General features: G+C 43.8%; 19 protein-coding genes, 7 long non-coding RNA genes and 1 pseudogene across 67 annotated transcripts in view; 10 read left to right on the top strand and 17 right to left on the bottom strand.

Annotated features, from left to right (window-relative positions):
* The window catches only part of LAMB1 (laminin subunit beta 1), a 94146-nt gene extending 88986 nt beyond the window's left edge, over nucleotides 1-5160 (top strand). For both annotated transcript variants that reach the window (XM_073000649.2, XM_073000650.2), the window contains exons 30-34: nucleotides 1-182; nucleotides 813-954; nucleotides 2950-3126; nucleotides 4339-4498; nucleotides 4786-5160. The exon at nucleotides 1-182 is cut by the window's left edge and continues 26 nt beyond it. In XM_073000649.2, the coding sequence (XP_072856750.2) occupies nucleotides 1-182; nucleotides 813-954; nucleotides 2950-3126; nucleotides 4339-4498; nucleotides 4786-4919 (795 nt within the window). In that variant the 3' untranslated portion in view covers nucleotides 4920-5160. The remainder of the gene's footprint in view (nucleotides 183-812; nucleotides 955-2949; nucleotides 3127-4338; nucleotides 4499-4785) is intronic.
* Nucleotides 5161-6233: 1073 nt separating this feature from the next.
* On the bottom strand, nucleotides 6234-22792 carry DLD (dihydrolipoamide dehydrogenase). The gene is made up of 14 exons (XM_020778024.3): nucleotides 22618-22792; nucleotides 20977-21052; nucleotides 20351-20430; nucleotides 19251-19319; nucleotides 18733-18802; nucleotides 16169-16269; nucleotides 15390-15533; nucleotides 14879-14980; nucleotides 13878-14068; nucleotides 11698-11868; nucleotides 11233-11422; nucleotides 9021-9158; nucleotides 7606-7695; nucleotides 6234-7465 (listed from the first exon to the last, which is right to left on the bottom strand). The coding sequence occupies exons 1-14, from the start codon at nucleotides 22654-22656 to the stop codon at nucleotides 7400-7402; spliced, it is 1527 nt and encodes a 508-aa protein (XP_020633683.3). The 5' UTR covers nucleotides 22657-22792; the 3' UTR covers nucleotides 6234-7399.
* Nucleotides 22793-70418: 47626 nt separating this feature from the next.
* LOC110070649 (active breakpoint cluster region-related protein) lies at nucleotides 70419-150258 on the bottom strand. Of its 13 annotated transcripts, none has more exons than XM_078394356.1 (10): nucleotides 123655-123987; nucleotides 118914-119125; nucleotides 111550-111654; nucleotides 109613-109798; nucleotides 107666-107773; nucleotides 105387-105477; nucleotides 101010-101113; nucleotides 99643-99824; nucleotides 97894-98015; nucleotides 70419-70870 (listed from the first exon to the last, which is right to left on the bottom strand). In XM_078394356.1, the coding sequence occupies exons 1-7, from the start codon at nucleotides 123704-123706 to the stop codon at nucleotides 101055-101057; spliced, it is 813 nt and encodes a 270-aa protein (XP_078250482.1). In that variant the 5' UTR covers nucleotides 123707-123987; the 3' UTR covers nucleotides 70419-70870; nucleotides 97894-98015; nucleotides 99643-99824; nucleotides 101010-101054. The 13 variants fall into 13 exon arrangements, with proteins under 13 accessions (XP_078250482.1, XP_078250483.1, XP_078250486.1 ...); XM_078394357.1 differs by lacking the exon at nucleotides 97894-98015 and adding an exon at nucleotides 74470-74558; XM_078394360.1 differs by having other exon boundaries at nucleotides 101010-101136; nucleotides 123655-123986.
* On the top strand, nucleotides 76753-105867 carry SLC26A3 (solute carrier family 26 member 3). The gene is made up of 20 exons (XM_073000652.2): nucleotides 76753-76888; nucleotides 78717-78856; nucleotides 78976-79086; nucleotides 80396-80553; nucleotides 81880-82044; nucleotides 82907-83059; nucleotides 83767-83849; nucleotides 86484-86631; nucleotides 86755-86868; nucleotides 86959-87036; nucleotides 88432-88527; nucleotides 95449-95555; nucleotides 97743-97812; nucleotides 97898-97990; nucleotides 100585-100680; nucleotides 101089-101322; nucleotides 103584-103638; nucleotides 104300-104448; nucleotides 104860-104925; nucleotides 105458-105867. The coding sequence occupies exons 1-20, from the start codon at nucleotides 76758-76760 to the stop codon at nucleotides 105479-105481; spliced, it is 2271 nt and encodes a 756-aa protein (XP_072856753.2). The 5' UTR covers nucleotides 76753-76757; the 3' UTR covers nucleotides 105482-105867.
* Nucleotides 150259-179576: 29318 nt separating the features above from the next.
* LOC140707408 (active breakpoint cluster region-related protein-like) lies at nucleotides 179577-302225 on the bottom strand. 5 transcript variants are annotated; one of them, XM_078394370.1, is made up of 7 exons: nucleotides 301128-302225; nucleotides 298130-298315; nucleotides 268318-268529; nucleotides 238520-238731; nucleotides 235519-235704; nucleotides 207814-208025; nucleotides 179577-179671 (listed from the first exon to the last, which is right to left on the bottom strand). In XM_078394370.1, exons 4-7 carry the CDS (start codon nucleotides 238652-238654, stop codon nucleotides 179644-179646), a joined length of 561 nt encoding a protein of 186 aa, XP_078250496.1. In that variant the 5' UTR covers nucleotides 238655-238731; nucleotides 268318-268529; nucleotides 298130-298315; nucleotides 301128-302225; the 3' UTR covers nucleotides 179577-179643. The 5 variants fall into 5 exon arrangements, 4 of the variants coding, with proteins under 4 accessions (XP_078250496.1, XP_078250497.1, XP_078250498.1 ...); XM_078394371.1 differs by lacking the exons at nucleotides 298130-298315; nucleotides 301128-302225 and adding an exon at nucleotides 275396-275770; XR_013545681.1 differs by lacking the exons at nucleotides 235519-235704; nucleotides 298130-298315 and having other exon boundaries at nucleotides 301128-301515.
* Nucleotides 188741-191298, bottom strand: LOC144589523 (uncharacterized). Its single transcript, XR_013545683.1, has 2 exons — nucleotides 190946-191298; nucleotides 188741-190564 (listed from the first exon to the last, which is right to left on the bottom strand). It is a non-coding gene; the product is annotated as an uncharacterized LOC144589523 (long non-coding RNA).
* Nucleotides 221264-223712, bottom strand: LOC144589524 (uncharacterized). The gene is made up of 2 exons (XR_013545684.1): nucleotides 221546-223712; nucleotides 221264-221427 (listed from the first exon to the last, which is right to left on the bottom strand). It is a non-coding gene; the product is annotated as an uncharacterized LOC144589524 (long non-coding RNA).
* On the top strand, nucleotides 261621-562026 carry LOC144589525 (uncharacterized). Its single transcript, XR_013545685.1, has 2 exons — nucleotides 261621-262119; nucleotides 558846-562026. It is a non-coding gene; the product is annotated as an uncharacterized LOC144589525 (long non-coding RNA).
* Nucleotides 307184-313306, top strand: LOC144589519 (uncharacterized). Its single transcript, XM_078394351.1, has 2 exons — nucleotides 307184-312316; nucleotides 312499-313306. Exons 1-2 carry the CDS (start codon nucleotides 308161-308163, stop codon nucleotides 312504-312506), a joined length of 4164 nt encoding a protein of 1387 aa, XP_078250477.1. The 5' UTR covers nucleotides 307184-308160; the 3' UTR covers nucleotides 312507-313306.
* LOC144589521 (active breakpoint cluster region-related protein-like) lies at nucleotides 333961-401633 on the bottom strand. 4 transcript variants are annotated; one of them, XM_078394374.1, is made up of 5 exons: nucleotides 401249-401633; nucleotides 396637-396848; nucleotides 393638-393823; nucleotides 338468-338679; nucleotides 333961-335663 (listed from the first exon to the last, which is right to left on the bottom strand). In XM_078394374.1, the coding sequence occupies exons 1-5, from the start codon at nucleotides 401298-401300 to the stop codon at nucleotides 335657-335659; spliced, it is 669 nt and encodes a 222-aa protein (XP_078250500.1). In that variant the 5' UTR covers nucleotides 401301-401633; the 3' UTR covers nucleotides 333961-335656. The 4 variants fall into 4 exon arrangements, with proteins under 4 accessions (XP_078250500.1, XP_078250502.1, XP_078250503.1 ...); XM_078394376.1 differs by lacking the exon at nucleotides 401249-401633 and adding an exon at nucleotides 400158-400295; XM_078394377.1 differs by lacking the exon at nucleotides 401249-401633 and adding an exon at nucleotides 399957-400126.
* On the bottom strand, nucleotides 414022-453164 carry LOC144589520 (active breakpoint cluster region-related protein-like). The gene is made up of 5 exons (XM_078394373.1): nucleotides 452824-453164; nucleotides 448212-448423; nucleotides 445223-445408; nucleotides 417023-417234; nucleotides 414022-414207 (listed from the first exon to the last, which is right to left on the bottom strand). The coding sequence occupies exons 1-5, from the start codon at nucleotides 452873-452875 to the stop codon at nucleotides 414201-414203; spliced, it is 669 nt and encodes a 222-aa protein (XP_078250499.1). The 5' UTR covers nucleotides 452876-453164; the 3' UTR covers nucleotides 414022-414200.
* LOC140707410 (active breakpoint cluster region-related protein-like) lies at nucleotides 475931-541539 on the bottom strand. The gene is made up of 5 exons (XM_078394378.1): nucleotides 541524-541539; nucleotides 512560-512771; nucleotides 506327-506512; nucleotides 478936-479147; nucleotides 475931-475978 (listed from the first exon to the last, which is right to left on the bottom strand). Exons 2-5 carry the CDS (start codon nucleotides 512692-512694, stop codon nucleotides 475972-475974), a joined length of 540 nt encoding a protein of 179 aa, XP_078250504.1. The 5' UTR covers nucleotides 512695-512771; nucleotides 541524-541539; the 3' UTR covers nucleotides 475931-475971.
* On the bottom strand, nucleotides 552213-570150 carry CBLL1 (Cbl proto-oncogene like 1). The gene is made up of 6 exons (XM_020813070.3): nucleotides 569414-570150; nucleotides 561845-562009; nucleotides 559712-559812; nucleotides 559456-559539; nucleotides 556042-556115; nucleotides 552213-553695 (listed from the first exon to the last, which is right to left on the bottom strand). Exons 1-6 carry the CDS (start codon nucleotides 569424-569426, stop codon nucleotides 552654-552656), a joined length of 1479 nt encoding a protein of 492 aa, XP_020668729.2. The 5' UTR covers nucleotides 569427-570150; the 3' UTR covers nucleotides 552213-552653.
* DUS4L (dihydrouridine synthase 4 like) lies at nucleotides 568702-580324 on the top strand. Of its 4 annotated transcripts, none has more exons than XM_020813071.3 (8): nucleotides 568702-568824; nucleotides 570723-570972; nucleotides 572110-572234; nucleotides 572814-572935; nucleotides 574286-574403; nucleotides 576685-576807; nucleotides 577415-577641; nucleotides 579893-580324. In XM_020813071.3, the coding sequence occupies exons 2-8, from the start codon at nucleotides 570946-570948 to the stop codon at nucleotides 580141-580143; spliced, it is 993 nt and encodes a 330-aa protein (XP_020668730.3). In that variant the 5' UTR covers nucleotides 568702-568824; nucleotides 570723-570945; the 3' UTR covers nucleotides 580144-580324. The 4 variants fall into 4 exon arrangements, with proteins under 4 accessions (XP_020668730.3, XP_078250479.1, XP_020668733.1 ...); XM_078394353.1 differs by having other exon boundaries at nucleotides 568703-568824; nucleotides 570723-570902; XM_020813074.3 differs by lacking the exon at nucleotides 568702-568824 and having other exon boundaries at nucleotides 570515-570902.
* On the bottom strand, nucleotides 577644-585502 carry LOC140707412 (uncharacterized). Its single transcript, XR_012087456.2, has 2 exons — nucleotides 585370-585502; nucleotides 577644-578389 (listed from the first exon to the last, which is right to left on the bottom strand). It is a non-coding gene; the product is annotated as an uncharacterized LOC140707412 (long non-coding RNA).
* Nucleotides 581409-610534, top strand: BCAP29 (B cell receptor associated protein 29). Of its 6 annotated transcripts, none has more exons than XM_078394368.1 (8): nucleotides 581409-585211; nucleotides 586281-586388; nucleotides 590158-590258; nucleotides 592042-592192; nucleotides 593946-594081; nucleotides 595767-595878; nucleotides 606623-606723; nucleotides 608968-610534. In XM_078394368.1, exons 1-8 carry the CDS (start codon nucleotides 585207-585209, stop codon nucleotides 609004-609006), a joined length of 753 nt encoding a protein of 250 aa, XP_078250494.1. In that variant the 5' UTR covers nucleotides 581409-585206; the 3' UTR covers nucleotides 609007-610534. The 6 variants fall into 6 exon arrangements, with proteins under 6 accessions (XP_078250494.1, XP_072856762.2, XP_020668744.3 ...); XM_073000661.2 differs by lacking the exon at nucleotides 581409-585211 and adding an exon at nucleotides 585232-585254; XM_020813085.3 differs by lacking the exon at nucleotides 581409-585211 and adding an exon at nucleotides 585487-585699.
* Nucleotides 610535-623577: 13043 nt separating this feature from the next.
* Nucleotides 623578-652026, top strand: SLC26A4 (solute carrier family 26 member 4). The gene is made up of 20 exons (XM_073000662.2): nucleotides 623578-624401; nucleotides 624557-624696; nucleotides 625164-625274; nucleotides 627287-627471; nucleotides 632910-633074; nucleotides 634931-635083; nucleotides 635184-635266; nucleotides 637001-637148; nucleotides 637465-637578; nucleotides 640801-640878; nucleotides 641099-641194; nucleotides 642951-643057; nucleotides 643615-643684; nucleotides 644206-644298; nucleotides 644635-644730; nucleotides 645918-646148; nucleotides 646554-646608; nucleotides 649989-650134; nucleotides 650612-650692; nucleotides 651495-652026. Exons 1-20 carry the CDS (start codon nucleotides 624247-624249, stop codon nucleotides 651516-651518), a joined length of 2331 nt encoding a protein of 776 aa, XP_072856763.2. The 5' UTR covers nucleotides 623578-624246; the 3' UTR covers nucleotides 651519-652026.
* On the bottom strand, nucleotides 645574-656917 carry LOC110089797 (uncharacterized). 6 transcript variants are annotated; one of them, XR_013545678.1, is made up of 5 exons: nucleotides 655508-656917; nucleotides 654856-654996; nucleotides 651445-653332; nucleotides 650171-650312; nucleotides 645574-646221 (listed from the first exon to the last, which is right to left on the bottom strand). It is a non-coding gene; the product is annotated as an uncharacterized LOC110089797 (long non-coding RNA). The 6 variants fall into 6 exon arrangements; XR_013545680.1 differs by having other exon boundaries at nucleotides 654856-655598; nucleotides 655686-656917; XR_013545679.1 differs by having other exon boundaries at nucleotides 654856-655796; nucleotides 656439-656917.
* A 376-nt stretch (nucleotides 656918-657293) lies between these two features.
* COG5 (component of oligomeric golgi complex 5) lies at nucleotides 657294-881352 on the top strand. 2 transcript variants are annotated; one of them, XM_020813076.3, is made up of 22 exons: nucleotides 657294-657455; nucleotides 658343-658482; nucleotides 661155-661212; nucleotides 690029-690083; nucleotides 690172-690241; nucleotides 694488-694608; nucleotides 760026-760156; nucleotides 798113-798278; nucleotides 799993-800105; nucleotides 800199-800276; nucleotides 815809-815890; nucleotides 819133-819337; nucleotides 820648-820809; nucleotides 822244-822343; nucleotides 844988-845098; nucleotides 846717-846779; nucleotides 850683-850786; nucleotides 862027-862264; nucleotides 869210-869286; nucleotides 870635-870761; nucleotides 872739-872818; nucleotides 880826-881352. In XM_020813076.3, the coding sequence occupies exons 1-22, from the start codon at nucleotides 657371-657373 to the stop codon at nucleotides 880938-880940; spliced, it is 2481 nt and encodes an 826-aa protein (XP_020668735.3). In that variant the 5' UTR covers nucleotides 657294-657370; the 3' UTR covers nucleotides 880941-881352. The 2 variants fall into 2 exon arrangements, with proteins under 2 accessions (XP_020668735.3, XP_078250475.1); XM_078394349.1 differs by having other exon boundaries at nucleotides 657296-657518.
* On the bottom strand, nucleotides 718008-738271 carry GPR22 (G protein-coupled receptor 22). 2 transcript variants are annotated; one of them, XM_020813080.3, is made up of 3 exons: nucleotides 724265-738271; nucleotides 722374-723358; nucleotides 718008-720679 (listed from the first exon to the last, which is right to left on the bottom strand). In XM_020813080.3, the coding sequence occupies exon 3, from the start codon at nucleotides 720652-720654 to the stop codon at nucleotides 719353-719355; it is 1302 nt and encodes a 433-aa protein (XP_020668739.1). In that variant the 5' UTR covers nucleotides 720655-720679; nucleotides 722374-723358; nucleotides 724265-738271; the 3' UTR covers nucleotides 718008-719352. The 2 variants fall into 2 exon arrangements, with proteins under 2 accessions (XP_020668739.1, XP_020668740.1); XM_020813081.3 differs by having other exon boundaries at nucleotides 718008-720632.
* HBP1 (HMG-box transcription factor 1) lies at nucleotides 881273-922005 on the bottom strand. Of its 2 annotated transcripts, XM_078394350.1 has the most exons (12): nucleotides 920831-922005; nucleotides 914915-914957; nucleotides 910224-910416; nucleotides 900600-900828; nucleotides 897364-897496; nucleotides 896565-896676; nucleotides 896362-896474; nucleotides 894795-894951; nucleotides 891121-891265; nucleotides 888521-888847; nucleotides 884926-885067; nucleotides 881273-882546 (listed from the first exon to the last, which is right to left on the bottom strand). In XM_078394350.1, the coding sequence occupies exons 2-12, from the start codon at nucleotides 914954-914956 to the stop codon at nucleotides 882535-882537; spliced, it is 1605 nt and encodes a 534-aa protein (XP_078250476.1). In that variant the 5' UTR covers nucleotide 914957; nucleotides 920831-922005; the 3' UTR covers nucleotides 881273-882534. The 2 variants fall into 2 exon arrangements, with proteins under 2 accessions (XP_078250476.1, XP_072856765.2); XM_073000664.2 differs by lacking the exon at nucleotides 914915-914957.
* A 7415-nt stretch (nucleotides 922006-929420) lies between these two features.
* PRKAR2B (protein kinase cAMP-dependent type II regulatory subunit beta) lies at nucleotides 929421-999578 on the bottom strand. 3 transcript variants are annotated; one of them, XM_020813083.3, is made up of 12 exons: nucleotides 999049-999559; nucleotides 976878-976913; nucleotides 957793-957845; nucleotides 956009-956092; nucleotides 952651-952757; nucleotides 950216-950369; nucleotides 948536-948637; nucleotides 945485-945559; nucleotides 941959-942024; nucleotides 941643-941781; nucleotides 940210-940349; nucleotides 929421-929510 (listed from the first exon to the last, which is right to left on the bottom strand). In XM_020813083.3, the coding sequence occupies exons 1-11, from the start codon at nucleotides 999449-999451 to the stop codon at nucleotides 940216-940218; spliced, it is 1353 nt and encodes a 450-aa protein (XP_020668742.3). In that variant the 5' UTR covers nucleotides 999452-999559; the 3' UTR covers nucleotides 929421-929510; nucleotides 940210-940215. The 3 variants fall into 3 exon arrangements, with proteins under 3 accessions (XP_020668742.3, XP_020668741.3, XP_078250474.1); XM_020813082.3 differs by lacking the exon at nucleotides 929421-929510 and having other exon boundaries at nucleotides 937288-940349; nucleotides 999049-999578; XM_078394348.1 differs by lacking the exons at nucleotides 929421-929510; nucleotides 999049-999559 and adding an exon at nucleotides 994009-994945 and having other exon boundaries at nucleotides 937288-940349.
* Nucleotides 951730-952187, bottom strand: LOC144589518 (uncharacterized). Its single transcript, XR_013545677.1, has 2 exons — nucleotides 951957-952187; nucleotides 951730-951901 (listed from the first exon to the last, which is right to left on the bottom strand). It is a non-coding gene; the product is annotated as an uncharacterized LOC144589518 (long non-coding RNA).
* Nucleotides 999579-1011454: 11876 nt separating the features above from the next.
* Nucleotides 1011455-1072248, bottom strand: PIK3CG (phosphatidylinositol-4,5-bisphosphate 3-kinase catalytic subunit gamma). 4 transcript variants are annotated; one of them, XM_073000665.2, is made up of 12 exons: nucleotides 1064016-1064420; nucleotides 1046589-1046732; nucleotides 1041237-1043225; nucleotides 1030200-1030265; nucleotides 1029849-1030074; nucleotides 1027066-1027169; nucleotides 1023347-1023493; nucleotides 1022545-1022635; nucleotides 1021602-1021732; nucleotides 1020512-1020623; nucleotides 1016351-1016508; nucleotides 1011455-1013966 (listed from the first exon to the last, which is right to left on the bottom strand). In XM_073000665.2, the coding sequence occupies exons 3-12, from the start codon at nucleotides 1043211-1043213 to the stop codon at nucleotides 1013685-1013687; spliced, it is 3294 nt and encodes a 1097-aa protein (XP_072856766.2). In that variant the 5' UTR covers nucleotides 1043214-1043225; nucleotides 1046589-1046732; nucleotides 1064016-1064420; the 3' UTR covers nucleotides 1011455-1013684. The 4 variants fall into 4 exon arrangements, with proteins under 4 accessions (XP_072856766.2, XP_072856768.2, XP_072856767.2 ...); XM_073000667.2 differs by lacking the exons at nucleotides 1046589-1046732; nucleotides 1064016-1064420 and adding an exon at nucleotides 1064595-1072248; XM_073000666.2 differs by lacking the exon at nucleotides 1046589-1046732.
* On the bottom strand, nucleotides 1049179-1049333 carry LOC140707895 (U1 spliceosomal RNA; annotated as a pseudogene).
* LOC144589517 (uncharacterized) lies at nucleotides 1056597-1059291 on the top strand. Its single transcript, XR_013545676.1, has 2 exons — nucleotides 1056597-1057253; nucleotides 1057349-1059291. It is a non-coding gene; the product is annotated as an uncharacterized LOC144589517 (long non-coding RNA).
* A 34906-nt stretch (nucleotides 1072249-1107154) lies between the features above and the next one.
* Nucleotides 1107155-1110732, top strand: CCDC71L (coiled-coil domain containing 71 like). Its single transcript, XM_073000668.2, has one exon. It carries the CDS (start codon nucleotides 1108844-1108846, stop codon nucleotides 1109777-1109779), a length of 936 nt encoding a protein of 311 aa, XP_072856769.2. The 5' UTR covers nucleotides 1107155-1108843; the 3' UTR covers nucleotides 1109780-1110732.
* The last annotated feature ends 41417 nt before the right edge of the window (nucleotides 1110733-1152149 follow it).

The following is a 1152149-nucleotide window of genomic DNA, read 5'->3' as shown; positions in this document are numbered from 1 at the left end:
GAGGCCGTTGCTAATGAAGTGCTCAGCATGGAGATGCCCAGCACCCCTGAGCAGTTGCAAACCTTGACGGACAGCATTCGTGAGCGGGTAGAGAGCCTGTCTGACGTGGAGGCTGTCCTCGAGCAGAGTGCTGGAGATATAGCAAGGGCAAAGTCGCTGCTGGATGAAGCGAAAAAGGCCAGGTACCAAATTACGATATTTCCTGCTGCAGAGTATCTTCTATGTTGGTAGAATGCTAAGAGAGGCTGTTCTCCTGAGGCTCCTGGAGGATGGCCCTCCATTTCTGAGAAGGCACATTCTCATGGAGCAGATGGGCAGGGTGGAGATCTACTGCTTTTCCCGGGTAGGGGCTGCCCTATTCTTCCAGAGCAGCTCCACTTTGTGAATGGAGAATTCATATTGGGCTCCAGGGCTAGCTTGTTGCCCATCTCCCAGCAATTGTGTTTTGTACAAAGAAAATGTGATGTTCTAGTTGAGACACAAGGATCGCCCTTGTATCTCAGCTCTTCCATTCCAATCTGGGAGCCAAGGGCAGCCCTTTCCCTGGTGAAGAAGTGATGAATGATCCTACCTGTCTACTCTGAGGGGGAGGCAGCACCCTAAAAGCCGAATCTCAAGAGAACAAGAATTTGTGGGAAGATCTGTTTTCTCAGGGTCTTACATGAGCATGAAAAATACTGCATGGTGTTAGGAATGTAGACACAAAGGACAAATTTAGTTCACAATGTGCTTTTCAGGAAAGGGAAAAAAAAATCTTTGTTTTAGTAATTCCTCTTTAACATTGCTTACTATTGTTAATTTTCATTGACCAGTAAAAGTGCAACAGATGTTAAGGTCACTGCAGACATGGTGAAAGAGGCGCTGGAAGAAGCTGAAAAAGTCCAAAATGCAGCTGAAAAGGCCATTAAACTAGCAGATGAAGATATCCAAGGAACACAAAACTTGCTTACTTCTGTAAGTTTTGATTACTTAGACGTTTGGGGAATATCACTAAGTTGTGGAGTAAAGGTGGTTCCAATGTATTTACCCCCTACTGCAGGACACAGAGTACAGTAGGACTCCCTTATCCACGGGATCAATATCTGCTGATTCACTTATCCATGGACTGAAAATATTAAAAAGTAAAATCCTAGAAATACTGTATATGTTTCTAAAGATGAAGTGACCAGAACTGGCCACTAAAGGGAGCTAGAGACCATGCTGTGTATAGCATTCACTATTGAAATTTAGTGTTCGCTATGTGTTTTTTAGCATCCGTGGGGGAAGGTATGAGACTGGATATGGGAGTCCTATGATATACAAAAAGGACATAGAGTTCATGTGTGTTTTTCATGGGCTCCTACATTCTGACCTTGCCTTAAAGTTGGCATACATGTTACATGAGCTGCAGTGACTCTCATCACAACAAGAATGTCACAGTGGATTGTCAGTAGTGGAAAGTAGCTCCATCTCTCTCTTACTCACTCTCTCTTTCTCCTAATGCTTCACTCAGCTTTATAATTGGCCAATATAACTGTGTGCGTCTTGAAGCAGAGTTTTGATTACATTTGGGCTTGTCTGGAAAATTACGAAAACTGTGAAGGAAGAAAACAGCAGATGGTTGATGACTCTGTCTTTGGGTGGGATGATTTAGGAGCCAAAACCCATTCACCACCTGGAACAGCTTTGCACAAGTGCAGCAGGGGTGGAGAGGAAGCAAACTTGTGTTATGTGTCCTCGGATGGGCTTTTGGGCTGTATTCCATCCTCAGCCAGATATGGCACAAATATGAATTCCTTGCAATCTTCATTGCTGTCTCAACAGTCCCTGCTTTCCTGCAGACCAGAGGAAGTGTTAAGACAGTGACAGAGGGCACCCACCGCGGTGTCAGAGGTCTGGGTTTAGCTAGAGAAGACAATAAATGAGGCAGTTGTTGACACCAATAGAAAGTGGCTTAGCCATTGGGGAAAATCAGATCCTCACCAAGGTGTGTGTGTGTGTGGGGGGGGAAACCTTTATGACTGGCTCATCATCTTTCTGAATGAGAATCTAGCCTTCATACCATATGAGAAGGATCTGACCACAGTAAGCAGTAATTGCTTGACTCCTTGCTCGACTCCTCTGGCAGAGAGAAGCGGGTTCATGCTGTATATCTGCTGCTGAATGTGTTGGGAGATTAACTGTAACAGGATAGCTCTAACCTAATGTCAAGAGTTTGCAGAACAAAACCAGGATTTATATGATGATTACTAGTGCACATACGTGGATGTGTCATGTTGGAAATTACAGTTGTCAGTTTAGGCAAAGGGTTTTTTGGAAGGATGGTAGTCCCTTACTCACAGAACCGAATACACTGCTGCATTTTAGCAGTAAGGCAGACTACGGGCAAATGTACAGTTATGCTCACCAACCACTTGGTATTTGGAGACATCTCATTTGTTATGCTAGACCTAGATAATATACACTAGCTAGTATATCATGGGACTCGGTTCGTGGAGCATTCTTAAGTAATTTGGCTTTAATCATTATTAGGCAAAGTCATTTTGGCACGTGGGTTTTAGGTCACACAGCCTATCCATTGTTTCCATACTTTTCCCTTCTGGCAACCATTCCCCTCTTTGCCTACTACCACTTTCTTTCTTTTTCACCTGTTTTTCTCATACTGTGTAGGATTTGAAATCCATAGTTTTAAGTATGTGACTGATGAGCCCTTTGTTTATAATCACTATTTCTGTCATGGTACAGCAAGCATGCAGTCACCTCCACATATACAGTACAATGCATTGTGGAACAGAGTGGATGACAATATCTCAGGTCATCCAGGCTGAGAACCAGGCGGTCTTCCAGATGCTGGGCTGCCTCAACCCTTGAGATTTAAATTTTGCAAAGCACACAGAGCATCAGCTGAACATCTTCTAATTCACTGCAGTTTTAAAAGTGTGTTTTCTTTTTCTCTTTATCATTTGTCAGATTGAATCTGAAACGACAGCATCAGAAGAAACTTTGAACAATGCCACCCTTCGCATTGCTGAATTAGAAAGGAATGTGGAAGTGCTTAGACAGAAGGCTGCTACAAACACAGGGGACATTAGAGAAACTGAAGAAACCATTGCTGCAGTCAATCAAACCACTGCTGACATTAAAAAGGTAAGGATTTCTATTTGAAATCACTCTGTCTGTTCTTGAGTCTTGGGAAATTAAGTATTCCCTTACCAAAACCTCAAAAACTCTAATGCATCTAAAGAAAGGCCCATTTCAACAGAGACAGCGCAGATTTCTTTAAGTGGGAGATCCAAGGTGCTGCTAATAAGAAAGCCTAATATTTTGTGGGTGGTGACACATGGAAGGGGACCTCTGCTAAAAGATCCCAATTTTTCAACCAGGCATAAATGGAAGATTTTTAAAAAAACATATCCTGGCTTCCAACCCTTTAGGGTTTTGTAGGTCAAAATCAGCAACTTAAATTCAGCTCAGAAACAAACTGGAAGTCAGTGGTGCTCGCTTAGGACTGGTGACTTATCATCTCTACAGTACACAGCAGACGGTAGGCTGGTTACTGTATTTTGCTTTCTAAGAGAAGCGCCATCGAGAGTGTCGTCCTAGTCTAACCAATATAACTGAGGCATGAATTACTGCAGCAAAGTCTGCTTTTCCTAAGAAGGAATGCTGGGGGTGCACAAGGCAAGAACCCTCCTGGCCACAGCAGTGACCCCGACCTTCCAGAAGCAAGGCTGGAGGTCACCCCAGTCTGTGTTGTTCAGAGGGCATGTAATTCCATCCTGAACCGACTGACTGCTCAAATGCCTGTTAAGCACAAGAAGAGAGAAACAGAAGTTCTTCTCTGAATGTTAAAAGTATATCATGGTCTCTTAAACATTAAAATATATCCAAAACAACTGTCCATGTTAAACAGCTGTATTTTTTAGTTTAATCATTTTAGTATTGCAGTCAATAACAATCTTTTCTGTGATGAATTGGCCAGTTTATAAAGCCAAGCACATTCGCTTACTGTGGCTTGTGCTGTGCTCCATTTTTTTAGATGAAGGTCAACATCAACACTTCTTTCACTTCCAAAAATAGTTTTAACATCCCGTATAGCCCAGCTCTGACTCATTTGAATGGATGGTAACAGCACACACGATAATTTTTCTTTCTCATGGATAAGAGAATGATGTTTTAAAAAAACAGCTAATTGAATCCTTATTGGACTTTGCTTATGATGGGGTATAGTATAGTCTCTTGTACATAGACACCCACCCACATCCTCCACACATTGGTCTTAATTAAAAGAAGAATGAAGAACACATTTCATTTATTTAGAGAAATACTACCACCTTCTGTCTATCTTGGAAACTGCAGGTGCTGAATGATGATGTGAATGACAAGTATAAAACGGTAGAAAGCTTAATTGCTCAAAAAACAGGAGAGTCTGCAAATGCTAGGAAGAAAGCAGAAGCACTACAGAGTGAAGCTAGAAAACTGTTGGAGCAAGCGAACAGCAAACTTCAGCTTCTCAGAGGTAAAATCTACTATTAAGGAAGTTTCCCACATGTGTAAAAAAAAGGGGGAGCGGAAGGGAAAAAGATGCATTTTATTATGAGTTATGAATGCTTCTCCATCTTCCAATCCCATGACACATATATGTCTCCTCAAATACAGCTATCTCTCTCCTTTGTTCAAAGCCTCTACCTCTGATACAAGGAGACCTGACCCATTTCCGAATCAGGCTTGACACTGCAGCTTGACTATCCCACAAGCAGTTTATTACTAGAATAAACCAAACGTTTGTGTTCCCTTTCCTTGCAGAATTGGAAAACACCTATGAGAGGAACCAAAGAATCCTAGAAGACAAAGCAAAGCAAGTGGCGCAGTTGGAGGAAACTGTTCGTGGCCTTCTGCAGGCCATCAGCCAAAAGGTGGCCGTTTACAGCACTTGCTAGTTGGAAATAAGAACAATTTTTAAAAAATGTTAAAACAGTTCTTAAACTGATGAGGAATGACAACCTCAGTAGACTAAAGAATGGCTTCACTAGCTGAAAACCAAAGACCTTTTCTCTTCTTGCCTTAAAAATAAAAGAGTACTTTTGTAACAAAGCATACGATTCATTTAACCAATGTTACTTTCATTATCCCAAGTGGTACTTAACCATTTTACTCTCTCAATAAAATTTTAGCACCAAACATGGGATCTTTAAACAAGTAATTTCAATTTAGAGGGTTCTCTTTTCTGGTCTTTTAGAAAAAAAACATGGCACCACGTGATGGTGTGATTTTCTTTAAGAGCTTCTTTGTGTTGCTACTATGACCACTTCAGTGGAATTGTCATTAGAGATGGGTATTTGGTGGTTTGGCGCCACCCATCTGGCAGGCACCCACTCAGAAGCAGCACTTGGAGGGAGTGGGGCAGGGACGCTGTTTTCAAGTGGGCACCCACCAGACACTGTTGTGGCGGTAAACAAACCAGGCTGAAACAGCAGTTCATGCCCATCTCTAATTGTTGTGGTTAATAGTGTACAGCCAGGCAGCTTTAGAGCTCTTCTGACTGTCCTAAGTAGTTTACCCTTTAGTATCAGGCAAAACTCTACATTGTGAGCTGAGATGTTTCATGTTGGAAGCTGCAACATTACCCACAATACTGGTGCGACAGTACAGCATGACAATACAGTTTCTTTCTCTGCCAAGTTCATAGGGCAGCACTTTCTTAGCTTGCCATTTACTTCCCAACTACTTTAATTGGGGATTTCCGAATACTAGACAGAGAACATGATTCTTTGTGTTTAATGTTGATCATTACTGTGTCAGGTGACCATTCAGATCCCATGCTATGGCCTTCAAACTCACTTGGAACACTTAGGTTTGATCTTATTTATGTTATTTGAAAAACAAATAGTGCAGGCCCAAGTACATTTTAAAAATGTAATGGGTAAAAATCTATAGTTACTGTTGCGTATTTGAACATGTAATGTTAAAAATAAGAAGGGAAGTAATGTGGTTGACAAACTCCCAAACTACCCCAACGGCAATCTCAAATTGTTTTCTTTGAACATCCACCTTAGCATTGCAAGAACTACCATTTGGCTATTTCAGGATAATCCTTCATAACAGAGGTGCTCCCAAGACGCATCACATGGGACACAGATACTGGTCTGCTTATGTAGAAATTTTTAAAGTTGCTTACGGAAGAGTGCTGGAAGCCACTTCCTCTCCATTCAAAGCTTTTCTTTTTCCCCAATCCAGAGCAATCGCAATATACATTAACTTAAATGTCATCTCTTTATTTCCAGGAAGCATCTTACTCTTAGTATACCATCTGTTGATATGCATTATCTCCAAGAAACAAACCCATTTTGTCATGGTAGTGCAGGCCGAAGGTAATCATTAGGAAGGTAATCATTTTAGGAAGGTAATAATTGAATGTAGGTATGCTGAAAACATCTGCCTTCCATCAAGTTTTGCCTTTTTCTTTTTCATACTGGAAACTTCCCATTTCTGTTTCAAACATCTTCCCACAATCCCAAACCAATTCTGATGATTACTGTTCTAGATGTACACTAAGGCATGTCCAGCATGCAGGAAAATAATGACTGGAGAAGTACAAACTGCCGCAAAACAGTACAGTTTATAATCATTACAACTCCTACCTTTGCTCAGTGGACGTTTTGAACCAAAGTGATGCTATTTGCGCATCTGAAGTTTTTAATATTCTACTGTATGTATATTTTTAAGTTTAAAAAATCAAGAGGCTTCACAAATAAATCTGAGCAACACAAGGCTTTTACCCATTGTCTCCAACACAGTTTTGGATCCCCCAAAATGAATTAATTTCCTTCAACAAAAGTTTTACTAAAACACAGGTGTTTTCAGTATTTTAAAATGCCTGGATGAAAATGGATGTTCATATAACTCAATCAGTTCAATGTAGTTTTAGTTATCTGCATGGTAATAAAAAAAGAATGCCTTAGGATAAAGCTAGTTTTATAATTCAGAATAACTAAAAAAAAAAGTTACACTGTGATAAAATCTACTGGGATCCCTTTCGCTAAAATTACAATAGCATTGTGCGAAGGTGACAGCAGCATATATTGCCATGACAGTACAGTATTAGTTCCACAGCAATGACAGAACACCACCACTCTATAATATCAGCTATTATATTTTGCCCAACTACATGATGGAACCTTTAATCCCTCTACAACCTCAAATTGCCGTCTTCTGCAAAACTTAGAATGTACAAACAAGCAGTAATGAAAATACATCTAATATACAGCTGTTGAGAAATTTCTCCTTCTCCAAACTCTTACGGGTTTAAATATTTCATGTTTTCCACAAAAGTTTGTTTAGGGAGTCCTGGAAACATTCAGAAGACTAAGTCAGTTTTCACAGAAAAATGTGCTCTGTACATTTTGGATATCTTTTCATTTTAAAAATTGATAGCTTTCCCAAATGATGCTGCTAGGTTGGCTTCCCTGAAGGCTTCAGATACCGTCTGTTGGGAATGAAAACAAAAGAAATTAATTAGGAAATTAATGAAGGAGAGAACTGTCTGAAATGCGAAAAATGCCATTATCTGCACATTTAATTAATACAGATAAAGATAAAATGACTAAACAGCTCAAACTAACTTACTGGATGTGCATGGCAGACTCTGGCTACATCTTCACATGATGCTCCATATTCCATTGCAAGAGCAGCTTCATTAATCATTTCTCCAGCACCCTAGAAAAACAAAATAATGCAAGGAATAAATGTAAGCAGACCAGCCCTACTGAGAATTGTAAATAGGGCTATACACACATGATGTTTGTATCGCAAAGGCTGAGTTATGTGATCTCTATAACTTTAGCAAATATACCCATGGCATAATTGTAATGATCAATTACATATTAAAGGAGTTTTGGTAAATTATATCTACATATTAATAAAGCCAAGTCTAATGAAAAACGGTCTTTACAGATGGTCTTCAAATACACTTATCACATCAGCCACCTACCTCCTAGGTAACACAAAGGGAGGAATGCTCTTCTAAAATGGGATCCATCTCTCATGTTTCTATGGACATGTATTAAAAATACTAACAAAACAATCACATTGCTCAATCACCTGTAGACATCTTTATCAATGGATAAATCAGTGCATCTATAAGAAACCATCCTGTAGCTTTATATCACTTCATTTCCTTCTGATATTGAATTAAGTAGGGCAACAGAGCCCTGCTCTTGACCGTTAGAAATCCAACAGCGCTACTACCTGACTTTAAGTCACTTTCCTTAAGTAGCTGGAAGCGCAAGAACTTGAAGCTTGTTTTTAAACCACAACATTGAAGCTGTTATTGCTAGAATGCCAAATGTTGTGCCAAAAGCTAGATTATGTGCTTTGCCAATGCAAACAAACACACAGATTTTAAAAAGAATTACATTTCACTAGCCAGTGCCATGGCACTGTTAGAATCATAGAGCAGGAGAAATCAAATCTCGTAAGTGTGTTGATACTACACTCTTTATGGATCTGAAGACATGGGCTAAAGTGCACAGAAGGTCATGCCAAAGAAAACTTACTGGTCTTCAAGGTACTACAAGTCTTCTTATTATAATTATGATTAAGTTTTCTGTTCTACACATCTCACCAGTTTCAGAACATGGATCATGGCACATCACCACAAACACATGAGAGTTTCTGTGACAAAAACCATAGGTCTACACACATACACACAAATTCTAAAAGTGATAAAGGTATGGGGGGGTTAAAATGACAGTTTTTATTTCAATTGCTTATGAATGCAATATTTATTGTCACAATCTGATACCAATACTCTTTCCAGAAAAGGGTACAGTAAACACCAAAAGATACTTCAGAAAATAGGATATGGGGCAAAATAAAGGATCTGTATAAAAGTAGAGGGTCATATATTTGGAATTCCTAAAAGTCATCACCAAATGTTTAGATACCAATCTTATCTTACAGATTCCTATAATCAGAAACCAAAGCACTGAGGATTCTGCAGAATTAGTACACAAAAGAATAATTATAGGTACTGTACTCACTGCGCCTAGAATGTGAGCTCCCAGCATCCTATCTGTTGATTTGTGACTCAGCATCTTCACCAAGCCATCTGTGTCAGCATTGGTCTTAGCCCTGCTATTGGCAGCAAAAGGAAATTTGCCAACCTTGTATTCTACCCCCTAAAAAGCAAACAGCGACTTCAGTTACTGCAAATTTCTTTTTACAGCTGGAAAAAACCCACCACCGTCTGGAAAGCCAGATGTTGCATCATGCTATGCATGATCTATAAAGGCCATGTTCTCTTGGAGGTGATAAACAAGTGGCGACTTGCATGACTGAATGATCTTGCATGGGGAAAAATTAGGGAAATTAAAAAAGAATCCCAGATAAAGGAACAATACCAGGAAAAAGATTTTAGCAGAGTCCGAGTTCCCTATCAACTGAGAAATGTGTTTCTGGAGAAACATTCAGTCAGGTGCATCCCCTTAGTGAAGGAAAAACTAGACTCTGCAGCTGCTTAGGCAGGAACTCCTGCGACATTACAAAAAAGCAGAGACAGGGGCCTAAATGATGCAGGGAAGACACGTGTCAAAGAAGTCCAGAACTGTCTTAAGCTTTCACAGCCCCTTTCCCCAGGTAACTCTCTTTCAAAAAGAGAGCTAAGGATTTTAACTACCAAAAAATTAATAATCTGGAAAGAGAAAACACCAGGAATTAGGTTGCAGAAAGGAAAGATTTAGGTCTACATGAATCAGATCTGCATTATTTCCTAGATAACTGTGGGAGAGCTATGCACTCAAAAGGCAATTCCGCCTGCCTCACATCTAACTGCATTTTAAAAACTAGTCCAAAAAAGTGTTTCCTTCAGTAGTTTATAGGAACCACTTCTTGAGAGCTGGGTGTACTCTAAAATTATTTTCTGCACTCAGCTTTTATTAGAAAATAACTATTATCATAATACTTCTCAAGGCATATTCCTATGGATGCCTTGCCACAGATAATTTCTACTTCATTTTAGTTATGCTGGCTGGATAGCTCAGTGGTTTAGGTATCTGGCTATGGAGCTGGAGATTTGTACGGCTTGGGGAAGCTGCATAATCCCAGAAGAAGACAATGGTATACAACCTCTCTGTATTATCTCCCGAGGGAAAAAATGGAAAGGGTCAGAATTGACTTGACAACACACAATTATGATTATTTTAGTTGTAGGAACACATGTGAACTCAAAAGAACAATTCTCTTAATTCTCAGTTGTAAGAGCATCAATTGATCTAATGTCATGGTAGAATCATAGTACAGTGGTGCCTCGCTTAGCGATTGCTCCGTTTAGCGACGAAATTGCTTAGTGACACATTTTTTGCGATCGCAAAAGCGATTGCTTTGCGGTGTTCCCTATGGGGTATTTTTGCTTTGCAATGATCCGTTCCCTGCGGTCATCGCAAAGCAACCCTTTGCGCACAGCTGATCGGCAGTTTCAAAATGGCCGCTGGGGAAAAAACATGGCCGCCTGCTGTTTTCTGGGACGGATTCCTCGCTTTAGAGGCAGCAAAAATGGCGGCGCTATGGAGGATCTTCGCTGAATGGTGAGTTTTAAGCCCACAGGAACGCATTAATTACGTTTTAATGCATTTCTATGGGCTTTTTATTTTCACATTGCGACGTTTTCGTTTAGCAGCGATTTTTGTGGAACAAATTAACATTGCAATGCGAGGCACCACTGCACTGAACTTTTATTTAGCTCACTTAATTTAGTTGTTATGCTGAAACTACTGTGCTCATATTTTAGATCACTGACTCCAGACCAAATCAGTCTCAAACAAACACATCACACATTTCTCCTGTGTCAGAGTTAATACAATATGAGAGCCAGGCTTCAGTGAAAAGGAGCAGGCAACACGGTGTCAACAAGATGCATCTGTCCCTTCACAGTGTACCTATGGCTGGTACACCAAACAATATCAGCTCTAACTTCCACTAGATTTCAACAGGATTTGACTTCTGAAGAAGTAATCATATTTTAATGAAATCTACCAGGACTCTTCCGCACCTTTCCCAATGTTTTAAAGAAATAACGCCCCTTCTATAGCCTATTAAAATGGCTAAGGAAATTCCCTCTATTTCAAAGATTGGCTTTGAACTGCTACTGTGAGTTCCATTAATTATGCGCCTTTGGGGGCAAACTAAATTTGCTCTAAATCGTGAAATAAAGTTATACAGCTCTGCTGAGAGCAAAAGGAAAGGAACAAGAGATACCTCCTCTTTCAACTGTTCTTCAGATTTGCCAATCCATGCGACTTCAGGGTGTGTATAAATTACTGAGGGCACACAGTTGTAATCAATATGAACGGCACCTCCAGCTATTCCCTCAACACACAGAATGCCTTCGTCTTCAGCCTTGTGAGCAAGCATTGGCCCAGCAACAACATCACCAATAGCATAGATACTGTCAGAGAAATGAAAGCATATTTACTATTTCATACGGTTACGAATATACATAGCAAGCCAGGAAAAAAAGGAATGATACCCCAAGAATTAGTTGGTATTTATAACCTTTCTTAAAACTTAAGTAAATTTGAATTAAACGATTTAGAGCTGTAATCCTTTTTTCAATGCAGGGTCAATTGAATACAATTTTTAAAAAAAAAAAAACATCATGTCAGCTGACCAAATTGTAATACTTTTAATGACCCAGCAAGGCTATATGGTTATTTCACTTACTTTGGAACTTTGGTTTGGAATCTGTTGTTGATTGGGATTCTGCCTTTTTTATCCAATTCAATGCCAACTTCTTCAAGACCAATATTCTTAGTGAAAGGCCTCCGGCCAATACAAACAAGAAGTACATCACAAGTAATCACCTCTGTCTTGCCACCAGCAGCAGCTTCAATCCTGAAGGAAAACACAAAGGAAATCATATTGTATACCCAAGTGACTGGACTGCTTCACCTACCTATACCAATGCTTAAATGGTCTACTTAAAAGGCATATTACAATAATGTGCATGCAAGGCATAATAATATGTCTAGAAGGCATATTCTATTCAGCTAATGATGGCTTCAGCACAAAACTAATATATGAATAATGGATGTTTGGGTTGTCCATCCAGATGGCCCTTTAAATAGCTGCAACCAAATCATCATCTTCTTTTCAGCACCATCACACAGATCAAGCACAGTCTACATCCATGTGTCGGTTTCCCATTCACATGTATCTCAAAGGATAGAGGCAAAGAGGGAATGGGGAATACTGGGCCTGCAGGCTCTGCTTACCCAAATCACACCCAAACTTTAAGTGCTGGTGGGGTGGGTGGGGGCTCTTTGTGCTCCATGTAACAGAGAAGTGTATTGCATGTGGTTTAATCACCACCTTTATTCCAATAACAAACGGCTATGCAGTGGATGCGTAACCTAATTAACATTTACAGTACTTCAAATTGTTCAGAAGTGCCAGTCAATGCCTTTTACATTAAATTTGCATAAATATAAGCAGCAGCTGGTGGGCAGTAGGTATGGCTTCCAAAATTAAAAAATTCTCCACATGTATGAGAATGTCTCTGATGACAAAAGCAAGATGAGGAGGACTCTTCAGGGCTTTATTTTAAAAAAAATCAAATGAATATATTTAATTCAACAATACATAAATTATACTGAGGCATTATGGCTGGAAGTGGGTAGGGCTTAAAGTATGTTGGTTAAGCTCTGTTGTAGTCCATGAAAGCTTATGCCAAATTAAACTAGTTAGTCCTTAAGGTGCCACCAACCTCTTTTTTCTTTCTGTACACATTGATTTGTAGTCTCTTGCAAAATCCAAATTAGTCATTTATTCATTTTAGGACCGGGGGCGGGAGGAATGTAATATATTTGAGAGAAATGTTCACGATATTTGCACTATACTTTTATCTCCAGGTAGAGAAGTTTAACACCTTGTTGTTTTCAGTGTGGAAACTACAGCTGTATTCAGGCACATGAAACTGGGCAGGGCTTGAAGCACAGCAGGGACAGGGTGTGTGTGTGTAAGTGATATTCCCCCATCCACATGCCAACTGGACATCAGTAAGGGCTTTTCAGAAGTCTGAAGCAGCACTTGTAAAGCACATTCTGATGAGCACACTTACAGGACTGCCATGCTGATCAGCTCTGATGAGGGCAAGGCACCCAGTGACAGAAATCCAGCAGAACATGCTTAGAGGTACTACTGCAAACGCCTGCAAAAGCCCCCCTGGCTGCTGGGTGGGGTGGAGACAGGGGGTGAGACTCATGCACATCTTTTCCCATCCCACCACACACTTTTCAAGTCTCACCCAGCTTGCTGCTATAATGCCAGAATATGACTACTGTTTCTGTGCTGAAAGCGGAAAGCTTTTAGACATCCCCTCTTGGGAGATGGAAATATATTGCAAATATTCTGAGCATCACTGTCAAACATATTACGTTCTTCCCCAGTCCTAAATCTGAATAGTGACTATTCAGATTTTATTTTAAAAAGCCAAACTATTCATTTAAGAAGAACAAAGAGGCTTGTTTTCTTTGGCATAACCTTTCATGGACTGCAATTCACTTCTTCAGATGCAACAAGAAGTTTTATTTGGCATGAGATTTCACAGACCTGAGATGCACCTAAAGAAGTGAGCTGAGGTCCACAAGACCTTAAGGCAAGCCAGAGACTGCTGCCACTGTTTGATTTACACTTATCCAAGGAGGACACCTCCTTGTGCAAGCTCCAGGGAAGCCTCACCGCTTGTGCAATGAAGTGAGGCATGCACAGAATGAAGGAACTGGAAAGTGGCAACAGTTTTTTTCCGATGTCACATGACTCTTTCTTGCGTTCACTGCCACAGGCTAACGTGGCTACCTTGCTGGCTATTACTTTTTCATGTATTTTGTGCACTCAATACTTACGAAACATCGATCTTTCCATCTGGGTTTCTTGTAGCACCAGTAACTTTGGTATTCAGTTTAAATTTAAGACCTTGCTTCTGAAGAATACGTTGGAAATTCTTGGAAATCTCCATATCAATGCCCAATCCACCAACGTGGCCCAAGAACTCCACAGCTGTCACATCTGCACCTAGACGCTGCCACACAGAACCCTGCAACCAACACAGAAGCCAAGATTTTAGATACAGCTTTTCAGGAAGAAAAGGGGTGGGATAGAGCTAACCTTATAGTTCCTTTGTATTGGTTTGGTTACATAATTGACAGATTAACAGCAATGCCTGGCTACAGAACAATACATTCTACCAGGTATCTTTAAACTGAGTTCATATATCACCAGTTTTGCATTGCATGATCATGTCAATTTTATTCATCAGTTGAGTTTTCAAGCTAAAAGCCTGAGAAACAGTGAACACAGACCACAATCATCTCAAGTTCTTAAACATGGGTGTGAACCAAGAGGGAAAGACAGCCTCCTTACTTGCTAGCATATATTTTCTGTTTTATGAGCAAGGTATTAATGCCTCCCCAAGAATAATCCCTGGAATATTAAGCATGATAAATCAACTGTTCACAAAGAAATTACCTTTAAACTGCTGACAGGCAAGGTATCTACACTGAAAATGGATTCTCAAAAGCCTCGATCCCAAAGACCTCCAGAAAGAGGAATTGTAATAGCTTCCATCTTCCAAATACAGTAAACCTACTATTCTCTATTACTGTACTGTCACTGCTGAATCTGCCAGCAAAGATCTACACCACAAACAGCTTCTACCACAGTGCAAGAGGAACTAAATGTTATTTAGCACTGCATATTTCAAATAAATTTTAAAAAAAACCAACAATGGCATGTGGACCCATCTTCTTTTCCATTCAATTCCTTATCTCTGCTACCTCCTCTCTCACATAGTTCTCCTGGGTCTGCTACTGCTCTGTGTCCTGTTTGCCATTCAGAGAATACTTACCAATTCCACACCAATGACTCCAGCACCAATTACCACCATTTTTTCAGGGACTTGTTTCAAAGACAATGCCCCAGTAGATGATACAATTGTATCCTCGTCAATCTAAACAAATTTTTAAAAAGAGAGCAACAGAATTTTCCATTTGATTTTATTTATTTATTTTATTTATATCCCGCCTATCTAATCAGTTGCATACATACATATAGTGCATATAAAACACCACCAGTTTCCTCAGCTAACATCTAACAGCGACCACACAGTAACATAATTTTTGTACTCAATGCACTTTATGATATCTGATTTGTGCCCTATATGTATAGATATTGTATTATTTTGTTATGGTGCTGCTTGTTTATTTGTTGTAATCCACCCAGAGTGGCCCTGGGTGCCAGATGGCATAATATATAAATACATAAATAATAATTTTTTTAGTATTACTTGATAAAATACTACTTTATGAACATATATGTGGTGAGGGGTGCAGCTAGAAAATTTCAGAGTCCAGTCATACCGTAATTCCTGGAAAAGGTGTTACTTCGGAACCAGTAGCTATGATCATGTTCTTTGTATTAATAACCTGACTGCTGCCATCTTCTTTCGTTGCTGTGACCTGGTTTTTACCAGTTATTTTTCCAAAGCCAGAGACATGTGTCACCTTCAAAAATAAATACATATATACATAAATAGTAATACTCTTCTTAATACAAATGAATCAAGACACATTTTGGTGTGTCTTCAATCATTAACAACAATACTGTCCTTTACACTTTTTAAAAGGAATGTTTGATACACAACAGACAAAGGCAGATGGAGCAGAGACTGCCATAGAAACACGAGTTCGGGGATAGTAAACATCTGACCGTCTCTGTCTTAAAGGTTAGAGAATATTTAGGCGTCAGAGAATCATAACTCAGAGGTCCTCTGAGGTTTATACAGTCCCTAACCATCAAGACAGGGCATAATTACAATCAATTAATGCAGGAGATGATAATATCTTTTCTTACAATTAAATCAATTAAGTTAAAGAAAAGCATATTCAAACATAAACAACAACAGAAGAGAACATTAACTCAGTAAGTTAAATTAAGCGAAAGCATTAAAAAGCTGGAAAAGCAGCCTTTCTGCCCTTTCCCCTAGCAGCCCAAGAGAAGAATGTAGGCCTTACACAGCAAGGCACAGTCCAAAGGGACCCTCAGCCCTCCCAGGATCACCCACCCTTAAATCAAAGGGATACAAGCTGTCAACAACGGGCAAGGAAGAGAGCTGCTTTGTCAATGGGCCAAAACGTACCTTGTTCTGTTTAAACAAGTGAGCAATCCCACCTGTTAAGGCCTTTACTGCGCCACTCTTTTGTTCCATCATCTTCTCTAAATTTAGCCGGAGTCCTGTAACTATTTAACACAAGTTTTTACTTTTGTTTCTGTTTTGAGTGCTTTGGACTCTTTAGCACTCCACTAGATGCTACAGAAAATTGACTGAAACCTTTTCTTAATTCAAAGCATCTAACAAATTAAAACACTGAAGAGACCTAATGCATCTTTACTGCCCTGCATAGCTGTAACACACAATATTATGGCTACCAAATATATACTTGTCCATTCTTGGGAAACCACTTAATCTTTTCAGAGATGGGGTAGAGATGGGACAGAACCCAGTTGCTATAGCTCCCTCCCTACAGTTCTTTGCAAGGCACCAACATTTCAAAGACTAAGGGGCTGTTAAGCTCTTCCTGTTCATCAGGGCTTTTGGTATGCTATGTATTTTTATGCTCTTGGTCTTGTTTTAATCATCATTTTTATTTTCTGTTTTGTAATTTTGTACACTTAGTGGTTTCAATTTATTGTTCTACTCTTATTTTTAATCCTTTGTCCATTTTGAAGCTATATAAGACACAGTACAGATATCTTAAATAAACAATATAATTAGGGCTATATAGCCATCAATCAATTCACCACTCATATCAATCTATTATAAAGGCCCTGTAAATTAATGGGGCAGCAGATTTTATAGTATTGGTTTTTTTCATATGTAATGCTAAATGATGGTTTAGTGCTACATGAGCAAGCCTAAGCAAAACACGGCCAGGAAGATGACTCTGACATTTCAAAAAGCTTCTGGCTAAATGTTATCTTTAAACCAGGGATCCTGATTAAAGGAGATCTGCTTGAACATAACACTAAACCTAGATTGTTCAGAAGTGAAACTAGACTCTGCCCAGCACCCTCCTTTGGCCACCTAAGCGAGCTAGATGAGCACATAAGCTCACTTCTTCACTCAGGCTCACCCAGATTCATGTGTACAGCCCTATATACACTTTTTCAATACAATTATTTATGTTAAAAACAGCAAGTGGCAAGCAACATCTTGAACATGACTTCCTCTCCTTCACAGAAAAAGGAATGTTTATTCTATGATGATGCCTTCTGTAAAACCTCACCCAAAAATTACGTTCCATACATTAAAACTTTACAGAAACTCATATTTATACAAATACAATAAACAGGTTAATTGATCACTTTATAAAATCTCATATGATTTATCAAACAAGCTTCATTCAATCTGGTTGAAGTCCTTAAAAATAATAAACTACAACAAAATTAAGGAACAGTCACTGTAAAAGAGAAAAACAGGTCACTTTGTTTTAAATGACTTAATGAAATACCACAGTCTTCCCAGTTATTTATGTCTGTTCAGAAGCTAACTGATGCAAAGGGACCACCTAGCCCTCACAACAACATTCCAGACTGCATTCCTCTATTTTTATCTTCAATCCTAAATTCATGTACTGTACAGTGGTGCTTCGCTTGACGACGTTAATCCGTTCCAGCGAAATCGCTGCAGAGCGAAATCGTCATCAAGCAGGGGAAAACCCATTGAAACGCATTGAAAACCGCTCAATGAGTTCCAATGGGCTAAATACCTAATCATCCAGCGAAGATCCTCCACAGGGTGGCCATTTTCTGGTGCCTGTTAAGCAAAAAATCCATCCTAATCACAGCGGGGAGCCATTTTGCACAGCAGGCAGCCATTTTGAAACCCGACGATCAGCTGTTTTTAGATCGTCGTAATGCGAAGAATCCGTTCCAGAAGCAGGGAACCGATCATCGTCAAGGAAAATCACCCACTGAAACATTGTTTTGCGATTGCAAAAGCGATTGAAAAAACCTCATTGTCAAGCAGATTCGTCATTTAGCGAGGTAGTCGTTAAGCAAGGTACCACTGTACAAGCAAAATCCCAAGAGAATTCTAATGATGCATGTGGGGCAAGAGGGAACTGTTGGCTCCCCTTACCTATATTATGCACTGTACTGGCATATCCCACAGACTTCAACAGCAAGTGGGTGAAAGGTGCAATCCATAAGGAAAGAAGAAATGGTAGAAAAGTCCAGTTTTGTGCATGGAACACCATGCATAGTTCTTTGTATCCAGGCTCAAGCCTTTTTTATTTACGAAGAATCAAGAAAAGCACACAGAAAGTGTCATATCCTATTGTCCAGAATGAAGAATAATCTCACAGTATTCCAGTCAATCCTTGCAAAGAGCCTGTGCTGCTTGATTAGTGGGTATATAGCGTTCTTAACATTATTAATTTACAGTAATAGTGCAATCTCAATTATGCTTGCACTGACAACCCACAAGTTCCACAGCACTTACTGCCTGATCAGCACACTTACAACTGCAGTCTATATCACTTTAAATGTATAAAGAGTAGATAACATGTATTTAGGGATTCATGCTGTCTTACAAAGCAAGAACTATACAGCCCAGGATCTCAATCCCATAAACTCCAGGCTTTGGGCCTTCTTAACAGAACCTACATATATGAAGTGCCAACAGATATCCTGCAAACTCACCTTCAATTCCTCTGCTAGCAAAGTCTTTTCCATGGGCCAAATGATATAGGTGGGAATTGTTTAGCAAGGCCTATCGCATAAAAACAGCATTAAAATAAACATACAATCTACACAGAGAATATTATATGAAACGTAAGTCCAGTGCTAAGTCTCAGCTAGAGCACATCTGCTGAAATTAATGGAACTTTTATTACTTGAAACTAACAAGTTCCAGTTATTTTAGTGATTCTAATCTAGTTGGAGCCACAACCCTGCAATGTAGGTTAGGCCGATAGCTTGCACTCTTGCTCAAGGTGACCTGGTGAGTTTCTTCACTGTGCAATAATTTAGATTTCAATTCATCAAACTGCTGACACATAAAGGACTCCTGAGCTACTGTGTCTGATTTCTCTCATGCTAACTTCAACAGCTGTTGTTCCAACATCAACAGATAATCCTGTGTAAAAACTAAGATGCATGCACGTTTCATAATTGGTACAGATGCAGAACACACTTTGCAAACTAAACTTCAAACTTACTTTAGAAGGTATGCATCCAACATTCAAACAGGTTCCACCAAGTGTTTCATTTTTCTCCACACAGACAGTCTAAGAATTAAAAGAAAAGAAATTATCCCAAGTAATTTTAGTCAAGGTCTCTCCATCCAAAGGTCAAATGTGCCACAGAATGGTTCAACAGTTATGGTGCCCAACATTCAGTCCAGAGTTTTGAGAATACACCTCAGGAGCATTTGCTAACTGCCAAAGTTCCATTTCCAGCTTAGCCATTGCCAAGTATTTAGTGCCACGAGGAGCACCTTATGTGTGATGCCAAGAACAAATGTTAGGGAAGTGGTTTATCGTATGAAAGAAGCCACAGCTATCAGTTTATGATCTGGCACTCATGTATTGTATGGTTCCTCTGGACCAGGCCAATTTTAAAGCAATGAATAATTTGTCAGAACTATTCTACAGAAACACAGTTCTCCCTCAACATCTGGTCAAAATACTGTCGTTGTGTACCTACGTAATAGAAGCCGCACCATTAAGAGAGCAATACAGGATTTGGTTCCAGGAGCGTGGGCCTTGGACTATCTGGGTAAAATACTCAGAGCGCTCAGTTGAGGTTCCAAGCTCAAATGAGGAGATTTAATCCCTCAGGAACCACTCCTGCCCCTTCCCATCTACCACAGACATCTCTGTAGAAGCTCTCTCTGCACAAGCTCAAAACCAGGCAATATGTTGGAGGTATGGCAGCAAGTGGAAAGAGTATGCAGATCCGCTAGGCAACTTTAAAGGTCCAAGTCTACCCCAGGCTAAAATAGACCCCAGAAAGGAGGGGCAAAGGGGGAAATGAAAACTAGAGGTGGCTGGAAGTCTACTTCCAGTTTCATTGTTGATGCTTAGAGCAGCGGAACAAGTAGCACAGGGCTTTAATGCAAAACCACCACTGCTTGTTCTGTGGCACTAACTTACCTCCCCTATAACCTTTTTGTGGCAAAAGGCATCTGGGACAGGTCCAGGGACCATATATGTGTAGCCACAATCTGCCCCTGGGGTACAATTTATCAATTTAACTCTTTGCATGATTATAAGGATTCCTGCAACATTCTTGGATTTATCTCACCATATCTGCTCACCTTAAAGCCAAGCTGAGCAGCTTTGATAGCAGCAACATAGCCCCCGGGGCCAGAGCCAATGACAGTAATGTCAGCATCAACTGAGAGAAAGAGACAAATGCAATTTTTATAAAACAGTAGGAAAAAGTGTTGGGAAATATTTTACCTTTTAACACTTGCTGTATTTAATTACTTTATTTCACAAATCAATTCAAAAAAGCCCATCCAATTTTTTTTATAAATAAGCAATTACTCCTTCAGTGTTGCATATCATTGGGCAAAATTCTCTTGTGTAAATTTATGTTGGCGGAAGCCAGATGGTATCATCTAGCACTGATAAAATTTCATTTAAATTAATGGAAAGCTTCCTATTCCCCTTTCTGGTTCCAAGACTCCCTTCCCTGGAGAAGCCTTTCAGAGCTTCAGGATGAGGGAAAGCCTCAAAAATTGCCACCAGATCAGGATCTGTGTGCTGAGCATACATATGCAACTCTAACAATGTTTTAGTATATAGCATTTTAGTAACACTGTATGTCTACTGTAACAATGTATCATACTGCTAGAAATGGTAATACTATAACTAAAAATATTTAAATATGCAATCCAACTTCAGAGTTTTAAATTACTTCAGATTATGAGTTATTTACCTTGGTCAGCATATGTTCTTAAGGGCACTGCAGAAATGCTCTGTAAACCATGTTGGATCCGACCAAAATGGCTTCTCTAGTTTAAAAATAAGAGAAATGAGCAAATTTAAATCCACTTGTAAGGATCCAACATTCTAGTCAAAACAAAATATTGACTCAAGTCAAAGAAAGTGTTCCTTTTTTTCCTCATTAAAATAACTTCACACTTTTCCATTTTAAGGTATATTTTTCCCAATGTAAGAAAAATTCTTCCACTCAGTAGGTCTGTATCTTCCTCAAATCTCCAATGTCTATCTTTTTAATGATACTCTGAACCAACAAGAGTGGATTAGTGCATATTTTGTAAACATTCTACCTTATATGTAGGATTTCAGTATACTTCAATTAATACACAGTATTAAATGTTAATTGAGTCAGAAAAATAGAAGTTGCATAACTTCAATTGGAGTCCTTCTGATGAGTTGCATTTTTGAAATTTGTTTTCTAGCTAAAATAGAAAATGGCAAAACCTATGCACAGGTAAACGCAGAAACCAAAACTTCCTCACTTTCATTAATGAAATCCTAGGCCTCTATAATGTCTGGAACACAGCACAGCGCACTTCTGAGCAACAAATAACAGATGTGCTTTACTCCAGAATATACAATTCACAAATCTTTTGAACTTTCAGGAAATCAGAAAGCCAGGCTCAGAGACAGATGACCTGGAAAGAAATAAGTCATGTATGCAAGACTTGGCTATGTTAGTCAGAATGTATTTCTGTCTGCAGGTCCTATACTGTACAGCTGTCTGTTCTGTAGCTTGAAGACTGAGGTGAAATCATTCCAGCATCAGGGAAGGGTCTGGAGCAGGCATCTGGGTGGCACAGGCACCCACTGCTTAGCTGTCTCACAGCTGCACTACCCATGGCTGGGCTCTCTGTTTCCCGATTTGGCACGGCTTCCTGCCTATGACAGGCTTTGGGACAACATGTCACCATGGTGGGCAGCTTCACCTGTTGAACAGCTGCCCCCGCCTAGCCGTCAGAAATGAAAGCTACAGGACAAGAAAGAACAACAAGGCGTCCTTGAAAGACTTAACAGCTTGATTACTGCGGGCGCCTTCATGGACTAAGACACTGGTTTTTAACCTTGAGTTACTCAGGAGTTTTGGACTGCAACTCCCAGAAGCCTTCACCACCAACTGTGATGGCTGGGGTTTCTGGGAGTTGCAGTTCAAAAACATCCGAGTAACAAAGGTTAAGAACCACTGGACTAAGAGACCATTGAACGGCGCAGGCCAAAGCCCGGGAAGGCTTTGGCGGGAAGGCACCCATTAGCCTTCCGGGTGCCATCGGACTCTTCGGCAGACCAGCACAAGTCAACCCTTCGGATACGGAGCAGGAGGAAGCCTGTGGAGCACCAATCCTCTCGTCCGTTCCCACCGGAACGGAGAGGCGGAGTCCCGTCCCCCCCCAAGCAGGGGCAACCTGCGACGGCCCAAGGTCGGCGCACGGGCCTCCCTGCCTCGCTGGCTCCGCTCCGGCCAGCCAAGATGGGTGCGCCCCGTCCCGCTGTCCCCGGACAGGAGCCAGAGGCCCGCAGCTGGGCCCGGGGGTTCTCGTCCCCTCTTCCCTCCGCCACGGGTTGAGTGTCCTGTTACCTGGGCGAGAGCGCAATAGACTCGGCTGCAGCTCTGCATGTCGGCGGCTATCGGGGTCTCGCCGTGGCCGCTCCGACCTCGCCGCTCCGGACCCTTTCGCCCGGTTCACGCGTCCGGCGAGCCTCCAAGGCAGGAGCACCACCCGCCAAGGACGCCGAGGACCCGCGCAGGCGCAGGAGAGGGGAGGCGAGGCGAAGCGGCTCTCGAGCGGAACCGAGCGCCAGGCTCGTTCTCGCTGGCGGAGGCGCCGCACCTCCGGGACGTTCTGCCGAGCCGGGGGGGAGGGGACTCCTCCTGCGCCTGGGATAGCGGGTGCCAAGCACCCTTTGAGATCCGGAGAGGTTTTTTTGGGTGTGTGTGTGTGGTTGCACTAATCCCTTTGCCCTTTCGGGCTAGAGGGGCTCTCTTGCGACGCTCAATTTAAGGAGTTGGGAAGGAAACAGAAGTGGAACCCGAATCAAAAATGGATCCACTTGATTTAAGGAAGGATGCCAGCCCTACAACTGTGACTGATCAGACGCGTGGATCCATGGCACAAAATCTAGTGATTTTTTTTTTTTTGCACGGGTTCCACCTGAAACCACTATGAAGTCGTAGGTCAGACTGAGCAAATGTATCTAGAAACCTGTATGTCACTCTGTTGTTGTGGCATAGAAAAATAGATCCGAGACACAGGTTGTCAAGGAAGGGTGTCATTTTTCCCCAGGTACCCACCCTTAACCGTCGTCATATTATAAATAAAACTAGTAGCCACAGTTTGAACTACAGTGGGGTCTCTCCTTAAGAACGTCTCTACTTAAGAACAATCCAACTTAAGAACAGCTCCATTTGCTAAATTTTGCTTCTACTTGAGAACAGAAATCCAAGATAAGAACAGGAAAAAAAAACCTTTCCTGCTCTTTTTTTAACCTTAGGTCATCTTAGGTTAAAAAAAAATTCTCCCCCTAGTGGTAGAGTCGTATTAACCAGCTTTGCATTAGTTCCTATGGGAACTAATGCTTCAATGTACGAACGCACCTCTACATAACAAAAAAACAGCCAGAACGGATTAATTGGTTTTCAGTCCATTCCTATGGGAAATTTTGCTTCAACTTAAGAACGTTTCAACTTAAGAACACCATTCCAAAATGGATTAAGTTCTTAAGTAGAGGTTCCACTGTAGTTTCTATGGACGGAAAAGAGCAGATACGGATTAAATGGTTTTCAATGCATTCCTGTGGGAAATGCAGATTCAACATAAGAACTTTTCAACTTGAGAACCACCTTCCAATACGGATTAAGTTCTTAAGTAGAGACCCCACTGTATAATACTAATGCTCTAAGACCCAAAAATATGGATCTGAAGGATGGATCCTGTACTTCACGTGGCATGACCAAAGGGGGGGAGGGAAGGGCCCATATGATTTTCTAGATTGGAAGCACACAAACCACCATGCAAATATCACATCCAATCCCATTGTTTGAAGCCATACAGTCATGGCCAAAATATTGGCACCCTTGCAATTCTGTCAGAAAATGCAACCCTTCTCTCAGAAAATTGTTGCAGTTCCAAATGTTTTGGTACTCACATGTTCATTCCTTTGGTTTGCGTTGGTACAACAAAAAACAAGAAAAGTCAAATCTGATACATTCCACACAGAAACCCAAAAATGCACTGACCAAAATTATTGGCACCCTTAACTTAATATTTGATAGCACCTCGTTTGGAAAAAATAGCTGAAATCAATTGCTCCCTGTAATTATGAACTGAGTTTCTTACACCTCTCTACTGGAATTTTGGACCACTCTTCTTTTGCAAACTGCTCCAGGGCCTTCAGATTTGAAGGATGCCTTCTCCCAACTGCGGTTTTGAGATCTCTCCACAGGTGTTCTATGGGATTCAGATCTGGATTCATTGCTGGCCATTTCAGAACTCTCCAGCACTTTGTTTGTAATCATTTCTGAGTGCTTTTCGAAGTGTTTTTCGGGTCATTGTCCTGCTGAAAGACTCATGATCTCTGGTGGAGACGCAGCTTTCTGGCACTGGCCACTATGTTGTGCCCCAGAATTCTTGGATAATCATCAGATTTCATGATGCTGTTCACACAGTCAAGGCACCCAGTGTCAGAAGCAGCAAAGCAACCACAAAACATCTTTGAACCTCGACCATGTTTGACTGTAGGCAGTGTTCTTCTCTTTGAATGCTTCTTTTTCTGTAAACAGTGCCATGATGTCCATTACAAAAAAAACTCTACTTTTGTCTCATCTATCCACAGTACATTTTCCCAGAAGAATTGTGGTTTTGTCACATAAGTTTTGGCATACTCCAGTCTTGCTTTTTTATGCCTTTGTGTCAGCAGTAGTGTCCTCCTGGATCTCCTACCATAGCATCCCTTTTCATTCAGATGGTGACGGATAGTGCAAGCTGACACTTGTACCCTGTGTCTGCAGATCAGCTTGAATTAATCTGGGTTCTGTATACACCATTCAAACAACCATTCGTTGTAATTTTTCAGGAGTTTTGCTCTTCCGTCCATGTCCAGGGAGGTTAGCTACAGTGCCATGGGCTGTAAACATCTTGATGATATTGAGCACAGTGGACACAGGAACATTAAGATCTCTGGAGAGGGAATTGTAGCCTTGAGATTGTCAATGTTTTTTCACAATTTTTTCTCTCAAATCCAGACAACTCTTTACACTTCATTCTTTTCTCCATGCTCAGTCACACACAACACAAAGGTGAGTCAACTTTTCTCCATCTTAACTCGTTGCAAGTGTGATGATTACAATATTGCCCACACTTCTTACTTGCGACAGGTTGTCTAAATACAAATTAAAGGAGTATCACATGCTTGAAAAGCAATTATTTCTTACAATTTAGACAGGGTGGCAATAATTTTGGCAAGTACATTTTGGGTTTCTGTGTGGAATTGTATCAGATTTACTTTTCTTCTCTGTTTTTTTGTATTGTTCCAACGCAAACCAAAGAAATGAACATGTGAATACCAAAACATTTGCAACTGCAACAACATTCTGAGAGAAGGGTTGCATTTTCTGACAGAATTGCAGAGGGTGGTTTACTGTCAAGCGTAAAGCAGCGGTCCCCAACCTTTTTCGGTCTGCAGACCATTTGGGGTGTGTGTGCTCCATGCACGGACCATTCTGCTGCCCTTCTTGTTTATCTGAACTATATAACAGAGTTTTCCAGGAGGTGGCAGTGTCTTTCCAATACTCTTACCCTTTCTGTTGTGGCTCATAAGCAGAAACAAATGCTAAAGCTGCCCAGCTGCTAATGTGAAACCACCTTTCCCATACAGTGGTTAGTCTCAAGGTGTTTTGAAAAGCCCTGAGGGTCTCACCATTGCTGTCAGACAGATACAGTAAGAAAAAGCTGTGAAAATAGCTGTTTTGAAACCTCTTCCAATGAATCTCTGACGTATACCTTCCCTGAGCTGTGTGACTGGAAAGAAAGGAAGATCCCTACTTAATTACATCTTTCAGTCACAAAAGAAGAGTACTCTTTTCCCTCCCTCCTGCTCCACCATTTTTCAGAGATATTTGTGGTGGTTCAGCAGTGTCAGAAGAATGAATATGTAAAAACAGACTTCTAAATTTCCAAGACAGTTCAGAGACCACTGTGGCTTCTCTCTTTGTCTCAGATCATTTCAGAATTTGGATTCAGAAATGGCCCAAATACTTCTAAGATGAATAGGTCTGTTCAGATTCCTATCTTATCCATGGGTTTGTGGGGGAAGTTGCACATCTCTAACCACTAGTATACAACCTCTTTTCCCCAGAGAGGCAAATCAAATTATAGGGACTGCACAACATTCTTGTGTCACACACTCTTCATGTTCACAAGGGGGAGATTTGGTGATGGGAATCTTGGGCATCTTGCACCCACCAAAAAGGAACACTGCAGAAACAGAGAAGCCTCACAGCTACACACAAAGGAACCTGTCATGGTTCTTCTTGGAATCCTAACAAGTGCCTAACTTTGAGGAGTGGGCAAAGTATGGCCCTCAGAAAGCCCCCTCCCCATTTTTCCAGCAAAAAAGAAAAAGTAAATTGCATTTCCTGGAAGCCTCCAGAAATTGTGACTCGCTTTTTAAATAGGCAAGGGAGCCCTCATGCAACATTTGACACCCTCAAATAAACATTTTTAAAGTGGGGGGGGGACTTCTAGTCACTTTTGGTTCCTTCCCCACCTTTTGTGCAGTTTCTGAAGGGGCCTGGGGTACAAAATAGTAAAAAAAAAAAGTGCTCTAGACCCAGCCACCCAATCCAAAATTCCACTTTTAACAACTTGGGTTGATAAAATTGATTGCATACAGGTAAGCAAGGGAAGAAGGAACATTCTGGAAGGTTTAACTACTAGATTTTTCTCCCATGGAGTGTCATCATCATCACCACCTTAGCTCCTGACTAGTGAAGCTGTGGTGCCGTATGCCAGGATGCCGAAAAGTGTAGTCATTTTCCTGTCATTTTTGTGCTCTTGTACTGTATATTCTTGTCCTGTCCTGAGTTAAGCATGCACTGGATACAGCAGCTGTTCTGCCTGTAATCTATCTCTGCCTCCTCAAAAATATACTTGCAGGATGGCTCTATGAGTATTTTAAAGTTCAACTGGCCAGAACTGTAACAGAAAGCAAACATTTCCGGTCAGTGGATGCTTAGATATTTTACATTAGCTGCTATCGCATAAGCCCTATTCAGGTATCCATCTTATGGAATACCTACCATGTAGTCAGGGGAAGTGCTTTAGCTCAGGGGTCTCCAAACTATGTCCCGTGGGCCACATCTGGTCTGCCTTGCCTTTTTATCCAGTCCAGTCTGGAGTCTGGGACCTTTCCCACCCAGCCCCTGCCTCCCCACCTTCCCTAACAGCACCTGGCAACAGGACTGGTCTTCTGCTCATCCCCTGACCTAACGCACACACGTGCACTCTCTCAGCCTATGTGCTGTGGGGAAACAATGAAGCCCCCACCCTTCCACAGGCTTCTCTGAAAAGTCTGGAGGATCCCTTCCAGCTTGCATGTCTAAGGTTAATATTATAATTATTAAGAAATGATCCTCATTGGAATCAAGGTGGGCACAGAGGGAAGCTAAGCCTAAAAAAGGAGGGCTTTCCTCCTTTCCTTGGGTGTGGGTGTGTATGAATGGGGGGGGGGGATTCAGCTTGATAGAAAAGACAAGGGCGGCAAAGCCAAGGACGCAAAAGTTCATATAAAAGGTACTCGTGTAGTCCCTGGGCTGCCTGACATGGACGATGGTGGGCACGGGCACTGGGTAGGGGTAGAAAGCAACTGGTGCCTCCACGTGCCCTCAACAGAAAGAAACGGCCACCGGATGGAAATGGGCAGGAGCAGGGCTCTCGTGGAAGATGACAGGTGGATGGCAAGCCTTGGGAAGGGAAAGGGAGCCAGCTTGCCTGAGCGGGTCTGGCTTTAATCCTCTCATGGAAGCCTTTGGGACTTTTGATGGCCCGATTTTAAGACCTTATTAAAACTGAGAACAATAGAATACAGTAGCCGTTTAATTGCAACGAGTTGGGGGGGCTTAACTTTGGCTATCATGGGTCCAGGTTTACTTAAGCAGTGAAATATATTTTGGGGTAACTAAGCTGTGAAGTTCTCAAAAGCTTGGAGAAGTAGACTAGAAGTGTGAGGAGGAAAATGTCCAGAAAATGGTTATGAAGGATTCCATGTCATTTTTTTTCTCATTGCAATGTCTGTATCCTGTTTTTACAACCAAAAAGAAAAGCCCAAAGGGCAGGCAGTGATAGATAGGAACTAGCAGGACCAGGGTATCTGTGGGGAATAGGTTTCAAACCTCCCCATTCCAGAAAGCGCAGATATAGAAACACTCACTGGTTCCCTAGTTTCTGGTTCCTTAGTGGCTAGTTCTGGTAATACATTCTGGAAACACGTGTTTTTTGGGGTGGGTGGGTAATATTTTCAGGCAGTGGATAAGGGAAACTGTGGTTACTGATCCAGTGGCCTTCCTGTATAGCAATTGACAGCCAGCATGCAGGGAATATGGGGAAACAGATCTAACATGAACAATGGCACAATAGTTCCTCCCTGGCATTTCAGTTCAAAAACAGTGCCGTGTACATCAGTTATTCTAAGGCTGTTTACAAGCAACTCTGCAATACAACAGAACTTGAAAAGTTTGAGAAAACTACAATATCTCAAAACCTGCAGCCAGCTTGGTCACAACTCATGCCCTTTGGGAGATTCTGGTGCTGTAGTCCGAAAAAAATAACTTTTCCAACCTCTGCCGGGACAGAGAAAGAGGTTGTAGGTGCTTGACTTGGACTCTGTATTCTTCTGGGGTAGACCCAAGGGCAGCAGTTCACTGGATTAAAGTTGCTTGTTTTACTATAATAATTTTGCTCTTGCAAATCTTGTAAGATTTGTTATGTGCCATTAAGTTATTTCCAACACAGTGATCCTATGAATTGGTAACCTGCAAAATGACCTATCATCAACAGCCTTTCTGTCCTGTACTCCTGTTACCTGTTCCCCCCCCCTTCGGCCCTCAAAAATGTGTAAAATATATGATGCGGCCCTCATAAGTTTGGAGACCTCTGCTTTAGCTCAACCCTCCTACTTCTTTGATTCCATCTCCCTGAATAAATGGATGACAACAAAGTGGATAAAAGAAAGCATATGCTCTCTATAGGGGTTCCCCATGTGAACAGGAGTCCTGATTTTCCTGTTTCCTAATTCACATGGAGATCCCCTCACAAGTAATGAAGGTTCCCTGTTCAGACTGGTACCTCTCCACATGTTCACAGTGATGGAAGAGACGATAGAGGTGGGAAGGGCCTAAAGAACCATCACTGAGTGTGTGGTGAGTAGAGATGGGCATGAATTAAAAAACAAATCACCAAATTTGTTCAAAAATCCCTAATTTGTCCATTTGCATTCATACAAATCAATGACTCCAACAAATAAGAATCAATGAATGTTTGATAATTTTTTATTTGTCAATTCATTTGGCTATAAAATGGCCCCCAGGGCATCTAGAGGCACCAGCATTACCTCTAGAAGCTTCCTCTCATCCTCCTCCAAGGCTGATGAATATTGGATTTCATATCCCCCCTCAGGAAAGTCCCCCCAGGTACCTAGAGTCACTAAAATCACAGAGAAGCTTCCCATGACTCTCTTCTACAATCCCTCCAAGTTTAGTGAAGATTGGGTTTCCCTAAGTCAGCTGCCAAGGGGCACTTTCTGGTGGTGACCCACTTTGTGGGTGTATAACCTGGATATCTGAAACCCAAACTTTACCAAACCTGGGGGGATTGTAGGAGAGAGCCAGTAGAAGCATCTGTGTGATTTTGGTGACTCTAGGTGTCTGGGAGGAACTTTCCCAGGTGGGCCCTCCTTGTGAGTGTATAACTCAGGAGTCTGAAACCCAAACTTCACCAAACATGCAGGGCTTGGAGAGCCAGGGGAAGATTCTCTGTGAATTTGGTGTCTCTGGGTGCTTATGAGGCTGTTTTATTAGGTTTTAAATCAAAAAGGAATTGACAAATTGATTCATCACTTCATCAGAAAAAAAATGTAAATTCATAATTTGTGATTTGTCGACCTTGATAAATTGTGAATCAAAATGAATCACTATTTTTCTGATTCGTGCCCATCTCTAGTGGTAAGCATTCCCTAATGAGAGCATTTCAACAACAGATTTCAAATACTGTATGCTTTTGAATCTCATCCCTGCTGCTACAGACCACGAGCATAAGACAAATAGATTTAAATGTCTGTCAGATTTCTGATGCTACTGGACAGCCACTCAAAAAAGCTAGTTTCCAGTTGCTCTCCAAACTTCCTGCATTATTAATATTATCTGTGAACAGATGCATTCTGTGTGAATTTCATTTCTGTCCATTTTAAAAAATAGAAATGTATGCATTTGAAAATGGCTCCCAGTCTTCAACCCAACCTACATTTTAATCTCATCTCCCTGTGCAGACATATGTGAAGAAGTCCTACCAACTTCTCGGATGCCTGTTTCCTTCCCAGCCTCTCCCTTACTCTCTTGTGAAATTGACAAGGTCCTAACAAAGCATCACTCAACTGCTTCTATTCAGCACTACCATCACTGCTATGATTCCTATTAAATGTTATATCATTACTTAAAGAAGAAAGAAAAAGGCCTTGGACAGGAGGCTTATGCAGAGAGATGGGCTGCCTCTGCCTAAATACTGAGTGGAAATTTCCAACAACATGGTATCAGAACGAAGCATTGAACCACACCTCCAAAGCCTGCCTGTAAACAACTGTAAAATCACTTTAAGAGGATGATACCTAGCAACCTTTGCTAGGGGCAATATTTTGGGGACATTAACTTATAGTTTTTCTACATTACCCATAAGTTACTGGTGTATACCTGAAGAAGAGATTATTAATCCATGAAAGCTTGCATTAGTTGTTTGATTTTTTTAATGGTCTAATAAAGGTGTTGCATTCTTCTACATTTGAATTGTGTAATTATCACATCTCTTCCTTTTAGTTTTTTTTTTAAGGACAAGGTTATTGCAAAGTCTTCCAATCATCAAGAAAATGGCAATAGGGAAGGCTAGGATATAGCTTAGGAATGTTACGCTTTTTGGACTACAGTTCCCAGAATCCCCCAGCCAGTTGCAGTCCAGAAAAAGCAACATTCCCAACCTCTGAGGTAGGAAGATATGTACATGTGAGAATATACTTGCATCTGACCACAAAGTAAATAAAGATTAGTCCCCAATTCAGTGCGGCAATGATTTTTCCCACACCCGTTCAAACAGAACATGGTGACATCTGGAGAGAAAAGTATAATCTATGAACAGAAGTAATCAAGATTTTACAGGGAAAGGGGAAAGATTTCCAATTGACCATTAAAAAGTTTAAAAGTGCATGTGTGATTTTGGCCTACGCCTCCTGGTGCCATTGGGCAGAGTTCGAATCATCTTAAGAACGTTTCCTAGAAGGTTTATGATGCTGACTCACAACTCCTGAGTTATGAAACCTGCCAGAAAAGAGCAACCAAAATGATCATGGGGCTGGAGCAAATCCCCTAGGTAGAAAGGTTAACAATGTTCGGGCAGTTTAGGCTAGAAAAAAAGGTAAGGAAGGGGAAGATAACATGTATTTAATTACGTCTGATGTGGAGAATATAAGTACGGAGAAGTTTTTCTCCTTTTCATTATACTGGAATCCCAGGAATATCCACTGAAGGTGAATGGTGTGAGGCCCAAGACAGATAAAAATAGAGATGGGACTTCTGTATTTAATGGACTTTAAACCCCTGTTTTGGTGGGAATGTCCCAGACCAAAGAATGGAAGTGTGAGGCAGAACAACCTCTCTACCTGCATTCTATTCCCTTGCTGTTTCTCTGGTAAATGGTGAGAAAAGCACCCTCCTGCTGGGGGGTGGGGCAGTGATTGTGAGATTCTCTGGGGCTTGCAAAATCCTATAGGCCTCTATGCAGCTTCTTCATATAGTGAATTTCACAGATTTATTATACACTGCATGAAGAAAGTGCTTCTTCATACAGTGTGTAATTGATCTGTGGAATTCGCTGCCACAAGCTATAGTGATGAGTTCTGCCTTGGACAGCTTTATAGTAGAATTAAACAAATCCATGCATGTGCTTTTTGTTAGTCTTAATGATGAGAGAAAGCCACTGGTGTCTTACAAGATCTGTTGTCTAGAAGATGGTTGACAAAGATGCAGCATGATACAATATATCAAAAACAAACCAGCACACTGGGATGCCCTCCTGAGTCCAACTGGGTGTGATCGTTGGATCAGCATGGAAAACTAGCCCACCCTCCCACCTTGCAGGACCCTCCCTCCCAGATCTGGACGACCAAAGAGCCTTTATATCCTAGCCTCCCTGTGTTGAAACTGGTGGGGAAGGATGGAAGACAGTGGCCACCCACCCTCTCCGGGGCTAGAACTGTTTCATGAACTCCTCCTCTGACCAGGTCAGCTTGTTGTCACCTTGATAAGATAAACTCTTCTTAAAATAATACGTTTGAAAGTTCAGGTGTGTTTTCTTTCTACGCTCCTAGCTCCCAATAAGATTGTGACATGACGTTTATGAGGAAGTGCATGCATGTGTTCTAAACAGCAACATCCTCTTCAATACAATACATCTTTTAGGATATTCAGTATTACCATATATCAGCTCCAGTATTAGACATAACATGTCTCTGTTTATCAGTTGCTAGAGCACACTATCAAGACATGGTGGCCTTGCCATAGACAACTGCTTTGCCATTGGGAAAAGGGAATGCTGAAGCACATTGGCCTTTGGTCTGGTCTTGCGCATTTCTTGTGTTCTCATATTCCTTATAAGTTGCCAGGATTAAAAAGCAACAACCATACTCATTGTGAACAGAGGGTTTTTCCTTTCTACTCCTCTTTAGTCAGAGCTAACTTTTGCCCAGTCTTTTATTTCAGAGGTTTTCCTGACCTCATGGTGACTCTCTTGGTATATTGCCACTCTCATTGTGCTTCCATGCTTATTGCACATCCTCTGTTTTATGACCTGCATTGCCACTGGTACACACCCTTGTGCGGTGCAATATCTAGGACAAATTTGTATGGACGAATTGAGGTGTAAGGATATAGGTTGAGCTGACCCACATAAACATTTGGCATGGGCTGGCAATATTGTAGTTTAGTTGCCTCAGCCAGTCCACTGATATCTGCCCCACTAGTGGCCAATCCACCTTTTGGCACCTTGAGTTAATACTGTATACCAAACGTGCACTGAGGCTGTACCTTGTGTGGAAATGTAGCCCCTGAGAATAATTGCAGTGGGAGTTATTATGTAGAAAGACCAAACCACAAGATGGACAGACTCCCGAAAGGAAACCACAAGCTCATGGTGCCTCTGAAGGAGTGACCTCCAAAATGTCCTGTCTTTAACTGGCCTACTCAGTTCTTGTAAACTCAAGCCTGTGGCTAAGAAAGACAGAAAGTCATGGAGAGAAGGCCTCCTCAGAGACCTTGAGAAAGCCACATGTTTGACCTTGAGAAAGACAGGGTTGGGGAAAGCTCCCCCGGATAGCATTAGTTTACTCATCTCTCACTCCCATGGCACTCTAGGGCTACACAACTTGCTCACAGCTGTACAGGTGGCAGAACATATCAGCTTATCAGTCACACATGCTCTGAGGGACCTTGGCTGGCCCCTCTCTTGAGAGGCACAGTGAGGGTTCGAACTTCTAGTGCCTCCACAAATCTATACCAGATATACACAAATGTGCCCATGAGTGCAGTGTATCACAGCTGGGTTTGGTCTCCAGAGGAGGTATAACTGACCTCTTGTAATGAGCAGCCAGCCTTGCCTTTTCGTTTTGCTTCTCCGCAGCTTTCAGGCTGATCTTGACCCCGAGCATTCCTTTCCTCCCTGAAACAATATGCAGAAAAGTACTCAAACATAATAGCTGCTGTTAACCACCGGCAAGTTGCCGACAGGAACGAGCTGGCAGGTTTACTAGATAACTGATGTTAATTATTTATCTCTTCCCCCAGCATGATCAGTAAACATAAAAGCCTTAGGGACTGTACTTCATTTCTCCTCCTCTCTCAACAAGTCTTTTACAGGCCACAGGAGCATCATTACGTAACACATTAATGACAATGTGGGCTGCGAGGGGAATAGAAAATGTCGGACCAGCCTTGCTTAATCTTGGTGGGTGGGACCAAGCTTTTGTGCAAGAGTGACCACCAGGCTGGAAACGAAAGACAAAACAACCACTCTCCCACCCAAACACACCCATTCTTTCCACAAACACATACTGTAACATGGCATGCAATTATAATGGGAATTCTCCAAGCCCACCCAAGCATTTTAACACTTCCCATGGCATTCTCTGAGGAGGTCTTCAATCTAATGGCTACGAGACTGAAGAACTGTCCCCCGGCACCGCCTGCTGGAAGCATTCAGCCAAATAGGACTGAGGCTGCAACAAAATGATGCTCCAGTCTCAAATCAGCCAAGAAAGATATTCTGACGGAGGCTATTGAATGCTACTGAGAGATCCACTCTCCCTGTCCAGTTCCTGATACAGGTCATCCAACAAGGTGATCACAGTGTATGAAGCATTAGTGCTGAGTTAGGGTTGTCACCGCTATCTTCTGAGATGGTCCTCATCTTTAGTGAATCACTGTGCCTATTGCACTTGATGAATGCGGATGAGGAATGAACTTGGTTCAGTTCATTTGTAAATGATGTTGTTGTTGTTTAATCATTAAGTCGTGTCCGACTCTTCGTGATCCCATGGACCAGGGCACGCCTGGCCCTCCTGTCTTCCACTGCCTCCCGGGGTTGGGTCAAATTCATGTTGGTACCTTCGATGACACTGTCCAACCATCTCGTCCTCTGTCGTCCCCTTCCCCTCTTGCCTTCACACTTTCCCAACATCAGGGTCTTTTCCAGGGAGTCTTTTCTTCTCCTGAGATGGCCAAATTATTGGAGCCTCAGCTTCAGGATCTGTCCTTCCAGTGAGCACTCAGGGTTGATTTCCTTCAAAACAGATAGGTTTGTTCTCCTTGCAGTCCAGGGGACTCTCAATAGTCTCCTCCAGCACCACAATTCAAAGGCATCAATTCTTCGGTGGTCAGCTTTCTTTATGGTCCAGCTTGCACTTCTGTACATCACTACAGGAAAAACAATAGTTTTGACTATGCAGACCTTTGTCAGAAAGTTGATGTCTCTGCTTTTTAAGATGCTGCCTAGGTTTCTCATCGCTTTGCTCCCAAGAAGCAGGTGTCTTTTAATTTCATGGGTGCTTTCTCCATCTGCAATGATCCTGGAGCCCAAGAAAGTAAAATCTGTCACTGCCTCCATATCTTCCCCTTCTATTTTCCAGGAGGCGATGGGACCAGTGGTCATGATCTTTTCTTTTTCTTTTCTTTTCTTTTTCTTTTCTTTTCTTTTCTTTTTTTGATATTGAGATTCAGACCATTTTTGGCAATCTCCTCATTCATCCTCATTAAGAGGTTCCTTAATTCCTCCTCAATTTCTGCCATCAGAGTGGTATCATCTGCATATCGGAGGTTGTTGATATTTCTTCCGGCAATCTTAATTCTGGCTTGGGATTCACCCAGTCCAGCCTTTTGCATGATGTATTCTGCATATAAGTTACCTAAGCAGAGGAACAATATACAGCCTTGTCATGCTCCTTTTCCAATTTTGAATGAATCAGTTGTTTCATATCCAGTTCTAACTGTTGCTTCCTTGTCTACACATATAGATTTCTCAGGAGATAGATAAGGTGGTCAGGGACTCCAATTACTTTAAGGACCTGCCATAGTTTGTTGTGGTCCACACAGTTAAAGGCTTTTGCGTAGTCAATGATGCAGAAGTAGGTGTTTCTCTGGAACTCTCTGGCTTTCTCCATAATCCAGTTGGAGCATTCTTTGGCACAGCCCTTCTTTGGGATTGGGATGTAGACTGATCTTTTCCAATCCAAACTTGCTGGCATATTGAGTCTAGCACCTTAATAGCATCATCTTTTAAGATTCCAAATCGTTCAACTAGAATGTCATCACCTCCACAAGCCTTGTTGTTAGCCATGCTTTCTAAGGCCCACTTGACTTCGCTCTCCAGGATGTCTGGCTCAGGGTCAGCAACCACACTATCTGAGTTGTCCTGGACATCCAAATTTTTCTGGTATAATTCCTGTGTGTATTCTTGCCACCTCTTCTTGATGTCTTCTGCTTCTGTGAGGTCCCTCCCATTTTTGTCCTTTACCATGTCCATCTTTGCACAAAATGTTCCTTTATTATCTCCAGTTTTCTTGAACAGATCTCTGGTTTTTCCCTTTCTATTATTTCCTCCTATATCTTTGCACTGTACATTTAAGAAGGCCCTCTTGTCTCTCCTTGCTATTCTTTGGAAGTCTGCATTCAATTTTCTGTAGCTTTCTCTATCTTCCTTGCATTTTGTTTCCCTTCTCTTCTCTGCTATTTGTAAGGCCTCATTGGACAGCCACTTTGCTTTCTTGCATTTCCTTTTCTTTGTGATGGTTTTTGTTGCTGCCTCCTGTACAATGTTATGAGCCTCCATTCATAGTTCTTCAAGCACTCTGTCCACCAGATCTAGTTCCTTAAATCTGTTCTGCACTTCCATTGTGTATTCATAAAGGATTTGGTTTAGATTACACATGACTAGCCCAGTGGTTTTTCCTACTCTCTTCAGTTTAAGCTTCAGCTTTGCTATAAGAAGCTGTTGATCAGAGTCACAATCAGCTCCAGGTGTTGTTTTTGCTGACTGTATAGAGCCTCTTCATATTTGGCTGTGGAGAACATGATCAATCTGATTTTCGTATTGCCCATCTGGTGATGTCCATGTATAGTCGCCTCTTGTGTGGTTGAAAAAGAGTGTTTGTGATGACCAGCTTGCTCTCCTGACAAAACTCTATTAGCTTTTGCTTTACTTCATTTTTGAACTCCAAGGCCAAACTTTCCTGTTGTTCCTTTTATCTCTTTATTCCCTACTTTAGCATTCCAGTCCCTTACAATGAGAAGAACATCTTTTTTTGGTGTCAGTTCTAGAAGGTGTTGTAAGTATTCATAGAATTGGTCAGTTTCAGGCTCTTCAGCATTGGTGGTTGGTGCATAAACTTGGATTACTGTGATGTTGAAAGGTCTGCCTTGGATTCATATTGAAATCATTCTATCCTTTTTGAGATTGTATCCCAGGACAACTTTTCCCACTCTTTTGTTGTGTATGAGGGCTACTCCATTCCTTCTATGGGATTCTTGCCCACATATAGTAAGATATGATAATTGTCTGAATTGAATTCGCCCATTCCCGTCCATTTTAGTTCACTGACACCCAGGATGTCAATGTTTATTATTGCCATCTCCTGTTTGACTACATCCAGTTTACCAAGGTTCATAGATCTTACATTCCAGGTTCCTATGCAGTATTATTCTTTGCAGCATCAGACTGTCCTTTCACTTCCAGGCACGTCCGCACCTGAGCGTCATTTCGGCTTTGGCCCAACCACTTCATTAGGTCTGGAGCTACTTGTACTTGTCCTCCACTCTTCCTCAGTAGCATCTTGGATGCCTTCCAACCTGAGGGGCTCATCTTCCAGCATCATATCTGTTTCTGTCCATGGAGTTTTCTTGGCAAAGATACTGGAGTGGCTTGCCATTTCCTGCTCCGGGTGAATCGTGTTTAGTCAGAACTCTCCACTATGATCTGTCCGTCTTGGGTGTCCCTGCATGGCATAGCTCATAGCTTCTCTGAATTACTCAAGCCCCTTTGCCACGACAAGGCAGCAATCTGTGAAGGGGTCATTTGTGAATAACTTTCCAAAACTCACAATTCTTCCTTTCAAATTTTGGAAAAAAAGAAACTGAAGTGCCAGAAAAACCAACGCTGATCAATTTTCCTAACCCTACCTCTGGAACCTCAGAAGCAGGACAGGAAGGTACCCTGTTGGACCCTAATTTTTCAAAAAATAAAATACAGTAAAGAAGATTATTCATTGCATTTAATGCCCATAAAGATAACTTCTGTGGATAAATACTATTTGTACACCTTTTTAGAGAATGACAGTCAATCAAGGATTGCATTATCCTTCCTACAGGAGTGGTTAGACTAGGAAAGAACATTGCTTTATTGGTTAATGTTCACTTTCTTGTCATAAAGAGCACACATTACCATGTACAATACGAAAATACCTTTATGCATGTTACACTCTAGGCATTGCAAACCTGACACCATCACCTCTAGTAATCACTATTTTGCAGAAGGCTGGTTTCAGAGTGTTGTACTTTTATCACTATTATTAGGATTCTATTTATGTTGCAGTGATCCTGTACATGTATTATACTGGGGGAAGAGTTGGTGTTGCTGTGATAACAGAATAACTAACCTACCCTGTTTTGCTCAACTCAATAAGGGAGGTAGAAAATACACACATAACACAGAAACAGGAACAACACAGGAACACTCGCGTCTCTGAAAATGCAGCCGGTGTCCACTGATCAGCGACTGTGCCAATGAAGATGCCTATATACAGACCAGATGGATACAAAGGGAGCCAATGCTCAGAAGCTGCACTAGGAATCTGTATCTCAGGTCACTTCCTCCCCGATACATCAGTGGAGATGTGGAGAATTAGGGAGCAGCCAAAGACAGAAAGGGGGGTGCTGTGTAACTCTCTGTTAAACAGGCACAAATGGACTCAGGAAAGCTCAAGTTTGGATTCTCTGAAAGGCAAGACAACTTATCACCTTCCACCTTGCTCTCAGTGGAAGGTGCTTTAAAGGCAAGCAGTGGCACAAGGAATTCTGTGCCACAAAGAAGAAGCACACATGCTCAGGATCAAATCATACACAGCAGGAAGTGTGTACTTCATGCTATTATAATGATTTCTCTTCAGGTACACAGACAGTACAGTCAGATTACCTTATGAAGCCCATGTTTACCTCCCCAAGACCAATCACAAAACAAAGGCAAGGTAACATTTGTAAAATCTTCATCATCTTTGAGCTGCAAAGTTGGAAGCGACCCTATGGATCATCGAGTCCAGCCCCTCTCAAGGAAGCACAGTGGGGAACTGAACTCCCAACCTCTGGTTCTGTGGCCTAATGTAGAGTGAAACCAAATTCAGATAATCAGCATCTTCTGTTACTTCAAGGAACTGTACTTCTAATGTTATATTGCTCACTATGGGGCTGACAACCTGGGCATTTAGCTCAGTTTTGTCCACTGCAGGAATGGGCTGGTTTGCTCCTACAGATGGCGATCAGATGACATCTTTGCTGGAGTGAACCAGCCTGCCTCCAAAGTGGTCCTATCCTATTCTAAGTTAGGGGCTCCCAGATTTTTTGGTGCAGGTAAAATCATTCTGTTTTGGTCCATTTCCAACATGTGTGATTGCTGGAAATGGATTGAAACCCAGCCTTCCTCTAATGTGCCAGTATTGTTAAGTAGCTTAATAAGAGCACTATTTCAGGACATTGGCAAATTAATAACTTCCTCAGGTCTCTGGAGGGGTCAAGGAAGTTTGGGGGGGGGAGTTCTTTTAGTGTGTATTAGGGAAGCAAATATTTGCTGACCATTTTTTTTAAAAAAATGACAAATGGAAAGCTTCCTCCTGGAATCTTTTGATCGCTTTTCTTTTAAAGGTCTGATTAAGAGCCTGCCCAATTTGGAATTTTGCAGCTTCACCCTCGGAGAACCTTTGGTTGAGGCCCACAGAACAAACACTGGAAACGCCACAAAGCTTCAAATGACGGCCTTTCTGCCTCCCACAATTTGATGCTCCAGCAGAGGCCACAGATCAACTGGCAGCAGTCCTGGACCAGTGGCACACCAGTGAAGTCCACAAGGCAAGAGGTATGATACCAGGCACAGGGCATGAAAGCAGTAACAGGACTGAAAAATGACTGAGGGCTCTAGAGATGGGCACGGACCACCAAATCGGTGGTTCATGCTGGTTCATCCTTCAGCCGAGCAGGTGTTTGGCAGTCCCCAGTCCTGCCTCTTCTGGTGGGTGCAGACTCAGAGGCAAGGCCCCACAGCTTCCCTGCCCTGCCTCCTCCAGACGCTGCCTCTGAGTAGGCACCTGCCAGGGCAGGTGGGGCTGGGAACCACTGAACATCTGTTTGGCCAAATCGGCACAAACACAACACAAACCAGCACAAACTGTTGGTTTGGTGAGTCGTGTCCATCTCTACTGATGGCTGTTCTACCTTTTTTAACTTTAGCTATCATGACATCTGCAACCATGCAGCTTGCAAAGCTTAGACATGTTAGCTTTTAAGGGGCTACATCTGCCAGTGGATCCACAGCGGCAACTGTCCTGGCTATTGACAATCTGCCTTCTGTTCTAGATGACTGTTGTTATTGTCTACCATCAAGGCGCATTCCATTTACAGCAACCCTAACAGGTATATGAAGATTAAACAAGAGGCTCTGCCAGGGCTTCTCCCTATTAGGTGTCCATGGCTGAGCAGGGATTTGAACCCGGATCTCCTGAATCCTATACTACACCAAACGGGTTCTCTCTACTTTATTGCCCAACGGAAACTCAGTGGGGGAGTGAAAGTGGTAAAACCACTCCTTAAATATTCAACTTACCTTGAACGCCCTATTAGGGTTGGTATATGTCAGTTCCAACATGATGGTATGGTCACAACAACAACAACAACAACTGCCAGAACCCTGCAGGCCTACACAGTGAAGAAGAAGGGAGAGACAGGTGGCAGGGCTCTACTCAGAGACAGCTGTTTTATGAATGCTTGGCTCTAAGGGCTTCTTCAGAGTCAAGATGTGATGAGAAGGGTGAGACTGAAAACCTCTGTGGATACCACTAATTGTCCAGGTTTCCCTGGAAATCTGTAATGGAGGTACTGGGTGTCTCCCTCTTTGAGGTGAGGTAGCAGCACAGCAGAGGGCAGCACAAGGTACAAGATGGATGTCTGTGCGCATTTCCTTTTGGCTGGAGTAGGAGGAAAGCTTGGGCTACTCTGTCAGGGGACCATCACTGTTCACTGCTGTTGAACAAGAGCCCTTTCTTCCTGAATGAGGAGCATGTGCTTTGTGCTACCGTCCTGCCAAAAGCCACAACGCGAGTGCGGCGTTGTGTGTGGACCTTTCCCCTGTGTGTGCATTGTGCTCCTCTAATGGTGGCTGCAGGGAGCATTAGAGGATTCTTAGGCCTGCTAGTAGAGACCCTTGGGGACTGCAATAGGTTGTTGCCAGCTGTTGTGTCCCTGGGGCTGATGTAGCAGGAACACTGGCGATGTCTTACGTAAAGTGTGTCTTGATGCAGAAATATAAATTGGGATTATCTCCGTCATGAGCATGGAGCAATCATAGCTATGCTGATGGAAGGAGAAGGAAAAGTTAATAAAAATAACTTTTCCAAGTTCTGCTCATGGGTTTAATGGCTTCCTTTACATATGGCATCAGATGGACATTGTTGCCTGCACAGTTCCTGGCTGGTGAGTAATAGTGGCATTTCCAGGGATCTCTGTAATTTTCATACCACTTGTGGGCTTTCCACTCCCTCCTGGACTGAGCATGCATTCTACACAGCAAACATTCCCCTGCCGTATTCCCTGTCTCATCATAATGTCTGTGTTCAGACATTGCAGGCAGTCGGCACTTTGATAACTGCTCTGCCAGAGGAAGGATAATTATTGTTATCTATCAACTCTAAGTGAAGTCAATTGCTTTGCGATCATTCCATTAGAGGTGTGCAAGGAAAGGTAGCTGATATTACTAAATCTCTAGCAGAAAGGTATTTATGGTTAATTTTTAACGGTATTATATTGGCATATAGAAAACATTGAGATTTGCCTAGGTAAACAGTGACTGTCTAATGAGGCTTGCTTTTTAAATACCTGATACTATTATGCCCATTCTTGTGAATGGTCATCGGTACAGAAATTAGGAAATACTGCATTGGAGCTTCTGGAAATTAATCTTAACATTCTTGGGCATAATTTGTAGTTTATGATGGGATGGAGCCAGGTACTCTTCCAGTGCAAATCTGGTATTAATTTCTTCACAGCCTGTTTGTTGTAATCCTTTTTACTCCTTTCTAAGCCTCTAGAGTGGTAAGACCACTTCTTAAATATCTCACTTTCCTTAAAAACCTGTTAGGGTCACTATAAATTGGTTCCGACTTGACCGCACGTAACAACAACAAGAACAGAAATGGCACATATGTGGCCCTGCAGATGCTGGTCTAGTAACCGTGTAAACTATAAGATTAAAATAAAAAAAAGAAAAACAAGGTGTTGTAGCACCTTAAAGACTAACTGCTATACTTTAATGCAACTTTTCATGAACAAGTCCACTTCCTTAGGCATTAGACTGGGACTACATGGCAAATATACATTTACACATGGCCCCAAAACAAAGAAACAAGTGGCACTTCACGCCTGGCAGGGACGTTCAAGACCCCTGTTGATATTCAGTTCCCCCATTGCCTGACTAATTGCCCTCCTCTTTGCCAGCGCAATTGCCCCCATCACCAAAGCTGCATCACCCCCAAATCACCAGCCCAATTGCCCCCCACCAGCCACCTCACCCATGACTTCCTTTTTCTTTCTTTTTTTTTTTTTGTGCTTTTTATTTTTTATAAGGGATAACAGAAAGGAAAAAGGAATTGGGATTGATAAGGAAGAGGGGAGACAATAACATACTTTCATCCATTCTATACCTATTGCCATATCAAGATTTTAAATTATTCTATTTACTCTTTTCTGCCTTCTAGATTCAGTTCTCCTTTCAATATATACTGTTCACAAGCTGCCTGTTGATTCAGTCCACTTGTTAAATAGATCCCATCTTTCTGTTGCCTTTTGCAAGGGATAGTCCTTCATGACTTCTGATAAAATGTCCATTTCGGCTATTTCCCGTATCTTTTCAATAAGATCTTCTTGTTTCGGTACCGTTGATCTTTTCCAATTTTTAGCATATAAAATTCTAGCTGCCGTAACTATGTACCCATGACTTCCTTTTTCTGACAGGCAGAAGTGGGTGCGGGGGTGGCATGTTCAAACATACACACAAACACAAAACTTTTGTATTGAGGCTGAAGTCCACATGGCTTTAGCCTGAATCCGAAAGCTGCTAGATTATTCTGGCAGTGTAGATTCCCCCTTACTTCATCTGTTGTTATTTTTTAAATCTCTTTACATCTTTTAAAAAAATCTCTGTCCTTTTATCAAGCTCATGAGAACGATAATTTTAACAGGTGACACTTTTACTCAATGTGATGATGAAGTGACATGGGGAAATTTTATATACAGTGAACTTCTGCCTGTTTATGTAGATATGTGGTACCGCTGTCAGCATAAAGATAGCTGCCAGAGATATGCTTTCTCCTTGCCAAAGAACATGTTGTTGTGTTGTAATTATTCAATGTGTGTTTTCTAAATAACCATTTTAACACTCACAACAGACTCAGAAGCCAGCTTTATCTTAGAGCTTGACAAAACCATGGTTGCAAGCATTTGGATTGTATAGGAACACTTATATCATGAGGCCACACATACCTTGTGACTATAACAGTATTTAAAACAGTTGCAGTTACATTTCAAAACAAGTGACATTACCGCTCATTATGCTACAATCATAATGGCTTCAATCAGTCCCAAACAACATAGACCAACTGATTCAATAGAATTTAATGTTGACTTATGAAGTCAACTTGGTTGCTTTAAGGTATCTGAGACTAACAAGTGGATTTAGGCAACTATAATTATGGATTAGTTGTTGCAAAAAGGAATGAATTATGAAAACAACTCATTGCCCCAAATCCTACTAGTTGCACCCACAAGTGTAATACAAATAGCATAATTTGGGGAGGTGAATTTGCCTTGTGTTAAGAAACCACCATAGGTGTTACCTGTTGTTCACCAAGTCACAACTGAGAAAGCAATGGACAAAGTCTACTATTGGTTGTTGTGGGTTTTTCAGGCTCTTTGGCTGTGTTCTAAAGGTTGTTCTTCCTAACGTTTCGCCAGTCTCTGTGGCCGGCATCTTCAGAGGACAGCACTTCAGAGGACAGAGTGCTGTCCTCTGAAGATGCCGGCCACAGAGACTGGCGAAATGTTTGGAAGAACAACCTTCAGAACACGGCCAATGAGCCCGAAAAACCCACAACAACCATTAGATCCTGGCCATGAAGGCCTTCGCGAAAACAAAGTCTACTATGTTTCCTTAGCTTGAGGTAATTCAAATTGAAAAATTGTACCATTATGTTATGCTAGTACAAAATCCAGTAATATTTTAGCAAGTATTTGCAACTAGTTATTTTTCAACCTCCCAACAACCACAAATAAAATTACTGTATCATTACTATGCTGAAAACAGTCTCTAAAGACCCTTGTTTTATAGGTTGTGGCAATTACAGAGAGACACTTAACTTCTTTATCTTGGAAAACATTACTCAGTGTATCAAAGTTTAGTTATTATTTGAAGTTTATTAGCTTTCGCTTAGCTAATAAAAATCTCCTATCGTTTAGAATTGGTCTTCATCCAAAGCACCACATAACTAAGCTCTTTGGATTTGTGTACAGCTGGTCCTACCATTAGGCAGAATAAAGAGGGTTCACGCATGTGCACAAGCCTGGGAGTGCCCAGCCTTCCCCAGCCAGTCCGTGGGGTGAAAAAGGTTAGGAACCCCTGTTTTAGAATTTCATTGCTTTTAGCATTTTTAATTTAGCTTTTTAAAACTTGCTTTGTTGGCCAAAACCTTGTTCTTTAGTGTAGTAAATTGCGGTAGAGTAGGCCCACTGTATTAATGGGGATTTGGTGAGTCAACACCTCCTTAAGTTCCATTGATTAAAATGGGCCTATTCTAATTTAAATTAACTTTACCATAGTAAGTTGCATTTAGAATCAATGAAATGTAAAGAGGAGTTCACTTACTAAATCCCCATTGACTCAATCAGCCTACTCTATTTGCAATTTAGTACAGTGGTGCCCCACATAGCGAGGTTAATCCGTTCCGGATTAACCTTCGCTATGACGAAACATCGCTAAACGGGACAGAAAAAGCCATTGGAACGCATTAAACTTAGCTTAATACGTTCCAATGGCTTCTTTACTCACCGTTATGCAATGTTTCCTCATTGTGATGCCATTTTGGCGCCCTCGGTAAGCGAGGGCAGGGCGCGAAAATGGTTGTGGCGGCCATTTTGGGTCACGCAGCAGCCATTTTGGAGCCACTGAACACCTGATTATCGGGCGTCGCAATGCGAAGATCGGTAAGCGAAACGCTTACCGGTCTTCGCAATGCGATTTTCACCCATTGGGGCCATCGGTAAGCGATCGCATTAGCGATCGTTGTTATACGGTGCACTCGTTAAGTGAGGCACCACTGTATATTAAGCTGACTGTCAAAGAATTGATGCTTTTGAATTGTGGTGCTGGAGGAGACTCTTGAGAGTCCCCTGGACTGCAAGGAAAACAAACCTATCCATTTTGAAGGAAATCAACCCTGAGCGCTCACTGGAAGGACAGATCCTGAAGCTGAGGCTCCAATACTTTGGCCATCTCATGAGAAGAGAAGGCTCCTTGGAAAAGACCCTGATGCTGGGAAAGTGTAAGGGCAAGAGGAGAAGAGGACGACAGAGGATGAGATGGTTGGACAGTGTCATCGAAGCTACCAACGTGAATTTGACCCAACTCCAGGAGAAAGTGGAAGACAGGAGGGCCTCGCGTGCTCTGGTCCATGGGATCACGAAGAGTAGGACACGACTTAACAACTAAACAACAAATATTAAGCAACAGGATTTTGGCCACTGTGTTTAAAATGTTGTCTTGGGAATTTCATTGAGCAGTGGATCTATATCCAATAAATAAACAAACAAACAAACAAACAAATAAATATTGTGCTATTGCATGGATGCCTTTTTTCAAAGAGAGGGAGAAAAGTATTTTTAAAAACCCTGGATACCACTGAAGTAGTTTTCTGGATACAAACCAATGGGTTGGAGCCAGAGGTAACCATTTTCAGAGTAATTAAGCTGAAATCAAGGGCTAGTATCTTGTTGCCTAAAGGCAAAGTGGAAATGGTGTCAGCATTCATCCCACTCTGGCAGGCCACACACACACCTTTGCATTAGCTGTGAGACTGGTTATACACCTGGTCACACAATAGGCAGCTTGCTAGAGCCAAGGGATAATTCCATGATCTCTCTTCTGTTCTACATTTCAGCAACAGGATTGCGGACAATGCATTGGACTACAAGAAAGTCTGACTCCAGGCAGTTTTTTCTACAGCTAGAAGGAAGGTCAAATCACAAGTGAGTATTTTCTATTTAAGAGGTTATTGTTGTTTTAATGCAAATCACACCAGCTGGGGTAAACTGGTCTTATCCTCACCTTTTCTGGTGTGCTCTGATGAAAATCCCTCTTCAGAAACCAGTATTACTTTGAGGAGAAATCTATGTTCAACAGCAATAAGAATTTTCCTGTAAACACAGAGACTGTGATTAGGTTCATTATTTACTGTGTGCGACCCCTGTCTTGGCGTGGGAATTAGAGGCGGAGGCTGCTCCTTATTTTTAACACAACTGGATTTATTAGTAAACAAACTCAACTCCATGGGCTCAAATGGGTCCATTCAACTAAGTTCTGGCAATGGATGATAATGCCGCACCTTTACTTCAGGTGTCTGAATGTATGTCCTTATTGAGGGGCCAGACCAAACCGTTCCTTGTCGGTCATGGGCCTCAGGGGGGTGCTCCTCACTGCACACACCGTCCCACAGCAGGGATGTCGTGCCCAGTCTCCCTCTCGCTGAGGTTGGAGTAAAGAGGGACTAGGACGGATCACCCTCCTCCCTCCACGTTGGTTGTGCGGATACACCACTACCATCCATTCCAGTGGCTCAAACTCTTCTCCACTCACACGCAGATCCTAAGGGTTAGGTAGTAGTGCACTGCCAACTTGTAGGTTCGGAAACTCTTTGAGGAGCGTGGAGAAGCCCTCCTGTCCAGCACTCCGTCTGCACTGCCCGGTCCTTTTTGTCAGGATGTGTGCCCGTTAGAATGTTGAAACTTTGTGCGCCTTCTGTCTCTTTTATATCTCCCTCCCATACAATTAGATCTAGCTCGTCCCCTCTTTCCTCAGCCAGACATACTTCCAAACTCTCCCTCCCCTCTATTCGCTCCTGCTCTATGTCTACCACTATCCCTTCCACGCATCCTTGTCCCTCTTCTGTACTCTGCTGCGTGGAGGACGGCACACACTCTCCCCTTCACAGAGACTTTCATTACTTTCAACTGCAAAAACATGTTTATTGTGTTTTGTGATTACAAGCAACTGTCGCACAGGCATAACTGGTGTTTATGAAATGGCGTGACGATTTTTTACATGTACATTTAAGAGTTTTATCTTGTAAAATAAGACAGGTTATCAGATGTTCACACGTATTACACTCACTTGCCAACCTGGCCTTTGTTTCATTATGTGGTTTTATTACACATTCGCAGTGTACAAAGTAAATGGTAGATGTGGTGCATTTAACTGAAACAATACAATCCTGTATTACTATATTTTTTAAAAAAGCATTCCTCATGAAACAACATTTTCCATTCCTCGGGCCAAAGGAGCATACCATCAGTGTTTGCTAAGACCAAGACTAACATGCAGAGGAAACATTGATTTGTGAGACTCCATCTTATGCACATCGTTGTCAATCTTGGAGTCAATGGCTGAAATTTGTGAAAGTTATACTGTACAAGGCCAATAACATTAGCAATGGTGGTGATTTTTTGGACATTTCCAGTTTTGTCCCTGAAGGTTCTAGAGCTCCCGTAGAATCCCTTTCATCCTCAGGAGGCCGTTGGAGAGCAGGGGACAAGAGGGAGAATTACCAAAAGTTGCTACCAGTTATAAAATGATTGTAGCAATCATTTTCGGTAATCAAAGACTTCCTTCTTCCATCTCATGGTCCCCATGGATTCCTGATGATAAAAGGGATCCCACAGGAGCCTCGGGAGCTTTGATGGAGAATGGAGAATGTTTAGTTTCCAACACATCATGATAGATAATGACATCATCAGCCTTACATGGCATAACGTACACCAATGAGATTCCAGACATCATTGCTTTCGTTTCAATCCAGGAAATTTTAGCAATTTATTGTTAAAGATTAGGTAATGAAGGAAGTATGTCAATATTGGTATTATGCTATGACATTTATAAAATTCTACAGGTAGACCACTGGGCTTTGTTTAATTTGTTTAATTGCACTTAGGCTACAATTACACTGGCAAAAACCATGGGATTTGCTGCAGAAATACCGTAGAACAGATGAATTTTAAAAAATTAAAACTGTTCACATGACAGAAAGGCCAGTGAGACTAAGTCCAGCCTTCAGATGTAGAGATTATATTATATTATATTATGTTATATTATATTATATTATATTATATTATATTATATTATATTATATTATATTATATTATATTATATTATATTATATTATATTATATTATATTATATTTGGTCTGCTGGTGATGGTTTCTACTTCTTTAAAGCTGGAGCAATTTGAAGAGTGTTTTCCCCATGTGATCAGTTATTCTGTTCTCCAAAAGAATGAATGTGGGTGGTATTCTGGTGATAAACTAAGCTGGGGCGTGAGGTTTTGAATGTAGGAACCAACCCCTAAATCTTTCTCCCTAATCATCTAATTATATTTCGTTTAAAAAAATTAAACAAACCAGGTTTAGTCCAGATCATCTTCTAATGGCACTAGATCAGTGGTTCTTAACCTTTGTTACTCAGATGCTTTTGAACTGCAACTCCCAGAAACCCCAGTCAGTACAGTTGGTGGTGAAGGTTTCTGGGAGTTGCAGTCCAAAACTCCTGAGTAACCCAAGGTTAAGAACCAGTGCAATAGATCACCTTTTCACAGACCACAAAGAAAGAAAGATAAACATTGATATGAAATAGAACTTGGATGAGCTACAACAGACTACTGTATTATGTTTCCACATTGGTAAAGGTAAAGGTAAAGGTTCCCCTTGACAATTTTTGTCCAGTCGTGTTCGACTCTAGGGGGCAGTGCTCATCCCCGTTTCCAAGCCATAGAGCCAGCGTTTTGTCCGAAGACAATCTTCCGTGGGCACATGGCCAGTGCGACTTAGACATGGAACACTGTTACCTTCCCACCGAGGTGGTCCCTATTTATCTACTTGCATTTGCATGCTTTCGAACTGCTAGGTTGGCGGGAGCTAGGACAAGCGACAGGAGCTCACTCCGTCACGTGGATTCGATCTTACGACTGCTGGTCTTCTGACCCTGTAGCACAGGCTTCTGCGGTTTAGCCCGCAGCGCCACCACGTCACTGTGACAAAATGCCAAATTCTCCAATAGAAAAACTGGTGTTTTGTCCAATTTTTGCCATTCTTGACCCCTGAAGATGTTTATCCTGTTCTGCCATCAGATATTTTGCCATTGATTATTCTGGTTCCTTCACAAATTCTTGTTTCATTGCTCAGTGTGTCTGACTAAGCCGACTACACTCTATAAAACCTTACACTGAAATAAAATGATTAGTCTTAAAGGTGCCACAATATTTGTGTTTTTGCTGAAACAGATTAACATGGTTGATTAATTTAACATGTAGCTAAATTACATCACAAGTGTAATTTAACAAATGGGCACAACCAGAGATAGGAAGTAACTAGTTACAAGCAACATACTTCTGGGTAACAAGTAGACATGGGGACAAATATAAAAATGAATCAGGGTATTCAACAAATATCCCTGATTCGTCAGATATTTGTTGCTTCGTATTCTTGGGGTCCAGAGACCCCAAGGAATACGAAGCAATGAATATAACCCTTTTATATTCGTCCCTTCATTCCCTATCTGCTTATGGCCCCATGGATCAGCTGTTCCTCAGGGGCATAAGCAGAGAGAGATTTTCCCTTCTGGTGGCTTGCTAAAGCCTGCCCGAAGGGAATTCAACCGCCGGGACTGGGGATGAATTGTTTCCCCTTTCCTCCTCTTCCTATGCCTGTGTGGCATAGGAAGAGGAGGGAAGGGATCAAAGTGGGATCAAAGCAATCCCTGAGCCCCGCTGCCTTTGCAAAGACAGTGGGGCTGCAGGATGGCTTGGGTCCTTTTCCTCCTCTTCCTATGCCATGCGGCATAAGAAGACTGTGGGGGCTGGGCTTTGTTTTTTTTTTAGATAGCCCCAGGGGCTGTCTAAAAAAACGACCCGACAAAATTGATTCGTGGTTCTTTGGGCCAATGGGGGGCAATTTGTGGACTGCAAATGAAGATGAAGTGCCATTTTGGCACTTCATCCCCATTTCTAGTAACAAGCAACATAATCATTGGTACCAGTAGTAATAAAACATGTAACTAGGAGTTAATGTGACGATCGCCCCAAGTCACCCATGCCATCATAGGCATGAGCTAATTTGCATGAGCCTAGGAGAGGACTGGAGAGGCAGAGGCAGCAGATATATGAAGGCTTGGCAGGAGAAGGAGGAGATACAGATAGATATTAGGATGAGATCCAAATAGAGTTAGGGCTGGTTAGTCAGAGAGAGAGGGAACAGATACTGAGTGATAAGGCTGGTAAAGAAAATAGGTAGAGAAGGTGGCAGTAATATTGCAAGAGAAAAGTATGTACTGAGAGAAATGTTAATGATTTGCTTCTGTACAAGGTTTATCTGAAGAACTTCTGTGATTATTAAAACTGCTTCACTTCAATAAATAAGTTCTGTTTGCATGCACAAGACAAGTGTTCTGGCAAACATTTATATTGTGGATTGAAGTAATCCACTGGTGGCAGCGAGAGAAAGACGCGACGTGAGCCTTTGTGAGGGCAAAACACGCAGGTGCCACAAAGGGTGAACACCACCGTTACTTTTAGATGTAATGATGAAACCTGTGTTACCCAGGTGTCATGGATAACCTACTTACTTTTGAAAGTAACTTTTAAAAGGGCATTTTAAAGCATTTTCAGAGCATCTTGACATGGGTTTTTATACCATTTCCTTATCAATCCTAAGTGGCAAGAGGGATGTTATTTTGCTTTCCCTTTTACATTTTTATAAATATTTCCAGGGTGCAATAACAGAATGATAGAACTGAGATTATGTTTCTCTGTCAGCAACATCATGCAGTGTTAATGTGCAAGCAAACAACTTACTTGCACAATCAGAACAATCGTAATGGCAACTGGCTGCCAAGAATGGACCAGTAATGCAAGGGGGTCCTTTCAAAATACAGGTACAGTTATCCATGCTCTGGGAACAGCATTCTTTTTTGTGTGTAACATGAAGCATTTCTAGTCATTTTTCTAATTACGCTTTAGGCCATTTAAAGAGATTTTTTTCTCTCTAGTTTTTTGCTATTACAAACTCTTCCGCCCGGCCCCCAAAGAATGGAAAGGTAACAAAAAGTAATGATTGGTGGAGAATTATTGTCCGAGCACTGTGATGAGTAACAACATGAAATTGTCCCCATAAGAGTGGCAGTGAGTCACAGGATTAATTACTTTTTGAAAGTAATTTTCCAAGCTCTGGAGGCTTATAGGATTTCACTGTGCAGAAAGAAAACCACCCAACTGTCTGGGACATTCCTGGACAATTGACACGTCTAATCCCAGATGTAACGGTCAACCAAATGCTCACCTGTTGTGTCATTCACAGAGATGAACTACTTTTGGCTTTGATAACAGTACTGAGAATGTGTGAGACCAAAGTGAGCCATACACCAGTGGTGCTTGATCTAAGTCACAAGATGTCACACTTTGCACACAAAGGCTCCTAAATTCAGGCTCACATATTTCCATTATTTAATTTTCTGGATTTCTTCTTAAGATAATAGTTCTATGTCTGTGAAGATCAGTGTAGCTTCCTGGTCATTAAGAAAATGTTGTTGTTATGTGCCATGAAGTCAGAACCAACTTATAGCAATTCTAAAAGGGCTTTCATGATAAGTGAGGTATTTAAGTGGTTTTACCAGTTCCACCCCCTCCCCATTGAGCTTCCATGGCTGAGCAGAGATTCAAACCCAGGTTTCTTGTGTCTTAGTTCATCGAGCTTTCCACTACACCACACCAAGTATACCCATTAAGAAAATTGTTGGGCAATGAGGTAGAGAGAGAGACAACGTGGCATAGTGGAGTGATGGGCTCAGGAGATTCAGGTTCAAATCCCTGCTCAGCCATGGAAACCCGATGGGGAGTAGCACTGGTAAAACCACTCCTTTAATTTTCACATACCTATGAGAATTGCCATAAATAGGATGTGACTTGATGGTGTATAACAACAACTGTCAGCCAGAACAGAAGACAGATTGCCAATAGCCAGAGCAGTTGTCACCCAGTAACAATCTTATTTGGTCCCCAGTGGCTCTATCAAAAATGCCTGCAGATTGTAAGAAATACCAGTTCTAAAAACTGGTATAGTCCCATATTCTCTTTCCTTGTTAAGTTAAAGCAACAGCAACTAGGAAGTGAAAAACAGGCAGACAAAATGAACCAAATAAAAAAGAGAGCAGTGGATGGTGACAAGTTATTTATCCAGATGCCAAAATGGCTAGTTTTGGTTCTACCTCACTCCCACCCCTGAGTCCCTTTGGGGAATCACTTCCATGAACCTCATCAACAATCATTAATCAACGACATATTGAGCTACAACCGGCCTCGTATTGTTGCTGTATGAGTTAGCACAAGGCTAATGATTTTATTATTTGGGAGATAATGGTATAGTATCTCAACCACAAAACCTGGATGCTTCCATGACCCTTTGTTCTTTGCAACATTTCCGTTCTGTTTCTAAATTTAACATGTGGACTTTCCCCTTATGTTCCCCTATTCACGTTAATTCCGAGATAAAGCAACATGCCTTTGAGCTGTCATCTGTTCTGGCCAGTGGTAACTTGTGAAACTGTCCAGTTGCAGATTAGCAGCTGTTGCAATAGCATTCAGCAGTGTTCCCACAATTGATTCACCACTCTCAGCTAACTCTCTCCATAATTTTCAATGTTTAATAAGCAACAGCAGATGCATTGTATACAAGCCAAAACGCTGGCCAAAAGCATTTGGCCACCAGAGGTAGAGTAGCCAATAGCATCCCCACCCCATCCACTGCAGCCCAGCTGCAGAATAACTGAGACAATTATTTTCATGTATGAGGCCAGAAAAATGGTCACAAGCATCTCTCCCTGCCATGGCAGTAAAAATAACTAACAGTCTATGCTTTCCTGACACTCAGAATGTGTTGCCTGGGGCAGTTGGCTCACTGTGCCTAATGGCAGGGCCAGCACCAATAATCGTTACGCTGTGCAATTCTGTACGTGTCTGCTCGGAAGTACATCCCATATTTTTTAATGTGCTTGTTAAAAGAAAAGAAATATAAAACAAAATATATCATAGTACAAAGAATATGTAGCTAAATATAACTGTGTGTGTATACATACACACAGTATATAAAACTGTGTATATATATATATATACAACACACACACACACACAACCAAAAACATTTAAAAAAGAAGAAAAAGAAGTAGGTCCCATAGATTCAAGTGGAGCTTGCTCACCAATAAAGAAGTACAGGAAATGTATACTCACTGAACATAAATTTAATACACAATACTGTATAATATATATCTCCACACCTCAGACTGTGACATAACTCTTGGTGGTGAGCTAGTGTTTAATATTTGGACTACAAATAGATTGCAAGTGTTTAATCAGGAAAGACCACTTGATAAACATGGTGATAATCTGAAAGATTTTCCACCTCTCCGTTTTAAAACTTTTAGTTATAACACTCTTTGATTTAAGCATCATGCTGCAGGTTTTTTAATACCCAGAAAATACTTTGGAATTTTAAGCCACTTCATGTTTAGTAAGCCACTTCACAACAATGGAAGTTGAAACTGGAAGGAGCCTTGGAGCTTTGACTGCTGCAAGGCACAATTTTAGTCTGTTCCCAGCATCTGCACGTGCTGGGACCAGACTAAACTAGAATGGACCAACCTGCACCAAAAAAAAAAAAAAGTAGAAGCCCCTGGCAGGGGCTCAAAAATGTTTGGGTTGTGGGAGAGAATGTTGGGGCAAACTGGTCCACCCTAGCGATTATGTTGTGCAGTCACTGGAAAAAACAGAGTGAACCAATCCATTCCTGCAGTGCACCAAACAGCAGGATGAAGGCCTGTCTGAACAAGCTCTATTGGTTTTTAAAACAGAATAGTTCTAGAAGTCTCTTTTACCTCAGGAAAACCAGACTTTCTGTGGTTAAAAAAAGAGGGTAGGGGAGAAAAAGCACTGGAAATTAGGTAGAGATAGATTATGTCAGTTCTGGTTTCCATAACTTTCTTGTTTTCTAGTCTTATGTTCAGTGTGCCTGAATTTTGATAATTTTTCAAAAGTCTGTGTGAAAATGAGTACTATACGCATTTTAAGTGCATTTCTCCTACTCTCTGCATTTTTGCAGAACACATGTATTAGTTCAGTTTTGCCTCTACTGTAGTACATGCATTAGCCATACATTTGTGAGGAACTTTCTAACATCTTTTCTAAACATTTTCACTAACATATGTACATTTGTGGGCACTTTCCTCTGTGCTTTTGTTTTATTGGGATGCTACTGAAAAATTCAGAGAAGTGTACATTCCAATGGATAATCAAATTTTGATTCAAGGATTTGATTTAAAAGTGAACATTTAAGTGAGTTAGTATGAAAATGTGGCTGAAATCCTATTGTAGTGCTATGCAAAAGGCACATCTTTTGGAGAACTGCCGTATGTTAAGAAAACTCCACTGACTTTATGTGTTCCATATCGAGTCATGAGACTCAGCATGTGACAGATAATTTCTATGAAGATTTCTTTGCTTGAAGCAATTCACTTCCAAACATTAGGCCTACTGTATTCGTGAAGGCTTTCATGGCCAGGATCTAATGGTTGTTGTGGGTTTTTTGGGCTCTTTGACCATGTTCTGAAGGTTGTTCTTCCTAACATTTCACCAGTCTCTGTGGCCGGCATCTTCAGAGGACAGCATTTGGTGTAGTTTGCTTGGGAGTTGAGTATTTATGGTTGTGAGATCAGTTTTTGTCCTTTTTCAGGAGATGGGTGATTAGTGTGTCTTGTTGTGGATGTATTATTGTGATAAGGAGGAGAGATTAGCTGCCACTGTGATTGATGGGTGTCATTAGCTGGTCTTTTGTATGTAGTGATCCCCGAAAAACCCACAACAATCATTAGGCCTACTGCTTAGAAGCGTGACAGGATTTCAGCCTGAATGTTTAATCATATAGCTCCTTATTTGTGGATTCTTAATTTTTAATTTAATTATTTTAATCTAATCCTTTTAATTTAGCCAACTCTTGTTCATAACTTAAATATTTTGTATAGCTCAATGTTGTTAACCCTCATTCTGGGAAATTTAAAAAAAAGAACTTGCACAATATATAACAAATGTTTATTGGTCTTTCATACCCTTTAAATTGTCCACTATTTTGGGCTTGGTATCAGTTACAATAGTTAGAAATTTAACAACAGTGAGGGGGGAAAGCATTGGTCTTATTTAAATATACTTCTGAAACATTTGCATCAGATCTGCAAAGAAAAAAGTTCCAAAAGTCTCCAAACTTGCAGTAAGTGAATGCCGAGGATTTTCTAACTCCCTGGGAATACAAGTGTTATCAGAAAGGGTTCGGGTTAGGGTAAGATTAGGGCTAGGGTGTTGTAAAATGCCTACTTTGCAGGTCTAGTTCTGTATGAATATTGCAAAATGTAACTCTGGAATACTAACCAGCCCTGTCTGTCTGGACAATGGTTAATGGCATGAACAATGTTCAGAGACTTAGAAACTTACTTTTTGGGACAACAGATCCCAGAATTCCTCATCAATCTGGCCAGTTTTCCTTCTGGTCATAAGGACTCACTCAAAAATATTGCACATATCATCACTTTAGGAGATGAGATAGCTAGGAAACCCAAAATAATCCCAGTTTTCAAAAGGCATGCCACACTGTTAAGACATAATTGTGCCAATTTAAGAATCTATTTAAGAAACTCAAAAAAAAATTGTTTTTCATTTGTAATTTACAAAACCATGTTTGTGTCCTAGAGTGGTCTTGTGACTGTCATTGTCTCCAATTCTCATGGTGTGCGCTCAAGTTATGTCAGGGTGGGTTACGTATTATTTCCTACATACCAGCAAACTCACTGGCCTTCAGAAAGTTTAAGACTTGGCCTTGATGAACCACTGAAGTAATTAAGGCCTATGTATTGTTATGCAAAGTGAATTGTGCTCACCCGTGTGTCAACTTCCGTTCTTTCAGATGTATTCCAGATCCTTCAGACCCACAATGATGTTGTGAACCACTTGGATCCTAACCAGTCTCCTCTACTTGAGCCATAATTTCATGGAAAATATTGTCAGACACACAGTTGACTGAGGAGGGGAAAGATCAATATCCATGTTTCTCCTTCTGCAGAGCAAGCAGAAACTGATAGGGGAAAGAAGGAGCTGATAAGGAGACTGGCAACAGGTTATTGGGAAATATGTTCACAAATCATAAAAGGCCTTCCAGGGAAGGCCTTGGCATGATTTATTTTGCCAGACAGTTCACATCATTTCTGCCATGCTAATACACTTGAACTCAGTGTTAGATGTGCTTAAATCCGTAGAAATTAATTGGTTTAAGTGTGCCTAACTCGGCACTACCCAATGGCACAGAGGAATGGTACCCATGAGGATCTTTCCATTTTGTTTTAATTCAGTTATTTTTAAAAGCTTCAGTTTCTGAATGTGGAATATTGCATTGCTATATTTAAGATTCAACGTGCTGGGAAATGGCTTGCTATTGCTGCACAATATTGTGATTGTGCTGCCAGCAGGAAAAAGGATGGCAAGCTTTAGATAGCAAAGGGCAGCCTGAATGTTGACAACACCAAATGGCAGCAGTCAAGATGGTCTACTCCCTTATGCTCACTACCATTCATAAAGTGACACCACACAAGGAAAACATCCCAGAAGCTTATTCCTTTTATTCATCAATTAACCACTCCTCACCCAGACACAAAGCCATTGTTAGGGCTGTTTTGCAACAAGTGTGACTGCTACATCTGTGCCAAATGTGGTGCTGATCTGAAGTCCGGTTTCAAAGTTATAATTTTTTGGTTGTACTGGGTTTTTCGAGCTCTTTGGCCGTGTTCTGAAGGTTGTTCTTCCTGACGTTTCGCCAGTCTCTGTGGCTGGCATCTTCAGAGCACAGGTTGCTGTCCTCTGAAGATGCCGGCCACAGAGACTGGCAAAACGTCAGGAAGAACAACCTTCAGAACACGGCCAAAGAGCCCAAAAAAACCAGTACAACCATTAGATCCCGGCCGTGAAAGCCTTCGCGATTATAATTTTTTGTTTGGACTCCTCTCATGTTTAGGATTGCCTTGTAGAATGTTGGTTCAGCCAGCACAATAACATCGCTGCATTCTTGCACAGTGATGATAAATTTGGCTGAATTGTTAAGTGAGCTAGGTATCTGGCTGCAGATCCAGAAATTGGGAGCTTGATTCCCCACTGTGCATCCAGGGAGAAGAGCCAGCCTGTGTGGTCTGTTGCAAGCGGTACCATCTCAGGATGTCCCCAGAGGAAGGGAAATGATAAACCACTTCTGAGAACCCTCTACCTAAAATGTACTGAAAAGGGTCGCCATAGGTCAGGATCGACTTGATGTCACACACAATTATTATTACTAAGGACACATTAATATTTCAATTAGAAAAAAACTTTTGAGAACAGTATTAAATATATTGTCACCTGTGATGGAATTAGCTGTTATTGTAAAAACTCCTCACACTGGCCCTGATCCTCCCAAACAATTCTTCATGCGCTAGTGACACACGGCCCCCACTTGCCTTTCAAAACACACAACACATGGACTCTCAAGACCAGCAGAGCAGAACTGCAACCACTAGGTAATATTCTTTTTACTTTAACCTGACTCCAATTGGCTATACTTAGTGGGTTTACTGAATTTTACCCCAAGTCCCAGATTGGAGGACATCGGCTTTCTGCATCACCCCTGCTTCCCTGACCAAGCAGAAACATGTCTGTTTCAAAGAAGAGCCAAATGGAGAGGAAGTGTTTGTGTACATGCATAGCCTGTGCCCCTCCATTTGAAGAACTGTAGTGTGAAATCCAATCCACAGCTGCCTCCGTGATAACTTTAAAACAACTTTGTGCCTCATCTAAGATGAAGGTGCCTGGTGAAATTCATCTTGCCAAGAATTTTACATCTAAGAATAACCTCTTGGCAAATTCCATCTTGCCACAAACATTTGGATTTTTGGTACTTGCTTAGAAGAAATGGGATTTGTCCACGAAAGCTCATATAGTGTATGGTTTTTTGTTTTTTATTAGTGGCCTATGAAGGTATCACATATTTTTGCATTTATAGCTACCTGTGTGAGATTTTTTTTAGATGGATTGTTATGCATTACTGCTTTGACTGGATTTTTAGTACTCCTTGCGTTTTCCATTTTTGGGTTTTCCATTTCTCAGAGTGACATATGTTCTTGTTTTTCTCTTTTTAATATTTGTATACTTAATGTTCTTAGCTTTAATACTGCCTTTTAATGATGTAAGATGCCCTTTTTATTATACTTATTGTTCTTAGCTGTAAACATTGTGTTTTAATGATGTTAACCACCGTTGTATACTCATTGTTTTCAACTTTAAATATTGCCTTTCGCTGTTATAAGCTGCCTTGGGTCCTTTACATGGAGAGAGGAAGGGTAAAAATATTTTAAATAAATAAATAAAATCTTAAAGCAAAAACTAACAAGTTTTGACTTCGCATAAGCTTTTGTGGTATAAGCTTCTAACTCTGCCTTCGGCAGATGCCAAGTAAACTCAGTGCTCCTCCAAGCAGAATATTTGTCCCCTTCTAAGAAGCAACTGCTACTGTGATGTTATCAGTAATTTCCCCACTATCCATAAGACATTCCCATCATGTCGGCAGTGGCCCCTCGCCTCTGGAATAACTTGCCCCTAGAGCTCCGCCTGGCTCCCTCTCTGGGTGTCTTTAGAAGTAAACTAAAGACATGGCTATTTAGGCAGGCTTTCCCTCCTGCTGTATTTTAATATCTATATTTTTACATCTTGGATTTTTGTATGTTATTGGTTTATTGTTTTTAAACTTTGTTATGCCGCCCAGAGTAGACTATCTGTCTAGATGGGTGGGGTATAAATCTAATAAAATATATATATAAATAAATAAAATCTCCCCATATCCTGTACTTTTTTCTGTGACCATCTGCTTCTTTTTCATTCTTCCTGAAATCATGGCTTATTTTTAGCGTTACTTGGTTTGGGATAGGGGTGTGGGTGTTTAGTGCTTCCTGTGTAAAGGTGGTGTCCACGGAGAGACTGGCTCCAGTTGGCCACCTTCTAGTGGAAGTGTTACAAACTCCTTAAAGAGAAGCAGCCTTCTTAAAGAGAAGAAAAATGGGTTTTGAAGGGAAAACTGGAGACAAAACTTGGTAAACACCCTGCTCCTTGAACACCAAGGCATAAGAGGGTTGGGGACAAATCCTCTACCTGGAAAAGCCCATAGTTAATGTACAGACAATCAATGTATGTACTTTTTATGTTTCCATTCCACCTTCCCCACAGGTGACATCCCACCCACCCACCCACTCAAGCACATGTGTAAGAGCACTTTCCACATAGCTGATGAAGTGGGCTGTGGTGCATAGAAGCTTGTTATGGTGCATAGAAGTCATAAGACTTGTTAATCTTTAAAATATTGCCAAAACTCTTGTTTCATTTTGCTGCAAGAAGCAAACATGGTAACTCTTCTGGAATTTTTTTCTTTCAGTTATTGACTTTTCTATAACTTTCACTTTCCTGCTCCATGACAAATAAATCACTCATCCTTGTTTAATCTTAAATCCCTTATAAAAAGTCAGAACATCCTAGATACAATAAATCTTCATGTCTACAGGCGGTTGCACATGAAACGACTAAGGCAGCCTGTAAATGGCGTCCCTTGTTTGGGTGCAAGATAAGATATCCTTGTCAAAGCCTAGGGAAACGATGATCCCAATGCTATCAAAATGTAATATACATGTGAGTGGAACATTGTTCTCGAGGGTTATTTACGTATTATTTTGAGAAAAGGTGGAAGCATTTGAAATGTGGATTTATCTCATAATGCAAAGAATGTTGTGGGTCAAGATGGGATTGGTAACCAATGAAAATGTAATAAAGCAAGTCAATAAAGACGAAGAAACCATAACACAGGTAAAATGCAGAGGGCTAGAATACTTTGGTCATTTAATGAGAAGTGAAAAGCACAGATTATTACATTTTGTTATTCAAGATAAAGTCAGTGGAAAAAGAAGCACAAGATGGGGAAGAATCTATTGGCTGAAGAACCTTGTAGACTGGTTTTGATGCAAAACAGCATCATTCTTTAGAGCCGCTATACCCTCAGTTGAAAAAAGTCCTTATTACCTCCAAGATCCAGTAGGATAACAAAAAAAGTCTTTTAATTTCAAATGGAAAGCTTAAAAAATAAGAGAATTAGTTACAAAGATGATTGAAAAGATCTGCCTTTAGGCAGTGATAAGGCAAGTAAGAAGGAGAAAAGGGACTTTCAGTAATGCATTGCTCGAGGTATAAATATTGATAATAAACATTTATTTTAACTACATTGGAAACAAGAAATGAGTCAGAGCAGCAAGGTGAAGGCCTACATAATCAACTTTATCATCATTTATTGTTTATAAAAGTGCCTAAGATATACTTCCAAGCCCAGCTGATGCAAATGCACCTGAACGATGGAAACATTTAAGAATGGTGTGTATAACACCACCTCATCCACATTTGGCAAGAAGACCAAAAAGACGGCCAACTGGTTCGAAGCCCTTTCAGGGGAGCTGATGCCAGCCATCAAGGAAAACAGGAGAGCTCTAGCAGCATACAAAGCCTGTCCTAGTGAGTACAACTTGCAGGCTCTTCAAGTTGCTCGTAGCAAAGTCCAACGGGCTGCCAGGAAATGTGGGGAAGTGGAGTTGTCCACAAAAGCTCACAGTAAAATCTTTTAGTCTTCAAGGTGCTGCAGTGTTTCAGTAATCTTTATTTTTTGTTTTGTTTTGTTTTTGACCTGATATGCAAGCACAGACTAACATGGCTACTTCTTCCAAAAGCAGAACCCTGGACATTTTATTTGACTGTGTTAGAAAGACATAGATATGAAAAATAATGACTTGGAGGAAATATAGGGAAATTGCAATAAAGTTAACAACTTCTTCTTCTTCTTCTTCTTCTTCTTCTTCTTCTTCTTCTTCTTCTTCTTCTTCTTCTTCTTCTTCTTTGGTCATCATCACCTTAGAACTACAGAACTGGAAGGGACCCTATGGACCATCGAGTCCAGCCCCTGTTTAGGGGGCCCAGTGTTGGATCAAACTCCCAACCTCTGGCTCTGAAAGATGTGGTTTGTTATAGAGGGTGCACTATTTGCACCATGGTCCATGGTAAAACTAACACTAAAAAAGACTCTGTGGTGCCCTCTTCCCTTGTTGATGCCCTAAGCATATGCTCATTTTGCTTAATGATAAATGTAAGCTGGGCAACAATAGGAGCACCCGTTGGGCTGGCTCAGTTACTCTTTGGTGTATCCACCGATAATATAGCGTTGCTTTCTCTGCCTTATCTGGCCTCTAGCTGGGGATTCTTGGGCAAGTGTTGTTGCCTTTTGTCAATGTTCTCTCACATGCAAAACATAGTGGAACAAAGACTCCTCCTCCCTCTTTTTCCTTACTATATCCACATCCTGCAGTGCCTCCTAAAGAGCAAACATCAGGGTCCTAATAATGCCACTGATGGAGCCAGGAGACCTGCTAACCTGGAGAGCATTCCTTTAAGGGTCCAATTTAAGCCAATCTCAGCACTTCCAGGTACAGGACCTGGGGGTCACAAACTGTGTTTCCCTGGATGATTCCACCCCCACCCCCATGATACCACCCTATACCAGAGTCCTCCACATGCTGTAAAGTACAGTTTGGGCCTACCCCTGGCCTCTCATGGGTTCATCATTGGTAAGGCCTTGGCCAGAGTGGGATCCTCTGCCACATGATGTCAAGAACCTCTGCTCCAAGTTGGGCCAGTACCATCTCACCACCATGACCTCTTTTTTTTTAAGGGTCGGGGCAAACCCACACACATTCCTGAGATGAACTCCTCTAAGTCCTTGGGAGCTGGCTGAGAAGTGGTTCCATTCACCATCCCTGGGCTGTGCCCATTCTACCCCAGGGCATATCTTTCCTGCCTAGTCTGCACAGTTTCTCTGGAGTGTCTCAAACATCCAGCCTTGGTCCACCTGGTGGCCAAGTCACCATGCCTACCATTTGTGATGCCACTGCCTCTCCTGGGTCAGGATAGAGATATCATCCATCTATTCCAGATCCATGAGAATATAGGCTGGCACCATCAGTGGTGACCAATAGCATGGAAAGTTAGCAAAAGCACAATCTGTTCTTCATGGATTCAGGGCTTGCTCATCCTCTCCTAGCCCCTCCTGGTCACTCCCCACCTCATTCTTCTACTCATCCTACTCTAGTGGGTCATCTCTTTTTATAGCTCACCTCACTACCTGTCTCCTCCCTCTTATGTAAGACTTCCATGTTCTGGCCAAGCATCCCCCCAATTCTGTTGAGTGCTATTCACACATAGTGGGCAGCTCCTCTCCCCTGAGCTCAATAGTTTCTGGTCATTGGCCCAAACTATCCCTCTCTGGAGGGACAATTTTTTCCACTTGGAAAGGATGGCCTCACCAGGCCTTTTCCCCCTGACAGGCCACAGAGCATGCCAATACTGGGGCACAGTCTTCATGGGGGCAGGAGGGGGAGACACAGTGGGTTTTGCCACACACCCAATTTTGCCTTTCTGAAATCTCAAGACAGAATTATGTTTGAGTGGGATCCATCTTAAAATCTAGAAGTTCGGAATGAAGTTCTTCCCACCTCAGGAAGGATCGCTATTAGAGATGGGCATAGACTGGCAAACTAATGAACGATCTCCTGAAGCCGGCCACTCCTTCTGTGCCTGTATTTGCCATCCAGCTGATAGGTGGGTGCAGAGGCAGCAGGCCCAGCTTCCCTGCCAGGAGCTGCCCACAACCTTTTAAGATGGCACCAGCAGCCCACAACAGCTGTGGAGGTGGTGCAGGAAGCAGGACCAGGGCAGTGGAGGTGATGGGGACAGCAGCAGGAGGGCAGCAGGAGAGCCATCCCATTTTGCTGAAGCAAAACCAAGCAAAATGGCACTTTGTTTGCTTTGGCAAACCAGGTTCCCCAAACCAGGTGATAAACCTAACGATGAACCAGGTTGATTTCTGTTATGATAGAAATCAGAAACATTGTCAAATGAGGCAGTAGAAAATATAATGATTCACCAATAGAACAACATAAAATATCGTTCTTATAATGCAAACATGTTCTGAACTCTAAGCACCAGTTCCAAAATTACAGCTTGTGAATGTTTATTACTCATGTTATAAACTAAATTAGAATTCCTCTCCACAACGTGAGGGATCTGCCTTGTTTTGTCCATTCACTGGAAATTTCCACTGTATACTCAAGATAGAAGACACTGACTTTTCAAGCTTTAGTAAACTCAATGAGAAAGCCTTGGCTATAGCTTTGTCCCACCCACCAGCATACCTCATCCTTTTAAGGAACTTGACCAAATCTTCAGATCACTCTAAGGACAGGCTCTGATTAGCTTTTGGTCTACTGAAAAGAATATTGCACTAGGCGGATGACAGTGAAGAGGGTGCTTTCATCCCAGCCTACTTTCCAGGGCTTGGATGAGGATAAACCCATATATGCCTTTTTTGAAGAGAGAGATTGGGATACAAATGTACTAAAGGAGTAACTGCATGGCTGGGCTTCCCTCAATGATATTATCAAGGGTAGGAATGGTTTCACAACAACAAACTTCCCATAGAAAATAAATGACATGTATCCTGCAAATTTGCACAGTTTTGGGCATTATGAACTAAAGAAACTGTGTTTGTTTAGTTCAGCTTGTATCACTTTGAGACGTGGCATCTACATCTGGGATAACAATAATGGCACCTGTGTATGTGTAATATAATGTTAAAGGTATAACAAATATGTTTTGGCAATCTGGAAGCAAGCCTCTACATGTTAGGTGTACCATTTTGTTATTTGAATAGTTAATTTAAGTCCCCTTTGTAGCCTGTGTCTTCTGGTTTTGTCCGTTATTCCACATAACAACCCTGGGAGGTAGATCAGAGAGAGACTGAAAAAGAGGTTTTAAAAGATTATCCAGTTGGCTGGATAGTTCAGTGACTTAGGTATCTGGTTGTGGAGGCAGAGATTGGGATCTCAATTCCCTATTGTCCCTCCTGAAGTAGAGCCAGCCTGTGGGGCCTTAGGCAAGCTGCACAGTCCCAGGGCACCCCCAAAAGAAGGGAGAGGTGCAATGCTTCTGAGTACCCTCTACTTAGAAAACCCTGAAAAAGGGTCACCATAAGTCAGAATTGACTTGACCACACATGATGATGATGATAGATTATCCAATGAACCATATAAATTACCAACAGTTTGCCCATATTTCCCAGATAGAAATCTAACCCTTCCATCTGTTATATTACAATGACACTTGCAAAAGATGATAAACTAGGTGAGTGCTTTTCACCTGATTCATGGGAGTTGTGGTGGAACAGTGTTTCTTCTTCCGTGCATAATTACACAGTATTAACATCTCCGGTTGCAATTTGATTGCATAATCATGTATTTGTTGGTGGAAATTTACAAAGTTCAAAAAGTAAAGGATAATCTGACTCATGTAGTTTAGGAAGTAATCTGCCGAAACACACCTTACAAAGAAGTCTGTCTGTGTAGTTTTATTTTAAAAAGGGTTGTTTCTTGTACTGATTAGCCCAATGATAGTTTACTTCTCCTGCAACCATTCATATTGTCCTTTGTATAATGTGCTGAGAGAATAACATTAGTCAGTTTTTAGGGAGATCTGAGATATGCGGGAGAGATTGATGTGTGAGCTAGTGATCTGCTTTGCAGGCATCACAGATCTCCAGCTGGATGTTTTGCTTGTTTTCTATCTACATTATTTCATGTTAGGGGGAAAAGGTATAAAAGAGAAGGTTATGCCCTCTTAGTGGGATCCAGAACATTTTGTCAAAGTTCCCTACCTTTTAGAAAAATGAATGCAAATAGGCATGATTCGATCAGCCTTTCCTTGTGTGTACCATCACACCAACAGTTTCCACTCCATGGGTGGGTGTGCCATCTTGTCAAGGAGGCACAATGGGGAATCAGACTCCCAAACTCTGTCTCTACAGCCAGATATCTAAACCACTGAGCTGTCGAGCAGAGACTTCTTTTCTCAAAGCTAAACATGACTTCCCCCTTCATGGATTGCTGCATTGTCATGGCGAAGGGGCTTGAGTAATTCAGAGAAACTATGGGCTATGCCGTGCAGGGACACCCAAGACGGACAGGTCATAGTGGAGAGTTCTGACTAAACGCAATCCACCTGGAGCAGGAACTGGCAAGCCACTCCATTATCTTTGCCAAGAAAACCCCATGATCAGAAACGAAAGGCTAAAAGATATGATGCTGGAAGATGAGCCCCTCAGGTCGGAAGGCTCTCCAACATGCTACTGAGGAAGAGCGGAGGACAAGTACAATTAGATCCAGAGCTAATGAAGTGGTTGGGCCAAAGCTGAAAGGACGCTTAGCTGTGGACATGCCTGGAAGTGAAAGGAAAGTCCGATGCTGCAAAGAAAAATACTGCATAGGAACCTGGAATGTAAGATCTATGAACCTTAGTAAGCTGGATGTGATCAAACAGGAGATGGCAAGAATAAACATCGACATCCTGGGCTTCAGTGAACTAAAATGGACAGGTATGGGTGATTTCAATTCAGATGATTATCATATCTACTATTGTAGGCAAGAATCCCATAGAAGAAATGGAGTAGTCCTCATAGTCAACAAAAGAGTGGGAAAAGCTGTAATGGGATATAATCTCAAAAAATGATAGAATGATGTCAATACAAATCCAAGGCAGACCTTTCAACATCACAGTAACCCAGGTTTATGCACCAACCACCAATCCTGAGGAGACTGAAACTGACCAATTCTATGAAGACTTACAACACCTTCTAGAACTGACACCAAAGAAAGATGTTCTTCTCATTCTAGGGGATTGGAATGCTAAAGTAGGGAGTCGAGAGATAAAAGGAACAACAGGGAAGTTTGGCCTTGGAGTTCAAAACGAAGCAGGGCAAAGGCTAATAGAGTTTTGTCAAGAGAACAAGCTGGTCATCACAAACACTCTTTTCCAACAACACAAGAGGCGACTCTACACATGGACTTCACCGGATGGGCAGTACCGAAATCAGATTGATTATATACTCTGCAGCCAAATATGAAGAGGCTCTATACAGTCAGCAAAAACAAGACATGGAGCTGATTGTGGCTCTGATCATCAGCTTCTCATAGCAAAATTCAAGCTTAAACTGAAGAGAGTAGGAAAAACCACTGGGCTAGTCAGATACAATCTAAACCAAATCCCTTATGAATACATAGTAGAAGTGAAGAACAGATTTAAGGAACTCGATTTGGTGGACAGAGCACCTGAAGAACTTTGGATAGAGGCTTGTAACATTGTACAGGAGGCAGCAACAAAAACCATCCCAAAGAAAAGGAAATGCAAGAAAGCAAAGTGGCTGTCCAACGAGGCCTTACAAATAGCAGAGAAGAGAAGGGAAACAAAATGCGACGGAGACAGGGAAAGTTACAGAATATTAAATGCAGACTTCCAAAGAATAGCAAGGAGAGACAAGAGGGCCTTCTTAAACAAACAATGCAAAGAAATAGAGGAAAAGAATAGAAAAGGAAAAACCAGAGATCTGTTCAAGAAAATTGGAGATATTAGAGGAACATTTTGTGCAAAGATGAACATGATAAAGGACAAAAATGGGAGAGACTTCACAGAAGCAGAAGACATCAAGAAGAGGTGGCAAGAATACACAGAGGAACTATACCAGAAAGATTTGGATATCCCGGACAGCCCAGATAGTGTGGCTGCTGACCTTGAGCCAGACATCCTGGAGAGTGAAGTCAAGTGGGCCTTAGAAAGCCTGGCTAACAACAAGGCCAGTGGGGGTGATGGCATTCCAGTGGAACTATTTAAAATCTTAAAAGATGACGCTGTTAAGGTGCTACATTCAATATGCCAGCAAGTTTGGAAAAATCAACAGTGGCCAGAGGACTGGAAAAGATCAGTCTACATCCCATTCCCAAAGAAGGGCAGTGCCAAAGAATGCTCCAACTACCGTACAATTGCACTCATTTCACACGCTAGCAAGGTTATGCTCAAAATCCTCCAAGCTAGGCTTCAATGGCATGTGGACCGAGAACTCCCAGAAATGCAAGCTGGATTCCGAAAGGGCAGAGGAACTAGAGACCAAATTGCTAACATGCGCTGGATTATGGAGAAAGCCAGAGAGGTCCAGAAAAACATCTACTTCTGCTTCATTGACTATGCAAAAGCCTTTGACTGTGTGGACCACAGCAAACTATGGCAAGTCCTTAAAGAAATGGGAGTGCCTCACCACCTTATCTATCTCCTGAGAAATCTATACATGGGACAGGAAGCAACAGTTAGAACTGGATATGGAACAACTGATTGGTTCAAAATTGAGAAAGGAGTACGACAAGGCTGTATATTGTCCCCCGGCTTATTTAACTTATATGCAGAATACATCATGCGAAAGGCTGGACTGGAGGAATCCCAAACTGGAATTGAGATTGCTGGAAGAAATATCAACAACCTCCGATATGCAAATGATACCACTGTGATGGCAGAAAGTGAGGAGGAATTAAAGAACCATGTAATGAGGGTGAAAGAGGAGAGTGCAAAAAAACGGTCTGAAACACAACATCAAAAAATCTAAGATCATGGCCACTGGTCCCATCACCTCCTGGCAAATAGAAGGAGAAGATATGGAGGTAGTGACAGATTTTACTTTCTTGGGCTCCATGATCACTGCAGATGGTGACAGCAGCCCTGAAATTAAAAGACAACTTCTTCTTGGAGGGAAAGCAATGACAAATCTCGACAGCATCTTAAAAAGCAGAGACATCACCTTTCTAACAAAGGTCCGCATAGTCAAAGCTATGGTTTTTCCAGCAGTGATGCACAGAAGTGAGAGCTGGACCATAAAGAAGGCTGACCACCGAAGAACTGATGCTTCTGAATTATGGTGCTGGAGGAGACTCTTGAGAGTCCCCTGGACTGCAAAGAGAACAAACCTATCCATTTTGAAGGAAACGAACCTTGAGTGCTCACTGGAAAGACAGATCCTGAAGCTGAAGCTCCAATACTTTGGCCATCTCATGAGAAGAGAGGACATCCTAGAAAAGACCCTGATGTTAGGAAAGTGTGAGGGCAAGAGGAGAAGGGGACGACAGAGGATGAGATGGTTGGACAGTGTCATCAAAGCGACCAACATGAATTTGGCCCAGCTCCGGGAGGCAGTGGAAGACAGGACGGCCTGGCGTGCTTTGGTCCATGGGGTCACGCAGAGTCGGACACGACTAAACGACTAAACAACAACAAAACATGACTTCTGTCTTTCCTAACAGGACGAGACTTGGTTTCCAGTCCCTCATCATCCTTGTTACTCTCCTCTGAATTTGTCCCAGTTTGTCTGGGTCTTTTTAAAAGTGTAGTGTCCAGAACCAGACAAAACACTCAAGATGAGGTACTGGAGGGGAAGTAGTACTTCACAAGATTTGGAGACTGTACTTCTGTTAATCCAGCCTAAGATAGCATTTGTCTTTTTTTCAGTCTCATTGCGCAGTTGGGCTCTTATTTAGCTTGTGATCTACAACAATTTCAAGATCCTTCTCACTCATAGCATTACAGAGCCAAGTGTCTCCCATCTTGTAACTGTACACTTGATTTCTTTTTCCTAGATGTAGAACTTTGCACTTATTCTTGCTAAATTTCATTCTGCTGTTTTCATCCCAGTGAGCTTGCCAAAATCTTTTTGAAATTTCTTTCTGTCTTTCAGAACATTAGCTATTTCAACCAATTTTGTGCTGTCTGCAAATCTGATCAGCATTACTGTATTTGCACTCATACCCCATCCAAATTATTTAAAATGTGGAAGATCCCCAAGCCCAGGACTAAGCCTTGTGCTACCCCACTTATTACCTCTTCCCAGTTTGACAACAAGCCATTAACCATCATCCTCTGAGTATGATTCTGTAACCAACTCTGTATCCACCTGATAGTCCATCCCACATCTAGTTAGCTTGCTAATTAGAATATCATTGGACACTTTGTTTTTCAGAAGTCAAGATATATCTACAGCATCCCCAATGTCTACAAGGAAGGTTACCAGATCAAAAAATGAGATCAGATTAGTCTGGCAGGTGTTGTTCTTAACAAATCCATGTCGGCTTCGAGTTATTATTGCCTGATTTTCAAGGTGCTTGCAGAGTGGCTGCTTTATAATCTGTTCCCCAATTTTCCCTCAGATTCATGTCAGGCTGACTGGTTTGTAGTTTCTAGGTTCCTCCTTCTTACCCTTTTTGAAAATAGGGACAAGATTAGCCTTCTTCTGATCATCTGGTACCTCACCCCTCCTCTATGAGTTCAAGAAAATAATATACAGTGGTTCTGAGAGTTCTGCATCCAGTTCCTTAAATACTTTAGTACCATACAGCTATTCTCTTTCAACTAGTAAATTTCAATTGCATTATTTCTGTGTAAGTTCAGGGCTCGTTGGACTAATAAAGCTGAACAAGCAGAAAGGCTAAAATTCCCTCAAGCAGAATGAAGGGTGACAAATATTATAAAGTTATGGAATAATTGTTAAGTAATGAATAATATAACATCAGCATACTGCAAAATATGTATATAAATAAAATTTAAAACCTCCCAGCAAAGGATTGGATTTCATTTACTAAATAAACTTAGTAAATAACTGAATTATTGATTTCATTGGGAACACATTTATTTCTTGTGAGTGACATTCTAATCCATATCACCCAAGGTGAAATTTGAAACATATTTGAGCTGTTTCTGCATCCCCCATTTCAGAACTTGAAACTCAGGAATTGGCCGGCACATATGACCCAAATTTTTGGAACATTTATGTTCGTTCTTCACCAGCCCCACCTCAATAAAGTGGGGAAAACTGAGGAAAACTCCTGCAGGAATCAAACAGGCAGTTTCTGCTTGTGAAATTTTAGTGATCTAATAAAGCTATCACGCTTTTCTTTGGATTGTGTACAAGGACCACATGGCATATTCATTTTTATTTGAAAAGAGATATGCATTATACATCACACACTGTAAAAGACTATATATACATAAAGACATTCAATCTGAAAAAGTTTACACTCTCTGAAAGCAAAATTCGTGCTAAGAATTTAGGATCAATTTTAGCTGCTGCTCCAACACTGACTTACAGAAAAGGTGATCAGACTGCCAATTTAGCCTATTGTTCACTTCGTTCCGGGCTGTTCTTCCATGCTTAATTGCACAAATTGGCAGGATAATCTTGTTCTCCATTGCAAGGAGATTCTGTCAAGCAATATCATTGATGGTCTTCCCAGAGGCAGAGGAAGGAATATTTCTATGCCAGCTGTATTCTGATAAAGCTAGAGGGTCATGTTCTTCAACTGGATGAGTAGCCCAGCTTAAATTCCCACAATATATGGAAACTGAAAAATAAATAAAGATGACATTCTTTATCAGCTGAGAACAACTCTGAAACTCTTAAGTGTTTCTCCTCAAGATTGGATGTGTGTTCGTGAAATTGCTGTAAGGTCATGTTTGTGTGTTTTGGGCTGTCAAGTTGGAACTGACTTATAGCAAGCCAAGGCATGGTTGTACCAGTTCCAATTCCTACCTCAGGTTTCCATGGTTGAGCAGAAATTCAAAGCCCAGACTTCCTGTCTGGGCTTTGAATTCCCCCCACACAAATACACACAGAGTTAATTTGATAAAGATCTCATAAGGCTGACCCACCCAGTATTAGGCAGACTGAGGTGGTTGCAGGATAAGAAGTGGCAGTGAGGTGTTGTAGGAAATAGCTGAGTGAGCATGTGGCCAAACAGCCTGAAAAACCTACAACAATCATTGAAGTAGAATTGTTTAAAATATTTTAACACATATGGCTCATTAATGCTGTAAGTTATTTAACTGTGTTTTAGCATTATGGGTGGCTGAATAGCTCAGTGTTTTGTTATACAGAGGTTGGGACTTTGATTCTCCACTGTGTCTCCTGTGAACAGAGCCAGCCTGTGAGGCCTTGGGCAAGCTGCACAATCCCAGGGTGCCCCCAGAAGAAGGGAATGGTAAACCATTTCTAAGTATTCTCTACCTGGAAAACCCTGAAATAGGTCACCATAACTCAGAATTGACTTGATGGCACATGTGATGATGATGATTAGCATGATAGCTTTTTTTTGTCTGTTTCCATCTCTATCTCTTTTTACCTGTTTTGATATGTAAACCTTTAACTTCTTTGTGAGCTGTAACTCTGCTCCTAGGAGGAACATAGTATATAAGTCAAATATCATCATCTTCTTAAGACTGCACAACTGGAAGGGACCCTATGGATTGTCAAATCCATAGGGTCCCATCTCTATCAAGGAGGCACAGCAGGGAATTGAACCCCACAGCCAGGCAACTAAACCACTGAACTATTCAGTAGTTCATAAATAGTTATAATGAGTAGTAAATGTTATTAAAAAGTTTATAACATGAGGGGGACAATGGATGATGCTTTAATTCATTGCAAAGAGGGATACAAGTTTAATAACTAAATATTTGTGACAGAGGGTGATGCTATAATTTTATATCCCACGGTGCCTCAGCATGAACTGGATTTGGCAGAACCAAGGTGAACATCAGAAAATGGAGCTTTTGCATTGACAAAGTCCTTCACAAGTGTGGAGAGGAACAGGCAACTTTACACACGTCTCAGAGAACTCTATGTCCCTCAACAGGTACTATGGGAGATGTGATATTAGCTACCTCAAATTGATGTTACCCGTTTCTGGGTGAAAATTTTCTGAGATATTTATTAACTGTACTGAGGTGCTTCTAATATGAACAAATAAAGAAAATATGAAATGAAGACATCATAAAGAAGCTGGCAGGTTTAGTAACACAGCTGTAGCTGGTTCTTTCGCTACATATATAGTCTTTACCTTGCAGGTTTTCAGCCTCCTTGTTATTCTAGCCTCACGGATGCTGAAATACGCCTGTTTGGTTGACTACTGTTCTTAACTGCACGCCTGCTATTAACCTATGCAAACCCGCAGTTTTCTTAACTATGTTAGGCAATCTCCAAGAAAACTTCAGGAAATGATCCTTATCGCCCTTATTGATCACAGGCTCAATGGTCAAGGCCACAATGAAATCTTCATAACCCTGTAAAAGTTAATGGAAGTTAACTATTAAAGCTGATGCCTTCCAAAGCTATATAAAACAGGGGAGGTATTTAAATGGACACATTCACTCTTTACACTGCACCTGACTGTATGTTTCTACCGAGTGACACTGAAGATCCCTCAGGTAAGACACAAATGGGCTCTATATTCTATACAAATGTGTAATTACAGAGTAGATTAAAACAAGGTGTGCCTCATATTTTAAAAAATGATACCCATGTAACAGCTACATTTGAAGCAGCTTCATTTATCCTAGTGGCATTGCAGTATGTCTAAAATGTCCAGATAATCAGGATGAATGGATGTACTGATTCTTTAGGTCCGTTCTACCTCATGTAGCCAATGGTGAGCAATAAAGGGTCTTGTGGTGGTCACAGACGGCTCACTCCATAGGCTAGAATTTCAGTACCACGGCCTACAGCTCAGAATACAAAATGATTTGCTCTGTGCCATTTTCGGAATCTGTTCTTCGAGGAGCAATTGTTATCCTTTCTCCTGTGGTTGTGCTTCCGAAAGCAGAGCTGGCCCAGCTGTGGAAGGAAGCTGGACATAACACAGGTGACGGCATCATTGCAGTGGCACCGAAATTGAATTTTGACTCTATAGACAGTACACTGTCAGCCTAATTTTTCAGGCAGCTCAGTGGAAGAGAGTCATCATTAGCTTCTAATGAGGCGCTACTTGCAGTGTCTAATTCGGTCCTGAGGCCATGGTTTGGAGAACGCATGGTCAGTTTGCATTGCTGTTTTGGCAGCTTATCAGGGCAGCCTAGGTGATACTTCTACAATTAAGTGAGTGAAATCCATTGCTTTCTAGTCCCCCTTAGCTGGTAAAGGTTCCCCTTGACTTTTAGTCCAGTTGTGTCCAACTCTAGGGCGCAGTGCTCATCCACATTTCTAAGCCATAGAGCCAGCATTTGTCTGAAGTCACGTGGCCAGCGTGACTAGACACGGAAAACTGTTACCTTCCTACTGAGGTGGTACCTATTTATCTACTTATATTTTTACATGCTTTTGAACTGCTAGGTTGGCAGGAGTTGGGACAAGCATCGGGAGCTCACTCCGTCACGTGGATTTTATCTTATGATTGCTGGCCTTCTGACCTTGCAGCACAGAGGCTTCTAGGGTTTAACCTGCAGTGCCACCACGTCCCTTCTCTCAGCTGCCAACAGTGTAAATGCACTATAACAGAGAGGATGTAATCCAGTGGCAAATATTAATAACAGTTACTGTTAACTAAATGATCACTATCAGCCTTTGAACTTTTAGGATGACATCCTATATCCACCACTGAATTCACTGGGGCTGAAACAATCAGCCCAGTGAGGTCAGTGGAATTGCCTCTGAGTATAGGATCATATTATGGGCAATCATTATTCTGCCCAACATATGATAACAGAGAAGGGAAAACAAATTTTTAAATGACTTGGGACAGCAAAACAAACCCAGATCCTTGGGTCTGCCCTTCCTTCTGTAACAAAACCCTTTTCATGGGAGAAATTGCTTTTCTAACTAAAAGACATTCAGGTCTTCTGATCAAAGGGAAAAGGCCAATAACGCCATAATTAGGGAAGGGGGCAGTGAAATGGGGGAGAGCAAATGCACACGAAGATAAGTGCCTTGCTATAATATCTATACAACGCCACTGGTTTTGAAAGAAGGGCACTTTGTACATATATTTTGCAGCTGAGTCATTAAGTGGAAATTAAAATGCCTGCAGTCATCAGCTTTCTCGCTTGAAAGTTAACACCATCAAACTCACAAGGTTCTCACTGCAAGGAAAATATACTAGGATGAGAGCATTCATTTGAACATAGCATTTTTTTTCTCTCTCTGAAATTTAACGTAGGGAACAAAACCTACCACCTGCTTTTCAGAAACATACTTGGCTTGTCCTCAGATGTTAAAAATGTAGAAAAGGGGAAGAGAAGTTGGGATATGAAATCTGAGTTCTGTGAAACAAGAAACAAAGACACACAACTGCATTTGTTTGTTTGTTTGTTTGTTTGTTTCCTACTCTGTCATAGGATCTCAAGGCAGGTTACAGAGCTGTATAAAACAATTTTAAAACATAAGATATATAAGATAATTTAAAATCAAATCGTTGAAAGCACAACATTAAAACATGAACACCAATGGATTAAATCCTGTGCAGGCCATGATACGCAACACCCGAAAGGTGGGATGTGCTTTGTCTTGGCACCAAAATGATGCCAATGTTGATACCGATCAAGCCTCCAAGGGACAGAAAATGCTACTTACTTGATGGGTCATACCTTAGAGTTAGTAGATATTTCCCACAATTTCTTTTGAAACAGCAACTAGGGAAAAATCCTTTATGCCAGAACTTGATATAGGTCTTGGATGAAAATAGTAAGGTGTTATATCTGCTTTAATGTGCCTTTCTCCTTCCAGATGGAAAGGAACATCAACAAATCATGGTTGTTCAAAGTGACTGACCATTGTCAGGGCACAGGTGCTGTGATCTTTGTTGCATGCAGTTGTGCATTTAGCTTATTTCTTAATCAAGAGGTTCTCATATTACAAAAGGCAGAGAGAGAAAAATCTAAATGAGTCCTCAAAATATATTGGCCATTTTTTGCCACTGAGTGGAAATACATGAATGGATTGCCATACTTAGTATAGGAACAAAGCTGACCCACACAATTTCATTGCTGAAGGCAAAGGATAAGATGGTGTCTTCTCCTATTTGTGCCCCAAAGCTGGCCAGAATGGTGGTTAAATCTCACTTCTTCACTGCCATTAGGACAGCAACTGTCCAGTGCACCAGAGGGCAGGAGGCTAGCTTAAGGGCAACAGCGCAAGCTGAGCAGCACAGATAGCTTTGCCCATTCCCTGCCTCTCAGCCTTTGCTGCTTGAGGCAAATTTATTTTGCCTAATGGTTGGGCCAGCTCTGCAGTGGAACAGAAGAACAAAACTACTATCAAATCCATCCTCTCTTTTTAAGTTAAAGGACATCAGAATCCAGTACTGGCTAAATGTCAGAAAGCAACCAAAATACCTTAGGGCAATAAAGAGAGTAAATAAAAAATGAAGTGAGGAAACAGTGTTAAAAATAATTAACAAAATATAAAGAGGTCTGGTTTATTTTTTTCCTTTTCAAGCATAAACTAGAGCTAAGCAAATAGAGCAAATGAACAGAAGTGTTGAGTAAGGATATACCACTAAATAGTTTTTTGTTACAACATTTTCAAAGAGAAAACCAAGAATTCAAGTAGAAGTAACCTGCATTCGAAAGGAAGGTTAAAGAACCTTGTTCTGCAGATGAAAATGTAAGGAATATATTTCCAAAGTTAATTTAAAGTGGGATTTGATCCAAAATATGTTTTCAGTATTTTTGGCTCAATGTTGTCTCTCACATTTGAAACAAAGCTGCAGTACCAAGTATTGTACAGAAGACCTTGATTCAAATTTATGGAAATCATGGAAATATATAGTATTTAAATTAAGAGCAGTGATTAATGATGAAGGAATAGATGGAGCCAGTAAGTTTATACTTAGTATGACAAATTATTTCTTCCTCATGTTTGGATTCTTAATTTCCATAAACCAAGCAAAGGAAGTAATCCTGTGGTCCTCATTCCTGTAATTCTCTAGAAACAGAAAATTTGGACTCAGATTACTGACATCTCAGAAGTATAAAGAGAATTAAACATCAATGTTTGGCCTTGGTCCATCATTAACCATGAAGTAGTAAGTTTTAATTAACTAAGCAGTCAGCATTTCCCAGAAGTAAATACTGCTTCTTTTTTTGTCACCATTGTAATAGGAATTTATAGGGGGGAAATGGGATAATGTTTATCTTCAAGTTATTGACTCAGAGATAAGTAGCCAGCCTTCAGCATTTTTAGATCTCTTGCTGATGTAAAATTAGTGTTTCCCCCCAACAAAGATGTACCATTTTAGCATGTGAGGAGGAAGGAGGAGGAAGATCATCATCAAAACTAGGTTCTAATGCCACGATTCTGGTTTGTTTGATCTTCAAAGGTGGTAATGCTCAATTTAGAGCTCACTCATCTGTGGATTTCATGATACTGCCTTATTTTAAAAGCACAGTCTGTTATTTATCCTCAGGGCTACAAGTGAACAGGTCTCAGAAGGCTCTCATAAGGACATCTTTTCCAGAGAAATGGTTGAACCCGTAGGCAATCAGTATGTTGTGGCCAGGCCAGTATATTCAGAACTCTCTTTTGATGAAGAACATGAGAAAGTGCATAGATATCATAAAACTTTTCTGGATCACCTCAGATTATGCATTAGGTAAGATACGTTCTTTTGTAATCATTGATATTATAAAGAAGCAAATAATTTTGTGCAATGTGTTCCTCATTATTTTTTTGTCACGTAGGATGCTTCTCTGGTAATTTCTTACAAAGATTATCAGTTCCATTGTTTCCTAGTAGAAACAAAGAAAGGAAGGAAGGAAGGAAGGAAGGAAGGAAGGAAGGAAGGAAGGAAGGAAGGAAGGAAAGAAAGAAAGAAAGAAAGAAAGAAAGAAAGAAAAAAGAAAGAAAGAAAGAAAGAAAGAAAGAAAGAAAGAAAGAAAGAAAGAAAGAAAGAAAGAAAGAAAGAAAGAAAGAAAGAAAGAAAGAAAGAAAGAAAGAAAGAAAGAAAGAGGTCTACTGCCAGTTACTCAAATTTATCCTGGTCTCATAATGCTCCCTGTGAACTATCTGCATCCACAGGGCATAGCCAACCCACCTGAAGAGACCAACTTCCAAGTTTATTTTGTGATGTGGGTTTGTCTTATAAAAAGGTGTGAGGCAACCTGTTTTGGAGTTTCCACTCTCTTGTGCTTCATAGCAATCTCTAAAACAATTTAATGACCATCTTTGGGTCATGCTCAAACAGGGAATTATGGAACTACACCTGACATCTGCCCAGCTGCTGAAAAGCTCATTTTCTGTGACAAATTGTTAAAACCCCAATCTAAAAATTTTTCTGGAAACATTATAAAATTGGGGTGTTTTTCAAATAGAGTTAAGCAAGCATGGTAAAATGGGTGTGTATTTTCTTTAAATTGTTGGCTCTATTCCATTTTCAAATTACATTTAAATGTTATTAATATCTATTTTAATATATTAAGTTCAAGAAATAAACACAGAACTCAGCAAAACATATCAGAGGTGTCACCCCATTTGTAGAATATTCTCACTCATCTCCTATTCTTTGATATATTCAACTGCAAACTTCATTCATAACTGCTTCTCCTCCTGTTCCCACAGAACAGAATGTGACAGTAATCAGACTTTGAACAAAATTGTGCTTTTTAAAAATGATATGCATGTTACCAAGGCACAGAAAATGGTAATGAGGTTATAAGCATGCCTACTCAGTCTGCCGTGTCTAGGTGCCAAAATGGGGCAGAAATGCTTTTAGTAAATTAATAAAGTAATAATAATAATGTGCCATCAAGTCAGTTGGACTTATAGTGACCCTTTCCAGAACAGTTGGGCAAATTCAAGCCTCTTGTTCTATTTCCTTATCATAAACAGTTCATATGCTCCAGATGGGTTTCTTTAATTATTCTAAGCCACCTTGCAAGTTTTTGATGTGAAGAAAGTTTTAAATAATAATAAACCAGCGGGACCTGCTGCCTGCAATAAAATAGCCTCTCCTCAGCTTTTTCTGTGCTCTGAAATAGACACTCCGTATGCTTAGTCCACACAGAGCTCTTTCATACTTTTCCTATAAAGTCTCTTTCAAAAAATTTCTGCAAACTTTGAGGTTCTCCCAATCATGCTGATACCCCCATTTCTTTCCAGTTTTTGCTACAATTTTGTTGACATTCCACATGATGCCCATCTGCTATGAAAGGAAGTAATAAGCCAATAAATGAAACAATTATCTATTAGACTTTGCCTGTACAAATCAAAATTTGCACGTTACCTCAACTGACATTCCTGATGAAAAATCAATAAAGGTAGTCTTTAGCAGTAATATACATCTAAATGAAATATCTTTTTTTTATCATGTAGGTATTTATTATTCCTTCATTAGATACCACCAGAAGTAACAATACTTCAATTGTTGCCTGATTCATTGTAAATATTAAAAAGGTCTCATAATTAAATTGTTGTCTTTTCAGCTGCACGCCACAAAAAGCCAAGAAAATTGCTTTTAATTTTTTCCCCATTATTTCTTGGCTGCCTGCATATCACTTTAAGGACTGGATTCTCAGTGACATTGTCTCAGGGATTAGCACAGGACTGGTAGCTGTTTTGCAAGGTAGGCATTTTACATTTTAAAAATCTGGCAAATTACATAGCATGTAAGAGGTTCTCATATGCTGGTATATAATGTATTATCTAATGTGACACATACATTGTCTTCCCCCTTAATTTCAGGCTTAGCCTTTGCTTTGCTGGTAAATATCTCTCCAGGCTATGGACTGTATTCAGCCTTTTTTCCAGTGGTTATATATTTCTTTTTCGGTACTTCCAGACATATATCAGTTGGTAAGTTGAATAGCATGCCAACATTCTCCTTATCTCTGGTATCTCCTTCAGGATTTTGATTAACCTTACACTGGCATCTGCCAAATGATTGCAAATCAAGAGCTTCGAACTGGGGTGCTACAACTGTGGGGATTTTCATCCTCATCATCTTAAAACAACAATCCCGATATAATCAGTGATAAATCAGATTCTTTGTGGAGGACAAATGCTCTGCCTAGCACAATCCTAAATCATGTGGATTTAAGTTTGTGGGTTTACCAGAGTTTAGACACGTTATTTCCACTTTTTCTTCTTCTTTTTCTTTTTGTACAGCCATTTCTAAAGCCCCAAGCCAGCATGGCCACTGGGGTGGGGTGAGAGTTCAAGGAATAGTAGTTCCAAAAAAATGAGTTCTAGTACACATCTGTATATATCATTCAGTCAAGGCTGATTTGGCTAAGGGCCCGTTCATGTATGCCTCTGACATGCAGTATATATGTGGGGCATGCAGAAATGAATCTCAAGCTGATGCACGTCCTGACCCTGCACCTAAAACCTGCAGAGTTTACATGCACACACATCTATGCCAGTTGGTCCTTTTCGTGTGATTGTAACAACAGCAAAAATGTGCAACCAGATTACTTGAGCAAGCCTTGCTTACTCAGTGTTCTGTATGGGAGAAGGAAAGGCAGGCAAACCTGAAGCGCCTTCCCACACATTCACCATAGGGCTGTTGTGAACAGATCTTAATTCAACTGACCTTTGTAAAAATACTCTGAAAGTTTCTTTTCTTTGCCAAGCCTGTGTTTTTAGCTCACAGATAAAAGAGAACGGAGAAACAGGGCCTGTAGCAAAATGGTTTGGTGAAGAGTTTTCCCATGCTTGGTTGGCTAGTTGAAACCCTGCTCTGTTTCAGGATACTCCAGTCCATTATCCTGTTTCATAGCCTTCACCTCTTCCCACAGTTAACCAGTATTTAAAGGCCACTGGTCATGCTCAGCTTGGTGGGGCACCCAATGGCTGTACTTCTGAAGACCCCTGGAAAGTGCCAATACTGCCCTCGGGTGTAGGGCTGACGCCATTTTGGCTGGGCTAGAACTGGCAGTTGAAGAACTGAGGTCACTGCACAGGTTGCACACCTCAGAATAAAGAACCTTACAGGATTTGAATGCTTGAAGAACACCTTAATGAGAGGGCCAGCAAGGGAGGGGGACAATCTTTATCTTCTCTCACTGTCCCAGTTAAAGATGAATGATTCAAGTTTCTTCTGTTGACAAAACCTCCTCAGCTGAGCAGTAATGATTCCTTATTCAACGCTAATGTCACACAGGTCCCTTTCCTGTCCTGAGCTTAATGGTGGGAGAAGCAGTTTTAAGGATAGTCCCAGATCAACCTGTGAACAACAGCACGCTGACAAACAGCTCCTTGATAGATCAACAAAGAGTGGTGGTGGCGGCATCTGTGACTGTGCTTGCTGGCATCATTCAGGTAGGTGTTGATTTCCAAAGTGTCTATAATCAGGGCTGGGGAATGAGTGGTTTTCCAGATATCACTGGATTGCCACTCCCGTCTGTCCTAGCCAGCATGGGAAATGTTTTGGACTTCAACTAGCCCGGAGGTTCTGATTAGTATGGTCAAAGATCAGAGATTGTCAGAGTTGTAACCCCAAACTTCTGAAAAGCCAGAATTTCCTATTCATACTGTGAAGATTAGTGAATGGGCAAGTTAAATGTTCTCCTAGCCAACTATCTGTTTTCATGTCAAGGCAGTTGTTTAAATTCTTCTACTATGCTCCCATAGTACCTAAATGCTGCTAATGCATATCACTGCCGCTGTACATCCAATGTCAGAGACAACGACATTTATCAACATATTAGATAATGAGGATTGAAATATTACTGCTTTCATGTGCAATGCAATGCAGGAAAATGGTTTTGCCCTCCTAGTTGTGGGTAACATGAAATAGACTGTGAAGGTTTCTGTGATTATTAACTGGCCGAAATCCAGTTCGTTTTTACTCCGTGCACACTGATCCTTTCCACCCACAATTCCCCTTTTCCACCATTTTTTCATTATTCACCACCCCATCATACAAGCAGCAAGCTCTATTGATTTGAACTGGGGCAGTCTCCACCTTGTACAGCTGCAGGCTGGAGACAGCATGTTCTGTGGGGAGGCTTTACATTAGAGCAAAGGTTTCTAACCTTGGGTCCCCAGATGTTCTTGGACTACAATCCCCAGAAGTTTTCGCCGCTAGCTGTGCTGGTCAGGATTTCTGGGAGTTGTAGTCCAAGAACATCAGGAGACCCAAGGTCGGGAAGCACTGCACTAGAGGAATCCCAGCAGGAATCAGCCCAATATAGGAGACCAGCACAGTTGCCTTTTCTTTGCTCTTCTGTTCCCCTGTCAAGATTCTCATTCACTAAAGATTGGCAGTAAGTAAGGCCATCTGCTTGTTGTGTCAATAGCTAAGGAGAGTTATTGGGGGGGGGGGCTTCATCTTATCATCTCCCCCAACCTGCATGGATACAGCAGGCAGCAACCACAGGGAAATACTTTTTGTTCCCACCCTCACATTCAAAATACCATCCCTCCTGAAAAATGGCAGGCACTAATCTTAAAGCTGCTGCCTGTGAAAAATTTTCCTATTTAGCCAAGCATTTCCTGGTTTTCATACCCAGCCAAATGAGGATCCAGGGTATTTACTGGGGGAAATTGTGCATAATTTCAGTTGCCGCTGTCATGAATTCTGCATAATGACTTGGAATACATACATACATATATATGTATATAATTTGTTTATTTGCATTTCAGCTGCTGTTGGGTATTTTACGGATTGGTTTTGTAGTTATTTATTTATCTCAGTCGTTAATAAGTGGATTCACCACAGCTGCAGCTATCCATGTAGTAATGTCCCAGCTGAAATTCATTTTTCAACTTCCAATTCCTGGATATAATACACCACTGGGAATTATATGGGTAAGTTTTTGAAGCCTGAAAAAACGTGATGACTCCTTAAGGCATCTCCATCTCTCTCTGGTTATTGTGTGGTGCTAACAGAGATGAGCTGGGCTGGATTGCTCAGTGGTTTAGACATTTGGCTCTGGAGCCAGAAGTTGGGAGTTCAATTCCCCAGTGGGCCTCCTATGAGTACAGCCAGCCTGTACGGTCTTGGACAAGCTGTAGAGTAGCAGATCTTCCCCCAGAAGAAGGGAATGGAAAACCACTTATGTGTATTCTCTACCTGGAAAATCCTGAGAAAAGGGTTGTCATAAGTCAGAACTGACTTGATTGCACATAATTATTATTATTAACAGAGATGAGGAAAATAACTTTTTTGAGATTATGACTCCTGGTATAAAATATCTTTTCCCATCTTTGGATATTTGAAAAATCACCCCAAGTGCTCTTTGCAATTTATGCTTATTGTTTCTCTGCATCTCACAGTAGGTTCCAATTTTTTTTTACCTTCCTTACCCAGTCTTTTTCATATATTTATTCATTATACCCGCCACCTTTATTCCAAGGACAAGTATACTTTCTCCAAGCCTTGCAGGTCCAGAAAGCTTAAATGAAGGAAGAGAACAGAACTAGTAGAGGATCGCCTAATGAGCTTCCCAGATGATTCAGGATTTGAATGTAGGGTTTCTACCATAGCGCTAAGCAGGCACCTTTACCGCTGCTTCTTACCAGCTCTTGTCCTTATGTGGATAAAAAGCCACTACCGTTATTCCTTGAATACTACTCAAAATTAGATGTGGAGATGCTATGTATATGGTGATAGCAACAATCTTTGCAACATCTTGTAAGAGTCCTCATTCATTCTTTTGTTGTGTAACAGATCCTTAGAGATTTATTTGGGCAGATCAGGGACACAAATATTGCAGACCTCGTCACCTCGCTCATCATCTTAATAATTGTATTTGCGGTCAAGGAACTTAATGAGCGTTACAAAGCAAAGCTTCCAGCACCTATCCCCATTGAACTCATTGTGGTAAGTATTTTTCCATTCCTTTATTAAAATCACACTCACACACAATTTGGTCTAGCCACGGGCACAATGTGGTGTTTTCCACTTTGAGCAAAAACAAGTCTGTAATACATAAAAATAACAATGTGTAATCATAACTTTTGGTGCTTCTTCATGGGAAACTGTATCAAATTATCTTATCAGGAAGTCCAGCTCATCTAGAACGAGATTATACTGGAGCTAACAAGGAAGGCTCTAAAACATTTGTGTGTCTATTATTGACAAGATCCCTTCCAAAAATAGTCTTCAGCTGTTCTTACTGGGCTAGACTACTTTCCCAGAGCATGGAAAATTAGCTTTTTAAAAAAACCCTACAGCTCCCGGAATCTCCATACACATGCTGGTTGCAGGTTTGGAGAGTTGTAGTCCAAAACGAAAATTTCCAATTCTTGATCTTTTCTCATTTCAATACCAAGCTATCTGGGAGAAAATTACATTGGGTGGATTTGCCAGTTTATGGGCATTTGCTGGTGGCTTAAATATTAATAGCTAATATTTCATGTTACAAAGATAAATCTGATGAAATTTATAAAAGAAATATTTATTTATAAAATAAATAGGATAAATAAATGATTGAATATATATGATATGTCAACTACTGACAAGTGAGTGAAGGCTAATGGAGAAACAATCCACTGAAATTTTACAAACATTACTGTGTTTCCTTCCAGACAGTCATAGCAGCTGGCTTATCCTATGGCCTCAATTTCAAAGAAAAATTCAATGTAGCCATCATTGGAAACCTGGAGAAAGGGTAAATAAATATATCCTACTTATAAAAGTCAGTGGCATAATTTATGATATAATTCCTCTGTATATTCTTGCCACCTCTTCTTGATGTCTTCTGCTTCTGTGAGGTCCCTTCAATTTTTGTCCTTTCTCATGTCCACCTTTGCACAAAAGGTTCCTTTAATATCTGCAATTTTCTTGAACAGATCTCTGGTTTTTCCCTTTCTATTATTTTCCTCTATATCTTTACACTGTTCATTTAAGAAGGCCCTCTTGTCTCTCCTTGCTATTCTTTGGAAGTCAGCATTCAAGTTTCTGTAACTTTCCCTATCTCCCTTGCATTTTGTTTCCCTTCTTTTCTCTGCTATTTATAAGGCCTCGTTGGACAGTCACTTTGCTTTTTTGCATTTTGTTCTCTTTGGGATGGTTTTTGTTGCTGCCTCCTGTACAAGGTTACGATCCTCCATCCATAGTTCTTCAAGCACTCTGTCCACCAAATCTAGTTCCTTAAATCTGTTCTGCACTTCCACTGTGTATTCATAAGGGATTTGGTTCAGATTATACCTGACTAGCCCCATGGTTTTTCCTACTTTCTTCAGTTTAAGCTTGAGCTTTGCTATAAGAAGCTGTTGATCAGAGCCACAATCAGCTCCAGGTCTTGTTTTTGCTGACTGTATAGAGCCTCTCCATCTTTGGCTGCGGAGAACATAATCAATCTGATTTTGGTATTGCCCATCTGGTGATGTCCATGTATAGAGTCGCCTCTTGTGTCGTTGAAAAAGAGTGCTTGTGATGACCAGCTTGTTCTCCTGACAAAACTCTATTAGCTTTTGCTTTGCTTCATTTTTGAACTCCAAGGCCAAACTTCCCTGTTGTTCCTTTTATCTCTTGACTCCCTACTTTAGCATTCCAATCCCCTAGAATGAGAAGAACATCTTTCTTTGGTGTCAGTTCTAGAAGGTGTTGTAAGTCTTCATAGAATTGGTCACTTTCAGTCTCCTCAGCATTGGTGGTTGGTGCATAAACTTGGATTACTGTGATGTTGAAAGGTCTGCCTTGGATTCGTATTGAAATCATTCTATCATTTTTGAGATTGTATCCCAGTACAGCTTTTCTCACTCTTTTGTTGACTATGAGGGCTATTCCATTTCTTCTATGGGATTCTTGCCCACAATAGTAGATATGGTAATCATCTGAATTGAATTCGCCCATTCCCGTCCACTATTTTTCTTTGCAGCATCAAACTTTCCTTTCACTTTCAGGCATGTCCACAGCTGAGCATCCTTTCAGCCTTGGCCCAACCACTTTGTTAGCTCTGGAGCTATTTGTACTTGTCCTCCGCTCTTCCTCAGTAGCTTGTTGGACCCCTACAAACATGTAGCTAATATGAGCAAATGTACATAAGAGTCCAGTTGCTGGACTCATATGTACATTGGTACTGCCACAACAGCCCTTGAATGTTCATGAAGTGGAGAAGAGTGAAAGCTGAGCCTGGGAGAGGTGTGCTGCCAAGCATGACTGCTGTAATAGTATGTTCGCAACATATTGTTTACGGAGGGACTCTCCATCATTCACCAAAATAACAAAGTGGCAGAAGAGGGTTTTTCTTGAGGTTAAATAACAAAGAAAACCCACTCCGCCATTATCATAATGTTCAATTAATTTCACAACTTTTGACTTGTATTCTGTCTTACACTGCTGACACATGTGCCTTTTCCTGCCATAATTAATTTTTTTTCATAACCCCTAAATGTTCTGGTTCATGCCTCTGAGGGTATGTGGACCCCAAGTCGGAAATCATTGTTACAGACAATGACAGGATATATTAATCTTACTGGACACCACCACAAACAACCACACTAGGAATGTATGTGCTCCCTCATGATAAACGTATGTGCTACTATCCTCCACCACCACTTTTACATGAGGAGGCAAACAATTGTATACCCCACTGGCTGCTGAAAGCAAGGCCACCTCCTCCAAAACAGCTCAGCCACCATTAAATGCAGGTGTAAAGCCACTGTCTAGATCAGTGGTTCTTAACCTTTGTTACTCAGATGCTTTTGAACTGCAACTCCCAGAAACCCGTCAGGACAGCTGGTGGTGAAGGCTTCTGGGAGTTGCAGTCCAAAACTCCTGAGTAACCCAAGGTTAAGAACCAGTGGTCTAGATGAGTCTTCAATGATATGTAAAATTTATCTCTACCCTCTAGAATTACACATTCCAGTCAGGTACACCACTGTTTAAATCCAAGATGCCAGTGAAAAAAGTGTATTCATGAACTTCTGCTGGATTAACCAGTTGTGCAAGAGGCAGCATATGCATGTGCTAGTGTACTGCCCTGCATTACTGTCCACAGTGCATTTCCTGCACTGTCCCTACATTCAAGAGAATTCATGAGTGCGTACATGTATTCATTAGTTAGAAAAAAAATGTTGCCTTGGGACCTCCCCCTTGGACATAGACTAGGATGAGGTTTTGCTAGAGTCATGATCCTTGCACCAGTGGAATGACTCTCTTAGATATAGCCACTGTACCTTCTACTTACCTCATATGTAAAAAAAAATACAAAAGTAGAAAGTTACTGTTTTCCTAGCATGCAGAGAAAATTGCATAATCACCCCCTGCTTTAAAAAACTATTTTCACTTTCTTTTTCAGATTTCAGGCTCCTGCTGCACCTGATGTGAACGTTCTCCAAAGCTGTTTGGGTGACGGTTTCTCCATCGCAATTGTTGGCTTTGCAGTAGCCTTTTCTGTGGCTAAAGTGTACTCCATCAAGCATGATTACCCCATAGATGCCAACCAGGTGAGCAATCAATACATACACTGATGCCACTGCTAAGCAAATTTCCAGTGGAAATATGTAAACTTATTGTTCTGGTGGGTCACTAAAAGAGAAAAAGAACCCAAATCTTCTTGATTTTTAAAGGAATTAACTGCCTTTGGAGTGGGCAACATCTTTGGTGGTATATTCAAAGGATTTGCTGCCAGCACATCTCTGTCAAGGTCTGGGGTTCAGGAGAGCACAGGAGGCAAAACACAGGTATTTCACAGCTTGCTGATCTGGTTATCAATTAAATTTGCAATGAATGCATCCTAGGACACATACTGTCAACTGATGTTTTTCATGCAGGTTGCTGGATTACTCTCAGCCATCGTTGTGATGATTGTCATCTTGGCCATTGGTTTTCTCTTGGAGCCGCTTCAGAAGGTACCCTTTTACAATCAATCTTGTTCAACAAGAAATGGAACCTGACATTGATGGGAAGGAGCATTATTTTCAGCAGAAAGCAATGCTAACATTGCCAAGTATTTTCCAGACAAAGCCAGTCTCATAATGTATGGCTGTGATATTCTATATGGAATGGCTGTCCCTTTAGCAAGGAGTGAGGAATGTATGGCTTTCCAGATGGCACCTACGTATAATTCTCCTCAGCCTGGTGCAGCAGAGACAGTGGGGAAGAAGTACAGTAGAAGTCCAACAAATTCCAGCCGGTCATCCAACAGCGTTTAGAGCACCACAAGATGCCCTCCCCTGCTTTAGAAAGTGATGTCAAGTATGACAACATTGCAGGCTCTTGAGAGTTGTGGATCAAGAGACTGGATTCATCCTTTCCATCTGGAATCTCTGAATAGTTCCATTGTCCTGCAGTCTAAAACTAAAGTGACAATCTGGCAAAGGATGACCATTAACATAAATATCAGGATTAACCTGAAGCTACATCTTTGTAAAAACCAGCAGGAAGAACACATTAATGGATGTGAACAGACATAATTGCTGAAGTCCTGCATAACTCCAAAATTGTAACTTTCAGCAGTTAATTGCTAAAATGCTAAAATTTAAGAAGCTAGTGTTTGTTTTTCTTGTCACGTGGCAGTTGCATGATTTGCCGCAATACAGTAGTGGCAAAAAAACCTGCCAGTTACTTAACTGGGGGCAATTTGTTCTGAAATTTATGCAAGTGGAGTTACATGAGTGTCAGCATGTCATAGGATTCCTGTCATTTATTCAGAACTGACATTATGCTTGCTGTGTTCTGTGGAATGAAATAACTCACAGCAAGAGAATAATCATCAATCATAATCTTAGAACAACAGAGCTAGTAGGGTCCCCATGGACCATCGAGTCCAGCCCCTGTCAAGGAGGCATGGCAGGGAATCAAACTCCTAACCACAAGGTTTGATATTCAGAAATGGTTCAGGACATTTGATGCCTATGGCAGAAAATCAAAACAAAATCATGTCCATGTCTGAAAATAATAATAATTATACAGATAAGTAAACGTGGGTTTCAACAAAATGGTTAATGAATATACAACACAGATACACACACCATATGTTACATAAACCTATTACAATGGAAAAATAAGATTAGTGATGTTGGCTAGGGAATTTTCCATGTTATAGTACAAAAGAAAAAAACATTTCCAATTTGTTTATGAATAGCAAGATTGGACTGTGTTATGGTCTATATTAAGAAAGTACAAGAAGAGCAGAAGCAGCCTTTTCTTGATGTCTCTGTTTCTGTTATTTAAGTATTATTTATTTCTGCCTGAGTTTCAAGATTTAATATGTTTTTTAATTATTATTTTTGCCTTACTTACAGTCAGTCCTTGCAGCTTTGGCTCTTGGTAATTTAAAGGGGATGCTGATGCAGTTCAAAGAGATAGGAATTTTATGGAAAAAGGACAGATATGACTGTGTAAGTAAATAACAAAGAAAAAAAACTCCCTATAATGCCACTTCATTTGCAGTTGGTCTAAAAGAAATACAAACACTGTACCTTTATTGTTTCTGGCCATAGGCCTTTACAAAAGCAGACTTACATAAAAACAATTAAAATAAAAGGATGCCCCAGGGGTCAATAAACCCATTCTGGGGATGATGGCATAGCATATAATCAAAGTCAGTGTATTCAACTGACAACCTTAACAAATTGAAACCTCAACTTAGCTGCCAGAGCAAATTGTGCAACAGAGTACGTCATATACAGCTGTGTATCAGCGAGTAGTCTTACTATTATTTCCATTGAAGTACCGTTGGGATACAGCTGAATAATGGGAGACAAAAATCTTTCTCTGGGATTTTCATAGAGAGGACAGAGTAATAAGTAGTGAGTTAGGTCCTCAATCTGATTGCAGCCACAGAGACATTTCTGCTACTCTGCTTGGCTTCCTTTATACTCCCCTTCAAGATATGCTGTGGTCATCTGCCCAAGTCTAAGTTGGGTGAATGCTCTGCAGATCTGAGGAAAAGTCAGTGGCTCTAAGTAACTTGGTTTTGTGTGATTCAACTGAAGTTGGGGTTGTTGTTGTTTAGTCATGTCTGACTCTTTGTGACCCTATGGACCAGAGCACGCCAGGCCCTCTTGTCTTCCACTGCCTCCCAGAGTTCAGTCAGATCCATGTTGGTCACTTCGGTGACACTGTCCAACCATCTCATCCTTTGTCATCCCCTTCTCCTCTTGCTTTCACACTTTCCCAACATCAGGGTCTTTTCCAGGGAGTCTTCTCTTCTCATGAGATGGCCAAAGTATTGGAGCCTCAGCTTCAGGATCTGTCTTTCCAGTGAGCACTCAGGATTGATTTCCTTTACAATGGATAGGTTTGTTCTCCTTGCAGTCCAGGGGACTCTCAAGAGTCTCCTCCAGCACCACAATTCAAAAGCATCAATTCTTTGGCGGTCAGCTTTCTTTATGGTCCAGCTCTCACTTCCACACATCACTACAGAAAAAACCATAGCTTTGACTATTCGGACTTTTGTCGGCAAGGTGATGTCTCTGCTTTTTAAGATGCTGTCGAGATTTGTCATTGCTTTCCCTCCAAGAAGAAGTCATCTTTTAATTTCAGGGCTGCTGTTACCATCTGCAGTGATCATGGAGCCCAGGAAAGTAACATCTGTCACTGCCTCCATATACAGTGGTGCCTCGCACAACGAGCGCACCGTAGAGCGATGAATTCGCTCTATGGTGACACTCTTGCGATCGCTAAAGCGATCGCACAACGATGGCCCCTATGGGCAAAAATCGCAGAGAGAAGGTCGGTAAGCTGCTCGCAACCATTTCGGGGCTTCCGGCAGCGTTTTCGCGCGCTCCCCTTGCTTACCAAGGGCGCGAAAACGCTGCGCCCCGGCCCCTTTCGGCTGTTCCGGCGGCCATTTTTTACCCGCCGAACAGCTGATGGCAGCCATTTTGGCACCCTCGTTCTGCGAGGGGAGGGTGCGAAAATGGCTGCCGCCTATGGAGGAACTTCGCTGAATGGTGAGTTTGAAAGCCATAGGAACGCATTGAACAAAGTTCAATGCGTTTCTATGGCTTTTTCCCTCCCGCACAGCGATGTTTCCCACAGCGAAGGTTAATCCGGAACGGATTAACCTCGCTGTGCGGGGCACCACTGTATTCCTCTTCTATTTGCCAGGAGGTGATGGGACCAGTGGCCATGATCTAAGGTTTTTTGATGTTGAGCTTCAGACCATTTTTGGTGCTCTCCTCTTTCACCTTCATTAAGAGGTTCTTTAATTCCTATTCACTTTCTGCATTCAGAGTGGCATCATCTGCATATCTGGTGTTGTTGATATTTCTTCCAGCAACCTTGATTCCGGCTTGGGATTCGTCCAGTTCAGCCTTTTGCATGATGTATTCTGCATATTAGTTAAATAAGCAGGGGGACAATATACAGCCTTGTCGTACACCTTTCAGAATTTTGAACCAATCAGTGTTTCCATATCCAGTTCTAACTGTTGCTTCCTGTCCCACATACAGTATAGGTTTCTCAGGAGATAGATAAGGTGGTCAGGCACTCCCATTTCTTTAAGAACTTGCAATAGTTTGCTGTGGTCCACACAGTCAAAGGCGTAGTCAATGAAGCAGAAGTAGATTTTTTTTGGAACTCTCTGGCTTTCTCCATAATCGAGCACATGTTGGCAATTTGGTCTGTAGTTCCTCTGTCCCTTCGAAATCCAGCTTGTACTTCTGGGAGTTCTTGGTCCACATATTACCTACCTTGTAGGAATTTGAGCATAACCTTGCTAGCGTGTGAAATGAGTGCAATTGTATGGTAGTTGGAGTATTATTTGGCATTGCCCTTCTTTGGGATTGGGATGTAGACTATCTTTTCTAATCCTCTGGCCACTGCTGCGTTTTCCAGACTTGTTGGCAAGTTGAGTGTAGCACCTTAACAGCCTCATATTTTAAGATTTTAAATAGTTCAACTAGAATGCCATCACCTCCACTGGCCTTGTTGTTAGACAAGCTTTCTAAGGCCCACTTGACTTCACTCCCCAAGATGTCTGGCTCAAGCAACCACACTATCTGGGTTGTCCGGGACATCCATATCTTTCTAGTATAATTCCTCTGTGTATTCTTGCCACCTCTTCTTGATGTCTTCTGCTTCTGTGAGGTCCCTCCCATTTTTGTCCTTTATCATGTCCACCTTTGCACAAAAGGTTCCTTTAATATCTGCAATTTTCTTGAACAGATCTCTGGTTTTACCCTCTCTATTATTTTCCTCTATTTCGTTGCACTGTTCATTTAAGAAGGCCCTCTTGTCTCTCCTTGCTATTCTTTGGAAGTCTGCATTCAGTTTTCTGTAACTTCCCCTATCTCCCTTGCATTTTGTTTCTCTTCTCTTCTTTGCTATTTGTAAGGCCTCTTTGGAGAGCCACTTTGCTTTCTTGCATTTCCTTCTCTTTGGGGTGGTTTTTGTTGCTGCCTCCTGTACAATGTTACGAGCCTCCATCCATAGTTCTTCAGGCACTCTGTCCACCAAATTTAGTTTCTTAAATCTGTTCTTCACTTCCACTGTGTATTCATAAGGGATGTGGTTTAGATTATACCTGACTAGCCCAGTGGTTTTTCCTACTTTCTTCAATTTAAACTTGAATTTTGCTATAAGAAGCTATTGATCAGAGCCACAATCAGCTCCATGTCTTGTTTTTGCTGACTGTATAGAGCTTCTCCATCTTTGGCTGCAGAGAATAGAATCAATCTGATTTCAGTATTGCCCGTCTGGTGATGTCCACTCTTGTGTTGTTGGAAAAGAGTGTTTGTGATGAGCAGCTTGTTCTCTTGACAAAACTCTATTAGCCTTTGCCTTGCTTCGTTTTGAACTCCAAGGCCAAACTTACCTGTTGTTTCTTTTATCTCTTGACTCCCCACTTTAGCATTCCAGTCCCCTATAATGAGAAGAACATCCTTCTTTAGTGTCAGTTCTAGAAGGTGTTGTAAGTCTTCATAGAATTGGTCACTTTCTGCCTCTTCATCATTGGTGGTTGGTGCATAAACTTGGATTACTGTAATGTTGAACGGTCTGCCTTGGATTCACATTGAAAACATTCTATCATTTTTGAGATTGTATCCCAGTACAGCTTTTCTCACTCTTTTGTTGACTATGAGGGCTACTCCATTTCTTGTATCGGCTTCTTGCCCACAATAGTAGATATGATAATTGTCTGAACTGAATTCATCCATTCCCGTCCACTTTTATTCGCTGACGCCCAGGATGTCAATGTTTATTCTTGCAATCTCCTGTTTGACTACATCCAGCTTCCCAAGGTTCATAGATCTTACATTCCAGGTTCCTATGTAGTATTTTTCTTTGCAGCATCAGACTTTCCTTTCACTTCCAGGCGCGTCCACAGCTGAGCGTCCTTTTGGCTTTGTCCCAACCACATCATTAGCTCTGGAGCTACTTGTACTTGTCCTCCGCTCTTCCTCAGTAGCATGTTGGACGCCTTCCGACCTGAGGGGCCCATATTCCGACATCATATCTTTTAGCCTTTTGTTTCTGTTCATGGGGTTTTCTTGGCAAAGATAGTGGAGTGGCTTGCCAGTTCCTGCTCCAGGTGGATTGTGTTTAGTCAGAACTCTCCACTATGACCTGTCCATCTTGGGTATCCCTGCACAGCGTAGCCCATATCTTCTCTGAATTATTCAAGCCCCTTCGCCATGAGAAGGCAGCAATCCGTGAGGGGGGAAGTTGGGCGTACCAGATGGAAAAACAGGACCTGACAATAACAGCCCTGTCCTGACTGGCATCAAAGTCAAGAATCCAGTTTCTAAGGTCCCAGGGGCCTAGACTGAAGAATTTTTCCAGTGGGAGGTCTTAGGCTTTATGTTTTTGGTAGCACTGTTGTGCCCATCCACCAAACTGTAGTTCTAGCCAGGAGCACTTTGTCAAGGAAAGGTCCTCTTGATCACTGGTTCTTAACCTTGGGTTACTCAGGAGTTTTGGACTGCAACTCCCAGAAGCCTTCACCACCAACTATGCTGGCTGAGGTTTCTGGGAGCTGCAATTCAAAAACATCCGAGTAACAAAGGTTAAGAACCACTGCTCTAGATTGTTCAATCTGTGCCAGTATCTAAAATAGGCCAGGTCAGTTTTAGCAGCAATTGAGGAAAGGCCTGACTCAGCTCTAAAAGAAATGGAAAATATGTTTGTTTTTAAAACGATTCCTTCCCATTGGAACCACTGCCTGTTCTAAGTCTGCCTGGCACACATACAAGACAATGGGAGGATTTGCAGTCTTTGACTGCTTTGTCAGTGTTTGCTCTTTTTCATTTGTTTGTTCAGATAATTGTTGTGCACATCTTCAGCGCAAGCTTACACAGCTGCACTTTTTCAGAGCACTCACAGTTGTGCGATTCTCTAAAACTCCCACAGTAGACATTTAAGGAGATATTTAAGGCATATCCATCTGCCCCCATTTCCCAGAGACACCTCAACAAATCACATCCCCAGAGCCTGAGGGTTTGAACACAAAGGATAAGTAGGTAACTGAGAGTTAAGAAAAGTTACCTGCGGGGTATGCTGGCTCTACTGGCCATAGAATCATAGAATAGTTGAGTTGGAAGGGGCCTATATGCATGCTGGCTGAGGGATTCTTAGTCCAAAAAAACAACTTTTCCAGTAGTAAAGATGCAGAGTAACTTATTTAAAGAGGAGGGAGTGCATCCTAAAAGGGGGCAACCAGTGATGAGCACAATACCATATCATGTTGCCTAACAATCCTTTGCATCTCTCATTGTTGTTATTGTTGTTGTTAATTTGATTTATATACTGCCCATCTAGCAGCCAGGGCCACTCTGGGCAGTTCACAACAGATAAACAACAGAATAACAAAATGATACATATACAGAATAATAATAATAATAATACAATTCAAGCATAAATCAATTATCATAAAGTGCAGTAGAAATGAATGCAATACAATAAATTACAATTAAAAGCATAAAATATAAAAGACAAGAAGCATAAAATATAAAAGACAAGCATGGCGGTGTGATGGATGATATTTTAGCAAACACTGTTGCATCATTAAAATAAAACTCTTTAAAATAACCATGTACCCCACCCACTCCTGACTGGGTTAGGGTGGAGGTGGCAGAATCTGTAACAGTGACTTCCATAAGCTCAGGAATTAAAGTGCAAAGCAGACTTTATTGTGAGGGCAGCAAGACAGGGTTTACCTCATCCTCCCCTCGTCCATTCTGGGGCTCAGTTCCCTTCACTAGCTCAGGGGTCTGTCTTTCCCTCTGACAGACCTTGGTTCATACTGACAACTGTCCACAGTCTCACAGTTCAATATCAATGGCTGATTCCCTCCAAGGACAGCTTATACTGGTGGACTGCTGTGGTGTTACAGGCCCACCCAAGCCTTCCTGAAAATGCCACTGCCTCTGTTTTTGATGTGTGCTCTGCTTTTGTATCATGGTTGGGTCATCAGTGGAGCACAGCCCACCAATGATCCAATGATGCCAGTTACCTGGTCAAGACTGGCTTGGAAACCAGGCCTCATCCCTCTCCATACAAGAGCCTCAAGTCCATCAATTCCTCATTGAAAACCTCAGGGTTTTCAATGAGGGCATAGTGGACCTGTTCATCAAGCAGAGCTTCCTCTTGTTCTCTACAGCACACACACACCCCCCCAGTGATTTCTTCCTACCTCCTCCTTGGTCTCCTCTGAGTTCCTGGAATCCTCCCACCTCCATAGTTTCCCTTCCAGCTTTATCCCCAACACCTGGCTGCAGAGATCTGTCCGTGCCCCTGCATCCAGATAGTCCTCATCAGCCGGTTTCCCCTCCTGGCCCTGAGCTGGCCAACTGGCCTCGGAACTTGCCTGAGGCCCAAAAAGAGGCAGCTCAGGGGGTATGGTTTGAGAACAGATGGCCTACCAAGAACACCAAAGATGACCCCCCCACACACACACACATGTGCTCTCTCTCTCTCGCTCTCTCTCTCATATGGAGGAATACTGCCGGACACAATGAACACAAAAATATTGAATTAGACCAACTGGCCATCTGTCCTGCAAAAGGAATGTCCTATGCTTTTTTTCAGCTCTAACTCAAATAACTCCTAAGTCCCAGGCTAAAATTATATATTGCTCTAAGTTTTTATCTCTGTAACAAATCATGTTTTCCAAGTAAATATATTGTATGTATCATTCCAACTAATTTAATCATGGTCTTGGCACCTCAACACAATCTTCTGCACCTTTTTCCATGATGTGCTGCTGATGCAGAAAGGCAAGATTGTCTTGGCCCAGTCCTAATTCCTACTTTACATCATTGTTGAATATATTCATATCTGAATGTTTGAATTCCCCCTCCCCCTCTCCTTTTCAGCTTATCTGGGTTGTGACCTTCCTGGCTGCTCTTTTACTGGGGCTGGATATTGGGCTAGCAGTTGGACTGGGATTTGAACTCTTGACTGTCATATTTCGTGCACAATTGTAAGTAAATATTTACACCGTTGAAACTTAAAGAATGATGATTGCACATCCTATAAGAAATATTCAGTAGCATCATTTTGAGATTTGTTTTTCCTCAAGACTAGATAGAGAAACTATGGGCTAAAGGCCTCAACAAATTAGCCTAATTCACAGAGGTTGTTAACTCTCAAGAAAATGCTTGCAAACATTCATGGAATTCATAATACTCTTAAATAAACAATAATGGGACTGCATTTTAGATTAGATGTTGCCTTGAAAGAGCATCTTTGCCATTAAAGAAGGCCCACAAATATTTTAAAGAAATAAATTACAGGATATATGTATCAGTTCATCTCAGTGGCATTATAATGATAAAAGCAAAACTTGATTCTGTCCTTCAGACCATAACTTTTTATCACTCAGTGACAGATAGCTGAACATGTCACTTGTGTCTGTTAGAAAATATTGCGTGAGAGAATGTGAGGCAATCACTGGTGGTCCAAGGCATTCTGCTGCCTGAAGCAAATTACAGGAATGACCACACAAAATATACAGTTTCATATAAATGAAATGAATTCAGCAGTAAGAACAACAGTCTGAGAAGAGAACACCTGAGAATGCCCATGGACAGCTACTTGCAGCATCCACCATTTTAATACATCTCCCTGCTTTCCTCTCTAGCATCTACTCTCGGAGACAGCTGCCTCACTTTGTCTAACAGTAGGGCCAGCCTTACAGACAATATGAAAACTGTGTCTCTTCACTAGTTAGCTGTTATGTCCATTTCATCCATGCTATTCCTCCCGCAGTAGGGCATCATATTATAATCATATGGATGTGCAATGATACTATGAGGTACTCTCAAGATGCTATACATGTAAGATTCCACTGTAAAATAAAATCATGTTGCTTGGCATAAAAATTTGCACTGGAGCAGGCCTTTTGAATCAATGGGGATTTAGTGAACCAACTTCTCTGTAAGTTCCATTGATTCAAATGGGCCTACTCTAACTGACTTACTATTCTAAAGTGGGGACATGTCTACACTGGCCCTTTGGGAACAAGCTGGTGTGGTCTAAATGGTTCCTTGAAGTCAGGGGGAGTAGTAGTATGCCATTGGGCACAATCCTAAAATCCAAATGCTTATCAACCTCAAGGGAGCCTCTAGCTCCTTCTGCTGTCCATTAAACATTTTCCCTGCTCCTCTCTAGGGGAGAGGGTGGTTAAATATTTACAGCTCTTCACTTACCAGAATTGCCTGCAGCAATCAAACTGAATAGTACAGTTTTAAAATGTTTATTTAAAAGTGCTACTCAAGTAGTGTGTCATCGAAGCTACCAACATGAATTTGACCAAACTCCGGGAGGCAGTGAGTCATGAGTTCAGCCAAAAAAGATCTGGCATCTGAGGGGTTAATTTCAGCAGAGGAAAATAGCACAGACAGCTGAATCACCACCAGATTCTCCTCCCCCAGTAGCCAGAGTGAGGAACAAGCTTCAGCAAAGACGCATGACATGAAGATCTGAAGCTCGGATGAATGCTTTCAGGTCAACCAGTCTTGAGTTTTCACAGGATGGAAGGCTTCTAGGAGTTTGATGGTTGCTGCTCCTATATAATTTGTACCTAGAATGCTTGGAAATCTGTGGAAGCAACAAGTTCATTTTCGGGTCTGTGTCCACACTCCTGCTATCTTGAACTTTGTTTACTTGACTCTTGGACCCTGACTTCTGACTACGGTTCATGTTGTGGCTTTGACAATTTGGCATCTGTTTTGTATTTCCTGGACTTCTGACTTTGGACTGACTTATTGGACCTTTGCCTACTGTATTCCCTGGAAACATGACAAAGTGGAAGATGACTTAATGACTAAACAACAACAAACTCAAGTAGTCAGTGACTTCTATTTATTCTAGCACGTTTTTCCCCACCTCAATATCTTGCATCCCAATATACTTTGTTTTCTGATTGGTCATGACTAGAATGTAAGCATGGACTTAATTTGCAAGTCTGGTTCCTGAGGCACACATCTGTAAGAAAATTCCATTGTCAGACAAAGTAATAGCTGGCAAATGCAATACTCTTGATACCTAGTTTGAACCTAAGTTGATAATGTAGAAATTGTCTTAGAGGCATATCCTTGTCAAATGGCAGTAGATTCCACTTATTTGTGTTATTTAACCCATTTGATTTTTCCCATTTATTCTGCAGTCCAAAATGCACACTTTTGGCTAATATTGGAAGAAAAGACATCTACAGAAACAGAAAAGATTACACAGATGTAAGAATCTTAATTAAACTAACTAATCATTTCAAGGTGATTATGACAGAATGTGTTGAACTAAGAAGCGTGTTTTATTACCTAGATCTATGAACCAGAAGGAGTCAAAATTTTCAGATGCCCATCACCAATCTTCTTTGCTAATATTGACTTCTTCAAGGAGAAACTGACTGCAGCTGTAAGTATTTTACTGAGGATAATTCCTTAACAAAAAACATATAATTTTAAATTGTATGCTATGAGACAGTAAGATTCTTGTCTGAATCTTCTGAATGTTTCAGGCTTTCCATACGAGCCCACCTCACTTCCAGTGATTTTTAAAAAAATCATTTTTGTGTTTATAGCTAAATAACAGAACCAGTGAACTAGTACAGACTGGCCTGCCTGCTGTTGATCAAGCAATCTACAAAAACATAAGCCTATCATGGCATGGGATTATTTTTACTATGAAACTATGCCTCAACATTCTTTTGGTCAAGCACCTTTTGTCAAGGATAGATGGTAATCTCTCTCATCTGAGAGTGAAATGTGCTCATATAACTTTCTGTACAAGATTTCTTTACAACTCTTACAATTCAGGACACAGTGGTTGGTAGATATGAAATTCTATGGAGCATTGGAAGAAACTGGATTGAATTCAGATAAAATTAGTCTCATCAATGGAACAAACTATGACTGACTCAAAAGATCAGACCTAGACAGTGTTACAACACATTCATATCAGTATGAAATGTTAATCTGTGGTTACTGTTCTCTTACAACTGGCCAAGATCCAACAGTACTTCTACATCCAGCACTATTAGAATTGAGAATATATATATTTCCCTCCCTTCTCCCATGGCACCAAACCTACATCAAAGCCGTCCTCTGGAACAGGAGCTGCTTTCTAGAGTATACAGAGGGCTGCTTCAGGGTGCGAGATTAACTAATTTTGGAGTGAACAGTAGAATTCACGGTTGATGTATTCTGGCCACTACGTCCCAGAAATAGTGAATTTTTAAATACTGTATTGGTATTTTCTACTTTAGTATGAGATGCAGAACATGGGGCTGGCATGACAAAGTATATGTCATATTGACCAGAACATTTTGATATTCAAGAATGTAATTCGAAGTAGGCCATCCAATTCCTTTACTTAAAAAAGAAACAGAGTCATCTTCATCTTCGAACTGCAGAGCTGGAAGGCTCCTTATGGTTCATCGAGTCCAGCCCCTGTCAAGGAGACATAGTGGGGAATTGAACTCCCAACCTCTGGTTCTGCAGCCGGATATGTAAACTGCTGAGCTATCCAGCAGTTGAGTAGTGTGGTTCATCAGCAAAATCTAAAGTCAGGGTCACTACTACTTTATTGAACCATTAAAATAAAGGTGACTCCTATAACATGAAAGTTCCCTTTTGTAAATGGCATTTTACTGATCTGGTAAAAGTAACACCCAACCTTGATTCTGGATTCCCTTCACTTCTGCATACAGTGATTCCTTGCAAGACGAATGCCTTGCACAACAAAAAACTCGCAAGGCGAAATCGATTTTTTTGTGATTCACAAGACAAATTTTTCTATGGCCGTGCTTCGCAAGACGAATAGGAATGTATTAATTAAATTTCAATACATTCCTATGGGAAACCGCACTTCGCAAGATGAAATTTTCGCAATATGAAACGACTCGTGGAATGAATTATTTTCATCTTGCGAGGCATCACTGTATTATGCTAAAATAAAAGGCACTTGTGACTGCTTCCAGTGATCCAAGGAACCTTATGAAATCAAAGCAGTGTTTATTATCCTGGGCAATTTCACCTAATCCATTTGCTTTGCAAAATGTACAGTACCTGATTGGTCCCTGGGGGGTTGGATATTTTCTCTGCCACCCAAACAATGTGAGTCCTGGGTTGAATTGTCACCATTTCAATCTTCTCCCTTCTCAGAGCAGAATGTTGAGCTTACAAGGCATTGGTACCTCCCATTAGCAAATAGGATCCAAGTGGCCATGCAGCTCTGGAATCACAGCACACTGAAAGTGAAAAAGAATAAACCTTAGAGACAGCAAGCTAATATTCACTGAAAAAGAAAGTGTTATAATCTTAGTTGGGTTTATTTGTGTGGCAGTGAGAAAACTATATGCCCATTTAAGATTGTTGTACATATTGTAGAGATTGTATCGGGAAAATTTCGTTCGCTTATTTATTTATTTTATTTATTTATTCAATTTTTACCCCGCCCCTCTAGACAACGTCTACTCGGGGTGGCTTACATAAGTTAAAACACATTAAAACAGCATACAGTATAACATATATAATACAAGATGGCAAAAATCAAGAAACAAGAGGGGGAAAAAAAGAGAAAGAAAAAATTACTTAGTTGACTGGGGGAAGGCCTGTTTGAATAACCAGGTTTTTAGTTGAGTTTTGAAAATACCCAGCGAGGGTGCCAGCCGAATTTCAGTGGGGAGTGTGTTCCACAGATGAGGGGTGACCGCCGAGAAGGCCCGGTTTCTTGTTATCTCCTTCTGGGCCTCCCTCGGCGTCAGTCCCCTCAGCCGCCCCTGCTGGCTATGTCGGGTGACTCGGGTAGACCTTAGAAAAACTGCTAAAAAACCTGGGTGTTTATTTAGGAGGAGGAGGGGTATACAATGAAATCTATAATTAGAATTTTTTTTTATTAAAAAAATCAGGATCTGCATTACCTACTTGAAAATATATTTAGAGTGTACCAACATGATGATAAACTAGCTTCTGTTTAACTAGTTTTTTAAAAAAACTCCAATGTTTTAGGTTGGTTTTAAGCCACTGAGAGTGCTACGCAAGCGCAACAAGGCTTTGAGGAAAATCAGAAGGATGCTGAAAAAAGGAGAGCTTCAGGTGACACCTGTAAGTGCCCTCAGATAATTGAGCAACGGGGTGGAAACCTGTCATGTAATTTTGAAGTTCCCTGTTCCTGTCAGTGGGCTTTTACTGGGAATGAATTTGAGAGGTCCAAATGGGTGTTTATCAATATCATTGTTTAGCAAAGTGGAAGACTGAAAAAGAGGGGTTACCATTTTCTCTCACAAAGGTAACAGTTACAGCCTAAGTGGAATCGCAACAACACCCACAATGTATTTTGGTTCCAGGCTGTCTCTGGAAGGCAGATGCCCCAAAATCCTCACTCACCCCAGATAATATTACAGACACTTTACCACAAAAAGTAAAAAGCTTACCTTGAAAAGTAAAATGGATATTCTGAGGCATCTTTTCCAGAATAATCAGCATTCTGAGTGTTTTCTTTCTTTCATACAGAAAGGTTTTCTTTGCACTGTTAATGCTGCAAACGAGTCAGATGAAGAGCTAGACAACAACCACATTGAAGAACTGGATCAGCCAATGGATACCAAAGGCTTGCCAATTCAGATAGACTGGAACTCTGACCTGCCTCTTAATATCACTGTCCCAAGGGTTGACATACATAGTCTTATTCTCGATTTCGCTGCAGTTTCGTTTCTTGATGTGTCTGCACTGAGAGTCCTTAGAGAGGTAATTGCCTTCCATACAATGGCCAACCAATGGTTGGAGAAGCAGTACAATGTTTGTCTGTCCTATTATATTTCTGACTTAATCTCTTTCCATGTAGGCTACATGGTCCCATCTTAGTATTAGGACCTAGCATTTCCTCATGTTTATTGAGGAAATGCTGACATAAGGGGAAATGTGTTGCTACTATTATTATATTAATGTTATGTTGATAGTAGTTTCACAAGTTAGGTTAATGGGAAGACTGGTACTCAAAAGCAGTGGTTCTTAACCTTTGTTACTCAGGTGTTTTTGAACTGCAACTCCCAGAAACCCCAGCCAGCAGAGCTGATGGTGAAGGCTTCTGGGAGTTGCAGTCCAAAAACATCTGAGTAACAAAGGTTAAGAACAAGTGCTCAAAAGCACTGCCGCTAATATTAAGCATATGGGAGCCAAGGGGACTACAACAGCATCAGCACTATTCTAAGGGTCTCTTCCAATGAGAAATGCTATTAATCCTGCTTTCAGTTGACCATGTACATGGAATGGTATCATGTCTATTTTGCCATTGTATTCTGCAACAGGAAACCACAGCTGGCAAAAGACCTCTAGCCAAATATACCATCATATAGCCCACAACATGAATTCCCTGTGATCCTTATATGGTTGCCTAATGTACACAGTCTCCATTTTGTGTATGTGAAGCAGCCTGCACTGTTTCCTTGTTCTTCTCCAGTGGTGATCTCAACACATGTTCCAACAAAAACACCTTCACGCAAGCCATGACCGAGTCATTTGCAAGATCCAGTTCTCACGGTTATCATCCTATAAGACAATACCATTGGTTTTTGGGCTCTACTCTCCTGTATAAATTGGTAGTTACAGGGGACAACACAGTGAATATGGTTACAATAAGCAACAATATTTATTGTAGGGGAACACTTCTCCCCAAAGTTGCTAAGCTGTTGGCTGATTCTTCAGTGTAGAGAAAACTCTACTGGATGATGTCATAGCTGCTTCTGAGAGGAGGAGGTACCACCGTTCCTCTTTATCATAGGTGATAGAGAGCTTGCATAGAGCCTTTTCTTACGCCATTTATAATGGCATGATGTAACCATTGTCCTATCTGAACTCTGTAATCTATCTGCATACTGTCCACTATCTGTGAGCTTGTAAGGTTAATAAAAGCACAGTCCTCCTGGAGGGCAGGGCAGAATTCATTGGGAACCCATTCGGTGTTATTCTGCCTCTTCTAATAGCCGCTCACCAGGAGCACTGCTGGCAGACATTCCTGTGTGTGTGTGGCTGACTTCTTTAACCTCTATTTCTAAGAGACTCTTTGCTATCCTAATTATTTGGTGATCACCACAAAGCCCATCAGCCTGCTAAGTTTGTGACTCCAACAATTTATTATACTGATTACAATTCAATTCTGTTAACATATTCATTTTTGACTCCTCACCATCCTCTGGCACATAAATGATTAGGGTAATGTCGATTGTATAGACTTAGGTACTAAAAATACCTTTCCCTTTAACTTCTACAATCTATTGCTCAGCTATTACCCTGAAATTCCAGTCCCTGTTGTGGTTATAGCTACAATACACAGGTACAGCAATTTGATTCCATATTATCTCCTCTGGCTCCATCCCAAGGAACCCTAGAATCCATAATCTGGTGAGATAAAATACAAATGTAAGAATAGCTGATACCTTTATAGACCACTAAAAATCATGGTTTATAACGGTGTCACCTATTCTTGCATTTGTATTTTGTTTTGTATTGACCGCACAGCTCCCCTTTATTTCAATGGTTTGGTTGAGGTACTTAGAATTCTGTGCTGTACTTCAAGGGTAGGGACTAGACCTCTCTGGCAGTGAATTCTAGGTACCTCACCAAACTACAAGTCCCAGGATTCCATAGGACAGAGTAATGACAATTAAAGTGCAATCAAACTGCTATAACTATGTATTGTAGACACACTCACACCGTTCCACACAGAACCTCCCTTCCACATTTTCTCAGATTATCTCCAACCATATCCACAGGCACACATTTTCCCAGACAATTCTATACCTGCCATTCACTACACAGTTTGCACACACACTACTTAATATGCTAATACACTGTGTAAAAATGCAAATTCAGATTCTACCATATTACTGTTTGTGTTACATTGCACAATGCTACACCCATAGGTACAGTTTAGCAAGGCACTTTCTAATGCTTTTTATGTATACTTTCGTCAATTTCTTGATAAACATGAGTAATTTCTACTTTCATAGATTTTGAAGGAATTTGTCCGGATTGATGTGGATGTATATATTACAGGAGCGCATGGTAAGCTGATCAAGTTTTGTTTACAAATATCTAAACAACAACATGTTGAAAAATGATTAGACTGCTGTTCATACACTCAAGTTTTTTATTTGGAAGAATGCCCCACTAATTTCAGTGACCTTTACTGAATGACTGCATGCTACGAATGTGTTTATGAAAATCAATAGCCGAGAATTACAAGATATCCTCAGAACACACCTATATCTCATGTTCAGACTTACATGGACTGCTCTTGTTGATTTGCTATAAATAATGTCAGTGCTAGATTTGGCTTCTGTGGTGTTTTGCCTTGGTAACGGAAGGCAATCAACAGGAATAAAGAAGAACAAAGTCTGCTAGTTGCCCAGTGCGTAGCCATGAACCAAAAGCCAAAAGGATCAGGAATATCACCTGACCTGTTTTGGCCTCTTGAATCAAAGAGATTTCCATACTGAGGAGGCTCATCACCCTCCTTCAGTCAGTTTTCTCTGTCTGACACATTTCTAGTAACCCGTTCAAAAACTCCACTAGTACCATGCAGCTTCCTGATCACTGTCTGTCACTGCTGTTCTTTATTTATTCAGAAACTCACAACCAAGTTGCTGAACCTCTGGAACATAAAATGGGTTTTCAAAACTGTTTTCAAGGCTGTTGAACAGGTTTTGTTTTCTTTCCCTCACAGAGGGCGTTTTGGATAAACTGGAAAAATGTGGATTTTTTGATGATGAACTTAAGCCATCCATATTTTTCCTTACCATTCATGATGCAGTTTTATATATACTGATGAAAAAGGATCTTGCAGACAGCATGCCAAAGTTCAAATCCATTCCGGTAAGTGGATGCACCATGTTATGCTTTAGCTTGAGCAACCATCTTTATTAAAGGTGATGATTTTTGTCCACATTGTCATGAAAGTTGCTTCTATACTTTTCCTAAAAGTCCTGGTGAAGTTAGCACTGCTATGGTCATTGGACTTAATAGAATAGCTTGCTTTTGTTTGGTTATTGGTCAGTGGGAGATATAGAGGAGTGTGCAGGCATGGCAGCTTTGAAATACTATCCCTTCAGAAGGAAAAGGTTTTTCACCTTCTAAATCCAAAGCTTACTTCTCACACTTACACAAGAGTGATTATTGTCAGTTTAGCAAAATTACAGACCAACTGAGATGCTAAATGGAAGATGGAATGCCTTGGGGAATAGCTATACTAGTGCTTTCTAACTCCTAATATTTGCTCCATTACAGGAAAAAGAAAATAAAGATCATTATATAATCAATACAAATGGAACACTACGCAACCGGGAAATTGTGGTAAGGGACACTCAAGTGCCTGATATGTTTTTCAGTCAGTCAGTTTAAGGGCATTTTGGGAGACAAGTAGCTCCCTCAAAAGGCCCAAGTAGAAAGAGCCTTTTTTCTCACTGTCATGAATCAGGATTAAAACTGAGGTACAAATTGTGACATATTTTCTGACCCCAGTTTAAATTCTAATTCATATGTTCTAGTTCTTAGCAGTTCTTTCTGCTAAGAAGTCCTTTGTCCCTGCCCACTACCTTTTCCTTTATGTTAGCACTAAGGAAAGGAGTACTAACATACTCTGCCATTACATTTGTGCTGATGCTTGGCCTTGACACACATTTCCTAACTGCTTATTCATCACCTGAGAAGGAAAATAGCATGAACTAAATGTCAGCTCTGAGGTAGTCATATGCCTGTGATTCCCCATACAGTATTTGAATACTGTCTGTAGAAGATGCTTCTAGATTGCTTACCTATGATGCCATAAACCAAACACTTTTCAGACAGAAGAGTAACATATTCTTTTCTTCTTTCCTTCCCACAGGCACCACCAGAAACAAAGTTCTAAATTGCATAAAAATTGAAAATCAGAAGATAAAACGACAGTGTAGGAGAAAATTGGAAGATGACAAAAATGTCATCACAATATGAAGCCATTTCAGTCTTCAAAAGCACTTTCTAACAAGAATGTGTGTTTGTGTGTGTGTATACATATGAATTGTGTAAAAGTTCAGATTTCATACAATGCCAAATTCCCAGTAAGCAACAAGAAAAAATTAAATTAGAATTTAATTTGTATTCATGTATATTTGTAAATAATTCAGTTTATAGGGAAACTGTACAGCCACAAAAGTGTATGTTGTTTATATAATATTTCAGCACATTCGTCCTTTTATACAATGCTTTATTTTTTTTTCTTGTATATATTACTTTCATAAATTATTTTTGAAAGGCTTATGGTCTATACCCATTTGCTTCTTCCAATAAGTTTAATGTTATTTATAATTTTACAGTACTGTAAAGGGAAAGCTGTGTAACTTGAATATTACTGCTACTGTTGTAGAAGTACTGTTAGACGTGCTTGTAATATTCACATTGTTGCAGAATTTTGAATTTTTGTTAAATTCCTCTAGCTGCACAGCAAAAGTGCAGGGATTCGCAGAGCAGAATAGATTCGAGTTCCCAAGATTACTCCACCCCTTTTCTCATTAGCTGGCAGTTACAGTCTCAATTACTCACTCCAAGACATTAGTAGGAGAAAGAATAAAAACCGTTTCATCATTTACAGCTTAACTGATCAAACAGCAAACTGTCAAACATGGCTGCTTTCAGTAAAAGACACTCAAAGTCAGCCGCCTCCTCTTCCTCCGGCTCCCCCATGGCTGGAGAGAGCAAGGGCTGCGGGGGGGGGGTAGGAAGCCGAGCGCCCGGGACCCCCCCGCCGCCGCACAGCCCCTCCACCTGGGCGCAAAAACGCCCCAAGCGCCCCGCCAACCTTTCCAGCCTCGGCGCGGCTTCCGCTCTTGGATCGCCCGCCCTCTCGGCCTGGCCGGGCCGGAGGGAGCTGCCTTCCTCCAGGTGGGGTGGAGGCGAGGAGGGCCGCCCCCGGGCCAGGCAGGCTGACCCTCCTGCGATGGATGGAGGACCTCTGGGTCAGAAAGGAAGCCAACAGGGCAAAAGAAGAAAAGGAGGAGGAGAAGGGGGGGGCTGGCCCTGCGAGGAGGCGAAGAAAGGGAGGCAGCTGGATAGAATCAAGGCTGAAAGAGGCAAAAATAAGGGAAGGGAGGCGTTGGGCACACTACAAAGAGAGAGCTACAAAGCCAGTCGGTGGAGGGGAAGGAGGAGGGTGGCGGAGGGGTGGGGAGCGCGAGGGGCTGCCAGATGCTGGTGGCATGCTAAGGAGGCGCAACCTACTCCTCTTCCCGGGCTCCCTCTCGCCCCCTACCAAACACCGAGGGTTCCCCCTTCCTCTTTCCTGGACCCAGCAGCCCCGGAGGAGGGCAGAGGGGGATTCCAGGGGCAGACCGAGGAGGATTGGGCCCAAGGGTGATACGCCCTGGCTGGTCACCCTCCTCCCTCTGCACCACACAGACACACACACACACACACACACACACACACACACACACACACACACACACACAGAGCCGGCAGGGCATCCTGACCTCTTGGGATTTATCTGGTGGCCCATCCGCCTCTGCCTTTTCTTATTTAGAAAGAATCAGGCAACTCTGTACAAAGCGGAGCCCTCCATCATCTTCCATCTTCCGGTGTTAGGGAGGGGAGGGAGAGAAAAGAGGCTACGCCTGAGAAATTAACCCAGCACCCCATCTTGCAACCTTTGATATGTGCAGCCGTATTTCAGCAAAGTTGTCTGGAAAAGCTGGCTAAAAGTACCTCGAGAAATAACTTTTACGCCGGAAAATCCATCCTCTCCCAAGAATATTGTCTCCTCAAAACTGCACTCTCTATTCAAACAGGGTCCATCAGGATGTGGCCCTCCGGATCCGACGCAGGCATGAGCCGACCTATCTTTTATTATTGGGGATAGACTCCTCTTAACGTGGAGGCTCTGCTTCCTAATCTACGACAGCGGGTCTGTTTCCCAAAGCCTGTTAATTTTGCTTCCCTTTCTACCTTTTCTGTCCAGCCTTTCCTTATCCCTGGCTGTACTGAGGATGGCCCCATCCTATTTCATTTCCTGACACCCCTCGCAGGGGATTGGCGTAAATCTGGGGCCCCCGACTCTAACCTCTGAGATTTTCGGGAACTGGTTGTTACTCTGACTGCATTTCTCTGCCGTCTCCAGCGCGACTTTGTAGTTGTCCACAAACGCCTTATAGACCCCCAGCTGGGTCACCTGCGGAGGAAAGAGGAAGGAGGGGAAGAAACAACCCAGAAATTTGATTTTTGTAAACCTCCATAAAACCAGAGGAAAAGCAAAACTCCTCTGCGCGTGCCTTTATGACCAGCCAATTCATTTGAGCTCAATTTTCCCTGGATTATGATCCACCCTGCCCGATAACGACGGCCTTCTCCCATCCCTCACCTCCAGGTGCAATGGGTGACAACTCCCATCATCCACCAGCCAAAACGGCCAAATAGTCACAAAAACCCAACTTTATGGTGAAATAACCCCTGGCCAACGTTGCTGGCGGCACAAAATGAGGCACTTTGGATCCTCTGTCTCATTTTAATTTCATTCCAAAGCATGTTTTTGCAGGATATAAATGTTACGGAGAAATCCCAAGGTTTTGATGGCCCTCGTCGCCTCCATCCAAGTGGACTCTAAATTGAGGGGAGGCACTTCCGTCTCCTATCCATGCCACCTGGGCTTCTGGATAAATGAAACCAAGAGGAGGGTAGAGAGGTCTCGGGGGGGGGGTATTCCAAAGCGGCTACCCTCACGGTGCACCCCAGGTTCCAGTTGTGACACTCAGAAAGGCCCTTCAGTCGGGCCCCGCCGTCGGCCTCCGCAGGTCAACCCCCGTTTCCTCCAGAAACTTGGCAAGCGGTGAAGCGTCTGCTCAGGGACAGGCCTGGCTCCAGGCTGAGTGTGTAATGTCTTCTTCCTCGGCCGGGATAATGGCTTGACCTTCTTTTGTGCAATCAATGAACATCCCATCTGCAAAGTGGGTTGCCCCGCCGGCCGTTGGTGTCTGGCAAAGGGCGAAGGTTCACCGTCGAAACTCCAGACAGGAAGAAGGAAGTGCAAGTGGGTCAGAAAGGCCCCCCCCGGGTGTTCCCACGGCCAAGCAGATATTTCAGGAGCGATCAAACGAGGGGCGGAAGGCAGCCGCTGGCTTTCACTCTTTCTGCCCAACAACAATCACTCAAAGGTAGATTGCCCTGAGCTGGGGGGGGGGGGGCGTCTGGTTTAGGTTCTTCCCTTCTGTTCATTTGTCTTATCCCTTTTCAGAGAGCATTTAAACCAAGCAATGTAAGGGTGAGTGTCACGGAATCAGGAAACTGTTGTCCCCCATGAATGTTGACACTCCGTTTGACCCCGGATCCATCAGGGCTTTTTCAGCCTGGCCTACCTGGCAGGTCTCTAGGAGGATAAAGCAGAGAAGAGGAGAACAGTGCCTGCCATTCTGAGCTCACTGCCTTGAGTTGGCATTTACGGCAATGGTTCCATCAACAAATAACAAACCCATCTGGATACCTAAATGATGGACATTAAGGTTGGGATTGAAATACCTTTCTTTTTGCCCTTTTCGTAGAGGGGGGCCAGGAAAACCGATGATTATTTATATTTTTAGACACTCGGGGGGAGGGGTTGTCTGGGAAGGCAGCTTCAGTCCAGGTTTCACTTTACGTTTGAGATTCTTACCCACGGTTAAGACAGCAAACCCTGGCTGTTTTGCTAATACCGATGAATGTTTAAACCAGCACCAAGCTGATCAAGGGCAGTTTGTACTAACCATGGTTAAGCACAGCGGCTGTATGAGAGTGGCTGAAGGTAGCTTAGGCTAACCACAGTTCAGCATCCTATCTCAACCAGGGCCACCAAAGATCAGTGGCCCCTCCACCCACAGCAGGGCCAACGGGGTCAGCCACAGAGCCTCCTCCGGGGCCACAGAGGACACCAAACACGAAACACGGTGGAACGTCTGACCTGCACTGGGGCCACCAAGGATGGAAGAGCGGAGAGGGCGATCTAGGGACCCAGGGGCTGGGCAGAGCCCACCGGACTCACCAGCTTCTGAAACAGGTGCCCGACCACCGCGCCGCTGTCCCAGTTCTGGATCTGGGGCCACAAGCTGTCATAAAACTCCTTGTGGATTTCGTAGATGTCCTGGATCTTGTAGAAAATGGTCTCGATCTGCTGGATGGTGAGGACCGGCTGGGAGGTGGTGGCTGTCGCCTTCAGGGGCTTCATCGGCTGCAGAGGACAGGAGGAGACAGATGGAGCCCTCTGGCCCTGGGACTTTTAAGAAACACAACTTTTTATTTTTTGGACTCGCAGACAGAGGACTGGAAAATACAGCCACCCGTCAGCTGTGCCGACAAATGTTGGAAACTGTTTTCTACTGAATTTAGGGTGTCTTGCCTTCATCATCATCATCATTATCTTCTGCTGCTGCCTGGACCGGATTACCGCCACCCCCTTTCTTTTAAAAACCAGAAATCATGAGAAAGATCATAAGGTCACTTCTCCCTTTCTCTCTTTTTAAATGTTGTTTCAGGCCTCAAACAGGTACAGGAATAAAATAACCTTCCCTTGGAGGATCCCACCTGCTGGAAGCTTCTAGGTGCTTCTCCTTTGTGAGTTGAATTCCCACCCCCAATCATCATTACCAGTGGGCTGCCGATGGCCCAGAGACGGTTCAGTTTCTACCTCCCATCTAGCGATCCGTGTCTCATATAACTGATGATGGAAGAGCCCCCCTGGCCCACCTGTGGCCTTACTCTTTCAACACACAGCACCAGGGTAGGAACGTCACAACATCTGAACGCAATATATAAAAAGCCTGAGGTGGGTGGATAGGACTTGTTGGGGCCCAGAACTCCCATAATTCTGCAACCATGCATTTTCCCAGCAACAAATAACAATGTATTACTGTGATCAAGTCCGGATCTAATGCAAATTTGGGGTGGGGGGTCGGTTTTGTCGTCCATGGCCAATTCAGACCCGTGAGCCTTGCAAAAGATCTGCTCCTGGACGGAGTTGAAAAAGGGCCAGAAAGGGTTGGTCAAGAGGGTATGAGATCCTTGGCTGACAACCTTTGTTTAGGACGAAGGCCTGCATTCTGAAATCTGCCCCTACGTCTCTGCAGAGCTGCTTTCAAACATTCACGGCCCTTTGGAAGATTCCCCAATGTTCCAAAATACGGAAGGACAGACACGCACGCAGTCTCGCCCTCCCACGCGGGTGTTACGCAAAGCCAACCAGGTCTGACTCGAACAGCGGGCTTGAAAGAGGAAGCAGAAGCACCAAATACAACTCCAAAGAGATGACTTTTGCAGAAGATGTTACGGCTGCAGGACATCAAAAAAAAAGCGAAACGTAGGGAACTCCCTGCCACAAGAGGGGCTTTGCGTCAGAAGAATATCAGTTCTCTTTTTATTTTGGGAAAGGCAGCATTCCCCAGTGACATGGAGCAAAACCTTGGCAGTCCAGATGGGCTGGTGACACGGGAAGTCCTTGGATCAAAAAAGCTGCTAGCCAGGAAAGCTTTTGAAATGGAACTTCTGTCTCCTGACGCAGTGTACCCCAGGGGCCAGGCTTAGTGCGTGGGGGGGGGGGAAACACAGCAGGTGGCTCTACTCTCCCTTCTGCCTGGTTTGCTCACAAACTTCATAGACCCACCAGTTTGGGGAGACTCTCTTTTTTTAGAAAAGAAGACTCTTAAGAAGAGCGTGGCTCAGTCAGCCCAAAGGCTTCCGCAGAGCTCAGCCAGGTATCCCAACAAAGTGATTTTCAGCTCCAGCCAGGAGCAGATCTTTTGTAAGGCTTACAGGTCTGAATGGCCCATTCAAGACAAAGGTGGCCACGCTCTCTAGCTCACAGGTTTTACCAGTGGTCCCTTGTCCTGGTCTCTCCCCCCTCCCCCAAAAAACAGTCCCACCTCCGAGGTGATTCTCCTTTTCCGTTCCTGCTCTGCCCACCCCAATGCTGGTCACGGACCTTACCAACAAGAGCGCCTCCAGCTGGTTGATGTACATTTCCTCGCTGGCCAAGAAATCCTTCAGCACCAACTTGCGCATGTCCACCCCTTTCCTCGCTTCCCATTCACCCTGTGAAGGAGAAAGTATTGTGTTAGAAAGAGGAGACGTACTGAGGCAATGGGCCACCCCACCAATTTATGGGAAATCAACGTGAACGCCGTTAACAGTCTCACAAACTTTTCTTATGTCGTTCGACTGCTCGTCTCTCCCTTAAAGAACGGTAGGTGGGTGTGATATTTTTCCTGGACCACCCAGGAAAGTTTCTGAGGGTCCCAGAGCCCTTCTTTCGGTTGGACACAGTTACAGTTTAAAGGGTGTGAGGAAGAGGAGCAGAAAAGTCCAACAACCGGACCACTGGCTGTGCTATAACTATACCAAAGAAGGAATTCATGACAAGTTACTCATTATTCCTGGCAAGTAACTCTCAAGTTCCGTTCTCACACATTTTCTCTCTCACACAAACGCCCTCGCAAATGTACATGTACACAAACACACACACACAAGAGATGCTAATCATTTGCAGCACTGGCCAACGGAACACCGCTGGTGATGTGGATTCTGGGAGTTGTAGTCCACAAATCCAACCTTTCCCCATGTTTCCCTGCTTAGTTGGAAAGTCCCTCTAAAGCAGCCAAGACTTCCTCCTTCTCTGGGGCTATTTGGTCGCTATCCTTCCACCTCCCTCGCCCACAGCAGCCTTTTGAGTTTACCTATTTTCTCAGGGCCTTTTTTTAATGGATATTTTTAGGTGGAGGTTTCCAGATTTCGCATTACAACTTGGCCTGGGAGGGAGGCTCTGCCAAAGACGGGTCCCGGCAGAGACACGAGTCCAAAAAAATAAAGAGGCATGGGCGGGGGGGGCAGGTTGGAAAAATCAAGCAACGACAAGCGCGCGCCTGTTCATTAACAGTAGGATGGCGAAACGTCTAACCAGGCACAGAGAGCAGAAACTTGAAAGCGAAAACTGAGCAGGCGATGCCGGGTGGGGGGGAGAGGGAAAAGAGGGGTCACAGATTCTCAGCCACCTCGCCTTCTCCTCTGCCCGGGTCTTCTCGCCTCCTTCCAGACCTTGGTGGCCAATCCCCCCCCCCCTTCTTCTTAACCCACGTTCTGGGTGGCTTTCCTGCTCTGTTCCGTGGCTGGCCTGGACACCCGATCCCATCATCCTCCCCTCCTCGTTCCCTGAGCTGCCGTCCCGTCTGTTTCTCAATGAAGGACGATTATTCAGGTGGAGACCCTGCCTTTCCTCCAAGAAGCACCAGGGAGAATTCGGGACTCCTTCCCTCCCTTCCTTCCACAACAACCCTGCCCGGTAGGCCGCCTGGCCACCTTCAGCAGCGGCTGGTCCGACCTGCGGGCGTCTACCTTTCATTTTAATGACAGGCGCCCCATTTCTCATGACTGGAATAAGGGCTGTTCTGACAGATGGTAGAGAACGGCGGAACGGACAGGGAGCCTCTCAGTTCTTCTTGAGACTTCAATTATTGGTCACTTAAGAGGGAGCTGGTCAGCAGGTCCCTTTTCAGCCTAGCCTTTCCTACCTTCCATGCCTCCTGGCCTTGACACCGCTCTCCTCCTTTTTCACTTTACTTTGTGTGCCTCGTGTGTGTGTGTGTGTGCGCGCGCATGCATTTTATAACGCCCACCTACCCCACTGCTGCTGCTCTACCCACTACAGCAGACTCCCTCCTCAGAGCAAGCTTAAATCAGAGACCCGGGTCCAAATGCTCCCCTCCACCTTGACGTTCACTATGAAGCTAGGGGCCGATCCCTCGCTCGCTTATGGCCTGCTAGCCGGCCTGCCCTACCTTGCAGGTCCGTGGTGAAGCGTGAATGAAGCCAAACCATGCCTCTCCTCACCTGAACGAAGCCTGAGTAGCGCGTGCACCAGTGCTTGAGGGCCCTCCCCAAAAATCATGGAGCCCCGGGAGGTGCCACAGCAGGTTTCCACGCTTCCCCCTCCCTTCTTCCTGCCTGCCAAATTTGCAACCTAAATTTAGAGGGTCAGCATCGTCAGCCAAGGCGCTGGCGAGTTTTGTTTTGCTTTCTTTATCGAACACTGTTCCTCACCAAAATTCCCATCTGACCATCTTCCTTTCTTCCTTTCTTTCTGGACTACAACCCCCATCATCCTGTCCTCCTTCCTTTCCCTTTCCCAATCTCTCTCCTCCAGCTTCCCTCTCAATACAGGGGGACCCGCTCGCCAACTGTGCCAGCTCAGGAACACGTCCGTGCCAAGGGCTGCCAGCTCGAGGGCCCGGCCAGGCCAAGGAGGGAGGACGGGTGCCCCCCCCCGCTGTGCCCAAAAGGGCCAAGCCTAAGTTCTGCTTTCCTGATGAAGGACAGAAATCAACCCGTTTCCCCGGGTTGGAGACGTGCACGGGTGTGGAGAAAGCGCAGGGCGGCTGCCTCGACAGATCCCAACCTCTGGCACTAAAAACAGATCTTTCCCTTCTGGAGAGAAAGGGTGCGCCCTGAGCTGAATGAGGCTGGCGACTCCTGGCCACAGGTCAGCCCTCCCTGCCCCACATTGAAGGCCTGTGGGGTATATAGTGGGGAGGGGGGAATTAGGAAGGTTGGGTCCCTTTCCGGGGACCACATCCACAGGGCAAACGGACGTGGCAACGGGAACCGCCTCCTTCCCTAACTGAACAAACTGTTTTATCTGACCCCTAACCACGAACCCACGGAGGGAGACAGGAAGGCAGAACTGGGGTAAAAGAAACAAAGCAGACACACACACACACCGGCGCACTACACACACAAACTAAATCCTGGCTATGTTGCGTCTGGGACTACAAGTCCCAAAATCCCCCAAGTAGCACAGCCCTGGAAAGCTCTGAGTCCTGACAGGCCAGGTGGCCTCTGCCCATGCGCAGAGCATTTTTTTCCTTCCCTTTCACCAGAAAGGCAATTCTACACCAGGGACTGGTTCTGGGAGGCAGCCTTCGAGAGGAAAGAGGCTGGGCTCCGGGGCAAAAAGGGGTCATCCGTACCACCCCTCCCAGCATGCACAGACACGGAACCACAAAACTAAGCAGGATGTCAGGGGACACGGCCGCCTGCACCAACTCAGGCGCCCTAGCCAGAGGATTGGGTCCATGGCGAGAACAAGCAGGAAACCCTATAAAACAACATCAACAACCAAACCACCTCCCTCGGGGAAAAAGGAGGCTGCAAATCCAGCCACACGGCTCTGCAAACAGGCCTTAGACAACCCCCCCTCCCCAATTCACAACACCAGCTGCCCCCCGACTCTCTGGTTTCAACTGTTCCCCTGAACGCCCACCTTTCCCGAGGTTGGGGTGCCCGGTTTCTTGTCCACCTCCTCCTCTTCCTCCTCCTCCTCTTCCAGGATTTGTCCAGGTACCCTATGGCTTCTTCTTCTTCCTGCATGCCTGCAAACCCGCCCCCGCCCCCTCCCTCTCTGCCAACCTGCGCGCTGGGGAGTGAGTGTTCCTTACAGCCTGGCGCAGGCCGGGACTGGCACTCCTTTCTCCCGAAGATGGCAGGGCCTTTCCCCTCCGAGGACAGGAGCCATTTCTGGGCAGCTCTCGCTCGGGAAACCGGGAAAAAGGCTCTTCAGAGAAAAGGTAGGATATAAAGATAATGAATGAATAGACAGACAGGAAATGGAAGTAAATAAGGAGGAAGTCAAGGTCTTTTTTTTTTCATGGCCTGCCTTGCTGGGATAGTGAAGATGTTAAACGATACTCAGAAAAGACTGTGGAGCACTGCAGGAAAAGCGTGTTTTATAATTAAGTGCATGGGCAATGCTAGTTTCAATTTTAGAAAACGGGACAGTATGGTAGAGTGGTTAGCGCAGAAGCTGGAGCAGAAAGCGCAAGCCACAGATTTTTCTCTCCACTCGCAGGGTGACGTCAGGGGTGAGCTGTTCTTCTTATTTAGCCAGGGCTATTGTGAGATCTGGGGGAGGATGATGAATGGCCCTTGACGTTCAGATATATACTGTAAAGACAAGCGAGAACAACCTTAAACTGATTTTTCTCACTGCTACAACTTAGGTCGCCAGATGCACAGGAGAGAGAGAGAGAGAGAAAAGCATCAGGCATCTGTTTGCAGATGATCTTCTGAAATTGGAGAGAGCTTTCAAAAGGCTTCACGGGGTGGGGAGGCAGGTGTCCAGAACACGTCAGTCAGGCCACAATATGAATGGAAATAGGCTTCCAACTCTGGCTTAGAAGAAGTAATCTTTGGAGAAATGCAGAACCCCTTTTGGTTGGGGGGGCAGAACCCCACCAAAAGAAAGCAAGTGAAGAACAAAGGGCCTCCAAAAACAGACAAGCGGGTTCCCTTTTGTTTCCAAAATCAAAACACAGGTACGGGTTTTGATCGCGCTTTTGCAACCCGCAATGTCAGGACGAGAGGGGGCGAGGACCACCATGAGCCTCCCCCGCAAGAAGGGCATCTCGGCATGACAAGTGAATGGCGCACGAGCTACAGAGCACAGAGAAAATTAAGCCACCAAGACCACAAAGGTTTTGCATACGGGGCTCTCCCTTTTCCTCTCCAGCAATGAAATTATACTGCCCAAATAATCGGAATTCACCAGTGCAGACTTAGATGCACTCACAGGTCTGCGCAGCAAATAAACAGGGAATGAAATTGCACCCCAGCAAACCCTGTTCAACCAGTTTCACAGCCAAGGTGATGCAAATATCACACCCAGTAAACAGAAAGTGTGTGTGTGGGGGGGTTTCAGATCACCAGTCTGCTGTGACCGAGCTCACTGGGCGGCCGACGGCACCATTGGACATGAGCTCGGCCTACCTCAAAAGGCTGTTGCGAGAAAGTTGGGTGTTGTTGGAAAGAGTTCACTTGCTATTAACTTGTTCTGCAGTCCTGGCAAACACAGGTTTTAAAAATTAATGGGTTTTATTTGCCCGATTGATGAGGAAGGGGTGAAACCGCTGGAGGAATGAGGCAGGATGAGGGGAGGAGGGAGAAAAGGAAGGAAGGATGGAAGGAAACATAACCAGTGGAATATTTTTAAGATAATAAGGACTAGAGCCTTGAAACCAAGGCAAAACAACAGAAGGAGCCAGCACAGAGATTTGGCTTGATCAGACGAAATGAGAAGAGGTTTCTGAAGTTGTCTAAGACCCTTGTGTGATCCAGAGGGCATCTCAGCAAACCACACTTCCCACACTGGAAGGAAAGAGTTAAAACCTACAGGGCAGGAAGTCCAAAGAGCAGCAGAGAAGGATTTAAGCAAATCCCCTTAGCTATGGGGCCTACGAATCCGCCGAGGTGGGGGATTTTTGTGTCCATGGTACTGGGGCGGGGGGAATAACTCTTTTAGGTTCTCTCCCTCCAGCCTTCAACAAGAAACCTCTGTCTCTCTGCGCTCTCTCTCTCCCCCTCCAGCTTTGCCACCTGGCCTTCAAACGCCTTTCCTAGGAATGGGGTTATTCAGAAATCGAATTCACGCAGAAATGATGGGAGACTGGTTTCCCAGGCTGCCCCCTCCCCTTCCCAAAAAGCAAGGTGATACCAGATTTTGACCGCCAGGTGGAGCAACCCACCCCATAATATGCAATACCAGATGCCCACAAGAATGGACAAGTGAGTTATTCAACCAAGAAAGAAAGGAGGGGAGAAAAGTAACTTCTCTAGAAGACAACTCTTAGGATCTCCTGGCAAGTGTGGGCATTCTGGGAAGTGTCGTCCAAAAACCTGGTTTCTCCCAGGGTATCCAAGGATAACCAGACTCTTTTTAATTCTCGCTTAAGTCATTTGCTCAAGAAACCTGGACGCACTGAAATGCAGGATGCCCAGGAAACAGGCTCTAAGCCAGAGGCCAGAATCCTGCAGGGGATTTGCGCCGTCATAAGCGTCACTAGTGTAAATCTCAGGCGCAAACAATCACAAATTGAAGAGCCGATGCTCCCATTCCGGGTCACAATAGGATTCTGGGCATAAGTGGCGCATTTATGTACAGCCGTAATTATCAACGTTTGGGGGCAGAACTCAGGAGAGGCGAGTTCAAGTCCCCATAGATGAAATAATATCCATTGGCTGACTTCGAGCCCGTCATTCTCTCCCACCTCTAAACAAACAAACAAACAAACAAATAAATGATTCCAGGGAGTTTGGACACATAGAAAAACAGCAACCAGCCTAATCCCAGTGATCCCAAGTGTTTTTTTAAAAAAATCCAATTTTGTTGGCACTTAATTCCCAAGCAGCTTAAAGTATATGCACAGCCTCGTTTATAGCAATATCCGTTGGCCACGTCACGTGTCTTAAGCTCTCATCTTATACAAGAGCCAAAGATCCCCGTCAAATAGACCAATTTGACCAACAAATGTAATTTCCCCGTAAATCGCCGGGATAACAAAATCCTAGAACAGCCTGTGTTCAAGAAGTCTGATTTCCTCTTGTGTGGCTTTAACACCATTATTGCGGTTTAGACATACAGTTTATACTTACAAATGAACTGCAGTGCAAATGACAATGGTTTTAATGGATGTCCCTGATGCAAACACAGACCTTTTTATACAGGATAATTACAGCAATGGGTTTATTCTCAGAGGTGATGAGGGGGAGGGGGAGAAATTACAGGTTTTACTTTTCTGAAAAGATTACAGGCAGCAAGCTGGAAAACACCTCTCTGCATGACATTTTTGAGCCAACGTGGGCAATTCCCTTTCAAGGGCTGAATTCGAGTCACAGACATTCCCGGAGGTCATGTGCCCGGGGATGGGTGGGTGGGGGTGGGGGTCAGGGTTTTACTTTTAAGCTCCTAAGGCTGGTAACCAAACCCCTGAGGAAGCAGCTCAGCCTTTTAGAAAAGAGAAAATCCCTCAGAAAAGGTTGGAAGGGTTGGATTTGGCTTGAAGGCCTGATTTGACCCAGGGCGTCCGGTTACCCACCCCTGCTGCACAGAAACCGTGCCTGCTGGGGAGGAGGGAACAATGAACATATCTTTATGCTTTAAGTGTCTCCCCTCTTCCCGGTGACAGGCACGGCCACTGTTCATGCGCACGTCTCGTAAGTTAACGGCAACTTTCCCGCTCACATGCCTCTCCAGCAAGCATGTGGGAAAATACTTCCCAGGCACTGGTCAACAGCACCCTACTCAGAGATCAGCCATATATAACTCAGCAAGCAGCTTTCCTTTGTCCCGTTATGTGCCCTTCCCACACAGCCTGGTATGTTGCGATTTTCTGCACACCTGCACTTTATAGGTCCGCTTTTTCGGAAATCAAACATTATTTCTAGTTGAACTTGGTTTGTAAATAAAATAACAAAAAGTAAAAAAAGAAGAAGGAGACAGTACCCCGGCTCAAATTCCAGCCACTTACCGCAGCACCCGGTCCATCTGCAGGGGTGGGGGAAACGCTCTCCGATCCGTCCCTGTTGTCGCCGGCGCTGCCCCCCTCTGGATTGCGGGCACCGAGGTGGGGGGACATGGTGGGTGATTCGTCAATGTAAGGCATGGTCTCTGAGCCGCCGGGGGGAACTTTGGGCTCCTCGTTGCCCTCGGCATCATATTCCTCGGTGCCGTAGTTGAAATCTGTCCAAAGAAAAATGGGGAAGCCTGGTCAGTGTGGGCTGCAAGCCCAAGTGAAGGCAGCAAATCCCCAGTGGGTTTTAGTCCGAACGCTGAAAGAGCAATCCGAGATGTCAGACTTGTTTTTTGCAGATAGGGTGCAGCAACGTGGACGGTTCTTGTTTTTTGTTTTAAATTCAGACCAAACCCTGGAGCAGAGCCATCGCCTCCTGCAAAATCAACGTCGCCTGCTCGGAAGTCAATACAGATTCCTTCAACTTTGCCACCCTGAGCCCAAAGGCGAGAGCCAAACAGAAGCCCATTTTGGGTGACGGTCAGGCTGAAGAAGGGGCGAGTGAAGAACTTTGCATGCTTTACTTTCTGAAAGCCCTTCCCCAGGACTTCTGCCTGAGTGAGGAAGACCAGCTGCATCTCATCCTTTTCCCTGACCTGCTGGCTTTCTACAAGCAAGGAATGCCTTGTGCGTAATTTATAGCCACAAAACCACAGGTATACTGTAATTGCCAACGTTGCTGGATCGAGGACCCAGGACACTCAGATTAAAGTTATCACCGGGTCATCTTGGGCCAGATTGGAAGCAGAAGAGAACCACCCCTCCCACACCTTGAACTTGTGGGGAGGAAAAGTGGCATGGAAATCTAATAAATCAAGGACTCAGGAAGAGGCCTGCACACCCACACCCCGGAGGTGCACCGGCAGAGAGAGGCAAGCCCTGCGCATGGTTCGAGGCAGGGAGGTAACACGTGGGCACGTACCAACCGCCCGCCTTTCCTTCTCCCCCTCCGGGGGCACCATTCCACCCACTCCTCTCCCTGCTGCAAACCCATCTCCCGCCACCCACTCTGCACCGACTCAAACGCACGCACGTGTGCCTGCCGGCGCCTAACCCCTCCCCCGCCTCCCCCACCCTCATGGCTTGACACACTTCCCCACATTTCCCCCAATTAAGCACGCCTCCTTGAGTGCCGCTTCAAATCCCTCAATTACGTGCGGCAGCTGGCTGGCTGGGTGCCGCCGATGCGCGTGGCAGAGCACCCTGGTGAACAACGGGGAGGAGGAGGAGGAGGAAGAGGCGAGGGAGAGAGAGAAAGGGAGATCGCAGGACGGGGTCACGACTCTCTCTGAAAGACCCAGGTCTGCGGCTGGGGCCGCAGAGCTAAACAAGCCCCTTCATCATCCTCAGTTTGACTTACCTACCTCGCAGGGCTGTTGTGAAGATTAAGTAGCAAGGACCAGACCTGTGGACTCCACGTGGAGCTCAGGTCACCTGGCTTTAAAAGGCTTTTCCCGGCCCGATTAGCCACCCTCTGGCCCCTGGACTATTGATGGGGCGGAGGGAAGGTGCTGGACTATATGAGAGGGTCTGGCCTTGCCTGAACCGAGGCAGGGCTCCGAAACGCCAGAAGCAACTTTTTTTCCAAGTCTGGTGCTGTCTGTGCTGGGTCCCTTAGGGGCACGAGAGCAGCCGCCAGACTCTTCAGAGTGGGTCCTCTGGGCTCCTAATTTAAGCTGAAACTTAGAATCCTAGGATGGGAGGGTTCAAAGATGCACCTAAAGGTCATCTAGTCCAGCATCCCCCCCCCAACTGAGAGTTCCTTGGAGGAAAATACGGATTCGCTCAGCATCGGTGTCTCTCCTGCTCCTCCGTGTATCCCACAAACACCCCTGCGAGATAGACTAGGCTGAGAGAGATCACAGGTTTCAAGGCAGGAACCAGGATCTCACACCTCCTCGCCCTCTACTGTACTCTACCCACTAGGCTACTCTGTTCACAAAGGCCTTCCCAACCAGATCACAAGATGCTCAAAAGACTTGTGCCGGGGAGGGGGGGTTTGAGGCGTGGACACGAACCAGCCAGCTGCTCCTCGTTTCCAGAAATTATTATTTTTTCATTGAGCGGCCACCTGTTTCTAACTCACTAGCCACCGGTTTCTTATTCCAAAGAGGAGCTCCTTGTTTAGTAGCCCACCCGCTGCGGTACTTCATTCGGCAGCTGCTCCCGCCTTATTTTGAGGAACACATCCTTATTTAGTAGCCACCGGCTCCTAATTTAGTAGCCACGCGCCCTGTCCCTTATTGAGTGGCCACCTGCCCAACCGTTTCAAACAAGGACCAGGGAGGGAGGTGGGCTACGATTATCTCTCCCAGCTGGCCCCCTGGCCAAAAGGACTTCCATCAGCAGGAGTGCCCCTGTTCTGGGGACTTCCACGGGGCTCAGTTGCAACATCTGGTGGGTGGAAAGGGGCCCGGCTTGTTCAAGCCAGCCAGCCCAAGGCAGTGGTGGTGAGTGGGGGTTGTCAGCTGGAAAGACCCACGTTTGAAGCTCTCCTCTCTATCCCAAAGATTCTACCTCCCCTCTTGGGATTCTTCCCTTGGTGGTGGGTTGGTCTAGATCACTGGTTCTTAACCTTGGGTTACTCAGGAGTTTTGGACTGCAGCTCCCAGAAGCCTTCATCACCAGCTGTCCTGACGTGGGTTTCTGGGAGTTGCAGTTCAAAAGCATCCGAGTAACAAAGGTTAAGAACCACTGGTCTAGATGACCCTTGAGGTTCCTCCCACCTCGACAATCCATCCGTTTTTCAAAACCCCAGAGCATCTTCAAAACCACAATGTTTCCTCTTGTTTTCGTGACTCCTGCGCAACCAGACAAAGTCAAAAGCATAGCTCTACTCCTTTCTAACCAAACCGTCCAGTTTTCTGGAGTTCCACATTCCGTCCAGAACCGAACTTGCAAGCCACTTGCTATATAGAAAACACTTCACTTGTAATTGCTTACTATTTTGGCAACAACGAAAGCATAACTATGTGACGATGGTGAGGGAAGAGGGCCTTGGTCCCCAGGGCAGGCCTGGATGAAGTCCAGGGGGTGGCCAGGGCCTGGCCTGCCCCAAACAGAGCCCCTCTTTTCAAGCAGATCTGAAGGGGGGAGACAGGGGGTGTTTATCGCAAAAGGAGACCATGAATGAAAAAGAAGAGAAGGAGGACGAGCGGAGACCCCGTTCCCTGCCTCATCTCATTCTCTATGTGCAACCATCCTGTGAGGGAGGCCATATGGGCAGGCAGCTCTTAGTCCAGCAACACCAACGGTGCTGATCAGCCCAAACGGGGATATGAACACAGGCCTGCCTGTTCGACACTCATATGCAAACGCAGCTTTCTCCAACATGGAAACGGCTGGACAACAATTCCCATCACACACACCCCAGGCGGTACGGCCAGTTGACCTACAACAGCCGCTCACATGGCAGGAAGGCCCCAACGTGAGAAATGCTGTTCTGACGTATAGAAAGTTCCTGGTGGATAGTTCTGCCTTCAGACTGCGTATCACTTTTTATTAATGCATCTTCGGGTCACGTGGAAGCTGCCGGAGAAAGATTTTACATCCCATAAAGGCAGGAAAAAACTATAGTCAGAAATGTGGATGTAAAAAAAATCAGCCTACCCCGCAGGGTCGTTGCACAAGGATTCCTGAGAAGACGCCTCTCACACCTTCTGAATGTGGAGAAGCGACTCCGTCCGTGTTCAGCAATAACGGGTTATCGGCCAGAATCCGCTTTGGCAATTTAGGTGCAAGAGAAACTCAGTTAAGTTATGGTGGCAAATCAGCACTAATTAACAAGGCACCGGTCGCATTCCTGGTCACGTGACGAAAGAATGAGTCCCCCCTCCTCAGTCCAGCCCAACCTCTTCTTGGCAGGCTGTTGCCGTCCATCATGGTGTCTCCGCAAAATTTCCTCATGGCAATCAAACTGAAAGCCTTGCTTGCATTTTGGGGGGATGAAAGGGGGGGTCCCAGATTGAACGGACAGGACTGGGGGTGGAGAGATGAAAAAAGGAAGCACCAGGTAGACAGGGCTGGAGGTCGGTGAGCGAAGGGTCTGTGTGGGGGGGGGAGGGAAGAAACGCAGCCTGGTTGTGTAAGTGACTCACACCTGTCGACACGATGCTAGAGGTACTTAGCAGAGCTAGATTTAACGAGGGGCACACACAGCAATGCTTCAAGGACTTTAACTAGGTTTTTGGAGGGGTTTTTTTTGGAGGTTTTGGGGGATGATCTCCCCGCAATACCTTCTCCTTTGCTCCCCGTTTCCCCACCAGCCTCTCTGCTTCATCATCAGCTTTCCTGCCTTTATATAATCCGTCACAGACACCCAGAGCCCAAATTGGGGGGGGGAAGGCTTCCACAATTCATTCCCCTCCCTCCTCCCCTTCCCTAGACGTTTTTTGGGGAAAGCAAGGAACAAGCATTAAATGACGGTGGGGGAAGGGGAAGGAGATGGTGGGGTGCTGTGACTTTGCAATCCCCCCAACCCAGGATGCCAAGTCCACCTAACCCCACATCGCCAAGAAGAAAAGAGAAGAGAAAAAACAGCCAGCGGTGCCAACCAGGAAGGCGAGCATCTCGAGCATTCTCCCCCCCAAAAGATCGAGCAGAGAATCAAACCCTAATCCCATCTCCACACACACACCCCACATACACAAACAAATAAATAGATAAATAAAAAGGGAAGGTCCCGGCAGGGAAGACCTACTGCTGTAGATCCAGGAGAGGCGAGGCAGACCCGGCTGGCTCAGGGGCTCCATCGGGAGAAGGGAAGAAGGAGGGAAAAGCCTTCAGACCTCCCAGCCGCCCAGCATTTCAAAACGAAGAGAGGATGGGGAAGGAAGGGGCTTTTGGAGAGGGGGGCGAGAGGGAGGGGGGGTCAGAAATCAGGAGGCCAATTTGGAGTCTGGATCCTCCAATGTCAGCCTGGACGGGGCGAGGGGGGAGAGAAAGAGAGTAGGGCAAGGATGGGAGAAGCCCCCCACCCACCCACCCAAAAGGAGCCGGGCTGTGATGACAGGCGGGCGGCACCGGGAGAGAGGAGTACATGTCAGCCCTGCCCGGAGGGATGTCTGGGGCTGGCAGAGTCGGCGGGGGGGGGGGGGAGCTTACTTCCAAAGCGTGCTTGTCTGGGGGGGGATGAGAAGGCGAGGAGGAGCTGCCCACCAATGGCGAAGAAGACACCTTCTGTCCCGCCTCCTCTTCCGCCACCTCCTCCTCTTTTGCCTGACAGAAAGGGGGGGATAATGATTATGCCACAGTGAAGAGGGGACCCCCCTATTCCCCCCCATGGATGGCATGGGGGGAAGAGAGAAGATGAGTCTCCCGTGCCCTGCAACGGATCTCTGAGGACGAGCGGGGGTTGGGGGGCAAGGAAAGCCGCGATCACGCCCCGTGCAGGAGGGCGGCCACGCTCCCCTCCTGCACCCCGAGCAGTCCCCATGCTCTCCTGGGCCTCAAAAAGTGCCCCCCCCCGAGCTCTCTGACTTTTGCTAGGCTCCCTCCTGAGGGCTAGAAGCATGGCTTGCCTGGAGCCCAGTGGGGAAGCCCCCCCTCTTTGCACGCGGAAGGGAGGACCCCACACACGGTGAACACGAGGTCATCTGTCACCTTCCTTGCTACAGAAGCCCCCACCCAGCCAACTTCATGGACCAGCCGCCTCCGGACAAGCCAAGGGCAAGGGATAATGGGAATTGTAGTCCCAAAGCCTGTCCAGAGCAAAAAAGGCTCTCCTTCCTCCTCCCTCCCCCCCAATGAACTTCTGGGGATTACAACAGCCGACGTGGCCTCTGTCACTGACGGATTCTGTGGGTTTTAGTTACCTAAAAATGTAACTTTTAAAAAACTCGCCATTTGCTCCCAAACTGTCAGTTACCAGCTGGTCCAGACAGGCTGTTCGCCCACTGAAGCCGAGATGATTTCCAACTGAGTTTGGAAAATTACTTTTTAAAAGTCATTAACTGCCTTTATAAAACACACACAAGGCCCCACAAATGCAGACGGTTATAATTACTTTGACAGCTGACAAAGTAACTCTGTCTCTTCTTGCTGATTCAAAACGTATTCTGTTATATTTAGTTAATTCTTCCCCTACGCCCATAAATGCAACAAGCCACTAGTGTGTAGTACAACATGGGATTTGAGAAACAAGGCTACACACTTCTTGTAACGGTGATGATGAGTTAATTAAGAGTTACACCCGAAAACGGTGTCCTATCTTCAGCTGCAATCATCATGTAACTTGGTTACATCTGCTGCAAAAAGGAAGTAATTACAAGGGAGGTTTTTATTTCTGACATGTTATTTCCAAACCCTGCTCTGGAGTAAGGCCTGTGGAACTCAGCAAGACTTGACCACTGCATGGAAAAGTACACGGCTGGATAAATCCATATGGGACAAGCGAGGGGTGTCACCACAATTTTGTGGTCTTTTAAGAAGCTCCAAATCTCAGGATCTGACAAAATGCAAGGAGGCCCTTTCAGAACCCAGGAATAAATAGCTTATTACGCTATAACACTTTATTTCTGATTTCAGCTCAGCGCCTATCATAAAGCCATTGACTGGTGATGGGCGGTAAGCTTTTTGCTTTGTTTGAATAGCTCCCGGCCCACATTTTGGGTGCAGAATGGCCTGAGTTCAAATTCTGAATAACAGAGGGCGCGAGAAGTAAGTGGGGGGGGGGAAATAAGCGAAACATCCATCCAGAACAGACAAGATAAAGAAAGAAATACAAATGATGGAAGTTCTTGGGAGGCGATTTCTGGTTTTCCATACAATAGCTCTCGGAGGAGAGACAGTCACATGTGGAACCACACCTTTAAAATCAAAGATTTGTTCCAAAACATGAGGACTAGAATCTTTCTCTGCAAAATTCTAGAATACTGGTGTTGGACAAAGCCCTAGGTTTTACCTCCGATTAGAAAGGGACTGGGGAAGAGGGGATGGGGGAAGACCCTTCCCCACCTAAAACCCTGCAGTGACAGAGTTATCTTTGGGTTCATGAGGACTAGAACCTTATTTTGCCAAAAGCGATATAGCAGTGCTGCTGCTTGGTAGACCAAAAAGTTCCAGGTTCAAACTCTGGCCCCTCCAGATTCAAAAAAGGGCTTGATGGTCGGTCACAGACGGGCGGGGGGGGGGGGGACTCATTCTTTCGTCAAAATGTCGGAAGATGCTGCCGATCCGAGCCGTGAATAGAGGCAAAAGGTCTCTGTGCCGCAATACGAAGGGGTTCTTCCATCTCCTCATTGTTCTTCTCTTTCTTCTCTAGGCAGGCAGAAGCCAAGGCCACGAGGAAGGAGAACGTGGGGGGCACCCTCCCTCCCTCCCTCTTCCTTCTGCTCCCCCCCACCGCCCTCTCCTCGCTTTGTTTTAACGTTTAGCCAAAGGAAACGCGGAGGACATCAACCCCAATATGTCAGCGAGCCAGCCAAGCGGAGAAGCGGCCCTCGCTGAGTGCTGCCGACTGGTCCGTCCCTGGGGTCATCGTGGCGGCACGGGAGGCGGCCACCCTTCCTCCCCCCCGCCTAATCCTTTCGACTTCCCACCCACTCCTTTGCCCCCCTCGGCTGACATCGCAGGCAACACCACCCATCAACCAAACACCGCGAGGACGGAACGGTGCGGCGGGAGGAGAGCATGGCGCATACTCCAGGCTGCCAGCCGGATGAACAAGGGGGATCCGAGATCAAATCAAGCCTGAACTCTATTCTCGACGCTGAACCTGTCCTGCTTTGGGCACATCTTCAGAAGGCAGGAGGCTCTGGAAAAGAAGACCATCACGCTGGGAAAGGTGGAAGGAAGCAGGGAAAGAGGGAGACCCAATACGAGATGGATGGACTCTCTAAAGGAAGCCACAGGCTTACGTTTGCAAGAACCGGACACGACATTCTGGAGATGGCTCATCCAAGGGGTCTCTATAAATCGGAAGCAATGAGACAGCACATAATAACAAACCAAACACATATTTCTGCCCCCCCCCCCTTCAAGCCATCAGCAGTTCGAGTTCTACGCGCGCAAGATGCCTGGGAGAAGACATACTTCATCAGCTACAACTCCCATAACCCCCCCCCCCCCGGCACAGCTGGCTGGGCATTCTTGGATTTCTATTTTTTTTTTTAAAAAAAGACTTTCCACACTTTTGCTCCTTTCCCCCCAAATGAACCCTAAAGGATTGTTCACACAACTCAGGCTACCCTGATGCTAATCAACTCAATTTAATTATATAAAAAACCCAAACTGAACCCACAGTTGTATTATTATTATGGTTATCATCGTGATCACGATCTTACACCCTACCCCTTCTCGTGAAGCAAGGCCTGGGAGTATCTAGGATTTAAATGGGTGGGTTTTTTCCCCTCAAAAACATCTTCCCGTCGGCTTGCAACACAATTGTCCTCACTGGGTTTTCTACTCGTATTTCAAATCCGATTTGCAACTCTTTTAATCCGACAAATAAATTAAATCCTAACAGGAGGGGACGTGAGAAACAACTAGGCAAACAGATAAACAGATAGATAGATTAATGAGTAAGCAAGCAAGCAAACCACCAAATCACCAAACTTCCCAGGTCATCTCAATACAAACCTATTGTGAAGAATCAGACTACAGATTACAGTAAATGCAATACCAACCACGGTGTGTCTTGTGCGTGGCACCCTGCACCGTTACTATAAAAACCACCAAGAGGTTTGTAGCTTCTTCATTCGGCACATGCTATCCTGGACGGGAGCCCAGTTTTTTTCGGATCCACGGCTCCCTGCCTAAAATCCCAAATTCCAAGTATCTTGGATCTCAAACGGCAGAAACCAAAAACCCTGCACGATGAGAATTTAGGGAACCAGCAAGCGGGCAAAAAGACACGCAGACCTGTCATGCCAGATATTGTCAGAAAAGGGTGGAAGACCGGGGGGGGGGAATACACTAACCCCCAGCTGACTAATTTCATCCCCCCAGGGCCAAAAACTCAACCCCCCCACTTAGCTCTCTCTCCCCCACCCCAGTGCGCAGCCCCCTCCCCGTTCACTCCCTTGTTCTCCGGCCCCCGTGACTCACGAGGGAAGGGGGCGGTGAGTCACGAACAGAAGGTGGGAAACTGAGGATGAGCGGAGGAGAGAACACACCAAAATTAGCCCCGGGATTACGTGCCAGTGAAAAGAACAAGTGGCCTCGCTTGGATCAGCAAACGAAGCCTCGCTGATCCTTGCTTAGCGCAAACCAGGGACGGCCGCCCAAACCGCCCAGCGGCGAGGACGGTGCAAGGTGCCCACGTGGGTGATGGGTCTGGCAACCCCACTGGTGCGTCGTGGCACGGAAGGGGGGGGAACCTGGGCAGGGAAAGCCACACACATCACCTTGAAAGAACACCAGGCCACAGTGAAGGGAGTGCTTTGCCTGTATACAGGAGGTCCTGGGTTCGAATTTGTAACACCTCTCTCTCTGGACAGAACTGGAGAAAGACACACACCTTCCACACATTGAGATGGGGGGATTTTTTTTAATGGCCCACCGTGCTTTAGAAAGCTTCAGGTCCACAGCCAGCCCTTCTGAGGCACCTTGACTTGTGTTATATGCAGTGAGAGCTTTTTATTTTGAAACCCAGAAATAGATTTTAGGACAAGCCACTGTCCTGCTCGTTTCAAGTGTGTGACACCCAGGCCAGCCATGATCTCAGGGATGCTGGGGACGGTGCAGCAAAAATCCCTCTGTGCATGCTCAGAGGCTGGCCGGCCTGCTTTCACAACCCCGTCCCTTCCTGCATTGGTTGTAAGAAAAGCAAAGGAAGATTTTTTTTCAAGCGGGGAAGAACATCCCGGGCTGAAGACACACAGCTGATGGAGAAGAAAAACAAGCGCCATCATCAAGGAAGGCTCCTTTCCTCTCCCCCGTTTTGTGCCAGGCCTTCTCAAAACCCTCAGCATTTGTGGAGAGAATGAAAGGGACACACAGAGAGAGAAAAACCTTGCAAATTTTAGGATCCCTCTGAGTGCCCCATCCCAGCACCCGTTTTTTGGAGAGCCCTCCAGCGCCACCTTGCGATCAAAAGGGATCCACGCCATCCTTTGGGCAGGCAGGAGGTGGAGATGACCGAGACTACTCTACCCTTTGAATTTCTGCCTGCTCCCCAAAGGCGGAGCGGCTTCCTTTGTGCAAATCTGCCCTTCAGAAGTACGGTCCAGAAAAGTCCAGCTTGGGTTCCTGAGAGTGCTAAAGTGGTCTCTTTTTGTGTGGTCCGGCCCTCCTGCCCGTAAGGGGCCAACAGTTGCCTCCAAAACTTGGGCCCGGGGGATACCCCGCCAGCCTGACTCCTTGACGGTCCCCTCCAGGAGAATCCAAACGCCTCTCTCCGGTGCAAGGGAAAGGGCTTGCTTCTTCCAGAGAAGTGACTTCCAGAGATCCTTGGGGTGGGTCTGAAATACCCGGGGGGGGGGAAACATCTCCTATCAGCCTGTGCCCAGTGGAGAGTCAAACTCCCAACGTCTGACTAACTTGCTATGAATGAAAGAATAGCTCCTTGGGGTTTTGGGATGGGCACAGAGGGTGTGCAATGAGATGAAGCTGAATGGACCTCGAAACAGAAGTAGGGACTTCTTTTCAGTGGCAGTCTCCCGGTGCGGTCAATGTTTTCCCCGCGTTCTCCATATAGCTTTGCAACAGGATACGTGCCAAGATGTTCTGGCTATATACATTCTGACCGAGCCAGCGTCGAGTATAATTGTTTGAATATTACATTTGGAAGAGGAGGATACGGGTTGAGATCCCTGCACGGTCAAAAAGCTTGGTAAGTATCCCATAATATGGATGCTGGTTTTCGGTATCCATTTTTATTGATAGCAAAAGAACTTCCGACAAAACTATGTGAACTCCAGTGGGACCACATGCACACAAACACACACACACAAGCATACAGTCATTTACTTTTGAAAGCCACCAACAGCCCTTTTCAAAAGGAAGGCCAACTAGCAATATTTAAAATAACTTTAAAAAAAAATAAAGATATGTCTCTACTATGATTTTGGTTACAAACATTTCCTGGACTCCCCTTTCAGAGACCACCCAACCGGGGTCTCTCACAACCTGGCCTGACCCAGGAATCCATTGCAAGAGTCCAAAGAATTTTGAGAAACGAGGGTTCTAAAGCAGAGACAAGGACTTTTCTGTCAACTTGTGTCCTTGTTTCCAACTTGGGACCAGTCAGGAAAACAAGGCAGGCCCTGCCATTTTTGGGTGCACGAGCAACATCTTTGTGATGCAATTCATCACCTTAATAAACTTCTGGTCTTTCTTTCTTTCTTTCTTTCTTTCTTTCTTTCTTTCTTTCTTTCTTTCTTTCTTTCTTTCTTTCTTTCTTTCTTTCTTTCTTTCTTTCTTTCTTTCTTTCTTTCTTTCTTTCTTAGTGCAGGGGCAACAGGCCCTGCCATTTTTGGGTGTAGGGCAACATCTTTGTGATGCAATTCATCACCTTTATATACTTCTGGTCTTTATTTATTTATTTATTTATGCCATTTTTGGAGTGCAGGGGCAACAGGCCCTGCCATTTTTGGGGTGTAGGGGCAACAGGACCCTGACCCCTCTTTGTGAGGTCATGTTGTGATGCAGCTCATCACCCTAATAAAACCTCTGGTCCAGGACAGCAGCCACCCATCTAGTGAGTGAAAGGCGCTCAGTCAGCTGTCTTGATCCAGTGATGGCGAAGACCCGGCGCAAGGTCCCGGTTCCTCCCGGGAACATCTTGGCAGCCGCAGTCAGCTATCTCATCGTTTTTCTTCTTATCACTTTGATGACATTATGTGTGCAGTTTGTTCTCGTTTGGGAACTCCTGCAGAGTTTTACTTTCTTTTGGAACACCTTGGAATCCATGATGATCTTGGTTACAACCATCTATTTGGTGGGTCACCTGCTCTCTGGCATCGGTGGTGATCCAAGGATGGAGCAGACCCAGCGCAGGCTTCTGGTTACTCTCCTTGCAACCTTCATCAGATACCTCATCTTAACTCTCCTCGTCTTGTTCATAACATTCTGTTACCAGATTGTTTTCCTCTTGAAGATCCTCCAGAGCTTCACTTTTATTCCAAACCTCTGCGACTCAATCAAGAGATGCTCCAGGCACCTCTTTGCGGTCCGTCAAACGCCACCCCAGCTTTCCAGCGCCCAGGTGAAGGTAGGCTGTGGCTTTACTGTTATGGGTTTGCTTTCCATAAGTAAGCAAAATGCATAGAGATAGGAAGCGGATCTGGTGTCCGTTCTTGAGAAAAAGAGAATGGGAAAAAGGCAGGTTGCTTACCTGTAACCATGGTTCTTCGAGGGGACCTCTCTGAATGCACACGTAAGGGTTTACGCTGCGCCTGCGCTGACGTTCCCGGAGTATTCTAGAGCTAAAAGTAACAATTTTATAGGATGATCCCCCCATGAGGCACCCATGCTCCTCCCACCCAAGATTCCCCTGGTGAGCGTCTTACATCAATATGGTGGAGATGATGGTAATCTGAAGAATGATGGTACGATGAAGCCTAGATAAACATGAAAACTAGTCGAATAGGTTAGGAACGAGACATTAAAGTAGGAAGTTACTTTATCAGGAAAATTGAGTAACAGGTGGATCGGATCACAATCCGGCTATTTCGCGTGTTATGACAGCCCCTAGGAAGGCTGTTTGAAGTAATTTTGCATTTGAAGAGAAAATGGGCTCGAATGGCGGGCACTTGAGTGAATTTAGACTTATCCATCGACCATAGAAGAACAAAACGTTGACATGGAGGACGGGTGGCACTGAGTCCTCTGAGAAGATGTGGGACCATAGAGTGAGACAAAAGTTATACTGGACCAGAATCATCTGGTTAATGGGCAACAGTAGCAGATATATAACATTTTAAAGTATCAATAGAAAGGCATTTTTTATTATTTATTTATTTATTTATTTATTTATTTATTTATTTATTCATTCATTCATTCATTCATTCATTCATTCATTCATTCCATTTTTGAGGTACAGGGGCAACAGGCCCTGCCATTACTAGGTGTACCGGCAACATCTTTGTGATGCACTTCATCATCTTAATAAACTTCTAGTCTTTATTTATTTATTTATGCCATTTTTGGGGTGCAGGAGCAACAGGCCCTGCCATTTTTGGGTGTAGGGGTAACATCTTTGTGATGCAATTCATCACCTTAATAAACTTCTGGCCTTTATTTATTTATTTATGCCATTTTTGGGGTGCAGGGGCAACAGGCCCTGCCATTTTTGGGTGTAGGGGTAACATCTTTGTGATGCAATTCATCACTTTAATAAACCTCTGGCCTTTATTTATTGATTTATGCCTTCTTTGGGGTGCAGGGGCAACAGGCCCTGCCATTACTGGGTGTAGGAGTAACATCTTTGTGAGGTAATACATCACCTTAATAAACTTCTGGTCTTGATTGATTGATTGATTGATTGATTGATTAATTGATGCCTTTTTTGGGGTGCAGGGGCAACAGGCCCTGCCATTTTGGGTGTAGGGGTAACATCTTTGTTATGCAGTTCATCACCTTAATAAACTTCTGGCCTTTAATTATTGATTGATTTATGCCTTTTTTTTTTGGGTGCAGGGGCAACAGGCCCTGCAATTTTTTTGTGTAGGGGTAACATCTTTGTGATGCAATTCATCGCCTTAATAAACTTCTGACCTTTATTTATTGATTGATTTATGCCTTTTGTCGGGTGCAGGGGCAACAGGCCCTGCAATTTTTGGGTGTAGGGGTAACATCTTTGTGATGCAATTCATCACCTTAATAAACTTCTGGCCTTTATTTATTGATTGATTTATGCCTTTTTTCGGGTGCAGGGGCAAAAGCCCTGCAATTTGTGGGTGTAGGGGTAACATCTTTGTGATGCAATTCATCACCTTAATAAACCTCTGGCCTTAATTTATTGAAGAAGACCTAGATGAAGTATTGAGAATCATAGAAGATTATGGACAAGTGGCAGGTCTCAAAAATGATTACCAAAAAACAAAAGTTATGATTAAAAACATAAAGAAAGAAGAAGGAAATCTGGTGAAGGGAAATAATTTTGAAGAAGTACAGTGGGGTCTTGACTTGAGAACTTAATCCGTATTGGAAGGCGGTTCTCAAGTCAAAAAGTTCTCAAGTCAAATCTGCATTTCCCATAGGAATGCATTGAAAACCATTTGATCCGTATCTGCTCTTTTCTGTCCATAGAAACTAATGGGAAGCTGCTATTCCGCCTTCGACCACTAGAGGGGGATATTTTGTTTCTTTTTTTCTTAGGTCAAGAAAGGTTCAGGGAAGGCAGGGAAAATACAGTCCAGGCAGTACCAGGCAGTCTGAAGACTGTCTCCCAATCCACTCTCTAAACGCTGGGAGGAGTGAGGAAGCAGACAGGCACCCTTTTCACTAGCCAACAGTTAACTGAAAGTTCACATTTTGCACTTTCCCTGCCTCCCACGTGTTTTTTTTTTCAGTTCTTAACTCAAATCTAAATATGTAAGTCAAGTCAATATTTTCCTATGAGATCGGTTCTTAAGTCAAAATGTTCTTAACTCAAGCCGTTCTTAAGTCAAGACCCCACTGTACAAAAAATCATTTAGGATGATTTAGGAGTCATCATCACCAAAAAAACCCAGCAACTTAATGAAAGAGAACTATCTTAGAATACAGAAGGAAACTCAGAAAAAACTGGAAGAAAGAAAGAAGCTACAACTGTCATTGATGGGAAGAATTGCAACGATAAAAATGATTATTTTGCCTAAACTTTTATTCCTCTTTCAAAATCTACCAATATTACTAAATTTCAAATATTTCAAAGAATTGGAACACCTGACAACAAAATTTGTATGGAAGACTAAGAAACCAAGAATAAAACTTAAGCTATTACAGGATCCGAAAGAAAGGGGAGGGGTGCACGACTACCGAACTTGCTGCACCTATCTGGGTAAGATGTAGCTTACTCAGGAAGAAAATCATTAAGGTGCCCGAGAGTCAAAAAGAGGAGGCCGAAAAAGGCGGGAAAGGAGAAAGAAGTAAATGGTTCACGTGTGTGTGTGTGTGTGTGTGTGGTGGGGGCAAGCCAAACGGCTGGCAAAGGAAAACGAAAACAACTCACGGGGGATCGTAGATTAGATAATTGAGAAGGGAAAGTATCCGATTTAGAGGGAGGTGATCAATAAGTTAAGGGAAAACTGTGTAGAAATAGCTCTAGTTCTCTGTAGAACTTTAGAGCATGGCGGAAAAAAGGAACTGAGGGGAATCTTGGGTGGGAAGAGCATGGGCGCCTCATGGGGGAATCATCTCATAAAATTATTACTTTTAGCTCTAGAATGCTCCAAGAACGTCAGCGCAGGCGCAGACTAAACCCTTATGTGTGCATTCACAGAGGCCACGAAGCAGAACTAGTTATTCTTTACTCTCATTCATGCTGGACCTTTCTCTTCATTTTCTCTTTCTGGCAGGTGTATGAGCAAAGACCAGCAAAGGGGCAAGGGCCTGAGAGAACAAGGACTGGGGAAAAACAACAGAGGGCATGTCTCTCCATTCCCATCCAGGTCTGGCGTCTCCCATTCCTGAACCTCCCCAGAAAAGAAGAACTTGAAGCTCACGTGAGGAGAAGAACAGCCCAGCACAGGCGGGGGCTTCCGAGACGGGTTTCTCAACCCTTGGGGGGCCTTCTGCCTCTTGGAGCAACTTGCAAAGAAGATCTGGAACACAGAATAAGGCTTCAGAGGTCCCCGCAGGTCCTGACTGCTCAGGATGAAAAAGAGAAGTGGGAAAATGAAGAGGAGGCAGAGGCCTCTCCCATGGAGATCAACGGCGGGACCTCCCCCATGGACACCAATGGCAAGGCCTCCCCCATGGAGATCAATGGCGAGGCCTCCCCCATGGAGATCGATGGCGAGGCCTCCCCCATGGATATCGACAACAGGTACTCCCCCATGGAGATTGACGGCGAGGCCTCCCCCATGGAGATCAACGGCGGGACCTCCCCCATGGACACCAATGGCAAGGCCTCCCCCATGGAGATCAATGGCAAGGCCTCCCCCATGGAGATCGATGGCGAGGCCTCCCCCATGGATATTGACAACAGGTACTCCCCCATGGAGATTGACGGCGAGGCCTCCCACATGGAGATCGACGGCGAGGCCTCCCCCATGGAAATCGATGGCGAGGCCTCCCCCATGGAAATCGACAGCGGGTACTCCCCCATGGAGACCGACAGCATGTACTCCCCCATGGAGATCGATGAGGAGAACTCCCCCATGGAGATCGACAGTGGGGACTCCCCCATGGAGATCGATCAGGAGTACTCCCCCATGGAGATCGACGAGGAGTACTCCCCCATGGAGATTGATGGTGAGGCCTCCCCCATGGAGATCGATGGCGAGGCCTCCCCCATGGAAATCGACAGCGGGTACTCCCCCATGGAGACCGACAGCATGTACTCCCCCATGGAGATCGATGAGGAGAACTCCCCCATGGAGATCGACAGTGGGGACTCCCCCATGGAGATCGATCAGGAGTACTCCCCCATGGAGATCGACGAGGAGTACTCCCCCATGGAGATTGATGGTGAGGCCTCCCCCATGGAGATCGATGGCGAGGCCTCCCCCATGGAAATCGACAGCGGGTACTCCCCCATGGAGACCGACAGCATGTACTCCCCCATGGAGATCGATGAGAACTCCCCCATGGAGATCGACAGTGGGGACTCCCCCATGGAGATCGATCAGGAGTACTCCCCCATGGAGATCGATGAGGAGTACTCCCCCATGGAGATTGATGGTGAGGCCTCCCCCATGGAGATCGATGGCGAGGCCTCCCCCATGGAGATCGAAGGTGAGGCCTCCCCCATGGAAATCGACAGCGGGTACTCCCCCATGGAGACCGACAGCATGTACTCCCCCATGGTGATCGACGAGGAGAACTCCCCCATGGAGATCGACAGTGGGTACTCCCCCATGGAGATCGATCAGGAGTACTCCCCCATGGAGATCGACGAGGAGTACTCCACCATGGAGCTTGATGGTGAGGCCTCCCCCATGGAGATCGATGGTGAGGCCTCCCCCATGGAGATCGACAGCGGGTACTCCCCCATGGAGATTGATGGCGAGGCCTCCCCCATGGAGATCGATGGCGAAGCCTCCCCCATGGAGACCGACAGCGGGTACTGCCCCATGGACATTGACGAGGAGTACTCCCCCATGGAGATTGCTGGCGAGGCCTCACCCATGGAGATCGATAGCGAGGCCTCCCCCATGGAGATTGATGGCGAGGCCTCCCCCATGGAGATCAACGGCGGGACCTCCCCCATGGAGATTGACGGCGAGGCCTCCCCCATGGAGATCGATGGCGAGGCCTCCCCCATGGAGATCAACGGCGGGGCCTCCCCCAAATGTACCTGCAGCATCTGTATGTGTGCCCGAAATTCATCACGGCGGCATACCAAGAGGCGCTCTTGTAGCGCATTCAGTTCATGTTGGAGAGGATCCCTGTGTGCACACCGGGTGAGGTTCCCTTCCCAGGGTGAAAATATTAGCCAGAAGATTGGGCCAAATCCATATCGTCTTATTATCAGGAGTATTATCATGATCAATAGTATTATCAGACAAGAGGGCCTTCTTCAATGACCAATGCAAAGATATCGAGGAAAATAATAGAAAGGGAAATACCAGAGATCTGTTCAAGAAAACTGCAGATATTAAAGGAACATTTTCTTCAAAGATGGATATTATAAACGACAAAAATGGGAGGGACCTTACAGAAGCAGAAGACATCAAGAAGAGGCGGCAAGAATACGCAGAGGAATTCTATCAGAAAGATCTGGATGTCTCGGACAACCCAGATAGTGTGGTTGCTGACCTTGAGCCGGACATCCGGGAGAGTGAAGTCAAGTGGGCCTTAGAAAGGGTGGCTAACAACAAGGCCAGTGGAGGTGATGGCATTCCAGTGGAACTGTTTAAAATTTTAAAAGATGACGCTGTTAAGGTGTTACGTTCAATATGCCAGCAAGTATGGAAAACTCAGCAGTGACCAGAGGATTGGAAAAGATCAGTCTACATCCCAATCCCGAAGAAGGGCAGTGCCAAAGAATGCTCCAACTATCGCATAATTGCACTCTTTTCACACGCTAGCAAGGTTGTGCACAAAATCCTCCAAAGCAGGCGTCAGCAGTATGTGGACTGAGAACCCCCAGAAGTACAAACTGGGTTTCGAAGGGGCAGAGGAACTAGAGACCAAATTTCTAACATGCGCAGCATTATGGAGAAAGCCAGAAAAAAGTTCCAGAAAAACATCTACTTCTGCTTCATTGATTAGCAAAAGCCTTTGACTTTGTGGAACCAAAGCAAACTATGGCAAGTTCTCAAAGAAATGGGAGTGCCTGACCACTTTATCCATCTCTTGAGAAATCTATCCATGGGACAGGAAGCAACTGGATACGGAACAACTGATTGGTTCAAAATTGGGAAAGGAGTACGACAAGGCTGTATGTTGTCACCCTGCTCCTTTAACTTATATGCAGAATACATCATGCGAAAGGCCGGACTGGACGATATCCCAAGCCAGAATTAAGACTGCCGGAAGAAATATCAACAACCTCCGATAAGCAGATGATACCAGTCTGATGGCAGAAAGTGAGGAGGAATTAAATGAGGTGAAAGAGGAGAGTGCAAAAAACGGTCTGAAGCTCAACATAAAAAAAAAACTAAGATCATGGCCACTGGTCCCATCACCTCCTGGCAAATAGAAGGGGAAGATATGGAGGAAGTGACAGATTTTACTTTCTTGGGCTCCATGATCACTGCAGATGGAGACAGCAGCCACGTAATTAAAAGACGCCTGCTAGGGGCGTCTTTTAATTTTGTTAAAAGACGACAAACCTCGACAGCATCTTAAAAAGCAGATACATCACGTTGCCGACAAAGGTCCACATAGTCAAAGCTATCGTTTTCCCAGTAGTGATGTATGGAAGTGAGAGCTGGAGCATAAAGAAGGCTGACCATCAAAGAATTGATGCTTTTGAATTGTGGTGCTGGAGGAGACTCTTGAGAGCCCCCTGGACTGGAAGGAGAACAAACGTATCAATTCTGAAGGAAATCAACCCTGAGTGCTCACTGGAAGGACAGATCCTGAAGCTGAGGCTCCAATATTTTCTCAACATCAGGGTCTTTTCCAGGGTGTCTTCTCTTCTCATGAGATGGCCAAAGTACTGGAGCCTTAGCTTCAGCATCTGTCTTTCCAGTGAGCACTCAGGGTTGATTTCCTTCCAGGGGACTCTCAAGAGTCTCCTCCAGCATCATATGTCAAAAGCATCAATTCTTCAGTGGTCAGCTTTCTTTATGGGCCAGCTCTCAATTCCATGCATCACTACAGGAAAAACCATAGCTTTGACTATGCGGACTTTTGTCGGCAAGGTGATGTCTCTGCTTTTTAAGATGCTGTCAAGGTTTGTCATTGCTTTCCTCCCAAGAAGCAGGCGTCTTTTAATTTTGTCACCATCTGCAGTGATCATGGAGCCCAAAAAAGTACAGTGGTAGTTCAACCTACGAACGTCCCTACTTACGGATATATTGACCTACAGACAGCTCCGGGTGCAAGTAGATGTACATTTTTCCAGCTGGAGCAGTCCGTAGGTCAAAATGTCTGTAAGTAGGGACATTCATAGGTCGAGGGCAGGAAATTCAAACCATTGGTGGCGAAGAGGCTGCTTCTTAGTAGCTCTTTTGCCCCAACGGTTAGGAAAAGGGAGGCTCAGCCTCCCTGGCTTCCACCGCTGCTGCCGCCATCGCCGGGAGGCCAGCCGCTGGACCATCCCGTCTGAGCTCAGCTTCCTGGGGGTCCCCCACTGCCGCGATCGCCGCAGCAGGAGACCCCCAGGAGGCTTCGGACCAGCACGTTGCTGCTTTTTTTTCTTTTAAAAAAGTTGTTCTGGGTGAATTTTGGCGGGTAGGTTTGGGCTGGGGTGTATGTTTCTGTGTTGTTTTGTTTTTTGATGATTTTTTTTTTGCAGTACTAGCGTGGGATGTTTATTTTTGGATTTGTTTTGGCTTTTTGCAGGCCATGGGGCCTGCAGTGTTTTATTTTTATTTTGGGGAGGGGGTATTTTTTTTCTTTGGCCAGAATGGATTAATCGGTTTTCAATGCATTCCTAAGGGAAATGGTGCTTCGACTTGTGAAAATTTTGACTTACGGCCACCATTCCAATATGGGTTAATTTCGTAAGTCAAGGTACTACTGTAAAATCTCTCACTGCCTCCATATCTTCCCCTTCTATTTGTCAGGAGGTGATGGGGCCAGTGGCCATGATCTTGGTTTTTTTTTTATGTTGAGCTTCAGACTGTTTTTTGCACTCTCCTCTTTCACCCTCATTTAATTCCTCCACACTTTCTGCCATCAGACTGGTATCATCTGCATATTGGAGGTTGTTGATATTTCTTCCGGCAGTCTTAATTCCGGCTTGGGATTTCTCCAGTTCGGCCTTTCGCATGATGTATTCTGCGTATAAGTTAAAGGAGCAGGGTGACAACATACAGCCTTGTCGTACTCCTTTCCCAGTTTTGAACCAATCAGTTGTTCCGTATCCAGTTCTAACTGTTGCTTCCTGTCCCATGTATAGATTTCTCAAGAGATGGATAAAGTGGTCAGGCACTCCCATTTCTTTAAGAACTTGCCATAGTTTGCTGTGGTCCACACAATCAAAGGCTTTTGCTTAGTCAATGAAGCAGAAGTAGATGTTTTTCTGGAACTTTTTTCTGGCTTTCTCCATAATCCAGCGCATGTTAGCAATTTGGTCTCTAGCTCCTCTGTCCCTTAAAAATCCAGCTTGCACTTCTGGGAGTTCTCGGTCCACTTACTGTTGAAGCCTACCTTGTCGGATTTTGAGTATAACCTTGCTAGCGTGTGAAATGAGTGCAACGTACAGTAGTTGGAGCACTTGACCACTTGACTTCACTCTCCAGGATGTCTGGCTCAAGGTCAGCAACTACACTGTCTGGGTTGTCCGAGACATCCAGATCTTTCTGATAGAATTCCTCTGCGTATTCTTGCCGCCTCTTCTTGATGTCTTCTGCTTCTGTAAGGTCCCTCCCACTTTTGTCGTTTATTATAGGGAGAAGACGATGTGCAGGTTTTCATCTTCTGCCTTCTGCTAGCATCCTCCATTGGCACCAGGAACACAAAGAGCCCAAGCTCACGGAGCAGCCTCGAGTCTCTGCACTGCTTTCCCATCATCGCTATTTGCCAAATTTCAGTTATTATTATTATTATCATCATCATTAGCATCATTATTATCATTATTATCATTATCACCACTATTATTATTACTTGATTACTTTCCCACAGTAATCATACGTTAACTACTGATGTATTTCAATAAAAATCTTTCTTGTGATCTATGTTTATGAAGATGCAGATCTGTGTGGCTTTGGGGGGGGTCTCTTTTCAGGAGCATGTAGAGCGTGCAAACATCAGAGTCCTCTGGAGTCCAGAGGTTCAGAACCTGCAGGTCTCGAGTCAAGGCTCATTGGCTGTGGCCATCCTTGCAACACCCCTGTTTTCCATCGAGGTGGGTCAGGCTGAAGGAGACCCCGGGTCTTGCTCGGACTCTTCAGACGCACCCCGGGGGGTGAGAGAAAGGCCGGGAGTCTCCACATCGGACTGATTTCCACTGATTCCAGAAATGGACTTGATGTTTTAAATTAAGCACCAAATAAGGCATCAACACAATAAAAATAAAACCATATTTTAAAAAGGAATAAAAAACAAAGGGAACTCACAGGGAAATAATCATCTTCATGAAAGGAACGAGAAGAGAAAATGTTTCTTCATCATAGGAAATCTGTGTCCTAGTTAAAAATATATATATTTCTTCGATTTCCATCTGTCCTGACCCCCAGAACTGGCATGGAAACCAAAGGAGTTTTTTTGGGGGGGGGCTCAGGAGGAACCTGCTGGAGGTAACTCCGCCCATTCCATTGTCCTTCCCCCCTCCCGGGAGCTGTCCAGACCAGAGGGGGGGGAGACGGGGCGTGCCCTGGGTCAGCCCAGGGATCAGGGCTGGAGGGGGTCGCCCTCGCCTTGGAAACCTCAGGGCGCAGCCTGGATCCATCCCTGAGCAGGAGAGAGGTTTCCAGCAAGCCCTCCCCCATGGCGGCGCCTCCTCCCACCCCCATGGGGAGTCTGTCCATCTCATGCCCACCTTTCTGTTTTCCTGAGCTTTAGTACAACCCCACTGACTGGGGGTTGTACTAAATCTCCACTAAATATTCCATTTTTCCTTTGAAAAAACAACAACTGCTCCTTTTCTTTCAGGAAATAAGAGGGAACGTTTTAATTTATCTAGGAAGATAAATCTGTGGCCCTTCAGATCTTGTGGGACTAAAACCTCCATCAGCCAAATTAAAGGGAGGATGATGGATGAGAGGAACAACACCTCAAAAGCTATACTTCTCCTCCCTCTTCAGGAAAAAAAAAATCACTTTTTTTAAAAAAAAGAGAGAGCGAGTGGGAAGAGAAAGGAGTATAAGCCCCTCCTCCAAAATAAAAACAAGTCATTGAAAACAGGCTTTTAAAAGCATGCAAGTCTCTCCAGATACTTTAATGATCATCTTGTATAGAATGAATATGCCGTAAAATCAGGAGGCGAGGCTGCTAGGGGATTATGGGATCTGTATTTCTCTCCCACCCACCCCCAATCAGCTTAAGATGCTTAGAGACCTGCTGCTTTGATTCGATTTTTATGAAGTCAAGTTTCCCCAACTTTTTCCTTTGGCAGTGGGGGGGGGGAGGAAGGTGTGATTTAAGAATGTACCCCAAATACAACCCACCTCTATCTTCCTGCATCAACGGCTGTGAACAACCCCGTTTCCTGCTTCAGAGAGAGGACAGCCAGAAGCTGCTCAGAAGCCAGAGACAGAGGCTATGGCAAAGAAGTGGTTCTCTCTCTCTCTCTCTCTCTCTGTCTCTCTCTCTGTCTCTCTCTCTCTCTCTCTCTCAATCTCTCCCCCCCCACCAATGGTTTACTCCCCAGGATCCTGGCCCTGCTCCACCTTTCTCAAGTCCGGGTTCTGCTTTAATTTTCCCCTACACTCAAACGGCAAGCTAACTGAAACACAGGCTGGATTGGAAGGGAGCAAGCAAGCTCAGGAAATGGTCAGGGCGGCTTTTCTCCACAAGATAAAATCTACAACGCGCGACCAGGCACATCACTTCCTTTCCTGAACGGAGAGACAAAATTGCTACCCACGCTCTGCTGCCACCTCTCCGGTCGTCTTGGAACTGACCGCAAGGAAGCCTCTTCCGACCAAAATCCACACCGTTTTTGCTAAGACACAGGCTTGCGGGTCACCACTTACCCATAGGCATCCTACACATTTCTACTCGCAGAGGAGTCCCACAGAGTTCGGTGGCGTTGAGGCAGGGACTGACAAAGACCTCCACCCGAAACCCTGCAGCTGAATCACCTAATTGAGAAGACGGGGGTGCTTCTCAAATCCCACCCACCTCCCGAGGAGGTGCCCAGAAAAAGATCCCTGTTCTTCTATCTGATCAATAACTGGAGATAAAAGCAAAATCCCCTCCCCCGGGTCAAAACTGGGTTTGGCCCAACTGGGCACATTCCAGAGGATTTTGGACTACAGCTCCTATCATCCACAGCCAGCACGGCCTTCATCAGCTGCAGAAAATCTTTTGCCAGTTCGGTTCTTTGATGGGACAGGAAGGGCCGTTAGAACGCTTAGCAAGGCAAGGCTGGAGAACCTTGGCAACTTTGCTTCGCTCAATTTGAATGCTGGCCCTTGCTGGCAAACAGAGCCTTTCTGATACGATAAAAAAGAGATAAATTACCAACATGTCCACGTTTGTAACTCTCAAGAATTCTACCCTTCTAAGATTCCACTCCTCAGCAAAGACATATTTTCCCCCCAGAGCACAGATAACCAGAAATGTGATTTATTTCATATATACAAAACTGAGGCCGGCCCTTCCCTCTCAAGCTGACCTAGCCTGCAGGGCTTCTGTTATGAGGGAAAAGAGCAGCATCGACTGTCAGGGAGAGAGAGAGGCAAACTTTTAAAACAAATGCTCAAATCACTAAATAAATAAAGCCATGATTTCTCAGAGGAGAGGAAATCCTGTCACCGTTTGCACGGGGCACAATCAGAGACGCTATTAATTATCTCCTTCTGTTGGACAAAGAATCTGAATTACCACCATCACGCCTCCAGAGAGAGGAGGCAGCTGAGACCACACAGCGCGAGGGTGGCTGATGGGTTTCCTTGGCTTGCACCCGGGTGGCCCTGAGCCAGCTGCATGGGGGACCCAGGGCGCCCCCAGGAGGGGGGGCGAGAAACCACTTCTGAGTCGACTGAGAAAACCCTAGGAGGGCCACCATTAGGTCGTAAATCATCATCATCATCACTAAATCTGATACTAGAAACAGATTAAAGGCAAACTGGAATGGTAACCACCAGACTTTAAAATAGCATTCCCCCCCCCAGCTTGACAGCAAATGTTAGCACCATCTGTTTCCAAAACCACAGACATCTGGTTTGTGGCGCAGTGGTTAAAACGCTGTACTGCAAGCTAAAACTGTGCTCACGACTTGGGGTTCAAATCCCAGGTAGCCGGCTCAAGGTTGACTCAGCCTTCCATCCTTCCGAGGTCGGTAAAATGAGTACCCAGCTTGCTGGGGGGGCAATGTGTAGCCTGTATAATTAAAAATTGTAAACCGCCCGGAGAGTGCTTCTAGCGCTATGGGGCGGTATATAAATCCAATAAATAAATAAATAAATAAATTAAAGAAGGTGTGGGAGGGATGCAGGGGGAAAAACCTCCTATATTCCCATTAATGTTGAGGAGGTGCAGGATTTCGGTGGGCATTGGTTAAGACAAGTGGGCGACTCAAGGCAAAAATCTCATGTTTTTTCTTTTCTTTCGAAGAAGGCACAGAACAGGCTGTATTTCCTGAGAATGCTCGGCAAGTTAAATTTATCTCAGCATTTACTTCTGTCATACTATCGTAGCACCATTGAGAGTGTCCTAACCTATGGCATTCTGGCATGGTTTGGGAGTAACTCTGTAGCGGACAAAAAACCTCTACAGAGAACCATTAAAATTGCCCAGAATATCATCGGGCTCCAGCTACCAACCTTGGATGACATCTTCACATCCCGCTGTCTAAGGAAGTCACACAACATCCTGAGAGACTCTTCCCATCCTGCTTATAACTTTTTTGAACTGTTACCATCTGGCAGGAGATATAGAACAATTAAGACTCGGACCACACGTTTTCTCAATAGTTTTTATCCCAGAGCTATAATTGCAATTAATAATGAGCTTAAAGACCACCAGTAGTGAATAATTAGTTGGACTGTGTTACTTGGCCTGCGGTGTAGATGTTTGTATTTTTAGTGGGGGATTTTTTAGTGGGTGAGGAGTGTTTAGGGAATTTTATCTGTGTGCATGTGTCTGGTCTCTGGGTGTCTGTGAATTTTGTTGTATGTGTATACTGTGTATATACTTACAATGACAATAAATTATTATTATTATTATTATTATTATTATTATTATTATTATTATTATTATTATTATTATTATTATTATTATTATTATTATTATTATTTTCCTGGAGGTTTGGAAGACGGGACCCTCTGATTATTCTGTCCCTCGCCCCAAAAGAGTCACTCCAAATTCACAAATTGCAACACACACACACACACACACACACACACACACACACACACACACACACACACACACACACAAAAGGCCATGCTCTGATGTCTTCTGATCTCCCTCTTGCAGCCCTCCTGAAGCTTCCCTCAAGGCCCCTTAAATGGCCCCTTCTAGGAACTGGGAAGTCACTTGATTCAGAGGACGCACAAAGCTAGGTTTTGATGGCCCACAGAAGCAGGGTGTGGTTTTCTTTTCGGAGGGGGCGGGAGAACTGATCTTGTCCCCCACATATCCCCTCAGGGGGATCAAGCTTGTGTTGCCTCCAGAACTACCTGGAGAAGAACGTCCTGGTTCAGTTGGAAATGGGATCCGAGCCTTTTCCCTGTTCCAGTGATTTATTTCAGTTTCGACCTGACTCATTCTGTGCAAGGAGCCCGGATACAGTAATAGGCGTTGCTCAACCTCTCCACCTGCCTTCAGAGCCAAACACTTTTTAAAAAAAAATCATTTCCAAAGGAACAGTTCTATCCACCCCTCCTAGGAAAGCAAACTTTCCTGTCCCGACTTTGGCACCGAACAGAGAAAAGAAATAAAAATGCAATAAATACGGCCATTGGCTTGCTCTGCGAACCGGGTGAAAGAGAGATAACACGCTCAGGAAACAACGTATTCCTGACCAGTAAATAAAGGTTTAACCCTCATTCGCTTTTTGAAAAGCAGTCTCTTGTAATTACAGTAGAAAACCCTGAAAACTTAATAATAAATTGTTTAAAAAGTAACTCTTCCTTATCCGGTTTCACAACAGTAATCTAAACAAATTACTTTGTGTCCACCCTGCCCGAAAATGACGGCCTTCCCCCATCCCTCCCCTCCAGGTGCAATGGGTGACAACTCCCATCATCCACCAGCCAAAACGGCCAAATAGTCACAAGAACCCAACTTTCTGGTGAAATAATCCCGGGCCATCTTTGCTGGCTGCACAAAATGAGCCACTTTGGATCCTCTATCTCATTTTAATTTCATTCCAAAGCATGTTTTTGCAGGATATAAATGTTACGGAGAAATCCCAAAGTTCTGATGGCCCTCGTCGCCTCCATCCGAGTGGACTCTAAATGTGAGGGGAGGCACTTCCGTCTCCTATCCATGCCACCTGGGCTTCTGGATAAATGAAACCAAGAAGAGGGTAGAGAGGTCTCGGGGGGGGGTATTCCAAAGCGGCTACCCTCATGGTGCACCCCAAGTTCCAGTTGTGACACTCAGAAAGGCCCTTCAGTTGGGCCCCACCGCCGACCTCCGCAGGTCAACCCCCGTTTCCTCCAGAAACTTGGCAAGCGGTGATGCGTCTGCTCAGGGACAGGCCTGGCTCCAGGCTGAGTGTGTAATGTCTTCTTCCTCGGCCGGGATAATGGCTTGACCTTCTTTTGTGCAATCAATGAACATCCCATCTGCAAAGTGGGTTGCCCGGCCGGCCGTTGGTGTCTGGCAAAGGGCGAAGGTTCACCGTCGAAACTCCAGACAGGAAGAAGGAAGTGCAAGTGGGTCAGAAAGGCCCCCCTCACGGCCAAGCAGATATTTCAGGAGCGATCAAACGAGGGGCGGAAGGCAGCCGCTGGCTTTCACTCTTTCTGCCCAACAACAATCACTCAAAGGTAGATTGCCCTGAGCTGGGGGGGGGGGGCGTCTGGTTTAGGTTCTTCCCTTCTGTTCATTTGTCTTATCCCTTTTCAGAGAGCATTTAAACCAAGCAATGTAAGGGTGAGTGTCACGGAATTGGGAAACTGTTGTCCCCCATGAATGTTGACACTCCGTTTGACCCCGGATCCATCAGGGCTTTTTCAGCCTGGCCTACCTGGCAGGTCTCTAGGAGGATAAAGCAGAGAAGAGGAGAACAGTGCCTGCCATTCTGAGCTCACTGCCTTGAGTTGGCATTTACGGCAATGGTTCCATCAACAAATAACAAACCCATCTGGATACCTAAATGATGGACATTAAGGTTGCGATTTGAAATACCTTTCTTTTTCCCCTTTTCGTAGAGGGGGGCCAGGAAAACAGATGATTATTTAGATTTTTAGACACTCGGGGGGAGGGGTTGTCTGGGAAGGCAGCTTCAGTCCAGGTTTCACTTTATGTTTGAGATTCTTACCCACGGTTAAGACAGCAAACCCCGGCTGTTTTGCTAATACCGATGAATGTTTAAACCAGCACCAAGCTGACCAAGGGCAGTTTGTGCTAACCATGGTTAAGCACAGCGCCTGTATGAGAGTGGCTGAAGGTAGTTTAGGCTAACCACAGTTAAGCATCCTATCTCAACCAGAGCCACCAAAGATCAGTGGCCCCTCCACCCACAGCAGGGCCAACGGGGTCAGCCACAGAGCCTCCTCCGGGGCCACAGAGGACACCAAACACGAACCACGGTGGAACGTCTGACCTGCACTGGGGCCACTAAGGATGGAAGAGCGGAGAGGGCGATCTAGGGACCCAGGGGCTGGGCAGAGCCCACCGGACTCACCAGCTTCTGAAACAGGTGCCCGACCACCACGCCGCTGTCCCAGTTCTGGATCTGGGGCCACAAGCTGTCATAAAACTCCTTGTGGATTTCGTAGATGTCCTGGATCTTGTAGAAAATGGTCTCGATCTGCTGGATGGTGAGGACCGGCTGGGAGGTGGTGGCTGTCGCCTTCAGGGGCTTCATCGGCTGCAGAGGACAGGAGGAGACAGATGGAGCCCTCTGGCCCTGGGACTTTTAAGAAACACAACTTTATATTTTTTGGACTCGCAGACAGAGGACTGGAAAATACAGCCACCCGTCGGCCGACAAATGTTGGAAACTGTTTTCTACTGAATTTAGGGTGTCTTGCCTTCATCATCATCATCATTATCTTCTGCTGCTGCCTGGACCGGATTACCGCCACCCCCTTTCTTTTAAAAACCAGAAATCATGAGAAAGATCATAAGGTCACTTCTCCCTTTCTCTCTTTTTAAATGTTGTTTCAGGCCTCAAACAGGTACAGGAATAAAATAACCTTCCCTTGGAGGATCCCACCTGCTGGAAGCTTCTAGGTGCTTCTCCTTTGTGAGTTGAATTCCCACCCCCAATCATCATTACCAGTGGGCTGCCGATGGCCCAGAGACGGTTCAGTTTCTACCTCCCATCTAGCGATCCGTGTCTCTTATAACTGATGATGGAAGAGCCCCCCTGGCCCACCTGTGGCCTTACTCTTTCAACACACAGCACCAGGGTAGGAACGTCACAACATCTGAATGCAATATATAAAAAGCCTGAGGTGGGTGGATAGGACTTGTTGAGGCCCAGAACTCCCATAATTCTGCAACCATGCATTTTACCAGCAACAAATAACAATGTATGCTTGTGATCAAGTCCGGTCTAATGCAAATTTGGGGTGGGGGGTCGGTTTTGTCGTCCATGGCCAACTCAGACCCGTCAGCCTTGCAAAAGATCTGCTCCCGGACGGAGCTGAAAAAGGGCCAGAAAGGGTTGGTCAAGAGGGTATGAGATCCTTGGCTGACAACCTCTGTCTCTCTGCGCTCTCTCTCCCAGCCTCCAGCTTTGCCACCTGGCCTTCAAATGCCTTTCCTAGGAATGGGGTTATTCAGAAATCGAATTCACGCAGAAATGATGGGAGACCGGTTTCCCAGGCTGCCCCCTCCCCTTCCCAAAAAGCAAGGTGATACCAGATTTTGACCGCCAGGTGGAGCAACCCACCCCATAATATGCAATACCAGATGCCCACAAGAATGGACAAGTGAGTTATTCAACCAAGAAAGAAAGGAGGGGAGAAAAGTAACTTCTCTAGAAGACAACTCTTAGGATCTCCTGGCAAGTGTGGGCATTCTGGGAAGTGTCGTCCAAAAACCTGGTTTCTCCCAGGGTATCCAAGGATAACCAGACTCTTTTTAATTCTTGCTTAAGTCATTTGCTCAAGAAACCTGGACGCTCTGAAATGCAGGATGCCCAGGAAACGGGCTCTAAGCCAGAGGCCAGAATCCTGCAGGGGATTTGCGCCGTCATAAGCGTCACTAGTGTAAATCTCAGGCGCAAACAATCACAAATTGAAGAGCCGATGCTCCCATTCCGGGTCACAATAGGATGCTGGACATAAGTGGCGCATTTATGTACAGCCGTAATTACCAACGTTTGGGGGCAGAACTCAGGAGAGGCGAGTTCAAGTCCCCATAGATGAAATAATATCCATTGGCTGACTTCGAGCCCGTCATTCTCTCCCACCTCTAAACAAACAAACAAACAAACAAACAAACAAACAAATAAATGATTCCAGGGAGTTTGGACACATAGAAAAACAGCAACCAGCCTAATCCCAGTGATCCCAAGTGTTTTTTTAAAAAAATCCAATTTTGTTGGCACTTAATTCCCAAGCAGCTTAAAGTATATGCACAGCCTCGTTTATAGCAATATCCATTGGCCACGTCACGTGTCTTAAGCTCTCATCTTATACAAGAGCCAAAGATCCCCGTCAAATAGACCAATTTGACCAACAAATGTAATTTCCCCGTAAATCGCCGGGATAACAAAATCCTAGAACAGCCTGTGTTCAAGAAGTCTGATTTCCTCTTGTGTGGCTTTAACACCATTATTGCGGTTTAGACATACAGTTTATACTTACAAATGAACTGCAGTGCAAATGACAATGGTTTTAATGGATGTCCCTGATGCAAACACAGACCTTTTTATACAGGATAATTACAGCAATGGGTTTATTCTCAGAGGTGATGCGGGGGAGGGGGAGAAATTACAGGTTTTACTTTTCTGAAAAGATTACAGACAGCAAGCTGGAAAACACCTCTCTGCATGACATTTTTGAGCCAACTTGGGCAATTCCCTTTCGAGGGCTGAATTCGAGTCACAGACATTCCCGGAGGTCATGTGCCCGGGGATGGGTGGGTGGGGGTGGGGGTCAGGGTTTTACTTTTAAGCTCCTACAGCTGGTAACCAAAGCCCTGAGGAAGCAGCTCAGCCTTTTAGAAAAGAGAAAATCCCTCAGAAAAGGTTGGAAGGGTTAGATTTGGCTTGAAGGCCTGATTTGACCCAGGGCGTCCGGTTACCCACCCCTGCTGCACAGAAACCGCGCCTGCTGGGGAGGAGGGAACAATGAACATATCTTTATGCTTTAAGTGTCTCCCCTCTTCCCGGTGACAGGCACGGCCACTGTTCATGCGCACGTCTCGTAAGTTAACGGCAACTTTCCCGCTCACATGCCTCTCCAGCAAGCATGTGGGAAAATACTTCCCAGGCACTGGTCAACAGCACCCTACTCAGAGATCAGCCATATATAACTCAGCAAGCAGCTTTCCTTTGTCCCGTTATGTGCCCTTCCCACACAGCCTGGTATGTTGCGATTTTCTGCACACCTGCACTTTATAGGTCCGCTTTTTCGGAAATCAAACATTATTTCTAGTTGAACTTGGTTTGTAAATAAAATAACAAAAAGTAAAAAAAGAAGAAGGAGACAGCACCCCGGCTCAAATTCCAGCCACTTACCGCAGCACCCGGTCCATCTGCAGGGGTGGGGGAAACGCTCTCCGATCCGTCCCTGTTGTCGCCGGCGCTGCCCCCCTCTGGATTGCGGGCACCGAGGTGGGGGGACATAGTGGCTGATTCGTCAATGTAAGGCATGGTCTCTGAGCCGCCGGGGGGAACTTTGGGCTCCTCGTTGCCCTCGGCATCATATTCCTCGGTGCCGTAGTTGAAATCTGTCCAAAGAAAAATAGGGAAGCCTGGTCAGTGTGGGCGGCAAGCCCAAGTGAAGGCAGCAAATCCCCAGTGGGTTTTAGTCCGAATGCTGAAAGAGCAATCCGAGATGTCAGACTTGTTTTTTGCAGATAGGGTGCAGCAACGTGGACGGTTCTTGTTTTTTGTTTTAAATTCAGACCAAACCCTGGAGCAGAGCCAACGTCTCCTGCAAAATCAACGTCGCCTGCTCGGAAGTCAATACAGATTCTTTCAACTTTGCCACCCTGAGCCCAAAGGCGAGAGCCAAACAGAAGCCCATTTTGGGTGACGGTCAGGCTGAAGAAGCGGCGAGTGAAGAACTTTGCATGCTTTACTTTCTGAAAGCCCTTCCCCAGGACTTCTGCCTGAGTGAGGAAGACCAGCTGCATCTCATCCTTTTCCCTGACCTGCTGGCTTTCTACAAGCAAGGAATGCCTTGTCCGTAATTTATAGCCACAAAACCACAGGTATACTGTAATTGCCAACGTTGCTGGATCGAGGACCCAGGACACTCAGATTAAAGTTATCACCGGGTCATCTTGGGCCAGATTGGAAGCAGAAGAGAACCACCCCTCCCACACCTTGAACTTGTGGGGAGGAAAGGTGGCATGGAAATCTAATAAATCAAGGACTCAGGAAGAGGCCTGCACACCCACACCCCGGAGATGCACCGGCAGAGAGAGGCAAGCCCTGCGCATGGTTCGAGGCAGGGAGGTAACATGTGGGCACGTACCAACCGCCCGCCTTTCCTTCTCCCCCTCCGGGGGCACCATTCCACCCACTCCTCTCCCTGCTGCAAACCCATCTCCCGCCACCCACTCTGCACAGACTCAAACGCACGCACGTGTGCCTGCCGGCGCCTAACCCCTCCCCCGCCTCCCCCACCCTCATGGCTTGACACACTTCCCCACATTTCCCCCAATTAAGCACGCCTCCTTGAGTGCCGCTTCAAATCCCTCAATTACGTGCGGCAGCTGGCTGGCTGGGTGCCCCCGATGCGCGTGGCAGAGCACCCTGGTGAACAACGGGGAGGAGGAGGAGGAGGAGGAAGAGGCGAAGGAGAGAGAGAAAGGGAGATCGCAGGACGCGGTCACGACTCTCTCTGAAAGACCCAGGTCCAAAACCCTCTGCTGGGGCTGCAGAGCAAAACAAGCCCCTTCATCATCCTCAGTTTGACTTACCTACCTCGCAGGGCTGTTGTGAAGATTAAGGAGCAAGGACCAGACCTGTGGACTCCACGTGGAGCTCAGGTCACCTGGCTTTAAAAGGCTTTTCCCGGCCCGATTAGCCACCCTCTGGCCCCTGGACTATTGATGGGGCGGAGGGAAGGTGCTGGACTATATGAGAGGGTCTGGCCTTGCCTGAACCGAGGCAGGGCTCCGAAACGCCAGAAGCAACTTTTTTCCCAAGTCTGGTGCTGTCTGTGCTGGGTCCCTTAGGGGCACGAGAGCAGCCGCCAGACTCTTCAGAGTGGGTCCTCTGGGCTCCTAATTTAAGCTGAAACTTAGAATCCTAGGATGGGAGGGTTCAAAGATGCACCTAAAGGTCATCTAGTCCAACCTCCCGCCCCCCAACGGAGAGTTCCTTGGAGGAAAATACGGATTCGCTCAGCATCGGTGTCTCTCCTGCTCCTCCGTGTATCCCACAAACACCCCTGCGAGATAGACTAGGCTGAGAGAGATCACAGGTTTCAAGGCAGGAACCAGGATCTCACACCTCCTCGCCCTCTACTGTACTCTACCCACTAGGCTACTCTGTTCACAAAGGCCTTCCCAACCAGATCACAAGATGCTCAAAAGACTTGTGCCGGGGAGGGGGGGTTTGAGGCGTGGACACGAACCAGCCAGCTGCTCCTCGTTTCCAGAAATTATTCTTTTTTCATTGAGCGGCCACCTGTTTCTAACTCACTAGCCACCGGTTTCTTATTTCAAAGAGGAGCTCCTTGTTTAGTAGCCCACCCGCTGCGGTACTTCATTCGGCAGCTGCTCCCGCCTTATTTTGAGGAACACATCCTTATTTAGTAGCCACCGGCTCCTAATTTAGTAGCCACGCGCCCTGTCCCTTATTGAGTGGCCACCTGCCCAACCGTTTCAAACAAGGACCAGGGAGGGAGGTGGGCTACGATTATCTCTCCCAGCTGGCCCCCTGGCCAAAAGGACTTCCATCAGCAGGAGTGCCCCTGTTCTGGGGACTTCCACGGGGCTCAGTTTGCAATCCCCCCCAACCCAGGATGCCAAGTCTACCTAACCCCACATCGCCAAGAAGAAAAGAGAAGAGAAAAAACAGCCAGCGGTGCCAACCAGGAAGGCGAGCATCTCGAGCATTCTCCCCCCCAAAAGATCGAGCAGAGAATCAAACCCTAATCCCATCTCCACACACACACCCCACATACACAAACAAATAAATAGATAAATAAAAAGGGAAGGTCCCGGCAGGGAAGACCTACTGCTGTAGATCCAGGAGAGGTGAGGCAGACCCGGCTGGCTCAGGGGCTCCATCGGGAGAAGGGAAGAAGGAGGGAAAAGCCTTCAGACCTCCCAGCCGCCCAGCATTTCAAAACGAAGAGAGGATGGGGAAGGAAGGGGCTTTTGGGGAGGGGGGCGAGAGGGAGGGGGGGTCAGAAATCAGGAGGCCAATTTGGAGTCTGGATCCTCCAATGTCAGCCTGGACGGGGCGAGGGGGGAGAGAAAGAGAGTAGGGCAAGGATGGGAGAAGCCCCCCACCCACCCACCCAAAAGGAGCCGGGCTGTGATGACAGGCGGGCGGCACCGGGAGAGAGGAGTACCCGCCAGCCCTGCCGGGAGGGATGTCTGGGGCTGGCAGAGTCGGCGGGGGGGGGGAGCTTACTTCCAAAGCGTGCTTGTCTGGGGGGGGATGAGAAGGCGAGGAGGAGCTGCCCACCAATGGCGAAGAAGGCGAAGAAGACACCTTCTGTCCCGCCTCCTCTTCCGCCACCTCCTCCTCTTTTGCCTGACAGAAAGGGGGGGATAATGATTATGCCACAGTGAAGAGGGGACCCCCCTCTTCCCCCCCCATGGATGGCATGGGGGGAAGAGAGAAGATGAGTCTCCCGTGCCCTGCAACGGATCTCTGAGGACGAGCGGGGGTTGGGGGGCAAGGAAAGCCGCGATCATGCCCCGTGCAGGACGGCGGCCACGCTCCCCTCCTGCACCCCGAGAAGTCCCCATGCTCTCCTGGGCCTCAAAAAGTGCCACCCCCCGAGCTCTCTTACTTTTGCTAGGCTCCATCCTGAGGGCTAGAAGCATGGCTTGCCTGGAGCCCAGTGGGGAAGCCCCCCCTCTTTGCACGCGGAAGGGAGGACCCCACACACGGTGAACACGAGGTCATCTGTCACCTTCCTTGCTACAGAAGCCCCCACCCAGCCAACTTCATGGACCAGCCGCCTCCGGACAAGCCAAGGGCAAGGGATAATGGGAAATGTAGTCCCAAAGCCTGTCCGGAGCAAAAAAGGCTCTCCCTCCTCCTCCCTCCCCCCCAATGAACTTCTGAGGATTACAACAGCCGACGTGGCCTCTGTCACTGACAGATTCTGTGGGTTTTAGTTACCTAAAAATGCAACTTTTAAAAAACTCGCCATTTGCTCCCAAAATGTCAGTTACCAGCTGGTCCAGACAGGCTGTTCGCCCACTGAAGCCGAGATGATTTCCAACTGAGTTTGGAAAATTACTTTTTAAAAGTCATTAACTGCCTTTATAAAACACACACAAGGCCCCACAAATGCAGACGGTTATAATTACTTTGACAGCTGACAAAGTAACTCTGTCTCTTCTTGCTGATTCAAAACGTACTCTGTTATATTTAGTTAATTCTTCCCCTACGCCCATAAATGCAACAAGCCACTAGTGTGTAGTACAACATGGGATTTGAGAAACAAGGCTACACACTTCTTGTAACGGTGATGATGAGTTAATTTAGAGTTACACCCGAAAACGGTGTCCTATCTTCAGCTGCAATCATCATGTAACTTGGTTACATCTGCTGCAAAAAGGAAGTAATTACAAGGGAGGTTTTTATTTCTGACATGTTATTTCAAACCCTGCTCTGGAGTAAGGCCTGTGGAACTCAGCAAGACTTGACCACTGCATGGAAAAGTACACGGCTGGATAAATCCATATGGGACAAGCGAGGGGTGACACCACAATTTTGTGGTTTTTTAAGAAGCTCCAAATCTCAGGATCTGACAAAATGCAAAGAGGCCCTTTCAGAACCCAGGAATAAATAGCTTATTCTGCTATAACAATTTCTGATTTCAGCTCAGCGCCTATCATAAAGCCATTGACTGGTGATGGGCGGTAAGCTTTTTGCTTTGTTTGAATAGCTCCCGGCCCACATTTTGGGTGCAGAATGGCCTGAGTTCAAATTCTGAATAACAGAGGGCGTGAGGAGTAAGGGGGGGGGGGGAAATAAGCGAAACATCCATCCAGAACAGACAAGATAAAGAAATACAAATGCTGGAAGTTCTTGGGAGGTGATTTCTGGTTTTCCATACAATAGCTCTCGGAGGAGAGACAGTCACATGTGGAACCACACCTTTAAAATCAAAGATTTGTTCCAAAACATGAGGACTAGAATCTTTCTCTGCAAAATTCTAGAATACTGGTGTTGGACAAAGCCCTAGGTTTTACCTCCGATTAGAAAGGGACTGGGGAAGAGGGGATGGGGGAAGACCCTTCCCCACCTAAAACCCTGCAGTGACAGAGTTATCTTTGGGTTCATGAGGACTAGAACCTTATTTTGCCAAAAGCGATATAGCAGTGCTGCTGCTTGGTAGACCAAAAAGTTCCAGGTTCAAACTCTGGCCCCTCCAGATTCAAAAAAGGGCTTGATGGGGGGGGGGGGGGACTCATTCTTTCGTCAAAATGTCGGAAGATGCTGCCGATCCAAGCCGTGAATAGAGGCAAAAGATCTCTGTGCCGTAATACGAAGGGGTTCTTCCATCTCCTCATTGTTCTTCTCTTTCTTCTCTAGGCAGGCAGAAGCCAAGGCCACGAGGAAGGAGAACGTGGGGGGCACCCTCCCTCCATCTTCCTTCTGCTCGACCCCCCACTGCCCTCTCCTCGCTTTGTTTTAACATTTAGCCAAAGGAAACGCGGAGGACATCAACCCCAATATGTCAGCGAGCCAGCCAAGCGGAGAAGCGGCCCTCGCTGAGTACTGTCGACTGGTCCGTCCCTGGGGGTCATCGTGGCGGCACAGCAGGCGGCCACCCTTCCTCCCTCCCGCCTAATCCTCTCGACTTCCCACCCACTCCTTTGCCCCCCTCAGCTAACATCGCAGGCAACACCACCCATCGACCAAACAGCGCGAGGACGGAACGGTGCGGCAGGAGGAGAGCATGGCGCATACTCCGGGCTGCCAGCCGGATGAACAAGGGGGATCCGAGATCAAATCAAGCCTGAACTCTATTCTCGACGCTGAACCTGTCCTGCTTTGGGCACATCTTCAGAAGGCAGGAGGCTCTGGAAAAGAAGACCATCACGCTGGGAAAGGTGGAAGGAAGCAGGGAAAGAGGGAGACCCAATACGAGATGGATGGACTCTCTAAAGGAAGCCACAGGCTTACGTTTGCAAGAACCGGACACGACATTCTGGAGATGGCTTATCCAAGGGGTCTCTATAAATTGGAAGCAATGAGACAGCACATAATAACAAACCAAACACATATTTCTGCCCCCCCCCCTTCAAGCCATCAGCAGTTCGAGTTCTAAGCGCGCAAGATGCCTGGGAGAAGACATACTTCATCAGCTACAACTCCCATAACCCCCCCCCAAGCACAGCTGGCTGGGCATTCTTGGATTTCTACTTAAAAAAAAAAAGACTTTCCACACTTTTGCTCCTTTCCCCCCAAATGAACCCTAAAGGATTGTTCACACAACTCAGGCTACCCTGATGCTAATCAACTCAATTTAATTATATAAAAAACCCAAACTGAACCCACAGTTGTATTATTATTATGGTTATCATCGTGATCACGATCTTACACCCTACCCCTTCTCGTGAAGCAAGGCCTGGGAGTATCTAGGATTTAAATGGGTGGGTTTTTCCCCTCGAAAACCTCTTCCCGTCGGCTTGCAACACAATTGTCCTCACTGGGTTTTCTACTCGTATTTCAAATCCGATTTGCAACTGTTTTAATCCGACAAATAAATTAAATCCTAACAGGAGGGGACGTGAGAAACAACTAGGCAAACAGATAAACAGATAGATAGATTAATGAGTAACCAAGCAAGCAAACCACCAAATCACCAAACTTCCCAGGTCATCTCAATACAAACCTATTGTGAAGAATCTCAAGACTACAGATTACAGTAAATGCAATACCAACCACGGTGTGTCTTGTGCGTGGCACCCTGCACCATTACTATAAAAACCACCAAGAGGTTTGTAGCTTCTTCATTCGGCACATGATCTCCTGGACGGGAGCCCAGTTTTTTTCGGATCCACGGCTCCCTGCCTAAAATCCCAAATTCCAAGTATCTTGGATCTCAAACGGCAGAAACCAAAAACCCTGCACGATGAGAATTTAGGGAACCAGCAAGCAGGCAAAAAGACACGCAGACCTGTCCTGCCAGATGTTGTCAGAAAAGGGTGGAAGACCGGGGGGGTGGAATACACTAACCCCCAGCTGACTAATTTCATCCCCCCAGGGCCAAAAACTCAACCCCCCCACTTAGCTCTCTCTCCCCCACCCCAGTGCGCAGCCCCCTCCCCGTTCACTCCCTTGTTCTCCGGCCCCCGTGACTCACGAGGGAAGGGGGCGGTGAGTCACGAACAGAAGGTGGGAAACTGAGGATGAGCGGAGGAGAGAACACACCAAAATTAGCCCCGGGATTACGTGCCAGTGAAAAGAACAAGTGGCCTCGATTGGATCAGCAAACGAAGCCTCGCTGATCCTTGCTTAGCGCAAACCAGGGACGGCCGCTCAAACCGCCCAGCGGCTAGGACGGTGCAAGGTGCCCACGCGGGTGATGGATCTGGCAACCCCACTGGTGCGTCGTGGCACGGAAGGGGGGGAACCTGGGCAGGGAAAGCCACACACATCACCTTGAAAGAACACCAGGCCGCAGTGAAGGGAGTGTTTTGCCTGTATACAGGAGGTCCTGGGTTCGAATTTGTAACACCTCTCTCTCTGGACAGAACTGGAGAAAGACACACACCTTCCACACTGCCCCCCCCCCCAAGGTGTGGAAAGCAGCCACTGCCAGGCAGTGCAGACAAAACAGAGTCACATTGAGATGGGGGGATTTTTTTAAATGGCCCACCGTGCTTTAGAAAGCTTCAGGTCCACAGCCAGCCATTCTGAGGCACCTTGACTTGTGTTATATGCAGTGAGAGCTTTTTATTTTGAAACCCAGAAATAGATTTTAGGACAAGCCACTGCCCTACTCGTTTCAAGTGTGTGACACCCAGGCCAGCCATGATCTCAGGGATGCTGGGGACGGTGCAGCAAAAATCCCTCTGTGCATGCTCAGAGGCTGGCCGGCCTGCTTTCACAACCCCGTCCCTTCCTGCATTGGTTGTAAGAAGAGCAAAGGAAGATTTTTTTTCAAGCGGGGAAGAACATCCCGGGCTGAAGACACACAGCTGATGGAGAAGAAAAACAAGCGCCATCATCAAGAAAAGCTCCTTTCCTCTCCCCCGTTTTGTGCCAGGCCTTCTCAAAACCCTCAGCATTTGTGGAGAGAATGAAAGGGACACACACAGAGAGAGAAACACCTTGCAAATTTTAGGATCCCTCTGAGTGCCCCATCCCAGCACCCGTTTTTTGGAGAGCCCTCCAGCGCCACCTTGCGATCAAAAGGGATCCACGCCATCCTTTGGGCAGGCAGGAGGTGGAGATGACCGAGACTACTCTACCCTTTGAATTTCTGCCTGCTCCCCAAAGGCGGAGCGGCTTCCTTTGTGCAAATCTGCCCTTCAGAAGTACGGTCCAGAAAAGTCCAGCTTGGGTTCCTGAGAGTGCTAAAGTGGTCTCTTTTTGTGTGGTCCGGCCCTCCTGCCCGTAAGGGGCCAACAGTTGCCTCCAACACTTGGGCCCAGGGGATACCCCGCCAGCCTGACTCCTTGACGGTCCCCTCCAGGAGAATCCAAACGCCTCTCTCCGGTGCAAGGGAAAGGGCTCGCTTCTTCCAGAGAAGTGACTTCCAGAGATCCTTGGGGTGGGTCTGAAAACCCCGGGGGGGGGGGAAACATCTCCTATCAGCCCCTGCCCAGTGGAGAGTCAAACTCCCAACGTCTGACTAACTTGCTATGAATGAAAGAATAGCTCCTTGGGGTTTTGGGATGGGCACAGAGGGTGTGCAATGAGATGAAGCTGAATGGACCTCGAAACAGAATTAGGGACTTCTTTTCAGCGGCAGTCTCCCGGTGCGGTCAATGTTTTCCCCGCGTTCTCCATATAGCTTTGCAACAAGATACGTGCCAAGATGTTCTGGCTATATACATTCTGACCGAGCCAGCGTCGAGTATAATTGTTTGAATATTACATTTGGAAGAGGAGGATACGGGTTGAGATCCCTGCACGGTCAAAAAGCTTGGTAAGTATCCCATAATATGGATGCTGGTTTTCGGTATCCATTTTTATTGATAGCAAAAGAACTTCCGACAAAACTATGTGAACTCCAGTGGGACCACATGCACACAAACACACACACACAAGCATACAGTCATTTACTTTTGAAAGCCACCAACGGCCCTTTTCAAAAGGAAGGCCAACTAGCAATATTTAAAATAACTTTAAAAAAAAAATAAAGATATGTCTCTACTATGATTTTGGTTACAAACATTTCCTGGACTCCCCTTTCAGAGACCACCCAACCGGGGTCTCTCACAACCTGGCCTGACCCAGGAATCCATTGCAAGAGTCCAAAGAATTTTGAGAAACGAGGGTTCTAAAGCAGAGACAAGGACTTTTCTGTCAACTTGTGTCCTTGTTTCCAACTTGGGACCAGTCAGGAAAACAAGGCAGGACCTGCCATTTTTGGGTGCATGAGCAACATCTTTGTGATGCAATTCATCACCTTAATAAACTTCTGGTCTTTCTTTCTTTCTTTCTTTCTTTCTTTCTTTCTTTCTTTCTTTCTTTATTAGTGCAGGGGCAACAGGCCCTGCCATTTTTGGGTGTAGGGCAACATCTTTGTGATGCAATTCATCACCTTTATATACTTCTGGTCTTTATTTATTTATTTATTTATGCCATTTTTGGAGTGCAGGGGCAACAGGCCCTGCCATTTTTGGGGTGTAGGGGCAACAGGACCCTGACCCCTCTTTGTGAGGTCATGTTGTGATGCAGCTCATCACCCTAATAAAACCTCTGGTCCAGGACAGCAGCCACCCATCTGGTGAGTGACAGGCGCTCAGTCAGCTGTCTTGATCCAGTGATGGCGAAGACCCGGCGCAAGGTCCCGGTTCCTCCCGGGAACATCTTGGCAGCCGCAGTCAGCTATCTCATCGTTTTTCTTCTTATCACTTTGATGACATTATGTGTGCAGTTTGTTCTCGTTTGGGAACTCCTGCAGAGTTTTACTTTCTTTTGGAACACCTTGGAATCCATGATGATCTTGGTTACAACCATCTATTTGGTGGGTCACCTGCTCTCTGGCATCGGTGGTGATCCAAGGATGGAGCAGACCCAGCGCAGGCTTCTGGTTACTCTCCTTGCAACCTTCATCAGATACCTCATCTTAACTCTCCTCGTCTTGTTCGTAACATTCTGTTACCAGATTGTTTTCCTCTTGAAGATCCTCCAGAGCTTCACTTTTATTCCAAACCTCTGCGACTCAATCAAGAGATGCTCCAGGCGCCTCTTTGCGGTCCGTCAAACGCCACCCCAGCTTTCCAGCGCCCAGGTGAAGGTAGGCTGTGGCTTTACTGTTATGGGTTTGCTTTCCATAAGTAAGCAAAATGCATAGAGATAGGAAGCGGATCTGGTGTCCGTTCTTGAGAAAAAGAGAATGGGAAAAAGGCAGGTTGCTTACCTGTAACCATGGTTCTTCGAGGGGACCTCTCTGAATGCACACGTAAGGGTTTACGCTGCGCCTGCGCTGACGTTCCCGGAGTATTCTAGAGCTAAAAGTAACAATTTTATAGGATGATCCCCCCATGAGGCACCCATGCTCCTCCCACCCAAGATTCCCCTGGTGAGTGTCTTACATCAATATGGTGGAGATGATGGTAATCTGAAGAATGATGGTACGATGAAGCCTAGATAAACATGAAAACTAGTCGAATAGGTTAGGAACGAGACATTAAAGTAGGAAGTTACTTTATCAGGAAAATTGAGTAACAGGTGGATCGGATCACAATCCGGCTATTTCGCGTGTTATGACAGCCCCTAGGAAGGCTGTTTGAAGTAAGTAATTTTGCATTTGAAGAGAAAATGGGCTCGAATGGCGGGCACTTGAGTGAATTTAGACTTATCCATCGACCATAGAGGAACAAAGCGTTGACATGGAGGACGGGTGGCACTGAGTCCTCTGAGAAGATGTGGGACCATAGAGTGAGACAAAAGTTATACTGGACCAGAATCATCTGGTTAATGGGCAACAGTAGCAGATATATAACATTTTAAAGTATCAATAGAAAGGCATTTTTTTATTATTTATTTATTTATTTATTTATTTATTTATTTATTTATTTATTTATTCATTCATTCATTCATTCATTCATTCATTCATTCCGTTTTTGAGGTACAGGGGCAACAGGCCCTGCCATTACTAGGTGTACGGGCAACATATTTGTGATGCACTTCATCATCTTAATAAACTTCTAGTCTTTATTTATTTATTTATGCCATTTTTGGGGTGCAGGAGCAACAGGCCCTGCCATTTTTGGGTGTAGGGGTAACATCTTTGTGATGCAATTCATCACCTTAATAAACTTCTGGCCTTTATTTATTTATTTATGCCATTTTTGGGGTGCAGGGGCAACAGGCCCTGCCATTTTTGGGTGTAGGGGTAACATCTTTGTGATGCAATTCATCACTTTAATAAACTTCTGGCCTTTATTTATTGATTTATGCCTTCTTTGGGGTGCAGGGGCAACAGGCCCTGCCATTACTGGGTGTAGGAGTAACATCTTTGTGAGGTAATACATCACCTTAATAAACTTCTGGTCTTGATTGATTGATTGATTGATTGATTGATTGACTGATTGATTGATTGATGCCTTTTTTGGGGTGCAGGGGCAACAGGCCCTGCCATTTTGGGTGTAGGGGTAACATCTTTGTTATGCAGTTCATCACCTTAATAAACTTCTGGCCTTTATTTATTGATTGATTTATGCCTTTTTTTTTTTTGGGTGCAGGGGCAACAGGCCCTGCAATTTTTTTGTGTAGGGGTAACATCTTTGTGATGCAATTCATCGCCTTAATAAACTTCTGACCTTTATTTATTGATTGATTTATGCCTTTTGTCGGGTGCAGGGGCAACAGGCCCTGCAATTTTTGGGTGTAGGGGTAACATCTTTGTGATGCAATTCATCACCTTAATAAACTTCTGGCCTTTATTTATTGATTGATTTATGCCTTTTTTTTTTGGGTGCAGGGGCAACAGGCCCTGCAATTTTTTGGAGTAGGGGTAACAGCTTTGTGATGCAATTCATCACCTTAATAAACTTTTGGCCTTTATTTATTGATTGATTTATGCCTTTTGTCGGGTGCAGGGGCAACAGGCCCTGCAATTTGTGGGTGTAGGGGTAACATCTTTGTGATGCAATTCATCACCTTAATAAACTTCTGGCCTTAATTTATTGAAGAAGACCTAGATGAAGTATTGAGAATCATAGAAGATTATGGACAAGTGGCAGGTCTCAAAAATGATTACCAAAAAACAAAAGTTATGATTAAAAACATAAAGAAAGAAGAAGGAAATCTGGTGAAGGAAAATAATTTTGAAGAAGTACAGTGGGGTCTTGACTTGAGAACTTAATCCGTATTGGAAGGCGGTTCTCAAGTCAAAAAGTTCTCAAGTCAAATCTGCATTTCCCATAGGAATGCATTGAAAACCATTTGATCCGTATCTGCTCTTTTCTGTCCATAGAAACTAATGGGAAGCTGCTATTCCGCCTTCGACCACTAGAGGGGGATATTTTGTTTCTTTTTTTCTTAGGTCAAGAAAGGTTCAGGGAAGGCAGGGAAAATACAGTCCAGGCAGTACCAGGCAGTCTGAAGACTGTCTCCCAATCCACTCTCTAAACGCTGGGAGGAGTGAGGAAGCAGACAGGCACCCTTTTCACTAGCCAACAGTTAACTGAAAGTTCACATTTTGCACTTTCCCTGCCTCCCACGTGTTTTTTTTTTCAGTTCTTAACTCAAATCTAAATATGTAAGTCAAGTCAATATTTTCCTATGAGAGCGGTTCTTAAGTCAAAATGTTCTTAACTCAAGCCGTTCTTAAGTCAAGACCCCACTGTACAAAAAATCATTTAGGATGATTTAGGAGTCATCATCACCAAAAAAACCCAGCAACTTAATGAAAGAGAACTATCTTAGAATACAGAAGGAAACTCAGAAAAACCTGGAAGAAAGAAAGAAGCTACAACTGTCATTGATGGGAAGAATTGCAACGATAAAAATGATTATTTTGCCTAAACTTTTATTCCTCTTTCAAAATCTACCAATATTACTAAATTTCAAATATTTCAAAGAATTGGAACACCTGACAACAAAATTTGTATGGAAGACTAAGAAACCAAGAATAAAACTTAAGCTATTACAGGATCCGAAAGAAAGGGGAAGGGTGCACGACTACCGAACTTGCTGCACCTATCTGGGTAAGATGTAGCTTACTCAGGAAGAAAATCATTAAGGTGCCCGAGAGTCAAAAAGAGGAGGCCGAAAAAGGCGGGAAAGGAGAAAGAAGTAAATGGTTCACGTGTGTGTGTGTGTGTGGTGGGGGCAAGCCAAACGGCTGGCAAAGGAAAACGAAAACAACTCACGGGGGATCGTAGATTAGATAATTGAGAAGGGAAAGTATCCGATTTAGAGGGAGGTGATCAATAAGTTAAGGGAAAAACTGTGTAGAAATAGCTCTAGTTCTCTGTAGAACTTTAGAGCATGGCGGAAAAAAGGAACTGAGGGGAATCTTGGGTGGGAAGAGCACGGGCGCCTCATGGGGGAATCATCTCATAAAATTATTACTTTTAGCTCTAGAATGCTCCAAGAACGTCAGCGCAGGCGCAGACTAAACCCTTATGTGTGCATTCACAGAGGCCACGAAGCAGAACTAGTTATTCTTTACTCTCATTCATGCTGGACCTTTCTCTTCATTTTCTCTTTCTGGCAGGTGTATGAGCAAAGACCAGCAAAGGGGCAAGGGCCTGAGAGAACAAGGACTGGGGAAAAACAACAGAGGGCATGTCTCTCCATTCCCATCCAGGTCTGGCGTCTCCCATTCCTGAACCTCCCCAGAAAAGAAGAACTTGAAGCTCACGTGAGGAGAAGAACAGCCCAGCACAGGCGGGGGCTTCCGAGACGGGTTTCTCAACCCTTGGGGGGCCTTCTGCCTCTTGGAGCAACTTGCAAAGAAGATCTGGAACACAGAATAAGGCTTCAGAGGTCCCCGCAGGTCCTGACTGCTCAGGATGAAAAAGAGAAGTGGGAAAATGAAGAGGAGGCAGAGGCCTCCCCCATGGAGATCAACGGCGGGACCTCCCCCATGGACACCAATGGCAAGGCCTCCCCCATGGAGATCAATGGCGAGGCCTCCCCCATGGAGATCGATGGCGAGGCCTCCCCCATGGATATCGACAACAGGTACTCCCCCATGGAGATTGACGGCGAGGCCTCCCACATGGAGATCGACGGCGAGGCCTCCCCCATGGAAATCGATGGCGAGGCCTCCCCCATGGAAATCGACAGCGGGTACTCCCCCATGGAGACCGACAGCATGTACTCCCCCATGGAGATCGATGAGGAGAACTCCCCCATGGAGATCGACAGTGGGGACTCCCCCATGGAGATCGATCAGGAGTACTCCCCCATGGAGATCGACGAGGAGTACTCCCCCATGGAGATTGATGGTGAGGCCTCCCCCATGGAGATCGATGGCGAGGCCTCCCCCATGGAAATCGACAGCGGGTACTCCCCCATGGAGACCGACAGCATGTACTCCCCCATGGAGATCGATGAGGAGAACTCCCCCATGGAGATCGACAGTGGGGACTCCCCCATGGAGATCGATCAGGAGTACTCCCCCATGGAGTTCGACGAGGAGTACTCCCCCATGGAGATTGATGGTGAGGCCTCCCCCATGGAGATCGATGGCGAGGCCTCCCCCATGGATATCGACAACAGGTACTCCCCCATGGAGATTGACGGCGAGGCCTCCCACATGGAGATCGACGGCGAGGCCTCCCCCATGGAAATCGATGGCGAGGCCTCCCCCATGGAAATCGACAGCGGGTACTCCCCCATGGAGACCGACAGCATGTACTCCCCCATGGAGATCGACGAGGAGAACTCCCCCATGGAGATCGACAGTGGGGACTCCCCCATGGAGATCGATCAGGAGTACTCCCCCATGGAGATCGACGAGGAGTACTCCCCCATGGAGATTGATGGTGAGGCCTCCCCCATGGAGATCGATGGCGAGGCCTCCCCCATGGAGATCGATGGTGAGGCCTCCCCCATGGAGATCGACAGCGGGTACTCCCCCATGGAGATTGACGGCGAGGCCTCCCCCATGGAGATCGATGGCGAAGCCTCCCCCATGGAGACCGACAGCGGGTACTGCCCCATGGACATTGACGAGGAGTACTCCCCCATGGAGATTGATGGTGAGGCCTCCCCCATGGAGATCGATGGTGAGGCCTCCCCCATGGAGATCGACAGCGGGTACTCCCCCATGGAGATTGACGGCGAGGCCTCCCCCATGGAGATCGATGGCGAAGCCTCCCCCATGGAGACCGACAGCGGGTACTGCCCCATGGACATTGACGAGGAGTACTCCCCCATGGAGACTGCTGGCGAGGCCTCACCCATGGAGATCGATAGCGAGGCCTCCCCCATGGAGATTGATGGCGAGGCCTCCCCCATGGAGATCAACGGCGGGACCTCCCCCATGGAGATTGATGGCGAGGCCTCCCCCATGGAGATCAACGGCGGGACCTCCCCCATGGAGATTGACGGCGAGGCCTCCCCCATGGAGATCGACGGCGAGGCCTCCCCCATGGAGATCGATGGCGAGGCCTCCCCCATGGAGATCGATGGCGAGGCCTCCCCCATGGAGATCAACGGCGGGACCTCCCCCATGGAGATTGACGGCGGGGCCTCCCCCAAATGTACCTGCAGCATCTGTATGTGTGCCCGAAAATCATCACGGCGGCATACCAAGAGGCGCTCTTGTAGCGCATTCAGTTCATGTTGGAGAGGATCCCTGTGTGCACACCGGGTGAGGTTCCCTTCCCAGGGTGAAAATATTAGCCAGAAGATTGGGCCAAATCCATATCGTCTTATTATCAGGAGTATTATCATGATCAATAGTATTATCAGACAAGAGGGCCTTCTTCAATGACCAATGCAAAGATATCGAGGAAAATAATAGAAAGGGAAATACCAGAGATCTGTTCAAGAAAACTGCAGATATTAAAGGAACATTTTCTTCAAAGATGGATATTATAAACGACAAAAATGGGAGGGACCTTACAGAAGCAGAAGACATCAAGAAGAGGCGGCAAGAATACGCAGAGGAATTCTATCAGAAAGATCTGGATGTCTCGGACAACCCAGATAGTCTGGTTGCTGACCTTGAGCCGGACATCCGGGAGAGTGAAGTCAAGTGGGCCTTAGAAAGGGTGGCTAACAACAAGGCCAGTGGAGGTGATGGCATTCCAGTGGAACTGTTTAAAATTTTAAAAGATGACGCTGTTAAGGTGTTACGTTCAATATGCCAGCAAGTATGGAAAACTCAGCAGTGACCAGAGGATTGGAAAAGATCAGTCTACATCCCAATCCCGAAGAAGGGCAGTGCCAAAGAATGCTCCAACTATCGCATAATTGCACTCTTTTCACACGCTAGCAAGGTTGTGCACAAAATCCTCCAAAGCAGGCTTCAGCAGTATGTGGACTGAGAACCCCCAGAAGTACAAACTGGATTTCGAAGGGGCAGAGGAACTAGAGACCAAATTTCTAACATGCGCAGCATTATGGAGAAAGCCAGAAAAAAGTTCCAGAAAAACATCTACTTCTGCTTCATTGATTAGCAAAAGCCTTTGACTTTGTGGAACCAAAGCAAACTATGGCAAGTTCTCAAAGAAATGGGAGTGCCTGACCACTTTATCCATCTCTTGAGAAATCTATACATGGGACAGGAAGCAACTGGATACGGAACAACTGATTGGTTCAAAATTGGGAAAGGAGTACGACAAGGCTGTATGTTGTCACCCTGCTCCTTTAACTTATATGCAGAATACATCATGCGAAAGGCCGGACTGGACGATATCCCAAGCCAGAATTAAGACTGCCGGAAGAAATATCAACAACCTCCGATAAGCAGATGATACCAGTCTGATGGCAGAAAGTGAGGAGGAATTAAATGAGGTGAAAGAGGAGAGTGCAAAAAACGGTCTGAAGCTCAACATAAAAAAAAAACTAAGATCATGGCCACTGGTCCCATCACCTCCTGGCAAATAGAAGGGGAAGATATGGAGGAAGTGACAGATTTTACTTTCTTGGGCTCCATGATCACTGCAGATGGAGACAGCAGCCACGTAATTAAAAGACGCCTGCTAGGGGCGTCTTTTAATTTTGTTAAAAGACGACAAACCTCGACAGCATCTTAAAAAGCAGATACATCACGTTGCCGACAAAGGTCCACATACTCAAAGCTATCGTTTTCCCAGTAGTGATGTATGGAAGTGAGAGCTGGACCATAAAGAAGGCTGACCATCAAAGAATTGATGCTTTTGAATTGTGGTGCTGGAGGAGACTCTTGAGAGCCCCCTGGACTGGAAGGAGAACAAACGTATCAATTCTGAAGGAAATCAACCCTGAGTGCTCACTGGAAGGACAGATCCTGAAGCTGAGGCTCCAATATTTTCTCAACATCAGGGTCTTTTCCAGGGTGTCTTCTCTTCTCATGAGATGGCCAAAGTACTGGAGCCTTAGCTTCAGCATCTGTCTTTCCAGTGAGCACTCAGGGTTGATTTCCTTCCAGGGGACTCTCAAGAGTCTCCTCCAGCATCATATGTCAAAAGCATCAATTCTTCAGTGGTCAGCTTTCTTTATGGGCCAGCTCTCAATTCCATGCATCACTACAGGAAAAACCATAGCTTTGACTATGCGGACTTTTGTCGGCAAGGTGATGTCTCTGCTTTTTAAGATGCTGTCAAGGTTTGTCATTGCTTTCCTCCCAAGAAGCAGGCGTCTTTTAATTTTGTCACCATCTGCAGTGATCATGGAGCCCAAAAAAGTACAGTGGTAGTTCAACCTACGAACGTCCCTACTTACGGATATATTGACCTACAGACAGCTCCGGGTGCAAGTAGATGTACATTTTTCCAGCTGGAGCAGTCCGTAGGTCAAAATGTCTGTAAGTAGGGACATTCGTAGGTCGAGGGCAGGAAATTCAAACCATTGGTGGCGAAGAGGCTGCTTCTTAGTAGCTCTTTTGCCCCAACGGTTAGGAAAAGGGAGGCTCAGCCTCCCTGGCTTCCACCGCTGCTGCCGCCATCGCCGGGAGGCGAGCCACTGGACCATCCCGTCTGAGCTCAGCTTCCTGGGGGTCCCCCACTGCCGCGATCGCCGCAGCAGGAGACCCCCAGGAGGCTTCGGACCAGCACGTTGCTGCTTTTTTTTCTTTTAAAAAAGTTGTTCTGGGTGAATTTTGGCGGGTAGGTTTGGGCTGGGGTGTATGTTTCTGTGTTGTTTTGTTTTTTGATGTTTTTTTTTTTGCAGTACTAGCGTGGGATGTTTATTTTTGGATTTGTTTTGGCTTTTTGCAGGCCATGGGGCCTGCAGTGTTTTATTTTTATTTTGGGGAGGGGGTATTTTTTTTCTTTGGCCAGAATGGATTAATCGGTTTTCAATGCATTCCTAAGGGAAATGGTGCTTCGACTTGTGAAAATTTTGACTTACGGCCACCATTCCAATATGGGTTAATTTCGTAAGTCAAGGTACTACTGTAAAATCTCTCACTGCCTCCATATCTTCCCCTTCTATTTGTCAGGAGGTGATGGGGCCAGTGGCCATGATCTTGGTTTTTTTTTTTATGTTGAGCTTCAGACTGTTTTTTGCACTCTCCTCTTTCACCCTCATTTAATTCCTCCACACTTTCTGCCATCAGACTGGTATCATCTGCATATTGGAGGTTGTTGATATTTCTTCCGGCAGTCTTAATTCCGGCTTGGGATTTCTCCAGTTCGGCCTTTCGCATGATGTATTCTGCGTATAAGTTAAAGGAGCAGGGTGACAACATACAGCCTTGTCGTACTCCTTTCCCAGTTTTGAACCAATCAGTTGTTCCGTATCCAGTTCTAACTGTTGCTTCCTGTCCCATGTATAGATTTCTCAAGAGATGGATAAAGTGGTCAGGCACTCCCATTTCTTTGAGAACTTGCCATAGTTTGCTGTGGTCCACACAATCAAAGGCTTTTGCTTAGTCAATGAAGCAGAAGTAGATGTTTTTCTGGAACTTTTTTCTGGCTTTCTCCATAATCCAGCGCATGTTAGCAATTTGGTCTCTAGCTCCTCTGTCCCTTAAAAATCCAGCTTGCACTTCTGGGAGTTCTCGGTCCACTTACTGTTGAAGCCTACCTTGTCGGATTTTGAGTATAACCTTGCTAGCGTGTGAAATGAGTGCAACGTACAGTAGTTGGAGCACTTGACCACTTGACTTCACTCTCCAGGATGTCTGGCTCAAGGTCAGCAACTACACTGTCTGGGTTGTCCGAGACATCCAGATCTTTCTGATAGAATTCCTCTGCGTATTCTTGCCGCCTCTTCTTGATGTCTTCTGCTTCTGTAAGGTCTCTCCCACTTTTGTCGTTTATTATAGGGAGAAGACGATGTGCAGGTTTTCATCTTCTGCCTTCTGCTAGCATCCTCCATTGGCACCAGGAACACAAAGAGCCCAAGCTCACGGAGCAGCCTCGAGTCTCTGCACTGCTTTCCCATCATCGCTATTTGCCAAATTTCAGTTATTATTATTATTATCATCATCATTAGCATCATTATTATCATTATTATCATTATCACCACTATTATTATTACTTGATTACTTTCCCACAGTAATCATACGTTAACTACTGATGTATTTCAATAAAAATCTTTCTTGTGATCTATGTTTATGAAGATGCAGATCTGTGTGGCTTTGGGGGGGGGTCTCTTTTCAGGAGCATGTAGAGCGTGCAAACATCAGAGTCCTCTGGAGTCCAGAGGTTCAGAACCTGCAGGTCTCGAGTCAAGGCTCCTTGGCTGTGGCCATCCTTGCAACACCCCTGTTTTCCATCGAGGTGGGTCAGGCTGAAGGAGACCCCGGGTCTTGCTCGGACTCTTCAGACGCACCCCGGGGGGTGAGAGAAAGGCCGGGAGTCTCCACATCGGACTGATTTCCACTGATTCCAGAAATGGACTTGATGTTTTAAATTAAGCACCAAATAAGGCATCAACACAATAAAAATAAAACCATATTTTAAAAAGGAATAAAAAACAAAGGGAACTCACAGGGAAATAATCATCTTCATGAAAGGAATGAGAAGAGAAAATGTTTCTTCATCATAGGAAATCTGTGTCCTAGTTAAAAATATATATATTTCTTCGATTTCCATCTGTCCTGACCCCCAGAACTGGCATGGAAACCAAAGGAGTTTTTTGGGGGGGGGGCTCAGGAGGAACCTGCTGGAGGTAACTCCGCCCATTCCATTGTCCTTCCCCCCCCCCCCGGAGCTGTCCAGACCAGAGGGGGGGGAGACGGGGCGTGCCCTGGGTCAGCCCAGGGATCAGGGCTGGAGGGGGTCGACCTCGCCTTGGAAACCTCAGGGCGCAGCCTGGATCCATCCCTGAGCAGGAGAGAGGTTTCCAGCAAGCCCCCCCCCATGGCGGCGCCTCCTCCCACCCCCATGGGGAGTCTGTCCATCTCATGCCCACCTTTCTGTTTTCCTTAGCTTTAGTAAAACCCTACTGACTGGGGGTTGTACTAAATCTCCACTAAATATTCCGTTTTTCCTTTGAAAAAACAACAACTGCTCCTTTTCTTTCAGGAAATAAGAGGGAACGTTTTAATTTATCTAGGAAGATAAATCTGTGGCCCTTCAGATCTTGTGGGACTAAAACCTCCATCAGCCAAATTAAAGGGAGGATGATGGATGAGGGGAACAACACCTCAAAAGCTATACTTCTCCTCCCTCTTCAGGAAAAAAAAATCACTTTTTAAAAAAAAAAGAGAGAGCGAGTGGGAAGAGAAAGGAGTATAAGCCCCTCCTCCAAAATAAAAACAAGTCATTGAAAACAGGCTTTTAAAAGCATGCAAGTCTCTCCAGATACTTTAATGATCATCTTGTATAGAATGAATATGCCGTAAAATCAGGAGGCGAGGCTGCTAGGGGATTATGGGATCTGTATTTCTCTCCCACCCACCCCCAATCAGCTTAAGATGCTTAGAGACCTGCTGCTTTGATTCGATTTTTATGAAGTCAAGTTTCCCCAACTTTTTCCTTTGGCAGTGGGGGGGGGAGGAAGGTGTGATTTAAGAATGTACCCCAAAACAACCCACCTCTATCTTCCTGCATCAACGGCTGTGAACAACCCCGTTTCCTGCTTCAGAGAGAGGACAGCCAGAAGCTGCTCAGAAGCCAGAGACAGAGGCTATGGCAAAGAAGTGGTTCTCTCTCTCTCTCTCTCTCTCTCTCTCTCTCTCGCTCGCTCGCTCTCTCGCTCTCTCAATCTCTCCCCCCCCACCAATGGTTTACTCCCCAGGATCCTGGCCCTGCTCCACCTTTCTCAAGTCCGGGTTCTGCTTTAATTTTCCCCTACACTCAAACGGCAAGCTAACTGAAACACAGGCTGGATTGGAAGGGAGCAAGCAAGCTCAGGAAATGGTCAGGGTGGCTTTTCTCCACAAGATAAAATATACAACGCGCGACCAGGCACATCACTTCCTTTCCTGAACGGAGAGACAAAATTGCTACCCACGCTCTGCTGCCACCTCTCCGGTCGTCTTGGAACTGACCGCAAGGAAGCCTCTTCCGACCAAAATCCACACCGTTTTTACTAAGACACAGGCTTGCGGGTCGCCACTTACCCATAGGCATCCTACACATTTCTACTCGCAGAGGAGTCCCACAGAGTTCGGTGGCGTTGAGGCAGGGACTGACAAAGACCTCCACCCGAAACCCTGCAGCTGAATCACCTAATTGAGAAGACGGGGGTGCTTCTCAAATCCCACCCACCTCCCGAGGAGGTGCCCAGAAAAAGATCCCTGTTCTTCTATCTGATCAATAACTGGAGATAAAAGCAAAGTCCCCTCCCCCGGGTCAAAACTGGGTTTGGCCCAACTGGGCACATTCCAGAGGATTTTGGACTACAGCTCCTATCATCCACAGCCAGCACGGCCTTCATCAGCTGCAGAAAATCTTTTGCCAGTTCGGTTCTTTGATGGGACAGGAAGGGCCGTTAGAACGCTTAGCAAGGCAAGGCTGGAGAACCTTGGCAACTTTGCTTCGCTCAATTTGAATGCTGGCCCTTGCTGGCAAACAGAGCCTTTCTGATACGATAAAAAAGAGATAAATTACCAACATGTCCACGTTTGTAACTCTCAAGAATTCTACCCTTCTAAGATTCCACTCCTCAGCAAAGACATATTTTCCCCCCAGAGCACAGATAACCAGAAATGTGATTTATTTCATATATACAAAACTGAGGCCGGCCCTTCCCTCTCAAGCTGACCTAGCCTGCAGGGCTTCTGTTATGAGGGAAAAGAGCAGCATCGACTCTCAGGGAGAGAGAGAGGCAGACTTTTAAAACAAATGCTCAAATCACTAAATAAATAAAGCCATGATTTCTCAGAGGAGAGGAAATCCTGTCACCGTTTGCACGGGGCACAATCAGAGACGCTATTAATTATCTCCTTCTGTTGGACAAAGAATCTGAATTACCACCATCACGCCTCCAGAGAGAGGAGGCAGCTGAGACCACACAGCGCGAGGGTGGCTGATGGGTTTCCTTGGCTTGCACCCAGGTGGCCCTGAGCCAGCTGCATGGGGGACCCAGGGCGCCCCCAGGAGGGGGGGCGAGAAACCACTTCTGAGTCGACTGAGAAAACCCTAGGAGGGCCACCATTAGGTCGTAAATCATCATCATCATCACTAAATCTGATACTAGAAACAGATTAAAGGCAAACTGGAATGGTAACCACCAGACTTTAAAATAGCATTCCCCCCCCAGCTTGACAGCAAATGTTAGCACCATCTGTTTCCAAAACCACAGACATCTGGTTTGTGGCGCAGTGGTTAAAACGCTGTACTGCAAGCTAAAACTGTGCTCACGACTTGGGGTTCAAATCCCAGGTAGCCGGCTCAAGGTTGACTCAGCCTTCCATCCTTCCGAGGTCGGTAAAATGAGTACCCAGCTTGCTGGGGGGGCAATGTGTAGCCTGTATAATTAAAAATTGTAAACCGCCCGGAGAGTGCTTCTAGCGCTATGGGGCGGTATATAAATCCAATAAATAAATAAATAAATAAATTAAAGAAGGTGTGGGAGGGATGCAGGGGGAAAAACCTCCTATATTCCCATTAATGTTGAGGAGGTGCAGGATTTCGGTGGGCATTGGTTAAGACAAGTGGGCGACTCAAGGCAAAAATCTCATGTTTTTTCTTTTCTTTCGAAGAAGGCACAGAACAGGCTGTATTTCCTGAGAATGCTCGGCAAGTTAAATTTATCTCAGCATTTACTTCTGTCATACTATCGTAGCACCATTGAGAGTGTCCTAACCTATGGCATTCTGGCATGGTTTGGGAGTAACTCTGTAGCGGACAAAAAACCTCTACAGAGAACCATTAAAATTGCCCAGAATATCATCGGGCTCCAGCTACCAACCTTGGATGACATCTTCACATCCCGCTGTCTAAGGAAGTCACACAACATCCTGAGAGACTCTTCCCATCCTGCTTATAACTTTTTTGAACTGTTACCATCTGGCAGGAGATATAGAACAATTAAGACTCGGACCACACGTTTTCTCAATAGTTTTTATCCCAGAGCTATAATTGCAATTAATAATGAGCTTAAAGACCACCAGTAGTGAATAATTAGTTGGACTGTGTTACTTGGCCTGCGGTGTAGATGTTTGTATTTTTAGTGGGGGATTTTTTAGTGGGTGAGGAGTGTTTAGGGAATTTTATCTGTGTGCATGTGTCTGGTCTCTGGGTGTCTGTGAATTTCGTTGTATGTGTATACTGTGTATATACTTACAATGACAATAAATTATTATTATTATTATTATTATTATTATTATTATTATTATTATTATTATTATTATTATTATTATTATTATTATTATTATTTTCCTGGAGGTTTGGAAGGCGGGACCCTCTGATTATTCTGTCCCTCGCCCCAAAAGAGTCACTCCAAATTCACAAATTGCAACACACACACACACACACACACACACACACACACACACACACACACACACACACACACACACACACACACACACACACACACACACAAAAGGCCATGCTCTGATGTCTTCTGATCTCCCTCTTGCAGTCCTCCTGAAGCTTCCCTCAAGGCCCCAAATGGCCCCTTCTAGGAACTGGGAAGTCACTTGATTCAGAGGACGCACAAAGCTAGGTTTTGATGGCCCACAGAAGCAGGGTGTGGTTTTCTTTTCGGAGGGGGCGGGAGAACTGATCTTGTCCCCCACACATCCCCTCAGGGGGATCAAGCTTGTGTTGCCTCCAGAACTACCTGGAGAAGAACTTCCTGGTTCAGTTGGAAATGGGATCCGAGCCTTTTCCCTGTTCCAGTGATTTATTTCAGTTTCGACCAGACTCATTCTGTGCAAGGAGCCCGGATACAGTAATAGGCGTTGCTCAACCTCTCCACCTGCCTTCAGAGCCAAACACTTTTTTAAAAAAATTCATTTCCAAAGGAACAGTTCTATCCACCCCTCCTAGGAAAGCAAACTTTCCTGTCCCGACTTTGGCACCGAACAGAGAAAAGAAATAAAAATGCAATAAATACGGCCATTGGCTTGCTCTGCGAACCGGGCGAAAGAGAGATAACACGCTCAGGAAACAACGTATTCCTGACCAGTAAATAAAGGTTTAACCCTCATTCGCTTTTTGAAAAGCAGTCTCTTGTAATTACAGTAGAAAACCCTGAAAACTTAATAATAAATTGTTTAAAAAGTAACTCTTCCTTATCCGGTTTCACAACAGTAATCTAAACAAATTACTTTGTGTCCACCCTGCCCGAAAATGACGGCCTTCCCCCATCCCTCCCCTCCAGGTGCAATGGGTGACAACTCCCATCATCCACCAGCCAAAACGGCCAAATAGTCACAAAAACCCAACTTTCTGGTGAAATAATCCCGGGCCATCTTTGCTGGCTGCACAAAATGAGCCACTTTGGATCTTCTATCTCATTTTAATTTCGTTCCAAAGCATGTTTTTGCAGGATATAAATGTTACAGAGAAATCCCAAAGTTCTGATGGCCCTCGTCGCCTCCATCCGAGTGGACTCTAAATGTGAGGGGAGGCACTTCCGTCTCCTATCCATGCCACCTGGGCTTCTGGATAAATGAAACCAAGAGGAGGGTAGAGAGGTCTCGGGGGGGGTATTCCAAAGCGGCTACCCTCATGGTGCACCCCAAGTTCCAGTTGTGACACTCAGAAAGGCCCTTCAGTTGGGCCCCACCGCCGACCTCCGCAGGTCAACCCCCGTTTCCTCCAGAAACTTGGCAAGCGGTGATGCGTCTGCTCAGGGACAGGCCTGGCTCCAGGCTGAGTGTGTAATGTCTTCTTCCTCGGCCGGGATAATGGCTTGACCTTCTTTTGTGCAATCAATGAACATCCCATCTGCAAAGTGGGTTGCCCCGCCGGCCGTTGGTGTCTGGCAAAGGGCGAAGGTTCACCGTCGAAACTCCAGACAGGAAGAAGGAAGTGCAAGTGGGTCAGAAAGGCCCCCCTCACGGCCAAGCAGATATTTCAGGAGCGATCAAACGAGGGGCGGAAGGCAGCCGCTGGCTTTCACTCTTTCTGCCCAACAACAATCACTCAAAGGTAGATTGCCCTGAGCTGGGGGGGGGGCGTCTGGTTTAGGTTCTTCCCTTCTGTTCATTTGTCTTATCCCTTTTCAGAGAGCATTTAAACCAAGCAATGTAAGGGTGAGTGTCACGGAATCGGGAAACTGTTGTCCCCCATGAATGTTGACACTCCGTTTGACCCCGGATCCATCAGGGCTTTTTCAGCCTGGCCTACCTGGCAGGTCTCTAGGAGGATAAAGCAGAGAAGAGGAGAACAGTGCCTGCCATTCTGAGCTCACTGCCTTGAGTTGGCATTTACGGCAATGGTTCCATCAACAAATAACAAACCCATCTGGATACCTAAATGATGGACATTAAGGTTGCGATTTGAAATACCTTTCTTTTTCCCCTTTTCGTAGAGGGGGGCCAGGAAAACAGATGATTATTTAGATTTTTAGACACTCGGGGGGAGGGGTTGTCTGGGAAGACAGCTTCAGTCCAGGTTTCACTTTATGTTTGAGATTCTTACCCACGGTTAAGACAGCAAACCCCGGCTGTTTTGCTAATACCGATGAATGTTTAAACCAGCACCAAGCTGACCAAGGGCAGTTTGTGCTAACCATGGTTAAGCACAGCGCCTGTATGAGAGTGGCTGAAGGTAGCTTAGGCTAACCACAGTTAAGCATCCTATCTCAACCAGAGCCACCAAAGATCAGTGGCCCCTCCACCCACAGCAGGGCCAACGGGGTCAGCCACAGAGCCTCCTCCGGGGCCACAGAGGACACCAAACACGAACCACGGTGGAACGTCTGACCTGCACTGGGGCCACCAAGGATGGAAGAGCGGAGAGGGCGATCTAGGGACCCAGGGGCTGGGCAGAGCCCACCGGACTCACCAGCTTCTGAAACAGGTGCCCGACCACCACGCCGCTGTCCCAGTTCTGGATCTGGGGCCACAAGCTGTCATAAAACTCCTTGTGGATTTCGTAGATGTCCTGGATCTTGTAGAAAATGGTCTCGATCTGCTGGATGGTGAGGACCGGCTGGGAGGTGGTGGCTGTCGCCTTCAGGGGCTTCATCGGCTGCAGAGGACAGGAGGAGACAGATGGAGCCCTCTGGCCCTGGGACTTTTAAGAAACACAACTTTATATTTTTTGGACTCGCAGACAGAGGACTGGAAAATACAGCCACCCGTCGGCCGACAAATGTTGGAAACTGTTTTCTACTGAATTTAGGGTGTCTTGCCTTCATCATCATCATCATTATCTTCTGCTGCTGTCTGGACCGGATTACCGCCACCCCCTTTCTTTTAAAAACCAGAAATCATGAGAAAGATCTTAAGGTCACTTCTCCCTTTCTCTCTTTTTAAATGTTGTTTCAGGCCTCAAACAGGTACAGGAATAAAATAACCTTCCCTTGGAGGATCCCACCTGCTGGAAGCTTCTAGGTGCTTCTCCTTTGTGAGTTGAATTCCCACCCCCAATCATCATTACCAGTGGGCTGCCGATGGCCCAGAGACGGTTCAGTTTCTACCTCCCATCTAGCGATCCGTGTCTCTTATAACTGATGATGGAAGAGCCCCCCTGGCCCACCTGTGGCCTTACTCTTGAACACACAGCACCAGGGTAGGAACGTCACAACATCTGAATGCAATATATAAAAAGCCTGAGGTGGGTGGATAGGACTTGTTGGGGCCCAGAACTCCCATAATTCTGCAACCATGCATTTTACCAGCAACAAATAACAATGTATGCTTGCGATCAAGTCCGGTCTAATGCAAATTTGGGGTGGGGGGTCGGTTTTGTCGTCCATGGCCAACTCAGACCCGTCAGCCTTGCAAAAGATCTGCTCCCGGACGGAGCTGAAAAAGGGCCAGAAAGGGTTGGTCAAGAGGGTATGAGATCCTTGGCTGACAACCTCTGTCTCTCTGCGCTCTCTCTCCCCCCCTCCAGCTTTGCCACCTGGCCTTCAAATGCCTTTCCTAGGAATGGGGTTATTCAGAAATCGAATTCACGCAGAAATGATGGGAGACCGGTTTCCCAGGCTGCCCCCTCCCCTTCCCAAAAAGCAAGGTGATACCAGATTTTGACCGCCAGGTGGAGCAACCCACCCCATAATATGCAATACCAGATGCCCACAAGAATGGACAAGTGAGTTATTCAACCAAGAAAGAAAGGAGGGGAGAAAAGTAACTTCTCTAGAAGACAACTCTTAGGATCTCCTGGCAAGTGTGGGCATTCTGGGAAGTGTCGTCCAAAAACCTGGTTTCTCCCAGGGTATCCAAGGATAACCAGACTCTTTTTAATTCTTGCTTAAGTCATTTGCTCAAGAAACCTGGACGCTCTGAAATGCAGGATGCCCAGGAAACGGGCTCTAAGCCAGAGGCCAGAATCCTGCAGGGGATTTGCGCCGTCATAAGCGTCACTAGTGTAAATCTCAGGCGCAAACAATCACAAATTGAAGAGCCGATGCTCCCATTCCGGGTCACAATAGGATGCTGGACATAAGTGGCGCATTTATGTACAGCCGTAATTACCAACGTTTGGGGGCAGAACTCAGGAGAGGCGAGTTCAAGTCCCCATAGATGAAATAATATCCATTGGCTGACTTCGAGCCCGTCATTCTCTCCCACCTCTAAACAAACAAACAAACAAACAAACAAATAAATGATTCCAGGGAGTTTGGACGCATAGAAAAACAGCAACCAGCCTAATCCCAGTGATCCCAAGTGTTTTTTTAAAAAAATCCAATTTTGTTGGCACTTAATTCCCAAGCAGCTTAAAGTATATGCACAGCCTTGTTTATAGCAATATCCATTGGCCACGTCACGTGTCTTAAGCTCTCATCTTATACAAGAGCCAAAGATCCCCGTCAAATAGACCAATTTGACCAACAAATGTAATTTCCCCGTAAATCGCCGGGATAACAAAATCCTAGAACAGCCTGTGTTCAAGAAGTCTGATTTCCTCTTGTGTGGCTTTAACACCATTATTGCGGTTTAGACATACAGTTTATGCTTACAAATGAACTGCAGTGCAAATGACAATGGTTTTAATGGATGTCCCTGATGCAAACACAGACCTTTTTATACAGGATAATTACAGCAATGGGTTTATTCTCAGAGGTGATGCGGGGGAGGGGGAGAAATTACAGGTTTTACTTTTCTGAAAAGATTACAGACAGCAAGCTGGAAAACACCTCTCTGCATGACATTTTTGAGCCAACGTGGGCAATTCCCTTTCGAGGGCTGAATTCGAGTCACAGACATTCCCGGAGGTCATGTGCCCGGGGATGGGTGGGTGGGGGTGGTGGTCAGGGTTTTACTTTTAAGCTCCTACAGCTGGTAACCAAAGCCCTGAGGAAGCAGCTCAGCCTTTTAGAAAAGAGAAAATCCCTCAGAAAAGGTTGGAAGGGTTGGATTTGGCTTGAAGGCCTGATTTGACCCAGGGCATCCGGTTACCCACCCCTGCTGCACAGAAACCGCGCCTGCTGGGGAGGAGGGAACAATGAACATATCTTTATGCTTTAAGTGTCTCCCCTCTTCCCGGTGACAGGCACGGCCACTGTTCATGCGCACGTCTCGTAAGTTAACGGCAACTTTCCCGCTCACATGCCTCTCCAGCAAGCATGTGGGAAAATACTTCCCAGGCACTGGTCAACAGCACCCTACTCAGAGATCAGCCATATATAACTCAGCAAGCAGCTTTCCTTTGTCCCGTTATGTGCCCTTCCCACACAGCCTGGTATGTTGCGATTTTCTGCACACCTGCACTTTATAGGTCCGCTTTTTCGGAAATCAAACATTATTTCTAGTTGAACTTGGTTTGTAAATAAAATAACAAAAAGTAAAAAAAGAAGACGGAGACAGCACCCCGGCTCAAATTCCAGCCACTTACCGCAGCACCCGGTCCATCTGCAGGGGTGGGGGAAACGCTCTCCGATCCATCCCTGTTGTCGCTGGCGCTGCCCCCCTCTGGATTGCGGGCACCGAGGTGGGGGGAAATAGTGGCTGATTCGTCAATGTAAGGCATGGTCTCTGAGCCGCCGGGGGGAACTTTGGGCTCCTCGTTGCCCTCGGCATCATATTCCTCGGTGCCGTAGTTGAAATCTGTCCAAAGAAAAATGGGGAAGCCTGGTCAGTGTGGGCTGCAAGCCCAAGTGAAGGCAGCAAATCCCCAGTGGGTTTTAGTCCGAACGCTGAAAGAGCAATCCGAGATGTCAGACTTGTTTTTTGCAGATAGGGTGCAGCAACGTGGACGGTTCTTGTTTTTTGTTTTAAATTTAGACCAAACCCTGGAGCAGAGCCATCGCCTCCTGCAAAATCAACGTCGCCTGCTCGGAAGTCAATACAGATTCTTTCAACTTTGCCACCCTGAGCCCAAAGGCGAGAGCCAAACAGAAGCCCATTTTGGGTGACGGTCAGGCTGAAGAAGGGGCGAGTGAAGAACTTTGCATGCTTTACTTTCTGAAAGCCCTTCCCCAGGACTTCTGCCTGAGTGAGGAAGACCAGCTGCATCTCATCCTTTTCCCTGACCTGCTGGCTTTCTACAAGCAAGGAATGCCTTGTCCGTAATTTATAGCCACAAAACCACAGGTATACTGTAATTGCCAACGTTGCTGGATCGAGGACCCAGGACACTCAGATTAAAGATATCACCGGGTCATCTTGGGCCAGATTGGAAGCAGAAGAGAACCACCCCTCCCACACCTTGAACTTGTGGGGAGGAAAGGTGGCATGGAAATCTAATAAATCAAGGACTCAGGAAGAGGCCTGCACACCCACACCCCGGAGGTGCACCGGCAGAGAGAGGCAAGCCCTGTGCATGGTTCGAGGCAGGGAGGTAACATGTGGGCACGTACCAACCGCCCGCCTTTCCTTCTCCCCCTCCGGGGGCACCATTCCACCCACTCCTCTCCCTGCTGCAAACCCATCTCCCGCCACCCACTCTGCACAGACTCAAACGCACGCACGTGTGCCTGCCGGTGCCTAACCCCTCCCCCGCCTCCCCCACCCTCATGGCTTGACACACTTCCCCACATTTCCCCCAATTAAGCACGCCTCCTTGAGTGCCGCTTCAAATCCCTCAATTACGTGCGGCAGCTGGCTGGCTGGGTGCCCCCGATGCGCGTGGCAGAGCACCCTGGTGAATAACGGGGAGGAGGAGGAGGAGGAAGAGGCGAGGGAGAGAGAGAAAGGGAGATCGCAGGACGGGGTCACGACTCTCTCTGAAAGACCCAGGTCCAAAACCCTCTGCTGGGGCCGCAGAGCTAAACAAGCCCCTTCATCATCCTCAGTTTGACTTACCTACCTCGCAGGGCTGTTGTGAAGATTAAGGAGCAAGGACCAGACCTGTGGACTCCACGTGGAGCTCAGGTCACCTGGCTTTAAAAGGCTTTTCCCGGCCCGATTAGCCACCCTCTGGCCCCTGGACTATTGATGGGGCGGAGGGAAGGTGCTGGACTATATGAGAGGGTCTGGCCTTGCCTGAACCGAGGCAGGGCTCCGAAACGCCAGAAGCAACTTTTTTTCCAAGTCTGGTGCTGTCTGTGCTGGGTCCCTTAGGGGCACGAGAGCAGCCGCCAGACTCTTCAGAGTGGGTCCTCTGGGCTCCTAATTTAAGCTGAAACTTAGAATCCTAGGATGGGAGGGTTCAAAGATGCACCTAAAGGTCATCTAGTCCAGCATCCCCCCCCAAACGGAGAGTTCCTTGGAGGAAAATACAGATTCCCTCAGCATCGGTGTCTCTCCTGCTCCTCCGTGTATCCCACAAACACCCCTGCGAGATAGACTAGGCTGAGAGAGATCACAGGTTTCAAGGCAGGAACCTGGATCTCACACCTCCTCGCCCTCTACTGTACTCTACCCACTAGGCTACTCTGTTCACAAAGGCCTTCCCAACCAGATCACAAGATGCTCAAAAGACTTGTGCCGGGGAGGGGGGGTTTGAGGCGTGGACACGAACCAGCCAGCTGCTCCTCGTTTCCAGAAATTATTATTTTTTCATTGAGCGGCCACCTGTTTCTAACTCACTAGCCACCGGTTTCTTATTTCAAAGAGGAGCTCCTTGTTTAGTAGCCCACCCGCTGCGGTACTTCATTCGGCAGCTGCTCCAGGCTTATTTTGAGGAACACATCCTTATTTAGTAGCCACCGGCTCCTAATTTAGTAGCCACGCGCATTGTCCCTTATTGAGTGGCCACCTGCCCAACCGTTTCAAACAAGGACCAGGGAGGGAGGTGCGCTACGATTATCTCTCCCAGCTGGCCCACTGGCCAAAAGGACTTCCATCAGCAGGAGTGCCCCTGTTCTGGGGACTTCCACGGGGCTCAGTTTGCAATCCCCCCCAACCCAGGATGCCAAGTCCACCTAACCCCACATCGCCAAGAAGAAAAGAGAAGAGAAAAAACAGCCAGCGGTGCCAACCAGGAAGGCGAGCATCTCGAGCATTCTCCCCCCCAAAAGATCGAGCAGAGAATCAAACCCTAATCCCATCTCCACACACACCCCCCACATACACAAACAAATAAATAGATAAATAAAAAGGGAAGGTCCCGGCAGGGAAGACCTACTGCTGTAGATCCAGGAGAGGCGAGGCAGACCCGGCTGGCTCAGGGGCTCCATCGGGAGAAGGGAAGAAGGAGGGAAAAGCCTTCAGACCTCCCAGCCGCCCAGCATTTCAAAACGAAGAGAGGATGGGGAAGGAAGGGGCTTTTGGGGAGGGGGGCGAGAGGGAGGGGGGGTCAGAAATCAGGAGGCCAATTTGGAGTCTGGATCCTCCAATGTCAGCCTGGACGGGGCGAGGGGGGAGAGAAAGAGAGTAGGGCAAGGATGGGAGAAGCCCCCCACCCACCCAGCCAAAAAGAAGCCGGGCTGTGATGACAGGCGGGTGGCACCGGGAGAGAGGAGTACACGCCAGCCCTGCCGGGAGGGATGTCTGGGGCTGGCAGAGTCGGCGGGGGGGGGGAGCTTACTTCCAAAGCGTGCTTGTCTGGGGGGGGATGAGAAGGCGAGGAGGAGCTGCCCACCAATGGCGAAGAAGGCGAAGAAGACACCTTCTGTCCCGCCTCCTCTTCCGCCACCTCCTCCTCTTTTGCCTGACAGAAAGGGGGGGATAATGATTATGCCACAGTGAAGAGGGGACCCCCCTCTGCCCCCCCCATGGATGGCATGGGGGGAAGAGAGAAGATGAGTCTCCCGTGCCCTGCAACGGATCTCTGAGGACGAGCGGGGGTTGGGGGGCAAGGAAAGCCGCGATCACGCCCCGTGCAGGACGGCGGCCACGCTCCCCTCCTGCACCCCGAGAAGTCCCCATGCTCTCCTGGGCCTCAAAAAGTGCCACCCCCGAGCTCTCTTACTTTTGCTAGGCTCCCTCCTGAGGGCTAGAAGCATGGCTTGCCTGGAGCCCAGTGGGGAAGCCCCCCCTCTTTGCACGCGGAAGGGAGGACCCCACACACGGTGAACATGAGGTCATCTGTCACCTTCCTTGCTACAGAAGCCCCCACCCAGCCAACTTCATGGACCAGCCGCCTCCGGACAAGCCAAGGGCAAGGGATAATGGGAAATGTAGTCCCAAAGCCTGTCCGGAGCAAAAAAGGCTCTCCCTCCTCCTCCCTCCCCCCCAATGAACTTCTGAGGATTACAACAGCCGACGTGGCCTCTGTCACTGACAGATTCTGTGGGTTTTAGTTACCTAAAAATGCAACTTTTAAAAAACTCGCCATTTGCTCCCAAAATGTCAGTTACCAGCTGGTCCAGACAGGCTGTTCGCCCACTGAAGCCGAGATGATTTCCAACTGAGTTTGGAAAATTACTTTTTAAAAGTCATTAACTGCCTTTATAAAACACACACAAGGCCCCACAAATGCAGACGGTTATAATTACTTTGACAGCTGACAAAGTAACTCTGTCTCTTCTTGCTGATTCAAAACGTACTCTGTTATATTTAGTTAATTCTTCCCCTACGCCCATAAATGCAACAAGCCACTAGTGTGTAGTACAACATGGGATTTGAGAAACAAGGCTACACACTTCTTGTAACGGTGATGATGAGTTAATTTAGAGTTACACCCGAAAACGGTGTCCTATCTTCAGCTGCAATCATCATGTAACTTGGTTACATCTGCTGCAAAAAGGAAGTAATTACAAGGGAGGTTTTTATTTCTGACATGTTATTTCAAACCCTGCTCTGGAGTAAGGCCTGTGGAACTCAGCAAGACTTGACCACTGCATGGAAAAGTATACGGCTGGATAAATCCATATGGGACAAGCGAGGGGTGACACCACAATTTTGTGGTCTTTTAAGAAGCTCCAAATCTCAGGATCTGACAAAATGCAAGGAGGCCCTTTCAGAACCCAGGAATAAATAGCTTATTCTGCTATAACACTTAATTTCTGATTTCAGCTCAGCGCCTATCATAAAGCCATTGACTGGTGATGGGCGGTAAGCTTTTTGCTTTGTTTGAATAGCTCCCGGCCCACATTTTGGGTGCAGAATGGCCTGAGTTCAAATTCTGAATAACAGAGGGCGTGAGGAGTAAGGGGGGGGGGAATAAGCGAAACATCCATCCAGAACAGACAAGATAAAGAAATACAAATGCTGGAAGTTCTTGGGAGGCGATTTCTGGTTTTCCATACAATAGCTCTCAGAGGAGAGACAGTCACATGTGGAACCACACCTTTAAAATCAAAGATTTGTTCCAAACATGAGGACTAGAATCTTTCTCTGCAAAATTCTAGAATACTGGTGTTGGACAAAGCCCTAGGTTTTACCTCTGATTAGAAAGGGACTGGGGAAGAGGGGATGGGGGAAGACCCTTCCCCACCTAAAACCCTGCAGTGACAGAGTTATCTTTGGGTTCATGAGGACTAGAACCTTATTTTGCCAAAAGCGATATAGCAGTGCTGCTGCTTGGTAGACCAAAAAGTTCCAGGTTCAAACTCTGGCCCCTCCAGATTCAAAAAAGGGCTTGATGGGGGGGGGGGGGGACTCATTCTTTTGTCAAAATGTCGGAAGATGCTGCCGATCCAAGCCGTGAATAGAGGCAAAAGATCTCTGTGCCGTAATACGAAGGGGTTCTTCCATCTCCTCATTGTTCTTCTCTTTCTTCTCTAGGCAGGCAGAAGCCAAGGCCACGAGGAAGGAGAACGTGGGGGGCACCCTCCCTCCATCTTCCTTCTGCTCGACCCCCCACTGCCCTCTCCTCGCTTTGTTTTAACATTTAGCCAAAGGAAACGCGGAGGACATCAACCCCAATATGTCAGCGAGCCAGCCAAGCGGAGAAGCGGCCCTCGCTGAGTACTGCCGACTGGTCCGTCCCTGGGGGTCATCGTGGCGGCACAGCAGGCGGCCACCCTTCCTCCCTCCCGCCTAATCCTCTCGACTTCCCACCCACTCCTTTGCCCCCCTCAGCTAACATCGCAGGCAACACCACCCATCGACCAAACAGCGCGAGGACGGAACGGTGCGGCGGGAGGAGAGCATGGCGCATACTCCGGGCTGCCAGCCGGATGAACAAGGGGGATCCGAGATCAAATCAAGCCTGAACTCTATTCTCGACGCTGAACCTGTCCTGCTTTGGGCACATCTTCAGAAGGCAGGAGGCTCTGGAAAAGAAGACCATCACGCTGGGAAAGGTGGAAGGAAGCAGGGAAAGAGGGAGACCCAATACGAGATGGATGGACTCTCTAAAGGAAGCCACAGGCTTACGTTTGCAAGAACCGGACACGACATTCTGGAGATGGCTTATCCAAGGGGTCTCTATAAATTGGAAGCAATGAGACAGCACATAATAACAAACCAAACACATATTTCTGCCCCCCCCCTTCAAGCCATCAGCAGTTCGAGTTCTAAGCGCGCAAGATGCCTGGGAGAAGACATACTTCATCAGCTACAACTCCCATAACCCCCCTCCCCAAGCACAGCTGGCTGGGCATTCTTGGATTTCTACTTTAAAAAAAAAAAGACTTTCCACACTTTTGCTCCTTTCCCCCCAAATGAACCCTAAAGGATTGTTCACACAACTCAGGCTACCCTGATGCTAATCAACTCAATTTAATTATATAAAAAACCCAAACTGAACCCAAAGTTGTATTATTATTATGGTTATCATCGTGATCACGATCTTACACCCTACCCCTTCTCGTGAAGCAAGGCCTGGGAGTATCTAGGATTTAAATGGGTGGGTTTTTCCCCTCGAAAACCTCTTCCCGTCGGCTTGCAACACAATTGTCCTCACTGGGTTTTCTACTCAGATTTCAAATCCGATTTGCAACTGTTTTAATCCGACAAATAAATTAAATCCTAACAGGAGGGGACGTGAGAAACAACTAGACAAACAGATAAACAGATAGAGAGATTAATGAGTAAGCAAGCAAGCAAACCACCAAATCACCAAACTTCCCAGGTCATCTCGATACAAACCTATTGTGAAGAATCTCAAGACTACAGATTACAGTAAATGCAATACCAACTACGGTGTGTCTTCTGCGTGGCACCCTGCACCGTCACTATAAAAACCACCAAGTGGTTTGTAGCTTCTTCATTCGGCACATGATCTCCTGGACGGGAGCCCAGTTTTTTTCGGATCCACGGCTCCCTGCCTAAAATCCCAAATTCCAAGTATCTTGGATCTCAAACGGCAGAAACCAAAAACCCTGCACGATGAGAATTTAGGGAACCAGCAAGCGGACAAAAAGACACGCAGACCTGTCCTGCCAGATGTTGTCAGAAAAGGGTGGAAGACCGGGGGGGGGGGAATACACTAACCCCCAGCTGACTAATTTCATCCCCCCAGGGCCAAAAACCCAACCCCCCCCACTTAGCTCTCTCTCCCCCACCCCAGTGCGCAGCCCCCTCCCCGTTCACTCCCTTGTTCTCCGGCCCCCGTGACTCACAAGGGAAGGGGGCGGTGAGTCACGAACAGAAGGTGGGAAACTGAGGATGAGCGGAGGAGAGAACACACCAAAATTAGCCCCGGGATTACGTGCCAGTGAAAAGAACAAGTGGCCTCGCTTGGATCAGCAAACGAAGCCTCGCTGATCCTTGCTTAGCGCAAACCAGGGACGGCCGCCCAAACCGCCCAGCGGCGAGGACGGTGCAAGGTGCCCACGTGGGTGATGGGTCTGGCAACCCCACTGGTGCGTCGTGGCACGGAAGGGGGGGAACCTGGGCAGGGAAAGCCACACACATCACCTTGAAAGAACACCAGGCCGCAGTGAAGGGAGTGCTTTGCCTGTATACAGGAGGTCCTGGGTTCGAATTTGTGACACCGCTCTCTCTGGACAGAACTAGAGAAAGACACACACCTTCCACACTGCCCCCCCCCCAAGGTGTGGAAAGCAGCCGCTGCCAGGCAGTGCAGACAAAATAGAGTCACATTGAGATGGGGGGATTTTTTTTAATGGCCCACCGTGCTTTAGAAAGCTTCAGGTCCACAGCCAGCCATTCTGAGGCACCTTGACTTGTGTTATATGCAGTGAGAGCTTTTTATTTTGAAACCCAGAAATAGATTTTAGGACAAGCCACTGCCCTGCTCGTTTCAAGTGTGTGACACCCAGGCCAGCCATGATCTCAGGGATGCTGGGGACGGTGCAGCAAAAATCCCTCTGTGCATGCTCAGAGGCTGGCCGGCCTGCTTTCACAACCCCGTCCCTTCCTGCATTGGTTGTAAGAAGAGCAAAGGAAGATTTTTTTTCAAGCGGGGAAGAACATCCCGGGCTGAAGACACACAGCTGATGGAGAAGAAAAACAAGCGCCATCATCAAGAAAAGCTCCTTTCCTCTCCCCCGTTTTGTGCCAGGCCTTCTCAAAACCCTCAGCATTTGCAGAGAGAATGAAAGGCACACACAGAGAGAGAAACACCTTGCAAATTTTAGGATCCCTCTGAGTGCCCCATCCCAGCACCCGTTTTTTGGAGAGCCCTCCAGCGCCACCTTGGGATCAAAAGGGATCCACGCCATCCTTTGGGCAGGCAGGAGGTGGAGATGACCGAGACTACTCTACCCTTTGAATTTCTGCCTGCTCCCCAAAGGCGGAGCGGCGTCCTTTGTGCAAATCTGCCCTTCAGAAGTACGGTCCAGAAAAGTCCAGCTTGGGTTCCTGAGAGTGCTAAAGTGGTCTCTTTTTGTGTGGTCCGGCCCTCCTGCCCGTAAGGGGCCAACAGTTGCCTCCAACACTTGGGCCCGGGGGATACCCCGCCAGCCTGACTCCTTGACGGTCCCCTCCAGGAGAATCCAAACGCCTCTCTCCGGTGCAAGGGAAAGGGCTCGCTTCTTCCAGAGAAGTGACTTCCAGAGATCCTTGGGGTGGGTCTGAAAACCCCGGGGGGGGGGAACATCTCCTATCAGCCCCTGCCCAGTGGAGAGTCAAACTCCCAACGTCTGACTAACTTGCTATGAATGAAAGAATAGCTCCTTGGGGTTTTGGGATGGGCACAGAGGGTGTGCAATGAGATGAAGCTGAATGGACCTCGAAACAGAATTAGGGACTTCTTTTCAGTGGCAGTCTCCCGGTGCGGTCAATGTTTTCCCCGCGTTCTCCATATAGCTTTGCAACAGGATACGTGCCAAGATGTTCTGGCTATATACATTCTGACCGAGCCAGCGTCGAGTATAATTGTTTGAATATTACATTTGGAAGAGGAGGATACGGGTTGAGATCCCTGCACGGTCAAAAAGCTTGGTAAGTATCCCATAATATGGATGCTGGTTTTCGGTATCCATTTTTATTGATGGCAAAAGAACTTCCGACAAAACTATGTGAACTCCAGTGGGACCACATGCACACAAACACACACACACAAGCATACAGTCATTTACTTTTGAAAGCCACCAACGGCCCTTTTCAAAAGGAAGGCCAACTAGCAATATTTAAAATAACTTTAAAAAAAAATAAAGATATGTCTCTACTATGATTTTGGTTACAAACATTTCCTGGACTCCCCTTTCAGAGACCACCCAACCGGGGTCTCTCACAACCTGGCCTGACCCAGGAATCCATTGCAAGAGTCCAAAGAATTTTGAGAAACGAGGGTTCTAAAGCAGAGACAAGGACTTTTCTGTCAACTTGTGTCCTTGTTTCCAACTTGGGACCAGTCAGGAAAACAAGGCAGGCCCTGCCATTTTTGGGTGCACGAGCAACATCTTTGTGATGCAATTCATCACCTTAATAAACTTCTGGTCTTTCTTTCTTTCTTTCTTTCTTTATTAGTGCAGGGGCAACAGGCCCTGCCATTTTTGGGTGTAGGGCAACATCTTTGTGATGCAATTCATCACCTTTATATACTTCTGGTCTTTATTTATTTATTTATTTATTTATGCCATTTTTGGAGTGCAGGGGCAACAGGCCCTGCCATTTTTGGGGTGTAGGGGCAACAGGACCCTGACCCCTCTTTGTGAGGTCATGTTGTGATGCAGCTCATCACCCTAATAAAACCTCTGGTCCAGGACAGCAGCCACCCATCTGGTGAGTGACAGGCGCTCAGTCAGCTGTCTTGATCCAGTGATGGCGAAGACCCGGCGCAAGGTCCCGGTTCCTCCCGGGAACATCTTGGTAGCCGCAGTCAGCTATCTCATCGTTTTTCTTCTTATCACTTTGATGACATTATGTGTGCAGTTTGTTCTCGTTTGGGAACTCCTGCAGAGTTTTACTTTCTTTTGGAACACCTTGGAATCCATGATGATCTTGGTTACAACCATCTATTTGGTGGGTCACCTGCTCTCTGGCATCGGTGGTGATCCAAGGATGGAGCAGACCCAGCGCAGGCTTCTGGTTACTCTCCTTGCAACCTTCATCAGATACCTCATCTTAACTCTCCTCGTCTTGTTCGTAACATTCTGTTACCAGATTGTTTTCCTCTTGAAGATCCTCCAGAGCTTCACTTTTATTCCAAACCTCTGCGACTCAATCAAGAGATGCTCCAGGCGCCTCTTTGCGGTCCGTCAAACGCCACCCCAGCTTTCCAGCGCCCAGGTGAAGGTAGGCTGTGGCTTTACTGTTATGGGTTTGCTTTCCATAAGTAAGCAAAATGCATAGAGATAGGAAGCGGATCTGGTGTCCGTTCTTGAGAAAAAGAGAATGGGAAAAAGGCAGGTTGCTTACCTGTAACCATGGTTCTTCGAGGGGACCTCTCTGAATGCACACGTAAGGGTTTACGCTGCGCCTGCGCTGACGTTCCCGGAGTATTCTAGAGCTAAAAGTAACAATTTTATAGGATGATCCCCCCATGAGGCACCCATGCTCCTCCCACCCAAGATTCCCCTGGTGAGCGTCTTACATCAATATGGTGGAGATGATGGTAATCTGAAGAATGATGGTACGATGAAGCCTAGATAAACATGAAAACTAGTCGAATAGGTTAGGAACGAGACATTAAAGTAGGAAGTTACTTTATCAGGAAAATTGAGTAACAGGTGGATCGGATCACAATCCGGCTATTTCGCGTGTTATGACAGCCCCTAGGAAGGCTGTTTGAAGTAAGTAATTTTGCATTTGAAGAGAAAATGGGCTCGAATGGCGGGCACTTGAGTGAATTTAGACTTATCCATCGACCATAGAGGAACAAAGCGTTGACATGGAGGACGGGTGGCACTGAGTCCTCTGAGAAGATGTGGGACCATAGAGTGAGACAAAAGTTATACTGGACCAGAATCATCTGGTTAATGGGCAACAGTAGCAGATATATAACATTTTAAAGTATCAATAGAAAGGCATTTTTTATTATTTATTTATTTATTTATTTATTTATTTATTTATTTATTTATTTATTTATTTATTCATTCATTCATTCATTCATTCATTCATTCATTCATTCCATTTTTGAGGTACAGGGGCAACAGGCCCTGCCATTACTAGGTGTACGGGCAACATATTTGTGATGCACTTCATCATCTTAATAAACTTCTAGTCTTTATTTATTTATTTATGCCATTTTTGGGGTGCAGGAGCAACAGGCCCTGCCATTTTTGGGTGTAGGGGTAACATCTTTGTGATGCAATTCATCGCCTTAATAAACTTCTGGCCTTTATTTATTTATTTGTGCCATTTTTGGGGTGCAGGGGCAACAGGCCCTGCCATTTTTGGGTGTAGGGGTAACATCTTTGTGATGCAATTCATCACTTTAATAAACCTCTGGCCTTTATTTATTGATTTATGCCTTTTTTGGGGTGCAGGGGCAACAGGCCCTGCCATTACTGGGTGTAGGAGTAACATCTTTGTGAGGTAATACATCACCTTAATAAACTTCTGGTCTTGATTGATTGATTGATTGATTGATTGATTGATTGATTGATTGATTGATTGATTGATGCCTTTTTTGGGGTGCAGGGGCAACAGGCCCTGCCATTTTGGGTGTAGGGGTAACATCTTTGTTATGCAGTTCATCACCTTAATAAACTTCTGGCCTTTATTTATTGATTGATTTATGCCTTTTTTTTTTGGGTGCAGGGGCAACAGGCCCTGCAATTTTTTTGTGTAGGGGTAACATCTTTGTGATGCAATTCATCGCCTTAATAAACTTCTGACCTTTATTTATTGATTGATTTATGCCTTTTGTCGGGTGCAGGGGCAACAGGCCCTGCAATTTTTGGGTGTAGGGGTAACATCTTTGTGATGCAATTCATCACCTTAATAAACTTCTGGCCTTTATTTATTGATTGATTTATGCCTTTTTTGGGGTGCAGGGGCAACAGGCCCTGCAATTTTTTGGAGTAGGGGTAACAGCTTTGTGATGCAATTCATCAAGTCAAATCTGCATTTCCCATAGGAATGCATTGAAAACCATTTGATCCGTATCTGCTCTTTTCTGTCCTTAGAAACTAATGGGAAGCTGCTATTCCGCCTTCGACCACTAGAGGGGGATATTTTGTTTCTTTTTTTCTTAGGTCAAGAAAGGTTCAGGGAAGGCAGGGAAAATACAGTCCAGGCAGTACCAGGCAGTCTGAAGACTGTCTCCCAATCCACTCTCTAAACGCTGGGAGGAGTGAGGAAGCAGACAGGCACCCTTTTCACTAGCCAACAGTTAACTGAAAGTTCACATTTTGCACTTTCCCTGCCTCCCACGTGTTTTTTTTTTCAGTTCTTAACTCAAATCTAAATATGTAAGTCAAGTCAATATTTTCCTATGAGAGCGGTTCTTAAGTCAAAATGTTTTTAACTCAAGCCGTTCTTAAGTCAAGACCCCACTGTACAAAAAATCATTTAGGATGATTTAGGAGTCATCATCACCAAAAAACCCACCAACTTAATGAAAGAGAACTATCTTAGAATACAGAAGGAAACTCAGAAAAAACTGGAAGAAAGAAAGAAGCTACAACTGTCATTGATGGGAAGAATTGCAACGATAAAAATGATTATTTTGCCTAAACTTTTATTCCTCTTTCAAAATCTACCAATATTACTAAATTTCAAATATTTCAAAGAATTGGAACACCTGACAACAAAATTTGTATGGAAGACTAAGAAACCAAGAATAAAACTTAAGCTATTACAGGATCCGAAAGAAAGGGGAGGGGTGCACGACTACCGAACTTGCTGCACCTATCTGGGTAAGATGTAGCTTACTCAGGAAGAAAATCATTAAGGTGCCCGAGAGTCAAAAAGAGGAGGCCGAAAAAGGCGGGAAAGGAGAAAGAAGTAAATGGTTCACGTGTGTGTGTGTGTGTGTGTGTGTGTGTGGTGGGGGCAAGCCAAACGGCTGGCAAAGGAAAACGAAAACAACTCACGGGGGATCGTAGATTAGATAATTGAGAAGGGAAAGTATCCGATTTAGAGGGAGGTGATCAATAAGTTAAGGGAAAACTGTGTAGAAATAGCTCTAGTTCTCTGTAGAACTTTAGAGCATGGCGGAAAAAAGGAACTGAGGGGAATCTTGGGTGGGAAGAGCATGGGCGCCTCATGGGGGAATCATCTCATAAAATTATTACTTTTAGCTCTAGAATGCTCCAAGAACGTCAGCGCAGGCGCAGACTAAACCCTTATGTGTGCATTCACAGAGGCCACGAAGCAGAACTAGTTATTCTTTACTCTCATTCATGCTGGACCTTTCTCTTCATTTTCTCTTTCTGGCAGGTGTATGAGCAAAGACCAGCAAAGGGGCAAGGGCCTGAGAGAACAAGGACTGGGGAAAAAGAACAGAGGGCATGTCTCTCCATTCCCATCCAGGTCTGGCGTCTCCCATTCCTGAACCTCCCCAGAAAAGAAGAACTTGAAGCTCACGTGAGGAGAAGAACAGCCCAGCACAGGCGGGGGCTTCCGAGACGGGTTTCTCAACCCTTGGGGGGCCTTCTGCCTCTTGGAGCAACTTGCAAAGAAGATCTGGAACACAGAATAAGGCTTCAGAGGTCCCCGCAGGTCCTGACTGCTCAGGATGAAAAAGAGAAGTGGGAAAATGAAGAGGAGGCAGAGGCCTCCCCCATGGAGATCAACGGCGGGACCTCCCCCATGGACACCAATGGCAAGGCCTCCCCCATGGAGATCAATGGCAAGGCCTCCCCCATGGAGATCGATGGCGAGGCCTCCCCCATGGATATCGACAACAGGTACTCCCCCATGGAGATTGACGGCGAGGCCTCCCACATGGAGATCGACGGCGAGGCCTCCCCCATGGAAATCGATGGCGAGGCCTCCCCCATGGAAATCGACAGCGGGTACTCCCCCATGGAGACCGACAGCATGTACTCCCCCATGGAGATCGATGAAGAGAACTCCCCCATGGAGATCGACAGTGGGGACTCCCCCATGGAGATCGATCAGGAGTACTCCCCCATGGAGATCGACGAGGAGTACTCCCCCATGGAGATTGATGGTGAGGCCTCCCCCATGGAGATCGATGGCGAGGCCTCCCCCATGGAGATCGTTGGTGAGGCCTCCCCCATGGAAATCGACAGCGGGTACTCCCCCATGGAGATTGACGGCGAGGCCTCCCCATGGAGATCGATGGCGAAGCCTCCCCCATGGAGACCGACAGCGGGTACTGCCCCATGGACATTGACGAGGAGTACTCCCCCATGGAGATTGATGGTGAGGCCTCCCCCATGGAGATCGATGGTGAGGCCTCCCCCATGGAGATCGACAGCGGGTACTCCCCCATGGAGATTGACGGCGAGGCCTCCCCCATGGAGATCGATGGCGAAGCCTCCCCCATGGAGACCGACAGCGGGTACTGCCCCATGGACATTGACGAGGAGTACTCCCCCATGGAGATTGCTGGCGAGGCCTCACCCATGGAGATCGATAGCGAGGCCTCCCCCATGGAGATTGATGGCGAGGCCTCCCCCATGGAGATCAACGGCGGGACCTCCCCCATGGAGATTGATGGCGAGGCCTCCCCCATGGAGATCAACGGCGGGACCTCCCCCATGGAGATTGACGGCGAGGCCTCCCCCATGGAGATCGACGGCGAGGCCTCCCACATGGAGATCGATGGCGAGGCCTCCCCCATGGAGATCGATGGCGAGGCCTCCCCCATGGAGATCAACGGCGGGACCTCCCCCATGGAGACCGACAGCGGGGCCTCCCCCAAATGTACCTGCAGCATCTGTATGTGTGCCCGAAAATCATCACGGCGGCATACCAAGAGGCGCTCTTGTAGCGCATTCAGTTCATGTTGGAGAGGATCCCTGTGTGCACACCGGGTGAGGTTCCCTTCCCAGGGTGAAAATATTAGCCAGAAGATTGGGCCAAATCCATATCGTCTTATTATCAGGAGTATTATCATGATCAATAGTATTATCAGACAAGAGGGCCTTCTTCAATGACCAATGCAAAGATATCGAGGAAAATAATAGAAAGGGAAATACCAGAGATCTGTTCAAGAAAACTGCAGATATTAAAGGAACATTTTCTTCAAAGATGGATATTATAAACGACAAAAATGGGAGGGACCTTACAGAAGCAGAAGACATCAAGAAGAGGCGGCAAGAATACGCAGAGGAATTCTATCAGAAAGATCTGGATGTCTCGGACAACCCAGATAGTCTGGTTGCTGACCTTGAGCCGGACATTTGGGAGAGTGAAGTCAAGTGGGCCTTAGGAAGGGTGGCTAACAACAAGGCCAGTGGAGGTGATGGCATTCCAGTGGAACTGTTTAAAATTTTAAAAGATGACGCTGTTAAGGTGTTACGTTCAATATGCCAGCAAGTATGGAAAACTCAGCAGTGACCAGAGGATTGGAAAAGATCAGTCTACATCCCAATCCCGAAGAAGGGCAGTGCCAAAGAATGCTCCAACTATCGCATAATTGCACTCTTTTCACACGCTAGCAAGGTTGTGCACAAAATCCTCCAAAGCAGGCTTCAGCAGTATGTGGACTGAGAACCCCCAGAAGTACAAACTGGATTTCGAAGGGGCAGAGGAACTAGAGACCAAATTTCTAACATGCGCAGCATTATGGAGAAAGCCAGAAAAAAGTTCCAGAAAAACATCTACTTCTGCTTCATTGATTAGCAAAAGCCTTTGACTTTGTGGAACCAAAGCAAACTATGGCAAGTTCTCAAAGAAATGGGAGTGCCTGACCACTTTATCCATCTCTTGAGAAATCTATCCATGGGACAGGAAGCAACTGGATACGGAACAACTGATTGGTTCAAAATTGGGAAAGGAGTACGACAAGGCTGTATGTTGTCACCCTGCTCCTTTAACTTATATGCAGAATACATCATGCGAAAGGCCGGACTGGACGATATCCCAAGCCAGAATTAAGACTGCCGGAAGAAATATCAACAACCTCCGATAAGCAGATGATACCAGTCTGATGGCAGAAAGTGAGGAGGAATTAAATGAGGTGAAAGAGGAGAGTGCAAAAAACGGTCTGAAGCTCAACATAAAAAAAAAACTAAGATCATGGCCACTGGTCCCATCACCTCCTGGCAAATAGAAGGGGAAGATATGGAGGAAGTGACAGATTTTACTTTCTTGGGCTCCATGATCACTGCAGATGGAGACAGCAGCCACGTAATTAAAAGACGCCTGCTAGGGGCGTCTTTTAATTTTGTTAAAAGACGACAAACCTCGACAGCATCTTAAAAAGCACATACATCACGTTGCCGACAAAGGTCCACATACTCAAAGCTATCGTTTTCCCAGTAGTGATGTATGGAAGTGAGAGCTGGACCATAAAGAAGGCTGACCATCAAAGAATTGATGCTTTTGAATTGTGGTGCTGGAGGAGACTCTTGAGAGCCCCCTGGACTGGAAGGAGAACAAACGTATCAATTCTGAAGGAAATCAACCCTGAGTGCTCACTGGAAGGACAGATCCTGAAGCTGAGGCTCCAATATTTTCTCAACATCAGGGTCTTTTCCAGGGTGTCTTCTCTTCTCATGAGATGGCCAAAGTACTGGAGCCTTAGCTTCAGCATCTGTCTTTCCAGTGAGCACTCAGGGTTGATTTCCTTCCAGGGGACTCTCAAGAGTCTCCTCCAGCATCATATGTCAAAAGCATCAATTCTTCAGTGGTCAGCTTTCTTTATGGGCCAGCTCTCAATTCCATGCATCACTACAGGAAAAACCATAGCTTTGACTATGCGGACTTTTGTCGGCAAGGTGATGTCTCTGCTTTTTAAGATGCTGTCAAGGTTTGTCATTGCTTTCCTCCCAAGAAGCAGGCGTCTTTTAATTTTGTCACCATCTGCAGTGATCATGGAGCCCAAAAAAGTACAGTGGTAGTTCAACCTACGAACGTCCCTACTTACGGATATATTGACCTACAGACAGCTCCGGATGCAAGTAGATGTAAATTTTTCCAGCTGGAGCAGTCCGTAGGTCAAAATGTCTGTAAGTAGGGACATTCGTAGGTCGAGGGCAGGAAATTCAAACCATTGGTGGCGAAGAGGCTGCTTCTTAGTAGCTCTTTTGCCCCAACGGTTAGGAAAAGAGAGGCTCAGCCTCCCTGGCTTCCACCGTTGCTGCCACCATCGCCGGGAGGCGAGCCGCTGGACCATCCCGTCTGAGCTCAGCTTCCTGGGGGTCCCCCACTGCCGCGATCGCCGCAGCAGGAGACCCCCAGGAGGCTTCGGACCAGCACGTTGCTGCTTTTTTTTCTTTTAAAAAAGTTGTTCTGGGTGAATTTTGGCGGGTAGGTTTGGGCTGGGGTGTATGTTTCTGTGTTGTTTTGTTTTTTGATGATTTTTTTTTTTGCAGTACTAGCGTGGGATGTTTATTTTTGGATTTGTTTTGGCTTTTTGCAGGCCATGGGGCCTGCAGTGTTTTATTTTTATTTTGGGGAGGGGGTATTTTTTTTCTTTGGCCAGAATGGATTAATCGGTTTTCAATGCATTCCTAAGGGAAATGGTGCTTCGACTTGTGAAAATTTTGACTTACGGCCACCATTCCAATATGGGTTAATTTCGTAAGTCAAGGTACTACTGTAAAATCTCTCACTGCCTCCATATCTTCCCCTTCTATTTGTCAGGAGGTGATGGGGCCAGTGGCCATGATCTTGGTTTTTTTTTTATGTTGAGCTTCAGACTGTTTTTTGCACTCTCCTCTTTCACCCTCATTTAATTCCTCCACACTTTCTGCCATCAGACTGGTATCATCTGCATATTGGAGGTTGATATTTCTTCCGGCAGTCTTAATTCCGGCTTGGGATTTCTCCAGTTCGGCCTTTCGCATGATGTATTCTGCGTATAAGTTAAAGGAGCAGGGTGACAACATACAGCCTTGTCGTACTCCTTTCCCAGTTTTGAACCAATCAGTTGTTCCGTATCCAGTTCTAACTGTTGCTTCCTGTCCCATGTATAGATTTCTCAAGAGATGGATAAAGTGGTCAGGCACTCCCATTTCTTTAAGAACTTGCCATAGTTTGCTGTGGTCCACACAATCAAAGGCTTTTGCTTAGTCAATGAAGCAGAAGTAGATGTTTTTCTGGAACTTTTTTCTGGCTTTCTCCATAATCCAGCGCCTGTTAGCAATTTGGTCTCTAGCTCCTCTGTCCCTTAAAAATCCAGCTTGCACTTCTGGGAGTTCTCGGTCCACTTACTGTTGAAGCCTACCTTGTCGGATTTTGAGTATAACCTTGCTAGCGTGTGAAATGAGTGCAACGTACAGTAGTTGGAGCACTTGACCACTTGACTTCACTCTCCAGGATGTCTGGCTCAAGGTCAGCAACTACACTGTCTGGGTTGTCCGAGACATCCAGATCTTTCTGATAGAATTCCTCTGCGTATTCTTGCCGCCTCTTCTTGATGTCTTCTGCTTCTGTAAGGTCCCTCCCACTTTTGTCGTTTATTATAGGGAGAAGACGATGTGCAGGTTTTCATCTTCTGCCTTCTGCTAGCATCCTCCATTGGCACCAGGAACACAAAGAGCCCAAGCTCACGGAGCAGCCTCGAGTCTCTGCACTGCTTTCCCATCATCGCTATTTGACAAATTTCAGTTATTATTATTATTATTATCATCATCATTAGCATCATTATTATCATTATTATCATTATCACCACTATTATTATTACTTGATTACTTTCCCACAGTAATCATACGTTAACTACTGATGTATTTCAATAAAAATCTTTCTTGTGATCTATGTTTATGAAGATGCAGATCTGTGTGGCTTTGGGGGGGGGTCTCTTTTCAGGAGCATGTAGAGCGTGCAAACATCAGAGTCCTCTGGAGTCCAGAGGTTCAGAACCTGCAGGTCTCGAGTCAAGGCTCCTTGGCTGTGGCCATCCTTGCAACACCCCTGTTTTCCATCGAGGTGGGTCAGGCTGAAGGAGACCCCGGGTCTTGCTCGGACTCTTCAGACGCACCCCGGGGGGTGAGAGAAAGGCCGGGAGTCTCCACATCGGACTGATTTCCACTGATTCCAGAAATGGACTTGATGTTTTAAATTAAGCACCAAATAAGGCATCAACACAATAAAAATAAAACCATATTTTAAAAAGGAATAAAAAACAAAGGGAACTCACAGGGAAATAATCATCTTCATGAAAGGAACGAGAAGACAAAATGTTTCTTCATCATAGGAAATCTGTGGCCTAGTTAAAAATATATATATTTCTTCGATTTCCATCTGTCCTGACCCCCAGAACTGGCATGGAAACCAAAGGAGTTTTTTTGGGGGGGGGCTCAGGAGGAACCTGCTGGAGGTAACTCCGCCCATTCCATTGTCCTTCCCCCCCCCCCCGGAGCTGTCCAGACCAGAGGGGGGGCGTGCCCTGGGTCAGCCCAGGGATCAGGGCTGGAGGGGGTGGCCCTCGCCTTGGAAACCTCAGGGCGCAGCCTGGATCCATCCCTGAGCAGGAGAGAGGTTTCCAGCAAGCCCCCCCCCATGGCGGCGCCTCCTCCCACCCCCATGGGGAGTCTGTCCATCTCATGCCCACCTTTCTGTTTTCCTGAGCTTTAGTACAACCCCACTGACTGGGGGTTGTACTAAATCTCCACTAAATATTCCATTTTTCCTTTGAAAAAACAACAACTGCTCCTTTTCTTTCAGGAAATAAGAGGGAACGTTTTAATTTATCTAGGAAGATAAATCTGTGGCCCTTCAGATCTTGTGGGACTAAAACCTCCATCAGCCAAATTAAAGGGAGGATGATGGATGAGAGGAACAACACCTCAAAAGCTATACTTCTCCTCCCTCTTCAGGAAAAAAAAATCACTTTTTTTTAAAAAAAAAGAGCGAGTGGGAAGAGAAAGGAGTATAAGCCCCTCCTCCAAAATAAAAACAAGTCATTGAAAACAGGCTTTTAAAAGCATGCAAGTCTCTCCAGATACTTTAATGATCATCTTGTATAGAATGAATATGCCGTAAAATCAGGAGGCGAGGCTGCTAGGGGATTATGGGATCTGTATTTCTCTCCCACCCACCCCCAATCAGCTTAAGATGCTTAGAGACCTGCTGCTTTGATTCGATTTTTATGAAGTCAAGTTTCCCCAACTTTTTCCTTTGGCAGTGGGGGGGGGGAGGAAGGTGTGATTTAAGAATGTACCCCAAATACAACCCACCTCTATCTTCCTGCATCAACGGCTGTGAACAACCCCGTTTCCTGCTTCAGAGAGAGGACAGCCAGAAGCTGCTCAGAAGCCAGAGACAGAGGCTATGGCAAAGAAGTGGTTCTCTCTCTCTCTCTCTCTCTCTCTCTCTCTCTCTCTCGCTCTCTCTCTCTCTCAATCTCTCCCCCCCCCCCCAATGGTTTACTCCCCAGGATCCTGGCCCTGCTCCACCTTTCTCAAGTCCGGGTTCTGCTTTAATTTTCCCCTACACTCAAACGGCAAGCTAACTGAAACACAGGCTGGATTGGAAGGGAGCAAGCAAGCTCAGGAAATGGTCAGGGTGGCTTTTCTCCACAAGATAAAATCTACAACGCGCGACCAGGCACATCACTTCCTTTCCTGAACGGAGAGACAAAATTGCTACCCACGCTCTGCTGCCACCTCTCCGGTCGTCTTGGAACTGACCGCAAGGAAGCCTCTTCCGACTAAAATCCACACCGTTTTTGCTAAGACACAGGCTTGCGGGTCACCACTTACCCATAGGCATCCCACACATTTCTACTCGCAGAGGAGTCCCACAGAGTTCGGTGGTGTTGAGGCAGGGACTGACAAAGACCTCCACCCGAAACCCTGCAGCTGAATCACCTAATTGAGAAGACGGGGGTGCTTCTCAAATCCCACCCACCTCCCGAGGAGGTGCCCAGAAAAAGATCCCTGCTCTTCTATCTGATCAATAACTGGAGATAAAAGCAAAATCCCCTCCCCCGGGTCAAAACTGGGTTTGGCCCAACTGGGCACATTCCAGAGGATTTTGGACTACAGCTCCTATCATCCACAGCCAGCACGGCCTTCATCAGCTGCAGAAAATCTTTTGCCAGTTCGGTTCTTTGATGGGACAGGAAGGGCCGTTAGAACGCTTAGCAAGGCAAGGCTGGAGAACCTTGGCAACTTTGCTTCGCTCAATTTGAATGCTGGCCCTTGCTGGCAAACAGAGCCTTTCTGATACGATAAAAAAGAGATAAATTACCAACATGTCCACGTTTGTAACTCTCAAGAATTCTACCCTTCTAAGATTCCACTCCTCAGCAAAGACATATTTTCCCCCCAGAGCACAGATAACCAGAAATGTGATTTATTTCATATATACAAAACTGAGGCCGGCCCTTCCCTCTCAAGCTGACCTAGCCTGCAGGGCTTCTGTTATGAGGGAAAAGAGCAGCATCGACTGTCAGGGAGAGAGAGAGGCAGACTTTTAAAACAAATGCTCAAATCACTAAATAAATAAAGCCATGATTTCTCAGAGGAGAGGAAATCCTGTCACCGTTTGCACGGGGCACAATCAGAGACGCTATTAATTATCTCCTTCTGTTGGACAAAGAATCTGAATTACCACCATCACGCCTCCAGAGAGAGGAGGCAGCTGAGACCACACAGCGCGAGGGTGGCTGATGGGTTTCCTTGGCTTGCACCCAGGTGGCCCTGAGCCAGCTGCATGGGGGACCCAGGGCGCCCCCAGGAGGGGGGGCGAGAAACCACTTCTGAGTCGACTGAGAAAACCCTAGGAGGGCCACCATTAGGTCGTAAATCATCATCATCATCACTAAATCTGATACTAGAAACAGATTAAAGGCAAACTGGAATGGTAACCACCAGACTTTAAAATAGCATTCCCCCCCACCAGTTTGACAGCAAATGTTAGCACCATCTGTTTCCAAAACCACAGACATCTGGTTTGTGGCGCAGTGGTTAAAACGCTGTACTGCAAGCTAAAACTGTGCTCACGACTTGGGGTTCAAATCCCAGGTAGCCGGCTCAAGGTTGACTCAGCCTTCCATCCTTCCGAGGTCGGTAAAATGAGTACCCAGCTTGCTGGGGGGGCAATGTGTAGCCTGTATAATTAAAAATTGTAAACCGCCCGGAGAGTGCTTCTAGCGCTGTGGGGCGGTATATAAATCCAATAAATAAATAAATAAATAAATTAAAGAAGGTGTGGGAGGGATGTAGGGGGAAAAACCTCCTATATTCCCATTAATGTTGAGGAGGTGCAGGATTTCGGTGGGCATTGGTTAAGACAAGTGGGCGACTCAAGGCAAAAATCTCATGTTTTTTCTTTTCTTTCGAAGAAGGCACAGAACAGGCTGTATTTCCTGAGAATGCTCGGCAAGTTAAATTTATCTCAGCATTTACTTCTGTCATACTATCGTAGCACCATTGAGAGTGTCCTAACCTATGGCATTCTGGCATGGTTTGGGAGTAACTCTGTAGCGGACAAAAAACCTCTACAGAGAACCATTAAAATTGCCCAGAATATCATCGGGCTCCAGCTACCAACCTTGGATGACATCTTCACATCCCGCTGTCTAAGGAAGTCACACAACATCCTGAGAGACTCTTCCCATCCTGCTTATAACTTTTTTGAACTGTTACCATCTGGCAGGAGATATAGAACAATTAAGACTCGGACCACACGTTTTCTCAATAGTTTTTATCCCAGAGCTATAATTGCAATTAATAATGAGCTTAAAGACCACCAGTAGTGAATAATTAGTTGGACTGTGTTACTTGGCCTGCGGTGTAGATGTTTGTATTTTTAGTGGGGGATTTTTTAGTGGGTGAGGTGTGTTTAGGGAATTTTATCTGTGTGCATGTGTCTGGTCTCTGGGTGTCTGTGAATTTCGTTGTATGTGTATACTGTGTATATACTTACAATGACAATAAATTATTATTATTATTATTATTATTATTATTATTATTATTATTATTATTATTATTATTATTATTATTATTATTATTATTTTCCTGGAGGTTTGGAAGGCGGGACCCTCTGATTATTCTGTCCCTCGCCCCAAAAGAGTCACTCCAAATTCACAAATTGCAACACACACACACACACACACACACACACACACACACACACACAAAAGGCCATGCTCTGATGTCTTCTGATCTCCCTCTTGCAGTCCTCCTGAAGCTTCCCTCAAGGCCCCAAATGGCCCCTTCTAGGAACTGGGAAGTCACTTGATTCAGAGGACGCACAAAGCTAGGTTTTGATGGCCCACAGAAGCAGGATGTGGTTTTCTTTTCGGAGGGGGCGGGAGAACTGATCTTGTCCCCCACACATCCCCTCAGGGGGATCAAGCTTGTGTTGCCTCCAGAACTACCTGGAGAAGAACTTCCTGGTTCAGTTGGAAATGGGATCCGAGCCTTTTCCCTGTTCCAGTGATTTATTTCAGTTTCGACCTGACTCATTCTGTGCAAGGAGCCTGGATACAGTAATAGGCGTTGCTCAACCTCTCCACCTGCCTTCAGAGCCAAACACTTTTTTAAAAAAATTCATTTCCAAAGGAACAGTTCTATCCACCCCTCCTAGGAAAGCAAACTTTCTTGTCCCGACTTTGGCACCGAACAGAGAAAAGAAATAAAAATGCAATAAATACGGCCATTGGCTTGCTCTGCGAACCGGGCGAAAGAGAGATAACACGCTCAGGAAACAACGTATTCCTGACCAGTAAATAAAGGTTTAACCCTCATTCGCTTTTTGAAAAGCAGTCTCTTGTAATTACAGTAGAAGACCCTGAAAACTTAATAATAAATTGTTTAAAAAGTAACTCTTCCTTATCCGGTTTCACAACAGTAATCTAAACAAATTACTTTGTGTCCACCCTGCCCGAAAATGACGGCCTTCCCCCATCCCTCCCCTCCAGGTGCAATGGGTGACAACTCCCATCATCCACCAGCCAAAACGGCCAAATAGTCACAAAAACCCAACTTTCTGGTGAAATAATCCCGGGCCATCTTTGCTGGCTGCACAAAATGAGCCACTTTGGATCCTCTATCTCATTTTAATTTCATTCCAAAGCATGTTTTTGCAGGATATAAATGTTACGGAGAAATCCCAAAGTTCTGATGGCCCTCGTCGCCTCCATCCGAGTGGACTCTAAATGTCAGGGGAGGCACTTCCGTCTCCTATCCATGCCACCTGGGCTTCTGGATAAATGAAACCAAGAGGAGGGTAGAGAGGTCTCGGGGGGGGGGTATTCCAAAGCGGCTACCCTCATGGTGCACCCCAAGTTCCAGTTGTGACACTCAGAAAGGCCCTTCAGTTGGGCCCCACCGCCGACCTCCGCAGGTCAACCCCCGTTTCCTCCAGAAACTTGGCAAGCGGTGATGCGTCTGCTCAGGGACAGGCCTGGCTCCAGGCTGAGTGTGTAATGTCTTCTTCCTCGGCCGGGATAATGGCTTGACCTTCTTTTGTGCAATCAATGAACATCCCATCTGCAAAGTGGGTTGCCCCGCCGGCCGTTGGTGTCTGGCAAAGGGCGAAGGTTCACCGTCGAAACTCCAGACAGGAAGAAGGAAGTGCAAGTGGGTCAGAAAGGCCCCCCTCACGGCCAAGCAGATATTTCAGGAGCGATCAAACGAGGGGCGGAAGGCAGCCGCTGGCTTTCACTCTTTCTGCCCAACAACAATCACTCAAAGGTAGATTGCCCTGAGCTGGGGGGGGGGGGGCGTCTGGTTTAGGTTCTTCCCTTCTGTTCATTTGTCTTATCCCTTTTCAGAGAACATTTAAACCAAGCAACGTAAGGGTGAGTGTCACGGAATCTGGAAACTGTTGTCCCCCATGAATGTTGACACTCCGTTTGACCCGGGATCCATCAGGGCTTTTTCAGCCTGGCCTACCTGGCAGGTCTCTAGGAGGATAAAGCAGAGAAGAGGAGAACAGTGCCTGCCATTCTGAGCTCACTGCCTTGAGCTGGCATTTACGACAATGGTTCCATCAACAAATAACAAACCCATCTGGATACCGAAATGATGGACATTAAGGTTGCGATTTGAAATACCTTTCTTTTTGCCCTTTTCGTAGAGGAAAACAGATGATTATTTATATTTTTAGACACTCGGGGGGAGGGGTTGTCTGGGAAGGCAGCTTCAGTCCAGGTTTCACTTTATGTTTGAGATTCATAAGACAGCAAACCCCGGCTGTTTTGCTAATACCGATGAATGTTTAAACCAGCACCAAGCTGATCAAGGGCAGTTTGTGCTAACCATGGTTAAGCACAGCGCCTGTATGAGAGTGGCTGAAGGTAGCTTAGGCTAACCACAGTTAAGCATCCTATCTCAACCAGAGCCACCAAAGATCAGTGGCCCCTCCACCCACAGCAGGGCCAACGGGGTCAGCCACAGAGCCTCCTCCGGGGCCACAGAGGACACCAAACACGAACCACGGTGGAACGTCTGACCTGCACTGGGGCCACCAAGGATGGAAGAGCGGAGAGGGCGATCTAGGGACCCAGGGGCTGGGCAGAGCCCACCGGACTCACCAGCTTCTGAAACAGGTGCCCGACCACCACGCCGCTGTCCCAGTTCTGGATCTGGGGCCACAAGCTGTCATAAAACTCCTTGTGGATTTCGTAGATGTCCTGGATCTTGTAGAAAATGGTCTCGATCTGCTGGATGGTGAGGACCGGCTGGGAGGTGGTGGCTGTCGCCTTCAGGGGCTTCATTGGCTGCAGAGGACAGGAGGAGACAGATGGAGCCCTCTGGCCCTGGGACTTTTAAGAAACAAAACTTTATATTTTTTGGACTCGCAGACAGAGGACTGGAAAATACAGCCACCCGTCGGTTGTGCCGACAAATGTTGGAAACTGTTTTCTACTGAATTTAGGGTGTCTTGCCTTCATCATCATCATCATTATCTTCTGCTGCTGCCTGGACCGGATTACCGCCACCCCCTTTCTTTTAAAAACCAGAAATCATGAGAAAGATCATAAGGTCACTTCTCCCTTTCTCTCTTTTTAAATGTTGTTTCAGGCCTCAAACAGGTACAGGAATAAAATAACCTTCCGTTGGAGGATCCCACCTGCTGGAAGCTTCTAGGTGCTTCTCCTTTGTGAGTTGAATTCCCACCCCCAATCATCATTACGAGTGGGCTGCCGATGGCCCAGAGACGGTTCAGTTTCTACCTCCCATCTAGCGACCCATGTCTCTTATAACTGATGATGGAAGAGCCCCCCTGGCCCACCTGTGGCCTTACTCTTGAACACACAGCACCAGGGTAGGAACGTCACAACATCTGAACGCAATATATAAAAAGCCTGAGGTGGGTGGATAGGACTTGTTGGGGCCCAGAACTCCCATAATTCTGCAACCATGCATTTTCCCAGCAACAAATAACAATGTATGATTGCGATCAAGTCCGGTCTAATGCAAATTTGGGGTGGGGGGTCGGTTTTGTCGTCCATGGCCAACTCAGACCCGTCAGCCTTGCAAAAGATCTGCTCCCGGACGGAGCTGAAAAAGGGCCAGAAAGGGTTGGTCAAGAGGGTATGAGATCCTTGGCTGACAACCTCTGTCTCTCTGCGCTCTCTCTCTCCCCCTCCAGCTTTGCCACCTGGCCTTCAAACGCTTTTCCTAGGAATGGGGTTATTCAGAAATCGAATTCACGCAGGAATGATGGGAGACCGGTTTCCCAGGCTGCCCCCTCCCCTTCCCAAAAAGCAAGGTGATACCAGATTTTGACCGCCAGGTGGAGCAACCCACCCCATAATATGCAATACCAGATGCCCACAAGAATGGACAAGTGAGTTATTCAACCAAGAAAGAAAGGAGGGGAGAAAAGTAACTTCTCTAGAAGACAACTCTTAGGATCTCCTGGCAAGTGTGGGCATTCTGGGAAGTGTCGTCCAAAAACCTGGTTTCTCCCAGGGTATCCAAGGATAACCAGACTCTTTTTAATTCTTGCTTAAGTCATTTGCTCAAGAAACCTGGACGCTCTGAAATGCAGGATGCCCAGGAAACGGGCTCTAAGCCAGAGGCCAGAATCCTGCAGGGGATTTGCGCCGTCATAAGCGTCACTAGTGTAAATCTCAGGCGCAAACAATCACAAATTGAAGAGCCGATGCTCCCATTCCGGGTCACAATAGGATTCTGGGCATAAGTTGCGCATTTATGTACAGCCGTAATTACCAACGTTTGGGGGCAGAACTCAGGAGAGGCGAGTTCAAGTCCCCATAGATGAAATAATATCCATTGGCTGACTTCGAGCCCGTCATTCTCTCCCACCTCTAAACAAACAAACAAACAAACAAATAAATGATTCCAGGGAGTTTGGACACATAGAAAAACAGCAACCAGCCTAATCCCAGTGATCCCAAGTGTTTTTTTAAAAAAATCCAATTTTGTTGGCACTTAATTCCCAAGCAGCTTAAAGTATATGCACAGCCTCGTTTATAGCAATATCCGTTGGCCACGTCACGTGTCTTAAGCTCTCATCTTATACAAGAGCCAAAGATCCCCGTCAAATAGACCAATTTGACCAACAAATGTAATTTCCCCGTAAATCGCCGGGATAACAAAATCCTAGAACAGCCTGTGTTCAAGAAGTCTGATTTCCTCTTGTGTGGCTTTAACACCATTATTGCGGTTTAGACATACAGTTTATACTTACAAATGAACTGCAGTGCAAATGACAATGGTTTTAATGGATGTCCCTGATGCAAACACAGACCTTTTTATACAGGATAATTACAGCAATGGGTTTATTCTCAGAGGTGATGCGGGGGAGGGGGAGAAATTACAGGTTTTACTTTTCTGAAAAGATTACAGACAGCAAGCTGGAAAACACCTCTCTGCATGACATTTTTGAGCCAACGTGGGCAATTCCCTTTCGAGGGCTGAATTCGAGTCACAGACATTCCCGGAGGTCATGTGCCCGGGGATGGGTGGGTGGGGGTGGGGGTCAGGGTTTTACTTTTAAGCTCCTAAGGCTGGTAACCAAACCCCTGAGGAAGCAGCTCAGCCTTTTAGAAAAGAGAAAATCCCTCAGAAAAGGTTGGAAGGGTTGGATTTGGCTTGAAGGCCTGATTTGACCCAGGGCGTCCGGTTACCCACCCCTGCTGCACAGAAACCGTGCCTGCTGGGGAGGAGGGAACAATGAACATATCTTTATGCTTTAAGTGTCTCCCCTCTTCCCGGTGACAGGCACGGCCACTGTTCATGCGCACGTCTCGTAAGTTAACGGCAACTTTCCCGCTCACATGCCTCTCCAGCAAGCATGTGGGAAAATACTTCCCAGGCACTGGTCAACAGCACCCTACTCAGAGATCAGCCATATATAACTCAGCAAGCAGCTTTCCTTTGTCCCGTTATGTGCCCTTCCCACACAGCCTGGTATGTTGCGATTTTCTGCACACCTGCACTTTATAGGTCCGCTTTTTCGGAAATCAAACATTATTTCTAGTTGAACTTGGTTTGTAAATAAAATAACAAAAAGTAAAAAAAGAAGAAGGAGACAGCACCCCGGCTCAAATTCCAGCCACTTACCGCAGCACCCGGTCCATCTGCAGGGGTGGGGGAAACGCTCTCCGATCCGTCCCTGTTGTCGCCGGCGCTGCCCCCCTCTGGATTGCGGGCACCGAGGTGGGGGGACATGGTGGGTGATTCGTCAATGTAAGGCATGGTCTCTGAGCCGCCGGGGGGAACTTTGGGCTCCTCGTTGCCCTCGGCATCATATTCCTCGGTGCCGTAGTTGAAATCTGTCCAAAGAAAAATGGGGAAGCCTGGTCAGTGTAGGCTGCAAGCCCAAGTGAAGGCAGCAAATCCCCAGTGGGTTTTAGTCCGAATGCTGAAAGAGCAATCCGAGATGTCAGACTTGTTTTTTGCAGATAGGGTGCAGCAACGTGGACGGTTCTTGTTTTTTGTTTTAAATTCAGACCAAACCCTGGAGCAGAGCCATCGCCTCCTGCAAAATCAACGTCGCCTGCTCGAAAGTCAATACAGATTCCTTCAACTTTGCCACCCTGAGCCCAAAGGCGAGAGCCAAACAGAAGCCCATTTTGGGTGACGGTCAGGCTGAAGAAGGGGCGAGTGAAGAACTTTGCATGCTTTACTTTCTGAAAGCCCTTCCCCAGGACTTCTGCCTGAGTGAGGAAGACCAGCTGCATCTCATCCTTTTCCCTGACCTGCTGGCTTTCTACAAGCAAGGAATGCCTTGTGCGTAATTTATAGCCACAAAACCACAGGTATACTGTAATTGCCAACGTTGCTGGATCGAGGACCCAGGACACTCAGATTAAAGTTATCACCGGGTCATCTTGGGCCAGATTGGAAGCAGAAGAGAACCACCCCTCCCACACCTTGAACTTGTGGGGAGGAAAGGTAGCATGGAAATCTAATAAATCAAGGACTCAGGAAGAGGCCTGCACACCCACACCCCGGAGGTGCACCGGCAGAGAGAGGCAAGCCCTGCGCATGGTTCGAGGCAGGGAGGTAACACGTGGGCACGTACCAACCGCCCGCCTTTCCTTCTCCCCCTCCGGGGGCACCATTCCACCCACTCCTCTCCCTGCTGCAAACCCATCTCCCGCCACCCACTCTGCACCGACTCAAACGCACGCACGTGTGCCTGCCGGTGCCTAACCCCTCCCCCGCCTCCCCCACCCTCATGGCTTGACACACTTCCCCACATTTCCCCCAATTAAGCACGCCTCCTTGAGTGCCGCTTCAAATCCCTCAATTACGTGCGGCAGCTGGCTGGCTGGGTGCCCCCGATGCGCGTGGCAGAGCACCCTGGTGAACAACGGGGAGGAGGAGGAGGAGGAGGAAGAGGCGAGGGAGAGAGAGAAAGGGAGATCGCAGGACGCGGTCACGACTCTCTCTGAAAGACCCAGGTCCAAAACCCTCTGCTGGGGCCGCAGAGCAAAACAAGCCCCTTCATCATCCTCAGTTTGACTTACCTACCTCGCAGGGCTGTTGTGAAGATTAAGGAGCAAGGACCAGACCTGTGGACTCCACGTGGAGCTCAGGTCACCTGGCTTTAAAATGCTTTTCCCGGCCCGATTAGCCACCCTCTGGCCCCTGGACTATTGATGGGGCGGAGGGAAGGTGCTGGACTATATGAGAGGGTCTGGCCTTGCCTGAACCGAGGCAGGGCTCCGAAACGCCAGAAGCAACTTTTTTTCCAAGTCTGGTGCTGTCTGTGCTGGGTCCCTTAGGGGCACGAGAGCAGCCGCCAGACTCTTCAGAGTGGGTCCTCTGGGCTCCTAATTTAAGCTGAAACTTAGAATCCTAGGATGGGAGGGTTCAAAGATGCACCTAAAGGTCATCTAGTCCAGCATTCCCCCCCCCAACGGAGAGTTCCTTGGAGGAAAATACGGATTCCCTCAGCATCGGTGTCTCTCCTGCTCCTCCGTGTATCCCACAAACACCCCTGCGAGATAGACTAGGCTGAGAGAGATCACAGGTTTCAAGGCAAGAACCAGGATCTCACACCTCCTCGCCCTCTACTGTACTCTACCCACTAGGCTACTCTGTTCACAAAGGCCTTCCCAACCAGATCACAAGATGCTCAAAAGACTTGTGCCGGGGAGGGGGGGTTTGAGGCGTGGACACGAACCAGCCAGCTGCTCCTCGTTTCCAGAAATTATTCTTTTTTCATTGAGCGGCCACCTGTTTCTAACTCACTAGCCACCGGTTTCTTATTTCAAAGAGGAGCTCCTTGTTTAGTAGCCCACCCGCTGCGGTACTTCATTCGGCAGCTGCTCCCGCCTTATTTTGAGGAACACATCCTTATTTAGTAGCCACCGGCTCCTAATTTAGTAGCCACGCGCCCTGTCCCTTATTGAGTGGCCACCTGCCCAACCGTTTCAAACAAGGACCAGGGAGGGAGGTGGGCTACGATTATCTCTCCCAGCTGGCCCCCTGGCCAAAAGGACTTCCATCAGCAGGAGTGCCCCTGTTCTGGGGACTTCCACGGGGCTCAGTTGCAACATCTGGTGGGTGGAAAGGGGCCCGGCTTGTTCAAGCCAGCCAGCCCAAGGCAGTGGTGGTGAGTGAGGGTTTTCAGCTGGAAAGACCCACGTTTGAAGCTCTCCTCTCTATCCCAAAGATTCTACCTCCCCTCTTGGGATTCTTCCCTTGGTGGTGGGTTGGTCTAGATCACTGGTTCTTAACCTTGGGTTACTCAGGAGTTTTGGACTGCAGCTCCCAGAAGCCTTCATCACCAGCTGTCCTGACGTGGGTTTCTGGGAGTTGCAGTTCAAAAGCATCCGAGTAACAAAGGTTAAGAACCACTGGTCTAGATGACCCTTGAGGTTCCTCCCACCTCGACAATCCATCCGTTTTTCAAAACCCCAGAGCATCTTCAAAACCACAATGTTTCCTCTTGTTTTCGTGACTCCTGCGCAACCAGACAAAGTCAAAAGCATAGCTCTACTCCTTTGTAACCAAACCGTCCAGTTTTCTGGAGTTCCACATTCCGTCCAGAACCGAACTTGCAAGCCACTTGCTATATAGACAACACTTCACTTGTAATTGCTTACTATTTTGGCAACAACGAAAGCATAACTATGTGACGATGGTGAGGGAAGAGGGCCTTGGTCCCCAGGGCAGGCCTGGATGAAGTCCAGGGGGTGGCCAGGGCCTGGCCTGCCCCAAACAGAGCCCCTCTTTTCAAGCAGATCTGAAGGGGGCAGACAGGGGGTGTTTATCGCAAAAGGAGACCATGAATGAAAAAGGAGAGAAGGAGGACGAGCGGAGACCCCGTTCCCTGCCTCATCTCATTCTCTATGTGCAACCATCCTGTGAGGGAGGCCATAGGGGCAGGCAGCTCTTAGTCCAGCAACACCAAGGGTGCTGATCAGCCCAAACGGGGATATGAATACAGGCCTGCCTGTTCGACACTCATATGCAAACGCAGCTTTCTCCAACATGGAAACGGCTGGACAACAATTCCCATCACACACACCCCAGGCGGTACGGCCAGTTGACCTACAACAGCCGCTCACACGGCAGGAAGGCCCCAACGTGAGAAATGCTGTTCTGACGTATAGAAAGTTCCTGGTGGATAGTTCTGCCTTCAGACTGCGTATCACTTTTTATTAATGCATCTTCGGGTCACGTGGAAGCTGCCGGAGAAAGATTTTACATCCCATAAAGGCAGGAAAAAACTATAGTCAGAAATGTGGATGTAAAAAAAATCAGCCTACCCCGCAGGGTCATTGCACAAGGATTCCTGAGAAGACGCCTCTCACACCTTCTGAATGTGGAGAAGCGACTCCGTCCGTGTTCAGCAATAACGGGTTATCGGCCAGAATCCGCTTTGGCAATTTAGGTGCAAGAGAAACTCAGTTAAGTTATGGTGGCAAATTAGCACTAATTAACAAGGCACCGGTCGCATTCCTGGTCACGTGACGAAAGAATGAGTCCCCCCTCCTCAGTCCAGCCCAACCTCTTCTTGGCAGGCTGTTGCCGTCCATCATGGTGTCTCTGCAAAATTTCCTCATGGCAATCAAACTGAAAGCCTTGCTTGCATTTTGGGGGGATGAAAGGGGGGGGTCCCAGATTGAACGGATAGGACTGGGGGTGGAGAGATGAAAAAAGGAAGCACCAGGTAGACAGGGCTGGAGGTCGGTGAGCGAAGGGTCTGTGTGGGGGGGGGGAGGGAAGAAACTCAGCCTGGTTGTGTAAGTGACTCACACCTGTCTACACAATGCTAGAGGTACTTAACAGCAGAGCTAGATTTAAGGGGGGGCACAAACAGCAATGCTTCAAGGACTTTAACTAGGTTTTTGAAGGGGTTTTTTTTGGAGGTTTTGGGGGATGATCTCCCCGCAATACCTTCTCCTTTGCTCCCCGTTTCCCCACCAGCCTCTCTGCTTCATCATCAGCTTTCCTGCCTTTATATAATCCGTCACAGACACCCAGAGCCCAAATGGGGGGGAGGCTTCCACAATTCATTCCCCTCCCTCCTCCCCTTCCCTAGACGTTTTTTGGGGAAAGCAAAGAACAAGCATTAAATGACGGTGGGGGAAGGGGAAGGAGATGGTGGGGTGCTGTGACTTTGCAATCCCCCCAACCCAGGATGCCAAGTCCACCTAACCCCACATCGCCAAGAAGAAAACAGAAGAGAAAAAACAGCCAGCGGTGCCAACCAGGAAGGCGAGCATCTTGAGCATTCTCCCCCCCAAAAGATCGAGCAGAGAATCAAACCCTAATCCCATCTCCACACACACACCCCACATACACAAACAAATAAATAGATAAATAAAAAAGGAAGGTCCCGGCAGGGAAGACCTACTGCTGTAGATCCAGGAGAGGCGAGGCAGACCCAGCTGGCTCAGGGGCTCCATCGGGAGAAGGGAAGAAGGAGGGAAAAGCCTTCAGATCTCCCAGCCGCCCAGCATTTCAAAACGAAGAGAGGATGGGGAAGGAAGGGGCTTTTGGAGAGGGGGCTGAGAGGGAGGGGGGGCCAGAAATCAGGAGGCCAATTTGGAGTCTGGATCCTCCAACGTCAGCCTGGCCGGGGCGGGGAGGGAGAGAAAGAGAGTAGGGCAAGGATGGGAGAAGCCCCCCACCCACCCACCCAAAAGGAGCCGGGCTGTGATGACAGGCGGGTGGCACCGGGAGAGAGGAGTACATGCCAGCCCTGCCCGGAGGGATGTCTGGGGCTGGCAGAGTCGGCGGGGGGGGGGAGCTTACTTCCAAAGCATGCTTGTCTGGGGGGGGGGATGAGAAGGCGAGGAGGAGCTGCCCACCAATGGCGAAGAAGACACCTTCTGTCCCGCCTCCTCTTCCGCCACCTCCTCCTCTTTTGCCTGACAGAAAGGGGATGATGATGATTATGCCACAGTGAAGAGGGGACCCCCCTCTTCCCCCCCATGGATGGCATGGGGGGAAGAGAGAAGATGAGTCTCCCGTGCCCTGCAACGGATCTCTGAGGACGAGCGGGGGTTGGGGGGCAAGGAAAGCCGCGATCACGCCCCGTGCAGGACGGCGGTAACGCTCCCCTCCTGCACCCCGAGAAGTCCCCATGCTCTCCTGGGCCTCAAAAAGTCCCCCCCCGAGCTCTCTGACTTTTGCTAGGCTCCCTCCTGAGGGCTAGAAGCATGGCTTGCCTGGAGCCCAGTGGGGAAGCCCCCCCTCTTTGCACGCGGAAGGGAGGACCCCACACACGGTGAACACGAGGTCATCTGTCACCTTCCTTGCTACAGAAGCCCCCACCCAGCCAACTTCATGGACCAGCCGCCTCCGGACAAGCCAAGGGCAAGGGATAATGGGAATTGGAGTCCCAAAGCCTGTCCGGAGCAAAAAAGGTTCTCCCTCCTCCTCCCTCCCCCCCAATGAACTTCTGGGGATTACAACAGCCGACGTGGCCTCTGTCACTGACGGATTCTGTGGGTTTTAGTTACCTAAAAATGTAACTTTTAAAAAACTCGCCATTTGCTCCCAAACTGTCAGTTACCAGCTGGTCCAGACAGGCTGTTCGCCCACTGAAGCCGAGATGATTTCCAACAGAGCTTGGAAAATTACTTTTTAAAAGTCATTAACTGCCTTTATAAAACACACACAAGGCCCCACAAATGCAGACGGTTATAATTACTTTGACAGCTGACAAAGTAACTCTGTCTCTTCTTGCTGATTCAAAACGTATTCTGTTATATTTAGTTAATTCTTCCCCTACGCCCATAAATGCAACAAGCCACTAGTGTGTAGTACAACATGGGATTTGAGAAACAAGGCTACACACTTCTTGTAACGGTGATGATGAATTAATTAAGAGTTACACCCGAAAACGGTGTCCTATCTTCAGCTGCAATCATCATGTAACTTGGTTACATCTGCTGCAAAAAGGAAGTAATTACAAGGGAGGTTTTTATTTCTGACATGTTATTTCCAAACCCTGCTCTGGAGTAAGGCCTGTGGAACTCAGCAAGACTTGACCACTGCATGGAAAAGTACACGGCTGGATAAATCCATATGGGACAAGCAAGGGGTGTCACCACAATTTTGTGGTCTTTTAAGAAGCTCCAAATCTCAGGATCTGACAAAATGCAAGGAGGCCCTTTCAGAACCCAGGAATAAATAGCTTATTCCGCTATAACACTTTATTTCTGATTTCAGCTCAGCGCCTATCATAAAGCCATTCACTGGTGATGGGCGGTAAGCTTTTTGCTTTGTTTGAATAGCTCCCGGCCCACAGTTTGGGTGCAGAATGGCCTGAGTTCAAATTCTGAATAACAGAGGGCGAGAGAAGTAAGGGGGGGGGGGAAATAAGCGAAACATCCATCCAGAACAGACAAGATAAAGAAGGAAATACAAATGATGGAAGTTCTTGGGAGGCGATTTCTGGTTTTCCATACAATAGCTCTCGGAGGAGAGACAGTCACATGTGGAACCACACCTTTAAAATCAAAGATTTGTTCCAAACATGAGGACTAGAATCTTTCTCTGCAAAATTCTAGAATACTGGTGTTGGACAAAGCCCTAGGTTTTACCTCTGATTAGAAAGGGACTGGGGAAGAGGGGATGGGGGAAGACCCTTCCCCACCTAAAACCCTGCAGTGACAGAGTTATCTTTGGGTTCATGAGGACTAGAACCTTATTTTGCCAAAAGCGATATAGCAGTGCTGCTGCTTGGTAGACCAAAAAGTTCCAGGTTCAAACTCTGGCCCCTCCAGATTCAAAAAAGGGCTTGATGGTCGGTCACAGACGGGCGGGGGGGGGGGACTCATTCTTTCGTCAAAATGTCGGAAGATGCTGCCGATCCGAGCCGTGAATAGAGGCAAAAGGTCTCTGTGCCGCAATACGAAGGGGTTCTTCCATCTCCTCATTGTTCTTCTCTTTCTTCTCTAGGCAGGCAGAAGCCAAGGCCACGAGGAAGGAGAACGTGGGGGGCACCCTCCCTCCCTCCCTCTTCCTTCTGCTCCCCCCCACCGCCCTTTCCTCGCTTTGTTTTAACGTTTAGCCAAAGGAAACACGGAGGACATCAACCCCAATATGTCAGCGAGCCAGCCAAGCGGAGAAGCGGCCCTCGCTGAGTGCTGCCGACTGGTCCGTCCCTGGGGTCATCGTGGCGGCACGGGAGGCGGCCACCCTTCCTCCCCCCCACCTAATCCTTTCGACTTCCCACCCACTCCTTTGCCCCCCTCGGCTGACATCGCAGGCAACACCACCCATCGACCAAACACCGCGAGGACGGAACGGTGCGGCGGGAGGAGAGCATGGCGCATACTCCAGGCTGCCAGCCGGATGAACAAGGGGGATCCGAGATCAAATCAAGCCTGAACTCTATTCTCGACGCTGAACCTGTCCTGCTTTGGGCACATCTTCAGAAGGCAGGAGGCTCTGGAAAAGAAGACCATCACGCTGGGAAAGGTGGAAGGAAGCAGGGAAAGAGGGAGACCCAATACGAGATGGATGGACTCTCTAAAGGAAGCCACAGGCTTACGTTTGCAAGAACCGGACACGACATTCTGGAGATGGCTCATCCAAGGGGTCTCTATAAATCGGAAGCAATGAGACAGCACATAATAGCAAACCAAACACATATTTCTGCCCCCCCCCCTTCAAGCCATCAGCAGTTCGAGTTCTAAGCGCGCAAGATGCCTGGGAGAAGACATACTTCATCAGCTACAACTCCCATAACCCCCCCCCCCGGCACAGCTGGCTGGGCATTCTTGGATTTCTATTTTTTTTAAAAAAAATAGACTTTCCACACTTTTGCTCCTTTCCCCCCAAATGAACCCTAAAGGATTGTTCACACAACTCAGGCTACCCTGATGCTAATCAACTCAATTTAATTATATAAAAAACCCAAACTGAACCCAAAGTTGTATTATTATTATGGTTATCATCGTGATCACGATCTTACACCCTACCCCTTCTCGTGAAGCAAGGCCTGGGAGTATCTAGGATTTAAATGGGTGGGTTTTTTCCCCTCGAAAACGTCTTCCCGTCGGCTTGCAACACAATTGTCCTCACTGGGTTTTCTACTCGTATTTCAAATCCGATTTGCAACTCTTTTAATCCGACAAATAAATTAAATCCTAACAGGAGGGGACGTGAGAAACAACTAGGCAAACAGATAAACAGATAGAGAGATTAATGAGTAAGCAAGCAAGCAAACCACCAAATCACCAAACTTCCCAGGTCATCTCGATACAAACCTATTGTGAAGAATCTCAAGACTACAGATTACAGTAAATGCAATACCAACCACGGTGTGTCTTGTGCGTGGCACCCTGCACCGTTACTATAAAAACCACCAAGAGGTTTGTAGCTTCTTCATTCGGCACATGCTATCCTGGACGGGAGCCCAGTTTTTTTCGGATCCACGGCTCCCTGCCTAAAATCCCAAATTCCAAGTATCTTGGATCTCAAACGGCAGAAACCAAAAACCCTGCACGATGAGAATTTAGGGAACCAGCAAGCGGACAAAAAGACACGCAGACCTGTCATGCCAGATGTTGTCAGAAAAGGGTGGAAGACTGGGGTGGGGGAATACACTAACCCCCAGCTGACTAATTTCATCCCCCCAGGGCCAAAAACTCAACCCCCCCACTTAGCTCTCTCTCCCCCACCCCAGTGTGCAGCCCCCTCCCCGTTCACTCCCTTGTTCTCCGGCCCCCGTGACTCACGAGGGAAGGGGGCGGTGAGTCACGAACAGAAGGTGGGAAACTGAGGATGAGCGGAGGAGAGAACACACCAAAATTAGCCCCGGGATTACGTGCCAGTGAAAAGAACAAGTGGCCTCGCTTGGATCAGCAAACGAAGCCTCGCTGATCCTTGCTTAGCGCAAACCAGGGACAGCCGCCCAAACCGCCCAGCGGCGAGGACGGAGCAAGGTGCCCACGCGGGTGATGGGTCTGGCAACCCCACTGGTGCGTCGTGGCACGGAAGGGGGGGGGAACCTGGGCAGGGAAAGCCACACACATCACCTTGAAAGAACACCAGGCTGCAGTGAAGGGAGTGCTTTGCCTGTATACAGGAGGTCCTGGGTTCGAATTTGTAACACCTCTCTCTCTGGACAGAACTGGAGGAAGACACACACCTTCCACACATTGAGATGGGGGGATTTTTTTTAATGGCCCACCGTGCTTTAGAAAGCTTCAGGTCCACAGCCAGCCATTCTGAGGCACCTTGACTTGTTTTATATGCAGTGAGAGCTTTTTATTTTGAAACCCAGAAATAGATTTTAGGACAAGCCACTGTCCTGCTCGTTTCAAGTGTGTGACACCCAGGCCAGCCATGATCTCAGGGATGCTGGGGACGGTGCAGCAAAAATCCCTCTGTGCATGCTCAGAGGCTGGCCGGCCTGCTTTCACAACCCCGTCCCTTCCTGCATTGGTTGTAAGAAAAGCAAAGGAAGATTTTTTTTCAAGCGGGGAAGAACATCCCGGGCTGAAGACACACAGCTGATGGAGAAGAAAAACAAGAGCCATCATCAAGAAAAGCTCCTTTCCTCTCCCCCGTTTTGTGCCAGGCCTTCTCAAAACCCTCAGCATTTGTGGAGAGAATGAAAGGGACACACACAGAGAGAGAAACACCTTGCAAATTTTAGGATCCCTCTGAGTGCCCCATCCCAGCACCCGTTTTTTGGAGAGCCCTCCAGCACCACCTTGCGATCAAAAGGGATCCACGCCATCCTTTGGGCAGGCAGGAGGTGGAGATGACCGAGACTACTCTACCCTTTGAATTTCTGCCTGCTCCCCAAAGGCGGAGCGGCTTCCTTTGTGCAAATCTGCCCTTCAGAAGTACGGTCCAGAAAAGTCCAGCTTGGGTTCCTGAGAGTGCTAAAGTGGTCTCTTTTTGTGTGGTCCGGCCCTCCTGCCCGTAAGGGGCCAACAGTTGCCTCCAACACTTGGGCCCAGGGGATACCCCGCCAGCCTGACTCCTTGACGGTCCCCTCCAGGAGAATCCAAACGCCTCTCTCCGGTGCAAGGGAAAGGGCTCGCTTCTTCCAGAGAAGTGACTTCCAGAGATCCTTGGGGTGGGTCTGAAATACCCGGGGGGGGGGAAACATCTCCTATCAGCCCCTGCCCAGTGGAGAGTCAAACTCCCAACGTCTGACTAACTTGCTATGAATGAAAGAATAGCTCCTTGGGGTTTTGGGATGGGCACAGAGGGTGTGCAATGAGATGAAGCTGAATGGACCTCGAAACAGAAGTAGGGACTTCTTTTCAGCGGCAGTCTCCCGGTGCGGTCAATGTTTTCCCCGCGTTCTCCATATAGCTTTGCAACAGGATACGTGCCAAGATGTTCTGGCTATATACATTCTGACCGAGCCAGCGTCGAGTATAATTGTTTGAATATTACATTTGGAAGAGGAGGATACGGGTTGAGATCCCTGCACGGTCAAAAAGCTTGGTAAGTATCCCATAATATGGATGCTGGTTTTCGGTATCCATTTTTATTGATAGCAAAAGAACTTCCGACAAAACTATGTGAACTCCAGTGGGACCACATGCACACAAACACACACACACAAGCATACAGTCATTTACTTTTGAAAGCCACCAACGGCCCTTTTCAAAAGGAAGGCCAACTAGCAATATTTAAAATAACTTAAAAAAAAAATAAAGATATGTCTCTACTATGATTTTGGTTACAAACATTTCCTGGACTCCCCTTTCAGAGACCACCCAACCGGGGTCTCTCACAACCTGGCCTGACCCAGGAATCCATTGCAAGAGTCCAAAGAATTTTGAGAAACGAGGGTTCTAAAGCAGAGACAAGGACTTTTCTGTCAACTTGTGTCCTTGTTTCCAACTTGGGACCAGTCAGGAAAACAAGGCAGGCCCTGCCATTTTTGGGTGCACGAGCAACATCTTTGTGGTGCAATTCATCACCTTAATAAACTTCTGGTCTTTCTTTCTTTCTTTCTTTCTTTATTAGTGCAGGGGCAACAGGCCCTGCCATTTTTGGGTGTAGGGCAACATCTTTGTGATGCAATTCATCACCTTTATATACTTCTGGTCTTTATTTATTTATTTATTTATGCCATTTTTGGAGTGCAGGGGCAACAGGCCCTGCCATTTTTGGGGTGTAGGGGCAACAGGACCCTGACCCCTCTTTGTGAGGTCATGTTGTGATGCAGCTCATCACCCTAATAAAACCTCTGGTCCAGGACAGCAGCCACCCATCTGGTGAGTGACAGGCGCTCAGTCAGCTGTCTTGATCCAGTGATGGCGAAGACCCGGCGCAAGGTCCCGGTTCCTCCCGGGAACATCTTGGTAGCCGCAGTCAGCTATCTCATCGTTTTTCTTCTTATCACTTTGATGACATTATGTGTGCAGTTTGTTCTCGTTTGGGAACTCCTGCAGAGTTTTACTTTCTTTTGGAACACCTTGGAATCCATGATGATCTTGGTTACAACCATCTATTTGGTGGGTCACCTGCTCTCTGGCATCGGTGGTGATCCAAGGATGGAGCAGACCCAGCGCAGGCTTCTGGTTACTCTCCTTGCAACCTTCATCAGATACCTCATCTTAACTCTCCTCGTCTTGTTCATAACATTCTGTTACCAGATTGTTTTCCTCTTGAAGATCCTCCAGAGCTTCACTTTTATTCCAAACCTCTGCGACTCAATCAAGAGATGCTCCAGGCGCCTCTTTGCGGTCCGTCAAACGCCACCCCAGCTTTCCAGCGCCCAGGTGAAGGTAGGCTGTGGCTTTACTGTTATGGGTTTGCTTTCCATAAGTAAGCAAAATGCATAGAGATAGGAAGCGGATCTGGTGTCCGTTCTTGAGAAAAAGAGAATGGGAAAAAGGCAGGTTGCTTACCTGTAACCATGGTTCTTCGAGGGGACCTCTCTGAATGCACACGTAAGGGTTTACGCTGCGCCTGCGCTGACGTTCCCGGAGTATTCTAGAGCTAAAAGTAACAATTTTATAGGATGATCCCCCCATGAGGCACCCATGCTCCTCCCACCCAAGATTCCCCTGGTGAGTGTCTTACATCAATATGGTGGAGATGATGGTAATCTGAAGAATGATGGTACGATGAAGCCTAGATAAACATGAAAACTAGTCGAATAGGTTAGGAACGAGACATTAAAGTAGGAAGTTACTTTATCAGGAAAATTGAGTAACAGGTGGATCGGATCACAATCCGGCTATTTCGCGTGTTATGACAGCCCCTAGGAAGGCTGTTTGAAGTAAGTAATTTTGCATTTGAAGAGAAAATGGGCTCGAATGGCGGGCACTTGAGTGAATTTAGACTTATCCATCGACCATAGAGGAACAAAGCGTTGACATGGAGGACGGGTGGCACTGAGTCCTCTGAGAAGATGTGGGACCATAGAGTGAGACAAAAGTTATACTGGACCAGAATCATCTGGTTAATGGGCAACAGTAGCAGATATATAACATTTTAAAGTATAAATAGAAAGGCATTTTTTATTATTTATTTATTTATTTATTTATTTATTCATTCATTCATTCATTCATTCCATTTTTGAGGTACAGGGGCAACAGGCCCTGCCATTACTAGGTGTACGGGCAACATATTTGTGATGCACTTCATCATCTTAATAAACTTCTAGTCTTTATTTATTTATTTATGCCATTTTTGGGGTGCAGGAGCAACAGGCCCTGCCATTTTTGGGTGTAGGGGTAACATCTTTGTGATGCAATTCATCACCTTAATAAACTTCTGGCCTTTATTTATTTATTTATGCCATTTTTGGGGTGCAGGGGCAACAGGCCCTGCCATTTTTGGGTGTAGGGGTAACATCTTTGTGATGCAATTCATCACTTTAATAAACCTCTGGCCTTTATTTATTGATTTATGCCTTCTTTGGGGTGCAGGGGCAACAGGCCCTGCCATTACTGGGTGTAGGAGTAACATCTTTGTGAGGTAATACATCACCTTAATAAACTTCTGGTCTTGATTGATTGATTGATTGATTGATTGATTGATTGATTGATTGATTGATTGATTGATTGATTGATTGATTGATTGATTGATGCCTGTTGCAGGGGCAACAGGCCCTGCCATTTTGGGTGTAGGGGTAACATCTTTGTTATGCAGTTCATCACCTTAATAAACTTCTGGCCTTTATTTATTGATTGATTTATGCCTTTTTTTTTTGGGTGCAGGGGCAACAGGCCCTGCAATTTTTTTGTGTAGGGGTAACATCTTTGTGATGCAATTCATCGCCTTAATAAACTTCTGACCTTTATTTATTGATTGATTTATGCCTTTTGTTGGGTGCAGGGGCAACAGGCCCTGCAATTTTTGGGTGTAGGGTTAACATCTTTGTGATGCAATTCATCACCTTAATAAACTTCTGGCCTTTATTTATTGATTGATTTATGCCTTTTTTCGGGTGCAGGGGCAAAAGCCCTGCAATTTGTGGGTGTAGGGGTAACATCTTTGTGATGCAATTCATCACCTTAATAAACTTCTGGCCTTAATTTATTGAAGAAGACCTAGATGAAGTATTGAGAATCATAGAAGATTATGGACAAGTGGCAGGTCTCAAAAATGATTACCAAAAAACAAAAGTTATGATTAAAAACATAAAGAAAGAAGAAGGAAATCTGGTGAAGGAAAATAATTTTGAAGAAGTACAGTGGGGTCTTGACTTGAGAACTTAATCCGTATTGGAAGGCGGTTCTCAAGTCAAAAAGTTCTCAAGTCAAATCTGCATTTCCCATAGGAATGCATTGAAAACCATTTGATCCGTATCTGCTCTTTTCTGTCCATAGAAACTAATGGGAAGCTGCTATTCCGCCTTCGACCACTAGAGGGGGATATTTTGTTTCTTTTTTTCTTAGGTCAAGAAAGGTTCAGGGAAGGCAGGGAAAATACAGTCCAGGCAGTACCAGGCAGTCTGAAGACTGTCTCCCAATCCACTCTCTAAACGCTGGGAGGAGTGAGGAAGCAGACAGGCACCCTTTTCACTAGCCAACAGTTAACTGAAAGTTCACATTTTGCACTTTCCCTGCCTCCCACGTGTTTTTTTTTCAGTTCTTAACTCAAATCTAAATATGTAAGTCAAGTCAATATTTTCCTATGAGAGCGGTTCTTAAGTCAAAATGTTCTTAACTCAAGCCGTTCTTAAGTCAAGACCCCACTGTACAAAAAATCATTTAGGATGATTTAGGAGTCATCATCACCAAAAAAACCCAGCAACTTAATGAAAGAGAACTATCTTAGAATACAGAAGGAAACTCAGAAAAAACTGGAAGAAAGAAAGAAGCTACAACTGTCATTGATGGGAAGAATTGCAACGATAAAAATGATTATTTTGCCTAAACTTTTATTCCTCTTTCAAAATCTACCAATATTACTAAATTTCAAATATTTCAAAGAATTGGAACACCTGACAACAAAATTTGTATGGAAGACTAAGAAACCAAGAATAAAACTTAAGCTATTACAGGATCCGAAAGAAAGGGGAGGGGTGCACGACTACCGAACTTGCTGCACCTATCTGGGTAAGATGTAGCTTACTCAGGAAGAAAATCATTAAGGTGCCCGAGAGTCAAAAAGAGGAGGCCGAAAAAGGCGGGAAAGGAGAAAGAAGTAAATGGTTCACGTGTGTGTGTGTGTGTGTGTGTGTGTGTGTGGTGGGGGCAAGCCAAACGGCTGGCAAAGGAAAACGAAAACAACTCACGGGGGATCGTAGATTAGATAATTGAGAAGGGAAAGTATCCGATTTAGAGGGAGGTGATCAATAAGTTAAGGGAAAACTGTGTAGAAATAGCTCTAGTTCTCTGTAGAACTTTAGAGCATGGCGGAAAAAAGGAACTGAGGGGAATCTTGGGTGGGAAGAGCATGGGCGCCTCATGGGGGAATCATCTCATAAAATTATTACTTTTAGCTCTAGAATGCTCCAAGAACGTCAGCGCAGGCGCAGACTAAACCCTTATGTGTGCATTCACAGAGGCCACGAAGCAGAACTAGTTATTCTTTACTCTCATTCATGCTGGACCTTTCTCTTCATTTTCTCTTTCTGGCAGGTGTATGAGCAAAGACCAGCAAAGGGGCAAGGGCCTGAGAGAACAAGGACTGGGGAAAAAGAACAGAGGGCATGTCTCTCCATTCCCATCCAGGTCTGGCGTCTCCCATTCCTGAACCTCCCCAGAAAAGAAGAACTTGAAGCTCACGTGAGGAGAAGAACAGCCCAGCACAGGCGGGGGCTTCCGAGACGGGTTTCTCAACCCTTGGGGGGCCTTCTGCCTCTTGGAGCAACTTGCAAAGAAGATCTGGAACACAGAATAAGGCTTCAGGGGTCCCCGCAGGTCCTGACTGCTCAGGATGAAAAAGAGAAGTGGGAAAATGAAGAGGAGGCAGAGGCCTCCCCCATGGAGATCAACGGCGGGACCTCCCCCATGGACACCAATGGCAAGGCCTCCCCCATGGAGATCAATGGCAAGGCCTCCCCCATGGAGATCGATGGCGAGGCCTCCCCCATGGATATCGACAACAGGTACTCCCCCATGGAGATTGACGGCGAGGCCTCCCACATGGAGATCGACGGCGAGGCCTCCCCCATGGAAATCGATGGCGAGGCCTCCCCCATGGAAATCGACAGCGGGTACTCCCCCATGGAGACCGACAGCATGTACTCCCCCATGGAGATCGATGAGAACTCCCCCATGGAGATCGACAGTGGGGACTCCCCCATGGAGATCGATCAGGAGTACTCCCCCATGGAGATCGACGAGGAGTACTCCCCCATGGAGATTGATGGTGAGGCCTCCCCCATGGAGATCGATGGCGAGGCCTCCCCCATGGAGATCGAAGGTGAGGCCTCCCCCATGGAAATCGACAGCGGGTACTCCCCCATGGAGACCGACAGCATGTACTCCCCCATGGTGATCGACGAGGAGAACTCCCCCATGGAGATCGACAGTGGGTACTCCCCCATGGAGATCGATCAGGAGTACTCCCCCATGGAGATCGACGAAGAGTACTCCACCATGGAGATTGATGGTGAGGCCTCCCCCATGGAGATCGATGGTGAGGCCTCCCCCATGGAGATCGACAGCGGGTACTCCCCCATGGAGATTGATGGCGAGGCCTCCCCCATGGAGACCGACAGCGGGTACTGCCCCATGGACACTGACGAGGAGTACTCCCCCATGGAGATTGCTGGCGAGGCCTCACCCATGGAGATCGATAGCGAGGCCTCCCCCATGGAGATTGATGGCGAGGCCTCCCCCATGGAGATCAACGGGGGGACCTCCCCCATGGAGATTGACGGCGAGGCCTCCCCCATGGAGATCGACGGCGAGGCCTCCCCCATGGAGATCGATGGCGAGGCCTCCCCCATGGAGATCAACGGCGGGACCTCCCCCATGGAGATTGACGGCGAGGCCTCCCCCATGGGGACCGATGGCGGGGCCTCCCGCATGGAGATCAACGGCGGGACCTCCCCCATGGAGACCGACAGCGGGGCCTCCCCCAAATGTACCTGCAGCATCTGTATGTGTGCCCGAAAATCATCACGGCGGCATACCAAGAGGCGCTCTTGTAGCGCATTCAGTTCATGTTGGAGAGGATCCCTGTGTGCACACCGGGTGAGGTTCCCTTCCCAGGGTGAAAATATTAGCCAGAAGATTGGGCCAAATCCATATCGTCTTATTATCAGGAGTATTATCATGATCAATAGTATTATCAGACAAGAGGGCCTTCTTCAATGACCAATGCAAAGATATCGAGGAAAATAATAGAAAGGGAAATACCAGAGATCTGTTCAAGAAAACTGCAGATATTAAAGGAACATTTTCTTCAAAGATGGATATTATAAACGACAAAAATGGGAGGGACCTTACAGTAGCAGAAGACATCAAGAAGAGGCGGCAAGAATACGCAGAGGAATTCTATCAGAAAGATCTGGATGTCTCGGACAACCCAGATAGTGTGGTTGCTGACCTTGAGCCGGACATCCGGGAGAGTGAAGTCAAGTGGGCCTTAGAAAGGGTGGCTAACAACAAGTCCAGTGGAGGTGATGGCATTCCAGTGGAACTGTTTAAAATTTTAAAAGATGACGCTGTTAAGGTGTTACGTTCAATATGCCAGCAAGTATGGAAAACTCAGCAGTGACCAGAGGATTGGAAAAGATCAGTCTACATCCCAATCCCGAAGAAGGGCAGTGCCAAAGAATGCTCCAACTATCGCATAATTGCACTCTTTTCACACGCTAGCAAGGTTGTGCACAAAATCCTCCAAAGCAGGCTTCAGCAGTATGTGGACTGAGAACCCCCAGAAGTACAAACTGGATTTCGAAGGGGCAGAGGAACTAGAGACCAAATTTCTAACATGCGCAGCATTATGGAGAAAGCCAGAAAAAAGTTCCAGAAAAACATCTACTTCTGCTTCATTGATTAGCAAAAGCCTTTGACTTTGTGGAACCAAAGCAAACTATGGCAAGTTCTCAAAGAAATGGGAGTGCCTGACCACTTTATCCATCTCTTGAGAAATCTATCCATGGGACAGGAAGCAACTGGATACGGAACAACTGATTGGTTCAAAATTGGGAAAGGAGTACGACAAGGCTGTATGTTGTCACCCTGCTCCTTTAACTTATATTCAGAATACATCATGCGAAAGGCCGGACTGGACGATATCCCAAGCCAGAATTAAGACTGCCGGAAGAAATATCAACAACCTCCGATAAGCAGATGATACCAGTCTGATGGCAGAAAGCGAGGAGGAATTAAATGAGGTGAAAGAGGAGAGTGCAAAAAACGGTCTGAAGCTCAACATAAAAAAAAAACTAAGATCATGGCCACTGGTCCCATCACCTCCTGGCAAATAGAAGGGGAAGATATGGAGGAAGTGACAGATTTTACTTTCTTGGGCTCCATGATCACTGCAGATGGAGACAGCAGCCACGTAATTAAAAGACGCCTGCTAGGGGCGTCTTTTAATTTTGTTAAAAGACGACAAACCTCGACAGCATCTTAAAAAGCAGATACATCACGTTGCCGACAAAGGTCCACATACTCAAAGCTATCGTTTTCCCAGTAGTGATGTATGGAAGTGAGAGCTGGACCATAAAGAAGGCTGACCATCAAAGAATTGATGCTTTTGAATTGTGGTGCTGGAGGAGACTCTTGAGAGCCCCCTGGACTGGAAGGAGAACAAACGTATCAATTCTGAAGGAAATCAACCCTGAGTGCTCACTGGAAGGACAGATCCTGAAGCTGAGGCTCCAATATTTTCTCAACATCAGGGTCTTTTCCAGGGTGTCTTCTCTTCTCATGAGATGGCCAAAGTACTGGAGCCTTAGCTTCAGCATCTGTCTTTCCAGTGAGCACTCAGGGTTGATTTCCTTCCAGGGGACTCTCAAGAGTCTCCTCCAGCATCATATGTCAAAAGCATCAATTCTTCAGTGGTCAGCTTTCTTTATGGGCCAGCTCTCAATTCCATGCATCACTACAGGAAAAACCATAGCTTTGACTATGCGGACTTTTGTCGGCAAGGTGATGTCTCTGCTTTTTAAGATGCTGTCAAGGTTTGTCATTGCTTTCCTCCCAAGAAGCAGGCGTCTTTTAATTTTGTCACCATCTGCAGTGATCATGGAGCCCAAAAAAGTACAGTGGTAGTTCAACCTACGAACGTCCCTACTTACGGATATATTGACCTACAGACAGCTCCGGGTGCAAGTAGATGTACATTTTTCCAGCTGGAGCAGTCCGTAGGTCAAAATGTCTGTAAGTAGGGACATTCGTAGGTCGAGGGCAGGAAATTCAAACCATTGGTGGCGAAGAGGCTGCTTCTTAGTAGCTCTTTTGCCCCAACGGTTAGGAAAAGGGAGGCTCAGCCTCCCTGGCTTCCACCGCTGCTGCCGCCATCGCCGGGAGGCGAGCCACTGGACCATCCCGTCTGAGCTCAGCTTCCTGGGGGTCCCCCACTGCCGCAATCGCCGCAGCAAGAGACCCCCAGGAGGCTTCGGACCAGCACGTTGCTGCTTTTTTTTCTTTTAAAAAAGTTGTTCTGGGTGAATTTTGGCGGGTAGGTTTGGGCTGGGGTGTATGTTTCTGTGTTGTTTTGTTTTTTGATGATTTTTTTTTTTGCAGTACTAGCGTGGGATGTTTATTTTTGGATTTGTTTTGGCTTTTTGCAGGCCATGGGGCCTGCAGTGTTTTATTTTTATTTTGGGGAGGGGGTATTTTTTTTCTTTGGCCAGAATGGATTAATCGGTTTTCAATGCATTCCTAAGGGAAATGGTGCTTCGACTTGTGAAAATTTTGACTTACGGCCACCATTCCAATATGGGTTAATTTCGTAAGTCAAGGTACTACTGTAAAATCTCTCACTGCCTCCATATCTTCCCCTTCTATTTGTCAGGAGGTGATGGGGCCAGTGGCCATGATCTTGGTTTTTTTTTTTATGTTGAGCTTCAGACTGTTTTTTGCACTCTCCTCTTTCACCCTCATTTAATTCCTCCACACTTTCTGCCATCAGACTGGTATCATCTGCATATTGGAGGTTGTTGATATTTCTTCCGGCAGTCTTAATTCCGGCTTGGGATTTCTCCAGTTCGGCCTTTCGCATGATGTATTCTGCGTATAAGTTAAAGGAGCAGGGTGACAACATACAGCCTTGTCGTACTCCTTTCCCAGTTTTGAACCAATCAGTTGTTCCGTATCCAGTTCTAACTGTTGCTTCCTGTCCCATGTATAGATTTCTCAAGAGATGGATAAAGTGGTCAGGCACTCCCATTTCTTTAAGAACTTGCCATAGTTTGCTGTGGTCCACACAATCAAAGGCTTTTGCTTAGTCAATGAAGCAGAAGTAGATGTTTTTCTGGAACTTTTTTCTGGCTTTCTCCATAATCCAGCGCATGTTAGCAATTTGGTCTCTAACTCCTCTGTCCCTTAAAAATCCAGCTTGCACTTCTGGGAGTTCTCGGTCCACTTACTGTTGAAGCCTACCTTGTCGGATTTTGAGTATAACCTTGCTAGCGTGTGAAATGAGTGCAACGTACAGTAGTTGGAGCACTTGACCACTTGACTTCACTCTCCAGGATGTCTGGCTCAAGGTCAGCAACTACACTGTCTGGGTTGTCCGAGACATCCAGATCTTTCTGATAGAATTCCTCTGCGTATTCTTGCCGCCTCTTCTTGATGTCTTCTGCTTCTGTAAGGTCCCTCCCACTTTTGTCGTTTATTATAGGGAGAAGACGATGTGCAGGTTTTCATCTTCTGCCTTCTGCTAGCATCCTCCATTGGCACCAGGAACACAAAGAGCCCAAGCTCACGGAGCAGCCTCGAGTCTCTGCACTGCTTTCCCATCATCGCTATTTGCCAAATTTCAGTTATTATTATTATTATCATCATCATTAGCATCATTATTATCATTATTATCATTATCACCACTATTATTATTACTTGATTACTTTCCCACAGTAATCATACGTTAACTACTGATGTATTTCAATAAAAATCTTTCTTGTGATCTATGTTTATGAAGATGCAGATCTGTGTGGCTTTGGGGGGGGGTCTCTTTTCAGGAGCATGTAGAGCGTGCAAACATCAGAGTCCTCTGGAGTCCAGAGGTTCAGAACCTGCAGGTCTCAAGTCAAGGCTCCTTGGCTGTGGCCATCCTTGCAACACCCCTGTTTTCCATCGAGGTGGGTCAGGCTGAAGGAGACCCCGGGTCTTGCTCGGACTCTTCAGACGCACCCCGGGGGGTGAGAGAAAGGCCGGGAGTCTCCACATCGGACTGATTTCCACTGATTCCAGAAATGGACTTGATGTTTTAAATTAAGCACCAAATAAGGCATCAACACAATAAAAATAAAACCATATTTTAAAAAGGAATAAAAAACAAAGGGAACTCACAGGGAAATAATCATCTTCATGAAAGGAACGAGAAGACAAAATGTTTCTTCATCATAGGAAATCTGTGGCCTAGTTAAAAATATATATATTTCTTCGATTTCCATCTGTCCTGACCCCCAGAACTGGCATGGAAACCAAAGGAGTTTTTTTGGGGGGGGGCTCAGGAGGAACCTGCTGGAGGTAACTCCGCCCATTCCATTGTCCTTCCCCCCCCCCCCCCGGAGCTGTCCAGACCAGAGGGGGGGGGAGACGGGGCGTGCCCTGGGTCAGCCCAGGGATCAGGGCTGGAGGGGGTCGCCCTCGCCTTGGAAACCTCAGGGCGCAGCCTGGATCCATCCCTGAGCAGGAGAGAGGTTTCCAGCAAGCCCCCCCCATGGCGGCGCCTCCTCCCACCCCCATGGGGAGTCTGTCCATCTCATGCCCACCTTTCTGTTTTCCTGAGCTTTAGTACAACCCCACTGACTGGGGGTTGTACTAAATCTCCACTAAATATTCCATTTTTCCTTTGAAAAAACAACAACTGCTCCTTTTCTTTCAGGAAATAAGAGGGAACGTTTTAATTTATCTAGGAAGATAAATCTGTGGCCCTTCAGATCTTGTGGGACTAAAACCTCCATCAGCCAAATTAAAGGGAGGATGATGGATGAGAGGAACAACACCTCAAAAGCTATACTTCTCCTCCCTCTTCAGGAAAAAAAAATCACTTTTTTAAAAAAAAAGAGAGAGCGAGTGGGAAGAGAAAGGAGTATAAGCCCCTCCTCCAAAATAAAAACAAGTCATTGAAAACAGGCTTTTAAAAGCATGCAAGTCTCTCCAGATACTTTAATGATCATCTTGTATAGAATGAATATGCCGTAAAATCAGGAGGCGAGGCTGCTAGGGGATTATGGGATCTGTATTTCTCTCCCACCCACCCCCAATCAGCTTAAGATGCTTAGAGACCTGCTGCTTTGATTCGATTTTTATGAAGTCAAGTTTCCCCAACTTTTTCCTTTGGCAGTGGGGGGGGGAGGAAGGTGTGATTTAAGAATGTACCCCAAAACAACCCACCTCTATCTTCCTGCATCAACGGCTGTGAACAACCCCGTTTCCTGCTTCAGAGAGAGGACAGCCAGAAGCTGCTCAGAAGCCAGAGACAGAGGCTATGGCAAAGAAGTGGTTCTCTCTCTCTCTCTCTCTCTCTCTCTCTCTCTCTCTCTCTCTCTCTCGCTCGCTCTCTCTCTCTCTCAATCTCTCCCCCCCCACCAATGGTTTACTCCCCAGGATCCTGGCCCTGCTCCACCTTTCTCAAGTCCGGGTTCTGCTTTAATTTTCCCCTACACTCAAACGGCAAGCTAACTGAAACACAGGCTGGCTTGGAAGGGAGCAAGCAAGCTCAGGAAATGGTCAGGGTGGCTTTTCTCCACAAGATAAAATCTACAACGCGCGACCAGGCACATCACTTCCTTTCCTGAACGGAGAGACAAAATTGCTACCCACGCTCTGCTGCCACCTCTCCGGTCGTCTTGGAACTGACCGCAAGGAAGCCTCTTCCGACCAAAATCCACACCGTTTTTGCTAAGACACAGGCTTGCGGGTCACCACTTACCCATAGGCATCCCACACATTTCTACTCGCAGAGGAGTCCCACAGAGTTCGGTGGTGTTGAGGCAGGGACTGACAAAGACCTCCACCCGAAACCCTGCAGCTGAATCACCTAATTGAGAAGACGGGGGTGCTTCTCAAATCCCACCCACCTCCCGAGGAGGTGCCCAGAAAAAGATCCCTGTTCTTCTATCTGATCAATAACTGGAGATAAAAGCAAAGTCCCCTCCCCCGGGTCAAAACTGGGTTTGGCCCAACTGGGCACATTCCAGAGGATTTTGGACTACAGCTCCTATCATCCACAGCCAGCACGGCCTTCATCAGCTGCAGAAAATCTTTTGCCAGTTCGGTTCTTTGATGGGACAGGAAGGGCCGTTAGAACGCTTAGCAAGGCTAGGCTGGAGAACCTTGGCAACTTTGCTTCGCTCAATTTGAATGCTGGCCCTTGCTGGCAAACAGAGCCTTTCTGATACGATAAAAAAGAGATAAATTACCAACATGTCCACGTTTGTAACTCTCAAGAATTCTACCCTTCTAAGATTCCACTCCTCAGCAAAGACATATTTTCCCCCCAGAGCACAGATAACCAGAAATGTGATTTATTTCATATATACAAAACTGAGGCCGGCCCTTCCCTCTCAAGCTGACCTAGCCTGCAGGGCTTCTGTTATGAGGGAAAAGAGCAGCATCGACTGTCAGGGAGAGAGAGAGGCAGACTTTTAAAACAAATGCTCAAATCACTAAATAAATAAAGCCATGATTTCTCAGAGGAGAGGAAATCCTGTCACCGTTTGCACGGGGCACAATCAGAGACGCTATTAATTATCTCCTTCTGTTGGACAAAGAATCTGAATTACCACCATCACGCCTCCAGAGAGAGGAGGCAGCTGAGACCACACAGCGCGAGGGTGGCTGATGGGTTTCCTTGGCTTGCACCCAGGTGGCCCTGAGCCAGCTGCATGGGGGACCCAGGGCGCCCCCAGGAGGGGGGGCGAGAAACCACTTCTGAGTCGACTGAGAAAACCCTAGGAGGGCCACCATTAGGTCGTAAATCATCATCATCATCACTAAATCTGATACTAGAAACAGATTAAAGGCAAACTGGAATGGTAACCACCAGACTTTAAAATAGCATTCCCCCCCACCAGTTTGACAGCAAATGTTAGCACCATCTGTTTCCAAAACCACAGACATCTGGTTTGTGGCGCAGTGGTTAAAACGCTGTACTGCAAGCTAAAACTGTGCTCACGACTTGGGGTTCAAATCCCAGGTAGCCGGCTCAAGGTTGACTCAGCCTTCCATCCTTCCGAGGTCGGTAAAATGAGTACCCAGCTTGCTGGGGGGGCAATGTGTAGCCTGTATAATTAAAAATTGTAAACCGCCCGGAGAGTGCTTCTAGCGCTATGGGGCGGTATATAAATCCAATAAATAAATAAATAAATAAATTAAAGAAGGTGTGGGAGGGATGCAGGGGGAAAAACCTCCTATATTCCCATTAATGTTGAGGAGGTGCAGGATTTCGGTGGGCATTGGTTAAGACAAGTGGGCGACTCAAGGCAAAAATCTCATGTTTTTTCTTTTCTTTCGAAGAAGGCACAGAACAGGCTGTATTTCCTGAGAATGCTCGGCAAGTTAAATTTATCTCAGCATTTACTTCTGTCATACTATCGTAGCACCATTGAGAGTGTCCTAACCTATGGCATTCTGGCATGGTTTGGGAGTAACTCTGTAGCGGACAAAAAACCTCTACAGAGAACCATTAAAATTGCCCAGAATATCATCGGGCTCCAGCTACCAAACTTGGATGACATCTTCACATCCCGCTGTCTAAGGAAGTCACACAACATCCTGAGAGACTCTTCCCATCCTGCTTATAACTTTTTTGAACTGTTACCATCTGGCAGGAGATATAGAACAATTAAGACTCGGACCACACGTTTTCTCAATAGTTTTTATCCCAGAGCTATAATTGCAATTAATAATGAGCTTAAAGACCACCAGTAGTGAATAATTAGTTGGACTGTGTTACTTGGCCTGCGGTGTAGATGTTTGTATTTTTAGTGGGGGATTTTTTAGTGGGTGAGGAGTGTTTAGGGAATTTTATCTGTGTGCATGTGTCTGGTCTCTGGGTGTCTGTGAATTTCGTTGTATGTGTATACTGTGTATATACTTACAATGACAATAAATTATTATTATTATTATTATTATTATTATTATTATTATTATTATTATTATTATTATTATTATTATTATTATTATTATTATTATTATTATTATTATTTTTCCTGGAGGTTTGGAAGGCGGGACCCTCTGATTATTCTGTCCCTCGCCCCAAAAGAGTCACTCCAAATTCACAAATTGCAACACACACACACACACACACACACACACACACACACATACACACACACACACACACACACACACACACACACACACACACACAAAAGGCCATGCTCTGATGTCTTCTGATCTCCCTCTTGCAGTCCTCCTGAAGCTTCCCTCAAGGCCCCTTAAATGGCCCCTTCTAGGAACTGGGAAGTCACTTGATTCAGAGGACGCACAAAGCGAGGTTTTGATGGCCCACAGAAGCAGGGTGTGGTTTTCTTTTCGGAGGGGGCGGGAGAACTGATCTTGTCCCCCACACACACCCTCAGGGGGATCAAGCTTGTGTTGCCTCCAGAACTACCTGGAGAAGAACTTCCTGGTTCAGTTGGAAATGGGATCCGAGCCTTTTCCCTGTTCCAGTGATTTATTTCAGTTTCGACCTGACTCATTCTGTGCAAGGAGCCCGGATACAGTAATAGGCGTTGCTCAACCTCTCCACCTGCCTTCAGAGCCAAACACTTTTTTTAAAAAATTCATTTCCAAAGGAACAGTTCTATACACCCCTCCTAGGAAAGCAAACTTTCCTGTCCCGACTTTGGCACCGAACAGAGAAAAGAAATAAAAATGCAATAAATACGGCCATTGGCTTGCTCTGCGAACCGGGCGAAAGAGAGATAACACGCTCAGGAAACAACGTATTCCTGACCAGTAAATAAAGGTTTAACCCTCATTCGCTTTTTGAAAAGCAGTCTCTTGTAATTACAGTAGAAAACCCTGAAAACTTAATAATAAATTGTTTAAAAAGTAACTCTTCCTTATCCGGTTTCACAACAGTAATCTAAACAAATTACTTTGTGTCCACCCTGCCCGAAAATGACGGCCTTCCCCCATCCCTCCCCTCCAGGTGCAATGGGTGACAACTCCCATCATCCACCAGCCAAAATGGCCAAATAGTCACAAAAACCCAACTTTCTGGTGAAATAATCCCGGGCCATCTTTGCTGGCTGCACAAAATGAGCCACTTTGGATCTTCTATCTCATTTTAATTTCGTTCCAAAGCATGTTTTTGCAGGATATAAATGTTACAGAGAAATCCCAAAGTTCTGATGGCCCTCGTCGCCTCCATCCGAGTGGACTCTAAATGTGAGGGGAGGCACTTCCGTCTCCTATCCATGCCACCTGGGCTTCTGGATAAATGAAACCAAGAGGAGGGTAGAGAGGTCTCGGGGGGGGTATTCCAAAGCGGCTACCCTCATGGTGCACCCCAAGTTCCAGTTGTGACACTCAGAAAGGCCCTTCAGTTGGGCCCCACCGCCGACCTCCGCAGGTCAACCCCCGTTTCCTCCAGAAACTTGGCAAGCGGTGATGCGTCTGCTCAGGGACAGGCCTGGCTCCAGGCTGAGTGTGTAATGTCTTCTTCCTCGGCCGGGATAATGGCTTGACCTTCTTTTGTGCAATCAATGAACATCCCATCTGCAAAGTGGGTTGCCCCGCCGGCCGTTGGTGTCTGGCAAAGGGCGAAGGTTCACCGTCGAAACTCCAGACAGGAAGAAGGAAGTGCAAGTGGGTCAGAAAGGCCCCCCTCACGGCCAAGCAGATATTTCAGGAGCGATCAAACGAGGGGCGGAAGGCAGCCGCTGGCTTTCACTCTTTCTGCCCAACAACAATCACTCAAAGGTAGATTGCCCTGAGCTGGGGGGGGGGGCGTCTGGTTTAGGTTCTTCCCTTCTGTTCATTTGTCTTATCCCTTTTCAGAGAGCATTTAAACCAAGCAATGTAAGGGTGAGTGTCACGGAATCGGGAAACTGTTGTCCCCCATGAATGTTGACACTCCGTTTGACCCCGGATCCATCAGGGCTTTTTCAGCCTGGCCTACCTGGCAGGTCTCTAGGAGGATAAAGCCGAGAAGAGGAGAACAGTGCCTGCCATTCTGAGCTCACTGCCTTGAGTTGGCATTTACGGCAATGGTTCCATCAACAAATAACAAACCCATCTGGATACCTAAATGATGGACATTAAGGTTGCGATTTGAAATACCTTTCTTTTTCCCCTTTTCGTAGAGGGGGGCCAGGAAAACAGATGATTATTTAGATTTTTAGACACTCGGGGGGAGGGGTTGTCTGGGAAGGCAGCTTCAATCCAGGTTTCACTTTATGTTTGAGATTCTTACCCACGGTTAAGACAGCAAACCCCGGCTGTTTTGCTAATACCGATGAATGTTTAAACCAGCACCAAGCTGACCAAGGGCAGTTTGTGCTAACCATGGTTAAGCACAGCGCCTGTATGAGAGTGGCTGAAGGTAGCTTAGGCTAACCACAGTTAAGCATCCTATCTCAACCAGAGCCACCAAAGATCAGTGGCCCCTCCACCCACAGCAGGGCCAACGGGGTCAGCCACAGAGCCTGCTCCGGGGCCACAGAGGACACCAAACATGAACCACGGTGGAACGTCTGACCTGCACTGGGGCCACCAAGGATGGAAGAGCGGAGAGGGCGATCTAGGGACCCAGGGGCTGCGCAGAGCCCACCGGACTCACCAGCTTCTGAAACAGGTGCCTGACCACCACGCCGCTGTCCCAGTTCTGGATCTGGGGCCACAAGCTGTCATAAAACTCCTTGTGGATTTCGTAGATGTCCTGGATCTTGTAGAAAATGGTCTCGATCTGCTGGATGGTGAGGACCGGCTGGGAGGTGGTGGCTGTCGCCTTCAGGGGCTTCATCGGCTGCAGAGGACAGGAGGAGACAGATGGAGCCCTCTGGCCCTGGGACTTTTAAGAAACACAACTTTATATTTTTTGGACTCGCAGACAGAGGACTGGAAAATACAGCCACCCGTCGGCCGACAAATGTTGGAAACTGTTTTCTACTGAATTTAGGGTGTCTTGCCTTCATCATCATCATCATTATCTTCTGCTGCTGTCTGGACCGGATTACCGCCACCCCCTTTCTTTTAAAAACCAGAAATCATGAGAAAGATCATAAGGTCACTTCTCCCTTTCTCTCTTTTTAAATGTTGTTTCAGGCCTCAAACAGGTACAGGAATAAAATAACCTTCCCTTGGAGGATCCCACCTGCTGGAAGCTTCTAGGTGCTTCTCCTTTGTGAGTTGAATTCCCACCCCCAATCATCATTACCAGTGGGCTGCCGATGGCCCAGAGACGGTTCAGTTTCTACCTCCCATCTAGCGATCCGTGTCTCTTATAACTGATGATGGAAGAGCCCCCCTGGCCCACCTGTGGCCTTACTCTTTCAACACACAGCACCAGGGTAGGAACGTCACAACATCTGAATGCAATATATAAAAAGCCTGAGGTGGGTGGATAGGACTTGTTGGGGCCCAGAACTCCCATAATTCTGCAACCATGCATTTTACCAGCAACAAATAACAATGTATGCTTGTGATCAAGTCCGGTCTAATGCAAATTTGGGGTGGGGGGTCGGTTTTGTCGTCCATGGCCAACTCAGACCCGTCAGCCTTGCAAAAGATCTGCTCCCGGACGGAGCTGAAAAAGGGCCAGAAAGGGTTGGTCAAGAGGGTATGAGATCCTTGGCTGACAACCTCTGTCTCTCTGCGCTCTCTCTCCCCCCCTCCAGCTTTGCCACCTGGCCTTCAAATGCCTTTCCTAGGAATGGGGTTATTCAGAAATCGAATTCACGCAGAAATGATGGGAGACCGGTTTCCCAGGCTGCCCCCTCCCCTTCCCAAAAAGCAAGGTGATACCAGATTTTGACCGCCAGGTGGAGCAACCCACCCCATAATATGCAATACCAGATGCCCACAAGAATGGACAAGTGAGTTATTCAACCAAGAAAGAAAGGAGGGGAGAAAAGTAACTTCTCTAGAAGACAACTCTTAGGATCTCCTGGCAAGTGTGGGCATTCTGGGAAGTGTCGTCCAAAAACCTGGTTTCTCCCAGGGTATCCAAGGATAACCAGACTCTTTTTAATTCTTGCTTAAGTCATTTGCTCAAGAAACCTGGACGCTCTGAAATGCAGGATGCCCAGGAAACGGGCTCTAAGCCAGAGGCCAGAATCCTGCAGGGGATTTGCGCCGTCATAAGCGTCACTAGTGTAAATCTCAGGCGCAAACAATCACAAATTGAAGAGCCGATGCTCCCATTCCGGGTCACAATAGGATGCTGGACATAAGTGGCGCATTTATGTACAGCCGTAATTACCAACGTTTGGGGGCAGAACTCAGGAGAGGCGAGTTCAAGTCCCCATAGATGAAATAATATCCATTGGCTGACTTCGAGCCCGTCATTCTCTCCCACCTCTAAACAAACAAACAAACAAACAAACAAATAAATGATTCCAGGGAGTTTGGACACATAGAAAAACAGCAACCAGTCTAATCCCAGTGATCCCAAGTGTTTTTTTAAAAAAATCCAATTTTGTTGGCACTTAATTCCCAAGCAGCTTAAAGTATATGCACAGCCTCGTTTATAGCAATATCCATTGGCCACGTCACGTGTCTTAAGCTCTCATCTTATACAAGAGCCAAAGATCCCCGTCAAATAGACCAATTTGACCAACAAATGTAATTTCCCCGTAAATCGCCGGGATAACAAAATCCTAGAACAGCCTGTGTTCAAGAAGTCTGATTTCCTCTTGTGTGGCTTTAACACCATTATTGCGGTTTAGACATACAGTTTATACTTACAAATGAACTGCAGTGCAAATGACAATGGTTGTAATGGATGTCCCTGATGCAAACACAGACCTTTTTATACAGGATAATTACAGCAATGGGTTTATTCTCAGAGGTGATGCGGGGGAGGGGGAGAAATTACAGGTTTTACTTTTCTGAAAAGATTACAGACAGCAAGCTGGAAAACACCTCTCTGCATGACATTTTTGAGCCAACGTGGGCAATTCCCTTTCGAGGGCTGAATTCGAGTCACAGACATTCCCGGAGGTCATGTGCCCGGGGATGGGTGGGTGGGGGTGGTGGTCAGGGTTTTACTTTTAAGCTCCTACAGCTGGTAACCAAAGCCCTGAGGAAGCAGCTCAGCCTTTTAGAAAAGAGAAAATCCCTCAGAAAAGGTTGGAAGGGTTGGATTTGGCTTGAAGGCCTGATTTGACCCAGGGCGTCCGGTTACCCAACCCTGCTGCACAGAAACCGTGCCTGCTGGGGAGGAGGGAACAATGAACATATCTTTATGCTTTAAGTGTCTCCCCTCTTCCCGGTGACAGGCACGGCCACTGTTCATGCGCACGTCTCGTAAGTTAACGGCAACTTTCCCGCTCACATGCCTCTCCAGCAAGCATGTGGGAAAATACTTCCCAGGCACTGGTCAACAGCACCCTACTCAGAGATCAGCCATATATAACTCAGCAAGCAGCTTTCCTTTGTCCCGTTATGTGCCCTTCCCACACAGCCTGGTATGTTGCGATTTTCTGCACACCTGCACTTTATAGGTCCGCTTTTTCGGAAATCAAACATTATTTCTAGTTGAACTTGGTTTGTAAATAAAATAACAAAAAGTAAAAAAAGAAGAAGGAGACAGCACCCCGGCTCAAATTCCAGCCACTTACCGCAGCACCCGGTCCATCTGCAGGGGTGGGGGAAACGCTCTCCGATCCGTCCCTGTTGTCGCCGGCGCTGCCCCCCTCTGGATTGCGGGCACCGAGGTGGGGGGACATAGTGGCTGATTCGTCAATGTAAGGCATGGTCTCTGAGCCGCCGGGGGGAACTTTGGGCTCCTCGTTGCCCTCGGCATCATATTCCTCGGTGCCGTAGTTGAAATCTGTCCAAAGAAAAATGGGGAAGCCTGGTCAGTGTGGGCTGCAAGCCCAAGTGAAGGCAGCAAATCCCCAGTGGGTTTTAGTCCGAACGCTGAAAGAGCAATCCGAGATGTCAGACTTGTTTTTTGCAGATAGGGTGCAGCAACGTGGACGGTTCTTGTTTTTTGTTTTAAATTTAGACCAAACCCTGGAGCAGAGCCATCGCCTCCTGCAAAATCAACGTCGCCTGCTCGGAAGTCAATACAGATTCTTTCAAATTTGCCACCCTGAGCCCAAAGGCGAGAGCCAAACAGAAGCCCATTTTGGGTGACGGTCAGGCTGAAGAAGGGGCGAGTGAAGAACTTTGCATGCTTTACTTTCTGAAAGCCCTTCCCCAGGACTTCTGCCTGAGTGAGGAAGACCAGCTGCATCTCATCCTTTTCCCTGAGCTGCTGGCTTTCTACAAGCAAGGAATGCCTTGTCCGTAATTTATAGCCACAAAACCACAGGTATACTGTAATTGCCAACGTTGCTGGATCGAGGACCCAGGACACTCAGATTAAAGATATCACCGGGTCATCTTGGGCCAGATTGGAAGCAGAAGAGAACCACCCCTCCCACACCTTGAACTTGTGGGGAGGAAAGGTGGCATGGAAATCTAATAAATCAAGGACTCAGGAAGAGGCCTGCACACCCACACCCCGGAGGTGCACCGGCAGAGAGAGGCAAGCCCTGCGCATGGTTCGAGGCAGGGAGGTAACACGTGGGCACGTACCAACCGCCTGCCTTTCCTTCTCCCCCTCCGGGGGCACCATTCAACCCACTCCTCTCCCTGCTGCAAACCCATCTCCCGCCACCCACTCTGCACAGACTCAAACGCACGCACGTGTGCCTGCCGGTGCCTAACCCCTCCCCCGCCTCCCCCACCCTCATGGCTTGACACACTTCCCCACATTTCCCCCAATTAAGCACGCCTCCTTGAGTGCCGCTTCAAATCCCTCAATTACATGCGGCAGCTGGCTGGCTGGGTGCCCCCGATGCGCGTGGCAGAGCACCCTGGTGAATAACGGGGAGGAGGAGGAGGAGGAAGAGGCGAAGGAGAGAGAGAAAGGGAGATCGCAGGACGGGGTCACGACTCTCTCTGAAAGACCCAGGTCCAAAACCCTCTGCTGGGGCTGCAGAGCTAAACAAGCCCCTTCATCATCCTCAGTTTGACTTACCTACCTCGCAGGGCTGTTGTGAAGATTAAGGAGCAAGGACCAGACCTGTGGACTCCACGTGGAGCTCAGGTCACCTGGCTTTAAAAGGCTTTTCCCGGCCCGATTAGCCACCCTCTGGCCCCTGGACTATTGATGGGGCGGAGGGAAGGTGCTGGACTATATGAGAGGGTCTGGCCTTGCCTGAACCGAGGCAGGGCTCCGAAACGCCAGAGGCAACTTTTTTTCCAAGTCTGGTGCTGTCTGTGCTGGGTCCCTTAGGGGCACGAGAGCAGCCGCCAGACTCTTCAGAGTGGGTCCTCTGGGCTCCTAATTTAAGCTGAAACTTAGAATCCTAGGATGGGAGGGTTCAAAGATGCACCTAAAGGTCATCTAGTCCAGCCTCCCCCCCCAACGGAGAGTTCCTTGGAGGAAAATACGGATTCCCTCAGCATCGGTGTCTCTCCTGCTCCTCCGTGTATCCCACAAACACCCCTGCGAGATAGACTAGGCTGAGAGAGATCACAGGTTTCAAGGCAGGAACCAGGATCTCACACCTCCTCGCCCTCTACTGTACTCTACCCACTAGGCTACTCTGTTCACAAAGGCCTTCCCAACCAGATCACAAGATGCTCAAAAGACTTGTGCCGGGGAGGGGGGGTTTGAGGCGTGGACACGAACCAGCCAGCTGCTCCTCATTTCCAGAAATTATTATTTTTTCATTGAGCGGCCACCTGTTTCTAACTCACTAGCCACCGGTTTCTTATTTCAAAGAGGAGCTCCTTGATTAGTAGCCCACCCGCTGCGGTACTTCATTCGGCAGCTGCTCCCGCCTTATTTTGAGGAACACATCCTTATTTAGTAGCCACCGGCTCCTAATTTAGTAGCCACGCGCCCTGTCCCTTATTGAGTGGCCACCTGCCCAACCGTTTCAAACAAGGACCAGGGAGGGAGGTGGGCTACGATTATCTCTCCCAGCTGGCCCCCTGGCCAAAAGGACTTCCATCAGCAGGAGTGCCCCTGTTCTGGGGACTTCCACGGGGCTCAGTTTGCAATCCCCCCCAACCCAGGATGCCAAGTCCACCTAACCCCACATCGCCAAGAAGAAAAGAGAAGAGAAAAAACAGCCAGCGGTGCCAACCAGGAAGGCGAGCATCTCGAGCATTCTCCCCCCCAAAAGATCGAGCAGAGAATCAAACCCTAATCCCATCTCCACACACACACCCCACATACACAAACAAATAAATAGATAAATAAAAAGGGAAGGTCCCGGCAGGGAAGACCTACTGCTGTAGATCCAGGAGAGGCGAGGCAGACCCGGCTGGCTCAGGGGCTCCATCGGGAGAAGGGAAGAAGGAGGGAAAAGCCTTCAGACCTCCCAGCCGCCCAGCATTTCAAAACGAAGAGAGGATGGGGAAGGAAGGGGCTTTTGGGGAGGGGGGCGAGAGGGAGGGGGGGTCAGAAATCAGGAGGCCAATTTGGAGTCTGGATCCTCCAATGTCAGCCTGGACGGGGCGAGGGGGGAGAGAAAGAGAGTAGGGCAAGGATGGGAGAAGCCCCCCACCCACCCACCCAAAAGGAGCCGGGCTGTGATGACAGGCGGGCGGCACCGGGAGAGAGGAGTACACGCCAGCCCTGCCGGGAGGGATGTCTGGGGCTGGCAGAGTCGGCGGGGGGGGGGAGCTTACTTCCAAAGCGTGCTTGTCTGGGGGGGGGATGAGAAGGCGAGGAGGAGCTGCCCACCAATGGCGAAGAAGGCGAAGAAGACACCTTCTGTCCCGCCTCCTCTTCCGCCACCTCCTCCTCTTTTGCCTGACAGAAAGGGGGGGGGATAATGATTATGCCACAGTGAAGAGGGGACCCCCCTCTTCCCCCCCCCATGGATGGCATGGGGGGAAGAGAGAAGATGAGTCTCCCGTGCCCTGCAACGGATCTCTGAGGACGAGCGGGGGTTGGGGGGCAAGGAAAGCCGCGATCACGCCCCGTGCAGGACGGCGGCCACGCTCCCCTCCTGCACCCCGAGAAGTCCCCATGCTCTCCTGGGCCTCAAAAAGTGCCACCCCCCGAGCTCTCTTACTTTTGCTAGGCTCCCTCCTGAGGGCTAGAAGCATGGCTTGCCTGGAGCCCAGTGGGGAAGCCCCCCCTCTTTGCACGCGGAAGGGAGGACCCCACACACGGTGAACACGAGGTCATCTGTCACCTTCCTTGCTACAGAAGCCCCCACCCAGCCAACTTCATGGACCAGCCGCCTCCGGACAAGCCAAGGGCAAGGGATAATGGGAAATGTAGTCCCAAAGCCTGTCCAGAGCAAAAAAGGCTCTCCCTCCTCCTCCCTCCCCCCCAATGAACTTCTGAGGATTACAACAGCCGACGTGGCCTCTGTCACTGACAGATTCTGTGGGTTTTAGTTACCTAAAAATGCAACTTTTAAAAAACTTGCCATTTGCTCCCAAAATCTCAGTTACCAGCTGGTCCAGACAGGCTGTTCGCCCACTGAAGCCGAGATGATTTCCAACTGAGTTTGGAAAATTACTTTTTAAAAGTCATTAACTGCCTTTATAAAACACACACAAGGCCCCACAAATGCAGACGGTTATAATTACTTTGACAGCTGACAAAGTAACTCTGTCTCTTCTTGCTGATTCAAAACGTACTCTGTTATATTTAGTTAATTCTTCCCCTACGCCCATAAATGCAACAAGCCACTAGTGTGTAGTACAACATGGGATTTGAGAAACAAGGCTACACACTTCTTGTAACGGTGATGATGAGTTAATTAAGAGTTACACCCGAAAACGGTGTCCTATCTTCAGCTGCAATCATCATGTAACTTGGTTACATCTGCTGCAAAAAGGAAGTAATTACAAGGGAGGTTTTTATTTCTGACATGTTATTTCAAACTCTGCTCTGGAGTAAGGCCTGTGGAACTCAGCAAGACTTGACCACTGCATGGAAAAGTACACGGCTGGATAAATCCATATGGGACAAGCGAGGGGTGACACCACAATTTTGTGGTCTTTTAAGAAGCTCCAAATCTCAGGATCTGACAAAATGCAAGGAGGCCCTTTCAGAACCCAGGAATAAATAGCTTATTCTGCTATAACACTTAATTTCTGATTTCAGCTCAGCGCCTATCATAAAGCCATTGACTGGTGATGGGCGGTAAGCTTTTTGCTTTGTTTGAATAGCTCCCGGCCCACATTTTGGGTGCAGAATGGCCTGAGTTCAAATTCTGAATAACAGAGGGCGTGAGGAGTAAGGGGGGGGGGGGAAATAAGCCAAACATCCATCCAGAACAGACAAGATAAAGAAATACAAATGCTGGAAGTTCTTGGGAGGCAATTTCTGGTTTTCCATACAATAGCTCTCGGAGGAGAGACAGTCACATGTGGAACCACACCTTTAAAATCAAAGATTTGTTCCAAAACATGAGGACTAGAATCTTTCTCTGCAAAATTCTAGAATACTGGTGTTGGACAAAGCCCTAGGTTTTACCTCCGATTAGAAAGGGACTGGGGAAGAGGGGATGGGGGAAGACCCTTCCCCACCTAAAACCCTGCAGTGACAGAGTTATCTTTGGGTTCATGAGGACTAGAACCTTATTTTGCCAAAAGCGATATAGCAGTGCTGCTGCTTGGTAGACCAAAAAGTTCCAGGTTCAAACTCTGGCCCCTCCAGATTCAAAAAAGGGCTTGATGGGGGGGGGACTCATTCTTTCGTCAAAATGTCGGAAGATGCTGCCGATCCAAGCCGTGAATAGAGGCAAAAGATCTCTGTGCCGTAATACGAAGGGGTTCTTCCATCTCCTCATTGTTCTTCTCTTTCTTCTCTAGGCAGGCAGAAGCCAAGGCCACGAGGAAGGAGAACGTGGGGGGCACCCTCCCTCCATCTTCCTTCTGCTCGACCCCCCACCGCCCTCTCCTCGCTTTGTTTTAACATTTAGCCAAAGGAAACGCGGAGGACATCAACCCCAATATGTCAGCGAGCCAGCCAAGCGGAGAAGCGGCCCTCGCTGAGTACTGCCAACTGGTCCGTCCCTGGGGGTCATCGTGGCGGCACAGCAGGCGGCCACCCTTCCTCCCTCCCGCCTAATCCTCTCGACTTCCCACCCACTCCTTTGCCCCCTCAGCTAACATCGCAGGCAACACCACCCATCGACCAAACAGCGCGAGGACGGAACGGTGCGGCAGGAGGAGAGCATGGCGCATACTCCGGGCTGCCAGCCGGATGAACAAGGGGGATCCGAGAGCAAATCAAGCCTGAACTCTATTCTCGACGCTGAACCTGTCCTGCTTTGGGCACATCTTCAGAAGGCAGGAGGCTCTGGAAAAGAAGACCATCACGCTGGGAAAGGTGGAAGGAAGCAGGGAAAGAGGGAGACCCAATACGAGATGGATGGACTCTCTAAAGGAAGCCACAGGCTTACGTTTGCAAGAACCGGACACGACATTCTGGAGATGGCTTATCCAAGGGGTCTCTATAAATCGGAAGCAATGAGACAGCACATAATAACAAACCAAACACATATTTCTGCCCCCCCCCTTCAAGCCATCAGCAGTTCGAGTTCTAAGCGCGCAAGATGCCTGGGAGAAGACATACTTCATCAGCTACAACTCCCATAACCCCCCCCCCCCCAAGCACAGCTGGCTGGCCATTCTTGGATTTCTACTTTAAAAAAAAAAAGACTTTCCACACTTTTGCTCCTTTCCCCCCAAATGAACCCTAAAGGATTGTTCACACAACTCAGGCTACCCTGATGCTAATCAACTCAATTTAATTATATAAAAAACCCAAACTGAACCCACAGTTGTATTATTATTATGGTTATCATCGTGATCACGATCTTACACCCTACCCCTTCTCGTGAAGCAAGGCCTGGGAGTATCTAGGATTTAAATGGGTGGGTTTTTCCCCTCGAAAACCTCTTCCCGTCGGCTTGCAACACAATTGTCCTCACTGGGTTTTCTACTCAGATTTCAAATCCGATTTGCAACTGTTTTAATCCGACAAATAAATTAAATCCTAACAGGAGGGGACGTGAGAAACAACTAGACAAACAGATAAACAGATAGAGAGATTAATGAGTAAGCAAGCAAGCAAACCACCAAATCACCAAACTTCCCAGGTCATCTCGATACAAACCTATTGTGAAGAATCTCAAGACTACAGATTACAGTAAATGCAATACCAACCACGGTGTGTCTTGTGCGTGGCACCCTGCACCGTTACTATAAAAACCACCAAGAGGTTTGTAGCTTCTTCATTCGGCACATGATCTCCTGGACGGGAGCCCAGTCTTTTTCGGATCCACGGCTCCCTGCCTAAAATCCCAAATTCCAAGTATCTTGGATCTCAAACGGCAGAAACCAAAACCCTGCATGATGAGAATTTAGGGAACCAGCAAGCGGACAAAAAGACACACAGACCTGTCATGCCAGATGTTGTCAGAAAAGGGTGGAAGACTGGGGGGGGGAATACACTAACCCCCAGCTGACTAATTTCATCCCCCCAGGGCCAAAAACTCAACCCCCCCACTTAGCTCTCTCTCCCCCACCCCAGTGCGCAGCCCCCTCCCCGTTCACTCCCTTGTTCTCCGGCCCCCGTGACTCACGAGGGAAGGGGGCGGTGAGTCACGAACAGAAGGTGGGAAACTGAGGATGAGCGGAGGAGAGAACACACCAAAATTAGCCCCGGGATTACGTGCCAGTGAAAAGAACAAGTGGCCTCGCTTGGATCAGCAAACGAAGCCTCGCTGATCCTTGCTTAGCGCAAACCAGGGACGGCCGCCCAAACCGCCCAGCGGCTAGGACGGTGCAAGGTGCCCACGTGGGTGATGGATCTGGCAACCCCACTGGTGCGTCGTGGCACGGAAGGGGGGGAACCTGGGCAGGGAAAGCCACACACATCACCTTGAAAGAACACCAGGCCGCAGTGAAGGGAGTGCTTTGCCTGTATACAGGAGGTCCTGGGTTCGAATTTGTAACACCTCTCTCTCTGGACAGAACTGGAGAAAGACACACACCTTCCACACTGCCCCCCCCAAGGTGTGGAAAGCAGCCACTGCCAGGCAGTGCAGACAAAACAGAGTCACATTGAGATGGGGGGATTTTTTTTAATGGCCCACCGTGCTTTAGAAAGCTTCAGGTCCACAGCCAGCCATTCTGAGGCACCTTGACTTGTTTTATATGCAGTGAGAGCTTTTTATTTTGAAACCCAGAAATAGATTTTAGGACAAGCCACTGCCCTGCTCGTTTCAAGTGTGTGACACCCAGGCCAGCCATGATCTCAGGGATGCTGGGGACGGTGCAGCAAAAATCCCTCTGTGCATGCTCAGAGGCTGGCCGGCCTGCTTTCACAACCCCGTCCCTTCCTGCATTGGTTGTAAGAAGAGCAAAGGAAGATTTTTTTTCAAGCGGGGAAGAACATCCCGGGCTGAAGACACACAGCTGATGGAGAAGAAAAACAAGCGCCATCATCAAGAAAAGCTCCTTTCCTCTCCCCCGTTTTGTGCCAGGCCTTCTCAAAACCCTCAGCATTTGTGGAGAGAATGAAAGGGACACACACAGAGAGAGAAACACCTTGCAAATTTTAGGATCCCTCTGAGTGCCCCATCCCAGCACCCGTTTTTTGGAGAGCCCTCCAGCGCCACCTTGCGATCAAAAGGGATCCACGCCATCCTTTGGGCAGGCAGGAGGTGGAGATGACCGAGACTACTCTACCCTTTGAATTTCTGCCTGCTCCCCAAAGGCGGAGCGGCTTCCTTTGTGCAAATCTGCCCTTCAGAAGTACGGTCCAGAAAAGTCCAGCTTGGGTTCCTGAGAGTGCTAAAGTGGTCTCTTTTTGTGTGGTCCGGCCCTCCTGCCCGTAAGGGGCCAACAGTTGCCTCCAACACTTGGGCCCGGGGGATACCCCGCCAGCCTGACTCCTTGACGGTCCCCTCCAGGAGAATCCAAACGCCTCTCTCCGGTGCAAGGGAAAGGGCTCGCTTCTTCCAGAGAAGTGACTTCCAGAGATCCTTGGGGTGGGTCTGAAATACCCGGGGGGGGGGGAAACATCTCCTATCAGCCCCTGCCCAGTGGAGAGTCAAACTCCCAACGTCTGACTAACTTGCTATGAGTGAAAGAATAGCTCCTTGGGGTTTTGGGATGGGCACAGAGGGTGTGCAATGAGATGAAGCTGAATGGACCTCGAAACAGAAGTAGGGACTTCTTTTCAGTGGCAGTCTCCCGGTGCGGTCAATGTTTTCCCCGCGTTCTCCATATAGCTTTGCAACAGGATACGTGCCAAGATGTTCTGGCTATATACATTCTGACCGAGCCAGCGTCGAGTATAATTGTTTGAATATTACATTTGGAAGAGGAGGATACGGGTTGAGATCCCTGCACGGTCAAAAAGCTTGGTAAGTATCCCATAATATGGATGCTGGTTTTCGGTATCCATTTTTATTGATAGCAAAAGAACTTCCGACAAAACTATGTGAACTCCAGTGGGACCACATGCACACAAACACACACACACAAGCATACAGTCATGTACTTTTGAAAGCCACCAACGGCCCTTTTCAAAAGGAAGGCCAACTAGCAATATTTAAAATAACTTTAAAAAAAAAATAAAGATATGTCTCTACTATGATTTTGGTTACAAACATTTCCTGGACTCCCCTTTCAGAGACCACCCAACCGGGGTCTCTCACAACCTGGCCTGACCCAGGAATCCATTGCAAGAGTCCAAAGAATTTTGAGAAACGAGGGTTCTAAAGCAGAGACAAGGACTTTTCTGTCAACTTGTGTCCTTGTTTCCAACTTGGGACCAGTCAGGAAAACAAGGCAGGCCCTGCCATTTTTGGGTGCACGAGCAACATCTTTGTGATGCAATTCATCACCTTAATAAACTTCTGGTCTTTCTTTCTTTCTTTCTTTCTTTCTTTCTTTCTTTCTTTCTTTCTTTCTTAGTGCAGGGGCAACAGGCCCTGCCATTTTTGGGTGTAGGGCAACATCTTTGTGATGCAATTCATCACCTTTATATACTTCTGGTCTTTATTTATTTATTTATTTATTTATTTATGCCATTTTTGGAGTGCAGGGGCAACAGGCCCTGCCATTTTTGGGGTGTAGGGGCAACAGGACCCTGACCCCTCTTTGTGAGGTCATGTTGTGATGCAGCTCATCACCCTAATAAAACCTCTGGTCCAGGACAGCAGCCACCCATCTGGTGAGTGACAGGCGCTCAGTCAGCTGTCTTGATCCAGTGATGGCGAAGACCCGGCGCAAGGTCCCGGTTCCTCCCGGGAACATCTTGGTAGCCGCAGTCAGCTATCTCATCGTTTTTCTTCTTATCACTTTGATGACATTATGTGTGCAGTTTGTTCTCGTTTGGGAACTCCTGCAGAGTTTTACTTTCTTTTGGAACACCTTGGAATCCATGATGATCTTGGTTACAACCATCTATTTGGTGGGTCACCTGCTCTCTGGCATCGGTGGTGATCCAAGGATGGAGCAGACCCAGCGCAGGCTTCTGGTTACTCTCCTTGCAACCTTCATCAGATACCTCATCTTAACTCTCCTCGTCTTGTTCGTAACATTCTGTTACCAGATTGTTTTCCTCTTGAAGATCCTCCAGAGCTTCACTTTTATTCCAAACCTCTGCGACTCAATCAAGAGATGCTCCAGGCGCCTCTTTGAGGTCCGTCAAACGCCACCCCAGCTTTCCAGCGCCCAGGTGAAGGTAGGCTGTGGCTTTACTGTTATGGGTTTGCTTTCCATAAGTAAGCAAAATGCATAGAGATAGGAAGCGGATCTGGTGTCCGTTCTTGAGAAAAAGAGAATGGGAAAAAGGCAGGTTGCTTACCTGTAACCATGGTTCTTCGAGGGGACCTCTCTGAATGCACACGTAAGGGTTTACGCTGCGCCTGCGCTGACGTTCCCGGAGTATTCTAGAGCTAAAAGTAACAATTTTATAGGATGATCCCCCCATGAGGCACCCATGCTCCTCCCACCCAAGATTCCCCTGGTGAGCGTCTTACATCAATATGGTGGAGATCATGGTAATCTGAAGAATGATGGTACGATGAAGCCTAGATAAACATGAAAACTAGTCGAATAGGTTAGGAACGAGACATTAAAGTAGGAAGTTACTTTATCAGGAAAATTGAGTAACAGGTGGATCGGATCACAATCCGGCTATTTCGCGTGTTATGACAGCCCCTAGGAAGGCTGTTTGAAGTAAGTAATTTTGCATTTGAAGAGAAAATGGGCTCGAATGGCGGGCACTTGAGTGAATTTAGACTTATCCATCGACCATAGAGGAACAAAGCGTTGACATGGAGGACGGGTGGCACTGAGTCCTCTGAGAAGATGTGGGACCATAGAGTGAGACAAAAGTTATACTGGACCAGAATCATCTGGTTAATGGGCAACAGTAGCAGATATATAACATTTTAAAGTATCAATAGAAAGGCATTTTTTTATTATTTATTTATTTATTTATTTATTTATTTATTTATTTATTTATTTATTCATTCATTCATTCATTCATTCATTCATTCATTCATTCCATTTTTGAGGTACAGGGGCAACAGGCCCTGCCATTACTAGGTGTACGGGCAACATATTTGTGATGCACTTCATCATCTTAATAAACTTCTAGTCTTTATTTATTTATTTATGCCATTTTTGGGGTGCAGGAGCAACAGGCCCTGCCATTTTTGGGTGTAGGGGTAACATCTTTGTGATGCAATTCATCACCTTAATAAACTTCTGGCCTTTATTTATTTATTTATGCCATTTTTGGGGTGCAGGGGCAACAGGCCCTGCCATTTTTGGGTGTAGGGGTAACATCTTTGTGATGCAATTCATCACTTTAATAAACTTCTGGCCTTTATTTATTGATTGATGCCTTTTTTGGGGTGCAGGGGCAACAGGCCCTGCCATTTTGGGTGTAGGGGTAACATCTTTGTTATGCAGTTCATCACCTTAATAAACTTCTGGTCTTGATTGATTGATTGATTGATTGATTGATTGATTGATTGATTGATTGATTGATTGATGCCTTTTTTGGGGTGCAGGGGCAACAGGCCCTGCCATTTTGGGTGTAGGGGTAACATCTTTGTTATGCAGTTCATCACCTTAATAAACTTCTGGCCTTTATTTATTGATTGATTTATGCCTTTTTTTTTTGGGTGCAGGGGCAACAGGCCCTGCAATTTTTTTGTGTAGGGGTAACATCTTTGTGATGCAATTCATCGCCTTAATAAACTTCTGACCTTTATTTATTGATTGATTTATGCCTTTTGTCGGGTGCAGGGGCAACAGGCCCTGCAATTTTTGGGTGTAGGGGTAACATCTTTGTGATGCAATTCATCACCTTAATAAACTTCTGGCCTTTATTTATTGATTGATTTATGCCTTTTTTGGGGTGCAGGGGCAACAGGCCCTGCAATTTTTTGGAGTAGGGGTAACAGCTTTGTGATGCAATTCATCACCTTAATAAACTTTTGGCCTTTATTTATTGATTGATTTATGCCTTTTTTCGGGTGCAGGGGCAAAAGCCCTGCAATTTGTGGGTGTAGGGGTAACATCTTTGTGATGCAATTCATCACCTTAATAAACTTCTGGCCTTAATTTATTGAAGAAGACCTAGATGAAGTATTGAGAATCATAGAAGATTATGGACAAGTGGCAGGTCTCAAAAATGATTACCAAAAAACAAAAGTTATGATTAAAAACATAAAGAAAGAAGAAGGAAATCTGGTGAAGGAAAATAATTTTGAAGAAGTACAGTGGGGTCTTGACTTGAGAACTTAATCCGTATTGGAAGGCGGTTCTCAAGTCAAAAAGTTCTCAAGTCAAATCTGCATTTCCCATAGGAATGCATTGAAAACCATTTGATCCGTATCTGCTCTTTTCTGTCCATAGAAACTAATGGGAAGCTGCTATTCCGCCTTCGACCACTAGAGGGGGATATTTTGTTTCTTTTTTTCTTAGGTCAAGAAAGGTTCAGGGAAGGCAGGGAAAATACAGTCCAGGCAGTACCAGGCAGTCTGAAGACTGTCTCCCAATCCACTCTCTAAACGCTGGGAGGAGTGAGGAAGCAGACAGGCACCCTTTTCACTAGCCAACAGTTAACTGAAAGTTCACATTTTGCACTTTCCCTGCCTCCCACGTGTTTTTTTTTTCAGTTCTTAACTCAAATCTAAATATGTAAGTCAAGTCAATATTTTCCTATGAGAGCGGTTCTTAAGTCAAAATGTTCTTAACTCAAGCCGTTCTTAAGTCAAGACCCCACTGTACAAAAAATCATTTAGGATGATTTAGGAGTCATCATCACCAAAAAAACCCAGCAACTTAATGAAAGAGAACTATCTTAGAATACAGAAGGAAACTCAGAAAAAACTGGAGGAAAGAAAGAAGCTACAACTGTCATTGATGGGAAGAATTGCAACGATAAAAATGATTATTTTGCCTAAACTTTTATTCCTCTTTCAAAATCTACCAATATTACTAAATTTCAAATATTTCAAAGAATTGGAACACCTGACAACAAAATTTGTATGGAAGACTAAGAAACCAAGAATAAAACTTAAGCTATTACAGGATCCGAAAGAAAGGGGAGGGGTGCACGACTACCGAACTTGCTGCACCTATCTGGGTAAGATGTAGCTTACTCAGGAAGAAAATCATTAAGGTGCCCGAGAGTCAAAAAGAGGAGGCCGAAAAAGGCGGGAAAGGAGAAAGAAGTAAATGGTTCACGTGTGTGTGTGTGTGTGTGGTGGGGGCAAGCCAAACGGCTGGCAAAGGAAAACGAAAACAACTCACGGGGGATCGTAGATTAGATAATTGAGAAGGGAAAGTATCCGATTTAGAGGGAGGTGATCAATAAGTTAAGGGAAAACTGTGTAGAAATAGCTCTAGTTCTCTGTAGAACTTTAGAGCATGGCGGAAAAAAGGAACTGAGGGGAATCTTGGGTGGGAAGAGCATGGGCGCCTCATGGGGGAATCATCTCATAAAATTATTACTTTTAGCTCTAGAATGCTCCAAGAACGTCAGCGCAGGCGCAGACTAAACCCTTATGTGTGCATTCACAGAGGCCACGAAGCAGAACTAGTTATTCTTTACTCTCATTCATGCTGGACCTTTCTCTTCATTTTCTCTTTCTGGCAGGTGTATGAGCAAAGACCAGCAAAGGGGCAAGGGCCTGAGAGAACAAGGACTGGGGAAAAAGAACAGAGGGCATGTCTCTCCATTCCCATCCAGGTCTGGCGTCTCCCATTCCTGAACCTCCCCAGAAAAGAAGAACTTGAAGCTCACGTGAGGAGAAGAACAGCCCAGCACAGGCGGGGGCTTCCGAGACGGGTTTCTCAACCCTTGGGGGGCCTTCTGCCTCTTGGAGCAACTTGCAAAGAAGATCTGGAACACAGAATAAGGCTTCAGGGGTCCCCGCAGGTCCTGACTGCTCAGGATGAAAAAGAGAAGTGGGAAAATGAAGAGGAGGCAGAGGCCTCCCCCATGGAGATCAACGGCGGGACCTCCCCCATGGACACCAATGGCAAGGCCTCCCCCATGGAGATCAATGGCAAGGCCTCCCCCATGGAGATCGATGGCGAGGCCTCCCCCATGGATATCGACAACAGGTACTCCCCCATGGAGATTGACAGCGAGGCCTCCCCCATGGAGATTGACGGCGAGGCCTCCCCCATGGAAATCGATGGCGAGGCCTCCCCCATGGAGATCGATGGTGAGGCCTCCCCCATGGAAATCGACAGCGGGTACTCCCCCATGGAGACCGACAGCATGTACTCCCCCATGGAGATCGATGAGGAGAACTCCCCCATGGAGATCGACAGTGGGGACTCCCCCATGGAGATCGATCAGGAGTACTCCCCCATGGAGATCGACGAGGAGTACTCCCCCATGGAGATTGATGGTGAGGCCTCCCCCATGGAGATCGATGGCGAGGCCTCCCCCATGGAGATCGATGGTGAGGCCTCCCCCATGGAAATCGACAGCGGGTACTCCCCCATGGAGACCGACAGCATGTACTCCCCCATGGTGATCGACGAGGAGAACTGCCCCATGGAGATCGACAGTGGGTACTCCCCCATGGAGATCGATCAGGAGTACTCCCCCATGGAGATCGACGAGGAGTACTCCACCATGGAGATTGATGGTGAGGCCTCCCCCATGGAGATCGATGGTGAGGCCTCCCCCATGGAGATCGACAGCGGGTACTCCCCCATGGAGATTGACGGCGAGGCCTCCCCCATGGAGATCGATGGCGAAGCCTCCCCCATGGAGACCGACAGCGGGTACTGCCCCATGGACATTGACGAGGAGTACTCCCCCATGGAGATTGCTGGCGAGGCCTCACCCATGGAGATCGATAGCGAGGCCTCCCCCATGGAGATTGACGGCGAGGCCTCCCCCATGGAGATCAACGGCGGGACCTCCCCCATGGAGATTGACGGCGAGGCCTCCCCCATGGAGATCGACGGCGAGGCCTCCCACATGGAGATCGATGGCGAGGCCTCCCCCATGGAGATCGACGGCGGGACCTCCCCCATGGAGATCGATGGCGAGGCCTCCCCCATGGAGATCGATGGCGAGGCCTCCCCCATGGAGATCAACGGCGGGGCCTCCCCCAAATGTACCTGCAGCATCTGTATGTGTGCCCGAAAATCATCACGGTGGCATACCAAGAGGCGCTCTTGTAGCGCATTCAGTTCATGTTGGAGAGGATCCCTGTGTGCACACCGGGTGAGGTTCCCTTCCCAGGGTGAAAATATTAGCCAGAAGATTGGGCCAAATCCATATCGTCTTATTATCAGGAGTATTATCATGATCAATAGTATTATCAGACAAGAGGGCCTTCTTCAATGACCAATGCAAAGATATCGAGGAAAATAATAGAAAGGGAAATACCAGAGATCTGTTCAAGAAAATTGCAGATATTAAAGGAACATTTTCTTCAAAGATGGATATTATAAACGACAAAAATGGGAGGGACCTTACAGAAGCAGAAGACATCAAGAAGAGGCGGCAAGAATACGCAGAGGAATTCTATCAGAAAGATCTGGATGTCTCGGACAACCCAGATAGTGTGGTTGCTGACCTTGAGCCGGACATCCTGGAGAGTGAAGTCAAGTGGGCCTTAGAAAGGGTGGCTAACAACAAGTCCAGTGGAGGTGATGGCATTCCAGTGGAACTGTTTAAAATTTTAAAAGATGACGCTGTTAAGGTGTTACGTTCAATATGCCAGCAAGTATGGAAAACTCAGCAGTGACCAGAGGATTGGAAAAGATCAGTCTACATCCCAATCCCGAAGAAGGGCAGTGCCAAAGAATGCTCCAACTATCGCATAATTGCACTCTTTTCACACGCTAGCAAGGTTGTGCACAAAATCCTCCAAAGCAGGCTTCAGCAGTATGTGGACTGAGAACCCCCAGAAGTACAAACTGGATTTCGAAGGGGCAGAGGAACTAGAGACCAAATTTCTAACATGCGCAGCATTATGGAGAAAGCCAGAAAAAAGTTCCAGAAAAACATCTACTTCTGCTTCATTGATTAGCAAAAGCCTTTGACTTTGTGGAACCAAAGCAAACTATGGCAAGTTCTCAAAGAAATGGGAGTGCCTGACCACTTTATCCATCTCTTGAGAAATCTATCCATGGGACAGGAAGCAACTGGATACGGAACAACTGATTGGTTCAAAATTGGGAAAGGAGTACGACAAGGCTGTATGTTGTCACCCTGCTCCTTTAACTTATATGCAGAATACATCATGCGAAAGGCCGGACTGGACGATATCCCAAGCCAGAATTAAGACTGCCGGAAGAAATATCAACAACCTCCGATAAGCAGATGATACCAGTCTGATGGCAGAAAGCGAGGAGGAATTAAATGAGGTGAAAGAGGAGAGTGCAAAAAACGGTCTGAAGCTCAACATAAAAAAAAAACTAAGATCATGGCCACTGGTCCCATCACCTCCTGGCAAATAGAAGGGGAAGATATGGAGGAAGTGACAGATTTTACTTTCTTGGGCTCCATGATCACTGCAGATGGAGACAGCAGCCACGTAATTAAAAGACGCCTGCTAGGGGCGTCTTTTAATTTTGTTAAAAGACGACAAACCTCGACAGCATCTTAAAAAGCAGATACATCACGTTGCCGACAAAGGTCCACATACTCAAAGCTATCGTTTTCCCAGTAGTGATGTATGGAAGTGAGAGCTGGACCATAAAGAAGGCTGACCATCAAAGAATTGATGCTTTTGAATTGTGGTGCTGGAGGAGACTCTTGAGAGCCCCCTGGACTGGAAGGAGAACAAACGTATCAATTCTGAAGGAAATCAACCCTGAGTGCTCACTGGAAGGACAGATCCTGAAGCTGAGGCTCCAATATTTTCTCAACATCAGGGTCTTTTCCAGGGTGTCTTCTCTTCTCATGAGATGGCCAAAGTACTGGAGCCTTAGCTTCAGCATCTGTCTTTCCAGTGAGCACTCAGGGTTGATTTCCTTCCAGGGGACTCTCAAGAGTCTCCTCCAGCATCATATGTCAAAAGCATCAATTCTTCAGTGGTCAGCTTTCTTTATGGGCCAGCTCTCAATTCCATGCATCACTACAGGAAAAACCATAGCTTTGACTATGCGGACTTTTGTCGGCAAGGTGATGTCTCTGCTTTTTAAGATGCTGTCAAGGTTTGTCATTGCTTTCCTCCCAAGAAGCAGGCGTCTTTTAATTTTGTCACCATCTGCAGTGATCATGGAGCCCAAAAAAGTACAGTGGTAGTTCAACCTACGAACGTCCCTACTTACGGATATATTGACCTACAGACAGCTCCGGGTGCAAGTAGATGTAAATTTTTCCAGCTGGAGCAGTCCGTAGGTCAAAATGTCTGTAAGTAGGGACATTCGTAGGTCGAGGGCAGGAAATTCAAACCATTGGTGGCGAAGAGGCTGCTTCTTAGTAGCTCTTTTGCCCCAACGGTTAGGAAAAGGGAGGCTCAGCCTCCCTGGCTTCCACCGCTGCTGCCGCCATCGCCGGGAGGCGAGCCACTGGACCATCCCGTCTGAGCTCAGCTTCCTGGGGGTCCCCCACTGCCGCGATCGCCGCAGCAGGAGACCCCCAGGAGGCTTCGGACCAGCACGTTGCTGCTTTTTTTTCTTTTTAAAAAGTTGTTCTGGGTGAATTTTGGCGGGTAGGTTTGGGCTGGGGTGTATGTTTCTGTGTTGTTTTGTTTTTTGATGATTTTTTTTTTTGCAGTACTAGCGTGGGATGTTTATTTTTGGATTTGTTTTGGCTTTTTGCAGGCCATGGGGCCTGCAGTGTTTTATTTTTATTTTGGGGAGGGGGTATTTTTTTTCTTTGGCCAGAATGGATTAATCGGTTTTCAATGCATTCCTAAGGGAAATGGTGCTTCGACTTGTGAAAATTTTGACTTACGGCCACCATTCCAATATGGGTTAATTTCGTAAGTCAAGGTACTACTGTAAAATCTCTCACTGCCTCCATATCTTCCCCTTCTATTTGTCAGGAGGTGATGGGGCCAGTGGCCATGATCTTGGTTTTTTTTTTATGTTGAGCTTCAGACTGTTTTTTGCACTCTCCTCTTTCACCCTCATTTAATTCCTCCACACTTTCTGCCATCAGACTGGTATCATCTGCATATTGGAGGTTGTTGATATTTCTTCCGGCAGTCTTAATTCCGGCTTGGGATTTCTCCAGTTCGGCCTTTCGCATGATGTATTCTGCGTATAAGTTAAAGGAGCAGGGTGACAACATACAGCCTTGTCGTACTCCTTTCCCAGTTTTGAACCAATCAGTTGTTCCGTATCCAGTTCTAACTGTTGCTTCCTGTCCCATGTATAGATTTCTCAAGAGATGGATAAAGTGGTCAGGCACTCCCATTTCTTTAAGAACTTGCCATAGTTTGCTGTGGTCCACACAATCAAAGGCTTTTGCTTAGTCAATGAAGCAGAAGTAGATGTTTTTCTGGAACTTTTTTCTGGCTTTCTCCATAATCCAGCGCCTGTTAGCAATTTGGTCTCTAGCTCCTCTGTCCCTTAAAAATCCAGCTTGCACTTCTGGGAGTTCTCGGTCCACTTACTGTTGAAGCCTACCTTGTCGGATTTTGAGTATAACCTTGCTAGCGTGTGAAATGAGTGCAACGTACAGTAGTTGGAGCACTTGACCACTTGACTTCACTCTCCAGGATGTCTGGCTCAAGGTCAGCAACTACACTGTCTGGGTTGTCCGAGACATCCAGATCTTTCTGATAGAATTCCTCTGCGTATTCTTGCCGCCTCTTCTTGATGTCTTCTGCTTCTGTAAGGTCCCTCCCACTTTTGTCGTTTATTATAGGGAGAAGATGATGTGCAGGTTTTCATCTTCTGCCTTCTGCTAGCATCCTCCATTGGCACCAGGAACACAAAGAGCCCAAGCTCACGGAGCAGCCTCGAGTCTCTGCACTGCTTTCCCATCATCGCTATTTGCCAAATTTCAGTTATTATTATTATTATCATCATCATTAGCATCATTATTATCATTATTATCATTATCACCACTATTATTATTACTTGATTACTTTCCCACAGTAATCATACGTTAACTACTGATGTATTTCAATAAAAATCTTTCTTGTGATCTATGTTTATGAAGATGCAGATCTGTGTGGCTTTGGGGGGGGGTCTCTTTTCAGGAGCATGTAGAGCGTGCAAACATCAGAGTCCTCTGGAGTCCAGAGGTTCAGAACCTGCAGGTCTCGAGTCAAGGCTCCTTGGCTGTGGCCATCCTTGCAACACCCCTGTTTTCCATCGAGGTGGGTCAGGCTGAAGGAGACCCCGGGTCTTGCTCGGACTCTTCAGACGCACCCCGGGGGGTGAGAGAAAGGCCGGGAGTCTCCACATCGGACTGATTTCCACTGATTCCAGAAATGGACTTGATGTTTTAAATCAAGCACCAAATAAGGCATCAACACAATAAAAATAAAACCATATTTTAAAAAGGAATAAAAAACAAAGGGAACTCACAGGGAAATAATCATCTTCATGAAAGGAACGAGAAGACAAAATGTTTCTTCATCATAGGAAATCTGTGGCCTAGTTAAAAATATATATATTTCTTCGATTTCCATCTGTCCTGACCCCCAGAACTGGCATGGAAACCAAAGGAGTTTTTTTTGGAGGGGGCTCAGGAGGAAATTGCTGGAGGTAACTCCGCCCATTCCATTGTCCTTCCCCCCCCCCCGGAGCTGTCCAGACCAGAGGGGGGGGAGACGGGGCGTGCCCTGGGTCAGCCCAGAGATCAGGGCTGGAGGGGGTCGCCCTCGCCTTGGAAACCTCAGGGCGCAGCCTGGATCCATCCCTGAGCAGGAGAGAGGTTTCCAGCAAGCCCCCCCCCATGGCGGCGCCTCCTCCCACCCCCATGGGGAGTCTGTCCATCTCATGCCCACCTTTCTGTTTTCCTTAGCTTTAGTAAAACCCTACTGACTGGGGGTTGTACTAAATCTCCACTAAATATTCCGTTTTTCCTTTGAAAAAACAACAACTGCTCCTTTTCTTTCAGGAAATAAGAGGGAACGTTTTAATTTATCTAGGAAGATAAATCTGTGGCCCTTCAGATCTTGTGGGACTAAAACCTCCATCAGCCAAATTAAAGGGAGGATGATGGATGAGGGGAACAACACCTCAAAAGCTATACTTCTCCTCCCTCTTCAGGAAAAAAAAATCACTTTTTTAAAAAAAAAGAGAGAGCGAGTGGGAAGAGAAAGGAGTATAAGCCCCTCCTCCAAAATAAAAACAAGTCATTGAAAACAGGCTTTTAAAAGCATGCAAGTCTCTCCAGATACTTTAATGATCATCTTGTATAGAATGAATATGCCGTAAAATCAGGAGGCGAGGCTGCTAGGGGATTATGGGATCTGTATTTCTCTCCCACCCACCCCCAATCAGCTTAAGATGCTTAGAGACCTGCTGCTTTGATTCGATTTTTATGAAGTCAAGTTTCCCCAACTTTTTCCTTTGGCAGTGGGGGGGGGAGGAAGGTGTGATTTAAGAATGTACCCCAAAACAACCCACCTCTATCTTCCTGCATCAACGGCTGTGAACAACCCCGTTTCCCGCTTCAGAGAGAGGACAGCCAGAAGCTGCTCAGAAGCCAGAGACAGAGGCTATGGCAAAGAAGTGGTTCTCTCTCTCTCTCTCTCTCTCTCTCTCTCTCTCTCTCTCTCGCTCGCTCGCTCTCTCGCTCTCTCAATCTCTCCCCCCCCCCCACCAATGGTTTACTCCCCAGGATCCTGGCCCTGCTCCACCTTTCTCAAGTCCGGGTTCTGCTTTAATTTTCCCCTACACTCAAACGGCAAGCTAACTGAAACACAGGCTGGATTGGAAGGGAGCAAGCAAGCTCAGGAAATGGTCAGGGTGGCTTTTCTCCACAAGATAAAATATACAACGCGCGACCAGGCACATCACTTCCTTTCCTGAACGGAGAGACAAAATTGCTACCCACGCTCTGCTGCCACCTCTCCGGTCGTCTTGGAACTGACCGCAAGGAAGCCTCTTCCGACCAAAATCCACACCGTTTTTACTAAGACACAGGCTTGCGGGTCGCCACTTACCCATAGGCATCCTACACATTTCTACTCGCAGAGGAGTCCCACAGAGTTCGGTGGCGTTGAGGCAGGGACTGACAAAGACCTCCACCCGAAACCCTGCAGCTGAATCACCTAATTGAGAAGACGGGGGTGCTTCTCAAATCCCACCCACCTCCCGAGGAGGTGCCCAGAAAAAGATCCCTGTTCTTCTATCTGATCAATAACTGGAGATAAAAGCAAAGTCCCCTCCCCCGGGTCAAAACTGGGTTTGGCCCAACTGGGCACATTCCAGAGGATTTTGGACTACAGCTCCTATCATCCACAGCCAGCACGGCCTTCATCAGCTGCAGAAAATCTTTTGCCAGTTCGGTTCTTTGATGGGACAGGAAGGGCCGTTAGAACGCTTAGCAAGGCAAGGCTGGAGAACCTTGGCAACTTTGCTTCGCTCAATTTGAATGCTGGCCCTTGCTGGCAAACAGAGCCTTTCTGATACGATAAAAAAGAGATAAATTACCAACATGTCCACGTTTGTAACTCTCAAGAATTCTACCCTTCTAAGATTCCACTCCTCAGCAAAGACATATTTTCCCCCCAGAGCACAGATAACCAGAAATGTGATTTATTTCATATATACAAAACTGAGGCCGGCCCTTCCCTCTCAAGCTGACCTAGCCTGCAGGGCTTCTGTTATGAGGGAAAAGAGCAGCATCGACTGTCAGGGAGAGAGAGAGGCAGACTTTTAAAACAAATGCTCAAATCACTAAATAAATAAAGCCATGATTTCTCAGAGGAGAGGAAATCCTGTCACTGTTTGCACGGGGCACAATCAGAGACGCTATTAATTATCTCCTTCTGTTGGACAAAGAATCTGAATTACCACCATCACGCCTCCAGAGAGAGGAGGCAGCTGAGACCACACAGCGCGAGGGTGGCTGATGGGTTTCCTTGGCTTGCACCCAGGTGGCCCTGAGCCAGCTGCATGGGGGACCCAGGGCACCCCCAGGAGGGGGGGGCGAGAAACCACTTCTGAGTCGACTGAGAAAACCCTAGGAGGGCCACCATTAGGTCGTAAATCATCATCATCATCACTAAATCTGATACTAGAAACAGATTAAAGGCAAACTGGAATGGTAACCACCAGACTTTAAAATAGCATTCCCCCCCCAGCTTGACAGCAAATGTTAGCACCATCTGTTTCCAAAACCACAGACATCTGGTTTGTGGCGCAGTGGTTAAAACGCTGTACTGCAAGCTAAAACTGTGCTCACGACTTGGGGTTCAAATCCCAGGTAGCCGGCTCAAGGTTGACTCAGCCTTCCATCCTTCCGAGGTCGGTAAAATGAGTACCCAGCTTGCTGGGGGGGCAATGTGTAGCCTGTATAATTAAAAATTGTAAACCGCCCGGAGAGTGCTTCTAGCGCTATGGGGCGGTATATAAATCCAATAAATAAATAAATAAATAAATTAAAGAAGGTGTGGGAGGGATGCAGGGGGAAAAACCTCCTATATTCCCATTAATGTTGAGGAGGTGCAGGATTTCGGTGGGCATTGGTTAAGACAAGTGGGCGACTCAAGGCAAAAATCTCATGTTTTTTCTTTTCTTTCGAAGAAGGCACAGAACAGGCTGTATTTCCTGAGAATGCTCGGCAAGTTAAATTTATCTCAGCATTTACTTCTGTCATACAGTGGGGTCTTGACTTAAGAACGGCTTGAGTTAAGAACATTTTGACTTAAGAACCACTCTCATAGGAAAATATTGACTTGACTTACATACTTAGATTTGAGTTAAGAACTGAAAAAAAAACCACGTGGGAGGCAGGGAAAGTGCAAAATTTGAACTGACTGGTACTGCCTGGACTGTATTTTCCCTGCCTTCCCTGAACCTTTCATGACCTAAGAAAAAAAGAAAGAAAATATTCCCCCTCTAGTGGTCAAAGGCGGAATAGCAGCTTCCCATTAGTTTCTATGGACGGAAAAGAGCAGATACAGATCAAATGGTTTTCAATGCATTCCTATGGGAAATGCAGATTTGACCTGAGAACTTTTTGACTTGAGAACCGCCTTCCAATACGGATTAAGTTCTCAAGTCAAGACCCCACTGTACTATCGTAGCACCATTGAGAGTCTCCTAACCCAGTGGTTCTTAACGTGGGCGATAATGCCCCCCAGGGGGTGATTTCATTTTTCAGGGGGGCGGTAGAACGAAAAGGGGCGGCGTGGGGGCGCTGGAGCAGAAGGGGGCGGTAGTGGGGCGCTGGAGCAAGCCAAACCTGTGAAGATGGCTGCAGCCTTTTTACAGTGTGCATGAATATATATTTTCCTCCAATTTTAATTTAGTTTCAGACTTTTTGTCTTTAAATTTTTAGTTCCTGCATTTGTTTTTATGCCCTTTTTATATTTCTTTTTGCATCTTAAAATTCACTTGCAACTAAATCATTAAATGTTACTGTTTTGGGGGCATTTCATTTTCTTGGAGTTTAATTTTGTTTTCAGGGGTCATTGGATTGAAGTGTAATAAATAAATAAATAAATAAATAAATAAATAAATATCATCACCGTGGGGAGGGGGGCGATGATAACTTCCTCAATGGCTCAAGGGGGCGTTTCTTTCAAAAAGGTTAAGAACCACTGTCCTAACCTATGGCATTCTGGCATGGTTTGGGAGTAACTCTGTAGCAGACAAAAAAGCTCTACAGAGAACCATTAAAAGTGCCCAGAATATCATCGGGCTCCAGCTACCAACCCTGGATGACATCTTCACATCCCTCTGTCTAAGGAAGTCACACAACATCCTGAGAGACTCTTCCCATCCTGCTTATAACTTTTTTGAACTGTTACCATCTGGCAGAAGATATAGAACAATTAAGACTCGGACCACACGTTTTCTCAATAGTTTTTATCTCAGAGCTATAATTGCAATTAATAATGAGCTTAAAGACCACCAGTAGTGAATAATTAGTTGGACTGTGTTACTTGGCCTGCGGTGTAGATGTTTGTATTTTTAGTGGGGGATTTTTTAGTGGGTGAGGAGTGTTTGGGGAATGTTATGTGTGTCCATGTGTCTGGTCTCTGGGTGTCTGTGAATTTCGTTGTATGGGTATACTGTGTATATACTTAGAATGACAATAAATTATTATTATTATTATTATTATTATTATTATTATTATTATTATTATTATTATTATTATTATTATTATTATTATTATTATTTTCCTGGAGGTTTGGAAGGCGGGACCCTCTGATTATTCTGTCCCTCGCCCCAAAAGAGTCACTCCAAATTCACAAATTGCAACACACACACACACACACACACACACACACACACACACACACACACACACACACACACACACACACACACACACACACACACACACACACACACACACACACACACAAAAGGCCATGCTCTGATGTCTTCTGATCTCCCTCTTGCAGTCCTCCTGAAGCTTCCCTCAAGGCCCCAAATGGCCCCTTCTAGGAACTGGGAAGTCGCTTGATTCAGAGGACGCACAAAGCTAGGTTTTGATGGCCCACAGAAGCAGGGTGTGGTTTTCTTTTCGGAGGGGGCGGGAGAACTGATCTTGTCCCCCACACATCCCCTCAGGGGGATCAAGCTTGTGTTGCCTCCAGAACTACCTGGAGAAGAACTTCCTGGTTCAGGTGGAAATCGGATCCGAGCCTTTTCCCTGTTCCAGCGATATATTTCAGTTTCGACCTGACTCATTCTGTGCAAGGAGCCCGGATACAGTAATAGGCGTTGCTCAACCTCTCCACCTGCCTTCAGAGCCAAACACTTTTTTAAAAAAATTCATTTCCAAAGGAACAATTCTATCCACCCCTCCTAGGAAAGCAAACTTTCCTGTCCCGACTTTGGCACCGAACAGAGAAAAGAAATAAAAATGCAATAAATACGGCCATTGGCTTGCTCTGCGAACCGGGCGAAAGAGAGATAACACGCTCAGGAAACAACGTATTCCTGACCAGTAAATAAAGGTTTAACCCTCATTCGCTTTTTGAAAAGCAATCTCTTGTAATTACAGTAGAAAACCCTGAAAACTTAATAATAAATTGTTTAAAAAGTAACTCTTCCTTATCCGGTTTCACAACAGTAATCTAAACAAATTACTTTGTGTCCACCCTGCCCGAAAATGACAGCCTTCCCCCATCCCTCCCCTCCAGGTGCAATGGGTGACAACTCCCATCATCCACCAGCCAAAACGGCCAAATAGTCACAAGAACCCAACTTTCTGGTGAAATAATCCCTGGCCATCTTTGCTGGCTGCACAAAATGAGCCACTTTGGATCCTCTGTCTCATTTTAATTTCATTCCAAAGCATGTTTTTGCAGGATATAAATGTTACAGAGAAATCCCAAAGTTCTGATGGCCCTCGTCGCCTCCATCCGAGTGGACTCTAAATGTGAGGGGAGGCACGTCCGTCTCCTATCCATGCCACCTGGTCTTCTGGATAAATGAAACCAAGCGGAGGGTAGAGAGGTCTCGGGGGGGGTATTCCAAAGCGGCTACCCTCACGGTGCACCCCAGGTTCCAGTTGTGACACTCAGAAAGGCCCTTCAGTCGGGCCCCACCGTCGGCCTCCGCAAGTCAACCCCCGTTTCCTCCAGAAACTTGGCAAGCGGTGATGCGTCTGCTCAGGGACAGGCCTGGCTCCAGGCTGAGTGTGTAATGTCTTCTTCCTCGGCCGGGATAATGGCTTGACCTTCTTTTGTGCAATTAATGAACGTCCCATCTGCAAAGTGGGTTGCCCGGCCGGCCATTGGTGTCTGGCAAAGGGCGAAGGTTCACCGTTGAAACTCCAGACAGGAAGAAGGAAGTGAAAGTGGGTCAGAAAGGCCCCCCTCACGGCCAAGCAGATATTTCAGGAGCGATCAAACGAGGGGCGGAAGGCAGCCGCTGGCTTTCACTCTTTCTGCCCAACAACAATCACTCAAAGGTAGATTGCCCTGAGCTGGGGGGGGGGCGTCTGGTTTAGGTTCTTCCCTTCTGTTCATTTGTCTAATCCCTTTTCAGAGAGCATTTAAACCAAGCAATGTAAGGGTGAGTGTCACGGAATCGGGAAACTGTTGTCCCCCATGAATGTTGACACTCCGTTTGACCCCGGATCCATCAGGGCTTTCTCAGCCTGGCCTACCTGGCAGGTCTCTAGGAGGATAAAGCCGAGAAGAGGAGAACAGTGCCTGCCATTCTGAGCTCACTGCCTTGAGTTGGCATTTACGGCAATGGTTCCATCAACAAATAACAAACCCATCTGGATACCTAAATGATGGACATTAAGGTTGCTATTTGAAATACCTTTCTTTTTGCCCTTTTCGTGGAGGGGGGCCAGGAAAACAGATGATTATTTATATGTTTAGACACTCGGGGGGAGGGGTTGTCTGGGAAGGCAGCTTCAGTCCAGGTTTCACTTTACGTTTGAGATTCTTACCCACGGTTAAGACAGCAAACCCCAGCTGTTTTGCTAATACCGATGAATGTTTAAACCAGCACCAAGCTGACCAAGGGCAGTTTGTGCTAACCATGGTTAAGCACAGCGCCTGTATGAGAGTGGCTGAAGGTAGCTTAGGATAACCACAGTTCAGCATCCTATCTCAACCAGGGCCACCAAAGATCAGTGGCCCCTCCACCCACAGCAGGGCCAACAGGGTCAGCCACAGAGCCTCCTCCGGGGCCACAGAGGACACCAAACACGAACCACGATGGAACGTCTGACCTGCACTGGGGCCACCAAGGATGGAAGAGCGGAGAGGGCGATCTAGGGACCCAGGGGCTGCGCAGAGCCGACCGGACTCACCAGCTTCTGAAACAGGTGCCCGACAACCACGCCGCTGTCCCAGTTCTGGATCTGGGGCCACAAGCTGTCATAAAACTCCTTGTGGATTTCGTAGATGTTCTGGATCTTGTAGAAAATTGTCTCGATCTGCTGGATGGTGAGGACCGGCTGGGAGGTGGTGGCTGTCGCCTTCAGGGGCTTCATCGGCTGCAGAGGACAGGAGGAGACAGATGGAGCCCTCTGGCCCTGGGACTTTTAAGAAACACAACTTTTTATTTTTTCGACTCGCAGACAGAGGACTGGAAAATACAGCCACCCGTTGGCTGTGCCGGCAAATATTGGAAACTGTTTTCTATTGAATTTAGGGTGTCTTGCCTTCATCATCATCATCATTATCTTCTGCTGCTGCCTGGACCGGATTACCGCCACCCCCTTTCTTTTAAAAATCAGAAATCATGAGAAAGATCATAAGGTCACTTCTCCCTTTCTCTCTTTTTAAATGTTGTTTCAGGCCTCAAACAGGTACAGGAATAAAATAACCTTCCCTTGGAGGATCCCACCTGCTGGAAGCTTCTAGGTGCTTCTCCTTTGTGAGTTGAATTCCCACCCCCAATCATCATTACGTGTGGGCTGCCGATGGCCCAGAGACGGTTCAGTTTCTACCTCCCATCTAGCGATCCGTGTCTCTTATAACTGATGATGGAAGAGCCCCCCTGGCCCACCTGTGGCCTTACTCTTTCAACACACAGCACCAGGGTAGGAACGTCACAACATCTGAACGCAATATATAAAAAGCCTGAGGTGGGTGGATAGGACTTGTTGGGGCCCAGAACTCCCATAATTCTGCAACCATGCACTTTCCCAGCAACAAATAACAATGTATGATTGCGATCAAGTCCGGTCGAATGCAAATTTGGGTGGGGGGTCGGTTTTGTCGTCCATGGCCAACTCAGACCCGTCAGCCTTGCAAAAGATCTGCTCCCGGACGGAGCTGAAAAAGGGCCAGAAAGGGTTGGTCAAGAGGGTATGAGATCCTTGGCTGACAACCTCTGTCTCTCTGCGCTCTCTCTCTCCCCCTCCAGCTTTGCCACCTGGCCTTCAAACGCCTTTCCTAGGAATGGGGTTATTCAGAAATCGAATTCACGCAGAAATGATGGGAGACCGGTTTCCAGGCTGCCCCCTCCCCTTCCCAAAAAGCAAGGTGATACCAGATTTTGACCGCCAGGTGGAGCAACCCACCCCATAATATGCAATACCAGATGCCCACAAGAATGGACAAGTGAGTTATTCAACCAAGAAAGAAAGGAGGGGAGAAAAGTAACTTCTCTAGAAGACAACTCTTAGGATCTCCTGGCAAGTGTGGGCATTCTGGGAAGTGTCGTCCAAAAACCTGGTTTCTCCCAGGGTATCCAAGGATAACCAGACTCTTTTTAATTCTTGCTTAAGTCATTTGCTCAAGAAACCTGGACGCTCTGAAATGCAGGATGCCCAGGAAACGGGCTCTAAGCCAGAGGCCAGAATCCTGCAGGGGATTTGCGCCGTCATAAGCGTCACTAGTGTAAATCTCAGGCGCAAACAATCACAAATTGAAGAGCCGATGCTCCCATTCCGGGTCACAATAGGATGCTGGACATAAGTGGCACATTTATGTACAGCCGTAATTACCAACGTTTGGGGGCAGAACTCAGGAGAGGCGAGTTCAAGTCCCCATAGATGAAATAATATCCATTGGCTGACTTCGAGCCCGTCATTCTCTCCCACCTCTAAACAAACAAACAAACAAACAAACAAACAAACAAATAAATGATTCCAGGGAGTTTGGACACATAGAAAAACAGCAACCAGCCTAATCCCACTGATCCCAAGTGTTTTTTTTAAAAAAATCCAATTTTGTTGGCACTTAATTCCCAAGCAGCTTAAAGTATATGCACAGCCTCGTTTATAGCAATATCCGTTGGCCACGTCACGTGTCTTAAGCTCTCATCTTATACAAGAGCCAAAGATCCCCGTCAAATAGACCAATTTGACCAACAAATGTAATTTTCCCGTAAATTTCCGGGATAACAAAATCCTAGAACAGCCTGTGTTCAAAAAGTCTGATTTCCTCTCGTATGCCTTTAACACCATTATTGCGGTTTAGACATACAGTTTATACTTACAAATGAACTGCAGTGCAAATGACAATGGTTTTAATGGATGTCCCTGATGCAAACACAGAGCTTTTTATACAGGATAATTACAGCAATGGGTTTATTCTCAGAGGTGATGAGGGGGAGGGGGAGAAATTACAGGTTTCACTTTTCTGAAAAGATTACAGGCAGCAAGCTGGAAAACACCTCTCTGCATGACATTTTTGAGCCAACATGGGCAATTCCCTTTCGAGGGCTGAATTCGAGTCCCAGACATTCCCGGAGGTCATGTGCCCGGGGAGTGGGTGGGTGGGTGGTCAGGGTTTTACTTTTAAGCTCCTACGGCTGGTAACCAAACCCCTGAGGAAGCAGCTCAGCCTTTTAGAAAAGAGAAAATCCCTCAGAAAAGGTTGGAAGGGTTGGATTTGGCTTGAAGGCCTGATTTGACCCAGGGCATCCGGTTACCCACCCCTGCTGCACAGAAACCGTGCCTGCTGGGGAGGAGGGAACAATGAACATATCTTTATGCTTTAAGTGTCTCCCCTCTTCCCGCTGACAGGCACGGCCACTGTTCATGCGCACGTCTCGTAAGTTAACGGCAACTTTCCCGCTCACATGCCTCTCCAGCAAGCATGTGGGAAAATACTTTCCAGGCACTGGTCAACAGCACCCTACTCAGAGATCAGCCATATATAACACAGCAAGCAGCTTTCCTTTGTCCTGTTATGTGCCCTTCCCACACAGCCTGGTATGTTGCGATTTTCTGCACACCTGCACCTCATAGGTCCGCTTTTTCGGAAATCAAACATTATTTCTAGTTGAACTTGGTTTGTTTTTGTAAATAAAATAACAAAAAGTAAAAAAAGAAGAAGGAGACAGCACCCCGGCTCAAATTCCAGCCACTTACCGCAGCACCCAGTCCATCTGCAGGGGTGGGGGAAACGCTCTCCGATCCGTCCCTGTTGTCGCCGGCGCTGCCCCCCTCTGGATTGCGGGCACCGAGGTGGGGGGACATGGTGGGTGATTCGTCAATGTAAGGCATGGTCTCTGAGCCGCCGGGGGGAACTTTGGGCTCCTCGTTGCCCTCGGCATCATATTCCTCGGTGCCGTAGTTGAAATCTGTCCAAAGAAAAATGGGGAGGCCCGGTCAGTGTGGGCTGCAAGCCCAAGTGAAGGCAGCAAATCCCCAGTGGGTTTTAGTCCGAATGCTGAAAGAGCAATCCGAGATGTCAGACTTGTTTTTTGCAGATAGGGTGCAGCAATGTGGACGGTTCTTGTTTTTTGTTTTAAATTCAGACCAAACCCTGGAGCAGAGCCATCGCCTCCTGCAAAATCAACGTCGCCTGCTTGGAAGTCAATACAGATTCCTTCAACTCTGCCACCCTGAGCCCAAAGGCGAGAGCTAAACAGAAGCCCATTTTGGGTGACAGTCAGGCTGAAGAAGGGGCGAGTGAAGAACTTTGCATGCTTTACTTTCTGAAAGCCCTTCCCCAGGACTTCTGCCTGAGTGAGGAAGACCAGCTGCATCTCATCCTTTTCCCTGAGCTGCTGGCTTTCTACAAGCAAGGAATGCCTTGTGCGTAATTTATAGGCACAAAACCATAGGTATACTGTAATTGCCAACGTTGCTGGATCGAGGACCCAGGACACTCAGATTAAAGTTATCACCGGGTCATCTTGGGCCAGATTGGAAGCAGAAGAGAACCACCCCTCCCACACCTTGAACTTGTGGGGAGGAAAGGTGGCATGGAAATCTAATAAATCAAGCACTCAGGAAGAGGCCTGCACACCCACACCCCGGAGGTGCACCGGCAGAGAGAGGCAAGCCCTGCGCATGGTTCGAGGCAGGGAGGTAACACGTGGGCACGTACCAACCGCCCGCCTTTCCTTCTCCCCCTCCGGGGGCACCATTCCACCCACTCCTCTCCCTGCTGCAAACCCATCTCCCGCCACCCACTCTGCACCACTCAAACGCACGCACGTGTGCCTGCCGGCGCCTAACCCCTCCCCCGCCTCCCCCACCCTCATGGCTTGACACACTTCCCCACATTTCCCCCAATTAAGCACGCCTCCTTGAGTGCCGCTTCAAATCCCTCAATTACGTGCGGCAGCTGGCTGGCTGGGTGCCCCCGATGCGCGTGGCAGAGCACCCTGGTGAACAACGGGTACATTAGAGGAGGAGGAGGAAAGAGAGAGAGAGAGAGGAAGGGAGATCGCAGGACGGGGTCACGACTCTTTCTGAAAGACCCAGGTCCAAAACCCTCTGCTGGAGCCGCAGAGCTAAACAAGCCCCTTCATCATCCTCAGTTTGACTTACCTACCTCGCAGGGCTGTTGTGAAGATTAAGTAGCAAGGACCAGACCTGTGGACTCCATGTGGAGCTCAGGTCACCTGGCTTTAAAATGCTTTTCCCGGCCCGATTAGCCACCCTCCGGCCCCTGGACTATTGATGGGGCGGAGGGAAGGTGCTGGACTATATGAGAGGGTCTGGCCTTGCCTGAACCGAGGCAGGGCTCCGAAATGCCAGAAGCAACTTTTTTTCCAAGTCTGGTGCTGTCTGTGCTGGGTCCCTTAGGGGCACGAGAGCAGCTGCCAGACTCTTCAGAGTGGGTCCTCTGGGCTCCTAATTTAAGCTGAAACTTAGAATCCTAGGATGGGAGGGTTCAAAGATGCACCTAAAGGTCATCTAGTCCAACCTCCCGCCCCCAGCGGAGAGTTCCTCGGAGGAAAATACGGATTCCCTCAGCATTTAGGCCGGGGGTATAGCCCGAGTTTTAGAGACTGCTTTCCCTGCCTCCCACCCACCCCACCCCCCGGTTCAGTTGGCTAGACTACAGGACCTCTGGGGTCCCTCTTCCAACCATCTATCTCTGAATTCCAAATTACAGTACTACCATCAAAAGGCCTGGATGCATCCTACAGGTTGCATCTCAGCCGTTCCTCGCCCCTCATTTATTGGATTATACTGTACAAGTTTCGGGCGCGAGGCTGGAATCTGTCTCAAAGGTGTTTTTGTATGTTTCTGAACGTCAGAAAGCTCGCCTTGTTCTGGGCTGAGGGCTTATGGCGGGCGACAGTGACGCCCATGCAAATATCGGACATAGGAAAGATGCAAAACCGTTGTTGGATGCTGCTTTCTTTATCTCTGTTCTGGAGAAGTAAGTGTCGGCCGTTTGCATTACAAATTCAGCTTCTCCCCACAAACACAATAACAGATCCACTTTGGAACCAGAGATAGGACATCTATGGGGTGACGGCGGCAGAAGACCAAATCTGCATGTCAAAAATGGCTCCCTGTTAAAATTTCCAAAGGAGGAACTGAGTTAGGCGCAGACCCATTGAGATCTGGGGTTGAGGGATTTTGGGCCTCCAGAAGCTTCTAGATTACAACTCCCATTAGGCGTTCCCCCTGGCCATACCGGGTGGGCCTGATGGGCATCCATATTACGGGTCCCTCTAGATCCAGTTGTGTTTCCATTTTACCAGGATTTTTTTTCCCTCTCAGACTTAGCCCACCTAACAGGGTAGTCGTGATAAGCACCACGAGGACAGGAGGAGAGCAATGCACCTTGGTCCGCTTGCTAGAGGAAGAGACCAGGAAATCGCTATATAAAATACAGAAGAATCTGCTCACTGGAAATACTTTTTCACTTCATAGTTGAAGGATGGGGAAGACAGAGACCATTTCCACTTTTTTCTGTTTTTGGCCCTACTCCACTTTTCCTTTTAAGTATTCTTTGTAGCCACCTCCAAAATATTATTCTTCTCAAGAAGAAGGGGAAGATTTTTTAAAAAATAGGATGAACAAACACATAAATAGCTGTTGTTCTGACACAGCTCGGCCTGCACGGAAGTGCTCGCACCTGAGCCCAGCTAAATTTTTCAAAGATGGCTTCCCTTTAAGGTTTCCAAGCCCCTGAGGCTGAGGGGTGTGTGTGTGTGTGGGGGGGAGGTCTGAAGACAAAATGCACAGCCCAGCTCCCTCCTGACACCCTAAAAACCACCCACCACCCATCTCTCTCCCCCCCCTTTCCTTGCTAGCCTTCCCCATGCGATCCCACGCACAGAGGCTCTCCGGCTGCCACTGGCTTGAGGCCTATACCGTCGCCATGGCAACTGCCTCCGACTGCATCCCACTCCATGCAGCTTCTTGCAGCTGGAAGATGCGCCGGGGGGGGGGGAACAAGCACCGATGGGTGGGAGAACATCCCCCCCCACGCCTGCCTCCTCCCTTTCCACCCCAGCTGGGCTTGGATGACACACCCGCAGGCTTGCGCTTCGACAGGGCTCTTTGTCTGCTCCCTGCCTCCGAGGAGGGCAGCTGGCCAGCTGGTCGCCCTAAAAACCCACCCTGGAGTGAACTCCAGGAGCACTTTAAGCGGCCCCGTTTGGCCGGCCGTTTATGGGTCAGCAGGGCGGGAAGAGTCTCCCCCTTCCGATCCTGTAAGGATAGCAATAGCGACATATACTTGACCGTGTTTAACTTCGGGTGCGTGAGTCACTTGGCACATCTCGAAAGGGCAGCTCGCCCTAGGGGAGCGGGTGACCGCAACTCAGCTGCCAACCTCACAGAAACGAGAACGGCAAGTGGCCCGTCTCCCCCTCCGGGACTGGAAAGTTACCTCCCTTGCCTTGATGCAATGAGCCATACACGAGAAATAAACCCCCACCACCACCACACTCATTAGATTTTTAAAAAGCAATTTGACGATGTGCGAATTAATCCAATTAACACTGCCAGCGACAGAAAAAAAGCTCTCCTGGAAGGGGAAGAAGGCACAGAGGAGCTTTTGAAAGGGCTCCAGAAAGCCAAGGAAAGGGATGGTGGCGGCCGTGGGGGGGGGAAGAGGGACATGTGGGGCTCGGCCAGCATGGCTACAGCCGTGGGTCGCCACGGCGTGGAAAAGGGCTACCTCTGAGATGAAACGAGAAGAAATAGGGAAACAGGAACTAAAATGTCACAAACTTTGCAATACTTTTTCGTAATTGTTATTTGGATTTTTTTAAGTTTAACAAGGTAGGTCGGCGGAAGGGAGGCCAACGGAGAAAGCTCCATGCAGGCGAGCTATTGTGCCAGGGTGGAAGCCGAGGGTGGAGGAAAACTCCAAAGGGGACCCTCGGGGGTCATCTAGCCAACCCCAACCTTGGGGCCATTATGACATGCAAGCACCCCATCCTTGGCTGACAGCCGTCTGGCCTCTGTTTAAACATTGAGTGGGCATTGATTGCGCTAAAGCTATCAGCCGTCCAATGCCATCTAAAGTGTTGTGCTATTTCTTACCCTCTAGTCTATATTTTAGTCTGCCATTCATCACATTTTCATCCCTTTGTTCCAGCAAACAGAAGCCCTATCTGCTAAGATTTCAAAAATGAATCATGGACCAATTGTAGCTACATTTCGAAGCATACTGTACTTATAATTCCTAAAATATAAACCCTAATGATGTGCATAAATATAGCCACACGCCCTGTCCCTTATTGAGTGGCCACCTGCTCAACCGTTTCAAATAAGGACCAGGGAGGGAGGTGGGCTACGATTATCTCTCCCGGCTGGCCCCCTGGCCAAAAGGACTTCCATCAGCAGGAGTGCCCCTGTTCTGGGGACTTCCACGGGGCTCAGTTGCAACATCTGGTGGGTGGAAAGGGGCCCGGCTTGTTCAAGCCAGCCAGCCCAAGTCAGTGGGGGTGAGTGGGGGTTGTCAGCTGGAAAGACCCGAGTTTGAAGCTCAACTCTCTATCCCAAAGATTCTACCTCCCCTCTTGGGATTCTTCCCTTGGTGGTGGGTTGGTCTAGATGACCCTTGAGGTTCCTCCCAGCTCGACAATCCATCCATTTTTCAAAACCCCAGAGCATCTTCAAAACCACAATGTTTCCTCTTGTTTTCGTGACTCCTGCCCAACCAGACAAAGTCAAAAGCATAGCTCTACTCCTTTCTAACCAAATCGTCCAGTTTTCTGGAGTTTCACACTCCGTCCAGAACCGAACTTGCAAGCCACTTGCTATATAGACAACACTTCACTTGTAATTACTTACTATTTTGGCAACAACGAAAGCATAACTATGTGACGATGGTGAGGGAAGAGGGCCTTGGTCCCCAAGGCAGGCCTGGATGAAGTCCAGGGGGTGGCCAGGGTCTGGCCTGCCCCAAACAGAGCCCCTCTTTTCAAGCAGATCTGAAGGGGGAAGACAGGGGGTGTTTATCGCAAAAGGAGACCATGAATGAAAAAGAAGAGAAGGAGGACGAGCAGAGACCCCGTTCCCTGCCTCATCTCATTCTCTATGTGCAACCATCCTGTGAGGGAGGCCATATGGGCAGGCAGCTCTTAGTCCAGCAACACCAATGGTGCTGATCAGCCCAAATGGGGATGTGAACACAGGCCTGCCTGTTTGACACTAACATGCAAACGCAGCTTTCTCCAACATGGAAACGGCTGGACTACAATTCCCATCACACACACCCCAGGCGGTACGGCCAGTTGACCTACAACAGCCGCTCACACGGCAGGAAGGCCCCAACATGAAAAATGCTGTTCTGACGTATAGAAAGTTCCTGGTGGATAGTTCTGCCTTCAGACTGCGTATCATCTTTTATTAATGCATCTTCAGGTCACGTGGAAGCTGCCGGAGAAAGATTTTACATCCCATAAAGGCAGGAAAAAACTATAGTCAGAAATGTGGGTGTAAAAAAAATCAGCCTACGCCGCAGGGTCGTTGCACAAGGATTCCTGAGAAGACGCCTCTCACACCTTCTGAATGTGGAGAAGCGACTCCGTCCGTGTTCAGCAATAACGGGTTATCGGCCAGAATCCGCTATGGCAATTTAGGTGCAAGAGAAACTCAGTTAAGTTATGGTGGCAAATTAGCACTAATTAACAAGGCACCGGTCGCATTCCTGGTCACATGATGGAAACCTAACCAGCACCTGAGTAATTAGCGTCAATTTGCCACAGCCACATAGGGGACGTCAAAGTGCCTATAAAGCACCAATGGGATTCTGATCGCCATCGTCACAATTATTGTTATGAGGACTTTTAGTTCAAAGGTCGAGAATAAGTAGAGGGCCAGTGAGGTGGGGGGTGGGTTAGGGTTAGGGTCCTCCCCCCAAGTTGTTCCCCTCCTCAGTCCAGCCCAACCTCTTCTTGGCAGGCTGTTGCCGTCCATCATGGTGTCTCTGCAAAATTTCCTCATGGCAATCAAACTGAAAGCCTTGCTTGCATTTTGGGGGGGATGAAAGGGGGGGTCCCAGATTGAACGGACAGGACTGGGGGTGGAGAGATGAAAAAAGGAAGCACCAGGTAGACAGGGCTGGAGGTCGGTGAGCGAAGGGTCTGTGTGGGGGGGGAGGGAAGAAACTCAGCCTGGTTGTGTAAGTGACTCACACCTGTCTACACGATGCTAGAGGTACTTAACAGCAGAGCTAGATTTAAGGGGGGTACACACAGCAATGCTTCAAGGACTTTAACTAGGTTTTTGGAGGGGGTTTTTTGGAGGTTTTGGGGGATGATCTCCCCACAATACCTTCTCCTTTGCTCCCCGTTTCCCCACCAGCCTCTCTGCTTCATCATCAGCTTTCCTGCCTTTATATAATCCGTCACAGACACCCAGAGCCCAAATTGGGGGGGGGGAGGCTTCCACAATTCATTCCCCTCCCTCCTCCCCTTCCCTAGACGTTTTTTGGGGGAAAGCAAAGAACAAGCATTAAATGACGGTGGGGGAAGGGGAAGGAGATGGTGGGGTGCTGTGACTTTGCAATCCCCCCCAACCCAGGATGCCAAGTCCACCTAACCCCACATCGCCAAGAAGAAAACAGAAGAGAAAAAACAGCCAGCGGTGCCAACCAGGAAGGCGAGCATCTCGAGCATTCTCCCCCCCAAAAGATCGAGCAGAGAATCAAACCCTAATCCCATCTCCACACACACACCCCACATACACAAACAAATAAATAGATAAATAAAAAGGGAAGGTCCCGGCAGGGAAGACCTACTGCTGTAGATCCAGGAGAGGCGAGGCAGACCCAGCTGGCTCAGGGGCTCCATCGGGAGAAGGGAAGAAGGAGGGAAAAGCCTTCAGACCTCCCAGCCGCCCAGCATTTCAAAACGAAGAGAGGATGGGGAAGGAAGGGGCTTTTGGGGAGGGGGGCGAGAGGGAGGGGGGGTCAGAAATCAGGAGGCCAATTTGGAGTCTGGATCCTCCAATGTCAGCCTGGACGGGGCGAGGGGGGAGAGAAAGAGAGTAGGGCAAGGATGGGAGAAGCCCCCCACCCACCCACCCAAAAGGAGCCGGGCTGTGATGACAGGCGGGCGGCACCGGGAGAGAGGAGTACACGCCAGCCCTGCCGGGAGGGATGTCTGGGGCTGGCAGAGTCGGCGGGGGGGGAGCTTACTTCCAAAGGGTGCTTGTCTGGGGGGGGGGATGAGAAGGCGAGGAGGAGCTGCCCACCAATGGCAAAGAAGACACCTTCTGTCCCGCCTCCTCTTCCGCCACCTCCTCCTCTTTTGCCTGACAGAAAGGGGGGGATGATGATTATGCCACAGTGAAGAGGGAACCCCCCTCTTCCCCCCCCCATGGATGGCATGGGGGGAAGAGAGAAGATGAGTCTCCCGTGCCCTGCAACGGATCTCTGAGGACGAGCGGGGGTTGGGGGGCAAGGAAAGCCGCGATCACGCCCCGTGCAGGACGGCGGCCACGCTCCCCTCCTGCACCCCGAGAAGTCCCCATGCTCTCCTGGGCCTCAAAAAGTCCCCCCCCCCCGAGCTCTCTGACTTTTGCTAGGCTCCCTCCTGAGGGCTAGAAGCATGGCTTGCCTGGAACCCAGTGGGGAAGCCCCCCCTCTTTGCACGCGGAAGGGAGGACCCCACACACGGTGAACACGAGGTCATCTGTCACCTTCCTTGCTACAGAAGCCCCCACCCAGCCAACTTCATGGACCAGCCGCCTCCGGACAAGCCAAGGGCAAGGGATAATGGGAAATGTAGTCCCAAAGCCTGTCCGGAGCAAAAAAGGCTCTCCCTCCTCCTCCCTCCCCCCCAATGAACTTCTGGGGATTACAACAGCCGACCTGGCCTCTGTCACTGACGGATTCTGTGGGTTTTAGTTACCTAAAAATGTAACTTTTAAAAAAACTCGCCATTTGCTCCCAAACTGTCAGTTACCAGCTGGTCCAGACAGGCTGTTCGCCCACTAAAGCCGAGATGATTTCCAAAAGAGCTTGGAAAATTACTTTTTAAAAGTCATTAACTGCCTTTATAAAACACACACAAGGCCCCACAAATGCTGACGTTTATAATTACTTTGACAGCTGACAAAGTAACTCTGTCTCTTCTTGCTGATTCAAAACATATTCTGTTATAATTAGTTAATTCTTCCCCTACGCCCATAAATGCAACAAGCCACTAGTGTGTAGTACAACATGGGATTTGAGAAACAAGGCTACACACTTCTTGTAACGGTGATGATGAGTTAATTAAGAGTTACACCCGAAAACGGTGTCCCATCTTCCGCTGCAATCATCATGTAACTTGGTTACATCTGCTGCAAAAAGAAAGTAATTACAAGGGAGGTTTTTATTTCTGACACGTTATTTCCAAACCCTGCTCTGGAGTAAGGCCTGTGGAACTCAGCAAGACTTGACCACTGCATGGAAAAGTATACGGCTGGATAAATCTATATGGGACAAGCGAGGGGTGTCACCACAATTTTGTGGTCTTTTAAGAAGCTCCAAATCTCAGGATCTGACAAAATGCAAGGAGGCCCTTTCAGAACCCAGGAATAAATAGCTTATTCTGCTATAACACTTAATTTCTGATTTCAGCTCAGCGCCTATCATAAAGCCATTGACTGGTGATGGGCGGTAAGCTTTTTGCTTTGTTTGAATAGCTCCCGGCCCACATTTTGGGTGCAGAATGGCCTGAGTTCAAATTCTGAATAACAGAGGGCGCGAGGAGTAAGGGGGGGGTGAATAAGCGAAACATCCATCCAGAACAGACAAGATAAAGAAAGAAATACAAATGCTGGAAGTTCTTGGGAGGCGATTTCTGGTTTTCCATACAATAGCTCTCGGAGGAGAGACAGTCACATGTGGAACCACACCTTTAAAATCAAAGATTTGTTCCAAAACATGAGGACTAGAATCTTTCTCTGCAAAATTCTAGAATGCTGGTGTTGGACAAAGCCCTAGGTTTTACCTTCGATTAGAAAGGGACTGGGGAAGAGGGGATGGGGGAAGAGTTATCTTTGGGTTCATGAGGACTAGAACCTTATTTTGCCAAAAGCGATATAGCAGTGCCGCTGCTTGGTAGACCAAAAAGCTCCAGGTTCAAACTCTGGCCCCTCCAGATTCAAAAAAGGGCTTGATGGTCGGTCACAGACGGGGGGGGGGGGACTCATTCTTTTGTCAAAATGTCGGAAGATGCTGCCAATCCGAGCCGTGAATAGAGGCAAAAGGTCTCTGTGCCGCAATACGAAGGGGTTCTTCCATCTCCTCATTGTTCTTCTCTTTCTTCTCTAGGCAGGCAGAAGCCAAGGCCACGAGGAAGGAGAACGTGGGGGGCACCCTCCCTCCCTCCCTCTTCCTTCTGCTCCCCCCCCACCGCCCTCTCCTCGCTTTGTTTTAACATTTAGCCAAAGGAAACGCGGAGGACATCAACCCCAATATGTCAGCGAGCCAGCCAAGCGGAGAAGCGGCCCTCGCTGAGTGCTGCCGACTGGTCCGTCCCTGGGGGTCATTGTGGCGGCACGGCAGGCGGCCACCCTTCCTCCCCCCTGCCTAATCCTCTCGACTTCCCACCCACTCCTTTGCCCCCCTCGGCTGACATCGCAGGCAACACCACCCATCGACCAAACACCGCGAGGACGGAACGGTGCGGCGGGAGGAGAGCATGGCGCATACTCCGGGCTGCCACCCGGATGAACAAGGGGGATCCGAGATCAAATCAAGCCTGAACTCTATTCTCGACGCTGAACCTGTCCTGCTTTGGGCACATCTTCAGAAGGCAGGAGGCTCTGGAAAAGAAGACCATCACGCTGGGAAAGGTGGAAGGAAGCAGGGAAAGAGGGAGACCCAATACGAGATGGATGGACTCTCTAAAGGATGCCACAGGCTTACGTTTGCAAGAACCGGACACGACATTCTGGAGATGGCTTATCCAAGGGGTCTCTATAAATTGGAAGCAATGAGACAGCACATAATAACAAACCAAACACATATTTCTGCCCCCCCCCCCTTCAAGTCATCAGCAGTTCGAGTTCTAAGCGCGCAAAATGCCTGGGAGAAGACATACTTCATCAGCTACAACTCCTATAACCCCCCCCCCCGGCACAGCTGGCTGGGCATTCTTGGATTTCTACTTTAAAAAAAAAAAGACTTTCCACACTTTTGCTCCTTTCCCCCCAAATGAACCCTAAAGGATTGTTCACACAACTCAGGCTACCCTGATGCTAATCAACTCAATTTAATTACATAAAAAACCCAAACTGAACCCACAGTTGTATTATTATTATGGTTATCATCGTGATCACGATCTTACACCCTACCCCTTCTCGTGAAGCAAGGCCTGGGAGTATCTAGGATTTAAATGGGTGGTTTTTTTCCCCTCAAAAACCTTTTCCCCTCGGCTTGCAACACAATTGTCCTCACTGGGTTTTCTACTCAGATTTCAAATCCGATTTGCAACTGTTTTAATCCGACAAATAAATTAAATCCTAACAGGAGGGGACGTGAGAAACAACTAGGCAAACAGATAAACAGATAGATAGATTAATGAGTAACCAAGCAAGCAAACCACCAAATCACCAAACTTCCCAGGTCATCTCGATACAAACCTATTGTGAAGAATCTCAAGACTACAGATTACAGTAAATGCAATACCAACTACGGTGTGTCTTCTGCGTGGCACCCTGCACCGTTACTATAAAAACCACCAAGAGGTTTGTAGCTTCTTCATTCGGCACATGATCTCCTGGACGGGAGCCCATTTTTTTTCGGATCCACGGCTCCCTGCCTAAAATCCCAAATTCCAAGTATCTTGGATCTCAAACGGCAGAAACCAAAAACCCTGCACGATGAGAATTTAGGGAACCAGCAAGCGGACAAAAAGACACGCAGACCTGTCATGCCAGATATTGTCAGAAAAGGGTGGAAGACCGGGGGGGGATACACTAACCCCCAGCTGACTAATTTCATCCCCCCAGGGCCAAAAACTCAACCCCCCCACTTAGCTCTCTCTCCCCCACCCCAGTGCGCAGCCCCCTCCCCGTTCACTCCCTTGTTCTCCGGCCCCCGTGACTCACGAGGGAAGGGGGCGGTGAGTCACGAACAGAAGGTGGGAAACTGAGGATGAGCGGAGGAGAGAACACACCAAAATTAGCCCCGGGATTACGTGCCAGTGAAAAGAACAAGTGGCCTCGCTTGGATCAGCAAACGAAGCCTCGCTGATCCTTGCTTAGCGCAAACCAGGGACGGCCGCTCAAACCGCCCAGCGGCTAGGACGGTGCAAGGTGCCCACGTGGGTGATGGATCTGGCAACCCCACTGGTGCGTCGTGGCACGGAAGGGGGGGAACCTGGGCAGGGAAAGCCACACACATCACCTTGAAAGAACACCAGGCCGCAGTGAAGGGAGTGCTTTGCCTGTATACAGGAGGTCCTGGGTTCGAATTTGTGACACCTCTCTCTCTGGACAGAACTGGAGAAAGACACACACCTTCCACACTGCCCCCCCCAAGGTGTGGAAAGCAGCCACTGCCAGGCAGTGCAGACAAAACAGAGTCACATTGAGATGGGGGGGATTTTTTTTCATGGCCCACCGTGCTTTAGAAAGCTTCAGGTCCACAGCCAGCCATTCTGAGGCACCTTGACTTGTTTTATATGCAGTGAGAGCTTTTTATTTTGAAACCCAGAAATAGATTTTAGGACAAGCCACTGCCCTGCTCGTTTCAAGTGTGTGACACCCAGGCCAGCCATGATCTCAGGGATGCTGGGGACGGTGCAGCAAAAATCCCTCTGTGCATGCTCAGAGGCTGGCCGGCCTGCTTTCACAACCCCGTCCCTTCCTGCATTGGTTGTAAGAAGAGCAAAGGAAGATTTTTTTTCAAGCTGGGAAGAACATCCCGGGCTGAAGAGAATGAAAGGGACACACACAGAGAGAGAAACACCTTGCAAATTTTAGGATCCCTCTGAGTGCCCCATCCCAGCACCCGTTTTTTGGAGAGCCCTCCAGCGCCACCTTGCGATCAAAAGGGATCCACGCCATCCTTTGGGCAGGCAGGAGGTGGAGATGACCGAGACTACTCTACCCTTTGAATTTCTGCCTGCTCCCCAAAGGCGGAGCGGCTTCCTTTGTGCAAATCTGCCCTTCAGAAGTACGGTCCAGAAAAGTCCAGCTTGGGTTCCTGAGAGTGCTAAAGTGGTCTCTTTTTGTGTGGTCCGGCCCTCCTGCCCGTAAGGGGCCAACAGTTGCCTCCAACACTTGGGCCCGGGGGATACCCCGCCAGCCTGACTCCTTGACGGTCCCCTCCAGGAGAATCCAAACGCCTCTCTCCGGTGCAAGGGAAAGGGCTCGCTTCTTCCAGAGAAGTGACTTCCAGAGATCCTTGGGGTGGGTCTGAAAACCCCGGGGGGGGGGGAACGTCTCCTATCAGCCTGTGCCCAGTGGAGAGTCAAACTCCCAACGTCTGACTAACTTGCTATGAATGAAAGAATAGCTCCTTGGGGTTTTGGGATGGGCACAGAGGGTGTGCAATGAGATGAAGCTGAATGGACCTCGAAACAGAAGTAGGGACTTCTTTTCAGCGGCAGTCTCCCGGTGCGGTCAATGTTTTCCCCGCGTTCTCCATATAGCTTTGCAACAGGATACGTGCCAAGATGTTCTGGCTATATACATTCTGACCGAGCCAGCGTCGAGTATAATTGTTTGAATATTACATTTGGAAGAGGAGGATACGGGTTGAGATCCCTGCAAGGTCAAAAAGCTTGGTAAGTATCCCATAATATGGATGCTGGTTTTCGGTATCCATTTTTATTGATAGCAAAAGAACTTCCGACAAAACTATGTGAACTCCAGTGGGACCACATGCACACAAACACACACACACAAGCATACAGTCATTTACTTTTGAAAGCCACCAACGGCCCTTTTCAAAAGGAAGGCCAACTAGCAATATTTAAAATAACTTAAAAAAAAAATAAAGATATGTCTCTACTATGATTTTGGTTACAAACATTTCCTGGACTCCCCTTTCAGAGACCACCCAACCGGGGTCTCTCACAACCTGGCCTGACCCAGGAATCCATTGCAAGAGTCCAAAGAATTTTGAGAAACGAGGGTTCTAAAGCAGAGACAAGGACTTTTCTGTCAACTTGTGTCCTTGTTTCCAACTTGGGACCAGTCAGGAAAACAAGGCAGGCCCTGCCATTTTTGGGTGCACGAGCAACATCTTTGTGATGCAATTCATCACCTTAATAAACTTCTGGTCTTTCTTTCTTTCTTTCTTTCTTTATTAGTGCAGGGGCAACAGGCCCTGCCATTTTTGGGTGTAGGGCAACATCTTTGTGATGCAATTCATCACCTTTATATACTTCTGGTCTTTATTTATTTATTTATTTATGCCATTTTTGGAGTGCAGGGGCAACAGGCCCTGCCATTTTTGGGGTGTAGGGGCAACAGGACCCTGACCCCTCTTTGTGAGGTCATGTTGTGATGCAGCTCATCACCCTAATAAAACCTCTGGTCCAGGACAGCAGCCACCCATCTGGTGAGTGACAGGTGCTCAGTCAGCTGTCTTGATCCAGTGATGGCGAAGACCCGGCGCAAGGTCCCGGTTCCTCCCGGGAACATCTTGGCAGCCGCAGTCAGCTATCTCATCGTTTTTCTTCTTATCACTTTGATGACATTATGTGTGCAGTTTGTTCTCGTTTGGGAACTCCTGCAGAGTTTTACTTTCTTTTGGAACACCTTGGAATCCATGATGATCTTGGTTACAACCATCTATTTGGTGGGTCACCTGCTCTCTGGCATCGGTGGTGATCCAAGGATGGAGCAGACCCAGCGCAGGCTTCTGGTTACTCTCCTTGCAACCTTCATCAGATACCTCATCTTAACTCTCCTCGTCTTGTTCATAACATTCTGTTACCAGATTGTTTTCCTCTTGAAGATCCTCCAGAGCTTCACTTTTATTCCAAACCTCTGCGACTCAATCAAGAGATGCTCCAGGCGCCTCTTTGCGGTCCGTCAAACGCCACCCCAGCTTTCCAGCGCCCAGGTGAAGGTAGGCTGTGGCTTTACTGTTATGGGTTTGCTTTCCATAAGTAAGCAAAATGCATAGAGATAGGAAGCGGATCTGGTGTCCGTTCTTGAGAAAAAGAGAATGGGAAAAAGGCAGGTTGCTTACCTGTAACCATGGTTCTTCGAGGGGACCTCTCTGAATGCACACGTAAGGGTTTACGCTGCGCCTGCGCTGACGTTCCCGGAGTATTCTAGAGCTAAAAGTAACAATTTTATAGGATGATCCCCCCATGAGGCACCCATGCTCCTCCCACCCAAGATTCCCCTGGTGAGCGTCTTACATCAATATGGTGGAGATGATGGTAATCTGAAGAATGATGGTACGATGAAGCCTAGATAAACATGAAAACTAGTCGAATAGGTTAGGAACGAGACATTAAAGTAGGAAGTTACTTTATCAGGAAAATTGAGTAACAGGTGGATCGGATCACAATCCGGCTATTTCGCGTGTTATGACAGCCCCTAGGAAGGCTGTTTGAAGTAAGTAATTTTGCATTTGAAGAGAAAATGGGCTCGAATGGCGGGCACTTGAGTGAATTTAGACTTATCCATCGACCATAGAGGAACAAAGCGTTGACATGGAGGACGGGTGGCACTGAGTCCTCTGAGAAGATGTGGGACCATAGAGTGAGACAAAAGTTATACTGGACCAGAATCATCTGGTTAATGGGCAACATTAGCAGATATATAACATTTTAAAGTATCAATAGAAAGGCATTTTTTATTATTTATTTATTTATTTATTTATTCATTCATTCATTCATTCATTCATTCATTCATTCATTCATTCATTCATTCCATTTTTGAGGTACAGGGGCAACAGGCCCTGCCATTACTAGGTGTACGGGCAACATATTTGTGATGCACTTCATCATCTTAATAAACTTCTAGTCTTTATTTATTTATTTATGCCATTTTTGGGGTGCAGGAGCAACAGGCCCTGCCATTTTTGGGTGTAGGGGTAACATCTTTGTGATGCAATTCATCACCTTAATAAACTTCTGGCCTTTATTTATTTATTTATGCCATTTTTGGGGTGCAGGGGCAACAGGCCCTGCCATTTTTGGGTGTAGGGGTAACATCTTTGTGATGCAATTCATCACTTTAATAAACTTCTGGCCTTTATTTATTGATTTATGCCTTCTTTGGGGTGCAGGGGCAACAGGCCCTGCCATTACTGGGTGTAGGAGTAACATCTTTGTGAGGTAATACATCACCTTAATAAACTTCTGGTCTTGATTGATTGATTGATTGATTGATTGATTGATTGATTGATTGATTGATTGATTGATGCCTTTTTTGGGGTGCAGGGGCAACAGGCCCTGCCATTTTGGGCGTAGGGGTAACATCTTTGTTATGCAGTTCATCACCTTAATAAACTTCTGGCCTTTATTTATTGATTGATTTATGCCTTTTTTTTTGGGGTGCAGGGGCAACAGGCCCTGCAATTTTTTTGTGTAGGGGTAACATCTTTGTGATGCAATTCATCGCCTTAATAAACTTCTGACCTTTATTTATTGATTGATTTATGCCTTTTTTCGGGTGCAGGGGCAAAAGCCCTGCAATTTGTGGGTGTAGGGGTAACATCTTTGTGATGCAATTCATCACCTTAATAAACTTCTGGCCTTAATTTATTGAAGAAGACCTAGATGAAGTATTGAGAATCATAGAAGATTATGGACAAGTGGCAGGTCTCAAAAATGATTACCAAAAAACAAAAGTTATGATTAAAAACATAAAGAAAGAAGAAGGAAATCTGGTGAAGGAAAATAATTTTGAAGAAGTACAGTGGGGTCTTGACTTGAGAACTTAATCCGTATTGGAAGGCGGTTCTCAAGTCAAAAAGTTCTCAAGTCAAATCTGCATTTCCCATAGGAATGCATTGAAAACCATTTGATCCGTATCTGCTCTTTTCTGTCCATAGAAACTAATGGGAAGCTGCTATTCCGCCTTCGACCACTCTAGGGGGATATTTTGTTTCTTTTTTTCTTAGGTCAAGAAAGGTTCAGGGAAGGCAGGGAAAATACAGTCCAGGCAGTACCAGGCAGTCTGAAGACTGTCTCCCAATCCACTCTCTAAACGCTGGGAGGAGTGAGGAAGCAGACAGGCACCCTTTTCACTAGCCAACAGTTAACTGAAAGTTCACTTTTTGCACTTTCCCTGCCTCCCACGTGTTTTTTTTCTTCAGTTCTTAACTCAAATCTAAATATCTAAGTCAAGTCAATATTTTCCTATGAGAGCGGTTCTTAAGTCAAAATGTTCTTAACTCAAGCCGTTCTTAAGTCAAGAGCCCACTGTACAAAAAATCATTTAGGATGATTTAGGAGTCATCATCACCAAAAAAACCCAGCAACTTAATGAAAGAGAACTATCTTAGAATACAGAAGGAAACTCAGAAAAAACTGGAAGAAAGAAAGAAGCTACAACTGTCATTGATGGGAAGAATTGCAACGATAAAAATGATTATTTTGCCTAAACTTTTATTCCTCTTTCAAAATCTACCAATATTACTAAATTTCAAATATTTCAAAGAATTGGAACACCTGACAACAAAATTTGTATGGAAGACTAAGAAACCAAGAATAAAACTTAAGCTATTACAGGATCCGAAAGAAAGGGGAGGGGTGCACGACTACCGAACTTGCTGCACCTATCTGGGTAAGATGTAGCTTACTCAGGAAGAAAATCATTAAGGTGCCCGAGAGTCAAAAAGAGGAGGCCGAAAAAGGCGGGAAAGGAGAAAGAAGTAAATGGTTCACGTGTGTGTGTGTGTGTGTGGTGGGGCCAAGCCAAACGGCTGGCAAAGGAAAACGAAAACAACTCACGGGGGATCGTAGATTAGATAATTGAGAAGGGAAAGTATCCGATTTAGAGGGAGGTGATCAATAAGTTAAGGGAAAAACTGTGTAGAAATAGCTCTAGTTCTCTGTGGAACTTTAGAGCATGGCGGAAAAAAGGAACTGAGGGGAATCTTGGGTGGGAAGAGCATTGGCGCCTCATGGGGGAATCATCCCATAAAATTATTACTTTTAGCTCTAGAATGCTCCAAGAACGTCAGCGCAGGCGCAGACTAAACCCTTATGTGTGCATTCACAGAGGCCACGAAGCAGAACTAGTTATTCTTTACTCTCATTCATGCTGGACCTTTCTCTTCATTTTCTCTTTCTGGCAGGTGTATGAGCAAAGACCAGCAAAGGGGCAAGGGCCTGAGAGAACAAGGACTGGGGAAAAACAACAGAGGGCATGTCTCTCCATTCCCATCCAGGTCTGGCGTCTCCCATTCCTGAACCTCCCCAGAAACGAAGAACTTGAAGCTCACGTGAGGAGAAGAACAGCCCAGCACAAGCGGGGGCTTCCGAGACGGGTTTCTCAACCCTTGGGGGGCCTTCTGCCTCTTCGAGCAACTTGCAAAGAAGATCTGGAACACAGAATAAGGCTTCAGAGGTCCCCGCAGGTCCTGACTGCTCAGGATGAAAAAGAGAAGTGGGAAAATGAAGAGGAGGCAGAGGCCTCCCCCATGGAGATCAACGGCGGGACCTCCCCCATGGACACCTATGGCAAGGCCTCCCCCATGGAGATCAATGGCAAGGCCTCCCCCATGGAGATCGATGGCGAGGCCTCCCCCATGGATATCGACAACAGGTACTCCCCCATGGAGATTGACGGCGAGGCCTCCCACATGGAGATCGACGGCGAGGCCTCCCCCATGGAAATCGATGGCGAGGCCTCCCCCATGGAAATCGACAGCGGGTACTCCCCCATGGAGACCGACAGCATGTACTCCCCCATGGAGATCGATGAGGAGAACTCCCCCATGGAGATCGACGAGGAGTACTCCCCCATGGAGATTGATGGTGAGGCCTCCCCCATGGAGATCGATGGCGAGGCCTCCCCCATGGAGATCGATGGCGAGGCCTCCCCCATGGAAATCGATGGCGAGGCCTCCCCCATGGAAATCGACAGCGGGTACTCCCCCATGGAGACCGACAGCATGTACTCCCCCATGGTGATCGACGAGGAGAACTCCCCCATGGAGATCGACAGTGGGTACTCCCCCATGGAGATCGATCAGGAGTACTCCCCCATGGAGATCGACGAGGAGTACTCCCCCATGGAGATTGATGGTGAGGCCTCCCCCATGGAGATCGATGGCGAGGCCTCCCCTATGGAGATCGATGGTGAGGCCTCCCCCATGGAAATCGACAGCGGGTACTCCCCCATGGAGACCGACAGCATGTACTCCCCCATGGTGATCGACGAGGAGAACTGCCCCATGGAGATCGACAGTGGGTACTCCCCCATGGAGATCGATCAGGAGTACTCCCCCATGGAGATCGACGAGGAGTACTCCACCATGGAGATTGATGGTGAGGCCTCCCCCATGGAGATCGATGGTGAGGCCTCCCCCATGGAGATCGACAGCGGGTACTCCCCCATGGAGATTGACGGCGAGGCCTCCCCCATGGAGATCGATGGCGAAGCCTCCCCCATGGAGACCGACAGCGGGTACTGCCCCATGGACATTGACGAGGAGTACTCCCCCATGGAGATTGCTGGCGAGGCCTCACCCATGGGGATCGATAGCGAGGCCTCCCCATGGAGATTGATGGCGAGGCCTCCCCCATGGAGATCAACGGCGGGACCTCCCCCATGGAGATTGACGGCGAGGCCTCCCCCATGGAGATCGACGGCGAGGCCTCCCACATGGAGATCGATGGCGAGGCCTCCCCCATGGAGATCATCGGTGGGACCTCCCCCATGGAGATCGATGGCGAGGCCTCCCACATGGAGATCGATGGCGAGGCCTCCCCCATGGAGATCGATGGCGAGGCCTCCCCCATGGAGACCGATGGCGGGGCCTCCCCCAAATGTACCTGCAGCATCTGTATGTGTGCCCGAAAATCATCACGGCGGCATACCAAGAGGCGCTCTTGTAGCGCATTCAGTTCATGTTGGAGAGGATCCCTGTGTGCACACCGGGTGAGGTTCCCTTCCCAGGGTGAAAATATTAGCCAGAAGATTGGGCCAAATCCATATTGTCTTATTATCAGGAGTATTATCATTATCAATAGTATTATCAGACAAGAGGGCCTTCTTCAATGACCAATGCAAAGATATCGAGGAAAATAATAGAAAGGGAAATACCAGAGATCTGTTCAAGAAAACTGCAGATATTAAAGGAACATTTTCTTCAAAGATGGATATTATAAACGACAAAAATGGGAGGGACCTTACAGAAGCAGAAGACATCAAGAAGAGGCGGCAAGAATACGCAGAGGAATTCTATCAGAAAGATCTGGATGTCTCGGACAACCCAGATAGTGTGGTTGCTGACCTTGAGCCGGACATCCGGGAGAGTGAAGTCAAGTGGGCCTTAGAAAGGGTGGCTAACAACAAGGCCAGTGGAGGTGATGGCATTCCAGTGGAACTGTTTAAAATTTTAAAAGATGACGCTGTTAAGGTGTTACGTTCAATATGCCAGCAAGTATGGAAAACTCAGCAGTGACCAGAGGATTGGAAAAGATCAGTCTACATCCCAATCCCGAAGAAGGGCAGTGCCAAAGAATGCTCCAACTATCGCATAATTGCACTCTTTTCACACGCTAGCAAGGTTGTGCACAAAATCCTCCAAAGCAGGCTTCAGCAGTATGTGGACTGAGAACCCCCAGAAGTACAAACTGGATTTCGAAGGGGCAGAGGAACTAGAGACCAAATTTCTAACATGCGCAGCATTATGGAGAAAGCCAGAAAAAAGTTCCAGAAAAACATCTACTTCTGCTTCATTGATTAGCAAAAGCCTTTGACTTTGTGGAACCAAAGCAAACTATGGCAAGTTCTCAAAGAAATGGGAGTGCCTGACCACTTTATCCATCTCTTGAGAAATCTATCCATGGGACAGGAAGCAACTGGATACGGAACAACTGATTGGTTCAAAATTGGGAAAGGAGTACGACAAGGCTGTATGTTGTCACCCTGCTCCTTTAACTTATATTCAGAATACATCATGCGAAAGGCCGGACTGGACGATATCCCAAGCCAGAATTAAGACTGCCGGAAGAAATATCAACAACCTCCGATAAGCAGATGATACCAGTCTGATGGCAGAAAGCGAGGAGGAATTAAATGAGGTGAAAGAGGAGAGTGCAAAAAACGGTCTGAAGCTCAACATAAAAAAAAAAACTAAGATCATGGCCACTGGTCCCATCACCTCCTGGCAAATAGAAGGGGAAGATATGGAGGAAGTGACAGATTTTACTTTCTTGGGCTCCATGATCACTGCAGATGGAGACAGCAGCCACGTAATTAAAAGACGCCTGCTAGGGGCGTCTTTTAATTTTGTTAAAAGACGACAAACCTCGACAGCATCTTAAAAAGCAGATACATCACGTTGCCGACAAAGGTCCACATACTCAAAGCTATCGTTTTCCCAGTAGTGATGTATGGAAGTGAGAGCTGGACCATAAAGAAGGCTGACCATCAAAGAATTGATGCTTTTGAATTGTGGTGCTGGAGGAGACTCTTGAGAGCCCCCTGGACTGGAAGGAGAACAAACGTATCAATTCTGAAGGAAATCAACCCTGAGTGCTCACTGGAAGGACAGATCCTGAAGCTGAGGCTCCAATATTTTCTCAACATCAGGGTCTTTTCCAGGGTGTCTTCTCTTCTCATGAGATGGCCAAAGTACTGGAGCCTTAGCTTCAGCATCTGTCTTTCCAGTGAGCACTCAGGGTTGATTTCCTTCCAGGGGACTCTCAAGAGTCTCCTCCAGCATCATATGTCAAAAGCATCAATTCTTCAGTGGTCAGCTTTCTTTATGGGCCAGCTCTCAATTCCATGCATCACTACAGGAAAAACCATAGCTTTGACTATGCGGACTTTTGTCGGCAAGGTGATGTCTCTGCTTTTTAAGATGCTGTCAAGGTTTGTCATTGCTTTCCTCCCAAGAAGCAGGCGTCTTTTAATTTTGTCACCATCTGCAGTGATCATGGAGCCCAAAAAAGTACAGTGGTAGTTCAACCTACGAACGTCCCTACTTACGGATATATTGACCTATAGACAGCTCCGGGTGCAAGTAGATGTACATTTTTCCAGCTGGAGCAGTCCGTAGGTCAAAATGTCTGTAAGTAGGGACATTCGTAGGTCGAGGGCAGGAAATTCAAACCATTGGTGGCGAAGAGGCTGCTTCTTAGTAGCTCTTTTGCCCCAACGGTTAGGAAAAGAGAGGCTCAGCCTCCCTGGCTTCCACCGTTGCTGCCGCCATCGCCGGGAGGCGAGCCGCTGGGCCATCCCGTCTGAGCTCAGCTTCCTGGGGGTCCCCCACTGCCGCGATCGCCGCAGCAGGAGACCCCCAGGAGGCTTCGGACCGGCACGTTGCTGCTTTTTTTTCTTTTAAAAAAGTTGTTCTGGGTGAATTTTGGCGGGTAGGTTTGGGCTGGGGTGTATGTTTCTGAGTTGTTTTGTTTTTTGATGATTTTTTTTTTTGCAGTACTAGCGTGGGATGTTTATTTTTGGATTTGTTTTGGCTTTTTGCAGGCCATGGGGCCTGCAGTGTTTTATTTTTATTTTGGGGAGGGGGTATTTTTTTTCTTTGGCCAGAATGGATTAATCGGTTTTCAATGCATTCCTAAGGGAAATGGTGCTTCGACTTGTGAAAATTTTGACTTACGGCCACCATTCCAATATGGGTTAATTTCGTAAGTCAAGGTACTACTGTAAAATCTCTCACTGCCTCCATATCTTCCCCTTCTATTTGTCAGGAGGTGATGGGGCCAGTGGCCATGATCTTGGTTTTTTTTTTTATGTTGAGCTTCAGACTGTTTTTTGCACTCTCCTCTTTCACCCTCATTTAATTCCTCCTCACTTTCTGCCATCAGACTGGTATCATCTGCATATTGGAGGTTGTTGATATTTCTTCCGGCAGTCTTAATTCCGGCTTGGGATTTCTCCAGTTCGGCCTTTCGCATGATGTATTCTGCGTATAAGTTAAAGGAGCAGGGTGACAACATACAGCCTTGTCGTACTCCTTTCCCAGTTTTGAACCAATCAGTTGTTCCGTATCCAGTTCTAACTGTTGCTTCCTGTCCCATGTATAGATTTCTCAAGAGATGGATAAAGTGGTCAGGCACTCCCATTTCTTTAAGAACTTGCCATAGTTTGCTGTGGTCCACACAATCAAAGGCTTTTGCTTAGTCAATGAAGCAGAAGTAGATGTTTTTCTGGAACTTTTTTCTGGCTTTCTCCATAATCCAGCGCCTGTTAGCAATTTGGTCTCTAGCTCCTCTGTCCCTTAAAAATCCAGCTTGCACTTCTGGGAGTTCTCGGTCCACTTACTGTTGAAGCCTACCTTGTCGGATTTTGAGTATAACCTTGCTAGCGTGTGAAATGAGTGCAACGTACAGTAGTTGGAGCACTTGACCACTTGACTTCATTCTCCAGGATGTCTGGCTCAAGGTCAGCAACTACACTGTCTGGGTTGTCCGAGACATCCAGATCTTTCTGATAGAATTCCTCTGCGTATTCTTGCCGCCTCTTCTTGATGTCTTCTGCTTCTGTAAGGTCCCTCCCACTTTTGTCGTTTATTATAGGGAGAAGACGATGTGCAGGTTTTCATCTTCTGCCTTCTGCTAGCATCCTCCATTGGCACCAGGAACACAAAGAGCCCAAGCTCACGGAGCAGCCTCGAGTCTCTGCACTGCTTTCCCATCATCGCTATTTGCCAAATTTCAGTTATTATTATTATTATCATCATCATTAGCATCATTATTATCATTATTATCATTATCACCACTATTATTATTACTTGATTACTTTCCCACAGTAATCATACGTTAACTACTGATGTATTTCAATAAAAATCTTTCTTGTGATCTATGTTTATGAAGATGCAGATCTGTGTGGCTTTGGGGGGGGGTCTCTTTTCAGGAGCATGTAGAGCGTGCAAACATCAGAGTCCTCTGGAGTCCAGAGGTTCAGAACCTGCAGGTCTCGAGTCAAGGCTCCTTGGCTGTGGCCATCCTTGCAACACCCCTGTTTTCCATCGAGGTGGGTCAGGCTGAAGGAGACCCCGGGTCTTGCTCGGACTCTTCAGACGCACCCCGGGGGGTGAGAAAAAGGCCGGGAGTCTCCACATCGGACTGATTTCCACTGATTCCAGAAATGGACTTGATGTTTTAAATTAAGTACCAAATAAGGCATCAACACAATAAAAATAAAACCATATTTTAAAAAGGAATAAAAAACAAAGGGAACTCACAGGGAAATAATCATCTTCATGAAAGGAACGAGAAGACAAAATGTTTCTTCATCATAGGAAATCTGTGGCCTAGTTAAAAATATATATATTTCTTCGATTTCCATCTGTCCTGACCCCCAGAACTGGCATGGAAACCAAAGGAGTTTTTTTGGGGGGGGGGCTCAGGAGGAACCTGCTGGAGGTAACTCCGCCCATTCCATTGTCCCTCCCTCCCCCCCGAGGAGCTGTCCAGACCAGAGGGGGGGGAGACGGGGCGTGCCCTGGGTCAGCCCAGGGATCAGGGCTGGAGGGGGTTGCCCTCGCCTTGGAAACCTCAGGGCGCAGCCTGGATCCGTCCCTGAGCAGGAGAGAGGTTTCCAGCAAGCCCCTCCCCATGGCGGTGCCTCCTCCCCCCCCAGGGGAGTCTGTCCATCTCATGCCCACCTTTCTGTTTTCCTGAGCTTTAGTACAACCCCACTGACTGGGGGTTGTACTAAATCTCCACTAAATATTCCATTTTTCCTTTGAAAAAACAACTACTGCTCCTTTTCTTTCAGGAAATAAGAGGGAACGTTTTAATTTATCTAGGAAGATAAATCTGTGGCCCTTCAGATCTTGTGGGACTAAAACCTCCATCAGCCAAATTAAAGGGAGGATGATGGATGAGGGGAACAACACCTCAAAAGCTATACGTCTCCTCCCTCTTCAGGAAAAAAATCACTTTTTTTAAAAAAAGAGAGAGCGAGTGGGAAGAAAAGGAGTATATGGAGGAATCTCGGGACGTAACCATGATCGGACATCATCATCATCACCATAAGCCCCTCCTCCAAAATAAAAACAAGTCATTGAAAACAGGCTTTTAAAAGCATGCAAGTCTCTCCAGATACTTTAATGATCATCTTGTATAGAATGAATATGCCGTAAAATCAGGAGGCGAGGCTGCTAGGGGATTATGGGATCTGTATTTCTCTCCCACGCCCAGCCCCAATCAGCTTAAGATGCTTAGAGACCTGCTGCTTTGATTCGATTTTTATGAAGTCAAGTTTCCCCAACTTTTTCCTTTGGCAGTGGGGGGGGGAGGAAGGTGTGATTTAAGAATGTACCCCAAAACAACCCACCTCTATCTTCCTGCATCAACGGCTGTGAACAACCCCGTTTCCTGCTTCAGAGAGAGGACAGCCAGAAGCTGCTCAGAAGCCAGAGAGAGAGGCTATGGCAAGGAAGTGGTTCTCTCTCTCTCTCTCTCTCTCTCGCTCGCTCGCTCGCTCGCTCGCTCTCTCAATCTCTCCCCCCCCCAATGGTTTACTCCCCAGGATCCTGGCCCTGCTCCACCTTTCTCAAGTCCGGGTTCTGCTTTAATTTTCCCCTACACTCAAACGGCAAGCTAACTGAAACACAGGCTGGATTGGAAGGGAGCAAGCAAGCTCAGGAAATGGTCAGGGCGGCTTTTCTCGACAAGATAAAATCTACAACGCGCGACCAGGCACATCACTTCCTTTTCTGAACAGGGAGACAAAATTGCTACCCACGCTCTGCTGCCACCTCTCCGGTCGTCTTGGAACAGACCGCAAGGAAGCCTCTTCCGACCAAAATCCACACCGTTTTTGCTAAGACACAGGCTTGCGGGTCGCCACTTACCCATAGGCATCCTACACATTTCTACTCGCAGAGGAGTCCCACAGAGTTCGGTGGCGTTGAGGCAGGGACTGACAAAGACCTCCACCCAAACCCTGCAGCTGAATCACCTAATTGAGAAGACAGGGGTGCTTCTCAAATCCCACCCACCTCCCGAGGAGGTGCCCAGAAAAAGATCCCTGTTCTTCTATCTGATCAATAACTGGAGATAAAAGCAAAGTCCCCTCCCCCGGATCAAAACTGGGTTTGGACCAGCCTGTCCCAACTGGGCACATTCCAGAAGATTTTTGACTACAGCTCCTATCATCCACAGCCAGCACGGCCTTCATCAGCTGCAGAAAATCTTTTGCCAGTTCGGTTCTTTGATGGGACAGGAAGGGCCGTTAGAACGCTTAGCAAGGCAAGGCTGGAGAACCTTGGCAACTTTGCTTCGCTCAATTTGAATGCTGGCCCTTGCTGGCAAACAGAGCCTTTCTGATACGATAAAAAAGAGATAAATTACCAACATGTCCACGTTTGTAACTCTCAAGAATTCTACCCTTCTAAGATTCCACTCCTCAGCAAAGACATATTTTCCCCCCAGAGCACAGATAACCAGAAATGTGATTTATTTCATATATACAAAACTGAGGCCGGCCCTTCCCTCTCAAGCTGACCTAGCCTGCAGGGCTTCTGTTATGAGGGAAAAGAGCAGCATCGACTGTCAGGGAGAGAGAGAGGCAGACTTTTAAAACAAATGCTCAAATCACTAAATAAATAAAGCCATGATTTCTCAGAGGAGAGGAAATCCTGTCACCGTTTGCACGGGGCACAATCAGAGACGCTATTAATTATCTCCTTCTGTTGGACAAAGAATCTGAATTACCACCATCACGCCTCCAGAGAGAGGAGGCAGCTGAGACCACACAGCGCGAGGGTGGCTGATGGGTTTCCTTGGCTTGCACCCGGGTGGCCCTGAGCCAGCTGCATGGGGGACCCAGGGCGCCCCCAGGAGGGGAGGCGAGAAACCACTTCTGACTCGACTGAGAAAACCCTAGGAGGGCCACCATTAGGTCGTAAATCATCATCATCATCACTAAATCTGATACTAGAAACAGATTAAAGGCAAACTGGAATGGTAACCACCAAACTCTAAAATAGCATTCCCCCCCCAGCTTGACAGCAAATGTTAGCACCATCTGTTTCCAAAACCACAGACATCTGGTTCGTGGCGCAGTGGTTAAAACGCTGTACTGCAAGCTAAAACTGTGCTCACGACTTGGGGTTCAAATCCCAGGTAGCCGGCTCAAGGTTGACTCAGCCTTCCATCCTTCCGAGGTCGGTAAAATGAGTACCCAGCTTGCTGGGGGGGGCAATGTGTAGCCTGTATAATTAAAAATTGTAAACCGTCCGGAGAGTGCTTCTAGCGCTATGGGGCGGTATATAAATCCAATAAATAAATAAATAAATAAATAAATTAAAGAAGGTGTGGGAGGGATGCAGGGGGAAAAACCTCCTATATTCCCATTAATGTTGAGGAGGTGCAGGATTTCGGTGGGCATTGGTTAAGACAAGTGGGCGACTCAAGGCAAAAATCTCATGTTTTTTCTTTTCTTTCGAAGAAGGCACAGAACAGGCTGTATTTCCTGAGAATGCTCGGGAAGATAAATTTATCTCAGCATTTACTTCTGTCATACTATCGTAGCACCATTGAGAGTGTCCTAACCTATGGCATTCTGGCATGGTTTGGGAGTAACTCTGTAGCGGACAAAAAACCTCTACAGAGAACCATTAAAATTGCCCAGAATATCATCGGGCTCCAGCTACCAACCTTGGATGACATCTTCACATCCCGCTGTCTAAGGAAGTCACACAACATCCTGAGAGACTCTTCCTATCCTGCTTATAACTTTTTTGAACTGTTACCATCTGGCAGGAGATATAGAACAATTAAGACTCGGACCACACGTTTTCTCAATAGTTTTTATCCCAGAGCTATAATTGCAATTAATAATGAGCTTAAAGACCACCAGTAGTGAATAATTAGTTGGACTGTGTTACTTGGCCTGGGGTGTAGATGTTTGTATTTTTAGTGGGGGATTTTTTAGTGGGTGAGGAGTGTTTGGGGAATTTTATCTGTGTGCATGTGTCTGGTCTCTGGGTGTCTGTGAATTTCGTTGTATGTGTATACTGTGTATATACTTACAATGACAATAAATTATTATTACTATTACTATTACTATTACTATTACTATTACTATTACTACTAAGTCGCTTGATTCAGAGGACGCACAAAGCTAGGTTTTGATGGCCCACAGAAGCAGGGTGTGGCTTTCTTTTCGCAGGGGGCGGGAGAACTGATCTTGTCCCCCACACACACCCTCAGGGGGATCAAGCTTGTGTTGCCTCCAGAACTACCTGGAGAAGAACTTCCTGGTTCAGTTGGAAATGGGATCCGAGCCTTTTCCCTGTTCCAGTGATTTATTTCAGTTTCGACCTGACTCATTCTGTGCAAGGAGCCCGGATACAGTAATAGGCGTTGCTCAACCTCTCCACCTGCCTTCAGAGCCAAACACTTTTTTAAAAAAATTCATTTCCAAAGGAACAGTTCTATCCACCCCTCCTAGGAAAGCAAACTTTCCTGTCCCGACTTTGGCACCGAACAGAGAAAAGAAATAAAAATGCAATAAATACGGCCATTGGCTTGCTCTGCGAACCGGGCGAAAGAGAGATAACACGCTCAAGAAACAACGTATTCCTGACCAGTAAATAAAGGTTTAACCCTCATTCGCTTTTTGAAAAGCAGTCTCTTGTAATTACAGTAGAAAACCCTGAAAACTTAATAATAAATTGTTTAAAAAGTAACTCTTCCTTATCCGGTTTCACAACAGTAATCTAAACAAATTACTTTGTGTCCACCCTGCCCGAAAATGACGGCCTTCCCCCATCCCTCCCCTCCAGGTGCAATGGGTGACAACTCCCATCATCCACCAGCCAAAACGGCCAAATAGTCACAAAAACCCAACTTTCTGGTGAAATAATCCCTGGCCATCTTTGCTGGCTGCACAAAATGAGCCACTTTGGATCCTCTATCTCATTTTAATTTCATTCCAAAGCATGTTTTTGCAGGATATAAATGTTACGGAGAAATCCCAAAGTTCTGATGGCCCTCGTCGCCTCCATCCGAGTGGACTCTAAATGTGAGGGGAGGCACTTCCGTCTCCTATCCATGCCACCTGGGCTTCTGGATAAATGAAACCAAGAGGAGGGTAGAGAGGTCTCGGGGGGGGTATTCCAAAGCGGCTACCCTCATGGTGCACCCCAAGTTCCAGCTGTGACACTCAGAAAGGCCCTTCAGTTGGGCCCCACTGCCGACCTCCGCAAGTCAACCCCCGTTTCCTCCAGAAAGTTGGCAAGCGGTGATGCGTCTGCTCAGGGACAGGCCTGGCTCCAGGCTGAGTGTGTAATGTCTTCTTCCTCGGCCGGGATAATGGCTTGACCTTCTTTTGTGCAATCAATGAACATCCCATCTGCAAAGTGGGTTGCCCGGCCGGCCGTTGGTGTCTGGCAAAGGGCGAAGGTTCACCGTCGAAACTCCAGACAGGAAGAAGGAAGTGCAAGTGGGTCAGAAAGGCCCCCCTCACGGCCAAGCAGATATTTCAGGAGCGATCAAACGAGGGGCGGAAGGCAGCCGCTGGCTTTCACTCTTTCTGCCCAACAACAATCACTCAAAGGTAGATTGCCCTGAGCTGGGGGGGGGGGCGTCTGGTTTAGGTTCTTCCCTTCTGTTCATTTGTCTTATCCCTTTTCAGAGAGCATTTAAACCAAGCAATGTAAGGGTGAGTGTCACGGAATCGGGAAACTGTTGTCCCCCATGAATGTTGACACTCCGTTTGACCCCGGATCCATCAGGGCTTTTTCAGCCTGGCCTACCTGGCAGGTCTCTAGGAGGATAAAGCAGAGAAGAGGAGAACAGTGCCTGCCATTCTGAGCTCACTGCCTTGAGTTGGCATTTACGGCAATGGTTCCATCAACAAATAACAAACCCATCTGGATACCTAAATGATGGACATTAAGGTTGCGATTTGAAATACCTTTCTTTTTCCCCTTTTCGTAGAGGGGGGCCAGGAAAACAGATGATTATTTAGATTTTTAGACACTCGGGGGGAGGGGTTGTCTGGGAAGGCAGCTTCAGTCCAGGTTTCACTTTATGTTTGAGATTCTTACCCACGGTTAAGACAGCAAACCCCAGCTGTTTTGCTAATACCGATGAATGTTTAAACCAGCACCAAGCTGACCAAGGGCAGTTTGTGCTAACCATGGTTAAGCACAGCGCCTGTATGAGAGTGGCTGAAGGTAGCTTAGGCTAACCACAGTTAAGCATCCTATCTCAACCAGAGCCACCAAAGATCAGTGGCCCCTCCACCCACAGCAGGGCCAACGGGGTCAGCCACAGAGCCTCCTCCGGGGCCACAGAGGACACCAAACACGAACCACGGTGGAACGTCTGACCTGCACTGGGGCCACCAAGGATGGAAGAGCGGAGAGGGCGATCTAGGGACCCAGCGGCTGGGCAGAGCCCACCGGACTCACCAGCTTCTGAAACAGGTGCCCGACCACCACGCCGCTGTCCCAGTTCTGGATCTGGGGCCACAAGCTGTCATAAAACTCCTTGTGGATTTCGTAGATGTCCTGGATCTTGTAGAAAATGGTCTCGATCTGCTGGATGGTGAGGACCGGCTGGGAGGTGGTGGCTGTCGCCTTCAGGGGCTTCATCGGCTGCAGAGGACAGGAGGAGACAGATGGAGCCCTCTGGCCCTGGGACTTTTAAGAAACACAACTTTATATTTTTTGGACTCGCAGACAGAGGACTGGAAAATACAGCCACCCGTCGGCCGACAAATGTTGGAAACTGTTTTCTACTGAATTTAGGGTGTCTTGCCTTCATCATCATCATCATTATCTTCTGCTGCTGTCTGGACCGGATTACCGCCACCCCCTTTCTTTTAAAAACCAGAAATCATGAGTAAGATCATAAGGTCACTTCTCCCTTTCTCTCTTTTTAAATGTTGTTTCAGGCCTCAAACAGGTACAGGAATAAAATAACCTTCCCTTGGAGGATCCCACCTGCTGGAAGCTTCTAGGTGCTTCTCCTTTGTGAGTTGAATTCCCACCCCCAATCATCATTACCAGTGGGCTGCCGATGGCCCAGAGACGGTTCAGTTTCTACCTCCCATCTAGCGAACCGTGTCTCTTATAACAGATGATGGAAGAGCCCCCCTGGCCCACCTGTGGCCTTACTCTTTCAACACACAGCACCAGGGTAGGAACGTCACAACATCTGAATGCAATATATAAAAAGCCTGAGGTGGGTGGATAGGACTTGTTGGGGCCCAGAACTCCCATAATTCTGCAACCATGCATTTTACCAGCAACAAATAACAATGTATGCTTGCGATCAAGTCCGGTCTAATGCAAATTTGGGGTGGGGGGTCGGTTTTGTCGTCCATGGCCAACTCAGACCCGTCAGCCTTGCAAAAGATCTGCTCCCGGACGGAGCTGAAAAAGGGCCAGAAAGGGTTGGTCAAGAGGGTATGAGATCCTTGGCTGACAACCTCTGTCTCTCTGCGCTCTCTCTCCCCCCCTCCAGCTTTGCCACCTGGCCTTCAAATGCCTTTCCTAGGAATGGGGTTATTCAGAAATCGAATTCACGCAGAAATGATGGGAGACCGGTTTCCCAGGCTGCCCCCTCCCCTTCCCAAAAAGCAAGGTGATACCAGATTTTGACCGCCAGGTGGAGCAACCCACCCCATAATATGCAATACCAGATGCCCACAAGAATGGACAAGTGAGTTATTCAACCAAGAAAGAAAGGAGGGGAGAAAAGTAACTTCTCTAGAAGACAACTCTTAGGATCTCCTGGCAAGTGTGGGCATTCTGGGAAGTGTCGTCCAAAAACCTGGTTTCTCCCAGGGTATCCAAGGATAACCAGACTCTTTTTAATTCTTCCTTAAGTCATTTGCTCAAGAAACCTGGACGCTCTGAAATGCAGGATGCCCAGGAAACGGGCTCTAAGCCAGAGGCCAGAATCCTGCAGGGGATTTGCGCCGTCATAAGCGTCACTAGTGTAAATCTCAGGCGCAAACAATCACAAATTGAAGAGCCGATGCTCCCATTCCGGGTCACAATAGGATGCTGGGCATAAGTGGCGCATTTATGTACAGCCGTAATTACCAACGTTTGGGGGCAGAACTCAGGAGAGGCGAGTTCAAGTCCCCATAGATGAAATAATATCCATTGGCTGACTTCGAGCCCGTCATTCTCTCCCACCTCTAAACAAACAAACAAACAAACAAACAAATAAATGATTCCAGGGAGTTTGGACACATAGAAAAACAGCAACCAGCCTAATCCCAGTGATCCCAAGTGTTTTTTTAAAAAAATCCAATTTTGTTGGCACTTAATTCCCAAGCAGCTTAAAGTATATGCACAGCCTCGTTTATAGCAATATCCATTGGCCACGTCACGTGTCTTAAGCTCTCATCTTATACAAGAGCCAAAGATCCCCGTCAAATAGACCAATTTGACCAACAAATGTAATTTCCCCGTAAATCGCCGGGATAACAAAATCCTAGAACAGCCTGTGTTCAAGAAGTCTGATTTCCTCTTGTGTGGCTTTAACACCATTATTGCGGTTTAGACATACAGTTTATACTTACAAATGAACTGCAGTGCAAATGACAATGGTTTTAATGGATGTCCCTGATGCAAACACAGACCTTTTTATACAGGATAATTACAGCAATGGGTTTATTCTCAGAGGTGATGCGGGGGAGGGGGAGAAATTACAGGTTTTACTTTTCTGAAAAGATTACAGACAGCAAGCTGGAAAACACCTCTCTGCATGACATTTTTGAGCCAACGTGGGCAATTCCCTTTCGAGGGCTGAATTCGAGTCACAGACATTCCCGGAGGTCATGTGCCCGGGGATGGGTGGGTGGGGGTGGTGGTCAGGGTTTTACTTTTAAGCTCCTACAGCTGGTAACCAAAGCCCTGAGGAAGCAGCTCAGCCTTTTAGAAAAGAGAAAATCCCTCAGAAAAGGTTGGAAGGGTTGGATTTGGCTTGAAGGCCTGATTTGACCCAGGGCGTCCGGTTACCCACCCCTGCTGCACAGAAACCGCGCCTGCTGGGGAGGAGGGAACAATGAACATATCTTTATGCTTTAAGTGTCTCCCCTCTTCCCGGTGACAGGCACGGCCACTGTTCATGCGCACGTCTCGTAAGTTAACGGCAACTTTCCCGCTCACATGCCTCTCCAGCAAGCATGTGGGAAAATACTTCCCAGGCACTGGTCAACAGCACCCTACTCAGAGATCAGCCATATATAACTCAGCAAGCAGCTTTCCTTTGTCCCGTTATGTGCCCTTCCCACACAGCCTGGTATGTTGCGATTTTCTGCACACCTGCACTTTATAGGTCCGCTTTTTCGGAAATCAAACATTATTTCTAGTTGAACTTGGTTTGTAAATAAAATAACAAAAAGTAAAAAAAGAAGGAGACAGCACCCCGGCTCAAATTCCAGCCACTTACCGCAGCACCCGGTCCATCTGCAGGGGTGGGGGAAATGCTCTCCGATCCGTCCCTGTTGTCGCCGGCGCTGCCCCCCTCTGGATTGCGGGACCGAGGTGGGGGGACATAGTGGCTGATTCGTCAATGTAAGGCATGGTCTCTGAGCCGCCGGGGGGAACTTTGGGCTCCTCGTTGCCCTCGGCATCATATTCCTCGGTGTCGTAGTTGAAATCTGTCCAAAGAAAAATGGGGAAGCCTGGTCAGTGTGGGCTGCAAGCCCAAGTGAAGGCAGCAAATCCCCAGTGGGTTTTAGTCCGAACGCTGAAAGAGCAATCCGAGATGTCAGACTTGTTTTTTGCAGATAGGGTGCAGCAACATGGACGGTTCTTGTTTTTTGTTTTAAATTCAGACCAAACCCTGGAGCAGAGCCATCGCCTCCTGCAAAATCAACGTCGCCTGCTCGGAAGTCAATACAGATTCTTTCAACTTTGCCACCCTGAGCCCAAAGGCGAGAGCCAAACAGAAGCCCATTTTGGGTGACGGTCAGGCTGAAGAAGGGGCGAGTGAAGAACTTTGCATGCTTTACTTTCTGAAAGCCCTTCCCCAGGACTTCTGCCTGAGTGAGGAAGACCAGCTGCATCTCATCCTTTTCCCTGACCTGCTGGCTTTCTACAAGCAAGGAATGCCTTGTCCGTAATTTATAGCCACAAAACCACAGGTATACTGTAATTGCCAACGTTGCTGGATCGAGGACCCAGGACACTCAGATTAAAGTTATCACCGGGTCATCTTGGGCCAGATTGGAAGCAGAAGAGAACCACCCCTCCCACACCTTGAACTTGTGGGGAGGAAAGGTGGCATGGAAATCTAATAAATCAAGGACTCAGGAAGAGGCCTGCACACCCACACCCCGGAGGTGCACCGGCAGAGAGAGGCAAGCCCTGCGCATGGTTCGAGGCAGGGAGGTAACACGTGGGCACGTACCAACCGCCCGCCTTTCCTTCTCCCCCTCCGGGGGCACCATTCCACCCACTCCTCTCCCTGCTGCAAACCCATCTCCCGCCACCCACTCTGCACAGACTCAAACGCACGCACGTGTGCCTGCCGGCGCCTAACCCCTCCCCCGCCTCCCCCACCCTCATGGCTTGACACACTTCCCCACATTTCCCCCAATTAAGCAAGCCTCCTTGAGTGCCGCTTCAAATCCCTCAATTACGTGCGGCAGCTGGCTGGCTGGGTGCCCCCGATGCGCGTGGCAGAGCACCCTGGTGAATAACGGGGAGGAGGAGGAGGAGGAGGAAGAGGCGAGGGAGAGAGAGAAAGGGAGATCGCAGGACGCGGTCACGACTCTCTCTGAAAGACCCAGGTCCAAAACCCTCTGCTGGGGCTGCAGAGCTAAACAAGCCCCTTCATCATCCTCAGTTTGACTTACCTACCTCGCAGGGCTGTTGTGAAGATTAAGGAGCAAGGACCAGACCTGTGGACTCCACGTGGAGCTCAGGTCACCTGGCTTTAAAAGGCTTTTCCCGGCCCGATTAGCCACCCTCTGGCCCCTGGACTATTGATGGGGCGGAGGGAAGGTGCTGGACTATATGAGAGGGTCTGGCCTTGCCTGAACCGAGGCAGGGCTCCGAAACGCCAGAGGCAACTTTTTTTCCAAGTCTGGTGCTGTCTGTGCTGGGTCCCTTAGGGGCACGAGAGCAGCCGCCAGACTCTTCAGAGTGGGTCCTCTGGGCTCCTAATTTAAGCTGAAACTTAGAATCCTAGGATGGGAGGGTTCAAAGATGCACCTAAAGGTCATCTAGTCCAGCCTCCCCCCCCAACGGAGAGTTCCTTGGAGGAAAATACGGATTCCCTCAGCATCGGTGTCTCTCCTGCTCCTCCGTGTATCCCACAAACACCCCTGCGAGATAGACTAGGCTGAGAGAGATCACAGGTTTCAAGGCAGGAACCAGGATCTCACACCTCCTCGCCCTCTACTGTACTCTACCCACTAGGCTACTCTGTTCACAAAGGCCTTCCCAACCAGATCACAAGATGCTCAAAAGACTTGTGCCGGGGAAGGGGGGTTTGAGGCGTGGACACGAACCAGCCAGCTGCTCCTCGTTTCCAGAAATTATTATTTTTTCATTGAGCGGCCACCTGTTTCTAACTCACTAGCCACCGGTTTCTTATTTCAAAGAGGAGCTCCTTGTTTAGTAGCCCACCCGCTGCGGTACTTCATTCGGCAGCTGCTCCCGCCTTATTTTGAGGAACACATCCTTATTTAGTAGCCACCGGCTCCTAATTTAGTAGCCACGCGCCCTGTCCCTTATTGAGTGGCCACCTGCCCAACCGTTTCAAACAAGGACCAGGGAGGGAGGTGGGCTACGATTATCTCTCCCAGCTGGCCCCCTGGCCAAAAGGACTTCCATCAGCAGGAGTGCCCCTGTTCTGGGGACTTCCACGGGGCTCAGTTGCAACATCTGGTGGGTGGAAAGGGGCCCGGCTTGTTCAAGCCAGCCAGCCCAAGGCAGTGGGGGTGAGTGGGGGTTGTCAGCTGGAAAGACCCACGTTTGAAGCTCACCTCTCTATCCCAAAGATTCTACCTCCCCTCTTGGGATTCTTCCCTTGGTGGTGGGTTGGTCTAGATGACCCTTGAGGTTCCTCCCAACTCGACAATCCATCCGTTTTTCAAAACCCCAGAGCATCTTCAAAACCACAATGTTTCCTCTTATTTCCGTGACTCCTGCCCAACCAGACAAAGTCAAAAGCATAGCTCTACTCCTTTCTAACCAAATCGTCCAGTTTTCTGGAGTTCCACACTCCATCCAGAACCGAACTTGCAAGCCACTTGCTATATAGACAACACTTCACTTGTAATTACTTACTATTTTGGCAACAACGAAAGCATAACTATGTGACGATGGTGAGGGAAGAGGGCCTTGGTCCCCAGGGCAGGCCTGGATGAAGTCCAGGGGGTGGCCAGGGCCTGCCCTGCCCCAAACAGAGCCCCTCTTTTCAAGCAGATCTGAAGGGGGGAGACAGGGGGTGTTTATCGCAAAAGGAGACCATGAATGAAAAAGGAGAGAAGGAGGACGAGCGGAGACCCCGTTCCCTGCCTCATCTCATTCTCTCTGTGCAACCATCCTGTGAGGGAGGCCATAGGGGCAGGCAGCTCTTAGTCCAGCAACACCAACGGTGCTGATCAGCCCAAACGGGGATATGAACACAGGCCTGCCTGTTCGACACTAACATGCAAACGCAGCTTTCTCCAACATGGAAACGGCTGGACAACAATTCCCATCACACACACCCCAGGCGGTACGGCCAGTTGACCTACAACAGCCGCTCACACGGCAGGAAGGCCCCAACGTGAGAAATGCTGTTCTGACGTATAGAAAGTTCCTGGTGGATAGTTCTGCCTTCAGACTGCGTATCACCTTTTATTAATGCATCTTCAGGTCACGTGGAAGCTGCTGGAGAAAGATTTTATATCCCATAAAGGCAGGAAAAAACTATAGTCAGAAATGTGGATGTAAAAACAATCAGCCTACCCCGCAGGGTCGTTGCACAAGGATTCCTGAGAAGACACCTCTCACACCTTCTGAATGTGGAGAAGCGACTCCGTCCGTGTTCAGCAATAACGGGTTATCGGCCAGAATCCGCTTTGGCAATTTAGGTGCAACAGAAACTCAGTTAAGTTATGGTGGCAAATTAGCACTAATTAACAAGGCACCGGTCGCATTCCTGGTCACGTGACGAAAGAATGAGTCCCCCCTCCTCAGTCCAGCCCAACCTCTTCTTGGCAGGCTGTTGCCGTCCATCATGGTGTCTCCGCAAAATTTCCTCATGGCAATCAAACTGAAAGCCTTGCTTGCATTTTGGGGGGATGAAAGGGGGGGTCCCAGATTGAACGGACAGGACTGGGGGTGGAGAGATGAAAAAAGGAAGCACCAGGTAGACAGGGCTGGAGGTCGGTGAGCGAAGGGTCTGTGGGGGGGGGGGAGGGAAGTAACTCAGCCTGGTTGTGTAAGTGACTCACACCTGTCTACACGATGCTAGAGGTACTTAACAGCAGAGCTAGATTTAAGGGGGGGCACACACAGCAATGTTTCAAGGACTTTAACTAGGTTTTTGGAGGGGTTTTTTTGGAGGTTTTGGGGGATGATCTCCCCGCAATACCTTCTCCTTTGCTCCCCGTTTCCCCACCAGCCTCTCTGCTTCATCATCAGCTTTCCTGCCTTTATATAATCCGTCACAGACACCCAGAGCCCAAATGGGGGGGAGGCTTCCACAATTCATTCCCCTCCCTCCTCCCCTTCCCTAGATGTTTTTTGGGGAAAGCAAAGAACAAGCATTAAATGACGGTGGGGGAAGGGGAAGGAGATGGTGGGGTGCTGTGACTTTGCAATCCCCCCCAACCCAGGATGCCAAGTCCACCTAACCCCACATCGCCAAGAAGAAAAGAGAAGAGAAAAAACAGCCAGCGGTGCCAACCAGGAAGGCGAGCATCTCGAGCATTCTCCCCCCCAAAAGATCGAGCAGAGAATCAAACCCTAATCCCATCTCCACACACACACCCCACATACACAAACAAATAAATAGATAAATAAAAAGGGAAGGTCCCGGCAGGGAAGACCTACTGCTGTAGATCCAGGAGAGGCGAGGCAGACCCAGCTGGCTCAGGGGCTCCATCGGGAGAAGGGAAGAAGGAGGGAAAAGCCTTCAGACCTCCCAGCCGCCCAGCATTTCAAAACGAAGAGAGGATGGGGAAGGAAGGGGCTTTTGGGGAGGGGGGCGAGAGGGAGGGGGGGTCAGAAATCAGGAGGCCAATTTGGAGTCTGGATCCTCCAATGTCAGCCTGGACGGGGCGAGGGGGGAGAGAAAGAGAGTAGGGCAAGGATGGGAGAAGCCCCCCACCCACCCACCCAAAAGGAGCCGGGCTGTGATGACAGGCGGGCGGCACCGGGAGAGAGGAGTACACGCCAGCCCTGCCCAGAGGGATGTCTGGGGCTGGCAGAGTCGGCGGGGGGGGAGCTTACTTCCAAAGCGTGCTTGTCTGGGGGGGGATGAGAAGGCGAGGAGGAGCTGCCCACCAATGGCGAAGAAGGCGAAGAAGACACCTTCTGTCCCGCCTCCTCTTCCGCCACCTCCTCCTCTTTTGCCTGACAGAAAGGGGGGGGATAATGATTATGCCACAGTGAAGAGGGGACCCCCCTCTTCCCCCCCCATGGATGGCATGGGGGGAAGAGAGAAGATGAGTCTCCCGTGCCCTGCAACGGATCTCTGAGGACGAGCGGGGGTTGGGGGGCAAGGAAAGCCGCGATCACGCCCCGTGCAGGACGGCGGCCACGCTCCCCTCCTGCACCCCGAGAAGTCCCCATGCTCTCCTGGGCCTCAAAAAGTGCCACCCCCGAGCTCTCTTACTTTTGCTAGGCTCCCTCCTGAGGGCTAGAAGCATGGCTTGCCTGGAGCCCAGTGGGGAAGCCCCCCCTCTTTGCACGCGGAAGGGAGGACCCCACACACGGTGAACACGAGGTCATCTGTCACCTTCCTTGCTACAGAAGCCCCCACCCAGCCAACTTCATGGACCAGCCGCCTCCGGACAAGCCAAGGGCAAGGGATAATGGGAAATGTAGTCCCAAAGCCTGTCCAGAGCAAAAAAGGCTCTCCCTCCTCCTCCCTCCCCCCCAATGAACTTCTGAGGATTACAACAGCCGACTTGGCCTCTGTCACTGACAGATTCTGTGGGTTTTAGTTACCTAAAAATGCAACTTTTAAAAAACTCGCCATTTGCTCCCAAAATGTCAGTTACCAGCTGGTCCAGACAGGCTGTTCGCCCACTGAAGCCGAGATGATTTCCAACTGAGTTTGGAAAATTACTTTTTAAAAGTCATTAACTGCCTTTATAAAACACACACAAGGCCCCACAAATGCAGACGGTTATAATTACTTTGACAGCTGACAAAGTAACTCTGTCTCTTCTTGCTGATTCAAAACGTACTCTGTTATATTTAGTTAATTCTTCCCCTACGCCCATAAATGCAACAAGCCACTAGTGTGTAGTACAACATGGGATTTGAGAAACAAGGCTGTTACATAACAGCACTGATGTTACCTGTCTGTCATGGGTTTGGAGGGAAAGTTCCATCCTATGGGGAGTGGAAGGCGGGACATCAGGAGGAGGGGCTGTACTGTATAAATATGTGATGCCTGTGTGGTGAAGAGGAGATGCTGAGACAGACTGTGAGACACTGGGTTGGGACGAAGCAGCAGCTGGGGAAGAAGAAGCTGTTGTGGGAGTCTGGGTGTCTGACAGGGTACTACTGTGTGTCAGAGTACCAGCCTGAAAGGTTCAGGGGTCTGTTGGTTAGCCAGAACTGATGGGTTCAGGGTCTGTGCTTTAAGTTAAAGGTTCTAGGTGAACCAAACTGTATGCTTGTGTGTGTGAAAATAAGCCACGTTACTTTATTTTATTCACCTGATTGCTTATTTTTCCCTGTGTGTATTTAAAATAAACTTTATTCTTTTTGTTGTTTAAAAATCCATCCCTGGTCTGTGTGACTTATTATAGGGAATGGTTGGTGGCAGCTTAGTAACTGTGTGATAGATCCCAGTAGGTCTGGGTTTGTCACATTGATTGGTGTCCAGCGTGTGGGATACGACTGGTCCAGTTGTCCAGCGGTCCAGCAAAGCCTTGGCAAGTGTGCCCAGAGCAAGGGGGGTCTAGTCAGGGACAGTCTGAGGCGCGTAGGTAATCTTCTAGGTGTACCTCACGGGGAGGTGCGCTAGTAGAAGAACGTGCCAACTGGGGAGACTTAGATTAAGGTGCTCTGAGGCAGCCTGATTTTGGCGGGAAAACGCTGAGGCAAAACTGCGTAGCAACAGCGAGCTAGCTTGCCAGCTGAGAGGCCCAGCAGAGGGGGGTAGGCTCTGACTCGATACTGTTGCAAGTAGTGCTGAAGAACAGCAGCAATCTCTAGGGAGAGCTGGTTCTGAGGCAAGAAGGAAAAAAGTGGTCGTTTTATTTTGAGGCTTGACTTTTTAAAGCCGCCTGTTCTGAGGGGGGATTATGCCCTTGACTCGAAGCAAGATAGCAGACATGAGTGAAGTGAAAGACCCCCAGATTGACCAAGGTTCTGAGGATGAATTTGGCTCAGTGCAAGGTGACAGCACAGGAGAGCAAGACCCAGAACTCAGAAAAATACTCATAGCCCAACAGCATGAACTGAGGGTGAGGGAAATGGAGGAAAGGGAAAGAGAGAAACAGCGGCAATTTGAATTAGAGAGAGAGAGAATGGCGTTTGAATTAAAGAGATTGGAACTGATGAACCAGAACAATAATAATAATAGGGATTCTGAGGGGGGCCAACTGTCTAAGGCTGACCTGAAGAAATTCCCTGTGTACCACAAGGGAGATTGTCCCGAGGTGTTCTTTTCCTTAGTGGAAAGAGCGTTTGTGGACTTCTCAGTGAGGGAAACTGAGAAGATGACCATCATGCGGTCTTTAATCAGTGGTAGCCTGGCTGAGGTTTATGCCGAGATGCCTGAGGAACGGATGAAAGATTTCGCAGAGTTTAAAAAACTGGTGTTTGCAAGACATGGGATAAATGCAGAGCAGCTGAGACAAAGGTTCAGGTCCCTCACCAAGAAGCCAGAACAGACTTTTACCCAAGTGGGGGCCCAATTGGTGAGGCTGCTTGAGAAATGGCTGTCGCAGGAGGGAACAGAGACCTATGAACAGCTTAAAGACTTGATAGCCCTGGAACAGTTCTATTCAGTTCTGCATGGGGAATTGAAATTCCAGGTGAGGGAAAGGAAACCGAAATCTGTGGCAGCAGCCGCAGAAATCGCGGATTTTATCTCCCAAATAAGAAAGCCCTTGGGTGAGGGGAAATCTGTAGGTAAACCCAAAGAAACCTACAGCAAGTACTCTCAGGGACCAGGGAAAAGCCAGCAAGGGGGAGGGGCCCATGGTGAAGGGAAGCCCTCAGGCATGAAACCAAGCCCTCAGAATTTGGAGGGAAAACCCAAACAAGAGGAGAGAGAATCAAAATACACCAGAAAATGCTATTTCTGTCAGGGAAAGGGTCATCTGATCTCAGAGTGTGAGAAATTGAAGCAGCTAAAAGGAATGGTGCCTCAGAATTCTAGTGGGACCAAGCCAAAAGCTGTGTTCTGTGTCCAGAAAGAGCAAGGCTCAGTGTCACAGAGGGAGCCTGTTGCCATGGCTACTCAGTCTGGAACAGCTACCTATGCTGATCAGGCTGAGGAAAATGGTCCTCTTATAGAGGTGAAGCGCTGCTTGCTGGTAAAAACAGATTCTCAGTTGTTTGAGACAGCAGGGGTGGACGTAGGAATACTTGACCGGCAGTATAGGGGGCTGCGGGACACTTGTTCCCAGGTAACCCTGTGCCATCCAGATATTATTCCTCGGGAGTTTATAATCCCAAATGAGAGCATAAAGGTGGCAGGGATTGAGGGGCAGGTAATCTCTCTGCCAGTAGCAGAGGTACCTGTCAACTTTCAAGGCTGGAGGGGAGATTGGCGGCTAGCGATTTCATCGACTCTGCCCGCAGCCGTGCTCGTGGGAAATGACCTGGCTGAACATGTGAAAAGGGTGCTAGTGATTACACGCTCACAAGCCACCACGGGGACAGTTCAGGGGGGTAATGATGAGCCAGAGGCGGAAGCAGAGGGGAGTTCAGAAGCTGTGGTGGAAACCTTAACCACAGACAGCAGATTTGGACAGGAGCAAAAGGCAGACGCCACTCTCCAAAAGTGTTTTGAACAGGTGACTGACGCCCAGCTAACACCTGAAACCCCAGTGAGATTCCTGGAGAAAAAGGGGATTTTATATAGAGAAACCCTGAGGAATATCTCAAAAGGGGGAGATGGGATCAGAAGTCAGCTGGTGGTACCTGAAAAGTATCGCCCCATGATCTTACAAAGGGGTCACTCTGACATGTTTGCTGCACACTTAGGAGTGAACAAAACACAGCAGAGAATCACACAGAATTTCTACTGGCCTGACATAGGGAAGCAGATCAGGGAGTTCTGTAAACAATGTGATGTGTGTCAAAGGCAGGGGAATAACCGCGACAGGACCAAAGCAAAGTTGTGCCCTTTGCCTGTGATTGACACTCCGTTCAAATGCATAGGGGTGGATATTGTGGGACCTTTGCCCAAGGCCACAAAGAGGGGGAATAGGTTCATTCTAACCATTGTGGACCATGCCACAAGGTATCCTGAAGCCATACCCTTGACTAACATTGAAACTAACACAGTGGCCGATGCTTTGGTGGGGTATATGTCCAGGATGGGATTTGCCTCAGAGATAATCACAGATTTGGGCGCATCGTTCACATCAAAGCTCATGAAACGCTTATGGCAAATCTGTGGAATTAAGCACAAGGAAACCACTGCCTATCATCCGGAAAGTAATGGGTTAACTGAGAAGTTCAATGGGACTCTAATGCGCATGATTAGGGCTTACTTGGCAGAGAATCCAAACAATTGGGACCAGAAGCTGCAATCCCTTTTGTTTGCTTATCGGTCAGTGCCACAAGCCAGTACCGGGTTCAGTCCATTTGAACTTTTATTTGGAAGAAGGGTGAAAGGGCCCCTTGATTTGATCAAGCAAAATTGGGAGCAGATCACCCAGGATGACCCACAAGACGTTGTGACATACATAGACACCTTGATGAATGACCTAAAGAGAAATCTAGAGCTGGCAGCAGAAAACCTGCAAGCTCAGAAGGTCAGACAGAAAACATGGTATGACCACAAAGCTAGAGAGAGGCACTTTGACCCAGGGGAGGAAGTGCTTTGGCTTAGGCCCTGCAGAGAGAATAAACTGCAGCTCAAATGGGCAGGACCATATAGGGTCATTTCCAAGATGTCAGACCTGAACTACCTAATAGAGCAGGAGGAGAACCAAGCAAGGAGGGTGGTTCATGTGAATGCCCTAAAACCCTACTACAGAGGGGAACAGAGGGTTTTATTCGCGATAAAAGCAGCTGAGAGTGAGGAAGCTGAATTACCCTTCTGGGAGGGTAGAGGGGAAGTAAAATACAACCCAGAGGAGGTAAAGATCAGTCCTGCACTCACCCAAGACCAGCAGCAAGAACTAAAAATGCTGCTTAGTAAATATCAACAGGTGTTTTCCAACAAGCCGGGGATAGTGAAGGGAGTGATGCATCGGATCCACACAGGGGATGCACCCCCGCAGGCAGTATCCCCATACCGAGTAACGGGACCCTATAGGGACAAGGTGCGGAAGGAGCTGGACGAGATGCTGAGGGAGAACATAATCGTCCCCTCTTCTAGTCCTTGGTCCTCTCCGATAGTCCTGGTGGACAAGCCTGATGGGAGCATTAGATTTTGTGTTGATTACAGGAAATTAAACCGTGTAACCACTCCTGATGCCTACCCAATGCCCAGGCTAGACAACCTGATTGAAACCATAGGGGGTTGTCGGTTCATTTCATCATTGGACCTGGTAAAGGGATATTGGCAATTAAGAATTGATCCCAGGGATCAAGAAAAGACTGCCTTTTGCAGCCCTTTTGGTCTCTATGAGTTTCGAGTCCTGAGCTTTGGTCTCAGAAATGCACCAGCCACATTCCAAAGGCTGATGGACCAGACCTTGGCAGGGCTCAGTGACTTTACAGTGGCCTACATTGACGACATAGGGATCTTCAGTAATACCTGGGAAGATCACCTGATACACCTGGAGTTAGTGCTGCAGAGGTTAAGTGCAGCAGGGCTAACAGTAAAGGCCAGCAAGTGTCAGCTGGGTAGCCCAGAAATAAAATACTTAGGTCACATGGTAGGGGGAGGAATGATAAAACCCCTGGAGGCCAAAATAGAAGCTGTTCGAGATTGGCCTAGACCCACCACCAAGAGAAAAGTCAAATCATTTCTTGGGTTGGTGGGCTACTACAGAAAGTTCATCCCGAGGTTTAGCGAGATTGCGGCTCCGCTGACCGATCTGACGAGGAAGAAGACTGATGACCGCATCCCGTGGACCAGCGACTGTGAGGCGGCGTTCCAGAGGTTGAAGGAGGCGTTAATCAACTATCCTGTCCTGCGTGCTCCAGACTTCGACCGGGAGTTCATCATCTACACCGATGCGTCTAACAGCGGGGTAGGAGCAGTTCTGTGCCAGGAGGATGAGAATGGTGGCCAGCATCCAGTGTCCTACCTGAGTAGGAAACTTCAAAAAGGTGAGAGACATTTGGCAACCGTGGAGAAGGAGTGTTTGGCCATAGTCTACGCGATCCAGAAGGCCAAGCCTTACATCTGGGGAAGACATTTTGTTCTGTGTACTGACCATTCACCATTGCAATGGTTAAAGACAATGAAAACCCACAATAGCAAACTTATGAGGTGGGCTTTGAACTTACAGGACTATGACTTTGAAGTGAAGGTGGTCAGAGGGTCAGTGAACTGTGTTGCTGACGCCTTATCAAGAAGACCTGAAGACTGAAGACGGCGAAAGAACATGGACTATATGTATATAATGAAGACAAAAAGTTAAAATGTACCTGGTTTTAAATTGGTTTGTATTAATAAAGGTAAAATTGATGTAATGCATATGGTAAATGTTTGAAATGCCTATTTGCTATGTTTAACTTGGAGTGTAAGTATATGTAAGTATTATAGGGTATGTATAACTGTTGTTGTATGTTTTATACAGGTTGTTTTTTTGGTGAAAAGCACCTTAGCTTTCCCCCTACAAAACAACTTATAAAGAGGGGAGGTGTTACATAACAGCACTGATGTTACCTGTCTGTCATGGGTTTGGAGGGAAAGTTCCATCCTATGGGGAGTGGAAGGCGGGACATCAGGAGGAGGGGCTGTACTGTATAAATATGTGATGCCTGTGTGGTGAAGAGGAGATGCTGAGACAGACTGTGAGACACTGGGTTGGGACGAAGCAGCAGCTGGGGAAGAAGAAGCTGTTGTGGGAGTCTGGGTGTCTGACAGGGTACTACTGTGTGTCAGAGTACCAGCCTGAAAGGTTCAGGGGTCTGTTGGTTAGCCAGAACTGATGGGTTCAGGGTCTGTGCTTTAAGTTAAAGGTTCTAGGTGAACCAAACTGTATGCTTGTGTGTGTGAAAATAAGCCACGTTACTTTATTTTATTCACCTGATTGCTTATTTTTCCCTGTGTGTATTTAAAATAAACTTTATTCTTTTTGTTGTTTAAAAATCCATCCCTGGTCTGTGTGACTTATTATAGGGAATGGTTGGTGGCAGCTTAGTAACTGTGTGATAGATCCCAGTAGGTCTGGGTTTGTCACAAAGGCTACACACTTCTTGTAACGGTGATGATGAGTTAATTTAGAGTTACACCCGAAAACGGTGTCCTATCTTCAGCTGCAATCATCATGTAACTTGGTTACATCTGCTGCAAAAAGGAAGTAATTACAAGGGAGGTTTTTATTTCTGACATGTTATTTCAAACCCTGCTCTGGAGTAAGGCCTGTGGAACTCAGCAAGACTTGACCACTGCATGGAAAAGTATACGGCTGGATAAATCCATATGGGACAAGCGAGGGGTGACACCACAATTTTGTGGTCTTTTAAGAAGCTCCAAATCTCAGGATCTGACAAAATGCAAGGAGGCCCTTTCAGAACCCAGGAATAAATAGCTTATTCTGCTATAACACTTAATTTCTGATTTCAGCTCAGCGCCTATCATAAAGCCATTGACTGGTGATGGGCGGTAAGCTTTTTGCTTTGTTTGAATAGCTCCCGGCCCACATTTTGGGTGCAGAATGGCCTGAGTTCAAATTCTGAATAACAGAGGGCGTGAGGAGTAAGGGGGGGGGGAATAAGCGAAACATCCATCCAGAACAGACAAGATAAAGAAATACAAATGCTGGAAGTTCTTGGGAGGCGATTTCTGGTTTTCCATACAATAGCTCTCGGAGGAGAGACAGTCACATGTGGAACCACACCTTTAAAATCAAAGATTTGTTCCAAACATGAGGACTAGAATCTTTCTCTGCAAAATTCTAGAATACTGGTGTTGGACAAAGCCCTAGGTTTTACCTCTGATTAGAAAGGGACTGGGGAAGAGGGGATGGGGGAAGACCCTTCCCCACCTAAAACCCTGCAGTGACAGAGTTATCTTTGGGTTCATGAGGACTAGAACCTTATTTTGCCAAAAGCGATATAGCAGTGCTGCTGCTTGGTAGACCAAAAAGTTCCAGGTTCAAACTCTGGCACCTCCAGATTCAAAAAAGGGCTTGATGGGGGGGGGGACTCATTCTTTCGTCAAAATGTCGGAAGATGCTGCCGATCCAAGCCGTGAATAGAGGCAAAAGATCTCTGTGCCGTAATACGAAGGGGTTCTTCCATCTCCTCATTGTTCTTCTCTTTCTTCTCTAGGCAGGCAGAAGCCAAGGCCACGAGGAAGGAGAACGTGGGGGGCACCCTCCCTCCCTCTTCCTTCTGCTCAACCACCCACCGCCCTCTCCTCGCTTTGTTTTAACATTTAGCCAAAGGAAACGCGGAGGACATCAACCCCAATATGTCAGCGAGCCAGCCAAGCGGAGAAGCGGCCCTCGCTGAGTGCTGCCGACTGGTCCGTCCCTGGGGGTCATCGTGGCGGCACGGCAGGCGGCCACCCTCCCTCCCTCCCGCCTAATCCTCTCGACTTCCCACCCACTCCTTTGCCCCCCTCAGCTAACATCGCAGGCAACACCACCCATCGACCAAACACCGAGAGGACGGAACGCCTCGTGGCGCAGTGGTTAAAATGCTGTACTGCAGCTAAAACTGTGCTCACGACCTGGGGTTCAAATCCCAGGTAGCCGGCTCAAGGTTGACTCAGCCTTCCATCCTTCCGAGGTCGGTAAAATGAGTACCCAGCTTGCTGGGGGGGCAATGTGTAGCCTGTATAATTAAAATTGTAAACCGCCCGGAGAGTGCTTGTAGCGCTATGGGGCGGTATATAAATCCAATAAATAAATAAATAAATATAAATAAACGGTGCGGCGGGAGGAGAGCATGGCGCATACTCCGGGCTGCCAGCCAGATGAACAAGGGGGATCCGAGATCAAATCAAGCCTGAACTCTATTCTCGACGCTGAACCTGTCCTGCTTTGGGCACATCTTCAGAAGGCAGGAGGCTCTGGAAAAGAAGACCATCACGCTGGGAAAGGTGGAAGGAAGCAGGGAAAGAGGGAGACCCAATACGAGATGGATGGACTCTCTAAAGGAAGCCACAGGCTTACGTTTGCAAGAACCGGACACGACATTCTGGAGATGGCTTATCCAAGGGGTCTCTATAAATTGGAAGCAATGAGACAGCACATAATAACAAACCAAACACATATTTCTGCCCCCCCCCTTCAAGCCGTCAGCAGTTCGAGTTCTAAGCGCGCAAGATGCCTGGGAGAAGACATACTTCATCAGCTACAACTCCCATAACCCCCCCCAAGCACAGCTGGCTGGGCATTCTTGGATTTCTACTTTAAAAAAAAAAAGACTTTCCACACTTTTGCTCCTTTCCCCCCAAATGAACCCTAAAGGATTGTTCACACAACTCAGGCTACCCTGATGCTAATCAACTCAATTTAATTATATAAAAAACCCAAACTGAACCCACAGTTGTATTATTATTATGGTTATCATCGTGATCACGATCTTACACCCTACCCCTTCTCGTGAAGCAAGGCCTGGGAGTATCTAGGATTTAAATGGGTGGTTTTTTTCCCCTCAAAAACCTTTTCCCCTCGGCTTGCAACACAATTGTCCTCACTGGGTTTTCTACTCAGATTTCAAATCCGATTTGCAACTGTTTTAATCCGACAAATAAATTAAATCCTAACAGGAGGGGACGTGAGAAACAACTAGGCAAACAGATAAACAGATAGATAGATTAATGAGTAACCAAGCAAGCAAACCACCAAATCACCAAACTTCCCAGGTCATCTCAATACAAACCTATTGTGAAGAATCTCAAGACTACAGATTACAGTAAATGCAATACCAACCACGGTGTGTCTTGTGCGTGGCACCCTGCACCGTTACTATAAAAACCACCAAGAGGTTTGTAGCTTCTTCATTCGGCACATGATCTCCTGGACGGGAGCCCAGTTTTTTTCGGATCCATGGCTCCCTGCCTAAAATCCCAAATTCCAAGTATCTTGGATCTCAAACGGCAGAAACCAAAAACCCTGCACGATGAGAATTTAGGGAACCAGCAAGCGGGCAAAAAGACACGCAGACCTTTCATGCCAGATGTTGTCAGAAAAGGGTGGAAGACCGGGGGGGGGAATACACTAACCCCCAGCTGACTAATTTCATCCCCCCAGGGCCAAAAACCCAAACCCCCCCACTTAGCTCTCTCTCCCCCACCCCAGTGCGCAGCCCCCTCCCCGTTCACTCCCTTGTTCTCCGGCCCCCGTGACTCACGAGGGAAGGGGGCGGTGAGTCACGAACAGAAGGTGGGAAACTGAGGATGAGCGGAGGAGAGAACACACCAAAATTAGCCCCGGGATTACGTGCCAGTGAAAAGAACAAGTGGCCTCGCTTGGATCAGCAAACGAAGCCTCGCTGATCCTTGCTTAGCGCAAACCAGGGACGGCCGCCCAAACCGCCCAGCGGCGAGGACGGTGCAAGGTGCCCACGTGGGTGATGGGTCTGGCAACCCCACTGGTGCGTCGTGGCACGGAAGGGGGGGAACCTGGGCAGGGAAAGCCACACACATCACCTTGAAAGAACACCAGGCCGCAGTGAAGGGAGTGTTTTGCCTGTATACAGGAGGTCCTGGGTTCGAATTTGTAACACCTCTCTCTCTGGACAGAACTGGAGAAAGACACACACCTTCCACACTGCCCCCCCCCCCAAGGTGTGGAAAGCAGCCCCTGCCAGGCAGTGCAGACAAAACAGAGTCACATTGAGATGGGGGGGATTTTTTTTCATGGCCCACCGTGCTTTAGAAAGCTTCAGGTCCACAGCCAGCCATTCTGAGGCACCTTGACTTGTGTTATATGCAGTGAGAGCTTTTTATTTTGAAACCCAGAAATAGATTTTAGGACAAGCCACTGCCCTGCTCGTTTCAAGTGTGTGACACCCAGGCCAGCCATGATCTCAGGGATGCTGGGGACGGTGCAGCAAAAATCCCTCTGTGCATGCTCAGAGGCTGGCCGGCCTGCTTTCACAACCCCGTCCCTTCCTGCATTGGTTGTAAGAAGAGCAAAGGAAGATTTTTTTTCAAGTGGGGAAGAACATCCCGGGCTGAAGACACACAGCTGATGGAGAAGAAAAACAAGCGCCATCATCAAGAAAAGCTCCTTTCCTCTCCCCCGTTTTGTGCCAGGCCTTCTCAAAACCCTCAGCATTTGTGGAGAGAATGAAAGGGACACACAGAGAGAGAAACACCTTGCAAATTTTAGGATCCCTCTGAGTGCCCCATCCCAGCACCCGTTTTTTGGAGAGCCCTCCAGCGCCACCTTGCGATCAAAAGGGATCCACGCCATCCTTTGGGCAGGCAGGAGGTGGAGATGACCGAGACTACTCTACCCTTTGAATTTCTGCCTGCTCCCCAAAGGCGGAGCGGCGTCCTTTGTGCAAATCTGCCCTTCAGAAGTACGGTCCAGAAAAGTCCAGCTTGGGTTCCTGAGAGTGCTAAAGTGGTCTCTTTTTGTGTGGTCCGGCCCTCCTGCCCGTAAGGGGCCAACAGTTGCCTCCAACACTTGGGCCCGGGGGATACCCCGCCAGCCTGACTCCTTGACGGTCCCCTCCAGGAGAATCCAAACGCCTCTCTCCGGTGCAAGGGAAAGGGCTCGCTTCTTCCAGAGAAGTGACTTCCAGAGATCCTTGGGGTGGGTCTGAAAACCCCGGGGGGGGGGGAACGTCTCCTATCAGCCTGTGCCCAGTGGAGAGTCAAACTCCCAACGTCTGACTAACTTGCTATGAATGAAAGAATAGCTCCTTGGGGTTTTGGGATGGGCACAGAGGGTGTGCAATGAGATGAAGCTGAATGGACCTCGAAACAGAAGTAGGGACTTCTTTTCAGCGGCAGTCTCCCGGTGCGGTCAATGTTTTCCCCGCGTTCTCCATATAGCTTTGCAACAGGATACGTGCCAAGATGTTCTGGCTATATACATTCTGACCGAGCCAGCGTCGAGTATAATTGTTTGAATATTACATTTGGAAGAGGAGGATACGGGTTGAGATCCCTGCAAGGTCAAAAAGCTTGGTAAGTATCCCATAATATGGATGCTGGTTTTCGGTATCCATTTTTATTGATAGCAAAAGAACTTCCGACAAAACTATGTGAACTCCAGTGGGACCACATGCACACAAACACACACACACAAGCATACAGTCATTTACTTTTGAAAGCCACCAACGGCCCTTTTCAAAAGGAAGGCCAACTAGCAATATTTAAAATAACTTAAAAAAAAAATAAAGATATGTCTCTACTATGATTTTGGTTACAAACATTTCCTGGACTCCCCTTTCAGAGACCACCCAACCGGGGTCTCTCACAACCTGGCCTGACCCAGGAATCCATTGCAAGAGTCCAAAGAATTTTGAGAAACGAGGGTTCTAAAGCAGAGACAAGGACTTTTCTGTCAACTTGTGTCCTTGTTTCCAACTTGGGACCAGTCAGGAAAACAAGGCAGGCCCTGCCATTTTTGGGTGCACGAGCAACATCTTTGTGATGCAATTCATCACCTTAATAAACTTCTGGTCTTTCTTTCTTTCTTTCTTTCTTTATTAGTGCAGGGGCAACAGGCCCTGCCATTTTTGGGTGTAGGGCAACATCTTTGTGATGCAATTCATCACCTTTATATACTTCTGGTCTTTATTTATTTATTTATTTATTTATGCCATTTTTGGAGTGCAGGGGCAACAGGCCCTGCCATTTTTGGGGTGTAGGGGCAACAGGACCCTGACCCCTCTTTGTGAGGTCATGTTGTGATGCAGCTCATCACCCTAATAAAACCTCTGGTCCAGGACAGCAGCCACCCATCTGGTGAGTGACAGGCGCTCAGTCAGCTGTCTTGATCCAGTGATGGCGAAGACCCGGCGCAAGGTCCCGGTTCCTCCCGGGAACATCTTGGCAGCCGCAGTCAGCTATCTCATCGTTTTTCTTCTTATCACTTTGATGACATTATGTGTGCAGTTTGTTCTCGTTTGGGAACTCCTGCAGAGTTTTACTTTCTTTTGGAACACCTTGGAATCCATGATGATCTTGGTTACAACCATCTATTTGGTGGGTCACCTGCTCTCTGGCATCGGTGGTGATCCAAGGATGGAGCAGACCCAGCGCAGGCTTCTGGTTACTCTCCTTGCAACCTTCATCAGATACCTCATCTTAACTCTCCTCGTCTTGTTCATAACATTCTGTTACCAGATTGTTTTCCTCTTGAAGATCCTCCAGAGCTTCACTTTTATTCCAAACCTCTGCGACTCAATCAAGAGATGCTCCAGGCGCCTCTTTGCGGTCCGTCAAACGCCACCCCAGCTTTCCAGCGCCCAGGTGAAGGTAGGCTGTGGCTTTACTGTTATGGGTTTGCTTTCCATAAGTAAGCAAAATGCATAGAGATAGGAAGCGGATCTGGTGTCCGTTCTTGAGAAAAAGAGAATGGGAAAAAGGCAGGTTGCTTACCTGTAACCATGGTTCTTCGAGGGGACCTCTCTGAATGCACACGTAAGGGTTTACGCTGCGCCTGCGCTGACGTTCACGGAGTATTCTAGAGCTAAAAGTAACAATTTTATAGGATGATCCCCCCATGAGGCACCCATGCTCCTCCCACCCAAGATTCCCCTGGTGAGCGTCTTACATCAATATGGTGAAGATGATGGTAATCTGAAGAATGATGGTACGATGAAGCCTAGATAAACATGAAAACTAGTCGAATAGGTTAGGAACGAGACATTAAAGTAGGAAGTTACTTTATCAGGAAAATTGAGTAACAGGTGGATCGGATCACAATCCGGCTATTTCGCGTGTTATGACAGCCCCTAGGAAGGCTGTTTGAAGTAAGTAATTTTGCATTTGAAGAGAAAATGGGCTCGAATGGCGGGCACTTGAGTGAATTTAGACTTATCCATCGACCATAGAGGAACAAAGCGTTGACATGGAGGACGGGTGGCACTGAGTCCTCTGAGAAGATGTGGGACCATAGAGTGAGACAAAAGTTATACTGGACCAGAATCATCTGGTTAATGGGCAACAGTAGCAGATATATAACATTTTAAAGTATCAATAGAAAGGCATTTTTAATTATTTATTTATTTATTTATTTATTTATTTATTTATTTATTTATTTATTTATTTATTTATTTATTCATTCATTCATTCATTCATTCATTCATTCATTCCATTTTTGAGGTACAGGGGCAACAGGCCCTGCCATTACTAGGTGTACGGGCAACATATTTGTGATGCACTTCATCATCTTAATAAACTTCTAGTCTTTATTTATTTATTTATGCCATTTTTGGGGTGCAGGAGCAACAGGCCCTGCCATTTTTGGGTGTAGGGGTAACATCTTTGTGATGCAATTCATCACCTTAATAAACTTCTGGCCTTTATTTATTTATTTATGCCATTTTTGAGGTGCAGGGGCAACAGGCCCTGCCAATTTTGGGTGTAGGGGTAACATCTTTGTGATGCAATTCATCACTTTAATAAACCTCTGGCCTTTATTTATTGATTTATGCCTTCTTTGGGGTGCAGGGGCAACAGGCCCTGCCATTACTGGGTGTAGGAGTAACATCTTTGTGAGGTAATACATCACCTTAATAAACTTCTGGTCTTGATTGATTGATTGATTGATTGATTGATTGATTGATTGATTGATTGATTGATTGATTGATTGATTGATGCCTTTTTTGGGGTGCAGGGGCAACAGGCCCTGCCATTTTGGGTGTAGGGGTAACATCTTTGTTATGCAGTTCATCACCTTAATAAACTTCTGGCCTTTATTTATTGATTGATTTATGCCTTTTTTTTTTGGGTGCAGGGGCAACAGGCCCTGCAATTTTTGGGTGTAGGGGTAACATCTTTGTGATGCAATTCATCACCTTAATAAACTTCTGGCCTTTATTTATTGATTGATTTATGCCTTTTTTGGGGTGCAGGGGCAACAGGCCCTGCAATTTTTTGGAGTAGGGGTAACAGCTTTGTGATGCAATTCATCACCTTAATAAACTTTTGGCCTTTATTTATTGATTGATTTATGTCTTTTTTCGGGTGCAGGGGCAAAAGCCCTGCAATTTGTGGGTGTAGGGGTAACATCTTTGTGATGCAATTCATCACCTTAATAAACTTCTGACCTTTATTTATTGATTGATTTATGCCTTTTGTCGGGTGCAGGGGCAACAGGCCCTGCAATTTTTGGGTGTAGGGGTAACATCTTTGTGATGCAATTCATCACCTTAATAAACTTCTGGCCTTTATTTATTGATTGATTTATGCCTTTTTTGGGGTGCAGGGGCAATAGGCCCTGCAATTTTTTGGAGTAGGGGTAACAGCTTTGTGATGCAATTCATCACCTTAATAAACTTTTGGCCTTTATTTATTGATTGATTTATGCCTTTTTTCGGGTGCAGGGGCAAAAGCCCTGCAATTTGTGGGTGTAGGGGTAACATCTTTGTGATGCAATTCATCACCTTAATAAACCTCTGGCCTTAATTTATTGAAGAAGACCTAGATGAAGTATTGAGAATCATAGAAGATTATGGACAAGTGGCAGGTCTCAAAAATGATTACCAAAAAACAAAAGTTATGATTAAAAACATAAAGAAAGAAGAAGGAAATCTGGTGAAGGAAAATAATTTTGAAGAAGTACAGTGGGGTCTTGACTTGAGAACTTAATCCGTATTGGAAGGCGGTTTTCAAGTCAAAAAGTTCTCAAGTCAAATCTGCATTTCCCATAGGAATGCATTGAAAACCATTTGATCCGTATCTGCTCTTTTCTGTCCATAGAAACTAATGGGAAGCTGCTATTCCGCCTTCGACCACTCTAGGGGGATATTTTGTTTCTTTTTTTCTTAGGTCAAGAAAGGTTCAGGGAAGGCAGGGAAAATACAGTCCAGGCAGTACCAGGCAGTCTGAAGACTGTCTCCCAATCCACTCTCTAAACGCTGGGAGGAGTGAGGAAGCAGACAGGCACCCTTTTCACTAGCCAACAGTTAACTGAAAGTTCACATTTTGCACTTTCCCTGCCTCCCACGTGTTTTTTTTTCAGTTCTTAACTCAAATCTAAATATGTAAGTCAAGTCAATATTTTCCTATGAGAGCGGTTCTTAAGTCAAAATGTTCTTAACTCAAGCCGTTCTTAAGTCAAGAGCCCACTGTACAAAAAATCATTTAGGATGATTTAGGAGTCATCATCACCAAAAAAACCCAGCAACTTAATGAAAGAGAACTATCTTAGAATACAGAAGGAAACTCAGAAAAAACTGGAAGAAAGAAAGAAGCTACAACTGTCATTGATGGGAAGAATTGCAACGATAAAAATGATTATTTTGCCTAAACTTTTATTCCTCTTTCAAAATCTACCAATATTACTAAATTTCAAATATTTCAAAGAATTGGAACACCTGACAACAAAATTTGTATGGAAGACTAAGAAACCAAGAATAAAACTTAAGCTATTACAGGATCCGAAAGAAAGGGGAGGGGTGCACGACTACCGAACTTGCTGCACCTATCTGGGTAAGATGTAGCTTACTCAGGAAGAAAATCATTAAGGTGCCCGAGAGTCAAAAAGAGGAGGCCGAAAAAGGCGGGAAAGGAGAAAGAAGTAAATGGTTGACGTGTGTGTGTGTGTGTGTGGTGGGGGCAAGCCAAACGGCTGGCAAAGGAAAACGAAAACAACTCACGGGGGATCGTAGATTAGATAATTGAGAAGGGAAAGTATCCGATTTAGAGGGAGGTGATCAATAAGTTAAGGGAAAACTGTGTAGAAATAGCTCTAGTTCTCTGTAGAACTTTAGAGCATGGCGGAAAAAAGGAACTGAGGGGAATCTTGGGTGGGAAGAGCATGGGCGCCTCATGGGGGAATCATCTCATAAAATTATTACTTTTAGCTCTAGAATGCTCCAAGAACGTCAGCGCAGGCGCAGACTAAACCCTTATGTGTGCATTCACAGAGGCCACGAAGCAGAACTAGTTATTCTTTACTCTCATTCATGCTGGACCTTTCTCTTCATTTTCTCTTTCTGGCAGGTGTATGAGCAAAGACCAGCAAAGGGGCAAGGGCCTGAGAGAACAAGGACTGGGGAAAAAGAACAGAGGGCATGTCTCTCCATTCCCATCCAGGTCTGGCGTCTCCCATTCCTGAACCTCCCCAGAAAAGAAGAACTTGAAGCTCACGTGAGGAGAAGAACAGCCCAGCACAGGCGGGGGCTTCCGAGACGGGTTTCTCAACCCTTGGGGGGCCTTCTGCCTCTTGGAGCAACTTGCAAAGAAGATCTGGAACACAGAATAAGGCTTCAGAGGTCCCCGCAGGTCCTGACTGCTCAGGATGAAAAAGAGAAGTGGGAAAATGAAGAGGAGGCAGAGGCCTCCCCCATGGAGATCAACGGCGGGACCTCCCCCATGGACACCAATGGCAAGGCCTCCCCCATGGAGATCAATGGCGAGGCCTCCCCCATGGAGATCGATGGCGAGGCCTCCCCCATGGATATCGACAACAGGTACTCCCCCATGGAGATTGACGGCGAGGCCTCCCACATGGAGATCGACGGCGAGGCCTTCCCCATGGAAATCGATGGCGAGGCCTCCCCCATGGAAATCGACAGCGGGTACTCCCCCATGGAGACCGACAGCATGTACTCCCCCATGGAGATCGATGAGAACTCCCCCATGGAGATCGACAGTGGGGACTCCCCCATGGAGATCGATCAGGAGTACTCCCCCATGGAGATCGACAGCGGGTACTCCCCCATGGAGATTGACGGCGAGGCCTCCCCCATGGAGATCGATGGCGAAGCCTCCCCCATGGAGACCGACAGCGGGTACTGCCCCATGGACATTGACGAGGAGTACTCCCCCATGGAGATTGATGGTGAGGCCTCCCCCATGGAAATCGATGGTGAGGCCTCCCCCATGGAGATCGACAGCGGGTACTCCCCCATGGAGATTGACGGCGAGGCCTCCCCCATGGAGATCGATGGCGAAGCCTCCCCCATGGAGACCGACAGCGGGTACTGCCCCATGGACATTGACGAGGAGTACTCCCCCATGGAGATTGCTGGCGAGGCCTCACCCATGGAGATCGATAGCGAGGCCTCCCCCATGGAGATTGATGGCGAGGCCTCCCCCATGGAGATCAACGGCGGGACCTCCCCCATGGAGATTGATGGCGAGGCCTCCCCCATGGAGATCAACGGCGGGACCTCCCCCATGGAGATTGACGGCGAGGCCTCCCCCATGGAGATCGACGGCGAGGCCTCCGACATGGAGATCGATGGCGAGGCCTCCCCCATGGAGATCGATGGCGAGGCCTCCCCCATGGAGATCAACGGCGGGACCTCCCCCATGGAGACCGACAGCGGGGCCTCCCCCAAATGTACCTGCAGCATCTGTATGTGTGCCCGAAAATCATCACGGCGGCATAGCAAGAGGCGCTCTTGTAGCGCATTCAGTTCATGTTGGAGAGGATCCCTGTGTGCACACCGGGTGAGGTTCCCTTCCCAGGGTGAAAATATTAGCCAGAAGATTGGGCCAAATCCATATCGTCTTATTATCAGGAGTATTATCATGATCAATAGTATTATCAGACAAGAGGGCCTTCTTCAATGACCAATGCAAAGATATCGAGGAAAATAATAGAAAGGGAAATACCAGAGATCTGTTCAAGAAAACTGCAGATATTAAAGGAACATTTTCTTCAAAGATGGATATTATAAACGACAAAAATGGGAGGGACCTTACAGAAGCAGAAGACATCAAGAAGAGGCGGCAAGAATACGCAGAGGAATTCTATCAGAAAGATCTGGATGTCTCGGACAACCCAGATAGTGTGGTTGCTGACCTTGAGCCGGACATCCGGGAGAGTGAAGTCAAGTGGGCCTTAGAAAGGGTGGCTAACAACAAGGCCAGTGGAGGTGATGGCATTCCAGTGGAACTGTTTAAAATTTTAAAAGATGACGCTGTTAAGGTGTTACGTTCAATATGCCAGCAAGTATGGAAAACTCAGCAGTGACCAGAGGATTGGAAAAGATCAGTCTACATCCCAATCCCGAAGAAGGGCAGTGCCAAAGAATGCTCCAACTATCGCATAATTGCACTCTTTTCACACGCTAGCAAGGTTGTGCACAAAATCCTCCAAAGCAGGCTTCAGCAGTATGTGGACTGAGAACCCCCAGAAGTACAAACTGGATTTCGAAGGGGCAGAGGAACTAGAGACCAAATTTCTAACATGCGCAGCATTATGGAGAAAGCCAGAAAAAAGTTCCAGAAAAACATCTACTTCTGCTTCATTGATTAGCAAAAGCCTTTGACTTTGTGGAACCAAAGCAAACTATGGCAAGTTCTCAAAGAAATGGGAGTGCCTGACCACTTTATCCATCTCTTGAGAAATCTATCCATGGGACAGGAAGCAACTGGATACGGAACAACTGATTGGTTCAAAATTGGGAAAGGAGTACGACAAGGCTGTATGTTGTCACCCTGCTCCTTTAACTTATATGCAGAATACATCATGCGAAAGGCCGGACTGGACGATATCCCAAGCCAGAATTAAGACTGCCGGAAGAAATATCAACAACCTCCGATAAGCAGATGATACCAGTCTGATGGCAGAAAGCGAGGAGGAATTAAATGAGGTGAAAGAGGAGAGTGCAAAAAACGGTCTGAAGCTCAACATAAAAAAAAAACTAAGATCATGGCCACTGGTCCCATCACCTCCTGGCAAATAGAAGGGGAAGATATGGAGGAAGTGACAGATTTTACTTTCTTGGGCTCCATGATCACTGCAGATGGAGACAGCAGCCACGTAATTAAAAGACGCCTGCTAGGGGCGTCTTTTAATTTTGTTAAAAGACGACAAACCTCGACAGCATCTTAAAAAGCAGATACATCACGTTGCCGACAAAGGTCCACATACTCAAAGCTATCGTTTTCCCAGTAGTGATGTATGGAAGTGAGAGCTGGACCATAAAGAAGGCTGACCATCAAAGAATTGATGCTTTTGAATTGTGGTGCTGGAGGAGACTCTTGAGAGCCCCCTGGACTGGAAGGAGAACAAACGTATCAATTCTGAAGGAAATCAACCCTGAGTGCTCACTGGAAGGACAGATCCTGAAGCTGAGGCTCCAATATTTTCTCAACATCAGGGTCTTTTCCAGGGTGTCTTCTCTTCTCATGAGATGGCCAAAGTACTGGAGCCTTAGCTTCAGCATCTGTCTTTCCAGTGAGCACTCAGGGTTGATTTCCTTCCAGGGGACTCTCAAGAGTCTCCTCCAGCATCATATGTCAAAAGCATCAATTCTTCAGTGGTCAGCTTTCTTTATGGGCCAGCTCTCAATTCCATGCATCACTACAGGAAAAACCATAGCTTTGACTATGCGGACTTTTGTCGGCAAGGTGATGTCTCTGCTTTTTAAGATGCTGTCAAGGTTTGTCATTGCTTTCCTCCCAAGAAGCAGGCGTCTTTTAATTTTGTCACCATCTGCAGTGATCATGGAGCCCAAAAAAGTACAGTGGTAGTTCAACCTACGAACGTCCCTACTTACGGATATATTGACCTACAGACAGCTCCGGGTGCAAGTAGATGTAAATTTTTCCAGCTGGAGCAGTCCGTAGGTCAAAATGTCTGTAAGTAGGGACATTCGTAGGTCGAGGGCAGGAAATTCAAACCATTGGTGGCGAAGAGGCTGCTTCTTAGTAGCTCTTTTGCCCCAACGGTTAGGAAAAGGGAGGCTCAGCCTCCCTGGCTTCCACCGCTGCTGCCGCCATCGCCGGGAGGCGAGCCACTGGACCATCCCGTCTGAGCTCAGCTTCCTGGGGGTCCCCCACTGCCGCGATCGCCGCAGCAGGAGACCCCCAGGAGGCTTCGGACCAGCACGTTGCTGCTTTTTTTCTTTTAAAAAAGTTGTTCTGGGTGAATTTTGGCGGGTAGGTTTGGGCTGGGGTGTATGTTTCTGTGTTGTTTTGTTTTTTGATGATTTTTTTTTTGCAGTACTAGCGTGGGATGTTTATTTTTGGATTTGTTTTGGCTTTTTGCAGGCCATGGGGCCTGCAGTGTTTTATTTTTATTTTGGGGAGGGGGTATTTTTTTTCTTTGGCCAGAATGGATTAATCGGTTTTCAATGCATTCCTAAGGGAAATGGTGCTTCGACTTGTGAAAATTTTGACTTACGGCCACCATTCCAATATGGGTTAATTTCGTAAGTCAAGGTACTACTGTAAAATCTCTCACTGCCTCCATATCTTCCCCTTCTATTTGTCAGGAGGTGATGGGGCCAGTGGCCATGATCTTGTTTTTTTTTTATGTTGAGCTTCAGACTGTTTTTTGCACTCTCCTCTTTCACCCTCATTTAATTCCTCCTCACTTTCTGCCATCAGACTGGTATCATCTGCATATTGGAGGTTGTTGATATTTCTTCCGGCAGTCTTAATTCCGGCTTGGGATTTCTCCAGTTCGGCCTTTCGCATGATGTATTCTGCGTATAAGTTAAAGGAGCAGGGTGACAACATACAGCCTTGTCGTACTCCTTTCCCAGTTTTGAACCAATCAGTTGTTCCGTATCCAGTTCTAACTGTTGCTTCCTGTCCCATGTATAGATTTCTCAAGAGATGGATAAAGTGGTCAGGCACTCCCATTTCTTTAAGAACTTGCCATAGTTTGCTGTGGTCCACACAATCAAAGGCTTTTGCTTAGTCAATGAAGCAGAAGTAGATGTTTTTCTGGAACTTTTTTCTGGCTTTCTCCATAATCCAGCGCATGTTAGCAATTTGGTCTCTAGCTCCTCTGTCCCTTAAAAATCCAGCTTGCACTTCTGGGAGTTCTCGGTCCACTTACTGTTGAAGCCTACCTTGTCGGATTTTGAGTATAACCTTGCTAGCGTGTGAAATGAGTGCAACGTACAGTAGTTGGAGCACTTGACCACTTGACTTCATTCTCCAGGATGTCTGGCTCAAGGTCAGCAACTACACTGTCTGGGTTGTCCGAGACATCCAGATCTTTCTGATAGAATTCCTCTGCGTATTCTTGCCGCCTCTTCTTGATGTCTTCTGCTTCTGTAAGGTCCCTCCCACTTTTGTCGTTTATTATAGGGAGAAGACGATGTGCAGGTTTTCATCTTCTGCCTTCTGCTAGCATCCTCCATTGGCACCAGGAACACAAAGAGCCCAAGCTCACGGAGCAGCCTCGAGTCTCTGCACTGCTTTCCCATCATCGCTATTTGCCAAATTTCAGTTATTATTATTATTATCATCATCATTAGCATCGTTATTATCATTATTATCATTATCACCACTATTATTATTACTTGATTACTTTCCCACAGTAATCATACGTTAACTACTGATGTATTTCAATAAAAATCTTTCTTGTGATCTATGTTTATGAAGATGCAGATCTGTGTGGCTTTGGGGGGGGTCTCTTTTCAGGAGCATGTAGAGCGTGCAAACCTCAGAGTCCTCTGGAGTCCAGAGGTTCAGAACCTGCAGGTCTCGAGTCAAGGCTCCTTGGCTGTGGCCATCCTTGCAACACCCCTGTTTTCCATCGAGGTGGGTCAGGCTGAAGGAGACCCCGGGTCTTGCTCGGACTCTTCAGACGCACCCCGGGGGGGGAGAGAAAGGCCGGGAGTCTCCACATCGGACTGATTTCCACTGATTCCAGAAATGGACTTGATGTTTTAAATCAAGCACCAAATAAGGCATCAACACAATAAAAATAAAACCATATTTTAAAAAGGAATAAAAAACAAAGGGAACTCACAGGGAAATAATCATCTTCATGAAAGGAACGAGAAGACAAAATGTTTCTTCATCATAGGAAATCTGTGGCCTAGTTAAAAATATATATATTTCTTCGATTTCCATCTGTCCTGACCCCCAGAACTGGCATGGAAACCAAAGGAGTTTTTTGGGGGGGGGGCTCAGGAGGAACCTGCTGGAGGTAACTCCGCCCATTCCATTGTCCTTCCCCCCCCCCCCGGAGCTGTCCAGACCAGAGGGGGGGGAGACGGGGCGTGCCCTGGGTCAGCCCAGGGATCAGGGCTGGAGGGGGTCGCCCTCGCCTTGGAAACCTCAGGGCGCAGCCTGGATCCATCCCTGAGCAGGAGAGAGGTTTCCGCAAGACCCCCCCATGGCGGCGCCTCTCCCCCCAGGGGAGTCTGTCCATCTCATGCCCACCTTTCTGTTTTCCTGAGCTTTAGTACAACCCCACTGACTGGGGGTTATACTAAATCTCCACTAAATATTCCATTTTTCCTTTGAAAAAACAATAACTGCTCCTTTTCTTTCAGGAAATAAGAGGGAACGTTTTAATTTATCTAGGAAGATAAATCTGTGGCCCTTCAGATCTTGTGGGACTAAAACCTCCATCAGCCAAATTAAAGGGAGGATGATGGATGAGGGGAACAACACCTCAAAAGCTATACTTCTCCTCCCTCTTCAGGAAAAAAAATCACTTTTTTTTAAAAAAGAGAGAGCGAGTGGGAAGAGAAAGGAGTATATGGAGGAATCTCCGAACGTAACCATGATCGGACATCATCATCATCATCATAAGCCCCTCCTCCAAAATAAAAACAAGTCATTGAAAACAGGCTTTTAAAAGCATGCAAGTCTCTCCAGATACTTTAATGATCATCTTGTATAGAATGAATATGCCGTAAAATCAGGAGGCGAGGCTGCTAGGGGATTATGGGATCTGTATTTCTCTCCCACCCACCCCCAATCAGCTTAAGATGCTTAGAGACCTACTGCTCTGATTCGATTTTTATGAAGTCAAGTTTCCCCAACTTTTTCCTTTGGCAGTGGGGGGGGAGGAAGGTGTGATTTAAGAATGTACCCCAAAACAACCCACCTCTATCTTCCTGCATCAACAGCTGTGAACAACCCCGTTTCCTGCTTCAGAGAGAGGACAGCCAGAAGCTGCTCAGAAGCCAGAGACAGAGGCTATGACAAAGAAGTGGTTCTCTCTCTCTCTCACACACACTCTCTCTCTCTCTCTCGCTCTCTCTCTCTCTCAATCTCTCCCCCCCCCACCAATGGTTTACTCCCCAGGATCCTGGCCCTGCTCCACCTTTCTCAAGTCCGGGTTCTGCTTTAATTTTCCCCTACACTCAAACGGCAAGTTAACTGAAACACAGGCTGGATTGGAAGGGAGCAAGCAAGCTCAGGAAATGGTCAGGGTGGCTTTTCTCCACAAGATAAAATCTACAACGCGCGACCAGGCACATCACTTCCTTTCCTGAACGGAGAGACAAAATTGCTACCCACGCTCTGCTGCCACCTCTCCGGTCGTCTTGGAACTGACCGCAAGGAAGCCTCTTCCGACCAAAATCCACACCGTTTTTGCTAAGACACAGGCTTGCGGGTCACCACTTACCCATAGGCATCCTACACATTTCTACTCGCAGAGGAGGCCCACAGAGTTCGGTGGCGTTGAGGCAGGGACTGACAAAGACCTCCACCCGAAACCCTGCAGCTGAATCACCTAATTGACAAGACGGGGGTGCTTCTCAAATCCCACCCACCTCCTGAGGAGGTGCCCAGAAAAAGATCCCTGTTCTTCTATCTGATCAATAACTGGAGATAAAAGCAAAGTCCCCTCCCCCGGGTCAAAACTGGGTTTGGCCCAACTGGGCACATTCCAGAGGATTTTGGACTACAGCTCCTATCATCCATAGCCAGCACGGCCTTCATCAGCTGCAGAAAATCTTTTGCCAGTTCGGTTCTTTGATGGGACAGGAAGGGCCGTTAGAACGCTTAGCAAGGCAAGGCTGGAGAACCTTGGCAACTTTGCTTCGCTCAATTTGAATGCTGGCCCTTGCTGGCAAACAGAGCCTTTCTGATACGATAAAAAAGAGATAAATTACCAACATGTCCACGTTTGTAACTCTCAAGAATTCTACCCTTCTAAGATTCCACTCCTCAGCAAAGACATATTTTCCCCCCAGAGCACAGATAACCAGAAATGTGATTTATTTCATATATACAAAACTGAGGCCGGCCCTTCCCTCTCAAGCTGACCTAGCCTGCAGGGCTTCTGTTATGAGGGAAAAGAGCAGCATCGACTGTCAGGGAGAGAGAGAGGCAGACTTTTAAAACAAATGCTCAAATCACTAAATAAATAAAGCCATGATTTCTCAGAGGAGAGGAAATCCTGTCACCGTTTGCACGGGGCACAATCAGAGACGCTATTAATTATCTCCTTCTGTTGGACAAAGAATCTGAATTACCACCATCACGCCTCCAGAGAGAGGAGGCAGCTGAGACCACACAGCGTGAGGGTGGCTGATGGGTTTCCTTGGCTTGCACCCGGGTGGCCCTGAGCCAGCTGCATGGGGGACCCAGGGTGCCCCCAGGAGGGGGGGCGAGAAACCACTTCTGAGTCGACTGAGAAAACCCTAGGAGGGCCACCATTAGGTCGTAAATCATCATCATCATCATCACTAAATCTGATACTAGAAACAGATTAAAGGCAAACTGGAATGGTAACCACCAGACTTTAAAATAGCATTCCCCCCCCAGCTTGACAGCAAATGTTAGCACCATCTGTTTCCAAAACCACAGACATCTGGTTTGTGGCGCAGTGGTTAAAACGCTGTACTGCAAGCTAAAACTGTGCTCACGACTTGGGGTTCAAATCCCAGGTAGCCGGCTCAAGGTTGACTCAGCCTTCCATCCTTCCGAGGTCGGTAAAATGAGTACCCAGCTTGCTGGGGGGGCAATGTGTAGCCTGTATAATTAAAAATTGTAAACCGCCCGGAGAGTGCTTCTAGCGCTATGGGGCGGTATATAAATCCAATAAATAAATAAATAAATAAATTAAAGAAGGTGTGGGAGGGATGCAGGGGGAAAAACCTCCTATATTCCCATTAATGTTGAGGAGGTGCAGGATTTCGGTGGGCATTGGTTAAGACAAGTGGGCGACTCAAGGCAAAAATCTCATGTTTTTTCTTTTCTTTCGAAGAAGGCACAGAACAGGCTGTATTTCCTGAGAATGCTCGGCAAGTTAAATTTATCTCAGCATTTACTTCTGTCATACTATCGTAGCACCATTGAGAGTGTCCTAACCTATGGCATTCTGGCATGGTTTGGGAGTAACTCTGTAGCGGACAAAAAACCTCTACAGAGAACCATTAAAATTGCCCAGAATATCATCGGGCTCCAGCTACCAACCTTGGATGACATCTTCACATCCCGCTGTCTAAGGAAGTCACACAACATCCTGAGAGACTCTTCCCATCCTGCTTATAACTTTTTTGAACTGTTACCATCTGGCAGGAGATATAGAACAATTAAGACTCGGACCACACGTTTTCTCAATAGTTTTTATCCCAGAGCTATAATTGCAATTAATAATGAGCTTAAAGACCACCAGTAGTGAATAATTAGTTGGACTATGTTACTTGGCCTGGGGTGTAGATGTTTGTGGGTGAGGAGTGTTTAGGGAATTTTATCTGTGTGCATGTGTCTGGTCTCTGGGTGTCTGTGAATTTCGTTGTATGTGTATACTGTGTATATACTTACAATGACAATAAATTATTATTATTATTATTATTATTATTATTATTATTATTATTATTATTATTATTATTATTATTATTATTATTATTATTATTATTATTATTATTATTATTTTCCTGGAGGTTTGGAAGGCGGGACCCTCTGATTATTCTGTCCCTCGCCCCAAAAGAGTCACTCCAAATTCACAAATTGCAACACACACACACACACACACACAAACACACACACACAAACACACACACACACACACACACACACACACACACACACACACACACAAAAGGCCATGCTCTGATGTCTTCTGATCTCCCTCTTGCAGTCCTCCTGAAGCTTCCCTCAAGGCCCCTTAAATGGCCCCTTCTAGGAACTGGGAAGTCGCTTGATTCAGAGGACGCACAAAGCTAGGTTTTGATGGCCCACAGAAGCAGGGTGTGGTTTTCTTTTCGGAGGGGGCGGGAGAACTGATCTTGTCCCCCACACACACCCTCAGGGGGATCAAGCATGTGTTGCCTCCAGAACTACCTGGAGAAGAACTTCCTGGTTCAGTTGGAAATGGGATCCGAGCCTTTTCCCTGTTCCAGCGATATATTTCAGTTTCGACCTGACTCATTCTGTGCAAGGAGCCCGGATACAGTAATAGGCGTTGCTCAACCTCTCCACCTGCCTTCAGAGCCAAACACTTTTTTTAAAAAATTCATTTCCAAAGGAACAGTTCTATCCACCCCTCCTAGGAAAGCAAACTTTCCTGTCCCGACTTTGGCACCGAACAGAGAAAAGAAATAAAAATGCAATAAATACGGCCATTGGCTTGCTCTGCGAACCGGGCGAAAGAGAGATAACACGCTCAGGAAACAACGTATTCCTGACCAGTAAATAAAGGTTTAACCCTCATTCGCTTTTTGAAAAGCAGTCTCTTGTAATTACAGTAGAAAACCCTGAAAACTTAATAATAAATTGTTTAAAAAGTAACTCTTCCTTATCCGGTTTCACAACAGTAATCTAAACAAATTACTTTGTGTCCACCCTGCCCGAAAATGACGGCCTTCCCCCATCCCTCCCCTCCAGGTGCAATGGGTGACAACTCCCATCATCCACCAGCCAAAACGGCCAAATAGTCACAAAAACCCAACTTTCTGGTGAAATAATCCCGGGCCATCTTTGCTGGCTGCACAAAATGAGCCACTTTGGATCTTCTATCTCATTTTAATTTCGTTCCAAAGCATGTTTTTGCAGGATATAAATGTTACAGAGAAATCCCAAAGTTCTGATGGCCCTCGTCGCCTCCATCCGAGTGGACTCTAAATGTGAGGGGAGGCACTTCCGTCTCCTATCCATGCCACCTGGGCTTCTGGATAAATGAAACCAAGAGGAGGGTAGAGAGGTCTCGGGGGGGGGGGGTATTCCAAAGCGGCTACCCTCATGGTGCACCCCAAGTTCCAGTTGTGACACTCAGAAAGGCCCTTCAGTTGGGCCCCACCGCCGACCTCCGCAGGTCAACCCCCGTTTCCTCCAGAAACTTGGCAAGCGGTGATGCGTCTGCTCAGGGACAGGCCTGGCTCCAGGCTGAGTGTGTAATGTCTTCTTCCTCGGCCGGGATAATGGCTTGACCTTCTTTTGTGCAATCAATGAACATCCCATCTGCAAAGTGGGTTGCCCCGCCGGCCGTTGGTGTCTGGCAAAGGGCGAAGGTTCACCGTCGAAACTCCAGACAGGAAGAAGGAAGTGCAAGTGGGTCAGAAAGGCCCCCCTCACGGCCAAGCAGATATTTCAGGAGCGATCAAACGAGGGGCGGAAGGCAGCCGCTGGCTTTCACTCTTTCTGCCCAACAACAATCACTCAAAGGTAGATTGCCCTGAGCTGGGGGGGGGGCGTCTGGTTTAGGTTCTTCCCTTCTGTTCATTTGTCTTATCCCTTTTCAGAGAGCATTTAAACCAAGCAATGTAAGGGTGAGTGTCACGGAATCGGGAAACTGTTGTCCCCCATGAATGTTGACACTCCGTTTGACCCCGGATCCATCAGGGCTTTTTCAGCCTGGCCTACCTGGCAGGTCTCTAGGAGGATAAAGCAGAGAAGAGGAGAACAGTGCCTGCCATTCTGAGCTCACTGCCTTGAGTTGGCATTTACGGCAATGGTTCCATCAACAAATAACAAACCCATCTGGATACCTAAATGATGGACATTAAGGTTGCGATTTGAAATACCTTTCTTTTTCCCCTTTTCGTAGAGGGGGGCCAGGAAAACAGATGATTATTTAGATTTTTAGACACTCGGGGGGAGGGGTTGTCTGGGAAGGCAGCTTCAGTCCAGGTTTCACTTTATGTTTGAGATTCTTACCCACGGTTAAGACAGCAAACCCCGGCTGTTTTGCTAATACCGATGAATGTTTAAACCAGCACCAAGCTGACCAAGGGCAGTTTGTGCTAACCATGGTTAAGCACAGCGCCTGTATGAGAGTGGCTGAAGGTAGCTTAGGCTAACCACAGTTAAGCATCCTATCTCAACCAGAGCCACCAAAGATCAGTGGCCCCTCCACCCACAGCAGGGCCAACGGGGTCAGCCACAGAGCCTCCTCCGGGGCCACAGAGGACACCAAACACGAACCACGGTGGAACGTCTGACCTGCACTGGGGCCACCAAGGATGGAAGAGCGGAGAGGGCGATCTAGGGACCCAGGGGCTGGGCAGAGCCCACCGGACTCACCAGCTTCTGAAACAGGTGCCCGACCACCACGCCGCTGTCCCAGTTCTGGATCTGGGGCCACAAGCTGTCATAAAACTCCTTGTGGATTTCGTAGATGTCCTGGATCTTGTAGAAAATGGTCTCGATCTGCTGGATGGTGAGGACCGGCTGGGAGGTGGTGGCTGTCGCCTTCAGGGGCTTCATCGGCTGCAGAGGACAGGAGGAGACAGATGGAGCCCTCTGGCCCTGGGACTTTTAAGAAACACAACTTTATATTTTTTGGACTCGCAGACAGAGGACTGGAAAATACAGCCACCCGTCGGCCGACAAATGTTGGAAACTGTTTTCTACTGAATTTAGGGTGTCTTGCCTTCATCATCATCATCATTATCTTCTGCTGCTGTCTGGACCGGATTACCGCCACCCCCTTTCTTTTAAAAACCAGAAATCATGAGAAAGATCTTAAGGTCACTTCTCCCTTTCTCTCTTTTTAAATGTTGTTTCAGGCCTCAAACAGGTACAGGAATAAAATAACCTTCCCTTGGAGGATCCCACCTGCTGGAAGCTTCTAGGTGCTTCTCCTTTGTGAGTTGAATTCCCACCCCCAATCATCATTACCAGTGGGCTGCCGATGGCCCAGAGACGGTTCAGTTTCTACCTCCCATCTAGCGATCCGTGTCTCTTATAACTGATGATGGAAGAGCCCCCCTGGCCCACCTGTGGCCTTACTCTTTCAACACACAGCACCAGGGTAGGAACGTCACAACATCTGAATGCAATATATAAAAAGCCTGAGGTGGGTGGATAGGACTTGTTGGGGCCCAGAACTCCCATAATTCTGCAACCATGCATTTTACCAGCAACAAATAACAATGTATGCTTGCGATCAAGTCCGGTCTAATGCAAATTTGGGGTGGGGGGTCGGTTTTGTCGTCCATGGCCAACTCAGACCCGTCAGCCTTGCAAAAGATCTGCTCCCGGACGGAGCTGAAAAAGGGCCAGAAAGGGTTGGTCAAGAGGGTATGAGATCCTTGGCTGACAACCTCTGTCTCTCTGCGCTCTCTCTCCCCCCCTCCAGCTTTGCCACCTGGCCTTCAAATGCCTTTCCTAGGAATGGGGTTATTCAGAAATCGAATTCACGCAGAAATGATGGGAGACCGGTTTCCCAGGCTGCCCCCTCCCCTTCCCAAAAAGCAAGGTGATACCAGATTTTGACCGCCAGGTGGAGCAACCCACCCCATAATATGCAATACCAGATGCCCACAAGAATGGACAAGTGAGTTATTCAACCAAGAAAGAAAGGAGGGGAGAAAAGTAACTTCTCTAGAAGACAACTCTTAGGATCTCCTGGCAAGTGTGGGCATTCTGGGAAGTGTCGTCCAAAAACCTGGTTTCTCCCAGGGTATCCAAGGATAACCAGACTCTTTTTAATTCTTCCATAAGTCATTTGCTCAAGAAACCTGGACGCTCTGAAATGCAGGATGCCCAGGAAACGGGCTCTAAGCCAGAGGCCAGAATCCTGCAGGGGATTTGCGCCGTCATAAGCGTCACTAGTGTAAATCTCAGGCGCAAACAATCACAAATTGAAGAGCCGATGCTCCCATTCCGGGTCACAATAGGATGCTGGGCATAAGTGGCGCATTTATGTACAGCCGTAATTACCAACGTTTGGGGGCAGAACTCAGGAGAGGCGAGTTCAAGTCCCCATAGATGAAATAATATCCATTGGCTGACTTCGAGCCCGTCATTCTCTCCCACCTCTAAACAAACAAACAAACAAACAAATGATTCCAGGGAGTTTGGACACATAGAAAAACAGCAACCAGCCTAATCCCAGTGATCCCAAGTGTTTTTTTTTTAAAAATCCAATTTTGTTGGCACTTAATTCCCAAGCAGCTTAAAGTATATGCACAGCCTCGTTTATAGCAATATCCGTTGGCCACGTCACGTGTCTTAAGCTCTCATCTTATACAAGAGCCAAAGATCCCCATCAAATAGACCAATTTGACCAACAAATGTAATTTCCCCGTAAATCGCCGGGATAACAAAATCCTAGAACAGCCTGTGTTCAAGAAGTCTGATTTCCTCTTGTGTGGCTTTAACACCATTATTGCGGTTTAGACATACAGTTTATACTTACAAATGAACTGCAGTGCAAATGACAATGGTTGTAATGGATGTCCCTGATGCAAACACAGACCTTTTTATACAGGATAATTACAGCAATGGGTTTATTCTCAGAGGTGATGCGGGGGAGGGGGAGAAATTACAGGTTTTACTTTTCTGAAAAGATTACAGACAGCAAGCTGGAAAACACCTCTCTGCATGACATTTTTGAGCCAACGTGGGCAATTCCCTTTCGAGGGCTGAATTCGAGTCACAGACATTCCCGGAGGTCATGTGCCCGGGGATGGGTGGGGGGGGTGGTGGTCAGGGTTTTACTTTTAAGCTCCTACAGCTGGTAACCAAAGCCCTGAGGAAGCAGCTCAGCCTTTTAGAAAAGAGAAAATCCCTCAGAAAAGGTTGGAAGGGTTGGATTTGGCTTGAAGGCCTGATTTGACCCAGGGCGTCCGGTTACCCACCCCTGCTGCACAGAAACCGCGCCTGCTGGGGAGGAGGGAACAATGAACATATCTTTATGCTTTAAGTGTCTCCCCTCTTCCCGGTGACAGGCACGGCCACTGTTCATGCGCACGTCTCGTAAGTTAACGGCAACTTTCCCGCTCACATGCCTCTCCAGCAAGCATGTGGGAAAATACTTCCCAGGCACTGGTCAACAGCACCCTACTCAGAGATCAGCCATATATAACTCAGCAAGCAGCTTTCCTTTGTCCCGTTATGTGCCCTTCCCACACAGCCTGGTATGTTGCGATTTTCTGCACACCTGCACTTTATAGGTCCGCTTTTTCGGAAATCAAACATTATTTCTAGTTGAACTTGGTTTGTAAATAAAATAACAAAAAGTAAAAAAAGAAGGAGACAGCACCCCGGCTCAAATTCCAGCCACTTACCGCAGCACCCGGTCCATCTGCAGGGGTGGGGGAAATGCTCTCCGATCCGTCCCTGTTGTCGCCGGCGCTGCCCCCCTCTGGATTGCGGGCACCGAGGTGGGGGGACATAGTGGCTGATTCGTCAATGTAAGGCATGGTCTCTGAGCCGCCGGGGGGAACTTTGGGCTCCTCGTTGCCCTCGGCATCATATTCCTCGGTGCCGTAGTTGAAATCTGTCCAAAGAAAAATAGGGAAGCCTGGTCAGTGTGGGCTGCAAGCCCAAGTGAAGGCAGAAAATCCCCAGTGGGTTTTAGTCCGAACGCTGAAAGAGCAATCCGAGATGTCAGACTTGTTTTTTGCAGATAGGGTGCAGCAACGCGGACGGTTCTTGTTTTTTGTTTTAAATTCAGACCAAACCCTGGAGCAGAGCCATCGCCTCCTGCAAAATCAACGTCGCCTGCTCGGAAGTCAATACAGATTCTTTCAACTTTGCCACCCTGAGCCCAAAGGCGAGAGCCAAACAGAAGCCCATTTTGGGTGACGGTCAGGCTGAAGAAGGGGCGAGTGAAGAACTTTGCATGCTTTACTTTCTGAAAGCCCTTCCCCAGGACTTCTGCCTGAGTGAGGAAGACCAGCTGCATCTCATCCTTTTCCCTGACCTGCTGGCTTTCTACAAGCAAGGAATGCCTTGTCCGTAATTTATAGCCACAAAACCACAGGTATACTGTAATTGCCAACGTTGCTGGATCGAGGACCCAGGACACTCAGATTAAAGATATCACCGGGTCATCTTGGGCCAGATTGGAAGCAGAAGAGAACCACCCCTCCCACACCTTGAACTTGTGGGGAGGAAAGGTGGCATGGAAATCTAATAAATCAAGGACTCAGGAAGAGGCCTGCACACCCACACCCCGGAGGTGCACCGGCAGAGAGAGGCAAGCCCTGCGCATGGTTCGAGGCAGGGAGGTAACACGTGGGCACGTACCAACCGCCCGCCTTTCCTTCTCCCCCTCCGGGGGCACCATTCCACCCACTCCTCTCCCTGCTGCAAACCCATCTCCCGCCACCCACTCTGCACAGACTCAAACGCACGCACGTGTGCCTGCCGGCGCCTAACCCCTCCCCCGCCTCCCCCACCCTCATGGCTTGACACACTTCCCCACATTTCCCCCAATTAAGCAAGCCTCCTTGAGTGCCGCTTCAAATCCCTCAATTACGTGCGGCAGCTGGCTGGCTGGGTGCCCCCGATGCGCGTGGCAGAGCACCCTGGTGAATAACGGGGAGGAGGAGGAGGAGGAGGAAGAGGCGAGGGAGAGAGAGAAAGGGAGATCGCAGGACGCGGTCACGACTCTCTCTGAAAGACCCAGGTCCAAAACCCTCTGCTGGGGCTGCAGAGCTAAACAAGCCCCTTCATCATCCTCAGTTTGACTTACCTACCTCGCAGGGCTGTTGTGAAGATTAAGGAGCAAGGACCAGACCTGTGGACTCCACGTGGAGCTCAGGTCACCTGGCTTTAAAAGGCTTTTCCCGGCCCGATTAGCCACCCTCTGGCCCCTGGACTATTGATGGGGCGGAGGGAAGGTGCTGGACTATATGAGAGGGTCTGGCCTTGCCTGAACCGAGGCAGGGCTCCGAAACGCCAGAAGCAACTTTTTTTCCAAGTCTGGTGCTGTCTGTGCTGGGTCCCTTAGGGGCACGAGAGCAGCCGCCAGACTCTTCAGAGTGGGTCCTCTGGGCTCCTAATTTAAGCTGAAACTTAGAATCCTAGGATGGGAGGGTTCAAAGATGCACCTAAAGGTCATCTAGTCCAGCATCCCCCCCCCCCAACGGAGAGTTCCTTGGAGGAAAATACGGATTCCCTCAGCATCGGTGTCTCTCCTGCTCCTCCGTGTATCCCACAAACACCCCTGCGAGATAGACTAGGCTGAGAGAGATCACAGGTTTCAAGGCAGGAACCAGGATCTCACACCTCCTCGCCCTCTACTGTACTCTACCCACTAGGCTACTCTGTTCACAAAGGCCTTCCCAACCAGATCACAAGATGCTCAAAAGACTTGTGCCGGGGAAGGGGGGTTTGAGGCGTGGACACGAACCAGCCAGCTGCTCCTCGTTTCCAGAAATTATTATTTTTTCATTGAGCGGCCACCTGTTTCTAACTCACTAGCCACCGGTTTCTTATTTCAAAGAGGAGCTCCTTGTTTAGTAGCCCACCCGCTGCGGTACTTCATTCGGCAGCTGCTCCCGCCTTATTTTGAGGAACACATCCTTATTTAGTAGCCACCGGCTCCTAATTTAGTAGCCACGCGCCCTGTCCCTTATTGAGTGGCCACCTGCCCAACCGTTTCAAACAAGGACCAGGGAGGGAGGTGGGCTACGATTATCTCTCCCAGCTGGCCCCCTGGCCAAAAGGACTTCCATCAGCAGGAGTGCCCCTGTTCTGGGGACTTCCACGGGGCTCAGTTGCAACATCTGGTGGGTGGAAAGGGGCCCGGATTGTTCAAGCCAGCCAGCCCAAGGCAGTGGGGGTGAGTGGGGGTTGTCAGCTGGAAAGACCCACGTTTGAAGCTCACCTCTCTATCCCAAAGATTCTACCTCCCCTCTTGGGATTCTTCCCTTGGTGGTGGGTTGGTCTAGATGACCCTTGAGGTTCCTCCCAACTCGACAATCCATCCGTTTTTCAAAACCCCAGAGCATCTTCAAAACCACAATGTTTCCTCTTATTTCCGTGACTCCTGCCCAACCAGACAAAGTCAAAAGCATAGCTCTACTCCTTTCTAACCAAATCGTCCAGTTTTCTGGAGTTCCACATTCCGTCCAGAACCGAACTTGCAAGCCACTTGCTATATAGACAACACTTCACTTGTAATTACTTACTATTTTGGCAACAACGAAAGCATAACTATGTGACGATGGTGAGGGAAGAGGGCCTTGGTCCCCAGGGCAGGCCTGGATGAAGTCCAGGGGGTGGCCAGGGCCTGCCCTGCCCCAAACAGAGCCCCTCTTTTCAAGCAGATCTGAAGGGGGGAGACAGGGGGTGTTTATCGCAAAAGGAGACCATGAATGAAAAAGGAGAGAAGGAGGACGAGCGGAGACCCCGTTCCCTGCCTCATCTCATTCTCTCTGTGCAACCATCCTGTGAGGGAGGCCATAGGGGCAGGCAGCTCTTAGTCCAGCAACACCAACGGTGCTGATCAGCCCAAACGGGGATATGAACACAGGCCTGCCTGTTCGACACTAACATGCAAACGCAGCTTTCTCCAACATGGAAACGGCTGGACAACAATTCCCATCACACACACCCCAGGCGGTACGGCCAGTTGACCTACAACAGCCGCTCACACGGCAGGAAGGCCCCAACGTGAGAAATGCTGTTCTGACGTATAGAAAGTTCCTGGTGGATAGTTCTGCCTTCAGACTGCGTATCACCTTTTATTAATGCATCTTCAGGTCACGTGGAAGCTGCCGGAGAAAGATTTTATATCCCATAAAGGCAGGAAAAAACTATAGTCAGAAATGTGGATGTAAAAACAATCAGCCTACCCCGCAGGGTCGTTGCACAAGGATTCCTGAGAAGACGCCTCTCACACCTTCTGAATGTGGAGAAGCGACTCCGTCCGTGTTCAGCAATAACGGGTTATCGGCCAGAATCCGCTTTGGCAATTTAGGTGCAACAGAAACTCAGTTAAGTTATGGTGGCAAATTAGCACTAATTAACAAGGCACCGGTCGCATTCCTGGTCACGTGACGAAAGAATGAGTCCCCCCTCCTCAGTCCAGCCCAACCTCTTCTTGGCAGGCTGTTGCCGTCCATCATGGTGTCTCCGCAAAATTTCCTCATGGCAATCAAACTGAAAGCCTTGCTTGCATTTTGGGGGGATGAAAGGGGGGGGTCCCAGATTGAACGGACAGGACTGGGGGTGGAGAGATGAAAAAAGGAAGCACCAGGTAGACAGGGCTGGAGGTCGGTGAGCGAAGGGTCTGTGGGGGGGGGGGAGGGAAGTAACTCAGCCTGGTTGTGTAAGTGACTCACACCTGTCTACACGATGCTAGAGGTACTTAACAGCAGAGCTAGATTTAAGGGGGGGCACACACAGCAATGTTTCAAGGACTTTAACTAGGTTTTTGGAGGGGTTTTTTTGGAGGTTTTGGGGGATGATCTCCCCGCAATACCTTCTCCTTTGCTCCCCGTTTCCCCACCAGCCTCTCTGCTTCATCATCAGCTTTCCTGCCTTTATATAATCCGTCACAGACACCCAGAGCCCAAATTGGGGGGGGGGAGGCTTCCACAATTCATTCCCCTCCCTCCTCCCCTTCCCTAGACGTTTTTTGGGGAAAGCAAAGAACAAGCATTAAATGACGGTGGGGGAAGGGGAAGGAGATGGTGGGGTGCTGTGACTTTGCAATCCCCCCCAACCCAGGATGCCAAGTCCACCTAACCCCACATCGCCAAGAAGAAAACAGAAGAGAAAAAACAGCCAGCGGTGCCAACCAGGAAGGCGAGCATCTTGAGCATTCTCCCCCCCAAAAGATCGAGCAGAGAATCAAACCCTAATCCCATCTCCACACACACACCCCACATACACAAACAAATAAATAGATAAATAAAAAGGGAAGGTCCCGGCAGGGAAGACCTACTGCTGTAGATCCAGGAGAGGCGAGGCAGACCCGGCTGGCTCAGGGGCTCCATCGGGAGAAGGGAAGAAGGAGGGAAAAGCCTTCAGACCTCCCAGCCGCCCAGCATTTCAAAACGAAGAGAGGATGGGGAAGGAAGGGGCTTTTGGGGAGGGGGGCGAGAGGGAGGGGGGGTCAGAAATCAGGAGGCCAATTTGGAGTCTGGATCCTCCAATGTCAGCCTGGACGGGGCGAGGGGGGAGAGAAAGAGAGTAGGGCAAGGATGGAAGAAGCCCCCCACCCACCCACCCAAAAGGAGCCGGGCTGTGATGACAGGCGGGCGGCACCGGGAGAGAGGAGTACATGCCAGCCCTGGGATGTCTGGGGCTGGCAGAGTCGGCGGGGGGGGGAGCTTACTTCCAAAGCGTGCTTGTCTGGGGGGGGGGGATGAGAAGGCGAGGAGGAGCTGCCCACCAATGGCGAAGAAGGCGAAGAAGACACCTTCTGTCCCGCCTCCTCTTCCGCCACCTCCTCCTCCTTTGCCTGACAGAAAGGGGGGGGGATAATGATTATGCCACAGTGAAGAGGGGACCCCCCTCTTCCCCCCCCATGGATGGCATGGGGGGAAGAGAGAAGATGAGTCTCCCGTGCCCTGCAACGGATCTCTGAGGATGAGCGGGGGTTGGGGGGCAAGGAAAGCCGCGATCACGCCCCGTGCAGGACGGCGGCCACGCTCCCCTCCTGCACCCCGAGAAGTCCCCATGCTCTCCTGGGCCTCAAAAAGTGCCACCCCCGAGCTCTCTTACTTTTGCTAGGCTCCCTCCTGAGGGCTAGAAGCATGGCTTGCCTGGAGCCCAGTGGGGAAGCCCCCCCTCTTTGCACGCGGAAGGGAGGACCCCACACACGGTGAACACGAGGTCATCTGTCACCTTCCTTGCTACAGAAGCCCCCACCCAGCCAACTTCATGGACCAGCCGCCTCCGGACAAGCCAAGGGCAAGGGATAATGGGAAATGTAGTCCCAAAGCCTGTCCGGAGCAAAAAAGGCTCTCCCTCCTCCTCCCTCCCCCCCAATGAACTTCTGAGGATTACAACAGCCGACTTGGCCTCTGTCACTGACAGATTCTGTGGGTTTTAGTTACCTAAAAATGCAACTTTTAAAAAACTCGCCATTTGCTCCCAAAATGTCAGTTACCAGCTGGTCCAGACAGGCTGTTCGCCCACTGAAGCCGAGATGATTTCCAACTGAGTTTGGAAAATTACTTTTTAAAAGTCATTAACTGCCTTTATAAAACACACACAAGGCCCCACAAATGCAGACGGTTATAATTACTTTGACAGCTGACAAAGTAACTCTGTCTCTTCTTGCTGATTCAAAACGTACTCTGTTATATTTAGTTAATTCTTCCCCTACGCCCATAAATGCAACAAGCCACTAGTGTGTAGTACAACATGGGATTTGAGAAACAAGGCTACACACTTCTTGTAACGGTGATGATGAGTTAATTTAGAGTTACACCCGAAAACGGTGTCCTATCTTCAGCTGCAATCATCATGTAACTTGGTTACATCTGCTGCAAAAAGGAAGTAATTACAAGGGAGGTTTTTATTTCTGACATGTTATTTCAAACCCTGCTCTGGAGTAAGGCCTGTGGAACTCAGCAAGACTTGACCACTGCATGGAAAAGTACACGGCTGGATAAATCCATATGGGACAAGCGAGGGGTGACACCACAATTTTGTGGTCTTTTAAGAAGCTCCAAATCTCAGGATCTGACAAAATGCAAGGAGGCCCTTTCAGAACCCAGGAATAAATAGCTTATTCTGCTATAACAATTTCTGATTTCAGCTCAGCGCCTATCATAAAGCCATTGACTGGTGATGGGCGGTAAGCTTTTTGCTTTGTTTGAATAGCTCCTGGCCCACATTTTGGGTGCAGAATGGCCTGAGTTCAAATTCTGAATAACAGAGGGCGTGAGGAGTAAGTGGGGGGGGGGGGGAAATAAGCGAAACATCCATCCAGAACAGACAAGATAAAGAAATACAAATGCTGGAAGTTCTTGGGAGGCGATTTCTGGTTTTCCATACAATAGCTCTCGGAGGAGAGACAGTCACATGTGGAACCACACCTTTAAAATCAAAGATTTGTTCCAAAACATGAGGACTAGAATCTTTCTCTGCAAAATTCTAGAATACTGGTGTTGGACAAAGCCCTAGGTTTTACCTCCGATTAGAAAGGGACTGGGGAAGAGGAGATGGGGGAAGACCCTTCCCCACCTAAAACCCTGCAGTGACAGAGTTATCTTTGGGTTCATGAGGACTAGAACCTTATTTTGCCCAAAGCGATATAGCAGTGCTGCTGCTTGGTAGACCAAAAAGTTCCAGGTTCAAACTCTGGCCCCTCCAGATTCAAAAAAGGGCTTGATGGGGGGGGGGGGGACTCATTCTTTCGTCAAAATGTCGGAAGATGCTGCCGATCCAAGCCGTGAATAGAGGCAAAAGATCTCTGTGCCGTAATACGAAGGGGTTCTTCCATCTCCTCATTGTTCTTCTCTTTCTTCTCTAGGCAGGCAGAAGCCAAGGCCACGAGGAAGGAGAACGTGGGGGGCACCCTCCCTCCATCTTCCTTCTGCTCGACCCCCCACCGCCCTCTCCTCGCTTTGTTTTAACATTTAGCCAAAGGAAACGCGGAGGACATCAACCCCAATATGTCAGCGAGCCAGCCAAGCGGAGAAGCGGCCCTCGCTGAGTACTGCCGACTGGTCCGTCCCTGGGGGTCATCGTGGCGGCACAGCAGGCGGCCACCCTTCCTCCCTCCCGCCTAATCCTCTCGACTTCCCACCCACTCCTTTGCCCCCCTCAGCTAACATCGCAGGCAACACCACCCATCGACCAAACAGCGCGAGGACGGAACGGTGCGGCAGGAGGAGAGCATGGCGCATACTCCGGGCTGCCAGCCGGATGAACAAGGGGGATCCGAGATCAAATCAAGCCTGAACTCTATTCTCGACGCTGAACCTGTCCTGCTTTGGGCACATCTTCAGAAGGCAGGAGGCTCTGGAAAAGAAGACCATCACGCTGGGAAAGGTGGAAGGAAGCAGGGAAAGAGGGAGACCCAATACGAGATGGATGGACTCTCTAAAGGAAGCCACAGGCTTACGTTTGCAAGAACCGGACACGACATTCTGGAGATGGCTTATCCAAGGGGTCTCTATAAATTGGAAGCAATGAGACAGCACATAATAACAAACCAAACACATATTTCTGCCCCCCCCCTTCAAGCCATCAGCAGTTCGAGTTCTAAGCGCGCAAGATGCCTGGGAGAAGACATACTTCATCAGCTACAACTCCCATAACCCCCCCCCCGGCACAGCTGGCTGGGCATTCTTGGATTTCTACTTTAAAAAAAAAAAAAGACTTTCCACACTTTTGCTCCTTTCCCCCCAAATGAACCCTAAAGGATTGTTCACACAACTCAGGCTACCCTGATGCTAATCAACTCAATGTAATTATATAAAAAACCCAAACTGAACCCAAAGTTGTATTATTATTATGGTTATCATCGTGATCACGATCTTACACCCTACCCCTTCTCGTGAAGCAAGGCCTGGGAGTATCTAGGATTTAAATGGGTGGGTTTTTCCCCTCGAAAACCTCTTCCCGTCGGCTTGCAACACAATTGTCCTCACTGGGTTTTCTACTCAGATTTCAAATCCGATTTGCAACTGTTTTAATCCGACAAATAAATTAAATCCTAACAGGAGGGGACGTGAGAAACAACTAGGCAAACAGATAAACAGATAGATAGATTAATGAGTAACCAAGCAAGCAAACCACCAAATCACCAAACTTCCCAGGTCATCTCAATACAAACCTATTGTGAAGAATCTCAAGACTACAGATTACAGTAAATGCAATACCAACCACGGTGTGTCTTCTGCGTGGCACCCTGCACCGTTACTATAAAAACCACCAAGAGGTTTGTAGCTTCTTCATTCGGCACATGATCTCCTGGACGGGAGCCCAGTTTTTTTCGGATCCACGGCTCCCTGCCTAAAATCCCAAATTCCAAGTATCTTGGATCTCAAACGGCAGAAACCAAAAACCCTGCACGATGAGAATTTAGGGAACCAGCAAGCGGACAAAAAGACACGCAGACCTGTCATGCCAGATATTGTCAGAAAAGGGTGGAAGACCGGGGGGGGTATACACTAACCCCCAGCTGACTAATTTCATCCCCCCAGGGCCAAAAACTCAAACCCCCCACTTAGCTCTCTCTCCCCCACCCCAGTGCGCAGCCCCCTCCCCGTTCACTCCCTTGTTCTCCGGCCCCCCGTGACTCACGAGGGAAGGGGGCGGTGAGTCACGAACAGAAGGTGGGAAACTGAGGATGAGCGGAGGAGAGAACACACCAAAATTAGCCCCGGGATTACGTGCCAGTGAAAAGAACAAGTGGCCTCGCTTGGATCAGCAAACGAAGCCTCGCTGATCCTTGCTTAGCGCAAACCAGGGACGGCCGCCCAAACCGCCCAGCGGCGAGGACGGTGCAAGGTGCCCACGTGGGTGATGGGTCTGGCAACCCCACTGGTGCGTCGTGGCACGGAAGGGGGGGAACCTGGGCAGGGAAAGCCACACACATCACCTTGAAAGAACACCAGGCCGCAGTGAAGGGAGTGCTTTGCCTGTATACAGGAGGTCCTGGGTTCGAATTTGTAACACCTCTCTCTCTGGACAGAACTGGAGAAAGACACACACCTTCCACACTGCCCCCCCCCAAGGTGTGGAAAGCAGCCACTGCCAGGCAGTGCAGACAAAACAGAGTCACATTGAGATGGGGGGATTTTTTTTAATGGCCCACCGTGCTTTAGAAAGCTTCAGGTCCACAGCCAGCCATTCTGAGGCACCTTGACTTGTTTTATATGCAGTGAGAGCTTTTTATTTTGAAACCCAGAAATAGATTTTAGGACAAGCCACTGCCCTACTCGTTTCAAGTGTGTGACACCCAGGCCAGCCATGATCTCAGGGATGCTGGGGACGGTGCAGCAAAAATCCCTCTGTGCATGCTCAGAGGCTGGCCGGCCTGCTTTCACAACCCCGTCCCTTCCTGCATTGGTTGTAAGAAGAGCAAAGGAAGATTTTTTTTCAAGCGGGGAAGAACATCCCGGGCTGAAGACACACAGCTGATGGAGAAGAAAAACAAGCGCCATCATCAAGAAAAGCTCCTTTCCTCTCCCCCGTTTTGTGCCAGGCCTTCTCAAAACCCTCAGCATTTGCGGAGAGAATGAAAGGGACACACACAGAGAGAAACACCTTGCAAATTTTAGGATCCCTCTGAGTGCCCCATCCCAGCACCCGTTTTTTGGAGAGCCCTCCAGCGCCACCTTGCGATCAAAAGGGATCCACACCATCCTTTGGGCAGGCAGGAGGTGGAGATGACCGAGACTACTCTACCCTTTGAATTTCTGCCTGCTCCCCAAAGGCGGAGCGGCGTCCTTTGTGCAAATCTGCCCTTCAGAAGTACGGTCCAGAAAAGTCCAGCTTGGGTTCCTGAGAGTGCTAAAGTGGTCTCTTTTTGTGTGGTCCGGCCCTCCTGCCCGTAAGGGGCCAACAGTTGCCTCCAACACTTGGGCCCGGGGGATACCCCGCCAGCCTGACTCCTTGACGGTCCCCTCCAGGAGAATCCAAACGCCTCTCTCCGGTGCAAGGGAAAGGGCTCGCTTCTTCCAGAGAAGTGACTTCCAGAGATCCTTGGGGTGGGTCTGAAATACCCGGGGGGGGGGGAACGTCTCCTATCAGCCCCTGCCCAGTGGAGAGTCAAACTCCCAACGTCTGACTAACTTGCTATGAGTGAAAAAATAGCTCCTTGGGGTTTTGGGATGGGCACAGAGGGTGTGCAATGAGATGAAGCTGAATGGACCTCGAAACAGAAGTAGGGACTTCTTTTCAGCGGCAGTCTCCCGGTGCGGTCAATGTTTTCCCCGCGTTCTCCATATAGCTTTGCAACAGGATACGTGCCAAGATGTTCTGGCTATATACATTCTGACCGAGCCAGCGTCGAGTATAATTGTTTGAATATTACATTTGGAAGAGGAGGATACGGGTTGAGATCCCTGCACGGTCAAAAAGCTTGGTAAGTATCCCATAATATGGATGCTGGTTTTCGGTATCCATTTTTATTGATAGCAAAAGAACTTCCGACAAAACTATGTGAACTCCAGTGGGACCACATGCACACAAACACACACACACAAGCATACAGTCATTCACTTTTGAAAGCCACCAACGGCCCTTTTCAAAAGGAAGGCCAACTAGCAATATTTAAAATAACTTTAAAAAAAAAATAAAGATATGTCTCTACTATGATTTTGGTTACAAACATTTCCTGGACTCCCCTTTCAGAGACCACCCAACCGGGGTCTCTCACAACCTGGCCTGACCCAGGAATCCATTGCAAGAGTCCAAAGAATTTTGAGAAACGAGGGTTCTAAAGCAGAGACAAGGACTTTTCTGTCAACTTGTGTCCTTGTTTCCAACTTGGGACCAGTCAGGAAAACAAGGCAGGCCCTGCCATTTTTGGGTGCACGAGCAACATCTTTGTGATGCAATTCATCACCTTAATAAACTTCTGGTCTTTCTTTCTTTCTTTCTTTCTTTCTTTCTTTCTTTCTTTCTTTCTTTCTTTCTTTCTTTCTTTATTAGTGCAGGGGCAACAGGCCCTGCCATTTTTGGGTGTAGGGCAACATCTTTGTGATGCAATTCATCACCTTTATATACTTCTGGTCTTTATTTATTTATTTATTTATGCCATTTTTGGAGTGCAGGGGCAACAGGCCCTGCCATTTTTGGGGTGTAGGGGCAACAGGACCCTGACCCCTCTTTGTGAGGTCATGTTGTGATGCAGCTCATCACCCTAATAAAACCTCTGGTCCAGGACAGCAGCCACCCATCTGGTGAGTGACAGGCGCTCAGTCAGCTGTCTTGATCCAGTGATGGCGAAGACCCGGCGCAAGGTCCCGGTTCCTCCCGGGAACATCTTGGCAGCCGCAGTCAGCTATCTCATCGTTTTTCTTCTTATCACTTTGATGACATTATGTGTGCAGTTTGTTCTCGTTTGGGAACTCCTGCAGAGTTTTACTTTCTTTTGGAACACCTTGGAATCCATGATGATCTTGGTTACAACCATCTATTTGGTGGGTCACCTGCTCTCTGGCATCGGTGGTGATCCAAGGATGGAGCAGACCCAGCGCAGGCTTCTGGTTACTCTCCTTGCAACCTTCATCAGATACCTCATCTTAACTCTCCTCGTCTTGTTCGTAACATTCTGTTACCAGATTGTTTTCCTCTTGAAGATCCTCCAGAGCTTCACTTTTATTCCAAACCTCTGCGACTCAATCAAGAGATGCTCCAGGCGCCTCTTTGCGGTCCGTCAAACGCCACCCCAGCTTTCCAGCGCCCAGGTGAAGGTAGGCTGTGGCTTTACTGTTATGGGTTTGCTTTCCATAAGTAAGCAAAATGCATAGAGATAGGAAGCGGATCTGGTGTCCGTTCTTGAGAAAAAGAGAATGGGAAAAAGGCAGGTTGCTTACCTGTAACCATGGTTCTTCGAGGGGACCTCTCTGAATGCACACGTAAGGGTTTACGCTGCGCCTGCGCTGACGTTCCCGGAGTATTCTAGAGCTAAAAGTAACAATTTTATAGGATGATCCCCCCATGAGGCACCCATGCTCCTCCCACCCAAGATTCCCCTGGTGAGCGTCTTACATCAATATGGTGGAGATGATGGTAATCTGAAGAATGATGGTACGATGAAGCCTAGATAAACATGAAAACTAGTCGAATAGGTTAGGAACGAGACATTAAAGTAGGAAGTTACTTTATCAGGAAAATTGAGTAACAGGTGGATCGGATCACAATCCGGCTATTTCGCGTGTTATGACAGCCCCTAGGAAGGCTGTTTGAAGTAAGTAATTTTGCATTTGAAGAGAAAATGGGCTCGAATGGCGGGCACTTGAGTGAATTTAGACTTATCCATCGACCATAGAGGAACAAAGCGTTGACATGGAGGACGGGTGGCACTGAGTCCTCTGAGAAGATGTGGGACCATAGAGTGAGACAAAAGTTATACTGGACCAGAATCATCTGGTTAATGGGCAACAGTAGCAGATATATAACATTTTAAAGTATAAATAGAAAGGCATTTTTAATTAATTATTTATTTATTTGTTTATTCATTCATTCATTCATTCATTCATTCATTCCATTTTTGAGGTACAGGGGCAACAGGCCCTGCCATTACTAGGTGTACGGGCAACATATTTGTGATGCACTTCATCATCTTAATAAACTTCTAGTCTTTATTTATTTATTTATGCCATTTTTGGGGTGCAGGAGCAACAGGCCCTGCCATTTTTGGGTGTAGGGGTAACATCTTTGTGATGCAATTCATCACCTTAATAAACTTCTGGCCTTTATTTATTTATTTATGCCATTTTTGGGGTGCAGGGGCAACAGGCCCTGCCATTTTTGGGTGTAGGGGTAACATCTTTGTGATGCAATTCATAACTTTAATAAACTTCTGGCCTTTATTTATTGATTTATGCCTTCTTTGGGGTGCAGGGGCAACAGGCCCTGCCGTTACTGGGTGTAGGAGTAACATCTTTGTGAGGTAATACATCACCTTAATAAACTTCTGGTCTTGATTGATTGATTGATTGATTGATTGATTGATTGATTGATTGATTGATTGATTGATTGATTGATTGATTGATGCCTTTTTTGGGGTGCAGGGGCAACAGGCCCTGCCATTTTGGGTGTAGGGGTAACATCTTTGTTATGCAGTTCATCACCTTAATAAACTTCTGGCCTTTATTTATTGATTGATTTATGCCTTTTTTTTTTGGGTGCAGGGGCCACAGGCCCTGCAATTTTTTTGTGTAGGGGTAACATCTTTGTGATGCAATTCATCGCCTTAATAAACTTCTGACCTTTATTTATTGATTGATTTATGCCTTTTGTCGGGTGCAGGGGCAACAGGCCCTGCAATTTTTGGGTGTAGGGGTAACATCTTTGTGATGCAATTCATCACCTTAATAAACTTCTGGCCTTTATTTATTGATTGATTTATGCCTTTTTTGGGGTGCAGGGGCAACAGGCCCTGCAATTTTTTGGAGTAGGGGTAACAGCTTTGTGATGCAATTCATCACCTTAATAAACTTTTGGCCTTTATTTATTGATTGATTTATGCCTTTTTTCGGGTGCAGGGGCAAAAGCCCTGCAATTTGTGGGTGTAGGGGTAACATCTTTGTGATGCAATTCATCACCTTAATAAACTTCTGGCCTTAATTTATTGAAGAAGACCTAGATGAAGTATTGAGAATCATAGAAGATTATGGACAAGTGGCAGGTCTCAAAAATGATTACCAAAAAACAAAAGTTATGATTAAAAACATAAAGAAAGAAGAAGGAAATCTGGTGAAGGAAAATAATTTTGAAGAAGTACAGTGGGGTCTTGACTTGAGAACTTAATCCGTATTGGAAGGCGGTTATCAAGTCAAAAAGTTCTCAAGTCAAATCTGCATTTCCCATAGGAATGCATTGAAAACCATTTGATCCGTATCTGCTCTTTTCTGTTCATAGAAACTAATGGGAAGCTGCTATTCCGCCTTCGACCACTAGAGGGGGATATTTTGTTTCTTTTTTTCTTAGGTCAAGAAAGGTTCAGGGAAGGCAGGGAAAATACAGTCCAGGCAGTACCAGGCAATCTGAAGACTGTCTCCCAATCCACTCTCTAAACGCTGGGAGGAGTGAGGAAGCAGACAGGCACCCTTTTCACTAGCCAACAGTTAACTGAAAGTTCACATTTTGCACTTTCCCTGCCTCCCACGTGTTTTTTTTTTCAGTTCTTAACTCAAATCTAAATATGTAAGTCAAGTCAATATTTTCCTATGAGAGCGGTTCTTAAGTCAAAATGTTCTTAACTCAAGCCGTTCTTAAGTCAAGACCCCACTGTACAAAAAATCATTTAGGATGATTTAGGAGTCATCATCACCAAAAAAACCCAGCAACTTAATGAAAGAGAACTATCTTAGAATACAGAAGGAAACTCAGAAAAACCTGGAAGAAAGAAAGAAGCTACAACTGTCATTGATGGGAAGAATTGCAACGATAAAAATGATTATTTTGCCTAAACTTTTATTCCTCTTTCAAAATCTACCAATATTACTAAATTTCAAATATTTCAAAGAATTGGAACACCTGACAACAAAATTTGTATGGAAGACTAAGAAACCAAGAATAAAACTTAAGCTATTACAGGATCCGAAAGAAAGGGGAGGGGTGCACGACTACCGAACTTGCTGCACCTATCTGGGTAAGATGTAGCTTACTCAGGAAGAAAATCATTAAGGTGCCCGAGAGTCAAAAAGAGGAGGCCGAAAAAGGCGGGAAAGGAGAAAGAAGTAAATGGTTCACGTGTGTGTGTGTGTGTGTGTGGTGGGGGCAAGCCAAACGGCTGGCAAAGGAAAACGAAAACAACTCACGGGGGATCGTAGATTAGATAATTGAGAAGGGAAAGTATCCGATTTAGAGGGAGGTGATCAATAAGTTAAGGGAAAAACTGTGTAGAAATAGCTCTAGTTCTCTGTGGAACTTTAGAGCATGGCGGAAAAAAGGAACTGAGGGGAATCTTGGGTGGGAAGAGCACGGGCGCCTCATGGGGGAATCATCCCATAAAATTATTACTTTTAGCTCTAGAATGCTCCAAGAACGTCAGCGCAGGCGCAGACTAAACCCTTATGTGTGCATTCACAGAGGCCACGAAGCAGAACTAGTTATTCTTTACTCTCATTCATGCTGGACCTTTCTCTTCATTTTCTCTTTCTGGCAGGTGTATGAGCAAAGACCAGCAAAGGGGCAAGTGCCTGAGAGAACAAGGACTGGGGAAAAACAACAGAGGGCATGTCTCTCCATTCCCATCCAGGTCTGGCGTCTCCCATTCCTGAACCTCCCCAGAAAAGAAGAACTTGAAGCTCACGTGAGGAGAAGAACAGCCCAGCACAGGCGGGGGCTTCCGAGACGGGTTTCTCAACCCTTGGGGGGCCTTCTGCCTCTTGGAGCAACTTGCAAAGAAGATCTGGAACACAGAATAAGGCTTCAGAGGTCCCCGCAGGTCCTGACTGCTCAGGATGAAAAAGAGAAGTGGGAAAATGAAGAGGAGGCAGAGGCCTCCCCCATGGAGATCAACGGCGGGACCTCCCCCATGGACACCAATGGCAAGGCCTCCCCCATGGAGATCAATGGCAAGGCCTCCCCCATGGAGATCGATGGCGAGGCCTCCCCCATGGATATCGACAACAGGTACTCCCCCATGGAGATTGACGGCGAGGCCTCCCACATGGAGATCGACGGCGAGGCCTCCCCCATGGAAATCGATGGCGAGGCCTCCCCCATGGAAATCGACAGCGGGTACTCCCCCATGGAGACCGACAGCATGTACTCCCCCATGGAGATCGATGAGGAGAACTCCCCCATGGAGATCGACAGTGGGGACTCCCCCATGGAGATCGATCAGGAGTACTCCCCCATGGAGATCGACGAGGAGTACTCCCCCATGGAGATTGATGGTGAGGCCTCCCCCATGGAGATCGATGGCGAGGCCTCCCCCATGGAGATCGATGGTGAGGCCTCCCCCATGGAAATCGACAGCGGGTACTCCCCCATGGAGACCGACAGCATGTACTCCCCCATGGTGATCGACGAGGAGAACTCCCCCATGGAGATCGACAGTGGGTACTCCCCCATGGAGATCGATCAGGAGTACTCCCCCATGGAGATCGACGAGGAGTACTCCACCATGGAGATTGATGGTGAGGCCTCCCCCATGGAGATCGATGGTGAGGCCTCCCCCATGGAGATCGACAGCGGGTACTCCCCCATGGAGATTGACGGCGAGGCCTCCCCCATGGAGATCGATGGCGAAGCCTCCCCCATGGAGACCGACAGCGGGTACTGCCCCATGGACATTGACGAGGAGTACTCCCCCATGGAGATCAACGGCGGGACCTCCCCCATGGAGATTGACGGCGAGGCCTCCCCCATGGAGATCGACGGCGAGCCCTCCCCCATGGAGATCAACGGCGGGACCTCCCCCATGGAGATCGATGGCGAGGCCTCCCCCATGGAGATCGATGGCGAGGCCTCCCCCATGGAGATTGCTGGCGAGGCCTCACCCATGGAGATCGATAGCGAGGCCTCCCCCATGGAGATTGATGGCGAGGCCTCCCCCATGGAGATCAACGGCGGGACCTCCCCCATGGAGATCGATGGCGAGGCCTCCCCCATGGAGATCGATGGCGAGGCCTCCCCCATGGAGATCAACGGCGGGACCTCCCCCATGGAGATCGATGGCGAGGCCTCCCCCATGGAGATCGATGGCGAGGCCTCCCCCATGGAGATCAACGGCGGGACCTCCCCCATGGAGATCAACGGCGGGACCTCCCCCATGGAGATTGACGGCGGGACCTCCCCCAAATGTACCTGCAGCATCTGTATGTGTGCCCGAAAATCATCACGGCGGCATACCAAGAGGCGCTCTTGTAGCGCATTCAGTTCATGTTGGAGAGGATCCCTGTGTGCACACCGGGTGAGGTTCCCTTCCCAGGGTGAAAATATTAGCCAGAAGATTGGGCCAAATCCATATCGTCTTATTATCAGGAGTATTATCATGATCAATAGTATTATCAGACAAGAGGGCCTTCTTCAATGACCAATGCAAAGATATCGAGGAAAATAATAGAAAGGGAAATACCAGAGATCTGTTCAAGAAAACTGCAGATATTAAAGGAACATTTTCTTCAAAGATGGATATTATAAACGACAAAAATGGGAGGGACCTTACAGAAGCAGAAGACATCAAGAAGAGGCGGCAAGAATACGCAGAGGAATTCTGTCAGAAAGATCTGGATGTCTCGGACAACCCAGATAGTGTGGTTGCTGACCTTGAGCCGGACATCCGGGAGAGTGAAGTCAAGTGGGCCTTAGAAAGGGTGGCTAACAACAAGGCCAGTGGAGGTGATGGCATTCCAGTGGAACTGTTTAAAATTTTAAAAGATGACGCTGTTAAGGTGTTACGTTCAATATGCCAGCAAGTATGGAAAACTCAGCAGTGACCAGAGGATTGGAAAAGATCAGTCTACATCCCAATCCCGAAGAAGGGCAGTGCCAAAGAATGCTCCAACTATCGCATAATTGCACTCTTTTCACACGCTAGCAAGGTTGTGCTCAAAATCCTCCAAAGCAGGCTTCAGCAGTATGTGGACTGAGAACCCCCAGAAGTACAAACTGGATTTCGAAGGGGCAGAGGAACTAGAGACCAAATTTCTAACATGCGCAGCATTATGGAGAAAGCCAGAAAAAAGTTCCAGAAAAACATCTACTTCTGCTTCATTGATTAGCAAAAGCCTTTGACTTTGTGGAACCAAAGCAAACTATGGCAAGTTCTCAAAGAAATGGGAGTGCCTGACCACTTTATCCATCTCTTGAGAAATCTATACATGGGACAGGAAGCAACTGGATACGGAACAACTGATTGGTTCAAAATTGGGAAAGGAGTACGACAAGGCTGTATGTTGTCACCCTGCTCCTTTAACTTATATGCAGAATACATCATGCGAAAGGCCGGACTGGACGATATCCCAAGCCAGAATTAAGACTGCCGGAAGAAATATCAACAACCTCCGATAAGCAGATGATACCAGTCTGATGGCAGAAAGCGAGGAGGAATTAAATGAGGTGAAAGAGGAGAGTGCAAAAAACGGTCTGAAGCTCAACATAAAAAAAAAACTAAGATCATGGCCACTGGTCCCATCACCTCCTGGCAAATAGAAGGGGAAGATATGGAGGAAGTGACAGATTTTACTTTCTTGGGCTCCATGATCACTGCAGATGGAGACAGCAGCCACGTAATTAAAAGACGCCTGCTAGGGGCGTCTTTTAATTTTGTTAAAAGACGACAAACCTCGACAGCATCTTAAAAAGCAGATACATCACGTTGCCGACAAAGGTCCACATAGTCAAAGCTATCGTTTTCCCAGTAGTGATGTATGGAAGTGAGAGCTGGAGCATAAAGAAGGCTGACCATCAAAGAATTGATGCTTTTGAATTGTGGTGCTGGAGGAGACTCTTGAGAGCCCCCTGGACTGGAAGGAGAACAAACGTATCAATTCTGAAGGAAATCAACCCTGAGTGCTCACTGGAAGGACAGATCCTGAAGCTGAGGCTCCAATATTTTCTCAACATCAGGGTCTTTTCCAGGGTGTCTTCTCTTCTCATGAGATGGCCAAAGTACTGGAGCCTTAGCTTCAGCATCTGTCTTTCCAGTGAGCACTCAGGGTTGATTTCCTTCCAGGGGACTCTCAAGAGTCTCCTCCAGCATCATATGTCAAAAGCATCAATTCTTCAGTGGTCAGCTTTCTTTATGGGCCAGCTCTCAATTCCATGCATCACTACAGGAAAAACCATAGCTTTGACTATGCGGACTTTTGTCGGCAAGGTGATGTCTCTGCTTTTTAAGATGCTGTCAAGGTTTGTCATTGCTTTCCTCCCAAGAAGCAGGCGTCTTTTAATTTTGTCACCATCTGCAGTGATCATGGAGCCCAAAAAAGTACAGTGGTAGTTCAACCTACGAACGTCCCTACTTACGGATATATTGACCTACAGACAGCTCCGGGTGCAAGTAGATGTAAATTTTTCCAGCTGGAGCAGTCCGTAGGTCAAAATGTCTGTAAGTAGGGACATTCGTAGGTCGAGGGCAGGAAATTCAAACCATTGGTGGCGAAGAGGCTGCTTCTTAGTAGCTCTTTTGCCCCAACGGTTAGGAAAAGAGAGGCTCAGCCTCCCTGGCTTCCACCGTTGCTGCCGCCATCGCCGGGAGGCGAGCCGCTGGACCATCCCGTCTGAGCTCAGCTTCCTGGGGGTCCCCCACTGCCGCGATCGCCGCAGCAGGAGACCCCCAGGAGGCTTCGGACCGGCACGTTGCTGCTTTTTTTTCTTTTAAAAAAGTTGTTCTGGGTGAATTTTGGCGGGTAGGTTTGGGCTGGGGTGTATGTTTCTGTGTTGTTTTGTTTTTTGATGATTTTTTTTTTGCAGTACTAGCGTGGGATGTTTATTTTTGGATTTGTTTTGGCTTTTTGCAGGCCATGGGGCCTGCAGTGTTTTATTTTTATTTTGGGGAGGGGGTATTTTTTTTCTTTGGCCAGAATGGATTAATCGGTTTTCAATGCATTCCTAAGGGAAATGGTGCTTCGACTTGTGAAAATTTTGACTTACGGCCACCATTCCAATATGGGTTAATTTCGTAAGTCAAGGTACTACTGTAAAATCTCTCACTGCCTCCATATCCTCCCCTTCTATTTGTCAGGAGGTGATGGGGCCAGTGGCCATGATCTTGGTTTTTTTTTTAATGTTGAGCTTCAGACTGTTTTTTGCACTCTCCTCTTTCACCCTCATTTAATTCCTCCTCACTTTCTGCCATCAGACTGGTATCATCTGCATATTGGAGGTTGTTGATATTTCTTCCGGCAGTCTTAATTCCGGCTTGGGATTTCTCCAGTTCGGCCTTTCGCATGACGTATTCTGCGTATAAGTTAAAGGAGCAGGGTGACAACATACAGCCTTGTCGTACTCCTTTCCCAGTTTTGAACCAATCAGTTGTTCCGTATCCAGTTCTAACTGTTGCTTCCTGTCCCATGTATAGATTTCTCAAGAGATGGATAAAGTGGTCAGGCACTCCCATTTCTTTAAGAACTTGCCATAGTTTGCTGTGGTCCACACAATCAAAGGCTTTTGCTTAGTCAATGAACCAGAAGTAGATGTTTTTCTGGAACTTTTTTCTGGCTTTCTCCATAATCCAGCGCCTGTTAGCAATTTGGTCTCTAGCTCCTCTGTCCCTTAAAAATCCAGCTTGCACTTCTGGGAGTTCTCGGTCCACTTACTGTTGAAGCCTACCTTGTCGGATTTTGAGTATAACCTTGCTAGCGTGTGAAATGAGTGCAACGTACAGTAGTTGGAGCACTTGACCACTTGACTTCACTCTCCAGGATGTCTGGCTCAAGGTCAGCAACTACACTGTCTGGGTTGTCCGAGACATCCAGATCTTTCTGATAGAATTCCTCTGCGTATTCTTGCCGCCTCTTCTTGATGTCTTCTGCTTCTGTAAGGTTCCCTCCCACTTTTGTCGTTTATTATAGGGAGAAGACGATGTGCAGGTTTTCATCTTCTGCCTTCTGCTAGCATCCTCCATTGGCACCAGGAACACAAAGAGCCCAAGCTCACGGAGCAGCCTCGAGTCTCTGCACTGCTTTCCCATCATCGCTATTTGCCAAATTTCAGTTATTATTATTATTATCATCATCATTAGCATCATTATTATCATTATTATCATTATCACCACTATTATTATTACTTGATTACTTTCCCACAGTAATCATACGTTAACTACTGATGTATTTCAATAAAAATCTTTCTTGTGATCTATGTTTATGAAGATGCAGATCTGTGTGGCTTTGGGGGGGGGTCTCTTTTCAGGAGCATGTAGAGCGTGCAAACCTCAGAGTCCTCTGGAGTCCAGAGGTTCAGAACCTGCAGGTCTCGAGTCAAGGCTCCTTGGCTGTGGCCATCCTTGCAACACCCCTGTTTTCCATCGAGGTGGGTCAGGCTGAAGGAGACCCCGGGTCTTGCTCGGACTCTTCAGACGCACCCCGGGGGTTGAGAGAAAGGCCGGGAGTCTCCACATCGGACTGATTTCCACTGATTCCAGAAATGGACTTGATGTTTTAAATTAAGTACCAAATAAGGCATCAACACAATAAAAATAAAACCATATTTTAAAAAGGAATAAAAAACAAAGGGAACTCACAGGGAAATAATCATCTTCATGAAAGGAACGAGAAGACAAAATGTTTCTTCATCATAGGAAATCTGTGGCCTAGTTAAAAATATATATATTTCTTCGATTTCCATCTGTCCTGACCCCCAGAACTGGCATGGAAACCAAAGGAGTTTTTTTTGGGGGGGGCTCAGGAGGAACCTGCTGGAGGTAACTCCGCCCATTCCATTGTCCTTCCCCCCCCCCCGAGCTGTCCAGACCAGAGGGGGGGGAGACGGGGCGTGCCCTGGGTCAGCCCAGGGATCAGGGCTGGAAGGGGTCGCCCTCACCTTGGAAACCTCAGGGCGCAGCCTGGATCCATCCCTGAGCAGGAGAGAGGTTTCCAGCAAGCCCCCCCCATGGCGGCGCCTCCTCCCACCCCCATGGGGAGTCTGTCCATCTCATGCCCACCTTTCTGTTTTCCTGAGCTTTAGTACAACCCCACTGACTGGGGGTTGTACTAAATCTCCACTAAATATTCCATTTTTCCTTTGAAAAAACAATAACTGCTCCTTTTCTTTCAGGAAATAAGAGGGAACGTTTTAATTTATCTAGGAAGATAAATTTGTGGCCCTTCAGATCTTGTGGGACTAAAACCTCCATCAGCCAAATTAAAGGGAGGATGATGGATGAGGGGAACAACACCTCAAAAGCTATACTTCTCCTCCTTCTTCAGGAAAAAAAAATCACTTTTTTTAAAAAAAAGAGAGAGCGAGTGGGAAGAGAAAGGAGTATAAGCCCCTCCTCCAAAATAAAAACAAGTCATTGAAAACAGGCTTTTAAAAGCATGCAAGTCTCTCCAGATACTTTAATGATCATCTTGTATAGAATGAATATGCCGTAAAATCAGGAGGCGAGGCTGCTAGGGGATTATGGGATCTGTATTTCTCTCCCACCCACCCCCAATCAGCTTAAGATGCTTAGAGACCTACTGCTCTGATTCGATTTTTATGAAGTCAAGTTTCCCCAACTTTTTCCTTTGGCAGTGGGGGGGGAGGAAGGTGTGATTTAAGAATGTACCCCAAAACAACCCACCTCTATCTTCCTGCATCAACAGCTGTGAACAACCCCGTTTCCTGCTTCAGAGAGAGGACAGCCAGAAGCTGCTCAGAAGCCAGAGACAGAGGCTATGACAAAGAAGTGGTTCTCTCTCTCTCTCACACACACTCTCTCTCTCTCTCTCACTCTCTCTCTCTCTCAATCTCTCCCCCCCCCACCAATGGTTTACTCCCCAGGATCCTGGCCCTGCTCCACCTTTCTCAAGTCCGGGTTCTGCTTTAATTTTCCCCTACACTCAAACGGCAAGCTAACTGAAACACAGGCTGGATTGGAAGGGAGCAAGCAAGCTCAGGAAATGGTCAGGGTGGCTTTTCTCCACAAGATAAAATCTACAACGCGCGACCAGGCACATCACTTCCTTTCCTGAACGGAGAGACAAAATTGCTACCCACGCTCTGCTGCCACCTCTCCGGTCGTCTTGGAACTGACCGCAAGGAAGCCTCTTCCGACCAAAATCCACACCGTTTTTGCTAAGACACAGGCTTGCGGGTCACCACTTACCCATAGGCATCCTACACATTTCTACTCGCAGAGGAGTCCCACAGAGTTCGGTGGCGTTGAGGCAGGGACTGACAAAGACCTCCACCCGAAACCCTGCAGCTGAATCACCTAATTGAGAAGACGGGGGTGCTTCTCAAATCCCACCCACCTCCTGAGGAGGTGCCCAGAAAAAGATCCCTGTTCTTCTATCTGATCAATAACTGGAGATAAAAGCAAAGTCCCCTCCCCCGGGTCAAAACTGGGTTTGGCCCAACTGGGCACATTCCAGAGGATTTTGGACTACAGCTCCTATCATCCATAGCCAGCACGGCCTTCATCAGCTGCAGAAAATCTTTTGCCAGTTCGGTTCTTTGATGGGACAGGAAGGGCCGTTAGAACGCTTAGCAAGGCAAGGCTGGAGAACCTTGGCAACTTTGCTTCGCTCAATTTGAATGCTGGCCCTTGCTGGCAAACAGAGCCTTTCTGATACGATAAAAAAGAGATAAATTACCAACATGTCCACGTTTGTAACTCTCAAGAATTCTACCCTTCTAAGATTCCACTCCTCAGCAAAGACATATTTTCCCCCCAGAGCACAGATAACCAGAAATGTGATTTATTTCATATATACAAAACTGAGGCCGGCCCTTCCCTCTCAAGCTGACCTAGCCTGCAGGGCTTCTGTTATGAGGGAAAAGAGCAGCATCGACTGTCAGGGAGAGAGAGAGGCAGACTTCTAAAACAAATGCTCAAATCACTAAATAAATAAAGCCATGATTTCTCAGAGGAGAGGAAATCCTGTCACCGTTTGCACGGGGCACAATCAGAGACGCTATTAATTATCTCCTTCTGTTGGACAAAGAATCTGAATTACCACCATCACGCCTCCAGAGAGAGGAGGCAGCTGAGACCACACAGCGTGAGGGTGGCTGATGGGTTTCCTTGGCTTGCACCCGGGTGGCCCTGAGCCAGCTGCATGGGGGACCCAGGGTGCCCCCAGGAGGGGGGGCGAGAAACCACTTCTGAGTCGACTGAGAAAACCCTAGGAGGGCCACCATTAGGTCGTAAATCATCATCATCATCATCACTAAATCTGATACTAGAAACAGATTAAAGGCAAACTGGAATGGTAACCACCAGACTTTAAAATAGCATTCCCCCCCCAGCTTGACAGCAAATGTTAGCACCATCTGTTTCCAAAACCACAGACATCTGGTTTGTGGCGCAGTGGTTAAAACGCTGTACTGCAAGCTAAAACTGTGCTCACGACTTGGGGTTCAAATCCCAGGTAGCCGGCTCAAGGTTGACTCAGCCTTCCATCCTTCCGAGGTCGGTAAAATGAGTACCCAGCTTGCTGGGGGGGCAATGTGTAGCCTGTATAATTAAAAATTGTAAACCGCCCGGAGAGTGCTTCTAGCGCTATGGGGCGGTATATAAATCCAATAAATAAATAAATAAATAAATTAAAGAAGGTGTGGGAGGGATGCAGGGGGAAAAACCTCCTATATTCCCATTAATGTTGAGGAGGTGCAGGATTTCGGTGGGCATTGGTTAAGACAAGTGGGCGACTCAAGGCAAAAATCTCATGTTTTTTCTTTTCTTTCGAAGAAGGCACAGAACAGGCTGTATTTCCTGAGAATGCTCGGCAAGTTAAATTTATCTCAGCATTTACTTCTGTCATACTATCGTAGCACCATTGAGAGTGTCCTAACCTATGGCATTCTGGCATGGTTTGGGAGTAACTCTGTAGCGGACAAAAAACCTCTACAGAGAACCATTAAAATTGCCCAGAATATCATCGGGCTCCAGCTACCAACCTTGGATGACATCTTCACATCCCGCTGTCTAAGGAAGTCACACAACATCCTGAGAGACTCTTCCCATCCTGCTTATAACTTTTTTGAACTGTTACCATCTGGCAGGAGATATAGAACAATTAAGACTCGGACCACACGTTTTCTCAATAGTTTTTATCCCAGAGCTATAATTGCAATTAATAATGAGCTTAAAGACCACCAGTAGTGAATAATTAGTTGGACTATGTTACTTGGCCTGGGGTGTAGATGTTTGTGGGTGAGGAGTGTTTAGGGAATTTTATCTGTGTGCATGTGTCTGGTCTCTGGGTGTCTGTGAATTTCGTTGTATGTGTATACTGTGTATATACTTACAATGACAATAAATTATTATTATTATTATTATTATTATTATTATTATTATTATTATTATTATTATTATTATTATTATTATTATTATTATTATTATTTTCCTGGAGGTTTGGAAGGCGGGACCCTCTGATTATTCTGTCCCTCGCCCCAAAAGAGTCACTCCAAATTCACAAATTGCAACACACACACACACACACACACAAACACACACACACAAACACACACACACACACACACACACACACACACACACACACACACACACACACACACACACACACACACACACACACACACACACACACACACACACAAAAGGCCATGCTCTGATGTCTTCTGATCTCCCTCTTGCAGTCCTCCTGAAGCTTCCCTCAAGGCCCCTTAAATGGCCCCTTCTAGGAACTGGGAAGTCGCTTGATTCAGAGGACGCACAAAGCTAGGTTTTGATGGCCCACAGAAGCAGGGTGTGGTTTTCTTTTCGGAGGGGGCGGGAGAACTGATCTTGTCCCCCACACACACCCTCAGGGGGATCAAGCGTGTGTTGCCACCAGAACTACCTGGAGAAGAACTTCCTGGTTCAGTTGGAAATCGGATCCAAGCCTTTTCCCTGTTCCAGTGATTTATTTCAGTTTCGACCTGACTCATTCTGTGCAAGGAACCAGGATACAGTAATAGGCGTTGCTCAACCTCTCCACCTGCCTTCAGAGCCAAACACTTTTTTAAAAAATTCATTTCCAAAGGAACAGTTCTATCCACCCCTCCTAGGAAAGCAAACTTTCCTGTCCCGACTTTGGCACCGAACAGAGAAAAGAAATAAAAATGCAATAAATACGGCCATTGGCTTGCTCTGCGAACCGGGCGAAAGAGAGATAACACGCTCAGGAAACAACGTATTCCTGACCAGTAAATAAAGGTTTAACCCTCATTCGCTTTTTGAAAAGCAGTCTCTTGTAATTACAGTAGAAAACCCTGAAAACTTAATAATAAATTGTTTAAAAAGTAACTCTTCCTTATCCGGTTTCACAACAGTAATCTAAACAAATTACTTTGTGTCCACCCTGCCCGAAAATGAGGGCCTTCCCCCATCCCTCCCCTCCAGGTGCAATGGGTGACAACTCCCATCATCCACCAGCCAAAACGGCCAAAGAGTCACAAGAACCCAACTTTCTGGTGAAATAATCCCTGGCCATCTTTGCTGGCTGCACAAAATGAGCCACTTTGGATCCTCTATCTCATTTTAATTTCATTCCAAAGCATGTTTTTGCAGGATATAAATGTTACGGAGAAATCCCAAAGTTCTGATGGCCCTCGTCGCCTCCATCCGAGTGGACTCTAAATGTGAGGGGAGGCACTTCCGTCTCCTATCCATGCCACCTGGGCTTCTGGATAAATGAAACCAAGAGGAGGGTAGAGAGGTCTCGGGGGGGGTATTCCAAAGCGGCTACCCTCATGGTGCACCCCAAGTTCCAGTTGTGACACTCAGAAAGGCCCTTCAGTTGGGCCCCACCGCCGACCTCCGCAGGTCAACCCCCGTTTCCTCCAGAAACTTGGCAAGCGGTGAGGCGTCTGCTCAGGGACAGGCCTGGCTCCAGGCTGAGTGTGTAATGTCTTCTTCCTCGGCCGGGATAATGGCTTGACCTTCTTTTGTGCAATCAATGAACATCCCATCTGCAAAGTGGGTTGCCCGGCCGGCCGTTGGTGTCTGGCAAAGGGCGAAGGTTCACCGTCGAAACTCCAGACAGGAAGAAGGAAGTGCAAGTGGGTCAGAAAGGCCCCCCTCACGGCCAAGCAGATATTTCAGGAGCGATCAAACGAGGGGCGGAAGGCAGCCGCTGGCTTTCACTCTTTCTGCCCAACAACAATCACTCAAAGGTAGATTGCCCTGAGCTGGGGGGGGGGGGCGTCTGGTTTAGGTTCTTCCCTTCTGTTCATTTGTCTAATCCCTTTTCAGAGAGCATTTAAACCAAGCAATGTAAGGGTGAGTGTCACGGAATCGGGAAACTGTTGTCCCCCATGAATGTTGACACTCCGTTTGACCCCGGATCCATCAGGGCTTTTTCAGCCTGGCCTACCTGGCAGGTCTCTAGGAGGATAAAGCAGAGAAGAGGAGAACAGTGCCTGCCATTCTGAGCTCACTGCCTTGAGTTGGCATTTACAGCAATGGTTCCATCAACAAATAACAAACCCATCTGGATACCTAAATGATGGACATTAAGGTTGCGATTTGAAATACCTTTCTTTTTCCCCTTTTCGTAGAGGGGGGGCCAGGAAAACAGATGATTATTTAGGTTTTTAGACACTCGGGGGGAGGGGTTGTCTGGGAAGGCAGCTTCAGTCCAGGTTTCACTTTACGTTTGAGATTCTTACCCATGGTTAAGACAGCAAACCCCGGCTGTTTTGCTAATACCGATGAATGTTTAAATCAGCACCAAGCTGATCAAGGGCAGTTTGTGCTAACCATGGTTAAGCACAGCGCCTGTATGAGAGTGGCTGAAGGTAGCTTAGGCTAACCACAGAGGACCGGCTGGGAGGTGGTGGCTGTCGCCTTCAGGGGCTTCATCGGCTGCAGAGGACAGGAGGAGACAGATGGAGCCCTCTGGCCCTGGGACTTTTAAGAAACACAACTTTATATTTTTTGGACTCGCAGACAGAGGACTGGAAAATACAGCCACCCGTCGGCTGTGCCGACAAATATTGGAAACTGTTTTCTACTGAATTTAGGGTGTCTTGCCTTCATCATCATCATCATCATTATCTTCTGCTGCTGCCTGGACCGGATTATCGCCACCCCCTTTCTTTTAAAAACCAGAAATCATGAGAAAGATCATAAGGTCACTTCTCCCTTTCTCTCTTTTTAAATGTTGTTTCAGGCCTCAAACAGGTACAGGAATAAAATAACCTTCCGTTGGAGGATCCCACCTGCTGGAAGCTTCTAAGGTGCTTCTCCTTTGTGAGTTGAATTCCCACCCCCAATCATCATTACGAGTGGGCTGCCGATGGCCCAGAGACGGTTCAGTTTCTACCTCCCATCTAGCGATCCATGTCTCTTATAACTGATGATGGAAGAGCCCCCCTGGCCCACCTGTGGCCTTACTCTTTCAACACACAGCACCAGGTAGGAACGTCACAACATCTGAACACAATATATAAAAAGCCTGAGGTGGGTGGATAGGACTTGTTGGGGCCCAGAACTCCCATAATTCTGCAACCATGCATTTTCCCAGCAACAAATAACAATGTATGATTGCGATCAAGTCCGGTCTAATGCAAATTTGGGGTGGGGGTTCGGTTTTGTCGTCCATGGCCAACTCAGCCCCGTGAGCCTTGCAAAAGATCTGCTCCCGGACGGAGCTGCAAAAGGGCCAGAAAGGGTTGGTCAAGAGGGTATGAGATCCTTGGCTGACAACCTCTGTCTCTCTGCACGCTCTCTCTCCCCCTCCAGCTTTGCCACCTGGCCTTCAAACGCCTTTCCTAGGAATGGGGTTATTCAGAAATCGAATTCACGCAGAAATGATGGGAGACCGGTTTCCCAGGCTGCCCCCTCCCCTTCCCAAAAAGCAAGGTGATACCAGATTTTGACCGCCAGGTGGAGCAACCCACCCCATAATATGCAATACCAGATGCCCACAAGAATGTACAAGTGAGTTATTCAACCAAGAAAGAAAGGAGGGGAGAAAAGTAACTTCTCTAGAAGACAACTCTTAGGATCTCCTGGCAAGTGTGGGCATTCTGGGAAGTGTTGTCCAAAAACCTGGTTTCTCCCAGGGTATCCAAGGATAACCAGACTATTTTTAATTCTCGCTTAAGTCATTTGCTCAAGAAACCTGGACGCTCTGAAATGCAGGATGCCCAGGAAACGGGCTCTAAGCCAGAGGCCAGAATCCTGCAGGGGATTTGCGCCGTCATAAGCGTCACTAGTGTAAATCTCAGGCGCAAACAATCACAAATTGAAGAGCCGATGCTCCCATTCCGGGTCACAATAGGATGCTGGGCATAAGTGGCGCATTTATGTACAGCCGTAATTACCAACGTTTGGGGGCAGAACTCAGGAGAGGCGAGTTCAAGTCCCCATAGATGAAATAATATCCATTGGCTGACTTCGAGCCCGTCATTCTCTCCCACCTCTAAACAAACAAACAAACAAACAAATGATTCCAGGGAGTTTGGACACATAGAAAAACAGCAACCAGCCTAATCCCAGTGATCCCAAGTGTTTTTTTTTTAAAATCCAATTTTGTTGGCACTTAATTCCCAAGCAGCTTAAAGTATATGCACAGCCTCGTTTATAGCAATATCCGTTGGCCACGTCACGTGTCTTAAGCTCTCATCTTATACAAGAGCCAAAGATCCCCATCAAATAGACCAATTTGACCAACAAATGTAATTTCCCCGTAAATCGCCGGGATAACAAAATCCTAGAACAGCCTGTGTTCAAGAAGTCTGATTTCCTCTTGTGTGGCTTTAACACCATTATTGCGGTTTAGACATACAGTTTATACTTACAAATGAACTGCAGTGCAAATGACAATGGTTGTAATGGATGTCCCTGATGCAAACACAGACCTTTTTATACAGGATAATTACAGCAATGGGTTTATTCTCAGAGGTGATGTGGGGGAGGGGGAGAAATTACAGGTTTTACTTTTCTGAAAAGATTACAGACAGCAAGCTGGAAAACACCTCTCTGCATGACATTTTTGAGCCAACGTGGGCAATTCCCTTTCGAGGGCTGAATTCGAGTCACAGACATTCCCGGAGGTCATGTGCCCGGGGATGGGTGGGTGGGGGTGGTGGTCAGGGTTTTACTTTTAAGCTCCTACAGCTGGTAACCAAAGCCCTGAGGAAGCAGCTCAGCCTTTTAGAAAAGAGAAAATCCCTCAGAAAAGGTTGGAAGGGTTGGATTTGGCTTGAAGGCCTGATTTGACCCAGGGCGTCCGGTTACCCACCCCTGCTGCACAGAAACCGCGCCTGCTGGGGAGGAGGGAACAATGAACATATCTTTATGCTTTAAGTGTCTCCCCTCTTCCCGGTGACAGGCACGGCCACTGTTCATGCGCACGTCTCGTAAGTTAACGGCAACTTTCCCGCTCACATGCCTCTCCAGCAAGCATGTGGGAAAATACTTCCCAGGCACTGGTCAACAGCACCCTACTCAGAGATCAGCCATATATAACTCAGCAAGCAGCTTTCCTTTGTCCCGTTATGTGCCCTTCCCACACAGCCTGGTATGTTGCGATTTTCTGCACACCTGCACTTTATAGGTCCGCTTTTTCGGAAATCAAACATTATTTCTAGTTGAACTTGGTTTGTAAATAAAATAACAAAAAGTAAAAAAAGAAGGAGACAGCACCCCGGCTCAAATTCCAGCCACTTACCGCAGCACCCGGTCCATCTGCAGGGGTGGGGGAAATGCTCTCCGATCCGTCCCTGTTGTCGCCGGCGCTGCCCCCCTCTGGATTGCGGGACCGAGGTGGGGGGACATAGTGGCTGATTCGTCAATGTAAGGCATGGTCTCTGAGCCGCCGGGGGGAACTTTGGGCTCCTCGTTGCCCTCGGCATCATATTCCTCGGTGTCGTAGTTGAAATCTGTCCAAAGAAAAATGGGGAAGCCTGGTCAGTGTGGGCTGCAAGCCCAAGTGAAGGCAGCAAATCCCCAGTGGGTTTTAGTCCGAACGCTGAAAGAGCAATCCGAGATGTCAGACTTGTTTTTTGCAGATAGGGTGCAGCAACGTGGACGGTTCTTGTTTTTTGTTTTAAATTCAGACCAAACCCTGGAGCAGAGCCATCGCCTCCTGCAAAATCAACGTCGCCTGCTCGGAAGTCAATACAGATTCTTTCAACTTTGCCACCCTGAGCCCAAAGGCGAGAGCCAAACAGAAGCCCATTTTGGGTGACGGTCAGGCTGAAGAAGGGGCGAGTGAAGAACTTTGCATGCTTTACTTTCTGAAAGCCCTTCCCCAGGACTTCTGCCTGAGTGAGGAAGACCAGCTGCATCTCATCCTTTTCCCTGACCTGCTGGCTTTCTACAAGCAAGGAATGCCTTGTCCGTAATTTATAGCCACAAAACCACAGGTATACTGTAATTGCCAACGTTGCTGGATCGAGGACCCAGGACACTCAGATTAAAGTTATCACCGGGTCATCTTGGGCCAGATTGGAAGCAGAAGAGAACCACCCCTCCCACACCTTGAACTTGTGGGGAGGAAAGGTGGCATGGAAATCTAATAAATCAAGGACTCAGGAAGAGGCCTGCACACCCACACCCCGGAGGTGCACCGGCAGAGAGAGGCAAGCCCTGCGCATGGTTCGAGGCAGGGAGGTAACACGTGGGCACGTACCAACCGCCCGCCTTTCCTTCTCCCCCTCCGGGGGCACCATTCCACCCACTCCTCTCCCTGCTGCAAACCCATCTCCCGCCACCCACTCTGCACAGACTCAAACGCACGCACGTGTGCCTGCCGGCGCCTAACCCCTCCCCCGCCTCCCCCACCCTCATGGCTTGACACACTTCCCCACATTTCCCCCAATTAAGCAAGCCTCCTTGAGTGCCGCTTCAAATCCCTCAATTACGTGCGGCAGCTGGCTGGCTGGGTGCCCCCGATGCGCGTGGCAGAGCACCCTGGTGAATAACGGGGAGGAGGAGGAGGAGGAGGAAGAGGCGAGGGAGAGAGAGAAAGGGAGATCGCAGGACGCGGTCACGACTCTCTCTGAAAGACCCAGGTCCAAAACCCTCTGCTGGGGCTGCAGAGCTAAACAAGCCCCTTCATCATCCTCAGTTTGACTTACCTACCTCGCAGGGCTGTTGTGAAGATTAAGGAGCAAGGACCAGACCTGTGGACTCCACGTGGAGCTCAGGTCACCTGGCTTTAAAAGGCTTTTCCCGGCCCGATTAGCCACCCTCTGGCCCCTGGACTATTGATGGGGCGGAGGGAAGGTGCTGGACTATATGAGAGGGTCTGGCCTTGCCTGAACCGAGGCAGGGCTCCGAAACGCCAGAGGCAACTTTTTTTCCAAGTCTGGTGCTGTCTGTGCTGGGTCCCTTAGGGGCACGAGAGCAGCCGCCAGACTCTTCAGAGTGGGTCCTCTGGGCTCCTAATTTAAGCTGAAACTTAGAATCCTAGGATGGGAGGGTTCAAAGATGCACCTAAAGGTCATCTAGTCCAGCCTCCCCCCCCCCCAACGGAGAGTTCCTTGGAGGAAAATACGGATTCCCTCAGCATCGGTGTCTCTCCTGCTCCTCCGTGTATCCCACAAACACCCCTGCGAGATAGACTAGGCTGAGAGAGATCACAGGTTTCAAGGCAGGAACCAGGATCTCACACCTCCTCGCCCTCTACTGTACTCTACCCACTAGGCTACTCTGTTCACAAAGGCCTTCCCAACCAGATCACAAGATGCTCAAAAGACTTGTGCCGGGGAAGGGGGGTTTGAGGCGTGGACACGAACCAGCCAGCTGCTCCTCGTTTCCAGAAATTATTATTTTTTCATTCAGCGGCCACCTGTTTCTAACTCACTAGCCACCGGTTTCTTATTTCAAAGAGGAGCTCCTTGTTTAGTAGCCCACCCGCTGCGGTACTTCATTCGGCAGCTGCTCCCGCCTTATTTTGAGGAACACATCCTTATTTAGTAGCCACCGGCTCCTAATTTAGTAGCCACGCGCCCTGTCCCTTATTGAGTGGCCACCTGCCCAACCGTTTCAAACAAGGACCAGGGAGGGAGGTGGGCTACGATTATCTCTCCCAGCTGGCCCCCTGGCCAAAAGGACTTCCATCAGCAGGAGTGCCCCTGTTCTGGGGACTTCCACGGGGCTCAGTTGCAACATCTGGTGGGTGGAAAGGGGCCCGGCTTGTTCAAGCCAGCCAGCCCAAGGCAGTGGGGGTGAGTGGGGGTTGTCAGCTGGAAAGACCCACGTTTGAAGCTCACCTCTCTATCCCAAAGATTCTACCTCCCCTCTTGGGATTCTTCCCTTGGTGGTGGGTTGGTCTAGATGACCCTTGAGGTTCCTCCCAACTCGACAATCCATCCGTTTTTCAAAACCCCAGAGCATCTTCAAAACCACAATGTTTCCTCTTATTTCCGTGACTCCTGCCCAACCAGACAAAGTCAAAAGCATAGCTCTACTCCTTTCTAACCAAATCGTCCAGTTTTCTGGAGTTCCACACTCCATCCAGAACCGAACTTGCAAGCCACTTGCTATATAGACAACACTTCACTTGTAATTACTTACTATTTTGGCAACAACGAAAGCATAACTATGTGACGATGGTGAGGGAAGAGGGCCTTGGTCCCCAGGGCAGGCCTGGATGAAGTCCAGGGGGTGGCCAGGGCCTGCCCTGCCCCAAACAGAGCCCCTCTTTTCAAGCAGATCTGAAGGGGGGAGACAGGGGGTGTTTATCGCAAAAGGAGACCATGAATGAAAAAGGAGAGAAGGAGGACGAGCGGAGACCCCGTTCCCTGCCTCATCTCATTCTCTATGTGCAACCATCCTGTGAGGGAGGCCATAGGGGCAGGCAGCTCTTAGTCCAGCAACACCAACGGTGCTGATCAGCCCAAACAGGGATATGAACACAGGCCTGCCTGTTCGACACTAACATGCAAACGCAGCTTTCTCCAACATGGAAACGGCTGGACAACAATTCCCCTCACACACACCCCAGGCGGTACGGCCAGTTGACCTACAACAGCCGCTCACAAGGCAGGAAGGCCCCAACGTGAGAAATGCTGTTCTGACGTATAGAAAGTTCCTGGTGGATAGTTCTGCCTTCAGACTGCGTATCACCTTTTATTAATGCATCTTCAGGTCACGTGGAAGCTGCCGGAGAAAGATTTTATATCCCATAAAGGCAGGAAAAAACTATAGTCAGAAATGTGGATGTAAAAAAAATCAGCCTACCCCGCAGGGTCGTTGCACAAGGATTCCTGAGAAGACGCCTCTCACACCTTCTGAATGTGGAGAAGCGACTCCGTCCGTGTTCAGCAATAACGGGTTATCGGCCAGAATCCGCTTTGGCAATTTAGGTGCAACAGAAACTCAGTTAAGTTATGGTGGCAAATTAGCACTAATTAACAAGGCACCGGTCGCATTCCTGGTCACGTGACGAAAGAATGAGTCCCCCCTCCTCAGTCCAGCCCAACCTCTTCTTGGCAGGCTGTTGCCGTCCATCATGGTGTCTCCGCAAAATTTCCTCATGGCAATCAAACTGAAAGCCTTGCTTGCATTTTGGGGGGATGAAAGGGGGGGTCCCAGATTGAACGGACAGGACTGGGGGTGGAGAGATGAAAAAAGGAAGCACCAGGTAGACAGGGCTGGAGGTCGGTGAGCGAAGGGTCTGTGGGGGGGGGGAGGGAAGTAACTCAGCCTGGTTGTGTAAGTGACTCACACCTGTCTACACGATGCTAGAGGTACTTAACAGCAGAGCTAGATTTAAGGGGGGGCACACACAGCAATGTTTCAAGGACTTTAACTAGGTTTTTGGAGGGTTTTTTTTGGAGGTTTTGGGGGATGATCTCCCCGCAATACCTTCTCCTTTGCTCCCCGTTTCCCCACCAGCCTCTCTGCTTCATCATCAGCTTTCCTGCCTTTATATAATCCGTCACAGACACCCAGAGCCCAAATGGGGGGGAGGCTTCCACAATTCATTCCCCTCCCTCCTCCCCTTCCCTAGATGTTTTTTGGGGAAAGCAAAGAACAAGCATTAAATGACGGTGGGGGAAGGGGAAGGAGATGGTGGGGTGCTGTGACTTTGCAATCCCCCCCAACCCAGGATGCCAAGTCCACCTAACCCCACATCGCCAAGAAGAAAAGAGAAGAGAAAAAACAGCCAGCGGTGCCAACCAGGAAGGCGAGCATCTCGAGCATTCTCCCCCCCAAAAGATCGAGCAGAGAATCAAACCCTAATCCCATCTCCACACACACACCCCACATACACAAACAAATAAATAGATAAATAAAAAGGGAAGGTCCCGGCAGGGAAGACCTACTGCTGTAGATCCAGGAGAGGCGAGGCAGACCCGGCTGGCTCAGGGGCTCCATCGGGAGAAGGGAAGAAGGAGGGAAAAGCCTTCAGACCTCCCAGCCGCCCAGCATTTCAAAACGAAGAGAGGATGGGGAAGGAAGGGGCTTTTGGGGAGGGGGGCGAGAGGGAGGGGGGGTCAGAAATCAGGAGGCCAATTTGGAGTCTGGATCCTCCAATGTCAGCCTGGACGGGGCGAGGGGGGAGAGAAAGAGAGTAGGGCAAGGATGGGAGAAGCCCCCACCCACCCACCCAAAAGGAGCCGGGCTGTGATGACAGGCGGGCGGCACCGGGAGAGAGGAGTACATGCCAGCCCTGCCCAGAGGGATGTCTGGGGCTGGCAGAGTCGGCGGGGGGGGGGGGGGAGCTTACTTCCAAAGCGTGCTTGTCTGGGGGGGATGAGAAGGCGAGGAGGAGCTGCCCACCAATGGCGAAGAAGGCGAAGAAGACACCTTCTGTCCCGCCTCCTCTTCCGCCACCTCCTCCTCTTTTGCCTGACAGAAAGGGGGGGGATAATGATTATGCCACAGTGAAGAGGGGACCCCCCTCTTCCCCCCCCATGGATGGCATGGGGGGAAGAGAGAAGATGAGTCTCCCGTGCCCTGCAACGGATATCTGAGGACGAGCGGGGGTTGGGGGGCAAGGAAAGCCGCGATCACGCCCCGTGCAGGACGGCGGTCACGCTCCCCTCCTGCACCCCGAGAAGTCCCCATGCTCTCCTGGGCCTCAAAAAGTGCCACCCCCGAGCTCTCTTACTTTTGCTAGGCTCCCTCCTGAGGGCTAGAAGCATGGCTTGCCTGGAGCCCAGTGGGGAAGCCCCCCCTCTTTGCACGCGGAAGGGAGGACCCCACACACGGTGAACACGAGGTCATCTGTCACCTTCCTTGCTACAGAAGCCCCCACCCAGCCAACTTCATGGACCAGCCGCCTCCGGACAAGCCAAGGGCAAGGGATAATGGGAAATGTAGTCCCAAAGCCTGTCCGGAGCAAAAAAGGCTCTCCCTCCTCCTCCCTCCCCCCCAATGAACTTCTGAGGATTACGACAGCCGACTTGGCCTCTGTCACTGACGGATTCTGTGGGTTTTAGTTACGTAAAAATGTAACTTTTAAAAAAACTCGCCATTTGCTCCCAAAATGTCAGTTACCAGCTGGTCCAGACAGGCTGTTCGCCCACTGAAGCCGAGATGATTTCCAACAGAGCTTGGAAAATTACTTTTTAAAAGTCATTAACTGCCTTTTGTAAAACACACACAAGGCCCCACAAATGCAAATGTTTATAATTACTTTGACAGCTGACAAAGTAACTCTGTCTCTTCTTGCTGATTCAAAACATATTCTGTTATATTTAGTTAATTCTTCCCCTACGCCCATAAATGCAACAAGCCACTAGTGTGTAGTACAACATGGGATTTGAGAAACAAGGCTACACACTTCTTGTAACGGTGATGATGAGTTAATTAAGAGTTACACCCGAAAACGGTGTCCCATCTTCCGCTGCAATCATCATGTAACTTGGTTACATCTGCTGCAAAAAGAAAGTAATTACAAGGGAGGTTTTTATTTCTGACACGTTATTTCCAAACCCTGCTCTGGAGTAAGGCCTGTGGAACTCAGCAAGACTTGACAACTGCCCCCCCCAAGGTGTGGAAAGCAGCCACTGCCAGGCAGTGCAGACAAAACAGAGTCACATTGAGATGGGGGGATTTTTTTTAATGGCCCACCGTGCTTTAGAAAGCTTCAGGTCCACAGCCAGCCATTCTGAGGCACCTTGACTTGTGTTATATGCAGTGAGAGCTTTTTATTTTGAAACCCAGAAATAGATTTTAGGACAAGCCACTGCCCTGCTCGTTTCAAGTGTGTGACACCCAGGCCAGCCATGATCTCAGGGATGCTGGGGACGGTGCAGCAAAAATCCCTCTGTGCATGCTCAGAGGCTGGCCGGCCTGCTTTCACAACCCCGTCCCTTCCTGCATTGGTTGTAAGAAGAGCAAAGGAAGATTTTTTTTCAAGCGGGGAAGAACATCCCGGGCTGAAGACACACAGCTGATGGAGAAGAAAAACAAGCGCCATCATCAAGAAAAGCTCCTTTCCTCTCCCCCGTTTTGTGCCAGGCCTTCTCAAAACCCTCAGCATTTGTGGAGAGAATGAAAGGGACACACACACACAGAGAGAAACACCTTGCAAATTTTAGGATCCCTCTGAGTGCCCCATCCCAGCACCCGTTTTTTGGAGAGCCCTCCAGCGCCACCTTGCAATCAAAAGGGATCCACGCCATCCTTTGGGCAGGCAGGAGGTGGAGATGACCGAGACTACTCTACCCTTTGAATTTTTGCCTGCTCCCCAAAGGCGGAGCGGCGTCCTTTGTGCAAATCTGCCCTTCAGAAGTACGGTCCAGAAAAGTCCAGCTTGGGTTCCTGAGAGTGCTAAAGTGGTCTCTTTTTGTGTGGTCCGGCCCTCCTGCCCGTAAGGGGCCAACAGTTGCCTCCAACACTTGGGCCCGGGGGATACCCCGCCAGCCTGACTCCTTGACGGTCCCCTCCAGGAGAATCCAAACGCCTCTCTCCGGTGCAAGGGAAAGGGCTCGCTTCTTCCAGAGAAGTGACTTCCAGAGATCCTTGGGGTGGGTCTGAAATACCCGGGGGGGGGGGGGGAAACATCTCCTATCAGCCTGTGCCCAGTGGAGAGTCAAACTCCCAACGTCTGACTAACTTGCTATGAATGAAAGAATAGCTCCTTGGGGTTTTGGGATGGGCACAGAGGGTGTGCAATGAGATGAAGCTGAATGGACCTCGAAACAGAAGTAGGGACTTCTTTTCAGTGGCAGTCTCCCGGTGCGGTCAATGTTTTCCCCGCATTCTCCATATAGCTTTGCAACAGGATACGTGCCAAGATGTTCTGGCTATATACATTCTGACCGAGCCAGCGTCGAGTATAATTGTTTGAATATTTCGTTTGGAAGAGGAGGATACGGGTTGAGATCCCTGCACGGTCAAAAAGCTTGGTAAGTATCCCATAATATGGATGCTGGTTTTCGGTATCCATTTTTATTGATAGCAAAAGAACTTCCGACAAAACTATGTGAACTCCAGTGGGACCACATGCACACAAACACACACACACAAGCATACAGTCATTTACTTTTGAAAGCCACCAACGGCCCTTTTCAAAAGGAAGGCCAACTAGCAATATTTAAAATAACTTTAAAAAAAATAAAGATATGTCTCTACTATGATTTTGGTTACAAACATTTCCTGGACTCCCCTTTCAGAGACCACCCAACCGGGGTCTCTCACAACCTGGCCTGACCCAGGAATCCATTGCAAGAGTCCAAAGAATTTTGAGAAACGAGGGTTCTAAAGCAGAGACAAGGACTTTTCTGTCAACTTGTGTCCTTGTTTCCAACTTGGGACCAGTCAGGAAAACAAGGCAGGCCCTGCCATTTTTGGGTGCACGAGCAACATCTTTGTGATGCAATTCATCACCTTAATAAACTTCTGGTCTTTCTTTCTTTCTTTCTTTCTTTATTAGTGCAGGGGCAACAGGCCCTGCCATTTTTGGGTGTAGGGCAACATCTTTGTGATGCAATTCATCACCTTTATATACTTCTGGTCTTTATTTATTTATTTATTTATGCCATTTTTGGAGTGCAGGGGCAACAGGCCCTGCCATTTTTGGGGTGTAGGGGCAACAGGACCCTGACCCCTCTTTGTGAGGTCATGTTGTGATGCAGCTCATCACCCTAATAAAACCTCTGGTCCAGGACAGCAGCCACCCATCTGGTGAGTGACAGGCGCTCAGTCAGCTGTCTTGATCCAGTGATGGCGAAGACCCGGCGCAAGGTCCCGGTTCCTCCCGGGAACATCTTGGCAGCCGCAGTCAGCTATCTCATCGTTTTTCTTCTTATCACTTTGATGACATTATGTGTGCAGTTTGTTCTCGTTTGGGAACTCCTGCAGAGTTTTACTTTCTTTTGGAACACCTTGGAATCCATGATGATCTTGGTTACAACCATCTATTTGGTGGGTCACCTGCTCTCTGGCATCGGTGGTGATCCAAGGATGGAGCAGACCCAGCGCAGGCTTCTGGTTACTCTCCTTGCAACCTTCATCAGATACCTCATCTTAACTCTCCTCGTCTTGTTCGTAACATTCTGTTACCAGATTGTTTTCCTCTTGAAGATCCTCCAGAGCTTCACTTTTATTCCAAACCTCTGCGACTCAATCAAGAGATGCTCCAGGCGCCTCTTTGCGGTCCGTCAAACGCCACCCCAGCTTTCCAGCGCCCAGGTGAAGGTAGGCTGTGGCTTTACTGTTATGGGTTTGCTTTCCATAAGTAAGCAAAATGCATAGAGATAGGAAGCGGATCTGGTGTCCGTTCTTGAGAAAAAGAGAATGGGAAAAAGGCAGGTTGCTTACCTGTAACCATGGTTCTTCGAGGGGACCTCTCTGAATGCACACGTAAGGGTTTACGCTGCGCCTGCGCTGACGTTCCCGGAGTATTCTAGAGCTAAAAGTAACAATTTTATAGGATGATCCCCCCATGAGGCACCCATGCTCCTCCCACCCAAGATTCCCCTGGTGAGCGTCTTACATCAATATGGTGGAGATGATGGTAATCTGAAGAATGATGGTACGATGAAGCCTAGATAAACATGAAAACTAGTCGAATAGGTTAGGAACGAGACATTAAAGTAGGAAGTTACTTTATCAGGAAAATTGAGTAACAGGTGGATCGGATCACAATCCGGCTATTTCGCGTGTTATGACAGCCCCTAGGAAGGCTGTTTGAAGTAAGTAATTTTGCATTTGAAGAGAAAATGGGCTCGAATGGCGGGCACTTGAGTGAATTTAGACTTATCCATCGACCATAGAGGAACAAAGCGTTGACATGGAGGACGGGTGGCACTGAGTCCTCTGAGAAGATGTGGGACCATAGAGTGAGACAAAAGTTATACTGGACCAGAATCATCTGGTTAATGGGCAACAGTAGCAGATATATAACATTTTAAAGTATCAATAGAAAGGCATTTTTTTATTATTTATTTATTTATTTATTTATTTATTTATTTATTTATTCATTCATTCATTCATTCATTCATTCATTCATTCATTCCATTTTTGAGGTACAGGGGCAACAGGCCCTGCCATTACTAGGTGTACGGGCAACATATTTGTGATGCACTTCATCATCTTAATAAACTTCTAGTCTTTATTTATTTATTTATGCCATTTTTGGGGTGCAGGAGCAACAGGCCCTGCCATTTTTGGGTGTAGGGGTAACATCTTTGTGATGCAATTCATCACCTTAATAAACTTCTGGCCTTTATTTATTTATTTATGCCATTTTTGGGGTGCAGGGGCAACAGGCCCTGCCATTTTTGGGTGTAGGGGTAACATCTTTGTGATGCAATTCATCACTTTAATAAACTTCTGGCCTTTATTTATTGATTTATGCCTTCTTTGGGGTGCAGGGGCAACAGGCCCTGCCATTACTGGGTGTAGGAGTAACATCTTTGTGAGGTAATACATCACCTTAATAAACTTCTGGTCTTGATTGATTGATTGATTGATTGATTGATTGATTGATTGATTGATGCCTTTTTTGGGGTGCAGGGGCAACAGGCCCTGCCATTTTGGGTGTAGGGGTAACATCTTTGTTATGCAGTTCATCACCTTAATAAACTTCTGGCCTTTATTTATTGATTGATTTATGCCTTTTTTTTTGGGTGCAGGGGCAACAGGCCCTGCAATTTTTTTGTGTAGGGGTAACATCTTTGTGATGCAATTCATCGCCTTAATAAACTTCTGACCTTTATTTATTGATTGATTTATGCCTTTTGTCGGGTGCAGGGGCAACAGGCCCTGCAATTTTTGGGTGTAGGGGTAACATCTTTGTGATGCAATTCATCACCTTAATAAACTTCTGGCCTTTATTTATTGATTGATTTATGCCTTTTTTGGGGTGCAGGGGCAACAGGCCCTGCAATTTTTTGGAGTAGGGGTAACATCTTTGTGATGCAATTCATCACCTTAATAAACTTCTGGCCTTAATTTATTGAAGAAGACCTAGATGAAGTATTGAGAATCATAGAAGATTATGGACAAGTGGCAGGTCTCAAAAATGATTACCAAAAAACAAAAGTTATGATTAAAAACATAAAGAAAGAAGAAGGAAATCTGGTGAAGGAAAATAATTTTGAAGAAGTACAGTGGGGTCTTGACTTGAGAACTTAATCCGTATTGGAAGGCGGTTCTCAAGTCAAAAAGTTCTCAAGTCAAATCTGCATTTCCCATAGGAATGCATTGAAAACCATTTGATCCGTATCTGCTCTTTTCTGTCCATAGAAACTAATGGGAAGCTGCTATTCCGCCTTCGACCACTAGAGGGGGATATTTTGTTTCTTTTTTTCTTAGGTCAAGAAAGGTTCAGGGAAGGCAGGGAAAATACAGTCCAGGCAGTACCAGGCAGTCTGAAGACTGTCTCCCAATCCACTCTCTAAACGCTGGGAGGAGTGAGGAAGCAGACAGGCACCCTTTTCACTAGCCAACAGTTAACTGAAAGTTCACATTTTGCACTTTCCCTGCCTCCCACGTGTTTTTTTTTCAGTTCTTAACTCAAATCTAAATATGTAAGTCAAGTCAATATTTTCCTATGAGAGCGGTTCTTAAGTCAAAATGTTCTTAACTCAAGCCGTTCTTAAGTCAAGACCCCACTGTACAAAAAATCATTTAGGATGATTTAGGAGTCATCATCACCAAAAAAACCCAGCAACTTAATGAAAGAGAACTATCTTAGAATACAGAAGGAAACTCAGAAAAAACTGGAAGAAAGAAAGAAGCTACAACTGTCATTGATGGGAAGAATTGCAACGATAAAAATGATTATTTTGCCTAAACTTTTATTCCTCTTTCAAAATCTACCAATATTACTAAATTTCAAATATTTCAAAGAATTGGAACACCTGACAACAAAATTTGTATGGAAGACTAAGAAACCAAGAATAAAACTTAAGCTATTACAGGATCCGAAAGAAAGGGGAGGGGTGCACGACTACCGAACTTGCTGCACCTATCTGGGTAAGATGTAGCTTACTCAGGAAGAAAATCATTAAGGTGCCCGAGAGTCAAAAAGAGGAGGCCGAAAAAGGCGGGAAAGGAGAAAGAAGTAAATGGTTCACGTGTGTGTGTGTGTGTGTGTGTGTGTGTGGTGGGGGCAAGCCAAACGGCTGGCAAAGGAAAACGAAAACAACTCACGGGGGATCGTAGATTAGATAATTGAGAAGGGAAAGTATCCGATTTAGAGGGAGGTGATCAATAAGTTAAGGGAAAAACTGTGTAGAAATAGCTCTAGTTCTCTGTAGAACTTTAGAGCATGGCGGAAAAAAGGAACTGAGGGGAATCTTGGGTGGGAAGAGCATTGGCGCCTCATGGGGGAATCATCCCATAAAATTATTACTTTTAGCTCTAGAATGCTCCAAGAACGTCAGCGCAGGCGCAGACTAAACCCTTATGTGTGCATTCACAGAGGCCACGAAGCAGAACTAGTTATTCTTTACTCTCATTCATGCTGGACCTTTCTCTTCATTTTCTCTTTCTGGCAGGTGTATGAGCAAAGACCAGCAAAGGGGCAAGTGCCTGAGAGAACAAGGACTGGGGAAAAACAACAGAGGGCATGTCTCTCCATTCCCATCCAGGTCTGGCGTCTCCCATTCCTGAACCTCCCCAGAAAAGAAGAACTTGAAGCTCACGTGAGGAGAAGAACAGCCCAGCACAGGCGGGGGCTTCCGAGATGGGTTTCTCAACCCTTGGGGGGCCTTCTGCCTCTTGGAGCAACTTGCAAAGAAGATCTGGAACACAGAATAAGGCTTCAGAGGTCCCCGCAGGTCCTGACTGCTCAGGATGAAAAAGAGAAGTGGGAAAATGAAGAGGAGGCAGAGGCCTCCCCCATGGAGATCAACGGCGGGACCTCCCCCATGGACACCAATGGCAAGGCCTCCCCCATGGAGATCAATGGCAAGGCCTCCCCCATGGAGATCGATGGCGAGGCCTCCCCCATGGATATCGACAACAGGTACTCCCCCATGGAGATTGACGGCGAGGCCTCCCACATGGAGATCGACGGCGAGGCCTCCCCCATGGAAATCGATGGCGAGGCCTCCCCCATGGAAATCGACAGCGGGTACTCCCCCATGGAGACCGACAGCATGTACTCCCCCATGGAGATCGATGAGGAGAACTCCCCCATGGAGATCGACAGTGGGGACTCCCCCATGGAGATCGATCAGGAGTACTCCCCCATGGAGATCGACGAGGAGTACTCCCCCATGGAGATTGATGGTGAGGCCTCCCCCACGGAGATCGATGGCGAGGCCTCCCCCATGGAGATCGATGGTGAGGCCTGCCCCATGGAAATCGACAGCGGGTACTCCCCCATGGAGACCGACAGCATGTACTCCCCCATGGTGATCGACGAGGAGAACTCCCCTATGGAGATCGACGAGGAGTACTCCACCATGGAGATTGATGGTGAGGCCTCCCCCATGGAGATCGATGGTGAGGCCTCCCCCATGGAGATCGACAGCGGGTACTCCCCCATGGAGATTGACGGCGAGGCCTCCCCCATGGAGATCGATGGCGAAGCCTCCCCCATGGAGACCGACAGCAGGTACTGCCCCATGGACATTGACGAGGAGTACTCCCCCATGGAGATTGCTGGCGAGGCCTCACCCATGGAGATCGATAGCGAGGCCTCCCCCATGGAGACTGATGGCGAGGCCTCCCCCATGGAGATCAACGGCGAGGCCTCCCCCATGGAGATTGACGGCGAGGCCTCCCACATGGAGATCGATGGCGAGGCCTCCCCCATGGAGATCAACGGCGGGACCTCCCCCATGGAGATCGATGGCGAGGCCTCCCCCATGGAGATTGATGGCGAGGCCTCCCCCATGGAGATTGACGGCGAGGTCTCCCCCATGGAGATCGACGGCGAGGCCTCCCACATGGAGATCGATGGCGAGGCCTCCCCCATGGAGATCAACGGCGGGACCTCCCCCATGGAGATCGATGGCGAGGCCTCCCCCATGGAGATCAACGGCGGGACCTCCCCCATGGAGACCGACAGCGGGGCCTCCCCCAAATGTACCTGCAGCATCTGTATGTGTGCCCGAAAATCATCACGGCGGCATACGAAGAGGCACTCTTGTAGCCCATTCAGTTCATGTTGGAGAGGATCCCTGTGTGCACACCGGGTGAGGTTCCCTTCCCAGGGTGAAAATATTAGCCAGAAGATTGGGCCAAATCCATATCGTCTTATTATCAGGAGTATTATCATGATCAATAGTATTATCAGACAAGAGGGCCTTCTTCAATGACCAATGCAAAGATATCGAGGAAAATAATAGAAAGGGAAATACCAGAGATCTGTTCAAGAAAACTGCAGATATTAAAGGAACATTTTCTTCAAAGATGGATATTATAAACGACAAAAATGGGAGGGACCTTACAGAAGCAGAAGACATCAAGAAGAGGCGGCAAGAATACGCAGAGGAATTCTATCAGAAAGATCTGGATGTCTCGGACAACCCAGATAGTGTGGTTGCTGACCTTGAGCCGGACATCCGGGAGAGTGAAGTCAAGTGGGCCTTAGAAAGGGTGGCTAACAACAAGGCCAGTGGAGGTGATGGCATTCCAGTGGAACTGTTTAAAATTTTAAAAGATGACGCTGTTAAGGTGTTACGTTCAATATGCCAGCAAGTATGGAAAACTCAGCAGTGACCAGAGGATTGGAAAAGATCAGTCTACATCCCAATCCCGAAGAAGGGCAGTGCCAAAGAATGCTCCAACTATCGCATAATTGCACTCTTTTCACACGCTAGGAAGGTTGTGCACAAAATCCTCCAAAGCAGGCTTCAGCAGTATGTGGACTGAGAACCCCCAGAAGTACAAACTGGATTTCGAAGGGGCAGAGGAACTAGAGACCAAATTTCTAACATGCGCAGCATTATGGAGAAAGCCAGAAAAAAGTTCCAGAAAAACATCTACTTCTGCTTCATTGATTAGCAAAAGCCTTTGACTTTGTGGAACCAAAGCAAACTATGGCAAGTTCTCAAAGAAATGGGAGTGCCTGACCACTTTATCCATCTCTTGAGAAATCTATCCATGGGACAGGAAGCAACTGGATACGGAACAACTGATTGGTTCAAAATTGGGAAAGGAGTACGACAAGGCTGTATGTTGTCACCCTGCTCCTTTAACTTATATGCAGAATACATCATGCGAAAGGCCGGACTGGACGATATCCCAAGCCAGAATTAAGACTGCCGGAAGAAATATCAACAACCTCCGATAAGCAGATGATACCAGTCTGATGGCAGAAAGTGAGGAGGAATTAAATGAGGTGAAAGAGGAGAGTGCAAAAAACGGTCTGAAGCTCAACATAAAAAAAAAAACTAAGATCATGGCCACTGGTCCCATCACCTCCTGGCAAATAGAAGGGGAAGATATGGAGGAAGTGACAGATTTTACTTTCTTGGGCTCCATGATCACTGCAGATGGAGACAGCAGCCACGTAATTAAAAGACGCCTGCTAGGGGCGTCTTTTAATTTTGTTAAAAGACGACAAACCTCGACAGCATCTTAAAAAGCAGATACATCACGTTGCCGACAAAGGTCCACATACTCAAAGCTATCGTTTTCCCAGTAGTGATGTATGGAAGTGAGAGCTGGACCACAAAGAAGGCTGACCATCAAAGAATTGATGCTTTTGAATTGTGGTGCTGGAGGAGACTCTTGAGAGCCCCCTGGACTGGAAGGAGAACAAACGTATCAATTCTGAAGGAAATCAACCCTGAGTGCTCACTGGAAGGACAGATCCTGAAGCTGAGGCTCCAATATTTTCTCAACATCAGGGTCTTTTCCAGGGTGTCTTCTCTTCTCATGAGATGGCCAAAGTACTGGAGCCTTAGCTTCAGCATCTGTCTTTCCAGTGAGCACTCAGGGTTGATTTCCTTCCAGGGGACTCTCAAGAGTCTCCTCCAGCATCATATGTCAAAAGCATCAATTCTTCAGTGGTCAGCTTTCTTTATGGTCCAGCTCTCAATTCCATGCATCACTACAGGAAAAACCATAGCTTTGACTATGCGGACTTTTGTCGGCAAGGTGATGTCTCTGCTTTTTAAGATGCTGTCAAGGTTTGTCATTGCTTTCCTCCCAAGAAGCAGGCGTCTTTTAATTTTGTCACCATCTGCAGTGATCATGGAGCCCAAAAAAGTACAGTGGTAGTTCAACCTACGAACGTCCCTACTTACGGATATATTGACCTACAGACAGCTCCGGGTGCAAGTAGATGTAAATTTTTCCAGCTGGAGCAGTCCGTAGGTCAAAATGTCTGTAAGTAGGGACATTCGTAGGTCGAGGGCAGGAAATTCAAACCATTGGTGGCGAAGAGGCTGCTTCTTAGTAGCTCTTTTGCCCCAACGGTTAGGAAAAGAGAGGCTCAGCCTCCCTGGCTTCCACCGTTGCTGCCGCCATCGCCGGGAGGCGAGCCGCTGGACCATCCCGTCTGAGCTCAGCTTCCTGGGGGTCCCCCACTGCCGCGATCGCCGCAGCAGGAGACCCCCAGGAGGCTTCGGACCGGCACGTTGCTGCTTTTTTTTCTTTTAAAAAAGTTGTTCTGGGTGAATTTTGGCGGGTAGGTTTGGGCTGGGGTGTATGTTTCTGTGTTGTTTTGTTTTTTGATGATTTTTTTTTTTTGCAGTACTAGCGTGGGATGTTTATTTTTGGATTTGTTTTGGCTTTTTGCAGGCCATGGGGCCTGCAGTGTTTTATTTTTATTTTGGGGAGGGGGTATTTTTTTTCTTTGGCCAGAATGGATTAATCGGTTTTCAATGCATTCCTAAGGGAAATGGTGCTTCGACTTGTGAAAATTTTGACTTACGGCCACCATTCCAATATGGGTTAATTTCGTAAGTCAAGGTACTACTGTAAAATCTCTCACTGCCTCCATATCTTCCCCTTCTATTTGTCAGGAGGTGATGGGGCCAGTGGCCATGATCTTGGTGGTTTTTTTATGTTGTGCTTCAGACTGTTTTTTGCACTCTCCTCTTTCACCCTCATTTAATTCCTCCTCACTTTCTGCCATCAGACTGGTATCATCTGCATATTGGAGGTTGTTGATATTTCTTCCGGCAGTCTTAATTCCGGCTTGGGATTTCTCCAGTTCGGCCTTTCGCATGATGTATTCTGCGTATAAGTTAAAGGAGCAGGGTGACAACATACAGCCTTGTCGTACTCCTTTCCCAGTTTTGAACCAATCAGTTGTTCCGTATCCAGTTCTAACTGTTGCTTCCTGTCCCATGTATAGATTTCTCAAGAGATGGATAAAGTGGTCAGGCACTCCCATTTCTTTAAGAACTTGCCATAGTTTGCTGTGGTCCACACAATCAAAGGCTTTTGCTTAGTCAATGAAGCAGAAGTAGATGTTTTTCTGGAACTTTTTTCTGGCTTTCTCCATAATCCAGCGCCTGTTAGCAATTTGGTCTCTAGCTCCTCTGTCCCTTAAAAATCCAGCTTGCACTTCTGGGAGTTCTCGGTCCACTTACTGTTGAAGCCTACCTTGTCGGATTTTGAGTATAACCTTGCTAGCGTGTGAAATGAGTGCAACGTACAGTAGTTGGAGCACTTGACCACTTGACTTCACTCTCCAGGATGTCTGGCTCAAGGTCAGCAACTACACTGTCTGGGTTGTCCGAGACATCCAGATCTTTCTGATAGAATTCCTCTGCGTATTCTTGCCGCCTCTTCTTGATGTCTTCTGCTTCTGTAAGGTCCCTCCCACTTTTGTCGTTTATTATAGGGAGAAGACGATGTGCAGGTTTTCATCTTCTGCCTTCTGCTAGCATCCTCCATTGGCACCAGGAACACAAAGAGCCCAAGCTCACGGAGCAGCCTCGAGTCTCTGCACTGCTTTCCCATCATTGCTATTTGCCAAATTTCAGTTATTATTATTATTATTATCATCATCATTAGCATCATTATTATCATTATTATCATTATCACCACTATTATTATTACTTGATTACTTTCCCACAGTAATCATACGTTAACTACTGATGTATTTCAATAAAAATCTTTCTTGTGATCTATGTTTATGAAGATGCAGATCTGTGTGGCTTTGGGGGGGGGTCTCTTTTCAGGAGCATGTAGAGCGTGCAAACATCAGAGTCCTCTGGAGTCCAGAGGTTCAGAACCTGCAGGTCTCGAGTCAAGGCTCCTTGGCTGTGGCCATCCTTGCAACACCCCTGTTTTCCATCGAGGTGGGTCAGGCTGAAGGAGACCCCGGGTCTTGCTCGGACTCTTCAGACGCACCCCGGGGGGTGAGAGAAAGGCCGGGAGTCTCCACATCGGACTGATTTCCACTGATTCCAGAAATGGACTTGATGTTTTAAATTAAGTACCAAATAAGGCATCAACACAATAAAAATAAAACCATATTTTAAAAAGGAATAAAAAACAAAGGGAACTCACAGGGAAATAATCATCTTCATGAAAGGAACGAGAAGTCAAAATGTTTCTTCATCATAGGAAATCTGTGGCCTAGTTAAAAATATATATATTTCTTCGATTTCCATCTGTCCTGACCCCCAGAACTGGCATGGAAACCAAAGGAGTTTTTTGGGGGGGGGGCTCAGGAGGAACCTGCTGGAGGTAACTCCGCCCATTCCATTGTCCTTCCCCCCCCCCCCGGAGCTGTCCAGACCAGAGGGGAGGGAGACGGGGCGTGCCCTGGGTCAGCCCAGGGATCAGGGCTGGAGGGGGTCGCCCTCGCCTTGGAAACCTCAGGGCGCAGCCTGGATCCATCCCTGAGCAGGAGAGAGGTTTCCAGCAAGCCCTCCCCCATGGCGGCGCCTCCTCCCACCCCCATGGGGAGTCTGTCCATCTCATGCCCACCTTTCTGTTTTCCTGAGCTTTAGTACAACCCCACTGACTGGGGGTTGTACTAAATCTCCACTAAATATTCCATTTTTCCTTTGAAAAAACAACAACTGCTCCTTTTCTTTCAGGAAATAAGAGGGAACGTTTTAATTTATCTAGGAAGATAAATCTGTGGCCCTTCAGATCTTGTGGGACTAAAACCTCCATCAGCCAATTTAAAGGGAGGATGATGGATGAGAGGAACAACACCTCAAAAGCTATACTTCTCCTCCCTCTTCAGGAAAAAAAAAATCACTTTTTTTAAAAAAAAGAGAGAGCGAGTGGGAAGAGAAAGGAGTATAAGCCCCTCCTCCAAAATAAAAACAAGTCATTGAAAACAGGCTTTTAAAAGCATGCAAGTCTCTCCAGATACTTTAATGATCATCTTGTATAGAATGAATATGCCGTAAAATCAGGAGGCGAGGCTGCTAGGGGATTATGGGATCTGTATTTCTCTCCCACCCACCCCCAATCAGCTTAAGATGCTTAGAGACCTGCTGCTTTGATTCGATTTTTATGAAGTCAAGTTTCCCCAACTTTTTCCTTTGGGAGTGGGGGGGGGAGGAAGGTGTGATTTAAGAATGTACCCCAAATACAACCCACCTCCATCTTCCTGCATCAACGGCTGTGAACAACCCCGTTTCCTGCTTCAGAGAGAGGACAGCCAGAAGCTGCTCAGAAGCCAGAGACAGAGGCTATGACAAAGAAGTGGTTCTCTCTCTCTCTCGCTCGCTCGCTCTCTCTCTCGCTCTCTCGCTCTCTCTCTCTCTCAATCTCTCCCCCCCCCCACCAATGGTTTACTCCCCAGGATCCTGGCCCTGCTCCACCTTTCTCAAGTCCGGGTTCTGCTTTAATTTTCCCCTACACTCAAACGGCAAGCTAACTGAAACACAGGCTGGATTGGAAGGGAGCAAGCAAGCTCAGGAAATGGTCAGGGCGGCTTTTCTCGACAAGATAAAATCTACAACGCACGACCAGGCACATCACTTCCTTTCCTGAACGGAGAGACAAAATTGCTACCCACGCTCTGCTGCCACCTCTCCGGTCGTCTTGGAACTGACCGCAAGGAAGCCTCTTCCGACCAAAATCCACACCGTTTTTGCTAAGACACAGGCTTGCGGGTCACCACTTACCCATAGGCATCCTACACATTTCTACTCGCAGAGGAGTCCCACAGAGTTCGGTGGCGTTGAGGCAGGGACTGACAAAGACCTCCACCTGAAACCCTGCAGCTGAATCACCTAATTGAGAAGACGGGGGTGCTTCTCAAATCCCACCCACCTCCCGAGGATGTGCCCAGAAAAAGATCCCTGTTCTTCTATCTGATCAATAACTGGAGATAAAAGCAAAGTCCCCTCCCCCGGGTCAAAACTGGGTTTGGCCCAACTGGGCACATTCCAGAGGATTTTGGACTACAGCTCCTATCATCCACAGCCAGCACGGCCTTCATCAGCTGCAGAAAATCTTTTGCCAGTTCGGTTCTTTGATGGGACAGGAAGGGCCGTTAGAACGCTTAGCAAGGCAAGGCTGGAGAACCTTGGCAACTTTGCTTCGCTCAATTTGAATGCTGGCCCTTGCTGGCAAACAGAGCCTTTCTGATACGATAAAAAAGAGATAAATTACCAACATGTCCACGTTTGTAACTCTCAAGAATTCTACCCTTCTAAGATTCCACTCCTCAGCAAAGACATATTTTCCCCCCAGAGCACAGATAACCAGAAATGTGATTTATTTCATATATACAAAACTGAGGCCGGCCCTTCCCTCTCAAGCTGACCTAGCCTGCAGGGCTTCTGTTATGAGGGAAAAGAGCAGCATCGACTGTCAGGGAGAGAGAGAGGCAGACTTCTAAAACAAATGCTCAAATCACTAAATAAATAAAGCCATGATTTCTCAGAGGAGAGGAAATCCTGTCACCGTTTGCACGGGGCACAATCAGAGACGCTATTAATTATCTCCTTCTGTTGGACAAAGAATCTGAATTACCACCATCACGCCTCCAGAGAGAGGAGGCAGCTGAGACCACACAGCGCGAGGGTGGCTGATGGGTTTCCTTGGCTTGCACCCAGGTGGCCCTGAGCCAGCTGCATGGGGGACCCAGGGCGCCCCCAGGAGGGGGGGCGAGAAACCACTTCTGAGTCGACTGAGAAAACCCTAGGAGGGCCACCATTAGGTCGTAAATCATCATCATCATCACTAAATCTGATACTAGAAACAGATTAAAGGCAAACTGGAATGGTAACCACCAGACTTTAAAATAGCATTCCCCCCCCAGCTTGACAGCAAATGTTAGCACCATCTGTTTCCAAAACCACAGACATCTGGTTTGTGGCGCAGTGGTTAAAACGCTGTACTGCAAGCTAAAACTGTGCTCACGACTTGGGGTTCAAATCCCAGGTAGCCGGCTCAAGGTTGACTCAGCCTTCCATCCTTCCGAGGTCGGTAAAATGAGTACCCAGCTTGCTGGGGGGGCAATGTGTAGCCTGTATAATTAAAAATTGTAAACCGCCCGGAGAGTGCTTGTAGCGCTATGGGGCGGTATATAAATCCAATAAATAAATAAATAAATAAATTAAAGAAGGTGTGGGAGGGATGCAGGGGGAAAAACCTCCTATATTCCCATTAATGTTGAGGAGGTGCAGGATTTCGGTGGGCATTGGTTAAGACAAGTGGGCGACTCAAGGCAAAAATCTCATGTTTTTTCTTTTCTTTCGAAGAAGGCACAGAACAGGCTGTATTTCCTGAGAATGCTCGGCAAGTTAAATTTATCTCAGCATTTACTTCTGTCATACTATCGTAGCACCATTGAGAGTGTCCTAACCTATGGCATTCTGGCATGGTTTGGGAGTAACTCTGTAGCGGACAAAAAACCTCTACAGAGAACCATTAAAATTGCCCAGAATATCATCGGGCTCCAGCTACCAACCTTGGATGACATCTTCACATCCCGCTGTCTAAGGAAGTCACACAACATCCTGAGAGACTCTTCCCATCCTGCTTATAACTTTTTTGAACTGTTACCATCTGGCAGGAGATATAGAACAATTAAGACTCGGACCACACGTTTTCTCAATAGTTTTTATCCCAGAGCTATAATTGCAATTAATAATGAGCTTAAAGACCACCAGTAGTGAATAATTAGTTGGACTGTGTTACTTGGCCTGGGGTGTAGATGTTTGTATTTTTAGTGGGGGATTTTTTAGTGGGTGAGGAGTGTTTGGGGAATTTTATGTGTGTGCGTGAGTCTGGTCTCTGGTTGTCTGTGAATTTCGTTGTATGGGTATACTGTGTATATACTTACAATGACAATAAATTATTATTATTATTATTATTATTATTATTATTATTATTATTATTATTATTATTATTATTATTATTATTATTATTATTATTATTATTATTATTATTATCCTGGAGGTTTGGAAGGCGGGACCCTCTGCTTATTCTGTCCCTCGCCCCAAAAGAGTCACTCCAAATTCACAAATTGCAACACACACACACACACACACACACACACACACACACACACACACACACACACACACACACACACACACACAAGGCCATGCTCTGATGTCTTCTGATCTCCCTCTTGCAGTCCTCCTGAAGCTTCCCTCAAGGCCCCAAATGGCCCCTTCTAGGAACTGGGAAGTCGCTTGATTCAGAGGACGCACAAAGCTAGGTTTTGATGGCCCACAGAAGCAGGGTGTGGTTTTCTTTTCGCAGGGGGCGGGAGAACTGATCTTGTCCCCCACACACACCCTCAGGGGGATCAAGCGTGTGTTGCCTCCAGAACTACCTGGAGAAGAACTTCCTGGTTCAGTTGGAAATCGGATCCGAGCCTTTTCCCTGTTCCAGTGATTTATTTCAGTTTCGACCTGACTCATTCTGTGCAAGGAACCAGGATACAGTAATAGGCGTTGCTCAACCTCTCCACCTGCCTTCAGAGCCAAACACTTTTTAAAAAAATTCATTTCCAAAGGAACAGGTCTATCCACCCCTCCTAGGAAAGCAAACTTTCCTGTCCCGACTTTGGCACCGAACAGAGAAAAGAAATAAAAATGCAATAAATACGGCCACTGGCTTGCTCTGCGAACCGGGCGAAAGAGAGATAACACGCTCAGGAAACAACGTATTCCTGACCAGTAAATAAAGGTTTAACCCTCATTCGCTTTTTGAAAAGCAATCTCTTGTAATTACAGTAGAAAACCCTGAAAACTTAATACAATTGTTTAAAAAGTAACTCTTCCTTATCCGGTTACACAACAGTAATCTAAACAAATTATTTTGTGTCCACCCTGCCCGATAACGATGGCCTTCCCCCATCCCTCCCCTCCAGGTGCAATGGGTGACAACTCCCATCATCCACCAGCCAAAACGGCCAAAGAGTCACAAGAACCCAACTTTCTGGTGAAATAATCCTGGGCCATCTTTGCTGGCTGCACAAAATGAGCCACTTTGGATCCTCTATCTCATTTTAATTTCATTCCAAAGCATGTTTTTGCAGGATATAAATGTTACGGAGAAATCCCAAAGTTCTGATGGCCCTCATCGCCTCCATCCGAGTGGACTCTAAATGTGAGGGGAGGCACTTCCGTCTCCTATCCATGCCACCTGGGCTTCTGGATAAATGAAACCAAGAGGAGGGTAGAGAGGTCTCGGGGGGGGGGGTATTCCAAAGCGGCTACCCTCATGGTGCACCCCAAGTTCCAGTTGTGACACTCAGAAAGGCCCTTCAGTTGGGCCCCACCGCCGACCTCCGCAGGTCAACCCCCGTTTCCTCCAGAAAGTTGGCAAGCGGTGATGCGTCTGCTCAGGGACAGGCCTGGCTCCAGGCTGAGTGTGTAATGTCTTCTTCCTCGGCCGGGATAATGGCTTGACCTTCTTTTGTGCAAATAATGAACATCCCATCTGCAAAGTGGGTTGCCCGGCCGGCCGTTGGTGTCTGGCAAAGGGCGAAGGTTCACCGTCGAAACTCCAGACAGGAAGAAGGAAGTGCAAGTGGGTCAGAAAGGCCCCCCTCACGGCCAAGCAGATATTTCAGGAGCGATCAAACGAGGGGCGGAAGGCAGCCGCTGGCTTTCACTCTTTCTGCCCAACAACAATCACTCAAAGGTAGATTGCCCTGAGCTGGGGGGGGGGGCGTCTGGTTTAGGTTCTTCCCTTCTGTTCATTTGTCTTATCCCTTTTCAGAGAGCATTTAAACCAAGCAATGTAAGGGAGAGTGTCACGGAATCGGGAAACTGTTGTCCCCCATGAATGTTGACACTCCGTTTGACCCCGGATCCATCAGGGCTTTTTCAGCCTGGCCTACCTGGCAGGTCTCTAGGAGGATAAAGCAGAGAAGAGGAGAACAGTGCCTGCCATTCTGAGCTCACTGCCTTGAGTTGGCATTTACGGCAATGGTTCCATCAACAAATAACAAACCCATCTGGATACCTAAATGATGGACATTAAGGTTGCGATTTGAAATACCTTTCTTTTTCCCCTTTTCGTAGAGGGGGGCCAGGAAAACAGATGATTATTTAGATTTTTAGACACTCGGGGGGAGGGGTTGTCTGGGAAGGCAGCTTCAGTCCAGGTTTCACTTTACGTTTGAGATTCTTACCCACGGTTAAGACAGCAAACCCCGGCTGTTTTGCTAATACCGATGAATGTTTAAATCAGCACCAAGCTGATCAAGGGCAGTTTGTGCTAACCATGGTTAAGCACAGCGCCTGTATGAGAGTGGCTGAAGGTAGCTTAGGCTAACCACAGTTAAGCATCCTATCTCAACCAGAGCCACCAAAGATCAGTGGCCCCTCCACCCACAGCAGGGCCAACGGGGTCAGCCACAGAGCCTCCTCCGGGGCCACAGAGGACACCAAACACGAACCACGGTGGAACGTCTGACCTGCACTGGGGCCACCAAGGATGGAAGAGCGGAGAGGGCGATCTAGGGACCCAGGGGCTGCGCAGAGCCCACCGGACTCACCAGCTTCTGAAACAGGTGCCCGACCACCACGCCGCTGTCCCAGTTCTGGATCTGGGGCCACAAGCTGTCATAAAACTCCTTGTGAATTTCGTAGATGTCCTGGACCTTGTAGAAAATGGTCTCGATCTGCTGAATGGTGAGGACCGGCTGGGAGGTGGTGGCTGTCGCCTTCAGGGGCTTGATCGGCTGCAGAGGACAGGAGGAGACAGATGGAGCCCTCTGGCACTGGGACTTTTAAGAAACAAAACAAAACTTTATATTTTTTGGACTCGCAGACAGAGGACTGGAAAATGCAGCCACCCGTCGGCTGTGCCGACAAATGTTGGAAACTGTTTTCTACTGAATTTAGGGTGTCTTGCCTTCATCATCATCATCATTATCTTCTGCTGCTGCCTGGACCGGATTATCGCCACCCCCTTTCTTTTAAAAACCAGAAATCATGAGAAAGATCTTAAGGTCACTTCTCCCTTTCTCTCTTTTTAAATGTTGTTTCAGGCCTCAAACAGGTACAGGAATAAAATAACCTTCCCTTGGAGGATCCCACCTGCTGGAAGCTTCTAGGTGCTTCTCCTTTGTGAGTTGAATTCCCACCCCCAATCATCATTACCAGTGGGCTGCCGATGGCCCAGAGACGGTTCAGTTTCTACCTCCCATCTAGCGATCCGTGTCTCTTATAACTGATGATGGAAGAGCCCCCCTGGCCCACCTGTGGCCTTACTCTTTCAACAAACAGCACCAGGTAGGAACGTCACAACATCTGAACGCAATATATAAAAAGCCTGAGGTGGGTGGATAGGACTTGTTGGGGCCCAGAACTCCCATAATTCTGCAACCATGCATTTTCCCAGCAACAAATAACAATGTATGATTGCGATCAAGTCCGGTCTAATGCAAATTTGGGGTGGGGGTTCGGTTTTGTCGTCCATGGCCAACTCAGCCCAGTGAGCCTTGCAAAAGATCTGCTCCCGGACGGAGCTGAAAAAGGGCCAGAAAGGGTTGGTCAAGAGGGTATGAGATCCTTGGCTGACAACCTCTGTCTCTCTGCACGCTCTCTCTCCCCCTCCAGCTTTGCCACCTGGCCTTCAAACGCCTTTCCTAGGAATGGGGTTATTCAGAAATCGAATTCACGCAGAAATGATGGGAGACCGGTTTCCCAGGCTGCCCCCTCCCCTTCCCAAAAAGCAAGGTGATACCAGATTTTGACCGCCAGGTGGAGCAACCCACCCCATAATATGCAATACCAGATGCCCACAAGAATGGACAAGTGAGTTATTCAACCAAGAAAGAAAGGAGGGGAGAAAAGTAACTTCTCTAGAAGACAACTCTTAGGATCTCCTGGCAAGTGTGGGCATTCTGGGAAGTGTTGTCCAAAAACCTGGTTTCTCCCAGGGTATCCAAGGATAACCAGACTATTTTTAATTCTCGCTTAAGTCATTTGCTCAAGAAACCTGGACGCTCTGAAATGCAGGATGCCCAGGAAACGGGCTCTAAGCCAGAGGCCAGAATCCTGCAGGGGATTTGCGCCGTCATAAGCGTCACTAGTGTAAATCTCAGGCGCAAACAATCATAAATTGAAGAGCCGATGCTCCCATTCCGGGTCACAATAGGATGCTGGGCATAAGTGGCGCATTTATGTACAGCCGTAATTACCAATGTTTGGGGGCAGAACTCAGGAGAGGCGAGTTCAAGTCCCCATAGATGAAATAATATCCATTGGCTGACTTCGAGCCCGTCATTCTCTCCCACCTCTAAACAAACAAACAAACAAACAAATGATTCCAGGGAGTTTGGACACATAGAAAAACAGCAACCAGCCTAATCCCAGTGATCCCAAGTGTTTTTTTTAAAAAATCCAATTTTGTTGGCACTTAATTCCCAAGCAGCTTAAAGTATATGCACAGCCTCGTTTATAGCAATATCCGTTGGCCACGTCACGTGTCTTAAGCTCTCATCTTATACAAGAGCCAAAGATCCCCATCAAATAGACCAATTTGACCAACAAATGTAATTTCCCCGTAAATCGCCGGGATAACAAAATCCTAGAACAGCCTGTGTTCAAGAAGTCTGATTTCCTCTTGTGTGGCTTTAACACCATTATTGCGGTTTAGACATACAGTTTATACTTACAAATGAACTGCAGTGCAAATGACAATGGTTGTAATGGATGTCCCTGATGCAAACACAGACCTTTTTATACAGGATAATTACAGCAATGGGTTTATTCTCAGAGGTGATGCGGGGGAGGGGGAGAAATTACAGGGTTTACTTTTCTGAAAAGATTACAGACAGCAAGCTGGAAAACACCTCTCTGCATGACATTTTTGAGCCAACGTGGGCAATTCCCTTTCGAGGGCTGAATTCGAGTCACAGACATTCCCGGAGGTCATGTGCCCGGGGATGGGTGGGTGGGGGTGGTGGTCAGGGTTTTACTTTTAAGCTCCTACAGCTGGTAACCAAAGCCCTGAGGAAGCAGCTCAGCCTTTTAGAAAAGAGAAAATCCCTCAGAAAAGGTTGGAAGGGTTGGATTTGGCTTGAAGGCCTGATTTGACCCAGGGCGTCCGGTTACCCACCCCTGCTGCACAGAAACCGCGCCTGCTGGGGAGGAGGGAACAATGAACATATCTTTATGCTTTAAGTGTCTCCCCTCTTCCCGCTGACAGGCACGGCCACTGTTCATGCGCACGTCTCGTAAGTTAACGGCAACTTTCCCGCTCACATGCCTCTCCAGCAAGCATGTGGGAAAATACTTCCCAGGCACTGGTCAACAGCACCCTACTCAGAGATCAGCCATATATAACTCAGCAAGCAGCTTTCCTTTGTCCCGTTAAGTGCCCTTCCCACACAGCCTGGTATGTTGCGATTTTCTGCACACCTGCACTTTATAGGTCCGCTTTTTCGGAAATCAAACATTATTTCTAGTTGAACTTGGTTTGTAAATAAAATAACAAAAAGTAAAAAAAGAAGGAGACAGCACCCCGGCTCAAATTCCAGCCACTTACCGCAGCACCCGGTCCATCTGCAGGGGTGGGGGAAACGCTCTCCGATCCGTCCCTGTTGTCGCCGGCGCTGCCCCCCTCTGGATTGCGGGCACCGAGGTGGGGGGACATAGTGGCTGATTCGTCAATGTAAGGCATGGTCTCTGAGCCGCCGGGGGGAACTTTGGGCTCCTCGTTGCCCTCGGCATCATATTCCTCGGTGCCGTAGTTGAAATCTGTCCAAAGAAAAATGGGGAAGCCTGGTCAGTGTGGGCTGCAAGCCCAAGTGAAGGCAGCAAATCCCCAGTGGGTTTTAGTCCGAACGCTGAAAGAGCAATCTGAGATGTCAGACTTGTTTTTTGCAGATAGGGTGCAGCAACGTGGACGGTTCTTGTTTTTTGTTTTAAATTCAGACCAAACCCTGGAGCAGAGCCATCGCCTCCTGCAAAATCAACGTCGCCTGCTCGGAAGTCAATACAGATTCTTTCAACTTTGCCACCCTGAGCCCAAAGGCGAGAGCCAAACAGAAGCCCATTTTGGGTGACGGTCAGGCTGAAGAAGGGGCGAGTGAAGAACTTTGCATGCTTTACTTTCTGAAAGCCCTTCCCCAGGACTTCTGCCTGAGTGAGGAAGACCAGCTGCATCTCATCCTTTTCCCTGACCTGCTGGCTTTCTACAAGCAAGGAATGCCTTGTCCGTAATTTATAGCCACAAAACCACAGGTATACTGTAATTGCCAACGTTGCTGGATCGAGGACCCAGGACACTCAGATTAAAGTTATCACCGGGTCATCTTGGGCCAGATTGGAAGCAGAAGAGAACCACCCCTCCCACACCTTGAACTTGTGGGGAGGAAAGGTGGCATGGAAATCTAATAAATCAAGGACTCAGGAAGAGGCCTGCACACCCACACCCCGGAGATGCACCGGCAGAGAGAGGCAAGCCCTGTGCATGGTTCGAGGCAGGGAGGTAACACGTGGGCACGTACCAACCGCCCGCCTTTCCTTCTCCCCCTCTGGGGGCACCATTCCACCCACTCCTCTCCCTGCTGCAAACCCATCTCCCGCCACCCACTCTGCACAGACTCAAACGCATGCACGTGTGCCTGCCGGCGCCTAACCCCTCCCCCGCCTCCCCCACCCTCATGGCTTGACACACTTCCCCACATTTCCCCCAATTAAGCAAGCCTCCTTGAGTGCCGCTTCAAATCCCTCAATTACGTGCGGCAGCTGGCTGGCTGGGTGCCCCCGATGCGCGTGGCAGAGCACCCTGGTGAATAACGGGGAGGAGGAGGAGGAGGAGGAGGAAGAGGCGAGGGAGAGAGAGAAAGGGAGATCGCAGGACGCGGTCACGACTCTCTCTGAAAGACCTAGGTCCAAAACCCTCTGCTGGGGCTGCAGAGCTAAACAAGCCCCTTCATCATCCTCAGTTTGACTTACCTACCTCGCAGGGCTGTTGTGAAGATTAAGGAGCAAGGACCAGACCTGTGGACTCCACGTGGAGCTCAGGTCACCTGGCTTTAAAAGGCTTTTCCCGGCCCGATTAGCCACCCTCTGGCCCCTGGACTATTGATGGGGCGGAGGGAAGGTGCTGGACTATATGAGAGGGTCTGGCCTTGCCTCAACCGAGGCAGGGCTCCGAAACGCCAGAAGCAACTTTTTTCCCAAGTCTGGTGCTGTCTGTGCTGGGTCCCTTAGGGGCACGAGAGCAGCCGCCAGACTCTTCAGAGTGGGTCCTCTGGGCTCCTAATTTAAGCTGAAACTTAGAATCCTAGGATGGGAGGGTTCAAAGATGCACCTAAAGGTCATCTAGTCCAGCATCCCCCCCCCCAACGGAGAGTTCCTTGGAGGAAAATACGGATTCCCTCAGCATCGGTGTCTCTCCTGCTCCTCCGTGTATCCCACAAACACCCCTGCGAGATAGACTAGGCTGAGAGAGATCACAGGTTTCAAGGCAGGAACCAGGATCTCACACCTCCTCGCCCTCTACTGTACTCTACCCACTAGGCTACTCTGTTCACAAAGGCCTTCCCAACCAGATCACAAGATGCTCAAAAGACTTGTGCCGGGGAAGGGGGGTTTGAGGCGTGGACACGAACCAGCCAGCTGCTCCTCGTTTCCAGAAATTATTATTTTTTCATTCAGCGGCCACCTGTTTCTAACTCACTAGCCACCGGTTTCTTATTTCAAAGAGGAGCTCCTTGTTTAGTAGCCCACCCGCTGCGGTACTTCATTCGGCAGCTGCTCCCGCCTTATTTTGAGGAACACATCCTTATTTAGTAGCCACCGGCTCCTAATTTAGTAGCCACGCGCCCTGTCCCTTATTGAGTGGCCACCTGCCCAACCGTTTCAAACAAGGACCAGGGAGGGAGGTGGGCTACGATTATCTCTCCCAGCTGGCCCCCTGGCCAAAAGGACTTCCATCAGCAGGAGTGCCCCTGTTCTGGGGACTTCCACGGGGCTCAGTTGCAACATCTGGTGGGTGGAAAGGGGCCCGGCTTGTTCAAGCCAGCCAGCCCAAGGCAGTGGGGGTGAGTGGGGGTTGTCAGCTGGAAAGACCCACGTTTGAAGCTCACCTCTCTATCCCAAAGATTCTACCTCCCCTCTTGGGATTCTTCCCTTGGTGGTGGGTTGGTCTAGATGACCCTTGAGGTTCCTCCCAACTCGACAATCCATCCGTTTTTCAAAACCCCAGAGCATCTTCAAAACCACAATGTTTCCTCTTGTTTTCGTGACTCCTGCCCAACCAGACAAAGTCAAAAGCATAGCTCTACTCCTTTCTAACCAAATCGTCCAGTTTTCTGGAGTTCCACACTCCATCGAGAACCGAACTTGCAAGCCACTTGCTATATAGACAACACTTCACTTGTAATTACTTACTATTTTGGCAACAACGAAAGCATAACTATGTGACGATGGTGAGGGAAGAGGGCCTTGGTCCCCAGGGCAGGCCTGGATGAAGTCCAGGGGGTGGCCAGGGCCTGCCCTGCCCCAAACAGAGCCCCTCTTTTCAAGCAGATCTGAAGGGGGGAGACAGGGGGTGTTTATCGCAAAAGGAGACCATGAATGAAAAAGGAGAGAAGGAGGACGAGCGGAGACCCCGTTCCCTGCCTCATCTCATTCTCTCTGTGCAACCATCCTGTGAGGGAGGCCATAGGGGCAGGCAGCTCTTAGTCCAGCAACACCAACGGTGCTGATCAGCCCAAACGGGGATATGAACACAGGCCTGCCTGTTCGACACTAACATGCAAACGCAGCTTTCTCCAACATGGAAACGGCTGGACAACAATTCCCATCACACACACCCCAGGCGGTACGGCCAGTTGACCTACAACAGCCGCTCACACGGCAGGAAGGCCCCAACGTGAGAAATGCTGTTCTGACGTATAGAAAGTTCCTGGTGGATAGTTCTGCCTTCAGACTGCGTATCACCTTTTATTAATGCATCTTCAGGTCACGTGGAAGCTGCCGGAGAAAGATTTTACATCCCATAAAGGCAGGAAAAAACTATAGTCAGAAATGTGGATGTAAAAACAATCAGCCTACCCCGCAGGGTCGTTGCACAAGGATTCCTGAGAAGACGCCTCTCACACCTTCTGAATGTGGAGAAGCGACTCCGTCCGTGTTCAGCAATAACGGGTTATCGGCCAGAATCCGCTTTGGCAATTTAGGTGCAACAGAAACTCAGTTAAGTTACGGTGGCAAATTAGCACTAATTAACAAGGCACCAGTCGCATTCCTGGTCACGTGACGAAAGAATGAGTCCCCCCTCCTCAGTCCAGCCCAACCTCTTCTTGGCAGGCTGTTGCCGTCCATCATGATGTCTCCGCAAAATTTCCTCATGGCAATCAAACTGAAAGCCTTGCTTGCATTTTGGGGGGATGAAAGGGGGGGTCCCAGATTGAACGGACAGGACTGGGGGTGGAGAGATGAAAAAAGGAAGCACCAGGTAGACAGGGCTGGAGGTCGGTGAGTGAAGGGTCTGTGGGGGGGGGAGGGAAGTAACTCAGCCTGGTTGTGTAAGTGACTCACACCTGTCTACACGATGCTAGAGGTACTTAACAGCAGAGCTAGATTTAAGGGGGGGCACACACAGCAATGTTTCAAGGACTTTAACTAGGTTTTTGGAGGGTTTTTTTTGGAGGTTTTGGGGGATGATCTCCCCGCAATACCTTCTCCTTTGCTCCCCGTTTCCCCACCAGCCTCTCTGCTTCATCATCAGCTTTCCTGCCTTTATATAATCCGTCACAAACACCCAGAGCCCAAATTGGGGGGGGGGAGGCTTCCACAATTCATTCCCCTCCCTCCTCCCCTTCCCTAGACGTTTTTTGGGGAAAGCAAGGAACAAGCATTAAATGACGGTGGGGGAAGGGGAAGGAGATGGTGGGGTGCTGTGACTTTGCAATCCCCCCCAACCCACGATGCCAAGTCCACCTAACCCCACATCGCCAAGAAGAAAAGAGAAGAGAAAAAACAGCCAGCGGTGCCAACCAGGAAGGCGAGCATCTCGAGCATTCTCCCCCCCAAAAGATCGAGCAGAGAATCAAACCCTAATCCCATCTCCACACACACACCCCACATACACAAACAAATAAATAGATAAATAAAAAGGGAAGGTCCCGGCAGGGAAGACCTACTGCTGTAGATCCAGGAGAGGCGAGGCAGACCCGGCTGGCTCAGGGGCTCCATCGGGAGAAGGGAAGAAGGAGGGAAAAGCCTTCAGACCTCCCAGCCGCCCAGCATTTCAAAACGAAGAGAGGATGGGGAAGGAAGGGGCTTTTGGGGAGGGGGGCGAGAGGGAGGGGGGGTCAGAAATCAGGAGGCCAATTTGGAGTCTGGATCCTCCAATGTCAGCCTGGACGGGGCGAGGGGGGAGAGAAAGAGAGTAGGGCAAGGATGGGAGAAGCCCCCCACCCACCCACCCAAAAGGAGCTGGGCTGTGATGACAGGCGGGCGGCACCGGGAGAGAGGAGTACATGCCAGCCCTGCCCAGAGGGATGTCTGGGGCTGGCAGAGTCGGCGGGGGGGAGCTTACTTCCAAAGCGTGCTTGTCTGGGGGGGGATGAGAAGGCGAGGAGGAGCTGCCCACCAATGGCGAAGAAGGCGAAGAAGACACCTTCTGTCCCGCCTCCTCTTCCGCCACCTCCTCCTCTTTTGCCTGACAGAAAGGGGGGGGATAATGATTATGCCACAGTGAAGAGGGGACCCCCCTCTTCCCCCCCCATGGATGGCATGGGGGGAAGAGAGAAGATGAGTCTCCCGTGCCCTGCAACGGATCTCTGAGGACGAGCGGGGGTTGGGGGGCAAGGAAAGCCGCGATCACGCCCCGTGCAGGACGGCGGCCACGCTCCCCTCCTGCACCCCGAGAAGTCCCCATGCTCTCCTGGGCCTCAAAAAGTGCCACCCCCGAGCTCTCTTACTTTTGCTAGGCTCCCTCCTCAGGGCTAGAAGCATGGCTTGCCTGGAGCCCAGTGGGGAAGCCCCCCCTCTTTGCACGCGGAAGGGAGGACCCCACACATGGTGAACACGAGGTCATCTGTCACCTTCCTTGCTACAGAAGCCCCCACCCAGCCAACTTCATGGACCAGCCGCCTCCGGACAAGCCAAGGGCAAGGGATAATGGGAAATGTAGTCCCAAAGCCTGTCCAGAGCAAAAAAGGCTCTCCCTCCTCCTCCCTCCCCCCCAATGAACTTCTGAGGATTACGACAGCCGACTTGGCCTCTGTCACTGACGGATTCTGTGGGTTTTGTGTGTGTGTGTTTAGTCGTTTAGTCGTGTCCGACTCTTCGTGACCCCATGGACCAGAGCACGCCAGGCCCTCCTGTCTTCTACTGCCTCCCGGAGTTGTGTCAGGTTCATGTTGGTTGCTTCGCAGACACTGTCCAGCCATCTCATCCTCGGTCGTCCCCTTCTCCTCTTGCCATCACACCTTCCTAACATCAAGGTTTTTTCCAAGGACTCTTTTCTTCTCATGAGATGGCCAAAGTACTGGAGCCTCAGCTTCAGGATCTGTCCTTCAAGTGAGCATTCAGGGTTGATTTCCTTTAGAACTGATAGGTTTGTTCTCCTTGCAGTCCAGGGGATTCTCAAGAGCCTCCTCCAGCACCACAGTTCAAAGGCATCAATTCTTCGGCGGTCTGCTTTCTTGGGTTTTAGTTACGTAAAAATGTAACTTTTAAAAAAACTCGCCATTTGCTCCCAAAATGTCAGTTACCAGCTGGTCCAGACAGGCTGTTCGCCCACTGAAGCCGAGATGATTTCCAACAGAGCTTGGAAAATTACTTTTTAAAAGTCATTAACTGCCTTTTGTAAAACACACACAAGGCCCCACAAATGCAAATGTTTATAATTACTTTGACAGCTGACAAAGTAACTCTGTCTCTTCTTGCTGATTCAAAACATATTCTGTTATATTTAGTTAATTCTTCCCCTACGCCCATAAATGCAACAAGCCACTAGTGTGTAGTACAACATGGGATTTGAGAAACAAGGCTACACACTTCTTGTAACGGTGATGATGAGTTAATTAAGAGTTACACCCGAAAACGGTGTCCCATCTTCCGCTGCAATCATCATGTAACTTGGTTACATCTGCTGCAAAAAGAAAGTAATTACAAGGGAGGTTTTTATTTCTGACACGTTATTTCCAAACCCTGCTCTGGAGTAAGGCCTGTGGAACTCAGCAAGACTTGACCACTGCCCCCCCCAAGGTGTGGAAAGCAGCCACTGCCAGGCAGTGCAGACAAAACAGAGTCACATTGAGATGGGGGGATTTTTTTTAATGGCCCACCGTGCTTTAGAAAGCTTCAGGTCCACAGCCAGCCATTCTGAGGCACCTTGACTTGTGTTATATGCAGTGAGAGCTTTTTATTTTGAAACCCAGAAATAGATTTTAGGACAAGCCACTGCCCTGCTCGTTTCAAGTGTGTGACACCCAGGCCAGCCATGATCTCAGGGATGCTGGGGACGGTGCAGCAAAAATCCCTCTGTGCATGCTCAGAGGCTGGCCGGCCTGCTTTCACAACCCCGTCCCTTCCTGCATTGGTTGTAAGAAGAGCAAAGGAAGATTTTTTTTCAAGCGGGGAAGAACATCCCGGGCTGAAGACACACAGCTGATGGAGAAGAAAAACAAGCGCCATCATCAAGAAAAGCTCCTTTCCTCTCCCCCGTTTTGTGCCAGGCCTTCTCAAAACCCTCAGCATTTGTGGAGAGAATGAAAGGGACACACACAGAGAGAGAGAAACACCTTGCAAATTTTAGGATCCCTCTGAGTGCCCCATCCCAGCACCCGTTTTTTGGAGAGCCCTCCAGCGCCACCTTGTGATCAAAAGGGATCCACGCCATCATTTGGGCAGGCAGGAGGTGGAGATGACCGAGACTACTCTACCCTTTGAATTTCTGCCTGCTCCCCAAAGGCGGAGCGGCGTCCTTTGTGCAAATCTGCCCTTCAGAAGTACGGTCCAGAAAAGTCCAGCTTGGCTTCCTGAGAGTGCTAAAGTGGTCTCTTTTTGTGTGGTCCGGCCCTCCTGCCCGTAAGGGGCCAACAGTTACCTCCAACACTTGGGCCCGGGGGATACCCCGCCAGCCTGACTCCTTGACGGTCCCCTCCAGGAGAATCCAAACGCCTCTCTCCGGTGCAAGGGAAAGGGCTCGCTTCTTCCAGAGAAGTGACTTCCAGAGATCCTTGGGGTGGGTCTGAAATACCCGGGGGGGGGGGAAACGTCTCCTATCAGCCCCTGCCCAGTGGAGAGTCAAACTCCCAACGTCTGACTAACTTGCTATGAATGAAAGAATAGCTCCTTGGGGTTTTGGGATGGGCACAGAGGGTGTGCAATGAGATGAAGCTGAATGGACCTCGAAACAGAAGTGGGGACTTCTTTTCAGCGGCAGTCTCCCGGTGCGGTCAATGTTTTCCCCGCGTTCTCCATATAGCTTTGCAACAGGATACGTGCCAAGATGTTCTGGCTATATACATTCTGACCGAGCCAGCGTCGAGTATAATTGTTTGAATATTACATTTGGAAGAGGAGGATACGGGTTGAGATCCCTGCACGGTCAAAAAGCTTGGTAAGTATCCCATAATATGGATGCTGGTTTTCGGTATCCATTTTTATTGATAGCAAAAGAACTTCCGACAAAACTATGTGAACTCCAGTGGGACCACATGCACACAAACACACACACACAAGCATACAGTCATTTACTTTTGAAAGCCACCAACGGCCCTTTTCAAAAGGAAGGCCAACTAGCAACATTTAAAATAACTTTAAAAAAAAAATAAAGATATGTCTCTACTATGATTTTGGTTACAAACATTTCCTGGACTCCCCTTTCAGAGACCACCCAACCGGGGTCTCTCACAACCTGGCCTGACCCAGGAATCCATTGCAAGAGTCCAAAGAATTTTGAGAAACGAGGGTTCTAAAGCAGAGACAAGGACTTTTCTGTCAACTTGTGTCCTTGTTTCCAACTTGGGACCAGTCAGGAAAACAAGGCAGGCCCTGCCATTTTTGGGTGCACGAGCAACATCTTTGTGATGCAATTTATCACCTTAATAAACTTCTGGTCTTTCTTTCTTTCTTTCTTTATTAGTGCAGGGGCAACAGGCCCTGCCATTTTTGGGGTGTAGGGGCAACAGGACCCTGACCCCTCTTTGTGAGGTCATGTTGTGATGCAGCTCATCACCCTAATAAAACCTCTGGTCCAGGACAGCAGCCACCCATCTGGTGAGTGACAGGCGCTCAGTCAGCTGTCTTGATCCAGTGATGGCGAAGACCCGGCGCAAGGTCCCGGTTCCTCCCGGGAACATCTTGGCAGCCGCAGTCAGCTATCTCATCGTTTTTCTTCTTATCACTTTGATGACATTATGTGTGCAGTTTGTTCTCGTTTGGGAACTCCTGCAGAGTTTTACTTTCTTTTGGAACACCTTGGAATCCATGATGATCTTGGTTACAACCATCTATTTGGTGGGTCACCTGCTCTCTGGCATCGGTGGTGATCCAAGGATGGAGCAGACCCAGCGCAGGCTTCTGGTTACTCTCCTTGCAACCTTCATCAGATACCTCATCTTAACTCTCCTCGTCTTGTTCGTAACATTCTGTTACCAGATTGTTTTCCTCTTGAAGATCCTCCAGAGCTTCACTTTTATTCCAAACCTCTGCGACTCAATCAAGAGATGCTCCAGGCGCCTCTTTGCGGTCCGTCAAACGCCACCCCAGCTTTCCAGCGCCCAGGTGAAGGTAGGCTGTGGCTTTACTGTTATGGGTTTGCTTTCCATAAGTAAGCAAAATGCATAGAGATAGGAAGCGGATCTGGTGTCCGTTCTTGAGAAAAAGAGAATGGGAAAAAGGCAGGTTGCTTACCTGTAACCATGGTTCTTCGAGGGGACCTCTCTGAATGCACACGTAAGGGTTTACGCTGCGCCTGCGCTGACGTTCCCGGAGTATTCTAGAGCTAAAAGTAACAATTTTATAGGATGATCCCCCCATGAGGCACCCATGCTCCTCCCACCCAAGATTCCCCTGGTGTGCGTCTTACATCAATATGGTGGAGATGATGGTAATCTGAAGAATGATGGTACGATGAAGCCTAGATAAACATGAAAACTAGTCGAATAGGTTAGGAACGAGACATTAAAGTAGGAAGTTACTTTATCAGGAAAATTGAGTAACAGGTGGATCGGATCACAATCCGGCTATTTCGCGTGTTATGACAGCCCCTAGGAAGGCTGTTTGAAGTAAGTAATTTTGCATTTGAAGAGAAAATGGGCTCGAATGGCGGGCACTTGAGTGAATTTAGACTTATCCATCGACCATAGAGGAACAAAGCGTTGACATGGAGGACGGGTGGCACTGAGTCCTCTGAGAAGATGTGGGACCATAGAGTGAGACAAAAGTTATACTGGACCAGAATCATCTGGTTAATGGGCAACAGTAGCAGATATATAACATTTTAAAGTATCAATAGAAAGGCATTTTTTATTATTTATTTATTTATTTATTTATTTATTTATTTATTTATTTATTTATTCATTCATTCATTCATTCATTCATTCATTCATTCATTCCATTTTTGAGGTACAGGGGCAACAGGCCCTGCCATTACTAGGTGTACGGGCAACATATTTGTGATGCAATTCATCACCTTAATAAACTTCTGGCCTTTATTTATTTATTTATGCCATTTTTGGGGTGCAGGGGCAACAGGCCCTGCCATTTTTGGGTGTAGGGGTAACATCTTTGTGATGCAATTCATCACTTTAATAAACCTCTGGCCTTTATTTATTGATTTATGCCTTCTTTGGGGTGCAGGGGCAACAGGCCCTGCCATTACTGGGTGTAGGAGTAACATCTTTGTGAGGTAATACATCACCTTAATAAACTTCTGGTCTTGATTGATTGATTGATTGATTGATTGATTGATTGATTGATTGATTGATTGATTGATTTATGCCTTTTTTGGGGTGCAGGGGCAACAGGCCCTGCAATTTTTTGGAGTAGGGGTAACAGCTTTGTGATGCAATTCATCACCTTAATAAACTTTTGGCCTTTATTTATTGATTGATTTATGCCTTTTTTCGGGTGCAGGGGCAAAAGCCCTGCAATTTGTGGGTGTAGGGGTAACATCTTTGTGATGCAATTCATCACCTTAATAAACTTCTGGCCTTAATTTATTGAAGAAGACCTAGATGAAGTATTGAGAATCATAGAAGATTATGGACAAGTGGCAGGTCTCAAAAATGATTACCAAAAAACAAAAGTTATGATTAAAAACATAAAGAAAGAAGAAGGAAATCTGGTGAAGGAAAATAATTTTGAAGAAGTACAGTGGGGTCTTGACTTGAGAACTTAATCCGTATTGGAAGGCGGTTCTCAAGTCAAAAAGTTCTCAAGTCAAATCTGCATTTCCCATAGGAATGCATTGAAAACCATTTGATCCGTATCTGCTCTTTTCTGTCCATAGAAACTAATGGGAAGCTGCTATTCCGCCTTCGACCACTAGAGGGGGATATTTTGTTTCTTTTTTTCTTAGGTCAAGAAAGGTTCAGGGAAGGCAGGGAAAATACAGTCCAGGCAGTACCAGGCAGTCTGAAGACTGTTTCCCAATCCACTCTCTAAACGCTGGGAGGAGTGAGGAAGCAGACAGGAACCCTTTTCACTGGCCAACAGTTAACTGAAAGTTCACTTTTTGCACTTTCCCTGCCTCCCACGTGTTTTTTTTTTCAGTTCTTAACTCAAATCTAAATATGTAAGTCAAGTCAATATTTTCCTATGAGAGCGGTTCTTAAGTCAAAATGTTCTTAACTCAAGCCGTTCTTAAGTCAAGACCCCACTGTACAAAAAATCATTTAGGATGATTTAGGAGTCATCATCACCAAAAAAACCCAGCAACTTAATGAAAGAGAACTATCTTAGAATACAGAAGGAAACTCAGAAAAAACTGGAAGAAAGAAAGAAGCTACAACTGTCATTGATGGGAAGAATTGCAACGATAAAAATGATTATTTTGCCTAAACTTTTATTCCTCTTTCAAAATCTACCAATATTACTAAATTTCAAATATTTCAAAGAATTGGAACACCTGACAACAAAATTTGTATGGAAGACTAAGAAACCAAGAATAAAACTTAAGCTATTACAGGATCCGAAAGAAAGGGGAAGGGTGCACGACTACCGAACTTGCTGCACCTATCTGGGTAAGATGTAGCTTACTCAGGAAGAAAATCATTAAGGTGCCCGAGAGTCAAAAAGAGGAGGCCGAAAAAGGCGGGAAAGGAGAAAGAAGTAAATGGTTCACGTGTGTGTGTGTGTGTGTGGTGGGGGCAAGCCAAACGGCTGGCAAAGGAAAACGAAAACAACTCACGGGGGATCGTAGATTAGATAATTGAGAAGGGAAAGTATCCGATTTAGAGGGAGGTGATCAATAAGTTAAGGGAAAAACTGTGTAGAAATAGCTCTAGTTCTCTGTAGAACTTTAGAGCATGGCGGAAAAAAGGAACTGAGGGGAATCTTGGGTGGGAAGAGCACGGGCGCCTCATGGGGGAATCATCCCATAAAATTATTACTTTTAGCTCTAGAATGCTCCAAGAACGTCAGCGCAGGCGCAGACTAAACCCTTATGTGTGCATTCACAGAGGCCACGAAGCAGAACTAGTTATTCTTTACTCTCATTCATGCTGGACCTTTCTCTTCATTTTCTCTTTCTGGCAGGTGTATGAGCAAAGACCAGCAAAGGGGCAAGGGCCTGAGAGAACAAGGACTGGGGAAAAACAACAGAGGGCATGTCTCTCCATTCCCATCCAGGTCTGGCGTCTCCCATTCCTGAACCTCCCCAGAAAAGAAGAACTTGAAGCTCACGTGAGGAGAAGAACAGCCCAGCACAGGCGGGGGCTTCCGAGACGGGTTTCTCAACCCTTGGGGGGCCTTCTGCCTCTTGGAGCAACTTGCAAAGAAGATCTGGAACACAGAATAAGACTTCAGAGGTCCCCGCAGGTCCTGACTGCTCAGGATGAAAAAGAGAAGTGGGAAAATGAAGAGGAGGCAGAGGCCTCCCCCATGGAGATCAACGGCGGGACCTCCCCCATGGACACCAATGGCAAGGCCTCCCCCATGGAGATCGATGGCGAGGCCTCCCCCATGGATATCGACAACAGGTACTCCCCCATGGAGATTGACGGCGAGGCCTCCCACATGGAGATCGACGGCGAGGCCTCCCCCATGGAAATCGATGGCGAGGCCTCCCCCATGGAAATCGACAGCGGGTACGCCCCCATGGAGACCGACAGCATGTACTCCCCCATGGAGATTGACGAGGAATACTCCCTCATGGAGATTGACGGCGAGGCCTCCCCCATGGAGACCGACAGCGGGTACTGCCCCATGGACATTGACGAGGAGTACTCCCCCATGGAGATTGCTGGCGAGGCCTCCCCCATGGAGATCGATGGCGAGGCCTCCCCCATGGAGATTGACAGCGGGTACTCCCCCATGGAGATTGATGGCGAGGCCTCCCCCATGGAGATCAACGGCGGGACCTCCCCCATGGAGACTGACGGCGAGGCCTCCCCCATGGAGATCGATGGCGAGGCCTCCCCCATGGAGATCGATGGCGAGGCCTCCCCCATGGAGATCAACGGCGGGTCCTCCCCCATGGAGATTGACGGCGAGGCCTCCCCCATGGAGATCGATGGCGAGGCCTCCCCCATGGAGACCGACAGCGGGTACTGCCCCATGGAGATTGATGAGGAGTACTCCCCCATGGAGATCGACGAGGAGTACTCCCCCATGGAGACCGATGGCGGGACCTCCCCCATGGAGATCAACGGCGGGACCTCCCCCATGGAGATTGACGGTGAGGACTCCCCCATGGAGATCGATGGCGAGGCCTCCCCCATGGAGATCGATGGTGAGGCCTCCCCCATGGAGATCAATGGCGGGACCTCCCCCATGGAGATTGACGGCGAGGCCTCCCCCATGGAGATCGATGGCGAAGCCTCCCCCATGGAGACCGACAGCGGGTACTGCCCCATGGAGATTGACGAGGAGTACTCCCCCATGGATATCAACGAGGAGTACTCCCCCATGGAGACCGACGGCGGGACCTCCCCCATGGAGATCAACGGCGGGACCTCCCCCATGGAGATTGACGGCGGGACCTCCCCCAAATGTACCTGCAGCATCTGTATGTGTGCCCGAAAATCATCACGGCGGCATAGCAAGAGGCGCTCTTGTAGCGCATTCAGTTCATGTTGGAGAGGATCCCTGTGTGCACACCGGGTGAGGTTCCCTTCCCAGGGTGAAAATATTAGCCAGAAGATTGGGCCAAATCCATATCGTCTTATTATCAGGAGTATTATCATGATCAATAGTATTATCAGACAAGAGGGCCTTCTTCAATGACCAATGCAAAGATATCGAGGAAAATAATAGAAAGGGAAATACCAGAGATCTGTTCAAGAAAACTGCAGATATTAAAGAAACATTTTCTTCTAAGATGGATATTATAAACGACAAAAATGGGAGGGACCTTACAGAAGCAGAAGACATCAAGAAGAGGCGGCAAGAATACGCAGAGGAATTCTATCAGAAAGATCTGGATGTCTCGGACAACCCAGATAGTGTGGTTGCTGACCTTGAGCCGGACATCCGGGAGAGTGAAGTCAAGTGGGCCTTAGAAAGGGTGGCTAACAACAAGGCCAGTGGAGGTGATGGCATTCCAGTGGAACTGTTTAAAATTTTAAAAGATGATGCTGTTAAGGTGTTACGTTCAATATGCCAGCAAGTATGGAAAACTCAGCAGTGACCAGAGGATTGGAAAAGATCAGTCTACATCCCAATCCCGAAGAAGGGCAGTGCCAAAGAATGCTCCAACTATCGCATAATTGCACTCTTTTCACACGCTAGCAAGGTTGTGCACAAAATCCTCCAAAGCAGGCTTCAGCAGTATGTGGACTGAGAACCCCCAGAAGTACAAACTGGATTTCGAAGGGGCAGAGGAACTAGAGACCAAATTTCTAACATGCGCAGCATTATGGAGAAAGCCAGAAAAAAGTTCCAGAAAAACATCTACTTCTGCTTCATTGATTAGCAAAAGCCTTTGACTTTGTGGAACCAAAGCAAACTATGGCAAGTTCTCAAAGAAATGGGAGTGCCTGACCACTTTATCCATCTCTTGAGAAATCTATCCATGGGACAGGAAGCAACTGGATACGGAACAACTGATTGGTTCAAAATTGGGAAAGGAGTACGACAAGGCTGTATGTTGTCACCCTGCTCCTTTAACTTATATGCAGAATACATCATGCGAAAGGCCGGACTGGACGATATCCCAAGCCAGAATTAAGACTGCCGGAAGAAATATCAACAACCTCCAATATGCAGATGATACCAGTATGATGGCAGAAAGTGAGGAGGAATTAAATGAGGGTGAAAGAGGAGAGTGCAAAAAACAGTCTGAAGCTCAACATAAAAAAAAAACCAAGATCATGGCCACTGGCCCCATCACCTCCTGACAAATAGAAGGGGAAGATATGGAGGCAGTGAGAGATTTTTACAGGAGTACCTTGACTTACGAAATTAACTCATATTGGAATGGTGGCCGTAAGTCAAAATTTTCACAAGTCGAAGCACCATTTCCCTTAGGAATGCATTGAAAACCGATTAATCCATTCTGGCCAAAGAAAAAAAATACCCCCTCCCCAAAATAAAAATAAAACACTGCAGGCCCCATGGCCTGCAAAAAGCCAAAACAAATCCGAAAATAAACATCCCACGCTAGTACTGCAAAAAAAAAAATCATCAAAAAACAAAACAACACAGAAACATACACCCCAGCCCAAACCTACCCGCCAAAATTCACCCAGAACAACTTTTTTAAAAGAAAAAAAAGCAGCAACGTGCCGGTCCGAAGCCTCCTGGGGGTCTCCTGCTGCGGCGATCGCGGCAGTGGGGGACCCCCAGGAAGCTGAGCTCAGACGGCATGGTCCAGCGGCTGGCCTCCCGGCGATGGCGGCAGCAGCGGTGGAAGCCAGGGAGGCTGAGCCTCTCTTTTCCTAACCGTTGGGGCAAAAGAGCTACTAAGAAGCAGCCTCTTCGCCACCAATGGTTTGAATTTCCTGCCCTCGACCTACGAATGTCCCTACTTACAGACATTTTGACCTACGGACTGCTCCAGCTGGAAAAATTTACATCTACTTCCACCCGGAGCTGTCTGTAGGTCAATATATCCGTAAGTAGGGACGTTCGTAGGTTGAACTACCACTGTACTTTTTTGGGCTCCATGATCACTGCAGATGGTGACAAAATTAAAAGACACCTGCTTCTTGGGAGGAAAGCAATGACAAACCTTGACAGCATCTTAAAAAGCAGAGACATCACCTTGCCGACAAAAGTCCGCATAGTCAAAGCTATGGTTTTTCCTGTAGTGATGCATGGAATTGAGAGCTGGCCCATAAAGAAAGCTGACCACTGAAGAATTGATGCTTTTGACATATGATGCTGGAGGAGACTCTTGAGAGTCCCCTGGAAGGAAATCAACCCTGAGTGCTCACTGGAAAGACAGATGCTGAAGCTAAGGCTCCAGTACTTTGGCCATCTCATGAGAAGAGAAGACGCCCTGGAAAAGACCCTGATGTTGAGAAAATATTGGAGCCTCAGCTTCAGGATCTGTCCTTCCAGTGAGCACTCAGGGTTGATTTCCTTCAGAATTGATACGTTTGTTCTCCTTCCAGTCCAGGGGGCTCTCAAGAGTCTCCTCCAGCACCACAATTCAAAAGCATCAATTCTTTGATGGTCAGCCTTCTTTATGGTCCAGCTCTCACTTCCATACATCACTACTGGGAAAACGATAGCTTTGAGTATGTGGACCTTTGTCGGCAACGTGATGTATCTGCTTTTTAAGATGCTGTCGAGGTTTGTCGTCTTTTAACAAAATTAAAAGACGCCCCTAGCAGGCGTCTTTTAATTACGTGGCTGCTGTCTCCATCTGCAGTGATCATGGAGCCCAAGAAAGTAAAATCTGTCACTTCCTCCATATCTTCCCCTTCTATTTGCCAGGAGGTGATGGGACCAGTGGCCATGATCTTAGTTTTTTTTTTATGTTGAGCTTCAGACCGTTTTTTGCACTCTCCTCTTTCACCTCATTTAATTCCTCCTCACTTTCTGCCATCAGACTGGTATCATCTGCTTATCGGAGGTTGTTGATATTTCTTCCGGCAGTCTTAATTCTGGCTTGGGATATCGTCCAGTCCGGCCTTTCGCATGATGTATTCTGCATATAAGTTAAAGGAGCAGGGTGACAACATACAGCCTTGTCGTACTCCTTTCCGGCATTTACGGCAATGGTTCCATCAACAAATAACAAACCCATCTGGATACCTAAATGATGGACATTAAGGTTGCGATTTGAAATACCTTTCTTTTTCCCCTTTTCGTAGAGGGGGGCCAGGAAAACAGATGATTATTTAGATTTTTAGACACTCGGGGGGAGGGGTTGTCTGGGAAGGCAGCTTCAGTCCAGGTTTCACTTTATGTTTGAGATTCTTACCCACGGTTAAGACAGCAAACCCCGGCTGTTTTGCTAATACCGATGAATGTTTAAACCAGCACCAAGCTGACCAAGGGCAGTTTGTGCTAACCATGGTTAAGCACAGCGCCTGTATGAGAGTGGCTGAAGGTAGCTTAGGCTAACCACAGTTAAGCATCCTATCTCAACCAGAGCCACCAAAGATCAGTGGCCCCTCCACCCACAGCAGGGCCAACGGGGTCAGCCACAGAGCCTCCTCCGGGGCCACAGAGGACACCAAACACGAACCACGGTGGAACGTCTGACCTGCACTGGGGCCACCAAGGATGGAAGAGCGGAGAGGGCGATCTAGGGACCCAGGGGCTGGGCAGAGCCCACCGGACTCACCAGCTTCTGAAACAGGTGCCCGACCACCACGCCGCTGTCCCAGTTCTGGATCTGGGGCCACAAGCTGTCATAAAACTCCTTGTGGATTTCGTAGATGTCCTGGATCTTGTAGAAAATGGTCTCGATCTGCTGGATGGTGAGGACCGGCTGGGAGGTGGTGGCTGTCGCCTTCAGGGGCTTCATCGGCTGCAGAGGACAGGAGGAGACAGATGGAGCCCTCTGGCCCTGGGACTTTTAAGAAACACAACTTTATATTTTTTGGACTCGCAGACAGAGGACTGGAAAATACAGCCACCCGTCGGCCGACAAATGTTGGAAACTGTTTTCTACTGAATTTAGGGTGTCTTGCCTTCATCATCATCATCATTATCTTCTGCTGCTGTCTGGACCGGATTACCGCCACCCCCTTTCTTTTAAAAACCAGAAATCATGAGAAAGATCATAAGGTCACTTCTCCCTTTCTCTCTTTTTAAATGTTGTTTCAGGCCTCAAACAGGTACAGGAATAAAATAACCTTCCCTTGGAGGATCCCACCTGCTGGAAGCTTCTAGGTGCTTCTCCTTTGTGAGTTGAATTCCCACCCCCAATCATCATTACCAGTGGGCTGCCGATGGCCCAGAGACGGTTCAGTTTCTACCTCCCATCTAGCGATCCGTGTCTCTTATAACTGATGATGGAAGAGCCCCCCTGGCCCACCTGTGGCCTTACTCTTTCAACACACAGCACCAGGGTAGGAACGTCACAACATCTGAACGCAATATATAAAAAGCCTGAGGTGGGTGGATAGGACTTGTTGGGGCCCAGAACTCCCATAATTCTGCAACCATGCATTTTACCAGCAACAAATAACAATGTATGCTTGTGATCAAGTCCGGTCTAATGCAAATTTGGGGTGGGGGGTCGGTTTTGTCGTCCATGGCCAACTCAGACCCGTCAGCCTTGCAAAAGATCTGCTCCCGGACGGAGCTGAAAAAGGGCCAGAAAGGGTTGGTCAAGAGGGTATGAGATCCTTGGCTGACAACCTCTGTCTCTCTGCGCTCTCTCTCCCCCCCTCCAGCTTTGCCACCTGGCCTTCAAATGCCTTTCCTAGGAATGGGGTTATTCAGAAATCGAATTCACGCAGAAATGATGGGAGACCGGTTTCCCAGGCTGCCCCCTCCCCTTCCCAAAAAGCAAGGTGATACCAGATTTTGACCGCCAGGTGGAGCAACCCACCCCATAATATGCAATACCAGATGCCCACAAGAATGTACAAGTGAGTTATTCAACCAAGAAAGAAAGGAGGGGAGAAAAGTAACTTCTCTAGAAGACAACTCTTAGGATCTCCTGGCAAGTGTGGGCATTCTGGGAAGTGTCGTCCAAAAACCTGGTTTCTCCCAGGGTATCCAAGGATAACCAGACTCTTTTTAATTCTTCCTTAAGTCATTTGCTCAAGAAACCTGGACGCTCTGAAATGCAGGATGCCCAGGAAACGGGCTCTAAGCCAGAGGCCAGAATCCTGCAGGGGATTTGCGCCGTCATAAGCGTCACTAGTGTAAATCTCAGGCGCAAACAATCACAAATTGAAGAGCCGATGCTCCCATTCCGGGTCACAATAGGATGCTGGGCATAAGTGGCGCATTTATGTACAGCCGTAATTACCAACGTTTGGGGGCAGAACTCAGGAGAGAGGAGTTCAAGTCCCCATAGATGAAATAATATCCATTGGCTGACTTCGAGCCCGTCATTCTCTCCCACCTCTAAACAAACAAACAAACAAACAAACAAATAAATGATTCCAGGGAGTTTGGACACATAGAAAAACAGCAACCAGCCTAATCCCAGTGATCCCAAGTGTTTTTTTAAAAAAATCCAATTTTGTTGGCACTTAATTCCCAAGCAGCTTAAAGTATATGCACAGCCTCGTTTATAGCAATATCCATTGGCCACGTCACGTGTCTTAAGCTCTCATCTTATACAAGAGCCAAAGATCCCCGTCAAATAGACCAATTTGACCAACAAATGTAATTTCCCCGTAAATCGCCGGGATAACAAAATCCTAGAACAGCCTGTGTTCAAGAAGTCTGATTTCCTCTTGTGTGGCTTTAACACCATTATTGCGGTTTAGACATACAGTTTATACTTACAAATGAACTGCAGTGCAAATGACAATGGTTTTAATGGATGTCCCTGATGCAAACACAGACCTTTTTATACAGGATAATTACAGCAATGGGTTTATTCTCAGAGGTGATGCGGGGGAGGGGGAGAAATTACAGGTTTTACTTTTCTGAAAAGATTACAGACAGCAAGCTGGAAAACACCTCTCTGCATGACATTTTTGAGCCAACGTGGGCAATTCCCTTTCGAGGGCTGAATTCGAGTCACAGACATTCCCGGAGGTCATGTGCCCGGGGATGGGTGGGTGGGGGTGGTGGTCAGGGTTTTACTTTTAAGCTCCTACAGCTGGTAACCAAAGCCCTGAGGAAGCAGCTCAGCCTTTTAGAAAAGAGAAAATCCCTCAGAAAAGGTTGGAAGGGTTGGATTTGGCTTGAAGGCCTGATTTGACCCAGGGCGTCCGGTTACCCACCCCTGCTGCACAGAAACCGCGCCTGCTGGGGAGGAGGGAACAATGAACATATCTTTATGCTTTAAGTGTCTCCCCTCTTCCCGGTGACAGGCACGGCCACTGTTCATGCGCACGTCTCGTAAGTTAACGGCAACTTTCCCGCTCACATGCCTCTCCAGCAAGCATGTGGGAAAATACTTCCCAGGCACTGGTCAACAGCACCCTACTCAGAGATCAGCCATATATAACTCAGCAAGCAGCTTTCCTTTGTCCCGTTATGTGCCCTTCCCACACAGCCTGGTATGTTGCGATTTTCTGCACACCTGCACTTTATAGGTCCGCTTTTTCGGAAATCAAACATTATTTCTAGTTGAACTTGGTTTGTAAATAAAATAACAAAAAGTAAAAAAAGAAGAAGGAGACAGCACCCCGGCTCAAATTCCAGCCACTTACCGCAGCACCCGGTCCATCTGCAGGGGTGGGGGAAACGCTCTCCGATCCGTCCCTGTTGTCGCCGGCGCTGCCCCCCTCTGGATTGCGGGCACCGAGGTGGGGGGACATAGTGGCTGATTCGTCAATGTAAGGCATGGTCTCTGAGCCGCCGGGGGGAACTTTGGGCTCCTCGTTGCCCTCGGCATCATATTCCTCGGTGCCGTAGTTGAAATCTGTCCAAAGAAAAATGGGGAAGCCTGGTCAGTGTGGGCTGCAAGCCCAAGTGAAGGCAGCAAATCCCCAGTGGGTTTTAGTCCGAATGCTGAAAGAGCAATCCGAGATGTCAGACTTGTTTTTTGCAGATAGGGTGCAGCAACGTGGACGGTTCTTGTTTTTTGTTTTAAATTTAGACCAAACCCTGGAGCAGAGCCATCGCCTCCTGCAAAATCAACGTCGCCTGCTCGGAAGTCAATACAGATTCTTTCAACTTTGCCACCCTGAGCCCAAAGGCGAGAGCCAAACAGAAGCCCATTTTGGGTGACGGTCAGGCTGAAGAAGGGGCGAGTGAAGAACTTTGCATGCTTTACTTTCTGAAAGCCCTTCCCCAGGACTTCTGCCTGAGTGAGGAAGACCAGCTGCATCTCATCCTTTTCCCTGAGCTGCTGGCTTTCTACAAGCAAGGAATGCCTTGTCCGTAATTTATAGCCACAAAACCACAGGTATACTGTAATTGCCAACGTTGCTGGATCGAGGACCCAGGACACTCAGATTAAAGATATCACCGGGTCATCTTGGGCCAGATTGGAAGCAGAAGAGAACCACCCCTCCCACACCTTGAACTTGTGGGGAGGAAAGGTGGCATGGAAATCTAATAAATCAAGGACTCAGGAAGAGGCCTGCACACCCACACCCCGGAGGTGCACCGGCAGAGAGAGGCAAGCCCTGCGCATGGTTCGAGGCAGGGAGGTAACATGTGGGCACGTACCAACCGCCCGCCTTTCCTTCTCCCCCTCTGGGGGCACCATTCCACCCACTCCTCTCCCTGCTGCAAACCCATCTCCCGCCACCCACTCTGCACAGACTCAAACGCACGCACGTGTGCCTGCCGGTGCCTAACCCCTCCCCCGCCTCCCCCACCCTCATGGCTTGACACACTTCCCCACATTTCCCCCAATTAAGCACGCCTCCTTGAGTGCCGCTTCAAATCCCTCAATTACGTGCGGCAGCTGGCTGGCTGGGTGCCCCCGATGCGCGTGGCAGAGCACCCTGGTGAACAACGGGGAGGAGGAGGAGGAGGAAGAGGCAAAGGAGAGAGAGAAAGGGAGATCGCAGGACGGGGTCACGACTCTCTCTGAAAGACCCAGGTCCAAAACCCTCTGCTGGGGCTGCAGAGCTAAACAAGCCCCTTCATCATCCTCAGTTTGACTTACCTACCTCGCAGGGCTGTTGTGAAGATTAAGGAGCAAGGACCAGACCTGTGGACTCCACGTGGAGCTCAGGTCACCTGGCTTTAAAAGGCTTTTCCCGGCCCGATTAGCCACCCTCTGGCCCCTGGACTATTGATGGGGCGGAGGGAAGGTGCTGGACTATATGAGAGGGTCTGGCCTTGCCTGAACCGAGGCAGGGCTCCGAAACGCCAGAGGCAACTTTTTTTCCAAGTCTGGTGCTGTCTGTGCTGGGTCCCTTAGGGGCACGAGAGCAGCCGCCAGACTCTTCAGAGTGGGTCCTCTGGGCTCCTAATTTAAGCTGAAACTTAGAATCCTAGGATGGGAGGGTTCAAAGATGCACCTAAAGGTCATCTAGTCCAGCCTCCCCCCCCAACAGAGAGTTCCTTGGAGGAAAATACGGATTCCCTCAGCATCGGTGTCTCTCCTGCTCCTCCGTGTATCCCACAAACACCCCTGCGAGATAGACTAGGCTGAGAGAGATCACAGGTTTCAAGGCAGGAACCAGGATCTCACACCTCCTCGCCCTCTACTGTACTCTACCCACTAGGCTACTCTGTTCACAAAGGCCTTCCCAACCAGATCACAAGATGCTCAAAAGACTTGTGCCGGGGAGGGGGGGTTTGAGGCGTGGACACGAAAAAGCCAGCTGCTCCTCGTTTCCAGAAATTATTATTTTTTCATTCAGCGGCCACCTGTTTCTAACTCACTAGCCACCGGTTTCTTATTTCAAAGAGGAGCTCCTTGTTTAGTAGCCCACCTGCTGCGGTACTTCATTCGGCAGCTGCTCCCGCCTTATTTTGAGGAACACATCCTTATTTAATAGCCACCGGCTCCTAATTTAGTAGCCACGCGCCCTGTCCCTTATTGAGTGGCCACCTGCCCAACCGTTTCAAACAAGGACCAGGGAGGGAGGTGGGCTACGATTATCTCTCCCAGCTGGCCCCCTGGCCAAAAGGACTTCCATCAGCAGGAGTGCCCCTGTTCTGGGGACTTCCACGGGGCTCAGTTTGCAATCCCCCCCAACCCAGGATGCCAAGTCCACCTAACCCCACATCGCCAAGAAGAAAAGAGAAGAGAAAAAACAGCCAGCGGTGCCAACCAGGAAGGCGAGCATCTCGAGCATTCTCCCCCCCAAAAGATCGAGCAGAGAATCAAACCCTAATCCCATCTCGAAGGAGGAGCTTCGTCTTGGTGAAGCTAGCAGCTCTCGGGAATAGCTCCCGGGGAAAGCTAGAACCACTTCGGTCTGGGACCCTTCCAGAAATGGGGGGGGGCAAGGAAGAGTCAGAAGAGACCCTTCTGCAGCAGCTTGTGAGCCACAGAAGTTAGAAAATTGGGTGGCAACTCGATTTGTCTTTCTTCTGGAAATTCACATCAGCGCAGACGAAGATGGGCGCCATTCTTGGCAACTAGCCAAAGACAGCTCCGTTCGCCGAGAATAAGAAAACAGAAGCACGGCGAAAGTATACATCAAAGTAAGTGGAAGCCCTTGTTCTATGAAAAACCTCATTAAATGAAGAACAAGTGATTGTGTGCAAATTTATGACCAAATGAGATAAGGAGCGGCATTCTTAGCATTCCAGCTTTATCCAAGCTGAGGTCGGGTTATTTCGAAAGGAACAGCCAGGCAGAAATAGCTTGTGTCTCCATTAAAGGAGGAAAAATAACTCTTGAAGAATCAACTGACGGGCCTTGAAAAAAATAATTTCTGCTGCAAACTGTTCACTCTGGATTCCTTTGCCTCTGTGGTTATATATTTTTGGACTGTGTGGGACTCTGCTTTCCGTGAACAATATACTGCCGGGACTCTGCTGGATCTCCCTGTTCGGGGGAGGAGAAGAAGCCGTTGGAAGTAAAAGGAAGAGCTGTGAACTGGGGGCTATGTGGTTTGAACTGAACTGAGATCTTGACAAATGACATTCTAATAATAGAGTCTTGCCGGGTGAAGGTTAAAACAAACTTGGAGAAGAGAAAAGAAGGGGGAAAAAAAAAAGAAGCAACCGGTCTGAAGATATTAGCGACTACAAAGACACTTGAGAGATCTATGTTTTAGATTCCATCTCCTACTTGAATGTACCTGCTATCTTATTGCTAATATGGTATGGTGGTAAGGTGAAATATTAGAAATATTGGATGTGTACTGGGGTAAAGGGGTGAGGGAATATTAAGTGAAAATAGTGGAAAATGGAACCTCCCCCTGAGAAAAATACTGATCGGTGGCTAGACTGGAAAACTTCTTTTCAGATGTCATTGTTGCAAAAATTCATGCAGGTAAATTATTATATTGACCAGATGGAAGACGTGATTGGAGGCTCTAGGGGAGGGAAGGTAGCAGAGGTTAAATTACACCAAAAAGAGATTTCAGAACCGGCTGTATTGATGAAGATATCAGATAATATACAAGGGATGGAGGACCACCCAGTAAGAGATGTAGCGATTGAGGCTGAAAAGGAAACTTTGAATGATATTGTTTCCCCTTTTAAAATATGGAAGGAAAAAGAGTCGCAGAAACAAAACAAGCACAGGGAGGAAAGGGGAGGAGAGAGCAGGATTTATATTATTTTGGGTCTGCTGAGTGCATTCTCAAGAAAAAAGGAGGGTGAAAGAGGGGATATATTTCACAAATGGTCCTGGTGTTCTGATGCCGTGGGAATAACATAGATTTAAGCTGTATTACATGTATAAGCCGAAAGCTAAAGAGGTTAATACATAGACAAAATAGTCAAAAGAAGAAGAAGAAAAAGAAGAAAGATGAACCTTCATTGGAACATGAATAGATTAGATGTTTATATACTTGATATGTAAGACTGAATGATTATGCATTTGATGTTTTCTTATTCTCAAAACCCTTTTTCCATCCCCCCCACTGCCCTTTGCCTTTTGTATTCCTTCCCCATCACCCAATAGCTTTGAAAATTAAAAAAAAAAAAAAAAACCTAATCCCATCTCCACACACACACCCCACATAAACAAACAAATAAATAGATAAATAAAAAGGGAAGGTCCCGGCAGGGAAGACCTACTGCTGTAGATCCAGGAGAGGCGAGGCAGACCCGGCTGGCTCAGGGGCTCCATCGGGAGAAGGGAAGAAGGAGGGAAAAGCCTTCAGACCTCCCAGCCGCCCAGCATTTCAAAACGAAGAGAGGATGGGGAAGGAAGGGGCTTTTGGGGAGGGGGGGGCGAGAGGGAGGGGGGGTCAGAAATCAGGAGGCCAATTTGGAGTCTGGATCCTCCAATGTCAGCCTGGACGGGGCGAGGGGGGAGAGAAAGAGAGTAGGGCAAGGATGGGAGAAGCCCCCCACCCACCCACCCAAAAGGAGCCGGGCTGTGATGACAGGCGGGCGGCACCGGGAGAGAGGAGTACACGCCAGCCCTGCCGGGAGGGATGTCTGGGGCTGGCAGAGTCGGCGGGGGGGGAGCTTAATTCCAAAGTGTGCTTGTCTGGGGGGGATGAGAAGGCGAGGAGGAGCTGCCCACCAATGGCGAAGAAGGCGAAGAAGACACCTTCTGTCCCGCCTCCTCTTCCGCCACCTCCTCCTCTTTTGCCTGACAGAAAGGGGGGGGATAATGATTATGCCACAGTGAAGAGGGGACCCCCCTCTTCCCCCCCCATGGATGGCATGGGGGGAAGAGAGAAGATGAGTCTCCCGTGCCCTGCAACGGATCTCTGAGGACGAGCGGGGGTTGGGGGGCAAGGAAAGCCGCGATCACGCCCCGTGCAGGACGGCGGCCACGCTCCCCTCCTGCACCCCGAGAAGTCCCCATGCTCTCCTGGGCCTCAAAAAGTGCCACCCCCCGAGCTCTCTTACTTTTGCTAGGCTCCCTCCTGAGGGCTAGAAGCATGGCTTGCCTGGAGCCCAGTGGGGAAGCCCCCCCTCTTTGCACGCGGAAGGGAGGACCCCACACACGGTGAACACGAGGTCATCTGTCACCTTCCTTGCTACAGAAGCCCCCACCCAGCCAACTTCATGGACCAGCCGCCTCCGGACAAGCCAAGGGCAAGGGATAATGGGAAATGTAGTCCCAAAGCCTGTCCGGAGCAAAAAAGGCTCTCCCTCCTCCTCCCTCCCCCCCAATGAACTTCTGAGGATTACAACAGCCGACGTGGCCTCTGTCACTGACAGATTCTGTGGGTTTTAGTTACCTAAAAATGCAACTTTTAAAAAACTCGCCATTTGCTCCCAAAATGTCAGTTACCAGCTGGTCCAGACAGGCTGTTCGCCCACTGAAGCCGAGATGATTTCCAACTGAGTTTGGAAAATTACTTTTTAAAAGTCATTAACTGCCTTTATAAAACACACACAAGGCCCCACAAATGCAGACGGTTATAATTACTTTGACAGCTGACAAAGTAACTCTGTCTCTTCTTGCTGATTCAAAACGTACTCTGTTATATTTAGTTAATTCTTCCCCTACGCCCATAAATGCAACAAGCCACTAGTGTGTAGTACAACATGGGATTTGAGAAACAAGGCTACACACTTCTTGTAACGGTGATGATGAGTTAATTAAGAGTTACACCCGAAAACGGTGTCCTATCTTCAGCTGCAATCATCATGTAACTTGGTTACATCTGCTGCAAAAAGGAAGTAATTACAAGGGCGGTTTTTATTTCTGACATGTTATTTCAAACCCTGCTCTGGAGTAAGGCCTGTGGAACTCAGCAAGACTTGACCACTGCATGGAAAAGTACACGGCTGGATAAATCCATATGGGACAAGCGAGGGGTGACACCACAATTTTGTGGTCTTTTAAGAAGCTCCAGCCAGGGACGTGGTGGCGCTGCGGGCTAAACCGCAGAAGCCTGTGCTGCAGGGTCAGAAGACCAAGCAGTCGTAAGATCGAATCCACGCGACGGAGTGAGCTCCCGTTGCTTTGTCCCAGCTCCCGCCAACCTAGCGGCTCGAAAGCATGCAAATGCAAGCAGATCAATAGGGACCACCTCGGTGGGAAGGTAAACAGCGTTCCGTGTCTAAGTCGCACTGGCCATGTGACCACAGAAACTGTCTTCAGACAAACGCTGGCTCTATGGCTTGGAAACGGGGATGAGCACCGCCCCCTAGAGTCAAACACGACTGGACAAAAATTGTCAAGGGGAACCTTTACCTTTACCTAAGAAGCTCCAAATCTCAGGATCTGACAAAATGCAAGGAGGCCCTTTCAGAACCCAGGAATAAATAGCGTATTCTGCTATAACACTTAATTTCTGATTTCAGCTCAGCGCCTATCATAAAGCCATTGACTGGTGATGGGCGGTAAGCTTTTTGCTTTGTTTGAATAGCTCCCGGCCCACATTTTGGGTGCAGAATGGCCTGAGTTCAAATTCTGAATAACAGAGGGCGTGAGGAGTAAGGGGGGGGGGGAATAAGCGAAACATCCATCCAGAACAGACAAGATAAAGAAATACAAATGCTGGAAGTTCTTGGGAGGCGATTTCTGGTTTTCCATACAATAGCTCTCGGAGGAGAGACAGTCACATGTGGAACCACACCTTTAAAATCAAAGATTTGTTCCAAAACATGAGGACTAGAATCTTTCTCTGCAAAATTCTAGAATACTGGTGTTGGACAAAGCCCTAGGTTTTACCTCCGATTAGAAAGGGACTGGGGAAGAGGAGATGGGGGAAGACCCTTCCCCACCTAAAACCCTGCAGTGACAGAGTTATCTTTGGGTTCATGAGGACTAGAACCTTATTTTGCCCAAAGCGATATAGCAGTGCTGCTGCTTGGTAGACCAAAAAGTTCCAGGTTCAAACTCTGGCCCCTCCAGATTCAAAAAAGGGCTTGATGGGGGGGGGGGGGGACTCATTCTTTCGTCAAAATGTCGGAAGATGCTGCCGATCCAAGCCGTGAATAGAGGCAAAAGATCTCTGTGCCGTAATACGAAGGGGTTCTTCCATCTCCTCATTGTTCTTCTCTTTCTTCTCTAGGCAGGCAGAAGCCAAGGCCACGAGGAAGGAGAACGTGGGGGGCACCCTCCCTCCATCTTCCTTCTGCTCGACCCCCCACCGCCCTCTCCTCGCTTTGTTTTAACATTTAGCCAAAGGAAACGCGGAGGACATCAACCCCAATATGTCAGCGAGCCAGCCAAGCGGAGAAGCGGCCCTCGCTGAGTACTGCCGACTGGTCCGTCCCTGGGGGTCATCGTGGCGGCACAGCAGGCGGCCACCCTTCCTCCCTCCCGCCTAATCCTCTCGACTTCCCACCCACTCCTTTGCCCCCCTCAGCTAACATCGCAGGCAACACCACCCATCGACCAAACAGCGCGAGGACGGAACGGTGCGGCAGGAGGAGAGCATGGCGCATACTCCGGGCTGCCAGCCGGATGAACAAGGGGGATCCGAGATCAAATCAAGCCTGAACTCTATTCTCGACGCTGAACCTGTCCTGCTTTGGGCACATCTTCAGAAGGCAGGAGGCTCTGGAAAAGAAGACCATCACGCTGGGAAAGGTGGAAGGAAGCAGGGAAAGAGGGAGACCCAATACGAGATGGATGGACTCTCTAAAGGAAGCCACAGGCTTACGTTTGCAAGAACCGGACACGGCATTCTGGAGATGGCTTATCCAAGGGGTCTCTATAAATCGGAAGCAATGAGACAGCACATAATAACAAACCAAACACATATTTCTGCCCCCCCCCTTCAAGCCATCAGCAGTTCGAGTTCTAAGCGCGCAAGATGCCTGGGAGAAGACATACTTCATCAGCTACAACTCCCATAACCCCCCCCCCCGGCACAGCTGGCTGGGCATTCTTGGATTTCTACTTTAAAAAAAAAAAAAGACTTTCCACACTTTTGCTCCTTTCCCCCCAAATGAACCCTAAAGGATTGTTCACACAACTCAGGCTACCCTGATGCTAATCAACTCAATTTAATTATATAAAAAACCCAAACTGAACCCACAGTTGTATTATTATTATGGTTATCATCGTGATCACGATCTTACACCCTACTCCTTCTCGTGAAGCAAGGCCTGGGAGTATCTAGGATTTAAATGGGTGGGTTTTCCCCCTCGAAAACCTCTTCCCGTCGGCTTGCAACACAATTGTCCTCACTGGGTTTTCTACTCAGATTTCAAATCCGATTTGCAACTGTTTTAATCCGACAAATAAATTAAATCCTAACAGGAGGGGACGTGAGAAACAACTAGGCAAACAGATAAACAGATAGATAGATTAATGAGTAACCAAGCAAGCAAACCACCAAATCACCAAACTTCCCAGGTCATCTCAATACAAACCTATTGTGAAGAATCTCAAGACTACAGATTACAGTAAATGCAATACCAACCACGGTGTGTCTTGTGCGTGGCACCCTGCACCGTTACTATAAAAACCACCAAGAGGTTTGTAGCTTCTTCATTCGGCACATGATCTCCTGGACGGGAGCCCAGTTTTTTTCGGATCCATGGCTCCCTGCCTAAAATCCCAAATTCCAAGTATCTTGGATCTCAAACGGCAGAAACCAAAAACCCTGCACGATGAGAATTTAGGGAACCAGCAAGCGGACAAAAAGACACGCAGACCTGTCATGCCAGATATTGTCAGAAAAGGGTGGAAGACCGGGGGGGGGGTATACACTAACCCCCAGCTGACTAATTTCATCCCCCCAGGGCCAAAAACTCAAACCCCCCACTTAGCTCTCTCTCCCCCACCCCAGTGCGCAGCCCCCTCCCCGTTCACTCCCTTGTTCTCCGGCCCCCCGTGACTCACGAGGGAAGGGGGCGGTGAGTCACGAACAGAAGGTGGGAAACTGAGGATGAGCGGAGGAGAGAACACACCAAAATTAGCCCCGGGATTACGTGCCAGTGAAAAGAACAAGTGGCCTCGCTTGGATCAGCAAACGAAGCCTCGCTGATCCTTGCTTAGCGCAAACCAGGGACGGCCGCCCAAACCGCCCAGCGGCGAGGACGGTGCAAGGTGCCCACGTGGGTGATGGGTCTGGCAACCCCACTGGTGTGTCGTGGCACGGAAGGGGGGGAACCTGGGCAGGGAAAGCCACACACATCACCTTGAAAGAACACCAGGCCGCAGTGAAGGGAGTGCTTTGCCTGTATACAGGAGGTCCTGGGTTCGAATTTGTAACACCTCTCTCTCTGGACAGAACTGGAGAAAGACACACACCTTCCACACTGCCCCCCCCAAGGTGTGGAAAGCAGCCACTGCCAGGCAGTGCAGACAAAACAGAGTCACATTGAGATGGGGGGATTTTTTTTAATGGCCCACCGTGCTTTAGAAAGCTTCAGGTCCACAGCCAGCCCTTCTGAGGCACCTTGACTTGTGTTATATGCAGTGAGAGCTTTTTATTTTGAAACCCAGAAATAGATTTTAGGACAAGCCACTGCCCTACTCGTTTCAAGTGTGTGACACCCAGGCCAGCCATGATCTCAGGGATGCTGGGGACGGTGCAGCAAAAATCCCTCTGTGCATGCTCAGAGGCTGGCCGGCCTGCTTTCACAACCCCGTCCCTTCCTGCATTGGTTGTAAGAAGAGCAAAGGAAGATTTTTTTTCAAGCGGGGAAGAACATCCCGGGCTGAAGACACACAGCTGATGGAGAAGAAAAACAAGCGCCATCATCAAGAAAAGCTCCTTTCCTCTCCCCCGTTTTGTGCCAGGCCTTCTCAAAACCCTCAGCATTTGTGGAGAGAATGAAAGGGACACACACACACAGAGAGAAACACCTTGCAAATTTTAGGATCCCTCTGAGTGCCCCATCCTAGCACCCGTTTTTTGGAGAGCCCTCCAGCGCCACCTTGCGATCAAAAGGGATCCACGCCATCCTTTGGGCAGGCAGGAGGTGGAGATGACCGAGACTACTCTACCCTTTGAATTTCTGCCTGCTCCCCAAAGGCGGAGCGGCGTCCTTTGTGCAAATCTGCCCTTCAGAAGTACAGTCCAGAAAAGTCCAGCTTGGGTTCCTGAGAGTGCTAAAGTGGTCTCTTTTTGTGTGGTCTGGCCCTCCTGCCCGTAAGGGGCCAACAGTTGCCTCCAACACTTGGGCCCGGGGGATACCCCGCCAGCCTGACTCCTTGACGGTCCCCTCCAGGAGAATCCAAACGCCTCTCTCCGGTGCAAGGGAAAGGGCTCGCTTCTTCCAGAGAAGTGACTTCCAGAGATCCTTGGGGTGGGTCTGAAATACCCGGGGGGGGGGGAAACATCTCCTATCAGCCCCTGCCCAGTGGAGAGTCAAACTCCCAACGTCTGACTAACTTGCTATGAGTGAAAGAATAGCTCCTTGGGGTTTTGGGATGGGCACAGAGGGTGTGCAATGAGATGAAGCTGAATGGACCTCGAAACAGAAGTAGGGACTTCTTTTCAGTGGCAGTCTCCCGGTGCGGTCAATGTTTTCCCCGCGTTCTCCATATAGCTTTGCAACAGGATACGTGCCAAGATGTTCTGGCTATATACATTCTGACCGAGCCAGCGTCGAGTATAATTGTTTGAATATTACATTTGGAAGAGGAGGATACGGGTTGAGATCCCTGCACGGTCAAAAAGCTTGGTAAGTATCCCATAATATGGATGCTGGTTTTCGGTATCCATTTTTATTGATAGCAAAAGAACTTCCGACAAAACTATGTGAACTCCAGTGGGACCACATGCATACAAACACACACACACAAGCATACAGTCATTTACTTTTGAAAGCCACCAACGGCCCTTTTCAAAAGGAAGGCCAACTAGCAATATTTAAAATAACTTTAAAAAAAAAATAAAGATATGTCTCTACTATGATTTTGGTTACAAACATTTCCTGGACTCCCCTTTCAGAGACCACCCAACCGGGGTCTCTCACAACCTGGCCTGACCCAGGAATCCATTGCAAGAGTCCAAAGAATTTTGAGAAACGAGGGTTCTAAAGCAGAGACAAGGACTTTTCTGTCAACTTGTGTCCTTGTTTCCAACTTGGGACCAGTCAGGAAAACAAGGCAGGCCCTGCCATTTTTGGGTGCACGAGCAACATCTTTGTGATGCAATTCATCACCTTAATAAACTTCTGGTCTTTCTTTCTTTCTTTCTTTCTTTCTTTCTTTCTTTCTTTCTTTCTTTCTTTCTTTCTTTCTTTCTTTCTTTCTTTCTTTCTTTCTTTCTTTCTTTCTTTCTTTCTTTCTTTCTTTCTTTATTAGTGCAGGGGCAACAGGCCCTGCCATTTTTGGGTGTAGGGCAACATCTTTGTGATGCAATTCATCACCTTTATATACTTCTGGTCTTTATTTATTTATTTATTTATGCCATTTTTGGAGTGCAGGGGCAACAGGCCCTGCCATTTTTGGGGTGTAGGGGCAACAGGACCCTGACCCCTCTTTGTGAGGTCATGTTGTGATGCAGCTCATCACCCTAATAAAACCTCTGGTCCAGGACAGCAGCCACCCATCTGGTGAGTGACAGGCGCTCAGTCAGCTGTCTTGATCCAGTGATGGCGAAGACCCGGCGCAAGGTCCCGGTTCCTCCCGGGAACATCTTGGCAGCCGCAGTCAGCTATCTCATCGTTTTTCTTCTTATCACTTTGATGACATTATGTGTGCAGTTTGTTCTCGTTTGGGAACTCCTGCAGAGTTTTACTTTCTTTTGGAACACCTTGGAATCCATGATGATCTTGGTTACAACCATCTATTTGGTGGGTCACCTGCTCTCTGGCATCGGTGGTGATCCAAGGATGGAGCAGACCCAGCGCAGGCTTCTGGTTACTCTCCTTGCAACCTTCATCAGATACCTCATCTTAACTCTCCTCGTCTTGTTCGTAACATTCTGTTACCAGATTGTTTTCCTCTTGAAGATCCTCCAGAGCTTCACTTTTATTCCAAACCTCTGCGACTCAATCAAGAGATGCTCCAGGCGCCTCTTTGCGGTCCGTCAAACGCCACCCCAGCTTTCCAGCGCCCAGGTGAAGGTAGGCTGTGGCTTTACTGTTATGGGTTTGCTTTCCATAAGTAAGCAAAATGCATAGAGATAGGAAGCGGATCTGGTGTCCGTTCTTGAGAAAAAGAGAATGGGAAAAAGGCAGGTTGCTTACCTGTAACCATGGTTCTTCGAGGGGACCTCTCTGAATGCACACGTAAGGGTTTACGCTGCGCCTGCGCTGACGTTCCCGGAATATTCTAGAGCTAAAAGTAACAATTTTATAGGATGATCCCCCCATGAGGCACCCATGCTCCTCCCACCCAAGATTCCCCTGGTGAGCGTCTTACATCAATATGGTGGAGATGATGGTAATCTGAAGAATGATGGTACGATGAAGCCTAGATAAACATGAAAACTAGTCGAATAGGTTAGGAACGAGACATTAAAGTAGGAAGTTACTTTATCAGGAAAATTGAGTAACAGGTGGATCGGATCACAATCCGGCTATTTCGCGTGTTATGACAGCCCCTAGGAAGGCTGTTTGAAGTAAGTAATTTTGCATTTGAAGAGAAAATGGGCTCGAATGGCGGGCACTTGAGTGAATTTAGACTTATCCATCGACCATAGAGGAACAAAGCGTTGACATGGAGGACGGGTGGCACTGAGTCCTCTGAGAAGATGTGGGACCATAGAGTGAGACAAAAGTTATACTGGACCAGAATCATCTGGTTAATGGGCAACAGTAGCAGATATATAACATTTTAAAGTATAAATAGAAAGGCATTTTTAATTAATTATTTATTTATTTGTTTATTCATTCATTCATTCATTCATTCATTCATTCCATTTTTGAGGTACAGGGGCAACAGGCCCTGCCATTACTAGGTGTACGGGCAACATATTTGTGATGCACTTCATCATCTTAATAAACTTCTAGTCTTTATTTATTTATTTATGCCATTTTTGGGGTGCAGGAGCAACAGGCCCTGCCATTTTTGGGTGTAGGGGTAACATCTTTGTGATGCAATTCATCACCTTAATAAACTTCTGGCCTTTATTTATTTATTTATGCCATTTTTGGGGTGCAGGGGCAACAGGCCCTGCCATTTTTGGGTGTAGGGGTAACATCTTTGTGATGCAATTCATCACGTTAATAAGCTTCTGGCCTTTATTTATTGATTTATGCCTTCTTTGGGGTGCAGGGGCAACAGGCCCTGCCGTTACTGGGTGTAGGAGTAACATCTTTGTGAGGTAATACATCACCTTAATAAACTTCTGGTCTTGATTGATTGATTGATTGATTGATTGATTGATTGATTGATTGATTGATTGATTGATTGATTGATTGATTGATGCCTTTTTTGGGGTGCAGGGGCAACAGGCCCTGCCATTTTGGGTGTAGGGGTAACATCTTTGTTATGCAGTTCATCACCTTAATAAACTTCTGGCCTTTATTTATTGATTGATTTATGCCTTTTTTTTTTTGGGTGCAGGGGCCACAGGCCCTGCAATTTTTTTGTGTAGGGGTAACATCTTTGTGATGCAATTCATCGCCTTAATAAACTTCTGACCTTTATTTATTGATTGATTTATGCCTTTTGTCGGGTGCAGGGGCAACAGGCCCTGCAATTTTTGGGTGTAGGGGTAACATCTTTGTGATGCAATTCATCACCTTAATAAACTTCTGGCCTTTATTTATTGATTGATTTATGCCTTTTTTGGGGTGCAGGGGCAACAGGCCCTGCAATTTTTTGGAGTAGGGGTAACAGCTTTGTGATGCAATTCATCACCTTAATAAACTTTTGGCCTTTATTTATTGATTGATTTATGCCTTTTTTCGGGTGCAGGGGCAAAAGCCCTGCAATTTGTGGGTGTAGGGGTAACATCTTTGTGATGCAATTCATCACCTTAATAAACTTCTGGCCTTAATTTATTGAAGAAGACCTAGATGAAGTATTGAGAATCATAGAAGATTATGGACAAGTGGCAGGTCTCAAAAATGATTACCAAAAAACAAAAGTTATGATTAAAAACATAAAGAAAGAAGAAGGAAATCTGGTGAAGGAAAATAATTTTGAAGAAGTACAGTGGGGTCTTGACTTGAGAACTTAATCCGTATTGGAAGGCGGTTCTCAAGTCAAAAAGTTCTCAAGTCAAATCTGCATTTCCCATAGGAATGCATTGAAAACCATTTGATCCGTATCTGCTCTTTTCTGTCCATAGAAACTAATGGGAAGCTGCTATTCCGCCTTCGACCACTAGAGGGGGATATTTTGTTTCTTTTTTTCTTAGGTCAAGAAAGGTTCAGGGAAGGCAGGGAAAATACAGTCCAGGCAGTACCAGGCAATCTGAAGACTGTCTCCCAATCCACTCTCTAAACGCTGGGAGGAGTGAGGAAGCAGACAGGCACCCTTTTCACTAGCCAACAGTTAACTGAAAGTTCACATTTTGCACTTTCCCTGCCTCCCACGTGTTTTTTTTTTCAGTTCTTAACTCAAATCTAAATATGTAAGTCAAGTCAATATTTTCCTATGAGAGCGGTTCTTAAGTCAAAATGTTCTTAACTCAAGCCGTTCTTAAGTCAAGACCCCACTGTACAAAAAATCATTTAGGATGATTTAGGAGTCATCATCACCAAAAAAACCCAGCAACTTAATGAAAGAGAACTATCTTAGAATACAGAAGGAAACTCAGAAAAACCTGGAAGAAAGAAAGAAGCTACAACTGTCATTGATGGGAAGAATTGCAACGATAAAAATGATTATTTTGCCTAAACTTTTATTCCTCTTTCAAAATCTACCAATATTACTAAATTTCAAATATTTCAAAGAATTGGAACACCTGACAACAAAATTTGTATGGAAGACTAAGAAACCAAGAATAAAACTTAAGCTATTACAGGATCCGAAAGAAAGGGGAGGGGTGCACGACTACCGAACTTGCTGCACCTATCTGGGTAAGATGTAGCTTACTCAGGAAGAAAATCATTAAGGTGCCCGAGAGTCAAAAAGAGGAGGCCGAAAAAGGCGGGAAAGGAGAAAGAAGTAAATGGTTCACGTGTGTGTGTGTGTGTGTGTGGTGGGGGCAAGCCAAACGGCTGGCAAAGGAAAACGAAAACAACTCACGGGGGATCGTAGATTAGATAATTGAGAAGGGAAAGTATCCGATTTAGAGGGAGGTGATCAATAAGTTAAGGGAAAAACTGTGTAGAAATAGCTCTAGTTCTCTGTGGAACTTTAGAGCATGGCGGAAAAAAGGAACTGAGGGGAATCTTGGGTGGGAAGAGCACGGGCGCCTCATGGGGGAATCATCCCATAAAATTATTACTTTTAGCTCTAGAATGCTCCAAGAACGTCAGCGCAGGCGCAGACTAAACCCTTATGTGTGCATTCACAGAGGCCACGAAGCAGAACTAGTTATTCTTTACTCTCATTCATGCTGGACCTTTCTCTTCATTTTCTCTTTCTGGCAGGTGTATGAGCAAAGACCAGCAAAGGGGCAAGTGCCTGAGAGAACAAGGACTGGGGAAAAACAACAGAGGGCATGTCTCTCCATTCCCATCCAGGTCTGGCGTCTCCCATTCCTGAACCTCCCCAGAAAAGAAGAACTTGAAGCTCACGTGAGGAGAAGAACAGCCCAGCACAGGCGGGGGCTTCCGAGACGGGTTTCTCAACCCTTGGGGGGCCTTCTGCCTCTTGGAGCAACTTGCAAAGAAGATCTGGAACACAGAATAAGGCTTCAGAGGTCCCCGCAGGTCCTGACTGCTCAGGATGAAAAAGAGAAGTGGGAAAATGAAGAGGAGGCAGAGGCCTCCCCCATGGAGATCAACGGCGGGACCTCCCCCATGGACACCAATGGCAAGGCCTCCCCCATGGAGATCAATGGCAAGGCCTCCCCCATGGAGATCGATGGCGAGGCCTCCCCCATGGATATCGACAACAGGTACTCCCCCATGGAGATTGACGGCGAGGCCTCCCACATGGAGATCGACGGCGAGGCCTCCCCCATGGAAATCGATGGCGAGGCCTCCCCCATGGAAATCGACAGCGGGTACTCCCCCATGGAGACCGACAGCATGTACTCCCCCATGGAGATCGATGAGGAGAACTCCCCCATGGAGATCGACAGTGGGGACTCCCCCATGGAGATCGATCAGGAGTACTCCCCCATGGAGATCGACGAGGAGTACTCCCCCATGGAGATTGATGGTGAGGCCTCCCCCATGGAGATCGATGGCGAGGCCTCCCCCATGGAGATCGATGGTGAGGCCTCCCCCATGGAAATCGACAGCGGGTACTCCCCCATGGAGACCGACAGCATGTACTCCCCCATGGTGATCGACGAGGAGAACTCCCCCATGGAGATCGACAGTGGGTACTCCCCCATGGAGATCGATCAGGAGTACTCCCCCATGGAGATCGACGAGGAGTACTCCACCATGGAGATTGATGGTGAGGCCTCCCCCATGGAGATCGATGGTGAGGCCTCCCCCATGGAGATCGACAGCGGGTACTCCCCCATGGAGATTGACGGCGAGGCCTCCCCCATGGAGATCGATGGCGAAGCCTCCCCCATGGAGACCGACAGCGGGTACTGCCCCATGGACATTGACGAGGAGTACTCCCCCATGGAGATCAACGGCGGGACCTCCCCCATGGAGATTGACGGCGAGGCCTCCCCCATGGAGATCGACGGCGAGCCCTCCCCCATGGAGATCAACGGCGGGACCTCCCCCATGGAGATCGATGGCGAGGCCTCCCCCATGGAGATCGATGGCGAGGCCTCCCCCATGGAGATTGCTGGCGAGGCCTCACCCATGGAGATCGATAGCGAGGCCTCCCCCATGGAGATTGATGGCGAGGCCTCCCCCATGGAGATCAACGGCGGGACCTCCCCCATGGAGATCGATGGCGAGGCCTCCCCCATGGAGATCGATGGCGAGGCCTCCCCCATGGAGATCAACGGCGGGACCTCCCCCATGGAGATCGATGGCGAGGCCTCCCCCATGGAGATCGATGGCGAGGCCTCCCCCATGGAGATCAACGGCGGGACCTCCCCCATGGAGATCAACGGCGGGACCTCCCCCATGGAGATTGACGGCGGGACCTCCCCCAAATGTACCTGCAGCATCTGTATGTGTGCCCGAAAATCATCACGGCGGCATACCAAGAGGCGCTCTTGTAGCGCAATCAGTTTATGTTGGAGAGGATCCCTGTGTGCACACCGGGTGAGGTTCCCTTCCCAGGGTGAAAATATTAGCCAGAAGATTGGGCCAAATCCATATCGTCTTATTATCAGGAGTATTATCATGATCAATAGTATTATCAGACAAGAGGGCCTTCTTCAATGACCAATGCAAAGATATCGAGGAAAATAATAGAAAGGGAAATACCAGAGATCTGTTCAAGAAAACTGCAGATATTAAAGGAACATTTTCTTCAAAGATGGATATTATAAACGACAAAAATGGGAGGGACCTTACAGAAGCAGAAGACATCAAGAAGAGGCGGCAAGAATACGCAGAGGAATTCTATCAGAAAGATCTGGATGTCTCGGACAACCCAGATAGTGTGGTTGCTGACCTTGAGCCGGACATCCGGGAGAGTGAAGTCAAGTGGGCCTTAGAAAGGGTGGCTAACAACAAGGCCAGTGGAGGTGATGGCATTCCAGTGGAACTGTTTAAAATTTTAAAAGATGACGCTGTTAAGGTGTTACGTTCAATATGCCAGCAAGTATGGAAAACTCAGCAGTGACCAGAGGATTGGAAAAGATCAGTCTACATCCCAATCCCGAAGAAGGGCAGTGCCAAAGAATGCTCCAACTATCGCATAATTGCACTCTTTTCACACGCTAGCAAGGTTGTGCTCAAAATCCTCCAAAGCAGGCTTCAGCAGTATGTGGACTGAGAACCCCCAGAAGTACAAACTGGATTTCGAAGGGGCAGAGGAACTAGAGACCAAATTTCTAACATGCGCAGCATTATGGAGAAAGCCAGAAAAAAGTTCCAGAAAAACATCTACTTCTGCTTCATTGATTAGCAAAAGCCTTTGACTTTGTGGAACCAAAGCAAACTATGGCAAGTTCTCAAAGAAATGGGAGTGCCTGACCACTTTATCCATCTCTTGAGAAATCTATCCATGGGACAGGAAGCAACTGGATACGGAACAACTGATTGGTTCAAAATTGGGAAAGGAGTACGACAAGGCTGTATGTTGTCACCCTGCTCCTTTAACTTATATGCAGAATACATCATGCGAAAGGCCGGACTGGACGATATCCCAAGCCAGAATTAAGACTGCCGGAAGAAATATCAACAACCTCCGATAAGCAGATGATACCAGTCTGATGGCAGAAAGTGAGGAGGAATTAAATGAGGTGAAAGAGGAGAGTGCAAAAAACGGTCTGAAGCTCAACATAAAAAAAAAAACTAAGATCATGGCCACTGGTCCCATCACCTCCTGGCAAATAGAAGGGGAAGATATGGAGGAAGTGACAGATTTTACTTTCTTGGGCTCCATGATCACTGCAGATGGAGACAGCAGCCACGTAATTAAAAGACGCCTGCTAGGGGCGTCTTTTAATTTTGTTAAAAGACGACAAACCTCGACAGCATCTTAAAAAGCAGATACCTCACGTTGCCGACAAAGGTCCACATAGTCAAAGCTATCGTTTTCCCAGTAGTGATGTATGGAAGTGAGAGCTGGACCATAAAGAAGGCTGACCATCAAAGAATTGATGCTTTTGAATTGTGGTGCTGGAGGAGACTCTTGAGAGCCCCCTGGACTGGAAGGAGAACAAACGTATCAATTCTGAAGGAAATCAACCCTGAGTGCTCACTGGAAGGACAGATCCTGAAGCTGAGGCTCCAATATTTTCTCAACATCAGGGTCTTTTCCAGGGTGTCTTCTCTTCTCATGAGATGGCCAAAGTACTGGAGCCTTAGCTTCAGCATCTGTCTTTCCAGTGAGCACTCAGGGTTGATTTCCTTCCAGGGGACTCTCAAGAGTCTCCTCCAGCATCATATGTCAAAAGCATCAATTCTTCAGTGGTCAGCTTTCTTTATGGTCCAGCTCTCAATTCCATGCATCACTACAGGAAAAACCATAGCTTTGACTATGCGGACTTTTGTCGGCAAGGTGATGTCTCTGCTTTTTAAGATGCTGTCAAGGTTTGTCATTGCTTTCCTCCCAAGAAGCAGGCGTCTTTTAATTTTGTCACCATCTGCAGTGATCATGGAGCCCAAAAAAGTACAGTGGTAGTTCAACCTACGAACGTCCCTACTTACGGATATATTGACCTACAGACAGCTCCGGGTGCAAGTAGATGTAAATTTTTCCAGCTGGAGCAGTCCGTAGGTCAAAATGTCTGTAAGTAGGGACATTCGTAGGTCGAGGGCAGGAAATTCAAACCATTGGTGGCGAAGAGGCTGCTTCTTAGTAGCTCTTTTGCCCCAACGGTTAGGAAAAGGGAGGCTCAGCCTCCCTGGCTTCCACCGCTGCTGCCGCCATCGCCGGGAGGCGAGCCACTGGACCATCCCGTCTGAGCTCAGCTTCCTGGGGGTCCCCCACTGCCGCGATCGCCGCAGCAGGAGACCCCCAGGAGGCTTCGGACCAGCACGTTGCTGCTTTTTTTCTTTTAAAAAAGTTGTTCTGGGTGAATTTTGGCGGGTAGGTTTGGGCTGGGGTGTATGTTTCTGTGTTGTTTTGTTTTTTGATGATTTTTTTTTTGCAGTACTAGCGTGGGATGTTTATTTTTGGATTTGTTTTGGCTTTTTGCAGGCCATGGGGCCTGCAGTGTTTTATTTTTATTTTGGGGAGGGGGTATTTTTTTTCTTTGGCCAGAATGGATTAATCGGTTTTCAATGCATTCCTAAGGGAAATGGTGCTTCGACTTGTGAAAATTTTGACTTACGGCCACCATTCCAATATGGGTTAATTTCGTAAGTCAAGGTACTACTGTAAAATCTCTCACTGCCTCCATATCTTCCCCTTCTATTTGTCAGGAGGTGATGGGGCCAGTGGCCATGATCTTGGTTTTTTTTTATGTTGAGCTTCAGACTGTTTTTTGCACTCTCCTCTTTCACCCTCATTTAATTCCTCCTCACTTTCTGCCATCAGACTGGTATCATCTGCATATTGGAGGTTGTTGATATTTCTTCCGGCAGTCTTAATTCCGGCTTGGGATTTCTCCAGTTCGGCCTTTCGCATGATGTATTCTGCGTATAAGTTAAAGGAGCAGGGTGACAACATACAGCCTTGTCGTACTCCTTTCCCAGTTTTGAACCAATCAGTTGTTCCGTATCCAGTTCTAACTGTTGCTTCCTGTCCCATGTATAGATTTCTCAAGAGATGGATAAAGTGGTCAGGCACTCCCATTTCTTTAAGAACTTGCCATAGTTTGCTGTGGTCCACACAATCAAAGGCTTTTGCTTAGTCAATGAAGCAGAAGTAGATGTTTTTCTGGAACTTTTTTCTGGCTTTCTCCATAATCCAGCGCATGTTAGCAATTTGGTCTCTAGCTCCTCTGTCCCTTAAAAATCCAGCTTGCACTTCTGGGAGTTCTCGGTCCACTTACTGTTGAAGCCTACCTTGTCGGATTTTGAGTATAACCTTGCTAGCGTGTGAAATGAGTGCAACGTACAGTAGTTGGAGCACTTGACCACTTGACTTCATTCTCCAGGATGTCTGGCTCAAGGTCAGCAACTACACTGTCTGGGTTGTCCGAGACATCCAGATCTTTCTGATAGAATTCCTCTGCGTATTCTTGCCGCCTCTTCTTGATGTCTTCTGCTTCTGTAAGGTCCCTCCCACTTTTGTCGTTTATTATAGGGAGAAGACGATGTGCAGGTTTTCATCTTCTGCCTTCTGCTAGCATCCTCCATTGGCACCAGGAACACAAAGAGCCCAAGCTCACGGAGCAGCCTCGAGTCTCTGCACTGCTTTCCCATCATCGCTATTTGCCAAATTTCAGTTATTATTATTATTATCATCATCATTAGCATCGTTATTATCATTATTATCATTATCACCACTATTATTATTACTTGATTACTTTCCCACAGTAATCATACGTTAACTACTGATGTATTTCAATAAAAATCTTTCTTGTGATCTATGTTTATGAAGATGCAGATCTGTGTGGCTTTGGGGGGGGTCTCTTTTCAGGAGCATGTAGAGCGTGCAAACCTCAGAGTCCTCTGGAGTCCAGAGGTTCAGAACCTGCAGGTCTCGAGTCAAGGCTCCTTGGCTGTGGCCATCCTTGCAACACCCCTGTTTTCCATCGAGGTGGGTCAGGCTGAAGGAGACCCCGGGTCTTGCTCGGACTCTTCAGACGCACCCCGGGGGGGGAGAGAAAGGCCGGGAGTCTCCACATCGGACTGATTTCCACTGATTCCAGAAATGGACTTGATGTTTTAAATCAAGCACCAAATAAGGCATCAACACAATAAAAATAAAACCATATTTTAAAAAGGAATAAAAAACAAAGGGAACTCACAGGGAAATAATCATCTTCATGAAAGGAACGAGAAGACAAAATGTTTCTTCATCATAGGAAATCTGTGGCCTAGTTAAAAATATATATATTTCTTCGATTTCCATCTGTCCTGACCCCCAGAACTGGCATGGAAACCAAAGGAGTTTTTTGGGGGGGGGGCTCAGGAGGAACCTGCTGGAGGTAACTCCGCCCATTCCATTGTCCTTCCCCCCCCCCGGAGCTGTCCAGACCAGAGGGGGGGGGAGACGGGGCGTGCCCTGGGTCAGCCCAGGGATCAGGGCTGGAGGGGGTCGCCCTCGCCTTGGAAACCTCAGGGCGCAGCCTGGATCCATCCCTGAGCAGGAGAGAGGTTTCCGCAAGACCCCCCCATGGCGGCGCCTCTCCCCCCAGGGGAGTCTGTCCATCTCATGCCCACCTTTCTGTTTTCCTGAGCTTTAGTACAACCCCACTGACTGGGGGTTATACTAAATCTCCACTAAATATTCCATTTTTCCTTTGAAAAAACAATAACTGCTCCTTTTCTTTCAGGAAATAAGAGGGAACGTTTTAATTTATCTAGGAAGATAAATCTGTGGCCCTTCAGATCTTGTGGGACTAAAACCTCCATCAGCCAAATTAAAGGGAGGATGATGGATGAGGGGAACAACACCTCAAAAGCTATACTTCTCCTCCCTCTTCAGGAAAAAAAATCACTTTTTTTTAAAAAAGAGAGAGCGAGTGGGAAGAGAAAGGAGTATATGGAGGAATCTCCGAACGTAACCATGATCGGACATCATCATCATCATCATAAGCCCCTCCTCCAAAATAAAAACAAGTCATTGAAAACAGGCTTTTAAAAGCATGCAAGTCTCTCCAGATACTTTAATGATCATCTTGTATAGAATGAATATGCCGTAAAATCAGGAGGCGAGGCTGCTAGGGGATTATGGGATCTGTATTTCTCTCCCACCCACCCCCAATCAGCTTAAGATGCTTAGAGACCTACTGCTCTGATTCGATTTTTATGAAGTCAAGTTTCCCCAACTTTTTCCTTTGGCAGTGGGGGGGGAGGAAGGTGTGATTTAAGAATGTACCCCAAAACAACCCACCTCTATCTTCCTGCATCAACAGCTGTGAACAACCCCGTTTCCTGCTTCAGAGAGAGGACAGCCAGAAGCTGCTCAGAAGCCAGAGACAGAGGCTATGACAAAGAAGTGGTTCTCTCTCTCTCTCACACACACTCTCTCTCTCTCTCTCGCTCTCTCTCTCTCTCAATCTCTCCCCCCCCCACCAATGGTTTACTCCCCAGGATCCTGGCCCTGCTCCACCTTTCTCAAGTCCGGGTTCTGCTTTAATTTTCCCCTACACTCAAACGGCAAGTTAACTGAAACACAGGCTGGATTGGAAGGGAGCAAGCAAGCTCAGGAAATGGTCAGGGTGGCTTTTCTCCACAAGATAAAATCTACAACGCGCGACCAGGCACATCACTTCCTTTCCTGAACGGAGAGACAAAATTGCTACCCACGCTCTGCTGCCACCTCTCCGGTCGTCTTGGAACTGACCGCAAGGAAGCCTCTTCCGACCAAAATCCACACCGTTTTTGCTAAGACACAGGCTTGCGGGTCACCACTTACCCATAGGCATCCTACACATTTCTACTCGCAGAGGAGGCCCACAGAGTTCGGTGGCGTTGAGGCAGGGACTGACAAAGACCTCCACCCGAAACCCTGCAGCTGAATCACCTAATTGACAAGACGGGGGTGCTTCTCAAATCCCACCCACCTCCTGAGGAGGTGCCCAGAAAAAGATCCCTGTTCTTCTATCTGATCAATAACTGGAGATAAAAGCAAAGTCCCCTCCCCCGGGTCAAAACTGGGTTTGGCCCAACTGGGCACATTCCAGAGGATTTTGGACTACAGCTCCTATCATCCATAGCCAGCACGGCCTTCATCAGCTGCAGAAAATCTTTTGCCAGTTCGGTTCTTTGATGGGACAGGAAGGGCCGTTAGAACGCTTAGCAAGGCAAGGCTGGAGAACCTTGGCAACTTTGCTTCGCTCAATTTGAATGCTGGCCCTTGCTGGCAAACAGAGCCTTTCTGATACGATAAAAAAGAGATAAATTACCAACATGTCCACGTTTGTAACTCTCAAGAATTCTACCCTTCTAAGATTCCACTCCTCAGCAAAGACATATTTTCCCCCCAGAGCACAGATAACCAGAAATGTGATTTATTTCATATATACAAAACTGAGGCCGGCCCTTCCCTCTCAAGCTGACCTAGCCTGCAGGGCTTCTGTTATGAGGGAAAAGAGCAGCATCGACTGTCAGGGAGAGAGAGAGGCAGACTTTTAAAACAAATGCTCAAATCACTAAATAAATAAAGCCATGATTTCTCAGAGGAGAGGAAATCCTGTCACCGTTTGCACGGGGCACAATCAGAGACGCTATTAATTATCTCCTTCTGTTGGACAAAGAATCTGAATTACCACCATCACGCCTCCAGAGAGAGGAGGCAGCTGAGACCACACAGCGTGAGGGTGGCTGATGGGTTTCCTTGGCTTGCACCCGGGTGGCCCTGAGCCAGCTGCATGGGGGACCCAGGGAGCCCCCAGGAGGGGGGGCGAGAAACCACTTCTGAGTCGACTGAGAAAACCCTAGGAGGGCCACCATTAGGTCGTAAATCATCATCATCATCATCACTAAATCTGATACTAGAAACAGATTAAAGGCAAACTGGAATGGTAACCACCAGACTTTAAAATAGCATTCCCCCCCCAGCTTGACAGCAAATGTTAGCACCATCTGTTTCCAAAACCACAGACATCTGGTTTGTGGCGCAGTGGTTAAAACGCTGTACTGCAAGCTAAAACTGTGCTCACGACTTGGGGTTCAAATCCCAGGTAGCCGGCTCAAGGTTGACTCAGCCTTCCATCCTTCCGAGGTCGGTAAAATGAGTACCCAGCTTGCTGGGGGGGCAATGTGTAGCCTGTATAATTAAAAATTGTAAACCGCCCGGAGAGTGCTTCTAGCGCTATGGGGCGGTATATAAATCCAATAAATAAATAAATAAATAAATTAAAGAAGGTGTGGGAGGGATGCAGGGGGAAAAACCTCCTATATTCCCATTAATGTTGAGGAGGTGCAGGATTTCGGTGGGCATTGGTTAAGACAAGTGGGCGACTCAAGGCAAAAATCTCATGTTTTTTCTTTTCTTTCGAAGAAGGCACAGAACAGGCTGTATTTCCTGAGAATGCTCGGCAAGTTAAATTTATCTCAGCATTTACTTCTGTCATACTATCGTAGCACCATTGAGAGTGTCCTAACCTATGGCATTCTGGCATGGTTTGGGAGTAACTCTGTAGCGGACAAAAAACCTCTACAGAGAACCATTAAAATTGCCCAGAATATCATCGGGCTCCAGCTACCAACCTTGGATGACATCTTCACATCCCGCTGTCTAAGGAAGTCACACAACATCCTGAGAGACTCTTCCCATCCTGCTTATAACTTTTTTGAACTGTTACCATCTGGCAGGAGATATAGAACAATTAAGACTCGGACCACACGTTTTCTCAATAGTTTTTATCCCAGAGCTATAATTGCAATTAATAATGAGCTTAAAGACCACCAGTAGTGAATAATTAGTTGGACTATGTTACTTGGCCTGGGGTGTAGATGTTTGTGGGTGAGGAGTGTTTAGGGAATTTTATCTGTGTGCATGTGTCTGGTCTCTGGGTGTCTGTGAATTTCGTTGTATGTGTATACTGTGTATATACTTACAATGACAATAAATTATTATTATTATTATTATTATTTATTATTATTATTATTATTATTATTATTATTATTATTATTATTATTATTATTATTATTTTCCTGGAGGTTTGGAAGGCGGGACCCTCTGATTATTCTGTCCCTCGCCCCAAAAGAGTCACTCCAAATTCACAAATTGCAACACACACACACACACACACACAAACACACACACACAAACACACACACACACACACACACACACACACACACACACACACACACACAAAAGGCCATGCTCTGATGTCTTCTGATCTCCCTCTTGCAGTCCTCCTGAAGCTTCCCTCAAGGCCCCTTAAATGGCCCCTTCTAGGAACTGGGAAGTCGCTTGATTCAGAGGACGCACAAAGCTAGGTTTTGATGGCCCACAGAAGCAGGGTGTGGTTTTCTTTTCGGAGGGGGCGGGAGAACTGATCTTGTCCCCCACACACACCCTCAGGGGGATCAAGCATGTGTTGCCTCCAGAACTACCTGGAGAAGAACTTCCTGGTTCAGTTGGAAATGGGATCCGAGCCTTTTCCCTGTTCCAGCGATATATTTCAGTTTCGACCTGACTCATTCTGTGCAAGGAGCCCGGATACAGTAATAGGCGTTGCTCAACCTCTCCACCTGCCTTCAGAGCCAAACACTTTTTTTAAAAAATTCATTTCCAAAGGAACAGTTCTATCCACCCCTCCTAGGAAAGCAAACTTTCCTGTCCCGACTTTGGCACCGAACAGAGAAAAGAAATAAAAATGCAATAAATACGGCCATTGGCTTGCTCTGCGAACCGGGCGAAAGAGAGATAACACGCTCAGGAAACAACGTATTCCTGACCAGTAAATAAAGGTTTAACCCTCATTCGCTTTTTGAAAAGCAGTCTCTTGTAATTACAGTAGAAAACCCTGAAAACTTAATAATAAATTGTTTAAAAAGTAACTCTTCCTTATCCGGTTTCACAACAGTAATCTAAACAAATTACTTTGTGTCCACCCTGCCCGAAAATGACGGCCTTCCCCCATCCCTCCCCTCCAGGTGCAATGGGTGACAACTCCCATCATCCACCAGCCAAAAAGGCCAAATAGTCACAAAAACCCAACTTTCTGGTGAAATAATCCCGGGCCATCTTTGCTGGCTGCACAAAATGAGCCACTTTGGATCTTCTATCTCATTTTAATTTCGTTCCAAAGCATGTTTTTGCAGGATATAAATGTTACAGAGAAATCCCAAAGTTCTGATGGCCCTCGTCGCCTCCATCCGAGTGGACTCTAAATGTGAGGGGAGGCACTTCCGTCTCCTATCCATGCCACCTGGGCTTCTGGATAAATGAAACCAAGAGGAGGGTAGAGAGGTCTCGGGGGGGGTATTCCAAAGCGGCTACCCTCATGGTGCACCCCAAGTTCCAGTTGTGACACTCAGAAAGGCCCTTCAGTTGGGCCCCACCGCCGACCTCCGCAGGTCAACCCCCGTTTCCTCCAGAAACTTGGCAAGCGGTGAGGCGTCTGCTCAGGGACAGGCCTGGCTCCAGGCTGAGTGTGTAATGTCTTCTTCCTCGGCCGGGATAATGGCTTGACCTTCTTTTGTGCAATCAATGAACATCCCATCTGCAAAGTGGGTTGCCCCGCCGGCCGTTGGTGTCTGGCAAAGGGCGAAGGTTCACCGTCGAAACTCCAGACAGGAAGAAGGAAGTGCAAGTGGGTCAGAAAGGCCCCCCTCACGGCCAAGCAGATATTTCAGGAGCGATCAAACGAGGGGCGGAAGGCAGCCGCTGGCTTTCACTCTTTCTGCCCAACAACAATCACTCAAAGGTAGATTGCCCTGAGCTGGGGGGGGGGCGTCTGGTTTAGGTTCTTCCCTTCTGTTCATTTGTCTTATCCCTTTTCAGAGAGCATTTAAACCAAGCAATGTAAGGGTGAGTGTCACGGAATCGGGAAACTGTTGTCCCCCATGAATGTTGACACTCCGTTTGACCCCGGATCCATCAGGGCTTTTTCAGCCTGGCCTACCTGGCAGGTCTCTAGGAGGATAAAGCAGAGAAGAGGAGAACAGTGCCTGCCATTCTGAGCTCACTGCCTTGAGTTGGCATTTACGGCAATGGTTCCATCAACAAATAACAAACCCATCTGGATACCTAAATGATGGACATTAAGGTTGCGATTTGAAATACCTTTCTTTTTCCCCTTTTCGTAGAGGGGGGCCAGGAAAACAGATGATTATTTAGATTTTTAGACACTCGGGGGGAGGGGTTGTCTGGGAAGACAGCTTCAGTCCAGGTTTCACTTTATGTTTGAGATTCTTACCCACGGTTAAGACAGCAAACCCCGGCTGTTTTGCTAATACCGATGAATGTTTAAACCAGCACCAAGCTGACCAAGGGCAGTTTGTGCTAACCATGGTTAAGCACAGCGCCTGTATGAGAGTGGCTGAAGGTAGCTTAGGCTAACCACAGTTAAGCATCCTATCTCAACCAGAGCCACCAAAGATCAGTGGCCCCTCCACCCACAGCAGGGCCAACGGGGTCAGCCACAGAGCCTCCTCCGGGGCCACAGAGGACACCAAACACGAACCACGGTGGAACGTCTGACCTGCACTGGGGCCACCAAGGATGGAAGAGCGGAGAGGGCGATCTAGGGACCCAGGGGCTGGGCAGAGCCCACCGGACTCACCAGCTTCTGAAACAGGTGCCCGACCACCACGCCGCTGTCCCAGTTCTGGATCTGGGGCCACAAGCTGTCATAAAACTCCTTGTGGATTTCGTAGATGTCCTGGATCTTGTAGAAAATGGTCTCGATCTGCTGGATGGTGAGGACCGGCTGGGAGGTGGTGGCTGTCGCCTTCAGGGGCTTCATCGGCTGCAGAGGACAGGAGGAGACAGATGGAGCCCTCTGGCCCTGGGACTTTTAAGAAACACAACTTTATATTTTTTGGACTCGCAGACAGAGGACTGGAAAATACAGCCACCCGTCGGCCGACAAATGTTGGAAACTGTTTTCTACTGAATTTAGGGTGTCTTGCCTTCATCATCATCATCATTATCTTCTGCTGCTGTCTGGACCGGATTACCGCCACCCCCTTTCTTTTAAAAACCAGAAATCATGAGAAAGATCTTAAGGTCACTTCTCCCTTTCTCTCTTTTTAAATGTTGTTTCAGGTCTCAAACAGGTACAGGAATAAAATAACCTTCCCTTGGAGGATCCCACCTGCTGGAAGCTTCTAGGTGCTTCTCCTTTGTGAGTTGAATTCCCACCCCCAATCATCATTACCAGTGGGCTGCCGATGGCCCAGAGACGGTTCAGTTTCTACCTCCCATCTAGCGATCCGTGTCTCTTATAACTGATGATGGAAGAGCCCCCCTGGCCCACCTGTGGCCTTACTCTTGAACACACAGCACCAGGGTAGGAACGTCACAACATCTGAATGCAATATATAAAAAGCCTGAGGTGGGTGGATAGGACTTGTTGGGGCCCAGAACTCCCATAATTCTGCAACCATGCATTTTACCAGCAACAAATAACAATGTATGCTTGCGATCAAGTCCGGTCTAATGCAAATTTGGGGTGGGGGGTCGGTTTTGTCGTCCATGGCCAACTCAGACCCGTCAGCCTTGCAAAAGATCTGCTCCCGGACGGAGCTGAAAAAGGGCCAGAAAGGGTTGGTCAAGAGGGTATGAGATCCTTGGCTGACAACCTCTGTCTCTCTGCGCTCTCTCTCCCCCCCTCCAGCTTTGCCACCTGGCCTTCAAATGCCTTTCCTAGGAATGGGGTTATTCAGAAATCGAATTCACGCAGAAATGATGGGAGACCGGTTTCCCAGGCTGCCCCCTCCCCTTCCCAAAAAGCAAGGTGATACCAGATTTTGACCGCCAGGTGGAGCAACCCACCCCATAATATGCAATACCAGATGCCCACAAGAATGGACAAGTGAGTTATTCAACCAAGAAAGAAAGGAGGGGAGAAAAGTAACTTCTCTAGAAGACAACTCTTAGGATCTCCTGGCAAGTGTGGGCATTCTGGGAAGTGTCGTCCAAAAACCTGGTTTCTCCCAGGGTATCCAAGGATAACCAGACTCTTTTTAATTCTTCCATAAGTCATTTGCTCAAGAAACCTGGACGCTCTGAAATGCAGGATGCCCAGGAAACGGGCTCTAAGCCAGAGGCCAGAATCCTGCAGGGGATTTGCGCCGTCATAAGCGTCACTAGTGTAAATCTCAGGCGCAAACAATCACAAATTGAAGAGCCGATGCTCCCATTCCGGGTCACAATAGGATGCTGGGCATAAGTGGCGCATTTATGTACAGCCGTAATTACCAACGTTTGGGGGCAGAACTCAGGAGAGGCGAGTTCAAGTCCCCATAGATGAAATAATATCCATTGGCTGACTTCGAGCCCGTCATTCTCTCCCACCTCTAAACAAACAAACAAACAAACAAATGATTCCAGGGAGTTTGGACACATAGAAAAACAGCAACCAGCCTAATCCCAGTGATCCCAAGTGTTTTTTTTTTAAAAATCCAATTTTGTTGGCACTTAATTCCCAAGCAGCTTAAAGTATATGCACAGCCTCGTTTATAGCAATATCCGTTGGCCACGTCACGTGTCTTAAGCTCTCATCTTATACAAGAGCCAAAGATCCCCATCAAATAGACCAATTTGACCAACAAATGTAATTTCCCCGTAAATCGCCGGGATAACAAAATCCTAGAACAGCCTGTGTTCAAGAAGTCTGATTTCCTCTTGTGTGGCTTTAACACCATTATTGCGGTTTAGACATACAGTTTATACTTACAAATGAACTGCAGTGCAAATGACAATGGTTGTAATGGATGTCCCTGATGCAAACACAGACCTTTTTATACAGGATAATTACAGCAATGGGTTTATTCTCAGAGGTGATGCGGGGGAGGGGGAGAAATTACAGGTTTTACTTTTCTGAAAAGATTACAGACAGCAAGCTGGAAAACACCTCTCTGCATGACATTTTTGAGCCAACGTGGGCAATTCCCTTTCGAGGGCTGAATTCGAGTCACAGACATTCCCGGAGGTCATGTGCCCGGGGATGGGTGGGGGTGGTGGTGGTCAGGGTTTTACTTTTAAGCTCCTACAGCTGGTAACCAAAGCCCTGAGGAAGCAGCTCAGCCTTTTAGAAAAGAGAAAATCCCTCAGAAAAGGTTGGAAGGGTTGGATTTGGCTTGAAGGCCTGATTTGACCCAGGGCGTCCGGTTACCCACCCCTGCTGCACAGAAACCGCGCCTGCTGGGGAGGAGGGAACAATGAACATATCTTTATGCTTTAAGTGTCTCCCCTCTTCCCGGTGACAGGCACGGCCACTGTTCATGCGCACGTCTCGTAAGTTAACGGCAACTTTCCCGCTCACATGCCTCTCCAGCAAGCATGTGGGAAAATACTTCCCAGGCACTGGTCAACAGCACCCTACTCAGAGATCAGCCATATATAACTCAGCAAGCAGCTTTCCTTTGTCCCGTTATGTGCCCTTCCCACACAGCCTGGTATGTTGCGATTTTCTGCACACCTGCACTTTATAGGTCCGCTTTTTCGGAAATCAAACATTATTTCTAGTTGAACTTGGTTTGTAAATAAAATAACAAAAAGTAAAAAAAGAAGGAGACAGCACCCCGGCTCAAATTCCAGCCACTTACCGCAGCACCCGGTCCATCTGCAGGGGTGGGGGAAATGCTCTCCGATCCGTCCCTGTTGTCGCCGGCGCTGCCCCCCTCTGGATTGCGGGCACCGAGGTGGGGGGACATAGTGGCTGATTCGTCAATGTAAGGCATGGTCTCTGAGCCGCCGGGGGGAACTTTGGGCTCCTCGTTGCCCTCGGCATCATATTCCTCGGTGCCGTAGTTGAAATCTGTCCAAAGAAAAATAGGGAAGCCTGGTCAGTGTGGGCTGCAAGCCCAAGTGAAGGCAGAAAATCCCCAGTGGGTTTTAGTCCGAACGCTGAAAGAGCAATCCGAGATGTCAGACTTGTTTTTTGCAGATAGGGTGCAGCAACGCGGACGGTTCTTGTTTTTTGTTTTAAATTCAGACCAAACCCTGGAGCAGAGCCATCGCCTCCTGCAAAATCAACGTCGCCTGCTCGGAAGTCAATACAGATTCTTTCAACTTTGCCACCCTGAGCCCAAAGGCGAGAGCCAAACAGAAGCCCATTTTGGGTGACGGTCAGGCTGAAGAAGGGGCGAGTGAAGAACTTTGCATGCTTTACTTTCTGAAAGCCCTTCCCCAGGACTTCTGCCTGAGTGAGGAAGACCAGCTGCATCTCATCCTTTTCCCTGACCTGCTGGCTTTCTACAAGCAAGGAATGCCTTGTCCGTAATTTATAGCCACAAAACCACAGGTATACTGTAATTGCCAACGTTGCTGGATCGAGGACCCAGGACACTCAGATTAAAGATATCACCGGGTCATCTTGGGCCAGATTGGAAGCAGAAGAGAACCACCCCTCCCACACCTTGAACTTGTGGGGAGGAAAGGTGGCATGGAAATCTAATAAATCAAGGACTCAGGAAGAGGCCTGCACACCCACACCCCGGAGGTGCACCGGCAGAGAGAGGCAAGCCCTGCGCATGGTTCGAGGCAGGGAGGTAACACGTGGGCACGTACCAACCGCCCGCCTTTCCTTCTCCCCCTCCGGGGGCACCATTCCACCCACTCCTCTCCCTGCTGCAAACCCATCTCCCGCCACCCACTCTGCACAGACTCAAACGCACGCACGTGTGCCTGCCGGCGCCTAACCCCTCCCCCGCCTCCCCCACCCTCATGGCTTGACACACTTCCCCACATTTCCCCCAATTAAGCAAGCCTCCTTGAGTGCCGCTTCAAATCCCTCAATTACGTGCGGCAGCTGGCTGGCTGGGTGCCCCCGATGCGCGTGGCAGAGCACCCTGGTGAATAACGGGGAGGAGGAGGAGGAGGAGGAAGAGGCGAGGGAGAGAGAGAAAGGGAGATCGCAGGACGCGGTCACGACTCTCTCTGAAAGACCCAGGTCCAAAACCCTCTGCTGGGGCTGCAGAGCTAAACAAGCCCCTTCATCATCCTCAGTTTGACTTACCTACCTCGCAGGGCTGTTGTGAAGATTAAGGAGCAAGGACCAGACCTGTGGACTCCACGTGGAGCTCAGGTCACCTGGCTTTAAAAGGCTTTTCCCGGCCCGATTAGCCACCCTCTGGCCCCTGGACTATTGATGGGGCGGAGGGAAGGTGCTGGACTATATGAGAGGGTCTGGCCTTGCCTGAACCGAGGCAGGGCTCCGAAACGCCAGAAGCAACTTTTTTTCCAAGTCTGGTGCTGTCTGTGCTGGGTCCCTTAGGGGCACGAGAGCAGCCGCCAGACTCTTCAGAGTGGGTCCTCTGGGCTCCTAATTTAAGCTGAAACTTAGAATCCTAGGATGGGAGGGTTCAAAGATGCACCTAAAGGTCATCTAGTCCAGCATCCCCCCCCCCCAACGGAGAGTTCCTTGGAGGAAAATACGGATTCCCTCAGCATCGGTGTCTCTCCTGCTCCTCCGTGTATCCCACAAACACCCCTGCGAGATAGACTAGGCTGAGAGAGATCACAGGTTTCAAGGCAGGAACCAGGATCTCACACCTCCTCGCCCTCTACTGTACTCTACCCACTAGGCTACTCTGTTCACAAAGGCCTTCCCAACCAGATCACAAGATGCTCAAAAGACTTGTGCCGGGGAAGGGGGGTTTGAGGCGTGGACACGAACCAGCCAGCTGCTCCTCGTTTCCAGAAATTATTATTTTTTCATTGAGCGGCCACCTGTTTCTAACTCACTAGCCACCGGTTTCTTATTTCAAAGAGGAGCTCCTTGTTTAGTAGCCCACCCGCTGCGGTACTTCATTCGGCAGCTGCTCCCGCCTTATTTTGAGGAACACATCCTTATTTAGTAGCCACCGGCTCCTAATTTAGTAGCCACGCGCCCTGTCCCTTATTGAGTGGCCACCTGCCCAACCGTTTCAAACAAGGACCAGGGAGGGAGGTGGGCTACGATTATCTCTCCCAGCTGGCCCCCTGGCCAAAAGGACTTCCATCAGCAGGAGTGCCCCTGTTCTGGGGACTTCCACGGGGCTCAGTTGCAACATCTGGTGGGTGGAAAGGGGCCCGGCTTGTTCAAGCCAGCCAGCCCAAGGCAGTGGGGGTGAGTGGGGGTTGTCAGCTGGAAAGACCCACGTTTGAAGCTCACCTCTCTATCCCAAAGATTCTACCTCCCCTCTTGGGATTCTTCCCTTGGTGGTGGGTTGGTCTAGATGACCCTTGAGGTTCCTCCCAACTCGACAATCCATCCGTTTTTCAAAACCCCAGAGCATCTTCAAAACCACAATGTTTCCTCTTATTTCCGTGACTCCTGCCCAACCAGACAAAGTCAAAAGCATAGCTCTACTCCTTTCTAACCAAATCGTCCAGTTTTCTGGAGTTCCACATTCCGTCCAGAACCGAACTTGCAAGCCACTTGCTATATAGACAACACTTCACTTGTAATTGCTTACTATTTTGGCAACAACGAAAGCATAACTATGTGACGATGGTGAGGGAAGAGGGCCTTGGTCCCCAGGGCAGGCCTGGATGAAGTCCAGGGGGTGGCCAGGGCCTGCCCTGCCCCAAACAGAGCCCCTCTTTTCAAGCAGATCTGAAGGGGGGAGACAGGGGGTGTTTATCGCAAAAGGAGACCATGAATGAAAAAGGAGAGAAGGAGGACGAGCGGAGACCCCGTTCCCTGCCTCATCTCATTCTCTCTGTGCAACCATCCTGTGAGGGAGGCCATAGGGGCAGGCAGCTCTTAGTCCAGCAACACCAACGGTGCTGATCAGCCCAAACGGGGATATGAACACAGGCCTGCCTGTTCGACACTAACATGCAAACGCAGCTTTCTCCAACATGGAAACGGCTGGACAACAATTCCCATCACACACACCCCAGGCGGTACGGCCAGTTGACCTACAACAGCCGCTCACACGGCAGGAAGGCCCCAACGTGAGAAATGCTGTTCTGACGTATAGAAAGTTCCTGGTGGATAGTTCTGCCTTCAGACTGCGTATCACCTTTTATTAATGCATCTTCAGGTCACGTGGAAGCTGCCGGAGAAAGATTTTATATCCCATAAAGGCAGGAAAAAACTATAGTCAGAAATGTGGATGTAAAAACAATCAGCCTACCCCGCAGGGTCGTTGCACAAGGATTCCTGAGAAGACGCCTCTCACACCTTCTGAATGTGGAGAAGCGACTCCGTCCGTGTTCAGCAATAACGGGTTATCGGCCAGAATCCGCTTTGGCAATTTAGGTGCAACAGAAACTCAGTTAAGTTATGGTGGCAAATTAGCACTAATTAACAAGGCACCGGTCGCATTCCTGGTCACGTGACGAAAGAATGAGTCCCCCCTCCTCAGTCCAGCCCAACCTCTTCTTGGCAGGCTGTTGCCGTCCATCATGGTGTCTCCGCAAAATTTCCTCATGGCAATCAAACTGAAAGCCTTGCTTGCATTTTGGGGGGATGAAAGGGGGGGGTCCCAGATTGAACGGACAGGACTGGGGGTGGAGAGATGAAAAAAGGAAGCACCAGGTAGACAGGGCTGGAGGTCGGTGAGCGAAGGGTCTGTGGGGGGGGGGAGGGAAGTAACTCAGCCTGGTTGTGTAAGTGACTCACACCTGTCTACACGATGCTAGAGGTACTTAACAGCAGAGCTAGATTTAAGGGGGGGCACACACAGCAATGTTTCAAGGACTTTAACTAGGTTTTTGGAGGGGTTTTTTTGGAGGTTTTGGGGGATGATCTCCCCGCAATACCTTCTCCTTTGCTCCCCGTTTCCCCACCAGCCTCTCTGCTTCATCATCAGCTTTCCTGCCTTTATATAATCCGTCACAGACACCCAGAGCCCAAATTGGGGGGGGGGAGGCTTCCACAATTCATTCCCCTCCCTCCTCCCCTTCCCTAGACGTTTTTTGGGGAAAGCAAAGAACAAGCATTAAATGACGGTGGGGGAAGGGGAAGGAGATGGTGGGGTGCTGTGACTTTGCAATCCCCCCCAACCCAGGATGCCAAGTCCACCTAACCCCACATCGCCAAGAAGAAAACAGAAGAGAAAAAACAGCCAGCGGTGCCAACCAGGAAGGCGAGCATCTCGAGCATTCTCCCCCCCAAAAGATCGAGCAGAGAATCAAACCCTAATCCCATCTCCACACACACACCCCACATACACAAACAAATAAATAGATAAATAAAAAGGGAAGGTCCCGGCAGGGAAGACCTACTGCTGTAGATCCAGGAGAGGCGAGGCAGACCCGGCTGGCTCAGGGGCTCCATCGGGAGAAGGGAAGAAGGAGGGAAAAGCCTTCAGACCTCCCAGCCGCCCAGCATTTCAAAACGAAGAGAGGATGGGGAAGGAAGGGGCTTTTGGGGAGGGGGGCGAGAGGGAGGGGGGGTCAGAAATCAGGAGGCCAATTTGGAGTCTGGATCCTCCAATGTCAGCCTGGACGGGGCGAGGGGGGAGAGAAAGAGAGTAGGGCAAGGATGGGAGAAGCCCCCCACCCACCCACCCAAAAGGAGCCGGGCTGTGATGACAGGCGGGCGGCACCGGGAGAGAGGAGTACATGCCAGCCCTGGGATGTCTGGGGCTGGCAGAGTCGGCGGGGGGGGGAGCTTACTTCCAAAGCGTGCTTGTCTGGGGGGGGATGAGAAGGCGAGGAGGAGCTGCCCACCAATGGCGAAGAAGGCGAAGAAGACACCTTCTGTCCCGCCTCCTCTTCCGCCACCTCCTCCTCTTTTGCCTGACAGAAAGGGGGGGGGATAATGATTATGCCACAGTGAAGAGGGGACCCCCCTCTTCCCCCCCCATGGATGGCATGGGGGGAAGAGAGAAGATGAGTCTCCCGTGCCCTGCAACGGATCTCTGAGGACGAGCGGGGGTTGGGGGGCAAGGAAAGCCGCGATCACGCCCCGTGCAGGACGGCGGCCACGCTCCCCTCCTGCACCCCGAGAAGTCCCCATGCTCTCCTGGGCCTCAAAAAGTGCCACCCCCGAGCTCTCTTACTTTTGCTAGGCTCCCTCCTGAGGGCTAGAAGCATGGCTTGCCTGGAGCCCAGTGGGGAAGCCCCCCCTCTTTGCACGCGGAAGGGAGGACCCCACACACGGTGAACACGAGGTCATCTGTCACCTTCCTTGCTACAGAAGCCCCCACCCAGCCAACTTCATGGACCAGCCGCCTCCGGACAAGCCAAGGGCAAGGGATAATGGGAAATGTAGTCCCAAAGCCTGTCCGGAGCAAAAAAGGCTCTCCCTCCTCCTCCCTCCCCCCCAATGAACTTCTGAGGATTACAACAGCCGACTTGGCCTCTGTCACTGACAGATTCTGTGGGTTTTAGTTACCTAAAAATGCAACTTTTAAAAAACTCGCCATTTGCTCCCAAAATGTCAGTTACCAGCTGGTCCAGACAGGCTGTTCGCCCACTGAAGCCGAGATGATTTCCAACTGAGTTTGGAAAATTACTTTTTAAAAGTCATTAACTGCCTTTATAAAACACACACAAGGCCCCACAAATGCAGACGGTTATAATTACTTTGACAGCTGACAAAGTAACTCTGTCTCTTCTTGCTGATTCAAAACGTACTCTGTTATATTTAGTTAATTCTTCCCCTACGCCCATAAATGCAACAAGCCACTAGTGTGTAGTACAACATGGGATTTGAGAAACAAGGCTACACACTTCTTGTAACGGTGATGATGAGTTAATTTAGAGTTACACCCGAAAACGGTGTCCTATCTTCAGCTGCAATCATCATGTAACTTGGTTACATCTGCTGCAAAAAGGAAGTAATTACAAGGGAGGTTTTTATTTCTGACATGTTATTTCAAACCCTGCTCTGGAGTAAGGCCTGTGGAACTCAGCAAGACTTGACCACTGCATGGAAAAGTACACGGCTGGATAAATCCATATGGGACAAGCGAGGGGTGACACCACAATTTTGTGGTCTTTTAAGAAGCTCCAAATCTCAGGATCTGACAAAATGCAAGGAGGCCCTTTCAGAACCCAGGAATAAATAGCTTATTCTGCTATAACAATTTCTGATTTCAGCTCAGCGCCTATCATAAAGCCATTGACTGGTGATGGGCGGTAAGCTTTTTGCTTTGTTTGAATAGCTCCTGGCCCACATTTTGGGTGCAGAATGGCCTGAGTTCAAATTCTGAATAACAGAGGGCGTGAGGAGTAAGTGGGGGGGGGGGGGGAAATAAGCGAAACATCCATCCAGAACAGACAAGATAAAGAAATACAAATGCTGGAAGTTCTTGGGAGGCGATTTCTGGTTTTCCATACAATAGCTCTCGGAGGAGAGACAGTCACATGTGGAACCACACCTTTAAAATCAAAGATTTGTTCCAAAACATGAGGACTAGAATCTTTCTCTGCAAAATTCTAGAATACTGGTGTTGGACAAAGCCCTAGGTTTTACCTCCGATTAGAAAGGGACTGGGGAAGAGGGGATGGGGGAAGACCCTTCCCCACCTAAAACCCTGCAGTGACAGAGTTATCTTTGGGTTCATGAGGACTAGAACCTTATTTTGCCCAAAGCGATATAGCAGTGCTGCTGCTTGGTAGACCAAAAAGTTCCAGGTTCAAACTCTGGCCCCTCCAGATTCAAAAAAGGGCTTGATGGGGGGGGGGGGACTCATTCTTTCGTCAAAATGTCGGAAGATGCTGCCGATCCAAGCCGTGAATAGAGGCAAAAGATCTCTGTGCCGTAATACGAAGGGGTTCTTCCATCTCCTCATTGTTCTTCTCTTTCTTCTCTAGGCAGGCAGAAGCCAAGGCCACGAGGAAGGAGAACGTGGGGGGCACCCTCCCTCCATCTTCCTTCTGCTCGACCCCCCACCGCCCTCTCCTCGCTTTGTTTTAACATTTAGCCAAAGGAAACGCGGAGGACATCAACCCCAATATGTCAGCGAGCCAGCCAAGCGGAGAAGCGGCCCTCGCTGAGTACTGCCGACTGGTCCGTCCCTGGGGGTCATCGTGGCGGCACAGCAGGCGGCCACCCTTCCTCCCTCCCGCCTAATCCTCTCGACTTCCCACCCACTCCTTTGCCCCCCTCAGCTAACATCGCAGGCAACACCACCCATCGACCAAACAGCGCGAGGACGGAACGGTGCGGCAGGAGGAGAGCATGGCGCATACTCCGGGCTGCCAGCCGGATGAACAAGGGGGATCCGAGATCAAATCAAGCCTGAACTCTATTCTCGACGCTGAACCTGTCCTGCTTTGGGCACATCTTCAGAAGGCAGGAGGCTCTGGAAAAGAAGACCATCACGCTGGGAAAGGTGGAAGGAAGCAGGGAAAGAGGGAGACCCAATACGAGATGGATGGACTCTCTAAAGGAAGCCACAGGCTTACGTTTGCAAGAACCGGACACGACATTCTGGAGATGGCTTATCCAAGGGGTCTCTATAAATTGGAAGCAATGAGACAGCACATAATAACAAACCAAACACATATTTCTGCCCCCCCCCTTCAAGCCATCAGCAGTTCGAGTTCTAAGCGCGCAAGATGCCTGGGAGAAGACATACTTCATCAGCTACAACTCCCATAACCCCCCCCCCCGGCACAGCTGGCTGGGCATTCTTGGATTTCTACTTTAAAAAAAAAAAAAGACTTTCCACACTTTTGCTCCTTTCCCCCCAAATGAACCCTAAAGGATTGTTCACACAACTCAGGCTACCCTGATGCTAATCAACTCAATGTAATTATATAAAAAACCCAAACTGAACCCAAAGTTGTATTATTATTATGGTTATCATCGTGATCACGATCTTACACCCTACCCCTTCTCGTGAAGCAAGGCCTGGGAGTATCTAGGATTTAAATGGGTGGGTTTTTCCCCTCGAAAACCTCTTCCCGTCGGCTTGCAACACAATTGTCCTCACTGGGTTTTCTACTCAGATTTCAAATCCGATTTGCAACTGTTTTAATCCGACAAATAAATTAAATCCTAACAGGAGGGGACGTGAGAAACAACTAGGCAAACAGATAAACAGATAGATAGATTAATGAGTAACCAAGCAAGCAAACCACCAAATCACCAAACTTCCCAGGTCATCTCAATACAAACCTATTGTGAAGAATCTCAAGACTACAGATTACAGTAAATGCAATACCAACCACGGTGTGTCTTCTGCGTGGCACCCTGCACCGTTACTATAAAAACCACCAAGAGGTTTGTAGCTTCTTCATTCGGCACATGATCTCCTGGACGGGAGCCCAGTTTTTTTCGGATCCACGGCTCCCTGCCTAAAATCCCAAATTCCAAGTATCTTGGATCTCAAACGGCAGAAACCAAAAACCCTGCACGATGAGAATTTAGGGAACCAGCAAGCGGACAAAAAGACACGCAGACCTGTCATGCCAGATATTGTCAGAAAAGGGTGGAAGACCGGGGGGGGTATACACTAACCCCCAGCTGACTAATTTCATCCCCCCAGGGCCAAAAACTCAAACCCCCCACTTAGCTCTCTCTCCCCCACCCCAGTGCGCAGCCCCCTCCCCGTTCACTCCCTTGTTCTCCGGCCCCCCGTGACTCACGAGGGAAGGGGGCGGTGAGTCACGAACAGAAGGTGGGAAACTGAGGATGAGCGGAGGAGAGAACACACCAAAATTAGCCCCGGGATTACGTGCCAGTGAAAAGAACAAGTGGCCTCGCTTGGATCAGCAAACGAAGCCTCGCTGATCCTTGCTTAGCGCAAACCAGGGACGGCCGCCCAAACCGCCCAGCGGCGAGGACGGTGCAAGGTGCCCACGTGGGTGATGGGTCTGGCAACCCCACTGGTGCGTCGTGGCACGGAAGGGGGGGAACCTGGGCAGGGAAAGCCACACACATCACCTTGAAAGAACACCAGGCCGCAGTGAAGGGAGTGCTTTGCCTGTATACAGGAGGTCCTGGGTTCGAATTTGTAACACCTCTCTCTCTGGACAGAACTGGAGAAAGACACACACCTTCCACACTGCCCCCCCCCAAGGTGTGGAAAGCAGCCACTGCCAGGCAGTGCAGACAAAACAGAGTCACATTGAGATGGGGGGATTTTTTTTAATGGCCCACCGTGCTTTAGAAAGCTTCAGGTCCACAGCCAGCCATTCTGAGGCACCTTGACTTGTTTTATATGCAGTGAGAGCTTTTTATTTTGAAACCCAGAAATAGATTTTAGGACAAGCCACTGCCCTACTCGTTTCAAGTGTGTGACACCCAGGCCAGCCATGATCTCAGGGATGCTGGGGACGGTGCAGCAAAAATCCCTCTGTGCATGCTCAGAGGCTGGCCGGCCTGCTTTCACAACCCCGTCCCTTCCTGCATTGGTTGTAAGAAGAGCAAAGGAAGATTTTTTTTCAAGCGGGGAAGAACATCCCGGGCTGAAGACACACAGCTGATGGAGAAGAAAAACAAGCGCCATCATCAAGAAAAGCTCCTTTCCTCTCCCCCGTTTTGTGCCAGGCCTTCTCAAAACCCTCAGCATTTGCGGAGAGAATGAAAGGGACACACACAGAGAGAAACACCTTGCAAATTTTAGGATCCCTCTGAGTGCCCCATCCCAGCACCCGTTTTTTGGAGAGCCCTCCAGCGCCACCTTGCGATCAAAAGGGATCCACACCATCCTTTGGGCAGGCAGGAGGTGGAGATGACCGAGACTACTCTACCCTTTGAATTTCTGCCTGCTCCCCAAAGGCGGAGCGGCGTCCTTTGTGCAAATCTGCCCTTCAGAAGTACGGTCCAGAAAAGTCCAGCTTGGGTTCCTGAGAGTGCTAAAGTGGTCTCTTTTTGTGTGGTCCGGCCCTCCTGCCCGTAAGGGGCCAACAGTTGCCTCCAACACTTGGGCCCGGGGGATACCCCGCCAGCCTGACTCCTTGACGGTCCCCTCCAGGAGAATCCAAACGCCTCTCTCCGGTGCAAGGGAAAGGGCTCGCTTCTTCCAGAGAAGTGACTTCCAGAGATCCTTGGGGTGGGTCTGAAATACCCGGGGGGGGGGAACGTCTCCTATCAGCCCCTGCCCAGTGGAGAGTCAAACTCCCAACGTCTGACTAACTTGCTATGAGTGAAAAAATAGCTCCTTGGGGTTTTGGGATGGGCACAGAGGGTGTGCAATGAGATGAAGCTGAATGGACCTCGAAACAGAAGTAGGGACTTCTTTTCAGCGGCAGTCTCCCGGTGCGGTCAATGTTTTCCCCGCGTTCTCCATATAGCTTTGCAACAGGATACGTGCCAAGATGTTCTGGCTATATACATTCTGACCGAGCCAGCGTCGAGTATAATTGTTTGAATATTACATTTGGAAGAGGAGGATACGGGTTGAGATCCCTGCACGGTCAAAAAGCTTGGTAAGTATCCCATAATATGGATGCTGGTTTTCGGTATCCATTTTTATTGATAGCAAAAGAACTTCCGACAAAACTATGTGAACTCCAGTGGGACCACATGCACACAAACACACACACACAAGCATACAGTCATTCACTTTTGAAAGCCACCAACGGCCCTTTTCAAAAGGAAGGCCAACTAGCAATATTTAAAATAACTTTAAAAAAAAAATAAAGATATGTCTCTACTATGATTTTGGTTACAAACATTTCCTGGACTCCCCTTTCAGAGACCACCCAACCGGGGTCTCTCACAACCTGGCCTGACCCAGGAATCCATTGCAAGAGTCCAAAGAATTTTGAGAAACGAGGGTTCTAAAGCAGAGACAAGGACTTTTCTGTCAACTTGTGTCCTTGTTTCCAACTTGGGACCAGTCAGGAAAACAAGGCAGGCCCTGCCATTTTTGGGTGCACGAGCAACATCTTTGTGATGCAATTCATCACCTTAATAAACTTCTGGTCTTTCTTTCTTTCTTTCTTTCTTTCTTTCTTTCTTTCTTTCTTTCTTTCTTTCTTTCTTTCTTTATTAGTGCAGGGGCAACAGGCCCTGCCATTTTTGGGTGTAGGGCAACATCTTTGTGATGCAATTCATCACCTTTATATACTTCTGGTCTTTATTTATTTATTTATTTATGCCATTTTTGGAGTGCAGGGGCAACAGGCCCTGCCATTTTTGGGGTGTAGGGGCAACAGGACCCTGACCCCTCTTTGTGAGGTCATGTTGTGATGCAGCTCATCACCCTAATAAAACCTCTGGTCCAGGACAGCAGCCACCCATCTGGTGAGTGACAGGCGCTCAGTCAGCTGTCTTGATCCAGTGATGGCGAAGACCCGGCGCAAGGTCCCGGTTCCTCCCGGGAACATCTTGGCAGCCGCAGTCAGCTATCTCATCGTTTTTCTTCTTATCACTTTGATGACATTATGTGTGCAGTTTGTTCTCGTTTGGGAACTCCTGCAGAGTTTTACTTTCTTTTGGAACACCTTGGAATCCATGATGATCTTGGTTACAACCATCTATTTGGTGGGTCACCTGCTCTCTGGCATCGGTGGTGATCCAAGGATGGAGCAGACCCAGCGCAGGCTTCTGGTTACTCTCCTTGCAACCTTCATCAGATACCTCATCTTAACTCTCCTCGTCTTGTTCGTAACATTCTGTTACCAGATTGTTTTCCTCTTGAAGATCCTCCAGAGCTTCACTTTTATTCCAAACCTCTGCGACTCAATCAAGAGATGCTCCAGGCGCCTCTTTGCGGTCCGTCAAACGCCACCCCAGCTTTCCAGCGCCCAGGTGAAGGTAGGCTGTGGCTTTACTGTTATGGGTTTGCTTTCCATAAGTAAGCAAAATGCATAGAGATAGGAAGCGGATCTGGTGTCCGTTCTTGAGAAAAAGAGAATGGGAAAAAGGCAGGTTGCTTACCTGTAACCATGGTTCTTCGAGGGGACCTCTCTGAATGCACACGTAAGGGTTTACGCTGCGCCTGCGCTGACGTTCCCGGAGTATTCTAGAGCTAAAAGTAACAATTTTATAGGATGATCCCCCCATGAGGCACCCATGCTCCTCCCACCCAAGATTCCCCTGGTGAGCGTCTTACATCAATATGGTGGAGATGATGGTAATCTGAAGAATGATGGTACGATGAAGCCTAGATAAACATGAAAACTAGTCGAATAGGTTAGGAACGAGACATTAAAGTAGGAAGTTACTTTATCAGGAAAATTGAGTAACAGGTGGATCGGATCACAATCCGGCTATTTCGCGTGTTATGACAGCCCCTAGGAAGGCTGTTTGAAGTAAGTAATTTTGCATTTGAAGAGAAAATGGGCTCGAATGGCGGGCACTTGAGTGAATTTAGACTTATCCATCGACCATAGAGGAACAAAGCGTTGACATGGAGGACGGGTGGCACTGAGTCCTCTGAGAAGATGTGGGACCATAGAGTGAGACAAAAGTTATACTGGACCAGAATCATCTGGTTAATGGGCAACAGTAGCAGATATATAACATTTTAAAGTATCAATAGAAAGGCATTTTTAATTATTTATTTATTTATTTATTTATTCATTCATTCATTCATTCATTCATTCATTCCATTTTTGAGGTACAGGGGCAACAGGCCCTGCCATTACTAGGTGTACGGGCAACATATTTGTGATGCACTTCATCATCTTAATAAACTTCTAGTCTTTATTTATTTATTTATGCCATTTTTGGGGTGCAGGAGCAACAGGCCCTGCCATTTTTGGGTGTAGGGGTAACATCTTTGTGATGCAATTCATCACCTTAATAAACTTCTGGCCTTTATTTATTTATTTATGCCATTTTTGGGGTGCAGGGGCAACAGGCCCTGCCATTTTTGGGTGTAGGGGTAACATCTTTGTGATGCAATTCATCACTTTAATAAACTTCTGGCCTTTATTTATTGATTTATGCCTTCTTTGGGGTGCAGGGGCAACAGGCCCTGCCATTACTGGGTGTAGGAGTAACATCTTTGTGAGGTAATACATCACCTTAATAAACTTCTGGTCTTGATTGATTGATTGATTGATTGATTGATTGATTGATTGATTGATTGATTGATTGATTGATTGATTGATGCCTTTTTTGGGGTGCAGGGGCAACAGGCCCTGCCATTTTGGGTGTAGGGGTAACATCTTTGTTATGCAGTTCATCACCTTAATAAACTTCTGGCCTTTATTTATTGATTGATTTATGCCTTTTTTTTTTGGGTGCAGGGGCAACAGGCCCTGCAATTTTTTTGTGTAGGGGTAACATCTTTGTGATGCAATTCATCGCCTTAATAAACTTCTGACCTTTATTTATTGATTGATTTATGCCTTTTGTCGGGTGCAGGGGCAACAGGCCCTGCAATTTTTGGGTGTAGGGGTAACATCTTTGTGATGCAATTCATCACCTTAATAAACTTCTGGCCTTTATTTATTGATTGATTTATGCCTTTTTTGGGGTGCAGGGGCAACAGGCCCTGCAATTTTTTGGAGTAGGGGTAACAGCTTTGTGATGCAATTCATCACCTTAATAAACTTTTGGCCTTTATTTATTGATTGATTTATGCCTTTTTTCGGGTGCAGGGGCAAAAGCCCTGCAATTTGTGGGTGTAGGGGTAACATCTTTGTGATGCAATTCATCACCTTAATAAACTTCTGGCCTTAATTTATTGAAGAAGACCTAGATGAAGTATTGAGAATCATAGAAGATTATGGACAAGTGGCAGGTCTCAAAAATGATTACCAAAAAACAAAAGTTATGATTAAAAACATAAAGAAAGAAGAAGGAAATCTGGTGAAGGAAAATAATTTTGAAGAAGTACAGTGGGGTCTTGACTTGAGAACTTAATCCGTATTGGAAGGCGGTTCTCAAGTCAAAAAGTTCTCAAGTCAAATCTGCATTTCCCATAGGAATGCATTGAAAACCATTTGATCCGTATCTGCTCTTTTCTGTCCATAGAAACTAATGGGAAGCTGCTATTCCGCCTTCGACCACTAGAGGGGGATATTTTGTTTCTTTTTTTCTTAGGTCAAGAAAGGTTCAGGGAAGGCAGGGAAAATACAGTCCAGGCAGTACCAGGCAGTCTGAAGACTGTCTCCCAATCCACTCTCTAAACGCTGGGAGGAGTGAGGAAGCAGACAGGCACCCTTTTCACTAGCCAACAGTTAACTGAAAGTTCACATTTTGCACTTTCCCTGCCTCCCACGTGTTTTTTTTTTCAGTTCTTAACTCAAATCTAAATATGTAAGTCAAGTCAATATTTTCCTATGAGAGCGGTTCTTAAGTCAAAATGTTCTTAACTCAAGCCGTTCTTAAGTCAAGACCCCACTGTACAAAAAATCATTTAGGATGATTTAGGAGTCATCATCACCAAAAAAACCCAGCAACTTAATGAAAGAGAACTATCTTAGAATACAGAAGGAAACTCAGAAAAACCTGGAAGAAAGAAAGAAGCTACAACTGTCATTGATGGGAAGAATTGCAACGATAAAAATGATTATTTTGCCTAAACTTTTATTCCTCTTTCAAAATCTACCAATATTACTAAATTTCAAATATTTCAAAGAATTGGAACACCTGACAACAAAATTTGTATGGAAGACTAAGAAACCAAGAATAAAACTTAAGCTATTACAGGATCCGAAAGAAAGGGGAGGGGTGCACGACTACCGAACTTGCTGCACCTATCTGGGTAAGATGTAGCTTACTCAGGAAGAAAATCATTAAGGTGCCCGAGAGTCAAAAAGAGGAGGCCGAAAAAGGCGGGAAAGGAGAAAGAAGTAAATGGTTCACGTGTGTGTGTGTGTGTGTGTGGTGGGGGCAAGCCAAACGGCTGGCAAAGGAAAACGAAAACAACTCACGGGGGATCGTAGATTAGATAATTGAGAAGGGAAAGTATCCGATTTAGAGGGAGGTGATCAATAAGTTAAGGGAAAAACTGTGTAGAAATAGCTCTAGTTCTCTGTAGAACTTTAGAGCATGGCGGAAAAAAGGAACTGAGGGGAATCTTGGGTGGGAAGAGCACGGGCGCCTCATGGGGGAATCATCCCATAAAATTATTACTTTTAGCTCTAGAATGCTCCAAGAACGTCAGCGCAGGCGCAGACTAAACCCTTATGTGTGCATTCACAGAGGCCACGAAGCAGAACTAGTTATTCTTTACTCTCATTCATGCTGGACCTTTCTCTTCATTTTCTCTTTCTGGCAGGTGTATGAGCAAAGACCAGCAAAGGGGCAAGGGCCTGAGAGAACAAGGACTGGGGAAAAACAACAGAGGGCATGTCTCTCCATTCCCATCCAGGTCTGGCGTCTCCCATTCCTGAACCTCCCCAGAAAAGAAGAACTTGAAGCTCACGTGAGGAGAAGAACAGCCCAGCACAGGCGGGGGCTTCCGAGACGGGTTTCTCAACCCTTGGGGGGCCTTCTGCCTCTTGGAGCAACTTGCAAAGAAGATCTGGAACACAGAATAAGGCTTCAGAGGTCCCCGCAGGTCCTGACTGCTCAGGATGAAAAAGAGAAGTGGGAAAATGAAGAGGAGGCAGAGGCCTCCCCCATGGAGATCAACGGCGGGACCTCCCCCATGGACACCAATGGCAAGGCCTCCCCCATGGAGATCAATGGCAAGGCCTCCCCCATGGAGATCGATGGCGAGGCCTCCCCCATGGATATCGACAACAGGTACTCCCCCATGGAGATTGACGGCGAGGCCTCCCACATGGAGATCGACGGCGAGGCCTCCCCCATGGAAATCGATGGCGAGGCCTCCCCCATGGAAATCGACAGCGGGTACTCCCCCATGGAGACCGACAGCATGTACTCCCCCATGGAGATCGATGAGGAGAACTCCCCCATGGAGATCGACAGTGGGGACTCCCCCATGGAGATCGATCAGGAGTACTCCCCCATGGAGATCGACGAGGAGTACTCCCCCATGGAGATTGATGGTGAGGCCTCCCCCATGGAGATCGATGGCGAGGCCTCCCCCATGGAGATCGATGGTGAGGCCTCCCCCATGGAAATCGACAGCGGGTACTCCCCCATGGAGACCGACAGCATGTACTCCCCCATGGTGATCGACGAGGAGAACTCCCCCATGGAGATCGACAGTGGGTACTCCCCCATGGAGATCGATCAGGAGTACTCCCCCATGGAGATCGACGAGGAGTACTCCACCATGGAGATTGATGGTGAGGCCTCCCCCATGGAGATCGATGGTGAGGCCTCCCCCATGGAGATCGACAGCGGGTACTCCCCCATGGAGATTGACGGCGAGGCCTCCCCCATGGAGATCGATGGCGAAGCCTCCCCCATGGAGACCGACAGCGGGTACTGCCCCATGGACATTGACGAGGAGTACTCCCCCATGGAGATCAACGGCGGGACCTCCCCCATGGAGATTGACGGCGAGGCCTCCCCCATGGAGATCGACGGCGAGCCCTCCCCCATGGAGATCAACGGCGGGACCTCCCCCATGGAGATCGATGGCGAGGCCTCCCCCATGGAGATCGATGGCGAGGCCTCCCCCATGGAGATTGCTGGCGAGGCCTCACCCATGGAGATCGATAGCGAGGCCTCCCCCATGGAGATTGATGGCGAGGCCTCCCCCATGGAGATCAACGGCGGGACCTCCCCCATGGAGATCGATGGCGAGGCCTCCCCCATGGAGATCGATGGCGAGGCCTCCCCCATGGAGATCAACGGCGGGACCTCCCCCATGGAGATCGATGGCGAGGCCTCCCCCATGGAGATCGATGGCGAGGCCTCCCCCATGGAGATCAACGGCGGGACCTCCCCCATGGAGATCAACGGCGGGACCTCCCCCATGGAGATTGACGGCGGGACCTCCCCCAAATGTACCTGCAGCATCTGTATGTGTGCCCGAAAATCATCACGGCGGCATACCAAGAGGCGCTCTTGTAGCGCATTCAGTTCATGTTGGAGAGGATCCCTGTGTGCACACCGGGTGAGGTTCCCTTCCCAGGGTGAAAATATTAGCCAGAAGATTGGGCCAAATCCATATCGTCTTATTATCAGGAGTATTATCATGATCAATAGTATTATCAGACAAGAGGGCCTTCTTCAATGACCAATGCAAAGATATCGAGGAAAATAATAGAAAGGGAAATACCAGAGATCTGTTCAAGAAAACTGCAGATATTAAAGGAACATTTTCTTCAAAGATGGATATTATAAACGACAAAAATGGGAGGGACCTTACAGAAGCAGAAGACATCAAGAAGAGGCGGCAAGAATACGCAGAGGAATTCTATCAGAAAGATCTGGATGTCTCGGACAACCCAGATAGTGTGGTTGCTGACCTTGAGCCGGACATCCGGGAGAGTGAAGTCAAGTGGGCCTTAGAAAGGGTGGCTAACAACAAGGCCAGTGGAGGTGATGGCATTCCAGTGGAACTGTTTAAAATTTTAAAAGATGACGCTGTTAAGGTGTTACGTTCAATATGCCAGCAAGTATGGAAAACTCAGCAGTGACCAGAGGATTGGAAAAGATCAGTCTACATCCCAATCCCGAAGAAGGGCAGTGCCAAAGAATGCTCCAACTATCGCATAATTGCACTCTTTTCACACGCTAGCAAGGTTGTGCTCAAAATCCTCCAAAGCAGGCTTCAGCAGTATGTGGACTGAGAACCCCCAGAAGTACAAACTGGATTTCGAAGGGGCAGAGGAACTAGAGACCAAATTTCTAACATGCGCAGCATTATGGAGAAAGCCAGAAAAAAGTTCCAGAAAAACATCTACTTCTGCTTCATTGATTAGCAAAAGCCTTTGACTTTGTGGAACCAAAGCAAACTATGGCAAGTTCTCAAAGAAATGGGAGTGCCTGACCACTTTATCCATCTCTTGAGAAATCTATACATGGGACAGGAAGCAACTGGATACGGAACAACTGATTGGTTCAAAATTGGGAAAGGAGTACGACAAGGCTGTATGTTGTCACCCTGCTCCTTTAACTTATATGCAGAATACATCATGCGAAAGGCCGGACTGGACGATATCCCAAGCCAGAATTAAGACTGCCGGAAGAAATATCAACAACCTCCGATAAGCAGATGATACCAGTCTGATGGCAGAAAGTGAGGAGGAATTAAATGAGGTGAAAGAGGAGAGTGCAAAAAACGGTCTGAAGCTCAACATAAAAAAAAAACTAAGATCATGGCCACTGGTCCCATCACCTCCTGGCAAATAGAAGGGGAAGATATGGAGGAAGTGACAGATTTTACTTTCTTGGGCTCCATGATCACTGCAGATGGAGACAGCAGCCACGTAATTAAAAGACGCCTGCTAGGGGTGTCTTTTAATTTTGTTAAAAGACGACAAACCTCGACAGCATCTTAAAAAGCAGATACATCACGTTGCCGACAAAGGTCCACATAGTCAAAGCTATCGTTTTCCCAGTAGTGATGTATGGAAGTGAGAGCTGGAGCATAAAGAAGGCTGACCATCAAAGAATTGATGCTTTTGAATTGTGGTGCTGGAGGAGACTCTTGAGAGCCCCCTGGACTGGAAGGAGAACAAACGTATCAATTCTGAAGGAAATCAACCCTGAGTGCTCACTGGAAGGACAGATCCTGAAGCTGAGGCTCCAATATTTTCTCAACATCAGGGTCTTTTCCAGGGTGTCTTCTCTTCTCATGAGATGGCCAAAGTACTGGAGCCTTAGCTTCAGCATCTGTCTTTCCAGTGAGCACTCAGGGTTGATTTCCTTCCAGGGGACTCTCAAGAGTCTCCTCCAGCATCATATGTCAAAAGCATCAATTCTTCAGTGGTCAGCTTTCTTTATGGGCCAGCTCTCAATTCCATGCATCACTACAGGAAAAACCATAGCTTTGACTATGCGGACTTTTGTCGGCAAGGTGATGTCTCTGCTTTTTAAGATGCTGTCAAGGTTTGTCATTGCTTTCCTCCCAAGAAGCAGGCGTCTTTTAATTTTGTCACCATCTGCAGTGATCATGGAGCCCAAAAAAGTACAGTGGTAGTTCAACCTACGAACGTCCCTACTTACGGATATATTGACCTACAGACAGCTCCGGGTGCAAGTAGATGTAAATTTTTCCAGCTGGAGCAGTCCGTAGGTCAAAATGTCTGTAAGTAGGGACATTCGTAGGTCGAGGGCAGGAAATTCAAACCATTGGTGGCGAAGAGGCTGCTTCTTAGTAGCTCTTTTGCCCCAACGGTTAGGAAAAGAGAGGCTCAGCCTCCCTGGCTTCCACCGTTGCTGCCGCCATCGCCGGGAGGCGAGCCGCTGGACCATCCCGTCTGAGCTCAGCTTCCTGGGGGTCCCCCACTGCCGCGATCGCCGCAGCAGGAGACCCCCAGGAGGCTTCGGACCGGCACGTTGCTGCTTTTTTTTCTTTTAAAAAAGTTGTTCTGGGTGAATTTTGGCGGGTAGGTTTGGGCTGGGGTGTATGTTTCTGTGTTGTTTTGTTTTTTGATGATTTTTTTTTTGCAGTACTAGCGTGGGATGTTTATTTTTGGATTTGTTTTGGCTTTTTGCAGGCCATGGGGCCTGCAGTGTTTTATTTTTATTTTGGGGAGGGGGTATTTTTTTTCTTTGGCCAGAATGGATTAATCGGTTTTCAATGCATTCCTAAGGGAAATGGTGCTTCGACTTGTGAAAATTTTGACTTACGGCCACCATTCCAATATGGGTTAATTTCGTAAGTCAAGGTACTACTGTAAAATCTCTCACTGCCTCCATATCCTCCCCTTCTATTTGTCAGGAGGTGATGGGGCCAGTGGCCATGATCTTGGTTTTTTTTTTAATGTTGAGCTTCAGACTGTTTTTTGCACTCTCCTCTTTCACCCTCATTTAATTCCTCCTCACTTTCTGCCATCAGACTGGTATCATCTGCATATTGGAGGTTGTTGATATTTCTTCCGGCAGTCTTAATTCCGGCTTGGGATTTCTCCAGTTCGGCCTTTCGCATGACGTATTCTGCGTATAAGTTAAAGGAGCAGGGTGACAACATACAGCCTTGTCGTACTCCTTTCCCAGTTTTGAACCAATCAGTTGTTCCGTATCCAGTTCTAACTGTTGCTTCCTGTCCCATGTATAGATTTCTCAAGAGATGGATAAAGTGGTCAGGCACTCCCATTTCTTTAAGAACTTGCCATAGTTTGCTGTGGTCCACACAATCAAAGGCTTTTGCTTAGTCAATGAACCAGAAGTAGATGTTTTTCTGGAACTTTTTTCTGGCTTTCTCCATAATCCAGCGCCTGTTAGCAATTTGGTCTCTAGCTCCTCTGTCCCTTAAAAATCCAGCTTGCACTTCTGGGAGTTCTCGGTCCACTTACTGTTGAAGCCTACCTTGTCGGATTTTGAGTATAACCTTGCTAGCGTGTGAAATGAGTGCAACGTACAGTAGTTGGAGCACTTGACCACTTGACTTCACTCTCCAGGATGTCTGGCTCAAGGTCAGCAACTACACTGTCTGGGTTGTCCGAGACATCCAGATCTTTCTGATAGAATTCCTCTGCGTATTCTTGCCGCCTCTTCTTGATGTCTTCTGCTTCTGTAAGGTTCCCTCCCACTTTTGTCGTTTATTATAGGGAGAAGACGATGTGCAGGTTTTCATCTTCTGCCTTCTGCTAGCATCCTCCATTGGCACCAGGAACACAAAGAGCCCAAGCTCACGGAGCAGCCTCGAGTCTCTGCACTGCTTTCCCATCATCGCTATTTGCCAAATTTCAGTTATTATTATTATTATCATCATCATTAGCATCATTATTATCATTATTATCATTATCACCACTATTATTATTACTTGATTACTTTCTCACAGTAATCATACGTTAACTACTGATGTATTTCAATAAAAATCTTTCTTGTGATCTATGTTTATGAAGATGCAGATCTGTGTGGCTTTGGGGGGGGGTCTCTTTTCAGGAGCATGTAGAGCGTGCAAACCTCAGAGTCCTCTGGAGTCCAGAGGTTCAGAACCTGCAGGTCTCGAGTCAAGGCTCCTTGGCTGTGGCCATCCTTGCAACACCCCTGTTTTCCATCGAGGTGGGTCAGGCTGAAGGAGACCCCGGGTCTTGCTCGGACTCTTCAGACGCACCCCGGGGGTTGAGAGAAAGGCCGGGAGTCTCCACATCGGACTGATTTCCACTGATTCCAGAAATGGACTTGATGTTTTAAATTAAGTACCAAATAAGGCATCAACACAATAAAAATAAAACCATATTTTAAAAAGGAATAAAAAACAAAGGGAACTCACAGGGAAATAATCATCTTCATGAAAGGAACGAGAAGACAAAATGTTTCTTCATCATAGGAAATCTGTGGCCTAGTTAAAAATATATATATTTCTTCGATTTCCATCTGTCCTGACCCCCAGAACTGGCATGGAAACCAAAGGAGTTTTTTTTGGGGGGGGCTCAGGAGGAACCTGCTGGAGGTAACTCCGCCCATTCCATTGTCCTTCCCCCCCCCCGAGCTGTCCAGACCAGAGGGGGGGGAGACGGGGCGTGCCCTGGGTCAGCCCAGGGATCAGGGCTGGAAGGGGTCGCCCTCACCTTGGAAACCTCAGGGCGCAGCCTGGATCCATCCCTGAGCAGGAGAGAGGTTTCCAGCAAGCCCCCCCCATGGCGGCGCCTCCTCCCACCCCCATGGGGAGTCTGTCCATCTCATGCCCACCTTTCTGTTTTCCTGAGCTTTAGTACAACCCCACTGACTGGGGGTTGTACTAAATCTCCACTAAATATTCCATTTTTCCTTTGAAAAAACAATAACTGCTCCTTTTCTTTCAGGAAATAAGAGGGAACGTTTTAATTTATCTAGGAAGATAAATTTGTGGCCCTTCAGATCTTGTGGGACTAAAACCTCCATCAGCCAAATTAAAGGGAGGATGATGGATGAGGGGAACAACACCTCAAAAGCTATACTTCTCCTCCTTCTTCAGGAAAAAAAAATCACTTTTTTTAAAAAAAAGAGAGAGCGAGTGGGAAGAGAAAGGAGTATAAGCCCCTCCTCCAAAATAAAAACAAGTCATTGAAAACAGGCTTTTAAAAGCATGCAAGTCTCTCCAGATACTTTAATGATCATCTTGTATAGAATGAATATGCCGTAAAATCAGGAGGCGAGGCTGCTAGGGGATTATGGGATCTGTATTTCTCTCCCACCCACCCCCAATCAGCTTAAGATGCTTAGAGACCTACTGCTCTGATTCGATTTTTATGAAGTCAAGTTTCCCCAACTTTTTCCTTTGGCAGTGGGGGGGGAGGAAGGTGTGATTTAAGAATGTACCCCAAAACAACCCACCTCTATCTTCCTGCATCAACAGCTGTGAACAACCCCGTTTCCTGCTTCAGAGAGAGGACAGCCAGAAGCTGCTCAGAAGCCAGAGACAGAGGCTATGACAAAGAAGTGGTTCTCTCTCTCTCTCACACACACTCTCTCTCTCTCTCTCACTCTCTCTCTCTCTCAATCTCTCCCCCCCCCACCAATGGTTTACTCCCCAGGATCCTGGCCCTGCTCCACCTTTCTCAAGTCCGGGTTCTGCTTTAATTTTCCCCTACACTCAAACGGCAAGCTAACTGAAACACAGGCTGGATTGGAAGGGAGCAAGCAAGCTCAGGAAATGGTCAGGGTGGCTTTTCTCCACAAGATAAAATCTACAACGCGCGACCAGGCACATCACTTCCTTTCCTGAACGGAGAGACAAAATTGCTACCCACGCTCTGCTGCCACCTCTCCGGTCGTCTTGGAACTGACCGCAAGGAAGCCTCTTCCGACCAAAATCCACACCGTTTTTGCTAAGACACAGGCTTGCGGGTCACCACTTACCCATAGGCATCCTACACATTTCTACTCGCAGAGGAGTCCCACAGAGTTCGGTGGCGTTGAGGCAGGGACTGACAAAGACCTCCACCCGAAACCCTGCAGCTGAATCACCTAATTGAGAAGACGGGGGTGCTTCTCAAATCCCACCCACCTCCTGAGGAGGTGCCCAGAAAAAGATCCCTGTTCTTCTATCTGATCAATAACTGGAGATAAAAGCAAAGTCCCCTCCCCCGGGTCAAAACTGGGTTTGGCCCAACTGGGCACATTCCAGAGGATTTTGGACTACAGCTCCTATCATCCATAGCCAGCACGGCCTTCATCAGCTGCAGAAAATCTTTTGCCAGTTCGGTTCTTTGATGGGACAGGAAGGGCCGTTAGAACGCTTAGCAAGGCAAGGCTGGAGAACCTTGGCAACTTTGCTTCGCTCAATTTGAATGCTGGCCCTTGCTGGCAAACAGAGCCTTTCTGATACGATAAAAAAGAGATAAATTACCAACATGTCCACGTTTGTAACTCTCAAGAATTCTACCCTTCTAAGATTCCACTCCTCAGCAAAGACATATTTTCCCCCCAGAGCACAGATAACCAGAAATGTGATTTATTTCATATATACAAAACTGAGGCCGGCCCTTCCCTCTCAAGCTGACCTAGCCTGCAGGGCTTCTGTTATGAGGGAAAAGAGCAGCATCGACTGTCAGGGAGAGAGAGAGGCAGACTTCTAAAACAAATGCTCAAATCACTAAATAAATAAAGCCATGATTTCTCAGAGGAGAGGAAATCCTGTCACCGTTTGCACGGGGCACAATCAGAGACGCTATTAATTATCTCCTTCTGTTGGACAAAGAATCTGAATTACCACCATCACGCCTCCAGAGAGAGGAGGCAGCTGAGACCACACAGCGTGAGGGTGGCTGATGGGTTTCCTTGGCTTGCACCCGGGTGGCCCTGAGCCAGCTGCATGGGGGACCCAGGGTGCCCCCAGGAGGGGGGGCGAGAAACCACTTCTGAGTCGACTGAGAAAACCCTAGGAGGGCCACCATTAGGTCGTAAATCATCATCATCATCATCACTAAATCTGATACTAGAAACAGATTAAAGGCAAACTGGAATGGTAACCACCAGACTTTAAAATAGCATTCCCCCCCCAGCTTGACAGCAAATGTTAGCACCATCTGTTTCCAAAATCACAGACATCTGGTTTGTGGCGCAGTGGTTAAAACGCTGTACTGCAAGCTAAAACTGTGCTCACGACTTGGGGTTCAAATCCCAGGTAGCCGGCTCAAGGTTGACTCAGCCTTCCATCCTTCCGAGGTCGGTAAAATGAGTACCCAGCTTGCTGGGGGGGCAATGTGTAGCCTGTATAATTAAAAATTGTAAACCGCCCGGAGAGTGCTTCTAGCGCTATGGGGCGGTATATAAATCCAATAAATAAATAAATAAATAAATTAAAGAAGGTGTGGGAGGGATGCAGGGGGAAAAACCTCCTATATTCCCATTAATGTTGAGGAGGTGCAGGATTTCGGTGGGCATTGGTTAAGACAAGTGGGCGACTCAAGGCAAAAATCTCATGTTTTTTCTTTTCTTTCGAAGAAGGCACAGAACAGGCTGTATTTCCTGAGAATGCTCGGCAAGTTAAATTTATCTCAGCATTTACTTCTGTCATACTATCGTAGCACCATTGAGAGTGTCCTAACCTATGGCATTCTGGCATGGTTTGGGAGTAACTCTGTAGCGGACAAAAAACCTCTACAGAGAACCATTAAAATTGCCCAGAATATCATCGGGCTCCAGCTACCAACCTTGGATGACATCTTCACATCCCGCTGTCTAAGGAAGTCACACAACATCCTGAGAGACTCTTCCCATCCTGCTTATAACTTTTTTGAACTGTTACCATCTGGCAGGAGATATAGAACAATTAAGACTCGGACCACACGTTTTCTCAATAGTTTTTATCCCAGAGCTATAATTGCAATTAATAATGAGCTTAAAGACCACCAGTAGTGAATAATTAGTTGGACTATGTTACTTGGCCTGGGGTGTAGATGTTTGTGGGTGAGGAGTGTTTAGGGAATTTTATCTGTGTGCATGTGTCTGGTCTCTGGGTGTCTGTGAATTTCGTTGTATGTGTATACTGTGTATATACTTACAATGACAATAAATTATTATTATTATTATTATTATTATTATTATTATTATTATTATTATTATTATTATTATTATTATTATTATTATTATTATTATTATTATTTTCCTGGAGGTTTGGAAGGCGGGACCCTCTGATTATTCTGTCCCTCGCCCCAAAAGAGTCACTCCAAATTCACAAATTGCAACACACACACACACACACACACAAACACACACACACAAACACACACACACACACACACACACACACACACACACACACACACACACACACACACACACACACACACACACACACACACACACACACAAAAGGCCATGCTCTGATGTCTTCTGATCTCCCTCTTGCAGTCCTCCTGAAGCTTCCCTCAAGGCCCCTTAAATGGCCCCTTCTAGGAACTGGGAAGTCGCTTGATTCAGAGGACGCACAAAGCTAGGTTTTGATGGCCCACAGAAGCAGGGTGTGGTTTTCTTTTCGGAGGGGGCGGGAGAACTGATCTTGTCCCCCACACACACCCTCAGGGGGATCAAGCGTGTGTTGCCACCAGAACTACCTGGAGAAGAACTTCCTGGTTCAGTTGGAAATCGGATCCAAGCCTTTTCCCTGTTCCAGTGATTTATTTCAGTTTCGACCTGACTCATTCTGTGCAAGGAACCAGGATACAGTAATAGGCGTTGCTCAACCTCTCCACCTGCCTTCAGAGCCAAACACTTTTTTAAAAAATTCATTTCCAAAGGAACAGTTCTATCCACCCCTCCTAGGAAAGCAAACTTTCCTGTCCCGACTTTGGCACCGAACAGAGAAAAGAAATAAAAATGCAATAAATACGGCCATTGGCTTGCTCTGCGAACCGGGCGAAAGAGAGATAACACGCTCAGGAAACAACGTATTCCTGACCAGTAAATAAAGGTTTAACCCTCATTCGCTTTTTGAAAAGCAGTCTCTTGTAATTACAGTAGAAAACCCTGAAAACTTAATAATAAATTGTTTAAAAAGTAACTCTTCCTTATCCGGTTTCACAACAGTAATCTAAACAAATTACTTTGTGTCCACCCTGCCCGAAAATGAGGGCCTTCCCCCATCCCTCCCCTCCAGGTGCAATGGGTGACAACTCCCATCATCCACCAGCCAAAACGGCCAAAGAGTCACAAGAACCCAACTTTCTGGTGAAATAATCCCTGGCCATCTTTGCTGGCTGCACAAAATGAGCCACTTTGGATCCTCTATCTCATTTTAATTTCATTCCAAAGCATGTTTTTGCAGGATATAAATGTTACGGAGAAATCCCAAAGTTCTGATGGCCCTCGTCGCCTCCATCCGAGTGGACTCTAAATGTGAGGGGAGGCACTTCCGTCTCCTATCCATGCCACCTGGGCTTCTGGATAAATGAAACCAAGAGGAGGGTAGAGAGGTCTCGGGGGGGGTATTCCAAAGCGGCTACCCTCATGGTGCACCCCAAGTTCCAGTTGTGACACTCAGAAAGGCCCTTCAGTTGGGCCCCACCGCCGACCTCCGCAGGTCAACCCCCGTTTCCTCCAGAAACTTGGCAAGCGGTGAGGCGTCTGCTCAGGGACAGGCCTGGCTCCAGGCTGAGTGTGTAATGTCTTCTTCCTCGGCCGGGATAATGGCTTGACCTTCTTTTGTGCAATCAATGAACATCCCATCTGCAAAGTGGGTTGCCCGGCCGGCCGTTGGTGTCTGGCAAAGGGCGAAGGTTCACCGTCGAAACTCCAGACAGGAAGAAGGAAGTGCAAGTGGGTCAGAAAGGCCCCCCTCACGGCCAAGCAGATATTTCAGGAGCGATCAAACGAGGGGCGGAAGGCAGCCGCTGGCTTTCACTCTTTCTGCCCAACAACAATCACTCAAAGGTAGATTGCCCTGAGCTGGGGGGGGGGGGGGCGTCTGGTTTAGGTTCTTCCCTTCTGTTCATTTGTCTAATCCCTTTTCAGAGAGCATTTAAACCAAGCAATGTAAGGGTGAGTGTCACGGAATCGGGAAACTGTTGTCCCCCATGAATGTTGACACTCCGTTTGACCCCGGATCCATCAGGGCTTTTTCAGCCTGGCCTACCTGGCAGGTCTCTAGGAGGATAAAGCAGAGAAGAGGAGAACAGTGCCTGCCATTCTGAGCTCACTGCCTTGAGTTGGCATTTACAGCAATGGTTCCATCAACAAATAACAAACCCATCTGGATACCTAAATGATGGACATTAAGGTTGCGATTTGAAATACCTTTCTTTTTCCCCTTTTCGTAGAGGGGGGGCCAGGAAAACAGATGATTATTTAGGTTTTTAGACACTCGGGGGGAGGGGTTGTCTGGGAAGGCAGCTTCAGTCCAGGTTTCACTTTACGTTTGAGATTCTTACCCATGGTTAAGACAGCAAACCCCGGCTGTTTTGCTAATACCGATGAATGTTTAAATCAGCACCAAGCTGATCAAGGGCAGTTTGTGCTAACCATGGTTAAGCACAGCGCCTGTATGAGAGTGGCTGAAGGTAGCTTAGGCTAACCACAGAGGACCGGCTGGGAGGTGGTGGCTGTCGCCTTCAGGGGCTTCATCGGCTGCAGAGGACAGGAGGAGACAGATGGAGCCCTCTGGCCCTGGGACTTTTAAGAAACACAACTTTATATTTTTTGGACTCGCAGACAGAGGACTGGAAAATACAGCCACCCGTCGGCTGTGCCGACAAATATTGGAAACTGTTTTCTACTGAATTTAGGGTGTCTTGCCTTCATCATCATCATCATCATTATCTTCTGCTGCTGCCTGGACCGGATTATCGCCACCCCCTTTCTTTTAAAAACCAGAAATCATGAGAAAGATCATAAGGTCACTTCTCCCTTTCTCTCTTTTTAAATGTTGTTTCAGGCCTCAAACAGGTACAGGAATAAAATAACCTTCCGTTGGAGGATCCCACCTGCTGGAAGCTTCTAAGGTGCTTCTCCTTTGTGAGTTGAATTCCCACCCCCAATCATCATTACGAGTGGGCTGCCGATGGCCCAGAGACGGTTCAGTTTCTACCTCCCATCTAGCGATCCATGTCTCTTATAACTGATGATGGAAGAGCCCCCCTGGCCCACCTGTGGCCTTACTCTTTCAACACACAGCACCAGGTAGGAACGTCACAACATCTGAACACAATATATAAAAAGCCTGAGGTGGGTGGATAGGACTTGTTGGGGCCCAGAACTCCCATAATTCTGCAACCATGCATTTTCCCAGCAACAAATAACAATGTATGATTGCGATCAAGTCCGGTCTAATGCAAATTTGGGGTGGGGGTTCGGTTTTGTCGTCCATGGCCAACTCAGCCCCGTGAGCCTTGCAAAAGATCTGCTCCCGGACGGAGCTGCAAAAGGGCCAGAAAGGGTTGGTCAAGAGGGTATGAGATCCTTGGCTGACAACCTCTGTCTCTCTGCACGCTCTCTCTCCCCCTCCAGCTTTGCCACCTGGCCTTCAAACGCCTTTCCTAGGAATGGGGTTATTCAGAAATCGAATTCACGCAGAAATGATGGGAGACCGGTTTCCCAGGCTGCCCCCTCCCCTTCCCAAAAAGCAAGGTGATACCAGATTTTGACCGCCAGGTGGAGCAACCCACCCCATAATATGCAATACCAGATGCCCACAAGAATGTACAAGTGAGTTATTCAACCAAGAAAGAAAGGAGGGGAGAAAAGTAACTTCTCTAGAAGACAACTCTTAGGATCTCCTGGCAAGTGTGGGCATTCTGGGAAGTGTTGTCCAAAAACCTGGTTTCTCCCAGGGTATCCAAGGATAACCAGACTATTTTTAATTCTCGCTTAAGTCATTTGCTCAAGAAACCTGGACGCTCTGAAATGCAGGATGCCCAGGAAACGGGCTCTAAGCCAGAGGCCAGAATCCTGCAGGGGATTTGCGCCGTCATAAGCGTCACTAGTGTAAATCTCAGGCGCAAACAATCACAAATTGAAGAGCCGATGCTCCCATTCCGGGTCACAATAGGATGCTGGGCATAAGTGGCGCATTTATGTACAGCCGTAATTACCAACGTTTGGGGGCAGAACTCAGGAGAGGCGAGTTCAAGTCCCCATAGATGAAATAATATCCATTGGCTGACTTCGAGCCCGTCATTCTCTCCCACCTCTAAACAAACAAACAAACAAACAAATGATTCCAGGGAGTTTGGACACATAGAAAAACAGCAACCAGCCTAATCCCAGTGATCCCAAGTGTTTTTTTTTTAAAAATCCAATTTTGTTGGCACTTAATTCCCAAGCAGCTTAAATTTGACCAACAAATGTAATTTCCCCGTAACAAAATCCTAGAACAGCCTGTGTTCAAAAAGTCTGATTTCCTCTTGTGTGGCTTTAACACCATTATTGCAGTTCAGACATACAGTTTATACTTACAAATGAACTGCAATGCAAATGACAATGGTTTTAATGGATGTCCCTGATGCAAACACAGACCTTTTTATACAGGATAATTACAGCAATGGGTTTATTCTCAGAGGTGATGCGGGGGAGGGGGAGAAATTACAGGTTTTACTTTTCTGAAAAGATTACAGACAGCAAGCTGGAAAACACCTCTCTGCATGACATTTTTGAGCCAACGTGGGCAATTCCCTTTCGAGGGCTGAATTCGAGTCACAGACATTCCCGGAGGTCATGTGCCCGGGGATGGGTGGGTGGTGGTGGTGGTCAGGGTTTTACTTTTAAGCTCCTACAGCTGGTAACCAAAGCCCTGAGGAAGCAGCTCAGCCTTTTAGAAAAGAGAAAATCCCTCAGAAAAGGTTGGAAGGGTTGGATTTGGCTTGAAGGCCTGATTTGACCCAGGGCGTCCGGTTACCCACCCCTGCTGCACAGAAACCGCGCCTGCTGGGGAGGAGGGAACAATGAACATATCTTTTATTTATTTATTTTATTTATTTATTGGATTTATATACCGCCCCATAGCGCTACAAGCACTCTCCGGGCGGTTTACAATTTTAATTATAAAGGCTACACATTGCCCCCCCAGCAAGCTGGGTACTCATTTTACCGACCTCGGAAGGATGGAAGGCTGAGTCAACCTTGAGCCGGCTACCTGGGATTTGAACCCCAGGTCGTGAGCACAGTTTTAGCTGCAGTACAGCGTTTTAACCACTGCGCCACGAGGCTCTTTATGCTTTAAGTGTCTCCCCTCTTCCCGGTGACAGGCACGGCCACTGTTCATGCGCACGTCTCGTAAGTTAACGGCAACTTTCCCGCTCACATGCCTCTCCAGCAAGCATGTGGGAAAATACTTCCCAGGCACTGGTCAACAGCACCCTACTCAGAGATCAGCCATATATAACTCAGCAAGCAGCTTTCCTTTGTCCCGTTATGTGCCCTTCCCACACAGCCTGGTATGTTGCGATTTTCTGCACACCTGCACTTTATAGGTCCGCTTTTTCGGAAATCAAACATTATTTCTAGTTGAACTTGGTTTGTAAATAAAATAACAAAAAGTAAAAAAAGACGAAGGAGACAGCACCCCGGCTCAAATTCCAGCCACTTACCGCAGCACCCGGTCCATCTGCAGGGGTGGGGGAAACGCTCTCCGATCCGTCCCTGTTGTCGCCGGCGCTGCCCCCCTCTGGATTGCGGGCACCGAGGTGGGGGGACATAGTGGCTGATTCGTCAATGTAAGGCATGGTCTCTGAGCCGCCGGGGGGAACTTTGGGCTCCTCGTTGCCCTCGGCATCATATTCCTCGGTGCCGTAGTTGAAATCTGTCCAAAGAAAAATGGGGAAGCCTGGTCAGTGTGGGCTGCAAGCCCAAGTGAAGGCAGCAAATCCCCAGTGGGTTTTAGTCCGAACGCTGAAAGAGCAATCCGAGATGTCAGACTTGTTTTTTGCAGATAGGGTGCAGCAACGTGGACGGTTCTTGTTTTTTGTTTTAAATTCAGACCAAACCCTGGAGCAGAGCCATCGCCTCCTGCAAAATCAACGTCGCCTGCTCGGAAGTCAATACAGATTCTTTCAACTTTGCCACCCTGAGCCCAAAGGCGAGAGCCAAACAGAAGCCCATTTTGGGTGACAGTCAGGCTGAAGAAGGGGCGAGTGAAGAACTTTGCATGCTTTACTTTCTGAAAGCCCTTCCCCAGGACTTCTGCCTGAGTGAGGAAGACCAGCTGCATCTCATCCTTTTCCCTGAGCTGCTGGCTTTCTACAAGCAAGGAATGCCTTGTCCGTAATTTATAGCCACAAAACCACAGGTATACTGTAACTGCCAACGTTGCTGGATCGAGGACCCAGGACACTCAGATTAAAGTTATCACCGGGTCATCTTGGGCCAGATTGGAAGCAGAAGAGAACCACCCCTCCCACACCTTGAACTTGTGGGGAGGAAAGGTGGCATGGAAATCTAATAAATCAAGGACTCAGGAAGAGGCCTGCACACCCACACCCCGGAGATGCACCGGCAGAGAGAGGCAAGCCCTGCGCATGGTTCGAGGCAGGGAGGTAACATGTGGGCACGTACCAACCGCCCGCCTTTCCTTCTCCCCCTCCGGGGGCACCATTCCACCCACTCCTCTCCCTGCTACAAACCCATCTCCCGCCACCCACTCTGCACAGACTCAAACGCACGCACGTGTGCCTGCCGGTGCCTAACCCCTCCCCCGCCTCCCCCACCCTCATGGCTTGACACACTTCCCCACATTTCCCCCAATTAAGCAAGCCTCCTTGAGTGCCGCTTCAAATCCCTCAATTACGTGCGGCAGCTGGCTGGCTGGGTGCCCCCGATGCGTGTGGCAGAGCACCCTGGTGAATAACGGGGAGGAGGAGGAGGAGGAGGAAGAGGCGAAGGAGAGAGAGAAAGGGAGATCGCAGGACGGGGTCACGACTCTCTCTGAAAGACCCAGGTCCAAAACCCTCTGCTGGGGCTGCAGAGCTAAACAAGCCCCTTCATCATCCTCAGTTTGACTTACCTACCTCGCAGGGCTGTTGTGAAGATTAAGGAGCAAGGACCAGACCTGTGGACTCCACATGGAGCTCAGGTCACCTGGCTTTAAAATGCTTTTCCCGGCCCGATTAGCCACCCTCTGGCCCCTGGACTATTGATGGGGCGGAGGGAAGGTGCTGGACTATATGAGAGGGTCTGGCCTTGCCTGAACCGAGGCAGGGCTCCGAAACGCCAGAGGCAACTTTTTTTCCAAGTCTGGTGCTGTCTGTGCTGGGTCCCTTAGGGGCACGAGAGCAGCCGCCAGACTCTTCAGAGTGGGTCCTCTGGGCTCCTAATTTAAGCTGAAACTTAGAATCCTAGGATGGGAGGGTTCAAAGATGCACCTAAAGGTCATCTAGTCCAGCATCCCCCCCCCCCAACGGAGAGTTCCTTGGAGGAAAATACGGATTCCCTCAGCATCGGTGTCTCTCCTGCTCCTCCGTGTATTCCACAAACACCCCTGCGAGATAGACTAGGCTGAGAGAGATCACAGGTTTCAAGGCAGGAACCAGGATCTCACACCTCCTCGCCCTCTACTGTACTCTACCCACTAGGCTACTCTGTTCACAAAGGCCTTCCCAACCAGATCACAAGATGCTCAAAAGACTTGTGCCGGGGAAGGGGGGTTTGAGGCGTGGACACGAACCAGCCAGCTGCTCCTCGTTTCCAGAAATTATTATTTTTTCATTCAGCGGCCACCTGTTTCTAACTCACTAGCCACCGGTTTCTTATTTCAAAGAGGAGCTCCTTGTTTAGTAGCCCACCCGCTGCGGTACTTCATTCGGCAGCTGCTCCCGCCTTATTTTGAGGAACACATCCTTATTTAGTAGCCACCGGCTCCTAATTTAGTAGCCACACGCCCTGTCCCTTATTGAGTGGCCACCTGCCCAACCGTTTCAAACAAGGACCAGGGAGGGAGGTGGGCTACGATTATCTCTCCCAGCTGGCCCCCTGGCCAAAAGGACTTCCATCAGCAGGAGTGCCCCTGTTCTGGGGACTTCCACGGGGCTCAGTTGCAACATCTGGTGGGTGGAAAGGGGCCCGGCTTGTTCAAGCCAGCCAGCCCAAGGCAGTGGGGGTGAGTGGGGGTTGTCAGCTGGAAAGACCCACGTTTGAAGCTCACCTCTCTATCCCAAAGATTCTACCTCCCCTCTTGGGATTCTTCCCTTGGTGGTGGGTTGGTCTAGATGACCCTTGAGGTTCCTCCCAACTCGACAATCCATCCGTTTTTCAAAACCCCAGAGCATCTTCAAAACCACAATGTTTCCTCTTATTTCCGTGACTCCTGCCCAACCAGACAAAGTCAAAAGCATAGCTCTACTCCTTTCTAACCAAATCGTCCAGTTTTCTGGAGTTCCACACTCCATCCAGAACCGAACTTGCAAGCCACTTGCTATATAGACAACACTTCACTTGTAATTGCTTACTATTTTGGCAACAACGAAAGCATAACTATGTGACGATGGTGAGGGTAGAGGGCCTTGGTCCCCAGGGCAGGCCTGGATGAAGTCCAGGGGGTGGCCAGGGCCTGCCCTGCCCCAAACAGAGCCCCTCTTTTCAAGCAGATCTGAAGGGGGGAGACAGGGGGTGTTTATCGCAAAAGGAGACCATGAATGAAAAAGAAGAGAAGGAGGACGAGCGGAGACCACGTTCCCTGCCTCATCTCATTCTCTCTGTGCAACCATCCTGTGAGGGAGGCCATAGGGGCAGGCAGCTCTTAGTCCAGCAACACCAACGGTGCTGATCAGCCCAAACGGGGATATGAACACAGGCCTGCCTGTTCGACACTAACATGCAAACGCAGCTTTCTCCAACATGGAAACGGCTGGACAACAATTCCCATCACACACACCCCAGGCGGTACGGCCAGTTGACCTACAACAGCCGCTCACACGGCAGGAAGGCCCCAACGTGAGAAATGCTGTTCTGACGTATAGAAAGTTCCTGGTGGATAGTTCTGCCTTCAGACTGCGTATCACCTTTTATTAATGCATCTTCAGGTCACGTGGAAGCTGCCGGAGAAAGATTTTATATCCCATAAAGGCAGGAAAAAACTATAGTCAGAAATGTGGATGTAAAAACAATCAGCCTACCCCGCAGGGTCGTTGCACAAGGATTCCTGAGAAGACGCCTCTCACACCTTCTGAATGTGGAGAAGCGACTCCGTCCGTGTTCAGCAATAACGGGTTATCGGCCAGAATCCGCTTTGGCAATTTAGGTGCAACAGAAACTCAGTTAAGTTATGGTGGCAAATTAGCACTAATTAACAAGGCACCGGTTGCATTCCTGGTCACGTGACGAAAGAATGAGTCCCCCCTCCTCAGTCCAGCCCAACCTCTTCTTGGCAGGCTGTTGCCGTCCATCATGGTGTCTCCGCAAAATTTCCTCATGGCAATCAAACTGAAAGCCTTGCTTGCATTTTGGGGGGATGAAAGGGGGGGTCCCAGATTGAACGGACAGGACTGGGGGTGGAGAGATGAAAAAAGGAAGCACCAGGTAGACAGGGCTGGAGGTCGGTGAGCGAAGGGTCTGTGGGGGGGGGAGGGAAGTAACTCAGCCTGGTTGTGTAAGTGACTCACACCTGTCTACACGATGCTAGAGGTACTTAACAGCAGAGCTAGATTTAAGGGGGGGCACACACAGCAATGTTTCAAGGACTTTAACTAGGTTTTTGGAGGGTTTTTTTTGGAGGTTTTGGGGGATGATCTCCCCGCAATACCTTCTCCTTTGCTCCCCGTTTCCCCACCAGCCTCTCTGCTTCATCATCAGCTTTCCTGCCTTTATATAATCCGTCACAGACACCCAGAGCCCAAATGGGGGGGAGGCTTCCACGATTCATTCCCCTCCCTCCTCCCCTTCCCTAGATGTTTTTTGGGGAAAGCAAAGAACAAGCATTAAATGACGGTGGGGGAAGGGGAAGGAGATGGTGGGGTGCTGTGACTTTGCAATCCCCCCCAACCCAGGATGCCAAGTCCACCTAACCCCACATCGCCAAGAAGAAAAGAGAAGAGAAAAAACAGCCTAATCCCATCTCCACACACACACCCCACATACACAAACAAATAAATAGATAAATAAAAAGGGAAGGTCCCGGCAGGGAAGACCTACTGCTGTAGATCCAGGAGAGGCGAGGCAGACCCGGCTGGCTCAGGGGCTCCATCGGGAGAAGGGAAGAAGGAGGGAAAAGCCTTCAGACCTCCCAGCCGCCCAGCATTTCAAAACGAAGAGAGGATGGGGAAGGAAGGGGCTTTTGGGGAGGGGGGCGAGAGGGAGGGGGGGTCAGAAATCAGGAGGCCAATTTGGAGTCTGGATCCTCCAATGTCAGCCTGGACGGGGCGAGGGGGGAGAGAAAGAGAGTAGGGCAAGGATGGGAGAAGCCCCCCACCCACCCACCCAAAGGGAGCCGGGCTGTGATGACAGGCGGGCGGCACCGGGAGAGAGGAGTACATGCCAGCCCTGCCCAGAGGGATGTCTGGGGCTGGCAGAGTCGGCGGGGGGGGGGAGCTTACTTCCAAAGCGTGCTTGTCTGGGGGGGGATGAGAAGGTGAGGAGGAGCTGCCCACCAATGGCGAAGAAGACACCTTCTGTCCCGCCTCCTCTTCCGCCACCTCCTCCTCTTTTGCCTGACAGAAAGGGGGGGGATAATGATTATGCCACAGTGAAGAGGGGACCCCCCTCTTCCCCCCCCATGGATGGCATGGGGGGAAGAGAGAAGATGAGTCTCCCGTGCCCTGCAACGGATCTCTGAGGACGAGCGGGGGTTGGGGGGCAAGGAAAGCCGCGATCACGCCCCGTGCAGGACGGCGGCCACGCTCCCCTCCTGCACCCCGAGAAGTCCCCATGCTCTCCTGGGCCTCAAAAAGTCCCCCCCCCCGAGCTCTCTGACTTTTGCTAGGCTCCCTCCTGAGGGCTAGAAGCATGGCTTGCCTGGAGCCCAGTGGGGAAGCCCCCCCTCTTTGCACGCGGAAGGGAGGACCCCACACACGGTGAACACGAGGTCATCTGTCACCTTCCTTGCTACAGAAGCCCCCACCCAGCCAACTTCATGGACCAGCCGCCTCCGGACAAGCCAAGGGCAAGGGATAATGGGAAATGTAGTCCCAAAGCCTGTCCAGAGCAAAAAAGGCTCTCCCTCCTCCTCCCTCCCCCCCAATGAACTTCTGAGGATTACAACAGCCGACTTGGCCTCTGTCACTGACAGATTCTGTGGGTTTTAGTTACCTAAAAATGCAACTTTTAAAAAACTCGCCATTTGCTCCCAAAATGTCAGTTACCAGCTGGTCCAGACAGGCTGTTCGCCCACTGAAGCCGAGATGATTTCCAACTGAGTTTGGAAAATTACTTTTTAAAAGTCATTAACTGCCTTTATAAAACACACACAAGGCCCCACAAATGCAGACGGTTATAATTACTTTGACAGCTGACAAAGTAACTCTGTCTCTTCTTGCTGATTCAAAACGTACTCTGTTATATTTAGTTAATTCTTCCCCTACGCCCATAAATGCAACAAGCCACTAGTGTGTAGTACAACATGGGATTTGAGAAACAAGGCTACACACTTCTTGTAACGGTGATGATGAGTTAATTTAGAGTTACACCCGAAAACAGTGTCCTATCTTCAGCTGCAATCATCATGTAACTTGGTTACATCTGCTGCAAAAAGGAAGTAATTACAAGGGAGGTTTTTATTTCTGACATGTTATTTCAAACCCTTCTCTGGAGTAAGGCCTGTGGAACTCAGCAAGACTTGACCACTGCATGGAAAAGTATACGGCTGGATAAATCCATATGGGACAAGCGAGGGGTGACACCACAATTTTGTGGTCTTTTAAGAAGCTCCAAATCTCAGGATCTGACAAAATGCAAGGAGGCCCTTTCAGAACCCAGGAATAAATAGCTTATTCTGCTATAACACTTAATTTCTGATTTCAGCTCAGCGCCTATCATAAAGCCATTGACTGGTGATGGGCGGAAAGCTTTTTGCTTTGTTTGAATAGCTCCCGGCCCACATTTTGGGTGCAGAATGGCCTGAGTTCAAATTCTGAATAACAGAGGGCGTGAGGAGTAAGGGGGGGGGGGAATAAGCGAAACATCCATCCAGAACAGACAAGATAAAGAAATACAAATGCTGGAAGTTCTTGGGAGGCGATTTCTGGTTTTCCATACAATAGCTCTCAGAGGAGAGACAGTCACATGTGGAACCACACCTTTAAAATCAAAGATTTGTTCCAAACATGAGGACTAGAATCTTTCTCTGCAAAATTCTAGAATACTGGTGTTGGACAAAGCCCTAGGTTTTACCTCTGATTAGAAAGGGACTGGGGAAGAGGGGATGGGGGAAGACCCTTCCCCACCTAAAACCCTGCAGTGACAGAGTTATCTTTGGGTTCATGAGGACTAGAACCTTATTTTGCCCAAAGCGATATAGCAGTGCTGCTGCTTGGTAGACCAAAAAGTTCCAGGTTCAAACTCTGGCCCCTCCAGATTCAAAAAAGGGCTTGATGGGGGGGGGGGACTCATTCTTTTGTCAAAATGTCGGAAGATGCTGCCGATCCAAGCCGTGAATAGAGGCAAAAGATCTCTGTGCCGTAATACGAAGGGGTTCTTCCATCTCCTCATTGTTCTTCTCTTTCTTCTCTAGGCAGGCAGAAGCCAAGGCCACGAGGAAGGAGAACGTGGGGGGCACCCTCCCTCCCTCCATCTTCCTTCTGCTCGACCCCCCACCGCCCTCTCCTCGCTTTGTTTTAACATTTAGCCAAAGGAAACGCAGAGGACATCAACCCCAATATGTCAGCGAGCCAGCCAAGCGGAGAAGCGGCCCTCGCTGAGTACTGCCGACTGGTCCGTCCCTGGGGGTCATCGTGGCGGCACAGCAGGCGGCCACCCTTCCTCCCTCCCGCCTAATCCTCTCGACTTCCCACCCACTCCTTTGCCCCCCTCAGCTAACATCGCAGGCAACACCACCCATCGACCAAACAGCGCGAGGACGGAACGGTGCGGCGGGAGGAGAGCATGGCGCATACTCCGGGCTGCCAGCCGGATGAACAAGGGGGATCCGAGAGCAAATCAAGCCTGAACTCTATTCTCGACGCTGAACCTGTCCTGCTTTGGGCACATCTTCAGAAGGCAGGAGGCTCTGGAAAAGAAGACCATCACGCTGGGAAAGGTGGAAGGAAGCAGGGAAAGAGGGAGACCCAATACGAGATGGATGGACTCTCTAAAGGAAGCCACAGGCTTACGTTTGCAAGAACCGGACACGACATTCTGGAGATGGCTTATCCAAGGGGTCTCTATAAATTGGAAGCAATGAGACAGCACATAATAACAAACCAAACACATATTTCTGGCCCCCCCCTTCAAGCCATCAGCAGTTCGAGTTCTAAGCGCGCAAGATGCCTGGGAGAAGACATACTTCATCAGCTACAACTCCCATAACCCCCCCCCCCAAGCACAGCTGGCTGGGCATTCTTGGATTTCTACTTTAAAAAAAAAAAAGACTTTCCACACTTTTGCTCCTTTCCCCCCAAATGAACCCTAAAGGATTGTTCACACAACTCAGGCTACCCTGATGCTAATCAACTCAATTTAATTATATAAAAAACCCAAACTGAACCCACAGTTGTATTATTATTATGGTTATCATCGTGATCACGATCTTACACCCTACCCCTTCTCGTGAAGCAAGGCCTGGGAGTATCTAGGATTTAAATGGGTGGGTTTTTTCCCCTCGAAAACGTCTTCCCGTCGGCTTGCAACACAATTGTCCTCACTGGGTTTTCTACTCAGATTTCAAATCCGATTTGCAACTCTTTTAATCCGACAAATAAATTAAATCCTAACAGGAGGGGACGTGAGAAACAACTAGGCAAACAGATAAACAGATAGATAGATTAATGAGTAACCAAGCAAGCAAACCACCAAATCACCAAACTTCCCAGGTCATCTCAATACAAACCTATTGTGAAGAATCTCAAGACTACAGATTACAGTAAATGCAATACCAACCACGGTGTGTCTTCTGCGTGGCACCCTGCACCGTTACTATAAAAACCACCAAGAGGTTTGTAGCTTCTTCAGTCGGCACATGATCTCCTGGATGGGAGCCCAGTTTTTTTCAGATCCACGGCTCCCTGCCTAAAATCCCAAATTCCAAGTATCTTGGATTTCAAACGGCAGAAACCAAAAACCCTGCACGATGAGAATTTAGGGAACCAGCAAGCGGGCAAAAAGACACGCAGACCTGTCATGCCAGATGTTGTCAGAAAAGGGTGGAAGACCGGGGGGGGAATACACTAACCCCCAGCTGACTAATTTCATCCCCCCAGGGCCAAAAACCCAAACCCCCCCACTTAGCTCTCTCTCCCCCACCCCAGTGCGCAGCCCCCTCCCCGTTCACTCCCTTGTTCTCCGGCCCCCGTGACTCACGAGGGAAGGGGGCGGTGAGTCACGAACAGAAGGTGGGAAACTGAGGATGAGCGGAGGAGAGAACACACCAAAATTAGCCCCGGGATTACGTGCCAGTGAAAAGAACAAGTGGCCTCGCTTGGATCAGCAAACGAAGCCTCGCTGATCCTTGCTTAGTGCAAACCAGGGACGGCCGCCCAAACCGCCCAGCGGCGAGGACGGTGCAAGGTGCCCACGTGGGTGATGGGTCTGGCAACCCCACTGGTGCGTCGTGGCACGGAAGGGGGGGAACCTGGGCAGGGAAAGCCACACACATCACCTTGAAAGAACACCAGGCCGCAGTGAAGGGAGTGCTTTGCCTGTATACAGGAGGTCCTGGGTTCGAATTTGTGACACCGCTCTCTCTGGACAGAACTGGAGAAAGACACACACCTTCCACACTGCCCCCCCCCAAGGTGTGGAAAGCAGCCGCTGCCAGGCAGTGCAGACAAAATAGAGTCACATTGAGATGGGGGGATTTTTTTTAATGGCCCACCGTGCTTTAGAAAGCTTCAGGTCCACAGCCAGCCATTCTGAGGCACCTTGACTTGTGTTATATGCAGTGAGAGCTTTTTATTTTGAAACCCAGAAATAGATTTTAGGACAAGCCACTGCCCTGCTCGTTTCAAGTGTGTGACACCCAGGCCAGCCATGATCTCAGGGATGCTGGGGACGGTGCAGCAAAAATCCCTCTGTGCATGCTCAGAGGCTGGCCGGCCTGCTTTCACAACCCCGTCCCTTCCTGCATTGGTTGTAAGAAGAGCAAAGGAAGATTTTTTTTCAAGCGGGGAAGAACATCCCGGGCTGAAGACACACAGCTGATGGAGAAGAAAAACAAGCGCCATCATCAAGAAAAGCTCCTTTCCTCTCCCCCGTTTTGTGCCAGGCCTTCTCAAAACCCTCAGTATTTGCAGAGAGAATGAAAGGGACACACACAGAGAGAGAAACACCTTGCAAATTTTAGGATCCCTCTGAGTGCCCCATCCCAGCACCCGTTTTTTGGAGAGCCCTCCAGCGCCACCTTGTGATCAAAAGGGATCCACGCCATCCTTTGGGCAGGCAGGAGGTGGAGATGACCGAGACTACTCTACCCTTTGAATTTCTGCCTGCTCCCCAAAGGCGGAGCGGCGTCCTTTGGGGTGGGTCTGAAAACCCCGGGGGGGGGGGAAACATCTCCTATCAGCCTGTGCCCAGTGGAGAGTCAAACTCCCAACGTCTGACTAACTTGCTATGAGTGAAAGAATAGCTCCTTGGGGTTTTGGGATGGGCACAGAGGGTGTGCAATGAGATGAAGCTGAATGGACCTCGAAACAGAAGTAGGGACTTCTTTTCAGTGGCAGTCTCCCGGTGCGGTCAATGTTTTCCCCGCGTTCTCCATATAGCTTTGCAACAGGATACGTGCCAAGATGTTCTGGCTATATACATTCTGACCGAGCCAGCGTCGAGTATAATTGTTTGAATATTACATTTGGAAGAGGAGGATACGGGTTGAGATCCCTGCACGGTCAAAAAGCTTGGTAAGTATCCCATAATATGGATGCTGGTTTTCGGTATCCATTTTTATTGATAGCAAAAGAACTTCCGACAAAACTATGTGAACTCCAGTGGGACCACATGCACACAAACACACACACACAAGCATACAGTCATTCACTTTTGAAAGCCACCAACGGCCCTTTTCAAAAGGAAGGCCAACTAGCAATATTTAAAATAACTTTAAAAAAAAAATAAAGATATGTCTCTACTATGATTTTGGTTACAAACATTTCCTGGACTCCCCTTTCAGAGACCACCCAACCGGGGTCTCTCACAACCTGGCCTGACCCAGGAATCCATTGCAAGAGTCCAAAGAATTTTGAGAAACGAGGGTTCTAAAGCAGAGACAAGGACTTTTCTGTCAACTTGTGTCCTTGTTTCCAACTTGGGACCAGTCAGGAAAACAAGGCAGGCCCTGCCATTTTTGGGTGCACGAGCAACATCTTTGTGATGCAATTCATCACCTTAATAAACTTCTGGTCTTTCTTTCTTTCTTTCTTTCTTTATTAGTGCAGGGGCAACAGGCCCTGCCATTTTTGGGTGTAGGGCAACATCTTTGTGATGCAATTCATCACCTTTATATACTTCTGGTCTTTATTTATTTATTTATTTATTTATGCCATTTTTGGAGTGCAGGGGCAACAGGCCCTGACATTTTTGGGGTGTAGGGGCAACAGGACCCTGACCCCTCTTTGTGAGGTCATGTTGTGATGCAGCTCATCACCCTAATAAAACCTCTGGTCCAGGACAGCAGCCACCCATCTGGTGAGTGACAGGCGCTCAGTCAGCTGTCTTGATCCAGTGATGGCGAAGACCCGGCGCAAGGTCCCGGTTCCTCCCGGGAACATCTTGGTAGCCGCAGTCAGCTATCTCATCGTTTTTCTTCTTATCACTTTGATGACATTATGTGTGCAGTTTGTTCTCGTTTGGGAACTCCTGCAGAGTTTTACTTTCTTTTGGAACACCTTGGAATCCATGATGATCTTGGTTACAACCATCTATTTGGTGGGTCACCTGCTCTCTGGCATCGGTGGTGATCCAAGGATGGAGCAGACCCAGCGCAGGCTTCTGGTTACTCTCCTTGCAACCTTCATCAGATACCTCATCTTAACTCTCCTCGTCTTGTTCGTAACATTCTGTTACCAGATTGTTTTCCTCTTGAAGATCCTCCAGAGCTTCACTTTTATTCCAAACCTCTGCGACTCAATCAAGAGATGCTCCAGGCGCCTCTTTGTGGTCCGTCAAACGCCACCCCAGCTTTCCAGCGCCCAGGTGAAGGTAGGCTGTGGCTTTACTGTTATGGGTTTGCTTTCCATAAGTAAGCAAAATGCATAGAGATAGGAAGCGGATCTGGTGTCCGTTCTTGAGAAAAAGAGAATGGGAAAAAGGCAGGTTGCTTACCTGTAACCATGGTTCTTCGAGGGGACCTCTCTGAATGCACACGTAAGGGTTTACGCTGCGCCTGCGCTGACGTTCCCGGAGTATTCTAGAGCTAAAAGTAACAATTTTATAGGATGATCCCCCCATGAGGCACCCATGCTCCTCCCACCCAAGATTCCCCTGGTGAGCGTCTTACATCAATATGGTGGAGATGATGGTAATCTGAAGAATGATGGTACGATGAAGCCTAGATAAACATGAAAACTAGTCGAATAGGTTAGGAACGAGACATTAAAGTAGGAAGTTACTTTATCAGGAAAATTGAGTAACAGGTGGATCGGATCACAATCCGGCTATTTCGCGTGTTATGACAGCCCCTAGGAAGGCTGTTTGAAGTAAGTAATTTTGCATTTGAAGAGAAAATGGGCTCGAATGGCGGGCACTTGAGTGAATTTAGACTTATCCATCGACCATAGAGGAACAAAGCGTTGACATGGAGGACGGGTGGCACTGAGTCCTCTGAGAAGATGTGGGACCATAGAGTGAGACAAAAGTTATACTGGACCAGAATCATCTGGTTAATGGGCAACAGTAGCAGATATATAACATTTTAAAGTATCAATAGAAAGGCATTTTTTTATTATTTATTTATTTATTTATTTATTTATTTATTTATTCATTCATTCATTCATTCATTCATTCCATTTTTGAGGTACAGGGGCAACAGGCCCTGCCATTACTAGGTGTACGGGCAACATATTTGTGATGCACTTCATCATCTTAATAAACTTCTAGTCTTTATTTATTTATTTATGCCATTTTTGGGGTGCAGGAGCAACAGGCCCTGCCATTTTTGGGTGTAGGGGTAACATCTTTGTGATGCAATTCATCACCTTAATAAACTTCTGGCCTTTATTTATTTATTTGTGCCATTTTTGGGGTGCAGGGGCAACAGGCCCTGCCATTTTTGGGTGTAGGGGTAACATCTTTGTGATGCAATTCATCACTTTAATAAACCTCTGGCCTTTATTTATTGATTTATGCCTTCTTTGGGGTGCAGGGGCAACAGGCCCTGCCATTACTGGGTGTAGGAGTAACATCTTTGTGAGGTAATACATCACCTTAATAAACTTCTGGTCTTGATTGATTGATTGATTGATTGATTGATTGATTGATTGATTGATTGATTGATTGATTGATTGATTGATTGATGCCTTTTTTGGGGTGCAGGGGCAACAGGCCCTGCCATTTTGGGTGTAGAGGTAACATCTTTGTTATGCAGTTCATCACCTTAATAAACTTCTGGCCTTTATTTATTGATTGATTTATGCCTTTTTTTTTTTGGGTGCAGGGGCAACAGGCCCTGCAATTTTTTTGTGTAGGGGTAACATCTTTGTGATGCAATTCATCGCCTTAATAAACTTCTGGCCTTTATTTATTGATTGATTTATGCCTTTTGTCGGGTGCAGGGGCAACAGGCCCTGCAATTTTTGGGTGTAGGGGTAACATCTTTGTGATGCAATTCATCACCTTAATAAACTTCTGGCCTTTATTTATTGATTGATTTATGCCTTTTTTGGGGTGCAGGGGCAACAGGCCCTGCAATTTTTTGGAGTAGGGGTAACAGCTTTGTGATGCAATTCATCACCTTAATAAACTTTTGGCCTTTATTTATTGATTGATTTATGCCTTTTTTCGGGTGCAGGGGCAAAAGCCCTGCAATTTGTGGGTGTAGGGGTAACATCTTTGTGATGCAATTCATCACCTTAATAAACTTCTGGCCTTAATTTATTGAAGAAGACCTAGATGAAGTATTGAGAATCATAGAAGATTATGGACAAGTGGCAGGTCTCAAAAATGATTACCAAAAAACAAAAGTTATGATTAAAAACATAAAGAAAGAAGAAGGAAATCTGGTGAAGGAAAATAATTTTGAAGAAGTACAGTGGGGTCTTGACTTGAGAACTTAATCCGTATTGGAAGGCGGTTCTCAAGTCAAAAAGTTCTCAAGTCAAATCTGCATTTCCCATAGGAATGCATTGAAAACCATTTGATCCGTATCTGCTCTTTTCTGTCCATAGAAACTAATGGGAAGCTGCTATTCCGCCTTCGACCACTAGAGGGGGATATTTTGTTTCTTTTTTTCTTAGGTCAAGAAAGGTTCAGGGAAGGCAGGGAAAATACAGTCCAGGCAGTACCAGGCAATCTGAAGACTGTCTCCCAATCCACTCTCTAAACGCTGGGAGGAGTGAGGAAGCAGACAGGCACCCTTTTCACTAGCCAACAGTTAACTGAAAGTTCACATTTTGCACTTTCCCTGCCTCCCACGTGTTTTTTTTTTCAGTTCTTAACTCAAATCTAAATATGTAAGTCAAGTCAGTATTTTCCTATGAGAGCGGTTCTTAAGTCAAAATGTTCTTAACTCAAGCCGTTCTTAAGTCAAGACCCCACTGTACAAAAAATCATTTAGGATGATTTAGGAGTCATCATCACCAAAAAAACCCAGCAACTTAATGAAAGAGAACTATCTTAGAATACAGAAGGAAACTCAGAAAAACCTGGAAGAAAGAAAGAAGCTACAACTGTCATTGATGGGAAGAATTGCAACGATAAAAATGAATATTTTGCCTAAACTTTTATTCCTCTTTCAAAATCTACCAATATTACTAAATTTCAAATATTTCAAAGAATTGGAACACCTGACAACAAAATTTGCATGGAAGACTAAGAAACCAAGAATAAAACTTAAGCTATTACAGGATCCGAAAGAAAGGGGAGGGGTGCACGACTACCAAACTTGCTGCACCTATCTGGGTAAGATGTAGCTTACTCAGGAAGAAAATCATTAAGGTGCCCGAGAGTCAAAAAGAGGAGGCCGAAAAAGGCGGGAAAGGAGAAAGAAGTAAATGGTTCACGTGTGTGTGTGTGTGTGTGGTGGGGGCAAGCCAAACGGCTGGCAAAGGAAAACGAAAACAACTCACGGGGGATCGTAGATTAGATAATTGAGAAGGGAAAGTATCCGATTTAGAGGGAGGTGATCAATAAGTTAAGGGAAAACTGTGTAGAAATAGCTCTAGTTCTCTGTAGAACTTTAGAGCATGGCGGAAAAAAGGAACTGAGGGGAATCTTGGGTGGGAAGAGCATGGGCGCCTCATGGGGGAATCATCTCATAAAATTATTACTTTTAGCTCTAGAATGCTCCAAGAACGTCAGCGCAGGCGCAGACTAAACCCTTATGTGTGCATTCACAGAGGCCACGAAGCAGAACTAGTTATTCTTTACTCTCATTCATGCTGGACCTTTCTCTTCATTTTCTCTTTCTGGCAGGTGTATGAGCAAAGACCAGCAAAGGGGCAAGGGCCTGAGAGAACAAGGACTGGGGAAAAAGAACAGAGGGCATGTCTCTCCATTCCCATCCAGGTCTGGCGTCTCCCATTCCTGAACCTCCCCAGAAAAGAAGAACTTGAAGCTCACGTGAGGAGAAGAACAGCCCAGCACAGGCGGGGGCTTCCGAGACGGGTTTCTCAACCCTTGGGGGGCCTTCTGCCTCTTGGAGCAACTTGCAAAGAAGATCTGGAACACAGAATAAGGCTTCAGAGGTCCCCGCAGGTCCTGACTGCTCAGGATGAAAAAGAAAAGTGGGAAAATGAAGAGGAGGCAGAGGCCTCCCCCATGGAGATCAACGGCGGGACCTCCCCCATGGACACCAATGGCAAGGCCTCCCCCATGGAGATCAATGGCGAGGCCTCCCCCATGGAGATCGATGGCGAGGCCTCCCCCATGGATATCGACAACAGGTACTCCCCCATGGAGATTGACGGCGAGGCCTCCCACATGGAGATCGACGGCGAGGCCTCCCCCATGGAAATCGATGGCGAGGCCTCCCCCATGGAAATCGACAGCGGGTACTCCCCCATGGAGACCGACAGCATGTACTCCCCCATGGAGATCGATGAGGAGAACTCCCCCATGGAGATCGACAGTGGGGACTCCCCCATGGAGATCGATCAGGAGTACTCCCCCATGGAGATCGACGAGGAGTACTCCAACATGGAGATTGATGGTGAGGCCTCCCCCATGGAGATCGATGGCGAGGCCTCCCCCATGGAGATCGATGGTGAGGCCTCCCCCATGGAAATCGACAGCGGGTACTCCCCCATGGAGATTGACGGCGAGGCCTCCCCCATGGAGATCGATGGCGAAGCCTCCCCCATGGAGACCGACAGCGGGTACTGCCCCATGGACATTGACGAGGAGTACTCCCCCATGGAGATTGATGGTGAGGCCTCCCCCATGGAGATCGATGGTGAGGCCTCCCCCATGGAGATCGACAGCGGGTACTCCCCCATGGAGATTGACGGCGAGGCCTCCCCCATGGAGATCGATGGCGAAGCCTCCCCCATGGAGACCGACAGCGGGTACTGCCCCATGGACATTGACGAGGAGTACTCCCCCATGGAGATTGCTGGCGAGGCCTCACCCATGGAGATCGATAGCGAGGCCTCCCCCATGGAGATTGATGGCGAGGCCTCCCCCATGGAGATCAACGGCGGGACCTCCCCCATGGAGATTGATGGCGAGGCCTCCCCCATGGAGATCAACGGCGGGACCTCCCCCATGGAGATTGACGGCGAGGCCTCCCCCATGGAGATCGACGGCGAGGCCTCCCACATGGAGATCGATGGCGAGGCCTCCCCCATGGAGATCGATGGCGAGGCCTCCCCCATGGAGATCAACGGCGGGACCTCCCCCATGGAGACCGACAGCGGGGCCTCCCCCAAATGTACCTGCAGCATCTGTATGTGTGCCCGAAAATCATCACGGCGGCATACCAAGAGGCGCTCTTGTAGCGCATTCAGTTCATGTTGGAGAGGATCCCTGTGTGCACACCGGGTGAGGTTCCCTTCCCAGGGTGAAAATATTAGCCAGAAGATTGGGCCAAATCCATATCGTCTTATTATCAGGAGTATTATCATGATCAATAGTATTATCAGACAAGAGGGCCTTCTTCAATGACCAATGCAAAGATATCGAGGAAAATAATAGAAAGGGAAATACCAGAGATCTGTTCAAGAAAACTGCAGATATTAAAGGAACATTTTCTTCAAAGATGGATATTATAAACGACAAAAATGGGAGGGACCTTACAGAAGCAGAAGACATCAAGAAGAGGCGGCAAGAATACGCAGAGGAATTCTATCAGAAAGATCTGGATGTCTCGGACAACCCAGATAGTGTGGTTGCTGACCTTGAGCCGGACATCCGGGAGAGTGAAGTCAAGTGGGCCTTAGAAAGGGTGGCTAACAACAAGGCCAGTGGAGGTGATGGCATTCCAGTGGAACTGTTTAAAATTTTAAAAGATGACGCTGTTAAGGTGTTACGTTCAATATGCCAGCAAGTATGGAAAACTCAGCAGTGACCAGAGGATTGGAAAAGATCAGTCTACATCCCAATCCCGAAGAAGGGCAGTGCCAAAGAATGCTCCAACTATCGCATAATTGCACTCTTTTCACACGCTAGCAAGGTTGTGCACAAAATCCTCCAAAGCAGGCTTCAGCAGTATGTGGACTGAGAACCCCCAGAAGTACAAACTGGATTTCGAAGGGGCAGAGGAACTAGAGACCAAATTTCTAACATGCGCAGCATTATGGAGAAAGCCAGAAAAAAGTTCCAGAAAAACATCTACTTCTGCTTCATTGATTAGCAAAAGCCTTTGACTTTGTGGAACCAAAGCAAACTATGGCAAGTTCTCAAAGAAATGGGAGTGCCTGACCACTTTATCCATCTCTTGAGAAATCTATCCATGGGACAGGAAGCAACTGGATACGGAACAACTGATTGGTTCAAAATTGGGAAAGGAGTACGACAAGGCTGTATGTTGTCACCCTGCTCCTTTAACTTATATGCAGAATACATCATGCGAAAGGCCGGACTGGACGATATCCCAAGCCAGAATTAAGACTGCCGGAAGAAATATCAACAACCTCCGATAAGCAGATGATACCAGTCTGATGGCAGAAAGTGAGGAGGAATTAAATGAGGTGAAAGAGGAGAGTGCAAAAAACGGTCTGAAGCTCAACATAAAAAAAAAAACTAAGATCATGGCCACTGGTCCCATCACCTCCTGGCAAATAGAAGGGGAAGATATGGAGGAAGTGACAGATTTTACTTTCTTGGGCTCCATGATCACTGCAGATGGAGACAGCAGCCACGTAATTAAAAGACGCCTGCTAGGGGCGTCTTTTAATTTTGTTAAAAGACGACAAACCTCGACAGCATCTTAAAAAGCAGATACATCACGTTGCCGACAAAGGTCCACATAGTCAAAGCTATCGTTTTCCCAGTAGTGATGTATGGAAGTGAGAGCTGGAGCATAAAGAAGGCTGACCATCAAAGAATTGATGCTTTTGAATTGTGGTGCTGGAGGAGACTCTTGAGAGCCCCCTGGACTGGAAGGAGAACAAACGTATCAATTCTGAAGGAAATCAACCCTGAGTGCTCACTGGAAGGACAGATCCTGAAGCTGAGGCTCCAATATTTTCTCAACATCAGGGTCTTTTCCAGGGTGTCTTCTCTTCTCATGAGATGGCCAAAGTACTGGAGCCTTAGCTTCAGCATCTGTCTTTCCAGTGAGCACTCAGGGTTGATTTCCTTCCAGGGGACTCTCAAGAGTCTCCTCCAGCATCATATGTCAAAAGCATCAATTCTTCAGTGGTCAGCTTTCTTTATGGGCCAGCTCTCAATTCCATGCATCACTACAGGAAAAACCATAGCTTTGACTATGCGGACTTTTGTCGGCAAGGTGATGTCTCTGCTTTTTAAGATGCTGTCAAGGTTTGTCATTGCTTTCCTCCCAAGAAGCAGGCGTCTTTTAATTTTGTCACCATCTGCAGTGATCATGGAGCCCAAAAAAGTACAGTGGTAGTTCAACCTACGAACGTCCCTACTTACGGATATATTGACCTACAGACAGCTCCGGGTGCAAGTAGATGTAAATTTTTCCAGCTGGAGCAGTCCGTAGGTCAAAATGTCTGTAAGTAGGGACATTCGTAGGTCGAGGGCAGGAAATTCAAACCATTGGTGGCGAAGAGGCTGCTTCTTAGTAGCTCTTTTGCCCCAATGGTTAGGAAAAGGGAGGCTCAGCCTCCCTGGCTTCCACCGCTGCTGCCGTCATCGCCGGGAGGCGAGCCACTGGACCATCCCGTCTGAGCTCAGCTTCCTGGGGGTCCCCCACTGCCGCGATCGCCGCAGCAGGAGACCCCCAGGAGGCTTCGGACCAGCACGTTGCTGCTTTTTTTTCTTTTAAAAAAGTTGTTCTGGGTGAATTTTGGCGGGTAGGTTTGGGCTGGGGTTTATGTTTCTGTGTTGTTTTGTTTTTTGATGATTTTTTTTTTGCAGTACTAGCGTGGGATGTTTATTTTTGGATTTGTTTTGGCTTTTTGCAGGCCATGGGGCCTGCAGTGTTTTATTTTTATTTTGGGGAGGGGGTATTTTTTTTCTTTGGCCAGAATGGATTAATCGGTTTTCAATGCATTCCTAAGGGAAATGGTGCTTCGACTTGTGAAAATTTTGACTTACGGCCACCATTCCAATATGGGTTAATTTCGTAAGTCAAGGTACTACTGTAAAATCTCTCACTGCCTCCATATCTTCCCCTTCTATTTGTCAGGAGGTGATGGGGCCAGTGGCCATGATCTTGGTTTTTTTTTTTTTATGTTGAGCTTCAGACTGTTTTTTGCACTCTCCTCTTTCACCCTCATTTAATTCCTCCACACTTTCTGCCATCAGACTGGTATCATCTGCATATTGGAGGTTGTTGATATTTCTTCCGGCAGTCTTAATTCCGGCTTGGGATTTCTCCAGTTCGGCCTTTCGCATGATGTATTCTGCGTATAAGTTAAAGGAGCAGGGTGACAACATACAGCCTTGTCGTACTCCTTTCCCAGTTCTGAACCAATCAGTTGTTCCGTATCCAGTTCTAACTGTTGCTTCCTGTCCCATGTATAGATTTCTCAAGAGATGGATAAAGTGGTCAGGCACTCCCATTTCTTTAAGAACTTGCCATAGTTTGCTGTGGTCCACACAATCAAAGGCTTTTGCTTAGTCAATGAAGCAGAAGTAGATGTTTTTCTGGAACTTTTTTCTGGCTTTCTCCATAATCCAGCGCATGTTAGCAATTTGGTCTCTAGCTCCTCTGTCCCTTAAAAATCCAGCTTGCACTTCTGGGAGTTCTCGGTCCACTTACTGTTGAAGCCTACCTTGTCGGATTTTGAGTATAACCTTGCTAGCGTGTGAAATGAGTGCAACGTACAGTAGTTGGAGCACTTGACCACTTGACTTCACTCTCCAGGATGTCTGGCTCAAGGTCAGCAACTACACTGTCTGGGTTGTCCGAGACATCCAGATCTTTCTGATAGAATTCCTCTGCGTATTCTTGCCGCCTCTTCTTGATGTCTTCTGCTTCTGTAAGGTCCCTCCCACTTTTGTCGTTTATTATAGGGAGAAGACGATGTGCAGGTTTTCATCTTCTGCCTTCTGCTAGCATCCTCCATTGGCACCAGGAACACAAAGAGCCCAAGCTCACGGAGCAGCCTCGAGTCTCTGCACTGCTTTCCCATCATCGCTATTTGCCAAATTTCAGTTATTATTATTATTATCATCATCATTAGCATCATTATTATCATTATTATCATTATCACCACTATTATTATTACTTGATTACTTTCCCACAGTAATCATACGTTAACTACTGATGTATTTCAATAAAAATCTTTCTTGTGATCTATGTTTATGAAGATGCAGATCTGTGTGGCTTTGGGGGGGGTCTCTTTTCAGGAGCATGTAGAGCGTGCAAACATCAGAGTCCTCTGGAGTCCAGAGGTTCAGAACCTGCAGGTCTCGAGTCAAGGCTCCTTGGCTGTGGCCATCCTTGCAACACCCCTGTTTTCCATCGAGGTGGGTCAGGCTGAAGGAGACCCCGGGTCTTGCTCGGACTCTTCAGACGCACCCCGGGGGGTGAGAGAAAGGCCGGGAGTCTCCACATCGGACTGATTTCCACTGATTCCAGAAATGGACTTGATGTTTTAAATCAAGCACCAAATAAGGCATCAACACAATAAAAATAAAACCATATTTTAAAAAGGAATAAAAAACAAAGGGAACTCACAGGGAAATAATCATCTTCATGAAAGGAACGAGAAGACAAAATGTTTCTTCATCATAGGAAATCTGTGGCCTAGTTAAAAATATATATATTTCTTCGATTTCCATCTGTCCTGACCCCCAGAACTGGCATGGAAACCAAAGGAGGTTTTTTGGGGGGGGGCTCAGGAGGAACCTGCTGGAGGTAACTCCGCCCATTCCATTGTCCTTCCCCCCCCCCCGGAGCTGTCCAGACCAGAGGGGGGGGAGACGGGGCGTGCCCTGGGTCAGCCCAGGGATCAGGGCTGGAGGGGGTCGCCCTCGCCTTGGAAACCTCAGGGCGCAGCCTGGATCCATCCCTGAGCAGGAGAGAGGTTTCCAGCAAGCCCCCCCCATGGCGGCGCCTCCTCCCACCCCCATGGGGAGTCTGTCCATCTCATGCCCACCTTTCTGTTTTCCTGAGCTTTAGTACAACCCTACTGACTGGGGGTTGTACTAAATCTCCACTAAATATTCCATTTTTCCTTTGAAAAAACAACAACTGCTCCTTTTCTTTCAGGAAATAAGAGGGAACGTTTTAATTTATCTAGGAAGATAAATCTGTGGCCCTTCAGATCTTGTGGGACTAAAACCTCCATCAGCCAAATTAAAGGGAGGATGATGGATGAGAGGAACAACACCTCAAAAGCTATACTTCTCCTCCCTCTTCAGGGAAAAAAAATCACTTTTTTTAAAAAAAAGAGAGAGCGAGTGGGAAGAGAAAGGAGTATAAGCCCCTCCTCCAAAATAAAAACAAGTCATTGAAAACAGGCTTTTAAAAGCATGCAAGTCTCTCCAGATACTTTAATGATCATCTTGTATAGAATGAATATGCCGTAAAATCAGGAGGCGAGGCTGCTAGGGGATTATGGGATCTGTATTTCTCTCCCACCCACCCCCAATCAGCTTAAGATGCTTAGAGACCTGCTGCTTTGATTCGATTTTTATGAAGTCAAGTTTCCCCAACTTTTTCCTTTGGCAGTGGGGGGGGGGGGAGGAAGGTGTGATTTAAGAATGTACCCCAAATACAACCCACCTCTATCTTCCTGCATCAACGGCTGTGAACAACCCCGTTTCCTGCTTCAGAGAGAGGACAGCCAGAAGCTGCTCAGAAGCCAGAGACAGAGGCTATGACAAAGAAGTGGTTCTCTCTCTCTCTCACACACACTCTCTCTCTCTCTCTCGCTCTCTCTCTCTCTCAATCTCTCCCCCCCCCACCAATGGTTTACTCCCCAGGATCCTGGCCCTGCTCCACCTTTCTCAAGTCCGGGTTCTGCTTTAATTTTCCCCTACACTCAAACGGCAAGTTAACTGAAACACAGGCTGGATTGGAAGGGAGCAAGCAAGCTCAGGAAATGGTCAGGGTGGCTTTTCTCCACAAGATAAAATCTACAACGCGCGACCAGGCACATCACTTCCTTTCCTGAACGGAGAGACAAAATTGCTACCCACGCTCTGCTGCCACCTCTCCGGTCGTCTTGGAACTGACCGCAAGGAAGCCTCTTCCGACCAAAATCCACACCGTTTTTGCTAAGACACAGGCTTGCGGGTCACCACTTACCCATAGGCATCCTACACATTTCTACTCGCAGAGGAGTCCCACAGAGTTCGGTGGCGTTGAGGCAGGGACTGACAAAGACCTCCACCCGAAACCCTGCAGCTGAATCACCTAATTGACAAGACGGGGGTGCTTCTCAAATCCCACCCACCTCCCGAGGAGGTGCCCAGAAAAAGATCCCTGTTCTTCTATCTGATCAATAACTGGAGATAAAAGCAAAATCCCCTCCCCCGGGTCAAAACTGGGTTTGGCCCAACTGGGCACATTCCAGAGGATTTTGGACTACAGCTCCTATCATCCACAGCCAGCACGGCCTTCATCAGCTGCAGAAAATCTTTTGCCAGTTCGGTTCTTTGATGGGACAGGAAGGGCCGTTAGAACGCTTAGCAAGGCAAGGCTGGAGAACCTTGGCAACTTTGCTTCGCTCAATTTGAATGCTGGCCCTTGCTGGCAAACAGAGCCTTTCTGATACGATAAAAAAGAGATAAATTACCAACATGTCCACATTTGTAACTCTCAAGAATTCTACCCTTCTAAGATTCCACTCCTCAGCAAAGACATATTTTCCCCCCAGAGCACAGATAACCAGAAATGTGATTTATTTCATATATACAAAACTGAGGCCGGCCCTTTCCTCTCAAGCTGACCTAGCCTGCAGGGCTTCTGTTATGAGGGAAAAGAGCAGCATCGACTGTCAGGGAGAGAGAGAGGCAGACTTTTAAAACAAATGCTCAAATCACTAAATAAATAAAGCCATGATTTCTCAGAGGAGAGGAAATCCTGTCACCGTTTGCACGGGGCACAATCAGAGACGCTATTAATTATCTCCTTCTGTTGGACAAAGAATCTGAATTACCACCATCACGCCTCCAGAGAGAGGAGGCAGCTGAGACCACACAGCGCGAGGGTGGCTGATGGGTTTCCTTGGCTTGCACCCGGGTGGCCCTGAGCCAGCTGCATGGGGGACCCAGGGCGCCCCCAGGAGGGGGGGCGAGAAACCACTTCTGAGTCGACTGAGAAAACCCTAGGAGGGCCACCATTAGGTCGTAAATCATCATCATCATCATCACTAAATCTGATACTAGAAACAGATTAAAGGCAAACTGGAATGGTAACCACCAGACTTTAAAATAGCATTCCCCCCCCAGCTTGACAGCAAATGTTAGCACCATCTGTTTCCAAAACCACAGACATCTGGTTTGTGGCGCAGTGGTTAAAACGCTGTACTGCAAGCTAAAACTGTGCTCACGACTTGGGGTTCAAATCCCAGGTAGCCGGCTCAAGGTTGACTCAGCCTTCCATCCTTCCGAGGTCGGTAAAATGAGTACCCAGCTTGCTGGGGGGGCAATGTGTAGCCTGTATAATTAAAAATTGTAAACCGCCCGGAGAGTGCTTGTAGCGCTATGGGGCGGTATATAAATCCAATAAATAAATAAATAAATAAATTAAAGAAGGTGTGGGAGGGATGCAGGGGGAAAAACCTCCTATATTCCCATTAATGTTGAGGAGGTGCAGGATTTCGGTGGGCATTGGTTAAGACAAGTGGGCGACTCAAGGTAAAAATCTCATGTTTTTTCTTTTCTTTCGAAGAAGGCACAGAAGAGGCTGTATTTCCTGAGAATGCTCGGCAAGTTAAATTTATCTCAGCATTTACTTCTGTCATACTATCGTAGCACCATTGAGAGTGTCCTAACCTATGGCATTCTGGCATGGTTTGGGAGTAACTCTGTAGCGGACAAAAAACCTCTACAGAGAACCATTAAAATTGCCCAGAATATCATCGGGCTCCAGCTACCAACCTTGGATGACATCTTCACATCCCGCTGTCTAAGGAAGTCACACAACATCCTGAGAGACTCTTCCCATCCTGCTTATAACTTTTTTGAACTGTTACCATCTGGCAGGAGATATAGAACAATTAAGACTCGGACCACACGTTTTCTCAATAGTTTTTATCCCAGAGCTATAATTGCAATTAATAATGAGCTTAAAGACCACCAGTAGTGAATAATTAGTTGGACTGTGTTACTTGGCCTGCGGTGTAGATGTTTGTATTTTTAGTGGGGGATTTTTTAGTGGGTGAGGAGTGTTTAGGGAATTTTATCTGTGTGCATGTGTCTGGTCTCTGGGTGTCTGTGAATTTCGTTGTATGTGTATACTGTGTATATACTTACAATGACAATAAATTATTATTATTATTATTATTATTATTATTATTATTATTATTATTATTATTATTATTATTATTATTATTATTATTATTATTATTATTATTATTATTATTATTATTTTTCCTGGAGGTTTGGAAGGCGGGACCCTCTGATTATTCTGTCCCTCGCCCCAAAAGAGTCACTCCAAATTCACAAATTGCAACACACACACACACACACACACACACACACACATACACACACACACACACACACACACACACACACACACACACACAAAAGGCCATGCTCTGATGTCTTCTGATCTCCCTCTTGCAGTCCTCCTGAAGCTTCCCTCAAGGCCCCTTAAATGGCCCCTTCTAGGAACTGGGAAGTCACTTGATTCAGAGGACGCACAAAGCGAGGTTTTGATGGCCCACAGAAGCAGGGTGTGGTTTTCTTTTCGGAGGGGGCGGGAGAACTGATCTTGTCCCCCACACACACCCTCAGGGGGATCAAGCTTGTGTTGCCTCCAGAACTACCTGGAGAAGAACTTCCTGGTTCAGTTGGAAATGGGATCCGAGCCTTTTCCCTGTTCCAGTGATTTATTTCAGTTTCGACCTGACTCATTCTGTGCAAGGAGCCCGGATACAGTAATAGGCGTTGCTCAACCTCTCCACCTGCCTTCAGAGCCAAACACTTTTTTAAAAAAATTCATTTCCAAAGGAACAGTTCTATCCACCCCTCCTAGGAAAGCAAACTTTCCTGTCCCGACTTTGGCACCGAACAGAGAAAAGAAATAAAAATGCAATAAATACGGCCATTGGCTTGCTCTGCGAACCGGGCGAAAGAGAGATAACACGCTCAGGAAACAACGTATTCCTGACCAGTAAATAAAGGTTTAACCCTCATTCGCTTTTTGAAAAGCAGTCTCTTGTAATTACAGTAGAAGACCCTGAAAACTTAATAATAAATTGTTTAAAAAGTAACTCTTCCTTATCCGGTTTCACAACAGTAATCTAAACAAATTACTTTGTGTCCACCCTGCCCGAAAATGACGGCCTTCCCCCATCCCTCCCCTCCAGGTGCAATGGGTGACAACTCCCATCATCCACCAGCCAAAACGGCCAAATAGTCACAAAAACCCAACTTTCTGGTGAAATAATCCCGGGCCATCTTTGCTGGCTGCACAAAATGAGCCACTTTGGATCTTCTATCTCATTTTAATTTTGTTCCAAAGCATGTTTTTGCAGGATATAAATGTTACAGAGAAATCCCAAAGTTCTGATGGCCCTCGTCGCCTCCATCCGAGTGGACTCTAAATGTGAGGGGAGGCACTTCCGTCTCCTATCCATGCCACCTGGGCTTCTGGATAAATGAAACCAAGAGGAGGGTAGAGAGGTCTCGGGGGGGGTATTCCAAAGCGGCTACCCTCATGGTGCACCCCAAGTTCCAGTTGTGACACTCAGAAAGGCCCTTCAGTTGGGCCCCACCGCCGACCTCCGCAGGTCAACCCCCGTTTCCTCCAGAAACTTGGCAAGCGGTGATGCGTCTGCTCAGGGACAGGCCTGGCTCCAGGCTGAGTGTGTAATGTCTTCTTCCTCGGCCGGGATAATGGCTTGACCTTCTTTTGTGCAATCAATGAACATCCCATCTGCAAAGTGGGTTGCCCGGCCGGCCGTTGGTGTCTGGCAAAGGGCGAAGGTTCACCGTCGAAACTCCAGACAGGAAGAAGGAAGTGCAAGTGGGTCAGAAAGGCCCCCCTCACGGCCAAGCAGATATTTCAGGAGCGATCAAACGAGGGGCGGAAGGCAGCCGCTGGCTTTCACTCTTTCTGCCCAACAACAATCACTCAAAGGTAGATTGCCCTGAGCTGGGGGGGGGGGGCGTCTGGTTTAGGTTCTTCCCTTCTGTTCATTTGTCTTATCCCTTTTCAGAGAGCATTTAAACCAAGCAATGTAAGGGTGAGTGTCACGGAATCGGGAAACTGTTGTCCCCCATGAATGTTGACACTCCGTTTGACCCCGGATCCATCAGGGCTTTTTCAGCCTGGCCTACCTGGCAGGTCTCTAGGAGGATAAAGCAGAGAAGAGGAGAACAGTGCCTGCCATTCTGAGCTCACTGCCTTGAGTTGGCATTTACGGCAATGGTTCCATCAACAAATAACAAACCCATCTGGATACCTAAATGATGGACATTAAGGTTGCGATTTGAAATACCTTTCTTTTTCCCCTTTTCGTAGAGGGGGGCCAGGAAAACAGATGATTATTTAGATTTTTAGACACTCGGGGGGAGGGGTTGTCTGGGAAGGCAGCTTCAGTCCAGGTTTCACTTTATGTTTGAGATTCTTACCCACGGTTAAGACAGCAAACCCCGGCTGTTTTGCTAATACCGATGAATGTTTAAACCAGCACCAAGCTGACCAAGGGCAGTTTGTGCTAACCATGGTTAAGCACAGCGCCTGTATGAGAGTGGCTGAAGGTAGCTTAGGCTAACCACAGTTAAGCATCCTATCTCAACCAGAGCCACCAAAGATCAGTGGCCCCTCCAACCACAGCAGGGCCAACGGGGTCAGCCACAGAGCCTCCTCCGGGGCCACAGAGGACACCAAACACGAACCACGGTGGAACGTCTGACCTGCACTGGGGCCACCAAGGATGGAAGAGCGGAGAGGGCGATCTAGGGACCCAGGGGCTGGGCAGAGCCCACCGGACTCACCAGCTTCTGAAACAGGTGCCCGACCACCACGCCGCTGTCCCAGTTCTGGATCTGGGGCCACAAGCTGTCATAAAACTCCTTGTGGATTTCGTAGATGTCCTGGATCTTGTAGAAAATGGTCTCGATCTGCTGGATGGTGAGGACCGGCTGGGAGGTGGTGGCTGTCGCCTTCAGGGGCTTCATCGGCTGCAGAGGACAGGAGGAGACAGATGGAGCCCTCTGGCCCTGGGACTTTTAAGAAACACAACTTTATATTTTTTGGACTCGCAGACAGAGGACTGGAAAATACAGCCACCCGTCGGCCGACAAATGTTGGAAACTGTTTTCTACTGAATTTAGGGTGTCTTGCCTTCATCATCATCATCATTATCTTCTGCTGCTGTCTGGACCGGATTACCGCCACCCCCTTTCTTTTAAAAACCAGAAATCATGAGAAAGATCATAAGGTCACTTCTCCCTTTCTCTCTTTTTAAATGTTGTTTCAGGCCTCAAACAGGTACAGGAATAAAATAACCTTCCCTTGGAGGATCCCACCTGCTGGAAGCTTCTAGGTGCTTCTCCTTTGTGAGTTGAATTCCCACCCCCAATCATCATTACCAGTGGGCTGCCGATGGCCCAGAGACGGTTCAGTTTCTACCTCCCATCTAGCGATCCGTGTCTCTTATAACTGATGATGGAAGAGCCCCCCTGGCCCACCTGTGGCCTTACTCTTTCAACACACAGCACCAGGGTAGGAACGTCACAACATCTGAATGCAATATATAAAAAGCCTGAGGTGGGTGGATAGGACTTGTTGGGGCCCAGAACTCCCATAATTCTGCAACCATGCATTTTACCAGCAACAAATAACAATGTATGCTTGCGATCAAGTCCGGTCTAATGCAAATTTGGGGTGGGGGGTCGGTTTTGTCGTCCATGGCCAACTCAGACCCGTCAGCCTTGCAAAAGATCTGCTCCCGGACGGAGCTGAAAAAGGGCCAGAAAGGGTTGGTCAAGAGGGTATGAGATCCTTGGCTGACAACCTCTGTCTCTCTGCGCTCTCTCTCCCCCCCTCCAGCTTTGCCACCTGGCCTTCAAATGCCTTTCCTAGGAATGGGGTTATTCAGAAATCGAATTCACGCAGAAATGATGGGAGACCGGTTTCCCAGGCTGCCCCCTCCCCTTCCCAAAAAGCAAGGTGATACCAGATTTTGACCGCCAGGTGGAGCAACCCACCCCATAATATGCAATACCAGATGCCCACAAGAATGGACAAGTGAGTTATTCAACCAAGAAAGAAAGGAGGGGAGAAAAGTAACTTCTCTAGAAGACAACTCTTAGGATCTCCTGGCAAGTGTGGGCATTCTGGGAAGTGTCGTCCAAAAACCTGGTTTCTCCCAGGGTATCCAAGGATAACCAGACTCTTTTTAATTCTTCCTTAAGTCATTTGCTCAAGAAACCTGGACGCTCTGAAATGCAGGATGCCCAGGAAACGGGCTCTAAGCCAGAGGCCAGAATCCTGCAGGGGATTTGCGCCGTCATAAGCGTCACTAGTGTAAATCTCAGGCGCAAACAATCACAAATTGAAGAGCCGATGCTCCCATTCCGGGTCACAATAGGATGCTGGACATAAGTGGCGCATTTATGTACAGCCGTAATTACCAACGTTTGGGGGCAGAACTCAGGAGAGGCGAGTTCAAGTCCCCATAGATGAAATAATATCCATTGGCTGACTTCGAGCCCGTCATTCTCTCCCACCTCTAAACAAACAAACAAACAAACAAACAAATAAATGATTCCAGGGAGTTTGGACACATAGAAAAACAGCAACCAGCCTAATCCCAGTGATCCCAAGTGTTTTTTTAAAAAAATCCAATTTTGTTGGCACTTAATTCCCAAGCAGCTTAAAGTATATGCACAGCCTCGTTTATAGCAATATCCATTGGCCACGTCACGTGTCTTAAGCTCTCATCTTATACAAGAGCCAAAGATCCCCGTCAAATAGACCAATTTGACCAACAAATGTAATTTCCCCGTAAATCGCCGGGATAACAAAATCCTAGAACAGCCTGTGTTCAAGAAGTCTGATTTCCTCTTGTGTGGCTTTAACACCATTATTGCGGTTTAGACATACAGTTTATACTTACAAATGAACTGCAGTGCAAATGACAATGGTTTTAATGGATGTCCCTGATGCAAACACAGACCTTTTTATACAGGATAATTACAGCAATGGCTCCTTCATGGATTGCTGCCTTGTCGTGGCGAAGGGGCTTGAGTAACTCAGAGAAGCTATGGGCTATGCCGTGCAGGGACACCCAAGACGGACAGGACATAGTGGAGAGTTCCAACTAAACGCAATCCACCTGGAGTAGGAAATGGCAAGCCACTCCAGTATCTTTGCCAAGAACGCCCCATGATCAGAAACAAAAGGCTAAAAGATATGACGCTGGAAGATGGGCCCCTCAGGTCGGAAGGCGTCCAACATGCTACTGAGGATGAGTGGAGGACAAGTACAAGTAGCTCCAGAGCTAATGAAGTGGTTGGGCCAAAGCCGAAAGGACGCTCAGCTGTGGACGTGCCTGGAAGTGAAAGGAAAATCCAATGCTGCAAAGAAGAATACTGCATAGGAACCTGGAATGTAAGATCTATGAACGTTGGGAAGCTGGAGGTGGTCAAACAGGAGATGGCAAGAATAAACATCGACATCCTGGGCATCAGTGAACTAAAATGGACAGGAATGGGCGAATTCAGCTCAGATGATTATCATATCTACTATTGTGGGCAAGAATCCCGTAGAAGGAATGGAGTAACCCTCATAGTCAACAAAAGAGTGGGAAAAGCTGTAATGGGATACAATCTCAAAAATGATAGAATGATGTCAATACGAATCCAAGGCAGACCATTCAACATCACAATAATCCAGGTTTATGCACCAACCAGCATTGCTGAGGAGACTGAAATTGAACAATTCTATGAAGATTTACAACACCTTCTAGAACTGACACCAAAGAAAGATGTTCTTCTCATTCTAGGGGACTGGAATGCTAAAGTAGGGAGCCAAGAGATAAAAGGAACAACAGGGAAGTTTGGCCTTGGAGTTCAGAATGAAGCAGGACAAAGGCTAATAGAGTTTTGTCAAGAGAATAAGCTGGTCATCACAAACACTCTTTTCCAACAACACAAGAGGCGACTCTATACATGGAAATCACCAGATGGGCAATATCGAAATCAGATTGATTATATTCTCTGCAGCCAAAGATGGAGAAGCTCTATACAGTCAGCAAAAACAAGACCTGGAGCTGACTGCGGTTCTGATCATCAGCTTCTCATAGCAAAATTCAAGCTTAGACTGAAGAGATTAGGAAAAACCACTGGGCCACTCAGGTATAATCTAAAGCAAATCCCTTATGAATACACAGTGGAAGTAAAGAACAGATTTAAGGAACTAGATTTGGTGGACAGAGTGCCTGAAGAACTTTGGATAGAGGATCGTAACATTGTCCAGGAGGCAGCAACGAAAACCATCCCAAAGAAAAGGAAATGCAAGAAAGCAAAGTGGCTGTCCAACGAGGCCTTAGAAATAGCAGAGAGGAGAAGGGAAGCAAAATGCAAGGGAGATAGGGAAAGTTACAGAAACCTGAATGCAGACTTCCAAAGAATAGCAAGGAGAGACAAGAGGGCCTTCTTAAATGAACAATGCAAAGAAATAGAGGAAGATAACAGAAAAGGAAAGACCAGAGATCTGTTCAGGAAAATTGGACATATTAGAGGAACATTTTGCGCAAAGATGAACATGATAAAAGACAAAAATGGGAAGGACCTAACAGAAGCAGAAGACGTCAAGACGAGGTGGCAAGAATACACAGAGGAATTATATCAGAAAGATTTGGATATCCCGGACAACCCAGACAATGTAGTTGCTGACCTTGAGCCAGACATCCTGGAGAGCGAAGTCAAGTGGGCCTTAGAAAGCCTGGCTAACAACAAGGCCAGTGGAGGTGATGGCATTCCAGTTGAACTATTTAAAATCTTGAAAGATGATGCTGTTAAGGTGCTACATTCAATATGCCAGCAAGTTTGGAAAACTCAACAGTGGCCAGAGGATTGGAAAAGATCAGTCTACATCCCAATCCCAAAGAAAGGCAGTGCCAAAGAATGCTCCAACTACCGTACAATTGCACTCATTTCACACGCTAGCAAGGTTATGCTCAAAATCCTCCAAGGTAGGCTTCAGCAGTATGTGGACCGAGAACTCCCAGAAGTACAAGCTGGATTCCGAAGAGGCAGAGGAACTCGAGACCAAATTGCTAACTTGCGCTGGATTATGGAGAAAGCCAGAGAGTTCCAGAAAAATATCTACTTCTGCTTCATTGACTATGCGAAAGCCTTTGACTGTGTGGACCACAGCAAACTATGGCAAGTTCTTAAAGAAATGGGAGTGCCTGACCACTTTATCCATCTCTTGAGAAATCTATACATGGGACAGGAAGCAACAGTTAGAACTGGATACGGAACAACTGATTGGTTCAAAATTGGGAAAGGAGTACGACAAGGCTGTATGTTGTCACCCTGCTCCTTTAACTTATACGCAGAATACATCATGCGAAAGGCCGAACTGGAGAAATCCCAAGCCGGAATTAAGACTGCCGGAAGAAATATCAACAACCTCCGATATGCAGATGATACCACTCTGATGGCAGAAAGTGAGGAGGAATTAAAGAACCTTGTAATGAGAGTGAAAGAGGAGAGTGCAAAAAACGGTCTGAAACTCAACATCAAAAAAACTAAGATTATGGCCACTGGTCCCATCACCTCCTGGGAAATAGAAGGGGAAGATATGGAGGCAGTGTCAAATTTTATCTTCCTGGGCTCCATGATCACTGCAGATGGAGACAGCAGCCCTGAAATTAAAAGGCGCCTTCTTCTTGGGAGGAAAGCGATGACAAATCTGGACAGCATCTTGAAAAGCAGAGACATCACCTTGCCAACAAAAGTCCGAATAGTCAAAGCTATGGTTTTTCCTGTCGTGATGTATGGAAGTGAGAGCTGGACCATAAAGAAAGCAGACCGCCGAAGAATTGATGCCTTTGAATTGTGGTGCTGGAGGAGGCTCTTGAGAATCCCCTGGACTGCAAGGAGAACAAACCTATCAGTTCTAAAGGAAATCAACCCTGAATGCTCACTTGAAGGACAGATCCTGAAGCTGAGGCTCCAGTACTTTGGCCATCTCATGAGAAGAAAAGAGTCCTTGGAAAAAACCTTGATGTTAGGAAGGTGTGATGGCAAGAAGAGAAGGGGACGACCGAGGATGAGATGGCTGTACAGTGTCTGCGAAGCAACCAACATGAACCTGACACAACTCCGGGAGGCAGTAGAAGACAGGAGGGCCTGGCGTGCTCTGGTCCATGGGGTCACGAAGAGTCGGACACGACTAAACGACTAAACACACACAGCAATGGGTTTATTCTCAGAGGTGATGCGGGGGAGGGGGAGAAATTACAGGTTTTACTTTTCTGAAAAGATTACAGACAGCAAGCTGGAAAACACCTCTCTGCATGACATTTTTGAGCCAACGTGGGCAATTCCCTTTCGAGGGCTGAATTCGAGTCACAGACATTCCCGGAGGTCATGTGCCCGGGGATGGGTGGGTGGGGGTGGTGGTCAGGGTTTTACTTTTAAGCTCCTACAGCTGGTAACCAAAGCCCTGAGGAAGCAGCTCAGCCTTTTAGAAAAGAGAAAATCCCTCAGAAAAGGTTGGAAGGGTTGGATTTGGCTTGAAGGCCTGATTTGACCCAGGGCGTCCGGTTACCCACCCCTGCTGCACAGAAACCGCGCCTGCTGGGGAGGAGGGAACAATGAACATATCTTTATGCTTTAAGTGTCTCCCCTCTTCCTGGTGACAGGCACAGGCACTGTTCATGCGCACGTCTCGTAAGTTAACGGCAACTTTCCCGCTCACATGCCTCTCCAGCAAGCATGTGGGAAAATACTTCCCAGGCACTGGTCAACAGCACCCTACTCAGAGATCAGCCATATATAACTCAGCAAGCAGCTTTCCTTTGTCCCGTTATGTGCCCTTCCCACACAGCCTGGTATGTTGCGATTTTCTGCACACCTGCACTTTATAGGTCCGCTTTTTCGGAAATCAAACATTATTTCCAGTTGAACTTGGTTTGTTTTTGTAAATAAAATAACAAAAAGTAAAAAAAGATGAAGGAGACAGCACCCCGGCTCAAATTCCAGCCACTTACCGCAGCACCCGGTCCATCTGCAGGGGTGGGGGAAACGCTCTCCGATCCGTCCCTGTTGTCGCCGGCGCTGCCCCCCTCTGGATTGCGGGCACCGAGGTGGGGGGACATAGTGGCTGATTCGTCAATGTAAGGCATGGTCTCTGAGCCGCCGGGGGGAACTTTGGGCTCCTCGTTGCCCTCGGCATCATATTCCTCGGTGCCGTAGTTGAAATCTGTCCAAAGAAAAATGGGGAAGCCTGGTCAGTGTGGGCTGCAAGCCCAAGTGAAGGCAGCAAATCCCCAGTGGGTTTTAGTCCGAACGCTGAAAGAGCAATCCGAGATGTCAGACTTGTTTTTTGCAGATAGGGTGCAGCAACGTGGACGGTTCTTGTTTTTTGTTTTAAATTCAGACCAAACCCTGGAGCAGAGCCATCGCCTCCTGCAAAATCAACGTCGCCTGCTCGGAAGTCAATACAGATTCTTTCAACTTTGCCACCCTGAGCCCAAAGGCGAGAGCCAAACAGAAGCCCATTTTGGGTGACGGTCAGGCTGAAGAAGGGGCGAGTGAAGAACTTTGCATGCTTTACTTTCTGAAAGCCCTTCCCCAGGACTTCTGCCTGAGTGAGGAAGACCAGCTGCATCTCATCCTTTTCCCTGAGCTGCTGGCTTTCTACAAGCAAGGAATGCCTTGTCCGTAATTTATAGCCACAAAACCACAGGTATACTGTAATTGCCAACGTTGCTGGATCGAGGACCCAGGACACTCAGATTAAAGATATCACCGGGTCATCTTGGGCCAGATTGGAAGCAGAAGAGAACCACCCCTCCCACACCTTGAACTTGTGGGGAGGAAAGGTGGCATGGAAATCTAATAAATCAAGGACTCAGGAAGAGGCCTGCACACCCACACCCCGGAGGTGCACCGGCAGAGAGAGGCAAGCCCTGCGCATGGTTCGAGGCAGGGAGGTAACATGTGGGCACGTACCAACCGCCCGCCTTTCCTTCTCCCCCTCCGGGGGCACCATTCCACCCACTCCTCTCCCTGCTGCAAACCCATCTCCCGCCACCCACTCTGCACAGACTCAAACGCACGCACGTGTGCCTGCCGGTGCCTAACCCCTCCCCCGCCTCCCCCACCCTCATGGCTTGACAGACTTCCCCACATTTCCCCCAATTAAGCACGCCTCCTTGAGTGCCGCTTCAAATCCCTCAATTACGTGCGGCAGCTGGCTGGCTGGGTGCCCCCGATGCGCGTGGCAGAGCACCCTGGTGAACAACGGGGAGGAGGAGGAGGAGGAAGAGGCGAAGGAGAGAGAGAAAGGGAGATCGCAGGACGGGGTCACGACTCTCTCTGAAAGACCCAGGTCCAAAACCCTCTGCTGGGGCTGCAGAGCTAAACAAGCCCCTTCATCATCCTCAGTTTGACTTACCTACCTCGCAGGGCTGTTGTGAAGATTAAGGAGCAAGGACCAGACCTGTGGACTCCACGTGGAGCTCAGGTCACCTGGCTTTAAAAGGCTTTTCCCGGCCCGATTAGCCACCCTCTGGCCCCTGGACTATTGATGGGGCGGAGGGAAGGTGCTGGACTATATGAGAGGGTCTGGCCTTGCCTGAACCGAGGCAGGGCTCCGAAACGCCAGAGGCAACTTTTTTTCCAAGTCTGGTGCTGTCTGTGCTGGGTCCCTTAGGGGCACGAGAGCAGCCGCCAGACTCTTCAGAGTGGGTCCTCTGGGCTCCTAATTTAAGCTGAAACTTAGAATCCTAGGATGGGAGGGTTCAAAGATGCACCTAAAGGTCATCTAGTCCAGCCTCCCCCCCCCCAACGGAGAGTTCCTTGGAGGAAAATACGGATTCCCTCAGCATCGGTGTCTCTCCTGCTCCTCCGTGTATCCCACAAACACCCCTGCGAGATAGACTAGGCTGAGAGAGATCACAGGTTTCAAGGCAGGAACCAGGATCTCACACCTCCTCGCCCTCTACTGTACTCTACCCACTAGGCTACTCTGTTCACAAAGGCCTTCCCAACCAGATCACAAGATGCTCAAAAGACTTGTGCCGGGGAGGGGGGGTTTGAGGCGTGGACACGAACCAGCCAGCTGCTCCTCGTTTCCAGAAATTATTATTTTTTCATTGAGCGGCCACCTGTTTCTAACTCACTAGCCACCGGTTTCTTATTTCAAAGAGGAGCTCCTTGTTTAGTAGCCCAACCGCTGCGGTACTTCATTCGGCAGCTGCTCCCGCCTTATTTTGAGGAACACATCCTTATTTAGTAGCCACCGGCTCCTAATTTAGTAGCCACGCGCCCTGTCCCTTATTGAGTGGCCACCTGCCCAACCGTTTCAAACAAGGACCAGGGAGGGAGGTGGGCTACGATTATCTCTCCCAGCTGGCCCCCTGGCCAAAAGGACTTCCATCAGCAGGAGTGCCCCTGTTCTGGGGACTTCCACGGGGCTCAGTTTGCAATCCCCCCCAACCCAGGATGCCAAGTCCACCTAACCCCACATCGCCAAGAAGAAAAGAGAAGAGAAAAAACAGCCAGCGGTGCCAACCAGGAAGGCGAGCATCTCGAGCATTCTCCCCCCCAAAAGATCGAGCAGAGAATCAAACCCTAATCCCATCTCCACACACACACCCCACATACACAAACAAATAAATAGATAAATAAAAAGGGAAGGTCCCGGCAGGGAAGACCTACTGCTGTAGATCCAGGAGAGGTGAGGCAGACCCGGCTGGCTCAGGGACTCCATCGGGAGAAGGGAAGAAGGAGGGAAAAGCCTTCAGACCTCCCAGCCGCCCAGCATTTCAAAACGAAGAGAGGATGGGGAAGGAAGGGGCTTTTGGGGAGGGGGTGCGAGAGGGAGGGAGGGTCAGAAATCAGCAGGCCAATTTGGAGTCTGGATCCTCCAACGTCAGCCTGGACGGGGCGAGGGGGGAGAGAAAGAGAGTAGGGCAAGGATGGGAGAAGCCCCCCACCCACCCACCCAAAAGGAGCCGGGCTGTGATGACAGGCGGGCGGCACCGGGAGAGAGGAGTACACGCCAGCCCTGCCCGGAGGGATGTCTGGGGCTGGCAGAGTCGGTGGGGGGGGGGGGAGCTTACTTCCAAAGGGTGCTTGTCTGGGGGGGGGGGATGAGAAGGCGAGGAGGAGCTGCCCACCAATGGCAAAGAAGACACCTTCTGTCCCGCCTCCTCTTCCGCCACCTCCTCCTCTTTTGCCTGACAGAAAGGGGGGGATGATGATTATGCCACAGTGAAGAGGGGACCCCCCTCTTCCCCCCCCATGGATGGCATGGGGGGAAGAGAGAAGATGAGTCTCCCGTGCCCTGCAACGGATCTCTGAGGATGAGCGGGGGTTGGGGGGCAAGGAAAGCCGCGATCACGCCCCGTGCAGGACGGCGGCCACGCTCCCCTCCTGCACCCCGAGAAGTCCCCATGCTCTCCTGGGCCTCAAAAAGTCCCCCCCCGAGCTCTCTGACTTTTGCTAGGCTCCCTCCTGAGGGCTAGAAGCATGGCTTGCCTGGAACCCAGTGGGGAAGCCCCCCCTCTTTGCACGCGGAAGGGAGGACCCCACACACGGTGAACACGAGGTCATCTGTCACCTTCCTTGCTACAGAAGCCCCCACCCAGCCAACTTCATGGACCAGCCGCCTCCGGACAAGCCAAGGGCAAGGGATAATGGGAAATGTAGTCCCAAAGCCTGTCCGGAGCAAAAAAGGCTCTCCCTCCTCCTCCCTCCCCCCCAATGAACTTCTGGGGATTACAACAGCCGACGTGGCCTCTGTCACTGACGGATTCTGTGGGTTTTAGTTACCTAAAAATGTAACTTTTAAAAAAACTCGCCATTTGCTCCCAAACTGTCAGTTACCAGCTGGTCCAGACAGGCTGTTCGCCCACTAAAGCCGAGATGATTTCCAAAAGAGCTTGGAAAATTACTTTTTAAAAGTCATTAACTGCCTTTATAAAACACACACAAGGCCCCACAAATGCAGACGGTTATAATTACTTTGACAGCTGACAAAGTAACTCTGTCTCTTCTTGCTGATTCAAAACGTATTCTGTTATATTTAGTTAATTCTTCCCCTACGCCCATAAATGCAACAAGCCACTAGTATGTAGTACAACATGGGATTTGAGAAACAAGGCTACACACGTCTTGTAACGGTGATGATGAGTTAATTAAGAGTTACACCCGAAAACGGTGTCCTATCTTCAGCTGCAATCATCATGTAACTTGGTTACATCTGCTGCAAAAAGGAAGTAATTACAAGGGAGGTTTTTATTTCTGACACGTTATTTCCAAACCCTGCTCTGGAGTAAGGCCTGTGGAACTCAGCAAGACTTGACCACTGCATGGAAAAGTACACGGCTGGATAAATCCATATGGGACAAGCGAGGGGTGTCACCACAATTTTGTGGTCTTTTAAGAAGCTCCAAATCTCAGGATCTGACAAAATGCAAGGAGGCCCTTTCAGAACCCAGGAATAAATAGCTTATTCCGCTATAACACTTAATTTCTGATTTCAGCTCAGCGCCTATCATAAAGCCATTGACTGGTGATGGGCGGTAAGCTTTTTGCTTTGTTTGAATAGCTCCCGGCCCACATTTTGGGTGCAGAATGGCCTGAGTTCAAATTCTGAATAACAGAGGGCGCGAGGAGTAAGTGGGGGGGGGGAATAAGCGAAACATCCATCCAGAACAGACAAGATAAAGAAAGAAATACAAATGATGGAAGTTCTTGGGAGGCGATTTCTGGTTTTCCATACAATAGCTCTCGGAGGAGAGACAGTCACATGTGGAACCACACCTTTAAAATCAAAGATTTGTTCCAAAACATGAGGACTAGAATCTTTCTCTGCAAAATTCTAGAATACTGGTGTTGGACAAAGCCCTAGGTTTTACCTCCGATTAGAAAGGGACTGGGGAAGAGGGGATGGGGGAAGACCCTTCCCCACCTAAAACCCTGCAGTAACAGAGTTATCTTTGGGTTCATGAGGACTAGAACCTTATTTTGCCAAAAGCGATATAGCAGTGCTGCTGCTTGGTAGACCAAAAAGTTCCAGGTTCAAACTCTGGCCCCTCCAGGTTCAAAAAAGGGCTTGATGGTCGGTCACAGACGGGGGGGGGGGGGACTCATTCTTTTGTCAAAATGTCGGAAGATGCTGCCGATCCAAGCCGTGAATAGAGGCAAAAGGTCTCTGTGCCGTAATACGAAGGGGTTCTTCCATCTCCTCATTGTTCTTCTCTTTCTTCTCTAGGCAGGCAGAAGCCAAGGCCACGAGGAAGGAGAACGTGGGGGGCACCCTCCCTCCCTCCCTCTTCCTTCTGCTCCCCCCACCGCCCTCTCCTCGCTTTGTTTTAACATTTAGCCAAAGGAAACGCGGAGGACATCAACCCCAATATGTCAGCGAGCCAGCCAAGCGGAGAAGCGGCCCTCGCTGAATGCTGCCGACTGGTCCGTCCCTGGGGTTCATTGTGGCGGCACGGCAGGCGGCCACCCTTCCTCCCCCCCGCCTAATCCTCTCGACTTCCCACCCACTCCTTTGCCCCCCTCGGCTGACATCGCAGGCAACACCACCCATCGACCAAACAGCGCGAGGACGGAACGGTGCGGCGAGAGGAGAGCATGGCGCATACTCCGGGCTGCCAGCCGGATGAACAAGGGGGATCCGAGATCAAATCAAGCCTGAACTCTATTCTCGACGCTGAACCTGTCCTGCTTTGGGCACATCTTCAGAAGGCAGGAGGCTCTGGAAAAGAAGACCATCACGCTGGGAAAGGTGGAAGGAAGCAGGGAAAGAGGGAGACCCAATACGAGATGGATGGACTCTCTAAAGGAAGCCACAGGCTTACGTTTGCAAGAACCGGACACGACATTCTGGAGATGGCTTATCCAAGGGGTCTCTATAAATTGGAAGCAATGAGACAGCACATAATAACAAACCAAACACATATTTCTGCCCCCCCCCTTCAAGCCATCAGCAGTTCGAGTTCTAAGCGCGCAAGATGCCTGGGAGAAGACATACTTCATCAGCTACAACTCCCATAACCCCCCCCCAAGCACAGCTGGCTGGGCATTCTTGGATTTCTACTTTAAAAAAAAAAAAAGACTTTCCACACTTTTGCTCCTTTCCCCCCAAATGAACCCTAAAGGATTGTTCACACAACTCAGGCTACCCTGATGCTAATCAACTCAATTTAATTATATAAAAAACCCAAACTGAACCCACAGTTGTATTATTATTATGGTTATCATCGTGATCACGATCTTACACCCTACCCCTTCTCGTGAAGCAAGGCCTGGGAGTATCTAGGATTTAAATGGGTGGGTTTTTTCCCCTCAAAAACGTCTTCCCGTCGGCTTGCAACACAATTGTCCTCACTGGGTTTTCTACTCGTATTTCAAATCCGATTTGCAACTCTTTTAATCCGACAAATAAATTAAATCCTAACAGGAGGGGACGTGAGAAACAACTAGGCAAACAGATAAACAGATAGATAGATTAATGAGTAACCAAGCAAGCAAACCACCAAATCACCAAACTTCCCAGGTCATCTCAATACAAACCTATTGTGAAGAATCTCAAGACTACAGATTACAGTAAATGCAATACCAACCACGGTGTGTCTTGTGCGTGGCACCCTGCACCGTTACTATAAAAACCACCAAGAGGTTTGTAGCTTCTTCATTCGGCACATGATCTCCTGGACGGGAGCCCAGTTTTTTTCAGATCCACGGCTCCCTGCCTAAAATCCCAAATTCCAAGTATCTTGGATCTCAAACGGAAGAACCCCAAAACCCTACAAGAGGAGAATTTAGGGAACCAACAAGCGGACAAAAAGACACGCAGACCTGTCATGCCAGATGTTGTCACAAAAGGGTGGAAGACCGGGGGGGGGATACACTAACCCCCAGCTGACTAATTTCATCCCCCCAGGGCCAAAAACCCAAAAAAACCCCACTTAGCTCTCTCTCCCCCACCCCAGTGCGCAGCCCCCTCCCCGTTCACTCCCTTGTTCTCCGGCCCCCGTGACTCACGAGGGAAGGGGGCGGTGAGTCACGAACAGAAGGTGGGAAACTGAGGATGAGCGGAGGAGAGAACACACCAAAATTAGCCCCGGGATTACGTGCCAGTGAAAAGAACAAGTGGCCTCGCTTGGATCAGCGAACGAAGCCTCGCTGATCCTTGCTTAGCGCAAACCAGGGACGGCCGCCCAAACCGCCCAGCGGCGAGGACGGTGCAAGGTGCCCACGCGGGTGATGGGTCTGGCAACCCCACTGGTGCGTCGTGGCACGGAAGGGGGGGAACCTGGGCAGGGAAAGCCACACACATCACCTTGAAAGAACACCAGGCCGCAGTGAAGGGAGTGTTTTGCCTGTATACAGGAGGTCCTGGGTTCGAATTTGTGACACCTCTCTCTCTGGACAGAACTGGAGAAAGACACACACCTTCCACACTGCCCCCCCCCAAGGTGTGGAAAGCAGCCGCTGCCAGGCAGTGCAGACAAAATAGAGTCACATTGAGATGGGGGGGAGATTTTTTTAATGGCCCACCGTGCTTTAGAAAGCTTCAGGTCCACAGCCAGCCATTCTGAGGCACCTTGACTTGTTTTATATGCAGTGAGAGCTTTTTATTTTGAAACCCAGAAATAGATTTTAGGACAAGCCACTGCCCTGCTCGTTTCAAGTGTGTGACACCCAAACCAGCCATGATTTCAAGGATGCTGGGGACGGTGCAGCAAAAATCCCTCTGTGCATGCTCAGAGGCTGGCCGGCCTGCTTTCACAACCCCATCCCTTCCTGCATTGGTTGTAAGAAGAGCAAAGGAAGATTTCTTTTCAAGCGGGGAAGAACATCCCGGGCTGAAGACACACAGCTGATGGAGAAGAAAAACAAGCGCCATCATCAAGAAAAGCTCCTTTCCTCTCCCCCCTGTTTTGTGCCAGGCCTTCTCAAAACCCTCAGCATTTGCGGAGAGAATGAAAGGGACACACACACACAGAGAGAAACACCTTGCAAATTTTAGGATCCCTCTGAGTGCCCCATCCCAGCACCCGTTTTTTGGAGAGCCCTCCAGCGCCACCTTGCGATCAAAAGGGATCCACGCCATCCTTTGGGCAAGCAGGAGGTGGAGATGACCGAGACTACTCTACCCTTTGAATTTCTGCCTGCTCCCCAAAGAGAGTTCTGGTAATCTCTGCCACCTCCTTGGCCCCAGCTGCACCGGTGTCATTGCCAACAGAGCAAAAGGGGAACTAAAATATGGAAGGCAAATAATAGTAGAACAGTTGAGAGTGAATCTTGATATTGCAATATGAATAGAATGGATGTTAGTATATTTTTGTTTCTCCTCTCCCCCTAACCCAAATCCTCTTCCCTTTCCTTTTACCTTCTGTATCCCATACCCCAAACCAAGTTATCCAAATGAAAAGAAAAATTAAAAAAAATCTCTTCAGCGAGTCCAGCCTTCTGACTGACGGCCTGTGGCTTTTTCAGCTGCCTGTCCCCAGGGGTGCTTCCTCTGGAACTGTCCACACCTTGATCTTCCTGGGTTTCAGCGTCCGGTGCCCTCCTTTGGCAAGAGGCTTCCCTTTTCTTGGCAGGAGGACTCCACCGCTCCTTCTCTGCTTCGCAGGAGGCCCCTCTCGTCCTCAGCCTAGTTGCCGTTCCTTCCAGAACACATTTCTCCTTTGGGGGAGCGGCGTCCTTTGTGCAAATCTGCCCTTCAGAAGTACGGTCCAGAAAAGTCCAGCTTGGGTTCCTGAGGGTGCTAAAGTGGTCTCTTTTTGTGTGGTCCGGCCCTCCTGCCCGTAAGGGGCCAACAGTTGCCTCCAACACTTGGGCCCGGGGGATACCCCGCCAGCCTGACTCCTTGACGGTCCCCTCCAGGAGAATCCAAACGCCTCTCTCCGGTGCAAGGGAAAGGGCTTGCTTCTTCCAGAGAAGTGACTTCCAGAGATCCTTGGGGTGGGTCTGAAAACCCCGGGGGGGGGGGGAAACATCTCCTATCAGCCTGTGCCCAGTGGAGAGTCAAACTCCCAACGTCTGACTAACTTGCTATGAATGAAAGAATAGCTCCTTGGGGTTTTGGGATGGGCACAGAGGGTGTGCAATGAGATGAAGCTGAATGGACCTCGAAACAGAAGTAGGGACTTCTTTTCAGTGGCAGTCTCCCGGTGCGGTCAATGTTTTCCCCGCATTCTCCATATAGCTTTGCAACAGGATACGTGCCAAGATGTTCTGGCTATATACATTCTGACCGAGCCAGCGTCGAGTATAATTGTTTGAATATTACATTTGGAAGAGGAGGATACAGGTTGAGATCCCTGCACGGTCAAAAAGCTTGGTAAGTATCCCATAATATGGATGCTGGTTTTTGGTATCCATTTTTATTGATAGCAAAAGAACTTCCGACAAAACTATGTGAACTCCAGTGGGACCACATGCACACAAACACACACACACAAGCATACAGTCATTTACTTTTGAAAGCCACCAACGGCCCTTTTCAAAAGGAAGGCCAACTAGCAATATTTAAAATAACTTTAAAAAAAAAATAAAGATATGTCTCTACTATGATTTTGGTTACAAACATTTCCTGGACTCCCCTTTCAGAGACCACCCAACCGGGGTCTCTCACAACCTGGCCTGACCCAGGAATCCATTGCAAGAGTCCAAAGAATTTTGAGAAACGAGGGTTCTAAAGCAGAGACAAGGACTTTTCTGTCAACTTGTGTCCTTGTTTCCAACTTGGGACCAGTCAGGAAAACAAGGCAGGCCCTGCCATTTTTGGGTGCACGAGCAACATCTTTGTGATGCAATTCATCACCTTAATAAACTTCTGGTCTTTCTTTCTTTCTTTCTTTCTTTCTTTCTTTCTTTCTTTCTTTATTTATTTATTTATTTATTTATTTATTTACTTATTTATTTATTTATTAGTGCAGGGGCAACAGGCCCTGCCATTTTTGGGTGTAGGGCAACATCTTTGTGATGCAATTCATCACCTTAATAAACTTATGGTCTTTATTTATTTATTTACTTATTAATGCCATTTTTGGAGTGCAGGGGCAACAGGCCCTGCCATTTTTGGGGTGTAGGGGCAACAGGACCCTGACCCCTCTTTGTGAGGTCATGTTGTGATGCAGCTCATCACCCTAATAAAACCTCTGGTCCAGGACAGCAGCCACCTATCTGGTGAGTGACAGGCGCTCAGTCAGCTGTCTTGATCCAGTGATGGCGAAGACCCGGCGCAAGGTCCCGGTTCCTCCCGGGAACATCTTGGCAGCCGCAGTCAGCTATCTCATCGTTTTTCTTCTTATCACTTTGATGACATTATGTGTGCAGTTTGTTCTCGTTTGGGAACTCCTGCAGAGTTTTACTTTCTTTTGGAACACCTTGGAATCCATGATGATCTTGGTTACAACCATCTATTTGGTGGGTCACCTGCTCTCTGGCATCGGTGGTGATCCAAGGATGGAGCAGACCCAGCGCAGGCTTCTGGTTACTCTCCTTGCAACCTTCATCAGATACCTCATCTTAACTCTCCTCGTCTTGTTCGTAACATTCTGTTACCAGATTGTTTTCCTCTTGAAGATCCTCCAGAGCTTCACTTTTATTCCAAACCTCTGCGACTCAATCAAGAGATGCTCTAGGCGCCTCTTTGCGGTCCGTCAAACGCCACCCCAGCTTTCCAGCGCCCAGGTGAAGGTAGGCTGTGGCTTTACTGTTATGGGTTTGCTTTCCATAAGTAAGCAAAATGCATAGAGACAGGAAGCGGATCTGGTGTCCGTTCTTGAGAAAAAGAGAATGGGAAAAAGGCAGGTTGCTTACCTGTAACCATGGTTCTTCGAGGGGACCTCTCTGAATGCACACGTAAGGGTTTACGCTGCGCCTGTGCTGACGTTCCCGGAGTATTCTAGAGCTAAAAGTAACAATTTTATAGGATGATCCCCCCATGAGGCACCCATGCTCCTCCCACCCAAGATTCCCCTGGTGAGCGTCTTACATCAATATGGTGGAGATGATGGTAATCTGAAGAATGATGGTACGATGAAGCCTAGATAAACATGAAAACTAGTCGAATAGGTTAGGAACGAGATATTAAAGTAGGAAGTTACTTTATCAAGAAAATTGAGTAACAGGTGGATCGGATCACAATCCGGCTATTTCGCGTGTTATGACAGCCCCTAGGAAGGCTGTTTGAAGTAAGTAATTTTGCATTTGAAGAGAAAATGGGCTCGAATGGCGGGCACTTGAGTGAATTTAGACTTATCCATCGACCATAGAGGAACAAAGCGTTGACATGGAGGACGGGTGGCACTGAGTCCTCTGAGAAGATGTGGGACCATAGAGTGAGACAAAAGTTACACTGGACCAGAATCATCTGGTTAATGGGCAACATTAGCAGATATATAACATTTTAAAGTATCAATAGAAAGGCATTTTTTTATTATTTATTTATTTATTTATTTATTTATTTATTTATTTATTTATTTATTTATTTATTCATTCATTCATTCATTCATTCATTCATTCATTCCATTTTTGAGGTACAGGGGCAACAGGCCCTGCCATTACTAGGTGTACGGGCAACATATTTGTGATGCACTTCATCATCTTAATAAACTTCTAGTCTTTATTTATTTATTTATGCCATTTTTGGGGTGCAGGAGCAACAGGCCCTGCCATTTTTGGGTGTAGGGGTAACATCTTTGTGATGCAATTCATCACCTTAATAAACTTCTGGCCTTTATTTATTTATTTGTGCCATTTTTGGGGTGCAGGGGCAACAGGCCCTGCCATTTTTGGGTGTAGGGGTAACATCTTTGTGATGCAATTCATCACTTTAATAAACTTCTGGCCTTTATTTATTGATTTATGCCTTCTTTGGGGTGCAGGGGCAACAGGCCCTGCCATTACTGGGTGTAGGAGTAACATCTTTGTGAGGTAATACATCACCTTAATAAACTTCTGGTCTTGATTGATTGATTGATTGATTGATTGATTGATTGATTGATTGATTGATTGATTGATTGATTGATTGATTGATTGATTGATTGATTTATGCCTTTTTTGGGGTGCAGGGGCAACAGGCCCTGCCATTTTGGGTGTAGGGGTAACATCTTTGTTATGCAGTTCATCACCTTAATAAACTTCTGGCCTTTATTTATTGATTGATTTATGCCTTTTTTTTTTTTGGGTGCAGGGGCAACAGGCCCTGCAATTTTTTTGTGTAGGGGTAACATCTTTGTGATGCAATTCATCGCCTTAATAAACTTCTGACCTTTATTTATTGATTGATTTATGCCTTTTGTCGGGTGCAGGGGCAACAGGCCCTGCAATTTTTGGGTGTAGGGGTAACATCTTTGTGATGCAATTCATCACCTTAATAAACTTCTGGCCTTTATTTATTGATTGATTTATGCCTTTTTTGGGGTGCAGGGGCAACAGGCCCTGCAATTTTTTGGAGTAGGGGTAACAGCTTTGTGATGCAATTCATCACCTTAATAAACTTTTGGCCTTTATTTATTGATTGATTTATGCCTTTTTTCGGGTGCAGGGGCAAAAGCCCTGCAATTTGTGGGTGTAGGGGTAACATCTTTGTGATGCAATTCATCACCTTAATAAACTTCTGGCCTTAATTTATTGAAGAAGACCTAGATGAAGTATTGAGAATCATAGAAGATTATGGACAAGTGGCAGGTCTCAAAAATGATTACCAAAAAACAAAAGTTATGATTAAAAACATAAAGAAAGAAGAAGGAAATCTGGTGAAGGAAAATAATTTTGAAGAAGTACAGTGGGGTCTTGACTTGAGAACTTAATCCGTATTGGAAGGCGGTTCTCAAGTCAAAAAGTTCTCAAGTCAAATCTGCATTTCCCATAGGAATGCATTGAAAACCATTTGATCCGTATCTGCTCTTTTCTGTCCATAGAAACTAATGGGAAGCTGCTATTCCGCCTTCGACCACTAGAGGGGGATATTTTGTTTCTTTTTTTCTTAGGTCAAGAAAGGTTCAGGGAAGGCAGGGAAAATACAGTCCAGGCAGTACCAGGCAGTCTGAAGACTGTCTCCCAATCCACTCTCTAAACGCTGGGAGGAGTGAGGAAGCAGACAGGCACCCTTTTCACTAGCCAACAGTTAACTGAAAGTTCACATTTTGCACTTTCCCTGCCTCCCACGTGTTTTTTTTTTCAGTTCTTAACTTAAATCTAAGTATGTAAGTCAGGTCAATATTTTCCTATGAGAGCGGTTCTTAAGTCAAAATGTTCTTAACTCAAGCCGTTCTTAAGTCAAGACCCCACTGTACAAAAAATCATTTAGGATGATTTAGGAGTCATCATCACCAAAAAACCCAGCAACTTAATGAAAGACAACTATCTTAGAATACAGAAGGAAACTCAGAAAAACCTGGAAGAAAGAAAGAAGCTACAACTGTCATTGATGGGAAGAATTGCAACGATAAAAATGAATATTTTGCCTAAAGTTTTATTCCTCTTTCAAAATCTACCAATATTACTAAATTTCAAATATTTCAAAGAATTGGAACACCTGACAACAAAATTTGTATGGAAGACTAAGAAACCAAGAATAAAACTTAAGCTATTACAGGATCCGAAAGAAAGGGGGGGGGTGCAGGACTACCGAACTTGCTGCACCTATCTGGGTAAGATGTAGCTTACTCAGGAAGAAAATCATTAAGGTGCCCGAGAGTCAAAAAGAGGAGGCCGAAAAAGGCGGGAAAGGAGAAAGAAGTAAATGGTTGACGTGTGTGTGTGTGTGTTTGTGTGTGTGGTGGGGGCAAGCCAAACGGCTGGCAAAGGAAAACGAAAACAACTCACGGGGGATCGTAGATTAGATAATTGAGAAGGGAAAGTATCCGATTTAGAGGGAGGTGATCAATAAGTTAAGGGAAAAACTGTGTAGAAATAGCTCTAGTTCTCTGTAGAACTTTAGAGCATGGCAGAAAAAAGGAACTGAGGGGAATCTTGGGTGGGAAGAGCACGGGCGCCTCATGGGGGAATCATCCCATAAAATTATTACTTTTAGCTCTAGAATGCTCCAAGAACGTCAGCGCAGGCGCAGACTAAACCCTTATGTGTGCATTCACAGAGGCCACGAAGCAGAACTAGTTATTCTTTACTCTCATTCATGCTGGACCTTTCTCTTCATTTTCTCTTTCTGGCAGGTGTATGAGCAAAGACCAGCAAAGGGGCAAGGGCCTGAGAGAACAAGGACTGGGGAAAAACAACAGAGGGCATGTCTCTCCATTCCCATCCAGGTCTGGCGTCTCCCATTCCTGAACCTCCCCAGAAAAGAAGAACTTGAAGCTCACGTGAGGAGAAGAACAGCTCAGCACAGGCGGGGGCTTCCGAGACGGGTTTCTCAACCCTTGGGGGGCCTTCTGCCTCTTGGAGCAACTTGCAAAGAAGATCTGGAACACAGAATAAGGCTTCAGAGGTCCCCGCAGGTCCTGACTGCTCAGGATGAAAAAGAGAAGTGGGAAAATGAAGAGGAGGCAGAGGCCTCCCCCATGGAGATCAACGGCGGGACCTCCCCCATGGACACCAATGGCAAGGCCTCCCCCATGGAGATCGATGGCGAGGCCTCCCCCATGGATATCGACAACAGGTACTCCCCCATGGAGATTGACGGCGAGGCCTCCCACCTGGAGATCGACGGCGAGGCCTCCCCCATGGAAATCGATGGCGAGGCCTCCCCCATGGGGATCGATGGCGAGGCCTCCCCCATGGATATCGACAACAGGTACTCCCCCATGGAGATTGACGGCGAGGCCTCCCCCAAGGAGATCGATGGCGAGGCCTCCCCCATGGAAATCGACAGCGGGTACTCCCCCATGGAGACCGACAGCATGTACTCCCCCATGGAGATCGACAGTGGGTACTCCCCCATGGAGATCGATCAGGAGTACTCCCCCATGGAGATCGACGAGGAGTACTCCCCCATGGAGATCGACGAGGAGTACTCCCCCATGGAGATTGATGGTGAGGCCTCCCCCATGGAGATCGATGGCGAGGCCTCCCCCATGGAGATCGATAGTGGGTACTCCCCCATGGAGATTCACGAGGAGTATTACCCCATGGAGATCGACGAGGACTACTCCCCCATGGAGATTGATGGTGAGGCCTCCCCCATGGAGATCGATGGTGAGGCCTCCCCCATGGAGATCGATGGCGAGGCCTCCCCCATGGAGATCGATAGTGGGTACTCCCCCATGGAGATTCACGAGGAGTATTACCCCATGGAGATCGACGAGGACTACTCCCCCATGGAGATTGGTGGTGAGGCCTCCCCCATGGAGATCGATGGTGAGGCCTCCCCCATGGAGATCAATGGTGGGACCTCCCCCATGGAGATTGACGGCGAGGCCTCCCCCATGGAGATCGATGGCGAGGCCTCTCCCATGGAGACCGACAGCGGGTACTGCCCCATGGACATTGACGAGGAGTACTCCCCCATGGAGATTGCTGGCGAGGCCTCCCCCATGGAGATCGATGGCGAGGCCTCCCCCATGGAGATCGACAGCGGGTACTCCCCCATGGAGATCGACAGCGGGTACTCCCCCATGGAGATCAATCAGGAGTACTCCCCCATGGAGATCGACGAGGAGTACTCCCCCATGGAGATTGATGGTGAGGCCTCCCCAATGGAGATCGATGGCGAGGCCTCCCTCATGGAGATCGACAGCGGGTACTCCCCCATGGAGATTCACAAGGAGTATTACCCCATGGAGATCGACGAGGACTACTCCCCCATGGAGATTGATGGTGAGGCCTCCCCCATGGAGATCGATGGTGAGGCCTCCCCCATGGAGATCAATGGCGGGACCTCCCCCATGGAGATTGACGGCGAGGCCTCCCCCATGGAGATCGATGGCGAAGCCTCCCCCATGGAGACCGACAGCGGGTACTGCCCCATGGACATTGACGAGCAGTACTCCCCCATGGAGATTGCTGGCGAGGCCTCACCCATGGAGATCGATGGCGAGGCCTCCCCCATGGAGATCGATGGCGAGGCCTCCCCCATGGAGATCAACGGCGGGACCTCCCCCATGGAGATCGATGGCGAGGCCTCCCCCATGGGGACCGATGGCGGGGCCTCCCGCATGGAGATCAAAGGCGGGACCTCCCCCATGGAGATCAACGGCGGGACCTCCCCCATGGAGACCGACAGCGGGGCCTCCCCCAAATGTACCTGCAGCATCTGTATGTGTGCCCGAAAATCATCACGGCGGCATACGAAGAGGCACTCTTGTAGCCCATTCAGTTCATGTTGGAGAGGATCCCTGTGTGCACACCGGGTGAGGTTCCCTTCCCAGGGTGAAAATATTAGCCAGAAGATTGGGCCAAATCCATATCGTCTTATTATCAGGAGTATTATCATGATCAATAGTATTATCAGACAAGAGGGCCTTCTTCAATGACCAATGCAAAGATATCGAGGAAAATAATAGAAAGGGAAATACCAGAGATCTGTTCAAGAAAACTGCAGATATTAAAGGAACATTTTCTTCAAAGATGGATATTATAAACGACAAAAATGGGAGGGACCTTACAGAAGCAGAAGACATCAAGAAGAGGCGGCAAGAATACGCAGAGGAATTCTATCAGAAAGATCTGGATGTCTCGGACATCCCAGATAGTGTGGTTGCTGACCTTGAGCCGGACATCCGGGAGAGTGAAGTCAAGTGGGCCTTAGAAAGGGTGGCTAACAACAAGGCCAGTGGAGGTGATGGCATTCCAGTGGAACTGTTTAAAATTTTAAAAGATGATGCTGTTAAGGTGTTACGTTCAATATGCCAGCAAGTATGGAAAACTCAGCAGTGACCAGAGGATTGGAAAAGATCAGTCTACATCCCAATCCCGAAGAAGGGCAGTGCCAAAGAATGCTCCAACTATCGCATAATTGCACTCTTTTCACACGCTAGCAAGGTTGTGCACAAAATCCTCCAAAGCAGGCTTCAGCAGTATGTGGACTGAGAACCCCCAGAAGTACAAACTGGATTTTGAAGGGGCAGAGGAACTAGAGACCAAATTTCTAACATGCGCAGCATTATGGAGAAAGCCAGAAAAAAGTTCCAGAAAAACATCTACTTCTGCTTCATTGATTAGCAAAAGCCTTTGACTTTGTGGAACCAAAGCAAACTATGGCAAGTTCTCAAAGAAATGGGAGTGCCTGACCACTTTATCCATCTCTTGAGAAATCTATCCATGGGACAGGAAGCAACTGGATACGGAACAACTGATTGGTTCAAAATTGGGAAAGGAGTACGACAAGGCTGTATGTTGTCACCCTGCTCCTTTAACTTATATGCAGAATACATCATGCGAAAGGCCGGACTGGACGATATCCCAAGCCAGAATTAAGACTGCCGGAAGAAATATCAACAACCTCCGATAAGCAGATGATACCAGTCTGATGGCAGAAAGTGAGGAGGAATTAAATGAGGTGAAAGAGGAGAGTGCAAAAAACGGTCTGAAGCTCAACATAAAAAAAAAACGAAGATCATGGCCACTGGTCCCATCACCTCCTGGCAAATAGAAGGGGAAGATATGGAGGAAGTGACAGATTTTACTTTCTTGGGCTCCATGATCACTGCAGATGGAGACAGCAGCCACGTAATTAAAAGACGCCTGCTGGGGCGTCTTTTAATTTTGTTAAAAGATGACAAACCTCGACAGCATCTTAAAAAGCAGATACATCACGTTGCCGACAAAGGTCCACATACTCAAAGCTATCGTTTTCCCAGTAGTGATGTATGGAAGTGAGAGCTGGACCATAAAGAAGGCTGACCATCAAAGAATTGATGCTTTTGAATTGTGGTGCTGGAGGAGACTCTTGAGAGCCCCCTGGACTGGAAGGAGAACAAACGTATCAATTCTGAAGGAAATCAACCCTGAGTGCTCACTGGAAGGACAGATCCTGAAGCTGAGGCTCCAATATTTTCTCAACATCAGGGTCTTTTCCAGGGTGTCTTCTCTTCTCATGAGATGGCCAAAGTACTGGAGCCTTAGCTTCAGCATCTGTCTTTCCAGTGAGCACTCAGGGTTGATTTCCTTCCAGGGTCTCTCAAGAGTCTCCTCCAGCATCATATGTCAAAAGCATCAATTCTTCAGTGGTCAGCTTTCTTTATGGTCCAGCTCTCAATTCCATGCATCACTACAGGAAAAACCATAGCTTTGACTATGCGGACTTTTGTCGGCAAGGTGATGTCTCTGCTTTTTAAGATGCTGTCAAGGTTTGTCATTGCTTTCCTCCCAAGAAGCAGGCGTTTTTTAATTTTGTCACCATCTGCAGTGATCATGGAGCCCAAAAAAGTACAGTGGTAGTTCAACCTACGAACGTCCCTACTTACGGATATATTGACCTACAGACAGCTCCGGGTGCAAGTAGATGTAAATTTTTCCAGCTGGAGCAGTCCGTAGGTCAAAATGTCTGTAAGTAGGGACATTCGTAGGTCGAGGGCAGGAAATTCAAACCATTGGTGGTGAAGAGGCTGCTTCTTAGTAGCTCTTTTGCCCCAACGGTTAGGAAAAGAGAGGCTCAGCCTCCCTGGCTTCCACCGCTGCTGCCGTCATTGCCGGGAGGCGAGCCGCTGGACCATCCCGTCTGAGCTCAGCTTCCTGGGGGTCCCCCACTGCCGCGATCGCCGCAGCAGGAGACCCCCAGGAGGCTTCGGACCGGCACGTTGCTGCTTTTTTTTCTTTTAAAAAAGTTGTTCTGGGTGAATTTTGGCGGGTAGGTTTGGGCTGGGGTGTATGTTTCTGTGTTGTTTTGTTTTTTGATGATTTTTTTTTTTGCAGTACTAGCGTGGGATGTTTATTTTTGGATTTGTTTTGGCTTTTTGCAGGCCATGGGGCCTGCAGTTTTTTATTTTTATTTTGGGGAGGGGGTATTTTTTTTCTTTGGCCAGAATGGATTAATCGGTTTTCAATGCATTCCTAAGGGAAATGGTGCTTCGACTTGTGAAAATTTTGATTTACGGCCACCATTCCAATATGGGTTAATTTCGTAAGTCAAGGTACTACTGTAAAATCTCTCACTGCCTCCATATCTTCCCCTTCTATTTGTCAGGAGGTGATGGGGCCAGTGGCCATGATCTTGGTTTTTTTTTTATGTTGAGCTTCAGACTGTTTTTTGCACTCTCCTCTTTCACCCTCATTTAATTCCTCCTCACTTTCTGCCATCAGACTGGTATCATCTGCATATTGGAGGTTGTTGATATTTCTTCCGGCAGTCTTAATTCCGGCTTGGGATTTCTCCAGTTCGGCCTTTCGCATGATGTATTCTGCGTATAAGTTAAAGGAGCAGGGTGACAACATACAGCCTTGTCGTACTCCTTTCCCAATTTTGAACCAATCAGTTGTTCCGTATCCAGTTCTAACTGTTGCTTCCTGTCCCATGTATAGATTTCTCAAGAGATGGATAAAGTGGTCAGGCACTCCCATTTCTTTAAGAACTTGCCATAGTTTGCTGTGGTCCACACAATCAAAGGCTTTTGCTTAGTCAATGAACCAGAAGTAGATGTTTTTCTGGAACTTTTTTCTGGCTTTCTCCATAATCCAGCGCATGTTAGCAATTTGGTCTCTAGCTCCTCTGTCCCTTAAAAATCCAGCTTGCACTTCTGGGAGTTCTCGGTCCACTTACTGTTGAAGCCTACCTTGTCGGATTTTGAGTATAACCTTGCTAGCGTGTGAAATGAGTGCAATGTACAGTAGTTGGAGCACTTGACCACTTGACTTCACTCTCCAGGATGTCTGGCTCAAGGTCAGCAACTACACTGTCTGGGTTGTCCGAGACATCCAGATCTTTCTGATAGAATTCCTCTGCGTATTCTTGCCGCCTCTTCTTGATGTCTTCTGCTTCTGTAAGGTCCCTCCCACTTTTGTCGTTTATTATATCCATCTCTGAACCACCGATTCGGACAGTCAATCCCCTCTAATCCATGCACAGAATATGACAAGAGATGCTGCTGTGGGGTCGGCATTCAGAGACTGAGAGAGGAATCAGGAAATCCCTCCATCGCCTCTCACCTCTGCACCGGGAACTCAAACCCGCTCTCTTGCTCAGCTCCAAGCTGGAGCCTAGACAGAGCACCAAAGACAGAACGGCCTTCGTCCTACGGCAGGAAGACAACTTCGGTCTCTCCATCAACTGGCTCACCTTCTCTAGAGCAGCCGCCCTCTGGTTCTTGGACATGTTCGAGTCAAGGCAGGCGGCTTTCAAGCATCGAGGAAGGCCAGAGACCTGCAAAAGAAGCACCAAGCGTGTCCTGCTCCAGGGCGAGAGAGGGACACAGCGCCCTTCAGAGACAGACATTCCCTCAACCAACCTCAACGGAGGCCTGTGCCTTGGCCCCAGTTGCCCTGGAGGGAGAAGACGATATGCAGGTTTTCATCTTCTGCCTTCTGCTAGCATCCTCCATTGGCACCAGGAACACAAAGAGCCCAAGCTCACGGAGCAGCCTCGAGTCTCTGCACTGCTTTCCCATCATCGCTATTTGCCAAATTTCAGTTATTATTATTATTATCATCATCATTAGCATCATTATTATCATTATTATCATTATCACCACTATTATTATTACTTGATTACTTTCCCACAGTAATCATACGTTAACTACTGATGTATTTCAATAAAAATCTTTCTTGTGATCTATGTTTATGAAGATGCAGATCTGTGTGGCTTTGGGGGGGGTCTCTTTTCAGGAGCATGTAGAGCGTGCAAACATCAGAGTCCTCTGGAGTCCAGAGGTTCAGAACCTGCAGGTCTCGAGTCAAGGCTCCTTGGCTGTGGCCATCCTTGCAACACCCCTGTTTTCCATCGAGGTGGGTCAGGCTGAAGGAGACCCCGGGTCTTGCTCGGACTCTTCAGACGCACCCCGGGGGGTGAGAGAAAGGCCGGGAGTCTCCACATCGGACTGATTTCCACTGATTCCAGAAATGGACTTGATGTTTTAAATCAAGCACCAAATAAGGCATCAACACAATAAAAATAAAACCATATTTTAAAAAGGAATAAAAAACAAAGGGAACTCACAGGGAAATAATCATCTTCATGAAAGGAACGAGAAGACAAAATGTTTCTTCATCATAGGAAATCTGTGGCCTAGTTAAAAATATATATATTTCTTCGATTTTCATCTGTCCTGACCCCCAGAACTGGCATGGAAACCAAAGGAGTTTTTTTGGGGGGGGGGCTCAGGAGGAACCTGCTGGAGGTAACTCCGCCCATTCCATTGTCCTTCCCCCCCCCCGGGAGCTGTCCAGACCAGAGGGGGTGGGAGACGGGGCGTGCCCTGGGTCAGCCCAGGGATCAGGGCTGGAAGGGGTCGCCCTCGCCTTGGAAACCTCAGGGCGCAGCCTGGATCCATCCCTGAGCAGGAGAGAGGTTTCCGCAAGCCCCCCCCATGGCGGCGCCTCCTCCCCCCCCAGGGGAGTCTGTCCATCTCATGCCCACCTTTCTGTTTTCCTGAGCTTTAGTACAACCCCACTGACTGGGGGTTGTATTAAATCTCCACTAAATATTCCATTTTTCCTTTGAAAAAACAACTGATCCTTTTCTTTCAGGAAATAAGAGGGAACGTTTTAATTTATCTAGGAAGATAAATCTGTGGCCCTTCAGATCTTGTGGGATTAAAACCTCCATCAGCCAAATTAAAGGGAGGATGATGGATGAGGGGAACAACACCTCAAAAGCTATACTTCTCCTCCCTCTTCAGGAAAAAAAATCACTTTTTTAAAAAAAAGAGAGAGCGAGTGGGAAGAGAAAGGAGTATATGGAGGAATCTCGGGACGTAACCATGATCGGACATCATCATCATCATCATAAGCCCCTCTTCCAAAATAAAAACAAGTCATTGAAAACAGGCTTTTAAAAGCATGCAAGTCTCTCCAGATACTTTAATGATCATCTTGTATAGAATGAATATGCCGTAAAATCAGGAGGCGAGGCTGCTAGGGGATTATGGGATCTGTATTTCTCTCCCACCCACCCCCAATCAGCTTAAGATGCTTAGAGACCTGCTGCTTTGATTCGATTTTTATGAAGTCAAGTTTCCCCAACTTTTTCCTTTGGCAGTGGGGGGGGGGAGGAAGGTGTGATTTAAGAATGTACCCCAAAACAACCCACCTCTATCTTCCTGCATCAACGGCTGTGAACAACCCCGTTTCCTGCTTCAGAGAGAGGACAGCCAGAAGCTGCTCAGAAGCCAGAGAGAGAGGCTATGGCAAAGAAGTGGTTCTCTCTCTCTCTCTCTCTCTCTCTCTCTCTCTCTCTCTCTCTCGCTCTCTCTCTCTCTCTCGCTCTCTCACTCTCAATCTCTCCCCCCCCCCAATGCTTTACTCCCCAGGATCCTGGCCCTGCTCCACCTTTCTCAAGTCCGGGTTCTGCTTTAATTTTCCCCTACACTCAAACGGCAAGCTAACTGAAACACAGGCTGGATTGGAAGGGAGCAAGCAAGCTCAGGAAATGGTCAGGGTGGCTTTTCTCCACAAGATAAAATCTACAACGCGCGACCAGGCACATCACTTCCTTTCCTGAACGGGGAGACAAAATTGCTACCCACGCTCTGCTGCCACCTCTCCGGTCGTCTTGGAACTGACCGCAAGGAAGCCTCTTCCGACCAAAATCCACACCGTTTTTGCTAAGACACAGGCTTGCGGGTCACCACTTACCCATAGGCATCCTACACATTTCTACTCGCAGAGGAGGCCCACAGAGTTCGGTGGCGTTGAGGCCGGGACTGACAAAGACCTCCACCCGAAACCCTGCAGCTGAATCACCTAATTGAGAAGACAGGGGTGCTTCTCAAATCCCACCCACCTCCCGAGGAGGTGCCCAGAAAAAGATCCCTGTTCTTCTATCTGATCAATAACTGGAGATAAAAGCAAAGTCCCCTCCCCCGGGTCAAAACTGGGTTTGGACCAGCTGGTCCCAACTGGGCACATTCCAGAGGATTTTCGACTACAGCTCCTATCATCCACAGCCAGCACGGCCTTCATCAGCTGCAGAAAATCTTTTGCCAGTTCGGTTCTTTGATGGGACAGGAAGGGCCGTTAGAACGCTTAGCAAGGCAAGGCTGGAGAACCTTGGCAACTTTGCTTCGCTCAATTTGAATGCTGGCCCTTGCTGGCAAACAGAGCCTTTCTGATACGATAATAAAGAGATAAATTACCAACATGTCCACATTTGTAACTCTCAAGAATTCTACCCTTCTAAGATTCCACTCCTCAGCAAAGACATATTTCCCCCCCCCCCCCCCCGAGCACAGATAACCAGAAATGTGATTTATTTCATATATACAAAACTGAGGCCAGCCCTTTCCTCTCAAGCTGACATAGCCTGCAGGGCTCCTGTTATGAGGGAAAAGAGCAGCATCGACTGTCAGGGAGAGAGAGAGGCAGACTTTTAAAACAAATGCTCAAATAACTAAATAAATAAAGCCATGATTACCACCATCACGCCTCCAGAGAGAGGAGGCAGCTGAGACCACACAGCGCGAGGGTGGCTGATGGGTTTCCTTGGCTTGCACCCGGGTGGCCCTGAGCCAGCTGCATGGGGGACCCAGGGCGCCCCCAGGAGGGGGGGCGAGAAACCACTTCTGAGTCGACTGAGAAAACCCTAGGAGGGCCACCATTAGGTCGTAAATCATCATCATCATCACTAAATCTGATACTAGAAACAGATTAAAGGCAAACTGGAATGGTAACCACCAGACTCTAAAATAGCCTTTCCCCCCCCAGCTTGACAGCAAATGTTAGCACCATCTGTTTCCAAAACCACAGACATCTGGTTCGTGGCGCAGTGGTTAAAACGCTGTACTGCAAGCTAAAACTGTGCTCACGATTTGGGGTTCAAATCCCAGGTAGCCGGCTCAAGGTTGACTCAGCCTTCCATCCTTCCGAGGTCGGTAAAATGAGTACCCAGCTTGCTGGAGGGGCAATGTGTAGCCTGTATAATTAAAAATTGTAAACCGCCCGGAGAGTGCTTGTAGCGCTATGGGGTGGTATATAAATCCAATAAATAAATAAATAAATAAATAAATAAGTAAATAAATAAATAAATAAATAAATAAAAGAAGGTGTGGGAGGGATGCAGGGGGAAAAACCTCCTATATTCCCATTAATGTTGAGGAGGTGCAGGATTTCGGTGGGCATTGGTTAAGACAGGTGGGCGACTCAAGGCAAAAATCTCATGTTTTTTCTTTTCTTTCGAAGAAGGCACAGAAGAGGCTGTATTTCCTGAGAATGCTCGGGAAGTTAAATTTATCTCAGCATTTAATTCTGTCATACTATCGTAGCACCATTGAGAGTGTCCTAACCTATGGCATTCTGGCATGGTTTGGGAGTAACTCTGTAGCGGACAAAAAAGCTCTACAGAGAACCATTAAAATTGCCCAGAATATCATCGGGCTCCAGCTACCAACCTTGGATGACATCTTCACATCCCACTGTCTAAGGAAGTCACACAACATCCTGAGAGACTCTTCCCATCCTGCTTATAACTTTTTTGAACTGTTACCATCTGGCAGAAGATATAGAACAATTAAGACTCGGACCACACGTTTTCTCAATAGTTTTTATCCCAGAGCTATAATTGCAATTAATAATGAGCTTAAAGACACCAGTAGTGAATAATTAGTTGGACTGTGTTACTTGGCCTGCGGTGTAGATGTTTGTATTTTTAGTGGGGGATTTTTTAGTGGGTGAGGAGTGTTTGGGGAATTTTATGTTTGTGCATGTGTCTGGTCTCTGGGTGTCTGTGAATTTCGTTGTATGGGTATACTGTGTATATACTTACAATGACAATAAATTACTATTACTATTACTATTACTATTACTATTACTATTACTATTATTATTATTATTATTATTATTATTATTATTATTATTATTATTATTATTATTATTATTATTATTATTATTATTATTATTATTATTATTATTATTATTATTATCCTGGAGGTTTGGAAGGCGGCACCCTCTGATTATTCTGTCCCTCGCCCCAAAAGAGTCACTCCAAATTCACAAATTGCAACACACACACACACACACACAAACACACACACAAACACACACACACACACACAAGGCCATGCTCTGATGTCTTCTGATCTCCCTCATGCAGTCCTCCTGAAGCTTCCCTCAAGGCGCCAAATGGCCCCTTCTAGGAACTGGGAAGTCACTTGATTCAGAGGACGCACAAAGCTAGGTTTTGATGGCCCACAGAAGCAGATTGTGGTTTTCTTTTCGGAGGGGGCGGGAGAACTGATCTTGTCCCCCACACACACCCTCAGGGGGATCAAGCTTGTGTTGCCTCCAGAACTACCTGGAGAAGAACTTCCTGGTTCAGTTGGAAATGGGATCCGAGCCTTTTCCCTGTTCCAGTGATTTATTTCAGTTTCGACCTTAGTCATTCTGTGCAAGGAGCCAGGATACAGTAATACGCGTTGCTCAACCTCTCCACCTGCCTTCAGAGCCAAACACTTTTTTAAAAAAATTCATTTCCAAAGGAACAGTTCTATCCACCCCTCCTAGGAAAGCAAACTTTCCTGTCCCGACTTTGGCACCGAACAGAGAAAAGAAAAAAAAATGCAATAAATACGGCCATTGGCTTGCTCTGCGAACCGGGCAAAAGAGAGATAACACGCTCAGGAAACAACGTATTCCTGACCAGTAAATAAAGGTTTAACCCTCATCGGCTTTCTGAAAAGCAATCTCTTGTAATTACAGTAGAAAACCCTGAAAACTTAATACAATTGTTTAAAAAGTAACTCTTCCTTATCGGTTTCACAACAGTAATCTAAACAAATTACTTTGTACTCTACAAAACACATACGTGGAATGATACAAACCAGTAGCTGCTGGTGGAAAATATACTTTTTCTCTCATCAGCTCTTATATCCACCCCCACCCCCACCACCCCACAAGGGACCATGTACAAGCTGGCACGTGGACTGTGTTGTATTCCTCCTCTTGTGTTCACTGAGATTATATTCTCAGCAATAAGAAAGAAGTGACAGGACTTCCTGTGCAGGCACCGAACAACCCAGTGGTCTGCATTCACAGAGGCCATGGCGCAGGACGTCTCAGAAGTTTCTAGAGCTTAAAAAAATGTGATTAGTAGGACGTTCCCCCGTGGAGGGCATGCTCGACCCTCCAAAGGTCCCCTCAGTTCCTGTAAGATTCCCCCCCCCCCCCGGTCCAAGGCCTTAGATCAAGGACAATGTGATAGGCAGAGGGGGGAGGACGGGCGGGAAGCGTGGATTCACAGAGGACCCCTCGAAGAACCAGGGTTACAGGTAGGTAAACCTCTCTTTCCTCTTCTTTGAGGCCCCTGTGAAGGCACACCGTTGGGGGACTGACAAGCTCACTCACCAGACGTCAGGGTGGAAAGGATTTCAAGATTGCTCTGCCAAAAGCCGCATCCTCCTTCGCCCAGATATCGAGACAGGAGTGTTCCACAAAGGTCAACGGGTTAGACCCTCCGGATGGGAGGAAGTTCTACTCCATGCTGGAAGACCGGAGAAGTTGGCAGCGTTCTGGTGGAACAAGCCGTTAAATGTGCAGGAGGTGTTTTGCCCGTGATCGGATAGGCCAACGTGATCATTTTTTCTGCTCCCCAGGCTCAGCAGCCCCCCCAATGTTTCATGAAAGCGAAAGGCAACGCTAACCAGGAGTCACCGAGAGAGGCTAGAGAACGCCAGCGAAATTTAAGCAGGGCCTGGCTTTGAACTGCAGGAGAAAGGGAAGCGGCCAAGAAAGCTTTTAGCTAATTAAAAAAGGGAGGGAGGTGGAAGCAATAAGATTTAAGATGCACCAAGTTTTCGAAGAAGCCTTGCCTTCAGACACCCACCGAGGCCATCATGATCAACACAACACAACACCACATGTACATACATAATATCATCATCATCAACAACAACAACAACCAATCAATCATTAAACTTTACCCTGCTGTTGGAAAAAGGGATGCCTCTGGGCATGTAAAAGTGACCCTGCCCTGATAGGATCATAGATTCATTAAGGGGCACACGAATTCAGAGATAAAACAACTTTAAAATCAAGGATTTGCTGTAACAGCCTGTAGGCACAACAATTAAATAATTAACATTTTCCCCCTCTCAAGAGGGACGTCTCAGTCGAATGACTTCCCTTGGTAGGGAATTCCACGATTTGAATGGAGGACCCATCTCCGGGTGACCGAGAAAGGCCTAAAATCCACCTCACTTCCAAGGCCGTCGATCCAAACCTTCAGCCTCTGGAGCCGGGCTCACGGTTCAAAGGGAATCTTTGCCTCTCCCTGCCTCAAAGCCTCCTAAGGGAGGCTCACAGATTAGAGCCCTGTTTATGTGAAGATTTCCTGCCAGAGAGACATCCTCATCGATCCAGGTCTCTCTCAAGGAGTATACGCGGGGTTATCGAGATTATTCTTGGCCTTTGGAGCTAAATCGGAGGCTCTCTCTCTCTACCACAAAAGCCTCACAATCAACAGCGGAGGCCTCCAGGCCAGGTCCGTGCTGCAACTCAGCACCAAAAACCCCTCCGGGCCCCTCCAGGAGCAAACCTCTCTCGCATCGCTGAACCCAGCAGTCTTCCCTGAGCATGTACAGAGGCCTTGGCCTTCATCAAGGAACAGACATACTCCTTCCGCAAGCGGCGAGGGCCCCCAGGCAGAGAGCTTCCAGGTGGCCGAGGAATGAAACATTAATAAGCTTGAGGCCCTGGTCTATGAACGTGACCAGGCCATAAGGAAAGAGAGACATCTCTGTAGGGGGTGGGTAGGGGTGGTGGTTGGCACCTAGAAAGGCAGAGAGGATGATGAAATTAGACAGAGCAGAAAAATAATTATTTCCCAGCCCACAAAGGTAGGTTTTCATGGCCACGCATGAAAGCTGAGTGGCAAAAAAAAGGCGACAATGGACAACAGCAACTGTTTTGGCCACCCTAAAGCAAAATTTAATTTTGGGGCTGAGTCAAGACCTGTTGCAGCCTGAGGCTAAAGGACAACATGCCCCATGATCCACTGCAGTTGAGAACGTTTGGTGGGTGCAAGACCAGCCACCTGGCAGTCGCCACCTTCTTTTCCAAGAATAAGAAAGAGACAAGGGCCTTAGAAGAAAGAGCTGGCCTCCCCCGCCTTCCCCCCCCCCGATCATCTGCCCCGAAGCAGCTGCCTCACTTTGCCACAAGGCAGGGCCAGCCCTTGGTAACCTTGTAGGGCGGAAAGATCATCGGCGACCCTCACGCAGCAGTGGCAGAGCAATCTAGTCTGGGTGGAGAAGGTCTCCAAGGTATAACCTGTAAACCGTCCAGTTTGAAAAAAGTACCAGGTGGATCCAGGTGAGGGTGCATTCAAATCAAACCTTGAAAAATCATGAGGACTAGGACCTTAGTTTGCCAGAACCTGGTTCTGCCCCCAGAAGTCCAATCCAAAGCATCTCCAGGGTTAGCAGGAGAAGGAAGAAAAGCAAAGTCAGAATCGGACTCAGCCTACAAACGCACTAGCGGGAGTGACCCCAGGGCCAGAAAGGCCAAAGACTCCACCTGTGACTCACTGCCACAAGGCCGGGTGGTCACCATTTGCTTCTTTTGAAATCACGGAACACATTCGAATCGGAGGAAGTACGCAGCAAAATTGAGGAAGAGATTTTTTCTTTTCAGAGGGATTGCACTTCTTCCCCGCTCCCCCAGCCAGCATGACCAGGGGTGTCCACCACAGGCCAACAATGTGTTGCTCCAAAAAGGCTATTTTCCCTGGCCAGATCCACGACGGATGGCTCAGGAGAACCTCCATTCCCCGGTGCAGTCTACCTGGCAATGCTCATCCGGATTCCTCCCCCCCCCCTGCGATTCCAACCCACCTGCCTGCAGCCCCCCTGAGAGCAAAAAAGAAAGCACCCGGGGAGGCCAGAGCCTCTTTGATTCCGCTCCCCCTCCCCACATCTCCGAGGGGGAGCCTCACCGACGGAGGAGACGTCCTCGCGGTCCGAGCTGTTGCCGCTCCAGTCGCTGCTGCCTCCGACGGCGGCGCCTTCGCCTCCCTCTGGGTCACTGCTGCCGCCGCTGGGCGACTCGGCATCCCGCTCACGGTCCGGGGAGCTGGCGCCGTCGGCGGCGGCGGCGGGGGGCGCCAGGAGGGACCGGGTAGCCCCCCCCAGGGGTCCGGGGCGGGCGGGGCTTTTATTCCAAACTGCTGTATACTTTCAATCAATATTTCTCTTGTACACTAGCGCTTATACTTTTATTTCTGCTTGTACAATATTGTTTAAACTTCTCAATTCCCTCTCCTAAGACTCTCAGCTCAATTCACTAACCCTCTCCTTCTTTCTCCTAAACCCTAACTGCCATTCCACATCTCCAACTGTCTCTCTAACTCCGCCCCTCCTGTCCTATCCTTGGCTCCTCCCCCTTGAGTTTCTGTGATGGACAGGCAGGAATGACGTCACCTTTTGGCATTTCACTACAGTATTATTTTAACAAATATGCTGGCTTGGAGGAAATCAAGAGTATCCTTTGTCATCTACTACAAACTGTGCAATTACTGCACACAAATGGAGAGCATGTACAGACCTTAAAGTATTACAGTCTAACTCACAATTGTGTTAATCAAATATTAATGGTTTGTTTATCTGATTTTAGAAGATTTGCTGCTGCTTTTCACACTTGGTTCCATCTTAATCTTTCTGGTGAACCTCAATCTTCTCTTAGTTTATGAGCTCAGCTTGTACAATCTATGTTATTTTTTATTTTTATTGTCCACTTCATGATACAAATTTTTATTTGGCCTTTAAAGGCTTGCCCCTTGCAAGGGAAGAAAGTAAAAAAAAATCTGATGTTCTAGGAAGGAGTCACGGGTCAGCTCTGCTTCACCAGAGTGACAGAATGTTCTATTCTTCATTTCTTCATTTCAAGATAAGCTAAAGAGCAAGCTGACCCAAAAAGCTGACAGGCTTCTTTTAAATTTAAAGGAAGGCAATTCTGTCTGTATGATGTCGAAACCTCTGGAAATGACTCATCTCTAGGAACTATTTTAATGGTGCCTTTAGAATTATCTTTCAATTTTCGCCCTATAGATTTTAAGAAATTTGAGAAAAGTTCCTCACTATATAGGCTGCTGGGTTGTGTGCAATCTCTTTCTAATAACCATAATTATGAGCCTTCAAGTCAATCCCGAGTTACAGTAACCCTTTTATGGGTTTAGGTGAAGAGTACCCAGAAGTGGCTTACCATCCCTGTCTTTTGGGAGCCTCCCGTGCAACCTGCCTGTGATACCCGTACCCCGGGTCGTGAGGTGATGTTGGGAGTGCCGTCTCGCCCTAGAGCCTCCGTAGGCACCCAGACCGCTCCCATGCCTTTCCCACCCCGGATGCTACATCAGGCTGTGGACACCTTGGATTTAGAATGGGGACTGAAGGGGTTAACAATATCTACCCAGACTCCACTGGTTTGGGCGGGAAGGGGATGGAAAGATCCAGAGGAGGGAGCTGTGGGGGAAGTCAGTCGCAGGAGGGACGTTGAAGAGGGCGGATAGGAATGGGTGTCCATCCAGGACCCTTGGAGTGGCAAGTGGGAACAGATGCGTCTCACTAAGAGGAGAGGAGGGAAATGACAGTACGACCCTCATACTGGGGAGAAAGGGAGACTAGAGAGTGGCGGCACAAGTTAGCTGAGGAGAAGAAGAGAGTAGAGAAAGAGAGAGAGGAAAAGAGAATATGGCATCTGGAGTTGCTGAGGAAACTGGGTTATTACCAGGACCCTGGGATTTCACCGGGGCAGAGAACCATGTACCCTGGGGATATACAGGGCATGAAGAGACAACCCCACTATTAACAACGGACCCGGATGACTTCGAACCCGAAGAACCCTCCCGGGTTCAGGCTGGCCCATGGGCGTCGAGGTCAAGTAACCCGTTTGATGAAGATTGGGTGCCCCTGTATGAGCCGTTGCTCCCACAGGAGAAGTTCATTCCCAAGCTGATAGACATTTCTATTCCCTTACCCCAGTTAATAAATGAAGACAAGTTGTTTGGTTCAAAAACGTCTCCTGTTTTATTTGGTTCGGGGGAGGTGAAGAATAGCGGACCCTCACACTGCCCCAGGCTGTGGGTGTTACTGTACTGAAGTGGTTTTGACAACATGTAGCTACAGATCCTCCATTTTGAAGCAGAATTCTAACAAAAGGTTGGAATGTTTCTTAAGTCTTTATCTTCAGGTCATTTTCCATACGAAAATCCTTCCCCCCCACACATACTCTCCACCTGCATATTTTCTTCTGTGTTGGAAAAAATAATCATCCATAATTTTCCTGGGTGGGAAAAAGCAGCTGCAAGACCATTTTGAACTGAAGAATGGCTGGCACAGACAGGATTAAGAAGTTTCTAATCCCCTTCATTACTCTTCCACTTTGGGTTGTAGGCTCCATAACTGTATTATATTTTTAAATTGACTTTGAGAGGAAAACTACATACAAGTCAATGAGTGTCTTATCCCATCATGCTTAAAGGAGGCAATAGTAAGACCATTTTTAGAGAAGCCCTCCTTGGATCCCACAATACTGAATAATTACTGACCAGTATCTAATATTCCATTGTTGGACAAAGTGCTAGGTCGGGTTGTGGCCTCTCAGCTCTAGAGGTTCCTGTATGAGACAGACTACAGTATCTAGATCCATTTCAATTGAGCTTCAGGCCTAGTTTTAGGATGGAAACTGCTTTGGTCACTTTGGTGAATGACCTATGTCAGGAAATGAATAAGGGATGTGTGTCACTACTGGTTCTGTTGGATCTCTCAGCAGCTTTTGATACTATTGACCGTCGTATCCTTCTGACCCATCTCTCTGAAGTGGGACTTGGTGGTACCATTTTACACTGGCTCTAGTCCTTCCTGGAGCAAAGAACACAGAAGGTGGTGCTGTGGGATTCCTGTTCGACACCCTGGCCACTGGCCTGTGGGGTCCCTCAGGGTTCTGTTTTGTCTCCTATGTTATTTAACATCTACATGAAACTGTTGGGAGAGATTGTCCAGAGTTCTGGGGTTCAGTGTCACCAATATGCAGATGACATCCAACTCTATCCCTCCTTGCCACCTCTGGATCAGTGTTTCATCTCTGGATCAGTGATTGGCATCGGTAATAGACTGGAGACGAATAAGATGAAACTTAACCCAGACAAGACAGAGGCACTCCTGGTCAGTTGAAAGGCAGATCAAGGAATAGGGATGCAACCTGTACCGGATGGGGTTACACTCTCTCTGAAAACACAGGTGCTCAGCTTGGGGGTGCTCCAGGATTCATCTCTGAGCCAAGATGTCCAGGTTATGGTGGTGGCCAGGAATGCATTTGTACAATTAAAACTAGTGTGCCCGCTGCAACAGTTTCTTGAGAGGTCTGATCTGGCCACAGTGACACCTGCCTTAATTACATCCCGGTTGGATTACTGTAATGCAGTCTATGTGGGGCTACCTGTTGAAAGAGTCAGGAAACTTCAGTGGGTCCAAAATGCAGCAGCGAGAGTGCTGACTGAGGCAGGTTACAGGGATCACACAACCCCCCTGTTACAACAGCTCCACTGCTGATCTGTTTCTGAGCACAATTCAAAGTGCTGGTTTTAATCGATAAAGCTCTAAATGGCTTGGATCCAAGCTACCTCAAATATCATATATCATTATTAACCTACTCGGGTATCACGTTCATCAGGGAAATTTCTCTCAGTCTACAACACCGATGGCAGTGGTCTACAGGACTGGTCCTCAACCTTTGGCCTCCAGATGCTCTTGGACTACAACTCCCAGAAGCCTTCACCACCACCTCTCCTGGCCAGGATTTCTGGGATTTGAAGTCGAAGAACATCTGGAGGCCCAAGATTGGGGACCACCGGTCTACAGCATAACCTCTTGTGCTCACTATCATTCATTAAGTGACTCCACACAAGGGAAAATCCCAGAAGCTGATTCCTTTTTTTCCCATCACAAATGCAGGAGCAAGTGATACCTTTAATCAACCATTAAGAATATAAAACAAAACTAAACAAAAAAGCGAGCTTTTGACAATAAATTGTCTTCCTCAAGACTGTGCATCAAGTTCTTGTGGGCAGTTCCAAATTTATGTGCTGTTTTTAATGTCCCAGATTCTCATGGCTGAAGGTGAAGAAGCCAAGTAAACTTCTGAAGAACAACCTTCAGAACATGGCCAAAGAGCGCAAAAACCCACAACAACCAAGTAAACTTCTTAGATGAAAATAGCTGCAGCATGCATGTTGGTTTCAAGCTCTTCTTCAGCTAGCAATTTGGAATTTATGGCCCATCTTTTAAAACAGAGGACAGTCACAAGCAATCTGGGTGGCCCTCCTTTTCTCTTTCTCCATTTCTGAAACGTGAAGAGTTTTTCTTTAGCTGGGCAAGGAAGACTGTCCAATTAACATGGCCTGCCTCTAACATAGTTGGATTAGGAATTTAGTTAAACCAGCAGGGACAGTCAATTTAAGCTAAATTTATGCCAAATAAATAGTTTGCATGCAATACTGCTTGTTTGGTGTCAAGAGTCCAGGATGTCTGAGAATTCACATTGGTCTTCAGTTGATGCCCGGAGCAGCCATTCTACGGTATCTTAAAGTTTATGGAACTGTTTTTTCATCAGTTAACCACTTCTCGCCCAAACACAAAGCAATGGACAGGGCTGTTGTTTAACAAATTCCCCTCAACCAAAAGCTTCTGGTTTCCAAACAATTTTTGTGAAAACAGACTTTCCAAAGGCGGCACTGGAAAAGATTATCTTTAAAAAATGTTCTGGGGAAAACAAAGCTCTTAAAATTATTCTTAAAGAGAGGTACGGATTGCCAATTAATACCTTGTCAGAATAAGAGTGAGAAACTTGCTTGTCATCTGGACTACTACAGCAATTTTACCCATGTAAACTAGCAGACCCCAGCTTTGAAAAACTGTGGATCACAGCAGATCTAAGCATACTTTTCTCTGCTGTATAGTCATTGGGCCAAAATCCAAATATTATCACTGTCTTCAATGGAGAACGGGCAAAACTAGAGTTGTTCCCATACAATACTATATTTTTCAACATCCATTGTAAAGGAGTACCTGATGGTGAGTTGGCCATCTCAAAATTCTTGTCACTCTATAGGTCTGGGTAGAGACACTATGTGCCTTGGCACCTGAAGACTTTAAATGAGGAATAAAACTTTACAAGTCTTACACTTCCAGAGTTGGAAGGGACCCAAATGCTATCTAGCCCAACCCTGCTATAAAACTGGGCCATGTACCATCCAACCTCATAAAAATCAAATCATTAACGGAAATCACAGTGACTGCACAGCACAATGAAGATTGTATATCAAAGAAGTGCTGGGTAGCTCAAGGGTTGGGGTATCTGGCTGCAGAACCAGAGGATGGGAGTTCAATTCCCCACTGTGCCTCCTTGACAGGGCTGGATTCAATGATTCATTGGGTTCCTTCCAGCTCTGCAGTTCTAAGATGATGATTTATTAATTTAGTGTAAACCACTCTCTTGCCACACATTCAGCAAAGGAATCTTGGTTGAAGTAAAGGTGTACAAACGATGGGATGAAGCAAGTTATTCATGGATATAGAATAGGGGTGCAGGGGAGTGAAGCCCCTCCTCTTGATTAGGCTATGGGAGGGCTGAGCTTTCTGCATGAAATGATTTGGCAAAAGCTAAGCTAAGACTACTGTATGATTGAGCCCCTTACGATGTATAAACCAGACCTGTTTCTAAAACAATTAAAAGGAGAAAATATTGAAAACTGCTATTGTAGTTGAGCCCTCCTAGATGATAATCCTGTGCATTTCCACTGAATACAATTGGAAAGGCCTTCTGACATGGGGCTTATGAAAAGTACTGTTCTATACCCACACCCCAAAGCATTAGAATAGCTGTTGTGTTCATAGAAAGGTATCAGACAATATCTACACAACATCACTGAAGAGCCAAAAGGCCACAACATCAGGATCCAGTGAAGCTTGACTGAGCAGCATTCACAAAACATGTTCCTTCTGCAATGTTTGTGTGCACTCTCCATGTGCTCTGGAGCCAGTTTGTCTTAATGCTGGTATCAGTGATAGCTCAAATTTAACTCTTGCTGTGTTATTTATTTATTTACTTATTTGTTTGTTTGTTTTTACCCCACCTTTCTCCTTAAAGGGGCCAAGCTGAAGGCCAAAACCAGTTATTTTTATATTAATACTGTTGGCATATTTGAAATTCAAAATTAATTTCATTTAAAATTCATCCAAAATTCATTTTTGGTGTAATTAATGAACAGAAATCAAGTCTTTAATTATGATCCGCCTTGGATTCCCTTATCGGGAGAAAGGTAGCATATCAATAAAACAAATGGACAAACAATTGGAATACATTCCTAACAGTAAGAGCAAGAGAGAAGCAATGAATTAGTGGGAAATATCACAGTGGTGTTTTAAATAATATTAAAGAGTGAATGAAACTTGTGGATATTCTTTTTTTCATCTATCTGCATGCAGGTTTTATTTTGTTTCATTTTATGTTATAATGTAGGGAGAGGGGCCATCTTTTGCTATTACACTTAAACTAGGTGAGAAATGGTCCTTACCCATCTCATAAATCACAATATTTTTCTGTATTTTTCATTTTTCTCAAATCTTCCTTTAGAAATTTATAGAAATGTTCATGATTCTTCATACTTTGGGTTGATTTAAGAACTTAACAGGAGTCATGCTGTTCCCAGAGTGGCCCATTAGTTCCCTATGAGAAGCCCACTAGGACATAAATAGAGCTGCATCATGTGATCTCCAACAATAGATATCCCCTAAATTTCCTGAATTTATCAAAACCCCTTTTAATGCCATCCAACTTGGCAGCCATCATATCTTGTGGTAGTGAATTCCATAGTCTAGCTATGTGCCGTGCAAAGAAGTATTTTGCATACTTATTTGTTCTGAATCTCCTAAAATTTAGCTTCAGTGGATAACCTCTTCGGGTTCTAGTGTTACAAGAGGGGGGAAGAGTCCACAGTTTCTCCCCTTACACAATGTTTCAGCTTACACACATTTTTTCTAAGATGAGCAACTTCGAATTGGGTGACTTCCTCACACAAGAGTTACTCCAGTGCCTTGATCCCTTTTGGTTGCCCTTTTCCAACTCCACAATACCCCTTTAAGGGACTAGAATTGTATACAGTATTTCAGAATTCTCTACATTATTTTAGGTGCAATATATAAAGTGCAATTCATTATAGATTTCTATAAGGACAGTAAATAAATTCCTTTCTGATTCTTTCCCTAACAATTCTGTAAGTTTCACTCCATTTACCACTTTTTTCTTTTTTTCCAACAATATTTATGACTGACACTCATTTAACTGTATTAAATAGAAAGTGACAAATTTGTTGTTTATTTTGTCCACTGAGTAAAAACACACCACCTAGTAGGCAAAATTCTTAAAGGCCTGCCTGCCAGTCTTGAACTCCACCCAGCCAAAAAACAGTTCTGAAATCCCTGAGTAAGCACATCTTTTTACTCACAGTTAAACTGTGGAAATCCTTATCACAGGCATAGTGATGGCTGGCAAATTGGATGAATATAATTCTGGATCAGACAAATTTATAGAGGATAAGACCAGTACCACTATAAAGACTATTAACCAGTACCACTATGACAGCTTCATATGGGCCAGAATCTTACTGGTGATTTATACATGCATAAGTGATATTGCACAAGTTACAACAGTTACTTTCCATTAAATAAGATGCCAGAAGCTTTCCATTTATGTTTCCATAGACCCTGTGACCGTTATCACTGCCAGCATTGTTCATTAGCAGGTTTGATTTCTACTTTCACACATACATAAATTTCCAATTTATTTATTTATTATTTATTTATTATCCTTGGTACCACACACACAGTACTCTTGTTTATATATTGTTGGGGAGCAAGATTCTGTGTTAGAGATGGACTATTTGTAGTTATATCTCTGGGGATAGCCAGAGAGGCTCATTCCCAACCCCCCTTGGAAGTAGCACGGCCAGCACTTCCCACCTCCCCACATAGCTGACTGAATGGTGGTCTTCTTCCCACCTCCTTGCCAGAGTGGTCATCTATACGTGGAGGCACCAGCCAGGCTACTTCCATGATTGGAGTGATGTCAACAATGATGGACATCCACACCATGCAGCGACTGGTGAGTCAACTGGTCCATTCGGGGGGGGGGGAGGGAATAGACTTCTACGGCAACTGTCAGGCAAAGGCATAAAGCCTCTACATTTGGAGATTCCAAACAGCTATCGGGACTTAACCCCCATACATTTGCTCGGTTCTTTTGAAGCAATCTGAACAGTTTGTAATGGCAAATGTGCAACATACACTTAGAAAACCAATCGGTACCTTTGAAGTGTTAATTACATAAGGTTAATTGTACTTACAGTTTAGAACCACACACTGAAAGGAATTGAACACCCTGGGTAGCAGCAGATCATTAAGGTCACACCCTATTCTCAGGAATGAAGCAGCCATGTCTCTGAACCATGGCTGGGATCTAAGCTGTACTTTATGTATGTATGAGAACATTAATGTAAGTTTCTGCCCCATTTTAAAAACAGATTTCTCTGATGTATTAGCAACTACTTTTGAAACTCACTTAGGTTTGCACTGCTCTGGAAACACAAGTCAAACACATTTAAATTTAGAGAAAATTTCATACATGGGTCTTTGAATCCCAGACCACACAGATATTTAGATCTAGATATTTTATTGCAGTCCCTCTTGAAGACCTCAAACACTCATACGTGTCTATTTTACACATGCTGAAGTTGCTATCCTGAAGAGCTACATAGCCAGTGTTCTAAATGAACAGTGTATTGTTTCATGTTCAGAAAGATTAATAATTGTGTGCCTTCCAGTCAGTCAAGACTGATGGTGACTCTTTTCAGGGTTTTCTAAGTAGAGAGTACTCAGAAGTGGTTTACCATTTCCCTTCTGAGGGCATCCTGGGCCTGTGCAGCTTGCCCAAGGCCACACACAATATGGCTCTTCTCCTTGGATGCACAGTGGGGAACTGAACGCCCAATCTCTGGCTTCACAGCCAGATACCTAACACACTAAGCTATGCAGAGAATTACAACTTTATTCGCTTGGAAATTAGCAAAAGTAGATCCATGCAACAAAAAGAGACTCCCTGATTTTTGATTGCATGTTTGCACATCCTCCAAGTACATATGTGCAAAAAAAAAAGCAAATTCAGCAAAATTTAATAGACAGAAAATAAATCGTTTAAGAGCTTAAGTATTTACACATAGAGGGGCTTACTCTCAGATAAATGTATAGATTTGCAGCCACATAGTGCAATCCAGTATATGCCTAATCAGAAATTAAGTCCCAATGTCTGAAATTTAGTCAAATTATTCAATTTTGCATAAGGTTGATGACATCAGTCATGATAGTTGCTTTGGAAATAGAAAATCTCCACACACCCCATTCCCAAAGACTACAAGGTTTCCCAGTGGCAGCAACCTATGCAAATTAAAGATTTCCCACCACCATTCCGCAGCCCCAAACTGTTTCCCCATAATGAGTAGGATCCCGAGGGAGCCTCAGAACATGCAAGGAGAATTGGAAATTTTTAACTTCTGAAAAACCATCATGGCTGATAACATCATCAGTCTTACACAGCACTAAGTTGCACAACAGGATTTTAGCTACAGTTTGCAGTAAGATTTACTATGTTATCAACTGCAGCTCTACTGACTCAATGTGCTGTTCTTACTATCAGCAGAACAGCATTCAGTTCCTAAACACTGGTGTCTACCATTTCACAGATTACATGGCAATGAGTACGTTTACCATCACAAGCAAATTGAGCAACAGTATTTGATATGTGCCTCTGCAATACACACCATGGCAAACATGCAGCTGTTGCACATTCACTTTACATTTTGAAGGTCTCAATTTCATATATACATAACTGTTCTTAAGTATAACATTCTTTCCATAAATCTTTCAAGAATACCATCTTCATGGAATTGATGGGGCAAACTCACCTTATTTCATTATGCCACGAAGTGAACAAGGATACCAGACTTGTTTCCAATATTGCAAAGATTTAAATTTGAACTATCCAGAAGTCAATGCAAAAGTTTAACCTATAGTTAGGAATACCTTTCACTGTTGGAATGTTATTTTGTAAGGTAAATATCACTGTTCTTCCTAAAATATTTAAAGCACTAAATTATATGTGTGATCTCAGACTTTAACAGGGCAATCTTATATATGTCTCACTAAAGTAAACCCCACTGAATATAAGAATCATTCCCAGATAAAATCACAGCTTAACTGCATATATTATGAGTGTAGTTGCACATGCGCAGAGCTCTATCGGGGATATGCACTGGCAGTCAATGTACTTGCTCATTTAGTTCTGGTTTCAAGCAGCAACGCCAAAAACTAGAGGGAATGTTCGTGACACCCAACTTTTTTCCTTTCTCAGTAAGTAGCTTTAAATCCATTCAAAGGAACTAGTTTATCTATTTTTCTCTCAAAGATTACAAACATGAAAATGATACGATTGAGTGAAAAATCTTAAAAGCAAATCCATTATTCCTACTTTCCACTCCAGTCCAAACAATAAATTTAAGTTTAAACAAAAAAAGCAAACGTTTTTACCATGTTTTAAATTTAATTATACACAGGCTGACAAAAAAGAAAACGTTATCACAAATGAATCTAACCATTGAATTTAACAAAAATACTTTAAGGTGGTACAATAAGTATTTGGTTGTTTGGGAAATATTACAAATGTTCACCTCTGGGGTAGTTCAACCAGACTATGGATACTATGTCTGTTAAAACATAGCTGTCAACTACAGAACCACTTAGTACTATGGTATATCAGGTGTCAAGAGTTCTACGATCAAGGTTTTAAAAATTTATCTTAAGGTTTAAGTCCCCCAGAGTGTTTAAAGTCACCGGTTTTTTTGAAATAAACAAAGTGAAACAGAAAAAGAAAAAAAATCTCCAAACAGTCAGCATCATTAAAAGGCGTCTGTTTAGAATATTATCTTTCCTATATCATACTTTAGTTCAAGTTACTATTAACATCATTGATAGTATGGCCTGTATCTGGCTTGATCAGGGTGGTGTGGTCCAGGAAGTGGAGCCTGAGAAGGTGGACCTTGCATTCTTGGTGGCGGTGGTGGCCCTCTTGGGGCTGGCCATATGCCTGGACTCATTCCCCCTGGCTGAGTGAACGGAGGACTGAGAGTTCCTTGGTCTTCACTGAACTTTGGCAAAGCATTAGGGTTATAGTGATGGGGAGGGGGTGCATTTACATTTACAGGTGGGCCACCATGCTGAGGTGGTGGTGGTCCAGGTGGAGGGTGATTCATATATGGAGGCAACTGGGCAATGATATGTCCAGGAGGAGGGGTGATTGGTGGAGGAGCAGAGGTCATTGGAGGTGGTGGAGCTTGGCTATAAACCAGATGAGGAGTACCTGCTGTCTGGGGAGGATGTTGCATGGGATGACTTATTGGCGGAGGTGGAGGAGGGGGTGGTGCATAATGTTGCTGTGGTGGCATAATATGATGAGGGTGGGATACCACTGGTTGGCCCTGGTACTCAGGATGATGGTGAGCAGGTGTTGGGGCTGGTGGAGGTGGTTCACGTGAACCAGCGCTTGAATCATCTTGTATAGGGACAGTTATAAGATTGCTGTGTTTTCTTGTAGATATGCGAAAGGTGTCCTGACTGACTGAGCGAGGGGGAGGAGGAGCCATGGACATCTCCGCTGGGGATGCACGAATGTCTTCATGTGGCTGGTTATAGTGCTCGTGTGGCACATGCTGCAACGGCGGAGGTGGCATCATGATGTGCTGTTTTGGTGGAATGTGGCTCAGATGATGCTTGTCAGGTGGCATTATGAACCGCTCTGGGATTTCAGCAGGAGGAGGAGCTATAGGAGGATGAACAGGCTCGATCGGAGGGCGTGCAACTGGCTTGCCAGCTCTCATATGGCGATGGTTGATGTGAGCCTGTAAGTCTCTCTGGGATAAATATGTTCTCTTGCACCCTTGTACAATACTACACATGAAGAGAGACCCTCGTACACACTGTTCAATTCGCTGCACAGGCTCATTACAGCTGGATTAGGAAAGAAAGAAACATGAATGTGATATATAGACACTGCTGCAAAATTGCGAAGAAACATTTCAAAATGGTTAAAAAGCTGTTGCTTTCCCAAATTTAGAAAAACTAAGCATTAACTCTTTCACATTATAATATATTATTGTTCTCTGGGATAAATATCCTGATTTTATCTACACTTTTTCTCCCTTAGAATCAATTCACATGTTGCAATAAGTATGTCACCTTATATGCTGGGGTGGGCAAGTTCAGCAAATCCAGGGGCTAATTTTCCAACCTCAGGACTTGCTACAGTTGTGCAATTCGCTCGCATACCAAAATTAGGAATAACTAAAAGGTCACTCCTTTTTTAAAAATATATATGTATTTTTCACCAAGATATACAGTATTTTACATTGAAATAAGGCATGTGGTAGATGCACACCTTGTTTTCAAGGTGAACTGGCTCCTAGAGGGCTCTACAGGTGATTCACCTGGTTGGAGGGCTGCACACAGTCCACCAGTTGTGGACTTCTCGTTTTACATGGGTGGTATACTTGGCATTTTGCCAAGTTATGTTCAGAACGAAAACCGCTTCAATTTCCTCAACTATCAATTTACCTTGATAAATTGTATCAATAGTTCAATAACTCTTTCAGGACAACAGTGCATGTAAAGGTAAAATTTTCACAAACCTTTATGACGCTGTGGCTGAAATCCTGGCAGCTTAACTTTACACTACAGAACTAGGGTGATGTCATCAGTCTGTGACAGTAACATTTAATTTAATTGAAACCTTCCTTATCCACACACACCTCTTTATGTTCCAAGGTTCCCTTTCAATCTGGAGAAGGCAACAGTGGCCATTATCAGCTCTTAAAGGCTCCCCAACACCTGGTACCAAGGTTAACCCAAGGCTTCTCCAAGTCAAAAGGGAGCTCTAAGGGCCTGAGAACCTGAAGGTATGAGGAATAGGAAACTTTCTATTATATAAAATTAAATTTTACTGCCACAGCCGAATGATGTTATTCAAGTTGCACAGCATAAAGTTATGCCAACAGGATTTCACCCTGTGGGATGAATCAATCATTTAATGTACCCCATGGGGAATCTATTTTAAAAGAAACGTGAAGGTTCAGAATGTATCCATAGGAGGAGCAATCACCAAGACTGTCACTATAAAAAATCAGCAAGCAAAAGGCACCTTATTGATAAGTTTCTCCAAACAAAATTATTTTGAAAATTCATCCTAAGTGGCTCAGATAATTGACTCTAGGGTTTTCAATATAGAAAATGAGCAAGTCTATCTATTATTAACCTCTATGCAAAATTCCCCAAAAAGGTAATGAAAAAGTAAAAGCAAAGTATGCTGCTTGTATACTGCCCCTTAGCACTTAAAGCACTCTTTGGGCAGTTTTACAATTTAGCTATGCAGGCTACACATTGCTTCCCCCACCCCCTCCCGGTGAGCTGGGTACTCAGTCACCAATCTCAGAAGGATGGAAGGCTAAGTCAACCTTGAGTTGGCTACCTGAGCCTGTCAGGATCAAACTCAGGTCATGAACAGAGTATTGACTGCAGTGCTGCAGTTTTTCACCACTACCCCATGAGACTCCATAATTAAATCAAATTAATTTCTCAGTATTTCATGAATCACAAGAACCAAACAAATGCAGTTAATTCATGCTTTGCAAGCTAGCCAGAGCGCTCAATGAGATGATGAGCCTGAGAGTAGAGTTGGAGGTTGGAAGTTTTAATTCCACACTGTGTCTTGTAAGACCATAACTACACTGCACGGTCTTGTGTAAGCTAAATAGTCCCAGAGCACAACCCCAGAAGAACAACACACTAAATTTTGAGTATTCTATAACTAGGGTTGTCATCAGTTGGAACTGATATGACCGCATATAATGATGAAGAATATGACTACTATTAAAGCTCTTCCTTGTGATAAAAAAGGTTTTGGATGTCAATAAAATACGATGCCATAAAGTACTTAAAATAAATAAAACTATATCATGAAAGAGATAATGTAGAAATTATCACTCTTAATATTCGTGGAGTCTACCACTACCTAATCTAATTATTACAAACTACTATTGTGTATGTGATATAACTGATGAATTGGATAACTCTTTAATCATTGACAGTAATTTGGAACTAACTTGTAGGTGTATAAAATTATCCTGACAGAGAACCTGATTTGGCCTCAAGAATCTTCTTCCTTCTATCCCCACTAAATTGAGAGTTGATTCACACATAACATTTTCAATATGGGAACAGATAGAATCAAGTGAGGTAACATTTGAAAAGAGAGAGCAAACTATTCCCCTACCCCTGGTCTGAATATAATTGTAAACTTACCCTGGACACATCTTGTCACCTTTTTTTTCATGTAAAAGAGCACAATCATAGCAGAATACATGCTTGCAGGGTATCTGGAAAAACCAAGAAACACAGAGAAAGAAACAGCAACAGCAAATTAAAGTTAAAAGTGTAATATATGCATGCACATTTAGACTGGCTATCATGAAGTGATCATTTAAAATTGTCTAGAAATGTGCTGTATACTGGTACTTGGTACAGTGAGAAGCAATAAACAACAGATAATGGTAAAAGCAATCCGCCATAATAATCCAAATCACTTTACCGTTCTAACATTAATCCTTCATGGATTGCTGCCTTGTTGTGGCGAAGGGGCTTGAGTAATTCATAGAAGCTATGGGCTATGCCGTGCAGGGACTCCCAAGACGGACAGGTCATAGTGGAGAGTTCCGACTAAACACAATCCACCTGGAGTAGGAATTGACAAGCCACTCCAGTATTTTTGCCAAGAACACCCCATGATTAGAAACAAAAGGCTAAAAGATATGACGCTGGAAGATGGGCCCCTCAGGTCGGAAGGCGCCCAACATGCTACTGAGGAACAGCGGAGAACAAGTACAAGTAGCTCCAGAGCTAATGAAATGGTTGGACCAAAGACGAAAGGACGCTCAGCTCTGGACGCACCTGAAAGTGAAAGGAAAGTCCGATGCTGCAAAGAAAAATACTGCATAGGAACCTGGAATGTAAGATCTATGAACCTTGGGAAGCTGGATGTGGTCAAACAGGAGATGGCAAGAATAAACATTGACATCCTGGGCATCAATGAATTAAAATGGACAGGAATGGGTGAATTCCATTCAGATGATTATCATATCTACTATTGTGGGCAAGAATCCCGTAGAAGGAATGGAGTAGCCTTCATAGTCAACAAAAGAGTGACAAAGCTGTAATGGGATATAATCTCAAAAATGATAGAATGATTTTAATACGAATCCAAGGCAGGCCTTTCGACATCACAGTAATCCAAGTTAATGCACCAACCACCAATGCTGAGGAGACTGAAACTGATCAATTCTATGAAGGCTTACAACACCTTCTAGAACTGACACCAAAGAATGTTCTTCTCATTCTAGGGGGTTGGAATGCTAAAGTAGGGAGTCAAGAGATAAAAGGAACAGGTAAGTTTGGCCTTGGAGTTCAAAACAAAGCAGGGCAAAGGCAAAGTTTTGTCAAGAGAACAAGCTGGTCATCACAAACACTCTTTTCCAACAGCACAAGAGGCGATTCTACACATGGAAATCACCAGATGGGCAATACCGAAATCAGACTGATTATATTCTCCACAGCCAAAGATGGAGAAGCTCTATACAGTGAGCAAAAACAAGACCTGGAGATGATTGTGGCTCTAATCATCAGCTTCTCATAGCAAAATTCAAGCTTAAACTGAAGAGAGTAGGAAAAACCACTGGGCTAGTCAGGTATAATCTAAACCAAATCCCTTATGAATACACAGTGGAAGTGCAGAACAGATTTAAGGAACTAGATTTGGTGGACAGAGTGCCTAAAGAACTCTAGATAGAGGCTCATAACACTGTACAAGAGGCAGCAACCAAAACCATTCCAAACCGAAGGAAATGCAAGAAAGCAAAGTGGCTGTCCAACGAGGCCTTAGAAATAATAGAGAGGAGATGGGAAACAAAATTCAAGGGAGATAGAGAAAGTTACAGAAAATTGAATGCAGACTTCCAAAGAATAGCAAGGAGAGACAAGAGGGCCTTCTTAAATGAACAATGTAAAGAAATAAAAGAAAATAATAGAAAAGGAAAAACCAGAGATCTGTTCAGGAAAATCTGAGATATTAGAGGAACATTTTGTGCAAAGGTGAACATGAGAAACGACAAAAATGTAAGGGACCTCACAGAAGCAGTAGACATCAAGAAGAGGTGGCAAGAATACACAGAGGAATTATAACAGAAAGAATTGGATATCTCGGACAACCCAGATAGTGTGGTTGCTGACCTTGAGCCAGACATCCTGGAGAGTGAAGTCAAGTGAGCCTTAGAAAACATGGCTAACAACAAGGCCAGTGGAGGTGATGGCATTCCAGTTGAACTATTTAAAATCTTAAAAGATGATGCTGTTAAGGTGCTCCATTCAATATGCCAGCAAGTTTGGAAAACTCAGCAGTAGCCAGAGGACTGGAAAAGATCAGTCTACATCCCAATCCCAAAGAAGAGCAGTGCCAAAGAATGCTCCAACTGCTGTACAATTGCACTCATTTCACACGCTAGCAAGGTTATGCTCAAAATCCTACAAGCTAGGCTTCAGCAGTATGTGGACCAAGAACTCCCAGAAGTACAAGCTGGATTTCGAAGGGGCAGAGGAATCAGAGAGCAAATTGCTAACATGTGCTGGATTATGGAGAAAGCCAGAGAGTTCCAGAAAAACATCTACTTCTGCTTCACCGACTATGCAAACTCAAAGTTATGGTTTTTCCAGTAGTGATGTATGGAAGTGAGAGCTAGACCATAAAGAAATCTGACCGCTGAGGAACTGATGCTTTTGGATTGTGGTGCTGGAGGAGGCTCTTGAGAGTCCCCTGGATTGCAAGGAAAACAAACCTATCCATTCTAAAGGAAATCAACCCAGAGTGCTCACTGGAAGGACAGATCCTGAAGCTGAGGCTCCAATACTTTGGCCATCTCATGAGAAGAGAAGATTCCTTGGGAAAGACCCTGATGTTGACAAAGTGTGAAGGCAAGAGGAGAAGGGGACGACAGAGGATGAGATGGTTGGACAGTGTCATCGAAGTCACCAACATGAATTTGACCGAACTCCGGGAGGCAGTAGAAGACAGGAGGGCCTGGCATGCTCTGATCCATGGGGTCACAAAGAGCTGGACACGACTAAACAACAACAACAACATTAATGTTCTCCATTCATCTACTGTATGGAGTACATATTTGACATTTTATTTATGCACCTACTGACTGAATTTGCATATTGTTCCCCTACTTCTGCTGAACACTCTCAAGGTTGTCTTAAATGGTTGGCAAAGAGCTTCAGTTGCTTTAGTGGGCTACAATCAGATATACATTATCTCTAATTTGAACTCTATTCTCAAGATGGTTGAATTCCATTAAAACAATGAGTCAACCTTACTGGGATAGAAGTAATTATCTGTATACAGACAGTTCAAAAACATGGGCACAGCCAGATTCAGATCCTGACTCAGGTCAGACTGGCCTTGGTTCAGTCACTATTTTACAGCCGAATTTACCTCTTACAACCCTTGTGAGGAAGGCAAAAGAAAGGCACATCTGAAAAAAAACCAAATAATCTTCCATTCTACATCTTTCCTGCTGAAATCACATATAATCAAACCAGGAAAACACTGATCTGTCCTACCAACGGATGGTAAAATTGTTTGAAGTTGAATGCTAGTCTACTTACCATACGTCCATACATTTTGATGGGCAGCCCACATTTGTCACAGAAATGGATTGGGGTATCATCTTTCTCGCCAAGCAAATTTATCTGTCAAAATGGCAATCACAATCTTTAGTATTATGTTTTTTTCAACCTACATATGCCTCTCCTGAACTCCTCATTTGCCCCAGAGAAGGACACACTCTAATGGCTGAAAATCAGCAGTTAAATTAGCATGACTTTAATGTGGCCACCAGGATTACAGAATCAATTGCTGTACCTTGAAGTCCCAGAAAAGGTGTCCAGGGAACCGCCTTTGATTACTAAATACATCACCACCTTTGCATTCATACCGCTCTTCTTCATTGTAGTCAAATTCTTCTGCAGTAAAACATATTTTAGTATAATAATGCTGTAATACATCTCTTCTGAACGATTACCATGATTTAAATGTGTATAAACAAGATATTCATGACAGATACAGAAAAATAGGTAGAATCCAAAGCACTCATCCATAACACATGAACTTGAATATTTTTGACCAGTAAAAATATTAACCTAATTTTCATATAGCTGCACACAGAGCACTGTACTATGTTTCAGTCTGTTAATACAATCCATAATTTTAAAATATGGTGCCTTGAATTCAACTTGCAGTACCAATTACGGAAGATCCACTTATCAGTAAGACTTAAAAGAATACTGACTCACAATTCAACAACTGAATCAAATAGGCATACTGCAGCTCGGATTACCAACTGGATTTAGGACAGGGATGGTTGAACTGTGTGAAGCTGAGGGACATTTTTCAGATTTCCTGGCAGCCGAATGGCTGCGCTCCTAACCAGGGTAGAGTGGAGTGGGGGCAAAAGAGGCTTAACCAAAAGACTAATTTGCATATTTAATGTTGTTGTTGTTGTTGTTGTTGTTATTCAGTGGGTTTTTGTTAACTGAAAAGTGGTCAGAATCCAACTGAATAAATACTCTGAATTTCAGCAGCAAATTAACACTAGTTAAGAAGCCTATTACTGCCAACTTCTTAACTAGTGGCAATCTGATGCTTATATTTATGCCACTAGACCTATGCCAATAAGTATAAGTAACAGGACTCTGGCTAATGGATTTAATTTAAAAAAAACACAAAACAATTTTAAAATGGGTTTAAACAAAATGTCCATATGCAACCTTTAGGAGACTTTCTGAGCAGTATTTCCCCAACCCCATAAAACATGGAGGGAAATAGAGGGCTGGAAATCTCATTCTTGGGCCATGTAAACACACTTTTCCACCTTGATCTAGGTACCTGGTCTTTAGGTAAAGGTAAAGGTTCCCCTTGACAATTTGTCCAGTCATGTCCGACTCTAGGCAGCAGTGCTCATCTCTGTTTCCAACCCATAGAGCTAGCATTTGTCCGCAGACAATTCTCCGTGGTCACTGTTTACCTTACCACTGAGGTGGTACCTATTTATCTACTCGCATTTTTGCATTTTGCATGCTTTCAAACCGATACATTGGCAGAAGGTGGGACAAGCGACGGGGACTCATTCCATTGCGTGGATTCGATCTTATGACTGCAGGTCTTCTGACCTTGCAGCACAGAGGCTTCAGCGGTTTAACCCGCAGCGCCACCACATCCAAATCAGCCTTGGCAGTTACTGCATGAGCCAACTCCACCCAAATTTGAATGTGACATCATTGTGTCATATACAGTGGTGCCCCGCATAGCGACGATAATCCGTTCCGAAAAAATTGTCGCTATGTCGATTCGTCGCTATGCGGGGCAAAAAAGCCCATAGGAACACATTAAAACACGTTTAATGCGTTCTTATGGGCAAAAAACTCACCGTTATGCGGAAATCCTCCATGCGGCCACCATTTTCGCAGCCCGGTATGCGAGAAAAAGGCACGAAAGCACTGCGGGTGGCCATTTTATTCCGGCGGCCATTTTGGAACTGCTGATCATCTATTTTTAAAACATCGCTATGTGAAAATCGGTAAGCGAAATGCTTACTGATCATCGCAGTGATTTTTTGCCATTAAAAACATCGCAATGCGATCGCTTTTGCGATCGCAAAAAACAAATTGTTATGCAGATTCTTCGTTAAACGGGGCACTCGTTAAGCGAGGCACCACTGTACTGGGAAGTTCAGCACAGACTGAAAAACATCAACCAGGCATAGCAACTCCTACAGGACTTAAGACCAGGATAACATATAACAGCAGTGGTTTGGTCAAGTCAGTATCACATCAAATCTGGATTTTTTTAAATGGAAGAGAAATCCTTGTCTGTACTAAGTATATTTAAATAGTAACAGTTTTCTACATCCCCCTTTTGCATGTATTGGGTCTTTGATGAACAGCAGTCACAGAAAAATTTTGATATTTCCATATAGTGTTTTTCAAAGCAGTATACCTTCTTCTCCAGGCTTTGATGGTACCCTGTTCATACTTCTTGCAGGACGAGGTGGTGTAGGTTTAGCTTTGTTGGTCTGTTTGGAGATGAGCTTTATAGGGATGCGTCGGCGAACATCAAGACCACCCAATGATCCAGAACTATTTGTCCCCTGCAAATCATTGTCTGTATGAAAAAATAAACATAGATGTATCAGTTTCTATTTATCCTGATGCTAAATATCACTTGAATTCCCTTCAGAATTTTCAGTTATAATGACACATCCATCTGTAATCATTTACTTGTAAAGTGCTCTTATACTCAGAGGAGCACAATCTGCAAGGTTTCCACAGAAAAATTCTGACTAGCAAGCAGTCTCACACATAAGCATTAGGTGCAGATAACGAGGGTCCGGCCACCTGGGGCCAGACTGACCACTCACAATGCCGCCGCAAGCTCCACGGAGCCTTCCTATCGCTCCACTGCTAGCGATAGATTAGCCATTCCTGGCAGAAGATGGGCTGACGAGCCTCTCTGCCAGGTCGCAGAGTGACTGAATACAAATACACCCATCTCTAATAAGGATCTTTCCTGAAGAACAATGGCATAATAGGTGGCCAACTGACCAGTAAACTGGTCAGTCTTCCTAACTGGGTAGTACTTAGCAAAATTATGGTTTCTAGCACACAAAGTCTATATGCACATTTTCAAGAATAGGTCAGCTAGAGGCATGCCACTAGTCAACAGCTATAGGAAGACTAAACATAAATCCTGCTGCCATTTCTTAATATATGCTATGCGTTTGTCAGGCTACTTGCGTACTACTGCTTTCAAAAACTGTTACCAACATTAGGTAGGCAGGCTAGATAACCTCTAAAAATTCTTGTTTAAAACTCACCTATTCTATCAAGTCTTTATCTTAATCTTTTAGTCCTCATTTTTAAAAATGTATACATATTAATTTCCTTTGTCCATTTCACCCTGATTACTCTGGTCTCTTCTCCCATCTGCCCTAGATATTTGTTGATGCTCTTAACTATAGGAACTATATGCTACTTGAACATAGGCATCAATAGTCTGCTTAGTTACAAACCTGACAAAAGATGAACTGATATTCTTAATACAGTGGTGCCTCGCATAGCGATCGCTCCATTGAGCGACAAAATCACTTAGCGACAGAGTTTTTGCGATCGCAAAAGCAATGGTTCCTATGGGGTTTTTTCGCTTTGGGAAGCGATCATGGCAAAGCGACCCTTTTTAAACAGCTGATTGGCGGTTTCAGAATGGCCACCGGGAAAACAAAATGGCCACCTGCTGTTTTTCCTCACTTAAGAGGCAGTGAAAATGACGGCACTATGTTGGATTTCCGCTTAAAGGTGAGTTATAAGCCCATAGCAACGCTTTAATCGCGTTTTAATGCGTTTCTATGGGCTTTTTAATTTCGCTTAGCGATGTTTTTGCTTAGCAACGGTTTTTCCAGAACAGATTAACGTCGCTAAGTGAGGCACCACTGTACAAAGTTATTCAAATCTGCAGTGCACAGCAGGAAACTACAAGCATGATATAAGCTGTCAATTGCTATCCTACTTTGGACAGATAATGAGAAACAAAACTCACTAGAAAAGACAATCTATAATATATTTTAACATAGGTTTAACCTGATTCTGCTCTAACACATATTAGTAAACCACACAACTCAGGGACATCAACCTTTAGCTTTCCAGATGTTTTTTGACTCCACCTTCCATCAGGTCCAGTCAACATGACCAACAGCCTGCCACCAAGAAGGCCAGAGGGCTCTTAAATATTCTGGATCAGAAGTGGGCAACTATTCCTGCACTAAAATGGGGATTGGGCTTAATGAGCATAGGTCTCTTATAGGTCCCTTCCAACTTCATTATTCTATGATTTCACGATTTAGAACAGCAAAGGACTGCTTTTCAAGGGCTGTAATCCTAAGGAAGTACGTACGGAAAAGATACGGTCAAAATGCAAATTAAATTATTTTCCTTTTTAGCATTTTATACAACTATTTCAAGAAATTACAGTAATTCACCACTTGAGAAATTAAAGATTTGTAATATAAGAAGCACTTTCTCCCATAAAATATTACTCATCCTGTGGAAAGATTTAACAGGGATTTTTTAAAAAAAATCAGATTCATTCTTTCAAGCTAGCTAATTACATAATCAAGCTTAAACTGAAGAAAGTAGGAAAAATCACTGGGCTAGTCAGGTATAATCTAAACTACATCCCTTATGAATATGCAGTGGAAGTGAATAACAGATTTAAGGAACTAGATTTGGTGGACAGAGTGCCTGAAGAACTTTGGCTAGAGGCCCGTAACATTGTACAGGAGGCAGCAACAAAAACCATCCCAAAGAAAAGGAAATGCAAAAAAGCAAAGTGGCTGTCCAACGAGGCCTTAGAAATAGCAGAGAGGAGATGGGAAACAAAATACAAGGGAGATAGAGAAAGTTACAGAAAATTGAATGCAGACTTCCAAAGAATAGCAAGGAGATACAAGAGGGCCTTCTTAAATGAACAATGTAAAGAAATAAAAGAAAATAATAGAAAAGGAAAAACCAGAGATCTGTTCAGGAAAATTGGAGATATTAGAGGAACATTTTGTGCAAAGATGAACATGATAAAAGACAAAAATGGGAGGGACCTAACAGAAGCAGAAGACATCAAGAAGAAGTGGCAAGAATACACAGAGGAATTATACCAAGATCTGGATATCCCAGACAACCCAGATAATGTGGTTGCTGACCTTGAGCCAGACATCCTGGAGAGTGAAGTCAAGTGGGCCTTAGAAAGCATGGCTAACAACAAGGCCAGTGGAGGTGATGGCATTCCAATTGAACTATTTAAAATCTTAAAAGATGATGCTGTTAAGGTGCTCCATTCAATATGCCAGCAAGTTTGGAAAACTCAACAGTAGCCAGAGGACTGGAAAAGATCAGTCTACATCCCAATCCCAAAGAAGGGCAGTGCCAAAGAATGCTCCAACTACCGTACAATTGCACTCATTTCACACACTAGCAAGGTTATGCTCAAAATCCTACAAGGTAGGTTTCAACAGTATGTGGACCGAGAACTCCCAGAAGTGCAAGCTGGATTTTGAAGGGACAGAGGAGCTAGAGACCAAATTGCTAACATGTGCTGGATTATGGAGAAAGCCAGAAAAAAGTTCCAGAAAAACATCTACCTCTGCTTCATTGACTAAGCAAAAGCCTTTGACTGTGTGGACCAAAGCAAACTATGGCAAGTCCTTAAAGAAATGGGAGTGCCTCACCACCTTATCTATCTCCTGAGAAACCTATACATGGGACAGGAAGCAACAGTTAGAACAGGATATGGAACAACTGATTGGTTCAAAATTGGGAAAGGAGTACGACAAGGCTGTATATTGTCCCCCTGCTTATTCAACTTATATGCAGAATACATCATGCGAAAGGCTGGACTGGAGAATCCCAAACCGGAATTAAGATTGCCGGAAGAAATATCAACAACCTCCGATATGCAGATGTATACCATTCTGATGGCAGAAAGTGAGGAGGAATTAAAGAACCTTGTAATGAGGGTGAAAGAGGAGAGTGCAAAAAACGGTCTGAAGCTGAACATCAAAAAAACTAAGATCATGGCCACTGGTCCCATCACCTCCTGGGAAATAGAAGGGGAAGATATGGAGGCAATAACAGATTTTTCTTTCTTGGGCTCCATGATCATTGCAGATGGAGACAGCAGCCACGAAATTAAAAGACGCCTGATTCTTGGGAGGAAAGCGATGACAAACCTTGACAGCATCCTAAAAAGCACAGACATCACCTTGCCAACAAACGTCCACATAGTCAAAGCTATGGTTTTCCCTGTAGTGATGTATGGAAGTGAGAGCTGGACCATAAAGAAAGCTGACTGCCAAAGAATTGATGCTTTTGAATTGTGGTGCTGGAGGACTCTTGAGAGTCCCCTGGACTGCAAGGAGAACAAACCTATCAATCTAAAGGAAATCAACCCTGAGTGCTCACTGGAAGGACAGATCCTGAAGCTGAGGCTCTAATACTTCGGCCATCTCATGAGAAGAGAAGACTCCTTGGAAAAGACCTTGATGTTAGGAAAGTGTGAAGGCGAGAAGGGGACGACAGAGGATGAGATGGTTGGACAGTGTCATCGAAGCTACCAGAATGAATTTGACACAACTCCGGGAGGCAGTGGAAAATAGGAGGGCCTGGCGTGCTCTGGTCCATGGGGTCACAAAGAGTCGGAAACGACTAAACGACTAAACAACAATTACATAATAAATTTCAAATCAGAATTTTTTCACTAATTTCAACTTTGATTTAAGTATTTATGCATATTTATTTACATTTATAAGGCAGCAGCACCAGAGAGGTCAGATCTGTGATTTTCTGACTGCTAATAATCTGACATTAATTTTCTTAATTGTTAATTTCAGCTCTCAAATAACGTAAATTTTTATCTTCTACAATCAATAATCCTCTACAATAAATAATCTGCAATCACATGGGAATAAGGCGGCAATTGAAGGTTTCTAAATAAAATTTACACTGACAAAAAGGCTTGCATGTTACCTTAGTGAGGTTCCTCTTACAGATTAAGGTGTCTGCTGCTGAATTTCATTAGGAAACAGCAACTTTTAAAAATCATTTTTCAAGGGAGCAAGGGGGTATAAAAAGGACTTGAGACTGTGTATGGCCCACTTTGCCCACCCCTGTCCTAAACATTTTGTCCAACCCTACCCTAAACAGTCAGTCCACAGCTGTAACTGCCCCACTAAAAGGAAGGCTACAAACCTGCCTCATCATCAAGTATGAGTTGCAAATAAGTTATAGTTTGCACATTTCTGCAATGTGAACATGTTTACACTGAAGAAATCTGAAAACTTTTTTCTATATAAATGTTTGATTCGGAATGTGCAAGAATGTGCTTAGGTTTCTTTATTGGATGTATATTTCCAGATGTTTTAAGTTCCTGATGTTTAATACAGTATGCTTTTAAAAAATAAAATTGGGAATTGTGATTACAAGAATTTGACAGCTTCAGAACAAAAACCTCTGCTCATTGCCTCATAATTAAGCCTACTTAGGCTAATAAGACTTGCTCTCTAGTCACTACCTTTTGAATCTGTACGTTGCTCCACTTGTAGAGATGGACATGAACAACCAGTTTGGTGGTTCAACGTGGTTCATTTACCACTCCAACAGATGTTCAGCAGTTTGACACCTTACTCCCTCCAGCAGGCACCCACACAGAGGCAGTGCCCAGAGAAGGTGGGAGAGGGAAGCTGGGATGCCACCTCTGAATAGGTGCCCACCAGAGGAAACAGGACACTAAATCGCTCAACACTTGTTGGGACAGTAAATGAACCACGCTGAAACTGTGCCTATCTCTACTCACTTGTACTCCTTTCACAAGAGTCTATAAATTTCACCAGCCATTCTCACAAGCATCTGTGATACTAAGTGATCCAAATACACTAGAGAAGGTTTCAAAAACTCATTTATGGACTGAAATTTCATTTGTGTGTCAAAATGCTGACAAACTGCCAATAAGCACAGCTACAGACATTTATTTAGTATACAAATGTTACATGGGTCTGTCTCAAACAGTAGGGAAACCTCGCTTTACAGCACTCTTGGTTTTGTGAAATTTCCAGTTGCATGAACTATTGCTAATACATTGAGTCACCCAAGATTAGAGACAGCTGCAGTTAACAGAATCCGCTTCTATTAGATACTTTAACACAGAAGCTTATGAGAATACAATAAGAGCATAAATGATTAAAATAATAAGATGAAGGATTTTAAGGCACTCGTGCATATGAACAAAGTCCTATTTTGAAAAATATTGATATAAAATTTATTGGACAAATATTTCTAGACATATTTTTTAAAGCCACATACTTTAGAAGTACATAAGTATGGACAGGACATGTCAGTGCTTATGCAACTAACATAGCTAAGAAATGTAGTTTCTGTCAACACACTTTATTTATTAAAAGGAAAACACTCACAGCAATTTACAGCATCAAGACTGAAAAACTAACAAAAACTAATATCAGTTATGAAGTTGGAAGGGGCCTATAAGACCATAGAGTACAACCTTCTGTTCAGTGGAGGAATACAACTACAGATAAAATAAGGCAATGGGCACAGTCACTGTACCACTGTTGAAGACAGAACAAGAGGTTTCTCAACCTATCAACAGCAGAATTTCCATGAAGAATTCTAGATTTACAGTATTCTCCCTCTCTTGTGGGGAAATCAGGCTCATTATACTTGTCCCAAAGTAACAGCTGAAAAGAGAAAATCTTATTTACATTATTTTTATATCAGCCTATAACAAAAATTATCTGGGTAGCTTACAACATAAAAATTATCATATTACAGTACTGTCAAAGTGCAATGAGAATGATATTAAAAGCCACAGTTATCAAAACAGTTCATCTGCCCTTGGGAACAAAAACCACAGAATGAGATCAACAAACAGCAGAATAAGGGCTTAGGAAAAGTAGTTGGTCTTAGTTTAGTGCCTCAACACTGCAGCGACACAAGCCACGCGTAACAGGGCATTCCATAGTTTAGCATGGATGCTACCAAAAGTATCTTCAATCTCCTAGTTATCCACTCACTCACTGTCCCTCACTAACTGGCTTCTGAGCACCATGTTCTAAACCTGCTGCTTTCCAGATCCAAGTCCACCCAAACTATCAAGACCTCTACACTGGCAAAACACGAACAAAGGCATGACAAGTGCCTGCTCCTTTCTTCCTTCACACTTTCTCAGAACCGAAACGAGGCACCGCTGCCTGTGCCTGGCCCTGGCCCTCCTCCCAAAGAGAGTGAAAGCGGATGAAGGCCGGCTGGGAGGAAACCACACCGGCGGCGGCGGTGCCCTCTCTCCCTCCACTCAGCAAGCGGAGCAGGTCTAAATGCCGCGCGACGAGAAAAGAGCCGGGGAAAAAACCATTGAAGCAGGTTGTAACCAGCGGGAGGAGGGTCGGCAGAAAAGGGAAGCGGGCAACGGGGGGGGGGAGGCCCAATCCTGCCGTCCTGGAAGAAAGGACTGCTCCCCTTTGGGACGCTGGTGTTCTGCAGAAGCCGGGGAAAGCCGGCCCAGGGGACGACGGGGGAGGAGGGGGCTTTGGCTAGAAACCGGCAAGTCTGTTGCCATGAAGCAAGGGGGCCCCGTGGGGTTCCCATGACAGCCGGGTGAGACGAGGGCACGCTCCCTCCCTTGCCGAAGTCCGCTCTCCGGCGCCTCCGCCTCGAGGCAGGCCGGGGAGCCTGGGCAAGCCTCCTCGAAAAATAAATCCAACTGAGTTGAGGAACCCTCATGCACAAGGAAGGGGCGAATCTGGCCTCGGAACCTCACACCGCCTGAGGCCCCGCTAGGCCGCAAATCCCTGCGCGCCTTTCCTCAACCCCCCCCCCCAAGCCTGGCTCAACCAGGCCGCAGCACCCGGGTCCCCTCTCTTCGTCTCCGGGTCGGGTCTGGCGAAACTTAGAGGTGGGGAGGGAAGCGGAGGGCGCTACAGATGCAGCTCCCCACCCACTCCCCGCTCACCATTGTGGTCCATGATTCGGTGTGGGGGACTCTGGGACAGGAAGTCCCCGCCGTGCTCCGGGAATGGTGACCCGGGAAGTGAAAGGTGGCGACAGGAAGACGTTAAAGGGAGACTATAGAAGTACAGTAGTTGATGATAGACTGACAAGACCCATTTCCTTGAGAGGGCACTGCTTGGTGCCTTTATAAAGAAGCGAGAGCTGGGCGTGGAAAAGAAAACACCTCGTTTCCTGTAGCTGGGATGGGGAGTAGCGGCGTTACTCTCTATTGAAAAAAGCTAAAAAAATATAGCAGGACATTGTTTCTAACTTCGTTCTTGTTTCACTTGGAAAATTTTATTCTAAACGCATTCATGTCCTGTAAACATAAATTCCAATGTCATCCATGATTTCCTGATTTTTTTCTGTTGAAAGATAGAAGGATAACTGTGTGTTATGTGCCGTCAGCTGGCCCCCAACTTATGGCGACCCTAATAGGGTTTTCGAGATAACGTGAGATATTTAAGGGTGGTTATATACAACAGCTCCGCACACGCCCCCGGCCGCCAGTTCCCATGGCCGAGCAGGAATTCGAACCCAGGTCTCCGGAACCTTTTACGCTATCCCCTACACTGGCTCCCGTCATATCGATAGTTCGTAGGCAAAATTAAAGGATGGGCTGAGACTGGTTTGGATTTGTAGCCTGACAAACTCTTCCAGCAAACCAGACAGTAGATTTCTGCAAATATACGTTCAAGTTCCCCAAAACGAGTCCAAGCGCTCATTCTGCATGTGAAAATGTGCTTTTTTTGCTTGTATGCGTCCGTGTTACACATTTAAATCTTTAATAACATAAAGAACAGGGTTTTTTTCTCCACAGAACACAAGATGTGAACTTTAAAAAAGAAATTCGTTCAGTTTGTGCTACTATTTGCAGGCGCGCTAAAGCTCTTTTCCTAACATTATTGTCTTTTACAGACAGTAAAACTTGGGGATACTCCACTATTTTAATAGAAATTTTGGTGCGACTTTTCTCTCTCACGGAAATTAATGTCAAAGTGAACCCGGAAGCCAGAAAGCCTGTTCATGTATATTTTATAAGTCTACGGGCGGCCCTATTGAGGAAACTGGTTTTTATCCCGATCCTCTTATAGAGCTAAAATATTAGAGTGACAATCATGTACGATACTTCCGACGCAGACTCGATCTATTTCCGCAGCAAATTTCTAAGGCAAAATATGTCACCCTGAGCGCCCACGCTGGTGCAGACACTTTTCGTGTCGTCGATAGCCTCTTATTCCTCTATTCATTTCTTCTTTTCCTCTGGCAAGGAACGTGGCACCGGAGCACAGAGAGGCCTTGGAGAAAACTTGAGAGGACAACTGTGCTCTGATTTGCACCCACCCGTGGAAAATCTTTTCAGCCCTGGGGAAGAGTGAAGAAAAAGGGGCAACCAAACATCCAGAAACCTGGATCAACTTCCCGTGAGAGACCCAGAAAGGGTGATCAAGGCAAGACGGTCTCTCTCCCTCTTTTGGATTCCGGGATCAGCCAATGAACCAAAGTGCCGGGAAGATTCAGGTCCGATTAAAATTTGTGTACCATTATACCGAAATTTGCTACCCCAAGATGTAGGGATGATAACTGCTAACCTGGCTATTTTAAAAACAGATAAGATAACTTCAGGGTGGGACCGACTACCCTTGATGGCTATATGGTAACGAAATCAGAGGCAATGTGCCTCTGAATATCAGTTGCTGGGGAACCCAAGCCAAAGGATGCAATTTTGTCAGCTTCATTGGTTGATCTTGGGTTCAAATACTATGTGCATGTGAAAGAACTCTCTCTCTCTCTCTTTTTACTTGCTCCACTTTATGTACAGTAACTTTTGGTCTTAGGCCAATTAGTATTTTTAGGCTGATCTACCCCCACACAGCTGTTGCAAAGGTAAGGGTGATGTGGCAGTAGGCATGCCACCCTGAGCTCTTTAAAAGAACGACGGCATATAAATCAGTGTCTGCTGTTTGGGAAAAGAACAACTGGACATTTGAGCCGACCATGGCATATAAATCAGTGTCTGCTGTTTGGGAAAAGACCAACTGGACATTTGAGCCGACCATGGCATATAAATCAGTGTCTGCTGTTTGGGAAAAGAAGAACTGGACATTTGAGCTGACCAGTTTCAGCAACTTGGGTATAGTCTAGTAGAGGAAAAAAATCTCTATTTTAGCATAAATTGTTTTGACACCACTCTGACATTATAGAATATGGCTAGCATTTTTGCTGAACTTTAACATGAAAACCAGAAAGTATTGATCAAAGCAGAATATTAAGGAGACGAGACAACTCTGAGCTGGCTAGACAGTTCAGTGAGTTAGTTATCTGGCTGCAGAGCCAGAGACCAGGAATTTAATTCCCCACTGTGTTTCTTGCTAATAGAGCCAACCTGTGTGGCCTTGGGCATGCTGCACAGTCGCGGGACTCCCAGAAGAGAATGGTGAGCTACATCTGAGTACTCTTTAACTAGAACACCCTGAAAAGGGTTGCCAAAACTCAGAATTGACTTCATGGCACATAATTATTACTAAGACAACCCTGCTTGTGGTGAACAAAGTAATGTCCTAAATGTCTATGTGCATATTTTGTACGCTATTGTCTAAAGAAAGATGAGGTAAGTGTTTGTTTATTTTACGTTTCCTTTTGTTTTGTATTTTGCAGACGTGGCCTGATAACTCACACAATCAGTCCAGAGAAATTATGCATTGTCCAATAAGAAGTCCAGTTGACTTGTTTCATTCTGGGTATATTGTAAAAATATGTGCTCCTATGGTTAGATATTCGAAGTAAGTGACCTTTGCAGAGTGAATCTCATTTATCTCTGTGTATACTTCAGGAGTGTGATAAACCAGTTCAGGAAAATAACTGGTTTTGAATTAACTGAGTTTGGGAATGTTTTGTCAAGGATATGGTCTTCTGCATCTGCTGTGACATAAATGACACATGGAGCCAGTTTGCACAAGAGCTTGGGAGATCTGTGTACTTAAATTCTGCTCTGGCTGGTAAAAGTTCATTTGAAAATATTTTAACACTTTTTCTTATATGCAAAGTGATCCTATTGCGATGCTGTTCAAATAAACCTTGAAAACATACAACACTTTGGCCGAAATCTTGTTGTGCTCTTATGCAAATAACATAGTTTTAAGATGTCAATTGTCACAAATTAAGGAATCCCTGTAGACATTATCAGTTGCATGCTGAGTTGCATGATCAATGATAATGTCTGCACTGATTTCTTAATTTATGGCAACTCATGTCTAAAAGTTGCATCATGTATCTGCACAACAGGATGTCAGCCTTTGTTTACCAAAATGTGTTTTTAAATAATTACCATGTATTTATCACAAATATTCTTGTACTTCCAGATTACCATTCAGAACTTTAGTCAGGAAATACAACTGTGATTTATGCTACACTCCAATGATAGTTGCAGCTGATTTTGTCAAATCTGTGAAAGCGAGACACAGTGAATTTACAACAAACAAAGGTATTGTGCTGGCATCCTGTTAGATTTTTGATGAGTTATAAAAATACCAGTCTTCTCCCATCTGTGAAAACCATTTAGCTAGGCACTAAATACATTCTAAAATTCTACAGGATATAAATTTTGTGTCAAGTTCATGAGGGACAGAGTTGTAATCGTAATCATGTTAATCATAGAATAAGTGGCATGATTAGTTGCAGCAGCATCTTCTCCATAAAGCACACCAACTCATGCCATCCTGTTCTTCATTCAGAGGTAGCTTTCTATGCAGCTAGAGGCCGTGTCATCCCTCTGTCTTCTATTACTGCCTGATGTTTTCGGAAGCTTGATTGCTAGAATAAAGCTGTGAAAGAATTGTTCTGGCACAGCCTCCCCTTCCCCCCCAATTCCTTTGCATCTTGTACCTCTTAAGTGTTCTGCAGAAACCGTGGAGAGGGGTGAAAGTGCATCCTTGAGCTACATCACCCCATCCCATCTGTGCATCATTCAGACTTTTTTGTGTTCAGCACAAAGGTGTGCAGAAAAGCTAACAAGTGTGTTCAGCTGAATACACATTCTGTACAGAGTTCCTTTTATCATAAATGCTAATCAAGGCAGGGCTCTGAATCAATGGGAGCTTGGCGAACACATTCACCTGAACATGCTTAACACTCAACACACAAAGATTTATAAGACTTCTGGATGGAGGAGCATGGATGCAAGGCTGACATGTGCATCCATGGCTCCACCACCCATTCATCTCTCTCCACAGTTTCAGGCCCAATATCACAATAACATCTAAGTTCAAGTATACTTGTTCAAGTATACTATAAATTCAGCCACAGTCTCTCCAGTTCAGCCATCTGTTGCAGTGTGTTTATAGTAACACCAACCTAACCCATAAGATTGTGGTTAGGGTTTTAGGGTAACATATATGAAGTACCTTTGATTGTCTAAAAATGCTATGTAAATGCTAGGTTTTATCTTTCTTTTGCAGAAGAAGAAAAATTCATTCAGAATAAAGGGTATGATCTCATGCTTTGCCAATGCTTTTGGTGAAACATTTCTATTATACGAAAGTACACATTAGTATTATATTATGAATAAAATCACTTGGAACCTAATATTAGGTGAATTAATAACATTCATTTCCTATTCTGTTTCCTATTCTGAACAGTTTCCTGTTCTGTCCCCTTTGCCAATCAGAGACAATATGGAATGGGGAGGCTGGTTGTGCAGTTTAGAACAGACCTCCACCTGATTTCTAAAAGTCCTTCTTCCCCCGAGCAGAACTTCCTTAATAATTTATGTTTTGAATCACTGTGTTGTAGATAGATAATATTGGTCATTTATTAGAAAACTTTATTTTCACAGGCGACCGCCCTCTGATTGTTCAGTTCGCTGCTAAAGAAGCACAAGTCCTAGCAGATGCTGCTTGTATTGTCAGTCCTTTTGCAGATGGCATAGACCTAAACTGTGGGTGCCCACAGAGGTAAAATGTAAATGAATTCAAACAGCATATAGAAGGACTTTGTTGTTGTTGTTTAGTCGTTAAGTCGTGTCCGACTCTTCGTGACCCCATGGACCAGAGCATGCCGGGCCCTCCTATCTTCCACTGCCTCCTGGAGTTGTGTCAGGTTCATGTTGGTCACTTCAATGACAATAGAAGCACTTAGTAAAGTTTATATTTGTTTATTTTCAGCACTTAAAAGTTCAGTTTCAAGTCTCTCCTGGTTGATCCATGGCCACCATAGCAGAAAGTCTTTCAAATAACTTGGCCTCAAGCCATTTCTCCTATTAATATCACTACGTTATGATACAAAATCAGAATAGACTGTTTATAATTTGTTGGGGGGAAAAGTACCTCTGCTTCAGTCCCCCTCATCTGTCACAGCCAAGCAGATGAACTCCAGCAAATAAAAACATTTTAAACTCTTAGGAAAGACCAAAAAACAAAAACAAAAACCTTCTACCCTCCTAATGTATTGAAATAGCAAAACAGTAAAATGCTTTAAAAAGATAAAGATTTTAAAAGAGCATTTAAAAAAAAAAAAAGCAACAATGGCCAGCTCTTACACTAACAGATTGCTCAGTCCCCATTTCTCATTATTTCATTATTTGAAAAGAAACCAACAATACCAATTGAAAGTCTAGCCTGGTTACAAATTCAATACTGTAGCTGTGTGGCTAATCCAATTCACTTCAGTAGTTAGACTCCATGTGTTCAAAGAAAATGTGGTGGACTGAAACTACCTATCACCAAAGGCTACATCTCATCATAATGGGCATCCTTCAGTCTCGAGAGACTATGATAACATGCTCAGAATAGAGGTCTTGGAACAACGTCTAGTGTGGCTGAGAAGGCCAATTTGAGAGTAACAATCCCTTCCACACTGAAGACAAATGCAGTCTGTCCTCTGCCCAGCTCCTTGATTTTGCTGGTTTCGGTACTGCCTCTTTGCCTCAGCCTGCTGGACAAGGGTCTCTTCAAAATGGGAGAGGCCATGATGCACCAACTGCCTCCAGGCTGAATGCTCAGATGTCAAGGTTTCCCATCTGTTGAGGTCCATTCTTAAGACCTTCAGATCCTACTTACAGATATCCTTGTATCACAGCTGTGGTCTCCCTCTGGTGCGCTTTCCCTGCACTAATTCTCCATACAGAGATCTTTTGGAATCCGACCATCAGTCATTCTCACGACATGCCCGAGCCAACATAGACATCACTGTTTCAGTAATATATACATGCTAAAAATGCCAGTTCATTCTAGGACTACTCTATTTGGAACTTTGTCCTGTCAGGTGGTACCAAAAATCCGTCGGAGACAACGCATATGGAATGTGTTCAGCTTCCTCTCTTACTGTGCACAACCTACTGAGGCTACATCTCACATATTGCAAAGTGGTAGAATATCTAAAGAGAGAAGCAACATATGCTCACCTTTATGGACAAGGAGTTTTCTATGCAATTAGAATCCCAAGACACACAGTTCAAGGGATGAAATCAGCGATGGTGATGATAAAGCCATTGCAGGCTGCCTTTTCTATGCATTGAACACTAAATACTAAAGGTACCCTTTTTGATTTTACTGGTTTACTGTGAGTGGGTGAGCTTTAGGCCATAGGAAGGGCCTGCCTACACATCTCATTGGCCCTCTGAGGGTTCCTGCCAAGGATAGATGGCAGTTAATCCGTTCTCCAGGGTATTGCCTCAACATGTCATTGCCTACAATGAATTTAGATGACAGGAACTAATTTCCCCAAAGAGTGTAATTGTGTTGGGATTGATGGCAAAGAGAACTACAAATTGGGTTTTTGGAATATGGAAAGTCATAGGTAGATAGAATAAAAGTCCCCTTGTTGAGTTAACTGTTGTCTGTGAGTTTTCTTCACGATGATGGATGACACAGGTATCTTTTCTGATTCCTATGCCCATGGATGAGATGTATCCGATCACATTTACATTACATTATTATTATTATTAATATGTGTTGTCCTTTACTGTTTTGAAAATATAAATTGAGCTGCACAGGAATACAAGAGTTGTTTATACATATCATGAACTCATGTCTCATAAAATATAGCAATTGTTAGATCAAATGTGGTACGTGCTGTATGCACCTTTTATCCAAGTTCATTTATCTAGAAGAACAAATGAAATCTGTTAGAAAGTTAATCTAGACATTCTGAAAGTCTCATTTTTATCAGGACCTCCTCACAAAACTGACAAGCTATGATTATGTATACCTTACTCTGTTTTGTTTTTTATTAAAGGTGGGCTATGGCAGAAGGTTATGGTGCTTGCTTAATAAACAAACCTGAAGTAGTGCAAGAGATGGTGAGACGCATACGAAATCAGGTGGAAAGTCCTGGGTTTTCAGTATCTATTAAGATAAGGCAAGTTTTGATGTTACGTATGCAAAATACTGTACTGTATATAGTTTATACATTTTATATTACATTACACATGTCTTTGTGTGATACAGTACATAAAAATGTTATTGATTAATCTCAGTGCTTCTCCTTACTTCTACACAATGAAATATATTGAAAAATGCAGAAATTGGGGCTTATTGATTAATAAAAATGCCATATAACTGGATAGGTCTGAACATTTCCTACATATTTGTCCTAATATTTTTAACATATTGGATTCGGTATTGTGCCATTACATCAGTAGAGAAGCCATTAAAAACAATTTTATATCCAAGTGAGGCCAATTTGGCAAATGAGATACATGGATAGTGAGGAGGAGGAGAGATAAAAGTCTAAATCCAGAAAAAGTTAGTCACTCTGAGATCCATTAGCAAATTAGATGCAACTAATGTAACTTCCATTAAACAGATAGAAATCCAGTACAGTACAACCAATCTCCTCTGCCTTATTGCCAGAATGCAAAATTTCTAATCTTCACAGATAATGCCATGTAAGTGATACTAAAGAATAGAAATATACATTTTTAAATGCACCATACTGATGGTCTTCTTGTTGCTTGGTGTCTTAGAATTCATAATGACCTAAAAAGAACTGTAGACCTTTGCCAAAAAGCAGAAGCAGCTGGAGTATCCTGGATTACCGTCCATGGGAGAAGTGTAGAGGAAAGACACCAGCCAGTACATTACGATGCAATTAAAATAATCAAAGAAAGTGTGACTATACCAGTAGTAGCTAATGGAGATGTGAAGTTTTTAAAAGATGTGGAGGACATTCATCAAATAACAGGAACAGATGGTAAGACCAAACTTTTAATTCATTTGGGGTCTCTTTCCCCTGAAATACAGAAATGTACTTTACCCAAAATGGGAAATGCATGCATACTTTTAATCTTTGGCATTAAATTTGAATTCCTTGCAAGAAATAATTTTGTCAGCTTTCAACAGACTTACTGAATTCGAACTCAGCATCTAATTAAGGAAAATGTTGCCTACAGAGTATGCCAGTTTAATAAAACTTCTAAAGTAGGTGCCATCAAAAACATTTTATTAGAAAATACCAACTGTGCAATTCTATTCATATTAACTCACAATTAAATGCTGTTATGTACAGGATTGTGCCATAACATGACTTTCCCATTATATAATGTAAGAAATTAGTTTAGAAAGTGAAGAGTTCCACAGAATACTTCATTCATGTCTCTCAAGCTGCCATTTTATCTGTATTTGCTGCAGAAGTGTGCTCCACTGAATGTACCTCTGAGAAAACATGTGTAGACTCACATTATAAAACAAGGCATCAGATTAAATACATGAACACACAGAATGCAGGTGGTCATTATAATAAAATAAGCTGGGACGCAGAGCCCTCTTAGTGGGCACACGAGCAATAAGTCAACATTGAAAAATGCTTATGAGTCCTCTGATCCCAGATTTCGTCACTCCCCTCTGCTGGTGCAGTGGTCCAGTGGAAGGGTGCAATGGCGGGCCGTCTAGCCCAACGGGAGATTGGAGGACCAGTAAGTATTTCTCTGTTAATTCCGCCCCTAGGGGAAAAAAACACACCAAGCATTTAACCCTTGCAGTGCAGGGGCAGTTTTTTCTAAACTAAAACCTCAGTATTCAGGTTTAATAGCAGTGTTGGCACTTTGAAATAAATAAGTTGGTTTTGTGTTGCAGTTTGGGCACTGAGGCTCAAAAAGGTTTGCCATCACTGGTATACACTGATAAAGCTAGGAACTCTTTTCAAGACATTTCCCCTGCTTGATACTTTAGTATGTTGTTATATTTAATTTGTTTTCTCTCTGCTGTTGCCCCTGGGCAATTTTTCTTTTTGGTGTTTTGTTGATAAGAATTTTCATTGTGGAGGGTGCCTAATGTTCATGTTTTATGGACGTAATGCTTCCCAGAGTAGTGGTAATGCCACTAGATGGGTGGGATATAACTCTAACAAATAAATGTACAGTAGTTAATTAATTATAATCCACTTGGATTCTTGAGCATATACCAAGTCATTGAGCATGCGCATACGTACACACCCAAGAATCCCAAAGATGATTAGTTCATTGCCAGCTAGAAGCAACTGAATATTACACTGTTTGCCTTTCTCATACATAAAAAGAGCAACAGCATTTCGGCCAATGTGTCTTACTCATAGATACAGTGTTTATATTTTGTGAGATGTGATCTTCAACATTAATCATCCTTCTCCGGTGCTTCATCCCTTCTCAAAATACATAACTTTGTCCAATTCTACATGAGCCTAACACTGCTGTTAGGATCTTAAGAGAAAAGAGTTTCATTGAAGAATGTTGTCCTTTTATTGCCGTATTGACATAAGTTTTGAATTTACTTAAAGTGTTCTAACTTTTTTTAAAGTAATGATCTTTTAAATATTACTCTTTTTATTTGTATCTGTTTTTAATCATTTGTGAACTGCCTTGGATCCCTAAACTGGGAGAAAGGTGGCACAGAAAATAAATAAATGAATAATAAATAAGTGTATTTGTTTTACTTTTTTCCCCACCCATCTAGACATCTTTTACCACTCTGGGCAGCTTACATATTTGAAAGATAAACATAAAAACATCCAACCCCCTACGAGATAAACCTCACATCAAAGAAAGAAAGAAAAAGCCCAAAATCCAGTGGCAACAGCAGTCAGAAAACAAATAAAAATATAAGAACATAATAAGCTATTGCGTGGGGAGGATATCTTGAAAAGCTTCTCTGAAAAGCCACATTTTAACTGATTTTCTAGGATGGAAGGGGCCTTGTGCACTTCCACAGGCAGGGCATTCCAGTACTGTGGCAGCCACCACCAAAAAAGCCTGGGTTCCAGTTGTTGATTTCCAGGGTGGCTGTCCATGCATCATAATTTGGATAAAATGGGTAGCATGGGAGGATGATCTCAGGGAATCATTCAATGAAATCTATATTAATTTTTAAACTTAATCCCATTAAAATCTGTACAAGACAAAGAAAGCCCCAAGATAAATTACACTATGCTCAGAATTAACTTTATATCTGTATTTATTTTCATTATATAGGTATTATGGTTGCTAGAGGGCTCTTAGCCAATCCAGCTATGTTTGCAGGTTACGAAGAAACACCTCTACAGTGCATTCAAGATTGGGTTGATATTGCTGTTGCACATGGAACTCCTTTTACATGTTTTCATCACCATTTAATGTACATGTTGGAAAGAATTACTTCAAAACAAGAAAAGAAAATTTTTAATGTTCTGTCAAGTACAACTGCTGTTTTAGACTACCTTAGGAATAACTATGGTGTACAATAACTTTCTAAATATTGCACTTCTGTTAGATTATACTGTTGTTTAAATGATTTTAATTTTCAGAATTTCATATATATGACAAAGGTATACAAGTCTATTTTTTCTATTCAATGTTTTGAATTTACAGTACTTGTAAAGGTATTTACAGTTTTAACACAATCATAATAAATCTGTTCAAATAGTGTAGTAGGCATTGGCTATGTTCATCCATCATATGACCTTTCAGTCCTGTTCTCAGATGGTATCCTTTGCCACTTGTTAGTAAACTTACAGATCTTTATCATGTCCAAGATCTATAAAGTAGTCCATGAGATACAGTACTAAAAACAAAAATCCTCTGATATAAAAAAAAAATATCTATGCATATATTAAGAATAAAACTTACTGAGGAAAGCCGAAAATGGGAAAAGCATCAGTAAAACTCTAATTTTCTAAATAGTATCAGTAAAACTCTAATTTTCTAAATGGTAAGTAAATGTAGCATTTCTAAATGCTACATTTTAACTATTTTAACTATTTTAAATATTCACTGCTGATGAGTTACAACTTATATTATCTGTTTTTTTTATTGAATACTGTATTCAGCATTGCTTCATAAAAATCTTTGGTTAAGGTTTCTCTGTCCTTCCTCTCACATGTTCAAAAGAATTAGAGTTGTTCTATTTTAGGAAGTGTTGAAGTGCTCTTGTGTCATACAGCCCACGGTTCCATGGGGTTGAGTGCAGGCACTTTCATCTCTAGTTTTGAGTGTTATTCTATACGTTAAATGCTTTCATTCTACAGTGAATGGAATTTAAATGGTATCAGTTTCCTCCTTCCCACATTCGTGAGAGCACTTTTGAGACTGCATGGAAAAATCAAATGAAAGAACTCTGCTGTGCCTATTTTATACCTTCAGGTGCTAGGGAAAAAAAGAAAGTATTTCTTGATTTGTCATACTCAATAACTCATATCCTTTTATTCTGGATTAAGTGGTCCAGAGTAACTGCTGCTCAAATTTTGTACTGACAATGTGATACCACTCTTTGCTTTAGTTAGGTGATGAGAACATGACCAAAGCTGAAAGAAGTTATACTGTCTACTTCCACAATATTAGGTATCAGACATACAGTTTTCAAGCTCAAACTTCTACTCACTGACCAAATCAGTATAGAATTGTTTAGTGTGAGGATAAAAGGGTGGCCATGCAGCAGTTTTAAGTAATCAGAATGTCTCCACAAGCAGTTCAAATTTGTCCATCACCCATGTATGACTCCTGACTACTTGTGTAACAAGAACTGCTCTGTGTACTTCTGACCCTCACCCAGCTTATTTATTAGGGCGACAATGCTTACAACACTACAGTATTTCGAAATATATATGGGATACATGGCTCTCTTCCCACATTATCCTCATACCTTCCCTGTTAAGTCACTCAGGTTCAGAGTCAGTGACTAGCATAAGATCACCTGATGAGCTAACTGTAGATATGAACTCAGGTCTCCTGAATGCCAGTTTAAGAATACCACCATGTTCTTAACATAGAAGACTTTCCCAAAGTATGCAATGTTATTTTAATTAACTATTTCCGTAGAAAACTGTGGTAAGCAACTGTAGCAAAAACATACATTCTTGTGGTATAAACTTGTCCTTAAAAGACAAACGTTTTATTATGGCAAAAGTTTTGTGGACTCTAGCCTACACCATAAGATGCATGGGCTATATCCTATTATATAATTTACACTATATGACATCATCTGTCACAGTAATTTTTCACAAATAAAACATTTGCAGTTTCTACATGGAAGGTCCCAAGGCTCCAATGGAATTACTTTAATAGTTCAGAAACTGTTGGGGGCTACAGGATAGGAAGTCTTTAATTACTAAAATCACCATTGCCATGATGACTTTACCCCCAGTGGTTATTTCTGGCAATTAAAACCTCTCCCTCCATCCCATAGTCCCCAATGTCTTCCTAAAAATAAAAAAGCATTCTACAGAAGCCTCAGGACATTTGGAGGGAAATAAGAATTTTTTTATTTCTGAAAAATTATTGCAGCTCATGACATCAACTTTACACAGTATAACTGATGTACAGGATTTCAGCCATGATGTGCCTATAACCCACAACAGTTTACACCATAATAAAATATGTTAGCTTTTAAAACACGACAAGATTCTGTTGCTTTGATCAATCAGTGTGCTTGAATTTCATGGTGATTAAAGATTGCTATGGATGAAGGATACAATTAAGAAGGCTGTGCCAGAAACAAGAGTAGGAGGACATCAGTTCTAATTGCACTGACCTAGATGTAAATGTTTGGAAAGAATTCATATACAGCTGCTGCTTCTCACATTCTCATTCAAGACATCTGACTTCACACTACCGTATCCATGATTGGACTTGCCAGTTCAACAGCTCCAAAGTAAGTGGTCTTGAGATCTGTTCCATGGAACAAGGCAGCCTCACCTACTGAATTTCATTTACGTGAGGGGGATATGAAAACAGGAGGCACTGTTTAAGCATTACAAGAGAATGTTCAGAGAATACAAGGTAATGGAACAGCTCAGCTTAAGAGTGATGGATGAAGGAGCTGCAAGAGTAATACAGCATGTGAGAGGGAGAAATTTATTGAGGCTGCCTTGTTGGAAAGTGAAAAGCTGGAATAAGGTGATGAATAAAGTTCACTTATTCTTGAAGGCTTTCAAGACTGGGATCCAGTGGTTGTAGGTTTTTCAGGCTGTTTAGCCGTGTTCTGGAGGTTTTTCTTCCTAATGTTTTGCCAGTCTGTGGCCGGCATCTTCAGACGACAGGAGTTAGAACTGTCTCTGTGTTCCGGTGCAATGTGTGGGATAGTTGAGTATTTGCAGCTGTGGGATCAGCTGTTTGTCCTTTTCAGGAGATTGGGTGATTATAGTGATCAGGGTGTTTTTTGTTATGGCTATATTGTTGTGATAAGGGAGAAGATGATCTGTCACTGTGATTGATGGGTGTTGTTAACTAGTCTTTTGTGTGCAGTGATCACCAGTCCTTGTGGATGGCTAGAGTTTATTGACCTTTTAGCAGGTCTACAGAAAACCCACCCACACAGACCCATAACTACATGAAAACTCCAACCACCACCCACAACAAAAGAGAGGCATAATCAAAACACTGGTAGACCATGCGAATTAGAACTGTGAAGCTCAATTTCTCAGCATCAAACTCAACCATCTGAATTGGGCCCTACAGGCAAATGGTTCTTCCAAAAATGAAATCACAAGAGCCATCAAACCAAGAAAACAACACCGAACTGAAGAATAAAAACAGAAATACAAATAAGTATTTCTGCCATACATCAAAGGAGTCATGGACCACATGGGGAAACCTTTGAAAAAACACAACCTTCAAACAGTATTCAGGCCCACCACAAAAATACAACAAATGTTATGGTCAGCAAAGGACAAAAGGGATCCCCTTACCATTGCAGGAGTATACCAGATACCTTGCAGTTGTGGCCAGGTATATATTGGAACCACAAAACGCAGCATTCACATCATAATCAAAGAACATGAGAGACACTGCAGACTAAAACAACTGGAAAAATCAGCAATAGCTGAACCTGCCCTGAAACAAGCTGGACATGAAATCCTATTTCAAAACACAGAAGTACTGAACAACACCAGCAATCATTATGTTAGACTGCACAGGGAGGCCATTGAAATCCACAAACATTAACAAAGCTTCAACAAAAAAGAAGACAGGTCTAAAACTCAATAAAATAATATTAGCTGTGGGTCCAAATGGCAATTTTTATATATATTTTAATTGTATTTTAACTGTTTTGAATTTTTATTGTATTTTAAATGTTGTAAGACGCCCAGAGACCTTTGGGTAGTGTGGGCGGCATATAAATTAAATAAATAAACAAACAAAGCCTGGCTCCCATCACTGAAAAATACAGCCTGCAAAAGGTCAACAAACTCTACCCAGCCACAAGGACCGGTGATCACTGCACACAAAAGACTAGCTAACAACACCCCTCAATCACAGACAGATCATCTCCCCCTTATCACAACAATACACCCATAACAAAAAAAACACCCTGATCACCATAATCACCTGAAAAGGACAGAGAGCTGATCCCACAGCTACAAATACTGTACTCAACTATTCCACACACTACACCAGAACACAGAGACAGTTCTAACTCCTGTCATCTGAAGATGCCGGCCACAGGAACTGGCAAAACGTTAGGAAGAAAAACCTCTAGAACAGCCTGAACAACCTACATCAACCAAAGTTCACTTAGGTTGCTAAATTGGCTTAGGTAAAAATGGAGTGCCATGCAGCACACTTTCTAATTACTGTACGATGTTGTGCTTATTATGAAATGGTACAGTATTATGGATTCTTTAAATAAATCCAATCCTTATTTATGGCTAGAACACTGATTAGTATACAGACATTTATATGTTCATAAAAGAGCTTGGGCAAAATGATTTAAAGAGAGCCAAGGTTAATATTATAGTTGTTAACTTGGAATAAATATACCGGTAACTGACTTCAAATACATCTCTACTGGCTTTTGCATATTTTATTAAGTGTCAAAATATTACAGTATTTTAAAAACAGTGATAATTTTTGAGATAATGTTGGAGCTCAAATTTGACGTTGGATTTAAAGGTATCATCATGCTGTAGTTAAACTATTCTTGCAATATGTGTTGAGTTCAGCAAGTGTACATTAATGGGCCTCTGAAAAGTTGTATCAATAGCGGGGGGGGGACGACGACGACGACGACGACGACAAAAGACAACTTTCCCCAACAGCGCTCACTGAAAGAGGATGGCTGGTATAAACCCCAATACCAAGCCCTCGCTTAACGTCACTTCATGTCTGTGCCACTGCTTTGAGTGTTGGGGAGCATTAAAAAAATAGCACCAACTCACCAGGGTACCACACAAGTAATGGGACCACCTCAAATATATCCCACTTCCCACAAACGCCCTTCCCTTCCTTATGTTTTTTTTAGTATGACATTTGTCTGGTCCTTTTTTCTTTGTAATTTTATACTCGCGGTTGTTAGCTTTAATACTGCCCTTTAATGATGTAAGTCACTCTATAAGAGCCCTTTTTGAGGGAGAAACGCAGGGTAAAAACGCTCTGAATGAATAAATTCCCTAGGGCTTTAGGGTGCTTCAGTCCTTTAGCCTTCTTCTCTCGGGGTGGGGGGGAGTGTAAGTCCCGTTGAACTCAGCACGACTTACTTCTGAGTAGGGGAGCCCTAAAATCGAGCGGTTTGCGCCCTTTGCTCGAAGGAGGAAGCTTTCGGCCGGCCACCAACCCTCCCTTTTGCGGCTGGTTCCCGTCGCCCGGCCGGCAGGCTCCCTCCTTCGCCCGCCCTTTTTGCAGCCTCGGAAGGCCCGGCTACCTTTCCCTCCCCTTTGCAGCTTCTGTCGCAGTCGAGCCGAATCGGGTAGCTTTGAGAAAGATCGTGGAGGCCAGGCGAAGGAGGTTTCTCACCGACCCAATCCGCCCTCCCCGGGGCGATGAACCAGGAAGGGCCGGGGCTGAAGCAGCGCTTACTAAAAAGCGGGGTAAAACGACAACAACCTCCCCCCCCTCCCGCCGCCGTTTCTTCCAACCGAAACGGCTACAAAGCTTCCCCCAGAAGCGTATTCGGGGCCAGAGAGGAAGTGCTGATGGGGGGAGGTTTGAACTGCAGTCGAATAGCAGTCTGGTATTATGTTGTGATCCGTGGTAACTCCCCTCCCCAGTGGAAAGTGGGTGGGCGAGCGGGGGGGGGGGGTTGGGGGGTGGCAGCGGGAGAAAAGGTGTTCCCGAAAGTCCCGCGCTAGTTGGACTCCTACACAAGGGGGAACCCAGGTTTGATTCGGGAGGTCTCCGGGCCACACGTACTGATAACACGGGAGTGGGGTGGGGAGCGGTGATGGGGAAATACGGCGGCCTAAGAATGAGTTGCAACAAGCTTTGGGCCGTGTGGGGGGGGGGGGTGTCAACAAGGTTTTGACCAGTTGAAACATTTGGTGCGCGAAGCTCTGGGGAGCCTGTTTTGGCAACGGGTGGCTGGCGTCATTTAGTCAAAAAGCTTCGCCGCGTTCTTTTTCCGAATTGTTTTGAAACCATGGTGAACTAATCGGTCTTAACTTCTCTGCAGATCCCTCCTTGATAAGATGACTTTTCAGTGGACAGCCGTTGCAGCCTTTCTGTATGCTGAAATAGTTATATTATTGTTACTCTGCATACCGATTATTTCTCCTCTGAGGTAAGAATGTGCTGTATTTGAAATGGCTGCCTTTTAAAAAAAGATATGCCCTGTACTTTGGTTAACTGTACTCAAAGTTGGATGTAGACTTGCCTTTTTTTCTGTTGTAAACAGATTAGATTTTGGTGAGATCTCCTGTCCACTGGCAATTTTAGAGAAGCTTCTCAAATGCCTGGATTGATGAGTCTAGGAATGTTAAAAATAGTGCCCTTGTTTCAGCTTGTGACTGGTGCTTGTTCTTATCTGGCCATTGCAACAGATTGCCCACTTTATTATCTTTGAATAACAGCCAATGTTGGAAAAGACAATAATGCTAGGAAAAGTTGAAGGCAGCAGGAAAAGAGAAGGATCAGATATGAGATGGATTAACTGCATAAAGAAAGTCACAGCCTTGAGTCTGCAAAAGCTGAGCTAGGGCTAATAGTGATGGGACATTTATGAGGTCACTCATTGATAGGGTTGCCATGGGTTGGAGGTGCCTTGGCGGTAACATGCCAACAAATGAAACAGTTCTGCTGAAACTTGTAAAACTTTGAAGTGTGACATTAATGCCCCATACTGCTGTAGACAAGAGAATAAGGCTAGTTTGTTGTATCTATGCGCTTGTTTATTTGGAACTATATTCTGTTTTTCCAAACCTTGTTGTAACTTCCCACAATAATTTTTTCATAGATCTAAAAGCACGTGGTAAACATCACAATCATTATGAAAGATTTTCAGAGTGATCAAGAAATTTATAACTCACTGTCACATAACAGTAAGATTGCCACAATTGTTGTTCCACTGTCAGTGGTCAGAGACAAGTGTGGCCCTTGATCAGAATTAGTACTATAATGACACCAGGCTGTTTGGCCTTTTTTTTTCAGCAAGTGGTGTATATAAGCAGTTTTGTCACAGTAATGCTTTTCCTTGAATCACAGTAGTGGTAATAAAACTGCCAACAGTTATAATAGTGCTTGTTCGTATATATGCTCCTAAAAGACCATGAAGAGCTGTGTTGTTAGTATTTTATGCTGAGCCTAAGATAATAATGGAGGTAATTGGCTTGAATTGTTAAGTCCAACAGCAGAAAGTACAGGCGTACCTTAGTTTACAAATGTAATGCATTCTCCGGGATGTTACATAATGCAAAACATTCGTAAACCGAAACGTGGTTTGCCACAGTAATGGGGCCGGCGCTATAAACCTTCAGGCACAATGCATCTTGGGGAAATTTCCTTCATACTGCGAAAAAAACCAAGGCATTATTTTCAATGGATTTTCCTTTGTAAACTGAAAACTACATTAACCGAGGCATTCATAAACCGAGGTACACAGAGGACAGATCTGCTGGAAAAGAAACAACCATGTAGAACTTTTAACAGCGAAATCCTATATACACTTACATACTATCATACTGCATCCTCCCGAAGACATTACCATCAGCCTCATCCTAGGCCATACCAGCCCTGCCCCTTTGAGCCAATACAGTATATAAGTGATCACATATGCCAGAAACAAGCAACAGTGGAAAAGGAATAGCTACAAATGAACATTAGCCCCTGCTGGCTGAACAAAAAACAATGCATGCCTATGAGAAAAGACCAGCCTTACTTGCAGTCAGCTGTAAATCATGTAGTTGACGGAAATTACATCAAATTTGACTGTGCCAAGTCCAGCACAAACCATAGGATAAATTACACCATTGGGACGTGGTGGCGCTGTGGGCTAAACCACAGAAGCCTGTGCTGCAGGGTCAAAAGACCAAGCAGTCGTAAGATCGAATCCACACAACGGAGTGGGTGCCCGTCACTTGTCCCAGCTCCTGCCAACCTAGCGGTTCGAAAGCATGCAAATGCAAGTAGATAAATAGGGACCACCTCGGTGGGAAGGTAACAGCGTTCCGTGTCTAAGTCGCACTGGCCATGTGACCACGGAAGATTGTCTTCGGACAAGCGCTGGCTCTACGGCTTGGAAACGGGGATGAGCACCGCCCCCTAGAGTCAAACACAACTGGACAAAAATTGTCAATGGGAACCTTTACCTTTACCTTGTAACCTGAGTATCTTAAAATTTCTGTAGAGCAGCATACTACCTGTAGAAATTAGTAGTTAACTAGATGACCGCCAGCAACTGTAGCAGTAAGAGGGAATGATGCTTTTGATGTTTATAAGAGACAGGCACAGACTCTTGGTTTTGACTTCTGTCCTCATTGTGTTTATATATAAACATCAGTTGGGGGGTTGTGTGCTGCTCCCATTGATGTTGGACTGCAATTGTCAGATGTTCATAGCATGGGATGGCAGTTACAACCTAACATCTGAAGCATCACAAGTTATCTATTCCTTATATAAAATATTGGTGAATTCACAGGAATTCATTCTTCTTTACTGCTTGTGACTTATTTATTTGTTTAACTTATATGCCGCCCACACTACCCCAAGGTCTCTTGTTGAGATGCCTGTTTGAGGACTTTGCGTTTACATTGTAGCGCTGTGGGTAGAGTGCTGCTTTTCCTGCTTATGGTTCAGATACCTGCTGTTGGTGTGATTGCACCTTTTCTCCGGAGAACCACTAAAATTAACATAACCAAAAAATATTTAACTGTCTCTAAAACACGGAGAAGTGGGATTCTCTAAATGAGGAAGTGATGGAATGGACTTTTGAAATTCAGACTGTTGGAGGAAGAATCCTCTTGTTTAAAAGACCTTGCAGAAAGCTTGAGAGATTACCTTAAAAGTAGAATTAAAAGGTGAAACACATTCCCTTCCAAACTTAGGGAACAACTGGATGGGTATTTATTCTACTGTTTTGCTGTGTTTCTCCCTGTTCCTTTTGATGTTTATATAGTGTTAGTGCTAATAACAAGTAGATCCAGTCTTTTGGCATGAATATGCAATATATTTTGTTCAGCTGGCAGAGCTTGTGTGTGTGTGTGTGTGTGTTTTACTGTAGTGTTTCCCTCCCCCCATTAGTTTGTCTTGTTTTGGGCTTGCATGATTGCCTGTATTGGTCCTTCAGGGACATTGTTGGGCGTGTCCAAATTATATCACATATGGTGCACGGTGTGATGTGGGAGTGAACTGTACTTTTCTTTGCTGGCTGGTTGCACTGCAGTGCAACTGCAGTGCAATTTGTAAATTATATTTTTTAAAAGATATTTTTTCCTAATTTGGTGCTAAATTGAAACAGCACTAACCAAATATGTACACTATCTTTTCAGTTCAGCAGTACAGTATTTCACTTACTAAGCATTTTTTAAAGGAAGAATTTAAATGTTAGCAAAAAGGATGGGTAATAATTAGTGAGATCGTTTTACTAACAAGATAATCGAAGGTGTGATTTAAATATAAGCATCAAAGGATTTTCGTCTTCAGAATAAGGCTTTAAGAGGATCTAAAAGCAGCAAATTAGTCTCATTAAACCTGGATGCTAAAGACACCTAGTCTCATTAGACACTGGCAGAGCTGGCAGGTCTGAATTCTACAAGGTATATCCTTTCCCGTTAGTTCCTTTGTAATGTGGTGTCCAAAACTGCACTTCGGTGAAATTCTCTTTTGTGCAGTGTTTGGAGCTATAGGAGTCCCCTCAGGGTTTGAGTTCAATAAATCTGTATGGTATTTAGGATTTTTCATGCTTATAGACAAGGGAATTGCATTTTAATATTAAACTCCACTGTAATGGAAACATCTAATAATCAAGCTGATCTTGTTGCACAAACTGAAATGTTTATACAATTGTCTTTGTGCATATCAAGCCTTCTTGAAAAACTGCAGTTATGTTTTTACAGATGGCAGAAGGTTTTTGGGATCCCAATATGGAATAAGACTACAAACTATTGGAACAAGGCATTCCTTACTATTATAGTCCTACTGATTGTTTTATTTCTTGGTAAGTAGGAGATTAATTCCTTCCATACTGGTATTAATATTTCTATTTCTGTATCACCTCAATTGTGTTGGGTGGTTAAATTATGCAATAAAAACGTAACAAAACACTGTATAAGAAATACAATAGAATGAATGAACCCTGTCACTACCTGAAACTTCTTTTAAATAAAAATGCACAAATTAAAATCCATTTGAACATCTCAGGACAAATACATACTGGACACGTATTAAATACATGTTTTTGGGAGGTTATTCTGTTCACTATGTATTGGTTCTGCTTTTGATAATTAGAAAACCTAACCAAACTGTTTTGCTGCAAAATCATTTGAACAAGACATACATCCTTTTTTTGCCCATTAGAAGTAAAAGAGGTTTAAGATTTGAGAATCCTATTGAACCCATGAGGTAGGAAATGATTCAAAAAGAATCAGCAGATGGCACTATGTCTCTTTAGTTCATGCTTGTTTTAGTACATTAAGGGAAGTAGATGTTTACTTGGGTTTTGGAAACTACACTCTTTGGAGCAGGACTGGGGAGATTCGGCTATGCAGAACTTTTGAATTACAGCTTCCAAAATAGCTGATACTTAGTTATGCTGGCTGGGGCTTCTGGTGGTTCATGTTCAAAACATCTGGACAATCAAATGTTCCAAGTCATGATGTAGAGTCACCTCCCCTAATTTTCTGCTTTTCGCATGCTTTGGTTCCAGCCAGTGGTCAGGGATGATGAAGCATTTGACGCCTAATCAAGGAAGTTTATTTTAGTAAAACTGCTGAGATGTAGCTGTTTGATACCATAAATTTGTTTTTGTTTGGTGTGGAATATAATGATCTGGTAAGATCTTGTGTTGTTGAAGTGGTAACATTAAGTATGTGTTATAAAAGCCCATTCCTTTTATTCAGATATGGGTAATATAGGCCAAACACAACCACCTCCGATCCCTGCCAAAATATGTTGCTGTGCAATTTTATCAATATGATATCATAAAAAAGCCAGATTTTAAGGCAAGGAACATAGAGATTATGCACTTTTAAAAAAGCTGATTCATGCACCCTAAAGTGTAAATTTCCTTTAAAGTACCACACACAAGCTCCCATTGCTTGTCCCAGCTCCTGCCAACCTAGCAGTTTGAAACCATGTAAATGCGAGTATATAATTCCTGATCTCCCCTTTCTTTCCTCTCCCTACTGTTTGTCCCATCTTGTTGAAAGTTTTCCCCTTATGTAAAATTGTTTTTATTTATATTGTTGTACTCTTTGTTGTAAGCCGCCTAGAGTGGTCTTAATCAACTAGATAGGCGGGATATAAATAAAATAAAATAAAATAAAATAAATAAATAGGTACCACCATGGTGGGAAGGTCACGGTGTTCCGTGTCTAGTTGCGCTGGCCACGTGACCACGGAAATTATCTACGGACAAACGCTGACTCTACGGCTGGGAGATGGGGATGAGCACCGCGCCCTAGAGGTGGACACGACTGGACTAAATGTCAAGGGGAACCTTTACCTTGTTGCCTCATACACACTTTGTCTATGTGACAATGCAGCTTCTTATGTGTTGCCGCTCCCCCTGCAAAAAACAAACAAACAGATTTTCTTATGCCTCCAAATTCTGTCTTCTAACTGCTCCACCATTCATTGGTTATTGTTTATAAGAGATTTTGATGTAGCTATTTTAGGACTAGTCCTGGGAAATGTAACGTGTGAAAGGTTTGTGTACAATAGCAAACCAGTAAATAAGATATTAGAAACAAAGTGCAGCAACATTTATTCTTTACCCACAGATGCTGTAAGAGAAGTGAGAAAGTATTCCAACATTCATTTATCTGAAAAAACTACACACGCAAGCCCCAACGCTTTTGATCACATTCAAATGAAACTTTTTAGATCACAACGGAACCTCTATATCTCCGGATTCTCACTTTTTCTTTGGCTGTAAGTACAATCGTGTACTATTTAATTCTGTCTGAGCCATCTTGTAAGAAATTCAGTCTGGAATAGAAAAAAAGATTGTTCATGCCCAAAGTTTATAAAAGCTTGTGAGAGCAGTGACTGAGCATATTTGAGAAAGACAGCTTGAACAGGAAGATAATCAGTGTTTAACAGGTAATAATTTGCTGCTGAAACTCATGCAGTTTCCATTTACACAAGCGCAGATGATCAATAGGATTCTGGCCAGAAGTTGTCAATAAGTTGATGAATTAAATGAGATCTATTGATATGAAATGGAAGAGAAATGTAGCCTTTAATGCATGACTCAAAAATGCTTTTGTCTAAACTAGTGGGGTTTTCTCCTACGATCATACTGTTTTAGAAGGCACTCAAAATTGCTTGTTTGAAAATATTCCCCACTCTTTAAAAAAAAATTGCATGTAGAAGGTTTACAGCAACCTTCCTGGAAGTAGTGATCAGCTTTCATGTGGGTGATTTTTTTTAATGTGCATCTCGTAATAAGGGCCTTATGAGGGCTGTTTAGTATGTCAAATATTTTAGAGCCCAATGCTGAACTGAAGAGAGACTGGCTATAGTGCTGTAGAATTCAGCAAGGTTCTTATGTTGGCCGGCTGTAAGAAGCACCAGTAGCATGACAAAAGACCTGTTCAGTTGTTATTCCACCTAGTTCCTGTGAACATGCTTGGAGGGGAGCTTCTGGCCCTCCCTCCTTCCACCATGCGTGCTTCACGGTTACAACACTGGATATGAAGAGGAGAGGTTCCTGCTTGTGTGTAGATGCTATACAGTATATGAATAAAGAACCAGATTTTCCAGGGTTCTTGCTAGCATATAGGAACTTGTCCTCTTTAGATTCTGTGTTGTAAATAATAAAGAACATTATAACAGAAGGGGACAGGAGTAGGACCTCTCCTCAAAGAGCATTTATGGTGCCAGGTTTAAATAACAGCTAAATAGGGCTACATATATTGGTGGTCTTAGAAAAGAGAAGTAGGATAGTGTGGACAAAAATTCCAGTTGAGTGGCGCTGAACTGGCACAAAGTGGAGAACAAATGCTTAGTCTGGATGATCCCTGAGTTGTCCTTATTTTCTTTTTTTTTCTATTCTGTGGCTGAGCACATAAGACTGTGACTGCCTTTCTACCAGCAGTGGTGCTGCTGCCATGTAACATATACAGTATATAGTGTAGAATTGCTCGTTCGGTTTGATTTAATGCTGAGCCACCACATGTGAACATCACAAAAATAAAAACTAGATTTTATCAAACTAATTAATTAAATGTAAGCTTCCTGTTGTAAAGGGAGATAATTTTTCTTTTCTGAATAATGGTAAAGTAAGCTACAATGTGAGTGAATTCCCATTTGACGTTTTAAGTTGCAGCAGGAAGATACCGGAGCAATCCAGGATCTTATTCAGCTGCATAACATACTGTCTTCTAGTGAAAAAACTTAAACTTTGCTTTTTGCATGCAGAATAGCTGTCTGCTTAAGACAACTAAAGAATGGCAAACCTCACTTAGCAAGTGAAGTGAAAAAAAGTGAAATGGGAGGGGGGGAAACCAAGGCTTTAATCCAGTTTGGTTCCTAACTAGTGTAGATCCACTGAAATGATTTTAACTTATGAACAAACAAGTTTAAATCCTTTCAGTAGGTCTCTAAAATTGAACTTAGCCCTAAGCTAGTATTGATATTGCACTCTATTCTGATAAACCTTTGGTTTTTCTCCTAACCATAGTGTGCTGAGACGTATGATTTCCCTTATCACTTTGTTGGCAAGAGAGATGGGAGCCCAGGCAGCTCTAGAAATGCAAATAGCAGATACCAGTGAAGTCGCCAAGAAATACTTGGAAGAGAATGAAAAACTCCAGCAGGTATGTTTTATAGCTAAATGGGTTTCTTTGTTTACATGTCAATTTCACCTCTGTGGCTTAATTTCAGAGTGCTACTTTGCATGCAACAGGAAACATAAACATTTATAATAGGACTTTTGATTTAGAACAGGCAGCAGACCCTAGATCTGTTAAGTTTGCTTGCTCATATCACCACTTGATATTAACTAAATTAAAGTTTATAAAATCAAATTTAGATAATGACACCTCTTAATATGAATCTTACTCTCCTGCATGGCTGTGTAAACTACAGTAAATCCATGTCATTCAGTTTAAAATATGTTTGTGGACTGCGTCAGTTTATTTTAAAATTCAGAAGGAAACTTGCTACAGTAAGAAACTGCATTTTTTCATCAAGTGGATGAAATCCTGTTGCTTAGTGTAGTTAAGTTGCATTACATTATTAGGCCTATTGAATCTGGGGATTTTGTGAGTTAATTTCTTTATTTCCATTGACTTAAATGGGCCTAGTTGTAACAATGTAGCAAGTTACAACTAAAGCAGAACTATTTGAATCAATGGAACCTTTTTTTAGAAAAATTGCTGCAATCTGTGCTGTGACTTAAAACACTAACAAATATGATTTCAGCCACTGTAAGTCTTAATTAAAGCAATATGTTTGGAACTTGACTAGCATAGTTTGTATATCTGGATAAACTTTTGTGAATTCATAAACCCTCTGGGGAGAAACTTGTTGGATTTTTTAAGCGAGTTCTCATAAATTAGTTGGTTTTTTTAACAGAAGATCATTACACCGTGCTCTTAAGTTGTTAATAGTAATTTATGCAATGTAATTCTATGTATTTGTCTTATTTCAATGTTGTAAAATATGATTTACTTTGATGTAAGTAGTATTTTACAGCAAACTTTTCAAAAGCCTCACAATTTCCCCAAGAAAACAGAGGGATGAAATAGACAAGGGTAAGAAGGGATTAATTATGAACATGTGAAGTACAGTGGCCCCTTGATTTATGGAATTAAGCTGTATTGGAACAACGGTGGCCACAGGTCAAACATTCTGTAGGTCGAGGGTCCATTTCCCATAGGAATGCATTGAAAACCATTTAATTCGTTCAAGCCAAAGAAAAAAAATTCCAGGCTTCCAAAGCTGCACCCGCTGCCCTCTGCCTTCTGTCCCCGCTGCCCTCTGCCTCCCATCCCTGCGGGGACAGGAGACAGAGGGCAGCGGGTGCAGCTTTGGAAGCCCGGTAAGCCGAAAGCTGCTCTGCGCCCGCTGCCAGTTTTCGGGGCTTAGAAAACTGCACCCACTGCCCTCTTGTCTCCTGTCCCTGGTGCCCTCTGCTGCAGAGGGCACCGGGGCCAGAAGACAAGAGGGCAGCGGGTGCAGCTTTCTAAGCCCTGAAAGCCGGCAGCGGACGCGGAAAGGGGGAAATGGTGGGAAATTCAAAGCAGCCCCTGCTGCCCTCTTGTCTCCTGTCCCTGGTGCCCTCTGCCTCCTGTCCACCTGGGACAGGAGACAAGAGGGCAGCAGGGGCTGCTTTGAATTTCCCACCATTTCCCCCTGCCTTTCATAGGTCGAAGCTCCAGCCACAAGTCAAACTAAATTTTGCGGCTCGAAATTTCCATAAGTAGGGACCTTCATAAGTCGAGGGTCCACTGTATTGAAGTTTGCTGAACTAAACAAAAGAGTGTTTTCTTCTTGGCAGACTCTGAAAGAGAAAAAAAATTGTGACAATGCAGATATGGCTGATGAAACCAGTGAAAAGCTGAAGCAAGAAGTGGAAGACCTGAAAGAAGAATTAAATAAAAAAACGAGTGGTATGTGTTTTACTTTTTTATACTGCAGTCAACCCGCAACTTACAAACTTAATCTGTTCCGGAAGAACATTCGTACATCGAAAAGTTCATAAGTCGAAGTACCATTTCCCATTGACAGGCATGGGAATGGAATTAATCCGTTCCAGCATTAAAAACAAAAACAAAATAAAAATGAAAAGAGCAAGTCCCACGCTGGGACTGCAAACACACACACACACACACACACACACACACACACACACACACACACACACACACACACACACACACACACACACACACACACACACACACACACACACACACACACACACACACACACACACACACACACACACACACACACACACACAGAGAGAGAGAGAGAGAGAGAGAGAGAGAGAGAAACATAATCTCCCCAGTCCAAACCCACCCTTTAACACTCACACAGAAAAGTTTTTTTTTAAAGGACTTACCAGTCCGAAGCCTGCCGGCGCTCCACTGCCTCCGCCAGGGGCGAGTGGCCAAATGCCCGGCCAGCTCTAGCCTCCCAGCACTGGGTGAGCGCTGCCTTCAATCGCGGCGGCAGGGCTTCCCCCGGTTGTCCCGGTCTACTCTCCGGGAAAGCCTGAATGCACCGATTGCAGTGGCGGGGGACCCCCAGGAGGTCTCCGATGGCAGCGGAGAAGCCCTGGGAGCTTCCCCACCGCCATCACAGACCTCCCTGGGGGTCCCTGCCGCCGCGATCGGCGCCTTCGGAGCTCTCAAAGGGCTTTCCCCCCCGACGTTGGAGGAACAATTCGAATTTCCAGCCCTTTAGCCCTGCCTTTTTGGGATCGGAGTTCTCAAATGGCTCCCCCCCTCCCGACATAGGAGGAAGCCCTTTGAGAGTTCCAAAGGTGGCAATCGCTCCATTGGCATCGACTTGCGAATGGAGCCTCATTCGTAGGTCGAGGCTCCGTTCGCAAGTCTATGCCAATTTTTTCCAACAGAGCGGTTCGTAAGTTGAAATGTACGTAACTAGGGCCGTTCGTAAGTCGAGGGTTGACTGTATTAAGCATAGAAATACACTTTGCGAGGAAGTATTCTTTGTGTAGATTTTCACAGGTGAGACAACACACTTGCTTGATCCTGTTGCTTCAACCTTGCATTGTACAGCTGTATAGCTAAAGTAGGACATAAGATTGTGACATCTAGATAGAGTTGTATATTTTCGCCTCACAAAACATTCAAACAATGCACACTTTCTCTCAAAAAGTGGAGGCCATAAGAGTTTAGAGGTTCTTTTGCTCTTTGGCAATAAACTGTTGAATGACGAGTCACAACTGTGTCATGCATTGGTGAAGAAACCCAACAGAATAAACAGAGAAGCAGATATTTGAACCTGGGATCAGGTGCTTGTTTGAGCATAAATGGTTAAAAACAATTCATTATACAATATAAAAAAACTATTTGAAATTCTTTGTGAGGGTATCATTTACAAAAAGAGAGCCTGAATGTTTACAGTGTCATTTTCTTTTTAACAAGGTCCCCCTTGGTAGTTTCTGTATTTGATTTGGGCTGTCTTGATGAAACACCACTAAGATGAAGGTGGAGTTTTCCTGATTGTCAGTGTTCATTCTGGATCTTGCAAGATTTGTGGCAATTCTCAGTGTTTACTAGGCTGTAATGAATGTCTTGGACAATGTTACTTGTGACCTTGTGAGGATCAGAAAGGTAATATAAAGGTCTTTGAATATGTGCGGAACATTGCACAACTCTGCTGTGTTTTGAAGGGAAACCTAGTAATTGACCTAAGGCTCGGAGCCCTAACACTGCTTTGTTGTAGCCATACTGACTCAGTGAACAATCCAGTGGAGCATTGTAGACATTTAAATGAATATTCCAGCCATTCAATCATATGAAATCTTAGAAATAGTAAACCATTAATATCTGTGTCTTGTTATTTATCAGGGAAGTGTAAAGTACTATTCTAGACCCTTATCAACCCTGAAAGATGCTGTTAGCCTGAGACCAACTTTCTCAAATTCCTAGTAAGGCTCTCAGCTGAGTGTGAATTCCCTTATCCTAGCTTCAGTGTCTTTTTAAGATATGCTGCTATTACATCATATAATTGCCTTTTCCCACATGAAATACAAATCTGCTGTTCAAACTACCAGATTTTAAAACTGCATACAATCCAGAGATAGTATCAAAATCCATGCCCCCCCAATTGGTTTTATTGCAGTTTTCAGTTTGACTTAATCTAGACGTCTGACTTTCTAAGAAGCGTATTAATGCAGAGGAATGATACAGTTTCTCTGGAATTTTTGTCCAGAATTATGATTTTGTCTTTAGATGTGGCTCAAGTGATGGACTAGGAGACACGGGTTCAAAGCCTGGCTTAGCCACAGAAACTCACAAGAAATGTGTGTTTGCAATGGTAAAAGTATTCCACAAATAGCTGACGTACCTTGGAAATCCTTTTAGGGTTGCTATAAGTCAGATGTGATTCAACAACACGTAATTTCAGATGTTATGATCTTAGTGAGTAAAATAGTTGAAACTCATTTTCATTAGTATCTACAACTTATAGAGGGACCAAGGCTGATATTCCTTGATTCCAGTACTCATACGAATGTTGAAGACAAAAATGAGATGAAGTTTGTCAGTTTAGCGAATAGTCTCAACCAAAGGCAAATGTTCCTTGTACTTGCAGAAAGGCCAAATTATTCCAAGCCTCTTCCCTTTCCAACCACAGTAATACAAGAAAGATGCCTCAATAGCATCTCTAAACTATCAAGAGAATTCCCAGTAGCACAGCAAAGTTCAAAGTTGCGGGCAAGCATTCCGGTTAAGCCAGAAGGATTCAAACAACTGTTCTCTTCATGCCAACCTAATGCAAAGTTTTCTCCAAGTCACCCCTTGTTCCTCTTGCTTTGGAGAGCATCTAAAGGTTCATCCTCTCAATCACCATCAATAGCAGAGGGTTTCCTGGCTGACTTCAGCTTCTTTTGGGTAAAAATATGCCCAACGTCTCTCAGTTGGACAGTTCCCTGATCATTTGTCTGCTGCCACTGAGATTCAGAACAGGTACCTTTGCACTGCCACCAACTAAGTGATAAAGGAACCCACTGGAAAACACTTTCTACCAAGCCCTAGCAAAGGAATATTAGAGCACAGGAGTAAGAGTACTGTCAGTGGCCGGTATGGTTGGGCAGAATGCATGTGGATGCTCTTGCTGCAAGAGAATTTCATAGCATACCTTTGCTGGGACCTTCACAGATCTAGCCATATACATAAGGAAAGAGACTGAAGGTTAAGAAGACAGGGATATTACAGAGTCCTTGAGATTTCTGCTCACCAGTTGCACTTTCCCCACTTTGTCAGGCTTTAATTTCTAGTTTTTCATCTTCACCCGTTATCAAACCTGACAAGCATTCACAACCCTCAGTTGCTTTCTTGGTGTGAGGTCACAAGGAGCAGTAGAGCTGGAGGTCATCATATTGCCGACACCTCAATTTAAAAACTGAATGACCTCTCCCAATAACTCCACCTCTCCTTGTGCTCCCCCCAAGCAAGGGGAACAAGGGCTTGCAGCCTGATTTATTGACTCCAAAGCATTGGATTTTTGCAGAGGAATTCTGCCATTGTGTATGTGAGCTCTTGAAATACAGTACATATTCAAAATCTTCAATAGTAATAATACATCATCAATGTGTCTGTAGAATATACATTTTAAAAATAAATTTATGGAAGTTTTGGATATATTCCTTTGTATATGTTCGGTGTTCTCACAAAGATGACATTTGGAAGGGAAGGAGGGAAAAGTAAAGTTTACACAATGTTTGCCGTCTCTTATAAACAGACATGGTTTGTATACAAAATAAACATAAAAGAACATTGTTCTTCTAGATGAACTTCTTGCCATACAATTTCCCTCTACTGGCGTATAAAGATAGGAATCAGTTTAACTTACAATGTTGCAACAGTGCGTTTTGTGGTTAAAATCTGAATATAATTTTTGAAAATTTGCAAGCTGACATATGAAAGGGGTAAAATTAATACTCCATTATGTGTTATATTTTTGTAACTAATATTGGACTGAAGGACTGAAGTTAAGCAGATGCCTTACTTGAAATGTAAAATTGTTGTGGAATTGAAATTTTAAAACTTTGAAAGTTCTTTATATACGTTGACAAGTACTATAATTATCTTCTGCAAATGGGGATATGAGTAGGGTCTTACTGTAGTTTGTTATGCTGGCAGTGAGGAGTCATGTAAGATCTAGGTCATTTTGCTGTCAAACATTTAACCCAGTGATCCTAAATCACAGAGGAGGCATCTTCTATATAGCAGCATCTTTTGTGCTTTTTTTATCCGTATAGGTCATAAATTAACGAATTCTGTACATAAATCCTCCCTTTCCCATATATTGAAATATGATGATACTGTTCATAGTCTTATTTAGGCATTGCCTAACTCATATTTAGAAAATACAGTGGTGCCTTGCTTTACGATGTTAATTCGTTCCAGCAAAATCGCTGTACAACGAAAACGTCATAAAGCGAAATAAAAAAGCCCATAGAAATGCATTAAAACCTGTTTAATGCGTTCGGATGGGCTGGAAACTCACCGTCCAGCGAAGATCCTCCATAGGGCGGCCATTTTCGCTACCTGTGCAGCGAGGAAACCGTCCCAGAAAACAGCGGGGGACCATTTTGTTTACCCGGCGGCCATTTTGAAACCGCCGATCAGCTGTCCAAAAAATCATTGTTTTGCGAAGAATCGGTTCCTGAAGCAGGGAACTGACATCACAAAGCGAAATTCCCCCATAGGAAACATCGTAAAGCGATCGCAAAAAGTTTGTCGTAATGAGGTTTCGTCGTTAAATGGAGCGATCGTAAAGCTAAGCACCACTGTAAATGAGAAGTGTGCTAGCACCACTGTAAATGAGAAGTGTGCTAGCTCCACACCTTTTATTATGCTGTCCTCATGTGATGAGGATAGCCCTCTTTGTGCATGGATCCCCTCCTTGTGAGTGGGAAACTTGAGGGTCTCAATCGCATGGCAGGCCCCTGCATGTTTGAGAAGCCATCTTCATCCTACCAACACTTTCCACAGGTGAAGAGGAACAATGGAAGGTGTAGGGCTAGCCTGCACTTCCTTTCACATCTTATCTAAACAGTATTAGAAAATTTCTGACTACGCTCATGTCTTTATGTTTTTCTGAGCTTTGTCCTATATCTCTGTGGACAGTGAAGCTATTGAGGAGGAGGGATGTGCATTGAGACAGCAGGTAATTCAGGAAGAGGCAGAACACAGTTGGGGGCAGTGGCATGGCACAAAGGGGAAAGATTGGTTTTGTTAATGTAGCACTGCATTTATCTGTGAGTTTTAATATGATGTTTAATTCTTTTAAAATGTGATCATCTATTGTTTTAAAACCTATTTGGTTGTTTTTGGTTGTTTGTTTGTTCGTTTAATACTGTAAGCCACTTTGGATCCGTTTTAGGAGAAAGGTGGGGCAAAATATTTTAAATAAATAAAGAATAAACAAGATTGTTATGGGATGCAATATTGGGGTAAGAGAGAAGGCAGCATTTGGAATTAGAGGTCAGAATTGTGCTGTGGAGGGAGAGACCAGACTGGGCAGTGCATGGGAGTTCCCCATAGCCCTTTAATGGAACTTATGGTATTCTAGAATCAAGATTTTGTCAGCTAAAGTCTTGTCTCTGGTTCTTCTATGATACCATGCATTATGGAAGAATGTTTCACATGCTGCAAAAAAAAAGTATTCCATGTAAATGATAGCTTCACTCTCTGTACAGTGGTGCCTCGCTTAACAACGATAATTCGTTCCAGGAAAATCACTGTTAAGCGAAAACATCGTAAAGCGAAATTAAAAAGCCCATTGAAACGCATTGAAAACCATTCAATGCGTTCCAATGGGCTAAAAACTCACAGTCCAGTGAAGATCCTCCATATGGTGGCCATTTTCAGTGCTTGTATAGCGAGGAATCTGTCCCTAACCACAGAGGGGAACCATTTTAAGCACCAGGCGGCCATTTTGAAAACCAGACGATCAGCTGTTTTTGATCATCGTAAAGCGAAAATCAGTTCCTGAAGCAGGAAACCAGTCATCAGTAAGCGAAATTCCCCCATTTAGACCATCGTTTTGCGATCGCAATTGCGATCACAAAAACATTGTCGTAAAGCGGATTTGTCGTAATGTGGGGCAATCGTTAAGCAGGGCACAACTGTATCTTAATTAAAATGTAGCATTTTACAAGGGTTCTTGTCTCCTGGATCTAAATGACTACGTTACTGCATCCTACAATGCTTTGCAACTGACTTGATAATGGTGCTTTTTAGTATGCACCCTTGTTTTCTAATCAAACATTTATTTATTTATTTATTTATTTATTTATTTATTTATTTATTTATTTATTTATTTAACTTATATGCCACCCACACTACCCAAAGGTCTCTGAGCAGCTTACAATTTAAATACAGTAAAAAGATTAAAAGTGCTCTAAAATTGCCATCAGGACCCAAAGTTGATATTATTTCAATTAATTATTATTTCAATTAAAATGTGGACTAAAGACCTTTTTGGCAGCTGCCCCCAGACTATGGAACGCCCTCCCAACTGAAATTCGTCTGGCGCCGACGTTGATGACTTTTCGGCACCAGGTCAAAACCTTCCTGTTCCAGAAAGCTTTTAATTGAAATAACATCAACTGTAGGCCCTGATGATGGCAATTTTAATTGTATTTTAATTGTATTTTAATCATTTTATTTTTATTGTATTGAATTTTAATTATTGTAAGCCGCCCAGAGACCTATGGGTAGAGTGGGTGGCATATAAATTCAATAAATAAATAAAATAAAATAAAATAAATAAAAAACCTTCTGGAACAAGGAAAATTTTGACCTGGCGCCGAAATGTCATCAACGTCGGCGCCAGACAAATCTTCCTCGGGAGGGCGTTCCATATTCTGGGGGCAGCTGCCAAAAAGGTCTTTAGTCTACAAGCCATCCCTCTTATCTCCTTAAGGGACAGCTCTTTTAAAAGGGCCCCCTGGCTAGATCTTAATTGCCGGGTAGGTTCACATGGAAGGAGGCAGTCCTTCAGGTATCCAGAGCCCAAGCCGTTTAGGGCGTTATATGTCAAAACAAGCACTTTGAATTGGGTCCGGGCAGCGACTGGTAGCCAATGTAATTTGAACAGAATTGGCCTGATGTGTTCCCTAGTGGCCCCACCACTCACCAGCTGTGCAGCTCGATTGTTGGCTCTTTTGCATCAGAATAAATGCTGTAATGCTGAGTTATTTGTGTGCTTGGATCTACATGTAATATAGTATATTAAAATATACTTGGATGGTGTTTATAACATTTATTTGATGGTAAGATTTCTAGTAGAGGTGGTAAAATATGGCACCTTATTTTACCTCCAAAGGTACAGTCCCATAGTTGACTTCAAGTCATTGCTGATTTAGAGTGCTTTAGAACAGTGGTTCTTAACCTTGGGTTACTCAGGAGTTTTGGACTGCAACTCCCAGAAGCCTTCACCACCAGCTGTCCTGACTGGGTTTTCTGGGAGTTGCAGTTCAAAAACACCTGAGTAACCCAAGGTTAAGAACCACTGCTTTAGAATATAAAGCCCCTTCATGGATTGCTGCCTTGTCATGGTGAAGAGGCTTGAGTAACTCAGAGAAACTATGGGCTACGCTGTGCAGGGACACCCAAGACGGACAGGTCACAGTGGAGAGTTCTGATTAAACGTGATCCACCTGGAGTAGGAATTGGTAATGCTGCTCCCGTATCTTTGCCAAGAACACCCCATGATCAGAAACAAAAGGCTAAAAGATATGACGCTGGACGATGGGCACCTCAGGTCAGAAGACGTCCAACATGCTACTGAGGAAGAGTGGAGAACAAGTACAAGTAGCTCCAGAGATAATGAAGTGGTTGGGCCAAAGCTGAAAGGACGCTCAGCTCTGGACCTGCCTGGAAGTGAAAGGAAAGTCCGATGCTGCAAAGAAAAATACTGCATAGGAACCTGGAATGTAAGATCTATGAACCTTGGGAAGCTGGATATGGTCAAACAGGAGATGGCAAGAATAAACATTGACATCCTGAGCGTCAGTGAACTAAAATGGACAGGAATGGGCGAATTCAATTCAGATTATTATATCTACTATTGTGGGCAAGAATCCTGTAGAAGGAATGGAGTAGCCCTCATAGACAACAAAAGAGTGGGAAAAGCTGTAATGGGATATAATCTCAAAAATGATAGAACGATGTCAATACGAATCCAAGGCAGACCTTTCAACATCACAGTCATTCAAGTTTATGCACCAACCACCAATGCTGAGGAGACTGAGATTGACCAATTTTATGAAGGTTTACAACACCTTTTAGAACTGACACCAAAGAAAGATGTTCTTCTCATTATAGTGGATTGGAATGCTAAAGTGGGGAGTCAAGAGATAAAAGGGAAAACAGGAAAGTTTGGCCTTGGAGTTCAAAACGAAGCAGGGCAAAGGCTAATAGAGTTTTGACAAGAGAACAAGCTGGTCATCACAAACACTCTTTTCCAACAACACAAGAGGCGGCTCTATAGATGGAAATCACCAGATGGGCAATACTGCATTCAGATTAATTATACAGTATTCTCTGCAGCCAAAGCTATAAACTTCCTAACAAAAATTAGATTTGGAATGTAGTCTCTCTGCCACTGTTAAATGAACTGGGTAGTTTAGGATCATGTATAAAGCACATTGAATGGAACACTCCCCATTTTATAACAGCTTTGCAAATTTCTTCATCATGTTCCAAGTTTCAAATATTGTTATGACTGTTAAAATTTCCAACTAGAGAGTGTGTTTTTTCCCAATATTAGGTGACTTATTGAAGAAAAATGATATTTTAGTTGGTTTATAAATTGATGTTATTATACACACAGCCAGTTCAACTGTCAAGATTTCTATGTCCTCTTCAATAATACCCATTGAGTGGACTTTAATACCTGATGTTACAGAAATGGCACTTCCATATTGGTTGTGGGATTTGTTTTGTTTTGTTTTTAGTTTATTGAACACAAAGGATATCATATTTGAGTTTGTGTCAAAGTGAAACTTAAGAGTTCTTCAGAGGAAGAGATGTTCTCTGTATTAATAGAAAGTATTGTTTTGGGTGGTTCTTTGGGTCATTTTGCTCATCAGCAAGTTTGAAGTGCGATGCTTCTGGAAGTGAAGGATTGGCCAGCTTCACGCCATTGCCCAGGGGATGGCCAAGTGCATTCACAATGCTTTTCCACGCTTCAGGGAGCCTCCTATATTCTCCATTTAGAATGCTGTGCTCCAAGTATGCTTCTGAGCATATAAAGTTCCATGCTGCTTGCTCAATTATACCAAAAGAAAGTCAACTTCCAAGAAAAGCAAGCTAAAAGAGTAGACCTTTGATCTACATGGGCGGGGTAGAAATCCAATTTAAAGAAATAAATAAAAGTAATTGAAATGTTTTGAAAAGGAATGTTATTGGAGCAGTCCTACTTCATATCTGTGGGTTAGATAGCAAGGGAAAAGGGACTAGGAAATTCTTATCTGAAATAGTTGTTTTTATGTTCTTGATTTTTTCCCCTTTTAATTTTGGAAGAAGGCAAAGTGTTCAATTACTTTGTACATTTCAAAAACTAAAGTTATGTTAAAACACATGGTTATGTGAGGGGAACATGCAGAAATGTATGTGATTTGCTTACAAGCTGCTCATTTGGACAACGTTTTGTAGATTGCTGTGGTGTTTTTTTACCCACCTATTTCTACTGACTCCCCCAAAATTACAGCTCTAAACCTAGGAAGGTTTTTCATATGCTACTGTACATTGACATTTTACTTAGAACTCTCCCATCTTGTCAAGTGTATTTTTGTAAAAACACAGCAACAATGCAATGAATGTTTTTCTTTGCTCACCTACAACTATCTACACATATCTTAGTTATGTTTAGAGATAGGATTGTTTTTAGTTACAACCAGACTGCTTTGCCAGTCCTCCATAAAACAGATCATAGTTACTTACTAGATCAAGTTACCAAAAATATGATTTTGCAGTATGTCATGACATCTCCTTTGGCACAAAAAAGCTGTAGAATAAATTTCATATTTCTTAAAATCTTGTAATATGTCTAGGATTAATATTACTCTTTGGTGTATTCTAAAAAATAGTGGAAGGTGTTCAGAATTACATGTATTTTGCCCTGTATTCCAAAAAAAAGACATCTCCACAAAAATGACTTTAGCATCTCTAAACTTATGCTTTTATAGAAATAGAAATGTATAATATTTATTGCAATAAAAATGTCACATAGATTGTGTGGGTTTTATTTTTGCTTCTTTTTCACCTTTGTTCTCTGTACCACTTTCTTGTGGTTTTTGAATCTACTTTTCATGTGTTCACTGTGTTATTGCTAACACTGACACAGCTTTTCTTGTGTCTTGACTCTGACATTTTTTCCATCTAAACTGACCTTCCACTTTCTTCACATCTATTGCTTGTCCATTTTCTTTTATTTCCTCCTGGGCAGTTAATATGCCAGGACATTCAGTTACATCAAAATAGCACACAATGACAAGGAGATTTCGGCATGTGAGAGTTAGCAGCCAGTTTTTAGCTTTTTATATGAAATCACAATCTTAGGAAAACCTGTGTTATTTAACACCGAGATATTCTGCCTAAATGCATTTACTCATGCGCTGAATAATACTATTCCTATCTTTTATAGCTCTCAAGAAGTCAACAAATGAAATGACTGCAGTTAAAAAGAAGTGTGAAGACCTTAGGAAAGAATATGATCACCTTACAAAAGAACACAAAAGAATGCTGGTAGGTGGCAGAGGCAGTTAATTTACTCAAGCAGAACTTCCTGAAATTAGAGTAGCAATGTTTCGTGTGTGTGCGCGTGTGTGTACATTGAATCTAAAAAGAATTTATCAAACAATAATCCTCAGTTCTGTGTATGTTTGGACATATTCTTTCAGAATAATGAGAATACTTAACTCCTAAACCTTCTCAGAGCAGTTGTTGGCATGGAGCCTACTTTGTATAAAATTAGAACTGAATGATTTGATGAACATGATGTTCTTAGAATAGTAATGTGGGGGTGGAAAAGATGGAAACTCAGAAAGGGCTTTTTCCCCCTATGAAAAAAGATTTCAAGTTTTGCTTGCTTATTTTTCTTTTTGTTCCTTTTATAAGAAATGGTTAAGGGGCATTGCAACATGAGGAAATCTGTCTTGATGGCTGATCACTCTTATGTGAAATGTGGAAGTTATTCAGAGGACAGATTGTAGCAGCAATGAATTTTCATCTTGCTGTTGTGTATAGATATATGTTACTAGTTTGCACCTGATGACCAGCTGAAGACCAAAACATGTTGACACCTGAAATAGAATACCGAATTAGTAATAAAAAATTTAGGAAGAGAGTAATCCTAAATGTGTTGGGATGGGCAGACAAAGTGGCAAAACTGTCTAGTGGAGTGCAAGTTGCCTTGAAATACACTAGTCCATTTCACAGCTGTCACCAGCGGGAGATTTATAGCCACAGAACTTCCCATAAAAACATAACTGGAGCTTCTGAAGATGTTTATGGCCCTGGCAGGAGAGGACTACCTGTACTGCATCTTAGTCGCCACTAACTAGTGTACTTGACAATAGGATTGCTCAGTCCTATGGAATATAGAATGACTGGGTCTTTAGTACTATTTGCGTTTACCATCCCTCAGCATGGTATTTTTTGTGTTCCTTTTTAATATTGGTATATTCATTGTTTTAGTTCTAAATATATCTTTTAATGATGTAAACCACCATTGTATATTCATTGTTGTCAGATTTAATATTGTCTTTTAGTGCTTTAAGCTGCCTTGAGTCCTTTTAAAGGAGAAAGGCAGGGTAAAAATATTTTAAATAAATGAATTTCACAATTTTCTTTTCCTTAATGGCGTTCCCATATTCGCTACCTCAGACAGGTGCCTTCCACTGCCTAATATTAGCTCTGTTCCCAGTTTCTGTATCAGTCATCCCCATCAATTAATTCTTTGGTTGCGTTTTCCACAGATTAGAAAAATAGTTGAATTTTTTTTTAAAAGAGTGATTTGTCATGTATGCCCAAAATTCATGGCACATTTACCTTTCAGCCAAAAGCCTGAAAATATCAGTCAGGTAATGAACATATTACCTTTTGGAATAGTGTACTATCTACAGAGGGTGTTTTTTTTTGTTTTTGTTTTTTTGCTTCATACTGAATGCTTAAAGACTGTAACTCCTGTCTTTGCTGATACATTTTGTTTTCTGGGGCTTACTGCTCCCTAATTATAGTTGTACCAAGTTCCTGGATTTTTCCATTGTTTCCTATGAGTAGCTTTCATTTCTGAATTGGAGGTGAAAGAGGGAATACAGAGGATCCAGATGCTTGGCAAACAGTACAGATCTATCAGCCAAGGTGGCTGTTTGTTTGAGAAGATAGCATGTTAAAGTGCTGGTTGGGTAGAGCAAAGTAAATAGAATGGGAGTGGGCAGAAGAATCGATCTCTTCCATAGTCCTGGAAAAAGCAGTTTTTGGAAATGGGGCACTCCATTGGATCCACCAACCTTACTGAGGACTATACTGCTACTGGTGCCAATGCTGTAGTAGAATACAGCCGGGGAAGGGTCTTGGAGGGAAGACTATCCCTTCACCTTTCCACAACTTCCATTCTCCTGAACAGGGAGCCTTGCAAGGCTCCTGTTCCAGACAGGTAGGCTCCTTTGGGGCCCAGAGACAAATCTGACATTTTATTGCAGACCATCCTTCTCTGTTTCTCATTCTAACAGAGCTTGATTGAGGGATTTCCAGTTAGATGCCCTTACCTTACAGAATCTCATTAAAGAAAGTTTTTTAGTAAATGCCTCTTTTCTGACTTTATGGTTTCTTCAGAAACACTGCTCTTCTTTTACATTGCTGTGGGTGTGGATTGAGTGAATACTGTGTAGACATAAAGGATTATGGTCATTCTGAGATCAGTTACAATATCTAAAGATACCTTTACTCCTTTTTTTTCCTCATATGTTTATATTCTTACCTTTACAGGGCTGTGCAAGTGAAAAGCATAATAAGAAAACTCTATAAGTGTCTTACAAGGAGACTGACTTTAAATAAATCTGCATCAGCACGAATTGCCTGTTGTCATCTTTATTCTTCAAAACAGTGATGGCGGATAATTTTTAAAAATATTTCAAAGGACACGTATTGCATTCACTACTGCAAATGCTAGATAGTTGTTGGTTGCCAAAATACTGTATTTATTTAGCAATGAAAATAGTGGGATATAGTCTTGTTGAATGAAGGCCCAGTGGGATTTTTACCTCTTATTAATTTTAAAAATTCTCTTTGTATATAATCTCCCACATACTGCAGATCTCCATGGCATATTAAATACTCCATTCATTTAATTACAAATTTGGCAGATCATAGTGGAGTTTTGTTTAAAAAACCTGTTTCATACCTCCCTTGTGTGAGCTGAACTGTTTGTGTGGTCCTTTGGACCCAAACTAGTAGTGATGTATCAGAAGTACATTGTAAATTTTTTTATCCTACAAGGAACATGAGAAAACATATTAAATAGAAATGTCCATTTAGAGTAACTATTCAGCTCCTATGAAGAACACTGAAAAGTAAGGAAAGAAAAAGATAGGGGAAAACAGACCACCTTTTGCTGATAATGCAGAATAAGCTTTATAAATTATATCATAACATGACATGATCATGCAGTAACCCATCACACTAATGATTTTTAGCAATACGATTAAACTTGGTTGCTGAAAGAATTATGGTGGAGTGGAGCGTACTCATACACATTAAATAATTTTACAATTGGTAAAAGTTTTAAGATACTGCTTAAGGCCACTTCATGTTTAATTTTGCAGATTCATATAATTTTGAGTTTTCTTTTCCCTTGCTTTGAGATGTTATTATAGTCCATGTGTTTTCTTCACATTGTGTTCAAGAACTTGCCTGTGATGTGTTTTATTATGGTTTCTTTGTGCAGTGGATACTTGTGAAAAAACAATTCTGTGCAACTTACAAAGCAGTTTTCTTGGTGAATAATTATACAGTACTCACATAAACAGGGAACTGGAATCTAGAAGAGATGTCTTATCAGAGAACGAGGATAAGACAGCAATTTTCCAGCTCTTTGCTTCCCCCATGCTTCCCACACTATTCTGCAAGGTTTCTAAACGATCCAGATTAGTTTTTCAGGGGCACATCAGGCTGCAGTGGAGAGAATCAGTCAGGGAAAATTATTGCCCAATCTCCTTTCTCCATTGTCTGAGGAACTGCTGAGTACAGGTCTGGCTCCCAAGCCATTGATTTTTCTTAAAATCTTCATTATTTACTGCTGCATTGTTAACTTCTTGTGTTCACCTTGATGGTCAGTTGTTAATAAATATATTGTTTGTCATTTGGTTTCCTGTATATGTGGCTTGTACTATTCAGAATGTATGAACAGAAATTACAGCATTCACTGAAGTAATTAAATTGTAATTGTTTGGGATTAAAACTTGCTGGGTATAAAATTCAGGACAGCTCATCTGCTCATAGTATGCCATGTAAGAAAGAAACTGGTATTTTTAAATAAATATTCAAATATTTTGAACATGGTTTCTAAATGTTTATATCAAAAGTGAATGTCCAGAGTTTCATGTTTCTGAACTTATTGCAGGAAATTACTGTTTCAATGAATTCAAGAACTTAAATTTTCATTTGCTTTTCAGGCTGTAAAGAGAAAGCTGAGTCCTTTGCTCCACTTTTGAAAACTTACACCTAGATGTTTGCTAGTTACATAAAATGTAGCACATCTGTGAACTGATGTTGTATGCTTTGAAGCACTGTACTGATCAGCACATTTATTCTGTTAAAAATATTGATCACTTTAGGAAGACTAAGAAATGGCTTTGAGTTGCATCCAAATATAGTCATACCTGGAGTAAACCCGTTTAAAATAATGGGATGAGGTCATGATTGACCATTGATTTAATTTTGTCTACTCCAGATATGAGATTGGGTGGATGCAGAACCCTTCTGTTCCTATGAGCCATTTGATACAATGCACCTCTGCATTGTATCAAATAATACAATCAGTTCTGAAAAATAATATGTTGTAGACAGAGGTTACAGTTATAGGTCTTTAAGCCTGCCTGTTGTGACCTTTGCTGGCAATGGCACTACTTGGTCATTAAAATGCATCTTAAGAAACTCACTTTTTGCACCTGTAGGATGTCAGCAGTTTTCAGGTTCTTGGTTTATAGTATTTAGCTGACTTCTGGATTGAAAGTAAGGGTGCAATCAGGCAGCGATTTAGCTCAGGTTTTGGACCACTTATGGCACAATCTGATTTCAGCTGTTTCCTGGTGACCACGACATGCAGGGAATTGCAAACAAGTTCCATGTCCAAGGCAGACCTTTTTGGTCCAACAGCAAGGCTGCTTTTTTTTTTAACTGGACCGGAGCAATGGAAACTGGTTCAGTTGTACAGAGAAGGGGTGCTTTAAAGGAGACTACACTCAACAAAGCGGCCCTTTCCAGCACGACCAACGTGATCCACTTTCCCTGTCTGATCACAACTTTAGTTACTGCCTGAAGATCTGGATAGAAGTGATCCACCACTGATTTTTGCCTGCCGTTCTTGCCTCCTTTCCAAGGTATGATATAGCACACTGTGGAATGAAAGAAAGTAGATTTGTAGTTAAAAGGCCTACAGTTTTTACCCATGATGTATTACATATGGCTGTTGAACAGCACTGTGCTTCACGAGTGTTGCCATACTTCCTCTGTTATCCCTTTTCTCCTGTCTTTCTCTGAGTATAATGCAGCTCTGCCCCCCTATTATCCTTGAATTCTTATTGATGAGCCTCCTGTATGAAACATCAGAATGAGGGTTTGCTTTACAATCAACACTTCTGTTTATTTTTTAAAAAAAGAGGCAACAGATGTGTTGTTCTGTTGATGTTCATTGAGTGATGATAGTCATAGGAGTTCTGAATTCTAGTTATAATTTTGTCCACTTTTGTTTCCAAGTATTTTAATTTGCAAGTCCCAGTAGTTTCAATAGAAATAACTTATTTTGCCAGTAGAATTTGGCTGCATTCTACACTGCAGATTGTACAACTTAACATTATATTAGAAATACAAAGAACAACCGCCAGATAAAAGGAAACAACATTTGCATTTACTGGAACACGTTCTAGGTAATCTCATTTTTCTTCTGGAATGAAAAAAAATACCCTCTATCACTACCTTGTAACTTATATAAAAAGTTATCTCATTTTTCCTACCTATAAAACCACCTACAGTGGTGCCTCGCATTACGACGTTAATTCGTTCCAGCAAAATCGCTGTAGAACGAAAACGTCATAATGCGAAAATAAAAAACCCATTGAAACGCATTAAAACCCGTTTAATGCGTTCCAATGGGCTAAAAACTCACCATCCAGTGAAGATCCTCCATAGGGTGGCCATTTTCGGTGGCTGTCTTGAGAGGAATCCATCCCAGAAAACAGCGGGGAGCCATTTTATTTACCCAGTGGCCATTTTGAAACCGCCGATCAGCTGTAGGAAAATCGTTTTGCGAAGAATCAGTTCCTGAAGCAGGGAACTGATATCGCAAAGCAAAAAAAGCCTATTCAGACCATCGTTTTGTGATCGAAAAAATGTTGCTATGCGGTATCGTCATAATGCGGGGCAATCGTAAAGCAGGGCACGACTGTACTCTGCACTCTGAACTAAAGTGGAAGAACACGATGGCCTTTGCTCTGTACAATATATTGAAACACCCTTCCCTGTCCATAAACCACCTATGGTTAATACACAGATCTACATTGTGCAATTTGCTAAGTAAGAAAAATAGTACCTTCATCTGTACTGTTAAGGAAAGTCAGTTCTGGCAATGCTTTATCAATTAGATACTAAATGTTGGTCTTACTAAATACTCTTAGTCATCTCACAGGCCAAAAAATCTGCCTGGGGAATTCTAGCTGACTTCTAGGACTGGAGGCCTAAGAATTCTAAAAATCCCATCCCTGTCCACTTCCAAGCCTATTGCCACTTCTGTAATCAGAAGATTTATTTTTTTTCTTTCTCCATAAATATACTGCAAAATAGGGATTGGTTATAAGCCCCTTAATTATTGCTGACAACAATATCATGTTTAAAAGTCATTCAATTTGACTAGCATTGCCACTACTTTTTGTAGCAAATTCCATAGTTTAACTATGTGGAATACCTGTTGTAGCAAACAGCCCTGCCCTCACCTGTCTGTCACAGTAGAACAGCGAAGAAGGAGCCAATGAGTGGACAGAAGGCGGAGCCGGGGGGGGAAGGAGCTGGATATAAAGGCTGGTGTATGGAGTCTGAGAGAGACTGTGAAACTTAAAAGTGAACTAAGAGTGAGAGATCTGTAACGATGAATGGAACAGAGAGTTAATAGAGTTTTAAAGTTATAGCAAATTTGATTCAAATAGAAGTGATTAGCAGCCTGTGATTTTTCTCTTGAATATTGATCATATATTACCTTTCCTAATCTAATAAATGACTTAAGTTTTAAAAGCACACATGTCTCCATGATTAAATGGTATTAAGGCAGTAATACCTGGTGGCAGCGAAGAAGGAAGAAGAGCGAGAACCTCATGAAGGCCTGAGGGAATAAGGGCTTCAGAGGAGATTGCCACACCTGTCCTAATTCTGTGTTTAGCTTCAGTGGATATACAGGATTCTAGTACAGTGGTGCCTCGAATAGCGAGCGCTTCTATTAACGACGAAACCGAATAGCGATGAGTTTTTGGGAGCTTTTTCCCGCTTTGAATAGCGATGTTTCCTATGGGCGATTTTTGAGTAGCGATAGTTTAAACAGCCCCGTGTGCGCTGGCAGGCGAGTAGGTGGGCGGGCGGGCTGGCTGGCCAGCCCCGTGGCCAAGCCACAGGCAAACCCCACTTGCCTCGTCTTCCCACTGGACGCAGGCTAAAATCACGCGGGTGGGATGGGGCTGGGCTACCGAGACCGATACTGGGGGGAATCCCCAACCACCAGGCTTCTGAGGTGCTGCCGGCGGCAAGACCAGCCAGCCCCTGCTCGGCGCACCGCCGCTGCTCTCCCCCCTGTCCCACTTGGTGTATGGGCGTCCTGGGCGGCAGGCTCACTGGCCAACAGTCCACATCCTTCCCTGCCTCCAGATAAGCACCAATCGTGCTTGGCTGGCAGCAAGACCAGCCAGCCCCTACTCGGCGTGCCGCCGCCGCTCTCTCCCTGGCCCACTTGGTGTATGGGTGCCCCTAGCCCTTCCCCACCTCCAGATAAGTGCCGATCGCACTCGGCCAGTGAAGCACGGACCCAAATCATTGAGCTCAGCCCGCAGGAGAGCGGGAAGGAAGAGGCTGGGAGGTGCCTTGGCTGGTCGGCGGAAGGCGAACCAGCGACGCATCCGGCCCAGCTGCCTCTTCGGGCCGGATCCTGCTTTTCGGGAGCGATCCGCCACGACCCCCTTCCAAGCAACAGGCATTGCAGCTTCCCCAGCACCACCAACTTCCCCCCCTTCTCGGTTTCCCTCCTTTAGATAAAAAAACTCTCCCATTGAGATGCATTGAAAAGGTTTCAATGCATTTCAATGGGGGAAACGCGTTTTGAATAGCGATGTTTCCTATGGAGATTTTCCATTAGCGACGGCAATTCGTTCCAATTGGAATGGATTAGCCAGCTTTCAATGCATTTCAACGGGAAACCGCATTTCTAATAGCGATGAAATCCAATAGCAATGTTTTTTGCAGAACGCATTAACAGCGCTATTCGAGGCACCACTGTATTGTAGGATGGACAGACAGTGTCTAGCAGATCACGTCTCTGTGCCTGTTTATTGACACTTTCAAATAAATGAGTTTTGTGAGATAGGATATATGCTATACTATTGATTTTGTTTCCTTTATAACTTGCCTTTCTATATGCTTCACATTTTATCTTGAGTAACTTTCTCCAATTTACCCAAATATTCTCAAATTAAGACTTTCTAGTCCTTTGATCTAGTGTCCAACTGGTACACTAGGAATGCCCAGCTGTTCCAGTGCACCCGTTCAGTTTCATCAGATCCACAATTTCTCATTTGTGTTTTTAAAGAACTTTTAGAGATACACCATCAGAACCCAATTATCTATTCATAATTTTCCATAAGGTCTAGACTCTAGAACTTACTGTGTTTTCACCCCTATTTGCGCCAATCTCTCCTAAGGTAAAGGTTCCCCTTGACATTTAGTCCAGCCATGTCCAACTCTAGGGCGTGGTGCTCATCCCCATTTCCAAGCTATAGAGCCAGCATTTGTCCGAAGACAATCTTCCGTGGTCATGTGGCCAGCTCGACTAGACGTGGAGTGCCGTTACCTTACCAATGAGTTGGGACCTATTTATCTAGTCACATTTTTACATGCTTTCAAACTGCTTGGTTGGCAGGAGCTGGGACAAGCGACAGGTGCTCACTCCGTTGCGTGGATTCGATCTTATGACTGCTGGTCTTCTGACCTTGCAGCACAGAGGCTTCTGCAGTTTAACCCGCAGCGCCACCACCACCACCAATCTCTCCTAGGACAGCAGTAAGCATCTGATTCAGGTCCTGGGGTTGAATCTGGCCTTCCAGGGGTCCCAGATAGGCACTTTGGGGATTTCCAAATGATAACACCCCTTTCCCCATAAAAAATTATTTGGTGTTTAAGGATAGAGTCACTAAAACTTCAGACTAAAACAAGTTGTGATTTAGGATCCCACAATTTTGATATATAAGGACATACTGGCCAAAATCCTATTGAAAATACCATGTGCATAAGAGAGACCACAGAAGTGGCTGACACATTTTTCTCACCATCTTTTATGTACCAGGCACATGACAAAGTGCACAACTGAGTGCATGGCTTGGTGTATCTGCATATACAACAGACAGGCAGCATGACTAGGCACACTGGCTATCCATTGGCCATTACGTATTTTAGAAGAACAGCAATTTCATTTTTAAAATTATCTAATAGTTATTGAGTCAATATGGTTGTTGTTCTTTTAATCAAAATAAAAGCCCTACAATTGCACCAATGTTTGCCTTTACTTCTCATTCTGTCTTCCTGGAAGAGTCAGCTCAGGCATAGATACATGATCTGTATCTCTCCTGTCCTGTGATATATATTCTAACCAAGCCTCTGTTATTATATAGCTCTCAGAAATTTAACCAATCCCTGTATTTAGAGACATTTGCTCTTCTCGACGAAGATAATTGCTTTAGAGTTACCTGGTATTTTCCCACTTAGACATAATTAAGTTTGATTATGTTGTAGTCAGTTTCCAGTTGGTTCCACTACATTCACATCTTCCACTGGGTTCTAAAGACCATTAGTATTACATTTAAGTTCATCCTACCTCTCATTGATTCTGTGCCCAGCTGTTCTAGTACACCAGTATTTCAAATACCTATAAATGTTTTTCTCTTTGTTGTGTCTAGAACATAAATTTATGAAGTCATGGAAGTTCACCATTACAACACCATCTCCCTTGGATTCTTTCCCAGTTTCATTTTCTATCAGAGTCCCCTGAGCATTTTGTATAGAGGAACAATAACAGAGGCTAGTATTGTGAATTCAGCCATACTGAAATCAAATCAATTTAAAGTTTCTAGCTTGTCTGGTGTTGTTCTTGACATACAGAGTGATAACACCTCTGACATGCCCTTCCCTGTCATTTCTATAGCACATGTATCCTGAAATGACCATATCCTATTGCTTCTTCGCATTCCACCAGGTTTTTATTATGCTGAACATATTCATGTTATTTCTGAAAACAAAGCACTTCGACTCTCCCTTTTGGGCTTGGAAGCTCTGGCATTAGTGTTGAAACAGTTAGACGCAATGTCACTCTGCAGGCATCTCTGACCCATGTGTTTTCTGCTTAACTCTTCAGGTCCCTTTGAATGGCTGTCATGTTTTATTGCATGCTGTTTCCACCCTCTTTACATTTGTGAAATTATTTTCATTCTCATCCTGTAGGGATAATTAAGCCTACCCCAATGCTGACTTTTCCCCTTTTAAAAACTACTTTGACAGCCATTTTATAGTAACTACCAACACTCTGGCCCAATTTTGTTCTGTGTAACTAGCTAGTTTGGCACCGTCTCCCATCCTTTCTGCCCTGAGGTATGGGTGCAAGCTCCCCCGACAAAAAGGAGGACTAAAATGTGTTGTCCTCTTGAAGAAAGTAGAAGTTTACGCGTTTAGGAAAAGGAAAGTAAGTAGAGCCAGGTGTTGCTGTAGTACTTTCTCTAGATTTCAGTACGCTCTGAATTTTGGTGTCCTGAGGCAAAGCCCTGGTTGTTCCATCCTTGATACAGCCTTGACTGCAGTCACTAACTCTTTCCTAGCAATGTCTACTAGGTTGATATTTGATGTCTGTAATCCTCTTCCACAGAGGCAAAGACTCCATCATGTGTCGATACACCCATCACAACAACCAGCCATCTACATTATGATTGATCAGATCTCCCACAACCTTGTGCCCTACCCATAAAGTTAAGAGTATCAATATGACACTACTTTATCCTCTCACAATGGATCCAGTATAGGGAATGATTTTCTTTTTTCCTGGAGAGATTCACTGAGAGGAGACATCATTCTAGGATTTGAATACCACTATCATAACTTTGCCCACCAACCTATTCACTTACAAGCTAAATTCAGAATAGTGATACTTGTTTTTACAACCCTAAATGACTTGGGATTCAAATTACCTGTGGAAGCATCATTCCTCATATCAGTCTGCCCATGACTTAAACACACCATGGACGGTTCTTCTCCAAAAATCTTAAATACATACTTTACACATCAACTAAGATGAACAGTTTCTTAATTGGGAAAACTTCAGTTATGAAATGCAATCCCAAAGGAGATGCAGCTTGTCCCAACACTGCAGCTGTTTCAGTGCCAGCTCTAAATATTATTATTTGCCGAGTCATGCTAAGATTAGCCGCCAGTTTTGTTGCTTTTATTGTTTTCCTTTGTCTCTATGTCATATCTGGAGTTTTTGTTGTCTTAATTATTTGACACCACTCTGATATCCATATAATGAAGGACAATTTAGAAGATAATCCATCTGCCCATCCTCTCTGCATCTCAACTTCTTAGTTTTTTGAGATTAGTTACTTTGGCTTCAAAGGAACAAATGTTCCTTCAGGCCCAAGAGTTCTTTGCACCTAGTATAACTTCTGTTCAGCAGGCAGATGGTCATACTTAGTTAAATAGACTGGATAGCTCCCCAACCCCTGAAGAGCAATCAGTAAATATAGTACAGGTAGAGAATATTGTGTTTGTGTTTTATGTTCTGTCAAGTTGAAACCAACTTCTAGGGACTCTAATAGGGCTTGCAAGGTAAATTAAGGACCGGTTTTGCCAGTGCCTCCCTGTAAGTGTCCATGGCCAAGTGGGAATTCAAATCCAGGTCTCCTGAGTCCTAGTCTGTCATCTGCCCACTACACTAACAGATAGGGAGTAACACATCTAATGTATGGCATAATTACTTTCTTGTACTAGACTTTCCTGAATTCCCCAGCCAGTATGGCCACTGCTGTCTGGTAGACTCTTGGAGTTGGAGTTTCAAAACCTAACTTTTCCAAACTTTGTACTTCATCTCTTTCCCATCTTTAAGTTTGATCTTTGCAAAATTATTTCTGTATATTGTGGTTTTGGACATGTACATAGCTGGACTTGATCCAGAACCAACATCAAAACGTGAAGAGTCTCCAACACCATGTAGTGCTAACCTGCACAATTATGAGAAGAGGGAAGAGAAGAGAAAGAGAGAACAAAAAACATGCAAACATTCCATCTTTGGGGTGAGTGGGGAGGTTCTAAATTAAACATTTCTGGAAAAGTGATCATTATGAGTAGTAAGAACTCAAATGGATTTTAACTTCATGTTTGATATTGGTAAGATATTTAACCACATTCCATGGAATTATATAAAGCTCCTTTTTCCACAACATGCAAGATCATCTCTCTACTTCCTTGCTCTTTTCTTTTCCTAAACAAAACAGCTTTAAAAGTTGCAACCTTTCCTCATACTGACTTAGTTCCTCAAACATTTTGGTTGATACTTTCTGTACCTGTTCCAGATCTACAACATTTTTCTCCAGGAGAAAGAATCACAACTGAATAGCATATTCCAAGTAGATCACACTTAGATTTGCATAAAAGCAGTATGATATTGAGAGTTTCATTGAAAGAAAATATATATATATATATTATGCCTAATACTGTATAGAATTGCCATCTTTACAGCAACTGCAGGCAGGGTTGAAATGTTAATTGTATTAAACACTAAGTTGGTAGTTAAACACTACCAAAACACTAAGATATCTTTCTTGGTCATTCAGTGCCAGTCCAGAATCTATCATTTTGCCCCAATATGCATCCTTTTACATCTGCTAATATTGAACTTCCCTTGTCATTTTAAAGCCTATTTTCCCAAATTGGAGAGATATCTTGGGATATTTGTTCTAATATCTCTATCTTTTTTTCTAACATCCCTAAATAAACCTGTTTAATCTGCAAACATGGCCACCTCATTACTCTTCCCCTAACTGCAGATTAACTATGAACAACTGTAAAAGCCCTAGGGTGAATACAGATCCTTGAGAGACCCCCACTTCACAATCCTCCATTGTGAGAATTGGAGATTTATTCCTACTTTATATTTCATGTTCTTCAAATGTGTGGCATTCCAAAAAGGGGGCTTCACCTCAGTACCATGACTGCTAGGTTTACTCAGTTGTGGGGCCTTAAATGAGGACCATTTTCCAAAAGCCATTTGGAGATTCAAGGAAATAATATCTACCAGATTTCTCTTGTCCACATGTTAATTGACACCTTTAAGGAATACTGAAAAGTTGTTTAGAACCTGCTTTTGTAGAAGCTATGTTGATACATTTTCAGCATGGCTTGCCCTTCTATGTTGTTGACAAGTTTATTCTGGATAATGTTTTCAACAAATTTACCTGTAACAGATGTTAAACTAATTCACCTGTAATTTTGTTCTTCTTCATGGTCTCTGTGAAATCACACGCATGGGCTTCCCTGCACCTGTGCAGGCACAGAGAAACCCATGTGTGTGATTTCACAGATAACCACTAAAGAACTACAGTTACATGTAAGTGATCTGTTTGTAATTCCTGGATCCATTTTTAAAGTTTTTTTTAAAAAAAAGACATTGGTCACTCTTCAGTCCTCTGCTAAAGAGGTGATGATATTAGAGACATTTTACACGTTAGTTAAAAGATCAATAATTTCACATTTTTGTTAGGAATCTTCCAAGAGATAACATCTGGATATGATTAATTTGTCAATAAGGGCTGCAATCATTTTGAAAAAGCTTGACCTTGACTGAAAAACAAGAACAAAACAGTTCCTGCATGTTAGAGACACCTTTCAAAGTCAGAAGTGACTGTGTTGGAGTTCCCTGCTACTTTTCTACTTATGTATAAATTAAATTTGATAGCACTGTAGTCCCTTTTCCTAATCAATTCAACCAACAAACATGGTTTGCACTTGTTTCAGGGCAGAACCTCTTAAGATTAAATCTGCTTTTACCTGCACTCTCACCGGTTCTATGATCAGCTGTTCTAGGGCACAATCACTTAACAGCAGCGGTTCCCAAACTTGGGGTAACCCAAGTGTTCTTGGACTGCCAACTCCCAGAAACCCTGTCCAGCATAGCTAGTGGAAAAGGCTTCTGGGAACTGCAGTTCAGAAACACCTGGGTTACCCAAGGTTGGGAATCACTGGCTTATAGTATCCACATACTTTACCTCTTTGTTATGGCCATAGCACAGATGTATCTAGTCAATAGAAAGCCACTCATTAAAGTCACTCATTATTACAACACTATCTCCTTTGGATGCTTTTCAGATTCCCCCCACCCACCCAGATCACTGTGAACATTTTGGAGAGGTGAACAATGACATGTCCCCAGTATAACATTATTTTGGAGGCCAGGTATTTTCATCTACAGCACTTTTATGAAGAAGTAAATCACTTTAAGGTTCCTAAGATTTTTGACACTATATTCTCTTTGACATACAGAGCAACAGTATTCCCATCATATCTTTCCTGTTATTCCTAAAATGTTTGTATTCTGACAAAAGCATATCTCACAGGTCCACTCCTGTGGTGCTCACAGTATCTATTCCCCCCCCCCAAAAAAACCCAGATGCTTTAACTAGGGATATATTAAGACACGTTGAGACCCTAAGTTGTGTAGCACCAGAGGTGTAATGGTAATATCCCAGAACTTGATTTTTTCAGGGTTTTTTTATGTGCTTAGAGGTTCCTCAATCTGAGGCCTTAATGCTGCAACTTGCTTGGTATATATGTACATTAATTCTGCACTATGTTTGCAGTTCTTCCATTTAGACTTGGACAGTTTTAGCTTTCACATAGAATATGGTAGCACCATATGTTAAAGATCACTGACAACATCAAGAACATAAGAAGGGCCATGCTGAATCTGAAAAAAGCCCATCTAGTCCAACATTCTGTTTCCCACAGTAGTCAGTCAGTTGCCTAAGAAGACCCTGTGGTAGATATGAGTACCTCTCACACACTTTCTCCAGCGATAGAGGCATAGGTCCCCTGATGCTGAAGGTGATATACACTTCTATTTATTTATTTATTTATTTATTTATTTATTTATTTATTTATTTATTTATTTATTTATTTATTTATTTATTTATTTATTTATTTAAAAATGTGTATACTCAAAACCGTGCAGCTCAGACCAGTGCAAGTCAAGGGACAAAATGTATAGCTGTCCTGAGTTACTGTGCATTGGTAGTCTTATGCTCCATCAGTTTATCCAGCTGCCTTTTAAGCTTAGCCACATGGGTACATTTAGTATATCTCTCAGCAGTGAATTCCACACAGTAACTATGTGCTGTGTTAAAGAAGCATTTTCTTTTATGCATCCTGGATCTCCTGCCACTCATCTTTAGTTTATCTCTCTGAGTTCTAGTATTATGGAGGGGGAAAAGCTTTTCTTTATCTTCTTTCTTTACACTATCCATAGTTTAATACACTTCTATCATGTGTCCCTTTGCTTGCCTTTTTTCTAAGCTAGGTAAAGGTAAAAGTTCCTCTTGACATTTAGTCCAGTCATGCCTGACTCTAGGGTGTGGTACTCATCCCCATTTCTAAGCCGTAGAGCCAGCGTTTGTCCAAAGACAGTTTCCGTGGTCACGTGGCCAACGCAAGTAGACACGGAATGCCGTTATCTTCCCACCATGGTGGTACCTATTTATCTACTTGCATTTACATGCTTTCAAACTGCTAGGTTGGCGAGGAGCTGGGACAAGCGACGGGAGCTCACTCCATCCCGTGGATACGATCTTACGACTGCTTGGTCTTCTGAGCTTGCAGCACAGAGGCTTCTGCAGTTTAACCCACAGCACCAACATGTCCCTTTTTTTCTAAGCTTAACACCCCTAAATGTTGTTTTAAACTGTTAGCCCAGTTGCTCCATTTTTGTTGCTCTTTTCTGCATTTCCCCCCCCCCAAGCACACAATATCCTTTCTTAGGTGTGGTGTCAGGAATTGTACACAGTATTCCAAACATGTTCGCAGAATGATTTTATATAAGGATATGATGATATTGATCATTTATGCTCTGTCCTTTTCCTAACTATGCTCAGCATGGACTTGGCCTCCCCCATACACATATTTTCCTTTTCAAAGCACATGCGCAAGCACCCAGTCCATCTTTTCGTGGAGCTGTTCATCACAACCCCCAAAAGCTCTTTTTTTGGTCAATAGACCCCATCCGGGTATACTGTATTGTGAAGTTGGGGGTGGTGGAAGGATTGCTCCAGCAGGTTTTGAAAGTCTTTCTAAATAAAAAGATCTGATTTGAGACCATTCTTCTCAGTCTCAGAAGTTCTTGCGACCCTGTCCAAGAGGTGTACCAGGTGGTACAACCAACAAACTTATTGGGGGAGGTGCTGTCAGGGCGCGTAACCTTCGTTCGTTGTGGAGGGCGCTCATTCAGCTCTGCAACAAACTTGTTTGGGGAGTCCGGACGAAAGGGCTATTTCCTTACCGAGGAAGGGGGGGCATCTTTGGGGAATTCCAGATTTTTCCAGCCAACTGTCCCCCATCCTCCTGTCCTTCGTCCCTTCCTTCAAAACAAGGTGCGCCCAGAAGGGCAACCAAGGAACTGAGGCAGGGCTGCTGCGTGTGAGCGGGGAGGGAGGAGAGGGCGAGCAAGGCAGACTCGTCACATGCAGCCCGACCGGATGCCTCTGTTTGCCTGTAAATAAAAGAGAAATTGGCAAGGCTGGGATGGCCGTATAAATGCTGGGCTGGGGGGTCACTCGCCTTGACCAAGGCTGGGGACCTGGGGCCGTTCGCAGGTACAGCTGTCCGGGAGAGGGAAGCTCGCGTTCCTCACACGAGCCGCTGAGGCGCCAAAGGCGCACCAGCGAGAAAGCGTGGCGGCGGCGGCGACTCCCAAACTCTTTCCGAGGCAAGAGCAGCGGAGCGCGCTTCAGGACCCGGACAGCGCTGTCTTTGGGTGGGAAGCGCCCGTTTTGGCGCGGGACGGGCAGTGAGCGGAGGGGGAAGCAGGCGGCAAGGTCGGGGCTGACCTGAAGTGACCAAAACGGATCCCGAATGAGGAGTTTGGTCGGGGAAGAAGCCGGAGCCGGTGGGCCAGCGGGCGGGCGGACTCCGCCTGACACCTAGGCTCCCGCCTTCGTAGGACTGAAGAGTCGAACAAGACATACCCAGACCGGGCAGAATAGAATTGGCGCTTTCCCTCCTGTTTCTTAAATGGGGTTTTCACAGTATGTGAGGGACAGCATATCAGCCGTGGCTTATTCCACCTCCTTGCTGGAAAATTTTCTTAGTCCCTGTTCGGCTTCTGGCATGTGCCTGCTAAAGGTCAAATGTGAGATCTTTGGGATTACACTGAGTTCTTGGGGCTGAGCGTTAGATGGGTGGCTAGCAGGCGAGCAGAAGGGAAACAGATGGTTTAACAGTGGAATTTCTTGATTTGGATCAAGAAGCAAGCCAGAGGTTTCCTAAGAGAGAGAGAGTTGCTGAGCGGGCTGTCTCAAGCAACCCACACTGTGGGACGAACCTGGCACAGGGCACTCTTGCCCCAAGCTGAATTCACCTGGATTCAGCAGGTGTAGGCTCAGTTCAGAGAGCATACTGTACTTGATGACTGGCTTCTTGAGGAGAGCATGTACTTTCCAAGTGTTGGTCTTCTTCATTGTTTTTTCCCCCCATTTGTAGGCAGGGTAAGGCATGGCAGCAGGTGGTGGGGTTGATGGAGCTCTCCCAGAACTCAGTAGCTATGTGGTGTCCCGGCCAATCTATAATGAGCCAACTTTTGAAGAAGAGCATGAAAGGAAACTGGTGGTGCCCAAAACCCTCCAACAACGACTCCAGAAAACTTGCAGGTGATTCACTGACTGCCATACATCACCAGTTTGTTTGTTTTCAAAGATCCCTTGTCCAGGGATTCAAAGAACCCTCAGTCAAGCCGGGGGGTGGGCCACAGCAGGGGGATAGAAGCATTTCATAGTTTTAACTCTAGCTGTTCAACATTTTGCAGCTGCTCAAGAAGAAAAGTCTTACAGATAGCTAAGACCCTTTTCCCTATTCTGGAATGGTTGCCTAAATACAGAGTTAAGGAATGGCTCATCAGTGATGCCATTTCTGGAGTCAGTACTGGACTTGTGGCTACTTTACAAGGTAAGAGTGAATCAGGCATCTCCTTACCAATCTATTCTTACAAAAGAAATAATCAGGATACTGCTGGAGTCACTCTGTTACGGGTTACTGCCTTTGTGTAAACAGTGCAATATTTTTCATCAACACACTTCAAAAACATGACATGGTCTGAGGATTAGAATCAGCCTTTTCTGTAGCCAGAAAATGTTGTTGAGACTTACCTGGCTAATTCATTTTCATATTCATTTACAATCCTAAACACTTTCCAATTGGGACTCGATTCTGTTTGCATCCTAAGGTCAGGCTGAAATATGTGCTATGTAATATGAAGACGTTACATTTTTGCACACAGCAGAACTGCATAAGTGAAATACAAATATAGAATATGCCTGAGTAGAAAGGAAAATTCCCTTGAAATTATTAATTGTATACTGTATTTAAGAGGTCATAATGATATTAATAAATACAGTGAATTTATACTACTTTAGGCTTGGCGTATGCTTTGCTGGTTGGCGTTCCAATTGGATATGGCCTCTATTCTGCTTTTTTCCCCATCGTGACATACTTCTTCTTGGGAACATCAAAACACATCTCAGTTGGTAATTGCATGCTTCTTGTTTAGATAACATCAGTCAACCATTTATTTCAGAATTGTAATTTGTGTTGGGGGCAATCATCTAAGGGAATCCAAATTGCTATAGTAAGCTTTTACACTGACATACTCTAGTTGTGATTATATCCTGTTCTATGCAACTTTGTGCTTTATTTTTCTACAGGTAGTTACTGGAATCCATACACTATACTGTATATGCTACTGTAGGTCTTTTCTTTTGCTAGGGTTAGAACCGAGCTTAATGGCAGAAGCTTTTAATATGATATCTGGCCCATTACCAAGTGTTAGTCTGTTAGGTTTATATGGACAACAGAGTAAAAGGCAGGAAGACCTATCTTGGAATAATAACTGCAACAGATTATTGCAAATTTAGAGGCAGCTGAGAAAATAATGCAGAAAATAATGCAGCATCAGAGTGTATACTCTGTTGTTTGTGTATACTTCCTGCATTATTTTAGACTAAAGGTTTATCCAGATGGACATTTTCTCTTTGTGCTGTTTAGTACCTAATAAATATGGGTGTTACCAAGGGGTTTTGTCCACACTCATTCTTAAAACCCAGTTCTTGTTTCCTAAAGAAATCAACATTTATTTTTTAAAAAATATTTGGAAAAATATCTTCTTTGCTGAATTCATGTTTATTTGTTTGATCATTTGTGTGCTTATTTGTTTATTGGCAGGATTAGAGCTAAAACCAAAACTTCTGAATTAAACCTATCTTCCTCCTCTTTTGCCTCTCCTTTTCTTTCCTTTTCTTCACCACTTGGCTGAAGTATTTTGAGGAGCAAAGGTTAAATTTGAAAAGGAGAAATGGGAAGAAAAGCGGCAGGACTGCTTTGAAAACTGTGCAGCTATCTGACCCCCACTTATGTTAAATCAACATTTATGTTAAATCCTCTCCCTGTGCGCTCCATGGCTCCCAGTAAACATGAGATACAGGCAAGCTAAGGAAGCAAATTAGATTGGATGTGTATGAAGTGATGCTGATGATGACAAGAATACCGGAGTTAGGGTTTAGCTCAAGCTACCTTTTCAAAAGGATCCTGTGCTTGCTGCTATTGCTAATCCATTTCAGTAATCTGTCCTTTTAAAAATCAGCTCTTAAAAATATTGAGGAAACCCTTTCAAAATGATATTCTCTGATGAATCTTGTTGTTTGTTTGCTTTTGTTCAAAACAAACAACCTACACAACAAGTTTTTTAAAAGCATTGAAAACCAAGCTTTTTGTCACTCTTTGTCACTGCTGGTGACAATTTAAGTCTTTCATTATCTGTGCAGCAGGAAAAATACAAGCTTTATCATTGCACAGTAAGGTACTGTACCTATAGGGCAACAAACACACCATGTATTGAATCCCTCTGTTTGGGTAAGTTCTAAAAAACTTAATGACTAGGTTATTTTAGGTAAAACAAGCCAGAACTAATGCCTTCTGTAGTAAGCCAATCTGCAGCTGTTAAAGTGCTAGTACTTTTATTCTTGTCTTGGATATTTAGCATTGCATTTTTTTTGCAAAATTTTTGTTGTTCTGTTGTTTTAATTAAGGGCAGTTAATGTACATTGGGTTGGACTAGGTTTATACAGTAAGACTGATAGAAACAGGCCTTTTTGCCACACTTCTCCCCATTGTAACTCCTCCCAGCCCCCCCCAATACTACACAGAGGGGCCTAGTGAATAGGATAGGCTAATGTTGCAAGAAGGGAGGGCCCTCCCCCAAATTGATTCAGACAACTTGCTTGAGCAGAGCTCCTCCCACTTCTAGTGCCTCTGCCTGAGTTTTTGAGATCTTTCCTCCTCACCCCATTACTTTCACAACCTATCCAGTTCATAGGGTCTCCTGACTCCCTGTGCCGTATCTTTGGAGGACTGGAGGCCTTTCATGGGTGCAGAAAATGGGGAACTCCATTTCCAACAGCCCTGTTCCATGTACCCCCATCTTAATCCCATTATTAAGAAATCGTGTGTACATTTTAAATTCATGTGCAATTCTTTTTAACAGGACCTTTTCCTGTGGTCAGCTTAATGGTGGGCTCAGTAGTACTGAGCATGGCACCGGACGAAAATTTCCACCTGGTTAGCAGTAATGCGACAGGACTCAACAAAACATTGATAGACACTGAAGCTAGAGATGCGCAGAGAGTGTTGATTTCCAGCACTGTCACCTTTTTGGTTGGCATTCTCCAGGTAAAATAAAAGGATAAAACTGTCTCATACTATTTGTGTTTCTATGTTTTATTAGGTAACTGAGAAAATAACAGCATAATAATTAACTCCTTAGCAATACATGTAATATTTTTTCTCAGCTAGCAATAAATATATTTAAATTATAAGTCAAGATGCAAGTGTGCTGGGCTTCACCGTTCTGCAAAATTTTGTAATATCATTTTAGTACTTCAACATGTGTATGCTTATGGATTACAACTCTATTTTCAAGCTTGTTTCCTATGAATAGTTCAGATATGGGAAGGTGTGTTAATTACAAGTGAAAATTTTTTGTAAACCTTCTGTTGCTGAAAAGCAACAAGACCTAAATGCAGTGCTGGTCCCTACTAGAGTAAAATCATTGAATCAGTGAGATTTACGCACGCATATGATCTTATTAATCAGCAGTTGATATGATAGCTGAAAAACTGCAGAAAGGTGCAGCTAGAATAACAGAATTCATATAGATGTTGAGTCTCATCAATTCCTCAATGATTCAGTGGGTCTACTCAAGTTGTAACTTACCACTGGATTTCATGTAATAGGTCTGTTCTAGTTGGGACTAACAGTTGGATTTAATACAGTGACTTTTATGGCATTTTCACCACTAATAAATTCAACTGCATCTGATGTAGATTGTTGTTGTTGTTGTTGTTGTTTAGTCATTTAGTCATGTCCAACTCTTCATGACCCCATGGACCAGAGCACGCGAGGCCCTCCTGTCTTCCTCCCAGAATTGGGTCAAATTTATGATGGTAGCTTCGATGACACTGTTCAACTATCTCTTCCTCTGTCGTCCCCTTCTCCTCTTGCCTTCACACTTTCCCAACATCAGGGTCTTTTCCAGGAAGTCTCCTCTTCTCATGAGATGGCCAAAGTACTGGAGCCTCAGCTTCAGGATCTGTCCTTCCAGTGAGCAATCAGGATTGATTTCCTTCAAAATGGATAGGTCTGTTCTCTTTACAGTCCAGGGGACTTTCAAGAGCCTCCTCCAGCACCACAGTTCAAAAGCATCAATTCTTCAGCAGTCAGCCTTCCTTATGTTCCAGCTCTCACTTCCATATATCACTACAGGAAAAAACATAGCTTTGACTATGCGGACCTTTGTCAGCAAGGTAATGTCTCTGCTTTTTAAGATGCTGTCTAGGTTTCTCATCGCTTTCCTCCCAAGAAGTGGATGTCTTTTAATTTCATGGCTGCTGTTGCCATCTGCAGTGATCATGGAGCCCAAGAAAGTAAAATCTGTCACTTCCTCCATATCTTCCCCTCTATTTGACAGGAGGTGATGGGACCAGTGGCCATGATCTTCTTTTTTTGATGTTGAGCTTCAGACTATTTTTTGCACTCTCCTCTTTCACACTTATTAAGAGGATCTTTAATTCCTCCTCACTTTCTGCCATTAGAGTGGTATTGTCTGCATATCTGAGGTTGTTGATATTTCTTCCGGCAATCTTAATTCCGGTTTGGGATTCATCCAGTCCGGCCTTTCCATGATGTATTCTGCATATAAGTTAAATAAGCAGGGAGACAATATACAGCCTTGTTGTACTCCTTTCCCAATTTTGAACCAATCAGTTGTTCTATATCCAGTTCTAACTGTTGCTTCCTGTCCCACATATAGGTTTCTCAGGAGATAGATAAGGAGGTGAGGCACTCCCATTTCTTTAAGAACTTGCCATAGTTTGTTGTGGTCCACACAGTCAAAGGCTTTTGCATAGTCAATGAAGCAGAAGTAGATGTTTTTCTGGAACTCTCTGGCTTTCTTCATAATCCAGCGCATGTTAGCAATTTGGTCTCTAGTTCCTCTGCCCCTTCGGAATCCAGCTTGTACTTCTGGGGGTTCACGGTCCACATACTGCTGAAGCCTACCTTGGAGGATTTTGAGCATAACCTTACTAGCGTGTGAAATGAGTGCAATTGTACAGTAGTTGGATCATTCTTTGGCACTACCCTTCTTAGGGACTGGGATGTAAACTGATCTTTTCCAGTCCTCTGGCCACTGCTGAGTTTTCCAAACTTGCTGGCATATTGAATGTAGCACCTTAACAGCGTCATCTTTTAAGATTTTAAATAGTTCAACTGGAATGCCATCACCTCCACTGGCCTTGTTGTTAGCCATGCTTTCTAAGGCCCACTTGACTTCAGTCTCCAGGATGTCTGATTTAAAGTCAGCAACCACACTATCTGGTTTGTCCGGGACATCCAGCTCTTTCTGGGATAATTCCTCTGTGTATTTTTGCCACCTCTTCTTGATGTCTTCTGCTTCTGTGATGTCCCTACCATTTTTGTCCCTTAACATGTCCATTTTTACACAAAAGGTTCCTTTAATATCTCCAATTTTCTAGAACAGATCTCTGGTTTTTCCCTTTCTATTATTTTCCTCTCTATCTTTGTACTGTTCATTTAAGAAGGCTCTCTTGTCTCTCCTTGCTATTCTTTGGAAATCTGCATTCAATTTTCTGTAGCTTTCCCTATCTCCCTTGCATTTTGTTTCCCTTCTTTTCTCTGCTATATATAAGGCCCCGTTGGACAGCCACTTTGCTGATGATCAGAGCCACAATCAGCTCCAGGTGTTGTTTTTGCTGATTATATAGAGCTTCTCCATCTTTGGCTGCAGAGAACATAATCAATCTGATTTTGGTATTGCCCATCTGGTTATGTGTAGAGTCGCATCTTGTGTTTTTGGAAAGGATTGTTTGTGATGACCAGCTTGTTCTCTTGACAAAACTCTATTAACCTCTGCTGTGCTTTATTTTGAACTCCAAGGCCAAACTTACCTGTTGTTCCTTTTATCTCTTGACTCCCTATTTTAGCATTCCAGTCCCTAAAATGTGCTAGTGTGACTTTTTAATCAATCAATCAATCAATCAATCAGTTAATTGGTTAATTGAGAATATCCTGTGACTGAAGACATTTGTTAAATGTACAAACCACCTAATTGGTTTTGAAGTAGTTTTCAATCAGAAATATTTTTAAAAGTAAACCAAATAATGACTAAATTGACCAAAATCTGTAAGACAGGTGAGTCCAGTATTAGAAGAAGAAGAAGAAAAGAACTGTGAAGATGTTTAAGAACCAGTAGTAAAAAGGGAAAGGAAGATAGTAAGTAAGGAGTTAGAGGATAAGAAGAAGAATTGCTAATCAATATAATTTGTATGCCAGGCAGATCTCCATAAATTGAGGAGGGGGGGCTTCTGTACAAGGTAATTTCACACCGGGTAGCTGTGACAACCAGAGAAGAGATTCCAAGGATTATTTTGACAATCTAAATAGGAATATATTTGGGGCATATACTTAGACTGACTTCAGCCATTCTCCTCTACATTGGGGATGGACCTACAGTATTGTGGTAGTTGTCTGGTGTGCTATTAGGAATTCCTGACAGCTTGAGGATGTTTCCAGGAGGCATAGTTAAGCTATATTCGCTCTTGGTGTCAAAGACGTCATACGTCTGTATGATACTTAGAGCTGACTCAGACCGTCTGTGGTCATGATGGCACTGAAAAATAATATTAAAAAAATTCATATCCACCTTGACTTTGAGTAAGGCTAGTTCTGCAGCTTAATGTAGATAGTGTGAAGTCTTATCTGGTTCTGAGTTGTAGGATAAACTTCAGCTGTTGCAGTGTGTGTGGGCAAGATATAGCCTACCCTCTCTTTGTATGCCTTCCTTGTTAATACAGTAATATTCAGCAGGTGTGGGTTGACTGACTATGTCCAGAGAACAGTGAATTCCTTTCTAAGACAGCAGCAGTTTTGTTGACCTTAACGGTTAAGGGACCCACAGCATCCCCTTCTTCAGTCATGTTCTCAACTCCAGGCACTCTTGGGAGAGGTTGATTCGTGAGATCTATTTTACTCTGGTTTCAGGCCTGATTTTATCAAAAGAACCACTTTGATCTCCCTGATAAATGGACTGTTGCTGAGAGATAATTGGTGTGTGTGTGATTCTGCTAAGTGGGCTTCTTGGCCATAATCAGCCTAGAGGATAGCCTTTTTAGACTGGAGACACTGTGCTTCAGTAGTTTCCCTATTTCTTGGCTGCAGAAAGTGGAGCTTTCTGTTATGCTCCACAGTTTTATGTTATGGAGTTTCATCACACCCATCCTTCCTCCCATGTATTATCTACATGAAGCTTCTGTGTGTGGTCAGTCAGGGTTTGGGGCTGAAATGTCTAGCATCAGAGATGGGCTGGATACACGATAATACTGAAGCACAGCCTGTATAAACAGGAAAGCAGGTTTTTGTCTGTTTGGTTCATCTATCAATGGAAATGGAAGTCAAGCTGTGATGGATAGGGTTGCACTCTCCCTAAAGGACTGGATGTCCAATATAGAGGTTGCTCATAAATCCAAATTTGTTACTAGAAATCCAAGTGACATCAATGGCTTGATGTGCCTTTTCCCAACTAAGGCTAGTGAACCAATGATGGCTCACCCTGGCCATAGTTATTCACATGCTGGCAGCATGTAGGTTAGATCACTGTGTGTCAGGTTGCATTAAATGTCGAACTGCCTTTGATGCCTCTTTGGAATATGTGGGGATATGCCTTACTGATTCTTAAATAAGTTAATTGCTTATGATCCTGTTTATGTGTATAACTCAAAGCAATAGTACTTGTATTTAAAGCCCTACACAGTGTGGGACCATGGAACTTGAAACATTGTGTACTTCCTCATCGGTCTGTTCCAGTGCAGTACTGGGATGATTACTGTAGATATTTGTATGCCCCTTGCAGAATTCAGGTCATGACAACTGGGGAGAGTACCTATTACCCTGTTTCCCCCAAAATATGACCTAACCTGAAAATAAGCCCTAGTATGATTTTGCAGGATGCTTGTAATATAAGCCCTACCCCACCCTCCATCATTGTGCTTTAACCAGAAGATGACATGACTGTATTTGAATAAATGTAGATTGCTGTACATGAAAAAAGATAAAACATCCCCTGAAAATAAGCCCTAATGTGTTTTTTGGAACAGAAATTAATATAAGACCCTCTCTTCTTTTGGGGGAAACATGGTATGTAGGGACATCACAGTTATTGACTGAAATTTATCTTCTGCAAGCTCACATAACAGTACTTTTGGGTGCCCAGTGAAGATGTTTTAATAAAATCCAAAGCAGTTGACTGTTTTATCCACTGGTTTGGTTTTGTGTTATTTGTTTGTACTTTAATCTTATTTTATTGTTTTCATTTATAAGCAGTTGTAATAATACTTACATTGAAGTGTGGAATACAAATCAAATTAATGAATGAACTCTACTGGAATTTAAACTGACCTCAAAGGATTAAATGATGCAAGAAAAACAATATTTCTTACATAATTGTGTGGGAGTGGGCTCTAATTCCTGATTTTAAGAAAAGATGTGTTGTACGTATTTTGAAATACTTCTTGATGTTTCTTCTTTCCTTCCAGCTGGTGTTTGGAGTGTTTCAGATTGGTTTCATTGTGAGATATCTTGCAGACCCGCTGGTTGGGGGATTTACAACTGCAGCTGCTTTCCAAGTGTTTGTTTCACAATTGAAAATAGTCTTAAATGTTCCAACTCAAAACTACAATGGTGTTCTTTCCATAATATATGTAAGTCCATATCCTTACAAAACTGGGTTTTGTTGCATAATCTATATGATTGTTTGGCATCATTTTACAGTGTCATGCAATTATTTCATACAAGGTGGGGCAGTATAGCATGATATGAGAAGGAGAAATGTGATTGCTGTCTACATTCCCACTTTTTCGACTGTTGCAAATTTTATACACAATACTTAAGAACTACTGACATAGCAAAGTCTGGATGATAACTATCATTATTTGATCTATTATCACTAATTACACAAATGAATATTATTAAAATAATCCCCCATCCATAGATTAAAATGTATATTGACCAGATAGGCAGGATATAAATAAATAAATAAATAAATAAATAAATAAATAAATAAATAAATAAATAAATAAATAAATAAATAAATAAATAAATAAATTGTACTAGGAGTACCCACTCCTTTCAAGCAGTTGGTTGCCACTGTCCCCTCTGATTCCCTGCTGGAAGAGAGGCTGGGAGGCAGGTAATTGGTCCTGTATGCTTATTGAATTGACAGACTATTTAGGTATTCTTTACAAAGGCTTAATCCCATATTGTAGCAAGTTTTTTGGGACAAGAGGGTAGGTTCTGGGACTTAATCTGACCCTTATCAGTTATCAAAATATATATGGACTATGTTTCTGAACTAACCCCACCCGAGGCAGAAGAAAATAAGACATTACATTATACACTGACACAATATTATAATGAAATTTTTAGTTCCCTCACACTTCATGCATGTGAAAGGTGTTGTTCTAGAAGTTGTATGTCTAAAATTAATTCACTATTACACCTCTATGTGAGAATAAACCATGACACAATTTACATTTCTATCAAGAATGCAACAAGTATCTGAACCAATTGTCAATATCTGTGATCTGCCAGAGGCACTACGACTCAGGCAGTTCTTGTTTTCTTCAGAGCTTATAACCATTGTTCCTAGAATCATAGAAAAGTGAAGTTGGAAGGGGCCTTCAAGGCCATCAAGTCCTAATCCCTGCTCAAGGCAGGAATACAATACAGTAGAAGAAGGCTTGTTAGAAAGCTTTTCGTTTCTTTTTGAAGTTGCAGCCTCAAATGCTCATTTACCCAGAAGTAAATCAGACTATATTCAATGAGACTTCACCTTTAGCATCATATCAGAGAATCATAGAGCTCGAAGATACGATTCCTGTTATCAGTGCAAGAAATCCACTCCTATAATCTCTAAAGAAAGGGAACCCACTGATTTCCAGGGCCATCTGTTTTACTCCCAAACAATCTGTACCAATTCTTCATAATTACTTTTTCTTGTAATTCAGACCTCTTAGTTTGGGTTTGGGAATAACTCAAGCTGTGGTCTCCCTCTGAGGCGCTTTCCTTGAACTAATTCTCCATACAGGAGATCTTTTGGAATCCAGCCGTCAGCCATTCTCACTCAGCACCTTTATGATACATTTTGCTACACATATTTAAATCATTGTTATTGTATACAGTGTGTACAGGGTTGTACATTCATGTGAAATTCAGCTAAACACATTTAAATCACGTATACAATTATAATCTTTCTTCAGGAGCGAAAGAAAACATGTTCATGTTCTCTTCCATCTCCCGGAATATGGCACTCCCAACATGTTTTGGATTAAAATTTCCATCATCCAGGAACAAAAACCATGGGAGTTACAGTTAAAAAAAAAATGAAAGTGTTTGTTGGGGAAGGTTGATCGATGTGACCACAGCATCAACCCACTAAAAGGAAGTGATATTCATTACTGAAGTTGTTTGAAGTTGTAATTGTGTCTGAGTCTTTAAAAGTACCCTATTTTCTGCCTATCTGAATGAAAGTCTTTTCCATGTTATTTTTATTTTTTAGACCCTTATAGAAATATTTCAAAATATTAGAATGACGAACATTGCTGATCTCATTGCTGGCCTGCTGACCATTTTTGTTTGCATGGTAGTCAAAGAAATAAACGATCGATTCAAACACAAGATTCCTGTTCCTATTCCAATAGAAGTGATTGTGGTAAGTCAATGGTTTTTAAAAATTCAAAGGATTGAACTGGCAAAAGAACAAGTATTAGCCTTCTATCTATATATACACTATTATTATTATTTTATTTCAGACAATAATAGCGACTGGCATTTCATATGGAGCTGATCTAGAAAAGAAATACAATGCAGGCATTGTTAAAAGCATCCCTAGTGGGTGAGTGCAGACTGTCTATATTTTTAATTAAAGGCAACAGGCGAGTATGATCATATTTTTGAATATAAACATATTGTTTGACTGCGGCCAGAGAGAAGCAGAGCAGCAGGCCTAGTGGAACATCCCACTTTGCCAGCCAGTATGAAAGACATAGGATGGTTTTGCTGATTTTTCAGCTTGATGGATCATTGTATTGTACCCCTCCCCTACTCCCAGAAATGAAAGCAACTGGGCAAAATTAGCAATGCTAGTTCTAGGCTGATGTAAATGACAAGTCTGGATCAGTCAAACATCAACACACCAGGGGAGCTAGGACCCAATAGATCCAAAGGTTACTTATATACACATCTGCCACATACCCAGAAGAACCTGTTTGGGATCTTACATCAGCTACTAAAAGTAACAGCAGAACTGGTAGTAGCTTACTAACAACTGTGAGTTCAACAATTGAGGGAAAACAAAAAACAGATGAATTTATTCCATGTTTTTGCCTACATATAGATACATCACATAGGTTAAATGGTATATGTTATTAACTCTCAAGGAGAAATTTGGGTGAGAGACAGATACAGTAAGGAATGATATACAAATCACTAAGACATGTGGGGTGGGAATACTGCACAAGAGTTATGTGCCATTAGATGTATGAATATAACATTCTACAATATATGTAAATATTGTGTAGACCAGTGGTTCTTAACGTGGGCGATAATGCTCCCCAGGGGGCGATTTCATTTTTCAGGGGGGCGGTAGAATGCAAAGGGGCGGCGTGGGGGCGCTGGAGCAGAAGGGGGGCAGTAGGGGGGTGCTGGAGAAGCCAAACCTGTGAAGATGGCTGCAGCCTTTTTACAGTGTGCATGAATATATATTTCCCCCCAATTTTAATTTAGTTTCAGACTTTTTGTCTTGAAATTTTTAGTTCCTGCATTTGTTTTTATGCCCTTTTTATATTTCTTTTTGCGTCTTAAAATTCACTTGCAACTAAATCATTAAATGTTACTTTCTGGGGGGCATTTCATTTTCTTGGAATTTAATTTTGTTTTCAGGGGTCATTGGATTTAAGTGTCTTAAATAAACAAACAAACAAACAAACAAACAAACAAACAAACAAACAAATAAATAAATAAAAGATATTATCACCGCGGGGGGGGGCGATGATAACTTCCTCAATGGCTCAAGGGGGCATTTCTTTCAAAAAGGTTAAGAACCACTGGTGTAGACAATACAGCAAATAGGCAGGCCAGACAGATGAAATTCTACTGCATCTACTACACATTTGAGCAGTCAAGCATAGCCTTAATGGTGTTTCATGCTACAGGCAGAGGCGGGAAATGTTTATTTTTTTAAAAAAAAATTAATTCCAAGTAGCCCAGAAATGTTCCAGAGAATTTTTATATATATAATGAAACACAACAATCATTTGTAACCAAAGCTTATACACTATATATATATAAAAGTTCCAAGCTCTGGTTACAAATGATTGTTGTGTTTCATTATGTCTCACTAAATAAAAGTAACAAATAAGCCTACAAGAAAATGTAGTCTGCGTGTTACAGGGAGAAAGGTTGCTGGAGTACATTTTCCTCTATACTGTAAAGTGTCAAAGTGCTTTAACTGAAAATAATTTGTTCAAAATATCTAGTGTGTGTAGAAAGCACAGATCTATACATGTAGAAAGCACAGATCTGTATACACACATATATGTGTAAATACATATTGTTCTTTGTTTTAAAGATTTTTGCCTCCTGCACCTCCAGATGTCAGCATGTTTGGAGATATGATAGCATCGGCCTTTTCCATTGCTATTGTTGCTTATGCAATAGCCGTCTCAGTAGGCAAAGTGTACGCAACCAAATATGACTATGCTATTGATGGAAATCAGGTATGTGAGATCAGAGTTTCTGATACACAATGAAGTGTAAGTTTCATGTCTATTGAGAGAAGCCTACATTATATTAATTTTCACCTACCATAGGAATGCTGACGTCCGGAGATACACAGTTGATATAGTGGTGGCCTGAGGAGTTAATGCAGTTATATGTTTCAATAGAGTCAATAAACTGTTTTGATGTAAAGGGAGAATTAGATGCATGGCCAGTCTGTCCTGAGCCTTTCCCCAGTTATGTCCTATATTTAGTATAACTTGCTTTGTTTTGGTTTAAAAATGTTTTATTTACATCAGCTTTCTTATCCTCTAGGAGTTTATTGCCTTTGGGATCAGCAATATATTTTCAGGAGCTTTTTCATGTTTTGCTGCTACTACTGCTCTGTCTCGCACTGCAGTTCAAGAAAGCACCGGTGGAAAAACCCAGGTAAGTCACTCAGCTCCAGAATCAGCAGATCATTCTAATGTGCTGCCATTCTCTAAAATTCCTTTATCACTTGTCCTGTTGGTGCGATTTTTAAACAGATCATTGACTCCTTTGATCTCAATTTCTTAATTATCTGGCATAAATTGAAAGGAATGAGGAGCTTACGAAAAGAAAGGACTTCCCCAGCTATGCAGTATTACAAAGCATGCAAGAAAAATTGCATTATTTGAAGGAGTAACTTATATCTTTCACCTTTTTGATATTAGAATTTTAAAATAACATGTTATGGATTAAGCACTAGTGGGATTTCTTTCTGAGTAAACATACAAGGAATTGAAAATGTTCAGTCTCGCACTGCTATTGTTACAACAGCAGTCAGTTACGGTTCATATGTAACTATTCTGCTGATGAAGTCCAGTAGGCATAGCTGTTTCACTCATCAGTGGTGGCTTTTACTTTAGTCTGTGACAACCTTTTGCTTATGGTATACAAGTTGCCTAAGGCTGCAGTACTACAGTATATGGATTCACTTCAGTGAATGATAGGAGGTCTACAAATTTAAAATGTGTATTTTTTGAAAGAAACCATTGTCACTAGCATGTATTTATGTGTGTGTCAGAGAGAAAAACACGATCTCCCATAATTCAAAATCTAACCAAGACATCTTGGTGAAAATCAAAATGACCCTCACCCCCAGTGCTTTCACTAACATGGTGAATAAAGAATGCTCTCCTGGGGAAGCCTAAGTTAAGTGAATGATAGCTGGCATTTCCTATTCACTTAATTAAAGCTTTCACAGGAGGTGGATATTCTAATGGAAGTGCCCATCTGTCTATTATTTTGCTCCTCTTAATGCAACTCAGAATCCGCTATCTGCATTGTCATAGAGCATCATGGCATAGTTATAGTTTACTGCAGGAGACATTTTGTATTTGAATGAAGTAATGGAGGTTCAAGACACCTATCTTTTGTTGGCTAAAATCCTGTTGCTTAGCATGGGAAGGCACAGTAGAGAAGGCCCATGGAATCGATAGGGATTTAATGAGTCAACTCTGTTGTAAAGTCCATTGATTCAAGTGACCTTATGCTTGTTGTTCAGCCAATGTATAGTATTAATTTCAAATACAGTATTTCCATGTGTTTTGTTATTGTTAAAATTAATGGCTGAAGGCCTGTTCACAAGACTGCCCCTGCAAAAGGCTGATTATGTCATTAGTATGGGATTATTTTCATAAATTAAACACTTCCTGTTTCTATCCCATGGCTCCCACAGCTCCCACATAATATAACTGATTGTTTTGAAACTGTGTGAGCCATAAGGCAGAAGTAGGCATAGTGGTGTGAACAGGATGTTAGCACACCATCAAAGTCTATAGCTGTTGATTGCTGACTGCTGACTTGAAATCTAACATGACCACATCACTGAATAAACCCCCTTCCCGTGTCTGCCTCACCTCTGCCATCACATCCTGGCAAAATATGCATACAAGGAGGATTTAAGACCACCCTTCACCCACTTCCAATTCTCCCTACCTACCGGATGAAATTGTTTCCAACCGGTTATTGGTTTTTGCCAAGACACAGCATAATCCCAACAGTTTTGTTGTGCCTCTGCATACTCCTTGCGGCTTTTTGATTGGCCTAGAAAGGCATAATCAAGATAATGAATTTAAAATTCCTTCTGGAATAACACAGCTATCACTGCTTTCATTTTTGTCTTCATATTAAAATATAATTGACAAAACAACAATAACAGTATTGCAACCAGAAAGCACATTACTGTTTTTTTTAAACCTATACATCCTTAAATGGTTTGAGGACAAGTTACAGTATCTGAAAACTCCTGCCATATAGGTCTGTTTGGAATCTAACACCATTCTAATAGGCACTTTATTATTTTATTGTTTATTTAATTAAAATATTTTACCCTGCCTTTTCCTTATAAAAAGAAACAATATTAAAAGCTAAAAACAATACTTTATTCGAATATAGAAGAATTAACCAAACATCATGTTAAGATTTTTAGATAAAGACATTACTAAAACAGATTAAAATGCAACAACAATACAAAGAAACCCATTTTTAGAAACCTCTCCTAGACTGCCAGTCACTAAGGGAAAACACTAAGGGATCTTTCTCTTCAGAGAAAGACCTTTGCCTGCTTGCAGAAGGACAGCAATCCTGGGGCCAGACTGGCCTCCTATGGAAAGGAATTCCAGAATCTGGGAGCAGCTAAGAGAAGATTTTCTTCTGTGTCTCCACCAAACACACCCAGGGGGATATTAAGACAGAGAAAAAGACCTCCCCTGAAGATCTTAGGTTGGTACGTGTATGAGGACCTTTTTTGTAGCAGCACCCAACTGTGGAATACTGTCCTATGGAGGTCAACTGCCTCCATCCCTCTGTGTTATGACAAGCAGTTGAAACTATATTATTTTTGTTAGCCGTTTTCTGACAACCACCTGCCACCTGTTTTGTTGCAAAATCAACACAGACCTAGATATGTAATAAAGACATTTTGTGATACTGTCACCTGTTTAGCTGCATACTATATATCCAAATTCCACCCACTTCCATCCATCCATCCATCCATTGGGCAAAAATGTGACAGCAAAATTACAGATGGCTGCTGGTAAGGCACTTTTTGTTTTAGCCAGTCTAAGATATTTAGACAAAAATGTCCACTGCTATGCTGGTAAAGTATTTTGGCAGTCAGAAGGTTGGTCCTCTCTGAGAGGTACACAAGATGTGTATATTAATTTATCTAATTTTATTTAACTTCTATTCTTGAGTTTTCCAATTCTGGGGGTTACTGGAACATTTAAATCTTTCTTTGGACACAGGCATTTTATTTTACACCAGAATACACCAAAACTTTCACTGAAGTCAAAAAATATCCCACAAAACATATAGTGCAATTTATTTTAACCTAATGCATGTTTCTGGGTTCTTTTACCTATAACTCTTTTATCCCTTCTAAGCAGAACAGTAATCTATAAGTAATTTAATAATAGAAAGATGGATAATTAAAAATGCATGCCCAAACCATGCACATTTTAAAAAAAACACTATGCTACTTAGCATTTGCTTTTGTTCTGAGTTGGTCTTTATACTGCTTTAAAGCCAAAATTCCTATTAAAAATTACAGGTTTCTAAGCAGAATATCACCATAAATATGTCAGAAAGTCAATGTTCTTGATGATGAACGCATTTTCTTTGCAGATTGCTGGCATAATTTCAGCTGCAATTGTACTGATTGCAATTGTCGCTTTGGGAAAACTTCTGGAACCTTTGCAAAAGGTATTACATTACTATATTTCCTGCTACAATACCAACAAGCAACATCAGGTGCACAAATGTAATAATATTATTTTAATTTTCTGCCTGATAAACAAAATCTTTCTTTTTTTCTTCTTTTTCCTCCTGCTCCTCTGACACATCAAGACTGACATATAAATTATGTGTATTGTGGATATCTTCCTTGAGCAACATGGCTAATGTGCCTTTTCTCTCATTGCAGTCTGTATTGGCAGCTGTAGTCATTGCCAACTTGAAAGGGATGTTCATGCAAGTGTGTGATGTCCCCGCTTTATGGAGGCAAAGCAAGGCAGATGCTGTGAGTTCTTTAACTTTTTATTCAGAAATGATCGTCAGCCATACTTTAAGTTACAATCTATCCTGTTGAACCCTCTGCTTTTCATTTTGTTTAATAAATAACAGATGACTGAGAGTTTCAGGGGAAAAAAGCAATGTGCTGCATTGAGCAAATGCAGAAGTCCACAGAGGTCATTAGTTATAACAGCAGGTTTCAATCCACTGAAGATAACAAAGCAGAAGTTTCGAAACAACTCCATATTTATTTATTTATTATTTATTTATTTATTGGACTTATATACCGCCCCATAGCGCTACAAGCACTCTCTGGGCGGTTTACAATTTTTAATTATACAGGCTACACATTGCCCCCCCAGCAAGCTGGGTGCTCATTTTACCGACCTCGGAAGGATGGAAGGCTGAGTCAACCTTGAGCCGGCTACCTGGGATTTGAACCCCAGGTCGTGAGCACAGTTTTAGCATATGGCTGTATTATGCCATACATAAACTAATGCAATTATTCTGACTTTTCTTAAAGTTTCCATTCAGTATTCCTAGTTCTCACTGTGTTGGGAAACTATAATATGAGCTGTCATTCTTTTGTTCAGGGACAAAATCCAAGGGCTGTATGTGCCCTCCCATGGACTTTGGGTGGTTACTATTTTTGTGATTCTCCACTCCAAAATGTTTTCTTTAACAAAAATATTAATAATTATAATAATTCCAAAAAAACCCACAAGGGGACTTTTAAAGCTGACTTTTAAAAAAATTGTCAGGGGCCAGGGGCTGCTGAAGGCTGTATGCAGCCCAGGAGATGCATGTCGCCCACCTCTGCTTTAGGTGGAGAAGTAATATAGTGATCATTTGTCAAGGAAAAAGAAAAATATTATTGAATTGAATATAGAAAGCTTGTATGTTAGGAGGGAGGGTAAACTAGAATCCTTTCTCTTAAAATGCAAGTTTTCTATGTGGACATATTTTCATTTTATTTTTTATTTTAACTTTTCACATGAAAGACCAGGACCCTTTTCATATATGCACAGTTGTGGTCCAGACTTTCACATGACTAACGGTGGCAGTCCCCCAAGCCTCTCTCCTTCTCCTGCCTCTTTCTGGGCAGGGCCATCCTGAAAACAAAGAGGAAGCAAAAGCATGAGGAAAAGTCACCACCAAAGTGTGAAAGTAGGATGTTACAAATGAAAGTTAACTGTAATAGTAACCTGTAATGTGTTATTTTTGGGAGTAAGAAGAAGATAATATGACTATTTTTGTGAAGTAGCTTAACGTCTATGATCATAAACATCACACTGTAATTAAGTAATGTTTATGCATTACTTCTAAGATGTTGGTTTGTTGGAGTCATTTGGGAGTTTTTCAATTTTGAAAGTATATTTTATTATTTTGTTACCATTTCAAATAAAATTATAGTATAAAACTTATTAATGATGATTTACCATTATGTTACTTTTAAAATAAGTAATATGTAGCACAATATTTTAAAAAATAACCATGTCCAAGTCTGATTAACACCAATAGAAGAAATGGAAACAGCACTGATGCCACAGCAAAAGAAGAGCAGTAGCACAAAGGAGTACTAGGGTTTCAGTGCCTGTACATTCCTTGTCCTGTCATGCCTATAAAAGCCACTTTAATTATATGTAGAGTGGCAATATAAAGTGGTTCAAGTCAAGTCCAAATTTACTACTTTAGCAAGGACCAGGTTGTACCTTGCAATGTACTCTACAGGATCTATCCTTTTCTTGTAATTTATTTTCCAGATGATTTGGGTTTTCACCTGTATAGCATCTATCATTTTGGGACTGGATTTGGGGTTACTGGCTGGTCTGGTGTTTGCACTGCTGACTGTTGTACTGAGAGTTCAATTGTAAGTATGATATAAACAAGGCGGTTTCTGTGGTTTTACATAGAAGTAAAATTACCAATTACTGTTTTATATTTTCAACCATGCCAATTGGTAGATGGGTATGTTGAGCAAGGTGTTTAGGTTAGCAAGTTCAAAAGCATTTATCTCTTTTATTGAGTTTGAGGCTGAAAAGCTCTGCTTTTAAATGTTTGCGCTTTCTTTGGCTCGCTCTCTGTCATGGACATGCATGCAGATACTTCCATTTATTTGCATGTAGAAAATCTGTCTGTCAGGGAAAGACATCCTTCTTTATCCTGGTTGATTGCAAAGAAAGACAATGTGTTGGACTCAAATAATAAGGAACCCATAATAATGATCATTTGTAGAACCAAATCAATAAGTTGCCAACTATTGCAAAGCAAATCAGTTAGCTCCATCTGTTCTTGTTATCCAGTTCAGAGATTAAGTGATTTATAGCATTTCAGTGAATACTGTTTTGCAACTGTTCTGCATTAATTTAGCATTTTGATATATCCTGTGATCAATTACTTATTTAATTTTTATTTATTTATTGACAGTCCTTCCTGGGGAAGCCTTGGTGGTGTTCCTGGCACAGACTTATATAAGAACATCAAAACATACAAAAATGTAAGACTCTCATTCACACACAGATACTGTACAAGTACTTTTTTGATTACAGTTTTCCTCCAGTTAGTTGAAGTGCAGTGCAAGATAAAATATTGCATTGCAGAAATTGATTCCTCAGTTGTTTTACAATGGGCAGAGTGGGAAAAAGGAGATACTCTGGCCAGGACAGAGTTCACTGCAGAATGAAGTATTTCTTGCCACAATTTATGGTGTAATATGTAGTTCCCAATGGCATAACACATAAGGGAAGCTATAATTCATTAACTCCTATGAACATCTGCTATCTTACTTAAATGAATTATTTTGATCTTGCAATAAATTGGTAATTCTTAAGCATATAATGGAAATGGGACACTGGGAAGGGCAAGCTGCCAGGAAGGGATAATGTGGCAATGATCTGCAAGTCCAATAGGGTGGCCAAAAAGGATCAAAATGAAAGGCATTTAGCAGTCCACCACAGATAGAATGGCAGAATCCTTACAATTCATACCTATTTCAGCTCAATATTATTTTTACAATAGATTGTTGAACCAGAAGGCGTGAAGATTCTCAAGTTTTCAAGTCCTATTTTTTATGCTAACATTGATGGTTTGAGAAGCAGCCTCAAATCTACTGTAAGTAAATCATAACATTTCTGAATACTTTCTGTTTACATTGGTCACAGTCCACAACAGGGCACAATCCTCAGGAACATAAGTTTTTAAAAAATTCAAGACTACACATGTCTACTTCTGGGTACTGCCTGGATAGGAGGCTTCTCGGAAATTCCATGTACATGTTTTGGGATTTCCTGACTGAAGGAGGGTGGGGGGGGGAGAATATAAATATAAAAAAATGAACAGCAATGCACTTAAGTTCATTGATTTCAATGGATTGCACCAGTGTGACTTTTCCTTGCAGAATACCTGAAAAATACATAATTGAGTATTGTTCAAATCTGTTTTCTGCAGGTAGGATTTGACGCCATGAAGGTTTATAACAAGAGGCTTAAAGCTCTGAGAAAGATACAAAAGCTGATCAAGAAAGGAAAATTAAGAGCAACAAAAGTAAAGTATCAGTCTTCCATCTCCATTCAGTGGTTCAAATACTTGCAGCCCGTTTCATGAGGAATACTCTTTTTACCTCAGTGCACAATAATGAGTCTGCATTTCTGTTTTGCTTTGAAATGAAATAGGTAGAAATAGTCTGCCAATGTTTACAGCAGGTAGCAGAAAACCAAAATGAAAAGTGGCAGGTCAGAGGTTTGTACATAACAGGAAAACATTCTATGGCTAAAGTAATCTCTACAAGTAGTTCTTTTCATTGCACCTAAAGTATATGTACTGCTGGTGTGAGAAGACTGTCCTACCCTGTGACAAAGAGATCTTCTGACTGTGGGTGTACAGCACTTTCTGTGGAAGGAGCTCAGAGAAGATAGACCAGGAAAGGTCTTAACAAGCGCTGGAGAACAGAAAGTGCTAAAGGGAGAGAAGGCAGAAGGTTTGGAGCAACAAGTTGACATTCCATTATAGCAAGATCTCAGAGCTCTGAATGCAAAAATTCACTTGTTACCAAGCTGGAAACAGATGTTCAAGGAAATTCATTTTTTCTACTCCTAATTATGCACATGTGCAGATGTCTGCATGTGCAGTCAGACCGACAAATGAAGCCTGTGTTTACATGTCAATGTGCTGATGCCCACCATATCCCCTGATTTAATTCTCCTTGCTCCTTTCTCTATATCCCTCTCTACTGCTGTCCTAGAAAGCCCGAGTGCTATAATGGCAAAGGAGACAGATCTCAAAGCTGCAGGTTGAAGGGCAGATACTTCTACTAGAGCAGCAGGGTTTATAGACAGGATTGTATTCTTCTCCTTTCACTCACATCATGGTGGAGACTAGAAGAAAGTGTTCTATTTGTTTTCCTTGGAATCTCCACATTTATTTTAGATTATGTCAATCTACAAAATTTCTTCTGGATATAGAATCTGACATTTGTTCTTGGCAACAGTCATTTCTTTTCTTACAGCGTGGAGTATACTGAATATACACACCTCTTACATATGCAATTTTCTACATTAGATTTCAACAACTGGCAAAATAAGAGCATGCTGAATCACATCACGTGTACAAAAATATGAAAAGCTGGATTTTCCCATTATTTTATTAAAATGTTTTATCATTAGCGAAAATCAGTTTTCATTCCTTTGTTAATAAGTATTGCATTGAATATAGTATCTATATATTTTGTTTAGAACGGCATCATCAGTGATTCTGGTACAACGAACGAAGCTTTTGAACCAGATGAGGACCCAGAAGATCCTGTAGATCTTGACATTCCAACCAAAGAAGTAGAAATCCAGGTGGACTGGAATTTAGAACTCCCAGTCAAAGTCAATGTCCCCAAAGTACCTATCCATAGTCTTATTTTTGATTTTGGAGCTGTATCTTTTGTGGATGTAGTCGCAGTGAGAGTAATGAAAACGGTGAGATTATTTGCTTGTCTTTCTGAGTAGAATAATTCTTGCCATTAGCTTTTATGGAAGTTGCTAGATCTTTCTGCAATTCAAGTACAAAGAAAGTAAATTGCCAGGAGGCAACTGAGATAGAGGTGTTTTTCATCATGTATACTTTTCAAATAATGTTATAAATATGTACATATTATAGTTTTTAACTTAAATCAGTTTGATTTTAATTTTTTTGTATGCCACTTGAGTCTCCACTAGAGTAGAAAAGTGGGTCCAGGATATGATTATCTTCATTGTTTATATTTAGACCACAGCATTAATCTAACAGAATCCTACTGTATCTAGTTTTAAACAGTGCATCTTAAATTTAATTCTGAAAACAAGCTATTCTATTAAAGATATTCCCACCTTTTTATTTTTCAGATTGTCAAAGAATTTGAGAGGATTGATGTGAAAGTATATATTGCATCCCATCTAGGTAAGTAGAAATTCACTAACAAGTAACTGTACAGTGTAATTTGACTGGTAGTGCTGCTAGTGGTCACTTATCAAATAGCAAGCCTGAGAAAGTCTTCCCCAAGGACCATAGAAATGCCACCAATTGCCGTAAATACTGGATTAGATGGAGCAAGGGCTGGAGATACAGGATAAGGCAGGCTCATATAGAAGAAACAGAAGTCTGTAGGGTTTTATTGTTTGGTACAAGATTAGTGAATATTTCACAAACATTGGCTGAAATCCTCTTGGTGCAGTTCTACCCATGCAAGGCTTATGGCACCATCAACTGCAGCCTTTTACTGTTAATTAAGTTTCCAATCCTTCAACCACTACTTCCAAGGTTTTGAGGTTTCCTAGCATATGGAGTTGATTTAAATTAAACTGATTTAAATTACAATTTAAATTTTAAATGAAAATCTGATTTTAATTTTAAGTGATTTAAATTGATTTTTTAAAAAACCATTGATTTTTATCCAATCTGCTTTCTATTTCAATCTGCTTTCATCCCAAGAAAGTCTTTGGCGGTTTACAAGTTAATTATGTAGGTTACACATTGCCCCCCCCCCCCAGCGAGCTGGGTACTCATTTTACCGACCTCAGAAGGATAGAAGGCTGAATCAACCTTGAGCCGCTACCTGGGATTTGAACCCCAGGTCGTGAGCACAGTTTTGGCTGCAGTACAGCGGTTTAACCACTGCACCACGAGGCTCTGAAGCCTATCCATCTCATATATGGTCCTCTTTTCCTGCTGCCTTTCCCCTTCCTGGCATTATTGTTTTTTTTCCCCTGCCTTCTCATGATGTGCCCAAAGTAGGGAAGTTTCAGTTTCAACATTTTTGCCTCTAGAGATAGTTCAGGCTTGACATGAACTAGGACCTACTTGTCTTTTTCGCTGTCCTTCAGCACCACATATCACCAGCAGCTTTGGTGATATCTCCTTCCATATTAGGTCTCACACACTCAACAATGAATCAGCTTGAACAGGATTAACTGAAACTTGGGTTAGGGACAAAAGAAATAACTACTTTCCAATAATGTCAAGGTTCCCAAATCCAAAACATTAGTCCTATATTCTCTTCTTCTCCAATCCCTGGTTCCTTTCATGGGGGTAGCCAACATTTCTCATGGAGACTCAGTTCCCTTCACCTAGCCCAGGGGTTTCCAAACTACAGCTTGTGTTGTCATTTTGTCCAGCCCGTTGCCTTCAGCCTGTGTGCGCACATGTGCAGGGTGGGCATGTGTGTATGTGGGGTTTCCTGTGAGTGCGCGAAGGAAGCTGTGTGTGTGAGCATGCACATACCTGTGTGTGCGCGCACACATTCCTGTTCCTTTGGTCCTCAAAAACTTTGAAAATACTGTATCCAGTGTGGCCATCACTGTAAAAAGTTTGGAGACCCCTGACCTAGCCTTCATGCTGTTCAATTATGCCAGTTTGGAACTCAAGGCTTCCATCTCTTAAGGGTGCTTTTCTGAGGGCGGGGTGGTATGACTGCACTCTTGACCCTTTTTCTTTCTCATTACTTGCCCTCACTTCTTCACATATTAGTAGTCGTGCCTTCTCCTTCTTTGCCACATCTAGGTGTGGATGGAGTTGAGATGTCTTCCTTCCTCCAGTACTTCCTCCCAGTACACGGGTCATTTGGGTGGCTTATACTCATATCTCTGGATTTCTCCTTGTGGAACTGGTCCCAAACCCCTCACCCCCTCTTTATAGATCTGGTCCCAGTCACCCTGAACCTTCTCTTCTGGGGGACTCTTGTTCAATCACTCCTCCTGGGTATCTCAACAGTCTTCTTCACTGGGAGCTCTCCCTTTTCCTCTTGTAGCCTTAGCAACCTTGGTCTGTTTCCCCTTCTGGGACTAAAGGGGCAACTTTTCTTCTTTCTTCTTTAAGCAACCTTTATTGGCATAAAACAGTTAAAACATACAATCCAAAAATAAATTAAAATAGTGGGGGAAGTTTGGTTAGTTTTTTTGAAGTTTGGAGAGTGAGCACTTTAGCAAGAAACTCAGCTACTGGGGTCGTAGTTTCCAGAGAAAAGTCGTGGAGGAGGAAGCCTGTCAGAAGCTGGGGGGGACCAGAGAAGCCCGAGATGATTGGTCCTAGAATTCGGTCTCGGAGATCTCTAAACTTGGGGCAGTGACACAGGATATGCGAAACTGTATCGGGTTCTAATCTGCAAAGGTTACAAGTTCTTTTTTCGAAGGGTACTCGGGCATATCGCCCCTTGAGGACCTCGGAGGGGAAAATATTCAGCCGCGCTAGCATAAAAGAACTTTTCTTTCTAACAGCTGTTCAAAAGCCAAGGTGGAGCTTCCCTCCTCTCTGGGTACAGGATTATCTTTTTCTTCCTCTGTTACACAGCAACATTTCCCCTGTTTTCTCTAGGGAACTCGCTTCCCTCTCTGGCTTAAGTGATACTGTCCTTCCCTGGGTCAGAAAGTCCTGCTCCTGAAGGGGGCTGGTTGCCTTCCCTTTCCTTGATAGCTACCTCCCTCACTCCCCTTCTCACCAAATTCTCTAATCCTCTGGAAGCAAAGCCTACTATAACTTCCATCCCCTAGGGGTAGACTAGTTCCCGCTGTTCCTTATGGCAGTTGTCTCCAACTTTGGGCCTCCAGATGTTCTTGGAATTCAACTCCCAGAAATCCTGGCTAGCAGAGGTGGTGGTGACGGCTTCTGGGAGTTGTAGCCCAAGAATGTCTGGAGGCCCAAGCTTGGGGACCACTGCCCTATGGGACCATCTCCTGGCTCCCAAGAATGACATCACCACTGTAGCTTCTGTATGAATCCCAGCATCTTGGGAGGGGCTGGATGCCAAAGCCACAGATCCCTGTAAATTTTCGGCAACCACCTCATGTAGTAACTGTATTGCAAGCTTCAGATTCCTATTCAGGGAGCAACAGCACACCATAATCTTCTGTAAGAGCTATCATGTACATTTGGAACCAATTGTTATAGTGTGATTGGTCATTTATTTTTCAATTCCTTTTGAAGTTATGTACATATATTTTTGTTGAAAACAGTAAACTGTTCATTTATTTATTTATGGCTAATTCCAACATGGTGCTTATGGTTAAAGTAAGATTTTCTTCCCCTCAGTCTTCTGTGACATTAAAAACCTGTGTCTGAAAGCTGGGAAACCCCATGAAATAGATTTTAGGGTATATGGAATGGGACCACAGGAGAGAGATTGACTAGCATCCACTGAAGCACTGCACTGGATGCAGATTAAATATGTTTCTTAGTTGCCTTCAAAACATATGAATAGTTTTCCAGATATAGTGATGCTTTAGTGTATAGGAATGTATTTTTATATATTAATTAAATCATTGCTTTACCATAACTTTTATTTTCAGACAACATTATCAAAACACTTGAACAGTGTGGTTTTTTTGATGATAATATTCAAAAAGACATGCTCTTCCTGACTGTCCATGATGCTGTACTCCATATACAGAATCAGATCATGTATAGAGACATCCAGGATCCTATATTTGAAAAGGTAGAAACCAAACATAGTTTTGTCTTCTTCATTTACCTATGTTGACTTGGTGGGAGCGTAATATCTCTCAGAGGAGTTTAGTCATGGAATATGCCTTTCTGAAAATGGCAATGCAATCTTAAATCAATGTATTTGGACTCAGAATCTTTTGGAACAGCACAGAATCTGGCCTGGTTCTCTGTATTAGGAAGAGAGAATTGGCAAAAATTCAATCCCGATTTGCACAATGCAATTGCTTTTTCACTTAGTTAAGGCATTTTGGATCCAAGCTATTGTATTTAAACCTCTTTTTATAGAAAAGACATAAACCTCAAACCAAATAGAAACAAGCTATTTAAGAAAGAACATACTGTTTAAAAACACCCAGTACCTATCTTTACAGAATTAAACATACAGTATTTGCTTAATAGCACAGAAACAGCAACATTATGGTACCCTTATTACACAGTCATAACAATTCTTAACCATTCTGTCTAGATTTCACTGATGCAGGAATCAAAGGAACCACTTGAATTAATAGAAACAAACCAGAATGAAGAGCTTGATGTTCAGGAAGAGGTATGGTTTAATTTAGTATGAAACTTCTGCATTATAAATCCAGTTTTTTTACATAAAGTAAGAAAATATAGGTTTTGCTTAGCAAACAGACTACAATATCTCATATTGCTTTTCAGCCCTAAAATTATATGCTTTCTCATTCCACAAACTTTTGTTACTACAATAGTTTGGTGTGGGGGAAATTGCTTCTGTCTAATGGTGCTTAAAACAGCCAATTTTTCTGTGGCCCACTGGCTGATTCTTCTAACTGATCTTCCAAAAAATTTTATGCTTCTTTTTAATGTGTGCTTTATTAAAGCAATACAGGAGGTTGTGTGCTATGTTAAAGCAATACAGAATTTATCCATATATTAGATGCTTAAAGAGTTTTAACAGGGGTACCCAAGGAAAAAAATACAGTACCTTTACCAAACTTTTTAGCATTCTTTGAAGAAAATAATGGTAGTTAATCCACATACGTTTCTTCCTCTGAGCATACCCATTCAATTTTGGAATACTCTATGTTATATAACTCTCTCCTGGGATAAAGCACATTTACTCAATGCAACTGAGAAGGCAGAAGATGAAACACCTTGCCATGACATTTATATATTTATTTTAAGTCATAAATATATGTTTTAAATAAGCAAGTACCCTTCCAAGATCCAGAATATTTGTTTAAAGTGATGTTTGATTCTTTAATCTTACATGTATCAGTATCAGATTCATGACTTATGCAGATATAATTACAGGAATTTTGAAAAACAGATTACCATTTCAAAAATACTTTGTCCTCAATTTCCTTTAAACCTTGTCTTACTAGGCTATGCGCAAGCTCGCTTCTTGAAGGACAGCTACTGAATTCATCTTATCTATGACTTCTGTGACAAGTATAAAACAAAATTCAAGGAATTCCATCATTGTGACATTTCATTTAGCACCAGAAGAAACATTTTCCTTTATGCTACAGATGGATACAACTCTAATTTCTCTCTCTGAATATTATGCTAGATTAAACTTATTTGATAAACCTAAAGAATAATTTACTGGAAAAGTGGATGGAACATTTCATCATAACTTCAACAGAGTTGGCTGGCATTGGACACAAATACAACTGAACTTATATCACAGTGTTATTGTCAGAGTTTATATTTAAATTCTATTGTTGGATTACAATTCCTGGAATTCACCACTGGCATAGTGACCCTGATTCCTCTTCTGTAATTCTAAAGAGTAACTTTTCCATGCTCTGCTTATTTCAAAGTCTATAATATGAGGGAGGGAGGAAGGATCTTAAGAAGAAAGAACTTGATATGATTTGAGAAAATGATACAAACTCTGAACTGTTCCGAAAATAATCTCTCAGGGCTACCTCCAGGTGTTAACACCACAAAGGCAACATTGCTTATAAGTAACAGAAATGCAATAATAACAGTACAATCAATCAGTGCAAATAGAATATATTGAAAAAAGCAGCAAATAATTGCTCCTTGTAATATATTAAACACCAATGATAATGTAAATGGCATGAAAAAGTGGCTGAAAATCAATAGAAAATCATGAGTAGAGTAGGCCCATTCAATTAGTTGGAATTTGGAAACTCAGCTACTCTTTAAATTTCACTAATGGGGCTACTCTAGTTACAACTTACTAATGGATTTCAGCCATTGTGTCCAAGTCTTGCAATACAACCTTAAACACTGCTAAACTAGAGCAGTGGTCCCCAACCTTGGGCCTCCAGATGTTCTTGGACTACAGCTCCCAGAAGCCTTCACCACCACTTCTGCTGGGCAGGATTTCTGGGAGTTGAAGTCCAAGAACATCTGGAGGCCCAAGGTTGAGGACCACTGCGCTAGAGGATAGGTATTTGCAATGTAATTGATTGTACTAGGAATTCATGATGCTAGGAATTAAAAATCAAGATTTAGATATTGATTTGACAATACTTTTTTAAAAGTATGAACAACTAGTTATTATAACTGGAAAGACAAAACAGAAACAAGTAACCAAAGTATTCTAGGAGCATAACCCCACATAGCATTTGTGTCAACTCTGTGGGTTTCAGCACCATAAACTCAGAGTTCTTAGATACCTATTATTTATGTACATGATTAAGTGTTAGTCCTACACTAAGTAGCACCTTATTATATAGGAAGAAAATCATTGAAATTGTTGAGTGTTTTACTGTTTTTGTAAATTCGTTAACGGAGTGAATTCGCACAAATAGAATGAATGGACAGGAGTGCTTTTGGTATGTTTCCAACAGCTATACAATATGCAAATTTTATAAAATAAAGATTTTTTAAAATGCAGTTTTATAAAATGTGTTATATTATTGTTTAATTTTGTTCTAAAATTTACTTTGGTAATAAAGCTGAGTATAGAAGGTTGTGGGATTTTACTGAAAGGCGCCCAACACATATCATCCATCACTAGAACATTAGAAGCAGACACCATTTGAACTGGATGTACATTATAATAACACAGGCATTTACTTGACCATGGACCTTCACATTTACCACAGGCAATCAGTTTTTCAATCTTTCACCATAATTAAGCTTGCCTGTGTATAGCAGCCTTCAATGCCAATCTATGTGCACAAAGATCAGGTTTCTTTGCTTCATGCTCTCCTGAATTCTAGTGATGAGGGTCTCACTAGGACTGAAGTATAATATAAAATGAAAAAAGTATAATAAAAAGGAAAAAAATCTGATAAAAATATGCTAAAGCTCTAGTATACAAACTAATCTGGAAGAAAGTCTCATTGAACTTAGTGGGGTTAATTCTGAGTAGACATGAATAGGACTGCAGTGTTAAACCTACTGACCAGAATCCTATTGACAATTTACATGTACATTAGAGAAAGCGTGTAAGTTGCAGTGGTGAATTACCACTAATGGATGAAATGCCAGTATTTGTGTGGCTCTCATGCAACCAGGAATGCAATCATTATCTCATTAATGAGCTACAATTTGCGACTGTAATTTCACTTACGCATGCATAAATCTTCAACTGGATTCTGGTCAGCATAAGCTAGTGATTAAGAGCTACAACAAAACACATCTGTGCATACTTCTGACAAACATATTTATTCTACCAGAAAAATGTAAAAATCAACATATATTACAATATATAATTTAGACAAATATATTTTCTCACTTGCTGCAGCAAAATATAGCCAATTTACTTAAAGCAATTCTACAATGACATTGCTTGGCACCATTTTGAAAAGGAACTTCCTTAAGTGGAAACTTATGCATACAGGATTTGATATGAAGGAAGTCATCGAATTATTTATTTAAAGCTAAATTCACAGAAAGCTTTGCTGTCTTTGTGAAAGTAACATAACAATGGGATTTTCCTATTATAATGCAAATACAGTGGTGCCTCGCTTAACGAGCGCCCCGTACAGCGATGAATTCGCATAGCGATCCCTTTTCCGGGATCGCTAATGCGAAGGCATCGTGTCGGCCCCAATGGGCGAAATTCGCATAGCGAAGATCGGTAAGCGTTTCGCTTACAGACCTTCACTTTGCGACCCGCGGATCAGCTGTTCAGTGGGTCCAAAATGGCCACAGGAACACCCGAAATGGCCGCGGGCAGCGTTTTTGCGCCCTTGGTAAGCGAGCGGGAGGGTGCGAAAACGCTGTGCGCGGCCATTTCGGGTGTTCTGGCGGCCATTTTAGACCCGCCGAACAGCTGATCCACAGTCTCGCTGTGGCCGAAATGGCCGCGCGCAGCGTTTTTGCGCCTTCCCCTCACTTACTGAGGACGCGAAAATGGCTGCCAGACCCGGAAAACATCGCTGTACGGTGAGTTTTCTGCCAATTTGGAACGCATTAAACGATGTTTAATGCGTTCCAATGGCTTTTTTTGATCCGTACAGCGATGTTTTTGCATAGCGAGGTTAATCCGGAACGGATTAACCTCGCTATGCGAGGCACCACTGTATATTTTACCTATAGTTTTTATATATATTAATGACAGATCTTTGTCTCTACATATTGTTTTAAGATTAAGAAATGGATTTATTTCTGCAATGCTTGCTTATATTTGAAAAGACAAATTGAAAACATATATATTGTAATAAATATATTGTAACATAATAATTCAGACATTTAACTTTATTTCAGCTACAGTTAAACCCCTTGTAAATTTCTATATAATATATATCTCCAACATACCTGTCATAATGTATTATTGAAGCCTTTCTGAGTTCTACCTCCTGTCCTCTGAAGATGCCAGCCACAGAGATTGGCAAAATGTTAGGAAGAAAAACCTTTGGAACATGGCCAAACAGCCCGAAAAACCTACAACAACCATACCTGTCATACGTAATAAAGATTATGCATGTCTTTTTAAAATATATATTTGAGAAATCCAGTTGGCAATATTAAAATAATCTCTTAGTTCTCCGATTGATTTTGTAACTGTTGTTTTTTAAAGAAATGTATTCTTATATTTTCCACAAAAATATACTTTTAGGATTAAAAAAACATCAAATACAAATCAGATTTCGAAACAATAATAAGAATCATGCAAGGATTTGTCAATTAATCCAGAGCAATCTAACAGATACCGAATTTTAATAATATTTTATCTATTTAATTAATATACTCCAGTACTAATTTTGGAAATTATCTTCTCTAATCACTAGTTTTTTCAATTCTCAGTTCAGACCTCATGCCACAATCCTTCATCTTACAATCTTCAAAGAGAGGCACCTCAACAGGGAGAAATGAAATGAATCCACTTCCCAGGAACATGCACTCCTATTGCTCCTCCCATGTAATTTTGTATGGCTATAAAGCAAAAGCATGCTGCTTATATACCCACCTCAAAGTGCTTCTGAGCAGTTTAGAAGTTAATTATGCAGGCTACACATTGCTCTACTCCTCCCCAGCAGCTGGGTACTCATTTTACTGACCTGGGAAAGATAGAAGGCTGAATTAACCTTGAGCCGGCTACCTGGGATTGAACCCTGGGATCTTGAGCACAGGTTTGGCTGCAGTACCTCAGTTTAACCATTCTGCAGCGAGGCTTCTCCAAAATAAACCTCCAGAGACAGCCTCACCACCATCACTCAACAGGCTGTACATGTAAGTGAAGCCTAAAGTCTTAAAATCTACAAGAAACAAAGTTCTTCTATTAGTTAACCAGCAATGAAAAATGTTTAGCAAATAAGGAAACTTCAAGCGTAAGGGCTTAGAAACAAAAGTGGTTATCCTGAAGAAGCCACTCACCAGCTGGGTCTAGAGAGAAACTAGGGCGGATAATATAAATGATTTTAAAAATCAATTCGAGTTAAATCATAATTTCAATTTTAAAAATCAATCTTTTATTTAAATTGTCAAAAAAATCCTTTGGAAATTTTTTTAAAAATACGATTTCAATCAGATCCACCCTGAGAGAAACATCATAGCAGTAACGGCTGATTGGGCTAAACGCTTAGTAACACGTTTTCATCTCTTCCCCCCCCCCCCACATACACTGTCACACGTCCAGCCATTTGCCTTTACTTTTCGTTTCCCATCTCTCAACTCCTCCTCATTGATTTACTTCTTTTAAAATCACACGCATGAGCTACTAAACCGCCCGGAGAGTGCTTGTAGTGCTATGGGGCGGTATACAAGCCCAATAAATAAATAAATAAATAAATAAATAAATAAATAAATAAATAAATAAATAAATAAATAAATAAATAAATAAATAAATAAATAAATAAAACACGGAGCGTTACAATCCAGTCAACCTCAACATTTCATACCGATATTAAAATAATAACAACAATAATAATCAGGTTGCAGTCCTCTGAAGACACGCGGGAGCAAGCCCTATGGAAACCAGAGGGTTTTGCTTCCCAGGAGAAACGCTGTGGGGTTTTCTTCCTTGAGCGCTTCGGCCAACAAAGGCAAGGGACGGCTTGGGACCTCTTGGGGCGGCTAGAACAGAAAAGGCTCCCGTGGGCCCCGTCGCACTTGTTCCCAAGGCAACGACACTACCGCTAGAACCCGCCTCCTGTAGTAACACCGGCACTCAAGCACCAACTTCCGCAAGGAACTGTAACTCCCATCATGCAACGGGAGTGGGGTGGGGTGTAGGAAATAATACTGCGACCGGACCACAGATACAAGAAATAATAGACATCCATAATATTACATTAAAAATGACTTTAAAAAGCAACCCTGCCATTTATAGGCTCAAACGTTGAGGGAAAGTGTTTCTTCATAACAAAAGTGTACTTTGTTTTTCAAGCTTACTATTGCCCGTTTAGCCACTTTCCCTCTCATCCCCGCTTCCCTACAGATGGGACTCGTCCGAAGCAACCCTGTGACCGACGCAGAGTGAGTCTACCTCCATAGAGATAGAACAATATAGATTGACACGCAGACTAGGTGTGACGGCATCATTTAAGGTTCCCCACTGGCCCTGGTTCTCTTGATTCAGAGTGGGGGCTCCTTGAGACGTCTTTAGGGTGAAAAACCTACAGCCTTCGTTCAGGAGGTTAGGGAGAAAAAACCGTCCAGTTCTAGGGAGAAGCCTCCATAAAACCTTAGCACAGTGCATCATACTTCTATTTCCAAGCGCCAGTATTTTCTCTCTATCTCTATGGTGACGCCCTCGGGCCAGGCCGGTTAGGTGGAGGAGAGAGCTACGCTGTTGGCGGCGTCGCTGACTTAGTGCGTCACGGCTGCCAGCATGGAAGGAAGGGGAGACGCCGCTGGTGTCGGAACTGCAACCGCAGCCCCTCCGGAGCCGGCAATTGGGGAGTTGCTGGGAGACGGTAAAGGAGGAGTTCGGGTGGAAAGCAAAGAGGAAGAGAGAGAGAGAGAGGGGTCGGGGCGAGGTGGGCTGTCGGCGCAGCTCTTGCACTGCTTCCTTAGAAGGAAGCTCCGCTGTGTTCAATGGGGTTAACTTCCTAGCAAGTTTTGTTTCAGGAGGACTCCGGCAGTCCCTTCAGGGTTTTCCTGCTGCCTCATTCTTGCCTCATTCCCTGCTTTGCCTGCTTGTCACGGAAGAAAATTGCTCGTTACTAAGGATTCACGGTTCTTCAAAACCCCCTGGCCTCTCAGGAGACCAATAAAGAGTCTGAGCGACAGAGGTTTTATTTCGGATTGGTTTTAGAGGCCGTGTCATTGGTGGGGTCAGAGAGAGAGACTCTGTCGTCCCCCTTGATGCTTTTCAGAAGTTACGTGTCCATTTTCTGCTCTTGATATCACTACTTGCTTTAAAGCCTGACCCCAATAAATTCCTGACCTGTTAAAAAAGTTGGTGAAGAATAATTGTGGATGGGTAGAGCTGGCGAAATACTTCCAAGCCTCAAAAAAAGAGAGCATAGTTTATTGAAGTAAACAGACTGTAACAAAAACAATCACAGAAATTGCAAAATGTGGAAATTAAATATTCAAATATCATATATAAAAATGTAGCCATTTGGTGATCCTGTACCAGGATCAATCATTTGGCTTCTCTCCCCCAATGCATCCCAAAGCAATTTAGCCGCAATTAGTGACACCAGTGCATTTCTGTATGATTAGGGGAAAACACTCTTCAGGCTTAAATTTCTGGAAGTTTTCAATCTCTGCAAAGCATTATCAGAAATAAACCTTGCTTACATATTGGGAGAGGAGGAACACAAAGAAAAAATGTTTCCTTTTCTGTTTTTTCCAGAATGTTATGCAGACTTTCTGCGGGATGACTTTGATGTAAAAGCATACACCTCACAATCTATTCATCAAGCTGTTATAGCTGAACAATTGGCAAAGCTTGCTCAAGGAATCAGTCAGCTAGATAAAGAGCTCCACTTGCAAGTAAGTGCAGTGTGTATATTATGTGGGTCTACATAAAGATTGTGACAATCGGAATTAGCATTGTATGGTCTGTTTTATAACTTGCTAAGTAAGGAACTTAACTAGTAGTTTGAGATAACTTCCAACTTGTGCTAACTTCTGGTATATTTATGGAGAATTGATTTTTCTGCTATAGCAGGTACTCAAATATACATAGTTGAGTTCATTTTAATAGGATTTCAAATAGGTAACTTGGATTTTCTTCAATATTTGGACCATAAATGGATATTAACACATGCTTGCAGTGTTAAGTGCTGATACTGAAGAAACATGATGAACATGAACAAGGAAGAAATACCATAGTTAATGAAAATTTAAGTTATAGAATTAGAGCATGTGTTACCTGTTCACATAGTATGGATATTTTTATATTTGATTTGCTTCACTCATGAAAGTAAGAATGAACACACCATTTGTTCTGCTTTAAGGGGAAAATTGTAGAACTGACTTACTATACTGGATAACTACATTCCCCCCCCCCCCCCCACAAAAATACATATATCTATTTGCTGAGTAACATTCCACAGCTTTTTCTAGCTCTCTTTAGTGTACAGAGTAGGAATCCTGATCAGGACTGAAAATCAGATAGACGACTCTTATGATTGTGAGAACAATTTACAGTACACACCTATTGTATTTACTTTTTATTATGTTCTTAAAATGCCATTTTTTCTAGCTTAAATGTTAATTATTTGAATGTAGCAACAGGGTAGCTAAGGCCTAACATAAGCTGTTTTGAGATCCTAGATAAGGAAAATATGCTTTGAGATGAAAAGCAGTGGCTGAAATCTTGCTTAGTGTAGTACAGTATATTGCACTAGATTAGGCCTATTGAATCAGTGGAGATTTGTTGAGTCAGTTCCTTTGTATGTTCAATTGATTCAAATGGGCTTACTTTAGTTGTGATTTACTATGTTAATAAAATGATTTCAGTCTTTGAATTAATAGTTCATAGTGTTTGAACTGAGTAGTAGGTGAAACTGCTTATAGGAGAAAGATGGTAAAGCTTCTAATATAATAGCAGCAATATGATTGCCAGTTATACTGAAGAGTCAGCTTAGGTGCTTTCTTCCTCCTTCTCCAGAATGGTAAATTTAAGCTAGCCACTAGCTCTTGATGCATCCGAACTGGTAGGTTCAGTGAATTCTTTTAGCTATGATTTTACAAACAAGCCAATATGAAAATGTGACTGAATCCTGTTGGTGTAACTTGTGAAGGTTTGGTAAGCGGGTCCTCCCTCTCCCCCAATAAACCAGGAGATGTCTTTAAATCAGAACAAGTTTCTGTATTTATTAACTTTGGCAACTGCAATGGAACATCGTGAAAGCTTGGGTGAACTTCTTCTGTGGGAGCAACGGCTCAGACAGGGGTAACAACATGTCTGTTTCAAACGGATTGGTAGACTTGTGCTCCCATGGATCTGCCAAAATCCTTTCGGATTCTTCGAGCTCATCTTCACCCATCTCAGGTATTAGAAGGGGGAGGGTTTCCTCATCGCCGGACCACCCCCATATCAGCGATGCCCCCCCTGCGTTGGAATCCCAAGGTCCGGGAAGCAGCACAGTCTCTTCAGTTCCTCCAAATGCCATGCTCTTTTGGCTTCCTTTTCTCTCTCTGCCGCCTCCTTTTCCTCTCTCAGCCTCTGTCTCCATTTGCAGGTTTCGGGCTCACCCCAGTATGATGGGCGCTGAGGGAGTCCCTTCCTTCTCTGATTCTCAGCCTCGTGCTTAGGAATCCAAACTTGCTCCCAACGTCCGGTCCATGGATCTTGCATCCATATCATTTCCCAGCCCCCTGGAATGTCATCCCGGTTCACTTTTATATCCCCTGCTCCCACCTCCACAGACCGGTCTGTGTGGCCACTGTTAACCCACTCATTCCCCTCACTAAGTCCTGGGTGTCGACTCCTCGATGTGTCAGTCTAGGAGGGGTGGGTGGTGGAGTTGTCTGTGTCCCCTTTGATGCCTTGGGGAGAGACGGCACTCCCACTAGACCTTCCTGACCCGGGCTTCGGGCTCCACATAACTAAAGTTGCAAAAGGCAGATTATGTCATCAGTGGAGTGTGATTTTTTGCAAATTTAACATTTCCAACTTGTATCTTGCAGCAACTGTGGGACAGGAAGAGGAAGACTTTAATTAATGAAAATCTTAGCCAGCAGGATTACTGGCAGTGGCAATTTTTGCTAATTAAGGACTTCCTCCTTCCATCTCAGTGCTCCCACAGCTTTCAAATGACAAAAGGGATCCCACAGGAGCTGCTGGACAGAAGTGAGAAATGTTCAACTTTAAAAATTGCCCCCTGCTGTTGATATTGGCATCCTTTTTTCCTTACGAATGTTCTAAAGTAGAAAGTAGAGGTTCTTAGTAAACTAAAGTTCACCTGCTGCTCATGTGTTGGTGCCAAACATGATAGTGTTGCATCTGAGATGGATTAGTGAAATACTATTAGGACTTTTGAATAACTTGATGGTGTAGAATTCTGTAGAATCATAATTTGTAGAAACATGGAACATCTTCTGCATATCAAAGGGGAATTGTCGTTGTATTTCTTAAATGGCAGATTTTCTGCCAATGGCAGACCTGCTTTTTAAAAATTATCCTCCAGATAATAACGAGTCTTGATTTTTTTTAGGTGGTTGCAAGGCATGAGGATTTGCTGGCACAAGCAACTGGCATAGAATCTTTGGAAGGTAATTTTTAATTTTTTATGAAATTTATACCTCTTAGTAGCAAATATGATACTGAATAGGTTTGTAATATATGCATGGAATTGGGAACTTAGATCAGGGTCAAGGATGCTTCTTCAGTCTGCCCTTGAGTTTGGGCATTCCTGGTGGGTCTTCAAAAAGTTACATAGTTTTCAAATATTACAGAAGAGAAAAAAACAATTAGGTAACTGTTGGTTGACTGACTGACTGACTGACTGACTGACTGACTGACTGATTGATTGATTGATTGGACACCTTTCTACCAAAAACACAGTAAATTATACATTCAAAACAATTAAACTGTAGTAATAATTAAAATACATTGAATAATTAAAAACAGTTAAAAATTTAAAAACCTCAACTAAAAACAACATTCAGGGACTCGGTTATGATTGTTAAAAGCTTGCCTGATAAGGTGGGTCTTCAACTGTTGGCAGAAGAAAAAAAGGGGGGGGGCAACGTGACCTGCTGAGGCAGAGCATTCCACAACCTAGGAGCGGCTACAAAGAGGCCTTCCCCTCAGATGTACCTGTGCTGGCAATGGGACTGAGAAGAGGGCCTCTCAAAATCACAACAGTCCCCATATGTTGGATCTTAAGTGAAGCCAGTACTACATCCTTCATAGTTTCTAGGTTTGACAATATCCTAAGCATTTCAATCATATTTTATATTTGCCCAATGGATTTTCTAATATGTCATCTTATTCTTTAGCATGACATGACAAGGTTTCCATTGCTACTCTGGGCATTTCTTCACATCTTTCTGGTTATCTTCTTATCTTTTTTTATATGTTCATAAATCCAGAAAATCATCTCAGTTGACATTTGCCGGCTTTTCCTAATTATCTCCTGAATACTCTGAAGTATGTCAAGTGGATATATACGACTTGCAATATATTTTAGGTGGATAAAATATACTTAGAAGTTTACCAGTGCTGTAGGAACCCCTTATCCATGGGGGGTTGGTTTAATGATCTGCCATGGATTCTTAAAACTGTGGATGCAAGGGAGCCCTATATATAAGGGGGTGGGACAAAGGCTGCAAAGGGGTCCAACAAAGGCACCCTTGAATGTTGGATATAAGGCTATGGCAAACCATGCATAAGTAAAGCCACAGCAACTGGTTCCATAGATATGTGGGTCCTACCAAATGCTTTCAGTTTGTATGCAGTTGATTACACCACTAATAGTTAAAATGAATAGTACTATGCATTCTTTGATGTTAAAATGAGTATAACATCACAGGTTAATCATTGTATAGAAGTGTTCTTTCCAGTTTCTGTCTGTACAATAACTAGGTCCCTAAACTGCATATGGAAATTCACTCCTCTTTGGAGGCCAAAAAAGGCAACAACAAGAAATTGGACCTTCTTAGTGGTGGCCTTCAGTCTTTGAAATAATCTTCAAGTAGAATTATGCCAGGCTCCCTCTCACCTGATATTTAGGAAATTATAGAATTATACAAAACTGCCTTCAATAACTTATCCCCCAGATATTACTAATACCCTGTTTCCCCGAAAATGAGACCTAAACTTAAAATAAGCTCTAGTATGATTTTTCAGGATGCTTGTAATACAAGCCCTACCCCAAATATAAACCCCAGTTAAGTGAAACTCTTCCCTCCACCATTGTGCAGCATTGTGCAGCAACCAGAAGATGACAGCTGTATTTGAATAAATGTAGATTGTTGTACATGAAAAAAAACCTCTGAAAATAAGCCCTAATGCATTTTTGGAGCAAAAATTAATATAAGACCCTGTCTTATTTTTGGGGCAACACGATATTAGTTTCTTTTTTTTTTCCTTATGCTTTCTCTTTCTGTATTAATTTTACATCTAGATTGGTGAACTATCATATTGATTTTATATACGGTGTGTTGGATTCTGAGTTATAATCTGTAACCTGCACAGAGTAGTGTTTCCATTAAAGGGACACGACATTAATCAAGTAAATTAAAAAAAAGAATAAATACTCAGTTAAAAATTAGTTTCATTTGAAATCTGGAAAAAAAATCCACAGACTCAGAAAACTTCAGGCCATTCTCATTACTTTGTTATCTTTATAAAATCATGGAAGGATGGTTCCTAACCATCTAATGGAAGTAGTGATTGGTTTTAGACCTGGAAAGAATTGTACAGCACAAATCCTACATTTAGTTCAACATATTGAGGACAGCTTTGAAACTAGGAAGTTCATGAGAATAGCCTTTGTTGACCTCTCAGTGGCCTATGATGCTGTTCATCATTAAGTATTACTGCACATTTTTTATAATTTAACCAAGGATTATAAATTCATTAAAGTCATAGCAGCCTTTTCTCAAAGTCAAAGATTTTTCGTTAACTTGCAAGGGTAACACAGCCAGTGAAGGACTCAAAAGAATTATCTACCCCAGGGCAGTGTACTGGCTCTTGTTTGTTTGAAATCTACGCCAGTGATCAACCACTCCCTCAAGGTACAAAGAATGGTATTTCTGCTGACAATTTCATACTTTCTGTTCAGTTGGACAGTTTTCAAATGGCAGAACACCTTCTGACAAATGCATTAGAAGAACATGGTGCATATTATGATGCAAATCAACTTAAATCCAACTCCACTACGTCTTAGGTATGAACCTTCCATCTGAGAAACAAGCAGGTATATTGGAAATGTCAAGTTACTGGGAAAGACATCCTAACTCAGCGATGGCGAACCTATGGCACGCGTGCCACAGCTAGCACATGAAGCCCTTCCTGCTGGCACGCGAGCCATAGGTCGCCAGATCACTACTCCCCCCCCCCCGTGCAGCCAAACCTCAGGAGGCGGCTGCAGCCGGTGCTGGTGCTTCGGCAGGCAGATCCGGAGCAACTGGTGCTGGCAGCAGAGGGGCCTTGAGGCACCTCCGTGCTGGGATTCCCCCTTCTGCCGCCAGTTCCGGGTGCGGCGGCGGCACACTGCCCACTTTTTTCTCCCACCCCACCCCAGTTTGGGCAGGGAAGCCCAAAAAGGTTCGCCCCCACTATCCTAACTAGATCACTGTTTTGCTCCCAAGTAACTAGGTGTTACTTTGTATCATATGCTGACCTATAAGAAGTGCTGCCAAAAATACAAAGCAGAATTTCTACACAAAGAACATTATTCTTCAAAAGTTGTTGGAATCCAACCGGGGGGGGGTGTCACACAACTACAAGCACTAAGACCTACAACCTTGGTCCTATGCTACTTTGAAGGTAATTAAGCCAGACAGGTAGATGTAGCACTCAGTGAAAGCTGCAACATTACTATTGGATGCCTGAATTTAGCCCCTATTGATGAAATCAGTTACCTAGCAGGAATTGCACCCAGTGACATATGGAGAGAGGTAACAGTTAATAGTGAATGACTCAGAGCATATACATTAAATATGCTTCTATTCTTTGGGTACTATCTCACCCGTCTGCAATTAAAAACAGGATATGTTTTTTCAGAACATCTGTGAAATTTGAAGCAACAGCAGAAAGTGCTAGGAGTATAATGTGGAATGTAGAGGTACTCCTCATTTAACAACCTACCTGTTTAACAACCACCTGGATTTACAATATGAGCCTCGTAAATCCAAGCTTGCATCTTCACCACTTCCTCCTCCTGTCCCACAGTTTCCATGGCTTTTACATGATGAAAGGGATTACAGCTGAGCTGCAAGATACAAGTTGGAAATGTTAAATTTGCAAAAAATCACCCTCCACTGATGTAGAGTCAAATCATAGCTAATGTACTAAGAATTCAAGTGAACCTACCAGTTTGGGTGCAGCAAGAGCTAGTGGCTAGTTTTAAATTTACCAATCTGGAGCAGGAGGAAGAAAGCACCTAAGTTTGACTCTTCAACATAACTTGGTTGTTAAGTGAGGAGCGCCTGTAGAAACTCATAGTCATTTAATAAGCTACAAAATGGAGTTGACAGGCAACTTCACACCTATGCCAGTGTACTCTATGCTCTTCAACATGTACCATGGAAATCTTTCTCCCATCTTTGGGCAAAAATTGTGTGATGCATTTCTTCACTCTACTGTGGTACTTTTGACATGAATGAAAAGAAAGTCTCATTCTTTTGTAGTGTTGTAATTTATTCTACAGTTCTTTCAAGATTTCAGACATGGTGGAAAGATCAACAGCATTTGAAATGTAGTCTGCCTAGTGCACGTGTAGGCAAAGTTCAGAAGTCAATTATGACCTTTGTGGACCTGCAAAATGCTATATGCCCTCTTAAAATGCAGTTATTTCACTTTTCTTTTCGAAATTGGAAGTAACCAGAAATTCATTTTTAATTTTGAAAAAACCCTGGAAATCGCCCTGCCCTTTGCTTTAGAGAAGAGTCACAATCTCCGGAGTCTTCAATGGTGAAGTATTTTCTAAAGCTTTTTTTTAACCTGCAGGGGATTCCAGGAGTACAGTGGACCCTTGACTTAACGAAGGTCCCTACTTACGGAAATTTTGAGGTACGAAAAGCTCTGGCCGCAAAATTTTAGTTCGATTTGCAGCCGGAGCTCCAACCTACGAAAGGCAGGGGGAAAGGGTGGCAAATTCAAAGCAGTCCCTGCTGCCCTCTTGTCTCCTGTCCCCGGTGCCCTCTACCTTCTGTCCACAGGGCACCAGGGACAGGAAACAAGAGGGCAGCGGGGGCTGCTTTGAATTTTCCCCCTTTCCACGTCCGCTGCTGGCTTTGCAAGCCGAAAGCTGCTCTGCACCTGCTGTTGGCTTTTGGGGCTTAGAAAGCTGCACCCACTGCCCTCTTGTCTCCTGTCCCCGGTGCCCTCTGCCTCCTGTCCCCGTGGGGACAGAAGGCAGAGGGCAACGGGTTCAGCTTTGGAAGTCCGGGATTTTTTTTTCTTTGGCTCGAACGGATTAAATGGTTTTCAATGCATTCCTATGGAAAATGGACCCTCAACCTTCAGACTTTTCGACCTACGGCCACCGTTCCAATATGGATTAATTCCATAAGTCGAGGGTCCACTGTAGTTGGGATGCTGCAAGGATGACTCGAAGTCTGCATACATCATGAATCCCATGTGCTTTGCATCCCTGACTTAATGGGATTTATATCACACTTTCTCTGAACAATTGCTCTTTATGTTGCATTGCACATGACTTTAAAGGAGGGGTCCCCAACCCCTGATCCGCGGCCTGGTGCCAGTCTGTGGGATTGGGCCGTGGAGACAGATCTCCGCCCCGTACACACTCATGCGTGTATGTGCGGGTGAGTGGGTGCGTTCACAGATGGGCATGGTGTACTTGCATGTCCCACTCACCCATGAGCATGCCACACCCATCTGTGCATGCACATAAGTGTGCCACGCCCACCCATGAGTGTGGGGGATCCTCCCTCCCCCCCCACGGACCCCCCCAACGGGTCTGCGATTCCAAAAAGGTTGGGGACCACTGCTTTAAAGGATCGCTTGAGTTTCAAGAGCAATTTACTATGTAGCACGAAGCACTGGTGTTTGATAAGCACAAGTCTAAAGCCCCTTGAATGTGCAGAGCCAGCTGCACACCTACTTGGGTCTCTGTGATTGTAGCAGAGTAAAAATTCTTGAAGGGGATGTCAACAGAATTTGGTTAACCAGGTAGGTCAGTATGAAGGCAAACCACCTGAGGTGTAAAAGTGGACATGCTGTTGGTTAGCATAAAGCATTCATTCATTCATGAGATTTATATACTGCCCTATTAGTGAATGGCACTATTCAGGTTAGTGTACATGTGAAAGCCAAACAGCAAGACGTAATGAAGTAATCAAACGTAATGAAAACCAGATAACAAGCAAAATAGACAAGGCGTTAAGCTCAGATGGTGCAGTGAAATCGAGCCGCAATAGAAGGTGGGCAAGTTCAGAGGAGTAAGTCTTCAGCAGCCTCTTGAGGTTTGGGAGGGTGGAGGCGCCATCAGAATATGGTTCCAAAGAGTTGGTGCCACTGCTGAGAAGGCCTGGCTTCTAGCTGAAGTTTTTCCTTTAGAGTGGCTACTTGAAGGAGCATTGCCTGTGATGATGATATGGTGTAGGCAATTGAACTAGGGGAAAGGCGCTTCAGCAAGTAACATGGCCACAAACTGTGGAATGCTCTATGGGTGAGCATTAGTACCTTGAACTTGATCCAAGATACAACTGGCAAGCAGGATAGGACAGGGGAGATGTCACTGACTCTGTTCACACCTACCATGGGCTGGCCACTGCATTTTGGACCTGCTGCAGTCCCTGGGTTAAAGGAAAGCCTCACATAGAGAGTATTGCAATAGTCCATCCTGGAGATAACCAATGCATGCATCAACATCCTGAGGGCACCCTCATCGAGGTAGGGGCAGAACTGGGCAACCAGCCTCAACTGATTAAAGGCTGACTTGGATACGACTGCCACCCGGGACTCCTAGGAGAGAGTCCAGCCCATGAGTATTCCCAGATTCTGAATTCTCAATCCTTAAGCAGGAGGTCAGCACCACCCAGCCTAGGGGCATGTCTCCTGACCTATTGTCAGGAATCCCCCGAAAGATGACCTCTGTCTTCTCTGGGTTCAACTTGAGCCTGTTGGGCCTTGTGCATTCCAGCACTGAAGCCAGGCACAGCTCCCTCGTCCAGACAGCATCTACTGCAGAAGTGGGAAAGGAGAGAGAGAGAGAGTTGTGTATCATTAGCAGACTGATGATACCGTACTCCAAATCTCTGGATGACCTCCCCAGTGGCTTCACATGGATGTTGAAAAGCATTGGAGAGAGATTGATTACCCCTACGGAATCCCACAGTTGAGGATCCAAGGGAAGGACAACCCATCCCCAAGTTGCACTTTCTCGACATGACCTATGAGAAAGGACAGGAAACAGCCTAACACCAATCCCCACCTCTGACAGCTGTCCAGGAGGATACTGTGGCCAAGGGTATCAAAAGCTGTTGAGAGGTCCAGGAGGACCAACCAAAAGGATATGCGCTCCCCCGTCAGCCTCCCTTAAAAGATGCAGGTACTGGGAATCTACCTGTTCTCAGAGCAGTTGCACTTTTCTTTAAGGATCAGATGTAGAGTTTGTGGGTGTTCCCTAGTTCTGAGGCATCCCAGGATTTTCACATAATGATGGTGATGGCAAGGAGTACATTTACAGAATTTCATTTAGTCTGCCAGTTGCAAACATCCCTGAATTCATCTAATTTGGGAACAGTCTTCTGTGGCTTAGTTTAATCACGGTTAGATTGCTATACTATATTCTGCTCGAGGAAAACCTTCTAGAGTGTCAGTAAGCTTCAGTTGTTTTCAGATATGTGGTTTTGTTGCTAAGAGGTGCATATTGAGTATGAATCACTGTGATATTGAAAGATTTGCAGTAGCAAGTTGCAACTGAAGTAGGGCTGTGGAATCAGTTAAACTTACGTAAGTGCTGACTCACAAAATCCCCACTGATTCAATGGGCTTGGTTTAGTTGTGACTTAGTACTGGATTTCTGCTAATTGTTATTGGTCATTTTCAGGGACAAAATCAGGATATTGGTTCTAATGTTTAAAAGCCCGTACTATCTACTGAAATACATCAGAGCTCTTTGTGTTGTGTCCCTCTTGAGTCATGGGACCTCTCACAACTACGTATGGTCCCCACTCCTGCTGTCTTGATGGATGGCGTTAAGACACATCTATTTTACCTGCCTTTAAAACACTATTAGAAGTTCTTTTATCAGAAGTACTTTTTCATTTGTCTTGTTTTAATGATTTACTGTTTTTAATTCTTTATGTTTTACTGCTTGCCTTGATAGTCCTGGCAAAAAGCAATTGTAAAATCACTGCAAAGAATAATAGATAATGTAAATATGGCTCTTTGTTCCAATAGGTTCATCTGTATTTAGCATGACAAAACTAGTAAACACTAAATTGATGTAGTCATTGCATGCTCATGTTTTTAAGCCACTCCCCAGTATCCTTGACATTGTGTGCTTCATGAGAAAAGCAGTGCAGGTATTGTCACTGGGCCCTACAATTGCACTCTGTAAAAGATTCATCACCAATGTATGAAAATGGTGCTATTTTTATGTCATACTTCCACAGCTTGCATAGTTACTTTTAAGAAGAATGACTGCAGTAATGCACTAAAACCTTTTGGAGCTGCTCAGTTAAGAGTGGCTTTGGCATGTAATTATATTTATCTTAAAAGTAGCTTTGTATGCTCAACATAACTTCAATAAAGGACTGGAATTAATTTTTTTTAGTGACTTGCTACTTTCTTAAATTGCCAGCAGATGGAGCTGCTCACAGAGTCTCCCCCCCCCCGCCAGAACCTTATATGACTTAAAATGAATTTTTGTTTACATGGGAATCTATCAATATGAATATGAATCTGAGCCATTCAAGCCTAAAAAGTTTTGAACAGCAGTTACTAGAGCAAACGAAATAAGTTTTATACCCTGTTTCCCCGAAAATAAGATCTAACCTGAAAATAAGACCTAGCATGATTTTTCAGGATGCTCGTAATATAAGCCCTACCCCCAAAATAAACCTCAGTTAAGTGAAACCCCGCCCTCCACCGTTGTGCAGCAACCAGAAGATGACATGACTGTACAGTGGTGCCTCACTTAGTGACGTTAATCCGTTCCAGGAAAAACGTCGCTAAGTGATTTAATTGCTAAACGATTTTTAAAAGCCCATAGGAACGTATTAAAACGCGTTTAATACGTTCCTATGGGCTTAAAAACTCACCTTATGCGAAATTTCTCCATAGTGACGGCCATTTTGGGTGTCTCTAGAGTGAGGCAAAACAGCGGCGGCCATTTTGTTTTTGCGGTGACCATTTTGGAACCGCCGAACAGCTGTTAAAAAATGGACGCTTTGCGGTGATCGCTTCCACGAGATCATCGCAAAGCGATTTTTCCTCATAGGAAACATCGCAAAGCAATCACTTTTGCGATCGCAAAAACAGCGTTGGTATGCAGTTTCGTCGCTCAATGGAGCGATCGGTATGCGAGGCACCACTGTATTTGAATAAATGCAGATTGTTGTATGTGGAAAAAAAAGCATTCCCTGAAAGTAAGCCCCAATGCATTTTTGGAGCAAAAATTAATATAAGACCCTGCCTTATTTTGGGGGAAACATGGTACAATTCTGTTTTTGTTTTGTTGTGTTTTCCTATTTTAGTGTAAACCACTCCGTTTCTTTTTTCCAGTTTCTGCCCTCAAGGTCTTATGGAATCCCTTTCATCATCAGGAAGCCCTGTGGGTGGGAGGGAATAGAAGTCTTAATTACTGTAAATTTCCACCGCTGGCATGACTTACCGGTGTGACAAACCCAGACCTACTGGGACCTGCCACACGTTAACTAAGCTGCCACCAACCATTCCCTGTAAGAAGTCACACAGACCAGGGATGGATTTTTAACCAACAAAAGAATAAGGTTTATTTAAAACAACACACAGGGAAAATAAAATGATTATGTGAATAAGATATAGTAACGTGGCTTAGTTTCACTCATACATACACACAGTTTGGTTCACACAGAACACTTAACTTAAAGCACAGACCCTGAACCTATCAGTTCTGGCTAACCAACAGACACCTGAACCTATCAGGTTGGTACTCTGACACACAGTAGTACCCTGTCTGACACACAGACTCCCACACCAGCTTCTTCTTCCCAGCTGCTGCTTCTTCTCCCAGCGTCTCCTCACACGCATCACATATATATACAGTACAGCCCCTCCTCCTGATGTCCCGCCTTCCACTCCCCATAGGATGGAACTTTCCCTCCAAACCCATGACAGACAGGTAACATCAGTGCTGTATGTAACACCTCCCCTCTTTATAAGTTGTTTTGTAGGGGGAAAGCTAAGGTGCTTTTTCCCAAAAAACAACCTGGATAAAACACACAAAAACAGTTATACATTCAATATCATACTTACTTATACTTACACTCTAAGTTAAACATAGCAATTAGGCATTTAAACATTTACCATATACATTACATCAATTTTACCTTTATTCATACAAACCAAGTTCAAAAAACAGGTACATTTAACTTTTTGTCATCAATATATATACATAGTCCATGTTCTTTCGCCGTCTTCATTCTTCAGGTCTTCTTGACAAGGCGTCAGCAACACAGTTCACTGACCCTCTGACCACTTTCACTTCAAAGTCATAGTCCTGTAGGTTTAAAGCCCACCTCATAAGTTTGCTATTGTGGGTTTTCATTGTCTTTAACCATTGCAGTGGTGAATGGTCAGTGCACAGAACAAAATGTCTTCCCCAGATGTAAGGCTTGGCCTTCTGGATCGCGTAGACTATGGCCAAACACTCCTTCTCCACGGTTGCCAAATGTCTCTCACCTTTTTGAAGTTTCCTACTCAGGTAGGACACTGGATGCTGGTCACCATTCTCATCCTCCTGGCACAGAACTGCTCCTACCCCGCTGTTAGACGCATCGGTGTAGATGATGAACTCCCGGTCGAAGTCTGGAGCCCGCAGCACTGGATAGTTGACTAACGCCTCCTTCAACCTCTGGAACGCCGCCTCACAGTCGCTGGTCCACGGGATGCGGTCATCAGCCTTCTTCCTCGTCAGATCGGTCAGCGGAGCCGCAATCTCGCTAAACCTCGGGATGAACTTTCTGTAGTAGCCCACCAACCCAAGAAATGATTTGACTTTTTTCTTGGTGGTGGGTCTGGGCCAATCACGAACAGCTTCTATTTTGGCCTCCAGGGGTTTTATCACTCCTCCCCCTACCATGTGACCCAAGCACTTTACTTCTGGGCTACCCAGCTGCAGTTTGTTCTCTTTGCAGAGCCTAGGCCAAAGCACTTCCTCCCCTGGGTTAAAGTGCCTCTCCCTGGCTTCCTGGTCATCCCAAGCTTTCTTTCTGACCTTTTGAGCTTGCAGGGTCTCTGCTGCTAGCTCTAGGTTTCTCTGTAGGTCATGCCTTAAAGAGTCTATATATGTTACAACGTCTTGTGGGTCATCCTGGGTGATCTGCTCCCAATTTTGTTTGATCAAATCAAGGGGCCCTTTCACCCTTCTCCCAAATAAAAGTTCAAATGGACTGAACCCGGTACTGGCTTGTGGCACTGATCGATAAGCAAACAAAAGGGATTGCAGCTTCTGGTCCCAATTGTTTGGATTCTCTGCCAAGTAAGCCCTAATCATGCGCATTAGAGTCCCATTAAACTTCTCAGTTAACCCATTACTTTCAGGATGATAGGCAGTGGTTTCCTTGTGCTTAATTCCACAGATTTGCCATAAGCGTTTCATGAGCTTTGATGTGAACGATGCGCCCAAATCTGTGATTATTTCTGAGGCAAATCCCATCCTGGACATATACCCCACCAAGGCATCTGCCACTGTGTTAGTTTCAATGTTAGTCAAGGGTATGGCTTCAGGGTACCTCGTGGCATGGTCCACAATGGTGAGAATGAACCTGTTCCCCCTCTTTGTGGCCTTGGGCAAAGGTCCCACTATATCCACCCCTATGCATTTGAACGGAGTGTCAATCACAGGCAAAGGGCACAACTTTGCTTTGGTCCTGTCGCGGCTATTCCCCTGCCTTTGACACACATCACATTGTTTACAGAACTCCCGGATCTGCTTCCCTATGTCAGGCCAGTAAAAATTCTGTGTGATTCTCTGCTGTGTTTTGTTCACCCCTAAGTGTGCAGCAAACATGTCAGAGTGCCCCCTTTGTAAGATCATGGGGTGATACTTTTCAGGTACCACTAGCTGACTTCTGATCCCATCTCCCCCTTTTGAGATATTCCTCAGGGTCTCTCTATATAAAATCCCCTTTTTCTCTAGAAATCTCACTGGGGTTTCAGGTGTTAGCTGGGCGTCAGTCACCTGTTCAAAACACTTTTGGAGAGTGGCGTCTGCCTTTTGCTCTTGTCCAAACCTGCTGTCTGTGGTTAAGGTTTCCACCACAGCTTCTGAACTCCCCCCACCTGCTTCCGTCTCTGGCTTATCATCACCCCCCTGAACTGTCCCCGTGGTGGCTTGTGAACGTGTAATCACTAGCACCCGTTTCACATGTTCAGCCAGGTCATTTCCCACGAGCACGGCTGCTGGCAGAGTTGATGAAATCGCTAGCCGCCAAACTCCCCTCCAGCCTTGAAAGTTCACAGGCACCTCCGCTACTGGCAGTGAGATTACCTGCCCCTCAATCCCTGCCACCTTCATGCTCTCATTTGGGATCACATATTCCCTAGGAATAATATCTGGATGGCACAGGGTCACCTGGGAACAAGTGTCCCGCAGCCCCCGATACTGACGGTCAAGTATTCCTACGTCCACCCCTGCTGTCTCAAACAACTGAGAATCTGTTCTCACCAGCAGGCAGCGCCTGACCTCTACAAGAGGACCATTTTCCTCAGCCTGATCAGCAGATGTAGCTGTTTCAGATTGAGTAGCCATGGCAACAGGCTCCCTCAGTGACAATGAGCCTTGCTCTTTCTGGACACAGAACACAGCTTTTGGCTTGGTCCCACTCGAATCCTGAGGCACAATTCCTTTTAGCTGCTTTAATTTCTCACACTCTGAGATTAGATGGCCCTTTCCCTGACAGAAATAACATTTTCTGGTGTATTTTGATTCTCTCTCATCTTGTTTTGGTTTTCCCTCCAAAATCTGAGGTCTTGGTTTCATTTCTGAGGGCTTCCCTGCACCATGGGCCCCTCCCCCTTGCTGGCTTTTCCCTGGTCCCTGAGAGTACTTGCTGTAGGTTTCTTTGGGTTTACCTACAGATTTCCCCTCACCCAAGGGCTTTCTTATTTGGGAAATAAAATCTGCGATCTCGGCTGCTTCTGCCACAGATTTCGGTTTCCTTTCCCTCACCTGGAATTTCAGTTCCCCATGCAGGACTGAATAGAACTGTTCCAGCGCTATCAAATCTTTGAGCTGCTGAAAGGTCTCTGTCCCCTCCTGAGATAGCCATTTCTCTAGCAGCCTCACCAATTGAGCCCCCACTTGGGTAAAAGTCTGCTCTGGTTTCTTTGTGAGGGACCTGAATCTTTGCCTCAGCTGTTCCGCATTTATCCCATGTCTTGCAAACACCAGTTTTTTAAACTCTGCAAAATCTCTCATCAGTTCCTGTGGCATCTCTGAATAAACCTCAGCCAGGCTACCACTGATTAAAGATCGCATGATGGTCATCTTCTCAGTTTCCCTCACTGAGAAGTCCACAAACGCTCTTTCCACTAAGGAAAAGAACACCTCAGGACAATCTCCCTTGTGGTACACAGGGAATTTCTTCAGGTCAGCTTTAGACAATTGGCCTCCCTCAGAATCCCTATTGTTATTATTGTTCTGGTTCATCATTTCCAATTTCCTTAATTCAAACGCCATCCTTTCTTTTTCCAGAGCAATTTTCTCTCTCTCTAATCTTTCTTCTCTTTCCAATCTCTCTATTTCAAATTGCCTTTTTTCTCTCTCTAATCTTTCTTCTCTTTCCCTTTCCTCCATTTCAAATTGCCTCATCCTCAGTTCATGCTGTTGGGCTATGAGCAATTTTCTGAGTTCTGGGTTCTGTTCTCCCGTGCTGTCACCTTGCACTGAGCCAAATTCATCCTCAGAACCTTGGTCTACCTGGGGGTCTTTCACTTCACCCATTTCTGCCATCTGGCTTCGAGTCAAGGGCATAATCCCCCCTCAGAACAAGCTGCTTTAAAAAGTCAAGCCTCAAAATAAAACGACCACTTTTTTTTTTCCTCTTTTGCCTCAGAACCAGCTTTCCCTATAGATTGCTGCTGTCCTTCAGCACTACTTGCAACTGTAGCCAGCCGGAGTCCACCCCCCTCTGCTGGGCCTCTCAGCAGGCAGGCTGAATCACTTCTACTTTACAGTTTTGCCTCAGCTTTTTCCCGCCAAAACAGGCTGCCTCAGAGCACCCTAATCTAGTCCCCAATCTGAGGTTACACGTTCTTCTACTAGTGCACCCCCCCGTGAGGTACACCTAGAAGATTACCTACGTGCTCTCAGATTGTCCCTGACTAGACCCCCCTTGCTCTGGGCACTCTTGCCAAGGCTTTGCTGGACCACTGGACAACTGGACCAGTCGTATCCCACACGCTGGACACCAATCAATGTGACAAACCCAGACCTACTGGGACCTGCCACACGTTAACTAAGCTGCCACCAACCATTCCCTGTAAGAAGTCACACAGACCAGGGATGGATTTTTAACCAACAAAAGAATAAGGTTTATTTAAAACAACACACAGGGAAAATAAAATGATTATGTGAATAAGATATAGTAACGTGGCTTAGTTTCACTCATACATACACACAGTTTGGTTCACACAGAACACTTAACTTAAAGCACAGACCCTGAACCTATCAGTTCTGGCTAACCAACAGACACCTGAACCTATCAGGTTGGTACTCTGACACACAGTAGTACCCTGTCTGACACACAGACTCCCACACCAGCTTCTTCTTCCCAGCTGCTGCTTCTTCTCCCAGCGTCTCCTCACACGCATCACATATATATACAGTACAGCCCCTCCTCCTGATGTCCCGCCTTCCACTCCCCATAGGATGGAACTTTCCCTCCAAACCCATGACAGACAGGTAACATCAGTGCTGTATGTAACAACCGGTAACTAAGGTGGTGGTTTTCAGAAATTAAAAACTTTCCCGTCCCATCCTATAGTTTCCCAGTGAGGAAATGGATTCTATGGGAGCCTTGGGCCCTTCAAGGTAAAAAGAGGAAGTGTTTTATGTTCAAAAAATCATTGTGGCTGATGAGTGCATTATCCTTACGCAGCATAATTTACAGAATAGGATTATAGTCAATATATGTCTGACTGAACTGGAAAGCATGAAAAATACAGTGCTGTAGATACTTGGTAGGAAGGCACTGTTACCTGTGCTAAGAGACCACCTGCATAAGATGGAGCAAAATAATGCCTCCAGATTTGAGGGTGTTTCTGTCTTCACATCATTATCAAACTTCAGGACTGAAAGTCAAAGATCTCTAGGCAAACAGAAGCCAACCAGTACTCTGATGCCATTTTTCCAGAGGCTTGAAAGGTCTCTTTGAGTTCACAGTATTGCTCTCACTGAGGATGAAAGGTTTTTAGGTAAAGACATATTGTGGATGTAATACTATCTGTGGTGGATACTTCTTGACAACTTTCATAGGCAGGTGCATGGCAGCTACAATCTTGTGAAAAGCAAGTAAGGAGCAAAGAAATTGTCCCAGCCCCCTGAGATATGTCTAACTACCTTTGTGAACCTTTGGGTTCAGTTAAGTGAGGGAAATGGATTAGATGTGTGCTCTCACAGGGGCTGTTCAGCAGGCAATTACACAACTGACACTGAGTGGGCCTGGATTCAAATCCCTGTGAAGCTGTCCAGGTGATTGTAGGAATGTGAGATCTAAATATATTACAGAAAAATCCTACAGAACGAAATAGGCATGGAGAGAAACTGTTGTTCACAAATGCTTGTTTTTCAGATGGTATTTGCTAACACTTGATCATCATCATCACAGAACTGCATTGCTGAGCAGTTAACGTTCCGTAGCACAGTCACAACAGTGACTTAGGTGCTAAATGCAGGCTGATGAACAGTTTTCCACAGGCAAAATACACTATGATCGGAGTCACTGGAAAGTGCATTATCCTCACAACAAACTATAGCTGTGGGGGATATGAAATACAGTCAGTCATGAAATAAGTTGCTGATATTTGTTGGCTTATAATTCTGGAATGAAGGAAGCTATCTGAGTTCACGCCATGTCACTCAGTATTACCTATACCACATGGTAGTTGCTCTCTGGGATGTCAGAAATAGGAGGCCTTCTTTGGAGCTGCCAGGGATTGAACCTGGCACCTTTTACATGATTAACATGTTTTCTACTACTGGACTATGGCCTTTTTTCCAAAGGTCTGAACTGTGACCGTAGACTTTGAAGAGGACTTAAGGAAACAGATGACTGGAGCTTTCCCCTCTAGAATCTTTCCTGTGCCCTGATGTTCATAAAATGTTTTATTGTTGCATCTGAGTAGATGTAAAGACTGGAAACCGTAAATTTGATTTGTTGACTTACTGAACATTTGCACACAAGGTTATTCTTAGAAGCCTAATCTGTATTGCATTACATTATTAAAGATTTTAATAGTGTAACTTCTGTAAACTGAAAGAATTGCTGCATCTGCCTTCTATTATGAATGTGGAGGAACTGCACAAGTAGTATGACGACATACTGTCTTGAGGGGATAATTACAGAAGAAATAGTATACACAATGTTCTGAGAAGGCTGCAAAAATAGGCAGCTCTAAAATTCATTTTGTCATCCGGCATAGCCATAATAACTTTTTAATGTCAGGCGGTATAGAACTGGGAACATTTTTCTATGTGCCACTTGATACATCTCTGAGGAAGGACATCAGCCCTCCGACAGACAAGGTGCCCCCTCCTCCCAAGACTTTCCAGTGTCTGTATTTGTGCAGGAAGCAAAACATTTACAGTCATGCACTCTTCTCCAAATATATATTCTATTAATACTCTCTATTTCGGGTTGTCATCTTTTAACCTGGCAAATTGTGACCACTCAGCCTTTTATTGTACTGGTGGGCAAAGTGGAAAGAACATCAAGGGACTGTTTCCAGCCAAAGCTGGAACTACACTTCTCCTCTATCCATTGTTTGATTCACGTTGCATGCAGTTGTTTCATATGATACAATCCTGCTCCCAATTTGGCTTTGCATTAAAATGCCCTTAAAGTCAAGATTTCTTATTCCCAATCAAATGTGGGTCAGTCTTTTAATGTCCTGCCAGTCTTGGAGGATGTCACCACTATGATTTGGAATATTTCCTCCTTTTTTTTCCACAGCAGAAGAATTGTGCACAGTAACCTCAGTGTTCACTTTTCCCTCCTTCTTTCCAGCCTTCAATGCAGTACCATGTTGGATCTCTTTCTATATTATTATTAAACAAGGATTTAGTGATCTGCAGTGTCTAGTGATTGTTATAATCTACTGCTATAGCAATTTCACTAAATATGTATGAGACAATTTCAGTTTCACAAATGCATTTTTAAAGAATGGAATGCAGTATTTGGGGCTTCTGCATGTAGAAGTCAATATGGGGAAGTCTTACATAAGTTGATATGTAGTGATAGAGAGTTGGAATTAAGCCAGAGAGAAGTTTCAGATCAGATCTAAACCTAGCTTGTGATCTTCTGCCATTTGCTTTCTCTCACCATGGCCTGTCCTACTGCGGTGATATGAGAATAAGCAGGGCAATGGATTGTTATATGCTGCCCTTAATAGAATGAAAATAATCCATATGACATTTAATAATGTTTAGAAAAAAATCAGGACAAAACCATATGCTCCCCGAAACAATACAAATGCAGGAACAGGTGATACCTTGATTGGACCATTAAGAAAACAGAACAAAAAATAAAGCGATGTGCAGGTCATAACATCATCCAGACAATTCAAGGTATCCTCAGCCTCCTTGATGCAAGATGGAAAAGAAACAGCTGGGTACCATCAGCATAGTGCTGAAACCTAATACAGTACCAAAATGTTAGATGATCTCTTCCAGTGGCTTCAGACAGATCAGAGGTGGATACTTTTGATGACACTGAGGGCCAATTTTGCTATATTCAGAGGGCTCCTGAGGGTTGCAGCATTGCAACCTGCACCGCATTTTAGTGTTTCTGTTTCCAGAGGGCTTTTGAGGATTGCACCAATGGCTTTGGTGGCCACGTGTGGCCCATGCGTGTCTCCCCCCCATGCCCACTGTGATGGCCATGCTAAAAAATAAAGGGAATGAAATCAAGCCTTGATGAACTCTTGAGTGCTAAAAGCCTGAGCTGTTATCCCCCAGCATCACCTTCTAGGAATACTGACCAAAGAGAATTCAAACAGAGTGCCCCTGTATATCCAAGACTAATGAGGATCTAGAAGAATATCATAAATAGTATCAAATGCTACAAGAGGTCAAAACAGAAATATCAGTACGTATCTCCTGTTTAGGTCCTGATAATAGGGTATTTGCTGAGGTGACCAAAGCTCTTTCAGAAAATAGCTCTGAACCTTTTTGTTTTGGACAGAACTCTTGAATTTTGAACTGAGTAAAGATTTTGAAGGGAGTTAGGAACACTATTTCAGTTATGCTCTTCTTATCAAACAATGTATAATTTCATTTGAATTCTAACTCCTTGATCTATAGATGACTAACTCTTGACAAACTTGTGGGTTGATAAGTTCCCATTACGTCACCCTTGGATGCTAAGCCTACTTAGGTCCATATATAGAACTGGACTCCTACAGACATATGATTTGGTACATGGATTTTAACTGATAATATAAAAATCTGAGAGGTGCTGTTTACTTTGGTGATAAAAGATCAGCCTTGCATTAAATATGCTGAAATGTAGTTAATATGGTCTGCTTGGGAGAAAATTCCTCTTTTGATAGTGTAACCTCAGAGCTACATCAGTGTTGCTTTGCTTTATGCAGATATTTTTTCATGTCAGTTAGGATTTAAGATCTTTTTTGTTATTAAAGAACATTTTCTCCTAACCACAATAGCTTGTGGTTAATTGTTAGGAAGATAATCTTGAAAAATAAACTCCTCATGAGCCAAATATCTGTAGTGTAGCTAATGCCATTTACTCATTTATCAAAGTCAGTGGGATTTAAAAGAGCAGACCACACATTGTTGCCTAAGACTTTAGGTCTCTGTGCACATGTGCATATAAATCCTGCTAAAGTCAGGAGTCCACGTATTGCAGAATGGGAGGGTGAAGATGGCAGCAGCAACCTTCTTTGCATAAAAAAAGATTCCTTTTTTCCTCCAGTAATTCCTTCTCAAGCCTATGAGTGCTAATACTAATCTCTTGGTGGTTGCACAAAAATTGTCCACAGGAATAGGCTGGGGAATTCTTGGAAAGGCAGGTCGGTTTGGTCCAGTAGGAAATGCTTCCATCCTTCCAAATCAGAAAGATCTGTCTGCTGTTTTATTAGCCTATTTGCATACTTACCATACATGTATTGAATTAGGTTTTTTGTATCCTAAGTATTCCTATATGTTGCTGTAATTAACTGTACCTGGGATGTTGCCCAGTTCTATTGTATGTTTTAGTAAGATACCCAGTGTGGTGTTGGCACAGACATTCTCAACCTTTTTCTGACCACAGCCATAAACACAATATGAAAGAAGTATAGGCCGAATCAGGGTTGTATAGATCACATAACGGACCTTATAAGGAAGTGTGTGAAGAGTTGTTTCAGTCTGTGGCTTCCTTCAAATATGCCGGGGGGTGGCAGGGGTTCATATGGTCCCCAATGAAAATGGCTGCAGTAGGGGGTAGAGTGACAGGCTAGCACTTGGGAGACCTGACTTTGAATCCCCACTCAGCCCTGGAAACTCATTGAGGATGTATCTGTAGCTAATTCAGCAGCTCAAATGTGTGTTAAATGAGAAACTTCCTACTTGCTTCATTTTTCATTGTACTGACTACAGTTGGGCAATACTGGTGTGAATTGCCTATTTATCCCAGCATCCTGTGTTCCACCATGACCAAGAAGATACCACTTCAAAGCCTACGCACAAATAATGGCAGCAGTAACTCTCCTGCTGTTGGTTGTTCAGGGTTTTTCGGGCTCTTTGGCCGTGTTCTGAAGGTTGTTCTTCCTGTTCTCCTGCTGTTGTTTCCCCCTAACTGAGAATGCCTATTAATATTCATAGGCATTCTGCCTCTAAATGTGGAGGTTCCAAACAGTGTCATGCCTAATAGCCACTGGAAAAAAAAAACTGTCCTCCATACATTTGCCAATATCCTTGAGAAGGCTTTGGGCTTGTGCCACATCTTATTCCATACAACGCCCGGGCCAATTCTAAGTACTTGTTTTGACATATAAAGACCTAAACGGCTTGGGCCATGGATACCTGAAGGACTGCCTCCTTCCATATGAACCTACCCGGTGTTACATACAGCACTGATGTTACCTGTCTGTCATGGGTTTGGAGGGAAAGTTCCATCCTATGGGGAGTGGAAGGCGGGACATCAGGAGGAGGGGCTGTACTGTATATATATGTGGAGCGTGTGTGGTGAAGTTCAGCAGACGCTGGGATGTGAAGAAGCAGCAGCTGGGAAGAAGAAGCTGGTGTGGGAGTCTGTGTGTCAGACAGGGTACTACTGTGTGTCAGAGTACCAACCTGATAGGTTCAGGTGTCTGTTGGTTAGCCAGAACTGATAGGTTCAGGGTCTGTGCTTCAAGTTAAGGGTTCTGTGTGAACCAAACTGTATGCATGTATGAATGAGAATGAGCCACGTTACTTTATCTTATTCACCTGATCATTTTATTTTCCCTGTGTGTTGTATTTAAATAAACCTTATTCTTTTATTTGTTGAAAATCCATCCCTGGTCTGTGTGACTTATTATAGGGAATGGTTGGTGGCAGCTTAGTTAACGTGTGGCAGATCCCAGTAGGTCTGGGTTTGTCACATTGATTGGTGTCCAGCGTGTGGGATACGACTGGTCCAGTTGTCCAGCGGTCCAGCAAAGCCTTGGCAAGTGTGCCCAGAGCAAGGGGGGTCTAGTCAGGGACAATCTGAGGCGCGTAGGTAATCTTCTAGGTGTACCTCACGGGGAGGTGCGCTAGTAGAAGAACGTGCCAACTGGGGAGACTAGATTAGGGTGCTCTGAGGCAGCCTGTTTTGGCGGGAAAAAGCTGAGGCAAAATTGTAAAGTAGAAGTCATCTAGCCTGCCTGCTGAGAGGCCCAGCAGAGGGGGGTAGACTCTAACTCGCTACAGTTGCAAGTAGTGCTGAAGGACAGCAGCAATCTATAGGGAAAGCTGGTTCTGAGGCAAAAGAGAAAAGAAAAAAAAAGTGGTCGTTTTATTTTGAGGCTTGACTTTTTAAAGCAGCTTGTTCTGAGGGGGGATTATGCCCTTGACTCGAAGCCAGATGGCAGAAATGGGTGAAGTGAAAGACCCCCAGGTTGACCAAGGTTCTGAGGATGAATTTGGCTCAGTGCAGGGTGACAGCACAGGAGAGCAGAACCCAGAACTCAGAAAATTGCTCATAGCCCAACAGCATGAACTGAGGATGAGGCAATTTGAAGTGGAGGAAAGATGAGAGAGAGAAAGAAGGGAGGAAAGGGAAAGGCAATTTGAAATGGAGGAAAGGGAGAGGCAAAGACAATTTGAATTAGAGAGAGAGAGAGAGAGAATGGAGAGGGAAGAAAGAATGGAGAGAGAGAAAATTGCTCTGGAAAAAGAAAGGATGGCGTTTGAATTAAGAAAATTGGAAATGATGAACCAGAACAATAATAACAATAGGGATTCTGAGGGAGGCCAATTGTCTAAAGCTGACCTGAAGAAATTCCCTGTGTACCACAAGGGAGATTGTCCTGAGGTGTTCTTTTCCTTAGTGGAAAGAGCGTTTGTGGACTTCTCAGTGAGGGAAACTGAGAAGATGACCATCATGCGATCTTTAATCAGTGGTAGCCTGGCCGAAGTCTATGCCGAGATGCCTGAGGAACTGTTGAAAGATTTTGCAGAGTTTAAAAAACTGGTGTTTGCCAGACATGGGATAAATGCGGAACAGCTGAGGCAAAGATTCAGGTCCCTCACAAAGAAACCAGAGCAGACTTTTACCCAAGTGGGGGCTCAACTGGTGAGGCTGCTTGAGAAATGGCTATCTCAGGAGGGGACAGAGACCTTTCAGCAGCTTAAAGATTTGATAGCGCTGGAACAGTTCTATTCAGTCCTGCATGGGGAACTGAAATTCCAGGTGAGGGAAAGGAAACCAAAATCTGTGGCAGAAGCAGCCGAGATTGCAGATTTTATTTCCCAAACAAGAAAGCCCTTGGGTGAGGGGAAATCTGTAGGTAAACCCAAAGAAACCTACAGCAAGTACTCTCAGGGACCAGGGAAAAGCCAGCAAGGGGGAAGGGGCCTATGGTGCAGGGAAGCCCTCAGAAATGAAACCAAGACCTCAGATTTTGGAGGGAAAACCAAAACAAGATGAGAGAGAATCAAAATACACCAGAAAATGTTATTTCTGTCAGGGAAAGGGCCATCTAATCTCAGAGTGTGAGAAATTAAAGCAGCTAAAAGGAATTGTGCCTCAGGATTCGAGTGGGACCAAGCCAAAAGCTGTGTTCTGTGTCCAGAAAGAGCAAGGCTCATTGTCACTGAGGGAGCCTGTTGCCATGGCTACTCAATCTGGAACAGCTACATCTGCTGATCAGGCTGAGGAAAATGGTCCTCTTGTAGAGGTCAGGCGCTGCCTACTGGTGAGAACGGATTCTCAGTTGTTTGAGACAGCAGGGGTGGACGTAGGAATACTTGGCCATCAGTATCGGGGGCTGCGGGACACTTGTTCTCAGGTGACCCTGTGCCATCCAGATATTATTCCTAGGGAGTATGTAATCCCAAATGAGAGCATGAAGGTGGCAGGGATTGAGGGGCAGGTGATCTCTCTGCCAGTCGCGGAGGTACCTGTCAACTTTCAAGGCTGGAGGGGAGTTTGGCGGCTAGCAGTTTCATCGACTCTGCCAGCAGCCGTGCTCGTGGGAAATGACCTGGCTGAACATGTGAAACGGGTGCTAGTGATTACACGTTCACAAGCCACCACGGGGACAGTTCAGGGGGGTAATGATGAGCCAGAGACGGAAGCAGAGGGGAGTTCCGAAGCTGTGGTGGAAACCTTAACCACAGACAGCAGATTTGGACAAGAGCAAAAGGCAGACGCCACTCTCCAAAAGTGTTTTGAACAGGTGACAGATGCCCAGCTAACACCGGAAACCCCAGTGAGATTTCTAGAGAAAAAGGGGATTTTATATAGAGAGACCCTGAGGAATATCTCAAAAGGGGGAGATGGGATCCGAAGTCAGCTAGTGGTGCCTGAAAAGTATCGCCCCATGATCTTACAAAGGGGGCACTCTGACATGTTTGCTGCACACTTAGGGGTGAACAAAACACAGCAGAGAATCACACAGAATTTTTACTGGCCTGACATAGGGAGGCAGATCAGGGAGTTCTGTAAACAATGTGATGTGTGTCAAAGGCAGGGGAATAGCCGTGACAGGACCAAAGCAAAGTTGTGCCCTTTGCCTGTGATTGACACTCCGTTCAAATGCATAGGGGTGGATATTGTGGGACCTTTGCCCAAGGCCACAAAGAGGGGGAACAGGTTCATTCTCACCATTGTGGACCATGCCACGAGGTACCCTGAAGCCATACCCTTGACTAACATTGAAACTAACACAGTGGCAGATGCCTTGGTGGGGTATATGTCCAGGATGGGATTTGCCTCAGAAATAATCACAGATTTGGGAGCATCGTTCACATCCAAGCTCATGAAACGCTTATGGCAAATCTGTGGAATTAAGCACAAGAAAACCACTGCCTATCATCCTGAAAGTAATGGGTTAACTGAGAAGTTTAATGGGACTCTAATGCGCATGATTAGGGCTTACTTGGCAGAGAATCCAAACAATTGGGACCAGAAGCTGCAATCCCTTTTGTTTGCTTATCGATCAGTGCCACAAGCCAGTACCGGGTTCAGTCCATTTGAACTTTTATTTGGGAGAAGGGTGAAAGGGCCCCTTGATTTGATCAAACAAAATTGGGAGCAGATCACCCAGGATGACCCACAAGACGTTGTGACAGATAGAGACTCTTTGAGGAAGGACCTAAAGGGAAACCTAGAGCTAGCAGCAGAGACCCTGCAAGCTCAAAAGGTCAGAAAGAAAGCTTGGGATGACCAGAAAGCCGGGGAGAGGCACTTTAACCCAGGGGAGGGAGTGCTTTGGCCTAGGCTCTGCAAAGAAAACAAACTGCAGCTGGGTAGCCCAGAAGTAAAGTGCTTGGGTCACATGGTAGGGGGAGGAGTGATAAAACCCCTGGAGGCCAAAATAGAAGCTGTTCGTGATTGGCCCAGACCCAACACCAAGAAAAAAGTCAAATCATTTCTTGGGTTGGTGGGCTACTACAGAAAGTTCATCCCGAGGTTTAGCGAGATTGCGGCTCCGCTGACCGATCTGACGAGGAAGAAGACTGATGACCGCATCCCGTGGACCAGCGACTGTGAGGCGGCGTTCCAGAGGTTGAAGCAGGCGCTCGTCCAGTATCCAGTGCTGTGTGCTCCAGACTTCGACCGGGAGTTCATCATCTACACCGATGCGTCTAACAGCGGGGTAGGAGCAGTTCTTTGCCAGGAGGATGAGAATGGTGACCAGCATCCAGTGTCCTACCTGAGTAGGAAACTCCAAAAAGGTGAGAGACATTTGGCAACCGTGGAGAAGGAGTGTTTGGCCATAGTCTACGCGATCCAGAAGGCCAAGCCTTACATCTGGGGAAGACATTTTGTTCTGTGCACTGACCATTCACCACTGCAATGGTTAAAGACAATGAAAACCCACAATAGCAAACTTATGAGGTGGGCTTTAAACCTACAAGACTATGACTTTGAAGTGAAGGTGGTCAGAGGGTCAGTGAACTGTGTTGCTGACGCCTTGTCAAGAAGACCTGAAGAATGAAGACGGCGAAAGAAACATGGACTATGTATATATTTTGATGACAAAAAGTCAAATGTGTCTGTTTATTAAACATGATTGATTTGTATGAATAAAGGTAACCTGATGTATTGTAAATGGTAAATGTTTAACTTAGAGTGTAAGTATAAGTAAGTATGATATTGTATGTATAACTGTTTTTGTGTGTTTTATCCAGGTTGTTTTTTGGGAAAAAGCACCTTAGCTTTCCCCCTACAAAACAACTTATAAAGAGGGGAGGTGTTACATACAGCACTGATGTTACCTGTCTGTCATGGGTTTGGAGGGAAAGTTCCATCCTATGGGGAGTGGAAGGCGGGACATCAGGAGGAGGGGCTGTACTGTATATATATGTGGAGCGTGTGTGGTGAAGTTCAGCAGACGCTGGGATGTGAAGAAGCAGCAGCTGGGAAGAAGAAGCTGGTGTGGGAGTCTGTGTGTCAGACAGGGTACTACTGTGTGTCAGAGTACCAACCTGATAGGTTCAGGTGTCTGTTGGTTAGCCAGAACTGATAGGTTCAGGGTCTGTGCTTCAAGTTAAGGGTTCTGTGTGAACCAAACTGTATGCATGTATGAATGAGAATGAGCCACGTTACTTTATCTTATTCACCTGATCATTTTATTTTCCCTGTGTGTTGTATTTAAATAAACCTTATTCTTTTATTTGTTGAAAATCCATCCCTGGTCTGTGTGACTTATTATAGGGAATGGTTGGTGGCAGCTTAGTTAACGTGTGGCAGATCCCAATAGGTCTGGGTTTGTCACACCCGGCAGTTACGATCTAGCCAGGGGGCCCTTTTGAAAGAGGCGTCCCTCAAGGATGGGATGGCTTGTAAACAAGGGGCCTTTTCGGCAGCTGCCCCCAGACTATGTAATGCCCTCCCGAGGGAGATTCATCTGGCGCCGATGCTGATGACATTTTGGCACCAGGTCAAAAATCTCCTGTTCCAGAAGGCTTTTAATTGAAATAATATCAACTGTGGGTCCTGATGGCAATTTTAGACTATATATTTTAATTGTATTGTAATTGTTTTATCTTTTTATTGTATTTTAAATGTTGTAAGCCGTCCAGAGACCTTTGGGTAGTGTGGGCGGCATATAAGTTAAATAAACAAATAAATAAATATGTACAGAAAATAGGCAAGGACTAATTATCTTGAACCTTATCTCATTGAAGAACATTAGAAATGCCTCCTTGGGTCAGATCAAAGACGTGTGCAACATCTCAGATATGGTTAATCTGTCTAGTCCTGTTTTTCACCGTGGCTAGCCAGATACCTGTGGGAACTCCACAAGCAGAATACAGGTACAACATCAGCACCCTGTTTGTGGCAGGCACTGAAAGGAATAGTGCCTCTGATGTTAGAGATTATATATAGCCATCATAACAGGTCACTATTGGTAGCCTTTTACTCTAGGCATTTCTGTACAGTGGGGTCTTGACTTGAGAACTTAATCCGTATTGGAAGGCGGTTCTCAAGTCAAAAAGTCTGTAAGTCAAGTCTCCATTGACCTACAGTGCATTGAAAACCGATTAATCCCGTAACAGGCCGTTTTTGTTTCATTTTGTTTTTTTTCTGGTCTGTAAATCAAATCTCAGTCTGCAAGTCAAACCTAAATTTTGCGGCCAGAGAAGTCTGTAACTCAAAAAGTCTGTAAGTCAAGCCATCTGTAAGTCAAGGGTCCACTGTAATTCCTTTAAAATGATCCAAGTTGGATCGCTACATCTTATCAAGAGGAAATGTCATTTGCATCAAGCAGTATCAACACTGAACTCAGCAGGATTTCCATCCTAGCAAACATATTTAGGTTTGGAGTATAAAAATTATAAAACCATACATTTCAATATGTTGTATTAAGAATACTGGATTTTTTTTGTAGTAAAGAGTCATTTTGTGGTGTCACTTGCTGAATTTGGATAGTGGGTCATGACAGAAGGGAAATCAGTATTCCCTCTGTGTCTTGAATGAGTTACTGTATTTTAGTAGTTACTATTGGATAATACTCTTGATCAGCACTCTAGGAGATAATGCATTCTTGTAAATGCCATGTAATACTGGATTCAGATTTCATTGTAATAAAGCAGACACTAGGTTGATGTGGTATGTAAAATTTGGGATTGTGAGACCAGGATCCACTCCACCTCAAGAGTTAAGATCACTAGGTGGTGTTGGTGAAGTCACCATTTCTGCATCTGACCTTCATAATGTTAGTTGTCTAATTTAGCTTTCAATCTTCTAATCAATGGTTCTCAATTTGGAGTCCTCAGATGTTCTTAGACTAAAGTTCCGAGAAGCTGTCACCATTATCTGTGCTGGCCAGGATTTCTGGGCATTGTAGTCCAAGGACATCTGGAGACCTAAGGTGGGAACCACTGCTTTAAATGCTTACTGTGAAGTTATAGTGATGTAATTCATTGCCCAGGATTCTGCTGGATTGTCAGAATTAAGGTGGCACAATTATGACCATGTGGATGGTTTGACATGCTTGCCACTCACTCACTGAGATATCCAGGACAGTGTTGTACAAGTAGAAGTCACATTGCTTCAAAAGTCACAACAACAAGTAAGACTATCCTGCTTTACTGTGTGCATGGTGCTTTTCATTCTGCTTTTCTACAGTAGGATCCCAGCCAATAGGTCTTACTTTTCAGTCAATATATATTGGATTATTCTGTAATGCTGAAATGTTAAAAGTACTTAATAAAATGAAAGGTCAAATGTCACATTACAGCTAGTCTAGCATTGTTTATTTATTAGAAGCTGGAAATGCCAGAGATTTAGGAAGACCTTTGTGACCAATCAGTTGTACTAATTGCTTGTGGCAATTCCACATTGTATATGTGCTTCTATGTAGGTTTGCACTGATCTGCATGGTGAATGGGGTTTGATTGACAGTTGTAGGTTGGATGTCTGCCAGGACATTCAAGCAAAAAATGTTAAGAGGTATGATAAAATCTCTCTGAGTATAAGTATGAGCTGATTGGTTCATTGATTCCTGGCTGGAGATTGGCTGTTTGGTATAAGAGGGGTGTGGGTGTGAGAAAGAAGGCTATTATTTAGGTGAGTCAGAACTGTGAGGTAGTCAGATGAGAGTTCAGGCGTGACAAAGTTACAAAGAAGTCAGAGTCTGTGAAAGAGTGAGGGAAAGTGTGTTGAGCTGTGAGGTACAGTACTTAAGGGACAAGCTGCTAGAAAAAACTGAAGTGTCTATTTTTGTTAAGTATTTGTGAAAAATAGTGTGTTCTCATTGGCACTTATGTAAAAACAAGCATCCATCTATATATAAAGAACTGAATATGTTTACCCTTTAAAGACCAAGTAAAGTAAAAGAGATTTTAGGTGTATAAGAATTAGATAGCTTGTAGTATTGGGTCTTCTTACTCCTTTATTTTTTTTTTAAAAAAAGTAATCTTTTTGGTTTACCACCCCTCTTATTCATTATTTTCAGCAGTAACCATCACAGGATATTATACAACACATACTGCTGGCGAGTGCTGGGACACATAGCCTGTGCAGTGTCACTGATATAACAAAGGTGTGCATTTCTCCAGAACTGTTCCTGTTCTTTTTTAAAAGGGTAGTTTAGGGTTAGCTGCTAGCTGTGGCAGTATTAAAACAGCAGTAAAAAAAAATGCACCACTGACTATTTGTCTGGCTTGGTAGAAGGGATGGATGATCCAGAAGATTTGCCTATTTAGAAGTTGAACAGTAACTGTAAGCATAGCCCAGAGGTTGTGGGTGGTTGTTACTTTTATGGCAGCACATACTGAACAGAGAAAGCTGGGTGAGCATCACACCCCTGTTTACCTCCAAACAGCAATCACAGAACAAAACAAGCTAATCGGTGAACAATGATAGGTATGAAAAGCTCCTTTTGTGACAATTGCATATTTTCAGTGCTAAAGGAATTCTCTTTTCTAACCATGGAGTACCAGCAGCATGTAGTTGGGCAATAAGTCCCACTGAAAAGAATGTGGCTTGCCCTTGAGTAACCAAATAGAAGATGAGGCTATAAAAGTAGTCACAATAGAGCACACTTTGTAGGAATTATTATTAACAATAATAGAATTGCAGAGCTGGAGGGGACCCTGTGGATCATGAAGTCCAGCCCTTTTTAAGGAGGCACAGTGGGGGAATCAAGCTCCCAAGTTCTGGCTCCACAGCCAGATATCTAAACCACTGAACTGTCCAGCAAAGACTAAAATATTTTGAATTTATTTCCATCATGTTTATTTCAACTGGCAATGGAAGCATCTTTTATGTCAGATTTCTGCTTTGGAAATACTGATTTTGCTCTGTTTAACAATCTCTTACTCAGGTGTTCTTCAAATGATGCAGACCAGAATTAGTGCCCTGCAAAGTACTGTTGACAGGTATGGCAGTTTAATAATGGTGTTAGAAGTTTTAATATTTCTGTACTGTCATAATTTCTAAAATGTATTCCTTTTTCTTTTTCATTAGAATCAGAGCCAAAATTGTTGACCCATACAACAAAATAGTGTCTCGCACGGCACAGTTAGCAAGGCTTCAGGTAAGTTATGTTTTATTTTCCAGAAATACATTTTGATGGCAGATTAATATTTCAAAGAGCTGTTTGCTGAAATTTTTTAATTTTTTTTTTAAGTTGAGGGGAGAAGATTTTCATTTTGTAGAAAGGAATATAATCGTTATGGAAGGAGAAGACCTGCTTTTAAAAAAGATTTTGGAGTGCATTTCTTTGCACTTTCCATTTTTAAGCTGATAGATGAACAGGAATTAATGGTGGCCACAGATAACTGTGTAGTCTTTCTTCTGGCTAGATATAGTGTTGCTATGGTTACTGGTTGGAATGGGAAACACTGCTAGAATAAATAATTGAAACCGCTGAATATGTATACTGAGCACTTAAACTCTTGGAAAAGAGGAAATGTAAATATAAGCAGAAAGAGATATCTCAATACAGATTTGTAAAATGGACCTCTGTATTCCACATAGCATTCTCCCCTTTTTATGATTTTTTATTTTAAGTATGAGAATTTTTGTGGGGTTACTTTCTCCTGAGACTCCTGGTAGCATCTTAAGCCTAAAATTGAATGCCTCTTTCTTTCTCATCTCCACTGGCTGCAATACCTCAAAGATGCAGTTTGCTTGCCGTGGACTTTGAAATATGAAAGAGGATTCAGAATTGTAAACATTCCTTTCAAACTTTTTCCTTTGGCAAAAGGTGAGTGCTTATTATCAAATCAGTGATAACATCTGAGGCATGTTTAAAAAGAGAGAAAGAGAGGGAAGAATCACGGCTTATTTCAGACTTGTGTTCAAACTTCTGCAGTTTCATAGGCTTTTGTCCAAACACTGTTATACTGCAGCTTGTGGACATAGTTCTGTCAGTGCTTTTCTGTACATATTGTGGAGTAGAGAAAAAGAAAGAAAACTTTTCAATTATCTTCTGAGAGTTGAATCCAGGTTTGGATGTGTGCTGGATGTGGCTTTCTGGGATCTCCCCATCTTTTCCTTCCCCTAGGCCCATTCAGTGGGGTCTCCCAGCTCTCTTTGTAACACTTTGAGGGATCCAGAAGTGCTATCATGAGGCAATGACAGTAGGAAGTCTTGTTTTCAGCAGCCAAGTTGCTTGTGCCTCATCCTGAATCCAGCCAATGGAATCTTTGATGTGCTTTTTTTTTAGCCCTTTTGAAAAAAAAGTCACTGTAGGCCCTCTTGACCATGCCTGCCACAGTATAAGGCCATAATTTAAAACATTTGCACCCATTTTCTGTTATATAATATTATTGAGAGGCAAAATGTCTGATGTGCATATTATATAATATAGAAAACAGTTATGAAATTGGAGAGTTTGTCACTAGGCAACTTTACATGAAGCACATATCTCAGCTGTCTTTACATATTTTAAGCCCCCTGAGATGTTCTTTGCTGTAATTCTTATCTTTAACAATTACCTATGCTGGACTGGGATGGTAGTTCCAGAACAAAACAGTTAAAGAGATCCAGCCTGTGGAGCATGGGTACACAAAATAATCCTGGCTTCAGTTTTCATCTCCAATTTTACCAGATTTTTAATTTAGTAAAAGTTCACTCATTGAATAGTGAATAGTTTGACAGTGTTACTTGGCCTGCAGTGTAGATGTTTGTATTCTTAGTGGGGGATTTTAGTGGGTGGGGAGTGTTCGGGAATTTTTTATGTCTGTGCATGTGGGTCTGGTGTCTGTGTGAATTTTGTTGTTTGGATATACCTTGTATATACTTACAATGACAATAAATTGATTTGAAATTTGAAATTGAATTTGAACTCATTGGCCAGAATCCTGTTGTGCAAGTGGAACCAGGACTGCTGGCAGCAATTTCCAGGCATCACCTGGCTCCCAAAGGCTTCCCAGGACAAGGAGGTTCCCTAGAGATCCCAGGAACTGGAGGGGGAAAATAGGAAACTTTTAATTCCCCCCCCCCAAAAAAAAAACCTGCTGCAGCACAGCAGTGGTTAATGGCATCATCACAACTGTTCAACAGGATTTTTGGCCACTGATATGTTAGGATCATTATGTTTGGTGCTAGGACTGCTACTATTATTTAATTCTGTTTTCTGAAGGAAATCTTTTTATTGCCTGATAGTTTGTGTTGAAAGTGGATCAACTTGTAGCAGAAACGTAGCTTTATTTAGAGACATGTTGTGGCTCTAGTTACAGATTCATCTTTAAGTATATTTGAAAGTATACATGATGAGCTGCTCCCAATTACAGTCATCTCTGGAACAGACCTATTGGCCCTTTTAGCTCACATAAATACTGAAGCAGCTATCTGCAATGAAATTAATATGGTTTGCTTCAGATATAATTTTAAACCTGTATGATTCTAAATTTAAAAATTATGAATCTGATTGCTATCTATTTTATGTTTACAGTGGGGTCTCGACTTAAGAACTTAATCCGTATTGGAAGGTGGTTCTCAAGTCGAAAAGTTCTTAAGTCGAATCTGCATTTCCCATAGGAACGCATTGAAAACCATTTAATCCGTATCTGCTCTTTTCTGTCCATAGAAACTAATGGGAAGCTGCTATTCTGCCTTCTGCCACTAGAGGGGGATATTTTCTTTCTTTTTTCCCCTTAGGTTCAGGGAAGGCAGGGAACACTAAAGGCAGCACTTTATAACTCTTTTTTTTTTTAAACGAAGCCAATTTTAAATAATGTTTTAAAGCATGTTGTGCTGATTTTTTCAGCACAAAGGCACTCAGGCAGGCTTTTTAGGTGCTGAGCAAGCCTCCGGAAGCCTGCTCAGAGCCAGCCGATCAGCTGTTAGGCAGGGAGAGGAGCGGGGAAAACCACAAAATGGCTGCCAGGCTCTTTCTGGGTGTCGGCTTTTAGCTCTTTCCTGCTCTTTTTCCTGTGGTTTGGGGGTTACCAAGGCCTGGTAAGTGACTTTATTTAACAGTACAGTGTTTATTTTTAAGTTTCTGACCCTTTCCCCCCCTCCAGAAGCCTCTAAGGGGAGGGAGGGGGGACTTTTTTCCCTGTTCCTAACTCGAGGGAAGTTCGCATGTCGAGTCCTTACTTTCCCTATAGGGCAGGTTCGTAACTCGAATTGTTCGCAAGTCGGGTTGTTCGTAAGTCGAGACCCCACTGTATATGGATGTGTTTATTAATTTAACCTAAGTGTAGGTATTTTTGACAAGGCTGGAATCCCAACAACCACCATGAGTTATAACATACAGTGGTGCCTCGCATAACGAGCGCCTAGTTGAACGATGCGGATTTTGCGATCGCAAAAGTGATTGCATTGCGATGTTTTTAATGGGTGAACATCACATTGTGGTGATCGGTAAGCGTTTCGCATTACGATGTTTAAAAACAGCTGATCGGCGGTTCCAAAATGGCCACCAGAAGAAAAAATGGCCACCCGCAGCGTTTTCGCGCAGTTTCCTCGCTTACCGAGGTGGCGAAAATGGCGACTGTATGGAGGATTTCTACTTAGTGGTGAGTTTATCCCCAATGGGTTTCAATGCGTTCCTATGGGGTTTTCCCCCCCGTATAGCGACGTTTCCAGATAGCGACGATTTATCGGGAACAGATTAATGTCGCTATGCAGGGCACCACTGTATTGGCAAAAATTAGTTTGGGGGGGGAAGACACAGAATGGGCAAGATAGCTACTTCTAACGGGAGATAGTTGAGGAATTTGAGGGTGCTTGGGGAATCCTCCTAACCTTCCTAAAGCAAAAATACCTCCTCTCCCTTTTTTCAGCCTAGGACTTTCAACTAGCCAAGGGGGTACAAAAATTGGTTTCAGAGGCCACATTTTCTCATCCTGATCTAGACCAAGGAGTCGAAAGTGAATCTGTATATCTTGTGTAGATTAGTAAAATTCAGCCTGGAGAATCAGTCCTACCCTTTTGGTGGTTCAGTTTTTTATGTGTACGGTCTTAAAGCAGAGATGGACCACTGTGGTTCAGAAAAAGATTGTAACTTTGGGGCCCAGTCATGTTCCTGTTGAAGTTTAGAGCAGTATTTCAAGTGGCTTAAACTGAGCAGCACTGCATCTTTTATTCTGTAGCACTCTCTCATTGTGTATGTTTGACTAAATGCCTTTCCATCCCTGCAGGGTAGCTTGTAGTTACAATCTTCTGTGATGTGTTTTTATGACTGTGTGTTCCAGATAATATCAAACCATGAACTGAACTGTAATATGATCAAGCCCAGTAAATATATGCAGTGTTTCCACAGCTGGTACTTAACACTGTAGAATAATGTAACATATTGAATATATTCTGAAGCTGTATTTCCTACCCAGGCTGCCTGTGACTTGCTGCGGAGAATAATACGCATCCTGTATCTCAGCAAGAGACTTCAAGGGCAGCTGCAGGGAGGAAGCAGAGAGATAACAAAAGCTGCTCAGAGCCTCAATGAGCTTGGTGAGCTGACTTGGACATTGTAGTAACATTCTGTTTACTAATTGAAAAAATCCTTTTCTTCCTTTTTTAAAAAAAAGCTTTCATCATGGAAATGTATTATTCTGTTTATTATAATAGTAGTGGACCACATAGTAAATACATCCTCTTTTGAGTGGTATTCAGTAGTGATGAAAACACCTATAAGTGATTACTTTTTTTAGCTTTCTAGTGGTAAAAAAATGAATTTCAATTGGTCAGATGAGTTTCAGATACTGAGTTTTATATGTTACTTCATTTCATGCTACAAATGCCTCAAGTCTGTGATGTGATTAGAGCTAGAATCTGAAACATTCTGTGTAGATGCACCTAAAAGACTTCTACTTTTGTATTGGACTTTGCTGTCTGTTTTGCTTGTGGCTGCAGCCTTTTGGTTTTGTGTTGGGCACTGCACTGGAGAGTGCATAGTTCCAAGTGTTGGGGTGCATGGAAAATTAGAAGTAGGGGTCTAGAGCTCAAACCAGGTTTGGTTACATAAGTCACCCGGGTCTCTTTAAATTTCACTTCACATTTTGAAACAGCTAAGTACTACCTTGAAGAGCATGTGTGGGGTGACAGGGCAAGGAAGGGCTAGAGAAGCACTGAATGGGACGTCACCAGTTAAAGCTGTGGTACCCATAAAAGCTAATGAGTTTTATAGTTTGAAATGTTTCATGCTCCACATCATCAGATATGTGGTGTGGTCTATAGATCCTGAAAGCTCATGGTATATTAAATTTGTCGGTTTTTAAGATGTTGCAGGTCTCTTTCTTGTTAAGTCTAATTATGTGCTCTTGTTAGAGCATAATAATTGCCCCATTGGATTAGATGGAGGTCTGTCTAGTCCAGCATTTTGTTTTCCACAGTGGACAGACAAATGTCTTTTGAAAGATTTACAGAGACGGCATAATAATGAGGCCTGCTGCTACTGGATTTAATTTAGTAGTAATTTTGTGTCTGTAATTAAAATTGTACTCCTCTGAGTATGGAAGTCCCATTAATTCCTTGAACTGTTCTACTCTTTTATTTCGAAGGGGCTACTTGTTATTTTCCCAAACACTTTCAGTTAGCTGCAGAGGCCCACATTTCACATAATGGGGGAGGGGGCTGACTCTGTTTCTGGCCCTAATCCCAGGATTGTGTGACTAGTGTGCCTCCAACTTATAGATATTTGCAGTTGGGAACCTTATATACATAGACCCTGCATAATCAGGGTTCCAGAATGGGTGGATGTCCATATGTGCCAGCTTACGTGAAGCAGAAGTTCAGTCCTCAATCCATGTTTTTGGTGATGTAGTTGAGAAGCTGCATAATATGAGGGAGGAGGTTGGTAAGGTAGACTTATTTTCCCCTAATCACATTTCCCTTGCTTAATATAGAATGGAAGCCTCCAGCCTCTGTTTCTTGCCAATAGAATGAACATGACAATAGTCAATGCAGTGCTACTTGCATACAGTTCTAAACACCTAGCTAACTACCTGACCTTCTCCAGTAAATAGAGGAAGTGACATGAACAGTGTTTCCCAGTGCTTATGTGGCAGTGCTAGGAACAAACTTCTTGTTTTGGAATCCCAGCATGCACTGAGCAATACACCAGAAACTGGATGATCTACAGTCTACCTTCTGGACACTCCTAGTGAGGGTGTTGTCAACCCTGAGAGAAATTCTTTTAGTTTGATCAAGGCTCTATTCCTAAGTCTCTCTTTTCAGCTATGATGTTTCATGTAAACTAGGATATCTTCCTAACTCTCCTTGCAGAGCCCAACGAAAGTCTTTTCTTGCATCCTGTTCAAATGCCATGAATTCGTCTCCATTCAAATATTTTACATTCATAAAACCTTAGTAAGTCCAATTGTTTAAAACAAGAGAGTTATTCATCTAGCGGTAGAAAAAAATCATTGTACTTTTTTTTAGTCATAGGAAATAACAGTAAGTGTGCCTTACAATTAACACAGCATTGTGTAAAAATTAAGTTTACGCTGCTAGCTGTTCAATGAACCAAAGCTACAGTGATGTCTGTAATGTGCAGTGATTATCACATGAATAATATTTGCTGGCTTAGCTGGTGTATTCTTCATGCAGCTGAATTTTGGATATGATTGTTATAATGATCCAAGAGGATTTATAAGCTAATTAATGTATTTGGTTTGAAATGTGAGTGCTCAGTTTAGCCCAGCTAGAGAGAGACATTTAACAAAAGGTTGTGCTGGGGGAGAACTATGATTTTTCACACTATGGAGCAAAACAATTTGTTATACCAAATCCAATTGCTATTCCCTACTAGAGTAGACCCAGTGAATGAGTGGGACTTCTTAAGTCAACTCTTATGTAAGTTACATTGTTTTCTTGGATCTACACTGGTCGGGAATAACAACGGGATCTCACTCTTTGTGCTTTTCTAACAGTTGTTTTGTTTAGTATCTATAAAGTAAAAAAAAATCAAATATTCTTTAAAAAATGTAGAAGCTGTATCACTTGAGTTTTTTCTTGGATAAGTCTTGAAATCTGCACATTACAGATTTTAAATGTTAAAATAATGTGTGAGATGGTGGGGTACATCATAATAAAATCCTGAATAAGATTTAATGATGAAAAATGCACATCTGGTGAAAACAAACTGGTACAGTAGATGTGGGATTTTTGGAGTTTGTGGACTCCAGCCCTCTGAAGTCTGAAAGTATTTCCCCAGCAAGACTTCTGGGGACTTTAATTAAGTATTCAGAAGTCCTGACAGGTGTTTTCATGTTCTTACTGCTGATGAATTTAGACTCAGGCAGCCATTTTCATTCTATGGGGAAGACAGGGGAAATGGATGGGCAGGGCTAAGTTCTGTGGGAGTTGCAAACGATTATGGCTCAGCACAGCATGCTTTTCAAACAACCATCAGACCCACATCCCTTGCAGATTCCTTTGAGTTGAGCCCTGCCTTCCCATTTACCATATTTTTTTCTGTGTATAAGATGATATTTTTGTCTAAAATCTTTAGACTAAAAATTGAGGGTCAACTTTTACACGGAAGTAAGCCAAGGAGAGAACTGTGCAATTGCAAGACTGTCTATACCTTGCCTCTGCAAACAGGCTTCCTCCAATCACGAGGCTTAGCTTCGTCCAATCACAAGTCTTATGTAACTGATGTCAGCTGATGCTGAATAAACCAATTGGAAAACACCTCGTTGGAGGTGGAGCATGTAGACAGTGCTCAGATGCAACAGGGACTGGTAATGTCCAAGCATTCTGAGCCCAGAGGCTGAATAAAGTGATATGCTCAAAGCTAAGTGTGATGAATAATATGACAGTACTGGTATGTAAATGTTACCTAATTACTAAATAAAATGTATTCTGTTTTATGTTTTAAATATTTATTTCTTAATTTTGATTTAGAAAAGGGGGCATCTTATACATGGGTGCATCTTATATATGGAAAATAGGGTACCTTGTTTTCTCCACAGGATGAAAATGGCTGCTGTAACCAGAGTTCATTAGCTGTAAGAGCACGAAAACACCTGTCAGGATGTTGATGGCTTGATTAAAAATCCCAGTAATCTGAGGATAATTCCTGCAGACTTCTGGGATCTGTAGCCCACAAATTCCAAATATTCCATGCCTATTCATCAGTATTCCTTAAGCAGAATTTCAGAGAAACACGTCCATATACAGTGGTGCCTCGCATAGCAATGATAATCCGTGCAGCAAAAATCGCTGCAAAGCGATTTTGTCGCTATGCGATATTAAAAAGCCCATAGGAATGCATTGAAACCCCTTCAATGCGTTCCTATGGGCTTAAAACTCACCTTAAAGCGAAAATCCTCCATACGGCGGCCATTTTCGCTGCCCGGTAAGCAAGGAATCCATCCCAGAAAACAGCGGGCAGCCATTTTTTTACCCGGTGGCCATTTTGGAACCGCCGATCAGCTGTTGGAAAATCATCGCTATGCGATAATCGGTAAGCGAAACAGCAAACCGATCATTGCAAAGTGATTTTTCCTCATAGGGAACTTCGCAATGCGATTGCAAAATCTTCGTCGCTATGCGATTTCGTCGTTAGATGGGGCGCTCGTTAAGCGAGGCACCACTGTACCGTATTTGCCGGCGTAGAAGATGACTTTTTGGGCCCAAAAAACATGCCTCCAAGTAGGGGGCGGGTGTCTTGTATGCTGGGTGCACTGAATGACGCAGGGCCGCAGTGGCCGGGGAGGAAGGCAGGCGGGCAGGCAGGCAGGCAGTCGGTCTGGATGGAGGGAGGGAAGCACAGCCTGCCATGCCTGAGCGGCCAGAGCCCACCGCCAGGCTGCCCGCCGCCCTGCGCCGCTGAACCAGCTGCTCACTCGCCCGCCACCCGCCCGTTTCCCTTTTCCTCTTCCTCCTCCTCCTCCTCCTGCCACCGCCCATTCAGCCTCTTCTGCTCTTCCTTGCCCTCTTGCTACCATGCCTGAGCCACCGCCGGGCTGCCCGCCGCGCCACTGAGCCAGCCCCGCGTGCTCTCGCCCACCACCCGCCCGTTTCCCCTCTTCCTCCTCCTGTTGGGGGGGGTCGTCTTATACGGCCGGTCGCCTTGTGCGCCGGCAAATATGGTACATACCTGTATGTTTACTGTTTCCCTTTGTAGAAGAGTTTGTAGAATAAAAAGGTTCAAGAGGTCAGTGTTGATGGTTTCTGCACATTATATTTTAAAATCTGTTTAAATGTGCACACATGCATTCATATGTACTCATTTCCATCAGACTCCCAAATGCTCTCTCTCTCTTTCGTTTTTAAGAAAATTGTGAGGATCATTGTGTGCCATATTGTTAATTTTAATTTAAGAATAAATCAGCTTCTACACTAAGAATAAGGGATGCCCTTTGCACGAAACTGATTTGTATGATAGTTTCTTAGCTATTCTTTGTCTTTGATTTAGCTGTGTGGAGTTCTGAACCAGTGCCAAGTTATATGCTAGCATCCCTGGCCTCTGTGACTACAAAATATCTTGATCGCAAGTGCCATTTTACTGCTCTGCAGGAGTCTTGGATAAAAGAATTCTTGAAAGATCTCCAGGCTGAAGTTCATGTGCCTGAGCCAAAGTGTTTTATTCCAATGTGCTCATTACATGACTAATATCCAAACACACTGTATCACTCCTGTGCAAAAAAAACGAACTGGGGTTCAGAGACAAGGAGCAGACAATAGGATTGTGCTTCCTTTTCTTCTTATATTCTATTATTGCCAACCCAGGATAAAATCAACCCCAGAGCACTCCTAAACATAACTAGAGAGCCTTAGTTATAGCTACATTCCTGCAGATTATACAGTTTAAATTTTTAAAATAGAAATAGATTTAGTGTGCTCCTCTTCATAGTACACAGTGTTCTTCTAATTTCCTAACTGTCTGTAGAAACGTTTTGCTTTACAAAACAAAAGGCATCGCCTGCAGAATTTGTAATATAAGGGCAAAATCCAATATCACACTAGGAACTGATCACCAACAGAGTATTCTTTGCACCCCTTGCCCTATGTAGAAGATGAAAAGAAAACGATAAAAGAAAAAGGAAGTATAAGAAAAATAAAAAGTGCTTTGTGGTACCTTAAAACCTAACACATGTATTTCACTGTGAACTTTTTGGGATTCTTCCTCAGCCACATGGAGTGTAATTGTTATATACAGTACATGGAGGTCATGGTAGTGGGGTGGGGACCAAGTATGGATAGAAGAGAAGATAAGTTATTTTAAAAATGGCAATGGTGTTGCTGTTTTAAAAGCCAATCGCTAAGATAATTGTTACCCTTTCCCCCCATCTTGCCTGGTCCCTGTCCCTACCATGTAGCTGTATAACTACTATGCTCCACTTATTTGAGGAAATGCCTTGTAATCTACAAAAGCTCACACTGAATTAAGGTGTGAGCTTCTTCTTCTGCATCACTGAAGTAGATACAGTAAATAGGAAACAAGTTATAGTGATCCTAATAGGGTTTTCAATATATTTGGGTAAGTAATGTTAAAGAAAGAGAAGTATAAACGTCCTTTGAATGTGTACTACTCACCTCTGTGCTGATACTGCATTTTCTGAAACACTCATTACTTTCAAGAACAGCATAAATGATAGTAAAAGCTGCCTAGAATCAGCAGTCAACAGTTACAAAATATGACTGTATATGATACATTGGCTGAAATCCTGTTTGCACAACTATACCCATGAAAGGCTGATGATGTCATCAGTAGGGGTAATCTTTGGATATTAAACATTTCCAACTTCTGTCCCTTACCTTCCAAATGATGGAATGTATTACGTGGGAACTATGGGAGCCCTGAGATAGAAATAGGAAGAATTTAATTTCTGAAAATAACTCTCTGCTGATGGCATCAGCAGTCTTCCATGGGAGTAGTTGTGCAAACAATATTTCGACCTTTATTTTTAATACTAATAATAACAAAACAATGGGAATATTCAGCGTAGTTATTATACATTGGCTGAAATCCTGTTGCATAGTGTAGTATGTTGCAAGTTGATTAGGCCAACTGAATCACTAGAATTTATGGAGGAGTTGATTTACCCAATACCCAGTGATTCATTGAGTCTACACTACATGTGACTTACTAATCTAAACAACAGGATTTCAGCCAATGTCTTATCTGGACAACAGTGCTGTAAGGTAATGAAGTGCTATTAACTTCAAATTGTAGATGGTGGAGCTGAAAGTGAGAGGGTCATGGCTTACCTAATGCCTACCATGGAAGCAGGAAGATCTGGTACAATGGTATCCTGATTTGCCATTTATTTTCTCAGCCACTACACTTGCTGTCATGAGTTTTTGGCTGAAATCCTGTTGCAAGGAGGGTCCTGTAACATTTCATAGAGGCCTGAGTAGCATAGCCCTGATTTTATGGTGCAAATGTTGCCCAGCGAACAAGTTTTATTTGGTGCTTTAATGAGACTATTGAAAGTAACCATTGTGGGATTAAAATACCGATGCATTTATGTGTACGCTAAGTACTCTGAAGCACTCTCAATCATTTGAAACCTTTTAAATTCATTCTAATGAGAGAGAAGATGGTTTTGTTATTCAGCAAGATGAAGCAGCTGGCTTAAGCCACAATAGTGTCAATGTAATATATATTCATTAATATCCAGTGAACTGAAATGTGTAAGCCTGTTCTCCTGTGAACTGAAATGTTTAAGCCTCTGTTTCAGGCTAAACACAGAAGCTCCTTTGGGTGCCTGTGCAACCCCAAAGTGTATCCTGTAGAAAATCTCTTTTATGTATGCAAAAATAATTCTTTATAGAATTTAAAACCAGAGTGTCCTGTTATTAATGAATTCACTTAGTATCTAATTTTCTTTCAAAAACCTATGAAAATAATTTATCATAGCTAAGTAATGATTAATTGTTCAGTTACAGCTCTGTAGTGGAGAGAGACTGAGGCCATTTCATAGGATTAGTCTTTCAGCTTTCATGGTTGCTTAAGAACAATAATTTTAGTGCTTATCTACTGTTTTCATTAGAAGAAGGTCTATTTTTATATATGAAGAGCCTAACAAAAATTTGAAAATTAAATGTAAGTGGCTTCTGTTTGTACTGTATGTTGAGATATCTCAGTTCAAGTGTTTGAATTCCTCTGAATTCCTGGCTTTATAGCGGCTCAATAATATTTTATGTGCTAAAGTTGTGTTGGGTGAGTAGCTCAGTGAGTTGGGTACTTGACTGTGGAGCCGGAGGTTGGGAGTGGAATTCCCTGCAGTGTTTCCTGGGAGAAGAGCCAGACTGTGTTAGCCTTGAGCAGGCTGCACAGTCCCTGCGTGCCCAAGAAGAATGGAATAGCAAACCATGTCTGAGTACACTGTAACTAGAAAATCCTGGAAAGAGTTGCCATGTGTCAGGATCAATTTAACAGCATGTTGTTATAGTTATATTACAATTGCACTGAACATAGAAGAGAGAGATTAGAGATGTGTGCTTTCTTAGACATGAGAGGTGTTAAACATGTTACACAAAATATTCCAGAGCTGAAATAATTTGCTAAGATAGGTGCAAAGATGCTATTCTTTAAAATTCCCAGTTCTCTATAGGAGAGCATATATTCCACTGACAAATATGAAACGAATCCTCTTTTTCTCTGTTGCCGTTACTGAATTCTTCAGGCACCAAAAGAATCATTGTACGGGAGATGGCATACCAGATTGGTTTTAGGCTTAGCCGCATCCTCCATCTATTCCAGAACAGTGCCTAATCTGATCATGTTTCCGTGCGTAACTGCTGGAAAGCCCATTTTCACACTAGACAGTGTCAAAGGATTTGAAAGAAGCATTATTATAAATATTCCCTAAGGTGTGGATGTCACCCAAAATATCAGCTAATGTCTCTGAACTGAATGTTTGATGTGATATTGAGACAGAATGCCTTTGTTTTTAAAGAGGGCTGGTGCTTGAGTGTTTTAATTTATTGGCAAAATAAATTGATCCTAAAAAAAGGCACACCTTTTTGCATTGATGTAAGATTATATAGCATCTTTCACTAACCTGGTGTCTACTAGATCAGTGGTTCTCAACCTTGGGTAACCCAGGTGTTCTTGGACTGCAGCTCCCAGAAACCTTCACCACTAGCTCTCCTGACCAGGGTTTCTGGGAGCTGAAGTCCAGGAACAGCTGTGTTATCCAAGGCTGGGAAACATTGCTCTAGATTTTTCAAGCTACAGCCCTCATCACCTCTCACCCTCTGCCATGTTGGCTGATGTTCATAGGATTTTTTATACAAAACATATGGAAGGAAATAGGGTGAGGAAGACTGCCATCAGCTTGCTGGTGCAGTTGATTTATGTTCCAGTGGACTATATTTGAATCATAGTAATTGCCAGTATTATATCTGATTTTAGAGAATCTTATCAGTGGCTATTTGTGAATTATAAATGTTTAAGGGGTATTATTATGCTTAGGATCCAAAGATTAGGAAAATCAGACCAAATGTTTATGCACTTGAATATGTAAAACTGCTAATTAATTTCTGTGTTGATCTTAAAAGAGTAAGTTGTTTTTCCAGGAAACTGTGTCTTAAGTCCTTGAGTCAGCAGCATGCCATCTCTTAAATGGCTGGAGCAAGTCATGTTGATATAGCTAGTAAGATGAATTGGCATTTAAATGCTACAGAGTTTGTTTCTGTGAACAGTTGGATTTTATTTTTTTTTTGGTTTATCTGTGGGCTTCCCAAGGGGCAATCCTACAATTAGGGCTTTGTAAATCACCTTCCGCTGGGGACGTGGTGGCGCTGTGGGCTAAACCGCAGAAACCTGTGCTGCAGGGTCAGAAGACCAAGCAGTCGTAAGATCGAATCCACGCAACGGAGTGAGCACCCGTCGCTTGTCCCAACTCCCGCCAGCCTAGCGGTTCTAAAGCATGCAAATGCGAGTAGATTAATAGGAACCACCTCGGTGGGAAGGTAACAGCGTTCCGTGTCTAAGTCGCACTGGCCATGTGACCACGGAAGATTGTCTTCGGACAAAACGCTGGCTCTGTGGCTTGGAAACGGGGATCAGCACCGCCCCCTAGAGTCAAACACGACTGGACAAAAATTGTTAAGGGGAACCTTTACCTTTACCTTTACCTTAATTCATCTTCCATGGTGTAGTGGAAACTGTTACAGTCATTATAGTTTACTCAATGAATGTTGCATTTTAAAAAATGGCACAGAGAGATTCATTAATAAGCCCACAGCATGTTCTTTCTGTATCCTTATCTAGACTGACACACTACACATTTCAAAATAAACCAAATGAAAGAAAACCAGCCATTATTAGCTTTGTAGAAAAGAGACCTGCAACAGGGTGTTACAGTTTAGAGTATTCCTGCTCACAATGTTCAGTTCTTCCCTCTCCCCTGTTTTTTCCTCCTACCAGTCAAGTTTCTGTGGCAATTAAGGATGCTCAATCTTCATTTGGATAACCCTCGGGGGGTTTTCACTTTAGAGATCTCTTGATATTTCTGCAAACCCGACCATATCCGTATTTTATGCATGGATAGTACTATTTTGCTATGCATGCACTGTCAGGAAGTAAGGACACTGATGAACTCCAGATCACACACAATATTGTATTTTTGTAAAAGTATGAATGAATATACCCACTGATAAATGTCCTTTACCTTTGTCATTATAGCTGCATTCTACCATATTTGCATTATCAGGAGAGAGTACCTTTTAAGTTTATTGACTCATCTTTTTCCCTACAGTTTTTCTTTCTCATGCACCTCATGGCTTGCAAGTCTGTTACACTTTCAGTTTTTAAATAATGAATCTTGTGTATATTTCAGCTACTGTTCTATAAAAATGCTTTTTTTTCTTTTTAAAATTATGGTTGCTGTGCAAATCTCTCTCTCTCTCTCTCTCTCTCTCTCTCTCTATTTATTTATTTATTTATTTATTTATTTATTTATTTATTTATTATACTTTTATGCCATGCCTTCTGGATGGTTTTTACAGCAGAGAACAAAATGCAATTAAAAATCATAAAACACCAACATGACAAATTCATATGACATCATTAAATAAAATAAACAACTGAACAAGGTATCAAAACACAACTACAGTAAATTAAATTAATCAACAAATAAAATTCAAAATTAATAAACTTTAAACATTTAAAACGGGGGGCAGTGACAGATGCTAAATATGCATAATCAGCAGCTATTAAATGAAATGGATTGAAAAGCCTGCCTGAATAGAAAGGTTTTCAAAGATTTCTTGAATGTTACCAAGGAAGGGGCCAGGAGAATTACATTCCACAATTGGGCAGCAACCATAGAAAAGCCTGAGTTCTTGTTCTTTCCTTCTGGGCTTCTCTAGAGATTGGCAACCTCAAAGCATAACTGCCCGTACTACCCATGTTACCCGTTCTTGGGAAGCATGGGTAGTATGGGCAGTTCCACTTGGAAGGAGGCAATCAGCCATGTACTGAGGTCCCATACCATTAAGGGCTATATAGGTCGAAGCCAGCACCTTGAACCTGATATGGAAACGAACTGGAAACCAGTGCAGGGAGGCCAGTACTGGGGTGATATGCTGATGCTTAAATGATACTGTAACGAGTCTGACTACCACATTCTGTACCTGCTGAAGTTTCCGTATCCGTCTCAAAGGCAGCCCCACATTGAACACATTGCAGTAATATAACCTTGAGATTTCCAAAGCATGGACCAGTGTGATGAGAGACCTGCAGTCAAGCTAGGGACGCAGCTGAGCAATATGCCTGAGATGGAAATAGGCTGACCGGACCACAGACAGTATCTGAGATTCCATCGGTATTGCTGGGTCCAGAAGGACAGCCAGACTGCGAACCTCATCCTTGGTCGGAGATAGTGTCCCTCCCCCCAGAAGAAAAGGAGTCACCCAGTCCATAGACTGCAGGAGCCCCCACACAGAGGATCTCCGTCTTGTCCAAGTTCAATCTCAGCCTGTTTGCCCCCACCCACTCCAGTATTGCAGTCTGGCAGCACTCAAAGGATGGGGCGCCATCCACTACAGAAGGGTGGAAGGAGAGATAGAGCTAGGTGTCATCAGTGTACTGATGACACGATACTCCAAATCTCCAGATGACCTCCCCCAGCAGTCTCATGTAGATATTAAAAAGCAAAGGAGAAATGATTTAATTAATTAATTAATTAATTAATATGCCGACCAAACTACCCAAAGGTCTCTGGGTGGCACTCCAGTTTAGAGTCTAGGGATCAGAGACCATCTCCCCAAGGTTCACTCTCTGGGGCTGGTCGTTGAGGAAGGATTGGAGCCAGGAAAATGCCAGGCTCTTCAATCCTGAGAGCCTTCCCAGAAGGATACTGTATTGTGGTTGACAGTATCAAATGCTGCTGAGATGTCAAGGAGGACCATCAGGGATATTTTGCCCCTGTTGGCCTCCCTCAGAAGTTTACTGTACAGGCGACCAAGGCCATCTCTGTGCCATGATGAGGCCTACATCCAGAGTGGAACGGACCAAGGGCATTGGTCTCATCTAGGTATGTTCTGCAGATGATAGCTTTCCAACAAATAAGGGTTATGTGTGGGGTTGAGTCTGCATCACAGATTTCTGTGATTGGAAAGAGGCAAAATGAGGTTTAGCAGAGAGAAATGTCATGCAGTCGTAAGCAAGTGCAGTGTAGGACTCAGGATGCAATAAAGTCTGTTTAGTGCAGCAGGATTTCTAGCAGATTTTGCTCCCGAAATCTGAAGTAAGCTGTCTTTCAGCACCCTCCAGGACTAGGTGCCACTTGAACTTTCTGGTAGCAGTTGCATTCACCAGCTACAACTTGCCCCCAAGGCATGAGCAGGTTTACTCAGTAGATGTGTGCTCCAGTGGTCTGGACAGCTGAGCAGCTCCCAGTGTGACTAGGTGAACTCAAGACTGGGGAATATAGCAGCATGGCTGCAAAGCAAACTAGGGGCTTGGTGAGAGGCAAAGCAGTAGCGTCTGATTTGCTAATCAGCCACATATGGGCCTATACAAATGTCTCAGTGTGCCCATGGCTGACATTAGGTTTGAATCCATTTCCCCTTGTTTTTTCGCTTGGAGTTTGGTTCGCTCACTGTTTTCGGAGAAAGGCAGCCATTCATGTTTCTGCTCATGCACTTCAGATGGTCACCAAGATATGAGCTCTTGTGACCTGTTAGTGCCAACTCTCTATTTTAACCCGTATGATGTTTGTGCTGCTTTAATTTCATCCAGGGCAGAAACATATTACGCATGCTTCGTAAAATCCACTCAACATACCTGTACATTATCATTTTTCATGACCACTATGTGCAGTGATTTGCAGAGTGGTTCTTGGGTTCTGCATGCCTTTTTCAATCTCCCTTGCTGTGTACATCACAGTAATATGTAAAGTGCTGAGATACCATATTTATATGGCTGAAATATTTTTTTGACCATATTATATCCAAACACTAGTACAGTGGGGTCTCGACTTATGAACGACCCTACTTGTGAACAATTCAACTTACAAACCCACCCTATAGGGAAAATAAGGACTCGACATCCGAACTTCCCTCGAGTTAGGAATAGGAAAAAAAGTGCCCCCTCCCTCCCCTTAGAGGCTTCTGGAGGGGAAAAAAAGTCAGAAACTTAAAAATAAATAAAAGAAAGTCACTTACCAGGCCTTGTTAGCCCCCAAACAGCAGGAAAAAGAGCAGGAAACAGCTAAAAGTCCACACCAGAAGGGAGCCTGGCAGCCATTTTGTGCTTTTCTCCTGTTCCTGCCCTCTCCTCTCCCCGCCTATCAGCTGATCGGCTGGTTCTGAAGAGGCTTGGGGAGGCTTGCTCAGCACTTTAAAAGCCTGCCTGTGTTTCTTTGTGCTGAAAAAATCAGCACAACATGTTTTAAAACATGCTATAAAATTGGCTTCGTTGAAAAAAAAGATTTCAAATGTGCTTTGCAAACTGTTCCCTGCCTTCCCCCTCCTTTCCTGAACCTAAGGGGAAAAAAAATTAAAAATATCCCCCTCTAGTGGCAGAAGGCAGAATAGCAGCTTCCTATTAGTTTCTATAGATGGAAAAGAGCAGATACGGATTAAAGGGTTTTCAATGCATTCCTATGGGAAATGCAGATTCAACCTACGAACTTTTCGACCTAAGAACCACCTTCCAATACGGATTAAGATCGTAAGTCAAGACCCCACTGTATGTTTGGATTGTAGAACTGAGTCCATCCTATCTTCTATTAAACAACCTACACATTGCTTGGAGAGCTCTGAAGAGTCAGAGCTGTCTTTGGGTGGGCAGAGTATGGTATGAACAAGCTGTTCACGAGAAGGGCAGTGATTGTGCAGCGTTAAATGACTTCTAATGAGTCTAACCGGATTTTGAAGGTAAATGAGATATTTAAGGAGAGGTTTTACCAGTTCTGCACACCTCTAGTGAGATTCCATGGCCAGGGAGGGATTTGAACCCAGGTCATTACTCTGTCTACGATACCACATTGAATATTCCCTGTCCCATTCTAGCAGCTCAAAATACCACAGTTAATGTTTTCTGGCTTGCAACTGTGCAACCATTTTGGGAAGAAAAAAGGGATTTGCAATTCTAGTTTTTGAGGATACTGAAATAGTGTACTGTGATTTGCCAAAATAAGGAAGTTACGTACTAATCAGATGGAGCATTGAGAGAGGGAAGTGGGAGAGTATGCAGGCACAGCATTCCTTCACATATTGTCAGATTGTAGCCTGCTTTTGCAGCTAAAGCAATTTGCAGTATGAGGGAAAACACTGTCTTGGATTCCCTGAAAATTCTGCAGTGTGTGTCAGATCAGCATTCATATCTTGGCTTAATAAACCGAGAGAGGAATGAGCCTTTTGACTTTGTGCATAGACCTTTTTTGTAATGGTTCATTTTGATAAATCTTTTGATTAGGGCAGTTAATAAGTTAGAACTGCAGAAATGGAAGGGACCTTGTGGATCATAAAAGCCCAGCCAATGTCAAGGAGGCGTACTGGGGAAATTGAACTCCCAACGTCTCAACTAAAATGAACAAACATGCAGCCTTTAATTAATAGCAGTTTGTCCAGATTTGGGGGACTACACCAAAACGTCTTTGTAACAAGTCAGGTTATTAAACTAAGCCTTGAAGTAGATCCATATACAATCTCCATATCTATAATTTTTTACTCCCGGCATGAAGGAAGAAGTGAATGGACTGTGAATACATGCAGAAGGTCCATTTGTTGGTTTATTAAGCTGAGATGCAGTTATCTCTACCCTTTCACTGTCACACAATACACATTGGCCTTAATCCAGAGTCCTGTGCAGATTCAGTGTAAATTCCATTGAACTTAGTCAGACTTTCTTGTGAGTAGACATATCTAAGATAATTATGTTAGAAAACTTAAAACTAGGAAGTTGGCTTTAGAACATTCTTTAAATAATACTGTCTGGTAGTAAAATACAAGATGTAGGTTACACTATCGAGTTAAAGCCATCCATCGTGGAGGGGTAAGGAATACAAATTAAAGATTGTAGTAAGATAACTGAAGGGCAATCAATTATTTCCTTAATCTGACTGATAAGAGGAACTAGGACATGCTATCTGATATAAGCATTGTTCTTTTTCTGCCCTGAGTGACTGCATAGTAGCTGAGGCAAAAGCAATGCTGAAATGAAGTACAGTAAATGAAGTACATTGCAACCATAACACATTTATCAAACATCTTAGAGCTTTTCAATCCAGATGGTAGCATTCTAGGACTTTTATCTATACTGTGTTTTAGTACTGCATCATCTGACAGCTAGCGTAAATTCTCTTGTCAATCTATAAGGATTCTAAAAACGATCTTTTTAATATTTGCAAAATAATTTTTTTACAATTAGGAATGTTGCAGCATTATACCATCAAAGCAATTTGAATTGCTTGTGTTGTAGTTTAGATTATATATAGTGAATCTGTGTTGAAATGAAACTTGCTTTGGACATTGACAATTTAGAATATGTGGGCTAGATGTGTGGAACTCTTAGTCAAAGGAAGTGTCACCAGCCTTATATTAATTTTTGAGTAGGGCTTCGGTGAGACAGGTAGAAGGGAACCTTCTTCTGCATTATTTCATTAAAATAGCAGTTTGAGCAGCTGGTGAGTGGGGACATGTCACTTTCTTTGTAACTTCTGTTTGGAAAGTCTGTGCATGGTTAAACATTAAATGTAATGATGAGATAAAATTTGACAAGAAATTCACCTATGCTCATCATTAGATTTGATGGAGTTGAATTTGAGGTTTATTTTGATATTTCCCCCCCCTTAAACATAATTTATATTACATGGTATTACATTTTACAGGAAGGTTAATCTAGTTTCGCTGATCAGCCTGCTAGTGATGCCTTTGTAGGAAGCAATTCCAATTGCTTTGCCAACCTTAACTATATTCTTCAGAATTTTATTTAAACTATCCTGGTAAGTTAGAAGGCTGGATGAAAATAAATGATTTAAAAATCAAAAGGTTTTAATTTAAGATGTGCAATAGTTCAAATATTTCATTGTGGAATCTGGATTATGAGACAATGGTTGAAATTAAATTTTTCCAATTCCCGCTGAAGCTCCTGAGACTCCCATGGGGTCCCTTTGTCATGGGGAAACCATTAGGGGTTGCAGGTTGGAGGGGGGACATTTTTAATTTCTGAAAGCCATGGTAATTTCCAGAAGGTAAAGACTTCCCTGACAAAATGGGAGCTCTAACTACCACACAATTGCACTCATTTCACACACTAGCAAGGTTATGCTCAAAATCCTCCAAGGTAGGCTTCAGCAGTACATGGACCGAGAACTCCCACAAGTACAAGCTGGATTTCGAAGGGGCAGAGGAACTAGAGACCAAATTGCTAACATGCGCTGGATTATGGAGAAAGCCAGAGAGTTCCAGAAAAACATCTACTTCTGCTTCATTGACTAAGCAAAAGCATGGCAGAAAGTGAGGAGGACTTAAAGAACCTCTTAATGAGGATGAAAGAGGAGAGTGCAAAAAATGGTCTGAAACTCAACATCAAAACAACTAAGATCATGGCCACTGGTCCCATCACCTCCTGGCAAATAGAAGGGGAGGATATGGAGGCAGTGACAGATTTTACTTTCTTGGGCTCCATGATCACTGCAGAGGGTGACAGCAGCCAAGAAATTCAAAGATGCCTGCTTCTTGGAAGGAAAGCAATGATAAACCCAGACAGCACCTTAAAAAGCCACTCTTCCCCCCTGCCTTAATTCAAGCTTTCTCTTTTGGTTGCCTGGTCTTTTTCATAGTTTTGAGTCTCTCTCTCTCTCTCCCCCCCCTCTCTCACACACGCACATACACACACACACACACACATCCATATCCATATCCACATTTAAATAAGGTTGATGAAGCTCTCGGTCTCTCACACCTTCCTTCCCTCCTTATCTTGATCCTTTCCCTCCTGCGTGCTTGCAGTCATTTCCGGAGGAAGCAGTCATTCAGAAGCCCTGGATTGATTGATTGCCTGGGGCTAATCCACAGCTGTAACCAATCAAGCATGCTTATCTCCAATCTTTGAAAGAACGGAGGATTTACAAGTGCCCTACAACCACCAAGGAAGTAACAGGGAGAGGTGGTTTACAATTTGAGGTTTGGCTGCAGAGGGTGGGGGTAGGAGGGAGGGGGTAGCACTCTGCTCATTACCCCCAGGATTTCCCCTTTTATCCCATTTGGGGTAATTTACCCCTGTTCCCCGACCACTGATTTAGATCAATCTTTCTATCTTCCCAAGCACTCACTCTAATTCTCGATCTATAAGACACTATGTGTGATTGGGTTCTTTTGAAAGTTGTGGCAATTCCTCTGTTTTGGCACGAAGAAAGGACGGAAGCCTTTTTAAATCTTTCTCAGTTTCAACTTTATTAACTGGTGGTGTCTCAACTGTGACACCGACAGGATCAAAACATGACAGATCAGTTAATTGTCCATAACTTGACAGCCTTGATTGTTCTTGTAAACGAAGATTTACTGTGGGGCTGGACCAAACCGTTCGCAATCTGTAATCATGTGAAGGGGAGCACTCCGCATCGCGCAAACCGTTCCACAGCATGGGTGATGCGCCCAGTTGCCCTCCTTCGGCGGGGTGTTGTAGATTGGGTCTGGGCGTATTCCTTTCCTCCCACGTCCTTGCCCCCCCAGGAAAGACAATCACTGTCCATTTCTGCGTTTCAGAGACAGTCTCTCCTTCTCCTTTTGTCTCTGGGTCAGGTAGTAAGCCTTCGACTCTTAGATAAGGAAAATCTTTTAGAAGATCCCGCGCTTTCTCATATTCTAATTAGCTCTTCTCTTTCTCTGCCACGGCATTGCTCTCCTTTCTCTCTTTCTCTAATCTACCACTCAAACTCCTTTCTCCCCCTTCTTTTATATCCTCCTCCCACATAGAGAGCTTCAGTTCCTCCCCTTTCCTTCCTTCTCCTTCCTCCACCAGGCAAACCTCTACCCCTTTTTTCTCCTCTACTGAAGGCTTCTTTCATCTCTCCTGTCTCACCCCCTGCAGGCTCCTTTTTCCTCTTTGGGCGTTTCTGTTGGTGAGGACGGCTCACTTGCCTCCTGCTTTCCTTCACACCATGAAAAAGAATTGCAGTTCTCAAACTGGCTTTTTATCTCCAGAAATGTATGCAGTACATCGATATGAAAAATAACAGACTTGATCAGCCCTGTTTCCAATGTTAACTGAAGTTTTTTCCAGTCCTGGAGCTTTTGTTTTTCTTCAGTATTGTGTCGAGTAATTTCCTTAAGTAATGCTAACTCCTTTAGAATGGCAACCCTAGCTTTTGGCTTTCTGCAGCTTTGGTTAAAAACAAAGTTGATCACAAAATACTTAGAACTTAAATGTTTAACTAAAATAAAAAAAAACACCAGAAAATCCATGCTTGTTAAATATTATGTGTTCATTGTTGGAGAAACAAAAATCCTTCTCACAGTATCATTGAACAGAGTATTATAGTTCATATGTCTGTGTGGAGTTGGTGATTGGTCAAGTAGAGTAACGTAAGAAACTCCTCTGAATATTCATGTTTAATCTGTTGAACTGGAGATTGTTCACTTTCAGTGCCTTCACAAATACCTGTTTCAGTGAGCTTTGGTAGCTAAAACAATAATTCATATTCTAATGTAATCAGAGAACTAATCTGAAAAAATTCAGAATAAATCATTTTTAAAAAATGTATAGCAAGGGCCTCCTAGAAACAAAAACTATATCTCTGAGTTGTAGTTTTATGCATACAGTATATATTAAGGTTATAGCAAAGAAGAGTACAGTACACTTTTTTTGGGAGGGAGTTGACATGGTTCAGTCAAGTCTTTCTAAGTAGTGATTTAAATCATGAATTTCCATACATGTTTCAGAAGCATTTTGAGTAATGCTTAATTTAAGTGAAGATTAAATTGCCACTCTTCACTCTTCACCAGGACAAGGTAGGCTAGATGGCTTAGCTTTGATTTGATCACAAATGCTCACTAGTTCTCTGTCTGCTGGAGATATCCTTTATTATTTTCAGGTGAAAGACGTGAATAGAGTTTTAATGTTTCTGCAGAAGTGAGGAGTAAGAAGTGTGCCATCAAGTCAATTCTGACTTACACTGACCCTTTTCAGGTTTTCCTACCTAGAGAGTACTCAGAAGTGGTTTATCATTCCCATCTTCTGGGGGCATCCTGGAATTGTGCAGCTTGGCCAAGGCCACACTAGCTGGTTCTTCTGGGATACGCATTGCAGAACTGAATTTGCAGCCTCTTGCCCTATAGCCAAATACCTAACTTACTGAGGAAGAGTACGGTAATACCTGTTCAAATAATGGTTGATTTATGAAGAAGTGTTAAATGCACATGTGAGACAATGGCTGTTATAAAGCCTAATTTTTTTTACCCTCTCAAAGTGTTGCTTTCAAAAAAAAAGTGTCATTTTCCATTATGTGTATGTCAAGGTGGACATCATGTGTACCCCAGGCTATTTTTGTGACCCCTGCAAAAGCCCATAGAAATATTCCATCATTAAAAGAAATGTCACCAAACATCATGGCTTACCAGCCACTTTCCTGTCTTTGTATTATACGTGATGTATACGACAAGCTGTATAAAAGATTCACCCAGTGTAAATGTTCCTCCTATGGAGGGAGAATCTAGTCTTCTGTGAAGTGGCCCTCAGGATTGGCATCATATGCTTGATTTTAAATTAAGCGGTTTCACAGAAGGAGAATTTCCTGTCCCAAATTTATAGGACAATTATGTCTCCTGAACAGATTCTCTAAAGGATTGCCCTCGTATGCAGTGAGAATGGAGCAAGAGGGAGCTCTGGGTGAGGAGGCATCATCCCAAATGAGGCAGAGTCTACCCATTTTGGAGGGTGTTTATCACTCCTACAGCAGTCGTCTTGTGTCATATCCCAAACAATTCAGGAAGGCCCATGGCCCTATTTTGGCCCTTACAGAGGGGTAAGGGGACAGGCACTTTGTGAACTTCAAAGATGTACATCAGGATTGAAGCTATAAAGTCTTGTGTGTGGCTACTCCTGCACAATTGTAAAACTAGCCAGCCAATCAACCATAATACTTCCTATATCTTCTGTTTCTAGAAAATATTTAGTAGTGGTTAAGCAATCCCATCACAGGAAAAAGGTGTTTACCAGAAAAAAAGCCATATTCAACTTTTTGCTATTCAATATATATACTGTTGACAGTACAATCAATTCCCTACCTACACTTTCTCCAGTTTTCTGTAAAACATGTATCTGATTATGCTTACTTCATTTGAGTACATGGAAGAAATGTCATTTGTGCAGCCTTTTTACAAGCCGTTATTTTGAATTCCATCTATTACTAAAAAAACAACAGCACATTAACTTGTGATATCTGCAGATATGCTTGTTATTTCAAGATAAAACATATATCTCATGAATTCACCCCATTTAGTTCAAGGATTCAAATTGACAGCGACATTATTTGTCTTAGAGATGGAGTAGGGAGGACTGACCCCTATTCACCAGGATTTTTTTTCAATGCTTGGAGTGATTTCTGAGGCATTTTTGACTCCATGGAAATTACAGTGTTTTGAGGATTAAAAAAGTAGGATTGGGTCTGAGTATGAGTTTGGATTAAATTTACATGTCTTATATTTCCTGACCCCACTGAGAATTCCAGAGCCCTTTTCCCACTGGGGCTAAGTTGATCCACCCTTTCTAGGATTTTTTAGGTGACCACTCAGAAGTGGTTTACCTTCCCTTCCAGGTGTGCTCTAGGACCATGTAGCTTGCCCAAGGCCACACAAGCTGGCTGTTTTACAAGGCATAGTGGTCAATTGAATATCAGAGCCCTGGCCCTGCAACCAGTTACCATCTCATTGAGTTACCCAGCTTAGACTCATAGTTCACTAAAAATGTCATACAGCATTTTCTGCTCCTTAATATATTACATTGGATGGGGGTGTGTGGGGGAATGCTTTAATGTTAAGCCATAATAATGCCTATCCTCAAGTAGGAGAGGGACAGCAACAAGAAGAATCACAAAAAGGAATACATTTATCAGGACAGTTATTTTTTCAGCTGTTTTTTGGCTGTAAAAGGAAAAAGAAAAGGAACATGGCATGTTTATAATAACTATTCAGGTCACAGTGCCTTAGAATATTGACCTCATAGATCTAGTCTTTGTATACTTTGCAACAAAGTGTGACTGTAAGGGATGAAAATGTCCCATCCTGATGCATAAGGTTTAAAATGATCAAAGTTACCCTAGTTCCTGGATATCTGATAAGCTGATGTTATCTTCATTCTACTGGAGGAAAAATTCAGAGTTGCTTTGAAGTTGGTTTAGACATGCAGTGATCGAAGTTGATCTGTTTTTATTGCTTTACCCATTCTGATTGCCACTTAAAGACATAGTTCAAAACAGTTTTCCTAGGGTGTTAGTCAAATACACCATGGCAAAGTCATTTCAACTGCCTGTAGGTTTTTCTTAAACATCTTAGACTAAGATATGTTGTTTCATCCCATTTCCAATGGTTTTCCAGTAAAATATAAAGAGTAATATTTTCTGGTGCATTTGTCTAGTGTTTTTAGATTAGCTACTTACTTTATAAATAGTTTTTGTGTAGAGCTTTTAAAAGCTGTTCTCTACAAGTTGTGACCAACCGCAGAATATAGCCCACCAAAGAAGTTTGACAGTCTACCAGAAGCTTGATAACTCTTGATTTTGAGGCCTGCTTGCAGGCTCTCAAGAAATTCCAAGTTACTGTAAAATCTGCAGAACTCCAGAAACTTAGATTTGACTTGTGCTCATGTTACTCTGCCAGTTGTTTAAGCCACTTGAGTTTTGACACTGAATATTGGGATAGAATCAAGTCACTGCTTCAATATTACTTTTGTGATATTTTTAATTGCATGAGAAGATGGGTGATGGTTTGTAACTGACTGTTTTTATTGTAACTGCTTAGGAATCTAGGAAGCAAAACAGAGGTAAAGTTTGGCTTAACTAAATAGCCAGACTATGTGGTCAGATAATTTCTGCCCTCTGACATAAAAGGGATGGAAGCAAGGAAGCTTTTAAATGGATATTTTATGACTTGTGATTGGAATCCATTCATTCATGCTCAAACCACTGCATGTCATCCCTATTAAACTAAAAGTGGCTGTGTGTAGGTGTTTGCAGTGTGCATCTGACTAAACGTAGCATCACACAATCTCTCATACCTTGATCCATTCAGTGACATCATTGTGATTTCAAACTGAAGGGGAATCCTTATTGTGTTTTATAAGAAACCAGAAATATTTGTCATGAGAGAAGATTTGAAACCTCTTGACTGATCTGTACTCAAAGACTGTCATTTGAAATTCTATAGCATAGATTTAGATGGCTACATTTAAGATGCTGTTTTGAATTCTGGGGTTTTTCTTCCTTCTCTCAAATTAGGCAGCTGTAAAGCCCAAGGATTCTGACTGAGAGGTGGGAGTGACACCTAGTGGCTATTTCAGGGCTTTTGGAGTCAGAAAAGGTCTTATGGATCTAAGGTTAGATAACTGGCTTACTTATTAGATGAACAAAATACTACTCCACTGAGACACCAAGACAGATCTAGCTATAGTAAATAGAGGATAATGGGGTGATCCCGCCTCTGTTCCACTTGATCGACTGCCCTTTATGCTTTCTTTGCCATTTCTGATACATATTTAAACAATTTAAAAGAGTTAAGCGTAAAGGTGGGTCTCATTCAGCAATATCTGAAGTTGATTCACTAGCATTTGTTGAGTTTTACTTGTCCCTATAGAAGGGTTAGGATTTTCTTAGTTTATTCTCACATACACAGTGGCCTTATGAAGAGGAAAAACTGGTAAAATTACATACTGAGAGAATAATGGTTTTCCTTTTTCCAAAAGGCACAGATGATCTTGCCCTTTATAAGCCTGGGAGGTCAAGAATTCAGATTACAGTGGTGATCTTGACAGCCCTAAGCACTTTGTCAGGAACTGTAGTTTACAGATGATCTAAGGTGACATGACAAAGTGACACATTTTGAATCCTTGGGCTTTTGTACTGCTACAGCTGTAGCATTCAGATTGAATGAGAGTGGTGCTTTATCAAAAATTTAAGTAGCAAAGGAGTAGCAATGGCTTATCTGCCTTACAATTCTTGCATGGTTTATGTATACGAAGTCAATTTGAAATGTATGTACAGTATTGCCTAGTACTTATGAATATAAATTATCTTCATGTTAGCTATATGAGCAGCATGACTGGTTGTTCCTCTCTTCCCAGCTTGGGTTAAGGTGTTAGTTATGAACATAAAGTACATATCACAACTGAGTCAGACTATTACTCGTCCAACACACATTCCAGCAATGTTTTGTCAGAATTCCAAAAGTTCGTTATGGAATTACTCAACAAATTATAGTGCTGATTTGAGAGGTAGGGAATGCAATATGCTTGAACTCTTTATTCAGAGAGAATAGCTAGATCGTATAAATCAAGTGAGAAAATGCTGCATTACACATGGATTATTTGGACAGGCTTATAATTGTGGTGTTGCTCAGTGTTACAGTTGTGCAGAACAACTGTCAGGAAGGTTAAAGTTTGATCATTCAATACATTTGATTAAAAATAAGGCTACAAGATAGAAAAAGATTAAAATTAAATTGTATAATGTGAGGCTTATCTGGTTACTCTAATCAAGGGATGAAAATTCCTCAGTTCAGTTCAGATACTAACTATATAATATGGTGGATTATTGAACCATTTTACTTGTGTCCCTCAAAAAGTTATAGCGAACCATGTTCTGAATTCCAGAACTTTTGTGGAGTACAGAATTAATTTTTCAAAACATACAGTAATTTTAAGGAGTTTTGAAATTATAAATATGGGGATGTACCTTAACAACCTTGACATTCTAGCCCCCACTGGGTTCTGAACATGTCGACACACATTTTAGCAGTGCATTAGAGTACTTGTAGTTTCTGGACTAAAACATTGGCCTATGTTCATATGATGAGTGCCTTAAGACATGCAATCATGGATACACACACAGTGAGCTTAGACAAACTTTTAAAGAAACCCTGCAGTGATAATTCTGTTTTTAACGTACCCTAATGTTTTACTCATTTTACATTATGTTTCTTTCATATAATACTCACCTGACAAATTCATTGTAAGGGCGGCAATACTTAAACTTAAACAAATAAACAACTGTCTCCCCCATCAGATTAATGTGAATTCAGAAAACATATGTGTTGAAGCATTATTTGGTAACAGTGAACATCTCTGGGGTGCACTGGCCACATATGTATAGTACCAGGCTTCTTGTTCTAGTTGTTTTTTTTTAAAAAGTAATCCATTGACAGAAAATTGGCTATTATGACAGGACAGAGGAAATAAGATTTTAAAACTCTATATGTCATATAACTTCCCATAAACTGTTTCTATGTCAGAAAGCTTCAAAACAAAGGTTTATACATTTACAACAGCTCCAGTGTATTTTTTAAAAAGTGTATACTACTTTAAGGCTTTTTAAAAAAGAAAATGTTTACTTAAGTATGTAATAGAGGACAGAATATTGACAAAATATACCCATGATATTACTTAACAATCTGCCATGCAACACACATGTTGACTAATGAAGAAATAGAATATACAGGCCTAATCTATCACATATCAAACATTTTACAGTTTAGCCTTTAGCCCATTCTTTTTGTCTTTTTAAATATACTTATTTGGCAACATTTACTTCCTCTTTTTTGTATACTTCTGAAATTAACAGTGAATACTGAAATCTAGTCTGTGACAACCTGAGGTACTAAACATTTCTGTCTTACTTCATTGTCTTCAAATGTAATTGTCTTGTTTCTTTTAGGCTCTATCCACGAATTGTGTATTACAGCATTGTTTGGAATAGGGTCAGCTTCAACTATGGAAACAACACGTTTTTTCATTTTACTTTTCAGAACTTTTTGAAATTTCTGTCTAGTAAATGCATATAATAGAGGGTGAAATATGGTGGTTCCATATGCCATGACTAGAAAACATAACCTCAACTTTACCAAAAGGTCACTTGGGCCCAAACATAAAATGGTAGTATTTAAAACTGTAATTGGTGTCCAACAGAGAAGAAAAGTTGAAATGATCAACAGTGACATTCTGAAGACTCTCTTCTGTCTTTCCCGTCGTTCACGATGTCGTTTTACAGCCCGCCGCAGAGCAATTATAACTGAAACTGAAGTTCTTACACCAAAGACAACATTTCTCCCTCCACTGCTTTGTGATACCTCAGTAGTTTCATGTTGTGTGGATAATGAAATTGTCTTTTTCTTTCTTGCCTTTTTCTTCTGTGCCGTGGAAAATCTTGTGCCTATTCGGATATTAAGGGCCTGGAGGATTTTGCTGTATGTAATTAGCATTACTATAACAGTGAAGAAAAAGATTGGGATTTGTACTAAGAGGTGGTAGTACATGCCTAGTTCTGTGTGGTATTCATTTGCACTGACACACAGGAGTGTCTTATTTTCCCAAGTATTTGCACTGTGAAGACTGAAGAAATTTACTTCAATAAATGGAATCAAAAACGAGAAAAAAGAGACAATCCATATTGATGTCATGAGGATTACAGCCCTTCCCATTGTCAAAATACGATTAGCAGGTTTCACAGAGATATCATATCTATCCAGAGTAATGGCAAAGACATTGATTGCAGTGGAAACGCTTGCGAAGGACACACAGGCCTCATGGAAGCAGCAGATAAGTGCAGAGTTATTCTCGAGTGAAAGCAAAAGAATAACTATAGTTAGAGGAATACATCCCACACAAATGATTACATCAAGAACGTGAAGGTTCATAGTAATAATGTTACTGACAGAGTTGATTAAGTTGGATTTCATGCAGTAAAGTACCAATACTGTGAGGTTGCTGCCAAGTCCCAATACTATCTCTAACATCAGAAATCCAGTGAGAGAAACTTGAAAGCTTAATGGATAAGACAGTGGCTGGTACATATTGGTGTTGATGTCATCAATGGCATCTCGAACTGTAATGTTAGATTCAGACTGCATGTTGACTTCTGGAATGGAAGAGAAACACATTCTTTTGTTGGAAGTTTGTTTTGCCCTGAAAGATGAGAGAGAAGACATGAACCTACTTGATTCTGGATGCTCTTAATAATTTGCAAAGCTATAGAGAAGCAGGTTTTGGTTTACATTGCATTTTGATTAACATACAGTGGATTTGGGATTCTGTTTAGTTTATCAGAACTTAAGTGTGCAAAAGAAAGTAATATTGTTCTTTTAAAGAAGTTGTAACAAAGGCAACATTTGTATTAGAAACTGAATGCATGTCTAGTTCTGGCCTCCAAGCTTGCTGAAAAACTAAGTTGGATTATTTTACATATGACTTGCGTGGAAAAATGAGGTGACTATATGTGAAAGAGGCAGAAGTTTGCCCTCTTTTTCCTGTGGGTATTTCTTTATCCTGACAGTCATGTGTAGATGAAAATGGTCTGACATCAGCTTCCCTTGTAGCTCTAATTTTACTGAGATGCTTCAGTGTTGTATTACTTTTTTCTTGTAATTAGTGTGTGTTCAGATGACCAGACTATATAAAATGTGTATGTCTGTGTCTATGCTGTTTGTGTAAAATAGTGCAGTTAAGTATATTATGAATTCTGTGAATATATACACAAAGCTGGACACATGCACACATTCATTGATTTTAATTCTGAAAGTTTTTCAGTATATTGTATATGTCCTGAGTTTCCTTACATTTTCAGTTCCTGTAGACTCCAGCAAAAAATGGTTTTATATGGTTAAGTTACCAACATTCATAAAGCAAGAAGATACAATCACATTCTGCTTGGAAGAGAATACATATGTATATAGACTGATCTAAGTGGATGGTTTGTGAGGGGGTGTTCTGTGAAATACTGTATTATTACTTCTGTCATGAAGATGGGCAAGTGAGCGGGATAATGGTAATTGCGGTCTTATGACTTTTGCTTTTTTGCCACACCCTTAGCATTGTATTGCAGTGTGAAATATTTATGAGAGATGCTTTATACTGTTCTGTTTCTGAAAAATGAACCCTTTCCAGTCTTGTAGAGATTCTGCGGTGTAATTCTATGCATATTTACTAAGAAGTCCTACAGGATTTTTCACTTAGGTAGGTATACATAGAATTGAAATCTGAAAGAAATTTTGATGTATCAACATATTTTTGAACCCTTCACAAAATAAACCCCTTAAAAATTAACCAGATGAGATCATGAAATGCATTATTTCCGTTGGAAATGTCAATAATAGACTTTTCTGAGTTACCAAATAATCAACATATTTATTTGAAGAGTGACTGTGATTCTTTTATCTACAGTGTAAAAATGTGATCTCTCACTATAAGCAAGGGTATGATGGCTTATATGGCAATCTTATCTACGCATGTACAATCTCAAGTCACAAGCAGTTTTAACAGTCATTTCAAATATATTATAAATTATATTGCTTTGTACTAGTTAACAAGAAACTCAGATCCAAAGTTGGTCAGCTGAAACAAGCCATATGATAGCTTATTCTGCACGAGTAAGCTATAAGAAAATGCAAACTGAAATCTTACAAAAATGGAAAATGTTCCATGTGCCAACTTTTAGACGGACAGATTAAACATCAGGTCTTCATCGCATCAGCTAGATGTTCAGTTAAATAAAACCAGAAATGTCAAGATGCGAAGATAATTAAAACAAAATGTATCAGAGCTGTGCTCTGTTCTGTTGTAAATGTTAAACTGATTTTGGGTGCATGCAGCCTCTGACCTACCTGTTTTCTGTTGCCTCAAGGGGCTTTCAGCTTGCTATAGCAGCTTGTCATAAATTCATACATGGTGTCACTGACAGATTTTGACATGCGTTTTCACCTGGCAACAGAGATGGCTGTGATCTGTTTCCTGCCTTGCAGAGTATTTTAGTTTTCTTTTTTGTTCCCACACTTCAGCAGCAAATTAAATAACGATATTTGTTTGTCTGATATGTTTCCAGAGACCAGAGTCCAATGTATATGAATTATTTTTATTTTTAAAGCCATCCATCAATAGCAACAATTCTGTAAGTTGTTCATCACGTCTCATTCCTTCTGTGTTGTTTGGCACCATTTTTAATAACAAAATGAAAATCAATATTAGTTAACTGACTTCAAGAACCATTAGATCTCCTGTTGTAGCAGATGTACACTGATTTTGGTGATATTCTTGATCCTTAGTCTGGACTCACAAGTTTGCCACATAAATAAGTGTATTTTATTAATCCATTTCCTGTGTTTTCCTTTGGAGCCTTTATCTGTATCAGCTTGTTTGTGGCAGTTTCCTTGAACTTCAGTAACTGTACCAAAAGACCGAAATAACACTTTATAGAGGTATTTAAACTTCCATGGATCCTAATTTTGGTTTGCTGGTGTTATCCAGACATTCTGTCAGGGAAGAATTTTGCAGTTTCTTCATTCATTAGCCATATCCATAATTCCAGTTTTGTTTTATAAATCCATTTGTAGAGGATGCTTACCATTTTGCTTTAGCAACAAGCCATTGAATAAATCCTCTGTTATTTAGCAAATATCTTTTTAGTCTTCCATTTATGCAAATGAATTATATATCACTTGAGGGGAAATGTGAACCATCATTTTTTTCTCAATCCTTTATGTTTAAACATATGTATTATAAGCCCATCCTGAAGCTTGTAAGACGAAGTGCTATGAAGATCCCCAAGCAATTGTGTTCTTCATCTTTTCAGTAACAAAACTGTATTAGGTGCTGTGTACCCAGAGAAAGGAAAATAAAACATGTTAGATATTCTAGGGAGAAATGAATAAAATAACAAGTAAAAATACTTTAATCTGATTACACATAAATATTGGCTTCTATGAGAAAATGTAAAAAAAAATGCTTGTTGTCAGGAAGCATATAGCATTAACAAGACTACTAAGTATTTCCAAATATGGTACTTCTTCCCCCACCCCCTGTCATTTCACTTGGTTCTGCTTAGACTAGATGTTTTTTTTTTAAATATTGAAAGCAAAGGAAATGAGAGCAGTAGGGAAGGAAATGTTGCTCCAATATACATTCATAGATAGTATGGATAGTAAATTTAGTGAGATACAGTACGAGTTAAACATTACTGTCTTGACTTCATGTGACCACGTAAGAGCCTCAGCTGCTCTGTGGGAATGATAGCGAGCCTAATTTGCACATGTCTTCTGAATTCCTTACTTCATGTAATCTTATTTACATTCCACTTATTCAGATATCCTTCAGTAGCAAGACATCTAAGAAAGTGGCACCATTAGGGATTAGTCATATAACCCATCCTCCACAGAGAAGTATCTGTGATCCTTTGTGGAGTATTTCATTTTATTTGCAATATATGTCTCTGTCTGGTCTTCTTAAAATTGCCTTCACAACCCCCATTACAAAATATGTAGCACATAGAAATTTAAGCTATACCAGAAACACAGCACATCTTAGGCATTTACAGGCAAAACATTTACTATGGATACCTTTTTAAATGGAAGCAGCATGTCAGTGTTAATGTGTCATCATCACACATAAGAACACAAAGTCAAATGAGAACTTTAGCTTGAACCTATTAGCTTTCCTCTTTACAAAGTAATTTCTTAAATGCTGCCGAGGCTCCATACCATAATAAGGAATGTACCTTACCTCTACTGAGGATTGAATAAATTCCCGAAGGTGGTGGAGCAGTTCCAGGTTGGAGGGATTCATTGTTTTTGTTTTTGCTTTTGCTTTTGTTTTCACTTGTTAGCAGAGTAGAGGGGGAAGAGGGTGAAAAGCATCTCTCCAAAATAAGACCTTATGGAAAATTTGTGCTTGTGCTGTGCCATTGTTTCAGCGTTTTGTTCATGCACACAGCCTGTAGTGCTGCTCTTAGAGCTTGCTGCAGTCCCCCACTTCGCCCTGTAGAATCAATAAGCATTTGCAAATGCATAATGAAAGTAATTTAACATACTGAAGGCTTCTTGTCTCCAGAGACACAACACAGAGGTTCAGCCGTTCTGAAGAGGAGCAGCTTTGCTGCTTAGGAAATCTTGTTCTGGGCAGCTTGTGCAGAATGACAGCCTACCTTGTCGCTTCCCTTCACTGCGGAGAGATGCAGTGCATTCACTAATTTTGATTGGTCAGTGATGTTGGGCTTAAGCTGTGCTTCATGCATATGGGAGTGAATTTTCTTTTTCTTTTTTTGACAGGAAGATTCTTTTTTTAAGAGGACTGATTTTTAAAAACAATTTATACATAAAGCCTTGGATATATTAAGAACGTTAGTTTTAGTGTTACCATTTCATACAGTGTTTTTCTAGCTCATACAATAAATGCCATGTGCTATATAAGAAAACACTAGTAGGAGGAACAAGTGAAATGTATATCTTTATTATGTTTAAACAAGTATATTTTTCTTACATGATGTGTATTTTAGAGTCTTTGTTCTATGACTCCCAATTGGTGTCTGTCCTTTCCAGTTGGTGATATTCAGCCTTTTCTTGTTTTTTTTTAATATGGAGATCAGCTTTTGATGCCCACTTCCAGCAATGGTAACAGCACAATGAGGAAATAATAGAGGAGATCAGTTCAGTTATGGTTTGTGTGGATGATCATTTCAATTTAGTTTAATTGTTTTGATATATAATATATGTCCTACCAGCTGTGGTTTCCATGAATTCCAGTTTGGTGCAGCTTTACCACTTGTTCCAAGCAGTGCAACAAATGATAAAATTGTGTGAATATTATTTCTCTTTTGATGGAGGATGCAAATGAATGCTTACACATGCAGTTTTCTTCTTAAATCCTTTCTTCTGGATATTTTTCTTTTTGTGCATATTTGTTTAAATAATATTTAATGTTTTATTACTTATTAGTAAAAACATCATTACAGTACTTGTATTCTGTGATGAGTTGTGAAGCCAAGAGGTGAAGTTATGGGTTTTGGTTGGGTCAGGAAAGTTCTTCTAGATGAAAATAATAAATATCTAAAAATATCTAAATACAAGCCTTTTGTTAGGTTTAAGAATCCATTAGTCTAAAATAATGTGTTAATATCTACTTATAGATAGCTTTCAAGCCAGTGGGAACATTATGAAATCCATTTTTAACAAGAGGTCTGACGCTTTAGCTGTAGAAATTGTAGCAGTGAAACACTATCCTGTACGGATAGCTTTGACTGTAGGTTTGGCATCCTTCATGTATGTAAATGACTTCTTATCTCTGTTGGAAGAATTGATAAATAATAATTATAGCCATGACATCTGTAAACGTTTTTTTTTTTAATTTTGGAAAATAAGCAAATTATTTGTATGATTCTAAATGTAGTCGTTAAACTCAGTTGTTCATAGTTAATTTTATGACACTGGACTATCAAACTGATATAGCCAAATTTTCATGCAATTAATAGTTTCAGGACTCTAGGTATTCACAATCTGTAATTCCTATTAATTCTGCCCCTCCTTCCAAAAGTGTGAATGCAGGGTGGAACCATCATATCTCTTCCTGTCCGTCCACATCTCATTTCAACAAAGGTGCTGGTTTGGTTAATAACATGCATATTTACGGGCCTCCAAAATATGTCATAGGTGAGAACTCCTTTCATAATCTAGCACAATATTCTGAGGACCTTTGTGGCATTTTTCTAATTCGCACATATACGTACTTTGTTACTCTGTATATAACACGTGACTATTTAGTTTTATTTCAGCACTAAATCCATATACATTATCTCTGTTAGGTTGTATACAAACATGTTTAGGATCCGAATGAAATGTCCTTATAAATTCATTAATTCTACCCTCCATAATCATACCTGGATACATAATAAAACCAACCTCATCTGCATTCCCTTCAAACAAACCCTGTTCCTCCTGTATTATTTTAAAGTAGTTGTAGTTTCTGTCAAAAGTCTACTATGACTACAAGCTTGTTGGTAAAGCTTGTTTAGTCTTTTACCTTGTTCTTATTTATCTCTGTAGAAAACAAGGAAGGTAGAGGGAACTTTAGGGGAAGTGGGGATACAGGCCTTAGTGGGATGGGTGATGAGGCTATCTGAACAGTGGCACTGGAAACATTGGCGTCATCATTTTCCCAGGGCAGAGATGGTTAACAAGATAGAGAAATATAAAGGACACATTTAGTGCTTGGCTCATGAGTTTGAGGTGAAGGGCATCACCAGTTATAGAGGTGTCTGAGAAGGCAGATGGTTAGTGGCTTGCAGAAGAGGCTAAAGACAAGAAAGGAATGTGAGACTTCCGCAGATTGAAACACTTAGGAGGAGGAGCATGAAGTCACTAGTAGCTAAACTCAGGCCAAGAGAATACCATAGCAGAAAACTAGTAGCAGAGCCTTTGTCCTGTCTGGGAAGCGTGGGTGAAACAGGACAACATGTAATTACAAGAAGCAAGTGTATTTCGCTCAGAATTGAAGAATCCAGCCCAGCTTTGAATTTCTGCAACTGCTGTGAGTTAAAGGAGATCTCTGGGTCACTGACTGCAGTAACCAAATAAACAAGCATTTGTTGGAGATGGCACTCTGATCTAGTTGCCAGGAAAGGATCCAGAATGGGATCATGCAGCGTAGAATTCAGAGGGAACCATTTGTCTAGCCCTTTTACTGGCAAACAAATAAATTCTGCTGTCTGCCGTCTTTGGAGTTACTCCAGATCTATTTCAGAAGACACTTCAATATATCCTGAAATTAGAGGGAACTGTTTTTGTTGCTTTTCTATTTATTCCTGTTGAGTTTCACAGCTGTGTCCCTTTTTCAATTGTCAGTTTTGCCTCAGCATTTTCTCTGAAGGTGTGATTATGCTTCATGTTTATTAGCAGCAAGCTGAATACATAGGACATTGACTTCTGTTGTGATAATGATACAGCATACAATTGTCCTCTCTCTATACTTCAATCTGCATTTCATCTCTTGTAATTAACCCCTTCCCTTTTAGTTAGGCGCAATGTCTGTCACATGAATTCAATGGGCAAAATCCTGTCTGCATAGTTGCCTTGACATAAACCAGATTCAGGCACCAGAAATAATTAACTTAAACCCATGGAAAGCATTCTATCCTTCTGTTTTGCTTCCGAGGTTTCCTAGGGTTCCCTTTTACCCTGGGGAAAACTTTGGGAGCCTTGGGATAGAGGGGCAGAGCCTGAAGTAGTAAAAAACTGCTGCAGGATCCAGCAGTGACCTTTGACTATTAACTCCCCCGCCCCACAAGAGATTTAAATATCAATTATATCCTACTTTAGGCATCTTTTTTCCTAAGCTAAATGTTCCCCAATGTGAGCCTTTCCTCATATGACCACTTTGTTGCCTTCAATATCCTTCCTGAGACAGGTTACCAGAACTAATTAGTGCTTCAGTTGCTGCAACACCATGATTCCATTATGGTATCATCAGTTATTTATTCATTATGATCTCTTGGCTAATCACTGCCATTTCAGAACTTGTCAGTTCATATACAAAGTTAAGACATCAGATGATAGGTTGGGGTGGTTGCATTGTTGTTCCCTCCAGTAGAAATTAAGTTGATGAAGAAGAAAGTTGGGATAAAACCCTTTCTTTACCTTGAAATTCAGTTTTATATTTTGTAATAGAAAGTACTAAAGTAGGCTGATTTTTCCCCCCCCACATGCCATTTGAGATCGGAAAGTGCAGCTAGTGCTCCATATTGTGACTCTGTGGAATATGTTCTGTGTGAAATGAGGAAAAATATTTTATGAAAGATGAGTAGCAAAGCCACATAACTTCATGTTGATGTTTACTTATTACAAGACATACATATCACATAAAATAATAAGAAAAAGTTTGTTATGATAAAAATGTGTTAAGCAACTATGTTGGAGAAAGCAACTTCAAGAATCACAATCCAATGTTTTTCTGCCTCCCTTCTCACAAGCAATTCTGTACCACTGGAAAACTTGATGGCTTGTCTCTGTTTTCTCAGCTATAGCATAAACAAGTAATTACATCATATTAAGTTGAGGTGATGTGAACCACTGATGAACAATACTTTTGAGAGTGCTCTCCACCATGGATGAATTTGTGCTCTCTAATGCAGTACATAAACATTTAAAACATATGCAATGTACTGCTAGGATTTAGTAGATACATATTTAGAAAAAGAGTATTATTCTTTGATTGTTTTTAAAGAAAAGTTTTGGCATCAAGCTTCACTGACATATCAGTGTTCCCTATCTTTTAAAACCTTACATTGAGCATTATATTGCTTTCAGTGAATTATTGAACATTGCTGTAATTAAAAACAGTCCTCATTCAGTGTGGTTCTCAGGTTTTCCAACCTTATGTATTAACAATTTTCTTTGGTTTAAGGTGCTTTTGACCTTGTGTCAAGGGCTCTACAGATTCTCCCAACAACTGTAATTTAATTAGAGTAAGCTTTTAATGATAATAAAACCATTTGGATTTTCGTATGGGTGCTTTTAACTGTTAGAAATCTAGACAATAATAAAAACACAGCTGCAGGACACTGTTGCCTCTTGTGAAGCATATATGTGTATGGATTCATCTGGTCAGATTTTCTTCCCCTCATCATCAGGCAATCTGGTGGTGATGGTATTTCATAATATGTTAAGTTGCGCAGTAATGGATGTAAGTTCTTGTAAACTTATTTGTAGAAGAGCATTCTATGAAGCTGATTAAAATAGGTATTAAATGCACATGATTTTTGCCCCAGTGCAGCTAAAATTGGTCACGAGAGCTTCTAATGGGCCCCTGCTACATTTGATTTTACTCAAATGTTCAGGACATGAGGTAAAAAAAAAATCAAGGCAATGATCCAGCTCTCTCTTTACTTTTATTACCAACAAGTAAGCCCCAGATGCAGTATTTGTGGCATGCTTATATGTGTTCGTGCATTGCTTGGTTTTACCATCTTCATTTAAAAATAAATGCCAGCTTTTCAATTCTGCATTAAGCATGCTGTGCAAAATCGAGAAAACTGTGAATTTCTCTTTTATGAAAATTTGTGGAAGGATAAGAATTAAGCATATAATTTGTTTCATTCTTCTACGTAAGCTGCATTGGGACCAAAAAACCTCCACAGCCCCAGTATAAAATATTTTTATGAACAGGTGAGATGTGATAGTGTTTTTGTGCATGAGAACAGCATGTCATAATTCTACATCAGGTTTACCTTTGTAATTAGAGATGGTGGTATTCGTATTTATATACGAATATTCCCCCATAGATGCAGATAACGACAGACCAACCACTCACAATACTGCCACTGCTGCGAGCTCTGCAGTCCCTTCCTATCGCTCCATTGCTCACAATAGATTTGCCACTCCTGGCAGAAGGCGGGATGAGGAGCCTCTCTGCCAGGTTGAAAAGTGGCTAATCCATTGTGAGCAATAGAGAGATAGGAAGGGACCACGGAGCTTGCGGCAGCGGCGGAATCGTGAGTGGTCAGTCTGGCCCCAGGGGGGTGGATCCTCATTATCTGTACCTGTGGGGGGGTATTTCTATACGAATACCCCCATCTCTATTTATAATGGCTACCCAGATCAGCTTGTGGTTACAAATCTGGGACCAACATGGGGTTTGTAGGGTAGATAGTTGACAAAGTCTTTGCCTCCAAAGCTCTCTCACCTCTTTGTCTCAGTACATTTAGATCAATCAGTAAAGTACCCAGTAACTGGGCAGGAAGGGAGAACACATTAGATCTTGCTAAGCTCTACCTCCTTGGCAACAACGTACTGCAAAATCAAGTCCTCAGTCATTCCTCATGGTTTTGAAGTGCAGATGAGAAAACCCAAGCTAACATATGCTTTTGTTAGCTTTCATTGGACTATCTGAATAGTGCCTGTTTAAAAACACAGAATTAAGATTTACTTCAAAATGGGGTCCAGAGATTCAGTCATGGTGTTTGTATGCATCTGTCAATGATAAAGTTGTGCCTTGTTTTACTTCCCTGGTATTGGGTGTGAGAATTTTTTTAATCACTTAACAGAAAAAAGTAATTAAAGCTATCCATCAGATGGTTGTGTACAGTTCAAATCTATGAACTGGTTAATCCACATTTATCATCACTGTTCTCACACTGTGTTCCTAAAATGTCATTTACTCTGAGTACTCTATGTCTACTGCATAGCTTGCTTTGTTTTAACACAGAGTGAAATATTAATATAAATTTTGTGCAATAAATATAATCCATGTCCCTCAGGCTTTTAAAGGAAAATGGATCACAATACTATATCTGCCTGAAGCTTTGGCCAAAATGGACAGATTTTCAGAATTAAGAAGTAATTTATTATCTAGTTTTGACAAATCAATGTTAAGTGCTAGAAACTGAATAACATATGGCAATACTTTGAATGTACAGCTACATTACAATGGTGAAGCTTTTTACATGTGACTGCTTTTGTCATTATTCCCATGGATGCATACAGCTGGCAGATGTTTGTTTAGAACTCAAATTGTGAATTAATTCTAATTCTAGCTTTTGAGAAGAGTAAAAATTTCAGTGCATTTTAGATCCTGCTGTGTCTTGCCTGGTCAGACACCCAATTACACAATCTAAATGTACCATGGCACCTCATCTATTACCTGCAATTTGCCATGGCAAGTTATGCAAAACTTGTGTAGACCTTGATATGATACCAACCAATGAAAATAACAAATATAACATATTAACAATTATGGAAAAGAGTTCAATTATGCCTGAAGCCTAAATCCAGCACTCCACTGGCCCCGCAGCATCAGTGCACATTGCACATTACACTAATGCTGTGGGGCCAGTGGCGTGCTGGGTTTTTTTTTCCTTCTCCAGTAGCCTTTCTTTTTTCTTTCTCCAATAGCCTTTGGCATTACTGAGAAACTAACTCTTTGGAATCTCTTTGCCACCCAGAACTGCTTTCTGTCCACCGTGGGCTACAGTGAGGGAGGGAAGATTGCCCACCCGTGATTCAGCTGACAGAAGCGGTTCTGTCACTCTTAATAAGTATTATTATTGTGGAGAGAGGCATTACAAAGGGCGTTGCTTTGAATAAAATTCTGAATTACTATTTATCTTTGAATACTTTCTGCTTACAATCATTTTTAAATGTGCTATAGAATTTTTTTTTAAGATAAAATATAAGGATTTAGGTGGTGCTTTCCCCCCTATTATGCTTCTGTAGCTATTGACAACTCTTTAAACTTTTAAAGATCTGAGCCTTTGGAGAAACTGAATTTGTCATTGTTTGGATTTCTTTAAATTTGGCTTTTAGGAGTATATCCAGTTGGTATAAATTAGTAATTTTTGAACAAAATCTTGATCAATAGGTTCCTTGAATGAGTGAAGTAAAATTAATTCAGGTTTACTTCTGGTCAAAACCCTTAGCTTAGCTTTTCTTTGCTCTGCTCATTTATAAATTTGGCTGTTTTTGTTCAGCATACTTATATGAGCAGTCGGCAAATTAGATCAACAGTATGCCAGGAAACTACAGTATATGGTGGCTTTATGGCTTGATAAATGAATTGAATGTATATGCTTGCAAAAAAAATTAAAAGAACAGAGCAGCACTCTTGTCTTTAATCTTAGAAGGCTCTCTAAGGTAGTACCATATTTTTCCATGTATACAACCCCCCAATGTATAGGACAACCCCCTAATTTTTACCCTTGCCAGAGGCAGAGGAGCAGTCAATGGGCAGCCATGAGAGGCAGCCCAGCGCGGCTGCTTCTTTGCCTCAATCTCCGCCTCCTGCTGTTGCCTTCCGTGTATAAAACGACCCTCAATTTTCCATCTAATTATTTTATGAAAAAAATAATTTTTCTACACACAGAAAAATACAGTACTTGCATGGATCCCAGGCTCTGATCTAAGCATACATCTTGTGATCAGATACGCTGCCTTAGAAAAATTGTCTGTGGGTACTAGTTCATTTCCTTTGGGGCACCGAGTGTGCATACTGTCATATAAATCTCTTTCCCCTTCGGTTTCATTTGGCAGTGATACTTAAAGCTCTGTGGGGCAATTCATGTACAGTATGGAAGAAGCAAGGGAGAATGCATGCACGATTCTACTTCTTAAATTGTAGTTTTAGTTGCTAGTTTGAATCAGGCCACTTTCTTTGGTGTTGTTTCCCTTCTTTTACATTCTACAACAATATACTCTTCAAGAGCTCTTCTTTGCAAAGACTAAGAGACAAGGCCCTTGCTTCAAGGGGATCTCTTTAAGAGGATGATGCTGTAGAATGTACTATATGAATAGTACTTTAGTTGCTACGTACAATGCTAAAGCAAGTAACTAGAGAAGGTCCATTTGAATTAATGGAAATGATGGAAGAATTTGTTCACCAAATTCCCACTGACTCAATGGACCTGCTCTAGTGCAACTTAGTATACAAATGAACAGGATTTCAGCCCATGTATATATAGCACTATACCTGAGGCGAACAAGCTATTTTGTTGTATTGGAAAGCAATGTATATTCATGGCAATAACCTCAGTGTGGGAACATTATCATATACTTCATGGCTTTGAAGGATGTCCAGCTTGACTCTCTTAACCCAGGTCCATACTAAACAAATTACCGTATTTTTCGCTCCATAAGACGCACCTTTCCATAAGACGCACCAATTTTTTAGGAGAAGAAAACAGGAAAATATAATCTGTTTTCTTTGCTCCATAAGACGCACAGACTTTCCACCCCCCTGTTTTGTGGGGGGAAAGTGCGTCTTATGGTGCGAAAAATACGGTAATTTCCATCTGTGCTCTTGCATTCTGTGAACAAAGTCCAGATGAAAATATTTAAGAAGAGACCATGTGTCTTAAACGAGGCTTTAGTATCAGGAGAGGAATAACCTCTGTGCTCTCTTCTCCTGCCTTCCCCTACTTAGTTTGCTGTTACATATGACTTTAGCAGACTCGGTTACAATAAAACCAGGTGCACTCCTAAACTTGTTCATAATAAAGGTACTCAAAGGTAAGTTGAGGGACATATGTTATTTGATAACGATTGAGCCAGGGAGGTAGAAAGGAGCAAGAGGGAGCTATAAATTAGATGGTAGGGCATGCATAGTCCCATGGAGATGAGCTAAGAAGAAATGTTCAATTGTAGAACAGATTGTCTGTGTGGTAGACAGGTGTATTATGTAAAAATAAAATAAGTTTATTGTCTAACCGTTGTCTTCTTCAGTTTTGTTTGTTGATATAAGCCAGATATTAAAAAGTGGTAGTGAACAATACAATGTCTTATTTTTAACTGACTATTGCAAAAGCAGAATGTTATCAATTGCAGGACATTTGATGCTTCAATTGGGAGCATTATGCCAATAGCTTGGGTTGATTCAGTCAACAGAAATAATCAGATTTTAGGTTTAGGGAGTCCCACTTAACAGTGGGCTAGAAAACCATGAAGGAAAATTGACCCATATCTCAGTTGGATATGTGTACTTGATTCTGGGCAACCCAGTTCTAGGTTGAATAATACTTTATTGAATCATTAGAAATTTGCAAATAAGGCAATCTGACCCACTCCTTTACTGGCTACTTCAGATCCTCAGGTAGCAGCTAAACAAAGAATTGCTTAAATACAAATTTAGTTTTAAGCACCTTGCAAGTGATTGACTTGGTCGACTGAGAACAGATTAGCCAAAAACAGGATTGTACCACATTCAAACAGGTAATTGAGAATCTTACAAAGAATCATGCGGTTATGGATTTATGTTAGTTTCAGAAGGTTATCTTTGGTATCACCAGCTTAAAATGACTAAACAATTCTAATTTATTTGAATAATATTCTTTGTAAAATAACTCTCCTCCTCCCCTGCATAGTATCTCACATAAACCTAGCCAAGGAAAAAGTAAATAAAACATTTTTGAAAAGAGAGAAGCTACACAGATGGACGACTGGTGGTGGTAGGTTTCACCTCTGAGAGTTGCAGCCTTCATAAGATTCTATTCTTTCATTACAAATCTGTTGTGTAGGGGGTGGAGGAGTAACTGTGCTGGAGATGAAAGAATAGCATAATTGTAGCATGTGCCTCTAGTTAGTTTTTTAAATCATAGGGCTTCGATTTATGTCTTCTTTTGTTTTACTGAAGTTCTGACTTTGAACTACTTCAGATTACTGTATTCCTTTACAGGACATTACAGGTGTGTTAAATTGGAAATGTGTAATTAAAATGCATATTTAGGAAGATGTAAAGGAAAATGATCATCCTCCATCAAGGAAATACAGAACAGAGCATTGGCAGGAATAGCAGCTGTGCCATGGCTCAAACTGAATTTCTGTTGGCAGAGCTTTTGAAGTAAATCTTGCAGCACATCGTACTTTAATATAGTTTGTCTTTCCAATATGAGTCAAAGACTTAATAGTGTTCTCTCCTTTTCTGTCCTTTTTAGAATGTTTTATTTACAACAATACAATACATTCCTAAGTATCCGCAGTGCACTACAGTAGGCACACACCTTCATCACTGCTATGAAATTTTAGGTCGTGATGCGGCTGCTAAAACAGTAGGAGTCCAAGGAGTCCATATATGTTTGAGGATAAGAAATACTGTAGTCTGAGGGCTGTTTTGGACATAATTTTAAGCCCTACTTTACAACAAGGCTAGGGACTCCCCCATCTGCTTGGTTCTCCCTTCTCTAGCATGACTACAAGATTTTTTTGGAAGCATTTGCTTCCAATGCTGATTAACTGATGTCCATACCCGGACCAACTGGTTTGTCTGAATAGAACTGTGGTCATATAAATTAAGCAACCTGAAGCTTCACCTTTTGAAGCAGTTTTTGTTCAATAACCATAGTGAAAATTAACCACAGTTTCAGGTGATACTCTAAACTGTAGTAAATCTGAAGAATCAGCAGATTCTTCCAGTGTCCTTTGGCCATGCCAGAGATGGAGTGGGAATGAAGTGCATGATCTTAGGAGAGGGGTAGGGCTTGTTTTAAGTGTTGCACCTGAGGACAGCCAGGGAGAAGATAAAGGCCATAAAAGTAAATAAGATTACTTTGCTTATTGGCCATAAGCATCTGGAAATGAGATACGATCACAGGGTGATTAATCTGTGTGGGAATAGCACATAATTGCATAATGATAGTAGTAGGTAGAGTTCAACCAAACAGTTTTGACAATTGATTTAAGGTGAGCAACATGGGAATGGTGCCATGTCTAATGTGTTGGAGAGATATCGCTATGAAATGTCTGGGAAAGGTGCTTGATCACAAACCATGCTTGTAATGTATGAGCACAGGAGGCAATTTTATATGGTTGTCATGGAAATACTAATTTCTAGTTTCCTGACTGGGTTGATTTTGGTGTCTCTCTTAAAGCACGGGAGATAATACATTTCCTCTGCAGATTTGTCTTATGAACTCATGTCAGCATTCCCCTTCCCTACTGTGCTCTCCTTTCTTTACTTCTGCAGAACATCAGCTACTATTGTGCAAAAGTGTTATGTAATTGAACAGCAGTTACATTCTCAGCTTTATTGTAACCTCTATGTGTCTAAGGATCTGGGTGCTGAACCATCCACTGTAAAATAGTAAACTTTTACTCTATGGTAATTATGTCACATTATGCCATCTTATTTTTATTTTAATGATCACTGGTTAATTGATTGATTAAACAGTGACCTGTTTTTAACAAAACCAGAAACATCTATTAATTTAGTAAGTCCAACAACTGGTTTAACCTATAATTTGTAACCACTGTTTCCTCCTTTCTCCATATTGAAATGGGGAAACAAATAAACAAAACTGCATGATCTGTTATTGACTTTTCATCCTTCAAATTTGTTAATTGTTAGCAATATCTTTAGTTTATGTTTCCCATTTTGTTAGTTTATATATTAGCTGACTAGTTATTATATTTTATCCCACCTGTTCTCCAAGTGCTATAAGGATGATTGTAGTTTTCTTCCTTACAAAATGGCTGTCAGATTAGGGTATGAGCATAAGATTGTTTAGTGACAATTATGTCTAGATGGGAATTAAGATTTAAATTATGCCTTCCAGATTTATTCTCTTTTGTATAATACTCATTTGTGTCCTGTTATTTGTAATCTGAGCCCTTTTGATACTGTGAGATGTAAGTGATGAATATGTGAGTAGCTCAGTGGTTTAGGTATCTGTCTGCAGAGCCGGTGGTTGGGAGTTCAGTTCCCCACTATGCCTCCTTCACAGGGGCTCGACTTAATGATCTACAGCAGTGGTCCCCAACCTTGGGCCTTCAGATGTTCTTGGACTACACCTCCCAGAAGCCTTTACAACCACCTCTGCTGACCAGGATTTCTGGGAGTTGAAGTCTAAGAACATCTGGAGGCCCAAGGTTGGGGACCACTGATCTACAGGGTCCCTTCAAGCTCTGTAGTTTTAAGATGAAGATGAGTGTCTGACTTCCTGCTACTTCTTTCCATGAACAAATTTGTCTCATGTTTATTTCATCTCAAATATTTTCAATTTAATAATCTACATTTTATCTCCTGAAAAAATATCTATGGAGCTGTATGTATATCAAAATAATGATTGCTCATGAATGAATGAATGATTGAATGAATGGTCGTAATAAAATATTTTTCAGTTTTGGTTCTTAGTCTTTGCTTGCTGATAGAAAATAACACAACACCTGGTTAAACCTAGAAAAGTGAGAAAATAAATATCCCATTGACATATAAGTAAATCTGTGTTCAGGAAAGTAAAACATATACAGTATTTAATATTATTGGATGGGATACAGCTTGTTGCTTTCTGCCAGTGAATGCATCTGTAAGCAGAATTGGGCGGGCCATTATTTTAAATAATTCTCCATCTCCATGTATCCTCCCTAGAAAGTTTCCCAAGTCTCTGGAGCAAATTTTGAGAGGTCAGAGAGCTGTAGGGTTTTAAGGGGTTTATTGAAAATTGCACCTTATTTCATTGACTGGAGTAAATTAGTTTTTGTTGCTTTGTGTCTCTGTTTTTTAAAAATAATTTTAAAGGGTTCTTTAGGGCTTTTGGAGTTTGAGAAACACAAATGTGAAACCTGAAAGAGACTTTCTCTTTAACGTAAAAAAGATGGTATATAAAAAGCATAAAAACAAAGAGAAGCTGAAATAACCCAGAATGAAAGAAATATTACAATTGTCACTGTGCACAGCCTCGCTTTTGCCAGTGGGGTTAAATTGTTCAGGTAGTGTCCTTGTTTTCTGTCTTGTGAACCACATACTTAAGAGAACTATGAGAAAGGCCCTTCAGAAGGGAAGGTGACTCTACTTAAACTTGTGAAACTGACACGTAAGAGCTACATTAGTTGAAGGAGGAATAATGTATTAAGGAGCATAGATTAATATTAATATCTGATTTAGATGGCTGGACAGCTCATTAACTGGAGCACCTGGCTGCAAAGCCAGATGTTGGGAGTGCAATTCTTCATGGTCTCTCCTGAGAGGACAGCCAGCCTGTGCTGCCTTGGGCATGCTGCACTGTCCTAGAGTCCCACCAGAAGCAGGGAATGGCAAACAATTTGTACAGACTTTATATTAGGAAATCTTGGCAAGCATTGCTGTAAGTCAGAATTTGATTGATTGATTGAGTGATTGATTGATTGATTGATTGATTGATTGATTGATTGATTGATTGATTGATTGATTCTGTAGACTAGAGATGGGCATGGTTTGTTGGTTCTTGCTGATTCATTTACTTCTGCAACAGGTGTTCAGCAGTTTGGCATCCTGCCTGCTCCCATGGTCACACACTCAGAAACAGCGCCTGAAGGAGACAGGGCACGAAAGCCAGGATGCTGGTTCTGAGTGGGAACCTGCCAGGGTGCCAAACCTCCAAACACCTGTTGTGGCAGTGTACAAACTGGTGCAAATCGCTGAACTGGCAGGTTTTTGCCTAGCTCTACTATAAACTCACAGGTGTACATCTAGGGTCTGGAAAATGAAGCTCTCAGAGCCAGCATGAGTGAAGGTCAAGAGAGTTGGTAACTCCTTCATGACCTCTACTAAACCAGATCTTGTCTCTGTATGTTTGCACTACCAATTTAATAGGCTACCATTCATTGTCAATTACAAATACATTTCATCATTTAGCATGTTCCAGCCTTTATGTTTCCAGGTGGTTGCCATCTGACAGGATTTGTAAAAAAGTATATATGTGTGGAGGTAGGGCATGAAAACTACAATGTTTGAGTGCCTACATGTTTCCATTTCTTTTTCTTTTCATCAGTACTTACTAGCTATAGTATTGTCTTCATGTTTTTCTTTATGCATTGGCAAGATCTTCTTTTGTATGGAGGATAATACCATGAAAGCTTCATGACCCAGCTCTGGCCTACTTGAAGAAGAAGAAGAAGAAGAAGAAGAAGAAGAAGAAGAAGAAGAAGAAGAAGAAGAAGAAGAAGAAGAAGAAGAAGAAGAAGAAGAAGATGATGATGATGATGATGATGATGATGATGATGATGCCCAGTGCTTCCTGGGAGTCCTAGGACTTCCTGGGAGGTACAGTCTTACTGCCTGTTTGGCTCTATATTGTCTCCTAAATGTAAATTACCATAAAATGCCCTGCCATTAGCAGGCAGATAGTTGCTAAAAGCTGGCCTGAGTAGAAGGATGTCAGTGAAAGGATGACAAGGAGAGAGTGAACCTACCCTCTTTGAGAATGAGGCTGTGAACAGCCTCAAGGAGATACAATCTAGAAGCAGTCATCAAAATGCCCTCTCTTCTGTTTCTAAAAGTGGCAGAGCCAAGAATACAACCTCTGCTGAAGATTGCAACACCTAGGTAAACTTGTGTGGGTGAATACAGTCTTTCAGTTACCCTGGACAAAAATTGTAGAGATTTTTTAAAGTCATAATCACCACGTTGAATTGTGCCTTGATGCTTTATACAGTGGACCCTCAACTTAGGAATTAATCTGTATTGGAACGGTGGCCGCAGGTCGAAAAGTCTGTAGGTCGAGAGTCCATTTCCCATAGGAATGCATTGAAAACCCATTAATCCGTAACCAGCCGAAGAAAAAATACTCACCACACACCAAAAAAAGAAAATACAGTGGTGCCTCGCTTAACGAGCGCACCGTTTAACGAAGAATCCGCATAGAGACCTGTTTTTTGGGGTCACTAATGCGATCACATTGCGATGTTTAGATAGGCTAAACATCGCATTGCAATCATTTCTGCACCCGGCGGCCATTTTGGGAACAGCTGATCAGCTGTTCCAAAATGGCCGCCGAGTGCAGAAAATGGCCGCCCGCACCATTTTCATGCCCTGCCCTCGCTTACCGAGGGCGCGAAAATGGTGGCGCTATGGAGAAACTTCACAGAACGGTGAGTTTAAGAGCCATAGGAACACATTAAACTAAGTTTAATGCATTTCTATGGTGTTTTCTGTTCTGTATAGCGATGTTTCCCCATAGCAACGGTTAATCCGGAACGGATTAACCTCGCTATGCGGGGCACCACTGTAAATGCAAAAAGCAGCACCTTACCGGTCCAAAGGGGTCCCTCACCGCCCTCATCACCACTGGTGAAACCCTCCGAGGGCTTTCCCGCTGCTACCGGAGGCCTCACGGGGGTCCCCGGCTGCTGCCATCGCCGCTGCCGAAGCCCTCTGAAGAATTCTGCCATGGGAGGCCTCTCGGAGGTCGTCCGCAAGTCGAAGTGAAATTTTGCGGCCGGAGAAGTCTGTAAGTTGAAAAGTCCGCAGGTGGAGCCGTCTGTAAGTCGAGGGTCCACTGTAGCAGAATCTGTGTGGGGCCCCCCTGGTCGTTTTTATATTCCTCCATTGATCATGTTGCAGTTTTGCTGAAAAAATTAGAGCATTTCTTTTGGGGCAAACTAGACACCTTATTTCATAGAATAATGGAATTGGAAGGGGCTTATAAGGCCCCTGAACCCAAACCCATGCTCAATGGAGGAATCCAAATCAAAGTGGCAAATGATTGTCTAATTTTCTCTTGAATGCCTGCAACACTTCCCAAGGTAATTGTTTCTCTTGTCTTACTACTTTAACATGAAGATTTTCCTGATATGCAACTGACTTCTTGTAACTTTAGCCCATTATTATGTGTCCTGCAATCTCAGATGATCGAGAACAGGTCCTGCCCCTTCTCTGTATGACAGTCTTTTAAGTATTTGAAAAGTTGTGTCGTATCTCCCCTCAGTCTTCCTTTCTTAAGGGCCAGTTCTTTCAGTCTTTCCTCATAGGGCTTGGTTTCCAGTCCCCTGATTATCCGTGTTGCCATCCTTTGAATTTGTTCCAGTTTGTCTGCATCCTTTTAAAAGTGTGCTATCCAGAACTGGACATGGCCCTCAAGATGAGGCCTTGTTGTTGTTGTTTAGTTGTTTAGTCATGTCCGACTCTTCGTGACCCCATGGACCAGAGCACGCCAGGCCCTCCTACTGTATCTTAATCAGTGCCAAATAGAGGGGAACTAATACTTCATGGGATTTGGGGACTACACCTTTGCTAATACAGCTTAAAATAGCATTTGCTTTTTTCCCAGCCTTATCACACTGTTGCCTTGTATTATGATCCTATTCTGATCTACAATAATTTCAAGGTCCTTCTCTCACTTGTAATATTACTGAGCCAAGCATCCCCTGCTTTGTAATTGTGCATTTGTTTGTTTCTGCCCCCCTCCTTGATGTATCAGCTATTCCACCCAATTTTGTGTCATCCACAAATTTGATAAGAATTCCCTACATCCCCTCATCCAAGTCATTAATAAAAATGTTGAAGAGCACCAGGTCAAGGAGTGAGCCTTGTAGTACACCACTTGTACCAGGAAGTTGAATTATCAGCAGAAATGCAGTTCTGCTGGGAAGCAGGTCTGCTCTCCCTATCTGCCATACTTTCCAGAGAAAGAACAGTGACTTTTTTGTTGTTAGACATTACAACTAACAGAGATCACCTAGTGGAACGTAACAAATTAAAGGTTTCCTGTTTTCTCAGCATCAATCTCTTTTCCATCACACTCTGCCTTGTGAGTATTGCCAACACCACCACTGCTTAATGTAGATGCTTTCCACATGAATTGACAATTCCAATATTGTTTGAAGTAATATGGGAAGAAACTAAATAGCATTCATATCAGTATTTATTTATTTATTAAACTTCTACCCTGCCCATCTAGTGGCTAGGCCACTACTCTGGATAGCATACATTGATAAAATACATAAAATTAAACCTTCAAAGAAAAATAAAAAGAGAGAAAGAGGAGGAAAAACATATCCCCCTACAGTCCCTTGTTTCACAAACATATGAACCCACAAGATGGTAGGATTAATCAGTTAAAAAAACCCCCAACTATCAAATAATTAAATATCTAAATAGGAAGAAAGTTGTCAAAGTTCTGGCTAAAAAGCCATGTTTGTATTTGTCTTCTGAATGCCAAGAGGGTGGTGGCCAGATGCACTTCCACTGGTAGTCAATTCCATAATGAGGCAACCAGCACTAAGAAGGTCCAGTTCCTAGTAGTAGACTTCCAGGCCTCCCTTGGGGTGCCCGCGCACAGCATCAAAGACCGGGAGGTGCAGGTAGTATGGGTGGTAGCTTGGTGGAAGAGGCACTCTGCCAGGTAGCAACATCCCAAATCATTCAGGACTTTGTTAGCATCTTGAACTTGGTCTGGAAGCATATTGGCAGCCAGAGCAAATGGGCCAAGACAGGAGAAATACTGTATTTTTTGCTCCATAAGACGCACCTCTCCATAAGACGCACCAAATTTTTAGGAGAAGAAAACAGGAAAAAAATAATTATTTTCTTCTAAAAATTGGTGAGCCTTATGGAGAGGTCCGTCTTATGGAACACACCCTAGGACCCTTTGGAGGCTCACCCAGCTGCTCCGGAGGCCAGAGGGGGCGAAATCGCCACCTTCTGGGACTCTTCTGAAGCATCCCAAGCCTCAAAAGTGTCCCACAAGGTGGTGATTTCGCCCCCTCTGACCCCTGGGGGGGCAGGGTGAGTCTCTAAAGAGTCCTAGGGTGTGTTCCAGGACCCTTTAGAGACTCACCCTCGCCCCGGGGGTCAGAGGGGGCGAAATTGCCACCTTCTGGGATTCTTCTGAGGCTTCCCAAGCCTCAAAAGAGTCCCAGAAGCTGGTGATTTCGCCCAGGCTGGCTCCCTGGGGGTGGGAGGAGTGGCGCAAGGGTCCTGGAAGGCTCACTTGGACCCTTGCGCCACTCCCCCCACCCCCCACGGGGCCAGCGCGGGCAAAATCGCCAGCTTCTAGGACCTTTTCTGAGGCTTGAAAGGCTCAGAAAAGGTCCCAGGAGCTGGCGATTTTGCGTCCGCTGGCCCCATGGGAGTGGGGGTGGGAGAGCGTTGCAAGGGTCCGAGTTGCTGCAGCTTCTGAACTCTCTTCAGTGGTAGACCCATAGAGAGAGCACTGCAATGGTCAACCTCCAAGACTGCCAACAAGTGAACCGATGTTATTAGGGTTGCCCTACGAAAGGGATAACAGCAATTAGTAAAGGATACTCAAGTAAGATATTTCTAGCTCCTCAAGCCTTCAGTCACAGTATGGTATGGTCTGTGTCAGCAGAGGTTTTAGACAGTATATGCTTTGTCACAAGTCTTCTTACATATCTGTGTTACCATGTTGCCTCAAATCTCCATAGTATTTTGCACCTTTTAATACAAAACAAACTGCAGTTCCATGTGTAGATTTATCCTCTGACTTCCTGCCTGAGGTCTAGCCCTACAGTTAGGAAGACGGGGATGGTTGCGCCAGTATCAGACTTCTGGTGGCATAAAAGGGTAGCAAAGTGTTTGTTATTTGATTTGTTATTATAGTCCTGTATTACTAGGGTTGAGGGGAGAGAGGCTTTTTGGCCTTCTGTGCCAAAATAACTTGCTTGGTCCTAAGAATGTGTGCTGTCAAGTAAATTCTGACTAAATGGTGACCTTTTTCAGAGTTTTCTCGATAGAGAGTACTCAGAAGTGGTTTACCATTCCCTTTTTCTGGGGGAACCTTGGGACTGCACAGCATGCCCAAGGCCACACAGGCTGACTCTCGTGGGATGCACAGTGGCATACTGATCTCCCAACTTCCTGGCCAGATACCTAACTCACTGAGGTATCCAGTCAGCTCTGGCTACAGTGGTGCCTCGCTTAATGATTGCCCCGCATTACAATGAATCCGCTTTACAACAATCTTTTTGTGATCGCAATTACGATCGCAAAACGATGGTCTAAATGGGGGAATTTCGCTTAGCGATGATCGGTTCCCTGCTTCGGGAACTGATTTTCGCTTTACCACGATCAAAAACTGCTGATCGTTGGGTTTTCAAAATGGCCTCCAAGTGCTTAAAATGGCTCCCCGCTGTGTTTAGGGATGGATTCCTCGCTATACAGGCAGTGAAAATGGCTGCTGTATGGAGGATCTTCGCTGGACGGTGAGTTTTTACCCCATTGGAATGCATTGAATGGGTTTCAGTGTGTTTCAATGGGGTTTTTAATTTTGTTTTGCGATGTTTTCACTTAACGGCGATTTTCCTGGAATGGATTATCATTGTTAAGCAAGGCACCACTGTATTTCAGTCTGAATATGTTTCTGCAGAGGAAGAAGCATAAGGTTGCAGATGTTTGGAAGGAGAACATCTCTGATTTTGTGTGCACATGACTCTTACACAATGTGATGATGTCATGTCCAGTTTGAACTTGCCAGAGGAAGCCTTTAATAAGCAGTGACTTACTGCTGATGGCATCATTCTGATTGCATATGTGGAGCTGTGCAACAGGATTCCAGCTACTGTGTTTCTGAAACATATTGGGCACAGTAATAATTCTGTTTCTTCCTGATTTCTTTCTTTTGGGTGTCAGGTTTACTTTTTTATTATTGGTTTTGGGGATACTGTTCTCCATTTCCTCTTAATCTGAAACAGCAAGGTTTTTGGGGCTCTTTGGTCGTGTTCTGAACGTTGTTCTTCCTAACATTTCGCCAGGGAAGCCATTGAAATCCACACGCACCAGCAGAACTTCAACAAAAAAGAGGAAAGTTTGAAACTCCACAAAATGTAGCTCCCAGCTCTCAAAAATACAGCATGCAAAAGATCATCAAACTCTACCCAGCCACAAGGACTGGGGATCACTACACACAAAAGACCAGCTAATGACTCCCATCAATCACAGTGACAGATAATCTCTGCTCCTTATCACAACAATACACCCACAACAAGACACACTAATCATCCATCTCCACAAAAGGACAAAAGCCTATCTCACAGCCATAAATACTCCACTCCCAAGCAAACTACACCAGAGCACAGAGTGCTGTCCTCTGAAGATGCTGGCCACAGAGACTGGCGAAATGTTAGGAAGAACAACCTTCAGAACACGTCCAAAGAGCCCGAAAAACCCACAACAACCATTAGATCCCGGCCGTGAAAGCCTTCACAAATACAGCACGGTTTTTGTTTGGTTTCGTTTAGAAAAAAAAATTATTTAGAATAGTGTTGGAGGAAGTGGAGCAAACCCTGCCTGTGCATATATACTCACACCTGATAAGCTAGAGATATGAGAAAGTTACTGAAATAAACAGGCAACAACATTGTTAATTATGTGCTCTCATTGCATGCAAGTTGGAGGACTTCATGCATGACCTGAAATTGAAGCAAGAACTCTTTAATTAGTGGCAATCTAATTCACAAGAGTTGATTTTTGCATTAATTAGATTGGTGCTAATTAAGGAGATCTTATTTTAATTTCAGGTCATGTGTGAAGCCACCCAACTTGCAGGCAGTGAAATTATGTTTAAGCAATGAAGAATCAAAGCCAAGACCCTGATTATCAACAATCTGCCATTTTTCCCGTACACTGGCATAATTTATGGAAGCACATTTTGGCTCTAGTTTATTCAGTTAAGTCCTACTCTTGGTTGTGGGCCCTGCGAAGTTACAGGAAAGATAGGAAATCCTCAGTTGCCTTGGCTGAGGGACAAAGAGTAGCCATGCCTCCACCCGTTGCTTTTCATAACCACAGGTTCAAGTGTTGAGGATGGCCTGGCTGCCTCACTTTTGAACAAGCTGTTATGACTTTGTATCAGTTATTTTAGGTGTACTGCCAAGTAAAGTATCCCCTAAAGCAATGGTCCCCAACCTTGGGCCTCCAGACGTTCTTGGACTTCAACTCCCAGAAATCCTGGCCGGCAGAGGTGGTGGTGAAGGCTTCTGGGAGTTGTAGTCCAAGAACATCTGGAGGCCCAAGGTTGGGGACCACTGCCCTAAAGTACAAGTATCCCTTGTAGGCATATGGTCGTACAAAAGTACAGTAGTGTATAAGGAAATCTTCCTTCACTGAAATTATGTCTCCTGAATGTTTGCAAAAGCAAAAATCTGAACTGAACCCAAAAAGATCTTAGTAAGATGCCCGTCCTTAATTAATAGATGGCTTGCATCCTGAAAGCACAACAAGATGGGCTAGAAATGCAGAGTGCGCACCACTCACTTGCTGCCATCCTGAAACAAGCCCTAACACAGTCTTAGCTGCTTGCTTTTTCTTCCCAGTTCACTCCTTCCTTTTGTATCCACTTAGTCTAGTTTGTCAGCTGCAAAAATAACTAGCAAACAGATACCTTGCCACAGATTTTAAAGAATATATAAGAAACTGCAGCCCAGACTCCTTTAAAAAGGTAACTGATGAAAAAACAAAATATTTGATATGAAAAGCAGATGTAGATTTGTTTTAACAAAAGAATATCATCTTGGCACAGTTGTTTTTAGTGTTTTTTTAATGTTTAATCAAAATGAAAGCCATTCTCTTTCTCTAACTTCATCCTAAGCATTTGGTAGCCACAGATGCTTCCCTGGAAACATCTTAAATTCAGAAAGTCACTCCTGCAGTCGAAAAGAAAGACGAGCAATTTGTTCTAGCCTCAAACAATGACTCTTTGACCTCAGACCCAGCTGTTCATGAGAAAGACTATATCTCATTCTGGAGCTGGAAATATTATTTCTGTAATGAACAATATTTAATGAACAATGCTGTGCTCGGAGGTGTTTGTATCTTTCCAGAATTATATGAATTTGTCTTGCTTTGTTCAAAGTCCCAGCTTATTTCTGAATTAAGTTTACCAGGATTTGGAGTCGCTCCTATAGCTGTCCCTTTAGCGGTAGATTCATTTGTACTTAAAAGTGTGTAATCTTTTCCTGTTTTATGACGAGCTCTGTGATTGGCGGCTGCACTGATCAGGCTGATCTTTTTCTGGTCATTTGGCCAGAAAAATGGTGACCAGCATCCAAAGAAATCCTGTCCATACAGAATGTTTAAACTCTGGCATCTTCCTTGTTGTCTTGAAAGAGACCCCTGACTGGAACTCTGGATAGCTGTTCCCCTTCCAGTTAGACAGCACTAGGTCAGGTGGACCAATAGTCTGACTCTGCAGAAAGAAGCTTCATATGTCCCTAATCCTAATTTTAAAAGAAGGGAGATTGCCAAATAGATTCTAAATATTAAATACCATTCTGTTAAACCCAGTAGCTCTTTTATAACGGGAAAGACTGCATGTTATAATATGACATATTGTTGGGTGTTTCCATTTCTTTTTTTATGTTTAGTTTTTGTACAATATGTGCTTATAGATATTTCTGATATTTTTATTTTAATATTTGTGGAGAAAATTATCATTCCAGATGCTTATAGGAGTTAAAGGGTGTGTACTGTTCATATTTACCAACTTCTGCATTATTTTGGCCAAACAATGTTCTGAATGCACGAGAGCTATAAATATGTAGACAATTGGGGTTATTATAGAAACTGGACCTATGACCACCTACCATTGGGAGCCAGTTGACATTCACTTGAGCCCAAGTGCAATGGCCAAGAGACGCTGAGAATTTGCTTTGTCATGCTGTTTGAGAGATTTCTGAAGTTATTGTCCAAAAAAGTGTTTTTTTCCAGGCTCAGAATAGTATTAATCATGTGTGCCGTTCAGTTACAGTGGATGGCATTGCAGATAAGAAAATGTTATTTCTGCTGCCAGGTTGTACTAGTTGCTTCTCCTTTTCAGTTTGACATGCTTTTTACAAGGTTTACCCACTGATATGTTAACTACTGGTTGCTTTGTTTTTAACACTATTTCATTAGGTGGTTCTTCAAAACAACACTGCTTTAATTACTATTTTGAGTTCAGGCAAGGTGGGGTGAGAATGTTTTAAACAAAAATTAAAGGGTTATGTCTGAAATTGGTAGATAAATTATTCATCTCTTTATCCCCAGTGCCCCTTGTTATTTCAGTTGAAAGACCTCTCTAATTTTATACCAGGACTACATGGTAGAAAGCACTTATATATCACAAATTACTTTGTGTACGGATAGTAGAAGACATCTGAGACAGAGCTAATCAAACATCTTTCAAACAAATTTGTGTATTCTTAAAAACTTCTGTAAGAAAAGGATCTATTTATAACTCTTGGCATATATGTATATATGTAGTCCCATTTCCAGTCTTTGTTGAGTTCCTATAAAGAAATATTTGCCTTGAGCCAAGTTGAGCAATGTGATTTGATCGTTCTTTGTTTTTTCTGTTTATAGGTTTGTGTGAATATGATGTATTTCATTCCTGTACAGATGCAGATAAGCTTAATGTTTATATGAATGGTTCTAGGAAGAATGCCGCTGTGTTGAAGTTGAACAAATGTTTCTGCCTTGCAGGACCTTTGTTAAGCTCTCAGTATTATCTACTTGCAACCTGCAATTTTGTATAAAGGCTTTGTTGAGCTTCTTGGTTTATCATTCTCTTAGGAGTTCTCCAGAAGATTTGAGTGGGAACGTAGTGGACATGGGATATTAGCAAGTAATATACACTGCCACATTATCTGGAGGAAGGAACTGTTAAAGTGAAAAATGACATGTTACATACAATTCTTGTTTGATAAGACTAGGCAGTACAAATAAATTTTAGTTTTCTGTGACTTGAATACCTCCGTCTCTTGTTCTCTTCCATTGTCCTGTCTCCCATCTCTGTCTCTTCTTTTCGGGAGCCATGTTCCTTGGACCTATTTTTTCAGTCATTGCCCTTTTGTCTCTAGCTTTCTTCCTCTAGTCCATTATTTCTAGAATTTAATATCTATTTGCCATCAAATAAACACTAGATATAGAAACAATTATGTCATTTCCCCAAGGGTCTACAATTATGAGAGACAGTGGAGGAAAGAGACTAAGGGTTGATAATTAGTAGTGTTGGAATATGACAAAATACTGAGTCAGACCTTAGATTGACTGGTTCTCTGAGATCTTTGGTAAAGGAATTCATCAGCATTGCTCTTCTTGGCACCTTATGCATGCAGTGAATGTACTCCACAATGAGGTATACGTTACGTACTAAAACTAGAATAGTTTTGGATAATAAAGAATACAGTACCTTGAATTTAGTGGGAGAAACATGCCTCAAGAATACATTGAATTCAGTGTGAGAAACATGCCTCAGCTAGACACAGTAGATTTCTGTATAACACTTAAGGAAAGCTTCAACAAGAAAAATCTGCTGCTACATATCAGAATAACTGACACAAGAAAGTAGGGGAAATTTTGTAATGAAGAACATAACTTTTTAATTTTTAAATTACGTTTATCATTTTTATCTCAAATACAAAAAAAATAAAAAAGGAAAAAGAAGAAGAGTGAAAATACAGACTACATTAGAAGCTAGAGCATATAAAAACCTGAATTTTAAATTGATATGAATTGGGCCACCAAAGGATGCATTATAGACTCCAGCAAAGCCTTTGACTACGTATGTGGATCATGAGAAACTACGGGATGTTTTTTAAAAAGCAACTGGGAAAAAAAGGATGTTCCTCAGCACTTCCTTGTCCTGATGCATAAATTGTATTGTGGACAAGAAGCTATCATTAGGACAGAATATATAGAGGAAAATATGGTTCCCTATATAGACAAGGGTGCATTTTATGCCCTAATTTGTTCAACCTGTATGCAGAGTATATCACATGGAAAGCCAGACTAGATTCAGATGAAGGAGGAGTGAAAATTGGTGAAAGGAACATCAATACGTTAAGATATACATATGACATTATCTTATTGACAGAAAGCAGCATTGGGTTGAAACAATGTCTGATGAATGTAAAATTAGAAAGTGTGAAAGCAAGACTGCAGTTGAACATTAAGAAGACCAAAATCATGGCTATAGAAGAACTATGCAACTTAAATGTGGACAATGGAAAAAAATGATATAGGTTATAGATTTTGTATATTTTGGTTCAGTCATCAATCCAAATGGAGACTGCAGCCAAGAGATCAGAAGAAAGCTGAGGCTTGAAAGGGCAGCAATAAAGGAACTGGAAAAGATCTTTAGTGTAAGGATGTGTCACTGGAAATGAAGACCAAGATAATCCATACTATCATTTTTCTACTCGCCATGTGTTAGTGTGAATGCTGGACAGTAAGGAAAGCTGACAGGAAAAAAATGATTCATTTGAAATGTGGTTCTGATTGAGAGCTTTGTGGATATCCTGGACTGCAAGAAAGATGAATATGTGGGTCCTAGATCAAATCATCTGGAGGGAGAAATATTGAACCTAAGGCGGTCCAGCTTTGGGCACATCATGAGAAAACAGGATTCTCTGGAAAAGGCAATGATGATAGAAAAATTTTTTAAGGCAGCAGGAAAAGAGGGAGACCAAATATGAGATGGTAATTCCATCAGGAGGCCATAGGTTTGAGTTTGCCCAAGTTGAGCAGAGCTGTTAAAGACAGGACATTTTTGAAGATCGTTCATTCATGGAAGTCGCCATATATTGGAGGCGACTTGACAGCTTATAACAACAACAACCAGCAACAAGGAAGGAACCAGAATATGAAAAAAAGCAATTATTTACCAAAGCTTTATTGGGCTATTCTGTTAATTTAATTTGTCAATGTTTGATGTATCATCATCTGAGAGCAGAAGTGAATCCAGGTATCCCCAAAATATTGCTCCCGGTGACTCAAGTGAAGACAACTGGCACTGAATAAACCAACTATAAATGTTAAGTCAATCACTGTTTTAGTCAACCTTTTATTAGTGTGAAATGTTACTACTATAAAGCATGACTTCTAGATCTGAGCAAGTTCACCAGTTACTGGCTTTTATTTTATTCAATTCCATTTACATATTTATTAGATCTTGCAATTCTGGTTTAGTTTGTTTTCAGTGCCTTCACTATAGATTTTAGATCGATTTTAGAAATATATTATGTAAATACTAGTTATTATTTTAAAGTAGTGTCACAAAGGTGGCTAGATGATTATAATGTTACCTTGCAAAGATTTATCCCTGTAAAGCTTTGTACCTGTATGTATATGTATGTACAGAAAACCAAGTTAAACTTGAAACCTTTTTGGGGGAAGGATAGTTTGTGTTTCAGTCACAGCGCCCTGGAACAGATATCAGTAAATAGTGAATAGAAAGATAAGGGCTTGCTGGTCACTTTATCAAGCAAGCTTCCATGACATCAAAAAAGAACAAGAACTACAACTCCAAACAAACTTCCCAGGAGGTAGGAAGAACAATGAGTGAGACACCAGTCATGAATATCTCTTAATCAGACTTGCCTATGGTATAAATTACATATTGACATGGAAATCACTCTGGAGGTCTGAGGAGGAATCAGCTGAGGTGTTTTTTTTTTCTTAAATAGTGTATGGATATAAAATTTCTCCAGAAAACTGGATAGACCCCTTAGCATTTTGTCTTGTACTTTCTTTCCTCTTGGCAAGGTAGAACCCTCCACAAGAATTAGCCATCTCCAAAGCTGCAAGCAAGCAACGATTGGTTGAAAAGGAGTAGGCAGATACACCATGAAGATGTCATATAACACCTTGTCAGTCTTACAGAATCTTCTAAAAAGAGACCCACGATTGCCATACATTCATTCTTGGCCTGAGTCTGCTTGCTGTCACCATCTCTTCCTGAAGCTCCTTGTTTCTTATTCTTGGAGGTGTCCTGCTGAATTTAATAAAAACCTGAAGTCAGACCTACCTGACATAATTTTCTCAGCCCTTCCTACAGTTTTTAGCCTGGAGAATGTAAGAGTATTTTCCATGTGTAATGTTCCCCCTTTCTTTGGGTTTGTGTGGCTTAGGGAAAGAGTCTCTCTTTCCTTGCCTTTCTTCTTGTTACAACCAGTTTACTTAGTCACAACCCTTGCTAGGTCCTGGAATTTGAACATAGCTTCCTATAGCTTACCAAGGCCTGTGTTTAGATGCACTACCGGTGTGATTCAAATATCACTTAGAGGTGCGTTTCTCAAAAAATGTATGAGTTCCTACTTGTTCCCTGAGGCAACAGTGCAATGTAATATCTTACAGTGCCAACTGCTGTATGTAGTGCAGTGCTCTTCTATTGTGATACTATTAATTAGTTTCTGGTAAGAAATCAACCCTGAATGGTCACTGGAAGGACAGATCCTGAAGCTGAGGCTTCAATACTTTGACCATCTCATGAGAAGAGAAAACCCCCTGGAAAAGACCCTGATGTTGGGAAAGAGTGAAGGCAAGAGGAGAAGGGGACAACCGAGGATGAGATGATTGGACAGTGTCTGTGAAGCAACCAACATGAATTTGACCCAACTCCGGGAGGCAGTGGAAGACAGGAGGGCCTGGCGTGCTCTGGTCCATGGGGCCACGAAGAGTAGGACACGACTTAATGACTAAACTACAACAACGGTTGTCAGTACAGGATACTTCGGGACAACAAGAAAAACAACAGTGGACTAGTGGAGGCCTACAGTAAGTGCACGCTCCACACACAGTATATGACCCTCTGTAAGAAGATGGCTTTGCTGTGCAAAATGTTCCTCACCCATCTCCATATCACTAGAGCTTCTGTTGCTCCTAAATGAGAACTGTAAAGCAGTGGAAAGAAGGGCTGAAGCAGCCATTGGTGCACTTGTCCTTTTACAGTTGCAGATAAATTTTCTTAGACAGATCTGTCAAGAGAGTGCTTGAGGGAGGAAGCATGTGGCAGACTTTAAAAAGGAAAAGAAAAGGCAGGCACGCTGTGGGTTACCAGTTTTGTATCACATCCTCCATACTGTTGTGGACACCAGCCGATAGGTGTCTTTCAACTGCTTGCAGCCTCAGTCCACTCTGCATGCTCAGACTGAAATCCTGCTGTTAGATTATGTTGTGATTCTGTTGAATTTGTTTTAATTGGTATTATTACAGTACTTGATTTCTCAATATAGTTTACTCAATGTATGTTGCATTCTGCTTGAAAACTTTCAAGAGAATTTAATAACAGTCATTTGGAATGTTTAAAACAGATTTGTGTTCTTTGCTTATATACCAGGCACTGCTTAAATCAGACACAGTGGATGAACTCCTGTTGCTTTGGATAGTAAGTTGCACTAGAGTATGTCCATTGAATTAGTGGGGATTTGATGAGTCAACACCTCCATAAGTTCCACTGATTATGAAACTAATTAATTATGCTAAAGTAAGTCATCACTAGAGTAGGCCCATTTGGATCAACATAATTTGTAGAGAAGTTGACTCACCAAATCCCCACTGGTACAATGGGCCTGTGTTTATTGCAACTTGCTATACTAAGCAACAGGATCTCATCCTCTGTAGCAAAAGTGCTTTTGGGGTATAGTGGGGCAGAGACTTGCATTTTCTGTGGAACTCAGTAATAGAACTGCTACTTTGAAAAATGAAAACTAGAGCACTTGCAGTAATTTAAGCAAAGGTAATGCTGAATTAAATTCTCAAAATAATATGCTTATAAAGAAGCTTTATTTACTTATTCTCTGCTTATTAAAAGAAAAGTTTATATGGATCCATTGTTGGCTTTGTGTCTCTGAAGAAACTGTTTATGCTCATGTAAGATTGGGCATCTGATTTTCACCAATGACCTCTATCAGTTGTAGTCCTATATACTGAAAGACATATTGTTCTGGAGAGTTCTCCAAGAGTCTGGAATAGTTTTATGGGAAATAGGGTGCTGTAGTGTGGGGGAAGATCAATATTAGTAAATTGTTTACAGTGTGATCTTTTTATTTTCACTATATCATCTTACAGATCCTTAATAGATTCTTAAGTTGAATTATGGGAGGTCATCTGGGGTAAGAAAACTGTGGTTTTGATACTTGCCAAATCAGAAAATTGTTTTATTACACAACCTGTTCTGTGATATTAGCTTTGCCAAACCTTTTATGTAACTGACTACCTTTGAAATGTTGGTATAAAATACATAGATTATTAAAAAGCAGTTCAGCTTTGTTAAATCAAGAAACTTGCGTTTCTAATGACAGAGATCTTTTCCCCTTTAATAGACCCAGAATTCTATCCCTTGTAGATTACAGATGCCACTAATCCGTATGAATCTCTGTGTCTTGCTTTAGTTCAAAATAATCTTCTGTGAAGTGATTTAGCAAATAATCTAAGAAAAGGTATTTTCATCTATAGCAGTGGTGTGTCCATTATATATGTAGCTGGATTGACTGACTGACTGTTTGACTGATTGAGTATTATTTATTACAATTATATCCCACTTTTGCACTGAATGTGGGTTACAGTTTTTTAAAAAAGAATAAAAAGAGATAAAACCACATTAATTTTTTCAAAAAAAAAATCTTAAAATCAAGTAAACTCTATTGTAAAACCAATAAAATCAAGCAAACACATTAGAAACATGAAAATCGGCAAAGTGTACAGTTAGAAACAACACAGTAGGACAGGTTCAATGTCAAATGCCAGTCTAAAAAGATGTGGTTTTACTTCTCAAATCAATCAGATTGAAAGTAGATTACAGCTCTGAAAGGAGTGCATTCCTCAGTCTGGAAACCACACAGGGAAAGGCCCTTTCCCATGTCCTTTTTCGGTCGGCCTCTTAAACTGATTACATTTCTAAACGGGCCTATCCTAAAGATCTCAGTATCTGGGGAGGTCCATAAGGAGACAGTCAGTCCTTTAGATAGCCAGGACCCAAGCCATTTAGGGCGTTGAAGGTTAAAATCAACACATGCATTGGGCCTGATAGACAACTGGAAACCAGTGCATGTCTTGTAGTATCAGAATCATATGATCACAATTCTGTGCACCAATTAGCAACCTAGCTGCTGCGTATTGCAGTAATTGAAGATCCCAGACTTTTTTCAAGGGTCATCCCACTCATCCCACACTGAGCACATTGCAGTAGTCAAGGCATGTATGATAGCTGCTAAGTCAAATCAACTCAGTAAAAGTTGTAGGCGACACACTAAGCAAAGTTGTACAAAGGTACTCCTCATCACTGCTGCCACTTGAAATCCAGTACAGTGAAGAGTAAACGAACTCCGAAGAATACGAAACTGAGATGTTCTGACAGAATGCAGCCTTTTCTAAAACAGGTTGCATCCTAACTCCTGAACCTGGCTTTCTACTGAAAAACAGCAGCACCTCTGCCTTGTCAGGATTTAGTTTCAGCTTTTTCATTCTCATTCAGCCCATTATTGAACTCAAGCAGCGTTCAGTGGTCTTGACTGCTGTCATTGTGTTGGGTTTAAGGAGCAATAGAGCCAGGTGTCATCAGCTTACTTGGTGGCACTGAGCTCCAAATGACCTCTCTCAGTGTTCTCGTATAAATGTTAAATAATATACAGAATAAGGGATGGCAAAGGCCAAAGTCTATATATTGAACATTGCTCCTCCAACATCTCTTTTTACATCCTTTCCGACAGAAAGGATTGGAACCACTGTAATAGTGGGCCCCAATATCCAACCTTACAAAGCAGTCTAAGAGGATACATTGCTCAGTGATTTACTGAGTGCTGCTGTAAGGTACAGGAAAACTGAGAAGGTTTTGCTCCTCTTATCCAATTCCTGACATAGATCATCCACCAAGGAGACCAAAGTAGTCCCATATCTCAAGGAAAAAGCCAAATGAAATGCAGTTAGACTGCCATTTCAATCTCTTTCAGTCAGCACCACGACTGTTTTGGATGATGGAAGTTATATTCCAGCAACATTTGGAAGATCACAGGTTCTTGGACCTTGCTGGATTGGTAGACTTAGTAAGTCATTATTAGCAAATGATTTTATTAATACAAAGGTCTCTGAGTGTTTCTCCTGCTTCTACTACTCTGCCCTCCTTTCAATTTCTTCCATGACCTGAGTGTTAAATTCAGTTTTGATACTTTACTGTGAGACTGGAGCAGAAAACTGGAGCCTGCCTACAGCATACAGTGGTGCCTCGCATAACGTTTGCTTCGTTTAACGTTTTTTTCGCTTAACGTTTATTTTTTCAGAGTCAGATTGTGGTTTGTATAACGTTTTTCCCTATGGGCAATTTTCACATAGCGATTTTGGGACCATGCTTCGCTTAACGTTTTTGGTTTTAGGTCCCCTGCTTCACTTAACGATGTTCATTTTTTCAATTACAAAAGTGTCTTAACATGTTGAAAAACGGTTTTAAATGCTTGGAATCGTTAGTGCACCTTCTAAAATGTGTGCATACTTAATTTGGCGTTGATCTGACTTTTCGTTAATTTTTTGTGAATTTTTTTCTCCCCCATAGGAAACAATGGAGCTGTCAGATTTTGACAGCTGTCAAAAGTTGGGGGGAAAAATTCACCATAAATTAACGAAAAGTCAGATCAAAGCCAAATTAACTTTTGCATCCGTTTTAGAGGGTGCAGAAGCTAATCCAAGCATTTAAAACCATTTTTGACCCTTTTATGACACACTTAAATTTGCAAAAATTGACTTCGCAAAGCCATTGAAATGTATTGAGTCGGCTTCAATACATTCCAATGGAGGAAACATTGTATCGTTTAACAATGTTTCCTATGGGTTTTTTTGCTTAAGGACGGCAATCCATGCCTATTGGAACGGATTAACCGGTTTCCAATGCATTCCTATGAGAAATGGTGTTTCGCATAAAGTTTTTTTCGCATAAGGTTTTTTTTTTTGAACCAATTAAAAACGTTATGCGAGGCACCACTGTAATTAGTTTTGGTCTTCTCCTCTGCCTCACCCGCTGTCCTGAAGACATCAGGAGATGAATATAGGTGCAGCCCTCAATCTCTTTGGTGTCTACTGAGCTTTTCTGTGTAAATAATAATATTGGTGCTTTCATAGGCCTTTCACTTCCAGAGTTAAATCCCTTTTTTCAGTGAGCTGAAGCTCAAAGATAACATTGTTTGGGAGGAGGCTAATAAATGATGTCATGCCCCCTTAAAGACCTACAGTACCCTGTATTTGGGATAATTTTTTTGTGAACTTCATCTCACTTCATCAGTCTATTTTGAGTCTAGCCTCCACTGGCCAAGGATATCTGCTGCAATATTGCCGCTATTAGGTAACCTTAGCCAGTATTTAGGGTGGGAGTGAGCAGGACCATCAGTTAGGCCCGAATGCTAACTTTACCTTTGCATGTTAACATTTTGATAGTTGGAAATGAATCACTGTGCTCTGAAAGGCAGTATTTTTGTTCTGTGTTTTCTATGTTTTCAAAAAACATGACTTACAAGACTCTGTGCCACAGGTTCAGTCAGCTTAGATTTGTACTTTTAAAAGAAAGTTGGAGTTTCTTGTAGGTAAGCTGTATCCAGTGACAGGTACTGTACATACACAGAATTAGAATCAGCCTGTTATATTGAGGGCTTGCTATCCAAATGGAAATGGCAGAAAGAAATATAAGTTACACATACAGTGGTGCCCCGCTTGACGACGATAAATCTGTTCCAGGAAAATCGCTGTTAAGCAAAATCGTCGTCAAGAAAAAAAAATTGAATGCATTGAAAACCAGTTAATGCGTTCCAGTGGGGAAAATACCTCATCGTCCAACGAAGATCCTCCATAGGGGAAGCCATTTTCGATCGCTGTCTTGTGAAAATAGGTCCGGAAAACAGCAGGGAGCCATTTTGCGAACCACTGATCAGCTGTTTTTAATCGTCGTCTTGCGAACAGTTGGTTTGAGAAACAGGGACCTAATCATCGTAAAGTGAAAAAACCCCATAGGAAAAAATCACAAAAAACTCATCGTCAAGCAGGGTCGTCATCAAGCAGGGTCGTCGTCAAACAGGGCACCACTCTAATCATTAGATGTAGATGTGTATTGTCTCATTGATGCTAAAATATAAGATAGGGTAGGAAATACCCTGAAAACTCATTCTCATTGCCTACCTGGGGCGGGGGGAGGGGGGAAAGTCCTGAAAACACATGGAGATCACCAAACTTTTTTCCTCTCTCCTCTGATTGAAGGTATAAATTAGGAGTCATGATATAATTCTTGTAGTTGAAGAAGAACAGTATCTTCTTGCAAAATGGGGCACAGTTCTAAAGTTTTCACTTTCTAGTGAAGTACACAGTATTAATATTAGGAGAAAATACAGATTTTTTTAAAAAAATCTGAGGTATAAAAAAGTGTAGTTGTGACATACGAGGGGGTGCTGATACGTATTGAGCCTTTCCCAGAAAAAAATGAGCTAGGAAGCTATAAGTTGCAGGGTTTATTGGCCAATTTGTCTATATTCAGTGGCGCAAAAATCAATTACCTATGATTTTAACTTATCTTTCATGTTCAGGTCCAAAGTGAACATGGCAGCACCTCCAGAAAAGTTCAGTGTGGGAGAGCATAGAACCATAATCAAGTTCCTGTTTCTCCAAGGGAAAGGTGCAAAGCAGATCCATGATGAAATGTCACAAACTATGGGTGACTGTGGCCCCTCATGTGCAACAGTAGAGCCTTATGTGCATACCCATGCCCCTGTCATCCATTTTATACTGCATGTGAGCAGCTGAATGCCTGGGCAGGGCTAAACAGTGTTTGTTAATTTTATGGCCTTCATCCTATGGTGTCATTGTGTTTATAAAATGGCTACGTACTGTTAGCAGAAAATGAAGAGGTGTAATTCCCCCCCCCCCAATATATGCCATCAATATTAGCTAGCTCTTAAAGGTGAAGAATCTCTCTGGAGCAGATTTTGAGATGGCTACACAGAAGGAGGAAAGAGGGAGAAAGTCCTGTTGTACTTCTACTAGTGCAGCACTGAATTTGAGACTGTAGTTTTATTCTTCTCATGCTATTGCTCTACTATTGTTTTTCCCCCACAGTCAAATTATGAATGTTATTAAGGTTTCAAAAAAGAAACCCCACTTCTTACCTAACAGTCTGCTTATTTTATTTATAGTAGGACAGAAGCTTAGTTCAATAAATTTTAGTCAATCGTATCTTTTCGCTCTTTGAGTCATCGGTTTGAATTTGCATGCATTTGAATTAAAAGCAGCATTTCTGAAGCAAAAAGTCTTCTTGGTTTTATACAGTGCATGTATCTGTCAAAGCAACTATCAACTTAGAAGTTGATTCCTCCTGTGTAAGAGAGAACAAACTGCTGAATAGCTCAGTGGTTTAGGCATCTGTCTGTAGAGCCAGAGGTTGGGAATTTGATTCCCCCCTGTGCCTCCTTGACAGGGGCTGGGTTCGATGAACCATAGGGTCCCTTCCAGCTTTGCAGTTCTAAGAGGATGATCATCATCATCATTAATGCATTCTTTGAGATAGACCTTGCCATCTGTAGATTTTAACAGTGTTTTAAAAAAAAGAAAAATAGAAGTGCATGCTCTGATTTGAAATTGCTATTCAATTACTGGGGCTTGTGTTTTAGTTATCAGAAGAGTTCTTGATCAGTGACTAATGTTATTGTCGCCCCAATTTATGATAGTTAGCTAGCACAAGTCACAGGTGAAAATGGATTTCTTTTCTCCCTTGTCTGAAACACAGCATTTAGCGTTTAAGTGATTGGGGTGAATCCAAAGAACTATGATCAGAGAAGAATAGCCACTTGCAGTGTTCTGAGAAGTTTGCGTATGCATGGGTGGAAAAGCTTTCACAGTTTAGGTAGTACCGTTCATACAGTAGTATGGTGGTGCCCCACAAGACGAATGTAATTCGTTCCGCAAGAATCGCTGTCTTGCAAAAAAATCGTCTTGTGAGGTTCCCTATGGGAATCTTGCAAGACGAATGAAATTTATTCATCTTGCGAGGCATCAGTCTCGGGGGGGGGGGGGAACCGTATTGCGAAGCATGGCCATAGAAGAAACTGTCTTGCGAGGCACCATAGTGATCGCAAAAACCAATTGTCTTGCGTGTTTTTTGTCCCACGAGGCAATCGTCTTGCGAGGCACCGCTGTATTAACTTTTAGGGTTAGTTGTAAAACAGCTTTTCTGGGAGCAGAAAATACCCCACACACACACACACACACTTCTGTCCACATCTTTGGTTCCAAACCACTATTCTTGTACCTTAATTGAAACATTTATGTGCAATTATTTTTCTTCATAGGCAGCTAACAAGTAAATGCACAAAACATGCTGCTGAGATATTCAAATTGTTGCATTTTCTTTTGTCCCTTAGGAACTGAATCCTGCCCCTGCAGACTGTTAGCATGTTCTGTGTCTGAAATTGTGACATAAAACTGTGGCATGAAATAATGCCTAGATGGTTGATTACACCCCAATTCATTGTTCTCTGAATGTTTATAATACATCAAACTATTGTTGCTTTTACAGATTACCTTTCTCAAGGAATAGATCTTTCTGGAATAGAAGTAATTGAAAACGACCTACTTTTTATTGCAAGAGCTCGGCTTGAGGTTGAAAACCAGGCGAAACGGTTGCTTGAACAAGGAATAGAGACCCAGGTAAAATATGATTTTCTTTCTCTCAAAATCAGATGAATAGGTGAATATAAGTCTACTCATGTGCAAACAGATGGACAGGTATGGGAGGTGGTGGTTAACATTGCAATATTCAGTCAGTTATGCTTCCCTAGATTACACTGGATCACAACTTGAAAACCTTACACTAACCTCAGACCGGGAAGCTCAATGCAGTATGCTTATCGCTGCACATATGCTTCCAATAAAATAATGGGCTATCAAATATGTGTTTTATTTAGCTCTAGTATATTCTTTGTGAGGAGGAAGTGTTGGCAAAAGTTTTTCCCCTCCCACCACTCTGATCTGAAATCCAGAGCATTAGTGGTTATGTTAGTTGAGGTAGGAGGACAACTGAATCTAATCTGTCTTCACGTCTTCTCCCTAACAGGTGATTGATGTCTCAGCAGAGCATTTCCTAGCCCTCTAGAGCAGTTTTTATTATGTGCATGGGAGGTTTTGCAAGAGGGTTAATCACCACCTTCCTATTTCCACTAGCACTAACCATAATATAATTTTATGTAATTTAGTGTAAATTTTGTCTATGGTATTTTATATTATTATTATATGGATAACAATCATTTTATTGTCTTTTTTCCTTTGTAACAGTCAGGATGGTTTTGTGGGGTTTTTTGGGGGGGGGACTTTGTAATGAATACTCCTAATTGTGCCCGCATTTCAGAAAATGTCTTATTCTAGTTTGACACTCTCACTCTTATGAAAGTAGATCAATTCATGCAGTCTTACTTTTTGGTTCTGGAATAATAGATTTTAGATTATGTTGTGATTCTATTGAATTTGTTTAATTGGTATTATTACTTTATTTCTCAATATAGTTTACTCAATGTATGTTGCAGTCTGCTTGAAAACTTTCAAGGGAATTTAATTACAGTCGTTTGGAATGTTTAAAACAGATTTCTGTTCTTTGCTTATACCAGGCACTGCTTAAAAATCAGACACAGTGGATGAACTCTTGTTGCTTTGGATAGTAAGTTGCAACTAGAGTAACCCAGTGGATCAGTGGGGATTTGGTGTGTCAGCTCTCCCATAAGTTCTTGCCTACTTAAGGTGTGACTTACTATACTGAACAACAGGATTTGAACCAATTTGTACTATAATATATCTGATATTAGAAGAAGGCCAATCGCAATGTGTTTAGCTTTTCTCCTTGTTAAATTCTGTTGCTATGGAGAATATTCTGATTTATTTCAGACCTGCATTTTGGATTTACTTTTTGTCTTTTGGCTGTGACTACATCTTGTATCATGGACATAAGAGAAGAGATTCTGAAGTAGAAAAACTAATCAAATCACTGGAAGTGATAACCTGTAAATTGAGGAGCGAAGTGGCATGTGTTACTTACATTCTTACAGCCCACATACTGAGCCCACAACTTTCCTTGCACCCATGATACTGGTAACTCCATTCTGATGTCATACAACACACAGCTAAAACTGGAGTCAAGACAATTAAGTGGGATTATTTTTTTAAAAATTGTTTTCTGGGCAGGTTCACACCACTATGGATTTGATTTTTTGATTATGATTTGGATAAATTTGGATTTGCAAGACACGTAATTTGCATTTGTTCTAATATCCTAAAGGTTTCCCCAGCCATCCCCTCAACCCCTCCCTCCACTGTGCATGTACATAACAGTGGCTACCCAATAGGTAGTTATCTGAAGTATTTATTCTTGTTACTGTCCTTTTCATGTATCAAGTCTGACCTTTAACAGTTTTTCTCTCCCTCTAATAAATGCTGAAGTGCAGCTGACAAGTGAAACACTGGAAAATTAATCTGGCTTTATTTAATCAAATCAAATCAGTCAAATCAATCAAATAAATTTATTGTCATTGTAAGTATATACATAGTATACACATACAATGAAATTCACACAGACACCCATATTTGAGCAATTGACAGCCCGGTTGACGGTACATAAAAATACAGTGGTGCCTTGCTTAACGATTGCCTCGTTTAGCGATTAATTCGCATAACGATGTGTTTTTTTAGAAAATAATATGCATCGTATAACGATGTTTCCTATGGGCGATTTTCGCTTAGCGAAGTTTGGGACCATGCTTCGCATAACGAATGCGATTTTAGGTCCCCTGCTTCACTTAACGATGTTTTTTTTTCAATTAAAAAAGTGTCTTAGAAGGGTCAAAAACGGTTCTAAATGCTTGGATTCGTTAGAGGACCCCTTAAGTCATGTGCAAACCTGATTTGGCTTTGATCTGACTTTTCGTTAATTTTTTGTGAATTTTTTTTTTTTGGCCCATAGGAACCAATGGACCTGTCAAAATCTGACAGCTCCATGCTTTCCTATGGGGGAGAAAACAATTTACAAAAAATTAACAAAAGTTCAGATCAAAGCCAAATCAGCTTTGCACACAACTTAGGGGGTCCTCTAACGAACCCAAGAATTTAGAACAGTTGCTGAGTCTTCATTAATTTTTTGTGAATTTTTTCTTCCCCCATAGGAAATAATGGAGCTGTCAGATTTTGACAGCTGTCAAAAGTTGGAGGAAAAAAATTCACCATTAATTAACGAAAAGTCAGATCAAAGCCAAATTAACTTTTGCATCCGTTTTAGAGGGTGCAGAAGCTAATCCAAGCATTTAAAACCATTTTTGACCCTTTTATAACACACTTAATTTTGCAAAAATTGACTTCGCAAAGCCATTGAAATGTATTGAGTCAGCTACAATACATTCCAATGGAGGAAACATTGTATCGTTTAACGATGTTTCCTATGGGTTTTTTCGCTTAAGGACGGCAATCCGTTCCAATTGGAACGGATTAACCGGTTTCCAATGCATTCCTATGGAAAATGATGTTTCGCATAACGATGTTTCGCATAACGTTTTTTTTTGAACCAATTAAAATCGTTATGCGAGGCACCACTGTAATCAAGAAATTATTAGTGTTTATGCCTGCTGTGTATGGCCAGTGACTTGTTTCGAATCAACACGATTATTTGGAAGACTTTTATTAGTCTTTTATTATATCTCCAGTGAAATGAAGATAGTAGTATCATGATGAAATTATGCTGGGTTTGTTTCCCTGGTTTTCTGACTTAAACAAGAGTATGTGATTTAGGAGGCTGTTCCTTGCTTACTGTTATGTGCAGGCAAGTTGGAACTGACTTAAAGCAACCCTAATAGGGCTTTCAAGGTAAGTGAGTTATTTAAGCAGTGGTTTTATCAGTCCCAGTCCCCCAGTGAATTTCCATGGCTGAGTGTGGATTTAAGCTCTGGCCTTCGAAGTTGTAGTCCGTCATTCTATCCATTGCACTACACCGTGAACCATTACTCTAGTCCGGAGAAACGTGCAAACAATTTAGAGCTGTGGTGCAGATGGTTTAGTAGAAAGAAAAGTGGCAGATATTGGATCCTTTCCCCCAGTCATTAGGTGGTGCTTTCAAGTTACAGAATGGCTGTTTTAAAAATGCAAATAATGTTGGTGTGCAAATTTTGGTAACACAGAACTGGTGACAATGAAAAGTAACTAAGCAGAGTTTCATGCTATCTTTACTTTTATAAAAGGATGCTTTTCCACGTTTGCTGTGTTTTTTGATGTTGTTGTCTGTTTCATAGTGACCTGATTTTCAAAGGAACATTAAAAAGCAAAGCGTGCTGCTTATATACCGCCCCATAGAACTTCAAGCACTCTCTGGGCGGTTTACAAATTAATTATGCAGGCAACACATTGCCCCCCCCCCAGCAAGCTGGGTACTCATTTTACCGACCTCAGAAGGATAGAAGGCTAAGTCAACCTCGAGCCGCTACCTGGGATTGAACCCCAGGTCGTGAGCACAGTTTTGGCTGCAGTACAGCGGTTTAAACACTGTGCTACGAGGCATTAAGGAAATTAAAAGTTTCATTAAGGAAATTAAAAGTGAATTTTGTGTGATAATGGGAAAAATGCTAGCGAGGTCTTACTTCTCCTTTCCACACAATTTATAGAGGAACTCTAGAGCCAGAATAATTTCAGTGGTATGTGAAATTAGTGTTTTTATGTGTAAGACAGCATTTGCTATTATTACAAATAATAATATAAATAATTTGCTCTTAATTGTGAATAACTATAGTATGACACTGCAATATCTACGACTGATATCTGGCATTTAAAAGAAAAGACAAAACTGGGTTTGGTGGGGTTTTTTGTCTTGTGCAATATGTAAATGCTCATAAAATGTGATCTAGCAAAGCAATTAGATTTTCATTCTAGGCTCACTCTGACTAATCAACTTGTTGCTCTAACTCTTGTAGTGCCTTTATTAAATTCACAGGCTTTAAATGTTTCAATTTTCAGACTTTTGTAATACAGTCCACCCCATCTCCCATTTATTAGTCTGAAATCTTGGTCAAAGGCTGAACCACAAAATGTGTATTTAACTTTCCTTCACATCATTAGCAATCAATAGAATGGCAGAATTCAACTCCAATTCAGCATTATAAAAGCTGATGTGCACCAGACTGGCATTTGGCCTGTTAACAATAGAGCACTTTTCTATCCTTGTAACATTGTGGCTATTGTGCTGCTTTCTTTTTATCATACAATAGGAGTCTCTTAATTTGGACCCACTGCTAAGTTCCTTATTGTCCTCCATTGAATAATAGGACTTTTAATAAAGTCTGAGAAGACTTAGATTCAAATAACTTGTGCGGTTGAATTGTGACCCAAGGAAGAAAATGGGACTTAACACCCATCATTATTGCACTCTTTGTTTAAAAGATGCAGAGGTCACAGCACTGCACCTTTTAAAACACCTGGTTAAATACAGTACCACTTAACTCCTTGACACTATCAGAGGCATTAACAACAGTTTGCGCATTAAGCAACTGTTTATATATAACTTATTCTTATTTGACAAACCATTCCCAAGGGGATAGCTTTAATCAAACAACTGTCTTAGGCGCATAACCAAAGTTTTGTTGTTGTTACCTGCTTCAAATTGCCTCCAACTTGTGGCAACCCTATTGAGCTATCTCCAGTATGTCCTGTCCTCAGCAGCCATATTCAGCTCTTGTAAACTCAAGTCTGTGGTTTCCTTAAGGGAGTCGATCCATCTTGTATTTGAGCTTCCTTTTTTCCTGCTGCCTTCAATCTTTCCAAGATTTATTATATTTTCCAGAGAATCTTGCTTTCTCATGATGTGCCCAAGGCATGACAACCTCACTTTTACCTCCAGAGATAGTTCAGACTTGATTTGATCTAAGTCCTGCTTGTTCATCTTTCTGGCAATCCTGAGTGTCTGCAAAGCTAATCATTTTTTTTCCCTGTCAGTTTTCTTTACTGACCAGCTTTCGCTCCCATACATACTGATCAAGAATACAAGAGTGCAGATGATCTTGGTCTTGGTTTCCAGTAGCACCTCCTTACACTTACCTGATGATCTTTTCTAATTCCTTCATTAGAGCCCTTTCAAATCTCAACCTTCTTCTGATTCCTTGGTTGCACTCTCCACTTGGATTGCTGATTGAACCAATGTATACACATCTTTCACTGTTTAAATTTCTTCATTGTCCACATTAAAGTTGTGTGGTTCTTCTGTAGATTTCTGTATTTTTAATGTTCAGCTACAGTCATGCTTTGACACTTTCTTTGTTCACTTTCATGAGAAGTCATTTCAAATCATTGCTGCTTTCTGCCAGTAAAATTGTGTTATCTTCGTATCTTATACTATCTATGTTTCTTCCACCCATTTTCATTCCACCTTCTTCTGAGTCTTATCTGGCTTTCTGTATTTGTTCTGTGTACAGATTGAACAGATTAGGGAATAAAATGCACCCTTGTCTGACAACTTAGCCTATGGGAAACCATTCTGTTTCTCCATATTCTCTCCTAATGGTAGCTTCTTGTCCACAATACGATTTATGCATCAGTACAAGCAAGTGCTGCGATATATCCAGGGGTTATTTTTAGTTGTTAGTTTTTTTCAGAACAGCCCATAGTTTCTCATGATCCACACAAAGGCCTTGCTGTAGTCTATAAAGCATAGACCATTCTTCTCCTGAAATGCATGGCTGTGTTTCAGTAGCCAGCAGATATTTGCATCTCAAGTGCCTGTTCCTTCAGGCATTGCTCACTCCATATAAGTGGACGGTTCCACTTGGGTGACTCTGCTAGGACTCTAGGCTCATAATGGAGTCTGGCCTCTTGACGGCATTGCTCTCAGTTTCACTGGCACACTCCAACCCCTTCACCACATTCAAGAAGGATAAAACAGATTTTTGCATAGTGTAAATTAGGTGTATCTGGTGAATGTATCTTAAGCCAGTTATTCAAACCTTCTGAAAGGGGTCTGTGTTACAATTTAGTCTTGTTAGTGCAGGATTGTTTCCTATATGGCCTATTATTTTTACTAAATTGTGGAACTTCCATAAGAAAAACAAGAAGAAAAAAGTATTGTGTTTTAGTTTTATACAAGGCTACCATGTGTAATTGTAGCCAAGCAGTCATGGGCATGTTTTATTAGTTACGGCAGCCATTCTCAACCTTGTTTTGGCCAGAGCCATAAACACAATATGAAAGAAATACAGGCCAGATCAAGATTGTATAAGTTGCATAATGAACCTTATAAGATGGTGTGTGAAGAATTGTTTCCAGTCTGTGGCCCTCTTCAAATGTGCCAGGGCCCCCCAGGGCTGAGCTACAGTTTGCATCTTTGTTTTTCTCTTGTGAGAATGGGGGAGAGATGTAGGGGCAGATCTACATGAAATGAAAAATTCCAGAGTCCCTAATCTTGGAGAGGCCCCAGAAGAAACTTTTGTTCACTTAAAAAAAAAGAAAGATTGGTGATTTGTCGTGAAACAACCCCTTTGAAGAAGATATGAATGAGCTTTATTACAGTCACTGACCAGCAGGTATATCCAATGTATAACATATAATACAATGAAAAGTAGCATAAGATAGCAATAATAATATCACATGTAAACAATCTGTTACAATATAACTAAATCAGATGGCGCGTCCTTAGTTTCACTGGACTGAGGAGTTCAGTAAATAAATTCATAAATTTGGAGAAGATAGCAGTGGTTACCCAGATCTCATTGCTGATTGTGAAGGGCCCCTCATAACAGCTCAAGCTTCAAGGCCCCCAAAATGTGGGTCCACCAGTGAAGAGATGAATGTGGGGCATCTGGTTTGGTTAGACTTTTTTCTTTTGTTTCAGGAAGGGAGGTTTGGCTAGAACATTTTGGCCCAATGTAAAGTTAGGCCAACAAAAGCTTGTCAGGCATTGTGCCCAGGCTACCAGCATTGTGCAGTTAGATTGCACAGTCAAATTGCATAGCTCCTTTTTTGCCCAATGTATGGCCTTCATGTGGAAGTGCTTTGTGAAGAGCACTTCCTCCCTGCTGCAGTTTTCCGTAGCACTGCTTCAGCTTCACTTTGCACATGTGAAACTTCACCACACAGTTCCAGCCATTGTTTCTTATCTCTGCCTCAGAGAAAAAGATAATCTGTAGAACATACATACTGTAGTTGTTGTTTTTCATGAAATGCATATCCATATCCCTGTTCTATGGGAAATGGCAAATACTACCCCAGTAATGTCCAGTATTTGACACTTTATTAGATACAAATTAGTGACAAAATATGGCAGGGGTGGTATCTACAGAATTGCTCTGAACAGTTTGATTCTGTGTCAACATATTTTATTATTGATACATGTTTAATTGTCTTTAACATAATAACGTATTGTGTTTTTAACTGGTTTGTCTTTTAATAATTTGTGAGTCACCTTGGATTCCATAATTGGGAGAATTCTGGCATAGAAAACAAACAAACAAAATAAAACAAAGGCAACACTGTATAGAAAGAAATAAAAGTTTGTGCATTTTTGTATAACTTTCTTTTAGATGATGCTGTACCATTCTTCCTTCATCTTTTTTGCACACAAACTGGACTAGGATGTCAGTCAGACAGAACTGGAAAATGGAAACTGCAAAGTGGTGCAGGGCAGATAAAATTTAGATTGCTTTATTTTCTGTCCACTACTTTATCCCTTATGACTTCAGCTCCCATGCATGGTAACATGCTGTTCCAATTAAAATTTTTTCAGAAATGTTTGTTTTTACAAAAATCTGAGTGAAGCTGATGTTAGTTCATACACTTATTTTATAGTTTGCCCATTTGCTCCAGTTTTGTAATTATTGTTATGAAGAATATTGATAGCTTTTATTGTCTTAAAATAACTTAATTTTATGTAAAATCTGGCAACTATAATTTGTTGTGTACCTTCATTTAACACAATCTTTTATTTTAGATAGAGAGGTGCTTGTGTACTGCACTTCACCTATAGCAGATGAGTTGAACATTCTGTTGTGCTTTGCTTTCAGAGTGAATGATCATGTGAACAGTCAGCGTGCAATGGCAACACTGTTAAGTTATACTATAGGCTAGTTGGAACAGAGGAATGTTCTTGGTTCCCCACAGGATGGGTTGCATACACTCACAAAGCTAATCATGTGTAATAACAAAAATGAAAAGCCCACAGCTGTGGCTGTTTCCAAAACCATATCTTTGTCATGATCCGAACTGTGTTGATTCCCATTCATTTCAGCGAAAATTGATGTCAAAAAAGTATACTTAGGATCCTGACCATGTTGTTTTGCAAAGAGCTTTAATAATATTGTTCATACAGCTTAACTAGACATTGTGAGGATTGTTAGTTGCTATTATAATCTGAAATTCTTCAAACTTTCATCCTGATGAAAGCGAGAGGCTGTGCATGGGCATTAAAAACTAGACTGACATTATGTACTGAAATATCTTTCTTTCCGAACTAGGGTTTAAAATAAACCACAAATTTCTCCGCAGTGTAATCAGCTGATAGTGATATAACCTAGAATATCTTTTCTGTTTCCATAGGAACAGATGATAGAATGTTTGAGTCTTGAAGTGTAGATAGAATGGATTTCAGGGAATCTTGCTTATCAACTTCTGTGTACTGGAAACAAAACAAAAAAAGTTCCAGATCAAACTAGATGTTTGTTAATGATTTGAATTAATATCTGCAGGAGGTGGACTAAATGTGGCCATCTACCCATTACAAAAAAAGAGGACAAACCAAGACACATGATTGCATAAGTTAGTATTCATATGTATAGGTGTAAACTTCAACATTATTGTAATACATATACACATATGGCACATCTCATCATAGTGGGAAAACCTGTTACAAAGTGGTGTAGTTTAACTGTGCAAAGTTGATGGGAAAGTTCAGGACCCTTGCCCTTCCTTCCTTCCTTCCTCCTTTCTTCCTTCCCTCCCTCCCTCCCTCCCTCCCTCCTTCCTTCCTTCCTTCCTTCCTTCCTTCCTTCCTTCCTTCCTTCCTTCCTTCCTTCCTTCCTTCTGATTACTCATCTTTCAGTCAAACGTAACCCTTCACCAGAGGACTTTCCTCTCTAATGTGGGACAGACGAGCGGTGGATGAGAGTGTGTGCAATTTCATATTCATGTTTTAAACTTTAGACATTTTTCTTTCCCTGTCCTGTTTTTGTCAAGCATTCTTTAATTTTAGTTAGTGAGGGACAGAGTTTCATAAGGTAAATTTTGTTCTCATTTATGACTTGCTTTTTAATATTAACATGTGTTGCTTGTAGATGTGCAAATCTTTACAAATTAGCATAGATTTCAGCATAGATATTGCCCCATTGTACTGTATTTTAAACACTATGGGAATTGTAGTTCAATGGTATTTTACTAGAGGAACTGAGCAAACCGAACAGTATTATTTGAAGGATTTACCCCTTCCCTTTGGAAAATCAAATTAATTAGGAGAGATTGGAAGCAATTACTAGTATAATTTTTTAATTGGCCCTCTCCCTGACTCTTCACCATGGATCTGTCAAAATTCTAGACTAAAATCACAGTTGTCATATTTTATGCTGATTCCATTTACTTTTGTGGAGATAATTGAATGTTTCATGTATAAAGCAAGTAAGGATATCGTCTGAGAATAACTAAGTCTTTTGGCAACTTGGTTGAAACAAGTTTGGGTCGTGGTATGGATATTGCTGTGAGTCAGAGTTAACTTAACGGCACATGATTACCTTTGCTTTCCTAATGCATACTTGGGCTTGTACTCCAGTGGCTTTATTACAACTTAGTTCACTATAATTTCGTAGCACTGGTCTTCCTTCTGAACAGGCTCAACATTCTTAACTGTCTAGTGTAGTGGCGGCAAACCTTTTTGGGCTTGCGTGCCCAAACTGAAAAACAAAAACAAAACTTAGCGGTCGGTATATCACCGCGGTGGAACCGGAAGTGGCGGTGGCGGAACTGGAAGTGGCAGTGGAAGGGGGAATCCTGGGCACGGATGTGCCTCAAGGCCCCACTCTGGACCCACTGCCAGCACCAGCTTCTCCAGATCCGCCTGCTGAAGCGCCAGCACCATGGCTCCTGTCACCTTCTCAGGTTTGGCTGTGCGCGGGGGGGGGGAGTAGCAATCTGGTGACTTATGGCTCACATGCCGGCAGAAAGGGCTCCACGTGCAAGCTGTGACACGCCTGCCATAGGTTCACCATTGCTGGTCTAGTGTCTTTTAACACTCCTAACCTTAATTCAGAGGGTAACAGTCCTTCTCATAAGTCATTTAACTCTCCTGCTCAGACAGAGGTCAAAGTGACACCTAGTGAAGAAACATCTTTTAGAGGAAGTATGCCCATCCCCACCAATCATCCATACTTTCTTTCTTTCCCCAGACTGCTTGTGATCTAGGTGGGTACTTCCTCTGCCTAAGGTTTGTCCCAATAGAGAGAATCCATTCTAAACTTTCTCTGTTCCTTAATTTCTTCTTTCTTCTTTCCTCTTTCTCTTTCTCTCTTCCCAGTATGACACTTTACGTGACATCTTACTTTTCCACTCTCACTTGGCTTCTGCTCTGGGGGCTTTCATCTCTACCTATTCACCTGTACATGACTTTTCTTTCACTGTAACTACCCAATCTTCTACTTCGCTCTTCTCTTCCTTTCTTCCTTTCTTCCATCTAGTAGCTACTTGCTTCTGTCTCTTCTTATATTTCTCTCCCCTCCTCCTCCTTGTCTGTCTTCTTTATACTTTTCCTCTTTCCTGCTAATTTTACCCTCTTTGTTAGTTAGTTGTTCTGTTCCTAGGTTTTCCTCAGTTCCCAAGTTTTGTTGTTCTTTTAACAAAATCTTCATCACTTCCTTCCCTTTCTCTTCAACATGGGGGCTGGTTATTTCTATCTCTGGCTCTCCTGGGGAGGAAGAAGGTAGCACATGGACATAAGGAGTCTCATCCCTGTCCACTTTCTCACAGCATGCCTTGGAGGAAATGCAGGATATAAATTTAAAGCAAACCAATATAAGGCAAGACAATAACTTTCTTGCTTTAGTATCCCTAAGCTCTACCAACAGTCTGTTTCTACTAGCACATAATCACATATGCCTTGAAGGATAAGAAGGAGAGTATGAAGGCAATAATCCATCTTTGCTCTTTTTCCCACCTTTTTGTGCTATGAGTTATTTGTTTATTTATTTTCATTTTGTTGCTGCTTTTCTCCCAACTGAGACCCATGGTGTCTCATAAGTTGTCCAAAAAAAAAAAAAAACCCCAATTAAAACTACAAGAAATTGTAACATAGAAAACAATTAACCATATAACGCTATTAAAACAATTAGTTAAAGCTGTTAAAAACCCTTTGAAAACACATACACTGTAGAGTAAAAGCTGCCCAGTTGGTTGTTAAAAACCTCCCTGAAAAGCATGGTATTTACCTGACAACAGAAGGAAAAGAGGGAGGGGGGGCAGACTAGCCTCCCAGTGGAAGGCATTCTGCAACCTAGAAGCAGCCACAGAGAAGCCCGTTTCTTGTGTTCTCACCAGATCTGCCTGTAGATGCAGTGGAATTAAGTGAAGAGTCTCCCCTGAAGATCTTAAGACACTGAGAAGTCTCATATGGGGAAATAAGGACTTTCAGACAGGCTGGATCTAAATTGTACAGGGAGTTATATTGCCAGTGACTGTGGAGATTTCATTTAGATAACTTGGCTCATAGCTACAAATAGAAAACACACAAATGCACACTCTAGTGGCTTTCACTGCAAATGTTGTCTATTGGTTTTTTAAAAAAATATCTTGCTTTACTGCTTTGTTAAACTTTCTTGCTTTTATTGTATCCATATTACAAGGCAAGGCTTCTAATATAAAATGTTGCAGTTTTATGTTTAATTTAGGCCAACACATTTTCCCCCTCTGGTCCTGCTCCAGCTTGCAAGAATCTTTGCAGTCCAGATAGGGTACATGTGGCCTCCTGTACTTGATGCCAGTGTGTGATATGAAATACCGCAGTTGTTGACTTAACACTGTGTGTGGTGACAGGTAAAGACCAACTTTTTCAACATTAAGAAGACCACGGGAGTGTAATCTGGGTTTTAAGAAGAAGTGTTAATGTTGCAAATTGCCATGTTAAAAAGAGTGCTGGGGAGGGTCAAACATGGAAGGAAAAGTGACAGCTGGAAGGGAGGTGAATGACAGCAGGAGCCAGCAGTGGATGAGAAGTCCAGTGAGGGTTTTTCTCTCCGTCAGGCACTACTGAGGTGGAAAAATTAAGCAGTGGCAAGTTGGCAGCATGTGGAGAAGAGGTTGGTTAAAGAAAATTTGTAAAATAGGACACTGCTTTTGAAGGCCCCAGGGCCAATGCAAAATCCAGTTCTGAGGAGTACTCTCTTGCTTGGCTGGTTACTGACTTGTCAGTGCAGAAAAGAGAGGTGTGTTGAACAAACGGCGGCCAAGGCAGATGGAGCATGTTGACATTTCTTTCTCTGCAACTGCCACTTATGCTTCAGTCTCTACCCTGTTTCCCTGAAAATAAGGCCTAACCTGAAAATAAGCCCTAGTACGATTTTTCAGGGTGCTCAGAATATAAGCCCTACCCCAAAAATAAGCTCCAGTTAAATGAAGCCCCGCCCTCCACCATTGTGCAGCAGCCAGAAGATGACATGACTGAATAAATGTAGATTGTTGTCCATAAAAAATCTCCTGTAAATAAACCCTAATGCATTTTTGAAGCAAAATTAATACAAGACCCTGTCTTATTTTCGGGGAATCACGGTAATTGCAACCAAGTAACTAATTACTAGAGACAGAGCGCCCAACTCAGGTCATTATCAGGGAGCCTTGAGACATGGGACCTTTTATGTAAACATTACCCTCAAGAAAGGTTGGCAAGGTACAAGGCATGCCAACAAAAGGCTCACCTTTTCTCTTACTCGCACATCCGGGTCTCTGAGATCTCTGTCTCTGCTTCCTTTCATGGTGATTCCTCATGTCTACAAACATTTTAGCACTGGAGATAGGGAAAGAACAAGGCTGAGTAATGTGATTTAATTCTTGCCTTACAGGAGATATTTGATTTGTCCCCTTGTTGATGACTTTGGGGTAAACATTCCTATTAAAACATTAAGACATTTGTGTTCTGCTAGGCTTTTGATGAGCTTTAGTTATTATGTTTGGCTGGGTAGCTCAGTGAGGAAGTTCAATATACCTGTTGTGCCTTGTAGGAGAGGAGCCAGCCTGTGTGGTCTTGGGCAACCTAAACAACCTCAGAGCACCACCAGAAAAAGGAAACAATAAATGACTTCTAAGAACCATATACAGTACCTAAAAAACCCAACAAACCCTGGATTGGGTTGCCAGACATCAGGAGAAACCTAACAGCACATAATTATTAATTAGTATCTGTTTGTGACCTTTTTTTTCTTGTTCTGTTTTAATGCCCTCTAGTTTTGTAACTTTGTTTAATTATTACTTTACTTTTGTGGGTCCAGAAAGAATATATAAATTAAATCTATATATATAGGCAAATAAATAAAAACAACTCTCCTTGTTTTATTTTTTTTCTCTTCATCTGTCTTCTGCTTTCAGTTTGTCCCTTAAGCTTAGTCTTTCAAAGTTTTCCCACTTATTTTTAATTATCTAATAGTTAATTTTAACACTAATTATTTTGCCTTTATATGACTTTACCCCAACAAACAATTTCTGTTTTGCATGTTCTATTACATATGGAAAACTGTGTCATCATTGCTTCCAGTTTAATATCATTGTGACTTTTAAGTAGAACTTGGATGGTGCAATTGTAATTTTCCAATATTAAAGAATCCTTCCCATCCTGAGGTTCCCAAAAACTTCCTCAGGTCAAAAGGGACCCCTACGGAACCTTGGAACCCAAACGGGGTGGGGAGTGGTAGGAAGCTTTAAATTAAATTAAATTAAAAAGTAACATTGCCGGCTGATAACATCATCACCATTTGCCCCAGTGTGATTAATCAAGAGGATTTCATCCACTGTAATGGTAACTTTCTATTACACTCATGAACAGCAAGCTGTGAACATAGTCCTGTTCTGCAAGAGTCTATACAAGCTCAGTCTATGGGAGTTGGAGGTCGATGGCACCAACCTCATCCTAAATGCAGTGGGTACATTACCCTTTCTGTTAGTACCATGCGTGGTCTCAAACAGTAAGAATATATTCAACACCTTGAGTCTCATCTTTCAATTTTCCTTACTGCTTATTTCCTCTTCAGAAGTTCCAGATGGAATATAGCTTTGTTTGGGTGATTACCTACTTAAAGATTTTGTTAATTTTAGAACAGAGTGTCTCATGACAGAGGGTTACATGAGAATGGAAGGATCCCCAGTATATGCATTCAAGTCTTTGGGGAGGCTGAACAATGTTAGTGAAATTAGCATGCTGTCTTATCAGAACAAAGATAGCCATGGTATGCCTTATCTCTCTTAGCCACCTCAAGTCTTTCTGACCATTTCTGGTGAGTCTGCACTGTCCTGCGGATTGGCCATCAAGAAATTCCTATTTTATGCCACAGTGTGTCCCAGTGTTCATGGGTAGTGCCAGTGTACAGGTAAAGATTGGATTATGGATGGAATTTTTATCATAAAAATATAGCCATCTTATATTTATTCACCTTTAGTTAGTTGTAATTTGTTTTGCATATAGTGTTGTGGGTCTTCAAAATTAACTCCATAAGAATAACTTAAATTTGAACAGAACTGTGTTTTAGTAAAGTTGTACTTCATATATTAACTTTTGTATTTTAAAAAGAATGTGTTAGCTTTAAACAAAGCAATATCATACTTTAATTTAGTGCTGCTAGTGGTAACAAGTAAATGGCTTTTTACGATTTATCTGTTGCCATATGTACTGAGCAATATCAAGCTGCTGTATTTAACAACCAAATATTTTCAGTGATTAAAAGACAAAATGTGTTGTGTCCCATGAGTCACATCAGCCATCATTAATGTCCACCTCCACATAGTAACAATAATCTGGCTTGAAGCCTTGTCTGGTTAAAATGAAAAATTGTTCTTGATAATAACAGTTATATTACAATGAATCGGTAAAAAACTGTTAAATATTTGAATTACATGTTCACTAGAAGAAACTGGTGACAGTACTTTCTGAGAAGAAAAGGATTTGCTATCAGAAGTGTTAATAACCAAGGCCTTTTATTGAAGGATGTCAACCTTGACAGCTATTAACCTTTGTGCTCTTGAAAAATCTGTATCCACCATAGAATTGGTTAAATTTAAAGGACAAGTAAATTGCCTGTGGTAGTTATTAGATGAGAAATGGGATGAGAAGAACGGAATTTATCACTCCTTTTTAAGCATTGGAATTGTATTTCTCAGAGAATGTATTTTACTGTCATAGAATCGAAAGACTGAAGGTAAAAATAGCTCCTGAGACTTATGGATTCTTTTCATTATTAAATAATGTAAAGGTACTTTGGCCCTAGAGCCACTTTCTGACTCTCATTGATGTAAAGTATCCACTTTTAAGGGTAATTCTTCAGTTCCTGGAAACTTGAAATTTCCTGTATATATAATTTGAAAATGTTCAGTTATTAAAGAAGTCTCAAAACAGGACAGTATACACTTCTCCTTCAGAGTACAGGGTGCAGAGTATAAAGTGCGGCAGTCTGACAAGAAGCAAACCAAGTTCATACAACTTTTTAAAGCTGTGTTAGCCCCTTCTTGGGTGCGTATCTTATTATGGCAAGAGGGTTTGAGTGTGTTAGGGAAGCTGAGACATACCTATCAGGAGGCTAGACAAGTGACAAGTCAATACTCCTAACAGTATTCACCCAAGGTGGAATTGTCAAAACAGAGACACCAGACTATGGGGACGACTACATGGGCATTTAGCTCGCTGTTTGGTCCATTGTGGAGACGGGCTGGTTTGCTCCTTCTGCTGGTGATCAGATGAAGTAAGTCGTAGAGTGAATCAGCCCAACCCCAAAGTATTCCTATGTGCACCCTTCTTGCTCTCTGTCAGGAGCTGTTTTTTTTTTTAGATTCAGGTACAATCACTCTGTTTTGGTTTGATTCCAGCATGTGTGATCACTGAGATCAAACCAAAGCGGCTGGCTGGTTGTCCTGGTGGAGAAACCGCTTAATTGAAAACTTCTTCTGAGCTCTCCTTTGTAGAACAAAGGATGGGTGACTTCGTATTCTTTCTAATTGTTGCTAAGGTATCTGCAATGCTTTTAAAGGTTTTTCTTTAAAGTGCTGTCAAAGCATTGCTGATTTGTTGCATCATTTAGCAACCATTGAAAACAAATAGGATGAGCTATCTGAATGTGTGACAGAAATTACTTTCTGCAGTAGCCCTGCCAGAGGGGAAAAATGTGAAATTCCCTTCAGATTGCCTAAAGGAGTGCTTTCAATGGTAAGAAATTTCAGAAGCTATTCTCCTCTGATTCAGAGCAGCCCATGGTAAAGCTTAGTATATAGGAATCTTGATGCAGAAGAAAACTATCCAGAGTTCATTGCCAAAATTCCTAACAAATCAGATTATGCCTCAGATTGGAGTATCTGCTAAGGTTCTGAAGAGATTTTTATCTTTTGTCTGCAAGCTGTCTTGAGGGAAAATTTCTGTATGTGATAATCTTTGAAGATGGTAGGCTCTCTTGTTTCTGTTTCATTGTTGAAGCCATCAGGAGTGTTGAGCCTAATTTGTAAGTCTCGGGCTTGTATAGCTCACCAGTTATCCTTTAAATAAACATTATTTTTGACATGTCTGGTTTTACTCAAGCTATTCAACCTATTTTGCAAACACTCTGATGGTCGTCTGTCAAAATGACCAACACAGGATTGAATCCTAACTGCAATGGATTTAGATCACTTCCTGCTTTAGCATTTATTGAGATGAAAGCTTATGGTGTTCTTGTACCTTTTAAATAAGAACATTATTGGACAAGAACTAACAAGCTACTTCCACTATCGGAACCAGAGGTGTCCAGCAAACCAGGGGCTGGGTGGGAGAAAACAATTCCCCTCCCCTGTTGCAGTCCTTCCAAACCTGCTCTAGAACCAGGTGCTGGAAAGGGCTCCAGTGGGAGATGAGAAAATTTCCTCATGTTGGCAGACAGGCATCAGCATAATACTTGATTTAGCCCAGAATATTTTATTTATTTGGCAGCATTAAATAAAATGTATCTACACAAGCTATATATCTGATTGGCGTAGGCATTGATGCTTTTTCATTGGGGATAAATGATCTGGGTAAATGCTTTTTGTTTAGTGGTATTTATATTTTATATTTTAATGTACATTTTAATAATTATGTTGCACACAACATTTTGTGACCTGGGCTGGCATCAGAAACTTCCATATTATGGCCCCTTACTTCTCCTGTTGCATCCACTCCATCAGTGCCTGCCTCAGGCTCTTGCTCAGGGCAATCTGAGAGCTGCTGCAGCAGTATACAGCACTTTTTGTTTTTGTCTGTGAATCTTTCTCTTGCTGCCTGGCTGCTGGGACTTTTCTGTTTTTATTCTGAGCAACACTGTTTGTTGTTGCTCCTAAGACTGCCAGTGCTGTAATGCCCTGACAGGTTACCCCTACCAATTTGCTGCCTACAGTAAAGGCTGATAGGAATCCTGAGATCCTTTCCCAACTTCAACATGCCTGTTCTCTGGTGGTGGTAACCCAGGCTACTTGCCTTCTGTCTCAGAGGCTTAATGTGTCAAAGTGGTGCCACCCTGAATTCACATGAAAGGTCAAAGATTAAATCTCTGTACAAATGGTTCCTGAGAGTTGTTTGAAGGGAAGTAGAGTTCTTTTCCTGATCAGCTGGGCAGAAATGTTTTCATGTTGTTTTATTATATACTCTAGGTCTTCAGGTTTTCAGAGCAACATTCAGTGCAGCTTTTTCAGACAAGGAAAGTAGTCTTCTTAGTTTCCTGTTACAGATCAATGGGAAGCTGGTAATCCAATACTACAGGCTGATTCAGATCAAGGCACATATCAAATTGAATGCAATCTGAATTGCTTTGGCCCAAATTAGAGACCATCACAGAGGACCACATTGGTTTCTGAATAGAACTGGGGAGCCCACAGTTAGCAGTAATATACTCTGTCCCCCATAGTAATCCTTATAATTTTAGGAACAGCACAAGAGTTAAATTTAAGTTTAAGGATGGGGCTAGGATTAGTATTTCTGTTTTGTGAACCCATTGAGAATTTCAACACATTTCCTGCCAATGGAGAAAAAGAATTGTCCCAAAAGACATTTTTGTCACAATTGTTAAAATGGCACATCTAAAACTTGATAAGAGGCAGAAACTCAGGGGAAATTGTTTTAAGTGTCAGTGTTATATAATATCCATCTAATTGGTGTGATTTCTGCAACAACACATGGCAACTATGCAGCAAAATGTCCCATCTGCCTCATTGAGAATTTTTTAGATTTTTATCCTGCCCAGCTAATGGCAAGGCCACTCCTCTGGGCAGCGAACAAATCAAAATAGCATAACATACATGACAAAACCAATAACAACATTCAAATAAAACACAGACAAGGGACATAATCTCTAAAATTAAAAAAAAACTAATACAAAAAGGATAATAACTGTAGAAAATTTAAAGAGCCACAAGGTTGTTTTGGGGTTTTTTGTTTTGTTTTCTTGTGGCAACAGTCTAACACAGTTTTGTAGTTATGTGGCATCGAGTCATTTTGAAGCTGCTGTCTTTAATAGCCCTGCTCAGGTTCTGCAGACTCAGGGCAATGTCTTCTTTCCTTGTTTGAATCAATCTTATTTTATTATGCACTAACATATATGTTGGAGAAATCAGATAGCTAGGTTCTTTACAGTGGGGTCTCTACTTAAGAACGTCCCTACTTAAGAACAATCCAACTTAAGAACAGCTCCATTTGCTAAATTTTGCTTCTACTTGAGAACAGAAATCCAAGATAAGAACAGGAAAAAAAACCTTTCCTGCTCTTTTTTTAACCTTAGGTCATCTTAGGTTAAAAATAAAAATTCTCCCCCTAGTGGTAGAATACGTATTAACCAGCTTTGCATTAGTTCCTATGGGAACTAATGCTTCAATGTACGAACGCACCTCTACATAACAAAAAAACAGCCAGAACGGATTAATTGGTTTTCAGTCCATTCCTATGGGAAATTTTGCTTCAACTTAAGAACGTTTCAACTTAAGATCACCGTTCCAAAACGGATTAAGTTCTTAAGTAGAGGTTCCACTGTAGTTTCTATGGACGGAAAAGAGCAGATACAGATTAAATGGTTTTCAATGCATTCCTATGGGAAATGCAGATTCAACATAAGAACTTTTCAACTTGAGAACCACCTTCCAATACGGATTAAGTTCTTAAGTAGAGACCCCACTGTACTAGGCACCTGTAAAATTTGCTTTTTAAAAAACCACACACACACACCAAAATACACTTATTTAAAGCATGTACATTCAGTTGAGTGCTCAGTCTTGTCCATTCATGTTGCTTTTGCCCTCTCCATCTTGTGCTGGCAATGCCTTTCTAAAGCCCTTAAAAATCCCCAAGTTTATAGCTGAGGAACTGCACTGAAAAGCCTTTTTTTTTTTTAAGAAAGGGAGTTTCGAGGATAGCTTAAAGTACAGCACAATGGATGCTTGGCAGGTAGTCGGACAGGGAGTAGTGCTTGGCAGAGGTGGACAGGCAAAGATAATGTTCCTAGGTTGGGAGAGTCCCCTTCTTGGGGCCATGATAGAGCCCAGAGAGCATTTCTCTGGTTAAAAGCAAAGCAAAAAGCGTGCTGCTTGTATACCACTCCATAGTGCTTCAAGCACTCTCTGGGCGGTTTACAAGTTAAATGCAGGCTACACATTGCCCCCCGAGCAAGCTGGGTACTCATTTTACCGACCTCGGAAGGATAGAAGGCTGAGTCAGCCTTGAGCCGGCTACCTGGGATTGAACCCCAGATCGTGAGCACAGTTTTGGCTGCAGTACAGCGGTTTAACCACTGTGCCACGAGGCTTCAGAATTAACATGCTGCTGCATTCAATAGTGTAAAAGACTAAATGCAACGGTCAGAGTATTTCAGAGTAAGACAGCTTGATGTGTACCCCGAATGGACCCAGGAAAGGCAGCAGTGGTTGGCAGAAGCAAGTAAACAAGTGAAGACGTGGAGCAGTGCACTGCAACAGAGAATTAAGCAAGTCTATCCTGAACACCTCTCTAGGCTGATATAACTCCTCTGCCTAGTTTTGGAACCACCATAATAATTTCCTGAAAGTAATAGAAACTCCAGTGTTCAGAACTGAACCACTGCACCAAATTGCACAGAAAGGACTATTGAGTAATATGAGGCCATCATTTCATCAAAGCACATACTAGCCAGAGTCCTGTTGGTTCCCGCACAGTGCAAGTAAGCAGTCACACAAGGAAGTCTGCCTCACCTTCCTTTGCCCAGGAATGCAGTTGCTTACCTGCTTGCATGATGGACATCAAGCACCAGGGGGGAAATACACTGCAGAATTGCCTTTATCAAATCCCAATTGGATTTTTTTCATTTTTTTTTCACTTCCTGTTTTGCTGTTTTCCATGATATATGCACAAATTCTCTAAACATGGCGTGGGTCTCTTCCAGTTGTTTTGAACACTCTGTGGATCAAATTAAATGTGTCTACCAAAAACAAAAATCAGAGTGTACACAAGGCTGAAGGTATTGACATGATGGAGCACAGTAATGGGTCTCACCTCATACCCTGCTTATCCTAGAACTGGGTTGTCATTGCACATTGTTCTCCCTCAAATCTGCTCTGACTTTGCACCTCAAACAATCTGTCAGAAGGAAGAATATTCTCTAGCATGACTATCAACTGCCTGACCACCTATTTCCCAGACATGAAAAATGTATTACTGCTTCAAATTCTTCATCACTCTGCTTTTCAAGTATGACTTCAAATCAGATAACATGGCCACAATGTTTCTGGCAATTTAAAAAGTGTTTTGGTGGGAGGCATAGGGCTGTATTGCAGAGGGGAAATATAATATTTCCCTCATTCTGCATAAGACCCTTTTTCAGAGTTTGCATCAGGCATCCATTCTTTACTCTTATCTTTGTAAACTCCAGATAAAAGATCCTTGCTCTTTGTAAGGTACAATCATAGTCATGCACCAAGCAGGATTTGCTTGGTGAACGACTATGCACCAACTCTATCTGGCATCTTTATCCAACTAGCAGTTACAAGAAAGATCATTGTTCTGCATTGCTGGATGGAGTCACTGTTCATTTTTCTTCTTTCTAGGTGGTCCATCTATATTCTCCTTTCTCAACAGAAGAATGCTTTGTGTGTGGTTTTTCCCTCCCTTCTGAGGTTCCTTTAAAAAAAACACAGTGTATAACACTTCTCATCCTGAGTAGACGTTTGACGACATCCATTTGTTTCCAGGAAATGTTAATCAAATCTTGGGTTCATTTCCCATTGAATGCAGAAATCATAACAAGATACATGTATGAAAGGGATGCCAGTGTAACCAGTGTATTTCAGGAGTCATAGATAGCATGTAAATACTATGACTTACTTGGAGAACATTCTTAGATTATAGGAATAAAAAAAAAATTGACTATCTTTTTGTTTCCAAAGAAACTTGCCTAAATCTTATTTTGCAGTGCCGCCAATTCCAAGGGAGGTCACCAAAATTACAATTACAGACAAATGTTTAGATAAAATCTGTTACTAATGCTGTGTTTGCTTTCCTGGTTGCAGATAAGGCTTTTATTGAGAGAGCTTCTTTTGGTCTAGTCTTTATTACTAATTTATCTGAAGACAAGAGATGATAATCATAGTAAGCAAAGTTGATTTGTCTATTTTAGCTGAAGAGTGATTATTATCCAGTCCTTTATGGGTCTTCCTTCCTTTCTGTCCAATTTCAACTACTTCAGTCTCCTGATCAACAATCTGTGATTCTATCAATAGAGGCGACACATGGAATATTTGCAATACTTTTTTTCTCACTCTAATAATTAGTCTCAATGAAAAAAAAGAAAATAAACAGCAGCCTTTGAATGTGTCAGTCTTGGCCAAAACATTCACAATTGCGTCCATAGGTTTTGAAACACTGTCTTAACTAATTGTACTATGCCTAAAACATACAAAACAACCAATGCCATCATCCCTATTGCCAGTATCTAGTGTGGTAGGCCTTCATAGCCAGTGGTTTTAGTAATGCTCTGTTTAGCTGTTACTAAACTGTCAGGAAAATGGGGGAAATCTGCTGGACCTTTAAAATCATTTCAACACTTTTAATATTACAATTGGTGAATAGTGGACTGGGTGTGATCAGCTTACCCTGGCAGTTTTGAAATCGGTTTTCTTCCTTTTCTCTTACCATGCTGCCTTTGCAGTCTGTCATACTATTTAATTAGGCTTCTCTGTTGTTCTTGTAGCTGTTGGTACAAGTTACAATTTTAAAATAGAAATGGAAAAGGCGAAATCAGCTACAATTGCAAGTAAGTACCACAGAAACCTGTCACGACAACAGCATTTCAAGCAAAAGGGAATCATGAGCTGTTTAAAATGTAATACAGCTTGCTGACTTCCAGCATGAATGTTGACAGCAGGGCAGGAGAAGAAGGAGAGGAATATGAAAGTATTGTGTGTGTATAATGCTTGATAAATCTCTTCCCCCTTCTCTAAGCAGCATTAGGCGACAGAGTCGAGATTCTGTTTCAACATATGTTAAATTGACCATATGGCACGTTCCAAGTTGGACTTAAATAATTCACTCTATTACCAGCTATGGCAACAGTGTTGTGACTTGTGCCCATTTGGCCGAGTGATCCATGAATTCAGTGCTCGAAATAATCTTAGATACATTGTGTCATCTTTCCAGTGATGTTTTTTAAAAAACTGGTTTATATGCTAAGCATAGAAAAACTGAGAATAGTTTGTAATTAATGCAGTTTCCCCGAAAATAAGACCTATCCTAAAAATAAGCCCTAGTATGATTTTTCAGGATGCTCGTAATACAGTGGACCCTTGACTCACAGATGGCTTGACTTACAGACTTTTTGAGTTACAGACTTCTCTGGCCGCAAAATTTAGGTTTGACCTGCAGCCTGAGAATTGACTTACAGACCAGAAAAAAACCAAAATGGAACAAAAACGGCCTGTTACATGATTAATCAGTTTTCAATGCACTGTAGGTCAATGGAGACTTGACCTACAGACTTTTTGACTTGAGAACCGCCTTCCAATACGGATTAAGTTCTCAAGTCAAGACCCCACTGTATAAGCCTTACCCCAAAAATAAACCCCAGTTAAGTGAAATACCACCTTCCACCATTATGCAGTATTGTGCAGCAAGCAGAAGAAGATGACATGACAGTAAAATAAAACATCCCCTGAAAATAAGCCCTAATGCATTTTTTGGAGCAAAAATTAATATAAAACCCTGATATACTATGTTTCCCCTTATTTTGGGGGAACACAGTATATCAGTTAAAAAATATGTTACCACATGTCAGTTATTGGTTTGGCACTCAGCTGCCTATTTATTTTGTATCATGTTGATTGGAAAAGTTTGTTCACAAGTTGTAATTTCATGCTTCAGTGTTCAAACACACACTTTGAAAGGGAAAAAACTGTAGGTTCAAATCTGTGCTATTTCCAGTTTTTAAAAATTAAGGAAATTCAAGTGGGGGAAAGATGATGGGTAGCTATTGTAATTCATAGATATTATGGGCTGGGTGAAATAGTGGTATGACCAGCTCTTTGAAAAACAACTTTCTTGAACTACAGCTGCTCACTCCTTGCCACAGCCAGCATGGCCAGTGATTTGTGCTAGCTGGAGGATACTGCAGGATTTCTTAAACTTTGGGCTGGACTCAGCCTAGGACAGCTTTACATGACTTTCCAATAATCCATGGGTGAACATGTTGTTCCCTGAATCCTTGACTAAGATTATGCTGCTATGAGTTTGAATTCGGTTCAGTTTGTATATTGTTTCTGACTTTCCTGTAATGTATAATATTGCAGTGACTATGGTGTTGCTCCATTAAATAGCAACATGTACTTTGATAAGGAAAGTACAGTGAATTAATATCCTTCTTTATTCAGAACCATTTCCCTGAAAGAGAACATTTCACGCAGACTCTAGAAACCATAGTACCTGAGAGGTTCAGTTCCAGTATTTTCAGTATGTAAGTCTGTACTGAAAATAAGAAACGATGTGGTTCCAGTTTTTGGAATGTCTACTAAAAATAACTAACAAAGCGGATCCAGTTTGTCAAGTGTGTAGTGAAAATAAATAACAAAGCAATTCATTCTTGATCTTTAACCAACACATTATTTTAAAACATATTAAATACATTCATATACATTATTGGTCAGTTGTTCAGAAACTGAGAGCTTTACCACACATTGTAATACTCCTGTTTTTGTGTCAGAGTTGTCTTGCTTGAAAGCAATTAAAAAATCTACAGCTAAGCATGCATTTTTTGGCCAGGAAGCAGTTTTTTTTTTTAACACCCCAATGGGGATTGTTTATTTTGAATAGTTTCTGGTCATGGTTTTTTCCCCTCCATGTTTTGGTGTGTGTGATCACCTGTGCTGGAGTAAATAGGGTTTGTGGGGTTTTATGAATGAGTGCCAAGTACAGTGGGTTTTGGACTGCAGGGTAGCCTGCAGTGGAAACTCTCCCTTCTCCCCCCCTTACCCATTTCTGTTTTAGTGCTGCATCAATTTAGCGCTATGCCAGTTCAAAACTTATATATATATAAAACGAAAGGACACTGGGGATGGGCTGCTGCTGCTGTTGTCACCCCTGCAGCTGTACTAAAACTCACAATTCTTGTTCCCCTTATCTTCTTTGGTGAACCAGTGAAGGGAGCCCTGAATCTTCCTCTTCTGCTATGGAGTGCAGATGGTAACCTGCTCGGCTTTCCTCCCTGGATTAATGCAACTGAACAAATCCATTATGGCCACCTCCTAGAAGCTCCACCTCTTCAGAATGTGGGACTGCACTCCCTGTGATTAGATTTATTCACTTTTTCTGGCCAGCTGTCTTTGTACCAAACTGTTTCTCTTCTGAAGAAGCACTTGCAGTAGCTAACAAGAAATAAGGCATTATAACAGTATGTGTTCTAGTAATGCAATTTTAAAAAAGCATCATCACCAGCAAATGCAATTTTATAATATAAATAAACAATCCAATATTTTAAAACAGCTAAATCACACCATTAAACTCTATGACTCCCCAGAGCCCATGAATGCAAATAGAAATGTGTTGGATGCCTGCTGAAAGGCGAGCAGAATAAGATGCCAGTGGCAGTCCTAGAGAAAGATGGCCTTACACCTCATGCTCACTTGCCGAACATGAGACAGAAAAGGGTCTCTGAAACTGACATCCCTGTCCAGACTCAGACAGATTTTTTCATAGAATGAGCTTAATATCTTAAGATATTCTTGTCTTTAAACCAACTGTGGAGACCTTGGCATTTTGTCCTACAGAAATCCAGTGTTGTACATTATAGCAAGAATCCTGGGGTCACCCATTCAAATGGGAATCCCAATGGGATCTCACTCAATGAGTTGAGAACAGGCTAGGTTGCACACTCTAATTGTTCACCTTCAACTGGACCATAAAAACATTTTCAAAAATCCTGTGTTATCTGGACCTTTCTTCTGATGTTTTGTTGATTACACATACTGTATATCATCAGAGTAAAATGAGAAGCATTGATTCTGTTGGCAGTGTATTTTGTTCAGGCTAGTAAGATTCTTCATTCTGTTCACCAAAACTATTTCACTTTTTAACAATGGTGGAGAGGCATGGTTTGTATGTCTGAGTTAGTAGGTGGCTGTGAGTCATAAACATAAAATTAGAACTAAGGATTTAGTGACGGTATTATCAGGCATCTGCAAATATTGGTCTGTGCTTTTCCATGCTGCTTAATACATGTCTCTTGTTCCTTCTAGTGTTCATCTGTAGAGTCTTATTGTCACTGTGATTTAAAAAAGAAACCTTTTACTGTATTTTCCTATTTTATTTTTATTCTCCCTTCCACCGCATGGAAAATGTGTGAGTCGGTCTTGATCATCTGATTTTCTTAAAAATTTGTGATCCTTATTTAAATATGAAACCACCTCCTTCATTAAGTATAGCAGCTGGTTTAATAGGGTATCATGTTGAGTAATGTCTAAATATTTATTTACTTTATGTCCTGAATCTACTCATTTCACCCCTCAGGAGTTAATCTACATTGCCATGGCATGCTGCCCAAAAGATATTAAGAATGAGAGCTGCCCTGAGAAATATTGGCTTACAGACCAGCTTAGAGCTAGATATTACTTTAGAGAATATTAAAAGTAGATCTTTTGGATCTCAAAGTTACAAGCATAAAGCCTTTATGGGCATGAGTAGTAGCTATATATGGATAAATGAACAGGCACATTTTTCAGCATATTCATAAAAGCAAGTTTGTATAATCTCAGCATCACATGAGAATCAAGTTTAAACATGCAGCTACATATTCAATGAAGTTAGCTTTTTAAAAATTAAAACTCCTTACCCAAGTCCCAAACAGAAGCATAATTAGTAACTCTGTTGGCATCTCACATGAGGCAAGTAGGCAGACGTGGCCACTGGCCTTTCATATTAATTTATTATCCCAAATTATGAATAATCAATTAGCTATTATTGGTTCATCCAATAATCTGGCCCCATGTTGTCTTTTAGGGAGGGCAGGCCTCCATTTCAAGGGTTGCCAGGGGATAGTCCCGCTTTCAAAAGTGCTTGCTGTTTGCTGAGCAGTCCAGTTTAAGTTTGATTTAAAGAGAAAGAAGTGCGAGGAGAGAGATCAGAGACTTGGAAAGTGTCAATCTTCCTAGATAATGGACTCAGTAGATACACAAGTCACCTACTGCCTTCCCCATTCAAGGGAAATGCATTTAATTTCTGTTTAAATTGTAAAATCGTTTTGAATTTGGCATCTATACATATAAATTGGCATATACAGTCATTGCCTTCTTTTATTCCTCATTTTGTTGCTACATGTGCCTGTTGTTGATGTGTGATCATCAGTCTTCTATCAAAATGATGGGGTAGATATGGCAAGAGCATGTATGACTTAATATTATATAATTGGATCTGCCCAAATATAGCTGATTCTTCTGATTGCTTCTTTTATGGTGTTGTCAATGCCAATAACTTTTGCACCCTGTAACAGTTTTGAATGTTGTGCAATGTGTTTGGCAACTGAAAACAGTTCAGTGGTACCTCTCACAGTCCTTTCCAGGGCTATAGCATCAGTCCCATAAGTATGACGTCCTGACGCTGCTTTTCAAAACCGCACAATGCAATGAGTTCTAATGTTACACGGCAACATGTACCCTCAGTTCCGTGGAATATATGCAATCTTAGTGATTTACTTGAAAATAAATGGGTACAACTCAACTTTTATTTATATTCCTGCATAGGTTACTGTTTAATTGGCCACCCTTTGTATTTTTCTGCCTTGTTTCAAAAACAAGGTTTGTAATTGTGAAGCTGATCACTTCCTGGCAAGACATATTGTGTTAAATTATTTTTCCCCAGTCTTTTTAATTCCATTTGTGTGTTGTGCTGTTGACTCTTTGATTGTTAACAGGTTCTGAAATAATGAAATTAGTTGAGCTATGAATACATGCACAGCATTAATAGATAACATCTGTGTACAGCAGAGTCAGAACTGAGCCTGATGAACCTTGAGGTCCTGCAAAGGAAGTATAATATAATTCCTCTTCCTTTCTTCCCTTGGGTTGATAATCTGATTTTACTTATTTCTTGTTCTGCATAATCCCCTTTAGACCTATAGGTTCTCCATCTTGTTTTCTCTCCAGGCTGCTCATTAAATTCTGAATAATTGCATATTGAGGCAGAAGTGCTCTTGCTGAAATTCATGCCACGTACGCAAGATTGCATTTTTGCATTCTAAGATTAATGATTCTGGGAATAAGTCTTTATTTAATAATTAACACAGCTGAGAAATTTGGCTTCCCCTCCCCCCAGAATACAAGTTGAATTGGTGATGTTTGTGCATTTGTTTATTTTAGCAGGGTATACTATGAGTATTAAAGGATTATAAATTGCAGTGGAAACAACAGACTATTGTTCCATTTTAATAACTACGTTTTGCCAGAGTTTATTTGGCCAAGCATATATTATTCCAAAGGTTTTATGGATTGTAGCCCCCTTCACAATTTGCATTTAATGATCTTGTCTGTGTACCCCATGTCTGGGACAACTTGAGAGTTCATAGCCATTACAATTACTGTGGACCTATCTCAATTAATCTCTAGTCCAGTGGTTCTCAAATTTGGGTCCCCAGATGTTCTTGGATTGCATCTCCCAGAAATCCTGGCCAGCACTGCTAGTTGTGAAGGCTTCTGGGAGTTTTAGTCTAAAAACATCTGGGGACCCAATATTTGGAACCACTGCTCTACCCCAATTAAGGTGGCAAAATATACTTTGGATCTGGTTTTCTGTACTGATTTAGGAAGCAATAATGTATGGGTTGGAAAGACCTATTGACTGTTCCTAGCTCTTAGAGGGATGGCCAATCAGATCAGTGGTATGCCACTGCAAGCTGAATGGTACGGTTTCCAGAGGCCCTGGACTCTACTTGGAGAAGTGAAATAGTTAGCTGTACTGACTACTTCTAAAATACGTAGAAACTGTACTGCACCTTGCTGTTCTGAAGAAGTGGACTGTAATCCCTAAAAGGAACTGATTACTTTGAAACAACAGCCAAATGGATGACTTGGAATGAAGGACATTTTTCTTCCCGACTGTGCATTCTGTTATGTGTTATATGACCCTAGGTTTGTGACTGCAACTGTCTCACCTTCCTTGTACAGAATAGGCCAGACTCTTTTTGTCACCTTTGATTTGTTCCTGGCAGATCTCTTTACTGTAGCCTGGCTTTCTATAATTGTCCTGAGTACAACTAGGGAGGCTGTGCAAATCTAAAAGGTAGTTTTGGGACTGATGAGGGTCAGTCCTGGTATGATGGAGATACTGTGGGCAGGGAACCCTGCTGACCTGAAAGGACCTGTAAGACTGGTTTTGAATAGGTTTGCACTTGGCTGTTTTTCTGGATTTGGCAGTATTTGTGGAAACGCAGGTGGTGTTGGTTATTAGGAGTGCCTTTTATCTCCCTTGGCTGTTACGCCAGCTGTGTACCCACTTGGAAAAACTACGCTTTGCTACATTCATTCCTGCTAGTCTGACATAAATAGCAATTTCTGTTAAGTCACTGATGTGACTTTCACAAAGGTATAAAAAAGACACTTTGCTTTTAGTTTCAATAGCGTATAGGTGAACAGTCTAGACCTTCACCATATTCTATAAGGGTGATGATTGCGGGGCTGTGGAGAATTCCTGGAGAGAAGAGAGCTTGCTTTTTATTGGTTGATTGGCTGGCTTTCTGTTTTGCTTCTTGAACTGTAAATAAAAAGACTAGCTGTGCTGTCTGAGCATTTCAAATGTGGAGACTGACGAGAAAACCTGAAGTGCACTATGACAAGCATAAAGCTAGTAGCTTTGTCATGTTGTCTTGTTAAGGACCATGGAGCTTGAATACCAGGATGCTTTCACTGGCAAAAATTGTCCTAAAATAAACGAGTTTGCCTTGCCACGCAAAACAGATCAAGTCAAGTGTGAGATTGTGACCCTACTTACGAGCTCTCTGGATATAAAAAGCAGATAAAGAGCAAGCACACTTCAGTTTGAAGTATCTGCTGGAACTCCAGGATTTTTAGGCACATGTGCTTCTGATGAGTATGTCAGCTGCACCTATACACAAAGCTTGGGGCCCTCCGGTCCATCCAGGAGTCACAAGGACCTCCAAAATTGCCAGAACCCCCACAAAAAGTGAAATTGGATACCACAGGTAGCTTTTGAAAAACTGATATTTTTAAAACTATAAGTAAGACAAGTCATTGCTCCTGAAGGCATCCAGGAACTGCAGTTTGCCTTTTGGAGTGCAAAGGAGGTCCGTATGTGTAGTATTTTAAGTACCCAGAGATACACTGAAATTTGTACGTATGGCCTACTTCTCTTGTTTCTTTCTTCAACCTCCCTTGTAATTCCCTTTAAAAAACAACATATAGTCACTATGAGGTCCAGAACTGAGAGTACTGGGACATTCATATTTTCTAAAACTGATTTCTCTTTATTGTCATTTCTGATGTAAGATTTGTGCACATTTCTTCAGGGCATTGATTCTATTCTCTTATGTAGCTGAGGAGGTTAGTGTGTGTATCTGAGGACAATATCCATATATATAAATAGAATATATGATGGAAGGGTGGAGCCAAGTGAATATCCCCCAGAATGTTCCAAATTCACAGATTAACAAATGGGATAGGTTGTACTTCAATTGGCCATGCTGACTGGGGAATTTTGGGGAGTTGTCTTCTGAATAATTTAATAAATTTTGGGATTATAGGTAAATAACTTAGTATGTTATATCTTAGCAGGCCATGCTGGCTTGGGATATGGTTCTCTGAGTTAGATGTCTAAAACACTAAGAGCTACAAACATAAAGTTTACAAAGATGGTGCCCCTTTTTGAATAAGTGGACAAGCTGTGTCTCAACTAGCCATCCAGGTTGGGAAATTCTGGATTTTGTAATTCTGTTCCCAAACAAAAATGGTCAGATGGAGAAATGTGTTGCACTCATACTGCTGATTTCCTGTGCTAATTGAGAATCAGATCAGCCAGAACCCCAACAAACTTCCGTTTTTTTAGTCCTGATACAGACAGAAAGCCATTGATGCCTAAGCAGATCTGTTGTATAAATGGATGACACAGATGCAGCACAATATAGTGTACTAAAAGGAAACAGAGAAACACTCACTCAGTCACCCAGTCCTCCCTCCCATGGCAGAGGGGAAACCATAACCTGAGCACCTTATAGGGTTTTTATTCCTTTGCCTACCAACACTGAAAGTGGCTAGCAGTAATGGAAGACAGTAAGCACCTTCCCAAGTCCAGGGAATGAAAACTGTTCCGTACAGAGTGACAGGAACTCCTTCTTCTTCATGGCCTCTGTGAATGCACACTAATGGGTATAGTCTGCGGATGCGCAGAGGCCTCGGAATATTTTGGAGCTAAAAAAGCCTTTAGGACTTCCCCCCAAGCTCTCATGGTCCGCCCTCCCTAGCGGTTACTTCAGTTCCATTTCTTCCGCTGCTGCAGCAGGTCTCTCTTGGAGCTCTTTGTGCGAGAACTGGAATTTTTTCATTCAGCGATCCTCGGATCTTCTCTAAAATCTGTATATTTCCCCTCTGTTTAAAACAAACAAAAAAGATTGTTAGTTAATCCCGTTCGTAGTGTTAGTTTTTCCTTTCCCCTTCCCACCTTTTTTATGGCCCCAAAAGTCTCCTTTAAGAGCTGTGTTTCCTGTCATAAGACAATTCCCTCAACGGATGGTCACCAGCTCTGTCTTTTCTGCTTGGGCGAGACTCATCTCCCTCAATCCTGCCCTCATTGTAAAAGTTTTACCAAGCAGGCACTGAAACTTAGAGACCTCCATTTGTGTGCCTCATTGTGGGAGAAGTCCCTCCAGCCTCCCGAAAGGAACGCTCTATTGCCTACCAAAACTGCTACTTCATTGGCAGAGATGCATGTTCAGTTTCCCAAACTCAAGCCCTCCAAATCCAATAAAAAAAATTTAAAAAGCCGGCTTCCCCTCCACCAAACAGCGTCTCAGTCTTCGTCTGTTCTATCCCCGTCTCAGACCGACCATTCTAAGAACTCTGCTTCTTTGGCTTGTGCTAACCAAACCTCTCCAGTGCTCCCGGTACCTCCTACTCCAGTATTGGTTGAGATTCCATCCCGAGAGTCTTCGGTACCAATGAGCCCGCGATCACCGTTGCCTGTGCTTTCAGAGCCAGGCTCCGCTTCGCCGCATTTGCCAGATCTTGTTGGGACAGCAAAGAGGAAAAAGGACAAGACCAAACCCCTGGTACCAGCTGTAGGAGATTTCCCGGTCTTCTAAACATTCAAGACTGAAGGTCTCCAACAAATCTGGGGTTCAAAAACATCACCCCAAACATAAGAAACACCGAGGATGCTCCGATGATTAGCTGCCAGTGCCATACAGCCAGAAGCAGTTCATGCGCTAGTGCAAGCAAGTGGAAAAATGGTACGCCCCCCCGTATGCTTTACGGATTCGGCTCCTCGGATTCAGAGTCATCTTCCTCTTCGTCCTCCTCAGATACCAGCTCCTTTGAGTATGATTCCTCTTCTGCCACAGTACCGGCACCTGGAGATAGAGGACATACACAGGACCGACCCTTGCACAGTTTGTCGATACCAAAGTCAACGAAATTAGATTCCCAACCGGTACCGGCGGACGATAAACGCGCCAAGCCAACAAAACGTTGAGACTGTGCTCCTACAACTAATGGTACCGGGTCCACCAGTACCGTGCTCCCACAGAAATTCTGCAAACTTCATGAGGGAAGCCAGAAGTCCACTAAGCAACATCACCGCCACTCTCCTTCACAGGACTCAGATTTGTCCGTTCACTCTGGTGCCTCTGGTACCATGCACAGTACCAGATGGAAGAAAAAGAGATTGTCGTCAACTCCTCAACCCATTAAACCGGCACATGATTCAAGCAATGATTCTCCATTCCCTACCTCTCCATTTGACTGTGCTGTGTCTGAATCCGATGCTTCAGACTCTCCTATCCATGAGTCCCTACCTAATGCCAATACTCCGGACTCTGACATTGATGACAATAATCCCACTTCACCAGCAGCTGACTTTGCTTCTTATTCCAATATGATTCAGCATATAGTTGCAGCGCTGGATCTGTCAGTCCACCAACCGCCTCAGATCCCAACAGACAAAGTTTATGAGAATATAGATGAAGATCAAAATCCTCCTCTCAGTTTAGCCTTCATTCCATCATTGCTACACCTCATCAAACAGTCCTGGGACAAACCTTGCTCAAATGTCGCATCAGGTGGAAAATCTTTACAGAATCCACGGTACTGCGCTGAACCTTCTCACCAAACATCCTCCACCTAATTCAATAATTGTTGATGTGACTCAAAACAAAATCAAGATCGGGCTCTAACGCTGCCCCTAATAACAAGGGTAGGAGAATGGATATCCTTGGCCAGAGAGCATATTCCCTCGCAACCTTCACCCTCAGGACTGCAAATTACATGGCCGCAATGGGCAGTTATCATAAGCACCTTTGGAATCGTGCCCTACCATCCTTATAGGCGGTGCCTGCAGAACTTAAGCCTAGAGGTCTGTCACTACATCAGGAGGCTATGGCTCTGGCTAGACAGGAGAGAGTGAGTGCCAGACACATTATTGAGGCATCTAGAAGTCTTATGACTGGGGTGGCAATCAGACGTCACGCATGGCTCCAATCAGTGAACATTAATGATGACTCCAAGACTAGGATACTAGACTTACCATATTTGCCGTCGTACAAGATGACTTTTTGGCCCTGAAAAACATGCCTCCAAATGGAGGGGGTCGTCTTGTATGCCGGGTGCATGTCCAGCAAACCTTCCGTCTCTCCCAGCAAAGTCACTTACCTGGTAGTAAGACGGAGTAGAGCCCCGCTCCTAGCCTGGGAACAGCCTGACTCTAGCACCGAACAGCTGACTGTTGGGAACAGCAGAGAGGAGGCAGCCATTTTGAGATGCGACCACATGGCTGCTGCCTCTCAAAATGGCTGCCGCCTCTCCAAAATGGCTGCCGCCTCTCTGATGTTCCTTCTTCCAGCAAACCCTGGCTCTCTCCAAAAAGGAACCAAAAGGGGCAAAAGGAACTCTCCCCATGATGCAGCCAAAGCAGAATCACGCATGCGGAAGAGGGGGTAGTCTTATACAGCAAGTATATAACAAATTCTACATTCTGAGTGGGAATGTTGGGGGGTGGTCTTATACACCCAGTCACCTTATACACCGGCAAATACGGTACATTTCGACGGTACTGGTTTATTTGATCCAAAGATGGACAATATCCTTGAAGGTCTGCAAAAAGCAAAAAGCCTTTCTCCCAAAAGACCGTGTGGTCAAGATAGGCGCTCTAATCCAACACTTTATACCCCTGTGCTTTGTCACGGCTCGTCGGACTCAGAAACTACTAGGCCTCATGGCCTCCACCACTTCCGTAATACCGCATGCCAGACTCAATATGAGATCCCTTCAGGCATGTTTTCTGTCTCTGTTCAACCCCTTGATCGACTCTCCCAAGATGCGACTGCAAGTTTCCCCCGGGTTCCCTGGTCAACAACGGAACAGAAGCTCCACATAAACAATCTGGAGCGTCTGGCGATTTTCAAAGCCTGCCGTGCATTTCTTCCCATCATCAGAGGCACAGCAGTTCAAATTGTCACGGACAATACAGCAGCCACGTTCTACGTGAACAAACAGGGCGACACTCGCCTCCTCTCCTATACCTAGCGGTCCAGTTATGGGAGTGGTGTCTGGAGATCCACATCTTCCCATCGGCGATCCACATTTCCACTCACGAAAATGTGTGGGCGGACTGTCTCAGCAGGACAACTGCAACCATGCGCAAGTGGACACTGGATCAGGCTGTATTTCTTCACATCTGCAGGAGATGGAGGCATCTGACAGTGGATGCTTTCGCCACACAGTTCAACACCAAATGTCCGGTCTACTTCTCGAGAGCAGGTGTGGGAGTCAAATCACAGGGCGATGCCCTCATGGTCCCATGGACCAAACATCTCTTCTACATGTTTCCACCTTTTCCTCTGTTGCTACAGACCATTGTAAAGATTCATCACAACAAGGCAAATGTCATTCTTGTTGTGCCTTGCTGGCCGCGCCAACCGTGGTTCACAATGTTGACAACACTAGCTGCAGACTCGATGAGACTCCCCTCCCTTCCACATCTCCTCACCCAGCACAATGGAGACACATACCATCCAGATGTTCCTTCTCTGCATCTCACTGCATGGAGAATTCTGCCTTAGTAGACACCGTTCTTGCCCATTGCTGGAAGCGATCCACTAAAGCCTTGTATAAACATAAGTGGCTCGCTTTTGAAAGATTTATGACTGCTAAAAATCTCCCTACCTTTCCAACTTCACTGGAGGCCGTCCTAGAGTTTCTCTCCTACCTACTCAATAACAACCTAGCACATTCCACCCTCAAGGTGTATCTTTTGGCGATAGTCACACATCAGCCTCCTGATTCTGAAGCTGCCCTGCTTTTTCGACACCCGTTAAACAATTCCTATGTGGAGTGGCACACCTACACCCGCCCACAGGTATTGCCTACTCCCCAGTGGTCCCTCCATACGGTTCTGAATCGTCTCACAAGACCTCCGTTTGAGCCACTTGCCACAGTTTCGGAGCGTTTACTTACTTTTAAGGTACTGTTCTTGGTAGCCATCACTTTGGCCCGAATGGCCTCTGAACTTGCTGCATTGCGAGTTGATCCACCCTTTTTGCAGTTTTCCTCAGACAAGGTGACACTTAACCCAGATATTTCATTACTTCCCAAAGTTTGTTCTAGCTTTCATGTTCGACAGCCTATTATCCTGCCTACCTTTTTTCCTCAACCGTCCTCTCCTGCTGAAAGGTCTTTGCACCTGCTGGATGTTCGCAGGGCTTTATCGTATTATGTTCAATGCACAGCATCCTTTCGACAGTCCACACGTCTGTTCATTTCACCTCACCTGCTACACAGAGGACAACAGGTCTCCCCTCAGACCATATTGAGATGGATTGTGCAGACCATTCGTTTGGCTTATGAACTAGCTCACAAGCCCCTTCCAGGTTCTGTTAAAACTCACTCTACCAGAGTGGTGGCTACATCCACAGCATTCCTGCGTGGTGTTTCTCTACAAGATGTTTGCAAGGCGGCTACCTGGTCCACGCCTTCTATGTTTGTGTCCCACTACCGGTTTGATGTCCGCACTAAGGAAGATGCTCAGTTTGGACGTGCAATCCTCTCTGCTGTTTTGCCTTGAGGTCCCTCCACCATTCAGAGGTAAGCTTGCTAATCACCCATTAGTGTTCATTCGTATAGGCCATGAAGAAGAAAGAGAGGTTACTTCCCTGTAACTTTGGTTACTCTTCGAGTGGTCCTCTGTGAATTCACATTTCCTGCCCGTCCTCCCCTCTTTCTGTCACGGCTATCTCTCTTACAGCAGCAGCGGAATTTGGGAACTGAGGTAACCGCTAGGGTAGGCGGACCACGAGGGCTTGGTGGGAGGTCCTAAAGGCTTTTTTAGCTCCAGAATATTCTGAGGCCTCTGCGCATGCTCAGACTATACCCATTCGTGTGAATTCACAGAGGATCACTCGAAGAACCAAAGTTACAGGTAAGTAACCTCTCTTTCTCTGACAAGGTCAGCGTATTGTCACTTTGAGAAGATAAAGCAATCTTAGAACAATGAATCTGTAAAAACAGTCTACTTTGTACAGTTCCTTTCTGACCTTGTGGCTCCTACTATGTTGGTGAGATGAGATTCATGAAATAATGTTTTAATGTGTCTTATAAAGTAAGTTTCCCATCCAAGTTACATTCTCAGAGTCCAAACAATTTATTTGCACAGTTTCTGGGAGTAACAATTCTCTTATGTCAAAAGATTCCTGAAATGTTAAGAAGGAGATGCATGAATTTCACATAGCCACTACTGACATGAATTTAGTGCAGGCACTGCTGACAACTTAGGTAAATATATAGGCATATGGACTATAGGTTCCACTTGTGGTACTAAACCAAAGTGTTCAGTTATACTCTTAATGGTGATTTCTGTACTTTAAAAAACAGATTAGGCTACATCTTTTTTTTTAAAGAAAAATTAAAAAAACAAAGTTGACTCAGGAGGGCACATGAAGGATTAACCCTTTTAAATATCTTATCTTTTTCTGTCTTCCTCCACCTAGGCCAAAATATCTCTACTTAGTTCCCCATTGGAATCAGTGGGATATAATTAATCATAGCTAATTTGTGATACCAATTTCCATGGGACTCAAGTTCAGCAAACAATCTGGATCCAACCCTTTATTTATTATATGGTGAGGTGTCCTGAAAATCTCAAAAAGACACTTTTTCTGTATACTGAAGTTTGATAATATGCACATGTAATAATTTAATAACATTGAATAATATGCATATACATTTAAAGAAGTTCCATTAACTTGTTATTTAGATAAGAAGTAGATGGATTAGTCATGTACAAGTCTTCAAGCAGGGCATAACTCTAGTAAGTTTGCTATACAAATGAGAGGAAGCGGAACAATTAGAACATGCTAAGTAGTCTGGAGCAAATCAAATGGGGGGGGGGAGTTGAAATAGATAACTCTTAGGGTGATTTCAAAGTGCTAGCCGTACAATTTTATGATTCTGAAGGCCTCTCTAATCCAGTGTTCTCTTGCCATATTGACCCGCCACATGCCTGTGAAAAACATGCATACAGGTCATAAGTGCCATAGTGCCTTCTTGCTTGTTCTACCCAACAAGGTGCAGGCGATGCTTTCTCTGGTACTGGTGGTAACATATAACCATCATGGCCAATAAAAATATCTCTCCCTATGAACAAGGTACTTTTTGGAAGTTAAAACTTACTGACTTTTTTTCCATCCTGTTTCCTTTTGCTTCTATGTCTAGAACCCTACTCAAGTTGGTACTGCTCTTCAAGCATTCTATAATCTTGGAACACTGAAAGGCACGGTCACTAATGTTGTGGATGGATACTGCACTTCCCTGGAGGAAAACATCATTAATGCCTTGGATATTAAGGTTTTGACTCAGCCCTCTCAGACGATGGTTAGAGGTACTGTGCTGCTTTTGTCTGCATTAGATGAACAGTGCCTGGTAATTTGACATAATAACCCCATAAATGGGGTATAACACAGTTTAGTGTGCTCATATTAGTCTTCATCACCCTTTACTGTTCGGTAAGCTGTTTTCTTTTTATGTGATGATACTGCAAGCGGCAAAGTGGAAAAGTCATATTGAGGTAAATGAGTTGGCCCATTGCCAACTCATTCTTAGCTCAAATGGATTGTACTTAATATTTCCAGCATGATGGTCTCTTTCTATCCAGGATTTCAAATAATGTCAACAGCTGGTGTAGCATTGTAACTAACAGAGCAGTTTTTCCTCAGAGTTAAGTCTCATTTTCTAGCTAAAGAGATTTTAGAAAGTGCTAGTGCTAGTTCCACATAGAGATTTCTCAGGAGATAGATAAGGTGGTCAGGCTCTCTCATTTCTTTAAGGACTTGCCATAGTTTGCTGTGGTCTACACAGTCAAAGGCTTTTGCATAGTCAATGAAGCAGAAGTAGATGTTTCTCTGGAACTTTCTGGCTTTCTCCATAATCCAGCGCATGTTAGCAATTTGGTCTCTGGTTCCTCTGCCCCTTCGAAATCCAGCTTGTACTTCTGTGAGTTCTCGGTACACATACTGCTGAAGCCTACCTTGGAGGAATTTGAGCATAACTTTGCTGGCGTATGAAATTAGTGAAATTGTACAGTAGTTGGAGCATTCTTTGGCACTGCCCTTCTTTGGGACTGGGATGTAGACTGATCTTTTCCAGTCCTCTGGCTACTGCTGAGTTTTCCAAACTTGCTGGCATATTGAGTGTAGCACCTTAATAGCGCCATCTTTTAAGATTTTAAATAGTTCCACTGGAATGCCATCACCTCCACTGGCCTTGTTGTTAGCAATGCTTTCTAAGGCCCACTTGACTTCACTCTCCAGGATGTCTGGCTCAAGGTCTGCAACCACACTATCTGGGTTGCCCGGGAAATCCAAATCTTTCTGGTACAATTCCTCTGTGTATTCTTGCCACCTCTTCTTGATGTCTTCTGCTTCTGTTAGGTCCCTCCCATTTTTGTCCTTTATCATGTTCATCTTTGCACAAAATGTTCCTTTAATATATCCAATTTTCCTGAACAGATCTCTGGTTTTTCCTTTTCTATTATTTTCCTCTATATCTTTGCATTGTTCATTTAAGAAGGCCTTCTTGTCTCTCCTTGCTATTCATTGGAAGTCTGCATTCAATTTTCTGTAACTTTCCCTATCTGCCTTGCATTTTGTTTCCCTTCTCTTCTCTGCTATTTGTAAGGCCTCGTTGGACAGCCACTTTGCTTTCTTGCATTTCCTTTTCTTTGGGATGGTTTTTGTTGCTGCTTCCTGTATAATGTTACGGGTCTCCATCCATAGTTCTTCAGGTACTCCGACCACCAAATCTAGTTCCTTAAATCTGTTCTTCACTTCCAGTATGTATTCATAAGGGATTTGATTTCAGTTATACCTGACTAGCCCAGTGGTTTTTCCTACTTTCTTCAGTTTAAGCTTGAGTTTTGCTATAAGAAGCTGATGATCAGAGCCATAATCAGCTCCAGGTCTTGTTTTTTGCTGACTGTATAGAGCTATTACAATAGTTCAAATTTTAAATCTCAGTCATTAACACTTATGAATGTTGCTATCACATTTGTGGTGTGTCTAAAACTATTGTGTTGTTTATTGTTACAACATGTTTAGGTGGTCCTGGGCGAGCAGCAATGCCAACACCTGGAAATACTGCAGCCTTCAGAGCAGCTTTATGGACTAATATGGAAAAATTGATGGATCAAATCTGTGCAGCCTGTGGACAGGTACTTGGTCATCTCAGTGTCCTTGGCATCTTGCGGGGACCATTGTGAAATGTACAAAGAAGTCAGACCTAACCCAACATTTTTCCTTTTCAGGTGCAACATCTGCAGAAAGTCTTGTCCAAAAAAAGAGATCCTGTTACACATATGTGCTTCATTGATGAATTAGCAAAGGTAATGCTTATCTCTCAATTCAAATACATTCTTGCAAAAGAGCACAAGAGTCAGTGTGATGTGTGCAAGCAAGTATGGTTTAGTGGATAGAGTGTCAGACCAGAACTCAGGAGACCTGCATTCAAATTCTGATTCAGGTGTGTACACTCACTAGGGGGTGGCAATGGAGTCACATTAAATCAAAAGTTACTTGATAGCGCATAACAATAAAGTAACTATTAGTCTTACGTGGTGGCGCTGCGGGCTAAACCGCAGAAGCCTGTGCTGCAGGGTCAAAAGACCAAGCAGTCGTAAGATCGAATCCATGCGACGGAGTGAGCGCCCGTCGCTTGTCCCAGCTCCCGCCAACCTAGCAGTTCGAAAGCATGCAAATGCAAGTAGATAAATAGGGACCACCTCGGTGGGAAGGTAACAGCATTCTGTGTCTAAGTCGCACTGGCCACGTGACCATGGAAGGTTATCTTCAGACAAAACGCTGGCTCTATGGCTTGGAAATGGGGATGAGCACTGCCCCCTAGAGTCGAACATGACTGGACAAAAAAAATTGTCAAGGGGAACCTTTACCTTTACCTTTCCCTTATGTTAATAAGGAAGTGTTCCACTTTAATGTTCAGTGTATGCAAAGTATGATGAAAGTAATAAAATGATACAGTTTCCCTGAAAATAAGACCTAACCTGAAAATAAGCCCTAGTATGATTTTTCAGGATGCTCATAATATAAGTCCTACCTCAAAAATAAGCCCTAGTTAAGTGAAACCCCACCCTTCACCATTGTACAGCATTGTTCAGCAACCAGAAGACGATGACATGACTGAACATAAATAAATGTGGATTGTTATATATGAAAAAAATTAAAACATTCCCTGAAAATAAGCCATAGTACATTTTTGGAGCAAAAATTCATATGAGACCCTGTCTTATTTTCAGGAAAACACAGTAGCTATTGGTAGATATTACCATAACAGAAGCATTTTGATGGATGGCTCATGGTCTATGAGGTTATAGCTATTAGCCCTGGACACAAAGTTGATTCACTTGCTAGACAAAGAAGATTGTAGCCATTTGATGGTGTGTGTTCATGATGTCATGTTTACATGAAAGAAAAACACACAAGATAGACTTCGAATTTTTCTTCTTCTTCATGGCCTCTGTGAATGCACACATAGGAGTCGTCTGCGCCTGCACTGACGTTCTTGGAAGATTCTAGAGCTAAAAGTAACAATTTTATGCTGTGATTCCCCCATGAGGTACATGCTTCTCCCGCCCACCGCTCCTCTCAGTTCCTTTTTTCCGCTGAGCTGTACAGTTCTCTGGAAAGACTGAGCTAGCCTTAAACTCCTTTTTGAGAATATTTCTTCTCTTAATTAATCTTTTCTTATTCCTTAATTACTAATCAGTTAGCCTCCTTCATTTTGCTGCGTTTTCACCTTCCCGCCTTTTTTATTCCCCCCCCCCCCAATTGGCATCTCCTTACTCTACTCTTCTTTCTTATGGCCTCTCCGGCACCCTTCAAACGCTGCATTACTTGTGCAAACAGAATCGCTCTTTCAGACGGCCACGATAAGTGCCTCTTCTGTTTGGGCGAAAATCACCCAACCCATTCTTGCAGCGCCTGCAAAAATCTAATGAGGCTGGCATTGAAGCAAAGACTGCAGAGGCTGAGATCTTATCTCTGGCAAATGGCGATGAATCCTCCTACACCATCTACGGAGGCGGTAAGATCCCCCAGTTCTTCAGGCAAAAGGCTTGCTTCAGGACAGCCGCTTCTGAATCAGGGGTGTCCGTTTTACCTCCTAAGGAGCCTGCAGACAAAACCAAACCTGCTGTTAAACAGAAATCGTCCTGTACTGCTAAGTCATCTTCCCGGGTGCACAATCTCACTGAGAAGAAGAAGCCTAAGTCAACCCTAAAAAAAGTCTAAGTGAGACAGATCTTCTCAGATTGACCCTCCACAGCCCTCTCTACCCTCACCCATCTTAGAGGAGTCTTCGAGAGAGGCCCACAACTTTAATTCTGACAGAGATGAGGCTCAACAACTTACAGCCTTTACCATGGCATTGAACTTGACACCGAACATTGGCCTCTTTGTGGCTGTGCCTCCGTCCAGCCCAGCCTTGACCCACTCTAACCCTGCATCAGGGCGGCCAGTTGAAAGTTCAGCATCCGATCCTGACATGTCTTCTTCCTCCCCTAGAAAGCGTATGGAAAAGTGGAGGCATCTCACGCCACCACAACCCATGACACCTTACGGAGATTACTTCCAATTCCTCATGATGCCATACTAGTTCTTTGGCCCATCCTCATGCCAGTGTCACTTCGAATGGTACCATTCCGAACAACAGAAATGAGCTCGTTGTACGCCAGATCACTCTCAACCATCTTCATCAAAGACTCAACGTTGATCTCAAAAATCCTCACCGCCTGCTTTGACATTGATCCCAAATCAACCCTCTAAACGATCTAAGTCGACATCGAGATCAAAGAAGCACGACCACTCAATCCTGTCTCAATCATTACACATTACTCAAAACCTTTTGGAGCCTGCAGAAACTCACGAGCCTCGGTGCCATGACCCTCTTCCTCCCTTTCCCGACCCAGGCTATCCATCATCGCCGAACTCATCCTCCTCATCTGAGGAGGATCACTCCGAGTTTCCTTCCCATTCATCTCTGGACCTCCCTACCCCTCCTGATGACATGAAAGATAATCATCCGTCCTCCCCCTCAGAGGATTTCTCTTCATACTCCCAGGTTATATCCAGACTGGCTAGAGCACTACAACTGAATACTGAAGAACCACCGTCACCAGAGGCGGACCTGGTATTTGACGACATCAACCAAGAGAGATGCCTCCCCACTCAACTTGACTTTCAATAAATCTGTGCTGAAACTCATCAAAGAAACCTGGGATAAACCTCCGTCCACAATGCAAATTTTGCAAAGGACTGACAACCTTTACAAGACTCATGGTGCCAACATCGAATTTCTCAACAAGCATCCCCTACCTAATTCAATCATAGTGGAGTTCAGCCAATCTCGTGGACACAATAGATCCAAAGTTACTCCTATGAATAAAGAGGGAAGGAAAATAGACGTCCTGGGCAGAAGGATCTATTCTCTGCAATCATTCTTATTGAGAAATATTAATTATCAAGCTGCAATGGGGGCATATCAGCGCTACCTCTAAAACAAGGTTCTACGCCTTCTTGAATCAGCACCAGAATCTATAAAAACCAGCTTACTCAACACTCATTCCGAAACTATAGCCTTTGCTAAGCACCAGAGAATTGTGGCTAGACATGCAGCAGAAGCATGTCTAGGTTTTAGTCTCTTCTATCTCCATTCGACTCCATGCCTGGCTACATTCTTCCACGATGTCGGATGAAACTAAGACATGAATCGAAGAGCTCCGTTTTGACGGTACGGGCCTTTTCAATCTCAAAACTGACGAGACCATGGAAAACATCCACAAGATACATAAGACGGGAAAATCTTACGCATAACAGCCATCCTCTGGATTTCAACGATCTCAATACCGAACCAACCAGTCATACCCATGGCCTTACCCACAATATCAGTTCCAGCAATTCCATCCATTCAGACAATATCTTTCTCAGCAATTGGAGAGGTCTCCCACAAATCCACAACCGCTGATGCCATCCTTTCGTTCCCCGGGCCAGCCACGCCAATGTCAACCCTTTCGCAAGGGGCAAAGGAAGGGTAAGCCATATTAATGAAACATCTCAAAATTTTTGCCCCCTTCCGTTCTTTCAAGCCCCCTTTCAAACTAGATTGGCACCTTTTCTCCATCACTGGCATACTATTACAAATGATAAATGGGTTCTTTCCATCATTGCCCATGGTTACATGATTGAATTTGACTATTTTTATTTATTTATTTATTTATTTATTTATTTATTTATTTATTTATTTATTTATTTATTTATTTATTTATTTATTTATTTATTTATTTATTTATATGCCGCCCACTCTACCCAAAGGTCTCCATCTGCCTCCCTTGGGGTTTATCCGCTCTACACCATTCTCTTCCACTCTCCAAGAGGAAGTCTCTACTCTCCTATCCAAACATGCTATTATTCCAATCTCATCCATTCATTGCTACTGTGGCTTCTATTCAAAATACTTCACGGTCCCAAAGAAGGACAGAGGACTCCGTTCTGTTCTCGATTTGAGACATCTTAATAATTTCATTCAACCCCATAAATTCTGAATGCTTACACTGGACACTATTATCACCTTGCTTTCACAGGGAGACTGGTTTATCATAATTGACTTACGGGACACCTACTTCCATATCTCAATACGTCCTTCCCATCAAAAATACCTCAGGTTCCGCTTCAACAACCCTGTGTACCAATTCTGTTCCCTCCCCTTTGGACTGCCTACAGCCCCAAGTTGTGAAGCACTATCGACTAGATGTCAGAGCGTGTCGTGATGCTTCATTCAGCAGAACTGTGCTGACATCTCTCCTACTGTGACATCCCACCTACCAATAAGTGAAACTTGCTAGTCACCCATATGTGTGCATTCACAGAGGCCACAAAGAAGAAAAAGAGGTTACCTACCTGTAACCATAGTTCTTCGAGTGGCCTTCTGGGAATTCACAGTACCCGCCCATCCTCCCCTCTGTCCATCACGGGTATTTTAATTTAATTATTGCATAATTCCTTGCCCAGCAGATAAATTTTGGAAACTGAGAGGACTGGTGGGTGGGAGGAGCATGTACCTTGTGGGGGAATCACATCATAAAATTGTTACTTTTAGCGCTAGAATCTTCCAAGAACGTCAGTGCAGGCACAGACAAGACTCATATGTGTGAATTCACAGAGGACCACTCAAAGAACTATGGTTACAGGTAGGTAACCTCTTTTTCTCTCTTTCTTAAATCCTAAAGAAACACTTCTAAAATACCTATGAATCATATTAAAGAAAGAGGATGCACAAACATTTTGTTTTTCATATTTTTTCTTTAGTTTAACTTTTCTTTTACCTTTGTATGTCAAATTGATGAATTTTTCATCCAGTAGTATGGTGAAGGCTATTGTAAAGCATGGTGTTGTGACCCTTGTGGTGTTTGCAGCAGCCGTTGTTGTGGGGAGGAAGAGTGAGAGACTCTGAATCTGCAGAAGGACCTGGGACCCAGTGATGAGGATTCCCTTTTGGCTTCAGTTATTCTTGTGGGTAGGATTGCTGTGTTCTGCTGAGTTCTTAATTCACCCTATCTTGTTGTGTTGCCTATGTGCCTGCCTCAGTGCTTCTGTCTGGGATCTTCTTTTTTTCTACTTCTTGTTTATTTGGGGGATTCTCCCCCCCCTCCCCAATTTATTTTAATTATTTTTGCTGCTGCCTGCCTAATGGACTCAGGAACAAAAGGTGTCAAGTGATTGGAGAGAGAAACCTCCCCATGTTCTAGTACTTTTATTTGAGGGAAGCTTTTTTTAAAAAAAAAAACCTTCGGTTGCTTGCTTTACTTGTTTTTTAGAGAGGGTAAAATTTTTAATTTTTGCTATTTTTTTCTTTGTTGGTTTGGATGCTTTCTCTGTTTGATTTTTTCTGTGTATTTATTTGCTGTGTATTTATTCTGTTGAAGGTTTAGCTTTTGGTGGAGATTTTGCAGGACTCTTTTGTTTACTTTTGTGGTGGTATATGGGTCAGTGTGACTACCAGTCTGCTGCTGGGCTATGTGAATATGATAGTACAAGCTAGTGCCTGCACAGATCTGATGATAATTGTTTATATCCCATGTACTGTTGCCTGCTTTAGGATTGATTCTCTGTTGCTTTTTCTCTCTGCTCTTTCGGATTGGTTTTCACGTGTTCTGTAGGCTTTAATTTGGATTGGAATCATGAGTGAGACTCTTAAAATTGAATAACCCAAAAGGGGTTTTCCCTTTTATGTTAAGTGAAAGGACCAGCATGCTAAAAACAAAACAAAAATAAAACAAAGCAAAACTGGAAGCACAAGGAAAAATGAAAAAGATTGGCTCTCATGTGAATTGACTAGTCGGTATTATATATAAGTACGAGAATACTGTATGTCTTCATATAGTATGTGGCATTCTCCAGCTACCTGTTTCTCTGCTACTGGCAATTTTCTCTTGCAAAAATAATCAGGCACGAATGTCCTTTGCTTCCTGTAGTTCTGATGTGAACACATATTTTAATCTATTCATTTATATTGCTATATATTATTATTTAGAAGAATTTGAGTAATGATTTTTTTAGGCCCAAGAACAGTAATGATACAGCCATTTGTCTCTCATAATATGCGAAAGAGAAGCCTTTTCTTCAACTTCTTAATTTATTCAAGAAGTAAGAAAAACCAGTTCCATGAATGTGCTGGATTATTAATTCCCACACATTTAAGTCAATGAATGTAGAGGAGAGACTGTATATGCAAATTCTTTGCAGTGCTAAAATTAAACCAGTAGTTATGTGATACAGAGTTATTTCCCCTTCTTGGCTGTATATTCTTTGCAGTTTCTCTTGACAAGAATATATTTTTAAAATTAGAAAACCTGTTGTTGTATATGAAATTTCACACAGTAAAGTTTCTTTGTTTGGACCAGAAACTTACACCATCCCAGGGTTGTGAGGCTGGTAATAGTAATGTTGATAGTTCTCTCCAGGAATTCTAAGAAGCAGTATGTCATTTAGCTTAGTGTCTATCCTGGACAGACTGGAGGAAAGTATGGAGAAGGACAGAATTATGGTGTATATGAAGGAATACATACAAAGCTTTGCTCAAAAAGAAATCACTGTTTCGTTTGCAAAGTCTTTTGTATTTCTTTGAGACAATTAAAAAGCATTGGATAGCACTTTAGCATAGTAAGTTCAATTTAGAGCAGGCTCTTCTGAGTCAGCGGAACTCATGGAGGCACTGACTCACATTATCCCCATTGATTCAGTGAGCCTGCTCTTGTGCAATTTACTACACTAAGTGACAGGATTTTGGCCAAAATGTTTTGATATCAAATTTTATAGTCCCAGTTTAATTATTCCAGAGCAGACTTAGCAGTCATGGGATAAGTTGTTGTTTAGTCGTTTAGTCGTGTCCGACTCTTCGTGACCTCATGGACCAGAGCACGCCAGGCCCTTCTGTCTTCTACTGCCTCCCGGAGTTGGGTCAAATTCATGTTGGTTGCTTCGATGACACTGTCCAACCATCTCATCCTTTGTCATCCCCTTCTCCTCCTGACTTCACACTTTCTCAACATCAGCGTCTTTTCCAGGGAGTCTTCTCTTCTCATGAGATGGCCAAAGTATTGGCGCCTCAGCTTCAGGATCTGTCCTTCCAGTGAGCACTCAGGGTTGATTTCCTTTAGAATGGATAGGTTTGTTCTCCTTGCAGTCCAGGGGACTCCTAAGAGCCTCCTCCAGCACCACAATTCAAAAGCATCAGTTCTTCGGTGGTCAGCTTTCTTTATGGTCCAGCTCACACTTCCGTACCATAGCTTTGACTTTTCGGACTTTTGTTGGCAAGGTGATGTCTCTGCTTTTTAAGATGCTATCAAGGTTTGTTATTGCTTTCCTCCCAAGAAGCAGGCATCTTTTAATTTCGGGGCTACTGTCACCATCTGCAGTGATCATGGAGCCCAAGAAAGTGAAATCTGTCACTGCCTCCATATCTTCCCCTTTGATTTGCCAGAGGTGATGGGACCAGTGGCCATGATCTTAGTTTTTTTGATGCTGAGCTTCAGACCGTTTTTTGCACTCTCCTCTTTCACCCTCATTACAAGGTTCCTTAATTCCTCCTCACTTTCTGCCATCAGAGTGGTATCATCTGCATATCGGAGGTTGTTGATATTTCTTCCGGCAGTCTTAATTCCGGTTTGGGATTCCTCCAGTCCGGCCTTTCGCATGATGTATTCTGCATATAATAAGCAGGGGGACAATATGCAGCCTTGGGATAAGGCTTGGCATTAAAAAAAAGTCTCTGTTACCTACTAGTTGAAAACATTACACTTCTTCTGCAAAAGAAAGTAAGTTTCATGAGAGGTGTTCTGTATGACATGATAAGCAACTGTTTCAGAAGCTCAAGTTCATTTCTTCCTTGGGTACTGCTGGGCTATATTTGCTATTGAATGTAGGAATCAGGGTAGTAGAAAGGCTGTGAATATATCAGTCTTGGTAATGCAGTAGTAGTCATATTGAAAAGAAAAGACACTTATTTGAATTCTATGGTTTTACGTTAACAGGACATAAGAAACATAATCTGGTCCTTGGCAGGTCTGAAAATTAGATAAATACAAGCTCAGATTAACAACAACACATTACATATTACAGTGTGTCATGACAGTACAGTTAGAAAAAAGACTGAACATATGGTTGGTTTGGAAGGGTTGCCAGGAGAAAGCCTCTCTCTAAAAATAACATGGCAGCACAGCTTAGATTTGCAAAGTTACATCTGGGTAAACCAGAAGACTTCTGGAACTGTATCCTTTTGACAGACAAGACCAAAGTGGAGATGTTTGGCCATAATACACAGCACCATGCTTGGTGAAAACCTACACAGCATATCAGCACAAACACATCATACCAACTGTCAAGCACAGTGGTGGAGGGGTGATGATTTGCCCTTGTTTTGCATCTGCTGGATCTGGGTACCTTGCAGTCATTGAGTCTACCATGAAGCCCTCTGTATACTAAAGTATTCTAGAGTCAAATGTGAGGCCATCTATCCAACAGCTAAAGCTTGGCCAAAATTGGGTCATGCAAGAGGACAATGATGCCAAGCATATCAGCAAATCTACAACAAAATGACTGAAAAAGAAAAGAATCAAGGTGTTGCAATGGACCAAAGTCCAAACCTCAACCCAACTGAAATGCTGTGGTGGGACCTTAAGAGAACTGTGCATAAATAAATGCCCGCAAACCTCAATTTAACTGAAGCAACATTGTAAAGAAGAGTGGGCTAAAATTCCTCCACAATGATGTGAGAGATTAATAAAGTCATAAAGAAAATGATTACTTCAAGTTATTGCTGCTAAAGGTGGTTCTGCAAGTTATTGAATCATAATGTATACTTAGTTTTTTACACATGGCTTCTCCATTTTGACTTTTTTGTTTTTTGTTAAATAACTCATGACATGGTGTAATATGTCATGTGTGCTTGTTCATCTAATTTTCAGCCCTGCGAAGGATCAGATTATTTTTATTATGTCCTGATACGTCAAACCATAAACTTCAAAGAGGATGTACTTTCTTTTTCTCATGACTGTATATCCATGTATTTTCAGTGTCAGTCACAGCTTAAAGATAGGTGATTAGTAGGATGTTCTCCTGCAGAGCGCATGCTCTGCCCTCCAAAGGTCCCCTCAGTTCCTTTTTGCCACTGCTTCAGTTGGACCTCTTTCGGGACGCTAGAGCAATTACTGAGATCATTCACTGACTGTTTTTAATCATTTCTTTCATTTTCTATTTTTTATCTTTTAAATATCTTTTGTTGGACGTTCCCCTGTAAATTATCAGTTTCTTTTTTGAATTTACCTCAGTCGTTTTTCTCTTCCCCCGCATCGCCACTTTCCCTCCCTTTTCCCCCTACCTTTTATGGCCCCCCAAGGCCTTCAAGTGGTGCGTGCTTTGCACAAATAAAATCCCGCTTACCAACGGTCATGACCATTCCTTTTTTTTTTTTTTTTTGCTTAGGGGAACAACACCAAACACACTCCTGCCCCCGAGTGCAAAAACCTTACAGGGCCTGCTCTAAAACTACACCTGCAAAGGCTTTGTTCATAAATTTGGGGAAAGTCTCTCAATCCGGCCCCCATGAATCTGCCAACCTTTCCAACTCTGTGTCCAGAGCATCGAGAAACTCATTGCCCAATATCGAGCCCAACAACTCCGTCACCTCGACAAAAAGGCCTTTCGAAATCCGCTTCAAAATCGAGCTCGATGTCCACATCAAAAACTCCAACCCATCCTGATGGCTTTTATAAGAAAAAGGATAAGGCTAAACCTAAGAAAACTAAGAAACCTATGAAATTGACTCAGATAGATCCATCTCAACCTGTGCTCCCATCACTGATCCTCGAGGAGTCATCTAGAGACGCCCCTGGCTCAATTTCGGATAGAGGTTACCCAACTTTAACACAGGCTCAGGTTGCAGCTTCCATTACTAGCCTTTTGTTGAGTACTGGCCTATCTCCGGTTTATGTTCATTTCAGCCCGGCCTCGGCCCATTCAAGCCCTAGATCATCAGGGCTGGCAATACCTATTCAGGTCTCTGGCTTGGAGTCATCTCATCAATCTCCCTGCAAGCGTTGTCGAAGAGACGATACCTTTCTCCAATCCAATATGCCCCTTTATGCAGGGAATTTTACTATTATCATGAACCATCTCGATACTGAACTAGAGATGACCATGGGGATCAGTACCACCACTATGACCCCTACTATCATGAAGACCTGACAGAGCATGTCTTTTATGACAAACCAAAGAGGGTGAGATATCCTTATCCACCCTGATATTCGCCTTCCATATCACCTTCACTGCCACGACCTCGACATCATTCATCCACAGCATTTCCAACATTGACTTGCCACACATCAATCCCTATGAAATCAGCTCTCAAACCACTCTCCCGGTAGCAGATTCTCAACCACAACCCAAACAAGCTAAGCACTCTTCCAGGTACTCTCAACATCATACATCTCTCCAGGTCACCAGCACCTACAAAGGACCCCACCCACCTGACATCAAACAACTCCCAGTATCAAGAATTCCTCCACCTCCATCACCACAACCATCAACATCGGCAACCAAACCACCATACCAATCACCGTCCTCACAATCCTCCCTTTCTACTCAAGATTCAATATCCGCTATTTCCCAGAAATCACCCTCTAATTTTCCTACTCCATCTTCTGATGTGGGTGAAAACCATTCACCACCCCCATCAAAAGATTTCACATCTTCCCTCTAGCTTGTCATGTGAATGGCAAGGTCTTTACAACTCAATATCGAAGAACCACCACCTCAAAAGAAAGACCTGGTCTTCTATGATCTCAGTCAGGATAAAACACCACCCTCTAGCTTGAGTTTCATCCCTCTATGCTCAATTTAATAAAAGAATAATAGGACAAACCCCCTTCCTCACGTCAAATTTCGAGATACATTGAAAATCATTACAAAACTCACGGTCCGGACACTGCTTTTCTCTAAACATCCCACACCAAACTCTGTTGTGGAATCAAATCAGTCAAGAGCACATGGTGCTTCGACTTGCGACCATTCGAGTTATGACCAGAGTTCCGGAGCCAATTAAGTTGGTAAGTCTAGGCACCACTGTACTAGGCTAGATGGACCAAGAATCTCTCTCATTTTATTGCTTATTTTGAGAAAGCTTATTAGCCCTAGTGATTAAGGAGTCCAAGATGTTTTTCTCTGATAAATCTAAAATCTAAATCACTGCATATGGTGCAAGGTCTTTTCTACTTTGAGAGACAGATAGCTGCCTGAGAAAGACAACTGGTATTTCAGGCCTGATTGAGCTATGAACGACATGGTGCCTTCATGCTTCCTGATGTCTGGGCCCCAGGATAAAATGAGGCTTGGAGGGTGACTGTGTAGTGCAGATGGATAACCCATGAAACGACATATTTTTCATAGAAGGAAACCATGGTGGAACTTCTACATTGTCAGTCCACTCAGTGCTGCACCCTTCTTCTAATAGAAACTACCAGTTGTTCCAGATCAATAGTGTGGGATAAGGACAGCTAGATGGAAATTCACCTGTAATGCCAAGTTTTACTTTCAAATATAAATCAAAATAATAGAAATGATTGGTTTGTGTGTAAAATAAACAGCAAGCTGGTGATTATTCTAAATGGGTGGGTAAATATGTTTTATCTAAAAATAGGCAAGCTGTTCTGTCTTAGCGTTGAAAATTTTGAAGTGAGATTTGTTGATTGCAGCTGTACTGTCAATGCTTTTTAGAACAGATGACACAGCCTGCTGGATTTTGGCTTATTCTGAGGAATTCATAGATTTTCCATATTATTTGACTAGAACAGTGGGTTATATGTTTTCAGCGGTGCCATCACATTAATGTGAGCAAGTAGGTTCATAGTTCTCTCTCTGCCAGCAGTTTTTGCCTTAAGAAATAATCTTATAATCCTTTGGCTAGGCAGCAGTAGGCTAAATTTGGAGTCTGTATTGTTGATCTGAGCATCTGTGGATGCATGTGATCTAATGCATGCTGTAGATACAATTTCTGGTTTACTTGGAACCTCCAGCTGGAAATGTATTGTGCAAAACCATCTAGACTGAATTTTATAACACAGAAAGATTATGTAACTTTGAAGTTACAGTCTCATTCTGGTTGCATTTGTTCATTCTATAAAATAGAAATATCTACCAGAGTGGTGAAAGGCACTCACTCTGATTAGGGTGGAGATTTAAAGCTAAAATTTTAGAAGGTGAATGTCTTTCAGTGGATTGAGGATTTCTCTGTCCTGATCAAAAGTGTGTGCATACAGTACCTAGTGATTTGAGAGCCCACTTATGAAAGTTGAATTTTGTAATGGATCAAAAAACTACGATAGATAGTATGATAGAATTTGCATGAATGCAGAAGTTGTCCACTGTTTGCATCAATCCTTCGTATATTAAAGAAACTTATACATACTGAAGGAAAACCCAAGAGCATGAATTTATACATGGTGAAATACAAAAACTAAGGATTACATGGAAAATAAGATTGATATTGTTGTAGATTATATCAAATCATAGTCATATTCAGTGAAGTATATTGGTCCGTAATAAATCAAATAAAAATTAGAATAGTTCTTTGGTCTGTAAACAGCAGGATTGAAAAAATCCAAAAGCCCAAATCCTCTTGATATAGTTATACTGGTGTAACACAAATAGCATAACTTTTGGTGGCGATTTCCTCCAAGTTAAGAAATCACAATAGACATTATCTATTACATAATGAGCTGCGTATCTCAGTGTGCAACTGATAAAGTCTTAGCTGATTTCTTAATTTGGGGCAATTTGCCATTTGCATAGTCGTGCAGGAGGATTCGGGCCAAAGTGAAATAAAATGGAATGTTCATAAACCAACATTCAAGAGTAAACATATAGCACAGTATACTGTAATTCTATTTGCAATCCCATACTAATGTTAGTACCTTTCACATGCACTGAAGGAGCTCAAACCATAGTAATTGAGAAAGACTTGACAAAGGGGAGCAGAAGCCTTGCCTGCATGGCCATCAAAATGAGCAAAGTGTCATCTGTATTACAGCATGTTGCAGGGAGACGAAATACTGAACATAAGAAAGCATGTAAAGCCATACACTTGTTGGTATTGCAGGCACACATTCTCACCTTTGCAAATGACTATCTGCTCTGAGAGATACGAGGCAGCAGAATCAGCATAAAGTGTACTTGAAATGGCTGAAGCATTAAAAGCTTAAATACTTAATTGGACAAAATAAAGATGAGAGAATGGCGCTGTTCCTGTATTGATTTTTAAGAGTAGTAATCTGATTGAAAAGATTGTCAGAAAGCTTAGAAGCTAATCAGATGTAGACCATTAGTCATCATGTTAGTTATTCCTACTACAGAAGATTGGGTTATCTGTCTGTTGCTTGATTTCAAATAAAGTGTTACAGAATGGGGGTTCTTCTCACCCATGTGTGCATACACACTTACACTTTAGGTAATGTCACTTTTTTGTTGGCTTTCAGGTTTAATGGCCAAGTTTATTAAGTGTCTTAAATTTTAACGTTTGTTGAGCCTTGGGCCAAAGTTGTCCCATTTCTCTGCTTGTTGAATGCGATATCAAGAAATTTGTCCAGCCCTATGAGTGAAGGAGGTTCATGGCTATGTGGACTTTGTTACATCAGCTGGAGAACCAGCGGGAGAAATGCAACCCATTCTGCTGAGGACAGGGCAGAAGTAGTTGGTCACTTACTGGGCTACATTACTTTGCGATCTGATTCCTAATTCAGGTGCAGGGATAGACTCCCCTCTATATAATCTACTTTGCTGTGATATGTAATCTAAGGAAGGAAGGGAAAGGAAAGGAAGGTATTCCTAAACAGTAATGATATAATGGTTGTTGTGGATTTTTCGGGCTCTTCGGCCATGTTCTGAAGGTTGTTCTGAGCACAGAGTGCTACTCCTGTCCTCTGAAGATGCGGGCCACAGAGACTGGTGAAACGTTAGGAAGAACAACCTTCAGAACACGGCCAAAGAGCCCGAAAAACCCACGACAACCATTAGATCCCGGCCATGAAAGCCTTCACAAATACAGTACGTAATGATATAATCAGTTGCAGACCAAGCATCTTGTTTGAGGGATTTATGGTGCATGTTGAATCCCAGTTTTGTATCCTGTGCTTCTTTGTCAGAGTTGGGAACAGGGGAGTTTAAGCTGAGGACACACATTTGCAATTGCTTTGTTAAAACTAGATAGAACATTGCCTGTTCTGGGCTTGGATGCAGTGCACCCAGTGAGGCCTCTATATGCTTTCTAATCGATGACTGCCTGATGGCATCACATCTAAGCCACGTGTTTCCTTGATGCAATAGATTTGTCTTCTTGCCTGACTTGGGGTTGCATTCTGCCTCTTCCTCCTCCTGGCCACAGAGTATTTTCTTTTGAATAAGACAAAAATTGCAGATAGAAGTTAAAAGTTATGAAAAAATTACTAAAGGGTTAATTAAAAACTAAGTCTATATGACTTCCTACACATTTGGGAGTCCTTAATATTTATTGAAATCATGTAAGCACATAGCACTGTGGGTGGAATTGTTACTCAGTTGCCTTAAGATATAGAATCCAGTACAATTGAGCAATGGTATAGTTAGATCTAACTGTAATGTTTTCCAGTGATTTTTCTCTGTAATTTTTTTTTATAACTTACAACTTGAGTGTTTCATGCACATATACAAGAACAAACTGGTTGACTGTCATCTGAGATAGCAAAGGGGCTGGCACATTTTTGAATCTCCCCCAGTATTAAAAAAGAACTTCCCTATCAATGAAAACCTGTGACATATATTCTAGTCTGGACAGGGAGGCCAGACCTTAAAGATAATCTATAATTGAATCATGGAATGTAGTTCTATATTCTGAATTATGTTTCTTCTTGAAAACTTTAATAGGCATGTTTACCGGTATGCTATGTTGTGCTGTGCTATGCTATGTTCAGTGCTAGCTCATTCGATGCTGAATTTGTTACTCAGTAGGTAAGAGAACAAACAATTCCTGAAGTTAAACAGTGAAATATTGTCTAGCCCAGTGGTTCTTAACCTTTGTTACTTGGATGCTTTTGAACTGCAACTCCCAGAAACCCCAGCCAGCACAGTTGGTGGTGAAGGCTTCTGGGAGTTGCAGTCCAAAACTCCTGAGTAACCCAAGGTTAAGAACCAGTGGTCTAGCCTACTGTGTTCAAATATTTTGAGGAAAGAAAAATGGGCAGCATAGAGAAGAGGATGGTCGCAGTTATACATCTGAGGCATAATTTAGATGTTTCTCCTATTCTCTTTTTTTCCCCTCAGGATGGCCAGTCAGATATTTTGTACACATTTTGGACAGCGGTTACTCAGACACTCACCTCCCAGTTTCAGAAAGCAACTGACTGTAAGTGTTCAGTTAAGCATAACTTTTTATGATGTCTTTTGTAGCTTAGCTGAAAATATGTTAATTCTGTAAAACTCCAGATCTGTGCCAGCTCCTGCTGGATGATCTGGCTAACTGCAAAAGGAAGGAGGTGGCTGCTTTCCTTCTTCTGCCACCTAGCCTTCCACCTTGTGGAAACCAGGGTTTGTAGCTATTGGGGTCTTGCTTTTGTCAGACTTCCATTTAAAGGTGCAAGTCGTCTCCTGCATCAGATACCTGTCTGAAGGAAGTTGTGTTCTCCGTAAGCACATTAGTACCAATCGTGATACTTTGAAAAAATACATTGCAGTAAGTAGTGCCAATACTTTTTTTTAACACAAAAATGATTTTCATTCAATCATTTGTTGTTTGTTCAGATAAACGTAAATCTTCTCTTGAAATATTGCCAGTAAAGATACATGCACATACATTTTTGGAATACCTGCTTCTGTTTATTCAGTTTATACAGCACTTCTTTAAATGTTTAGTTTAAGGCAGCTAAAAATAAAACAGCTGACAACAAAAAGTGAAAAAAGTAACCATTTAAATTTTTTAAAGAATTAAAAACAAATTATTAAGAAAAAAAGAGGAAAAAACATTCAGTGTGATAGAGCCATTTTTATTTCTAGACACCTTTTGGGAAAACCTGAGCCTCTGCCATACTAGAGACCCTCTTTACATTCCGAGTGCTTGACTAGGAAAGGCCCTTCTGAATAAAATATATGTTGTACGTTTGCTCACTGTCAGGATAATGGGTGGTGGATTAGTCTCCTTTGGCAGGGAGTTCCAAAGCCTGGAAACAGTCACTGAGAAGCCATCTCTTGTGTCCCCACTAAAGGCAGTTGTGATGGTTACGGAATGAAGAGGCTGCCTTTGCTTAAGGAACATTGTTTGTGTATCCAGAATCAAAGATGATTGGGGGGCGGGGAGGAGGAACATTGGTGAGGTTGCAGTTATATGAAAGAAAGAATACCCAAGACCTGGACAGACAGAGACTGATGGGTCCAGTGTCCTTTGGCCATGATGTCTGCTTGCACAAGGTGGGGATCTAACGAACAAGAACGGGATAAAAATGTGACTGATAAATAAAACAGTGACCTGGGAAAGTATATATTTTTAGCATTGTTGCTATGATGATCTGCAGTTTAGTTAGTCACACAGCCTCAAAGGCTGACTGTAGATGTTTTTCAAATCAAAGGGAAGTGGATGCCACAGAGACAGTGCTGTTCTTTGAATGTATTAGGATTTTACCTTCATGCACTGAATAAATATACATCACTTGTAGAAGTATCTTTATAGCTTCTGCTGTCTAGTCACCCCTTGTAAAAGCTTGAGATTATTATTTTGTGTATAAATAGTTGTTGTGTAGTTGCTTAGAAACCAGGTGATCAGAAGACTGAGTGTCGTCGTTGAGCACACACACATTGTGCACAGTTACTAAGAATAAGTGAATAATATGGAGCTGGAAAGGACCAAAAGAGAAGAAGTTGTGATGGAATCTCACAGGGCTTTTTACAACTGTTGTACTCCAGATGTGTATTGCATCAGTGCTTTCCATGTGGGTAAACTGCATGTTATGACACATAAATATAAACTGGATAGCTCAGTGGTTTAGGTCATTGGCTGTGGAGCCAGAGATTGGGAGTTTGATTCCTGACGGTGCCTCCTTGACTCGATGATCCATATGGTCCCTTCCAGCTCTGCAGTTCTAAGATTATAATGATGATATACTTCACGTCTCAGCCACTCTTGAAATAATTGGAATAGGGAGAAAATCTCCCACTTCATATTTCCACAGTTTGCTGGCACACAGAAGCTGTACTATCAGGAACAAATTCCAGCATAAAGGCGAGGAAGATTTTCTTTAGGAAAATGACACAGTGAGGAGACGTGGGGGAGAGAAAAAGAAATTAAGCTCCTCTCTGTGGTTAAGAACAAATGGTGCCCCAAGAGATGGAAAGTGAGAATAGCTAGAAGGCAAGGTGTTGCTGAAGCACTTGTCTCTATCCTGTTTCCTCAACCTGGTGCCAGGGGAGGCAACAAGCATTCTTGAAGGGTCTGTGTGTGCCACATAATGGTTGTGAACATAATTCACTTTCATGGTGCATGGCACAGGAACACACCTGGGCATTTTGTGTGTGCACAGATACATTGAGCCCTGATAGTGGCATTTGAAAGCCTACAGACAGTGGCAGGAAAATCTACAGAACTTGGAGTGCTAAAGTAGGCTAGAAGAAGCATAAGCAAAAGCTTATGCTAAGTGAAAGATATCGGGGGGGGTGGAAATTAAGAAGAAGAGGGCAAAAAATCAAGAGGATCCATCACAGTACTTAAGAATGTACTGGGCATTTTTTTTGACACTGTGACCATTATAACAGAATTGCAAGGCTTGCTCAAAAAAGGATCCCTATGTTCTGGAATGGTTGCCTTCAACTTGAAAATACTGATGATGCAGAGTGCCACACTGTGGCAATGAAGACTGCACAAAGTTCCTTTGGTGGGTTAAAGGGAAGGAAAAACGGCTTACCTGTGCTCAGGTTTGAAGTACTGTTTTATTTTTCTCTTTGTTATCTCCCACTGCTAACATATAAGAATTGTTGCATCTCTTGCATTCTGAATGGGACATATGTTTGTTTGGAACGGCATGTTTTGTGTATCAATTTTTTTTTAAAGAGGACAAGCCTAATCGAGTGTTTACCTGCATAAAATGAATCTAGAATTTTGGAGAGGGACACCCTCTCTTTCTCTTCACACCCTTTCCCCCAATTGTCACTAATGCCTGGTGCCGTTCACATGCACTGGGTAATAGCTCTAACCACCTCTGGCCAGCCAGGCCATTGTAGTCCAGATGTGACCCAACAAATCTGGAGGGTATTAGTTTAGGGGTAGCCAGTCTAAATTGTATTTGCTGATGTTAGTGAAAATAATTCATCTTAATAATATTGGTGATTATATAGCAAAATACTGTATCAGCTTTCAAATCAGGGATTTCCCCAGTTCACTCCCTCTGTTCCTGTTGAGAGCTCAAACCAGGGATCCAGTTTCTTCTAAATTTTAATCCTGCAGTAAAGTATCATCCAGATAGGCACTGTCAATGCAACATTAATTTAAGTACAGCATTTCCATACTCTGTAAATTTTAAATGTTAAGAATAGTTGATAACCACATAAACTTTTATAGTGTATTACAAGCAGTGTTCATTGTGCGTATATTTTGTCTTGCAGCTTCCATGTTTTTAAAGCAAGCCTTTGAAGGAGAATATCCTAAATTGTTGAGACTTTATAATGATTTGTGGAAACGTCTACAACAATATAGTGAAAATATTCAAAGAAATTTTATTACAAATGGAAATGCAGAACACTTCACAGAACTTCAGCAGATAGAAGATGATACACAGGATATATTCATGCAGAAAAAGCAGGATTATGAGTATGTGTATTGTATGTTTAATGACAGAGTAGAACATTCTAGACTCAAGAATTTGCCTTGAGGAATTAAAATTACATTGTTTGGTTCTACAAACTGGGGCATTTTTCTACATTGTGAAGTTACGGTTTTTGTGTGTGCCTTGCTGTGCAAGAAGCTCATTGGTTTTGGTCCATTGGCATGTTCTGGAAACTGTTCGTTCATTGAATTGAAGCAGATTAATGCTAAACATGTGTTTGAACTCCTGCCTGTGTGATCTGTTAGATACTTTGAACATGTGGCTTTGAATCAGTGTGCAGTTTCTGACATGCTCTGTTTATTCCAGGACATCTCAAACTCATAGTAAGCCTTTCCCAAGTGATATTTCTTTGAATCTGAATCTGTGTCTAAATATGCAAAAATATATGCTTGCTCACCTGGCACTGTCATCTCTTGATTTTGGTGTAAGGGTAGACAAAACCAAGGATAAAAGTGGGAAAGTGAACTTACACAGGAACCAGTGTGTCTCTTAGAGTCCCTAGAAAATAAATAAATAAAAAAACCCACTTACAGTGGTCCCACTGTTGTATTGCATTCTGTCCCCTTATCCATCAAATACACTAATTTGGAGAGCCAGGAGCCCTATTCAGTTGTGCATAATTCTGGGTAACTCACTAGTGGAATAGAGGAGCACTCTGACCCCACCTTTTCTATTTCCAGTTTTGTCACACTCCTCCTACATGAGGAGAGTGACCACTCTAAAGGAGAGGTTCTCCAGTATCTGTACACGCTGTCCATGTGAGTCAGGAAAAGCAGGGTCCTGACTCACATGGGTTTTGCATATCCTTTGATTTAGGATGTGCTGGATGTCGATTTTAGAATCATTTGTTCTGTGTTGTTAATGGAACTGAACAATAACCATTTAGAAGGGGAGAGTTAATTTCTTGCTTCTACACGTATCTCACTGGGAGTAGCCAATGTGGTTTTGTAGATAGAGTGACAGACTAGGACTCAATTATACTACAAACATCTGGAGGGCGCTAGGCTGCCTATCTTTGATTTTGGGCCTTTGTCAATAGTCTTGCTCATTGTGGCCCTGAGTGTTTTCTACACTAGACTTTGCGCGGGGGGGGGGGACTTTTTGTAATATATCAATAAATTATTCTTAAGAAATTACTTTTAAATGATTTGCATGCCTTAAAATTGCATGCCTTCTATTTCTGGAGGATTTCCAAATGCTTGAGTTTAGTCCAGAACCAGAAGGATTGATATATTTTGTTATTGTTTGAAGAAAGGAAACTTTTCTTTCTTAACCAATTTCCTCTACTCCTCAGTCCAGAAATAGCCCTGAAGGACTCCTTGCAACCTTATGAGGCTGCCTACTTGTCAAAGTCATTATCTCGACTCTTTGACCCCATCAACCTTGTCTTTCCCCCTGGAGGTCGCAATCCTCCTTCAAGCGATGAGCTAGACAGCATTATCAAGACCATTGCAAGGTAAATCTTTTTAATAAACCTCTGTACATAATGTGTAATGTGTAAAGTATCTTTCGCCCCTTTCCTATATTTTAATTTTGAAGCTGGAAGTTCTGTACTGATTAGAAAATGATTGATTCTTCGTTAATTGCAAAAGCAATTAGTAGTGAAAATAAATCAGGTCTCATCTCCTGCATTTGACTGTGCAGAATAGGAGAGGCTTTCCATAAACTACAGTCAAATAGAGAAATAGATGTGTGACTCCAAGTCAAACAGGATGAACCCAAGGGGACATATTGCTCCTTCTAAGCCCAGGACAGACAAAGTGTGGCCCACAGGCTTCATTGAGACTCGCAGGGGACGAAATGCAAACCCTTCAGCATTCACTCTTCATCTTTTTTAAAAAAAAATTCAAAATGTCTCCATGGGAGGCAATTTTGCCATGTTTTGCCCCGAGCATCCTCAGGACACCCGCAAAAAAATGACAACTAGAGGGCCTTTTTCAGTTTAAAGAACCTGTTCTTTAAAGCAGTAGCCCCAACCTTTTTGACACCGTGGACCAGTTTGGGGGGGGACGGGGACCGTGTGCGGGGGGGTGGGGCACTCTCACACTTGTGTGCATGTGCAAAGGGCCGGCGTGTGTGCGTGGGCACTCACGCATGCGCAAAGGGATGGGGCACTCATGCGGCGCGCACACATGCTCGAGCACATGCGCAAAGGGCAGGGCACTTGCATGGCACACACACTCGCACGCCTGTGTGAAGGGGCTGTGCAGGGGGGAGGGGAGATCTGTCTCTGCGTCCAAATCCGGGCACAGACCAGCACCGGGCCGGGGGGGTTGTGGACCCCTGCTTTAAAGAACAGTATCTCTGGATCAGGCAGTAGGTAGGAGCAGATGCAGCCTTCCGAAGTGTAGAGGTAGACAGGTGTAGCCCTCAAATGTCTGGAAGTTGCTCACCCTCTCCTAAACCCACCAGGCCACCACACTGCCAAATGTACCACCCACCCAGCCAGTTTCTTTAAAACAAAACATATGGAGAACATTTGCCTTATTATTGCATTGAATTGTGTTTCCAGAGAGCTTCTAGAAGTGTGATTTGGCTAGAAAATAAGGCACATACTCTCCATGTGCCTTGCAAGAAAAACTATGCTCACTCCTTCCTTCCATGCCCCATTTGACTTCAGGATTTGGGGGACTCAGAGAGGGTGCAAGAAGGCTGTATTGTGCCCACCTGTGCACTGCATACTTGCTTGTACAGAAGAATATAGCTATGTGAATGGCACTTAGCTTTCTACAAAATTACAGAGCTTAAATCCATTATGCCTACTGTAATTTGCGTCAGAAATATGTATTAAAGATGATTTCCCCCTTTTCTGTGTGCTAAAATGTCAGGAATAATATTAGAAGTGAAATATCATTATTAGAAAGTAATTTCCATTATTTTTTATTTCTAGTGAACTGAATGTGGCTTCTGTAGATCCAAACCTAAGCTTGGCAGTATCAAAAAATGTGGCAAAGACTATACAGCTTTTTGGTGTGAAATCTGAGCAGCTTGTAAGTAATTCTTCACTGTTTAGTAATTTCCTTTTACAGTCTAAAAGGTGTTTCTGACTCCCATACATTTTTTTTCATAATAGCTGAACAGTTTGTATAGCTACAAGCTATAACTAATGTTATAGTTGAAATTATTTGGATAGTCACTCAAGTATTTTGCCTGGTAGTAGTATAATGCGGGTTGATCACTTCTGCAGCTAACACTTGGGTGATAACTAGGTTTCCATGAGTCTGCCATTAATGACATAAGCACCCTATGTTTTATTCCCCAAAATCTGTGCAGAAAAATTTACTGCATTGAGCACTGAAACCGAAAACAAAAACCAGAAAATATTCAGACAATTGTAGGAATGGTTTTATGCATGAGCCCATGAATGACCTAGTGGGGGAGGTGGGAGAGAAAGACAAAAGGAGAGAAGAATTGGTGGCAGAAAGAGAGAAGAGAGGTGACCACTCTAGGGCTGCCTTTTAACTCAACCCATCTCTGGCACATGGCCCTTGACAAATTACCCCAGAGATACCATATTGTTCCGTTTGTAAGACGACCCAATGTATAAGACGACCCCTCCTTTTCTAACGCCAAATTAGAAAATTTGATCCCTGCTTTTCCCTTCCTTTTGCTAAGCCACAGAACTCAGCAAAAGGAAGGGAAAATCAGGGATCAAAGAGCTCCCTTTGACCGCCGCTTTCCCCTGCTTTTTCTGAATCGCTGCTTCTCCTTTCCTTTTTGCTAAGCCCCGTGGCTTCGCAGAAGGCAGGGAAAAGTGGTGGTCAGTTTGACAGCCACTTTTCCCTGCCTTTTGTGAAGCCATGGAGCTTAGCAAAAGGAAGGGAAAAGTGGAAGGGGCGGTCAAAGGGCTTCAGTGGCGGAGGCAACAGCAGCAGGAAGCGATTGCTGCTGCTGCCCAATTGCAAGGAGACGATTGCTGGAGGGGGCGATTGGGCAGCGGTAGCAGCAGTCAGTGGGCAGCCGTGAGAGGCGGCCAACCTGGGCTGCTTCTTTGCCTCCTCCTCCTCCTCCTGCCTTCCGTGTATAAAACAACCCTATTTTTCCTCTAATTATTTTCGGAAGAAGTGTTGTTTTATACACGTAAAAATACAGTAAGTAGGACATGATAATTAACTAGTAGTGTAACAGCTGGTAACTGATGTTTGATGATAATCCCATGCTCCATGGAAAGTCCAAAAATGTAGCCGATTATGTTGTTCTGTGTGTCTGGTATGGGTACTTATATGGGCGTGTGCCTTGGGGGGGGACATTGATCTGTGGAAGAGACTGTTCAGCATCCGTGTAGCCTGATGTGGCCTGGCTGAGAGAGAGAGAGAGAGAGAGAGAGAGAGATCACTATAATATTCCTTTTGCTTATCATTGATTCTGTTGAAAGCAATCCAGTGGTGCTTCTGGAGTAGAAAGATCAAGCAAATGGGTCCTTTGGCCAATTTTACAAGACAATAAATGTTCTTGATGAAAAGGCTGTTGTAGGATTTGAAGGAGAGGTTGACTTGCCATCTGGCATTGTTTGGGGGGCTAAGTAGTAAAGAGATATCCAGCTGCTTTCCTTGCTTCCATGTCTATTGAAGTTTTTGACTGCGCAGACCAGCTGCTCTTCCTGACCGATTTTTAACTTTGTGGCATTTGCAAAGCTGTCCAAAGGAAAGTACCTGACTTGACCATGAAATATTTTTAGTAGAAAATATAGGATGGCATGAAATGAACCTGTAAGTCTTCTCTATAATGTTGCAGATGTGTACAAAAAGGCAAACTATTTTAAATTCCGGGTCAGGAGAAAGTTGTCAGTGAACTGCAGAATCAGGTAGGGTGGCCTTATTTACTGAGGCCTGAAGCCTCAGTTACATGTTTCCTGTGTGATCCAGAGTCATCTGGAAGGTGGCATAGAGAGAAATGTGATTTCAAAGTGGCAGCTGATTTCAAAATAAAAACAAATGGTTTTGGGTTTACATCAGTTGATTCTGAGGGGTTAGCTGAGAGGAAATTTGAAGATTTCACAGCTCTTCTGATTCTTAATTGCCAGACATCTAGCACTGAAGGATGAAGCTGAGCTGTGTGTCTTCTGTGGGAAGCTTGGGCTGGAGAGTTATACACCTTTTATGTTACCTGTTACTAAGATCCCAAAAGCCTTTAGACATGTTACAGTGTGTTCCGACAAAACAATATAGCAATGCCCTTTGCACTCCATTTACTGCGGGGACCATGTATGGAACTTATTCCCTTAATTATGGAGACTATTGCCTAAAACTAGAATATTCAAAACAACTATCAGCTGGAAACTTTCTTTGAATTGTTTAGACAAATAAAAATAAGATCAAATTCCCCAGAACCCTTTTAGATATAAGAGGCTGCATATTTGAAGAACAACTCTTTTTTTCATACCTGGTCAGCATTTTAAGTATTGTACAAGATGTCTAGAGCAAACATTCTATATATATGTATAGTGCCTACTGAATAAAGAATTCTTTTTGTAAAATAATGGAATAATAAAACATGTTAATGTAGTAACTGCCTTTCAATTGAGGGAGACTGAAGGAGTTGTATAATAATAATTTAAATATGCCAGCATATAAAACAGTAACACAGTAAAAAAGCAAACAAAGTAATAAATTTAAAAACTAATCCTAAGATTTCACCCCATTCTGTTGTAGAAAGAATGTTTGTGATTTTGTGAGCCTTGGAACACCTAGTATGTCAAGAGGAAGATAGGTGTTGTTTTTTTAAAGTGTTTTTTTAAGGCCCAGAAATCCTACACTGAAATTTCTAAAGGAAGGGTAGGTTCAGTCCATGACTGAAGGTTTTTCTTGAAGAGATGAGGAGGTTTGGTCCTAACTGTAATCTCTTGAGATTTGTGAATACAGTGGATAGACAAAGTACACATTTTCTCAATAATAATATTATCCATCCATGCTCCAGTGATGCTGTTCAGAGATCTCCTGCTGTCGTAGTGCTAGGCCTAGCCTCATAGAAGCACTATGCAGAGAAAACAGTTGCCATTATAGTCATTAAAATTAATATTTCATCTCCAGAAGGTAGCAGATGCACTTTGTTATCTAGTCTTTAGTAGGTGTTATTTTGAGAAGTCTGCAGACAACAGTCTGTTCTTTTGGAAGGGTGTGGATAGCAGGCAATTTCTAACTTAAGGTATTTCAGGAAGAGGTGATTTGGGAAGGTTGATGTGAAGAAATGCCTGAAAAATCAGGTACTAATATGTCACCATCAGCAACAGACTGGGGTGTCAGATTTGATTTTATGCCTCAGCGTATGTTGATGTAGCACAGATTCTTTGCATTAGGCTAGAGGAAAATATGTCTGTTGTAAATATTGCCGTACATTGTTGTTTGCCTTGTTTTAACAGTCCAGTTTAATTTCCCTCCTACCCCCTTATGTCACTCATAATATATTATATACTTTATATATGAAAGGACTTGTAGATGATTCCTGATTCTGCTAGTTTAGCATTATCTTTACAACAAGCAATCAGCAAGATGCTTCTAGCAGAACCTGATACTGAAAATTTCCCAAGTGAACTCATTTTCCAGCATCTGGTATGTGATTATTTATTTTAGTGATTAAATCTGCATTTCACCTTTCCAGTCCAGGCAATGTTCAAGGCAACTAATGCTACTAAACATAAGATAAAATCAAAATTATCATTCACAATATAAAAACAAATCAGTCAGAAAGGCATAAATAAAAAAGCAAAAAAGCGTTGTCCCCAGATGCCGTCATCTTCAGCAAACAGCTTACAAGCCAAAAGTCTTTCTGAACAAATACCTCTTTGCCTGCTGGCAGAAGGGACAACAAAGATGGATCTCACCTGATCTCTCTTCACAGGAGGCCACAGAGCATCTGAGCGTCCACCAAAGATGCCTTCTCTTGTGTGCAAATCCATGTGTGTGGTGGGGCAGAGGGAAAGGGCTTTTCCCAGAAATTTCAAAGCTCAAGTAGACGTATGTGAGAAAACGCTGTAGACTGTTTTGTATATGGAAACTCCACTTGGCTGCCTTTTGATCTAACAAAGTAGCTCAGTGGTTTAGGTATCTGGCTTTGGAGGCTGAAATTGTGTGTTTGATTCTCCACTGTGCCTCTTCGACAGGAGCTGGACTCAATGATCCGTCTCTTCCTTTCCAGCTCTGCAGTCCTAAGATTCTTGCAATGGATAACATGACCCCCACTTACAAATTGTCTGAGCTGTTTAAAAAAAACAATTCCATCTTGTGTATAATGGTGCACATATGCAAATAAAAAGTTGATTTCAGCTTCACTTTTAGCTTTGCTGCTTTGAAATACATGCCTGACTTTTAACTGTATTTAGAATAGTAGACTCCTTTGCATTGTGGGAAGAAGGTACACAGAAGTGCCCTTTCTGTTTTGTCTGAGCAATTCATTATCATGGTAGCACCAGCAGCATTGCAATCAGCACATAGGTTTTCAAATTAAAAATTTAATGCTTACTCTACTTGTTATTTATGTGTCCTGATATATTATTTTCTTTGAGCACAGTTTCTTCTTGATCTGCTTTTAATTAAGCCTGTTGCTTTTTCTGAGTGTTCACACTTAATTAAGAACCCTGCCTTGTTTGTGACTTAGAAGCTTGTCAGAAATTAATCCTATCAACACCATGCTGCCTGTTTATTGAGTTTGGTAATACTACCTCTCTGGTATTCCTTGATACCGCCGCTTCAAATTTACATAGTGCTGAATCCTCCAGACTTTATCAGCATAACACATCTCTCCCTTTAAGAGATAAAGCACATCATGTTACATGAAGGCTGTATTGCTGTACCTACTTTGCTATACCTACTTAGGTAAAGGTAAAGGTTCCCCTTGACAATTTTTGTCCAGTGGTGTTCGACTCTAGGGGGCGATGCTCATCCCCGTTTCCAAGCCATAGAGCCAGCGTTTGTCCGAAGACAGTCTTCTGTGGCCACATGGCCAGTGCGACTTAGACATGGAATGCTGTTACCTTCTCACCGAGGTGGTCCCTATTTATCTACTTGCATTTGCATGCTTTCGAACCACTAGGTTGGCGGGAGCTGGGACAGGCGATGGGCGCTCACTCCGTCACATGGATTCGATCTTACAGCTGAAGATCTACAGACCTTATAGCATAGAGGCTTCTGCGGTTTAACCCACAGTGCCACCACGTCCCAATTACCTACTTACCTGGGAGTAAAAACCATTGAACTCAAATGGGCCTTCCTTCCTTCCTTCCTACGTTGAAATAATAAAACTGTCTGCCTCTGTAGCATTAACTTCACTCTTTGTGGCTAGTCAGCTTTCTCGGCTACCTCTTGCAAGACAAGAGCCAGTGAGTTAAATGTATGTGAGGATAGTGGTTGCCATGACAAAAGGAAGATGATGAAGTGTTATCATCCAAGCTGCTTAGTGCCTCCTAATTTGACAAGGTGTTGCCCATAGAAACACGGTTGACTCTGTCCTTTTCAGAGCCCCTGCTGCCATGGCCCCCCAACTTTGTCATGTGCCTGTTGTTTTGAGCAATTAGCGGGATGAGCTGCGGCACATTTCTGTACCATATTTATTTAATAATGTTTAATTCTTCTTCACTACTCCCTTCCTTCAGTACTCCAAATAGTTAATCATCTTTTAAAACAGTAATGAAACATTGAGAATTGTTATGGCAGTTATATTCTCATTGTCATTATCATCACCTGCCAAACAAAGAGACTTGCATCACAGCTCTTACATATAAGGTTACCAGATTTCAGATATGTTTTCAGAGATGCACTCGTAGGTCTTTAAAAGCTCCCTGATAAGAGTATGAGCTCCCACCCCACCTATCCATCAGTTTCTCCCCATTCCTTCTTTCCAGTACACTGCAATTTTCCCCCAGTGGCAAATAGAATCATAAAGACAAGAATTGGAGCCACTTAGTATTTTTTTCAGTACTAGTGAAACTTTTAATGAAAGAGCAACCGTCAGATTTATAGCAGCCCTATTTATGGATGATATTTGAGTTTTGTTGGGTCTCTGAAGCAAGCAGCTCCATGGAATAACATCACAAGAATACCTTACCACGCTGTTCAAAGTTGCCACTCTGGAAGATATCACAAAAGGTTATTGTTTGCAAGCCATGTATTTGATGATGGAGCAAAGAGAGGGACATTAATGTCTAAAGCATTGTTATTAGAAATTCCTTCTTCTTTGTGTTTAAATTATGGCACAGTTGTTCTGGGGAAGAAAGGTGTTAATTTGTTTCTGCTGATTGATGAAAGTGCAGATTTTCTAGAAAGATGATTCATCATCTCTTTTCGATGCTTTTAGTAATTCATCTTGGCTTATATGCCCAACTCTGCAGGTATTTCTTGACACAACTTGGGCTATTTTTGCACAGGCGTTATTGTTCTCCCCTCCCCCTCCCAAATCTACAATTAATTCAGACAGAACATAAGCCTAAATATTCTTATGAACGCATGCTAAGATTTCTCATACCATCAGATGATAATGTGATGGGAATGGTATTCCAACACATACGGCTGTATTACCTCAGAACAGGTGGAAAGCCATATATGTTTGCAAATGCCTTTATGGCAAAATCTCTGTCTGCTGGAAGAAGCATACACATTGGTATCAGAGCTTAGATATATAGGTATAGATAAACTGCAGTTCCTATTTGGTGTGGCCAGTGGTCGTACCAGTTGGGGAGATTATTTAAGTTGCATTTTATATATGTAACTTTACAAGCCCAAGTGAGAATATTTGGATGGTATTAATCCCCAAGGTAAGGGACGTGGTGGCGCTGTGGGCTAAACCGCAGAAGCCTGTGCTGCAGGGTCAGAAGACCAAGCAGTCGTAAGATCGAATCCACATGACGGAGTGAGCTCCCGTCGCTTGTCCCAGCTCCCGCCAACCTAGCGGTTCGAAAGCATGCAAATGCGAGTAGATTAATAGGGACCACCTCGGTGGGAAGGTAACAGTGTTCCGTGTCTAAGTCGCACTGGCCATGTGACCACGGAAGATTGTCTTCGGACAAACGCTGGCTCTATGGCTTGGAAACGGGGATGAGCACCGCCCCCTAGAGTCGGACACGACTGGCCAAAAAAATTGTCAAGGGGAACCTTTACCTTTACCTTTAATCCCCAAGGATGTCACCCTGTTGTTGCAGGCAGATACTCTAGTTCAGAATTTAAAGACCAAATTAAAAAAAAAATAACCAAAACTGCACTTCCTATAAGATGGAGTGCTTTACAAGTAAACGTAGAGCTGACTTCAGCAGTAAAAAAAATGTGTTTCTCCTCTAACATCTCTCACAGCTTTGCAAGTTGTAAAACAACTTGCTTTTGTTTGGTGATTGACCATCTGGAAAAAAACAATGAATTCTATGCTAGTTTTTCAGGCCTGAAAACTAAATCTTTGCTGGGATAACAAATAATGATCTCTGACTGCAAAGCTGCCCATTTTGGCTCTTAAAGAAAATGAGAAGCCAGCCATAGGGTACTAATTTCAACAAACCTATTTAATCACAAAATTGTTTTATAACATTGCAAAACATGGAAGCAATTTTACAATGATTCCTTTGATATTAGAGAAGAAGCAACTAAATATGTAACCCAATTTTTCTTTCTCAATGAAGGATTGTTCCCCAAATGGTTATACTTTTTTTAAACATTTCTCCTTCATTTTGAGTTATGTCTGCTGTTAGATCACAGTGTGTGAGTGGTAATAGAAGTACTGTATGTTCTTTTACTTTGAAGCTATTTCTGTTAAGCATCAGATGTGGGTGGACTGAAATACACTAGCGTGCCCACCTGCTGCACATAGATAAAATGTGTTCTACTGGGAACATGGAAATTCAGTTGTCTAGAAATGAGGACTGCTTTCCTTTAGAGTCTAAGAAAACCTTGCTGATTTTTTCTAAAAATAAGAAATACAGCTATCTGATCATACTCGTTTTAAATCAGAGTCTTGTTACTATCGTTTCCTATTGTATTTTCTTCAGCTGGTCTCTGTCCTTCTGCAGCGGATAAATATCTGCTTTAGTAATCTTTTAAGTGAACATGAAGTGAACTCTTTCCCCAAACTTTCATTTGCTGTGGCCATTTCTCAACCTTTTCCAAGAAATGAATTGAACATGGCTATTAATTTCAGCAAACCTGCACTGGAAAGAACATTCTTTTTGGCAGTTAAAGCTGCACTCCATACAGCCAACGTCCTATACCAGAGGCTAGGGGACTGGAATGCTAAAGTAGGGAGCCAAGAGATAAAAGGAACAACAGGGAAGTTTGGCCTTGGAGTTCAGAACGAAGCAGGACAAAGGCTAATAGAGTTTTGTCAAGAGAATAAGCTGGTCATCACAAACACTCTTTTCCAACAACACAAGAGGCGACTCTATACATGGACTTCACCAGATGGGCAGTACGGAAATCAGATTGATTATATTCTCTGCAGCCAAATATGAAGAGGCTCTATACAGTCAGCAAAAACAAGACCTGGACCTGGCTGTGGCTCTGATCATCAGCTTCTCATAGCAAAATTCAAGCTTAGACTGAAGAGAGTAGGAAAAACCACTGGGCCACTCAGGTATAATCTAAACCAAATCCCCTATGAGTACACAGTGGAAGTAAAGAACAGATTTAAGGAACTAGGTTTGGTGGACAGAGTGCCTGAAGAACTTTGGATAGAGGCTCGTAACATTGTCCAGGAGGCAGCAACAAAAACCATCCCAAAGAAAAGGAAATGCAAGAAAGCAAAATGGCTGTCCAACGAGGCCTTAGAAATAGCAGAGAGGAGAAGGCAAGCAAAATGCAAGGGAGATAGGGAAAGTTACAGAAAGTTGAATGCAAACTTCCAAAGAATAGCAAGGAGAGACAAGAGGGCCTTCTTAAATGAACTGTGCAAAGAAATAGAGGATAATAACAGAAAAGGAAAAACCAGAGATCTGTTCAGGAAAATTGGAGATATTAGAGGAACATTTCGCGCAAAGATGGACATGATAAAGGACAAAAATGGGAGGGACCTAACAGAAGCAGAAGACATCAAGAAGAGGTGGCAAGAATACACAGAGGAATTGTACCAGAAAGATTTGGATTTCCCGGGCAACCCAGATAGTGCTGTTAAGGTGCTACATTCAATATGCCAGCAAGTTTGGAAAACCCAACAGTGGCCAGAGGATTGGAAAAGATCAGTCTACATCCCAATCCCAAAGAAAGGCAGTGCCAAAGAATGCTCCAACTACCGCACAATTGCACTCATTTCACACGCTAGCAAGGTTATGCTCAAAATCCTCCAAGGTAGGCTTCAGCAGTATGTGGACCGAGAACTCCCAGAAGTACAAGCTGGATTCCGAAGAGGCAGAGGCACTCGAGACCAAATTGCTAACTTGCGCTCGATTATGGAGAAAGCCAGAGAGTTCCAGAAAAATATCTACTTCTGCTTCATCGACTATGCAAAAGCCTTTGACTGTGTGGACCACAACAAACTATGGCAAGTTCTTAAAGAAATGGGAGTGCCTGACCACCTTATCTATCTACTGAGAAACCTATAGGTGGGACAGAAAGCAACAGTTAGAACTGGCTATGGAACAACTGATTGGTTCAAAATTGGGAAAGGAGTACGACAGGGCTGTATAATGTCCCCCAGCTTATTCAACTTATATGCAGAATACATCATGCGGAAGGCTGGACTGGAGGAATCCCAAGCCGGAATTAAGATTGCTGGAAGAAACATCAACAACCTCCGATATGCAGATGACACCACTCTGATGGCAGAAAGTGAGGAGGAATTAAAGAACCTTGTAATGAGGGTGAAAGAGGAGAGTGCAAAAAACGGTCTGAAACTCAACATCAAAAAAACTAAGATCATGGCCACTGGTCCCATCACCTCCTGGGAAATAGAAGGGGAAGATATGGAGGCAGTGACAGATTTTATTTTCCTTGCCTCCATGATCACTGCAGATGGAGACAGCAGCCACGAAATTAAAAGGCGCCTGCTTCTTGGGAGGAAAGCGATGACAAATCTTGACAGCATCTTAAAAAGCAGAGACATCACCTTGCCAACAAAAGTCCAAAAAGTCAAAGCTATGGTTTTTCCTGTAGTGATGTATGGAAGTGAGAGCTGGACCATAAAGAAAGCAGACCGCCGAAGAATTGATGCCTTTGAATTGTGGTGCTGGAGGAGACTCTTGAGAGTCCCCTGGACTGCAAGGAGAACAAACCTATCAATTCTAAATTGAGTGAGTGCTCACTGGAAGGACAGATCCTGAAGCTGAGGCTCCAGTACTTTGGCCATCTCATGAGAAGAAAAGAGTCCCTGGAAAAGACCTTGATGTTGGGAAAGTGTGAAGGCAAGAGGAGAAGGGGACGACAGAGGATGAGATGGCTGGACAGTGTCTGCGAAGCAACCAACATGAAATTGACAGAACTGCGGGAGGCAGTGGAAGATAGGAGAGTCTGGCGTGCTCTGGTCCATGGGGTCACGAAGAGTCGGACACGACTAAACGACTAAACGAAACGAAACGAATACCAGAGGTAGTCAATACAGACAAACAGTCACTTGCAGTTCTTCGATGATTTGTTGAAGGTTTCTATGTCCGGAAAGGGCATCCACTGATTTTGCAGCTCCTGGCATCCTCCATAAGATGCCAACACAATAGGCCATCCCTTCCTTCCATAGTGAGGGGCAGGAGCTATTGAAGGCAAACAGTTGTGCAAGAGAAGAGTGGGCATCTCTTGTGACAGGCAGTAGAGAGAAGAAGCAATTCAAGTGGTAAGGACAGCTTGCAGGAGAAAGAAATGACTGAAGGCAAAAGAAAGCAGAAGCAGCTGCCAAAGTGGTGTGGATGATTTGGGAAAGAATAGAGAGTTGTTGTTTTAGATACCCTGCAAATATATCTAAAAGGCACAGAAAGGCACAGAAAGTGTTGAGAAGAGAGGGATCAGGCTCAGAAAAGAAAAAGCACACTCCCAGGGCAGGAGAGAACATAAAAGAGGTTCCCTAGGCTTGGAGAATGGTGAGTGTACGTCCTCCTTACAAGAGAAAGTCCTTCATTCCAAACTTTCTCCTCCAATTGTGTCCTTCAAATCTTGTCCACAATGAGATGCATCTTCTGAGTCAGAAATTGTCCGGAAGTGTTTGTTCCTAGTGTCCAAAACTGATATTTTGTAGCAAATTTCCCCATCTTGCTGCTCTGAGTGCACATTTTTTTTTCTAATCTGTTGCTGACGTTTGCTGTGGCTTCTAATCCTGTATGTATTTTCTTGTCATGAGAGCTTTCTGAAAGAGTATGACATCATGGTGGTATTTAAGAAATTGTAATAAATGCAAGTATATAGTGGTGCCTCCACTTACGACCATAATCCATTCCAGAAGATGGATGTAAGTCAAAATTGTCATAAGTTGAAGCACCATTTCCCATAGGAATGCATTGAAACCCCATTAATCTGTTCCGGCCAAAGAAAAAAAATCACCCCAAAAAAGAGAGAAAATCACTGCAAGACTCCTTGGAAACATGATTAATCCCTTCTGGCTGGGGGTGGGGGGAGGAGGAAAGCAATCAAGTATGCAAGACCCATTGCAAATGCACAGAAAACAAATGGAGCAGATTGGAAATGCACAGAGAACAGAGGGACAAGTTTGGAAATGCAAAGAAAACAAAAGAAAAAGCAAGGGAAGCATGCAGGATCCATCAGAAATGAGGGGAAAACCCCCCAAAAGTAATCAGACCCCCCAAGACCCATCGGAAATGGGGGGAACCCAAAAAACAAACCCCCCATGAGCCATCACATCACAGAAACCTAATCCCCTCCAGCCTAAAAATGTGCTACAAAAACACCCAGAACAGTTTTTAAAAAGCAGAAAACAGCACTATACCTTACCTAACAGGCAGTCCCAAGCCTCCCTGCAAACACACACACACTCACTGAGAAGCAGAAGCCAGGCAGTCCCTCCTCGATTGCACTCACTCTAACCATCAGGGCGAAAGAGCTACAAAGAAGCAGCCTCTTTCGCCACCTACAGTTAGCAATTTGAATTTCCCGCCTTTTTCCCCTGCCCTTTTCTGTTCCTAAGTGGAAGCACCAGTCGCAAGTAGAAGCTACATTTTGCGACCAGAGCTGTTCATAAATTGAATTGCTTGTAAGTAGGGACGGTCATAAGTCGAGGCACCACTGTATAAGCAAAGCAAGATTTCACATTCATTGCGAAAGGAGCCAAGTCCCTGCACCTTGTCTGCAGTGTGTTGCTACCTTGCATTGTATATTGTACAATCAATTTCACTCAACTTCAGCAAACAACTGGGTATACTATCAAGTTTCATTTAATTTTTAAAACAATTTAGGAAAAGGAATTCATACACCATGTAAAGCTTTTGTGCACCTCATCATCCTTTAATTTTTGAAAGTTCAGATCAGTGGCTCTGTGGAGCTGAAACTTTGTCCAGAATTGCTGTTTACATGGATAAGACTGAGTACACATGTGTAAGCCTCAGAGCTTGTACAAGTTCCTTTTTTTGTTCTTTGATTGCCAGAAACCTCCAGCCATTATGACTAGGCCATTATAGTTGAAAGATTCCGGTTGTTGTACTCCGAAAAATAAGTTTCGTCCTTTTCTGGGGATAGTGTTATAAGCGATTTCTTCCATTCAGTCTCAGTAAGGTTTAGCCACCATTTTGATGTCCCCTAAATTAATGCTATTGATATGATGTTGCTGTATATTTGAAATTGTCATACCATTTCTGTAACAGTGTAACTCAATGAAATGAGCTATTTTTGATTTATATAATTGGATCATAGTAAAAGATACTAAAAAACTTTGTACTTAACAAAGTTGAGTATATAACTAACACAAAGCAAAGTGTGCTGCTTATTTACTGCCCTATAGCACTTAAAGTACTCTCAGCCAATTTACAATTTAACTATGCAGGCCCCACATTGCTCCCCCACCCCCCCGATCCGGGAACTTAATTTATCAACCTTGGAAGGATGGAAGACTGAGTCAACCTTGAACCGACTAGATAGGCGGGATATTAAATAAATAAATAAATAAATAAATAAATAAATAAATAAATAAATAAATAAATAAATAAATAAATAAATAAATAAATAAATAAATAATAATAATAATAATAATAATAATAATAATAATAATAATAATAATAATAATAATAATAATAATAATAATAATAATAATAATAATAATAATAATAATAATAATAATAATAATAATAATAATAATAATAACAACTGGCTACCTGAATTCCCTGGGATTGAACACAGATCGTGAGCAATTTTACTGTAGTATTGCAGTTTAACCACTGTGTCATGAGCCAGCCAAATGTGTGATTGTGTCTGTGCTCTTTTGTTAGTAAGCACAAAATTATTGTCCTTGTTTGGATGTATACAATACACATTTCTTGTACAATGTATTCTTGTTGATCCTTACGACAACGGATTAGCTTGTTCCTTCTCAAATCTACCTTTTCTTCATCTGATTCAACAGTGACAATTTTAAGTATTGCTTTATTTTCTAAATTCCTATTGCTTAACGTAACAGGTTGCAACTAGAGTAGACCCATTTGAATCTAGGAAACAGATGGAGTTAACTCATCAACTCTGCAGTGATTCAGTGGGCCTATTCTAGTGTAACTTACTAGACTAAGCAACAGATTCTTCAACGTGGTCTCTATGAATCCAAACTAGTGGGTTAAACAGCACCTGCACTGGACCTCTCGGAATCTTCCAGAGCTGTAGGGAAAAGTAACAAAGTTTAGGTTGCCCTGTATTGCTCACGCTCCGCCCGCCAAAAGCCCCAGTTCCATATGCCCGCCACATAGACAGAGTTGGAACCCACTCACCAGTGGCGGACATGTGGGGAGGCTGGGCGGGACGTATGTATTCATAGAGATCCACTTGAAGAACCATGTTTACAGGTAAGTTGAAGAAGGACAGGTTACTTACCTGTAAACATGGTTCTTCAAGTGGATCTCTATGAATACATACGTCCCGCCCAGCCTCCCCACATGTCCGTCACTGGTGAGTGGGTTCCAACTCTCTCTATGTGGCGGTCATATGGAACTGGGGCTTTTGGCGGGCGGAGCGTGCGCAATACAGGGCAACCTAAACTTTGTTACTTTTCCCTACAGCTCTGGAAGATTCCGAGAAGTCCAGCACAGGTGCTGTTTAACCCACTAGTGTGTATTCATACAGATCCACTTAAAGAACCATGTTTACAGGTAAGTAACTTGTCCATTTCAACTATTATATTTCAGATGAAAATGAGTTTACAGTGAAGTTGTAACCCTGCTTTTAATGATTACCTCTAATTTTATATAGAAGCACCTCACTCCCATCCACTTAAGCCAAAAAGTTGACACTCATTGTATGTATAAAGAAGCCTGACAATTTTAGTCTCAGTGTCTCTTTTACCGTATAGGGCCCTCTTTTGTTTCTCCAGGGAAGTATACACTAGTTAATAGTCTAAGAAACACAAATTCCACACACTCTTGAAGTCAGCTTTATACTTTGCACTTGCTGTGAGAATACCAATATGATGTTGATGTTTCCCTGTAATATGTTAGCAGCACAAGAATAGTGTGAACGCTTTACGACATACATCCATACTTTGCCCACTTATGTGATGGAATTCTAATTCAACGTCTTCCCTTTCTGACCCTCTTGCTCTCTACTATCCCAAACCCAATTTTGATGGGTTTCATAACCTCCATAGCCAGTTTCCAAGGCATTCTGAAAAGGTTTCCCCCCCCCCCCACCTTGCTAATATATGGAATGGAAGCTGTTCCATCTGTGCCGCTACCCTATTGATTCCTGTAATCTACTTGCACTTGCTGTTAACAACTCCATTGTAGCCTAGATGTATGAGTAATGTCCTTACACTGTGGCTTTGATTCTAAAATAACTGACATTCATGGAAGGAGAGTGGCCTATCTCATTTTCTCACTTCAGCTACACGCTGGAAGAAAAATCTACCTTATTTAGGGTGATGCCCCTCAACTCTCTGAAGAGACTTCTTGAAGGCATATTTGCTTGAAGTGGGAGGGGGACAGCATGAGCTTGTATGCGCTTGATCCAAGCTGATGTATTCACTGCAGGAAACCTACCATTGCTGAAAGCAAATTATAATTTGTGCATTAGGAACACTCTTCCACATGTGAAGGAAACACAGTTTAACTTCACTGTTGTCCATGATTTATTTTGAGTACATTTATTCAGCATTGTTCTTCTCAATAATTATTAAACTTAATTGTTATAGCACTGGGATGAGTGTTCAAGGAGTTCAGAGATCACCAAGATCTTTGCTATTTTTGACTACAGTAGAGATTTCAAATTTTTTGACAGTGTAGACAGACATAATGGAATTAGGAAACATGACCTAAGATAAATAATTGAGTTACACCTTTAGTGTTTGGCATTGTTTTAAAAATATCAGGGCAGTATGTTAAATTTTAAGCTTCAAAGATGAATCATTATTGAGGTTTTATTCTAGCACTGAAATTTGTCTGACAGTTCGCACATATGAATTGGCAAACAGCAATAGCAATCCTAAAAGTGACACTTTCAGAGACATTTCAGTTAAAGAGCAGAATTGTAACTGAGTCAACCATCTAGTGCCAAAAGCCATTAATCTTGCCCCTTCCATTTGTCTAGGGGACAGAATTATAGTGCCTGAACCATGTATTGTTTAATTATAGTGCCTCAACCATGTACTATATCTGGCATGTTTGAGAAGAGATTCAAGTATATTGTTTTACTATTTGACACTGAACATGTGTTGTTAATTTAAATTAAGGAAATTAATGATTTAATAAGAAATTGTGGACATGAAAGCTTGCAAGCAGAGGTATGCAGATTTAGATTTTTAGACTATATCTCCTAGAATTATCCAGACAGCATGGCTATTTGTAGTCCAAATAGCACAGATTTTCAGGCCTCTAAAAGTAAGTACAGTACTGTAAATAGTAAGTACTACATAATTTTAAAATAAATAGGAAAGTTAGACTTACCATGAAGTGTCCTTTTCTGCAATGGAAGGAGGGTAGTCTAGTATAGGTAAGCTCTTTCTATTCACTCCAAAGGCAGGACCCATCTATCAATCAATTTTTGGATTGCCTTCCCCTGACTGAGAGCAGACCTTCCAAGTTCCATAAAAAGAGTTGATGAAAGCAAAATAAAAACCTACCATGACCTTGTGCCTCCTCATTTTATGATGTGACTTTTTGTTGTCATGTTGTCGGTTCCTTACATCCCATCTCCTTTAACTATTTGCCTGAAACTCAGAAGAACTGGGGGACCCACCCTGAGGTCCAGCCAATCTATACTGTGGCCCATTTCCCCATTTTTCTAACTACCATGAGCTATAGAATGGCCACAATGGGCTCCCCAGCCCCTCAGGCTGGCATCTATTGTGATTAGTACATTTGCAGGCTCCTTTAAGGAACCCTCCTGAAGTAATGCAGGGTACAGCCACTAGCAAAGGAAAGCTTTTCCTGAAGCAGGACCTTCATCATGATGATGTGTGGCTGTGATGTGCTTATGCCATGAAAGTAGCAGCTTTCATCAGGTCTCAACAGAGAAAGTGTGACCATGGTACTACCTTAAGATACAAGCCTGGAGCCTAGAACCTTTGCAAGATACATTAGGCCTAAATGATGGAGATCCAGCACCACCCTAATACAGTAGCCTTCAAAATCTTTGATCTGAGTGAGAAAAACCTTTCCCAGTGCAGTGTCTAAAGGGCTCCCAGGTTTTGCAGTCCCTAAGATGAGAATGGATGGCTCTTTCCCTTATTCACTAGAAATCCTAGCCTGGAAAGACAGATGAGGTTCTGTTGTACATCTAGAAGCTGTTGAGCTCATGACCTTGATCAGACCAGAAGGTTTTCCAGAAAAGGATAGACATGTACTTTCAAGCTTCTCAGGTGTGCATTAATGGGTATCAAGACCTTGGTGAATACCCTTGGTGATGATGACAAGCTGAAGGTGAGGGCCCTGTACTAGTAAACTCGCTATATATGAACCTCAGGAACCTTCTGAGAGAGGCGCAAATCAGTATGTGAAGATACACTTCCATAAGATGTTGTGATGCTGGGCAGTTACAGCATTGATTTTTGCTGGTTCTCATCAGCAGCTGGAAGTTTGGGTGGTGGGATGCAGAAATAGTAGGGGCTGTTCATGTGACCCATATGTTATCCATTCTTGTGCTACAAACTCCTTTAGGAAAATAACTGGGCAGTTTTATATCAAACTATAAAAGATCTTCACAGTCAGTCATACAGTTCTCAAATGGAGGGCTGTTTTAACTGTTATGAAGCAAGTATAAGATTTATGCTGCAACTATCAAAGCAAGAAATCTAGGACAGAGTTACACGTGTGTGAACACATTCAAACAAACAATATTATAAATATCCCAAGTTTAAAGATGTAAAATACTTCATTTTCTGTGACAGCCAGTGTATTAAACAGTTTAAAGGTAGAGATATTCCACTGTTAGCTTTCATGGATCAAAATGCACTTCTTTGGACCAAAATGCACAAAAGTTCACACTGAAATAAACCAGTTAGTCTTTAATGTATTATATCTTGTCCTTTCTTTCTCATCCTCTCCCCACTCTCTTTTCTTCTATTTAATTTGCCAACATTTTGGAAATAGACTAACATCACTACTTTTTTTGAAATTGCTGCATACATATACTAGCAAGAGTACAAGTCACACCAGTTCCATAAGTATCAAATTATTTTTTAATGAATTCCTGAAATTTGCAGGACCAAAGTAAGTATCAATGGTTCCTTCAATCATAACAGCAGTTGTGACGAGAATAGACAACACTACGGAAGAAACATTGCAAGAGACATTACTCATTACTGTGAATCATTTATTGACTTTATGCAAGATTTTATGAAAGAAAGTGTATGTTGAACCAGTAAAAGCCCGTGAGGTACTTTCATGCTGTTGTATAAAAAGGCTCCAATGGTACTTAAGCAATTTACTACTTAAATAGTCTACTCTTTAAAGTTAAATTGTTTTCTTTCAAGCCAACATTAAATTTTCTGGGATAGTGCTTAGGAGTAGAACAGTACAGCTATATAACCTTGGGACACAATGACCTGATTGCACATGCCTCAGATATTGAGCATCTTTAGATCTGAAAGATTCAGTGCTATCTTTCTCTCACACATATATTGATCATAACAGACATTTTTGCATTCTGTGGTACAGATCTCAGACATTTGAATTTTCAGGTACAGTGGCGCCTCGCTTAGCGATGTAAATTCGTTCCGAAAAATCGCTGCTAAGCGATTTCATCGCTAAGCGAAACGCGGTTTCCCGTTGAAATGCATTGAAAATCGGATAATCGGTTCCAATAGAAATGAATTGCCATCCTTAAGCGAAAATCGCCATAGGAAATGTTGCTAAGCAAAACGCAGTTCCCCAATTGAAATGCATTGAAACCTATTCAGTGCATATCAGTGGGGGGAAAATACAACAACAAATTTTAAAAAGTCAGAACAAAGTCAAATTTGGTTAACAAAGGGTTTATTAAGTGCCTTGCGCCGACCCTGTTTGCGATCTTCTTTGCTGTCATGCTGAAGCAGGCCTTTGGAACTGCAACAGAAGGTGTCTATCTCCGGACTAGATCAGATGGAAAGCTCTTTAATCTCACTAGATTGAGAGCGAAGACCTAAGTCCAACTGAAATGCATGCGGGACTTCCTCTTTGCTGATGATGCAGCCATTGTTGCCCACTCTGCTGAAGACCTCCAACAACTCATAAATCATTTTAGCAAGGCCTGCCAAGACTTTGGACTAACTATCAGCCTGAAGAAAACACAAGTCATGTGCCAGGGCATGGACTCACCTCCCTCTATTACTATCTCCATGCAAGAACTGGAGGTTGTTCATGAATTTGTGTACCTTGGCTCAACAATCTCTGACACTCTCTCCCTAGATGTCGAGCTGGATAAACGCATTGGGAAAGCAGCTACCATGTTCTCTAGACTCACAAAGAGAGTATGGCTTAATAAAAAGTTGACGGCATACACCAAAATACAGGTCTATAGAGCCTGTGTCCTGAGCACACTCCTATACTGCAGCGAGTCCTGGACCCTTTGTGCATGGCAGGAGAGGAAGCTGAACACCTTCCATATGCGTTGTCTCCGACACATTTTTGGGATCACCTGGCAGGACAAAGTTCCAAATAGAGTAGTCCTAGAACGAGCTGGAATTTTCAGCATGTATACAATATTGAAACAGCGCCGTCTACGTTGGCTTGGGCACGTCGTGAGAATGGCTGATGGTCGGATTCCAAAAGATCTCCTGTATGGAGAATTAGTGCAGGGAAGCCGCCCCCCCCCCGAGGGAGACCACAGCTGCGTTACAAGGACATCTGCAAGCGGGATCTGAAGGCCTTAGGAATGGACCTCAACAGATGGGAAACCTTGACGTCTGAGCGCTCAGCCTGGAGGCAGGCGGTGTATCATGGCCTCTCCCAATTTGAAGAGACACTTGTACAGCAGACCGAGGCAAAGAGGCAGTCCCGAAACAAGCAAAATCAGGGAGCTGGACAGGGGACAGATTGGATTTGTCTCCAGTGTGGAAGGGATTGTCACTCTCGAATTGGCCTTCTCAGCCACACAAGACACTGTTCCAAGACCTCCATACAGAGCACGATACCATAGTCTCTCGAGACTGAAGGATGCCTACACATATTAAGTGCACTTTATGATTTCAAACATTTTAAACAGTAAACTTTAACTTTATAAATAACAGAAAAACATTTAAAAAACAGCAAACATGAGGCTGTTTAAACCATCGTTAAGCGAAACAGGGGACCCAAAATTTAATCGCTATGCGAAGCATGGTCCCAACCACCGCTAAGCAAAAATCACCCATAGGGACCATCGCTAAACGAAGCGCAAAAACGCTCCGAATAAGTCGTCGCTAAGCAATTTCGTCGCTAAACGGAGCACCCCATTAAGTGGGGCACCACTGTAATGGCTTTCTGAAATGGCTTTCAACCATATTTTATGTCTAGTCTGCAACCTTTTAATCTACTCATCCCCCTTGATGATTGACTTTAGTTCTTGTTTTGACTATGTTCTTTGAAAACAGTCTTTTAACAAGTATATTGTCAGGAAAATGCAGGACTAGCTCAAGACATTTTGCTGGCTTGAGCAAAAGATTAAATACCTCCTTGCATCAGAATGGGATTGAATTTTATTCCTACTCTGGCAATAGGATTTTGTTCTCCAACAAATCTGAAGGCAGGAAGGTGGCTTAGGAAATACAGAGAAGGATGCCTACTGCCCATTGTCCCCTGTCATCTCTTTGCCCTTCAACTAGCATTGGTTTCTTGAGGTGACTGCTTCATGTTGTCTAAAGGTAGGGCCAGCTCTGGGAGACTGAGTGCACTGGCTAAGATCCAATTGTTTTGGATCTTTTTACTGAACAGTTATACTGCTGTGCAGAGATTGGGGAAGAAAAAGATAGCAACAAACAATGTTCCACAGACTGTGTAAGGACCTGGGCAACAGTGAGTCATGCAATCTGCATCTTTGACATATTGTGATGATAGGCTGACAAGGCTGATAGACCATCTCTACTGAGGGCTCTACTGTGGGCTGAGCATGTAAGAAAAGAGAAGGTTAAATCAATTGCATTCAAAATATGTGAAACAAATGAGAAGTCAAGTTAAAAAAAATTCATTATCCACTTCCCAAAGAAACTGTGCTAAGAAGGTGGCCATATTCACACAATTATTTGTTCAGAGCCTGTATCTCTGTTGTCTCACTGAAAAATATTGTCCACTATACTCTTTCACGTATAAGGAGAATTGTGTAAGTGTTTCCATGCTCTGGAAAGCCCTTTGTTATGTGACTAATCATGCAGGTGGTTGTGCAACCCTCTCGCAAGCAGTAAAAGACCAAGCATGCAAAGGAGAGTCTGCAGATCTGGGAGAGGGGAAATGCTTATTCAGTCCCACTTCTGTGATCACATAATGCAACAGAATACTGACTATTGAATAGCTGGAAATTAATGAAACATGTTTGATTGGATTTCAGGGCTTGGCAATTAGAGAGGAAGTTTCTGTAGTGCTGAATGATACAAAATGGCTAATGAACTTGGTGAATAAAGTGAATAACATTCAAGATGGCTTAAAATAAGTTAAGGTTAGAAGTAGTCCCTGGAAAAATAATGCTGCTAGAAATTACAAAGCCCTCGTTATGGTTGATGAGGTGTTCCTCTTCTGCATCTGACAAGGGTCCTGAGGCTTCTGCTGTATTATGTGTGCTGTGCTCGGTTCAAAAATGCATTTTCTTCTGAAGCAGCATGGGGCATGGGCGGAAGATTCATTGTTTTTAGAGACTAAATACCTCTGGAGGAGATTTGTGTGTTTAAAATAAGATCATTTCTGGCAGAATATTGAATATCCCCACCTGAGGGAACAGGTTTGTGTCACTAGGCCTTGACAACTCTCTTGGAAACAAGATGGTGTTTGATAAATTGAGAAAGAGACAGAGCACATTTTTTCTCTCTCACTCTGATTATAGTGTACTGTGAAATTATTCACCCTTTGATATAGTGTTGCGCATGTATTTGATGAGGTATTAATAGCAATATACCTATTTACTAAATACTAGTTTGGGATTTTTTTCCCTGATGTTCAAATATTGAAAGGAATTTTTTGTCAGCGACCCACTGACTGGTTGGGAAAATTCCCCAGGGCTGGCATTACTTGAGTCAGTTTCTGAATTGTGTGAGTGCAGTCTTCAGGCTGCCTCTCCACTTATTTTCCAGTTGACTAGATTCCTTAAAGCAATCCCAGTGGTGAGAGACGTCCTGTAGCTTCACACACCTGATGTGGCAGACAGTTTTTCACTTTCCCCTGACACCTCTGTGAAGAGACTTGACATACCCATCATTTGATAGCTTTCTGCATTTATACACTCTGTGTAGTGTCAGCAAGAGAAGATCCTTTGAGTCTGGAACATTTATCTGAGTGGTTTTCAAAGTGTTGCAGGCTTCAGCCCTATTCAGGGACTGCTTACAGTACTTTGCTTTCTTCAATAGACAAGCAACAGATTGCCCCTGCACTCCCATTTTCACTTTTCTCAAACAGAAGGCTTTCTCTGAAGAGAAGAGGTACCTATTCAGCTGGAAGATCTTCATGAGAACCCTGGGAAATCAGTGCTCTTGATCTCATAGAGATCATCGACAGACACGTCTCCTCTTGGAAAGGATTGGCCGTGTTGCTTTCTGCACAAGGAAAGTGATGGGAGGCAGGACTGAATGCCCCTGTTTCCCTAGACGAAAGCTTGACTATTGTGCTCCTGTCCCAGTTATTCAGATATGTGCCTGTATAGCTTTAGTTATTCCTCTTGGGAATCATCCCACATTAACAGAATGTAAGCTGAGAAGCAGGTCTGCAGAGCCAGAGGCTGGGAGTGGGATCCATAGAGTCTCTTTCACTTCTGCAGTTCGATGATTTTGATTAGGAACAACAAATAAATATATTTAATTCTAGGACATTTTTTGGTGCCAGTTAAAATTGATTTAAGTAACACCCAATTTTCCATTTCATCCTCTTATTCCATTTTATATAAGTATACATATTTAGAATAATGAAGTTAAAACAACAACAAAAATTGTTATTTTTATTGCAGCTCTCTACACAAGGAGAGGCTAGCCAGGTGATTGGCCCGTTAACAGAAGGACAACGAAGAAATGTGGCTGTAGTTAACTCACTGTTCAGACTACACCAGTCAGTGCAAAAAGTAAGTGCCAAGAATGCTTATGTTGTCGCTAAGTTATTCTTAAATTCTGAATTGAATTGGAGAAGATGTGTAAATATCTCTTAAATGGATTCAGTTAATACTGCATTGAAGTCTAAATTTCAGATCTGTTTTTCTCTTCTTTGTTGGCTGTACATAATTAGTTAAAACATTACGATAGTCTACCTTGTCTTCTCCTTGGGGGGGGGGTGTGTGCATAGTGGTGCCTTTCACCCATGCTGTGCTCCCTCTTGCTTTCTATGGTGATTCAGAAGACTGTATTGGATAGGGTATATATTCTTGAATCTGTATGCCTGCAGTACAGATTGCTTTGTATTTTGTGTAAGAGTTACAGAGGACTACTTAGGGCTTCAGCTGAATAATAATATAAGTTGGAACCCAAAGAGCTCCTAGAGGTAAACCCGCAAATTTAGACATGCTCTGTGGGATTTCTGTTCGCCTTGCCTTTAAACAACAGACCCACAGGCCATATTTCAAATTAGAGTGGAAAGTCGCCTCTGGTTTACTCTGTCCTGTGAAATAGGAGCAGGGCTTTTTAGAAACAGAAGCCAGAAGCCCCTTGAGTGCTCAGAAGTAATTGGATTTCTTTCTGAATACGAGCCATAGACTTTAAGAGAGAAATGCAGGACTTTCTACTTCACAGTTGTTGTTTCATTGTATATCATGCTCTATCAAGTCATAACCAACGTATAGTGACCCTAATAAGGCTTTCAAATTAAATGAGATATTTAAGGAGTGGTTTCCTCAGTCCCACCCCCTGTGAGTTTCCATGGCCAAGCAGGAATTCAAACCCAAGTTTCCTGAGTCCTAGTCTGTCACTGTCTATCTGCTTTTTTTAAAAGTCCTAATCGTTCTGCTACACCACACTGGATATTATTGTGCCATTAAGAATTCTCTGTATTGGATAATTCACAGACACAAACACTGTAGAATCTAAAGCAGTTGTTTGCATTTTGGGGAGTGGAGTTGGTAGAAAGAAGCAAATGCCAACACACAATTGGATAAAAGAAATTGCTAACATTCTGAATGTGAAAGCTGAGCAAGTTAGAAATAGTTATGGGAGAACAGATGGGGTTTTATGTCACAAGATGTTGGCTCCATCACTTTAGAAAACAATGTTGGCAGCAGCAGGAGGAGTTGTAGATATATTTTAAGGGCTGAAATGTTAGGTTCTGCATTGAACACCATAGAGGCTCATGATAATCAGTGCAATTAACTGTGATGCTAGTGCCATTGGATGTTGAAATGTACTGCATAATTTTTATCATGAAATAAGTTAGGGTTAACATCTTTCGAATATATATATATACTGTATATGGATTTCATTATATGACAGAAAAAGTATAGATTCTAGGGTCCCATCATTATGTGCATGGGAACCTATAATCAAGCAGACAGGAAGAATTACACAACTAGCATACTCCTATGCTTGCTACTGACTTAGCTCTAGAGTGAGGAGAGCAGAGGCAAGCCTCTACTTTGCTGGTGGCCAATGTACAGCTGGGAAAAGGTCCACTGTTGTCAGAATGTAAACATCGTAGCCTGGAATAGATGCTACCCCTCCATATTTGATTACATCTTGTTCTGCATATCTTTTCAGGTAATATCCAGTCAAAGTGCCTTTCCAGCAGCTTCAGAGGAAATTATTAACACAGCTTTAAAGGTAATTGAATATTATAAAGTAACAGACACAGATGTTGAAACCTACTGTTCTACCTATACTGTAAACTAAACTGCGATCAGTGGCTTTTCCTGTTTACGTTCTCATTTAATTTTATGTTCTGTTGCAAAACATATGCCACGTGTATTAAGCGGACAAGCTGTGCCAACTTTTCCCAGCTTGGGCTTTTCTGGGCATATCAGATTGCAGATGTGTTGGATTCTAGCTCCTATGACCTGCAGCCGACATAAATGGCAGAAGGTACACATCTGGAGGACATCAGGTTGGAAAAGGCTACCTACTATATTATACCTTGTTCTCTTTCCACTTCAGCAGAAACAGTGTCTTTCCTGCTGCTGTTCCAATTTACCTGATATTTTTTATGTTTAACCACTCTCTGCAGAAAGTCACCCATTCTGGTATTTCAGTAGTTTGCCCAGTCCTGCCTCTTTGTGGGAGGTGGAAAGAAGATAACCCAGTTATCTTAGTCACCTGCTTTTGGAGCTCTTTAAGAGTATTAAGATGTTCTGAATCTATTCCCAGCTGACTGCCATCAATCATGAGGATCTTATGCTAAATCCAATGTTAGTACTACCCACGGTAGACCCATTGAAATGAATGGTATTTGTTAGTCACCACTAAATAGTATTGGTTTTAGCCCCTTGAGTCTTACTGACATATAATTCATTATAATGAGAGAATCTGGTGGTTAACCTTTCTTCCAGGACATGGAAATTCAAAAGCAATCAGTTTCAAGTATGTTATAGGCATAAGGTTAAATCAGCTACATTTGGAAATACATATATCGTAGTGTACACTTAACAATCACACTTAGTTTGATCCATAACACCTTTCAGATAAGCATTCCTTTTAGTCACAGAGGGAGTTTCAATCTAGCAAATGTTCCCACTAAAAAAAGGGGGGGGGAGTGAGATCATTTTCACTGGGTACCACACACCACTTCCCATGCCATTCTAGAGATTGCAGCCAAGTTTTTGAGGCTTCAGGGTGAAGGATTGGCAACGTGATTCCTCCACCACCTTCTAATACTGGACCCCCATCATCATCCTTTATTTGAGCAGACGTTTCATTCTTTTTAGGGCTAGAGCCAGAAATACCTCTAAACAATTACACTGTAGATGTAGGAAATGATCTAGCCAGTGTTCAGCACATTGAAGTCCTTCAAAGTTTAATTGAATAGAGATAAGTATATGGGGCATGAAGCAATTAACATAGGCTGGATTTTAAGGTTTGTCTTGATTTCCTTGTTACAGAAGTCAATTTAATGTGAATTGACTTCTTAAAGAGTGTATAAAATTCATAGTGAAATGCAACAATTAAAAGTCACATACACTCACCTATTTTGGAAATGACCATTATCTCTTCCAGATAAACATATTCACTTTTCCTTCCCATTTTAAGATGGAAAGATAAAAAGAGTAAACCCACAAGCTGAATGATAACCCAAAAATCATTCCTTCAAATTGTATAACACTCTAGAAATTACTTTCACATCATATTAAGCTTCCCTGAATAATCTGAAGGGCCAGAAGAAAACAGATGCTTATAACAGGAGGTATTATGCAGAAAAATACCGTATTTTTTGCACCATAAGACGCACTTTCCCCCCTCCAAAATGTGGGTGGGGAAGTCAGTGCGTCTAATGGTGTGAATGCAGCAATTTCGTCGCTGCTGGCCCCATGGGGGGGAGCGTCGCAAGGGTCCGGGTGAGCCTTCCAGGACCCTTGCGAGGCTCCCCCACGCCCCCACGGGGCCAGCACCGGCGAAATCGCCAGCTTCCAGGTGGGGGGAACGTCGCAAGGGTCCTGGAAGCTCACTCAGATCCTTGCGACGCTCCTCCCACCCACGCACCGGCCAGCACTGGCAAAATCGCCAGGTTCTGGGAGTGTTTTGAGGCTTCCCAAGCCTCAAAACACTCCCAGAACCTGGCGATTTTACCCCCCCTGGTCCCATGGGGGGGTGGGTGGAGGGTGGCAAGGGTCCAAGGGAGCCTCCCAGGACCCTTGCCACCCTCCCCCCACCCACCCCCACGGGGCCAGCCCTGGCGAAATCGCCAGGTTCTGGGAGTGTTTGGAAGCTTGATAAGCCTCCAAACACACTCAGAAGCTGGCGATTTTAAAAAACCCCCCCGCTCCGTGGGGGTGGGTGGGTGGAGGGTGGCAAGGGTCCAAGGGACCCTCCCTTGGACCCATGTCACCCTCCCCCCACCCACCCCCACGGGGCCAGGGGGGGTAAAATCGGGAGCTGGCGATTTTACCCCCCCTGGTCCCATGGGGGGGTGGGTGGAGGGTGGCAAGGGTCCAAGGGAGCCTCCCAGGACCCTTGCCACCCTCCCCCCACCCCCCACGGGGCCAGCCCTGGCGAAATCGCCAGGTTCTGGGAGTGTTTGGAAGCTTGATAAGCCTCCAAACACACTCAGAAGCTGGCGATTTTAAACACCCCCCCCGCTCCGTGGGGGGTGGGTGGACGGTGGCAAGGGTCCAAGGGACCCTCCCTTGGACCCATGCCACCCTCCCCCCACCCACCCCCACGTGGCTAGGGGTGGTAAAATCGCCAGCTTCTGGGAGTGTTTGGAGGCTTGGGGAGCCTCCAAACACTCCCAGAAGCTGGCGATTTTACCCCCCCCCCGGTCCCATGGGGGGGTGGAGGGTGGCAAGGGTCCAAGAGAGCCTCCCAGGACCCTTGCCAGGCTCCCACCCACCCACCCCCATGGGGCCAGGGAGGTTAAAATCGCCAGCTTCTGGGAGTGTTTGGAGGCTTGGGGAGCCTCCAAACACTCCCAGAACCTGGCAATTTTACCCCCCCGGGTCCCATGGGGGGGTGGGTGGAGGGTGGCAAGGGTCCAAGGGACCCTCCCTTGGACCCATGCCACCCTCCCCCCACCCACCCCCACGTGGTCAGGGGGGGTAAAATCGGGAGCTGGCGATTTTACCCCCCCTGGTCCCATGGGGGGGTGGGAGGCTCCCTTGGACCCTTGCCAGGCTCCCACCCACCCACCCCCACGGGGACAGCGGGGGCAAAATCGGGAGCTTCCAGGACCTTTTCTGAGCCTGGAAAGGCTCAGAAAAGATCCTGGAAGCTGCCTATTTTGCCCCCTCTGTCGCCCGGGGGAGGCAGGGTGAGTCTCCAAAGGGTCCTAGGGTGTGTTCTAGGACTCTTTGGAGACTGACCCTGCCTCCCCTGGGGGCCAGAGGGGATGAAATCACCACCTTTGGGGGCTCTTCTGAGGCTTGGGAAACTTCAGAAGAGCCCCAGAAGGTGGCGATTTCACCCCCTCTCGCCCCCGAGGGAGGCAGGGGGAGGCTCCAAAGGGTCCTGGAACACACCCTAGGACCCTAGGGTGTGTTCCATAAGATGGACCTCTCCATAAGGCTCACCAAATTTTAGGAGAAGAAAGCAGATAATTTTTTCCTGTTTTCTTCTCCTAAAAATTTGGTGCGTCTTATGGAAAGGTGCGTCTTATGGAGCGAAAAATACGGTAATAATATATAGGCCAGAACCCTGTTGAAATAGCTAAATGTGCCATGAAATCTCCACGCAATGGAGATTTAGCAGGGGGCCCTGTTGTTTGACTGGTTGTGTACTGGTGGTACAACCAGTGCAACCAGTTGTGCAACAGAATCTCTGCCAAATGATGCAGATTACCTGTGTGATTGATATTGCATGTGCAGGTACCTCATGCCCTAGTTTCTGGCCCTAGTGTTTCACGTATGTCACAATGATTTTGTATCACATCATAAAACAGCGCTGTTCAGAATTAAATAGGCAGTCAGGCTTTTTTTCATAATCGAATTAAATTTTGGAACTTATGGAATGCAAATGTATTTTTGTATCATATGCTTCTCTGCTCTCACTGTTTTCCATCCTTGGTTATATTTCCTCTAGACAGTCCATGATTTGATGGGAAATGCTGTACAACCTTTACTGAACTCCGTTGGAGACTCAATAGAAGCAATCATCATCACTATGCATCAGGAAGATTTTTCTGGGTAATGGAGTCAGTACTTCAGTGTTGTCTTAAAGACACACACACACACACACACACACACACACACACACACACACACACACACACACACACACACACACCTATGCCATATAAAACCAGCGATTCCTTTACTCTACTGACCTTTCAACAGAAGCACTTGTCTCAGCAATTAAATTACACTCAGTCGTGTTACCAAAAAAAAAAAAAAAAAAAACAGCAGTTATTCCAACAACTGAAATGTATGCTATTCTAATTATTTGTCTGGCGAAAAAGTAATTCTGGGCAACACTTTCTTTCTTTCTTTCTTTCTTTCTTTCTTTCTTTCTTTCTTTCTTTCTTTATTTATTTATTTATTTATTTATTTATTTATTTATTTATTAACTTAACTTAACTTAACTTAACTTAACTTAACTTAACTTAACTTAACTTAACTTAACTTAACTTAACTTAACTTAACTTAACTTATATGCCACCCACTCTACCCAAAGGTCTCTGGGTGGCTTACAACAATTAAAATACAATTTAAAAAACAATTAAAATACAATGAAAATATATACTCTAAAAATTGCCATCAGGACCCATAGTTGATATTATTTCAGTTAAAAGCCTTCTGGAACAGGAAGGTTTTGACCTGGCGCTGAAATGTCATCAGTGTCGGCACCAAACAAATCTCAATTGGGATGGTGTTCCATAGTCTGGGGGCAGCTGCCGAAAAGGCCCTTAAAAATAGACAATCATGAGCAATAATTGGGGTACACTGATGGTTACCCCATATTACCCTCAAAAATAAGACCTAACCTGAAAATAAGCCCTAGTATGATTTTTCAGGATGTTCATAATATAAGCCCTACCCCAAAAATAAGCCCTAAATTGAGACCCTGTCCTCCACCATTGTGCAGCATTGCGCAGCAACCAGAAGATGACATGACTGTATTTGAATAAATGTAGATTGTTGTACATGAAAAAAAAAATGAAACCTCTCCTGAAAATAAGCCCTACTGCATTTTCTGGAGCAAAAATAAATATAAGACCCTGTCTTATTTTTGGGGAAACATGGTACTTCTTTACCCACCATCCTACTTTGCAAGTATAGAACGGCATACACTGATGCCACATTGTGACAAGAGACTGGCTCAAGAAATATACTGAGATCAGGACAAGTAAAGGTCAGGACTGAGACCTTCAGTAATATCAGTCCAAAGCAGATGACATCAAAACCATTGGTATTAAGAAGATCATCAGTACTGGTATGCAGCTCTCCAGTGTCAGCACCTAAATGGAGTGTATCTTAAGCGTCAACACCAGAATCCATTTGACAGAAAAAACATAAAGTTCAGGAACGCCATAAAGGGAAGCCTCCAGCAAGACATCCTGATTCAGAAGATGCAGACCAACAATCTCAACATTGACCTATGATACCAAAGAACGTGTGGAAAGATCAGCCTCAATCTGGTAAGAAACAGCTACGAATAGAAATTAAAGCTAAAAAAGAGGAAGTTCCAGCTCAAAGGAACCCCGTGAGATGATACTGAAATTGAAAGATAAAAAATCCAGTGCTCCTCAAAAGTTATGAGTTGAGGAACATATGGAACAGTCATCCAAGTGCTGCAAAGTCAGGCAGAAACTTCTAACTCCGAGACTGAACAAGAGTCGTCACCATCTAATTGTTTGATATCCCTTGACTCTGATGTAGGAGATTCAAATACTCTACCTCTATATAAAAAAATGTAAGAACATATTGTGATGTGATGCTCAGAATGGCAAAATCACTGCAAACAGAAGTGTATAGACTGATCCAATATTTGAAAAAGTTCAATATAACATGGTACAACCAGTTCAAACAAAACTTGTGCAAACTTTATCAGATTTGGTGAAAGAATCTTGGGAAAAAATCGCACCTCTTCTTTGCCTCCTACTTCAAAGAGAATGGAAAATCTTTATAAGATACAGGAAGAAGGAACATCTTTCCCTGTTAAAATATCCACAATCTAATTCAATAATGGTAGAAGCTTCTCAATCATGATCTAAAGGGAAGTCACATTCTACACCTATAAACAAAGAGGTCTGAAAAATGGATCTAATAGGCAGGTGCACTTATTCCACAGCTGCTTTGGGGATCAGAGTTGCTAATTATCAGGCAGCAATGGGAGCGTGCCATCATTTCCTATGGGGAAATACTACGGCCACTTTTAATGAGCCTCCCAGAGGATAAAAGAAATCTAGCGTTAACATTTCAACAAGAGGCACTATCATTAGCATCGCAGCAGATCCGCACAGCAAGACATGCCACAGATTGCATGGCTAAAAATATTTCTGCGGCAGTTGTATTAAAGGAATATTCCTAGTTAAGATAATCAGGTATATCGGAAGAATCCAGAAGCTGGATTGAGGACTTAACCTTTTGACAGAGAAGGTCTCTTCAACACTGAAATAAATAATGAAAACCCTGTTTAAAAAGAGAAACACAGCAGAATACATGGGTTTTGCTTCTCCAATTACACAGATACAACCCTCTGGAAAAGACAGTATACTTACCAAAGAGAAAGAGCTCCAGTGGATAAACAAAGAACATCAGCACAACCATCCTTTATCGACTGCAAGCCACAACCAACTTGGCAAAAATACATACCTGCAAACCACCACCACTACCCCCCAAAAAAGACAGCAGTTTTGACTCAGGTTCACATGAGACCAACAGTTTAAAATACCGTATTATAGAGAGGGGAGGGTCAGGGAGGCCATACATGTGCATATAGGAAATTCTTCACTCAACAGGGGTGGAGGCCTCAGATACCCTTTCATCTGTTCCCAGAAAGATCAGGACCCCCACACCAAAAAGAGCACTGTTAACAACTGCAAAGGTGGGATTTTTGCGCACCCCTCATCCTTTGTCCCTCTAACGAGCCTGTTCAGACCAGGGGGAAGTGAAACAAACATGGAGGATATATCAGGGGTCTCCAACCAACTCTCCCTCAGACTGAAGAAGCTATTTGGATGAGTAGCGAAACGTTTCAACCTAATAAGGAAGACGTCCAGTCGCCATGAATCAACTTCCAGATAACCTCACCTGGATGACTTCACAGACTTATTATAAAGGTTACAGCTATTCATTCTTCTCTTTCTATTTTAGCATCTTTTCTCAACGCTTGGCACACCATCTTCACCAATCAGTGGGTCCTTACCAACACAGCCCAGTTTTGCTATCAACTTCAAAACAAATCCACCTATCGCATTTTTGGATCAAAAACACTTTCAGAAGTACTAGAAGAGGAAATTGCAATACTGTTTCAGAAAGATGCAATAGTGAAAATTCTGCAAAGCCACAAAAACAATTGGTTTTACCCCCACTATTTCACTGTGCCCAAGAAGGATGGGGCATATGTCCAGTTCTGGACTTGAGAAGAGTCAACAGTTGTTGTTGTTTAGTCATTAAGTCATGTCCGACTTTGTGACCCCATGGACCAGAGCACGCCAGGCCCTCCTGTCTTCCTCCTGGAGTTTGGTGAAAGAGTCAACAGTTACATCACTACAACAAAAATTTAATGTTGCCACTGGCCAGTATACTGCTACTTTTCAAGGAAGGAAAGTGTTTTACAGTGGTGGATTTGAAAGGCACCTATTTCCACCTTTTGATAACTCCAGACTGTCATTTCCTTCCCTTTGCATTAGGACATTGAATATATGACTTCAAGGTGCTTTCATTCAGTCTCTCAACAGCACCTAGAGTTTTCACCAAATGTCATCAAAAGTAGTCAAAAGAGGCTGTTGAAAGGTTTGAATAATATATTGTTGTTGTTGTTTAGTTGTTAAGTCATGTCCGACTCTTCGTGATCCCATGGACCAGAGCATGCCAGGGCCTCCTGTCTTCCACTGCCTCCCGGAGTTGGGTCAAATTCATGTTGGTTGCTTCGATGACACTGTCCAACCATCTCATCCTCTGTCGTCCCCTTCTCCTCTTGCCTTCACACTTTCCCAACATCAGGGGCTTTTCCAGGGAGTTTTCTCTTCTCATGAGATGGCCAAAGTACTGGAGCCTCAGCTTCAGGATCTGGCCTTCCAGTGAGCACTCAAGGTTGATTTCCAGTGAGCCCTCAGGGTTGATGAATAATATATACCTAAACATAAAACCACCAGCTCCTCAGTGGTCTTTGTCTGTGATGTTAATGCAGTTCATAAAACCTCCATCTTTTTCTATGAATGCAGCCCATTTGAATCTACTAAGGCTGTGTTTCTAGTGGCTATAACTTCAGCAAGACAAGCCAATGAATTGGCTGCCTTACGTTGTGAGGAGCTTTATTTATAATTCCATGAAGATAAAGTAATCTTTTTCGTGGCCTCTGTGAATGCACGCATATGGGTATTGTCTGCGCCTGCGCTGACTGTCTCGGAAGATTCTAGAGCTAAAAGTAACAATTTTATGGTGTGATCCTCCACGAGGTATATGCTCCTCCCACCCACCATCTTCCCCAGTTCCTTTTTTCTGCCTAGCGGAACGGTTCTCAGGAAAGATTGAGCGCTTCCCTATTTGCCTTTTGGCTATTTTTCTAGGCTCCTTTGAGCTTTTGTTTATCTTTACTTTAAATTACCTACTTAGTGATCCTTCGTGTCTTTTGTTTGCCTAATCGGCTTCCCACGGTCTTTTTATTCCCTTCCCTTTCCCCTCCCCCCCCCTGTTCTTTGCTTATGGCCTCTCCGTCTCCTTTTAAAAGGTGTACGACCTGTACGAATAAAATTGCACTTTCGGACGGGCATAGCCAGTGTCTTTTTTGTTTGGGTGAGGAACATCCTACCCATTCGTGTCCTGCTTGTAAAAATTTAACCAAGCTGGCACTAAAACAGAGGTTCCAAAGACTTAGGTCTTACCTTTGGCAAGCAGCCATGAATCCTCCTACTTCGTCTTCGGAAGCGGCTAGATCTCCTGTCCTTTCAGCCGATAGGCTTCCAGCAGGCCAGTCTACCTCTGATTCTACCTCTGTGCCACCAGCTAAGGACACTGTTGAGAAAGCAAAATCGTCTGGTAAGCACAAGTTGCCCTCCTCTCAGAAGTCTCGAGCGCACGATGCAAGCTCGAAGAAAAAGCCCAAACCTGCCCCCAAGAGGCCTAGAAAGGACAGAGTTCCCCAGGTGGAGCCCCCTCAGCCTTCTCTGCTTTCCCCCGTCCTCGAGGAATCATCCAGAGAAGCCCCTGACTTGGCCTCCGATGGAGATGAAGCCCATGATGTTGCGGGCCCCCCCCCCACGATGCCGCCCCAAACCCCGAGCATTGGCCTCAACGCGGCTGCGCCACAGTCCAGCCCGGCCTCAGCCCATTCAGACCCTGACTCAGGGCGGGCTGCTGAAAGCTCGGCATCCGATCTGGAGGTTCCCCCTTCACCTCCACGGAAGAGAAAGGAGAAACGAAAGCACCTCTCCCCACCAAGGTCTGTGCCATCGCAAGGCGATTTTTGCCCTTTTCCAATGGTACCATACCATTTTGACCCCTTCATCTGGCAGACCCTGTACGAAAGGTACCAGCCTGAACAGGCTAAACGGCCCCGAATGAAGCCAGAACTTCTCCATGCCATCCCTTTCGTGAACTCGAACCGCCTCTGTGCGACCACTTTTGCCCCGACGGCTTCAACTCCGCCTCTATGCCCTCCGGCCCCATCTAAGCCAATGCCTCTAACTCGACTACGAGACTGAGCTCATGAAGCCGTACCCCTACGTCCCGCACCACAGATGCTGGACCCGATGCCATCTCAAGGCCCCTTTGAATGCATGCCGATCCAACGACACCAAGCTCCCCTGACAGAGGGCTTTGGTCCATCAGACTACCCTTCATCTCCGGGCTCCCCTGCATCTTCGGAGGCACAACACTCTGAGTCCTCCCGTGAGCCTGAGCTTCCCCCTCCAGTCCCAGATACGAGGGGCAGCCATGCTTTGTCCTCCTCAGGTGACTTCTCCTGTTCTGCGCTTGTTTTCCAAATGGCACAAGCCCTGAATCTCAACACCGAACAGCCCTTGTCCGCGGATGCTGACCCGTTGTTCGATGACCATCAACTGGTTGATAGTGGCGACATCGTACCACGATGCCATAAGAGCACGAGACACAACGCTCCATACGCTGCACAGTCTCAGCCTGAAGATCAACCTCGAGAAGTCGCACTTGATTCGAAAGCAGACAACCAAGTTCATAGGCATGGAAATAGACTCCCTCCGTGCAAGAGCTTTCCTGCCTCCAGACAGGATCAGGAAAATCCAAAAGGCGGTCCGCCTTTTCCAAACACATCACTCTGTTTCGGCGCATCACGCCCAACACCTCCTGGGGCTCATGGCATCGACGACGGCTGTCGTCCAACACGCCAGACTCAAAATGAGATCCCTGCAGGCATGGTTCCTTTCCCTGTTCAATCCCGAAACAGATCTCCCTTCCACCCTACTGCAGGTGACACCAGAACTAGCCTCCCAGCTCGACTGGTGGACTTGCCCCAACAACCTCCTCATCAGCAGGCTTTTCTTGCTTCTCAGACCTTCCATACAGGTCACAACCAACGCCAGCCCCACGGGGTGGGACGCACACTGCCTTCAACACACAGTCCATGGACTCTGGTCAAATCAAGAACTGTCACTTCACATAAACCACCTAGAACTGTTGGCAATCATCAAAGCATTCCATGCCTTTCTTCCCCTCATCCGAGGTCAGGCAACAGACATCATCACTGCACTCTTTTATGTCAACAAGCAAGGAGGTACCCACTCCCCTTCTCTGCTCTACCTAGCTGTTGACCTCTGGGAGTGGTGCTATTCCCATCATGTTTTCCCTATTGCCGTCCACATTTCCACTGACGACAACACTCTGGCAGATCGGCTCAGTCGACTACCGATGAGAACACACGAATGGACTCTGAACGATGTCATATTCCAGCAGCTGTGCCGGCGATGGGGCATGCCCTCAATAGACCTCTTTGCAGCCGATGCCAACAAGAAATGTCTCTGGTTCTGCTCCAGAGCGGGATGGGACAGCAACTCTCTGGGGGACGCGTTCCTGATGGACTGGTCCCAAGATCTTCTTTACGTATTTCCCCCTCTGCCTCTGCTCCAGAGGGTGATCATCCGTCTCCGACAGGATGGAGCCAACGCGATCCTGATAGCCCCGTACTGGCCCCGCCAGCCATGGTTCACTCACCTGGTCTCGATGTCGTCGGACATGCTCCGCCTTCCTCTCTGCCCAGATCTCCTCTCGCTCGACCACGGCCTCGTTCTTCACCCAGACGTCACCTCTCTCAGTCTTGGGGCATGGAGGATACTCCCGACGTGATGCAGGTTCTTCTTCAAGCCCGAAAACCTTCCACTACCCTTCTATATGAAAATAAATGGAAGTCTTTCTTAAAGTATACTCAGGACAATAACGTACCTGCTATATCTGTCTCTTTGAAGACTCTGCTCGCTTACCTCCTGCATCTCTTCAGTTTCGGCCTTTCCCAGTCTACATTAAAGGCCTATCTTTCAGCCATTGTGACCCACCAGCCGGATGATTCTTCTTCCTCTAAGTTGTTTTCTCACCCAACTGTCAAGGAGTTCCTCAAAGGGCTCAACAACATTCGCCCTCCTCAACAATGCATCACCCCTCAGTGGTCACTGCAGCTGGTTCTTAATTCCCTGATGCGGCCTCCATTTGAGCCCATGGTGTCCATCGACCTCAAATTCCTCACTCTTAAATCGGCTTTCCTTGTTGCAATCACATCAGCCAAATGAGCTAGTGAGCTCGCTGCTCTTCGAGCCGATCCTCCCTTTATCCAGTTTCACCTTCTCCCGAAGGTGGTCTCCGATTTCCACCTCAACCAACCCATCATACTACCCTGCTTCTTCAAGTCTCCTTTGTCACCCCTAGAACATGGGCTCCATAATCCCGATGTCAGACGTGCCCTGGCTTTCTACGTCGAAAGGACAAAAACTTTTAGAAAGTCCAACAAACTTTTTCTGTGCTTTCACGGCCCAAACAAAGGGGCCCCAGCCTCCTCTCAGTCCATAGCATGTTGGATTGTACAGACTATCTCCCTTGCTTACAGCTTGTCAGGGAGATCCCCTCCAGAACATTTGACAGCTCATTCCACCAGGGCGCTGTCCACCTCTACTGCCTTTCAACGTGGCGCTGAGGTTCCTGACATCTGTCGTGCCACTACGTAGTCCACACCGTCCACGTTTGTCAAACACTACCGGCTGGACGTCAGAGCACGCCAAGATGCTGCATTTCGCAGAGCTGTCCTGTCATCCTTCTTACCGTGACGACCCACCAACTGGTAAGTGCAGCTTGCTAGTCATCCATATGTGTGCATTCACAGAGGCCACGAAAAGGAAAAAGAGGTTACTTACCTGTAACCATAGTTCTTTGAGTGGTCCTCTGTGAATTCACACAACCCGCCCATCCTTCCCCTCTATCCATCATGGGTTAATTATATAATTAATTAATTAATTAATTCTTTCCTTCATACCTGGCGGATAAAACTCAGGAACTGGGGAAGATGGTGGGTGGGAGGAGCATATACCTCGTGGAGGATCACACCATAAAATTGTTACTTTTAGCTCTAGAATCTTCCGAGAGAGTCAGCGCAGGCGCAGACAATACCCATATGTGTGAATTCACAGAGGACCACTCAAAGAACTATTGTTACAGGTAAGTAACCTCTTTTTTATTCACAGATGTTTCATTTTTGATTAAGGTACTTTTATATTTCCATATGAGTCAACCATTCGTTCTGCCAACATTCTTTCCATCTCCAACTTCTAGTCTGGAGAAAACTCTTCATACTTCAGATGTTAAACATGTCCTTGCTGTCTCTGTAGATAGAACATGCTCTTTCAAAAGAGCTAATAAACTATTTGTTTGTTACCAAGGGAATTTAAAAAAAAAAGTGGCCAAGTGTCACAGAGCCTTTCTAAGGGGGTCATGAAGATTATTTCACTATCATACAAACTGTCTGAATGCCCCTTGCCAACTTCTCTGAAGAGACATTCCACATGAGTAGTGCAACAGCCTTTTTAAAGGGAGGTTGTTTGCAAGGCTGCTGTGTGGTTGCAACCCATGATCCTTGTGAATCATTATGGGCTAGATGATAGAGATAAACTGGATTCATTGTTCAGTTGTGGGGTGGTGTCTTATATGCTGGGGTGACATCTCAGCAACTGGTGAGTGAGCTTAGGAGTTACCCATGTGCGTGAATCAGAGAGACCACAAAAAAGGACAGGACACTTACCTGTAACTGTGATTTTTCCGAATGGTCATCTGTGAATTCACACAATCCAGTCAACCTCCACTCTCATGCTATTCGCAAGGTAGAGGAAGCTGAGGAGCAACTGTTGGATGGGTAAGTGTATCAGTTGGGGAGCAAAGGAATGCTCTAGAATGTGGCTGAAAGTAGAGTGTCTACGCAGGCCAAGAAGTGTTCATGTATGTGAATTCTCAGATGACCACTCAATAAATCATGATTACAAGTGAGTAACCTGGCAGTGGCCAGGAATATATTTTACACAATAGTACCTGATCCTTGATTTACACATGCCTTATTTACGTCCCACATTGGTCACTGTAACAACCTCTGCATGAGGCTGCCTTTGAAGATACTTCAGAACTTTAGCTGAATACACAGTAGCCATACTGCTAACTGGTGCCAGTTATAGAGAACTGGCACCAATTAGGAACTCCCCTATTACAGCAGCTCCACCGGCAACCAGTCCATTTCTGGGCCCAGTTCAAAGCGCTAATTATGACATATAAAACCTATATGGCTTGGGTCCAAGTTATCTGAAGGACCATATCTCCCCATATGCACCTTTCTGACTCCTAAGATCTTCGGAGGAGGCCCTTCTCTTGGTCCCATTGCCGTCAGAGTTGCATTTCACGTGGACACAAGGGAGGGCCTTCTCTGTGGCTGCTCCCTAGCTGTGGAAGGCTCTTCATAGAAAGGTTAGGTTAGCCCCCTCCCTCTTGTCATTTTGGTAGCAGTTAAAGACCTGCCTTTTTAGACAGGCTTTTAATAACTATATTAGGCAAGATGGAGTCTCCTGGATGCTGTATCTTTTAAGTGTGTCTTTAAAAGATTTTAAATGTTTAAAATGACAAATTTTAATTCCTATTATATTTTTGTTTTTTAACTTTGTAATTTATTGGGGTTTTCGTCCAGCGTAATCATTTGTGACTTACCAGAAGGAAAGTGGCATTGGGGGGAAGCAAACAAGCAAACAAACAAATAGAAGGACCACAGAGGTGTAGTGGGATAATCAACCTATGAGGGCAGTGCCCTTGGCTCCTTAAGCTTGGTGTTTCCAGATAACAGTGAGGAGCTTTTCCTATTAATCATGCACATCTTTTCCTGGTGGATTTTGTTCTTGAAAAATTCAGCAGTGTAGTGAACCATTTTAATAACAGTGAGATCAAATATCGTTAGTTTTCTGTATGTACTCCCTTTGGCTTGAGCATGCATCTTCTCTCTAAAGAAATCCAGTGGAAAACATTGACTTTTGACAAATGATTTAGCTTTATTAAATGTGACTGAAACACCCACAGGATCTCAGAACTTTCTAAAGTGGTGTAGTAGGTCATGAAACACCCTCCCACCCTCTCTTAAAGCTATGGCCAAGACCTCTGATGTAGCCTGGTGATGCACATTATTGAATTAAACTGGGAGGCATGTACAGTATATCAGTATACTCAGCTTGAGGTCTGATCCCTTTGGGTGGTTGTAGCCACACCTTATTGCTGAGACTGGTTCTATCGAGATTGCAGGAGAATGTGTAGAGAATATGTGAAGCAGAGTTACAACAACTTGAGCGGCTGCATCAAAAGATTTTTCAGCCAGGCTGGACTTTTAACACCATAATGTGCAGCCCAGTGTGATGTGATCTGCTGTAAGAGAATTATACTGCAACATCTGGGTCATTTATATTTAGGAGCTGGATTTTGTGATTTAGTTTTCAGCTGATGAAAATGCTCTAGAGGGTGAGAACAGGGGGAAGGCAGGAGATGCTGGTTGAAGAGCAAGTGTTTTGTCATGTGAGAGCTGCAGTAACTGAGGAAAAGGCGCTCCAGTCACTGCTTTCTCAGGGGAGCTCTCCGTTTTTATGAGTCTGAAAAAATATGCTGTAACTCGTGCCGCTGTTGCAGTTGTCTTTGGCAGGAATGGAATGAAAATGCAAAGTCACAATCACTGTTAAGCTGGACAGGAAATTAACGTACAGGCCCTTCTTTTCTCCCTCTTCTGTTAGATCACTACCCACTTCAGGGAAGCCTGATGTGCCCTGTTCTCTGTACATGAAGGAGCTACAAGGCTTCATCGCAAGAGTCATGAATGATTACTTCAGGCACTTCGAGTGTTATGACTTTGTCTATGAGAGCACAGAAGCCATCGCTCAGAGAGCAATTGAAATCTTTATTCGCAATGCCAGCCTCCTAAGGCCCCTTGGCGAAGGCGGGAAAATGCGGCTTGCTGCTGACTTTGCACAGGTAGGCGAAAGAAGAGCAGCCCAGATGTTGTCCCCTGACATATGCTGGACTATTCAGTTTGCTTCAGTTGCCCTAGACATTGCCTTGAAATATCTGCGTTCTGTATCTACAAAAACAGGGCCAGGTTTTATAACTATGGTAGATGAAGCAGTATTTCAGCTGCCTTTGTTGAAGTATGAACACAAGATAGCCTGGGGCTGTCTTTATTATATTCTTTATTGTGGCAGTTGCAGACTTTAAATGGCCTCTGTTGTGAGTTCTTTCCATAGAAATCTCTACAACATGCATGGCAATTGCAGGGATAAATGTGGCCAGTCTGCAGACCCATAATCCCCCAGCCAACATGGGGAGTGCCAGGAGTTCTGGGAATTGTAGTGCAGAGAAAGTAGCTTCTCTGATCTCTCCCAAATTGTTAGGACTTCTTATCATGAGGCGGACCCATTTTTGTGTGTGCATTTAGGCTATGCTGTGATAGGTTCTAGGCAGTTGTATCTGGGGTAGGTTTTCATATATTACAAAAAAAACCAGCATTCTGAAAGTATGTTATAATGGTAATGCTGTAGTCCTTTTTAATCTTTCTAGACACATCTCTGCATTATTCTCACTGTCTTTTATCTAAAAATGTAATGACACCATCTTATCTCTCTGTGAAGGGTATGCTATCTCCCCACTGTGTTTACTGTAGCTGTTGCATGCTCGCTAGAATGTGAATTAGGCCTCTCTGCTCTTATGTCTTGGAAGGGCAATTTTAACTAAGCTTGCTAATAGCTAGTTTTGAATATTCAGTGTCCCTCTCACCTCTTTATTTTTGTTGTTGTTGTTTAGTTTTGTTTTTTCCATCGAGTTGTTTTTTACTTATAATGGCCCTAATAGTGTTTTAGAGGTGTGTAAGGTGTTCAAGGAGTGTTTTACCAGTGTTACCATCCTCCCCCTGGAACTTTCCATAGCCAGCAGGGATTTGAACCCAAGCCTCCTGAGTCCCAGTCCAATACTCTATGCGCTATGCTATACTGTCTTGGTGCTTTGTTTTATTTCTTCCATTTCCTAGTGGTTTCTCTTTTCTGGCAGGGATTTTTTTCTTATCTTTCTGGTCACATCTCTATTTTGTTTTGTTTGAGAACAAAAACTAGATGGAACAGTCTTTGTACACCATGGGAAAGAGCCACGTTGATAAGCCTCTTCTGTTCTTGGAGTGACAGCGAAGCCACTTTCACATCTTCATATCATCTGGCTAGCTTACTCTCCAGTGATCAGAGAACTGAAATTTAGAACACATATATTCAAAAGATAACCCAGTAAACAAATCCAGTGCATCAATACTCTTCAAAGCCTAAATAAGAACAAGAACACTAATCTTACAATAGCTGTATCCCAAGGAACCATAGCAGCCTGGCTTAAATACGGGATGGTGGTATGGGGGTGTGGGCTTCTCACCTTTTCCTCAAATGGCAAAGAGGAGAAGAAGAGAAATACTTTCAAGAAATACTTGAAAGTGATCCAAGTTCTCTTTGCTTCCAACTAGAGATGGGAGTTAACGTCCACTCATGCGTCTGCCAGCACTGGCCCCGTTGTTCCTTCCAATCGCTCTGGAGCACCCAGTCAGCTAGCCGCTCCTGGCAGGAGGAGGGAAGACGAGTCTCCCTGCAAGGCTAACAAGTGGCTAGCCGAGCAGTGCTCCAGAGTGATTGAAAGGAAGAGTGGGATTGGTGGCAGTGGCGGACACATAAGTGGATGGTCTGACCCCAGGGGCTGGACCCTTGTTAACTCCAGCTGTGCAGGGGTATTTATATACGAATATGAATACCCCCCATCTCTACTCCCAACCCTTCCAAGTGTATGATCCACTAGTGCTGATAGTACTGTAGGATGTGGTGGCAGGGTTGTATACTCACAATGATTAAAGTGCAAGTGGTGCCTTGACTGACGAATGCCCTGACCTATGAACAAATTGACTTACGAACAGCTCCAGCCACAAAATTTTGCTTTGACTTGCAGCTGGAGCTTTGACCTACGAACAAAAAAGGCAGGGGAAAGGGGCGGGAAGTTCAAAAAAACTAACCGTGGGTGGCAAAGAGGCTGCTTCTTTGTAGCTCTTTCGCCCCAGCGGTTAGGGAAAGGGATGTGGCGGCAGTGGCTCCTGGCTGGACTTCCAGCCAGATCCCAGCCCGGACAGCTGACCATGGCTGGGAGGCTTGAGAGGAGGCTTTGTGGGGAGGTAAGTGTGCTACTTTTTACTGTTTTGGGTGGCTTTTGCAGGGTGGGATTGGGCTGGTGGGGTTATGTTTGTGTTTTGTTTTGTTTTTTTGCAGCCCCAGGGGCTTGCAGATTTTTATTTTTATTGGGGGGGGGTATTTTTTTTCTTCAGCCGGAATGGATTAATGGGTTTTCAGTGCATTCCTGTGGGAAATGGTGCTTTGACTTACAAACATTTTGACTTACGAATGCCATTCCAATATTGATTAAATTCGTAAGTCAAGGCACCCCTGTACCTCCCAGTCATGTAGATATAAAAGTCTGTGAGATTAACATGTAACCATCATGCTACAAGTATTTATGGAGAACTGGGCTTGACAAATACTCGAAAGGTGAAAATAATCACTTGTGCTGAACTCATGGCTCAGTTTTTGCTTTTCAGAGCTGGCCTGAAAAAATTTTCTTAAGTCAGTGTGGTACAATTAGATGACATTTTCCTGACATTTACACATACTACGAGGCACCAGATAAGAACTTTATGACCTCCTCATTATGAAGAACTTTGTTTCTGTATAAGAAAGCCAAGTGTATGAAAGTTACAGTAATTTGCAGTATTTTAGGTTGTGTTAACTTGGGAGTCCTATTTTGCCCTTTAAATGTTATGTGGCTGTATATGATCAAGGGACCGAAATGTGAGTATGGTGGCATCAGATGGAGAAAAGGCCAAAGCTTTTTTCAGTATCTGGCCCAAAAATATGCTCCGAAAAGAAGAGAAAAAAAACCTCTTAAAAGACAAATGTTCTGAGCTTAGTGAAGAAGAAAAAATTACACATTAACTTACAAAAATAATTAGGTTTAGTGTTGTCTGGTATAAAAATAGGTCTTCCTTCATCAAAACACCAGTGATTGACCCAGGGCACTGAGAAAAATTATATTTTTCTTTGGGGTAAAATAAAATAGAGACATTCTGACATGTGTCTTGACCTGTGATGAGATGAATAAGCGATAGGTTCTTCGGGCTTTTTGTTTCTCTTCAGATGTGCAGTTGGGCAGTAAAAGCAAGTCTGAGTATTAGATCTAGTTAACTGTAATCGTCCGTGGCTTGGTTCCATGATAACCCTGGAATGCAGCCTCTCCCCACCTGTTGCCTTCAAGATGTTTACAAACTAAGTGCAAAGTGTTCTTATACGGACATAAATAGCTTAGAACCTGAATATCAGGTGAAACCCTCTCTTGTGGGGATGCCCTTCTGACAGGACTTCATACCTACACTAGCTAGGGATCCAGCTTTGGTGCACAATCCCTCCCATGGAGGGAAGTGTTTTCATTCTCCCCTTATCCATTCATAGACTTCTTCTCTTCCCTTGTTTACCCACTTGGTTGGCCTTTGGCCCTGCCCCACGGCTCTTCCTCTTTCCCTCTGCTGTTTTTTCTTTCTTTCCACTTTTCCATGATGGACTTCATCCTCCTTCCCTTCCAGTGCTGCTTCAGACTTTCCCTTTGCTCATTCTTCTCTCCCTTCTCAAGTTAGGAGAAAGGAGATTTCACCTCAGCACCAGGGAGAACATCTTGATGGTTAAGAGCTGTTTGACCCAGGGAGGGGGTAGTGGTCCCTACCCTTCTTCATCAGAAGACAAGTGGTTTGATGACCCCTTCTCGGGGATGCTTAATCTGTACATTTTCTACTTCAGCAGGGATTTAGGCTCAGTGATGGTTGGGGTCCCTTCTCTACCATTCACAGATTCTGTAATATTCGACAAGCAGCAAAGCTGTCTCTTTATCTTTCTGTTTCTCTCTTTTTCTAAACTTCTGAAGAGGTCAGGGCCCCTGGAGAGCAGAAACAGCAGTTGCAGCAGTTACGCCAACATGTTGTTTTTCTGGTTTGCCCTGTCACCCATCTGGATTTGCCTTGGGCCCTCTGGTGAAATTAATATGCGAAGCATCACACTAGCTGGGGGCGAGGAGAGGGGGCTTGTTAAGGAAATCTTCCTCCTGGTGACTGAAAAGGATACAACTGACTGCAAATAGATTTCAATGAACTGAGTGTAATTAACTGAAAATCAAAACTATCCAAGAATATAACAGCCTTAAGAATATAACATGTTAAGTTTCTTGGCCTTGAGGTCTTAGAACTATGGCAGAGGAAACACATATTCTTTCTTTCCTCTTTTGTAGTGTAGATAGATCCTATTGTTTTATTGTGCCTTATTAGTACAGTGAGTTAATACATTTTATAAACAAATACATAATAAACTAAATAGGGTCGTGTCCTTCAAATTCCATGTTTAACTTTCTAATGAACAAATTGACTTACATATCATGTCAGAAGTGCCTTGACTTTTGAAAAGCAAACTTTTTGCCACCTCATCCTGTGATTTCTCCATGCTGTGGGCTGCAGTAGTCTATTGGGCACCTTGACAGTTGCCAAGTGAGTGGAGTAGGAAAGCAGGGCTACTCTGTGCAGTTAGGAAAAATAATCTTTTAAAAATTCATTGAGCCCCTCTATACAGACTGACTGGTGAGGAGACAGGTGCAACTCTTCAGTCTGGGTTCCATGTTTTACATTGTTCCCTTCTTCGGATTCGCTAGTCTGAATGATATTTTGATATTTTCTCTTTATCTCTTCTGCGTTCTTTGCTACTGTTTTTTAAATCATTGTTCTGACTACTCTCATCCTTCAGTGCAAAAGCCTAGCTTCAAAAGTAGTATTTTGATGCTGTCAGAATTGATTATATTAATTTGCACTTCACTTCTAATGTATAAAAAGCTTGATTTTTTCTTAAATTACAGTTGTAGCAAAGAGAAGTTAATTTTCTTATCTTAATATACAGTGGTGCCTCGCTTAGCGATGTTAATTGGTTCCAAAAAAACATTGCTATGGGAAAACATCGCTATGGGAAACACCATTTCCCATAGGAATGCATTGAAAACCGGATAATCTGTTCCAATGGGAACGGATTACCGTCCTTAAGTGAAAATCGCCATAGGAAACATCGCTAAGCGAAACGCAGTTCCCCCATTGGAATGCATTGAATAGGTTTCAATGCATTTCAATGGTTTTGACAGGTCCATTTTCGCTATTTTAAAGTTGTCTTAAAATGTTCAAAAACTGTTTAAAATGCTTGGAATCGTTAGTGCACCCTGTAAAACCTTTGCAAACTTAATTTGGCTTTGTTCTGAGTTTTCGTCAATTTTTGGTGAATTTCCGCCCCCCCATTGGAATGCATTGAACTGTAGGTTTGACAGCTAAATGGACATCGCTAAGCAAAACAGGGGGACCTAAACTGTCATCGCTAAGCGAAGCAAGGTCCCTAAAGGTTCTAAATTTCCCCATTGGAAACATCGCTAAACGGAGCGCACGATCGCTCCAAAAACCTCATCGCTAAGCGAATGCATCGTTGAACGAGGCAATCGCTAAGCGAGGCAGCACTGTATATTGGGACTGAGAATTTTCTTATCAAGGCTTATATAAGGTTACTTCATAAAGGGCATGATGGAGTTTATATTGAAACTAGCTTATGGTTACACTACTTATAACACTTACACTTAGAAAGAGGGAGAACATGTGATACCATAACCCTGTGTCTAGTAGAAAACCATCAAGCTGCCATGCTCGATCCTTGCAATTTTTGAACAGTAACCTTTTGGCCTGTTGTTACCATATGATCACAGCCTCTTTGACTCCGTGTTAATAACCATGTTAAGACGTTTACCCCTTTATTTCTTCCTGTTCTTTTGGCAGTTTCTCTTTTCCTGGCTGTACTAATAAGCTGAATCTAAGAGAGCCATGTGAATTTTATTTGAGTTTGTCTAGATCTCCGTCACCTTGTTTTCCTCCTGATCCAGGACTTGGATGTTGAGATAAATGTGTACACCTTGCTTCTGGCAATCTTGAACAATGTGGCCAACTATCATGCTGAATGCCTTTACATTTCCATGTGAAATAACTGCCATCTGCTGTATGGTGTTTGTACAGGAAAGGCTTGAAGGAAAATCTGACTATGACATCAATTAAGGACCACTTGTGTATGCTATGGCCCCTGTGCAAGGGCATTAGAAAAAGGACCCTAAAAGTGGAAGAGCCTCTGTAGTTAGAGCATGGTTTGCTAGACATTTTGGAATTACTTTAGGGGAGATGTTTTGATGCTGTTGTTGTTCACCTCAGAACCGATCACAGTGGTGCCTTGACTTACGAACTTAATCCATCCCTGACCTTTTACCTTCTAGAGCCAGTAATTTAAACCTTAATTTCATAGAATTATGGAGTTAGAAGAAGGGGCCATCAGACTTTCCTTCCTGTCCAATAAAAGAGTTATCATTAAAATAAAAGCTGGGTTACCTGTGATTGAGATCATTATCATTAGAAGGACAGCAATATACCTCTTGTTATGAAACATTCAGTTATAGAAGGAGGCCAGCAAAGAACAAAGGAATTCATCATCTTCTTTAAGCTAAATAGGCCTGCTCCCTGCCAAACATCCACTATATCAGTATGATAGCTTATTAGATAGTTGATTGTCCTTGGAGGGTGAACACGTGCCATTTATTATTTGGCAGGAAATAGTTGTCTTTTACTGTCACTTCTGAATCCTCCACACGGGACTAATTGATGCACATTCTAACAGCGTGAGCCAGATATTCTGCTGGCTCTGGTGCCAGCTGTTGAAGTTCAGTAGCTGAAGCTCTGTTCTTTAGTTTGGCCCAGGACTTTGAATCTTGGACTGACAAAATACAGTTCTTTCCTTCTTATAGATGGAGTTAGCAGTGGCTCCCCTCTGCAGGCGGGTGTCTGATCTGGGGAAGTCCTATAGACTCTTACGATCGTTTAGGTAAGTGATATTCACAGTGTTGCTAACAGCTGGCAGCCTGATTTACATTTTTTTCATTAAATGAAGTTGCCAACTTCTTGTTTGTTTGGGAATTTAATTAAAACCTTCTGGCAGCATCACATGTAAATTACCAACAAATTAGTGTCGCACTTTTTTTCCTCTTTAGCATTTTATTCAGAGTGTGATTCTGAGTTGGAGAATTTTGTCATGCAAATGTCAGCTAAATTGTACCTTTTTGCTTTTGTTTTCGATCTCTGTTCTTACAATAATGAGATATGTAGTCACACTGGTGTTTTCCTCTCTGAAAATAGAGAATTTAAGATGCAGTGCTAGGAGATTGTTTAATTAAAATAATAAGCTGTTACTACAAACAATCACCTACAAAATTCAGTAATGAAGAACATGAAGATTTATCAAGCAAAGCACCAAACAACTGCATAGGGAGGCACAGACTTTGTTTTTCAGGTGCTGAATTTCCCAAATAGAACCCTGTTCTTTGAGTTCTGCCTCTGTCTGCTTTTGAATCTCAGCAATTCCAAATAAACTCTGTGGAACCGAGAGAACAACCTGTTTTAGGTTGTATCTTTATAGAGGGGCAAATCTTTGTCGTTAGCCACCTAGAGTGGTCTTAGCCGACTAGATAGGCGGGATATAAATAAAATAAATAAATAAATAAATCTTCTTCCACCAAGGCTCATGGGAACAGGAGAGAGATGTAATGGTCATTCCAGTTGTATTTGAGCCTTTACATTTTACATTTTGCCATATCACTGAATGGTAGGGGCACTTATTTTGGAAAGGACAGTTCTGTACTTACAAGGTATCTGCTTCAAAGCCTGCCCAGACCAAGGCTGTTTCGAAAATACAGAACTAGGGAAAAAAAGAGAGTGCAAGAGAGAGCAGGGGTCTTGAACTCTCCATCAGCAATTAGCCTCTGGGCAACAGGCCAAGCAAGTGTATCGATTGTCTAGCGGTAGTAATATGCACTTTATTTTTATTAATTTGCAGTAATTAATTCTCAAATTACATTGACAAATATTGATTAGTATATGTGAACATTTTGCTGCTCTGTGCAGAAGGGGCTCCCATAATCAGTGCCTGTTATGCAGTCTCATGTGGAAAAAATAAACTGCTGGAAATGAATACCCAGTCATTGCAAGAGCTAAATGTAGACCCTGCCTCTGAGAATGTGTGGCATTGCCTCTGTTAAAAGAAAGATGTAAACGCGTAATGTTCATTATGTGTCCTCCATCCACAGTGGCTGACATGGTGCTAGTAAACTATCCAAGAGCATGTTTTTCACTCCTTGGAGCAATATCATCTGACCTGTGCTTTTCCTTCCAATCAGACCAATGCTGTTCCAGACTAGTGAGCATATTGCCAATAGCCCAGCTGTGGGAGACATCATTCCATACAGTACTGTTATTCAGTTCTTATTTACCAGAGCCCCGCCGGAATTGAAATCCCCATTCCAGGTAAGGAGCTTGTGCCTCTTTCCTGCCTAAAAGCTACACAAGAGCAAAACAAAACAAATAAACCTAGCTGTTTACCTCTAACAACCCTAACCAGTGCTATTCAAGGTGCAGGCTGCTGGTTTGGATTTTGTAAGATCGTAAGAGAAGGAGCCTGTGGCACTTTCACATTCTATGCAGTGTCTGGCAGTAGAAGAGAAGCCATGTTTCTTAGCAGAATTTGCTCTCTAAGCATTTGCCATGGTTGGCTGTGTGCAGGGTGACAGGAGCTGCAGGCCCACAACATCTACGGGGCCACCCTTTGCCCCCTATCTGAGCTAAAGATACAAATTTCCCTGTTGTTCAGACAGGCTTGGACATGTTAGTGCTAAAGTGTTAACATAAAATAGTCAAAGTGAATTCATTTGTTGATGTTGAGCTACCGGTATTTAAGAGTATGGAATCAATTCTTGCAGTCATCATTATTAACTTTTTTAAAACTCTGTTAAATAAATGGCTAGAAACTGCCAATCCACACTCAAACGACTGATTAAACGCAACAGGCCAAATGTGTGTGAAACATTAATGGCTGCTCAGAAGAATTAAATGGTGTTGGGGTTTAATAATTAAAATAACATTTTAAAATTATTGCTGAAACCTTTATGAATTAGGGTGATGCATTAATTTTTAACCAGTTCTTTCCAAGCTCTAATTCCATATTAATAGTTTATAAGCCAAAATGCAACAGCAAAAGGAATAACATATGAAGACAGTGGGAAAGATATAACTCTGTAATGACACCTTAAAGGTAGAAGTAGGATGGGGAGATTTTGGTCTTCCAGATGATTTCCAAGTCCTATTTTGGAACTTGCAGCCATCAAGGTAAATACAGAATTATTATGTGAGAGGTACTCCAAAACATTTGAAGGCCCAAAGTTGTTTACCCTCCATTTACAGTTAACAGTAACCACATGTGGAGATTGTAGCCTAGAGGCTGCTGAGAGATGTGATATTACTATTTGTAGACTAATACGAATATCCTGGACCCAGGTGGCCAGGATCCCTGGTCCCACCTCCCTGAACCAACCCAACCAATTACAGGTTGTGGCACAGCACATGCAGCCGGCGTCTTGCTTGCCAGGCCAATCTCGGAAAAAGCCTGGCTGGCGCTGTTTCGCCTTCCTGCTCTTCTGGCCACTCCCACCAAGGGGGCCGGATGACGAGTCTCCACGCTCAGCTGCTTCATGGCCAGAAGAGCAGGAAGGCAGAGCAGCGCCAGCTGGGCTTTGACCAAGAGTGGTGCAATGAGCAGGATGCTGGCTCTGTGTGCTGTACCGCAACCTTTAAGTCATTTTAGGGAGGCAGGACTGGAAATCCCAGTCACCTGGGTCCAGGTTATTCATATTCATCTATGAATGTGAATATCCCATCGATACCCTGGCCCACCTTCTTTCCACCAGGACATTGGTCCCGAAGTCAGTACATTTGACTGAATACGCTTACGGAATTCCCTTGAAGAGTTCCTGTATACCTGGATGACTGACTGCCTGGTGCAGGTGGAGCTTCCATGGGCACCCCACCCCTACTGTGACAGCCTCCACAGTTCCAGACTATAATATTTGAGTAGGGCTCTTAGCATGTACTAGACTCAATGACTATTGAGTGAAACAAGACATTTATAAGCAAATAGTTGCTGGCCAGTTAGTTTTATCCTCTGTATTTTTCTAGAACAGTTTCCTGAGCCAAATAAAAGGCTCTGAAGAAACAACTGTATTTAAAGTCCTGTGTTTTTAAGCACTGTAAACGGACTGCTGCTGATAATACGCTGCCTGACATTTTGTAAAGATTTCTGCAATCCACAGATATTCCAGTATACATCAGTCTTTTAAACCAATCAGCTCCTGGTGGTACGTTTTGTATAGCACAAGGAAATGGCAGGGATATAGTTAATGTATATATAAAACGTCAAGAAACTATTTTTGTGTTTATTGCCCATGAAAGAGAGCAGAGTGGACCATTGCCCGATATTCCCGATGGCTTGATGATCATCCATCCGAGAAAGACCGGCTCGTTTTAATACGGTAAGAATCATTTTATTTTATTTTTTCTGCTCATCAAGATATTCACTTACTCCGTTTGTAAACCACAATCATTCTTGTCTCCTATGTGTGGCTTATGCATCATGCTGTCCTCTGACATTTTAAACAAAAATTGTTGTAAATGTTATGGCTTACTGCAGACACTGCTTTTAGGGAATAAATGACTCTGGTCCAGCAGTGTGTTATTTTATTAGACTCTGATTTGATAAAACAGGAAGTTACTTTGCAAATTACATTGAACTCTCTTTCAGTAATTCTTTAGGTAATTCAAATGTTTCCTATACTCCTACTCCAAAAGTGTGAGTGTGCACTATTATTTATTTTGTACTTTACAGTGGATTCAACTACTGTACTTTGGTACTGAATTTGTATCTTTTTTTAAGTAATGCATGTTTTTCATGGCTGTAATCCTATGAATATAAATACAGTGGTGCCCCACATTACGACAATAATCCATCCCGGGAAAATCGCTGTTTAGCGAAATTGTCATCATGCGAAAACCCTTTCCCTATTGGAATGCATTGAAACCCAGTTTAATGTGTTCCAATGGGAAAAATACCTCGTCATCCAGCAAAGATCGCCCATAGGGAAGCCATTTTGCGAGTGCCGATCAGCTGTTAAAATGGCTGCCCTGCGAAGCATGGGTCCGGGAAACACAGAGCAGCCATTTTGCGGAGTCGAAAAAAATCATTGTCTTGCGAACAAACGGTTTGCAAAGCACGGACCTAATCGACATCCAGCGGAATTCCCCCATAGGAATGACTGTTTTGTGAATCGCTATAGCGATTGCAAAAAGTCATTGTCATGCAGATTCGTCATTTAGCAGGGTCGTCGTTTAGCGAGGTACCACTGTACTAGTAGAAACAGGTAAACTTATTTCCAGTTTCAGTTTGCTTAGGATCAAGCGGCTTATCTGTTTTTCTGAAGTAAAAGCAAAAACAAAAAAAGGAAGCAAAGAGTGTTTTGTGTGTAAGCTTTGTGGGAAAGAACAAAAAACACCCTGGAAATCCTGACAATAGAGATGCTTCTTGCAAATGAGAAGGAATATCAAGGAATAAGAATTCAGTTTGTGCTGAATAAGTTGAAGCAGACGCCTGTTAATGTTAGAAGCCTCTAGTTTCCTCCATAATTTTATTGAGTCAAAAGCTGCCTTGAGATCTGTAAAGGCTACATGGAGTGAGGTTGCTTTATCAGAGGTATATTTTTAATAAAATATTGTAATGTCAAGCATTAGTCAATGGTAGATCGACCTTCCCTGAAGCCTGCCTGCTCTTCTGCAAGTATCTTAACCTGCTCTAGCCAATCTTTAAATTTCCCATATAAGTGCCTGGTATTTAATTTACAGATTGTGCTAAGGAGACTAATAGGCATGTAGTCTGCAGGATCATCTCTCTTTCCCTTCTTAAATATGGGGACTATGATAGCAAATCCCATGCTTACACATAGTGTTGCCAGATTTCTTACTGCTGCAATGGGCATTAGAAAAAGGACCCTAAACAACAACAACAAATGCTTAGTAGTTACATTAAAAGCATTTATATTTGAGGCTGGGCAATGCATTTATTATATATGAAACAACCTTAAGAGTCTGATATTTATAATATTAATAAATCAGTGTCTCCTGGAAATAGTAAAGGGAGCCATATGAGCCCTCTGTCATAAGCAAATATCTAAGTTGAGTAGTCATTTTATTGGATCACTAAAATATTACCAATAAGATGAACTTTCTAGTTTCCCAGAACCCTTCATCAGATGGAACTGGTATAAAACTTGGGATTAAGGTGCATATTGAGCCATGACACCAGACTAATCACTAAACAAACGGGACTAGAGATTTCACAGGAGACAGAGGTGCCAAAGGTACGGCCTTTTGCTGGTGTAAAAATGGAGACTTTGCTTCATATTTGTCTGCTCCAAGCCTGCAAAAGAGGTTTGTGCCTCTACTTAAGGTATTTGGCAGATCTGTGGCTGGCAAGATGGGCGGCGGGGGAAGTGGTAGACTTTTGGCCACTGTGGAGAGGAAACTGCAAAATGATACACTGTATTTGACACCTTTGTTCCTGAAGCATTACCTTCTGCCTGGGAGCATTTAGTATAAAGGACAAACAGAAGCATTGGATGTTTCTGGTGTGCTTATTCAAGCCTGTGGCAAATGTGTTTTTAAGAGTTTGCCCATTTGGGGAATGTGTAGGAATGAAAGAAGCCAGCTTGGGATCCATTAATTGAGCCTCATGCCACACATCCTTTGGCAGACATTTTCTTCTAGTACAGGTGACACAAAAGCTTTGCTCATAGTCCTGTGTATCCAGGTATGGTTTGCATTATTTTTCTTGTGCTGACTGTGCATTCAGCGAGCTGAGACTTAACCAGAGAACTATTCAAGGAATAACTTGGCAAAAGCATCAATCTCATCATATTCAAAAAATTTTCATGGTGGATTTCTCTGTTGCATCAAAAACACGTTCAGAATGTGGAATTTGTCACATTGTCATTGGTGGGTGAAGTAGAGTTTATAGAAACCATGGTGCTTTTCTTTGCACATTAGAATGTTTTCCAAAATGTTGCCTTGGAGGTTTAAATTCCTCCCATTTATTGCCACCTGGAATCTTGGGGTTGACTGTAGCTTCAGATTCTAATGATTTTCTTGTTTTTCCAAAGCCAGTTTATGAAATACTGGTTTGCAATGCTGCTTCAGGCAAAAATGTCTAAAATCTCTACCTTAGATTTGATTTTTAAACTCATCAGAGTAGGAGCTAGCTGCTCTTGTGATTTTTAAAAGTTTTATGCAGATTGACGACACTATAATGAAGAATCTACATTAAGCATGTAAATGCTCACTTTTCTCCTTCTTCTGCCCAAGGAAAAACAACCAGAGAATTTCTCTTCTTGTCCTGAAAGAGGAGGCAGGATATAATGGCTTCTCAACCAGAAAAGAGGAGGAGGAGATTTTCCCTCTCCCACAAATAAAAGCATACTATCCAAATGCAAATAATGTTCTAATGCTCGTTCCACCCCTTGGGCACATAATGCTTCTCAAGCAAGAACTGTGCTAACCAACCATATTAGAAAAGGACTCAGAGTTGCTGGTAAGGCATCGGGGTATATAAACTAAAGAGATCAAGCCAAGCAGTTGAGAGTGTCACACATTGTTCACAAAACACTTGGTTATTTGTTTGTTTTTTTGTTTTTTGCTCACAAACTAATGATTGAGTAGGCTCTAATGCAGTTTGAAATTACATCTCTGAACCTATACTTGTCCATTTCAAACTGGGTTCTTGGCTGTCCTGTTTTCATATACTGTGGCTTTGTAATCGTATGGATTAAATAAATGGAGGGCCAAACTGGTGTATTTTACATAGTGTCATGGCCTATTTAGTTTCCATGTTTTTTTTTCTCTGCTTCTGGTGTCTGACCTCAGTCTTTTTAAAAATGTATCTCCTTTGGCATGCTAATCCTTTGCCTCAGGAACAAAGTTGATAAGATTACAATAATCTCTTTAGAGCCGCATAGTACATAAGAAGTAAAAATGCCTCTATTCTCACTGTGCAACATCTAGAAAACCTCTGGCCTCAGCTGCAGCCAGTGTTTCCTGGAAGCTTGCAAGTTAAGCGTAATTTGGGTGTGAGGAGTTAGGAATTTATTTTGAGTCTACAAGCCCATACTGAGGCATATCTAGAGAGATCCCTAAGTATGCAGCAATCAAGATCTTTGGGGTCGAGGCAGCCCTGTTTTATTTCTACCCTGATAGGCACCCGTTGATTATCAGAGGGAGCAAGTATGACCTGCAAGAAAATGTCAGACTATTTGTCCTCCAGCTTGTGGCTCCAGACAGCCTGGAACAGAAGCTTTGTAGTGCTCTTTAGGAGTGTGTTTGAGGAGCAGAAATGAGGTTATATAATGTTAAGATAATGCCAAACCTGAATATTTTATAGCCATATAGCAAGGAGAGTGCCATTCTGAAGATGTGAAAGAACAGGTGTTGAGTTTATTATGCCTTCAAGGTGCCATAAAGCTTTTGTTGTTTTCAAACAGTTCGCAAAATCATACAATGAGCGCCAATGTAAACTGGATCCAGGTCCTGGGAATGGTTAGTTCAATGGATTTAAACCTACTTAAAAACCCCTTCCCTTTTGCCTTTGGGAGCCTTGGATCAGGAGAGGGGAGACATTAGTAGTTAAGAATTGCTGCTGGATCACTGCCAGCAGAATCCGTATCACCAGCAGCGACCCAGCAGTGAGTTTTTGACTATTTAAACCCTATGGAGCCTTTGAAGATGAAATGAGGAGATAAGAAACTTTAAATCAATTTAACTTAATTATTTCTGGGACCCACATACAATTTACGGTCATATAATTGCACCAGCAGGATTTTGCCCAGTATCCCATGATATATTTTTTTAAGGCAATGTTTTTTAATTGCAATTTGTTCCATTTGGCTTTTACTGAACATGGTAGAGACTAACTACATTTCTATGTTGTAAAAAGGGAAAGAACTAATTGAGAGGCTTTTGAAAACTTAATTTTGAATTATGTTGTAATAGCCTTATTTATTTGCCTTTTTCATCCTATGTGGATAAAGTTTCTGTGTGGATTTTTGGCTGTTTTTTTTTTTACACCATGGTGCAGTTCTTTATCTCTTTATTCAGAAGCTCTGTTTTTGATGCTTTCTCTCAAATAAATGGATATGAGAGCCTCTAGTCCCCCATGGAAGTAGGAGCAGTCACTGAATAGGCTCTTTCTTCAGTCCTCATGAAATATGGCAATGAGGATGATAGGACAAAGAGATGGGCTGCACACACAGATTTAAAAGCTGTGGGAAGGGACACTCATAAAGGAGATGTGGTTATGTCTGACCTAAAGAATACATCCACAAATACTTGGAAAAGGTAAAATAGAATTACAAAATACATCAACCAGTACTGCATGGAGCTCTTATGCGAAAAGCAAGCGGTATGTGTGTCAAGCATTTGAAAGTAATAATCTTGTATGTGCTTATTCCTTTTTGGTGGCATAATGTATTACTACTTCAGTGCCATTTAAGGGGTCTTTTCTTTACCAGCTTCAGTCTCTCAATAAATGTGATGCCATTATAATACCATATAATCAGCCTAATTTGGCTACATGAAATTACTGAGAGCAGACAGATTCCTTGCACTGCTTTCACTCATGTTTGGTCATGAAGAAGAGAAAAGATGAGACATATCTTTATTATCTGGACTACCAGGATAACTATTAGCATACTATGCCTGTCAAGTCAGAGGGTCTGACGCCTGAACATCTTCCTGTGAGCCCAGTCCTATAGAACCTATAGATCTCTAGGGAAAAATTGGAAGCCCGTGTTCATCACAGCTGGCATTTATCCAAAAAAGGATTAATTCCAGAATGAAATAAGACAATCATATCAGAATTCATCTGGTTATCAAAGTATGTCTTTTCATTGTTGCAACAATTCAACTTGTCTAATTCTATAAGGTTTCCTTATCTACATTGCTTCTGTTCCATAAGTACAAAAATACTTTATGGTTGTTGTAAAAATCCATGTCTTACAGCTATGGAAAACTGTAGGCACAATTGCTTAACAGTATGTGAAAACTTAACTTTAATTTAAATCAGATTTCAATCCAAAATACAATGAAAATATCAAAAAGAATGTTTCAGTTGTATTCTAAAAATGTTAGCAATTATAGCCTTAAAAAGCACTTGCTCACCCAGCCAAACCTGTTTGAATCTGTGGAGAAAAATCCATTTTGTCCTTTGCTGCTGCTACATGATTTTTGTTGGTATCTGGTGTATGTGATATGGCATAGCATATTACCTGATGATGGTGTCTCTGTGTGTCACCCTGCCTCCCTATATTTCTCTCTGGCATTTACTGTTTCCCTTTCTAACTATAAACATTCCCTTTTCCAGGGTCTGCAAATAATAGTGGTCTGATGCACCAGCAAAAAGTTTTTAATAAGAATTTCCTCTTTTTTTTTTTTGCTCCTTCTGTAACATAAAATGCCTGAGATTCAGAATCTAGCAAGTTGCCATCATGATGATAAGCATAATTATTTTTACTAATAAGAGTTAGAACCCAGCAGTCTGCATTGCCCTGTAATTTCAAGGACAGTAATTCACAGAAAGTCTCAGAATTAGCATGAGGACAGCAAGTTACACATTCTGCAAACACAGTATCTAGTCACACGTTGCAATGTTTTGCCAATTATTTCAGTACATCTTGAGTTCTTTCCCATGGTTCAACTGTCAGCCATGAACAAAATTCCTTTGCGAAGCAGTGTTGTAGTGGCCTTGCTTCCGCGCTTGGATGGAAAGCTAATTTATTTTGCAGTAACTTAGTAAACAGCTGTTCAAACCTCATTTTTAAAAGCACTTTCATTTTCATAGAAGGAGCCCCTCTGAAGAGTGGAAAAAGCATTGAGAGTACTGGGCAATGGTGTGCAGCCAGTCAATCCTTCACTCATAGAAGCACTGTACTGTACTGTAAATTGTGCAATGCTCTGATACAAATAAACATTTTCAGGGCTGTTTTTTCTACACCTCCCCCTTAATCATTTTAACTATACTTTTATAATTGCACATCTTGACATGCCTGTATTCACATGCAAAAATATGTATTAGTTGAGACAGAATATATGTGGGGATACATACATTTGTTCCTATCTTGCCTGCTCTACTATCAGTTTTTGACCAAAAATCCTGTGTTTGCCTGTAACACGTAAAGGCATAGGAAGGCACAGGCATATATGCAAGCCCCATCTCCAAAATCCACCCACCCCCAACTACTCTCAAGAGTACACTTTTAGATCTGCAATTAGATTTGTAAGCACATCCTACCCAGGTTCTGAAACCCTGGTAAGAATTCTCAATGGTGCTCAAGAGACTGCCACATTCTCTCCTCTGTTTATTTACATACCTAGCCCACCTTCCCTCCACTGAGTTCAAGGTGACACACATGGTTCTTCTCTGTTTTATTCTCACAACTCAGTGAGGTAGTTCAGGCTGAGAATGGCTCACTGTGTTTAGTGGTCTACAACATGGATCTTGAAGTTCCAGTCTAACATCCTCCTAACCTCTCTACCACACAGTTTCACAGTACAGTGGTGCCCCGCATAGTGACGTTAATCCGTTCCTGGATTAACGTCACTATCCGGATTTGTCACTATGTGCGTGGGGGGGGGGAACCCCATAGGAACGCATTAAACTCCTATTGCGTTCCTATTGGGAAAAAACTCACCGCTATGCGGGGAATCCTCCATCCGGCCACCATTTTCGCCGCCCGGTAAGCGAGGGCAGGGCGCAAAAACGCTGCGGGCGGCCATTTTGAAACCGCCGATCAGCTGTTCCCAAAACATCACAATGCGAAGATCGGTAAGCAAAATGCTTACCGATCATCGCAATGCGATGTTTTGCCTATTAAAACATTGCAATGCGATCGCATTAGCGATCGCAAAAAACGCGTCGCTATGTGGATTCGTTGTTAAACAGTGCACTCATTAAGCGAGGCACCACTGTATAGTAAGAACAGCTGTAATCCTCAGGTGTTCTGGACAGGAGCCTATATAAGGCTTAGTTCTGGGCACTGCTGCATAGATCAGTTGCTTCAGTTGATGCATATTTGTTATCACTCTTGAACACATTCTCACCAAATACTTTGGTTCAAAAATCACTAAAACAGTTCATGAAGATTGCTCTCTCTCTCTCTCTCTCTCTCTCTCGTTTGCTCTTTTGTTCCAGTGAAGCACTACATCTGAATATTTCTTAAGGTAAAAAATGTTTGGCTCACCAAGTAGCTGCGTTTAAGGGAACAGATGTGTGTATAAAACATCAATGTTGGATTCCTTTGTTGTAGTAAATGAGGCTGTGGTTGAGCTCTTAGCAAAAAGCAGATGGTCATTTCTAAGCTGTTTGTTATTACAAGCTCATTCCACAATAGATACCATACAAATGTACCAATAATTCTTTCTTTCTTTTTAATCACTTTAAACAGAGGTGCTTTGGAAGCTTATGTTCAGTCAGTAAGAAGCAGAGAAGGAAAGGAGTTTGCTCCTGTTTATCCCATAATGGTACAACTGCTGCAGAAAGCATCAGCTACTCTTCAGTAAAATGTTTCTTAGAAGACCCTGGACATCCCACATCAGTCAGCACACAGACAAAAGCACTGATCAGAATCAATGTAAATACTCTCTCAAAAATCCACCATGTGCAGCTTTACTTGAATCAAATACCCTTTGCATTCTCTAGCCTTCCTTATTAGAAAACTTTTAAATGACATTCTAACATTACTATTTGAATACAGAAACCAAATATTGTTTGTATTGCAAAGGTATTTCTTCTGCCTGTGGAAAAAAGCAACAGCCTAAACATGATTTTCATGTGAGCAAGACCTAATATTTGTGTATACGGCAGTTATAAATATGCTTTTCAACAACAAATCTAATTTGAAAGTGACTTTTATCATTTTTCGTATGATTTCAGTGTATACATAATAAAGCACTGCAATATTTTGATCTTGAATTTACTCTGTTGTATTATAATAGCAGATACTACACATTCTTACTTTTCAGGTGTCTCATCTGTCACACAGTTATACAGGTAGTGCTATTTGGTTTCAAGATTAACCTGATAGCTAATGTTTTACATTCATAAAATACACAACACTACATTTTACAATTTTATTTGAAATAATACATGAATACAATGTGCAAAATCATAAGAGCAACATCATGAAGACAGACATGTCAGGTGCTGAAATTTATAGTTGTGATTCTTAAACTGAAACACAGTTTACTTAGTAACATTAAAAGCTAGGTTGTAAATGTTCACAGCAAAAATAGCCATATTTCTAACATACCTGCTCTGCTTTTAGCTAGATGGAGGGAAAAAAGTAAAGTGCAAATGTTGCACCTACAGTAAGTGCAAAGTTTGTCCCCACCATAAAAGATGTCTTATGGCAAAATAAAATCTTTAAAATAATGCAGCATAGGAGACAAAAAAAATTAAAAATATAATGGTGACACCACAGAAGCACCATTTTGGGGAGATAATGCACTGCTACTAATAAAATTAATCCTGAGCTGTTCATAGCCCCAGCAGTTCTACAAGCCTTTTATTTTTATTGGGAAGTGATCACATCTCTAGTAAGTTATAAACGTGATACCCCTCCAGACAACAGTCTTGCTACATGTAGTATACACTATGCTAGCTGCTTTGACACACATTCTGGTAACTTGTTGGCACTGGGCAGTCTAGAAGTTCATACATTATGTCAGAAATTTCCAGCTCCCAGATTTGTAGTTAATTACATACTTTGTGCAATACATATTAATCAGCAATAAGAATCAATGTATAAACAGATGTTGCATGTTTTCAAATTCCCCTTTTTTGTGCATATTTTTAAAAAATAAACATTTATACAAAGCTCCTCTTCTTCCTACCATTCTTTAGCACCACAGGATATCCATTTTCAAGCCTATTACACCTGATAGACATATATGTAGTTTGGAAGAAAAATAAGGCAATTTGGTTTTAAAATGTTGATAGTTTTTAGCTTGCTTAATGCTCTAATGTAATACGCAAATCCTCATTCCTATTGACTCAATGCTGCCAGTATTTTATGGTCACACCTTCGCAACAAATCGTGAAACAATCAAGTCTTCTTCCACCACCAACTACTTCTAGAAGAATTCCAATTCAACGTTATTGTGAACCCTGTAAATAAAAAGCAGATTCTCAACATAGATTGAAAAGGAGAGCTACAATTTGTTCACAGAAATGTATTACTATAACTGGAACTATTTCATATGTCCACAAAAGCCAATTGTAACTTTGCTGTAATTACTTACTTGAACAAAACCATTTGGGATTGCCTTCCTTCGAGGCAATCTTTGGGTCTCGACCCATATTAGGCAGAGACTTTGCCCTTCTGCATTCTGGAACTTTAAAGCAGCCAGTTCAAAATAGGACTGTTTTCTCACTCCATGACAGGAGAAACACTGTTCTTCTCTCAGGACAGAACCTGGCCAGAATGTACTTCACATGATAGTCTAGCTTAGTGAAGATTTTTAAATTGTCAGGAATTTGGTCTGCAGCTAATACTTCAGTGAGTTTATGATGTAACCTGTTACTAAAAAAACATTTTATTTTGCCAGCCCCAGTTTCCATGGCATAAGGATCTGATGACAGTGTCAGTGGACTGAGGCCAGAAACATATATTAGATATACTCAGTGATTAGAAGAGAAAAATCCTTTACTAATGCAAGCCTCATATGTGTTAGAACAAAAGCTCTTGCTATCTCTAGGAATATGGAAATTAGGTTCTGAAAACCAGTCATCAGACAAAGCAAGCTAAGCATGGTACTCCTTTGAAATCTCATTTCACAAACAGGGAAGGATCACACAAACCAACTCTCTGCTGGATTATCATGCTTCTACTTCAAATTATTGAATGAACTCCAAATTTTGTGATCAACTCCAAACCTATGCTAGAGTTCTGTACCGGTTCTGCAGCATTTTATTTTGTAGTGCGCGCACACACAAAACACTGTAGTTCAAACATCAAATCGGGCTTCCTAGTTAACATCCCAAAATCCAGCACTGTCCTCCAAATCAGTGCAATTGCTTTTTTAGTATTCTGGAATACAATCCTTGTATTTTGCAGCAAACCCCCTCACCCCGCCCCATAACTGGCATACCCAGTGCGGGGCTAAGTATCTCAAAATCAACACCGTCCATTTCACCCCCAAACTATGCCAAAATTTGATCAATTTTTTACATTGTACATGTGCAATTAACTAAAAATTGTATAATACCCTTTGTGCCATATAGCAATCAAATGGTTTCTAGACAATAGATATACATTTCCTTGGGCGCTGATACGCATTCATATTTTCAAAACTGGGTCTTACCACAAAGAAGAGAACAATGAAAATGCACAATAAAGGTGTTGCCTGTCTACAGATAGCTTCAGACATCCTATAGTACTGCAGGTATTCTTACTTGGAAACCTGCATCATAAACTTTTTTCCCTCTTTCAATTTGTTGTTTAGTCACGTCTGACTCTTCGTGACCCCTGGACCAGAGCATGCCAGGACCTCTTTCAATAAGTATGCATAAAAGCTTTAGAACAAGCACTTTATTTCTTACAAGTACACAAAATCAATGTGCATGTAAAAAACTGTCTTCATTTGTATCCTCTTTCTCTGCTTTCTTTTCCATCTATTTCTGCACCTGGACCTCTCTTTAGTTGACATGAGGAAACAGAGTTTCAATTAGTTCTTGCACATACACAAAATAAAATGTAAGAAACTGCGTATTCTTTTACCTTTTCTTTTTAGTTACACATACAGAAATGTACAACATATAGAACAACCATTGTTTAACTGTTTGTATATATACCATACTGTGTTTTTAATCATGTTACAGAGCTGCTTTTATTCATTGTGAGCTACCTGTGGTCTCCTTTAGGGAGAAGGAAAGCATATCAATCAATGAATGAAATGCTTAAGAACAGTTCAATTTTAGCATAGGTTTTGAGTGAACTAGGCAATGCTACTTTTAAGGTGCTCCCTAGGTCCCCTACACTGGGTGTGCCAGTTTCACCCGTTTGGGAGGTGCTACAAAAATGCAGAGTTTATTCTGAAAAACTGTTGTTTGAGTATTCAAACCACTAATTCAGTTTCTGAATTACTGTTGGAGCAGAGAATGAGAGATCTGTGAAACAATCCAAAGATGGGTTTTCTTAATGTCTGCTCAAAATTTACTATAGCTAATTGTAAGTAGAATCACCACATTCTTGCCCCATCTCTGATGCCAACAGGGGCTGTAGCACTGAAAATCAAAGCTGAAACAACTTAGCCAAGATTGACCATTTCAGTATCCCAGTAGTATCTTGTGCACACATTATTGTACAGTAAGCTTGTAACAAAAGGAGCATGGTCACAATGCCTATGGAAAGAGAGTAACTTTGCTTCTAAATATGAGCCTAGAATTCACAGAATTGATCCTTCCACCACTCTTAGTAAGTTGCTTCTGCCAAGGAATACACCACTACATCACAATGCATTGTGAAAAATCATGAACAGAACATACTGAATTTGTTCGTTTCCGTTTCCAGCAGTCAGGATTTAAACGTTTTTGTTCTTCAGCCAAGGCCTTGGCTTCTAATGTGTATATCCGCCTTTCTTCATTTTTCATTTTCTTCCACCTGTCACCAAGTATCACACTTATGGCTCTACAAAAGAAATATTTAGAAAACATTGAACAAAATAATCCAATAAAATGCTAACATTTTTCAGTGTCCATTTCCCTTCTGGATGAAAGTACAGTAACAAAAATTAGATGTGAGCACTAAACAGTAAATGATACTGCATCCTTCTAAAGTTGTTATTTTAAAATGATTCCATGACACCATGATTACAGTAAATACAACATTCTTGGGTTTAACAATATAAAATATTAAATGCTTGTGTTTAATTGTTAAACAACAGTTAACAATATCATTTGAGGGTTTTTAAGTGCTCCAACAAAAATTGGAATGCTATTTTTGTGCAACAGTGAATGATAAAATGTTGAATAATAGAATGTTACAATCAAGTATTTCATCTTTCATCACTATGCCCTAATGCTTTCTGCAATGATAAATGTAATTATTACCCATTATGACTGCAATATGAAACATGCTATAGAACAGGTGAATAACAGTAAGGCAATTAGCTTTAAACAACATCTAGATGTAATATATTTTCCTTCAGTAATAAGGATGTACAAAGCACATTATATTTTTCCCAATTATACCTTCTGACATGGACCAAATCAATATGTTTTTGAAAGCTTACTTTGGTCAGAAGTTATGGATTTTGGAAAAAATTTGTACATATTGCCAACAGGTATCTCAGCATGTTGATCTCAGCATGTTGAAAACATATGTAGTACCTTGATAAGAGGTTCTAAGAAGATCTCATTCACCCCAAATAAAAACACAATGTTTAGAGCAGTTAAGCATTTGTAATTTGCCACTAAGGTCTTATTTATGTTCTTGCTGGTGAAGTTCTTCACAATAAATTTGTTTGGCAAATGTATAATTGCCAAAGATAACAAACCACAGCCTTATTCGGGTATTAAGTGTGAAAGTGTGTAGGGCTGAAACTGTAGTGAGGGACAGGGCATATACGTAAGCCCCATCACTCTCTTCCACACCCTGCCTGAAGTCATACAGATCTTCACATATTCACCACAAAGGTCTGCAGCTCTCCTGAATTGACCTGCAGTATCTTGCCAGGAATATTTTGGAACTTTTGTGTTCTTCCCTTGCCTGAGCTCTCAGCGCCCAGCTTGATGTAGAGTCCTGCCAAATTCAAACACCTGTTTCTGATATTTCTGTAGTCTAATGAAGATAATGCCTACCCATATTTTGATGCTTGTAGAAAAATTAAATGGATTTTCCCTCTTTTTCCCCACATAAATTTATACTATGAACACCAGCAATTTTCCTACAAAAGGGGCGGTAGATTGCGCAGCGCATGTTTTGTGGCTTGTAGAAGTACCTCCTAATATTCTGCCTCTCCCTTGGATAGAGTGTGCTTGGAATTATAAACTGATACGGAAATAATTACTCTGAAAAGTATCAGGGCCCAAATCCAACATAACAGTAGCAAAGGAAACCATGTGCTAGCAGCTAGAAGATTCACATCCCCCTTCCAGCTGAGAAGCAGCTGTGCAATTGTCACAATCTCTAGGCAAGCTACTAATTGTGGTACCAAATGCAGTACAGTTGTATAACTAAAAACTGTACTGGGTTTCCTCAGCCTTACTGAGGCATTCGAGAATCCAGGTTGCCAACAGTTACAGGGAACACCTAGGCATCCCACACTCCACATGTGCTCACCAGGAAGGCTGAAGAACAGAACAAGGTGTCTGGGAGTACAATGTAATTGTAATCACCTAGCAGAATGACACATTGGAAATATGCTCAACATGAAATAAGACACACACTCTTTGGGGATACATTACTTTGCTAACTAAAAGTAAATACTCCCCTATCTAAAATATACATTTCTAAAATGAAAGTAGAAAAAACAGTTGGTGGAACTTATTTTTAATCACTGAAACATATAGCAGGTCTGGCTTATTACTGGCTGTCAATAGTGTGCCTAACATGTATATGTATGTATGTATGTATGTATGTATGTATGTATGTATGTATGTATGTATGTATGTATGTATGTATGTATGTATGTATGTATGTATGTATGTATGTATGTATGTATGTAGGGTGCAGTGGAGGGCCTGGCGTGCTCTGGTCCATGGGGTCACAAAGACTCGGACATGACTTAACAACTAAACAACAACGTAGGTAGGTAGGTAGGTAGGTAGGTAGGTAGGTAGGTAGGTAGGTAGGTAGGTAGGTAGGTAGGTAGGTAGGTAGGTGTATTTAATTTATATCCCATCCATCTAGACCAAAGTCTACTGTGAGCAGCTAACAACAATCCATAAAATAATAAAAATATAAAATAAAGCAACATTAGTATAATTCAAGACGGCAAGAAATAGATTAGATGACAGGAGGGACAGCCTGCCTAAAGAGCCAGGTCTTAAGTTTGCTCTTAAAAGCACCCAGCGAGGGAGCCAGACAAATTTCTGGGGGCAGACTGTTCCAGAGGCGAGGGGCCACTGCTGAGAAGGCCTGGTTTCTTGTTCTTTCTCTCCATGCCTCCCCCGGCGTTAGGCCCCTTAACCACCCATCCTGGCTAGAACGAGTGATTTGGGTAGATCTGGGTAGAAGGCGTTCCGCTAGATATTGAGATCCTAAGCTGTTTAGGACTTTATATGTCATCATTAGTACTTTGAAATCAATGTGGAAACGAATGGGCAGTCAAAGCAGGGCAGCCAGAGTAGGGGAGATATGTTGGTGTTTTCTCACCCCAGTAAGAAGTCTGGCTGCTGCATTCTGCACCATTTGAAGCTTCTGCATCAGTCTCAAAGGTAGCCCCATGTAGAGCACATTACAGTAGTCTAATCACGAGACTACAAGCGCATGGACCAGAATGGTGAGAATAGTTTTTGGAAGTTATAGCACAAATCATAATTTTGTTCTCTCCTGCTCTCTTGTTCTACCAGTAAAAATGCAGGTAAAACTCAAATGAAATCCACAGATTTAGTAAGCGGCAGTGTGCACTGGTTCAAATATAATGTTCCTCATCATGATTTGTTAGAACTAACAAGGAACACCATCTTCCTCCTTCAGAAGAGATTTCCTAATTCTTTAACACCAATTTTCCTAAAGATCCAAATTGGGAAACCATGTTTTAAGTACTTCTGACAGACCAAGAGCACTAGTCGGAGTTGGTGCATAAGGCCTGCAGGGAAATGTTGCTACTGTTTGCTGAACAAGGAACGCCCCATCAGAGCCATGCAGCCAAGAAATATGTAGATTACCCTCTCTGAATTATTTTCAAAAGCATACAGCACCTATTCGTATAGGTTTCAGGTGAACATAACAAAAAATACTTTAAAAATAAATAAATCATAATTTATCATGCCAACAAAACACAGACTGTCATCTATAGATTAACTCTTCACCATTCATTCATTCATTCATTCATTCATTCATTCATTCATTCATTCATTCATTCATTCATTCATTCATTTAAAATAATGTAAATTAGAAACTCTAATAATAATTTACCTGTTATCTTTTCCTGGATACATCTGAGTATATTCTACTCTGTACTTTTTGGCAAAAAGCATGAAGGCATTCATTGGTCTTTTGCATTTGTTGGGAGAGTTGGGACTCACAGTACTTGCAGTCCCTGAGCTGTGGCTTTTGCCAGCTTTACTATACAAAGAACTGGATGAAATCTGTGATGACTGAGCAGGCCCACAGTTTGTAATGCATTCTGATTTTTCAAAGTCTTGGCTTCCTGATCCTCCACAGGATAAAGAAGCACGACGCTGGCGAGCCATACTGCTTAACACATAGACGGCAGAGGAATCCATTGGTGTAAAATCAAAACTGAAATGCAGAAACCAATTTAGTATATAAATTAGAAGCACTGCTTTTCAACAGTAGATGTTCTCTCAAATAATATCTATCTTAGGCTAAATCCAACCTTTGTTCTAGAACAACCCACTAAAATGAGTGGAATTTGTCAATCACAGCCAGAACTTAAAAGTAACAATTTACATCATACTTGTGAGAAACAACAAGTTCCGTTCAGTGGTAACGAGTGCTGAGCGCAGTTCCTTTTTTAATGGACAATGTGGCCCAGGAACATTACTTTATCCTTTAAGTGCAGTGATCCCCAACCTTTTCCAAACCAGGGACTTTGGTTTGGTTTGGTTTTTTAATTTCCCCCTTCTCCCTCTGTGTTTCTGAGGGTGTGTTTTCTTAAACTAATTGATGATGGATTGCCTGCCTTGCCCCTGCTTTTTTGATACTGTTTTTCAATAAAGAATTGATTCTTTATTGCCTCACTTACTCTGCTTTTTTTGTAGTACTTTAAGTGTTTACGGATTCTGGACAAGTGCAAGGCAATAGGGGGAAATGCTACAAAAGAACCTGAAACAGTACCTCCTTTTGTGTTTACCTAAAGGACCAGTACCACAGAGACCTGAAAACAAAGGAGGCTCCCCCTGAAAGAACCCAAAACAAATGTTATCCCAAAGTTCTCCTCCTGGATATCCCTGGCTCCTGCCTACGTTACCCCTCCCCAATGACTTTATTAATACAGAAACTCCAAGCTGGGTAGGACACATGAAACTTCTATATCCAGTTAACAGCACTCCAGCAAGCTTCACAGCAGCATTCCCGCTTTAATTTCTAGATACACAGTGTCAAGGAACTATGATAGTGCAGCACACAAGGAACTGAAGGGTGTTCTGGTGCTGTGGTAGTAAATAATAATGGTAATGCAAATGTAATGCGTAATATAAGAAGTTACATTACATGTATTTATTTTATTTATTTATTTATTGGACTTATATACCGCCCCATAGCGCTACAAGCACTCTCCGGGCGGTTTACAATTTTTTTTTAAAATTATACAGGCTACACATTGCCCCACTGGAAGTGTGGACAGCAGACAAAGAGAAATGGCATGTGTTCACTTTTTCAAAGTACATTCTAAACTGTGATCATAACTAACAAATTCCAGTGATTTCAGTGGGTCTACTGTAAGTTGGGCTAACATTGGTTTCAGCCTAATGTTACAGTTCATTTGATCTTGATAACATCCAGTATATCAATGTAGAGATAAACGCATTTCCTGTGCACGTAACACTCTGCCAGTGTTTTATCAGGCTGTCACTGCAGCACAACTGAAAAAATTAATCTTGCTGGTTATTTTCCTGATTCTCTATTATTTTTTCCTTCAGATGCAAGTAGTATGACTTGAGAAACAGTGGTTTTAGACTTATCACCTCAAGTCAGTGATACCTACCACATACGGGAATTTTTAAAAGTCCATATCTTGGGTTGAAGCAAGATTTCCCCCATGGCTATTGATTTGTAAGGGCCGTGAGTTTAAAGTTAGAGTGTAATGGCCCAGGCAGGCAATCAAGAGTCAACTGTTCATTTCTAAGCTATGAAGCAAATTATATTTGAAACCATAATTACTGAAGGAACAGAAAATCAAAAAGAGTGATGTGAGGAAACAAATGAAACATTTGTATACTCTCAGTAGAAGCGCCATATGTAATACCTCAATATAACTCAGAAAGTATAATAAAGGGGAAGATTTCAGTACAACTTTCTGAAGCTAGGTTAATAGTCTGTCATTTGTAAAACTGTATCTGAAGAACAAAGCTACGCCATTTACAGAAGTTAGTTTTTAAAAGGGCTTCAGTCTAAGTAACACTTATTTACTCTGCTCGATAATCTTCCACCCCCTAGTGGAAGAATCCTGGTAGTTCTACAATTTTGTATTGAAACAGGTAAAGTTGGGATCTTCACCTGTACCTCAGTTACAGAAGTTAAATGGCTATAGTGCTGTTGATATAATCTTTCTATGATATCAAAAAACAATACCTAACATCTTATTTAAAATGTATTATCATGCTCCAACTGCGTTTAAAAAATTCTAATGGCTTACTTTTATTTTTCTTGGGACTGTCTTTTTTTAAAAAAGCTGTCCAGTCAAAGCTGAAATATCAAAGGGAGTGAAAACAGAAAAGAAAATAGCTATTTTGTGTGTTTTATTAACAAAAGCTGGAAACTCCATCTAGATGAAACTAAGGGATGCTAGGAAGGGATAAGTAGTTTTATATTTGATGTTCTCCAAATATTACCTTTTGAACGTATCAAAAACGCCTGAATCATCAAAATTAATTGCATCAGGGTGTCCAGGAGGTAGGCATATGTCTCCAATATGCATTTCACAGCATGGAATACCATGCTGAACCACAGTCAGGCTCGGATAGAAAGATGACCAACCTGAATGAAAAAAGTAATGATATAACTTAAGCACTTTACATTTGGATATGAAACACACAAAGAACCTACCCAAATGCTTGCAAGTGACACCTCATGTTGACCAAAAAGAAAGGAAAAGTTCAATATTTTCCCCCAGTATGTGATGTAAAATTGTGTCACTTTTTAAAATCTATCATTACAATTCCTTGGAAACCTCATTATCTTATACTGGCAAAACAAAAGGAAAAAAGAATATTATAGCACTTTCATGTATGTTGGTCCAAAAAACTTCAAACTGAAATACAGTGGTGCCTCGCATAGCGAATGCCCCGTTTAACGACAAATCTGCATAGCGATTTGTTTTTTGCGATCGCAAAAGCGATCGCATTGCGATGTTTCCTATGGGGAAAAATCACTTTGCGATTTTTCCCCATAGGCCCCCGGCGGGCGCTTCAGAGCGGCGGCGGGGGAGGTCTCTCCCACGGCCGCTCTGAAGCGCCGGCCAGCCGGCATTTTCGGGGCGGGCGCGTCGGAGCGGCGACAGGGGAGGGCTCTCCCGCGGCCGCTCTGAAGCGGCGGCTGGCCAGCATTTTCGGGGCGGGCGCGTCGGAGCGGCCGCGGGGGAGGGCTCTCCCGTGGCCGCTCCGACACGCCCGCCCTGAAAATGCCGGCCGGCGCTTCAGAGCGGCCGCGGGCTGGCCAGGGAGGAATCGGCTCCCTCCTTTCACCCGACACTGGGTCCTCTTCGTGTTGGGCTGAGCTCAGCTGGTGCGAAGGGGACTCACCGTCGGGTGGAAGGAGGGAGCCGATTCCTCCCTGGCCCGCCGGCTTGCTTCCGAAGCCAAAAAGGCAGGGAGAAAGCGGGGGAAGTTCGAACCTCTCCAGTGCTTTGTAACCATTTCTGAGTGCTTTTTGAAGTGTGTTTCAGGTCATTGTCCTGTTGGAAGACCCATGACATTTGGTGGAGATGCAGCTTTCTGACACTGGCCACTACGTTGCACCTCAAAATTATTTGGTAATCATCGGATTTCATGATACCGTTCACACAGTCAAGGCCTCCAGTGCCAGAAGCAGCAAAGCAACCCCAAAACATCTTTGAACCTCCACCATGTTTGACTGTAGGGACTGTGTTGTTTGAATGCCTCATTTCTTTTTCTGTAAACAGTAGTATGATGTCCTTTACCAAAAAGTTCTACTTTTGTCTCATCTGTTGACAGTACCTTCTCTCAGAAGGATTCTGGTTTTGCCACATAAGTTTTGGCATACTCCAGTCTTGCTTTTTCATGCTTTTGTATCAGCAATGGTGTCCTCCTGGGTCTCCTACCATAGCATCCCTTTTCATTCAGATGTCGACGGATAGTGCGAGCTGACACTGTTGTACCCTGTCTCTGCAGATCAGCTTGAATTTGTTTGGAAGTTAATCTGGGTTCTGTATCTACCATTCGAACAACCCTTCGTTGTAATTTTTCAGTAATTCTGCTCCACGGCCAGGGAGGTTAGCTACAGTGCCATGGGTTGTAAACCTCTTGAGGGTATTGCGTACAGTGGACACAGGAACATTAAGATCTCTGGAGATGGAATTGTAGCCTTGAGATTGTCGATGTTTTTCCACAATTTTTTCTTTCAAATTCACAGACAACTCTTTACTTCATTCTTTTCTCCATGCTCAGTGTCACACACAACACAAAGGTTGAGTCAACTTTTCTCTGTCTTAGCTGGTTGCAAGTGTGATTGCTATATTGACCACACCTCTTATTTGCAACAGGTGTGTCTAAATACAAATTTAAGGAGCATCACATGCTTGAAAAGCAATTATTTCTTACAATTTAGACAGGGTGCCAATAATTTTGGCCAGTGTATTTTTGGGTTCTATCAGATTTGACTTTTCTTCTCTGTTTTTGTTTGTTTTTGTTTGTTTTTGTTTGTTTGTGTGTGTGTGTGTGTGTGTGTGTGTGTGTGTGTGTTGTTTCAGCGCAAACCAAAGAAATGAACATGTTAGTACCAAAACATTTGCAAGTGGAACAATTTTTGGAGAGAAGGGTTGCATTTTCTGACAGAACTGCAAGGGTGCCAATATTTTTGGCCATGACTGTACTTCATGTGAATTATTTTGAAATAAATTTTCAAGGGATATGCGATACGAATCCTAGTCTGACACTTTATCACCATACCACGCTGGTTCTCACTGTACGTGGCATGTATAGGGTTTTTTAAAAAGAAAAAAGTCCCCGAAATGCACTTTTCTTTTCTTATATAAGGTATTTTCTTTCTGCAGTCTAATAATGCACTGGGACAAAAAATGTCCAATCCTATCCACCCACCCACCTTTTTTGTGTGAACTATGATAGAGCTGTAATTGTCAATAGGCTGGACCCACTTTACTGAACTCAAATTTCTTTCACTGGAAGACACTAAAATTCTCACAGTCATCAAGAAATACAAGAAGTGTGCAATATGCCATACCATTCTAAACATTAATAAACTACAATTCTCATTAGATTCAAAATATATCCAAAACTTCAAGGCACTGTTTTTTTAAAAAATCCTGTTAGCATTCTGAAACATGACTGACAATCCTATTACATAAGGGCTGCCACAGATAGTATATTTAAATCTGGGGGGACATTGTAGTCACTTAGAGACTTGAAATGCAAACACATCAAAACTGTTTTATTCTGTAATAGCACTACTGGTAAAGCAACTACAAATGCTAGTATTAAAACTCTTTTTACAATACAGTGGCCAAAACCCTCTTGTGTAGTTATGCAAATAGCACAAATCTGGAGGCAAATTCTCCCAATTAAGGACCACAGACATCAGTTGCATGTGAAGTCATACACCACAGTATTCAACTCTCTATTGTGTTTTCTTAACTTGGAGCAGTTCACCTCCAAAAGTTAAATCATTTATGCTACACCAGCAGAACTAGGTAACAGGATTTGGTCCACTGTCCTTTAAAAAAAAATCAGAAAACTTTTAAAAATCCATTAGAACTTTGAAAGAGTGTCACTGGTAATTTCATGTCAAAAACAAAAGGCCAGATCCAGTATACTTTCTACAAATGGATATGCTTCTTCCATCCACAGATTGCAGGCTACTATTATAGGAATGACAATCATTATTTGCTAATTCTCCCTTCCTCCAGTAATACCATGGAACACCTCCTACAGGATTCTGGAAGGTCCCCCAGATACTCCAGAGCAGTTTTAGAGGGGCCGAGGTTTGGAGGAGGAGGAACTGGCAAAAACTGCATCTCCACCCTTCTTCCAGCACATTCCAGTTAAAAGACCTCTGACCCCAATTCACAGAACTATAAATACTTGGATGGATGCCTTGTCTTTTGCAGTGAGTCAGTTGTTCATAAAATTTTGGGAAGCAGATCTAAAATGCGAAATGATTGCTTCAAGAGAGATAGAAAAAGTATGGATTTTTAGGTTACTAAGAGAATACTGTTGCTTGGAATTACTGAAATATACTATAGAACAATGTTCCTCATTTTACCACATGTTATGAAGGTATCAGTAATATTTATAACTGAAAAAAATATTACCTTTATTTTTAACATAGAATGGATGATCTAGTCTACATTCTACAGTAAGAAAGTGATCTCCGACTGTGCCCGGATCAAAAGTCAATTTTAGCACTGACTCGCCAAAGGAAATGCTTTCTTCATGTGATATCAACTTCAAACCATCAGAACCATATCCCTGTATAAACAAATCAGCTTTAGATTTGGAAGAAACAAGTAAACCCGTGCATACTGCAACCACTTTTTTCCCTAGTACAACTAAAAGTCATTTATTTGAGGGAAACAGCCCACAGAATTTCAGGTCTTAGCCACCATGGCTTAAAACAAGGCAACCACTTTGGTCCAACAGTCACAAGTGATGCCAAGTTGGGGGCTACACATGCATTGCTCTTTGTCCACATCTCAGGGCACAAGGACAGCAGTGTTAAATTTCTCTTCCAAGCTTTTTAAAAGCTAGCAATGGATCCTGATTCTGTTGACTATTCTCCCCAACCCCCCTTCTCACAGTAGCAGAGAAACTGTGCTTCTCTGCAAAAGGTTAAAGGGAACTGTTCACTTCTTCCTAAAGTTTGGTCCACTGAGACTGCTGTTTGCCCTATGCTCCTAACAGTGAGGCAACAGCAGTCTCAGGTGCCTGGGACTCACCCGGAGACTGGAAAGTTGAAAGCCCCCTCCCCAACACATAGAGACAGCAATCACCTCAAAGACCTCGCTTTCCCACTTGCTTGAGCCATATTGGCAACACCAGGATCTTTAGCAGTGCTAGGATTGCTGGGAGGGAACAGCGGAAGCATCTCTCACTGCCTCATAACTCTCACTGAGGTTATTACTGTAGCACTCCTAAGAGCAGACCCTAGACAGCCACCTTTCAACTGCAGCCCACCTGATACTAGGCTTTGTGGGATGCATGTAGAGCAGCCAGTGTTCACACACACAGCCCTCAAGAGGCCCATGTGGGTGTTAAAATAATCTCAATTTACTGTAATATACTTGCTTTTTCTGTTACACCATGCATCAAGCACAAGGAGCAGGAATGACTATGAACTATGTTGTCTAATACGAAGCAATTAATTCCAAAATTGAACTTTTCCTTTGGAAGTACAGCCATGCAATTTACCATCTGTTTGTCTCAGGGAAGTTACAAATGCTCTTAGGCAAACAATCAAGTAGCAATCCAGGCCTCACTTATTTATTCCTTCCTCCTCACAGTGCTATCCCTATAAATTATGTCATTCCTCATTTAGGGAAATGCAGCACTCCAGGGTGCTGATTACATGCAAATAAATACCTTGTGTCCATCTCCTTAAAGCACATGATGACTACAAGTTAACTGATATACACAACATTCAAAACATAACTATTATGTCCTTCTGGACAACACAATATGAGAAACAAAAAACTTAGTTTTAAACATCAAGCTCAAAATTAATTTGTATTCTCACAGCCCCATACTAAAATAAATAAAATAAAAATAAATACATGGAAAATCAAGCTCCAAATAGCATAAAATATGACATAAAGCAAAACATGACATGCAAGACATCCAATACTAAAAACCAATTCTGAATTTTAACTATTTAAAACCTACTTTGCTGGTACTACTAGAATCCTCAGTTTCATTTTTAAAACGTCTGGATCTAGCAAAATCTTCAACATCCATCCATTCTTTACTGTATCCTTTGTGAACGCATACACGTGTTCCTGTTTTTTAAAAAATAAGGAATTTAGAGTCATCAATAGGACAGGCCTGATTATTAAACCCTGTAAATATAGGGTTTTTTTATATTTTACCTTTAAGGAAACAATGCCAAACAGTTGGAGGCCAAGAGTGGCACCACCCGAGATCATCATCGTCTGACAGTGATGACATACAGAAAATGCCAGACTCTGATTCACTATTTGTCTATTGAGAAAACGAGAACATATCAGAATTTTTAAATACATCTTTCCAAGACTAACATTTTTTTAAATGATTCCTTTAAAAAGCCCACCCTTATCTCTTACTTAACCATATTTTAAATAAACTGTCTGTCTCCACTTTTTTTATTTTACTTTACTGCTTCATAATTTCTTTACTTCTGTCCCAGGAACAAATCTTTTACAAGCCATTTCATATCTAAGCACTGGAATTTACTCCTCTGGTGCTGCATTCTTCTTCCATTCATAACTGAAGCATACCCGCTATATTTTTGTTCCATCAAAGGACACTTGGAGCATAAACACAGGCAAATGTAAAACGTCAGACAGCAGTTCTCAAAGTGTAACATGAATAATAATACTTCTAGAGAAAGCTCAAGCCATATAGTATATTTTGATTTGCCTAAAAACAAACACACAAGTAGCCATGTTTATCTGCTGCAGCAAAAAAAGAAAAAGAAAACGCTTCCATGTGTTTTCCTCTATAGCTTATCTTTCCAATTATTCTACTTGCCCTTAACACACAAACATACCGCACATCATAAAGCTTGGTTTTTCTTTGTTCACTTTATATCTCTCTTTGCTTGTGAAGCTCTTCTCATTATATACAATATCACATAGACTGCTATCAGTGACAGACAAGAAATTAAGATAAGAAGCTTACAAAACTTACCCTTTCATGTTTGACTGGCGAGTCACTGATATCATGCTTAGAAAAACCAGAATCATTTTGTGATGATTCTGGTGGTGGACGTGCATAGGAATGTAAACTTTTGCTTGTAGCTATTAGGTGCACAGGAGATGATCTAAAAAGATTTTTAAAAAAATCCTAAATGTTAGAAATATAGGTTGAAAAAAAACCTAGCCCACCAAATATTCCAATTAATGCATCAGAGCGAGTTCTATCCTAGGAATTCAGTTGTCAGAAATGCTGGTGCTGAAATTATGCTAATCTGAAAGTCAGTTTAACCCTCTTCTGCTAAAAGCATGTCATGAACTTTCAAGACAACAATAGCAAGTAAACCCAAGTACTCAGTTATTGTTATAACAGCAAGAACAGCACTGAGAACTGATTCTCTAATTTTAATATAGTTAAAAAGATAATACTCATGCAGTAGCATTTCTTTAGCCATTTATTCACATTGTCAAGCAGAACACAAATGATCTGCTTTCAGTTCAAACAATTTGCATTTTAATGCAATATAGCACATTTTCTGTCTGTTATAGTTTAATGACTAGCTTAGCAAACCCATAGTGCTAAGTAACAGATTCTAAAATATCAGATACAGAAGTATGTGGAATTAACAGAAACTCCAAGCAAATTAAGTCACTCTTCAACTAATATGCTCACACCTACAATTCTTGAGGAAAGGAGGGTCAGGGGTTTCAACCTTAAGTAGCTCTGCAAGGGTAACCTGTGGGTCACATCAAAAAAGGAATCGTTGGTAAGAGGCCTGAAAAAGTATACAGTGGTGCCCCGCATAGCGAGGTTAATCCGTTCCGGATTAACTGTCGCTATGGGGAAACATTGCTATACGGAATGGAAAAACCCATTGGAACGGGTTCCAATGGGGCCCAAAACTCACCGTTCTGCGATGTTTCCCCATCCGGCCGCCATTTTCGTGCCCTCGGTAAGCGAGGGCAGGGCGCGAAAACGCTGTGCGCAGCCATTTTGGGCGTCTGGCGGCCATTTTGGAACCGCTGATCAGGTGTTTTAAAAATCGCTATGCGACGTCGCAAAGCGATTTTCGGCCATAGAAAGCATCGGTATGCGATCGCATTAGCGATCCCAAAAAAAGGATCGCTATGCGAATTCGTCGTTAAATGGTGCACTCGTTATGCGAGGCACCACTGTACAGTGGGGTCTCGACTTACGAACGGCTCGACATACGAACGTTTCGACTTACGAACTGCTCTCATAGGAATATATGGACTCGACTTACGAACTTAGATTCGAGTTACGAACTCTTTTTTTTCCTTTTTTTAAAAGCTAAGTCAACTTAGGTTAAAAGGAAAAAAGAAAAAATATCCCCCTCTAGTGGCAGAAGGCGGAATAGCAGCTTCCCATTAGTTTCTATGGACGAAAAGAGCAGATACGGATTAAATGGTTTTCAATGCATTCCTATGGGAAATGCAGATTCGACTTAAGAACTTTTCGACCTGAGAACTGCCTTCCAATACGGATTAAGTTCATAAGTCGAGACCCCACTGTACTGGATTTATCAAACAGTGTAAACCCTATCACACTGCTCCAACAGCCCACCTTACTCCAGGTTATAATTGGGGTGCATGGCTCTAAGTATCTATTTCATCCATCAAAGCATTCTTAGCTAGAGGAACTCAGGTGTCTATTCTAGACTATCAGTACCATCTTTTCTATAGAATTGTGACTAAGGGGTTCAAAGCAATCACACTGGTCATGGTGCCACTAGCGTTTTAAAAGTTTTTAAAGTCACTCTTCCATCCTATGTAGGCAACCAAAGTTGAAATTATATAGTAACAACAAATAGAAATTATATAGTAACAACATTATTAAAATAATAAACTGTGAAACTGAAAATTAAAAATGACAACTGTCAATAGAAATATTTCAAGATACAAAAAACAAATTAAAACCACCAAAGAACAAAAAAGGCCTAACCGGTTATTTTGCAAAATAATTACAATAAATGTACTTATGAGAATGTATTCACAATAAAACAAGTTGATTACCTCTAGTAACTTTAAAACACTTAGAAAAAAAAATCCACAGCTAAGCTTCTGAATAAGACCATTTGTATTTAAATCAATTTCTCCACTAGGAAATGTAATTTACCAATATATTTTAAAGACCAAAAATACATTATTAAAAATAATTTTAATAAAAATTATTTAAAACATTTTTATATATCAATTTTATGACAGTGGCTCCATTGCTTTTTAATATTCTAAAATTTTATTGTTTTTTTAGTTTTAATATTAACTCCTTTTAATGAGTCCTCTTAGGGAGAAAGGTGGGGTATAAACAAAAAATGAAAGAATGAAAAATTTCTCAGGTTAATCTGCATAGTCAGTGACCAATTTCTGTACAACAAATTATATTGCTCATACTAGGCACTGTGGAGCAAATGTCACCTAAATTCTTTCTGATGAGGGAATAACTACCACTCACACTACTGACATGCTTATAATCATAGGTGACTGGAACAAAACAGTAGGGAACGAAATAGAACCAAATGTTGTTGCAAAATTTGGCCAAGGTGACATAACTATGCAGAACAACTCAGAGTTCTGCAAAGCTAACAATCTGTTTATTACAAATACTGTACATATTTCAAACAACCAAACAGGCAGCTGTACACACAGACATCACCAGATGACCCATATACATAAATGAAAGCAAGGGATTGAAAAACTGTATTCTATTTGCCAAAACAAGACCAGGAGCAGATAGTGGTATTGATCATGAACTGTTAACATCTAGCATTAAAGCTGGAAAAGAACACTAAAATGTCATGTAGAAAAAAAAAGAATTACAATAGCAAGTGCCAAGAAACAGAGAACAACAAAGAGGAAATCAAGAGAAGACCAAACAGGAGATAGAGCAACTCCATAAAAGAAGCCACACATTTGAGTTTACAAGAGCTGAGCAGGGCTGTTGAGCATAGGACATTTTGGAGATTATTTATTCACAGTGTTGCTGTAAGTCAGAGGTGACTTGCCAGGCCTACTCTAACTGCAATTTACAATGCTAAAAGAAGTCAGTTAGAATAGACCCATTTAAATCAATGGGATTTTCAAAAGCATTAGCTCAAACATGGATTAAACGGGCCTATGTTAGTACCATTTACTATGCTAAGCAACAAACAGAATTTTGGCTAATATGAACAATACTGCAAGTTCTACCATGAGAAGAACTATATATTATACCTGTTATAAAAAGAGCACTGCATTAGAGGACTCTGTGGACTAGTAGCTATATTTGCCAATTCTGTCAACCAGTTCACTCCATCCTCACAAGTACTTTCTGAACTGTTGCTTGAGGTATGCTGATTCCACAAAGGCCTTGAATATTCCTGATGGGAAACATCAGCACTCAGTTGGAAAAGGGCAGGTGGAGTAGAATCATTGTGAACAGCCTGCAGTTCAGGAAGATCATCTACAAATAAATGCATACATACAGTCAAATTTCTGATCACCTGACAAATAAAAGCATAACTTGAGGCCTACAGGCTAATCATTCCCCCACAGCCTATTTAAGTCCCTCAGCAAACACTTATTTTTGTCACTATTTTCTACCTCTAAGCTCCTGTTCCTTTATTATGTTAATTGGAGCCACATTGGCATGCATTATTAGTACAACACAAAAAACACTTAGGTAGCCTGAAGGATTCTACTCTCTTAACTCAGTGTTACTCCTGTTTATGGGAAGATCTGTGGTGGATCATTTGGAATATCAGTCTCCATTCCTGCGACCTGGATGTCTCACAGAAGGCGAACAGTGAGAGAAATGCAGAAGGAATTGACTTAACAACAGAGGAGTTGACTTAACAATTCCCCATTGATTCAATGGCCCTATTCTCGTGGAATTCATTATGCTAAGCAATAGGATTTTGACCACTGTATGTAACACTCAGATATTTCCATTCCAGACCAACATCTGCAGATTACTTTTTACTTGTAGAGTAAGAAAGAAACCTGATAGTTCCTATAAACCCTTCCATACAGAGGCAGAACACATACTTGAATCTTTTATATTTGATTAAATTACAGTGGTGCCTCGCTTAGCGATCGCCTTGTTTAACGATGTATTCGCTTAGTGATGAGGTTTTTGGAGCGATTTTGCACTCCGTTTAGCGATGTTCCCCATGAGGAAATTTCGCATAGCGATGCTCGGGACCTTGCCTCGCTTAGCGATGACAGTTTAGGTCCCCCTGTTTCGCTTAGCGATGTCCGTTTTCGCTATTTTAAGTGTGTCTTAAAAAGTTCAGAAACTGTTTTAAATGCTTGGGATCGTTAGTGCACCTTGTAAAACCTTTGCAAATTTAATTTGGCTTTGTTCTGAGTCTTTGTTAATTTTTGGTGAATTCCCCCCCCCCATTGGAATGCATTGAACTGTAGTTTGACAGCTGTCAAACCTATAGTTCAATGCATTCCAATGGGGGGGAGGGTGAATTCACCAAAAATTAACGAAGACTCAGAACAAAGCCAAATTAAGTTTCCAAAGGTTTTACAAGGTGCACTAACGATCCCAAGCATTTAAAAGAGTTTTTGAACATTTTAATACACTTTAAAAATAGCGAAAACGGACCTGTCAAAACCATTGAAATGCATTGAATAGGCTTCAATGCATTCCAATGGGGGAAACATTGTTTCGCTTAGCGATGTTTCCTATGGCGATTTTTGCTTAAGGACGGTAATCCGTTCCCATTGGAACGGATTATCCGGTTTTCAATGCATTCCTATGGGAAATGGTGTTTCGCTTAGTGATGTTTTCCCATAGCAATGTTTTTTGGGAACCAATTAACATCGTTAAGCGAGGCACCACTGTATTCAAAAGGACGTGGTCTCCATGGCATAAAGTTTTCCCAAGATTTCACATTCCTTGATGATGGTGGTTCTGTGCATCAACGGGACAAATACTGTCTCTTTGCCTTAACTGGACTGACAGAATGAGCTAAAACATTCTTTTCTTAAAGAATTCTGAGTAGTGTTCAGGATTTGTACACCACAATGGTCTCACAATACAATAGTGTTCAGGATTTGTACACAACAATGGTCTCATCATTACTTGACTAAAGCAGACATCACACTGATATGAAGCTTGATGTGAAACCTTCTCAAATAATTTACAGTATAGGCTATACAACTCTGAATATCTGGGTTTCATAATTTCAGGAATCTAAGTAAACCTACCAGATTACATTTTTTTAATCTGGAATAAGGTGTCTTGTCATATTTTTCAGCACTTTGAAAAAAAGAGGTTACCTACCAGTAACTGGTTATTCAAATAGTAATAGTATCTGTGAATTCACAGTAATGGGTTAATTTGCACCTGTGCAAAGCAGCCTCAGAACTTTCCAGAGCTCAAGCACATGGTGCCGGGACCTCCCACACGGTGCCTTTAATCCTGCCTCTGGCACCGGGTGTCTCAGTTCCGTAGAACCCTCCGCCGCTGCACAGTATGCAAAAGGCTCACATGATGGACAGTGGGGAGGAAGGGCGGGGAGTGTGAATTCACAGATGACCACTCGAAGAACCAGAGTTACAGGTAAGTAACCTCTTTTTCTTCTTCGTGGTCTCTGTGAATGCACACTAATGGATGACTAGCAAGCTGACTTACCCGGAGGAACATCACAAGAGCACTGAAGCTAGGACAGCATGCCCCATAGCAGCCTCAGCCTTGGCCCAGACATCCAGCCGGTAGTGGCATGCGAAAGTAGACAGTGTGGCCCATGTGGCAGCTCTGCAGATGTCTGTGAATTCCACCCCTTTGAAAAATGCAGTTGAAGAGGCCATAGCCATCGTTGAGTGGGCCTTAACCGTGTCTGGGAGTGGCACCCAGGCCAACTGGTATACAAGGCATATTGTCGAAACAATCCATCTGGAGATGGTCTGAGAGGTGACCGGGGCACCCGTAGAGGGTCCTAGGAAAGCTAGAAAGAGTCTCTTCGAAGTGCGGAATGTGGCAGTGCAATGAACACAGTAAACAGAAGGCTCACTTAATGTCCAAAGAATGCAAAGCTCTCTCTAGTGGCGAGGTAAGTGCTGGGAAAAAGGGGGGCAGCACAATTGGCTGGCTTAAATGAAAATAAGATTATACCTTAGGAAGGAAGGAGAGATCTGGTTATAGGGTCACCTTGTCAGGGTGAAACTGGAGGAAGGGAGGATCCACCCTCAAGGCAGCCATCTCTCCTGCCCTTCGCACTGAGGTGATGCAAGGAGAAACGCAGTCTTTAAGGTCAAAAAGCGGGCTGATGCTGAAGCTATGGGTTCAAATGGAGGCTTCATAAGCCGATTGAGAACAAGCTGGAGTGACCACTGTGGTGTGAGAGGCTTGTAGGCCGGGCACATGTTCCTTAGCCCCGCAAAAACTGTGGGATGTTGAAATAATGTAACTTCATGATAGGAAGGCGGCTGATGGGCCACTATGGCAGCCATATACATATTTAAAGTTGAGTGGGCGAGACCACACTGAAACAAGTGAAGCAGAAACTGAAGGACTGTGTCAAGGGACGTTGGGCTGACAGGTAAGTGATGGCCAAAGTAAATGCACAGAAAGCTTTCCACTTGTAGGTGTATGTCAAGGAGGTGGAGCACTTACATGCCAGACTGAGAACCTCTGCTATAGCCGAGGAAACCTCCATTTATTTATTTTTATTTTTTTTAATTTATTCGATTTTTACGCCACCCCTCTAGACAACGTCTACTCGCCATCAGGTAGAGAGACTCCAGAGGTCTGGATGGAAAATTTTGCCTTGGTCAGCAGGTGGCAAATGGGTGCCAGCCAGATGTAATCTGATGCCCTGTTGTGGAGCGCAGAGAACCATGGCTAGCAGGGCCACCAGTGGGCTATAAGAATGGCATCTGCATTGTCCTGCCGAACTTTTACAATGGTTCTCTGCAGAAGTGGAATGGGAAGGAATATGTAGAGCAGGTGTGAAGTCCATCCTATCATAAAGGCATCCCCCAGGGAGAGGTGGCCTTCCCCAGCCCTGAGCAGTAATTCTTGCACTTCCTGTTGTTTTGAGACGCAAAGACATCCAACTGCACAGTGCCCCATCGATGGCAAAGCTGATGAAAGATGGTGTTGTCTAAAGTCCACTCGTGGGAACAGGACTGGAACCTGCCACGTGGACTGCCACCAGATAGATGTAGCAAACGAAGCACCACTCCCACAGGTCAATGGCCAGGTGGAGCAGCTGGAGTCAGTGGGTGCCCCCTTGCTTGTTGATATAAAACACTGCCATCATGTTATCTGCCACAACCTGGACCACCCAATCAACCAAAATAATCTTGAACACTCAAAATGCCTTGGTAATTGCCAGGAGCTCCAGCTGGTTGATGAGAAGATGCGCCTCTGTCGAAGACCAATGGCCATGGATCGTGTGAGAGCCCAAATGAGCACCCCAGCCTGTCAGGCTGGCGTATGTAGTTATTTGAAGGGATGGGGTCAGTTGGCTGAAGGGTCTTCCTATCACCAGATTTGATGGGAGGTTCCACAAAGCCAACTGCGTGGCCAATTCGGGCGTGACCTGTAAACACTTGGTCGGGTGATCTAGTGCCACTGAGAACAGTGGAAGGAACCAAGCTTGCAGTAACCTCATTTTTAGGCGGGCATGCTGCACCACAGCTGTGGTGGATGCCATGAGGCCAAGCAGCTGCTGAACATGCAAGGCTGGTACCCACGCTCCTGGGAGGAAGCAGCACAGCATGGACTTGATCTTTGAAATCCTATCCAGAGGGAGAGAGTCTCGATCCGACAAGGCATCCAAAGTTGCTCCTATTAGACCACTGTAATGCGCTCTACGTGGGGCTTCCTTTGAGGTTGCTGCGGAAATTACAGGTGGTGCAGAATGCAGCGGCCAGATTACTCAGTGGCGTGAAAAAATTCCAACATATTTCACCCACTCTGGCCGCATTGCATTGGCTGCCCATCAGGTTCCGCATCGACTTCAAAGTGTTAACGCTTACGTATAAAGCCCTAAATGGTTTAGGGCCTCGATACCTGGCGGAACGCCTACTCCCACCAAGTTCTACCCGGGTCACACGGGCGAGCCAGGAGGTGAGGCTGAGGAGCTTAACGCCGAGGGAGGCCCGAAAAGAGAAAACAAGAAATAGGGCTTTCTCGGCGGTGGCTCCTCGCCTTTGGAATAACTTACCTCCTGGCATTCGCGGAGCTCCCTCGCTGGGCACCTTTAAGAACCTATTAAAGACTTGGATGTTTCGGCAGGCCTTCTCTCCAGATTACTTTTGATTTTCTTCTCTCCTTTATTGTTTCCCTATTTTTAATTGTTGTTGTAATTATGCTGTTTTATGTTATTGTATTTTATCTCTGTTGTTGGCCACCTAGAGTAGTCCACCACGACTAGATAGGCGGGATATAAATTAAATAAATAAATAAATAAATAAATAAATAAATAAATAAATAAATAAATAAATAAATAAATATATACGCCACTCCCTGGGTAGGACACAATGTTGATGTGTCCACATTGACCTTCAGGCCTAGGGTTGACAGCAGAGATAGCGTTAGCGCTGTATGCCTTTCTGCCTGCGACTCGGACTGTGCTACCAGTAGCCAGTCATCCAAATAAGGAAACACCGTGATGCCTTGAAGACGCAAATGTGCTACCACAGGAGCCAGACACTTGGTGAACACCCGAAGGGCAGTAGACCATCCAAAGGGAAGGGCCTTGAACTCATATGTTACTCCTCCAACTGAAAACCTGAGAAATCGCCTGTGATCTGATGCTAATATGAAAATAAGCATCCTTCAAATCTAGAACTATAACCAGTCACCGTGATGAAGCATGTGAATGGTGGCCTCCAAAGAGACCATATGAAATCGCCAAGGAGCAATATACCAGTTCAAGGTGCACAGATCAAGTATGGGGCAGAGCCCCCCCATCCTTCTTTGGGATAGTGAAATATCCAGAATAAAATCCCAATGACACATCAGGATGATGCAAATGGATGATAGCATCCTTCTGGAGTAGGGCCCGTATCTCATCTTCCAAAGAAGGTGAGGGGAGTGGTGGACAAAAAGTGGCCTGTGATCAGGGAACTATCAAATTCAATGGCATAGCCCCTGGCTATGATGAAAAGAACCCTGGAGTCCGATGTAATAGAGCACCAGGAGTGAAAGAAGGGGGTAAGGTGAACTGAAGGGTCAACTGTAAACAAGCTGAAAGTGTCAAAGAGCTTGCCTGGTCTTCCGGTCCAGGTGGAGCGCTTGCTGACGTGGGCACTACCTGCCGACTTGCCTAGAAGACAAGGACAAAAAACCTAAGATCTGAGGTCTCTGGTGCTCCTGGAAACCTCTTGGTTGGTAAGGCTGGCACCAGGAGCCCCTGGGGCGGGACTGTTAGATAGAATAAGATCTAGCCATCTTCCTCAATTTCAACAGGTTGTCCAGAATGTCATCCATTTTTTCATCAAAGAGGCCAATGCCATCAAATGGCAGGTCCTCAATCCTAGCCCTCGTGTCTTCAGAAGTTCCCACAGAACTGAGCCAGGCATGGCGACACAGGGAAACAGCTGCGGCTAGCTGTTTAGATGCTGCATCTAGAATATGGAAAGCTGCAATACGCTCTTGCCTAACCAACCCCATGGCCTCCTGACGACATGAGAAGCCCTGGGTCCAGAAATCTTCGGTTACTGCTTCAAGGATGGGTAATGTCGATTTCCAAAAGTAGTGATGGTAGGCCCCCATGGCAGCAGAGTAATCGATGACTTTCAAGATGAAAGAGGCCAAAGAGTACATCCTTTGGCCAATGACATCCAACTTGCGGCCCTCCTTGTTATTAGGTGCAGAGGTTGAGCGATTCCTAGCTCTGTTCTGAGTGGCATCTACCAGGAAGGAGTTTGGCAAAGGATTTTTCGAGAGGAACTCATTTTTCCTCCATAAGTTTTATAAAGGGTTTCCACCCTCCTGGGGATTTGGTAGGAGGAGGATGGCTTCACCCAGGATTCCCTCATAAGCTCCAACAAGGAAGGAATAAAACTAAGCCTGAGAGGCGGAGACTGGTCCTGAGTTATATCCTCATACACCTTATCTACTTTTTTCACCATAGGCTGTTCGATATTGAGTTCCAGCACCTCCACAATGCAGAGGATTAACTGGACATATGAAGAGTAATCATCAGACGACAAAGGAGGATAACTGTCTACCACATCAGACGCTGGCGTGGGAATATTAAGGGGTGAGTCTTCCTCTCCAGCCGATTCCAAAGAGCCCGAATCCAAAGCCTCTTGGTCAATCGGAGGGGAATAGCATCCCCTTCCAGGGGGCAGATGATAAGTGACAGCATTGTCTCGGGTCAGCAAACTCCCGGCCTCTGGCCTACCCGAGGAACATGCCGGGGAACATGGAAGCTCAGAGCCTGCTTGCCCACTTTCAGGGACCGCTACCAGATGCAATGGTCACTAAGCACTAAGCTTCTGTAGCAACAGCATAGTTTGGAGGTAAACATCTCTTGTGGGGTCAAGGTGGAGGTGGAGGGTCGAAATCCCTCTTGGTACCAGCCAAGCGATCATTGTAGCATTGATGTCGAGGAGGGAAGGGAGAGTGAAGGTGAAGAGGGCCGGTAATGCTGATAACGTAGATACGGATCGTATCTGTAGGCCCTTGGGTAAAGGCACAGGTCAGGCTCAAAGTCCTCCAAGTCCAGATATGGAGCATAATCATAGTATCGCCACATCACATAACGTGCATACTCATGCCCCGGGGTCGATGGGTGCTGAAGGGGCTCGGGCTCAACAGACAGCTCCAGGTGTCTAGTCTTGTGAGTCCTTTTCCGCTGCACTTCCACAAGCACCGACTCCAGCAGTGAGACAAAGGAATGTTGAGCTATCGAACCCGGAGAGGTCCACGGGCTAACTTGCGCCAAATGCATGTTCTCCCAGTCAGGAAAATCACTGACACCCAGGGACGGCAGGGCCTCCAGCCTAGGTGGCAGTTCAACCTCATCTCCCGACGGCAGGCTCAGGCATACCAAATGTCGCCGGGTTTGTTTCCAGCATCGTTGCAGAGGTATCCACCAAGTATGGAGGCTTAGAATCCTTCTTTCTTTTCTTCAGTATCAAAACTGAGGGAGGCTTCGGTGTCGATGCCATGGCCGTTGACCTCAAGCCAGAGGACAATGTTTTAGACTTGACCACCATCTTAGCCCCCCCCCCTTCTGGGTTTTGGCAGCAGGCGGAGATCCCTCAACCGAGGACTGCTTCTCAGGCTGCAAAGGATCCATGGGAGTACCCTGAGATGGTGAGAGGAACTTCTCCCAACGTAACGAGCGAAGGCATTGAAATTTCAGCTTTAAAACCGGCTTGATGAAGCTTTTATAAACTCCACAGAAGGCCAGGTGGTGTTCTTCCCCCAAGCAAAATAAGCACCATGAGTGTCCATCGAAGAGGGGACCTTGTTTGAACAGACCTCGCACCTCTTAAAGAGGACCGGTGTGGCCATAAATTCCACAACCCAAATAACTTGAGTAACAGTCCATTTCTATTTTTTAGGTAAACTCAATGCGAAGAAGAGTAGTCAACGGTCAAACGAAGCCATGGAGGTAAAAAAAAAAAACAGAGTAGGGAAGGTAAGCAATTGAAGATACACGAAAGTTCCTATCGGTATGCTGCTGTAGCAGTAATAAGAAAGGAACTGAGGCACCTGGTGCCGGGGGCAGGATTAACGGCAGCATATAGGAGGTCTCAGCACCATGTGCTCAAACTCTGGAAAGTTCCAAGACTGCTCTACACAGGTGCAGATTAACCCAGTAGTGTGCATTCACAAAGACCATGAAGAAAAACAACTTCCGCAGAAATGTGGAAACTAAATACCATCACTGTAATAGCAGAAGATATCTACCAATCAGCTAGGTTTCTACATGTGTACTGCATTTATAATTTTGTCTGCACCCTTGTAGCTGACAGTTTGAAAGATGGGATGCAGTCTAAGGGACAATAAAACTGTGAAACCACCTGTCCTTGACTGCAAACTGAAGGAAGCTTCTAGATCTGTTTCTATGTCAGATTGTTCAATGAAATACATACAGTGGTGCCTCGCATAACGAGCGCCCCATTTAACGACGAATCCGCATAGCAATTCGTTTTTTGCAATCACAAAAGCGATCACATTGTGATGTTCCCTACGGGGAAAAATCACTTTGCGATTTTTCCCCATAGGCCCCCGGCGGGCGCTTCGGAGCGGCTGCGGGGGAGGGCTTCCCTGCCGTCATTCCGAAGCACTTCAGCTGGCCGGCGCTTCACAACAACGGCGGGGGAGCCCTCCCCCGCGGCCGCTCCGAAGCGCCGGCCGGCCAGCTGTGTGAAAATGGGAGCTTTGGAAGGACCGCGGGGGAGCCCTCCCCCACAGTCCTCCCAAAGGCCCCATTTTCACACAGCTGATTCCAAAATGTCCGCCGCAACCATTTTCACGCGCTGCCCTCGCTTACCAAGGCGGTGAAAATGGCAGCGCTACGGAGGATCTTCACATAACGGTGAGTTTTCGCCCCATAGGAACGCATTAAACAAAGTTTAATGCGTTTCTATGGGGTTTTCCCTCCCGCATTGCGATGTTTCCGGATAGCGACGATTAATCTGAAACGGATTAACGTTGCTATGCGGGGCACCACTGTATAATAAAAAAAATCAGCAATCCAGCAAAGTTATTTTGCACAAACCCAAGATATTCTCTAAACCCAAACCATAGTCTTTAGGCTAAATATATTCCATTTCCAAATGTTACATACCATACAACAGTTCACTGGCTTTTACAGTAGCTGCCCCAAAGGGATACACATCCATCTAATCTTAAGAAAGCTTAATACTACTTACCAAGTTCCATGTGCTCATCATAAGATGCATATCCAGGAGAAGAAGGTAGATTCTCATTACACTTTAGCAATTCTAAAGATTCATCCATCCCTGAAGTTCTCTTGTCCATCACTAACAGAAGTTTCTGTACTGCATTAGGCATCTGATTTGTTTTCACTTCCCAAACCATGGTAGGTTGCTTCAGATTATCTGGCTTAAAAAACAAAAACACAGTGCATGAATACATTTTACTGTAATACCAACTACTCAACCCTGGACACCGAAATAGTTAGGTTACCTACCTGTAACTGGTTCTTCTAGTGGTACTCTGTGAATTCACACAAATCGGTTAAGGCGCATCCAGAAGTTTCTAGAGCTTTGAAAAAGAAACAGTTAAGTTCCCCCCCGCATGGTATAGGCTCTGCCCCCTCAACCTTCCTTTCAGTTCCCTCAGTCCGCCTTTACCGTATAGAGTGAAGATAAGCATGGTATTTTGACAGTATTGTGATGGACAGCGGGGAGGGAGGGATGTGTGAATTCACAGAGTACCAGTAGAAGAATCACAGTTACAGGTAGGTAACCTAACTTTCTTCGTAGTGGTCTCTGTGAATGCAGACAAATGGGTGATTAGCAAGCTGTACTCACCAGAAGGAGGGCCGTCATGGTATCAAGAATAACAGTATCGCCCTTCCAAAGGCCGCATCACTTTTGGCTCTGACATCTAGATGGAATGTCTCGTGAACGTCAGAGGGTTAGCCCAGGTAGCTGCTTTGCAGATATTCTGTATCTGAATACCCTTGAGTAGAACTGTCAAAGTAGAGATCACTCTAGTAGAATGGGCCTTCAGTCCGTCCGATATAGGCTTATTAGCAAGCTGGTAAGCTAACTGTATGAGCTGGACTATCCATCGGGATATGGATTGTGGGGAAGCAGGAGCACCTTTAGTGGGTCCATGATAACACAAGAGAAGACGTGGGGAGTGCCAGATGTGTTTGGTACGATGAAGGTAGAAGGCAAGAGCTTTTCTGACATCTAGGGTATGGAGTTTACGCTCTACTGGCCTGGACGGAGAAGGAAATAATGTTGGGAGCAAGATGGGCTGATTGATATCAAAATTCGATACCACCTTTGGTAGTAAAGAGACACCGAAGTATAAAGTAACCTTGACAGGGTGCATTTGGAGGTAAGGAGGGTCTGACTGGCTACTTCACTTGCTCTTCTTGCCAATGTGATAGCCACAAGAAAGGTAGTTTTAGAGAAAGCAACTTCTCGGAACAAGTAGCCATAGGTTCAAATGGTGGCTTGGTAAGGGCTTCCAATACAAGTGGAAGGGACCACTGTGGTACGATATGCTGTGAAGGGGGCCGGATATTCTGGAGACCTTTTAAAAAACTTACGAAAGGACTGCTTGCGGCTGCAAAAGTGTTGTTGCTTGAACAGCAGAGTAGTGGGCTGTTGAGATTGATAGGTCCTGTCCTGCTGTTGTTTATTGTATCGAAAGGGCTGGTATTGAGTAGAGGATTGATACAGAGGCTTTTTGTTGGTTGGTTTGTGGTACCGATACGGCTGGTATGGCATGTAAGATTTCACTGTCTTCCTCATTTTGGGAATGTTCTCCATGATCTCGTCAGTTTTGGAGTTAAAGAGTCCAATAGCATTGAAGGGAAGATCTTCGATTTTAGTTTTAGTGTCGTCGAGGACGTTAGCCATTCTAAGCCACGCGCGGCATCTAACAGCTATTGTAGTTAACATAGACTTGGAGGCCGTGTCTGCCGTTGGTTTTGTGACAAACCTCTGTTGCCTGGTGAGGGTATTAGCCTCTTCGTAGACGTTGAGCGCTTCAGTTTTAGAAGGATCAGATAAAATTTGTAACATTGGGAGTATTTTATCCCAAAGATGTTTCTGGTACGCGCCCATAGCCTCTTGGTAGTTGGCTATTTTAATTAGTAAGGCAGAGAAAGAATACAGTTTTTTGCCTAAGGTATCGGTCTTTTTCCCTTCTTTGTCAATGGGTATAACAGATGATCAGGTACACAACTTATATTGGGTGGCTTCGACCACGATGGAGTTGGGCAAAGGGTGTTTGGTGAGGAATTCAGAGTCTGATCCATGTGTTTTATAATGATGCTCGATCTTGCAAGGGACTTGGACAGCCACAGGTGACATCCCGGGAGGTTTTGACCAGGTCGAAGAGAGCTGGTATAAGGACTTAGACTAGGAGGGGAGTCTTTGTCCTGCTCCATGTTGTGAAAGACGGAGTCCTGTTCCTGTTGTGGGATCTGTGCGTCTAACTGAGAGTTTTTGCCATACGCAAAAGAGAAGTCCTCCAAGGAGGGTTGAGATGATGAACCCTGACCACCGGCATCAGGAGCGTCGGAGTCACTGGAGGCTGAAGAGTGGTCACCGTGGGAGGACCGAGAGGTGATTGAAGGGGAGCGTCGTGGCACCGTATCCACTGGTACAATGTCCACGTCAGACTGAGTAGATGGGGGAAAAGGCTCAGTATCATGACCTCAGTATCAGGACCAGAGTAGAGAGTAGTAGCCTGAACCAAGGAGTGGCAGGTGCTGTACTTGGCACACACAAAAAAATTAGGAGGCGCTGTAGGTACCGTAGAAGCTCGCCTTTTACGTGAAGGCACCTGCAGTGTAGAAAGGTCCAAGTTTGTGGGTGAGGTTGCATCGGTGGGGCTATGGTATGGTGCCACACCGGTTGAGGAAAGGTAGTGCTCCGATACTCGAATGGGTAAGCGTAACCCTGGTATGGCTATGGCTGGTATGGAGCGTAGAAAGAGTGGCCAAACTGTGGCGGGCCTTGTTGACAGTACCCATCTCCTGCATCTTGTGGTTGGTATGGAGTGGTGTGTCTATGCTTTTCCGTCCATTTTCTAGGAGTGTCATGGACAGACTCCTGTTCCGATGGAGACTTGTATCACCCTGCCCTGAATATCGAGGGCTAGATGGGGCAATGGTCAGGCTGGCAGCTGGTGCATGCTCAAAACGGCCCAAGTTCGGAGACAGGCACATAATGTCCTGAGCCATCTAGGCTGGAAGAATGTGCTCCTCAGTATCAGAGATGCCTTCCCTCTGATACTGAGGATGCCTTCCCTCGAAGACTCCTCGAGCAATATCGAAGGAGCAGGAGGAGGTAAAGTAGAGTGCTTAGATAGCTTCTTCAGTTTCTTAGGTTTGTCACTGATTTTCTTTTTTGTAGTAATGGCGGGAAGGCGCCTTGGCTTTAGGCGGTTTAGAGGCTTCCTTGGACTTTACAGGCAAGGAGATAGTAAGAGCCGACTGTTCAGAAGGGAAAGGCGCCAGTTTAGAGACCTCCGAGTGCAGAGGAGTTGGTGAAGGGAGGGAAGGAACCTCCACAGCGGGAAGAAGAGTCTTTTCGTAGAGAAAAGACCAAAGGCGTTGGCACCTGAGCTTAATGGCTTGTTTAGAAAAAACCCTGCAGGCAATGCAAGTCTGATCAAGGTGGGATTCACCCAAACAAAACAAGCATTTATCGTGGCCATCTGACAAAGGAATTTTGCAGGAGCAAACGGCACACTGCTTGAAGCCCCAAGATGCCATAAAACAGGAGGGAAATCCGGGGTGGGGATGGGGAAAACGACAGGATGAAGGCAAAAATAAAATAAAAGTTTCTGTCGAATAGGAAACAAAATAAGGTAAAAAGGTGAGAAAATTAACTAGCTAAGCTAGGATACTTAGCAATATATTCGCTCTGCTCTTCCTAATGTCCTAATGGAATGGCGGAAAAAGAGGAACTGAAAGGAAGGTTGAGGGGGTGGAGCCTATACTATGCGGGGGGGAACTAAACTGCTTCTTTTTCAAAGCTCTAGACTCTTCTGGACATCCTGCGCAGATGCAGGATTAACCCATTTGTGTGCATTCACAGAGACCACTATGAAGAACTGTCACAAGCCCATCAGAAAAGCATATGCCAAATTGAAATGTCTTTGGGACTTCGAACTTTTTCAGGCCACTCAGATATACACACACACACAATTCATCAAATGCAACATCTCAGTATGATTCTTCGCATGGCATGTTTACTAATTTCATTAAATAGTAATACTATACATTTGATAATAAAAGAAATGTGCCACTGCATCTCCCAATTTTCCATTCTTCAGCATTTCCTGATATAAAGCCAACAGTTATTTTAAAAAATTACTGCGACCTACAGCATACAGCAGGGATGTGGTGGCGCTGCGGGTTAAACCACAGAAGCCTCTGTGCAGCAGGGTCGGAGGAACGAGCAGTCATAAGATCGAATCCATGTCATGGAGTGAGCTCCCGTCGCTCATCCCAGCTCCTGCCAACCTAGCAGTTCGAAAGCATGTAAATGCGAGTAGATAAACAGGGACCACCACGGTGGGAAGGTAATGGCATTCCTTGTCTAGTTGAGCTGGCCATGTGACCACGGAACCTGTCTATGAACAAACTCTATGGTTTGGAGACGGGTATGAGCACCACACCTTAGAGTCGGACACGACTGGACTAAATATCAAGGGGAACCTTTTCCTTACAGCATACAGCAAGCACATCTGATGTATCAATTCACAACTCAATAGCCTTTCACTTAAATGTGAACTAAACAATTACTTTCAGTAGGCATTACTAAAGCTTATCAAAAGATCACTAAAATTATAAAACAACAGTTAGTAATTTACAAATGCAAAGTCAAAAAATCAATAATGAACTTACATCCTGGATAAACACTTTCCCATATGTTTTTTCATACTGCATACTGTGAAATATAAAAGCCATAATTTCAACAGAAAACAAACAAGACAAAGGGCTTCATTCAACTGTTATTCACAACTACAAAATATCCACTGAATCAGTCAGTGGCTAAAACCCAGTTGCTTAACATAGTAAGTCACACATACAGTAGACCTACTGAATCAATGGAATTCATGGATCAGCTGACTCCTGAAATCCCCAGCTGTTTCAATGGGATCACTCTAGTGCAACTTTATTATGCTAAACAACAAAATTTCAGCCAGTACAAGTTACAGAAGTGTCAATTTTACAAGTCTCATCCATTCAGTGATTCTACTCTAAGTTGGTACTAGCAACTGGATTTTTCCTAAATGCTGAAAAATTGCTAGTGATTAATATGTGAATTATTCTTAAAGTAGCATACATTGAACCTATATCCCAACATAATTCACTTTACAATGGTGAATTCAGCTGTTATGAGCTGACCCTATTCCAGCAAAACAGGACCAAGAAAGAAATAGAAGAAATCACCATCTTAAGCAGAAGCCTAAGCTTTATAAAACAAGAAATCTATACAAGAGTAAAAATTTAAGGGGGAAATTTTTCCCCTCTAAACATAGTCCAAAGAAAGGAAGTCTGCTCAGTGACCACAAAATGCTAAGGCAAAGGTAGATCCTGAAAGAACTAGGAGGTGCCTGAACCCTGAAACTAAAGCACTCCGCACTGCAACATATTATTGCAGGTCTCTCTTGAACACTGCATTTACCTTTAGACACAATATATGATGAAACAGTTCAAGAAGCAAATATGGGCCCCATAGTAATTTTATCTAGTGCTTTATTACTCTACCTGGTTTTAAACAAGGTGCAAATAAAGATTTACCCAACACTTCCAGGACCATAAGGAAAACTATATATATAGTTGTAACAGGCAGAGCTATTCCACAGTTCAGATACATTTTCCTTTTCTATCTGGCCTGCACCATACACATTTGTACTTAACATAATGCCTTAATGAATCTGCTACACTAGAAACCCTCATTTGAAGAATACATCAACTTTGCTATGCAACCTGACTGCTAAGTCATTAAAGAACCACCTTTAGGCAGCAAAACACTCTTTTGGCCCTCAACCACAATTCAGTGCAGGTGTTGGAAAAGTGTAACCCACAGGTAACATGAAGCTTCTTAGTGTGTTTTGTGGCCTACGAAACACCCAGACCCAAAAGATTTTTTGTAAAAAAATAACTTTTCTGCCCACTCCTGGAATTCTCCAAGAACAAGGACTATGCTATTAAATGGAATGCAAGGACCCTAAACATCCAATTCTACCCACAAAACCAGAAACAGCATCCCCCCCACCATGAAAATTTTACATTTTAGGGGCCTGATAGGTGGGTCCACCAGTCAGAAATTAGTCCCAAGAACCACTGAAGTTGTCCAGACCAAAAAATTAAAGTGGACTCTGTGAAAAAAACTGAAGTATGCTATCTCTCTTTAATACTCTTAAGTCATCAGAGGACAGGAGACTTTTGGCAAGCATATCTACACTGCCTAAAATGATGGAGAAATACACGAAAAAACTTAGCAATTGTACTACACAGTGTCTGCCACCTCAAAAAGAGGCATTCTCAGCATAATCATTTGTCTTACATTTAATATTTTATTTGATTTTTTCAATTTAATTTTTTTCTTTGCAATCACAAAAGTTCTTTTTATAAAAGGACATTTTTAATGTGACTCAATGAAATAGACAATAACCAGAAATTCCACATATAGGAAGAGGCGACAACATAAAATAAACAGAGGATTTTTACAAAGATGAGTGTTACTCAATATACAATATTAAACATATCCAGAACATTCAATTCCACACTATTTTAAAAGACAAAATGGTTTGACTGTTGAATAAACAAATCCTGGATTATTTTTAACAGCTGCAAATACTTTCTACCATGAACATTTCAAGTGAAACTAAGGAAAGATAACAAGGCTCTGAAATTACAACATATTCACAGAAAACAAAGCAAAGTATCATATGTTGCTTGCTTATCTGGTCAAACAGTGGACTCCAAATAATGGTACCACTGATAAGGAGCTCAGTAATTTAGTATTCAATAATCAAAGAGAATGCTAGAAACAAAAGTAATATTTAAGAATGTACAGATATACCTAAGAACAAAGAATTGTTCCACTGTTCCAAGCTACCTACTGTTCAGAGGAAAAACAGGCACAATAGCTTGGAAGCAAAAGTCAGCTGTGCATAGCTTTTCCCACCTAGAGAATCTGACATCACCATCTCTCCTTCCATGTTTCTACCTAAATAATTTATAAACATTCAGAAAATCAACTGCTTAAAGAAAAGCTAGCAACAATGTTACATAAAACTATCCAGAGCATAAACAAATGGATTTCCCAACTGAAGCATGGGGGAAAACAACTGACAACTCAGGAATTTCACACAAAGTTGTGTATCAAGTGTCAAGAAGGAGAAAACTAGACACACCAGTCAGACAAAGCAAGTACCAACTAGGGATAGGAATTTTGGATTTTCTGGACCACAATTACCATCATTCTCCATTCTGCAAGTTGTACTTACTTTAGGGTAACATATGGGTAGAGCTTAGCTTAGCCTACAAATCATCAGAAATACAAACCCTGATGGGGTCACAAAGCCCTCAAATGGGCATTTTCTACTTGCCTACAATTACTTCAGTATAAGAGAGAACATGCAATTTCCAGACTAAAGACAGGGCCCCACATCTTCATGGCTGACTTGAAGCAATGCTTTCTTAACTCCTGTGCTCAAAAGCCTCTTCTCTGACTAAATGTAACTGATCACATCATTATTATCGAGACTCGTGGAAAACAGGTACCATCAGGAATTCAGTGACCTCCACTCCACCATCAAGCTGTGTACAGAAGTCTATGCAACAGATTCTCTTCCCAGACAACATTGCTGAATTACAAAATGGACAAATAAGCAACACCTTGCACCAGAAACATGCAAACAGCCACATATATTTACATTCTTGTAGTTTCTACTCAGAACATCACAAAATTCAAAGTGTTCAGCTAAGCTACACTGCATAACTGTATCTGTCCAGATACATCATACAGAGACCCCCAAGGATTTAAATCAGGCATTTTTCAGACTACTGTACTATAGCATGCACCAATCTGAAAAAAAAACAAAACAGCATAACAGGGTTAGACCAGAACTCACTGACAATCTTCTATAGCAGAGTTCCCCGGTCTGCAGCCCGGTGCCAGTCTGTGCCCTGAGCTAGACCAGGCCACGGAGACAGCTCCCACCCCACCCCCCGCACACACTCACTCCCGCACAGCTGATTTGCGCTTGCACATGCACTCCAGCACGCCTCTGCAAGCGCTGCGCTGGCATCTGCACATGCGCATGAGTGCCCGCACGTGCCACACCACTGTTTGCACATGCGCTCATTGACACATGCCCAGCCTTCCCCAGCCCATCTGCGATGTGAAAAAGGTTGGAGACCCCTGTTCTATAGGACAAACCCAAAATGGATAACTGAATCCTACATGTCACCTGCAACAGAGTGGGTTTGATTTAAATCATCTTCTTCTACCAATATTCACTCCTCCATCATCTGAATCTTGTGTCTAAAATGTTCTGCCCTCAACCACCCTGCACAGCTTTTGTAAACTCAAGCCTGCAGATTCCTTAAGGGAGTCAATCCACCTCATATTTAGTCTTCCTCTTTTCCTGCTGCCTTTTACCCTTCCCAGCATTATTGTCTTTTCCAGAGAATTCTGCCTTCTTATTATTTGCCCAAAGTAAACAGCCTCAGTTTCAATATTTTTGCCTCCAGAGATAGTTCAGGCTTGATTTGATCTAGGACTCACCTGTTTGTCTTTCTGACAGTCTAAGGTATTGGCAAAGCCAGCACCACATTTCAAACAAATCAAATTATTTTTATGTGAGCTTTCTTTACTGTCCAGCTTTCACACCCATACAGAGTAGTGCTAATGGGGGCGGTATATTAAATTGAATTAATAAATAAAGAATACATAGTGCTAAAAATACAAGAGTGTAAATGATCTTAGTCTTAGTCTCCAATGACATATTCTTACACTTGATCTTTTCTTCATTGCTGCCCTTCCTAGTTCCAAATTTCTGATTTCTTGTCTGCAGTCTCCGTTTGGATTGATATTTACTGGTTTTTGACCGTTATAAAGTTACTACTACATTTGGATTGATGAATAAACCAAGGAATACAAAATCTTTTAACTACTGTATTTCAATTTCTTCATTGTCAACACTAAAGTTGTGTAGTTCTAATGCAGTCATGATTTTTGTTTTATTAATGTTGGACAACAGTCCTCCTCTGGCACTTTGTTCTTTCACTTTCAGTAGAAGCTATTTCAAGCAATTGCTGCTTTCTGCCAGTAAGACAATGTCATCTGCATATCTTAAATTATTGAGTTTTTTTCCACCAATCTTCACTCCTCCTTCTTCTGAATCTTGTAAATCTCATGTAAATATTTCTGGCGACCCTGAAAGCTCACCTTGTTTCTAAATTCTCAGTGATCCAACAGAGTCATTATTCAACTTAGAACTTTGTTTCTACAGATGGATCACATGGCTACTTTGGTGTTTTCAGAAGAGATAGGTTTATTAACTTTGGAAAAAAAAACAGGCACAGATTCTTAAAATTGCTTTTCACATGTACAAATGCATGCTTCAGAATAATCCTTTGTTGTAAAATACATCAGTATGTAACGGTGAGCCAGCAAACTCATAGCTCCTTGTCATAAACATAATCCTTTTAAAAAAATCACTTTCTCATCAAGGCTTGAAGGCAGCCTTCGTTATTCCCTTGCAAGCACGAAAGTGGCACAGGACATTATACAGGGCAAGGGTTCTGTAAAGTTACAGAAGATTCTAAACTGACAGAAGTACCACACAGCTATGGTTAATGGGCACTTCCCGTTGTTAAGGCAAAGAAGAAAGGAAGGGCGGGTCTGTTTCGCCCCTTTGACAGCACAGCCTTCCTGTCACTGGTACAGTTTCTATAGTCTCGGGAGCTCTTCCAAACAAGAACCGCCCGGGCTTCCAGCACACCAGGTCGGGCGGGTGGAAAAGCCCACCGCGCGCCTAGCATCCGCCAAGTTTCTGTCACGCGCCACCCAGGGGTGAAGGCGGTTGAAGTCACGCGCAGCAGCACGAGTTGCAGAGCGCTGATTGGTACCTTTAACAGAATGCGGAAGCGGGAGCGGGGAGGAGGAAATCCTGGCTGCCAAGCCAGCTCTTCTTCAAACATCCCCCTCCCTTTTCGGTCACGTGCCTAGCGCCTGGAAGAGGCCCTTGTTTATAAACTTTTTCTCAGGGCCAAGGCGCATGCGCCTAAAGGCCCATTCATTCAGAAGTGCGTAACAACAACAGAAGGCGGCGGTGGGGGAGGGGTCCTGGCCCCCAACTTGAAAGGGAAACTTTCGGGGCTCGATATTTGGTCGGTTCAGCCCAGGGGCTCCTTTCAAAGGCAACAGGCCGTCCCGGGGGGTGCAGCAAGGAGAGGGGAAACGGGGGTTTAAACTATAAAGGAGACGAAAATAAAACTTTGTCGAACGAATTTCTGTGTAGCGCCTGACGACATGCTTTATATTGGACTTTGCCACATTGGCTCGAGCGAACGGACGCAAGAAAAATCCGTTCCAAGGCGCCGCTAGCCTCTCTTACCGCTGCTTTCCCCTTAGTCCTGCTCCGGTCCAAAAGACAAGGAGCAAAATAAACCTCGCCCCACCCCTCTCATGACGGCCCCTGGACAAGGAAAAAGCACGTCCGAAGGAAGACATTTGCCTATTATCACTGTCTTCCAGCCTAGATACTCTTACGCTCCGTCGAAAACTTCTGAAGTACTTACCAAACCCGTCGCCATTACAAGCCTCTTTTCAGCTTCCCCCTCCCCTCTGCCGTTCCGTCTTTGGGGAAAGCCACACCCACTTTCTCTTAAAGTTGGCTTAGTGGCTGAGGTTAATATCTGTCACGAGTTTCGCTCCTCTTATTGGAGACTACGAGTGCCCATCATACTTCATCCTTAGAAAACAGACTTGTTTTGATGTCCTTCGTGCATTTCATTGGCTAGAGAACCAAGCCAGTCAGGTTCGACGAAGCCTTGTAAATAGTAGTCGGCCCGCCCCGAGAGTTGCGGGGTGTTATGGGGGTTGTTGTTTTTCTTCCCCTTAAATAAAAGCGCAAGGCAGAACTAATGAACAACAGTTCCCAGAAGGCTCCCGGTCCTTGGTAAACAAGACTTAGGGACACGTGTATTTGTAACAGCTTGCGAGTTGTGGCTTTGTATTGACTCTCAAAAGGAAGCAGAGAACCCTACGATACTTTCCCCCGTATATGGAGAAAAAGGTGGTGGTGGAAATCGTTATTAACAGAAACACAGGCCAGTGAAATGATGATACTGGTAAGGCGCTGAGCACCTCCTCCCCTCCAATAATGTTGAGTACCTAGCGTCATTCCACAACCTCATTCACAAATTACCGCACAGCCTCTTCCCAGTAAACCTACAATTCTGCACCCACCAGCTTAGAAACAAGTTTCATTAAATTCACTTTTACTATGTGGATCATAACTGTTGTCTGTGGTCTTAACTGTAAATCTAATCGTCTTCCCGTATGGAACACATACTCATACTTCAGATGTCAATTCGCATTTAGTTCAAAATCACTCTCCTTTGTTGTGAAATTCAGATTTACCGCCTTGTATTTGAATGTATGTTGGTCTTCTAGTTAAGTCCTGATTAAAGGAACTTTTTCATAACTCACCTGTGGAAAGTCCTATGCACACAACACAACTGCAGTAGCCTACAGTAATCTAAATTCTATCATAAAATCCTAAAACAGGCATATTAATTAAACATCAAGAAATACAACATTATTGAAATCTTTATAATGTAAACTAAGACAACAAAATTAATCACCATTGTAAGAGGGAATCTTGGCTTCACAAATATTCTCCATACTTGTACAAACAGCTCTCTCAACTTCATGGGAATTATTTCATCTTGTGAATACTTATTTTGAGGAAAGCAGCTGCAGAAATAAAACTATTTTCTAAAGACCCTTTCTAAATTTAATCAATATACATTTGGAATGACTGCGTTCCTTTTTTTAAAAAAAACCCACAGACCTTAATGTGATTATTTTACTGACTAGTTTTTTCAAGCTGATGCTTACCTGTTAAATTCAGAGCTTTAGGTGGAGGTTGAATGAGGAACTAGCATGCTAATATAAATAAAAAGTTCAAACATTTGAAAGCCAGATCTTTAAACTCTCCCTATGATGTGCTGTTATTGTTATCAGGTCTAAATGACTGTTTACCCAGAAACATTCTTGAGCAGAGTGCCCCATTTCCACCCATTCTCTATCAGCCACTCAGATGGTAACAACTCTGCAATCCAGAAAATGACTCAATTATCACACTACATGTATCCAGCTGCTCATTCAGGGACATAATGAATGGGCAAATTTCTAGATGTATTCAATATGCGGTACAAATGTTAGGCATTTGCTTTGGTCTTAATGTTTTGTACTAGTCAACCGCTGAAGCTGAGTGTCTTGTATTACGTATATATCATGAAGTCCAACATAACAACAGAAAGTCACCAAGGGAGTCCAACACAACTCAAATTGTTCTACAAGGCCTGTTGTCTAAAGAGGCCCAAGAGGTGTAAAATTGTTGGAAAAGGAAGAATACAATGCAATCAATGCAGTGCAATGCAATGCAATAAAATAAATAAAATTAAGAGAAATAACCAGCAAAGCTAAACTAAACCACTGGTCTTCAAAGATGTCAGTACAGCCACTTCTAGAATGTTTTGTCAGAGACAGAATCCAATGAAGTAAATAATAAGAACAGAATAGATGCATTTTTGTGAACCTTGCAACCAGGTAACAAAGTAGCAAATTATATTCAATATAAATGTGTGCATATTGGGGCAAAAAATCTGCATAGAAAGTGATGGAATTTTATCCGACAATAATTAGAAAAAGACTTTGGAATTCCTTGGTGGAGAGAGAGAGAGAGAGAGAGAGAGAGAGAAACCTTTATTAGCATAAGTAAAAATTGGACAGATTGACAGTGGTTCTTTACGTAACTACAGTGGTGCCTCACTTAGCGATGTTAATCCGTGCAGGAAAAAACATCGCTAAGTGATTTAATCGCTAAGCGATTTAAAAAAGCCCATAGGAACGTATTAAAACGCGTTTAATACGTTCCTATGGGCTAAAAACTTACCTTAAAGCGAAATTCCTCCATAGCGGCGGCCATCTTGGGTGCCTCTACAGCGAGCCAAAACAGCGGCAGCCATTTTGGAACCACCGTTCAGCTGTTTTAAAAAGTTCGCTTGGCCATGATCACTCCCCCGCGATCATCACAAAGCGAATTTTAGCCATAGAGGACATCGCTAAGCGATCACTCCAGTGATGGCCAAAAGTCCATCGCAAAGTGATTTCATCGCTCAATGGAGCGATCGCTAAGCGAGGCACCACTGTACATACAGTATATAGGCATCAAGAGGGTAGGAAAGTTTTAGACATCCTTAAAAGGACAATGGTTCATCTCCTAACAATAGTATCAAGGAAGTCTGTGACTCTTTCTACAATGTCAGTTATCTCAGCCTTCAGCATATAGCAAACTTTATCCAAATCTGACCTCTCTCCCAGCTTTAATAAAATTGGAGTGCTTAACCTTGATTGGCCGATCGAGTGAAGCAGCTAGTGCAAAAACATATGAACAAGGGCTTCCAGTACCTCCCTGTTCACATGGGCAGTGCCTTTCAGAATAAGAAACTGCATTAAATCTGCCATATAATATAGCAGTAGGCATATTGAACCTGGCCAAAGAAAAGGCCCTACGTTTTGGGGGGCATTTGAGCAAGGAAAGGTAGGCAGCTGGTTTACTCATTTTAGGAGGAATATTAAAAAATAATGGTGAACAGAATTTACTGGCATCATTACAAAGGTCCTGGAATTCAATATCCAAAATTCTTTTAATAATTTGGAAAGCTAGTTCTTGACTTAAGAGCTCCAAGGTAGTCGCTATCTATACCAATTGATTTCATTTTTTTTCAAGAGGACTGTTGACCCAAAAGGCAGGACAGAGTCCCGCAGAAGTTGGTATAATAAACTTTCCATGTTTGAATTGTAATAGATACTTAACCAAAATTACAATGATCTCAACCAAGCTGCAGTCTGTATTAAAGATACTCCGAACTCCAGACAGAGTACTGAGTAGAGCACACATCTAGATAGTCCTAACCCTTTGCGTAAGAAGGAGGATTGTAGCTGTTCAATCGATCAATCCATAGCACTTGCCCAAATTGGGAAACATAGAGGGCTTGTGGAATAATTTTGGACTTGAAAACTTGTAATGCTGCTGAGACAAACTGATTTCCTGACTTATAGTAAAAACACAGAATACACTTAGTGATCCTAGCTGCCTTTATAGCCATTTTTCGATAGGGAATGTTTATAATGAAAAAGAACACCTAAATATTTATACCATTTAACCTGTTCTATATGATTTCCATTTAGGTTCCATTTAAATTGTTTCCATGTTTTGGCAAAAACCAGTATTTTTGATTTATTATAATTTAATTGCATTTTATTTTTGCTCAGATACTCTGCACTTCGATTAATCAGGCACCTTAAGCCTGGACAAGTGCGGGAAATTATGATGGCATCATCCGCATAGAGTAGTATCGGGATGGGACGAGTTCCCAGTTTGGGAGGGTGGCCATCAAAGTATGTCAAAAAGGGAGCAAGATCATTCATAAAAAGGTTAAACAGTAAGGGAGCCAGGATGCAGCCTTGTTTCACTCCTTTGTTAATTGGGATCTGCTTGGTTACTTCCCCTCTTCATGAAAGTCAAATTTGGCATGTTGTAGCAGAGGATAAACCTTTTATGAGGAGGAGCAGTCTTTTATCAAAGTGGTGCATATGTAGTAGGAGTAGTAGGAAATGACAAAATCTATTATTATTGTTGTTAGTTGTTGCTGTTGCTGTTGCTGTTGCTGTTGCTGTTGCTGTTGTTGTTGTTGTTGTTGTTGTTATTATTATTATTATTATTATTATTATTATTATTATTATTATTATTATTATTATTATTATTATTATTACCACCACCGCCGCCGCCGCCGCCGCCGCCATGTTTCCCCGAAAATAAGACCGTGTCTTATATTAGTTTTTGCTCCAAAAATGCATTCGGGCTTATTTTCAGGGGATTTTTTTTTTATGTACAACCATCTACATTTATTCAAATACAGTCCTGTCATCTTCTGGTTGCTGCAGAATGGTGGAGGGCGGGGTTTCACTTCACTGGGGCTTATTTTGGGAGTAGGGCTTATATTACAAGCATCCTGAAAAATCATACTAGGACTTATATTCAGGTTAGGTCGTATTTTCAGGGAAACAGGGTATTGGTTGTTGCTGTTGTTGTTGTTGTTGTTCAAAAATACCAGGCACAGTTAATAAAAACTATTAAAACATTGAGTGGTATTATATAACAGATACAATTCTTAACCAAAAACCTAAATATCTGTTAAATAGCGACACAGTAAGTATGCTGTTCCTAATATTGCTGTTTTTTGTAGCTCTGATGGTGTGATTTCTGAGATCTGCAACTGCTTATAGTACTGTGTGAAATTTCTTGATATTGTTCCCCAAATCTCAATGACTATGGGGACCAATGAAGTGTGTTTCTTCCAGAGGTGAGATGTTTCAATTGCCATGTCTCTGTGTTTTTTTAGTTTTTCCAATTCTTTAATTTCAACTCTATGATCGAGGTATTTCTTTGTTATATTAATATTATGTCTTGTGTGTTATGTTTCAGATGTCTATCTGTTTGGATCCGGAAATCCCACAAGATCTTGACTTCCTCATTTTCTGACACCTTCTCTATCTGATGTTGCTGTGGGTATCTTCGAGGCTGACAAGTTATATTTTTTGCAGAATGACCAGTGCACTAATTTTGCCACTTTATCATGTCTAATTCTGTAATCTGTTTGTGCAATCTTTGGACACTCACAGATAAGGTGTGACACAGTTTCATCGTTTTCTTGGCAGAGTTGACATTTGCTGTTAGCACAAGTTCTTTGGATCTTAGCTTTCATCACATTTGTTTGGATTGCTTGTTCTTGTGCAGCAAATATCAAGCCTTCGGTTTCTTTCTTAATACAGTAGTCCCAAATTTTAGCTATGCCCATGTTGTGTTATTGTCATTCGTTCCATCAATATTTCTCAGATGTTGTCCATGTAGTGGTTTATTTTTTTCCAACTGTTTAACTTATTTTCAATTTTTTTCTTATATTCAGTCCTTTGTTTCAGTTGTTTTCAAAATATTCTCCATTTTCACTCCCTAATTTTTATCTTCTTGTACTGATAAAATCATTCAGCTTTTTTTTTTCTTCCTCTACTACCTCCCATATTTGCAGTAATCCACGGCCTCTGATTTTTCGTGGTAAATATAATCTGTCCACATAACTTTTTGGATGTGGTGTGTGATGCATGTTCATTAGTTTCTGTGTTTTCCAATCCAGTTGTTCTAATTCATTTTGAATCCAATCAATTATTCCATCTGGTTATCTAATTAATGGAATGGCCCATGTGTTTATGGCTATAATTGTGTTTCCCACATTTAATTTTGATTTTAAGATTTTCTGCAGTCGTCATCATCATCTTCTTCTTCTTCTTCTTCTTCTTCTTCTTCTTCTTCTCCTCCTCCTCCTCCTCCTCCTCCTCCTCCTCCTCCTCCTCCTCCTCCTTATTCTTATAAAATTATAAAACATTGACTGGTATAAGTTTTAACCAAAAACCTAAGTATCCATTAAATATGTATGCAGTACGCATGCTGTTCCTAATATTGCTCTTTTTTTGTAGCTCTGAAGATGTGATTTCTGAGATCAGTAACTACAGTCATGCCTCGCTGGGCGATTACCCCGCTCTAAGACAAATCCGCTTTACATTGCCGTTTTTGCGATCGCAAAACGATGTTTTAAATAGGGTTTTTTCGCTGTGTGATGATCGGTCCCCTGCTTCGGGAACCGATTTTCACTTTACGACGATCAGCAAACAGCTGATCGTCAGGTTTCAAAATGGCCACCAGCTGAAGAAAATGGCCCCCCGCTGTTTTCTAGGACGGATTCCTCGCTTTACAGGCACCAAAAATGGCTGCCGTATGGAGGATCTTCACTGGACGAGCAGGTATTCAGCCCATTGGAACACATTGAACGGTTTTCAATGCATTTCAATGAGTTTTTTTATTTCGTTTGATGACATTTTCGCTCTACAGCGATTTTGCTTCAACGAATTAATGTCGTCAAGCGAGACACCACTGTACATATAGTACTGTGTGAAATTTCTTGATATTGTTCCAAAGCCCCAATGACTATGGGGACCACAGAATTGTGTTTCTCTCTGAGTCGAAATGTTTCAATTGCCTGGTGTCTGTACTTTGTTAGTTTTTCAAATTCTTTATTTTCAACTCTGGCATTCCCCGAAATTGCAATGTCAATGATCCAGACATTTCTTCATTCTATTACTACTATGTCTGGTGTATTTTCAAGGTATCTGTCCATTTGGTTCTGGAAATCCCACAAGATCTTGATTTCCTCATTTTCTGACACCTTCTCTGCCTGATGTTCCCATGGTGGTTTTGGAGGCTGACAACTTATATTTTTTGCAGAATGACCAGTGCACTAATTTTGCCACTCTATGATGTCTAGCTCTGTAATCTATATGTACAGTCTTTGAGCATTTGCAGATGAGGTGTGACACAGTTTCATCTTTTTCTTGGCAGAGCTGACATTTGCTGTTAGCACTAACTCCTTGGATCTTAACGTTCATCATGTTGGTTTGGAGTGTTTGCTCTTGTACAACAAAAATTAAGCCTTTGGTTTCTTTCTTAATAGTCTCAGTTTTAGCTATGCCCATGTTGTGTTATTGTCATGCCTTCCATCAATATTTCCCAGATGTTGTCCATGTAGTGGTTTATTTTTTCTGTTTATTTTCAAATTGTTTTTTTTTTATATTGAGTCTTTGTTTCTGTTGTTTTCAAAATACTCTCCATTTTCACTCCCTAATTTTTCTCTTCTTGTACTGATATAATCATTTAGGCTTCTTTTTTCTTCATCTGTTACCTCCTGTATTTGCAGTAATCCACAGCCTGCAATTATTTGTGGTAAATATAATCTGTCCATATCAGTTTTTGGATGTAGTGTGTAATGCATGTTAATTAGTTTCCTTTTCCCCCCCATCCATTTCTTCTAGTTCGTTTTTAGTCCAATCTATTATTTCAGCTGGGTATCTAATTACTGGAACAGCCCATGTGTTTATGGTTTCGATTGTATTTCCCCCATTTAATTTTTATTTTAAGATTTTCCGGTCTTTTGCTATATTCTTTCTGTCAGTTCTTTAACTTCTGTGTGCACAATGTCTGCTTCTAGCATTCCAAGATATTTATAATTTTCATCACTTGAGAGTGATTTTATAATATTGCCATTTTTAGCTCTATTCCATGTAGTTTTTGGATCTTGCCACGGTGTATACACAGAGCCGCTCATTTGTCAATTCCAAATTTCATTTGGCTATCTCCACTAAATATTTGCACTGTGTTTAGCAGTGATTCTATCTTTGTGGAACTTTTCTGCATATAGTTTTAGGTCAACCATGTATAAGAAATAATTAATATTTCTAGCTTGTTGTGAAGTATGGTAGCCCAATCCAGTTTTATTTTAAATTATTGATATGGTGGATGAGTGACATGTTAAACAGCAGTGGTGACAAAAAAGATCTCCCTGAAATATCCTTCTTTTAATGTTAACTTCCCCAATTTCTTCACCATGGGCCGTTAAGATGGTTTTCCATTTTTCCATGTATCTCTTGAGGAACCTCTGAATGTTTTTACTAATCCCAAACATTTTTAGGCAGGTGTTAATCCATCTGTGTGGCAATGAGTCAAATGCCTTTTAAAGGTTTGTTTTTCATCTTTTTTCATTCTTCAGGATCATTTTATCAATAAGCATCTGATTTATTGTTGTTGTTGCTATTGTTGATTAGGAAACAACTGAAAAGAATTGAAAATAAAATTGAAATATCTGACATACTCTGGTCATTCCACAGGGGGTAAATGTATCACAAGACAGAAAAAAACATAGAAAAAAAGGCAAGCAAAAATCATCAGAAGAATAGAATACCTTACTCTGAAGGGAAAATTACCATATGCTCCTCAACCTCACTTAAATTATATGGTTGTTTGGGCATTTTAAAAAATGCAGGTGGGCTCACGGAGAATTACCTAAAAGTCTCTGCAGGTATAGATAATTTTATTTCTTCCTCGTACTATATGGTATTATTCATTTATTCAAATATTTATTTGCTGAAAATAGTTTTGGCTCACTTGTCCATAAAATAACAAAGGCTAGAAAATAGTATAAACACTTCATAGAAAATCACCATATATTTAATACAAACAGCAACATTAACATTTAAAAGGTCAGAAGATGAAAAGAAGCCAAGAACCATCTGAAGAGAATCCTGGAGAAAAACAAAAGAAAGCAATCAGATAAAATGTCAGAAGGTAGAGGTAGAATGAACATAATAATAGAAACTGAAAGAGCAGAAGAAATGTGACACAAACTCCTGAGTTATCAACTGTGTCCAGCAGAGGGAGTGCTAATGTGTTACTGATACATGACTACAATATTTTGCATTTGTACAATAATGCAGTAATCACTGGGTGTTGTCTAAATGAACGCATGTCACAGGAACCACAGTCTATAATCTCATTCTGCTTCAAAATCTATAGCCTGCTGATTCATGAAAAATTCATGAAAAACTTCCACTGATTTAGCAAAACAATCTACTGACTCGTGACAAATGTCCTCTATTCAAAATTATTTATTAATTTTGTACATTTCAAATTGTCACAACTTATATAGGTACCATAAAAAAGAAACAGTAAAAAGATGGAATATTAATTTTCAAGAAAAGGGTGTGATACACAATTGTCCTCTGGGAGACAGGGGTGGGGGTAGAGGATAATTCCTTATTTTGTTTTTTGTTTGTTTTTTAATCTGCTCTATTCAAAAGATGCAGGGGAGGTTACAATGCTTTTTTAAACAAAATACAGAAAACAGAAGAACACACACATACAGTACAAACATATCAAAATAAGAATTCCTAAATCCCATTAAGTTTAAATACAGCAGTTAAAACCAGCCTACCCAAAGCCAGCTCAGATAGGAAGTTGTGATCTTTTTGGAAGATGTACTGGTTTAGGCTTCAGCTCAGTTCTTGTAAGAAGTGACACAATAGTTGCCATCATGCCTGAATAAATGAGAGGCCTGCTGAGTCAGCCTATTGGTCCATCTCAATAGCCAAAATTCTGCTACACAGTCAAGCCAGCAGGAATGCAATGGCATAACTTGCAGAAGCAAATTGCTGCCAATTAACAAGTCCCCACTTGGATTTCTGGTCATCCATCAGGAAACATGAGTTGCACACAAAGAGAAATCAAAGCAGAGGCTAAATAATCAGCAACGATCTATTGTGGGTTATGCCACTGCCTTTTTGTCAGCATAAGTACATAACAAGATTTTGCCCAGCACAACTTAATCTGGCAATGGCTCTAAAACTTGAGGCAGAGATCCATTTTAGCCTTGCCTCTTATGATCCCTGCTAAAGATTGCATTTCTGCATATAGAGCATATGGTCTCTATGTGAGCCAGAGATCAGAAATTTTCCTTTCTTAAACTACAAATCCCAGAATTTCCCACCAAGCAGATCAGCCACAATAGCCACAGTAGTGGGATCCCAAAAGCAACCTTTTCTAATTCTATGGTTACCCACGTTTATACAGTTGTGTGCAGCCTGTGTTCCCCCTATTTAACATTTATATGTCAATGATAACTAATGTCATAGAATTTAAATGAAACCTGAACAAATCAGTTATCATTAACGAGGGTAAAGCAGATTCAACACCGACATAATGTCCAATAAATGGTTTCAAAGTAGCTCTGGGAGCAAGCTGGGCATAGCCAGGGCTGCAGTGTAATTCCACATCTCCAGTCCCTGTTCCAGTCTTGTGTACACAAGTCAGATCTGCCCTGACTTGGATGCTGTAGTTGTTTAAGGTGCTGTGAATGAAACTGTGGCCCCTGCTTGCCCTGTGTTGATGAACGAGTTTCAATTATTGCAGCCTGGTTATGTGGTCAAGATCCTTGGGGAGGTGAGCGCTACTGCATTCCTGCTGGATCCTTCCTGGCTCATGAAAGCTCCCAGAAATTAACTGGTCGATTGGGTAGGAGGAGTGGTGAATGCCTCCTTACAACAGAGTAGGATCCCAGCATGCTCAAAGGAGGCAATAGGAAGACCATTGTCAAAAAAAAAGAGCCCTCTTTGGACCCCACAATACTGAATAAACTACCAACCAGTATCTAATATCCCTTCTTGGGGAAGGTGCTAGAGTGGGTTGCAGCTTCTCCACTCCAGAGTTTTCTGGATTAAACAAAGCGTCTAGACCCATGTCAATCTGGCTTCAGGCCTGGTTATGGGACAGAGACGACTTTGGTTGCCTTGGTAGATGACTTATGCTGGATACTAGATAAGGGATCTGTGTCCCTGTTGGTTTTGCTGGACCTCACAGAGGCTTTTGATACTATCAGCCACAATATCGTCCTGACCCGTCTCTCTGGAATGGGACCTGAAGGGTACTGTTTTACGGTGCCTCCAGTCCTTCCTGGAGGAGAGAACTCAGAAGGTAGGGCTGGGGACTCCTGTTCAAAACCCTGGCCACTGACCTGTGCAGTCCCCTCAAGGTTCTGTTTTATCTCCTACGTTATTTAATATCTACTTGAAGCCATTGGGAGAGATTACCTGGAGTTTTGGGGTTTGGTGTCACCAGTATGTGGATGACACCCAACTCTACCCCTCCTTGCCACCTAAATCCGAGGGAAGCTACTTTGGCTCTAGATCAGTGTTTGGTATCAGTAATGGATTGGATAAAGATGAATAACTTGAAACGTAATCCAGACAAGACAGAGGTGCTCCTGGTCAGCCAAAAGGCAGATCAAGGAATAGGGATGGAGCAGATATTGGATGGGATTACACTCCCATTGAAAAAACAGGTGTGCAGTTTGGGGGTGCTCCTGGATTCATCCCTGAACCTGGATGTTCAGGTCTCAGTGGTGGCCAGGAGTGCATTTGCACAATTAAAACTAGTGTGGCAGCTACACCCATTTCTTGAGAGTGCAGATCTGGCCACTGTGACACACATCCTAGTTACTTCTGGTCTGGATTACTGTAATGCACTCTACATGGGGCTGCTGATGGAAAGTATCAGGAAACTTCAATGGGTCCAAAATGCAGCAGCCAGATTGCTGACTGGCATGTGTTAGAGGGAGGGAGGGAGGGAGCGCACGCATGCATGCGCACACACACACATCACAGCAGTTCCACTGGCTGCTGATCAGTTACCAGCACAATTTGAAATGCTAATTTTAACCTACAAAGCCCTGAATGATCTCAGTCCAAGCTGTCTCAAAGATTGTATCTCCCATTATGAGATGGCTCAGGTGTTAAGATCTTCAGGAGAGGTTTCAGTCCTGCCACCTTCACAGGTGTGTCTGATGGGGACACAGGAGAAAGCCTTCTCTGTTGCTGCTCCCAGACTTTGAAACTCCCACCCAGAGGAGGCCAGTCTGGCCCCATCTTTACAGTCCTTCCTCAAGCAGGCAAAGACCTTTCTCTTCAAGCAAGCCTTCCCCCAGTAAACCAGCTACCTGTGTGTGATTTTTAGAGATTGTTATACATTATTGCTTTGACTGGATTTTTAGTACTTGTTTTCCACTTTTGTGTTTTCCATTTTTCAGAGTGTCTTATAGAGTTTTGCTTTAACAACGCCTGTTAATATTGTAAGATGTCTTCTTATTCATTGTTCATAGTTTTCAATATTGTTAACCACCATTTGTATACTACCGTGTTTCCCTGAAAATAAGACAGGGTCTTATATTAATTTTTGCTTCAAAAAACAACAACATTACGGCTTGTTTTCAGGGGATGTTTTATATTTTTCATGTACAACGATCTATTGTGTTTCCCCAAAAATAAGACAGGGTCTTATATTAATTTTTGCTCCAAAAATGCATTAGGGCTTATTTTCAGGGGATGTTTTATTTTCACATTTATTTTTACATTTATTCAAATACAGTCATGTCATTGTTTTCTGGTTGCTGCACAATGCTGGAGGGTGGGGTTTCACTTAACTGGGCCTTATTTTGGGGGCAGGGCTTATATTACGAGCATCCTGAAAAATCATGCTAGGGCTTATTTTCAGGTTAGGTCTTATTTGGAGGGGGGAAGTTATTTTATTCAACTTTAAATATTGTCTTTCATTATTTGTAAGCTGCCTTGGGTCCTTTTTCAAGGAGAAAGGTGGGATAAAATATTTTAAATAAACAAGTAAAATAAATACATGACCATCTTATTTTAAAGAGGAAACATTCTGTTTTTGAACTTATGAAACTTTGTAAGAAGTGAAATAACAAAAAAGTGTTTGTTTTTTACATTCTGCTAATGTGGCATTAATATGTTCCAGGACACCAGGAATGTTGCCAATTCCTACTTATGGTTTTTTTTAAAGATGCAAATATATTTGACTTACTGTAGCTTCTTCTTCTGAAACAACATAGCTTCATGGCTGAACTAGAATTTTAAACCAGGTTTCCCTGGTTGAAAATTAATACTAGTACACGTACATTGGTTGCCACCTGTGAAAAGCTAGACATTGTGAAGTACACTGGTAAACCATAGCAAATTGCTTCCCCTATTCAGGATTGTCATAAAGCCCCACTGCCTGTGCCACAGCTGGTGGCATATGCCTGCTAAACCACAACACTGACCTAAACGTCCTCCACATTTCTAGCCGAACTGTTCACATTTACCTCAGTACAGTATAAGTAATCTGCAGCCAAACATATAAATGCCCGTCAAAACTGTGATTGAGGAGGTCTCCAAGTGTGGGCATCCAACACTGTCAACTTTGAAAGAAGAGGGAAGTGGGAGGCAAGAGACAAGTAGAGTACAGTGCACACTTCCACAGCCCTTTTCAGTTGACTGATACTACCAAAATTAGCTATGCATTGCTAATTATCTGCTGTGCATACAGCACAAGAGTGCTATTCACAGGCAATAGCTGCAGAGACCGCTTCCTCACAAAGACACATCAGTTCTATTTATTAAATTGATTTATAGACTATTTTGCTCCCTGAAACAGCATTTGAAGTGGCAATACAGTAAAACAACACAAAAGATCTATAAGTATAAATAACCTGTTTCCCATTACACATTGCATCACTATTTGCCATATAATCATATCTTGCTAATAGAAAAGGCTATGAATAAATTCTTACAGTACAATTCTTAAGACCTCCTCACCATCAGAAACAACTATGAACTGAGCTAGTTCACATTTACCATAATTGTATACAGTATTTGAGTACTGCATCCCTAAATATTTATAACATCAGTAGTACAATTCTACAGAAAGGTTAATGGTGCATAATCCACATACAGTGGTCCATAGAAAGTCGAATCTAGACTGCCACATAGTTACAGTGTTTATGCAGGAAATTTTAAATATATAACATTTACAATTGGCTTTTATTTAGGGTTTCATTGGAACTCACTGCCATGTATATAAATCATAATATTCTGTTCCTAAATATTATATAGCAAGTGAACTAACACAAAATATTTAACTGTACTTGGTTAATAACCCAAAAGATATGGGCTATGATCCCAAGAGTTAGTGTAGTTGAGGATTTTATTAATTTTTCACTGAATGCAGGCTCACAATGGTACGTCATAATGCTTTTGGATGTCCCTTTTCTCAAAGGGTATTCTGAAGGGATTTTTTTCAAGTAACATAATTCTTAAAAAAACATAAATTCTGAAACTCCCTTCAGTCTATGAAACTATTTGCATAGTTCCCTGAGTGAAAGCTATGGATTTTGCTGCCTTTCTGTCCAATACATAAGATTATTCATTTGTTCAAATCAAAGACCAAAAGGAATTTTATCTGGAAGATTACATCATTTATATCATAATATATGATATAAATTGTACAATGCTAATAACACTGATCTATAGTAACAAGCTTCTACTAGACTTCGTACTGATCACTAACTGTGAAATGTATTAACATATTAACTTATATATGCATTGTGGAGCTAATATCTCCCTCTTCAGACCAAAATGGAAGCATCTGCTGTATGCCATGTCTGATGGAATAATAGAATTCTATGCTGAAGGATGTTGTCTTTTAAAACTGCTTTCTACATTATGATTTTGAATTAACCCAATGATATTTTCATATAATAGTTTACAGCAATCAAAGATGAAATACAACTGTAATACTGCTCTAAAACTTACGAAGTTTTTCCTGATAGCCTAAATCCGGCTTCCTGTAGATTGAACCCATCATTACATGTCCTGTACTCTAGGATGATTGAAAACAGATCCTGCCCCTCCTCTTTATGATTACCTTTCAAATATTAGAAAAATGCTATTGTATCTCCCGTCAGACTTCTTTTCCCAAGGCTAAACTTGCCCAGTTCTTTCAGTCTTTCCTCACAGGACTTGATTTTCAGTCCCCTGATCATTCTTGCCATCCTCCTCTGATCTAGCTCCAGTCTGTTGGAATCTTTCTTAAAATATGGTGCCCAGAACTGGACACAGTCTTCTAGATGAGGCCTAACCTGTGCTGAACAGAGGGAGACTAGTACTTCATGGGATTTGGAAACTATACCTCCATTAATGCATCCTAAAATAGCATCTACTTTTTTTGCAGCCACATAGCACTGTTGGCTCATATTCAGCTTTTGATGTACGACAATTCCAAAATCCTTCTCACTTCTTGTATTACTGAACCAGGTATTTCCTATCTTGTAACTGTGCATTTGAGCTCCCCCCACCCCAGGTATAGAACTTTGCACTTATCCCTGTTAAATTTAATTCTGTTGTTTTCAGCCCAGTACTCAAGCCTATTAAGATCTTTTGACATTTATTCCTTTCTTCCAAGGTATTAGCAATTTCACCCAATTTTGTGTTACCCTCTAATTTGATCAGTATTTCCTGTACTTTCTCATCCAAGTCATTAATACAAATACTGAAGAGCACCAGGCACAGGACTGGGCCTTGTAGTACCCCACTTGTTACCTTCTCCTTGTCTGAGAAGGAGCCACTGATAAACACTCTCTGAGTATGGAGACCGGCTTGATGCCGCAACGAGATGGCAGCAGGAGGACAGGGCTCTGTCCTCTGGGCTGAATTCTGACCTGTTTGGGACACTCCAGGGTGTCGAAACCACCCCGAAGAGTAGTGAACTGGAGGGGGGGGAAGCCTGTTGATCATGGGGGGGGGGAACAGCGGCCATCCCTGTTTGATCCAGGAAACTCCCCAATCAGCCAACGGGCAGAAACAAGCAGCTAGAATGCTTGCTTGCAAGTCGTCGGCAGCCGGCAATAAGAGAAGCAACAATCAGCTATTCAACATCAGTGTTATTATCGGGTGAGATATATTTTTAGAGCTAATTGCTTATGACTACCCCTGGAGAAGACAATTCCTATATACAGAAAAAAGAATCTTCTATCAATCTCATCATTCATAGAGCGGCAGAAAATCTGGAGAGAGGGATAGTTGATGCAAAGAAAACAATTTAAAGATTAATGGGACATTAACTACTAATTTAAATACATTTAAAATATATTTTAAGAATATTATAATTTGGTGTTATAAATCTTAAGAAACTTTCTCATAAGCTATTACTAGTGAAGTCTGGAGATCTCATGTTTTGGCTACTTGAAATCTTTTGGCATAATGCCCAGAGCAGTGACCTTGAGCACTCTACCGCTGTTTAAAGCTTGGAAACCTGTTTTTTATTTCCTTTTGATTTTTTCATGCCTGGCTAGAACATAGACAAATTAACCCTAAAGTGGACCTTTTTAAACTGTACTTTGGGAGTCAGTATATTGGGCCAAAGTGAACTTTTTGGAACCACCTCCAGGGACTTGGAATTTCAGTTTTGACCGATGCAGAATTGCGGGAACTAGGCTACCAGGACATGGATACAAACACTGAATTGGACTGTGAAATTTGGGGGTTTTGAACCTCGGTTCAGGCCTATTTGGCCAAAGTAGATCCTCTGAAACTGCCCCAGGAGCTGGAAGTGTTTGTGTTTGACTAGCTGGCATAAACCTGTGGGAATTAGGCCATCAGGCCACAGATACAACCATTGCATTGTACCTTGGTACTTTGGGGGTTTAAATTTTGGTTCAGGTTTATTTAGCCAAAGCAGACTCTTTGAACTGACTCTGGAGACTTGGAATATCTGTTTGGCTGGCATCAATTTGCCAGGGATCAGTTAGGCCACAGATACAATCATCAAACTGGACTGTGATACTTGGGGGTTTCGAATCTTGGCTTAAGCTCTTGGGCAGCTGGAACAGAATGGCACAACAAGGACAATTTTGAGATGAAACAAAATCTACCCTTCAAACAATCCTAGAAATAGTGAGATCCCACTACCAAGAGGCAAAATTATTCAATGAGCATCAAAAGAAGAACTATAGTCAACAAGAGACAGGGAATAACAAAAAACGAAATGAGAGTGTGCCGGATGATGTATGCCAATCAAAAGAGGAGCTGGAGGAAATTAATGGGGAAAACCTAAGAGAAACAACTTCAATCTTGGATCTGAGGAAAGTATTAAGGGAAAACAAGGGGAGAAAATCAGCAAAATTAATTTTAAAAAGCCCGGAAGATCTATTGAAGATAGACAAAGTGCATAAAGATCTAGTGGGGATAAATCAGATGCACAAAATGGTTTCAGAGGACATGAAAGATGGCAGAATGCTTAGGGAGACAGAAACAAATAGTGAAAAAAGAGAAATAAGAGAGGGAAATACTTAGAGAGATGAAAAAGGGAAAAATAGGAAAGGGGCCCTTAATGTTGGAAAGCATGTATATATCTAACTTCGGGAATTGTGAAGGAGCATATCCTTTATATTAAAAAGGAGAATTAAATTGAAATAAGGGAGCCCTAAACAGGGTAAAGCTGTAATATGATGGGTTTTCTTTTTATGTAAATTAAACTAGATGTGAGGTTGCGGCATGGATCTGGAACTACTTTTATTAAGAATGTTATCAGAAGATCTTGAGAATATTGTACACTATGAAAGTAATATTATGATAGTAGCCAATATTATATACTAAAATATGTACATTAATGGTTTGAATGTTTGAAAGATGTCTGGAATTTGGGGGACAACTGGGAAGACACTATGTAAAAAACAAATAATTGTAAGCAAATCATGTAACACGATGTTTGACAAGCACAAATCAAATGTAGATAGAGTGAAAAACTAATAAAATGTATTTTTTAAAAAAACTCTGAGTATGATTCTGTAACCAACTGTGTATCCACCCAACACTTGTTCTATTCAGGCCACACCTAGTTAACTTGCTAATCAGAATATCATGGGACACTTTGTCAAAAATTTTGCTGAAATCAAGATATATTACATCTACAGCATTCCCTCTGTCAGGGAGGTTACCTGATCAAAGAGATTAGCCTCTGCAAGATTTGTTATTGACAAATCCATGTTGGCTTCTAGTTATTACTGCAGTTTTTAAGGTGCTTGCAGAGTGACTGCTTTGTAATCTGCTCCAGAATTTTCCCTGGGATTGATGTCCATCTAAGTAACCCCAGATTACATCAGAATTGAGTCTGCTCTGAAATAGTCCTAATCAGAAATTAGAAATTAATTGGAATTGATTGTCTAAATCCAGATGCTACTCCCACCTAGATTAGGCCCACTGAATCAATTAGAATTTACACAACTGCTGACTGATTACTTAGCAAGTGATTAAATAGAGGTACCCTAGTTGAGACTAGCAATTGGATTTAGCCAAATCTATGCAAATTATATAGAAAGAAAGCACAATGACAACCTAAACAAAATTATTCTTCCTGGAATCAAAATCAACTGTTTTCATTCTTCCAGTAACTGAACATCTTTCCAAAAGAAGTCTGAGTAATTGAAACAATACATACATGGTAAATGCCCTAACAAAAAAAAAGAAGAATACTGGATAAACATACAAACCCTCCATATTTTGTACTATGATGAACTTCAAATGCTACAGTATCTTTCATACAGGTGTAAATGGAATATGATGTCTTACTAAAAATAATATATTTTAAGACCAAACATTTAACAAAGTGAAAACTTTTATAAGTCATAAAAGGTAAAAAAGAATACAAGGCCTTGCTTTGTTGTTTGGAAGGCCTTTTAAAATACAACATTTATAAAGGTCACTTTAGATAATACTGATTCAAACAGGCAGAAAACCAAATGTGTACTGTGTAGCCTTCCATGCTACAGACTTGTGTAAAGTGGCCGCAATAATACTTCCAATACAGCACATTTATGTGACATGGTTAAATCCTGATTTCATTTATGTCATGTGCAAATATCCCATAGACTTCAGTTTAATCTGCCCATTATTGACACATTCTGGTATTTTATAGAAACTGGAAGCCACCTATTTATCAACCAAGAATGGCTTTAATCAATAAAATATGGTGCACATCATCAAAAGAATGTGTGGGGAGATATATGTTCAGGTGAAGACAAACATTCCATCTGAAAACAGTCCATGTCATGTGCCAAAGATCATGCTTCTCTCAACATAGATAGGGACATCAGGAAAGAGGGCTACAGTCTCTGCCCCAGGGATTGAAACAAAAGATATGCCAGTATGCGCAGATTGTTTTGAATGTTGTTATGGACTAGATTGCATGAAATGTTTATTAATTTAGAGAAGACAAGGCATTTTAGATAGTTACTAATTGGTAATAATACTAGACCTGCCTGTAACAGTGTCAATTCCTCCTAACTCATTTTCAGGAATGTTACCTGAAAGCTAAAATCCTGATGGCTGAACTGTCCTTCAGGGCAGAGCCAACACCATGATATCTATACCCCATTTACTGAAATGTCTGAGCTACTGTGTACAAAAAGGCAAATAAAAATGGGGGTGGGGGAGACACATTAAACCCAACCCCCTGTAAAATCACAGAAAAATGCTTAGCATCTACAGGAAGATAGAAACATTTTCAGTGGACTAACCACTACTGTGCTATTTCTCATAAACAGATCTGGTGGTTTCATACTTCACTTCATGCACTGGAATCAGAAATATCCATGTTTGTTCCAAACAGAGCAACTAGCTGTTCTTCATAATTTGCAATGTTCCTCTTCATAATTTCCATACAAGGTCCCAAAAGCCTTTCAAATGCCTGTACATCCATAACTTTTGTTGAGAAGGTAGCCAAAGAGAAAAAGAGAGATTGAGAGAGAAGATATATATTAAGGTTTTGGGTGGAATTAAGCCCAACATTTATTTTGCTAAGTTCTAAATGATAATACTAAGACAGCCTTTATTTAATCACAACTACTAAAAAGGGTGGACAGAATCTAAAATAGCCATGAATGAACTCCAGTCAGTCTACTACAATTTAAGTTCTCTTCCTGCTGCGGGCTCTATGTTCCCTCAAAACTTTCAATAAAAGCCAGGAAGTTGCTCTAGTAAAAGATGAGCAATTCTGGCCTTCAAAATGTCTCTGCACTGCAGCTCTTCACCACTAGCTATTCTGGCTATAGCAAATGGAAGCTGTAGGTCATCTGGAGAATCATGGTTGACCACTCCTGCTGTAGAGCACCATGTGAAGCCAAGTACCAGGAGTAAAAAATCAAGGCACCCCCTATTTATGTCATAAACACTTAAGTGCAAAGATCTTTGGATATCATCATATTTTCCAAAAGTTTCTGGACCACTATAACAAAGGAGTCTAATACAAATGGAGGACTTGTTATTTACACTGCTTTATCTAATGTGTCGATCTCTGTAACATGGCTTTAAATAAAAGAGAAGAATTCTAATTTTCGAATCTGACTCTTTTTTCATTTTTATCCCTTTAGTGTGAATATTTTATCTTGGTTAGCTCTGTAAGTATAATTCAGCATACATTTTTGTGATGAATTAATGAACACATACACAAAACATGCAAATAATTTTAACAATAAAACTACTCTCTGAGCGACATCTCTCTCAAAGCTCGCACTGAGTCCAAATATAAACATAACAAATAAATAAATATAATAGTCTTTATGATTTCTGAGAAATGGGATAGATCCAAGCTGTAGTGCTATGTAGAAGAGAGCCACTGATATAAACGAAATTGATTTAAGTGGTAACTTAAAGGAACATCTCATTCCTTTCATAGGTATACTCTAGTTGGGACTAAAGCTAGATTCAGTCCCAAGTAGTAGGTTTACTCATACATACAATTCTACTTTCAATTAGCTCTTTAGAGAGAATAAAACACCTCTGATTTCTCCATATTGTTGTTAAGCTAATTCCTACTATATTATTAGGTGACACATCAATAGGCACAAATTCTACCATGCTGATTAAAGTGAATGCTATACCTTTACAGCACAAGGGAATACACAGTATGGAAGAGATATCTCTACAAGCAGAAACTGGGCTTTTACCTAAATCATAAAACAAAGCAAGTATTAAAATAAAAGGACTTTCCATTACCTAAGCATTTGACTGTGCCGAGTGCAAATGCTGAGGCAGCCCGAGGTTTATTAGTTACAAGAGCAAGTTCACCAAAATACTGCCCTCTAGTGTACCGGGCAATTTCAACTGCTTCATTTTCATCTCCATCCTGTTTACCCTGGAAGATAGGGAAGAAAAAGAAAACATCCAGGCATTTACCAAAACAAAACAAGCTAAAATTAAATACAACATGATAAACAAAAGTCATTGAACTTGCGCAACATGGTCCTTACTGACCATGTCAGTACTGAAAATTTTCAAGGTTTCTCATATTTGCATTAATACATTTTTGTACCTTTCTTTTCATCGTAATTTTCACTTCTCCAGATTCAATAATATAGAAACAGTCAGCCATGTCTCCCTATCAGAAAGACAACAAAAAGAGTTACAGAAATAGGAAAAATTTAGTTGCTTTAGTAGTTCTGGTAATAATTTAAGAAAAAATGGATAAACAATTTAGAACTGACAAAACTGATCGCTGAAATTATTCTGTACTTTAAAATTATATTGAAAAGGAACTACATTGAGACTATTTTCTTTCCATATAAACAACTGAGTAATTTCCACATTCTTATAACCAAACATATGTATGTAACACTTTGCTAGGTTTGTTCCCATGTAGTAGTGCACTGAACACATAATATGTATTTTACTTATTACTTCCTTTAGTTAATCTTCAAATATCATTTTTGGGCAAAGGATGAAATAACAGACATCAGTGTCATAAAAGGGCAGAGGGGACTAGCAGCTTGCTAGTTTCAGCTGCCTGAAACTAATCCGGATGGCTCTTCTTCACAGTCTTCGCTCTGAGAATTGCTGGAAATAAACCAAGAATGAACAGAAAGCTTCTCCCAGGTGCTATAAAATATTAAACAAGCACAAAATGAAAAGCAGCAGTACCTTCTCTACGCATTTCTTTGCTAACTTTTCCCAAGGTCCATGCCAAGAAAATGATAGTTTATTTTATCCATCCTGTTCAGAACAGAGAAAGAGCAAGGTTCCAAGGGCAACAGGGATGACACGGAGCACCTGCTGCAGCTAGACAGAGGAGCCGGGTTCAGACACGATGTCAAACCAGGGATCTGGAATGTGCCGCCCCCTCCCCAAATGCAATTAGGCTGAGGATCCAGAGGGCCACATATACCCCATCCCTGTACTAAGCCACAGTCTCTTTCACAGCTTGCAAAAATTATACTCTTTCAGACTACAACTCCCAGAATCCCCCAGGCATAATGGTCATGCAGGCTGGAGGAATGTGGGAACTGTAGTCCACATGACCATGATGAATAGGAACATGTGGGTATTTTACACATATACACACTCCAAAAAAAAAAGAGTAATGTTCCAAGATTTGGTCTCCTTTAAGAACAATTTAATAATAATTAAAACAAACCATAGTGCAGGTGTCCATGGAAAACCATGGTCAGCTCTTTGGGGAAAAAAACACATTCTTGATTTCCCCGTAACAGATGAAGAGGAGAAGCAGCAGAGGATGCAGCGCATAAGTGTCAAATTAGGGCAGTATCATCTGCACAACACTAGGCTGGGATGAAGATGAGTAACATCCAGAGACCTGGGGGTTGCACATGTCCACCCCTGGAATTTGGAATGCCACACACACCCCTGCACCCTACCTATTCAAAAGTTATATTTCTTCACCCTGGTTCCAACACCATGCCCCATCAAACCCTCTAGTTGCCATTTCTTAAAATCTGCTCACTCTTGCAGCATGGAGGCAGGGAGGTTCCAAAAGAAGGGCAAAATTGTTTTTTGTTCTCACTAAAAAGCACAAGAAAATGTTTGGAGCCAGGCCCTTTATTTTAAAAGGTGGGGTGAGAAGTTTTGTGGAGGGTACAGAGCTTGCAAAGGGTCCAAAGTTACTGGAGGATGCATGCTGGTCCATGCGCATGTTCTCCTCCAGCTGCATTTTGCCAACTGCCATTAAACCTGTTGGTACAACATAAGAGCCAAAATCCAGTTGCTCAGTGTAATAAATGGCACTCGAGGGGGCCCATGGAGTCCATGGGGAACTGGAAGTGAGCTACTCCATGGGTTCCATTGATTCAAGTGGGCCTACTGTAACTATAACTTACTTTTAGTACAGAAAGATGCAATTAAAGTGGTCCCATTTCAATCAATTGGACTTCTGGAATAGCTGGCTCACCAGTTCTCCATTAATTCCATGGGCCTGCTCAAGTGCTATTTACTACACTGAGCAACGAGATTTTGGCCATTAGTTGTTCTAACATAGGGACATACAAGGAGCCTCCCTGAAGACTGGAAAAGGTGTGCCTGGGTGACTGGAAGACTGGAAAAGGTGTGCGGCCACCCAATCATTCATTTTCAAATGCACTCTGTTGTAAACTTGCTGATGAGCAAAATGACCTTTTCAGGACCACAAATGACAATAATTTCTATCTTAACATTTTAACTTATTTTTAATTTTACCTATATTTCTATACACCCATAATTTTAAATTATGCAACATTCTGATATGAATAATGGAAAAAAAGATGGAGGAAGTAACTCACTAAATCCTCATTGATTCAGTAGATCTTCTCTACTCTACGCCACTAAGTGACAGGATTTTGACCACTGAATATAAATAACATAAGCCAAAAGATGAACCGAAATGCATTCTAATTAATAATAACATTTTAAAGATCCTTGTAACTTCCCAGAGAATCAGAGCCTTTGAAACTTGGATTGTTGAGCAACTGTTGACATGAAATAAAAAATGGAAGAAAGCAGCAACTAAAAACAGGGCTTAATTGGTTCTGTACTACAAAAACCTAGAAAGGATACAGAAAAACCAAACAGGAGGTCTGTGCAAGCCATTGCTTACATAGGACATGGTTAGAATTGCTGCTTTGTATATGCAACTTCATCTAGAAGATAAGTTATCTGTTTTTAAAAAACATAGAGCAAGGCAGAGTTGCAGGATATCCATAAAATAAATCAATACAGTAAAGCAGCCTCTCCCAACAACTTGTTTAACAACTTCTTTAACCTTTGGTATTAAAATTATCTAGTATTTAACTTCCCAGAATGTCCATCTCCAAAGGATACTTTCATACAAACAGATTACACCATTTTTCAACTCCATTTTTTAGGATCAAACAGTAGGCTACTAATAGTATGTTCTCAGAAGTAGGACATTTTTTAGGGGTAAAGGTAAAGGTTCCCCTTGACAATTGTCCAGTCGTGTCCGACTCTAGGGGGTGGTGCTCATCCCCATTTCCAAGTCATAGAGCCAGCGTTTGTCCGTAGACAGTTTTCGTGGTCACGTGGCCAGCGCAACCCGACACGGAACGCCATTACCTTTCCAGCATGGTGATCACTATTTATCTACTCACATTTCTACATGCTTTCAAACTGCTAGGTTGGCAGGAGCTGGGACAAGCAACAGCAGCTCACTCCGTCACGTGGATTCGATCTTATGACTGCTGGTCTTCTGACCTTGCAGCACAGAGGCTTCTGCGGTTTAACCTGCAGCGCCACCATGTCCTTTTTAGGGGGCAAAGAGCATCTAATAGTTACAGAGTGAGTTTTTACACCACCCTACCTTGAAAATTAGCTTGTTTTGTGACTGGTCAATGAGAGGTAAAAATATGCTTCACTTGGGAGGATGATTCCTCAGCTTGATCATGTCTCTGCAACATTAATTAGCTTTCAAAGTGCTACTTGTATCATGCTGTTTGACCTTTAGTCTGAGAAGCAATTCTACCAAATGGTCTATCATCTGAATGATTTTATGAACAAAGTATATGCATATAAAGTAACATGATAACGCACACCTAATCTAAACACAAAATACATACCTGAGCAATTATTTGTTCTCCTTCTTTATATATTTTGGTGCCTATCACATCCACCACTTTCAACCGTTCAGATACCTTTAAAAAGTGAAGATGAATTATGCTAATACATCCTCCAACATTCCATACACAATGACTAAGACAAGACTGTAACACAAGTGTCCTCCCACTCCTTGAAGGCCCCATATCCTTGAAATAATGCATTACTGAAACCTTTCTCCAATTGCTATACTTTGATTCTGGAAGTCAAGGCATCCAGAAGGCAGTGCCTGCCGGTGACACTCACTCACAGGGCCATCTTCAGGCATACCAGGCCAAACCATCAATGTTTTTCTCCCTTATTAAGGGAAATTGACTTCCTTCCTCCCTCCCTTAATCTCCCCATTAGTGCATAGCACTATTTTGGGCAATATACATATAAAAACAATGAAACAGTATAATCAAACAAAGCATAATGTCAGAACTGCAATAAGCCTAAATAATCTGCTTGAACAGGAGGAGGAAAAATCTATTCTAATCCCCCTCCAAAAAAAAAAAGCCTTAAAGAAAGAGCCCACACTGGGGCAACAGCATCCTCAGTGGAGAGCCCTCCCTGTCTCCAGCAATTTTCTGCAATATAGGTTTCCTCCTGGTCAGGAAAGACAGCTCAATTTGTTTGCAGGGGGAGGACAGCAGGTAGAACATAACCACAATCCAGCAATCATCCCCATTGCGGCTTCCAATGAATACCTGAACAACTGCTGCATAGATTTGGGAAAATATCCAGAATTGGTGTTTGTTTGTTTCTGGACAGTGTTTGAAGTGGGGAAGGGCAGCACTAGATTGTTGTTGGATTTATCCTTCTATATAGGGACAAACACATTGCATGTATGTGTATGTGCCTCTAAACCAGGGTCAAGAAGCATCTACCCCTAATTTTTTGAGATATAACTTCAAGAGATTCAGGACAAGTGTGTTGGGACTAGAGAAGGGGATGTTTGTATTTGTATACAAATATCTCCCCACAGGAGGAAATAATGAAGGTCTCGCCCCATGGGGTCAGACTGTCCACTCACCATTTTGCTGCCGACACGAGCACGGCAGAGCGTTCCTATCACGCCGTTGTCCACAATGGATTAGCCACTCCTGGCAGGAGGCCGGATGACAAGCCTCTCTGCCAGGTCGCAAAGTGGCTAATCCACTGCGTAAAATGGTGCGATAGGAAGGCTCCGCCAAGCTCGCGTCAGCGGTAAAATGGTGAGTGGACCCTCATTATTTCCACCTGTGGGGGGATATTCGTATTTGTATACGAATACAAATACTCACATCTCTAGTTGGGGCCTAAAGAACAGCAATACTGGTGTACACAAGTAAGCATTAACACATTTTAAAAAGGGATTCTGTATGATAGGGGTGGTGGTTTACCAGGGACAGATCCTTGAGAGCAACAATGCCAAAACAGTTACTGCAGAGAGGCTCATACGAGGGGGTGCTGATAAGTATTGAGCCCTTCCTAGAAAAAAACTGAGCTAGGAAGCTGTAACTGCCACACTATTCTAGATATTCCCCCAGGAAGTCAATGCACTTGTGACATCTGTCCTGTAGCTTCTTAAGTCCCTGCAAATAAAATTCTTCCGAATGTTGGTGTAACCACTCATTTGCAGCATTAGTTGCCTCCAGAACACTCCCAAATTGTTGTCCCTTTAGTTTTTTGTTGTTGTTTTTTTAGTTTAGGGAATGGATAATAGTCAGAAGGAGCCAGCTCAGGAGAATAGGGTGGATGGGGCATCACTTGAAAGCCTAAGGACATCAGTTTTGCCATTGTTTCACCTGCAGTGTGTGACGAGGCGTTGTCATGCAACAGGATGACACCTTTGGAGAGCTTTCCTTGATGTTTTTCCTTGATGTTTTGCCTCAACTTTGTCAATAAAGCACAGTAATATTTTGCATTGATGGTTGAACTCTGTTGGAGGTAGTCCACCAGCAGAACTCCCTTCTTATCCCAAAAAACTGTTGCCATTTGCTTCTGCACCACCCTTTGCACTTGGAACCTCTTTGGCCTGGGGGAACCACTGTGCCTCCATTCCTTAAACTGTTCCTTTGTCTCAGGATCATAACAGTAGATCCATGTCTCATCACCAGTTAACAGTTTGCCCAGGAAATCTGACTCATTTCTTGCAAAATGTTCCAAAGCAGCCACCGATGACTCCACACGTTTCCTCTTTTGTTTGGTTGGCAAAAGTTTGGGGATCTACTTTGCTGCCAGCTTTCTCATTTCCAAGTCGCTGTGGATAATGGCACCAACTCTCTCACATGATATTCTCAGATATATCATAATACTTTTGGCTGATATTCAGCGGTCATGTCATGGATGGCTTTCACATTTGCAGGCACAGAGACAGAAACAGGCCTTCCACTGGGTTTCTCACTTTCAACACCGAAATGGCCAGTTTTAAAATTGACAACCCAACATTTAACTGTTGCATATGAAGGGCCACTGTCACCCATAGTTTGTGACATTTCATCATGGATCTGCTTTGCACCTTTCCCTTGGAGAAACAGAAACTTGATTATGGTCCTATGCTCTTCCACATAGAACTTTTCTGGAGGTGCTGCCATGTTCACTTTGGACCTGAACATGAAAGGTAAGTTAAAATCATAGGTAGCTGATTTTTGTGCCATTGAATAGAGACAACCTGGCCAATACACCCTGCAATTTATAGCTTCCTAGCTCATTTTTTTTCTGGGAAAGGCTCAATACTAATCAGCACACCCTAGTACAGTGCTATTTCGGATTTCCTTTCCCAGAACTTAGACACAGAATTCCAAACTACATTTGCAAAAAAAGGCCACTTTTTCCAGCAGAAGCAGGGACGAGGAATTTGTAGTCCCCCAGATGTTGTTAAACTACAACTTCCCCCATCCTTCACCATTGGCTGTACTTTTTTGGGGCTGATGGGAGTTGCAGTCCATCAATAGCTGAAGGGCTACAAGTTGCTCATACTTAACCTAAAAGGAAAGAAAACAACTACTGTATGCTAAAATGACTGAAACCATACTAATAAGTAGGCTTACTTCTAAAGATTTAAGGAAGGGCAGTGACTCGATAAAATTTTCATACATTTTTCTCTTTTTAGCATTGTTTTTTACAATGATCCTTCGGAATGTTACTCTGTCCTGTTTAAAAAGAGAGAGAGAGCTTATTAAATGCATAACATAGTATAAAATGCACCAATAATTTGTACAGTGATTTGTTCAACAGAAAATTGTCTATATTTTCTCATCGTTAATTAAAAAACTGTAGCCTCGTAAATACAATCATGCCTGTAGATATATTCAATTTGATTTTTAAATATGCATACTAATAGTTAATATAATATACTATACTATAATATACTATACTATAATATAATATAATAATGCAACAATCTAAAATAATACAGCAACCTGATTAGCACTGCAACATTTACAGATTTTGGCCTACAAATGTTTGCTAAAAATAAGTCAAGCTATGTCCAGTGGAACTTTTCCCAGGACAATTTGTGTAAATACTTTAGTATGAATCCACTAAGTGACTTAGCTATTTGATTTAAAAGTCTGAATTGACTAAAAAAGGGTGCCTTCAGGCCCTTCTATCAATTTGACAACAGATTGTTAAAAAATATTCTCCCTTCTTTCACAACTGAATGACTCTTGTAATATGACATCTGCTATGATACATGCAACATCTAAAAAGAAAGGAACAGAATATTCTTGCTTTACAGGTGTTGTTTTTACGCATATCCTAGTTCATGACAATTTAATTAATAGATTATTCAATCATAACTCCTAATATTAATCAATTCAAATGTCTTTAGTGAGGTTGCAGGACAACTGTTGGTCGACCCAGCACAGTCCTCTGCAGCCAGAGCCACTGGATGCTATTTTCCATAATAATAATAATTCTGTGCCATCAACTCAATTTTTACTTGTAGCTTCTTCAGAGTTTTCTAGGTAGGGAGTAGGTAGGTCAGAAATGGTTTATCCTTCCCTTCTTCTAGGGGTATATTGGGCCTGCATAGCTTGCCCCAGGGTACACAGGCTGACTCTTCTGGGATGCACAGTGAGGAATTAAAACTCCCAACCTCTGGATCCACAGCCAGATACAGTGGTGCCTTGCTTTACGATTGCCCCGCATTACAATGAAACTGCATTACGATGATCTTTCTGCGATCGCAATTGCGATCGCAAAATGATAGTCTAAATGGTTTTTTTCACTTTGCGAAGATTGGTTCCCTCTTCGGGAACCGATTCTTCGCAAAACAACGATTTTAAAACAGCTGATCGGCGGTTTCAAAATGGCCACCAGGTAAACAAAATGGCTCCCCACTGTTTTCTGGGATGGATTCCTCGCAAGACAGGCAGCGAAAATGGCTGCCCTATGGAGGATCTTCACTGGACTATGAATTTTGACCCCACTGGAATGCATTGAAGGGGTTTCAATGTGTTTCAATTTGTTTTTGTTTTTTTGGCTTTATGATGTTTTCACTTAACAGCGATTTTCCTGGAACGGATTATCACCGTTAAGCGAGGTACCACTGTACCTAACTTACTGAGCTATCCAGCCAACTATTTTCCTCATGCTGAGAGCAACTGCAAACACCTCATTTGAACAGGAATGCACAGAGTAACTGTACTCCATGTTAAGCTTTCATAATAGATAAAAACTACTTTGATTTGTTAGGACAAGGCTAGTTATAAAGGTAGAGAACCTACCAAACCCCACACAGCACCAGAAGAGGTAGCAATGATTGTAGCTGCTCTGGGTGTATTGTACATTAAAGCCAGTTCACCAAAGCTCCCACGGTTGTCATAGGTTCCAACGCATCTTCCAACACCATCACATTTCACATAGATATCGTATGTCCCTCTGTAAAACATACAGGTGGTATGAAGACTGGACATGCCAGCCTTTAAAATATGCAGCATCTATACATTTACAACAAAATTACTTTTATGCCTTTTTCATCAAAAATGCATTCCATAACTACCAAGTTTTCTTAAAAACAAACATAGATCAAAATTCACATTTATTTATTTAATCAATCAATCAAACGAACAAACAAACAAACAAACAATTGCCCACTTGGCAGTATTTTCCATGTTTGCACTATCAACATTCCTCCTAAGCATGCCCTCACTGTTTTCACTGTATTCTGCAGCTGCAGAAGGGATGACGGCATGCAGAAGATCCAAAGTATTCCTAGCAGAACAGAGATCTGAAGGCAGCCTACATCTAAAATTAACCATGTATTATTCACTGTACTATAGTGACTGAAAGATTCCAAGTTGCTCGTTAATCAATTTAGTTCACAGTTGAGAAAAGTAATCATATTCTACTCTGCCATCCACAGCTAGATGCTTCACAGTGTAAATAAAACCACAGATGAAATAAATTGTGGCTCCCCACAAGATCATCCACAGTGTTGCATTTCCAGTTACTATGTTGAAATGTGAAAGCTGAACAGTGAAGAAAGCTGAGTGTGTGTGTGTGGAATGACTCATTAGAAACATGTGCTGGACAAGAGCTTTGCAGATACCATGGATTGCCAGAAAGATGCACTGGTCCATGATCAAATCAAGCTTCCCTAGAAGCAAAAATTATGAAATTAAGCTGTCATACTTCGGGCACATCATTTACATTTTTTGGAACTCAAGTGATAACTTTACCTTAGTTTGTTGTATGTGGATTTTACTATTTGTGCTGAATTATTTTAAATGTTACATATTGTTTTAAAATAATGTTTCAGCTGTTTTACTCACTTTAGCCACTCTAAGATCTCCAGATGGTAGGAAAAATGGAAATATTTTAATTAAGAAAATCAAATAAATATAGCTCACAGCAGTCAGTGGGGACATTTCTAATGTTCTACCATCCAGGTTTGCTACTGAGTGTACTTTTTACAGTGGTGCCTCGACTTATGACTGTACTGACATATGACCATTTCGAGTTGCGACCAGCTCTGGCTGCAAAATTTTGCTTCAACTTGCAGCCAGAGCTTTGAGTTGCAATCAAATGAGGCAGGGGGAAAAAGCGGGGAATTCAAATTAGAGGCCTAACTGTTCGCTGGCGAAGAGCTTCTTTGTAGCTCTTTCACCCCAACGGCTAGAGTGTGTGCGTCGGAGGAGGTTTCGGACTGCCTGGTGCTGCTTTCTGGTTCTGAGTAAGTACATTTACAGGGTTTTGCAGGGTGGGTTTGGGTTGGGGGGGTTATGTTTCTGTGCTGTGATTTTCGTGTGTTTTGGTGTGTTTATTTTTTCAGACCCAGTGCCTTCTGATGGGGCTTGCTGTGTTGTTTATTTTTGGTGTTTTTTAAAAGCCCCAGCACCTTCCAGTCGGGCTTGTTGTGTGCTTTATTTTTTGTGTTTATCTTTGGTTTTGTTTTTTTAAAGCCCCAGCGCCTTCCAATGGGGCTTGCTGTGTGCTTTATTTTTGGTTTTTTTAAAGCCCCAGCACCTTCTGATGGGCCTTGCTGTGTGCTTTATTTTTGGTTTGTTTATTTTTTTAAAAACCCAGTGCCTTCCAATGGGGTTTGCTGTGTGGTTTTGTGGTTTTTTTGGTAATTGTTTTTTGCTGGGACAGATTAATTGCCTTCCAATGCATTTCAATGGGAAATAGTGCTTCAACGTATGACCATTTTGAGTTACGTCCATCTTCTGGAATGGATTATGGTCGTAAGTCAAGGCACCACTGTACATACTTAGTTACCATAATTAATGATATGCAGCAATCCTAAGTAAAAGGTGACAAAATTCCACTGATCTACAGACACAATCTAGAGAATATGCTATTGAAGGTAATGACCAGAATCCTGTTAATTATGCCTACTCGTATAACTCCATCAGTGTAACTTTCAGCAGCAAATTATTGCAAGTATGGGCATTTCATATTACACAACAGTTATATGCTTATATTGATTTCTTGAGGCAATTTGTTACACTGATGAATTTACACCAGAATAAATATGCAATAGGATTCTGGTCAATGACTCTTCAATGATTAACAGCATACTTAGTTCATTGGATTAGATCCAATATGTTTTTCAAATAGAATACTTACTTTCCATTTAATTAATAGAGTAGATTCTCTCCAATACAATCTTCCAACGTCATTCTATCTACACCATGACTACTACATATAAATAACCTACCGATCAATTACATAGAAGTTGTCACCATCATCACCTTGATCAATAACGTGCTCCCCTCCTTCTACCAGTTTTTCAAACATGGCATCTAATACCTGAGACATCTGTTCCTGTAAATGAAAAAATATATAGCAGCAAATGGCTAACTGTAACTCTCAAATGCAAGCTGCTTAGCACTAATGAACTTGATCTTTGTTTGCCTGTTTTGAATGAGTGCTAACTGTGACATAATATCTTTAGAAGCTAGAATCATGATTAACCTGAGTTAACATTTAACCAGGTTTTGGGACTGTTTCACCAACCCTACTTAAAGTAATAATTCATTGGCCCAGTATCAAGATGGAACAAGGTCCTATCACAGATGTTTATATCCAACCCCAGAAGTAAACTCTGGACATTCTTCTGGTCAACTGCTGGCAGCAGCCCTTTAATGACCCTAAAACCTACTCTCGAGGGTTTCCTAGCCCATCAGTGTAGTTTTTGGGGTGCACAAGGTGCTGCAGTGGAAAGGTGCCTAGACACCCCGATTCATCTGTTCCTCTAATGGAAATCTAATGCTGGATTCTGCCCCACATATTCCAAGACATGAGTGGCAGGGTTTTCAATGACATACTACAATACTAATTTTTAAAGGTTTACAAATTAATTAAGTTTGTCTGCATCAAACTGTTTATTAAACTCCAAAATATATCTCCAGCTGGATTATACAACTACAGAAGAGTAATACAAACAAACTTTCTGAGAAAAAAGACAACAGTACTGCCAATCACCAACATATAACTAGTGTGCTTGGCTTGTTTTTTCTTGACCACAGCAAACTTTAGGTCCACAAGGTCACCAGTGGCTCCTGTGATCTCTCAAAAGAGGTGGGATGTCAGTCATCAATAGCCATACCTCAAGCAATAAATGAAAACAGTAAACAGTAAAAGAAAGTGCATGAGATAGGAGGCTCATATGGGAATTTCCAACATATACAGAAAAAAGAATGGCTCAAATCATCCTGGTATTTATGTGCATGCATGAAGAATTGTGGGAGTTATTGTGGCTAACTGTAGCTAACCAACAAGGTGCCAGGCATGTGCTGAGTGCCTGACTAACATACAAATAATCCCTGCAACAACTTTGATGACTCCTCTTGCATGCACATAAATACCAGGATTATTTGAACCATCCAATTTTATTATAGCCAATGTATTTGCAAGGTGAGATGTTAAGGCGGAAACAAACAAATGCTTTTCTAAGTAGTGCAAACAACTTCAATAGTAGAGCCCGCTACAAAAATGTTGCTTTCATTATGTGCCACCACGTTGCTTCCAAATTATGGCAATCCTAATAGGGTCTTCATTCAGAACCATGGCTTCAACATTTAATCTTCCCCAAGGTATATGGATCTCAGCTTACAGCCAGCTTTGTCCTCTGCTTTTAGTCACTGCTGCTTAGATTCCGTAGTTCTTGGGATATCTTTTCTCTCAGCCTTCCAATGTTGCCAGCGCAACTCTTGCTTCCTTTTCCAATCAATGTGAGCATTCAGTACCTACCAAACCAACCTTTCAGTCTCTTTGAAAACTCTTACAGATTATCTGCATTCTATGTTACCTTTTCTCATAAACCCAACATTTCCATTTTTTAAATGTTCCAAGATCTTGCATCAGTTTTAAGTAACAGATGCCAGAGGCTTCATCATCATGGTCGCTGGAACAAAATCCCTTAGCATGTCTCAGTATAGATGATGCTTTGATTTGATCTTATGCAAACAGAGTGCACGATGAAGCAAAATGGTTCTAACTAATCCAGAATTCACCACTTGCCTCCTTTCTAAGAAAGATTTTACACTAAAAGAAATTGTTGGACTACTTGTTAAAGATTAAATTTTATTTAATCTGAAAAAAGGAGAAGGTAATTACATTCAAGGTTTTTGTAATGAAATGTTTATAAAGAACCCAATCTCAGACAGCCATATTTCAAAATGCTGCAGCATATTGCATGAAGCAAAAAGAAAATCCTCTCCTGCAATCTATATAAAACCATCCAAGCAGCAAGAAATGCTGTTAAATACAGTGCTGTAGAACAGAAGTGCTACTAATCAATATCTCTGAATGTGTGTTTCACTTAATGATGATATACTTCCCAAGTCTGGCAGTCAGGACTATAATTATGAGAAAAACCAAAGATAATGTCACTTTCTACAGATTGTTATACAAATGCACCCCGTGCCAAATTTCCATTGCAAACAGAAATCTGATGTTGAAAATTAAAGCCAGGGGAGATACACTTGCTCAGTACATCCACCTGATGCTAATTTGATATTCCACCTGCAGACTAAAAGGTACTGAGGCAGATGTGGAGGAGTTATGGCCTTTCCACACCATCCACCCTAGATCAACAGGAGAAGGTTTTGGTTCAAGGAAAGATAATTGATCCTCTTGGCTGCTTCTGAAAAAAATCATTAATTAAATTGGATTTACTTCCAACCAAGAAAGATAGACAACTATATTTCCCCTCCCCACTAATAATCCTCTTCCCTCCCAATACCTCAAACATCTCTGAGAGTCCCTAATCAGAAGCTGTAATAGAGATACATGCCATTCAGAGGGCTAGGTTTCTACAATTACAACACATTGAATGTGTGTCAAGGTCAGCCCAATAGTTAAATGCATGCTCCAAAGACAGGGTGTGAATTTAACCATGTATTTGCTATCCATTAGTGCTCCTGGTGGACTCAATGTCTGCATTATAAAATCGATTTCAATGGTCCACATACTAGGCCTTCAATAACAAGACCAGCAACACATGCAACTATGTTTTGAATATTAAATTCCTTATCTCTACTTGGGTCTATTTCTTCAGTGCTTTGTGACAGACCTCCCCAACTCACGGCCCTCCAGATATTTGGACTTCAACTCCCATAATTCCAGCAATTTTAGCTGGGGCTTATGGGAACTGCAGCTGAAAACATCTAGGGCACCAGATTTGAGAAGGCTGCTTCTGAATAATACTCCACAACCCCAGTTCTGCTGCACATATACACAGTGTCTTGAACACTGAGCTCTGTTAAAAGAGCAGCAATTGTGATGATCAGCAACCCTGCACTGCTTTGTTCTTGAATAGAAGATGCAGTTTTACAATGTATATTAAAGCAACACACTGCTTCATCTAGTTCAATACCATCCGCAAGGACTGGCAGTTACTCTAAAAGTTTTCAGGTGGATGTCTTTCCTAGAGAAACCAGGACTCAAACTTGGGGCTGTTTTCCATAAAACACACATATTTTATTACAGAGCTATGCCACTTCTCCACATGGATCTGTCAAAGATTAATGTCTCATGAGTTACTGGTATCACCATATCAAAAATTATCTTACCGGATCTAGGTTCTTAAACAGGAGAATATCTTTGCAAGCTTCTTGCAGTCTGTTTCTTTGATCATCTGTTTTGGGGTGAATAACCTGGAAGAAATCATTGCAGTTTATCAGTTCCTGACCTGCCTGAGGCTAGTCTTAAACTAAGTGATCATAGAAGGGCTGTACCCAAAGGACAATACAAGTGAACACCACAGAGACTATGATATGTTGTCATCATAACAACTGAGAACTTCAGATTTTTAAATCTCATTGTGAAGGAGAGAAGGAGCTTAGTGAGCCGTCCTCACACTTAGAGACGTCCAAAGAGGAGAAGGGAACAAAAGGGGAAGAGGTGACTGAACAGAAAGAGATATCAGTGGAGGAAAAGAAAGAGGCAGAAGAAGAAAAAGGGAAAATAGAAGTTTGTCTAGCAGAGGAAGGAGAAAAGAGGAAAGGAGGAGGAGCTAAAGGTATCAGTGTGGGAGGAGAGTATAAAAGATCGAGGGGAAAGGAGATTCAGTAATAGATTAAAGAGGGGGGCATGGTAATGAAAGAGGAGGAGGATGGGAGAGGAATAGAGTCCGCCTATGAGAGAACACGTGGGCTTCTGGAGGATTTTCCCAACTTAAAGGTCGGTGGACTGCTACCGGACCTGGAGCTGAAGAGAGAAGTAGAGACCAGGTTCAAGACTTTAGAATGGATGGCTATTGTTTTCCAGCGGGGTCGAGGGCATGGAAAGAAAGTGATCCGGCTGGATCAGACATACAATCAACCTCCAAAAAAAGGGGACTGGGCTCGGCACCCATGCTGCGGCACCATATGTGTGGTGAGGAGTGCCCCTCTGCAGAACCCCACAGATTGGGAACGATTTGGTCCAGCCCCCCAGTGAGTTATCCGAACTTTCAAGAGGAGTTTTCATTGTCAAGTTATGGACATTTGCCCAGTTTGTCTTATTTTGACCCAATAGAGGTAATTGTAGAAATAAGAAAGGTTAATAAAATTGAAGTTGTTAACATTCCAGATGGATCTCAGTTGTTATTTCCTGCCAAAACTGAGGTACTGCTCCAAGTTTCAAATGAACCCAGTCACACTCATATTTAAAATCTATAGACAAGAAACACAGAAATAAATCTTGAAATAAGACTGCTACAGTATTAGAGTCCCCAGACTATGGAATGCCCTCCCGACTGAGATTCGTCTGGCGCCGACACTGATGACATTTCGGCGCCAGGTCAAAACCTTCCTGTTCCAGAAGGCTTTTAACTGAAATAATATTAGCTGTGGGTCTGATGGCAATTTTTTATACTTTTTAATTGTATTTTAATTGTACATATCTTTATTGTATTTTAAATGCTGTAAGCCGCCCAGAGACCTTTGGGTAGTGTGGGCGGCATATAAATTAAATAAATAAAATAAATAAATAAATAAAGAGGAAATAAAAAAGATGTTTTTATTTATAATTTATAGTATTTTATAGAAACATGCAAAGTAGCCTTATATATATCGAACAACCAAATCTACATCATGTATTAAAAGATATTACTAGAGTGGTCTTAACCGACTAGATAGGCGGGATAATAATAATAATAGTAATAGTAATAGTAATAATAATAATAATAATAATAATAATAATAATAATAATAATAATAATAATAATAATAATAATAATAATAATAATAATAATAATAATAATAATAATAATAATAATAATAATAATAATAATATTCCTGCAAAGGATGTCTTTTTCTTCTTAAATTCGTCTTTTAAGCACAGAAAGATTTATAATTCCTCCTAAGTTTACATACCCTTGATTCAATATCATCTTCTTCTTCATCAGGATTATAAGCTTCTGCACACACTAAAAGCAACAAAAATATGAGTTAATTTTCTAATAGTAATATGCTTTTAGCATTTCTCTTCCAGATCAGTATTTAAGTTTAATAATTTTGTTAAACATTCTCTCATTTATCACCCTGAATATCCCAATATAAAGGTATAAAAGTAGTTTGATTGAAATAAGTCAATCAAACAGGCATACACAGAAACAGAAAAAAGATTTTGTGGAAATACATGTTTCCCCTTAAACCTTATTTTCATTGGGCCAAACATGCTCAGCTCCTTGATTCCTTTGTTATATGATGGCATTGCCTTCTAGATCTATCTCCAACTGTCAACTATAATTTACTTGCTTAGGGAGTGCATCAAGACCACTATCCAGCATGTAGAAGCGCAATTTGCCAGCATAGTTGTCTCTGCCAAGTGAGTCAGTCCTCTTGCAACCTGAGACACTGGCAAAGGATTTATTCCCCACCGCACACCTGTCATATGAATACTAACTTTGACAATATTTTTTGAGAAATATCAATCTCATTTCTCTTGGTTCAACTAATGTATGAGAACAAGCACCCAATGTGCAGAAGAAAAACACTTTGTTAAAGCCTCTGATTTGTGTAGATGTTTCCACTGCTTTCATAATTTAAATAAATGCAAATGGCTCTGTCACCTGCTGAGAAATTCATTCTGCTCTCCAGTGACAAGCGGTTCTCAGCTTTTGACTTCCAGATGTTTTGGACTTCAGTTCCCAGAATTCATGAGAATTGGCCATGACAATGGGAGTTTTTGGGAACTGAAGTCCAAAACATCTAAAACGTCAAGGACTGAAAACTAAACAAACACATAACATATAGGGTAGAGTTATTAAATTGCTAATAGTTAATTTAGTTAATTCACTTTAATTCTACCACAATCTTTCCCCCACCCCCACCCCAACTATGTAGCTGGCTGACATGAGTACCTGGATTGTTTTTTCCCAGCATCGAATGTTGGGGGGGATCAGTTCCTCAGTTCCTTGTTAGGGGGTGGGTACAGGCAGTTGGAATCTACTAAACAGCATTCTCTATTACTGCACAGTTCTAAGAGCGGTCCTTGAAATACATTCCAAGGCTGGCATCCTGTGACAAAGGAATCCCTAAATGCACTGAGCCATCATCTTACTTTACTATATGCCAGCCCACCTGACCCATTTCCATCAAAACAATGGGGGAGAGGGACTTGAGCATCTCTACCCTCTGACCTTTTAGCTCTAATATTAGTTGTGACAGGTAGACATTTGCTCAGTGATTACAGGAATATGTGTTACATATGCGAAGAAGTACAGTACTCTGTTCTTAATCAGCCCATATGATCAGAGTTCAGTCCTAATACTCAAAGAAAATCCAGCACTGAGCTCAAAGCTTCCATGGACTCAAGTCACCCACTCTTATTTACATCTGTAAAACATTGAAAGACATACTGAAAGATTGCCTAAATCACTTCTCACTATTAGAAACAGGATGCCATAAACATGCCATGAACAGAACAAAACAAATGGATCCTGAACTGTAATATTAAACCACTCAGAAAGCTTTTAGCATCACAGGAGTTTGTAACCTCCTGTGGTACCTTCTGTCTGCATGCTAAAAGCTTTGGAAGTGACTAGGGCCTTTTATCCAAGTGGCACTTAAATCAGTTTCAGTTTTTTGCTTCTCCCCAGTCTGTAGTTCAAATGAAAAACCTATATCGTTGAAGTATGCTCTATGTTCCAAAAGAAAAAGAGTTCTAGAGGTGTACAAGAGATAGCCCATTCCAGCAGATCTCGGTTTTGCTTTCTAGCAATACACCTTGTGTCCATTAGTTGTTGAGATTCTGACAAAGTGAAGACAGACACATGCCACAATCATACACTGTACTGTGCTTCCTTAAGAAGTAGGATACTTCGTAGTCCAAACACAGCCATATCCATACTGCTCTTGTCCCCACCCTACGTTTCCTTGCTAATAACAAGAAGATTTGTCGCCAACAGAACATTTGGTCTGATAGTATTCCTGATTTTTAAAGAAAGTATTAGATGAATTATAGACAGAAAAGCTTTACAGATAAATAGTTATTGGCCAAAAGATCCCAAAATGGAACCTCCATGCTCATGATCATTATACCTTAATTTAACTAGACAATGGAGGAACACAACAGAGGATGGCTACCACTATCTCATGGATTTTTACAAGAGTCTGTTTGACTACCATGGGAAAGAAAATGCAGATCCTGATGAAGCATCATATTCCAAACAAGCTCATCTACAATGACTTAACACAGAGATGCAGTTTTGTGTTCTGTTCATTTCGCTTGCATCATACTGTAATGTTTTTTTTTCTAAGAAAAGCAAGGCATGAAGGCAGCCTGGACCAAGAACGAACTGGGGATGGTGACAGGTAAGTTATTATGAAAAGGGAACTTTATGTGGCCAGTACCTCTTGCATTAGAAAGGCACCCAGGGAAGGCAAGGAAATAAGAAGGCAAGATGTGACATCACCGAGGTGAAGGAAGGAAGCAAATGTCAACTTGAGGCAGCCTCTTCAATCAGCATAATGGTAGGACTAGCCTTCTGGTGCCTGTTCTGAATACTTCGCCTTACTTCCAAAATGCCTGCCTTTTGTACCACCCAGTCATTTGGTTTTAATTCAATGAAGTGGCGAAGAATCTCCTTGAGATCCCCTTTCATTCCCCAGCTAACAGCCCATTTCTTTTTTTATATATATGTCATGCTGGCCCAAGTTGTTCCCCCACCCTCCCACTCTTACTGATCCTTGTTTGCTCTCTCTTTTGTAACTGCCCTTAAGTACAGATCTTAAGGATATTCTTCCATTATGGGAATCAGTGTGTAGACGGATTCTCTGTCATACTGTTGTCAGGATTTGTTCCTAACATGTGAACAAGGGATTAAATTTAATATTGTAGAGGGAATGTAAAATGGATGACAAATGCAAAGTCATGCCTGCAAAAGTCAATGTAAAATGGTTGACTGATGACATGCAGCTGGAGGAAACTTAGGTAATGCTTGTTAACCACGTTCAGCTGTTTTGTCTGTTGATAGGCTGCTCCTACTATATAAACAGAAGAGTAGGAACAGCACTTTGCCACTCAGTAGTGAGTCTGGTGGTCTTTACTTTTTTGAATGTCTGTGTTGTGATTTATGCACAAGCTATGTTTATAATGCCATGTACATATGTATGATCTAGGCTGAGTCTGAATATATCATGTTATAAGTTCTTATCAAACTCTGTGTTTTTCCTAAACCCTCCGTGTCTTTATTCCACTTATTAAAAGGGAAGATTTGAAGCTGCCTGATAAGAGACTCAGTTTAACTTGTTATCTTGGGCTCCAAGGTTTCTTTTCACCAACAGAGTGCTCTTGGAATTTCAGTATCCAAACTTCTGGAGAGGCAAACACCACATCCTTGTCTGGAGTTGGCACCCAGCCAACAACTGCTCAGAAAAGCACTGAGGATTCCTTGACTCTCAAGCCGGTCCGTCATCATTCCCAGTATTCTTTTTCTCTCCTACTTTTCTGCCCAGTTCATGTTCCTAGAAAAATTACTGCGTTTAGTGAAGAAGCAAGAGTGGTTTCACATGGAACCCTCCAATTTCCAAAAGCAGCAACTGCTGAATAAATGCAGAAACACTATACAGTATTTGTCTTGGAGGTGGAGGGAGAGAAAACAAATAGCCAGATGGGATTAAGCATGGTTATCTATTAAAATCAGAGGTGCTAAACCAATAGGCTTTAGTTTTAACTTCAGCCAAAGCCTGATTATTTGAAGCCGTGCACTTGCTTCAAGTGGAGCCATTCCATCTTCTAATCTGAGTAGGGTATTCGGGATACAAGGTGGTGCACCAAATAGTTTTTATGAATTTAAACTGTACTGTCTCAAGAGGGCGGAAGTATACATAGGCTGGAACCATACAGAAGTTGGGCCAGTGCCTTGCCTTGGAAGACATTTAATATAGATTTGTGCCAGTTTTTTCAGCATTTCCAGTGACATGGGCAACATGGGGTCTCCACAGCCCAGTTGTCTGAAGTACTACATCAAAGTATTTATAGATCTTGACCTGTTTGGTACCACACCCATCTATCTGCCATGTGCTTAACAAACCTTTTGGCAAAAATCAAAATTTTGATCTTTTCATAGTTTATTACAAGATGCTCTCTGGAGCAGTATGCTACAAAAGCCTGTACGGCTCTCCTAAGCCGTACTACTATAGCAAAAGATAAAATGACTGTATCATCAGCATTCAGTAGAGCAGGGATTGGCCTGTTTATGAGTCTTAGCAGATGAAAATCAGGGTTTGTTAAGGCTTGAGCCATAGAAATTTTAAAGAAAAATGGGGAGCTAGAATACATCCCTTTTCACACTCTTCCTGAGGGGAACCCTGTGGGTTAAACCTTACTCTGAGATGATTGTTTTTGTGTGCCATATACATGAGCACAAGTAGTCTCCAATCTACAGACAAAGCTTTAAGCTTGGCCCATAAGCTATGCTGTTGAATGCTGACTTTATCAACAAGGGCAGTACAGTATAGAGTGCAACGTGAGGCCTGATGCTATACTTCTCTCTCAAGTGTTGTAGTATCAGGCAGTGATCAAAGGTGGAGTGACCAGCCCTAAAGCCTGTTTGTTAATCCATTAAAATATTCTCTTATTCCAGCCAGTTCCAAAACTTTCAGCAAAAGTGCCTAACATAGAGTTTACTCACAACACTAAGCAATCTTATGGGTCAATAATTCAAAGGGTCAGATGTAATTCCTTTTATAATACATTGGAATAATGATGGACCTATCCCAATCAGCAGGATTGACCAGGATGTCTGGTCAATCCAAGTAAAGAGTGATGCCAGCATTGGTGCCCACCAATCAACATCATTTTAATCAACTTTGGTGGAATCATATCTACCCCGGGGGCCTTCCCTAGTTCTAACTTGGCTATAAGCCTTTTAAATTCTGTTGCTGTAACTGCTGGCCACGTAAGAAGATTTTCTAGACTAATGTCCAAGGAAGAGGTGTGAGCTGGCTCCGCTGAATAGAATGCTTGGAAGCAATACTTCCATGAGACAGCAGAGATATGACACGATATCCTTAGAGCTTCTGCCTGAATATTGCTATGATTTGCCATTAAAATGAAGAATCATTTGTTCTTGTGGTCTGGATTAAATGTGACCATGTTTTCCTTAATGCCTCAATCTTCCCCCCTCCCCCAATTGCGGCTTTATACTGCTGTTTTTGACACTGCAGTGCCGGAGGAATTATCCTGACATTGCTAACCCTATACTGTTTAAATCTGCATTACTAATTGTTTCTTTGCTACTGCACACTCATGATAAAATCAGAGTTTTGAGTGTTTGGGGTTGAGAGAAGATTAGAGATGGACACAAACTTCTGGGTCAGTGGTTTATGCTGGTTCATCTTTCATCCAAACAGGTGTTCGGCACTTCCCAGACCCACCTCCTCCAGCACACACCCACTCAGAGGCAGCACCCCAGTTTCCCTGCCCCGCCTCCTCTACGTGCTGCCTCTGACTGGGCTCTGCCAGCAGAAGTGCGGCTGGGAAGCACCAAACACCTGTTCAGATGAAAAATGAACCAGCATGAACTGCCAAACCAGTGGTTTGTGTCTATTTCTTGCCAAGATGCTTTGGCCAGACATGTTTTAACTTCAAGGATTACTGTTCAGAGGCATGAGAGCACATATCAGGTAACTTGATAGTAGTCATGCTACAACAGAGTTGTGCTGCTTTGGCTGACAGCAGGGTTACATTAATGAAATAAATCAGGTCCTGGATCAGGGCTTTTGAATTTAAAGTCACGTGGTAATCACATGAGTTTTGTGTCGATGTGTGCGTCCTCTTACCTCTCCATTTGTTTTATTTCTTACATCTGATATAGCGAAAGAACAGAATGCCACATTGGGGGGGGGGGAATCTTAAAACAGAGACTCCACTGGTGTCTGATTGATTGATTGATTGATTGATTTTATTTTATTTATATCCCGCCTATCTGGTCAGTTAAGACCACTCTGATACACGCAGAGAGACAGACATCTCTTCTTTCCTCTCTTTTCCTCCAGCAGCTCCTTCTCCATTCACTGTGTGTGCCCCCTCCTCCACTGTAAGCCTTGTTAGTTTCAGCACACACACCCCTTTGGGCTGGAGAATTTTATTTTTCAGGTGTCCGTACCACCTCATTTGAAACTGGAGATAGGAGTAGGAGGGAGAGGTCAGGGCTGCTCTTCTACTTTCCATTTGGTGTGCAGGGAAACATCTGTTTAAAGGGTTTTTTTCTATTTGGTATTCTGTTCTTTTTGGGCAGGGGGGAGCTAACTGGCAGGCAGGGGGGCTGGCAGCTGATCCAGGACATAGCGCAGCTGATTTAGGCAGCAAAGCCTGACGCTGCTCCTCCTCCTGTCTCTGCCATGGCTGGCCCACATCCTCTCCACTCCTGTTTTTCCTTCTTGTTAGGAAGACACAATTTACTCCAAGGGAGGGGCTTACATATGCCAAACCGAATGAAACAATCTGGTTTGGCATGTGATTTAAGAGGAGTACTTTGCCTCACTTTCTATCTCAAGAAAAAAAAAAAGCTTCCTGGCCAAATTATCTGTGCTTCCTTTTATGTCATAGAGCAGAGGTCCCCAACCTTGGGCCTCCAGATGTTCTTGGACTTCAACTCCCAGAAATTCTCGCCAGCAGAGATGGTGGTGAAGGCTTCTGGGAGTAGCAGTCCAAGAACATCTGGAGGCCCAAGGTTGGGGACCACTGTCATAGAGGCACCATATTTTAAGTTGACATAATTTTGTCTTAACTCAAATCAACAGTGGTTCTAACTGGCAATGTAACCATGCCATGTGATATGAAGTGCAGAGGAAGCAATGCAGCATCTTAGGCAAAAAGACAGCAGCAGTTAAGCAAAGATAAGACCTGAGGAGGGAAGACAGAACAGATAACAGAACAGGTAGACATCTACTCTCCAAATCCTTGGCCACAGTAGGTTTTTTTTCTAACATAAAATGTCTTTGATGAGAGCTTCCCTGTTGGATTTTTGTTTTGTTTTGGAGTAGTGGTTTTGTGCTAATTAAGGCTTCCCTGCCCTCAATACAAACCAACCCAAAACCATACCATGCCATCAGGAAAGCACAAAAAAACTTGCAAAGTACTTTAACTGAATGTACGGACACATCAGGTGTATGGCAGAAGAAACACTGATACTGTCAATGACCAACCCATCCACCAAAGTGAACAAATATTCCATCGAGAAGAGCCCTAAATTTGGTTCTTTATTCCCTTTGTCTGCACTATATGGCCAGTCTTCATGATCATTATCAGCATACATTGACACAGCTCTAGAAGCTTCTGTATTCAAATCTAGGTTTGTTTTATTTTATCCTATCCTATCCTATCTGGGCAAATTTCTCAGGGCAATAAATAACTGTTTGGCTCTTTACCTCACCATGTGCACCCTAACTGATTATTTCTAATTCACATCCCATTATCTCACCTTACTAACTTGCTGCACTCTGCTGACCTAATTGCCACAAATTCCTACAGTGATCGTCTCCCACTGGCAAAGTACCACAGTTTGAAAAATTAATATTCTTAGCATAAGCACTACTGTATCACTTGCTGTAATCAGTTCTTATCTGCTTGAGTCTGAGTACCAGCCAATGTGAAACATTAACCAGTTTCTTACATATATATTTTTAAAGCTTCCCAAGACTGCAACAAAGTCTTTTACCTTATACGGAGCAAGAAATGCCTAATGTTCAAGATGGATTCTAAAATGGAAGAGGGACTCAAGATCATATTGCCAATATACGCCGGCTATTGGAAAGCACCAAAAAATTTCAGAGGAAGAACAGTTATGCTTTATAGACAACAGCAAAGCCTTTGTGTGGATCATTAAAAGCAATGGATTATTCTGAAAGAAATTGGTGTGCTTCAGTACTTGATTATATTGGTGCACAAATCTGTACTGAGGCAAGAAGCTATCATCAGGGCAATATAGAGAGACAGAATGGTTTTCTATAGGCCACTGGTTCCCAACCTTGGGTCCCCATAAGCTCCTGGACTAGAATTCCCAGAACCTTCACCACTAGCTTGCTGGCCAAGATTTCTGAGTCCAAGAACATCTGGGGACCCAAGATTGGGAACCACTGCTATAGGCAAAAGTGTCAGACAAGGGTATGTTTTATCTCCCTATTTGTTCAATCTGTACACAGAACAGAAAGCTGGACTAGATTCAGAAGGAGGAGTGAAAACTGATGGAAGGAACTGTTGGAATTTAACAACCTTCATATGCTGCTTTTAAAACGTTTTGGCTGGGAGGGACCTTTCTGGGCTGGAATGACTGTCAGTCAACCAGCAACATATTCACGAAAGCTTTCACGGCCGGGATCTAATGGTTGTTGTGGGTTTTTCGGGCTCTTTGGCCGTGTTCTGAAGGTTGTACAGAATGCTTTCCTCCGAAGATGCCGGCCACAGAGACTGGCGAAACATTAGAAAGAACAACCTTCAGAACACAGCCAAAGAGCCCGAAAAACCCACAACAACCAAACCAGCAACAATCAATTGTCCCCTCGCCGCCTCAGATTTTCAAGAGAACCTTGCCTCTCTACTTGAAAATTATTTTCCTGCCTTTTTTTTCAGTCATATCTGCATTCCCTCTAAATTTTAAACACTGCTGGGCAGGGCTCCACCCTCTGCATGTGAAACTCTGGTGTCCCCTCCCCAGTGCGCAATTCCACACACACCCACGCAGGGTTCCATCATGATTGGAACCAATGGGGCTGGAAATGATTGCTGTGAACGTACAGAGGAGTATAAGCCCTACACAGAGGGGGGCAGAGTTATATATATATATAACTCTGCCCCCCTCTGTGTAGGGCTTATACTCCTCTGTACGTTCACAGCAATCATTTCCATAGTGAAATATAGTGTGTGTGTATGCATATGTGTATATAGTGTGTGTGTATGTATATGTGTATACACACACACATATATATACATATATACATACACACACACACACACACATATATATAGTGTGTGTGTGTATGTATATGTATATGTGTGTATACACATATACATATACACACACTATATATCTATATCTATGTGTGTGTGTGTGTGTGTGTGTGTATATACTATATATATACCAGATGGGCAGTATACACACACACACACACACACATATACACTGCCCATCTGGTCTATACGACCACTCTACTTAGTAATGTAGTATGTCAGTCAGAAGTTAGCATTCTGTAAGCCATGTAGTGAGTCAGTATGCATCTATGAACCAGTTAAGCTCTGTTCACATAACCAGTCATTATTTTTCTACAATATGACATTTTTTATCTGTTCAGAACTGTGAGTAACTGGAACCTTTTATTCTTATTGGTGTCTCTGAGTGAATTATTGAGACAATAACTGCCAACTGAGAAGAACAAAACAGATAAAGGGTGGTCTACTGTGGGGAGACTTGAAGTTAATCCTGCTCTGTAGGACCCTGAACTTTTTCCACTATGTGGTTTTTTAAGCCAAAATCATTTTCATGCTCTGCTGAAAGAAACATCAGTAATCTAAGATGACTGTAGGTGATCACAGAACAAGGAAAAGCTAATGATGTGGGCGATCACAGAACAATAGGAAGGTAATTGCAAAGAAGTCAACAAGCAGATGTCTGATCTAGCGAAGCCCCCAGGCAACGCCTTGAGAACCCTTTTTAGCAACTTAGCAGGATTACATTGAATGTTGTGAGAATTCAGATAGGACACTAGTTACCTAATTGCCAATAGGATTGGCTGGAGAAAGTCTTTGAACTTCTGCTCTAAATCTAAGCAGAAAGGCAGAATGAGAGGTCACCCCACCCACTGGGAGCTCTTGCTTCTCTGCCAGGAGTGTTTGCCCATCACTGTAGCAGATAACAGGTAAAGGGCCTTGGGCAGGATCTTCCCACAGATGACACCATATTATTGTCAAAAAGCAGCAATGACTTAAAACAACGTTTAGTGGAAGTGAAAGAAGAAAGTGTTCATGCAGGACACAGTTGAACATTAAGAAGACAAACATCGGAACAGTGAAGAAACTAAAGTAGTTAGAGGTTTTGTACACCTTGGTTCAATCATCAATCCAAACAGAGACTGCAACCAAGAAATCAGAAGAGGGCTGAGACCCAGAAGGGCAGCAATGACGGAATCGGAAAATGTCATCAAGTGTAAGGATGCATCACTGGAGACCAAGGCTGATATCATCCACACTCTTGTATTACTGATCACTATGTGTGAGCGTAAAAGCTGAACAGTGAAAAAGGCTGACAGGAAAAAAAATGTCCCATTTGAAATATGGTGCTGGAGGAGAGCCTTGTGGATGCCCTGAACTGGTGGAAAGACGAACAAAGTGGGTCCTAGAGCAAATCAGTCCTGAACTATCTCTGGAGGGAAAAAATGGCAAAACTGAGATTGCCCTACTCTGGGCACATTATGAGAAAGCAACATTTTCAGGAAAAAGACAATAATGCTAGGGAAAAAACCCCTCAGATGGTACATTTGTTGCAGAAATCATTCTCTCCTCCCTTTGAGAGGGAGATGCCTATCAAACAGCCACATTTACTATTCTCTCCCTCCCCCTCTAATACATCTACCTGGAACTAAAAGCAAAGTAAGATTCTAAACAATAAACTCTTATGTGATTGACCAGGATCACATTTTTAATTAAACATTTTACTTGATTACACTGCAGTCCAAGTCCATGCAGTTCAATCTTGATAATTATCTGCCTAGATAGAAGTTGAGCAAAAGTTCATGGTTTTCTGTGCATTGTTTCTTCAGTCACCCAGAACTGTTATCCTTTGCTTACATCTCACATCTGGTAGCTGACTACACATATCATAACATGAACGTTCAGCCAATAATTTTCCAAACTGAAGACAAAAATACATTGTATTTGGATAGCAGTAAATTAAGACCATTTATGTTCATGTGAGATTTTTGCTAAAAAAAAAAATCTACAGTTCTATTTATTTAAATCCTTGGATATATTCAAGACTATCTGTTTTACATCTGGGATTCTTAAATATCATGGATCTTTCCAGGATTTATGGTTTAACAAGGTAATTAGAAAGAACTAAGGTCCCTAAAAAAAGAGGGACTGACAATAGAATCAGTTTAATTCTGTTGACAGGCAGTTAAGGTATACATAGGGTTGCCAGAAGTCGGGCAAAAGGAGGACATGTCCTCCTTTTTAGCTTAACATCTTCCGTCTGGCAGGCAAAGATAAAAACCTTTAAAATGTCCGGCTTTTGTATATTTTATGTTATAATTTTGAATAGGAGGTGGCAGAGAGGTGGAAGGACCCCCTCCCCCTTTTTTGCCCACCCCCCCGTTACCTCACCCCCTCGTACCAACGCCACAACTGCTCAGCGATCCGCCATGCCCACCCAGCCCACGTGGAGCCCAGAAAGGCAGCACAAGTGGCACACCGCCAGCCAAGCCAGGCAGGAGGAAGCAGCGCCCAAGCGCATTGATGAGAAAACTAGCGCCCAGACTATGTGTGTTCAAAGTCCCTTTCAGGGACTTCAACTCCCACACTCCCCAGCCTTGAACTTATGACCCTCAGGGGAGGGGAGGCTGCCTTGCTTGACTTTGCCAACGCTGCTTTCCCCCTGCCTGCACCAGAGCCTTGTTTGGGCGCCAGATTAGCAAGGTTGCCTCTGAGCCTGTGCAGAGTGCGAGCAGCCAGGGGATCCCGCAGCAGGGCCAGGGTGGGTTCGGGTTTATTTGCTTTGCTCCCAGTAAGAAGTACATTTTGAAGAATATTACCTGTGAACAATTTTACGCATATGTGATTGCTAACGAAGATCTTCTGCAGTAAAGGTTGGCTCCTCCAAGAAATATGTGATGTAATTAATAAAGATTATAAGGTACTAATTGTACAACTGGTTGTTTAAATAATGTCTTTGGTATTTTGAAAAAAAAGCCTCCACTGAATCTATTTTTATTTTTTAACATGACTTTTATTGGTTGGTTCACTAGGAGACATTTATTGGTAGTTATTGTAATAAAACTATATTGATTGCAGGTTTAATCCGGAACGATTCAAATGAAACATTCAATAGATCCTCCTCTGTCCTCTTTTTTGTCTTTCTATGTCCTCCTTTTGGTACCCATGTATCTGGCAACCCTAGGTATATATAAAAAGATAAAGAATGTAGCAGGCCTACTCAGAAAATGATAATGTTCCACAACTGATGGATATGAATAATCTTCTAATACTGTTAGGTATAGGGAAAAACCATAGTATGGATTAAATACATCAAAGAGATATTGGAATATAACAAAAGAAACATTTATATCAGATATATTTATATTAGCCTGAAAATCCAAAAATTCAAAACTTAACACCGCTAACAAAAAAAAACCCCAGCAAAGATATTTTTGCAGAAGTATTAAAGTGAACTAAAGCTAAACAGAAATATTCATTATCTCCTCTTCCTTCATATACTTTGACACACTAAACACTTAAGAACTGACAAGACTCAGAAGACACCAGTATTACACAGAAGAGGCACCTATGTTGTTGCAGTGAAAAGTGAATGACTTCAGCAAACCAGAAGTAAAAGCATAAATATACAGGTTCTAGTTACTTATGTACTGTCAAGCTGGAAACAACTTATAGCAAACCTAATAGGGCTTTCAAAGTGACTGAGATATTTAAGGAATGGTTTTACCAGTTCCACTCCCGCAGTGGATTTCCATAGCCAAGTGGGAATTCAAACTCTTGTTTCCAGAGTCCTAGTCCTAGTCACTCTATCCATGAAACCATGCTGGTTATTTATGCAGATCCTAGCCCCACCCCAAACCAGCTGCAAATATTCATTCATTCATTCATTCATTCTGCTTATATCTTACCATTTTCCCTAGGAAACAGAGATTGATAAGCTCAGATAGCCTGCAAGCCAAACATGAGCCCCAGATGCACAGAGCCAAGAAATGGCTGTTTCCAGCTATTTGTAGGGAAAAAATGGAAACAGCAATTCCCCAAACAGGCCTTCTGGTTTTGGTTTTGGGGACAGCCTTAGGAGAACTCCCCAAGGCCCCTAATAAAATGCCCTTTTTCAGAAGTGGGTCTTTGGTGCCGTTGCAGGCTGTAGAAATTCTCTGTGTGTGTGTATGTGGATGTGTTGCTGGCGGGCTCCACTTTGCTTACCCCTGCGATATAGACCAAAGGCAGGTAATATCTGGACCAAAACTCAAAACCACCTTCCTGCTCTTGAATAATCCTGGTCATCTGCCACCAAATGACTGAATCATTGGTACTGCAGGCTACAAACAGATGTTAATTAATTACAACAAACACTTTAAAAAAAATAATAACTCCAAGATGCACAGCATACTGTAGTGAGTTCCCTCGCTATGCATGGTAAATTTCAGGAATCTACATTTCACAGTTCTGATGCTATGACACAGACAAACACTTCTATTATTTTTATAGATCTGTAATGATTGCTTACATTAGTAGACTTGGATCCAAGAGACCTCGGAATCCCTTCCAGTTCTACAATTCCACAATTATATTTTAAATTATATTTAAGCATTACATCCTGGAGATCTCATGCGTCCAGTTGCTGAAAAGAGCAGGATGGGCTTACTTACTCTTGGTTGCCTTTCAACTATCTTGACTGCAAAATTCCATAAAATCTAAAAGAATTTTCATTTTTATATTTCTGAAAGTGGCAAAGAATTATACATACATCAAATTATATCTAGCATACAAAAAGAATACAAAGAAAATGGCCAACCTTTCCAGTATTGAACTTAAATCATTCAAAATTCAACTGTACAAAAATTAAACACATCTGTGATGCCTGTTAGGCCAGATAATATGCTGATTTCTTCCCAAGGACTCAGCTGGTTTACCAAATAACCATGATAAAAGAAAGAAGGAAAGAAAGAAGTCCCTCTTCTACACCATAAACATATCTGAAATGGCCCCATAGTCAGTATAGGAAAATATAACTACTGCACAAATTGTTGTTGGCCTACAGTTTAGATATGGGTGGGCCAAGTGCTGTCTACATGCTGCATACAGTCCCCAGGAGCCCAAGTACCATCCTTAACTTTCCCGTTACTCCTACAGCCTCACAAAAAATATATATATATATTTTCACCATAAAATTTCCCTGGACCTTTTAAGGGGCATAAGGGAATTCTGACTACATTTTCAACCTCACCTGAGTTGCTTAATCTGAGGGGGGAACTTTTTTCCAAAACCAAAGTTGCTTCCAGTTTTGAAAAAATAAAGCTTTCTCCAAGGTCTAAAACAGCCCAAAACACGACAAATTTGGCACACACAGCTACTAAATGCTGTGATAGGTCCTCATAATTTAAAAAGAGAATTACAGTAAATATTTTTGTCAGTGTGAGTGCAGAAGCAGATGTATTACTCTAGGTTTGGGGCAGCCCTGAGCCTTTGAAAAGTGCCCACCGAACTTTAGACTAAAGCTTGGGGAAAGGATGCAACAAGTACGGTAGTACCCTTATTCTGGCAAGATGTGCAACTTTTATACAACATGGATTAAAACATTCACACAACAGATCAAAACAGTCATTTTCAGCCTTTTGCAGCTTGTATCCTACCAGTTATTCTTTCAAAGAACCTGAGCACCACTGTGATAGAAACAAAAACTATCCTCCCACTTTTCTTGAGGTTTCATTATACAGTATTTATCATTTATGGGAAGTTGGTAGATAAGGGGAATGGATGATTAAGAGCAACACAGAGAGTCCACAATGTTACTTTGCATGACAATAGGTCACAAATGGATAACCTGCGACAGAAAGGGTAGAGCAGGAGAAAAAACAAGGCCACAACTGCAAAAAACAAACAAACATGGGGATTGAGGAGGAGTAAACAGTAATTGTTGTGATAAACTCACCCTGCCTGCTTCTGCATCAAACTCATAGTACATATACCACTGGTTGAGAACCATTAATCTAGATCAGTGATTCTCCCACCTTTGGGTAACCCAGATGTTTTTGGATTGCAATTCCCAGAAGCCTTCACCACCAGTTATGCTGACAGGGGTTTCTGGGAGTTGCAGTCCAAGAATACCTGAGTTACCCAAGATTGGGAACTACTGATCTACATGATTTGAACCTACTTCTTTACAATGGAACATATACAGTATTCCAGTCCAGCAGAACAGCAGAATACCATTTCCGAAAGCACAGTAAATGTGAGTAGTCCCAAATGTCTAATTTGTGAGAAATCGTGTTCTCCCAAAATAAAAGGGGCAATACCTCACCAAACATCCTAATAGGACAGTAGCAACAATAAAAAAGTAAAAAAAAAAACGCTAACAATAAAAGTACATTAACAGTAAATCTTGAAAGAGCATTTTTCAACCTTAGAACATTGTGAAATGTGAAACAGCTGCTACGTTAATATACTATTAACATGTTTAATATTTTGTCAGAATTGCTTCATTTATGAAAAATAGCCAAAATAGTCCAAAGTCCCTAAATTGCCCTCTCCAAATCAACTACTCAAATACATATGAAACATATACTGTACCTTTATTTCTATTTTGTGTGAATGTTTCAATCCCTGTGATATAAAAATTTAAATAGCTGGTTTGGAAATTGTTGTTGAAGATATCAACAAATTAAGGGTAATACACAAACTATTAATAAAACATTTCCAAACTCTGTCCATTTTCTGCTTGCAATGTCTGCAGCTTATGTTTTCTACAATAAAACAACTAATTATTTTACAGTGCAGACACAGTGCAGACAAAACACTGCTGATCTCTTAAAGTGCTTAACGCATCTAGAGAAGAAGGCACTTTTGTACCTTCCCTCCTTCTCTGTACCCCTTTGGCGGTTATACAAGAGCACAGCTTTTTAATGGTCCCATTCTTTTCCAGTGGAGATGTTCCCATTAATCCAAAGTGCCTGTTTGGTTGATAATTTGATACAGCCCTGAGATTTACTTGGATGGAATTAATCTGAGATAGGAAAAATGGGCTGCCATACTAACCAAGGATTTATATCAGAGGCAGACTGCATCTTTTATCAGAAGATAGAAAATGGCTTCTTCAAATACTACTTCCTTTGCAAAGACAGTGTTCTCTACACATACCACATGAACATACAGTATCTTTAGGCTGCTAGCAATGAAGTTCTATTTCTGTATAAAAGAAATTTTACATAAAGCAAATGATCTGGTTACAGTAAGTAATTCTAACCTGTACTGTCTAATGCTTCTCACTTATATCTTCAATAGATCAAAATCTCTGCATATCGATAATATTTCAACAATCAGTTGTTCATATTCCTCTAATTCTAGCAACATGCCTTCATGTTACATAGAGACATGTATTGTAACACAACTGTAAATGAAGGCAAAAAACTGTCTTCTTGTTTACAATACATTACTTGTTAAAATAATGAATGAACTCCTTGCACTTCCATATATGGAGGGGTGGGGGAGTCAGGCAAATGTTCTGTCAGCCTGCCTACCACTCACCACCTCTTATAGGGTGCCATTCTGAATGTCTGCAAACCGTAGGATGTACTTTTGGGACACGGAGCACTGCCTCACTGCACAGAGAACAAAATAAATGCCTGATCCAGTGTTCCAGTTTACACAAATGCTAATTATTTGAATAAGGTTTAGAATAAATGCAAGTTTATCAAGGCAGGCAGGCAAGGGTTCACATAATTACATAGCTACTAGTATTTCAACACTGAAAATAAATCCACTGCCGAACATTATTAGAGCACATTTTAAAAGATTTAATACAGATGAAAAACAACAACCATATTGATCAAGTTAGAAATATTGGCTTCCATTTCATGTTTATTTTGCTTTCAAGGCTTTTCCTCAAAAGTGGTGAACACTCATACTGTTTAATTAGGTTTGTAATTTTGCAGAAAAAAATAAACAGAGAGAGAGAAAGAAAAGCTTCCTGCTGTACAATACAGTATTTCACTTTTTAAAGCCAGACTTTTCAGAAAGAAACGTGGGATATTTCATCCTTTCCTTAGTTTGCAGTATGGAGTAGATAAGAATAAAACACATCAGAACAACATTTTAGATGTTATTACTAAAAAAAAGCTTAGACAGACCAACTTGCAAATTGACCTTGACAATTATTTTCTTGACAAAAAACACATAGCAACTTTATCAAGCTGACGTGATAACACCTGGAATTTACCTGCATCATGTCAACCTCAGCTACTTTTATCAAGATAACATTATTAAAAATAGAACTACAGAGGTAACAAGAAGCAGTACATTTTCTGTCTTTAAAATTTCAATTTTTGACTCAAATTAGCTTTCCCATTTAAAATGGCAGCCAGGAGTGTAATCTGCTGTTTAAACAAAATTGCTTGGAAATCTCATAGGAAAACATAGTAGTGCTATCCAAAAATAATATGACCCCATTTAGCACAATCAAGACCAATCTCTGGAAAAAGAAGATTCCAGTTTCTGCAGATCATTAAGCAGCTGGCTAGCTGTCCTTTGGTGAAGCTGCTTACCAATCTTGGGAAATGGGAAGCTTCCTTTCTTCTTGTCTTCGGAGGCAAAAAGGGAAAGGAAGTGTTGCATATCTGTTTAATTGTTGATAAAGTATCAGTGATGCTTTGAAAGATTTTTTAAAGCTCCATTTAAAGTATTGCTGATGTGTCGTATTTGTGTAAGTCAACAACAAAAGAAATGGAAAGGTTCATCTCCCTTCCCCTCCAAAGGTGGAAAGGAAACTTGCCATTTCTCAAGACTATTAAAGCCATCTAGAGATCCCACCCAATTCTTTCCTTTGGTTATGTGAATTCAGGCTGCAGTCCACAAAACCTTCATGATTTCCCTGAACAAACAGCAAGTAGGCAATTCATATGTCAGCTTTGGTTCCTCTATAATTATTCTAGAAACAGAGGAGTTTTCAAATAACAAGAGAACCAGAGTTATGGAAGGGCCACAATAAAAAAGCACAGACAGGTTTATGAAAGACAGAGGCTTGCAGATAATTGATTTGTGTGGAACTGTGCCATCACAGTTGCTGTGACCAATTATGGCTATGAAGAATTAAAAACCAAAAAAAATTAATGGTAAAAATCACAGCATGGTAACTGGAAAATGTGCTAAATAATTAACAGCCCACATTATAGTCAGCAGGTGCTTCTACAATTAACCCCGGTCTATTTAATTGGTAGTTATGCCAAGAAAAAAAGCAAGTCATCCTTAAACATGACTGTAACACAGATAATGGACAATCACCAAGCAACAGAAAAAGACCACAAATATAACAACCATGGCTAGTATTTAAAGGTAGAAAGGGAAACCAAATATTAAGTTTTTAAGAGCCAATTAAAAACTTGGCTCTTCAGGCAGGCCTTCCCTCCTGTCAATACTTGACTTTATTCTTATTATAACTTTTTTTGTTTTTCCCATCTTGAGCATTACTAACATGATGTAGTTCTTTGCCACTTTACAGAAGGTGCCTAAGTCAATCAACATGAATATTAAACTTCCATTGCCTTTGCACTGAGCCCTGAAAAAGAAAATGGGACCTTGGGAAAAATTCTGCCTTTTCTCCAGTTAGATGGCCATTATGCAACTAAATGGGGAGGATGGGGGATTTGTCCATGTGTCTGCATGCGCTAGAAAAAAGATGCTTATTTAATGAGAATGCAAATACCTGTGCATGTAGAGGTACGTCTCTCTCTCTCTAAGTGGCATGTGTTATTGAAACCAAGTGACCAACTGAAAACTCCCAATAATGCTCAGAGAAGGCTATTCATGTCTTGCTTCTATTTGCAAAATACACAATGCTTTGCCACACCATCAACTATTTTGCTCCCCCTCACTTCAAAGAAAGGATAGCATAGTAGGCCATGAGAAGAAGAGTCAACAAAAAGTCAATATTCAACACAAGGCAATAAGAGCATCATTATATAATAAAACAAGAACAAGTAAAAATATTTCATTAATAGATATAGCAGAACATGCAAATCCAGAAACTGACCTGATGCCCGTCTAGTGAACCGATTTATCACTGGAGCTACAAAAAATAAACAGATTTGATTAGAGATGACTTATAAAATGAAAGAACACAGAACACAAAACGTTCTATTATAGTATACATTATTGAGTATTTTAAAATACTGCAGTTAAATCTAAATTATTTACAAAACATTTTGCAGAATGGTAAGGGTACTACTATAGATATGACACAAATGCAGTACAATGATATTATGATTAAAAAGCATTTCTCAAAACAGGCATCGTTGTCAAATTCAAAGAAGTAGACTAGGTAAAGAACCCAAAGGTTCTTGGGGTTAGCTCAAGTCCTGAAATGCAGTCCCTTCTTACTCTGCCACGCTGATCTCACCTCTCCTTGTCTCTCTCTCTCTCTTGCAGTCTCCCAGCCTAGAAAGCTGTCTTTTGTGCCATCTCCATATAGAAAGATTCCTTGGATTATACTATGCTCACAATTTGTATGGCTATGCGCTTTTAACTCAGGAGCTTACTCAGCCATTTGCCTGCTAACACAGGCTGCGTAATACACAACAGAACTTCAGGCTGGGAACAGATGCATACTATGATGGGCTAGCCATGTTATATCTGCTATGGGGCTGCTACTGAAGACACAGATTGCTGAAGGAGAACTGCAGTTTTCTGTCCATCAAATGGGCCTCAGCTTTACTGATTGGGAAGAAGAGTGAGAGAAATCATGTAGACCAGACTGTTTTCCAAATATTCATCTATGAGCCTGATCCAGAACCTCTTAACCTGAAAATGCCCATTTCTAAATAACGTGGCAACGCAGACACAGCAAGAATTGGTGGAAATAGAAGAGCGGGAGAGGTCCGTAGTGGAGGCGGGAACGGGGGTTATAAATAGGGAGCATGACATATACCGGGTGGCTGGGAACTGGGTAGAGGATCCCTGGACTGGGAAATGAGAAAAGATAAAGGTACCAAGCGAAGAGGCACACTATCGCTGTAGAAAAGGACTTCCCCAGTGTCCATCTTACTGGGATGAGTCAGAGGCGAGAGAGTGGAGGAGATGTTTGAGGGAAGAGGAGCAGTGGCCCGGGAAGCAGAGGAACGTCGGGCATGGCATGCAGAGGAGGCTCAGAGGATGATGTACCTCCAGGACTGTGGGGACCCTTCGTGGGAGAAGGAGACCCAATATGGAGAGAGGACAGAGATGAAGAGACATTAACGTTACTCTATTGAAAGGAAATCCAACTATCATTCATAGCCCATTCCGAACTTGAATGAAACTACAGTGCTTTGCTAATAGTCCTTTCCTTTATTTACACTGTACCTGTTTATTTTGAAAAATACACCCTGCATATAGAACTATAGTGACTCACAGCAGCTAACAAACATAACATACAGACCCACAAAACATAACTGAGTAAATTACCATATTTTTCCGTGTATAAGATGATACTTTTGTCTAAAATCTTTAGACTAAAAATTGAGTGTCGTCTTATACACAGAAGTAAGGGGAAAGAATAAAAGCACTGCAGGTCTGCAGCCCTTTGATCCTGCAGCCTTTCATCACTGCTTTGCTCCTCCACTTCCTAAGCCCCACAGGGCTTACGAAGTGGCAGGGAAAGCAGCCATGAAAGGGCTGCAGGGTGAAAGGGCTGCGGTCCCCCTCCACTTCCACAGCCCTTTTATCCTGCTTTCGCAGGGTTTAGGAAATGGGAGAGGGAAAGGAGCAATCAGATTTTCTTATTTGGGGTTGGAAAAGTGGGGGTCATCTTATACATAGGGTCATCCTACACAGAGAAAAATACATTACGACCATGATCTTAAATGTAGAAGATTCAGAATATTATAACAAATCTGCAAGCTTCAATAACTAAAACTTTGTCCCAATTCCAAACAAAGCCTGCTGGAGTCAGAAGGTTTTTTTTAACCTTTATTTATTTACTATTCTTATTAACAACAAGGAGTGAGCTAGTTTATTGGAAATTTGAGGAAGAAATTCCATATGGAATGTGCCACTGTTGAGAACACATTTTTCTTGTTAATCTTATTTCAGAAAATGATAGGAATCAAGGCCTCTTCCAAATGTACAAAACTGGACACTCCTCCAAGTGTACAGAGGAGGGAGCATATAGGAGAAAATTCTTTGTCAGTTTCCTTCAATACCTTCATTGAATTTTTACCTTTAGGTCTTTAAAAGAATAGCAATGGAGGGATAACACCACTAGCCATCACCACAAGATTATTGAAAGCCACTTTCTCAGAATCAGTCTGATCTCCAACCTGTAATATGGCAAGTGAACCACACTGTAGACTTGTTGTGATTTGACACTATCAGATTTAGGTCTAATAATACTGGAGAGTGACTACCTCACTAAAAAAAACCCACCAGATTATTTGTCTACAGATGTCTATGTATGCTACATTTTTTTCTTTGTCAATTGATTACCAGTTGAAAGTAGGCCACATGTATTTCTTCTGCGTCTTCTACTCACTTGACTATGCTCAGAATGTGTTTCTGCTCTACCTACAAGGTCCTCAACTCTTAAAAAACAGTAATTCCTCACTCCAGACCACCACTCTTTCTAGAACTGACACTATATGAACCTAAATAGTGCATGGAAGTTATCATCCATGTGTTCTAATAATTCATGAGGGAGGGTTGAAGCATTGTAGCATACAAAATGGCTGCTCACACCCCTAATGGCTTCATTCCTAACTTTAATAATTTCTCAACAGACTGCACATTTTCTGCTTAATACATCTAGGTTTATCTACATGACTGGGAAAAAAATCCCCCCATATCTTCCATCCAGCTTATGAAGGTCCACATGCAAAATATGTATGGACAGAGATGTAGGTACATATAGCCTCTCTCACCCTTGCAGGGGTTCTTGGAAGGCACAGGTGATAACTTCTCGGTAGAGGTTCGATTTTATTCATATGATCAAATATAGACTTAGCAGAGAAGGCATGTGGTGCAATATATTCACCATTAATCTTTTAAAGTGCTGTTTGTGGCTAACAGAATTGTTAGAAAAGCAACATCTGAATTATCAGAATTGTTAAAATAATAAATAATATATCCCAATGACCATTAAATTAAAATGAATGAAAGAGCAACAAAAAAAAACCTATAGTTTAGGCCAGTGGTGGCGAACCTTTTTGGGCTTGTGTGCCCAAACTGGGGAAAAAAAAAAAAACTTTGGGTGGTGTGCCGCCACCGCCAGGGCAGTGGAACCGGAAGTTGCGGTGGAAGGGGAGATCCCAGCACGGGGGTGCCTCGAGTCCCTGCTCCGGATCTGCTGCCAGCCCCAGCTGCTCTGGATCCGCTTGCCGAAGCTCTAGCACCGCAGCTGCAGCCACCTTCTCAGGTTTGGCTGTGGGGGGGGGGCAGAGTAGCGATCTGGCAACTTATGGCTCGCGTGCCTGCAGAAAGGGCTCCGCACGCCAGCTGTGGCACGCGTGCCATGGGTTTGCCATCTCTGGTTTAGACAATGTGAAAAGTAATAGACAAGTACTGTACAAAACACTTCCAATATTAACTATGTATCACATTTGTGACACATTCAAAGATTTTCTTTTCTACAAAGCAGGTTCAAGCCAATACATTTACTGACAGCCTGCCTGAAAACACAACTCATTGAAAAGCAGGAGAAGTGGTTTGGTCCACAGGGAGCTGATTCCTGACCTGCAATAAAGAATCGCAAATACAGAGATGGCAACAAGGGAGTATGTGTGGAAAACAGTCATGGGCTGGCTTCTTAAACACCATTTCTAACACCATAAAAAAGAAAATCTATCTAATACTAGCACTACATTAGCAAGAATTTTGTGTCTATTTTGACACATTGAATTTGTCACAATGGAAAATACATTTATTTTCTGTCACATCTTCCACTGCTCCCCCTTTCACAATGCTATATAAACCGTACATTTATCAATGTGCTAACTAGAGAACATCTCTTATAAAATCTAACCTCCAAAACTGTACTAAGAATGAGTTATTTTCTCTAGGTCAAGAGTGGGCAATGTAGGGCCTTTGGCCCAATTTCACAAGGACTCTAGTAAGAGCAATTTCTCTCCCCCCCCCCCACTCCCGTTTCCCCAGCAACCTGATGAGTGGGTCGAAAAGGGAGAGCAGAAGAATGAGTAGTGGCAGCAGGGAGAAAGTCTACATGTGCATCCATTCACTTCAGTGAACATGCCTCTTTGCGGAAGTAAGCACAGAAAAAAGTACAATGTGGAGCATTCGGTGTGCCCGTTAGTCAGAAAGATTGTCTTTTGTGATCACAACTACCACAATCCACAATGAGCTAGATTCTGAGGAAGAGAGGAAGAGAGGAAGAAAGGAAGGAAGGAAGGAAGGAAGAAAGGAAGGAAGAAAGGAAGGAAAGAAAGAAAGAAAGAAAGAAAGAAAGAAAGAAAGAAAGAAAGAAAGAAAGAAAGAAAGAAAGAAAGAAAGAAAGAAAGAAAGAAAGAAAGAATTCTCTGATTTCGTTGTGTGCACACAAGAGCTGCTTAATTCATAAGAGATTGAGAAATCTAGGGAGATACCTCTTATATTCAAGTTCAAACGAAAGTGGTGTAAGTGCTGAAAAAATATCAGATCTGATTTGAGATGTTAGTTGGACAGCAGGCTGAGCAAAAAAAGTGTGCAACAACTTCACGGTTCATTTACTATATAGGCGAGGCAGTTTTTGTGTGTAACAATTCAATCTGTTTATGATTTCCGTTATGTTCTTCCGCTTTCAGTCTGCTCAAAGTGGCACAATAAAGCATGACAATAAAGCATAACCAGAGATGAAAAAGCAAGAATTTCTGTTTTTAATACACTTGATAATTACACCATAAAACAGGATTTTTCAGGCACGTGTTCCTTCACCCGTTCAGAGAGAAAGTGCTATGCTATTGTTTCGTTGCTAGGGAGACCAATTTGCGTCACCAAAAGTATCTGCACCTATGAATATGCCATGCTTTTCTTGAGGTCTATGCACTGGAGCTGCGTCTAAAAGAAGGGGGTCAGGCGTTCAGAATTTTCTGCACCTGGTATGTGTCTCCCTAGGAAAACAACAAGAGCTTATCAGATTTAGTTATGCTGAGAATCTAACTAGAAGCCACAGTATGCTTCAGAGCACAGCTAGCTTGCATGTCTAAACAGAAGCGGCGGGGGTGGGGGGTAAAAATGAGTCTCTCTGAAAATCTTCACTGTTTCAGGGAATCTTTCACTGCACAACAGATCACTGTATGCATAAAACCTTTCCCCACCATCCGAAAATGCTAACAGTAGCAATAAGATCCGCAAAAGCAAGATTTCCTTTTGATGTTTCTAATAACTAATACTTATGCAACATGGGCCCTAATTTTTCTGATGACAATGGCTGTTCAGACAGAAATCTAAGGGTGGGGGCAGCAACAGAGATGCAAGTGTCTCCTCTCTTTGCCATGTTCTCACTGCAGAATTCTTAACAGAACAAAACTGGAGGCAGCCAAAGCTGAAACTGCAAACAGCTTAATAAAAAAAAATATATTTTAAAATTGATTTGCTGCTGTGTTTTCATCCCAGTTTCCTTTTTTACTTGCCTCACTATGTATGTATGTATGTATGTATGTATGTATGTATGTATGTATGTATGTATGTATGTATGTATTTATTTATTTATTTATTTATTTATTTATTTGTGTGTGTGTGTGTGTATGTATGTATGTATGTATGTATGTATGTATGTATGTATGTATGTATTTATTTATTTATTTATTTATTTATTTATTTATTTATTTATATCCCACCCATCTAATCAATTGACCACTCTGGGTGGCTAACAACACATAAAAATAAAACAATTTAAAATCATCATCGTCTTTTAGTCGTTTAGTAGTGTCCAACTCTTCGTGACCCCATGGACCAGAGCACGCCAGGCCCTTCTGTCTTCCACTGCCTCCCGTAGTTGTGTCAATTTCATGTTGGTTGCTTCGCAGACACTGTCCAGCCATCTCATCCTCTGTCGTCCCCTTCTCCTCTTGCCGTCACACTTTCCTAACATCAAGGTCTTTTCCAGGGAGTCTTCTCTTCTCATGAGATGGCCAAAGTATTGGAGCCTCAGCTTCAGGATCTGTCCTTTCAGTGAGCACTCAGGGTTGATTTCCTACAGAATGAATAGGTTTGTTCTCCTTGCAGTCCAGGGTACTCTCAAGAGCCTCCTCCAGCACCACAATTCAAAGGCATCAATTCTTCGGTGGCCTCCTTTCTTTATGGTCCAGCTCTCACTTCCATACATCACGACAGGAAAAACCATAGCTTTGACTATTCGGACTTTTGTTGGCAAAGTGATGTCTCTGCTTTTTAAGATGCTGTCGAGGTTTGTCATCACTTTCCTCCCAAGAAGCAGGCGTCTTTTAATTTCGTGGCTGCTGTCTCCATCTGCAGTGATCATGGAGCCCAAGAAAATAAAATCTGTCACTGCCTCCATATCTTCCCCTTCAGTTTCCCAGGAGGTGATGGGACCAGTGGCCATGATCTTAGTTTTTTTGATGTTGAGTTTCAGGCCGTTTTTTGCACTCTCCTCTTTCACCCTCATAAAAATAAAACAATTTAAAATACAACAACAATATACAGCATTGGTAATCAATTGTTCAAGATGGAAAAGAAAAAAGAAAAAAATAGATCAAATAGTGGCTGGAGGGAAGGCCTGCTTAAACAGCCAGGTTTTTAATTGGCTTTTGAAAATGCCCAGCGAAGGGGCCATGCACATCTCTATCACTTGCAATATTATAGCACTATTACTTGCTAACCTTTCATTGACCCGCTGAATGCCAAGTCAGTGAAAGGAAAAACAGCCGCCATCCAGGATATGACCTTAAGGAGCATGCTGCTCCGGCCTGTATTATACAGACCTGGTTGGAGGAAGTCAATGTCTCCCAGGTCTGGCCACCTGAGTTTTCCATGCAGCAGCAAGTCAAACCTGGGAGCCAGAGAAGCAGAGTTGCAGTGGTCTATTGTGATTCCATTCCCCACATCAGATGTCATGCCCCACCGTTTCCCAGTTTTGAGTGTGTATACCTGAAGAAGACAGGACAGAATAGAGATTCCAATTGTGTTCTGCCCAAAGCCACTGCGTGACAATCTTAATTCCTGAGCTAGCACTACTGATGTTAGAGGTGGTACTGAAGTCCCCTTGGCTTGTTGTGCTGGGAGGGTTCAAAATCCACACTGAGGACAGTTTCTCAGAAGCAGCTCACAATTTCAGTCCTCAGTGACAACTATGGGTCTATCCTACATGGTATCTAGCCCCACTCAAACAGCAGGACATATTCATAAGAACAGAAGAAGAGCCATACTGGATCAGTCCAAGGGCCCATTTAGTCCAGCTTCCTGTATCTCACAGTGGCCCCACCAGATGCCTCTGGGGGCACACAAGACAACTAGATACCTGTCTCCTGATATTCATTCATTCATTCATTCATTCATTCATTCATTCATTCATTCATTCATTCATTCATTCATTCATTCATACCCCGCACCATCTGGCAACCAGGCCACTCCGGGCAGCTAACAAAAAGACAAACAACACAATATCAAGACACGATAAAATTAAGATAATACAAACATTCAACAGATATCCCTCCCCTGCATCTGGCATTCTGAGATACCTTCCTTTTAAGCCTGGAGATTATACATCCCCATCATGGCTTGTAACCTGCAATAGACTTTTCCTCCAGGAATCTGTCCAATCCCCTTTTGAAGGCATCTAGACCTGATGCCATCACCACATCCTGTGGCAAGGAGTTCCACAGACTAACAACACGCTGGGTCAAGAAATATTTTATTTTGTCTGTTCTCACTCTCCTAACACTCAATTTGAGTGGATGTCCCATGGTTCTGGGTATTGCGTGAGAGGGAAAAGAGCTTCCCTTTATCCATCCTCTGCATCATTTTATACGTCTCAGTCGTCTCCTCTCTTGCGCCTTTTCTTCAGATTAAAGAGCCCCAAATGCTGTAGCCTTTCCTCATAAGGGAGATGCCCCAGCCCAGTATTCATTTTAGTTACTCTCTTCTGCACCTTTTCCAGTTCCACTATGTCATTTTTTAGGTGCCGCAACCAGAACGGTACATAATACTCCACATGCGGCCTTACCAGACCTGGCTTTCTGCTTAGGGAAGGATGAAGGATGAATGAGTGCCTCTCTGTAGTTTTAATGTCATGGACCGAGCACTACCTGATGGGGTTTAGAGTTGCTGGAATTCACCTTCATCAAGTCCATTACTGATCCTAGAGCCAAAACAGTTTCCTCAGATTTGGGTGAAAGGAAAGATAAGAGTTGGGTGTCATCCACTTATTGGTGACACAAACCCAAGAACTCTGGACAATGTCTCCAAGTGCTTTCATGCAGATGTTAAATAGCATAGGGGACAAAACAGAAGCCTGAGGGACACCACAGGCCAATGGCCAGGGTGTCAAACAGGAATCCCCAGCACCACCCTCTGGGTTCTCCCCTCTAGAAAGGATGGAAACCATTGTAAAACAGTGCCTCCAAGTCCCATCCCAGAGGATGGACACTGAAGAATACCATTGTCAATGATATTGAAAAACATCCAGCAGAACCAACAGGGACACACTCCCCCTGTACAGTTCCTGACATAGGTTGTCCAGCAAGGCGGCCAAAGCAGTCTCTGTTCCATAAACAGGCCCGAAGCCAGATTGAAATGGACCTATATAGCCCACCTCATCCAGGAACTCCTGGAGCTGAGAAGCCACAACCAACTCCAGCACTTTGCCCAAGAATGGGATATTAGAGATTATTTAACATCTAAATGAAACCACTGGGGGAGAATGTCCACAGTTTGAGGGTTCAGTGACATCCAACTTCATCTCTTTACACTGTCCCTGAAACCTTAGGTTTGCAGCTTCTGTGTACTCCTGGATTCATCCCAGAGCCTTGATGCTGAGGCTTTGGCAGTGGCCAGAATTTGATTCACACAATTAAAGCTAGTACAGTATGGCCGCAGTGCTTATTCCTAATATATGACTTGGTTACCATGACACGTTTAAGTTACATCCTGTTTTGATGGGTGTACCATTCCCTGCATGGGCCTGCCTTGAAGATGGTTCAGAACTTCAGTTGGTAAAAAAGGCAGCTGCCAAGTGCTGACTGGGGCTGGTTGTAGGTAGCACATGACTCCCTTTGCTATAATTGCTGCACTGACTGCCAGTCCATTTCTGGGCCCAGTTCAAAGTACTGGTTATGACCTATAAAGCCCTATATGACTTGCATCCAGACTATTTGAGGGACCATAATTCCCCATACAATCCTCCCTGGTCTCTGTGATCTTCAGGAAGGGGTTTTTCTTGATCCCACTACCATCACAGGTACATTTCATGAAGACTCAGGAGACCACATTTTCAGGGGCTGAACCAAGTCTATGAAATTTCCTCCTATATGAGTTTAAGATGCCCGTCTCCATTGTCCTTTCTCCCTGTTGAAAACCTTCCATTATAAAATGGCTTTTCATTTGTAAATTCACTGGCAGGATTGGAGGGGTTTTTTTTTGGGGGGGGGGGAATAATTTTTTTTAATCAGCTGTTTAAAATACATTTTATTTGTTTTAAACTAGCTATGTTTTTAATGTTGTTGTAAATTTAATTCTATTTTAATATTAATATTCTCATCAACTGCAATTTTAAATATATTGTGATGCTGCATGCTGCCTAGAGTCCCTTCACTGAGTGAAAGACAGGATATAAATACAGTAAGTAAATAAAAAACTATTTAAATAATGTGATAGTTACCACATTTCCCTTTCATAAGGCAAAATATGCTTTTCCCACTCATTTTATAAGTTTGTAACTGCAGCTTTACATTGAAATGTAGATTGCTTAATTATGTTTGGTTTAATGCCCAGAATACTATGAGATAAGTATTGCACGCTAAATAGTACTAGGAACATTCTGAACTTTGCAGTAATCCAAAAGCATAACTAAAAGATGCAATATTCAAACCCATTTATCTGAGACTAAGAAAGAGGGGACATAATGGGACTCACTTCTGAACAGATATGTTTAGGATCCTGTCGTTAATCTCTCTCAACAATTAGTTTCATTGTACATTACTTGATATTCATATCCATTCTAGTGTCCTTCACTCCCAATAAGCCTTCAAACAGAAGGAGACCCCCTATGACTTCAGTAACTTTTGTACCATAGTTATTTTACATAGAACATTTTAAGTATACTTCTCCAAACTTTTTGCAGTCTTTTCCAAAAAAGCAATTTCCTGGATTCAACTCAGATATAATGCTTCTTTTTAAAAAAGTAGTAAGACTGCTATTAGCTTTTCCCAAACATTTTGCTTTTATACCAGATATTTCTACATTTAATTCCAAACAAATTAATTCTGAAATAATTCTAAAATAACACCAAAGGAGGAATGGACAGTTACAATTTGCCAGTAACAAAGATATTAATTTACAAGCCATCAGAGTACTAACAGTTCTCAAAAGTTATCTGAGACTTTTAAATTCTCTAAAATTAGCATAACTAAAGAACACCTTGTATTTGAGTCTGTTCTGCTTCAGTGGAAACTACCAGGCCAAAGGTGCTCTAGAATAACTATATAACTCATCAGTTGATGAGATTTGTAATAAGGTGCAAAGCTGCTCACCAACTGTTCTCAGAACAAATACTGAACCCTGACCAAGATATATATGCCCATGCATGGAGTATTTTGCTGGAGAACAAATAGGTGGAAGCCATCGTAGCGGGAGAGGCATCTCATCCTGTGAAGTGAAATAAAGTCAAATAAAAGTGTTACAGAAAAAGGCCTTCCATTCTGGGGGAGGGGAAGGTATATTCATCCCACACTAAGGAACTAGGATTTCTATATTTGTTAGTAGTTCCTGAATTGCAAATAAATAAATAAATAAATAAATAAATAAATAAATAAATAAATAAATAAATGAATGAATGAATGAATGAATGAATGAATGAATGAATGAATGAATAAATAAATAAATAAATAAATAAATATCAACAAAGAAAAAGAACAAAACACAGAAGCAGCATTTCCCCTAAACATAAGTGACCAGTATGTGACATGTTTGGTGCTCTCTTAACCAAGGAACTGTTCTTAACCAACTTCTGTTCCACGTAGCAAGAAGCACATCTAGCCCCAGGACTATCAAATCTGACTGATCCCTGCTCTCTAAGAACTCAGGCACCAACCTCTTTTCTCCAATCCCTTTTTAACAGATGTAGGAGGCACAACCTAATATGTGAACACCATATGCTCCAATCCTGAGTTATTTATTTGGGTGGAATAAACTAAACATGCACAGATTCATGAATACACATTCATATCGTCCTCTGAACAGGCTATCTGTAATACACAGGCAGTATTTCTACTTCTACCTACTACTCTTTGCAACAAACTCCAATCCACATACAGTACTTTGATAACCATAGTTCGATTCATTTTCTTTTGTGCTTTTAACCCCTCCTCAATTTCTTCATTTTGCAATTAAGCCTTGAAAAAGTCTTCATCTGAAGCCAATGGAAGATTTTTCTTACAAGTCTAATTGCAATGCAGGCAGGATGTGCTGGGGCTTGCAGCTGAAGTGGGAAAAGATAACTCCCTCACTGCCAACCCTTTCCCCAGATTTCATACAGCCTGCACTGCAATTAACTTAAGTAAAGCTTGAAAGGACGTCTTCCTAAGTGTCATTTGAGTATTTCTGAGTCTTATGTGCAAGAACATGTGTTTAATAGTGAGCATATGCATAATGTTATATGGATATGGATATGAATGAATAAATGTATGAGAGGGAGAAATGTACACAAGTTATAAACATAATGAAAGAAGGCATTGCTTAAGGTGAGGGGGAGCCTCTTCAATCCTCAAAAATAAAACCACAAAAAATGGGAGTCCCACCCTCGGATCCTCACATGTTCTTGGACTAAAACTCCCAAAAGCCTTCACCAGCAGACCCAAGGTTGGGAACTACTGGTCTAGTGGGTAGATCTGGGGTTAGAGTGGAGAAAAAATGGAATATTCATGAAATACCTCCATGATCTTTAGTATAGATGGGTTGCAAGTAGAGATGGGATATTTGTATTCATCTTCCAGGGGAAATGAATACAAATATTGCCACTAAAGATGGGGATATTCGTAATTGTTTATGAATACGAATAGCCTGGTCCCAGCTGCAATTAATGCAGGTCCAGCCCCTGGAACTAGCCCATTCACTCACATGCTACTCTGCTGCCAGCATCCTACTGTTCCTGCCAATCGTGGAAGTAGCTCCTCCATCTCTCTGCTCAACTGGCCATTCTAGGCAGAGGGCAGGGGACGAGTCTCCCTACACAGCTGCTGAGTGGCCAGCCGAGCAGGGGGACAGGAGGAGCTACTTCCGCAATTGGTGGGTAAAGTGAGACGCTGGTGGCATGGCAACATGTGTGTGAACGGGCCGGTTCTGGGGGGCCAGACCTGCATTAGGTGCAGCTGGAACAGTCTATCTCTAAACGTCACCACAGGTGGCCAGGCACTTTGGACCCACTCCCCGAAGAACCAGCCAGTCCATTTACCCCACGCAGTCATTGTCATCCATGCAGCATCAATCGTGGAAGCAGCCCAGCCGGCACTCCCCTGCTTCCTTGTGCTGCTGACCACTCAGCAGCTGAGTGGGGAGACTCATCATCCCACCTCCTTGCCAGAGTGGTCAGCAGTGCAGGGAGGTGGGGGATGCCAGCATGACTGGCACAGCACAAATGACAATGGCCACACATGCCACACCACAAGCCCAGTTCTAGGGGTTGGGTCCAAAGGGCCCCGCCACCTCTGGTGGCAATATTCATACTCATCTCCGCCAGGAGACAAATACGAATATCCCATCTCTAGTTGCAAGGGTACATTAATGTTGTCAGACCAGCAAGAAAGCATTGTGATCAACTAGCCTAGTGATACAAAAGGAAACAATGGGAAATCTGTTTGGTCTCTATGAGCAATTAACTCTACAAACTAAAATACAGCAGTAACTGTGGTGAGCTGTGGTACAGGACTGGCTCTCCAATTTTATTTATTTAAAATATTTTTTGCCCTGCCAGTCTTCTAAAAAGAACTCAAGGTAGCTTACAACGTTAAAAATATTAACAGTATGCAAGCTTATTATTACAAGAATGAAACAAATGGCAGGTTAAAAACTTGTAGATAAAAGCAGCATTAAAAGAACACTAAAAACAACAGAAACACAACAGTCCCTTTAAGAACCCCTCTTATTCAGCCAGCCACTAAAAGAAATCCTGTTTGAAGAGAAAAGTCTTTGCTTGCTTGTAGAAGGGCTGCCTGGCCTCCCATGGGAGGGAGTTCCCAAGTCTGGGAGCAGCAACAGAGAAGGCCCTCTCCTCTGTCCCCGCCAAACACACCTGTGAGGGTGGTGGGACTGACAGACAGGTATCCCCTGATGATCTCTGTTGTCACATGGCCGCTCTAACCAAAAGCTTGCTAGGCTACAGCAGCCACTTTCAAGAGGGGCCATACGGCTCCCTGAGGGAACCCGGCACTTTGAAGGGGGCCACAGGCTGGAAACAATTTGTCATACACTTTACTTTATAAAGTTTGTTTTGTGACGAATACAATCCTGATTCAGCCTATATTTATTGTGTTTATGGCTGTGTCCAAAAAAAGGTTAAGAATAGCTGGGCTACAGGATGGTATTCTGACCAGAACTGCATTTTACCAGCAGTTACAATGGTATAAGAAGCTGAGATTATCTGCCTACATTACACATCTCCCATCTCCCAGTCCAGAGCATCTGACATTGCTGTCCAGTAGATATTTGCAACAGTCCTGTCAAAGCACATACATATCTACTGCAGCTAGACACAACTAGAGCTAATTTGGACTGGTCTGAAAAAATCTCCTATGTAGGATGGTCAGAAGTGGACCTTCAAAGGTTTTTGGACTGTAAATCCCACAGTCGTGCACAACACACTATACTAGACGTGGTGGGTGGGAACTTTACATCAAAAACATCTGAGGGGCCAGATCTGCATTCCTCTGGTCTGTGTATGGTTGTCATGTGCCATCAAATCATATCTGACTTACAGAGGTATTATAGGAGTGGTTTTACCAGAGCCACCTCTCCCTCCCCCCATGAGTTTCCATGGATGAGCAAGGATTTGCACCTGGCTCTCCTGAGTCCTGATCTGTCACTCTATCCACTATAGCAGTGGTCCCCAACCTTGGGCCTCCAGATGTTCTTGGACTACAACTCCCAGAAGCCTTCACCACACCTCTGCTGGCCATGATTTCTGGGAGTTGAAGTCCAAGAACATCTGGAGGCCCAAGGTTGGGGACCACTTCACTATAGTCCATAACATTAGTGCAACAAGGAAGAAATAAGTTTCTGAAAAGCCATTCACTGAACACGGTCACAAATAAACGAACTTATTACTTTTCCCAAATACAATGAAAGTTATTTCTTCAGTATGGATCATTACTTTCCACAAATAAACACTTCTTAATCCCACTTATTTTAACATTTATTTATTTATTTATTTAATTTATATCCCGCCTATCTAGCCAACTCAGGACCACTCTAGGCGGCTAACAATCATCAAATAATTAAAATATACATATATAAAACAGCCAATAATAAAACTTTACAGAGATAGAAACCAAATAGAAGAGAAAAGGAGCATCAGGGATTGTCTGGAGGGAAGGCCTGCCGAAACAACCATGTCTTTAATTGCTTCTTAAAGATACCCAGCAAGGGAGCCCCACGAATCCCAGGAGGTAAACTGTTCCAGAGGCGAGATGTTTAACTCTCCCTCTGCAACTGAGACTTTAAAAGTACTGAACTATAGTTAAATCATCATTATAAAGATGGATAATGACCTAAAAACTTGCTGAAAATATCCATAGGTTTGCATTTACACTGGAGTAATATAATCTGGATTCAAATGAACCCTTAGAAAAATCAAAACAGTGCTTCTATGACATCAGAAGAATCAGAGGGCTCATCCAGATGGAACGTTTTTCCTCCCCACTTTGTGCCAACTCGTGCTGCTTAGTACCTAAAGAATATTGATGTTAACAGAATTGCTATCTACGTTTATTCTTAAAACCCTACTTCTCTTCAAAAAAATCAGTTTCTCTTCAAGAAATGGTTCAAAAATACTGAAGAAGCACTATAAAAATTATCTTCTCTGATGATATTTTGGTTTCCTGTTTTATTTGTATTAAATTAGCATAACTTGAAACCATCTGATGGAAGCCCTTGGAAGTAGATATCCACTTTGGAATCCACTGTCTTTAAAACCAACTATTTTAAAAATCTTGATGAATCACTGTGGAACTTATCTTCTCTGCTAAATTTCTGGGGTTTTAAAAAATAATTTAAAGTAGATTAGCACTAAATTGAAAGCTTCCATCCTAAGAAGTTCTTTCTACCTGAACTATGTCCCCAGAAATTTCATTTCTGAAGAACTGGAAAACCAGGGGTTCAGTCACTAGTTGTTACTGTTGGTGCCAATTTAAGTCTTGTGTTTTGTAGACAGGAGGAAGAATATCAATATCCTCAGTGCACGATTCTTTACATATAGGGCAGTGGTTCCGAACCTTCAGTAACCCAGATATTCTTGGACTGCAATTCCCAGTAGTCTTCCCCACTAGTTATGCTGGCCGGGGTTTCTGGGAATTGCAATTCAGGAACACCTGGGCTACCCAAGGCTGTGAACCACTAGTATAGAGAAACTAATATTCCATTTGGATGAGCTTTGAGATGTTGAACCATGGTATTTCTTACATTTTTTAAAAAACAAGCTGTTTAAAAAATGCTTTTCTTCAGAACGGAGTAATGCAAGGCCTATACGCTCAGTATCACGGGATAAGTCTTTTCTGAAGATATGTGGACAACTATACACATCAAAATAATCTTGTTACTTTTTTTATATGAACTAAAAACAGAGCCTCACATATTTTGTTAAAATGTTCTTATGTTGTTACATGAATAAATTTTCTGGATAGTTAGGATCATTAACCCTCTCCTTTCCTGCACTCCTTACCCTCACGTGAAGCCACTTCTTTTCATCTTTCTTTCTTTTGTCCTTCATAACTTATTGACTATTAAATTCAGTGGGTCTACTTTGTGTATGCTAAAGTTCCTACCCAATGTTATAGCATCCATCCAGTTGTATTTTCAGGCAATAATTCATGAATGGTAACTAACAGCCTTGCATGACGATATATAATCCTGTCAAAAGATACATCCAGCCATTTCAAAGGGACCTGAAGGAGCACTGATAGGGACAAAAATTCACATTCCATAAAGGAAAGGCTGCTGGCCACACTATTTAGCCTACACTTTCTTCAGGAAGCCCCATTATACTTTGTTTGCTTTTATAATTTGTATTGTTGTAAATTAATCCACAATAAGAAAATAGCAGGGAACATTAAAAATACGTTCAAATAAAAAAATTATTAAAAAGATAATTCTAAACTCATTTTAAAATTAGGCACTCCTCTGAGAAAGCAGGAATAGTTTCTGTGCAGAGCTTTGAAGACCATAGAGGCTAAATGTATACCTATGTGACTAGTTGTATACATTCATTATGACTCCACAAAACAAACCTATGTTCTATGCACAAATACCACTGCTCTAAATACTGTACACACCATCACAAACCTAGACCCTTAACAGCACATTCCTGTGTTAAGAAATAAGTTCCACTGAATTCATTGAGACATATACCTAGATGAGGGTGTACAGAGTTGCGCCTTAACTCTTAAACAGAGGTGACCTCCAGTTTCCATAATACACCCATTTAACAAAATGAACAATTTTAAGTTTTATCTGTATCTCTGGTGCCCGTTATAATTTGCTCAAAATTAGAAATATTTGTAATGTTATTAACTATAGAAAAGGAAATTATTTCAACACAATAATTAACTGAACATTTTATTTTAAAAATAAACTGGAACACAAAGACATCATTTACAATAGCGGTTGTCTAAAATTAGGTCACTTTAAATATTAATTCAGTGCCACCCACTTGCAATTCTTAGAGAGCTGCCTCCGGCTCATCTACAAGAAGAAATTAACATATAAATACAGTAAAATCCACCATCACAAATACAATATGACAGCGCTTCACTTACCAACAGTTAAATCAACTGACTTCTTAACCTTACTGTAAGACTCCAGTTTGATAGCCATAATGTCCAGGATCAAAGAATTCAAATCCACTGCCATTCTTTCATTTCCTCCCTCCCTCTCTCTTTCTCTCCCGCTCCCAGTTTCCAAGCACACCTCTGTACTTTCAGGGCTGTGCTTTGTCCCTTCCCTCCCCTCCCCCATCTTCACACATGATATAACTCACTTCAGGGGAGTTTAAAGCTGCTGTGCACAATTCTGCTAATCAAGACCTTGGAGAAACAATATCCACAGACATTGGCCCTGCCTTACTAAACAGAGAAATGGTTGATTTTTCTTACACTTATATCATTCCACATGTTTGAAAGGCACCATTTAAATCAGCCTGTCATTAGCCAGAGACAATATGAACTGCCCCCCCAAAGCATATCCAGTTTTCCCTTTAGCTCCGAAAGACTTACCGGCTGTTAGTTAGGTAAAAAGGGAAACTTTGGCCAGAATCCTGTTGGTATTGTGCAGCATAAACCAACAATGACATAAACACTGTATACTAACTACAGTACATTGGTAGCCATCCACTGTGAGTTCTGCATAGCCTGGGCTAGGCAATTGGCTGTACATCCAGTTGCATGCCTGAGGAACAAGAAGATGCAAAACTAACTGCATGGTTGCCCCTTTGCATGTTATATTTTGCAATGGGATTTTGGTTGCTGGTTCCAGCCATTACTACACGTCTCTCCAAAACAGATGTTTCATTTCATACCATTTTGGATGCTGCCTTTCAACACTCCAAAGACTTTCGGTTTGCTGGTCTTTTAAGGCTTAAGAATAGGAAGCATGCACTCCATTTGTTTGATGGACTGAGACATATGTTGTAAAGGGGGGGGGGGGGGTTCACAACTCTAAAGTGAAGAAGATCCCCATTTAACATGTTCATTTTATGCCCATTTCATTAACAAAATGCAGAAACGCTGAAAATATGTATTCCTAATTTTACATGCTAACTAAATATAAAAAGTATTTTCAATCAGGGGATTGCACACATGCATGCACGCATACACCTATCAAAGAGTTAAGTTCCTCTGAAGTTATCTGGAGTAATTTTTGCTTATACTGCACTGTTAGTGTGATCTATATGTTTCATAGAAATGTATACTTGGAGAAATATTTGAGTGCTTAAAAATACTGACTTTTGTTGGGACTAGGTGGTTTTTATTTGTTTTACTCTAGCTACCTAATTTGACTTGTATCATGCTCATGCCTTAATTCCTTTTATGCAAAAATTCACTTCAAAAAATAGAACATTACAGAAAAACACAGAAGTGGAAATGTTTGCGTACAATATAATTACTTCTTCACCTGTATCTTTTAAGAGTGGTTCTGCAATCACTTCCGAAAATGAAGCAGTAACATTATGATCTGGACTACAACATGACAGATTAAAAGGTAGAGGTCCATTGTTCTGAACACTATCCCAAGTAGGTAAAAGCTTTCTTCATATATTAAGCCAGTGTATTAGGGAGAAAAGGTTGGTATAGCTCTATCCTCACTTCCATATAATTGTTTACTACATTCAGGAAACTTTTTTGTGAGAGAAAGCCTTGAAAAAAATACGTCACTTACAGTCTGAACCAGTCCAGTCTCTTTCCTTCTTGTTCTACTTAATATGTAGATTGGCTGTTCACTCCAATCTAAGCAAGTGGTAGATTAAGGTGCCAGAATCCTGAGTTGGCAGTATATCACTGAGGGCAGCAGGCCACGAATAGCATAGGCATCCTTCAGTCTCGAGAGACTATGGTAACATGCTCTGAATTGAGGAGTGTCCTCTCCAGAGCATGAAGCCCGGGTAAGGTAATATGGAGGATAGGCTGTTACCCAAGCAGCAGATCCCCCCTCTCCACATTGCTGAAATGGTCCAATGGAAAGGCAAGAGCCAATACATCTGGTTCCAGCAATGTCGCAGGAGTTGGCAGAACGACACATGCTGCCTTCGGGACTCCAACGCCGGATTTTGCCTCGAGGTTAACTCCTGAAGCCTTTTCCATGAGTGGATATAGCCACAAGGCAGTGGAGGTTTGAAATTGGAGTTTTCCTTCTCCTAGATGGGCTGCCTTCCATGGCTGACGAGCCTCACCTACCCGGCCTGCTCTTTAATAGTGCAAAAGTATGATCTGATCCTTAAAACTTTCCTGACTCCCTGGCTTATGCAAATCTCATTGCCTTTCCTATTTACCATATTACAGCCATATATAAAATTTGGGACACACTCTTTTAAATCAGGAAGTCCCACCCCTAGGCCCCACCCCCAGGCCATGTGCTCAGGAGACAAAAAGAAAGCCCAGGAAAAAAAAACTCAGCAAGGCATCCATGCAAACAGACCTGGCCTTCGCCCTCAGCCCAGCTTCCTAGGGGAAAGGGTCCAGGGGCCTGGGACACGCTCTTTTAAATCAGGAAGTCCCACCCCTAGGCCCCACCCCCAGGCCATGTGCTCAGGAGACAATGGCCACGAATATCCTTTGAAGATTCCCAATATTTTTCAGAACTATACCATTTTTAAAGAAAACATCTGACCAGGGAGAAAGTTTCCAGCTCAGCCTACTATGTACTGTATTATTTCTTCACTTACAAAAGGTGTTGCTGTTTCTAAAGGAAAGGAACCCTCCAAAAGGTTGACTCACCATCCATAGTATCAAATGGTACAATCACCTCTACCATCACATTTCCCTGCATGGATAACTGAGAATTTAGTTGTTTCAGAACCCAGAATATACAATGAGTCATAGGAAGCTATAGAAAATCCAATTAGCCCATTCCCTCATTCATCAATTTATATCAGGTTTCTAAGATGTATTATCTTGCTGATAACCCAAAATCTACACTGATCACAGAGTCCAGGCTCTCCTTCATTCCCTATTGGATGCAAAAGGATGAGCCTCTGAATGTCACAACATAGATTTTCACAATGAAACACAAGGCATACTGCTGCTTTAGAAAATGGGAACAACATGGTTCTTATAATCACAATGGAATAGAGAATCTTGGTTGTAAATTAATGTCAAAGCATTTCTGGATAAATAACACTGACATAGGCCAAATATTTGTGTATTATTCTACAAACAATTTAAGCTTCTGTAACTCTTGATTAGATACATTCTTGCCCCACTTCATTCTTCCAGCACTTTCTGTCAGTATTCTGTGTACCTTTTCTTGTTCACTTTCTTTTTAAAGCCCAAACTTCCTTTTAGGAAATTTCAGTTTTTACAATGACAGAATTATTGATGAATATGTTATAATAAGTGAGTACTGCTCATTCAGTATCTTTCACAAAGAAATTTGCTAATAGTTAAAACATGTGTTTCCAAGATGTAGATGTGGATGTAGTTAAAAATCACTACCACTCAAGGAACTTTTTGCATGTAATATTATTTCCTGAGAAAACTGCTTGCACAGTTCCTCAGCTTGATTGATTCTCATTTGATTTCTTTACTTAAAATGTATGGAAGAACATTCTGAGTAGATTTTTCCTAGACTCTCTGTAATTATACTTCTACCATCCCAAAACTGAGGGAAACTAAGGCTAACTAGAAAGAAGGATGCTGGGTTCTCACAAGGACAGAACACCCCCTCACACATAAGCTTTTAAATTTAGCCTCTCTCCAAAATTTGTAAAACTTTGCTAAATAACTTTTTTTCTTGAAGGAGACAGGACTTAGAGGAACGAATGATCATTTCATATACCTCAAGATGAAGCCTTGATATTGTCCTGAGCCTTTCTCCATCTCAAAACTGAGAAAAATATGAAGTCAGTATTACAGAAACAAAGGCCAACTGGTATAGGCTGGGATTGCTCCTTCCACTATTATCTGCCCAAGATGTTTGGAAAGAAGGAGAAAAGGGAACCACCTCACAGCATCTTCCGTATTGCTGCTTTACTAAGGATGATACTGTAATGCTCCCTTCCTTTCTGATTGGGTAGGGATAGTCTGGCCCAGCAAGTTCTTCACATCAATCTTTTCGACTTATAGGCCACTTTCTAAAGGGAATTTCTGGCATTCCAAACAAGCACAGCTGGGTGAAATGAATAAAAACACAGCTATGGGCTCTTCTCTAAACACCCTTCTAGATTCCCACAACTATCTGTTCAAGCAAACATGACAGGAACAAAGTCTGCTCTTCTAGTTTCCAGGATACCTCAAATAATCAATCATAATAGGATTACTAGCATAACAGCAGGAATGGTCAACATCATGAGATGCATGGTCCAAAGCAGCTGCAAAAGCAAATTTATCAAAATCCTTACAGTTGTATGACATGTTTATCAAAATATGGTGCTAACTGTTTCATTCATAAGGAAAAAAACTAAATATTTGTGAATGGAAGCCCGGATTTCCTACACAACACGCAAGGCAGACCATGTGCTTGTGCTTACGACTTCCCAGCTTGTTTCTGTACTGTTAACCTACAGACAGGTGAAGTCTGTCAATGCCCAAATATAAGCATCATTATATGTGATAATATCTGCAGATCAAGCTGCTTCCTGAAGACAGGGAGGGCATGGGGTTAGGAGGACAAGAGGAGACAAGCCCGTTCGTGACCCAAAATGTGAAGCTTTTTATTTATCCATCTATTTAACAGGCGATCGATCTCACAGGAGAGTTTGCTCACGAAGGTATTCCAGTTACGACGCAGGACGGTAGCCCAATATAGTAGCCTCTGTGACGACTCCTGCGCCTTATAAAGGGGGGGGGGGTTTCCTGACGGGGGAGGGAACAGCGATTCATTCTCCCCTCTTTTTAAGACCCCCCACGGAGGGAGGCCATGGCAAGTCAACCTCCTCTGAAGGAAAGGAAAGGTGTGGAGGGGGGGGGGCGGGATACAAAGCCTGCTGTTATATTTTTTTTTCCCGCCCAGTGGGGTGAGTCTGAGCATCGTTCCCTCCACCTCCTGGCGCTGGCTCCGTCTCGCCTCGCCTCCTCCCTGCCCGCCCGTCTCCCCCCCCCCCCCCAGCTCCATGCCAGATTCTGACAGAGGTGGGGCTTCCATACCCGTGAACTCTTCCGGCTCGCCGTCCTCGTCGCTCTCGGAGTCGGTCTGCATGGGCTCCTCGGCGAAGTTGACCCCTCGGCTCTCGGAGGGAGCCCTGCGGAGCTGCAGGCGGCTCCCCCGCCCGGGTTCAGGCGGCGCTGCATTGAAATGGCCGGGATGGGGGCGACCGCCGCTCCCCTCCTCCTGGCCGTCCTCTTCTTCCTCCTCCTCCTCCTCTTCCTCCTCTCCCGGCTCCTTCCTTCGCGCTCCTTCCCGCCGGCCCTGACCGGCCAGAGCCTCCGCCTTGAGGCGCCCGAAGTACTGGAGGGCGAATTCCAGGAGATCCCCCGGCTGGCTCCGCAGCACCTCCACAGTGAAGCCTTGCAGCAGCTCCGTCAGCCCCTCCGGGACGGAGATGCTCATCCCGGGGGCGCAGTGAGGCGGGGGCAAGACGAAGGCGGGTGGGGGGGAGCCCCGCGGGGTCCCGAGCCTCCCCCTTCCTCCCCCCGCCGTGCAATAGGTGCTAACGCCTGCCGGCAGCGGTGGCGCGGTCTTGCAAACTGTGAGGAAAAATTAAATGCGAAACGGACGGGTGCAATGGTGGCGGGAGCTGCTGCTGCTGCCGCTGCTGCTGCCGCCCTCGGGGGCTTTCCCCTGGCTGCGCGCTGCAACCAGCCGAGGCGAGGAAGAAGCCCGTCCCGCTGCCGTCTGTAGCCTCTTCCTCTCCCGCCCCCCACTCCCAGCGCTGGGGGAAGCCTCGCGCGCATGTGACCCGCGAAACCATGGCAACCTTCCGCCGCGGCGCGCGTGCTGCGGCGGCGGCGGCTGAAGCGTTGCAAGCGGTGTCGCGGCCGCGGGGAGGAGCAGGCGACGCCCTGCGGGCGGGTAGGCGGGAAAGGGAGGGAAGGGGCTTTTGCCCAGTGGGCCCTGGCGCACACCGGACGCACCTCGCCCGAAATGCGATGCAACGGTGCACCGGCAGGAGAAACCATCCAGGGGCAGGAGAAACCATCCATATATCTGTACTGCATAGCTGTCTATCTATAAGTAACATCAGCCTAGCGCTGTGGGGCCAGCAAGGCACGCTGCACGTGCTCAAAAGACAAGATTTCTGTACATTTTTTTCCCTTGAGCATGTGAAGGATGCCGTGCTGGCCCGAATGCGCTCGGTAGCCTGTCTAGATAGATGGCCCTGCTCATCTACTTTGATCTGCACTCGTTAGGCAGGAGATAATCACACACACACACACACACCCAAGGTCTCTTTTGTTTCTGCACAGCACACAGCAATTAAAGGCATAAGGGCAGGGCAGTATATTCGCCACCCCCACCCCCCGCTGATCAGTTGGCAATCCCCCTCATCTCTTTCGTAAGGTATCAGGAACTACCCGGGCTCTTTATTGGTTTAAAAGGGAAGGCTTTCTTTTTACGTCAGAGAGTGTAGATTTAAAAATTAAAGACCACACAGCGATGAAGGATTGTCAGGAGAAAGGCAGCCTTGTAAGAAGAGCTTCTCCGACGTCGTGGGGCGCCCACCGGGTCAGGATGAGCTCGGCTCGGATCAGAGATTTTCAGGATCTTCATAATCGTCTCCCCTTCCCACAAAAGCACGTCATGAGAGAAGAGCGTGGAATCAAATCGTTGTTATTCAGCCCGCCCTTGGATCCACCACTCCCTCTTTCTTTAACAAAGGCTGAGGAAGGAGAGACCGCAAGGTTCAAAATGCCAGCGGCGAGTTTCACTTCAGCTGCTCGGTGTTTTCACTTCTCAAGCCGGCAGCCTTAAACTTCGAAAGCACGGTACTGTACCATGCTTTCAACGTCCTCCGTGATTATTAGGATGTGCAAGCACAGAAACATAATTTTACATAATAGTTTCCATTAGTGGCCATTCGATCAACATAATACGAGATATAACGTGGCAAATATTTATGCACGGCATAAAAAAAAAAGAGATCATGGTTGGTTGACTGGTAGGAAAGTGGGTATTGAACAGTGGGGTGACAGCCTTTTTGATATACTGTACAGGTATATTCCATTGGAGCTCATGCTCTCTAAGGATGTAAGAACCTCTGTCATTAATAGCAATAGTAGAGTAACATTAATGTTAATTATACTGAAGAGACTGACCTTTTGCAGTTGCTAATTTCCTTTTCTCTATAGGAGATTGGCTAAGGTAAATCACACATGACAATTTATATACTACTGTACTACTATAATTATATACTACCACTGAATTCAGTGAGGTTTTAGTATTTCCAAGGAAAATTAAGATTGCAGCTTTGCCCTTTTGTAATAAGTTTATTTTTGTCTTCTGTTGTAGACAAAAAACAAATTTCTGATGTTTTTATTTAGTTATTGCTTTTTTAAAAAAGTAACAGAAGTACAACACCATGCTGTAAATTAAATGATTATATCAACTTCTAGAAAAGTAACTGAGTTATTTTGTTGCATGGTTTAAGAAGTCTTGAAAGATCTTGGAGCACCTTAAAGTCTAACACCTTTTCTTTTGGAATAAATTTTCATGCATTAGAATCCATTTAGTCAGATGCATGAGAGTTTACAGAGACAGAGGCATAGAGAGGGATTATGCTAAATAGTAATAACATGTCAAAAGCAAGGTCTATGACCTTTCGCATGATGTATTCTGCATATAAGTTAAATGCTTATTTAACTTATATGCAGAATACATCATGCGAAAGGCCGGACTGGAGGAATCCCGAGCTGGAATTAAGACTGCCGGAAGAAATATCAACAACCTCCAACATGCAGATGATACCAGTATGATGGCAGAAAGTGAGGAGGAATTAAGGAACATTGGGGAAAAAAAGAGGTGAAAGAGTGCAAAAAACGGTCTGAAGCTCAACATCAAAAAAACTAAGATCATGACCACTGGTCCCATCATCTCCTGGCAAATCGAAGGGGAAGATATGGAGGCAGTGACAGATTTTATTTTCTTGGGCTCTATGACCACTGCAGATGGTGACAGCAGCCAAGAAATTAAAAGACGCCTGCTTCTTGGGAGGAAAGCAATGACAAACCCCACCAGCATCTTAAAAAGCAGAGACATCACCTTGCCAACAAAAGTCCGAATAGTCAAAGCTATGGTTTTTCCTATAGTGATGTACGGAAGTGAGAGCTGGAACATAAAGCTGACTGCCAAAGAATTGATGCTTTTGAATTGTGGTGCTGGAGGAGGCTCTTGAGAGTCCCCTGGACTGCAAGGAGAACAAACCTATCCGTTCTGAAGGAAATCATGCCTGAGTGCTCACTGGAAGGAAAGATCCTGAAGCTGAGGCTCCAGTACTTTGGCCATCTCATGAGAAGAGAAGACTCCCTGGAAAAGACCCTGATGTTACAAAAGTGTGAAGGCAGGAGGAGAAGGGAACGACAGAGGATGAGATGGTTGGACAGTGTCATCGAAGCCACCAATATGAATTTGACCCAGTTCTGGGAAGCAGTGGAAGACAGGAGGGCCTAGCGTGCTCTGGTCCATGGGGTCACGAAGAGTCACACATGACTAAACGACTAAACAACAATTACCAGTTAGAGCTTAAATGTATGCAAAATACTGTAAACCTAACAACCATTTAGAGCTGTTAACACTGGCATCTTCATGAAGTTAGACTTTCTAAATATATTCATACCTTTAGTTTTATGGAGTTGAAACTGTTGTCTCTATCCATACATAACTGAATAAAATAAAACTTCCTTATTCATTCCAGTAACTTGTTTCATAATTAATTCTTTTTCCCTTTGAAATCCTCTGTCAAATAATTACATATAAACAAGATCTCAGTATAAGATTCTCTTTTAGAATTAACTAATGTAAGTATATAGTAACTTAGAATATATTAAAGCGAAAGTTCTTGTTAGACAGAAGGACCATGTTTAATATTTTCTTATTCATGGCATGTTAAATATTAAATTAGTACACTGTAATTGGGATTACCTGGTTTCAAAGCCTCAGTTAGTCGTTAAATGCAACTTTATTTCAACCTGTCATTCTCAGTCGAACCTACCTCACAGGGTTGTTGGTGTGAATAACACAGCAGGAGAAGGGTAGATACATTTATCACCTTGATCTCCTAGCAGGAAGTGTGAGATACAAAACATGCATACATTTTATATCAGCATTACACATCAGAAGAAAATTACCTTAGCAAATATGGAGAAAATAGCTGCTTTTGCCTGGTCTCCTGAGATACAACACCAAAAACCTTATAACTAAACTAACAAAGGGGAATGGTTGGAACTTCTAACAGTAACTGTTTAAGATAGGAGTCAGGAATCCACAAGAATCAAAGAAGCTTCATTAGACTCATTTTTGGAGCAAAAAAGAACTGCTTGCAAAAGCACCTTGCCTAGCAGGTGGAGCTGCCTGTCCTGTCATGGGGTAGAAGTCAGTGAATGGGCCTTAATGTGACTTGGATCCAGTGTATGAGGTAGCTGAAGAAATAAAACAATTTGGGCAAAAATGGGCTGCTGCAATTAGTCATCTCCAAAAGAGGCTAGAAATCTGTTAGAGAAATCTTTCAGAGCAAGCACATACTGCTAATCAAGCCTTGGAGAGGAGATTGAACACTGTCTATAATCACTTTGGCAGGCTGCAAGGTAAATCTGCAGCCCTGAATTGAGTTCCTGGAAAACAAAGGAAGATGCCCCAGTTTGAGAGGGAAAGGAGTACATTTTGCAGAATCTGGAACTGACGCGATTACTTTAACCCTTCAACTGTTTACTGAATTGTGTCCTGAACTGCATATTTCAAACAAGGGTTTTCCCCCCCAGTGCACAGAACCTCCCTCCCTCAATAGGGGGAAATAAAGCCTGGTGACAGTTGCTAGATTTGCAAGGGAACACAGGAAAGTTGCCATCTTAGCAGCTTCTGAAGACAAACCTGATTGTGTTCCAGAATGCAAACACACAATATTATCAAGATCTTTATCATTTAAGCTTGCAATGCCACAAAATATACCAGATATTTCCCCATGTTTTGCCCTCTCATTGCTGTTGTCCTTTGGATAACAACCTGGAACTCCCTATATAAAGAGCTGTTTCAAACAAATTTTAGAGTAGGGGGTGTTGGCCACGGTTAGTATGCCAATTTTTTTTTTAAATGGTTCAGGTTAGATGTCATGTTTTAAACATTGCCGTCATCACTATTTGGACTTCTGATTGGTTTTCTATGATATCCAAATTATGTCATCCTTATGTCAACTCAACGAACCTACCTATTTTAAATTGGGATCAAGAAAGGAGAGCGAAAGGACCCAGCTAATTATAGACCTATAAGTTTACTTGATGTCATAGGCAAACTTTACGCACAACATCTTCTCCTTCAACTGGAAGTATGGGTAACAGAAAATAATCTTCTCCCAAACAGATCTTGCTAGACAGAAAGACCATGTGAGGGTCACTCCACGTTGGATCATATTTTTTTTTAAACCATCTAATTAACAAATATACTAAAGTACCCTCAAGACAATTATATGTGGCCTTCGACCTCAAAGCTGCTTTTGATTCCATTCCAAGAGGACGACTATGGGAAAAACTTACAAACCTCGGAATAGATCCTAGATTGCTAGCAAGAATTAAAGGTCTGCATACTGACTCCTCCCTAAAGGTCAGAGTCGGCATTTCTGGCCAACTATCCAATATAGTTGTTAGGGACGTGGTGGCGCTGTGGGCTAAGCCGCAGAAGCCTGTGCTGCAGGGTCAGAAGACCAAGCAGTCGTAAGATCGAATCCACGCGACGGAGTGAGCGCCCGTCGCTTGTCCCAGCTCCCACCAACCTAGCGGTTCGAAAGCATGCAAATGCAAGTAGATAAATAGGGACCACCTCGGTGGGAAGGTAACAGCGTTCCATGTCTAAGTCGCACTGGCCATGTGACACGGAAGATTGTCTTCGGACAAAACGCTGGCTCTATGGCTTGGAAACGGGGATGAGCACCGCCCCCTAGAGTCGAACACGACTGGACAAAAATTGTCAAGGGGAACCTTTACCTTTACCTTTATCCAATATAGTTAAAACATCTAAGGGTGTCTGCCAAGGTTGCATCCTGGCTCCATTGCTCTTCAACTTATATGTCAATAACATGGTGGATAGCTTTACGGCACATTTCTTTCCCACAAGAGTAGGTAGAAAGGCTATTTCAATACTACTCTATGCAGATTATACCCTATTAATATCTCATACTCAAACAGGACTTAGAAGATTATTGAAACAATTTAGTAACTATTGTAAGGAAAAATTCCCTTAATAGCAACTATGGGAAAACCAAAATTATGGTTTTCAACAGAATACCTCAGGCTCATAAATGGTCAATGGATGGGAGAATGAGGTAACTCATTATAAATATTTGGGTGTGATGTCCCACCAGTCTGGTTCCTGGGCAGCCCAGATTGACTTTGCAAAGCAGAAATTTGAAAAAGCCATGTTTGGTATACTTAGATTCTATAGAATTAAAGAAGGGCATTTGGTCCCACCCATTCATGAAATTTATAAAATCAAGCTACTTCCCCAGATCCTGTATGGTGCTGAAATATGGGGAACTGGAAACCTAGCCTCCTTAGAAGTAATCCAAAATAAATTTGTTCGATTACTCCTGGCAATCCCCCCTTCAGCCCCCTTAGTGTTTCTCAGACTGGAACTGGTACTAATGTCAATAATGACGTTCATCTACAAGTTAATAATTAATTACTGGCTGAAAATTCTGTTCATCACTTAGTCAGAATTTTTAATAGCATCATATGAGGAGATGAATTTTGGATCGTGGAAACTTCTTGCATTGCAACTAGTTGCTACACTTGGATTCTCAGAAGAGTATGTGAGACACCTTGGCCTATCCACTGCAAAACATTTACTGAAACAGAGATTGTCTGACCACTGGGTTCAAATAGAGTTAGGTTGATTAGGCACTCTAAAAATAGCCCCTTTATATAAGAACATTCTATCCTTGCCTTTGAATCTTCCATCATATTTTGCTGATCTAATGAGTTCTGATTATAGAAAAGCTTTTACTTGGGCACGTTTTGATATATTACCACTAGCCAGGTTATTAGGCCGTTATACACAAATTCTGTATCTCGAGAGAGTTTGCTCCTGTGATCAAAAATCAGTGGAGAATTTGGCACGTGTAGTGCTCTATTGCCCACTATTAGACACCTATTGCAAAAGACTCCTTAACCCTATTTTACAAAACATTCTAGTAATTCTGAAGAAGAAAAACTCAAGATTCTAATTTCCGACAAGGACAAATTTGTCACTTTCTGAATGGCATGGTTTATTTTTTCATTGATAAAAATGAAATCTGTATCCCCCACCTCTACCAATTAAGTCAATACTTAAGTAACTACATCTTTGGGGTTATTCCCCCACGATAGGTGCTTGCTGCTGGCATTGGTTAACGTTTTCCATCTGTCTTTGTCCTCTCCTTAGATGTCAAAATTTTGTGCTGTAATAGAAATCAATCTGATTCTAAATGGCTTTTAATATTTTATTGTACTATATTTTAATGGAGTATATTATATTGTTTATACCTTTTTATATTGTTTTATCTGATGTATATTGCAATGGCCTGTGTGCCACACAATAAACTTATTTTGCTTGCTTGCTTGCTAAATTATGATGCCAGATCTGAAAGTAGCATCCTTCAATGCAGAAGCCTGATGTGGTGAAGAATGATAGGGATGAGACTGTAAATATTCCCATATTAGAGGAACTGACAGTCGGTTGTATAGTGTTGCTGCTGCCAAGCTCAGAAGATTGAACAGAACACAAAGAGAATTGATCATCTGGATTGGGGAAGCAGTTGAGACTCTTATTTCCTGCCTTTCAGCTCATCGTTCTCACTCACCTTTCTCCTGCAAGCTCTTGAGGAAAAGGCATGGTAATACAGGAATGAAAGTTGCCACAAGAGGATGCACACACTGACATAAAACCCATGTGATCTTAAATCAATTTCAAAACCCCTGATCCAGCTCCTGATTCATTTCAACAATGTAGCCTCACTCTAAGGTAATAATATCAGTTACCATATGGATTGGCGCTTGGGAAGTCCAGGTTCAAGTTCCCAATGAACCATGAAACACACTGAATCCAATCAGCTACCCTCTTTCATCCTCACCAACCTTGTATGTTTTTAGGAGGATCAAGTAGGATGGAGGAGAATTTTGTGGCCTATTGAAGGAGAGGCAGAATCCAAATGTATATTTTATTTATCCTTTTTTTTTTACTTTCCCACCCTCCTTGTCCCAAACTTAATTCATGTAGTGCAAATCCTTAAATACACAAACCATAATATCTATAGCCTCTAAGAGGGAATCTTCCCTATCATTTATTGTGTTACATAGACCAACAGTATCTATATGCATCAAGGAACACTTTGTTGTCTGTTCTATACATAAACAAAACTGTTCATAAAGAGAAGCCAGTCTTTGACAAATGAATCTGCTTGCTTCTTCCCAGTTGTTGTATGCACATTATAAGTCAATGTAATGCTCCCTACCATATTTTAGGATATCATACTGTAACTGAGACTCCTTCTAGGTCTTTTTAAAGTATAGTTTGTTTTGCTGCTGCCAAGAGGTGCCCTATATTATACCAACAAATATTGAAAGTAATATGAGTTATATAAATGTAACATAAATAAATGAACCTTTTAGGCTGATTATATGAGAATGAACAGGTAGCATTTTTGCAGATTTAACTGCTTTCAAGACCATGTTTGTCAATATAATCACAAGTTAACCTGCAAAAACTCATTTGCTTGTAATGATGGGACACATACTATGGTGCTGGAGATATTTCCTGGCATGCACCCATCACATTTCACTAAGGGCACATTAACTTTCTTTTCTCATCCAAGGAGCTCCAGCTGGCATGCCAAAGTGGACTATTTTTAGTACTGACATGCTATGGAGTTGACATGCTCAGGAAATTGTTATGATGGTGCAATACAACTTGTTCTTAGGATCAATTCTCAAGACTGGAAGGGTGCTTTTTGTGTTGAGTAATAAAGGCACTTCCTCTTCAATGGCGTTCTACAAGAATTTCAGATGGCATCAAATTCCATGTGTACCCATCTTGTGTTTCCCACTTTTGTTTGTTTTTCCTCACCCAACAAAAATCTATGAAGAGGAAAACTCAAAATAAAACATTTTGGGAGCACAAGAAACTATCTGGATTCACCAAAAGAAAGGGGTCAAAATACCCAGGATAGTACCCTGCACTGCCCCACTTGTCAGTTCTATCCAAGGTGATGAGGAAACTTTTGGGAACACTCTTTGGGTACAGCCCAAAGGCCTCAAAGCTACCAGCCATCAACGTAACTTGTGGCACCAAATTGTGATTTGGATTATACCTTATTTTGCTTGATGCTAATCTATTTCACTAAACCAAGGTGCATCCAGAAGTAGTGTTTCTAGTATTCCAAATCCACATGAACAAAACCTTACAAACACAGTGCAAGAACATCAACCAGTCACCTTCTACCTGCTACCTAAAATACACAAACCAGGAAACCTCGGGAAATCCCCTGTATCAACACCTTCATGATTGCGGTATCTGCATACATGGGTTTCATCCTCAAACCCTATGCCACCAATGCAACAAATTATATTAAGATACCATGGATTTTCTAAGGGAATTTCAATCCATACATGACCTTCCTGACAGTACCATCTTAGCCATGATGGACGTAGAAACACTCTACACTAACATCACCCAGAGATGGACTATGAGCCATCATGAATAGAGTTCAAAACAAGGAAGATGCCCACAAAATCACAACCCTGTGCAACTTCGTGGTCACACACAACTATTTAACCTTTGACAATAAAAACTTACCTATCAATTTTTTTTCTTTTTAATATTTGCATACTTATTGTTCTTAGCTTTAATATTGCTTTTTAATGAAGATGGATCCTTTCAACAAGAAAGGCTGGATAAAATATTTTAAATAAATAAATAAAATAAATATTCAGGCTGCCCTTTGCTATATAAAGCCTGGCATTCTTTTTCCGGCTGGCACTGCAGGTACAATATTGTCCAGCAATATCAGGCCATTTCCTGGTATTTTGAACAGTGACTACATAAGCATAATATTCCCCATTCATAAACCAGAGGGTTTTAAAAGAACTGATTATATAAAGCTCTGGATTGTTTGAAGTGTTTTGTCACCTTTTTCTGCTTTAACCCTTAAATGATCTTGCAAGATTAGAGTAGTAAAATTACCCCCATTTTTAATCTAGAAAATGAGACTGCCAGCTTTATATAATAATTGTTATATATTGACCAGAATCTTGTTGCATGGTTTTACAGCCTGCCCATATCAAGAAAACTAAAAACTTCCTATTCCGTTTCCCCTGGGCTCTGGGGATCCCTAGGGACCCTCTTCTTCCTTTGGAAGCTGCAGAATGGAATAAGGAATTCTTTAATGCCGGAAAATTGCTGCCACCCAGTCCTTCTGCTATTATATAGCTCCAAAAACATCCCCCTTGCACAATGGGGCTCGAAGATAAAACAATGTCTTTTCCAGAGGCTGAAAAGTTAATTTAAAAAAAATTAGTTGCAGCTATATTTGCAAAGTCCTTAAAAGCAGTTATCACTTTATTTACACATTTCAAAAGAAACTAACTACGTCTCAGTTCTCAATACTAGTTACTTTTCATAACCACCTCATAATTACCTCAATATCCACAAAGCAATATATGGCAAAGTGGGAGACAAAATGTAAACCACTGAATATTCCTCCTTCACCATTTATTGTGGCTACACTTCAACAACTCATGAATCGTTTCAGCAAGGCCTGCCAAGACTTTGGACTAACAATCAGCCTGAAGAAAACACAAGTCATGGGCCAGGGTGTGGACTCACCTCCCTCTATTACCATCTCCACACAAGAATTGGAGGTTGTTCATGACTTTGTGTACCTTGGCTCAACCATCTCTGACACCCTCTCTCTAGATGTCGAGCTAGATAAACGCATTGGGAAAGCAGCTACCATGTTCTCTAGACTCACAAAGAGAGTATGGCTCAAAAGACACATACCAAGATCCAGGTCTATAGAGCCTATGTCCTGAGCACACTCCTGTACTGCAGTGAGTCCTGGACACTTTGTGCCCGGCAGGAGAGGAAGCTGAACACCTTCCATATGCATTGCCTCCGACGGATTTTTGGTATCACCTGGCAGGACAGAGTTCCAAATAGAGTAGTCCTAGAACGATCTGGAATTTTCAGCATGCATACATTACTGAAACAGCGACGTCTACGCTGGCTTGGGCACGTTGTGAGAATGGCTGATGGTCGGATTCCAAACAATCTCCTATATGGAGAATTAGTGCAGGGAAATCGCCCCAGAGGGAGACCACAGCTGCGATACAAGGATATCTGCAAGCGGGATCTGAAGGCCTTAGGAATAGACCTCAACAGATGGGAAACTCTGACATCTGATCGTTCAGCCTGGAGGCAGGCGGTACATCACGGCCTCTCCCAATTTGAAGAGACCCTTGTCCAGCAGGCCGAGGCAAAGAGGAAGTCACAAAGGAAGCAAAACCAGGGAGCTGGACAGGGGACAGATTGGATTTGTATTCAGTGTGGAAGAGATTGTAACTCTCGAATTGGCCTCCTCAGCCACACTAGACGCTGTTCCAAGTCCTCCATACAGAGCACGCTACCATAGTCTTTCAAGACTGAAGGATGCCTACTACTACTTCAACAACTATAAAAGAAAAAGTCACTATTACACTAGTTATCAGTTGTTATGTAAAATAGCAATACTTCCATTATTGATAAAAAACACCTAATAACTGATAACAAATACTCTTTAAATATTACCCATAAGGTTTGTAACACAATTTATGATGGTATGTATTTAATACTACCCACTGTGAAAGTTGTTTTGCCCCATTACTCTGCCCAGCTCCTTTATGCATATATTGGAAAAGTTATGATAGAAGCTGTGCATAATATAGTGGCAGCATAATTAAATGAGATGTACATAAAGTGAGGTAATTGATAATGGGGCTAATTGTGTCTCATTTCTTCATCCATGATAGCAGTCTCAAAATACCAAGTTCTCCACAGCATGGAGTGAAACTGTAATAGTGACACCACTGTACCTCTTCCCGTTCCCTACAGCTTGCACAGATTCTAACTCCCATCAGCCCCACCAGCATACCCAACTGCCAGGGATGATGCCTTCTAAAGATTTTAAAAATGCATCACAAAATGTGGTATCTTCTGTGTTTCTACTTTCCATGTAATATGCAGTCTACATACACTGGCTAAAATATACACTTGATTTTAAATGGCTTCCTTCGTTTCCTCCCTGAACCCGTGATGATATGAAGAAACAACCATGTTCACTGTTTCCTTGGTACGGAAACTTTTCAACGTTACATACATTTATAAGGAAAATATGGCAGAAAAAGTTATGAGATTCTTTAATAAATCATATATACAATTCATTTCAAAATTAGAATACATGATTTTAAAAACTAAGGCTAGAGATATAGTGCAAATAATTGAGCATTAAAACTCAAACAGGTACCATTGTTAGAAAACATGTTCCTACTGAGTCCAACTCCAGTAGACTTTCCAGTTATAGCTGATATATGAAAATTGATGTGCACCGTTTAAAAAGCAAGAAAAAAGTCACTTTCAAAGCTCTTGCATTAATTTTTTCCCCAGTCCATATGCAAATTTCTTTGTTAGAATCTGAACCATAGGGTTACTTGATCAAACATGGAGAAAAAAATTAAAAAAGACCTACTGATTTCTTTAACCAGTATTTAATTTATATGTGTAATATACTAATGAATTTTTATTTCATGTAACACATAGAAACAAATATTTTAACAAGCTATTTCCAGGATCTAGTTGTGCGCTTCTGTTAGCTCCCACTGCTTCTGCCTGCCAGGCACCCTTAAAACCTGCTCTGGAAGAAAGGCAAAATCTCTGGAAAAAGGGTTTTGACTTTAGTCAGAAAGGTGAAGGGAAGTCCTAATTTGGCTGGTGCTGGATAGAGAACTACACATTAGATCTTTACCCATGTTTTGCAAGTAACAGAAATATGTGTACAATCATGCACACGCTGTGTAAGAATTACACTTACAGTTTAAACCACAGACTTTCTTCTTCTACTACTATTAGCAATGTTCTTATAATTGTATATTCACAGAACTGGTTACAGATTCCCAGCATCTTGCCAGTGAAGATGTTAGTATACACAGTACCCTGAGTATATTCTCTCTTCAGTTCCTATTTAATAATGGTGAAATATTAAATATCAGGTGTCCTTTTTCAAAATCAATACTGTTTTTATGATATGAAAAATAGCCCAAAACCAAGACCACCACAAAGCCCAGAGACTAAGATTTTGTTGATTAGAGTTACAGCCCACAGAAGCAACTGATCAGATCCAAATGTCATTGATACCTTAGAACTTCTATTTCTGAAATTCAAACCCAAAAACTTAATGGCAGGGCACTTTTGAAAGCCAGGAGAATCGAAAAAGACTGTCTGAAAGAGCAAAGAGGAGCGTGTTCTTCATTGAATGTCTACAAGCTCTTGCACATTTCCATTGTAGCTTTCCAGGATGTAGCATGGATGTGTGTCTTAAAAGCAAAAACTTTTTAAAAAAACAGATACAGAGAAAACCAATAATTGTCAAAGTTTTCAAAATTTTGTAACAAAAATCACAGAGGGAAGAGTTCTTGGAGAGTGTGTCTTCCAGAAACTGCAAATTGCAGTGATTTGGCTGCCAGAGAAATTAATTTATTCATTTCCGGGTTTTGTGTGATATTCAAACCAATAAAATATAACATTTATTGAAATGGTTCACATGGCTATAACACATCCTTTGTCACTTTTCTATAATTTAATAGTGTTAAATAAAAAGAGTATTTTGACAATATTTTGAAAGCAGAGAAAACAGAGGGAACAATTTAGTTCTGAAGGCCTTTAAAACGTTATACAGCATAAGCAGCAAGAGAAAAATATTGTTTTAAAATTTATTCTGAATGCCCCATAGTTCTCAGAAGTTTTCACAAGATCTTTCTGTCTGTATATTATCTACAGTATTTAATGAGTGATCCAAGAAAAAGCATGACTTTTCCTTTCCAGTGTTGTTATTTAACTTCTGTTTCTAGCAGACTTCAGCATATTTAACACATATGGCAGCAGAGACCACCTCAACGAAGCTTCTGTCTATATTAAATTATTATGGTCTGGCATTAGCAACCCCAAAATTAGATTTTTCTAAAGATAATGGCAGTTTGGGGAGTGGGGAAATCACTGAAAGCCTTCCAGATTATTTTGTTTATGAGCCATCAAAAGGAGCAGAAGATTTGCCACTCATGGTTAGAATCTTGTTTGTGTAAATTCCATGGCACAGGGCTGATGATGTCATCAACGAGGGCAATTTTTGGGAAATTAAACATTTCCTCTTCCTGTCACAAAGCCCCAGTGGGTCCTGAGTAATCCCTTTTATTATCAAGAACATGTGAGGACAGGGCGACAGGAGGGGAAGTCCTTAATTACCAAAAATCACCACTGCTGGGATCACTTCATCAGCAGTTGTGATTTTCAGCATTTAAAGACTTATGCCACAAAACTTACAGAACAAGACTTCAGTCTCTTTGTACATGTATAATCATTAAGCGGAGTGTTTCTCTACTCCCTGTTTGATTCCAAGCACAAGATGTAGAAACCAATTGAACTGCACAGTCCACCCTTTATCTCTACAAACTTCAATCTGATCTAGGAAATACTTTTTAGCATCTTCGTCATTTTTGCCAACAGTCAGTGCATCACGGATATATTCAATATCTTCTTTGCTTGTGAGTTGAGGCATTCCAGTCATTAGCATCATAGAAAACAAGATGATGAGAAGGTTTGTGTGGTTCCGAAGAGCAAGGTAAGCTCTCACACAGATCTCCTAAACACAGAAGATACAAAAACGATTTCATCATAAAGCCATAGGGGTAGAAAATTCACTGAATTCTGAGTTGATTTTCTGTTTCTTTTCCAGTCTCTTCTCCCAAGAGAAGTGCTTTTCTACCCAAGCAACACTCTTGTACAAAAGTACTGAGGATCACAGTCTATAAAAGCATGGAAAAAAGGGAACTGGGAAGATGCAAGCAGTTCTATTGAGGTCAGATTAGTTGCAAGACATCTAGAAATGATTATTTTGTGCTCATGAGTGTATACATTGACTGGCTCCTTTGAAAACTGCAGATCTAATTAGCTTCCAGTGTACAGCTATTTCTAGACTGGATTTATTGGCAAAGAACTCTGGGGCTTTACAGAGGATTCAGAAGCATTTTTGAGGGACATTTGGTTCATGCACGTTACCAGACAAGCTTTCTCTGGCCTCATTGCTGTCCTGTACAAGGTTAATTGAATGCTGTAGGACAGGGGTGGGCAATTAATTTCTACAGTGGGCCACATGAAAAATCTGAACTGTGTTCGGAGGTGGATAGTAATAGGCCCCCAATTTGTGGGTAGTAATAGGCCCCCATTGGGTGAGGCCCTGTGGTGAACGAACTACAAGGCTGACATAGTTAACTCCCTAAACTTTTTTGGGAGTTAACTATGTGAGTGTTGTAATTCATTCATTGTGGGGGGGGGTGGGAGAAAAAAACAACAAACCCGACACTGAGCTAACTTGCCTGTCCTCCGTTCCCCCACGGCCTTCTTCTCCGACTGTCTTTTATCCCGCGCAAGCAACGTGATGCATCATCACGTTGCCTGCGCAAGGATTGCTTCCGGCCTCTTGAGCCGCAGGCTCTGCAGCCTGCGGCTCAAGAGTAACAGTCAAACCTCGCGAGATCCCAGCGTCAGATCTCGCGGGTTTTGCTTACTGCCATGCTGGGTGACTAGAGCTGGAGCTCCGGCTCACTCAGCGGCAACGGGTGGGCCGGACAGGAGCAACGATCGGTGGGCCGAACAGGAGCGGCTCTCAGGCCATATGTGGCCCATGGGCCGCACTTTGCCCAGGTCTGCTGTAGGGCAAGATAAGTAAGAAGAAGCAGGCAATCGATAAAGGACACTTGCCTGTCATTCATAATTTTCACTGAGGAATTCCTAGTAAGCAAGTAAGAAGGTTCAGATTCCTAGGAACCCCGAAAGTCAAATCCCACATATAGGGGGGAAAAACGCATTTTCTGCTATTACAATGCTTTCTTTCTACACATGTAGAAATGGGCATAAGCCTCAGTTTGGACGTTCATGGTGGCTTGTATGCACAGCATCATGTGTGCTGCATATTCCTTCCCCCCCCCCCATTCACCAGTTGGCGCATGCTCCTCTCCTCCTCCTCTTTGTGTGTTTGACCAGCTCCAGAAGGAGCACAGGCTTCCCTGTCCACCTTCTTGGCTGATTGCCCACTCAGACAAAGAGCCATGACAGGCAAACCCATGCTCCTGCCAGGCACTGGTCGAACAACCAAAGAACGGGAGAGGAGCACACTCTGACTGGTGAGTGGGTAAGGGAGGCAGGGGAAGGGAATGGGCAACACATGTGGTGCCATGCACACAAACCTCTGAACTGAGCTTCATGCCCATCTCTACACACGTGCAACAATAGTACAATCAGGCATGTAAATAAAGGCTGTGTTTACCTCCCAATGATCAATCATAAAACAGAAGGAAGCAAATTTGCAAAATACAGAGTGATACAAGTTTGTGTTAGAAGACTCAGGTCTCTTCTGTCACTTCAATGAGCTCTGTTTCTAATGAAATCCTAACTATGTTGTTTGTTTTAGGCCTGAGTTTAAAAGTTAATGACATAGCTAGCAAAAATCAGTCCCAGATATATATACAGGCTAGCTGCTTAAAGATAAATTAATGTGTCTGATGAAGTGGGGAAGAAGATTCCCACAATTTCTAATGGTGGGAATGCTTCAGTGTCACAAAGAAAACAAAAATGGAGGAGGGTAGGCATCCTGCAGTCATTATATATCACATTTTTTTTATTCTGAGCATCCAGAAGGAGCTCCAGCACATTCTAGTTCGTGTGCAAACAGGGGAAGCTGTAGCAAAGCACATGCTGGGAAATCAAAAGATCCTACGTCCAAAAACCAGAAACTTGGTCACACTGTCAATTGAAGTTGGGTGGTTCTGCAATATTTGAAGTATTTATATTTGAAGAGCTACACATCACACTTAGATAGTGTACAATTATGCTTCTAACAAAGTTCTGGGTTTGGTACTCCTTGATTTGATTGCTAGAGAGCAACAAACATCGAAAACTTTTGATTTCTTAAGAACTCTAAATCAAGGAAAGGCTGTACAAAATATGTCAAGGATTGTGCTTCTGTACCTGAAAATTTTGGAAGCGTGGACTCGTTTTCTTTCCAGAGGTTCCCATGACATAAAGAAAATCTGGCGTCAATACAAAAGGAACCCTTTCCTTATTAATTCCTAGGAAGCTTTTGTAATTTCCAAGAATATGGCCGAAGTCAATATGAAATAGATTACCTTCAGAAAAACAAATCAATATTATGTTCAGTGATAATTTCTGCTGGTGCAATGTGATCCTCTACAACATTTTTTGACTTGAGTATATAATTTGCAAAAATGGATATACAATTTTCCTCACCTTATTTTCTTTCCTAGAACTGGCTCTCTTGTTGTTGTTGTTTAGTTGTTTAGTCGTGTCCGACTCTTCGTGACCCCATGGACCAGAGCACGCTAGGCCCTCCTGTCTTCCACTGCCTCCCGGAGATGGGTCAAATTCATGTTGGTAGCTTCGATGACACTGTCCAACCATCTTTTCCTCTGTTGCCCCCTTCTCCTCCTGCCTTCACACTTTCCCAACATCAGGGTCTTTTCCAGGGACTCTTCTCTTCTCATGAGATGGCCAAAGTATTGGAGCCTCAGCTTCAGGATCTGTCCTTCCAGTGAGCACTCAGGCTTGATTTCCCTTAGAATGGATAGGTTTGATCTCTTTGCAGACCAGGGGACTCTCAAGAGCCTCCTCCAGCACCACAATTCAAAAGCATCAATTTTTCGATGGTTGGCTTTCTTTATGTTCCAGCTCTCACTTCCATATATCACTACAGGAAAAACCATAGCTTTGACTATTCGGAATTTTGTTGGCAAGGTGATGCTCTGCTTTTTAAGATGCTGTCGAGGTTTGTCATCGCTTTCCTCCCAAGAAGCAGGCGTCTTTTAATTTTGTGGCTGCTGTCACCATCTGCAGTGATCATGGAGCCTAAGAAGGTAAACTCTGTCACTGCCTCCATATCTTCCCCTTCTATTTGCCAGGAGATGATGGGACCAGTTTTTGCACTCTCCTCTTTCACCCTCATTACAAGGTTCCTTAATTCCTCCTCACTTTCTGCCATCAGAGTGGTATCATCTGCATATCGGGAGTTGTTGATATTTCTTCCGGCAATCTTAATTCCGGCTTGGGATTCCTCCAGTCCGGCCTTTCACATGATGTATTCTGCATATAAGTTAAATAAGCTGGGGGACAACATACAGCCTTGTCATACTCCTTTCCCAATTTTGAACCAATCAGTTGTTCTATATATCCAGTTCTAACTGTTGCTTCCTGTCCCACGTATAGGTTTCTCAGGAGACAGATATGGTGATCAGGCACTCCCATTTCTTTGAGGACTTGCCATAGTTTGTTGTGGTCCACACAGTCAAAGGCTTTTGCATAGTCAATGAGGCAAAAGTAGATGTTTTTCTGGAACTCTGTCTTTCTCCATAATCCAGTACATGTTAGCAATTTGGTATCTAATTCCTCTGCCCCTTTGAAATCCAGCTTGTAATTCTGGGAGTTCTCGGTCCACATACTGCTGAAGCCTACCTTGTAGGATTTTGAGCATAACCTTGCTAGCATGTGAAATGAGTGCAATTGTATGGTGGTTGGAGCATTCTTTGGCACTGCCCTTCTTTGGGATTGGGATGTAGATTGATCTTTTCCAGTCCTCTGGCCACTGATGAGTTTTCCAAACTTGCTGTCGTATTGAATGTAGCACCTTAACAGCATCATCTTTTAAGATTTTAATAGTTCCATTGGAATGCCATCACCTCCACTGGCCTTGTTGTTAGACAAGCTTTCTAAGGCCCACGTGACTTCACTCTTCAGGATGTCTGGCTCAAGGTCAGCAACCACATTATCTGGGTTGTCCGAGACATCCAGATCTTTCTGATAGAATTCCTCTGCGTATTCTTGCCGCCTCTTCTTGATGTCTTCTGCTTCTGTTAGGTCCCTCCCATTTTTGTCCTTTATCATGTTCAACTTTGCATAAAACGTTCCTTTAATATCTCCGATTTTCCTGAACAGATTTCTGATTTTTCCTTTTCTATTATTTTCCTCTATTTCTTTGCATTGTTCATTTAAGAAGGCCCTCTTGTCTCTCCTTGCTGTTCTTTGGAAGTCTGCATTCAACTTTCTGTAACTTTCTCTATCTTCCTTGCATTTGGTTCCCCTTCTTTTCTCTGCTATTTGTAAAGCCTCGTTGTACAGCCACCTTGCTTTCTTGCATTTCCTTTTCTTTGGGATGGTTTTTGTTGCTGCCTCCTGGACAATGTTATGAGCCTCCATCCATAGTTCTTCAGGCACTCTGTCCACCAAATCTAGTTCCTTAAATCTGTTCTTCACTTCCACTGTGTATTCATAAGGGATTTGGTTTAGATTATACCTGACTAGCCCAGTGGTTTTTCCTACTTTCTTCAGTTTAAGCTTGAATTTTGCTATGAGAAGCTGATGATCAGAGCCACAATCAACTCCAGGTCTTGTTTTTGCTGACCGTATGGAGCTTCTCCATCTTTGGCTACAGAGAATATAATCAATCTGATTACGGTATTGCCCATCTGGTGATTTCCATGTGTAGAGTTGCCTCTTATGTTGTTGGAAAAGGGTGTTTGTGATGACCAGCTTGTTCTCTTGACAAAACTCTATTAGCTTTTGCCCTGCTTCATTTTGAACTCCAAGGCCAAACTTACCTGTTGTTTTATCTCTTGACTTCCTACTTTAGCATTCCAATTCCCTATAATGAGGGGAATATCTTTCTTTGGTGTCAGTTCTTGAAGGTGTTGTAAGTCTTCATAGAATTGGTCAGTTTTGGTCTCCTCAGCATTGGTGGTTGGTGCATAAACTTGGATTACTCTGATGTTGAAAGGTCTGCCTTGGATTTGTATCGAAATTGTTCTTGCCCACAATAGTAGATATGATAGTCATCTGAACTGAATTCCTGTCCATTTTAGTTCACTGATGCCCAGGATGTCAATGTTTATTCTTGCCATCTCCTGTTTGACCACATCCAGCTTAGCAAGGTTCATAGATCTTAAATTCCAGGTTCCTATGCAGCATTTTTCTTTGCAGCATTGGACTTTCCTTTCACTTCCAGGCACGTCCACAGCTGAGCGTCCTTTCGGCTTTGACCCAACCACTTCATTAGCTCTGGAGCTACTTGTACTTTTCCTCCCCTCTTCCTCAGTAGCATGTTGGATGCCTTCTGACCTGAGGGTCCCATCTTCCAACGTCATATCTTTTAGCCTTTTGTTTCTGTTCATTGGGTATTCTTGGCAAAGATACTGGAGTGGCTTGCCAATTCCTACTCCAGGTGGATTGAGTTTAGTTGGAACTCTCCATTATGACCTGTCTGTCTTGGGTGTCCCTGCATGGCATAGCCCGTACGTAGCTTCTCTGGATTACTCAAGCCCCTTCACCACAACAAGACAGCAATCCATAAAGGAGAACTGGATCTCTAGTTTTGACAAAAATAGCTTTTCTATAACTTAACAAGTACACTTTATGATTTCATCCTCTTCTTGTTTTTAGGGATCTCAAAAAACTGAAGATAGATACTGTATTCTAAGACTAGTAGTGAATAGATATGGATAGTGGTTTCAACACTCTTGTAAAGAAATGTACACTTTTATTCCTGTAGGGATGATCTTTGGAAAAAACCTTTTGAGTAATTCAGCTTCAACTTGGGGGGGGGGAGAGGTGAGAAACACCACAATTTACCTCATTTTGCAGTGTCAGAGCAGTTAATGCAACTGATTTTTAAAGCCCTGTGAATTAATTCTCTCTCTCTCTCTTTCAGTAAAATGTAGGATGAAGAAAAAGAAGCATGCAACCTGTCTTAGTGGTGGGTGATGGCTAATATTGGCTCAATTGGCTGACACACTTTGCTGGTGTTAAGAGCTATGCCACATGTATTGGAATGTCCAAAAACATGCTGTGGGTGTTCCTGCACCTGCCTTCACAGCACTGTCATTTAACGATAGTTTTCCCCCAAGGTGTTTTTCATCTTTCACCCATTCATTAACAGCTTTTCTCTACTGGATAGATTCAGGTCATATTTCTTTCTTTAACATGATCAAAATTGTAGCATTTATGTAGAATTCTTTGGACACAATCAACACATGCATGTAAAGAACAATGATTTAGACAAACCTCTGACTTTAACTTGAAACAGCTATCACTTAAGTCACAATCATCATCCTTATTAGTACTCACCAGCTTCAGTAATCATAATGTTGTCATTATGTCTGTCACCTATTCCAAGTACAAATGTTGCCACACAGTAACCAGCACAAGAGTACACAAATCTTTCCACAGCTGCCTGAAACTAATAGAAAGCAGCTGTAAGGACATTGGGGGGGAGGTTGGTACCAAATTTGACAAACACAAGAACATAATGCTCCTTTTTTCATGACTGGTAATCAATAATAGATTACATAAAAACTTGTTTTCAAAGACTTGTATGAAACCATCAGGCAATTTACCATGTGGGTGTAGGCAGCTTAATAAGCTTACTCACATATATGAGAGACATGTCTAAAGAATGTCTGTCCTATATATGGGTTCTAATTGGATAATCTACAGTTTCTAGTATTTTCCTTACTTAAGAAGCTTGATGTTCTTGTATATTTGTTGTTATGGCCATTCTACAAATCACTGAACAGGATGGAAACATCAATAAAGCAAGCAAAAGAAAATATTAAGCTTTTATCACGTCACACATCAGATTTTAAAAAAAGACCACATGCTTTTTTTAAAAAACCCACTGATCTAGAACAAGTACAGAGCATTAAAAGGTAGCAAAGCTTGCAACAAGTGGTTGTTTTCCCTAATACTACTAACATACAACAAAGGGCTGGGGTGACTCCATCAGATATACAGCCTGTGGCAGCTTTCCAACTGGGCTATTACCTTTCCTTTGCAGCCCAGTCCATCACCCCAAGGATGGGAGCAGGAGAAAAGGATGTTGTTTGCATAGACATGGACAGAGAATGGGCTCCCTGCCCCATTTAGTCTTTGACCCACCCCACTTCTGGTCCCAGCACTGCTCAACCAGAGTCCTGGCACCACCTTCTGTTGCCAAGGAAATGCAACCAATGATTTTTAAAAGAATCTTGGCCTTGATACATGGCATATTCAGCAGAACAGTAGAAAGAAAAACAGAAGCCTTCCCATTAGACATTTCAACTGAACGCTTAAGAGCTTCTGTTGAAGCAGAACTGCTGCTGTGAGGACTTCACACCTGCCATGACATTCAATCTTAGCCAAAACTATTGTGTCATAGATGAAAATTAGGAATATTCACCTTTTCTTCAATTACACACTTCTCTTTTAACCACTGGTTTAGTATTTCATCCTTAAATGCTCCAGTGTTTCCAACAGTGCTCTGCTGGATTTTGGCAATCGTAGTAGCATCTTTTACAATTTCAATCATTCCTATACAGAAAAGGATGACAATAACATTCTTACTACCAGAGTTTGTATACAGCATTCTTTCTGTCTTAGCAATTTAAATGAAGCTGATCAGGATAGGGAAAAAAAGAAGTGTGTACCATCAGATTATTTCATGAGCAATAGCCAGTATATCCCAATTTTTGGTCTGCAATTGTACAATATAAGTACTGATGGAGGCATAGCTAGGGGAAAAGTTTCATTTCTCTACCAGAAATGAAACTGATCCAAGTACCTCTAGAATCAGATGGCACTAAGGATATTTCTGGCACCTTAAAGCACAATATCCAAGTAGCTTTAAATGCTGCAAGATTACTATAAAACTCATCATGTCTCCTCATGAGAAGAGACTTCTGTATAGGACAGATGTGGGGAACATCTGGCCTTCTGAATGTTTTGGACAACAACGTGCACAGCCCCTTATAACTAACTGGCCATGGTGGACAGAGCGGATGGGAGTTGCAGACAAACACATGTGCATAGCCAAAGGCTCCCTACCCTTTATGTAGGACATTCATTTGTGCATTTGGCCAAAAATACATGGTTAAACTGGTGTCCAAGTCACAGATCAGTAATGGCCGATCTATCCAGAAGATGTAGAGGACGGTACACAAGACTAATCAAAGTTGATAGGTTTCGTGAAATATTTTTTCTTTATTTCTTTTAGACATAGTCCTCTGTCTAGAATGCCATCACAAGTTGAGTGGCATGTAACAGAAGAGAACCAGACTGTAAAACAATTTCAATATGTCACTGTAGCTGGAATTTTCAATCCCAGATACTTTAATGTGCATTACCTATTTTGTTTCCTGTAGAAATGCAACCATAAGGCAACAAACATAAATCCAATGATTCTTCTTCCCAGATTGATTCCATTATTCGAAGAATCTAGTAAAAACAAGTGAAATAGATAGACAGGTATGCGGCCATAATTATTGACATACATTTTCCTTTATAAGTTATAAAAACAGTCCAAATCCTGCTTGTTTTTGCCATATGCATAACTATAAACAGTTCCTCCTTCCTTACTGTTTGGGTGACGAGCATTCAGTACCCCATTGCACAAGTGGAAGTCCTGTTTTGAAGGGGGTACTATCTGTCTTACAAAACACTAACATGGAGACAGAACAGACCACTACATCCACACAGCGATTACACACTGCAGTTCCCAAGAGGATTCTGCCCATATCTTTTCACTTTAACAAACTGGAAGAAAGAACCTTACCAAGAAACTCTTCAAGCCGAATTCAGAATACATTTCAGTAATGTAAAGTTGATATAAAAACCTCTATATATGTACCCATACAATCTTTATTACTCCATATGAGACAGGTGTGCTTCAAAAGAAAGGCTGGAATGAGCCTTCTCAAATTAAACATCCTCACTGTCTTTTAGACCTGTTTGTGAAAAAGCCCAGTGAAGAGAGGCATGGAATATGTCATCTTATGGGAGTGTGGTCACAGTCCATGCAAGAAAAGGAGGAAATAGCAGGCTTTCACAGAAAAATGCCATGTTTACATGTATTGTTCAGTATGAACCAACAAGTGTGGTTCTTGAAAAATTCACTTGGTTTTCAATAATTCACCACACAGAAAATACCTGCAAAATAAGCATGTCCTGCCGCAGGTCGTCTCCATGTTTGAAGATGATGCCAATGGTTTCACTGGATACTGATGTAGGGTCTGCACATTTGAATTCCAGCCAAAGTGGTTTTTTCTTGGATGCCATTACTTTACATTTTTCTATCTGCAAGAGATACATTCATATATTTCCTACATCCAGAGCATACTCTTTAAAGAATAAAAAGTATGTCTTTTTAAAATACAATGAAAGATAAGAAACTCTCAATCCACCTACTATTTTGCTCTCCTCTTTTCCTGCTGTCTTCAATTTGTCCCAGTGTTATTACTAGGATCTCTACTGAGGCTCTTAGAAACTGGTTACATAATGAATTTCTAGTCCATCTCTAAGGACCTCAACAGGCTTCCTGGTGCAGTACATGTAATGCAGCTTTCTGTAATATCTTATCGGTACAAAATAGTTATTCATGTTGGCAGACATGATGACCTGTGTCCCAGAAACATTTGTTAGCATTCTTGTGACAGTGAAGTCCACCACCTTGGCAGGAACTGCTCACTGAACTAATTAACAAAGTGACACTCATATTTCTATGCTTACAAATCAGTGGTCACTTTTTCTATTATCTGTATCTTCTCTAGGTCATGGGGATGTGTGTAAATACACAGTGCATTTGAGGAAATGAATTCTGATCCATGAATGCTCACACTGAAATAAAATTGTCAGTTGTTGAAATGCAACAATATTGTGCCTTCTTTTCTTTTCTTTTGTGAGCATGCTGAGACAGACTTATGTAGCGACTTTTTTGAAATTTATTCCCATTAGTGGTAAAGGTTCCCCTTGACATTTAGTCCAGTCGTGTCCAACTCTAGGGCGTGGCGTTCATCCCCGTCTATAAGCCGTAGAGCCAGCGTTTGCCCGTAGACAGTTTCCAGTGCAACTAGACACGGAACGCTGTTACTTTCCCATCGAGGTGGTACCTATTTATCTAACCGCATTTACATGCTTTTGAATGGCTAGGTTGGCGGGAGCTCACTCCGTTGCTTGGATTCGATCTTATGATTGCTGGTCTTCTGACCTCACAGCACAGAAGCGTCTGCAGTTTAACCCACAGTGCTACCTCCCATTAGTGATCTAGCATATTTACGAGGAGCTTATCAGAGAGTAAGAGGCCAACAAAACGGGAGTTTATTCTGATATGTAGCCCCCTGCTGAAACACCGATTACATGACACTCTTGTTAGAGCCTTCCAAGCCATCCATCCCTAATGAGTGTTCCAACCCATCCAAGATTGGTATAGGTTTGGAGCCAGCTATCTATCTGGAGTTATTATGATTGGTCCAAATAAATATGACTTTCTTGTTGTGTGACAGCCTAAATCACGTCAGAGTGGGAGGATGGGGGATGTTCTTCTCCCCTTCCATTGTATTTTGAAGTGGCAATAGGCTTTTAAAATTGGTTGTTGTGGGTTTTCCGGGCTGTTTGGCCATGTTCTTAAGGTTTTTCTTCCAAAGGTTTTGCCAGTCTCTGTGGCCGGCATCTTCAGAGGACAGGAGTCAGAACTCTGACTGTGCTCTGGTGCAGTTTGTTGGACAGTTGAGCATTTATAGCTGTGGGATCAGTTTTTGTCCTTTTCAGGAGATTGGGTGATTATGGTTATCAGTGTGTTTTTGTTGTGGGTGTATTGTTGGGATAAGGGGGAAGAGGTGATCTGTCACTGTGATTGATGGGTGTCGTTAGCTGGTCTTTTGTGTGCAGTGATCACTGGTCCTTGTGGCTGGGTAGAGTTTGTTAACCTTAAAAGGGAGCAATCTAATGCCAACACATGGTTGACTAGATTGCAACTACAAGGCCTGGAGAAGGGATTTCCTTGTGAACAGAAGAAGCGATCTAATCAACCCCACCATTCCAAGCCAACCAAGACTAGATTGCTCCCTGTTGCTAATGTAACCACACGCTAACTTTCACTGGGTGTAGCGAAATTTATTTCTGAGTCAACATACTGAGGACTAGGCTTTAAGAGAATCAAGCCTTGCAGTGGGAGGAAGAAGAGGGTAGCACTTTGTGGTACAACAGCAGCAGTGAAGTCATAATGCATCTTAAGATCTGGCATAATGCTCCATCCTACTGGTTTCATGAATTATGAACTTTGTGATTCGCTTTTTAGTGATCCGAAATACTACTGTAAACTTAAAAGAATGTGTAAAAGGGGGCAAAATTATGCCTTTGCTGACAAGAGTTGAGATTTCTTGAGAAAGGAAGTCTATTCTGCTTCAACTCCGCCAAATCAATAGATTAAAGAGATGTTTTTGACTCTGATGTGAGAAGAACTTGAACTAAAACTTCTGCCACTAACCAGAATTTGTGAAAGTTTTTTTTGGACTACAACTCCCAGAATCCCCAATTAGAATAGTCATGCACTACATACATACCATTTCCCTTAGTTTCTTTTTTTAAACCATCTTTGTTCCAGAGGTGCCAACTATTTTGTAAAGTCAAGGAAGGTTAACTATTCCATGCAGTATTTGACCAAGCAGAAATACTAATTATGTGCATATTAGCCCAATTCAGATTTATTTAACAATCTATTCACCGAACATATGGAGGAGAGCAATCAAGCCCTAAACCACATGGAGGAGAGCAGTCTAGCCCTATGCTCTGTTAGCATTTAGCAGGTTTCAGCTTCTATTGACCAAGCTATCCAGCAGTTCAATACATAGTACTTAAAGCATTCTCTGGGCCAGATTTTGCCCATATCGTGGATCCCATGGATAGTGAGACCCCATAGATAGAACAGGCTCTCCTTCAGACTTAAACCAACCAAAGGGCAGCGGGGAGAGGCAGCACATGGTCTTTGTACACAATCCAGTGCCAAGGGTAGAGGATACCTCTATTACACCACTTAAAACATCACAAATACTTACTAGCATTCAGCTTGCATGGGCTTTCATCAGAGCAGGCACCACTTATATGTGGATAGTGCAGAAAAAATGCAAGAGTTTCAAAAATCATGGCTAGATGTCTACGCCAGGCTTCAAAATGAAAGCTGCAAAGTCAAGCCAGCAGTTGTGCACCTTCATGTGAACAAAATGACTAGAGGACTGAGAGCAGGGCTAGAACATCCCCTTCTTTATGTGTTGAGTAAAAAGGCTTAACAATACAGTCTGAGAAATTTTTAGAAGAAAGGAAAACAGAAACGATCAAACAGCAAAGGACTTGCAACACAATGTAACAGCACGTCCTCACTTCCAGACAGGAGCACTTGAGCTCACTCAGAGAGTGGTTTAAGTACTATGATGTGGTACATAAACAACATACTTTATTTTGCTTTCTACCACCACCCAGTTCTTTTGCCAAAATGACAATCAATTTTTCAAAGCTCCCAAAGACCACTAAGCGTTCTTTTTCTTTTTTAAAAAAAAAAAAAAACCTGCCACCTGGTTTGCTTTAAGATGCTTTGTACTACCACATTGAACTTCTGGATAGCTCAGTCAGTGGCTTAAATCTCTGGCTGTGGAGCCAGAGGTTGGGAGTTAAATTCCCCACTGGTCTTCCTTGAGCGGGGCTGGACTTGATGATCCATAAGGTCCCTTCCAGCTCTGCAGTTCAAAAATTATTATATTATTATACTTCAGGATTCAGTAGACCATGCCTTTTGTTTGTCAGCATCCCAAAATTGTGTCCAGTTCTTGAGACATTCAACTACCCGAATTCATTAACAAACGAGGAATAATACTTACCACAAGTGCTCCTGCTTTCAATCCAGGGTCATATGGAACTCTAAAGCATTCAGGAAACTTGCTGTCTTGTAGTTTCTCAAGCTTTTGTTTGAGCTGAGTGATGACTGAAGATTAACAACATCAACAAAACAAAGTTCAAAAGTCAGAAATTATTAGCCTAGAGTAGGTTTATGGCAGTGTGAGAGGGGGACTCATTGCTTTCATGATGTGCATTCATCCTATTTTCTCATGTCCTGAATTAAAGTTTGTTCATTTCTGTTTGTTTCCAAAATTTGTTTGACCAGAGCAGGGGTAAAAGGAAGGAAATGTGGACATGCTAAATGGGAAGTTCCATCTTTATCCAATCTTGTCTATCAGAGGTTTTTCTGAAATCTAAGTCTGTCCTCGATGCTACTATAGTAACTGCTCAGTTGAAAAACGAACATGGTACCTCAATTACATCTTAAAATTAGGGGTTCCGCCCAATTAAAATGTTATTGTTAATCATTTACTTTTTAACGTCATCCTGCTTTCATATGAAAACAATCAAAGCAGCTTCAAAACAGTGCTATAAACAACTACAGTCAGTCAAATGAAAATTTAAACAAACACACTATACTGTAGTATTAATAAAAACAACATTTAAGACAGCAGACCATAAACATAAAGAACAGATCAATTAAATCCTTGTGGCAACAATATTGCCTTTGAATGCTGCCTAAAAACAGAAAGAGAAGATATAATGAACACCTACTTGGAGAGCATTTTATTACTTTTATGCCATACCAAAAAGGTCTTGATTTGTCCCAACTAAGTTTTGCATAGAATTGACAGAACAGCAGGGACTACTTCCTGATCTCAAGGTGTGTTTCTCAAGTGGTAGCTCTTAACACTATCCAGGTAGGAAAGCCTCTAAATGAATGTGTTTTAAATAGAGATATCTGGAGTTGGGATGCTACCACACGTTCTCACGTTTTGCCCAAGTAAGGTAGGATCAACACTGGATATTACCTTTTTTTTAATTATCTGGAATTAGGTTTGATTCCTCCACCCACCCACCCCAATCACAAGTTCCTTCTGGATTCCAGGTATCACATCTTGTCTTAGTGAAGGATAGTCTGCCTCCAAAACCCAGAGGGGAAAACAACTAACTCTAGTACTGTACCAATAAACAAACCAAATGGGAATATTCCAAGAAACCTATCCATTTCTTCAGTATTAAAAAAAGCTGCAAGGTATCCATCACAACATAATCAGGACCCAAACAACAAATTTTCTCTTTCTTAATTACTTAGTAATGCATTAATATTTAGACCACATTGTGGTCCCTATTCTGGTTGCCCATTGCTGTTATCAGCACCATCCTTGGCCTCGTAGCACCAAAGCCCCTCTCAGTCACACATGCATGAAGTTCTGTTATTGCAGGGAAGCACAGAAGAACTGGAGAGGATGTGATGGAACAAAGGAAGACCCTACATCAGTAGCTATGCTTTGGAGCTGTCAAAACGATTCTGCCAACCATGGACACTGCACAGATGCAGGGAATATTGGCTGGCTAGCTTTGGAGAACTGCAGTCCCTTCCTGCTTTTTTCAAAACTAGGTGACTAAGTTGGGAGCCAAAGATGTCAACTTCTGTTGTCAGTGTTGGACTGTAAAAGGCAGAAATAGTTGTATGTGCAATCCATGTATGGATATTCTGTGCTTTTTGCCTACCTAAGAAATGGTGACTAGTTCCTTGAGGAGGTTCAGACATTTGGTAAAACATCTATCCTCTCCCAGGTTAAGAGAAATTAGAAAAACATCAACATGGAAACCAATTGTCCTTCCCAAACATTAGTAAGCTCTTGGGAAAATGCTGAACTAAAGGCTAAAAACATTATTTAATGTTATTTATATTATCATTTGAATTTCACTTTTCTACATAAGTACCAAGTGATTGGGAAGACCTCTTTCTAATTCTCTGCAGCCACTGTTGTTACGTGCCATCAAGTCACATCAGATTTCTGGTGTCCCTATGAATAAGTGATCTCCAAAATGTCCTGTCCTCGACAGCCCTGCTCAGGTCCTGTAAACCCAAGCCTGTGGGTTCCTTTAGGGAGTCAATCCATTTCCTATTTACTCTTCCTCCTTTCCTGCTGCCTTTAACTTTTCCCAGCATTATTGCCTTTTCCAGAGAATCTTGCATTCTCATGATGTGCCCAAAGTAGGACAGCCTCAGTACTGTTATGTTGATCTCCAGAAATAGTTTAGGATTTATTTGATCTACAACCCACTTGTTCATCCTATTGTTCTGACGGTCCAGGATATCTGCAAAGGTCATCTTCACCACCATATTTCAAAATAATCTTTTTTCCCCCATATCACTCTTCTTCACAGCTTTCACACCCATACATAAGAAACAGAAATACAGAAGTATGGGTGGTATTGGCCTTGGTCTTTACTGCTACATCCTTACATTTTATGATCTTTTCTAATTCCTTCACTGCTACCCTCCCAAGTCTTAGTCTTCCAGTTTCTTGGCTGCCATGTCCATTTGGATTGTTGACTGTCCCACTATTAGTCAGAAAAAGAACTTGATAAAGGGTAGTTTTGCATGTTACTACTATTCAAAGTTTTTTTAAAAAAGATTTTAAGTTTTTGGTTTTTAATCTACTTGCATGTCCGAGTTTTTGAAACTATACCTGTATTGCCTGTAAAAGTTGGAAACGCAACACAGACTTTGTAATTTACCTTTCATTTGAAAAAAAAAGTCCATGACAAAATCTAAATACGTTGCACATGGGATTATAAGAACAGCACATACCTTGAGGAGTGACATCATACTTGTCAGCAGAAAGTGACTTTATCTCTAGTGTCACTTTTTGCAGCAGCTCAATTACTTGAACTTGCTTCAGAAAGTCTTGCAGCATTGCTTTCCCACAGCCTCTCAGATAAGCTTCCAGGATCACAGCAAATCTCTGCTGATAGTGCATAGACTGTGCAATCTCACTTCGCAAAAACCAAAACAAAAAGTGGCCAATTCTTTTGTTCTAAAAGGACAAGGGGAGAGGATACACCAAAATAAGAGAAACAGTGCTTCAACAGATTCTATTGGAGTCATATACTGGGAAATTTCATATTATTTAAGTATTTCAAAAAACCCCTACCAACTTACTCTTAAGCCTCGCTTTAGAAGAAACCGGGCTAACGCACTGTCATGGTAAGGCTCAAATTTCACAGCCTGAAGAAGAGATAAGGAAAATGAACATAAAAATGAGTCTTCCTATAATCTTGAAATTTCTGTACAGTTCACAAGATTAAAAAATCCCAATGAAAAACAGCTTCAAATGCTGAAGAGGACTCAAATCAAACTTGTTATCCTTTTAATCAGGCACTCCTTAAGCCTCGATTTGTGCAATTTAGAGAAGATTGTTTATAAAATACAATAGTTAATGAACAGGAGGTACATAATCCTATATACTTCATCTGTACACTTGCTCCCTCCTCCTCTCTAAGTGGCTTTCAGTTATAAATAGTTCAGGAGGAGTAGGCACCACTCATAATTTCCTGTTTCATTCACTTCTCTGTCTCAAAAAAAGAGAACTTTCACAACTGTCCCATTTCAAAATTTAAAGGCTGGGGTAGCATAAGGCAGTAAAATGTCAGTCTGTGTTTCATTACCATCATGTCCAAAACTCTTCTATGCGAGAATAGTACAGAGGTTGCAGTGTGAACATGTGAGGCTGTGTTAGACTAAAATCACAGCACAGTGGTGCCTCAACTTACGAACGCCCCTACCCACAAACATTTCGACTTACGAACAGCTCCGCTCACGAAATTTTGCTTCAATCTGCGAGTGGAGCTTCGAGGTAAGAACAGAAAAAGGCAGGGGGAAAAGGGCGGGAAATTCAAACTGTTGGTGGCGAAGAGGCTGCTTCTTTGTAGCTCTTTCGCCCCAACGGTTAGCGCAGGGAATCAGGGAACTTTTTTACTCCTGCAGGGGGGGCAGCTCCGGATCACCGGGGGGGGGGGTTTACAGGAAGCCAGTACGCTCCCTGCCCATCCCCAAGCGAGTCTACTCATGAATAAGGGTGGCTGAAGGTGCTGGGCTGAGGCGCATGGCTTGGAGGGGCTCCTCCGTGGACAGAGCGTGCAGCGGCGGTGCAGGAGGCAGCTCCCTGCTGGGGACTGAGTGCCATCGGAGGAGGCTTCGGCCTGCCTGGTAAGGTGCTGCTTTTTCCTTTGTAGAAACTTCTGGGTGGGTTTTGGCTGAGGGGAATTGTTGTTGTTTTTTGCAATCCCAGCGTGGGGATTGCTCAGTGTTTATTTTTTGGTTTTTTTTGGGGGGGTTGCAGCCTTTGGGGCTTCCTCTGTTTATTTTTGGTTGTTTTTTTTTAAAGCCTCAGCGCCTTCCGATGGGGCTTTCTGTGTGCTTCATAATTTTTTTGTGTTTTTTTTCAAATGCTGGAATGGATTAATCCCATTCCCATGTGTTTCAATGGGAAATGGTGATTCGACTTACAAACACCATTCCGGAGCGGATTAAATTCGTAAGTCGAGGCACCACTGTCTGTGTAAACCAGCCTCAGGGCAATGGGACAGGTAAGAAAAGGCCAAACAACTGAAGCAAGCTGACTTTTGACTTCTGCAGTTTGTGCCTGTTTTTGTAGTCAAAATCCAATATCCAAATCTAATTATGACAGAGAATCCTACAGACTAAGGCTTGATCTAGCAATGTGGAAAGACCTCTTTTGTGGTCTTTATAATATCAGCCCCCTAGAGTCTCACTGACACCCCTGGGAATAGCATGATAAAATTATGTTCATGGAACGATAAGAGAAATCTCAATGCATGCATCCATGTCATTCCACAAATGCTTTCTGCACCATAATCCAGCTATCTGGCAAGAGTTATGGATATCTGAACAGTTTATATCCATAACTGTTCATAACAAGAGTTATGAACTGTTATGGATATAAACTGAGAGCCTTTTAAACCTTTTTTTAACTGGATACAAAATTCCATCTACTTGAATGAGAATAATATTGCATGTTTAATATACCTAGTTATAAATTAAGAACTGTTTTATCCCTTGTCCATGCATGGGTGGATCATGCATGTGTGTGTGCATGCGTGGGGGAGCGTGCATGCTGGGGAGGGGGAGATCTGGGGACTCCAGCCCTAGGGGACACTCCTCAGAGTGTGCCATCAACCCCCTCAAGTGAAGATATGGTGGGAAAGATGGCTGCACTGGAAAAGACCTTAAAAGGACTGTGCTTAAATGAGGAGGGACAGAGAGATCCAGAAAAGAAGGGACCAACAGAGGGTGACATTTTGGTAGGAAGAGAGGGAGAAATAAAAGGAGAAGAGGATAGGAGGGGCAGTTGGAGTTAGGAGAGATGGAGGCTTGTTTGGGTGACAGAGGAAAAAGAGGAATGGGAGAAGGACCGGGTAGAAATAGTACAAGAAGATCCATGCACTGGGGAATGGACTGAGTTTAAAGTGCCTAGAGAATATGCAGAGAAGGAATGGAAAAGCAAGGTATATGGCAAATCACCTCACTGGGGTGAAACTGAGGAAAGAGAACAGCAGAAGAAATTCAGAGAGGGGCAGAAAAGAGAGGCACAGAGATATGAGAATAAGGCATGTTCTGAAAATCCTGGGAGACCCTATGGGGCAAGTCGAGTCCCTTCTGGCCCAGATTAAGACTGAACCCGAGCAAGAAGGTTTGGGAGCCTCAGGTGGGATGAATTTCTCACCCTCACCAGTAAAGTTAAACACTTAGTTAACCAAAGTGTTGGGCATCCCACATAAGTGTCAGTATAAAGAGTTCAGTTTGACGCCTCTACCTGTTGAGAGGTAGGTCATGATAAGGCAGTTGAAAAGATGCCTCTGAAGCAAGAGGCTGAGTTGGTTACTAATGTTATATATACTGTAACAAGCTGTCAAAAATAAAAGAACCTTTGTTAGTAACAAATAGTGCCCAAGAGTTGCTTGTGGTGGGCAAGACAATAAAGGGTGAAGAGGGGACCAGACCCGATCACACAAGCCCTACAGATTCTTTTGTGGAGCTTATTTAAAAGACTTTTATTTTGCCTTTCTGTCTCTAACCAATGCAACTCAACCACAATGGCTGAAATCTTACTGCATACTAACACCAGTATAGCTTGAATGACATAATTTTCAGCAGCAAACTGCCACTAGTGAAGAGGTCACTGCTTGCTTACCTTGTCTTGGTCTTGGACCAAGTCACACAACAGCTCTGTGATAAGATAAACAAGTCCCTGTTTCTTAACTGCTGAAAGTTACGCCATTGGAGTTAATGCTCGCAACCACAGATAATAGGATGCTGGCCTTTAGCAACACAAATAAAACAAAACCCAAAATATAACGTCTAATATAAAACAGCAGCAAAAATAACTGAAGCAACCACCAATTAAGAGGCCAGGGAAAAAATGAAACCTTTAAAATCCAACAAATATAACAAGAGCCGATAGTATCAAGCAAACATCTCTGAGAGCTTAATTTTATTACAACCACTGGGGTCATTTTGTCCTTGTGAAGGCAAGAAGACCTAAACTAGGGCTTCAGAAAATGATTTTTTTTTCAATTAGGTATTTATTTATTTGATTTATATCCCGACCATCTGGTAGGATTTTACGGCAGAACATATGCCATTTCAATTACTGTCTAGAGCTTCACAAGTTCACTATTTTGTACTCAGAACAAGACATGGGCAAGAGTTTGTTTGTTTTTTTGCCTTAAAGAAAAATAAAAACTAGATTTGCTGATCAGAGCATAACAACCTAGTTGTCACATTATGTGCCAACTGCAGTCCCTGAGCAGCCTTCAAAGGTAGCCCATGAGATAAACTGTACTGCAGTAGTCTAACCTGACAGCTACCTGACAGCATAGGCAGCTGCGGCAAAACCAGAGGGTAGTTACAAATAATGAGTTCTTTCTATTTAATTCCCTTTGCCACTAATGATATGGTTAACTTGAGTAAACATATGACTGCAAATTAATGACAGGTAATAAGAAAAAATAAGAAACAAAGTGCGAATAAATTGTAATCCCGTGCATTTTACTCAAAGAAACTCACTGCACAGAAAAATATTTCAATAAAGTATAAGGGAAGGGTTTGTTGAAATATCTCTTCTCTGTAGTGACTTTTATTTGAGGAAAATGAGTAAAAGATTACAAAAAAGTCTTTCATTCTTTTACAAAGCTAAATAATATGGGATTTCAGCAACTGCTCTTCTGAGGCAAAACAGGCCTATACTTTAAATGCAGCACTTTTCAGTGTAATTTTTTAAATTTTTTAAAAAATACAGTATCTCTCTGCATTGTTCATAAGTATCATTGGTCAGAGTATGTGGAATTACATGCTCCAGTCTGCCAGATTTCTTCATCATTCTGGACCAACTGAAGTTTCCTGAAACAAAATACATTATGGTAAACTGATTTGAAGAATTTGGGCATATAAATGATTGTGGCTGCGTTCCACTTTTTAAGAAAAGCTGGCACACTAGCCAAAGTCAGAATTTCCTAGGTAGGCCTTTCATAATTCCTGAGTATTTGGTTCAATTACAGATGACACATCCTTCCTCTGATACCCTTTACATCATCCATTGTGCAGAAATAATTAAGCAAATACAATTTCCACTTTATCCCTTGTAACAGGCACATTTTCAAATTAGATTGCATTTTACTGTAACTTTAACCCTGACATCAGATATGTTACAATATGAAGCTCTGCTTTGTCAGGCAACTTGCTGCCAGGACTACCCTTTGTCTTGTTCATTTCATTAGAGATACCAGACAACTGGTGATGCTAAACTCTTCTCCATTCCATCTACTGCTTTGGCAACCATCTGCTTTTCCTAACATGAGAAACAATGCTGAGAACATAATTCAGAGCTGTATCTTTGCTTCAAAACTGTTGGGAGCACACTACGAAGCAGCACTTATATCTATGTCCTGGTCCTTACTTATTATCACACTGCCGGTAGCTCAACCAATGGCTTTCACCAGCAATTAGACCCATAACCTCCACTCCATCATTTGCATCTTTGCTATATTTCCCCTCCAAGTGCCCAAACTACTGCTATTTCTGCACAGCAGGTGCCATTATGCCTATGACACCAACATTTACTTTCAGCAAAGAAATCTGTTTTGCATACCATGGATAATGGAGTCATGTCTTTTACCTACACAATGAAAGCTCAGAATTTTAATTGGCATTTGTGTATTCCTTCCTTCCCAGCATGTAGGATTACACCTCTATAATTTCCATAAGCAAATAAATGAATTAATTAAATAATTACCTAATACTAGCTGGATTTCGAAGGGGCGGGGGAACTAGAGACCAAATTGCTAACATGTGCTGGATTATGGAGAAAACCAGAGAGTTAAAAAAAATCTACTTCTGCTTCATTGACTATGCAAAAGCCTTTGACTGTGTGAACCACAGCAAACTATGGCAAGTTCCTTAAAGAAATGGGAGTGATGGGAATGCCTACCTTATCTATCTCCTGAGAAATCTATATGCGGGACAGGAAGCAACAGTTAGAACTGGATATAGAACAACTGATTGGTTCAAAATTGGGAAAGGAGTACGACAAGGCTGTATGTTGTCCCCCAGCTTATTTAACTTATATGCAGAATACATCATGCGAAAGGCCGGACTGGAGGAATCCCAAGCCGGAATTAAGATTGCCGGAAGAAATATCAACAGCCTCAGATATGCAGGTGATACCACTTTGATGGCAGAAAGTGAGGAGGAATTAAAGAACCGCTTAATGAGGGTGAAAGAGGAGAGCGCCAAAAATGGTCTGAAGCTCAACATCAAGAAAAGAAGATCATGGCCACTGGTCCCATCACCTCCTAGCAAATAGAAGGGGAAAATATGGAGGGAGTGACAGAGTTTACCTTCTTCAGTTCCATGATCACTGCAGATGGTGACAGCAGCCATGAAATTAAAAGACACCTGCTTCTTGGGTGGACAGCAATGAGAAACCTAGACAGCATCTTAAAAAGCAGAGACATCACCTTGCCGAAAAAGGTCCGCATAGTCAAAGCTATGGTTCTTCCAGTCCGCATAGTCAAAGCTATGGTTCTTCCAGTATGGAAGTGAGAGATGGAACATAAATAAAGCTGACCACCAAAGGATGCTTTTGAATTGCGGTGTTGGAAGAGACTCTTGAGAGTCCCCTGGACTGCAAAGAGAACAAACCTATCCATTCTAAAGGAAATCAAGCCTAGTGCTCACTGGAAGGACAGATCCTGAAGCTGAGGCTCCAATACTTTGGCCATCTCATGAGAAGAGAAGACTCCCTGGAAAAGACCCTGATGTTGGGAAAGTGTGAAGGCAAGAGGAGAAGGGGACGACATAGGATGAGATGGCTGGACAGTGTTATTGAAGCTACAAACATGAATTTGACCCAACTCCGGGAGGTAGTGGAAGACAGGAGGGCCTGGCGTGCTCTGGTCCATGGGGTCACGAAGAGTCGGACACAACTAAATGACTAAACAACAACAAAGATGGAATATTTATTCATTTGCAGCACAAGGCTTCCATCTCAAAATAACCAACATGTAAGTATTACTTCTTAAAGCATCTTCATAAATATAGTAAAACAATGTATTGATTTCATTTGCCGTAGAAGCAAAGTGCTCAGACAGTGATGAAATCTTGCTTGTGATCAATTGCTGTGGCAAATGGCAACCGATCACAGGTGACCAACCTGAAACTACAATGCCATTGAATGATGTGCCCAACAGAGCAGCACCAGAAGTCTAATGCTTGGAGCTTGTTACTCTGACACTTTCTAAGCTATATTGGCTCCCCTTTTATTTCTGAGTGCAATTAAAGGTGCTCCTTACAATCCTTAAAGCTGTAAAGGTCAGATGCAGAGTACTGGAAGGACTGTCTGCTTCTGGATGAGTTTGTGCACTAATTAAGATAACTGGACAGGGCTGTGCTCCACATTCTCCTTTTAGCTATAATTACATGCCATCAAGTTGATTCCAACTAATGGTCGTCTACCTCAGGGTTTTCTCAGTATATAGTACAGTATTCAGAAGCGGTTTGCCACTGCCTTCTTCTGAGGATGCTCTGGGACTGTGCAACTTACCCAAGGCTACACAGGCTGGCTATTTTTCCAACAGCCATACTAAGGAACTGAATTCCCATCTTTTGGCTCTGCAGCCAGGCACATAAATCACTGAACTATCCTACCAGCTGCTTTTCAGTTAGATTGGAGAATACACGAGACTGGACCTCAAGAAGGACCCAGGTTTTACATTTCCTTGCCCCTATGATCTGTGCTTGGCCCCTTCTTTCCCTCTCTTATTTTCACAAGCACTTCTGGAGGGTCTTTCCTTTTTCTGACAATTTCTATATCCTGTGATTTTTATGATCCAGGTTTTATACTGATTTGACTGTTGAATAGCTATCTTGATCTAGTGTATTTTATTGGCTTTCCTCTTATTTTAATCTGTAACTTGCCAATTTGGCCCAAGAACAATGATCCCTAAAGCATGGGTTCACAATAAGTTTTGGACTTCGGCCTGATAAGGAAGCTTTACAGGCACCTCCTTGGGCTGGAAGGTGAGGCCTATTAGGCAAACTAAGACCACTAGCCAGTTTCCCTACCAGTACATGTAAGAACGGCCTTCAGGCCAAAAAGCTACATAGAAACAAACAGCAAGACAATAAAGAAGAAACCAATATATTTTGTCACAAAAAGGACATACAGGGAGTAGAAATGTGAAGGACAGGGAAAAAATAACATGGAAGTTATTGAGGGGGAAAGAATATAGCTTTTTTCCCTTGGGGTGGAAAAAGGGGGAAATATTTAAGTTTTGGGTTGAGTCAGATACTTAAAAATAGTTTTACTCACTCAAAATGCCAGAGACTGCACCATATGAAGATTTTATACTAGCCAGTATGCAGAAATTTTAAAAACAGTAGCTAAAATCCTACTAGCCAGTGTTTCTGGGAGCTGCAGTCCAAGAACACCTGGGTTACCCCAGGTTGAGAACCACTGTACTAGGCAAGGATGTCCACACGGCCCACCCAAGGGTTTTCTAGAATAGTTATATGGCCATGCCTGTACTGTCTGTTGAGTTAAGCAGACCTTTTGTGAGCAGGCAAACCCATTAATTGTTTTGTATGCCAATGTAAAAAGAGGAAGAGTTGTTATGTGAGCAAGAAGGGGAAAAGGAGAAAATAAGTGAGAGTGAGCCATCCCCTCAAACGTCTGAGAGAGACAGACAAAGGATGGAGAATTAAGAAAGAGGAGATAACAGTTGATTACTAAAGTGAAAGGGTTAAAGGCGGGAAAAGAGGAGGAGGAGCCAACAGAAAGAGTCCGAAAGGAGGTGGATGTTTTCTTTACTTCAGAGGAGGGAAAGGAATCAGGGGAGATAGAAAAGGTAGTAGTTCTGGAGGAGGAATGGATAGGAGAAACAGAACCTAAGGTATTCCAAATACCTCAGAAAGGGATAGATATAGAGGGTAGAAGCCACAGCGCACCTAACGGGAAGAACAGGGGACCGAAACCTATTATAGAAAGGGCTGTATCCTGAAGAATGGACAGTTTTAGTCTATCTGCGGGGGCGAGGTCCATTGAAGAAGGTAACTCGGCCAGGACCACTTCAACCTCAAGAGAAACCGCCGCAGAGAGAATGGGCACGTCACCCCTGTTGCAAGACAATTTGTGCTATAAGGAGTGGGTGCCTGAGAAGACCCACAGATCCTGAATGCTTTGTGAAGTCTTACCAATGAAAGAAGACTCTTATGAGAAAACATTACCTCTTTGTGGAATAATTGTCCTGTTGGTGTAGACCTCAATTATCCAGTTGAAGTTGTTGTTGATCAAGCCAAAAGTTGTGTTAATAAAGAATTGTTTAAAGAAACTCCTCTCCTGTCATTTCCCACTCTAACCAGGGAACTGCCAAACACTTACAACAAACCCGATCACAGGCTGCTGTTCTGCAGCATAGATAGGGATAATTATTCAGTTTCATCTGAATGTGACTATTACAATACTCAGGTGACTCCAGATCCTGAGAAGAGATTATTCATTTTCACATTGCAAATGCCATTCTTTATCATCCTAATATGTGTAACCTACAGTATCAAATAAGTGCCATCCCCAAAGCTCTGAATGCAGACAAATCAACATGAATCATTCTTTTGAGGTTGACAAGTCATTACAAGAATACTTTCCTCAACATGTTACAATAGTGTAAAACTTCACAGTGAGGCAAGGCAAGGCACAGTGAGGCAAGGCAACTGATGTGGCTCAAAAGAGACTCCATTTTAAGACATGGTAAAACTTGCAATTTTATCCTGTTAGGATACTTTCATATAAAAGGGCAAAATAATTTCTTGGCTTCACATAGGCTAATCATCTATTATTGCCTTCCTTCTCCAACAGCTACAGTTGAAACAGACTTTGACTCATCTGTTCAATAAGCCACTTCTCTTTTCTAGTTAAAAAAAAAACCCTCTGCAAATGTTTCTAAGCACATAATTTAGTTGCCATTTTTTTCCAGCAGGGAAATAACTTTATTTCTTAAATGTGTTACTTCCTTTCCCCAAAATGATTAACAATAAAATGAAACAAAACAAATAGAATTAAAACAAACTAAATTAAGAATTGAAGACAAAATAATACAGTTAAAAGCACATTAATCAAATAAAAAAGATTACAGAAAGACAGAAATTCAAGGAGAGTACGTTCTGATCACCAAAGACATGGAAACAGGGAAACCATTGTCTTTTAGATTTCAGCACACAGCACAGATATTTAAAAGCCCAGGCAGTAAATTTCTTACAGATTTAAGCATAGACCAGGGGTGGCAACAGTGACTCTTCAGATGTTTTTCACCTACAATTATCATCAGTCTTAAGAAGGGGCAGGCAATTACAGCTGAGCCACAGGCCATTTTTCCAGATCTGGTAGCAATTCAAGAGCTGAACTCCCAAGGTAGCATGCCTAGAGGTTTGCATACTTTTTAATTTAAAAAAAATCTGAAAAGACCCCTGGTGTTTTGGAGTGTTGGGTGGTTCAGAAGTGCTAGACCTTGCAAAGCATGACAAAATTCCACCCTTGCCCCTTTTGGGCATTATAAAAATATCATATTCCATACCAACATTTCAGTGGCAACAAAATTTGTTCCTATATTCAATTGCTGAGTAATCAAAACACAGATGCCTTATTTGGCATGAATAGGGGAGAGCGTTCTAGCCCTGTCCCTTGCTTGTCCTGTTCGAACAATCTTCCAAAAAGAAGGCAGTTTACTATATATGGAACATTTCCATGAGAGCAAGAACCTTGATTTTTCAGGATCCCCAATCAGATGTAAAGACTTCCCATGTAGCAAATGCTTTCTTCCATTGGCAGTCCGCCTACCTATGGAGATAGTGCCATGTGGAAAGAAGGGGCAAATTTAGCACTCTCCTCTGCTTACATTTCCAAACTAATCTTTTTATTATTATTTTTATTTATTTAATTTATATCCCGCCTATCTAGCCAACTCAGGACCACTCTAGGCGGCTTTTGTTAAACACTTGAATAGGACTAGACCAAGATATGCCATCATCACATATACCAATCATCAAGTACAGTGGACCCTCTACTTAAGGAATTAATCCGTATTGGAATGGTGGCTGCAGGTCGAAAAGTCTGTAGGTCGAATCTCCATTGACCTACAATGCATTGAAAACCGATTAATCCCATAACCAGCGATTTTTATTCTATTTTTGTTCCATTTTGTTTTTTTTCTGGTCTGTAAGTCGATTCTCCGGCTGTACGTCGAATCTAAATTTTGCAGCCAGAGAAGTCTGTAACTCAAAAAGTCTGTAAGTCGAGCCGTCTGTAAGTCGAGGGTCCACTGTATACCGAGCTATTGCTGATATGCTTGTCATGGCATGATTTTATTACATTTGCTGCAATCTAAAAATATGAGATTCCCACCTTCAAAATATTCTTTGCAACTACACAATGGCTGAAAATCCTGTTGCTTAGCATACTCAGTTACAACTAAAGTAGGCCTATTGAATCAGTGTGGATTTGGTGAGTCAACTCCTCCATAAATTACATTGATGCAATGGGCCTACTCTAACCGCGACTTCTCTGAGCAGCAGGAATTCGACCTATATTTCAAACACCAGGTCTTCAGAAATATATGCTCATCTTACCTGAACCAGCTGCAAGAGATAATGAAGAACTTCATCATCATCTAAAACCTCCAGTTTTTGCACTGCCATAGCTCTCACATTTTCATCTGAAAAATTACAGTCTAGAAGCTGCATTGGTAACCCAACATCCAAAGTACTGTGGTCCCAAGCATCTCTTTTAGCTAATAATTGGTATGTTTCTGTTACTATTTCTTGCTGTCCCCATTTCACTGAACTAAGCAGCTTAGGATATGCCTTTGGATGCTTTATACTTTCATATCTGAAATGCCACAATAATTCTTTGTCTTCAGGGGTAAGTGGATTAAGCAGGTCAGTGGCTATGATTTCTTCAAGTTGTTTACGCAGTTGGTTGGGCATTTCAGCTCTGGCCCTGTCTCCTTGTGGATCAGAGGCTATCTTGTGTTTAGGCAAAGCAATTGGGTGGCAGTATTTGTCTAGAACGATCGAGATAGCCATTGAATTTTCTTTATCTGGATTGGTGGCTGAGGTGAGTTTATCAGCATTTATGCTTCCCTGCTCTTCCGCTTTGCCCGAAATTTTCCACATATGCAACACGTAGTCACCAGTCCTCAGCAGGGAGCGGTGGTCTATGAGCAAAATATTGACATAATAGAGAAGCTGTGTTTTGCATTTAGAGTCAGAACTGGGGGGATCAGGTGACTGGAGGTTAGCTTTTGTGGATAATGCTGGTGCTTTGCCGCAATATATCTGCAGGGTCAGTAATGCCCCTTTGGGCAAATCTTTAATCTTGATGTCAAACTCAAGCCAAACATTCCACAAGACTTCTTCAGTAAATGGTTTAGCTGTTGTTCTCTTCTGTGAAAGGAGCTGCTGTCCATGCTGGATATTAGCTTCCACAAATACAGTAAGGTCTGTGTTCCTCGGTAGCACGGGGATATCAATGCCAATTATCTTGACCCTAAATTTTCTGTTGCAATCCCACAGTGATATAGTGAACACTCGCTCATGGTCCTTGCCATCAATGGTCAGCTGTTCATGATATCCTGAAACTCCAGTGCAATCATCTACTAATAGCCACTCCTCTTTCTGCACTTCATCTTCTTTTGGATCAGGTGGATCATTTAATACCAGGTGAATTTCATCCCCGTTTTTAAGGCACTGTCTTATCCAGTGGAAGTTTTTGATAGGCATATCTCCTACGATATATTCGTCTCTGCCACTCACCCTGAGGACAAAGTCCAGTTCACAGTGATCTTCAGGAATATTCATCAAAGACTTCTTTTTTGCCATTTTGGCAAAAAAGCTCTGAAGAATTATATCTGGAGTGTCATCAATGCCCACTTTAATCTTCTGACTAGTTGTACCTCTGTGGATATTTATGAAAATATTATTATTGATAATTCTACTAAGAATATACTGTGGAAGAGGTTTGGATGTAGTCCAGGGGTGCATTGAATATAACTTTGGATCTCTGCAGGATACTTCTATTGTTCGTGGAGTGACTAACCTACGGCGAGCAAATTCCAGTTCATCATCATGTACATTACTTACATCGGTGACATCATAACCAATCAAATAATTGAGTTGCTTTTGAAATTCTTGAACTTCCTTTGTGGGCTTTTGCTTTTGGACCACATGAATTTTGCCCACCTTCTTTTGTAATACTTTCCAATACAGCATGCAGTCAAGGGTCTGTATTATCTGATGTTTGTCATAAATTTCATACCATTGTCCCTTCTTTTGGTACTGAAGAACAAATTGATCTGGAGTGAATTTATGGTAGTAATCTGAGTTCTGATTCCTTTCTATAGCTCGCATCCAAACCTGTGTTTTCATCTGCTCTACAGTACAGTTGCTAGGTATATCTATTAACATATAGCCTGTGGGTAGCACAAACTCAATGGATATAAGTTCTGTTGAGGACAAACTCGCTGTAGAATGCGGTTTCATCCTTCTCCTCCTCCGTTTGTTGTCATCTCTCATAACAACAGGTGATTCACCGCTGTCCAACTCCATGCCACAGGAGATCTATGAAAATACAGCAAAGGATAAGATCATTTTCCCCTGTGCATCAGAGTATTTCTGCCAAAATTTCATTAAAAACAACCATCACAATAATTTTCAAGCAATAATAATTTGCATAGCAATAATTATTAAAAGCACACTGGCTTTTTTCATTTAATGGACTAAATTTAATTATTAGTTCCAACCAGAGTGGAACCATTGAATCAACGGGAGTTGCTGAAGTGTTGAATTTACTAGTCCCACTTTAGCTGGCACTAAAAGCTGAAATTGGCCCAATGGCATTTAAAATAACTTTGAGAAATACAGGGCACCATCGAGTCGAAGTGTCTCAGTAATTCATACAGGTATTCATTATAGTTTTTGTTTGTTTCCTTTTTAGAGTTACAGGAAATAAAAGTAACACAGAAAAACCTTCATTTATACAGATCAAAACATTATTGTGATGTAAACTTCAGATCTAACTCTCTGACTTGAAACCTCAAGTGAAACAGGCTGTTAACTTAGTTTAGTGAATGCTTTCTATTTGATTACACTTGCAACACTCACGATTTTCAGGAATTTAGAGCAATCTACTCATAGTATCCCTTCTCTCATCCAGATATTGGCCAAGCCAAGATCTGCTTAACTTCAAGAATAAAAAATCACAAAACACCTGCAACCATTTGCTTTTAAATTTAACAGCTTTAACTGCCGCAATGATCAGACAGTTCTTACACAAGCTAATAAAAATATAATTTTTATAATAATCAGAAGGATAATATCACAAGCCATTAATTTGAAAAACTGCTATGTTACTAAGCCATTTAGACTGCTCTAAGACAAATGCAAGGGATTGGAATTGCCTAGGCTTCCAACATTTTGATTGTGTCTCCTAAAATATAGATACTGACCTGCCGGAATCCAAATAAATTTTCACCACTAGCTAATACTGTAGAAGATGCTAAAATGGTCAACACTCAGATCATGCCATTCCATGGTCACCACAGTTTCAAACTCAAAATATTAAGCTGGCACAATTTTTAAAAGTTATTTGGAAATCTGGGACACATCTTTATCAATCAACTTCATATAATAATATGCATTTCTAATGGTTAATTGTTTTATGCCTTTACCTGCTATGCTCACTGGTTTAATTAATATGCATTGATGCACCTCATATACTTAAATAATGCATTACTTCTATGTATATCTCTGTGTTTTTGTATACAGTAATTTTTTAAAAAATAAGCATTGTTGAAACTTGCCAAAATTCCAAATTGACTATCTACTCTCCACAAGCAGAAAAGCTGTGAAGGACAGCGATGGACAGCATTATTTATTTATTTATTTATTTATTTATTTATTCAATTTATATGCCGCCCAAACTACCCAGAGGTCTCTGGGTAGTGCAGGAAGTAATAGATTATGGGCTGACATTGAAATAAACAGAAAACCTGAGAGAGAGAAATAAGAATAATGTCAACATGTAAAATCAACAGGATAATCCTAAAGGAGAAATAGTATGAAAGTGAATTAAGAAAAAGAATAAAAATTCCTGAGCAACCATCAGCAGCATTTTAAATACAACAATGTAAGAAGAAGGTCAAAACATAGCTGAAGACCACAAAAGGAACATAAAAGAATGAACTGTGAAAATGAAACACTTGTTTGACAGCAGAAGGGAACTGTTAAGACCAAAACAACAAAGTAAAACAGAATGTCTGCTTTAGTGGTCCCTTGATAAGTACTATGTCCTCAGAAGCAGCATTTTAAAAGAAAACATAAAACATTAAATGCAAAAATCCTGCTTCCCATCTTCTTTTTGTAGAAGACTTTCGAAAAAGGTAAATACAGCAAAACATCACCACAGTGGTGATACCATCAAACAGCATTTTTTTATTTTTCCAAGAATTTTATAAAAGAAAACAAGATGTAACATTAACAACGGAATTGATTACCTGAGCTGCTGGGGAAGTTTCATTTGTACAGTTTCTTTCTCTAAAGCTTACTTCTTAAAATGGCAACTATTCACAACAAGAAAATGTGTTCATAGGAGCTATTTTGCTTTTCTTGTTTGACTTCATAAGCAGATGTAAAGGAAGTGCTCTAGTAACCAGGAAGGAAGCTTCAAACCACTTGGCTATAAACAATATGGTTAGTTGTTTTGGGTTTGTTTTTTTTAAAATAGTCAATGCTTTTCCTGTTATAGTGGTCAAATATATGCTTACTGTAATGGCAACCAGAAAAAAGAGGAACAAGTTTTTGAAACATACAGGTGGTGACATGTGGTGAATACTGCTCAAAAGAAAAATTACAATAAGAACTCATTTAGTTATTGATATAAATACTGTAGACTCTAAAACTAACATTACCCATCAGAAATTCAATGATTTGCCAACTGTCTGGTGGGATCCCTTCAAGCAGCAGAGAGTACTGAGAACAAGGAGTATAACATTCCAGACTGGAACAAAACCCTGAGGTAAATGTAGCCTTCCTTTCACTACCCAGTTGTGTTGCATCTGCTCAATTTGATTAATCAAGAGTGACTACTTTGCACTAGCAGGATTTAATTTGGTGTGATGTAGGAAGGTCTCAATTTCCTGATTTTCTTCTAATGCCAGTATTGGATTTGTGCAATAAATTGTATGTCTTTTCACAATATTTTCTGTGTGCTTGTGTTAGAACAATCTGCCAGTTAGAAGGTAAACAGGGCAGAAAGATTAAGCTCCAAAAGTTTGAAGAGCATGGGCATTTGTTAATTGTACCCAGTAACAGAATGAGCAATTAAACAAAGTGAAGATTAATTACTGTTCTGAGGGTTTTTTTTAAAAGGGGGAAATTGTGCACCTGCAGTAACACAAACCTATTACAGTACAGTATATTGTTCTACAAAGACCTGTATTCTTTATGGCTACAGTATTATGGTTTCCAGTCATTCTCAGCTAACAGGCACTCTGGATCACATGCCTAGTCAATCACAATCTGAATTAAGAGCACTGACCCATGCTGGTCCAGATGACAATTTAGAGGATTCTATGATGCAATAATGGTCAGATAAAAATGTGAACAAGCAATAGTAGCATCTAAGTATATAATATTTGGATCACACTTAACAGTTTCTCTGTGGGCAAAAAAAATTATAAATTATACAAAACAAAGTGGGCAAAGATTTAAAAGTGTACTATGAAACTTCCAACACAATACAATAATCCAGATTGTCAATCTGTACAGATTGTCAACTAGTACAGTTTTCTAGTACTACATAAACAGCACCAATTTTTGTGGAATATAGATGTAATAAACTTTTTTTTTCTATGTGGGAGTGGTAGAAAAAAAGAAAACACATATTTCCGAGGGAATACAGACTTTCCCATCTTTGGTTTATACCTTATTCTGCTAGAGCCATAGAAAGACAGCACTGAACTTTGAAGCTAACACGATCCACAGTGAAATACAGAACAGCATTTGTAACAGAAATGATTCCTCATCTTCACAGAATTCCTTTCCTGAGGTAAAATCCAGAAGAACCACCTATAAAAGAATAAGGGGGGGGGGAATTAAATACAGCAGCCAGCTCATCTGATTGACCCCACTGAGCAAACTTCTGGTAGCAAGGGCTTTCAGCCATGTTTTCCACCCTATTATAGGCCAAACTAACAGCAACATTTGGAATTCAGAATTCACACTTTTCACTTCTCCTTCAGCTCTCCAGACGAGGTAAGCCTTTAGTAGAAAATAAACTGAGTTGGGGGCAATGCATTGAAAGGCTGTGTCTAAAATGTTTTATGATGTCTGAGAGCAGGTACCTATTCTGTGTGGCTGCCACAATACTATATACTTTTGGCAGTTGCCAAGGCAGCAGCCAGATCCTGTGTGTACTTAGGCTGAACCATCTAACCGTATCCTACCCGTGAGCAACTCTCACCTGGATAGTTGCCTCTCAATGTAGCAGAGGCAAAAGGCACTCTGGATTGGTTCCATTAGTGCTTCTTGTGGGTCTTGGTTCCTTCTTATCAATACAGCCACAATTATTACATCAAGGCCAGGTAAATCTCTCTGACTCAGCCTGTGTTCCCTGTAGGGCTCAGATAAACCATGGGGAAAATCTGTCAAGGGTATCCTAATTAGCACTGCAATTCTAAAATCCAGACTTTATTGGTTCCATCATTACCATATGCAACTTCCAACAACCAGGTTGTTAAACTATATTTGTTCTCACTTCTGTGCAATGGTATAGTGGAATCATTAACATAATTAGATAACGCTGTAAAACAAGGACTATCATCATGATAATAGGAGAATCCAGATGTTTGTTCTTTATCAGTTTATTGCATTGGGTAGGACCAGAGCATGGAATATTTTCTAAAAGGAATTTGCTATATTACTCATTAGATACCCAGTGTGGTATAGTGGACAGAGTGACAGACTGGGTCCAGAAGCCTGGGTTCAAATCCCTGCTCAGCCATGGAAGTTAACTGAGTGTGTGGAACCGGCAAAACCACTTGCAAGAGGGCCATCACCAGCACCCAGTAAAGCTGTCTACCCTCACCCTACATATCCCCCGAGAGCCAAGGTGGAGCAGCCACTCAGGGTGGGAGAATGGAAGCCCATGTGCCTCCTGGGAGCTGGGAGATGCAAAACAGCTGGCAAGTAGGGAGGAAGGTGTACTGAGGGGCTTAAAGAAGGACAGAGGTAAAGGCTCAGGGTCATCCTCATAGCCTGGGACTCCCAGCGAGGGTTTGGCTGAGGAAAGAGACCTGCGGGTCTGCAGCAGAGGAGCGCTAACTTATCCAGTGGTTCTTAATCTTTATTACTCAGGTGTTTTTGAACTGCAACTCCCAGAAACCCCAGCCAGCAGAGCTGATGGTGAAGGCTTCTGGGAGCTGCAGTCCACAAATATCTGAGTAACAAAGGTTAAGAACCAGTGCTCTGTGCTACCGGGGAACTAACTTGGGAGCAGGATCACAACCCATGGCAAGAGCCTGACAGCAGCATCCCAGTGGCGAGGGGCTGAGGCATGTCCCAGCCTTAGGTTCCAGCCCCACCAGCTCTGAGGCCAGTACTGAAGTCACCATGTCCAAGGGACAAGTGGAAACCCCCAGGGGTGCAGGTGGGCAGTGATGGGGAACCACTGTGGAAGGCATAAAAAGCAGTCTCACCAACAACCTGGAGCTAATAAAGTTCTTGGTGTGAGACCCCCAGGGCCACCAATTCTGCTGGAGGTGGGGCTCACACCACTCCTTAAGTATCTCACTAATCTTGAAAGCCCTGTTAGCCTCTCAAGAGCCATACAATGTGCGATGTAACACCTACATGCCTTCCAGAAAGAGATTCTTTAACTGTTTCACAACGAAACAGTTACTGCTAGCAAATAAAATAAAAAACATTTTATAAACAAATAAGCCAAGTGGTCACCATGTTGGTCTGGACTCTAGGGCATGGGAGGCCTGTGTTCAAATCTTCACTTGGCCATGAAACCTTTCACTGGACGACCCTGGGCCACTCATACTCTTTCAGACTGACCTACCACACTGAGCAGAAACAGTTACACATTTAAAAAAAACCTACCCAAGGACTCTGCAATCCAAAGTAGAAAAAAGTGAGTAGGGTGAGGCTACTAGCCCTCTGCTTGCCATTTCTCTACTCAAAATAACTCACAGGTACCGTATTTTTTGCTCCATAAGATGCACTTTTTCCCTCAAATAGTGGGGGAGAAAGTATGTGCATTTTATGGAACAAATACAGTAAAAAAGGGGTTCAACCACCACCACCCAGAAGCCTCCCACTGCCATGCTGGGAGGCCTCTGAACTGGCACCAGAGACTGCTTGATATTTGGACCTCACCATTCTACACTGCTGGCTTTCCAGGATCTGCTTCCTACAGCCCACCTGAAAAACCAGCAAGGCTAACAGGCCTATGGTAGCAAACAGTGAAAACAGTCAAGAACCAAAGGGGAAAGAGTAATTCTAGAAAGAACAGGTGAAACCACAAATACAGTCCCCCATTTAGGCAGTTGATTTCCCCACATTTGGGGAAATCATAGGAGTCAGCACATCCAGAGTACAATAGATGAGCTTTACCCTAGGAAAACCACTCTTATAACAATGGTATTCCCCCTGCCAGGTATGAGTTGGAATATCCCCTAAAAACCACCTGCCCCTTTCTGTGCCCTGTCCCCCAAAAGGCATGGTGACCACCGGCTGCCCCTCCTGATCAGAACAGGGCTGAAAGAGGCCAAGAGAGCTACTCAGTGTTTTGGGGTGCCCCACAGGACCCCCATCAGGGACTGGATGTTCCTCCCACAATCCTTCAGTGCACAGATATTAGCATACCTAATATGCGGGGAAGGCAGGGAAAGCGGGGAAATTCAAACTTTCATTTAGTGAAGAGGCTGCTTGTCTGCTTCCTTGCTAGCAGTTAGAGAGCTGGGAGAGAGACCTGGGACTGCTGGTATTGTCGTTTTAAAATGTTAAATTTAGTTTAAAAGCTGTTTGTTTGGGGTTAGTGCTTGGGTGAAAAGGTGCTTGAAACGTGGTTGTTTTACTTTAAAAGCTACTTGCTTTGGGTTAAATCAAAACTGTGCTTGGGGGAAAAGGTGCTCTGTTTGAGTTGGAACCTGCTTGTGTAGAAACGTGGGGAGGGGAAAGGAGCGGAGAAGAGCATGGAGAAGAGCACAAAATGGCTGCCGGCTGCCGGCTGCCTTTTAGCTGTTTAGGGCTCTTTTTTGGCTGTTCCTGGGTCTACCAAGGCACTGTGAAGAGCAAGGCTCAGTCTACAATACCTGGTAAGTGACTTTCTTTTAATTTTTTTTAAAGTTTCTGACCTTTCCCCCCCCCAAAATGCATTAATTAATTTTCATTGCATTTTTATGGGAAATTTGGATTCAACTTGCAAACTTTTCAACTAGTTCTGGGCATCTAATAGAGAATGTACTTTCAAAGGGTGTTGCAGCAAGGAAACTAACTGTGCCTCGTGACTTCTAACTGGATTACAGTACCTGCTTCCTGATTTCAGCTACTATAGTTTGTATTCAGTTTTTTTTGGCTCATCAAGAACATTGTTCATGGCTTTGTGTGGCCTAACCTGTTGTGCCTTGCATGCTATAAACATTCAATTATGTCAGAAAATGGAGATTTGGTCTTATGCTGAGCATGTGCTACTGCTGGTGAATGGGATCAGGTTAAGCTTTGTGTTGCTGTTCTTTTGCATAACCTCAAGTAAATAAGGAAAACCAGCTGTTAAATAGTTTAATTTCACTATTTATCCTCCACACAACTAAAAGGGACCTCTCAATGCAGTGCCAAATCAGACAATCCATTTCTAACGTAATATAGGCTTGAGCTGTGCTGGGCAGAGTTGCACAACAATCTCATCTGTCATTGAGACATTTCTATAAGCATGGGGAGGAGGTGGATGAAAGGAAATGTAAAATATAGGTAGAGTGGTATAGGTCTTATCACTGGCTGATAATGGTCTATATTAATGCCACTGTTGACTGCTGTTCACTTTACATGGTTCAAATGTTATTCTGTTATAGTTTATTAAATATTTTACTACACTATTTGGTTCAAAATATATTTTCCCTGTGTTCCTCCTCTAAAAATTCGATGCGTCTTAATGTCAGGTGCATCTTATGGAGCAAAAAATATGGTACCTACATAGTATCATGTACAAAGCTGCTTGTGGCCAAATGGTGTGTTTACACAAGAGTAATCATACATCCAGTGTTGTGCAATGTATAAAACCGAGGGAGCAGAATTCGGGAGATATGGGTTCAGATCTCCACTCTCAGCTATGGAAACTCATGAGCCACTGGTAAAACCAATCTAATAACTCACTTGCTTTGACAATCCTGTTAGGGTTTCTGTAAGTCTGATGTGACTTGCTAACACATAACACAAACACACACAGGAATGCAAAGGAATAGAATATCATACATAAGTAGACTCTCTATATTCTCCAGCGGCAGAAGACATTCTAGCTGATCACAATTAGGATGTACTGTTTTGTGCACATTCTGAATGAATGAATAAAGGTGGGGATGATGATATGCCATCAAATCAATTCTGATGAATAGTAACACTTTTCAGGGTTGCCCAAGCAGAGAGTACTAAGAAGTGCTTTGCCATTCCCTTTTTCTGGGGGTGCCCTGTGACTCAAGCTTGCATATGCCAACAACAATGGCCTCATGTTTCATATCCTTCTGAGATCTATGTCCTGCTTCTGCCCACACTTGCCTCAGGAAGTTTAAAAAATCAACAGGGCTACCAAGAATACCATTCAAAACAAGGAAAAGGCCCAGAAAATCACCACCCTCTGTGACTTTGCACTCACACATAATTATTTCACCTTTCATAATAAAACATATCTCGAGGTCAACAGAACTGTGATGGGCACATGCGCAGTCCCATGATATTTATTTATTTATTTATTTATTTATTTGATTTATATCCCGCCCATCTGGTAGGTCAGTACCACTCTGAGCGGCTCTATGCGAACATATTCACGGCTGATCTAGAACAATGCTTTCTTAATGGTTGCATGCAAAAACCATCACTCTATTTGAAGTATGCCAGTTACATTTTTCTGATCTGAACCCATGGAAATGAATCCCTACAGATATTTCACCAGGATTTCAACAACTTTCATCTCATGCCAGAACAATCCACACAACAGTTGCATTTTCTAGACTCTACTGGAAAACTACATTATGGACATCTTAGCACCACACTGTACTGAAAACCCACCAATTGATATATCTAATTGCATGATTCCATCTTGAGCATACCACAAAATCCATTGTTTACAGACATGCCCTCAGATACAATTGCATATACTCAGACAAAATAGAAATTCCAAACTCAAGGATCTACAAAACACATTCCTCAGACTACAATACCCACCCAGAAATAAATTAACAAGAAAGATATTCAGAGGTAACCTACTGCAGGACAGACCCAAGAAAGAAAATGAGGAAACATAACAAGTTATCACAAGTGAGACCACTGACACACATCTTAACTGATCTCTAGCCCATCCTTGACAAAAATATTTCTGTCATCTAAGCACTTGGTGGCTGACCTATCATTGATTACAGACAACCCCCAAATCTCAAACGACTTCTAAGACACAACAGACACAGACATGGGGATGACATTCTGCTACAAGCTAAGATGCCAACTCTGCCCCTACATCTACTCCAGCAACACAATTACAGGACCTAACAATGTCACACACAACATCAAGAGCACCTTTACGTGTTCCTTAGCTAATGTGATCTAAGCCAACTTTTGCCAACCTTTCCCGTCTGTACTCTACACAGGACAAATAGGACAATGTCTATGCAAAAGAATTAATGGACTAAATCAGACATCACAAATTGCAGTCTACAGATTCACTTCAGTCAAACACACATTGTTCATATTAATACCTACAGCTGATCTTTAAGTTCTCTTTCTCTCTCTCTCCCTCTCCATTTCTCTCTGCTTTTGCCTGGTTTTGTGTCTCTTCCTCTTGCAGGCATGCTTACAGAGCTAAATATCAAACAGAGGTCGTAAATTATGGCACGTGTGAAATGCAACTAGACACCACTGATTCTTAAGAATCCATCATAAATTCCTATTAGAGATGGGGGTATTCGTATATGAATACCCGTGAACAGCTGGAATTAATGAGGGTCCAGCCCCCTGGGGCTGGATCATCCACTCATGTGTCTGCCACTACTGTTGGCTCCGCTGTTCATTCTAATCACTCCAGAGCGCCCAGTCGGCTAGCCACTCCTGGCAGAAGGAGGGAAGATGAGTCTCCCTGCCAGGCTGACTAGTGGCTAGCTGATCGGGCGCTCCAGAGCAATTGGAAGGAAAACCGGGGCCGCCGCCGGATGCCGCCCTCGTTAACTCCAGTGTACAGGGGCATTCGTATATAAAAACCTGCATCTCCAATCCCTAGATTAGAGATGGGCATAGAGTAACAGACTGGGAATCAGGAGAACTGAATTCAAATCTCCTCTCACCCTTAGAGTCTCCCAAAGCAGCAACCAGCACGCTTTGCTTTTGTGGAGCTGGCACTTGTAAAATAAAACTCTGAATACCTCCACATGGCTTGAAATTAGGCAGTGGATTATTCTCTTATCCCACTGATGCCCAAGATGCAAAAACCTCAAGAATAAAGCTGGAAAATCAATAGCCCAATAGTTTTTGCTTGTAACCTCAAGCGTGTCTACCTGGGAAGGAAGGTGTAATCATGCAGGGAAAGAGGTTGATGGATAGAGAATTGCATTCCAGCCTAACCCCCATCCATGCCCAAGATGAACTTTTTTGGTCCCATTGAAGGGCCATTGCTTTTTTGAGGCTGGGTTGGAGTGATTCTCTGATAGAAAGGAAAGCGCTCCCTGCAAAGTGACCTTTTCCTATGCCATAGGATGCACACAACACCCTAAATGTCATAGAAGGCCATGGATTGATTTCTGAGTAAACCTATTATGCACTCACTGCCATTCCATGAGGCTTCAAAAGCCCAAATAAAAACACGGTAGCTCCTCCTATGTCTTCCTCTATCTATGAAGAACAAAAACAACACCCTTTTTTTTGTCAAATGGATGAATGTGGAAAAATGACTCCCAACAGGACAAGATTCTGGAAGTCACTTAATAGACTTTGAAGCAAAGCAGGCAGATGAAAGAACAATCAAATAAAACGGAGGTACAGTCGTGCCCCACTTAACGATTGCCCGTATAACAATGAATCCACAAAACAATGGTTTTAATGGGCAAAATCCGCTTTGCGATGATTGGTTCCCTGCTTCGGGAACCGATTTTTTGCTTTACGACGATCAGCAAACAGCTGATCATCAGGTTTCAAAATTCCTTGCTAGAAAGACACTGAAAATGGCTGCCGTATGGAGGATCTTCGCTGGACGGTGAGTTTTCAGCCCATTGGAATGTATTGAAGGGGATTCAATGTGTTTCAACGGGGTTTTTAATTTCGTTTCATGTTTTCGCTCTACAGCGATTTCGCTGGAATGAATTAACGTCATCAAGCGAGGCACCACTGTACTTGGGTTCAGGATAAATTTTCTGCGAATGTGGAAAAATTCAATCAATGCAGCACTTCCATGCATGCAACTTAAGTCCCACCATGTATACTAGAGAAGATCTGGTAAATGTTCGAGATAATGTTCTTGGAGTAGTCAGCTTCTGGTCACAGGTCATCTAATCATGCTGGAAGACAGCTATAGCAATTTCATAAATGCTTCTGAGGCTAGACTGTGGAAATTAGCTTTGATGGAAAAACTCACTGCCCACTCACAACTGGGGTACTAGAATTCCAGTACAGACTGATTTTTATAAAACATAGCTTCCTTTCATTCTTCATTGTAATAATCATAAGGGTTCTCTTAACAACAACCCCAGTCCCTGATGCTGATTTATGGAAAGATATGTTGTTTTAACTAATAATACCAGGCAATGTGCATACTATGTAGGGTATGATGGTTTATTTTATGTTTTTTATACTGTATCTTATTAAAATTTTTAATTTAAAAAAAGTCCAATCGTTTTAACATTTTAAATTTGTTTGAACTTTATATATGCAGTGGTGCCTCGCTTAACGAGCGCACCGTATAACGACGAATCCACATAGCGATCCCTTTTTCCAATGGGCAAAACTCGCATAGCGACGATAGGTAAGCGTTTCGCTCACCGATCTTCGCTTTGCGATGCCCGTGGATCAGCTGTTCAGCGGTTCTAAAATGGGCGCCGGACGCCTGAAATGGCCGCGCGCAGCATTTCCGCGCCCTCCCCTCGCTTACTGAGGGCGCGAAAATGGCTGCCGCTATGGAGGAAACTTCGCTGAACGGTAAGTTTAGGGCCCATTGGAACGCATTAAACGATGTTTAATACGTTCCAATGGGTTTTTACATTCCATTTAGCGATGTTTTCACATAGCGAGGATTAACCTCGCTATGCGAGGCACCACTGTATTTCATATATATCCATAATGTTAAATCGTGCAACATTCTGATAGGAATAAAGAAAAAGTATCTTTAAAAATAAGTTCTGGGTTTGTTTGTTTTTTAATCAGTTTTCTGGATCCTACTGTGTTATTGCTGACAAGAAAGTATGGGATTGGGCGTGTGAGTGGAATATGGCAAAGTTGGCATATGAACTTCAGCTATACATTTTCACTATGCTATCTCTTCATTTTCTTTTAAAATACACTTTGAAAATATTTTAATAGTAATTGAAAGACTGACTAGAAAACCAGAATGTCTTAATAATTCACATAAAAACAATGGGATTCTATATTTGTATGAGTTAGTGCCCGAAATCCTTTTGCACAGGTATGCGTGCGTAATATAAAGCAGTAGGAAAGATCATAGCATAGCCACAAAGTATTTCCAGAGGTGTGTCACACAGCAATCACGACTGGCATGGTATAATCGATTAGGCAATCAAATCATGCAGTGCTGGCTGCCAGGCACAAAGCCCAGCACACTTCCACAGAAGTAACTTTTTTTATGCCAACGTCTACTAAATTTCAGCCAATGGGTACTTTTGTGCAAGCTCAGTAAACAATCACGTGGACAGTACACTGTCATGCAAACTGTATGGAAATAACAGAATACTTCTCGCGCTTTTTCAAGTAACGCTTTCTAGTTACCCCTATACTGTTGCTCAGAATGATGGTGGTGGTTTCTTTTTCAAGTAACGCTTTCTAGTTACCACTATACTGTTGCTCAGAATGATGGTGGTGGTTTTTAATTTTTTGGGGGAAAAAATCAAATTATAGTTATGTGGGTGATGATGATGATGATGATAAAATAAAATAAAATAAAATAAAATAAAATAAAATAAAATAATAATAATAATAATAATAATAATAATAATAATAATAATAATAATAATAATAATAATAATAATAATAATAATAATAATAATAATAATAATAATAATAATAATAATAATAATAATAATAATAATAATAGAGTGTGACACTCTTTAAAAATCAAGCTGGAATATATGCATTTTTAAAATGCTTTAATAAAATTACATCAATGTTTAGAACAACTATATACCAAATGGTGTTAGGCTCATTATTCTAGAACACCCTGCCTTTATAAAAAGATAGAAGAAGACCAGCATTCAGAACATCTAAACTGATGAAGTTTATATTCTCTTCCCCACTGTCCCCAAACAGCTGGACTTCTTGAACTCTTCCTGTACACTAAACAATGTGCATCAGTACATGGATGTTAATCAATGGTCTTACAAAGAGAGCAAATATTTAAAGCCCACAAACTTGTGTCCATGGTATCAGTGGAGCCAAAGACAATTTTTTGTGTCACTGTGATGCGCAATGGGCAGCGTTAGGATCAGGCAGTTCCAGTGAGTGAGACAGCCCTGGCCAGCTACTGGTCTCTCTACCCTTGCCCTGTCAGACCTGGAGGGAGGTTGAGCAGAGAGGCTGAGGGGGAGCTGATAGGGGGCTGGAGAAAAGGTAAAATGGGGGTTGAAACGGGGAGAACCCCCTCAAGAGAAGTTGCTTAGCATTCTTCTAAAACCTATTTTGTTGTTGTTCAGTCGTTAGGTTGTGTCCGACTCTTCGTGACCCCATGGACCAAAGCATGCCAGGCCCTCCTGCCTTCCACTGCCTCTCGGAGTTTGGTCAAATCTAAAACCTATGGCATACATTAAATCAAGAGGATTTTTGTGCTGTTGAATAACTCACACATTGAAGCTTGGACACAAACCAGTTAATTACACATCCATTTTAGAGAAGTGTTTGAAGAGGCAAGAATTTTAAATTCAAAGGAAAAGAAATAGATCAGAAAAGAAGGATTTGCTTTCATAAACCAAGGAAAGACTGTGGAAGTTTGGCAGAGGAGATCTTTTTAAAGTCCCCCCCCTTCCGGGATAGATGTCTGATCCCATTTAGAGGATATGGCCTTTAAATCCAAATGTGAATCTTCCGGGGAAAGCCAGCCAAGTTGCTTTCTACCAAGCAAGATGAGTGAGGTGAATTACTCCATGAAGGGAACTGAAGAGAGAAAAGGTAAGGCAGAAGATACTGTTGCAACAACTGTCCATTGAACTGGAGAGCAGGAGGGGCAAGTGGAGACTTATACTATGTTGTTTCCTTACCAACAGGAAGTCAGCACATCTAAGGAAAGAAACTGGACACCATTCCACCCGAGATCTGGACACCATTCCACCATATGTCGGTTGCAGATAAGTCTTCCTCATCGCCACCAGGGTTGCATGAATTCTGAAAGTGTCTTTTCTGGGGTATTAGTCTGGCCGAGTGTAGGAGTCCCCAAGACCTTCGTCCCGACCCTTGTGGCTATAAAGGAGCATGTTGGGTTGTCTGGGGCTCTCACTTCCTTGGTGAGGGAGGTCCTACTCTTTGGGGAGGTCTTGATTGCCCTGCCTGCTGGAGGCACCATGAAGGCCACTCCAAGTAGTGCTGACAAACATGTTGATGGGGGAGAGAGAGTACATGTCATCCTTCGGAGGCAGTCATGAGTGCTTAATTGCTGAATTGTATCAGGGATCAGATGGCTTAGCCCAATAACGGCTGCACTCAAACAGGGGCACTAAACCCATAAGAGGAAGCACACTGATACCTTAAGAAGTATTGATGAATATTCTCCAAGATTAGGAACATCTGATCCCTGGCTCTGAAGCTAAAGGTGTTATCCTGGTTTCAGGAAGCAAGCCTACGGGCATTGGTAGGGATCAAGGGCATTCACGTCCATCTTGGGAAGCTGTTCCAAACTGACAATCCTCTTGGTATGTGTCCACGTGTGTCATCTGAAGGCCTGGCAGTCAGTTATGTTCATACAATCAAGAGCAATCATGATTTGGGGTGGGAGGGAGCCCCCTTGTCCCTGCTCCTCCTCCTTTGTTGCAGACTTCATGGAAGAAAACCCTGTCTGAATGCAGTGCATTTGACTTGATCTGCTCCAGGTAAGAAGCTCTTTCCGTTCCTGTTAGGTGGGGGTGGAAGGGGCACTGAAGCCTTTAGTTTTTTCCAGATGCATCTTAAGATACAAGAAATCAAAGCCAACCAAGCCTTCAAGCAGCTCAGAGAGCAAGTCCTCTTCACCTATGACTGGCTAGTGACTTTTTCCAGTGCAATTCTTTCGGGTGGGTCTCTTTCCTTTTCAGTTTTTTAACAGGTGAATTCAAGAGCACATGATAGACGATACCAGCTCTGCATGATCAGCCACAGAAGTCAAATCTGGTAAGAAAAGTTTTATTGACAATTTATTTCTGTGCGCCTTTATGGAATTATTGGGAACCACTTGTTTCCTGAGACTGCTTTTCACAGATCAGACAAAACCCAGCGACCGATAATATGCTGTTCACCATGGCAGAGCCTTAATTCTTTGGCAGAGCAGCTGACAGATTGTAACTACAAAGTTTTGAATTCCCAGAGATAAGAAAATGCTCTTAATTGTCATGCAGAAGATACAAATGTTTTTTTTAACCAGCATAAGTTAAAAAAGCAATTTCTTAAATTCAGGAAGCAGTTTATGCATTAGGGTTATGGGATGTGTATGGCAAGCACGCAGTTGCCTCCTCTTTGCCTGTGGTGGCTTTGTTTTCAACTCTGCAGTAAAGGTCCCTCAGATTGCAAGAAGTGAGGGGTCAGAAGTGGAAGATTTATGGCACAGACTTCACTACTTCTCTGCAAGGTTTTTCTTTTCCTGAGAGAACACTCTTGTGTTCTCTCAGGTTTTGCTTTTCACCTGCTTGCGTTGTCTATAAAAAAAAAAAGCAAAAGGCACTGGTGGTTGGCACTCCTGGCTTCCAGGACGGGGTTCAAATCCCTGCGGTGTCCTTGCTTAAAACCCAACGCAGTTGGTCTCCTTATATCTATTTGTTCCAGTTCAAATTTATTATTTATTTAGTTAGTTCTTAATTTACTCTTCTTGCTTGTACGACCAAAGGCAGCTTACAGTGCAGGCTTTTAGAAAGATGCGTCTAAATCCTCTACAACAAATTACACTAATTTTAACACTATTAAATAAGCTCACACAATAGAGCAAAATTAACACAGTCCAGAAGCCCTTTTAAAAAAAAAGAAATATAGAATCTTCCATTTAAAAAAATACAATATTTTGGACTATAATTCGCACTTTTTCCTCCAAAGAAAGTGTGGGGGGGGGAAGTGTGTGCGCCTTATGGAGTGAATACAGTAAAAAAGGGTGCAATTTACATTCTAACTGTACGTGGCGTAAGAGGCTGGTTCTTGGTAGCTCTTTCACCCCAACAGTTAGGAAAAAGCTGCAGAGGAAGGCCAGGTAGGCTCCCAGAGGTCTATGGGGGGTGGGGGTGGGGTGATTTCAGCCTGCTAGGCCCACGGGGGTGGTGGTGGAAGATGGCAGGGAAGGGAAGGTGGCAGTTTTGACCCTTCCCAGCCGTTTTCCACCCCCACAGGCTTAGCAGGCCGAAATCGCCACCTTCCCTTCCCTTCCCAGCTATCTTCCACCACCACCCCAAGGGCCTAGCAGGCCGAAATCGCCACTTTCTCTTCCCTTCCCAGCCATCTTCCACCACCACCCCAAGGGCCTAGCAGGCCGAAATTGCCAGAATATTTTTTTCCTGTTTTGCTCCCCTAAAAATTAGGTGTGTCTTATGCAGAGCAGCGTCTTATGGAGCGAAAAATATGGTAAATTCCAGTCTGCAAAGCTGATGGATTTCTTCCCTTCCCTATCCCACAGAAAATGGTAGGGTCGCAGGGATGATTTTTAGCAGGAAGCTGGCAGGAAAGGAAAGAGTTAAGCTGCCACTCCTTGTAGAACTAGCAGGATCCTCAATTAATTTCCATTTTGAAGGGCAGGGTAAGGGCTGGTTAGAGACAATTCATACAGAATTGCTGTGTAATGCTTGATTTTGCCCTGATAAAAATTATATTTTAGAATTTAACCAAGGAACTGCCATCAGTCAAACCTGTTTCATTTTGTAATGTAAGTGTGTTCTGAGATCAAATCGCCTATCTACTAAGATGACAAGACCGTAAAAAAGAGCTTAGTTCTGTCTCCAGGCATAATCTGCTCTTCTGTCCTTTCTAACTATCATGTTTTAATAGAGAATTAAAATAAACTTTTATCATGGCTCCAGAAAGACCTCCACCTGTACTGTTGTCACACAAAGTCAGCACTGTCCTCATGAAATCACTTTCTGAAGCGACCCTACATGCATACATGTGGGGAAAATTTATTTATTTCCATTTTTATACCACCCATTAGCATGTCAGTTATTCACAAAATTCTTTCAAAGACAGGTTTACAAGGAGACTCTGAGAGGAAGTAAAAAAAAAGGCTGAATCTGAATTAATTGCTCTAAAGTTAAGCTTGTGAGGATGTACAACCAGGGATTTCAAAAGCAGGTTCCACTTACTCAAAATGCTATTTCAAAGCATTCTTCAGAGCAGAACACTTGTTTTCTTTCATATACAAATACGACAGGAGTAATTATTCTTTAAAAAATCTACACAAAAGTATCTAAATGTTATTTTTTTGGTAAATATTATTTCTTGAACCATGTCATCCTGTTGTACATTTGCTCTGATATGGCCACATTTACTACATATGAAAAAGAAATTTATGAAGGAGCAACAGATTGATTATGAAAGGAAAAAAGCCTTCATAACTTCATTTGTAGGATTCAATATTTTATTACACATTTAATTTTTTATTTAAGGAGAACCCTTTGTGGAGAACATTTTAGAAAACATTATAGAAACGTATTTGCTGAAAACTACCCCAAGTATGAAGCCAGCTAGATTCCAGGTACAGATTCTCAAGGCCCTGATGTACACAGGTGCAATGCTTGCACCTTGTAGGAAATGTTTCAGCCGAAGTGACATTTGAGAAAAGGAACTGCTGCTTTAATTATTATAGAAGAACAAGTCAACAGCTTACAAAAAGCTTAGACATACATCACATAAGCCTAATTTTTTTAAACTCCAATACAATTTAAAATGATAAATTTTCCAACTTTGAACTTGTCTATTATTAATACTATTATTCTCCTTGAGATCTGGGCCATCAACCTGTAATTTTTCCTTTAGTTGATCAGTAAAAGAAGCCAGATAACTAACCATTTAAATTTAAATGGTTAGAAGTGCCCCCAGAAAAACAGAAGGGTAAACAACTTCTGAGTACTCTCTACCTGGGAAGCCCTGAAAAGGGTTACCAAAACTCAGAATTGATTGATGGCACATTATTATTATTATTATTATTATTATTATTATTATTATTATTATTATTATTATTATTATTATTATTATTATTATTATTATTATTTAGATGTAAGGCAGTGAATGAAGCAAACAAGCAAACAGTACTGGCTTTTAATCCTTGTCCAGTTTAAAATATGGTTCCTGTTTAGGGAACAAATAAACTAGATTCCCAGTTTCAGAGAAAGTTAAATATATCAGTGCCAAGAAAAGTGGGGTTTGCAGGTACATAAGATAGATAGGGCATTTTCAATAGAAGACTCCAACCATGGACCTCCTTCTAGAAGGCTGTCAGGCTGCCACCAACCCTTGTCAAACTCCAGTTTTAGAAACAGTAAAAAATGATGCTGCTTTAACCAGGAGTTTTAGTGGTTTTAATATTGTTTTGCCTTACTTTTAAATAATGTTGCTTGTAAAATAAGTTGTTATGTTGTGATTTAGTTTGTTTCATTGTTCCTTTAATTTTTACATTGTTTCTCAGGGTGGGGAGAAAAGCAATTTGCAATTACTTAAGATGAATTAAAACGTTACTGCTTTGTTAAGTTCCTTTCAAATTGGTGTGGCAAGCAATAGCCTCCAACATAAATATAATAATAATAATAATCTTAGAACTGAAGAGCGGTAAGGGACCCTATGAATCATCAAGTCCAGTCCCTGTCAAGGATGCATAGTGGGGAATTGAATTAATTTCCCCAAACAAGGTGTTTGTCCCTTCTAAAACCTTAGGGCTGGGAAATGGTGCTTTTTATTATTACTACAGGTCCTATCGTCAGGGATTATGGGAGCTGTAGTTTAAAATATAAACTTTACCAAGCCTTACAACAACTTATATCTGTAGATCTCATTTGAGTTTGGCTAATGATTTGTCACATAATAAGGCAGATATCTTTGAATAAATCTAGAGGGTATTTCACTCACTAATGAATAATTAGGAGCAGTCAGGATCAATTTTTAGATTACGTGAGAAGAGAATAGGAAAATCATTGCTACTGTTCTCTTTTGGCTTGCCATACATGCATGACTCACTGCTGGCCAGTCTCTTGTTCCTCCTTGTTTATTTTAAAGCATTGTATCTGTCACTCTATTAGAACAGTACTGGAGGGCCTGCAACACTAGTTAAACAGTTTAAAGCAGCGAAAGATTAAGGGCACATAGTGCAAACATACAACAACAGCTAATGTACTGATGAAAACAGCTTCAAGCACAACAGGCTAATTAACCTAGGGAAGGCGCTTCACAACCAGGGCCCCCACCACAAACAATGCACTTCACTTTTGAAAGAGGAAAGGCTGATGAGAACTGCCATCTATCAATATCTGGAAAGGTAAGTGTTCCACATCCCTGCTCTAGAATTAGGGACACCCCGAGAAAGAATTTAATTGCAATGTCAAAAGGCGGGCAGTTTTACACAAAGAAGATGACACAAGGAGATTTCAGAAACAAAGGAGTTAACCATAAATTGTTACTTTTTTAATGTGTGCAATCAATTTACATTTCAGAAGTAACATAAATAGAAACATGCTACATGTTACACTGTAGCATGTAGCATTTTCTAATTATTTTATTTACTTTTAACTTGTTACTTTTTAACCATATTTAGAGGTTATGGACTCTTTTTTTCAAATATGCCATTCTGTTATTAGCCCAAGGAATTTGACTGGATCTTTCCAATTCACACATTTCACCTTGCACAACCAGATACATTGTGCTATGCCTTCCTTCCTAATGGTTTTTTATTTGCTTGGAGGTTTTTGGTGGTTTAGAAAAAAAATTGAAGACCCATGACCAACAACGACAGCTGAATCGGCATTCAAATTCTGGATTTCCAGCATGCTGCTTACACAATATAAGTCTAGTCTGGAAACACCCCAAGTCACAAATTACACCCTTTGCTCCACTACCCTACACCAAAACTTCACTGGCTTGAGACAACTCGTGTTAAATTTCCATTAGTTTACCTGGAATAAAGTGGCTTCCTTAAATTACAAAATCTGGACTAATAATCTCTTACTTCAGCCATGGCCAATCATAATAAAATCTGAGGAAATCCCCACTGCAATTTAGAAGGCGGGATACTACAACGGGGGGGGGGGGAGAGTGAGCGAGAATGGGCTGAGGGCCAACAGTTGTGAAACAAGCCAGCCTTCCATATATTATGCAGCCGCATTTCTGACAAAACAAAAGTCGCGTTGTGCCTCCTCGCCTCCCCAGTCCAGACAGGTACAATCCCAAAGCCGTCCCTGTTTGACTGGGGACGCGGTCTCCAAAATTAAGCGGGCAGAAAAAGGACGCGAAGGAGAGAGCACCGCCGCGGCTGTTCCCGCCTTAGTCCTTGCAGGCGTCCAGGTGGGAAGGGACTCCTTCGCCCCCCGAGACTTCGCCGCACTAGTGCGGCTTCGCCCCCAAATCGGTTTCTGGACATAAACGCGACGAAGCGGCCACCAGAGAGAAGAGGAAGCAGCCCAGCCTCACCGGAGAGAGAGAGAGAGAGAGAGAAAGGGAGAGGGAGAGGGAGAGAGGCGGCGACGGCAGAACCCCCCCCTTCCCCGAACATATTCCTCTACTTACTGGCGCCACAGAAGGGAAAGCGCGGCTCTTTCTGCGCACAGGTGCTGCCCCAACCCCTGAAGCTAAACTGTTTACATGGCCGACCCCGTCCCGGTTGCCCGAGAGGAGGCGCCACAGTCCGCGGCGCCGGCTGACCGCGGCGGAGCCCCTCCCCAGCACCCGCTAGCCTCCTCCAGCCCAGCCGTCTTTTCCCCACTTCCTTCGGTGGGGGAGCTGAGCACCTGCGTGGGCCGCCTCGGCCAGGTAAAGGCACCCCCACCCAGGTGGGCCCAGGAAGTGCCGAAAGAGCGCGCCGCGCCGGCGGAAGCCCGGGCGAGGAACCCGGGAGGGCGCTTCCTCCGAGGGGGGAAAAAACAACGCGGAATGCTCGGAGTTCAGCCGAGGGCCCCGATTCGGACGAGCCCTTTTCACCCGCGTTTTCCCTTCGCCGCCTCCTAAACGTAGCGCAGCAGGAGCCCCGCACTAGAAAGGCAATCCCACCGAGGTCACTTGGGAGTTTCTTTCTGTTGAATGTGAAGGCCCTGCGCTTGTTTACTCAGAAGTCTAGTCTCACTATCTCATGGCGCTTCTTTCACTTACGAGTGCCGAGGTGACAGCCAGACCGATTTCCCGGCCCTCTGGAGAAATGCCCGTAGGATTGTAGCCTCGGTCTACCACCTCCTCCTTTTTTGTTGTTCTTGTTTCTCCCCCCCCTCCCTTTTCAGTGTGAAAGTAAAGTACAGTAAACACTTAATAAGCTCGTGGCAAATAAGCGATCACTGTTTAATAGCTACAAGACAAGAAAGTGTTAACAGCAGCAGATTTCGCTGATCCGTTTACATTAATCAAACACAGAGGTATTGGGGCGGCGGATTAATGCCATCCCTTATTAATACAGAAACTGACTGACTGGCATTCTTCCCCCACTCCATCCCAGACCCCATAGCTCACTTATCTCTAGAAGCTCTATGATATTGCAGATACTGATCCAGTGAAAATTTACCATACACACAATATGACCATCACATGGATGGTATGCTTCCTAGGTCCACCTAGTAGCGAAATATTAAAAATCCTATTTCTGGGAGTGATTTCTATCTAAATCTGCACCTAATTGCATTTTAGGACAGCAATTTTATTTGAAAGAAAATCAGCTACAGTATTTCTACTTGGAGCTATAACCCTATATACACTCACTGCGTACTTCTCAGTACATATGTATGGACTTACACTTTAAGCATAGTAAGAGATCAGAGTTCCTGGTATAAGATTGTTTTTTTATTATCTATGAGGAAAATAATTGTTCAGTTTTCACCCATACATTTTCATCTATATTAATAAATATTTGATTTATTTATTTGATGTACTACCTAACTTAGTGGAAACCCACTACTTTGAGTAATGAACAGAGGAAATTAAACTCACAACAGTATCAACACCCCCCATAACAGTATAAAATAACAGAATAGTATAAACAGCAAGAAACACAACAAAACCATGCAGCAACATAAAATTGACATCAAACATCAAATCAAAATGCTGTAATAAATTCCGGTCTCATAAGAAGTATGTTTTTAAAGCCTCTTTGTGAAGTTCTGCCTTTAGTTTTCTGAAAGTAAGAATGGATAGGGCCTGGGACATATCCAGTGGTAGGGTGTTCCACAGGGGCGGAGCGAGTACTAAGAAAGTCTGATTGCTAGTTGACATTCTTCTGGCCTCTCTCTACATTCTTAGAGTGTAGCCACTCTAAGAAGCAAGCCCTGGGAGGAACAGGTGAAATGGGTAGTAGTGTTTCAGGAGAGATGGTCTGATAGACACCAAGTGTGGCATTCACCTTTGTGGCACCTGCGTGTTTGGCCCTCACAAAGGCTCACATTGCGTTTTCCTCTCGCTGCCACCAGTGGATTACCTCAATCCACAATATAAATGACATTTGTCAGGACTCTTGTCTTGTGAATTCAAACAGAACTTATTTATTGAAATGAATCAGATTTAATAATAACAGAAGTTCTTCATATAATAATTGTACACAAGCAAATTGTTAACAGTACTCTCGGTACATACTTTTCTCTTACAATATCATTGCCACCTTCTCTACCTATTTTCTTAACCAGTCTTATCACTCTATCTGTTCCCTCTCTCTCTCTACTAACCTGACTCTGACTTTGACTCCCTTAACTAATTCAGGCTCCGCCTTTTAACATCTCTTTTCAGCTCCGCCTCTCAAACACATTAGCATAGAACCTGAATAATACATAACATGGGGTGAACGCTGCACCAAGGTCCAAAACTATTTATATGTTAGCACTAACACCTTAAATTTTGTGTGGTAACTAACAGGGAACCAGTGCAAGCCTAGATCAGGGAGATGTAATCAAATCTATTTGCCCCAATGATCAGCCTGGCTCCTGCATTCTGGACCTACTGGAGTTTCCATATCATCTACACTAAACCCTTGATTTAGTGCAGGGCTGTAGGAATTTAGGCAGGGGTTAGCTGTTAAATTAAAAATCCCCCCCACGAAAAAACTAAAATAAAAAAAACTGTAATATACTGAAGTACCTTATACAGTGGTGCCTCACATTACAACGTTAATTCGTTCCAGCAAAATCACTGTAGAACGAAAACGTTATATTGAGAAAAGAAAAAAACCCATTGAAATGCATTAAAAACCGTTTAATGCATTCCAAAGGGCTGTAAACTCACCGTCCAGCAAAGATCCTCCATAGGGCGGCCATTTTCACTGCCTGTGCAGCAAGGAATCCGTCCCAGAAAACAGTGTGGGGGGGCATTTTGTTTACCCGGCGGCCATTTTGAAACCGCCGATCAGCTGTTGGGAAATCGTCGTTTTGCAAAGAATCGGTTCCCGTAGCAGGGAACCAATTCTTCGCAAAACGACGATTTTCCAACAGCTGATCAGCGGTGGTTTCATCATTAAACAGGGCAATTGTAAAGCGGGCACCACTGTATCAACCTGATTCTATGCAAAGTTGGTTTAATTGAGCCTGAAAATGCAATTCTGTACATGTCAGCTCAAAAGTTAGCCCTATTTTGTTTAGCGGGACTTACCTCCAAGCATGTGCATAGAATTATACATCTGTGGGACCCGAGGAGAGGCTATAGAAGCGCTCGCTGGAGTGTCGTCCTCCTTTAAGAGAGAAAAGGAGACCCAAACGGAATTTACGGCTACCCGCGTCGCGGTCAGGCACCAAGGTATAGACACCTGTGACTTGGAACAGGGCTTGACGAGACTGTCAGTGTCCACCCAGACAGGAATAGAAAAGGCGGGAACAAGGGTGGGGGAGCGACCGTTAGTAGAGGCGGGTCATGGCAATATAAAAGGACAGCGGGACAACATACCTGGGGGTTGGGAATTAATATGGGTAGAGGATCCCTGGACAGGGAGGTGCGAGAAAGTGAGAGTGTCTCGAGAGGAGGCTGATTACAAGCATAGAAGGGGTTTGCCCCCTAAACCATCTTATTGGAGCGAATCCGAGGCCAGAGAGTGGCGGAGACGATTGAAGGAAGAAAAGGAAGCGGTTGAAAGAGAGGAGAGAGAAAGAAGAGCATGGCGTCTGGAGGAGGCTCGCCAGATGAGGTATTTACTGAACTCTGGGACCCCTATGCAGAGGGAAACAACCCCTATGACCAGGAGAGGGGAGATGAAGAGACACTACCCTTGATTAATGTGGACATTAATACGAAGGACATTAATACGAAGGACAGCATAAAGAACCAGACTAAGGCATGTAAGGTAGAGAAAGTCTTTGTCTAAATGCAGTATAATGGAAAACATGACCATATTCAACTACCGTACATGTCAACCCCAATAATTCTAGGTGATCTTTAATGATCTTTTACCATCTGGGCCTTTTGCATTTCTATAACATTTCTCATTCCTTTCCCTCATCCACATTGCATTCGTGTCCATTAACTGAAGCTGTGTTCCATGCATCAGAAGAACTGGACTGAAGTCCATAAAAGCTTACTAAGCTTGTTAGTATTTAAGGTGCTACCAGATTCTGTTGTTTCTGCATTAGACTGTAGACTAACTAGGTGACCCCACTGGAAATGTCTGGAATGAAAAGAATTTTTAGTGCTGTCTGGGTCTGTCATTCTTGGGGGTCTGAAGTGCCCAGGGAGTCTTGTCATTTTTGGAACAGAAGGGCTCAGCCCACCTTAGCCAAATTTTACATCAAGGGCTTGAGCCCTTAGCCTCTTCCTGTATCTATGTTGGTGACCTTTCTTCTGCCTTTTTTGTAAGCTCAGTTCTTCCAAAATTATAAGGAGTTTTTTCATATTTTTATTGGGCTTGGAATTTTGAATTATCTATCACTAGCTTTTTATACAAGGATATTCATATTTTTAAACGTTTAAATACAAGAAATAAAAATCCAGAAATGCTATCTATGCATGACTAATGAAAAGAAAGACCCCAATTTAGTGTTCAGATAGAGCAGTTTTAATCAAAATTAGTCATGCAAACAGGCAATCAGTTTTGCTAATATAAACTAGAGGAACCAAAGTCAAGATGCATTTATTTGGCCTGCATTTCATTTGCGAAAATAATTACATGAAGCTTGTGGTCACGAACTTTTATGGGAAGACTGAATTATAAGGCACTTGGGAAAATACTTTTAATACTGACAAACATTTTTTACATTCTGTTTATTTGATATCAGATTCTCTTTTTTTAAATGCATTTCTAATCTCTTAGCAGCTTAACATTGATTGCATTTGCCATAATGCAGTAGAATTGCCAGTTTTGGTCAGAAATTTCAAATCAAGCTTTCCCTATTAACAGAAACATAACACTCCTTGTTATGAAGGGAAAAACAGTTTGAAAATGCAGTGATGTGCAACAACAATGAGTGCTTGATCTTCATTTTTTTTACTTATTTTATTTGTGCTCCTACCCTGTTTCCCTGAAAATGAGACCTAACCTGAAAATAAGCCCTAGTATGATTTTTCAGGATGCTTGTAATATAAGCTCTACCCCAAAAATAAGCCCCAGTTAAGTGAAGCCCCGCCCTGCACCATTGTGCAGCAGCCAGAAGATGACATGACTGTATTTGAATAAATGTAGATTGTTGTACATGAAAAAAAAGAAAACATCCCCTGAAAATAAGCCCTAATGCATTTTGGAGCAAAAATTAATATAAGAACCTGTGTTATGTTCAGGGAAACACAGTATGATGTTACATATATGGCAGAATTAAAATTTTAAAAATTGCTGAAAACCAGAGCCAGATTCTAGAAGAGATGTTTGAAATGGGGCAATAAATTAAAGGGAAAAATTTAGACCTTTAATTACATGAGTTGTAGCTGATTACATTTACATATGAATAAAAACAATGATTCTGAAGCAAGAGGCACCTTTTGATGATTTCAGATTATACATGTCAGAGCATGAATCATATTTGAATAATGTAGAATTCCCTCCTGTAGAATATATATTTGTATAAATATATTTCTTAATGTGCTATCTCATCAGTGGTGCAATTAGATAATTTTAGACTGCATTCTTCCCCCCTGCAACCCATGTTCCAGGTAGCAATGTCCAATATTTCAACTCAACATACTGTTGCACTAATGCTGTTACTCTGCGGAGCTCTCCTGCTTATTCTGCTGAATTTTACATAATGCTCAACTTCTGCCCCCAATTGTCTTTGCATTCATTCCCTGATATTAAAAATAATTGTATGCTATGATGTCAATTCTTACTTTGTTGTTGTTGCTGTTGTTGCTGTTGTTGCTGTTGTTGTTGTTGTTGTTGTTGTTTAGTCCGGCAACCCTTTTTGGGCTTTTCCATATAGAGACTACTCAGAAGTGGTTTACCCTTCCCTTCTTCCGGGGCGCCCTGGGACTGTGTAGCTTTCCCAAGACATACAGGCTGGCTCTCCTTGCAGGAAGCACAGTTGGAATCAAACTGCCAACCTCCGGCTGTGCAGCCGAAGTCCTGTCCTAAATCAGAGCTTTTAAAAAATGCTTTTCTGGACAACAACTCCCAGAATCTGCTGGAAAGCACAGCCCAATGGTTAGGTTGAACTGTGGCAGTTGTAGCCCCAAAAGTAACTTTTGTGTGCCCTGCAGCCACCCTTTCTTAAAAAGAAGAAAGCTCTCCCAGGTCACATTTCCCCTACCCTTGTCAATGTTTTTCCTATCTCTGCCTTAAATGTTTTACTGTGTCTGATAACTCGGAGGCAACTTTTTAATCAACCGTAAGTTTTTAATTGATTAATATAAGCTAACAAACACCACAGCCCCACTTCAGTAGAAGCATTTGCTCCTCCTTGAAAACAGAACAACTTGAACCATAAACAAAATTGCCTGGGGCACTGATTCCCAGATCTCTTCAGTAGAGAGCAAAACCAACTTTAATGACCGGGTTGATTTGGCATACACTTATATTTTATGTGCCGTCAAGTCAGAATTGACTTAAAGTGACCTACCGTGTTTTCCCGAAAATAAGACAGGGTCTTATATTAATTTTTGCTCTGAAGGGCTTAGTTTCATGAGGGCTTATTTTCAGGGGATGTTTTCTTTTTTTCATGTACAATGATCTACATTTATTCAAATACAGCCATGTCATCTTCTGGTTGCTGCACAATGGTGGAGGGCAGGGTTTCACTTAACTGGGGCTTATTTTTGGGGTAGGGCTTATGTTATGAGCATCTTGAAAAATCATACTAGAGCTTATTTTCAGGGAAACAGGGTAGTAACCACTCCTCAAGGTACATGAGAAATTTAAGGAGAGGTTTACCAGTCTCTCTCTCTCTTTCTCTCTCTCTCTCTCTCTCTCTCTCACACACACACACACACACACACACACACACACCACGAATTTCCATGGCTGAGGGTATTTGAACCACAACAATTGTTTTTGCTGTTCACATTTTTTTCTCCACAGTGGGGTAGTCTTCCAGATGCTGTTGGACTTTTAACTCCTTAGTACTACCAAATGGAGAAGGAACAGTGTTAGTCTTTAAGGTACTGCAAAACTCTTCGTTGTTTTTGCTGATGAAGGTGAACAGTAACTTTTAGGGTAAAAAATTCTGACAAAACAAAAATGGAAGAAAAAATCAGGACTAATTAGCTAAGGTTATTGTGGGAAAGACAGACTGAAATTCAAATTGTATGCTGTGCACTGGAATTAGCACCCTATTATTACAGAAAAATTTCAGGCACAGACAATCCAAATTATAAAAGCATTGACTGGTTTTATGTAACAGATACACGTTTTAACCAAAAAATAAGTACTGTATCCATTAAATATCGACATATTATATATGCTGTTCCTAATAGTGCTGTGATATTGTTTATGAAATTTGCAACTGCTTATAATACAGTGTGAAATTTCTTGATATTGTTTCCAAAGACCCAATAACAATGGGGACCACTGAGATATATTTCATCCACAAGCAGGATATTTCAATTGCCAGGTCTCTGTATTTTGTTAGTTTTTCCAGTTCTGTATTTTCAACTCTGGCATCCCTTAGAATTAAAATGTCAATGATCCAGACTTTTCTTCATTCTATTACTATTATGTCTGGTGTGTTATGTTCAAGGTGTTTTATCTGTTTGTATCCGGAAATCTCACAATATCTTCACTTTGTAATTTTCTGACACCTTCTCTGCCCGATGTTCCCATGGTTTTTTTTGGAGGCTGACAAGTTATATTTTTTGCAGAATGACCAGTGCACTAATTTTCCACTCTGTCATGTCTAACTTTGTAATCTGTTTGTACAATCTTTGGACATTCACAGATGAGGTGTGACACAGTTTCATCTTTTTCGTGGCAGAGTAGACATTTGCTGTTAGCACTAACTCCTTGAATCTTAGCTTTTATTACATTGGTTTGGAGTGCTTCTTCTTCTGCAACAAAAATCAAGCCATCAGTTTCTTTCTTAATAGTCCCCAGTTTTAACCATGGCCATGTTTAATTATTTTCATGCCTTCCATCAATATTTCTCAGATGTTTTCCATGTAGTGGTTTATTTTTCCAACTGTTTAATTTATTTTCAAATATTTTTTTCTTATATTAAAAGCAAAAAAGCAAAGCAAAGTGTGCTGCTTATATACCGCCCCATAGCGCTTCAAGCACTCTCTGGGCAGTTTACAATTTAATTATGCAGGCTACACATTGCCCCCCCCAGCGAGCTGGGTACTCATTTTACCGACCTCGGAAGGATAGAAGGCTGAGTCAACCTTGAGCCGGCTACCTGGGATTTGAACCCCAGGTCATGAGCACAGTTTTAGCTGCAGAACAGCGGTTTAACCACTGCGCCACGAGGCTCCAAGTCTTTGTTTAAGTCTTTGTTTCTTTTGTTTTCAAAATATTCTCCATTTTCACTCCCTAATTTTTCTCTACTTGTACCACTATAATCATTTAGACTTCCTTTTTCCTCCTCTATTAGCTGTTGCATTTACAGTAATCCATGGATGGAGATGGTCTCTCTACACAGTCAGCAAAAACAAGACTGGAGCTGACTGTGGCTCTGATCATCAGCTTCTTATAGCAAAATTCAAGCTTAAACTGAAGAGAGTAGGAAAAACCACTGGGCTAGTCAGGTATACTCTAAACCAAATCCCTTATTTATTTATTTATTTTATTTATTTATTTTATTTATATCCCGCCTATCTAGTCACGAAGGACTACTCTAGGCGGCTTACAACAGGGAAAGAATACAATAAAAATAAAACAACAAATTACAAAACAGGTAAAAGTAAAAAACAATAAAAGATAAGAAAATCAGAAGTAGTCTGGTGAGAAGGCCTGCCGAAACATCCAGGTCTTTAGTAGATTCTTAAAAGTGCCCAGCGAGGGAGCTCCGCGAATACCAGGAGGTAAATTATTCCACAGGCGAGGAGCGACCGCCGAGAAGGCCCTATTTCTTGTTTTCTCTTTTCGGGCCTCCCTCGGCGTTAGGCTCCTCAGCCTCACCTCCTGGCTCGCCCGTGTGACCCGGGTAGAACTTGGTGGGAGAAGGCGTTCCGCCAGATATCGAGGCCCTAAACCGTTTAGGGCTTTATACGTAAGCATTAACACTTTGAAGTCAATGCGGAACTTGATGGGCAGCCAATGCAATGCGGCCAGAGTGGGCGAAATATGTTGGAATTTTTTCACTCCACTGAGTAATCTGGCCGCCGCATTCTGCACCACCTGTAATTTCCGCAGCAACCTCAAAGGAAGCCCCACGTAGAGCGCATTACAATGGTCTAATCTCGAGATTACGAGCGCGTGTACTAAGATGGTGAGCGCCCCCACCTCCAGGTAGGGCCGCAGCTGGGCTATCCGCCTGAGATGAAAAAAGGCGGTGCGGACCACCGACGCCACCTGTGACTCCATGGAGAGCACCGGGTCCAGATGGATCCCCAAGCTGCGTACCCCATCCTTTGCAGGGAGGGTCACCCCCCCAAAAGAGAGGGAGTTTCCCACATCCCGGGCTGTGGGGGGGCAGAAAATTGAAGGCAAACTTCCAAAGAATAGCAAGGAAAGACAAGAGGGCCTTCTTAAATGAACAATGCAAATATTTAGACAAAAATAATAGAAAGAGATTCTGTTCAAGAAAATTGAAGATATTAAAGGAACCTTTTGTGTAAAGATGAACATAATAAAGAACAAAAATGGTAGGGACCTTACAGAAGCAGAAGATATCAAGAAGAGGTGGCAAGAATATCCAGAGGAATTATACCAGAAAGAGCTGGACGTCCCGGACAACCCAGATAGTGTGGTTGCTGACTTTGAGCCAGACATCCTGGAGAGTGAAGTCAAGTGGGCCTTAGAAAGCATGGCTAACAACAAGGCCAGTGGAGGTGATGGCAATCTTAAAAGATGATGGTGTTAAGGTGCTACACTCTGTGCAGGTGCGGAGAGAAAGAGTGAGACGTCCGCGACGGACAAAATGGAGGCCAAGGAAAAGAAGGGGAATATCAGGATGTAATAGGGAGTGGTGACGGAATGGAGGGGAGTTTGACAGTTGAAGAAAAGGCGGGAAAGTCGGAGGTCTATTTGGCAGAAGGAGAGTGGGAGGAGCAAGAAGTGTCAGTGTGGGAGGAGGATAAAAGCGAAGGGGGGGGGGTGTGGTTCAGCACTGTGGTGGAGGAATATGAACAGAAGAAGAGGGAAGAAAGACGAGGGCTGACCGCCAAAGAATTGATGCTTTTGAATTGTGGTGTTGGAGGAGACTCTTTAGAGTCCTTGGACTGCAAGGAGAACAAACCTATCCATTTTGAAGGAAATCAACCCTGAGTGCTCACTGGAATGACAGATCCTGAAGCTGGGTGTGGCATCCACCCTCATGCCCCTTTTGCTTGACCTTCAAGCCTCAGAGCACACAAACGCAAACACTCTCTTCTTTTACACTTGCTGCCACCAGGTGATCTCTAAATCACCATTACTTCTGAAAGATTCAGGTCCACACTTCAAGTTCTTTTAAGTAAAACTTTGGTTTATTGATTACAGAGATTCATAAATATCTTCAGCAGCTAATCACCTTAAATTTCCCACACTACACACTCTATTACTCTGTCTGGCTTTTCTGTCCTGCCTGACACTTACATTTCTCTAACTGACTCAATCTCACTTAATCTTCCCCCTGACTCTCTGACCCCACCTCTTATAGCATCTCTCTTGACTCCGCCTCTCAGCAACATGAATATTCATAAACCATTATATTATACTGTATAACAAACATAAACCATTACATAATATAACATAGACCACAGATCAAATAAAAGGAGAATGCTATACTGAGGCTCCAATACTTTGGCCATCTGATGAGAAGAGAAGACTCCCTGGAAAAGACACTGATTTTGGGAAAGTGTGAAGAAAAGAAGAGGAGGGGACGACAGAGGATAAGATGGTTAATCTTTTTAAATTGTTGTCTCTTATGTTACTGTGTTGTAAACCGCCCCAAGTGCCCTTGGTAACCAGATGGGTGGTATAAAGGTCAAATAAATAAAATAAAATAAAAATAGTAAATAAATAATAAATAATTCTATCTCCTTGAACTTTTTGCATATAATTTCTCGTCCGTCCATGTATAACGGATGATTGACTTTTTCCTGCTTGTTCTGAAATATGGCAGCTCAATCCAGTTTTATTTCAAAATGTTGACATAGAGAGTAGTGACACTGAAATTAGCACCATATTATTGTTGTTGTTGTTGTTGTTGTTGTTGTTGTTGTTGTTGTTGTTAAAATATATCAGGCACGGTCGAGGTTTATAATGGCTGACCTTCAGACCCCTAGAGCTATGGAGGCTTTAAACTGGCAGTACTATCCTACTTAGTATTGTTAGAAATTAAATGAAAGTTACCTCCTATGTGCACATATCAGACTAATTAGGCTCTGTGGCCTAACAGATGTAGCCTTTAAGGATTATGCTACTAGCCACCACAGCTAAAAGGTTTTAATTTCATGGACATTTCAACCAAATTTTGTTGTATGTTGAGGACTGTATTTATCTTCAAACAACAACATCGGATAGCGACATCTGCTGGACAGGCAGAAAAAAAATTCTTAGTCAACTATATTTCAATTATTTGCTTTTACATTGTAAAAGATTTATGGGCATTTTGCATCATTAAGGAATCTCTGATGACCACTTTAACTGCCACTACAATTAAATTTCATGTCTTTCTTTATTATTGTCTTATTACAATACTTTGTGCAGCTTGGAGACAATGTGGTTCAAAAGTTAAAGAGTAAGTTGTTGGTGTATTGTTAATTAATATTCCTAAAATCCATCACAAACTTTACATGGTAAGAGGAGCCCATATTTTAAATTATAACATTGGATCTGCAACTAAATGCTGCAGAATGAAGTTCACTTATTCTGGATTCCAGCCACTTCATTTATAATTGCCTCCCTTAGCAAAAAATCAGGACATGGCTACACGTCAAATCCCCCTCCCAGTTTTCAATTTGAGTTTAGTGTGTTTGAAATTGATGTTAAAAGTTCTGTCTACACAATGCACTGGGAAGTGCAGATTCCCTCCCCCAAGAAGCGTGTTTTATTTGGTTGGAAAGTGAGGCATTTTACTTCAGCGTGCGATAATAATTTCTTTTAAATCCCCTGTAAAATAGATTTATTTTGAATCATTTTGGCATATGTGATTGCTTCTGTTGGTGTAAATTTCCTGTCGGGATTATCAAGTAATGGACGCCTGGATCATGGCTTTTAGACTGCAGGGAAACCTTGCAGTCTGATCTTTGCAAAGACAGCAGGCTACGCTCTTCCTATCCCTGCCAGGGCATAGGAACAGGAGGAAAGCGGGACCCAAGCCATACCGCAGCCCCACTGCCTGCAAAGGCAGCAGGGCTGGGGGATTGCTTGGGTCCCGCTTTGACCTGGTCTTCTGTACCGGCATAGATGTCGATGACTTGGGTCTGTAGTTTCATTGTCATGGAAGACCATTATCTGGTGCAATTTGGACACACTGGAACTCATAGCCTATGCAGGGGTGGGAGTCAGATTAAGGCAATCCACCACAGAAGGTTGATGGATCCAGATTGTTTTGTGCCTGCCCTTGGGGAGTTTCCTTTCACCTTGGCAGGTGATTCTGTTGAATCCCTGGTTGAACTCTGGAATGTAAAAATGGCAAAAGCATTTTTTTTTGCTCATAAATGTCTCCTTGCTCAAAGTAGAGCCAAACTGGCTCCCAATTTACTCAGAAACTCAGAGTGAATCTGATAATAAAAGAGCTAGGGCCCATTGGAAGGCCTATTCCATAGCAGTGGAAGGGGCAAAGAAGCAATTCTTCTCTGTCACCATTGCATTTGCACGGAATTGCCTAGAGGAGCTTTTTCGAATGGTCAAGGACCCGCTGCATGCTAGTCCCCAGAGAGATAATGCAGACCACACTGTAGCTCACTATGAAGAATTTGCACAACACATTGAGGCAAAATCGTTCAGATCTGCTCTGACTTGGATGCTGTATAGATGTTTAAGGTGCTTAATGAAGATGTTTAATGAAACTGTGGGCCCTGCTTGCCCTGTGTTACTGGATGAGTTTCAATTACTGCAGCCTGATGATGTGGTCAGGATCCTTGGGAGGTGAGCACTACTGCATCCTTGCTGGATCCTTGCCCTTCCTGGCTCATAAAAACTGCCAAAATCAACTGGTCAATTGCGTAGTTGCTAGAGTGGGTTGTGGCCTCTCAGCTCCGGAAGTTTCTGGATGAGACAGAGTATCTAGATCTAGTTCAATCTGGCTTCAGGCCTGGTTATGGAACAGAGATGGCTTTGGGTTTTTTTTGTAGATGACTTATGTTGGATACTAGATAGGGGATCTGTGTCCCTGTTGGTTTTGCTGGACCTCACAGAGGCTTTTGATACTATCGACCACTGTAATGCACTCTATGTGGGGCTGCCGATAGAAATTGTCAGGAAACTTCAGTGGATTCAAAATGCAGCAGCCAGATTGCTGACTGGGGCTGGTTACAAGGATCGCATAACCCACCTGTTATAGCAGCTCCACTGGCTGCTGATCAGTTTCTGGGCATAATTCAAAGTGCTGGTTTTAACCTAAAAAGCCCTAAATACCCTGGGTCCAAGCTATCTCAAAGACCCCATCTTTGCGGTCCTTCTGCAAGCAGGCAAAGACCTTTCTTTCAAGCATGCCTACCCTCAATAACTAGCTACCTGTGTGATTTTTTAGATGGATTGTTATGCATTACTACTTTGTCTGGACTTTTAGTACTACTTATGTTCTTCATTTCTCAGAATGGTATTTTTTAAAAATTGTATATGTATTGTTCTTAGCTTTAAATAGTCTTCTAATGATGTTAACCACTCTTGTATATTCATTGTTTTCAACTTTAAATATTGTCATTACTGTTGTAAGCCACTTGGGGTTCTTTTCAAGGAGAAAGGCAGGATAAAAAGTATTTTAAATAAATAAATGTCTTCCTGCATCACCAAGATTTCCCATCTTCCAACAAAAAATGAGACACACATCTCATTTCTCCTTTTCCTTCCTCTGTTTTTACCTATTCTTTGCAGCAACCTGCCACGTTCTGCACAGTTTGTATTCTCAGCATAAAAGGTGCCACCCTCGTGCAGAGAAATCACACTGTGAGAAGAAAAGAGTTATTTTTTTTCTCAGTTTCTCTCAAAGAGTTACAGGCTGTAATGGCATTGGCCTGCACCAATGGGAGCTGTTGGGAGGCGGAGCCAGAGAAACTAGAAGGGAGGGATGAGCCAGAGTCTAGTTAGTTCAGTCAGAGACGGAGAAGAGAAGAGAGTTTGGAGTTTGAGGCAGAGAGAGTGTTTAAGTAGTGATTAGTCAGAGTGTGACCTGTATTAATTAAGAGAGGAGAGGTTAAAGTAAAATACTGCTTTGTGTAACTTTAAAAATGTGCTTAAGAATTATTCCTGAAACAACTTGTAATCAATAAACCTGTTTTTGTTTAAAAATTCAGTACTGAATGGACCTTAGTCTTTCATAGGAAATATAGGTTGATCGATCAACTGTTGGCAGCATGTTAAAGAGCATGTTGAGATACCTTCGTGAGCTCTGTGTTTGGTGAAACAAGCAGGGGCCATGGGGTAAACACCACAGTTGGTGTCCAGCAGGAGGATTCAAAATATTCCAGTGAAGCCAATGTTTAAAAGTGAATTTTCTGGAGTCGTGGGTACTTTTTAGCCAGAGATATGTGATAAAGAAGTGGGTGACCTGCTAGAGCTTTTGTGGAAATCTTAGTGGCGGGGCTTCTGAACCCAGATCTGAGGGAACTAAAGATAGGGAACAGACTCTAAAGGAAAATTTCTTTTTTTGTTTACCTAAGGATTTGAGAGACCCAGTGGGCTAGCTTGAAATCCAAGGCTCTGAGAGATAAAGGAGCAGTGTTGGATAAGAGCAGAAGCCCGGGTCAGAGCAGATCTAAGGTGTTAGGAAAATAAAAGCAGAGGCTTGAAAATAAAATTATTTTGGTCTCTGAGAGCAAGAACAGCTCAGTTATAGAGACACAGTAACTAAAAGGTTGTGAGCTGGAGAACAGCCAGAGAGAGCTGCTGAGTGAAGTGCAACAACATAGTTACTGGAATTAACAGCAGAAAGACAGGTCCTTTTGAAAAACTGTACGGACAGTAAAGACTAATTCACTCAAACGTGCCACCCAAACGAAGCCAGAAAGGGAGTCAAGAGGCACCAAATTTACCTCAGGAAGTAGAGGGAAATGGAGATCCTCTAGCTCCAGTGGAACAGGAGGAAACTGATGAAAATGACTCAGAAAAACAAGGTGTCCTAAGCTCCCAAGATTTTGAAAAATGGAGGTTAGAACAGGAATTCAGGCTTAAAGAATTGGAGAGCAGAGAAAAAGTAAAGGATGAAGAGAAAGCTCAGGAACTACAGCTCAAGGAATTAGAGATTAAGGAAAAGGAGAGAGCTGCCAGACAAATGGAATTAAGACAAAGAGAATTTGAGGAAGAAAACAGGCAAAGGGAAATGGAATTTCAAATACAGATGAAAAAATTAGAATTAGCTGCTCAAAATAATAACAACAACAACTCTAGTGAGGGAAATATCTCAAAAATCAATCTAAAGAAATTTCTCCAATATAGGAAAGGTGATTGCCCTGAATCTTTCCTAATTTCATTTGAGAGAGAGCGCTGGGACTTTGAGATTAAGGATGATGAAAGGATGATATTGTTGAGATCACAAATAAGTGGAGGTTTAGCTAAGCTTTATTCTCAGATGCCTCTGGAGCAAGCTAGAGATTTTGAGGCATATAGAAAAATAGCATGTTCTAGATTTGACATAAGTGCAGAACACCTTAGAAGAAAATTTCATTCCCTTACCAAAAATCCTGAAGAATCTTATGCCCAAGTGGGGGCTAAATTGATTCAATGTTTGGACAAATGGATGGAATGTGAAAATGTCACTTCTCTCGACCAAATGAAAAATGTGGTTGGTTTAGAACAATTTTATTCCATTTTGCCTGGGGAATTGTGTTATTTAGTCAAAGACAAAAATCCTAAAAATGTATTACAGACATCTGAATATGCTGATTCCATTAGTGAGATTAGAGATCTTAAGTTTTCTGAGGTAAAATTTTAGAGCTGGGACAACAGTAAGAAACACTTCAATAAAAATTATAACAGTAAAATGTCAGGGAAAGATGGCCAGTTTAGTACCTCACCTAAGTTGCCAGGGCCTAGTCCGCAGAAGCGAATGAACCCTGAGGAAAAGTTTGACTGATCTCAGTATGATCGAAGGACTTATAGACAGTGTTATAACTGCAACGAGTTTGGATGTATTCAATCAAATTGTATGCAAAACAACAAAAATAAAAATGGAAAAGGTGACAGACCAAAAGAGGTTTACTGTATAAAACCAGTTGAAGCTACTGAAGAAGGCTGTAACAATGGTTCTGTCTCCATGGCAACTAGCATGACAGAAAATTCTGATCTGCCACAAGCCAGAGTCATTCAGTGCTTTCTTATAAAGTCAGATAATATTTTACTACAGAACTCTGGAGAGAAAATTCATATTAATGAGACTTCTTATGTTGGAATTGTAGATACCTGTTCCCACATAACCCTGTGTCATCCTGATGTGGTTCCTAAAGAACAAATACTTCCAAATCAAACTGTTACAATCAAAGGAATAAATTCTATGCCAGTGATTTTACCTATTGCTATATTCAAGATAAACTATTGAGACTGGGTTGGAATTTGGGATGTAGCAATTTCTGATCAAATACAATTTCTGATCAAATGTTTGATCAGATTAGATCTTACTAAGCATGTGCAGAGTGCTTTTGTAGTAACACATTCCCAGGGAGAGCAGTTAACAATCCCTGAGGAAAAATGGAATCCTTAACTTCTGAAAATAACCTGGAAAGCCCTAGTTGAAAAGAAAACTCTGACATGGATGAAATGGCAGAAGTTATATTTATGAAAAACCCTAATCATCTTTTGTTAAGGAACAGAAGGAGAATACCACAGTCTCTTATGCAGTGCTTTGAGAAAGCTAAGGGACCTCCCTTTTCATTAACGCCTGAATGCTGAGACAGAGATATAATAGAAAACAATTTGTTATATAGAGAAGTTTTGTTAGTGCCTCAGAGGGGTGGAGATGGAATCCTCAAACAATTTTTATTGTATCTCAAAAATATAGAGGCAAGATCTTAAGCAAGGAGCATAGTGATGCTTTTGGAGCTCACATGGGAATATCATGTACCAAACAAAGGGTTGCAATGAACTTTCACTGGCCAGGAATCGGTCAGCAAGTTAAGCAGTTTTGTCAGACATGTGATACGTGCCAAATGAGTGGTACTGGGGATGATAAGTCAAAGGTTAAAGTAGGCTCACTGCCAAGGATTTCGACCCCTTGCCAATGCGTGGGTCTGCAAAAATCCTTAGTAATACCAGAGCAAAGCTTGGGGAGTGCTCAAGAAAAGAAGAGGGGTTGGTGTGATGAAAAGACCCAGGAAAGAGCATTTTGTCCTGAGGACAAAATAGAGGGGCTGAGACCCATAGAGGGGAGTAAATAGCTGCTGGCAGGGTCATAACCTGTGGATTTGTTGCCGCAGCACTAGAGAGCTAAGGAGTCTACTTGCTGTACAGCTGCAAAAGTACTTAAAACCTTGTAAGGCAACCCTCTACCTGAGAAACCAGAGATGAAAGGAAAAGAACCAGATGTTGAGAATCTCAATACATCTAACATAAGCCAAGTGTTTGAGATGACAGCTAAAAGAAACTTGCTTGAGAATCTTGAAGTGACCTGTGATAATGGTCCCCCACATATGGAGAACTTCGCAACAAAAGTACCTGTGAGTGAATTTGTTGGTGAGGGGGAAGGCGTATAAGAAGCTATAAGATTTCAAGGAAGAACACAGTCATAGCTGTGCTGGAGGAGTGGGAAAAACTGCCTAACCTTCCCACAGCTGAGAAAACTAAGCCACTACAGTGGAACCTCTACTTAAGAACTTAATCCGTTTTGGAATGGTGTTCTTAAGTTGAAACGTTCTTAAGTTGAAGCAAAATTTCCCATAGGAATGGACTGAAAACCAATTAATCCGTTCTGGCTGTTTTTTTGTTATGTAGAGGTGCGTTCGTACATTGAAGCATTAGTTCCCATAGGATCTAATGCAAAGCTGGTTAATACGTACTCTACCACTAGGGGGAGAATTTTTTTTTTAACCTAAGATGACCTAAGGTTAAAAAAAGAGCAGGAAAGGTTTTTTTTCCTGTTCTTATCTTGGATTTCTGTTCTCAAGTAGAAGCAAAATTTAGCAAATGGAGCTGTTCTTAAGTTGGATTGTTCTTAAGTAGGGACGTTCTTAAGTAGAGACCCCACTGTATTCAGAAAAAGAACAGGCTTAACCCAGAAGAGGTGAGCCAAGGACATCCAGTGGACATCAGAGTGCCCAATGACTGTCAATCATCAGAAGAGAGCGCGGACTTCAAGATCTGCCTTTGTTGCATCAGACTACAATCGGGAGTTCATTGTGTACATCAATGTGTCAAGTGTGGGTCTGGGAGCTGTGCTGGGCCAAGGGGATGACAATGGGAATCTACACTGGGGGGAGCGGAAGATCTACCTGCCACAACTCACTGGGTGAGAGACAGTAAGAACTGTGGCTGGGCTGTTACCAACTGCCATCTGGAGTTTGGCTCAATCTCCCTCCGTTTTGCAGGACTGAGCCCTGCTACTCCTGATTGCCTCACCCCCTCTCAACATAAGCCACCTGGCTCAGGGGGAGAGAGGACTTTTGAAGCTGAAGGTGTTTTCAGGGCCCTACCAGACCAGCATTCCTGCATTGGGGGGAGCGGAAGATCTTCTGCCTGCCACAGCTCACTGGGGAGCAATCTGAGCGCGGCTTGGGTCATTTTCCCTGAAAAGAAGAACTACAGACCGGGCGGTTTGGTGAATGTTGGAGCCGGAGCTCAGAACGTGAAGCCTGTGGAGTTTGCAGCGGCTTTCAGCAGAGCTCGGAAGCTCCTTGTTCGACCCCCGGAGGACATTGTTCCACCTTTGCTGGGGAGAGACCTAGGAGTCTCCCTGAGACTGGAGTCTGGAGCTGGAAATCACTGGGTTTCCCGCGGCTGTCTGTGTGTGTGCTGTGGATGCTGGCGAGCAGAGCGGTTTGTCCCAGGCTCTCCGAGGGAGGTCTTCAGTGAGAGATCTGAGACACCCGCGGGGGAGAGAGAGCAAGGGAATGAGTGCTAATCTGCTGTGGATTTGCCAGCTGGTCAAGTTAAGAAAATCGCCATGTTGGCTGCTCGAATGAGAACTCCTTTCCCTGGACTTACTCTCTCTTGCTTGCTCTCTTAAGTCTATTAATGACGACTTTTAGCTGTCTCTCATAGGAGGGAAATGACAATGATAATACCATTCTCAGTGTGGATTTGGGTTTCTTTGATTCTTCTTGTATCTTATAATGTATCTTATAATTTGGGATTCTAACTGATAGCACTTTAATTGACTTATACTATGTATAGTGTTATCTAATCTAATTTGTTGAATTAATTTAGGGTACTTCCTTTCTTTTTCTTCTTCTTTCTTTCTTTTTCCTCCCTTTTTCCTTTTTCTTGATATGGAGTGGAGGGCCTGTTTGCCCAACGAGGGGCCTCTGAACATCCCAGTGATCACGGGTAGAGGGAGATATGGCATTGGCACAGTTCCTACTCATGTCAGAAGAACGATGAACAGATGTCTGATGGCTGTTCATTGTTCTGAGACTGTGACCAACCCTCAGTATCGAGGTAGCCAGCCCAGCCAACCCTCCACTCTAACTCTGGTACTGTTGAATGTCAGGTCTGTATCCAACAAGCCCCAGGTGACTCATGATCTTATCCTGGAGGTGGATGCAGACCTGGCATGCATAACTGAGACGTGGATTGGCGGAGAGGGGGGTCCTCCCCTGGCTCTTGTCTGTCCGCCTGGTTATGCCATCCAACATCAGGGTAGAATGAAGGGCCAGGGAACGGAGTAGCCATTGTTTATAAATCCAGCTTGGAGATTACTAGGCACTCCTCGGTGGTAAAGCCGGATCTAGAGGCACTCCACGTGTTGATTGGGGCCAGGGATGGTATTGGGATTTTGCTGGGTTACCGCGCTCCCCGCGACCAGCCACTTCCCTTCCGGAGCTGGCCGACTTTGTCTCCGCGGCATTGTTGGGATCCCCGAGGCTTTTGGTCTTCGGTGATTTCAACGTGCATGCCGGGGCAGAGGCTACTGGGCCAGCTCTTGAGTTCCTGGAAACCATAGCTTCCTTGAACATGTCCCAACATGTCAAAGGTCCCATCCACGTGGGTGGCCGCACATTGGACCTGTTTTTTTCCACCAGTTGGAGTGAGTGTGGTCTGATGGTGCCTGACCTCGTTTCGGTCCCCTTGTCATGGTCAGATCACCACCTGATAAAATGAACCTCACAGTGGCTCTCCCCCCTCGCAGGGAGCAGGGACCTATTTCTATGGTCCACCCTCAAAGGCTACTGGATCCTGCTGGATTCCAGGATGTCATGAGTCACGGCGGACCTGGCTAGCGCTCCTGTCGATGCTCTGGTTGATAGCTGGTCCACCTTCGCAACCAGGGCTATAGCCACGATCACGCCTAAACGCCCTCTCCGTCGTAGAGCTCGGCCAGCGCCCTAGTTTAACCAGGAGATTCGAGCACTGAAGCGACATAGGAGAAGGCTAGAGTGTAGGTGGAGGAAGAACCTGGCGGATTATAATAGGATAGCTGTCAGGATCGCAACTAACCTTTACCTGTGTAAAGTAAAGGCTGCTTGTCGAACTTACTTTGCTAACCGGATAAGCGAAGTGTCCAACCAGCAGGCGGAGTTATTCCGTATAGTCCGCGACCTATCCGGAACTGATATGGATGATAGGCCTCCCCCTAGTTTTTCACCTGAGCATTTCACAGCCTTTTTAAAATCTAAAGTGGAGGCCATCCGCCGGGACCTCTCTCCTTTTTTGAACACAGTGAGTCGAGCAGAGATGTCCGTCTTGCCCGGTAACCCTTGACTCCTTTCAGGATGTCACGCCTGATTCTGTGCCCAGAGTGCTTGACCGCTGTCGAGTCACCACCTCCTCCTTGGACCCTTGCCTGGCCTGGCTAATCAAAGCAGCCAGGCCGATAACAACAGAATGAGCCACTGCAATAATAAATGGGTCTTTCCTTGAGGGCAGGTTTCCCTCTGCCCTCAAGGAGACACTCATTAGACCCATAAGAAAGAAACCTAATTTGGCGGCGGACAAAATTGGCAATTATAGGCCTGTCGCCAATGTTTCTTTCAGGAGCAAAGTGGTCGAGAGGGTGGTGGCTGACCAGCTTCAGGCACATCTGGAAGAAACAGATGCCCTGGGTCCATTTCAGTCGGGCTTCAGGCCGTGCCATGGTACAGAGACGGCATTGGTCGCCCTGTACGATGACTTGTTGAGGGAGGCCGACGGGTAAAATATCTTTGTTGGTCCTCCTCAACATCTCGGCAGCCTTTGATACCGTCGACCACGGTATCCTCCTGGAGAGGCTCTCTGAGTTGGGTATCGGTGACTTGGCTCTGGCCTGGTTCCGTTCCTTCTTGGAGGACCGCCCCCAGAGAGTGCAGCTTGGGGAGAGTATTTCGGCCCCATGGATTCTCAATTGTGGGGTTCCACAGGGGTCGACTATGTCCCCAATGCTGTTTAACATCTATATAAGGCTGCTGTGTGGGGTCATCAGGGGGTGTGGAGCATCGTGTCATCAATATGCTGATGACACCCAACTCTACATCTCCTTTTCACCAACTGCAGGTGATGCCGTCCTGTCCCTCCAGCGCTGCCTGGGGGCCGTACAGAAACGGATGCAGAAGAATGGGCTGAGGCTGAACCCAGACAAGACGGAAGTTCTGAGGGTGGGTGGCCCCGTGGATGGTGGCTTGGGAAACTCCCTCATGTTTGGGGGGGTGGCCCTGGCCGCGAAGAGTGCGGTCCGCAGCCTGGGGGTACACCTGGACCCGACACTCACCATGGAAATGCAGGTGGCATCGGTAGTCCGCACCGCCTTTTTCCACCTTTGGCGGATTGCCCGGCTGCGACCTTACCTAGACACGGGGGCGCTCACTACCTTAGTACATGCGCTCGTAATCTCTAGATTAGACCACTGTAACACGCTCTACGTGGGGCTCCCTTTGAAGCTGATGCACAAACTTCAGGTGGTGCAGAATGCGGCGGCCAGACTCCTTACTGGAGTGATAAAATACCAACATATCTCTCCTACTCTGGCCATGCTGCACTGGCTGCCCATCCGTTTCCGCATTGACTTCAAAGTGTTAATGCTTACATATAAGGCCCTAAATGGTTTAGGACCCCGATACTTGGCGGAACGCCTGCTCCCACCTAGATCTACCCGGATCACCCGCACGAGCCAGGAGGTGAGGCTGAGGAGCCTAATGCCGAGGGAGGCCCGGAAGGAAAGGACACGAAACCGGGCCTTCTCGGCAGTGGCTCCTCGCCTCTGGAATAACCTTTTCGTGCAGCTCCCTATGCTGGGCACTTTTAAGAGTCAACTAAAAACATGGTTGTATATTCAGGCCTTCCCTCCTGTCAATTTTTAATTCTTTTTTTATTTTTTCTTTCATTTATTATTTGTTTTATTATTGTATATGCTATGAACTGTTTGTAAAATCCTTATGCTTTATCATATACAGTACACCTTATTGGAAGCCGCCCAGAGTGGTCGACCAGACCAGATGGGCGGGATATAAATCAAATAAATAAATAAAAATAAACAAATACACTCAGTGACTGATCAGCAGGAAACTCCGACCTGGTTAGAGACATTTGTCTGCCATCAAGAGGGCGTGCCTATCAATTGTTTGGACCCTGCAAAGACTATGGCCCTACATTTGGGGAAGGAAATTCATCCTTAGCACCCACCTTTTCCCTCTGGTGTAGCTGCAAATCATGAAATCCACTAACAATAAGCTTGCACGATGGATGCTGATCCTGCAAGACTTTGACTTTGTAATCCGCAACGTAAAGGGGACAGAGAGGCAGAGAGAGTGTTTAAGTAGTGATTAGTCAGAGTGTGATCTGTACAGTGGAACCTCTACTTACGAACTTAATCCGTCCCAGAAAATGTTCATTAGTTGAAACGTTCGTAAGGTAGAAGCAAAATTTCCCATAGGAATGCATTGAAGACCATTTAATCCGTTCTGGCTATTTTTCATTCTTATCTAGAGGCACCGTTCTTAAGTCGAAGCATTAGTTCCCATAGGAACGAATGCAAAGCTGGTTAATCTGTACTCTACCATGGGGGCGGGGGAGGATTTTTCTTCTTTTGACCTAAAACGAACTTAGGTCAAAAAATGGGCAGGAAAGGAGGGGGGGAGGGAACACCTTCTAAACATAACACCTTTAAAAACAAGCAGCTTTTAAACAAAGCCAAGCCAAGCCAAGCACCTTTTAGCTTTAAAAAGGGGCAGGAAATGGGGGGGGGGGGAGGGAACAACTTCTAAACAGAACGTCTTTAAAAACAAGCAGCTTTTAAACAAAGCCAAGCCAAGCCAAGCACCTTTTAGCTTAAAAAAACGGCAGGAAAGGAGGGAGGGGGGAAAGGAACAATGGGGAAAAGAGGAAAGAAAGAAAGAAGGTCATAATTGGGGCCCCTCAGACAAAGGTTTGTGCTGTTAAGCACAAAACGAGAGAAGTGAGAGAGAGAGAGAGAGAGAAGACAATGGGGGAGAGCCTTGAGTCTACAGTAGACTCCATTTTAAAGCTCCATTTTAAACTCCATTTTAAAGCCTGCCTGCCTACATCAACAAACTCCACAGTTTTCTGATTTTAAAAGAGACAGACATTGGAACCACATTTTAAAACAAAAGACAGGTCACAGTACAAAAACCCTAGAAGCCACAGAATCCAGCAAGCATTATTCCAGCACAGAATTCCTCATCACAAAAAGAGAGTCTAAACTGCATTTTACAGCCTGCCTGCATCAACAGCCAGCACAGCCCCTCACAGAATATTTTCTGATTTTAAGAAAAAAAAAAGACTGTGGAGTCTAAACTGCATTTTACAGCCTGCCTGCATCAACAACCAGCAACCATTATTACAGCAAACAAAGGGAAAAAAGACTTTGGAGTCACATTTTAAACCCACACATTTTAAAACAACAGAGAGATCACAGTACACAAACCCTAGAAGCCACAGAATGCAAAAGTAAATAAATTTTACATTTTAAAATTACAGTCTAATTTTCACATTTAATTTTAATTTAATATTACAGTCTACTTTTCACATTTTAAATCCACACTGCAAGACCCATTAGGGCACAGAAACATAACCCCACACCTAGCCCTAGCCCTCACCAAGCTTCAAAAAACTCTGTACAGTACAGTAAATACTGTACAGTGTATGTACTCACACAGAACAGGCACTCTCTCTGTTTTTAAAAAAGTCAAAAATAAAAAAAACAAAAAACTCCACAGTCTGTAGAGTACAGTACCAGGCAGTACTGTACCAGGCAGTATGAAAATTCTCTCCCTATCCACTCTCTAACCGCTAGGACGAGCGAGGTAGCAGACAGCCTCTTCACTGGCCAACGGTCAACTGAAAGTTCAAATTTCGCACTTTCCCCGCCTCTGCCGTGTTTTTCCCGTTCGTATCTTGAAGCAAGTAGAAGCAATATTTTGCGAACAGAACTGTTTGTAAGTTGGATCGTACGTAGCTAGGGACATTCGTAAGTAGAGGTTCCACTGTATTAATTAAGAGAGGAGAGGTTAAAGTAAAATACTGAAGCTTTGTGTAATGTGCTTAAGAATTATTCCTGAAACAACTTGTAATCTATAAACCGGTTTATTTTTAAAAGTTCAGTACTGAATGGACCTCAGTCTTTCATAGGAAATATAGGTTGATAAAGAGATCAACTGGTGGCAGCGTGTTAAAGGGCATGTTGGGATACCTTTGTGAGTTCTGTGTTTGGTGAAACAAGCAGGGGCCATGGGGTAAATGCCACACATGCCATTAAAATGGCAGAAAATAGAATTAAAGGAAAAAAATAGACAATGGCTTCAACAAGTAGGGCAATCAATCAATTTTTTCAAAGAAAGGTTTTTACTGAGGATAAGAAAAAGGAAATAAAATAAATAAATAATTTTACTGAGTAGGCATTTTTCCTGTTGTTATGTGCTGTTTCCCTCTGACTTACAGTGACCTCATGAAGGAAAGATCTCGAAAAAGTACTGTCCTCAGCAGCACTGCCCAGCTCTTGTGAACTCAAGGCTATGGATTCCTTTAATTAGTCCATCTCATATTGGGTATTCCTCTTTTCCTGCTGCCTTCAACCTTCCCTAACATTATTGTCTTCTCCAGAGAATCTTTGTGGCAGAATGCCCACGTTACTCCTGTGTGTATCACAGCTGAAGCTCAAGTGCAGGAGCCTATGAAAAGACAGGAGGGGCAGAGTAAAAGAGACAGAGAGAGGGAGGCAGTTAGAGAGGAGATTAGGGAAAGTTGAAGAGAGAGAGTTGGAAAGTTGGAGAGTTAGAGAGAATAGGAAGGAGATAATTGGAATAGTAAAGCTAAATAGATAGTCAGAGAATATTAATGAGTTGGTCTATTAGGCCAGATAGGCGGGGTATAAATCAAATAAATAAATAAATAAATAAATAAATAAACAAATAAACAAATAAATAAATAAATAAATAAATAAATAAAATCAATGTGAATAAGTAAATACAACACCTGAATAACCAAACATGTAATCAAATACAAGAAGTTTAATGAGTGATCCTAAACAATAAAAGAAAATTTGTGACTTAAAAACCGTAAGATAAATAAACAAGTTATATTGGCAGCACGTGTCTGAGGCATATATGGTGCAGTGTAGATGAGAGATCCACTGGTGGTAGCAGAAGGAAGAGTAAATGTATCCAGAGGGTGATTCTGTGTTTGGGGGAAACAAACAGGGAACACTGGGTAGAATGTCACAATCTTGTCTTCTCATGATGTGCCCAAAGTAGGACAACCTGTTTCAACATTTTTGCCTCCAAAGATAGTTCAGGCTTGATTTGGTCTAGGACTCACTTGTTCATCTTACTGGTAGTCCTGAGTATCTGCAAAGCTCTCCTTCAACACCATATTTCAAATTAATCATTTCCCCCCTGTCAGTTTTCTTAAATATTTAGTTTTCACACCCAAACATGGTTATTGGAAAGACAAGAGTGTAGATAATCTTGGTCTCCAAAGACACATCCTTTCATTTGATAATTTTTTCTATTTTCTTCATTGCTACCCTTCCAAGTCTCAGTCTTCTTCTGATTTCATAGCTGCAGTCTACATTTGTATTGATGATTGAATCAAGGAATATAAAATCTCTAACTACTTCAGTTTCTTCATTGTCAGCATTAAATTTGCATGGCTCTTCTGTCATGATTATTGTTCTCTCAACAGTAGACATAAAGGTACCCAAAGTTGAACGCTCATTATTTGGCAATCTATGTAAAATTTTGAATGAATACAAATAATTGTTAATCTGCTCTGATATATTAAAGGGATCCTAATATTTATTGTATTTCAAACATTATTATGGCACATTTAATAGTAGTTGACTTGGTGAAAGATATTGATTCCCATGGCCTAAATCCAATGACTACCCTCAAGCAGAGTGGATGAATATTGAGTTAAAATTCATGCATGCTTACATGCATTTATGCATTCTATTTAAATCCTATCTTTTTCCCAAAAGAGAGATGCATGGCAGCTCACAAAATATTTAAAGACAAATGCAGCTAGAAAATACACTAAATCAGAATGTGAAAGAGCAATGAAATATTGAGTAAAAAACAATTTTAAGCTGTTTCCCTGGCAGCCAGTTATTTGCCTGAGCAGAAAGGTCTATGCCTTATAGATTAGATAGATCAGGCATCCTTCAGTCTCGAGAGACTATGGTAATGTGCTCTGAGTTAGAGGACTTGGAACAGCATCTAGTGTAGCTGAGAAGGTCAATTCAAGAGTGACAATTCCTTCCACACTGAAGACAAATACAATCTGTCCCCTATCCAGCTCCCCGATTTTGTTCGTTTCGGGACTGCCTCTTTGCCTCGGCCTGCTGGACAAGTGTCACTTCAAATTGGGAGAGGCCATGATGCACCACCTGCCTCCAGGCTGAACACTCAGATGTCAAAGTTTCCCATCTGTTGAGGTCCATTCCTAAGGCCTTCAGATCCTGCTTGCAGATATTCTTGTATCACAGCTGTGGTCTCCCTCTGGGGTGATTTCCCTGCACTAATTCTCCATACAGGAGATCGTTTGGAATCCAACCATCAGTCATTCTCACAACATGCCCAAGCCAACATAGATGGCGCTGTTTCAGTAATGTATACATGCTAAAAATTCTAGCTCGTTCTAGGACTACTCTATTTGGAACGTTGTCCTGCCAGGTGATACCAAAAATGTGTCGGATACAACTCATATAGAAGGTGTTCAGCTTCCTCTCTTGCTGTGCACAAAGGGTCCAGGACTCACTGCAGTACAGGAGTGTACCAAGGACACAGGCTCTATAGACCTGGTCTATGCCTATCAGTACACAAATACCAGGAAGGAGCCAGCCTAGCCTCTATTGTGAAGGAGTTCCACAGTCTGGGAACAGTCAATGGGAAAGATCCTTGTATCCTCACCAGGCATGTCTGTGAGAATGATAGGACTGAGAGAAAAGCCTTCCCCACAAACTATAGCACCTGGAGAGGCCCACCTGGGGAGATGTTGTGGTTTAGATCATTTAGATAAATCCCATCTATTCAATACATCTCCTCCACATGGGACTATCAGTTGGAGTCAAGCTATGCACCTGGAGTAGCTTGTCAAAACTCCAGTCTTTTTGTGTAGTTATTCCTGTTCAGACAGTGCAGTGTTTAAACTTATTTCTCATTTATCGTCACCGAAACTCACAAAAGCTGTTTCTCCAAGGACAGTCTCCTTGGGATTCATTAGCATAAGTGCTACATCATCTGCAAAGAGGCTTCTTGTATGAGGTTGATTGTAATTCTTTTCATTGTATGATAGGCTTAGATAGCATTAGCCCAAGGAAAATATAGCTAACCTATTTGTAATTATGTTAGGTAGACCTATAAAAGGGTGTGGGAGATAATTGATTTGTTAACTGATCTAGACAGGGATAGGAGAGAGGTCTCAAGTTTCACACTTAAAAAGAAAACATTCACAAAGCAGTGAGGCTAACAGAAAATCAAGGATTTTATTGTGCAGTTACTGGTTCATCACATTCTGTTTCCCTCATGTTGTGTTTTATTTATATAATAATCCTCAGGGGAAGCAAATGTTTGCTTTTATCGAAATGCATAATGTTTTCAACCCCATGATGGCCAGATAATGTCAATTGTTATGTCAATTGCCTCCAACTCAACCTTCCTTGTATAGCACAAATTCCAGAATGATGCAGCATTAGCACCTCTCCAGACTCCCACAGACATATGCAGCTTGGCAGGAATGTTGTGTGAGCCCTTGTATGTTCTTGGTCCTGAAAACAAACCATAGAATGTATAGAACTGCAGCCTGAAGTAGTTTCTGATTTTCCAGCTATAAAATTCTCAATGCTTTTCTTGAAAAAAATCCAACATTACCTAAAATTTGAAAGCATCTATTGTCATAGCTGCAGGTATACAGTCAATATGACAGAGCACCTCTAATTAAAATGCAAATTCAAATCCACCTTCTCACATGATTCCCAACTGATTTAAAAACCACATTCCTTGAATTCTCAAAAGTGTTGGAGGCAAACATCTATGATGATGCTATTTTTAGAGCCATTTGTGAAGAAGCTTTGTCTTCAATATGTATGGTTCTATGACTACAATTATGAGTGTCTTTTACTGGGTACAATCTTTTCAGTGTTGTGGAACATTGTTCATTTTCTCTCTGTCTCAGTATTACCAGCTGCATTTTAAAAATCCAGATGTTAACATATCAATTAACATCTATTATGAAGCTGCCATTGTTCTCCTTTTTTCATTTCCTTTTTTACAATCTCTTCAGATGTTCTCCTTTATAAAGTGGGTTTATATCAATTTCTGTAAGATTGTAATGCGACAAAGAATGTCATGATGCAAACTAAATCAGGAAATAAAAATTGTACACATGAGTAACCGAAAAACCTTTGAAGTGATACATGTAAACGGTATGAAGTGATTCTTCTGGAAAGACGTAAGAGAAAATTTCAGGGTGAGTCAACATACAGTCATTCAGGGAGTATCAGGAAGACAGCAGACAAAGAATTAGAAGGGCAGGAAGAAAGGGAATAACCAAGAGGACAAAAGAGATATAATGATTTATTTATTTACACAGAGTCACAGAAAGAAACATAAAGAAAATATGGCACAGACTATAGCCAAAAGCAAAGTTATCTGAAATAAAATTATGCTGTTATTAAGATACATTGTTTACAGGTAAACATTGTTTGAGGTAATAATAAAACTCTCCACAACTTGATTTGGAATTTGTCTCGCACTGACAAGGTTTGTGAAAAAGCTCATCTATTTCTTTGGAGTCTTCTCTGGGCTCAAAATAACAGCACATACACATTGATCTCAGAAACAGCTGTATTCTTATATTGACTCCTGAGGTTTATAGCTCAATTTCAAACTTTCCTGTAGCCACCCTTTGGCACCAGCTATAATGAAGATTGGAAGAAGGTTTTAGACTTCGACAAGTAACAAACTCTACATAAAATATCCACAGGAAACAATCAGGAGAGCTGACTGGCTCAGATGGAGAACCTACCCAACAAAAGGCTAATTCATCATGCTGTTTGATCAGAAAGATTGCAGGAATGAATGAGAATTTTATTTAACACAATGTAGCTGACTTTAGATAGTTTACATTGTGGTTGCGCAGAAGGAAGGTCAGGGACCTAGAACAGTATTCTTTTGGTACTTTGCAGGACATTTCCAAAGTCTTCTAATTCTTAATTGTTTCAGAAAAGTAAGAACAAAATCACTTTTTGAAAACCAAAAAGACTTTCCCGAATCAGGCAGCTGCTCTCTACACAGCAGGAGTTAGAAAGCCCACTAAGACCCAATTCCCCTTAAAGTTCTAGAGCAACCAAGGAAAGACATCCTCAGGAATAAGCCTCCATTTGTGGGTTGTTGTTGTGTGTTGTCAAGTTGCTTCTTACAGAGCCCCTATGAGCTAATGATCTTGAAAAGGTCCTCTCAGTAACAGCCCTGCCCAAGTTTTGCCTTCTTTTATCATGCAGATTCATCATAATCGGTCTTCCTCTTTTCCATTTCATTTCTCTTACGCTATTGCCTTTTTCAGCGATTCTTGTCCTCTCATGAATGTGCTCAAAGTACAATAGCCTCAGCACAATTGAGAGGTTGCTTAGTGGGACTAATGCTGTGAGGTGGAGCCTGGCGCTGCGAGGCTTGTTTGGAGCCCGGTGTTGTGAGGCTTGGAAGAACCCGGTACTGCGAGGCTTGGAAGAACCTGATTCCACAAGGCTTGGTGAGCCCGGCGCTGAAAGATTGAGAGGCGGAGCACGATTCTGCGTGGCTCGGAAAAACTCGCCCCGCAAAGCTTGGTGAGCCTGGCGCTGAAAGACCTAGAGGCGCTGAGAGGCTTGGTGGAATCTTGGAGTTGGGAGGCTCGTTGGAGCCCGGTATTGTGGGGCTCTGCCAGCTGTTCTGTTGGTGGTTCCAGATGGCATTGGCAATGGTGGAGGCAGAGTGAGCTGAGGCGGCGTCACTGTTGTTACTCATTCAATAAGTCTCTGGCACATTTGCTCTAAGAGTTCTGTGATGCCATCATTGACAATAGCCATAGAAACCACTCTCCCTCGCCTCTTCACTTGGTATGCTCAGTGAGGGTTTTTCATCTGACCTCCTGCCGTGGGGAACGGCAACAGCAGCACCTTTTTTCTATCAACTCTCTTGCTACCCTTTGGTAGGTTCTGTATCAAATAAAGCCCAGCTAATACAAGATCTTATTCTGGAAAAGGATGCAGATCTGGCTTGCATAACTGAGACGTGGATGGGTAGTGAAGGAGGTGTACCCTTGTCTCTGGCCTGTTATGCTGTCCAGCACCAGGGTTAGACCGGAGGGTTGGGGTTGGGGAGTTGGCATTGTTTATAAGGACACCCTTGAGGTTGTCAGACTTCCTCTGTTGGGATCCCCGAGACTGATTGTCTTGGGCGATTTCAACATCCATGCGGAGGCGGAGATTACCGGTCCAGCTCTTGAGTTCTTGGAAACCATGGCTTCCTTGGACATGTCCTAACACACTAATGGCCCCACATAATGTGGGTAGGCACACTTTGGACCTGTTTTTCTCCATTGAGTAGAGAGAGTGTGGCCTGATGGTGACTGACCTTCGGTTGGTCCCCTTGTCATGGTCAGACCATCACCTGATAAAGTGCAATCTCACAATGACCCTCTCTCCCCGTGGGGAGCAGAGACCTATTTTCATGGTCCGCCCTCATAGACTATTTATTTATTTATTTATTTATTGGACTTATATACCGCCCCATAGCGCTACAAGCACTCTCCGGGCGGTTTACAATTTTTAATTATACAGGCTACACATTGCCCCCCCAGCAAGCTGGTTACTCATTTTACCGACCTCGGAAGGATGGAAGGCTGAGTCAACCTTGAGCCGGCTACCTGGGATTTGAACCCCAGGTCGTGAGCACAGTTTTAGCTGCAGTACAGCGTTTTAACCACTGCGCCATGAGGCCTATTGGATTCCAGGATGCCATGCGTGGGATTCCGATTGACCTGGCTGGTGCTCCTGTTGAGGCCCTGGTGGATGGCTGGTATGCCACCGCACCAGGGCTATAGACACAATCATTCCTAAACGCCCTCTCTGCTGCAGAGCCCAACCAGCACCTTGATTTAACCAGCAGCTGAGGGCTATGAAGTGGAATAGGAGAAGACTAGAGAGCCCGACGGAAAATAACTTAAAAGCTGCCAAGGTCACGTCTAACTTCTATCTTGCTAAGACAGAGGCTGCTAGGAAAGCCTACTTCACTGTCCGGATAAGCAAGGCATCCAATCAGCAGATGGAACTTTCCCATATAGTACACGACCTATCCAGAATTGGCCACAATGACTGCCCTCCATCTAGCATTTCTTATGACCAATTTGCAGCATTTTTAAAATCAAAAGTGGAGGCCATCTGCCGGGATCATGCACCTTATTTGAAAATAGTGGATCGACCTGAGAGGTCCAGCGCAGTGCCTTGTCAGTTGAGAATTATTCAGTTTCATCTCGTGATGTCCACAAAGGTGGACAAGGTCCTTGATCGCTGCTGAGCCTCCTCCTCCTCCCTTGACCCTTGCCCGGCATGGCTAATCAAAGCTGCCAGGCCAGTGATAACTGAATGGGCAAATGAAATGATAAATGGGTCTCTTCTTCATGTCTGGCCCTTAAGGAAATGCTCACCCACTAAAAAGAAACCGAGCTTGGTGGTGGACAACATTAGCAATGATAGGCCTGTCGCCAATGTTTCTTTTCTTAGCAAGGTAGTTGAGAGGGTGGTGGCCAACCAGTTCCAGGCTCTCTTGGATGAAATCGATGCCCTGGATCCATTTCAGTCAGGCTTCAGGCCGCGCCACGGCATGGAAACGGCATTGGTCGTGCTGGATGGCCTATTTAAGGAGGCCGACAGAGGCAAAATGTCCTTGCTCGTCCTCCTTGATATCTCAACTGCCTTTGATATCATTGACCACATCCTCCTCCTGGGGAGGCTCTCTGAGTTGGGGATTGGTGGCCTTGCTCTCACTTGGCTCTGGTCCTTCTTGGAAGGCTGTCCTCAGAGAGTGCAGCTTGGGGAGAATGTATTGGCTCCTCAGTTGTGGGATTCTACAGGGTTCGATCATCTCCCAAATGATGTTTAACATCTATATGAGTCTGTAGGGGGGTCATCTGGGGATGTGGAGCTTCATGTCACCAATATGCTGATGACACCCAGCTCTACATCTCCTTTTTTCCATCTGGAGTGGATGCTGTGCCATCCCTTGGGTGCTGCCTGGAGGCAGTTCTGCAATGGATACAATTGAATTGACTAAGGTTGAACCCGGGCAAGATGGAGGTCCTGTGGGTGGGTAGCCCCAATGTCAGTGGTTTGGGGAATTCCCTCTCTTTGGGGTGGTGACTCTCACCACAAAGAATTCGGTTCGCAGTCTGGGGGTCCATCTTGACCCGGCGCTTACCATGGAGACCCAAGTAGCATCCATGGTTTGGTCTGCTCACTTACATCTTCGGCGGTTCGCCCAGCTGCATCCCTATCTAGACATAGGGGCGCTCACCACACTGGTCCATGCACTCGTAGTCTCAAGAATAAACGACTGTAGCACTCTCTATGTGGGGTTTCCTTTGAGACTGAGATGGTTCAGAACACAGCGGCCAGGCTATTAACAGGGGTGAAAAGATTTCACCATATTTCCCCCACTCTGGCCGCCTCACACTGGCTACCTATTCGCTTCCACATTGATTTCAAGGTGTTAACCATTACATATAAAGCCTTTAACGGTTTAGGACCTCGATACCTGGCAGAGCGCCTTCTTCCGCCCAGTTCTACCCATATCACCCACTCCAGTCAGGCTGGGCGGCTGAGGGGCCTAACGCCAAGAGAGGCCTGGTGGGAAAAAGAAATCGAGCCTTCTTGGCAGTGGCCCCTCGGCTTTGGAACAACTTACCTGCTGAGATCCGCCTGGCTTTCTTGCTGAGGGCCTTCAAGACTAACTTGAAGACATGGCTATACAGGCAGGCCTTCCCTACAGCCATTACCTAGCCTATCTCCCCTTTTCTTCTTTTCCTTTTCTCTTCTTCTTCTTCTTCCTCTTCTTTTCCCCCCTCTTTTCTTTTTTCTTTTCCTTTCCTCTTTCTTGGATTAATCTGGATTTTATCTTAGTTTAATTTTTTACATTATACATAAACTACCCAGAGTAGATCCATTCTAGATGGGCAGAATATAAATCTAATAAATAAATAAATAAATAAATAAATAAATAAATAAATAAATAAATAAATAAATAAATAAACAAATAAATAAATAAATATTTTTCCTCCTAAATTCAGGCCATGAAATTAAGACATCATGGGATAAACAGTAGTAGACTTTTGCATATAAAGGAGTTTGAGCTACACTTGGTTCTGAAAATAAATTCCTAGATTCAGAATATGCCTGGAGGTGTTCTATTCTTTAATTCTATGTGTATATAATTTGCACGTGGTTCTGGATGGTAGATCTTAAGAATTCTAGTGGGGGAAAAAATCGATCTGAACCCAGGCAAGATATATGGTAAAATCTGAAATCTGTTCTGTTTTTTTGGCTCATAGTTGCACAGCAATCAGTCTGAATTACCAAGAGTACATCACCATCCTCATCATCAACAACATAAAACTGCTATATTATTATTGCATGTGCTTAGAAATACAGCTGCCTTTGGACACTTGGTCAGCTGAACAGCAACTGGATATGCTCAGGATCTTGTTTTAAATTTCAGGCTGACCTTCTCAGTTAAGCAGCACTGATTGACAATTAATTTACCAAATCAGTAATTACTCACATCAGTGACTTCTCTTGGTGTTATTTGAGGAACATGAAAGGAGTCATGAGCAGTTTTAAATTTCAGGCTAACCTCTGATAAATAGCACTGATTTGATAATTAATTTACTGAATCATTGATTATATCAGTGACTTTTTTTGTTCCTGGTGGAGTGGAGTCATGGGCAGTGTGCACTAGTCCCAACATCAACATGCCTGGTGGCCACATCTTTGCAAGCTGTCATGTGAAGGGGCATTAGAAATGTGTGCATGTTGAGTTCCTCCATGAGAGAAGGAATCCTGGCTCTTTCTAGGTCCACTCCTCACAAAGAAGCTCAATGTCCTTTTATACAGCAGAAAGTGGGGCTAATGAGGGTAGAAGCAGCAGGTTTGTCCCATCTAGCCTTATGGTCAATACTTGGAAAAGTAGTTTTTTCTAGACTCTGCCTATTCTCCCCTATGTGTGTGTCAACCAACCAACCAACCAACCAACCAACCAACCAACCAACCAACCAACCAACCAACCAACCAACCAACCAACCAACCAACCAACCAACCACTCTATCACTATCACTCTATCACTCTGTCTATCACTCTGTCTGTCACTCTGTCTATCACTCTGTCTGTCTGTCTGTCTGTCTGTCTGTCTGTCTGTCTGTCTGTCTGTCTGTCTGTCTGTCTGTCTGTCTGTCTATCTATCCCACCCAATTACTAGTTAAGTTTAAGGGTATAAAGCATCATGAAACCCTCTGTTTTAAGATTAGCAGTGAGGTACCCTGATCCAAATATTTAGAATCAAATTAGAATGCGGAAGCAGCATGGGTCCATAGCTATATGTGTCATGGTGAAAAAGCCAAAGGGTTTGACAACAGAAGAAATGATGATCAAGGAAGAAATAGAAAATATAGGTAAATTCATCTTCATATTTTAAAATTAACTTAAAATATGAGCTGTCATTTCCAGCTGATGGTGACTCTATGAATTAATTACATCTGATAAGTTCTGTCATTAACAGCCCTGGTAAGGTCCTGCAGATTTAAGGCCATGATTTCCTTTCTTTGTTCCATATCAGATTTTCCTTTTCCCCCCTATTGCCTTAATTTTTTCTAGTTTTTTTGTCTTTTCCAATAAGTCTTGTTTTTTCACAATATGTTTGAAAATTATATTGTATTGCTTCTAGTGAGAATTCAGGTTTGAGTGGATCTGGAATAGTAGTAATCTGTGGTATCCATAAAACACTCCTCCAACATCATGTTTCAACTGAATCTGTCTTTTTCTGTCAAATTTCTTCATGATGTAGCTGTCACATCCATACACAGTAAATTGGTTTATCATAGGATGGATGGTGTTCAGAATTATTCAGCTTTATATAGCCCTTTAAATACACTGAAATGAATGCAGAGAGCTTACAATAAAATATCATTTATTTATTTATTTATTTATTTATTCATTCATTCATTCATTCATTCATTCATTCATTCATTCATTCATTCATTCATTCATTCATTTATTTATTTATTTATTTATTTATTTAACTTAATGTATATGCCGCCCATACTACCCAAAGGTCTCTGGGCGGCTTACAACAATTTAAATTCAGTAAAAAGATAAAAACAATTAAAATATAATTAAAAATACAATGCTCTAAAATTGCCATCGGGACCCACGGTTGATATTATTTCAATTAAAAAGCTTCTGGAACAGGAAAGTTTTGACCTGGCGCTGAAACGTCATCAACCTCAGCGCCAGATGAATCTCCCTCAGGATGGCATTCCATAGTCTGGGGGCAGCTGCTGAAAAGGCCCTTAGTCTACAAGTCGTCCCTCTCACCTCTTGAGGGACAGCTCTTTCAAAAGGGCCCCTGGCTAGACCTTAATTGCTGAGTAGGTTCATATGGAATATGAAATAAAAAACTAGTAAGGTTTTACAAATTAATTAATGACAGTAAACACTACAATTCTGCGTTTATCTAGCTGGCTAGATAGCTCAATGGTTTAGGTATCAGAGGCTGGGAGTTCAGTTCCCCACTGTGCCTCCTACAAGTTCAGCCAGCCTGTGTAGACGGAGGCAAGCTGCACAGTCCCAGGCTGCCCCCAGAAGAAGGGAATGGGGTAAATGTTGTGGTGGGTTTTATGTTTTGTTTTTGCACCAGCACCTGGTAATTAGAGTGTATCTAAACAATTGTAGGAGTCCCATACCATTTTGATTGTCATGACACACTCCAACAGAATCCTGAGATTTGTAATTTGCTGAGGTACTTGGAATTTTCTGTCAGAGACCTCTAGTGATGTAGTGTCAGGGGACTGTACTAGAGCAGTGGTTCTCAACTTATGATCTTCCAGATGTTTTTGGGTTCTACTCTCAGAAGTCCAGTTGGCATGGTGATTGGTGAATGCTTTGGGGAGCTGAATTCCAAAACACATGGAAGATAAGAGAGAGAGAGAGAGATTCCAAATTTCCATGGGATGCATCACAGCAGTTAAAGTGCTATCAAATTACTTTAACTGTTTAGTATGCACCCTGTGATGGTTACTGACCACTAAGGTTCAGTTTTTAGACATCACAGCTTATAGTAGTCAATAGCCTTATCCTCCTTGAGCTTGTCTAGTTTCTTTTTCAGATGCCAGTAGTTGTTACCGTATCATGTGGCATGACATTCCCTTTGGGCAATTAGTACATACAAAGTTCAGTGAATTCGATGTCTGCTCTCTTGAGCAAGCTGTACAGTCCCAGAGCACCCCCAGAAGAAGGGAATGGTAAACCACTTTTGAACACTCTATACTTAGTAAACTATGGAAAGGGTTATACTCCACTCATCTGTCTAGATGGGCAGGGTATAAATAAATAAATAAATAAATAAATAAATAAATAAATAAACAAACAAACAAACAAACAAACAAACAAACAAACAAAGGTTTACCGTAACCCTGTCAAGGGTTGCCTTGACAGCACATCATCATCATCATCATCATCATCATCATCATCATCATCATCATCATCATCATCATCATTATTATTATTATTAAATAATAGAAGACAATAAATAAGTATATGAGTTTGTTACATGATGCAATAGTATTTTTACCCCAAACTCTTGGTTTGATTCCCTGAAACCATGTTCCTTCACTGATCTATATTAGTAATGGAGGTTTGAAAAGCTGCATTTCTGGCTTATAACTCCAATTGACTATGTTGGCTGGGGCAGTCTAGAAGCTATAGTTAAAATGCTATTGTCCTACTGATGTGAGCTGGCAGAACAGCACTCAGCCAGGATGGGGAAGGACTACTATGTGAGCGTTCTCCAACAATACACGTCTCTGGTTCCTTAACCCTCACTCTGTTTCTGGCTCTGTGAGTGGGTTTTTGTTTTACTGACAGCAATTTTTCGGACTCCCTTTTTACAAATGAGGCATCAAACAGCATTTGCAAAGAACTTTTGTTGTGGTTTCTCCACAACAACTTCAGTGGGGCCTAACAGGTCCATCAATTGGAGTAAACTCAACCAATCATCCTTTATCAACCCTTCTGTAGTGTTTACTAAAACCACAGGTTTCTGCTAAATCTTTCACGGTCCGTAGATTTGGCATACTTCTCCTGATGCATAGCGTCCCACAACATGAGTGACAAGCCCACTGTCCTTCGAATGGATTCTCAGGATGCAGTGTCTGGGTGAGGGGTACCCCCTTCTTCCAGGGACCGTCCATTCTACCCCCTCTTGTTCTGTGAGCTAAATGGTAACCCTTTCCGTTCTCTGTAATTCCTTCTGCTCTCTCACCCCAATAAGAGGTTTTAGGGGTGGCTTGCTCCTCTGTCTCTTTTCTGTTTCTTCTCTTTGAAGCTTCATGTGGACCCCTTCTTTAATCCATGGGTAGAAAGAAAGAAAGAAAGAAAGAAAGAAAGAAAGAAAGAAAGAAAGAAAGAAAGAAAGAAAGAAAGAAAGAAAGAAAGAAAGAAAGAAAGAAAGAAAGAAAGAAAGAAAGAAAGAAAGGAAACAGAACAAAATCGTAATTTCCCTTGCTTGTTTGTGTAAAACTTGAATTTTGTAACCTACTGCCTCTATTAAAAACAAAAAAAGTATAAATTGGTTATGAAAACACAGTGGAGTCTCGACTTATAAACTCCACTTACAAACATTTCGAGATCCGTACTTCTCTGGCCGCAAAGTTTCACTTCGACTTGCGGCTGGAGAATCTACCTATGGACCAGAAGAGGTGGGAAAAGTGCCAAATTCAAATGTGGCGCTTTCCCCGCCTCCCCCCTCCAGTCCGTAGGCCACGGATGTGCCTCCGGATGCCTTCCATGGCTTCTCCGCCACCATGGGAGGCATCTCGGAGGTCCCCCCCAACGCCGATAGCGCCTCCAATGCACTATCGGAGGTGGGGGGGGACCACCGAGATGCCTCCCATGGTGGTGGAGAAGCCCTGGAAGGCATCCAGAGGTCCCTGCAGCCGCAGCCGCCGCTGAGAGCCGCGCCGCGCTGGGCGATCCCGGCCATGCTTGGACTCTCAGGAGTCCGAGCATGGCCGGGATCGCCCAGCGCGGCTCGGCTCCCAGCAGCGACGGCGGGACCTCGCTGCTGGGAGGCATCCAGAGGTCCTCCGCTGCTGCCTCCGCTGCTGGGAGCCAAGCCATGCCAGGCGATCCTGGCCATGCTCAGACTCCTGGTGGTGGTGGGGACCTCCTGGGAGTCTGAGCATGGCTGGGATCGCCTGGTGCGGCTCGGCTCCCAGTAGCAGCAGCGGTGGTGCGGGGGACCTCCGGATGCCCTCCAGGGCTTCTCCGCCACCCTGGAAGATCCGGAGGTCTCCCACTGCCACCACCACTGCTGCTGGGGGCCCTCGGAGGTCTCAAAGGGCTTTCCCCCCAACTTTGGAGGAAGCCATTTGGGAGCTCCGAAGGCAAACAGGCAGGGAGAAATTCAAATTTTTCACCCTTTCTCCCTGCCTTTTTGCCTTCGGAGCTCTCAAAGGGCTTCTTCCAATGTTGGAGGATCTTTGCTGGATGAGCAGGTGTTTCGCCCATTGGAATGCATTGAACGGTTTTCAATGTATTTCAATGGGCTTTTTTATTTTGCTTGACGACAATTTCGCTCTACAGCAATTTCGCTGGAATGGATTAACGTCATCAAGCGAGGCACCACTGTAATGGGTTTCCAATGCATTCCTATGGGGAATACATTTTTGACCTAAGGACTTTTCGACCTACGGACCCCATTCCAATACGGATTAATTCCATAGGTCGAGACCCCACTGTAACTGTTTGATAGCAAATAACTGTTTTGATATTTCTGCACATGGTGAGAAAATGCAAGTGAATGACACTGAATGGCTACTTAACTTATGACATTTTTGCTACTTAACTTATTTCTCCCTTCTCTCCAGATCTGAAGACCCTTCATGAAAAACTTTAAATATCTGATGCACTTAAGTCTTGGAGGTCCACAGGAAAAATTTTTTTAAAAGAGGGCCCGTGGTGAAGAAAAAAACCACAGCTCTAAACACTTTCAGATCCTTCCTCCACAGCAGGTTGAGGGGATGAAACCCTCCTGGAGCCAGCTGCCTCTGGTACACTACGTCCTCCCTCTCTCCCTCACTCCCTCTTTCTTCATAACAGAGCACTGCATAACTGAAAATTATGGGCATATGCGTGATATACGTACAGTGGTGCCTCGCATAGCGAGGTTAATCCGTTCTGGATTAACCTTCGCTATGCTGAAGCATCGTTGAACGGATCAAAAAAACCAATTGGAACGCATTAAACATCGTTTAATGCGTTCCAAATGGGCCAAATACTCACCGTTCACCGAAGCTTCGTAATGGCCGGCAGCCATTTTCGCGCCCTCACCTCGCTTAACGAGGGCGCGAAAACGCTGCGCGCGGCCATTTTGGGCCATTTCCGGGCTTCCGGCGGCCATTTTGGCCGCCGAACAGCTGATCGTCGGGCTTCGTTTTGCGAAGATCGGTAAGCGAAACGCTTACCGGTCTTTGCAAAGCGAATTGTGCCCTATAGGAAAAACGTTAAGCGATCGCATTAGCGATCCGAAAAAACGGATCGCTATGCGATTTCATCGTTATGCGGTGCGCTCGTTAAGCGAGGCACCACTGTAAAATTAAAAATAAGATGTTAAGATAATTAACATATTTTACCAGAAGTGGGCTACTCCATTGCTAGATCTTCTTTTGTACATGTGATGGAGCATAAATTGATGCACATACCGTATTTTTCGCACCATAAGACACACTTTTTCCCCACAAAACAGGGGGGTGGAAAGTCTGTGCGTCTTATGGAGTGAAGAAAACAGATTATATTTTCCTGTTTTCTTCTCCTAAAAATTGGTGCGTCTTATGGAAAGGTGTGTCTTATGGAGCGAAAAATACGGTAAATGCTGTATTGGTTGAATTTCTCCACAGTCACAGAAAATTAGGCCTATAATCAAGTAGTCCCGTTTTGCTTGATTATTCTTGGATCTTCCTACTTTGCTTCAGAGTCTAGTAACTTACTTCCAGATGGCCCAAATGGAGTCTTGGCCTGGTGGGAGATAGTCTTCATAATTCATCCATTGACAAGGCTTTCCCCCCCTCTCTGTTGTTCTTCTTGTTTGTGGGTGTGCATCTTAGTCTGATCCAGACATTTTCCTAAGTATGTTGTTTCTGGAGGCAACTTTTTGTTTGTTGTTTACACAATGTTTTTTGTAGGTCAGGGCTTGATTCAGAGTGGTGCCGAAATATTTTGGGATAAAGCAGTGTTCCATAATCTTGCCTTCCCAGTTAACTCAAAGCTTCCTCTCTGCTTCTCTGTTCTTGAAGTTATTACCAGGTAACCACAGAAAGGAGTTTTAATTCATTAAAAGGCACGTTTTAATTTTTATAAACCAACCAACCAAGCAACAAATGTGATTTTTAATATTTTGAAGAGCAAGCATTTGAATTTTGATGTGAATCTTGCCCAATATATGGAATGCATCTGTAATGTCACACCTGCACTGCATCATGCTGATAAATAATAACTATGATGTCTCAGAGGGTGATGGATTCTCCTTTATTGTAGGTTTGTAAATAGAGGTTAAATGGCTTTCACTTTGGGGTTCCTGCTTTGATAGGGATTTAAGACTCAGTGGTCCTTGGCATCTGTTCCAGTTCCACTACGTGATTCTTTGAGTCATAACTACTGTATTGAGAAAGCAACTTACTTTATTGTTGGTTATGGCAAAATGGTATTGTGTTAAGCCGCTGCACATCACAAACTTGGGCATAATGGTGCTACTGACTTTTAGGCAGCACCATAAAGGCATTGCACTAAAGGGGTGGTATATAAATGAAAAAAAGAGTTGTATTCATGATGGTTGTTGTAGGTTTTTCGGGCTGTTGGGTGATTATGAGTGATCAACGTGTTTTTTGTTGTAGAGACACTGCAGACTAAAAGAACCGAAAAAATCGGCAGTAGCCAAACATGCCCTGAAACAAGCTATACATGAAATTCTATTTCCAAATACAGAAGTAATGGACAACATCAGAAATCATTATGTTAGACTGCACAGGGAAGCCATTGAAATCCACAAACACCAGCAGAGCTTCAACAAAAAAGAAGATCTAAAACTCAACAAAGCCTGGCTCCCAGCACTGAAAAATACAGCCGGCAAAAGGTCAACAAACTCTACACAGCCACAAGGACTGGGTGCTTGCTGCACACAAAAAGACAAGCTAACAACACCTATCAATCACAGTGACATATCATCCCTCCCCCTTATCACAACAATACACCCACAACAAAAAACATGCTGATCACCATAATCACCCAATCTCCTGAAAAAAGCTGATCGCACAGCTATAAATACTCAACTATCCCACAAACTGTAGCAAAGCGGAGACAGAGTTCTGACTCCTGTCCTCTGAAGATGCCACCCACAGAGACTGGCAAAACATTAGGAAGTAAAGCCTTAAGAACACAGCCAAACAGCCCGAAAAACCTACAACAACCATTGGATCCTGGTCATGAAAGCCTTTGAGAATACAAGTTGTATTCACCTTGCAGCCAGCTATGGCACTCCAACTTTACTACATTTCAAAGTAGTCTTTTAAAAATTATAGATTGCAACCTCTAGGCAGTCAAATAAGACAGGCTTCTTATTGAAGAAGATGCTGTAGTAAGTGCATGACCAAACCTACTGTGTATGCCAGAGGTAAACAACCCGGTGTTTTTCAAAGATTTGGACAGATGCCATAATAATCTTTGGCCTTGCTGGTTAGGGTTCATGGAAATTGTAATCAAAACATCTAGAGGTCACCAAATCACCTCCTACTGCTGTACATTCCAATAGCTATGGATACTTGTAAGAGCCTACTATAAAGCATTGTAATGTTGCTTCTTTAATAGCATACTATTTCTTTACTCATAAGTCTAATTCTGTCCTTTCTTATACAGTATCCTGAGACAGAAAATAATTTGATAGCACCAATTGAGAGAAAGTTACTGATGCCTAGATTCTGTTACAGAAGTAGGCAATCAGGCACATGTCAGATGGTTTAGAACACAACCCCATCTAACATAAACAAGCTAACACGACCAGGTATTATGTCAGAGATTGTAGTTCAAAAAATCTGGAGAGCCCTAAGTCACTCACCCCATATATTCAAACTGAAGCTGTGGAACCGGAAGTTGAGAATTTGTTTCCCTATGTGCGTCCCAGAGAAGAACCAGCTTGTGTAGCCTTGGGCAAGCTATACAATTTCAGGATGCCCCCAGGAGAAGGGAATAGTAAACCACCTATGTGTACACTAAACCAAGAAAACCCTTGAAGAGTCAGTGTCAGTCAGAACTGAATTGTTTGTATGTAATTATTATTATTAATTCAATTTTGGCTTGAAGTCACAAGAACCAAATTGCAGTCTTAGACATCCGCAATCGAATATCCTATAGATGCCAATTCAAAACTAAGGCTACTACTCTCTGTATGCTTACTTCAGAGTAAGTCTTGCTGAATTCAGAGGAATTCGTAATTAAACATTCATAGGAGCAAACTTCACAACTCAAATTAATTCTGTATTGAGCCAAATATCATCAGTATTTCACAGCACAGAAATTTTAGTATTAACACTAATGTTTCTATGATAAATCTAAAATTAATTTGTTAGCTTTAATTGCTTTAGTGAACATTGTCAAATCAGTTTGTTGTGCTAATTAGGAAGCCATTTCTTTTCAATTAAAAATAAAATGGAGTAAAATTGACCAAAAATGGACTCAAATTAACCCTCCAAAGTAACAAATTATTTATGTTTATTATGGTAAAATTATGGTAACATAAACATTAATTGATCCTCAAATGATTAAAAGTTTTGTTACAATGATTAAAAAATGACTTCTAAAACTACTCTAATTTCTTTTTACAAATTATTTCCAACAAATAGTTTAATGAATAACTTCATTCCTATACCTATATATATTCACTCAGAAGCAAATTCCCTTGAGCTGAAAGAGATTTACTTCATAACCATGTGTGTCTAAGACTACACTCAGGTAGCCCTTGTAAGAAAACCTTACTGATTTCAGTAGAGTTTGCTCCAAAACTATGGAAATGAGACGAGAGCCTTAGATATATATATATATTGCAATTTGATCAGATTATCTGTTTGTGGAACATTATCATCCAAGCTTCCAATTATGACTCTTAAGTAAGTGCAATGATACAACATTTGATGTGTTCAAGTTCTTTAACCTGCACTACTTTAATTGAAAAGTGGCTCCATCGAAGATGATGTAACTTGGATGCAAGTTAGGGAGTGTGAATAACAAGTCTAAGCTACCACTGACTTCTTTTCCTTTTTGGTGCTTCTACAGGAACCAGACTTCGGTGCTCTCCATGATGGAGATCATCTGATGTGCTTCTCTCCTTCAACGGGCGGGGCTTATGTGTGTGACGCAATTCAAACAGACCAACAAAAAAAAGCCAGGGGGGGCTGAAAAGGCGTAGAAAAGGCGACCTCCCCGCCAGGGGCTTTAAAAAGAGCTCCATTTTGTGGCCGGCTGTCTGGGAAGCCGTGGCGAGATCGAGGAGGGTTTCGCGCTGCGGGTGGGGGACCCGAGAGAAGTTGAGGCGCGCCAAAGGGGTAAAGAAAAGAAAAAGACACCGAAAAAGAAAGTGTGCCTCTGCCTACGCAGCCGAGCCGGAGGAGAAGAAAGGGGGAGCTGTGGCAAAAGCAGCAGCAGCAGCAGCAGCGGGAGCCTGAAGAGGAAAGCCACCGCCGATCTCTCGCAACTCGCTCGCCCGCAGTAGCGGCTCGACGGCGGGCGGCGGCGCTGGAGAGACCGAGAGTAAGCAGTCGCCGCCGCGGCGCCGCCGCCGCCGCCAAGAGGAGGATGAAGCAAGGAGGAGCTGGAGCCGACGGGGATAGCAGCCGCGGGGCGGCGGTGGCGGCGACCCCCCCAGCGAGCCTCGTCGCCAGCTCGGCTCCCGTCGTGGTCCCGGGGCTGGAGCCGCCGGGCTCGGAGGGGGCTGAGGCGGGAGAGAAAGTGGTCCACTCCCGCTCTCGGGTCCTCTTCTGGGGGGGCACCAAGGTCCTGGGCGACGCCTTCAAGCTCCTGGTGCCCAAGTCGACGGAGTTCATGAGCTCGGACGCCGAGCTGTGGAACTTCCTGTGCAGTCTCAAGCACGAGTTCTCGCCGGTCATCCTCCGGAGCAAAGACGTGTACGGATACGCCTCCTGCCGGGCGGTCGTGCCGGACTTGCCCCCGGGGTTGTCGTCGGCGTCGTCTACGACGAGGACGGCCCACCGAAGAGACCGGCCGTGGAGGAGAGCCGCCGCCAGAGGGAGGCACCTGCGGGCCACCGTGGCCACGGCCGCGGCCAGAGGCGACGCCAGGAGCCGAGGGGGCGGCGCGAAGAGGGCGGCCAAGAAGCGCGGCGGCGAAGGGGCGGCCTCGGCCCCGCAGAAGGCGGCGACGACGCCCCCGCCCGAGGTTGGCCCCCGAGGTTGTGACGGGCAGCAGGAGCAAGAGCCGCCGCCGCCGCTGTCCTCACCACCACCGCCTCCCCCCAAGGACCTGAAGGAGCGGGCGCCCCCTGTCCCGGTGGCTTTGCCCCTTCCGCCGTGGACTCCCTTTGAGGGCAGGTCCCTCGAGGAGATCTGGAAGGCGGCCACCCCCACCCTCACCACCTTTCCGACCATCCGAGTGCGCGGGAACGTGTGGAACCGGCGCAGCTTGGCAGCCATGCGGCGGAGGGCGCAGCGTATCTTGCGAGTCAACTTGACTCCCTTCGTGAGGCTCCGTCGTTTCCCTGGGGTCGGGTGCTAATGCCTTCCCCCTACCAGCCGCTGACTTATTTGTCTGTCCCATGCCGTTAAAGGGTCGGCGGGGGAGAGAAGACGTGGAATTATTTCCCACCCCCTCGCTCTAGTGAACAAACGAGGGGAAGTGAATGATAATCACCTGTTTCCCTGTGCTTTGGGATGGGTTGTTGGGACCTCCTTTTTAATTAATTCAATTGCTGACTGCACTTTAGGACGAAGACTGAGGGGTGTTGCCCCTTTCCTGGCCCTCTGCTTTTTCACGTCTGGATTGAAAGCCTGCCCTCCGCTGGCCACTTACCTGCTCAAATCCTGAGTCTGTGATTTACAATATTATTCTGCTTATCTTCATACCTTAGGTTGAGGAGGCTACTTGGCATAGAGAACAGATGGAATCTTAACTCCATTTCAAGGCTCACCTATTTCTCTTCCCATTGGGCTACCTCACTAGTCTCTGCAACAAAACAGTAGCTTCTCCCTCCTCCTCTCCAAAGGAATTTTCTGGCCTGCTAGCACAATAAAATGCCAGTTTTGTTTTGTTTTTTAATTTAAAAAGTAGCCAATGGATTTTTCTACATGACTTTCGTGCTGTAGCACGGTATGCTCAGGGTAACTTAAATATGCCAAGTATTTCTAGTGTTGGATGACTGACAAGCTTTGACCAAGGATACTCAAGGAATGAAGACGCATGGCTGATTTTGTGGTGCAGATTTCATTCACTTTTTTGTTGTTTGTTCTGTTTCCTCTTGTAAACATATTGGACAAGGGCGGTCCACAGAAACTTTGAAGCTAGTGGTCAAATGTTTTCTATGTAATAAAAGTTTTATAGCTAAAATGAAGTAGTATTTCTATTACAGCTTCTAAAGAGGAGAGTTGTATTAGAGACATCCATTTTATATAATCTTTACTTTAGAGAAACTCTTATCAATTTAAGCAAGATTAATAAAACCTTAAAAGCAACTAATTCATTTCTGTGTATTATTTATTTATTTATTTATTTATTTGATTTTTACCCCGCCCCTCTAGACCATGTCTACTCGTTTGTTGGGAATGAATTTTGGGTGGGACGTGATACAAGGGGGTATTGGCATGTTGTCAAACTGCTTCATCTCTTTAAAATATTGGTGACTATACTTGTTCCAGTAATTATGTGAATATGTTACATAGCAGTATACTATGGCCATGTTCAGGATTTTACCTCATAACAAACAAGCAAACATGAGGCAGGTGGATCTGTATGTCTTACAAAGTAAGCCTGCTGTTCTCCATTACTGCTAGTGCTCCTGTTGGAAACTATCTATCAATAAGACTGCTGTTTATCCAGGAGATTGGGAATGGAATTGACTGGAATCAAATTTATAGCTGAGATTTGCCATAGAAAAGAATAATCCCTTCTGCATCCAGTTTTTGACAGGGATTAAGAATTCCCTCGGTTCTTTCAGATTTTGTTGGACTACAACTTCCATGCTCCCTTGCTGTTGGCAGTACTAGTTAAGGCTGAAGAGTGCTGCAGTTCAACATCTGGAGAGCTACAGGTTGCCCAGCTTCCAGTTAGAATGACTTAATTCTTCTCTGGCAAAATGTCGTCTGTAAAGTTCTCCAAGTGGAGGACATTTTCTGTTCTTCAAAATCAGTGCAGTATGAGGGCCAGGAGAGGAGCAGGGTGTTTGTGTTTTTAAAAAATCCAGGAGGAGGAGAGGTTGCAACAATAGCAATGAAAGAGCTTGCCAGCTTTTTACAGAGAACACTTCTGGCTTTATGGCAGTCAGAGGTGGGCAAAACATGATCCTCCAGATAATGCTGGACCCACCATTCCTTACCATTGACTGAGTTAGTTAGAACTGATGGGACTCTCAGCCTGACCATTCACAGATCCCCTTACATGCCACCTTGTTGGCAGAAAGGTAAGATAGGAATGTAACAAAAGTTGGAGATGACAAGAGATGAGATTGTCTCAAAGGATCTTTTGGCATTGATTTGAAGAGATGGAAATACCCAAATTACCTTCCTCATCTGCTGACAGATTCCTTCTGTCGATGGAGTGGTCATAACCGATTCAATGTGTAACATTTCAGTCTCAGCTATCCTTTCATTTCATACAGGTTTTTAATCTTCCTAAATTTAATTATTAGGCCTAGTTTCAGTAGGCCCATCAAATCAATGACATTTATGTTACTGTTGACTTACCATTCAGCAGTTGATTCTTTGGGTGTGCTCTTTAAATCAGCAGTTGCCTTTAGACATTTGTCCTAAGGAACTCCATCAAATATTTACTAAAGAAGTTGGTACTGTTATTCTGCTGTTTCTTTGGAGGAATAGATATTGACCAGTCTTAAGTTTATGGATTTAAATAAACTGGGTATATTGACCAAATGCAGCTAATATATATATATTACTCTTTTCCTGAAAGATTTGTTTGAAATGTTTTTTTTTCCTGCCAAAGGAAAGAGTATTGGAATGGTATCAAAAAAGGAGTTCTTCCTTCAGTCTCTAGTTATTAGAAGAAGCAGTCCAGACAATTTTTTTTGTACTTCGTTAATATGCAGGGTAAGATGAGAAGTAGAGATTTAACAGGATTCCAGCAATCTGGTATGGAAGACAGTCATAGTTGGAGAAGGTTTATTCTTGCTATCCAAGAAAGTTGAATAGGAAACCATTGGCCCTCTAGAGACTTACCTCATTGGATAGGTAGAGTCCGCATTCACTGTACCTCATGGGGTAGTTGGAGTCTGCACGCGGAGTGACCACGGGCTCCTTTCACTCAGTTTAGAACTCATTTGTATTCCTCAGGTTTTATGTTTGTTTGTTTTTCCTTCAAAGTGAGAGATTCAGGAGCACTACTTCACACAGCACAAAAACAGTGAGTACCTCAAGATACAATAGTTGTGTATTAATTTGGATGGTAGTAACAAGATTGGGCAAACATGTACAAGATAATCTATCAATGGTTGCCAGTCTTTTGGCTATAGGTAGTATCCAGTATACTGGTTGCTTTCAGAGCTCAAGTACTATTGTATTCAAGTCCTTTTTATGGACTTCACATGGCTAATCCTGGGCTAGAGGAATCTTTGGTTGAGGTCAAAAGGGCTCTTAGGCTCTGAAATGTGGAAATTTTTGCAGATACCATCCCCTTTATCAGAGGCATGAACTGTTAACAATTGCAAAATTATTGGTTGGTTGGAGGATTGTAATCAGTTGTTGGGGTAGAGAGAGGGTTATCCTTACACGAATATGAATATCCTTGCACAGCTGGCCTTAATCGGGCTGGCCCCTGCGGCCAGCCTGTCCACTCACATGGCCGGAAGCAGCCTTGCTCATCCTTCCAATTGCTCCCGGAGCTCCACTCTCTTCCTGCTTTCCTGGCCACTCCAGGCAGTGGGAAGGACGACAAATCTTCCCTGCATGGCTGCTGAGTTGCTAGCCAGCTTTGCGGGGATATACGTACACCAGGGATGGGCAATTAATTTCAATGGGGGGGGCACATGAAAAATCAACTGTGTTCGGGGGCCGAACCAACTTTACTTAAAAATAAAATGAAACAGTAATGTTATGATTGTTTTTACTTTAAACTTGTTAATCTTCACAAATGCTAAAGAGGTTTTTTGCGGTATGTTAAAGATAAGCAACTGATCAACTTTAGACAAATAGCTATAAATGGTTTTGATGTTCAAAACTGTCCATAAGCCAGACAGGAGTGGCTTTGCCCAAGTCTGACATACACGAATACCCCCATCTCTAGTTAGGGGATATTGAAAAAAGTACAAACAGTTATATGTTGATTAATAAAACTGTAGATAGGTAGTAAGACATGAGATCCGTACGTTAATGAGCTGATTGTAGAGTCCCTATTCAAGTCACAAATTATTCTGTGCAGAGAAGGCAAGTTTGTTTTGTAATGAAAGGCACATGGTGGTCTATATTATTTGTTACATTTACAACCGGTCTTTCTTCAGTGTACTCAAAGCAGTATATATGGCTCTCCTTCCTACTTTATCCTAAAATCTGGTTGGATAGACTGGCTAAAAGACAGTAAGTAGCCCAAAATCACTGGCAAGTTTAATGGCTTAATGGGGACTAAAATCTAGATGCTTGAAAGTCCTGACTACTATTTTAGTCAACTTCATAATTTTAATCAGTATGCTATGTGATATATCAAACTGCAAAATGAGCAGGTGTAGGAATCCATAATGTGGATTATATTATTAGATCCTGTAATAATCTCACCTGGATGACTTGAGATACTTCATAGATACTTTTATAGTTTTGACAGGGTAGAATTGGCATCTCAGGTCTATTCTCTGGAGGCTGCTCTCTGTACCTGGCAATGGAGATGCAATGTGATTGATGGGGTTTAAAAAGAACCATACACAGACACCCTCCTTATCCTCACAACAAGGGGGAAAGGTTAAGCTGAAGGACAAGAATTGGTTGGAATCAGAGTAAGACATGTGTAAGTGGACTAAGGAGTATTTTATCCATGGCATCTCTTCCAAACTCCACCCTCTTCGGTTCTACAAAAAATAATAATTAGGAGACCATGTTGAATAGGGCAGAGTCTGGGGCAAGTAGTTTCCAGTCAGAAAGAGTCATCTAGGACACCTGAGTAACAAAGGTTAAGAACCACTGATCTAGTGGACATCTCTGGAGCATTTTCAGGGGGCTGTGGAAAAGGAGAGGCAAAGAAGACCAATTTCACCAACCTAGTACCAGATAATCTAAATCTGGATCCAGTCCTATATATTTAGGGCTGAGCTAATTGACAAGTTAAAGATTAAATATTGAATGGCAGAGGTCAGCAGCTCTTTTGTTCTTCTGACAAGGCTATTGTCCACAGATGTGACAACTGCATGGATGCCCTTGATGTGTCTGTATAAGTCAATTCACACAAAACTGTGATCAAGCAGCTCACATCAACTGATTGCAAACTGTTTCTGAAATACTTAGGCAAACATGAAAGCTTATCAGACTCTCCTCCACGAATTCAGTAAAGGGAAATACATACTGTATATAAGTAAATCACCCTACAAATTTGCTGTTTTTTAAATGGTACCCCAGATCTGTTGTCTGAATTAGTTACCTCATCCTTTCTAACAATACATTAATTGTGGTATAGCAGAATGTTTGCCTGGGAAACACAGTTCCTCTTATTTTTATTCCTTGCATACACCCTGATCGGTGACAACTGATAGACTCTGATTTACTCATTTTGTTCTTTATAGTGGAAAGACCTGATCAAAAGCTTTGATTGGATCAAAGGATGAGCCACTTATCCCTGATGGACCTTTGATCCACTTACACCCTGGTGAAACCAGTCTGGCAACTCCTAATCAAATTGACACTCTTTCACACTAGGCACTTTGTAGAAATACATTAGCTGAAGGGACTTGGGTAATACTGTACCTCAGTTCTGAGCATAACGCTTCTGAAGCAAAAGTTAATTTACACAACACTCATTTCCTAGCATTTGTGTTTGTGGTGAGATTAACAGGAAGCCTCAGATTTGTGCACCTCCTTGCAAAACATAATACACATGACAGAGGTGTGTAGAGTTATTAATTTGGACTGCATTGCTCAAAATCCCCCAAGGACCACAGCCAGTGGTCAGTGCTGACTGAGAGATTCTGAGAATGGTAGTTTAGGAATGATGTTGTGCAATAATAAGGGGCGGGGAAGGGGGCATGAACACAAAATACCTCCCCAACCCTACAAGTTCAGAGAAGGAGAAGTATAGTATGGCTAAGATTTTGCTAAGCCCTGTGGATTTCTCAAGGAATCATATTATCATGAAAGTGAATTTTGATTTTACGACCTATTATCTTCTACTTAGTCTCTTACAAAACAATCCAGGATATTTGGGTGGAAATGGTTCTTTTCCCACCAACATTTCTAACTTGATTAATATTCACTCCACTCTAAACAGAGTTCACCTACATTGTTGTTTTTCAGCTTAAATGACTAGTTATAAACGCTGTTCCATATTTGCTTTAGATGTTAGCATAGAGGCCATGTGCTTTATACATTTTATATTTTTGGCAGTAATTTCATCCACCATCTTGGATGAAACCCTAAAAAAACCCTCTTCTTTGCAGCTACATTTTGTATTATCTAGGATTTGGTGTAATGGAGAGGGGCATATGGAGAAATGGAGGGTGAAGACATTTATCCTCAAAACAATTTCGTGAGGAAGATCATGAAAAGATTGATTGTCCCAAGATCATTCAGAAGACTGCATGACCCAACTGAATTTGAATCACACACCTCCCACTTAAGCTGTTGCAGAGTTTTGAATTTTTGGTTAAATTCTCTAGCTGTGCAGCAGAAGTGCAAGCATTCATACAACAGAATAGCTTCAAGTTCCTCAAACTGGTCGACCCCTTTCCTCATTAACTTGTTCTTATAGTCTCAATAAATCGCTCTGAGACATTACAATGGAAAAGAATAAAAACCATCTTCTTCACTTAAAATTGTGAAAAGATCATATAGCAAAACTAACAAACATGACTGCCTTCAACAACAGATCCCTAACAGACTCTAGAGAGGGGGAAAGCATAGAACAGTGAGATGGATCTCTCTTTGAATGCAGAGGCATGGATGGAATGATTGATTAGTGCTGGACAGATTGACAGTCACCTCAATCCAGAAAGGTCCCTTCCAGCTAAATCTACTAAAAGCAGCATGCAAGGTTGCAAAAACTCCCAACATCAGCACTGTTAACTGCTACAACACACTTGGCCATACTGTTAAGCTGGATGAGGCCACCAATTTCAACAGCAAATTTCAGGAACCATGAAAGGACAGCAAATTTGCAGATTTGTTGTTATTACAGTATTTTTTATTTATTCTTTTATTTTTTTTCCCTCCCAAAGACAGAATTTTATGGGATTTTCTACCTCATATGCCAGAATAATTTGGTTGACTTTTACAGTTATATCAGGTAAATACTTTATTCTCCCTCAGGAAGTGAATGTTTTTTTTGGGGGGGGGGCTGGCCTTGGGTAGGAACTATAATGTCATCTGCTGGTTAATTGATGAATTCTCTTTGCTCTGGCAAATGAAAGCATTGATAAGGAGGCTTCCTCATTGTGATTGATTAGCAAACAGAAAGTCAAAGAATGAAAAAAAGAGTCAAGAAGAGGCTAAATACCTATTTGCTTCTTAATTTAATTTATATTTTATTTTACCCAATCATGTCAGCAGGTAAAAGAATTCTCTCTGCAATTTATTTATTTATTTATTTATTTATTTATTTATTTATTTATTTATTTATTTATTTATTTATTTATTTATTTATTTATTTATTTATTTATTTATTTATTTATTTATTTGCCTTTCTAATTAAAAAAACTAAATGTTGCATTACTGCTGTCTAGATATATTTTGTTCTAGTACAAGACCGGCTGAACCGCTATGCTTGGTAAGCACCCGGCAAGCCCCACTGAGTTTACTAAGCTTACTTCTAGATAACCACTCGCAGGATAGCAGTTGTAGTGGGCCCTATACATTTGGCACAATGCTATATACTGCTACCCCTAATATGACACTGCTGCCCAGGCCTCTATTATGTCACTGTCACTGTCCAGATGTGCACCATTATTTGAAAATTTACCACCACATAACTGCTTGTCCATTTCTCTTAAATGGAAGCACAGATTATAGAAATGTTGGAGATGTATTTGTCATTTTTCCAGGTGCTGGAGGTTTCGTGATCCTGTGAATTCAGAATCATGGTACCTATAAAACCTGTTCTCTCTGTTGCTCTGATCTGCCAAATGCTCACATTTTCCTCTGAGGAAATGAAGCTGCCTGGTGTCAAGAGGTTGTAAATTTTAAGTTTCAGCCTACACAGTATTTGTCTTCCTTTTCATTATGTAGCGTTCACCCCTTATTATGCAAAATAAGTCATGTATTATTCATGTCTATGCAAATGTGGTGGAGAGGCGGAGCTGAGAGAGTGGTTAGAAGGTGGAGCCTGAGAAGAGTGAGTTGGAGAGAGTCAGAGAGAGAAGGAACAGATATTAATAGAGCTAGGCTGGTAAATAGATAGAGAAGGTGGTAATTAATTATATGGCAAGAAGAAAGTATGGATAGAGAGACCTGTGAATGATTTGCTTGTGTACAATGAACATCTGAAGAACATCTGTGATTATTATTAACTTTGTTACACTTCAATAAATAAGTTATGTTTGCATTTACCAGACAAGTGTTTAGACAAATGTCTTTTATATTGTGGATAGAGGTAATCCACTGGTGGCAGTGAGGGAAACAAAGACCGGAAACATTGTGAGGGCACAGAAAGTAGGTGCTTCAAAGAGGTGAACGTCACAATTAGTGGCAGTGGTGGGATACAAAAGAATCCAGTCAAGCCAGAGTTAAAAGTGAATTTTCTTTGAGTCAAGTGTATCTTTTAATCAGAGGTCTGTGGTAAAGAAGTGGGTTACCTGCTAGAGCTTTAGTGGTAAAGCTTAGTGGCGGGGCTTCTGATTCCAGATCTGGGGGGGACTAAGATAGGGAATGACTCTGAAGGGAAAATTCCTTTTGAGGTTACCTCAGGATTTGAACAGACTCAGTGGGCTAGCTTAAAATCCAAGGCTCTGAGTGTTAAGGGAGCATTTGTGGATAAGAAGCAGAAGCCAGGGTCAGAACAGGTCTAAGGTGAAAGGAACATAAAAAGCTGAGGCTTGAAAACAGAATTTGTTTTGTGTCTGAAGACAAGAAGGTTGTCTCAGACCAAGAAACATTGTGTCTGGCATGGTGCCAGAAAAAGTGTAGCCATCTTTAGCTGTCAAGTGAGAGCTACATAGTACACCAGAAAAACACTGGGAAAAGAAAACAACAGTAAAATAGTGTTTTAAAAAAGAGGCCTGACAAACTGCAATAGAAACCAGCTCCTATCAAAAAAAAGTACATACTTATGCCACCCAAAAGAACTAAAAAGCCAGTAATGGAGGTAAATTGATCCTCAAGAGGCACAAAGTTTACCTCAGGAAGTGGAGGGAAATGGAGACCCTCTAGCTCCAGTGGAACAGGAGGAGACTGATGAGGGTGCCTCAGAGAGACAAAGGGATCTAAGCTCCCAAGGTTCTGAAAAATGGAAATTGGAACAGGAATTCAAGCTAAGAGCTAAGGAATTAGAATTGGAAAAAGAAAAAGCTGAGCAAGAGGTCAGACAAAAGGAATTAGAAATTAGAGAAAAAAACAGAACTGAGGAGAGAGCTAAAGAGCTAGAGCTCAGGGAACTGCAGCTCAAAGCTGAGCAGGAGGCCAGACAAAAGGAAATAGATTTTGAAATGGAGAAAGAAAGGGCCAGAGAAAAAGAGAGAGCTGACGCCAGACTAATGGAATTAAAACAAATGGAATTTCAAATGGAAATGAAAAGATTAGAATTGGCTGCTCAACACAATAAGAGTACTGTAATAACAATAACTACTCTAGTGAAGGAAATCTCTCAAAGATTGATCTGAAGAAATTTCCCCAATATAGAAAAGGAGACTACCCTGAATCTTTCCTCATATCATTTGGGAGAGCATGCCGGGACTTTAATGTTAAGGATGATGAAAGGATGATGGTTTTGAGATCCCAAATAAGTGGAGATTTAGCTGAGCTGTATTCACAGATGCCTCTGGAGCAGACTAGAGATTTTGAAGCATATAGGAAAATGATATTTTCTAGATTTGGTATCAATGCAGAACACCTGAGGTGAAAATTTTCTTCCCTGACCAAAAAGCCTGAGGAATCTTATTCTCAGCTAGGGGCTAAACTGCTGCAATGTTTGGAGAAATGGATGGAACATGAAAATGTCACTTCTCTTGAGCAGATGAAAAATGTGATTGGGTTGAAACAATTTTATTCTATCTTGCCTGGGGAATTGCGTTATTTAGTTAAGGACAAAAATCATAAAAATCTATTAGAAGAAGGTGAAACAGCTGATTACATTGGGGAGATTTGAGACTACAAATTCTCGGAGGTAAAATTTAACAAGCAGAACTGGGACATTCATAAGAAAACCTTTAATAAAAATTACCTCAGTAAAGCATCAGGAAAAGAAGGCCAGGGTAATACTTCACCTAAATTAGCATGGCCTAGTTCTCAGACCCTAATGAATCCTGAGAAAAAGTTAAAGTTGAACAGATCTCCTCAGAGTGAGCGAAGAAGACAGTGCTATAACTGCGGGGAATTCAGTCATTTACAATTCAATTGTATGAAATATAAACTTAATATTGGGAAGGATCTAAAATAAACTATAGAGATTGGATCAGAAATTGGGATGTGGCAATTTCTGATCAAATTCCTGCACCTTGTTTAATTGGCCTAGATCTCACTAAGCATGTGCAGAGTGTTTTTGAAGTAACAGATTCCCTGAAAGAGCAGTTAAGAATCCCTGAAGGAAAAATGGATTCCCTAACCTCTGAATGTATCCAGGGATGCCCTAAGTTAGAAAAGAACCATGAGGTAACCAAAATGGCTGATGAGGTTATTTTGAAAACCCCCAATGTTCCTTCCTGTACTGAGGAACAAATGGAAGATAGTACTTTGATAGTACTACAAACGTTAGAGAGAATCCCATTCCATCAACCCCTGAACATCCAGAGAGGTCTATGACTGATAAAGACCTGATATATAGAGAGGGTTTACTTCTGATAGAGCATGTTAAGAGTGCTTTTGTACTTACAAACTAACAAGGGGGGCAGAAATCATCCACTGGGACAACTGGATCTTGTATAATTCCTCTGTGTATTCTTGCCACCTCTTCTTGATGTCTTCTGCTTCTGTTAGGTCCCTCCCATTTTTGTCCTTTATCATGTCCATCTTTGCACAAAAGCTTCCTTTAATATCTCCAATCTTCTTGAACAGATCTCTGTTTTTTCCCTTCCTATTATTTTCCTCTATATTTTTGCACAGTTCATTTAAGAACTGTCTCTCTGCTATTCTTTAGAAATCTGCATTCAATTTTCTGTAGCTTTATCTCCCTTGCATTTTGTTTCCCTTCTCTTCTCTGCTATTTGTAAGGTCTCGTTGGACAGCCACTTTGCTTTTTTGCATTTCCTTTTCTTTGAGATGGTTTTTGTTGCTGATTCCTGTACAATGTTACAAGCCTCCATCCATAGTTCATCAGGCACTCTGTCCACCAAATCTAGTTCCTTAAATCTGTTCTTCACTTCCACTGTGTATTCATAAGGGATTTGGTTTAGGTTATACCTTACTAGCCCAGTGGTTTTTCCTACTTTCGTCAGTTTAAGCTTGAGTTTTGCTATAAGAAGCTGATGATCAGAGCCACAGTCAGCTCCAGGTCTTGTTTTTGCTGACTGTATAGAGCTTCTCCATCTTTGGCTGCAGAGATTATAATCAATCTGATTTCGGTGTTGCCCATCTGGTGATGTCCATGTGTAGAGTCGCCTCCTGTGTTGTTGGAAAAGAGTGTTATATAATACAATACCAAGTATTAAGTTTATTTAATTGTTTTTTTAAAAACCCTCTGGTTTATAAATGTGGGATATTGTCCTTCTGTACCCACAATTCTAAAAGCTAGGAAATGGCCCAATATTGCTGCAAAACATCATGCCCGTGATGCAGCAGGAAAAAGGATGCCAAGGTTTACATAACAAAGGACAGCCTGAAAGCTGAGGACACTATTGGCAGCAGTCAAGATGGTCTATACAGGATTCCCTCTTCTGCTCACTGCCATTGACACTTTAGCTGTCAATGGCAGCCTTGACAATTCCTTTGTGTTTGGGTGAGAAGTGATTAACTGATGCAAAAGGGAGTCTACTTCTGGGATTAGCCCTTGCACAGTGTCACAATTCCTTGTACTATTTCACATATACTTGAAAAACCTGAAAGAGGCTGTCCAGAATTTTAAGGTCAGGTACCACCAGTGTGCTGATGACACCCAACTACATCTTTTTAAGGTCTTCCAGGAGGCTCTTAAAAACTTCTCACTGCTTGGATGTGGCTATAGCTTTTCTGTGCCAAAATATTTTGACGGGCTATTTTGGACATAATGAAATGGTGAAGCAAAGGTGTGAGTATGTACAACACAGTGTGCCTTTGATCTTGTTGCAATGGAACTTCCAGGTTAAGAGGTCTTCTACCTCTGAATCTGTAGCAACAGAACATCCAGGTGTCTAGGGGCAGTCTACCTCAGAACTTACACATATTTTTTTTCCTTGCTGGAAGTCAATTTGATGCTTCCAGGAAACCTATAAACAAGGTTAAGAGGAAGTCTGAAGCCAATCTGATGTTTCTGGGAAACCTTTAAACAAGGTAAAGAGGAAGTCTGAAGCCAATTTGATGTTTCTGGGAAACCTTTAAACAAGGTAAAGAGGCAGTCTGCCTCTGAACCTGTTGCAATGGACCCTCCAGGTTAAAAGGCAGTCTACCTGAGAACCTATACATACTGCAAAGCCATGCACTGAAGGACCCATAATTTCTGTGTTTTCGTGTGTGGGTGGAGATGGGACCTATGATTGGACAGTGGTTTGGGGATGATTCAGCATCAAAATCATGAGTAATGTGCATGCATCAGATCCAAGTTTTTGCACCACGCAAACCCACGGCTTTTAAAATATTTCCACAGGCAGAAGCTAAGAATGGTGACCAGGAAGGAATTACATATTTTCTTTCACATTGAAGTCCAAGGCAGGGTCAAACTGTTCACTCAGAATGGCCCTGTGGGCTGACTGGAGTCACATTCTGATTGGCAAAAAATGCTATGCTATGCAAATAACTCATTTGGAATTCTCAGAAGTTATAAAAAATGGGTGATTTGAGAAGTTTTAGAGTCTTAAAAGCAGTAATTAAAGGGCCTGAATTAGAGCCAAATTTCTGTGGATAAAGATTAATTGATTAAAAATGCAGGTTTTTCTCCACAAGTATGGAAATATTATCTTATCTATGTTTTTCATCTCTCTTCTGTTAGCTGCCCAAATAGGCGCTTGGTTCTGCAGGGTGTAAAACAGTTTTTTTTTTAAAAAAAACTCAAAACTTGAAAGCCATTTGAACAAATGTCCCCATATCTGGCACAGAGCAAGAACAGGCTTTCTATTGCATATGTGCCAAATCTGACACTGATCTGAGGTCTGGTTTCATAGTTATAACATTTTGTTTGGGGCCCCTCTATCTTTTGATTTTGCTTGTAGAGTCCTCTTTACTGTCCTTTTGTAAAATACGTACTCAAATTGCCAACCATTTTATTGAGTTGGTTTACAGACCTTTTCTTGTTTATATTTAGTGTTACTTTAGTGTTTATATTTGTTGCTTCACCCTGTTATTACAAACTGACTGGTTTTAATTACAAGCAAAGTGCACAAGATGGGCTCATATACGCATCACATTTGCCTACAATCTTTGTAAACAGTCTGTCTCTAGCTGAGGCATGCTTATCTCAAGCAAATTATTTCTCAGACCAGAAAGTGCTAAGTCTTCTAATTTTCAAACTGTGTACTGCAAGAGAGGTGTCAAGATAAAATTATTCATGCAAATAAAGGCTTCTCTGTCTTTGACAGAATGTAGCATTCCTTTACACCTGTGTTTTATTATCTGATAGCAAATAAGTAGACTTTGCTATCACTATCCACAGAGCTTGTCTCAAATTAACTGTATGGCGGTATCTTCCAACATCATCTAAGATCACTAGGTTTTACTTCCATTCAGAGTTTATATAATACTTAACCCTCTTCCTAGCAAATGTTTTTGCTTTTCTAGAATAACTTCCCATTGTTAATAACGACAATCTTTGATTCGGCGGAAAAGGAGAAGCCTAATATGCTTCATTACAGCAGCTACAGCTGGCTGGACTTGCCATGCAACACGCAGTGTGAGCCAGTTGCCTGGGGTGGTGGGACATGGAGCAGTTGAGGTGACAGTAACAGGAGCCCCTCTCAACGTTTCCTTCTTAAGTTCTTGTCGTTCTTGGCTTTGTTTGCCCAGAGTCCGCTTTGCTTGTCCAGGACCCTGCTGCCTCAGCTGTTGTGGAGGAAGCTATTACTGTTCCATCAACAGCCAGACAAATTTCTGTGTGCGCCATGGGTAGGGTCCACCATCTTGTCCTTTGCCTTAGGCAGCAAAATACCATGCGGTGGGGTGTCTCTTTTGCTTGTCTTGGAGCCTCCACTTTCCTGTTTGGCAAAACAGACCTTCCTCTGCACTTAAAGGGGTCTTGGTACCTTATTCTGAGGGGGCTTGTGTGGGTTTTTTTCCCTTTTCTTTCAACAAACTGCCTGCCAAGAGAGCAATATGAGTTCAGTATTTCAAGAACGATCCTTTTTTCACTTGCATCAGAGCAGGGGTATGGCAGCCATTTGAGGCAACACATGAGGGCCATAATGGTTGGGACACATGAATAGCTTTTACTGTAGCAAATCTGGACACAGTTGAGAACAAAAGTTTACTGCAACTGCTAGATGCCAGGAAGCTGAGTAATCTAAAACCTTCCCCTCAGAATCAGACACCCTCTTTTCCTCTACACACACAGAGAGAGACTTTTAACAGTCCATTCCTTCCCCTGCCCTGCCCCCAACATCAATACTTAGTTCCTTAAAACTGATTGCTCATAAACCATTATCTCAATTACTTTGGTAGAAATTCTTTGGATGATTAATGTGGGTGTAGCCATCAAACATGTTTTGTATAAAAACTATGCCACACACACTTGGCTCTTTCATAACACACTTGGGAATATACACAATTGTGACTTTTTGAAATTTTATTAGTCAGTTTGATTTCCTTTGAAACAGCAAACATTTTAATGATCTCAACAGCTTGCTCATACTAATAAGCATTAAAAAGTACTGTAGAGCATGTATGGACTGCTATTGGGATAGAGACAGTTTTAGTCTATGTGAGAATTATAGCAGTCTTGGACATCGCTATCCTAAACGTTTCACCAGATTTAATTACCTTGTCTTGGATCTGATGGCAGGAACACAGGATTACAGTCAGACAGGGCAGTTATACAGTGTCCCATGACATGAATGTTTATGGTGGTGTGAGTAGCTGGGAATCGTATGTGAAAAGCAGAATTATAACAGTAGAAAGAAAGAAAAAAGCTAAGAATCAAGATAACAACTACTGCAGTAATTCCCCCAGAGTCCCTTGCAGTCCCATCCCATCATTATCCAACAAGCACAACAGCATCCCATCATCATCCAGCAAGCATAATTACATTCTGCATTATGCCCTGCTCATATACTGAAGGATTCAGTATACACAGAGCCATCATATTATTTAATTTGTTCTATACAAAGAGCACTTCCCTCATCACTTATGGGTTAATGAAATATTGACATAAAATCTGAAAAATCCTATCAAAAGGCCTCTAAAAATAACTTTTAAATTCCCTTAAAAATAAAATTTCAACTTAACTAGGAGCCTATCCAGATAGTGGAATTTGGAGTGGATGGGTTTGCACTTAAAAGGTTCTTATCTTCAGTGCAATCTAATTTATGTCTCACTCACTTCCCTTCATGCTGGGGGTGTTTATTCTCCTGTGAGAAGGGCCCACACAGATCTTTAGATCATCTGTTTGTGCAGGTTTAACTGGTTTACTCATGTGTAAGTTTGCCCAGTTTACTCAGAAGTAAGGAGGCAGCAGCAACAGTAGTGGAGGACAGTGGTGGTGTGAGGAGAAGACTTCCGAGTGAAGGCTGGGGAGCTGAAAGGGGGGTTCACATACTGTACTTCCTTTTCCTGCCTTTCTCCTCAGCTAAGGCTCTCCTGGGGGCTACACTTCCTTGTAGGGCAGAACCCATAAAGTTGACTAGTCCCCTTCTACACCTTTTCCCACAGCCGTTGTTCAGCGAGCCATGGTGACTTTCCTTTTGTTGCTAAATGAAGTAAGTGGCATATCGAAACAGCAATGCATCATCTTAGCATGGTATTGGAATTCTGCTGCATCATTTAGGGAAATATTTTTTTTTAAAGAAGGAAAAATGGAAGTCAGGTTTTCACTGCCGTCCCTTTTAATGTCGCAACCCACCTAATACGTCACAGGGTTGTCTGCTCAGATAACATCGCCCACAGCTGCATTTGGATGTGAGTTTGCCATCCACAAGAGCTACATAAAGGGATAATTAGGAGCAGGCACAATCATACCCCCAGAACCAACAGTTGTAGTGCTGTGCCAGAAAGGAGCAGGATAGCTCTTAAAGGGGCAAGATGGACTGATCCGAGTAGAAACGTGTGGATGCTGTAATTTGGCTCACCCCAAAACATACCAACAGTGATCTAAACAGCTATCTATGTATCTATCTGAACAGGCTCCAAGCATTATTTTAAAAGTAACTTTTAAATTGCCAGTTATGCTACCCTCCCAAACCTAAACTCTGCTTCCCACCACTAGGCTTGTTGGCCAAGGCTGCTGGGAGTTATGGGCCAAGAACATTTAGAGGGCTACGGCTGCCCGCTCAGGGACATCAAATGCCATAGCTAAGACTGAACACAAGCTCTATATGCAGGTATTTAGCTGTGAAGGCTGAAGTACAATCATGGCATGCAGGTAGATTTTGTCTGTGACATCCTCCCTCTCACCCAAAAAGCATCTCTTTAGATCTTGACAGAGCTGGCACAAAAGTCCAATGGGGCTTTCTAAATAATGCATTTTTCTTGAATGTATTGGCAAGCCATCCTGTGATAAGGAAAACTTAAGGTCAAGTTCTGTATATAAGGACTAGAAGATAGGCAATGGAAAACCAGTTTTTAAAAAAGGGGCTGCAGGGGGTAGCCAGCTACAGGAATTGCAGGCCAGTCAGTTTAACATATGTTCTGGGGAAACTGGTGGCAAGCATTATGACAGATAACATGATCAAGAGTATCTTAACAGATTCAGTTCCCCACTGTTCCTCCTTGACAGGCTGGACTCAATAAGCCATAGGGTCCTTTCCAGCTCTGCAGTTCTAAGATTTCCCAGGAAAAATAAGTCTTGCTGAGGAAGAATCAGCATGACTTCTGCAAAATTAAACTCTCAGTAACATTTTAATTAGAATTATTTGAGCATGTCAACAAATATGAAATACAGTGATCCAACAAACACTCTTTACTTGTACTTTTCACAATTGATGTCCTTGGCCAAAGACAGAATGAAGGCCATTTTAGCAATCATAGGATAAGAGGATAGCTCATCTTATGGACTGATAACTGGTTAAAGGATAGAAAGCTCACAGCAGAAAATGTTCACCCAAAGTTTGTTATTGGTACCTATACTTTTTAATTTGTTCATAAATTATATGGGGTTGGGGTGGGACTATAACTCTCAGTCTCAGCACCTTCCACATCTGGATATAAACAGACCTTTGTATGGTTAGTGAAGGCAGGATTCCCACTCAGAGTTTGGATGTTACTAGTTATAAGCAATGTAGTTGCATGTAACAAGTTACTTTCAATAACAAATAATTTGATTAGTAGTTGCATAGTATACTATAAATCTATAGTTTTTAGATATGATCACCAACACCTAGTTCCTTTCAGAAATTACTGTTAAAGGGTATTTAAGCAAGAATTTTTCAGTTGTTGCCATTCTCTTATTATTCCTAAATGGTACACAAAATATCCTTGGTTTTGTTTTTAGCATTTTTATGAATAATTCCAAGGCACAGTCTCAGAACTGGCCATCAGAGGGCATCAGAGAGTACTTCTGTTTATTTATTTATTTATGACCTGTTGGAAATGACAGTGAGAGGTTTTAATAATGCACAGTTGGGGCAGCAATAACATTAACAGTGACCTAGTTACCAAGAAGGAATGAGTATTTTTTAAAACGCAGCATTACCAGCTCTGCTCCTGGCTCCAGAAGCACTATGAACACATCCAACTAATAAAACACATGTACAGACACCTCTGTATGGTGAAGATGCAAAGGTTTGTTTGTCTTCCATGTGGAGTAGTGACACAGCAGTAGGGCTTATCTGTGCACTTCTGACTCCCACCATGACAAAAGTCTTCAACATTTCTAGACATTATGCCTATATGGGTTTTCTCATAATGCTAGATTCCTAGAAATTCACCTACTGCTGGCAGCTTCAGAATACGTAAAAGGAAACTCTTTCCCACAAATACATAGTTGTAAGTTAAATAACGGAATTCACTTCCATATTATGTAGGAATGGCCACCAGCTTGGAAGGTCTTATCAGGGGATTAAGCATATTAGCCAGAATTCTATAGCTTACAAATACTGGTGTTACCGTAAGTGCATAAACCGCACTGATAAATTGCCTCTAGTTAAGGAGCCACTGCTTGAATTCCAAGTTGTGTGCTGGGCCTTGGCATGTGATGAGGAATACAACCAGAGACTCCTTAATTAGTGATGATTTACTACTATGACCTGCACCATTGCATTTATGCCAGTGTACATAAGCAATAAGATTCTGGCCTTTGATGAAGGACAAGACTGTCAATGGGTATTACTTATGAGGGCTATGTGCTGTTTCCAGGATCAGAGGTCATAAAATATCAGTCACTGAGGAGAAGCAATGGCAGGGAGTTATTGCCCTCTATGGCTTGCTTGCTTTTGGGCTTCCCATGGGCATCAGGGCTGGCAACTCTAGAAAACCGTATAAAATCTTTTTTGTAGAATCCTCTTATGTTCTTATTCCAGAGCCTGAACATGTGATGCATATGTATACAATCTTTATGACAAGTAACCATTGATATGGAAGGTTCTACAAATAAACCAATTAAATGACAAAAGGAACAGAACACAAGGAATAAATAATAATTAATAACAGTGTTGTCTAACATATGTATATGCTTTCTGTGTGTCATAATTTGATTGTGCAGCATTTGCAAAGGACTTTACAAGCATTAATTCTGTCATCTTGACAACAACCCTGTAAAGTAGGTTATTATTATTATTTATCCTACACCACAAACATAGGTTTTCTTTGAGACCGAGAGATCAGCACACTCAAAGTAACCTATGAGTCCACCACCAAAATGAGACTGACCCTTGAAAAGCCTCCAGATCAGAACTTGGAAAAGCTATTATTATTATTATTATTATTATTATTATTATTATTATTATTATTATTATTATTATTATTATTATTATTATTATTATTATTATTATTATTATTATTATTATTAGATTGATTGATTGATTGATTGATTGATTGATTGATTGATTAATTAATTAATTAATTAATTAATTAATTAATTAATTAATTAATTAATTAATTAATTAAACAAGCCTCAGAATCTCTCAACAAACATGAGGTAAACTAGTTGGGGGATTCTATAATTTGAAACAGAACTTCTGTAGGCTCTGCTCCATATTTCACAGTCCAGTCATCTGAAGTACCTACCTTGAGCTTTTTTCAGGAAGGTTTTCTGTTCAGGATTAAGCCCCTTCAAATTTGATGGGTCTTACACCCATATAAATGAGTGTGTTTGCAGCCTGAGCCATTATACCACACTAATGTTCAAGTGCAGACTTTGTACAGTATTTGTAAAAATACACAGTTTCCAAATGATTCCTTAGCTGACTTTGCACTAAGGTACAGAATGTTCAAGCACACAACAACAACGGTTGACCACATCTCTGTGAATGAACTCAATGGAACACATTTACAAGAACGTTTTTGCATTCTTCAAATTGTCAGTGAACAATTGCTATTTTTGAATTTTGCAGAAAGTCATGGAGCCACAAAACATTTTACTGCTGTTATTTGCTGAGAAACATAAATAACATAATATATATAGGAAGGGCTACTAAATGATGCTGACAAGAATAACTACAATTGGAAGAAACTGCTGGGCACTAGCATGCCAGCAGAGGGCAATATAAGAATGATGATGCTGATGTTCTCTGGATGAAAAGGAACTGTTGAGTGAAAACAGAATTGCCACAGGGCTCACCAGCCAGTAATTTATTGATCCAACAAACAAAACCACATTCTATCAAGTGACCAATGCTGGAGCTTGAAAAGCCAGTCAAATCAAAATTATTTGAGGCTTTGCCCACAGCCCGCCACACATAGTCCCTAGGCTGCCTTATCCCTCACCTTGAGCCCAAATTAAATTAAAGTTATGACAAGGTGAAGATACAGTAGTGGTGAAGGAAGCATTAAGTTCTCCCATTCGCTCTCTTTGTGCTTCTCTACATGAAATATTTCCTTTTTCCCTTATAGCAGTTCAAAGTAGTAACTTAACATATGCAAACCTGGACCTGTCATCCAATCCCCCAAACATAACTCTGTCTTCAGATAACAGATGCTGGAGCCTTAACATCTAGGTGTTTTTACTCAGCTTCACCTAGTCAATCTACTGTAATATGACACTGGCAGGTGGTTTAGACTATAACTTGTGTCATTCCCAGTCATCAACACCAATGGCAAGGTAGTGAGGTGATATTCCAAATATCTGAAGTTGTTGCATTGGGAAGGATTGTCCTGTATCAGTGGTGGCAAACCTTTTTGGGCCTGAGTGCCCAAACAGGGGAGGGGCGGGGAAACCAGCAGGCAGCGGGCCTCAGCTGCGACAGAACCAGAAGTGGTGGCGGAAGGGGGAATCCCGGGCACAGAGGTGCCTCGAGACCCCACTCCAGATCCGCTGACAGTGCCAGCTGCTCCGGATCTTAGCCCTCCACCTGTCGAAGTGCCAGCGCCACAGCTGCAGCCACCTCCTGAGGTTTGGCTGCAAGGGGGGAGTAGTGATCCAGCGACTTATGGCTAGCGTGCCCACAGAAAGGACTCTGCATGCCAGCTGTGGCATGCGTGCCATAGGTTTGCCATCGCTGTCCTTAAAACTATCCCAAATTTCACTTATTGTTTGCAGGGTCCTGATCTCCAGACTTTGTCCTGGACCAGCCAAATTCCACTGTGTCTCTCTGTCCTTCATCCCCAAAAGACCAATGTGGTGGTTTTTAGGAGAGTCAGAATAGAAGCATAAAGAACTCATCCAAATCGATACACGGTCATGGCTCTAGGCTAGCCCCCCCCCCCACTCAGCATATGGTACCTCTCCCACAATAACTGAGGAGGGAAAGGGGAAGAACCACATGTGTTGCTCTGAACAACAGGGGGAAGCATGAAATTAAACATATAATAAAAATTATGTAATATTATTCACAACTGCAAGCCACCCAGAATGCCGTATCCAAATCTAAAAAAGCTACAAGCCTCTATGTGAGGTTTATGGGGGAGGTAATACTAGCTGTGTCTAGCTGTTGTCTTCACCTGACTTTTTCCAGATTTACAGTCTCAGAGCTTAGGAAAAAAAAACTTTTTGGATTACAAATCCCAGAATCCCCCAGGCAGTGGCTGTGTTGGAAAGGGGATTTTGAGAATTATAGTCTAAAAGCATTACTTTTTCCACTCCGAGAGTAGTCTTATTTATTTATCACGCGGGGCAATAACTGACTTAATGACCCTTGGACTGTTTTACCCTGCCTACTGCCAGCTCTTCTGCTGGGCACATGACCAGAAGGTATAGATTTTAAAGTTGACTGCAAAATGTTTTCTTTAAGCTCCAGATGGTGAAATCACAATCTTGGCATTCAGATTCCAGACCTTTCTACCTGGTCTTGTGAATAGAATCTGATATTATGTGACAGAACAGGAATGATCAACTCCTGGAGGGCCACACATTCTCCGTTCTTATGTCAGGGGGTCCCTTGAAGGATCTGAGAGTGTATTTAGGAAGCAGCTACTGGCAACATATGAACTTGAATTGGTGCCCATGGGTCCAGATATTCTGGAGCCGGAAGCAAATGGAGGAAGGCCCCATCCTCACCCCTGTCCGAGCACCTCGTATGCATGGGAGATCAAATTATTTGGAACTTGAGTCTAAAAATCCTACAAGCACCTATCCCATGCAGCAACGATTTGACTGTGTTTGTGTTCCAATGACCAATCCCAAAACAAATGCAGGATGCAAGATCTCTAGATGTGGGAAGTTAGATGCATGGACAAACAAATGTCTTCCACTTCTTGGAGGAGTGCATCTGCAAGAGAGTCAAAGAGAGAGAAGTGTAAACTACAATCTAGTCAGACCCACAAACACAAACTTTTGCTTCATATGCTTTCCCCTTTGTGAGCATGCAGTATTTCAGTGGCAGGAGACCAAGACTCAAAATCACAACTCTCTGAGTGAGAAAAGAAGGCAAATGAAAAACTCCCTTGAGCTCAGTACTGTCAGGATAACACACAGAAAAGGACGGCTGAAGACTGAGCAATAATATGGAGAGGAGCAAGAAGCTGTGTGACAAGCTGAAAAGCATGTGTTAATGCAAAAAGACTGGAGACGTCTCGGTGGAAAGCCTCTGGAGACATATTACAGAAAAGAAGTCTAGCTACTGTGGAGTATCTGTCAGATTTTGCTGATTCATACAGAGTCAGCCAGTGTGTCTTGCAGTTTTGTTTCTCAAGGAAATACAACAATTACTTCTTTTTTAACAAGCTCCTGTTACAGTGAGTCCAACAAATATTCCATTTCCCAAAAAGTTCCCTAGATCAGGTGGCCTACGACTGTCAGAGTAACAAAATCTAGCTGGTAGCCATGTTAGACCATTGTAGACTTCTGGTTTCTTTTCAGAATAGCAGACATTATGCAGTCATCATGACATTTACTAAGAGGTACTTATCTCCCGGTATATCCCAGTCCACATAGTCACAAGTTACAAGAATACCTTCTCTCATTTTTGATTACAGCGTTTAGGGCTTTCTAGTTTAGATTAGAACTGTGTTTAGCCAGTTCTCTCTGATATGTGCAGAGGAGAGTGTCTTGCTCTTCTCTACCAATTTTTCTCCCTGAAAAAAGAGTTCTTGCTCACATGAAGAGCTGACATGCAAGAGGAATTTCTCTACATGCATGTCACTATAGAGAGGAAGTGACAACAGAGAGGGAAGAGCTAGGCACTTCCCTTTAAGCATGTTGGACAGAGTCAGATAAACAACGCCCAAATAGGGCTAACGGCCATTGACAAGGGTGTGGTTACATAGCAAGAGAAATGCAGATTCATTCACTGCAAAGTCATATCAGGGAATTTGAACGTACCTGGGCCTGTTAATGTTAACTGGCTACACAGGGAGGAGAACATTGGCTAAACAGCCTTGTTTCCAGCCTGTTAACATAGCTCTTCTGTAGCCATGCATGAGGCACAGTTATTGTTGCTGTTGTTTAGTTTAGTCCGACTCTTCGTGACCCTATGGACCAGAGCACGCCAAGCCCTCCTGTCTTCCACTGCCTCCTGGAGTTGGGTCAAATTCCTGTTGGTAGCTTTGATGACACTGTCCAAACATCTCATCCTCTGTCGTCCCCTTCTCCTGTTGCGTTCACACTTTCCTAACATCAGGGTCTTTTCCAGGGAGTCTTCTTTTCTCATGAGATGGCCAAAGTATTGGAGCCTCAGTTTCAGGATATGTCCTTCCAGTGAACGTTCAGGTTTATTTCCTTCAAAATGGATAGGTTTGTTTTCCTTGCAATCCAGAGGACTCTCAAGAGGCTCCTCCAGCACCACAATTCAAAAGCATTAATTCTTCGGTGGTCAGCCTTCTTTATAGTCCAGCTCTCACTTCCATACATCGCTACTGGAAAAACCATAGCTCGGACTATATGGACCTTTGTCGGCAAGGTGATGTCTCTGCTTTTTAAGATGCTGTCTAGGTTTCTCATCGCTTTCCTCCCAAGAAGCAGGCGTCTTTTAATTTTGTGGCTGCTCTCACCATCTGCAGTGATCATGGAGCCCAAGAAGGTAAAATCTGTCAATGTCAATATCTTCCCCTTCTATTTGCCAGGAAGTGATGGGACCAGTGGCCATGATCTTAGGTGTTTTTTTTTTATGTTGAGCTTCAGACCATATTTTGCATTCTCCTCTTTCACCCTCATTAAGAGGTTCTTTAATTCCTCCTCACTTTCTCCCATCAGAGTGGTATCATCTGCATATCGGAGGTTGTTGATATTTCTTCCAGCGATTTAATTCCGGCTTGGAATTCCTCCAGTCCAGGCTTTCGCATGATGTATTCTGCATTTAAGTTAAATAAGCAGGGAGACAATATACAGCCTTGTCATACTCCTTTCCCAATTTTGAACCAATCAATTGTTCCATAGCCAGTTCTAAATGTTGCTTCCTGTCCCACATATAGATTTCTCAGGAGATAGATAAGGTGGTCAGGCACTCCCATTTCTTTAAGAACTTGCCATAGTTTGTTGTGGTCCACACAGTCAAAGGCTTTTGCATAGTCAATGAAGCAGAAGTAGATGTTTTTCTGGAACTCTCTGGCTTTCTCCATAATCCAGCGCATGTTAGCAATTTGGTCTCTAGTTCCTCTGCCCCTTTGAAATCCAGCTTGTACTTCTGGGAGTTCTCGGTCCACATACTGCTGAAGCCTACTTTGGAGGATTTTGAGCATAACCTTGCTAGCATGTGAAATGAATGCAATTGTACAGTAGTTGGAGCATTCTTTGGCACTGCCCTTCTTTGGGATTCTGTGTCTAGGTGCCCTAATGCAACAATTAAAAACAGTTAAAAATGAACAAGGTAGAACTTATATAGCATGTTTATTTTGGACTACAGAAAACAGTAGGAAAATGATGATGTACTGGTTGTAATAGGGAACATAGATTTTAAAATGTATAATCAAATAACAATAACAGAAAAGAATATAACATATTGAAAACTCATTTGCAATTAAATAGCTGAAATATTTTGATTCTTATTATTATCCAAATAAGTCAGAAGAAATAAATAATCTGGAGCTTTATATAGATTTGATCCATTCAGTCCAAGCACATTATACAATCCCCCAACTAGTTTACCTCATGTTGGTTGAGAGATTCTGAGGCTTGTTTAATAATAATAATAATAATAATAATAATAATAATAATAATAATAATAATAATAATAATAATAATAATAATAATAATAATAATAATTTATTGTCATTGTAAGTATATACACATACAACGAAATTCACAGAACCCAGAGACCAGACACGTGCACACACATAAAATTCCCCAAACACTCCCCACCCACTAAAAGTCCCCCACTAAAAATACAAACATCTACACCGCAGGCCAAGTAACACAGTCCAACTAATTATTCACTACTGGTGGTCTTTAAGCTCATTATTAATTGCAATTATAGCTCTGGGATAAAAACTATTGAGAAAACGTGTGGTCCGAGTCTTAATTGTTCTATATCTTCTGCCAGATGGTAACAGTTCAAAAAAGTTATAAGCAGGATGGGAAGAGTCTCTCAGGATGCTATGTGATTTCCTTAGACAGCGGGATGTCATCCAGGGTTGGTAGCTGGAGCCCAATGATATTCTGGGCAATTTTAATGGTTCTCTGTAGAGCTTTTTTGTCCGTTACAGAGCTACTCCGAAACCATGCCAGAATGCCATAGGTTAGGACACTCTCAATGGTGCTACGATAGTACGACAGAAGTAAATGCTGAGATAAATTTAACTTGCCGAGCATTCTCAGGAAATACAGCCTCTTCTGTGCCTTCTTCATTAGCATGTTGGCATTTATAGTCCATGAGAGGTCCTCTGAGATATAAGTACCCAGAAATTTAAAACTACCAACCCTCTCCACTTCCTCACTGTTTATGTACAGTGGTAAATGTACATTTCTCTTCCTCCCAAAATCAATTATGAGTTCTTTAGTTTTTTTGATGTTAAGTGTGAGATGATTTTCTTTACACCAAAGTATCAACCTTTGTACTTCCTTTCTATAAGCAGACTCATTGTTCTTATTTATGAGCCCCACCACTGTCGTATCATCTGCAAATTTAATAATTTGGTTTAAAGTCAACAGTATCAAGGGATGTTAGAACAACACACTTTGCCATCATTATGAGCCTTTCTTGTAAATAAAAAGGAATCATAGTTAAAGTAATGTCGAGAGAGAAATCTTCCTTCTCTACATTATTTCCTTGGTGTGCAAGAGTATGTAGAAAACAGCTGCATGCTATTCTGTTGTTTTTTTAAAATAGATTGTCAGGTCACTTCCAATTTACTATGAACATCATAACTCTAAAATGAGTACTAATGTGGAAGAACTTTAAATCTACAGGAATGCATATATATTATATAGGTGAATACATTGGAAAATATATTAGAATCCCCCCCTTCTCTTTCTCTTTCTTCCTGTGAAACTCATGTTAGAGTTTTCTTTTTTTTAAAGTCAGTTCCAACCTTTAGTGACCCTAATAGAGCTTTGAAGGTACTGTATATAAGATGCTCAAGGAGTGGTATACCATTACCACCCCCCCCCCGAGAGTTCCCATGATAGATCCTGCATCCTAGTCCAGCACTCTGCCCCCTACACTACACTGGCTCTCATTCTACTTTATACCCTCCCTCTAATTCAAGCGATCTTAATCTCATACATACTGGTGCATCAGAGTCTTGACTAACAGTGTCAGATCACCAGGACATGTTTGATTAGCAGGGATAATGGCACTCTCAATTTGAGTTTCCCTGTTGCTTCCTCTGTAATGCTGAATTGCAGTCCTCACAGTGACTGAGCGCTGTGGCTCCTTAATGGGCAATTAAGAGCCATTACCTTTACAAAAGACATGCTTCTGCTAGAGATAAAGACTGTTAAAATGGTTCCATTACTTTAAAATTGTGTTTATTCCTAGTATAGGGAAAACAAATTCCTGGAACATCTTAATCTGGCCCTCTTATAGGGGGAATGGTCCCTCCAAGCACAGTCTAACTGTGCATACCATTTGGACAGGGCACTGTTTGATGATCATCAGCTGATTTTAATATGTTGAGTATTATGTAATGTACGTTTAAGAGAATAGGTATGTATATGAATGCACAAACATGTAAAACAGACACATATGGATCAGTATAGCCTCTGGCACTCATGGAGTTTCTGGGGGCAGAGGGGGACATGCTGCATAAGGCTGGTGACATCACCGGCCATAGTGGGTTTTTTTAGAAATAAAACCCCCCACCCACTGATTTCCAAAAATCACTGCCCCTGGAAAGACTTTACTAGTGGCTGGGATTTTAAAAAAAATTTAAACACTGCCCCCATACCATGTCCCCCTCAACAACAAAATCCCCATGACAAAAAGGATTCCATGGGAGCAATAGGACTTCAAGTGGGGAATCAGAAATGTTTTACTTCTAAAACACTGTGGGGCTGATAACATTATTAGCCTTACACAGCATAACTGAGCGAACAGGATTTTAGTCAATGTAGTGCTGCAGCAAGACATGTTGTCAGGCAACACCTTTTAGGGGTGCCTGGGTTTTGAATGGCCAATTAAAATTCATTAGGTTTACAAACAAGATTTCAAGAGTCAGAGTCTGTTGCAGTGAAAAAGGGACTCTTGTGGTACTATAAACACTATTAGGTTTTATTTGGCGTAAGGTTTTGTGGACTACACTTCATCAGATCTATTTCCAATTATTATACCTGGAGCTTTTTTGGTACTCATCTTTTTGTATCATTTTGTGATGAGAGTGCATATATTCAGTTTCCTTTACCTTTTTTCATCTCCATGTTACACTGTAGTGTATCATTTGTTGTGTGTGGTGGGTGCCCCTGTGCATTCATCTCCTGCAAAAAGATAGTCCCACCAAATTTGCTGTTCTCTGAGCACTGTCAGATAATCTTGTTTACCTTTCCACCTAAATTTAAAAATACCTGCTTTGCTTTTAATTGCAGTGTTTCAAATTTCAAATAAAATTACTGGAGGAAGGCAGGTCTGAAGTCAGGGAGGAGATTTTTTTTATTTTTTGGTCCATTGAAATGAGATGTACGTTTAAAGAAAATATTGAGAAACACTGAACTTAAAAATCTTGAGCTGCCAGTTGTATGGATTTTTAGCAAAACTGGGTAGCCACATTTCCATGGAAATCTTCCACACTCTTAATAAGGGGGGGGGGGGGACCACTGTTTTGTTTACTTGTAATTTAATGTACATACAACTGCACCATAGATCAGAAATTAGTCCCATGAGAGGGCACTTGGACAATGTTTTTCTGAACAGGTGTTTTCTGTTCTAAGGAATCCATCAAAGTTATCCTCAACGGGATGCCATCTATCTGTCCTAATCAAGTGAGCTAGGCTAAAAAGCATGAGCTTTGTCAAAATGCTATTGTATGATGGCTGAACAAGGAATGTACATGTGTCTTTTGTGAGTGATGGGAACTAACTTCAAATCAGAGTTAACATTTTCTTTTATTTGGATGACATTGATACCCCATCTTTCCTCACAGGAGCTTCAAGGCTGTGTTGTTATTACATGCTGTCAGGTCACCTCTGACTTACGGAGACCGTATGGATGAGTAACCTACAAAATGTCCTGTTCTCAACAGCCCTGCTCAGGTCTTGCAAACAGAAGCTTGTGGGTTCCTTTAAGGAGTCAATGCATCTCATGTTTGGTCTTCAATTCAGACTTTATATAAGACCTCTTCCGCTTTTTATCTTGACAACAACTCTGCAAGGTAGGTTACCTGAGGATTGGTGACTGGGCTGCCCAAGGTAATCTAGTGAGCAGATGGGCACAAGCCATGGTATGGTGCTTCAGTGGATCAGGCCCACAGATGTTGCACAGGTGTCCCAAATGCTCTGCCCCACTTCCTCCCATGATCACCCACTCAGAAGCACCACCTTGGACTTCCCTGCCCCACCTCCTCCTCTGAGTGGGTGCCCATGGGAGGAGGTAGGGTGGGGAATCTGGTGTACCCGCACAACAGTTGTGGGTCTGATCTACTGAACCACGTCAAAGTGCCGAAGCATGATTCATGCCCTTCTCTACTAATGAGATTTACAGCTGAGGGGAGGTTCGAACCTGCCATTTTCCCGTTGGAAATGTCCATCTCGCATTTAAAGTCTTCCAGTTTTTAATTTTGTGTAGTAGCTCTCCTAAGTTCTCATGCATCCATGGATTGTATCTTTTCTGTGCTGGAAGAGGACAGCTGTGGCAACAAGGGGGAGAGGCTTAAAAACACAGGCATGAAAGGCTTTGACTGTGGGACTGAGTACTGTAGAGGTTGGGTGCAAATCTTTGAATGTTTGAGAAGAAAATCAGCACCAGATAGCCCTGCTCCCAGACCATCTGCATTCCCACAGAACAAAGAATTTGCTACTGCTGTGTGCTTAGGGTTTCTACTCCTCCCAGGCTATGGAGAGTCAAGTCATTGTGCTTGACTCACTGCTCAAACAGAAAACATGCCTTTCAGCTACCACAAGTCACAGCAAGCCACTGAAACCAACAGAGAAGAATTCTAATGCATGTCAAAGGAGGGCATCTCTCTGTTTTCACCTTGCTTGACTTCAGCCTGGCAAATAAAATCAACTGTGATGTCATGGATCTGATGCAGCCTGCTTTCAGAAACCCACCAGCAGAATCTTGGTGTCATAAATGGATCTACATTTCTCTTTCTCTAAAAGTGATTTGCATTAGAAAGTAGAGATGTTGCCTGGGACGGGGGTAATGGAATAATTGCAACATAACTTTTCTAGGGTCTCTCAAAAACAGAAATGTCATTACCCTCTTAGAGTCAAGGTCACTAGGTCTGAGTGCGTGTGTATGCTGGGGGATAAATTACTGAAGAGAGGGTTGCAAAAGAAAACGTAAATTAAGTGCCCTTTCCCTGACACCCAGTCAAGCCTAATACCTGCATGCAAGGAATTCAAGACACAACAAACATTTCTTTCCTTCTCCCCATCTGTTCTCACAACAACCCTAGGAGGGAGGTCAGGGAGGATGATTGCTGTTAAGGCAACCACCGTTTGTTTGCAAATCCTGGAAATGCTTGCCCTTCTCTCTTTACTACACGTGACCTGGCACCAAATATGGGGCTGTTATCATCCTCTGAAGAGCTTGTGCAGTGTTGTAGTTTACATTGTACTGAGACTTGGGTGATCCAGGTTCAGGTCCCCACTGAGCCATACAACTTCATTGGGTCACCTTTGCCTGTCTCTCAGACTGACCTACCTCCTAGGATAAAATTCGAAGGAGGAAAGCAGTGTCTGTTGCCTTCAGGTCCTTGGAGGAAAATGCACACCAGAAAGATAAAAATCCAGAGTAGGGAAATTGTGCACCTGCAGATGTTGTTGGACTCCAGTTCCCATCAGCTCCAGCCAGCATGGCAGGTCATCAGGCACAATGGACCCTGTCGTTCATAAGAGCTGGACGGCTGCAGGATCTCAGTTCTTGCTATAAGGCTAGCATGCAGGAGGAGGAGGACGGAATCCTGAGCAAAAGCATGTCAAAGAAAACATTAGCACTGAGAGTGACCAGGGCATGTGTGTGTTATTCCCACAGCTGGAACTTTTTAAAAAAAATATACCCTTAGAGGCCATAAGATCCTGGAGTGTAAGAGTAGCATCAGAGGACACAACCCACAGAAACAAACTGACAAAAGAGACAAAATTCAACTCAGGATATAAATAGGAGAGTGACAAGAAGGAATAATGGTAAATGAGAAAACCATCAGACACTCAGCTCACTCAGGAAGATCTGAAGAGATCTCAACCAGTAAGAGAATGTTGGAGAAATGGAGCAGGAACAGCAGGAGGCATGACCTTTGAAGAAGGTGCATGATGGTGGTGGTGGTGGTAGGGGGGAGTCTTCTGCCAAAACTTTGCTAAGTTCTAGAAGATTCCAAAGAAATCCTCCTTTGCATAGGTGACAGAATCCATTTGCATGAGGCACATCCATACAACCAAGAAGAACAAGCTGCTGTTGTGTCTGGAACAATTCTGCTCAGGACAGAACATCCCTTTGCTTCAGAGGGGGTCCTTCAAAAGAAACATTGCCTCCAGTCCTATCCCCTTTGGGAATCTAAGAGCAAGGGATGTAACGTACCCTTCTGCATGACTACAATACTGTGGCAGACACTCTGTGTGCCTGCAGAAATGCCCTCCCCCCAGGACTTCCACATATGAAGCGCATGAGCCAGAGAAAAAAGTGATAAAAGAAATAAGACTCCTTGTCCAGGCTGTCACACTGTCTCATCATTTGAAGAGCATCGACTAAGTATTCTGAAATTTCTTAGCTGAGCATTCACTTTGTTATGCAGTGTCCTCACTGGAATGAATAGCTAACTTGAAAGAAAAAAATGCAGCAAGTTAGCCCCACCTCCTCCTGCACATGTGCACTCAAACGGTCCCACCTCTTGCATGCACACATCCAAGTTCAATTATGTAGAAAATTTTTTTTTTCTCTGTGGGGCCTTGTTATCAAATTAAAATCCTACAAGCAAACAGTTGTACTGCTTCTCTTGGTATCTAGAATAGTTAGCCCTGCCAATGGCTTGGGGGGGGGGGGAAAGGAGAAGCAAATGCCATTCCTTTCTGTACCGAAATTGCCTTATGAACCATATGTTCCAGAATCTGCCACTGCCCATGCTAGCTGGGGAATTTGGAAGTTGTAATCTGAAAAAAAAAATGAAGTTTTCCAAGCACTGTTGGCAGGTACTGGTTCTGACCTTAGGTCTTTGACTCCTGTCACTCAGATAAATCAATTTGGAAATATTTGCTTTGTGCAAATACTATTTAAAAAAGAATCAGCACGTGGAATAGGATAGCAATTGTTTATAGCAAAGGCTGAGGCTTTAACTACTGGTTCGGGAGTAGCTCCTTTGAAGTGAAGGGACTTTTTTTTTGAACGAGTGTTAAAAATCTGTGGGAAGAACAGATAAATGAACTCAGGCCTAATAGCACTGTAATGTCATTACTAGTTCCAACAAAATATATTCCCAAAATATGAACAATTTTTTTAAAAGCACACCAAAAGAAGAAAACAAGAACCTACCCAAGCCAAAGGTTCATGAATGAAAGCTGGCCTTGTGCTAGATTCTGGAAAAACAAACTACTGTTGCCCATAAAATTTGTAGTAGAGGATTTTTAGGTTCATTCTTACAAAAAAACTTGGAAAGCTTACTAAAACTGCAATTCTCCCTGGCCATGTGAAGTGGTGCGGGTCTTGGGGGTTGTGGTCTATAACAGTAACTTTTCCAAGGTCTGCTCTTATATTAATATCAATATGAACTAATGATATGAGGCCTCCATCTGCATTTCTAGATTATTTTATTTTTTTATTATTCAATACAAATATTTGTACCCTCTTTCGCCTCAAGAGGACCCAAGGCAACTTACAATAGTAAAAACTGACAATATAAAAACTGGGAGGACGGGGGAGGGGGGAGGGACAGTATCCCAATTCTTAGGCAGCCGATCACTGAGAAAAATCAGATTAGTAAAAATGAGTGCAAATTCTACCATATCAGAATAGTGGGACCTCTGCCCCAGTGACTTAACATTGATAAAGAACAAAGCAATCCTGAAATGAACTTTATAACTTAGCGACTAAGTCTTCTTTTCAAAGTTAAGAGTCAACACAACATTGGAGTTGCAGCAACAGCAACCTGGACTAAAGTTCACAGGAAAGTGAAATCCATGTTTTCTTTAACTTTTCAGCTTTGTGGTATTGTGTCATGTTTTCACTGTGTCCGTACTGAAATCATCTCAACATGGATTCCACTGACTAGAATATAACTGACTGAAAGAACCCTGGCCCATGGTAGGAAACGAGCCACATGTCTCATTTCATATATTCTGTTGACTTACATATCCTTTTCTTCCTCCAAGGAACACACAGTATTGTTCATAATTTTTTTGTTTCTCAGCTAGTGCCTCATTTCCAGTAGGGCCAGGACTAGAAGCCTCATTGCCTTCACTGTTTGGGACCACAACTCCCATCAGACCATGGCAGCATGGTTAGAAGTTGGTGTGATGGGAGTTGTACCTGGATTTGTCCCCGAATTGAATAGGGATGCAGTTACATTAATGAAAAATATGGGTGGTGGGTCAGGTATGTTAAAGGTGTTTTAATGTCACATGGCAGTCACATGGTGTTGGGGGGGTTGGTGTGGGCATCTTCTTGGGGCAACTTTTAATCCGTTTTTAAGCTATGATGTATATCAGTAAGAGGGGACTTCATGGGCTTTTAAAATAATTGCTGGCATGTGTGCTTAACTGTGTGGGGTTTGTCAAACAATAGGCACCAGGATTATGGGTTTTTGGGCTGCAGGAAAACCTTGCAGTATAATCTGTCATTTAATAATATAACAAAATATATTGCAAAGAGATGTAAAGGTTCAAAAGCAATTTCAAAGTTTCCAAAAGAATTAAAAGGATGTGAAGCAAATTCATAACCAATACTACAAAACATAAGAGACTAGGCAACCCCTGAATGATTCCCACAGAAAACAAACAAAAAAAAAGCTAGCTAACCTACACTAAGGCTAAGCATTCCATTGTCTGAGATACCTTTATACCCATCATCCATCCTTCTTGCTCTTCCACCAATCAAATTCCAAGTTACCTTGGACTTTTGAAAAAGGAATAACTTTTCTACAAAGTAACTTTTACTCATCCACTCTTTCCCACCCTTGGTCCAACTGAAACAGGTTTCTTGCAATTACCATAGAGATGGGAATAAACGGTTTGACCTTGATTCTCACAGGTAGCAACCCGATGTGAACAGTCCCTTTAATTAGTGGGCAATTGCTCTCCCCTCCCTTCCACAGACACCCATTTTAATGGGCAATTAGAATTGATTAACCCTTTTTTGCCAGTTCAAAATGTATTACTATACCCCTGTTGATGGAGCAAAAGGTACCATAGGCAATGGTGGGCAGAGCTCAGGTGACCATCTAGTGCTATCTACTGCTTCTTCTTTTTTAATCACACACCTGTGCTTTTCGTACATACACACAAGAGTGTGATGAGATCTGGGATTCGGTAGGAGGGCCACACAGGTCATGCCCTAACCACCCTCAACGGGAAGGGGGGGAGTAGGTTAGTCAAGCACAAGCAGAGCCTTGAGGTGAGGAAGGGTTCTGTTTGCCCAAATGGTCCAATTCCATGACTCCAATTCTCTTGTCTTTTTGGACCATGCCCTTGTCTTGGAGTTCAGCACCCAGGAACAGCCCCCCCCTCTACAAATTGATTTCAGAAGGAATTTCGAATTTCAGAAGGAAAGGGAAAGGGAGGTTCTGTGGATGATCTTCACCAATGTGCATGAAGAAGTTGATTGCAGTCCACAAGAACTCACACTGAAATAGATTTGGAGTCATGAAACTGCCAGGACTAGATTTTGTTTCTACAGAAACAGACCAACATGTCTACCTCTCTGAAAATTGCCCTACCGCAGACACATGGTACCCCTTTCTGAAGTCCCTATTAGTAGAGGCCAGGCCATTTAGTGTCCAGAACAATTTGTAGGTTTTCTCCTTATTACTGTTCCCCATTATTTCATCTCTATTGGACTGAACAGCAGCCAAGTATTTATTTGGGGTAAAGTACAGAAGTGAATGCTGAATCACTGCTGGACAGCAAACTACACCTTCTCATCCTACAAGGTATTCAGTGTTCAGAGGGAGGGGTTGATGGGGTGAGGCTGTCTTTCAACTGCAGCCCATTTATTTTCTGTCATAGAAAACGAGAGCTGCAATGAACTGAGCCAGTTCTTCTCTTCATAGCCACTCCCTTTCCCTGCATTCCCCCACTTTGGTTTCTTTCTACATTGTTACTTTAATTGGATGTAACCAAAGAATGTAATGTGATAAATACTGATGACAGAAAAGAGATTACAGCTTTATGTTCTGGCAGTAGTATACTTGAATTCTGTGGATTTAATTACACCAATGTCTGTGACATGGTTTGGGAAAGGGGTTTTTCTGAACTGGCCATGCAGGCACAAGCAGGAAAAATGTGACATGATCCGCTGTGAATTCACACCTGTGAACTTTAGTTTCTCCAGGGAAATTCACTGTCGCCAACTACACAGGAGTTAATAAAGAGAGGGGGGAAATTGGCAATGGGCACTTGCTTGCAATCTGTAGCCATCCGGATTTGCAGGAGGCAGGGCTATAGTAGATCTACCTCAACAAGATGCAAACAAGAGCAGATTTTCTATTTTTTCCTCTCTGACTCCTGGCTGGGCAGCTGAAAGTGAATGGACTTCCACCAGCTGTTATTGTAAAACAAGGGCTGATTGACAATTTCCTCCTCTCTCTCTCTCTTTGTTTTCCAGCCTTAAAAATAATAATACAGTAATGGTTTGGAGACAAAGGGATGTTCAGTTAAGTGGAAGTGACACCCCCACAAGTGCCCCTTCTCTTCCCCCCTCCACTATAAACTAGATAATTGGGAGCCCCAGCTTCTGGTCACCTATTCAGCCATGAAACTGCATCAGCTTAAGTGATTAAACTGTCTGAACTGATGCAAATGCATTTGATTGGGGTGTGTGTGTAGAAGCCCCAGTGGTGGATGAAAAACAAATATTGATGGGGGAATGATTCATTTTGACTGGTATTTCATGTAATCAATGGAAAATAATCTGAATTTGACCATCACAGTCCTGGAGTACTTGTATTATTTATTAATGTAGTTGCCTCCAAACCTATGAGGACATGGAAGAAATTGGTTATGAGTGACATTAAGGAAAACTAGACAGGTGTTATATTATGGTTATATCAATGGTTTAGGACCTTGATACCTGACAGAGCACCTGCTCCCACGTAGCTCTACTCATGTCACTTGATCTACCCAGGCTGGGCTGCTAAGGGGCTTGGCCCCGAGAGAGGCCCGGAAGGAGAGAACTAGAAACCGGGCCTTCTCGGCGGTGGCCCCTTGCCTCTGGAACATCTTGCCCCTTGAGATTCGCCTAGCACCCTTGCTGGGAGTTTTTAAGAACAAGCTGAAGACTTGGTTCTTCAGGCAGGCCTTCCCCACTTCCATTTCTTAGTTCCCTATGTGTTACCATCTTGGATTTTGCTTATCTCTATGTTGTTTGATATTGTTTGTTTTAATTCTTGTTTTATTATTTGGACTGTAAGCCGCCCAGAGTAGATTAGTTGAATCTTGATGGGTGGAGTAAAAGCTTAAACAAACAAACAAACAAACAAACAAACAAACAAACAAACAAACAAACAAACAAACAAACAAACAAACAAACAAACAAATAATGGTCTGCAGCACTGTTTCAGCTGACGTTTTTTATTACTTCTGCTCATACAAGTGACACACAGCTTGTCTCGTTTTTCCCCCTCATCATTTCCCATGGTTCCCCAGATTCTACCCACCTACCTCATTACAGACAAAATGGCCGACACAACTTTGTCCAGGTATTTCGGTCGCTGTTCCCTTGTGTGTATGATCAAACTGCTTTAGTGTCCTTGTGCTTGTTGTTTTATCAATTAGATAAACAAATATAATTACAACCTGGTCACTAGTTTGTAAATTGCAGAAGACTACTCAGTACAAAAGCAGCCAGATAACTTATAAGTTCTTAAAGCTGCAAGATAGATTTTTTTTCTTGCTACTGTCGTTTTAAAAGTTGGTTCTTCATTGATAGAAGATGATGTCAATGGGTCGTAATGACCAGTATCTCTAGTATTTGTGTAAAGGCTGACAGTGGGCTGTCAAATGTACAAGAGAAACACGTGGTAGAGTTTTTCTAGCATCGTACCATCTCATACTATGTATGGGAGAATTACACTCCTGCATCTAAAATATTATTTTTCAGCATGCAGATGGAAAGATATTTAATTAAGGAAAAAGGTATGAGTTCAGCTTTCTCTCCAAAATGCAAACTTTCTTCGTTTCTCTTGTTGTCTTTCTGCCTGTTGAAGTTATCGGGAAAGGGAGAGGAGTGTCACAAGAACTTTTCTTTCTCCTCTTTTTATAATCAAGGACAAAGTGAGGAGGTCAATCCATCAATTTTCTGCATAACTGCTTGATTTGATCATCTTCTTCTAAAAGAACTGACTCCATATACAATGATGATTTTTCATTAAGTAATATCTTTCAGTAGGATGCATTCAATATTCAGTACTCATACACACAATAAGAAAGCAACAGGAGTATTGACAGGGTAGAATTCCCTTCAGTTTCTTATATTTTGCTTCTTGGATACATATTCTGTTTGTTTCAGTTTTGTGACACAATTAGCACTGTGATTTTATTGTCGGTATTGTTAATAATTGATGTTTGGATTTTTATTTTAATTGTATATCTTTTGTTGTTAGCTGCCCAGAGTGGTATGATATACCAGATGGGCGGGATATAAATCAAATTAATAATAATAATAATAATAATAATAATAATAATAATAATAATAATAATAATAATAATAATAATAATAATAATAATAATAATAATAATAATAATAATAATAATAATAATTTTACCAAAATGATATAGTCCTTTTTTGCACATCCTTTGATTCAGGTTTTTAAATAGTTGCTTCTTTGAATTCAAAAAGAAAGACACTCTTTTTAACCTGTCAAGCTGTGTTGAGCTCTCTGCTTTCAAGAAACAGAACTTTTTCAAATATTCTTCTAACAGAAAATGTATTTTTCTTTAATGAGCTATACTGAAATACTGAATAACTATTGAACTGCATTATTTTTCATCTTTAAAAGAGGTGCATTCAACGATACTTCTATTTTCATGCTTTCTGGTTGGGTTACATTTTAATGCAATCTTTTTGAGCTGATGTGTTCATTAGGCTTTAAAAAGTACATATTATATCTTTTGCATTCATTGCTGTAGTTCTTTCCTTTATTCTTTTTAAGTTGCACTGCTCTTTTACTTATGACTATGCTTGATTCTTTTTATATGACAATTTTTTTCTAAAATTACAATTCCACACAGTGCTGTCATCTTGTGACCCATATTTAGTGACATATCTATCCTTGTTCTGTACAGGTGAGTGCAAAACTAGCATTCACCTCAGTGGGTCTGTAACCTTTTCTTTTCATACTGATAAGAAATATGAAGCACAAAGTTAAAAGAACATTTGTTGCATTGAATTGGATCTTTTTAATATGCTACAGTATTAGAATATAAGCGTTTCAGTATATGAAGTAATTACTAATAGACCCTACCTCCACCCTTGATATGCACAGAGGAAACTAACCCAGTGGCATATGACTTCTTGTTCTTACTTTGTTTTTTCCCTGCTACTGCTTGCCTACTTTCTCTTAGTTTCCCTAGTCCCACCAAAACGTATCCTTTTGGTTCCTGGTTCAACTGTCATCCCCATCAATTCTTGCATCCAGTTGTACAAAACAGTGTTTTAGAGCATGTATTTTTACACTGTTTTATGAATTATGAGCCCAGAGAATGGTCTAAAAATGTCTGTGGTACAGCCACCTCTGGAACAGAATCTTGCCAGTGTGTAAAATTTTGTGGCTTGAAAACCTTTAGCTACACAGCAGAAAAAAGTTCAGGGACCTATCAAGCAGAATTAGATTGAAGTCTCCATTCAGTAGAATGAATTGTTTGTTCTCATCAACTGGCACTTACTGTCTCAATAACTCACTCAGAGAAACTGGTAAGAGAAAGAATAAAAGGTTTCCATTTACTCACAGTTCTGAATAGACAAAAAGAGCATATTGTAGACAAACAATGACTGGTTACAGGAACAGAGCTTAATTGTTTAACTAGCTTCCTGACTGACTCACTACACACTTGACTGAATGCATACAACATAGCTCTAACTATCCACAGACTTCCTGACTGAAAAAAGCATGGAAAAACTCTTGAGTAAAGAGGCATGGCTCTCTTCAAAATTGGAGGCAGAGAGAGAACAATTGGTTGCTGCTGGATTGATTGACTTTCACCCTAGCCCTGAAAGGTTCTTCCCAGCCAAAAACCCCTTAAAGGCAACATACAAAGGTTGTAGTAACTCCAACATAAAACACGTAAGTAAGGTGTGGCTGGTTAAACAGCTTCTTCCTACTGAGGTACCAATTAAGCAAATATGGAATTCAGATGTTCTGTTTATTCCTCTGAAACAACTTAATTCAGGCTAGTTTAAGACATTTTTCTTCCTGAGCAAGGCAGCAAGTGTCCTCCTCTAAGCCCATGTCAAGGTCTATGACCCAAGACTGGTCAGTTTATTTTGGCAGCAGAGCTTTAAAACAAAACAAAACAAAAACCCTCTTCATCTTTTTGACAACAAAAATAAATTAATCACAAATGAATGGTTTATGCCTCCACCTGTATGATCTCCTTATTAAAAAAGGAAAGGGAGAATGTAATGTCCCCCCCACCCCCAAAAAGAAACAGAAAGTTTATGTTTAAAAAAAGTGGGGAGGGGGAAATGAACAGAGCTGGAAATGTTCCCAAGACTTTTTCCAGTAATTTCGCCTCTAGGTTTCAATGTCCTTTAAATTTTTGTGCCCTGGGGCAGAGCCCCATTTGGTCCACCTTGCAAAAGGAAATGTCCTGGTAAAAGGAAATGTCCTGGAGAGGCGCATGGCCAATTGAAGGGAACTTTGATCAGAAGCATCACTGTTGGGATGTGAAGATACACTGCAGCATGGGGGAGGGGCCACTTATAAATTGGTTGATTTCTTTTTATTTATTGTAATTTTATGGCACGTTTCTCCTGGCAGTGGGACTCAGCCGGCTGCCAGTCTGTTTCCAGGCTCAATTCAAAGTGCTGGCTGTTACCTGTGAAGCCCTGTTTGCTACATGGTTCATATCATCCCCATTACAGCCTTCTCAGGAAATAAGATCTTCTGGGGAGGCTCTTCTTTTGGTTCCACTGCCCTCCAAAGTTCTTTGATGAGGACCTGAAGGCGCCCTCTCAGTTGCTACTCCCAGGCTTTGGGATGCACTGCTGGGAGATGGCAGGTTGGCCCCCTCCCTCTTGTCCTTCCTCTTCGGGCAGGCCTTTAAGCAATATGTTGTCTCAGAAATGCTGGTTTTTAATTTACAGATTTTCAAGTGCTTTAAAACTGTTTTTAATCTTAGTTTTTAATCTGAATATAGGTTGCTTTTTGATACATTTGTATAGAATTTATATAGCCTGTTTTATAGTTTTAGTTGTGATCCACTTTGGGTCCCCTATGAGGAGAAGGGCAGCATATAAACAAACAAGCACACATGAACAAACAAACAAACAAATTTATAAATATAAATATTATTTATAAATATAAGACAAGAATTAAAAATATTTACAAAAATCAATTACAATTATTAAAAGGGAAATAGTAAAATCGCCATTTGAAAACAAATTAAGCAGTATAAATACATATAAAAACACTAAAGGATCAGACATTTCAAGGAAAGGGAGCAGCTGGTGCATTAGCTTTAACTGTGCAAATGCAGTCCTGATATTTGAATTTTACTCTGCATTGTCCATTGTGTGGCTATTCTGCCTAGCACTGGAAATCTTCTCTCTGTCTTTAATTTCTTTAGAAGAAGTGAAAGTAGTGCACCTCATTGGTACAACCTTTGTCTTGCATGCAGAAAGTCCCAGGTTCAGTCCCTGGCATTTCTTGCCAGTTAAGAGCTGGAAAAACATGATTCTCAGTGTGGCGTAGTGGATAGAGTGATGGACTAAGACTGTGGAGAACAGGGTTCAAATCCCTGCTCAGCCATGGAAACTGAGAGAATGGAAGTGGTAAAACCATTCCTTAAATACCTCACTTACCTTGAAAGCCCTATTAGGTTCACTATAAGTCAGTTCCAACTTGACAGCACAGAACACACACAGAGAATTGGGGGGGGGGAATCATATTTGAAAACGGGAAATGGCTGTCAACCTATGTCCATAATACTGGATGGACCAACAGTCTGGTTTGGTATAAGGTATATTTCTATAGTTCTAGCCTTTTGCTTCTGAAGCCCTCATTTTCACAGAGTGGAGAGGAGCAAGCTATAAAGCTTGGAAAAAAGGTTTGGAAAATGACATCTGTGGATTACAGTTCCTAAACCCCAATGGTCACACTAGGTGAGGAACTCACTACATTGTCACATAACCCTTGCCCTTTCTTTTTCTATACATGTCTCATCTGCTGCTGACTGTATCTCTGGGTGACATATGAATGATCATAATGCACTGGAAAGACTAAAGGGTGGATTGCAGGGTATACATCCAAAAACGAAACTGATGTTCTGAAAATGTAGTGCAGCCTCCCCAAACTCAGCGGTACTAGGCTACAGCTGCCATCAGACCTAGTTACCATGAGCATCAGCCATGCTGCTGGGAATAATTTGAGCTGTAAAACAGAGGTGATGAAGCAGATGGATCCCTGGGACAGATCACTTCCCAGAAGCAAGGTAGTGAGCTAGATCAGTGGTTCTTAACCTTTGTTACTCGGATGTTTTTGAACTGCAACTCCCAGAAACCCCAGCCAGCACAGTTGGTGGTGAAGGCTTCTGGGAGTTGCAGTCCAAAACTCCTGAGTAACCCAAGGTTAAGAACCAGTGAGCTAGATGATATAATGGCTACAGAGCCTGCCCCAAGCTCCATCCTTCCCTTAATGTCAGCTTGCCATGCCCCTGCCAGACAACAGTATCCCCTTTCCGTACTTCCTCCAAACACAGATTTCCCTGTACCTTGTCCCTGTTCCCTACTAGTCATACGTATGGCCAAGGAATACGGTTTCCATGTCCAGTCACTGGGAGCCCCTGCACACATCCAGCTTGACCTCTCAAATGGGTGAAGAGATGTGCATAGGTGTGTATTCTTAACTCTAGGGAGTGTTTCTTAGAGACAGAGAAAGGTTTTGCAAGGAAACAGAATTTAGATCCCTCACAATCTGAATCTGCACCCTTCTCACACAGGGTTGGCCCACAGGGTAGATGTTTCCCTTCCTTGCTGGGGACCAAAGAAGGACTCCAGTTTTGAGGAAGCTACCCTGTTTCCCCGAAAATAAGAACCTAACCTGAAATTAAGCCCTAGTATGATTTTTCAGGATGCTCACAATATATGCCCTACCCCAAGAATAAGCCCCAGTTAAGTGAAACCCCGCCCCCACCATTGTGCAGTAACCAAAGATGACATGACTGTATTTGAATAAACGTAGATTGTTGTACATGAAAAAAAAAACATCCCCTTAAAATAAGCCCTACTGTGTTTTCTGGAGCAAAAACTAATATAAGACCCTGTCTTATTTTCGGGGAAACACGGTATTTCAGAGTCTAATCAATAGCAATGAGCCAAATCAAGTGTGGAGAAATTAAAGGACCTGGAATATATATAAAAAATTGAAATACATCTGGACTTTCTCTGTGGACCCGTCAAAGCCTGGGAAGATGAACTTTTACCGCTGGAAACATTTGGCTTCATACTTCTTTTTTCTCTCCTGTGTTCCTGCAACAAGCTGCTTCAAAGAGTTTGAGATCAAGCAGAATTTATCCCCTGAATGCCATCATTTGTTTATTTCTTGTTCCTGTGTGTCAAAGTACCTACCAAATAGCTGTGTTGGTGTGTCTTTGCTCTACTAATAATCAAAGTGGATTAAGGGCAATTAAGGAATGGCCGTCAATAATATAAAGAGAACTGGGAAAAGTGGTTCCCCTTTGTCTCACTCTGGACCTTAGGAGAAAGTGTGTTTCCATGAGAGACTGACTCATGAGGAGACCCTTGGCAATCCTACATTTATCT

Source organism: Pogona vitticeps, chromosome 5 (assembly GCF_051106095.1).
Source record: "Pogona vitticeps strain Pit_001003342236 chromosome 5, PviZW2.1, whole genome shotgun sequence".
Classification (NCBI taxonomy): Eukaryota; Metazoa; Chordata; class Lepidosauria; order Squamata; family Agamidae; genus Pogona; species Pogona vitticeps.
Note: the sequence above shows the minus strand (reverse complement) of the source record. Positions and strands in the feature narration are given on the sequence as shown.

What these genes read in the sequence shown, in the direction of transcription:
- DLD (XM_020778024.3), bottom strand. Translation starts at nt 22,656, where the DNA reads ATGCAGAGCTGCAGCCGAGTCTATTGCGCTCTCGCCCAG. An exon ending in TTCCAAACCAAAGTTCCAAA is followed by an intron (nt 11,423 to 11,697) that starts GTAAGTGAAATA and finishes TTTCTCTGACAG; the next exon opens with TATCTATGCTATTGGTGATG. An exon ending in GAGCTCACATTCTAGGCGCA is followed by an intron (nt 7,696 to 9,020) that starts GTGAGTACAGTA and finishes TTGTTTTTCTAG; the next exon opens with GGTGCTGGAGAAATGATTAA.
- SLC26A3 (XM_073000652.2), top strand. Translation starts at nt 76,758, where the DNA reads ATGGTTGAACCCGTAGGCAATCAGTATGTTGTGGCCAGGCCAGTATAT. An exon ending in ACCCCATAGATGCCAACCAG is followed by an intron (nt 86,632 to 86,754) that starts GTGAGCAATCAA and finishes TGATTTTTAAAG; the next exon opens with GAATTAACTGCCTTTGGAGT. An exon ending in TCTTGGAGCCGCTTCAGAAG is followed by an intron (nt 87,037 to 88,431) that starts GTACCCTTTTAC and finishes CCTTACTTACAG; the next exon opens with TCAGTCCTTGCAGCTTTGGC.
- LOC110070649 (XM_078394356.1), bottom strand. Translation starts at nt 123,706, where the DNA reads ATGGAGCCCCTGAGCCAGCCGGGTCTGCCTCGCCTCTCCTGGATCTAC. An exon ending in AGCTGGAGGCGCTCTTGTTG is followed by an intron (nt 109,799 to 111,549) that starts GTAAGGTCCGTG and finishes TGTCCTCTGCAG; the next exon opens with CCGATGAAGCCCCTGAAGGC. An exon ending in GGCACCTGTTTCAGAAGCTG is followed by an intron (nt 107,774 to 109,612) that starts GTGAGTCCGGTG and finishes TTTCCTCCGCAG; the next exon opens with GTGACCCAGCTGGGGGTCTA.
- LOC140707408 (XM_078394369.1), bottom strand. Translation starts at nt 241,243, where the DNA reads ATGGAGCCCCTGAGCCAGCCGGGTCTGCCTCGCCTCTCCTGGATCTAC. An exon ending in GGCACCTGTTTCAGAAGCTG is followed by an intron (nt 208,026 to 235,518) that starts GTGAGTCCGGTG and finishes TTCTTTGGACAG; the next exon opens with ATTTCAACTACGGCACCGAG. An exon ending in CAGATGGACCGGGTGCTGCG is followed by an intron (nt 179,672 to 207,813) that starts GTAAGTGGCTGG and finishes TTCTTTGGACAG; the next exon opens with ATTTCAACTACGGCACCGAG.
- LOC144589519 (XM_078394351.1), top strand. Translation starts at nt 308,161, where the DNA reads ATGCCCTTGACTCGAAGCAAGATAGCAGACATGAGTGAAGTGAAAGAC.
- LOC144589521 (XM_078394374.1), bottom strand. Translation starts at nt 401,300, where the DNA reads ATGGAGCCCCTGAGCCAGCCGGGTCTGCCTCGCCTCTCCTGGATCTAC. An exon ending in CAGATGGACCGGGTGCTGCG is followed by an intron (nt 393,824 to 396,636) that starts GTAAGTGGCTGG and finishes TGTCCTCTGCAG; the next exon opens with CCGATCAAGCCCCTGAAGGC. An exon ending in GGCACCTGTTTCAGAAGCTG is followed by an intron (nt 338,680 to 393,637) that starts GTGAGTCCGGTG and finishes TTCTTTGGACAG; the next exon opens with ATTTCAACTACGGCACCGAG.
- LOC144589520 (XM_078394373.1), bottom strand. Translation starts at nt 452,875, where the DNA reads ATGGAGCCCCTGAGCCAGCCGGGTCTGCCTCGCCTCTCCTGGATCTAC. An exon ending in CAGATGGACCGGGTGCTGCG is followed by an intron (nt 445,409 to 448,211) that starts GTAAGTGGCTGG and finishes TGTCCTCTGCAG; the next exon opens with CCGATGAAGCCCCTGAAGGC. An exon ending in GGCACCTGTTTCAGAAGCTG is followed by an intron (nt 417,235 to 445,222) that starts GTGAGTCCGGTG and finishes TTCTTTGGACAG; the next exon opens with ATTTCAACTACGGCACCGAG.
- LOC140707410 (XM_078394378.1), bottom strand. Translation starts at nt 512,694, where the DNA reads ATGCCTTACATTGACGAATCAGCCACTATGTCCCCCCACCTCGGTGCC. An exon ending in CAGATGGACCGGGTGCTGCG is followed by an intron (nt 506,513 to 512,559) that starts GTAAGTGGCTGG and finishes TGTCCTCTGCAG; the next exon opens with CCGATGAAGCCCCTGAAGGC. An exon ending in GGCACCTGTTTCAGAAGCTG is followed by an intron (nt 479,148 to 506,326) that starts GTGAGTCCGGTG and finishes TTCTTTGGACAG; the next exon opens with ATTTCAACTACGGCACCGAG.
- CBLL1 (XM_020813070.3), bottom strand. An exon ending in ATCAAAGCCTGGAGAAGAAG is followed by an intron (nt 559,813 to 561,844) that starts GTATACTGCTTT and finishes GTTTTACTGCAG; the next exon opens with AAGAATTTGACTACAATGAA. An exon ending in TCAAAATGTATGGACGTATG is followed by an intron (nt 556,116 to 559,455) that starts GTAAGTAGACTA and finishes TGGTTTTTCCAG; the next exon opens with ATACCCTGCAAGCATGTATT.
- DUS4L (XM_020813071.3), top strand. Translation starts at nt 570,946, where the DNA reads ATGAACCAAAGTGCCGGGAAGATTCAG. An exon ending in TGAATTTACAACAAACAAAG is followed by an intron (nt 572,936 to 574,285) that starts GTATTGTGCTGG and finishes TTATTTTCACAG; the next exon opens with GCGACCGCCCTCTGATTGTT. An exon ending in AACTGTGGGTGCCCACAGAG is followed by an intron (nt 574,404 to 576,684) that starts GTAAAATGTAAA and finishes TTTTTATTAAAG; the next exon opens with GTGGGCTATGGCAGAAGGTT.
- BCAP29 (XM_078394368.1), top strand. An exon ending in CCGATTATTTCTCCTCTGAG is followed by an intron (nt 586,389 to 590,157) that starts GTAAGAATGTGC and finishes ATGTTTTTACAG; the next exon opens with ATGGCAGAAGGTTTTTGGGA. An exon ending in AGAATGAAAAACTCCAGCAG is followed by an intron (nt 594,082 to 595,766) that starts GTATGTTTTATA and finishes TCTTCTTGGCAG; the next exon opens with ACTCTGAAAGAGAAAAAAAA.
- SLC26A4 (XM_073000662.2), top strand. Translation starts at nt 624,247, where the DNA reads ATGGCAGCAGGTGGTGGGGTTGATGGAGCTCTCCCAGAACTCAGTAGC. An exon ending in ATCAAAACACATCTCAGTTG is followed by an intron (nt 625,275 to 627,286) that starts GTAATTGCATGC and finishes TCTTTTTAACAG; the next exon opens with GACCTTTTCCTGTGGTCAGC. An exon ending in TTTTGGTTGGCATTCTCCAG is followed by an intron (nt 627,472 to 632,909) that starts GTAAAATAAAAG and finishes CTTTCCTTCCAG; the next exon opens with CTGGTGTTTGGAGTGTTTCA.
- COG5 (XM_078394349.1), top strand. Translation starts at nt 657,371, where the DNA reads ATGGAAGGAAGGGGAGACGCCGCTGGTGTCGGAACTGCAACCGCAGCC. An exon ending in CACAGTTAGCAAGGCTTCAG is followed by an intron (nt 690,242 to 694,487) that starts GTAAGTTATGTT and finishes TTTCCTACCCAG; the next exon opens with GCTGCCTGTGACTTGCTGCG. An exon ending in TCTGTGCAGCCTGTGGACAG is followed by an intron (nt 800,106 to 800,198) that starts GTACTTGGTCAT and finishes TTTCCTTTTCAG; the next exon opens with GTGCAACATCTGCAGAAAGT.
- GPR22 (XM_020813080.3), bottom strand. Translation starts at nt 720,654, where the DNA reads ATGTGTTTCTCTTCCATTCCAGAAGTCAACATGCAGTCTGAATCTAAC.
- HBP1 (XM_078394350.1), bottom strand. Translation starts at nt 914,956, where the DNA reads ATGCAGTATGAAAAAACATATGGGAAAGTGTTTATCCAGGAT. An exon ending in ATTCTAGTAGTACCAGCAAA is followed by an intron (nt 894,952 to 896,361) that starts GTAGGTTTTAAA and finishes TTGTTTATACAG; the next exon opens with GGATATGGTTCTGATGGTTT. An exon ending in TATCCAGGAAAAGATAACAG is followed by an intron (nt 885,068 to 888,520) that starts GTAAATTATTAT and finishes TTTCTTTTGTAG; the next exon opens with AGCCATAAGTGTGATACTTG.
- PRKAR2B (XM_020813082.3), bottom strand. Translation starts at nt 999,451, where the DNA reads ATGAGCATCTCCGTCCCGGAGGGGCTGACGGAGCTGCTGCAAGGCTTC. An exon ending in CGAGCCGGAAGAGTTCACGG is followed by an intron (nt 976,914 to 999,048) that starts GTATGGAAGCCC and finishes TATTTTTTGTAG; the next exon opens with CTCCAGTGATAAATCGGTTC. An exon ending in AAGATGATATTGAATCAAGG is followed by an intron (nt 956,093 to 957,792) that starts GTATGTAAACTT and finishes GATTTCTTCCAG; the next exon opens with GTTATTCACCCCAAAACAGA.
- PIK3CG (XM_073000667.2), bottom strand. Translation starts at nt 1,043,213, where the DNA reads ATGGAGTTGGACAGCGGTGAATCACCTGTTGTTATGAGAGATGACAAC. An exon ending in ATCTCTTGCAGCTGGTTCAG is followed by an intron (nt 1,030,266 to 1,041,236) that starts GTAAGATGAGCA and finishes TCTCTTCTTCAG; the next exon opens with GCTGTGAAATTTGAGCCTTA. An exon ending in TTCTAAAGCGAGGCTTAAGA is followed by an intron (nt 1,030,075 to 1,030,199) that starts GTAAGTTGGTAG and finishes TTGTCCTTTTAG; the next exon opens with AACAAAAGAATTGGCCACTT.
- CCDC71L (XM_073000668.2), top strand. Translation starts at nt 1,108,844, where the DNA reads ATGAAGCAAGGAGGAGCTGGAGCCGACGGGGATAGCAGCCGCGGGGCG.